The sequence below is a fragment of the Chelonia mydas genome, chromosome 2 (assembly GCF_015237465.2).
Source record: "Chelonia mydas isolate rCheMyd1 chromosome 2, rCheMyd1.pri.v2, whole genome shotgun sequence".
Classification (NCBI taxonomy): domain Eukaryota; kingdom Metazoa; phylum Chordata; order Testudines; family Cheloniidae; genus Chelonia; species Chelonia mydas.
In genome coordinates, this window is record NC_057850.1 from 194,033,168 (window position 1) to 195,186,600 (window position 1,153,433).

General features: G+C 41.1%; 1 protein-coding gene and 4 long non-coding RNA genes across 11 annotated transcripts; 2 read left to right on the forward strand and 3 right to left on the reverse strand.

The window, feature by feature from the left end:
* Positions 1-31,585: 31,585 nt before the first annotated feature.
* On the reverse strand, positions 31,586-42,743 carry LOC122464333. The gene is made up of 3 exons (XR_006288275.1): positions 42,536-42,743; positions 37,405-37,408; positions 31,586-31,596 (listed from the first exon to the last, which is right to left on the reverse strand). It is a non-coding gene; the product is annotated as an uncharacterized LOC122464333 (long non-coding RNA).
* A 4,230-nt stretch (positions 42,744-46,973) lies between these two features.
* On the forward strand, positions 46,974-649,733 carry ZNF385D (zinc finger protein 385D). 5 transcript variants are annotated; one of them, XM_043540932.1, is made up of 10 exons: positions 46,974-47,134; positions 181,504-181,782; positions 200,585-200,587; positions 439,864-440,006; positions 513,333-513,443; positions 559,569-559,731; positions 638,226-638,456; positions 640,771-640,949; positions 642,278-642,379; positions 646,476-649,733. In XM_043540932.1, the coding sequence occupies exons 1-10, from the start codon at positions 47,071-47,073 to the stop codon at positions 646,707-646,709; spliced, it is 1,509 nt and encodes a 502-aa protein (XP_043396867.1). In that variant the 5' UTR covers positions 46,974-47,070; the 3' UTR covers positions 646,710-649,733. The 5 variants fall into 5 exon arrangements, with proteins under 5 accessions (XP_043396867.1, XP_043396868.1, XP_043396869.1 ...); XM_043540934.1 differs by lacking the exon at positions 46,974-47,134 and adding an exon at positions 180,665-180,797; XM_043540933.1 differs by lacking the exon at positions 200,585-200,587.
* Positions 649,734-1,042,330: 392,597 nt separating this feature from the next.
* On the reverse strand, positions 1,042,331-1,053,721 carry LOC122464334. The gene is made up of 3 exons (XR_006288276.1): positions 1,053,536-1,053,721; positions 1,050,175-1,050,184; positions 1,042,331-1,042,341 (listed from the first exon to the last, which is right to left on the reverse strand). It is a non-coding gene; the product is annotated as an uncharacterized LOC122464334 (long non-coding RNA).
* Positions 1,053,722-1,117,982: 64,261 nt separating this feature from the next.
* LOC122464688 lies at positions 1,117,983-1,132,568 on the reverse strand. Of its 3 annotated transcripts, XR_006288962.1 has the most exons (5): positions 1,132,316-1,132,568; positions 1,132,112-1,132,237; positions 1,130,091-1,130,139; positions 1,124,270-1,124,792; positions 1,118,226-1,119,756 (listed from the first exon to the last, which is right to left on the reverse strand). It is a non-coding gene; the product is annotated as an uncharacterized LOC122464688 (long non-coding RNA). The 3 variants fall into 3 exon arrangements; XR_006288960.1 differs by lacking the exon at positions 1,130,091-1,130,139 and having other exon boundaries at positions 1,117,983-1,119,756; positions 1,124,270-1,124,672; XR_006288961.1 differs by lacking the exon at positions 1,130,091-1,130,139.
* Positions 1,132,569-1,135,932: 3,364 nt separating this feature from the next.
* On the forward strand, positions 1,135,933-1,138,568 carry LOC122464335. Its single transcript, XR_006288277.1, has 3 exons — positions 1,135,933-1,136,281; positions 1,137,090-1,137,162; positions 1,138,440-1,138,568. It is a non-coding gene; the product is annotated as an uncharacterized LOC122464335 (long non-coding RNA).
* The last annotated feature ends 14,865 nt before the right edge of the window (positions 1,138,569-1,153,433 follow it).

A 1,153,433-nucleotide genomic window follows, 5' to 3' on the forward strand; every position in this document is an offset into this window, starting at 1 on the left:
AGGAGTGGTAGATACGCTGGAGGGCAGGGATAGGATACAGAGGGACCTAGACAAATTGGAGGATTGGGCCAAAAGAAACCTGATGCGGTTCAATAAGGATAAGTGCAGGGTCCTGCACTTAGGACGGAAGAACCCAATGCACAGCTACAGACTAGGGACCGAATGGCTAGGCAGCAGTTCTGTGGAAAAGGACCTAGGGGTGACAGTGGACGAGAAGCTGGATATGAGTCAGCAGTGTGCCCTTGTTGCCAAGAAGGCCAATGGCATTTTGGGATGTATAAGTAGGGGCATAGCGAGCAGATCGAGGGACGTGATCGTTCCCCTCTATTCGACATTGGTGAGGCCTCATCTGGAGTACTGTGTCCAGTTTTGGGCCCCATACTACAAGAAGGATGTGGATAAATTGGAGAGAGTCCAGCGAAGGGCAACAAAAATGATTAGGGGTCTGGAACACATGACTTATGAGGAGAGGCTGAGGGAACTGGGATTGTTTAGTCTGCAGAAGAGAAGAATGAGGGGGGATTTGATAGCTGCTTTCAACTACCTGAAAGGTGGTTCCAGAGAGGATGGTTCTAGACTATTCTCAGTGGTAGAAGAGGACAGGACAAGGAGTAATGGTCTCAAGTTGCAGTGGGGGAGGTTTAGGTTGGATATTAGGAAAAACTTTTTCACTAGGAGGGTGGTGAAACACTGGAATGCGTTACCTAGGGAGGTGGTAGAATCTCCTTCCTTGGAAGTTTTTAAGGTCAGGCTTGACAAAGCCTTGGCTGGGATGATTTGATTGGGGATTGGTCCTGCTTTGAGCAGGGGGTTGGACTAGATGACCTCGGGAGGTCCCTTCCAACCCTGATATTCTATGATTCTATGATTCTTAAGACCACTTTTTCAAATGTGATCATCTTTCTTGTGCTTGCACTCACAAAAGGGTAGCTATGCTTTATGTTGGGTGGTTTTATGTAGGAATATACCTGAGTTGGGTATTCAGTTGCAAGCATAGGTGCTGACTCTGTGGGTGCTCAGCAGCCTCACTGATCAGCTCTTCTCCCTTCCTCCAGCACTTCCCACCCACCGACAGGCCTGCCAATCATCTCCTCTGCTGCCCGCCTGCCAAGGATCAGCTGTTCAGCAGTGTGCAGGAGTTGGTGTGGGGGAGAGGGGCATGAGGGCGGGGCATGCTTTGGGGATGGGGGGGAAAGGGGTGGGAAGAGGTGGAGCATGGGTGGAAAGAGGCAGGGTGTGGGTGGGGCTTTGAAGGAAGTGATGGAGTGGGAATAGGACTGGGGCATCCCCTGGCAAATCAGAAAGTCTGCAACTCTGGTTGCAAGCATTTTTCAGCCACAGCGTATGAGCCCTTAAAGATTCAAAACCTGAAAAATGGCCTTTAGTGAGATTTGTGTGCTCACCACCTTAGGTTTTTTTTTTACCACAGAGAGTATAAATACTTACTGAAGGCAGTGGCATTATGGCAAACTAAAGAACTCTGTTTAATCCAAGCAATACTGTGAGTGCTTTACTTTCTTAAAGCCAACTTGGGAAACTTCCCAGGTTACAGTTCATTTCTCTCTATGACACCAAACAGAGAGGCAGTGAGGGGGACTTGGTTACTGGGCTGTCATCTTTGTAATAACAATCACAGAATTTTCATCCTCTCTAGCTGCCACAGTTTGCAAGCAAGCTTTCAAATGCAAAATTAAACACTTGTCTGTTAGATCTAGTGTGTGTCTCCTTGCTGATCCACAACTAGTACATAGGGAAGCTGTTGGGTAAGTTGGGAGGGCAAATTCTTATCAACAAAAAATAAAATACCTATTTTCTCTCCCACTGCTCTCCCTTAATCATCCCTCTTGATTTTTAGTCCTCCCCTTCCTACGCCCAACTGGTCCTAAATACTAGTGTCCCAAGACTTGGCTCATCCTGAGCTAACTAGTTTGGATTCCAAACCACCCTGCTTCCTTATGGGTGAACTGTAGGCTAGGTAACTCTCCAACAGTGGGCTTTGCCATTACCTGTGGATGCAATTGAATAGTAGGATTTTGATTCTTATATCCTTCCTTATGATAGGAGCTCACAGTAAAGAGATCCAAATTGTTCATACAACCGAGACTTGTTTTGTGAGCTGAAACACTGTTTTATCAACAACATCTTAAAAAAAAAAGACAATTGAGAAAAGTAATTAATAGATAAGTGTGATAAGTTTGGGTCATTTTTGTCCAACATATAAGTTCCAATTGCAGAAAGCAGCTGCCAAGTGTAGTTAAAAAACAATTTCATTGACTGCAAGTCACACTTGGTCTTCTAGCAATGACAAGAATAAATATTAAGTAAACCCATATTTGAAATAGTAGCTTTGGGCTTGATTTTCATTTACACTAAGATCCCTTTCAAAGGTTAATTGTACAAATAAATATAAAGGGAAGGGTACTGTCAGGTACTATTGTACTGTCATAAATATAAAGGGAAGGGTAAACACCTTTAAATCCCTCCTGGCCAGAGGAAAAACCCTTTCACCTGTAAAGGGTTAAGAAGCTAGGATAACCTCGCTGGCAGCTGACCAAAATGACCAATGAGGAGACAAGATACTTTCAAAGTTGGAGGAGGGGGAGAAACAAAGGTTCTCTCTGTCTGTGTGATGCTTTTGCCGGAAACAGAAAAGGAATGGAGTCTTAGAATTTAGTAAGTAATCTAGCTAGATATGCATTAGATTCTGTTTTGTTTAAATGGCTGATAAAATAAGCTGTGCTGAATGGAATGTATATTCCTGTTTTTGTGTCTTTTTGTAACTTAAGGTTTTGCCTAGAGGGATTCTCTATGTTTTGAATCTGATTACCCTGTAAGGTATTTACCATCCTGATTTTACAGAGGTGATTTTTTTACTTTTTTTCTTCAATTAAAATTCTTCTTTTAAGAACCTGATTGTTTTTTCATTGTTCTTAAGATCCAAGGGTTTGGGTCTGTGTTCACCTATGCAAATTGGTGAGGATTTTTATCAAGCCTTCCCCAGGAAAGGGGGTATAGGGTTGGGGAGGATTTTGGGGGGAAAGATGTTTCCAAGCAGGCTCTTTCCCGGTTATATATTTGTTAGACGCTTGGTGGTGGAAGCAATAAAGTCCAAGGGCAAAAGGTAAAATAGTTTGTACCTTGGGGACGTTTTAACCTATGCTGGTAAAAATAAGCTTAGGGGGTTTTCATGGAGGTCCCCACTTCTGTACCCTTGAGTTCAGAGTGGGGAAGGAACCTTGACAGGGGCCTTTATATATGTGCTTTCCCTTATGTTGAAATTTATTTTTTTTTGGTCAGTCAATATACCCTTTCCCCCTTCTTTCAAATAATAAAGCCCTGAAAATAGGGCAGTTTGATGTAAGCCTTAGTTCTATTGTTTTTTACTCATATGTAGATTTTTCCTGTATGTAACTCATTGTAATGCACAAACCACTTATCACAGAACAAAGAAAATTCTTGGTATGAGTTTTACCAGATAGAAAAAGAAAGCAGAGATGAAAAATGTCTAATGTTTTTGTGTAAAAAGATTAAAAATGGAATGCCTGTTTCAGACTCATTAAAATTATATGAACAAGAAATTTTAAGCACTTTAATGAGGCAAAAGAGTGAAGAACTATATAATACGTTTCTGTATCTAGTATGTAAATTGTAACAGTTCCCTTGACCTGTACATATTTCCATAAAAGGAGGGATAAATTTGATGAAACAAGGTGTAAGAGCGAACATATATATAAAATCAGAGTTAGCATATATTCTATGAAACAATGCTCTCTGGAATAACCCTTCTTTGCCCAAGGCACAATACAGTTCAGTAGAATTTGATCTAAAAATTACCATGAACATTTTAACAACTTGTGTAGATTTGGTATGTAAATGAATGAAACAATATGTAAAGTGAGCCTTTTAAGTGCTAATGATTTAATCAATAAATCAATCTGTTCTATCCTTTATTATCTGAATTAATTGCACCAGAGGCCCGATTTTAAGTACTGTAAAGATGTATGATGACAGTACCTGCTGACTTTAGGTGCTGGCTATCTAAGTCTCTGATCCTGCAAAGACTTACACACATGCTTAACATTAGCACTCCTTGTTGTCCCATTGAAATCAATAGGACTACTCACAATACCTAAAGTCAAATACATGTGTAAAACTTTGCAAAATACATGATATGATGAAGCAAGTGGATGAAACAAACAAAGATGGAGGAGGCATGGAGCACAAAGTACAAATATGTTTTTCATAGACTAGTTCTATGCACAGTTTGTAGTTAGAGTAATATATTTGTGTGTGTATATGTATTTTGTTCTTAGTAAATGAAAACAAATAAGTTGATCAGTAGCATCAGCTTGCCACCTGCCTGACCATTATGATCTGGCAGTGTTTTGGAGGGCATACAAATCATTAATAATCATGGTAGAAGTAAATCTTAAGGGAGAGGTGAAAGAGGCTTTGTAGATTTATTTATTGTCAGGGGAGGGAATTCCACTGCAAGGAAGAAAGCGTCAAGATTCTTGTTGAAGTGGACAAATAGGCTAATGGGGCATTTATCAGAAGAGCAATAGGGCATTGATGACCTAAGATGATAGGGTGAAGTGGTAGGGCAGGGATACATTGTAGAAAGTAAGGACAAGAAGTTTGTAGTTGTTTTTTGTTTTATATTCTCTTCTGCTCTCATCAAGTGCTACTTCCCCTCTTGTGTGTCCCACTGAGGTGGGAATGGTGGGTTGGTCAGGAAGATGATGATCTGAGCAGGATTCTGAATGGCCAATTGCAGCAGTCTAGACTAGAGAAGACAGAGTTGAAATAGTATGAAATAAAGACATGATAAAGAGTTTTGGAGGTGTGGACTAACAGGAAGGGAAACATCTTTGGAATGTTACGTGGGAAGTAATGGCAAGATTTAGGTATGGGTCTGGACATGAGAGTCCACAGAAGGGGCTGAGTCAAAAACATTTGGAATTTTCACTGTTTTTAATAAAGATAAAAATTTATAGTTATCCCATTACACAGCATGAGCCCAACCTGTGTTCTCTGAGCACAGAAAACTCAGACTGAACTCAACTAGAGTTTTGGGTGTGCAAGGGGAGTGCTTAATATGCCATTAGAAATACCCTTTCTTTTGATTTTTATTCTCCTTTAATCTCAAAGATAGACATTGATGTTTTGTTTAATAAAAATCTTTATAAATTATACATGTGAAAATGTAATTATAGTATCTCTCTTTAGTCTTGAGTCTTCGGTGTTCTTGTCTGATTTCTATGTATAGAACTGTACAACTGACTGCTTCCTGAAAACCTGAGCAAAGAATCCTTTTCAGATGAATTCATTTTTTTTTAATTTTGGAAAGGGGTAATTCTACAAATTGTGACATATACATAAATGATCCATTGTAGTACCTTGTAAGAAATGTATATTTGTCTGCCAGTATGTCTGTACATAAATTATAGCATTGCCCCTTTTGACCTGAAAGGCTAGTCAGTTTGGTGCCCTAGGGATGTTCCATTTGGAAGTAGAAATTGGTGATAGGTATTTCTTTCATGCAGTTTTGTTTGTTTACAAGGAATCTACAAAGTCCTCTGAATGTGGAAGAAACCAAGAACAAAAAGATCTGTTTCTTAGCTTACAGCCCCCAAGCCTATTTAGCCAAAAGCTCTCTCTCTTTCCTGGGTCACACTGTGCGTACAGGCTCTTCCTGCTTGGCTTCTCTTGCTTCTTTTCCTATGCCTCTCTTCTTGTTTGTCACCTGAGACTTGGTCTACACTACATGCAAAAATCCACACCCCCTGAGCGACATAGTTATACAGACCCTAATCCTCCATGTAGACAATGCTATATCAGCCAGAGAGCTTCTCCCACCAGCATAGCTACCATTTCTCACAGGAGTTATTAAGCTGATGGAAGAGTTTTCTCCCATTGTCTTGTGTCTTCACCAGACGTGCTGCAGCTGTGCCAATGTAAATTTGTAGTGTAGACCTGCTCTCAGTATCTGTGTGTTCTCTCACATTCTCCCACATACCTACCCAAAACAATACTCAGGGCAAAAGTTCCTGGGAGGGTTTGTACACACCTTTTTGTCTTAGATGGGGCTTATGTTTACACTTACGTTAATTGCAGACTGAGTTCACACCTATCAACCTCAATGGGGTTTTAACCCAACCCAGAATAAGGTTTCACCCAGGTAATAACAAGTTACCTAAAACTCTCTCACCTTACATATCTATAATACAAGAATTATTGAAGTCAAATGGATAATTTGCAGGAGTTTGGATAAAATAAGAAAATTGCCAAACCTTCACCCAAAACTCAAACTATAGCTTAAATAGAATTTTTTAAACTTAACAATGTTTAGATAATTTTTGTCCATTATTTTTCATGATGAATATATAATATAAAACACATGCATGTCTTTGTTTTTCCCCTGATTTTTTTTTTAACCTAATGGAAGAGTCTGTCGAGAATGCGGCGAACAGCGGAGACACTAACAGAGGGAGTTTGCCTGGGGAGAGCCCACGGAGGCTTTCATCTTGCAGGCTTCTCTGAGTAGTTACTACAACACCTGAGGAAGCTCATAGAAGGAAGGTAATATGGATGGTGAGCCTTCAGCTCTTGTTACCTGCATAGGATGTGCCATGTTTGTCATTCTTCCACAGGACAGAAGCGACTTTGTCTGTACAAAGTGCAAGCTGGTCTCCATATTGAAAGAGAGGGTTCAAGGTCTGGAGAAACAAGTATCAACCCTGTGTTGCATAAGAGAAACTGAAGATTTCCTGGACAGATGTCACGATATGCTTCTATGGGCACAACATTCTGAAGATTCAGAGAAGGCTGCGCTGTGGGAACAGAAGGACAGTGAAGAAATTTGGCAGCATGTGACCTCCAGAAGAAGAAAGGAGAGCATCCATGTACCAGCAATGCAGATACAGGTAAGCAACCATTTTCAGGTTCTCTCCACAGGTATTAATGTGGAGAGTGAACTAGATGATACATCTGAGGGAAAGGAGCACAAGGAGACTCCGTCAATTGCAAGGCATGAGATGCACTGTCTTAGGGAAGGGAGTTCCACGACCACCGCTCCCAAGAGAAGGAGGCGGGTGGTGGTGGTCGGGGACTCCCTCCTCAGGGGGACTGAGTCATCTATCTGCCGCCCCAACCAGGAAAACTGAGAAGTCTGCTGCTTGCCAGGAGCTAGGATTCACGATGTGACAGAGACTGCCGAGACTCATCAAGCCCTCAGATCACTACCCCTTCCTGCTTCTCCACGTGGGCACCAATGATACTGCCAAGAATGACCTTGAGCAGATCACTGCAGACTACGTGGCTCTGGGAAGAAGGGTAAAGGAGTTTGAGGCACAGGTGGTGTTCTCATCATCCTCCCTGTGGAAGGAAAAGGCCCGGGTAGAGACTGTCAAATCATGGAAGTCAACGAATGGCTACGCAGGTGGTGTCAGAGAGAAGGCTTCGGATTCTTTGGCCATGGGATGGTGTTCCAAGAAGGAGGAGTGCTAGGCAGAGACGGGTTCCACCAAACGAAGAGAGGGAAGAGCATCTTCGCAAGTAGGCTGGCTAACCTAGTGAGGAGGACTTTAAACTAGGTTCACCTGGGGAAGGAGACCAAAGCCCTGAGGTAAGTGGGGAAGTGGGATACCAGGAGGAAGCACGAGCAGGAGAGTGCAAGAGGGGAGGGCTCCTACCTCATACTGAGAAAGCGGGACAATCAGCGAGTTATCTTAAGTCCCTATACACAAATGCAAGAAGCCTGGGAAACAAGCAGGGAGAACTGGAAGTCTTGGTACAATCAAGGAATTATGATGTGATTGGAATAAAAGAGACTTGGTGGGATAACTCACATGACTGGAGTACCGTCATGGTTGGATATAAACTGTTCAGGAAGGACAGGCAGGGCAGAAAAGGTGGTGGAGTTGCATTGTATGTAAGAGCAGTATGACTGCTCAGATAGCCAGTATGAAACTGCAGAAAAACCAGAGAGTCTCTGGATTAAGTTTAGAAGCATGAGCAACAAGGGTGATGTCATGGTGGGAGGCTGCTATAGACCACCAGACCAGAGGCATGAGGTAGATGAGGCTTTCTTCCGGCAACTAATGGAAGTTACTAGATCACATGCCCTGGTTCTCATGGGAGACTTCAATCACCCTGATATCTGCTGGGAGAGCAATACAGCGGTGCACAGACAATCCAAGAAGTTTTTGGAAAGTGCAAGGGACAATTTCCTGGTGCAAGTGCTGGTCACAACTGGGAAGAATTAGTAGGGGAAGCAAAAGTGGATGGGAACCTGGGAGGCAGTGACCATGAGATGGTCGAGTTCAGGATCCTGACACAAGAAAGAAAGGAGAGCAGCAGAATACGGACCCTGGACTTCAGAAAAGCAGACTTTGACTTCCTCAGGGAACTGATGGGCAGGATCCCCTGGGAGAATAACATGAAGGGGAAAGGAGTCTAGTGGGCTGTATTTTAAAGAATCCTTATTGAGATTACAGGGACAAACCATCCTGCTGTGTAGAAAGAATAGTAAATATGGCAGGCGACCAGCTTGGCTTAATAGTGAAATCCTTGCTGATCTTAAACACAAAAAAGAAGCTTATAAGTGGAAGATTGGACAAATGACCAGGGAGGAGTGTAAAAACATTGCTCAGGCATAAAGGAGTGAAATCGGGAAGGCCAAATCACAACTGGAGTTAGCAAGAGATGTTAAGAGTAACCAGAAGGGTTTCTTCAGATATGTTAGCAACAAGAAGAAAGTCAAGGAAAGTGTGGGCCCCTTACTGAATTAGGGAGGCAACCTAGTGACAGAGGATGTGGAAAAAGCTAATGTATTCAATGTTTTTTTTGCCTCTTCACTTTGTTACTTCACGAACAAGGTCAGCTCCCAGACTACTGCACTGGGCAGCACAGCATGGGGAGGAGGTGCCCAGCCCCCTATGAAGTAATTAGTGGTTTGGGACTATTTAGAAAAGCTGGACAAGCACAAGTCCATGGGTCCGGATGTGCTGCATCCAAGGGTGCTAAAGTAGTTGGCGGATGTGATTGCAGAACCATTGGCCATTGTCTTTGAAAACTCATGGCGATCAGGCGTGGTCCCGGATGACTGGAAAAAGGCTAATATAGTGCCCATCTTTAAAAAAGGGAAGAAGGAGGATCCGGGAAACTACAGGCCAGTCAGCCTCACCTCAGTCCCTGGAAAAATCATGGAGCAGGTCCTCAAGGAATCAATTCTGAAGCACTTAGAGGAGAGGAAAGTGATCAGGAATAGTCAGCATGGATTCACCAAGGGCAAGTCATGCCTGACTAATCTAATTGCCTTCTATGATGAGATAACTGACTCTGGATGAGGGCAAAGCAGTCGACGTGTTATTCCTTGACTTTAGCAAAGTTTTTGACAAGGTGTCCCACAGTATTCTTGCCAGCAAGTTAAAGAAGTATGGGCTGGATGAATGGACGATAAGGTGGATAGAAAGCTGGCTAGATCGTCAGGCTCAACGGGTAGTGATCAATGGCTCCATGTCTAGTTGGCAGCCAGTATCAAGTGGAGTGCCCCAAGGGTCGGACCTGGGGCCAGTTTTGTTCAATATCTTCATTAATGATCTGGAGGATGGAGTGGATTGCACCTGCAGCAAGTTTGCAGATAACACTAAATTGGGAGGAGTGGTAGATATACTGGAGGGTAGGGATAGGATACAGAGGGCCCTGGACAAATTAGAGGATTGGGCCAAAAGAAATCTGATGAGGTTCAACAAGGACAAGTGCAAAGTCCTGCACTTAGGATGGAAGAATGTCATGCACTGCTGCAGACTAGGGACTGAGCTGCTAGGCAACAGTTCTGCAGAAAAGGACGTAGGGGTTACAGTGGACGAGAATACAGTGGATATGAGTCAACAGTGTGCCCTTTTTGCCAAGAAGGCTAATGGCACTTTGGGCTTTATAAGTAGGGGCATTGCCAGCAGATCAAGGGACGTGATCATTCCCCTCTATTCGACATTGGTGAGGCCTCATATGGAATAATGTGTCCAGTTTTGGGCCCCACACGACAAGAAGGATGTGGAAAAATTGGGAAGAGTCCAGTGGAGGGCAACAAAAATGATTAGGGGGATGGAGCATGTGATTTATGAGGAGAGGCTGAGGGAACCTGGATTGTTTAATCTGCAGAAGAGAAGAATGAGGGGGGATTTGATAGCTGCTTTCAACTACCTGAAAGGGGGTTCCAAAGAGGATGGATCTAGACTGTTCTCAGTGGTAGCAGATGACCAAATAAGGTGTAATGGTCTCAAGTTGCAATGGGAGAGGCTTAGGTTGGATATTAGGAAAAAATTTCACTAGGAGGATGGTGTAAAGCACTGGAATGCATTACGTAGGGAGGTGGTGGAATCTCCTTCCTTTGAGGTTTTTAAGGTCAGGCTTGACAAAGCCCTGGCTGGGATGATTTAGTTTGATGATTGGTCCTGCTTTGAGCAGGGGGTTGGACTAGATGACCTCCTGAGGTGCCTTCCAATCCTGATATTCTATGATTCTATGAATGTGTAAAATGGGATAGTAATGTTTTTGTTAAGCCGTCTCCCCTCCACTCCAGGACAACTATTTAAGTCTTAGTGTAAAAATAGCAACCTAGGAGCAGAGAGAAGGTAAAGTCATGCTTTGTTTTGGCACTGGGTAGGTCTTGCTGAATCTTCTTAAAGGGTGATACACTGAGCACACTTATTTTGCATGCCAGAGAACTGTACCTTGATGAACAATCTTTGTTGGTGCTCCAACGCCGATATTGCAATTCTACCCCACCCTGAAGTAGGCCAGTACCTTAATAACAAAATGTGGCCCTTACTTTTTGTCTTGGATATGTGGGAAGAAAGACAAGATACAAGGGATGTAGTTTAATTAGGCTACAACTATATTAATTTAGCTAGTTTTGAAGTTACTTGACAATAACTTGTATGGTGCAGGTCATGATTCCTTAATTCTTTCCAGCTTGTGGAAAACTGTCATTAGCCCCAGTCTCCTTCATACCTGTCCCCAGGCCATTGACCTCCCCTTGTATGAGTGTTAAGGGGCTAGGGAAAAGGGGTTGTCCCCTCACTTACTAGACATTGAGAGCCCCAACCCCATTCCCCAGCTTCTTTAAGTCCATTTCCTGTTTATCAGGGATCTGGACCCATTATTGAACAAGTATCTGCACTGGGCACCTTCCACCTGGTAAACAGCAAAAACTTGAACTTTACCTCCTGACTTACACCCTGGGTCCTTGAGCTGCTGTGGAGAAGATGGAAAAAATCAACCCACGTTGGCCAATCTGGGACGAAGGGAAAAATTCCTTCCCAGTCCCCCAAAGGACACCTAGTGCAATGCCCACAGCAAACAAAAAAAATCCTGCCCTACTCTGATCCCAGAGGTGGGAGCTGCTAATTAGATCGGGGTGAGGGGCGGGGCCTCAGGCTAGAGAAACAGGGTTTATATAAACCTCCCCAGGGGCAAATGACTTACTTAATACTCACTGGCCCATCCATCAGCTCAGATACCACCTCCCCACTCCACACCATCACTCAGCCAACTGCTGGGGGCGGGGAGGGGGAAGGGGGAAGCTTAAAGGAGTCACTACCCCTTTTTTGCCACCTAACCAGACAAAGTCCCCCTGCATACCCTATCTTTGAGGTTTCAGGGCTTACATTTTTGTTAGCTATGGAAGTTTCCCTCCAAGTTCAGTGTGAGTTTGATTATTTCTCAAACTATTTATTAATTATTATACAGAGGTAAAATTCATGTATCAATGTTAGTGATAGTTGCCACTGGAAAAATGTCAAAAACAGCAACTGCCAAATAGAGGACCTGTGTTCAGTACAGATATCTCTCTCAGGGTTTCTTTTGTCAAGATTTTTAATAGATCATGTTAGTTTGGGCAGTTGGGGAAGAGGGGATGGAGACAAAAAACAATGCCCCCAAAACCCCCAGATATTTCCTTCCATCTGGTTTGCCAAAATATAATCCGTTACCCATGGTCCTTAATAAATTCAGATTCTTAGATTTTTACATTTAGTTGACTCAAAAGGTAGGAAATGCAATCTTGTAATTGTTAAATTAAATTATTTCAAAAACCTGCATGTCTGCAGATCCTCACTGAGTGTCTCATAGATGGGTGTACATTATCTTTTATGTACAGATACACATACATAAACTGTTTTTGAAACACAAATTGTTATATTACTCTACAGTGAATCATGATGAGCAAGGTCCTCAGCTGGTGTAAATTGATGTAGTTGCACTGACTTCATTAAAGCTAATATACACTAGGTTAGGATCTGGCCCATTATGCAGATCACAGTCATCTTGTACTCTTCTCTCTTATACATTGGTGGTCTGTACTGCTGGGGAATTCTTCATAAAGTCAGCATCAGAAAGGGCATGGTATCTAGTGCAGTGGTTCTCAACCTTTCCAGACTCCTGTACCCCCTTCAGGAGTCGGATTTGCATACCCCCAAGTTTTACCTCACTTAAAAACTACTTGCTTACAAAATCAGACATAAAAATACAGAAGTGTCACAGCAGACTATTACTGAAAAATTGCTTACTTTCTCATTTTGTCTGTATGAAATTTTTAGTTTGTACTGACTTCGCTGGTGCTTTTAATGTAGCTTATTGTAAAACTAGGAAAATATCTAGAGGAGTTGATGTACCCCCTGGAAGACCTCTGTGTACCCCCAGGGGTACACATGCCCCTGGTTGAGAACCACTCATCCTGTGGGTCTTTTGTGCAGCTGATGCAATATGCGTAGCCCATAACCTGCATTATTAGTTGGAGTATGTGTGTTTCAGTGGAAGAATAGACTTTCCTGACATTGATTTGAAAGTTTATGATGGGGCAGGTGAAAGCAATAACATGCTGGAAACCAGACAGGAGAAAGCATTCAAGATGTATCTATAAATAAGAGAAACTCTATTATCCCAGAGGAAATGTACAAATATCTGAATGATTTGCATGGAGGAAAGGAATGCTGTAGGAAATCACACTTCAGATACACTAATTTTCATCTGACAAAAATGAGTCCCTATCTGTCTACTATGATATATCTTTTTTTTTACTTTATGTGAGTGTGTCTGTTGTTTAAAGAATATACAATTTCTTTGTTATTTCAAGGCTAGATTATTGTAGTTCTCAATTTGTAGATCTCCTTGAACATGTTTCTCATAGGATGAAACTTACACAAAATAACACAGCTTGAATTCTCACTTGTATAAAGCTCAGCACATCACTCCTGTATTATCATTGTTACATTGGCTTCTTGTGAAATGTGGTGATTTTTTAAAACTTCCTTTATTCCCATATAAAGGCCTTTAATTGTAGACCACCTATCTAATCAATCTGTGATCTCAATTAGCTTCCCAGTTACTCTGAATTAAGAGTATCCAATGTATAACTTTTTAAAATAATTGAGACAATAAAATAATGAGAGCTAGAGATTTGGTTGTCCTTTCTATCAGTATTTGATATCAGGAATAGCATGGATATGATCAAAATGGAGACTATATCTCTGCCACTCCCAGCATCATAAGTAACAATTTTAGAGGCACCAAGAGTAATCTTTTTTATGTGGCTCCCTGACTTGCATCTTCTTAAAATGATTGTCTACATTGTCTCAAGTTTGTTGGAGGAACCAGCTGTTATAATTGATGTACAATTATAATTTGTTTTATTATAGGTTGACAGCCACCCACCATTTCAATAAGTAGAACTAAGTTTATTCAAGTAGTAAAATACAGGAAGAAATTGTTTATGGATCTTTGAATGTAGAATGCAGAAAGAAGTCTGTCCTGGAGGTAAAGAATTAATTCAAATAGCTCAAGCTGGAAAAGATTGTCCCAATCTTTTTTAATGCTACCATTACTGCAAGGTCTCTTTGAAATTCTCCTAGCTTTAATTCACTTCCATTCATTTTATGTTTACTGTGTATACAAGGATGTTGCATATTAGCTTAGTTGCAGAGTAGATCCAAATCTTCGATAACTGCATTTGCTGTTTCCTCTGTGTTCATTGCCCTGTGTTCTCTGTGCCATCAGCAGTTTTGATTAGTTGATTGCTAGTGGTTCTTTTCTCTTGCTCTTCCCTAGGGATCTGAAATAGCAGAACTCTAAAACTTACTCCTGTTGAGAATGAAATAATATATTTTTGCTGTATTTTATTAACACACCATTGGCTATGTCTACATTATGAGCTGGGTGTGTGATTCCCAGCTCACAAAGACGTACCCATGCTGGTTTTCATCTGGGCTAGCATGCTAAAAACAATGTAGCTGTGCTACCATGGACAGCGACAGCAGCAACGCTATGCTAGCCACCCCAAGTACAAACTTTGCCTGAACCTCATGGGTATGGATGGGGGGGGGGGGGTCGCTAGCACATGCCACTAGTGCCACTCCTGTGCTATTGCAGTAACAATACTACTTTTCGTGTGCTAACTCAAATGAGAGCTAGAATGGGTATATCACTGGGAATCACACCCCAAACTCCTAATGTAGGCTTAGCCTTATTTGGATTGTGGTAGCACTCACAATGTGATAAATGTTCTCCACACACTTAATTAGAGGAAGACCCCAAAAGCTAACAGTCCAGGAAGACAAACATACACAAAGGGCTAGGGATAAAACATAAAACCAATTTTAAAAATTGAAGTCATCTGTTCCACTGGTCTTCTATCTACACACGATTAGCTGGCCCTTTTTTGAATGTAGCTTTATTTATTAATAGTTTTCTGCTTTCCAACATTTTGACTGGTCCTGTAGACAATGTCCTATCCTAAGACCAAGTGCAGTACATTACCTTTTAGATGAAAGGGTTTTGTCGTATCCTAGTTTTATCAAAGGCTTTCTGAGAGCCAAATACATGGTATCATTTGCTATCACCAGTCTTACCTATGACTTCAGACTGGTCAAGGGTCAGATTTTTCTCATGAGAGATATTAAAGAAAGATAAGTAAGAAAGAGCTCTATTGAATGTGTCATTAGTTAGTTAAAATGTTGTACGCATGCATAGTGAGGGTGCTTGATTTGAGAATGATGCATCAAATCTGAAAATAAAATTACATTCTTGCTTCATGTAAATGCAATTTTAAACACTTTATTTCATATTTTTTCTTGTTATATTCTCTGCCTATCCAAGATATTTTCTTTCTCAGTCCATGTTGGTTCTCCAATTACATGATGATGAATAGACTTGTCTTCTAACTTTGTTCATTATATTATGTGGTACATAGCTGTGTCTCAACTGTGAGTGTCAGGATATTAACTCTCTAAAATATCTGGGGGTTTTTATACAGTCTTACAAGCTACTGTGAACCAGTACTAAACAGCAATAATAATACAATTGGCCTTTGCAGTCCTGGTAAGAGGATTTTCATCCTGTGAGTATGAAGGGAACAGCAGGACTGAAGTGGAAAATAAGTTCTCCTACTAGAAATGTCCTCTGTCACCAAAACCCAGGAGAAGTTTTAGGGGAAAATATGTTTATGAAGAACATTAATATTGCCTTAGGGGAAACTAAAGGGGAAATATAGACTAACAAGCAAAGTTGGTATTAGGATCTTTTACAGCTATAGGTAAAATTCTGAGTAAGAGGTACAAGCCAACAAATGGAGAGAGTTCTGGGTCTCACATTTACTGTATGTGAGAAGACCCAGGAATAAATTACATGGTGGAAAATAGGAATATGTATTCTGCTTGTGACATTTTTCTTCCTCTGTGGTCATCTCTTGTTTCCTGGTGAGTATCATCAATGTATTATATATAAGTACTATTAGTAGAATGATAAGTTATGGAAGAGTTGTCAGGTTCAAACAGTCTTTTACACCAAGGGTAACAGGAGATTTTAAAGACACTCAAACACATTTTTGGAGAGGCTGGATGGTTCATGGGAATGGTAAGGGGCTTTAAACCCTTTCACCTCTGTCATATCTTTAAATTCATTCCACGACAGTAACTAAAAGTTGCGTGGCTGTACAAGGTTCTGTGGTATCAGTCTAGAGCTGTGAGAAGAAAGGTTTCCATTTCAGAGGATTTCAAACTTTGGTTTTGTTCTGATTCAGAACAAACTCCCCAAATTCTCTATGAAGGGAATGGAGCCATGGACCCTGGAAGCTTTGAAGTCCTTGGCTCCAGAGCAGTCTGCCTGGTGGGCTGTCATGGAGTCTGGAAGCCCTTGGAAGTCTGCGAGGCAGTCTGGCAGGTGGGATGCCAAGGACCTGGGCAGAAGAGCTGGCAGGAAACCAGGTTTCTATTGGAATCCTGCCTGAGTTCTGGAGGACCTTTGTCAAAAACAAAGTCTCCAGAATATTCTTATTTTGACAAATCAGCAAATTCTGATTGGAAAAATTCTGGCAACACATCTCTTTTAATCAGCTCTATATCAGTCCAATTTCTAATGGACTGGCATTGACATCAGAAAAATACTGCAATGCTTGTATTAACTGGTACCTTTGCTGGCAGCCTTAGGATATGCCTACGCAGCAAAAAAGGCCAACAGTAGCAAATCTCAGAGCCAGGTCAACTGACTTAGGCTTGCAGGGCTCATGCCGCGGGGCTAAAAGTAGTAGTGTAGATGTTTTGGGCTTGGGCTGGAGCCTGGATTCTGAAACCATGGTGAGGAGGGAGAGTCTCAGAGCCCAGGTTTCAGCCTGAGCCTCAGTGTTGACACTACCATTTTTAGTCCTGCAGCGTGAGACCAAGTCACTTAACCTGGGCTCTGAGACTCGTTGCTCTGGCTTTTTTTATTTTTATTTTTTTGCTGTGTAGATGTACCCTCTGCTAACACTAAATGGATGGAAAAACTAAACTACTATATTGCCTGAGGGGGATGTATTACAAATGTGATTTGTCTTTTGCTAAGCAGTGACTATGTGCTAGGTACAAGCACAAAAAGGAAAGTACCTGTCACACAGCGATCCCATGCTGAAGGGCAGACACAGGTAAGTCAAGACACAGGAGGTCCAGAGGACCTTTACAAAGAGGATGGCATTACAATGTTTGTTATTGCTTGGAATAAATCTCTTCCATTTCAGCAAGGCACATTCATGGGCCAGCACGGGGAAGCTTGCACTGCCTCTGCAATTAGTGTGCCTCTTCTGTGGATAAAGAATACTTTCCTCTCCATTGCTGTCAATAGGATTTTCTCTTGAGCATTCTTTCAATTCACTGATAAAGGTTTTACATTCACAGCATCAGTCTTTTTGTTTTTCTTGTTGGAGAGAATGGTTGAACTATGACAAGGAAATGCTTTATAAGGTGTTCTGTCAGCATGATTTAGATCTTGAAAAGGGAGAAAAGATGAAGAAAATCAGACCTAGTGTTACACTGTGCAAATCCATTATCCCTCTAGCCAGGCAGCAGCCCTAGAAATAATCATATTTTTAGGAGTTACTACATTTTAAATAATAGAACAAAAGCTTTATTAACTTCAGGAGCAGACAAGAACTGCTTACATCTCCAGTTGAAAGAGGCCCAGGAGGAGCATGGTCTCCTAAACAAGTTCTCACATGACTAGCTGTTCCGTCACATGAGAATGTCCTGTTTAAATTTAACTGGCATATCTGATGGGTCATCAGAGCCTTTGCTGAAGTGCTAGGCTCTCTGATGCGGTGTAAAACCTGAAAAGTCTTGAATAAATCCATTCACTAAATATCTCAGAACTTTTTGCATGAATAGGTCTGTTTAACTCTGGTTTTCTGGCCTAATTCTGGCTTGAGTTCAGCCTAACTAAATTTTGCCTTTGAATTTCCATACTACTGGTAGTGGGTGCAGTATTCTTTTTTCACTGCCTGTCTGAAATTATTCAATGTTCCTATATGGCGTTAAACAGCTTGCATGATCTGACCTACACATGTCTGCATTTCAGTGGCAGATAGTGTTTTCTATACAAATCCTGATCTTAATAATGTTGTGGGATCTCGGCACTTCTCAAGATTAGGATAGTAATTTGCAAAGTGCTTTGGGACGAAAAGTACACTATGCTGTACATATACTGAAAACCTGGTGTGATTGACTGAGTCCTGTCATTTCTCCTAGTCTCTAGTGAGCTGTAGTAGTTGGATCCCATTGGTTATCAGTAAGGCTGCAAGTCTGTCATGGAAGTCACGGATTCCATGATTTTCTGGGACCTCCATGACTTCTGCAACCTGCTGATGTGCCTGACCCCATGCCAGCTGCACACCCGCCCCGCCCGAGCACCAGCAGGTGCCGCAGAGCTGTCCCCCCTCCCCGAGCACCCAAGATTTAGTCAGGGGTATGTTGTACAAGTCTTGGACAGTTCATCGGGCTGTGACTTTTTATTGTCCATTACCTGTGCATGACTTTTACTAAAAATACCCTTGACTAAATCTTAGCCTTAGTTATCAGTTATGCCATGTTGTAAAACAGTGACTTTTTAGCTCATAGTATGCCACTTCCCTCTACAATGGATTGTGCACTTTTTGTGTTTAAAATGGTCTGTAAATAGGTTAATGTACCTGTCTTCTTTGCCCCTGGGAGATGTCTTGTCTTTAGGCATTTCTACCACTAATGCCGCTTACATTTCATGGTTGTGATTTCCTCATATGGTAGGGATAACTTTATTTTCCTGTAGATGTTCCCTGGAGCCAAAGGAGAACTAAGGGAAAATCTTTGCTGTAAAAGTCTTATTTATGAGGCTCATAGTGACAGGGAGGGGAAAAAATCCTAAGACAAATAACACAGGTTTAAAAACAAGCAATATTCACATTTTAAAATGATTTGTGGAACACAGTATTTTAGGTCTATAAAATAAAAATATCTTTGGATGTTGTTAATAAAGCAGGTGGCACATCTTTCAAAATCCCATTGTAGCCCGCCAGTGATTTTCAATGAAACCTGACATGTTCATTTTTGCCAGACGTAACAGCCCCCAAGGCCTGTTGAAAGTCATCTGAAAAAAGGCCTTTTTAATGGATCGGAGTTGTTGTTGCTGAAGCCCTAGAAGCTCCCTATATTTATAGAGATTTGGTTTCCTTATGTCTGTATCAGTTGAGCAGCAGGCTAACTGCAGCGATGTAGCCTAACAAAGTAGGCTGGTTATATAACCATAAGAAATACCAGTTTAAAAAAGAGCAATCCTGGAAAACATTACAATTGTACCTTTAAATATTTGCTACTTTATTTTTCTTTTTACCTAAACAATAAGGAATTAGTCCCTGGGAATTTATAACTATATCTGTTGTCATCTGAAAAATTTGGATTAGATGGCAAATCTCCAAGAAGACACAATGTGTAAAACTGGTTGGGAATTTTTTGGTGGACTGTTCTCCTGTCAAAAATGTTGATTTGTTGAAAACCAAAACTGTTCACAGGAAAGGGTCCATTTTGATTAATTGTGGGTCTCTCTTTTTTGAAAATTGAAATGTCCTGTTTTAGACTTAACTAAAACTAAAATTTTTGGTTTCCTAGTTCAAATGACTGTTTCAAAAATTGAGCTAATCATGGTATTTTTTTAAAATAAAAAATGGTCAACATCTAAACAGAACATTTCAAAATTATTGAAATGAAGTATTTTGATTGACCTAAAATGACACTTTCATATGGTGGTTCATGAAAAATTTTGCTTTTTTCCTCTTCCCCTCCTCCCCATCCCTCAATTGGACAGTAAATCTTTCAAAATCTTGAATATTTTCTTAGGATGGGAAAACCATTTCCTGAACAGCCTTAATCTCAATCTTCCTGAGATTTACAAAGCAAACAAAGATTGATTACGTACAAGGGTAGGGGTGGTGGTCAAATTTTGTCTGTTTGTGATCAAAGTATATAGAAACTGCCCCTTAGATGATTCACATTTCTCTATTGCAACCGCTGAAATTGTAAATACAAAAGCATGCATAATATAAATTACACAGGCCTGGGGACTCCAGGTCCCATTACTCCTCACTTTTCCTAGCTGAGGGACTTTTCTCTCCAACCTGGAATGATCTGAGAATGGATCAAATGCCACAGGAGTGGTTTGGTGCAGCATCTTGGCTGTCTTAGGTGAGGTGTGGATGGGACATCTTGAAATTGGAAGTAGGAAAAAGGCCTGAAAACAATACCATTCAGCAGTGGGGGCAACCTGCAGGCCACATGCAGCCCATCAAGGTAATCTGATTGCAGCCAACGAGACATTTTGCTGATGTTGACCGTCGCAGCTTCCAGTGGCCATGGTTCACCGTTCCTGGCCAACGGAAGCTATGGGACGCAGTGACAGCACGCCCCTGTGGCTTCCTGCAGCTCCCATTGGCCAGGAACAGCAAACTGCGGTCACTGGGAGCTGCGGAGGGCCGTGCCTGTGGACAGTCAACATCAGCAAAATGTCTCGTGGCCCGCAATCAGATTACCCTGATGGGCCGCATGCAGGCTGCCCATTACTGCCATACAGGAATAGTGAGGCTTTGAAGATGTCATTGTCTGGGTGCTTGTTATCTGCCTGCATTCATAAACTCACCCACATTGTTACCACAAGATAGTGCCTGATCCTCTTTTCAGTCAGGATCTCTTCAGAGGCCCAAAGGTGCTGGTGTCTTGGTCTTCATAGATGATAGAGAGAAGTTGTGGTTTTCTGCCCCTTTCTTTCATAATCCAGTGACTTGGATTCTTTAAGGTCACTCTTCAAAGTAAAGTTTATCCAAGAAGTGAGGAAGTCAACATAGAGTCCGGTGGTGAAGGCGGATCCATGCACTTTCTTCCCCAATTAGCGTTAGCTAAAATGCAAATTGTTCTGTTGCCTGCTGTCTCCTCCCCCTACAGTCTTGAGGACCCTGTTTACTACTTATTAATAAATTGAGGTAAACACATATTCCTTTGTTTGGTATAGATCTATTTAACAACTTTTGCCCAGTCAGGACTGTGTGCTTTTGAATACAGGCTAATATCATATGGGGGGATTCCTAACTTTTTATATAATGTTGATACTGGTCAATATTATCATGGTGAAATGTGAGTTATTAGTTTTCAACTGATACCACACAAGGCATATTCTGTACAAAGATTACTACAGTATCATGTAGGGTATTGTGATAGACCCAGGCCAGTTGGGTACAGCAGAGTAGCGTTATTGGGATCCAGGAAGTGGGCGGGCCTACTGCCACGGACCTGGTCGCTGTGAACAGTTTCCAGGTCCGGAGGAGGTCCTGGTAGAAGACCGGCAGCCCAAAGAGGTCTTGCGGAAGACCCCTCGGATGGAGATAAAGGAACTGCTGGTCATATCGGAGCCCTCGGAAGTGGCGCAGGAAGGTGTGCGCCAGTATGCTCCACGCCGGACTACCTGCACCATAAAGGAGCCTCTGCAGGGCCTGGAGGCGGAAGACATGGACCTGAGTGCGGAGACACTTCAGGCCCTACCCTCCCTCCTCCAGGGGTAGATGGAGAACCCCTGCAGAGACCCAGTGCAGTCCTGACCAGAAGAACTCCAGAATCAACGTCCGGAGGTTGGCCAGGAAATCCGGGTCCAGGACCAGGGTGTTGAGCCGGTACCAGAGCATGGACAGGACTAGCTGATTGAGCACCAGTGCTCGCCCTTGAAGGGACAGACACCGGAGCAGTCCTGTCCACCTCTGGAGCCGCTCTACCACCCTGCCCTCTAAACCGTGCCAGTTTTCCGGCGGAGACGGATGCGTGGCGGAAAGGTAAACGCCGAGATAGAGCAGTGGACTCGCGCTCCACCGGATGGCCTGAAGCGCGGGTGGGAGGGAGCTCGCTTGCTGCCAGTCCCCTACCACCAAGCCAGAGCTCTTGACCCAGTTGACCCGGGCGGAGGAGGCTGCCGAATAGATGGCCTGGCAAGTCTCCACCCGCGCCAAGTCGCCCCGGTCCTGGACCACGAGGAGCACATCGTCAGCGTATGCCGACAGGACCAGCCGCAGCTCCGGCTCCCGTAGCGCCAACCCCGTCAACCTCCTGCGGAGGAGACAGAGGAAGGGCTCGATCGCCAGAGCATACAGCTGGCCCGAGAGGGGGCACCCCTGCTGTACTCCTCGCCCGAAGCTGACTGGTTCAGTCAAGGTCCAGTTGATCCTGACCAGACACTCTGCGGAGGCGTACAGCACCTGGAGAAAACCCACAAACTGGGGTCCGAAGCCAAACGAGTGCAGAGTGCTCAGGAGATACCTGTGATCTACCCTGTCGAACGCCTTCTCCTGATCCAGGGACAGGAGGGCGAACGACAGACCATCCCTACACCCGAGTTCCAAGAGGTCCCGGACCAGATACAGGTTGTCGAATATCATGCTGCCCGGGACGGTGTAGGTCTGGTCTGGGTGGATCATGTCCGCCAGCACAGACCCTAGTCACAGCGAGATGGCTTTCGCTACGACCTTGTAGTCCGTGCTGAGGAGCGAGACGGGACGCCAATTTCGTAAATCGCGGAGGTCCCTCTTCTTTGGCAATTTGGCGAGCACGGCTCGCCTGCACGAAAGAGGGAGGACCCTGCTCTGCAAAGACTCGGCCCAGACGGTGACTAGGTCTGGGCCGAGGACGTCCCAGAACACGAGGTAGAACTCCAGGGTCAGCCCGTCCATGCCCGGAGATTTATTGGTGGGCATGCGGCAGAGGGCTTCCGAGAACTCGGCCAGAGTGAGAAGCAGCTCTAGCTGGTCTCGGTCGCCCGCGCTGACCGTCGGGGGTTCATCCCAGAGCACGCTGCAAGCGGTAGGATCGGTCGGATCCGGGGAGAAAAGGCCTGTGTAGAAGGCCCTGGCCCTCCCGCACATCTCCACCGGATCCGTGAGGGGGGTGCCATCCTCTGCGAGGAGGCAGGTGACGTGCTTCTTGGCCCCCCTCTTTTTCTCCAGGGCATAGAAGAAGCGGGAGCCGCGATCCATCTCTTGAAGGAGGCAGATACAGGATCGAACAAAGGCACCCCGGGCCCGATGGTCCTCCAGGGCCTGGAGCTCCTCCCGCTTCTCCCGGCATGCCCCTGTCCTATCGCCGCATCCTTCCGTCGACTGGCGCCCCGGGTGTAGTCACAGCAGAAGAGCTGGGCGCACACCTTCCCCTTCCCCTGGGCGCACACCTTCCACCGCCGCGCCAAGGGAAAGGCACACTGCTCTCGCCAGGCCAGCCAGAACTCCCGGAAGGACGCCACGAAGCCCACATCCTCCAACAAGCTGTTGTTAAAATGCCAATAGGCCGGCACTGGCCTCTCTACACAGAGAGAGACCGTCATGGTGGCTAAGTGATGATCGGAGAATGGGGCTGACCGGATGCTGGAGGAGTGGGCCTGTGAAAGATGGAAACGTGATAAACAGATGCAGTCCAACCAGGAGTGGCGCGACCGATGGGCCTCCACCTGGACAAAAGTGAACGTCAAGACGTCGTCTGGGTGGTGGTTGCGCCAGATATCCACCAGGGAGTGATGGTCGACTATCTCCCGGAGGACATCCGCGGCGGCCGGGTACTGCTCGGTCCCCGAGCGGTCCCGCTTCTCGAGGGTAGTATTAAAGTCCCCACCCAGGACCAGGCACTCGCGAGGATCCAAGGTGCCGAGGAAGGCAGACGCCTGCTGAAAGAAACGCAGCTGCTCTGGGCCCGATGTCAGGGCATAGACATTGACAAGATTGACCACAAGCCCCTCCATATGGACCCGGAGGTGCAGCAGGCGGCCTGACACAGCCTCGGCGACCCCCAGCACCTCGGGCCATAAGTCGGGGGAGAACAGGGTCGCCACTCCAGCCGTATGAACTGTGAGATGGCTAAAGTAGACCCTGTCCCCCCATTCCAGCCGCCAGCTATCTTTGGCAGCCAGACCCATATGGGTCTCCTGCAGGAAAACCACAGAGTACCCCCCTCCCGAAGAAAGGAGAGCACCTGGAACCTGCGGAGTCCCATCCTACAGCCCCGGGTGTTTAATGTTGTGATGGTGAGAGGTGCCATGAGGAGGGCTGGGGGGGATCCTAGCCGGCATGGATGCTCGCGGTTCCCAACGGGTCGCGCAACAATCCGTGACCTACTCCATAGGTAATTAGGGAGTCATGGAAGAGGCAGACCAACTGGTAGGCCGCGGCGGCTTGCTTCCCGGTCCTTTTACCCTCCCCCATGAGGGCCATCAAATCCTCCGGGCCGTGAGGGAAGTCCCCCACATCGCTGGAGGGCGAGCTGCACCTTGTTATGGGAGCCCCAGACGTCCTCAAGGAAATCCCGCAGCTCCTCTCGCAGCATATGGGGGGCCGGGGTCACTAGCCCCCGGCTTTCCACTGGAGGGACCACTGACACAGCCCCGTGGCCCACCGAAATGGGCAGGCAAGGGGCAGACCCCCTCAAACCCTTGCTCGATTGGGGGCGGCGGAGGGAAGATACGACTCGGGACTGGGAAATACAGAAGCCACTCCCTGGGGGCTATCCTCTAGGAACGAGGAGATGACGGCCCCAGGGGCAGCAATGATAGCACGGGAGGTGGAGGGGGCAGGGGCAGGGTTGACATCAGGGGCAGGGCAGGGGTCCAGAGTAGGGGCAAGGCAGGGGCTGGGTGCAGAGTCAGGGAGAGGGGCAAAGGCAGGATCCTGGGCCCCAGGAGCCAGGCCGTTGGGAAATGGCCCCTCTCGCTTGGGCGCAGGGAGCTGGTGGCGGGGCGGGGCAGGGGGCCCTCCGTGATGCTGGGCTCCGGCACCACGGCCAGCGTAGTAGCCACAGCATCTTCAGTGGGGTCCCTGCCCAGGAAAGAGGTCAATCGCCCCACGCCCACGAGGGACAGCCCATGGGGCTCGGGTCCCAGCCGTATCGCACCAGCGGTCGCCTCGGTGGGCTCGGCGGCCAACAGCAGGGTGCCACTTGTGGCCGGGCAGATGGAGGAGCCTGGGGAACCCTTGGAGGCGGGAGCAGAAGCAGCAGTTAGGGGAAGGAGCATGGGGAAGACAGAGCCGGGGTGAGGTCGCCCAGATCGAGGCCTGCTAGCAGAGGGTCGTCCTCCCCCGGATGACTGGGGTCAGACCCAGGGCCTCGATCTCCTCATAAATGGAGGGGAGCTCTCCTTCCACCACCCTGGAGGTCTCCCTGCTAGCGCCCGAAGCGACGCTCGCTCCGGGGCTCACGGGGGTTCCGGATGGTAACGGGGCAGGTGGGGCTCCATCGGGGGCCTTTGAGGGAAGGGACTCCAATGGAGGGACAGTACTGCCCTCCTGTGCTGCCACGTTTTCCCCAGCCAGCACCAGGGGGTGGCACACGCACGCGGGCAAGGCAGAGGGCTCGGCATCGGTGCCCCTCTTTCTGGTCTTCTGGGGGGCTTCCGCATCAGTGGAAAGGAGTGGAGCTTGAGCCCTCCGCTTGCCCCGCTTCCCCAGGACTAGGGCCCAGCCCTCCATGGCATCATCGGGGGGCCGGCTAACAGGGGTTGGGTTGGGGGGCAGAGGCGATGGCTCAGGGACCATGGGAGGCAGCGGTGGGGCGGAATGAGAGAGGGAAAATTCCCCCTGGGGCAGGCCCTCTCCCATGCTCGGCGGTATCCCTGCCGCACCCTCCTCTAGGGGCCCCGCCGGATTGTAGGCAGCAAAGGCGGGGCTCTCCCGCTCGTCTGGGCGTGCTGGGGGGAGCGCCCCTTGGGCCTGAATGGGAGCAGTGATGGACTGAGTAGGAGGAGGGGCAGCTTCGGGGGCCGGGCAGCCAGGGGCGCCGGCGATGATGGGGCCGGCGCCCCGCTGGGGCTCAGGAGTCCCAGATGCCTCTCCGTGCTGGGCCAAGGGGCAGTCCCTTCGGACATGCCCCATCACCCGGCAGAGGTAGCACTGGGCCTCCCCCGTGGAATAATGCACCCGGTAATGGGCCCCCAGGGATCAAAAAGGACCCCTCAAGTGCCTCTCCGTCCCGCGCTGCTGGCGGCAGTTGCAGCTGCACTTGCCGGCGGAATGAGAGGACGTGACGGAGGGCAGGGTCCTTGCAGCCCAGTGAGAGAGGGCTCAAAACAGAGATGGGCTTCCCCAGGGTATAGAGGGCAGGTAACAGGGCGGCATTGGGAAGGAAGGGAGGGACGGAAGTCAGGACCAGGCGGACGCCCAGGTCATCCAGCAGCTCCAGGGGGACGAACACGCCCCCCACTGCCAGGTCCTTCTCCACCGCCTCTTGGGCAGTGGCCTCCGATGCCAGGAAGAAGACCACCTTTCCGTACATTTTGGAGGCTGCCACAATGGCCGTGGGCCCCACCGCCTTCGCCAATGCCCGCACGTAGGTCTCCACGTGGGGCAAGGCGGGCACCAGGAGGCAACGGACGCTGTGCTTCCTGGTCATGGTGGGAAAGGGGCCCCGGCCGCTATAGCTGGTAGCGGAGGCGGTGGGCGGGAGAGATGACGGAGCAGCAGGTGGGGGGGCTGCCGCCACCTGGGCCTACGCCCTGGGGGCCGGGGAGGGACACCCGCAGAGCTGGCGGGGGGAGCAGCAAGGCGGGACGCTGTGGCCGGTGGCGGGGCCGTGGCAGTGAGGGCAGTCCCTGCCATGGAGGGCCTGGTCTTTTTGGCAGGGCCCTTCCCCTTCTTCTTACCCTGGCCCTTCCCGCCGGCTGCAGGGGCTCCCCCAGAATCTGAGGGGGGGAGGGACGTGGCAGCAGTGGAGGTCACCCCGCTGCCTGCCGCTGCCGGTGCCCCGGAGGGGGCGGTGACAGGTGGTTTGGCAGCGGTGGTTGAGGTAGAGGCATGGGGGGGTGACGGAGGGGCAGGCAGGGGAGGGGTATCTAGGGCTGCTGGAGGAGGGCGCCAAAAGGGATGGGCTGGACAGGGGGGCTATCAAGGGCTTGTGGGGGACAGTCACCGACTCAGGGTAGGAATCCGGCTCCTCTAGCTGCACTAGGGGAGGAGCGTCATAACATTTGGGGAGTGCAGTGAGATCGGGGCAAACTCAAACAGGGAAAGGGCACAAGCACATGGGAGGGGGCATGGGCGCACTGAGTAAGGGGCCAATCAGGGCAGGGGTATCACGTGGGGAGGGGGGAGAACCAGGCTGAAGGCAAGACAGGGAACCAAGGGGCTAACTTCAGAGGCAGGGGCAGGGCAAACAAACAAAGGCTGCAGAGGGAAAAGGGTGAGGCAGGCAAACAAACTGAAGCCAGTGAGGTGCTGGGGTAAAGGGGAAGGCAAAAAGGCTGCAAGGGGCAAAATGGGGCAGGGAGCCAGGGACAAAGCTGGGGGCTTGCTGAAGAGGATCAGTTCAGGATGGGGCGGGGGGGGGCACATGTGCCCACATGCGCTTGCAAAAGAGTCAGTGCAGGCTGGCTGCTGCTTCAGGCCCAAAAGGTGGTAAAAGGGGGCGGCAGGCCAAGCAAGCAGCAGAGTCCCAGAGGCAGGAGCTTGAGGCAGATGGTAAGTGTCTACTGGGAGTGGTGGAAGGGGCAGCGCTGACGGTGGTGGTTGGGGGGACGACGACACAGATGGACTGGGGGGTAGGCTCCACACCACACCCCGTGTCCCCACAAACACAGTCAAAACCCCCACCACAAGAGCGCAGTTCAAAAGTCACTCAGCCTTCAAGCCCCTTCCACAGTGGCCTGCAGAGTCCCTGTGCGCTCCCCAGCACCAGATGGCCTCGTCCCCTCCTCCTTCAGGGTCCAGCAGCTCCCAGGCAGCAAAGGCAGCAGCAGCCCCAGGCAACAGCCCGGTGGCCAGGTAGGCACAGACCCAGGCCCTCCCACTACTCTGGGTCCCAGCTAAGGAACCCTCTGACTGCAGCCTCCCTGCCCCCCTTCTCTTCTCCTGCTCATCTGTCCTCCCTAAGCCAATTCCCCTCTGGCCCCTCACACCCTCTAGGGCCTTAGGGCATCAGGGTTTCATGAGACAGACCTTCTCCCTTGGAGGTCTGAGAGGGACTGCCTGCTCCTTTCCTGGGCAGCATTTATATAGGGCTGAGCCTGGCCCTGATTGGCCGCCTCCTGCTCAGCCCTGATTGGATCATCCACAGGCCCTCTCTGGCTGCCGGTCCACGCAGCTGCTCTGGCCAGCCCTAGCCCAATCTCTCATGGGGTGGGGCTGCTGCCCCACCACACTGACACATCGGTAGGAGGAAAGGATAATTCCACTTTCCTGCTCATTAGCTTCTCTGAGACTGCTAACAAGGGACCTTATCCTGCAAACACCTGTTCATGTGAGTAGTCCTTACCTATGTGTATAGTCTAATTAAATGGGATTAGTAGTAATTAGGACCACTCGTGAGTAAGAATTTGCAAAGATGGAGCCCAATAGTACCAGGAGTCATGACACTTCTCTGTGTAGTGTGTGGGCTATTTGTATCTTTGTCTAGATCTTCACTTTACTTTCTGTTTCAGATTCTCTTTCCAAACCAGTTGGGTGGTCCAATAGGCATATATTTTTATGCTTCTAAGTATTTTCTAATGACTTACCTTTGAAATGAAATGAAACCTTATCCTGAATTGTAGCTGTGATTGGTTTGTTTCTTTTTAAGCACAAAATTATATTCTTCCAGTGACTGTGTCCTTTCTTCCATCCCTCTGGATCTTATTTCAAGCTTATCAAACAGATGATTTGAGTCAATTTTAAGTCCATTACCTATCTTTTTAAAGTTATAGTCTTATGAGCTATATCTCCACCATCCAGCCACACTTTTGTCTGAGTTGCTATTCTGCAAAGCATGAACCCAGAAGAAAGGCATGAACAAATGCTCAGCCAAGACTAGCTCTGCCATGAGGACAGGAAAAAGGAGATGCGTAGGCTAGCAAAAAGTTCAGTAACTGTTTATGTGGGACACAGCTACCAGGGTAGACATTTGCTTGTATGCCTATGGGGGTAGAACCACTGGAAGTCATCAAGTACCTAATGTTGTTTCTGTTACCAAATTTTTTCCACAGTTAATCAGTTGCTCTGACAAATAATTTCTTTGTAGGAATATTTCCAGAGGTAATTGCTTTTGCCTTTTTTCAACAACTGAGAAGCAGTGTTTATTCCCCAAATCCAAAAACAAAGTGACATTTCTTTTTGTTGGACTGTTTCTCAAATGCAATATATTTTCAGAGTAGCAGCCATGTTAGTCTGTATTCGCAAAAAGAAAAGGAGTACTAGTGGCACCTTAGAGACTAACCAATGAAGTGAGCTGTAGCTCACGAAAGCTTATGCTCAAATAAATTGGTTAGTCTCTAAGGTGCCACTAGTACTCCTTTTCTTTTTGCAATATATTTTTTTACTTAATAATAAATATATTAAAGCACAGTATGGAACAACCTTGGTTTAAGCAGGCACAGCTCCATTGATTTCAATGGTTATTTCAGGACTGAATTTGGCTATGTATGTCTTTTTTTCTATGAATTGTGCACAAAGGTAAGTATTTTAGCTTTTTACAATAAAAAATGAACAGAAGTGAGTAATGTGTAATCAATAGAAGAGACTCCATTGACTTTAGCAGGAGTTGGATAGGACTCTGAGAAAACTGCTTTGTTCTATTCTACTTATGTTCAGAATTCCTCCAGCTTTGTACAGGTTTTGAAACATTCATATGAAGTTAAATATAAAGTGTTTCAAAAAGTACAAATCACCATGCTTGGTATGTGATTTTAATATACTAGAATCCTCTTATTGCAGCTAACAATCTCATAAGTCCTATTCCTTACATCCCCACAAGTCCTACTGAATTAATGTAAACATTAAATACCCAAAATATATACATAAACTAAACAATCCCACCCCAAAATTAGATGTCTGTCCAAGAGTACCTCAAGCTAATTTAAGAGTTAGTACATTGTAAGTGAGGTTTAGTCATGCCTAATTAGCAGGACAGCAATAAGAAGGAAAAACACAGTAGATTTTCTCAAATAGTTGAGGCAATGATGTGAGGTTTCTATTAAGTCTGAAGAAATGTGCTAGATCAGTGGTTCCCAAACTTGTTCCGCCGCTTGTGTGGGGAAAGCTCCTGGTAGGCTGGGGCAGTTTGTTTACCTGCTGCGTCCGCTGCTCCAGGCCAATGAGAGCTGCTGGAAGCGGCACGGGCTGAGGGATGTACCGGCCGCCGCTTCCAGTAGCTCCCATTGGCCTGGAGCAGTGAACTGCAGCCACTGGGAGCCGCGATCGGCCAAACCTGCGGACGCGGCAGGTAAACAAACCAGGCCCGGCCCACCAGGGGCTTTCCCCGCACAAGCAACGGTGGAACAAGTTTGGGAACCACTGCGCTAGATAATGGCAGAACCAAGGATTGGTGAGAAGGGAGCAGAAAGTTTGGCATATCATACTGACTGTCAGACACATGCAATTGATTTTAACTTTTACATTATCTAGGAGGGATCATTAGCAGCCTTGCTTTCTGCTTTCTTAGCAGTGAAACAAGTATGACTTTATTACTGGCAGCAGCACAACTACCTTTCAACAGGTGCTTTGTTCAGACTCCTTAGTCTTGGGTCCATATTTCATTCTGTCTCACACAGATTGTGCCTTGTCCCGCAATCTGTTGCATTCAGTTAATATCAGAGGTACAAAACTATCAGAGATAGTTGTGGAACGGCTTACTGTTGAGATACTATTTTCACATCCGTTGAAGACTGCTGCCAGTTTCTTTTCTGCTGCACTAATGTAAACCTGGAGGGAGTCAAAATTGGACTTGCAAGCAGTTCTCCTTTATAACCTTACATAGAGAGAAACTGCAGCTTCTCCATAATATCCAAGACTGTTAAATCTGATAGTGTTATAGAGTCTGTATGATTTGCCTTTTTTATATAATTATAGATAGAAATTATATTAAAATTTGACATTTGTTTTTGAAAATTCTTAAAATGCTTATAGGACCACCAGAACCATTATTTCTTTTCCTTCTAAGCAAGTATTTCTATCTGAAATCATGGAAAATAGAAGAAAAACTGTGCCCCTTTTCCTTAGTAGAGAAACCGTTTAATGGGAAACTGCCAATATTTTGTTATGACATTCTAATAGTTTGCCATAGCAAACAAATTCAACCATTTGATTAAAAAAGCCATATTACATGACCACAAGGATTTACAAAGTACAACTCCTATTAATTACATAAACTAAGAAGTTGTAAACATGTAAAATGCAAGACCTATGACCACAAAGAAGGAATCAATAAATTTTAGTCTAAAGGCCAAAATTCTGTTCTCCTATATACTGATGTAAAACCAGCATGGAAATGTTTGAAGCCAATGCAGTCAATCTTCATTAGAATTTCATAACAAAACCTATAACTCATTGATCAAAGCCACCTGTTCTTCAACATACATGTCCTTTGCAGGTACCAAAAATCTGGGTGCTAGCATTGACTGTCTGTTCAAAAAGATGTAAGGTGGGTGTTATTGGCATATTGGTGCATGGCATCTCATAACTTTGGGGCCAGTCAGGCTCATTCTCTCCCATAGCTGCCTTCCCTAGTTACCTTCTTGCCTACTATCTCCCCACCTACTGGCGCCAGAGCTATTAAGCCAATTTCTTACTCATGGCTGGATCTTCTTCCATCAAGTAGTAATAGGTAAGAATAGTATTTTAAGCTTCTGCATGCTGCTTGTGGAGACTTTCAGCATCTTTTGACCCACTAGAAGAAATACTTAACCTAGGAGAGAGACAAATAAAAGAAGCTTACAATTTAAGGGGAGTGAGGGGAGGAGAGAGAGAACAGAGGAACAAATTAGCCTAAACAAACTGTAGTGACACTGGAGAAAATCACCACTCTTACAGATAAGAAATTTGTTGGAGATAATAGTAGTTACTACCACAGTAATAATAAACCTGTTTGGTCCATGTGTAAAAGGTAGGAAAAAAAAGAAACAAAGCAATTCAATTTGGCTTTATCTTTGCAAACTTAAAATTGTGAAATCCTGGTTCTATTAAAATCAAAGGAAAAACTTCCATTTAGCTCATTAGGGCCAGGATTCCAATCAAGGTTTTTCTGATGTAAGTCCAATGTAAATTGGACCAATCTTGTTTTGTAGCAAGTGGTAGTTTTACCACCAACTTCAATGGCAACAGTATGGGGCCCATTGATTTGGCCTTATCCTGAAGTTAATGAGAATATTGTCTTAAATTAGGTCATAGTCCATCCTCACTGAGATATAGTTCACTTTCTATTTAATAACTTTCTTTTTTTATGATAACAGGATCAGATCCATTATCTGTTTAGAAGTGAAATAATTGTCTTTCAATTCGCAAATTAAGGAATGCATAAAGTGATGCACTATACAGTGTGCTCAACCATACTGGGCTAAACCTATTCCTGGTGTGGTTCTCACTGACTTCTGAGGAGTTTCAGTAGAATTGAATTTTTCCCATTGTTTCTAAACCAGAACAGAAACAGGGTTTTGTAAATCAGGCTTTTGTATGATAACATTTACCAAGTTTATCTTAAAAGGATTTTAACTAAAGTCAATTAGCAATCTGTAGCCAAAATGTGTCTTAAGAGGGATGAAAATTTTGTCTAAGATGCTGAAACAAAAATGCTAGAAGGTTGTGACTGTCTTTTAATATTTATGTAATCCCTCTGACAATATCAATCTTATTTTGTGAAAACTTCCTTGTAACAGAACCTCTTCTTCAAAGGAAAATACAGCCTAAAGGGCATACATGAACTTCATTTCAAAAGCCTAGAGAGAACTTCTCATTGAGATTCTTCGAAATAACTGGGTCTCCTTTCTTGAAGGCCAATTAGCAAAAGAGTACTATAAGATTGGAATGTAAGAGTTGCCAGGATCTTAAATTATTACTGTAGTTTTGAAAGAAGAAATAGTTCATACAGAGATGTTTCCATATACTGTGTATGCTATCCAAGAATATGCATTCCATTTACTGTACAGATATGCATCCATTTGTGGAGTTTGGCAGGCTGAGAATTCTGTACATACAGATCTGGCTTTTTTGTTTTTCTACTTGTGTTTTGGCATACAATAATATACTGTATGTTACTGGTATATATTGAAATATGTTATCAAATATGTATTTTATTGTATTATTGTGATTTTAAAAAGAACAACATTGTAGTCAAAGATGCACATTAAATTCCCTGACAAATCTTTATGAAGTGTTAAGGTTGACATTGGATCTCAGTGGAGTACAGTAAATATCTAAAGTATTTATACACAAATAAATTAAATAGACTGAAGTAACAGCGAACAGATCTACCCAGTTTCCCACTAGCACTAGTAATCTCCCACTATCTTCCCACTCAACCTTCACTTTGCCCCCATGTTTTGTTTTATATTCAGAATGTTAATTTTGTATATTGTTTTGAAAGCAGTAAATCCGGGGTAAATTATTTCAGAATTTTATAGATTATAATAATTTGTCTAATTATTTATTATAAATAGTTGTCTAATTGGAAAACAACAAACTTCCAGGAAAGTATAAAATCTCATTTCCTGTTCAAAGGCTCTATGTCCAATATACAATAGTAATAACATTTACTGTAGAAAAATGACTCATTAGTTGCTGCACAGTACAGCTAATATATTTGAAAATACAAACTTGTAACTGGATGTTGACTTTGCATAAACCTAACTGCATTGGTCTGTTTGGTAAAATCATTCTAATTATATTCATAAACATTCCCCTCCACCTATATCTAACACTATGGGCTTGTCTTCAGTTTTTTGCTGCTGTAATGAAATTGTCAGAACATTGTTACTTTGGACAAACATTAAGTGATGCCCTGCGTAACCAGTTAATCTCTAGATTTTGCAATGACCAGGTCCAGAAGAAGTTACTGACTGTATCCATGCTTACATTCAAAAAGGCTATTGAAGTATCAGTTGCAATAGAAACCTCAGAAAAGGATTTTTTGGAATTTAGTGTGAACCGAGAGGCTAATCTCCTTAATTGGCAAGACAGGGGTTCACGGGGATGTAAAGAATTTGTGTGTGGCCATTGTGTGGAAACTACACATCAGGTTATTTGCAGAAAGTGTCAGAAGAAAGGACACATTACCTGACCTGTTGTACAAGTCAATGACCAGCAACACAAAGTAATCATACATCCAAAAAAAAACACATATGAAGACTGAACTTAAAAAAAGGACAGGAGTTGGGAATTTATAATGTGGAAAAAGACAAGAGCTCTAAAGACACTGACCAAGGCCTAGCCCTGTACATTTAATCAGAAGCTTGAGTCCGAGATGGCATCAGGGTCACACCCTGGATCGAAGGAGTTTCTATGAGAATAGAGCATACCATCTCACTGACTGCTGCACTTTGTCACAACTTCTTCCGGAAGAAACCTTCACAGTTTTTTTTAAAGATTTGTACTGGGAGAAAAAAAAAGTTAGTTCCAAAAGGAATATGCCAGTGAAAGTTCAAGTAGATGGACAATCAGTTTTATCCTTGTATGTGATTGAAGAGATGTATTCTCCATTATTTGGCAGATCTTGGCTTGAGAAGCTCAAGGTGAATTGGACTGAGATCAAAGTGATCGTAAAAGCACCTTAAAATCTTCAAGAAATACTGGACAGGCATTCCAAATATTTTGAAAGAGAACTTGGACAGATGAGAAAAGTATTGGTGAAGCTCACTGTTAAGTCTGACAGCTAGCCAAAATATTGCAAGCCCAGAGTTGTGCCTTATACTCTGAAGCCTCTGATGGAAGCTGATTCAGACCATTTAGAGAACACTGGAGTCCTGTCATTGGTTTTACACAGTGAGTGGGCTACATTCATCATACCAGTAATCCAGCAGGATGGCTCCATCAAAATTTGTGGAAATTTCAAAGTGACACTGAATCCAGTTTTATGTGCAGACCAGTGTGCATTACCTCCTATTGGAGTTTTGTTTGGGAGGACAGTGTTTCAGTAAACTGGATTTGCTCATTCATACCTACTAATGGAGATTGATCTGACATCTCTCAAAAATCTGTCAACTCTCAAGAAGGCTTATTGTGTTACAACAGTTTGCCTTTCAGTATCACATTGGCCTCCCCTGTTCCAGAAAGAAATGGATGAGATTCAGATGGAAGTGAATGGAGTTAAATGTTTGGATGACAGCCTCTTTTTATTTTGTGAATCGTTCAGAGACCAGTCCCATCATCTGTTACAAATTTATCTGGTACTCCTAAATATTCACCAAGTACTTAGAATGAAGCACTGTCAGACTGAGTTTTTCATCTTTACTGTTTGCTATTTATGGTGTGTTTGGTCACATGATACTCTTTCTGCTCTGACTGGATGACTGAATTTCTTTCTAAGGAGAATAAAACAAGCCACATGTTGGATAATGTGCTTCCAGTAACAGTATTTAAAACTCTAAGGATTCACAAACATTTTCAGGCTTACACACTTATTAGTGAATCTACACATTTCAACCAGCTCTACTGAAGACTTTATTTTCCAAACTTACAATAGCTTTCTATAAAGTTAATACATATTTTAAGATTAAATCTGCATTCTTTGAGTATCCCAAATTTCCATTGAAGTTAATAGGAGTCTTGTATGCTAAAGGAGTGCATAATGAGGCCCAACATGTTGTATTCATTTCTCCAAATATATATTTAATTTTTCTAAAAAGTTTACTCCATGTGGATAATGCTAGAATAATAGCCAATACAGTATAGAATCCCATTCATCAAAGCACTCAAGCATGTGCTTAACTTTCAACACATATGAAGTCTCAGGGAAATTAATGGGACTATACACATGCTTAAGCATGTGTAAAGAGCTTTCTTCTGGGTTGGGGTCATAATAAGAGGGGGAAATAACTCATAAGTAGTCTTGGACAAAATTAGATTTTTTTTTAAAAAATGACAAATTATATTAATATTTTAAAGCTTTTTTAAAAAAAATTTCAGTTGTGGGAAGTTATGGGGGGTAGGTAATAGAGTTGGTCAGGCAATTGCTTAATGACCATAAACAATGAGATTCAAAAAGTTAAAGCTTTATAACCAGATAAGATGCAAATTAACATTGGATGTCAAAATATACTGTATAAAGATCTTTAAATCAAACTAATTACACAAAATAAGAAAATGCTACTTGAGAATCTCTGTAAATTTTGATTATCAATGTTTTTTCTTCAGTTTGTGTGTGTACTGTGAATGCAACATTTACCACCCTTTACTGATCAAAATCTAATCCTTCTTAGCCTACATTTAAATAAGGATGCAAGTTTCAGTTCAAACTTCCAATAGGCTGCAATAGTGAGGAAAATTATTTAAAAATGACATTGGCACTGTGTCTATATTCAACATAATATCAAAACCACAGAAAGGTCTATTAAAATCTTTTTCTCATGTTAAACTTGGAACATAAAAAGCCAAGGGCCTGTTCTGCAAACCTTTGGTTGCATTAATAAATACTTACTCAGCCCCAAATCCTGAAGTCCTTACTAGGTTCTCACTAAGTCTTTACTCACGCAAAATTCCCATTTGACTTCAGTAGGACTTAGAACTAAGTAGGGTCTTCAGGATTTGGCCCAAACTGAATTTTGCTGTGCTTTTTTCATATTTAGACTTCAGAAATATGTATCTAACAGGAAGCATGGGAATACTACCCCATGTTTAATGTGCCATATGTTTGTCATATTCTTGAAATATATTTTTGTTATGGTGCCTAAAAGTTCAACAAACTGTGGTTTAGCAAATCTAATAACTGTATCTATGGCAGGACACTTTTACATTGTCAAATATTGTTGATCATCATTCACTCCATTAAATTTCATTTCAAGTTATGTAGATAAGAAAAAATTATTGAACCTATCAGGATATATAACACTTTTGAAGTGTACTGTGTTTAACACATAGCAAGTACTCAGTCCTGTAACTTTCCAACTGACAGGTAGTTTCACTCACATGAGCAGCCTCTGAAATGAATAGAACTATTTGTATGAATAAAAGTTTGCAGGCTTGGAATCATACTTTGTCAGCCAAATTTTCAGCCAACTTTGACCTGGCCTTAAAGTTTACATGCACAAAATTGCTCCTGCAGCTGTTTCTGCATATATTGGGCAAAATCCTGGCTCCACTGAAGTCCCTGGCAAAATTTTCGACTTCAGTAGGGGAAGGATTTCACTCAGTCTGCTTGTCTATACAAATAAAGTAATTGCAGGTGCAAAAATGAAATCACTTATTGACAATGTCTCCTTTTTGAGTAAACAATTTCACCAGCATAATAGAGCAATCATGGTAGAAGGATTTTCTGTACTTGTACCAGCACCTTAGAAGATGAATATTTTATATTTTAACATTGTAGGCCTTTTGTTTCTGATCTTGTATAGTAGTGCTATATGAGACACTTTTGGAAGTGAAGAGGGACAATGGGTATGTAGGATTGCATACCACTATTTATGTTCTTATTTTGCTTGCACTGCTGCATTAGGATTTGTATTGAATTTGAGTTCTAGGAACATATTTAGACTTGTATTCAGAGGTAAAGTTTCTGTGTGTGTTAAAGCTTTGGTTTGATAATTTTGTAGCAAAATCGTTGTCTCCACTTTATTTCTGTGGAGGAATGGGCGGGGGGGGCGGAGTTCTGTCATTAAATTTAACACATCACTGGAAACCTGACATTTTTTGTCCACCAGGATAAGAGTGATTGCCTCATTACAAGAAGTTGTGACTCCTGGATCATAGAGCAGGAGCCGTTACAATTATAATTGTTTTTGTATTAGCATGGACCTATGAGTTCCAGAAATGAAGTTGAAATACCAAAGCCATTTCAGAAGCAAAAACTAAAAATCCCCACAGTGTGTATCTGTGTACATAGGACCTCTGAAATGTTTCAGACTATCAAATATGAACAGTTGTTTATCTTACACCCCTAATCTTCAGAAACGTCATATGCAAATAGAAAATGATTTAGTGGGAGCTACATGTTATGTGTATGGCACTTCTGAGTTTTATTTATTAAAAAAAATCAGTTAAGTGATTACTCACTGTGCACATCTCTATTTGAGTTGTCTGTCTTAGAGAATCATATGGTTCTTAGGTAGGTATGGTCATTTTCATGTACTTCTAGAGTCTTCAGACCATAAAATCTTAGTTTAAAATATGTGTTTGGAACCCACAAAGCATTAAGGACTAGTGTCCTTCTATCTCTAGCCCATAGAAAGGGGCCAGTTCAATTGTGCTACTGCAGGAACAGCAGTGGGAACTCTGCCTGGCCTTCTGAGAACAGTGATCTGCAACTGCCCCTTACCAATAGCATGTTGTTGTTCTCTATGCCAGCTCAGACGCTCCGAAGGCAAAAGCATCACCCGTTTCTATTCACTTCCTTTCCACATATCTGATGAAGTACTAGGCATGCAGCCCCTGTTTTCCCTTCCCCCATAATGCTTGCAGAGAAATGCAGGAAAACCATTCAGGGTGTGGAAGGTATTACTTTGATGAAGGCTATGTGATCATATAGGTCAAGCCACAATATGGCCCTAAGAGTTTTGACTGGGGATGCGGCCACCTGTCAGAAAAGGCTGACATAAACTCCATTCTAATATTCCAGTCACTAACGTGCAAACAATTTTGGACTCTGCCAGCTGTGAGATGTGCCAATCAATTAGAACATGACCTGACATGCATCATAATTCTGAACATTGCCAGCATCTGTCTTTTACTCCACGCCTAGATAATCTGCGTGTGTGTTTGTATGTGTGTGCGTAACAAAAGAGTTTGCACGGCAATAAAGTACATTGCCTAGTGTACTGCTTAAGGCTCAGATTTCATCCTCGCTTTTTTGCCCCCCACTCACCCTCCATAGACATGAAAGACCATAAAAAGCAGCAGAACTGCCACATTTTTTTGTATGCAGTGTTGTAGCTGTGTTGGTCCAAGGATGTTAGAGAAGCAAGTGGTGAAGTAATATATATTTTTTTTATTAAATCAATTTCTGTTGGTGAGAGAGACAAGCTGCTGACCTTCCACAGAGCTCTTCTTCAGGCCTAGGTGTGTTCTTGAGGTGGCTATCCCATTCCACCACTCATGCTGCTGTGACTACACTTTTATTTTTAGTGCACTAGCTCAGTCAGCACTAGTGCGGACATTCAAGCTGGAAATTACACCTCCAGCTCCAATGTATACATACTTGGAAGCAGGACTGCAGCTAGTGGCTTAACAAGTATGCAGAGCCATTAGCCAAAACTCCTGTGTGTTTGGTGGTTAGGGGGAGGTGAGTTAGAAGTTGGGGGGGGGGCAGATGATGGGTATTATTTATACAGCCAAAATTGTTGCTATGTACTCATCATGGATGATTCTATTCCCCTATTCTCTGTAGAGATCTATTATACGTTTACTTGAGTTTTGCTCAGTCCTTCAGGAATATGCCATACTTGTGATGAGTGGGCTACTAAATGGATGTTTCTTTTTAAAGTCAGCTGTTTTAGCTAACATACCCAGGACAATGTTTCTGTGCTAGCAGTCTCCATTGTAAGATCAGGGCCTAGTCCCTTGCTTGAGTGTCTCCTTCAGGGAGCTGACTCCCACTGGAGTCTTTAAAATGGCTAATCACAGTATGAAGACTAACGGTATATGTTCAAATAATTGTGGGAATTCATTTTCGTGTTTACATGTGTGCAGCTGAAATAGTGATGCTTTTTCAAAGGATTCAATAGTTATGAAATGAGTTGGGGCTACCAGTCTTTCTGGGCAGGAAATATTTTGTGTATATATAGAAGCTGTTAGGGATTTTTGTACACAGTTAATTTTAGTGAGAATTTTCAAAGTGTTGTAGCTGGCACTTCTGGTTCCATATTCTTCAGCATTTCTGAACAGAAGCAACTAGAGATCATTTTTTAACCAATGTAGTCCAAATTGTTTTAACACTTACGTAATGTACTTAAAACCAATATAAATAACATTTTGGTAAACTCATTGATTAAACAGTAAGGTGAATTATCAGAAGGAGAGAGATTCAAACAGACTAAACTAGACAATTCATGTCCATATGCTTATTTGTAAACAGTGAAGAAGTCTTCAAGGGAAAAATCATAAATCCATCTATCAGAGTCACACATGATGAATTCGTATTACAATATCTTATCACCCCTGGGTTGATAGTGAAGTGCTCTCTTAAAACATGACGACTCTTCCTTAAGGGCCAGAAATATACTGAGCAATGTGGTTCTACTGGGAGTTGTGAAGGATGCTCAAACCTGAGTATCTTTATTACATTTTTGTGCTAATGTACAGTTCAGTAAGCCTGTTGCTTAAAGTCACATTCAATGAGCATTTTAGCCAGGACAAACAAGGCCCAATCCTGGAGTCCTTACTCAAGCAAAACTCCAATGGTAGGCAGGACTGGATGCTTGATTAACCCTTGGCATAAATCACAGTTCAGATCCCCTTGTAGCATAAAGTCGTCTGGATTTACAAACAATCTGCTGCCACCTGCCTTATGTGAGAGGTGCAAGACAGACTAAAGTTGGAGGATGCGTGGCCAAGAGATTCAGTGTTTCAGTGCACACCCTTTGTAGCATCGGGCAGTAGGGTTCTTATGGAGATATGAATGGAAACTAAAGTTGCCCCTGACTCACAGAACCTCCAAGAAGGTGGCAGGTATAAAACAATCAAAACTTCTCGGGAATATGACTCCTCCCTGGAGTCAATGGACCTGTTTTAGTAATGTGCAATTTATACATTCATTCTCCTCCTGCAATGAATAACTCACTGGATCAAACTCAGTCTTTAATTCAACCACTGTAACCCCATTGATTTCAATTTCAAATAATTTTGAGAACTAAAATTATCACCAACAACAATCGTTCCATAAAACATGAGAAATACATTCCTAAACAGTGACAAGGAAACATCTTCATTATAGAGATCAAGCCAACTGCTATGGCAAACTGACAAGCAACATAACAACTTAGTCTGTTAGAATTACAGATGACACCAAAATATGCGTGAGAAGGAATAAAGAAGGAGGGGGAATAAACAGTTAGATATGTCTGCTTGCTTGGGAATTAAGAGTTTCAGGGAAAAAATATATTTAATCAGGAGAAGGAAAATAGGAAGGAATGCCCTCCCTTACTTTTTTCCCTCTGCATGTTTTTCTTTAAACTCCTTGACAGGAGTATCTATAGGTTGAATTTAGCCCTTGATGCTTTACCTTTCAATTCTTCATACAGAGATCTACACTGATTGATTTTTTTTTCTATATCTTAAAAACCTGTTCCTCAAGGTCATCAAAAGTGACCAATAGGTATTTAGTAGCTGCTCCAATTTGCCTCCATGGGATCTTGTTCCCCAAACATTCTGAAGATCATCCTTTTTCTGATACAAGAGGTATTTTATCAGCTAATATGAGTGCTTAAGAAGCACTTCAGGAATAACCCATACGTCTTGGGAACTTATCTATTTTGTACAGTAATTGTGGGTTTCAGGCATCTAAAGTTGCCTGACCTGAATGGAAGCTACTCACACAATTTTTGTTTACTTAATGTGCACCCTTTGTTCTTGTCACTCTCCACCTCTTGTTTGAGAAATGCTGAATAGTTGTGCACATATATAAATATATGCACCCTTTCTGTAAATATTTTATGAAGCAGTTTAGAAATGTACTTGCATGAAATGTTTCAAATATCTAGCCATAAGAGTTACATTGCCATGTGCTAAAATATCTTGAATCAAGCAGAAATGCTAGGAAAAATGAACCTTGGATTAGAAATGTCCTAGGTATTCATTGTATTGGAAGGAAAGATGAAAATGTGCTGATACCTTTGTTCCATGGTAATATCATCAGATAATGGATTGAGGGGATTGTGATTTAGGTTGTGTGTATGTGCAAACAGCAATGAATCCTATCAGTGCATTAGGATTTGCCAATATAGTGTTCTGAGCATTATCTTCCTAAGGCTGAGATCCTCTCCTCTGCACAAAGCCTGAGTAAATGGGCTTTCTGCAAGCAAGTTCTATAGGAGAAAAAACTGCTCCAGCTCTGGCCTGCAGAGGGGCAATTAAGATGCTCTGTGGTCAGTACTGCAGCATACGGGCTTTCTGAGCCTCTATATCAACTTTACTTTTTAACATAATGTAGGAATTTGGCTTGTGGGACTCTGAGGGTGGGATTCACTTGTCACCCTGCATGTCATTTTGTCCACCCCCTACTTCCCAAGTCCCCTCTATGGTATAGTAGATTCCAATGGGACTCAGCTGGGGAGTGCAGATACCATACATGGATCTTCTGCATTCTGTCCTGCATGGTGGCAGTGTACCTCTTCATGAGCTTTTGGGCTATGCATCTTGCACAACAACAAAGTAAGCAGATTTGGGCTGAACGAAGCACACAGATTGGTGGGGGTATGGAGAGCAAGGTTATAGTTTGTACACAAGATGCTGCTACTGCAGTTTGCAACCTATTTTTGAGCTGGTCTCATTCCTCCCTAGTTTCTGGTGGTAGAAGTGACATGCTGAAAGTTGAAGACTTCTGGAAAGTCCATGAAATATAGGAGTAGGTGATCTGGGAATGAAACTTCGTGGCTATCCAGCTATGACACCATTTCTTCTAATTTATTCAGCTCATTACTAAATTACAGTGATTGTTTGTTTCTTTATTTATTTGCTCCAACCCCTCAGACAGAGACAAACACCTACAAGATCTCTATCAAGCGTTCTTACAACTACAATACCCATCTGCTGAAGTGAAGAAACAGATTGACAGAGCCAGAAGAGTACCCAGAAGTTACCTACTACAGGACAGGCCCATCAAAGAAAATAACAGAATGCCACTAGCCATCATCTTCAGCCCCCATCTAAAATCTCTCCAATGCATCGTCCAGGATCTACAACCTATCCTGAAGGACGACCCATCACTCTCACAGATCTTGGGAGACAGGCCAGTCCTTGCTTACAGACAGCCCCCCAGCCTGAAGCAAAGACTCACCAGCAACCACACACCACACAACAGAACCACTAACGTAGGAACCTAAGTGGCAATTCTTCAAGAAAAAAAATTCAAAAACAGACTCCAAGGAGAGATTGCTGAATTGGAATTAATTTGAAAACTGGATACAATTAACTTAGGCTTGAATAGAGACTGGGAGTGGATGGGTCATTACATAAAGTAAAACTATTTCCCCATGTTTATTCCCCCAACACACACTGTTCCTCAGACGTTCTTGTCAACTGCTGGAAATGGCTCACCTTGATTATCACTACAAAAGGTTTCCCCCACCCCCACCCCGCTCTCCTGGTGGTAATAGCTCACCTTACCTGATCGCTCCCATTACAGTGTGTATGGTAACACCCATTGTTTCATGTTCTCTGTGTATATAAATCTCCCCACTGTATTTTCCACTGAATGCATCCGATGAAGTGAGCTGTAGCTCACGAAAGCTTATGCTCAAATACATTTGTTAGTCTCTAAGGTGCCACAAGTCCTCCTTTTCTTTCTTTATTCAAGCTCCTAGATGCAATGTTCTGACTCCACCATGCACATTCTTTTTAGCAGAGCATCTTTCTAATCTTTCAAGAATGTCCCCAACTATCAGTAGCAGAAGAGGCACGTTTTCAGAATTCTGACTCCTTGGCAGTACGTATCCCCCCTGCCAAAGGAAAAGAAACTCCATCCCAAGCACAGAGAGATGGTATCCCAAATTCATATACAGTCATACATGCCTAACCTTCTCCCGCTTAAAAAAAAAAAAAAAAGCAAATGTGGTTAACATTCTGCATAGATTGGTGTCCTCCTAATAATCAAATTCACTTTAAGCAATGTGAAAACATACTTTTTAAAATTGTCTTTAATCACCAGTGTGTGCAGGGATACATTTTTTTTCTACTGGTTTAATATGACTTATACCACTTTGCCAGGGAAAATAAATCAAGTGAACGCATGAAAATGTTATGTACATTTTGAATTAAAAACTAATGAACAGAAAACACACAAAAGCAAATGAAAACACACTTCTAGTTCTACATCAAAAAAGTGAAAGTATGACCGATCAAATACTCATTTGTACTCTTCTCTCCTGTCACAGAGGCGCTCTTCTTCTCCATCACACCTTCTGTTAAGCTATATTTTGATTAAATATGGATAATCATATGGCCCTCTACCTCATATATACCACACTGTACAAAAATATTCTAGAGTGTAGGAGGGCTCCTGCCCTTTTCATTCCCTCAAAAGCAAAATATAATCTTTTTAAAGGGGGTAATAAACTCCCCCCCCCAGCCATGGAAATTTCCACAATATCTTATCTCATTATACAAGACAAATGTAAGTATATGCGGTCTCAGTTGGCATCATGCTCTGTTTGGTTTTTGATTTTGGTTTGTTTTGGTCCTGTTTTTCCTTTATCCTTTCCAAGCATTTCAGGATATTAATTCTATCTAACCTGCTACAGTATTTTTCCTTTCCACTCCCTTTCTAAGCTATCTACAACATCCCTTTACGATGACTCAGCAGCACTTCTCCAGTCTCCTTTTTAAAGTTATTCTTAGGGCTTGTCTTCACTTAGGCCTTGTCTACACTACAGGGGAAATTTGATCTTAGCTACGCAATTTGAGTTACACAAATAGTGTAACTCCAATATAGCTAAGATCTACTTACTGTGGGGTCCACACTACACGATGTCGACGGGAGACGCTCTCCCGTTAACTCCTTCTACTCTTCTCAATCCGGTGCAATACAGGAGTCAATGGGAGAGCGATCTGTGGTTGATTGATTTATTGGGTCTTCACTCGACCCGCTAAATTGACTGCCGATGCATTGATCACCACTCATCGATCCTGCGGTAAGGGCTTGTCTACACTTACCAGCGGATCGATGAGTGGTGATTGATGCATTGGCAGTCAATTTAGCGGGGTCTAGTGAGGACCCTCTATATCAACCACAGATCACTCTCCCATCAACTCCTGTTCTCCACCGGATGGAGAAGAGTCAGGGGAGTCGCCATTGTGTAGTGTGGACCCCGCGGTAAGTAGATCTAAGCTACGTTGATTTGAGTTACGCCATTCACGTAACTCAAATTGCGTAGCTTAAATCGAATTTCTCCTGTAGTGCAGACAAGCCTTAAGTGAAGACAAGCCCTCAAAATAATTTTAAAAAGGAGATTGGAGAAGTGCTGTTGAATCATAGTAAAGGGATGCCCTCCTTTCTAGTTAGGTTATTGAGTTTGTGCTTTTTTTAAAAAAATTCCTTTTTGATATTCAATCTTATAAGAATGAGGGCATTAAAGATAGGGCGACAAAGTTATGATAATGATGATCCCTTAATATCTTTCTGCATGAAGTCAGTGCAGTAATGGAGAAACAGACTGAATACAGTGTCACAAAAAAACTGTGGTGGATCCTTAAAGCAGAGTTAATTTTCTTTAAATATAAAAGTCACTGGGACTTCTACGTGCCCTGTGCCTGCAACCCACCATGACTAGTAAGAAAGTTTTCTCAAATGCTTGCTGAGAGGAATATCTGCTGGTTGCTCGAAGTAGAGCAATTTTTAACACCAGCTGCGGACCATCTTTTTGGTGCTGCTACAGTAACTATTATAATTTGGCCACAGGTATAAACACGCAAGAAGGAATATAAACAAAAAGTTATACACCATACAGTTACATTACCACTCAGGTTACTAGTAAAAGGCACAAATAGCTCTGAAATTTGCTCAGGACTAGGCTATCACATTTTTAAATGTATTTTTTCTTGCATGCAAAATTTGTTTACTTTTTTTGTGTCTGTAATTTACTAAACAGCACATGTTGACTTTAAACAGACAAACACAATTTCCAGAAAACTTTACACTTCCAGAAATCAAAGCAGGAATGAAGAATATTGACCAGCTCTGGGATCAAATGATTGTTTTGTTAAAAATATTTAAGGCCACAGCCAAAGTAAACGGAGGCTCATATGGGGACATTCCAAAATTCCACTAAAGCAGTGAGTGATCTAATCGGGATGATTGTCACGCCGTGTGTATGAGAGAATTTTTTAACTAAGAGGCAGTCATGTTCGGTTGCTTGCCACTGGGGCTGGGGGGAATTATGTAGAACAAATATTGTCGATGGGAAGGGATAGGTAACAGGTGTTTTTCTTTAAAGGGAGTGTAGGAGCATTTGGTAGCTGAGGGAGAAGGGTTATGTTGAGTTATCTGTGGGTGTGGAAGGGTCCTAGCCCTGGAAACCTACTCCAGTTGATTGTGTCCCTCTCTTCCACTCATACATCTCTTCCTCTAGTTAAAGCTGAACTTAAGCCTTAGCTGCCTCTCTGCTAGGAAACATTGTGGAACATGCCAATGAAGCTGTAGTGTGCCATGAAGGCAGTAAAGCAGGGGCCCCTTAAAACTCTGCTTTTGGGCTCTCTAGGCTGCACTTGGGGCAGCCAAGGCCTAAATTAAGCTTTCAAGGTAGAGCATCCCTTTACAACCACGGGCTTCCAAAATTTCCCTCCGGGTAACATGTGCCTCCTTCAGGGTGAGGGTAAGCTCCAGTTTTGCTCTGATTATGCTGGCATACAACACAGGGGGTGTTTGTGGGAGCATGCCCTTAAATGAGGATAGGCACTATCTGGTGATCATAGGAGTTGGGGGTCTCCGTGCTGCATGGCTGGCTTTTGACAGTGGGGAACCCAGCGAGCTGTGGCTGGGGGCACAGAGGGGGATGCCACCAGGCACTGCCCCGTGAGTTACTCGTTCCTGGAGGAGCTCAGAGGCCAGGGCTGGGGATGGCATGCGACCCGGCTTGCGGCCGGGGCCTTGCGTGTGGCAGGGGAGTCTGAGAAAAGAGGATGGCCGCGGTTATCACCCCAGAGGGGGAAGGCAACACAGAGGAGGAATGTAGCCGCTGAGCCTTGGCACTGCCTGTCAAGGCTCCCGCCTCCCTCCCCATCTCCCGCGCTAGTGCTAGCGCCTTCCCGGACCCCAGCGAGCCCCTGTCATGTCGGTTGTTTTGTTTAGCCCGGTCTCCGCGGCTCGCTGCGCTCGGGGGAGGCGGGGAGCAAGTTGCAAGGCGCTGAGCCCGGGCCCCGCGCCCTGCCGCCCCTGAGGTGGCCCCGCGCCGAGTGCCCGGGAGCCGGGCAGCGGCCAGCCCGCCCGCTGCTGATTGACATCCCGGCCGGAGAGGAGGCGGGACCGCCGGGACCACTCTGCACGAGCGGCTGTGAAGCTCCCTCCCCTCTGGCATCTCTCCTCCCGAGGCTGGTTCCTCGCTCCCCCGTGCGCATCAGTCCCAGGCTGCTCGCCCTCCTCCCTGCGTGGCTGGCTCGGTGGGCAGGAGGGGGCAGCCTCCTGGAGGATGAAGCGCTCAGCTGGGGGCAGAAGGGCAAAGCTGCCAGGAGCTAAATGCCAGCCCAGGAACGGTAAGTGTGGGGGACCCCGGCTCCGCCTTTCCTAATGTGGGCTGCCCTCGTCTCTGTGTCTGACGGGGGGAACGACCCTCCCCATCCTCTCCATTTCCTGGGGGCAGCGAGCCGAGGCGGGTAGAGATTCCAGGTCTCTCCTTAGCGAAGCAGCAGCAGCGGGTGCTGTTTATTTTTTCCTCTGTGGAAGGGTGCAAAGACATTTGCAACCCCTCTTCTTTTAGGTGAGTAATAATAAAGTGCTGGTATGTCGCGGGGAGGGGAAGCGTTAAAGTGTTGAGGTCTGTGCAGAACGTTATTACTTATTTTGTCGCTCAGAGAATCGGGGGTAATTTCTGTATAAGCATCTTTGCCTTGTCGGACAAGACAAGCTGTCCTGGGACAGGTCTGTGATGAAACTCCTTTAGCTGTTCCTCCTGCATGTCATTTACTCCATCCTAAGGCTGGATGGGAAAAACAGTGTTCCCATGTCTTTTGACATCTTGTTTTGATAGTGGGTTTTTTACTTGATTCAGAAGGATTTTTAAAGGTATTTATGAACAGGCAAACTTCAATAAATCTGGAAGGAGCCCTTCAAACTCTTATTGGCTCACATATTAATGATCTTAATGTCTGGAAAGCATTTTTTTAAAACACTCATCTTGTGTTGTTACTTGAAAGCAGATGCATATTTCAAGGGCTAACAGTTCTTCAGAAAGCAGTTCCACACTTTGGAAATATAGGCAGTGAGCAGTTTTATATGAGCTATCGCAAATAAGAGTTCAGGTTTATAACCGCCATTTACTGAATGGTGAATTCCTTTACCCAAAGACAAATCTGTTAAGTACCATTTCCTTACTGTAACACTTGGCTGTCATTGATGTCTGCTTTGATGAACAAAGCCAACGGTTTATTGATACAGGTCAGATTGTTTTGAATTCTGTCTAGAATTCCTTGTAGTGTTTCATTGTCAGTGGGGTTTTAAAACCACTATTTGGCCTAAATTAGATAAGTGTGTTTGTATAAATCCAGGGTATCTAACCACAAAAGCCAAAAATGGACCACTTAAATTATGCAGATGCAGCTTAACATGTCACATTTTACAATAATTTATGCTGTTTGTTGCCAGATGTCTTTGCCAGAAAGTAACTTTGGTGCTATTCCAATGGAGATCACTAGGCAGCCTTAAATATTCTGTCACAGATGTATAGTACAGTGCAAGAATAGCTACACTGGTAATGACAGTGTCCTAATGAGTGAGAACTTAGTGGTATTAAGTGTGTTTTGTTGAAGACGGTGCTTGCTATGAAACTTAAATGCATGCTGTCAACCTGAGACCTAGTAGTCATTTAAAAATGAAAATTAAAAGTTGTTTCTGGTATTATATCTGAACCAGAATCCTTCTGCCAATAATCGTGGTTTTACAATCACATATATTTTCTCTCTGCCCTGTTTTTCACAAACTGAAAATGGAGCCAGAGTACTACATTTGAGAAACTCTGGAAAATGTGCATGAAGTGCTATCAAGTTTACAAAGTAACCATATAAATACATCAAACATTCTTAATCTCTTTCAATTACAATAACTTAAAATGTTACTTGTCACAGCAGTAGTGGAAAATTCAGACAAAGCAGTGATGTTTTTTAAGTTGGCAGTGTCCCTTTAAGTTGTGAGACCCCAGTATGCACAGATATTATGTAATAACCAACCACACAGGGTGAAATCCTGGCCTTATTGAAATCAAGCGGAGTTTTGCTAGAACCTGAATGGCTCAAAATGGAATGTACTAGCTATGGAATCTGAGCCACACCCAAGCACTGGGAGTTCAAATCTAGTCATAGATAGAACTCTGAAATAAATAATGGGAGTTTTGCCATTGACTTCAGTAGAGCCAGGATTTCACCCACAGATTTTATTATGAGCATCATGAGGCCAAGCTGAGAGCCTTTGGCTGATGTTGTTGTGCCATTATGACAAAGTGTATATTTACTAGACTATGTTAGTGTGATTTAAAACAGTTTTTAAATTACTTTACAATAAACTAGATATTTTAAATAAGCATTTTATAACTTCTGATCTGTTTTGGTTCTAATCTAAAACACAAAATAGTGTAATGTCTATCAGTCAGTCTGAGAGAACACTTTCTTAATACATGCGTTATGTAAAATCCATGCACCCCTAAGGTATTGTATAAATAGTAATAGCAATAAATAATGTTTAATATTAAACTACAAAGTAGTGGAGCACATCTGTTTTGTATCTTATTTCATTTTCAATGGTATTTTAAAAAGACAATAATTCTTTCTGCTGCCTTCAGTTGGAAAGGTACATCAGTTTTATTTATGTAGAGCATTTGTTGTACACTAACAGCCCCAAATGATGGCAAAGACAAATGTTAGGATAATTTGTATGATCTAATGCTAATTATGTGGTGCACTGAGTACTAGAAAATGTGTGTACAAAAATCTTAGAATGTTGTTCTAGGACACTTTTTTTAAATTTTAAATCTTCAACTTCAAAGAAACACTTTATTTTCTAAGTGAGACATTCTCAGATAAATGTTAGCATCTCTTAAGAATACTGATTATTTCTCTGTCAGTATAATGAAACTACTTAAAATGCTTAGGTTACAAAGAATACAGGGATTACAAAGAGGCAAGCAGGATGTGTATGCACACACACACATATATAAAAAATGCAATCTTGTAAATTGTTATAAATATATAGATTGTAACATTTAGTTTAAACATATAATGTATGTTTGTTTGTGTGTTCACGTGTATTCAAATAACATTGCAATTTGTACTTGTTCCAACAATTTTATGTATTTATTTACTTTTTTTAGCAGCAAACAGACTTGGACAGTTGGCTCATTGGTGCATGCATAGAATTATCATAATGGTATTTGTAGCGGTCCTGTGGGAAACAAGTACCAGTCACATCTCAGAGTAGGAAAGGGAGCTATTAGGAAGTTGGAAAATCATGCTGTTTCTTCCTGTTCTGTTCTCTTGTTTTGCTGTGAAGCAAAAACCATTGGCCACAAACTCAGTTGGTGTAAATTGTCTTGGCTGTCTTGACCTCACTGGATCTATTCCACTTTATACCACCCGAGGATCTGGCCCAATATGCCTATGTACCTTTGGATTCAGAGAAATTTGTCTGATTTTTCTTCTGCTAGTAAGAATCTCTTTGCCAAATTTTCATTTGAAGGCTCCAATTTTCCTGTGAGATGCTGAGCACCTTCAATTGTCAATGAACCTACTAGGAACTGAGAAAACTCAGCACCTCATAGAATCAAGCCATAAACACTCAATATCCTTCAAAATTCCCCTTCTCTCTATAAGCAAGCACATGCTGTTTTATTAGGGAGCAACTCATTACCAAATGTGCATGGGTAAAGCACAGAAATAATAGAAATGTAGGACTGGGAGGGATCTTGATAGATCTAGTCCAGTCCCCTGCACTAAGGCAGGACTAAATATTATCTAGACCATCCCTGACAGGTATTTGTCTAATTTGTTCTTAAAAATCTCCAATGACATAGATCCCACAACCTCCGTAGGTTCCAGTTGTTCCAGTGCTTAACTACCCATATAGTTAAGAATTTTTTCCTTATGTCTAAGTTAAATCTCCCTTCCTGCAAATTAAGCCCATTACTTCTTGTCTTGTCCTCAGTGGTTAAGGAGAACAATTTTACTCCTGGAGGAATTCTTTGCCACTGTGCGCATGCAGAATTCATGTCAACTGCGGATTTCTTTGCCTGCCCGCAGAAAAATGACTTCTGACGGGGAAGCAAAGGGAAGCCGCAAGAGTCACCATGCACCCGTCCCCAGAAGTTCAGGCATATCATTTCAGGTTTACAGAGAAGCTGGCAGAGAGGTAAATCACCGTGTGTGTCTGTGGAGCTGGTGCTGGGGACACCCTGGCCTGTGGCTTCTACTCTGCATTGGGTTCAACTGCTAGTCCTAGCTGAGTTGGGGTGAGTGAAGATGGGACTTCCTCTTTCCCTGCAAGGAGTGGCTGGGCCTGGGACCAGGTTAGACCCTTCCTTAGAAACCTCCCCTGGCTGCAGAAAGCTCCAACCCTACCTCATTTGCTTCCTGCCCCCTTCACTCCTCAGCCACAGGGGAGGGGTCACTGTATGGGGAACTGCTCTCCTGTCCACCCAACCCCCTATGTACCCCCCATACCCAAGCCCTCCCACCAAGCCTCACCCTGCACCCAGAACCCCACCACTGAGCCTTAGTCCCTGCATTTGTAGCCCCCCCAGTAACCACCCCCCGTCAAGCTCCACCCCCTGCATCTGGACCCCCATTCCTGCACCCAGACCACTCCCCGGTGAGGGCCCCACATTTGAACCCCCACTCAGATGAGCCCCACTCCCTGCACCTGGACTGCCCCAATGAGCCACACAGACCCCTATTCTACTGAGCCCCAAACAGCTGCACTTGGACCACAACCCCACCAAGCTCCCCTCCCCCAGCACAAACCCTCTGCTGAGCCCTCCACACTCAGGCCCCCCTACCGAGCTCCATCCCACCACAACCAGATCTCTCCTGATGAGCCCCAACAACCTTCACTTGGACCCCCTTGCAGAGTCCCATTGCCCCTTCACCCAGAATGCTCCAATGAGCACCGGTGTATCAGGAGGCTTCCTGCACCTGGACTCCCACTAAGATGCCTGCACACAAAATCTTCTCACCCCACATCCCACACCAAGCCCCTCCACACTTGGATCCTGCCAGACAGCGCCTGCCTGCCCTCACCTGGCATGGAAAGACAGGGGCCTGGAGTGTTTCTGGAGTAGGCCTGGCCCTTGCGCAGTGTCAGGGTTGGGTGCAGCCTCACTGTCGAGTCTGTGTCCTGGGGGTGAGGTGCTGCAGGGTGATCTCCACCTCTATGCATCCAGTGGCCTGTGTTCCCCATTGCCATGGAAGAGCCTTCACATTTATTTATTGACAAAATTTGCAGACTTTTAAAATATTATCTGCAGAATTCCCTCAGGAGTAAACAATTTATCACCCACCTCTTTATAACAATCTTTTACGTACTGAAAGACTGTTATGTCCCCCTTCAGTCTTCTCTTCTACAGCCTAACCAAACCCAGTTTTTTCAATCTTTCCTGGTAGGTCATGTTTTCTAGACCTTTAATAATTTTTTTTGCTCTCCTCTGGACTCTCCAATTTGTCCACCTCTTTCCTGAAGTGTGGTGCCCAGAACTGGACATGATACTCCAGTTGAGGCCTAATCAGTGTTGAGTAGAGTGGAAGAATTACTTATTTTGTCTAGCTTACAATGCTCCTGCTAATACATTCTAGAATGATGTTCACTTTTTTCGCAACAGTATTACGTTGTTGACTCATATATAGTTTGTGATCCACTATAACCCCCAGATCCTTTTCTGCAGTACTCCTTCCTTAATTAGGAAGTTGGGAAATCATGCTGTTTCTTCCTGTTCTTTCACTTTGCTGTAAAGCAAAAAGAGTTGACCACAAACTTAGTTGGTGTAAATTGTCTTGGCTGCCTTGACCTCAGTGGAGCTATAGTGGACCTCAGAGGGCAATCATTTTCCATTTTGTATTTGTGGAATTAATTATTCCTTCCTAAATGTACTACTTTGCGTTTGTCCTTATTTAATTTCATCCTATTTATTTCAGACCATTTCTTCAGTTTGTCAAGGTCATTTTGAAATCTAATCCTGTCCTCCAAAGTGCTTGCAACCCCTCCCAGCTTGGTGTCATCTGCAAACTTTATAAGTGCAATCTCTATGCCATTATTCAAATAATTTATTAAGATATTGTATTGAACTGGACCCAGGACAGGTCCACTCAGTATACTATTTCACCTTGATTGTGAACCACTGATGATTACTCTCTCAGGGAAAGTCTACACTACAGCACTACATTGGTGCGGCTGCACCGATGCAGCTGTGCCACTGTAGCGTGTCTGGTGAAGACATGCTATGGTGATGGGAGAGCTCTTTCCCATCAGCATAATTACTTCACCTCGGCGAGAAGCATAAGCTATGTTGGTGGGAGAATGTCTCCCGCCGACATAGCTCCAGTGTGGACAGTGCAAAACTTGCATCACTCAGGGTTGGGAGGGGGGAGCTTTTTCACAATCCTGATGACATAAATTAGATTGACTTAACCAATAGTGTAGACCTGCCCTCAGTACGTTTTTTTAACCAGTTGAACACCCATCTTATAGTAGGTTTATCTGGGCTATATTTCCCCAGATCGTATCAAAAGCCTTACTAAAATCAAGATATATCCCAACTATTGCTTCTCTCCTATTACCCTGTCAAAGAAGGATATTAAATTGGTTTGACATTTGTTTTTGACCAATCCACGTTGACTGTTACTCATCACCTTATTAACTTCTAGGGGCTTACAAATTGATTGATTATTTGCTCCATTATCTCTTTGGGTACTGAAGTTAAAATTTCCTGGATTGCCCTTATTCCACTTTTATAGATAGATACTGTATTTGTCTTGTTCTGATCCTCTAGGATCTCTCCTGTCCTCCATGAGTTGTCAAAGATAATCAGTAAGGGTTCAGAGATCTCTTCAGCCAGTTCCATAAGTAGTCTAGGATGTATTTTGTCAGGCCCTGCTGAATTGAAGACATCTAACTTGTCTAAGGCCATGTATACATTATAAAGTTTTGCCAACACAAGTTATGTCATCATTATAGCCACTGCAGTTAGTATATCTTTTGTGCATGTACATACTTGGCTTCTTGCATTGGCACTGTGTATACATACCAGGAGTGCTTGTGTTAATGCAAAGTGAGGTGCATCCTGGGTAGGAATTCCAGTGTGCAACCTCCACCATTCAGTGCACTGTATTTTTGGATATTTTGGGTAATGCAAGGTGGGGCAGAAATGACATGTGCAGGGGTGATTGGGAACATGGATTCAACTTCCCATAATACAGTGTTCTCCACCCCATAATATCTCTGTAACATGATTTTTGTGCCTATTTTGAATTTCCCATGAACCCACATGGGACTTGTTGCTGTTTGCCATCTCTGACAGAAGTATGGAGCCTGCACAGCTCTGCACTATTTTCATGAGCGTTGTAAGCACAGGACACACAATCCTCCAGTATTTGCAGAACTGCAAGAAGAACTGCAAGGAGCAGGACAATTTCCTGGTGGCCATATTGCTATGGAACACAGCAAGAACCAATTCAAGGTTGTTGTCGATGTTCACGGAACAGCTGCAATTGATAGAGCACCACTTCTAGGCCCAAGAAATAAGCACTGATTGGTGGGATTACATCATAATTCAGGTTTGGAATGATGAGCTGTGGCTGTAGAACTTTTGGATGCGCAAGGCCACATTACTGGATCTGTGTGCTGAGCTCACCCCACCCATCCAACTCCAGGAAACCCAAATGGGAGCTGCACTGACAGCGGAGAACAAGGGGCAAGCACAATGTGGACATGTGCAATGCTGGATTGCTACTGGTCAGTGGGAAGTCATCCCAAAGTGGAAAAATCCACTGTGGGGGCTGTTGTCATGCAAGTGTGCAGGGCCATTAATTATCTATGCAAGACAGTGACTCTCGGCAATGTGTAGGACATGGCTTTGCAGCTTTGGGGTTTCCAAGCTGCAGTGGAGCAACAGATGGAATGTACATCCCTACATGGGCTCCAGAGCACCTTTGGAAGAGTACTTCAACAGAAAGGGTTGGCTGATTAGGGAAGGTGCATGATCTCACATCTTTAAGAATACAGGGCTGTTCAGAAAGCTACAAACAGGGAACTTCTTTCCCAACTGGCAGATTACCATTGGCAATGCTGAAATGCCAGTAGTGATCCTGGCAGATCCTGCTTACCCTTTGCTCCCCGGCTCATGAAACATTACATTGGCCGCCTTGACAGCACTAAGGAATGATTCCACTATGGGCTCAGGAGTTGCAGAATGATAGTTGAATGTGCTTTTGCTAGTTTGAAAGGCCACAATATTCGCCCTCCAGGCCTTCTGTTGAAGGTCTGATGCTGCACTGGCTTGCAGATCCTCCCATGTCCTTTCCCCCTCCTCCCTATCTGGCTCAGGCAGTCCACTAGTGTGGAGGAGGAACCCCTCAAGGCTACACAGCTGCAGCTTCAGATAAAACACAGAGGTAATGTTGTCACTGTAATAGGAATGGGAAGAGAAACTTAAGATTCAGAACTCCATCCTTCTCTTGCTCCCCTAAAGTGTTAAGCAAGAGATGCTCATTTACACTTCCGCTAGAGTGCTTGTACCCAGTGCCACACAGCTCAAGCTGTGGTGTGTATGACACACCAGGGGTGAGGGAAATGAGGAGGGAATTGCTTGGTTCCATGAAAGTATGTGTCTAGGGCCCTGGCACTGAATTTTCCACAGGTGGTGATGGTTTTAACTGATATTTCACTCCTGAGGCAACAAAGGCAGAGAAAGCACAGCTGCTGCTGGTGTCCTGAACTTGCCTGGGCCTGTATGCTGCTAGCCTGTTTACTACACTGGTGCCTGCTGAAGTCATTGCAGACTGGCGTGGGAAAGTGTCCCTATCATGGAGGAATAATTAAGGCTGCTATCCCTAGAAAACTTTGGGAGAGGATTGGAGTGTACCTCCATGGAAGTTTCATCAAGATCTCTCTGGAGGATTCAAGGAACATCTGTGCATACATAAACAAATTGCTATGCATGTCCGTCCACCACCCATCCCTGCCTAACTCAAGAGGATGAAAAGTAGATAGCAGCTCTACCTTTCTTTGTTCTACCACTACCTCTTGTAGTATAACTAAATTAATGAAAAGTCAATAGCTGTCTCCTGCTAAGCTGGGGGCTCCATCATTGTACTGGGAAATTTATTTACGTACTTACCTGAGGTTCTGTCCCCTGCATCAGTCTCCTGCACGCTCAACTGCAAGGACTGGCTGTATTGCGGTGGAATCAAAAACAGATCCTGGGTCATGGCACAGCTGAACCTATGGTCACCAGTTCCCCATCCTCCTCCTCCTCACTGTTCATGGCAAAGGTCTCTGACTCAGGCCATGTCTACACCAGCATTTATGTCAGCAAAACTTTTATTGCTCAGGGATGTGAAAAAAATAACACCCCAAGCAATATAAATTTCGCCAGCATAAGTGGTAGTGTGCACAGAACTATGATGACAGGAGAGCGTCTCCTGCCAATATAGCTACTGCCACTCATTGCGGGTGGTTTAATTATGTTATATTAATTAAGCGCTCTCCTGTTGACATAGAGCGGCTACACGAGAGATCTTACACCGGCACAGCTGCATTGGTATCGCTGTGCTGCTGCAACCTCTCTAGTGTAGACATAGCCTTAGGCTCCTCGGAGACATTTATGGTGGTGGGGTTTCTGCCAGCATGGCAGTTAGTGTGTCTGCAGGTCAGCACCAGATTGATTGTTGGCCTCCTGGTGTGCCTGTCATAGTTCCTTGGCTTTCGAGCAGCGCTGCTGTTGGTCCCTGTCTGACCCCTTCTCCTGCCTCCCCAAAGCAATCTGCTCATAGTTGTTCACATTTCTACAGCTGGTTTGGAACCATGCCTGCACAACGTCTCATGGGCCAAGGAGATCCGATACCTCCTGTCTTCTACAGACAAGAGTGCATCTGAAGTGTGTAGTCAGCTGGGCAGTTGTGCACAACAGAGAGCAGACAGAGGTGTGCTCACCAAGCTGGACAACCAGGAAAGGGAATTTCAAAAATTCAAAAGCATTAGTTTTAATTTTAAGCCTGCCTTAATTGATTCTAGCAGCTTCTTGATTGGCTGCAGATGTTCTAATCAGCCTGTCTTAGTGGTCTCCAGAAGGTTCCTGATTGTTCTGGAACTTTCCCTGTTACCTTACCCAGGGAAAGGGGACCTGGTTAATCAGGGACCAATAGCTCTCCCTTTGATTACTCTCCTGTAGCCCTCTGGCCTGGAGCGAGAAGGAGGGAGAGGGCTGTTGCTGATATTGCTGCTGTTAGGCCCTGGGCTCTCCCTGCTGCTGTTGCTGCTCCAGCTGCTCCCCTGGCTAGGCCAGACACCCCCCCCCCCCCGCCCCAGTTCTCTGCTACCTGGTTGCTGGCCAGCTGCTGGACCCCCCCACCCTTGGGTGCTGCTACTGCTCCAACTGCAGCCCTTTGGGGGGGGGCTACTGGCCCACTCCCCAGAGGGGGGAGTGAGGGACTCCAGTCATTGCTGCTGTGGACACCACCACCACCTGAGAGGGGTCCTTTCTGCCTACCTGGCCCACCACCTGGAGTTCCTGGAGCTGCTGCTGCAGAGTCTGCTGCCTGGAGTTGCTGATGCCCCGAGGAGGAGGAGAAGAGGACCATCTACCAGTGGGGGAGCACCTAGAGACTGCAGACCACCGTGGAGGGGGCCTTTTGAACTGAGTAACTTCAAACTGTGCTCTTATGGTAAGGGTTTTGACTGTGTTTGTAGGGACACAGGGGGTGTGGCGTGGAGCTGCCCCCCAATCCATCTGTGTCCCCCTCAACCCCCACCACTACCACCACCGTTGCCCCCTCCACCACCCCCACTGGCTGTTTACCATCTGCCTCAGCTCTTGCCTCTGGACTCAGCTGCTTGCTTGGTTTGCTACGCCCTATTTCCACCCTTTGGGCCAGAAGCAGCAGCCAGCCTAAACAGACTTTGTGCAAGCGCACGTCCCCCGTCCCCACCCCCGGACTGCCCACCCCACAGCTTTTCCCCTTGCTACCTGCCCCATTTGCCCTTTGCAGCCTTTCCTTCCCCTTTTGCCCCAGCCCCCCTTATTAGCTTCAGTTTGTTTGCCTGCCCTGCCCATTTCCCTCTGCAGCCTTTATTTTGTTTGCCCCACCCCCGCCTCTGAAGCTAGCCCCTTGGTTTCCCTGACGTAACTCCAGCCCACTTAGCCCCTTGCTCCGTGCGCCCTCCCATGCGCTTGTGCCACTCCCCTTTTTTAGTTTAAATCCTCTTCACTGCACCCCCCAATGCTGTTGTATTCCCCCCTGTCCTAGTGCAGCTAGAGGAGCTGGAATCCCACCCAGTGTTGGTTATTTCCCCTAACACCTGATTGCGCCCCCGTCCAGCCCTCCCCCTTTGGCGCCCTCCTCCCCTGCCTGCAGCCTAGAGGGGAGGAGTGGACGACCTGCTTCCCCTTTCCCGTCCTACTTCTGGTGTCTCCCCTCCCTCCCTGCTCACAGTGGCAGAGGATGAGACGGGTGGGGCCCCTCCAGAAAACCCCACCGTCCCTCCCCCACCTGCCACCCCGTTGCCCCCCCCCCCCGAGCCTCTACCTTCGCTGCCGCAGCCGAACCACCTGCTACTGCCCCCGCTGGGGCACCGGCCGCGGTGGACACCTGAACGACCTCCATTGCTGCCACGTCCCTCGCCCCCTCCGACTCTGGGGAAGCCCCCCCAGCCAGCGGGAAGGGCCAAGGAAAAAAGAAGGGTAAGGGCCCCGCAAAAAAGACCAAGCTCTCCATTGCAGCGACTGCCCCTACTGCTGTGGCCCCACCGCCGCAGTCCCACCACTGGCCGCGGCGTCCCTCCCCGCTGTTCCCTCCACCAGCTCTGCGGGTGTCCCTCCCCTGGCCCCCAGGGCGTACGCCCAGGTGGCAGCAGCCCCCACGCCTATCACTAAGTCATCTTTCCCACCCACTGCCTCCGCGACCACCTATAGCGGCCGGGGCCCCTTCCTGACCTTGACCAGGAAGCACGGCATCCGTTGCCTCCTGGTGCCTGGCTCGCCCCACATGCGGGCGTTAGCAAGGGTGGGGGGGCCCACGGCCATTGTGGTGGCCTCCAAAATGTACGGAAAGGTTGTCTTCTTTTTAGCATTGGAGGCCACCACCCAGGAGGTGGTGGAGAAGGGCCTGGCGGTGCGGCACGTGTTCGTCCCCCTAGAGCCACTAGGGAACCTGGGCGTCCATCTGGTCCTGACCTCTGTCCCTCCCTTTCTTCCCAATGCTGCCCTGTTACCCGCCCTCTCTACCCTGGGGAAACCCATCTCCGTTGTCAGTCCTCTCCCACTGGGCTGCAAAGACCCCGCCCTCCGTCACATCCTCTCGTTCCGCCGGCAGGTGCAGCTTCAACTGTCACCGGTGGCACATGACGGAGAGGCGCTTGAGGGGTCATACTTGGTCCCCTACCAAGGGGCCCATTACCGGGTGCACTACTCCACGGGGGAGGCCCGGTACTACCTCTGCCGGGCGATGGGGCACGTCCGGAGGGACTGCCCCTTGGCCCGGCAAGGAGGGGCATCCGGGACCCCTGAGCCCCGGTAGGGCACCGGCCCTGTCATCGCCAGCGCCCCTGGCTACCCGGCGCCCAAAGCCACCCCTCCTCCTTCCCAGTCCACTATTGGTCCCACTTGGGCCCAAGGGGCACCTCTCCCACTGTGCCCAGATGAGCGGGAGAGCCCCGCCTCCACTGCATACAATCTGGCGGGGCCTGTGGAGGAGGGTGCGGCAGGGACACCGCTGGCCATGGGAGAGGGCCCACCCCAGGGGGAATCTTCCCTTCCTCGTGCTGCCCCACTGTTTCCCCCCCCCCCATCCCTGAGCCATCGCCTCTACCCCCTGACACGACCGCTGCTAGCCAGCCCCTCCACTCCTTCCATCTGATGCGGAGGCCCCCCGGAAAACCAGGAAGGGAGCACTGATGCCGAGCCTTTCACTTTGCCCACGGGTTGTTCCATCCACCGGTACCAGATGGGGAAGACGTGGCAGCACCGGAAGGTAGTATCTCCCCTCCACAGGAGTCCCTCCTCTCCGAGGCCCCCGAAGGAGCCCCTCCTGCCCTGGTACCATCTGAAGCCCCTGTGAGCCCCGAGGCGATGGTTGCTTCGAGTGCCAGTGGGGAGAACCCGGGGGTGGTGGAAAGCGATCTCCCATCCATATATGAGGAGATGGAGGCCCTGGGTCTGACCCCGGTCACCCAGGGGAGGACGACTCTTTGCCAGTGGGCCTCGATCTGGGCGACCTCACTCCAGCCCCCCTTTTCCCATGCTCCCTCCCCCTGACCGTTGCTTCTGCTCCCACCTCCGAGGAGCCCCTGGAGTCCTCCATCAACCCGGCCGCAAAAGGCACCCTGCTGACGGCTGCTGAGCCTGTTCAGGCAACATCCAGTGCCATGCAACCAGGACCTGAGCCACCAGGGGCACCCCTCGTTGGTGTGGAGCAATCAACCTCCTTCCCAGGCGGGGGCTCTACAGAAGACAGTCCACTTCCTGATGCCATGGCTGCCAAACCCCCTGTAGAGCCTGCGCCCGGCATCGCTGAGAGCCCCATCCCCATCCCCCCCTCAACCCTTGAGCCTGACCGGGAGGTGCTACCACCCAGCTGCTTGGCTTCTGAAGCCCAGACTTTCACCTCTGCCCCTGCCCTTGTCCCTGATCCCAGCCCTGCCCTTGATGCTGACCCTGTCCCTATCCCTTCCACCTCCCGTGATGTTATTGCCAGCCTTGGGACTCTCTCCTTCCCTTTTCCAGCAAATGACCCCCAGGGAGCAGCCTTTGTGTTTCCCTGTCCCAACCCACTAGGGGCTGCTATCTTCCCTCCGCCGCCCCCTATTGCCCCAGGGTTTGAGGCGGGCCGCGTGGCACCAGCCCATCGGGCGCCCCGTCGGGGGTCAGCAGCTTGCCTGCCCGTCTCGGTGGGCCATGGGGCTGTGCCAGAGGATGACCAAGAGACAGTAATACCACCCCCCCATGTGCTGCGAGAGGAGCTGCGGGAGTTTTTAGAAGATGTCTGTGGCTCCCGCAACAAGGTACAGCTTGCTCTCCAGCGATGGGGGGGACTTTCATCAGATCCTCCGGGCCGAAAGGGCCCTTATGGGGGGCGGGTAAAAGGACTGGGAAGCAGTGGGACTACCAGTGGGTCCGTGGCTTCTGTGACTCATTGCTCACCTACGGGGTAGGTCACGGTTTGCTGCGTGGCCCAATGGGGGCCGCAAGCATCCCTGCTGGCGAGGATCCCCCCCAGCCCTCCTCATGGCACTGCTAATCTTCGCAACATTGAACACCAGGGGCTGTAGGATAGGTCTCCTCAGGTCCCAGGTGCTCTCTTTCCTTCGGGAGAACGGGTACTCTGTGGTCTTCCTGCAGGAGACCCATACGGATCCAGCCGCCGAAGACAGCTGGTGGCTGGACTGGGAGGACAGGGTCTACTTTAGCCATCTCACAGTTCGTACGGCTGGAGTGGCGACCCTGTTCTCCCCCAACCTATGGCCCAAGGTGCTGGGGGTCGCCGAGGCTGTGCTGGGCCTCCTGCTGCACCTCTGGGTCCATATGGAGGGGCTCGTGGTCAACCTCGTTAACATCTATGCCCCGACATCGGGCCCGGAGAGGCTGCAATTCTATCAGCAAGCGTCCGCCTTCGTCGGCACCTTGGATCCACATGAGTGCCTGGTCCTGGGTGGGGACTTTAACACCACCCTCGAGGAGTGGGACCGCTCGGGGACCGAGCAGTGCCCGGCTGCTGCGGACATCCTCCAGAAGATAGTCGAACACCACTCCCTGGTGGACGTCTAGCGCGACCACCACCCGGATGACATTTGCACGTTCACCTTTGTCCAGGTGGAGGCCCATCGGTCGCGCCACTCCCGGTTGGCATTTATTTATCACGCTTCCACATTTCTCCCGCATTTATTTATCACGCTTCCACCTTTCACGAGCCCACTCCTCCTGCATCCGGCCGGCCCCATTTTCTGACCATCATTTAGCCACCGTGATGGCCTCTCTCTGCGCGGAGAGGCCAGGGCCGGCCTATTGGCATTTCAACAACAGCTTGTTGGAGGATGTGGGCTTCGTGACGTCCTTCCGGGAGTTCTGGCTGGCCTGGCGAAGGCAGCGGTGCCTTTCCCTTGGCGCGGCGGTGGTGGGACCTGGGGAAGGTGCGCGCCCGGCTCTTCTGCCGTGACTACACCCGGGACGCCAGCCAACGGAGGGATGAGACTATAGAGCAATTGGAACGGGAGGTCTTAGAGTTGGAGAGGCACCTGGCTGCCAGCCCCGAGGATCTGCCCCTCTGCGGAGCGTGCCGGGAGAAGCAGGAGGAGCTCCGGTCCCTCGAGGACCATTGGGCCTGGGGTGCCTTTGTTCGATCCCGCATCTGCCTCCTTCGGGAGATGGATCGCGGCTCCCGCTTCTTCTATGCCCTGGAGAAAAAGAGGGGGCCAAGAAACACGTCACCTGCCTTTTGGCAGAAGTCGGCACCCCCCTCACGGATCCGGTGGAGATGTGCAGGATGGCGACAGTCTTCTACGCAAGCCTTTTCTCCCTGGATCTGACCGATCCTAATGGTTGCAGAGTGCTCTGGGAGGAACTCCCTACGGTCAGCGCGGGCGACCGAGACCGGCTAGAGCTGCCTCTCACTCTGGCCGAGTTCTCGGAAGCCCTCCGTCGCATGCTCACCAATAAATCTCCGGGCATGGACAGGCTGACCGTGAAGTTCTACCGCGTGTTCTGGGATGTCCTCGGCCCAGACCTAGTCACCGTCTGGGCCGAGTCTTTGCAGAGCAGGGTCCTCCCTCTTTTGTGCAGGCGAGCTGTACTCGCCTTATTGCTGAAGAAGGGGGACCTCCGATTTATGAAATCGGCATTCCGTCTCGCTCCTCAGCACGGACTACAAAGTCATAGCAAAAGCCATCTCGCTGCGGCTAGGGTCCGTGCTGGCAGACGTGGTCCACCCAGACCAGACCTACACCGTCCCGAGCTGCAGCATCCTTGACAACCTGTATCTGGTCTAGGACCTCTTGGAACTTGGGTGTAGGGATGGTCTGTCATTCTCCCTCCTGTCCTTGGATCAGGAGAATGCGTTCGACAGGGTGGATCACGGGTATCTCCTGAGGACTCTGCGAGCATTTGCCTTCGGTCCCCAGTTTGTGGGTTTTCTCCGGGTGCTGTACGCCTCCGCAGAGTGTCTGGTCAGGCTCAACTGGACCCTGACCGAATCGGTCAGCTTCGGGTGAGGAGTATGGCAGGGGTGCCCCTTCTCGGGCCAGCTGTATGCTCTGGCAATTGAGCCCTTCCTCTGTCTCCTCTGCAGGAGGTTGACAGGGTTGGTGCTGCGGGAGCCAGAGCTGTGGCTGGTCCTGTCAGCGTATGCTGATGATGTGCTCCTTGTGGTCCAGGACCCGGGTGACTTGGCGTGGGTGGAGGCTTGCCAGGCCATCTATTCAGCAGCCTCCTCTGCCTGGGTCAGCTGGGTCAAGAGCTCTGGCCTGGTGGTCGGGGACCACCTCCCACCCTCCCACCTGCGCTTCAGGCCATCTGGTGGAGCGCGGGTCCGCTGCTCTATCTCAGCGTTTACCTTTCTGCCACACATCCCTCTCCGCCGGAGAACTGGCAAATTTAGAGGGCAGGGTGATAGAGCGGCTCCGGAAATGGACAGGACTACTCTGGTGCCTCTCCCTTTGAGAGAGGACACTGGTGCTCAATCAACTCGTCCTGTCCATGCTCTGGTACCGGCTGAACACCTTGGTCCTGGCCCTAGGTTTCCTGGCCAACCTCCGGACATTGATTCTGGAGTTCTTTTGGTCAGGACTGCACTGGGTCCCTGCAGGGGTTCTCCATCTACCCCTGGAGGAGGGAGGGCAGGGCCTGAAGTGTCTGCACACTCAGGTCCATGTTTTCCGTCTCCAGGCCCTGCAGAGGCTCGTTTATGATGCAGGTAGTCCGGTGTGGAGCTTACTGGCGCACACCTTCCTGCGCCGCTTCTGAGGGCTCCGATACGACTGGCAGCTCCTTTATCTCCATCCGAGAGGTCTTCCGCGAGACCTCTCCAGGCTGCCGGTCTTCTACCAGGACCTCCTCCGGACCTGGAAACTGCTTTCAATGACCAGGTTGGTGGTGGCCACCGAGTGGGCAGATCTCCTCGTGGAGCCCCTGCTACACAACCCCCAGCTTCGCGTGCAGGTGGCGGAGTCCCCCTCAGTGCACCAGAGGTTGGTCCTGGCAGAAGTCACAAGAGTCGGAGACCTCCTGGACTATGACCGGGGAGACTGGTTGGATCCCCTGATGCTCGCTCAGCGCATGGGGCTCTCCAGACCTCGTACTCCCCAACGCATACTTCAGGAGGTGAGAGCTGCTTTGCCGCCCACTGCTCAGGTTTACCTCAACCGGGTCCTGCACAAGGGCACGCCGCGCCCTGCTCACCCTCCACCCCAGGCCTGCTGGACCTTTTCATCGGGCCCCTGCCCCGTGGGCCCAACCGACGCCCCCACCCCTTTGCCGTGAGCCGGCTGCATGAGCTGCAGCCGGTCTGCTTCCAGACCGCGCCAAGGAAACATCTATACACGCTCGTGCTCCATACCCTTCACTCCCTTACCCTCGCCCCGATACAAAATGGTGGGACCTCCTGCTACCTTTGGAGGGTGAGGAGCCCCGGTGGGCCAGCCTATATTCCACCTTGGTCCCGAGGCCCGCCGGGGATATCAGTTGGCAGCTCCTTCACGGAGCCATGAGCACAGGCGTGTACTTGGCGCGGTTCACCCCTATCCCAGACACCTGCCCCTTTTGCGGCATGAGGGAAACCCTGGCACACATATATTTGGAGTGTGCCAGGCTGCAGCCCCTATTCTGGCTTCTCACCAATACTTTATTACGCTTTTCGTTGCACTTTTCCCCTCATCTTCTTATTTATACACTCCCTATTCGCGGCCCCACAAAGTCACGGGATCTCCTGGTCAGCCTCCTCCTGGCCCTGGCTAAAATGGCCATCTATAAAACCAAAGTGAGGAGGTTGGCTGATGGAGTCTCCTGTGACTGTGGGGCCTATTTCCGATCCGGGCAGAGTTCCTCTGGGCGGCGTCCACTGATTCCCTTGATGCCTTTGAGGAGCAGTGGGTGCTGTCCGGGGTTCTCTGCCTGGTGTCTTTGTCCGGTTCCCTTCATTTGACCCTTTGACCACACTCCTGTTTGTTATTTCATTAGTTGTCCCCCATATTTATTTGGTGTCCAGGTCCTGTGGATACCCCTCTTAGGCTGGGGGGGGATCCTTTAGCAGTGATTGGAGTGTGTGTGTGTATATATATATATATATATATAGTGTGTGTGTGTATACATATTTTCATCCTTTGTCATTTCACCTAGTTTCAGCTTTTTGTATGACTTTTTTTTTTTTTTGAGGTTCAGGTCACTGAAGAGATGGATAAGCTAGGGTGGTCTCTTAATATATTTCCTATCTTTCCTATGCATTGGGATAGTTTGCTTTTGTGCTCATAGTAATGTGTCTTCCAAAAACTGTCAGCTGTTGTGAACTCTTTTTCTCTTTGCTTGCCACAGGATCTTACCTTCCCATTCTCTGAGTTTGCTAAAGTTTGCCTTCTTGAAATCCATTGTCTTAATTCTGCTGTTTCCCCCCCTGCCATTCCTTAGAATCATGATCTTTATAATTTTGTCTCTCACCCAAGCTGCCTTCTACTTCAAAATTCTCAACCAATTCCTTCCTATTTGTCAGAATCAAATCTAGAACAGACTTTCCCCTTGGCGCTTTCTCCACCTTTTTCAATAAAAAGTTATCTCCAGTGCATTCCATGAAGTTGTTGGATAATCTATGCCCTGTTGTATTATTTTCCCAACAGCTGTCTAGGTAGTTGAAGTCCCCCATCACCACCAAGTCCTGTGCTTTGCATGATTTTGTTAGTTGTTTAAATAAACCTCATCTACCTTGTCTTCCTGGTTAGGTGGTCTATAGTAACCCCATACTATTATATCACCCATGGTTTTTTTACCCCTTTTATCCTTACCCACAACCTTTCAACAGGCTGCTTCCAACTTCTATCTCAGCCTCAGTGCAAATGTATAGATCTTTGATCTACAGGGAAACACCTCCTCTCTTTTCCCTGCCTGTCCTTCCTGTACAAGTAGTACCATTCTGTACTAATATCCCAGTCATGTGAATTATTCCACCAAGTCTCTGTGATGCCAGTTTTCTCATAATTGTGATTATTCCCTAGTATTTCTAATTCTTCCTGTTTTATTCCTCATACTTCTTTCATTAGCATACAGACATCTAAGATGTTCATTAAATTCCCCCCCTCTATATTCCTCCTGTTTCTCCTTTGTCCCTGCTATAATTGCCATGTTCCCCCACATTCTGACCCTTCATCCAGGTCTCCATGTTCTGGACTTACAGTGGGCTTTTGTCTCCTGCCCCCGCACTAGATTAGCCAGTCTGCAGCCAAAAAAGAATATGTATCTTCAATCTATATCCAAAATATCCTAAGACACTGTAATACTGACATGAGCTAATGTAGCAAGTCAAGAACTCACCGGCGCGGTGCCTCCTGCTGGTCATCTGGGAATTAACTCAATTCCATCCTCAGAGTGCCTCCTGCTGGCCGGTGTCTCTCCTGCCTCAGGTCCAATGTCCCTCCCAGACCCCAGTGCCCCTTTCCTTTGAAGTTCTGCCCACCACAGTACCCCCACACTCTGGGTCTCGCCTCCCAGGGGAACCCCCGTCCCTCTAAGTCCACCTTGCCTCAGTGGCTACTGCCAGTCATCATCTAGCCTCCTTTATCTGGGGCAAACTGCAGTCTGTAATGGCCACTCATCATTGGCAAGGAGGTTGGACCAGCTACCTCTGCCAATCCCCAGGCTGCACCTCTGCAGCCCCAGTACCTCCTTGGGCCTTTACCAAAGCCATAGCCTGGGGAGTTTCCAGGCTGGAGCTCCCCAGCTCGGGGTTTTAACAAGGCCTCAGCCTGGGGAGTTGCCAGGCTGGAGCTCCTCTTGCCTTTCCCCAGCACTGCTCTGTTCCAGGTACCCTGCGCTCCCAGGCAGCTAGGCCCCTCTCACTGCAAGGCTGGAGTGAGTCTGTGTCTACCTTCTGGCCAGTGCAGCTCTTTTATAGGGCCTAGCCTGGCCCTGATTGGCTGCCTCCAAGCCTTTCCTATTGGCTCTCAGCCCCAGCCCTCTCCCTGGGGCTGGCCTTTAACCTTTTCTGGGCCGGAACGGGGTGACCGTCCCACTACAGTTAATCTTTACCATTTTAATGACAAAATGGCTTTCTTAAGTAAACATAACTAATAATAAAAGAAGCACTTTACCAACATCAAACTTACATAATACTAACGGGTTTGTGAGGACAATGTTTTCTACACTAGTCAAAGTATTTAAAAAGATAAGTACAAACATTTGAAATCTGTCCTCTAATGCCACACACAGAAAGTCTTGTCTTGCATATTTAAAAAAAATCACCTTGGAAACTCAGATTTGGAGCAATATAAAATAGGATTAACATTTCCACTAGATGTGGTCTAGACAGCAAGTTAGGACAGAGAGTTCCTTAAAAAGTGTCAGATCTTGCTAAGATTATAAGTATCAAAGAACTCGTAAAAAGCCTGGTTTTAAGGGATTTAGGATTAGATGAGCATTGGCAATTTAAATTTAAAATCACTCAAGAATTGGAAAATTTAGATGAATGGTTACAGGCAGAGAGTTCTATTACAAGTACTCTCAAAGTAGGTGTTAAGAAGTACTCTAATGAAAACCCTGGTGTAAATCAAGCAAATAGTTTTAGATTGCTACTTAAGAAAATTTGAATTATCTGTATACATTGGCAAAAAAAAATTATTGTAGCTTACCTTTTCTGAGGAACAGGTGTGGAAGGTTTATGACTAGAAGTAGTAAAAAGGAATAGTACTTAAACTATTTGTCAACACCAAAAATAACTTTAAAATGAGCACATTTTGCTTTCATTCAAAAATATTGTGTTACAGTCAAGTTATACTCTTATAAGGCAAATATTTCTACCTTTCTCCTATAAAATTTTCTGGATTTTTGAATATTTAGGATACAGAACTGAACAGTGTGGGATATCCTACATGCATATATGTTGATGTTTTAACATATGGAAATATATATATTAATTGACTGAATTTATTGTTCATGAAAGATGTCATTTCCTTGCCTAATCATATGTACACAAACTACTCTCAGCATCATGTGATCATTCAGCTCACCAACAAATGCTTCACGGACAATTAACCGTGCATGGAGCAGTTTGTGAAACTTTGAATTAAAGCATGATAGTTAATTTTTTAAAACTAACAAACAACCTAACTTCTTTCTATTTCTGTACTTTATGTTCTTTGTTGATGCAGAGCAATACATCTTCATAAAATGTATAGGCTTGTTTTCTATATTTCTGAAGGTAGTTTTACACTCTTTTGTATTGCCAACAGGCCCCAACAGAGATAAGGGTCCAATTGTGCTAGGAATGGTGAAAATATATAATAAGAAACATGAAGACTTTACATTCTAAACAAACAAGGTAGACAAAGGTTTTGACAAGACTAGGAAAAATTGCTGGGTTTGTTAACATGTTTTATCTAACCTTGACCTTTTCCTTAGTGTAGACTCAGGTTGACACTTTTTACCTGGATTTAGCTGGTCAAGGCACTGATAAAACACTAGGGTAACAATTTCCATAATTGGAAATAGGTATTTAATAAGAGGTGCACTGTGGATTGTACTAAGTCTGAATTTGCAATAAAGGGACAAACCAATTTTCTAGAACTTAGGTGCTCAATGTTTGTGAATGAAACAAATGGTATTCTTTTGAAGCTTATATGCAAAAAGATTCCCCTCTAATTCTTATTCAGTTTCACTTTTACCCTGATGAGTTGTCTGGGCTATACAGAATTCTTTATAAGATGATGTGGAGATTTTTAATCACGCAGTAACCACAAATGGCTCTACTGGGACATGAAAGGTGCTTTTAAAAGGTAGGGATAATTCTCTTCATTGATCATGTGGCTGTTTAAGTTTTGTATATTTGTGAAATGATTACTCTGACAGAGCTATAGAAACTAACATATTTTACTACAGTTTGAGGCAGTATTTTATGTTTTGAGTAACACTGACTCATGCATCCGATGAAGTGAGCTGTAGCTCACGAAAGCTCATGCTCAAATAAATTGGTTAGTCTCTAAAGTGCCACAAGTCCTCCTTTTCTTTTTACTGACTCAGTGGCATTTTATGCTCATCTGGAAGTTTCCAGTCTTAGTATTCAGTTTGCTTTCTCTCTTCCTCTTTCCATTTAGCCTTGCCATGTTATAACAATGAATCATCTTGTCCATTAAATAAACTTGGAATGTCTGCTCATACACTGAATTTGTTTCATCATGTTGCCATAATAATTTATTGGAACGCCGGCAACTCCAACTGCTTTCCCATATGTATTTGGGCTGGACTTTACTCAGTGTTGTTTAATCCTTCCGTTGCTCAGAACATCACAAAAACTGGAATTTGTCTTTTCTCTCATGCAGGTATAAATTAGCATTTTTGCTTTTTGTCTTTGTGCATAATTGATCTGAAAATTATTAGACTATGTAATATTTGGTAATTAAATAAAATGACAGCAGAATTCTCTTAATTGATACATAACAATGTAAACTGAACAAGTAATTAATCATTGTGATTACCACAGGCTCATATGAATATATTGTGATATTTATTTCTATTTCATTAACAGATGTAAAATAAGCAGTGTTCAAACTATTAACACATTTAAAAAACAAAAACACAAAACTATAGTCAAATAAGTTAAAGGATAACAACTAGCATGAACTGAACATACTACAGGAAAGTATGTGCTAGCAAACATCAGTTCACACCTGTCAACCCGTGAACAAGAGTGCTGGAAAAAATTGTATAGTGGGGGTGCTGAGAGCCACTGAACCAAACTGTAAACCCTGCATATTATGGAAATCACTTATAGCCGAGGGTGCGGCAGCACCCCTAGTTCCAGCACCTATGCCTGTGAATAGCTTTACAGACAGCAATAGAGCTGCCATTTAAATAGACATTTTGTAATGAGGGGTCCTATTGTTAAGTCATGGAAAGGCACTACACTAGCTGTTCCTTGGCAGTTTACAATATTGCTAACCCCAAATGTTAAAAAATCAGAAGTCAGGCTCACCAAGAACATGAGATTGGCTTTAAAATAATGAGATTATGTAAAAATAATAGATTTGGTGTTCTTTTTATTTGCCTTCTGCTTTTTGAGCCTTTATGGTGCAGTGGGGTCACATTTTGAAGCTTTATTCACAGCCACAAGGGCTAGAAATTTACTTTTTATTTAAGAATGAAAGCTGATATCATCACATATCCACTTGACTCCAGGATTTGGGGCTTTAAGGAAAACAATAATTATCATGAGACTCATGACAAAATCATGAGAGTTGATTATCAAGATGTTGATTAAGTGGATTCTACTCCAATTACAAGTACTGTCCATTGTGTGATATAAATTATTTCCATTATTTCTTTAGTGGTTTTTGTTTGTTTTTAAGAAGTATATGGTTCCTCATAGCATCAAAACACTGGAGAAGCTTCTCTCAATAAGTGGAACTAAAACAGTTGTATGAAATATATACAGTGTCTCAGTGAATATCAAAGTGTTCTTCTGCATAAATGCTATCAAGAGTAGCAATAACATGAGGGGGAAAGGAGTCCAGGAGAACTGGCTGTATTTTAAAGAATCCTTATTGAGGTTGCAGGAACAAACCATCCTGATGTGTAGAAAGAATAGCAAATATGGCAGGTGCCCTGCTTGGCTTAACAGTGAAATCCTTGCTGATCTTAAACACAAAAAAGCAGCTTACAAGAAGTGGAAGATTGGACAAATGACCAGGGAGGAGTATAAAGATATTGCTCAGGCATGCATGAGTGAAATCGGGAAGGCCAAATCAAACTTGGAGTTGCAGCTAGCAAGGGATGTTAAGAGTAACAAGAAGGGTTTCTACTGGTATATTAGCAACAAGAAGAAAGTCAGGAAAAGTGTGGGCCCCTTACTGAATGGGGGAGGTATTCTAGTGACAGCGGATGAGGAAAAAGCTAATGTACTCAATGCTTTTTTTGCATCTGTCTTCACAAACAAGGTCAGCTCCTAGACTACTGCACTGGGCAGCACAGTATGGGGAGGAGGTGACCAGCCCTCTGTGGAGAAATAAGTGGTTCAGGACTATTTAGAAAATCTGGATGAGCATAAGTGCCTGGGGCCGGATGCGCTGCATCCAAGGGTGCTAAAGGAGTTGGCGGATGTGATTGCAGAGCCATTGGCCATTATCTTTGAAAACTCATGGTGATCAGGGGTGGTCCCAGATGACTGGAAAAAGGCTAATGTAGTGCCCCTCTTTAAAAAAGGGAAGGAGGAGGATCCGGGGAACTACAGGCCAGTCAGCCTCACCTCAGTCCCTGGAAAAATCATGGAGCTCCTCAAGGAATCAATTCTGAAGCACTTAGAGGAGAGAAAAGTGATCAGGAACAGTCAGCATGGATTCACCAAGGACAAGTCATGCCTGACTAATCTAATTGCCTTCTATGATGAGATAACTGGATCTGTGGATGAGGGGAAAGCAGTGGACGTGTTACTCCTTGGCTTTAGCAAAGCTTTTAATATGGTTTTCCACAGTATTCTTGCCAGCAAGTTAAAGAAGTATGGGCTGGATGAATGCATGATAAGGTGGATAGAAAGCTGGCTAGATCATCAGGCTCAATGGGTAGTGATCAATGACTTTGTGTCTAGTTGGCAGCTGGTATCAAGCGGAGTGCCCCAGGGGTCGGACCTGGGGCCAGTTTTGTTCAATATCTTCATTAATGATCTGGAGGGTGGTGTGAACTGCACCCTCAGCAAGTTTGTAGATGACACTAAATTGGGAGGAGTGGTAGATATGCTGGAGGGTATGGATAGGATACAGAGGGACCTAGACAAATTGGAGGATTGGGCCAAAAGAAATCTGATGAGGTTCAACAAGGACAAGTGCGAAGTCCTGCACTTAGGATGGAAGAATCCCATGCACTGCAACAGACTAGGGACCGAGAGGCTAGGCAGCAGTTCTGCAGAAAAGGACGTAGGGGTTACAGTGGATGAGAATCTGGATATGAGTCAACAGTGTGCCCTTGTTGCCAAGAAGGCTAATGGCATTTTGGGCTATATAAGTAGGGGCATTACCAGCAGATCGAGCGACGTGATCGTTCCCCTCTATTCGACATTGGTGAGGCCTCATATGGAGTAATGTGTCCAGTTTTGGGCCCCACACTACAAGAAGGATGTGGAAAAATTGGAAAGAGTCCAGTGGAGGGCAACAAAAATGATTAGGGGGATGGAGCACATAATTTATGAGGAGAGGCTGAGGGAACCGGGATTGTTTAGTCTGCAGAAGAGAAGAATGAGGGGGGATTTGATAGCTGCTTTCAACTACCTGAAAGGGGGTTCTAAAGAGGATGGCTCTAGACTGTTCTCAGTGATAGCAGATGACAGAACAAGGAGTAATGGTCTCAAGTTGCAGTGGGGGAGGTTTAGGTTGGATATTAGGAAAAACTATTTCACTAGGAGGGAGGTAAAGCATTGGAGTGGGTTAGCTAGGTAGGTGGTGGAATCTCCTTTCTTAGAGGTTTTTAAGGTCAGGCTTGACAAAGCCCTGGCTGGGATGATTTAGTTGGGGATTTGTTCTGCTTTGAGCAGGGGGTTGGACTAGATGACCTCCTGAGGTCCCTTCCAATCCTGATATTCTATGATTCTATGATTTGATTGGTTAAGAAGATTGTGAGATTTTGATTTATTTTTTCTGGAAAGTGTTGAAAAACTGAAAGGTGGAGTAGGGACTAGAATCGTGGTGGGCAACCTGTGGCCCATGGGCCACATTCGGCCCATCAGGGTAATCTGATTACGGGCCATGAGACATTTTGCTGATGTTGACCATCTGCAGGCACTGGCCCCCACAGCTCCCAATGGCCGTGGTTCACCATTCCCAGCCAATGGGAGCTGCGGGAAGCAGTGGGCCAACATGCTGGGAGTCAGCACCTATGGCTAAACATGTTAATGAAAGTCTCATTGAATTGAGGTGAGTTCCAGTCTGAGCTGGTGCTTTGTGCTGTGTCATCTCAGGCGTTATCTCTTCCTCGGCGTCTTTGGGACAAGGAACACCAGTCATCCATAAAGAAGCAGGAATGTGTTCCTGATGCCCCCCCATGGTGACATGTCTCTTGACGTGGTTAGTCAAGAGGCCAGTCAAGAGACTGATGATTTACAAAGCCATCAGTGGAAATCATCTGACTTCCCACCTGTGTCCTTGATTTTGCCATGAAGGGCCACATATTAGTCCTAATCTTAGTGATAAGACTGTCATAAAAGGAGCATGTGTTATCTGATCTTGGTGATTATTTGGTAACAGTGTAAATAGTAATTTATTTTCCTTCCATGTAAAAGCTTTATTACGTCAATTCCCAAGAAGACCCTGTATAATTTTTAGTATGAACACCCATTCTTTTCCATTCCTTGATTTTTTTTCTATTAATGAATATCATTAATATGTTAAAAGTAATTATATAGAGTCATATACAGAATAATTGTGCAGAATGTACCCATCAACTTATATTTTGTTTTCTCAAGCCATTCAGATGAAATGATGTCTGGAGGAAAATTCACTTCTTTGGGGACGCTGTAAATGTATTCTCCTTCATCTCCAATCTAACAGTAATTTATCTTGTCTTGTATTCCACCTATATTTGGTGTTCTCTAAAGTCTGTTTTTATTCTTTGAAATCGCTGACTTGCAAATGTTTCTGTAGTTTTGTGTCTAAAATTAATATAATCCTCTATTTCTAAAATTTCTCCTCTCTATTTGTACTGTCCCTCATCTCCCCACATCTGTTTGAGTCTTTATTCCTTTTGTTTTGTTCTAATTTTCAAATCCCATTTTCCCCCCAATGTTTTTACAGATTTTTGACTACAAATAGATTAATACATTTTTAAGGCTACGTGAGACCATTATGATTGTGACGGTATGGCAATTTCCTGCAATATCCTAGTTAAACCTTATTGAATTAAGTTCAAGTATTTTAGGTGAGCTAAGGTAAATGCTGGGACCTGTTATAAGCTTCAACAGACTCTTTGAAACACTGTTTCAAATAGACAAATAGAGTAGAGGTATCAGGGCTGTCCCTAGCTATTCTGGGGCCCTACACAGCCCCCCTCTGGGGGGGGCAGGCCTCTGCAGGGGGTGGCAGGGCTGGCTTGGGGGGCAGGGGAGAACCGCCCCCCCCCAGCACTCACTGGCAGCATGGCTGAGGCTGAGTTGCTACACTTCCCACTGCCAATGAGTGCTGGCCCGGCCCTGCTGCAGTCCTCAGGGGAGAAGAGGCAGGGCTGGGGTGGAGCAGGGGCAGGGACTTTGGGGGAGGGGTGGAGTGGGGGTGAGGCTAAGGCGGAGCAGGGGCGGGAAGGGGTGGGGCAGGGGCGAAGCAGGGGCAGGGGCTTTGGGGAAGGGGTGGAGTGGGGACGGATCAGGGGTGGGAAGAGGCAGGGCTGGAACTGGAGCAGCATGCAACTGCTCAGGGCACCAGGAAATTTGGGGCACCAAATTTCCTGGTGCCCTACGCAGCTGCATACTTTGCGTATGGGTAGGGATGACCAGCAATGATTGATGACTTTATCAGCAATGATTTTCATTTTTTTCCAGAAAATTTGTAAAGATACTGAATAGCATTTTTTCATGAAAAGATCCCTGCATATGTGCACTAGATATGCCCCCACAGTATGATGATTCCAAATTTACAAATACTTTTTTGAGATCTATCAGTTAACCATTATAAATTCATTTAATATTTGTAAGTGGGGGAATAGTCCCGCTATTGTGGGGAACTTTCCTGGCTTCTGCACTACCCCGGTGAAGTGGGCTAGCGAAAGGATCTGAGTCCTCGCTCCCACTTCCTTTACCCAGTGGCCTCCCTGCCCTTGAGGACTCCCCTTCCACTCTCCTGTCTGGCAGAGTCCTTGTAACCCCAACAAGGCTGGGCCCAGGATTCCTGGGGGGCTCGACCCCCAATCCTGCTGTGGTCACCTAGGACAGGGGCTAGGGTGTCCCCACTCCGGGGTACTCTCTCTGCACTGGGCACTTCTCTGACCCACTGAGCATTACATACAAGTTAAAGCAAATGCAAGTTATTTAATCAACAATTAATTTTAAAAAGAATAAGGAAAAATGGGAAGGTTAAAGGAAACCCATTACCCCGCTCTGTGGCAGGGAACATCACAAACAGTGTCTCTGGAACGTCAGGGCAGTTCACAGTCTGTTCCTTGTAAGTCCCAGGCCTTCTTCTCAGGCCCTGGCTGTGCTGTAGGGATGCTGTGGGTTGGACACTTGCTCTGGTGGTGGCCTCATGCTCTCAGGCTCTAAGTGGTAGGACCCTTCTTCCCAGTGTTGCCCCCGCCCTGTTGGAGTTACAATCCAAGCCTGGCCTGCAAAGCCTCTTGGCTGAGGCGTCTCCCTGTGCTGGGCCCACTGCCCAGGGTCCCCTTCGCTCTCCCCAGCTGCTCACAGCACCCAGCTCCGGACTGCTCCAGCCCCAGCTCTACCACTCTGTCTCTGCACTGCTGCTGCTCTGCCTCCAGCTCCCTGGGCTGCTTCTTTGGCCCCTGTCATAAATATAAAGGGAAGGGTAAACCCCTTTAAAATCCCTCTTGGCCAGAGGAAAAATCCTCTCACCTGTAAAGGGTTAAGAAGCTAAAGGTAACCTCGCTGGCACCTGACCAAAATGACCAATGAGGAGACAAGATACTTTTAAAAGCTGGGAGGAGGGAGAGAAACAAAGGGTCTATGTCTGTCTCTATGCTGCTTTTTCTGGGGATAGAACAGGAATGGAGTCTTAGAACTTTTAGTAAGTAATCTAGCTAGGTATGTGTTAGATTATGATTTCTTTAAATGGCTGAGAAAAGAGCTGTGCTGAATAGAATGACTATTCCTGTCTGTGTGTCTTTTTTGTAACTTAAGGTTTTGCCTAGAGGGATTCTCTATGTTTTGAATCTAATTACCCTGTAAGGTATCTACCATCCTGATTTTACAGAGGTGATTCCTTTACTTCTATTTACTTCTATTTCTATTAAAAGTCTTCTTGTAAGAAAACTGTAAGAAAACTTGTAAGAAAACTGAATGCTGAATAGCTTATCTAAAGTGATCACTCTCCTTACAATGTGTATGATAATCAAGGTGGGCCATTTCCAGCACAAATCCAGGGGGGAGGGAGGGATATAGGAAAAAACAAGGGGAAATAGGTTACCTTGCATAATGACTTAGCCACTCCCAGTCTCTATTCAAGCCTAAGTTAATTGTATCCAATTTGCAAATGAATTCCAATTCAACAGTCTCTCGCTGGAGTCTGGTTTTGAAGTTTTTCTGTTGTAATATCACAACTTTCATGTCTGTAATCGCGTGACCAGAGAGATTGAAGTGTTCTCCGACTGGTTTATGAATGTTATAATTCTTGACATCTGATTTGTGTCCATTTATTCTTGTACGTAGAGACTGTCCAGTTTGACCAATGTACATGGCAGAGGGGCATTGCTGGCACATGATGGCATATATCACATTGGTGGATGTGCAGTGAACGAGCCTCTGATAGTGTGGCTGATGTTATTAGGCCCTGTGATGGTGTCCCCTGAATAGATATGTGGGTACAGTTGGCAACGGGCTTTGTTGCAAGGATAGGTTCCTGGATTAGTGGTTCTGTTGTGTGGTATGTGGTTGCTGGTGAGTATTTGCTTCAGGTTGGGGGGCTGTCTGTAGGCAAGGACTGGCCTGTCTCCCAAGATTTGTGAGTGTGTTGGGTCATCCTTCAGGATAAGTTGTAGATCCTTGATAATGCGTTGGAGGGGTTTTAGTTGGGGTGACGGCTAGTGGCGTTCTGTTATTTTCTTTGTTAGGCCTGTCCTGTAGTAGGTGACTTCTGGGAACTCTTCTGGCTCTATCAATCTGTTTCTTCACTTCTGCAGGTGGGTATTTTAGTTGTAAGAATGCTTGATAGAGATCTTGTAGGTGTTTGTCTCTGTCTGAGGGGTTGGAGCAAATGCGGTTGTATCGCAGAGCTTGGCTGTAGACAATGGATCGTGTGGTGTGGTCAGGGTGAAAGCTGGAGGCATGTAGGTAGGATTAGCGGTCAGTAGGTTTCCGGTATAGGGTGGTGTTTATGTGACCATCGTTTATTAGCACTGTAGTGTCCAGGAAGTGGATCTCTTGTGTGGACTGGACCAGGCTGAGGTTGATGGTGGGATGGAAATTGTTGAAATCATGGTGGAATTCCTCAAGGGCTTCTTTTCCATGGGTCCAGATGATGAAGATGTCATCAATATAGCGCAAGTAAAGTAGGGGCGTTAGGGGACGAGAGCTGAGGAAGCGTTGTTCTAAATCAGCCATAAAAATGTTGGCATACTGTGAGGCCATGCGGGTACCCATAGCAGTGCCGCTGATTTGAAGGTATACATTGTCCCCAAATGTAAAATAGTTATGGGTAAGGACAAAGTCACAAAATTCAGCCACCAGGTTAGCCGTGACATTATCGGGGATAGTGTTCTTGACGGCTTGTAGTCCATCTTTGTGTGGAATGTTGGTGTAGAGGGCTTCTACATCCATAGTGGCCAGGATGGTGTTATCAGGAAGATCACCGATGGATTGTAGTTTCCTCAGGAAGTCAGTGGTGTCTCGAAGGTAGCTGGGAGTGCTGGTAGTGTAGGGCCTGAGGAGGGAGTCTACATAGCCAGACAATCCTGCTGTCAGGGTGCCAATGCCTGAGATGATGGGGCATCCAGGATTTCCAGATTTATGGATCTTGGGTAGTAGATAGAATATCCCAGGTCGGGGTTCCAGGGGTGTGTCTGTGCGGATTTGATCTTGTGCTTTTTCAGGGAGTTTCTTAAGCAAATGCTGTAGTTTCTTTTGGTAACTCTCAGTGGGATCAGAGGGTAATGGCTTGTAGAAAGTGGTGTTGGAGAGCTGCCGAGAGCGGGTTTGTGGGGGGGTGGGTGTGGAGAAAACCTGGATTTGTGCTGGAAATGGCCCACCTTGATTATCATACACATTGTAAGGAGAGTGATCACTTTAGATAAGCTATTACCAGCAGGAGAGTGGGGTGGGGGGAGAGAAAACCTTCTGTAGTGATAAACACCCATTTTTTCATGGTTTGTGTGTATAAAAACATCTTCTGTATTTTCCACAGTATGCATCCGATGAAGTGAGCTGTAGCTCACGAAAGCTTATGCTCAAATAAATTGGTTAGTCTCTAAGGTGCCACAAATACTCCTTTTCTTTTTGCGAATACAGACTAACACGGCTGTTACTCTGAAACCTGTCATGTTGAAATTGATTATGCCCTCATGTCCTAAACCCTTGTTAGGGGCTAGAAGGGATGGAAGCCTGTCCCAGCTGGTTCAAGCAGCAGTAATTCCCATGCACAATTCCATTCTGATATGTCCATATATTATTGCCCAGACAATGAGGCTAGGATGCCAAATATAGCAGCTGCTCTCTTCCCAGTACCTGGAAAGCCTTTCTCCTTTCTAAACGGCAGAAATCGAGAGGAGCTTCTGCAGTGTCTAGTGGCAGGCAGAAGCGCATACCAGAGTGGAGCTCCTTCCTGTCTGCGAATTTTAGAGCTTTTTTGCCCCATTCTGCTCCATATTGCATCAAAGAGGGGAACATATAACAAAACATTAGAAACCTCAGTATTTCAGTGATTAAAATGCCCCTCTTATCATGTCTGTTAATTCCTAAATTATTGTCCAAGTCACTCTTTACTTCCCCATTCTTTTCATACCTTCTCTTAAACCTTGAAGACTTTGGGACAAAAATATTGTGTTTGGCCAACCTGTGCTTAGCAAAAAAAACCTAATAATAATTAAGGAGTAACTGGCAATGTGGCTTCAATCTTTAGGACTGATCTAACTTTTGCTGGGCTACCAACAGCCCCACAGAACTTTTCTGCTGTCAGTGGTGATTGGGGTTTAGCGATGCCCAGGCCAAGTACCTTCCCCCAGTAATGCTTCATGTGCCACGGGTTAGAAAGGGGAGTGGTGTAGAAGCCAGATGTTTCCCAATGCAGGGGAAATCCTCAGAGGACTGGATCTCTGCTGGTTTTGTGGTTGCCTTGCACTAAAGAGTGGCTGGCACAAAGTAGCCGGAGTGGAGTCCAGAGTCTGATCCTTGTAATTCAGTAGTGAGACAAAATTCCTTTATTACCACAGATTTAAAACTTCAGTGGAAATTTAACTGCTGCACTTGTTAATTTATAGAAGGAAGGAAAGATTGAGGTGGGTGTTCAGTAATCACTCAGAGCCGAGGAGCCTGGCAGAGGTCAGTCTTTGAGTTCTAACTGATTAGCAAGCATTATGTAACAGGAGCCTGCATAACATAACCAGTTCCAACTAGCTTTTGCCGGAGCCTCTTAATGACACAGTTTCCTACATAAGGATGCATGAGTAAACCAATTCTGGTATCTGAAGGCCTTAAAATGAACTAATACATCCCTTCACATGTACTATGTTAGCTGGTCATAACTTATAAGTCTTCAAGTCTGGTGTGGAAAAATGTGTCCCATACAGGATGACGAACCATACTTTCAAACTCAAACAGCACTACATACCACATATCTGTGTTACCCTATTAAGTAACTTGTGTGCTTTTTGCTACAGATGTATGCTATTGGTGTAGATAACAGTCTCAGCAAGCATTACGAGTATGACTTAGGACTCTACTGCCATCTATGCTAGCATTGTCTGCTGATGTTGTATGTCAGTTTTCATATGTATATGCATAGTTTAGCATTTAGTCACTACTATCATTATACTAATATATCTGAAAACAGTTATGTGGTGTAGAAAACATTAATTTTAAAAATAGCTTTGCTTGCCTCCAGTATATAGCCTGTATTTTTTGTTCTTTTACAATAATAGAGGTTTTGTATGAAAACAGGAACTCTTTTTCTTACAAAAGAAATGGGAACTATTTTATATAAAGATATTTTTTCAAAGTTTTTCATGAGCAGTGGGGTTTTTAATTCTTCATGGGATTTCTTCCTCCCCTCCTCTCCACACATCTAAAAAAATTCCCTATATTCTGTGTCGTTGGCCAGTAGAAAATTCTCCTTAACCTCTCATAGGTTCTGTGTGCCCTCAAGTGACCAACAAAAGGGCAATCTTGTCCTAGTAACATTAATTCCTCATGGAGCTGAGCAGACACAACCAGCTGCTTGTTGGGTTTTCCAGGGCTCTCTTTTTTTCCCATGAGAGCTTCCCTGTATAATCACCCGTCCTCTTCAAAAAAAAAAAAAAAAAAAAACCAAACCAAAACAAAAAAAAAACCACAGCCTTTCCCCTTGCAGGGATTTCCTTCTCTAGGACATATCCTTCTAGGACATATCTCCATATGCGCTTTAGAGTGTGGTCTGCCCTTAGCTGTCTGCAAAATATTGGTAGCCGACAACTGGGACAGCTTCTCCAGTAATAGGGGATAATTCCTCCCACCCCCTACAACCCTCAGGGCATGCTGCTTTCCTCTGCCACACATGACCTGGCCTCGGCCCCTCCCACACCTGGAAACACTGTTTTCTTCCTCTCCCCCCCTTAGTAGTTTCTGGGTCTTTACCATTTCTCTCTGGGACCCCTGTACAATATTTCTTTTTATCACAAGTTACAACATTAACAGCCGTAGTCATATGCAAAATATCATTCCCCACCAGCATTTCCATGAGGCTACTATTTGGCATCCCCACTGCCAAGTCACCCTCTAATCCTTCCCATTCCAAAATGAACCTTAGCCAAAGGCACAAGATTTTTATGTTTCCCCAGTGCCAGAAACTCTACCTCCCGGTCAGACAGCATGTCAGTCTTTTGAACCACGCTTCCACTGACCAGAGACATCTGGGCACCAGTGACTCTCCACGCAGTGCATTATTTGCCATTCACCTTGGCAACTTTAATACAGGTTCAGGTCTACCCACACAGAATCAGACCTTATAAAATTCATCAGAGGACCTGCAGGTTCCTCTTGGGATCTCATGTTAAGTACAACTGCATTAACCTGGGCTGGATGGGGTGTGGATTTATTTTCTCTTAGCTTAGGGCAATGATTTCTCACGTGCTCGGTGAAGTTATACTGGACGCACCTTTTTGGATCATTTTCCTACACAGGGAGTCTGTGATGTGGATTTCTATGAGAGGACTGATTCTGAGGAGGTGAGTGCCTCAGCTCCCAGCCACCCTCCTTCCTAGGGGTAAAACTGAGTCCCCCCTTTACACCAGGCTTCTGCCCCTGCCTCTGTGGCTTGTGCTTATTAGACATTTGGGCTTGCACAAAGGAATCAGTGTGGATGGCAACTTCCCGAGCAGAATTTAAAGATTTGTCCTATATTGTGTCTCTGACTGCCTCAGAACATATGCTTAGGAAATGTTCTTGAGCAAAAAGATCAGACAATTGGTTATAGTTCTCAACCCCCTTTCCCTTTGCCCATTTTCTCAATAGGTCAAATACCTTATAGGCATATTTACTATGACTCATGATAGCACTTTTCCTGAGATTTCTCAATGTCAATCTATACATCTCAGGGATAATTTGAAACATTTGCAAGACAGTTTTTTTGAAAAAAATCAGGATATTTCAAAGCCTCACCAGTTGGCATTTCATTCCATACATTTAAATCTTTACCAGAGAGTTGTGCAATCAGTGTGGGGATTTTCTTGTCCTCTGGAACTTTTTGAACTTCACACCGGTTTTCAAAAGTGCTAAGGTATTCTCCAATATAGTCTGCTTCTTTATATGCAGGGCACAACGTGTCCCAGCTGAGTGCTCCTTGGATGGAGGGAGTGACTGGGGACTGTGGGTTCTGTCAATGACTTGCCATCATGTCCAGATTATACTGTGTCTCCTTATAATTTTCTAGGGCTTCTTTGTCTTTCAGCTCCATGGCTCATTAGCGTAATTCTTACTGCTGCTGTCTTTCTGCCTTCCTTTCTTTGGCTCTATCTCTGCTGGCCACTTTTGGTATTTACACTATTTGTCTTTCTGTTGTTTCTCCAACCTGGCCAGCTCTGGCTTTTTAGTTGCTTCACTGGCACTCATAGTTATGATTTACTCTTGTTTTATTTCCCTTACCCGAAATAAACAAACAGAAAATAATAAAGCTATAACCTTTCTTGTGACTGTTCCCAGCCACCACACTTGAGACTCACTTAAAATTGTTACACCAGTGTTTAAAGTGTAAATCTCAGTTAAAATAACAAGCTGTGTATAAATCCTGTTTCAGCTACACCGCTGTGACATTCTGGGATACAATCCAGACCAATGAGGGCCTGTGTAGCCACCTGCCCCGCAACACAATGCTTTGCCGTTGTAGTTCCCAACCTGGGCTGTTCACAAATAGCCTAACAGCATGCAGTTCACACTCTGAGTGGTCTATGGATAGCTGTAGCCCTGGTTCAGCAGGTCTGACCCCAGAAAGCTGTCAGCAACATACCAGTCACACTTTGGCTTCAGCCAGGATGGGTTACCATTTGCAGGGTGACCCCACCACACTTCTGGTCCCGAATTTTCCTAAAAATGAGTTCTGCACTGTCCAGCCCTCTCCTGGCCAGTTCAGATATTAAAGGTCCATTGCCCCTGTAAGGAGTCAATATTCAACAGTTTGCTACTTTAGCTGGAGTTACCAAACAATTCAGTTTAAACACAACACTGGATTAGTTTAGATTAAAAATAACATAAGTTTACTTAACTACAAAGAAAGAGGTTTTAAGTGAGTACAAGTATAAGGTATTAAAGTCAGAAATGGTTACAAGAAAAATAAAGATAAGTTTTAGCTATTAGAAAGTGTTTTAACAAGTTAGATTTGGTTCAAGGTAAAATCCTTACCACGTGTTCCCAGCAACAGGGCTGGCCAAATGCTCAGGTCAGGATCTCCATCTAAAGTCAAAGTGCTGGTTCTTTTGTCTTCTGAGGTGAGAGAGAGAGAGAGAAAGCTTGGGGTTTTGTGCACCTTTCCTTTATAATCAAGTTAACCTTTGAAGTGGATTCTTCTGACCCCCAAAGCAAAGTTTATTAAAACAGTAAAGAAGGTTGTGGAGTCTGGTGGTGAAGGAGGCTCCATATTCTTTCTTCTCACTAGTGTTTGCTGAAATGCAAATTCATGTTCTCTCCTGCCATTTCTTCTCCCTGCTGTCTTGAGGACCCTCTTTACTACTTATATGTATATTGAGGTAACCACATTTAGGATGGACCTGTTTAACTTTTGTCTAGGCTTGACTGTCTGGTTTTGAACATGGGCTAAGAACACCACACAGGGGGAATTCATAACTTTCCATATATTGTTTCTAAATACATTTCACCATGATATTACTGACCAGTGAGTTATTAGGCTTCAGAAAATTCTGCTATAATGTCACCAGTATTTAGTCATGAATAAATAAACTTTCCTTATTTACTTTTTCCACCCTGGAACACTGAAGAACAGGACAATATAAACCTACAAGACTTTAACACTCTTATAAGCTGCAGTTATTTTGTGTAGTTAGGATCTAGCTTTGCAACCCTGATAGGTCACACATCTGATGGAGACTATGTCTGTGCACTAGTCCTTGTGCAGCAAATTCTTTCCCCTAAGGGTTTCTCAAACCATTTCAATGTGTGGGCACCTCTCCTCCTATTGACAAAGGCTTACCTTCCCTGTGGCAAAGATAAATATTCACATGCCCTCGCTATTCATACATTGTCTTAAATAAATACACATGTGTAATATATTATATAGCATATTTCAAACATAATGTTAACTCTTCTGTCCTCTCCTATAGAGTAGAAATGTAATATATTATGAGCCAAATCCCCTAATAAGAAAAACAGAGGATCAACAGGGATCTCTGTTTAATATAATGCTGACCCTAGACCTGACCCTATAATGCTCCACAGAACTTGTTAACATGAGGATACCCCCACAACATATAAAAAAGGTAGCATTTGCTGTTCCTCAAAACCAACAATTTTCATTTACATTTCAAAGAGAGTGAACAAGCTCATATCTCTGATTCCAATATGCAGTAAAGCTAGATGATCATTTCTACATCCATTCTGTATGACCAGTTTTCATCAGTTTCATTTGTTCGGTCTTTTCAGTTGCCTCTTTAATTGTCTGTTTTCTGTTTCATTGGCTTATGATCAGATTTGACAGTGACAGGATGACCATAAATATATTGATGATAGTGGCTGCAACCAGATAGAATTGCAATTTCTTTTTTCCTTTGATATAATTCTATTTAGTCAGCATGAGTGACTTTGAAGCTTACATATGTATGTCCAATATCAGTAATTCACCAGGCCATTCTAAAGTACATCAGTTTACAAGGTTAGCTGTTTACTTTGATCAAAGAAGGCAAGCCCAGTATCTGTTTTCTGTGTAACAAGGTGCTCTACATGTTCTGGAAAGTTATGTTGCTTATTCCAAATGGATTAATTGTTCTGCTTTTGCAGCTCTTGATGGTATGTTGATTTCAGTTAAGAAATAGACACTTTGCATAATCATTCTTATTCTTGAACACTGACATTAACAATCTCATTGTTTGCCATTTGTTGATTATCATCAATATATATAACTTTGGGCCAGATCTAAGTACATTTGCAAGTGTTTCCTTCATTTTTATATGGCATGCAACAGCCTTTTCATGGTTTGTGTCTCTGGATGTTTCACACACAGTTTCAACATTCTTAGGGCTTTGCATCTTCATACAGCCCAACTGAAGTCAAGGACTCTCCAAGCTATGCCCCCTGAAATTTAAGGCCCATATTTTTCCAAAACTTAAGCACAGGCTTAACTTTATGAACTGAGAATAGTCCTATAAAATTAAACATGTTTAAGTCATTGAAGATTCTAGGAAAAAATTTAGGACTCCAACAGTTGTGTACTGTATTTAATTGTAAGGTGTTATCAATCCACTTCCTATGTAATATTTATTTATTTATTATTTACTGTGTCTGTCTTGCTTTAGCCTAAACATTTTTCTCTTCCTAGATTTGTCCCACTATTTCTTTCCATAAAATCTGTGGCTTTCTTTTTTTTCTAACTTATCTTTTTCGACCACTCCCACACCCAGGCTTCTCACCCACGTCCCCACTTTTGCAAAAAGAGAAGAACTTCTCTGGCTCCACTTTGTGGAAGAGGAGAGACATCGTGGCCACTCAGCTCCTGACCTCTCTAACCACTTCCCTCAAGGACTGGGAACTCATCTTTCTTTCCCATCTAAATTCCCCTTCAGCATGGGGTCAAGAAATACTAGAAACTAGTGCCTCTTCCATTGGGGTGAAGAAAAATTAAGTACTATTAAAATACAGTCAGTCACTTTAAAAAAATCTTAGAGAAATTTCTGTTGTTTTTCTGAAGTTTTTTTTTTTTTAGTTTGTTTGGAAGCTTAAGCCTTATAAAACCAAAATTGTGAGTCTGAAAGAGCTCTACTCTGACTCTCTTTAAATACTTGAGTTTGGTTAGCTTTTGAAGCTGGTGGCATTATCCAATATCATAGCTCTTGTTATGTAATTTTATCCAAGAGCACTCTTATTTTTGTTGGCTTGTGGTTATGACTCAAGAAAGACCAACTTTTCACACCTTGAAGTTACAGTGTTACATAGGGCAAATGCTTCTTGGTTGAAAACCTGACCTGTATGATCTGGAGGCCAATACTGCTAATGAATATTCTCTTTTGAGGATGCTGTTGTCACTAACAATTCTGAAGATAAGACCTATTGTATTAGCAATATTTTGTAAATAAATCTAACCATCAATAACATATGAAAATTATAGCAGGCAAGAGTCTTATCTGCATGTTGAAAACATGCTGGAGGATGGTGCCAAGGGGTGCTTTGCAGCAGGAGACTCTATGAATTCTAGCTACAACATCTGGAACTCTTCTTGGGAGCTACCAGAGTAGCATCTCTGATATCCTTGGAATGTTCAAATCACTCTCTGGTCAGGGCCTGGCTAGTTTTGCTGACCACAATGGAGGTGGTATGGCCACGGTCCAGCATTCACCCTACCCTTTGTTGGGTTTGTTGCACCTATGGAGACTCTAACTGGGATCAGGGACCATGATTCCCAAGGTGATTTTTGGCCAGAACCTTCAGACACCCCTGCAACAACTGATCAGAATCTAGCACGTAGAATACGCTATGCAAATCTTTAAATTAAGCAAGAGTTGTCCCATTGACTTCAGTGGGACAACTCATGCTTAAATTTATGTGCTAGAAAGCTTTACTGGATCAGGTCCTATGAGTGTTTTCTGGTATAAATTGGGATGGTGCCTCTTTTCTGGCCTGATTCAAATCTCAGTGAAGTCATGTGAATGCTTTCATTGACTTGGATGAGAGCTGCGTGGGTCCCTTTGTGAGGTGGTTATTTTACAGCAGAACTTTGAAAAGAGTAATAAAAAGTTCCATGCAGTAAATCAGCATTTACATTTTCTTATTAATGTTACTTTTCCCTTCGGCAAACTTTTTAACTGTAACCAGTGTATTTCTTTCTTTGCTGTTTTTGTTTTTTTAAAATTAATTTTAAATATGTTGGCGGCTATGTTATGTGAGGCAGCATTAAAAGAGTACAGATGGTACTCACCATAGGTGATCATTTGGATTGTGAAGAATCCTGCTAGCATATTACAGTGTTTGACTGACCATGAACCAGAACAGAACATTATGGTAGACGAAAATTGCACTCTAACTGAGAAACACAAGTTAAATGGATTTTAAAAGAGGAAACAGATTGCAGGTCTAGTAGTTTGAAATTAAAGCAAAAGTGCAAACCACCACTGTTTGTGCTTGTGTGTGGTTTGGCCCTGTAAATAGACCTGTGACTGTAGAAAGTATAATTTGAGGTGAAAGACTGGGAAGATTAATTAACTAAAACTGCACTACATGTGCTCTTTGAGAGTCATTATTAAAACAGTAAAATTTCCTACTCTTAAATATTAAAATAAAAATATAAAGTGCCAATGTCTGTCACATTTGATGGGTTTTCAGCCAACTGTGCAAAGAAATATCCAAACTTCTTACAAAAGGGCAAAACTGGCCATGAATCTGGGACAGGATTTGGTGGTGGGGACATTTAAGGGAGTGTGCATCCTCTCTGCAGCACAGAGCTATGTGTATATGGAAAGTTAGACAAGTGGCCAGAGAACATACTATGGCCTGAATTCTCCAGTCCTCTACTCTTTGACAGGAGTGCATGGAGAGCGGCTTCAGCCACTGAGCTAAAGCAACCTCCACAAAACATCTTGGCAGCTGCCTTGTAGCTCATGGGATAAAGATTCTTCCCCTTCTATTTCCCTACACATTTATCCAAAAGCTATCTTATCTGGCTGTTCACTGCAAAGAGGATTTGGCCCAAAATTTCTACATGCTCTGTGCAAAACTCTCTCTCTCTCTCTCAAACACACAAACGATGACATTAAAAGAACTTTATTAGGGATGCAAAGTCAAGCACTCAAATCTGGCATTTCCTGACTTTTAAGGCTGCCTGTGCAACCTTAATTTGACTTCCTTGTCCATAGGCATTATGATACAGTCTTTAATTACATGGTCACATACTATTTTTTTCCACCCGACCTCTGCTTCTTTCAGTGCACAGGATGGATGGTACTCAGTTAACAAGCAGCTATTCATTATTTTGTTTGATCCCCATTCAATATGTGGCCCTACCCCTTCTTTACTGTACACTATTCAAACCCTACTCTGAAGACAGAATTTCCTCATAGACTTTTCCTCATAGAATTTCCTCATAGACTGACACTAATCACCATAGCATCTGAATGCGTCACAAAAAATGAATTTATTGTCACATTGCCCCTGTGAGGTGAAGGGGGTTATTATCCCCAATTTAGAGATGGAGAGATTTGGTACTGACAGACCAAGGTAAAAGTGTCCACTAATTTTGGGTGCTCAGTTTGAGATGCCTAGGACCTGATTTTTTTCAGAGTACTTATCATTATATAGCATTTTATATGTTCAAAGCAGAACTCCCATTGATTTCAGCTGTAGCTGTGAGTGCTCAACACTACTCCAAATCAGACACCAGGACCTCAGATTGGGCACAGAAAAATGAGGAACACACAATTGTTGACCACCTGTGAAAAGTTTGCTTTAAGTAACTTGCCCAGCATCATATAGGAACTCTATGGTGGAGGTAGGGATAGAATCTAATTATTCAGGGCATCGTTTAGCCTGTAAATTACATGGGCTTAGTCTTATTAAGGCATTGGCTACAAAGAAGAGATTTCTCTGAATAACTAGATATTTTGGGATAAACTTCCTCAAGTCCACATATACAAGGTTTTTTCCCCAAATTATCTGGCATCTTATCCATAATAATTGATCCAGTTTGGAACCGAAATAACTCTATTCTGGAAAGAGTTGTTTTGGAATAAGTTTCATGTGTACATATCCATATTTTAAATTAACTATTCCTTCTCTGGCAGTCCATTCTCTGCTATCCTACATTGCTTAGCTTTACACGTGGATTGGCCTTTCTGTTTAGCTGTAAGAAAAGGAGTACTTGTGGCACCTTAGAGACTAACCAATTTATTTGAGCATGAGCTTTCGTGAGCTACAGCTCACTTCATCGGATGCATACTGTGGAAACTGCAGAAGACATTACATGCACAGAGACCATGAAACAATACCTCCTCCCACCCCACTCTCCTGCTGGTAATAGCTTATCTAAAGTGATCATCAAGTTGGGCCATTTCCAGCACAAATCCAGGTTTTCTCACCCTCCGCCCCCCCCCCCCCCACACAAACTCACTCTCCTGCTGGTAATAGCCCATCCAAAGTGACCACTCTCTTCACAATGTGTATGATAATCAAGGTGGGCCATTTCCTGCACAAATTCAGGTTCTCTCACCCCCCTCCAAAAACCATACACACAAACTCACTCTCCTGCTGGTAATAGCCTATCCAAAGTGACCACTCTCCCTACAATGTGCATGTTAATCAAGGTGGGCCATTTCCAGCACAAATCCAGGTTTTCTCACCTCCCCACCCCCATACACACACAAACTCTCTCTCCTGCTGGTAATTGCCTATCTAAAGTGACCACTCTCCTTACAACGTACATGAAAATGGCCCACCTTGATTGTCATGCACATTGTGGGGAGAGTGGTCAGTTTGGATGAGCTATTGCCAGTAGGAGAGTGAGTTTGTGTGTGTGGTGGGGGGGGGGGGGGGGGGCTGAGAAAACCTGGATTTGTGCTGGAAATGGCCCACCTTGATTATCATGCACATTGTAGGGAGAGTGGTCACTTTGGATGAGCTATTACCAGCAGGAGAGTGAGTTTGTGTGTGTGTGTTTTTTGAGAAAAAAGGTGGGGGGGGGGGGTGAGAAAACCTGGATTTGTGCTGGAAATGGCCCACCTTGATTACCATGCACATTGTAGGGAGAGTGGTCACTTTGGATAGGCTATTACCAGCAGGAGAGTGAGTTTGTGTGTATGGTTTTTGGAGGGGGGTGAGGGGGTGAGAGAACCTGAATTTGTGCAGGAAATAGCCCACCTTGATTATCATACACATTGTGAAGAGAGTGGTCACTTTGGATGGGCTATTACCAGCAGGAGAGTGAGTTTGTGTGTGTGTGGGGGGGGCGGAGAGTGAGAAAACCTGGATTTGTGCTGGAAATGGCCCAACTTGATGATCACTTTAGATAAGCTATTACCAGCAGGAGAGTGGGGTGGGAGGAGGTATTGTTTCATGGTCTCTGTGCATGTAATGTCTTCTGCAGTTTCCACAGTATGCATCCGATGAAGTGAGCTGTAGCTCACGAAAGCTCATGCTCAAATAAATTGGTTAGTCTCTAAGGTGCCGCAAGTACTCCTTTTCTTTTTGCGAATACAGACTAACACGGCTGTTACTCTGAAACCTGTTTAGCTGTGTGCGTTCTATTGCTTTGGGGTCATCTTGATTAGATGTCTTCTCCCCATATGATTGCTGTTGTGCAGCCAGCTAGTGGTGGGTTCACACACCTGGAGGCATGTACTCATTATAGCAGCCATGCCCTATGTTTCCATATGGACCTCTCTGGAGGTCCTCGACTTCCTTTTCCTATTTCTATTCCTTGTCTGGGCCCATCTGAACAGCAGTCACTAGACTATCTGCTTGGATAGTTAAACACTAAAGGGTTTATTTCCCTGAAGTATCAAATTCTGCAACCATAAGCTAAACAGGTTGCCCTTCTCTACCCACTTCCTGTGCCACTGGATTCTTGCAGTCAACTGCTGCTCCACTTCTCCTTCCTCCTACTCAAAAAGGCCACAGTTAAAAACTAAACACAGTGCAATGCAGACATGTTTACTGTAGAGACAGATACAGAACGAGGAAAAAGTTCATGGTTTGATCAGCATCCTTAACTTTTAGCTATATTTACATTTTATGAGGTAAATTGTCAAAATTAGGCTACAGAGATATTTGAAAATGCATTGAGATTATAAGACACTCATGGCTATTTTAAATCATACCCTCTGCTGGATATGATTCAGAAGCAAACAGTTCTACAGGAGAACATTGTGGCACTATGTTCCCAACCAGCAATCCAACCTAGCCATGTCCTGAACTCTGTGGAGGACACAGGACACGGCATCTCCCTTACAGTTCCCCGGATGTCAGGCCCTTCCCATGCCAGTCTACTCATCCCCTTGGACAAAGAAAACAGTTTCAATCCACTTTCATGAGCCCATCATTAAAATGTGTGAGCACTCAGCACATTAGACATGTTCTGAACCAGTTCCATTGGTTTTAAGTTTCTACTGTTGTGCTGAATCAATTAGTATGAAAATTAATGCTGAAACATTTCATTGAGGGTAGAGTTCCTCCTAATACCATCGGTTTCTAATAAAATGTTTACTAAAACACATTTCATTCATTCATTCACTTTGATCACTGCCGCATTCCTTTTTCCATCACTTCACTCTGGTTTCAAAGTAGAAGCACAACATATCCCTGAGCCCCTTTCACAGACCATTTGGGGCACCATATAGAGGCACCCTCTCTGGCTACTACTAACATCCAGAAAGTCTCTCCACCACTGCCTATCAGCCATCGGAGAGGATCTCCCCCTTGCTCCCACAGATGTGCAAAATATGGCAAGCATCCAGCCTTGTTGTGAGGCACTTCCACCTTCCCTTCCGTCTTCCAAATGCACACTCCACAGTCATTCTGCAGCTACTTGGGTTATAGTTAAACAGCTCCTTTCTCCTGTCCAAGTGTGCAATAAAAGTCTTCATAAGCCTGGGAAAACAGAAGGTAAGATGTGTCTCTCAGAACAACAGAAGGAATCACAACACCATTCATTTCCATAGAGGTTTCCTAACTCACTGGAGTATAAAAACCTTAGCATCATGGACTTTTCAGCCCAGCCTATGTTAATATTGGTGAACCTGCCACAGTGATCAACAAGGTCTTGCAGCAGCATGCAGAAATACCCCTTTCTGTTGATGAATTCTGAGGCCTGGTGTAGAGGACAAAGAATAGGCCTGTGGGTCCCATCAGTAGTCCCTATAAAGTTTGAGAACCTCATCCATGCAAAACTATCAATAATCACATGTGCATTGACAAACTTTATGACTTGGTACAGAAGCTCCTTCTCCATAGCAGCCGACACCTTCATAAGAACAGTTGCTTTATGAATAACAAACTGCTTAGCTTGTTGGTAGCCAGTAGCAATCAGGAGTGGCTGGCGTACGGATGATGACATCCACATGCTTCTCCATGCTGAGGAGAAATTTCATGTTGGTATTCTGCTGTTGCAGCTCTGCAGTGAGCTTTGGACAGATTTCTAGGAAAGTAGCCTCACTCACTCTAAAATTCTGCTGCCCCTACTGGTCATCTCAGGTCTACATTGCTATCCTGTCCCACTAGTCAGTCCTACTTGGCCGAGCACAGAAGTGGCGCGCCATTGCGGGAAGCTGCTCCAGGAAAATTTCCTGCAGAAGCAACTACTTGATTTAATCTTCATCCTCCTTCCTTCACCCACAGTGCTGCAACATCACTGTCTTGGTCTTCTAACCCGTCCAAAGCCATTTAGCTGCATGACTGCCAATACATGTGGCGCATCCTAGTGTATTAATGACAGTCAGAATAGCAGAGGAGAACAGTTTTCTCTATGTGCCCAACAGCAGATTGAAAATGGTGCTGGCTTGCAAAAAAACCCAGATGAATTATGGGATGCTAGGAGACAATTCATGGGAATTATTTGGTTTGCCCCAAGTCCCAGAATTCCAATAGGGTTTGTTAGGCATCCTCAAATGCACCATGAGAAAAATCCTAGAATGCATAGAGCCTAGCGGTAGAACATTATACTTCAGAATATCTGCCTAGAATGCTGTGTGTTTATTTCAAAAAAGCACAGAGCCATGTGGACACATGATTCACAAAGGAAGTAGCTTAAACCAGTGCAAACAAGGCTGTGTGGGCACATGCCTTTTCTATAGTAATTCCACATTAGTTAAAGTGTAAAAACATATTCTGAAAAAACTTTCCTGTGTAGACAATGCCTTAGACTTCCTTAGGTTCATACCCCACGCATGTCACCTTGGATTTAATCCACTGCATCTCCCTGAACCTGTCGGAGTCTACTGTGATACAGCTGATGTGCTGACTGACTGGAAGAGAGGGTATGGTAGGAAAAGCAAAAAAGGGAAGATGTAAGTAGTTGTAACTTGCTAGGCACAATGTATACTCTGAATCAGATTTTACTTCTTTAGCAAAGTATAACATACACCCGTTGTTTAATTACTTGCATTTTGCTGTGTCATTGTTTTTGCGATATCTCTGGGAATATATAGCCCAAAAAATCACACAAATGTACTTTTGAATTTTTAAATGATTGCATGTGGAGTGTGTCCCACTTGAATTTTGCAAATAGCAAATCTGAAGCAAATACTGGACAATTTTAACAGAAAATTAATTTTGAATATGTAAACTTAAGTATTGCTAAGGTCTTGCCAACACTTAAAATGCTGCAGCAGCACAGTCATAGCGTTGCAGCTACACTGCTGTAGTGCTTCAGTGACAACACTACCTATGCCAACAGGCCAGGTTCTCCCACTGGTGTAGGTAATCCATCTCCCTGAGAGTCAGTAGTTAGGTTGACGGGAGAATTCTCCCATTGACTTAGCACTGTCTGCACTGGGGGTTAAAATGGGTCACTCAGGTGTGGCTTTTTCAGACCCCTTTGTGACGTATTTATACCAACCTAATTTCCTAGTGTACACCAGGCTACAGTCATCCAGTCAGGGAACTTCTTTGAACGTATCCAGTTAAGACTGATTAAAGCAGTTGAATTTTTAATGTAAAAAAAAAAAAATCAATGATTTGCCCGCAAAAGTTTGTAGAGCAAGAATTATTTGTAGAAAGTATTTGGAAAATAACTTAAAATAACAAACAATTGAAGAAAAGAGTGATCTGATTGTGGACAATTTGAAAACAGAGAAAAGCAATATTCATTCAATACATTGTTACAGGTTTTTTTACCCTGTTTTGGGAATGGGAAAATGAATGACCTTTTGGGTAATTTCTTCAATAGTAGGCCTCTAACAAGGGTGCCAGTTACTACCAGTTGGTATGGACCCCTATCTGCTATGAACTAGACTTTGCCACTCTTTAGGCAAAAAAAAAAAAAAACAACAGATTCAGTTCATTACCAATCCAGGCCTGATTTGAACTTAGCAGTGAAAGTTTCCATTACCAATCACATTAACCAACCAGTTTCATGAGGATTTTTAAAAAACTTTTATCTTGTGTAAGATGCATGTCTTCAATCCTGCACAGAGAAGAAGCATAGTTAAATATCTGAGACCATCTGATATGAAATCCATGACTGATATGAATGGTGCCAGATGGGTACCAGAAATAATTAGAACGTTTGTGCTTTCTATTTAGGGTACTACTAAGGACCAGATTCTGATCAGTCTGTAGAAATGTACTTTCGACCGCACCTAACTCAAACATATTAAAGGATTAACCTATGTGTATATTATTGCAATCTGTTTATATTTCTTGGAGCAATCAAATACCCTACTAGCATAATTATGCCAGTGATGTTCTTTATAAGTACAGAGGCAAAAGCAATAGTTAAAACATTTTTGCCTCTTAGTGAAAATAACTGCTTATATCTGGAAAAGAAATATCGGTCACGTTGGTATTGTTTTTATAATTCAGAACTGCATTCTTATTATAGGTTTCAGAGTAGCAGCCGTGTTAGTTTGTATTCGCAAAAAGAAAAGGAGTATTTGTGGCTCACGAAAGCTTATGCTCAAATAAATTTGTTAGTCTCTAAGGTGCCACAAGTACTCTTTTTCTGTATTCTTATTATAAAATTTGACTCTGTCAAGTCAGTGCACAGAGGCAGGCTTGAAATTGAAACTACAGTGTTTAGTTTTTCAAGTAGTGATTTTTGGAGGGAACAATTTCAAAAAAGTGTTGCTTGATGTATAGTATATAGAGACACATGACTCCATTTAGATTGAATACAATGAAAATTGTGACTGAGGTAATAAGGAATCAGGTTTAACATCTTTTAATCATACATTTTAGTAATCTCAAAAGAATTCCCACCCTGTGGTAGCATTCACTGTTCCTGTCACTATGCTTGGTTGGGGGCAGAATGCTCTCTCTGTCTTAATGCAAAGAAGTGTATTTCCAGGTGGACTGCTTCAAGGCTCCATTTCTTAGGTAAGCAGCATACTAATTTGACTTAAACTAGAGCACACTTATTGTGTTTATTCTTCATTTGGTAGTCTTTAAGATGATATTTGCTGTAGTGATGAAATAATCATTTAGAAAAAATACTCATTCTGGAACTAGATGCAATGTAAAATCAGTTTTCAAGGAACAAAGGCAATGTAAAGCCTAAGCGACTGGAACATATGTGTTACACTTCTGCTTAAATTTCTGTTAGTTGACATTAATCCTGCAGCCTCTTTAATCTGGAGTTTTAGCATTGATATGTACCAAAAACAACCAGACACATCTCACATTTATTCTTTATGTGAATATTTATAATCATTGTATCCCAGGGGCATCATCTGCTAAAAAGTTCAGCAATTACATAGTTGATGCTGATATTTAAAGTATTATCATTAGGCTGTTAACCCTGAGATGAGGTTTCAATGACTCTCTGCAGATTCAAGAACAGAACACTGTATTGGCTTATACTTGGTTCACCCTTTAAAAGGTCAGTTTTTTTGCATTCGGATGCACTAGAAAATTATTTTAATTAAAAAGATGAAGGCTCAGATTCTGACGAATTTAAATGTGCCACATGAGCCCAATATGTCAAATGGGCTGGATCCAACCTGCAAGCCTGGAGTTGACACCTCTGTCTTCTTAATATGAACAAAGAATTCTGTTATATAAGAGTACCCTGACCAAGGTATATTTTCTAAGCATATGTGAGAGTACCAGGCTGTCTTTCTATCTTTACATATACTGGAGAAAATGTCTTATTGGTTATTAAAGATCAGCTGTCCAACTAGTGTAAAGGGTATGTGCTATTTATTTGAAAAAATTGTTTTAAAAACAACAATTTGGTCTCAGAAATGCTAATGAAACATTTCCACTTGGAAAATGGAATTTCATCAAAGTCTGAGACCTCCTGGGAATCCCTGCAGTGGTTCAATCACAGGGACAGACCACCATGCATTATGGCCCATAGGGGAGAATGTGGGAAATGCAGCATTCAGAACTAAGACTCCCATGAGGCACTGTGGTAGCTCAGGCAGGTACAGAGATTAACGTTGAATGTCAGAATGTTTCATTTGGATTGAAAATACTGCAATTAAATGTTATATTTCTGAATTGAAATTTTTCTGAACTTTTCGTTCTGTGGAAAGTTTTAATATTTTGATTTTTCTGTTCTGGGGCCTACCTCTGAATGTGGTTGTTTGGCGAATTCCTTTCACTACTTTACTCAAAAATCCTGGATGCTCAAAAAAATCTAAAAATCAACTAAAATTCATAGTGTCATGAAGGCAGTGTCTGAGAGTGTGAACAGTTTAATTTTAATTTCAACCTCATAAGTTTCTCAACAGTGCAATGGTCCTCACCAAAATAACCAACAATGAGTTTTAAAACTCCTACTATGCTTTTATAAATATAATTGCTTATACACCAACGTGATAGAGATTTGTAAGGAACCTAAGGTAGATTTAAAGACCACCAACCCTTAAATCTGTCCCAACAATTTCTACTTCCAAATGCATACAGAGAACTTTTATCATTCATTAATGATGAAAAAAGCTATCTGGTATGCATATAATGCTTTTTTAAAAGATAATTTTTGTAGATACTTTTCTACTTTTTTTAAATCTCTAGATGTTGAATGCTTACTGGTATTATTAACACAAGCTTGAGTCCACGGTGGGGTTTCTGTTAATATTTCCCCTTCTCAGTCGCCGAGCTCCAGAGTTCGTTCAATCACATTGCTCTGCAACCTGGTGTGGAACTTGGTATCCCTATATTATAAGAGTAAAAAATGCAGTCTAAATATGTTTGTTTTCCTGCTATTAGTGTCTTATATTTGTCATCCATCTTTTTTGATGTGCATATTAGATGGCGGTTGTCACTGTAACATGTCATTTTACACATGTATAACCTCCACACAGTTCAGTGAATTGTTTTCGGGGTTTGGAGTACTAACCATGTTTAATGACTTACTTAATGACATGTCAAATAATCTTATAAGACTAAACCTGTGACTACTGGCAAGGAGTATAGCTAATCTCACTATACAGCTAGAAAAGTTTTCCGGTTTCCTCCTCCTCTTTTTTTTTTTTTTTTTTTGGCTAGGTATAAAGGGGTCTTGTTTTCCTTCAACTAGAAACCTTTGGCTGGGACATCTTAGTATGTGTCTTCCAGGGGTTCATTTGATGTCCATCCTCCCTTCCTAATTAGTTTGGAACTGATTATTGGAGTAAATATTCATTTCATCCTTTATGTAAGAGAGGTAGAGGATTGCAAGGTTCATTTAGAGAAGTAGCTAAGAGTTCAAAGCTATCCCATGGCATGATTTCTGCTTGTCAGTGGAGAATGTTATTTTTTTGCATAGAAAGGTACATGGAGTATAAACTTGCTGCTGCTATCTGACTCCTGCAGCCCGATCAATATTTTTTTAACAAAAATTAGTTGTCTACAAGAGGCTTTAAAGTGAGGTATTTACTTTAAAAATTGTGTAAAAATAATACCTTCCAAATCAATAGATCTCTTCCCTTTGTGTGTACTCAGAGCCCTCAGAGACTAGGTCCAGTTTGCAGGGCTAGCTGGTGTTAGTAAAATATCATTTTACTTGTAAACTGAACACATCATCAGAGACGGAAATCACTGAGAGACAATATCATGAGGATGCATGTTTGGCATTTTTCCAAAGTTACTTGGCAGGGTAGAACAACTCTTTAACTCCTTCAACAGACAACATTAAAGATAGGGAGGCGGGAAAGAAAGACATAACTTTAAATATGTCCATCATCCACCTGATTCCCCATTAATAACTGACTGTCTGTAGACCCTGTGTTCTTGCAGAGTCCATATGTTGTCAGTTTAGGATTGGGGCCTAATTGCTTAACTTTAAGCATGTAAGTAACCCATTCACTTCAATGGCACTATTCATGTGATTAATTTAAGAATATGAAGAAGCAATCGAGCACTAATAGCATTTTGAGACCTATTCATAGAGGACCCCATGTACTACAATATTTGTGCACAACAAATCTCAGTTAAAGATGGCAATTTCAATGTCTAAATTAATTGTGTTTTTAACCTGGCATTTTAAGTTTAATTTTCTATGAAAATCAATTTTACATACCAGTATCATTTGCATTATGCAACTGAAACTAACTTTTTTGGGGGAAAGTTGATGTTTATTTCATATTAGTAATCTTTTTTGGAGACTCTCATATGCCTTCCAAAATTAAGCTGTTGAAATCCATGTAATGCAGCATTTTAACCCTCCTTGGTTTGACATTTAAACATGACAATTATTTCTCTTTTTCTCTCTCTCTCTCTCTTTAAAAAAAACTTGTTATATTACTATAAAAAGGGAAGTTGAAGGAATTTGCATGTCATGTGGCTCATATTTCATAATTATTGTGATAGATAACTTTTTCAAATGTAATGTGATCCACTGAGAATGGCATAGAAGCAGCCAGCTTAGCCCTTGTGGGAAAGTGAGTGTCTCACATTACTCAACTCTGGTTTCTGTATCACATTAAAGATTGGTTTTGATGGGCTCCAAAGGGATCCCCATTCAGTCTCCTTTACTAGAGGATGCTATTTAAAATGTGAGTCTTTAGAGGGTATGTGGAGGGATTAAGTGGTTGGGAAATGGATTTTCTATTGGGGGAAATAAACCACTAAAATATGTAGTGCCCCAACATGAGTTTCAGTGGGAAAGTTATTTAAAGAAAAACTGTCAACCTTCATTTACATCTGTAAAATGTGCATACCTATGATTATTACAATGAACACCCAGGCTCAGGCTTGTAAAGGTATTTAGGTGTTGATGCATTCAGCATTGCGATGCCTAATTGATTTAAGGGCCTAAATCTCATTTCCAAAAGGAAATCCAAAATCCTATTGACAGCTGATAGTATTTAGGCTCCTAAGTGCCTAAATCACATTTAAAATGAGACATAGCTTCCTACATCAGTTAGGCATTACAATGCTGACTACAGCAATCTCTATATATCTTCAAAAATCTGGGCCCTAGCCTTACCATACAAAGACTTAAGAGAGTGCTTACCTTCACTACCGTGACTAGTCCCATTGCAATCAAAGCTAAGCATGAGTGTATAGGACTGGGTCCTAAAATAGTGATGTAACACCATGTTCTGGGTATCCCTAGCCTCTGACTGCTAGAAGCTGGGAATGGACAACAGGTGATGGATCACTTGATTGCCTGTTCTGTTAATTCCCTCTGAAGGACCCAGCATTGGCCATTGTTGGAAGACAGGATACTGAGCTAGATGGACCATTGGTCTGACCCAGTATGATTGTTCTTAGTGACTGAAAGAGATCTGAGGAAAAATACTTTTTCTGTGTGCTTTCATTTGACTTACCTTGTACATTTAATAGCATTTTGTGTATAGTCATATGTTAGCTGATGACCTGTTGTACTTTCTGTGCCATTCACTAGCACGATAACGTCACTTTTGGGTTCTATTCAGGAAAAGTTCACATGTAAAATTTTTCCCAGGCTTTGTATGAAGTATGTTGTTAAAACAACTGTATTAAAGCTGAAAGTGAAGAGGCAGTAGTCAAGTATCTTCACATAAAGCGGACAGGAGTATGATGGAACCAAGAGTATTTGGTATTGTTGGTTCAGGGTCCACCCGAAGACCTTCTTAAACACCTGCAAGGGAGCAGGAAAAAAAAGCTTAACAAAAGTTTTTTAAAAATTAAGGACTTAACAGTACAAAGGGTCTTGTATCAGAAAACTGATTATTTTCAATTAAAAGACATAATTAAAATTTAAAATCTACTGTCTCTTTAAAGATATTTGCTGTGAGCCTTGGTTTAACTTCCTGTTTCTAAGAAAACCCTGTAGAACCCATATCTTTATGAAATTATGTAACTACAATTTACATATCTTTTATGATTCATCTGCATGTGCGTGATTGAGAGTACATAATGGAATGGTGTGGAATAAAAGTTTTATCAGTCTGAATTTGGGATATCTGTATTACTCTCAAGTAGTGATGCTACATTACACTAGTATCCCAAATTAGTGCCATAAAAACCTTTTATGTCACAAGATCATGTATTCAGTATACGCCTTGGGAGCTGCAGAAAAACTCCTTTTTGAAATGCTCCTTTTAGGGGGTTCAAAACATTTTATTGGTTTTATTCTCTGTCCCTGTGCCTATAAAAGCCAGGCGTCCTTCCTACAAACCATGAGTCCAATCCCATATCAGTTAGAGGAGAGGGAAATTACAGCTAATATTTATTAGAAACTTCTAAAAATGAACTAAAATTATTATAGTTTTTCCTAGTTTTTTATACCTAGAATATAGTTATGTATTAATTTTAAGAACTGTATCTCAGGACCTACAGAAGCTAGACACAAATTTTGTGCATCTTATTGGAAAGATATGAATGTCCACTTTCAATGGTATAGATCTGATGCACTGAGAGAGATTAGTCATTAAATTTTGTCTTGCATCTGAGACCTGTGTAATTTGGAGGGAAACTTCACATTTTGAGTGTGGTGAGGAAAAAGAAACATTTCTCTGGTAGGTGGAGTCAGCATTGTCTGGTGCAGCTCATAAGTGGGAGTGCCAGCTTCAGTGCAGATTGCCAAAAGGCAGGGCAGAAACTCCAAACTGGTTGTATGTTCTATAATTTAATTAGATTTTACCATCCCAGTAACAAGTGTGAACTTCTAAAGCACTACAACAGTCTTACCATGGAGTCACAGACAGTCCTGTTGGGTATTCCAGTCATTCTTGCTACTCAGGCAAGTGGAATATGTGATAGATGGTCACTTTTAACCAAAAATCACAACAATATTCAGGTTACTTCCAGTCCCAAAGGGCCAATCAATTACCCCAGTGTAGCGGGGTGGTTACCCGCTCCTGCCCTGTGGGGCTTAAAAGCCAGCTCTGGGAGAGAGCCAGGGCTGAGGGCAAGAAAAGTCAGGTGGATTGGGGAAATGGCTGCAGCTGGGCCATGCCCCAATCAGGCCGCAGCTAGGCCTATAAAGGGGCTGCTAGGCTGAAGCTTAGCCAGTCTCTCTCTGTGTTCAGAGAGGGAAGGGCCTGGCTGCAGGGACCTGAGGAAATACCTAGATTGGAGCAGGGCTGAGGGGGAAAGGCTAGGGGAGCTCCAGCCTGGAAACCCCCAGGCTGCGAGGCATAGATTAGGGCCTATTATGTATTGGGGTTGCAAGGGGGCAGCCCATGGGTAGACAGAGGCAGCAGGTCCAAACCCCTTTGCCTGTGATGAGTGGCTGATACACTCCAGTCTGCCCAGGGAGAGGGGCTAAGCGATGACTGGCAGTAGCAAAGACTGAGGCAAGGTGGAGGTAGTGGGTGGGGGTTCCCTGGGGAGGGGAGACCCTCAGGGATTGTTGGGGGTTTACTGCCAGGGGGCAGCACCTCAGTGGGAGGAGGCAGCGGGTTCTGGGAGGGACTGGGGCCGGCAGTAGGGTGGATCACCAGATGGCAGAGGGAGCTCCAGAGGCTGACGAGCTAATTCCCAAGGACAACCAGCAGGAGGCGCCGCCGGCTGAGTCCAGCTCTATTACACCCAGGTCAACTGTACTCAGAGCTCAAGCTAAAGACAAGGCCTGTAGCCAATCATGTAATTAACTAAAGATTTATTAATTAAGAAAAGAAATAAGTTACTTATAAGATTAAAGCAGGTAAGCGTGCGCACACACACACACAAATGAGATACAATCTTAAATTCAAAAGGTAATAGAAACTTTTATAACAAGCAAGCTTTTATGTCCTTTATGGCTAACCCAAGCCAAGCAACTTGGGGATTTCTTGCTTATTTCTAGGAATCTTTGCCCCTCAGAGTTCAGCCAGCATAAACAGAGCCCAATTCCTTCTGGCTAGGGATATTTATACCCCATCCCCCTTTCTAGAGTCCAAGCTGATGAAACAAGTGTGCCTGCATGTAGCTTGTGAGTGGGGAAAACAATTGACAAAGTCTTTATTCAAAAATGGTTCATTTGGATTCAGTAGTCCTTCCTGATGGACAGGATATAACAGCTCTTGGGGTGAAGCAATATTTCACATTTGGTAATACTTTTCCCTGGACTGTGGGGTATTTACAGTCTTAACAAGCATTTTTATAGTTACAGAGAAAACATTTAAACATTACTTTACAATATGGGATACAGACATTATAAGTAGTATTAATACATGCAGCATCATACAAGTATTCCATAAAGTCTAAACACTAAATACATCATTATAAAGCTAATATTTATTCTGATCATGCTAACACAGATGTAGGCCAGACTGGTTTCCAGTTATGCATTTGTAAGTATTCAGTGAGACCTAGGGACCTTTGCAGGAGCTGGCACCTGGTCTGCCAGTTTCACAGGTAGCTATGCATATTTTTAGATTATAGCTGCGTAGAAGCTACTAAAAGGTTTGGAACAGTGATACCAAGTCAGGTATTTCTGGGGTGGGAGAAAATGCCTCATATTTAAACTCTGAGTTTAATATGCAATTAAGAACAACTAGTTAAGCCAGACACCCCTGCCATGAGTATCTGGGTGTGTGTGCAGGAGTAAACCCAGGGAAGGGGGATGATTTATGCACCTGCCAAGTCCAGGTGAGATCCAGGACGTTTTGAGATCCCTCCCCCATGTCACTGTGTAGGCCTGTTGGCTTTAATTCCCCAGCTTGGGGAAAGAGCTCACTGCCTGGGAGAGAGGCACTGCTGGTATTGGAGGCTGGCCCATGCAGCTTCCTCTGTCACTGCTGCTATCTGGGTGGGAATGAGGAGGGGGAAGAAACAACATGGCGGAAGAATCACTGGCTCATGTGACCTGGGCCAGCTTCCGAACCACTGCCATTCAAGAGCATTCACACAGGCTCAGTTTTGGATGGGCCTGGATGCTAATTGGCTGGCCTGTGTCCCATCAAGGCCCACTTGTTGCTATGCCCCTGCTTTGAGCAAGTGCATAAACCTTAAGGGGAGCATTTGTCCTCCCCTGCATTCCTCCCTAATTAGCACCCTTTTTCTGGACTGCTTGAAATATTGTAAGTGAAAATGGATTAGTGGGCAGAGTGTGGATGAGGTCAAAGTTCAATTCCTTATGGCTCTGCAATTTCTCATATGGATATCTTTATCACCTACTCTCTGTTTTTATCAATCTGTATCTCAGAGACAAGACCTTCTTCAGGTCTGTGCAATTTGAAAGATTCTCTTTCACCAATGGAAGTTGGTCCAATAAAAGGTATTACCTCTCCTACCTTGTTTCTATCATTTCCTTGGACCAATACAGCTACAACAATACTGCAAATCGATATCTCACTATTTATAGTGTTTTATAACTTTGTATACAAGCACACTTTGCTTAATATATGAATATTTTCTGTTCATATCTGGCTGGGGAGAAATTAAAAGCTTGTGAGCATAAAATTTCCTTGTTTGCCTCTACTTTTTTTTTTTTTTTGCCAGAATAGTATGTGCAGAAGTTTGAGCTATGGCTATTGTACACAGACTCCTCCTTGTGGTGATAGTGATTTTAAGTCTTATTCTCCAAAATTCACTATTCCCTTCAACAGAAAGTGTTCTGCTGGTAGTGTAGTACCAATCAGAATTAACTGTAAACTTGAATATTAGTATTAACATTAGAAAATAATAATGTTGAAGTACAGTATGTCTGAAAATAAGCTATAACAAAGGCATAGTTCTCTTTTACTGTTCCATTTCTGTTTTGTGTGATTTTCATTCAGGTTTCCATATGGGGGGTGGGGTCATGAGAGACAAACTAGCCTTATGGGCTCACTAAATAGTATGGGAAATTTCTAGTTCAGTGTCAGCTTCCTTCTGTGAAACATAATTTGGTTTAAATATCTTAAAATCCAACTCTAGGCATAAAAAGCTGTGATGGTGAATAGATATTCTCTTTATCGCTGGATAGATGAACCCCCAATTCATCTGATTTCACTTTGGCCATCAATACTAGGGAAATGTACACATAGATTTTGTGTGTGTGTGAAATATTAAACATTCCACATCTGTAATCTTTCATATGTATCTTGAGAACATAGGGTGAAATTTACCCAATTGAGTGGGCCAGTACCAGGCCTATGTAGATACTTGCTTTCTCTGGTTATACGGTATGGATATTACATGACTTTCTGTGGCAATGCTTTATAGATTGCTGTTCAGGAGCAAGGAGCCAGTTCAAAGGAACTAGGGCCAGATTTATAAAAGGATTTAGGCACCTAACTTCCATTTTAGGTGCCTTAGTCCAAAATTTAGGCACCACTGAGATTCTCAAAACGCCTTCTAAACTGCAGACTTATCACAGAAGTGCATAAATTCCCTCAGCACTTACATTTCTACCTAAATCCCTTTTGGATTTGTACCCACATGTCTCATTCAGCAAGTGTCCTCCTAAGAGGTTTCTTTCTTTCTTTCTTTCTTTCTTTGCTAGAACGGTGTACCATAGTGAGTCTTGGTATATGAATAACTGAACGGTTGAAAATTATAGGTTATTAACAAATAATTAGACTAACTGTTCTTTTTTCTAAAAGACAAACTGCAAAAAATTAATCAAGAATAATTATTGCTGGCTCTTATAAAAAAGTTAGTTGATCTTTGTAGTCTTTTCATATATTTGTGAATAAGCAGTGAAAAAAGGGACCTGTCTGAAAAAAATTGAAGTTAATGGAAAGACTCAAGTTGGCTTTAATGAGCTTTGGATCAGGCTTACAGGGAGCAGACTGGAGGTTAATCAAAGTCCACTTTTGTTGTTGTTTCAAGCCAATTAGCTGAGCATCTTGGCACCCCGGGGAACACTATAGTTTTCTACTTTATTACTATTTTTGTATTTGTTTTAATAGGAATACAAAAATAGAAACACGGCTTGGATAGAGTCTCAAATCTACTGTAGTAATGTAGATTAATGACAGTTAGTTATAGAAGTGCAAGTTTGAATTAATATGCAGATTTTTTGTTTCATTTCTAAATCATAGATATTCTTATAAAACACCTGCAAGCTTTTAAAATTGTTTTTAAATGATAAGTAAGCAGAACAACAAGTTAAGGTTACAAGATTTCCTATAGCAATTATATGGACTACAAAGGAAATGGGGGCAATTATCCTTCAGGTTCCATGCACAGAAGGGATCATCTGTTTACAGATCTCCTGCTCCATGCAGTTGTGGACCTACTGGTCTTGCCTTGGTCCCAACTCCAGACTGATACTGAAGTCACTGTATGGAGCACCACTCCATGGCACGCATTGGGTGTATGTAGATCCCCTGCACTGGCTCTTCATATACTACTTCCTTTCCCATGCATTAGCACATTGCATAACCATGAGGTAGAGTGAACAGGATCGATCTGATGCTTTTAAAGAGAGAGTCCAGAACAGCATCTTCTCTGTCTTGTTTCCCTCATCCTTTTCTTTTCATACCTGCTGTATTGTCTGTTCAGGGCACTGTGTCCCATTGTGGTCTATCTGTATGGTGGGCTTCTAGCTGATAAAATATAATTTTAAAAAATTGGGAAAGATCAGGGAAAAAAGAAAAATATACAAAAATACCCTTTCATAATATACACATTTTACTACAGTATAATTGAAATTGGTTGTTTTTTTATATACAGAGATATTTTTTGTATATCTCAGAGCTAGTAGTTTTTTCAGAAATACTGGTTTGTGTACACTTGCATAATTTTCTTCAAAGTATCCTCACACATGTTCAGCCTCTTGCTGTCTTGGAGGTAGTCCAACTTTGAAAATAAGCGCTCTGCATCAATAGATTCAAGGGGTACACTCAAAACTCACTGTGCCGCTTTGCTGAAATTGGGAATTGTGTCTTGATGACTGTTCCAAAAAGCCAGCACATCCAGTTTCATGTTGTCAGGGTTAGGGATGTTCATGTAAGTAATAAATTTCCCTTTCAGATTTGAAATTTCATCTTTAGTGGCAAACGGTAGAAACGTTCTGGCATAACAGTCATAGTCTGTTGTGAAATTCACTTTGAGGAAGGGTGAAACAGCTGGATGACATTCCAAAAAGAATCTTTGTCACCAAACACTTCAGGGTTCAGATTACAGGCCACAGTTGTCTCCCATTTCTTGCTGAGCATTGTGTTGAAGGTTTTGAATGCTATTTTGATTTTCTAGTTTTCCGGGGTTGGAAGGATTTACAGACATCCAGATTTCCTGCTGTATGTTTTTCCTGCAGCTTTTGTGCTCATTTCAGCTGAGATTTTGCTTGTCAGGATCTGGTAAAAGTCTGTATTGGCAAACGTCTTGGCAGTACACAGAGAAAACTCCAATGTTTTCTGTGTGTCACACAGTGATTCCGAGTTTTCAACAATGAACGTTACCTTGGTGTGCAGAATCTGGCGATCATTTTGGTTATAGTCTCTTCAGAGTTTTTGCTCTAGAACCAACAAATTCAGGATGATCTAGGAGACACGTTAGCACAGTCCATGCGTTATTTACATGACAGCCAGTGAAGTACAAGCTCATCCACCGATGTGTCACAACAGGGGTAGGTAAACGGCAGTTGGTTATGCACTTGTCTCGCACTGTGTAAAACAAAGCCTTCAACTTGTTTGCATGGTCCAGAATCCAATGATGAAAGATATAATGTCTTTTATTTCTTCTGTAGCAGTAGCTGCTGATAGCACAACGTTAATCAGATGAACAGGACAGGTAATATATGACAGCTCTGGTTTCTGATTGTGTGTAATCTCCCATGTAGGAAGCAGAATCTGTGTTAGTTGTGGCCACATTTTCCCAAGTTAGTTAGTACATCTCAAACATGTTAGTTATCGCTGTGTCCACAGAACAGGTGTCAGCAGAAGGGATAAATGTCACATCAGCACAAAACAGTGTGGGTTTATGTGCTTTGAAATCAAGAAATGAAAACAAAAGGCCAAGAATCAGATGTCCCAAAGCATCAGGAGACTTGTCAAAAATCAGACTAAACATCACATTTCCACCAATTTGTTCCATTAGTTTAGATACTAAAGCATCATCATTCTCTTTCAGATAGAGGTTGCCTGCATTAGGAAAGGTTTTTGCTCCTGGACAGTATTGTTTCACAAAGTCACCAATAGGCCCCTCTGCAGTTAACAGTGGTTGTCCAGCGAAACAAAGAGCATGCAGAAATTCATTGACACAATCGTGTTGTGTCTTCTCTTTCATTAAAGCCCTGGTTAAAGCTCCTGATATTGACTGTTTATCCTGAAGCTCGCCTTCTTCTTTAAGCTTCTTGTGTTGCTTGCTTTTGACATGCCCCCTTATTTTGTCAGCATGAGCACTGACCTCACCGCTGCAGTACTTGCAGCACAATGCGTCCTCTTCACTCCCATCTTTACTTTTCTTGAAATTTTCTAAGCACTGATTTTCTTGTTGCTGTTCAGGCATAGATTTGCACTTTTGCCCCATGTTTACTGTTTACCTTATCTTCATTTGTGGAGGATTGATTGCTTTAAAAAACCCTGGTAATTTATCAGTGAAAATCATTAAAAAGTGAAAATGCAAACACTACATATAAACTAATAAAAATTATTAACACATGCCCTTGTATAAGATAGGATAAGCTCTGTCCTGTTAACATCTCTCACCATCTCTTACTGGAAGCTTTGTAAAAATGGAATGCCATCCCTAGGATCATGTCCAGATAATATGGAAAGTTATAAATTTAAGATTATATTCAGCAGTTGCAAATCCTGAAGCTGGGTGAAAGTATGTCTGTGTCCTACATAGTACTACAAAGGAACTGTGTCCTGTAGCATGTTTTCAAACTGCCAGCCTTTGATTGTTACAGATTGGCCAGCTGCTACTACTACCCAATTCACAAGGGAGAGAGAAGGGGAAATCGTCACCAAGATAAAAGTGTTATCATAGAATCATAGGACTGGAAGGGACCTCAAGAGGTCATTGAGTCCAGTCCCCTGCACTCATGGCACGACTAAGTACTATCTAGACCATCTCTGACAGGTGTTTGTCTAACCTGCCCTTAAAAATCTTCAGTGATGGAGATTCCTCAACCTTCCTAGGCAATTTATTCCAGTGCTTATGGACCCTGACAGTTAGGAACTTTTTCCTAATATCCAACCTAAACAGCCCTTGCTGCAATTTAAGCCTGTTGCTCCTTGAACTATCCTCAGAGGTTAAGAAGAACAGTTTTTCTCCCTCCTTGTAACAACCATTTACGTCCTTGAAAACTGTTATCATGTCCCCTCTGTCTTCTGTTCTCCAGACTAAACAAACCCATTTTTTTCAATCTTCCCTCATAGGTCATGTTTTCTAGACCATTAATCATTTCTGTTGCTCTTCTCTGGACTTTCTCCAATTTGTCCACATCTTTCCTGAAATTTGGCACCCAGAACTGGACACAATACTCCAGCTGAAGCCTAATCAGCATGGAGTAGTGAGGAAGAATTACTTCTCGTGTCTGTCTTACTACACTCCTGCTAATACATCCCAGAAGGATGTTTGCATTTTTTACAAGAGTGTTACACTGTTGACTCATATTTAGCTTATGGTCCACTATGACCCCTAGATCCCTTTCCGCAGTACTCCTTCCTTGGTAACCATTTCCCATTTTGTATGTGTGCAACTGATTGTTCCTCCCTAAGTGGAGTACTTTGCATTTTTTCTTATTGAATTTCATCCTATTTACTTCAGGCCATTTCTCCAGTTTGTCCAGATCATTTTGAATTTTAATCCTATCCTCCAAAGCACTTGCAACCCCTCCCAGCTTGGTATTGTCTGCAAACTTTATAAGTGTATTCTCTATGCTATGATCTAAATCATTGAACAGAACCAGACCCAGAACTGATCCCTGTGGGACTCCACTCGTTATGTCCTTCCAGCATGACTGTGAACCACTGATAACTACTCTCTGGAAATGGTTTTCCAACCAATTTTTCACCCACCTTATCGTAGCGCCATCTAGGTTGCATTTCCCTAGTTTGTTTATGAGGCGATCATGTAAAACCGTATCAAAAGCTTTACTAAAGTCAAGATACACCACATCTACCGCTTATGGGTGATTCTCTCACAGATAAACTCTCCTCCTGCATCATCCTTTGTTGCCTGTCATCCGGGTGACAGCAGTGGACTTTGCTACTGTTAGTTCATCTGCCACCTCCGTCCTTGTCTCTGCCTATTTAACTTGCCTTAAGACTCTTTTAAAAACCATGGAACTTAGATAAAGAGAGATGAGATTCCACTAATCTGTCTTAGGGACATCTCTGGCCCCCATTACCATCGTATCAGAGCATCTCATAATGTCCTTCTTTAATGTATTTATCCTGACAACACTCCTGTGAGGTAAAGAAGTACTATCCTCCTTATTTTACAGAGTGGGAATTGAGGCACAGAGAGACCAAATGGCTTGTCCAAGGCTGGACAGGAAATCGGTGGCAGAGCAGGGAATTTAATACAGGTCTGCCAAGTTCCAGGCCAGCACCCCAGCCTCTGGACATTGCTAATTCTGATTTCCCAAATAGCAGTAAAAGATTTCTGTGAGACTAGTTCAAATTTTTCTTATGCTTGTTTATATCAAAAATCAATGCCACAGAATATGTGCATTTATCAACAAAAGCAATACAAAACAAACCCCACAAGGATACATATAAAAAGCCTGGTATTGTAAACAATGCAATGGTTAAGAGTAGCAATTTTATTATTTAATATATGTAAGTGTGATTACAATTATCATGATGTAAAACTAACCACTCTCATTGTGCTACAGCTATTTTGATTAGTACATACTAGAAAGATTTGGGTGAATTCTGGAAAAAAATTCTGTGCATATTTGATTGTACTTTTTTGAATTGGTTAGCTCCTGTTATGTGCATAAATGGATTTACTGGCAGGAATGTTTGCTGAAATTGTGTAAATACATTGGAGAATATTCACAGAAAGTAAATTTCTAATTATGTTTGTATTTGCACCAAACAATGTTGTTTTTTGAAAAAAATAAATAAAAATGAATGAAGAGAAAATTCTGTGTGCCCCCCCCCCCATCATTTCAAATGGTCACACACAGTTTTTAGTTTCTTCTTGTTTAGAAGTACTTCTTTAGAAATTTTGGACCAACTGAGGATAATGAATTCACATGTGGAGTACACATAGTATTACCAACCCTCAACATTGAAAAATCATGAGTCAGGGTCCCCCCCATCCCAAAAATCATGATTGGCTTAAACATAATGGGTGAAATCATGGCTGAGTTGAACTCAATGACAAAAGTACCACTGACTTCAGCAAGGTCAGGCTTTCATCCCATGAGATTTTAAAACCTAATACATTTTGAGATCTTTTCATTTGCCCTCTGGTGTTTGAGCTTTTAGGATTCAGGTTTTCAGGCTTGAAACTTACTTTTTTTGACGAATTAAAAGTTGAGATTCCATGCAAACACATGAATCCAGAGGCTGAGACTTTTTTCTAAAAGATATGGTGTTCAAACAGGAATTAATTTAGGGATGTCCTATGGCCTTTGTTATACTGGAGGTCAGACTAGACAATTACAGTGGTCCCTTCTAGCATTATAATCTATGAATCATTGATCTTAAAACCTCATATGTTTCAAACTGAAGATCTTTGGTGTAGACACCAGGAAGTGGTAGGGACAGCTGGTAGGTCTGCTATGCAGGAATAAGAGAATGATACAGTATGCTGTGGGGATGGGAGAAAGGTCACCACTTCATGACATTACCACTTCAGCTAGGCCTGACAGGTATGCATGTGTACTTGAGATCCAGATATTTTAGAGAATGAAAGCACGCTAGTAAATTATGTGTGGAGGCAGCTGTCAGCCCCATAAACCGCATTTCTGTATTTCGTAGTTCAGGTCTGATGATAACATATGGCCCACAAGCTTTTAGAATTCTTTTCTGAAAAACATTTATGCATCATTAATACTCAGTCCTTCTGGTAGTGACTAAAACAGTGTTTTGGAGCATTCCCTGAACCATTGCCTTTGCTCTCTGTTTCTGCATGTAGACTTTATCATCAATGAAAGTGGCATGAAAAGCAATCCAAGACTATTTAAAAGACTCATTTTAAATACTGTGCTTCCAACCTAGTATGCATTTTTCCTGTTACAAAATGTCATTTGCAATCAAAGGATTTTATTTCAGTGATGTGCGGAAAGTGTATGTGGATCACTACCCTTCATGCTAGCAACTACCTCAGTAAATCATCTGTACATCTACCAACACGTATATATTGATGTAGCAGTGTGATTTATTGACACCAAATAGGCATTAGAGTCCACATTTTCAAAACTCAGACAGCTAAATTGCCTTGCACATAAACTCCAGCATCAGTTCACAGAGAGCAGGTAATTGTGTATTGTAGGTCAAGTAGGCAAAATGTAAATATATGCCTGATGAAATTACATATTTTGTATGTACATATACATAAGTGTTTTAACAGAAATCTTGTCCTTCAGAAGCCCTTTACTTGCAAAGACCGTTATCAATGCCTATATTTTATTTTGTTTAAATCAATACAAATTATTCTCTTTGGCCATAGAAATGGCTGAAGAATTTATATTTGTTCCTGGAAATTGTCTTTTATATAATTAATTGCCTTTTAACTTTCTTCCTAATATTGCTGGTTGCATTTCTACTAGGGTCATCTTCATCCTGCAACTGTGACTGAATGTCCATTCTGTACCTGTGAGATTTGCAGCTCACTTGGATTGATGCTCCCAGGTTTCTTCAGGTGGCAACAACAAACCTTTCCTTTTCCAACTTCTCTGTGCAATTCTGCCAGTTTGCCAACTTTTCGTAAAGGGCACAGCTGGGCTACAGTTCACACAGCTGGTGGAAGAAGGGAAACTCTGCATCACTGTGTGCTGTCTGGAGGACAAGTTAAAAATGTCATCAAACAAATGTATTCCTTTTGGTCAAATATTTGGTGGCTCAGTTCTCTTGTTGCAGCCACTAGTTCATGTATCTTAGCCAAGACCCCTTATACTCTGTAGCAAACTTCTGTGGCAAGATTCCTGGATACCACAACACTTTGTTGCAACACACTGGAAATTCATCTGCAGCTTCATTTAAAATTTAAAAATGAAGATCTGAAATTAAACATGTGGATGAAGAATATAATCAGTAGACTAGCCTTTGTGATTTATGCTGATATTGAACTCTATTTATTTTATGTTGTCCCTTCATTTTCAGTTTTTGATTTTTGTATGGACAATATCTCACTGCATTATAGAAGCTGTCAGGAGTGAAGCTGGAGGTTTTGGCTACTGGGAAGGAAACAGCTGGGGCTTTTGGCACTGGGGGAGGCATTGGAGGCAGGTTAGGATTGTGGAATAAACCCATTAGCAGGATGTTTCTACAGGAAATGATCAGCAGTGAAAGTTAACAATGTTGACATTTAAATTGTCATCTATAGGTTTTGGCTTTCATAAGACACTGAGATGATTGGGACAATCTATACCTTGTTTCTGACTGTCTGAACTCTCAAGAAGATGGCAAATTGTACTGGTTTACACTCGCATTTTGTTTCATGGTTTTGTTTGCAATTGTGAGAGCTAGATTTAATTTCTTTCTTTTTAAAAAAGGACAGTTTTGGATTGTAGCAGAATTCTATAGAATCTGGTCAGCAGGGTGCATTCTGCAGCAAATTCCATGTGCACGGAAACGCTGCATACACTTAGCCCAGCAACAACTCCCATAGTACATATATGTGACTTCTGCCTTGTAAACTTTGCCAGTGATTTTAAATGGTGCCTGCACATCTTGTTTTAAGGTGCACAACTTTGGCTCAGTTAGTCCAAGATGCACACAAACTATACAGTTTTACTGGGAGATGCTGCAGCCTAGCACAGACTCAGTTTAACCCGACAGCTACAGTGTGTATATATAGGCATATAAAATATTTGAAGGCAGGTCCAATGGTTTGGTGAAAAATGTGTCGAGTTGTGTGAGATCAGCATTTAAGGATAACCTCACATCATATCAATGCTGGACATGATGTACAGAATTATGCTATTTCATCTGTCAGTCTCTGGGAAGAAAGGGAGAGAGAGAGAATTCATCATGTGCCCATGGGTGGCTGAATACAAAATAGTATTGCAGCGTCAAAGGAAATAATTGGCCTCCTTATCTGGAGAGTTAGATGCCATGCTCCCCTTGCACTGGTAGAGAAGAACAGAGGTCAGAGGTATCGAGAAGGGGGTCACTAAGGCAGATAACACTGTCCCCCTTCCTCAGACATGGAAAAGCCTTTAAAAAGGGATGTATCAGGGAAGACAGATATCGGGGGTACACACAACTGTTTCTCTCTGAACCAGTGGATTTACAAATGGAGAACACACAAGGAGTTAATGATGCTCTAAGCCACTTTTAACTTTACATCCACACCACCTCCCCCACTTGGAATAATTATGCTTCCTGAGGTATGTGAGATACGATGGAGGGTTTGGCTCCCCATGACTCAATCCTGGAGTCTCTGAGTAGGCAGCTCATGTCTCCATGAAGTCTCAAGTTAGACCCTTCCAATCATTGGAAGTTTAGCAACTCTCCCCTGTTGAGGAATTTCCATGAGGTGGGCTTTTTCTCCTCTTAGAGGTTTTTCACCAGGGGGAACATTTGGGCCCATAATGTGAAAAATAAGGCATCCAGTAATAATAAATAAGTGGCGATCCTACAACTGCTGTCATTCAGAGTCCTATCTGGAGGTGTGAGCATCCATTTGCTATTTCTCATTTTTTAATTCCTGCTCATGGTGCATCTTAAAATTAGAGACCTAGATCTAGGGAAAGATTATTAAAATAAGTAATAATAATTGGCTCTAACTTAACTGGAGACTTAATGAGTGTAAAACCTTCAACTCTGGTTTGCAAAGCATTCATAGTAGCACTGTGCACCACAAATATATCCAGACCTTTCAGTTTATTCCTAGAGTTCAGACACCAGAATTGGCTTGTAAAATAGCTTTGAGGTTTGTTTATTTAAGCTTTTCTCACTGGGATAGCCTCCAGAGATGGAAAATTCATTTTTGTGTCCTAGGGGGACAGCCGTCATGCGGTGTTATTTGAGCATACTTCAGCCGAGTATAATGCAAACACTGTAATGCAGTATAGTGCAAACAATGTAATGCAGAGCACTCAGTTTAAAATAGCACAGAACCACAATTGAGCTGGGAGTACATTTTGACTATTTGGCATGGTAATGCTAGATTGGGCTTTAAAGCTTTCTCAGTGTTGGAGGTGAGGAGGTTTACTGACCCAGTAGGACCTCTTGCAGACACAATTCCTGAGGGGCTATGGGGGAACCTAAGCCAGAGTGGACCCTGGTGTACACCCTTTTACTGGGTATCTCATGTACTCTGTCTTGTACAGGGCTACATCTACTGGCTCATATGGAGGGCAGTGCCATGGCTGCATCCTAACCCTGTTGTCTTTGGGTATGCTGCTGTCAGCACTACATGGTTTCAGAGTAACAGCCGTGTTAGTCTGTATTCGCAAAAAGAAAAGGAGTACTTGTGGCACCTTAGAGACTAACCAATTTATTTGAGCATAAGCTTTCGTGAGCTACAGCTCACTTCATCGGATGCATACCGTGGAAAATACAGATGTTTTTCTATACACAAACCATGAAAAAATGGGTGTTTATCACTACAAAAGGTTTTCTCTCCCCCCACCCCACTCTCCCGCTGGTAATAGTTTATCTAAAGTGATCAATCTCCTTACAATGTGTATGATAATCAAGGTGGGCCATTTCCAGCACAAATCCAGGGTTTAACAAGAACGTCTGGGGGGATGGGGGTTGTAGGAAAAAACAAGGGGAAATAGGTTACCTATCATAATGACTTAGCCACTCCCAGTCTCTATTCAAGCCTAAGTTAATTGTATCCAATTTGCAAATGAATTCCAATTCAGCAGTCTCTCGCTGGAGTCTGGTTTTGAAGTTTTTCTGTTGTAATATTGCAACTTTCATGTCTGTAATCGCGTGACCAGAGAGATTGAAGTGTTCTCCGACTGGTTTATGAATGTTATAATTCTTGACATCTGATTTGTGTCCATTTATTCTTTTATGTAGAAACTGTCCAGTTTGACCAATGTACATGGCAGAGGGGCATTGCTGGCACATGATGGCATATATCACATTGGTAGATGTGCAGGTGAACGAGCCTCTGATAGTGTGGCTGATGTGATTAGGCCCTATGATGGTGTCCCCTGAATAGATATGTGGGCACAGTTGGCAACGGGCTTTGTTGCAAGGATAGGTTCCTGGGTTAGTGGTTCTGTTGTGTGGTATGTGGTTGCTGGTGAGTATTTGCTTCAGGTTTGGGGGCTGTCTGTAGGCAAGGACTGGCCTGTCTCCCAAGATTTGTGAGTGTGTTGGGTCATCCTTCAGGATAAGTTGTAGATCCTTGATAATGCGTTGGAGAGGTTTTAGTTGGGGTGACGGCTAGTGGCGTTCTGTTATTTTCTTTGTTAGGCCTGTCCTGTAGTAGGTGACTTCTGGGAACTCTTCTGGCTCTATCAATCTGTTTCTTCACTTCTGCAGGTGGGTATTTTAGTTGTAAGAATGCTTGATAGAGATCTTGTAGGTGTTTGTCTCTGTCTGAGGGGTTGGAGCAAATGCGGTTGTATCGCAGAGCTTGGCTGTAGACAATGGATCGTGTGGTGTGGTCAGGGTGAAAGCTGGAGGCATGTAGGTAGGATTAGCGGTCAGTAGGTTTCCGGTATAGGGTGGTGTTATGTGACCATCGTTTATTAGCACTGTAGTGTCCAGGAAGTGGATCTCTTGTGTGGACTGGACCAGGCTGAGGTTGATGGTGGGATGGAAATTGTTGAAATCATGGTGGAATTCCTCAAGAGCTTCTTTTCCATGCATCCAGATGATGAAGATGTCATCAATATAGCGCAAGTAGAGTAGGGGCGTTAGGGGACGAGAGCTGAGGAAGCATTGTTCTAAGTCAGCCATAAAAATGTTGGCATACTGTGGGGCCATGCGGGTACCCCATAGCAGTGCCGCTGATTTGAAGGTATACATTGTCCCCAAATGTAAAATAGTTATGGGTAAGGACAAAGTCACAAAATTCAGCCACCAGGTTAGCCGTGACATTATTGGGGATAGTGTTCTTGACGGCTTGTAGTCCATCTTTGTGTGGAATGTTGGTGTAGAGGGCTTATACATCCATAGTGGCCAGGATGGTGTTATCAGGAAGATCACCGATGGATTGTAGTTTCCTCAGGAAGTCAGTAGATGGAGCGCTCTTTGCAAGCATTATAACTCTGTCTGGCTGTTGTGCAGTAACACAAGGTGGGAGAGCCCTTGTACTCTCTGCTTCCCCACATACTTCTGTACAAGACCAGTCAAAATTTGAGCTTAATGAGCACAGCAAGCTTTCCAGTTTACTTCAGAATTTCATGTCCTGTGCTTCCACCGCACTTTGCTTTAGGAGTATGTCTAAGCTAGACAAACTTCAGAATGCAGGTGTGAACCATTAGGGCTTACCAGCACAGTATAACAACAAGGTAATATAGATATAATTTATATACATATTCATCACTTCATATAGAGATAGATATAATTTTAAACATATTAATTTCTTTGTCACTAGATGTGCTGACTTCCATAAATATGTACATATGTACGTGTCATCCTCGTTCTATGTGTAATAAACTGGCTGTGCTCATGGGATCCTGTCTTTCCATCAATGTGTTGACCCTGGTGATGATAAGTTACTTATTCTGTTAATGTGGTTGCGGCTTGTGCTTATGATACTCAAGGGCTTGGCTTCTACTCCTTTGGTAACTGTGAAGGTTGTACGTAGATAACTAAAGATTTGTGATATCTATATGTCCTATATTACATATTTTTTTAAAAAATAAAAGACTCGATGATGACTTAATACCACATCCTTCTGTTGCTAAGCATTTCAAGTTTCCTCCTTTTATTTCTCCTTCAGAATCAAAATGTAATGACTAGCAATAGATCTGGGATATCTGGAGAAGCATTCAAATACTGTATTGAGGTTTACTTAATGAAAATTTAACAATGATTTTCTTGACTGAAGAATATTAATTTTGTTTATATTTTAATGCATAAAATTATGCTTATTATGCATTCTTGGGGATTATGTTTATATTCCTCATAAGACAAAAGGTCTATTAGAATTTAATTATGGAAATGGAAATGTTACAAATGAATGCATGTACAGTAACCTTATAGTGTTTGGTTCATCACACTTAAGAAAAAGTTGAGCCATTCCTGGTGAATCCTCTTTTTCTGTAATATCAAATGGAAAAGGGTCTGTTATCCATTTTAAAGTCTCTAGTCCTCGTGTTTTACAAATAGTCTCATAAAATCTCTCTGAGATTTTTACAAATAAATCCCCCATACAAAGGTGGGAGAATGGACCATTAATAACCCCTCCACAGTGGGTTTGGAAGCTACAGCCAACATACCAATGTTTTCTGGGAGGATGATTTTCCCTGAGCTGTTGGGAAGTGGGGGAGAACCTGGGACATTTCCTAGTATTGGGGATGACTGACGGAGCAGAGGAATCTACCTCAGGGCAGTCAGGTGTTCTTGCCAGGCAGATTCACTCCTTTGAGGAGGGAGCTGAACAGAACAATTTGGTTCCTATCTGTAGGATAGATGAATAGGCAGGTAGTAGAACAGTGGGTTGATGTAGGTTTGCTCATGACCAGCTGTATCCAACACAATAGCCAATGCACATGGTGATGTAATTGGCTGAAGCATACTTGACAACCATAGATATAGAAGGGTGAGAATTAATATCTCAGAAATGATAATGCAGTTAAACGAAGATAATTTTCTTCGGAAACTAATATGACAAACAGGGAGCCATTAGAGCATGTTTCCTTGGAAGCATTAAAAAGTGAAAGTGGAAACTACTAAATTATAGTTTTCAGAATGGTAATAGAATAAATGAGTTGCAGAAAGATAAAGATTTAAAGGCTCATCAACTTTCAATTCAAAGAAATTAGAGGTGTACAATATAGAACTGTACTGGGACTATTCTGACTGAAATATATTTTAAATTTTTTATGGATGACTCTAACTCCTGAAGCAGTTTAAAGTAATTCCCATTGACTGTGATGATTCTTTAATTATGAGGGCAGAGCTAATCAGCTGAAAGCTGCCCTCTTGCTGAGTTCCGCCAAGAAACTGTCTTGACACCAGGAGATTTTTTTTGTCTTTTTTTCTTTCCTATATTTTTTCAAGTCAATGAGAACCTTATGGCCCATTTTCTTCCTCGTCTCAAGAGCAAACTCAAACATTGCTAAGAAAGGGCAAGTGACTTGTTTGATGCCAAGATCATTAACCAGCTGATAGTTGTTGGAATGGAATCAAATTCTATAGCAGTGCATCTTACAGAGTTAGATATTAGTCAGGTACAGAACTAGTTAGGATGCAGTCTTTATTTAGTACAAATGTATCAGACTTGCTCTGTTAAATGCATTATAAGCCTTATAAGAGTTATTGTATGTAATGTTTCAGAGTAACAGCCGTGTTAGTCTGTATTCGTAAAAAGAAAAGGAGTACTTGTGGCACCTTAGAGACTAACCAGTTTATTTGAGCATGAGCTTTCGTGAGCTACAGCTCACTTCATCGGATGCAAGGTCTTCTGCAGTTTCCACGATATGCTATGCATCCGATGAAGTGAGCTGTAGCTCACGAAAGCTCATGCTCAAATAAACTGGTTAGTCTCTAAGGTGCCACAAGTACTCCTTTTCATTGTATGTAATAATTACCTTGATTAGAAAAACAGTGCCTGGAACTAATCAAAGCACTCTAATTCATTGGTTTTAATCATTATTATTTTTTCCCCTTACAAAATGCAGGTGCTTGGTTTGAGTGTGAGAATAGCTATGTTTATCTTCAAGTTTTGATTAATAACTAATTCTTTTGCATCACGGAAAAGAGCTAATCAGATATTAAATTTGCTAATCAGTTTCTCATTTTGATTAGTGACATACTAATCACTTAAGAAAATCAAACATTACATATATTTAAGATTGTGACTTTAAGCCACAGCCTACTTTGGGGGTGGAGGATGCGTATGTGGAGGGTCTGCTGCCTGATAACAGGTCACGGAGGCCTTGTGCCTGAGGCAGGTGAAATGCCTCCAAGAGTACCTGGGAAAATACATACTGCAGAAGTGGCTGCCTCATATTCTTTTACAAGGTGAAGCTGAGCATGTGTTTCCATGCCTGCTTAACTCCACTGGCTGGTACAGAGTGAGGTGGTGAGACTATGTTCCTATCCCTCACTTTCCTCCCCTGCCTGCTTCCTTCTTGGGAAACTTAGTGGGACTCCCCTCCAATAGGTGTTTTGCCTACATGGACTATCTAGAGACTTATTTTCAGAAGTATGGGATACCTACAAACACCCCTTGAAAACAATGGGAGTTATGGCTGATTGGAAGCTCTAAAAATGAGGCCCATAGTAATAAATTTTCTTCAGTCTTTCATGAATATCGTGATGTAAGATTGATGTATGTAATTTTTAAGTGTATGTTTGATTGTGACCATGTGTGAACCATCAAAGTTCATGGCAAAATTCCTACTGATGTCAATAGGGCCAGGATTTTGCCCAATGTACATGGCAGCCAATGCTACAGTGAGCAGTAGAACTTTATCTCATGCTGTCCTAGGCAAGAGCCTTTGTTGGCTCTTTCTCTGTCTGACTCTCTTTGCCATAGCATCTCTGTGGTCTATTATAGAATCATAGAACTGGAAGGGACCTCAAGAGGTCATCTAGTCCAGTCCCATGCACTCAAGGCAGGCCTAAGTATTATCTAGAACATCCCTGACAGATGTTTCTCCATCCTGCTCTTATAAATCCCCAGTGATGGAGATTCCACAACCTCCCTAGGCAATTTATTCCAGTGCTAACCACTCTGACAGTTGGACATTAGGAAAAACTTCCTACTGTCCAACCTAAACCACCCTTGTTGCAATTTAAACTCATTGCTTCTTGAACTATCCTCAGAGGTTAAGAAGAACAATTTTTCTTCCTCCTCCTTGTAACAACCTATTATGTACTTGAAAACTGTTGTCATGTCCCCCTCTGTCTTCTCTTCTTCAGACTAAACAAACCCAATTTTTTCAGTCTTCCCTCGTAGGTCATGTTTTCTAGACCTTTAATCATTTTTGTTGCTCTTCTCTGGACTTTCTCCAATTTGTCCACATCTTTCCTGAAATGTGGTGATCAGAACTGGACACAATACTCCAGCTGAGGCCTAATCAGTGTGGAGTGGAATGGAAGAATTACTTCTCATGTCTTGCTTACAATACTCCTGCTAATACATCCCAGAATGATGTGTGCTTTTTTTGCAACAGTGTTACATTGTTGACTCATTTAGTTTGTGATCCACTATGACCCCCAGATCCCTTTCCACATTACTCCTTCCTAGGCAGTCATTTCCCATTTTGTATGAGTGCAACTAATTGTTCCTTCCTAAAGGGAGCACTTTGCATTTGTCCTTATTGAATTTCATCCTGTTTACTTCAGACCATTTCTCCAGTTTGTCCAGATCATTTTGAATTTTAATCCTATCCTCCAAACCACTTGCAACCCCTCCCAGCTTGGTATCATCCACAAACTTTATAAGTGTATTCTCTATGCCATTATCTAAATCACTGATGAAGATATTGAACAGAACCAGACCCAGAACTGATCCCTGTGGGACCCCACTCATTATGTCCTTCCATCATGACTGTGAACCACTGATAACTCTCTGGGAATGATTTTCCAACCAGTTTTGCACCCATCTTATAGGAGCTCCATCTAGGTTGTATTTCCTTAGTTTATGAGAAGGTCACGTGAGACAGTATCAAAAGCCTTACTAAAGTCAAGATATACCACATCTACCGCTTCCCCCCATCCACAAGGCTTGTTATCCTGTCAAAGAAAGATATCCGTTTGGTTTGACACAATTTGTTCCTGACAAATCCATGCTGATTGTTGTTTATCACCTTATTATCTTCTAGGTGTTTGCAGATTGATTGCTTAATTATTTGCTCCATTATCTTTTTGGGTACAGAAGTTAAACTGACTGGTCTATAATTGCCCGGGTTGTCCTTATTTCCCTTTTTACAGATGGGCACTATATTTGCCCTTTTCCAGTCTTCTGGAATGTCTCCTGTCTTCCATGACTTTTCAAAGATAATTGCTAATGGCTCAGATATCTCCTTAGTCAGTCCCTTGAGTATTCTAGGATGCATTTCATCAGGCCCTGGTGATGTGAAGACATCTAACTTGTCTAAATAATTTTTGATTTGGTGTTTTCCTATTTTAGACTGATCCTACCTCATTTTCACTGGCATTCACTATGTTGGACGTCTAATCGCCACCAACCTTCTTGGTGAAAACCAAAACAAAGAAGTCATTAAGCACCTCTGCCATTTCCACATTTTCTGTTATTGTCTTTTCCCCCTCATTTAGTAATGGGCTTACTCTGTCCTTGGTCTTCCTCTTGCTTCTAATGTATTTGTAGAATGTTTTCTTGTTTCCTGTTATGTCCCTAGCTAGTTTGATCTCATTTTGTGCCTTGGCTTTTCTAATTTTGCATTTGTTTATATTCATCCTTTGTAATTTGACAGTTTTTCCACTTTTTGTAGAACTCTTTTTTGAGTTTTAGATCATTGAAGATCTCCTGGGTAAGCCATACTTCCTATCTTTCCTATGCAGTGGGATAGTAGGATATTATTTCTACTGTTCTTCTTAAAGAAACAATGAAACCTTATTTCCTGAGCCTCCCAGTCTCCTCATGGTCAATCATTTCCCCTGAAATTTAATTTCTGAATACCACATCACCCAAGGACTTTTACTATGCCATGTCCTTATGAAGAATCACAAGGAGAAGAGAGGCTTCCCACCTCTTGTGCACCCAGGGCTAGGGACAGTCTGGTCATTAATTGAAAGGATGTCTTACCTACAATGCAGCTTTGTTCATTGTAAGGGGACTCTTGCCCCCTTACTAACATTCAGTGGGGGTGTTTTGGTTGGCTAGCTCCCAGTACTAAAAGGGGAAGGGTCTATGGGAAACCAGGACCCTGAGACTGATAGTCCCCAGGAACAATGGGGAGAGGCCAATGCTCCAGGTCAGCCTGAATGACAGGGCGGGCAGGCTAATCAGGGAGTCAGGAGGCCAGGGAAGTCCCGTCTTCCGTATGAGCTGGATTTGCCTGGGTCAGACAGAGTGGGGCCAAGCTAAGGAGAAAGCAGGGGCCCAAGCTAAGCTGGGGAGCAGAGCTGTGCCAAATCCAGAGGGAACAGAAAAGCAGCCCAGAGAGAGCAGACCCTGTCCTGGGAGCAGAGCTGCAGCAACCAGAGCCCGAGGGGCTAGAAAAGCAGCCCACGAAGCAGGTTAGTGCTGGGAGCAGAGTCACAGAAGCAGCCTGCAGAGCAGACCTGTCCTGGGAGCAGAGCTGTAGCAATCAGAGGCAGAGGGGCCAAAGAAGCAGCCCAGGGAGCTGGAGGCAGAGCAGCAGCAGCGCTGAGACAGAGTGGAAGAGCTGGGGCTGGAGCAGTCCGGAGCTGGGTGCGGTGAGCAGCTGGGGAGAGCGAGGGGGACCCTGGGCAGCGGGCCCAGCACAGGGAGATGCCTCAGTCAAAAGGCTCTGCAGGCCAGGCTTGGATCGTAACCCCGACAGGGCGGGGGCAACACTGGGAAGAAGGGTCCTACCACTTAGAGCCTGAGAGCGTGTGGCCACCACCAGAGCAAGAGTCCAACCCACAGCATCCCTGCAGCACAGCCAGGGCCTGAGAAGAAGGCCTGGGACTTACAAGGAATAGACTGTGAACTGCCCTGACATTCCAGAGGCACTGTTTGTGATGTTCCCTGCCACAGAGTGGGGTGATGTGTTTCCTTTAACCTTCCCATTTTTCCTTATTCTTTTTAAAATTAATTGTTGATTAAATAACTTGCATTTGCTTTAACTTGTATGTAATGGTCAGTAGGTCAGAGAAGTGCCCAGTGTAGAGAGAGTACCCCGGAGTGGGGACCCCCTAGCCCCTGTCCTAGGTGACAACAGCAGGGTTGGGGGTCGAGCCCCCCAGGAATCCTGGGCCCAGCCTTGTTGGGGTTAGGAGGACTCTGCCATACAGGAGAGTGGAAAGGGAGTCGTCAAGGGCAGGGAGACCACTGGGTAAAGGAGGTGGAAGCGAGGACTCAGATCCTTTCACTAGCCCACTTCACCGGGGTAGTACAGAAGCCAGGAAAGTTCCCCACAATAACGGGACTATTCCCCCGCTTACATCATCATCACTGCTAGCCATGTATTATGGATCTGTAAGTAGTGAGAGTGTAGGTATCTCCAGTTTGTATCCTTGTAAGTGGATACTGCCATATCCCTAACTGCCATAGTACCCCTGCCATCAGAGCCTGGCATTGCTGGGGTCTTCATCTCTAGCATCCCATGTTGACAATTTCCCTGTTGACCATTTATTTGGCCCTATGATGGCCTGTTTTTCCTTCTTCTGTGGCCCAGCCCTCCAGCCAGGACACCTTTAAGTTCTTTTCCTTTCCAGGATAACACAGTCAAACTAAAGAATTCACACAACAAGCTCCTCTTAGGCTGCATTGCATTTTCCTGTTTTTCATCCCTACTCCAGGGGACTGCAGAGTTCCTACCTTGCTCCTTTGGCTGAGCACTGCCTCTTAGGGCTTTTTCCCAGGAGGCCCTTCTTCCTATCAGGTTTCCTACTGCCTCCCCTCCCTCGGGACTCTGGCAGCTTCTCTGAGGGTCCTTCTTGTTTCTTAGGGTATGTCTACATGGCAAAAAAAAAAAGAAAGAAAAAAAGAAAAAAGACCCCAATAACTCTGCAACAGCGAGTCTCAGAGCATGGATATACAGATTCAGGCTCACACTGCAGTGCTAAAAATAGCTGTGTAGACATCTGGGCTCAGGCTGGAGCTTGGATCCTGACATTCACCCCCCTCCTCAGGCTTAAGAGCGCGAACTCCGGCCTGAGCCCAAAGATCTATGGTGCTGTTTTTAACACCATATCATGAGCCCGAGTATATGGACTCAGGCTCTAAGCCTCACTGTCGCAGGCCCTTTTTTCTTTTTTGCCATGTGGACATACCCTTATAGGCTCTGTCTCCAGACCTCTCACAGGAGCATAACCTGGTCCCAGTGGTTCTCTCTAGCCTGTCTTCACCAAGCCCTTCCCAGAGAGAGGGAACTCCCCTGGCTCCTGTGTCCTGGGTCTTCTCCTCTTATTGAGTTCTCTTCTCTCTTTTACTCCTTTCTGATCCTTTTGTACTTGGGATCACTAGCTGTAATTAAGTCATCAGATCAGCTAGGGGTTAATTGCTATTTCACAAGTGAGGCTGAGCCTGGATTCCCTTAAAGGACCAGCCAGCCTCTGACAGTCCTCAAATGAGAGTGTAGTTGGCTTGGTATGTAATACATTCATAGATTCCAAGGCCAAGATTCCATTGTGATCATCTAGTCTGACCTCCTGTATAGCACAGGCCATAGAAATCCCCCCAAATAATTTTTAGAGCAGATCTTTTAGAAAAACCTTGATTTAAAAATGGACAGTGATGGAAAATCCACCAAAACTTTGGTCAATTGTTCTAATGGTTAATTACTTTCACTGTTAAAAATTTGCACCTAATTTCCAGTCTGAATTTTTCTAGCTTCAACTTCCAGCCATTGAATTATATCATATCTTGTTCTGCTAGACTGAATAGCCTATTATCAAAAATTGTTCCCCAGGTAGGTATTTATAGACTACAGTCAAGTCACCCCTCAACTTTCTCTTTCTTGAGCTAAATAGATTGAGCTCCTGGAATCGATTACGCTTAGGGCATGTTTTCTAATCCTTTAATCATTCTTGTGGCTCTTCCCTGAGCCCTCTCCAATTTATCAACATCCTTCTTAAATTGTAGATGTCAGAACTGGACACAGTGTTCTAGCAGCTGTCACACCCATGCCAAATACAGAGGTAAAATATCCTCTGTATTCCTACTTGAGATTCCCCTGTTTAGACATCCAAGGATCACATTAGTCTTTTTGACCACAGTATTGCACTGTGAACTCTTGTTCAGCTGATTATCCATCATGAGCCCCAAATCTTTTTCAAAATCACTGTTTCTCAGCAAAGTCCCCCATCATGTAATTACATTTTTTGTTCCTAGATGTATACATTTATAATTAGCCATATTAAAACACACATTGTTTGATTGTATATAGCTTACTAAACTATGTAGATTATTCTGTATCAGGGACCTGTCCTCTTCATTATCTACCAGTCCCCCAATTTTTATTTCATCTACAAACTTTATCATTGGTGATTTTATGTTTTCTTCCTGGACACTGATTAAATGTTAAATAGTATAGGGCCAAGAATTGATCCCTCTGGGACCCCACTAGAAACATATCTGTTTGATGATCATTCCCCCTTTACAATTACATTAGAGACCTATTACTTAGCCAGCTTTTAATCCGTTTAATGTGTTCCATGTTGTTGTTATATTATTTTAGTTTTTTTAATGAAAATGTCATGCGGTACCAAGTCAAATGCCTTACAGAAGTCTAAGTATATTACATCAACACCATTACCTTTGTCAACAAACTTTATAATTTCAGCAAAAAAAAAAAGATATCAAGTTAGTTTGACAGAATTTATTTTCCATAAACCCATGTTGATTTGCATTAATTATATTACCTCCTTTAATTCGTTATTAATTGAGGCCTGTGGCATCTGCTCCATTATCTTGCCTGGGATTGATGTCAAATTGACAGGCTTATAATTAATCAGGTCATTTCTAAAAATATTGGCATGCCATTAGTTTTCTTCCAGTCTTTTGGAACTTTCCCAGTGTTCCAAGATTTACTGAAAATCAACATTAATAGCCCATCCAGTTATTTTAAAACTCTTGGATGCAAAGTATCTGGATCTGCTGATTTAAAAATATATAACTTTAGTAGCTGCTGTTTAACATCCTCCTGAGATACTAGTGGAACGGAAAGAGTATTGTTGTAGGATTTGCCTATATCATCTGTCTGTTCCCCAAATACAGAACAGAAATATTTATTGAACACTTCTGCATTATTATTGATGATTCTACCATTTCCATCTAAAGGACCAATATAATTGTTAGGATTATTTTAGTTCCTAACATACTTTAAAAAAACCTCCTTCTTACTGTCCTTAACTCTGCTGGCCATGGGTTTCTCCCTGTTGTGTCCCTTTGCTTCTCTTTTCAATTCTCCACAATTCCTAACTTCTGATTTATATTCTTTACTATCAACTTCCCCTTTCTCCCATAAATATTTAGCTACCTTCAATTGCCTCTAAAGCAGGTCATTTTAAAAAAACAATATATCCTTCTTCCTTGATTGTGGGATTGCGGCTTTTGGGGGCTTCTAGTAAAGTGTTCCTAAACAATTCCAATAATCATTCACATTTTTCTGATTAAATTCTTCCTCCCAGATGATTTGTCTCATAATGGAGGGGAAGGCAGTATCTCTGAGATAGTTGTATCTAAATCGTGGAGGGTCTTGAAGATTAGTGGTAAAACCCTGGTATGGATCTCTAAGTGAGTTGAGATTGAGGCACATTGCTGTATCTTTTTACTGAAATTAAAGTTACATGGAACATCCACTGTAGACATAAGCATCCAAATTCTGATCAGAGGTTTATTAAAATTAGACCATGAATTAGTGTTAATTAAGTTAAGTGTTCTCTTCAGTTTGATAATGGAAAGAATGTTTCTAGGATTTTTTATTTTAAATCAACTTTGTTTCTTTAACCCCTAGATTGTATGGTCTTTTGCTTGCCCACTGGCTGGTCAAGGCTGGGTCATGGATGAATCCTATTTGGGTGAAGTTCAGTCCAAATAAGACAGAAATATTTTAAGTTGTGAGCTAGGGTAAGCAACCAGAAGGAATGTTAATGATAATAACTGACACTGTTTAGGAGACACTATATGTGTCTGCCTTTATTTACTACTTTTAATAATTCGGAGGTCCCACTGATTCCTGAGCTACTTCTACTAGACACGATATCAGAAGTAGTCAAAGAATTTTTTCCAACTGCACTGGGCTAGAAGCTGACAGATGTGGACCTTGCCACAATTATCCAATTAATTGTAACCTCCAAATAGGATGATTTAAAATGTGCTGCATGTGGGGCTACTCCTAAAGTGCATTTGGAAATTTAAACTAAAGATGTAGAACAGAGATTTGTCTCTGTTTAGCAATGCAGGAACTTTCCCTCTAAACCAGGTTGTTTTTTAAAACAACTATGGCTTTCTTCCTTGATTGTGGGATTGTGGCTTTTGGGGGCATCTAGTAAAGTGTACGTAAACAATTCCCAATTATCATTCACATTTTTCTGATTAAATTCTTCCTCCCAGCTGATTTGGCTCATAATAAAGGGAAAAGTAGTATCTGGAATCTGGTGGCTTAGGTGCCTAAGTTGTGTTTGGAGGAGCTAGATGCCTGCCTTGCTTCACACAAAATGGTTGGAGGAAGAGGAGGTGATACCCATCTTATCACTTTTAGCCCAGGGATTACAGCACTTGCCTGGGATGTGGTTCTGTCTTCATGCCACTCCATCCTGTTTGTAATGCTAACAAGGTTTATGGTACTACAACTCCTCTAATACCTGTGTTCAAGGAGCACAAACACTACGATTCTGACTGCCTCCTGCTCATGTGAGCGGAAGACAGGAAAAGCTCCCCACCTGCCCATCTTTGAGCACCCACACAAGAACCATCAGAATCAGATCTTTAATGTGATGAAATTCTGTCATGTAGATTTATTGTTGTTATATTTTCCATTGAATGCAACAGGCACTTTTCTCACAGGAAACAAATATATTTGCTAAATGCAGTTAAAATGATGCATAACCCAAGTAAACTTCAGTAATGAGTATTCATGCACATAAGGGAGTTTCTTATCAACCTTCTTAATAAGCAGATATTTTCTAATAAACCTAACATACTCTGGGTAATTAATAATGTGGTAAAAAGACATAGAAAAGGTAATTTTTTTGCAATGGTGTCATGCTCAAAATAGCCTGAAATTTCATCACATTATAAATAATTCTGCATCTTTCTTCTAAAGAACAAGGGAGAGTTATAAAATTACTGCAGAGACCATGATAACGGTATTCAGAGTGATGTTGACATCAGCCTGGTGGTTCTTGCCATCACTGAAATAGCAACAGTTACCATTTAATTCTAATGCAGTAAGATAGCCTGGGGCTAAATAATACATTTTTGTTAGCAATTATTTAGCACAATCCCAAACTGCAAAATACATTTACATAATAATTTGTCTCGTCTAGAGCATACTTACAGCGAGTGCAACTGGAAATAGAGGAAAGAAAATGGTTCCAAAAGGATGGAATGTTTGCATTACTTCAACTATTTAATATACCAAAAGCCTTTAAATAAAAATAAAATATAAACAAGTTGCTGATTTTAAACATTAAGTAGGCATGCATACAATATTTAACAATATTTCATCAGAGCTATGACCTTTTTATGTAATAGGAAATGTATGAATAGGAACACATTTTCCTTAATCCTTCAGTATGCAAGGTTTGATTTATTTTAAATAACTGAAGTCTATGTGGAAGAATTTGACCGTGTACACTTTGGGCCAAGCCATCCCTGGTGAAACCCCATTGACGTCAATTTGAACAGAGTCTATGATTCAACAGAGGATACATCTATACTGCACACTTCTTTTGGAAGTTTCTAGAGTATGTACTGAGGTAACTCCCAGCACAAGTTTAATTTTGCAGTGTAGATGGTGAGGTACGGCATAAGTGAGTGGAATATGGACATACCTGAAGGGGATATACCTGAGTACCTACTATAATGGTTCTCTACTCAACTTTCCATGCTGCAAGAAAGACTGTGGCAAGAGGGAACGGCTCTGACAGCTCCTCACTACTAGAGCCTTTCCTCACCAGAGGGAAAGAGTCTGGTATCTCTCTGCTGCAGGTAAGGACTCTGGCAGTGGGAAAGGCTCCAGCAGCTCCCTGCTACTGGAGCCTTACCCTGCCACGGGGAAAGGCTCCGGCAGTAGGGAAAGGCTCTAGCCGGGGGGGGGAGAGGTACAACCTTTCACTGCTGCCTCCCCTGGCCAGAGCCTTTCACTGATATATATAGCTACACCCTGCAGTGTGGATGCAGCTTGTTTTTCACTGTGCATGAAGCTACACATACCTACATGCTGGAGACACACCAGGGAGGAATATAGATTTTTCTCTGTCAGGAAGAACATGCAGCAAATCAATTAATTACTTAAAAAATTATAAATAAATGTTACATAACTTAAAAACATACCATTAGAAATCAAACTGGAAGTAAAACATACAGCATAGTCATACTGAGCTAAGCTCTTTAAACTGTGGGTTTTTGAATGAGATGAAGAGGACCAATTAGTGTTCCCTAGGAGTAGAAATTGGGTTTCATTAGGTCACCTGTGCCTCATCCTTCACTCATTTGCTTGTCCAGTGATAGTGATACTCTAGCCACTTTACCAAATAATGGGAAAAGCTGAGTGCAGCACAGGCTGCAACAAATCGAGAAAATGAGTATATGGTGACAAGCCACGAATAGCATTTGTACAAACTGTTGAAGCTCTCTACCTTCAATCTAAAATAGGATTTATTACATGTCATGTGTATACAGGGCACCACACAGGGCAAACAATATTGTACTTCACCAGTATAACTATCTTTAGCTGAATCTTTAAATAGAAATGTTGTTCCTGCTTTATAGTCATTTCTTGTTCATATTTCGTTTTCAGGCCAAAAAAACCCCACCTTTAAACAGAGTAAGTTTCAGACACACACAAGAATAGATGCTGTTAAAAAAAATGCTAAATATTTGAAAATACTGGAATTTGAAATTAAATCTTCATTGCCAGCCTTACCTCTGCCCAAAATATCCTTTCCCACCCTCTTCATCTACACTAGGGATTTTCCTTACTTGTTATTTGAAATGCAGTTCTGCTCTGGTAAAGTACATGAACTACAGCACTGTGGTGGGTCATGAGTGCCATACTGAGAAAACCTGTCTCTTTTTCAATGTTTTCCCAATCTTTCTAATGTCCATCTGCTTAGGTTCAAACTAGCACTGGGCTTCTATTTGTTCTATGTATAAGGTAGACAGGGCACAGAGAGATGGGTAGCCTGTGTGGGGGGGGTATGTATTTTTCAATTTGTATTGCGACATAAAAAGAACATAGTATAGCATCCTCCCTATTTCAGGAGGGTGCAGAGGGTTTAGTGGTTGTTTTGGTTTGTAATTGGATGGTGAATGAGGCAGAGGTATAATCTCTGGTTTGTTTGAAAGTAAGATGCCTTGGGACTATAATGGAGGGATAATCTGGTGAGTGTAGAGTTCCAGTCCTATATAGACATGTTCTTTAGTACTTTGTAAGGTAGCATAAAGTATTTTGTTGGAGAGGGTGATTATCTGTGATCTGTGATACATTTTGAGGGAGGGCTACTGGAAATCTTTATATATAGAGAGGGTTAGTTAGGATAGAGCTTTAATAAGGTTTATTTTTTAAAAAATTACAAAAGTCCATTAATGTTAATATTATCAAACTTACTCTTATCTTAATGACATATTTTACCTGCCCATCACCTGGAACAACAGTTGCAGGAAGTGGGGTGCATGGGTGTGTATGTGAAGAACTGGTTGGGGTGCATGGATTTCACTTGGTCAGTTGCGTGCAAGCAAACAATATGTGTTTTAATATGACTAAATTGTAGATGTATGCATCTAGGAACAAAGAATCTAGACCATACTTACATGATGGGAGACGCTTTCCTGGGAAGCAGTGACTCTGAAAAAGAACAGCAGAACATGAGCTCCCAGTGTGATGGTGTGGCCAAAAGGTCTATTGAAATCCTTGGATGCGTAAAGAGGGGAATCTCGAATAGGAGTAGGAAGGATATTTTACTGCTGCATTTGGCACTGCTGCTGGAATACTGTATGCATTTCTGGTGTCCGCAATTCAAGAAGGATATTGATAAATGAGAGAAGGTCAGAGATTAGCCACTAGAATGGTTAAAGAATTAGAAAACATGCCTTATAATGACAGAATCAAGGAGATTGATATATTTAGCTCAACAAAGAGAAAATTAAGGGTTGACTTGATCAGTCTATAAGTCTATTTGTTCCCACATGGGAGCAAATATTTGACAATGCGCACTTCAGTCTAGCAGAGAAAGGTATAACATGATCCAGTGGCTGGAAGTTGAAGCTGGACACATTCAGATTGGAAATAAAGCATACATTTTTAACTGTGAGAATAATTAACCATTGGAACAATTTACCAAAAATTGTGGTGTATTCTCCATTGCTGTCAATTTTTAAATCAAGATTTGTTTTTCTAAAAGGTCTGTTCTGGGAATTTTGGGGGGAAGTTCTATGGCCTGTGTTACACTGGAGGTCAGACTAGATGATCCCTTCTGGCCTTGGAATCTATGGACCACTTCAACTTCTCTGCACTCCACCTTCTCTACCTGCACAGAGCCCAAGAGACTTTCACTCTGATTGAATTTTACAAAAGCATCAGCAAACTGGAGTAAAGATGAATTAGAAAAAGGGAGAAGTGTTGCTCCACATACTTTTGTCTGGTTTCTAATATTTCCTTTCTGTTCTGTCATTTCCTTACACCACATTACCATCTTAGGGCAAATGGTGGAAACTGGGAGAAACAAACTTTCATGCATTTCAGTTGGAAAATATCCCTTAGTGGGTAAAACAGTGATTTCATTATATAGCATTTACTAAGAAATATTGTATGCCAGATGTAGCTTCCCGGTTTGTATCTTTAACAAGGAGTGCTGATTTACTATTAAATCTTCCTATCGAAATTTCCTTCAAAAGCTCATTAAAAGCATGGGATTTTGTATAAGGTTTTGTAGGAATTCTTTATACACTATCTATTATCCTTAGACTGTCAAATAAAAAACACTCACTTCAATCATTGTGTCCTGACAGTGCTTGTTATTTTATTTGAGAACTTATGTTTTCACATGTCACATCCAGATTTAGTGTTCTAAGCTGAAAGATGAATTGTCAGCATCTCCTGCTATTCAGTATCTTTGTGCTGTCAGTTTGTGAGGGCCAGTGCTAAGAAGATGAGGAGAAAAAGGTTGTTTCTTCATTTAATTTCTGGAACTGGTGCTTTGTCCAAATGTTCACAAAGTTTTTGCTGTTGCTGATATTCTAGCTGCACTGTCTCACAAGGGCAAGGCTGTATTTTAAGAACTATGTCAAATCATTCAGCCCAGTACTAATGAAGGTTGAATGAAAAAAGAACATTTAAAAAGCTAAGAAAATTGCAAACTTTTGGCCAGATTTTGATCTAATTATGCTAGCGTTGATTCAGAGTAGCTTCTGTGAAATCAGTGGATTTACTTTGGCTTTACATTAGTGTAACTTACCTCAGAATTTGGTTCTCTGTGCTGAATTTCCATTTGCTCACACAGGGAACCATAGACACTATCAGTGTCTTAACCATTCTCTTGCTTATAACAATATCAAAATGTGGTCAAGTTTAGATTGTCAATCCATATCTGTTTATTTCACTGTGCATTAAAAATATAAAAGACTTGTTGTCCTATCCCACAAAGATTTTCCACCTGGAACCAGGCTGTGGATGCCATTTGTAAAGCCAGTCCATCTCCACGAATACACAGAAAATCAGAACCGTCCCCAAGAAAGTCCTTCTCTTTTGAAGGAGTACTTGTGGCACCTTAGAGACTAACCAATTTATTTGAGCATAAGCTTTCGTGAACAAACAGAACCACTAACCCAGGAACCTATCCTTGCAACAAAGCCCGTTGCCAACTGTGCCCACATATCTATTCAGGGGACACCATCACAGGGCCTAATAACATCAGCCACACTATCAGAGGCTCGTTCACCTGCACATCGACCGATGTGATATATGCCATCATGTGCCAGCGATGCCCCTCTGCCATGTACATTGGTCAAACTGGACAGTCTCTACGTAAAAGAATAAATGGACGCAAATCAGATGTCAAGAATTATAACATTCATAAACCAGTCGGAGAACACTTCAATCTCTCTGGTCACGCGATTACAGACATGAAAGTTGCAATATTACAAAAAAAAAACAACTTCAAAACCAGACTCCAACGAGAGACTGTTGAATTGGAATTCATTTGCAAATTGGATACAATTAACTTAGGCTTGAATAGAGACTCGGAGTGGCTAAGTCATTATGCAAGGTAACCTATTTCCCCTTGTTTTTTCCTACAACCCCCCTCCTCCCAGACGTTCTTGTTAAACCCTAGATTTGTGCTGGAAATGGCCCACCTTGATTATCATACACATTGTAAGGAGAGTGATCACTTTAGATAAGCTATTACCAACAGGAGAGTGGGTTTGTGTGTGTGTGAGGGGGAGAGAAAACCTGGATTTGTGCTGGAAATGGCCCAACTTGATTATCATACACACTATAAGGAGAGTGATCACTTTAGATAAGCTATCACCAGCAGGAGAGTGGGGTGGGGGGAGAGAAAACCTTTTGTAGTGGTAAACACCCATTTTTTCATGCTTTGTGTGTATAAAAAGATCTTCTATACTTTCCACAGTATGCATCTGATGAAGTGAGCTGTAGCTCACGAAAGCTTATGCTCAAATAAATTGGTTAGTCTCTAAGGTGCCACAAGTACTCCTTTTCTTTTTGCGAATACAGACTAACACAGCTGTTACTCTGAAACTTCTCTTTTGAGTTGACTCTGGGTCTCCAAGCAGCGTAACTCATATTGAGTAGAGCTGGCAAGATTCCCATAGCATGTGGCTTCACTCAAGGGTCCTCTGAGTGGGACCTCCACCGAGTGGGAGGTGGAGTATGGAAACATAATATAACTAGAGGCTGAGAATATGGGGAGATGATGCACAATTCCACCCTCCAGTTATTCCCAGATTGCCCGCTATGTGCTTTCTCCTTCTATCTGTGTCTGGGGCCAGAGGGAATGCTACTGCTGTGTAATGAAAGATACCTCTCTTCTGAAGTGAGATACAGAAATCCATTTGTGGAGAGGATCCTTCCAATGGGAATCTTGTATGTATGATTTGCCCTATGACATGAACTGGTAGTGTCCTAATGGAACAGTTTCCTGTGACAACATCCAGCTCTGGGCTCTTGAGAGTTCAGTCATTTTTAAACAAATTTTGTCACAATGCCTTCAACTCTATTGGGCTTCTTGCTGAGACTTGGTGGTAATTTCATTAAATTGATCCTCTTAGTAATCTCCAAATTTCATTTTTATTGACTTTATTAAATGGGTTGACTTTTCTTAGTATTTGAAAAATAAGAAAGCCACTTTGGCCTTTCATAAATGTTATGGTTTTCTAAAATTGTAATTGAGTTTTATGGAAGGACTTCTGCAGTTATTTTTCAGCTAGTTGACTGCATGTGTGTCTATAACTACCACTGAGACTTCCCCCCCAGTTTTATGTTTTTCATTTTCATGGCAATCATTTAAGTGGTTTGTATTTTTTATGTGATTCAAATGGAATGATTTTAAAAGATGTTTTAGTTCACTTGATACTTCAGATATGTATTGATTTTAAAGAATATGTGTAATAAATGAAGGGGGGTGTAGTCCCCGTTTATGAACACCCAGCCAGCCAGTGAGCTGTATAATCCCTCTTGGTAGCTGTTCTTTACTTGCTTTACCTGTAAAGGGTTAAGAAGTCCCCCAGGTAAAGGGGAAAAAAAAAGTAGGCCCCTGACCAAAAGAGCCAATGGGAAGACTACAACTTTTTAAAATGGGGAAAGAAACTTTTCCTTTGTCTGTTGTTCTCTGGGCTGGACAGACAGAGCAGCCATGCTATAAGCAGCTTTAAGCCAGGTATGATCATAAATCATCAGATCATACCTAGAACTACTTATCTGAACTCCAAATGTGTAAGTAGATCAGCATGTTTAACTAGATGTGATCAGGTTTATTCTGTTTATTTTTTAAAGGCTTGTGGGTCTCCTCTGTGCTAACCCTGGATGCTTTTGTTTGTTTGTAACCTTTAAGCTGAACCCCCAAGAAACCTGTTTTGGGGTGCTTAATTTTTGTAATTGTTTCTTTTAAGATCTAGCAAAAAGACTGAGTTCCAAATGTATTTTTTCCCTTTTTGTTTGTAATAAAATTTACCTTTTTCAAGAACAGGATTGGATTTTTGGTGTCCTAAAAGGTTTGTGCCTGTTGTTTGATTAGCTGATAGCCACAGCTAATTTCCTTTGTTTTCTTTCTCAGCTCTTCCCTGGGGGGAGGGGAAAAGGGCTTGAGGGTACTCCAAGAGGAAGAAATCCCCAAGTGCTCCTTCCTGGGTTCTAAAGGGTTTTTTTGCATTTTGATGGTCGCAGCATTTACCAAGCCAAGGTCAGAGAAAAGCTGTAACCTTGGGAGTTCAATACAAGCCTGGAGTGGCCAGTATTAATTTTTAGAATCCGTGCAGGTCGCTACCTTCTGCACTCGAGGTGACAGAGTGGGGATTCAGCCTTGACAATATGTATAGCTGAAAGGAAAGAAATTAATAGCTATACTGTCTGAGAGTCAGCATGACAGTCATAGAAATATTTTGTTTTCTGTCACTCACTGAAGATAAATGTGATCTTTTGTTCTGTTTCTGTGCTGAACAAACAGTTGTAAAACATAAGCATCAACAAAATGAAAGAAAGGGAAAATTAGTTTGAGTAAGACACCCCAGTGCTTCAAAACAGTCCTGTCATACTGAATTAGTTTAAAGAACAGTTCATTTCAAACTGGAAGTTTCTAATCAATTAATTCTTTGGGGCAGAGACTGTCTTTTGGTTATGTACAGTGCTTAACCCAGTGGGACCTGGATTCCTTATCAGGGTTCCTAGGCAGTATGGTCACAAAAATAAAGATTTATAATAGCTTAATATCTTAATTGACAGTTTTAACAAAGTGCAAGAATTATATAATTGCCTGGCAATCTTAAACATTATTTGAGTCATTGAACATTTTATTTCATGAGTTGTAGTGGTGGACTGGAGAAGCCCTTATTAATTAGCAATCTGTAATAGTTAATAGGACTCCAGGTAAGCTGATGATTTAACTTTTCAGGGGCTATCTTCTGAGTGGAACTTTTTAAATTTCTCTACAAAATACTGATTTTGTTGGAAACTTGGGTCAAAGTTTGGAGTTATTTTGAAACCCCAAATCAGGCAGAAATAAACTGCTTTTGAATTTAATTACAATAGTTTCACATCAACTCTCCGAAAAAAAGAAAATAATAAAGAATTAAGGCAAAGTGATCTTTAAAATGAAAAGGAGCTACAAAAGATAAAGAGAGTAAAGAAAGCAGACCTTGGTGGTAAAGTGATACAGGTGGTGGAAGAGTGTGTATGTGAGGAAATTGAAGGATATGAGAAGGAAGAGGTGATGTATTGTTCCACTGCTTGATGGACTATACAGTAGATGCAGAAATGTATTGCTGAATCGGGGGTGGGTGGGAAGGAGTGCATTATGCTTATGTTTAGTCAAGGTTTCAGGATAGTGCTAAGAGCTGGTTCTTGATGACTTCAGAGAAGCTAAGACCTATCTGGTAGGGTAGAGTGGTAAAGTCTGAAATGGTCAGTTGTGTAGAAGATCACATCTAATTTAATAAATCATGAGAGAATGAGAAGAGATTCTTTTGCGTTTTGTTTTTGCTTTTTGTGAACTAATTTTGGAGCAATTCTAGCAGTATGATATATAAAGAAATGCTGGCAAAAATGTAAGTGCTTAATTTTTTTTAACTTGCTGAAACTTCATCTCGGACTTTGCAATGAGAGACAGAAATATAACAAATAAGCTCCTTTGTGATAGAATGTTTATTTTGTACACATGTACATCAGGTGTCAAAGGCTCATTAAGTGAAAAATACTGTCCCCAGTGCATAGTCAGAATAAAAGGGCTGTATGCTGAGAGGTCTTGGGGGGGGAGGAGAAGGGGAGGGGCTTAAATGTGAAAAAATATCTTCTATCAGCCAATGGAATTGCAGCTTTATGGCCTTTACTACAATCCAGAGGCAGTGGTAGCTTCTATGAGTACCATGCCCTACTCCATAGCTGAAATGTCTGTGTGAATCGATCTATGTAGTTATGGTTTCACAATCACTGCATCTCTCCCACCCTGGGGGAGAGAGGTTTTTTTTATATATATAAACCCCAAGCAGATGTAATTGGATTGGATGGTTTACAGGGTTATTGTGCTAGCATTTTCCTCTCATAAGAACGGCCATATTGGGTCAGACCAAAGGCCCATCTTGCCCAGAATCCTGTCTTCCGACAGTGGCCAATGCCAGGTGCTTCAGAGGGAATGAACAGAACAGTAATCATCAAGTGATCCATCCCCTATCACTCATTCCCAGCTTTTTGCAAACAGAGGCTAGGGACATCAACCCTGCCCATCCTGGCTAATAGCCATTGATGGACCTATCCTCCATGAACTTATCTAGTTCTTTTTTGAACCCTATTATAGTCTTGGCCTTCACAACATCCTCTGGCAAAGAGTTCCACAGACTGACTGCATTGTGTGAAGAATATTTCCTTTTGTTTGTTTTAAATCTGTTGCCCATTAATTTCTTTTAGTCACCCCTAGTTCTTGTATTTATGAGAAGGAAAAAATAACAGTTCCTTATTTACTTCCTCCATACCAGTCATGATTTTATCGACCTCTATCATATTCCCCCTACCCCTTAGTCATCTCTTTTCCAAGCTGAAAAGTCTCAGTTTTATTAATCCCTCCTCATACAGAAGCCGTTCCATACCCCTAATAATTTTTGTTGCCCTTTTCGGTACCTTTTCCAATTCCAACATATCTTTTGGGAGATTGGCGACCACATCTGCGTGCAATATTCAAGATGTGGACAGATCATGGAGTTATATAGAGGCATTATGATATTTGCTGTCTTATTATCTATCTGTTTCTTAATGATGCCCAACATTCTGTTTGCTTTTTTGACTGCTGCTGCACATTGAGTGGATGATTTCAGAGAACTATCCACAATGACTCCAAGATCCCTTTCTTGAATGGTAACAGCTAATTTAGACCCTATCTTTTTATATTTATAGTTGGGATTATGTTTTCCAATGTGCATTACTTTGCATTTATCAACATTGAATTTCAGCTGCCATTTTGTTGCCCAGTCACCCAGTTTTGAGAGATCCTTTTGTAGCTCTTCGCAGTCTGCCTGGGGCTTAACTATCTTGAGTAGTTTTGTATCATCTGCAAATTTTACCACATCTCTGTTTACCCCTTTTTCCAGATCATTTATGAATATGTTGAATAGGACTGATCCCAGTACAGACTCCTGGGGGACACCACTATTTACCTCTCTCCATTCTGAAAACTGACCATTTATTCCTACCCTTTGTTTCCTATCTTTTAACCAGATACCAGTCCATGAGAGGACCTTCCCTCTTACCCCATGACAGCTTACTTTGCTTAAGGGAGAGACCTTGTCAAAGGCTTTCTGAAAATCTAAGTACACTATATCCACTGGATCCCCCTTGTCCACATGCTTGTTCACCCCCTTAAAGAATTCTAGTAGATTGATGAGCATGATTTCCCTTCACAAAAACCATGTTGACTCTTCCCCCAACAAATTATGTTCATCTATGTGTCTGACAATTTTGTTCTTTACTATAGTTTCAACCAGTTTGCCTGGTACTGAAGTCAGGCTTGCCGGCCTGTAATTGCCGGGATCACCTCTGTGAGCCCTTTTTAAAACTTGGTGTCACATTAGCTATCCTCCAGTCATTTGGTACAGAAACTGATTTAAATGATAGGTTACCGACTACAGTTCGTAGTTCTGCAATTTCACATTTGAGTTCCTTCAGAACTCTTGGGTGAATACCATCTGGTCCCGGTGACTTATTACCAAGACTACTCACATAAGGCAGGGAAGGAGGGATTTAGCTTTTCACTTGATGCTACACAATCAGATGGCATGCAGTGGTAAATTACTAAATTCTAGTAAATTTACCAGTTCAGAGAATGCTGCCTAAAGTGACTATGATGTGACTTCTGGCTCCGCGGTTTAGGAAAAACTGATTTTTCAGGTATTTTATTCTAACTCTATGGTTGTGATTTTTAAGTCTATCTTATCTAATTATTTGGAATCTTAAACAGTGTTTTTAATTTTTTCCTTGCAATTTACCTTTAAGGTATTAAATTAGGATAGAAAAGTTATGGGCCAAATTCAGTCCTTGTAGGAGTGCTTAAATTAGGGCTGATTTTTTTTGGTCAAAGTTATAAATCTGAGAATACATAAGATGTATATTTTTAAGCATATAAGTTCCTTAGAGAAGGAACTGTGCCTTATGTACTTGTATAGCACCCAGCATATTGTGGGAAATACACAATAGTGATAATTGACTTTCAGTATTATAACGTGTTTCTCACTGAGAGGCTTTGCTCTCTCCATGAGCATTTAGTGCTATATTATTTCTGGGCAAAATAACAACATCATTGCTTTTGATTATTTCTCACCATACTCTTAAAATAAAAGAGAGAGTTCAAGTAAATGGAAAGGCAGCCCTAAAGATCCTTATCGGTGTTTTCCTAAGATGAACAGTTTATATGCTTCTTTGTATTTTATGGTTACTAGGACATCATTCTGGTTCTGATGCAAAGGTGGGGTACTGAAAATATACAGCCGCAATACTGTAAACACCCTGGTTGAATTTCAGTTCTGTGCAGAGTGTCAGTGCAAGGCCCATGCTCAGTTTAAATGGCATTTGCCAAATCTTCCAAGAAACTAAACACCCTCAACTTACAGTGACAACTAAGCGAGATGAACGTACTCAGTACTTTGCATGACGAGCTCAGGATCCTGCAGGATCTGGGCCAGAGAGTTCAACTGGATGGCTTAAAATCAGCACCTGAAATTTAATGAAAACAATATTTCCACACGCATATTTTAAAAAAGAAACAATAAATAGTTGCTGTTCTTATCTTTCAGTTATTGATAGATTTAACTGCAGTGTCTCAGTCTATTTGCATAAAAATGGCCATTGCTATAAATCAGGTCAGCTGAAAGAGAAGTACACTAGAAAGAGTGGTGCACAATACAAAGCAAAAAGTGTTTTACTCAAGTTGCACATCTGTGATACTGTATTACTCAAATCTCTCCTGCTACTTGACATTTACTTCTCCAGAGTGCACCTTGGAGAATGGTTTGTCATTGTGGCGACTTTTGTTTATAAACATGAGTATATTAAATTCAAAGAACGACATCAGTAGGTTGTTATGGCTGAGATTTACACACACAAAAGTCAGGAAACTTCAGAAGAATGGTTTCCACAATAACCATAACTTGTCCTGTTGCTCATACTTAGTATAGTATTATACCCTGCGTAGCGATTTGTGGGTTAAGCACTCTTATATTCTCTGGTAGGATAATCTTTTTGCTATTTCACATGCAGCATCAAATTTTGCTGAAATTTTAATGGAATTTTAATTTTCCTGGCCGTATAAGATTGCAAAATCAGTTGATAACATCAGTGAAATAAATATGATAAGAAACTGAGGGATAGGCGTTTTTTCCCTCTCTCCCTCTCTTTGCTAATACACACTGATCATCTCTGCCTGATTGGGGAATGCTGCTGTTTATGACACTGTGCAGGACCCCAGGCAGAGCTAGTGGACCACGGATCACCATACTTCTTCCTATGAAGGTCCAGCAGCATGAGACAGGCAATTGTGTCTTTTCCCATACCACTTTAAAGTATTGGCAGAGGCACAGATTATTTCACAGAACTGTATAGATTCTGTGGAAAATACAATGTAATCAATGCAATGTGGATGAGTTACTCTGGCTGTGGGAATGATAACTTGCAATTTCTTGACTATTTTATATGTAATGTTGCACTTTTTTTTTTTGGATTTGATATACTTGGTTTTTATTTTAAAAGAGAATAAGAAAGTTGTGGGTGCATCAGATGTTTTGTTATATTAATAAATTTAGATTTATTAAATGCATGTGCTTTACCTGACAAAGGCAACATGCACATAATATAACCAAAACACACTAACATCTGTCTTTTAAAAGCAGAGAAGGCAAAAAAGAAAAACCTCATAAAAAAACAAAACAAAAACAAAAAATCTTCACAGGACTCATATCCCCAAGTCCTCTAGCAAATACCTGAGAAAAACATGCACACATTCAATAGAGATACACACAGATATACACATATTCAATCGCTCTCTCTCTCTCTCATATATATTTTTCTGGTGTTTTGCATCCTAGGGTTCATTGTATCTTACTTATACTTCTCCCTTAAGATGATCCAGGTATCTGGCAAAGAGTGATTTTTTTTCTTTCTTATTTTTAAACTAGAAATTCTTATTTTTTTCTATTTTTTACAGTATGGATATTTGTCTGCATGGATTCTGCACAAATATTCTTTTGTACCACTGAAGGTTGAGCTTCGCTGCAACAAATGTTATTTAGAAAAACTTCTGTGACATTTTGTCTCATTGGCGGCTAGACTACACCCATGCCAAGTTTAAAGTTTTATAAAATATATTTTGAGTTATCAGCATGCAAAAGGGTCTGAAAAAATATGAAGTGATGAAAAATATCCTTTCATCGAGGCTCAGGTAACTGAAAAATCAAGAAATGTAATGTTAACAAGCCTCCTCCATGAAAATCACCTTGAGGCTGAACACATGCAGGAGAGATTTCAGCCCTAAGGGAAATATCTTTCAGTGAATCACTTTTGTAACTTTCTAAAAGTTCCTTCTCATCAGCCATAACTAGTTTTGCGAGCACAATGCTATAATGTAGTCTGCATTCTGTGTCTAAAAACTATTATGTGTTGAATAGCTGCCAGGTGCATTAGCTTTGTCAATTTAACAGGGATTTGTTGTAAGTGAAGCTGCCTGCTACATAAGAAGTTCAGATCGAGCCTTGACACTTAATCTAAGTACTGTAGCTACAGGGATTTTCCTGGAGGTAATTTAGAGTGATGATTAGTTGATTAAAGTGGTTCTTTGTGTCAGATTCAATCATGAATTGGCCTTATATGATATTGGTGTTCAACTGAATATTTTCCACATAAATTGGAAAGAGTAGCTTGGTAACCTTCCGCCACAATTTTTAACAAAATCCTTCACAGTAGCTGTGTATTCATCTCCTACACAGAGCAGCTAAATATTAAATTTAAAATAGTATCCCCTCATCTTTAAAAAAAAAAAAAAAAAAAAAAAAAGGAATTCCGTGTGCAGAAAATTGGCAGTATGCTGAGTAATCTCATGAAATATAAATAGGTATTCTCCAATATGATTTTGACACATCTAAATTTCCAGTAATACAACTGAGTTAGATAACATCATATTAACTATAAAAAGTAGAGTTGATTGTAGAGCTCACTGGGTTGTTTTGAATTTGCTGTACTGAAACCAGCAATGTGTTTTACTTTTAAAGACTATAATCACAGCAGTAATGAACAGGACGGAGACTTCTGGGCCATGCAGTAAATAAATAAATAAATTGTGCTTGGATTTGTAGCAAAAGACAGGCCTGAGTATAGCATTTCACCAGTGTCTTGTTTTTTTTCTGTTATCACTGAGAACTTCTCTATATGCTTTGTCCTGAATATTAAAGATGATTTGCAAATTAGGAACATGATTCAGGCCTTTTATATTTAGTATATGTTTAAATTTAAGCATATCTTAAGTGCTTTCCTGAATAGGGACATTTTCCTGATTTGGGGCTAAAATGGGTACATTTAATATACACTGAGAAATATGTAACAGCAGGGTTAACAAGGCTAATAGAAACATTCATACACAACTAAAAACTGACTTTTCATCCTCATTGTATTCCTCTAAAATTAGCTTTTCTCTGATGTTAACAATACAAAACAACGCTAGCTGAACAGTGAAAAAATCTGATTTTGTTAATTTGTTCATGAGCCCCAAGATCAATTCTTTACTGTTTGCGGGATGTAATTAGTTATTTATGAGTATTCGGGCATCACCGGGCATTCATGAAAATGTTTGCAGATTCCAGAAGTGTCATGAATTTTTACACAAATCATTATTTGTATGAAAATGTATATCAAAAATGTAGTGTTCATTATTTAGTATGCTCATATTAAAATGCTTTTTAGCAGGAACAATACTAATATGATTTAGATGACCAACTACACAACATATAAATAATAATGAATAGTGAAAAGTCAAAGGAAAAAAATTGAAAATAGTTCATGTGCTCATAGTCTGAAATTTTATACATCTAAACTATTTGAATACCTAGGAATATATAAAAATATAACCCAGGCTACAGGCCCCCCCCAATGTTGGAAAGTCTGATGGGCAGGTGGAAAGGGAAAGAGTGCAATGGTTCAAGCTACCAATTACATATGATGTGTGATCTGGAGCAGGCTGACACTTCCCAGAAAGTATGCAAGGCTGGGCACAGAGGCGGCATGGCTAAGGAAGTGTGCTGATTTAGTGTTGGGGAATCTGTGGAACCCTAGACTCTCACTGAAGAGCCCCTTGGGAAGTACAGTGGTAGTATTGCTTTCCGTGTGTGTGATTGTCTCCACTTTTGCAGCTCTCAAGCTGTAGCACTTTATTGTGCCTGAATGGTATAGCAAGACCATATATACAAAACAAAACTACAGCAGTTGTAAACTGCACAGGTTTAATATTATTTATAAAGTACTTAACAGACATAATGTCTACAGATGACCAAAACATTTATAATGGGCATGGGTGTCTTGGGGGTGTAAATTTTGTGTGATAGGTCAAAAATTGTTTGTTTGGGTTTTAGATTGATGTGTGAATGAAAATCCATGGGCTTATATAAGTGGAGCTTGTGTGGCGGTGATGTATGACTGTGAGTAATAACATACGTGAGTGTATATATGTGTAGTTTAGAGTTAGGGTTGCCAGTTTGGTTGGACATATTCCTCTATTAAGACATAATCTTAATTAAAGATTAATCTTTAATTCCGGGAGACTCCAGGACAATCCTGGAGGTTTGACAACCCTATTTGGAGTGGTAAGTGGAAGTACTATGTTTACTTGTACAGTTTGTGTTTCCATTGATTTCAATGGGCACTAGATAAGGCTCATAATGTAAAGACTCCCATTGACTTCAGTGGGCTTTAATGATCAGGGCAGTATAAGCTCCCGGCTCTAGGGCATCCTGCCAGCTTCCTGGCTTCCCTCCTGCTGGGACTCTGGGCAACTGGGGGAGCCTCAGAAACATTTAGAAAAGGTGTAAAGGAAATATAGCTTTTACTTTTTCTAAACAACATTTTGGAATTCTCATTCCATGGGAAATTTCATTTTTCATTCCATTTCAAATTGGAATGTTTCTTTCTTTCTGGAATTCCAGTTTCTGGTCAACTCTACCAATGTCTCTTTCCTGGGCAGTTTCAATTAATTTAGAATCCAGAAAGGTGTCCAAATCAAGTTATTCCTATGTGCATTAACTTTCTTTATCAACTTGGAATTTCATCTGCCAGTATGTTGCCCATTTACATAGCTTGGTGAGATTCTTCTGAAGTTCCTCACAGTCAAATCTGGTCTTGGCTAACCTGCAAATGTCACCTCACTACTTGCCAACTTGTCAAGCTAACAACAGTGTATTAAACAACACTGGCTCTAGAACATAATCTTTTGCTGTGACAAAAAATTATAATGTGTTTGTCTCATCAGTTTCTGACCATGACAAAAATTTAATTCTTATCCCCTGAATGAACTCTCAGTGTTGATCCCTATAGTCCTCTATCAGTAGGGGATGTAGCCTTTCTATATCCAATGCTTTGTTTGTTTTTATTTTCTCCAAATACTTGTTTGTCATTGTTCCTGTTTCTTTCATGTAACTGCTTCCAGACCATAGAGTAATATTGTTAGTACACTGGTTCAATACATTTTTACTTTGGTACCTAACATCATAATTTTTGTCAGTAATTTTGTCAATTTCTGTGGAACACTTATTGCTGAGGTACGTCTCTTTTTACCTCATCCTTGATGGAATTGTTGGCACTGATCGAACTTCCTAGGTACACATAAGATTTTGCTTGTCCTATGACTTCACAGCTGCATTTCAACACTTTATGAATTGTCCCTTTTCTAACATGTAACCACTTAATCTTTTTGGCATTTATTGTCAGTCCAAGTATACTACACCAATTTAAAAGGTAGTGAAGAGAATCATCATTAATTCAGATGACATCAGAAGGCTGGAGGCAGTAGAGATGAAAGTTATTTGAAAGATGACAGGTGTAAAGTGGAATGATTTTAAGACAAATGAAGACGTTAGAAGGAGAGTAGAATCAAAAACATGACTATGTTGGGGACACTGTAGAAGACAAACAGATGAGAGGGTGCCAAAGAAAATAATGCAAACACAATCAAGGTCAGTCTGTCCTAAAGGTTGACTACTGACTAGATGGCGGGACATTGTACACTGAGACACGACCAGGCTGGGCTCAGTGGAAGAACAAATCATGGAAAGAAATGAATGGCAATGATGTATTGCTGCCCAAGTCTGCAAAGATGCTCTGGTATGAAAGAAGATTATTATTTATGTAAGCTCAGTCTTTTTCAATTTGTCCTCATTGATACTCACAGACACGTCCTGTACAGATGCATTATTAATGTTCTCCTTATCAAATACAGATGCAAATAAAACATTTAGTTCTTCAACCATTTCTTATTTATGTTAGAATCATAGAATATCAGGGTTGGAAGGGACCTCAAGAGGTCATCTAGTCCAACCCCCTGCTCAAAGGGTTATGTGAAGTTCTTTACTTTTATGCCCTATTAACAGCCTCACTGGTTCTCTAACTTATTTTTAATTTTATTGCATCACTTTTCAATGTACATTTTTGTTTTTTGTGTGTAGTTTTCTAGGTTTGTAATTCATGGATTATTTATCTTGAAGTTTCTTTGAAAAATGAGTGGCAGGTAGATGATCTGGGTTTTTGCACCAGTGTCGGGTGAATATTGGATATTCAATAATTCCCCCCCCCCATTTCCATATTTTCTATTTTTTATATTCACACGTGAGTAATCATTGCCAATTTTGATGAAGGGAGAGGAAGGAAATCTCTTCTGCTAAAAGATTCTCTAAAGCACATAACTGTTTATAGGTTCTGATCTCTTCACAAGTTTATGAGCTATCAAGGAAAAATAGATTGGGACTGGGTCCTGTGCAGTTGAAGAAAAAGAAAACAGTTTATTAATAATGGAAGCATACAACGACTTATCAGACATTTTCTGATAAGTTTTACACATTTTTGATGTAGAGAGAGAGGCATGATAATTTTAGCTATGTCTTGATAAACCTGAATATATAATATTGTGGGATACATATAAGGTGTGTTTTGTGGAACAATGATATCCTGAATCAGGAAAAATCTGTCAACTGAAATTTCTCTCCCTTTCATATATTAGATTTGGAACTCTGCACTGATAAAAGATTGATTATACTGTATTTGTTGCCATGCTACCCAGAATGACCGTATATCACAATTCAGCCAAGATTTTTTGAAAAATGACTAGTGATTTTGGGTGCATCAAGTTTTGGTGCCCAGCCTGAGGCGCTTTTAAAGGAGTTGATTTTCAGAGTGAGTGTTCTCAGTATTTTCTGAAAATAAGGTGTCTCAAACAGGACACTCAAAAGTTTCTTTAAAAAAAATCTTGTCCTTTGTATATAATTGGTACCATATGATTTAGACAAGCAAAGGAAATGTGGACATAGCTTATTTTGCTGTGGAGACGTTTTATGGCTAATTCCCTTCTCAGTCCCATTCCACTCACAGAATTCCAGGTTTTCACAGGAGGCTGCTTCACTCTACCCATCCCCCCCCCCCCACCCCACTTTTCCCTGCCCTTTCCTCTAAAAGAAGAAATAGGAATCCTTAGGAGGGGCTGCTGAAAAGACATCACTCTGCAGTAATGCTGGCTCTGAATTTTTCAATTCAATGTTGTTGTTTTTTTCCCTGTTGGAAAATACCAATTAATCAAAACTGAAAGTTTAATGAGAAAGGGTTGGTTTTGACAAAGCTCTTTTTGGGAGGCTTCTCGGGTCCAGTGTGGAATATCTGGTGTGAGAGAGCCACAAATAGCCTAGTGGTTAGGGCTAGGTTGACCAGAGAGCAAGGGTGAAAAATCGAGATAGGGGGTGGGTGGTAATAGGTGCCTATATAAGAAAAAGCCCCCAAAATCAGGACTCTCCCTATAAAATCGGGACATCTGGTCACCCTAGTTAGGGCAGACCAGGACTCGCACCTGGGTCTCTCACATTGCAGTTGAGTGCCCTGGATGTTCTGAGGAAAGGGCTTGCTCTTTTTTGTGAAGGGTCCCAGTTTTGTCCTTATGGGGAACTGGAAAGTTCTTGAAATCTTGAAAACTTTTGCAGGATGGGAAACTTTTCCCACCCAGCTCTATTCTGGAGCAGCATTATCTTTTCATGAATCTTATTGATATATAACGTAGACTTTCAAATATTGGACCATAATATTGGCACAAGGAGGTAGAAATTACATAAATGCATCCCAGGAGAGATTCACTTAATGAAAGAGCTTTGAATTTCTCTTGGGAGGAGGAGGTTTTACTTTACAGTCAGAGCTATAGTGAAATAGCTGATCCCCTTTGTTTTGGCCACTTTTTTGGTCAGTGACCAAAAAGAAAAACAAAACAAAAAATGGAAGTAATTCTGCTGACCTGAAAGCAGGATGACACCTGAGATATTGGGATACGGCCAGCCAGATTGAAAAGAGTTGGGAGTCATATAGAAAAATGGCTGAATTCCTGTAATTCAGGTTCAGTCTAAGGCAAAGGTGGCAAAAATAGTATCAATGGGCTGTCTAAGCATTGGAGTATGTCCATTTTGTATATTTAGTTTTTCCTTTTTTCTCCCTTACTTTTTCTATTATTCTGACTTGTCATCAGAACCATAATTTAGTTGACGTTGAGTGACCAGACTTGTAAGTTACATTCTAAAGACAAGAAAATGGATGATATTTTTTTCTGCTCTAGATGTAAAGATTATTTTTAAAATGCATCGAAAAGTCTATCAGCTGAATAAGTGATTTTCTTCTTCAGAGAGATATAAGCAAACCCTCCCAACAAGTGAATTGGCTGCTTTTTGTTTTTAATTCCTTTTTCTTTGGTTTTGTTAGAACAGTTTTTTTATTTTTAACTGATTTTTTCCCATTACTTGTACATAAGCTAATTATTCATGGAGTGAGATGACTCAAAAATTGAGTCCATCTCTGGTTAAAAAGAATTAGCTCCAAGTCAGACTGAAGCAGTTATAATTGTGAGATAATTCAGTTATTGTCTTCTGTGATATTCAACTCTGAGCCAGCACAAAACCTACACCTCAGTTCAGTCCCACTCAAGAACCACTTAAGCCCTACTTTAAGTGGTGTATAGTTCAGACCCTGTCTCTTTTCACTGGAATTAATTTCATGTGAATGCAATTAGAATTTTGTTACAAGAAAATAAAAAAGCTGCTGCGAAAGGGAATTAATTTTTCCTCCTTTGGTGTAATTCTCTTTAGCATTGTTAGCTCAGTTGCCAGTATTTTCTAATTCTGGAGTTACAGATTTTTGCCATAGAATGTATCTGCCATAGAGATACTCAGCTCTATGGTTCCTCTTTAGGAAGCACCAGTGAAGTGCTTTCAATATTTTTTAACCTTTTTATTTTATGGAGAAGTCCTGGATGTCATGCTTTTTTCCCAGTATTCCCTAACATGCAAAGGGGTGTTGATTTGCTTTACAACAGTAATATTTATGTGTTCTCATGGATTGCATACCAAAATTGTAGCAATTTATTACAAAATCTGCCTCTAAATTCCACACACATCTAAACCTCCTACTTATTATTCTGCCATAACAAGTCTCACAAATGTTCCTACACAGAAGATCAGCAAAATATCAGCACATTCAATAATAAAAGGTGGTAGGGGATGTGGTCTGATGGAAAAATTAAGACTCAGGGTAAGGACAAATTACTATGCTACCCTGACAACTCAAAGTTTTACAGAGAAAAATAATAGCAAAGGATCCTCTTTTCTTCCTTATGTAGCAATAGTTCCTGTAGATAGAAGGTCCCTAAAATTGTGGATCTTGTGCATCATGGAAATCTGGGCATAAGTGGATCCCCTATCTGTAAATGAAGATACATAGTGTGGGATTGTACCATGGAGAACAGATGTCTTTCCCCAAAATCTGTGAAGTCAGTTAATTAATTATTTATTATTCTATTCAGGCTTTTATACTACATTGTAATATCTGAACACCTTCTCGTAGTGCATTAAGCAATGCAACTTTTGTCTGTCACATGTGGTTTGTTCTATTTCTTTTTTCTCCTCTCCCTAGATGGAAAGTTGTGAGCAATGAGGGTTCTTTTAATAAATTATATGTGCACTGTGCTATGTGTTTATAGTAGCGAAAGCACTTGGAATCAAAAGTTGTTAGGGTTTTGATGCTTAGTTCCTGTGGAGGTTGATTCTACATGCCCAGTTTAGCCTCTGAGAAATCTGTTTCCTGCACAAAAGAGCTTTATTCTAGTAGCAGACAGCTCCATTGCACCTGAGGAGTGGTATTGTCAACCATGTTAATCATCCCAGGGCTTTAGGCCATCTTTTAGGCATCAGAAGCCCAGGCCATAGAGTGCAATAGCCTGTATGCCCTGGGGAGGTGTGTTACTGCATTCTCTACTAGCTGCAGTTCTCAGAGGCCTGATGGCTTTGTGTCAAGGTAGACTGCATTCCTGTAGTTCAGCCCACAGTGAAGAAGGCTTGAATTACTGAGGTCATGTCATTGTCCACCAGGATAGCATGGCATCCCCTTGCTAACTGCAAATGGTAGAATGAGTTATTTGTGGACTCTGTTGTATGAGAGCCAGGAATTGGCAATGGGTCCAGGAGCAATACTAAACTCCAGACTGACTTGGCCAATTGTGGATGTGCCTCTGCTGAAGTTACTACTTTAGCTCAAGTGGTAGAGGCATGTGCTATTAAGGCTGAAGGTCCCAGGTTCAATTCACATTAACCAATGGCATGGGGTATTCATTCTTTTTAGTTATAGTATGCCTACTATGTGCTGGGGTTCCAATACTCAAAGGTATTTAGTCTAGGGCTGTCGATTATGTGCAGTTAACTCACGCAATTAACTCAAAAAAAATTAATTGTGATTAGTTGCAGTTTTAATCGCACCATTAAACAATAGAATACTAATAGAAATTTATTAAATATTTTTGGATGGCTTTCTACATTTTCAAATATATTGATTTCAATTACAACATAAATATAAAGTGTACAGTGCTCACTTTATATTACTTTTGATTGTAAATATTTGCATTGTAAAAATGACAAACAGAAATAGTATTTTTCAATTCACCTCACACAAGTGTACTACAATCTCTTTATTGTGAAAATGCAACTTTTGTTACATAACTGTATTCAATAGCAAAACAATGTAAAACTTTAGAGCCTACATGTCCACTAAGTCCCACTACTTGTTCAGCCAATCTCTAAGAGAAACAAGTTTTTTTACATTTACTGGAGATAATGATGCCCACTTCTTATTTACAATGTCACCTGAAAGTGATAAAAGGCATTTGCATGGCACTTTTGTAGCCAGCATTGCAAGATATTTACATGCCAGATATACGAAACATTCATATGCCTCTTCATGCTTCGACCACCAATCCAGAGGACATGCTTCCATGCTGATGATGCTTGTTTAAAAAATGTGTTAAATAAATTTGTGACTGAACTCCTTGGAGGAGAATTGTATGTCTCCTGCTCCATGGTTTTACCCACATTCTGCCATATATTTTGTGTTATGGCAGTCTAGGATGACAACCCACCGTATGTTGTTTAATTTAAGAACACTTTCACTGCAGATTTGACAAAACACAAAGAAGGTTCCAATATCTGATTTCTAAAGATAGCTACAGCACTCAACTCAAGCTTTAAGTATCCGAAGTGCCTTCCAAAATCTGAGAGGGATGAGCTGTGGAGCATACTTTTAGAAATGGTCTGAAGTAAGGATGAAATTCAATAAGGACAAATGCAAAGTACTCCCTTTAGGAAGGAACAATCAGTTGCACATCTACAAAATGGGAAATGACTGCCTAGGAAGGAGTAATGTGGAAAGGGATCTGGGGGTCATAGTGGATCACAAACTAAATGAGTCAACAATGTAACGCTGTTGTAAAAAAAGCACACATCATTCTGGGATGTATTAGCAGGAGTATTGTAAGCAAGACATGAGAAGTAATTCTTCCGTTCTACTCCACACTGATTAGGCCTCAACTGGAGTATTGTGTCCAGTTCTCGGTGCCACATTTCAGGAAAGATGTGGACAAACTGGAGAAAGTCCAGAGAAAAGCAACAAAAATGATTAAAGGTCTACAAAACATGACCTACGAGGGAAGACTGAAAAAACTGGGTTTGTTTAATCTGAAGAAGAGAAGACAGAGGGGGACATGACAACAGTTTTCTAGTACATAAAAGGTTGTTACAAGGAGGAGGGAGAAAAATTGCTCTTCTTAACCTCTGAGGATAGTTCAAGAAGCAATGGGTTTAAATTGCAGCAAGGGTGGTTTAGATTGAACAGTAGGAAGTTTTTCCTACTGTCCAACTGTCAGAGTGGTTAGCGCTGGAATAAATTGCCTAGGGAGGTTGTGGAATCTCCATCACTGGGGATTTATAAGAGCAGGTTGGACAAACATCTGTCAGGGATGGTCTAGATAATACTTAGGCCTGCCTTGAGTGCAGGAGACTGGACTAGATGACCTCTTGAGGTCCCTTCCAGTTCTATGATTCTATGAAGTCTTAAAAGAGCAACACTCTGCAGAAACTACAGAACCCGAACCACCAAAAAAGAAAATCAACCTTCTGCTGGTGGCATCTGACTCAGATGATGAAAATGAACATGCATTGCTCCGCACTGCTTTGAATCATTATCAAGCAGAACTTGTCATCAGCATGGACGCATGTCCTCTGGAATGGTGGTTGAAGCATGAAGGGGCCATAAGAATCTTTAGCATATCTGGCACGTAAATATCTTGCGATGCCGGCTACAACAATGCCATGTGAATGCCTGTTCTCCCTTTCAGGTGACATTGTAAACAAGAAGCGGGCAGCATTATCTCCTGGACATGTAAAAAAACGTGTTTGTCTGAGCGATTGGCTGAACAAGAAGTAGGACTGAGAGGAATTGTAGGCGCTAAAGTTTTACATTGTTTTATTTTTGAATGCAGTTATTTTGGGTACATAATTCTACATTTGTAAGTTCAACTTTTGTGATAAAGAGATTGCACTAGAGTACTTGTAATAGGTGAATTGAAAAATACTGTTGTTTTTTACTGTGCAAATATTTGTAATAAAAATAAAGTGAACACTTTACACTTTGAATTCTGTGTTGTAATTGAAATCAATATATTTGAAAATGTAGAAAACATCCAAATATGTTTAAATAAATGGTATTCTATTGTTTAACAGTGCGATTAATCGCGGTTAATTTTTTTCATTGCACAATTTTTAATCGCTAAATAGCCCTAGTTTTTATGAATAACCACTCCTTGCAACATTAAAGAGGTTATACTAAGAGTTTAAAGATCCATTCTGCTGATAAACATAATACTGAAACAAAGGACTATGAAAGAAAACCTGACAGAAAATACAAACAAGAATTGTAAACTTTAAAACCTAATAAATCAGTGCTATTTAAATTGTTATAGTGTATACTGATATTCATATATTCGCATCCTTTCCCAAAAGAGAGAGTTCAAAAGAGCTACCTCTCACACATATAAAATGGTAGAACCTTTGAGGTCTATAGTGATCACTCCTTAGGAACATGCAGAGCAACACACTTCAATAGCAAAAAAATAAAAGGGGATTCTCTGATATTGATATGTATGTATCTGACATGGTTCAAGGACCTCTCTCCCATTCAGTGCTGATTTTTTTTTTAATCTTTCTTTTCCCTATTCTGATTTTCATCCCAACCTCTTGTTGGACTTGTGTCATGCTGAGTCCTCATGCTTTTCAATGCCTTTATCACTGCTAAATGCCTGTTTATAATTTATGTACCCAGCTGCGGTGAAAGCATATGCTAGTAAGAGGCTGGGGAAGGTGAGGCTTCCTTGCTGGGGCAAACTACTTGAAAAAAAAACCAGAGCATTATACAAAAATAAATGTACTTGGCCTGTATTTTCCTGCAATTATAAATAATGTGCTTAATAGGTGCTTTCTCTTTCACAGTCTAGCATTTTTTCCTGCTTGATCCTGCAGTAAAGTCACAGTTAGAACTGGGTGAAATTTTTCTGCCAAAACTTTTTTTCTATGAAGAATGCAGATTAGATGACACTATACAAGGTTTTGCAAATTAATGTCTGTTTCATCAATGTTTAGTGTGGGGGGAAAAATATGAAAAGTTGAAACATTTCATTTTGACATTTTTGAAACAAAAATGATTGATTTGTTTTTTTGGTTTGAAATGATCTTTTGTTTAGAAATTTCCTTCAAATTTATTATTTTTTTGTAAACTATAAACATTGCTTTTGGTCAACTTGAAACACTTCCCCTCCCCCAGTTTTTCAGAATTGTCAGGAAACTGAACAATCCATTATTCACAGAGCACTAGCCATAGTCTTATGCTTACTGCATAAATCCCTGCAGCATTTTAACTTCAGCACTCTCGTTTATTATCCTTTCTTTTTTCCCTCTGCCTTGTGTTCTAGAGTTTTGCCTTTTGCTACAAGCCTTCCCAAATGCGTGTTTGCGCGTACACACACACTCACCAGATTTCTAGGCATAATGGCTGAACCTAGTGATGGCAAACACTAGTCTATTGTGTGATTCTGATGAATTCAGTACTTAAATACTACTAGGGGCACATAATAGATATCAAAACATATATATTTTTTTCAACACCATTTACTAAAGAGATTTGTGTGCCAACTACTTGCGTAAATTCTTCCAAATTAGGGACATCCCAAGAATGGGAGTTGGCACGTAGAGCCACCAATTCAACAATCTTGCATTTGTACCTGCCAGGCATGTGAGTGCAGGAGATTTGCTTGTTACCAAGGAATTGCACCTGTATTTATATTTCCATATAACTATCACAAAATGAAGTTCTAAGGCCAAAAATTGAGCAGAAAATACAGTGCTCTCTGAACCTTCACAAATGAAAGCTTTGGGTATAGTTTTGCCCTCTTTCCATTTTTGGGTGGGGGTGGCAGCGATGGGGGGAAGCTAGATTCAAAAGGGAACTTAAGTGCCATTCACAAAACCTGAGGAGGAGGGGAGAGCACTGGTGCACCCCTTATATTCCATAGTCCTGTGGCTATATCAGTCACCTGGGATGTTTGAGCCACTCTGCCTGATTCAGAGCAAGGATTTGAATGAGAGTCTCCTACATTGCAGGTCAGTGCTCTAACTACTGGTATTCTGAGGTTGGTCTCTTTCAGTCTTTCTTGTTGAAGATGTTCCACTTTGTATAAAATACTTAAATAGTCACTGGAGCAGGGACTGGTCATTCATATTCTCTCTCTCTGGCCCAATGAAATGGCCCATGGCCCAAGTCCCAGGTGAGTGCCTTCTAGCCTCAGGGCTAGCTAACCAAAATATTGATTATTCACATGTCTGTGTTCAGAACGCCACTATTCTGGCAAGATGCAGACAGAATGAGGAGTGGGATTCCTGTGATCCTGTTCTGGATTTACTCTCAGTTGAAGCTGGTAGAGTTACACTTCTGTAACAGCAGTGTAAGTGAGAAAAGAATCAGTCCATCTAAATTCACTCTAGGATCAAACAGGAGGCGAAACTGGGCTTAGAGCCCTTAAACACAAAGGGTGAAATCCTGGTCCTAGTGAAGTCCAATGATAGTTTTGACACTGACTTTTGTGGAACCAGGATTTCACCCAAAATAATTAGGTAACTTGAAAACCTTTTGAAAATGATATAGGGGATTTTGGAAAGTTGGCTCCAGTGCTGCCCGATATTACCTCTGTTACCTCCATAGTAATCACAGCAGCCAACCAAGTAAACAAACCCAGCAAGAGGAATTGAATTTTGAACACCATATTCTCAGCAGGAAGAATCTCTGCAAAGACACCAATGATAAACTGAGATAAAAAGCTTATCTACACCATTCCAAAGCTTCACTACCCTCTCACTCACAAGTAGACAGTACTCTGCTGATATTGCTCCTTGGTGGCAGAAGACATTAATTGTATCTAGAGTGAGTTAGGCTTTTACATCCACCATGAATAGGGAACAATACCACAGCATTTAAAAGCATTTATTTTCTCTTGCACAGTGAAGAACAGTTATTTGCAAGGGCATGGATGGTGTTAAATATATTTGTATAAGTTTGTCCTATCTGAAAGTTCTTCTCTAATCATTTGGCATTGCTTTTGGCAAGATGAACGCTTTTTGTTGTATTCCTAGTTACTGGGGATTTTAAAATCAAAATACAGATATTGGTGCACTGGTTCCCCAACTTTTTACCAAGGAGACCCACCAACTGCATTGTCTTTTTTTTGTGTGTGTGTGTGACCCATCCACGTCCAGATTTGTCCAAGGATCGGGGGAGGTCAAAATCATACACCATCATCCTTCTCCTCCTCTGATATCTCCTACTCTTCACTCCACCAACCACCCACAGCAGTACCCTCCACCCCAGTAGCACAACCCTAGTCCTGGCCCAATGCAGAGGGGAGGCCCTAGGGATGGGGACTGGAGAGCAAAGCCCACCCCACACTTGCTCCACAATGATGGCTGCTGCTCCGTGGGGCTGGGCCTGGCTCCCCACTCCGGGCATTGTGATCAGGCACACAGGGTTGCAATGCCTCTCATGTCTGGCCTCGCTGCCCCTCTGTCATGATGGAGGGGTGGCTGAGCCAAACCTGGGTGGCACTGCAACCTTGGGCAACGGGTCTCAACATCACTCACTCAAACTTGGCCCAGCTGCCCCTTTATCATGATGGAGGGGTGGTCAGGCCAAACTTGATTTATCTGTGTGCCAAGGCACAACGCCTGGAGTGGGGAGCCAGGCCCAGCCCCACAAGACAGGAGCTGCCTCTGTTGGATGAGTTAAAGGTAGTTTCATTCTCTAACCCCCTCCCCTCCAGGTCTCCCTGCAGCACTGGGCCTGCTACCCATTTGGAAACTTCCTGCAACCTGACTCACTGTTTGGGAAACGCTGAGATAGTGAGTTATATAATTGAGTGCAACTGATCATAGTCTTACTGTCTGGGTATGCCTATTCTTCAGACAGCAGCATGCTTCCCAGCTCAAGTAAAGAGACATGTATGAGCTGTGCTCAAGCTAGCACACTAAGTATAGCAGTGTAGGTGGGGGTAGCATGGGCGGTGACTTGGGGTAGCCACCTGAGACTGTACTCAGGGGGTCTGGGTGAGTGTGTAGTGGACTCAGGCAGCTAGCCCAAGCTGCCACCTGTGCTACCTCTGGTTACACTGCTGTTTTTAGCACAGGAGCTCAAGCAGCTAGCATGTGTCTGTGTACCTGAGCTGGGAAGCAAGCTCTCAGCTGCAGTAGTGTTGTACCCTAAGAGTATTCCTGCTGTTCAGACTATGGGCCAAATCCTCAGGGGTGGTTGCAGCCCCTTTGTGACTCTCAAGTGACAGAAAGGGTCTGTAATACGGATGCATGTCATCTGAGAAATCTCCTCGTTAGAGGCACTTCCTGCTGATGCATCTGTTCCACTGCCATGCATTGCACCTCTATGCCCCCATCTCCTAGTGCAGTGGTTGTGTTGCAGATATATCATTGCAGGGGAAAGGCATTAGATCCATTAATACTCTAAGCCAGTGGTGGAAGTTAGAGCTGCTGAGGATCAGTTTTAAGTGTCACTGGGGCCAGGGCTAGGCCCCGGCCCTCAGAATTGGGGAACTGGAACTGGTTTTCTGACATATCACAGTTCCCTCAGAGCAGAGTTTGGCACAGAAAACAATCTGCACCTATACTCCCAAACATAGGCACTGACTTTTATTTTTCCCTGGGGGTGCTGCACCCCTTCTCCATTCCAAGGCCTCGGCCCCACTCCAACCCTTCCCCAGAGTCCCCACCCTCGGTCCACCTCTCCCCCCTGCCCCCTATGCCAGGCCCCCTTCCCACCTGCCACTCGCAGCTCTCTGCCCTCCCCCCAAGCACCTCCCCTAGCCACCAAAGAGCTGATCGATGCCACCACTGAACAGCTGTGGCTGGTGTGTGCTGAGTACCCACTATTTGTTTTCTGTGCATGTTTCAGCCCTGGAGCACCCACGGAGTTGGTGCCTATGATCCCAAAGTCCTGTCACAGAATGCACTCTAAAATCTGGAAAGGGTTATTTTAGGTCACACTGTCTGGTTGTTCCAAAGTCCTGGTAAGAATATGGAAGTCCCGTTCCAAGACATCACTTTCTGAATGAGAAACAGGATTGGTACGGACTTTCTGCTGCCTGCCTGGGTACCAGATTGTTTTCCTCAGTCACTCAAAGCAATCTCAGTTGCTAATCTTTGCATGTGGATAAGATTCATAATTAAAACAAATGAACTGATTGACTGTTTAACTATGTTGGTGTACTTACAAGTCTGATACTGAAAGTCTCAGTGTCTGTCTCCTCCCCTCCCCGCTTTCTGGTTCTGTATTGTTTTCTTCATATTTTTTCCATTACTTGCCATTAAAGCGTAGGTGTATGTGTGCCAATTAATTGTTTCTTGTATACATCCATGGCAAGCAGAAAAGTAGGAGACTGAGGTAAATCAAAAAATCTGGGGATAGGCACAAATTTATTTAATAATCTAAACAAACCAATTACAATGAATATAGGATAATGCAGCTGTAAAGAGTGGTGTAAAATAATGGCCCAAACCTGCAATGTTCTGAGTGTTCTTTAGTCCAAAGACTATTGGTTGAAACTGAGGGTGTTCATTACTTTGGTGAAACAGGCCAAACAAACATATTGTGCTCCCAAAAACTAGATTAACATTTTCAAGGTTGCACACTGTCTTTGCTATTAAAATATTCTCTTGTAAATCTCACTACTGTAACAACGAAATGAAATTACAGCATTATTTTTATTGGTGTATATGCAATAGACTTTAAAGAGTCACTCCCGGAAAGGGAAATAAAGAAACACAGAATGCATTCAAATCTAGTTTATTACAAAAGTATTATCTTCTTCCATTAAAATTGGCTTAAATATATCTTTTTTTCCTAACAAATTATCAGGGTGGCAAGAGCCACGTCTATTCTATTTGCCTTACTTATTGTAGTGTCTGAGCAACTTCCAAGAGTAAAAAATAACATACCAACAAACTCAATTATAATTACATTTCTCGGTTCCCTGCTGGTAAGAGGCATGTTCAGGGTTTTGAGTGTGTAAAAAAAACAAAGAAAAGGGGGATATTAATTTGATCAAGTTTGAGAGAAAAGATGGGTTTTGCAGTTACTTCCCCCCTGGGGCTTCATTCCCCCCCCCCCCCATTTAGGTTTCAAACCATTTACCTTCAGATGATTTTAAGGACATTGGGGGTACTGCATTGTTGGAGGAGTTAGTTACTTTTTGAGTAAGATGCAACTATTGATCACATGTGTTCTTGAAAGATAATTGTGGGACCGGGGGGTAAAAAAAACGGGGGGGGGGGGGGAGAGAAGAGATTAGAGATTTTTTTGTAATTTTTCCCTTTTTACAAATTTAAAAATTAAAGTAAACCAGCTCTAAAATGGGTCAGAAAATGGGGGAAGGGGAAGGAATTCACAAAAATGCAACACTTCTTCACCTTTTATTTTCAAACTTCAAAATTTCAAATTTTTGAAATTTGAAGTGTCAACTAGCTTGTACAAATAGTAGGGGTGTGTGTGTGCGGGCGTGCATTCAGACTCTTGGCCTTCCTCTCACTATTTGAATGGAAGTGCAACATCTCAGTAAGCTTCTGTCCTTGAACAGAGACAGAACTTCAAACTGTGCATTGAAAAATAATTTCTATACAAATTGGAATAATGAAAAACAGGGAAAATTATGGAAAATTATAACCCTTTCACAATAAATAATGATGCAGAAAATAGTACCTTTTAAGGGGATGAACTGCCCCTTAGAGAGATGGGGCTGCTATTATACCCCCCTTTTTTTTTCCTGACAAAGTTATAGCCAGAAAAAGGTTGACAGCCATAGAGGCTCAAAAGAGCTTTTGAATTACTGACAGGAAAAATGAAGAGAAATTACTGCTCTGCAGTGGAGTGGGCCATTAATTAAATGTGATATACAATGTGGTTATTCCCAGAAAGGGACAGAAGTTAACACACTTCAAAAGATATTGCACTATGTGCATTATGCTCTCTTTGTGGATCTGACCCATGACAGCATGGCTAATATGGTACTGTGCGATCACTACTCACACTTCAGAATGAGTGCAGGAGCTCTCAGAAGAAGGAAGAGAAAGAAATGGTTTTCAGAGGCCTCTTAGGTATTGCAGTGTTCTCAGCTGGAGAGCAAGAAAGAACCTGATAGAATGAAACAAACAACTCTAGGATACAAGTGAATTCTAGTTTAAATCTATAACTGTAAATTTGTATCATATCTGGCTAACTTGGCCACTTGTTTTATGATTTTATAGTTTCCTTTTGATTTAATATTACTTTCTCTGGATCTACAAATCAATGTTTCTTCTGAGACCCTGTTGGTTTGGGACTGTTTGGGAGATAATTCACTGTTATGCATTCTCAAGAACAAGGAAAAGGAACTTTTGTTCCTTGTTAACAGATGCTTAACTTGCATTACTAGCTCTAAGACATAAGGGAAAACACTACGTGTCCCCCAAGAGTTGCTGCCAGGATGCTCCTGTGGTCAGCAAGATGTACAGAGAAAGCCATGTGATCACTATGAGTGACAGGAATAAAGAAATGAAAATTATGGAGATATTTTGGACTCCTCTAAAATTCAGATTAAATGTTGATTCTGTTTGTTTATACTTCCCCCTTCTTTGTGGGCCTCTTAAGTGGATTTAATTTATTTTTTTTTTAAAAAATCATACTCTTGGCTTTAGAACTAGATGAGTGAAAGCTTTTTATAATTTCACCTGAAACCAAGTGAGGTGAGTTTCTTTATCAAACAGAAACTTAGCCCAGGTTCACCAGGATTTTTTAATCTGAACTGATTTTCATACATGCCCCCTATAATTCCCATTTGTGCTGGGCAGGTTTTTATCATTTTAACTATAAATGAGTCAAAACTTTTCACTTTTGTCAAAGTTTTGCCTCCCCCCCCACTTCTCTTCTGGTTTGTTCACATGTGAGCCTTAAAGCAAAGCTCAGGAGGGGTGAACCCACATAAATTAAAACCAAAGGTTTGCTGGAGCCCTGTGAACCAAAACTGCTGAGTTTCACATGGCTTCATTCAGTTCTTCAATAGATTGTTATAGTCAATTTATTTTTGTATTTTCAATTGACTTGGAGACTTTTTCACATCCACAGAATTTGAATGTTAAATTTAAGATGAAGAACGAAGGAGAATTGTTAAAGTCATCAGAAAAGTACTTCAACCATAAGTTCCATGGTGGAAACATAGAGAAGAGTATGAGGCCAGGGGTAAATCTGTCAGACTTCATAGTAGTCTTCCTTCCTCCTGCATGGATGTACAAAAATGTGTTTATCAGCAGTGATGAAACCACCCACAAAAGAGTTGGGTTGGAAGGTGGTGCTGGGAAATCAGCCTGTTTTATTTTCTCTCAAACAAACATTGAGACATTTGGAGCGACCCCTCTAGAAGCAAACAGTGCTGTTTTTTCCTGCAGACAGTCGTGGTTATGACACTGGTGGTATTGATTATGCAGAATTCATACAATGTGTACTGGAAATACTGCACACTAGTACAATTAAGATAAGCCTGATTCATATTCTGTGGTACAGTAGAAACAATAAACAAACACAGATGACTAGTTTGAAACACTAATCTCCTTCCCTTTGGGTACTTAAAACCAGCTCCAGAGCATCAGTGCAAAAATATGGACAGTTATTTTGGGAATCCTCCTGCTCCCATTTTGTTCTTTTGACAGATGATATTGATGACATTGTAAACAGAGTTTAGTTTACAATGGAAATGACTGAGACTAGGTCAGAGAATGATTCATCTGTCACATACCCATCAGCTCTCAGTTGCCTGCCCTTAAGCAATTGTGGTGTATGGTGGGGAAAGGAAAGGATTGTGCACAGAGGATTGCTGATGTTTTTTGTTGAGCTGGTCGCCTACTTTGATTCAATGGCCATTTCACTTCCAGTTACTGGCAGGTGCCTGTTTGTTTTTCAATGTGATAGTTGTTGGGTTTTTTCCACCTCTTACTGGGGTTTACCCAGGAACTCCTAAGTTCTAATCTTGTCTTTGGCACTGACTTACTCTGTGACCTTGCAAAAGCCACTTAGCAGTTCTGCCTCAATATCTATACCTGTAGGAGAGGGACATTAATGTTTTCTCAGCTTCCTAACAGGGAAGTTGGAAGGATTCACATACTATCCTACAATGGAGTTGATTTGGAACTGCCCTTAAGGGAAGCTCTAAGAGGGAATTTACAATGTGTATGTAGGAATGGGAAAACTTCCTTCACTTACTGTTAATGTGGTATATCATTCTAATATCCATAACAGGAGGCTGAGGAGAATCATTCATAACAGAAGCTACAACATTCTAATACAGTGATATTCAGACAGACTCCGGAACTGAAAGTGGCTCTTTAATGTGTCTCCTGCAACACTTTGTAGCACATGATATTAAAACACTGTGATTTAATTATTAACCAATCTAAGTTATTAACCAGTAAGGATGCTTTTACTATGTTATTAACCAATTGTAGAATACTTGGTCAGTCATTTTGTTGTGAGAATATTATATATAAAATGAAACAATGAATTCACATTACTGTGGCTCTTTCGAGTAAAGCTGGTGACTATTTTGGCTCCTGAACCACTGAGGTCTGAGTAACACTGTTCTAATAAATTAACCTCTTTAATCAGAAAAAAACAGAGATGAAAATGGTATTGAAGAGAAAACATGAGACATATGAATAAATGAAGGAAAAATAATGTAAACATATAATTCTGCGCCCGAAAACAACTGGAAAAATATTGTCTGTTAAATATGTATACACTCTCTGTGTCATCCAGCCATCACCATTGTCTCAATTGCTTGAGCTCATTCAATATATTTTCTTATAATTTCCTCAAAAGCAGCATAACTAAAAATCTGTCCTGAAATTGATTATAATAACGATAGTTAGCACTGGTAAAAACTTCACATTTTCAAGGCACTGCACAAACATTAATTAATCAATTAACTTGAAGTAAATAAAGTATCTTTCCACTTTTGAAGCATAATGTGCTTAGCACACATTATGACAACAATAAATGGATTCTAAATCTGTTTCAGCAGATTCAGAAGATGCACTGTACTGTCGTGTCTGGTGAATACATTTGGAAGAGCATCTTAATCCAATATAATCAGACAATGGCGAAATGTAACTAACTAAGTAACAAACTGTTCATGTAAATAATTTGATGCATTTGCATGCCTCTCTTCTAACTGGCCTAGCAAAGTTTTATTTAAAAAATTATTTATTATCTGTAAACATATTTCTGTATTCTCAGGTAGAAAACAAGGGGAAACTCTGAAGCGAATCATAGAACTCAGACTCAACTTATTTTTACCTTCTAGACACCTTGACCTATGTTTTCAAAAGTGCAGGTGCTTAGACTTCAAAGTGTCTGCAGTTAGGCACACAAAATCACTAGTTACTTTTCGAAAATCTTGTCCCTTAAATGAAGACATTGCAGAGGTTGCACAAGGTCACCACTTGCCAGGCTCAGAGTATTATTGTATTTTCCAGAAGTAGCACTACTAATAAAAAAAATTCAGTACTGTTTGGATCCATCTCCCCTAGACCTTCTGACAATCCTAATACTTCACAATATTACAATACTTGATATTATTTTCCAGCATCTCAGGCTTATGGTTTAATAATGCATTTAAAGAGTTTCCTTCAACTCTATTTCTGAGTTCAGATTTTTTTCCCTCCCAGATTTCTTCAGAGAATCTCTCCATCAAGACTGTTTTCTTTCTAACCAAATGTATGTATGTCGCAATATTCTGTGAGTAAACCATACAATTTAAAACAACTGCAGGAAAAGGTCTCCAGTCTTCATGTCAAAGTAATTTTAGATTGAAAGGTCTTCCTATGTGTCTAGACAGAACCAAGAACGCTGTGAGCTGCTGCAAGATAAAGAAATAATGAAAGTAATAACATAATAGGTGTAGGTGTAAGCAAAGCAAATGCTTTCTTTTTCTGTTAAGACAGAAGCTTGATTGTTTCCTCTCCTCCCCATGTACTCCACATAATGTTCACATGTAGGAACGGTCTTTGCTGCAGGGGTACGTTTATGTACATTTGTGTGGGTGCTAGATGGCTCTGGAGCTACTGTGTAAAAAAGGGTAGCAGTCAGAGGCAGTCTTTCACTAAAAGGATGGAAGAGTGAGGATGGAAGAATTTCTTATGACTATGTTTTCTGATATTTCCTTGATCATCAAGAATGAAGATATTGCTACTGAAGCATTATATGAGTGACTGACTAGCCTGGTGCTTTGGAAGAACTTTTGAGTCAGGGCAAAGAAACAAAGTAGTTTAGCCAAAGTTAGTACACAAGTAGAGTTGTTAAAGCTGTCAAAGTGAATCTGAAAACAGACAGGAGGAAAACACCCATGAGCTTTGCTGTATTTCTCAGACAAACAAGCTGTATTGCTTAACCAAACAATCTATATTCGTTAAACATTAGGAATGAACGTTTTGGGCAAGTATAATGTGAAAATCACTCATAAGAATGCAATCATGGAGCCAACACATGCCTCCTTGGGAGTGTGAAAATATTTGGGTTTCATCTTGAGGAGTTTCCTAAAAATTATCCACTCTGGAGCTGGGTTTTCCCTTAGTCACCTGCATAGTGAATAGCTTGCTTAACCCAGGGATGTCCTCAAATCCACAGAGATCACATAGAGGCTGTGATACTAGGGCAGAAGTCCAGTGCCTCCACACTTCCTTGGGTACTGTCGCCCAGAGCGATATGGATCACTTGAATGGAGCTGTGCTGAGATTGGTTCCTTGCCTTTATCTGTGCAATTACCTTTGCCAGGTTTGATAGCAGAGAGTTGGAATCCATATAATAGAAGAATAAAGTCATCATTCTTATGCAGGGAAAGACCAGTGTGTTTGGAAATCATTACCGCTGCAGGGTGGCTCTCTCCAGGATCCTCCACCTCTTACCATGCTCCCACAAAATGGTGGAGCCCCAAACAGAAGATGATCAGGCAGTGACTTCTGCAAAGCTGGGGTGGGTGGGAGGATAAGACGATGATGTTTTGGCACAACCTCCTTCCCATGGCCAAATACACAATATTTAATAATAATGTATTTAATCAGGGTCTCTGCTGTTTTCACCCCCTTTGGGGGTGAGGTTTGTGGGAAGAGAGAAGAGGATCTGAGTCGTAATTTAACATTGTTAATCCCCTTTTCTTTCTTGACCAAATGCTCTGATGTGTGAGACAGCATTCTATAATATAACAGATATGGCGTGATAAGTTATTGCTCCAGTACTCCAGCACACGCTTTTCCTCACAGGAGGGTGACTTCTGCCACTAAAACTGTGTGGTTTGTTTGCTTTTGACTCAGTTCGCATTCTGTTAAGGTCATGCTGTTGATGAGGGCTGTGTTCACAGTGGGGCAAATCCTTAAAATATCCTTTATAAAGATTATAAATGAGTGGAACAAGTCATTGTGTGAAAGACTGAAATTTAGAGTGGAAGCTGCTGGTTTTCTCCAAACTTTGTAACTAAAACAAATAGCAATAGCACAACTGATTTACTGACTGTTCTTACATGTGTAACTTAAACAGCTAGAAAGCTCTCGTGCCTTTGCTAATTATGTGCTCACTATCCTAACAAAACCAATGAGCTGTAATACAAATCAACTGTTCAATGTACAGCGAATGGTAATGGGACATGAAAATGTTCACTTCTCCTTGGCCAATGCAAACTCAGCTCAGGTTGAGCTATGTGAAAAAAGTTGATCCTTTCTATCTAGTTTTTAGTGGGCAACTACTCCGTGTCTTCAGACCAAACTATCACTACTTTTGTCACGAATTGACACCATTACTCGCAGTCACAGCAGAAAGGCCAAGGACTGAATGGTGTAGAAAATGGAGCTACTCCTATCATCTCTAAAGGTATTTCCTCCAGGTCAGGGTACTACAAGCATACTGATGGGACAAAGTGGAGGGGTTTTCACTGCAGCCCCTGTTCCTGATAGAGGCCTACCTGGAGGATGATTTGGGTTTTAAAAAGTTATCTAGATATGCATTTATAAATGTTAGACTTTTTGATTCTTTTGCATCTAGGAATAAATTTAAATTTCATTTATTTAAATATTTTTTGTATATTTAAAAATGTGTGTAATATAAATCAATCTACACTGTTGGGGTGGATGAGGTAAGATATTTTGGGTCCGTTTTCTTCCACGGTTTACTTTATAGGTAGAAATGTTTGAAAGTGTAATTTTTTTTCCCCTTTTTCCCCTTCTTGGAAGAAAATTGCAGATCAGTGTAAAAAATCTTGAAATGGTAAAAGGGATCACTGCCCTAGCCTGTTTGTGAAATCTTACTGCAGGAGAAATACCAGAAACTTGCTGAAGCAGCAGGAGAGCAGTAATGTGAAATGAGGTTCGGTCAATGAAGACCGATAAGTGTAATGATCAATAATCAAGTGATTTGTGAAAAGCGGTTGATGACAGTGAGTCTATGTTGGTTCCAGATATGTACTGTAGGGGCAGGACTTGTAGTTGATAGCATTGCTATGTTGCAAGGCAAGTCATTCAAGTTGCCTTCCTGAGTGAGTGTCAATTGCAAATTCCATTATTAGGACTGTTTTCAGTCATTTTAAGTATCTAAATCAGGAAGTGGCAGCTAGTGATGGAACAATCTCGCATCTGTAAAGGCTTGGGGGAAGGTCAGTTGTTCAATTGTTTACTTTTAGGCTGAATGTGTTTTTGATGGCTTTGCCTGCCTGCAGTGTTTATTCTTTGTATGCCTCTGTAATAAACACACAGGGAAAGCGTGACAGAGATATAAAAAATCCCTGCCATTAAAATAAGACAAACATGTATGTAGTTGTCTGGAATTTAATATGGGGTTTTGGGGGGGTTTTTTGGTTGGTTTTTTTTTTTGGTGCCTGCACTTTATTCTAACAAATTTCTTACATTAGAACATAGTGTTTCTTTAAAAAGAAACAAACCCACTGACAATGTAAATGTTGAGCATGAAAACATTAAATTCAACATCATTTATAAATCTTCCCAGAGAACTAAAAATAGCTAATTTGCTCAGGATTGATTAAGTTAATGGCAAACTGTTACTGGCTTGTACTGCAGATAATTAGCTCTTATTACTCAGCTATTGGAACATTTGTAGAGTTTTATCATTTACTGTTTTATCAATTCTATTTAAAATGCAATCCTGCAAACCTTTTCACTTGAGAAGTCCTTACTATGAAAGCAATCCCACTAAGTCAATGGAATTCTAAAGTAGAGGTATTTCAAACATGGTAAGTGAAATAAGTTCTCTTTAAGCCAAGCAATAGGAGACAAAATAGATTTAAAAAGTGACAGTTTTCATAAGCCACAGCAAAGAACTAAAGAAAGTCTGGTGACTATTTAGGTGTAGAACTACTGTAGAGATTTTTAGATTTAACTTGAAAATGCAAGGCCTGATTTTGCTCTCATTTATATCATTTTTATGCCAGTGAAACTCTATTGACTTCAGCAGACATACTGCTGTTTCCTCATTTGAGTAAATGACAATAGAAACTGGTTTGCAATCTTAAGGGATAAGGTGTGTTTAGACATCTATTATGTAGTGTGATATTTTCCCCATTGTGGAGTTACAACAGTAAGTTAGTATTTAAGGTTGTAAACCTTTTTTTGTTATAAATCCAATTTTTATACCTAACTTCTTCCAAAAAAACTTCTTTCAGATTGAAGTTTTGTACTGTCGTACTTTCTAGCTAAAGCCCTTTTTTTATGATTAGTTTAATCAGACAAGGTATTTCTGAGGTATGGGGCTTTAAACAGATGAGATGGATTACATTTTCTGAAAAGTCTTCTAACCTTTATTTATATAACCATGTCTCAAAACCTGCTTGTTCTAGAAATTTCAGTTTCATTTTATTCAATAGTCTTAAATACCCTTCACTGCAGAGGAATATTTTTAATGCTAATTTTAGGGGGTAATTTGCTATGGATTTGGAACAATCAAATCCTCTGACAAGTCTCAGGGGATCTTATAAACTTCTTCTAATGTCTAACAGAGTTTATAAGCTTGTCCATTTGAATCAGCTTTGATGAAGGAATTTAGAAACTTCTCCATAGGTCTCTGCCATGCGTCAGTTCTTCTCAGTGGTTTTCAACAGAGTGCCAGCCTAGCTAGGGGTTGGAGTTTGCAGTCTGCCAGCTGAGCCAAAGGAACTAGAAGTAGTTTGCAGATTCAGCAGCTGTAGCAGAGCTGCTCCAGAGGACGAGCATAATGCACATACTCCATTATAGCAGTAGCTTCATGGATCTAGTCTGAACAACCACAACAAACAGCAAGTGGGTGTGAAACCATAAGTCTGCTGCTGCTGGGGTCTCCCAGGGAGTGGAGGAAAACATAACGTCTGCTTCAATGTGTACAGAAAAGTAATATTCTTTTCTGTGATTTGTATAAAATTCCTTTCAGAATAAAAAATATTTTAAAACTAGTGTTAGGATAAATTAGAAATAATACTTTTAATTTTCTTTGTAAAAGACAGTGGGGTTTGTGGACTGGAAAGACAGATGGGAAGGAAGATGGGTAATGTGTTCCATATGGCTTTATCATATAAATAAATGGAGAATTTATCAATTTGAAGATGGCAACCATGACAGAGAAGGAATTTTAAGGAGAAAAAGGGAGTAACAACAGGTAGGAATCATGAGGACAATATATGGGCCGTGATAGCTCCACATGGATAGAAAATGGAACAAAGGTTTTTTTTTAAATCTTGAATAAAACCCAAAATATTCCCCCCTCCCCTATTTCTAAAACTTATTTTCTCTTTTCTAGCAACAGTATCGCAGTATTTTTGAACATGAAGTTTAGCAGACTCTCAGCAAGCTCCATTAGCTTCCCAGATGTGGGCAGACATTGCTGAATAGCTTGTAAAATCATTTACTGTACTTGGAGTTTTATACAGTGACTGATTTTTACAAAGTAAACAGAAATGCAAACCCATGTATTAGAGAGCAGTATTGGCTCGAGGTCTGTAATGTGTACCAATGCATTTTCCTTTTTTTTTTTTTTTTGTTATTGATTTTTATACATTCAAACCAACATGTGTTCAGTTTCTGAGTGAACACAAAGGCCCAATCCTGTTGCCTCTAAGAGGGCAAAGACTGTAGATTGATAAAGTATTGTTTCCTAAGGTCAGCCAGATTTGACCTGATAATTTTTCCATAAAGTTTTGGTGGACCTAGAGCTCAGCTACACTGGAGTTAGTGAGAGAAATTTAACCAAACTAGGCTTCCTATCATGTTATGTTAGACAACACTAGTAGGGACTGTAAAAGCGGCAGAGTGTCCTGTGGCACCTTATAGACTAACAGACGTATTGGAGCATAAGCTTTCATGGGGGACATATGCATCTGAAGAAGTGGGTGCCAGTAGGGACTGGATCTTATTGCAATAGAACTCAGCAAATATTAATGTAATCAATTTAAACTTCCTCTTGTGGAAACACTGATATGGCCTGGTCTCTGCAAACTTATTCTGATGCATTACTAGTGTTTAGCTGTGATCAAAACCTATAGTTTTACATAAGAAAATTAATGCATTAGGCTCTTCAGAGAGCTATATTAGAATATGACATGCTAGCACACAAATTCAAAAGTGCTCTGTCAAATCAAAGTATAAATCTTTGGGGAAATGCATTGGAACTAATAGAGAAATATTAAGGACTCCAGGTTTCATACACAGTGTTGTCAGATGTTTGGCTGTGTGTGTTCCTTCTTTATGCCATTCCAGCTCTGCACAAGTAACTGGCACAGCAGACCTCAAGCGAATCGCCCAATGACCACAAGATCCAATGAGGTCTGAAGGCACCCAGCCAGGTTTATTGTCGATGAAGCACAGTCCTAGTTCCCTGGATCAATGTCTACAGTTACACTAGCACATGTATGTCCGTGACAATAGATGCAGCTCATTGAAGGGTGGGACTTTCCATTCCCCCCTCGGCTGGCCAAAGACACTTCCTCTGAGACTCCATTTTATACACCAGTACAAACAAGTTACATATGCCCCTCAGACATAGTTAGTTACTGCCCACTGTTGTGGGTTGTTACCACCCTTTACCTTGTACATGTTGGTTCAATCAAAACATCTCTATCCATTATACTTTCATCCTGACTTTATTTTTAAGAGAAGTCAGCGTATTCCTGTTATATTGGTGTCGGGGGAGGGGTGTGTTTGAACCATGCTTGGTATCGGGGTGTTCTGGTACCATCCTTCTGGAATGTGTTTGCGTGAGCGTCCTGTGCCTAGCCTTTCTTAGGAATGTGTATGCTTTTGCAATACCAGCCCTGTTCTTGCCAGGCTTTGAGAGTGTGTGCACAGGCAGAGCCTGACTCCGGCTTACACCTGTCTCTTGCTGACTTTGCTTTATATTAGCAAAGATTTGACCACTACTTTAGCCCAGGCCTCTGATACAAGGGCTTATGTCTCAGGCGGTCTTGCTACTACACACAGTTTTATTGGATTCACTTCTTATTATAGGTATATAAAGGTGAGTTTTCAGGGTCTGATTCAAATGTATGTAACTGTGGAATCTGTTCTGCAACTGTATTGGTAAACTCAGGTTTGCCTATAGAATTACATTAAACTATGCCTATTAATCTATGTTCCATAGGATGCAATATAGTTTCTCAGTAGTTAGATTTCTGTCTGATGTATATTTCTGTTGGATATGATTTCTAGAAACACATGACATCTAACTGTGGTGATATGCATATTAGAAATGTCATACTAACAGAAAAGTATTTTGTCAAATTCCTCCCTCTGTTATACATGTGTAACTCTATTGATTTCATGGTCCACTGTGATTGCAGTAAAATACATGAGGCTGCCTCTGTGGTGAACTCTGCCTAGGTCAGCATGGATTAAGGATTAAAACTAGGAGTACCATGAAGAGGACTATGGCCCAAAATTTGTTGTTGGGCTCTTTCCTGACTGTTGTCAAGAATTGACCTGTTTATGCCATACATCCCTAATATTGCTGGAAAGATAGGGGCAAATGATTAATATAAATACAGTAGCTAACATCAAGAATAAATCTATTGTATCAGCCAGGAAACTTGTGAAAAGGAGACATGAATTTTTAAGATGCATAAGGAAGAATATATAACTTTTAAAAATATGCATTGTGTAATAGATTCCAAATAACTCCTAGTGTGTTACCTAACAGGAGTTATGTACCAATTTCCACTGGCACTGTGGTAAAAATGTACCCTATGCTGAATTTCTCCAAAGTCACTGTAGTAACTTTGGAGCCCCAGGTTTTATTTTCTGCAGTATGAAAATGTACCAGCCTACAGTGAACCTATCCCAGCTTTTGGGATTTAGTAGAAATCTATTTTTCTAGGAATTAGTTTATAGAGAGGCCACTCTGGGGTGAATTCTCAAGATGTGGACTTTAAAATGAAGGAAAAAAATAAAATAAACTTTAAGGAAACCTGCACCTTTGCTACTAGTAATTGATAAAGTTTTTGCCCAAGAGATTCTTCTTCTCTTAAAAATAGCAAACACATCTGAATTCCTTACTATATTTTGATTATTCACATGGATGGTTTCAGCATTGACTAATAACTACCAGGCCAACTTTTGGGAATATGACCTGAAGAGCCTGCTAACATTGTCCAGTTATGTAAGTGTTTGTTTATTTCAGTTTCTCACATTGCATACCATATACTAGTTGTACTGACATAAATTTAAAAGACAGCCGTTAACCAACACAACAAAACAGATCTTAAAAAAAAAAAAAGAGGAGACAACCTTAAAACAAAAACAAATCTTTCTGAGCTCATAAAGAGTCCTACGACCTACCACTCCCTCCAAAAAATCCACACTCATCCACTTGAGGAAAATAAGTGAGTCTTGCAGCATTTCCTAAAGCTTCCTCAGATCATCTGGGAGGGAAGTTTGTTCCAGACCCAAGGGCCTCTCAATCAGAAGGTCCTACCACTAACTCTCAATTGTTTAGTCCGCACAGTAGATGTGTGACACTGCCACAGTATTGCATAGGATAGAGTAGCCAGGGCACAAATCACCCAGGGCTTAAAGCGGTTGTCTCAATATTTCACTTTCAATCATCAAGAGCTGGTTGGGAATTTTCTGCCAGAATGACTTTTCAGTTGGAATATTTCATTTTGTGTTGAATCAAGCTAAATCAAAACATTTGAGTTTCTTGAACTTCCATAAAACATTTTATTCTGCATTTCCCCAACGTGCCTCAATGCCTCATTGAGCTGTAGTTCAGGCATCTCATGCTCCCATTCTCTCTTATGGGCTCAACTCCCTGATTGGACTGTGTCTCTCACGACGCAACATGGTGTCACCTCTGACTGAACAACGTGGTGCATCATGGGAGTCATATCACCACAGGAGATATAATCAGGTCAGGGTGGCCTGAGTTGCCTGAACTGCAACTCATACGAGGCAATGCAGCACTGTAGAGAAATGCAGTTTAATGTTGAATTGACTCATACTCAAAATGAAACATTTTGCCATTTCTGAATCACAAGTTTTCAGAACTTCTCATCATGTGGAAAACTTTGGTATTTCAACTTTTTGTCCTGAATCTGCACAAAACCAAGCTGGAATATTAGAATTTCCAGTGGGACAGAAATTTAAGTTTTCACTCCGCTGTAACCTGGAGCCAGTGCATATTGGAAAGCACAGGTGTAATGTCCTCTCTGCCTGGAACACTGCCTTGCAAATGGGCACCTCTTCTTTGTGCTCACTGCAATAGCTGCATAGTTTGAATGTATAGCCCTATGACAATGCCATAATCCCTGCCTAGAGGTGATCAAGGCATGGATAACTGTTGTACCTTGTTATCCAGACATATCTGGGGATCCAACAAGATACCCAAGTTGCGAACTTTAGAAACAAACAGGGGGCAAACCATATTAGTCAGGTTTGCCAATATAATTGCTATTGCTGCCTAGAACATGAGCATCATCTCAGTCTTGTCTGCATTGAGTCTCTTCTATGCTCAGTCCCTGTAGACACTAGACAAATTTTCACTATATTAACAGAGTCTGAAGATATGGAAATATAGAGATGGGTGACATAAGCATAATAAATACCCATAACTCATACACTATCATGAACCCATCCAAATATACTCACTATGTGATGAATGAGTGTGACAGAACAAACTCTGTAATAGCCTCCATGTCTGTAGGATAGATGAAAAATTGACCAACACTAACCTCTGTGACCTCTCAGAAAGAACAAAACAGAACCGCTCATGCTACTCCAGCTACCCTGTAGGGTCAATAACTGGGTCAGCCACAATCTGAAAAAATCAATACAGGCACGTGGAGAATGAAGCAGCTATGTGTATTATTTTTTTATAAATATCATATGAACTTCAGTGTACTTGTTTGATATTATCCTACCCAATTGTGTAGAATTAAATCAAAGGAGACTGGTAGGGGGAAGCAAACAGCAAATGAAACAATATCAGAGATAAGGCCCTTTAAGGGAACAATATGGGGAGCTGTTCAACTGGGAATGCCCCTGCCTGGCTCCATCCAGTCTAGCATGGTTTACCCATCACAGGCCTGAGCCTAGGATCAAAGAGGATAATAAAATCTTAAAAGTCTTGCCCTAAGGTCCTAGGGCACAAGGGGGATTGAGAGAGCTATCAGCAGTTGCCTGTGGGGAGATGCTGATGCTAACGCTAACAGAGACACACACAGAAAGAGGGGTATCTGTTTCTCCCAGCCCAGAGATAGAAGTAATTGGGTTGAATAGAATTTACCAAAGTTTACAAGTTTAAAGATTGAAGATAAGATAAGGAGAAATATGCAGATAGGTCTTTATTGTTATAACGTATCATTGATTGCTATGTACCTTTGGGTGAACAAATAAATAATGTTTTATATTGAATCTGTTTTTGTGTCACTTTAATCAACCACTGTCAAAGGTCCCCAGAATAAAAGGGTTTACAGTTAAGAACATAAGAATGGCCATACTGGGTCAGACCAAAGGTCCATCCAGCCCAGTATCCTGTCTACTGACAGTGGCCAATGCCAGGTGCCCCAGAGGGAGTGAACCTAACAGGTAATGATTTAGTGATCTCTCTCCTGCCATCCATCTCCACCCTCTGACAAACAGAGGCTAGGAACACCATTCCTTACCCATCCTGGCTAATAGTCCTTAATGGACTTAACCTCCATGAATTTATCCAGTTCTCTTTTAAACCCTGTTAGAGTCCTAGCCTTCACAACCTCCTCAGGCAAGGAGTACTACCGGTTGACTATGTGCTGAGTGAAGAAAAACTTCCTTTTAGTCTCCTCTTTTCCAAGATGAAAAGTCCTAGCCTCTTTAATCTCTCCTCCTATGGGACCCGTTCCAAACCCCTAATCATTTTAGTTGCCCTTTTCTGAACCTTTTCTAATGCCAGTATACCTTTTTTGAGATGACGGGACCACATCTGTATGCAGTATTCAAGACGTGGGCGTACCATGGATTTATATAAGGGCAATAAGATATTCTCCGTCTTATTCTCTATCCCCTTTTTTAAATGATTCCTAACATCCCCTTTGCTTTTTTGACTGCCACTGCACACTGCATGGACATCTTCAGAGAACTATCCATGATGACCCCAAGATCTTTCTCCTGATTAGTTGTGGCTAAATTAGCCCCCATCATATTGTATGTATAGTTGGGGTTATTTTTTCCAATGTGCATTACTTTACATTTATCCACATTAAATTTCATTTGCCATTTTGTTGCCCAATCACTTAATTTTGTGAGATCTTTTTGAAGTTCTTCACAGTCTGCTTTGGTCTTAACTATCTTGAGCAGTTTAGTATCATCTGCAAACTTTGCCACCTCGCTGTTTACCCCTTTCTCCAGATCGTTTATGAATGGGTTGAATAGGATTGGTCCTAGGATTGACTCTTGGGGAACACCACTAGTTACTCCTCTCCATTCTGAAAATTTACCATTTATTCCTATCCTTTGTTCCCTGTCTTTTAACCAGTTCTCAGTCCATGAAAGGATCTTCCCTCTTATCCATTGCCAGCACGGTTGTGTTTGTCAGGTTAACACAGTTGGTAAATGGGGCTGCAGGAGAGATCGAGTCTGGGAATAGTAGGTGGTTTCAGCTATGGTAGGTGGTAATTGTAGAGACTGAAGGGGTGGACTCAAGAGGGACTAAAGGGGTATAAAGCACAGGTTTCCCTGTAACCATGACAACATATTCATTAGTTGTAAAAGGGAGATAATCAATCAATGCCACCAATGCAACTGCCAAGCCTAAAATCATATTGACTGAGTTTGAAGAGACTTGAAGAGTCCAGCTATTACTGGGGGAGTTTTGCTACAAATTTCTTGATAACCTTCCCCCAACATAGGAAACTAGAGACAGGGTGATAATTGGATAGATAGTCTATGTCAAGAGATGGGTTTTGAAGTAAGGTTCTAACAACTGCTTATTTGAAAGAAGCTGACTCCTTTTGCTCCCTTTTGACGTTCCTCGCCAACAAAGATTCCAATATCTCTCAAAAGGCTCTCACCAGCCAGGAGGACACAGGATTAATTCACAGGTCATGACTTAGGCAAACTCCAGTGCCTACAGAATTTCAACAAGTGTCACTAACTGAAACTCAAGCAGAGGCAGTTTGGTGGGCTAGGCTATGCTACTAAGAACTCATGCTGTAACTGCAGAGGCAGACAGCTTACTTCCGATCCAAGCAATCTTATCTGCATGCTAGTTTGAAAACTGTTTCGCAATGAGAAACACTGGACTCTGTCACCAGATGTAAACTAGCTGGATTAAAAAGAGTATTCATTGCCCAGAGCCGTTCTGCCACTCTGAGTTTCAAGGATGCTATGGTGGAAGTGAATAATTTTTTCTTTGCCTCCTCTACATAGGGTTACCAGATAGCAATTGTGAAAAAACAGGACCAGGGGAACAGGGGAGTGGTAATAGGTGCCTATATGAGGAAAAAGTCCCCCAAAATGGGACTGTCCCTTTAAAAACGGGACAGCTGGTCATCCTACCTCTACAGCCATTGCTAAGGCCCTCAAATCTCTTTATGCTGAAATTAGTGGACTTTGCCACTGATTATCTAGCTTTATTCTCTGTTTCATCTACTGCAGGATATTTGTTTGTCATGGTAACTGGAGAGGACAAAGCCAAGGAAAAGAGGCTTTAAGAGACACTGGTATTTGATTGTCTGGTTGTCGAGTATCACCAACCCAGCAGTACAGTGGTGGATTGGCAACGCTTTATTCTTCCTGTGAAGCCTGTTGCGTTCCAGTAGCCTCTTTAATGGACTTAATGCGCGTGGCTATGCAAAATAGAATAATACAGAGTAGTACTGACTTTGATAATTTTATACTCAGAAGACACGCAGCTAACAACATAATTAGCTGCACTTTAAGAGAAAAAAGTTGTCTGTCCTTTTCCCTGTATGGAAAGTGCACTTTTGTCTCAAATCAGGGGAGGTAATTGTTGGTTCATGACAGATATAATTTCTACCCCCTCACTTCCAATCCCATCTCAAAATCCCCAGAGTGTAGTTGAGCCAGCAAACACCACAAACTGTAGCTCTGTTGGTTTTCCATGTGGGACAGTTTTCTACTTTGCTCAAAGCTATCCCTTCATGCAAAGTTCATTTTACTAGTAAGCATCATTGAACCAGAACTGAGTTCAGAGCTCCAGGGAAAATAGGCCTGAGCATTTATCCACAATGCCATTTAAGATGGCTGAAATTTTTTAATTCTAAGTTTGCTAATTCAATTGTAGTGCACTACTGCTCTTCTGAACATCTGAGAACTTAGCTTGTGCCTCATAGTCACTGATCCAAAACAAACCTGTTCACACAGGTAATAACGATCCACATATGTCAATTAATCTAATACAGTGAAGATAGTTCTATGCTACAATGGAAAGGAAACAACTTTCATTTAATAATACTTTGTAGGATAGATAACATAAGTTAGTTAAGTAATTCATATCAATTGAAAGTGTAACTTTTAAAAATGGGATTGTGTGTTGCTTTTAAACGTTTTGAACAGGATTATCAACTAGTATTAATGAGACATGTTTCCTGCAGCCACAAGCTGAACTTGCTTGTGCAAACAATCAGAATTGCACTTGAATATCAATTTGTGTGTCACTCAAAAATAGAAGTGTGTAACTGTGGGTATACACTTTTAGAGGCCAATTTTGAAGTGTGGCCTTCTGAGACTTCCTGGCTCGTTATTCCCCCCCCCCCATACTATATAGTGTGTATTAGAATGCTAGCCCACCTGCAGTCCTCATGAGTCAACCTACTACAGTTGTACTGCTGGAGGCTTGACTTAATGGGTTTTTGTTTACATTCCTCTAAAATATTGGATTGACTAGTAAACCTAATTTTTTTAAATATCAACAAATAATGTACAAGAAGTTATCTCCTTCATCCCGTAGCCTGTTCCCCCCCCCCCCACACACATCCCAACTTCAAATATAATAGAGAATGGTCTGGAACCATAAAGTTTGGATCCAGAACAGTATCTGAACTTCTCAAAAAAATTGTCAGTTTTCACATTTGGGTTTTTGTTCAGACCATTTCTGTCCATAACTACATACAAAATAAAATCCCCAAACACTCCCATGGAGGTGCATGGGAGTGTTCCTAGTGCAAGAAGAGAAGTGGCTTGTACAGCCTGAGGCTTATAGTATGTTAGCCAATACCCCCGGTAGTGCTGTTCATACTCTGAATTCATGGTCCATGTGTGAAGACTGTGTCAGTATGGCATGACATGTTTCCTATGCCTAACTCTGTCATCCTGCTCTGCTGCTGCAAATGCTACCCTTGTTGTGCCAGATTTCAGAAAGAGATGGCAATAGTCAGTGTTTTATGACTGTAATGCCATCACAGGTGTCTAATGCAAGCACTAATCAAATGACTGGAGCTTGAGTTATTTATTTTCAACATGGCATTTTGTTGCATTACATTCGTGTGCATTTTATCTTTTTCTAGACTATTTCAATTGTTGTCTTACTCTCCATACTCCAGAATAAATCATATAAAGTTGTCATATTTATCCTAATATTAGTGATGTCCTATTACACTGTTATGACTTATGTTGTCTGCTTATTTCTGTGAAAGTTAAGAAAAAGTATTATGCATGTATGAGTACACACACTGAAGTAGGTATGTGTAATGGACTATATAATATTTACTTATAAAGCTGAATGTATTGGCCAGAAGACATACACATTACAGTAACTCCATGCCCATAACATTATAAGCTTAGAGAGATACAGTACTGTGTTTGTAATCTTAAAATCATACTGCACTCTAGTGGGGAATGCTTTCAATGCAAAAGATGTTAGGTATTGCACAACATATACAAACTGGAGTTTCTGACTAGTTATCTAATTAACTTCTAATAATAGTAGGAAATTAATAGTATGTTAATATTTAGTTCTTCTGTTTGACATTTGGTTAAATGCTGGATTTCTTCATTTAAAATTGTGTTAGATACATAAAATATAACTCTCTGATGATGGATTGGTACCTCCAGCAGATTCCAGAGGAGTTAGACTTCGGGGGATCCCTTTTTCTTCCCTAGGAGAAATTCTTACTTCCACAAAGAAGTATTTGGAGGAAACTCCACAAGAAGAATCTGAGTTTTCTCATTACCTCTCATAGGTTTTCCTATAAGGGAATGTAATCTGGCCCATAAAAGACACCCCATTATCACTTTTGGTATAATACATTTATTTAATGATAATTATTCACTTCAATGTTGCGGGTTTTTTTTCATTTGGTGTTTGTCCTGGATCCAATGGTTTAATCTTCTTTTAGATTTCTGAAATACTATACCATATAGAGAGTTAACTGTATTTGTAAGCAGAAAATAAGCCAATAAAACTGACTCAGCTGATCCTGAGAGATGCTGACTTTACTGAAAGTCGTAAATGCTGAGCCGCCTCAGGTTTGGGTGCTTGTTCTTTGCATAAATTGTAGCAAACTGTTTTGAGTAAATATTCTTCAATTTACATAAATGAACCCGATATTAATTGGAGATGAAGCAAATCTGGAAACTCAGATTGAAACTCTCAAATTTCAGGACTGGAATGTTCATCTCTCAATTTGCCCCTTACGCTTGTTTACAATTCAGTGAATACTTTCTGGTTCTGATATAGCCAAAGCCTTGAGATCAGTGGTGGGCAAACTGTGCCCCGCAGGCCACACGTGGCCCATAAGGGTAATCCACTGGCGGACCACCAGACCGTTTGTTTACATTTGCACAGCTGCCCGCAGCTCCAAGTGGATTACCCTGATGGGCCGTGCGGCCCTCTGGCCGCAGGTTGCCCACCACTGCTTGAGATGGTAGTTGAGCACGTGAAAGGTCTCCCATTTGGGTAGAACAGCTTTCAGTATTTTGGTGTAGTCTGGTGTTTCTCAAATGTATTTGATCGTGCTCCCACTTCTTTGTGTCTGTACTACTTTACGGCTGTCTCCCCCTCCCATTACACAAGTATATATACCAATAAAAAATATGCAACTCTCACTAAATATTAAAAACAGTCAGGTATTGATTCAAACACAGTCTGCAATCCATTGTAATAAGAGCAAAAGCAAAACTGAGATTGTGGTCGATGCTCACAATTAAATGTGCACACCGGGTTAATGTACAGATGGCAATGACTTCGTATACTGCTATGCAAGCTTAAAAGAAATCTGTCAAAATGCACAGCGCCATCTGAGGATCTGATATGTCTGGAGGAATCAGCTTTGCTAGTTATTCATTGCTGTGGGTAAAATGTGAGCAGTAATTCTGCCCCCCCCCCAATTTGATTGTAGTCAAATTAAAATCTGAAGCCTAGTCTTGATTTACTTTTGGACTCAGACTGTGGCATAAACCTAGTCTGGATCTGAAAAGAAAGATGGCCTTTGCTAACCCTCATGTACAGAAGCAGCGGTCTTTCACTTTCCTCAGTATGACTGACTTGAGTGTATTATGGAGGCATCAAAAGGGGCACCATATTTGGAAAAACTGAATGCAACTTCACTTAAAGTATGAAGTGCCTTGATTAAGTCTACAAGTATCCACTAAGTTTGCAGAACTGGTATTTTTCCTAATAAACTCTCACTGGGTACTGCATTCATATACCATATTCCTTCAATAATGAATTAATCTTGTTGTGTGTGCATGGAGCATTTGTTTGTTTGATTTGATTTATTTGTTTGATTTATCTGACTCCTGCCCACCCAATTTTAGCTGCTTTAATTTTAAAGGTTCATATTTGCATTTATTTCACTTTAGCTTCCAGGAGGCAAATTTTCCTTTCCCTTCTTCTCCGCCGAGTTCACAGGAATTACTTTTGGTTCACCCTGATGTGAGAGGAGAATCGGGATTTATAGATAAACCTTACCTTAAATTATGGTTGACTAAATAAGAGACTAAAATAAGAGACCGGTAATGCTTGTTTGTTGTTTCTCTTTAGAGTATTTTGGAGCAGAACAGGAGAAAATGGGCAGAATCTAAACAAAAACAGAATCATCTTTGATATTTTACTCTTGGTTTTCTGATTAATTTAGATTTTGACTTGAAAGCAGTCCAGACAAGTGCAGAGAGAGTGTGTAGGAGTTGTACGATAATTAAAGTGATCAATACAAGAGTGATCTGTCTGCAACTTGCACGGTCAGGATTTTTTATGCTTCTGGTATCTTCAGCATACTGAATCACAAAGATTGGAAATAAGCTTCAGCTTTCCCATGGGTTTTGATGGAAATCTTTCAACAGGGCCTCCAGGGTGTGCCTTATAATAATAAAGCAACTTATTGCCTGTCCCCTGTAGCCAGACACAAAATTTGTATAAATACTGGAATATAGCTATATGTTGTCCTCCACACAGAGCTTAACACTGGCCTATTTATAGTACTAGGTGATATGTAAAACTGATAACATGTTACTTACTTACAGTTTTCTTTATGATTATGTTTCAAGAGGGTTCAGCCATCTGATTTGCTCTTGGGGCCCTTAGAAGGACACTTACCCTTTAAGAACTTTCTTCCTTAGCTTTTCCATTAGCTCCCATTATTCTCAAATGTGGTATTCTACCCAGGAATGTGGTATTCCACCCAGGTCCTTTGTAGCAGGACCCTGGGGATCTCTAGCTTGTGGAGACTAGGAAACTGGAATCCTGCTTAGACTGGCAAGGTTCCCCCAATCCTCACGGAATTTCAAGTCCTGCTTTTTGGGCAGCTTTCTGCCAGTTTGCTGCTCATACAGGATTGTCCTCATCCTCTCTGACAACCACCCTGATCTGCCTGGGTTGAAGTTTGTTATCCCAACTATTACTGGTCAACCAATTAGCCACATCTAAGGAGGTAGCATCTCTGTCCCTTAACTCCTTCATGGCTGGGGCAAAGTGGGGTTATACATTCCATCTCATATGTAAATGTATTTCTGTTATAGTAAATAATTGTGCTTTCTCAGGGAAGGTTACTGTTTGGCTGCTGTAGATCCCATCCAGCGCTTGCTAAGGAAAAGGTTAACTTCCCTTCTGGCAAGAAGAAGGAATATAATCGCCTGTCCTTAATATGGAATCCTAGGGCTGGACCAGCTGTGCAGAATTGAGTCCTCATAGCACACTAAGAGGGAAGTGAGTTGGTGGGCGGGGATCTAATCTAGTAGTTAGGAAGAAGAATCTCTAAGAACTGGGGTGGGGCTGAGTAGTAACCCAAGAGGGTTCCTCTCCCCCAATCCCCTTCTTCCTTGTTGAAGGAGCATGGTGAAATGAGCCATGTTTCAAAATTTTGGTTTGGGCTTGGCTGAGGTAAGCAATGCCTTGTACCTTCGCTTTGTCTGAGAGAAGCACTATTGTATCGGTGTGTGGAGCTCACAAATAAACATACCTCTAGTGTGTGAAACTCCATTTGTTATAATTGTATTTGGCATTATCTAATCCTCATCTATGGAACTTTCAAAGTGCTTTATTAAGTCAGGTAGGCATCATTCTCTCTCTCTCCTCTTCCTGCCGCCCCCCCCCCCACCCCATTTTGCACTGGAGGAAACTGAGGTATAAAAAGAGGAAGTACTGTTACTTGCCGAAAACACAGTGAGTTAATAACAGAGCTGGGAACAGAACAAAGGTTTCCTGATTTCTAGTTCTGTGACCCTAACCATTAGAGTAATGTTTCTTTCACATAATGGTTCATTCTGCCCTTTTTGTGCAGCTAATGAACAAATACAGCAAAATAATAGGAAAGTCAGAATAGAATTTAATTAGAGAAGGATTTTGCAGGGACAGTTTACTCCAGGGACAGACTTGCAGGTCCTGTTAAAATGTGTAAATACTTGCATTCGCTTAACTTTGGGGTTTAACAAAGACTCACTAAGAGAAAGCAAAATGTGTGAAATGAAACTGTATACTTTAAGAACTAAAATAAAAAATGAAGACTAACCATTAGTGCTTCTCTCTACTTTCCAGGTGTTGAGATACTGTACATCATTCATGATCTTTATTTATTTTTTTTATTTAGAAAATATGAAGAAGCCCTGGAGCCCTGATGTACCGCATGGTAATCATTCTTACCCCCCAGGTTTCCCAAGTGTACCAGACAGGGAAAGTGAGACAGAATTAGCACCTGACGACAGTGAGGAAAAGGAAGAGAAGGAGAAAAAACACACCAATTTCACTTTGTGCAATGTTTGTAACATTCAGTTGAACTCTGCTGCTCAAGCACAAATCCACTATAATGGCAAATCACATCAGAAGAGATTAAAACAGCTCAGCAATGGAAATCTTAAAAATGATAATGGTAAGCTTTAAACCTATATATTTTCCTCTTGTGTGAGGTGTATGTGCTTGTCTGCTTAGTTCATGCAGGCCTATTTAAACTGTTGGTTCTTTGCAATATTGACATAATTGACTTCGGCAAATATGTCATGTGAAAAATGTTCATTATATCGGTATTTTTTGGCATTTTTTTTGTAGTACTTTTGGTTTATACACACACCTACTTCAGTTTCTGTGCCAATAAGAAATAGAAGCAGCAAAGTTGATATCCTATGCCTATAACACTGAGGAGTAGCATTAGATTTAAGGTTTTTAAATGACTTAAATATGCCTCCTAGTAAATCTTCATGTTAGAACTCTTTTTGGTAAATATCGGATTAAAACAAATGGAACTAAACTTATGTCAAAATGTTCTCTGTGCAAGCCAAGTCAACTTATACCACAGTTTAGCCCACTATGTACTGTATGGTAGATAAAGAGTATTATTGATATGGATCTGAGAAAAGTAACATTAAATATGATTTAAAGATGATCTAGGCCTGAGCCAAAGCACATTGCAGTTAATGGAAAGAATCCCACTGGCTTCAGTGGATTTTGAATGAGACCCAACCTGAGTGTTTGTCTGTTGCTAATGGTTTTTTGTCTGTATTGTTTCAAAGGTACTGGTTTAAACTTTGGTGCACACAGTGTTGTTGGTCCAGGTTCTTCCTATACTCCACTTGCATTTTACAGAGTTTAAACCTATTCAGTGGCTTTTTTTGTCTTCAGACTTTTATTGAGCTGTAAAGCCTGTTAATAGAGTGTTTTACTTTTCATATTTTTAAGGCAGTAGCAACACTTGTTGAAATTAATTATTTGCATAACTGATTCTAATGTTGTTTTGCATATAGGGATAATACACCGATACTGTGTATAAAGATATTTTTGTTGCTGGTGTATTTTACAGTATATGGTAAGAAAATCATTCCAAGCCTGATCCTGTTTGATTTGCTCATTCAAGTCTTAATCCATGTCCCACTGAAGTTTATCAAAAGACTCTAATTGACTTCAGTGGGAGATGGATCAAAGATTCTATTATGTTAACAAGACCAACTGACATCTGTGAGTTTTGCAGAGTAGTTTTGGTCACTTGATGCAGTGTTTTTCCTATAAGTAATCAAGGTGAATGAAATGCTTGTAATATAAACATGGTTAGAATTTTATGTACAGAAGCAGGAAGAACCTATTCGAGATAATATCTTTCAACATCATTTTGGTTTATTTCATATAAAAGGGAGGAAAAATATAGGTTTCATCTAGGATCAGTGTAATTATTTATTATTTGTATTAAAATAACACATGGATGCGCCAGTCATAGTTAAGGGCTCCATTGTTCTAGACACTGTAGAAACACTGAGCAAAAAATGTGGTATCTGCCCCCAAAAATGTAGTTTAATTTATGTAATACCTTAAATTCTTAGGTCCTGATCCTGCAACGTGTAGTGCTCAGCTAGGCTGCTATGTCCATGCAGCGCTACACTGAAGTCAGTGGAGCTCTCTGTGGTTGTAGCCAGTCTGTTTGCATGAAACAGGTTACAGGACTGAGGCCTTATATGATGTATATATGATTGTGTTGTGTTTTTTTTCTTCAAACTAAATGCATACCTTTAAAATGTTCTGTACTAAAATCCATTTCTGGGATGAAATTCAACCTGTGCATAGGGTTGCCAAATGTCTAATCACAGAAACCCTTGCCCCGCCCCTTCTCCAAGGCCCAGCCCCTGTTCACTCCATCCCCCCTCCCTCTGTCACTCACTCTCCCCAACCCTCCCTCATTCATTTTCACTGGGGGCGGGGGGCGGGCTCTGGCTAGGGGTGGGGGATGAGGGGTTTGAGGTGCTGGAGGGGGTTCCTGGCTGGGGCAGGGGGTTGGGTTCAGGGGGGTGCAGGTTCTGGGGTGGGGCCAGGGATGAGGGGTTTGGAGTGCAGAAGGGGGCTCTGGGCTAGGGCAGGGGATTGGGGTATGTGGGAGGGGGTGAGGGCTCTGGTTGGGGGTGTGGGATCTGGGTTGGGACTGGGGATGAGGGGTTTGGGGTGCAGAAAGGGGCTCTGGGCTGGGGCTGTGGGGTTCAGAGTGTGGGAGGGGACTCAGGACTGGGGCAGGGGGTTGGAGTGTGGGAGAGGGTGTGGGGTGCGGGCTCCAGGAGGGAGTTTGGGTGCAGGAGAGGGCTCAGGGCTGGGACAGGGGGTTGGGATGGGGAAGCCAGTGTGGGGTGTGGGTTCCAGGCAGCACTTAACTCAGGCAGCTCCCGGAAGTGGCCAGCATATCCCTCTAGCTCTGTAGCCAGGGGGCTCTGCGCGCTGCAGTTCCTGGCCAATGGGAGCTGGGAAGACAGCGCTTGGGGTAGGGACAGCGCGTGGAGCCGCAGTGGCTGCCCCTATGCATAGGAGGTGGACATGCCAGCCGCTTCCCGGGAGCAATGCGGAGCCGGTTACGGAGCCTGTCAGACCCATTGCACCGGCAACTGGACTTTTAACGACCCGATCAGAGGTGATGACCGGAGCCACCAGGGTCCCTTTTCGACTGGGTGTTCCGGTCAAAAACCAGACACCTAGTAACCCTACCTGTGCAAAGTACTAATACGTGGCCTATGCACAATACACATCCTGAAAACAGGATTTAAGTGGTGTGTAGTCTTTATGCTGCCTCTGTGTACATGGCAGTAGTTCATCATTTGAGAATCTATTGCAAAAAATGTGATGATGTTGCGGAGATGTAATGGGAATGACTATTTCACCATGTGTAGGTGAATGTGTGTCTTTTTTTCCTTTAAAACAACCCAAATGCTCTGTTAGAATTGTAGGACTGCTAAAGAGTAGTTTTATGGAACTGTTCATAGTTCAGGTGTAGGCATAAGCCCTATTAAATCATGTGCACAACTCCTATTGAAATTAAACGCCAACAATGCAGATCATCAAAAGCACTGAGGTTATAAAAAAAAATCATTGTTTATTAAATGTCTTCAATGGAAGTTTCGATTGGATTATTGTAGTGAAATATGCACTAATTTATGTGATTTATAGAAAGTGCTCCTTGTAAGAAAAACAAGTTTATTTTTGTACTTTATGCCACGGCAGCAACAGAACTTGTTATGAAGCATCACTGAAATGAGTAATGTGTAAGATACACAGGCCTTGAATAATACTGAAGTATTTATATTTCAGAGTTATCTGAAGTAGAGTATTTAGTCTTGTCTCCTCTAAAATGTCCCCACATTATTTATGGCTGCATACATCAGAGAGGAGGTAATTGCACATCTAGCTCCTTGTTTGTGAGTGCAGTTTTTCAGTTTGCTTGAACACATGCAAAGTTTTTCACCCGTACCAGTCTGTTTAGAAAACCGCTGAAAATGTGGGCCTGGTTAACTTCATATCATGTCTAGAGAGCATAGGAAATCCTGAAAAATCAGGAAGTCTTCACAGAATGTATCGTGAGTGAAACTTTTTTGTGTATTGTCCTCTTTGCCTACCTATTTCTATATCTCTGTTTCTGTACCTTTGAATTAGGAATTTGCATGGCAAAATCTCAGCACTGCTGCAGGTTTTATTTGTGTTTCATTGTTTTCATTCCATAATGTTCTGCCATTGAAAGTGGGTTAGACATTAAGCTTTATTAATACTCATTTTCCCAGCAGACATAGATGCCGGAACTAGGAGTTCCCTGGCTTGAAATGGTTTCCATCATATTCAGGGTTTACAGTTTGGTTCAATGGCTTTCAGGACCTGCCTTATAAAAATTGTTTCAGCACCCTGGCAGAATCTCAAAGCCAATGCAATAGTACATTTTAATTAATCCCTGAGAGCAGACAGTATGTAGTCTAGTGGTAGGTGCTCTCATCTTCATACACAGGGATTTACAAACACCATTTCCATTAGCAGGAGTTACACATGTAAATCCCTGGATATTGAGATGAGAATGAGACTCCACCTTGAAACAGCTAATTTGATAAAGATAATAGTTATAATTTGTTCCCTTTCATTTGGGATACATATTAAAATATTAGGTGCTGTTTATATATCAAATTCTGTACAAACCAAATATGTTTGAGTATTAAAAAATCTTCAAAAATAGATATTGTTTAAACAAACAGGGTCAAAGCATACAACCATGTAGCCTGGGAGTTAACATGCTGCTTATATGCAGTGTCAGTGTGGAAACACAGGGACGGCTCTGACCTCATGTGGATCCCCGTGGAATCTGCTAGGTTTTGGGGTAGGTCACACATGCTTTTCCACCCACTGATGGGATAGTGTGGGGAGGGGCAGGTTCTGTGGGAGGAGGTAACCTAAACCCATTGAATTTTAGGCAGGATTTCACTGTGGACTTGTTTGCTTAAAAATTGAGAGTATAATATGGCCCTGAGTGAGATCTGGCCCGTTTGTTTTATCACATGCACATGTATCTATACTTTCAGCACTCTTTCTGCAATAACTGTTGCTTAAATAATACCATGAACTTTTAAAATAGGCTATTGAGCTGCTTTCTTTATAAAATGCCATTATATATATACATATGTATATAAAATCTGATTGTAAAAGCAGCCACTTGTTAAGCCCGATGTACAGGTCCAGTCATTCTTAATAGATTAAATTCTGCGGTAAATTAAATGATGAAAACAAACAGAAGCCTTTGTTTCATGAAAAAGTTTTCTAAAGCCTACACATGAGCAGTTACGGGGCTATCTCCTGTGTTGTCTGGCACAGTGAAGTGCTTGCCATCTGCAGTAGAAAATCCAGTTTCCAAGCGCAGTGATTCATGGATTGCAAAAACATCCAAGATCAGTGCAAGGCAGAGAAATATGCTTTTTTGAAGCTAATACACAATTGCAAGGTTGGTGAAAATATTGGAGTGCAACTGCTCCTTGTTTTGTGTCATCTGTGAGTTATTCCCACAAAGCAAGATGTGTTAGTGTTTTATATTGCGAGGGGAGTAATTCAAATTGAGAACAGATTTATGTGAAGTAACAGCCCCTCTCTTGCTTCCAAACAAATTTGCAATGGACTGCTGAAGAGAAGTAGGATTCAGCTGTATTATGTTTGACTGTGTAATTAAAACTTCTCACTACAGTCTTTATCTTCAAAATATAAACGAGATAGACTAGATATCTGGCTAGATATAAACCAAATAGAGCCCAAAAAAAAAGTTATTGTACTTTAGTATCCCTACATTATTTAATTATAAATTACATTGTTTTAAATATAAAGCCTGTTTATCAGAAAAAATACAGTATATAAACAGCAGCATCACCATGGTAAAAACTGCATCTCCTTGCAGGTATATCCATGTCTGTATTGAATTTTTGAAACTGAGAAGGAAAAACACTTTAGTGCTTTCTTTAAAGTAATTGCTGAATGCAGTGTGAACGAATGAAGTGCTGCTGCAACTAAAACGGCTTCCCTGTGCAATATTTTTTGTCAATATTTTAAATAAGGTAGAAAATACTGGCATATAGAGGATGAGTGTACAAAATGCATATGACGCCACTTCCCATGACTCAAAAAAATTGCAATCTAGGGCATTATTTGTTGTTTTGAACATAGGAGCCATTTACTTTAGTGAGGCAGTTGACAGTAGATCTTTTACCAAGCTCTGTGATTATTCAGTTCCTGAATTCACAACCCAGACCAAGAATTATTCAGTATAGTGAGTCCTATTTACGGTTTTATATACTGAAATCTAAGTCTTTTCAGGAACATAAAAAATCCATTCTGATAAACTGGAACTTAAATTTATTTGTAATGTAAGCCAGTCCTGTTTGTGTGTGTGTGTGTGTGTGTGTTCTTAGAAACTTATATTTTAAAAAGGTAACACATTACTATTAAATGTTCAGTTTGTACATGCTGCTAATTGTAGAGACTTGTTCCTCTCATAATTCAGCACTAAATATTGAGCATCAGTAGTCAATCCATAGTTATGTTTACATTGAGATTTGTGTTTAAAGTAGAATTAAAATCCATCTGTTTTACACTTTAATGATTGAATTTAGTTTCCAAATACAGTAACTCCTCACTTAACGTTGTAGTTATGTTCCTGAAAAATGTGACTTTAAGCGAAACGATGTTAAGTGAATCCAATTTCCCCATAAGAATTAATGTAAATGGGGGGGTTAGGTTCCAGGGAATTTTTTTTTTTGCCAGACACAGTGTGTGTGTGTGTGTGTGTGTGTGTGTGTGTGTGTGTGAGAGAGAGAGAGAGAGAGAGATGTGCATTTCCCCTTTAAGTACACTGCCTTGTTAAGTTAATCAGCAAGCAGAGACCAGAAAGATAGATTTTTCAGTGATGACCAGTAATGAGGCAGAATTTGTTACAAGAGAAGAAAAGTAAAACGCAACTCATGCCTAATTTAACAAGCTAAAATAAATTCAAAGCAAAGGTCTCTCTCCCCATGTATTTCAGAAGTCTCATTGGCTGAATTTCTTTCCGTCAGGATCCCTTCCCCAGTCCAATGCTGCTTCCTCAAGAAAGAACCTCAAGAAGTCGTCAAGTCCAGCCCCCTGCACTGAGACAAGTCCTAGTAAACCTAGGCCATCCCTGACAAGTGTTTGTCCAACCTGTTCTTAAAAAACACCAGTTATGGGGATTTCACAGCCTCCTGTGGAAGCCTATGCCAGAGCTTAACTACCCTTATAGTTGGAAAGACTTTCCTACTGTGTAACATAAATCTCCCTTGCTACAGATAAACCCAATAACTTGTTTTCCTACCTTCACTCAACATGGAGAGCCAATTCATCACCATCCTCTTTATAACAGCTCTTAACATATTTGAAGATTATCAGATCCTCCCTCAGCTGTCTTTTCTCAAGAGTAAACATGGTTAACATGGGAGTTCTCTAGCAAACTCATGATAGCTGCTTGGGAACTCAAGTGAGCACTCAGCTACTCTGTTAAGCCTGAGATAAATTGGATTGCTAATCCATGCCTTCAGCTGAGCATAAAGATTGCCATTATACCTAAGATAAGAAGTGCCAGACCTGAAGTTTTTCCTCCCTTCCTTGTGCACCCTCATCCTACATTGAACCCTGTCTCTCTGCTTTCATCTTTTCAACTCCTCTTTCTCATTCTGTTGCTCCTCCCAAACTTCCTTCTCCCACTATTCCCTTCATTGCTTTCTGACCCTTGTGTTGTCGTCCTCTTTTCTGACAAACGACTACACTCTCTACACCTGAATCTGTGTTTCAAACATGCTTCTTCCATAAAGGTGTCAACAACAGCGTCCCCCGCAAAATCTATTTTAAATAATATAGATTCCTGCATCACTTTGGGACAGATACTGCCATCTGAAGCATTATTTAGCTGAACTGAATTGTCCGTCCAATTTTAAATGAATGCTCACTGAGGTAGGGATTATTTTAATCTGTTTTGGATGCATTAAGCACACTTGAAACCCAAACACTAATATAGTTGTTATTCGTTTCAGCTACCCTAAGAATAGTCCCATTTGTATAATTTTAAAGATGTATGGAAATTCTTAATCTGCCATTCTTCACTTCTTCCTGAGTGTGGCATCAGTATCATTTCTGAGAGAACTAGCATTTGAGCTGTACTTGTTTAAATTCCCTGACTGTTGAAGCCTGGTTTGTATGGCCTCCCCTCTCATTCTGTTTATATCATTGGTTTCAATATAGACTATGATGATTGTGAATTCTTTCCAAACCCTGTCAGTCACTTGTCTTCCTTTTTAATGTGATGTCTTTTTCTGCTTTGGCATTTGGCAGGCAACAAATCATATGAGTCATGACCACACACTATACTTATTAACAACATTTCAAGGTATTAATTTCTCCCCAACTGTCCAGTTTTTCTCCCACTCTGTGTAGAGGCATATGTACAATACTTATGTCTTAAACCTACATTTCCTTGTCCCACCATCTGTGCATGCATTGTAATTCTTAGGATCTCACAGAATTTAAAATTCTGTTTGGTAATATATCTTGTGAGATTTACATGGGACATTACAATTTCCTTTTTCTTCTGTCCACAGTAATCCAGGTAGCACTTTCTTCTGTTCTTGGTCTTCTATTCTTTTCACTCAAAATCTGCCTTGTTCTTGGTAGTTGCCTTTCTGAATTTTTCATCAGGTAAAGTTTCATTCTGTGATGGGGCAAGGCCAGATGGCAATAGAAAAGTAGTGGGAGATAGATATATTAGCTCCAGGCTAAACAAATCCCTGGTACCAGGATAAGTGAAATGGCAGCTGCTCCAGGTCAATTAAGACACCTGGGGCCAATTAAGAATTCTCCAGAAGGCAGGGAGAAATGTCCCACCAGCTAAGCAGAGCCACCGGACCCTGTGATGTATCTTTGTTGTGCAATATTTCCAAAAGATGTTAGAACTCTTTAGAAATGGGAGCAAATTCCAGCAATGGCCACAGTCAGAGAGAGGTTCTGACTTTACACTGTCAGGTCATCCTTTTCAAGTGTGTAAGAGCTGTGTGATCTTGTGTCCTGAAGGAAGTGTCTTGCAGCAGCTAACAGAGTGGTATCTGTGACGGGGGATCTAAAAGAGAGGCAATATAAAGTGAACAATAAAAATGTGGGGAGAATCCTCAGGGATTAAAGAAAATTTGAGCGGGCACTCTAACTTAGCTAATATCAGGGACTGGGTGCATGGTCAAGGGATACTGTGGGGTGTTTTTTCTTCACATAATTCAACATAAGTTTGACAATTTACCCAAATAAATCTATGTTCTCAAAAAGCCTTTGAAATGTAAGACTAAAACAAACTTTACTTTAAAGCCTCTTTAAATATTTTTACAGCTCGTTAAATTGCCTACATTGTGTTCTTGTGTATGCCAGTTACATACACCAGCTCTCTTACTCCAAGGCAAACTACCTAGTTTAAATTAAATAGATACGATCCTTGCCTCAAAAAGATTAAATTAAGGAACAAAATTACTATAGTTTAGAACTCAGTCGTCTCCAAATTTCCGCTAGTAGCAGTGACAGAGGGAAAAGCAGATAATGCAGGGGTTTCATCATGTTCTCCATTAATCAAAGATACATGAAAACAAATATGTCTGTTCCTGATGATGTACAAGAGTACAAATATTAATTGCATTTCAATATAATTCCAATAAAATAATTAACTTTTAAAGCAAATTATTGAAGCTATTAAGAGCAGAACCATTGACATATTTATAATATAGACCAAATGGCTCAGTTTAACCATGGGCACATTAATTAAAAATAAGTTTGAAAGTTTGGCATGAAAATATATGGTGGTTGGTTAATATCTAATGTTTTGTGTTGAACAAAAATGTGGTATTTGAAACCCAGTATCAAAAGTACTGTATATCAGCACCAGTGTGCTCTTAGTTTGAACTTAAAATCTCTCACTTCTAGAGAATAAAAAATGGTCATAATAATTCATTATATTCTCTTTGACTTTTATCTGCAACTCTTTTGACGTCAACGGCTCTTGTTACATACAGACATGAGGAAGCCGAAGAAAAAATCATGGAAGTACCAGGCTTGGACAATAATGTATTATCCTGACTTGCAAAGCTGGCATTTAAAGACTTATTACTCAGAAATGAAGTTTCTGGAGAACAGTTGTAAACTTCTAAAGTTTTATGAACATCACAATTTAAAATTGTGTAACTTCAAAAGAAAACAAGCAGTATTTCTGTCGCTAAGTAAGAACACTTAAATAAGAGAGGCTGACTGAATGCATCCGATGAAGTGAGCTGTAGGTCACGAGAGCTTATGCTCAAATAAATTTGTTAGTCTCTAAGGTGCCACAAGTACTCCTTTTCTTTTTGACTCAACATAGAGGCCCTGAATACTAGTCAGAAATGAAGTATTTCAACTTTACCGTCACATCTGGGATATTAAAGCAGGGAATGCTTTTGCCCCTGTCATCTATCTGTCTGTCTCTCCTTTGGTTCTATTAAAAAGACTTGTTTGTAAGTACTGGGGTAGTTATAAATTAGCCATAACATTTTGCTGTGCAGGCTGAAAATACATCTAGGCTGCAAAGATTCAGTCCAGTAACTTACATCTCTCTGGTCTTCCATCAAGACCCGCATCAGGAAATCTGCAGTGGGGCCTGGGCAGAAATTGTTTGCCCCCTGTTTTAACTTCTCTGAACTGAGACATACTGACTGTTGGATGGCCCTCCGTGAAAGATTTTACAAAAAGGGCATTATGGAGCATGGACTAGGTCTAGGTTTATGCACATACACTTCTTGACATGACAGTGGTTTCTAGCCACAGTCCCCATCAGCTTATTCTTATTTCAAGTAAAAATACCTAGATCTTGGGGCTAGCTTGAGTCAAAATGGTAGTGCAGTTCTTTTTGCAGGGTTACCTGTTCAGATATTCACCATGCCTGTTTACAGGTGCTATCAGAATTTTGTTGAATTGATTTTTGTCAAAGATCTAGAACAAACTAATTATTTTTTGGCTCATCCATTAACCTTCCAAACAGCATCTAATTGTGGCTTTAATTTGCTAGGCAAACAATATGGATAAGATGTTCAAATTCACATCAATAGGAATTGGGCATATGGATCCCTGAATTGGCTTTGAAAATCTTAGCCTACATATTTTACTAATTGACTCTACTTGTTGATAGTGTAGATGGACAAGTCCAATGAGTCAAATCACATAAAAATTATTCTGATGTATTATTGTCTTTAGTTTTTAAAATTTTTCTCCAATATGTTTCCAAAAAGTTAATCACCAAAAAAAAAAATCTACTGTGTATTCCAGTAATAACTGGTAAATACTGATTTATGCCCATGCAAGGCAAAATAATTGAGACTAAAGAGTATAACTGTATCAGGGTCTTAACATTTCTAGAATGTTGTTGTTTTTATTAATGTGTTTTGTGTTGTCTTACACAAAACACATTAATTGTGTTATCTTTAGACAGATCTGTGTGACATCCTGAGTAATTGAGTTGTTGATAGTATTACTAGTGCTAGTCGTACCTTTATGTAACAATGATTTTTGTCAATAGTAATATCACGTGGTGTAATTGCAATTCAGTGCAGTTAACATATCTCTTGGATTTTAGTGAGAACAAATGTGCAGCTTCTTATCACTAAATTTTAGAGTAACTTCCGTGCAATTGTTCTTTTCTTGTTTTAGGCCTTATCAATAATAAACTATGCTTACTGTACTACATATAATCATAGAAAAAGCTCAAGAAATTTGACTAAACTGATCTCCAGTTACTCATGTGTAAATCTGTCACCATACTTTGTTTCTGGATACAGTATGCATTTCCATTTAATCTGTCTGACAGGACTATTCCCGCTCTACAGTCACTCTGCTATAGATAAGATGCCATTAAATTTCGGTGGTTGAGGCAGTGCGTGAAAAGGCAAAATGGCAGAAGCGATGAGCTTATAATGCATTTTCTGAAGAACAAAAACATCCAATCAAATAACATGTCTGCTTTACCTTTGACAACCCTTCCATACACTGGTAACTTTTGAAAGATTGCATTCATAATGAAGTATTTCATGATGTTTTTGAGCATTCGCTAAAGTAGACAAGCAAAATTAGACATGCTAGTAAGAAATATGGAAGGCACAATGTGGATTCTGAAATAGGCTCGTTTCAGTTGCTTCATGCACAAATCAGTTGCCTAAAGTTTCCACTTGCCTTCCAGACTGTCCCTATGTAGGGCTGGAGATCACCCACTGCATCCCAAAGATGCCTATAAAAGGCCCTGGGGAAGAGACTCTGATGCCAAGAGTTAGGGACAGCAATGGAATAGTAACAACTTTCCTACCCCATCCACTTTTGGGAATATGTAGTGCTAGAATCCCATTGGCCATTTCCTGAGGAAGCTCTAGGCCCCCCAGGAGGAAAAAGAGCTGTCAGTACATCAGTAACATGCCTTCACAGCCCTCTGAGAATAGTAGAACCAAACCTCTGAGAACAGGGTTATTTTCTACGTATTTATTTTTTCAGGAGGAAAGGGAAACCATATTGAGAGAAAAGACGGTGTTCACTATGATGAGGGAGTTGGAGGGGAGAAAGCATAGACAAATTCAAAGCCACTGTGGGAAAGGGCAGGGAGGGAAAACTTGGTGTGACAGAGATAATTTTATAGGAAAGTGAAACAATAAGGTTAAACTGAAAAGATAAACTTTAATGTAGAAAAGGATCGATAATGAGTAAGTAAGGGTGATATGAGACTTTTTTAAAAAAAAGATGCAAAAAGAACTGAAAACTTGAGAGAATATCAAATAGTGAGTGAAGTGCTGACCCCTTTTAAGTCAATGGGAGAACTCCCATTGACTTCAGTACGCTCCAGATTTTACCCTTTACGTTCACTTCTTTTCCCAGGCTTTGTCACATGAATTACCTACTTAGATTGTAGGATCTTTCAGGCAGGCACCTGTATATTGTATGAGAGGTTCCAAAGTGTAGTGCATTAATATAGGGTTGCCAACTTTCTACTTGTACAAAACCAAATACCCTTGCCCTGCCCTTCCTCCGAGGGCTCACCCATGTGCTGCCCCTTCTCTGAGACCCTGCTCATGCTCACTCCATCCCCCCTCCCTTTGTCACTCGCTCTCCCCACCCTCACTCGCTCATTTTCACCGGGCTGGCTGAGGGCTGGGGTGTGGGAGGGAATGAGGGCTCCAGCTGGGAGTGCAGGCTCTGGGGTGGGGCCAGAAATGAGGAGTTCAGAGTGTGGGAGGGCGAATCCAGGCTGGGGCAGTGGGTTGGGATGCGAGAGGGGGTGATGGCTCTGACTCAGGGCTCGGGGTGGGGGGAGAAGGATGAGGGGTTCAGAGTATGGGAGGGGGCTCTGGCAGGGGGTTGGGGCGTATGTGTGGGGGGTGAGGGCTCTGGCTAGGAGTGCAGGCTCAGGGGTGAGGATGAGGATTTTGGGATGCAGGAGGGTGCTTCAGGCTGGGGATGAGGGGTTTGGAGGGTGGCAGGAGGGATCAGGTTTGGGGCAGGGGGTTGGCGCCACAGGAGGGGGTGAAGGTGCAGGCTTCAGGAGGCGCTTACTTCAAGCAGCTCCCGGAAGCAGTGGCATGTGCCTCCCCCCCTGCTTCTCCGCAAAGGTGCAGCCAGGCAAGTCTTTGCGCTGCCCTGTCTGCAGGCGCTGCCCCTGTAGCTCCCATTGGCCCATAGTTCTGGGCCAATGGGAGCTGTGGGGGTGGCGCTTGGGGCAGGGTCAGTGTGCAGAGCCCCCTGGCTGCCACTATGCATATGAGCCAGTACAGGGACATGCCAGCTGCTTCCTGCGAGCTGTGCGACGTGGAGGCTAGCAGGGAGCCTGCCAGCCCCACTATGCAGCACAAACTGGACAGTCAACGGCCCAGTCAGCGGTGCTGATCAGAGCTGCCAGGATCCCTTTTCAACTGGGTGTTCCAGTTGAAAACTGGACACCGGTTCACGCTACATTAATACTGTATCTGACAACGGTCTGTGTGCAGTAACAAATAGTGGTACCCCCCCATGAGGTTGGGGTATTGCAATCAGGCAGAGAAAAGCTAGCTTCCCACTCTAGCTCCTGCTGCATATCTTCAGCCTCATTAGAGGGGCTTTAATAGGATCAGGGACAGGAAGGAAATACAGGTAGCAGTTCTTTCCCATTTAATGTCAATGCAGATCTCCAGAGTAGGATTTGGGTCTCATTGTCTTCAATGAGAGTTGTACCTGAGTAAACACTTGAGAGGAAAAAACTGATGACGTTCCATGCACACCTTTCCTGGGCAAAACTTCTATTGACTTCAATGAGAATCTTGTCTGACAAGAGGGATTGCTTGATTCAGATTTGAATAAGGACTTCAGGATTTCCTGTCTCTTGCCCCTCTCCCCCCACCAGTGTGCATGTACAGATGCCCCAGCCTTTATATGTTTTTTTTAATTCAGAGCCCATAATCAGAGGCTTCACATTGCACTAAAGCTAGAAAAACAAAACCACTCTGATCCAAGCCCCAAGATAATCAAAACTGAAAAAAAAAATCCACTTTACTTGTATATGTTGTTCTTTGTTTCCCCACACAGCTAAACAAATGTAAAGATAAACAAAGCAATCTTCAAACAAGCTGTAACTTGTCTTGGTAGAAGAGGAATCGGTCTCATTTTGGAGGTTAGGTGATTTGACCATTAAATTACTGAGCAGCGCAACATATAATTCCTCATGTTAAAAGTTTGGTGATATTCGAAAGAAGTTTCGCATGGAAATATGACATCAGATGTTACCCCCGCTCTGCTGGGGGGAAAAAACAACAACATTGAAATATGAAGCAGTCTCATAGTATCTACAGCAAATTGCTAGCATCAATTTTACTTCAATCAGTTTTTTAATTGTATAATCCCACAGATACAATGATCTAAAGGCAATGTTAGCTCTAATATGTTGACAATGTGTGTGTGAGGTGGGAGTCTTGTTATCTTGATCTCCATTTAGGATTGAAAGTCTGACAACTTCTGAGTAATGCTATACATAGCATGAAATTTTGGCAGTAACAACTGGGAATTTTAAAAATGAAGCTGAGAAGGGGCTTCTGAGGAGTTGGAAACATGAGAGGAAAAGACCTGAGAAAAGTTCTTTCTCCGATTCATTTCAGAACAATTGATTTAATGGTTGTTTAAAATGACATTTCCCCAGCCTGCCCTTCTCTTGCCATTTTTATATATCATTCCATGTGCAGTTTGGTGCCTGTCTATTGCCCCAGAGGTATCTATATTTTAGTGATTATCTTAATATGCAACTCCAGTTATGCAGTTCCCTAATAATTCCTTATTTAGGCAAAACTCATGGATTTTAATATCAATAAAGATTTGATAGGCCCTTTGTTTATACGGGTCTCTTGAAAAACCACCAAGCTAATGGAGTAAGTTGACATTTGTGTCATTTGAACTCAGGGTTCCAAGAAGTCTAGCAATTTCAACCCAAGCATTAAGCAAATGCTCTGGAATGAACCTAAGAGAGAACTTGTCTCCTGCTCTTTCCTTTTTCGCTTGCACTCAACACACACCACAAGCAAAAGTAGATAAGTTCTTTAAATTCCAACCATGTCCTTCCATAAACAAATAGTACTTCTGGTAACTTCAGTATGGACCATTACAGTATCAAGGGATATGAAATGCTCACTGTGTGCAATGGGTGGAAACTTTTTCTCCTCCCCTTTCCACTGAATAAAGTCAATTATTCGTGATATCTTTTCTGGAGACCTTATTTCTAACAAACCCCTCAGAAGCCCTCTCAGCTTCATTTTGGAATTTCCCACTTAATACTGAATGGCCTAGCAGCCAAACTTTCATGATATTTGTAGAATTACTCAGAAGTTGTTAGTCTTTCTACCCTATGTGGAGATCAAGATAAGTTTTTTTCTTTCTCACAGATTGTCAGCGTATCAGGCCTAATATTATCATATGCTCATTAGATCATTGTGTCTATGGGATTATTCAGTTAGAAAAATGGATGGAAGTATAGTATAACTGATGCATTGCCTCCTTGACTTATGGGGCTGCTATTCACTTTAATGGCAGTTTGTTCTGAGTAAAGATTTCAGACCTGGTCCTTATTTTTCAAGGTGCTTTTGGAAAGGGGAAAGGAGCTATATAAAAAAATCTTATTTATTTTTACGATTCCAAATAATAGCCTTTCGGGGAGTTTTCTGAAGACTCACATGGCCATGTTACCCTTCACTGCACAGTATGAAAAGGGGCACAGTATAGTAGGAAAAACCCTCAAACTTGGGGAGAAGAGGAAGAAATGACTCTCCAGAAGAAGGAAAAGATGGGAAATTCCAGAAATCATTGGGGGCTTCTTCCTTCCAAATGCATGCAGTATAGGTGCCTCAGCAACTTTGGGAGGAAAGTGCATGGGGGGGTGTTGGGGGGGAATTGTTTTGTGCAAATTCAGTTCTCTGTGGACCTGGACAGATTTCCATTTGAAAATTTGCTTGTAAATTACTGTTCTTGGACCATCCGTAATTAGCCCTGCACATATGTTAGCTGTCTTGGAGAGGGTAAAATGAAGGCAGGGGAATTAATCAGTGCTGCCATGGCTCTGAGTAGTGATGCTATTGTTTTGTGTGTGGTGAGGGTAGCGTGGCGAGGATGGCTTTTTTTAGATCTGTGGGTCTGACTTGTTTTCTCATGGATCTTTGGTATAAGAGAGAAATTTGCAGTTTTCCCTCCTCCACTCTTATTCCGCTCCCCTTGCCCCATCTTCTGTGTGCTTCCAAGCCTCTCACCCTTGAGAGGAGAATCAGACAGGAACTCACAAGTATAAATTAGCAGGTTTCTTCCCTCCCCCTCCCCCCCTCCGGGTTTTCTTGTTTGGGCCATAAATTGATGAGAAAATAGTATGCGGAGAAGGCAGGAGAATTTCAACACAATTCCACTTGCAGTCTTCCTTCTACTGAAGATATACTGTGTAGATAGAAAATAATTGTTTTTTACCTGTGTTTTCAGTGAACAGTCTTGAGCAATAAATTCAGGTAACTAACCAGTTCTGAACTATTTTGACTTGTTATGGAAGTACTGCATGTGGATATACGAGAAGAGGATCAGATATTCATGGTTATATTCATTTTGCTGAATGGCAAGAATGGCTACATAAATTATTAAATAAATGTACATATGCTGCTTAGCATTGAGGGGGTTTTGGTTAGTTATTAGAATAACATATAAATCTCTGCTCCTTTAAATGCAGTGATTTGAAAAATGAGGAATCCTGCCATATAAAGGTACAGCTTTCAGAATGGTTATAATAAATCTCTTAATCTCCCTGAGCACTTATTGTCCTCTAGATTGTTCACAGGCATTTATCCACATGGCATTCATGTCCAATCTGTATTTAAATCCAGGCATGAATGTCTGAGAGTTGAGCTATCCATTTTCATGCACTCCTAGTGGGGGCTCCACCATAACAACTCTGGATGAAAAGAAAAAAACCCTAAACTCTGCCACATTTGGCTTCCATTTCAGCTTTAGCAGAGTACAGTTCAACCTCTGCTTGTCCTTGGTGATTACAGCATTAAAGAAAGCAATTATGTGGAAGAAAAACAGGCACTGTCCACAAAAAGTTTACATAGAGCAGATGGACAGACATTAGGCTACAGAACTTTGAATTTAATGTGTTGCACAGTATGATGGGTCTGATTTGGGCCTGATAGCCATTTGAAACTGCTGTATAAGACTTCAGCACTTCTTTATATTCTGTACCAAAACTGTGGTACTTATCCTCAGTTGCTAAAAATGGGCATAACTCAGTCTGTTCCTTTATGGAAGCAGTAACTCACTGAAGGGTGTATGCTCACCAGACAGTTAGTGCACATTAGGATGACGTGTTTAACTTGTGCCACCTATTTTTGTAATACAATTTTTAAGTCTGTACCCTTTGATTATATTGTAATTAGAAAGAGAAACATAAAGCCTGGGAGTCCAACTGCACACTTTAGAGGCAACTATCTCTTGAACATCCAATATTTCCTATTCTGTTGATATAAGAAAGTATCTAAATTTTGGCAACACCATTGCCATAAAAATAAATTAAGGAACATGTATGTAACAGCTGTAAGGAGAGTTCTCAGTTGTTTACCATACATATATAATGTTCTTTGACTGTAAACTGGCCCTCTCTATATATAATTTGTATATAATGGACACTATTAATGAACTGATTTGCTTCTGAATAATTGATTAGTTGTGTTGATATTCAGTCAAATCCTCTTTGCTAAACTCTGGACCTCAGTTTCTAACCAAATATTCTCTTCATTCTCCTCCGCCCCCCACCACCTAGTCCCAAACTCCAAATTCCCCTCACCTTCACTGCAGCTGCAGGAAGTTCTCTGTTAATTCAGCCATACCTATATTAATTCAATCTACTTTCCCTAGATAACTTCAAATACAATGGTGACCCTCAAAAGTTTATTGCCAGTATACTTAAGATAAACAAACAGCCCTCAGTACCTGTGGTATTCTTTCCTCTTTCCCTACTCTTAGGCCTTGTCTACACTACACAGTTTTGTCAACAAAATTCAGCTTTTGGCAGAAGAGTGGTGCACACACTGAAATGCTCCTCCCACCAATGTAACTCTCCTGTTATGCCAACAAATTCAAACACGGGCTATAGGCAGGAACATTTTCTCACTACAATTAAAGCATAAGTAGTAAGCATTACAGGAGTCATTCAAGGTGGCAAGTAAACATTGCCTGGTTGAATGCATCACATAAAGACACATTACTGAGACTCATTGTCAAAATGCTCCTTCAAAGCCTCTCTGATTCAAATAGACTCTGAGCCCCCCTAATTGCCCTGGTATCTGGCTGCTCAAAATCAGCAGCCAGTTGGTCCACCTCAGTGCTCCACCCTTGGGGAAAATTTTCCCTCTTTGTTTTGCAAATATTATGCAGAGCACAGCAGGCTGCTATGACCATTGGAATATTTTCCTCATTGAGGTCTAATCTGACAAATAGACAGTGTCAGCAACCTTTTAATCTGCCAAAGGTACATTCAACGGTCATTCAGCACTTGCTGAGCCTGTTGTTGAAGCGCTCCTTGCTGCTGTTTAGGTTCCTGATGCAAGGCTTCATGAGCCCCCAAAGAAAGGGGTAGGCAGGGTCTCCCAGGATCACTATGACATTTGCACATCCCCCTTTGGAATCTTCTAGTCTGGAAAGAAATTCCCAGCATGCAGCTTTCTATACAATTCAATGTTCCTAAATATCTGTGCATCGTGAACTTTCCCTGACCAGCCTGCATTGATGTCAGTGAAATGGTCCCAATGATCCACCAGCGCCTACAAGACCATGGAGAAGTAGACCTTTTAGTTGATGTATTCGGTCACAAGATGGTCTTGGGGCAAAATTCGGATATGCGTTCCATCTATCGCCCCACCGAAGTTAGGGAATCCCATTGCCCCAAAGCCATCAAGTATTTCCTGCACATTACCCAGAGCCACAGTCCTTCATAGCAGGAGGTGATTAATGGCCCTGCACACTTGCATCATCGCAACCCCATGGTGGACTTTCCAACTCCAAACTGATTCATGACTGACCAGTAGCAGTCTGGATGTGCCAGCATCCACACAGCAATCACCACTTACTTTTCCACTGTGAAGGCAGCTCTCATACTGATGTCTTTGCACTCCAAGGCAGGGGCAAGCTCTTCACACTATTCCAGGAACGTAGCTTTGTACATTTGAAAGTTCTGCAGCCAATGCTCATCATCCTCTACGTTCAATACAATGCGATCCCTTCACTAAGTGCTTATTTCCCGAGCTCGGTACTGATAGTCCACCACGTGCAGCTGTTCCATGAATGCCAGCAGCAATCTTGAATTGTTTCTTTTGATTGCACACAACAAGGCAAATACCACAGATTCATTTTCTGTTTTGCAGCTCATGAAATATTGCAGGACTAGTTGTGTTGTGTTCATAATACTTCTCACCAGACTGGTCAGTAGTGCAGGATCTATGCTTTCAGACAGAGATGGTGGGCACACAGTTTACAGGGGATGTGCAAAAACAGTGCAAAAGGGAAGTCAGAAGCCCATGAATGATGGGATGGAAAGAACTGCATCATGGGTTGTTGAGCATGCCCCCATGATGCACTGCGATCCATTCCCAGATCTCCCAGTGGCAGAGTGTGGCAAGTTGCACAGCGGAATAGCGCGCTCCCACTCTCTCTGTCAATGTAAGAGCACCAACTACGGATGCACTACAGCGACACAAGGAGCATTGTTTGGATGTGCACAACCGTTATAATTAAAGCAGCTTATGACCATTGACGTAACTTAAATTGACTTAACTCCGTAGTGTAGACATGGCCTTAGGATATGTTTACACTACAGCTTAGGTCAGCATAACTTATGTCGCTGGGGGGGTGTGTGAATAAATTACCCCCTTGCGCAATGTAAGTTACAATGATCTAAGTGCCAGTATGAAGCTTCTCCTGCTGACTTAGCTACTGCTGCTTACAGGGGCTGGAGTAGTTAAGCTGATGGGAGAGCTCTCTCCTGTCAGCTTAGAGTGGGTACGTTAGCAAGCTTACAGCATATTCATGTTATCTAACTTCAAATACTTATTTCACTACCTCAGGTAACTGGTAAGATTTTTAAGGGTTTCTTTTGTAAATGTATTTAATCTGAAATATTACATTTGAAAATATTCCTACTCGTGTGTAAAGGATATTGGTGAGCTGTACAACAAAGACCTTGTTACCAATGGGTACTTTTAAAAAAAAAATTACAGGGCTTTGTCTCATGCATAACTCTTAGTAGAAATCAAATTGTTAATAAAAATGTGATGCTTTTGTAAATATTGACATGTCCTGCCAGGATCCTTTTTAATGTTGAAAAAGTCTGGCTCAGATCATGATAGTATGATCAATCTTTCAGAGAGTTTATATACTGATGGACATTAGGAAGAAAATTGAATAAAGCCCAAGTTCTGCAACGTGCTGCTCAGCTTTCATTAGCATTAGTGGGGGCAGGCCAGATGATGGAGGGGAGGGAAGAGGCCTGGCAAGAGGCAGCCCCATACCGTAACATTCCCTACCGCCATAAACCCTCCAGGGGCTAAGATTACGAAACTTGCTTAAAGCCTTCTTCTAGTCTTTGTCAGAATCAACACTAACTGGTGAATAGGAATAAGCTTGCAAACTTGTTCTCACTAGGGTGCAAAGCTCTGGCCAACAGCTAATTGTGGTTCTGAATCATAAATGTGAAAGAACATGGCTTAGCTTGTCTCCAGTTTGAGCAAATATTTATATAGGAGTGGACTGCATTTATATAGCTAGGAAAGTATTACTTAAGATCACAATTTTTATGAGATATTTGTATATTGCCTTTGTGCAACATCATATATCTGTACAACAGCTTTTAAGTGAATTTCATCATGTTCAAAGGTAAAATGAAGATATAGTTCTGGAAAACTATTCATACATTAAATTTAATCTGAATTAGGACTCTTCCAAACCTCACCATCTAAATATTTTCTTTAATAAATTAACATTCTATGTTTCTTTTATCCAAAAGCAATGAGATTGGGTTTTTTTGGTCTCACACAGTTATGTTTACTGCAAATTGCCCCGCAGAGTGAAAATATTTCTTAGCAGTTATATTCCATTAGCCATAAAAATACCAAAATAAGTCTTGGACGTACATCTGTTTGAAAATGCATTTAATTGGTAATTCAGAATAGTTTATCTGAGGGAAGAGTGTTAACATTCCTTGGGATGGCATTTATTTTACGTTCATGACTGATGACTATGGGCAGTTGTTATCCTCATGATGTCTGAGGGAGCTGCAATCCAGATCTTCCCTCATCCTGTGTGTACTGTTGCCACCATAATCTCTCTTTTTGCAAGCTGCAGAGTAATGGGAACCAAAAATGTTATATAGACTCTGACGTTCCCGTGGTGTTACCTGGAACAGTGATCTGCTAGGTCACCCTAATCCTTGACTCTGGGAGCCAGCCTTACCCTGCTCTACTGTGAGAACCCCCACTCCTGGACTGTTCGCGCTCAACCTCTGGCACGTAAGCTGGTCCTTAGATTGTGCAACCCAATGACACTAGTCAATATCTCCAGTCCCAGACACAACCCCAGGAACCTTCTTCTTGCAGTGTCCAGTTATGCGTGCTGGACGCTGCAAGTTTATGAGTTCATCAATGTAACAAAGAAATTAATATGCACCAGGCTTGTTATTCCAAGGGGAGTCTCTGACATGCTTCAAACCAAACACACTGCTTCAGGTAGAATAAACAAACAAATTTATTAACTACAAAGATAGATTTTAAGTGATATCAAGTGATAGGCATTAATGATACACATATATGGATAGAAAAATGACTTTCAGCAGATTATAAACCTTCCCCGATACCTTACAAGGCATGCTTTATATGTAAGATCATGATTATATGAAAATGAGGAATATGGGGGTTACAGTACGTTCCCCCAAGGTATAGAATGTTACATAGACCCATCTACTTAAGGAGTGAAAACAGTTTGAGAAGCTCACTTCTGACTCTTAAGGAAAGTTATGGGCAGAAAGAACTCAAGTTTCTGTTTGTCATTTACGGCTTCAAATTGTCATTATTTGGTGTACTAGCTTCCTTTGTTATTCCAGCATCTAATACCTATACCTAAGTGAGGAATCTGTCCTGCTTATAACTATTGGCCCCTCACATTTCAGTAGTCCACCTGTGTGAAATCTGTCATATGAGTAGTTTTTATATGTTTCAACTGACCTCAAACTATTTGTGAATTTGCTATGAATTCACTGAATACTTTCAGTGATTTTTTTTGGGGGGGGGGGGGGGGATTCACAAGGGGACTTTGGAACATTCACAAAATGGCTGGTGGTGATGGCTGTGCCAGTGCCCGCTTTAAAACTTTTAGCCCTCTGGTTAGAGCACTCTCCTAGGATGTGGGAGACCTGGATTAAATTCTCCCCCTCCAGCTGATATGGAACAGAGATTTGAACTTTGGTCCATACTCCCTTCCTAACCACTGGGCTATGGGGTATTCTTGGGCAGGTCTTTCTCAATCTTTCCTGTTGAAGCTATTCTGCTTTGTATAAATAATGTAACACAGGGCCGGTAAGAAGTACTCCAGTTCCTGCTTCACTAATATAATAATTTATACAAAATGGAACAGCTTCAGCAAGAGAGATTGAGACCTGTCCCAGCATATTCTGTAGCCCATTGATTAGGGCATTCTCTTGGGAGGTGGGAGAACCAAGTTACAAATCCCTATGTCCTATCAGGCAGCAGAGAGAACTGAACCCAGGTCACCCCCATTCTGGGTGACTGCCCTGACCATTGGGCTAAAATTTGTAAAGGCGGCACCACCTTCCTCTGTTTTGTTGTGTGTAACTAGCTCTTCAAAAGTGCCTGGTGGTGGGGGTGGGGAAATGTTTCAGGTTGAATGAAATGTTTTGTTCAACCTGAAATGGATTTTTTTTTTATTTGCCAAAAACTCTGGAAAAAAATTAGATTTGGTTCAACAACCCAAACTGAATCTTTCCCCCCTATTTTTTGGAACTGCCCATGAACTGAAATATCGGTTATTCACCCAGCTCTGTACAATAGCGCCTGTCTGGCTTTCTTGGTATTTCTACTGTAGTCATCACTAGAATTGCTGCACCTATTAACTTGATATATCATCAAGGCATTTGATTATGAATGTTGGAAACAATGTGGCTTATTGATGGGAAAGCGCCATACTAGTTGGTACACTGTCACATCCGGTTTCTAAGCTGGACAATTCTCTGATAGGCTTGCATGACTTTTAGTGGTGATAATTATAGTGCTTACATGATTTTTCATCCATAAGTGGGCAAGTATTAATATACTTGTTTGACAGATAGGGGCATAGAAAATGAAGCATAAAGAAATTAAATGACTTGCCCAAGGTCTCACAATGAGTCAATGGCAGCCAGGAATAGATTGCCAATCTCCTGATCGCCATTGCAATGCCCGATCACTGCTTGCCTCCCTTTTTGACAGATGTAGTCTAGATCCAACAGGTTTCCCCTGTATCCATCTCTTTAGCTCCCTCTTCACAGCTTACTTTCTTAACCACTGCCAGAATAGCAGTAGAAAGATAATAACTATTACTAGTTATTGTTTGTTTTTTATTTGTACACCAATACAGGGAGCATGATTTGGATGTATTTTCATTTAATCATTAATATTACCAAGATTAATCTAACACATGCTATTTGTACTCTGCTCACTGTTTTAACTAACGTGGTGAGTATCCAAAGACGTACCTTCCTTGTTTCAGTTCTATGTATGTATATCTGTATCTATATCCAGAAGCTGTATTTATATATCTGAATACTTGGAAAGCTTGATGCAAAAAATTACATATAGTGACCGTCAGTTTGAAGGACTATTTTTCTCCATCTCTTAAAGTATCTGAGTATGTCTGATTGCCTATCAAGGAGTAACTGGTAGGGCTGGGTATTGCACACTGGTGCAGTGACAGTTTTAGGGACAGGTTTTTGAGCGAAAGGATGCTGAATACTTTGCAGAGTCAGGCCCATAGGTATACTTTGGAGCTTTATTCAACCCCACCACAGTCAACAATTGCAATCCTGTTGAACGGCCATGCTGTATCTTTCATTCTATCTACAGATTCTTGATTAGGGGTCAAACAAATGTGAGATATTAATCTTATTAAAAAATCAGACCTCAACCATTTAGGCTGTAGGTTTTTCACGTATCATTAAAATTTCCTCCATCAAGAGCAGGGAGTGTTGGTTCGTTGTATATTGCTTTAAACCTTGTGAACTCTTAGTATAGCTACTATCAGCCAACTGGGCTTACTGTCCTGTCCCAAAGAGAGCTATATTTATAGTGGCGTATTAATAACATACTAAATACAGTTATTACTTCTAGTGTGATAGGAACAAACAAGTTCTCTGCACTGTCTAATCAGAGTAAGATATAGTCCCTGCTCTGAAGAATTTACAGTCCCTGCAAACAATTATGCACATGCTTAACTTTAAGCTTGTGAATAGTCCTTTTAAAGTAACTGAAGATAATGGGATTGCTCACACGTTTAAAGTCAAGCTTGTGAGTGTTAACAGGTCTGGAACCTAAAAAGTCAAGAGGAGTGTGAAAAAAGTATATTCATACTGGTGATAGTTGTGAAGGTATATTTATGCAGAAGATGACAGAAGTACACTTTCTATATACACATTGCCACGACAGGCCCAGATTTTTCATATATATATTTTTTTACTTTTTAAAGTTATTTCTTAGAGTTGAGTAAGATTTGATGTAAAAATATATTTGCTCTATCAAGAATCTGGTTGTGGGGTTAATTAAAATTACAACTTTAAAGTCAGTTCTGGTGAACTGGAGGACTTGAATCTTACATGCCTGCACAAGCATCTCTAAGATGTGTTATCTGTTTTTCCACTTCCTGCACCAAAACATTAGGTTTTTTATAACTTTATTTTTCAAACAATTTTATCCCCAAACTTTGCCATTGCCATAATTTCTGTGAGACTTATTCAAAGTTAGAGGTTTTTGTTTTGTTATATGTGTGCAGAAAATATGGTGGGTTTTTAATCTGAAAAATACATCATTTTCATCCTCGGAGAACACCAACCCCCACTTTTCTCCCCCTCCACGCCCCAAAAAAACCAAAAAACTTCTGGGCTGCCTCTCTAACTTTTTTTATATAATTTCATAGAACTGGAATGGAAACTTCAGCTAAAACAGTAATTTTTAAATTACTAGCAGGTGAAAGTGGAGGCTGTTAGTTGAAACTGTTGCTCAGCTTTTACCAGGCAAATGCTATAATTATTTGAAGTGTATTCACACTTTTTTAAAAAAATATGTATGTTTGTATAAATATTTGTCAACTATTCAGCTGTTGTAAATTGCTGAAGCTCCACTGACTTTTTGTAATGGAGCTACACTGACCTATATACTAGCCAAGAATCTGTCCCTGTAAATATAATGTGTGAAATGTGACTAGTATGGTGTTTTTGTACTTGTTTACATCTTTGTGCCTCTCCTGCCTAATCATGATGGATTTACTAAAACATCTGTAGTTACTATTAATATCAATACTTCAGTGTACTTATTTCTATTTTTGAAAACTGTTTGGAACAAAGCTCATTCTTGTATGCTTCCTTTTGTGTTTAATTTCACAGCACCATTTTGTTAGTTATTGTATATAATAAATCTTTCCAAAAATATTTGTATTTTCTTCATGGTCGCCCTGAATTTTATAATGAATTACTAACACCTACAAAGAAACCTAATACTAAATCTTTACTCTCCTAAATGTGTTTCTTCTATATATGTGTCCATAAAACCTATGAAGGTGTGCCTGAAAATATTTTTGGCAACAGCTTTTCAAACTTTTTTTTTAAAGTTCGTTTATGTATTCTTAAAACCTTTCAAATCTCTTCCTCTTCCATTTAAGTTATATTTAACCTGGATGTTAGCTTTTCAAAAGCAAGAAACATTTACGTACCCTGAAAATTCAACTCTGTGTATATTTATACATAGGTTAGAAATATGAATGTATTTTATTTGCTCTTGCCCTGAAAAATCATGCAACATGCCCAGTCCTAGAGCAGAGGCTTCTTTCTGGTAGGAATTTTTGTTAGCTGATTAGGAATAGTATTTCAGATATTTTGCGACCTGTGTGTGTGTGTGTGTTGTCAGGGATTACTGCTGTTGGGCAAGTTCTATCTGTGCAGATGGAAAAGGGGAATTTCTGGTTGACTTCAGGTTCGTGTCCTATCAGGCAGGAACGGTCCTCAATTGATAGTTGGAAAAATGACAGAAAAAGCAGCCTCTGTAGTTCACTGAAAATTTGTGATGTTGCTGTTTCTGAATTATTGTGTTTGGAACAACAGTGGTAGGAGTCAGAACACCTGACCTTTTTAAAAAGCAGACTAAGACCTACATTTCTTTTTCTTTTATCTGATGGGATGGCCAGGCATTTAGCATATAGTGGTGCCAGTGAGTCTTTTTTCTGAAGGGGGTATCCACACAAAAAAAAATGTTGTAAATAGTTTCACAGCATCAATGAAAACTCAAAGGGACAAAAGGAGCAAAGGAAAGAGATACTGTAGGAGCTGGCTGATCATTTCAAAATGCAAATGCTCCTTTTGTGTGTCTGTTTCCTTCTCTAAGGAGAACCCTCTTTCAACAGCCTCTCTGAATCCATAACCACAGAAATAGACTTTCATTGTTTGTTTTATTTAGCCAAAATTCACATAATGCTTTTCTAGAAAAGCTGAAAGGCTGTCTGTTGCCATTGCAAGATGTTACCTGATGTTTTCCATTCTCATTTACTAGGTTACTTTAATCAATACCTTTTCCATTTAAATTATATTAAGAGGCAATTTAAAAGTTTAATCAAAGTCTGCAGCAATTGTTAATGATTATATATGCTGAATTAGATCTTGGTGCATCAAAGTGTGAATTGATTCATGAGTGAGGCACAAAGCGATAGGAAATGAAGTGAATCAAGTCTTTTCTCAGCTCTGTAAGGAGGTTTGCAAGTGAGGTATTGATCTATTTGCCTTTGTGCTTCACTGCTTGGCCAGTCAATTATTTACAGATCACTGAGACAGTGAACTTCCTTGATCAGTTGAATGGGGAAAGTTGAATCTGATGTACTTGGTATTTTGCTTTGGGCAACTTAAGGAACTAATAGTAGTTCACTGCTTTGAAAAATCATGCTATGAAAATGTAAAAGGATGTAACAAGTCCATTTTCTAAATAAGAGCTTTGAAAGGTTGTCTTGAGCACACACATGCATGTAGACTTTTTGCATGTTGATCTACAGCAAGCAACATACACGCTTAGAGGTATAATGTAACGCTTAAAGCGTGTTTATACTCTGAAAAGTGTATGTATAATGGCATCACAGGTTTCTGTTTTCCATTATGGGGTTCTATATTACACAAACAGCTGGATTTTCACTCAATCATTTTCAACTGCCTTTACCATTCTCATTGGATAGGACCAACCATGGAACAGCCAATGTAACTGTGGATGTAAAAACCCACATTTGAGAAAGCAAACATATAGGCAGGAAATTCTGTTCTCATTCAGTGACTTACAAATTAAAATCACCATTTTAGAAGATGAAAGGTTATTTGTTTAAATGTCAGCACTGCAGAATGAATTGGGGACCTGAAAATGAAACTGTTAAATTATTATCATGAATAATTTACATCATGATGGTCCAAAGGTCTAAGTCAGGATTGGGGTCCTATTGTACCCCATGCTGAACAAGCACAGATGAAGAGACTACCTCTCCACCAGTAATAAAAGTTCTACACTTAGAACTTATTAACTATTTTGTTGATTAACAATAAAAGGCAGAATAGAATGCAGCTCGCTCTTCTATCGCTATATTAGCTATGTCAACAGCAGGAAAGTTTGTTTTCTCAGTAAACTAAGCTGATATTACACCAAGACAAATGGGGAACAGATATGTTGAGCAAGAAAGAACTAACAGATGTAATCACTTTTCTAGCCATAGCCACCACTTTAAAGTTAGCAAACAGCAACCTGAAGACACATTTTTAAAAGATGACTATGTAGAGTTTTGTATTAAACGTAAACTTGCTGTCATGCATTCCTAGCCTGAGCTGAATTTCTGGGGGATTCACAGATGCATTGTATTAAGTTACCAGCCATGCTAGATTGAAATGAGAGTCAAGTCTAGCTGCTAGTTGACAGGTGGAGTGCTTAGCATTTCTGTTTTATAGTCCTATCATTTAGTAGGATCAAAACAAGTTTGACAGTCTGAAACTTAGTACTTTGTCTTGAGGATAAAACAATCTATTTTCAGTTCTCATAAAACCATCTAATCCATGACTAAAAGAAAAGATGTCAGGAATTTGTGCAGAGTATAGAGGGCAGAAGTGAATAAAAACATAGAAACTATATCATTGAACTTAAATGTGCTTAAGTATTTGACTAATACTTAACAATTTAAATCAAAATCAGAATAAGACTAACTGAATTTGCTCTGATGCTTATAGCAATCTTATAGAGAAGGGTAGATACATTTCTATAGTAAAGGGGAACTATGTAACAGGGCTCTCTGGGCTCCATTTTAGCTTTACAGAGCTGAAATTATAAGCCTCCCAGGGAGGGAGTCTTGGATGCCCAATGTATTAATGCTTTCTGGATAGCGTTGCTGTCAACTACAAAGGGATCTGATGACTGCAGTCTTTGCCAGAGGAGATTTTCTTATTTCACCAAAGATCTCTCATCAGCCATGCTCTATCTTGGCTGGGCCAAGTAAATCCACATACCCTGCACCCTTCCATAAAGGTCTGCTTTGGGTTATCTTATTAAGAGGTGGGGAACACTTTTGAGAGTCTGATGATGATGCCTGTCTACCAAAAACTGAAAAGGAGGGTGACATAGGAATGAATATTTGGATTACAATAATATACAGTAAAGTACCATATCTCATGTTAACCATGGCAATGATTTATCTTAGAACAGCTGCTGCAAGGTTTGTGGGGCTTGAGGCATGATCCAATAGGATAACCTCTTTTTCTATAGTCCTATTTTAAGTAGGAATGAGACCTGTAAGGAGATTAGTTTGTGTCTCACACACCCATGCCCCCTTTAGGACAGTTCTGTACACTCATACTGTACTTTCAAGATGGCTGCTTTTTTCTAAACTATCTCCCTCTCATTTGTAATACTACCAGATATTCATTCCTAGATGCCTTTTTAATTCAGGATGCATAAAAACCCCCAAAACAAGAACACCCTGCTTAAAAAGTAGAGTGTATGATTGTACTAAACCACAATGATGTCTTTGTTATGCTGCCATATGCATATTAATACATTTGGGTTCTATGTTCTCAAAACATATGTATTGGAGAGCTTTATTTTTGTGTATTTAACAGAATTGTAAATATCAACATTCCCAGAGCAACACTTGCTTAAAAGAAAAACACACAGAAATTCCTTTTTTGAGTTAACGCTTTTTCTTAATATTAAAACAGTTATCTTCATACATTTCCAGATTATTTCTTAACCTGTTAGAGCAACAGCTCATAATGATCTATGTATGCTATATTGCAGAGCAAGAAGTAGATTGAATAATTGAGCTTCAGCATCTGATTTTTGGTAGGTAAGAGGATGTTTCCTGATGAACTGGCTTGCCTGGTTTGTTTTTTATAATAAGATTTCAATGATGAACTCCACATGAGGTCAAGTCTTGATGATACAGCGGCATATAGTGGGGGCAAAAGATCTATCTTGCTTTAAGATTAAACTCGATAAGTTTATGGAGGAGATGGTATGATGGGATAACATGGCTTTGGTAATTAAATATTCATGGTAAATAGGCCCAATGGCCTGTGATGGGTTTTAGATGGGGTAAGATCCAAGTTACCTGGGAAAGAATTTTCTGTAGTATCTGGCTGATGAATCTTGCCCATATGCTCAGGGTTTAGCTGATCGCCATATTTGGGGTCGGGAAGGAATTTTCCTCCAGGGCAGATTGGAAGGCCCTGGAGGTTTTTCGCCTTCCTCTGTAGCATGGGGCACGGGTCACTTGCTGGAGGATTCTCTGCTCCTTGAGGTCTTTAAACTACAATTTGAGGACTTCAACAGCACAGATATAGGTGTGAGGTTTTTTTGTAGGAGTGGTGGGTGAAATTCTGTGGCCTGCGTTGTGCAGGAGGTCAGACTAGATGATCATAATGGTCCCTTCTGACCTAAATATCTATGAATCTATGAATCTATATAAGAAATCATCCAATATTTTTTCGACATGGAATGTTGCACAAGTTTGCTAGGATATCACTGCTCCATGTGTTTGAAGTTTTCTATATTGTTCTTTTCATTGCTGAACCATATAGAATAAGACATAGATATATGTCTTGAAAGCTGCCAAATAGATGATAAATTCTTATGTTGCGTGAAAACACATACTAATTTTTGTATGAAATTCATTGTTGGGGTGAAGAGCACCAAGAAGTTGTTAAAGAAATCAATATGAAATCTTAAGAGTTGTACAGGGTGTTTGCAGTTTCCTGTTAGCTTTACTATAGATATATAATGCTGTTTGCATACTGGAAAGTCACAAACATCCACTTGGATTTTCTTAACTAAAGTTCTTTCTTACTAAACATAGATTTACACAGGCTTGAAATCTATATTACCAATCTCTATTTTTAGCTTCATCTCCAGCTTTAATGAAATATAAGTGCAAGACTAAGCAATTGATACCATACTGTAACATATTTTTGTTTACAACACACATTAAACCTCTTACATGGTTTCCTATCTTTTTGTGGGGGAAACTTTTTGTTGGAAAGTAATGTCCATTACAGCATTGAAGTGTATGAGGTCCAACACCTGCAGTAGGTCATGGAGTATTGCCCAGCACTGAAAAACTATCCTCAAATCTCGGAAGGGCAATGATTGCAAGATTTTTTAGGGCAAGAGCATGTAGAATACATGGTCTCTTTATAAGTTTCACGCACAGATGGTGCTTGCAAAGTTTTTAAGGGAAGATTTTTTTTGTGAAAGGAAAGGGTGCTGATCTCACGCCTCCATTTCCCAAGGAAATACTTTTTCTGGACCTTATGGCCATTAAGACACACAAGCCCAATCATTCAAACCTGGGAACAGCCATCCCTGGGATCATTCATTGTTGATTGACCAGCCTGGAGTTTCCTCAGACCTGGCCAACCAAATTTGAGATGGAAGGGAAAAGGGCTATCAGGACATCTCCTAAGACAAAGAAGGTGTTAGAATATACCATTAAGAGACTCTCTGGGGAGCAAGCAGTTTGTTTTCCCAGGAAACATCTCTGTAGTCCACAAAGTCTATTGTGAATATGATAATTAGGAGAAGCATTTGCTATGGGTCAAAAGGGGCAGTTGCTTCCCAACCTTGATTTTGCTTTTCCCCACCTCCAACTCTTCAGAGTTTGATCCATTTAAGTCTTCCACTTCTTGCACCCGTCATGCTGAATTTGGAGGTGGTCATTAGGAAAGCAAACGTTCCCTCCCCACCTTCAAATGTTTCTCAAATAATGTCCCTGATGGGACAAAATGAAATACTCTTTAGCATATATCTGGGGGGCTGGAATACCCTCACAAACTAAACTGGGTGCTGACAGTTGGCTGACCAAGGAGGTCATACTAGAATTTACCTTACGTGCCATCTTTTTTGTAACTTCAGGTGAAATAGTCTGTCTGAATTTAACTTTCAGCAAAGTGTAAAAATTACACATAAGGGAATACTTTTTATGTTTTTAAAACCTTTTCTCTCCAATGTTATATATAACTGCTGTGTGTTTGGAAAGACTCGCCCAGTTTTTTGATCTCTGACAAGAAAACATGTTAGTAACTTCAGAGGAGAGAGAGAGAGAAAGTGTGTGTGTGTGTGTGTGGCCGGGGGGGGGGAGGGTTTCTAGGAGTCCTGGTCAAAAGGGATGTGATTCAAGGGATCTTCTCCCAGCGACATATATTGTAGATGGCTATGGTGGGTAATATTGAGAAACCAAGCTGGAGCAACAGGTACAGGTGTCCCAAAAGTTAACACTGCCCTTTTGTGTGCAGAGCTGTCATGATTGTGCAGTCTGGGTGTTTGCATGTGCAGACTGCTAGGTAGGATCTACACAACTGTTGCCTAGCCTACAAGTCTTTTGTTTTAATAATTGGTCTGCAGGATCTGATAATACTTTAGTTTTACGTATAAAACTGCTTTACATCACTGTCATTTGGGCCAGATTGCATATGGTCCTTGAGTGGGCATGTAAGTAAAATTAAGAAGGTATAAGAAACCTTTCTCCTCACCCTCACCACCACCACCACCACCCCTTCTGCCCTGCATAGGGGCCATGATGAGCAGAATAAGCAGTTCGCTAGTCTGGGACTACTGAAGTGGAATGTATCTATAATGACAGGATATGTCACTGGATGAAAAGACTTTTTTGTTATCTTTTTCTCTCTCACATGTAGTCTCAACAGCTGTCATTCAGATGAGAATACAAGATTGTTATTTACTCTTTTCCTTTTTGTCTATTTCTCTCTCGTTTCTTTCCCCCCGCAATTGCTTTGTCGTTTGTATTCTTTGTAAAAGGAGATTCTGGTTCTCTAGATATAATTTCCAAGACAACTCAGTGGGACTTCCTTGCGTTGTTTGAGAAGTGGCATGTTGTTTAAAGCAGGTGAGATTAGAAAAAACCTCAAAGAAATGATAAAATTTAGCCAGCCACAGACTGACTCACTAACACAGATTAGTGGTTACCTTTCTCTATCACTCTAATGTTTTTTAATACTGCTAAAAATTTGAAGCTGGGTAGGTTAAATAGCTTACCCTACTATGTTTTACACCATTACCCTTTAACTACATGTAAAATTCCTGACACACACATTTTATTTATCATTATCTAATGTGATTTCTTTTGGAAGTCTGTGTACAGCATATAAATGTTCCTAAATTACTACTATTTTTGGAGACCATAGTATTTTATTTTATTAATTCTGGCCACCTTGAATGTGCATTGACTATTGTAAAGAATGTTCATTTGTCCTATGCAAATTTCTGCTGTGGCTTCTGAACCCATTTTGAAGGATGTCATGTCAAAGCAACAAGTGAGACGCATGAGATTGTGTATTTACCAACTCTTTTTCCTAATCCAAGATATATTTGGCTAAAAAACACTGCTTTATCTGAAAGTCTTCATTTTAACTATTTCTTAATAGTGAACTGTTTTAAATAATTCAAGTGTGGCTTTCTCACAATTCAACTAATAATGTGGCTTGGAAAAATTTGATACCAGTACATGGAAGCACCAAAATATATAGTTGGTCTGGGCTATTAGTTCATCTTTTTGCATTGTGTATGTCTTAAATAGAATCGTAGGACTTGCACAAACTCCTAATATAGACAATTGAGTCTTTTGTAAGACAGTCATTTTCACACTCTCTCTGCTTCAATTTATTCTAGCAAATGCTTCCAAAAAGAAGCCTTTGAAAATGGGATTCAGTTGTTGTGGATATTTTGTCTCCAGTGATATTATCCAAGAAAATGCATAAAATTTTCCTTATTTTTAGATTGCTTTTACTTAATGTCATGGTAGTAAGACCCAGCTCTGTAATTTAGCAACAGCTAAACTCAGTATACTGTACCTTTTTTGCTCCTCTTTTAACAAGATGCTTGTCCTGTAATAATCAATGCAATCTTTCTCCCCGACAGAAATTCATGGAATTTCTTGAATGCAAATATAATATCCAGAGCCTCTCTTTCTGTTCGAGCATAGGCTTCTATTTTTTTTCTGCTTTTAGCTCATTCTGGAAGTGGAGACAATTGACCTTTCAATTCCACCTGTCATTTTAAGTGGTACAGTAGGCTAACTTAAACTGTTTTTATCCTCCATTGTGACCATTCTTACTAGTTCCACAAGCATCCCTCATTATATGTACTACTTCAACTGCAGAATCTGTCAAAATGGAAAATTAAGTTTTCTGACTGAATTACAGCACCTATAGCTACAGATGTTACATGCTCACATTAGTTCCAAACTGGGATCAAAATGTACTTTGCAGATGTCAGTCATTTCTTTAGTCCACTCAAATGCCATAAAAATCGTCAGTCCAAGTCCAAATTGTGTCTTTTTTTAAAAGTAATTGGGTCTATCTCTGTACTCAAGTTCAGTTTGAAACTTTCCATAATAATTAAACAGGGCTTTTAAAGATTCTCAGTTCTGCCACTTTAGTTGGGTGAGGCTTTTAGTCTTCTGCACTGACCATGTGAGACAAATAAATCACTTGAGCCTGTAAAGAAAAGAGCTCCTCTTTTTTTCACCTGCAGTCCCAACCTTTTATTCAACCATTTCAGCATGTAATGTGCATTTCTGAAAAATGCTGCATCATTTGCACCTGTAACGAGCATCTCGCCCAGATGACACAGAATGCTGATCAAAATCTGTAACAGTTGATCCATTTTTCCAGAGCTTCCCTTGGCAGAGGTTTTGAGAGCACTGTGTTGGTTATAAGGTCACATTCTGAACAATAGCTCCCTTGTTTCTTAAACTTATTTTTTTAACTGAATATAGTTTTAAAATCACCTACTTCTAAAGTGTTGTGCACTCTGTTTTGTCTCTTTAAAAAGTCATCCGAAGCTATTGTCATCTGTTTGTGGTAGTCGCAGTAGTGCAGTGTTTTGCACACCATATACCTGTCATAAACTGCTTCATCTAAAAATGGCGCAGACGGACATTTTTCTGCTACTTCCTTTAAGTTTCCCAGGTAGTTGGGAAAATGTATCCCCTTCTAGCTGCTTACACAAGTGTAGCTTGTCTGTCAGTCTGTAATACAGCTTTTGTTTTGTAAGTGTCCTGATTTCCCGCTTATGGGTTGTATCCACTATGATACTTTAAGAAGCCAGTTGCAATTTTTTTATACTTTCCCAAATGGATTCCAGCCAGATCCTAGATTTGCTTCTGGACAAGACACTTGAGCAGCTACCATCTGGAAGCGTACCTGGGAGTGCTATGCTGCCATTGGATAAGAAATGCAGGAAAGAGTAAAGCATGGAGTAGGCATTGATTGATTTTTTAGGGTATGCATGGCCGAGGATGGATTGATTTGAGACGTTCGTGGTGATGAAAAGTTTATTGAAAGACTTTGTGGTGATCTGGAGATCTCCCAATGCAGAGAAGCAACTGACACCCTTCAGTAGGGTAGTTATCAAACACTGTCTGAAAATCTGTAGGATCAGTAGTAATATAGACACAATCTTGAACATTTGTTGCAACAATACTTGTAGTTAGTAGTCACTTGTTAGAATTAATCTAGGTGCAGTAGATTCCTAGTTAATCCATTAGATGCTGGATTACAATATTGTGAGTGGACGAGCTCTGACAGTGTGTTCCTCTTCATCAAGTTGTCAGGTGTATTTATTTCTCCTTTTAATTGTATTGTATCCATGAGAGGGCACTGCAGCACATGATTCAGATGTTGAGCAACTGTACATGAGAATCTACAGTAAAAAATTCAGCCAGATGGAGAGACAACTTTTGTTTTGTTGTTTATATTATTATTTTTAAAGCACTTACCATTGTGATATTACACTGTATTATTTCATTCAAAACCCAAAGCTACTTGCTGTGTCTTAGCAAAGGTGAACAACTCTAAATAGGGAAAGACTTCACAGGCATTTAATTCTAATATAAAAAAAAATGAAAAATGTGGTGGTTTATGTTGGGTACTGAACTCACTTTTTAAATAAAAGTGGCCCGACTTTTCAGAAGTGCTGAGCACATCCACACTCCCCACTGAAGGCACCTAAATTGGAAAACGGGCCGTTTTTATTAAAACACTTCACAGATTTAATAAAATGGTATAAAAACACAAGAATCACTTCACCCATTATATAACATGCTCACCTTAGAGATGAAACAGAGTAGCTGTGTTAACAGTGTACAGCAATGTTACATACAGTCCAGAGAGTCAGTATGAGTCAACAGGTAGGCATTGACCTGGTCTGGCTCCTCTTCTCATGTTTGCCACTGACCTGTCGTGGGATCTTGGGCAAGACACCTTACCTCTCTGAGTCTCTGTTTCTTTTCCCACCCCTTGTCTCTCTTGTCTGTTTATCTTATAAACTCTTCAGAGCCTGTGCTGTCTCTTTATGTATGTACAGTGATCAGCACGATAAGGCCTTGTGACTAACTCCTCTTTAGGTTTTTTAGGAGCTAAATTTCTAAATGTATCTGTGCTCAAGCTACCTAACATCAATAAATGAGAGGAGGGTTGAGTGTTTCTGTGGTGTTAATTACTTTTTCACCATGCTTAATTAACTTATAATCAGGGCACCATCTTGCTCTAAATTCTTAATTCTGATCTTTGCTTCACCTCACTTAGTATTTGGTATCAGTTAGTGAGAGTATTTGAAATAGTCTTCCAGTTGGTTTTCCCTTTTCCTAATCTTAATTGTTACTTAGGGAATATAGAGTAACAGTGAGCATGAGTATCTGTAAGGATCATATTTTTATGTGGCCCGCCATATATCTTTATTGAAGGAGTGCCCAAAACACATTTCATTAGTGGAACTGCAAGATTTTTAAATTATAGCTGACTGTACTCTGGATTGCTGATGAATTTCACTGAAAGCTTCTGCAAATCAGACTGATGGGACATTTAAACTGCGGTTTTTAAGTTGATATCTTATTCTAATTGAGTTTTGGGTGCATAAAGGAAATCTTTGAAAGAAAAGTTAGTATGACTGCAGTCCCACAATTTGCAGCTTCTAGATTTGTGCCCCTTATAGTGTGTATGTAAGATAACAGATTTTTTGGCTTAAAAGGATATGGATCTCAAGATGCCAGCAATTAGAAGAATTTGATGGAGGGAAATATGGATGAATTGCTTAATATGTTTGTAATGCTCTTGGTGGATCATTTTTGCCTGGTTGTCATCCAGAAGAAAAAAATACAGCCTGCTTATAATAGCTAATGTGAGGAGCCAGATGGCTTTGTCATATTTGCCAGACAGAAATGAAAGATGAAAGGTGTCTTTATTATTATTTTTAAACATCAAGGAATCAATGTTCTAACCACCTTGTTCTAGCTAAAAGCAATTGGAGTGAATATCCTTAATAGGAATCTATGGCATGGTGTTGAAACCAAGAGCTTGTCTAGTAGCACTTTACACCATTCTGGAGAAGCAGTTAGGTTTTCATCAAGGTCATTGTGCAGCAGGTCATGTCTTTGCCTTCCATCAAGATTCTTGCACAGCAGATCAGTTGCTTCAGTCCTTATATTTGGTACAGCTAACTATTGACTGTGCCAAGTAAGGTACTGTGATGGCTGTTTTGGAAACCTATTATTATTAGGGTGTCTGTTTCAAAATGCTCATTCTGTAATGATGGAATGCAACCATTCAGATACTAGGTACCTTAAAGTAACAATTCCAGTCCAATTGACAGCCAATACAAATATTTCATTATTTTATTTAATGTTTCATTTTATTCTCACCTGACCAAGTTTACTGTAAATTGCACCATTTCAACTGATCTTCAGGTTGATAGGTACAAATTAGTAATCAAATTATTTTTCTCGATTCAGTATAACACTCCACTCAGTTCAGTTATGTGAAAATAATGTAACATCACCATTCACCCCCAATCAAATAACTTAGCCTTGGGCCAAAGCGTAGGGAAGTTGAGCTGAAATCTTGTCTCCATTGAGTAGGATTTCACCTTAGTTGTACAAATTTAGGCACTTAAACCCATATTTAGGAAAAATAAACATTATTTTTAAAGATGCCAAGCTCCTTCAGTTCCCTTGACGTTTCAAGGGATTTATGGATGCTTTATGCATCTAGAAATTAGGCTATTTTTATTTAAGATTCTAAACTTATGCACTGAAGTTTGACAATTTTGGAACCTATTTTTTAATAATAATTAAACCCTTCATTCTTTACCACACCCAAATTCACCCATATTCTTTAGGATGAAATGATCATGGAATGACAGATTTCATGGTTCTAAGGAAAGGAAGGAGTGAGAGCAGAAGAGTAAGGACAATGGAGTTCCAAAAAGCAGCTTAAAGAATATTAGATAAGTTAGATGTAATCAAGTCAGCAGGGCCTGACAAAATTAATCCTGGGGTTATTAAGAAACTGGCTGAAGTGAGCTTAGAATACCTACCAAATATCTATGAGAACTTATGGAGGATTGGTGAGGTCCCATAGGACTGGGGAAAGGCAAACATAGTACCTTTAAAAAGGGGAACAAATAGGACCTAGGGAATTAGAAACCAGTCAGCCTAACTTTGATATCTGGAAAGATAATGAAATCATCAAATAGTCAGTCTCTAAGCAACTAGAGGATAATATGGTTTTAAGTAATAGCCAGCATGGATTTGTCAAGAAGAAATCATACCAGAACAATGTAATGTCCTTCTTTGACAAGGCCTAATGGATGGGGGCAGGGGTGGAGGGGAAGCAGTGGACATGCTATATTGTGATTTTTAGTAAGGCTTTTGACATGGTCACACATGACGTTCTCATAAATAAACTAAGGAAATGTGGTATTGATGAAATTACTATAAAGATGAGTACACAACTGGTTGAAGAACTGTACTCAGAGCAGTTATCAACATTTCATTGTCAAACTGGGATTATGTATCTAGTGGGATTCTACCAGTGTCTGTCTTGGGTCCAGTACAAATCAACATTTTCATAAATGAAGTGGATAATAATCTTATAAAATTTGCAGACCACACCAAGGTGGGAAGGGTTGTAAGCACTTTGGAAGACAGGATTAAAATTCAAAATGACGTTGATAAATTGGAGAATTGTCTGAAATCAACAAGATAAAATTCGATAAAGACAACTGCGAAATTCTGCACTTAGAAAGGAAAAATCAAATGTATTACTACAAAATGGGGAATAAGTGGCTGGGCAGTAGTACTACACAAAAGGATCTGGGGGTTATAGTAGGTCAGAAATTGAACATGAGCCAACAATGATAGTACCCTTTTTTTGCAATTGCAATCTGTGGTGTATTAAAGGAGTGCTGTATGTAAGACATGTGTGGTAATTGTTACACTCAAGTCAGCACTGGTGAGATCTCAGCTGGAGTATTGTGTCCAGTTTTGGACACCACACTTTAAGACAGATATGGCTAATTGACAGAGCTGCAAAGGAGAGCAACAAAAACGATAAAAGGTTTAGAAAACCTGACCTATAAGGTAAGGGTAAAAAATCCAGGGCTTGAGAAAAGAAGACTGAGGGAGGAACCTGATAAGTCTTCAGATATGATAAGGACTGTTATAAAGAGGATGGTGATCAATTGTTTTCCATTTTGGCTGAAGGTAAGTCAAGATGTAATGGGCTTAGTCTGCAGCAAGGGAGATATTGGGTAGATATTCGGAAAACATTTCTAACTATAAGTATGGTTGAGTACTGGAAAACGTTACCAAGGGATGTTGTGGAATCCCAATCACTGGAGGTTAAGAACAAGCTAAAGAAACACCTGTCAGGATGGACTACATAACCTCCTGAGTTCCCATCCAGCACTACATGTGTTTGATTTATTTTTAGAAGCTTTTATTTTTATATGTTGACACCTGAACAAAAAAGCTCTGCACAATGGAAAAGCTCAGACTTCCTACCATTTTTTTACCAGAAACAATGAAGAGACAGCTGTCACCATTTTTAAAAGTAGAGTATTACTTGTGGCTACCACACAGTAATAACTCAGATACCTCTCTTATAGCTTACATTTTATCTTGTGTATAGGGAAATATTGGGGAATCGTGTAATGTGGGGAAATGATTCACTTTGTTTGTTTATGGTGGCTACTGCAGACAGCCAAGCTTTGAGCCAATGATAAGATTTCTTCCCCTTCTACCACAGTGCAGCTCTTGTCTTGAGAGTTGGAGTGGGGTGGGGACAGCAATTAAAGTTCCAGTTCCCTGTTACTCAGAGTTAGTTCCAAACATGACACAAGTTAGAACTGCTGCCAGCTCAAAATTACACCAATGATCTATGGTCTTCAATGGGCCCTGTACCACTGACCGATAAGTGTAACATAGTAGAGTTCTGTCGCGCACATTCCTCATGCTCTTCTGCCTTGACATGCTCCCTACAATAGACAAGGGAAGGGGAATATGCTGAGACACAGTCTAAGACCAATCCAGTACACCAATGCCCAGCCAAGTTCCAATGTGGTAGGGATGTTCTCTGTCACGTACCTGCAGCCAGTGGCATAAAGAGGCCATAAACTCACTAGGGATTCTGACCCAATCTCTCATGATTTAGGCTACCCCCCCACCCATGCTAATTACGTAATGGTTAGACTTTTTGATTCAAAATGACTTTTTATTTCAGGTTTCACTTTAATTTTTTTTTTTTTTTAAGAAAAGAAAAAAACGCTCAGAAATTTGGTCAAACAACTTGGTTTGTTTGACTGGAAACAATTTTTTTGACTTTCAGTTGGGCCACTGAACCAAAACATTGTTTATTCACGCAACTGTAGTGCCAGCTTATCTGCCACCTCCTGTTTGATCTATTCATCATTTGTCTGATACCATCAAAACCTTTTGCTCCAATATCCTGTTACTCAAGCTTCAGCTCTATTTCTTTCTTATGCAACCTTGTTTCATTCCAGTCTTTTCATAGAATCATAGAAGAGTAGGGGTTGGAAGAGACCACAGGAGGTCATCTAGTCCAACCCCCTGCTCAAAGCAGGACAATCCCCCCAACTAAATCATCCCTGCCAGGGCTTTGTCAAGCGGGGCCTTAAAAACCTCTAAGGAAGGAGATTCCACCACCTCCCTAGGTAACCCATTCTAGTGCTTCACCACCCTTCTAGTGAAATGAAAGAAAGAAAGGAAAAAAAAATGGCCAATCACCTCACTGCTAGGGGACAACAGGCCCAGCCAGAAACTGCTGCTCAGGACCAGCAAGGTTTTTTGAACTGATAACCCCTGGTTTATAAGGCCAATGCTCTAACCCCTGAGCTACAGAGCCAGGCCACACACACGTGCTGCAACGCTTTTCCTCCAGTGCTACACATATGCTGCAATACTTGCTTCTGTAGCATGCATCTGTAATGGATAAAGTGTTGGGCTTGGGGTATATATTTAGCACTGAAGTACCTAACAACTCTTGCAACCTCTAATTTTTTTTAAAACTCCAGAACCAAGGAAACTGCTTTGTTAGTTTTATTGAAAACTCATATAGCTGTCAACAATCTTTGAGGGGCACCTTTTTTAGAAAAGTCGTCATAAGCTCTGCATATGTGCAGCCAACAGACACACCGTATCCTGGGAGTTAGTAATAACTGGTTGGCAATTCTGGCAAAGGTTAAACAATAACAATGACATCATCTAATGATGATTCCAACTGCCAAAATAATATAGAGTTAGAGTTCTCTTCTTGTTAAGAGGGGCCAGTTAAGTTGGCTTAGACACATTCACATCCAGTGAATTGTTAAGAAAGGGTGTAGAGACCAAAAGTCCATGGTGAAAACAGTCTTGGAAGAGGGAAAAACCTTGTTTCAATTAACTAGCATTTTAAGGGAGAATCATAGCAAAATGTCCTGTGATAAAGGTTCAAAGCTATAACCACTGATATATCTATTTCTTTTATTCTTGGCTCATCTGATTTGTTTGATTGTGTTGCATGGTCATTCCATTCCATTCCTCATGAAATAGCCAAACACCTCACTGCCAGTATAAATAAGCACCTGGAGATAGACAACACCTTTATTATTGTGATAATAGAATGAAGTCTTGGATGGGAAGGCTTTTCTAGTCAACAAAGAGAAAATTCCTTGTTTGCTGCTCTTATTGCTTTATGAAAAGCCACCGAATTTGAAAGCTGTAATATGAAATTGAAATAAAATATTGATGGTCATCTACTCCAGGGTTATCATTTACAAAATAAAAATGGAGACATGCATCTGTGTCCCGGATTATCTTATTTTAGAAAAGGTATAGTTCCATCTGTTTTTAAATTGCTCTGTGATTTTTACATGTTTATCCTAGGCATTGTGGTTTTGCCACCTGATTATTTATTATTTCCATCTGTAGAGAACTAAAACAGTTTATGGTAGGTGACATAAATTGCATTCTTCATGAATATTTTGTCTGCTTTCAGAACAGTATGTTCAGTGTACCAATCTAGTATTTTAAACTTTTATGACTTTTATATAATCTAAAAACAAAACCCTATATCTCGGAAGAAAGAGATTTGTATGTTTTTTTTTCCTTTTTGTTTAATAGCCATACGTAAGATAGTTAGCTTAGAGTCTTTATTATTCCTGGTTTTATTGCTTTTATAAAATATACCAGGCCATAACAAGCTTTGCACTTAACCTGATTGTTATTTCTGGTATTATAGTTAAGTCTGACCTCAGACATTCTTTAAAAACTTATTTTGCATCTAATTGTAGAACTGCATTAATAGCTGATGGTATGCCTGTCAATGAACACTAAGCCAAGATTATGGATGATGTAAAAATACAGGGAACCAGAGTCTAAAATTATTTTTGATTTTATTCAAGTTTGTATAACTGCTCAGGAGTAGCAATAGAGCAATGAAACAGGGTTGAAAGCCAAGTGACTTAACAATCGTTGCTTACTTTTATGAGTAATTGAGAGCATTAGTGTTAAAAAGCTACATAAAACCAGGAAAAAGGCAGAAAGAGATTAACTGTTCTTCTACTTTGACATATAGATATCTGATTACATAATAAATCAGCAAGAGGATGCATTTCGATAAATTCACTGTTGATTCATGGTGATTTAGAGAAGCGTAAATGGGGGCAGAAACTTGGGCTATGCAGCAGTTGCAGTGGCTTTGTGCCGTCACATCTCAAGGGTTGGTGTCCAAAAATAGGCAGCTGGACCAAAAGGTAGGGCATGGTGACCTCACTGTAGCAGCTCTCTTTATTGGCCCACATATCAGCACCACAATGGAAAACATGGCAAGATTTAAAACTGGGTCGTTTTTTTTTTTAATTTGGCTTATTTTAAATGTTAATAATACATGCCTACAAAATTCATTAAACACACAGGTTGCAAGGTCATGCAGTGAAAAGTTTGGAAATGGCTGGCAACCTTCAGTCTTGGTTGTGTGCCTCCCACCACCACCCGTACATTTGCATTATGATACAATCTCTAACTACATGATCACGGTGCTATTTTTTCCACAGGACCCCTGCCTCATTCAATGCACAGAATGGACTGTGCTCTGATTAAAATTAAGTTATGATTAAGGCCTACTTTGAATTACAGGTGATTGTCCAAAAATTGCAGCTGAGTCACAGACAAACCACAGAAAATCACGGAGAAGTAATAATAGACCTTATTATTTGTGGTAATAAGGTCCATTATTTATTTTTTTTGTATTTTTTTTTTTTGGTGATTTTCCGCAGTTGGCCGCCCAGAGCTGAGAGTGAAGGTCCCTGCTGTCAAAATTGTGATGGAAGGCTAATGTTGTGGGATCCGCAATTGCCACAATATCTCAAATTAAGTAGGGCCTTAGTTATGATCGGTTTGCCTTTTTATCTTACAGGACTTCCAAAGAAACACAAATATTAAATTTAAAGAATAAAATGAGATTTAAAGTTCCAGATATAATCATAATATCAAGAGAATGAGGTACAGTTCCTACTCTTACCTTTAACTCCCAGCATACATCTTAAGATGTTTTGTTGCATGGGGAGGAATCAAAAGACACTTGAGTATGAATCATTGATACAGTTCATTTGATTAGCTTCTGAAGAGCTATTATATTTCACTGTATCAATTTGCAGCACAGAAATATTAAGTGGATCTTTGATGCAGTGACTTTGCAGCGATTATGATGTATTATGTCACCAGAGCTATTTCGCTGTTAATATGGATATGATCCATACTTTATATTTTTAAGAATGAGACAGACAAGGTGAGTGAGGTAAAATCTTTTATTGGACCAACTTCTGATGGTGAGAGAGATCAGCTTTTGAACTTGCACAGGTTTGGAAAACATACTCAGTGTGTCACAGCTGACTATAAGATGGAGCGGATTGTTTAGCAGAAGTAGTTAACACATATTTTAAGGGACCATTCAAGGTGAAGGGAGGAATTGGCAGCTGGGCGGGCTGTTAGTGAGTTATAGATTGTTGTAATAAACAATAAATCCAGTGTGTAGATTCAGTCCATAATTCTGAGCGCCTAGCAGAGTTATGAATTTAAGCTCCCAGGCTCATCTTTTGAAAGTGTTGTGCAAGTTCCCGTTGAGAATGAGGACTGATAGGTCAGAGATAGAGTGATGGCTTTGTGAAAAGAGTTCAGCCAGTGGTATTTCTGTCTCATGATTTTTCTGAGTGAGTTCACTCAAGAGCATAGTGATTGTCTGGTTTCACCCACATAGTTGTTGTTAAGGCATTTAGTGCACTGGATGAGAGACACCACATGTTGTGATAGGCATTTGTAGGACCCAACAGAAGTTGGCCCAGAAAAAGATATTACCTCACCCACTTTGTTTCTCTAATATCTTGGCACTGACATGGTTACAACTACAGTGCATATTTTAAAGAATTTCCTATAGAAAGCAAAATGGGCTTAATTCAACTCCCACTGAAGCCAACAGGAATGTTTCGATTGACTACAGTGGGGATTGAATCAAGTCCATTATGTGCTTGCAATACCTAGTTTTCAGCATTTGAAGAAGAAGGGTGTGTTGGGAAGCAGATGGAAGGGAAGGGAACTATTGCTGGCACACCGGGTCTCCAGAGAGCTGCCCCAGAATCCAAAGTGGGCTGAACAGACAGTACTTCCCCTAGCTGCTGTGTTGGGTGTGACGAAATAGGGGATGCTGGTATTCTAGGAAAACTGGGGTCTTTGATTTCTACTGAGAAGGGCCTGTGGAGGAAGCAACCATAGTGGATTGCTCCTTGGGACACAGTCTCCTTGGACAGGAGGGGAGGGTTGAGCATACAGTATTTACGTTCCTTGTTGCCTTACTGCTGCTGTTTGTTCAGTTGGCTTTGAGCACTGGCCTTTACGTTGTCACTCCTGTCCTACTGATGAACTTGGACCCACAAGCCATAAATAGGTGTTAAGATATTAAAGAGCAGCAACATTAAAAAAGAACTCCATCTTGTAATTCTTTTTGCAGCTGCAAACCTCATCCTCTAACCTCCCCACCATCTCTCTCTGTCTTATGTCTGGGCAGACACTATTCTTTTGAATTTTTTCTTAAACACCAACCATGCTTATGGTGCTTCAGAAATAACAGACAGACCATGTCAAATATATATATATTGTGTGTGTGTGTATATATATACATGTGTGTGTATATATATGTGTGTGTGTGTACACATATGTGTGTGTGTATATATATAAAACAATAAATTGTGTTACTTTTTTGAAATTGCAGGATTTTGTGGAGACTAATATTATTGCTAATGTCCTATGTTATATTTTTTTCTTGGTACTAAACATTTTAAAAATTAAGTTCATTCATTTGAACTGGTTTAGGCAAATCAAATGCAGTTATCAGAACTTTTGCCAGACTTATGTGATCAGTTCTTTGACAATAGAAAAGATACTGTGCTTCAGACGACATTATGCACATGTCCATATGGTCACTCTGATCTGGAGGGTGTTAAGGGTTGAAATGGTTGGATATTTGATAACTACTTAATGTGTGAGAGAAAAGGGAGACAGAAATCATATTACATTCACTACCACCATTTAAAAAAGTGAATTTAATGCTGGTGAAAGATACCAGACGGACAGCTCTGAACACCAAAGTTTTATTTATTTAATGAACATGTACAACTCTGACAGCAGTATTTCAATCTTTCTTTCACTTCCTAACTCTGTGCCTCAACCATTTTCTAGAAGGATAACTTCTCCAGTATGTTAGAAGGCAATATTGTCTTCAAGTCGTTAAATCCTTGTTTTCTGTGCAGAGGCTGGCAAACAGGTTGCAGAATGGGTCAGTGTAAATGCAGCCACATAACTTGAATTGGAGTTAACTGAGGAAAGAGCCGCTAGATGCATGCTTATGTAAGATCTGTAGCTACTGTACTATTGAGCAGGACTAGTGGCCATGGATGGATTACGCTGTAAATCTGCAGCATTCCTCCTGCTCCTTGATTGTGAGGATGGATCATTTATATCTCTTCCCTGCCCCAGCACAATTCCCTATACAAAAAGTCTGATTCCTTGGGGTTATTGTGGGGGAAGAAGTGTGACATTTTGTCTTACGATTTTCTACAGCGCTTGTCACCGTTGTACATAAGTGTGGAATATATAATCAGAGAGCAGTACAAAACCCTAACGTAGATGGTCCATGATGGATTTTGCTCTTCATCTGTCCCAGATTTTCAGAAGAGTGTGTGTGTGTATCCTCTTTCTCTGATGTTATTGTATCTTCTGTAATATCAGTGTTACTTCCTTTTATGATAGAAAATGTTGGCTGTTTGAGTCTTCTGGCATATTTAAAAGCCAGAAGGTTTTGGCTAAGTCTTATATTTCCTTGTTTCAAAGTCAAATATTTTATCTCAGACTGTTAAAAACTTTGTCCTAGGCCTGGTTAGCTGCATTGTCCCAGAAAAGCACAGCTGTCTTTGGGTGTCATGGATGTCTTTGACAACTGGTTCCTGGTCCACTGATGGCTTTGTAGATTAAGAACAATGTGTTGAATTGGCACTGGAAGTAAACTTGAGATTAATGAGGTGTGTAGAGAATCAGTGTGCTGTACTCTCAGTGGCTTGCCTTCATGAAGAGGAATGCTGCTCATTTTGCACAAACAGGTGGTGACAAATGTTTGGATAACTCTGAGTAGATCCTTAATCAATAGGAAATCAGACAATCTTGTAGAAAGTTAAAGGAGGAAGACGGCATTTCTGCCACTGTTGCTATTTGGGCATCCAGGGTTAGTGAGGAGTTCACCAGAACCCCCAAAGGTTTATACTTTTTACTGGTAATGAGTGAAGTGTGCAGATAATATGGATTTGCTTAGAGTGACACCAGAAGATAATCTAAGAATAATGGAGCCAAATGAAGTAAAGGGTAATATAGGGTAAATATGTGGAAAACCTTCTTATTAATACTCAAAATCTCCCCTCAATACAAGTGCATTTAAATCTGTTAGACTGTGTAATAATCCCGAAGGAAAGTGATGGAAGCAATGTTACCTGAAACAAGATTGGACAAAACTCAAGAAAATATATTGTGACATCAGTCCTGAAACAGCAAGAAGCAGGACTAGATGGCTAACAAGTCTTTTTCCATTTCTAACTGGTTATTATAAATATTAGGTGAAAACACAATATGCAAGGAAAGGTTTTAATTAAATCTTCAAAATGCTGTTAAGTTTCAAAAAATGTTAGTCACCATTAACTTTAGAGACTTGTGATCCTAAGGCACTTCTCAACATACTTATAATTTCAGCTTTATCTATATTGAATGAGTTGTGGCTTCAATGGTGGAAGAGCACAAGCGTTGTCTTTAGTAAAAACTTGATATTTAGGGGGATAGAGAAGAACATATGCTTTAAAATCAGAAATTAGTTTTATAACTTGGCTCCAACCAAGGGTGGCGGGTGGGGGACCTCTACCCTGAATTGAAATACCGGCTTTTCTGTAAAGATTTGCTGCTTTTCCCTGAGCTGCAGCGACTTCAAAGGGTCTGTTGGCATTAGCACAGCTTGGGTGGAAGCAGCCAACAGTTTGTTGAATATTTGTACAGGCTTTCTAATCCCACAAGGGCCCTTTGCTGTTTTATATGCAAATATAATGAATGATTAAATGAACAGAAAAAACATGAAACATATTCTAAATATATTGTTCCCCAAATAGATTATTTCAGATCGCTGTCAGTCCCAATTGAATACCAGTGTAGTGATTATTAGTTAATTTCCGGTTTGAGAGATTATAATCACATAGCTGGAATCCAATCAGGTTGCATGGTACATCTTGTTTTGTTTTGTTTTTTTTACAATGGAATCTATTTAAATGCATCTGCCTGGTGTAATATATATATATATATTATAGTGGGGGACTGATTACAAACACATTGTTATGTATGAAATAAGTTTTCTTTCTAATACCCTGTTTTCGTAACTTCAGATTTGGTATTTCTCTTGCTTGGTTTCTGCTTAAAGAAGAATTTTGGGAAAAAGTTTGAGGAAAAAAATTAATCTGTTCGGGAGTACAAAGAGTGAGGATAAAATACTTACTGAGACTTTAATGTCTCCATTGTGGAAGCAGCTGGGGGTAAAGTTGGAATTTGGCAGAGAAAGATCCCCATTGAAGATAAGTGATTTGGAGTGTTCCAATGAAAATTCTTTTTTCCACATCCCAGAGTTAAAGTGGTACACCTCCTTCCAGCACAGCTCTGCCTCAGATAGGCAAATATTTTATTAACTTTTGGGGCAATTTTTATTTTGCACATACTTACAGGAAAGATCACCCTAAACATCAAACATAAGCTTTGGAAAACAAAGAAATGCCAATATGTGGAGCCATAGCTTTTATGCTATTGCAGCAGGTGTTTACTTGCAGTTCTGATAAATGAACATTAAACATCTCTAGGTATCAGACATGTTAAATATGTGTTAGAGTAGGCCAAACATTATAATTTTATATAATTCTTTCTGCAAAGAAAGCAATAACAAGAACAGATAACCTGGATTCCAGAAATCTAGCAACAGTCCTCCATATTTCTCCTCACCCTTTAGAAATAGGGGAAGATACTTTAGTGCACATCAAATAAGAGACAGATAAAGTCTGATCCAAAGCCCATTTTAGTCAATGGAAGTCTCCCCAATTACTTAGTGGGCTTTGGTTCAGTCCCTTGAGAGAGGGAGTAGTATAGGCAAGTGACCATATATTATCCTACTGAGCTCTGCTAATGCTCATTAATGAATATCATCTCTATATTGAATTGTGCATGCGTGTGGACGCATTGGTTGAGATTTTCAAAGTAGTGCAGGGGATATAGTTACATTACATTCATTAATGGAAGATGTCTAACTACATCCTTGCACTGCTTTGAAAATCTCAGTCATTTTCATTCAGGATTAAATTGAGGCTAAAACTCATTTCATTTATGGCTAGTGCTGTGAACCTTTTCCCGGTGCCATTTAATAGTGGGATGTTTCTACAGGAAATAATTTCTGTATTTTTGGGCCCTGTGAGTGCTGAGTAAATTTAGCCCCTTGGCTTGAATGGCAGAGGACTGAAGGGAATATACTACCTATGTCCCCCATTACTGTAATAACTGAGTTATCATGATTTTTAATGTTTGTCCTCACAACAACCCTTCGATGTTGGAAAGTGCTATTATCCCCATTTTACAGATGGGGAACTGAGGCACAAAGACATTAATGACTTGCTTGCAGTCACACAAGAAGTCTGTGGCAGGACAGATAGAACCTGACTCTTCCAACTGCTTGGCTAGCACCCAAATCACAGAACCATTCTTCCTTTCTAAGGATCATCTTTTTCATGTCTCATCCTGATGTGAAGGAGATTGGTCTAGGAGTGGCTCTAGCAGAATGATTTCTTGTGAGGGGAAAAAAGAGGATTTTTCATTTTCTTTTTATGCCTTTTGAGTTGCATTTTTTTTAATGTTGTTGCAGCTCATCAGAGCAGTGGATGAGCATCCTGTAAGTGTGAATGCATTGCTGAGAATTCATTTGACTTTCATATCACTTCAATGTAATTCACAATGATTAATACATTTAGCATTTGTGTGACTATGAGATAACCCTCTATAGATGTGCTCCTGCAGCTGTACATAAGTATCTGCAGGAGAAGAGGGTCGATAAAGATTTATTTGCAAGGGTCCTTTTACTACTTTTTTAACAAGCAGCTTTTAGTGGCTGTTTATGACTTTGGCAGAGCTGTGAGCTCTCTCCTAGGACTACTCACATTTTAGCGAACAGGTGTCTTGCACATTGCTTTATTTGTAAATTAAGAGTAAACTTCACAGTCTGTCCACTGTGTATTTTGAATCACTCCAGCTGAGTGTTGCTAGCAATAGCCAGTTGCTTTGAGAAAAGAGGACACTTTTAATATTTTCTTACCTGAAAGTCCTTGGGAGTAGTAATCTTGGTATGTTTAGTACTTAGTTTTTACAAACACGTCTCCTTTCCTGCTGCTTCTCTTATTTATTTCATGTAGTGCTCTATGGAAAACTGACTTTCCTGTATTCAGTTGAAATAATTATCCTTCTAATTATTGCCCATTTGTAAAGCAGAATGTCCAAAGGTTGCTAAAGCAGCTAGATGTACAGGAACAAGGGAAAGCAGAAAGCAATAATAACCCTCAAACTAATCTTAAATACCATTCTCTTAGTTGATTGAAAAGGAGAATCAGTTATGAGCTGATTAAAACAAAAAATATAAAAATGTAAAAAACATAAGTTGAAAACTCTGAATTAAACCTACTTGAGTAGAGTGCATTTGGAGAACAAGACATCCCAGTAAAGAGAGAATTGGAAACTCTGAGCTTTTGAGCCACAAAATTATGACTAAAAAATTGTTAGAACACTATATTTTATAAGTGATTTTTTTTTTAAATATTTTAATTTTTTTTTAATATTTATTAAATATTGTAAGTTTGAGGCACCTTTTTATTTCTATAATTGGATAAATCAAACAGATTTTATTAAATAATAAAGGGTTCTGTATCATCTGAACAGTGCTAGGAACTGGAAACAAATCAGAAAACCAAAACAAATCCCTCAATGCTAGCGTGAAACAGTAAAATGCAATTTGTATAATCATCTGGGAGTTCAGGTGCTCATTGAAAGCTTTTCTGAGCTGTTAAAGGCTCCTCTGAGACCCCCTTTCCCTCTGCCTCTCCCTCTCTGATTTTAGAATAGTACCCTGGGTTTTTTCCTTCACAACAGGTCTTGGCTCCCTTCCATCCTGCACGCTCATGGCACAATATATTTGGTCTTATTATGGTTCACACACTCACTGTGTAAGTGGCAGGAGCTTGAGGCAAAAGGCCTCTAATGTGAATGGAAGGCCAGGTTCAGGTGGAACTTCTAGTGTCTTCTCCCTCTTTCCATGCATCAGGAATCTCTAAGGGGTAGGCCATAGTGGAGGCATGCTTTCTCACTTTTCTTTACCCTTTTTTGTAGGCAGTAGCAGCAAAAGCCAGAGTGGTCTGGTGGGGTCCAGCAGGTCTGGCAAAATCTCTGCTGGATCATATGTTGAGTCATTGCTTCCCTACAAGTGCCTGTGTCAGTGAGTTTTCAGTCAAGCATGAAGCTTGTTCTCTCCTGATGAAAATCTGGTGGAAGGCAGACAGTAGCAAGGGTGTCCCTCTGTGATATAGGTTGTTAGTGTCATGTACCTACAGGCACGAATCCATCCCTAAAACAGAAACACACACTGCACATTGTCTCTCACCTCTGTGTATACTGGTACCAGATGAGCTATGTCCTTGGGATGCGTTTTGTGGTGACTTCCCAAGTTCGTGTTGCATTTAGAGTGTTTTTTTCCTTTGCTGTTTCAGTAACGTAGAATACCTCATCTTGTGAACATAAATAACTGTTGCATATTGGTTAATACTGTACCTGTGGTACCAAAATGCCTATTGGGGAAAAGCTAGTGCCATTATAGTTATGGATGGTCATAAGAGGTAATGCTAATGCCTTTGGGTATTTGGGGAGGAGGGGAAAACAAAATAGAGTTCCTTTGTCAAGCAAGTTGCCCTCAGTGCACTAAAAATGGCATCAGTATTTCTGACATGCATTCTCAGAGCATGTGCAGTGGCCACATTTGATGAGTCTGTGAATAATATATGGAGTAAAGAGTCCTGCAGTAGTTGTTGACATTGTACATCATAATGGCTTCAGAGACTTTATAGTCTGTTGTGTCAATAATGCACAAATTTATGTGATAAAGTAGAATGGCTCACAGCAGTAATTAGAAATAGACATGTGAATAATCCAAGTTTAAAAAAGTGTCCAAATGGTGCTTACAAGGTAAACAGCTATGGCAAAAAATAAAATATAAAACAAAGAAATAAAACTACGTCTGGGGATATGTTAATATCAATCCATGCAATAGATAAGCCATTACAGTCAAATCAGCCAGTAATATACACTGACTCCTCTCTCCAAATCAGCCAGTAATATACACTGATTCCTCTCTCCACCTCCAGTGCTAGTGGCCAAATCCAAGTGTCACTGAAGTCAGTGAGAATTTGCTCATGACATCGGGGGACCACGATTTGCCTCCCAGATAACCACATGTGCCTATTAGATTTTCCATGGAGCTCAACAAAAAAGTTCATTACACATGTTATACATGCTGCTGATGCTGCCAGCCTTGATACTCCTTTTGTCTCCTCCTTTCACAAACACATACCTGCCTCCTTTCCATGCCATGCTTTAAGCTTGGAATGTGCTTCCAAAGTCAGGACTCCCCCGTTGACTCATTCAAATCACTCTTAATGCTTCCTTGGCCACCGTGACCACACAGAATGACGTGGTACGCTTTATCATTTAATTAAAAACAAAAGTTTGACCCATTTAGATGCATGTCTCCCTAAACTAAGGGTCCCCATAATCCCATATCTTTAACCTGCAACTTACTTCTTCCATTCTTCCTGCTGTATGTTATATCCTCACCTATCTGTCAGGTCCATCATGTAAACTGTAAGGGCTAGATGTACATAGGTGCCTAAGTCCAATACATAACACTCAGCTGCCACATAACCCTGAAGGCTCCCAAACACTTACAGGTATCGTTGTTTCCACCAGTATGAATGCAACAAGTTGCCTGAGTTCTGATGCTGACAAGCTGCTTAGAGTTTAGGCATGCTCCGAGCATGCCTACAGATTGGGCCTTTTAGAAAAGACAGCTGGGGCAAGCAGGCTGGGTCTAGATTGGGGAAAGATGACAATCTGACTCTCCCAAGGTCCAGGTGAGTGCCCTCATCACTGGGCTGCAAAGTCTCTTTTTCCCTCTGGCCCAGTGAATATTTAATTCTTCATACAACGTGGAACATCTCCAGCTGGAGAGATTGAGAGAGTCCTGCCCCAGAATAACCAATAGTCTGGTGTTTAGGGCACTCTCCTGGCATGTGGGAGACCTGGGTTCAAGGTCCCTGAATCAGGCAGAACAGGAATTTGCATCTGGATGTTTCACATCCTGGTGGTTAACTACAATGGGGTGGGTGTGTCTCTAGTTTTTCATCGTTCCTAAACACACCATACCTTCCCTCTGCATTTCACTCCTGCTTAGCTTAGGTGGCTTTTGCTTAGCTTGCTGGCTTCTGAAGATCCCTGTCTTAGGCTCCTAACTGTCCCCTGCATTGTATGAGGAACCTGGTTGTCTAACTCAGGGCTGAGGATATGCCTAGCACAATTGCTCTTCATTAGTGTTTTCACCTAGGGACAATTGTCACCTGTGACACATTGTGCGGATAAATCCTCCAAATCCTCCCTTTGATTTGGTGGTAGAATTTTAACAAGATGGCATGCAAACCTCCCTTCCAGCTTATCACGGAGTAACTTTGTTTTTAACATAGCTATAAATAGACACCAATCATTATGATTTTAATCTTCAGTCCTAGCCGCAGATAGAACATGTTTATTGGACCAAAGCCAGACTTCAATCAGGTTTTCTAAATGTTCTGAAATTTTAGTAGCTTGCAGCTCATATAGGCCTTTTTTAGCCTGAACTGAAATATGAACATTTATTTTTAATTTTTTTATGGAGATCTTAATGCAGCCAACAACTGAGAGAAAGATTTAAATTTAACAGGAGTATAAATGTTTCTTGATTTACTCAGTAGACTTCAAATCCTATAAAAGTACATTGTCCCACTGTACCTACCAGGGTCAGCCTGCCCTGGACTGAAATGAACACGATTCTACCAGTGAGCAGCTTTCAAGTTCAATGCATTTCCAAGGCTTAAGTGTTGCAAGGCTGAATTGTTGAAAAGAACAAAAACATTCTGAAACTGTTCAGGAGGTAAATCCTGACTGTGCCACTTTTCTGTTACTGCTTAGTTCAACACACTGTTTAACTCTTCCTCCAAATGTTCTCTGGATCCTGAAATCAGCATCAAAAGGAAAAGCAGCATGGTGAGGACAGCATTCTATATCTCTCACAGCTTCAGAACACTTTTTTTTTTTCCAACTTACCCTCCAAACAGTTGAGTCTCTAAATTGGTATCACAGTAGGTGACATGGCTTAGGAGAGTACATCTCTCATAGTATTAAATTGCCTATTTCCCTAAACACACAAATGTTTTCTGGCATTTAATGGAGCCTATGGAGTAGAGGTGTGAAAATAAGTCCTTGTACAATCATTATCAGCCTGGGCTCTTACTTTACTTACCACTGACACCTCTAGAAGTGGTAGTTTTCCTTAGGGGCCTGCTGTTTCTTGAGGTGCTGTGTGTACTTTATGGAAACAAAAGGATAGAATCAGTCTTTCTGATAATGGTTTGATTCAAGACTGATGAACAATGCCCTAGGATACAGGCTCAGAAAAGGTGAGGATAATTTCTGGGACTCTGCTCATTACTGTAATTAGTCATGCTGGACTTGGATGATCTTGATCTTCCTTCAGACTAATAAAAAGCTAAAGATGGTTTCTTGGCCTGTATTACTGGGAGCCTACATCACTAGCTATTATGACGATCTCTGATATCATAGTGAGGACCTGGGTGCCACTTCAGTTTAATCTCAAATCCATTTGTTACTTCCATTTCACTAGCTTATATCAGGAGAAAAAATAAATGGGCCCAACACTCTAAAGCTCTCCAACACTGTTAGCGTCTTGTAGGAGAAATACATTTGTAATTGGTCCCTCATGTGCTACAGGTATGGCAGGAATCATCTGGTACTTAAGGATGGGATTCAAAAGGTGACCCTCTTTGTTTAAAGGGCTTTGCAAACACAATAGTATTAGAAGCAGAATAGGCCCACTAAGTAGAAGGATGAAAGTGAGACTCAAATCGCTTGAAATACCGAACTCTCTTTAAAGTCTGTTCTTTAAGAAGAAAAATAAATTTGGACAATTTGGAAATAATGATTTTGTGTTGCTAAAAAGTAGGTAAGGGCATACTTGAAGGGACTTGAGCATGTACAGGGCTAATTGGTGTGTTTGAATGATATGCATTCTACAGTGTTAAGGGAATTAGCTATGCTCTGACCATTATTTCTGAAATCACATTAAATTAGGCAGGAATTGGGGGGAAACACTTATAGCCTCAAATAGAAAAAGTGTTGTGATGCTGTGTATAAGAAAAATGACCATTTATATCATTGTTGCCACCACTGTTATACAATTGCAACACAGCTTGCATTGCACAAAGTATCTTGCATATACGGTATCAATGGAAAAGTTACGATTATCCTGTGTATATGCATGTATCATCCTTGTATCTGAAATTATGAATATTGGCTATGTTCTTGTATCTTAAACATGTGTTGTGTTTTCCTGGGTGACATTATCCAGATAGTTATTTAGCCCTGATGTAAATCTAGGTGTTGATGTTCCATTAAGGACACTCAGCTCACAATGGGCCATTGAAGAAATTCATCCTGCCCAGTAAACCTTTCCTGTGGATGCCTCAGAAAGAGTATGTGCAATGGCTGCCCTGTGAGTCAGCAAAGCATGTAAGGACATGCGAGAAGGACATGTGATCCTGGACACCATCTTGAGCCAGTAACTTTCCATGTACCTGGGCTGTGGGCTTTGTTTGGGACAGTAAATTTCCATGCACAGAGCAGAGAATATAAAAGACACCTGACACACCTCCATTTTGCCTCTTCCCTGCTCTGATTCTCTGGACTGTGGATTTACAACTAAAAGGAGTATTTTGAACTATGGAATGAGGACCTTCCAGTCTTTCAGAAGTTACCAGAGAGACTTTTGTAGGCAGCAGCCTATTCCATCACTGCTACAAGCCTGATATAAGGACTTTCCCATTATTTGTATGTATATGATCTATTAACCATTCGTAGCTCTCTTATTTTCTTTTATTAATATATCTTTAATTAGTTTACTAAGGATTGGCTGACAGTGTGGTGTTTGGGTAAGATCTGAGATACATATTGACCTGGGGGTAAGGGTTTGATCCTTTGGGATTAATAAGAACCTTACATATGGCGAAATGGGTTTTCAGTAACCCCTCACTATATTAGACCAGTTTGTCTGGATGGGAGCCAAGGACTGGAATGCCTAAAGGGGACTGTGTTTGGCTTCTGGTTAACCAGTGTGGTACTGCAGAAGTTCTTTTGTTACTGGCTTGGTGAATCATATTATTGAATAAACCACCAGTTTGGAGGATTGTCTGCCTTGGCCCTTGCAGTCTGCCCTGAGTATGGCATTCTCAGTGTGGTCCATCTAAGGCAAAGTGTGAGTTAGGCAGCTGGCATCCTATAAAATGACTTTCCTTGTAAAATAATGGAACAAATATTATTTTAAAAATGTTTTTGAGCATCTAGAGAAGAAAAGAACCCTGTGCAGTAAGAATCATGGATTTCTAAAGAACAAGCAATGCCAGACAAACTTGATTATTTTTTTAAAGTTTTTTTTCACAATCACAAAGCACCAGATTGTGCTACCCTTACTCATTTGGAGTAGCACACTACCACGTAAATAGTCCCATTGATTCCAGTGGGACTATTTGAAAATTAAGGTACTACTATGCATGATATTACAATCTGTCAGAGTGCAGAATATTCTCCTAAGGGAAGGGGCAAAGGCCCATTACTTGAGACTTTGTAAAGTAAACTGAGCAAAGTACTAGGGAATGTACTATACCGAAAAAACTCTGCACTTTCTTCCGTCTCTAGTTTCAGTTATTTCCATAAAAAGAAAAGGAGTACTTGTGGCACCTTAGAGACTAACCAATTTATTTGAGCATGAGCTTTCGTGAGCTACAGCTCACTTCATGCTGTAGCTCACGAAAGCTCATGCTCAAATAAATTGGTTAGTCTCTAAGGTGCCACAAGTACTCCTTTTCTTTTTACGAATACAGACTAACACGGCTGTTACTCTGAAACCAGTTATTTCCATGGCTCTCTGGTGAGTTCAGGGGAGGAGCATGGAAAAGGAGTGCCATATCTCAGTAATTAGGAATATTAAAATTGAAGTACTGAAGTAGACCAATTGCATTCTAATATGCTGACACTCGTAGTGGTGTCTGTTGGATACTTCAAAGACCACGTCTGTAATACATCTGTCCATTTCTTCAGTATGGTATCCCATGCTTGACCAGAGGGTAAGCTTCTGTAACTATTCTCATTTGTTTAACTGCAGATTCTGTTCTTGGGGCAAATACTGAAATCACTATTTAGTTTTTACTCTGACAGAGCTCTCATTGACTTCAAATGATGATGATTTACTTGACTATGGACTGAATAAGGACCTGGGGACTATGTTCACAAAGATTATTTAGATACAGCTAGAGGTGCCTGGTGGGATTTTCAAAAGCGCCTAAGCAGTAGAGCTGAGCAAAGAACTGATTCCTCCATTAAGTAGCTGAACCAAAACATAAAAAATATTAAATGGTTTGATTCAAATTGAAAACTTTTTTCCCTGGCTTTCTTGCCAAAAAGAAGAAAACAGAAAAAAAATTGTGCAGGTTGATTTGACTCAACATTGCTGAAACAAAATGTCAATTCGAAATGACATTTTGAAACATCTCTTTTTGAAAATGTTGAAAGGAAAATAAATGGAAACTGCCAAAAAAAAATATTCATCATATTTTATTCGGCCAAAACTATTTGCCAAATTTGACATGACTTTGCAAATAGTTTTGATTGCCACGAAACTGCACTTTTTTGTGAATTTAATATTTGCCAACAGATTGTTTGTTTGTTTTTCCAGCTCTACGAAGCAGGTTAGGCACTTAGCTGTCTAATGGGATTTCAAAAAAACAACAAAAGTTGTTTTTGGTTTTTTTTGGTTTTTTTTTATCTGCCTCTTCAGGTGCCCAAATATATTTTAAAATCTGGCCCTTTAGGATTTGGTCCACTTACTGTTCATCTAATCTTTTTTTACTATAAAGAATATCAAAATGATGTATATGTTGTCATCTTAGTATTTTCTGTATTTTATGTCACCTTCCAAATATAACTTTATACCTTACTCAGCACTGTAGAGAATATACTACAAGCCCATCTGTTGCGCTAGCCCCTCTTTGCCTCATTCAGTTACATACACATATATTTTTTTACTACAGTAAAACCTCATTAATTCTCACTTTGCTATTTTACAAACATGATAATTTTCACAAAACTCAGCAGTCTTGCCACATTTCTCTGGAAAATAAAATGATATAATAAGAGAGTGCTGCAGTGAGGTCTCATAATTGCTAAGACATCAGAGAAATTCTGTGGTCTGTTATGCAAGAGGTCACACTAAATGGCCACATTCTAGCCTTAAAAGCTTAGAATCTACAGCTTTTACAAAATTTACTGTTTGCTTGCACATTAGTGTTTGAAATATAATTAAACCAAACTACAGTTGTTAAAAATGATCAAAATACACTTTCAATCCAATATCCTTGATTTGGTTTTCTACCAGGTTAGCTTGCTTATTTGCGAAATTCTGCAATTTGCAATGGGTATTTTAGTCACTAGTTTTAGTTAGGAAGATTCCACAGTATCTTCCTCACACCCCCTGCTACTTTCAGATAGTTTGCTTATTTTTATTTATTCACGATGCTTTTATTTTTATTTTGTAAGACACAAGAGAGGTGCCCCTGTGTGAGAACAGCTGTTTGTATTTTTGCTAATACAATTGTAATGTTTTCACACTGGCATTTCCTGCTGTGTCCATTGCTGTCAATGATTTTCATAGTGAGATAAGTCAGCTGCCATTGCAAAGTGGTTTTTTATAAATTAGGATAAAATTAGTGTGTGGGTTGACCACAAGACATGTATGGAAGCTGCTATGACAGTGGTTTAATCAAAATGAAGTCTTGACACATTTATAAACTAGCATTATAGAAATAGGAAATTTAAATTTTAGAATGCTAGTTCCACTGAGAGAAGATTGTTCCCAACACATGTTGTGTAGCTAACACAACTTGTTAGGCACTCCTAACATGTTTTCATCCTCGATGAAACTTTGTCTGATTCTCCTGTGATGCTTTCTGGGGGATTTCTGGGGCCTTGAGGCACATCTATCCTCAAATCTATCTTCAAATCAATGGGCGTTAGACAGGTAGATGCCTTTGAAAATCCCATCTGGTGCCTATTTATGTCTTTTGGTGCCTAAATAACTTTAAAAATCTGACTCTAAATGACTTCCCCAAAGTTACTCCAAGTAGAACTGGTCCCCTGAATTGATGGCTCCTGTGAGGTCTTGAGAGACAAAGAACTGTTTTGTTTTTTGTTTTTTTTTCAAGGTGTAACTCCACTGAAATCAGTGGAGTTACACCAGGAATTAATAGGGTCCAAAATATTTAAACCAAAAAACTGTCACACTTCAGCTACCAATATGAGATTGTCACAGGGTCGCTGATCCCTGTGTCTAGACTAGGTCCAGTGCCCCCGTGTGGGCCCAATTGATCCAATTAGGGGGCAGGGCTACAGCTGCAGCTATAGAGGCCTTTCAGAGGGAAGGAAGGGGAGGAGTTACTAGGACAGGCAGTGCCTGAGGAGAGGAACCACAGAGGAATGGAGCTAATTCTCATTGTGAATCCCTGGAACAAGGGTCCAGGTGCTCAGGGTGGTAGCCCTTGAGGCCAGTGTTCCTTGAGGCCAGTGACAGGGATCAACTCACTGTATATTTTGGGTGTTAATCTTAAGAAAGTTGTGACTTTTTTTTAGAGATAAAAGTTGTAACCATTGGTTCTTTTCCGTATCTATTTTGAATATCTGTCCAGTTCTGAAATAGTGATTTGTCGCATTTTATGGTTTAAATGAAAAACAGAAAACCTAATTTTCTGTATTAAAGTGAGGCTAAAGATACCCGTTTCCTGAAGAAATGAATGCTAATTTATGATCTATATTCTTTTAAATTGAATCATATTCTTATCTATAGATTAGTATCTTCCACTAACTCTAAAGGGCCTTCTCATTTTTCAAAACTCTTTTAGGGTATATAGATGGCTGTCACATTTCTCAGATAACTTAACTGTTGTTCACTATTAGATTATTATGGCACTAATTTAATTTCCTATTGGGATTTTGGCTCCTAGGTCCCTTAGGCGCTTTTGAAAATGTTACCTGATATAAATAACTAGATAGTCAGACCATTTATCTTCTCTCGTAAGCAGACACCAGAGCTCAATATCCAGGTTCCATTAAGGATATCCACTGTATCTAGGAAGGCTAGGTGTTGTAAACTGCCCTCTAGATGACTAATTGAGGCCCTTTTCCACCATGAGCTGATAGTGTCAGTAATACGTGTTTCCTGAAGCAAGATGATGTGTGTTTCATGTTCTGCGACCAATTGGAGGAGGAGATACTTTTTGGCTGCTGAGATTGCCTTGATATTGAGGTGCAGCACCATGAGTGCTGACCCCAGCTCTGGGGTTTGTGATGTTGACCCTGAAAGGGACCCCATTGTTGGACTCCTTCGGGCAACACTTATCTTTTGCTTTTTATGATGAGAACTTGAACTTGTGCTCCAATTTTGCATTTTTTCTAATTTTGCTCCTCTTTTTGCTACGAATGGGGTGGGTTGGGAGAGTGACACATGAAGGCAGTAGACTTTCTCCCCTTACTGACTGGGGAAGAGAGACTTAATGGGTACTGGCTGAGAGCCATTCATTTTTGGGCTTTGTCTTTAATTTTCAACAAGTTTCAACATCTCTTGTTTTCAGGCAAGACCCAGGGACTTAAAGCTGAGTTAGCCATTCCTAGGGCAAACTTTTAAAATGGCCCTTATCACACACAGTTTCAAAGTCCCCCTCTTTCCCCATCTTCTCCAAAAGTCCATTGTGAGCCTACCCACCTTCACCCCTTTATTCCTTAATAGCTCCTCACGACCTCTCTCTAAGATTGTCTGGTAGGCTCAGGCAGTCTGTGTAATATCTTTTGGGAAGCCCTTTATACTCTCCTAAACTGTTTTGCAAAATACTTTATGTACCCTTGATACCACGGCCCATCATGTGGACATCTACTTTCAGGTGGGTGCATACCAGCACTGTTCTTAGTTATGCAGAGATACCTCTTCTGGCATAGATACTAATTTTATTATTTCACCCTTTTGTTATAACACCCTCCAGTTATGGATAATACACAATTCAGAGAGGTTAATTGGATAGTTTTAAGCCCCTGCTTTGTTCACTTCCTTCTATGTAACACGGACATGCAGTGCTTTGCTGGCAGCATGCTAAATATTATTCCACATATGTATTGTGACACACATTTTTTAATTGAAAACCAGTGTGCACCTCTAAGGCCTGTTTAAGCATGCTGATCTATTAGCATGGGAAAAATGAAAAGACAATTATGTACTGTGAGGTCTCTAAGGAAGATATGAAAAGGAGGAGCTTTGAAGCGGTTACCAGTTCTGAAGCCATGAACGGAAAGTAGTGAACAGCATTAACTGTCCCATGCTATTGCTCAGCTGAGCTAAAATAAACTGTCATATTATGTGACCTATAAAATGGCATTAGGCATTTTATTACTAGCTTACTGTCAACTTGAGTTCTAAACAGTTATTAAAGATTATTTAGAGAAGTTATAGAATGCTGCTCGTTTTATTTTACAGCACAGATAGGATGGCCTTAATGTCTACAGACATAAAAGAAAGAAATAATTTTTAAAATGATGATCTAAGTGCAACAGAAAGTATAATAAATATAAAACAAACTTGTGCACTCTTCCTTGCCAACAGCCTTTTTATATTCTAACACCTCTGCCATTATTTTTACAGCTCCTTACCAGAATAAATTAGAAAGCAGAAACATTAAAAGAGTAATTTCACTATGCAAAAATGTGTCTTTAGAGTCACATTAGGTGCAGTATCTGAGTATGATCTTTGCTTTCATAATCCATTTAGTAGTTTGATGAATGTTTAGGTTGTAAGGATGCTAAACAGGGATGAAACACTTTTGATTATGGGCATCATTGATCTTGATGAAACGCTGGAGGTGCAACTTGTTTTTAGCAATGCAGCTCATGTTTTCTGTAGAACTTGCTTTAGATTTCCTTGTATTGATGACTACTTTGTTTTCTGTGTGCTTGGTTTGATCTACACTCTGCAGTTAATATCTCTGTGGTATCTGGGTTTTTTGTTTTTTTCCCTCCAAACCATTTTATTTATAAATTTGAAAAAATATATATAAGAGAAACCGCTTTAGTGCCTATCAGAGGTCAGTAGCACTTGATGTCTGTTTAATCTTCACTCTCACTGACTAATGCAGCCTGAAAGGAATACATGAGTATGTGGGATGCATAATATTTGGAACAAGCAGTCTTTATTTTAATCGTCAATTCATTTAAAATTTCTCAGTAATAACCACACCTCAGGACCAAGGAAAGCAAATATCTCACTGGCTGTTCATTTATGGTCTGCATGAATTTGAGATCACCAGTTTAACAATGTTTAGCTTCAGGTTATGCCAACGATTATTAACTTATAAACCTGTGTTCACTGTAGTGTAATAATAAATATTAATTTTAAGAGGCTACTTTGGACTAACAGAGCAGTGAGGACATGCAAAGAATTTGGTCCAAGGTTTCTTTGGCCCTCTCTTCTCTTAAAATGACCCATCTATAAATTAGCTGGAATTAATAGAGCAGTTGATTCCATAATATATGTCCCATCCAATAGACTATAATTTTTATTAGGTTTCACTAGGGTACTTTTTTGACCAATCAAATTTGGTATTCTAAGATTGGTTTTAGCAACTTGTGTGTTTTTTGTTTTTGTTTTTGCTTTGTTTTCAGTGGCTTATAATACATATATTCCTTTGTAATTTAATTTACAACTATGTTAATATTTCCCCTCAAACAATGGTGAATTAGAACCCTTTTATGTAACTCAGCATAGACTCTTCTAGTCAGCCTGTTGTACAGCTGCTCTGAAAACAGTTGCTTAACCAAACGACTTTATGCCCTGGGGTACAATGTGTCATGAATTGTGTTTCATTACCAGTATAAACAATTTCTGCTGCTGGAACATCTGCTTCTTACTTTGAAAGGTGTAGAAAACCTCACTATATAATAATTGGATAATAAAGCTATTGAACTTGAGATAACTGTTTGTGGTAAAAGCTAGGATTTTTTATTTATTTATTTATTTAGCTAAAGGTCAAATCCTTGTCTCAGATCCCTGACCGAGGTTACAGTTAAATTAAATCAATTAGTTGTTTACCAACTGTATTCAGACTTTCATTAATTGTTGCTGATTTGATAGCTGTCAGTTTCTGTAGGTGACAAAATTATTATTGTTTGCTACTGAAGAGAAAAGCTATTCAAAATACTATTCGTTATACATAATGGCCCAACCCTGCAGACTTCTACATTTACACAGAGAGCAGTTCCATTTAAGTCCATATTTATAATGCCTTTGGCTGTGGTGAATCTTGCACAAACTGTTCGTGATTTTTTTTTAAATTGTATTTATTATTCACAGGAATTCACAAAATACCCTCAGTGAATGTCGTCAGAACAAGGATGTGTCTGAGAACTGTTTGCTTTCATGGTGTCCTGCTAGCCATCTAGGCCAGAAGATATTGGTTAATCTCCTTCTTTGGTTGACTGACACATTTTGAACAGGAGAGTAATAAATAAACAATGTCTGGTATCAAGTATTTGTGCTTAAAATTATTTAACTCTTGGGATTCATCAATGCTTTCACTCAGTAATACTGCTTGATTTTCCAAATATTTATGACTAAAGAGTTACATGACTCCTATAACCATAATAATCCAAACTCAACACCTTGATTTAACTATTTGACCAGCTCTCCCCAAAAGTACTGTTTTTTTAATGGAGTGTATTAAACAAATTTAAGCCCTGCTCCAGCAAACAGACTTTTGTGGATGCCTTTGGGTTGGTGCTTGAAGGGCTCCCAGGAAGAGAACATATAACAGACAGGAGACTGAGGTTGTGGAGGGCGAAGAATTCTTTTGTAAAAAGAAGTGAGCTCTGCTAGAAAAGGACTTTTCTTTTTAACCTACAGTAAAAATTTCTCTTGCCTTATTTAACTGGAACACTGAATAGTTGTTAATATTTTCTTCTCAATATTCTCCGATTGGTATCTAATTGGCTCTTCTGCTTTGGTCAGCTTCTCCCTCCCTGCCCTCTGTAACACCTTCTCTTCGTGATGGTGATTCATTGACACAGCCACAGATTATTCTCCATTGTATCTACCAAGGTTGACAATTATATGAGTAATAAGTGCTAGTTCAGTAATGTTTAGTCACTCACCCCCTCCCTCACTATTTTTCTTCATGGGGACAACAGTTTTGGAAAGCGCCTCTGTCCTCACCTGGGGTTTTGAGATATGAAAATTCATTTAGATCACAGTTACTGTTCCTCACCCAGATTAATATGGTGAACTGAACCGAAGTTCTCAGCAGCAGCTGGCATAAATTGCTTGCCCACTCAGTCTGCTCTGCTCGACTGACTGTTCTTGAATCCAGTTTATCTTGGTTCCATGAGAACAAGCAGACTAATATAACAGGGTTACAATTACACTTAAATTTCAATGTCAGCGTTCAAATAGTGTTTGTAAATTCATCATTTACTGCAATTTTAAATAACTTGCGATTGGAATTGTTTATTTTTTATATTACTTCTCAACTCCCAGGAATCAGAGGGTTCCAAGGATCTTCCCAATTCTTTGTTTTATACTTTAACTCTCTCTGCTCTCAAAAATTTCATATCTTGGTGACCTGGCTTGTTGTTGAGGAATCCTGAACATAGCTTCCCAGAAACTATGGAAGGTAATCCTTATGTTAGCCAGAGGGTCAGTAGGGAACAATGTGACACATTCCTTCCTCTCAAGAACTAGGTATACCCCTGACCAGGAGCTCAAGACCTAACCAGGAGTCTGAGCTCTGTTTTCCATGAGGCAGTGTTGTAGTGCATTTTGTCTTACACATACTGAAAGTGAAATAACCCATATGCCCCAGCCAGCCTAGCTGTACTGCATCACTTTGTCTTAAACATTATCTACATTTGTTTTCCACATACACATACATTATCCACTCATACTACTTTGTCTCTGTCTCTCTCTTGTGTACAGGCACGTTGATAAACACTTATTACTCCATAAAACTGATCCTCTTAATAAAGGCTATTTTGTTGCCAATTGATAGAAGAAAATACATTCTTGCTAAGCAGAAATGGATCAGAAGTAAATTTAAGTGATAATTCTTACTTTGTTGAAGTCCCAGGTATAAATTCAATAGATATTTAGGCCTATGAAAAATGAAGATCCAACAGTGGAAAATGAGCTATTATCAGTTGGGTGGGTAAAGGGAATGAACTCCCAAATCAAACTTGTTCACTTGGCTCTAATAGTAGCCACAATCCTGTCCTGAACAGGTTAGTGTCTTTTTAAGGGGTAAGAAGAAATTTTGTCATGCTAAGTGCTGACCTCGTATGCATTAGAAATGTGCAGGTTACCCAAATTCTCTGTGACATGAGCCAGTGCTTGTTGAGCTCTAACTTAGAGACAAACTCATTTAATGTAGACCTACGTTTGAGCTTGACATGAGATTCCAGAAAGAAAAGTGCTTCAGCCACCAACTTACAGTAGCCAAATGCTAAGGCAGAGAGAGAATTAAAAATGAAAAAAAGCCTTGTTTCCCTCTGGCTCAGGATCTGAGCAAGAGCGTATAAACATTGCTCAGAAAACGGAATTATTTATTTTATATTTTGTTGCTGGTCTTTTTCTTAAGTGCAATAATAAACCCATAGGCAGCAATGTCTTATAGCAGGTATCTGTAGCAGTAGACATTCAGTATTGAACTGAATAGTTGTCAGGATTTTGATTTGTTGGCTGAATGATGTGCTAGATGTCAAGTCATAGGTTGTTTTATTGACTTTCCCAGCTGGGGAATAAATCAGCTGGGTTTTTATAGCATTGTCAATTATTGGACTTGAGTGGCTTTCAGCTGTAGAAAATAGTGAGCAGATTGTAGAAGGTTTAAATGGACCTAAAACACTTTGATTTGACTGTTTGTAATACAGTACCCTGGGGTTCACACCAGTCCGTTTTACAATACACATAATACTTTTATTTTACATTGGAAACGGTTGTGTTGGAGTGGGGTAATTAGACCACACATATATTATTCAGCTAAAAAGGTCTATCAATATATCTGCAACTTCTATACATAGACATTTGTATGTGTGTATCTAAAATACTGTTCCATTGTAAATTTTGTGTAAGATTAAGTAACCACCTTACTTTAAATGCAGATATTGAAAACACATTGATAGAATTTTAGATCTGTCAGGAAATGAACTATTCCAAAATACTTGTCTCTTATGACATGTTCAGAGCTTTTAGCATTGTGATAGCAGTTGGTTGGTTTTAGCGAGTGCCTGAAATGTTTGTATATTTGAAAAGATGAATCAAGCCAGCAATATGAATATATATATTTTCATTTTGTCAGCTCTGTGGAAATATGGCTGCTATACCACATTGATTTTATTTCAGTGCTTCTCAATTTTTGAGTATTGAATGCAGTCCCCTGGAAGTGTGCTCTATGGTCTGCTTTTGTTAGCAAGAGCTTGTCATCTTTGGCATGTAATTTATCAGTGGCTTTATAGAAAATTGAGTAAAAATTGAAGTCACACACATTTCAATTGCCAATATTCATTATCTCTTAAACAGAACTTTATTTTTTGTAAAATTATAAACAAAGTGCAGAAAAACTAATTACTAAGGTAATTTTCACTCCTTTCCAAGCCAGTAGCCAATGCAGCTATTGTGGAAGGGTATGTGTTCTGCATTCTTCAAAGAATCTGAAAGAGACAAGTTTGCTTGGATTTGTTGCCTTTTAAGAAGATAAAATCTGTGTTTCCAGAAAACTAAGTAATTGTTCAGGAAATACTTGTGACCATTTTAAAGTTCATGGCCTATGCTGAAGTGCAGTAATGATTTATTTCAGTAGAGGCATCACACAAGGTGGTCAATATTATATAATTAACATGTACAAATAGATATTACAGTTTGCCCCGTATATTTAGAATAAGAAATATTTGACCTGTGCCACTTACCAGATGATGACAGTTCAATGACAGCTATAGTATTTACAACTTTGGCCTTCTCTTACTCTGCTAGATGCTTGAGGAAGTAGTCTCTCTCTGCACTGGTCACAAAAAGATATCCATCTCTCACTTCCACCCGAGCTTTCCTTTTGGCCCACTAATCCCCCTTCGTGTAGTTAAGTACCTCCTCCCTCTTGGTCTATTTCCTTTTCCTGCCTCCCTTTTCAGCTTGCTGAACCACTCCGTCCATCTGAACCTATGCCTCTTAATTTTTCTCTCCTGTTTTTTTGTCTTGTGATTGATTTAAGCCTTTTGGACACCACAGTTTTCTGTAGTCAGACTAAGAGAGAGAACCAAAGAAGCGGAGAGAGATCCATCCCAACCTGTCCAGCTACGGGGACTCAAAATCTGAGATTTAGGTGTAATGTCATAAGAGATGAAATAACTTTAATAAAAATGTTTAATTACATTTCAATTCATTTCTTCTAAACCAAACAGCTAAAAAAAATCCCCCAAACAAGTCAAATTGGTTGTAAAATTGTACCTTCCTTGTTTCTGAAACACAGTTACTAATGTGTTCTAAAGCATTTTTGAACTTAAGATCTTTCAAGGTCCTCCCTGCAAAAATCCTACTAATAGGATCTTTGGGTCTAGCAAAGTTGACCTCTTCTGAAGAACTGAGGTGGGGGAACAGCAGTGCTTGAGAGCCACACCGGCCCCCCACCCTCAATACACACACATTTTAGAACATGTCTCTGGGTTGCCCTAGCCTGTTCTGGCAGGTAATGGCTCCCAAAGGATTATAACAGCCAAACACTCCACAGTTACTGGCAAGCACTCTATTCTGGGTGGTTTGGAAGAGATGGAAGAGCTGACATAGCTGCGAATCTCTGTTGGCACAATTAAAGGAGCTCTTTTGAACTTCTCCATAGTGCAAAGGGGCTGAATAGTGGGGGCAAAGATCAGACCCACTGTGTGTGTGTGTGTTTCGTTATCATAAAGTTCTCCTATGTAGTGATTTGAAAAAGGCAATGTGTGATCAGACTCAAAATAAAAATTTAGAGTAGAATATATAATATCTGGGGGGGAAGATATTTGTAGTGTCTGAATATATGTCTTTCCTCTTCATCATTGTGATGGATCTGATGGTATAATACTGGATGAAAATAAAGAATTCATACAAATATGATAAAACTGAAAATATTAATTGCAGCTAATCATATAGTTCACTTTTGAGGATACTTCTTTAGGTGTCAATGTTTTATTTATTCTTAATAATGTCAAAAATATTCTTGACAGTGTACTTTGTAATACAAGAACAAATGTCAGGAAGAAACTATATGTTTCAGTCGCCATTTAACTGTTTGCTTGGGGTGGGTTCTGTAGCATGACCAATCACACGTTTTTTGTCCATCAGTCACACCTGGCAATTTATGTCAAGCTGATCTGTTAAATATTTAACAAGCTATTCCTATCTTTTTTATTTTTTGTCCTTTATGACTGAAATCATGTAAATGATTTTTCACTGTAGAGCATGTATGTGTGTGTATCTATCTATAGATATAGATATAATTTTGCTGCAGTGTAGAAATGTTTTAATGGAGGGGGTCTGGGGGAAGTAATATTAAATTGAAGCTTTGTCTTACTCATGTTATTGCCAACACAAAGATAATGTAATGATTTGGTCCTCAGTACTGAACTCTGTACTCTTTTTTGTAAGGGTTATGACAGTATTTTTATGGTTGTGCACGGCATGGTCTCATCAAGGCTGTTGTTAAAGTTAATTCCTCTTTAACAAATGCTTGTTTTCCACACTGAATAGCCAGGTGAATGTTAACCTCAAGAATCTTTTTGAGATTTTTGTGTAGTAAAGATTAGGAAAGAGGCAAGAACTTGGCTTTGGTCTCAGGTGCATTGCTGATGCCATTACTGTGTATTATGTTTGAAATTCCCCCCTGCCCTGCATCTTCGTTGATGGGGAGGATTTGTTTGGGTCAGCAGGGGAAAGAAAATTTAAGGATTGCAACCCATCTCCCCTCCTCATGGGCTTGAGGAGGGGGGTTCTGTGGCTGATTGGTTGGACAGAAGGGTGCAGCATAAGTCTATTGGTTTTTGTGCACTCAAAGGGTGGGCTTATAAGGTCCTTTCTCTGCCATTGGGGACATTCTGGGTCAGGAAGAAAAGCCCCTTCCTTCCAGGAATAGATTAGGGCCAGGTCTTTGCTGTGGACTTCATGCTACATGACTCTGGGGGCTGGGAAGGAATTTCCCCTCATTTCAGGGTTGGCCTGGGAAAATTGGGTTTTTTAACCTTCCTCCCAGCAGTCCAGGGACTTGGCAGGTAGATTAAGTTTAAAGTTAGTTTGATCATAGCTGGCAGGTGCCCAGAGTAGGAAATTGATCAGTAGGTAGTCCAGTTCTCTAGCAAATTAGGACTTGAAATCAGGATTAGGAGAAGGAATCTCCTAAAGAAGGTGGCAAATGGTAATTGGGGCTCCTAATGGCAGGTATAGCGAGAACACAACCCTCTTTTCTCCACTCCCTTAACCCTAAGCCCTGGTCTACACTAGGACTTTAGGTTGAATTTAGCAGCGTTAAATCGATGTAAACCTGCACCCGTCCACAGGATGAAGCCCTTTATTTCGACTTAAAGGGCTCTTAAAATCGATTTCCTTACTCCACCCCTGACAAGTGGATTAGCGCTTAAATCAGCCTTGCCGGGTTGAATTTGGGGTACTGTGGACACAATTCGACGGTATTGGCCTCCGGGAGCTATCCCAGAGTGCTCCATTGTGACTGCTCTGGACAGCACTCTCAACTCAGATGCACGATTGTTTGCCGTTGCTCTGACACAGGGAGGGGCGACTGACGACACGGCTTACAGGGTTGGCTTACAGGGAATTAAAATCAACAAGGGGGGTGGCTTTACATCAAGTAGTATTTCAGGCAGGACTTCACGGAGGGTTCCAATAAGAAACGGTGCACCTAAGTTATTGTTCTTATTGGAACAAGGAGGTTAGTCTGGCCTCTGATTGATACATGGCTAGATTTACCTCGCTGCACCTTCTCTGTGAATGACTGCAGTGTGACCTAGAGGAATGAGTCCCCTAGATGGGGGGCTGGGGGGGGGTTGCAAATGAGTACAAAACAAATCTGGTCTATTTCTGGTTTTGATACACTCCATCTATCTTTTACATCTTTGGCTGGCAGCAGACGGTGCAGAAGGACTGCATGCCATCCACATCTCATGGCTGCTCGGCAGAAGGTGGTACAATAGGACTGCTAGCCATCCTCATCTCTTGCCTGCCCGGCAGAAGATGATGCAATAGGACTGCTAGCCATCCGTATCACCTGCCTGCTCACCATAAGACGGTTCAATAGGACTGACTGCAGGATGAAAGAGAATGACCTGATCAAGTCACTCCAAATTTAGTCCCTGCGCCCATGTCTGCCCAGGTGCTCCTGATCGACCTCACAGAGGCGACCAGGAGCACCTCGGACATGACGATGACGGCTACCAGTCCTATTGCACCGTCTACTGCCACAAGGCAATGGGTTGCTGCTGCTGTGTAGCAATGCAGTACCACGTTTGCCAGCACCCAGGAGACATACGGTGACAGTGAGCTAAGCGGGCTCCATGCTTGCCGTGGTATGGCGTCTGCACAGGTAACTCAGGAAAAAAGGCGCAAAACGATTGTCTGCCCTTGCTTTCACGGAGGGAGGGAGGGAGGGAGGGAACGGGGGTCTGACGATATGTACCCAGAACCACCCGCGACAATGTTTTAGCCCCATCAGGCATTGGGATCTCAACCCAGAATTCCAATGGGCAGCAGAGACTGCGGGAACTGTGGGATAGCTACCCACAGTGCAACACTCCTGAAGTCGACTCTAGCCTTGGTACTGTGGAAGCACTCCGCCGAGTTAATGCACTTAATGCACTTAGAGCATTTTCTGTGGGGACACACACACTAGAATATATAAAACAGATTTCTAAAAAACCGACTTCTATAAATTCGACCTAATTTCGTAGTGTAGACATACCCATAGAAGAGGGAGAGCAATGGGGTCTCAGGAGTGGTGTTGGGACCAGGCTAATGGGATAGTGGGCTAATGATAGCCCTCCTGCAGATGAGTTATTGTTGGATAGTTTCCAGATGTGTTACTTGAAAATTTTTTGGCAAGCTCTAGCTTTATCATCTGAATGATTTGCTGATTAAAATTACCTTTTTCACAAATCCAGTTTTGGCAAAAAAAAATTCTGTGTGGCTCTTGACAAGGAAGGTGAGGTAATATCTTTTATTGGGTCAACTTCTGTTGGTGAAAGGTGCAAGCTTTCGAGCTTACATAGGGCTTTTCTACAGATCTAGGGAAGGAAGCAGGACATCTGAGCTAAATACAAATTGGGACAGGTTGTTAAGCAGAAGGGATAGTGCGTGTTGGAAGTGATCACATGAAACGAAGTGGGCAATTGGGGGTTAGATTATTATGCATACAGTGTTTGAACTGGATGGCTCTTGTCAATTTCATTTTCCGCCAGTGAAATTGACAAGCTTTCAGGGAAGGTTGCAGAGCTGAGTGCTGGCCCTTTCTGCCTCCCAACCTCCTCCTCCACCTCTGAGCACTGGAGAGGCACAGAGTCAGGGTGCTCAGCCTCTCCAGCCTCAGGACTGGAGTGAAGCAGGGAAGCTGAGTGTCCTGGCTATTTGCCTCTCCAGCAGCTGAGCTGAAGGACTCTTGTCAATTTCACTTTCTGCCTGCAGGTAGAAAGGGAAATTGACAAAAGCTTTCCACCAGGGTTGCTGAAGCTGAGCTGGTGTGGGGGAATGTGAGTAGGCTGAGTACATTGGCTCTCTGCCTCTCTGGGAGCTAGAAGGCATGCTGGATGTCCCAGGTCTCCTCCTCTTCAGAAGCTGGACTGGAAGGCCCTTGTCAAATTTACAAAGCCAATCACTGATTTTTTTCAAGACATATGAAAGCTTGCATAGGAAACCAGATTGAGGCCTACTCTGTAAATAAGGTAGTAGAATGCAAATAATTTATCCATATAGTAGCTGTATAGATATGTTTTTTCTCAGTTGAAGTTTTGATTGTTTTCTGCCTAACTTATCTATCTTAACTCTTTTTCTTTCTTCTCTCCCCGTCCCTTTATTTTCCTTTTAAAAAGCCTTTTAGGAGGTGGACCTTTGGGATCACTTTAGTTTTCTCCATTTAATTGCTCCATCAAAGGCCAAGATGGTCAAACTAGATTTTAGCGGAGGAGCTCAAGGTATGTACCTTTTGACCTTGAGTATGTACCACCTCCACCAGCCTGAGCACTGAGCAGCTGAGCTCAACTCTTGTGTGTGCCCCCTAAGAATCAATGTTTTCCACTGCCATTGGATTTCCAAGCCAGCCCACAAAATGCCTTTTCTGAGGTTTTCCTCAGCAAGTGCTTTTACGTATGTACATATTATGATTATGTGCATATTTTTAATTAGGGATATCACCCCAAGTGAGAATGCAATTATGTAGGGGTGCACTAGGTTTCATATAGAAGACCAGGCCAATTCAGTTGAAAATGGGCGAGAGTGTATTAGGGGAAATTCTTCATGGAAAGTGGATGGATAATGTAATATGTGAATTTGCCATCTGTTTAGATGCTTGCAATATTTTTGTAGTAATTCAGTTGGTAAACTGATAAAATGCAGGTATAAGAAGAACCAGATTTCCTCCTCTTTAAAGCTTGAAACTAATGTCTGTGTTTTACCTTAATATTCTTGCTTTTGGTGGGAAAGTGACTCAACATTAGCATCTCATGTAGACCACTTTTTAGGCAGAAGCAGAGAAACGCTACTGTTTGTTTTCTTAAATATTACAAACAGGCAGCCAGACAAATGAAGGACAAATTAAATCTACACTAAAAAAATTTTAATTAGGCAAATGGAAATGACAGAACTACTGGAAGCCTGGACAAAAACAAACAACAAATGTCTGTTGAGAAATCTCAGCTGTATAAAACCAGGTTTTTCTCTTCTGAATGGTTTTGTGAATGAAAAATTTAAATTACCTGGGAAGTACAGAGCTGAGAGAGCTTGACAAGCAGTCTCTTCTTTTAAATCTAGGGAGAGCTTCAATACAGTAACTTGCTCTTCCTTTAAAATATGATGTTCTGACATTAATGCTTTTTCAAAAGATTCAGTACCCTGTCAACATGAAAGTAGGCAGATTTTGAAGCAACAGGTCATAAAAGTACTGTAATCCTGCTGTTGTGTCCTTCCCCCGTGCCATTGCAAGTTCCCACCCTTTATCTTTCCTTTGAAATCTAATAAGCACATGTACAGTGTTTAAAATAAAACCTAATGTATCTCCCTTTCATATTTTAGTTCTGTTAATTGTAGATTTCCACTACCAGTAACACTGTTCACCATCTTCACCTATGATTTAATGATAATAAATATCTACATCTTATATAGTACATTGCATCCATGAATCTCAAGATTTATTAAGGTGAAAATCATTTGCTCTTAAGCATTTCCTATCTGAAGATTTCCACCCATTGTAAGACCCCTACTTTAAACTAGAATATTCTGTGGGTAAAGTTAATCCCTGGTATAACTCCAGTTAATTGACTGAAATTATACCAGGGATTCATTTGGCCCAGTATAATATATATGAACCATCATTCTGTTTTTAGCAGCTCATTTCTCCTACTATCCCTATATAAATCTATGCATTATCACTTCCCTTTATGCCACATTATCAACTGCAGCAAAATGGGACTCATGCAGAGCACCTCATAACATCACTAATGCCTCTGCCTACCTCAGGATAAATCAGTTGGATATGACCACAGGGCCACAGAAGCAAGGTGAGGTGGATATGATCCTGCTGTGAAAATGGCAGAAGTGAGCCAGACCTTTTTCATACAAATTTTGAGGTGCTTGTTTGCCAGAGTTTGAGAGCCAGATTGTTATCTGGTACCACGGGTGTAGCTGATGTTAGAAAAAAAGATAAAAAGTTGGATGGCACATGAAATACATTAGCCATCCCTGTTTTGTGCCCAAGGATTCGTTTCAGAAGCATCTCATGCTTCAAATTTTTAGCCATCTATAAAATAACTGTCTTTTCCAAATTGTTTTTACATTGAAAATCTCCATCTTGTGGGATATTTTCTGCTTACGTGTGCTTGTTTTATAAGCATAGAAAGACAAAATGGAATCCCTCATAAATTATTGCAGTTATATTTGAAAGTAAATCAAGTCTTGAAAAATAATTCATTATGCTTCTGGGAACAATTTAGATATGATTCATTTCTAAAACTTGTGGAAAGCAGTGTATCATGTCTGAGGCAGTTGCAGGAGTGAAGTCTTTTGATTATAAATTGAGAACAGAAAATTCCACATCTTGTTTCCATGATTTTTTTACCTTCTACAGAGCTGTTTCATTGATTTTAAAAAAAGTCTGATTAACTAGAAATAGCTGTTGTATGGGCAGAGACAAGTTACTCATTTATTCTTTTCCAGAAGTCAGTCTCTCTAGGTTGTATTCTAGCCAAGTAAAACATTATTGTCCCAATTTTGTATTCCTATGTGTGGGTGTGACTCCCATTGAGATGAGAAAATGCAGTGGCTTAATGTAGTCTTTCACCTCTGGAGAAAAAAGACCAGCTCCTCCGCTGGTGGAAATCTGCCTACTTCAGTTGACGTCGATGGAACTATGTCATCTTGCATCTACTGAGAATCTGACATATAGGTTCTTGTTGTTTGTGTGTGTGTGTATGTGTACATTATGATATGGTTTTTAATTACGTGATCACATACAATTTTGTCCACAGGACCCCACCTCTTAAGGTAAGAGAGAAACTGACAATCGTTGGTTGCCATCCTCTGTGTGGACCAGTACAGGAGGGGGATGAGAAACATTTGGCCCAAGGGTTTCACAGATATTTGCTGACAGCAGAGGCGTGATGAGTCTCAGGAATCATGGCTTCCATTCCAGGCTCTGGAGGGCAGCGTATTCCTGTGGTACAGGCTCTTCTGCCTGTTCACTCCAGGCTCGACCCCTTCTGCCCCATCCCCTCCAACTTGTCCCTGTTTTACAGTCCTGTCTGCTCCTTCCCTCTGGCTCCTTGTCCCAGTACCAGTCTCCAGCGTTCAGGCTTCTCATTCCAGTCCCCAGTCTCCTTGCCCAACCAGTGTTAGATGCCCCCTCTGGGCTCACTCTCCAAGCTGCAAGCTGCTACTAAAATTAAAGTCTCTATTGAGCATGTGCAAAATGCAAATTTTTCAAAGGCTTCTAACTTGGTCAAATATGGGTGGATTTTCATGGGGGCATTAAAAGGCACATCAAGGCCTAGCCAAATTTCAAGTCCCTGAAACAAAGCATAGAAATTTCCAAGGAAGTGATCACCAGAATTCAGTGTGGCGAAAACAATGTATTTTTCCCTAGCCTTGTTCTCAGAAATGGCTAAACCATTTCAGCTATAATCTTCCAATACGTTTCAGCCTACGGCAGTCATCCAACATGGAGAATTTCAGCCCAAAAGGTTGAAGTTTCACAAAATTATAAGCCACTGAAGACAGGGTTTTATAGTTGGAAGTGTTGAGCAAACAATGATAGGAAGCACTACTGGCCCCATCTATAATAAGCACAAATGTGGGAATGTCTGTAGCTATGACAGCAGGAGGGTCTAGCTGTCTCGAGTGCGTAATCATCTGAAACATTAGGCATGTACTCAGGACCGCTAGCTCCTCCTTTCACTCATGCGGCCATGGATACACTCTATTTTTAGCACTCTGGCTCAACCAGAATGAGCCTGAGTATGTCTCCTTGAGCTGGAATTTACCCCTCGAGCTCAAAGTGTAGCCATACCCTTAGTTTGGTCAGTCTCAACTGGAACAGATCTTCAGGGTTTCTGACAGTATCTAACATACACAACTCCAGATCTCTCTAATAAGCAAGCAAGTCTGCAAATGGCAAATTTTTGGATCTGGGACATACAGGCTTGCATCAAGTGTTATGTCTATCTCAAAGCCAGTGGGATATACCATCTTTGCATTCTAAAGGTGGGAAGTCCAGAGCTGCTAAGTCACTTAAGGATCATGCGGGGGCTAAATTCCAGCTCAAGGAGACATACTCAGGCTCATTCTGGTTGAGCTAGATGCTAAAAATAGAGTGTATCCATGGCCGCATGAGGGAAAGGAGGAGGTAGCGGTCCTGAGTACATGCCTCGTGCAGTACTGGCACAGTGTAGACTCTCTGCCACTCAGCTAAGCTCTGGAGTGGGGGTAGGGAGGGGAGTGATTTCCAGCCTGTTCACGCCCTGACCCTGCAGGCTCCACAGCAGACCCCTGGGCAGGGGTTTAGCACCCTTTTCACTTGCCCCCTCCCACCCTGGGCCCTGTGTCCAGGGAGTGCAGGGCTGCTTTGTCCCCTAGGCACCCTCTGCTGCTGAGCCACTTCTCTGGCTGGGTTCGCTGAAGCCCCTGCAGTCAGGTTCCCTGGACCCTGGTGCGCAGTGCATCCTTAGGGCTTAACGCCTTCCTGCCCGTGCTGTAGCAGGGTGCAGGGGGAGACAGGAGGTGGCCGGATTATGTCAGTGGCCAGTGGCAGCTAGGAGGAGGTGTTAGCTGCCTCTCGACACTCTGCGAGCAGGAAGGGACAAGCTGCTTCCAGCCAAAAGGTGGGGATGAGATGAGCTCTGCAAAGACACTGGGCAGATCATCCCTTCCCCTCCCCCTCCTCTCCTGTGGCAGAAGCAGCTCCCATCCTTTCCCTCCCGAAAGATTGCTGCTGGTCACGTTCTGGTGTGAACCCTGGCAGAAATTGTGGGGGTTGGGGGATGTGACCCTGCCTGTTCCCCCACGTGTTGCCTCGGGAAGATGCGGAGCCAAGTACCAGGAGAATTGTGTCCGTACCAGGAGAATTGGGTCCATCCCAGGGGTTCAGCCAGGCATGGAGTGCAGAGTGCGCTGGGCAGGGAGGGGAGGGTCGGTCAGACAAACCCACCCACCCATGTGAGAGAGGTGCACAGGAGTGTGTGTGTGTGTGTGTGAGAGAGAGAGAGACCTCTCCCCCGTGAAACCTAAAACCTTAAAGATAAGGTAAGTAACAGATTTTTTAGACAAAGGAAACGCAGTGGATCTAATTTACCTAGATTTCAGTAAGGCATTTGATACCGTGCCACATGGGGAATTATTAGTTAAATTGGATAAGATGGGGTTTAATAGGAAAATTGAAAGGTGGATAAGGAATTGGTTAAAGGGGAGAGTACAACGGGTCCTACTGAAAGGTGAACTGTCAGGCTGGAGGGAGGTTACCAGTGGAGTTCCTCAAGGATCGGTTTTGGGACCAATCTTATTTAATCTTTTTATTACTGACCTCGGCACAAAAAGTGGGAATGTGCTAATAAAGTTTGCAGATGATACAAAGCTGGGAGGTATTGCCAACTTAGAGAAGGACAGGGATATCCTACAGGAGGATTTGGATGATCTTGTAAACTGGAGTAATAGTAATAGGATGAAATTTAATAGTGAGAAGTGTAAGGTCATGCATTTAGGGATTGATAACAAGAATTTTAGTTATAAGCTAGGGATGCATCAATTAGAAGTAATGGAGGAGGAGAAGGACCTTGGAGTATTGGTTGATCATCGGATGACTATGAGCCACCAATGTGATATGGCCGTGAAAAAAGCTAATGCGGTCTTGGGATGCATCAGGAGAGGTATTTCCAGTAGAGATAAGGAGGTTTTAGTACTGTTATACAAGGCACTGGTGAGACCTCACCTGGAATACTGTGTGCAGTTCTGGTCTTCCATGTTTAAGAAGGATGAATTCAAACTAGGACAGGTACAGAGAAGGGCTACTAGGATGATCCGAGGAATGGAAAACTTGTCTTATGAAAGGAGACTCAAGGAGCTTGGCTTGTTTAGCCTAACTAAAAGAAGGTTGAGGGGAGATATGATTGCTCTCTATAAATATATCAGAGGGATAAATACCGGAGAGGGAGAGGAATTATTTAAGCTCAGTACCAATGTGGACACAAGAACAAATGGATATAAACTGGCCACCAGGAAATTTAGACTAGAAATTAGACGAAGGTTTCTAACCGTCAGAGGAGTGAAGTTTTGGAATAGCCTTCCAAGGGAAGCAGTGGGGGCAAAAGATCTATCTGGCTTTAAGATTAAACTCGATAAGTTTATGGAGGAGATGGTATGATGGGATAACATGGTTTTGGTAATTAAATATTCATGGTAAATAGGCCCAATGGCCTGTGATGGGATATTAGATGGGGTGGGATCCCAGGAAAGAATTTTCTGTAGTATCTGGCTGATGAATCTTGCCCATATGCTCAGGGTTTAGCTGATCGCCATATTTGGGGTCGGGAAGGAATTTTCCTCCAGGGCAGATTGGAAGAGGCCCTGGAGGTTTTTCGCCTTCCTCTGTAGCATGGGGCACGGGTCACTTGCTAGAGGATTCTCTGCTCCTTGAAGTCTTTTTAAACTACGATTTGAGGACTTCAATAGCACAGATATAGGTGTGAGGTTTTTTGCAGGAGTAGTGGGTGAAATTCTGTGGCCTGCATTGTGTGGGAGGTCGGACTAGATGATCATAATGGTCCCTTCTGACCTAAATATCTATGAATCTACACAGTGTTTCTTTTTACCAGGAGCTCAGTCAACTTGATGTTAGTTTGAACATTTGTACTGCATCATTCTGATTGATTGCAGTTGAATTTCTTGAATACGAGTAATTTTACTAAGTGTCCCATATTCAACATAGGGAAATATGGTCACCCTATGCAAAATACAATCTGTATAGGATTTTGTTGTTTTTGTTGTGTTTTGGGGTTGTTTTTGGACTTCTTCTGCTATGTATGCTTTTAAGTATAGTCATTCTAGTCAATGTATGTAGATTTCTTAAGATGTAAATATCAGGTATAATGGTCCACAATATATGCTGTATAAATGTCTGTAAATCATTCACTTTTAAATGCATACAATGTGACAATATTTCTACATCCACATGTTCTGTCAGTTACAAAAACTATTACAAAAGGGCAGAACATTGTACAAACGAAATGAAATTATGGTATATATCACATATATTTTAGTGAAAATGTATTAAATTAAACATGCTTATTTTAATTAAAAATGCATTTCAAAATTATCTGTATTTAATATGACAAGGAGGAAGGGAATATGTAATGGTGTGGTATGAAGGCTTTCTGGCAAGATGTTGGGAACACTGCATTAGTCATGAAAAGTAAAGCCATGAGTAAGCTACATGATCACCCCCAAATGAATGCTTATGAAAATCTTTATACCACGTATCATCATACTCTGCATATTCTACTCATTCTGTATGAAAATGAAAAACTATTTTAGATCATCTAAAAAATTGCATTGCATTGATACTATGTCATATCCTTCCATCTGTGTTTGTTATTCTTCTAACGCAGGGATCCTCAAACTTCACTGCACTGCGACCCCCTTCTGATAACAAAAATTATTACATGACCCCAGGAGGGGAGACTGAAGCCTGAGTCCAGCTGCCCCAGGTGGCAGGGCAAAAAGCCTAAACCCCACCATCCTGGGTGGGGGGCCTGTATCCTGAGCCCTGTGACCCAGGGCTGAAGCCCTTGGGCTTTGGCTTAGGTCCCGGACAGTGGGACTCAGGCTTTGGCTTTGGCCCCAGCCTTGGGCCTCAACAAGTCTGAGCCAGCCCTGGTGACCCCAATAAAATGGGATCGTGACCCACTTTGGAGTCCCGACTCACCGTTTGAGAACAGCTGTAACCCCTACTTCCCTTGAGCCCAACTGTATAGAGCTTGGAGGGAGCACAAAATTATAATAAAGTTTAGAAACTACCAGCTAGCCCTGAACTGTTGCAAAATATTGGATCTGAAAGCCAGTACTGGGCCAGATCTAAATAATACCCCGAGTCCTGCACCTCAGACAAATGCAATTTTGGGGTCAGCTGACACATTTGGAGGCTGCTTTAAGCTGTTCAGAAGTTTGAAATGTTAGAAGTACTTCTGGTGAGAGAGCAGAGAAGGGCAGTGAAGCAGTCAAAGATTCAGGATCACTTACATTATTCAGAATCACTTGGCTCTCGTATATCACCACAACATTTGTGGGGTCTAGGCATTTACACGGCAGCTGTCATCTTGAGACATGTATATGAAATGCTGTAATATATACCATATGTGTGTATCTACTGCATTGCAGTTATATAAACTCTTGTATACGTAACATTTATTTTTCAAACAATAACTAGTGACCAGATAATGAACTATAACATGCAATATTTCATCTTCTGCTACATTTATATAGTAAACACAATTTGTTTCTAACTGGCTGTGAATGTTATGGCCATCTTTTTCAGTTTATATCACACCACATTTTAATAGCTTCTGTACTTGTTGATTGACACATCCAACAATGGGTAGTTTTAAGGTTCTTTCTAGATGTTTTTCCTCCCATCAAGTTTTTCAGATTTCTCGACCCATTTCTTGTCTGGTAGGGTGCAGTGAAAGCTGCTATTATTATTTAATTAGCAAACAAAAAGTATATTTAGTGGCAGTTATGGGTGATTCAGGGCACACCCAATTCACCCCAAACCTTAACAATATGGAGATAAAAAGCTTTGGGGAAAGACTTATCCATCTTCATATTGCCTACAACATTGCTGATAGCATAATTAAAGCTAAGATTTAGTCACAGGTATTTTTGGTAAGTCATGGACCGGTCATGGGCAATAAATAAAAATTCACGGCCCGTGACCTGTCCATGACTTTTACCAAAATACCCGTGACTAAATCTCTACTCTGGGGAGCCCCTGCTGGAGGTTGACTTCTCCCCAGCTGCTGCTCACAGGGACCACTTTCCAGCAGCTCTCCAGCTGCCATGGGACCGCTGCTGCTTGGCTGGTCCCCTGGGCACCTCCAGGACTGCTGCTTGGGCACTCTCCAGAGCCAGCCACAGCGGCCATTGCTTGGGCAGTCCCCATTCCAGGTCCCCAGAGCCTCCCGAGCAGCGGCTGGTGCGGCTGGCACCGGGGAGCACAGAAGCAGTTGGCCCCGGGTCGCTGTGGCAGATGCAGCTGGCCCCAGCCAACTGCTCCAGCATCCCTGAAGCCAGCTGCTGTGGAAGTCACGGAGTTCGTGGAAAGTCATGGAATCCATGACTTCTGCGACCTCCATGAAAGAATCGCAGCCTTAAGCATAATCCAGTACTCCAGAATGCTTTTACTTCCATCTACAACAGATATCCAAAGAAATCGCAACTTAATCTGACTTGCACTTTAATGCAAAACCTTAACAGGTTTTATATTAATGCAAAACCTTAACAGGTTTTATATTAATATTAACAGAGCAACACATCTGTCATACAGTCATTGTATTTGGGAAGTTATTTTGCTGTAACACTGCTGAGGTCACTGTTAAGTTTTTGTTTTAATGTGTATTCCATGCATAAAAGTAGTACGGAGGAAGATCTGAAGACATTTGTGAAAGGACACAATGAGCTGGCTTTTGAGGCTGCCACCAGTGGATGTGTGGAGAGAAGTGGGACAGTGGTCTGATAGGAGGATGAGTGGATAAGTAGGGAGAGGCAGTGTTCTGATAAGATTTAAAGATGGAATTTGATATGGTAGAAGATGGGGAGCTAGTGGAGGACTCAAAGGGTGGGTGTGGGAGTGTTATGGTGAGAGTGACAGGCAAGGAAGATAATCTCAGCAGTTGTTTGCCTGGATCAGAATGGGGCTCCCTTGTTTACATATTTAGTAGTCTCATAGTAGCACACTTGTGATTAGTAAGCTGTCTGAACCGCCAAAGCTGCATCCAGGTGCCACACCAGAGCAAAATTGTAGCTCAGTGTTTGTGAAGGATTATTAATATTTTCTCTGAACATCTCAGGAATTTTGTTTACTGAAGAAGTTCTAATTGACATTCCTGAGTAATATTTTTTCACTGTAATCTAGAGACTTTTTGTCTTCTTCCATTTACATTTCTATACAGTATTGTAATAAGATTACTGTTGTAAATCACATAAACTGAGGGACATTTTCTTATTCAATCATCACACAATTAGCATCATTCGGTTCTGAGTAAAAAGTTTAATATATCCCGGACACCACAAAAGAGACGAGAAGGGGAGAAATCCAGTAGGGAATTGTGATGTGAATACATTATTTGTTTTTTTTTTAAACACTGTGTAAAAGAAGAGTTCCTAATTTGTCATTTCAGTGGTATCAAAACTATACCTTGAAAAGACTTCAGATGCCTTTAAACTAGCTTGCCTTTTTGTGGAAGTAGGAAGAAGGTTCCACACTGTTCTTCTGAATCTGTTCATTCAAGAGGTTGTGGTCTAATTAGATTATAATTTGTCCATGCCTTGATTAAGAAATGGAAAAATTATATACACTAGGAAAATAGGGCAATAAGAAAAAAAATGGAGCTGAAATGATCTATAAAAACATGACAGGTTTTTAATTGTGGAAGGGGGTTACAGATCATAGAAAGATCTGGCTGTAATCAATTTTGTTTAGCTTTTAAAAGATGTTAACCTATTAATGTCAAAGAAGTAAATAAAAAAGCCTTGTTGATAGTGATCTCAACTTTAATATCACAGTAACATATTGTCCATGTTTTTTTTAAAAAAAATATTAAAGGTGGAAAAAAAAACCAAATACAAATATTAGGTAGGTCGGGGTCAAGGAGGTCTTCAACCAGAACAGCAAGAAGTTAGTGTCAGAAATGAAATAATGTACCAAAGATTCAAGAATTTGAGAGGTTCCATTTTGGGTCAACTCTGGTTTGCTTCTGAGATTGGACAAGACACCAGCTATGGCAATACAATATAATGGAGACTGTATTGTCAACATCACAGTTAAGGCAGCATTGAGCTTTTCATTTCATTAGGGATGAAAACAAATACTTTTCATAACCAGGATGACACCACTTCCTCTTAGGGGACAGATTTAATTATCTAGAAAGTCAGAAGTAAATGTATTCAGTAGCGTAGGCATTCAAAAGTTAAAATGATTCCTTTCTAATGCTTTTGAATGCCTGCGCTACTGAATACATTTACTTCTGACTTTCTAGATAATTAAATCTGTCCTCTAAGAAGAAGTAGTATCATTCTTGTTATTATGTTATCCATTTAAAAATTTAGGACTGATAACTATTGTTTCTTTGAAACTTTCTAATTTACAAACAGCTGTGTTCTAACACAGAAATTTCATGAAATTTCAAGTACAAAATCTAGTGCAAAGAGTAGTTGAAGGCAAAGAGAGTTCCTTTCTATTATGATAAAAATAAACATGCACAGTACTCTTCATCCCAAAGAAAAAAATCAAATACAGAACACCTGATCTGAACATCTAAGAACCCTTTACTCAGACAGGCAGTATAGTATCTATCGCTAGAAAGGAAAGAGGGGCAATTTTTGCCAAATAAACTGCAGGCTTTGATGTGGACAATGAAATGTAATGTTATAATACCAAAGCTAAACTTCTCTATCTGCCATCTTTGACTCCATTGATATTTCCTTCCTGGATTTGAGACTTTTTTGTCTCCTGCCTCTTGTGCTACCCCACTGAAGGCAACTCCTGCATCTCCTTTGTTATCAGAGCATCCTTCCTTGTTTGAAAGTAATGAAAACAAACTGAAAAGACAAGTAAACAATATGATTCCCATAGTCAAGCCCTTAGCTAGCTTCCAGCCTTCTGCTGGAGGAAGGATTTTTTATTTTCAGTGTGGACTTTATCATAAAAAGAGCTGGTTGAATAATTTTCAATAGAGCAGTTTTCTGTTGGAAAATAGTTTTGTTGAAATCAAAATGTTTCATGGGAATGTGTTGATTTTTGACAGTTTTCCTCAGGAAAAAGTTGAAATGAATTTTTAACTCTTGTTTTGATAATGTTGAATTTTAATGTATGTCTAGATTGTATTTCAATATTGTATTTGATATTTTATATTGGAAGGTTTTGAGAATGAAATAATTTGATATTATCTAAATGAAACATTGCAGTAGATTAAAATCAACTTCTTTTTCAGAGTTTTCATTTCAAAATTTCAACTTTTCATTCCAGCTGAAAACAAAAACAAATTAGAATGATCTGTGGAACAGAAATTCCATTTTCCAGTCAGTTCTAATCATGAACTAGTCTAATCTAATCTAATCATGAATCAGAATCATTATTCTGAGAGCTGAAAAAAACTCTTCCCCTTGACTAATCTTGTACATCACCCCTGACCAGTATGTGCAGGAAAGGAGGAACCATGACAAAATCCCATTCTGATGGGGAAAGGGTGTATGATATGTCCCAATGACCTGTCTAAAGGACAGTTACTACCAGTTAAGAATCCATTTTAACCCCTCCCCCCAAAACTGCTCCAACCCATTTAAAAATAATAGGGTAACATTTATAGTCGCAGGTGCAAGTGAGGGCAGCTTTGTGAAAAACACTCTCAACACTACTGACTTTTTAAAAAATGGTGTTCTGAAAGTCTCAAGAGGGAAGAAAGAGACCGGCAGAAATCCTTTTAAATTCTTTGCAGAAAGGCTGGCTGTTCAGGCTTTGTGTAGGAGGCAACAGCACTGAACCCTTTGCACTGTATCATCATCTATTTTCTTAAATAACTGTAAATTAGAGAAGCTTCAAGCTTCCCATCTGATAGAGTACATTGCTACCAGGGTGTACATGACTGGCTTGTGTGTTTGGTAAAGTTGGTAGTGCAGTTTGTAATAGCCATGGCTTTCAATGTACTTTGAATTTTTTTTTGCAACAGTGTTACTTACAGGTTGTGCCAGTACATACTGCAATATTTTATTTTGTTTACTTACAGAGGACCATCTCTATGACAGACACAAACATGGGCCTAAAGCACTGAAGAAGAAAGTATCTTTCCATATTTAGCACAGGATTCACTTAAATTTTCATAATTAAGTTTGTTTTATATGGAATTTTACAGTTTAAATGAAAAATGATAGTCAGAGGCTATGGTAAATTAGTTATTTTGCCATAACATTGCAGTACTTGGGTACTGTGGGATGCAGACACATTCATCTGAGCTCACATCACCCTGAATTGGGTATTTAGTACGGCAGATTCACAGCATCAGTCTGCTAAACTGGAACAATTTGCCAGCTGATTTGCTGTTCTTACATATAACGTGCTACGTACGGAGTGAAATTGAGACAGCATATCTCTCATTTCTTTAGAATTCCCTGATGAGGGTCACTAATCTGCAACCTGGTTCCTTATCTTTTGGGGACAAATAGTTGTAAGGATGAAAAGAGAATGCAATGAAAGTAAATTTAAAAGAAGGGTGAATTTTGTAAGAGATAGCAACCTAATACAGTAGAGCGGATAAAGCACTGGAAAGTATTAATAAGGAAAAATCCTACAGTGACATATAAAAACCTGTGGAAAGGGAAAAGTTGCAAAAATCAGTTGAAATTCATCTGCAGACCCTCACCATCTTATGACTTAGTTATTGCAACCTCTCTGATCTTGCTGAATTCCCCTCCCCACCCCACCCCTAATCCACACAAATCACAGTTACTAACCATTTCCCCCATATTGGAATCCTTTAATTGGCTCCCTGGTTTCCTTCATATCAAATTCAAGATTATTTTCTTCAGTCTGAAGGCCCTTCAAAACTCTGAGTTCCCTGCTTCTCTGGTCTTGATTTTTACTGCATCGCTTCCCTCCCATTCCACTTTTCAATGACACCAGCCTTGAATAGTCATTTGTCTGCTTCTCCCACAGATGTCTGTGCATGTTCTTGTACATTGCTTCTTCAGCATGAACACCACCAAGGAAGTACTCCATAAGAGTACCCTACACTATCATCCTTCATATCTTTCCTCAAGACCTCTTCTGTTTTAGAACCTACAAGAAATCAGCCACGTAAAGATGGTTAGGCTGAGCAGCTGTCAGGGATAGGATGCATAGTTTAGTAAAGAAACAAAAAAAACCCCAAACCCCAAAACAAACAAACAAACAAAAGCTTTCAAAGATTCAGAGTCATCAGTTCACATAGGTATATGCTATGTGAATATATTTTATTATTGTTACCCTCGTCCTCCCCTACCCCTACTCTCACTGGTTTGTTTTTCCTCACTTGTTGCGGTCTTATTTCAAATTAAACTGTAAGCTCTTTAGGGTAGAGATGATGGATTCCTATGTACAACAGAGCTGCAGTTCTGATTGGGCAGCACAGCAATAATGTCATTGGCAGAGAGGGCAGCAGTCAGCTACATGGAGAAAGAGTTACTGCACAGACATCTCTTTTGTGACCTTTCCCCGTACCACATTATGGGCTCTTCTGGCAAGGGGATGAGTTTTCTGAAGTCAATGGGACCGCTCACATGCTTAAAGCTAAGCACATGCTCAAGTATTTTGCTGTATTGGGCCAAGAGCATTCAACACTGTGCCAGCCTGAGCCCTATGGCCCTTCTGCTGCTATCCAACAACAGAAGGGCACAGAAGAGTCTGTTGTTCTTCTCTCTCATCTAATAAACTTGCAAGTGCTGCAGATCATCTCAGTAATGGAATAACAGCTTGTGAATTGAGTGATTTTTACATAAGAGAGCCAATATGAATCCTGGTGGTGGTGGGGAATAATGACTGTTTCAAATGAAAAATATCCTCCGGAATGTTCCAGGAGGGTAATTTTTACATGGTGCATGCACACACAAAAATTACAGCACATAGTGGAGAAGTGGATTATAGTGCACTGCATTGATTCTCCAATACTCACCCTCTGGGATTCATTTTGAATTAAAACTGAAAATGAAAAGATGAAAAAAACTGGAAAAAATTTTACTGAGCTACCGTAAAGGTCATATATAATGTGTTGCATTAAATCACCAGAACACACATATAGCAATCAGTGGCAGCAAAAGTAAAAATATAGTCTTGCTTAATAGTTTGACAGATTTCATCACAAGAAATGGCATGAGCTAAGCCAGAAAAGGGGGAAGCACTAATTTTATTGTACAGGGAGTAGCCGAGGCAATCTGACATGGATGAAAGAAGAAAAGCATTTTATTGTAAGTTAGACATTGACCTTGCATTATGTTTTTTCTACCTCAGTGGCAAACAAGCTGTTTTTCGGGGGCAATCCCCAATACTGTTTTATGTTGTTATTGCCTCTCAAATTTCCTTGTTGGTGAAATAGCTTTATATATATATTACTTAAGTAATTTAAAGTGTGTGTGTGTGTGTGTGTGTATGTATGTGTATATATATATTTCTGCCCTATAAATATACACTTTAAATTACTGAAGTTCAATTGAAGGATGAAAGACAAAATTACAAGCATTATAAATATATCTAAAGAAGAAGTATGAAAACACAAGATGGTTTAATTTTTCCATTTGTTGTGTACGTGTTGGAGTGTTGACAGTACTATTGACAGAATTCCCAGTTTCTTGTATGTGCAGTGGCCAAAGTTTGCTGCGGAATAGCTTTACTTCACTTCACTGATGTTACAAACCCAAGTATAGCCATTCAAGATTTGTTAAACATGGCTAAAGGCAGAAATTAAAGGAGGTAGATAGTCTCACTTTAACTTCAATAAGTTCTGTGGGGTTTCTTATAGGACTCTTAGGATCAGTCATAGAAATTAGAGATGTTAATAGCCTACTTTATAATCCAATCAATTCCCAGTGCCAGGATTGGATAGTTTCTTATGATATATCTTGCATTTTTCCCCCAGTCTATTTTAAAAGGCACAAAGAGATTAGGGCTTCAACCATTATTCCACAGCCATCAGGAACTGTTTTCCATTTGGCCTAATTTTTCCTTTACTTTCATTCCATTAACTTCTGTTTATTCTCCCGTGTACTGGAGCCTCTCCCCTCACGTGACTGAGCAGCAACGTTGCCCTTACTAATGCTTGGAAGCAGAGGTATGGATACCACCTACCATGCTGGTTGACGTTTCAAATCCCAGAGGAGATATGGTCTCTACCAACCCAGTCAGATGACACTTGAGGCCCCTTCTAACCCTGTGGTTCTATAATTCAGCTTGCACATATGTTGTATCATCAGCAGCATATTCAAGCCAGGGTCTCAAAATGCTTTTGAGAAGTAGAAAATGCACCTAGTAGTTAATAGCCAAATTATCTAGCCTTCTCTGCTCATGTAGTATGATTCATATGCTGGCCTCATAGCTGGCACTGCTTTATGTGGCTACCTCACATAGTAGCAAGATACTGCCCCAAAAGGGTTTAAAGCTATTTTTGGTTGGATGTATTTCCCATAACAACCAAGAGACAAATACGCATTTTCTTCCCAAACAGAGTTCACATCTTGTCTGATGTGAGGATTAACTGCTCACACCTGGGTCTCTGCAGCACTCACATAGATATCATTTTTTCTGGGAATTTTATAAGGATATTTAATAGGAAGACCAAATGTTCTAACTCAGGTCTTACTCAGCCTCTGACCACACATACCATATGCCTTCTGCTTTACTCTAAACAACCATATAAATCTTTGTCCTTCATAAGCAGTAAAATTCACTAACTTTTACAGTCAAAATTGTTGTTGAAAAATTAGTTTGTATAGCATGGTATTTGCAACAAATACAGTGACATCTGGCTTGAGTGACCACACAAAAAGATCATCCAAGTTCTATTGACTTTTTTGATTTTACCTTAAAGTCTCAAAAACGAAAAGACAAAGGACCCCAAAATCTTTTTTTTAATCTCATGATTTTGAAGTCTAGTGCATGATTTTTTGAGGCCTGACTCATAATTCTGAACACTGAAATGATAGTAACACCTGCAATATCATTTGACCAAGCCAAAAAGAAATAAAAACTAGGCAAAAGTACCAAAGGAAATAACAGCTCATCTTCAAAAGCCTAATTCATAAATGTGGAAGGAAAAGGAAAATTCCAACTTGAACCAATGGACATAATCTCTCTGTTTTGCTTCGTTTAGTGGTGGTTGAATTTACAGTTGAGGACTTTTACCTTTGGCTAATTGTTATAGTAATAAAACAGTAATACATGTATTTAATTCAATTAAAAAAAGACCCTGGAATTTAACAACAGCTATCAAACTTGCAGAATTGCACATGTCTTTTCTGCCAGTCACTACAATTACGTATGGCACAATACACAGAATGTGGAATTCTACTAAGTTATCACCTTCTGCTTCATCTGTTTGCAGAGAAGATTATGCTTTGACTGCAGCTCTCAGATAACACAATGCAAGACTGCTGAAGTTGGCATAGATCTTTTAGGCTTTGGAGAGGATACCACTCACTTTTACTGTTAAAGAATATCGTCACACGCAGATTCAGGAACTAGCATGACTATCGCATGCAGTCTGCTTCCTACTTTGCCCCTTCTGTGAGGCCCTGAACCTGAGTGAGAGCATTGGTATGCCTTTCTTCCATGACCGCATGCAACTTTTCCATTATGTTGTGTTTCTTCTCATCCACATATGCAGCGTTATCTGCCAAATGATGATGTTGCTGCTGCTACAGAAATTGGCCCAGTGTGCACTAGCAGACACTTAATCAGTGGCCTTGGAACTCTCTGAAGGTTTTTCAGCTTGGCAAGGTTATGGTACAGGCTTTTTGAGGGAGGAAGGGGGGTCAGGAAATTGGTGACATCTGCCTTTAGGGAACAGCAAGAGCCATTATTTTCCAGAAGCCCTCACCTTACGCTTGTGAGAAAGGGAAAAGGTCAAGCCCCAGCTTCTTGGCGCGCACACAGAATTCAGTAATAGGGTATTGGGTTTGTGTTTGGTGGTACTTTTGGGCCTTCAAAATACATTCTGAATGGGCTTCCTGAGTTGTAATGACACTGTATCTCCTGTAGGCTGTGCTCTACCTGAGTTATACTCTTGAGTTCCCACCTGACCACCACGTATACTTATGACTATATTTATTCTGTGCATATTCAATACCCATTTGTAAGGGTTCTGCTCCATGGCTAATCACCATCTGATATATTTCACATGTTGCCCAACAAATATTCCCCCCCAAAAGAATATATTTAGTACTATTTCTCCATTATTTCATGTCCTTCTCAATGATGGACCTCTCCCCTTCCAACCCATTCTGTTGTTTCTTGTGCAAAGTGATTTTATTTATTTATTTAAAAATAGCAATACAATTCTATAAAATTCTATGACAAGAAAATGACTAAATTCCTGGAAAGTATTAGAGGAACTGGAATTTGGGTTTCCAGGAAATTCTGAAATTTAAAAAAAAATCAGAGCAAAAAGATAAAATTTTGAAATCTCCCCTGAAATTATTTTTTTTAAAGTTCCTTTCTAATCAATCAAAACACTTCCTTTGATTTTAATGGGTTTTTTTAAAAAAATTACTTTTTTGTAATTTATAATATAAAATAAGATTTTGAAACAGTTGTTTTGAAACAAAAAGCATTTCATTCCAAAAGGCTGAAACAGCATGTTTTGACCTTATCACAATGCTTACTTTTAATTTTTTTTCCTAAATGAAATTTTGTCTGACTCTCACATTTGGATACTATGGTATGTATCAATTTTGATGAAAAAAATTGTCATAATTTTTTGGACCAACTCTACTAATTATAACAAAGCGATTATTGAAGCTTAGATGTTTTAGTCACAGTAAGACTAGAACTACTATTTTCATCTTGTATCTCTTGTAGATTTTCTGATCTAAACAACTGCAGACAAGATTTCCTGTTGTGAATATTTTTTGACCATTGTGTTTCTGGTATCTTCATAAACAGAAAAAAGCAAGTTCTTTTATCTTCTCCCAAATTATTTTAATTTGAGGCAGAAGGTATTTTTACACATTACATTGACTGTGCAAACAAATATTGAATGTCTGGCTGTGCAGAAGTGTACAATGCTGTGTCCCGGGAACTCTGTAAAAGAGACATTTTCAGTATAAATAGGGAACATGGTACTTTTTTGGCAACCAATATATACAGAGAAGATTTAGACTTGAAAAATAACTACAGCTGGAGTAACAGAGATGCTGCTAAATGGATTTCCTGGAGACAGAACAAGTGAGTCATTGTAGATGTAACTTTTTTGCATTTTGACTCTTAATTTGGTATACTTATGAGCATCTAATGAGTTACAACTTAAAGCTGGCCGGGAAATAGAATTTCTATCCCATTAAAAATGAGTTTGCAAGATGAGTTTTTGGTGGGGCAGTGGAGGGGGGAGAGAATTACAAAATATTTTGTTTGGGCAGCAGGAACATTTTGATGTTTCCAAAATGAAATATGCTCCAGAGACTGCCAGGGAACAGGGCATCCCCTCTGCTGGATTACCTGGCTCTGAGGCTGCCTGGAGTGTTTGCCTCCCCCTCTGCCCACCGGGCAGGCTGCCTGACACCTAACTTTTCCTTGGAAACCTGTCTGGTTTCCTGCCAGTTTGCCCATTTGGCTCTTGGGCAGCCCGCCTGGCTTGCAGCTCTCAGGCTTACAGCTCCTTCCTAGCTCAGGTCCCAGGGTTCCAGGTTCCTCTGCTCCAGGCAGCCCACCAGGTAGACTATCCTGGAGCTGGCGCTCCCAGTAGAGCTGGGTGGAGAACAAGAAGTCTGTTTTGCAGAGAATTTCAAAAATTTGGGTTGTGTTCTAATCTGAGCAAAACAAAAATTGAAATACCTGAATCCTCCATGAAATGTAATTACTGTTTTCTAGTCATGACTAGAGCTGGGTGAGGTAACTGATTTTTTTTTGGTTTGCTGGAAATTCCTGTATATATATTTTTTTTTTCTATCAAAATTATGAAAAAAAATTGGCAAATTGAATTTAAATGGAATTTTTCAAAGAAATCAATCTGAAGTAGATTTTTCCTAGCAGAGACAGTGGCCTCCTTTTATAGCCTATAGCCCAGTGCTTAGAGCACTTACCTGGGATGTGGGAGACCCAGGTTGAATTCCCTGCTGCTGATCTCTCTGTCTCTCTTGTTCAAGCTGTTCCACTTTGTTTAAATAATTAGTCATTGGAGCAGGGATTGGAACTTGTGGCTTTCCCATCCTACATCAGTAGCGTAACCACCAAGCTCTTACTCTTTTCTAGGTCCAATGACTATTCTTTGCTATTATGCATGAATATGACTTGCTATCCTGAATGACAATGAATAGTAATTGGACCAGTGAGCACTCTAACCACTGGCATAAAGGTTATAAATATATCCCTATCCTTCACCACTAGCATCACAGCCCTCTTCCCCCTACCCGCCCCATAATTTTTTTTTAGCTGAAACTATTAAGTGAATTCATGTGGTATTCATAAATATTTTCAGGTCCACTGAAACAGCACTTTTGTCTGAAGTATTTTGTCCAGCTTTAGTCATGGAAACTCTAGAAATAGAGATAGGCTTTGAAGATAAGAGTACTACCAGTCTCTCCTGACTTGTATCACCACGACTACATCTTGACACACTCTTCAGTTTTCTTCGGAGGTTTGCAGTCCACGCATTTTCCAGGACCATCTCTCTTTAGCTTGCAAAATTTGAGAGGATCACAGTGTAATGTTGGAATAACTGAAAATTCCATTAGTAATTTCTCAGTCTTGATGATGCTTTATAATGTAGAGGAGAAAGCACTTACAAAGGGTTGTTTTGGAGTTAAATGCATACTATCCCTTGATCTCATACGTGCACTGCTATGATCATCTCAAATTTTCCACCCCCTGACAACAATACACATTTAGAATAAGAGCCTATACAGTGGCCTGGTTCTGAATATTACTTCCAATTCCAACACCTTGTTTGGTTCCTAACCTTGGAGAAGTTTGGTTTCCTATTAAAATTGTGGTTTAGGCTTGCCCTTCAGTATGCGCCTAAGTGGGCATATTTTTCATCTTTCAGGATGAGGAGTGTCCATGCCTCCTGACAATAAGCTAACAAGTCTTGGCACGTTCTGTCTGTCAGACTTCACAACTCCAGAGAATAATTGATTGCAGTTGTTCATGGTATTTCTAAAGCAAAATATTTCATGTGACTGGAAAGTCAGTCAGTGGTATATATTCATTGTTCCTGTTTTTAAAATACCACCCCACATACAACACTTATATTTGCAAAGCTCCATAAATAATTCATAGAATATCAGGGTTGGAAGAGACCTCAGGAGGTCATCTAGTCCAACCCCCTGCTCAAATCAGGACCAATCCCCAATTTTTGCCCCAGATTCCAATATGGCCCCCTCAAGGATTGAACTCACAACCCTGGATTTAGCAGGCCAATGCTCAAACCACTGAGCTATCCCTCCCCTCGAATGCCTCACCCAATCCCAGTGGTGTCAGTACAATGCTTCTCATACTTTTCCCAGTAGTTACCAAGTGGTATGTGAGATTACCACAATTTTTTCCATGTACAGTTCTTAGGATAGGATATAGGACCTGTAGAAGTTGTGTGACAGTGCTTGGAAAATGCTGACTTTCCAAAATTTTCTACTGTAAATATTAATTTTCCCATTTGATATTTGGGCTTAATCCTGTACTCCTTACACAGGCCAAAATCCCAATGATCCAGAGACGACATTTTAGCTGCCTGAAGTACTTGCTCTCTGGCTCTGGGGATCAGAGCTACAATTCATATTCATGAGTTCCCAACCAATTCTCCCATCATGAGCTCAAATCATATATCTAGTTTTTTTTTAACATGTTTTAGGTAATACGAAAAGAAACCACTACATACATATTTGATGAAGTTTATATCTTGGCAAATTATTTTAGACTTGGAATAGTACTGTAAGTTGCTATTTTGTAAAATTCTTCCAATATGACTATTGTTACTTCCAATTTATAACTTTATGTTTCATTATTTATTTGCACACATGGAATGTAATTGTCTGGGAAGCATTTTGTGGTACAATTTATTTTGTGTATCTGTCTAAGAAAAAGTATTGTGCATAGTATAAATTCTCCCAAAATAAACATAGTAAATCAAAACAACATGACAATTAGACTATGAACAAGTTTAGAGTTGATTTCATAGAATCCTAGAATATCAGGGTTGGAAAGGACCTCAAGAGGTCATCTAGTCCAACCCCCTGCTCAAAGCAGGACCAATCCCCAACTAAATCATCCCAGCCAGGGCTTTGTCAAGCCTGACCTTAAAAACTTCGAAGGAAGGAGATTCCACCACCTCCCTAGGTAACCCATTCCAGTGTTTCACCACCCTCATAGTGAAAAAGTTTTTCCTAATATCCAACCTAGACCTCCCCCACTGCAACTTGAGACTATTATTCCTCATTCTGTCATCAGCTACCACTGAGAACAGTCTAGATCCATCCTCTTTGGAACCCCCTTTCAGGTAGTTGAAAGCAGCTATCAAATCCCCCCTCATTCTTCTCTTCTGCAGACTAAACAATCCCAGTTCCCTCAGCCTCTCCTCATAAGTCATGTGTTTGTAGGGAGTGCTAGGAATCCAAGAAAGACACAATCCTGTTCCCATTAAGATCACTTGGGAAAATTTCCATTAATTGTAGAGGATGCAGGACTACGACTAAAGGCTGAGTGAAATGGTTCTTAAAGTGTGTATCTATTCTGCAGAGTGACTTTAAAATGACAACTTCTTATTCAACAGCTCTGCCCCCTGTGAATATTTGGGGTTGTATCTACTGATGTTAGTGACAAAATAAGATTTTACTACTCTACTCCTGTTAGGCTTGTGTAGCCAGCGTAGTTCAGATGGAATGACCTGGCTTCTATCTCTTCTTGTACATCAGGAACAGAATTGTTTAGTAAACTCCATTCAGTTCACATGCTTTAGAACTTTTGCTCTGTCATGTATGTTTTGGATTTTTTAACATATATATTACGTCTGCTAGAGGAATGAGAACATCAGTTGGCAGCTTTCTTGCTAGAACACAACTTGAAAATTCTGAATAAAGGATGAAATCAGAGCAGTGGGACTATATTAGTGAAATTTGCATAGTAAAGAAAATTGCATATTCACAAAGCAGTTGTTGAAAAATAACTTCAGAATGGTTATGCAAATTCCTGCACTTTGATTGGTTAATAATGACTTTCAGGCAATCAGAGTACAGGGACTGGTATACTATGTGGTTATTTTAAAAATAACTTGATGGTGAAAATCAGACACCTTCAATCAATCAGATTGCAGGGAACTGGATAACTTAAAAAAAAATCTTATGGTAATGCTTTAATAATTTAAAAATCCCTGTGCTCAGAAATGCCTGGAGCGTGGTTGCTGATACTTAAGCCATCCTGAGGCAGAGAGCAAGCATGGAGAATTTCAGTCTAAATCTTTTGCAAAATGATCAGAAAGAGAAAGCATGGGCTTATAATGGAAAGTGACAAGTAACCTCAACTATAGACATCGCTACCTGGTTCACCTCTATTACTATTCAAACTGTGGTATAGTTTTTGGCTTTGCCATTAATTAAATTCACAAAATACTCATCTACAGGTTTGGAAATAATTTCTGTGTAGGATGGATTCTTGCTTAGAATAAACCGTTTCCTATTGGTTCCCCATTTCCTTACTTAGACTAATCCTGCAACAATTTGCCCTGGCATTAGGGCTCGGGCAGCTTTTCCAGTTGACATCCAAGGAGGGATGTAAAAGTGGTTTAAGGACACATTTGGTACAGATGTTTTCATTCACTGGTGTTGTATTGATAGAACCCAGGAAACTGTGCCCTTTTGTGCCTATACAGCTGCTCAAGCTCAGGATAATTTTAGGTTGCCATAGAACAGAAGGACCTAGTTATCTAGACTGATTGGAAGGCAAGCCATGATTATTAGGAATCTCTTGAAAAAGAGAGTTTGTGGGGCATGTGGATTCCAGGGTTCATGGGGAAAACTCATGTAGCTTGACAGGTTAATGCTGATATATAGAGACCTAGTAGAAAGATGCAGCCACCAAACTTTCACTTGTTGCTCATGCAACCATGCAAGAGTGTATAGATGTAGGGGATTTAGAATTGCAGATGCCATTGTCAGTTATTTACTTGTATAAAATATCCTAGGAATGTTTATTTTTCATTTTGAAAATTGCTGTCCTCTATGTTTAGAACTGATCGGAAAATGGTAGCTACATTTTTTTTCATCAGTTTTGAAAAAAAAAATGGAAAAAAAAGAAAAAAACTTGGACTATAAATGGAAAAACAGTTTGGGTTTTGATATATAGTGAAATTTTAGATTTTCAAAACCTACAATTTGGGCGGAGGGTTGATTTTTCATTAAAAATGGAACATTTAGGAGGAAAATGTTTGTTTTTGAGGGGGAGGGGAGGACACCATTTTAAACTGGAAACAAGTTTAGATGGAAAATTTTGTCAAACTCTATTTATATCATGGTATTGTCCCACCGTAATTTTGTTGTATTAAATCTAAATCCATAACTCCCTAGTATTCAAATTCTTCACCTGCATATTTATAGAAACCTAGAGTTGAAACAGCTTTGATCTTTTTTTCATATTTTCCTTTATTTCTGTACTATGAATATTAAAAACTAAAATTCTGATTATTCTATGTACACACAAGGGTCTTTTGTACAACTGTACTAATGGCTCCATAGCACATTGTATTCCAAAGCTGTTCTTCCACAATGACATGCTGAGAATTTTTGTTCGTTTTTTAAAACGCAGAAGGCTTGTAAAGTTAACTTACTTTTAAAGAGAACTGCTTGGTGTAGAGGGCTCTGTTTTAGGATAAATGACTCAAGGAACAGAAGCCTCACAGATTCAATGGCGCAATACCCATTTACACCAGATAAGTATCTGGCCCACCTTGACTAACAATTTGGTGACTCTTGGCTGTTTAACTCTACATGTGTCTGAGTAAATTGATCTAATGGGAAATTCAGTTAAAAATGAATAAATGTGTCATAATAAATGTGTGTGTGATGGTGGCCTAATACTATGTAGAAAAAAGCCAATGTAACTCAGAGTGCTAATCAACTGCATTATCCCAGATGTTTCAAGTACTGTGGCATATGTTGCTACTGGAATAAAACCTTCATGACAACCTGCATCTCAAAAGTATTTTGCGTTGATCATAGCAATTATATCCATGGCCAGAAAAGACAGAAACAAACAAGTGAAAAGAGACTCTTCAGCAAAGCTAGTAACCCAAAAACTAGTATGGGAATTTTATGTTTAGCAGTAGGTTCAGTTCTGTCACCTGATGGGGTTTAATTTCATTTCTGTCTATTTAACTTTTGTCTGTGGTGCTTAAAACCCCCTTTTGTTGTGGTAGAAACCCAAAGAAAATTAAACTAAATATTTGGATGCAGCCAGTGAGGGCCCGTCTGGCAAGGATAATTTACTTGATATTTTTCACTGTGCAGTACACTGCCAGTTAACCAGGCATCAACAGTCAGTTTTAGCTCCTAACCCCAAATCCACTGAAATCAATGGAAAGATTCCCATTAACTTCACTATTTTTTGGATCAGGCCTTTCATCTGTAAATGTGCACTCAATATAATACAAAGACAATTGAGGCGGAAGATGTATGTTTATCTTTCTATGACCTGGTATCCTGCACATGCTACTTTTGTAAAAGTGCATAACACCTTTCTAAACCACAAGTTAAGATAACGTCCAGGGAAGAATTACAAAAGAAGTAGAGAAATGGAAATTGTGAGTGCAAAACCCTACAGACAATTGCATTCAAACTGACACAAAGGGGTGCCAGTGTTACAGGAATTGCTTAGAGCCCTGCTCAGCAGGGCAAGGGAGCATTAGTACTGAGCCATGAAGGAGCCCATGCTATCTTAACACACTAGCCCATAGCCCAGTCGGTCTCTAGGGTCACAGTGGGTAATCTTTCAATATATTCCATGGTAAAATGAAAAAAATGACTTGGACCATCATTGTTCCCATCCTGTTTGGCTCAGACCCAACTCATATTAACCAACATGCTAAATCTATGCATGCTGCCTCTATATTCTGCAGCCTCAGAACAATTTGAAACTTGAAAGCTGGAAATTTATCATCTCTAATGGATGCTCTCAGAAGCTGGAGAATGGCCAAAAGGAAAGACTGGGGGATGGGGAGCTCATTACCATCAAGTGGAATTTTCTTTCATTTTCATAGATGTTAGTACTTACCATATTTATCATTACTCAAAGCCCAGATTTCCATGTGTTGTACAGGGATTCCTGTTTTTATTAAAGGAAACATAGCCAATATTTCAAATAAATCTGTTTTAAAGTTTGTGTTGGGTTAAACTTCAAATCACGTAAGAATATAAAAGCTCAGGGTGTATGTAGAGTAAAATGGTAAAGAAAACTATTCATTCCAAATTTTGGTTTTCCAGTCAGGTAATATAATTTAAAGAGACTCAAATTTATATAAGAAAAGTTTAAATGAAAATTCAAGTTTAAGATCATTCTATTTGATTTCCTAACAATACCCATTACAATAAATGTTCTTCTTTAGCTATTTCATTGGCAGGCTCCAACATACTGTATATGGTATCTTTAAAAGAGAATTGTCCACATTTTAGCATTTTAAAAATCATTTCCTTTAGATAAAAGTACATGTACAGTATATAGAGAGTAATTTTAAATCATACTATTTAAAGTCCAATGTTAGATGCTTAGCTGCAGTACCTAACATAGCATGAGAAAAATATATTTTGCAACATGCTTTTCTAAGAGCTAAGCATGCATTTTAATGTGAAATGGGAGAGCAGAGAGCTCCCATGTTCTTAAGCTACACTATAAACCCAGAGGCTCCATCACACTGCAGCTGAACTGCTCTTAAAATGCATTGAGAGAAGCTGCAGATTAACAGTATTTAGATGCATTGGTTTGATGTAATTTCAGGCTGCCTGAATTAATGTTCTGTGACAAGCCCTCCCTTGCAAACCTTTAGAAGCAAACTGTTTCTTTGTCTACAGTTTTAAGCGTGGCTACAGTCTCTCGTAGATTCTGCACTGTTTCTCACATATTGGTTTTTGGACAAAGTCGAATCATCATCTATGAAGGACTAACTGCCCAAAGGGTATACACCCAATTGCTAGTGGTTTATTCAGCTTTGACACTTCTCAGTGTGATCCTAACTGCCTTTTGTAAAACAAGCAGGCAAGGGAAAGGCTCAAGAGACTTTCTTCTATTCATTTCTGTAATAGTTTTCTTGCCACGGGAGACTTAAGAAGATTTGTACTGCCTGCTTTCTTTTCATTAGCAGTGAGTGCAATGCTGTTGGGTAAGTTAATGTGCTAGACTATAAAAAGAAAAGCACAGGAATTTGAAAAATATATAGTTTCTCATTAATCCATTTTAATGTTATTTTTCTTAACTTATTCAGTATAGGATGCAGACAAAAATAAAGCAAAGTGTAACAGTTAAGATATTTTCTGTTGTTCTGAGCCAGAGAATTAGAATTAGCTTTAGTCTGTTTGTTGAATGCAATACTATGCTTCACTGATTTTTGGCAGGAGCATGTTAAAATTCTCATTATTAGACTGACAAGGAAACCTGATTGAATTTTCAACACAATCATAGTCTCTGTCAGGGAATGTAACACTATTTAATAATTTCTTTTGTCTTTCTATATGCAACAAAATACACCAGTCTTCCAGGGGCTTACTATGACCACCACGTTGCATTAACCTGCCATGCTTAAATTACTATTAGATGTGTTTACTTTTTCTTTTCCTGACTGTCTTCTTGAATCTGGGAAGGAAGATTGGGCAGATTTGTTAGTAAAAAATACAACTGTAGTATACAAATTCTTATTGTGTACAGTAGAATAGCTATTTGGATCCTAATTACTTCAAAGGTTAAATTTGGCTGAGAAATAGAGGTACTTCAGCACTGAGTTTTATACGTTAGTATAGTTAATACATAACATTTATATTGTGTATACATACGATGGCATTCTCTTTGTATTTGTACTGTATTATCACCAATATCATCACTTTCCCAAAATTTCAGGACACACAAAATTTCCCAGGGAACGTTATTGATAACCCATGAACATAAATTAGTTTTATGGAATAATGCTTTCAGAAGGTGAATGATACATGTTAAAATCTACATTTGATAAATTAATACAGGGCACTCATCCAGTACATATATACATTCAGAAGAATGAATCTAATGATAAATGGTAATAGTCACTAAAAGAAGATTGCATGCTACATCACTGAATTTATTAATCATACTGCTCAGCAGCAGCAAATTGAATCTTTTCTTTGATATTTTTTTCTCTTGGTGTGCTATGCATGTTTGTTGTGTTTTGCATTCCACAGATATGCCCAGAACATAAGTTAACCACTCTACCAGGAAATAGAGACAAAAATAATTACCTAGAAAAATACTGAGAACTCCAAGGAAACATTTTTGCGGGAATGATGCTTTTAAGAGAGTGAGCAAAACAAGTGTGACCTGAATTGTAGACCAGAAGTTCAAGATTTATAAAGCAATTTCTTAGTAAAATATATACCAATAAACAGAAATTTTTAGAGCAAAGTTTTATTATTTTTCCCAGTGTGTTTTTGGTTGTGTCTTTGACATCTTGAAATATTGAAGTAGAGATAACCTTTGATAGATTTGACTTACCACTATCCTTTATTAAAGAAATCATGTTACCACAGACCATACTGCTGTCAGCAACTCTGCATACCTGATGTCCCAGTTGCCCATATATGCATTGTATGTTGAAGAACTGCCAGCAAATGGTATAAATCAAGAAACAAATTATATTCTTTCTTACGGTGTCTTTGAATTTGCATGCATCCACATGGTTACAAATAATCACTCTGTAATTAAGTTCTTAAACAACTAGAGTGGCTTGTAGATGATTTCCCTGAATTCTATTTGTATCATTTTATAGGACACAAGGTTGACTCACTGGAAACTGTAATGTAGATCAGAGACTAAAAGAGACTGTTACTCATGCATAGTTATATAGAAAAGGAAACAAATGGAAGAGTCATGCTCACCTCAGATTTCCCCCTCCAGTAAAATAGAAATAATATCATTCATTTCTTAGAAAAGCGGTTTAAGTCTCAAGTGGATAGAATTACTTCTTTTTAAAGATATGACACTTTATTGGCTTTCTAGACAACATGCCACTTTCCAAAGTTGTTCTATTAATGTGGTCTATTTCTGCCAGCTACAGTAACTCAGCAAGAATTTGAAAAACCAGGCTACTCACCTGGAAAAACCTGGAGTGAAATCCTGGCCCCATTTCAGTCAGTGGTAAGCTCCTCCCACTTCAGTGGAACCAGGATTATTATTTACTCTCTAAACTAAAATGTGGAAGGGGAAAATAAGCAAGATTTACTAAAATGAGATAAGATTATAGTTTTTAAAGCCATGCAAGGCTATGTGTACGTTTATGTTTAAAAGGAATTCAGCAAGCAGTTGATTTCCCTATTCCTTTCAAATGTTTTTGGCATGCTTTGCATTTTAAAAGTCCATATACAAAACAGTGCATCAAGAATACTATTGGTAAACCAATAATCATGATGTACCTCTATCACTACATGCATTTGCTGAAGGCTTCTTTCCTTTGAAAGGTTTGCTTTGTTTGTTGATTTCTCCTCATAATAATAGAAAAACAAACACAGTGCCTTGCAGAAAACATAACCTGCAATAATTTCTTGTACACAGTATTTTTAACAGTCTCGAAGGGCGCTGTTCAGCATTCTTCAGTCACTCAAACTCCCATTGAGTTCAGTGGGCATTTTCAGGATTAACAAGTGAGTAAGGAATACTAAATAGTGCTCTACAATAAGAATTTATTCAAATATGAACAAGCCTTTAGGGCTACATTTTCAAACTAAATTATCTGATTCTTATGTACAAAGGAAGTTTGTGTTTATATTAGAGTGTTTGTTTGTGGGCCAAAAAATTGGCAGTAGAAGCTCCTACCATCTCAGAAACTAGTCATTATTTTGACAATGTGGGCATAGATTGTTTGTTTGTTTTTCTTCAGATAAACACCTTCTCATTTTACATAGCAGTCCATAAAATATTGCCACTTCATTTTATCCCTTTAAATGACTATGTTCCAGAGGGACACATTTGAACTATACTTAATTTGAAAAACTAAGTTTAAAGTAGTTTCTGATAACATACCTGCCAGTGGATCCCACTGTCTGACATTGTTCACGTTTTTCTTTTTCTTTTCTTTTTTTTTTAAGTTTTTTCTTCTTCTACCAGGATGATTTTTTTCCCATTAAAGGCCAGTGGGGCTTGGCCAACCCCTGTTCCATGGCATGGTCACTTTAAGAAAACAGATGTTCAAGGGATCAGCAGATAAATTGGGAATGGGGGCCAGGTGTTAATCAAGTGGCTACTTCCTGAATGACAGGCTAAAACCAAGCTGTGAGGTGACTGGAGAGGAGGGTGTGTGTGACAGTCAGAGTGTGCATTGGAGCGTAGAATCAGGAAAGCAGGTCCCTGGAATGGGGACCTGAACTGCTGGCTGGGGAAGTCTGCTTGAATCACAGTACAGCCCCAGGAAGGAGGGTAGTGAGTTTCCTGAACCCAAAAGGGGGAAAAGTGTGAGAGTCCAGGGACCAGAGCAGAAGGACACCTATGTGAAAGACTCTCCAGGGAGGCCAGGAGCTTCAGTGGGACTGGCAGAACTCCACAGCTCAGAAGGAACTGGTGGTAGTGAGGGGACTGGGGACCTGAAGTCCTGGAGCAAAGTGAATTGGAGACCCTCAAAAGGAAGGTTTGGGCCTGAAGGCTCAAAAGATACCATATTAAAAAAAAAAAAACACCTTGATAAATTAGTCCCTAAGGAAAGGAGGATGTTATTTGCCCTATTCTGGGCTGTGGAAAAAGTTACTGGGAGAGCCAGAAGGGAACTAAAATGTCTGTAGTGCCATGCCATGCCACAAGGTGCTCTGGGACTGCAGTCCGCAACTCTCCCCTAAGGCACACAGATATAACAGAGACAACCGACCGACTGTGCAGGGGGGAAAGTGAAACACACTATATTCAAAGTCCTGTCAAATTAGCAAAGAAAGCAACCTGAAAAAATAGAGAAGCTCTTTTTCTCTCTAACCTCTTTCTGTTCGTGATCTCTGGTGTTACTTGTAATTATAGTAGGTAAGACACTTTCAGACCAAGTGTGATTCCTAAGATGATGGTATCTTTAATGCTGCCTACTATAGGCCAAATCCTAAAATCATCATCAACATATCATTGATGTCAATGTAAGGATAGGTTTCAGAGTAGCAGCTGTGTTAGTCTGTATTCGCAAAAAGAACAAGAGTACTTGTGGCACCTTAGAGACTAACACATTTATTAGAGCATAAGCTTTCATGAGCTACAGCCCACTTCATCGGATGCACAGGATGTAAGGATAGGGTCAACATTGAATAAGGATTTAAGGATTTGGTCATAACCTACTGAGCAGGGTTTCAGTCCCATCTACAACAAGACCACTAGAATGGGGGTAACCTTTAAAAAGAACCCATTATCTAGCTCATTAAACACTCCTGGGCCACAGAACATTCTGTTCTTTTTAAGCATGTAAAGTTGGGGAATCTCTTTGACATAAATATTTCATTTTATTCGTCTGCAGGCAAAAGCAGCCATTCTTGACATTCTTAACTCCATTAGGAAAACAAAAAGGATAAAAGGAGACAAAAGGATAGTGAAGATCTGAGTGGTGCTTAAAATATTAATCTATTGATTATGGATTATGATGTGGATTACTACAAGGTGGATGGGATAGTGAGTGGGGATATTGATTAAGGGTAAAATTTGCTTGATTGGTTCAGAGGATTAAGACTGCTGAAATAAGAAAGCTTGAAAAGAAGAGTTTAATGGTGATGAGATGATGAAAGGGATGGTTCTCTTTCTTTTCTTTTTTCTTTGAAGATGTGAGATCTATGGAGGAGATGTGACGTTTGCATTTTGTGGAGCAATGTTTTGCAAGCAAGGAGATTAGTTCTCTCTATGCCAGAGAGGTCAGAGATCCATGTTTGGGGATATTCTTCTGTGGTGGTGGAGGAGTTGTACAGTACTACTCTGAGGAGGTGGGAGTTGCACAGGGAGTAGAGATTCATTTATTTCTGGGAATAACTCTGCAGGGGACATTCTGAGTCCCTCTAAATTAGTAATTTGGGGATGTACCTCTGTTTTAGGCAGTAAGGAAGTCATCGTGCAGCCCCTCCTTGATAAACCCAATACAGCACACTATTGATATGGCCAACTCCTGGCCTGCATTGAATCTCCTGTTTTGGGGAAAGCTTTTTGAGAAAGCTGTCGCAGATCAACTCTGCCGATTTCTAGAATCTTCAGACTTCCTGTATCCCGGTCATCCAGGTTTTAGGTCTGTGTTAGGGGATAGAAAGAGCACTGAGTGATTTTTCTCCTGGTAATAGACAAGGACAAGGTTTCCATGAAGAAGTTGCTGGAATTGCTGAAGTGTTCCAGACCTTTATTCTTTAAAACCCAGCTAGGGAACAGCTGTTCCCAGGCAGGTTCTGCTGTTCTTCTCCCTCTCTTGAACCCTTTCATTTCTCTACTCCTTAGTCTCCAACTCCCCTTTCATGGGAGCTTTCTCCCTGCACCTCTGGAGCTATTACAGACTGCAGGAAACATAAAAGTGCTGTTGCTGCCCTTTATCCTCCCACACTGTTGGGGTGCTGTGGACAGGACAGTTTATAGATGTCTGCTGTGTCAGGTTTCTGACTCTCTTCCTTCCTTTCTCCACCAGAGTAGGAGAAATAGAGTATTCGGGCTGTGTGCTAGGAAGTAGGGTGGTGCAAAGGGATCTGTGAGGCATCCAGAAGGAGGAATGGCAGAGACATAGCTGAAGTGAAACTTGCAAAACATGCATTATATACTTTAGTTATTTACATGTTTTTTTCATAACTTGGGTACCTACTTCACAAGAAGCAGTTTAACCTAGAATAACTCATTCATCACAAGGGTAAAAGAAAGTATGTATACAAAAGTCTTTGCCAAGTCAAACTAGTTTGTGAATAAACACTACAGCCAGATTTCATGGTTCTGAATGGCTGGTTGCTCAAGAAAGATAGGAACTTGAGTTCAAATTGATATCACCGCAAGGTGGTATTACATGTTCCAATCATGTTCCAATATCAGCACAGACTTCTCACAGGGGCTTAATAGAAAGGGTTAGCTAGATGTTTTGTCCATAATATGTCTCTATTGCTACAGAATGAGGGGTTGTTGGTGAACACCAAAGAGGTCCAGGCTGGTGACAAGTTATTTGTTGAAGGTGGTAGCTTTATTTTGTTCAGTTTTGATGGTGATTCATTGACCAATTTCCTTTTCATAAGGCTCATGTAGACCAGTAAGAATACAATGGAACAGAAGAATTTTCAGTGTTTGTGATTCGCTCTAAGATATATGGCCTTTGCAAAGCTTCCTGGGGGCTACCCTGCCTGGTCGTGTAGGCTCATTGGCTAGCTTAGCATGCTGCATATTCCTTTAACATAATGTTATGTCCCCACTTTGCTAAGTCCATTTTTGAAGTTTTCTGGTTTGTAAATAGAGTACCACTCCACTTTTTGGTTTTTATAAATGTTTTTAATCAGTTCTTTATATGAAAACTTGAAGTCACTTAAGTAGAACCGGCTGTGAATTTTACATTGGAAATGAATTGGAAAATGCTAATTTTTCAAAACCAAAATGTTGAGGAAATTTTTGATGAAACATAAACACGACAAAACATGGACCTCTCTGGAGTCAAACAATGCACACAAAAACATTCATGCTGATAGCTCTGAGAAGAATTCTCCATTGGAGATCACCCATCCTCTTCGTAATTGGAGGCTTGCATGCAGTTTGACAGGCTGGTTGGCTGGAGTCCGTGCCCAGAAGCTGTCTTCTCCTTATCATATTGGGATAATCAACAAGTGTTCAAAAAGATGAATCCTTTCCACAAGCATATACAATGACTTATGGCCTTAGCTATTAAAAGTTAATTTAGAAGACCCATTGAAGGCATGTAAGCTGCCTGGCTTGTCAACATCCCAATCCACAGGAGCAGCCAACAGATTCCCCTACAGACTGGAAAGGGGGACCTCAAAATACCATTCACCTTAAGTAGTGTGTGTGTGTGTGTGTGTGTGTGTGTGTGTGTATATACATATATAATATATATATATAAAATTATACAGTAACTGCAGGAGACAAACCTGGACCCAAAATCGAAAGCACAAAGGGTAAGAAACAAATATACAATATATACACAATCAAAAACCTTCTCTTGATTAAGGGAAATCAACCCAACATGCAAATCAAGCATTCTTTTTAAACAGAAAATTAAGTTGTTGACAATTAATTATGACAAGTTTGGTTTGGGGCAGGGAGTGGGCTAGTTTTCACCATAGAAACAAAAAATGTTGACTGGCTTTCCTAAAGCCCTATTACTGCTAAATAGAGCCCTCCAACAACTGTAATATGCTCATTTCCATACTAGTGTATAGAGTGACCATATGTTGTACTAAGATTCTCTTGCTTTTTTTCCCAGTGAGTCTGTATAGCTTTTGCTAGCCCAGAGGTTGGGCAGCCAATGTTTTGAGAATACTTGGTGAAGATCTTGTAGGTGTTGGTCTCTTGTAGGTGTTGGTCTACAACCGCATTTGCTCCAACCCCTCAGACAGAGACCAACACCTACAAGATCTTCACCGAACATTCTCAAAACTACGATACCCGCATGAGGAAATAAGGAAACAGATCAACAGAGTCAGACGTGTACCCAGAAGCCTCCTGCTGCAAGACAAGCCCAAGAAAGAAACCAACAGAACTCCACTGGCTATCACATACAGTCCTCAGCTAAAACCTCTCCAATGCATCATCAGTGATCTACAACCCATCCTGGACAAGGATCTCTCACTTTCACAGGCCTTGGGAGGCAGCCCAGTCCTCGCCCACAGACAATCCACCAACCTGAAGCATATTCTCACCAGCAACTACGCACAGCACAATAGTAACTCTAACTCAGGAACCAATCCATGCAACAAACCTCGATGCCAATTCTGCCCATATACCTACACCAGTGACACCATCACAGGACCTAACCAGATCAGCCGCACCATCACTGGTTCATTCACCTGCATGTCCACCAACGTAATATACTCCATCATGTGCCAGCAATGCCCCTCTGCTTTGTACATCAGCCAAACTGGACGTCCCTAAGTAAAAGGATAAATGGACACAAATCTGATATTAGGAATGGCAATATACAAAAACCTGTAGGAGAACACTTCAACCTCCCTGGACACGCAACAGCAGATTTAAAGGTAGCCATCCTGCAGCAAAAAAACTTCAGGACCAGACTTCAAAGAGAAACTGCTGAGCTTCAGTTCATTTGCAAATTTGACACCATCAGCTCAGGATTAAACAACGACTGTGAATGGCTAGCCAACTACAAAAGCAGTTTCTCCTCCCTTGGTGTTCACACCTCAACTGCTAGAAGAGGGCCTCATCCTCCCTGATTGAACTAACCTCATTATCCCTAGCCTGATTCTTGCTTGCACATTTATACTTTCCTCTGGAAATTTCCACCACATGCATCCGACGAAGTGGGTATTCACCCATGAAAGCTTATGCTCCAATCCGTCTGTTAGTCTATAAGGTGCCACAGGACTCTTTAAAAAAAGAAAAGGAGTACTTGTGGCACCTTAGAGACTAACCAATTTACTTGAGCATAAGCTTTCGTGAGCTACAGCTCACTTCATCGGATGCATACTGTGGAAAATACAGAAGATGTTTGTTTTTATACACACAAATCATGAAAAAATGGGTGTTTATCACTACAAAAGGTTTTCTCTCCCCCCACCCCACTCTCCTGCTGGTAATAGCTTATGTAAAGTGATCACTCTCCTTACAATGTGTATGATAATCAAGGTGGGCCATTTCCAGCACAAATCCAGGGTTTAACAAGAACGTCTGAGGGGGAGAGGGGGTTAGGAAAACAAGGGGAAGTAAGTTACCTTGCATAATGACTTAGCCACTTCCAGTCTCTATTCAAGCCTAAGTTAATTGTATCCAATTTGCAAATGAATTCCAATTCAGCAGTCTCTCGCTGGAGTCTGGATTTGAAGTTTTTCTGTTGTAATATCGCAACTTTCATGTCTGTATTCGCATGACCAGAGAGATTGAAGTGTTCTCCGACTGGTTTATGAATGTTATAATTCTTGACATCTGATTTGTGTCCATTTATTCTTTTACGTAGAGACTGTCCAGTTTGACCAATGTACATGGCAGAGAGGCATTGCTGGCACATGATGGCATATATCACATTGGTGGATGTGCAGGTGAACGAGCCTCTGATAGTGTGGCTGATGTTATTAGGTCCTGTGATGGTGTTCCCTGAATAGATATGTGGGCACAGTTGGTAACGGGCTTTGTTGCAAGGATAGGTTCCTGGGTTAGTGGTTCTGTTGTGTGGTATGTGGTTGCTGGTGAGTATTCGCTTCAGGTTGGGGGGCTGTCTGTAGGCAAGGACTGGCCTGTCTCCCAAGATTTGTGAGAGTGTTGGGTCATCCTTCAGGATAGGTTGTAGATCCTTGATAATGCATTGGAGGGCTTTTAGTTGGGGGCTGAAGGTGACGGCTAGTGGCGTTCTGTTATTTTCTTTGTTAGGCCTGTCCTGTAGTAGGTGAATTCTGGGAACTCTTCTGCCTCTATCAATCTGTTTCTTCACTTTCACAGGTGGGTATTGTAGTTGTAAGAATGCTTGATAGAGATCTTGTAGGTGTTTGTCTCTGTCTGAGGGGTTGGAGCAAATGCAGTTGTATCGCAGAGCTTGGCTGTAGACAATGGATCGTGTGGTGTGGTCAGGTTGAAAGCTGGAGGCATGTAGGTAGGAATAGCGGTCAGTGGGTTTCCGGTATAGGGTGGTGTTTATGTGACCATCGTTCATTAGCACTGTAGTGTCCAGGAAGTAGATCTCTTGTGTGGACTGGACCAGGCTGAGGTTGATGGTGGGATGGAAATTGTTGAAATCATGGTGGAATTCCTCAAGAGCTTCTTTTCAATGGGTCCAGATGATGAAGATGTCATCAATATAGCGCAAGTAGAGTAGGGGCGTTAGGGGACGAGAGCTGAGGAAGCGTTGTTCTAAGTCAGCCATAAAAATGTTGACATACTGTGGGGCCATGCGGGTACCCATAGCAGTGCCACTGATTTGAAGGTATACATTGTCCCCAAATGTAAAATAGTTATGGTCAAGGACAAAGTCACAAAGTTCAGCCACCAGGTTAGCCGTGACATTATCGGGGATAGTGTTCTTGATGGCTTGTAGTCCATCTTTGTGTGGAATGTTGGTGTAGAGGGTTTCTACATCCATAGTGGCCAGGATGGTGTTATCAGGAAGATCACCAATGGATTGTAGTTTCCTCAGGAAGTCAGTGGTGTCTCGAAGGTAGCTGGGAGTGTTGGTAGCGTAAGGCCTGAGGAGAGAGTCTACATGGCCGGACAATCCTGCTGTCAGGGTGCCAATGCCTGAGATGATGGGATACCCAGGATTTCCAGGTTTATGGATCTTGGGTAGTAGATAGAATATCCCAGGTTGAGGTTCCAGGGGTGTGTCTGTGCGGATTTGATCTTGTGCTTTTTCAGAGAGTTTCTTGAGCAAATGCTGTAGTTTCTTTTGGTAACTCTCAGTGGGATCAGAGGGTAATGGTTTGTAGAAAGTGGTGTTGGAGAGCTGCTGAGCAGCCTCTTGTTCATATTCTGACCTATTCATGATGACAACAGCACCTCCTTTGTCAGCCTTTTTGATTATGATGTCAGAGTTGTTTCTGAGGCTGTGGATGGCATTGTGTTCTGCACGGCTGAGGTTGTGGGGCAAGTGATGCTGCTTTTCCACAATTTCAGCTTGTGCTCGTCGGCGGAAGCACTCTACGTAGAAGTCCAGTCTGCTGTCTCGACCTTCAGGAGGAGTCCACCTAGAATCCTTCTTTTTGTAGTGTTGGTAGGGAGGTCTCTGTGGATTAGTATGTTGTTCAGAGGTGTGTTGGAAATATTCCTTGAGTTGGAGACGTCGAAAATAGGATTCTAGGTCACCACAGAACTGTATCATGTTCGTGGGGGTGGAGGGTCAGAAGGAGAGGCCCTGAGATAGGACAGCTGCTTCTGCTGGGCTAAGAGTATAGTTGGATAGGTTAACAATATTGCTGGGTGGGTTGAGGGAACCATTGCTGTGGCCCCTCGTGGCATGTAGTAGTTTAGAAAGTTTATTGTCCTTTTTCTTTTGTAGAGAAGCAAAGTTGTGTTGTAAATGGCTTGTCTAGTTTTAGTAAAGTCCAGCCAGGAGGAAGTTTGTGTGGAAGGTTGGTTTTTTATGAGAGTATCCATTTTTGAGAGCTCATTCTTTATCTTTCCCTGTTTGCTGTAGAGTATGTTGATCAGGTGGTTCCGCAGTTTCTTTGAGAGCGTGTGGCACAAGCTGTCAGCATAGTCTGTGTGGTATGTAGATTGTAATGGATTTTTTACCTTCAGTCCTTTTGGTATGATGTCCATCTGTTTGCATTTGGAAAGGAAGATGATGTCTGTATCTGTACAAGTTTTTTCATGCAGTTGATAGATTTCCACTCCATACGGCTAAATGCAGTCAGTGCCTTGAATAATGACAGGTTTCAGAGTAACAGCCGTGTTAGTCTGTATTCGCAAAAAGAAAAGGAGTACTTGTGGCACCTTAGAGACTAACCAATTTATTTGAGCATAAGCTTTCGTGAGCTACAGCTCACTTCATCGGATGCATACTGTGGAAAATACAGAAGATGTTTGTTTTTATACACACAAATCATGAAAAAATGGGGACTCTTTGCCACTTTTACAGATCCAGACTAACATGGCTACCCCTCTGAATTTTAAGATAGCAAGCATGGGTATTAATGATTGGAAAAATCTTAGTCACACATTACCGCAACATGAAAAGGCACAAGACCACACTGAAAGTATGCACAAATGGTGTGAGCTGAGTGTAAGGTTAAAAAATCAGACCACTCTTGATGCCCAAAATCAAAGATGGCTGGAGTCAGAGAAGCAGCATTGGCGTTGTGTTCTTGAACGTCTTATCTGTGGTTGAATATCCATCAACAAACAATCTTGCTTTTAGAGGAAGCATTGAGAAATTATTCCAGCCCCAAAATGGCAATTTTTTGGGCCTTGTACAACTGCTGGGAAAATTTAACACAGTGATGAGTGAACATCTCTGAAGAGTAACTGAAAATGAAATACATGACCACTATTTGGGACCAAGAATTCAAAATGAACTGATTGTGCTAATGAGTGATAAAGTGAGAGACAAAATTGTTTCATTTGTTACTTTGGCAAAATATTTTGCTGTAATTCTAGATTGCACTCTGGACATAAGTCAAGAACAGGAAAAGTATAAAGAAATGCAGCTGTTGGGGATGCAATAGGTCTAACCAGCGTGCATGACCAAATCCATCTCCATTTTCAGTCTGTTTCCCAAGGTCTTTGGAAAAAGTTTATAGTTGGAGCAAAGGAGGGACTCTTCACCTCCTCAAGGTCCACCTTGGGGAACAGGGTAGGAACCACTTTGAAAATAACTGAGTGGCAATACCTTCTCTCTGATTGTCTCCTAAAAAACTTGGAGCAAGTCAGGCTTAAGAAGGATACAAAGGGCCTCACAAAACTCAGTAAGCAAACCATTAATGCCTTTCTTGGAGCAAAGTCATTTAGAGCAGAAGTGTATTCTGAGAATTTCAGGTCCTGTTCAATTCTGTCAGTATTCAAAGTTGAGTTCCTGGGAAGATCCAAAAAGTAGCCATCAAGTCTCAGATGGATATACAGGAATGATGGATGCATAGGGAGCCTGTTGCTGGGGAAAAAAGAAAAACAAAAAAATCCACAACAAAGTTGCTAATCCACACAGGATCTGAAAGCACTCAGTCTGACAACATCTTGAAATGGACACACCTCTTCCGCTCTTCATTTTTCTTTTCCAGGCCTAAGAAAAACTGAGTAGTTGCATCCATTTAAGAAAGTCTCTGAAATTGGGCCCTAACCAGTGCACCTGAACTTTGCTATCCAACAGGTCCTGCAAGAGCTGGGTTTTTTAAATATTTCAAGCTCTTATGCAACACAACTTCATTACACCATGGACGCCTTTTTCAAGTTCCACAGTTGTCAACTCTAACTCCTCCATACTCCAGCAAAGGCTACTGGATTGTCTGCTGTGTGTATTGCTGCCAAAAACATTTCATATTAACTTTACACACCACTCACCATTGCCTCAAGGAGGTAAAAAAGTCCTTTGAGGCTACTCAGGCGCCCCCAAAATAGAGAGTCTGGAAAAGGGCGACTATTAAAATGCCAATATGGATTATGGGCTTGAATAGAAGGAAGAGACAACACAAGTAAGACCTGATCTGAAATCCCAGTAGGGACAGTACTACTAGAAAGTAAACAGAAATGGTGCCTGAAAACAACAAAAACTGTCCAAATGGTCCACCGAGAAAGAGCTGGCACTAGCACTCAACCAGATGTACTGCTGCCCATCAGTTAGGTTAGAAGCCTTTAAAAAAGCTGCAAGTTGCTGAGCAGACAGTGGATGCAGTTCCAATTATTCCTATCCAATCTCATATTAAAAGTACAAGTAAAATCAACCCCCTCCCCTCAATTAAAATATTACTTGTCAAACAATTTGTCAAAAGAGCCCCCCAGGTCAGAAAAAACTCAGCCTGACTTTCCCTGCAGTAGGAACATAGACATTAATTAAAAATAAATTATATATTTTGATCAAAAAGTAGCTTGAACTACCAGTAAACGTCCTGGAACAACTTCTTGTACAACCACCGAATCAGACTTCACCCTCTAGGCAAAGAGAGTGGCAACTCTGTGTAGCCATGACTCAGAAGAACCTCCCTTTCCCAATCAGCAGCCAATCAGTTTGGTTGCCTGCATCTGTGTGCATCCCTTGCAAAAATGAAATGTGCACCTTTTTCTGGGACAGATACTCAAAAAGAGCCATAAGTTTTTGTTTGTTTTTTTAATGTCCTTGCACCCATTCACATTCAGAGAGCCACATACAAAATTTTCCACTGGACTAATATCAGAAAAAATAAGAAAAAGACAGACATAGAACTCTTCTCCCTCCCAAGAACATAAGAATGGCCACACAGGGTCCGAACAAAGGTCCATCTAGCCCAGTATCCTGTCTTCCAACAGTGGCCAATGCCAGGTGCCCCAGAGGGAATATACAGAACAGGTAATCATCAAATGATCCATCCCCTGTCACACATTCCCAAGTTCTGAGCAACCCCTCAAATAAAACCACCAAATTCTCCTAGATCCATGAATCCCCAATATTTCCATTGGTCAAAGAGACACACACTTTAGTCATCAGAGTATTTTTTTTCAATCTGTAATGCTTCTGTTTGTCAACCACAAACAAAGACATATGTCTCATAGTATACTGAGCAGACAACAAAAACAAATTTAAAGTTAGGAAACCAATCTGCCAGTTCTGCTCCACTTTCCCTTTTGTCTTATCCAGAAGCCGACCAAATAGCGTCCGGAATATATCGTCTTGTGCGAGTTCAGGACCCAAAGAATCAGTGAGTTTGTCATCCCTTACACCCTCAGACTCAGAGTGGCTACCGACCTCAAAGGGGGCAAACCTCAGAGAGACTGGAGAAAGTGTTCTTCCCAACTGCACTGACCAAACTAGCTCACTTCACAGCCCCCTCAGAAACTGTAGTTTGGTTGCCTGCATCTGTGTGCATCCCTTATATGCCATTTTTTGCTTTGCAGCTTTGCCCGCAAACTAGAATCCTCAGCCACAGCTACAAGTTCCATAGCAACTGGTTCAGCTTCCATTTTGCAGTCAGGCTCAGGCTGAGAGGCCACTGAGTCAGGAGCCACAGAACCAGTAATGCCATCTCCCCCACAAACCTATCAGATATATCTCCATAGACATCTGGAGACTCTTAGGACCCAGTCTCTGCCACAGCCCACCTTGTGCTTTACTCTCAGAAACCCCCACATTCCCAGGCACAGGGTCACGCTTATCAGGGGCAGTTTGCCTCCTCTTAGGGCACTAATTAACTAAATGTGTCAGAATCTCACAATGAACACAGACCGTGTCCTCAGTCGCAAGAAATACAATGTTGTCACAGTCCCCAATCCTATACCTCAGTATTTAAAACTTTGGAAGCATTTTTTAATATCTTACAAACTTGCCTATGAAAGGACAAGACATGCCAAATCTCTGGGGCTTTACAGCCCAAAGGAATCCTCCTAATAGGGCTAGTCATCTTACCATAACTTGCCAGGGCGCTAGCCAGCTGTTCATTTCCTAAAAAGGGAGGAACATTAGTACTAGTGACTTGAACAGCCGGTGTTGAGAAGAGCACTACAGGGACAAAAACATACCCCACAATAATCCCCTCCACAACCACCTGCTCAACAAGGCTAAGCATGGCAACAAACACAACAGTCTTGCTCATGTGGGAGGCATACCTCACATTTTTAAACCCAGTTGCCTTCCGCACAGCTAGAACACACTCCTCTGCAGACGCAGAGTCTGGAGACAAAATCCACAACCCATGGCCATGGGTTAAACCTTCAGAATCCACAACAAACTGACGTCTCTGACCCTTGGACTGCCTATGCAGACAAAAAGCCTGCTAAAATGAAAGAAATCCTGAAGGTAAACCCACAACAACCACAAAACTTAAAAACACACACACACACACACACACACACACACACACACACACACACACACACAACAAAACCCCATTACCCCAACAGAAACAGAGAGATCAGCAAAGCACATCCACTCCCAACCTAACTCTCACAATCCTTAGAGAGAGAGACTAACTCTATAGAATGGGTGTTAGTAGAATTGTGAGGGGAAATATCTGAGACACCAAAATTTTCCCCATTTTGAATCAGAATGAAAAGTCATAATCTCAAAAATCACAAACCGAAAACTCTTCTCCCACCCCATGTTAGGGTCAATTTAGATTTTTTTTCATTCTAAGTAGCTTAAATTTTAAAAAAAGTTGTTTTGAACCAAAAACCCGGATTTTTGTTTAGAGAATGTCAAAATGAAATGTTTTGACAATTACATTTTTTTTTCCTTAACTTTTTTTTTTTTTTGAGAGTCAGGAAATGTCTGTTTCATGATCTGTTTTAGTTTCAATGAAATGTCATTTTTGATTAAAAACTATTGAAAAAGTCCTAACTAGCTCTAGTGATAAGCTCGCTCTTTTACAATGTGGTAGATTCAGGTTTGAGACCCTTCTCTGATTGAACCTGTCTCTCCCATACCCCAGCTGAGTGCCCTAACCACTAGGCGATTGGATATTCTGGGGGTTGTCTTCTCTCATGTTTTTTTCTTTCACACAGAAAAAATTGAGGAATCTCATTTGTGTTCCAATGTAGAATGGAAACAAATGTCAAAACATTTCATAAAACAGAAATATTGTTTTCTGACCAGCCCTACACTTAGATCATCTGCCCTTGAGAAGACTAAACTTGGTTGAGCACCACAGGATGAAACAGCTGTATAAATCTCTAACCTCTATAACAATACCAATTTAATCTATCATTTATTTGTATTAACTTGTGTGCACTTCTAATCAAGAACTTAACAAGTGTCTGTGCCCATTCAGATTCTTAGAACACATTTTGGTTAGATTTACCTTAAAGACTTTCACTTTGCATTGGCTTTTTCTAACATATAAAATACATGTTTCATCTAGTCTTTGATGAAGCATGCATTACTTGAATATATTTATTATCTGTTGGGTGTATTAACATTCAATCATTTACTATTTCTTAAACAACCCATATACGTTTACCTTTATTACGTAGGCTATCTTGTGATTATAGTCTCCTAGCAACAAAAATGTCTCTTAAACTGACAATTGTAATTTCAAGGGATCTGTGTCCAAATTACTTTGAATAGTCTTAATTCTCCATACAGCTTCTGTAATTTAATCCCCTTTTTTGTCAATTTGATTTAATAACAAAAGCGTTTATTTCCTGAATCATCCAAAACGTGAACATTTTAGATCTCTATGGAATGAATACTTTGGCTTATTTAAACCTTATCACGAATGCACAGGCATTTGTTGTTGTTGAACAGGATTCTTGAGTTAAAATTTGTGGAAATGTTTTTCAGTACTCTTCTACTGAGGCAGGGCCTCAATAACTCACCAATATTCTGTATTTTATGAGTATCATCTCATAGCCCTGCCTGAGGGAATGGGGTGAAAAACAAGGTTGAAATGGCTATATAGAACTGCTTCCTGTCTTCTGTTTCCTGGTAAGGAGAACTCTGTTTGCTCCAGATATGCTGATGTGGAGAGCAGCCACTGAGTCCATATCTGTGAGCAACATGGAGTAGCAACTGTTACTATTCCAACTCCTAAACTAGAAAAGCAAATGTGGAGGGGTAGTCTCAAGACTTGTCCCTGGATAGAGTGGATTTTGTCCCACCACCTTTCACAAGGCACTCTCATGAAGCATTTTTACTTGTGAACATGATCAACAAAACAATTAAATAGCTAAGCTGATACTGTAGGAAGAGTTTGTTTCTGTCTAACAATTAATGGTCCTTAGGTAGTTCTATATGATCTGTGCTGTGTTTATTGTTTTTAATGGTTTATTTGTGCATTCCAGGGGGAACATGCACTTGTAAATATACATCTAAATTGCAATCAGAGAAATAAACATATTAGGTAAGAAAATGAGTACCTGGTTCAGCATTTTATATGCGCACATATAAATATTTGCTGCAATATTATTTAATACTTAGAGGCTCACAGATCCACAAATTAGGCTCTGGGTTTTTTATACAGGTTGGTTATCTGAGTGTTTGGTACAGAATAGATATATTCAGCGAAGTATGCAGTATGTATTAAAGTGATATTGACATTGTGACATGTATGGCACTATCCTATTGACAAACCTATTGAATTAAGTTAAACCTTACTGAATTCAGTTTAAGTATTTTAGGAATTCATTTAATTTTAAATACAAATATTTATGTACTATTGAGGTATTGTATGTATTTCCCTGGGGAAAACTGACCACAGCCTTCCAGGAACTAAGAATGGTGGGCGGTTGTTAGGCAAATTTACTTGGGTTGTAATGCCTCCAGAGAGCTACAACCACCTGGAGAGAGGTTCACATATACTGGTTGAAACTGGGTTCTTCAGGGACCAACAGACAAAGGATTTTTTATTAAATAGCCAAAGTTAAAATTGTCTCAGGGTCTTCTGTCTAATCCAGCAAATGGTCAATACCATCTGTCCAAGTGGCAGGGGGAGGGGTGGCATTGACTTGGTCTAGTCTGTGTGGTAAGTTTTGAGTAAAAACTATTATGAACTTGTGACCACAGGCAAAACCCGTGTGTGGGATTTGAAGCACTAATCACCAGCCAGAGTCCTTGTTGGAGTTAGAGGTTGATCTCTCTCTGATAAGCTTATTAGCATGTTTGTAGGTTCCTTTCTTGTTTTTGTAATATTTTCTCTATAATGCTTTTACCTTAAGAATCAATATGCTTGCTTAGAAAGTACTGTGCAGTAATTTATAACTGTTGGCAATTATACTGTTAGTCAGAAGAGAAAGCAAAATGCAGATGCTGGCCATTTAGGCAGTCTCTCTCGCTGAGGGATATCACAGTGTAAGCCAGGGGCTATGCAGTCTGTAAATGCTCTGGTGAGGAAGGAGAGAGATACAGGTCTCTACCCAAGTGTAACAGGGTCTCCTTGGTCCTGCTTCTGTCTCAGTCAACAAACCACACAGAGACCCTTGTGTTGGTTCAACACCCTCTGCAGTTTATTTATAATTGAGTCCCACCACCTTCACTGCATACCTAGCACCTTTACAAGCTGGGGGAGAGCAATCTCTTTCTCCCTCTCACTGTCTTCTTTTCCCCCTTTTCACTTTCTGTGCCTATTTGTGGGCTCTGGCTAATGGCTTCATTAGCTTTTGTGGGTGGGACAGAGCAGAAATTAGGCACAGGTCTGCCTTGTCCGCTCCAATCTGCTATGAACAGAGTGCTGACTCACAGTTTCCTACCTAGCAGTCTGTCACACCAAATGATGTGACAGCTGAAGATTTGGGAGCCTACAGTGGGTCCACTGCTGGATCACAGAGGAGGAATTCAGGTGCAGCTGTCGTTAACTGTGACTGATATCGTTCTAGACATAATATAGGGTGGTTTTAGGTTCAGCTGGTTTTTGTCCTTGTTTCTTGCACATAGCATATCGCTCATTGACTAAAGCCCTGGGCATCAGTCAACCAGCTTGGAACTGCCTAATGCAAGCTGTGATCTGTCCTTATCAGTTTACCCTATTTTAAGATGTATTTTAACTATTGGGTCAATCAGCTGTGAATCATAGTTTGGGACTACATTTCTTAGCTGCTATTATGATTTTGAATAAACACATTTTGGTTTTTTGTAGGTTTTGGATGATTTTTTTAATCCAAAAATCTCATTTTTATTAGCTTGTATATATGTGGGAGTAGAGTATGTATGGTGCTCTGCTTGATAGATCTAGCAGATGTTGGAACTGATTGAGTTCATTTTGTTTGTAATAATAAAAGTGTAATTACTTAGCACTGGAATTTTCTCCATGAAAGCAAGAAAATGGTAGTCTGTGCGTTTTGGCAAATATCCACCTCAACATGAAATTTTATAATAGTCTGAAATTCTTCTTTCCATTTTCCTTGTATGTGCTGTGACTTCTCTATTCCAGTCCTATTCAGAGCTGCACAGAGAATGGCAATCCATCATTTTAAATCTGTCTGCTTTTCTGATTCTTTGTAAATCATGATTAGACTTTGGCAAGGGTTGCTATATGTTGCCCTTTCCATTTCTGTGTTGCAGCTGAAAATATTTCTAAAAAGATTGCTCTTCTAGGTTTGCATTATTGGGAACAATGTTCAGAAGATTTCAAACCTGAAATGTGGAAAGACTGATTTAGCTTGGTCAGTTTTACAATAGCTGTAATCTTAGACTGCAAGCTTTTTCTTCTGTTTGTACAGCACCTAACACAATGGGGTTTTGGTCTATGGCTGCAGCTCCTAGGCTTTATACCACAATGCTGAGACTACGTATCTTTCTAAAAGGTTTGCTTTAATCCAACTTCTGGGAGAAATTCTAGTCAGAGGTTCTCAAACTTTTGTACTGGTGACCCCTTTCACACAGTAAGCCTTGTGTGACTGAAAACTTTGAAGGAACTGTCCCATAGTATCATCTCCTCAAACAGCAATAATAAATGTGTCTCAAGAGATAACTCTCACACTTCACATCATGGAGATGTATTAATGATGACATTAATGATAACAGTAGGACTGAATGTTACAACATTCTTGGAAACAATGAAATAAAGCAGCCCACCACACAAACTCATGAGATTACGTAGTGCATGTGTAACACTGACAGACCCCGGTCGGTGGTGGGCAGGATAGAATCAGGGACCTTGAGAGCTTAGGGTATGAGCCTCTACCGCGTGAGCTAAAAGCCAACTGGCCGTTAGCTAAGGCTGTAGAGCAGACTCAATCTCTCTCTTTTAAGTGGTCTTGGTGCCACTAGATGGGACAGAACACCACACCCAGAACGTGTGTGGGTTACACATGCATGTCATCATTGTATTACTGAATCCTCTTCATCACACAATCCTCCTCCTCCTCCCTTCCTTTTTTCGTACAAGCAAAGAATCATCTGAAAATGAAGTACACAGCTTCAGTTCAACTTCGTTGCAAGAGGCCAATATTGCATTTTGCATTGCATGCTCTTTTCCCCTATTTATCCTGTAAAACAATTTTCAGTTCATAGCTGAATTTAGTGAAAAACTATCTGTCAAAATAAAAATGCTTTCAATTTTTTCCAAAACACTTAGAATCATAGAATATCAGGGTTGGGAGGGACCTCAGGAGGTCATCTAGTCCAACCCCCTGCTCAAAGCAGGACCGATCCCCGACTAAATCATCCCAGCCAGGGCGTTGTCAACCCTGACCTTAAAAATATCTAAGGAAGGAGATTCCACCACCTCCCTAGGTAACGCATTCCAGTGTTTCACCACCCTCATAGTGAAAAAGTTTTTCCTAATATCCAACCTAAATCTCCCCCACTGCAACTTGAGACCATTACTCCTTGTTCTGTCATCTGCTACCACTGAGAACAGTCTAGAGCCATCCTCTTTGGAACCCCTTTTCCGGTAGTTGAAAGCAGCTATCAAATCCCCCCTCATTCTTCTCTTCCGCAGACTAAACATCCCCAGTTCCCTCAGCCTCTCCTCATAAGTCATGTGTTCCAGTCCCCTAATCATTTTTGTTGCCCTCCGCTGGACTCTTTCCAATTTTTCCACATCCTTCTTGTAGCGTGGGGCCCAAAACTGGACACGGTACTCCAGATGAGGCCTCACCAATGTCGAATAGAGGGGAACAATCACGTCCCTCGATCTGCTGGCAATGCCCCTACTTATGCATCTCAAAATGCCATTGGCCTTCTTGGCAACAAGGGCACACTATTGACTCATATCCAACTTCTCGTCCACTGTAACCCCTAGGTCCTTTTCTGCAGAACTGCTCCCGAGCCATTCGGTCCCTAGTCTGTAGTGGTGCATTGGATTCTTCCGTCCTAAGTGCAGGACTCTGCACTTGTCCTTGTTGAACCTCATCAGATTTCTTTTGGCCCAATCCTCCAATTAGGTCCCTCTGTATCCTATCCCTACCCTCCAGCGTATCTACCACTCCTCCTAGTTTAGTGTCATCTGCAAACTTGCTGAGGGCAAGTTACTATTCATGTAATAGTTTTGTTGATGTTTTGGACAAATTGACCTTCGGTGGAGCTCAGCAGTGTCAATATAGTTTAATTACAGTTTAAATAGAGCAATCTAGCTACTACACCTGATTCACATTTACATAATTAGGAAGCCTTTGTGACATTATCAATCTGAGGCTGATTTTTTAAATCATCAATGTTTCAATGAGTCCCATGATTTTAACAACTGAATATTTGTAGATAACGCTGGTATAAAGTGTATAATTTATACACAATTTATATATATTACAGATACCAATTAACTCTCTAAATTCTAGAACATAGTTTAAATTATCACTGATCTTCATGATCATAATGGGCCAAATCCTAACATAGAATGGAGTGATTTACATTAAGGCAATTTCAGTGACTGAAATCATTATCTAAATCACATTTTAAAAAAATCATTAATTTTATATTAAGGTGAGACTTTGTAAGACTTATTTGTGCTATTGCAACTTTATAACAAATTAATTTGTAAATGTCACTACTTGACTTTTAGAAAGCTGCAAAACCCCAAACTATTAAAATTAAGATCCTGATCCTGCAAACACTTAAGCAGGTACCTCACTTTTTGCACATGAATAGTTCCATTGACTTTGAGAGGGCTACCCATGTGCTTAAAGTTAAGCATGTACATAGGTGTTTGCTATGTTGCAGATTAAAATTGTTTTTTAAATTAAAACATCTTTGTACCGAGGTTTACTATTACCAAAAAATGATAATTTACTACTAAAATGGGAACAAAGAACTAGCAACATGTAAATAAAAATGTGACAAATTAAAATGTAATGAATGCTAGAGCATGTGGCGTGCAATTGTTTAAATAACTGGCTATAGACAATAATCCACATAATAAGTCTGTGGACGACATTCTGTGCAGATACAGTATTAAATTGTGGAACCCAGGTATATGGTTCAGTCATTCAGGATATGGCTTCATCATATGCTATTAAGAAGCAGGAATAGCCTGGGTATTCTCTCTTTCATAGTACTTTAACTGATTATCAACCTGTCATAACACTGAGGCTGATCTGAAAAATGAAACTCCCACTGCATTGTAGATAAGGCATATAAAATATTTTAAAATTGAAAAACCCTATGTTAAAAATGCTGTAAGAAAACCACGGTTTGAAACCAGAGTAATTTTCTCATTCTGGAACTGAATCACTGAGTCTTGTATCACTGTTTCAGTTGCTCTGCTTATATTGGCCTTTTTGTTAAGATCATGCCTTTCAGCTTGTAGAGATTATCCTATTATTCCATTCAAGAAAAAAGGGTAATACGCTGTAAAGCTTAAAAGTAGCAAGTTACAATTAGAACTGGGGAAGCTTAGGAAAATCCTCCTAGGAAACGTAGTTTTTTCTTCCATCAAAAGCTCTTTAAATTCCATAGTTTCTTAGCTTCGTTAAGAGAAGAGCTCCAATCCTATGGTAACGGAGTATGGAGAATGTCAAGCACAGAAATACTTTTAATTTTTTGCTGTGCACTTCTGCACTTAGGTAAGCCTTAGGCTCCAAACTGTATGTAAGGGGCTATTTGTATGACATTGCCTAGACAATTTTTTTTAGCCCCAAGAGGTTTGTGTATTTTGGGAAAGCTTTAAATAATCATTGAACTTGCGTACTTCACTGAATCACAGCTCAAAACCATTTTTTTTTGAGATTCACCTTATTTATGCTTTGAATAGTCTTCCAAAATCTATGTATCCAATGACATTCCTAAATCTCATTTCTGCAGCCCATCCTTCCAAAAATGGGTGTTGAAATTAAAAGCACAGGTATCTGAGCCACATAGCATGCCCGTGTCTAAACCTGTCCTTTAATTTATGTCTGATGTATTACATCCTCACTTCCCTCTCCCATTTTCGTCATTTAGGCCCATCCTACAAACACGTCTCTGCATGTATTACAATGGGGTTATTCATGTGTGCAAAGTTATTCACATGCCTAAGCATTGGTGGAATTGGGGCCTTTGATAGTAAACGCTTTGCACAGGTACTTGTTTCCTGTGGAGTCCCTTGCACATTTGTAGGCACAATAAGATGACTTCTATTGACAACTGACTGTTAATATTAACAACTGTGAATGTAAGCCTTTATTAGATCTTGCTGCATAACAAATTTTCTGTTGACTGACAGAGACAAGTAGGCAAGGTATTTCTTTTTTTAATTGGACCAAATTCTGCTGGTGGGAGGTATGAGCTTTCAAACTTTGGGTAGCTCAAAAGCTCATACGATCCACCCACAGAAGTTGGTCCACTAAAATATATTACCTCACCTACTTGTCTCTCTCATATCCTGGGACCAACACAGCTACCACAACACTGCAAATGAATTTCTATTGGTTATCAACACTTGCTTGACAAAAATATGGTTTTACTAAGGTATCATATATTGTATGTTAACAACAGATTCAGTGAAGGCCAAAGTATTTGAGTCATAATATAGCGTCAAAGGTGTTGCATATGGAGATTTTTTTCCCCAGCAAGGTTTCTCTCTCTCCTTCAACTATGAGGACAGATGTGTCATCATATATCATTATTTCTAATAAAAGTGACACTAAAAAATCTTCAGCGGTATACTTACTGTGCATGTATAACTAAGATGACCATGGTTCTCTACAAAAATGCTGTCTTCAAAGCTTAGAAATATTTCTTTCCCCTTTTCAAATTCTTTAAGCCTAATTAGTATTGGGCCTTTTTAAAAAATTCTTGTCCTCTCCTTGATATGAGTGGAATGTGTAGCTGTAGCCTACCAACAAGATGACAAAAAATGAAAATATCCTTTTTCATGAATGGTTTATCTGTAAGCAAATGGTGCATTAAACTAGTGTGACAAAGTTCCTGCTCTACCTTGGTGGGTCTTGCGCTTATTGGTGGATTTGCTCGCCTTGGAGCTTCACGGCAGCCCTCAGCTTGGCCGTTTTTCTGAACCAACAGTCTAGGTCGACTCCTCCTGTGTCTAACCGGGAGTTGGGAGGATTTGGGGGGAACCCGGGCCCGCCCTCTACTCCGGGTTCCAGGCCAGGGCCCTGTGGAATGTAGCTGTCTAGAGTGCCTCCTGGAACAGCTGTGCGACAGCTACAACTCCCTGGGCTACTTCCCCATGGCCTCCTCCCAACACCTTCTTTATCCTCACCACAGGACCTTCCTCCTGGTGTCTGATAATGCTTGTACACCTCAGTCCTCCAACAGTCCGCGTTCTCACTCTCAGCTCCTAGTGCCTCTTGCTCCCAGCTCCTCACACGCACCACAAACTGAAGTGAGCTCCTTTTTAAACCCAGGTGCCCTGATTAGCCTGCCTTAATTGATTCTAGCAGCTTCTTGATTAGAACACCTGCAGCCAATCAGCCTGTCTTAATTGTCTCCAGAAGGTTCCTGATTGTTCTTGGGACCCAGGGAAAAGGGACCTGCTTAGCCTGGGGCTAATATATCTGCCTTCTATTACTCTCCTATAGCCATCTGGCCTGACCCTGTCACACTAGCAATGAATTCAAAATACATTCAGAGAATTGAACAGTCTCAAATTAGGGCAATTTCACAGCTGTGAAGCAGGAATTACATGTAGTAGTTAAAAGATAAGGGGTAAAGTTTTCAAGAGATTTAGACCTGGTTTACACTGGGGCGGGGGGAATCGATCTGAGTTACGCAACTTCAGCTATGTGAATAACGTAGCTGAAGTCGACATACTTAGATCGACTTACCGTGGTGTCTCCACCGTGGTGAGTCAACTGCTGCTGCTCCATCAACTCTGCCTGCACCTCTAGTGGCACTGGAGTACAGGAGAGCACTCTTGGGTCGATTTATCGCGTCTAGACTAGACGCTGCCTGCTGATCTGGTGGGTAGTGAAGACATATCCTCGGTCTCTTTTGAAAATGGGTCTTAGACACTTTGGGCCAGATTTTCACACATATTTACGCACCCTAAGATGTGAATAGATGCTTCTGAAAATCCCAGTAGATACATATGAAAGTGACACATATAACTTTTTAGGTGCTTTTGAAAAAATCTTACTAGGCACCTATCTGCAGGTGCCTAAATACCTTTGAAAATCTGCTTCTTAGTTTCCTAAATCATATAGGTACTTTTGAGAATTTTACTCTAACTCTTCTATGTTTTATCATGGACTTCAGTGAGGCCAGTCTTTCACCCCTGACGTGGATAAGTAGATTGTGTGAAGCAATCACTTGAATTCACAAGGAAATATTGGGAAGAACTGCCCAAACAATCAGTCCAGACTTATTCTTCTGATGCTGCAAGTACTCAAGCTCAGAAAGAGCTGACTCCCCATCCTCTGTTTCATATGTCCATGAATGCTCTTAGAAGAGAGCACATAGTACATGCAAGAACTTCACGTATCAAAAGGAAAACAAACTCCAACTCCTTTTACCCAAAATGCTATGCTGTTTGGGAAAAAAGCAATGGAAATCATTTCAAATGGTGCATAGGATTTTAGCTATATAACTCCTATTGACTTTCATAATTACTGTCTGGCTAAAAGTCCATGTAATATTTGAAAATTAAGGGTTAATAGTTTGTGGTGCTGCTGTCGTGAAGCAGTGCTTCAAAATAAGGACCCAACTTCAGAAGAAAGTCCTCTTTCCCCAAAATTAGCCTGAGACACTGAAGGAGGATTTTAATTTATTTTATTTTTTGACAATGAGATTTTCTGGTTAATTTGTCCCTATTGGGCATACACCAGTTGCACAAATGGCAAGTTTCCACAGATTTGTACTAAAGTGCATGTGCAAATAACGTTGAAGGAGAACGGTGAACAAGACCTTTTCAGTCAAATTATCTGACAACCCAAGATATGCAAAGACAAAATACAAAATAGGACTTTAAATCAAACAAACAAATAGGCATTGGAGCATCTATCTGGAAAGTGGAAGCAGTTAATAAGATGTTCAATAGAGATCTGCAACCTTATTTTGTTATCTACCTGCAGTTTATCATGCACACAAAATATATGTCATAGGGATATTCGTAAATTGCCATTATCAATAGGAATTACTCCAAATGTTCTGTTTTTAATTCGGCTCTAAGGAAAGAAGTGTAAAATTTCAGTTACAATCTGAGGGATAAAGAAAAGGAGTACTTGTGGCACCTTAAAGACTAACATTTATTTGAGCATAAGCTTTCGTGAGCTACAGCTCACTTCATTCGATGCTCAAATAAATTTGTTATTCTCTAAGGTGCTATTAGTCCTCCTTTTCTTTTTGCGAATACAGACTAACACAGCTGCTACTCTGAAATCTGAGGGATATATGTTGAACTTGGAGTACAGTAACTTTTCTATTAAGGAATGTATTATAAGTGCCACATAAAACTCTGAACATGCATAACTAACTTATTACAACATTAAACCAGTACCACTACAGTTAAATGTCAGCTTCTAGTATAAGTTCCAAATATGGGGAACTCAATATCTCAGCTACTCAGATTCCATCTCACATGAAAGTTGGTCTTCTATACGCTTTTCTGATATAAATGAAAAGAGGGTTTTTTTATCCTTGCATAAATCTATTTATTCTACAAAGTAGTTTGAGCAATGAAGCTGTTTATATTAAATTCTTTTAATGAAACCCCAAACAAAAAACGGCTAACTTCACTGATGATGGTAGTGATCGTAAGGGTGAACTTTCTATGTAATTATTTTGAAGGATATAGTATTAAAAGTTAGAGATATTAAAACTTGCAGCTGAACTTCTGTCCAGTGTGTTTATTAAGAACTTTCAAGATGTTGCATTGTTGATGACATTCACCTTGTTACAACTTACTGAAAATTTAATCAAAAGAATAAGAAATTGGAACATAAAACCAAGAATCTAGCAGTCAGACACAAGCTGATCACTTTAAGGTTGTTATGATGTCCTTATGCCCATTTTTGTGCGTGGCTAAACACAGCGTAGTTACGCTATTGCAACCTTATTCAGCTTATCTCAGAACAGCGAGTGAAGTTACATACCAGCTGTGTACTGCAAATACCTATTCACAATGGAATGAATTAAGGATGTCATGGTAACCCTAATTTGCTTTTTCTTCTGTTTTCTTGCTTTTGTGAGTTCATCCCTAACCCTCAATGTTACTTTAACAGAATTACTTTGTATTTAATTGAATTATAGTGTTTAGAGATGAAAGTGTAGAGTATACAAACCATAAAAGGATTTCTGGACAGATGGATGAACAGAGAACTCCACTAAGTTGCATTCTTTGAATACCATCTGGTTTAACAAATACTAGAAGAATAGAGTGAATATATGTTGCTTCGATGGCCCTACGTCTTGCCAGGAAACACATTACAGACATGCACGGGACAATGGTCTGGGAAGATATGATTCCAGCTTCCCTGTGAAGGCTTTAGATGCATGGATAGCTGCCATTATTAGAAATAAGTAGGGGGAATGGGGACGAATAGTTACCTCTGATTTTAGGTGAGTATGCTATAGGTCAAACTGAGTGCCTCTTCATGGTAAGAGGAGGAGGAGACGGGAAAAAAACACCTGTGGTGGCAGTGAATCGCCGAGCCCGGGTCTACAGACTTGGTCTTGCACTATGGTGCTAAAAATATCTGTGTAGATGTTCAGGCCAGGTTCTGAAGCCTGAGAGGGGGAGGAGTTTCAGAGCCTGAGGTCAAACTTCTACATGGCTATTTTTAGCACCGTAGCCCAAGCCCCACGAGCCAGAGTCTGTTGACCTAGCCTATGAGACTCACTGCTGCAGGTCTGTGGTGTTTTTGTGTTTTGGCTGTGTAGACAGAACCCTCTGAGGCTGATGCATAAGGAATACATTTTAATCTGTATTCTTTACTCATTTTCTTCTGGCTATATTGAGTCCAGTTCTGCTCTTCCTGAACTCAGTGCCTTTCCCCCTCTCATATGTGTGGAGCCTTGGAGATGGGGAGACTTTGTCAAGGACAGCAGGGAAAAGAAAACCCTGGACCCCTTAAAGAATTGCACATACAGCCTTCCTCTCCCCCGGGGCATGAGGAGGGGGGTTTGTGGCTGATTGGTTGGATAGAAGAGATGCAGCATAAACTCATTGGCTCCTGCACACTAAAGGGGAGGTGCTTATAAGCCCTTCCCCCTGGCTAGCGACATCATCTACCCTGGGAAGAAACACTCCCTCCTTCTCTACCCTTGGCATTAAAGTAGGACTGATTTTTTGGTCTTGCTGTGGGCATTATGACAGTTGCCTTTTTGATTCTGGGAAAGGATTTTTCCCTCACTGCCAGTTTGCCCTGATCAATGTGGGGGTTTTAACCTTTCCTTCAGAAGCCCAGGGACCTGGCAGATAGGTTAGGTTGTAAAATTCATTTTGCCACAACTTGGCAGGTGCCCAATGCAGGCAATTGATCAATAGAAGGCCAGGTAAACTGGAATTGGAAGCAGATTAAGAAAAGGCATCTCCTAAAAAGCTGAGAAATAGGGTCTGTTCTCCTAATGTGTGGTACAGCAAGGAGACAAACATCTCTTCCCCAGCTATTTAATCCTCAAAGAAGGGATGGGGTCTGTAAACAAGTTCCCTCACCACTATGTACCTCCTCGAAGTTAGGTGTGATATAGGAACTCTCTTGTTGGGCTACCACCTGCCAACAGTCGTTCTAGCACTCCCTTTTCCAGTAATTCAGCCCTCTGGTATGGTCATCCTCTTAAATCCACCCCTTCTGGGGTTAAAGTTGTCTAAACTGAAAGTCCCCAAAATATTTTCAATATAGAGAAAAATCCTTTCCCCTCTCTGGGGATCTTCCTCAGCCTGTCTGTCTCAGCCTCTAGACCCCTTCCTGGGCTCAATAACTCTTGTGATGGGCTTGCACACCCCTTGCCTTGGGGTCATAAGGGAAACCCAGTCCCACCTTGTGTTCCAGCCCCGGGCCCTGTACTGAACAGCTAGGTCTGCTCTTTTCCTTGTGTTGCAGTTTTCTGGCCAGCCTCTTAAGTTCTCCTTTGGGTGTCTGTCTCTTCCCTGGCCTCCCTGCCTGGAGAGTTTTTCCTATTCTCCTCCCTGTTTTTGTGAGGGTTTCTCTCAGGCATCCAGGCCTGGAGAGCTTTTTCCAGACTCTGGGAGCTTTCTGCCTGTCTTGCTACTCAGCTAGGGTTGCCAGCCCTCCCAGTTTTGCTGGGAGTTTCCTGGAATCAGGATCTATCTCCTGGATGCTACTGAAGCCAAACTTGAAGTCAGGTGGCGCAGTGGCGCTAAGGCAGGCTCCCTGCCTGCCCTGATCCCGTGCGCTCCCAGAAGTGGCCAGCATGTCCCTGTGGCACTAGCCGTGCCCCGAGTGCCGACTCCGCAGCTACCATTGGCTGGGAGCTGATGGGGTGGTGCCTGCAGGCTGGGGCATTGCACGGAGCTCCATGTGCCCCCCCCCCCCCCCAGGGGCCATAGGGCATACTGGCTGCTTCCAGGAGTGGCGCACAGAGGGGGCTGCATGTGGAGCCCCGCAGCCCCACTTACCTTGGGCAGCGGCATAGCAGGGCTAAGGCAGGCTCCGCCCCCTCACACCCCACCACCCCTGCCCCAACCCTGAATCCCCTCCCAGAGCTTATACCCAGCATCCCCTCCTGCACACCAACCCTCTGCTCCAGGCTCAGCCCAGAGCCCCCTCCCACACTCCGAACCCCTCGGCCCCAACCCCCTGCACTATCCTGGTGAAAGTTAGTGAGTGGGGGGGAGAGGGAGTGACGGAGGCAAGGTGGATGGAGTGAGTGGGGCAGGGCCTCAGGGCAGGGGCGGGGCAAGGGTGTTTGGGTTTGTGTGATTAGACATTTGGCAACCCTATACCCAGCCAGACTTTATCACTCCTTAAACCAGGTTTTCATTCCAATTAAAGAGCAGAAGGTGGCTGCAGTATGGAGAATTTCCCTGATTCCCCTCAGTTCAGGCTCATTCTCTAATCAGCTTGACTTAGTCCCAGGATTTCCAGCCCAGAGGGAAAGCCAACCTGCTACACTATTATTGGGACCAGGTTAATGGGGATGGGGACTGGTCTCAGTCCTCTACCAGGTGGTAAGGATTACAAAGGAATGTTGACCTGCACTGGACGAGTTATTATCAGATAGTTCCCAAATGAATTACTTAGTAGTGTTGAGGCCTTGTTAAACCACATTCCTGGTGTCTTGTCTGTCTTCCTGCAGTCCAGGACAATGGGAGTTTTCCCATTAATTTCAATGGATGCAAAATCTGCTCTGTAATCGTCGTCTTTCGCCACTTATGTCTCAGTTATCATTCTCACTTTTTGTTGAGGACCAGAGATGCAAAATTCCTCTTGATTATAATATTTCTCAAACTTTATCTAGGTCTCTTGGCAAGAGGAGAGACTAATGGAAGCTTGCGTATTAGTTTTTCAAGCTGTCATGCCACTTATAAATATAAATTTCATTGTGAAAAAAGTGTATTAAAATGTTAAATCCAAATGTAACACTTTCTGTATGGAAAAAATTTGCTTTCAGGAGAGTTTGTATTCAGCAGATTAAACGGTTTCATTTTTGTCAAGCTTTCTCTTTACTACCTCTTTAACAGCAAGATAAAATATCTATTTCTGTTGAAAGTACTAATGGTAATGAAATGGCACAATATAAATAGATTACTTTCATCATAATGCACTGTTTTTAGAAATGTTCATAATTTAAACAGTTATGTTCCTTGACTTCTTGCCAATTAAGTTTAGTCATCTAGGGACTGTGAATTTTAATGAGGAAGCTGAATGGCCTTTTGCAGATATGATCTGTTGGCGGGGACACAATCAAACGAGAGAAGGTTTAATCTCATTTTTTTTCTATTTCTTTAAAGGATTGTGAAAGAGATAAGAGTAAACATTTAAGTGACTGAAGAGACAAGTGCTGCACAGAAAATGTACCGAAGGTTTATGTAGACTGAATAAATTTTAAAAAACCCTTTGCTTACTAACCCTTCAAGTCACCATGACCTTTCAACAGAAGTAGATATTTTATCTTGCTGTTTCAAAGATATAAGATATGTTAAACACACTCGAGAGAAAATTAAAATTAGAACAAAACTGTAGCCAATAGCTATCACATGCTAATTAGTCAGACAGTTCTAATGAAACTCTGCAAGGAAATTCTGGAACCCAAATCATTAAAAAATGTATCTTAAGTTATTTCTTATGGTAAGCTGTGGTGTATGCATCTAACTTTGAATGGACAAACCAGAAACCTCTTGTGGATTAGAATTATATTAGCTAAATGCCTAACAGCTGTCTCACAAGCATGAGACTAGATAAAGCAACCAAGCTGTAAATCTGTGCAAACTGCATGAAAGGCTACATAATGCAAACTGATTACTTTAGGACTTGCATTAATGTGTCTGTGAATAAAAATAACCCACCAACAAATCCTCTCCTAATTTTAACTGCTGAAGAGAAAATCTTAACAGATGGATCATTATGAGGTATAAATCTACAGTGAATTAATATTGTGATCAAAGAAAAAACTCAGAATTACTAATCCCCATGAAGTAAGAGTTCTAATCTCTGTGCAGAAAGCCAAACAGTTGAGGCTTTATCATGACTTGATAGGAGCACTATGTGGAATACAAATGTCCTTTGTGGCAAGTTTATGGCTTTTTTTGTTTGGTTGGTTTGTTTTTTAATGAAGAAATATAAACACTTTAGGATTTATATTTAAATAAGAGGGAAGGTTCATGGTGTAGTTACTACAACACTGGGTACAATGTAGGCTATCAAAATGTGCTTCTTTAACCTCCGACATCTATTAGGAAGGATTAGTTCTCTGCAATTTTGACGTTAAATGACTTCAAATTAAGGATGATAAGAGCAGTGATTTAATTCATGGAATCACTTAGGCCCTCACAGCCTAATTTCAATTCAGTTCCATAAATATTTCTAATGATACTTCTCTATAAAATCATGCCATCTAGTCAGCAGAACCGCACCATAGAGATATGTTTCATTTAGTGAGTACTTTGTTTACAGTAAATTTGTAGACTGTGAGACTTTGTGCTAAATAGCAATGAAATGATAAAAACACAATAAGACCACCTAGGTATATTCCCTCCTGTCATCCCAATTTTATTTACCATTTTGGGTGTTGAACTGCCTAATGCTGATTACTCTCCTGTTACTCTGTACTCCAAGCTACTACCAGAGGGCTTTATTTCTCCTTTGGGTTATCGTGCTCCTGTGTGTAATCAGAATGGCCTGATGCTGTGAAGTGCTGAATGCCCTTGACACTATTGACTTCCGTGGGAATTAAGGGTGCTCAACAACTCAGAATTTTGCTTGCTCCAAGAAAGCAGACACTTAGCACCTACCGAACATCTTCTAAGCAGTGTCAGCCATATTCATACCTGGAGTAAGTCCACTAACTTCAGTAGATTTACACCAGGAATGAATTTAACCCTGTCTGTGTTAGCTTTGGGGGACACAACAGTTTACCGTACCTTTGCTGCTGAACTGCTAATGAAATTTCATGATGATAATGATAAATTCAAGAAATGACAGCAAAATTTGCCAAATCTAACCCCCAAATTTGTGCAGTTTGGATAGTTTCACAAAAATAGTTGTCCTGTGATAGTTTTGCAGAGCTTTACCATAAACATTGTTTACTGATTATAAACCACTAAAATTATAGTACTCAAAGTACTATTGAATCTCTTGGACTTCACATATTATCATCATAATGGACTGTTCATGTATATTACATAATAAAGAAAAGATAGGAAATGTGATTATTGTTCCTGTATAATCACCCCATCTGTAACATTAATATCTCAACTTTCTCTATTATGGTTTATGGAAAAGACAAAACTAACTTTAAAATTCCCTGTTTTTAATATAAAGTACCAAACACAGCATTTAAAACTGAACAAAATACTAAACTTTTAATAAAAAACCCACAACCTCCGATTAAAGGAAAAACATTGCTACTGGTCCATTAATGAATATTGTGAGTTTTAGCCCCAGGTATGTTTTGTGACACAGCTTTCCATTCCTGGTTAAAATAAAGAGATTCATCATGGAAATGCTAACAGTCTTAATAATCATATCATTATAATGTTTCCTGCCTTGTAGCAAAATAGTGACTCCTATTTATGAATCACCAGCCATAATTCCTCAAGTACTATGACTTTTTTAAAGGAAACAAGAATATCATGAGCAAAGTCACAATATAAGCAAATCATGGATGATGATCAATCTCAGTTCAATGACAAGAAGATGTCCACACAGTTGATTTTCTTTCCACATTGAGCACAGAAGCATAGTTCATGCAATCAAAACAGACTACATAATGCTGATAAACAGAAGCCTGACATGTATCACTAGCTTTGGTGACATGTAGTTAAGGTCAATCTAAGCCATTTGTGTTAAAACTACTCCATGTTAAGTTTTGGGACACAGTATATTTGCACTAAAGCTGTAGTTCATTAGTTGTTCACCCTGGGTGAACAACTCCTATTTGATTTCTGTTAAGCTTGTGCATTTGTATTTATCTCATTTGTCAGCGATTTCCCCCCAGGGTTTGTTGTCCTAAAGCTGTACTTCAGGTTGTTTTATGGTGACTGTGTTCCATTAACATGGGTCACCACTGCCACTGTCTATGGAGAACTAAGATACAGCGCAGCCACCTGCTGAGCACAGAACAGAGTCTGCTGTAATGTTGTTAGGATTAGAGTTTGATCATTTTGTTTTTTAAAAGTCAGTCCGACACAACACAGCTGCAAACGTAATGTCTCTGCCAAATTCTCATCTATCAGAGTAATGCTATCTTAACAGGGTGAACTCCTGCTGCATGACACAGAGAATGGCAATTTACACCATAAATGAACTTCCTCAGGTGTTTCCAAAAAGGGAAGGTGCTTGTTACCCTGTGTGGTCCATGTTGCAGGTAGATGATGTGCCTCCCTATAACATGACATGGCTATTTTGTATTTCGTAAGAGCATAAGTTGTTAATCAATTTAACATGTTTTTTTCAGTGTTGTGACATTGATTAGACATGAAGCTTGCTTTTATTGACAGTGAAGGCTTCTAGAATTCCAAACTTTAGTCCTGATACTTAAATATGCCACGAGTAGCTTTGATTGTGAGTAGTCTCCCTGAATTCAGTTGAATAGTATGTGCTGCTTTCCAAGACTGGCCTTATCATTCAATGGGACTGTGCATATGAATAGCTGTGAATGTACCTAAGTGTCTGTGTGGTTGGGCCCTATTTCAATATTTTTCTTGAGGCTGGAAATTTAGAATTTAAGGATTCAGAAGTTAGGACTTTATTAATTTTTATAAATCCAGAAAAGCAGAGCCCTACTGACCAATACCTGATGCTTCAGAGGAAGGTGAAATGCCTGTATAATGCAATAAACTAGCTATACAGGATTTTGTATGAAGGGGAAGGTGGGAAGAAAAGTAATTAGTTTTGAGTTAGGTTAACTTTTTGAAAAGCTTTCATCATCATGCACTTCTTCACTTCCACCTGGAAATGGAAGTAGAAGACCCGAAACAGCTCGAGTGTGTTTTCTTTGTTTTAGTAGTTCCTGACATAAGAAGTAACAGTGGGCCTGTCCTCATAAGATTTCCAGCCTTGATACGCATATCTGAGAAGATTGGATAAGCATCTAAAATTCTGATTGCTTATCTGAATTGAACTTTAGTGTAGACACTACACCATCGACAACACAGTCTGCATGCAGTTTGGAATTCCACATAAAGACCACTTAGAGATTCTGAAATGTAGGGTCATACTGCACTGTGGCTGAGATTCTTGGCTCTGCTACAGAATCATGGGAGGCAAAGATGGCTTCACATCATCTTTATGCCTCCCACTGTGGTTGCTGGAGGCAAGTTTAGTCCCCACCACAAGTCTGAACATTTTCTAGGCTGCTCTAACGTACACCTATAATGCCTTGCTCCTTTCTTTGGGCCCAATCCTATTCCCATTTAAAGTCTTGGAGAGTTTTAGTGCCACTGACTTTAATGGGAGCTGGGTTGAGTCGTTGGAGAGGCATGACTACCTCTATTGAGGGTAATCTAGTGAAAGGCTGGAGGACAGAAGGGATTTCTGCAGAGTACTCAGTACACTCATACAGTATACACGAGTAGATTAACACAGCTGCTTATGTGCCTCAAAATCAAACTCCTTTAAATGGTTGTTAGCAGACTGATGACACTCCAAAGCCATACACATCACTTTAGGGGAGCTGGAATGTTGGTCAGGCTGCCTCTGAGAGTCCTTCCATCTGTGCATGTTTTATTTTTTTCTGTCAGCATGAAGATTTGAAAGAGCATGAGGTCATTATCCCTGCGAGTCACCTTCCATATCTGAGTGTTAAGGAAGAATAACTTCTTGTTCGATAGTTATGGGGAAATGTTTCCGAGCTCAGAGAAGTAGTTAAGTGGCAATGGGCAGTCTGATATATGAATGAACTGGAGGTACTCTTATGTGATCAAAAACATTTGACATGTATTGAAACAGCGAAGTACCCAAACCCATCAGGGAATCTGACATACAAACATAATTGATATATGATAAGTCACATTTTCTGAAGTTCCCTGTATAACACAGATGCATATGATGACCATAAGTGTTTGTGCTTTGAGGCTTACAAATGTCTGCTTATCTGTCTAATCTACCTGTTCACTGCCTTGTTAGAAAAGTGTTTAACCATTTTAAATAGCCTAATAAAGCAAGACACCATGAGAGCTGTGTTATTGCCTACACGAACTCCTGTGCATACTTTTGAATCCTGGGACCATGGCTCGATGAGCCCTAATTGTGTCTTGCTTAACTTGCCTATTTAAATGACTTATTCTTTTCTCACTGTCTTCTTGCTATAAATATACCAGCTGACCCTTTTCATTTTAAAACAAGGTGTGTTTTTGGAAATGCCATATGTTTTGGGTGGGATAATACTTTGCTTTGTTTAGAAAACTATACAATGAGACTTTAGTATTTCCTTCTGCAGAACAATTTTTAATGTTTTTATCTATAATTTTAAGTCTAAAATCAACAACATAAATGTCAGTTTAAATAGTAGACATGATATATGGTGTCAGATAAAATAATCTGTTGCGTTTTAGTGTGATGGGGTATACCGACCCCCCACTAGGCCTGTGGGGGTTGAGGACAGCCTGTGGGTGCAACCAGCACACCAGCAGCAGTTGTCAGGCCTGGATGGAAGAGTAAAAAGGACTATAACTGGTTCAGTTGAGGCCTGACCAGGAAAGAGAGCAGATCTCACTCAGGGAGAGAAGCCTGGCTGAAGTAAGGCAGATAAAGCCTCCCTGAAGGAAGGCAGGCCTGCAACAGAGGGCCCAAGGCAGCTGGGAAGAAGGGTCAGAAAGTCAGTCTGTCCAGGACTCTGTGTTGGTAGAAGGCCTGCGGGAAAACTCCATTTGAGTCAGGGACTGCTCTGCCAGGGGAGTTGAGAAAACTCTCCCATGACAGAACCATCTGGCTAGCAGAAAGGGCTAAATAGCTCTGCAGTGAGGTAGTGGAAGAGGCTTAGTGGAGTTCATACAATGGGAGCCGAGGGAAGAGGCTGAGGCAAAGGCCCAAGACTGGGCAAGGTTGGATGTAGTCCAGGGGTCTGTGGAGTCACACCGTGACTGCCTGGTCAAGGTCCCTGGAATGAAACCCTGTGAAGAAGGATGGCATTGGTTCCCCTACCCAGCCCATTGAGGAAGGTAGAGTGGAAGCCACTGACAAGCTGTGAGGGCTACCAAAACTGCCTGTCCTGGGTAGGGACTTGTAAGGACTCAGACTGAAGGGCCAATGTGAAATTGAAAGAGTATTAGTTATTGAACTGTTGGTTTCCATGGGAAGGGATGGAATGCTGTGTGACCCGATCAGAGGGTTGACTAGTCACAAGAAGAAGCAGGCCACTGCAGGGCTGGAACATCGGTCAGCAGATGTCCTAAAGGAGGACAGCCTTGCCCTGCTACCAACCAACGTGCCAGACCCAGTGAGTCTCACGTTATAATCCAAGACTCCTGTTTCCTTGTGGCAGTACGCAGTAAATGAGGATCTCTGTGGCGTTTGCGGAGAACTAAATCTTCTTCGTCAGAATACCAGTATAACCACCACTCCACAGTCACTGCTACAGCACATGACTGACAGTAATGTCTGCTCCTCTTGTGTCGGGTTTGCAAATGAATCCCCATAATCATGGACCCCACTGGCCATGCACCCCAATCTCAGTTTCTGCTTTCCTCATATTGCTGCAGATGTGCCACAGCAGAGCGCTAAGGCTCAGCAAAACACTTAGTAAAAGCTTAACTTTAAGCTATAAGTAGCTCCACTGAATTCATTGGGACTGTGTGCTTGCAGTGTAACAGAGAAGTACTTCTCTGGACTGGAACACAACTACTTTGCGGTACCTGGGGCAAAGTCCCCCATGGTGCCTTCTCTCATTCTGCTTCTCTTATCAGATCTGCTTAGTTGAAAGTGGGGATGGGAAGTAGACAAAAAAAGGAAAAATCAACATGAACACATTTTTTAAAAAAATCGACCATAGACACGCTGCTGCGAACGTACTAAATAAGCTTCCTTCACAGTGAGCAAATCGGGAGGATTGAGAGGAAGGCAAATAGATTTTTTTTTCACAATGCAAACAGAATCCTAACAGCATTTGAAGCTATTCATAACAAAGTTAGCAGTCTTCCACTAAGCTATAGCATGTCTGTAGTTAGACAAAGTCAGGAATGTTCATATAAATTAGTCACCATGGTGACTCCTCAAAGCCCTGTAAGTGTAACAGAAACAGTCACACTGGCCAAAACAAACAAACAGGAAAAATCCTGCCTTCCTTCTGCCAGATAAAACAAGTACATCTGTCAATGGCACACCTGCCTATGCTGCCAAACATATTTGGTGTGTCCTGACATTCCACTGCTTGGAGTGTGAGGGGTTGTTTGTTTTTTGTTGTTGTTGTTGTTCGTTTTGGGGGGTATTTTTTTAAGGCAGCCAAAGAAGCACAAGGTGGGGTGGGAATAAGGGGAATATTTTTGATATAGATTTAAAGAAAAGTACATTCCTTGCTTCTTTCTTGTTCTAGCTGTGAGTCAAACATAATTAGCTGTTTTGTTTTGCAACTTAAAGTAAGTGGTTGAAATTTTTCATTCAGACACGAAGTTTTTTTATGATAAATATGCTTAAGAGGTTAAAGACATTAGCTATGCAGGTCACACTAAGAAAAACAGCTGTGTAGAATTTTAAATAAAAATTGCACCCTTAAGGGGTTTTGAACTTGCAACCTTCTAGGTATATGACTAACACTCTATTGATTAGGCTACACAGTTTTAAATTAACAGCTGTTCAAATTTGTGGATGTTTATTTAACCACTGGGGGGAGCCCAGATTCCATGAATGTTTTAGAGACTTACTGATAATTACAAAGAAAAAATGAATGTGAAATATTGTGCAGCTTTAGATGACAATGTCTGTTTCTAACAGAATCTACATCTACATTTCTGAAAGTCAGATTGTTTTTGCTTCTTAATGTATGAAAACAGAAAGAGAGACAATGAGGAGGCTAGAAAAGCAAGGAGTTGCCTGCTTTTGGGATACAACTTTGTCTCTTTTAACATGACTTTTAGTATGTAATACTTGAGTAAATCAATACAACCAAAATAAATATAGTTCCCATGCTTTGTATAGTCATGGTAATATCCTGTACTTGTATTTTTTAATATCCTAGATTCCCCATCAAGTTTGGTCCTTCATAGATAATAATGATAGTGCTCTTTTTCTAATTTGGCTGTAGTTGCTACCGTGACTCTTTGTTATAGCTGTGCTCTGACTTTTTTGATATGATCCAAGTTAAAGAGCTACAAAACAAGGCTCAGATACCTAGAAAAGTTACTGGTGAAATGCAGTTTGTCATCATCTTATAATAACCAGTTGATAGGCAAGAAGGTATTAAACCTTTTTTCTCCCTTGTGGATTATTTGATTTGTCATTCACTATTTCTGCAGCCTGTGTACTCAAACCAATTTGTGATAACATGACCAGAAAGCTAAATTCAGTACAGAGTTCATGCTGACATTGTTATTCCACACGAGAGGCCCCAGTGGGGACAGATAATACTATAATTCAGATAACATGATGAAATGAGATCTTGTATCACAAAGACTGTGGTGGATGAAGAATTGTAAACATCTTCTCCTTTAATATAAATTAGAAGGAGATATGCAGTCATATTGAAGCAGCATCTGTGCTTTTCAGACCATTCTTGAGACTCAGTAAGCTAGTTTGAATTGGGAAATGGTGTTCATTTTGTGGAGTTATATGCACACTTTTAAAGATACTGATTGACTTTGGCAGGTATCTTTGATTTCAGATGTTTGAATTAGGTCAGAAGAAAAACGTGCTATATTTATCGTTGTGTATATTTTAAAACAAAATTTCATAAGCCTGAAAGAGTTTTCAGTTTGCATAATTAAGCTATAATTATTTATCATATAACCCTTAAGGATTATTTTTGGAGGTTTGGGAACATCTTAGACTATCCCCTGTTGTTCTCAGCAAGGATTCCACAGAGAGAGTAAAATATTTTCTACTTGAACTGTGTGATTTGGAGGTTCATTGTGTACTGAAGGTTTCAGCCAGCTAGTCTTAGCTCACACATTTTTACTCCCCTCATTAATCACTTTCTAGCAGTTCCTCACATTAATAATTGAAATGTAATGTTCCATATCAGTTTAGACTACAGGGTTTATTCTCACCTCTGTGCATAACCACCCCCTTAATAGTAGGGGATTTGTTTATTTGTATAAGTGCCCTTCACATTGAGAGTGGAATTTAAACCTTTTCTTTAGATTTCACATAAAGGCATTGCAAGACAATCTATGTTTATAATAACTATAGTTTTGTATATTAAAATAAAAATGAGGATAGTATTTGAGGACAGTATTTAATGAGGAGAGTAAATAGGGATGTCTGTCTTGTGAAGTAATATTGAATTAAGGGCAGAAAAGTACATTTCAGAAATGATCATTCCAGACTTTAAAATCCCTGGAGATTTTAATCTTAGAGAATTTATTCTGACAAGCCTGAGGCAAATCTTTGACTCCAGTCTTTTTAGGATTCTCCAGTAATATACTGGAGTGATCTATAGAGAATTTTACACTAAGGATTTCAGGAGAGGAGGGTGGCAAAAATAGAGATGTGATAAGTGCATGTAAACAGCTCTGTAAACATCTGTCTTTTAAAAAGGCAAATTAGCAGAAATATTCATACCGAAAGGTTTCTGAAAGGTATGTTGCTTTCCAGGTAAACAAATGTGATGTTTTAGGTGTGCAAATTATAAACTCTACTACATAGAGCATGATATTTCAACATAAAGTGTCACACTTTCAAAGGTGGACTTTCATCTGCTCTCATATTAAGGTTCATTGATCCTCACAAAGGCTTTTCAGTCTCTGTAGAGCTTTGGGATGAGATAATAATACTTAGATAGTCTATCATTCTTTTCATCCGTGGATCTCAAAGTGTTTTACAAAGGAAGTCATAATAATGATCTCCATTTTACTAATATGGAAACTGAGTCACAGAGTGGGGACAGTTACTTGCTGAAGGTCATCCAGCAGACCGGTGCCAATGCCAAGTCTCAGATTTCCAGAGTCCAAGTCCAGTGTTCTGTCCACTAGACCACATATGCAGATCACTGGATATAGATAATCTCCACCTGTTGGAAAAAATCCCAAGTAAAAGGTGCAGGTCCTTAGCACCTCTAAAAATCAAAGCAGCAACTGGGTTGCCTAGACCTTCATCTGCCGGTTGTTTATCCAACTACTTCTTAGACATAGTCAATACTGCTAAAGTCTACAATACTCATAATTTGGCTTCAGAATTGGTTGTCATAAATTCAGTAAACCGAGTTGATGGGCAAGATCTGAAAGACCAAATAGTGGGCCCAGGAAATGCCCATCATGTAGTTATAGGCACCCTCATGAAGAAGGCACCTCTGTTTTATCTGTAGCTAAGTGTGAGGGAGCTCCAGCGAACACAAAGTTATAATTAATACAATAATTGTGTAGCACTCTTCAGCAGCAGCTCTCAAACATTTTGCAAAGGAGATCAGTATCATTGTCCCCATTTTACAGATGTGGAAACTGATGCACAGTGAGGTGTTGTGACTTGCCCCTGCTAGGGAATAGAAACCAGCTTTTTTTGAGTCCCAATCCAGTGCTCTATCCACTAGGCCACACAAGTTCTGGCCTGTCACTTAGAGAAAGGCAAAGTCTCCATGTTGGATCTGCTTATAAATAGGCTGAACAGATAGCAAGTGTGAAAAATCGGAATGGGGGTGGTGGATAATAGGAGCCCCAAATATCAGGACTGTCCCTATAAAATCGGGACATCTGGTCACCCTACTTATAAAACTCCCACCTTTGGCAAGTGCACAGGAAAGACGCTCATTGATCAAAGAATGTAGATTACAAACAAGCTGTTCTCTCCTTTGTTCCACCACAGAAAAAGAGGTAAGTCAGCCTCCTGTTTCTACAGTCTTTTCTTCCTCTTCAAGCTCCCTTCTCCAGCCAGTAGTAATGGTAGTTTCAAGTAAAATGTAGCTTCCTAGAATGCTTCTGCCTAATAGCACTACCTCCAGACTCACCCCGGCTCTGTTTCCTACTGTTCCCTGGGCTCAGTTCCTTCATTCTGAATATAGGTAGGAAAATCATCCAATTTCTGAAATTCTACCGAGCCTACATCTAAGATTCCTGCTGCTTTATTAGCTCTCAGAGAATAGTGTTCTTGACTCATGAAAGGATGTGTAAAACCAATGACAGATCTAAACTCTCCTAAACCAGAGGACAAATTTCATTCTTGATGCAACAAAGATAGAAAGAGAGAGCTTATCTCCAGTCTGGAGTTTCAACACACTTTTCTTACCTGAGTTAGGTTAATACCTCTGTAAAAGTTTGCAAACTCTAAAGCTCTTATATTCATAAATTTAAAATAAAAGTTACAAAGTGTACCCAAATGTCCTCAATTTCCTAGGACAAACCAGCAGATAGACAAGTGGAGGAAAAACTCTCATTAAAAGAATGTGAAGAAAATCACAACTCACCAAGAATCTGTCTATTTCAAAGGAACCTCCTGCCTTGGTATCCAAGAAGCGAAAACACACCTTTTTGATTAACTCCTCATCCACCACAAAAACAACTATCATTGCAGATTCGGCAACAGCAAAACATTTCACAAATACATGTAGATTTTGTTTTCAATTGCTTGTGTGTTTAAAAAAAATCCAAACGTTTCATTTTGACATTGTTGAAATTAAACTTTTTGAATTTCTAATTCAAAATGGCTGTTTTAAAAATTCCGTAACTTTTATTTTAAAAAGTTAAAGCTTGGAATGAAAACAAAACATTTAATTTCAAATGATAAATACCAGGGAGGGAGAAGAGTTATTTAAGTGCCAGTGTGGACATAAACTGGCATCAACAAGTTTAGGCTTAAAATTATGCAAAGGTTTCTAACTATCACAGGAATGAAGTTTTGGAACAGCCTTCCAAAGGGAGCAGTGGGGGCAAAAAACCTAACTGGCTTGATAACTGAGTTACAGACTAACACGGCTGCTACTCTGAAACCTGAGTTTAAGTTTATGGAGGGCATGGTATGATGAGACTACCTACAGTGGCATGTGGCACATCTGCAACAGCTAGCAGCAAATATCTCCAGTGGCCAGTGATGGACATTAGATGGGGAGGGCTCTGAATTACTACAGAGAATTCTTTCCCAGATGTCTGGCCTGTGTGTTTTGGGGTGCAGGCTGCCCCGGAGCTACGGTGGGGACAGACGAATTCCTCAAGCCCTTTCTCGCCGCAGCAGCCTGGGGCCGGGAGAGAGGCGCAGCTTAGACGGAATGTAGCTTCCAGCCAACGACTTGTGTTGACATCAAAATACTCCAGAGGCAAATTGGTTAGAGACTCAGTTGACAAAGGTGTGGCCAAAATTTATGTCCAAGCAAACAGACAGACACACATGGCCAGATTTTCAATGTGCATTACTAAAAAAACCTGGGAGCTGTTGGGTGTTTTTGAAAGTCTGGTCAATAGTGGGTATTTGTGTACCGAGATGTATGCATGCCCTAAAGAGACCTAATTGCAATTGAGGAAGACAACTGATGGGACAATTAAGCACAGAAATAACCTATTTGATGTTAACAGATGCTGCCAAACAGAGAGTGCATGATTCACTGTTTCTCCCAGTCTGGGAACTTAGGTTAGTGAGGATGAAGGCTTTTCTGCTTTGTGGCCAGTGGTCACAAACAAACTCAGGCAATGGAGGTAAAAACTTTGAATATTTACTGATTTACCAAAAGATGATCAAGTCCCTCTTGAAAGTCCAAAACTACCAAGGGGAAAAAAATGAGATGACAGACATAATATATCATTTTATACACATAGCTACTTTGCATTGAGAAGATGTTTGCATTGAGCTGTCCTAGATATGTAGGTCTTTTCAGTGAGTGATCACAGGCTGAGAGCATTTGTCAGAAGTGTACAAAATCAAAAGCATGTTCCCTCCTTCATTTCTTATGGCACGCATGCTCAAGTAATAACAAAATGTGTGTCAAGAGTGTGTGTCAGGAGAAACATAATATCTAAAGTTTTTAGTATTGTATGTACTAATGTATGTATTACAATTGGGTAAATTATCTCTGGTAGTTAGGGAAAACTTAGTCTGTGACTCTCAGATCTGGTTCTGCCATCTCAAGCTCCCATTAGGATTGGTTTCTCTTAAAAAATTAGAATCTTTTTCAGGTAAGAATATATAGTATACCCAAAGGGCCGAAAATTATTTACTGTGTTAATCATTTGCAGTTGAGAGGAAGTTTGTCTAGTAGTTAAATACCCATTAAAGCACCAGAGGATTCTTGGGTTTTATTCCTGGTGTAGCGGGGTGGTTACCTGCTCCTGCCCTGTGGGGCTTAAAAAACAGCCCTCGGAGAGAGCCAGCGCTGAGGGCAGGAAAAGCTAGGCTGATTGGGGAAATGGCTGCAGCTGGGCCACGCCCCAATCAGGCCGCAGCGGGGCCTATAAACGGGCTGCTAGGCTGAAGCTTAGCCAGTCTCTCTCTGCATTCAGAGAGGGAAGGGCCTGGCTGCAGGGACCCGAGGGAATACCTAGATTGGAGCAGGGTGGAGGGGGAAAGGCCTTGGGAGCAGGGGAGCTCTGGCCTGGAAACCCCCAGGCTGTGAGGCCAAGATTAGGGCCTACTGGGGTTGCGAGGGGGCAGTCCATGGGTAGACAGCGGCAGCAGGTCCAAACTCCTTCACCTGTGACGAGTGGCTGATACACTGCAGTCTGCCCAGGGACCGGGGCTAAGTGAGGACTGGCAGTAGCCAAGACTGAGGTGAAGTGGGGATAGTGGGTGGGGGAGTCTCCCCTGAGTTGGGAGACCCTGAGACTGAGGGGTTGCTGCCAGAGGGACAGCACCCCAGACAAAAGGGCACCAGGTCTGGGCGATACACGGGGGCCAGTGACAGGCAGATCACTAGATGGCAGAGGGCGCTCCAGAGGCTGATGAGCTAATTCCCAAGGACGACCAGCAGGAGGAGCCGCCGGGTGAGTCCGGCTCTATTACACCTGGCTATACCACTGACTCATCTTTGGCTATGGGCAAATATTTCACAGCTTCAGTGTAGCTCAATTTTCCCATCTGTAAAATGGGCATTGTATTACTTATCTACCTCACTAGATTGGACTAAACTAGTGTTTGTAAAGCACATTGAAACCCTTTGATTAAAGACATGAAAAATATAAAGTAATATTGACATGTGGATGTAGTCATTCAAAGGAATATGGGGAGAGAGCTGATTTGTTATGAATTGCAATAGGATTAGGCAAGAAAAAGAAAATAAATGAAGATTATGCAACGGGAAAGGAAATGGAAACCCGGATTATGCAGTCATCTGCAGAGTATATTTTAATGACTAATACCGAATCATTTTTAAAGATTTCAAATTCTCTGCAATGCCAACCTCTTATTTACAAGTTGACTTGTTAAATGGCAAGGAACTACTATGGTTTTGGTTTGCAGATGATTACACTAAACAAAACAAACAAAAAAAAAGGTTGATTAGTGATTTAGGAAGGAATTTTAATTGCTCTGTGTGACACTGAAGTAAAGCATTTATATAAAAGAAATAAATACTGTCTTTGATCTTAAGTAAAGGAAGGAAGCAAATAGGGAAAGAGAAAATTAAGGCAATTTGTACTTTAAATTAACAGAAATAAACCTGTTTCAAAATAGTGCCAAAATACAAACCAACAAAAGCAAAAAGAACTGAAACTGTTGTTAATTCTTTGTTGCTCAGTTTTTAATGCTTGTTATCATCAGGAGTTGGGTGACTTTAAGATTGGCCAATTGGATTCCAAGAAGAGAGTTCTTTCCTATGCCGGTGCTAGGGTTGGCACAGGGACAAAAGAAGAGGTGGATTGCACCTCTCTTATTCAGTGATGATTGGGAGCCATTTCATGCCTCAGTCAGGTGAGTGGAAGCCTAAGGACTTCCCTGACTTGGGTCCCTATGGGCTGCTGCCACAGCGGAAGAATTGCCAAGAATAACCCATCGACTCTCCCTCCTGCCCACAGCTTGCCTCAGAATGCACCCTGATAGGTTTGCAGATTCCAGGGGTATTTTCCGGGGAGCAAGTCTGCCTATCTTGTGGCCCATCGGGCAACCATGAATCAGGTCCCATACCTGGGGCTGGGGTTTTGTTGCTGAGCTATAACTCCCTAACAGCAGTTTGGAAATACTGATTCAGTTTTAAAGGGAGTGACTTAAATTAAATATGTGGCTACTGATGTGTGTGTGTGTGTGTGTGTGTGTGTGTGTGATTCTCAAATGGTATTTCTCTGAATTCAGTGCGTTTTTTTTAAATGCATAAAAATAAAAGGGAAATGGGTTTTAGACATTAGAAACGGCTATTCAAAAATAATGATTTTTTTAAAAAAATATTGGGAAAATTCACATTTCCCACTACGCCAATTTTTGACTCAAAAATTTTGCTTTTGTGAAATTTTTGGGAAGTGGTAGAATGGTTTTGAAACATTATTTATATTAGGGGCAACTGCTGCGGACTCCCCCAAAAGATCAGGGGCCTTGTGCTAGGTACTATATAACCACATAGTAAGAGACAGTTCCAGGCCAAAGGAACTTGGAATCTAACCAGAGAAGACAAAGTAAGAATGGGAGCGGAAGCAGAGGCATATGAAATTATGTGAAAATGAAAATTTTCAGCATTTATTCAAGAATAGAGTAATTTAAGTGAAAACTGGGAGATTTTTCTTGAAATAATGGGCCCATTCTCAAGTAGAAAACCCCCACAAAAATGAACAGATTTTCACAAAAGTGAAAATTTCACTAAAATCAAAACATGAAACCCTAGCATTTTGAGCATTTCCACTGTGAATATTTCAAACAGCGCTGCTTTTAAGGATCACATGGATTTGTTCATCTCTATGGACAAATTGACATTCAATAGTTTCTTTACATTTTCAAAGAGCACCAACCATTCAAACTTGCATGGCCTTATTGATGCTAGTTCTTTCCTGAAACTTCCCACCATGGCTACCATAAATTCATCTCCATTGGTGGGAGAAACAATGGAGGCATAAGTGTAGACAAAAAGTGTCAACAGCTGCCAGTATTTTTAATCACCATGTTAGTCAGACCTGCTCTGAGCTAGATTAGAGGACATCATTTTTAAAATCCTCTGGCAATGGGAGCCCTGGTTTTCTTACCACTAGGGCAAGTTAACTGGCTGTAGTAACTGCAGGAAACCGTGGAAGAAAATTCTGACTGGAGAGGCAGCCAGTAAATCTTGTAAAATGCCATCAGATTACAGAGATAGTGAACTTCAATAGCAGTAAACAGAAGAAACACGGCAAATGAAATTTGTGGGGAGGAAGAAAAAGATCGCAAGGCATCTAATTTTTAAAAATGCAAAACTAAATGCACATTAAGAAGCATAAAGGGCTTTAAAAGCAATTTAACATTTCTTCCATGGACTAATCTTTGTAGCGTCAAATCATTAAACAATAAATAATGGAGTTTTTGCAAGGATGACATCTCATGCTATCAAATCAGTGACATAAATCTGCCCATATGGATTAGAAAGTCATCCTTATCTACTTACAGTCTAATCTACTGATGATACATAGTGTGTTCTGTTGTCATTTCTTTAATATGGTTGGAGCTGAAGAACCCATCAATCATTTCTAGATAGCCATCAATAAGGATTTTAGAATGATCTTTTAATGAGGATAATTTTTAATAGTGAATTGTGTGTAACTGCCTGACATGACTGATTAAGATTCAACAAAGAAAAAAGTAAATGAACTATTGTAATAAGATCCTACTTGTTGTCTATTATCCTAATCGTATTCCCCCCCCATCAGAAAAAATGCATGCTCAGAATGCCTGGGGATAGTGTGAGTGACAGAAGTGGTGTTCTCCTGTATACATTAAGATATCATAATAATTGGCTAAAAGTTTAAAAACATCCAAAGTGTCATATAAAAATGCTTTATGAATAGAAGAGCACTTAAATGGCTTGCATATCAGCCATGTTGGAAATATAAAGATTACGATTCTTGCTGTACAGATAATTCTTTACTTTGTAACATTTCCCCCTCTTCATAGGCTTTAAAGCAGCACCAACTGGTGTGGGAGGTTTTAATGCCACTGGATGTGCTTTCTGCAACCTGTTTTGCATGATGGTTTGCATATGTATGGGCTCTGACTTTGTCATTTTTCCTGTTAGCTGTATGGTTTCCACACAGCAGAACCCAAGCACTGCCAACTTCTTATTCAGATATAGGGATACCTGGAACAATTTCCTTCATAACTCTTCCTTTTTTAGAGAGGCAAACATCTAAGTGGTCAGAAGAGAAGGTGATGGTTGGATTGTTATTCTTCCCTTAATCCTCATTCTTCGTCACCTGAGGCAGGGAGTGCAGAGGTAATAAAACAAATCAGAAATATCCTAGCTGCATCCCGCAGTGGTGTTTGTAATTCTGTTGCTGAAGTTAAAAGGTGATAATTTTGAAGAATGGAATATGTTCCTGGGTAACCTACAGTGTCTGGCATGTTGTGCCACAAAACGAGGTATTGTTTATTAGTTGTTAGGCTTTTTTATTCCCTAGGTGGCACTGTTTTCTTTAATTGAAGTAGTGTTTCATGACAGGAACAGCTGTTGAAGAACTCTTCTACTTATAAAATAAATCTGGAAGTTATTTTAGAACAGATAACTGACTTTATAATATTATACTGACTTTATAATATTAGCTCATTTATTATGGTAGCATCAGTGACTTGACAATATATTTTAGTATTAAATAGGATGAAAATTTGTTTGTCTTTTCCTCTTTGGTATGCTGCGTTAATACACTGTTTTCAGAACAAAACAGCTATATTAAAACAAAGACAGCAGCAGCTGCAAAGGTAGCAGAGAGCCAACAACATGATCACAAGGACAGCCTTAAATTGATCCCTTGCGTCTTCTCTGTCACTTAGATGACTCTACAGTTGGGCAGAAATAATTTAGGAAAATATATTATTTTATATTAAGAGGACTCCATTCTTTGAAGTGATAGGGCATGGCAGGCAGCAAAATGTGATTTTTTTTTTTCTAGCCATGATTTTTTTAATCCAATGAGAGGCAATTTATCTCATCAGCTGACTGTCTTGTTAGTGTTACTTTCTGATGAGCAAAACATGAAGGTTTTGACACGTTTTACAACTTGGAGATATTTGTATGTTAAACCCCTCCACAAAGGTGTATATTTCAGTTGGAATAAAAAATAGGCACCCCAGTTTTCAGTGTTACCGTAGCAGAATATCTGGGTGGCATATGTAAATACAATTGGGAATGATGATGATATAAATAATTACACAGATGAAGAAGGGAAAGCATTTATGTTAATTACAATCCCAAGAACAGCAGACATGTTGACAAGTGAGGCATCATTTTATGTTTTCATTTGAAGGAAAACCTGCATAACCATTGCCAAATTTGTAAAACTGCTCCTTAATTCTAGAAGAGCATGAAAAAGAGTGTGGGTCATTTTATGACACAAAATTTCAAGAAAATGTGGAAATAGGGGTGAACAAGAGGGGGGGACTCCGCAATTACACATGAAGAGCTTGTCTAGCCTGATTTAATGATATATCATAGTACCTTCTAAAAAGTGACAACATGTTTGGAGCTAATTCTCCAAACAGCAGATGTTCATGTGTGTTTTTATTCCATTTTAATTTATCATATTTGTCTTTTATTTTAAAATATGGGATGCAAGCTCAATAGCTAATGCCTCTAATAAAATCTTTTACAGGTGAATTAAAAACACTCCTTAATCTGTTGTGCATCACGTTATTTAATTTTTCTTTCCTTTAAACCAACTTCAAGGAGTTACTAGGTTCTCTTGTATGATATTTATATCACATCATCAGGTAAATGAACTGCATAAGCCTATAAGCCTCTTTGCTCTCAAGTTTCTTACAAATATTTTCTCAAATATATTTCATATTCCAGAAAATATGAGAATGGAGACTCTGACTCCATATCTGTCCTCTGATCACCTAATTCTGCTCCCAACTGCTGCTATTATATTTTTGGAGGTCAAATTCAGCCCTAGCGTAAAGGGAAAAATTCTGTTTGAGCCAACAGCCAAATTGTAACTGTTAATACCAGGGCTGTGTTTAGAACTCCACGTGTAAGATCCACATGCAAGATTCTATTTATTTATTTATTATTTATTTTATTTATTTATTTTATCCCAGAAACACATAACTACATTTATCCTTGTAATGATTTTGCTGTCCAGTAGATTTAAAGTATCTGTTAAAAATGTGTGTGCTTTGATGACATGTTTGCTCTAGCATGGTATATGCCAAACACACACTCAGTCCCTCTGGCTGAAAGCATTCAAACCCACACACTATTGAAGAGTTCCTTCTACTTTTCTGGACTAGATAAAAAGAGGTAGCAATTAACAATGTATACTAACAAAATAATGTAAGGACTAAATACTAGGTTAGGATGGGAATGATTTTCTGTTGGAAAATCCAGTTTCTATAAAATTGAATTTTTTTTCTGGGAAAATTTTCATTTTGCTGAATACTCCTGATTTTTTCATCACGAAAATGAGAATAAAATATTTCATTTCATATCCATTTGACCCAAAGGTGGAATATTTTCTTTTTTGAACTGAACCCAAATATTTTGTATTGAGTCAGCACAACAAAACATTAAGTGCATTTCTCTGTGATGCCTTATAGTAATTGTAGTTCCAGCCCCCATTCTCTCCTATGGGCTGGGTTCCTTGGGGGTCTACTTATGCAAGGCAGTACACTTATTTCCCTCTGACCGAGCGCTATGATGCATCACGGGAATCACATGACTAGGTACGTTATGTGGTATGGAGTCTGGCCAGGGAACCTCGCCCATAGGGAAGAGTGGGGGCATCAGGATTCCAAATTAGAACTCCCAAAAGGCAATGGGAAAATTCACTTTAATGTTGAAAGTTCTCAAAACAAAGCATTTTATGTCATTTCAACAGAAACAATGAAACGTTTACCTTTTTGGGGATGTCCAAAACTTTTGTTTCAATTAAAAATGCCTAACCACGAAGCTATTGGCCACTTTAGAATGTGTCTCATACCCCAGAATACTTTATAATCTGCTCATTAGGCCACTAACCTGGGATGGGGAAGACCTGGATACAAGTCCATGTTCTAGAGTGGAGATTCAAACTTAGGTCTCTTACATTCCAGGTGAGTGCCCTAATCACTGGATTGTTGGGCATTGTCACTACCACCTCCCTCTGTCACCCTTTGTTTCCTAAATTCCTTTGCTTTTATTTGAAGAAAATTAAAAAAATTAAGAATGGCCGGAAATGAAATGAAACATTTTATGGTTGGGTTGAACTAAATTTTTCGTTCAACAGTTTTCCCCCCAACTTTTCAATTTACTGAAAATTCCACACACAAAAATCAATTTTATATTGACCCCAAACAATTTTTTTTTTCAGAACAGGTAAATTAAAAAGTATTTGCCCAGCTCTAGAGTGCAGTCAGTTTGGACCATTAGCAGAGTGTCTTGCACTGTCTCAGGAGTTGCTTTGCAGTCCTTGCTTCTGGACAGCATCTCCGTCTCAGATGAATGTTTCACTCCAGCAGTCTCAATGCTCCTGGCATACTAATGTCCTGAAACTTGCTTTTCTCATTATCTTTATAGTATATTTTATATCAACTCTATTAATTATCAATTATACACTCAGAACAACCAGCTAGAATACAGATTCACATATATTCCCTTAGATATATAGCTGATACGTGAAGGAGCATGAAACTTATCTTCTGAAAAGCTCAGGTAGACAATAACCACAATGACGATCTCATTTCTTCAGCCAGAGGAAACACATGGCTAAGATGCCAAAGGCCGTTAGGATGAGATGCAAGAAAGTGGTTGATATTCATAAACTAATGTGGGTGAAATTCCTAAGTAGTGTTCTCTTGTCAAATACTGGTCCCATTGAGGTCAAAGGCATTTTCCATTGACTTTGGTGGAGTGAAATTTCATAATACATTTTGTTGCTCATGCCACTGTTAGACAGTGCTTGAAGGGAACAGCAGACTCAACGTTACTTTATAGTCCCGGGACAGTGTCCAGAAGGGCACAAAGAACTAACACAAATAGGAGTGGAATTTTTCTTGCGTTGTTCATCAGGAATATCTTTGCTTAAGAAAAGGAAGTTCAGTAAAAATCTATATTGAAATAAGTAGGTTTTTTATTTTTGGCTGAGAAATTGTACACTTTCTGTAAATAGTGCTGACTAATTCTGAGAGGGTCAATGAGATCTGGCATATCTGCAACACATTGCATGCAAATAGTGGATCTGGCCTCTTTGCTTTATTTTGGTCTTTAATATTCCCTCCCAACACATACTGATTTTGTAAATGTGGGCAAAAACCACATTCCAGCTCTTTCCCTTTAAATTACAGGAAGATCATATCAGCTGTTCCTTCCCTGACCTTGTGCCAGGTTCTTCTCTCAATTGCAGGCCGCCAGCTGCCAGCTCCCCACCCCACCAGCTGCTTCTAGAGCTGTGTTGAACTCAGCAAAGGTGTGAAGCTGTGAACTTGCATCTGAGAGAGGCAGCCAGCAGGGTCCAGGGAGGGGTGGTTTTGTAGATGCCTTGCACATAGTTCTGGGACACTGGGCAAGAGTACACTTTTCCAGTAATGGCTTTTAAACGTGGGACTACCCTGGCCAAACCAGGACCTTTGGCAGTTACAGATTTGGGTTTGGTCTCCTTATATCGTTACAAAGCCAGAAGCAAGATTAGGGATTGGGAAAGTGGGACTATTATCAATAATGGAAAACACTGTGTGACCCTTCACAGCGAACACAGTTTGAACATGAAAAAACTTCCATCGTCCTAACTAAAAAGGAATATTAGCAACAGGCTGTAATTGGCCAGATTGTCAGTGTCGAGTGATGACTTCTTTAACAAAGGCCAGACACACGATTCCTTGACTGCTTGGCCCTCTGCCCTCCTCAAAGGAGGTGATGACAAATTCCACTGACACAGGATCTAATATGTCTAGCAAGGAGCGTAGCGATCCAAAGCAAAGGCAGTGGTGTGAAGTTCTGTCAGCAAATCCAAACACAAGATGGTAGGGGAGGCTATTGTTCAGGTTACTCAATGGGTGCGATTGTGAAGAAATGGATGTGGATGGTTACATTCTGGAACTCTACAGGTGTTTTGCTGGGGAGCAGCGTACTCTGCTAATATATGTGAGTGCTATGATGCCTGGGTAGTAAGATGAGAGTTAGGGTGGGTGAAGATCGTGCTACCTGAACTAGTATCGTCCTTCATTGCATTGTTAAGAAGTGAACTCGACCAATCTTAACTCTAAGTAAATTAATTTTTGGGTGGGGAATTTCATGGTTTTTGTACGATAAATATTATAGTGTCCCCCGCTCTCCTAATTTCTATGAACCTCTTCATCAGCTGCATTCTACCTGTATACTTCCTAGATTCCTGCATCACTCCTGAATGCCTCCCTCCTGTGATATCTCCAAACTTCCCTTTCAGGCCCCCAATCCCTTGAAATCTCGTTGCCTCAGTGATCCATTGTATTCTTGTTACTTGCATGGCCCCTCCCTTAACCCCCTTACTGCCTCCCTTTTATGGTCCCTTATTCCTCATTTTTAATGTTAAGAGATGTTAATATTTAATAATGGAACAGTGTCGGGGGCTGGGGAGAAGCACATGTCGGGGGAACTGACTTGGTGGGAGCCATTGTGCCCTATACAGGTGATGAAGCAGGTTGGTGAATATGCCTGGGCAGTGGGCCTGTCTGCTGACTCCTGGGATGTGCTGCTTGCCTCGTCCAATTCCCTGGCCCCCCTGCCAGTCCAGCTCCCTGGTTTCATGACCCTTTTCCTCCATTTGCTATTTCAAGATGACAGATTGTTCATGTTTGGGAGGTTGAAGAGGGGTGAATAGCAGGGTGAGGGAATCCGTGAGGAGCTTTATATCCAGTTCTGCTCCTTCACACTCTCCAAATAAACATTTGCATGCTCCTTGGCTTGTCTGTTCAGGGGACTTCTGTAGTGATTTAAGACCTTTGGGGAGGTGTGGACAAGCAGAGGGGCAGTGAAGCATCTAGTGTCCAAAACTGCTAGGGAAAGAAATGGGATAGGAGCATTCAGGAGGCAGCATCAGAGGATGGAGGCAGTTGGAGAATCTGGGTCATTCCTTCAGTCACTGTTTGCACACCTAAATTAAGCTACACAAGTGCAATGAACATTTGAAAGAGCCCCATGCCTGAGAATATTTGTCTGGCAATGAGGAATTTGTAATGTGCTTTAATAGTAACTGGGACCTGAAAGAACATTAAAGTGACAACAGGAAAAATCTTAAAAAGGGATAATTGTTTTAAAGTTTCTCTGCTACTGTTAGTAAATATTTTATTAAACAAATATTATGGAAAATTTAGCTGTGCTCTGAAGTGGCTGTGTTAAAAGTAAAGACAAAATTCAATCATCAAAGTGTGAAAAAGGGATTTTAAGCCTCATCATAATCTTAACTATGGAGTTGCTACCTACAACTTCATACTATACTGCCCAAAGCCTTGAACCTGCAATGAGATGTACATAGGGGGATCCCTGCATCCACAGACAGTCCTGGTGACTTCAATAAATAGGTACACTTCAAAATTGAAAGATACTTGTTAAGATGGAAGATCTGAGTCCAGGGTTTTGTGTTTCTCTAGTAAGCTAAAGCCTGAACTGCTTTAGATGACGATGTACTGCATTCTTGTCCCTACTTTAAATGCTTGTGATAGCATCAGCTCCTTGTAAGTACTTCATAGTTTTAAGCATTCAAGTGTTTTGTTAGGACTAGCTTCCAGAATGACAAACATTTACACACATGACTGACTTATTTATTTCAACTGGACATTGCCATGTGGTGAGCTGTGTCTTTAAGGGGTGCTGACCTGTGCCTGGTTCCCCTTCACATCAGCTGTGTGACGGAGAGGGGAGGGGCCTGAGAGGCTGTATTATCAGGAGACGCTTCAGATACCTGTGTGGCTCAGTCTAGAGAGAAACCAGAGAGAACAGATTGTACCTGAGTGTGCTGGAAAGAGGCCTAGAGAGAAAGCCTGTTAGAAAGGGTATAGGGTAGGGTGGATTTTTGTGGCTGGAGCTAAAGACTGTTCCTCCGTATAGAGTCTGGGGCAGGCAAACTGAGACACAGCAGCTCAGGATATCCGAGAGGTAAGACACCCTCACAGATCAGTTGTATAAGTAACTGCTCACCAGTGAGTAAGGATGACAATCTGCTGTTTAATATTGGAGCAGCTAAAACAGTATTTCGCATCTTCCATTCAGTGCCTGATCTGACTCCTACTGTAGTTAATAGAGAGACTCTCACAGAGGTTGCTGTGATTGGATCATACCTGTAAAAAGCATTTCACTTCCGCTGTTACACCGGGTTGTAAAAGAGGTGAGAGGGAACCTGAGGCAGTGACATGCTGAAGGTAGCAGTAGGGTGACCATCCATCCAGAATGGGGCAGGACAGTCCCCAAATGCCGAGTTCAAGTCTTAGTCCTGGGCTGAATGACTGCGGGACAGCATTTGTCCTGGATTCACTGCAGCAGTGCTCCCTGCCTGCTGCAAGCTCAGAGGGGGGAGGGCTGAGGTGGGCCTTAGCCCCCCACAAGGCTCTGCCTCCTGCTCCTCCTGTCCCCCGAGGTCCCACTCCCTGGCCGGGTCAGAAGCCAGAGCCGGGCAGTGGAAAGAGCTACTCGGGGAGCCCGGGACTCTCCACCTTCTCTCGGGGGCAGGGACATGGGACGGGGGCTGCTCTTAGGCATCCCGGCACCCTGCCTAGAGCAAATGGAGGGCCTGGGACTCCCCTCAGCAGCCTGGGCTCCCTGGGTGTCTCTTACCACAGTTCAGCTCTGGCTTCCGGCCTGGCCAGGGGGTGGAGTCTCAGGGGGGAGACGAGGGGCAGGGGGCAGGGCCACATAGTGGGCAGGGCTCCTGCATGTGTCCTGCTTTTGCCTTTTAAAAAAATAGTCACCCTAGGTAGCAGTGCTTTACCTATCACACATGGGGGCGGGTCCTGGTATGCATAATGACCCCTCCTGTGCTTAAACTGTTGTTACGTTTAGTTGAATTCAAGCTCTCACATTTTCTGTAGCACTAGTTTGTGTAAGGAACGTAATATTAGTCTGATTCTTAAAGGTATTGAGCACCTGTAGCTCCTGTTACTTTCAGTGGCAGCTGGGGTTAATCAGCACTTTCGAAAATCAGACTAGTATTCAAAAAACCACACCACCATATGTTGTGAAAAATTTACATTTACTTAACATTCCAGGTAGGGGAGGAGGTCCATCTCTATATTCAACTTAAACCTTACTGTCACTAATAGATTTGTTATGCACATTAAAATTTTTCCCTTTGTTTTGACACTGCCGTATATAATAACCTGCATGGCTGTTACAGCACATGTAAAATGCATAAATCTTCTTGTTTTCAAATAACACCACATTTGCCTTAACAACAATTTACTATTGATTAGGTAGGGCATTGTTTAGTGATCTTTATTCAAGACAAAGAATGTCTTCTATCAATGTGCTATGCAAAACAAGTAATGGAAATGATCTGAGTTCAGTTGAACTCTCAGTGCATAAAGTTAAGCACCTGCTTAAATCTTTGCAGGATCTGAGCCTAACCAGACTAGAGAAAGAGGGTGGCAGAAAGGAAATATTTGTATTTTGCAGATGGGGAGCAGAGAGAGATGGTGCAAGAAAGCTGACATATACCAAAAACATATGCACAGAAGGCAATGATTGCAAATGAGGTAGGGCTGGTAACAAAGGTTGCTTTGGGTTTGTTATAAACACACCCTGATTGCTAACTATGGCTAATTATAAAATAGAAATTAAATTGCATTTTTTAAAGAAAAGTTGGTAAGGTGTCTCCACTGGATGCTCTATACTGTAGGTGACCTATTACTTATTTTCCTATTGAATGCATATTAAAATGATCAGGATTTTGATGCACGATAGTATTTGTAGGACACTGCCACTAATAAGTCATCCATGAAATCTAACAACCTATTTTGCTGATATGTTTGGAAATACTGGTACTTACTATAGTTACAGAACATGACTGGTGAAGAATCGTTGACATTCTTTGCCAATGTTGTGCTCTCTGACACTGTACCTCATCCCTGTAGAAATATACTAACCCTTTAGCACTGGTAAGGTAGTCTTTAAATTAAATGATGGGATAATCTTTCTGTTGCCTTAATCTTTGTGCTAATGAGTTTGTACAATGCTGCTTACTGCATAGTTATGCAGCACGCAAGTGTACTAAAAATAACTGGTTAATTTTTTTTTCAGTGCATACTGAAACAAAAGATAAAATATATCTTTCCCTTGATGTAACTCCTTCTGACTGATATTCCTGTTTTTAAATGTTCTATTTTTCAAGATTCCCAGAGAATGTGATGGGGCCCCAAATCCCATCACCACAAACAGGTTTTATTCCTGCAAGATATCATTTGCCTTCAGTGCCTATCTAACAGATGGATCCACATTTTCCTGCTACAGTAAAAAGCTGTTAAACTAGGAAGGAGAGCCACAGCAACAGCATTTTCATTTCACTGTATTTTCAATTAATTTTACTTACCATTTTCCTGGAACTTGTATCGAGTCTTGAGAAACGGATGATTTGCTTTCTGTGTGATATCCATAAAAATGTTCACAGCAACATTAACTCCCAGCCATGCCTGGAAATAACAACTTGAGTGAGGTTACCTACCTCTTAGGTGATAGGGTGAGGCAAAATTCAGGTTCTGCTGTTAACCAAAATGTTATCCGACAAAATCAGGAGATTTTGAATAAATATAAGGGTGATACTGTGGTTGCACATGGTGGGGGGAGCTCTTCTCTCTTTCCCCACAACTTCCCCATACACCTCTTGTGGACAGGTTCTCCACAATTACAGTTGCTGCACTTTGATGATCACAGGGACTCTTTTTTTTTTATCCAAATACTCATCTGGATGCCAGGCATCTGAAATGGTCATGTCCTCTCCTCCGCACCATCCAGCAGAGCTGTAAAGACACACAGGTGGAGATATCCTGCACAATCTTAAGGTATGGTGCAGGGAGTACATTCAGAGGGATTGGGGGTGGAGGGGAGAGGGGAGATTGACTTGTGTCCCGATATGTGGAAGTGGAGAAAAAACTAATTGACCTCACATGAACAGTACTATAAATTAAGAGAGAGAGAGAGAGAGTTTTTTCCTTATCACTTCTCTCATGGCTTTATTTTCTTGCTGCATTTTTTTTTTTTTTTTTTTTTTTAGTATTAGCACCAAAAATCAGGATAGGCTTAGTGTTTGATAAACAAATGCCTCTAAGGTTTTGTTCATGATTACTGCCTTTGATTGATGGTGAATTTATAACATAGATTCCCTTTAGCTGCTCGGGTTATTTTGTAGAGATGTTAACTGTTAGAATTGGCAGCATGGGGCCTCTACATACCAATTACTATTACTACAACTATAACCATTGTACTATTGAAATTCTTATTAATTAAAAAAAGAAAATATATCATAGTCAACAATTTAGCTTATCTGGATATTGCAAGCAAACATTTAATGCATGCAGTAGTTGTACCAGGATAGAGAAATTGACTTCTAAACAGGTAATTGTGGGTGTCTGGTTTATCTTCTCTCTCCTTAAGAAACAGGGCCTGATTCTGGTCTCATTTACACCAGTTTTACACTGGTGTAACTCCATTGACTTCAGTGAGATTAATTCAAGTCTCTAATTCATTTTTCACACAAACACACACAAACACACACACACACATTTTATATATAGTTTTGCAATATACTCACTGGGGATGAGAAGAAACTAATGGTTTGGAATCAAGTGATTAATGCTGAACTACTATAGATCAAATACTGGAACACAATGAGAGGAGAGAGAAAGAGATGAGATAAGTACTGGAACTCCGCTGTTCAACAAAAGGAGTGTGTGGAAGGACACCAACAGAGAGATCACATAGTGGATTATGTCTTTCCTGGGTAGGTGTTACACTAATGGAGAAAGATGCACAACTGGAGCATAGCCATTCTGGAGGGAGACACTAATGAAAAGAGATGAAGTACTGGAGTACAGCCCGCCAAGAGAGAGACCCCACTGAGTGTGGTGGATCAAGGCCTGAACACCTGATTTTTCCAACTAAAATAAAAGAGCCTGATTCTCTTTTCATCTTCATTGGTTTTATATTGGTGTAACTCAATTGGCTTCAGAGGAGTTACTCCTTATTTATGACAGGGTGGATAGGAAAAGAGTCAGGCATGCTGTCTTCTGCTTCCTATGAAAAAAGAGCAGTGACCAAACTGTATTGCACTGTCCGCCATTAAACATTATTTAATGCCTACAAAAATGTTTACACTTCCCTTTAGTTTTAGGTATGGCATTTTAAGTTTTACATGGCTGCAGGCTTAGCATGTGGTTAGATTTATTACCATAGTATCTTAAGCTTATACAAAGAATAAATGAAGAGCTAAAATACTCAGGTACCAGCTAACTCAGGGGTGGGCAAACTTTTTGGCCTGAGGGCTACATCTGGGTATGGAAATTGTATGGTGGGCCACGAATGCTCACAGAATTGGGGGTTGGGGTGCAGGAGGGGGTAAGGGCTCTGGCTGTGGGTGCAGGGTCTGGGGTGGGGCCAGAAATGAGGAGTTCAGGGTGTGGGAGGGGGCTCTGGGCTGGGGCAGGGTGTGCGGGGGGAGGAGGAGAAAGAGGTGAGGGCTCCGGCTGGGGGTGCAGGATCTGGGGTGGGGCTGAGGAAGAGGCGTTGGGGGTGCAGGAGGTTGCTCCGGGCTGGCATGGAGGGGTTTGGAGGGGGATCAGGGATAGGGCAGGGGGTTGGGGCTCGGGAGGGGTCCAGGCTCTGGATGGTGCTTACCTCAAGCAGCTCCCAGAAGCAGTGGCATGTTCCCCCTCCAGCTCCTACGTGGAGGCACATCCAGGCGGCTTTGCCCATTGCCCTGTCCACAGACGCTACCCCTGCAGCTCCCATTGGCCGTGATTCCTGGCCAATGGGAGCAGTGGGGGCAGCATGTGGAGCCATGTAGGAGCCATGGGGACATGCTGCTGCTTCTGGGAGCCATGTGGAGTGGGGCAAATCCCCGATCCTGCTCCCCGGCTGGAGCAGAGCAAGCCCTGGACCCTGCTGCCCGGCGGGAGCTCACAGGCTGGGTTAAAACGTCTGGAGGGCCGGATGCGGCCCCCGGGCTATAGTTTGCCCACCCCTGAGCTAACTCAACTTCAGGATCAATATGGCCCAGTTGGGTCCTACCTGCCATTCCTTTCAGCTGAATACCTAAAATCCCTTTTTGTTACTGAGCGTCCTTCCAACTTTGATACTGAGACAAATTAGAAACAACACTTGTAATTTAAAAGACAGAAATAAATAAAAGATAAATCATAACCTTCATGTCCTGGTGGCCCTAGCTGTTTCATCCAGTGCTCCCTTACTTCCGTGAAAACCTGTAGCCTGTGTTACTCTTTGTTTATAGTACTATAGTTATACCTGAAGATATCTTATGTATGTACAAAACAAATACATCTGGGGAAAAATCCCATTACCCTCCACTTCCACTGCGTAGTCCCACTGAAGTGTATGTTCTATCAGCAAAAGCAAAGATGAAAGCAGCACTACTGAACTTTTTCCACTTGCAAAATCATAGTTTCAGAACAACTTTGTTTTATGGCAATGCACTCTAATGTGCATCTGCAACAGAGCTATTGTGGAATTTGCTACTGATTCACAAAGAAATCTCAGGGCTTGGCTACACTTGCGAGTTACCGCGCATTAAAGGAGCCCCGGGCGCAGTAGCTCACTACCTGTCCACACTGGCAAGGCACATAGAGAGCTCTGACTCCACGGCTAGAGCACTCCTGGTACTCCACCTCGGCGAGTGGAATAACATTTTGTGCACCCCCGCTGGAGCGCCGCAGTGCCAGTATGGACGCCCTGGTCTGTTAGTGCACTCTGATCGGCGTCCAGAAGTGTCCCACAATGCCTGTTCTAGCCACTCTGGTCATCACTTTGAACTCTACTGCCTTTGGGTGACCAACTGTCAGACCCCCATTTTAAATTCTTTGGGAATTTTGAAAATCCCCTTCCTGTTTGCTCAGCTGAGCGTGGAGTGCTCTCAGTGAATCTTTCCAGGTGACCATGCCTCCACGTGCCAGGCGATCCCCCGTATGGAGCAATGGCAAGGTGCTGGACCTCATCAGTGTTTGAGGGGGAGGAAGCTGTCCAGTCCCAGCTGCGCTCCAGCCATAGGAATTACGATACCTTCGGGCAGATATCAAGGGACATGATGGAAAGGGGCCCTAACCGGGATGCACTGTAGTGCAGGATTAAAGTGAAGGAGCTCTGGAATGCCTACCGCAAAGCCCGCAAGGCAAACAGCCACTCTGGTACTGCCCTTGTGACCTGCCATTTCTACAAAGAGCTGGACACGATACTTGGGGGGACCCCACCTCCACTCTGAGTACCACCATGGACACTTCAGAGCCCAGTTCAACAAGGCAGGAGGAGGAGCAGCAAAGTGGGAACGAGGGTGTTGAGGCAGAGGAAGACACCCCGGAGTCCCTAGATGCATGCAGCCAGGAGCTATTCTCAAGCCAGGAGGAAGGTAGCCAGTTACGGCGGCCGGTGCATGGGGAAAGACAAACACCAGAGGAGGTTCTGGGTAAGCGGCTTTTATTTTGGGAAGGAAGTTATTCGGTACAGGCTCTTGGGGTGAGGGGGGTTAGGGTTGCATGCATGCCTAGATGTGGAATAGGGCTTTGATGTGCTCTCTCACATTGCAGTAATCAGCCTCATCCAGAACTTGGGCAATGCTCTTGTGCAGGTTTCTCAGGAGAGCTACTGTGTTCCTTGTCCATGCCACTGTGCGGTGAGGGGCGGGGGGGACCATTGCTGCACACAGGCAAGCTGCATATGGGCCAGGGTGGAATCCACATTGCAGTAGAAGACCCTCCCTTGCTTCCCAGGTCACCCTCAGCAGTGAGAGATCTTCCAGGATGAACTCCTGTGGAAAATGTGGGGACAGTGTTCAGTATAGGGGCCCCCTGCCTCTGTTGGCTCTCCCCAAGGCATAGAAACCCAGAGGACAGTACAGCCATGAAACAGTCACGCTTGAACCTGTGCTTACTCACCATTTTGTGGCCCCCGTGGGTTATGTGCGCTCACTTTGGGATGGGCAAATTATGCTATTGTGTTGACTGTGCTTGCCCTTAAGTACGGGGCACTCATTGCTCTGTCTGGTGTGAGCAATGCTGCCTCCTCTAAGTGTTGCATTTTGCCTTGAGATCTCAGCTGTCTGTGTTATCACCGGCCGAAAGACTCCAAAGAATCAGAAAGAGGCCACGCAGAAGCGAGGAAGACATGTTGCATGAAGTCATGCAGCATTCAAGTAATGAAAATCAAAAAGTGCAGGAGTGGCAGGACCGCGAAAGAAGGATCCACCAGCAGAATGAGGAGCGCCGGCACAAAAGCGTGGTGCTCCGGCAGCAAAGCACGGATCAGCTGATAAGCATAATGGAGCGTCAAGCAGATTCTATCCAGGCGCTCGTAACCATGCAGGCAGAGCACTACCGAGTCTGCCCCGCCCTGCAGCCCTTGTCCCAAAACTCTTTCCCTTGTGTCCCCATGTCACCTCCAAACCACTTTCCCCAACATCCGGGTTCTTACCGCCACCAGCTGCCTCCAATTCCTGTAGCTTCACCACCCAGCCCTGAAAACTATGACCCTTACCCACTGCACTCCACCCCCAACACCATGCGGTATAGCCATCCTGAAGTGCAGCACTCATTGCACAGCACTCCAGACAGGAAGGCTGAGTATGGTAACAGGACATACACAAATCTGTGATTGTACCGTTCCCCACCCCACCCCCTGGCCCTTTCTGTTTCCCAAGCAGTTGTGTTTCTTTTCAATAAATGGATTTTTTGGCTTTGAAAACATTCTTTATTATTGCATAAAGTAAAAGATACCTTAGCCCAGGAAAGAAACAGACACTGCAAGTCAGCGTAGTAAACACAGATTCCTACTAACATTGGAACCACTGCACTTCACTCCCGTGCAGGGCACCAGACATTACTGGTGGCTTTCAGCCTCAGATTGCTCCCTCAAGGCATCCCTAATCCTGGCAGCCCTGCGCTGGGCCCCTCTAATAGCCCTGCTCTCTGGCTGTTCAAATTCAGCCTCCAGGTGTTGAACCTCCGAGTTCCATGCCTGAGTGAATCGTTCACCCTTCCCTTCACAAATGTTATGGAGGGTACAGCATGCGGATATAACCATGGGGATGCTGTCATCGGCCAGGTCCAGCTTCCTGTACAGAGAGTGCTAGCGGCCCTTTAAACAGCCAAAAGCACACTCCACAGTCATTCTGCACCGGCTCAGCCTGTTGTTGAACCACTCCAAGGCTCCCTGTGTAGGGTTTCATGAGCCACGGCATTAAAGGGTAAGCGGGGTCTCCAAGGATCACAGTGGGCATTTCAACTTCCCCTACAGTGATCTTCTGGTCTGGGAAAAAAGTCCCAGCTTGCAGCTTCCTGAACAGTTCAATGTTCTGAAAGATGCGTGCGTCATGCACCTTTCCGGGCCAGCCTGCGTTAATGTCAATGAAACGCCCACGGTGATCCACAAGCACCTGGAGAACGATAGAGAAATACCCCTTCTGATTAACGTACTCGGAGGCTAGGTGGGGTGGTGCCAGAATTGGAATATACGTGTCATCTCTCACCCCTCCGCAGTTAGGGAAACCCATTTGTGCAAAGCCATGCGCAATGTCATGCACGTTACGTGGAGTCACGGTTCTTCTGAGCAGGATGCGATTAATGGCCCTGCAAACTTGCATCAACATATTCCAACGGTCGACTTTCCCACTCCAAACTGGTGAGCAGCCAATAGGTAGCTGTCTGGAGTTGCCAGCTTCCAGATTGCAATAGCCACCCACTTCTCCAGTGCCAAGGCAGCTCTCAATCTCGTGTCCTTGCGCCGCGGGGTGGGGGCAAGCTCCTCACGCAGTCCCATGAAAGTGGCTTTTCTCATCCGAAAGTTCTTCAGCCACTGCTCGTCATCCCAGACTTGCATGACGATGTGATCCCACCACTCAGTGCTTGTTTCCCGAGCCCAAAAGTGCCGTTCCACGGTGGTGAGCATGTCTGTGAACTCGTGTCGTATACGTTACTTGAGTTGATATCGTCAGAGCCCTGTCACTTTGGATCATAAGGAATAACTCGACTGCCAAACGTGATGTGCTGGCAAGACTCCTCAGCATACTCTTCAGCCGCTCGGGCTCCATTCCAGCAGAGCGAAAGGGAAGACAGCGCGCACAGTACAAAAAATGTTGAAAGATGGCACCAAATGTGCCACAGGAATTGCTGGGATGCGAACCAATGCATCACGGAGCGCTGGGACAGGACTCAGAATGCCGCCACAAGCCACAGCGCCAGAATAGGAAGAGGTGCTCTGTGGGATAGCTGCCCATAATGCACAGCTCCCAATGCTGCTGCAATTGCTGCAAATGTGGCCATGCCAGTGCGCTTGTTCCTGTCAGTGTGGACAGACTGCAGCTCTTTCACTACTGCGCCCTCTGAAGGAGGGTTTAACTCAAAGCGCTCTACATCTGCAAGTGTAGCCATGCCCTTAGGTTACGAATGGCACAGCTGATTCTTGAAGGTATGTATGCTTTGATAGTGGGCACATTTCCTTCCCTTTCTGCCATATCAATCACATATATGTACAGTTGGTTTGACACACACATAGTGTAGATAAAAGTACAGTCTACATATTCCTTAGTATCAAAAGTAAGAAGGAATTCAGGGGAACAAGGCAGTGCAAATAGCATATCAGTGATCTAGCTAGATGGCAAGATGCAAACCCATCAGTGCAACAACATATGGAGTTTTGCACCATATGCTGAGATTGCAGCTGGAACAACATACTCCTCAGCTTTGAATCAGGAAGCTTTGTCTTCTCTCTGTGTAGCTGTAGGTGCTGACCCCACTGCTGGAAGGAGTAGATAAGGAAAATGTTTTAATCTGTATGTTAATTATTTAAATTATTACTGTAAACAGATATTTTCAGAAACATTAAGTTCTAAATAGATTCCTTCTCCCCATCCCCCATTGAAGTGCACTGTGTAATTGTGTATTAGTTCTAAGGCAAGGGATCTTTCAAAAGATTCATATATTATGTATGCCTTACTACACTGGGACACAGAACATGTCATGCTCCATGTACTAGTGAAATGAGGGAATTATTCCATACACAGTTGGAGAACAGGAAAGAGAACTTTTTTTTTCTGGAACGAGACGTTTGTAGATGTTAGTTAATACATGTCTTTGAGGTTTCTTTGCTCTTTTTGTTTGCACCCTGCCCCCACTGAAGTTTTTAACAGTAAAAATGTGAAACACTGATATAGTGGACAGGAGAAATAATGGCTAAATGCACAACACAGGCACCAGTTCTGTCCAGCATAGTTCAAGCACTCTACAAAGAGACATTTTCACGTTTCTTCAAATGTATAGTGCTTACTTAGAACTCCTACAACAATATTCATTTGGGGGATATACAGTATAGCAGAGTATGCTATCTTAGAGCCAGGAGAATGCACATAAAGAAAAGTGGAACTTACTCAAACATGGTGGGTCCCAGTAGTCTCCTAGTTTAACTTCATTGTCTTCATTGGAGTTATGGCAGGGATGAACTTGACCCAGTAAGTTAGAGACTGTCTTGTGAAGCTATGAAGTTATCAGAAGCAGGACCTATATACTCTGGCTACGTGCTAGCAAAATGTGCAAATGTAAGACAGCACTGAAGTGCACTCTCCTCATATCAGTTGGGACATATTCTGTCACCATTACACCCATTTTCTTGATTTTTATTTTTTTTAACCCTGGATTTTGAAAGTTTAGCAATATACCCCAGCTTTCCTTTTTCCTAGTGGAATAATAGAGGAGAGAATTGTCAGTCCACCCAATTACACTTTGTTGTCATGAAGGGCTAAATCCCGGCCCCACCAAAGTCAGTGGTAAAATTCTTCTAACAGACATCTACTAAAGCTTTGGATAAATTTGAATGGATAAGTAAATACCTGTAAATTTGCATAACTTTTAGGGATCCATCTTTTGGTCATAGAGATTTCAACTACAGACACTGGCAAAAGAGAGAGACATGCCTAATGTCTTGGATTAGCTATTAGTAGACTCGCCGCTGAAATTTGCTTCTATAACTGATGACTTAAATGGCAAAAATTTGTAAAGTCATTGATATGCAGAGTGATATTTTAGTGGCAGATAGGAAAATGAAATGATGTTAGAAAAATGCAAGAGGAAAATTATCCGAAAGACCTACTCACTGAGAGTGGAAACCTGGAAAGCAATCATATTGAAAGAGATCTAGAGATGATAGTAGAGAATACACTAGACTTCATCTTGCAATGCAATATGGCAGTAAAAAAGCCACAGGTTACCTATCCCAGACGTTTCACGTACTAGAGCATGGAAGCAATACCTTCTCTGTAGCCCTACTGTGACTGTATCTCCAGTATTGAGTTCTCCTAACTCTTAGCCCCCTTTGAAAACCCCAGATTGTGTTAATCAAATAAATTAATTAAAATAATAATTAGAAGAAAGCGACATATATGTTACGGAGCTGAAGGGGTGCTTATTTATTATAAGGACAGTTTAAAAGAGCTAAATTTATATAGTTTGGCCAAGCAGAACTAGGCAAAAATATGATAAAACCACAAGTATTTGAATAAATTAACATGTACTTGTCCTCTTTCAAGAGGGATAGGAATTATTAGGATCTGGTCCCACATGTGAGTGAATATATTTATCTGAATTCATGGAGACTACTTAATTGTGTAAGGGATTGCAGGATCAAGCTTTAGGAATAATGTTCTAAGGGAAGTAGAAGGAACAACCAGTGGATACAGTTAAAAAATAGACTAGACAAGACACTAAAATGCTGGGGAGTTAAGCCAATGGAGCTATAGTGATTTACATCAGCTGAGGCTTTGGCCTGTAATGTTCTTCACTGGCAAAGATATGGTTATATTCTATATGACTAGATCTTTTTCATCTCTGATATCTTAAAAAGCTATGAGTAGACATGGTTGGACATTTTTCAACAAAACAAAACAAGTTTGTCAAAACCAAAGCTCTTTTGCAGAAATGCATCAATTTCAATGGGAAAGGATTCTCAGGTCCAGGATAAAATTTCTGGTCAAAACTAGAGAGAAACCCTAGTGAAAAGCCCAGATTTAGAGCAAGGATTTGAATCTGTATTTTCTACCTCCCGCATGAGTGCCTTAACCCTCAGGCTATTGGCTATTCTGAGTTGGGTGTCTTTCTGTTTTTTTTGTTTGTTTTTTTTCATGAAAAAATTCAAAAGGTCTCAGTTTCATCATGATACAGAACAAAGCCAACTGCTTGAAACTTCTAAATTTTTTGCAAAATGTAATTCTTGTTTTCTGGTCAACCTTAGTTTATGAACAAATATTCTTTTCTTGACATTGCTTTCTCCTCCTGACTCATACCTTTGCATGTATTAGAAGACCATATGGTGATAGTCCATAAACAAGCACTACACAGTTAGTCAAGGAAGACACTCGCCATATTAAAAACCATGACCATAACCATTTCCTAATTAGATTTTAATTATTTCATTCCATAGCTTCTTGTGATGAATTTTGTATTATACAGCATTTATTTTCTTACTCTGCAACAGAAGCTTCAGATGTCAAATGTCTTATCTTCATGTTTGATCTTTTGAACAGTGATATATATATATATATATATATTGATATAGAAAAGGAAATGTGAAGATAGAAAAGTTGAAGACTTTGGGATGCATCAGGAGAGGTATTTCCAGTAGGGATAAGGAGGTTTTAGTACCGTTATACAAGGCACTGGTGAGACCTCACCTGGAATACTGTGTGCAGTTCTGGTCTCCCATGTTTAAGAAGGATGAGTTCAAACTGGAACAGATACAGAGAAGGGCTACTAGGATGATCCGAGGAATGGAAAACTTGTCTTATGAAAGGAGACTCAAGGAGCTTGGCTTGTTTAGCCTAACTAAAAGAAGGTTGAGGGGAGATATGATTGCTCTCTATAAATATATCAGAGGAATAAATACCGGAAAGGGAGAGGAATTATTTAAGCTCAGTACCAATGTGGACACAAGAACAAATGGATATAAACTGGCCACCAGGAAATTTAGACTAGAAATTAGACGAAGGTTTCTAACCGTCAGAGGAGTGAAGTTTTGGAATAGCCTTCCAAGGGAAGCAGTGGGGGCAAAAGATCTATCTGGCTTTAAGATTAAACTCGATAAGTTTATGGAGGAGATGGTATGATGGGATAACATGGTTTTGGTAATTAAATATTCATGGTATATAGGCCCAATGGCCTGTGATGGGATATTAGATGGGGTGGGATCTGAGTTACCCAGGAAAGAATTTTCTGTAGTATCTGGCTGATGAATCTTGCCCATATGCTCAGGGTTTCGCTGATCGCCATATTTGGGGTCGGGAAGGAATTTTCCTCCAGGGCAGATTGGAAGAGGCCCTGGAGGTTTTTCGCCTTCCTCTGTAGCATGGGGCACGGGTCACTTGCTGGAGGATTCTCTGCTCCTTGAAGTCTTTTTAAACTACGATTTGAGGACTTCAATAGCACAGATATAGGTGTGAGGTTTTTTGCAGGAGTGGTGGGTGAAATTCTGTGGCCTGCGTTGTGCAGGAGGTCAGACTAGATGATCATAATGGTCCCTTCTGACCTAAATATCTATGAATCTATGACTTATTTGGAGTAGTTTTTTTTTAAAAATGTTTTGTGTTTTTATCTGTGGATGTTAATTTCTCCACAAAATTTTAATTTTATATTTTTGAGTAGTACACAAACAGTTCTCTCACTGAAAAAAATGCAGTTTATCATATTTATGATAGTGCTATTTTTCGAAAAGCAGGACATTCGGGCAATATATATGGAAAAATTTAATCTGAAGCATATGTATCCATTGGTTGGAGGATGCTTGGAAATATAGTAATGAAGAAAGACATCTAGATATTATGATAGACACAAATTAGATATGAGCTTTTAATGAAATATGTTTGTCTTAAAAAAGAGTGATTTAATTTTGGTTATTTTTACAGAGACATCTTTTCATGGCCTCGGGGCTGCAGTCAGGTCTTAGGCCAATATATAAAATTATTCTGGTTTCTCAACAACTATCTAAACCCCCTTGTAGACCAGGTTGAGGAAGAGGAGGATGAGTGCATATCAGAAATACCTTTATTGGTGACTGATCCTTCAGCCTCTCTCCTTTCATCCTAACTTGGTATAATGACTGTCTTCTTGGTCAGTACTAGGAACTAAACAGAGAACGTCAGAGTTAAAAGCACTGCACTAAACTCTCAAGTTGAGAACTATAACAGAACTGTATTCTCTGTAGATCAGGCATACAGAAGGATGCATAACCAGTGCTTTACACTAGCAGCTGTTCCCCACCCTTTGCTCTGGTCCACGGTAGTGGAAACAGGAACATTTTACTAATTATTTTTACCTCATAAAATATCTATCTTGGATTATATATATATACATATAAATTATGTTAAGTGTTTCCACAGTACCATGTTTTGATAGTGGAGATTCCGACCTGTATAAAAACTATTTTATTAAAAAAGTTAATTCTAAGCAGCTGTGAACTATGTTACTGGTAGTTCTGGCTCACTTCAGAAAGCAGTACAGTCCCTGATATATCTAAGCGATAGATTTCTCAGAAACATCTAACAAAACTACTTCTAATTTAGTAATAGTAATTAGGGGATTGTTTTGATCTTTTACTTTGGTGATGTCTTTTTTTTTTTCCATGAGGAAAGCTATTTTGTATTTCAAGCAGGTACAGAATGAGGTGATAGTGTATGGGAGAGTGTATGGATCCAGATCTCATTTAGGCCAAGGTTGGGTAACGTTGGTGCCAAAATCTCATAAGCCATTTTCATGACACTTCAGTCAAAAATGGTGGCAAACTTGTGCAGTCAGCAGAGCTGTTGAGATTTTCAACACCTTGAGACAGAAATATTTTGGTTATGTCCAGAATGAGAAAATTGAACTCCTTTTAGTTTTGGATCTGACACTGTGGATGTAGGGTTGGGTTTCAAATGCAAATTACCCCTCCCAGAATTCAAGTGTTAATATTCCAGGTTTCATTTTTGAATCATCTCTAATTTCAAGGGGTTTTTTGTTCTATTTTTGCTTTTGGGAGAGGGTGGGATTTTAATGATTATCTTCTTCAGAGTCAAGTATTCTATTTTGTACTTACGATGGTGAAGAATGTGAAGTCACACTGGCCATGATACATGGAAATGTTAAATTACTCACATTGTTTCCTTTTTTCTAAATATAAATAGAGTGGAGGTGTGCTCACATTATTCCTCTGAATAAAGTAGATTGATTTGTGTTCTAATTTTATATTGTTGCACCAGTAGTATATGCAACATATTGTTTTATTTAAAAAATAAATGTTGCTGTCATTCATTTTTTTTGGAAAAAGGAAACCTGCCAACCCACAAAAGATTAATGTGATGAGGTAAACAGTTAAATCAATGTACTGTATGTTTGTAATAATAATAATAAATAGCAATATATGCCACTACTCTTTTTACAGCTTTTCATCATCAGAGTATTAAACATGACTTGTTTAGCCCCACAATACTGCTGTGAGGCAGATAAGTAAATTTTATATATCAGTATATATATCAATATATCAATATTTATATATTGTATAAATGATAAACTGAGGCACAAATATGCTAAATCTGTGCTTGAGCCAGAAATAGAGCCCAAGAGGCCTGACTCCCAGTCCTCTGTCTTAACTACTAGACACACTTCCAGGGCTGGAGTGTAGAGATTAAGAAAAGGGTTAACGTCTCAGAGAAGAAAATCCTTGCTAACTGTTGCATTATAATATCTTTTCCTAATTCTTTCTCCTGGGCACTAGAGTGATGGGAGGCATAAAAGGACTTAACTAGATCTATACATTTGAAATCTTCTTACTCATTTCCATTCAGCACCTTGATATGCGGCATAGCGTATTCTGTGGCTTTGGTCATTCAACTAGCTTTTCATTCGGTGTATGTATATCCACTCTCAAGCATTCAAAAACAGAAGAAAAATCTCGTATGGATTGAAAGTGATGGTTGCTTTCTTTGCTGAATGTCAGTACACATAGCTTTTGTTCATTTCATTTTATTAAAAATTAATGCAATGTACACTTACATTTGCTTAGTAAGGCCTCTATCCATCTAGTTTAGTGGCTTTCATAGTTGAAAAGACATTTTTTTTTAAAAAAAAAAAGAGAATATAATAGCACTAGTATTAGATACCTCATATTTGGGGATTTTATGAGTTCATGGCATATCAAAACAATTATGCTTATTATATTCCATTAGGCAAGAAGTCAGATCTTTGTGCTGAGAATACTTCTGTCAGGCACAATTTAAATCTCTGCACATTACTTCTCACCACAGACAGCTAATTCCTATTTTAAATAGCAACTTTGCTAGCCACAGAAGCAATACACAGAATTTAGCATTCCTAAAAGTTGACCGATTTAGTTAAGTAATAATATACCTCTACTTTATTGTTAAGATCAGCATGCAGCTCAGACATGATATAATCTTATATAGTTTGGAGGTTAATAAAGTCTACCTATTTAACCCTCTTGTCTTGCTTTATGCTTCTCAGTGATGGAGTAGTGTGTAGTTAAGGAGCACAATGTTTATTTCATAATTAGTGTCTTTATGAAGTAGTCATTAGAAGCTTTAACTTGGAATAATCAACTCTACAATTGTCAGTTGTTTCAGGATGAATAAGTAATCTGGTTTTTTTTTTTTAATGTGAGGTTCTGCTGCAAAAAATGAATGTATAAATGGAATATTTGGGGCTATATCTCCCAATGTATGTCTGTCTCCATATAAAATTCGCTCAGCGTACAGCAATCCAAACTCAGCCGAAGATCTGAAAGTTAAACTGTATTTTTTCTGGTTCACACATAATCAAGAGGAATGAAAATTCCCCAGATGAAACTGAACAGACAATTCTCTTAAGATTGTTAAGTTCTTTGGGTTGGGAGAGGGGCCATCTTTTTGTTCTGTGTTTCTACAGGGCTTAGGATAATGAGGTCCTGGTCCATGATTAGGGCTCCTAAGTGTTATGGTAATACAAATTGATATGAAAGAAAATATACCTCTTAGTTGTTTTGACTCTTTAGCACTATAAGGCATAAACAGCAGGGGGCAGTGTTATTAAAGTAAGGAGTTATGACTTGAAATACACAAGGAGCAGACTTTTTGAATAAGAAGATAGCTTTTTATGTAGCCAATTTTCTGTCCAGGACCACACTTTAATTTAGCGAAAGCTTTTGCAGATTGACAGACTGGATATTGAAGTCCACTATCTCTGCACACAACAGGTACGATAAAGGTTTGGACATCAGCATATTTACATGGCAATGTGATTTAGCCCTGACTAGATAGAGCATCTCCAGAGGGTAGGAAGGTAATTCGACTTTCATGGCATACACACTCGTTGCCCTCTCTCCTGAAACTATCAACAATGATGACAATTTTGGTGGTAATTTTTGTGAAGTACACATGCGCCCACTACTACAATAACTATCTCTGGATAACTGGACTAGGACAATACCATCTAACAGATATCACTTAATCCCTCCCTATACCGTAATGTTGTTCTGCATTTAAAATGTATGCTGTTTTTATAAATTGTGGGAATCTACAGCTTGACAAAAACAAAATATAGCTAATTGCACATCTAATAAATTTGAAATCATTATTAAAACATTCTTATTTATTTATTGAGTTTGTAGGGAATCTCGTCTTACTGCTGTCACTAGCTTGTTTGTCTTTCGGGGGAGTATGCCCACTGCCTTTTGTATGCAGCTTGGAATTTATATCTTCAATAATCTGTAATGTCCCTTCCTACAACATCTGCAACATAATAATAATGGTAGTAACATCAGAACTCCTTTATTTGTTGTGGTGGTGGTGGTTCTTTCATCATGTTAAGTTCCACACTTGCTGACAACTCAAAGACCTGCTGACACCTCATGGAAACAATTTGAAGCCATGCTATTGAGAACGAGGCAGCCCACAGCATATATACATTTAATGCTTTCATTACTGGGGATTCTTGCATGAAAACAGCATTATTTTTGGAAATCCCAGCCCCACTGATGTCAATAATGAAACTGCCATTGACTTCACTAGAGCCAAGATTTCACCCTTGTAGCTTGGTAATTCATGTATGTCTCTTCTATTTTCTTACTCTTCTCCTATAAACAAAATTTTGAAAATCCGGACTAGAACTGAAAGTCAAACCACAGTTTAAAATAGGTGTCCTGGCTCCTGTAAACTGAAAACTACATCTTATGGTGGTTGTCAGTGTAATTTGTCCTGGTAGCCCGGATCAGTAGCAAGGTTCTGACAAGGAAAGAAAGACATTTTACTCATAGTACGCTAACAAAAGCTACAGGAATTTTGGTATTACAGCATCAAAACACTTAAACATTGAACCAGATCTTCAGCTGGTGTAAACTGGCATATCTCCACCAGGTGAATACGTGGCCTGATGCCTATAAGTGGCACTTCATTTTGGTTAGGAATGAGAGGAATGCTTGAAAAAAAATGGTCAGTAGAAGTCCATGTTACATTTTGACCTGAAAAGTAATCAGATTATTTCTTGCAATTACATTTTAGGGCCATATTCTACCCTCAGACATCATGTAGAATTGATGCTCCTTGCATGGAATGAGGATAGAAAAATGTAATCTATTATTGTAATCCAGTTACTTAAAACAGTATTTACATGAAAATCAGTAGAAAATGTAACCTTCTGTCATAAAACAATGTCTAATAAGGAAAATCAGAAAGAGTACAAACTCTGGTGGGTTAAGTGTAAAAGTATAATAAGGCAGGCCAAGAAAAAAATTGACAAGTAATATTCTAAAGATGCAAAAACTAACAGTATTTTTTAAAAAAAATACATCAGAAATACGAAGTCTGACAAACAGGTGGTGGGGTCATTAGATGACAAAGGTCTTAAAGGAGCACTCAACAAAGACCCGGTCATTGCAGAGAAGCTACATGAATTCTTTGCATTGGTCTTCACTGCAGAGGATGTTGGGGGAGATCCCCACATCAGAACTGTTCTTGTTGGGCGATCTGAAATATTGTCCCAAACTGAGGTGTCATTAGAAGAGATTTTGGAACAATTTGCTAAATTAAACAGTAATAAGTCACCGGGACCAGGTGGTATTCACCCAAGAGTTCTGAAGGAACTCAAATATGAAATTGCAGAACTATTAACTGTGCTATATAACAGTGACTGAAAGATAGCTAACGTTATGCCAATTTTTAAAAAGGGCTCCAGAGGTGATCCTAGCAATTACAGGCCAGTGAGCCTATTTCAGTGCCAGTCAAATTGGTGGAAACTATAGTAAAAAAACAGAAATATCAGACACGAAGATAAACAAGATTTGTTGGGGGAAGAGTCAGCACTGCTTTTGAAATGAGAAGTCATGCCTCCCCAGTCTCTTAGCAACAAGCATGTGGTTAAAGGTGATCCAGTCGATATAGTGTACTTGGATTTGTAGAAAGCCGATGATAAGGTCCCTCACCAAAGGTTCTTGAGGAAACTAAGTAGCATGATGGGCTAAGAGGGAAGGCCCTCTAATGGATCAGTAACTGGCTGAAAGATAGGAAATAAAGGGTAGCAATAAATGGTCAGTTTTCACAATGGAGAGAGGTGAATAGCGGTGTTCCCCAAGGATCTGTATTTGGACCTGTGCTGTTCATTGTTCACCGCCTTTTCCAGATCATTAATGAATATACTGAAGTGACAAAGTTTGCCGACAATACAAAATTACTAAAGCTAGTTAAGTCCAAAGCAGATTGTGAGGAGTTACAAAGAGATCTCTCAAAACTGGGTGACTGGGCAACAAAATGGCACATGAAATTAAAAGTTGATAAGTGCAAAGTAAAGTAATGTCCCTGAGCATCACTTATCCATCTCTAAAATAGGAATAATAGTTCTTTCTTTCTTCCACCCACCCTCCATTTTGTCTGTATAGCGTATTTAGGTGGTGTTCCTGCAAACACTAGCCCTAGTTGCTTAACTTTAAGCACGTGTTGTCCTATTGACTTCAGTTGGACTACTTACATGCTTAGTGTTACGCATCTGGGTAATATCTGCAGAATCAAGGTCTTAGTCTCTGTCCCACATAGCTTACAGTTTATCTCTGTATTTGTACAGTGCTGGGCACAATGGGCCCCTGACCTTGCTTGAAGACTCCAGGTGCTACTGAAATACAAACAATGAGTAATACAGATAACAGAAGCTTTTTATTATTTATAACCTGGCAATGTCAGGTTAAATCAACTTTGTGTTAACTGCTGTTTAAGTATCTTTTGCTCAGAGATTGTGCAGTATTTAAAACTGCTCCTGCTCCTGGAGATCTTGAATGATCATTATTGGTGCTGAGCGTTGGTATCTACTAGGAGACTCAGGCTCTATAAAATCATGGATTTGACTGAAATAATACACTTTATAAGTAGCCGTGATTCAATTAGTTACCTTTTTATTATTGCCTTTCATTTTATGGTTTGCACAGATGGCCATCCTGCACTAGCATGAGACGACAGAAACCCATCCATTTTAAGATAATGGGATGCAGTACCTACAGTAAAAGCTTGGTTAGAATTGCATTTTTTCCTCCATGCGTCATAAAGTAGTTTAACAATCTAATGATTTCTCAATAAAATGACAAGTTCCCCCCAAGTCTGATATCCAGTTCTGTGCAATCCATTAACATAAATTGACTTTCAATAAACCTAAGCAGTTGAGTCCCCGTGGGGACTAGAGAAGCAGAATGTTTTCTGTTGCAACTTTGTGCCATGCAGTCAGGTAATCTGCTTTGATGGTATGTAAGTATTACTTGTTCCATTTGCATCTAGTGGTGTGGTGTGTTTGGAAAGAAAGCCTTCTGTGGTTATGGAGTTTTCTGTTCTGATATCATTATTGATTTTTGTTGCACTCGTTGAGTTTTCTGGTTACGTTCTGGCATATTTCTGTTAACTGTGCAAAACTAGTTGCCTGGGCCAGAAAATTCATCGGTTTACATCAATACACGACAGGATCCCCAGAGAGAGCCTGTACTACCTGATGAGAAAGGAAGTGAAGTGAAGCAAACTGCTTATATGTATTCTATATATACTATAATAGGATTTATAACAGTGTGTCTATTTATTTCTCTTGCTGGTACTTCTTAATAAAGGCTAACATTAATTCAGAATTCAATCTCCATGGATTCTATTAGGATAATTTTTGTATTTATCCTTAAGGGAAAGAACTTATGGCAGGGGTGATGCTGTAATTGGTGCTCAGATACCAGGGTGATGAGCACAGTGTAAAACCCTAGACAGACTGTGAGACCGAAATAATTCTTTTATGTGAAGTACAAAATATGTTCTGATATACTCATGTGACATGGAAACATGTTCCCAGGGAGTGGTGTTTACCTGAATGAAATGCAAATTAAAAGGACTTTTTTTAAAAAAAAAAGTTTATTAAAGTGGGCTAAGGAAAGGCTCAATTCCATCAAAAGTAATGAATTGAAATGGAGCACAAATCACTTCAAGGTGATATGACTTCATCTGATCCACTCCTTCTCTCTGATAACTCTGAGTGTATTTATTTACTGGTTCAAAGAATATGTTCACACATATGTTCTGAAGATCTGCATAAATTAGCAAAATCATTGCCATTCTGTTCTTGCAAAAATCATATTTGGAAACAATAAGTTGCAATAATAATAATTGTTAATATGTATAATAATTCCAACTTTGATGTAATCTTTGAGTACTTGGCTGTGGCAGAATTTGCTAAATAGTGACCCAAGTGGGTGCATAAAAAGAAAGATGCTTTATAATTTTGCAGCATGAAATAACCTTTGCTGACTTTTTACATCTAGAGAAAACAATGCTGAAATGAAGCCACTTGGAGAAGTAAGTGTCCTCGAGACCAGCATTTAATTTTTCCATAGCATAAGGCTCATAAACAAACACCCACATATTTGATTAAAACACTTAAGTGATGGATATCACATAATTTACATCTGCTGTTAGTCTCAGGGAGAAATTCTTTCCTAGAGTTGGTTAAACAATGGAAAAATTATTTGTGATTACTTTGAAAAACACCCCAAATCAAAAAGAATAGTGACCCAGATTCTCAGCCATGCCAAATATTTGTTGTGTACAGCTGGTGGGGAACTGGTTTCTGCTACCTTGGTGGCATAGAGTACTTTTGATCACACTTAGTGTTTCTCTAAAATATGATGTCTGGCTACGGACCTTAAAACCTGGATGTAACCCAGGGATCAGTGAGCTGCAGCAGCATTTCAACTAGATCTCCTATGCCGGTGGCTACGAGTAGCAGGGTGGTAGAGGAAGCAGCAATGCCAGATCTATGCCAGCTAGGGAAGGGAATTCTGACCTGCGCAGAGCTGCTGGCCACAGTCTATTGCAAAGTAGCCAATGAGGATAGGGGAAAATCTGGTCTCATATTCACAACAAACTATTCCACCAATTATATTCTTCACAACTTTGTGCAAACCAGGCAAAGATGGCAAAGGGATGTAAGAAAATGGTTTATCATCTCAATCACAGGAATTAGCAGCTGAGCCATAGAAATTACTTTCTGTTCAAATCCAGGCTTCTTTATTGATTTTAGTGAGACTTTTTTTATACAAATGTCCTGTATATCTCTTATCAGCTTGATGCAGCTTCAGTGGGTTTGGCACATTATGATGTTCTTGACATCATTCTTAGTAGTGTTAAGTTAAAGCTGAACAGTTTCCTTGACCTAAACAAAAATGTGACCGTCCTGGAGCTGAATTTAAGACCTAGTCGCACATCTTCAAAAGTATTTTGGAACTTTTCTTTTAACAAGTGACTAAGCTGAGCGCATCTCCAATGGTTACAATTGATAATATGGAAGTAAATATCCACCAGATAGATTGGTACTTTCTAACAGAAATGAAAATCATTTAGAAGCTGATTGAACATGTCAAAAGAACAGATGCATTGATTTTGGTCAGGGGAATGTAAAGTACCTCTCCTTGTGGCCATTAAGCTCACTGAACCATTCAAAGCCAGCAGGTGGTAGTGTCCATGTGGGAGGCTTTTCATCTTCCCCTAATGCATCCTGTATGAGTTGTTATTGGAGAGAGTGTACTGGACTTGATGGACCACGGGTAATATGGTATTGCCACTACTTTCCCTTGACAATTCTGCTGAGGAAAGGGGTTGGTTGAGTATATGACTGGGGGTTCATCGGTGCTTTCCGCAGAGGTTGCTGAAGGTATGTGCTGAATTAGCACATCTCCTGGTTGCCCTGGTCATGCCCACCTTTTCGTTGGGTTGGCCTCCGACTGTTCTTCTGGTGGAGGGTACGGTCTGAACACTTTCCACCACTGCAATGTGCTCCCGTCTAAGATGTTCCACCTTTGGGGCCCTCCTCCAGAGTATGCACAATTTCCTTCCTCCTGGCTACTTTGCCCCTCTTTAGGGACAGTCCGCAGCCTGCTAGCATCTCCCACTGGCAGCAACTCTTTGGATGGGCACAGTGTCTCACAGCCATTACTGATAGCAGCTGGGAAGGAGGTTGGTCAAGGTGCCCTGTTTCTTTATCCCTCATGAACTCTTACATTCCACAAAAATGCATCAGCTACCATATGTGCATCTTAAAGTGATGGGGCTGAGTGCACAGCAAAGAGACAGGAGCTGGACTCCACAACAGACCTGACCTGGTAAAAGCCAGTGGCATGTTTTGGGTGGTAATTCAAAGGAGGCAGGGTGGGTAGGTGGGGTGTGTTTGGGGGAAAGGTGGGGCACATGGGAGCCAACCACATGTTGGATTCTTGGTGGGGAAAAGAGCAAAGTGCCAGAGAAAGACCAGTCAGAAATGTCTCCAAGGAATTGTTTCTAGAGGGAGATGGCAATGCCTTTTAGGCTTGTGATTGGGGGAGGGAAGGAACAGAAAATCATCTTGCTGTGTCCTCTTTTAATAGAACTTTTCCACCTTAACTGATCGGCCTCAGCTGCAGAGTAACTAGGTAGCCGCTACTGCAATCCTCAGGCTGTAGTAGTCCTTTCCGCTTCTTCCCCTTGCTTTGTGAGGGTTGATGGATGCTTGTCCACATGACAGCAGAGATCTGCCAAAGCTCTGTTTTACAGTCAAAAAGCCACATCCATGCCCCAAAGAGCTTGATGAACACTGTTCATTGAATAATTTCATTTTGACATTAGGTTACTGGCAAGCACAAAGAGGCAACAGGAATTAAATACCTGAAGAATTAGAAAGTACTATAGTTCACTTGTAATGATCTGATGAATCTTGGTTGTGCCTTGAATAAGTATTCTTTTTCTGAAAAAAAAAATGCAGTAATGATAATTTCAGTATTTGCTCTGTAATTTTCACAATATGATCACATCTTACTGTAAAATATAATGAGTAATACAAAGAAATCCCATCTACCCTATTACAAAACCATAATTTCTATGAAAGTGCATGGGACATCATGTGCAAACTAAACAAATTGGTCACGTGTTAAAAAAAATCAATAAACATGGGACGTAACATACCCGTATAAACTGTGGCACATGAAATAAACAGTTTCTATTGTACATGTGATAATGTGTCTCTAAATGGTATTATGTGTTACAATTTATAGAGCTGTAGGTGTCCTTTTATTTAAATTCGGGGTCACTTCTGTTTGTCTGTGTAGGTGTTCAGATGACCTGAATTGGTTGCCTATTTTTTAGAAACTGAAATAATAACAAAAATTCCTTCCTTCCCAGTCTGAAGGAGAAATAGCTTAGTGGTTTACAGGTTTTTGCTTGTTTCATTGTATCAGTTTGTTCTTTTGTTTATGTTTGTGTGTGGATATCTTGGGTGTGTCAAAGTGTAGAGTGACTGTTGTGTCAAATAAATTAATACTGCATTTAGTTCTGGTGAATTCTGTGGTCATTATTTTGTCTTGCAGGAATGAATTTCATAGTCTAGGTCCAACTCTTGACTTTACTGCTAAGAAAGGTATACTTTTTTACCTCATTTACTAATGTGTGAGAGCTATCCTGAGGTAAAAAACCCAGTGAAGCAAGGCAGTTTAGTTTTACCTGGAGGTAAACGTAGGTCAACCCAAGGGAGGTATACAGTGCTGACCTCACCTAGGTTTACCTCCAGGTAAAACTTAAGTGCCTTGTCTTCACTGGGTTTTTTCCCCCCAGGTTAGCTCATGCCCCAAGGAAAAAAGACACCTTTTTTTAGCAATGAAGAAAATGCCGTAGGAAAAGGAAGTTAGATAGTGGGTGGCAGTTCATGAGGTCTCTAAAGTCAAGTGGTGATAATTTATTTAGTATCAATCAGATACCTGCATGTTCTAAGGGGAGTGGTAGTTACCCTCTTCTGAGAAGGTGTTGGCAATCTCTGTCCAGCGTCTCAAGATGTCTGCAATCTTTTTTAACATCCCTATAAACAAAGTGATAATGGGCCTTCTAATTTAAGTTTAGCCACTTAGAGACTGCAGAAGGACTGTACATGACGGCCAGAGGGCACACTGCAAACAAGCAAGAATCAGCTTTGATGATTTGTATAAGAAAAAATAATCCCATTCACTCTACTTTTGATATACTTCAGCTTGTTATGGAAACTTCATCTGTACTTTGAGTTTACCAATGATGCTAAGTCATTTTTTCTTAGAGTTAATTTTGTACTTGATTGATTTCTCTGAATCATTACCCTTCGCTGATAGCTACCATTGCCACATTTCTGTTCATTTTAATTATAACTTACATCAAGAGATTTAATTCTGTCTCAATTCCTGCTGACTGTCACATTTCACCATGTAAATAAAACAATTAAAAATTCACAGAGAGGCATAGCTGTGAATAATGTACATGTAGGAATGGCTTACATAAGTAAGAATGCTCTGCTGCTTCGGACATAAATGTCTTCCATCTTGCTTCTAAAATAGTCTTGTAGGTTAAGTATATAATGTAGCATTATTTATCTATTTTTGCTACGTGACTCTGCTAATCTCTCACTGTATCATAGCTACGATGCTTTCATAAAAGTCTTAATTTTGCTCTTGGGTGAGTTGATGTGAAATCCCCTTCACATTTCAGCTGCCATATAATTACCTGACTATTAAACTAAGCTCCATCAAGGACCAGAACTGATTTCAATTGGAGATGAGGAATACAAAATGACTATGATAAGCGCAGTTTAGGTGGCATTGCTCTCATTGGATCCACACTTTCCTACAGTTAAATGATCTCCACAGGATAATTAGAGATTGTTCAAAATCAAAATGTTGTACCTCTTAGATTGTCTTTGTAACCAGCAAATGTTATCCTGGGTCTGTAAGGAGTTGGTTTGTAATTAGAACTGGTTGGAAAATTCTGAAAATTTCAAAATTTATATGAAAACTGGAAAGAAACACTCAAATGGTTTCAGTTTTTTTGAACCAAGCATTTTCATAACTGTTGACCTGATCAAAATACACATACATAGTTTACATATATTTTTCAGTACAGTCAGGTTTCTGATTTTTTTTAAAGAACGTGAATAACTTTGCTTTATTTTTATTTATTGTTTGTTTGTTTGTTTTGTGATAGTGCCATGGCCGCCTTATGCTGGGTGCCACATACAGAAAGAGACATAGTAAAATAGGTTTTCTGTCACAGAATACTTACAATTCAATGATGAGACATGACTGAGGCTCAGATTTTGTCATGGTTATTTTTAGTAAAAGTTATGGGCAATAAACGAAAATTCACAGAGCCTGTGAGCTGTACCTGACTTTTTTACTAAAAATAACCATACAAGCTGCGGGACAGGGGCACGCGGTCCCGGCTGCAGGGGCATGCAGCCCCAGCATTAGTCCCTGGGGGAAACCGTGGGGCAGAGGTGTGCGGCCCCAGCTGCAGCCCCCACCACGGGGCAGCGGAGCATAGCCATGGCTCCAGGCCTGGCTTCAGCTGCTGACAGCTGAAGTTGAAGAAGTCACGGAGGTCCAGTAAAGTCATGGAATCCATGACTGCCATGACCTCCGTGACTAAATCATAGCCTTAGACATGACGATATAACGTAACAAACAATATACACACATGAGACAGAAGTAGGGTAATAACAATCAGTTGTGGTTACAGAGGCTAGTTCCGCATACAACTTAATGCTTCTGATTAATATAAGATGAAATAAGGAAATGGATGATTATTTAACTTCCAAAAGGAGGTGACTTTAGTCATCTTCAGTTTTTGTGTTTTTAATATAAATAAAATGAAAAGGGATGATTTTCATATCAAGTCTGATTCAGAAAAAGAAATCCATTTTAAAAGGAACATGGCTTTATTGAGCCCATGTCAGCAAACCATGTAAGCAGAGATTTAAAGTTAAGCATGTGATCAAGTGCTTTGCTGAATAAGGATGGGATATTGAAATCTATGTTCTATTTCAGTGTATAGGACTTAAGTACATTAAGCACATGCTTGAACGTTTTGCTGAATTCAAACCTAATATGAGTGAATATAATATATTTTAGTGCTTATGAATTCTAAGGTAAGGACAGCATGGGCTAGCGTCAGGTACAGTAATAGCAAGTTCTGTTCATTCTCCCTTACATGCCAATGCACCTTGCTCCTGACCAACTTAAACATCTCTACTTTGACAATGACAGAGAGAGACTATTCTGAGGTCAAATTAACGGTTGTGCCAAAATTATGCCTAACTTTGACCGTAAGTAGAAACTAGTTTCTGTCTAGGGCCACGTTTCTTCATATACCTCTAGTCCTGGACTCCCTTCCCTCCACTTTTCTAGGGAAGTAATTACTCATGCCAAATATTAGATCAATATATGGATGTACATGAGCAGGGTAGGAAGGCTACATGTGGGCACAGACCTATGGGCCTTTTGGTTTTGTAAGTCTCTCCCCCCACCTAAATATACACATACATACAACCCCAATCATTCTTTGGTGGGAGTCCCACTCCTGTACTTGCAGTCTCCCTGAATGAAGTTCCAAACATATGGCCCTACTTGAATAGGATAATCCCAATAGGATGTTGAATATTTTTCTCAGGCAGGCACTGGGGCAAGCTGCAACTTCAGAGACATATACTTAGGTTTAGAAGAGAATCTCCCCTTAATGCTATTTTATTTAAGAGGAAGAACCCTGGTCTGTGAAACCTGCAGGGACAGTTTTGGGCTGCACATGGTTGGAAAGGTAGAGACAAAAACTTGCCCTTAAGAAAATGGGTTATTATTAATATTCATGTCTGAATTATGGAGCAAGAAATCCAAATCTGTTTTCCTCCATGTACAACTTTTGTTGATTCAACCAAATTTATGTACTATTTAGGGAAAATTGGAACTTATGCCTCCAAGGCAATTAGCATAGTGTTAGGTCAACTTTTTCTGCAAATACATTTTTGATATTGAGTAATTTGCATGCTACTTTCAGTTCCACTCTGTGACACACTATTGTTGCTCTACTAGATAATGGTTACTTTTCATTTAATTTTTCCTTCCTCATTTCAGGTATGTATGTTAAAGAAGGCCAAACCACATTGGATGGAATACAATACTAGTTAAGCTGATAAGTCAAAACTTTGTGGTTCAGATAATATTTTTTCCATCACTTTTAAATGATAGTTTGGATAATTGTCCATTTTTTAGATGATTATCTACACTGAAACAACCGACAATCCTTCTGCAGTTGCACATCTGTGCATGTACAGTATTTGTTGTGTTGGGAACAATAGTTCTTAAGCTTGGAGGCAATTTAGAAAATCAACACCTGAGTTTAATAAGATTGCATGAGCAGGAAGAAAAAGTTCTGAGCTTCCACATAACCTGACTGTCTAGTAGGATATCAAGTGACAAATTCAGCATGTGAAACACTAAGCAAGCCACATTATGTGTTTCCTCTGAACAAGCTCCCAGTGGCTGTTCATATCCTGGTGGCAAGAATCTGTTTCTAGGACCTTATGAAACCTACCTTTTAAAAATAATTCTTTTCTACTCCTCCTTTATTTAGTTTTTCAAATCTCTTTGGGAATTCCAGCTACAGTGCCGCCTCTTAATTTACTCAAAATTTTGTTCTCTACACTAAACTGGGAGAAGAGGTAGATACGCTGGAGGGTAGGGATAGGATACAGAGGGACCTAGACAAATTAGAGGATTGGGCCAAAAGAAATCTGATGAGGTTCAACAAGGACAAGTGCAGAGTCCTGCACTTAGGACGGAAGAATCCCATGCACCGCTACAGACTAGGGACCGAAATGGCTAGGCAGCAGTTCTGCAGAAAAGGATCTAGGGGTTACAGTGGACGAGAAGCTGGATATGAGTCAACAGTGTGCCCTTGTTGCCAAGAAGGCCAATGGCATTTTGGGATGTATAAGTAGGGGCATTGCCAGCAGATCGAAGGACGTGATCGTTCCCCTCTATTCGACACTGGTGAGGCCTCATCTGGAGTACTGTGTCCAGTTTTGGGCCCCACACTACAAGAAGGATGTGGAAAAATTGGAAAGAGTCCAGCAGAGGGCAACAAAAATGATTAGGGGACTGGAACACATGACTTATGAGGAGAGGCTGAGGGAACTGGGGATGTTTAGTCTGCGGAAGAGAAGAATGAGGGGAGATTTGATAGCTGCTTTCAACTACCTGAAAGAGGGTTCCAAAGAGGATGGCTCTAGACTGTTCTCAGTGGTAGCAGATGACAGAATAAGGAGTAATGATCTCAAGTTGCAGTGGGGGAGATTTAGGTTGGATATTAGGAAAAACTTTCAGTAGGAGGGTTGTGAAACACTGGAATGCGTTACCTAGGGAGGTGGTGGAATCTCCTTCCTTAGATATTTTTAAGGTCAGGCTTGACAAAGCCCTGGCTGGGATGATTTAATTGGGGATCAGTCCTGCTTTGAGCAGGGGGTTGGACTAGATGACCTCCTGAGGTCCCTTCCAACCCTCATATTCTATGATTCTCAAATTTTCATTTATCTCTTAAGCTGATGCAATACTTGTAAACTACAACAAGAATGATATTTTAAAGGGAATGTTTGCAATGTGTTTTGATACAATTCAGAGACATGTTGTGATTGCCTTAGAGAGGTAGAAAATCTGAGGAGGAGGCAGTTTAATGCTTCATTGGTATATTTTTAACTAGTTCGATGTTAACTTGATTTCCACCCACCCACCTCCATACACAAAGGGTATGTATTATAGTAGGAGGTGACTACTAAAGGGATAAATACATCTATGTGTATTTCTTTCACAGTGTTTCCATAGCAGGTATTTTCATGAGGGTATGACTGTAATTTCTTATATGCTTTACATATCTGTATGGTATAGTAAACCTCATATGCTCTCTGAATCAAACCAGACATGCAATGTAAACAGTACATCTTCTCTGCAAGCCATGCTGATAGCTTCAAGTGCTTTGCATTATTTATTTGAAAATGTCTGTTGCTTAAACACTGATTTTGACTCTGTGTTTTTGAAGTGGCAGAAAGTCTTTCAGTTCAGATCCATTTAGAGAAAAGGGAAAACTACTTACTATAAATTTAAAGCACTACAGTAGGAAATGGTGTCAGCAGGGATGAGAGTGAATCAAGTTCTTTATAGAAAAGGTAATTGAATCTTCCAAACAAATGGTCGTATTGCTATCTGAGCTTCAAGTTTCCTCTCTCTCCCCTCTGTCAATCATATACTGAACATGTAATTTGATTATGCCATCCCGAGTAGAGTTGGCTACCCAAAAGTGAATATTATTTCAAGTGCCTGGTTCTCTACTCCCAGCAAAAAGATTTTGAACTTTACCTTTAACTTGAATATATTTGTAGAATAATCGTTTATTTCTTGTGTGTAACCCTTGGTGAGCTCTGTGAGTGCATGCATGATGTGGGAAAAATTCTTTATGAACCTGCGGTAATAGCCGTAGAATCCCAGAAATGACACTAACTCCTTGAGAGTTGTGGGCCTCGGCCAGGTGGTTAACACTTTCACCTTCTCTGGGTTCACAGCTATACCATCTGCAGACACTATGTGTCCCACATACATCATGGACATCAGGCAGGAGATGTACTTGTCTAAGGATAATTTGAGGCCAGCCTCTGCCAAATGATCCAGGACTTTGCACAGCTGACTCCCATGTTTTTCTAAAGTGAGCCCGAACACTACGATGTCATCCAGAAACTCCTAACAGGCGCATGTCCCCTACCACTTGCTCCATGAGTTGCTGAAACGTGGCTGGAGCCCCAGACACTCCCTGAGGCATGCAATTAAATTGGTAAAACCCCAAGGGGCAGATAGCATTTATCTTCTCACGGTCCGCTGGTGCTATGGGTACTTGACAGTATCCACTGCAGAGATTGAGGACAGAGAGTTAGCAACTGCCGTTCAGGCTATCCAAGGCATCATCCACCTGGGGCATTGTGTATTAGTCGGGGATTGTCTGCCGGTTGAGGGTGCGATAGTTGACACATATCTGCACCTTGCCACTTCTCTTTCGTACTACTATGATTGAAGACACATAGGGGCTCCTGAACTACTCAGTGATACCTGCTTGAGCGATGCCTCACATCTTTGATGTCAGCGTGGGCTAATTGTCTTGCCCTTACTCAAAAAGGCCAATCATGCTGCATTCAGATATAGCGCTCCACATCATGAGCACACTCAACATCCTACTCTTGTTGACCTTCTTCAGCTGCATTACTGCATCCACCTGCAACAATTGCTCCTCCTCTTCATGTATCTCTCGAATGAGATTGTGGAAAGGGAGTGGGTTTTGGGCTCACTCCCTCAGCTGCAGTTGCCACAAGATCAATCCATCTTCTCCGGTGCTCTGAAGGATCTGGTCCAACCTAGCAGAATCAGTGCTCTTCGTGGGGGTTCCTTCCTTCCCCACTACCTGCTGTAGCAAATCCTCTAGTCTCCTGATGAAATCTGACAACCGTATTTGGGGCTCCTGATAGGTGTGGCAGAAACAATAGTACAGGTTTTCACTGCTATCAGTGGTGCCGTAAACACACTCAAGAGCAGATAAATAGTCTTGCACCATTGCAACTGGTTGGGAGTCTTTCAGAACTTGGATAATTTGCATGGCAGGTCCCCTCAGACTCTCAAGCACCTGTTTACACTTCTCAGCATCAAAGCATTCCCACTCTTGAACAATGGGCACCACAAAATTCCTCCAGCTCTCATAATTATCCTCCCGTGGGGGTACGGGTGACACTGCTGAGAGAGAACGTAACCACTTGCATGGTGCACTTTCATATGCCAGCTTCAATGCATTTATGAAGGCGTTCTTCAGCCAGCCCTTTGGCCCACTCCACCAGGCTGGGTGCTGCAGGTGTTGGAGCCTCTCCTCATGCCAAAATTAATAACTCTCGCGCCCACTTCTCATCCACTATGAGAGCTCGCAGTTTCTATGCTAATGAATCCCCCTCAAGTGACATGGGCACACTAGTAGGGGACTGCTCTGGCCCAGGAATTTTCCAGGGGGTACCTCTCACTTGCACCTCTTTGAGCACCTTATCAAAATCTGCTTCCTTGGACTGAGTACATAGTGCTACCGTGCCCTTCACTTCGCAGCTGTAAATACGGATGTGGACCTTCATTCTCCCCAGTATTCCCGTTGCCTCTAGGTTCTCTTCAATTTCATTTGATTCCATTTCTTCCGGGAACCCCACTACCAGCACAGCCTTGGTTACACCTTATAAATCATCTTGCAATGAGTCTCCTCCACTAAACAGGAATTGCAATGTGATGTCATTGGCTGATAAGATTACCATCCTCTATGATGTGATTACTAAATGAGGTTCCTAATTTTTGCATGTGCAACCCAGACCAGACCAAATTATATCATAGGATCAGGTAGTAACTCAGTGAAACTTGGGGAGATTAGCTATGTCCATGCTAAATGCATTTTACATTTCACATAGGAGATGACTGAGTACAAAAGAGCGTTATTGAATATCAACTTTATGTAGGACAAGAGATAAAATGGGCAGAGTGTTGTTATACAGACTACTCTGTCACAATTCGATATTCATGGGGTGAGATAATGAAATACTTATTAAACCCAGTATTGGGGTTCCTGAGGTTATTGTTCTGGGTGACTTCAAAATCCATGTGGTGATTCCTCTTATGATTTTCATGAGTGTCCAAAACACATTTTGACTTAACACATCGAGCTAGCTACACTTCAAAACTGTCTCATTTTGGATTGAAGGTTGGGGTGGTGATGATACTTTTGTCATAGTTCATGGGCTCATGATTCTGAGAAGTGGTACTCCATGAAACTAGAGCTGAGTGAATTTTTTTGATGAAAACATGATTGTCATAAAAATAAAGAGAAGGGTAACCACCTTTCTGTATACAGTGCTATAAAATCCCTTCTGGCCAGAGGCAAAATCCTTTTACCTGTAAAGGGTTAAGAAGCTTAAGTAACCTGGCTGGCACCTGACCAAAATGACCAATAAGGGGACAAGATGCTTTCAAATCTGTTGGGGGCGGGGCGAGGCTTTATTTGTCTGTCTGTGTGATACCTCTGCCTGGGGACAGATCAAGAAAGCAAGCAATTCAACTCCTATAGAGTTAGTAAGTAATCTAGCTAGAAAATGTGTTAGATTTTCTTTTGTTTTTGGCTTGTGAAATCACTGTGCTGGAGGGAATGTGTATTTCTGTTTTTGTGTCATTTTGTAAGTTAAGGTTTTGCCTAGAGGGATTCTCTATGTTTTAAATCTGACTGCCTGTGAGCTTATCTTCCATTCTAATTTCACAGAGGTGCTTTTTACCTTTTTTTTTCTAATAAAATTCTGTTTCTTTCAAGAGCCTGACTGATTTCTCTATGATCCTAAGACCCAGGGGTTTGGGTCTGTGGTCACTTTGTAACCAATTGGTAAGGATATTATTCTCAAGCCTCCCCAGGAAAGGGGGTGTAAGGCTTGGGGGAATATTTTGGGGGAATAGGAACTCCAAGTGGTCCTTTCCCTGATTCTTTGTTAAATCAGTTGGTGGTAGCAGTGTACCCTCCAAGGGCCAAAAGTTTGTGCCTTGTGGAAGTTTTACCCTAAGCTGGTAAAAATAAGCTTAGGGGGTCTTTCATGCGGGTCCCCTCATCTGTACCCTAGGGTTCGGAGTGGAAAAGGAACCCCTGACAGTGGTATTTGGCCAAAATAAAATAAAATAATAATGCAGATCTGGTGACGTATAAACACTTTGCGACGTCAATATGGCCGAATTCTGTTGGTCGATGCCCCTCCACTCCCCACTCCCAAAAAATCTGAAAAAAATCAAAATATTTCTTTTTCAAAATATTGAAATTAAACATTTTGATTTTTCAATTTGAAATGACTTTTTGCTTTGAAAATTTCCTTTAATTTAACTAAAGTTTATGTAAAATGTTAAAACTACTCACATAATTTTTTTTAATTCATTTTTTCGCTTTTCATAATGGCCATCAAACCAAACAATCCATTATTCACATAGGTCTACAAGAAACAGTCTGTTCAGCTGTGGAAAAAACTGAGAATCCCTGTTTTTACTGGACTCAAGTCTGTTCAACCTCTCAAGCCTGCTGTGCTGCAAATTTAGTTTGATTATAAAATAATGAGAGGTGTGAGGTATTGCAGAAGGTGGAGTTCACTTTGGGGGTAGCAATTTTATTGAATTATTTAATTAGATTTATGGTTGCAAATCCCTTTGGATTAATTTGTGAATTATAGTTTTGTTTTTTAATTAGTTTTATGCACATGTACTTAGAGATGGTCAGTGGGATCATTTTATAAACTTGAAAAAATACAACACACTCTCTCTTTCTACACACACACACCTACTTCATCACAGAAATGCTGATCTATGAATTGCTTATGTTTTTAAGCAGTTTGAGAACTTTATAATTAAATATAATTCAGTAATATAAATTTATAAACTTAATATCTGCACACATGGCCCTATCCTGTTCCCAGTGAGATGAGTGGGAGTTTTCCCACTGCTTCCCTGTAAAAGCAAGCTCAGGGGACATATTATGGATTTGTGTATCTTTAAGTATTTATTTTATTTTAAAACTTGTGTTCAGTGTTCCTTAGAAATAAAAGTTCTCTTTGAAGGTGCATTGCTACAAGATAACTGTTACTCTTAATAGTTGATCGATTAATTTACAAAAGTAAGAATACCATGTTTTTTTTATGCTTTGAATTTGACATGCCCAACATACTCAGACTTTGGTTCTATTCTTAACATGCTGGTGGTAGGTCAAGAGGAGAAAAGGGATGAAGTGGAGTAGAAATTCTAAACAAGGTCATCGTGTTCTCTTCACAAGTCATACAAATTATCCTTCAAAATGCAATTAAGTATCACAGTCATGGACCACACTGTAAGTCACTAAATGATCTAGGTAAACACATTAGCTTCCATCCAAATGGTTGATATAAGAAATTGTTTACTGGAGTGTTATGCAAAGTTCTGGAGTCCCCCCCCTTAAAAATCATCTGAACTCCATACATTATTTTATCTATCTGCTGGAGAAATATCATTTAAAATGGCATAATAGCATGTTTAATCCAGCCTTTATGACAATGGGCTTAATGTGTAAAACACACAAGACTCTAAACCCTGGAAACCTTTTACATGTGTTGGATCCAAAAATAATGTGTAGTGACATTTTTAAATGTGCACTGAACTTTGAGCATGATCACAATGGTGGAAAAAAAATCTAACCCATTGACTATTAAACCAGCATCTGTAATTCCCAGTGCCTATGCCTGGAAACCAGCATATTCTTCTCTATAAAGAACAGCAGCATGCCTGGCCCTAACAGAATCTCAGAGGAGAATAAGAGGGTGGAGAAAAGTCCCCTTAACCATTTCCTACACCACTATAGATTGCCCCAAGGAGCACAAAGGGTTGTGGATTGGGTCCAGTCTCCTCCAATGTGCCAGTGAGCAGAGCTGAGATGGCACATGAGGGGGACAGTATGTCACACTTGGGAAAGGTCTGTAGCACATTACTCACCCCCTCTCTCCACGACTTAGTAAAGTGTTACTCAGTGTGAGTAAAATGAAAAATCTAATCCAAAATGGCTTAATATTTTTTTCAATGACAATTTTCAGATTTTCAATGCACATGAAAGTCTGTACCTGGAGATAATATATCCTGAATGGCTGAGATGTAGTGGTTTGAACCACAATTCCCACATATTCACAATAACTACTATCGTATGCACATTTAGTCTGGGAGTTCAGAATACCCAAATGTACACCGTATATACTCGTTCATTAGCCTGTTCGTTTATGAGATGACTCCCCAAGATGGATGGACAAAAATGGCAAAAACCGTAGGACCCTTTAATTAGCCGACCCTATATTTCAGGGGTTGGCAAACTTTGGCTTCTGGCCTATCAGGGTAAGCCGCTACTGGGCTGGCATGTTTTGTTTACCTGGAGTGTCTGCAGGCACAGAGTCCCTCCACTCCCAGTGGCCTCGGTTTGCCATTCCCAGCCAATGGGAGCTGTGGGAAGCGGCATGGGCCAAGGACGTGCTGGCTGCCACTTTCTGCAGCTCCCATTGGCTGGGAACGGTGAACTGTGGCCTGTGGGAGCTGCGGGGCTCCATGCCTGTGAACAGTCCAGGTAAACAAAACGTCCTGGCCCACGAGCATCTGACCCTGACAGGCCAGGAGCCAAAGTTTGCCGACCCCGATCTACAATGACAATGTATTAGATAGTCAATTCAATAATTCAATAGAGCTTAAAATCGTCAACTTTTGGTGTAGAGCCGTTGATAAGCTGACCCCCCGCTTTTTGATGCTTCACTTTTTTACCAAAAAAATTCGGCTTTTGAATGAGTATATACGGTACTCTCTTTCTTACGTGTCTAAGACTTCAAGTGGTTAAAATGGGATTCAGCACCACTGGGTTTGGCCTCTGCACCCCTCCATAGATTGAGACAGAGGGGTGGATGGGCCAAGTTTGATTGGTGCTACAATCCTGTGGGCTAGGTTGCAGTGCCACTGAAATTTGGCCCATCCACCTCTCCATAGAGTGGTGGCCGGGTCAAACTTAAGTGGCGCTGTAGTGCTGTGTGCCAAGTTGCAATGCCACTCAGTTTGAGGGCCCTGTTAAACAGGGGGCCCAGGTCAAACTGCTCTTCAATCAGGACGGCGGATGTTGGGCATAAAAAGTAGGACAGCCCCGCAAAACCTGAGGCTGTTGGATGGTATGCTCTTTGATTCTGATTTCATACATTCTTGTTTCCTTTTGCATTCACCACATATGTTTCAAAGTTGGCGAGTGACATGTGCTCCTAAGTAGAATATCTGCTTTTAAAGATGACTCAGCAAGGTACTTGAGCAGCAGCTTCAATAAAATTACTGCTCTCAGACTTAAAGTTACACTGCAGGATCTTAATCTCTCAGTACTTCAATTCTTTCTTTGTAAAATAAAGTTAACAATTTTTTTCTACCTCACAAAGTTGCTGTGCAGATAAATTCCTTAAGGTTTTTAAGGCACTCAGATACTATGTTGGTGGGCCCATATCAGTTCATATAAGCTAGCTCTAGATGGTAGCAGGTATTCTGGAGATCAGAATAGAGACGTGAGTATTGTTATTAATTAAATGCTCTAAATGCTCAGTTAGGACCTGTGCTGTGAATGTGTGTTAAGAACAACCACAAAACTTTTTTTTAAATAAAAAAATAAACTTAAAACCAAGCTAACAGCTTTGCGTATTGTAGATCCATGTCCGATGGTACATTGAGTTTAATTTACATTTGACTGTTGTTCTTAGCACTTGTTTTTAAAATATAACCAAGTAAACAAACCTCACTAAAGAAAGAAAAATAAGACTATTTTCTGAAAATCAGCAACAGCCTGATTCCTTGCGATAGAGATAAATATATTTTCAGTAATGTGCTTAAAAGGCAAATATTAGTTTTTAATGAATGTAAGAGATTTATTTTTTTAGCAGAGCTACTAAAATAATAATCATACATGAAGGAGTACTTCATACAAGCTCAGGAAATTATATTCAGAGATTTAGCTGGGGAATTTGGTTCTGGTTTGAAAGATAACGTTCATTTATACTTACAAACAATGTTTAGTTCATTAGCATACTTCTATTCTGTAGACACTGAAAAGCTTTAATGCCCGAAAAATTACTTAGATGTAATTTGGTTTTATGAATTACCAAGCACTAACGATATAAATGGTCTTATTATTCTGTCACATCTAGTGCTGTACTGTTCCAGAATGTAGCTATTGCACAATAGGAGACATTCTAAAGTTGTTTTTTATCACAAAAGTACCAGCGTAGCTTGATTTTGAGATAATATGCTGACTACAAGTGGGTATATGATTTTAAGATGTTTGGCAAAAGTGCAAACCTTCAGAGGAAAGCCTTTTGAATGTTTCAAACTTGTAGATATTATATTTCATGAACTGAGGCTTTTATGTGTTTCATAATAAAAATAACTGCTAACAAAATAAGAATAATCCAGTCATTTTGAGTGATTGAGGAAAAACTGGACAGACCAAAAAGAGCTAACTTGCTGCTAAAATCACTCTGGGTCTGATTCTTCAATCACTTATATCATTGTAAATAAGGAGAAATTCCACTGAAACCAGTGGAGTTAAAGTGGTATAGAATTGGCATAAATAAGAGGAGAATTTGGTCCATTATCATTTACCTTTTCAAAGCAGTGGGTAAGGACCTAGCTGGGTAACTCCAACAGATATCAATTGGAGTCATGTGGCTAAAAGATGTGTAGCACTTTGATACTTTCCCCTAAGAGTTGATATTTTTCTCTGCTCTCTGAAACACCTCATGATATACTGGTTAGAAATTGGTATTCTCTTTTGTGTCTGTAATTAATATCATAATCAGCATTGATTATTTCTGAGTCTTTAATTCAGTTCAGATTATGCACCAACAAATCTGCTATCAACTTGTGTTTTGGCTTTGGGTTTTCTTGCTGCTCAAAGCTTTCTCTTAATCATTTTGGGTACATCAGACCTAACACATTTGGGATACAGTTTTGAAAGCAATTTCCATTGTCTGGAAAATAGGCCTGAGAGTTGTTGATGGCCTCTTTGTAATGGTGAAGTTTGCCCCTCTTTATTCACTGATTTTTGTAAGCATTTATTTTTAACTTTTAATACTGGCAAAAATTACTCTGAAGAAAGGTTCACTGTTAATACGCATACTGCGCTAAATGATAAAGCTCTTATACCAGCGTGATAAGCACCTGTGTGAAAGAAACTGATTGCCAACTGAATTAGTCTGGTAATGCTGATAACTCCATAGCAAGGTCTATAATGTCTGCAATAAAAAAAAGAAGTTATGCCATGAGATTTGCCTACAACCGATATATTTAGTCTTTCCATACCATGTCCATGTCAATCAAGTTATTGTGGAAATGGGTTAGCTTCCCAAAGATAGAGCATATGGCCTTGAATGTTTTCTTCAAATAAATGTCCCCCAAATCTTTCATTCAGCGAGGGGCGGGGAAATAATGCTTCTTGCACTAAGTCTTTAAAGATGGGATTTTCAAACTGGCCTGAGTTAGGAGCCCAAATCCCAGTTGTCACCAAACTCTCTCAAGCCTGTTTTGAAAATCTCAGCCTAAAGAAATAAAGCAGATTTGTAACCAATGGCTGTGTATATGAGTGGTGATATTAGGAAAGAGTCTGTGGATCAGAATCTCTGCAACCATTTTGTCCTATTGTAAGCTTGGAAATAGTCCCGCTACTGAGCAGAACTTTCCTGGCTTCTGCACTACCCCGGTGAAGTGGGCTAGCGAAAGGATCCGAGTCCTCGCTCCCACTTCCTTTACCCAGTGGCCTCCCTGCCCTTGAAGACTCCCCTTCCCCTTCCACTCTCCTGTCTGGCAGAGTCCTTGTAACCCCAACAAGGCTGGGCCCAGGATTCCTGGGGGGCTCGACCCCCAACCCTGCCGTGGTCACCTAGGACAGGGGCTAGGGTGTCCGCACTCCGGGGTACTCTCTCTGCACTGAGCACTTCTCTGACCACTGACCATTACATACAAGTTAAAGCAAACACAAGTTATTTAATCAACAATTAATTTTACAAAGAATAAGGAAAAATGGGAAAGGTTAAAGGAAACACACCACCCCGCTCTGTGGCAGGGAACATCACAAACAGTGTCTCTGGAATGTCAGGGCAGTTCACAGTCTGTTCCTTGTAAGTCCCAGGCTCTGGCTGTGCTGCAGGGATCCTGTGGGTTGGACACTTGCTCTGGTGGTGGCCACACGCTCTCAGGCTCTAAGTGGTAGGACCCTTCTTCCCAGTGTCGCCCCTGCCCTGTCGGGGTTACGATCCAAGCCTGGCCTGCAGAGCCTCTTGGCTGAGGCGTCTCCCTGTGCTGGGCCCGCTGCCCAGGGTCCCCCTCTCACGCCTCAGCTGCTCACCGCACCCAGCTCCGGACTGATCCAGCCCCAGCTGCACCACTGTATCTCAGCGCTGCTGCTGCCCTGCCTCCAGCTCCCTGGGCTGCTTCTTTGGCCCCTCTGCCTCTGGTTGCTATAGCTCTGCTCCTACGACAGGGTCTGCTCTCTCTGGGCTGCTTTTCTGGTCCCTCTGGATCTGGCACAGGTCTGCTCCCCAGCTTAGCTTGGGCCCCTGCTTTCTCCTTAGCTCAGCCCCACTCTGTCTGACCCAGGCAAATCCAGCTCACACGGAGAACGGGACCTCCCTGGCCTCCTGACTCCCTGATTGGCCTGCTTGCCCTGTCATTCAGGCTGACCTGGAGCATTGGCCTTTCCCCATTGTTCCTGGGGTCTATCAGTCTCAGGGTCCTGGTTTCCCATAGACCCTTCCCCTTTTAGTACTGGGAGCTTGCCAACCAAAACACCCCCACTGAATGTTAGTAAGGGGGCAACAGTCCCCTTACACTATTCCACTGCATGATCTGGTCCTAAAGTCAGTTTAACCAGTGTTGCATGCATCACCCCAATATGTGTGATCCTCGATGGCATATAGCTGCTCTAATATGGCAAGAGGGACCAGCCCACAGAGCCAGCAGCAGCATTAGGGGAGTTCAAAGATAAATTTTAAATCCTAACTTGTGCTCTGTGCAGATCACTCCAGGGTCTGGCGCTGTACACTTTGAAAGTAAGAGAGCTCAACTAATTGGATTAGAATTAGATGGGTTAAAAATGGTTTAGAAGAGGGCATTTAATAAATTGTACTTGTATGGATTTGATATATGGCTTTGTAGATGTGAGTCAGCATGTATATTCTACATAAGAGTCATAAACCAACAATGTACAGGGGCATAAAAGCATGTGGGTAAAATATAAGTGATTACACAGCTATATGAAAAATTCAGACTTGGGGGAAATGTATTCCTTTTTATGGCCACATCTGTTATTTTCACTAGCCTATTTTGTCTGCAGAATTTACATTGAATCTTGTTTAAGAATGTATGAGGTAGCTGATGGGCATCAAATGAGTCTGTCAAAGAGCTGACTGTTGATAAGGTATTGCAACCAGTGGCATGGCAAATCTCTGTACACAAATTCCTCGCAATCAATATTATATTAATCGTTTAGTCTCTGCTAGTTTAAAATGAACATCCTTCCAGGGACAGCATTCAGCCCAGTGGCATCCAGCGAAGTAGCAAACACTGCTGTATATTTGGAGAAGGAAGTTAAATTAAATGTGTGAAGCTCTAAATTGAATTAGTAGATTGAACGCAGCATTAGGTACTGGAGTGTCAGTAATGCATGGTGTTATAAGATGGGAATGTGTATGTGATCCCATCTTTCTGATGGGCCTCTCACCAGAGGCAGAGGGACAGGCCAGCGAAGATAAGCACCAACAACAGTAAAGTCCTAGTCCTAGCTTCTGGATCCTACACAACAACCTCTAAGGTGGAGGGAAATAAAGCAAAAAGAATGAATGGAGACCGCTTCTCTGTTGGATATAATCGTTGTTCCAGAGGGCAAGGTCACGCAGTTGGCCCCAGGCATTCAGGCTTTGCATTTGTTTTTTAGATTGACATATAACAAAAATGCATCCAAATGCAGCACTTGTAGAAAGAAATGGTTATTGACCTTATATGAAAAGAAGGAATCCACCTTTCCAGAGTAACTCACGTTATTAGAGCAGAGTTTGAGGACAGAAGTCTATTGCTTTGCAATGTATCATTTTATTATCAAAGGAATAGAGCAGAAATTTTATGATTTTTTTTAATTCATCATCTTGTTACCCCTTCATCACAAATGGATCTGTGGATTGATCGCTCCACTGTCTGTGTAGAGTTCTGTATAAGAGTAGGACAGAGAGATAGCAATCCAAATCTTTCTCATCCTGACACACACGGGGTGTTCAATAAGCAAATAAAATTACTACTCTGCTTTGAAAAGAAGCAACACACACCATATAGAACCCAAACATATCCTTTTCCTGGAGTTTGGTCCTGTTGATAACTCAGATACCAAAAAATAGACTTCAGCCTGAGCTTTCTCTCCAAGTTCAGTCTTTCCTAGTGTAGCCCCTCCCCTAAGCTGTGGCTTAAGCCTCTTTCCTAGTGCTTGCTAATCAGAGTGTCTTCTCCCCCATCCTTGCATGGTTTGGGTTCTAGGTTCTTTGTTGAGGGGTGCTGTCCCTTGGGAAAATAACTAAAACTACTACTTTTAACAAGGAGTATGACCCACCACATAAGAAGCAAAATACAGTCCTACAAATCCCAATAAATGAAATACTACATGTGGCAGGGAAAGGCTCCTGCAGTGGAGAAAGGCTCCAGCAGTGCCACGCTGCCAGAGACTTTCACTGTGATGAGGAAAGGCTCTGGTAGACTGGAGGCAGCTGGACACTACACGCCTAAAAATAGAAATTTAGATGTGGGTGGCGTAGCTTGGGTGTATAGAGAGCCTTGTAGAGTATACATCCTGGAGGATTCAAGCATGTAGGCACTGTACTCACCTAAGCTGTGTCTCATCATCTGTGCTGGTATTTATACTGTGCTATATGGGCATGCAGTGTCTATACACACTGCCATAAGTGGCTTGAGGGACTGAGCAGTCCTGGCTCCTTGCTGGTCCTGCAAACTGTCTTGTATTAAACCCCCCCTTCAGAAGCCTCTCTGTTGACTTGTGCAGGAGTTTCCAGTCTATTCTGTCCGCACCCCAGACTCTAAACATCCTGGGAATTGGTGTTTGGAGTCTCTGGAGCCAATGTTGTAGCTGATAGGGTAGGTGCCATACAGGCTCAGTCCTGCATCCCAGGAGCTCTCAAAACTCCAAAAGAGATTACAGTTGTGTTTTCCTGAAGGACTGCCTCTTGCCCCAGAGAAACGCTCCAAAGTTAACCACAGTTTTTATAGTGCGGGTGCTGAGAGCCATTGAACCAAACTGTAAATCCTGTATATGATAGAAACCACTTCAAGCCAGGAGGTGCAGCACGCCTCAGATCCTTAGTTCCAGCACTTATGCCTTATATCCTTGCTATAGCGAACACGATCCACCTGTCAGCAGCAGTGACCCTGCAGGAGTGTAGCACTTTAGTTTAGGGTGACCCACTAGAGGAGGCTTATATTCTATTGAGGTCCCCAGAACCAGCCACCTTGTTGCAGAGATATTCACAGATTTGCCCTGTTCAACTACCTGGCTAGCAGCAAAAATGAGTTATGTATTGTCTGTTCAAGGTTTCTTGACTGTAATTATTCTCCAACCCAAATGTACATAGACTATTACGTTAACATTATCTGAAACACATTTACAGAATGATTTTGTACTGGTAAACCAGGGACACATCAGATAATCTATATGAATATTCCATGATAGATTACCATATACATTATTTTTAAAATTTCTAATCTATTCCACAATATTCAAAGATTATGTCAATTATTTACTGGCTGCTGTGTCACGATATGCCATGTTCACTGTCCCGAAGGCTCTCTTTATACAACCAAATGTAGGAGCCCAGGTTGCAACACAACCAGCTCAAGCAATCTGAAAAATGTTAGCACAGTTTAAGATGGGTGTAGGAGGGCATCAGTTGAGTTAAGCTAACACAAATGAAAAGGTACCTTGTTTTCTCATGTAAACAGGGACCAAAAGTCTAGATTCTTGAAGCAAATAATAGGAACTGCAATATTTTATTCCCTTTATATGCATTTACATTATATGGTCATTTAGTCATCAGTGTATAAGCTTCTTATTCCTGTTATATGCCTGCACACCTTTTTTTCGGTATTACCAAGTCTCGCAGGCAAAACCAAAAAAGCAGGGAGATGACATATTTCTCTTTTCTATGCATGCACACAAGCCACAGAATTCTACCATCTTTTTCACATATTGGTTGAACACTTTCCTATTCTGTTGTGTGTCTCCTGCTACAGAAACAAACACATACCGCACACAGAGGAGCAGAGATACTTCTTACCTTTTTAACTTTAAGGGAACTTGTCTGAGCTACCATTTTGCTTTAAATTGGTTGAAAGTTTTGAGGGTAGGATTATACCTCTCCTAAATTACCAAATGCTTTGTGAAGGAATTAAAATCCCAAATCAACACAAAGTTCTTAAGTGTCAATATTTGCAATGGGATCTGTACACAATCATAACGTATGTGTTCATTCATCTGTGTAATAGCTTCACATCTGACGACATGGCTGCGTACCACCTAAGAGCTGGAATAATTTTTGTTTCTACCCTGTATTCCAACCACTGGAAATATAGTAGAATCTAAAATTGTGCTAAAAAATTATCTTTCTGCCAAGCCAATATCTCCTTTTGGAGATCTGTTTGTGCCAGAGCAGATGCAGTGTGCAACTAAACACTATTTCCAGCCTGGGAGCATCCAGCTGGATAAAAAAATTCCGTGTTGTAAAGCTCAAATAACCCTTCATTTCTTCCATTTATTTGAGATTCACCCTGCTCGAAGATCTGATTGGGAGAATTATTGTCTTGGGTATTGAGGTAAAATAGGTTTATTATCTTAAGCAAACAAAAGCAAAAAAAAAAAAGTAGCTAAGATATTAGTAGGAAACTGTTACATAAAGATTATTAATGCATTTTTATGACAGTATATATATATATATAGAGAGAGAGAGAGAGAATACTCTTTTCATGGCAATATTTTTATTAGATTCACTGTATGTTTATGAAACAGTTGGCTACTACATGCCAGAGCAGCAGACTTATTCATTTTGCTAATATCAAGCTGTGATATGAGACTTTTCACATACTGTCCCGGCTTCCTAGAGCTTAGGAGTTAGAAAGGATGTGAAAATCTCCATGCCTCTTTGAAATGTATGTATATTTTCACATATAATATTTCCTCCCAGGTTCCCTAATCAGAATTGTTCTCCAGTGCATTTCAAGAGCTACACTCAACTGCAGGTGGAGGCAAGCCTTGCTTGATTGACTGTAAAATGCCTCCACGTTTCCATAAATGAGAGAGAAATATGAAGATAAATATGTGAGTTAAATATGAAATAAGTCCTTTGCTTGTTTCTGAACCTGAATGCAGCTACCTCCATTATGAGACTGTATGAGTTGAGGGGGAGGGAAGGAGGAATGGAGAGATGGGAAAGGAAGGAAGGGGGAAAGGAATGTTCCATAAACGTGCTACCTTAATAACAAATATTGAATGAATAACAAAAAGAAAAAAAAACTTTCTGTAAGATTGAGTAATGTGCATTTGACATAGATGCAGAAGGCAAAAAATAAATTCTAAATGGAGCTGAGATGCTACTTAATTTTATTTTTGTCATGAGATCTTTCAATGGAAATGTGGTTGCATTATTGCAAGGGATCTACTAAACCTCTAAGCCAGAGCAAACATAGATTCTTGCCATTGACCCATCACACTGTCTACCAAATTGGCATGAAACAAAGTAGTGATGCCACTGTAAATCTTTTATTCTCTGACATATTATCCTGCTTCCTTTGAAAAGCACTTTTTCATTATTTTTTTTTACCTTAAACACTGTGTAAGAATGTGCTGCAATTTGGTGTTTATGGAAAATAAATGCACTTCAGTAAATGGAAAATGGGTTCCCTGACAAAGATCAATAAATGCTGCATACAGCAGAGTGAAGTTATCAAAATGCAAATATTTTAAACAAAATAAAATTTAAAATTGCCAAGATAAACTATTCCCTTAAAGCATACTGGTGGAGACGTTTTCTAGTTTACATAATGTAATTAAATTCAAGCTTGAAAAATTCAAATTCGTCCCAAAGACGTTACAACACGATTTAATGTGGTGATAAGGATGAAAATGTAGCATGTTTGAAGGCCACAAGAGTATTATAAAATTGTGTTTGAAAGCTGACAACAATTGTTTGCAAGCATTCTTAAGAAAGGCTGCTCACTCGTGGCATTATGAAAATAAAACCTATTTTGTTATTAGTCACCTCATGGAGACAATTTGGGTCAAATTCATCCCTGATATGACTTCATTGGCCTCACTGGATTACACTAGGGATAAATCTGGCCTGTTTTGTCATGCAGGAAACAAACAAATGCAAATGTAGTGGATAGAAAAGAAATATGAATCAAAGTCTTCTTAAAACATTGTAAGGCATGTTGCTTATTGTCTTGCTGTAATGTATAAGAGTGGTACAGGTGTTACACAATCTGCTTTGTTACACTGTTCGTTCTCATTCTTTATTTAATAGGAGTCAGAATGAATGCAGGGCTCGTAGTCCGGGCTCGGAAGTTCTAATCCTGGCTCTTCCACTGATCTGATGTAACCTTGTTCAAACTATTTTACAGATGAGAATGCAGGGGGTTCAATGAAGATAATACTGCCCAACAGCCAGGGCCAGGGAAATAGGATTAATTAGTTTACATGCTTACAACACCCTTTAGAAAAGGTAAAGCACCAGTTCTGCTATGATTAAGGTTTAGATTAGTTTCTGTTTAAAGCTTGAATTTTCTAAATGCTCTAGAATCCTCACAGTTACTCAAATTCAGAGATGACCCATAACCCTTGATCGTGAGGAGAGGGCACAATTTAAAGGGTTAAACTGTGACTACAGGCAAGGAAGTGGCGGGACTCAGAGGGCTTCCCCACGCCCCCGCTGGTGGAGTTGTGTTGCCATCCTGGTCTTGCTTCGCTGTTCTGGGCACCACCTAGTGGGGCTCACTGCGAGCACTAGGTACCGTTGCCTGTCCCAGGCACATCCCCCTCAGCCTGACTCCCGCCCTGGCAGAAATCGGGGGGAGGGAAAGCATGTGATCCACTACTGGCAGAAGCTAGACAAAACAGCATAGAAATGAGGCATTCTGGTCTCTCAGGGTACATATATCACTTCTTTTCTTTGATCACACAGACCTGGATCAGAGAGAGGGTCTCGCATACACAACCAGAGGGGCATGGTCCACCTAGATCACTTCATATCACAATCACAGTTCTTCCAAGCTGCTCCAACTAATTCCTCCACCACTCAGTACAAGTACATCTACCAAAATGAATGCAACGGGAATACAGTCAGATAATTTCCAGTAGCTATTCCCTGCTCCAGCCGTACTGAGTTAGAGATGCATGGGTGTTTAACCTTAATTCTGTATTTCTTGGTTTTCACAAGTTTATTTTGCTGAACCTGACATTCTGGAAGGCACAAGATACCACTCGGCTACCTTAACTATGCATCAGTGCAGGGTGGTGGTTGTTTTTTGCCATTTAATACCATAAGTATTAAATATTCTCTAGGCTTCTGATTGTCCTTTGATCATGTAGGATTATGGGAGTCCCCAACTCTCAAGTCATTTGGGAGTTGAATCAGTGGGACTAGAGTCCTCAGCAACTTGCAGGAGGTTCTTTGCGCCTTCTGGCATCTCATTATAGACACTTTCAATATTTTTGTTAAAAAAAGAAAAGGAGTACTTGTGGCACCTTAGAGACTAACCAATTTATTTGAGCATAAGCTTTCATGAGCATCCGATGAAGTGAGCTGTAGCTCACGAAAGCTTATGCTCAAATAAATTGGTTAGTCTCTAATGTGCCACAAGTACTCCTTTTCTTTTTGCGAATACAGACTAACACTGCTGCTACTCTGAAACCTATCAATATTTTTGTTGTTTATGAACCTTTTTCTTGCTTGTTGGCAAACGTTTATAATCATAACTAGAATCAATCAAAGGGAGGAACAATTTGGATCTCCTTGTAGTGTTTCCTATTGGAGCTGCTTTAAAACATAACATTTGTCCCTTTTGAATTAATTCACCCATTTCATAAAATCTTGATGGCATAATCGTCTGGTGACAGCCATACTGTATTTCTATTTGATATTATTTGGCCAGTCTTTGCTTGTTTGTCTTTCGGCAAGATTTCTTTTTGAACTGGTTATACCTTCTCAGAATTGTTGTCTTCATGATTCAGGCAGGGTGTGCCCATTAACTCTCAATTAAATGTCCAAGATGGGTGATATATTTAATATTTGTACATTTCCTTTTCTTCCAACACACATTATTTCTTGTTGCACATTTGCCTTTCTTAAAATTCCATAAATACATATTTTATAAATTGTCCCTTCAATCATTTTTGAGGGAATGATTGTTCTGTGTCTTGCCCTCCAACCCTTTTCCCCTCAAAGTAATAGGCCAATTTGGCACATTAGTCTTTACCTTTTGTATATATTTCTATTTCTGCCATTTAAAAAAAATCTCTTTAGCAGGTTTGAATGCCTTTGAGTCACGGAACTGAGATCAAAGACTAATCCATTAGTTGCCTCTCAGAATTGCCCTTGCCTGAGAGACACTCACAGAAAGTTGAAAACTAACCTTGGTAAAATGTGTTTACTTCAGCGAGACTAATTCGGAAAGTATGTAATATGTCCAGAAGTTCTTCATTTGTTATTTACTTAGCCAATCTTGCTAAAGAATCACATAAATTATATAAACAATTGTGTATCTTTAATCTTGTTTGTTTTGTGTATTGCCTTATAGTTCTTGGAGTAATTTTTCCCTTGAAAAACTGAAAGTCACTTCTATTGATGATCTGAGATCATTAGTGGACTTGTAGCTTAGCTGCTGGTTTTAAAAATGCTTGAAACCCATTGATTTTCTGTTTTAAAATTTAAAATACTTAACCAATTCCTCACCTTGCAGTGCATGCTTGGGGCCAATTCCCAAGCAGCCCACTAGGTCACAAGTATCTCAGACAGGACCTTTCTAACTGACAAATCTCACTGGGACCCATCTCATGATTTGTTCCAATGCAGATCTCAGCTAGCTCCAGTGGCCTGGGTAGGTATGAAGACCGTGCCCCCTCTCTATTCTCAGGCCTGCGCAGGAACCCTGACAGAAGCCAAAGCCTGAAAGTGCTCCCTTTCTCCATTCTGGAAGTAGCAGAGATGAGATCAGTGAAGCCACAAGCTGCATGAGACATAGAGGTGCACCCCCTCAGTATGGATTGCTGTGCCTAGGACCATTGCCCAAGCAGCGCACTAGATTACAGGGGCCTCATCTGCGTACACTTGCTAACCCACCAATTGCACTACAACTTGCTAGTGTTGCAACCGTTGTAATTTAAACCCGCAAGACCAGACCCGTAGGATGCAAAATGGAAGGTGAAAACCTGTATGAGAGTTTGCCAGTTTTGCCATATTGCAAACATCCCTTCCAAACTCCAGGACTGTAATTCAGCCTAGGCACTCGCACTGAAGGAAATCCAGACTACTAGTTTAAGAGGGGGAGGAGTGGGACCCTCAAAGGGTTACTTACCTTACAGCAAACTGTAGCAACCTCCAGCTCCTCCAGGGAAGAGCCTATCACCTGACCCCATTACCACCCCTACCATCCAGTGGCTGTAGAGGTGGGCAGGAAAGGGATTGGAAGGGAAAAAACAAAGCAGCAGCTCTCTCCTCAACACATGCTGAAACAAATGAGAGGGGGAAGGGGAAGCAGAGGAACACATGAAGCATTGCCCTAGCTGATCCTAGTTGTGATCTTTTCCACTCTACCCATCTGAGGGTGAGTCCACTACTCCTGGCCTCATCAAAGCTGCAGTCTAGCTAGTAAGCTGAGTAGTTGATCAAATTTGCTCATATGTACCAAATATAATATTTACCAATATGGGAGTCAATCCAAACAAGATTTTCTCTCTCATGTGTGCGCACACATACACAAAACAAAATTTATTTGGATTGACTCCCATGGAATATTTCATCACAAAAGACAGGGAGTTGGCTGAAAAAAATTATGGACCATGGGAGAGTTACAACGGAAACTACATCTCAGTCTTAGCTACAGAATTTGCTATTGGCAAACATAATAGGTAAGGTTCATTTGAGGCATTACAGTTTATCCAATGCTCTTCTTGTGAAATGGTTATAATGAGACTGTTAATGCAGATTTATAGTATGGCATGGGTACTTAACCAAAGAAAATAAGTAATGATCATATATCCATTTTGACTCTTATTTTTCAGTGAGCATTTCTTGATAGGACCAAAAGTTGTTGTGGCTCAATATTCCTTAAATTTGATATATTGTCCTTGGATTTATGGATTTATGGAAAGTTTTTATAGCTCTATTTATACTTCAGATTTATTCACATCTTCACGAATATCATTACTACGCAGCTATGGTGAAACTAGCCTCATTGTTGAGAAGAATAACCTATTTGGTTTCTTCATGGTGCATTTTAATAAATGGAGAACATTTTATATTTCATCGTAGCTGGACCTAATTCTGATCTCTGTTGACACGTAAATCCAAAGTAACTCGATTGAGTTTGATAACTGACATCAGAGTTTCATGCGGTATTGTATGATATGCATTTCTTGAGCAGACTGATTACTAATCATGTATTTAAACTAATTTGTTCAGAAATTGGTGGATTTTTGGTATACTTTTCTATCAGCTATTTTTTTTCTGCAAAAGACCTTTTAGACATAATTAAAATTTAACTTCTTGTATTGTGTTGTAACCAACATCTCATTATTTTCACATATTATACGACCTATTGTTGATGTCTGAAGAGTGGGCCAAACTTGTCCTTGAAGTCAATGGCATTGTAGGAAAATGAACATAAAACATGGCTCAGTTAATTTTAATGTGTAGGCAACTAGTTTTAGTAAAAATAATTACTGGATGAAATGCTCTGGGGGTCAGTGTTCAAGGAAGGATGTGACAGATACGTAACTTAAGAGAGTTCTAATACAAAAAGGAGCAATAATTTAAAAACAAGATTATCTTTTGTGGCATGCTATTATCATTTGGATAAAATGGTTACACTGGGTTTTTCTGTCTCCTATACCATTTTCTCTGTGTGAGCTTTCCATTTAGTGATTCCATTTTCTATTATTCATAGCTAAATTGCCGCAACACAAGTATGAGCTAGAAGTCACTTTTATACTGCAGCCAACTCTCCAGGAGGAGTTGGAAAAGAAATCCACCTAAACAAAACTCACTTCCCTCACAAAAAATGAGAAATCAGGCTTTATGCATATGAAGTTGACAAGGCAGAGGGTTGCAGTATACTGCCACTCACTCCCCAACACAAGTTTGCTATTCCATGTCATGGGTTAGAATGGTGGCTGCATTCAACCGTTCCCCACAACTTTAGTAGGTGTTAAGGTCACAACATCCATGTAATCGAAGACCCTGTTTCCTTGCTGGACTGCCACCTTCAACATCGCTTTTGATTCTGGTTTGTGCAGAACACACAGAAGCAGAGAGACACATCCCCCCTCTATCCCCCTCTCATGCTGATACACCAGCAGGCCCTTCCTCACTTTAGCTCCACTACAGAGCTAAAGTGATACACAGAGCTTAGTACAGATCCTCTTCACTGAGGTGAACGTCCCTCCGACAGCTGGGCAAATTTTTTCAGACAAATAGTTTTTTCGCCCCAAAATTCAGACTCTGGTCAACCAAACTATTTGCAAATTTGAGACAAATGTGGTGGTGAACAGTTTTGGACAAAACAAACACCTGCCCCTCAAAAAACAGGGGGGGATAGATTCACAAGGAGCTTAGCTGCCATTCACAAAACAGTCCCCTTCTTTCACCCAATAGCACAGTGGTTAGGGCATTTGTCAGGGAGAAAGAAGACCCAGGTTCAATTCCCTGCTTTAATTATTATGTATTTATACAAAGTGCAACAGCTTCAACAGGAGAGATTGAGAGTTTCCCTCTGCAAATAGCCAACATGCTGGTAGCTAGGGCACTCATTTGGGAGAAGGGAGACCTGGATTCAAGTTCCTGTTCCAGGGTGGGGATTTGAACCTTGGGCTCCCACATCATAGCTGAGTTCCCTAATCACTGTCCTATCAGGTATAAGGGTGGTGTGGGTGTGGGTGAATGCACAATTGTCACTGGTGGTTGTTTTTTGGAGGGGTAAATCCAGCCCTTTATTTCCTTTGCTTTTATTTAAAAAAAAATGTTTTAAATGCCTGAAAATGAAACAAAAGTTTTGTTCACTTTTTCGAGTGGCCAAAAATTCAGAATATTTTGGTTTGATTCAAACTGATTTTTCCCCCGTTTTTCAGAACTGCCAGTGAAGTGAAAAAATCAGTTATTTTCAGAGTTATACTTTGCCTCATAGATAGTCCATAGGCGAGTAATAATCACTTTGAATGCAGTTTTCTTGGAGGTAATTCACTTACTAGATGAGTAGAAGAGGATAGGCAAGCAACTGCAAAGTCTGTGAATGGCGAAACCTCTATGAAATTCTTTCAGGTATCTAATTATACTTTAAGGGGTAGAGTAAACTGTAATTAAGCCCTTTTAAAATTCTGATTTATCACAGAGTTCAGAGGTGGGTGCACATAGGAAGAATCTGTGTGTGCTAAGAACCTAGACCAGTATTTTCAAATGTGTGTACCTGAACTTTGACACCATCCCCTCTAAATCCATATTTAGGCACCTAAAAGTGGTCTGATGTTTAGAGGTACTGAGTTTGCAAACCATCGAAAAAAGCAAGCCACTTAAGCATCTAATGGCCTAAATTTAAATGCCTGTGTTTTAAAATTATGTATGTTGTCCCTAATATATTTGAGAAGAGTTGTATTTAAGCTTTATTTGTAGTATGTGAGAGAGAGCTTGACTCTGAGGTACAGCCCTGGTCTACGCTACAAACTTATGTTGTTATAACTACGTCACTCAGGGGTTTGGAAAATCCACACCCCTGAGCGACACACTGACACAGTGTAGATGATGGGGGGACTTATACTGTTGACATAGCTACCACCTTTCAGGGAGGTGGACTACCTACGAGAAGCTCTTTTGTTGGCGTTGATAATGTCTTCACTAAGCACTACAGCAGTGCGACTGCACCGCAGCACCTCTGTAAGTGTAGACAAGTCCACAGTCTTTTCATTGGGACATGGGAAACAGATAGAATTACTTTACGGGCAGATATAGTGGCAGGGTGTTTTCAGACTTCATAATTAAATTCAGAGATACAGCAGATCAAAAGGGAGCGGTACAAAAAGATGTAACAAGAAAATCTGGTGCTGATACAAACTAGAGTTTCTCTGTGTAAATGTCTTTCTGAATTAGAATGAGAAGAGGCTCTGAACAGAGATGAAACCCTCCTTTTAAAGCTAACTATTATAAACCAGATACGAAAGTATTTGAATGTTATTGGCAGTGTGTTAGAAAAGCAGTGTCTTTGTTCTTCTTCTGTAAGAAAAGTACTGGAGCATTCAGAGTTTAAAATAAATCATTTGTCCCTGGGTGATTTTACAATATTTTTTTCTATTAAACAGTAAATGGCAGCAAGCATTTTGTGTTTTGATCCCATTTCGTCTTTAAAGATAAACATGGCTGGCCTATGTCAGTCCTTGGAGAACTCAGTGGAACACATAGTTACTGTAGGCTGCTATATTGGCTGTTGTTTGGTTGCAGTGTTTGCTCTATAGATTAAGGAACAAGTGCCTCAGCACTGTCTTAGAAAGATTGGAGATGCCATTCTTTAGTATGGGATGAAAAATTAAGGTAATTAAAGATCCAATGGAAATCTTGCAAATGTATGGATGTTATTAACAGCAGTGTTCTCATCAAATTGTCAGTGGGTAGTTTACATTTTCCACACACAAATTCCAGCTTTGGTTCCAGTTGAAGATATTCCTCACTTTCTGCTCTAAATTGCTGTGTAGCGATGCTGTGCACTACCAACAGTTGCCATGTTCATCCCAGAGGTGGCTGGATTTCAGTAGGTGTGAATGATCCAATAGAGATCCCAAGTTCTGAAACCTCCTGACGTGCAGTGTATAAATGTAAGTCACTGGCATTTTCACGATATGCTAACACATTTTTTTTTCCACAACGTGTAGCACATGGGTATAGAATTGCAAGGTGTAAATTTAAGGGTCAAATTCAGAGCTGATGAGAAAGTCCAGTGTAAGTTGGTTTAAAATATCTGTTGAAAGAGCAGAGCCTGTACTTTATTTTACCCCATCCTTCCACCCACTCTGTACGTAAGTTACTGGTGTGTTACAGCTTACTGCTGTGTAACTTGCCCCATCTTTTATGTCACCAGAATGCCCAGAATGATTGTTTTTGCTTTGAGGACTATACTTGACTTGTTGAATTTGTACATGTTTTCCATGGAATTAATTAACATGGTTTGTAGCCTTCTCTTCTTCACTGATATTTTATCGTATATTTAGGGTCCAATCCAATTCCCATGATAATCAACAAAAACCTTCTATTGATTTCAGTGGGCATTGGTTCAGACTCCTTCTTTGCAACAATTTCCAATTTGGAATTACAGTGTAGAAGTTATCATAGATTGTATGTTGAGAAACAGAGATCTTAGTTCATTATCAGCCTTCAATTTTGGACCTTGCTGTGATGAATGAATATGAATTAATCACTAGCCTGGTTACCAAGGGACCAGTGATCATGATCTAATTACATTCAATATGGTGAAACAGAGGACAGTTCTAGCAATATATACTTGTGTTTCAAAGGGCCTAACTTCTCAAACTGAGGAGAATTATTAATGAAGTTATTAGGGAGAAAATTCAGACAGAAAAATAAGAATGACCTCTATCAGGAGTTATTTAACAAAGTGTTTACTAGATAGCCAAAAAGGCATGATTCAACAATCAACAAAGAGAGAGTAACTTTACTCTAAAGTCCTTCTTGGTTCAGTGGCAAAGTGAAGGCTGCAATTAAAAATAAGGAGGCAACATATAACAAATGCAAAAAAGGGGAAACAGATAGCAATCAATATAAATTAGCAATCAATATAAATGAAAAGTTATAAAGTGTAGAAAAGGGAAGCCAAAGACATTGGGGGAGACTCCATGGATGACTATATTATGGACAATAAATAGTTTTTAAAGTATATTAAGAATAAAAGAAATCCTGGCAATGTTATAAGCCCATTACTAGATGGAGATGGTAAAACTGTCAATAGTGATGCTGAAAAGGCAAAAGTGTTCAATAAATATTACTGTTGTATACTTGAAAAGAAGCAGGATGATGTACTATGCCTATCACATGAAGTATTTCCCAGTCCATTAGTAATCAAGGAGAATATTAAGAGCTACTCTGGAAACCCATTTTTACATCAGAAGGCCCAGATAACTTGCCCCCAAGAATCCTAAAAGAGTTGACTGAGGGGTTCTCTGGCCCCCTGATGTCCATTTTTAATACATTTTGGAATAACAGGGACATTTCAGAAGCCTGGAAGAATGCTAATGTACCAATAAACAAAAGGGCATGCTGAATGACATGCCTAACTATAGGCCAGTTAGCCTGACATCAATCCTGGGAAAAATAATAGGAAAGCTGATATGGGATTCCATTGATAAAGAATTAAAGCATAAAATGAATAGATTTCAAAGCCATAAGGGACCTTTGTGATCATCTAGGCTGACTTCCTGTATAACACAGGAGGTCAGACTAGAACACAATTAATGCAATCATCATTATTTTATGGTAAATATGTCTTGACAAACCTGATTTCATTTTTTATGAGATTGCAAGTTTGGTTGATAAACTTAATAGTGTTAATGTAATGTAATTGAACTTCTGTAAGGCATTTTGATTAAGAAACTAGAAAGATACAAAATCAACATGTTGCATATTAAATGGATTATAAATGGGATAACTGGTAGATCTCAAAATGTTGTTAAACATTATGAATCATAATAGAGAGAGGGTACGTTTCTAGTGGGGTGCCATAAGGATAACTTTTTTGGCCCAGTACCATTTCATATATCTATCAAGGACCTGAAAGAAAACATAAAATCATTACAGATAGTTTGAAGATGACACAGACAATGGAGGAGGAGTAAATAATGACGAAGACGGGTCACTGATATGGAGCGATTTGGATCATTTGGTAAGCTGGGTGCAAGTAAACAATATATGTTTCATTATGGCCAAATGTAAATTTATACATCTAGGAACAAAGAATGTAGGCAATACTTCTAGGATGGGGGGACGGGATTCTAGCTTGGGAAGTAATGACGCTAAAAATGATATAGGGGTCATAGTGGATGAGTAACTCAACAATGTTGTGGCAAAAAGGTTTAATATGATTCTTGGGTGTATAAACAGAAGAGTAGTGAGTAGGAGTAGGGAGGTGATTTGACCTCTGGGTACAGCATTGGTGAGGCCACTAGTGGAATATTACTTGCAGTTCTGGTGTCCACATTATAAAAAGGATGTTGAACTGGAGATAGTGCAGAAAAGAGATTAAAAAAATGATTCAAGGGATGAAGAAAATGCCTTATGGTCAGAGACATAGAGTTCAATCTGTTTAGTTTATCCAAAAGGAGATTGAGAGATGACTTAATGACAGTGTATAAGAATCTTCCACAGGGAGAAAATACTGGGTAGAAAAGGCTTTTTAATCCAGTGGAGTAAAGCATAATAAGAACCAATGATTGAAAGCTGAAGCCAGAGAGATTTAAATTGGAAATCAGTGAAGGTGATTAGCCATTGGAAGTGGTGGATTCTCCATCTCTTGCTGTCTCCAAATCAAGACTAGATGCCATTCTGGAAGATACGCTTTAGCCAACACAAATTATTGGGCTCAATACAGGGGTAACTGGTGAAATATAATGGCCTCTGATATATAGGAGGTCAGACTAGATGATCTAATAGTCCCTTCTGGCCTTAAACCTTATGAATCTATGCATAAGGGGGCCCCTACATATCCGAATCCTTTGTCCTCCAGGATGGACCACAACCTGCCTGAACAGGGAACAGTGGTCTGAGAAGCAAGTAAAGGCCCAGTCTGCTGAAACAGAAGTGGTGGTGAATTTCTCATTAGTCCAACTAATATTCTTATGTGGATGGCCCCTGTCACTGCCACCTGGAGGAATGGACAAGGTTACAGTCTAGGAGCAATGGCACTTGGATAGGGCCAGAGAGTTTGTGTAGGGCCATAAATTGCCTTAACCCAGCTCTTGACTGAAATAGTTATGGATCTTTTTAAAAACATTTGATCTATAACATGAACCCTGAATAAGACTTATCACTTCCTGCCATGACTTATTGCTTATATGATTATAATATCTCTAACAAATTGTGATCAATAGACATGATCAAAGAAGCTTCTGCATTAGGCATATTATTCATTCTGATTTATCATCTTAACCCCAATCAAATACCTGAATGGGTCCCTTAGTGGAATAACAAGCAGAGCCAGTGCCTGAATTGTTGAATTGAGTTTTTTTTAAAGGCACTGTAATAAACATCACTATTCATGAAGAAAAATGTGACCTTTCATTTGATATCTATCTATGTCCAGACTTTTCATTTGAAATATATCTATGTCCAGACTGTAAACTAGTATCAGTATAAAATGTAAGCCACTTGGTTTCTACACATAAATGCATATTGGTGCTATTCATAGTTCTTAAACCTCATATTTGGAAAATCCTAGCCACTTACACATAAGGTTTGCTGCAAGTACTGTTATTGAACAGATAAAGTCTGCATGGCTAAGATTTGTAAAGGCTCTCCACATCAAAAGGAGAGTCTTTGTTTATCTCTAGAAAATGCTTTTATAAGAGGTTCTGGATAGCCATTTCCAATAGAGAATGGACCAGTTGATCAGATAGCAGCTAAACTAATGAAAAGCATCATGGAAGTGACAGGAAGATTAATTAAGTTCCTCCAGTTGTATTCATGTGTGGCAGTACAGAGTTCCTTTGGGTACTGTGCAGTTAAATGGTATTCATGGTGACAAATACTGCAGATTTCTAGAAGTGACACTTCTGAGTCAAGGGTAAAAGCACATTTGGTAGTTGTATCCAGTGGAAAAAGATCAGAACAGAGATGAGCTACTATGATAGTTAAACACACACACACACACACACACACACACACCCCTCCCCTTTAATTTAACCTCAGGGGATTAGTTAGGAATTACAAAATCTATGTTATTTTGTAGTAAAAATGCCATATGTCTTAAACTATTCCAGATGGCTTCAGAGTAAAAACAAACCAAACTTCTAGCCAATGTATTAAGTGTATTTGACTTCAGGCACACATTTATGCACACTTGGAAACACTTCCAATTACTTTTGGATTCTTGCAAAATTGTGGCTTAATTACTCTTCTTTCTGCACTGTTGTTGTTATGGCATAAATAATAATAAAGTGTCCATTATCCATAATGTTCCCCCATCCCCAATTTGCTTAAATTCTGCTCAGTTTACCTTGAAGAGGTTTTTTTTTTTTTCATTTTTCAAAGGGAAACAAAGAGATTCCGTGTGATTTGGGCTGCTGCTTCCATTTTGTTTTCAGATTCAACACAGTACATTTCTGTTGCTCATGGTTGTCTGTGCACAATAGATGAAATTTATTTTGAGAAAAATTGGAACCCTCTCAGGTGTATGAGATCTTTTAACCTTCTATACGAGACACACAAACTGATAATGTTGTGTCACTGGTGTCTTTTGTTGCACGTTATTACATTTCTGCCAACAAAGAGTCCCTGGATGTGCTTCTGCACTCACCTTAAAAAAAAAAAAAGTGCGGTAAGTCTATCAGATTGAAATTCCTCAAAGCCAACCAGTAAGAATCTTGATATGCATCTATTATTGGTTGGTTCCTGGGATAATTCGAAACCAGAAGTGAGGTTTCCAGGAATCAGCAGGCACATTAATTTTATTAAATATTAATCAATGTTTGCAGTAGACATGTCTGCAAGTAGTTTTAGTTTCCAACATGGGGGCAGAGTATAAACTAGTACTAAAATGTGTGTGAAAAGAGTGGGCTCAAAGTTAAAAAACAGGATGGTAGAGCATATACCTTACCAAGGGCTGCATTGTGGCTTTGGTCCTGAGCATAGGGGTGGGCCACCCCAGGAGAAACACAGGGCACAAATTATGTCTTTGGGAAGTACAATTCCCACCCTACTTCTCCCTTAATCTAGGCAGGTTGTAATATGCTGCTGACTCATACCTGCAGGAAATTTTAACACCTCTGTGCCAGCTCAGCTCTGCTGGTCTGTGTATCAGAAGGGAAGAACCCAGGGTTTTCTCTATCTGCCCACTAGCTTATTCCTGCATGCCCAGACAGCTGGTCCAAGTAGTGCACTCACAGGCATAAGGAAGGTTCTTACTTTATGACCCTGTAAAGCTCTGTGCAGTAGAGTCCTAAATGCTTGTCTTAAAACACCAATCACTGAATGTGAAAATTACCACACCAAATCCTGTTTTCCTTTGCAGCCATGCAATTCCATTTTGGGATCAGAATTTGGCCTGTGTTTATTGGAGCTCTGATGCTTTCTGCGATTTTTTGGGAATTACACATGTGGTAAAAGCATGATTAGGCCCGAAGTATGTGAATTTGGGCTATGGAAGCTTGCCAGAAAGAAAGACCAGCCTCTTCCCTTGCATCTGCTCCATAAGGGAAATTCAAAGTTACTTAAATAAAATATCCAGTTCTCTTATGGCTCTTTTTGATTATAGATTTTCTTTGTTTATACAACATATAATAACTGGAGTGACAGTTTTAACACATTAGAATATAAAAGTGAAAATAATCATCCAAACTGTGTCTGTACTGAAGATGAGTTTTAAAAGGGACAAGATCCTGTGGTGGTGTAAATCAGCTAGGCTTCATTCACTTAAACAGAGCTACAGTGCTTTATACCAGCTGAGGATCTGGCCCAAGATACATGACAATTTAAGATGACACAGGTAGCATTGCACATTAAGCAGCTGTTTAGAATGAGGAGGAGATGGCTTCTGTGCCAGCAGCTAAGCTCCAAATGCTACTGCGTTGATCTGCCCCTTTAACTATTTGGGCACTCTGTACTCACCAGGTGCAGAGCTTCACTTTCGTTTGTCCCTGTTCGTTGCCAGAAAAATAAAGCTACCACAGCAAATAGCTGTGTTACTATCAGCTTCCCCTACATCTATAACCTTTGCTGTTCGGTCGAAATGTAACAGCTACCTCTACCTTCCTTGGTGTAGAGGGTCCTCCTTCAGCATGCTCAGTGTAGTTTTGCTGTGCAAGATGGAGGCTGGATTTGAGACTTCCTGTAACCTAGAGCTCTGCAGAGATGTTTGGGGAGAGGCAAGGCTAGGTCAAGAGTAGAGTTGAAGGATTTGCCATTGGATAGGTCCTCTGGTCTTTTTTATCCCCACTAAGGAGAGGTATGTGAGGGCTGCAGAGATTGCCCTTGAGTAAGTCTGCTGATGATCTGTGAGGATTACTTGCCCCTCCTCGAAAAATGTCACCACTTCTTATCTGAAATACTTGGACTGGACATCAGGAACCACATTTTCTGCTAGAGGTAAAATATATTCCCTTGTACAAAGAGGCAGCAAATGAGTGAGTGAGAATGACTGTATAGCCTGGTGATTAGGGCACTCCCTGTAGGAGGTGGGAGACTGAAGATCAAGTCCCCGGTCTGGTGAATACTTAATTATTTATACATAGTGGAAAAGCTTCAACAGAAGAGGCTGAAAGAAGCCTATGCCAGAATATCCCATACCTCACTGATCAGGGCCCTTGCTTACAAAATAGTAGACTCAAGTTCAAATCCCCGTTCCACAGAGGAGGGGAAATTGAATGTTGGTTGCCCACATCCCAGGTGGGTGTTTTATCCACTGGGTAAAGGTTATAAAGGAGGCTTCCATTACCTCCTTCTCACCTTTTGTGAACCTAGCCCTTTGTTTCTTTTGCTTTTGTATAAAAAAGTGCCTGGAAACACAATGAAATGGTTCATTTTGAATCAACTAAAACATTTTGTTTGACCCAAAATAGTTTTTTGTTGACTTTTCAATTTGCCCAATTTTTCTGAAACACTTGGGTTTTGCTTAGGTCAAGCTGAATTTTTTTTTGATGTTTTTTTTTTCCAGCTCTGACAGAGGAAAAAATAGTTATTCACCCAAGTTTAGCCATGATCCCTATACACCTCTTTTGCAGGACCTTCTTGTCATGAAATTCATATCATGGCCTTTCCCCTCCTTCAGGCTGCACTCAACTCTTTTGACCTTTGTGACGGTAGCATGAAACCCAGTCAAGTCTTGTACGGGGTGTAGAGTTCCCTTGCATGTCTAGTATATAGCCACCATCTACAACAGAACTTTGTTTGGCTCCTTTGATACTAGAATAATTTCACCTTAAGTGATGGGACCTCATAAAAGCTGAACTTAGTGTGGAGGTTTTAAGGATAAGAAGTGGATATTTAAGTGAATTATACCATTAATGATCTGGATGATGGGATTACTTGCACTCTCAGCAAGTTCGTGGATGACACTACGCTGGAGGAAGAGGTAGATACACTGAAGGGTAGGGATAGCGTCCCGTGATATAGACAAATTGGAGGACTGGGCCAAAAGAAATCTGATGTGGTTCAACAAGGACAAGTGCAGAATCCTGCACTTAGGACAGAAGAATCCCATGCATTGCTACAGGCTGGGGACCAACCGGTTAAGCAGCAGTTCTGCAGAAAAGGACCTGGGGTTTACAGTGGACAAGAAGCTAGATGAGAGTCAACAGTGTGTCCTTGTTGCCAAGAACACTAACAGCATCTTGGGCTGCATTAGTAGGAGCATTGCCAGCAGATCGAGAGAAGTGATTATTTCCCTCTATTTGGTACTGGTGAGGCCACATCTAGAGTATTTTGTCCAGTTTTGGTCCCCGCACTACAGAAAAGATGTGGGCAAATTGGAAAGAGTCCAGCAGACGGCAGCAGAAATGATTAGGGGGCTGGGCACATGACTTATGAGGAGAGGCTGAGGGAACTGGGCTTATGTAGTCTGCAGAAGAGAAGAGTGAGGGGGCATTTGATAGCAGCCTTCAACTATCTCAAGGGGAGTTCCAAAGAGGATGGAACTAGGCTGTTCTCAGTGGTGGTAGATGACAGAAGAAGGAGCAATGGTCTCAGGTTGCAGTGGAGGAGGTCTAGGTTGGATATTAGTAAACACTATTTCATTAGGAGGGTGTTGAAGCTCTGGGATGGGTTACCTAGGGAAGTAGTGGAATCTCCATCCTTAAAGCTTTTTAAGGCCTGATTGACAAAGCCCTGGCTGGGATGATTTAGTTGGGGTTGGTCCTGGTTTGAGCAGGGGATTGACCTCCTGAGGTCTCTTCCAACCCTAATCATCTATGATTCTATGATATCTGTCATCCTCTTTCCTGTGGAATGAAAGAATTTATCCCATTTGATCCCACTATAATGAGATAAACACGTCACTGTACTTTCCTTTGTTATTTTTAGTTTATTTTTATTTATTTATCTTAAGTGTATTACTAGTGAAAGATGCCATACTGGCAATACACAAAACTAATATCCTTTACTGATCCACAGAACAGCCTCGGTACATACAGAGGTACGGACAGTGCAGCCTCCCCAGTGCTGCTAATATGCATCAAATCTAATCTGAGGCATGACCTCTAGGGCAACGGGGTATTTCATTATCTATGTCTTCTGTCTTTCTTCTGGAGACTGCCAACAAAGATGCCAGTTGTCCTAGCAGCTATGATCATGTGGGGGGGATCTGTCTATTAGGACCTGGCTTGGGATCACCACATTTGTCACAGAGACAACAAACTAGCCATCAGCTGCTAATGACTTACCAACCTGGACTGTATCTTGAGAGCTAGAGGTGAAAGGTTCTTAACCTCATTATAAATCTTTTCTGCCATCAAGTTTGTCTTTCACATTGTTATTTATGGGCAGAAATCATAGTTTTAACTCATTTGAGCACAACTGTGTTTCTATTTACGATTTCTGGGTTTTTAAAAATGCATTTAGAGGGAAACTAAGCTTCATACAAGACTTGGATGGAAACATCTATTTAACCTCATCCTGCAAAGTGCCAGCCACCTTCATATCCCATTGAGGTCCATGGAAATTGAGGGCATTCAGCACCCTTCTGGATTGTGCTCTCAGTGAGGAAAATATGTTAACGATATATGTGCTGTCTTTCCCGGCCTATTATATAATAGACCATATTATGTCACTGAGTGCATTTATTACACACACACACACACACACACACGCACACACACACACACACACACCCGCCAAAAAGTATAAGATTTTAAGACTTTTTTTTTTGCAAGCTCAGATTAGTTGAACCAAGATATTAGAACATCCCAATGGGAGCTAGTTCAAAAAAAAAAATCTGTTTGTAGTACTCTTAGTACTGATGTCACAGGCACAGCAAGGACATGACAAGGAGGAGTCAGATTACAGTAAGAATGGGCAGTGCAGCATGCAGCCAGAGTAAACGCTAAATCAGACCGGGATTGTATCAGGGATAAGACTGCCTGCAAAGCACTCCTCCTGAGGAGGCACACTACTCACTCACTGTTCCTATGCTGGGAAATTTCCACGCAATGTAGAATGAAAGGAGCTCTGTTTTACATGTCAGCCCTGTGCAGGAGCTAATGCTGAATACACAGTGGTGGGATTCTGACTGCATGATTAATGAGAAACATCATGTATTTTGGTAAGTGTTAACTATGATGATGTAATTCTGCTTCTGCTCACATCTTATCAATAGGAGTAATTATTTAAAATTTTAGATGCAAGAACATTTCATGCTGGCACGCACCTAAAACTGACAACTAGAAAACCACATTGGTTGTGCAGTTTAAAAAGGAACCTATTGTCTTAGAAAGGATTCTGTTTGAATGGGTTATGGCTTAGTGTTAGCTGCTGAAAAAAATGAACTCACCCTACAGTTTGTCTTAAATGAACTTGTGTTTCGTCTGCTCAGGGGGGATGAAGAATTGTTGTGAAGCATGGGAAGTTACAGACAAACTTAATGAAATATATAAGCTATTATTGCATGGTTTATGATTTGAAATCTCAGTAAGTATTAGGTTTTCATTCAGCATTTAGGTCTAAGAATTCTAAGACTGAAAGGAGAAACAATGCTTTATTTGCAATGGTATGTTTACCGAGTACTCTGCACTTTGCAGATCACAGCCATGGGGCTGGCTGCTCGCATACCATGAAATACATGTTATTTTAAGCCTTTAGAGGTCTCAGAGCTGTTAAATATTTGTGCAGAGTTTAGTTTCGTGGCTTGATGGAAATCTTCCTTAGGTTTGCAACTGAACTGGCTGCATACCCTAAAAACATGCTGGATCTTGGATATGTGTTACTAATGTAGTGCTGCAATACAGTGCAGGGATGTACAATCACACTGTAATACTGCAACTTACTGATGGAAAAATATTTTTTTTAATGTGATGAAAGGGAGGAAAATCCTATTCTTTTATATTTGAAATCTTATGCAACATTGGTATTAATGTATTGCTGCACAATATCTATTAATGAACAGAACTGGAGGATTTCTGGGACATTCAGCAGCTTTCTCTGTTTCCTTAAATATTAAATCAACAGTTCACGTTAAGCTTAAAGAAGTGTTTCTTTGATATTATGATTGACTGTGAGTGCTCTACTGTACACAGTAGGGTGTTTTTAGTGTAGCCATTATTTCCTAATTTTCTTTACCCTCCTTAAAAATATACGGGGAAGGGCCCCCAACTTATTTACTAAAGCTGAAATCCATCAGTTGCCTTGAAGGCAACTGTGATTTTGCTGTAAATTGTCATATTAGAAAAGATATTTAAAATTACTGGCAGAAATAGCCACCTTCAAAGATTAATTTTCTCTAATATGTCCTCAGAAGAGTGAGAAGAGATCACTCCTGTACATTGGCTGAACTATTGTTTATGTCATAAACATTTTAGGTTTGAGTGAATTGGATAATTTTGGTTGTCTCTTTATGATTAAAAACAACTTGGCATTAGGATTTGCCTTATTTTTTTTTTTGGCTTGTTTTTATATCACTGCAAGTGTTCGATGTTTTCTTTGCAGTAAGCTTTGCAACGATTGCCTGCTTAGTTGTGGTAAGACTTTCTGGTTGACTATAGTTGTAAGGGTTAGAAGTATTGGGTAGAGGTCCGCTGTACTATCTTAAACTGTATCTGCTGTTTTAATGACATTTTCATATCTGTGTAACATGGGTCAGTCATTGTTTACTAATGTTTTGCCATTCCAAACTGGGTGTACTGCTCAGTGATTCACATGGTAATTTGTTTAATTGTGTAATTCAAATTTTTAATGGGGAAAACTGAAATGTGACCTGCTTCATTCTGAGGGTTCAACTAAAGTTTCTATTATGCAAGTTTTCAGTATGCTTTGTTTGGCCTGAAACTTCAAGTAGCATTAGTATAAAATTGGCTTCCTATTTTCCTTCTTTTGGGTAACAACCCATGCTCTAGGCGGGAATGACACATTCATCTGCAGCTATGCTAGGCAGTCTCTTACTCCAGCTGTCAGAAACCTAAAAGTTCATAATCTCACCTGCCCTAGTAGAATATTGTACTGGTACTAAGCAGTACTGCACAAACCCAAGTGAAGGCAGAGCAGTGTGCATCACACATGCACTCTGACCTAAAATTGAACCTTGTGCTCTATCCACCATTTATACAAAATATACATTTTAAAATTTATGCATAATTTACTGTAGTATTTCTTAAATTTTGCTTCCAACTTTTTTTTTTAATCTTTCTTGCTGCTGTTTCTTTTTGAATGTCTATTAGTGTGATGTTAATCTACTTTCAGACTAAAATAGGGGGAAAAACCCTCCCCGGATTGCAGATGTGTATGTACATGTTTTACTTGCTTCATTAGGCCTAACTGGTGCTGAAGTAAGGTAGCATGCTGGGTGCCAAATAAATATTAAAATAATTACCATGAAAAAAAATGTAAATCCTTTTCCTCTGGAAATACGATTTTTACATAGTGAATATCCAATGGTTGAAATAAGCCTATATGAAGCACTCTCTCTAAAGTTCTCTTCAGTCAAAGCCAGGTTACTGAATGCAGAAGAAGTCAATAACTGTGCACTTTGCTATATTTAAACCTGCAACACCCAAGAAAATTTTGTGTAGATATTGTGTATATAGAACCACTATATAGTGTAAAACTTAGCTTTCAAATGATCGAACTAATGGACACTCTTAATGACATAAGCTTCACTCTTTCCTTCTATTGCAATTTAAATACAGTGATTTCAGGAACTGTTAATTTTCACTCACTGTGCTGTGATGTAGAGTTTGCTGTTCAGTCCCTGTGGATACTTTGGTTACCTATTCTACTGACTGTGCATTCAATATTTTGAGTTGAATATGAGTTGTGGAATTAAAATAAAAAAAAACCTGGCAGTGTATTTGGAGTTTGTGGAAACCAAATGAAAAGAGTAAATACTCGTGAAGTATTTTGTAACTAAATATTTTACACTGGTTAAAAAAAAAAACAAAACTTTTGCCAAAGATGATTATCCTACTAATAATTTAGCAACCGATAAGTCTCTGCTGTGAACCTTCTCCACAGATTAGAGAAGAGAGACTGTGGGTGGTTGTCAGTGTCACAGAGCTGATGTTGCAAAGTGGTAACAGGGGATCTGCTCCAGTTCTGTGCCGTAATTTCTGGTTAAGGCAGAAGCATTGTTATGACTGGCAGATTATTTGCTCCTGTATGCCAGGTCTGTTTTAAGAAAAGGTCCAGTTTGGGATTGCTACCACAGTTCAGCTCCCTCTCTTAGCACCATGCATTTATATCACCCCAGCATGATGATATGGGCCAGTGAGTAGAGCCTGCTTATTTTTCAGCACCATTGTAACGGTCATTGTTGCTGCTGCTTGGGTCAAAATATATATCTGGGGCAAGGCTGTTGGGTCTAGATGTGATGTGATGTGAAGTTCATTCTTTGGAGGCAGGAGATGAAGCCGGCAGGAGGGCATTTTAAGAGGGTTCTACGTGGTTGTGAGCTAGCAGCACATTACATGATTGTCAACCAGGGGATACGCTGCAGTGGTATTGCAGTTCAGGGACCGTGAACACTGTTTCTGAGAATCCAGTAAACCTGCAAAGGAATGGAGGGAAAGATTTTTTTTGAAATGGATTAGCACAAACTTTAATTAAAAATGAAAAAAGTGGAACATTTTGCAGTGATGTGTGCCTGATTGAGGGTGGAGGTAATATTCTGTAAGGGTAAAATTAATAAATAAAAAGCACAAATAGAAAAAATCCCTAATTCTAGGCAACCTGAAATTCAATCACATATCTGTTTGCACATTGGCTGTTTCCAGGTCCAGTTTTATTTTCCAGCGAACATAGTAGTATTTTGTCTGTATTGACGGTACAACTCTGAGTATCACTTTTTACTCCTGGAACAATTTCTTGAAAGAGAAATTCATATTGGATGAGTCATGAAGGAAAAAATGCTCCCTAAATCTCTCAGGCTCTTTAAAGAAAATACATATTGTAAAAAATGAAATAAATCTTTCACAGCAGTTTTAGTGAAAACATTTTAACAGTTGCCAATTTGTTTTTAGAAGGTTGTGATGTATATGCTAGATTACATATAGCAGAGTCCTCCCTCACTAGTTCTGTTTATCTTTATGTAAGGAAGGATGAATCAGTGAGCATCTTTAAGATCACACTTCTAAAAAATGTTGTGAAAAACCATTGATACTGGGTTATGCACTGCACTGTAGTTTATTACCAGCCATATCCAATAAAAAGTGTAGTTAATATATAAAGAATGGTGAACATGACAGAAGAATGTAGTTAAGAGCAGAAGTATTGTCTCCTGAAATCTAAAGAAGCCTTATATTTATACTGAGAACTTTACAGTGTATATGTCTTTACAGTGTACTTGTTTTCTGGAAAGTGAAGTTAATATCTTGAAACTTGAAGAATGAATTAACACACAAATACATAAAATAATAATAATTATAAATCCTGCTAGATACTTCCTAGTGCTGTGGTGTGTTGTATGCCTCCATTCAGATACCATGAAAGCTGGTTGTTAAAAGTTTCTTTAACTGGCGGCAGTATACTTATGGAAATGTGATGTGTGTGCTATTTGAGAGATAAGTTCCAAATTCATGAGAAATTGTGGCTCCCAAGGTTATCCCTTTGTGGGTGGCATAATTGTTCCAAGAATAAATGCAAAATTTAAATGAGTGCTTTCTTGCTTCATAAGAGAACATTTGGTCACGGCTGCTTTTGACTGCGCCTCCCTTAACAGCAAATGTGTTTGTGTATATTTGCTTTAACTGTGATGAATGTAGTTTTCCTTGTTTTGGGCCCAATCGTATCCTGCTCAGGAGAATCTTTCACCGCTGTTACACAATGCAGGGTCAGACCCATAGCACCCAGCTACCATCGCTCACTTTTCTTAGTCCTAGCTCTATGTAGGATTCCTAATTTTTTTTCTTCCAAATGATATTTAATACAAATTCTTTATCATATAATACTTTAAAATAGGAATGTAGCATTTGGCTCCAGAATTCTGTTGGAGTCATATGGTTTCTACTTCTATGTATCTGTGTTCAAATAAAAAAATATATGAAATTTTTATTATATGTCGTAGCCTGTTCGCAATTATAGAAATTCTTGCAGTTGCAAAAATGTTATCAGGTTACAAGAATCCTTTCAAAGCCTCTGGCTCTCATTATGGCAGAGAGAACAGTGATAAAAAGGCAGAAATGTATTTGGACTTTGATCTTGAGAAAGGGAATGTTTCAGTTTGGTATTAGACCATGAAAAGTTCTTAAAATACAGCAAAGGTCATACAGTCTTTATTTTTAAAAAGGGGTTATTACATATCATTTACTGCAAAGATTAGTTTTGCAACTGAATTTCACAGTTGGTTGGTAGCATTAAGAGAAAATGCAGCATAAGAGATTGGCTAAAAATATCAAAACCTAAAGTGCTTGAGATCCTAGTTGAGTCAAATTGCTAGGGTTGAAAATGGGAAGAAGCTTTGCTCTCTTGCAGCATTAAGTCATTATATAGCAGAGCCACAAACCGTAAGTCAGCCAGTAGTGAACTTAAACACTGGGTTTGCTGAGATTTGATCGGATATTTGTACAAAATCTATACGGAGCTGAAAAATCATATATATATATATATATATATATATAAAATATTCTAGCTCCATTTAGCACCCACGTTTCTTCATCCCTTTATTGTTCTCTTTCTTATCTCTCATTTTGCTTTATCTAAGGCTACCACGATCATAAACGTGACAGGGCAAGGCACTAATCAAGAGAGTTTAGACTCAAGTTCTTGTCAGTGTCAAAGGAAAAACAAACAGAATTGCAGTTTGAAATTTGGATTATTAGGGATATTACTGTGTCCTGATAGCATCATGAATACATCTGCCCTGTGTCTGCTTTCTTGCTTAGAAGCTATGATGATTAGTAGCTTCTTTCAAAATTATAGAAATTAAGAGTTCTGTCGTAGATGTTTATGGCTTTTAAATAGAGGTGTTTGTTAATTTTTCACTTTCCAGTTTAGTAAGGTCAACAACTGTTTAAAAATGTAAGCATTATTGTTATAACATTCTATTCAATCTATTTATTTTTAAACAACTGGACTGAATGGTCAAATCAGTGGTTTGGAAATTAAGGGAAAACAATAGTCATTGTGGGGTCAGATTCGGATAGTCTTCCTCAAGTTGAGTAACACCACACTCCATGTCTAGGCATATTGATTTCAAAGTCTAGAATCAGAATCTAGGGGTCTTCAAATACAGCTGGAAAAGCTCCTTGGTATTTTATATCTTATGGTACCTTGATCTTGGAGGCAGAGTTATAAGAGACACAATAATGAGATCACCTTGCAGTGTCTCCTTACTCTGTGTATGACCAGTTGATATTTTAGTGGGATGCATCAGAATCCAGAGGCTTTGGCTTATATTGAGAATTTGTATTTCATATAGTGAATGTATTCTACTTATAATAAAAGGAAATTGGAAAACATATCATTCTTGTTTTCCTTCATAACACAATGTAGATCACAAAGGGCTAGTTTGGGAGGAGAAGTCTATCCCAGTATTATAAAAACGTGCTTTACCAAGATTTGAACAAACAAAGCAATGGTTTGCAAAAAGAAAAGGAGTACTTGTGGCACCTTAGAGACTAACCAATTTATTTGAGCATAAGCTTTCGTGAGCTACAGCTCACTTCATCGGATGCTTATGCTCAAATAAATTGGTTAGTCTCTAAGGTGCCACAAGTACTCCTTTTCTTTTTGCAAATATAGACTAACACGGCTGTTACTCTGAAAAAAGCAATGGTTGAGTTTAATTTAATGTTTGATTTCTACTCCATCAGTGTTTGCATTTTTTTCCTCCTGTCCTCAAAACTACAGAAGCAGATTCCAGATTGTTCAAATGTTACAAGCCATGGAATTATTGTTCAGTTTCTTTTGTTCTTGTTGACCTTGTTTACTCACAGTTTGTTTACTGTGGAGTGCAGTAACTTATGAGGATAGAAGGAAATAATGGCTGTTTTTTCCAATACTGTTACCCATCATTGTGTTAGGGATCAATATTTAAAAAAGCAGAACCTTGACAAGATCTGCAGTTGTAAATGCACAAGGCAGAAGAAAAATAAAAGACTAGCCTTGGCACCACAGTTGAGATCAGTGCTCTTCTTTCTAACCCAAGATATTTTTCACTAAAGACTGTATTGTCTGTATAGTCCAATGTTTAGCAAATGAGTTTTTGTTTGCCAGTATTTACCTGTGAAAGTCAATCCACTCACCTTCTCTCAGGACCAGCCACTTATCAGAAGCATTTAGTCTGTCCGGTATGTGACTATCATATAGCAAGCACAGTGCACCTTTGTTTTTGTATTATTAGTGATAAGTGGTGCTGCTAGAAGCAGCCAGTTCTTCAACAGTATGGTTTCAGAGTAACAGCCATGTTAGTCTGTATTCGCAAAAAGAAAAGGAGTACTTGTGGCACCTTAGAGACTAACCAATTTATTTGAGCATAAGCTTTCGTGAGCTACAGCTCGCTTCATCGGATGCATACTGTGGAAAGTACAGAGGATCTTTTTATACACACAAAGTATGAAAAAATGGGTGTTTACCACTACAAAAGGTTTTCTCTCCCCCCACCCCACTCTCCTGCTGGTAATAGCTTATCTAAAGTGATCACTCTCCTTACAATGTGTATGATAATCAAGGTGGGCCATTTCCAGCACAAATCCAGGGTTTAACAAGAACGTCTGGGGGGGGTGGGGAGGGTAGGAAAAAACGAGGGGAAATAGGTTACCTTGCATAATGACTTAGCTACTCCCAGTCTCTATTCAAGCCTAAGTTAATTGTATCCAATTTGCAAATGAATTCCAATTCAACAGTCTCTCGCTGGAGTCTGGATTTGAAGTTTTTCTGTTGTAATATCGCAACTTTCATGTCTGTAATCGCATGACCAGACAGATTGAAGTGTTCTCCGACTGGTTTATGAATGTTATAATTCTTGACATCTGATTTGTGTCCATTTATTCTTTTACGTAGAGACTGTCCAGTTTGACCAATGTACATGGCAGAGGGGCATTGCTGGCACATGATGGCATATATCACATTGGTAGATGTGCAGGTGAACGAGCCTCTGAAGGCTGTAGAATGGGGAGTGTGTTTGTGTATGTGTGTGCCACAAAGTATTTTCATACTGTTTTCTCTGTCCGTCTGTCTGTCTGAAGGAATGCCAGGCAGGCAAGTATCGGTGCCCTAGGGATATTTTTATGGAATATTTTCAATACCCTGTTACGCATTTAGCACCAAGACATGAAGTAATAATTTGACAAACATTGTTCTACTAATCCTGACCACAAATTCTATAGCCTGCAATACTGAGTATTTAATCTACCATGCCACATGTCGTAGTGTGTCATTTACACTAACCACATAATAATATTTCATTTCTATTGGACCAAATCCTGACAGGCGCTGAGTACCTGCAATTCCTGTTGGCCATTACAATATGGTATATATATTCTCCCTTTCTTTTTCTGAGAGACCGTGAGCTAACTCCTTTTTTTAAATGAGATTTTTAAACCTCTTTTTTATTTCAGATGGACTATTGATTTTAATTTATAGTTTTTATAGTGATTTTAACTGTTGCTTTGATCTTGTATGTTTTTAGTCTTGGACTGAATAGTTGTTTTATTCTCGACCACCAACGATATTTTTGTACATTGATGCAACTAGACAGACACCGAGGGGTGACCAGCAGCTACCCAGCACTTGGGATTCCCACTGAATGGGCGCTTTTAGAATCAGCAAGATGCTCAACATCCCTCAGGATTTCTCTCTCAGTGCAGCATGTTGTGGAAGTAAGTCTAGTCAGACCTATAGGAGTGGGATTAGTGTTCTAGTGCTGACTGGTGGAGCTCTGCTAATAACTCTCTCCAGGCACATCACTAGTTTCCAGTAGTGCTGGGGTTCACAATTTATAATTCAGTGGCTGTACAGGGAAACATTGTGGTACTTACGTAGCAGATATAAAAAGTACTTTACAATAAAACAAACATAAATTAAAAAGCTGAGAATGCATACAGCAATTAAAGTCACTGTAAAACCCATGAATGCAATCAAAATGCAGTTCCACGTGAAATAAGAGAAAAAAAATCTGCCTTAAAGGGGGTTAGAAGCGTCCTGTCCTTCATAGAGCAAAGCAGAAGGTAAACCCTACTACAGCTCCGGGTCTACAGAGGCAAAAGGATAAACTGATAACCCACCTGCCCCTGTAAGACTCAGGTCACCACAAAAAAACTGATTCATTTTTCCATTAATGACTAATTGGGCACATCACTATCGTCAGATGCAACAATCAGCATTTAGAGAAGAAAATTAATTTAAATGGTCTAGCATTACCCTCATGAAGGCAATGTACAGTGACATTGTACATCACTGTTGACACCTAGACAACATAATAGTATTAAAGAGGATAATAGATAAGTCATTAATGTCTTTACATTGTTTATGCTTTCACCACCTACATTTTATTCTAAAATAGAAATTTGAACAAACTGAAGTGAATCGAGTTGGTGAGAGGAAATTATCTTTAACATAGAGCTATCACCGTTAACAGTACATGCCAATGGGTACCACTAGAACTGGGTGGACTTTTTCCATTAATATTCCAGAAAATATTTAACTGAGTTTGCTATGACTGTGTTCTTGCGACTTTTGTGATTGCTTTCTGTGAATTTCTAGCCAGATAAGTTTACTAACAGGAACATTTCACAAAACCAGCAAATTGTAATGAAATATTGTGTAACATTTGCAGAAAGCTAATTTTATAATAAAATCAACAAAAATGATTTTTAGATTCGTACAGGCATGAAACAGAAATTATGCCATATGACCTTGGTGTCCTATCAACAAAGCTTGAATGCTGAGTATCAGATACATTGCAACAAATGGGATTTCAAAAACAAACGGCAAGTTAAGACTTATTTCGTGTATATTCTGGCATTTCAAATAACTTGAAGAAAAATAACAAAAATAAATCATGTACATCAGATGTTATTAGCCCAGCTCTAGCAAATTAAAAGTGAGATTAGTATCCCAGTATTCCACAGTATGTAAAATAGTAGATACAGTGATCACTGTTAAAACTTTCCAGGTTGCCTTAAGTAAATACGGTTGCTTCAATGTGTACAGTAATCTTCAATTAGACCACAATAAGTACCATATTTGGAACTTTAGATAATACTGTAAATACTTACATAGCCTCATCAGTTCATCTCAAACAAAACTGGTTTTTAAGGTTCACCACGGGGTATGTGGTAACAGTTGGCAGATACCTTTCTGTTACAAAAGAAGCTATTAATTCTTGGAGTCCTTTGGTACAAGGGCAGCTTTCTATGTTGGATTTGATTTCTAATGAAAGAGTCCTTCTCTTCAGCAAAAGGGGAAGTATTGGGAGGAGGAAATAATCATTATTTGTAATGAACTGTAGACTGTGTTGGAAAGAGATGGCCTCAAATCAATTCTGCACACTGTACCTAATCCTGCAGTCCCTGAGCAGGCAAAACTCCCATTGGCTCTAGTTGAATGGGAAATTTGCTTTTGTTGGGAACGATGGATCAGGGCTACTCTAATTAAAGTGATTGTAAAATAATTGGTAACAATTGTTAAGCATTGTAGCTTCAGTACAAATGTTTAAAATGTTAATTGAACGCTCTCTAAAGATCCTGAATCGATGACCTAGAGACTGAAGCCACTCATTTCTATAAAGATAAAGTTGGCTGTAATAAAAGCTTTTCTCCCTATAGCCTCCTGCCTGAATACCTTAAGATTTTATTGGGCGGGGGAGGGGTCCATATTTAACTGGAAGACGGTAGTTCAGTTTCCATGCCTGTTAAAGCTTTCGGCCCCTGTGCTGAGATTGCCAATGCATTACAAATAGTGCCAGTGGGGCTGGTTTTTGTCTTTGAGGAAGTGACTTCAGACAACAAATCATTTTCTCAAAGTCCACAAGCAGCTTTGAAATGACAATGTTTCAATGATTATTACTATTCATGATTTTATCTGTTCCAAGCAACCCAAGTCACATTTGACCTAGTGGCAACAATCTGAAAGGCTCCATGTAACTTTTTAAGAATCATTCACTTCCCCACATAAATATATATTTCTGTATCATTGCTTTCCAGTCTCTTAAAATCTGAAAACTAACATTATTGCCCTTTTAAAAATGTTATGCTTATTAAAGAGTGATCTTTTTTCCTTTTGCTGCTTATGAGCAGGGTCCAGTTCAGCTGCCCTTACTCACAAGAGTAGTCCTGATTGAAATCAGTTAATTTCAATGGGAAAACTTACCAGGTTATGACTTCACATGTGTAAGGGGTTGCCAGATTGGGTCACGCTGGCTTTTTCTTACTTGTTTATCAACATTATTGGTGGTATCATTAAATATATCAGTTCATGTCAGAGAACAGACCTTGTTGGTTATCTGGTGCTTCTTCGCTAGCTCACAGACAATAGGTGTAAAGAAAAGCTATTGGTTTATATTTGTAATTTTTTCTTGTAAGCAGAATGGTCTTAACATTTCTGTAATAATGTCACCTGTTTAAGATTACACTTGCAAATCATATAAACACTCATTTTCAGGGGTTTGTAATTCAGCCAGAAAACGTTGCACTTGGATGAAACTTGATTTTAGTCTCCAAACCAAAATTTTAACATTTCCAGTTGAGTGTTTGAAGTGTATTAAAAACATCAACAAAAAAGGGCTTTTTAGTGAGAAAATTGTTTTTACTCATAACCAGAAAGTGGCTTTGACTTTTAAAGGAGTCATATTTGAGAGGATAAGCCAGGTTACAGTGCTTTAAAATTTTGTGGGGAGGAAAAAAACATCTTAGTGGAAAGAGTGTATAACAAGAGGTCTAGGCATGTGCAAAATGAATAAAAGGTGAAAAATAAACTAAAAACAAAAAATTCCAGTATGATACATACACACACACACACACAATGTGTGCACAGGTGTGTATATTACCTTATATTACATGTCGTCACAGGGATAGTTGTCCCTTTAAGGGGGTGGGGCTCAGCTGTATCTTATGCCAGGCTCAGCCTGCCTCCCCATGGGAAGAGAACGAATCCCGGGGTCATGGATTAGAAGCTTGTGACTGGGAACCGAGGCAGCTTGAATTAAGGGAGGGATAGGAAGGAGCAGAGAGAGAGATTATCCTTAGCTTCCCAGTAGAGGCCCTGGGCTAGGTGAAAGGATTTGATTTATATGTTGAGTTTAGGGCTGGATTTAGGGGCAGGTGCTGCCAGGCTTGGGGGGTACTGGGCTCGGGGTGCTGTTTTTGTTGTTGGTAACAAAAGGGAAAATAGAATGTGTGAAGTAAAATGTTTCAGGTCTTCCGTATGTGGATTCATTTTTCACTAACCTCCTAGAATGTTCTGGACCTTTGTAGAATCTCATGGAACCTTCCAGACTTTCTGAGAACGACATTTTCCTTGAACTTCCTAGAATATTGTCAGCCATGCCCGTGTGGATATATAAGGGACAGGACAAACTTATATGACAGAGATAAATCATGCATGTATGCATGCAAATTGTGCATGGAAGTTGTGAAATGGGCTACAAATGCAATACAAAATAAGTTATTCAAAAGTTTAACAAATGGGCAGTTGGTCTAGGGCTGGTCCTGGTTGAATTTATGTTAAACTATTTTAATTTGGAGAAATAAAATTCAACTCTGGAGAGAATGGACTGAAATGCTACTGATACTGGTGGGAGTGATTTTTGATGCACTTGCTGGTGAGTTGGCCCACCATCTTACATATGTTTTCAATACTAGTACCAGAAAATGTGTTCTAATTGACTAGTATGTGTACTCACGATGAACAATTATATCTTCTGATAACCTGAGTAAAAAAAAAAAACATTTACTGTTTATGCCAACTGTTAATGTGTGTCTTTCCAATAATGCAGGTGGATTCTTGCATCGCTGCAGAGCAAGGTTCTTCCAGCATAGATTCAGTCAAAGTTTGGGGCCTATGTCACGTCTGTCTTGGAAATAGAGTTGTTTTTTCCCTCTTTTTCTTTTTATTAACTCTGGTCTTGATCCTGAGTCTCAGTTTATTAGGGGTAATCAGTTATGTATTTGTTCTCCCTTCTGTTCCGATTCCTGTCTGTGTTTTTGGAGACAACCTAATCAAAAATGTTGAATAATTTGCTCCTTTTTTTAAATGTTCTTTTTAGGTTGCTGCTATTAGTGTATTTTAATTACATTGATACTATCACACAAAATATTATACGAAGATTTTCTGCCATGATCAAATATAGAGTCTGATCCTGCTCCCATTGAGGCCAATGGAAAATTAGCCACTGACTTCAGTCAGAGCAGAACTGAGCCTATTATGTTGCTGTGCCACACGCAGCATCATACATAATGGCATGGCATGTCAGAAACATAAGGAATTCTCCAATATCAAGATTTTGAGTGTGAAATAGTAGTGCAAATGTCACGTGAATCAAGAAAATCTGGAGCCCTCTGCATGTCATTAATCAGGTCTCTCCCACGTACAATAACTAAGCATCAGGATGGGGTTGAAAGCCTTGACCCTAATGCTGGATTTTCAAAAGTAACTAACTGAACAAACTCTCTCTCTCTCTCTCTCTCTCTCTCTGTATCTGTGTGTGTGTGTCTGTACACACAGACACAGATACACAGAGGCCTTAATATAAAGGCCTTAATATTAAAGATATATGGCTTTTAAGGAGGGGAATGTTGCCCTGGATTTGAGGGGTGTATATACCCCATCATCCCATCCTACTCCTTATCAGCTGGAATGGCAAGGAGTTTGGAGTGAGAGGAGCCAGTCCTGTAGTATGAGGATGGAAAAAAGAGAATGTGTCCAGAATTAATGTACGTTTGTGGAGGAAGTTGTAGAAATAGTTGATGGATGGCTCTCATTAAACAAGGAAAGGGGGAGACATTCCCAGGGCATCAAGTTATCATCACATAGCAGTAAGTCGTACTTCTCAGCAGTAAGCAACTTGTGTACTTCAGTTCAGACCATGTGATACTGGAGCATGACTGCTGATGACTGTCATTTCAATCTCTTGCCTGTGAGCTGCAGTCTCCAGCATATAGGGATACCCTGAGGCTGAAGATTTGGCAGTATTGTCTGGACTGGCCTTGGCAACCGCTGTGTCAAACTCCCATGCATAACGGGGTAGTTTACTGATGGAATTTGAGCCTGAACTCTGCTATGCCTTGCTTTTGTTGAATTTTCACCACCGCAGTGTTATTTTGCATGTAGCTTTCAGCTTGTGAATACTTCACAGCTCTGTTAGCACAGCTGATGCTTGGCCTAGGACATGGAGATTTGCTTTGCTTCTGCCATTTTTGGAAATGCATATGCTAATATAGTTAAACACCACAGCCATTTGAATGCTTTCTGTGAACTTAAATAGCAAGCTAAGTAAGAATTCTCCTGGAAACAAAATGCTGATTTTTTTTTCTACATGCGGTAGCAACAGAATCTGCATAGCAACACTCAACAGCTGTGTGTGCTGTAGGTCTTCTTAAAATGGGTTAAGTATAATTTAGCTGACTGAAGAGTATAATAAATCGTGACACTCCCCATTTATATTCTATCTTTATCTGGGCACGAGTTCTAACAGATTTTGTCCAAGTACACAACGAAATGGAATAGCCGGCAACACACACACACACACACTCAGTCCCCCTTAAATATTGAATCAAATTCAGCCCTGGTGTAAAATAGCAGCAACTCCATTAAAGGCAGTGTAGTTGCACTGACTTATACCAGGTCTAAATTAAGTCCCGGGAATGTGGAACACCAGTCTTTGATTCAGACACAGTTTTGACACTAGAGCTATGCAAACTTTGGTTGTTTCAATTTGAAGAGGTTTGGGCAAACCTTGTTTTAAGATTTGGCTTGGGTTGGCCCACACCAGATGAGTTTTTATTATAGTTTCATGTTAAAACAGACCAAAGCATTCACTCAACTATGTTATTCCCTCAAACCATAAATCAGACCATGTTTGCTTGCAGCTCCAGATTTGTAAACCTGATTTGAGTTTAGGATTTGGAATGAAACCTTGAAACAGACAAATTATGCTTAGTTTCTGGTGTCTTAAAGGTTTCAGTATGAAATTTCCACATTGTTCAAATTGACACCTCTAGTAAACAGATTCAGTGAATCACAGTAATTGACCTTTAATTTTATGGGTCAAACTAATCAATTTCATTCATAACATCCGTCTACTAGGAATGCAGTTGGCCTCATGTCCCCAAGACCTTCTCTTTGCTGTGAGTGTGCTGTTTTTATACCTTTCCTAGATCCAAGAAACATGTTTTCATCTCTGGAATATTCCCTGTTTCTTTTTAAGGATGTCATGTTGGAAATAAAAGATGGAAATCTTAATGTGACTTTAAAAGGACACCAGTGTGTTGAGATTAAGGATTGACCTAATCTCACATTTCAGGTTTCAGCATATGGATTTCCCCAATACATTTTAATCCATTTTTAATACTGTGCAACTTGTTAAAGAAGCCAAAATGTCTGATACAGTTTTCTTCCTGTATACTACAATGTAGGTCAATTATTTGGGTTTTTGGTTCACACTTTACATTCACTATCTCTTATAAGGATTTAATTTATAGTTAATAGGGCAGTAATTTATGCTATTTAAGAACTGATTGTTATGAAACTTTTTGAAGTGCAATACTCTGAAAACAAAATTGGAGCCACTAACGTCATGCAAAGTTTAGACCCTGGTTCTGCAAACACTTACTTACGGGCTTAATTTTGTTACTGTGAGTAGTCACTAGAGCTGGACAAATAACTGATTTTTTGGCTTGCTAGAGAGACAAGGTGGGTAAGGTAATACCTTTTATTGGACCAACTTCTGTTGGTGAGAGACAAGCTTTCAAACCACACTAAACTCTTATTCAGGTCTGGGAAAGGAGTTGGTCCAATAAAAGATATTACCTCACCCACCTTATCTCACTAATATCCTGGGAGTGACATAGGTACAAGAATACTGCATATTTGGCTTGCTGGCAATTCTAGGGGAAAATATTGGTTCGATTCAAAGTGAAGTATTTTTTAATTTTTTGGTGAATCAAATAAGTTGACAAAACTTCATTTTGTTTCTGGTTATTTTAAAGCTGCTTTAAAAAAAAGGCAAAGGAAATGAAGGGCTAGAGTCACAAAACCAGCAGGAGGAGGCGCCCACCCCCATTCTGTTATACTCAACAGCCCAGTGGGTAGTGCACTTACCCGGGCTGTAGGAAACCCAGGTTTGAATCCTCACTGTAGAGGAGGTACTTGTACCCAGATCATTGCCTCTCCAGGTGAGTGCTCTAACCACCAGGCTACTGGCTAGTCATGGACAGGTTTCTCTCAATCTCTTCTGTTAAAGTTGTTCCACTTTGTGTAAATAAGTACTCATTAGGTGTGAAAGAGAGAGAATGAGTTTATAGCCTGGTGGTTAAGGCACCAACCTGGGTTCAAGTCTCTGCTCCAGAGTGGAAGTTCCAGCCTGGGTCTCCCACATCTCAGGTGAGTGCCCCGACTACGGAGTGTAAGGAGAGTGGTGGTAGCACCTCCTCCTTCTGTTGTTTTGTGAGTGGGGAGGCCTGAGCTCCAACATTCAGATCAGGATTCTCATCTGACCTTCTTCAAAGTTCAGGGGTGTTAAGATTGGGGGAGGGGGAGGATTCTATAGGTTCATCACTAATGAAAACACAAATTGATTATTTAATGTACAAAATGCACATGTGTCTATTGCTTAGTTTAAGTGATACTTTTAGTTTGAAGAAGAGTAAGAGGAGATATGATAGCAGTATGTAAAATAAAGGATGACATTAAAGGCCAAGTGGTGGCTCCTATTTATTCATTCCTACTACACAAGAAAAAATAACATAATAACAGAAATTAAAAGGTAACCTGTTTTAAACGGATAATAGGAAATACTTGTTTATGCAACATTTAACAACATCTGCAGTTAGACTAGCTAGTATATAAACATTATAAAGATTAACAATTCTCATGTTTCAGGGCATAAACTGGTATCAGTAAGGGTCAGGTACAAATTCTCCTTTCTCCTCCGTCATGGTACTCCACAGTATTGCACTATAAGGAGAATTAGGAGGCTTTTCCCCTTCTAATAAGCATCTGGCATTGGCCTATGTCAGATAACAATGCTAGCCAAGATGGACCTGTGTTGGCAGTTCTGATCTAATAACTATTTAGGTCCTGAAGCAGAGAGTGGTTTAATAATATACATGGTTGAAATATTTTCAGCCAAAACTCTTGCTTTGAGCTGTGGGACAATTGTCAAGGACCAGTAAGTGAGTTTTTGATGGTTTTACTGTGTTACACCCCAGGGTCTATATTTCCAGCACTTTGGCAGGGATACCCACAAGGTTATTTAATATTCACTTTTGGAAATGTTCGTGTCTCTGGATTGGTTCAGACCTATTTCTAGATATGTTGTTTTTAGTCAATTTAGAAGTTCTGTATTTTAGTCCGTGCATAACAGTTGAAAGAAAAGAGTGTTATGATACTTGCTGTATTTCTTGTAACACTCACAATTTAGACTTTTTAAAATTATTTTAGAGAATCAATAAATGCTCTTAATTTTGCATATAATACCACTAGAATTGTTTGATTATGGAGCAAGATTCTTAGAAATCTTCCATCTCATGCCCACAATCAGCTCTTGAATTAGAGCTAGACTGTAACATTATAATGTGCTCTGAGTAAGGGGGAGTGCATAACTCTGCTGGCTCAGGAGCAGCTCAACAAGGGAATTGTAACACTCAATCACAATTCCCTCCATGGTAACCGTCTTGCTCCAGGAGGGGAAGAAAGCATCTGCTGGCCTGCATATTGATTATGCCCTCCCTCCCCCCCGTGCCAGATCAGCTCCATGGGTTGGTATTTGGGGTGATGGTGGGAGGGCAAGGTTCAATCTATTCCTTCTTCCTTTCCCTAAGCAAGTGGGCATTCAGGTTGCTATCCCTTCCATCCACATGCTGTGACCTGAAATGTGGGTAACCCAAGCAAGTTAGTAAGATGTGCCTTGCATGAGCTACATTACTCCCCTGAATGATAACATATGGGCAGGTCACAATTTTGCCATAAATAAGAATGCCTGATATCTCCTTAGGGGATCTATTGGTGCCCTGTTCATACCGGTTATATTTCAGTATACCCTCTATAAATGTCCTGTATTTGGTCAGTTAAGAAAACATGACAAAACCTTTTCAGAATATACAGCTAGAAAGCTAAAAATGTTCATTAGTAAATGTTCTCTTGGATGAAAAAATGTTTTGAATGAGTTCAACAGTAGCATGGCAAAAGACAACAGTGTGTGTAGTTATGCTGTAATAATATCACACTGTCAGAAGAATATCCTGAGATTTCCATTTCATGTTAGCAATGAAATAGCCAGCACATCACAGGTAGCTCATGCAGGTTACAAAAATACGATCCAGCTGATCTTGCTGGTAGTGGCTGTAGGCTTTGAAAAGTTTCAATAGTTCAAGCTGCTTTACTAAAAGTTGTTACTTGTATGTATCTTTTAACACAGTTTGTATTGGTCAAGGACAGGTAGTCCTTGTAAGCTAATTGTGTGGAGGATGTGTCTTTATCCACTTCCCTGTACTATTCATCAGGGGCCTCAAGGTCCCAACCCTGGGCATCAGTCTGGAGCAGCCAAGAGGCCACCAAGCTGATCACTTGGGCATGCTGCTGCTGAAATGCTAGGAATCAGGGTCTTAGCACATACAGATTTTCATCAGGCCCTACTCTCCTGTCTGCAGAAGGAATGAATCACCTGCCTCTTTGTTATACCAGAACTATGAGGCCAATTTATTTCACCCTCCTGTGAGGACTTACCACTGGAGCAAGTAGGCATAAAGAGGCCATATATACATACTGTAACATGCTGTTGGGGATACCCAGACCTATGAGTCACTGTGTTATCTCTCTGCTTCAGCAAGAGTCAATTTAGCTGGCAATTAGACTGTGTGTCTGCTCCTTGCCACACCTGTCTGTTTTCCACACCAGCAAACTCCTCAAGGCTCTCCTGTCCCAAAACTTGCTAAGCAGATAACAATCAGTGAACTCCAACCCCTGAATTCTGCATAGTCCCTACCACTGAACTTTCACAAAAGATATTAAGCTTTGTCAAAGAATCAGTACATCACAGCTTATTAATTTAACTGGTGGTAAATATACCCTTTCCTTCACACTCAGTACTTAAATAGTTTATAGTGAAAATAAAACAAGTTTATTAACCAAAGAGCATGGATTAAATGATACCAAGTAAAAGAGATAAAGGTAGAAATGGTTACAAGAAATAAAAGTGAAAACAAGCATCTAAAAGTGTAAAACTTAATCTTTTACCCTCCAAGTCTATTTTTCTAGCGTTTTACTGGCCAACATGGCCAGGACCCATCCCAGAGATCAAATCATTTGGTTTCTTTGTCTCCTGGAGTGAAGGATAAAGATGGAGGCGCTCTCTCTCTCTCTCTCTCTCTTTTCCTTATAGCAGCAAAGAGATTTTTTTGACTTACAAGTCAGGAACGCCTCTGGGGATTCAGTCTGCTGTATCTCTCTGGGGTGCAGGAGCCATGTTAATTCTCTGTCTCTAGAGTTCAGGAACAGGATAACCCCTGCAGGTTTAGCTTGATGGCTTTGTTTACAGCTTAATATGTAAACCGAGGTAAATTCACATTCCTTTGTAGGAGAGACCTGTTTATTACCTAGGCTAGGTTGTCTGATCTTAAACATGTAACTAGATGTTACTAGAACAAGGGAATTCATTGCTTCACATATAATGTTGACACATGCATTTTACAATGATGGTGATAACCAGTGTGGTGTTAGTTTTCATATGATACCACACAAGGCATATTTTGTACAAATATTATTGCAGTAATGTGTAGGTTATGAATACAGGGGTGCCTAGAGTCACATGGAAATTATGAACAAAACTGAAATATGGTACACTTTTGCAACACAGAAGCAAATTAAATAACACAAGGTCCTGCCTCCCTCTCACAGACAATGACACATAAATACCTTATAGCAAAACATCATCCATACTGATGGGGACAGAAAATGGCTGTGAATCTGAATGCAGGACTCCGTCACTATGGGCTAGATGGTAGGAGAAGTAAAGTCCAGCTCAAGATAGGAACAGGAGGGTGGATCCCCACCCCTCTAGTGCATATCCCTACTAAGGATGTGTGCTGAAAATGGACAGGCTGGTTGAGGGCCACATCCCTGGCAACCCCACCAATCAGCAGCAAGCAAGTCTAGAGTTCAGTCCTGAAATGTGGTAATTAATCCCCCATGTCCTTTATTAAATGAATCTTTCCCAGCATCCTTTTCTGGTAGCTGGCATTTTAAATTTGGCAGAGACAGCAGCTGCAAATCATAAATTTGTTGTTTGGCTGTTGGATGATAGATCTCCCTTCTTTCCAGCTGGTAAGGAGTCCTCTGTTTCCCCTCTTATCAGTAAAGAGGTAACAGATCCTGACAGGCAGTTTTTAGCTGTATAGTGAAGGAGAGCTTTTAGCTGAATTCGACTTCAATATGACCACTTGAGCTATCTGGTAAATGGAAATCTCTTTCCATGAAAAATTTCACATTTTTTGGGGGGGTGGGAGGGAATTCATCCCTAATCTGGATGAAAAGTGAAAAATGGTTTGGTTTTGTTTTTTTTATAGGAAGGGATTTCCAGAAAACTCCTATTTTGGGAAAACCACAATGGAATTTGGGGGCTTGCTGGCTGCCCACCTGGAAGGCTCTTGTCAATTTCACTTGTTGCCTGCAGGTAGATACTGAAACTGACAAGAGTCTTCCAGGTGGGCTGCTGGAGGCTGAGTACTCAGCTCTCTGCCTCCCTGGCATCCCCTCGGTCCGGCTGTTGGGAAGGCAGAGAGCCAGGACACGCAGACTCTGTCAGCCCTCCTGAAAAGGCTCTTGTTTGTATCAGTACTAATGAATACTGACAGACAAAGTGGGTTGAAAAAACCTATACAACCTCCACAAAACAAAATATTTTTATTTTGTGAAGAATTTTCTAGTTTTTCTGTTAAAAAACAAAAGAAACAAAATGTGTTTTAATCCTCCCTCTTCCCCCCCCCCCCCCCCCCCGCTTTCCTTACTTTCCTCCCCCTCAATTTTTTTCCCCCATGGAGGAAAAAATAGAAAAAGGGGAGAGAAGAGGAGCTGGGGAAAACAATGACTTTTTTTGGTTCTTTATTAAGAAACTGGAAAACTTAAACCAAAATTAAAACTTTTATTTTGGTTGAAAAGCCATGTGTCATTTAAAATAAAAAAGGAAAGAAAATTTTTGATGGAAAAAATATGGAGCAGTTCTGCTGGAGAGGTGAGAACATAGGGAGCAGCGCAGCGTAGTCAGCATGCTAGGGTTCCAGTGAAGCACCCATGAGCCTGGGAATAACAACATCCCATGCTGATTGTCAGGGCTCTGAAGGGTTTGTCTTCTGTCCCCGCTGTATGGTTGCAGACCCCTCCTCCTGAGGAGAGAATGAGGTGACAACTGGGCGAGCCTGACCTTGCGATGGTTAGAAGTGTGTTTTCCCACAGGAGGCAATGGATTGACCCAGATTAATGTTCTTTTAACTGGAATGAAGATGTCTTATCTGTGCAACGGTTATCTATTGTGTGCATAGGTATTAGGTTGAGTGGGTCAAAAATCACTATTTCCATCCCATGAGAAATTCTGGCATTTCATCATCTGTTTTCATCCCAAATTGGGATGAAAAGTTAAAATAATGATTTTTTTTTCCCAAAAAACTTTCAATTTGGAAATGTTGATGCATTTTACTTTGGGCTGATTTGATATTGAACTGCATCTGTTTGATATACTTTGGTCCCTGTGGGAGTCTAGTTCTGGTACCTCATGTCTCCATTTTCTTATAAGGGTTTGGCTATCATCCCCAAGTTGGATTTCATTTTCCATGATGCTTCACAGTCATGGGACATCCATGATGCACTCCAGTACTTCAACCAAAAAGGAGATCATTGTGCATGCATCATGGGAGATGTAGTTCAGCCAGGGTGGCCTGCCCAAAATGAAGAGAGGGGGCATGTATGAGACACTGCAGCAGCTCAGGTTTCTCAACGGAAAACCAAAAATTGGGGGGTAGAATTGAATTTTTCCCAGGGAAAATTTCAGATTTGCACAAATCACTTTTTTCATTTAAATAAAAAAAGTTGTTGGAAAATTCCAAATTAACTCTAATGTTAGGCTGACAGTCATTAGGTACTTCTAGTCCTCAGACCTGAGCTGTTTGGACATCCTTACGCTATGTGAGGATGGTTGATAAAATATTTTTAAAAACCCAGCAAATTCAATGCTGAATCATTTGAATGAAAGGTAACTTGTTTTTCATTTCAGTGGCGTAACAGAAGTTATGAAAAATATCAGTGTATCTGACTAACTTTTTTTTTTTTTGATTGGGAATAGGAGATAGGTTTTGGCATTGGTTGGTTTTAGTAAACAGGGTTATGGAGATGGACATTTTCTGTATAGTCATCTCAGTTAAACAGTGCCCTATAGTTATGAACTTGCTGAATGAACTTTTAATGAACTTGCTGGCTAATTACTAGATACCTTCTCCATTCAACAGAATGAACTGCAGAGGAAGTGTCTAGACTGCACTGTTACACAGCTCAACATCTAGTTAGTAGAGGGCTACATAATTCCTAGAGCACAGTAAAGAAAAATAATATCCTGAAGTGAGAGGGAACCAGGCCCGGGACACAGGAGAGAGAGAGAGAAGCTTTGTGAGAGCAGAAGGCTGGAGGCAGCAGCCAAGGAGTTGGCTGTGAAGGGAAGGCCAGGAAGCAGGCAGTCTGACAGCTGGGACTGGAAGGCTCTCTATAAATACATTGGGGGGGTAAATACGAAGGAGGGAGAAGAACTGTTTACGCTAAAGGAAAATGCTGGCACAAGAACAAATGGGTATCAACTGGCTATGGACAAATTCAGGCTGGAAGTTAGAATAAGGTTTCTAATCATCAAAGGAGTGGGTTTCTGGAACAGCATCTCAGTAGGAGTCATGGGAGCTGGAAAAATGTATGTATGCCGGGGTTGCTTGTGATGGTGCAGAGCCAGGCTCAGCAGCCCTGGGTGGTTTCTTCCGGTTTATGTTTTACGTTCCTAAAATCTCATGCATCAGGGCTTTAGTTGGTCATCTGCAGCAGTAAGGAAGGGTTTATCCTTAAATGCATGCTATTTTTTGGTCTCCTTTCTCTGAAGCATAAGAGATGGCCATGGCTGGAGATGGGACACTGAACAGGGTGGGCCAGTGCCGAGGGTGGCCCAAAGTATTCGCTCTCTCAGGTGCTTGACTGGATGGTTCTTCCTCACATGCTCAGGGTCTAACTAATTGTCATATGTGGGGCCGGGAAGGAATTTTCCTCCAGGTGAGATTGGCAGTGACCTTGGGGTTTTTTCACCTTCCTCTGAAGCATTGGATGTGGGTCACTTCCTCGAATCATCTTGGTATTCTCACTTAATCAATTCCCTGCCATGGCATCTTTGCTTTACATCTGAAAGACCAGTGCATTGCCCACTTAGCCACCCAACCTCTCATATAACAGAAAACTTTCTTGCATATTAATATCTGCTCAAAGGTATCCCAATGTTTCCTTTTTCTGTTTACTCCCACTGAAAGTGTAAGTACTTACTGCTTTATAGGGTGGGAGTTTCCTGGTAATAACCCAGTCTTTGGTGGTAGAAACCCACACAGTTTTTGCAAGGAGATGTAAACATTTATTCATCCAGAGGCTTTAATAGATGGATTCCACAGTACTGTATGTCACATTTATGTTTGTATTAAAAAAAATACCTGCAGCCTTATAAAAATTCAAAATACACAGAGCACCTTGTGTTATTTCAGTGAAGTATTTTAGCAATTGACTTAGTATTTTAAAATACATTAGTTATTACTATCTTAAAATGCGACCAGGCAGAAAAAATTAGTAGAATAGGGTTTGAGGGGTTATGATGAACAATATTTTAAGTATGTTTTATGTGCCCTAATTAAACTTTATTAAAAGTGACTGGATATAAAATTTCCATAAACCATCCTTGTAATTTATTCCAGCCAAGGTTAAAATCTGTTCAGTCATTCCCTGCTTTATTTCATTCTCTTTTTTCTTCTTTCCTTCCTGCCTCCCAAATTTGATGTGACCCATCAGTTCTAAACTTGGGACATTTATGCCTGAGTGTGCACTTGTCCTTCTTTCATGCTTGACCCCCTTTCTGAACCCAAACAGTGTGTGCTGCAGTCCAGGAGTAGCTAATCATTTGCATCCCTGTCCCTTGTCAGCCAAATTCAGAAGGGCAGATGTGTTGATCAGTACAGCAAAGCAAAGGTTTTATGATATTCAGTGACAATTGGCAATTTGTGGTGTTTAAATTACTGATTTCTTAATCCTAAAAGGCTGGTGTCTTATCATTTTGCATGCGTTTACTTTGAGTCATCTTTGATTTGTTACACAGCAATGGTTGTGGTTAACCTGTGGTTAACCTGCATGTGGTATAGGACTGTCATAGATGTCTGATTTCATGTTTTCCAACCAAGTTTGTATGATTCAGGCTGGCCTGGATGAATTTCATAACAGTGAAGTATGATGTAAAAGATGTTAACAGTCCCTGGTCTTGTAAAGTTTATTGTTGAAGCTTTGCATATCTGAGTTTTAAATGCCTGTAGATGGAGCAAGCTGTGGTTCTTCAATGGAAACAGCTTATATTTAGTGTTTTAACACAGGAACATACCAGTTCAGAGTAGTGGCCCATCTAGTTCTATATCATGTTCTCTGAAAGTGACCAGTACTTCATTGTGGAAAATTATAAAATAACCTGCCCATTGGAGCAAGTTTCTTCCAAACTACTATCTGTTTTAGTGGTTGCTTTATGCCCAGAAGTATGAGGCTTTATATCCCTTATAAATCTTATTCCTATCTAATGTGACTGTGGATGTTCTCATCCATATAAATATCCTTTTGTGAATTCTGTGCTTTTGGCTCCACTTTATTTTCTCGCCCACTAATATTTAGCTAGAAACAATTTATCTTACCCCCTGTCTACTTCTTAAGGGACATAAACCTACCAGAAATCAGATTTAAACATTTATTCATCCAATATTTACTGTGAATCAAAACCCAGAGTCTGTAATAGAGGAATTCTATAGTACAGTATATCACATTTGTCTTTTATGCACAAAAAATAATCAGACTTCTTAAAAGCTGAATTTTGCAGAGCACCATGCTTGATTTCAGTGAATTGTTTGGGGTATCTTCTAAAATACAGTAGAATTACTACCAATGCAGTGTTTTAAAGCAAGAAAACTATATTGGGGTTGAGGCAGGGAAGAATTATACCCCACAGCTGCATATGACTAGTATAAAGCCACAGTGCTGCAGTACATCTTCCTTGTTTTGAATTTTAATGCCCCAATAAAAGTGGTGGATCCATTTAGCCATGTACCAATTGGCCTTGTCCTGATTCCCTTCTGCATCAGGGTAGAAGTTGTTCTCTGGAGCTGTCCTTGACATGGTTAGAGTTTGCTCTTCCTTTATAGACTTCTATCATCCTTCCCTCAACTAATCCTTAACTCCCTGTATACTCCACCTTTCCATCCATACGCTGGTTTTGCTGCTGGCATGACCCTCCATGGATGGAGGCAGGCAGGATTTGCTCCTAAAAATATACATAGCAGAATAGCTGTTAAGATCAGGTCCCCTCTGCTCCTCAGTGCCTATGGCTAAAAAAGCGTGTAATGCCAATATCCATTGGATTAATAATAAAGTTCTTCGTTCTCAAACTTCCCCTTGCTGATTGAAAATGGCATTGCTGTACACTACTAGCTTCATTGCCAAAGTTTTACTAAATGTCAGTGGAGTCTTTTGAAATAACAGAATCTCTCATGATATTTGTCATATTTTTTCTGAGTTGTGTGTCTATTTTGTTTAAAATAAAGATATCATAACAGCAGAAGTTAATTAATTTTATTTTTTCCCAAGCATGCTCTTGAAAAATGGGGCTTTTTAAATAGCTAAGATATTCAGCATAAAAATGAAAAATTCTTTGAAAATCTATTTGCGATATAATGTTTCTCTGATTAATAACCCTTGCAAATGTGTGTTCATTATACCATAAACATGACCTTTATAAGGACATTAGAAAAATCCAACTGCTGAATATGCCAGGTCAAAGATTTTTAAATGTCAGCAAGTATAATGCTTTTAAATTAATGTGGGTTTACAGTACTGAACTGTTAGTACTATTTTTGAATTTTTTAAGGCTTCATGGTTAAGCTATATTAATGGAACCTGACACTAGAAAAGGGTACATTGGATTGACTCTAGTGTTGTTTAACAGGCTCCCACATGCAGTTCCATTGTGAGGTCCATGAGGTTTATAACAACCTTTTTGTTGAGCCCTGCATCAGTTACTCCATGGCACACTCTAGGAGGTCTTTGATCACAATATAGTATAAGCTTCTTGGAGGGTGAGGGAATCCAGAATGCTCCAGCTAATAATGGAGCAGTCAATCTGATTCCCAGGAAAGATATTGCCACAACTGCTGAACCCCACAAAAGAAAGGGGTTGTGCTGGGTGAATGTTTGGCCAAAAATCCAAGCTGCCTGAAGAGATCCTGAACACTGCAGGTTTTCCTTGTCTGATGAATGCATTTATACAATTGTTTATGCTGTGAGTTCATCACATTGCAATGCCAGCCAAAAAGTGCCCATGCTCCTCACGAGAACTGGATCTAGCTGCCATTGTATTTAATTTGTTAAATACAGCTTTCACCCAGTGTCTATGCTCAGACCCGTTTCATTGACTTCAAATGAAACAGGTCTGAGCATAGACACTGGGTGAAAGCTGCACATGGAAGTGCTGGCCAAGATGAGTCCTTTGGTTCTTTATGTGAGTCTACATGGTCAAAAGAAAAGGGACAACTGCTTTCCTCTGTAGCTAGCCCTCTTCTGCCACCTGTATTCTGGACAAGATCCTCTAGGCTGGCATTCTGATGTCATGATAAAAATGTTAGCATAATGTTATGCATTATGGGCTTGGTTTCAGCAAGCTAGTCTTTGCAGCTATAACCCAGGCTTCCCCATGGTCATCCTACTCTAGTAAAGAAGTTTGTAGTGCGGGGGTGGAGTGGCTGACAAAAAATGAGAATCATTTTAATTTGCCAAGAGGAAGGGGAGCTTGTGGAGCAGACACAGACAGACCTTTCAGTTGTTCTCCAGAGTCTGTTTTCACTTTTTTTTAAAGTAAGGTCTGATCTACACTAGGAAATGAGGTTGGTATAACTACGTCACTCAGGGATATGAAAAATCTGCACCCCTGAAAAACGCAGCTAAACCAGCCTAACTCCTGGTGTAGACAGAGCTAGATGGATGGGAGAGTTCTTCTGTTGATCTAGCTACCACCTCTCAGGGAGGTGGATAATCTACACTGATAGGAGGACCCCTCCTGTTGGTCTTCACTGAAGTGCTACAGGGTGTAGGATGGGGCATAAAGCCAGGATCTGACCTAGTGAGGAGGGCTTTAAATTAGGTTCACCGGGGGAACCAAAGCGAGACCAAAGCCCTGAGGTAAGTGGGGAAGTGGGATACCAGGAGGAAGCACAAGCAGGAGCGCGCGAGAGGGCAGGGGTCCTGCGTCATACTGAGAAAGAGGGACGATCAGCGAGTTATCTCAAGTGCCTATACACAAATGCAAGAAGCCTGGGAAACAAGCAGGGAGAACTGGAAGTCCTGGCACAGTCAAGGAATTATGATGTGATTGGAATAACAGAGACTTGGTGGGATAATTCACATGACTGGAGTACTGTCATGGATGGATATAAACTGTTCAGGAAGGACAGGCAGGACAGAAAAGGTGGGGGAGTTGCACTGTATGTAAGGGAGCAGTATGACTGCTCAGAGCTCAAGTGTGAAACTGCAGAAAAACCTGAGTCTCTGGATTAAGTTTAGAACTGTGAGCAACAAGGGTGATGTCGTTGTGGGAGTCTGCTATAGACCACCGGACCAGGGGGATGAGGTGGACGAGGCTTTCTTCCAGCAACTCACGGAAGTTACTAGATCGCAGGCCCTGGTTCTCATGGGAGACTTCAATCACCCTGATATCTGCTGGGAGACCAATACAGCAGTGCACAGACAATCCAGGAAGTTTTTGGAAAGTGTAGGGGACAATTTCCTGGTGCAAGTGCTGGAGGAACCAACTAGGGGCAGAGCCCTTCTTGACCTGCTGCTCACAAACAGGGAAGAATTAGTGGGGGAAGCAAAAGTGGATGGGAACCTGGGAGGCAGTGACCATGAGATGGTCGAGTTCAGGATCCTGACACAGGGAAGAAAGGAGAGCAGCAGAATACGGACCCTGGACTTCAGAAAAGCAGACTTTGATTCCCTCAGGGAACTGATGGGCAGGATCCCCTTGGAGAATAACATGAGGGGGAAAGGAGTCCAGGAGAGCTGGCTGTATTTTAAAGAATCCTTATTGAGGTTACAGGGACAAACCATCCCGATGTGTAGAAAGAATAGTAAATATGGCAGGCGACCAGCTTAGCTTAACAGTGAAATCCTTGCTGATCTTGAACACAAAAAAGAAGCTTACAAGAACTGGAAGATTGGACAAATGACCAGGGAAGAGTATAAAAATATTGCTCGGGGATGCAGGAGTGAAATCAGGAAGGCCAAATCACACCTGGAGTTGCAGCTAGCAAGAGATGTTAAGAGTAACAAGAAGGGTTTCTTCAGGTATGTTGGCAACAAGAAGAAAGTCAAGGAAAGTGTGGGCCCCTTACTGAATGAGGGAGGCAACCTAATGACAGAGGATGTGGAAAAAGCTAATGTACTCAATGCTTTTTTTTCCTCTGTCTTCATGAACAAGGTCAGCTCCTAGACTGCTGCACTGGGCAGCACAGCATGGGGAGGAGGTGACCAGCCCTCTGTGGAGAAAGAAGTGGTTCGGGACTATTTAGAAAAGCTGGACGAGCACAAGTCCATGGGGCCGGATGCGCTGCATCCGAGAGTGCTAGAGGAGCTGGCGGATGTGATTGCAGAGCCATTGGCCATTATCTTTGAAAACTCATGGTGATCAGGGGAAGTCCCAGATAACTGGAAAAAGGCTAATGTAGTGCCCATCTTTAAAAAAGGGAAGAAGGAGGATTCGGGGAACTCCAGGCCAGTCAGCCTCACCTCAGTCCCTGGAAAAATCATGGAGCAGGTCCTCAAGGAATCAATTCTGAAGCACTTAGAGGAGAGCAAAGTGATCAGGAACAGTCAGCATGGATTCACCAAGGGCAAGTCATGCCTGACTAATCTAATTGCCTTCTATGATGAGATAACTGGCTCTGTGGATGAGGTGAAAGCGGTGGACGTGTGTTGTTCCTTGACTTTAGCAAAGCTTTTGACACGGTCTCCCACAGTATTCTTGCCAGTAAGTTAAAGAAGTATGGGCTGGATGAATGGACTATAAGGTGGATAGAAAGTTGGCTAGATTGTCGGGCTCAACGGGTAGTGATCAATGGTTCCATGTCTAGTTGGCAGCTGGTATCAAGTGGAGTGCCCCAAGGGTTGGTGCTGGGGCCAGTTTTGTTCAATATCTTCATAAATGATCTGGAGGATGGTGTGGATTGCACCCTCAGCAAGTTTGCAGATGACACTAAACTGGGAGGAGAGGTAGATACGCTGGAGGGTAGGGATAGGATACCTATCATCTATTCGACATTGGTGAGGCCTCATCTGGAGTACTGTGTCCAGTTTTGGGCCCCACACCACAAGAAGGATGTGGAAAAATTGGAAAGAGTCGAGCGGAAGGCAACAAAAATGATTAGGGGACTGGAACACATGACTTATGAGGAGAGGCGGAGGGAACTGGGGATGTTTAGTCTGCGGAAGAGAAGAATGAGGGGGGATTTGATAGCAGCTTTCAACTACCTAAAAGGGGGTTCCAAAGAGGATGGCTCTAGACTGTTCTCAGTAGTAGCAGATGACAGAACAAGGAATAATGGTCTCAAGTTGCAGAGGGGGGGAGATTTAAGTTGGATATTAGGAAAAACTTTTTCACTAGGAGGGTGGTGAAACACTGGAATGCGTTACCTAGGGAGGTGGTGGAATCTCCTTCCTTAGATATTTTTAAGGTCAGGCTTGACAAAGCCCTGGCTGGGATGATTTAGTTGGGGATTGGTCCTGCTTTGAGCAGGGGGTTGGACTAGATGACCTCCTGAGGTCCCTTCCATCCCTGATATTCTATGATTCTATGATTATGTGTAAATTGCATAAATTAAGATGTGTAGGTCGTTAACACCACACTAGAGGTGCAAATGTTTTCATTTTCCTGAAGGTGAGACTTTGCTTTGAAAAGCTTGAGAAACACTGACTTAATGGCACTTTTTCTTCTTCTTGTTCAACATACTAAGTCTGCTTGGCATTTAAAATCAAAGAAATATGTTTAGCACTACTTTTCATGTATCTTAACAGTGGATAATTGTAAGGCTCCATGCTTCTCTGGAAGGTTGCAATAGGTGTGAGACCAAGGGATGATGGTTCCATGGTTAGGAGGCTGGTATGGACTTGGAGAACCTGGGTTCAGTTTCCTACTCTGCCTCCAATTATTTGTGTGGCCTTGGAAAAATCCCTTAGCCTCTCTGTGTCTCAGTTCCTCATCTGTAAAATGGGGATAATAGGGTTTCCCCATCCCAAATAGGTGTTGTAAGGATAAATAGTAGACCTGTGCATAGGGTGACCCGCTGTCCCAATTTTTATAGGGACAGTCCCAATTTTTGGGTCTTTTTTTTATATAGGCTCCTATTACCCCCGACCCCCTGTCCCGATTTTTCACGTTTGCTGTCTGGTCACTCTATCTGTGCAGATAATATTAATTTTGTTTTGTGGGGGATCTGATCATTCAAAACCTCATTTCATTCCAGTTTGGAATGGAAACCAAACACTTCTAAATTCTCTGTGAAAGAAATTGGAGCCCAGGCTCCAGCGAGAGCTGCACTGGAGCTGCTGGCCCTAGAAGCCTTGAGGTCCCTGACTCTGGAGCCGTGTACCCGGTAGATTGCGGAGGAGCCAGACTGGTCGGTTGGCAGGAAACCTGTCTGTGTTCCTTTGGAAATTTGGTTGAAATTAAACTGTCTTCACAGCACATTTCAATTTTGATGAATGGGCAAGCTCCAATGGAAAATTTTGTAGGAATTTTTTCTGACCAGCTCTAATAAATACATTAAATATTGTGACACGCTCGGGTACCATTTATTCCTTGGAAAGCTATGATTATAAGTGAGATCTGGGGTACAATGGGTTAATATGCTTCATGGCTAGAATGTGTGAAGTACTGGGTTGTGGGTTCAGATCCCGTTTTTAGTAGATTTTAGATTAATTTGATTTTTTTTTTAATTCTTGTTTATGGGGGCAAGAATGTCCCCCATATGCACTGTGAATCAGCAGTACAGGGGATTTGAATGGTTTCTCTTGTACTAAAAACAGGAGGAGGTGGAAGGTCATGTCATCAGTTTCATGTGACTACCATTGGAGTTACATACAAGCAGCAGAGAAATGTGCTCCCATATATGCATGACTATAGAGACAGATTCATTATGCTATTTAAATATATCTGTCTTAAAATACATTTTTATATCTCCCAACATGCTGCACCCATACTGTAAATCAAAGAAATAATGCAAAACTGAGGGTGCATTACTTTGCATCGGAATACATAGTCCCAGGTTGCTATAAATAAATTAGAGTTTATTTTCCCAAAACAAGTTACGAACTTTGCAGGAATCACAATTACATCTAGACAAAAACAATTCTCTAGATATCAACAGCTGAGTCACTGTCAAATTCATCCTCTGCAAAGTTATCAACTGTTAATGTGACTGCTGCAAAGCCTATGAAAGAAAAGCATGGATCGCCGTATGTTGTACAGGTTTCTAGGCTTCCAACTTCCCTACTCATGGAAGTCAGAGGGAGTTTTGCACAATAAAGGACTACAGACTGGACCCTCATTTCTAAGGTTTATTTTCTGTTGTTAGGTTTCATGTCATCTTTTCTGAAATTAAAAATGATTATATCACACATTTGTATTTGAATCTGAATATTTTCATTTTCAAAAGCATCTTGAAGATTTTTGCAATATGAAAGAACAGCACTAAAACTTGTAATACCAAATGAGAAATCAAGTGCATATGCTTCTTTAAAAAACGTCAAAGAATTGAGACCTAACGTTATAAATGTTAGGCATCATCATCAGACTTCCAAACAATATGTTGCTATTGCAGCATTGGACAAAGTAACTCAACTCTAATGTAGATTCATTAAGATCAACAGGGATGAGTACCAGAGATGAATTTAGTCTGCCAAATTTTAATATTTTAAATAGATCTATTTACATATAAATAATATATAGCATGAAAAATCAAATTAATATTCTGTATGCTGAGTGTGCATGCTCTAAATACTAAAATAGTATAGTATAAAGGCCATTTGGCCTTTAAATGAAGAATATTTTACCAGTGGAGGTTAAAATAATTCATCAGTGGATACTGTTTATTCTGGAACAGAAGTAACCTTGAAAGTGCCAGTATAGCACTTTCTAAGAAAAGCATCTGTTGCAAAAATTAAGACTATTGATCCAAAGATGGGGAGCTTGTTCAGAGCCAAATGAACAATTTAGCAGTAAGAACATTAGTAAGGGAATGTGACCTAGTGGTTGTAAGATCACATTAGCCTGAAATATTCCTGAAAGGCAGATCTACATTTCATATCCCATGGACAAACCAATTATTTTCAAGCTTCCTGTAGTTCTCCCCTGATCTAAGAGCCTTTTTCGTCTGTCTTGTTACAATTCTTTAAAAATCTCTTTCCAAGTTCTCTGCAGATCTGAGTGTAGTCAGTGTTTGTTCAAAAATTATGAAAATTTAGTATCCATCATAGCCAGCCCATCATTCTTAATGCTTATATCTTTTCTTAATTTGTGAACAAGATCTGTTCAGACATGTCAAGAACACTTACTTGTCCTCACTGGTGACTAAGGGCTGGGTCCACAAAAGGACTTAGGTGTATAACTGCTCCTTTAGGCATCTCAAAACCACTGCTCAGCCACTATCTCACTCTTTAGGCACCCAGGGGACTTTAACAATCGAAATTTAGGTGCCTAAGTTTCTGCCAGTGAGCATGAGTACAGCTACCTCAACCTAGGTGCCTATGCCATGCCTAAGCCACAGCAGGAACCTCAAACTAGATGTTCCCCAGTGGGTCCAAATTTGGTAAACAGGCTCTGAGCATGCCTAAACATACTAACAACTGGTGGAGGAGGAGATGGCCTCCGTATCCACTTTTAGCTCAGTGATGAGAGCAGTCACCCAGCCTGAGGGAAACCCAGCTTCAACTCCCTTCTCTGCCTGCTTTGGAGAAGAGATTTGAAGTTGTGTGCCGTAACCACTGGGCTGTGAGGTATTCTGGGGTGAATTTTTCTCTGTCTCTCCTGTTGAAGCCATTCCACTGTATATAAATAATTAGTCATTGGAGCAGGTGGACTGGAACCTGGGTCTTACTCTAACTGGGCTATAGTCATTCTCATTTTCTTTGGCTTGATTAATATTTAATTATCCCACTGGGTGGCAAGGCACCTAGAAGTTAGGGCATTGCAATGCCTAAATTGCTTTGGATCTAGCCCTAAATCCATGGCAAGTTTAAAATTTAAGCTGTTTTGAGATTCAAAGCACAAAAAATCTTAATTAAAATAAAACAAAACAATATATGCATCCCCTTACCCCAAACACACTTGTATACTGTAAAAAATGTCTCAGCTAATGTTGAACATTTTCTGGGGAAAAAAATAACCTTTGGGCTCAGACTCTGCATAGTACATTTTAGCCTTTAACGGTGATTGGCTGGCTGACTTTAAGGTCCTGTAGAATGATGGTTCTCAACCTGGGGGGCCGCCAGCAGGTTTCAGGGGAGGCTGCCAAGCATGCCCAGAATTAGACTCTCTAGGGCTCAAGGCAGAAAGCCAAAGCCCTGCTTCAAAGGACTGAAGCCCAGGTCTCTGAGCCCCACCACCCAGGCTGAAGCCGTAGCCTGAGCAACTTATCTTCGCAGTGCCCTCTGTGGTATGGGGCCCCAGCAATTGCCCTGCTCACTACCCCTTAACGCCGGCCCTGGCTTTTATATGCAGAAAAACAGTTGTTGTGGCACAGCTGGGCCAATAAATTTTTATTGCGAGGCTGGGGGGGGGGGTCAGAAGAAAAAGGGTTGAGAACCCCTGCTGTAGAAGAATGGGGGGCTTTTCTCTTGTCACCTTTGGCTCAGGTATTAAAAACCCTCCATTAAGATGCAGGATTGTTATTTCCGAGTCCCATTAGCTCCAACCAGGCTATAAAGGGAATATGAGTGTTACTGTGAGCCAGAATGAACTAGGGTAAGAATGACGGTTCTGGAGAGGATTCCAAGGAATAGCCATTTGGGGAGAAAGCAAATGCTAAGACTTACATTTTGCTATTGGTTTTGGTTTACTGAAAAGCAGACTCCAGGATGGGAGTGAATTTAGACACTAGTTTAGGGTCTCGGGTGATCTGCTGAGAATGGAATTAGGGAATCAGCCTATTCAGACAGCCTAAAAGGAAAAGTGTTTGCCAAGTAGAATGAAAATAGAATTCAGAATTGAATTGTTCTTTCATGTTATCTTTGTTGTGGTGGCAGTGAGTGATGGAATAATTTTGAGAGGATTAGATTAATAGATTACATGGGTTTTAGAGTTTGTGCTCAGTTGCATAGCACCTAAAGGTTCCAAATACTTTTTAAAATTATCTAAACTGTTTGAGTCTGCAAAATTGAAATCTCATTTCTGAGATATCTGGCTCTTCTTCTTCTGGAATTTAAACATGAAGTTGAGGGAAAGGATGAGGAATGCGCATGTGCACGTGCAGAAGGAGAGGACAGGTAGGCTGACGAGTAGAAAATCTTTCTCCAGGTCCAGGTCACAAGAGTTGTGGTTGCCCAAGCTGTTTGGAGCAGAATGTCAGTGGGATTGAGGGATAAAGGCGTTGCCCAATCACTCCGGCAAACCAACAAAAATCGTATTTGTGTACTCTCAGTAGCAAACAATCATTGTTAGGCCCTTCAGTACTCCCAGGCTATTTTCTGCTGTGTCATCATTGTTGCATAGTTGATAAAGGGTAGCCGTATTGCAACATATATATACACTCTGTGTGTGTGTATGTGTGTGTGTGTGTACACATACACACTCCTCCTCCTCACCTAACAGTGACCTACAGAGTATATCAAATTTTCATTTTGAAACAACTTTCTGTTAAGAAATTTATTTTAAATTATTATATCATACAATATAATAGAATCAAAAACAAAAAGCAGAATGTTTTTATTTGACCTGAAATGATTTATTTTTAATTTTATTTCATGGACATTTTCAAAATTCTTTAGTAAACCACACTCCCTTTCCTCACATTATGCATTACAAAGTATCAAATTGCATGCTAAAGGGAATGAGTAGGAAAGGTGTTTCATGCACAAATCACTGCTGGCTTTGGAGTAACATCTGCTCATGTGAAATATCCCATCTAGAATGTGAATCTTACATGGCAGGAAAGTGCTGCGCCAAGTATAGTGTATGCTCACAGACACAAATGCAGTATTGACTGCTGTACTTGACTTAAAATACTGCAAAAATAGCCTTTTTAGTGGCAACATAGTCAAATGTCGAGTTGGGAGTGAGTGGAATTAGTTGAACTTTTCAGTATTTCAACCAAAAAAAATGTTTCTTTTGGTTATAGAAAAGGGCAAAGGTTCAAGTGGGCGAGTTTTTATTTATTTTTTTTCAAAACCAGTTCACTCATATTTACCCAGTGTTTAATTTGTAACAAAGAGGTGCTGGGGCTCAAGCAGTTTTTTTACATTCATAACCGATGCAGCAAGCCAGAGGTACAAGGGCTATGAACTGCCAAGCCTAGAGGTGCCGGGGCTCAGCCCTGGCACAAATTAAGCAGTGTATTTACCATGGATGTGTTGTCAGTGACTCTGGCAGAGGAACTATGGTGCCTGTATTTTAGATTCTTTGGAATCTCGGCCAACAAATGATTGCCTCAAACTTAGTTAAAATACTAAGGTTACCGTGTTTCTAAACAGCAATATATTTTTCTCCCTTGTGAAGAAAAAGCTGGGCTCACACCCCAGACATGAACACTCCTGAATTTTGGGGATGTTTAAATCCAGATTAGGATCTGAACTTTTTGTTGGGATTCTGGCTGAACCACAATATCAAAAGTCTGCAAATACTAAAGTATTAATAGATGTCTTGCCACTTTAAAAAGCAGTAGTGTAGTGAAGGTCAAGAATCACTTTATCTCAGGATAATTTTTGAGGGAATGTTCAGGGCCTCAAGCGGTGCCCAGTTCATAGCAAGACTCTGTTCTATCCCTGCTGATGACCTCTGAGAGGGGAGCCTATGTCTTCCTCAGGCACTAAGCACAGGGTGTCAAAGGCATGTGGTGAGGAGGACAATATTCCATTTTTAGTTGTGGTCTATAGGATGGGGTGTGAATATACAGTTGCATATCTCCCTCCATCCACAGTGAAACTCTTACTACCGTCAACGAGAGGTTTGCAAAAAGAGCCAGAGTAAGTATGTCCTTCAGGTAATAACTAAAACCGTGTAGGTATTGTTGTTACTTGCTAAATGCATTGTTGTCACATTCAGCATTGCTCAGTGGGAAAACGTACTCACCTCTATGACCACCATATTTTATTTCTTTTCCTTCCCTGTTCTCCTTCCTCTTTTTGTCTCTCTCTTCCCTGTCTATCCTCATTTTCCTTCCCTCTGCTAGTAATGAAATTAGATTCAATGAAATTAGACCTGCTTAAATAGCCACTAGTCCTGGTATACAACTGCAAAGTGTATCCAAATGTACTGAACAGGGTTGGCTCTTAGCAGGGAACGCACATCCAGAGTGATGTCAATGCTATGACAGCAGAACTCTCCAAAGCTCCAGGTTCTGATTACCTACAGCAATGGCATTGTAGTCCCCAGCTTCTTACAGGATGACATACCATAAAGGATAAAGTGACTCCTTCTATGATCCTTTATCACTGTCACATGACAAAGGCCTCAGCTACCTACTCTTGCCACCCATCTCTGCACAGTGCCATCTAGTGAGAGGAACACAGTTAAAAACATAAACTTCAGCCAGCTCTACAGGCCATTGGTTGGGACTAGGAGCCTCTGGAACTGAGTTTAAAAACCCAGGACAATCTGGGCTAAACAGAGGACAAGTATACTAAGCAGCCCAGTTGCTCCATGCTATTGCAGTAGTGTCAAACACTCACCCCACTTGATGTAGTTATGTATGCTGTAAGACTGTCAGGTTCTCCAAAATTTGATCTTTCATTTTTTTTAAAATTAAGTTTCTCATTTTATGGGTGCAAACATTGCATTTGGTTTACACTTGGAAGGTAAACAAGGGCAGCTCTGTACTCCTGTGTCTACAACCATACAGCTTAGAGCAATGGCCGTGCTCTCACATGCACCCTTCATCTCACTGGGGTGTTAACTCAAAAGCCTTATGATGATATTTCAGAATGTCAGCATTGAAATAGTTAATGCTGATCTTTTAGCAGATGGGATGCAGAATGGGTGGGAGTGAAGTCCATGAGGGGGAGTCCTCAATAAGGTGGTAGTCGCTAGTAGGAGGTTCCCAATTCCTGATCTACTATAAATTGAAATCCCAACAAACAGATGAGGAATATCTGGCATCTAATAGGCACCTTGGCTGGGACTTTACTTTTTTGCAATAGTATGGGTGATTTGTGGTTGGACTTTGAAATAATTCTTTGCAAACATCCTGGGGCCCTCTTGCCTACCCATATACTTACCAAGTTTTCTTTCTCTGTTTGGCTGGATTTATGTTGTGTAGCACTACAGTGAGGCCTGTTAGTTATTTTTTACATAGTCCACATAATAATTCCATAGGTTCATCTAGTCCGGTATCCTGTCTCCAGCAGTAGCCACTTCACTAATTTCTGCTATCAAGCAGATGATAAATAACTTTCCAATGGACTGTGGTGAATGCAGACTTCTTGTCATATATTGATGTTGTCTCTGTGTGCTCGACTGCCTTACTTGTACAGTCCTGATTCTGTGCACTCTTACACAAACGTAAATCAGCAGTAACTCTAACAGAGTCAGTGCAGTTACCCTAGTGTGAAACCAGTGTGAGAGTATGATGAACTTTAAGTTAATTCCTTTGGTGTACTAGTGATTAATGCGTCCTTTTCAATAATACTGTGTCAAGTGTTTCATAGAGGAACTGAAAAGATGTTAAAAAATATTGCCTTTGATCATTTGCCTCCAGCTGAATTTATACTCAAAGCCGAAATGCTGATGTCCCTGCTACAACTAGTTAATTAAATCTTATGCTGTTAGCCCTCAATTAGAAGCATTGAGTCGCAACTCTGATTAGCAGATTTGCTGGCCAAATGTGGACAGATTTAGTGGGTTATTCTGACTGCTGTATATATGAACTCTAATGAGAAAAATATACTACTCGTTTATGAAGCAAGTGTGTGTGTGTATGTGTGTGTGAGAGAGAGAGAGAGAGAGAGAGATTTTTGATCTGTCTGTCTCTGTGTTCAGTGATGTGGTAAAACTCCCTTTCCATTTTGGCCTCCTACCAGCCTCTCAGATTAGAAGAATACTGGCAGATTTCAACAGTTTCCTAGGATTCAAACAGTCTTTAATTAACAGTGAATTGATGTTTTGGAATGTAACCAAAATATGGGAGACGCTGGAAGACGAGATTGGGCTTGAATATTTCCAGCTCTCAATTATCTGGACTATGTTGGGATCTGTGGCAAGGGGCAAACAAATCTGTAAAATCGTGGTTCATTACAGACAGGTGGCTGCTTATTGGTATGCAAGGGGATTTATTCATTTACATAATGTTCCCACAGAACTGTTCATTGGTAGCTTTAGCAAGGAGGAGCTTTTCTGCCTTACAGAGTTCTGAACCAAGCCCATCTACCGCAAGAGCAAGAAGTGTCTGTCAGCAGCTTTAGACCTGCAGTCGCATTCAGAACTTTGACAAACGCCCGTAATGTGGTATTTGGTTTATAAGTGTGCATTCAGAATAGACTTTTACTGGTCAACGCTTGAGGCAGGAAAGTATGATTTGCTACTTAGGTTTAAGTTTGTGCTGAAGTTGTTGGGCTAGAGAAATAAATGAGCTTTAAGAAAATAAAATTTAAAACAAACAAGTGAATGGAAGAGTTTTGCACAGTCACCAGCTGAAATCATTTTTACTTCATGGAAGAGTAAAAAAAAAAAAAACTTTTGGAGCTAAATTGATATGGAGTGTTTGAGTAAAGGACTGTGGTTTCAGCTTTGATTTTATAATAGAATCAGGTTAGCTGAACATCTAAAGGAAAGTTTGACTTGAACTATACTAACATTTCAAGATAATCCAGGGGAGGGAAATGGAGGTTTGCTAGCTAATTTTAGAGAACCGAAAGACTGATATCTTAGTCAATTATCAGCAAAGAATCATAAACATTAGTTAAGCCTGTTGCACACTTAACAAGATAGTAATTTTATGGTAAATACAAATGTGTGTGTTTAACCTGACACTGGCATAAAACTCTTTCTATGTTTTTTTTTATACCAAGAATCACTTGCTTACTATCTTCTTTCATATTCTTCCTTGAAGGTGGTACATGCCAGAGCCCTGCTCTTCCAGCCCTGGTGCGTACTCCAGCCCCACCATTACAGCCATCGCTGGATATTAAACCATTTCTTCCATTTCCCCTGGATACAGCAGCAGCAGTCAATCTCTTCCCCAACTTCAATGCAGTAAGTACCGCACTGGTGGATTAATGTCTATTCCGCTGATTTACAATTCTCTGGAGATACAAGTAGGCTCCAAATGGAACTTTGTCTTCACTTAGGATATGAGGACATTTTACCAGACTAGGTTTTGGTACATGTGTTACAGGGTGGATCCAAGATGAATAGCTCTCATGATGATGGAATTCAATTGTCAGTCACCAACACGCTTCACTAAAAATCCTAAATAGCAACATATGTGGGTGAATATCGACAGCAAAACTTCAGGGACAAACTGAAGCAACAATGAAAATATAACTAATACACGGTATACTTGCAGATTTGAATATCAGAAAACGAAACAATGTATTTTTTCTCTTTCATCAGAGGATTTTTTTTCTTTGCCCTTACAACTACCATAGATTTTAGTTTCATCTTTAATAATTACTAATTATAAATGATCCATCACACTTTGAGAAAAATGTTACCATTTAAATGTTTCCGTCCATTTTTTCTAACAAAAGTCTATTTCATAATCCTTCAATTTTTCCTATATCTGCTGACATAATTAATTCTGTAAACGAAATTGTAACTTGGTTTTAAGTTGATATCACATTTGCTGCATTTTACTATTTTTTGCCTGACTAAAAGCAAGCAAGCACCAATTGCAGAACTAAAAGCAAGCACCGATCATAGCCCCTTTTGCAAGATGCACAAAGCCCCTTGCCTTACGTACAAATACTAGATGTTGAAAAAATACTAGATTAAGAAAAGATAGAAGAAGCTGAAACTTCCAAATCAAAAGAAAATAATTCTAATTCATATATATATATATATATATTGAAATAATTGAAATAATTAGGAGTAGTAAAAGAACATGTCAATTCTCTAAGTAATTAGTAATTTATAACAAATATCAGTAATTAAATATTAATCTACTTGTTTATTATGTTTATGGGTATTCTATTTACTATAAAGTTATTAAAATGTACTAATTGCTAATAATATTTGCTAGTCTTAAATACAAGTAATTAACAAGAACACATATTAATGAAGACCCCAGAAGCAGTAAGTTGCAAGCTGATTACTTTGAAATCCTCAGAAGCATAGCACCAATTCTAACTATTCCCTAAAAAAAGTATTCCTCTTTGAAAGATACCCTGTTGAGATAAAAATCATATCCAGAAATGTCATAAGATTAAACCCCACAGGTTTTTCTTACCTGTGTTACTGATAATATGTTTTGAAACTCAGGGGCTGCCAAGTGCCATTTCAAGTTGGGGAAGGGGTGGAGGGGAGGGACATAGATTTGCCCCCCTTCTGACAATCCTCTTCCATACCAGCAGCCTGACCCCTCTGGCCCATGAGCCCCGGTGCCCACCCCCTCCAAATCTGAGTGAATGGCGTTGTGACCTAGCACAAACCTGAGTGGCATTGTGACCCATGCACCAGGCTGCAATGCCACCTACTCAAATTAGGACGGAGGGATAGCTGAGCCATATCTGAGTGAGTGGCATTTTGACTTGGGGTCATGGGGTTACAGTACCACTCGCATTTGGCTTCACCAAAAAGTGGTCAGGCCATAGCCTGGGTTTTTTCTCCCTAGCTCCGTGGCCTATTATAAAATTAAAAAAGAAATTAAAAATCTTATTTACTTTTTATGATTTTTGCTGCTTGTTTACTTTTTGCATCTAATCCAGTGTATAAAACTGGCCAATTACACTATTATTGTCTGTTATTGTCAGTTTCACTTGCCAGTTTTCATTCACTAGCAGAATTGCAGTGTTGACTGAATCCTAAAACTTGAAGTATAACTTAAATTATGAAGCCACATACACATCTTTTCTGTTTGTTTCTTTTTAAACAAAATCCCCATTTAGGGCTGTTAGGTCATGTACCATTAAGTGGCACTTGCAAAAGCATACCAGTGCTGCAGGTGGCTGATAAGCAGGCACTATAAGGCCATTCCAGAAAGTGCCCTTTCTCAGAATCGATACTTTGGGAAATGGCCTCAAAGGGGTATATATATATATGTGTGTGTGTGTGTGTGTGTGTGTGTGTTTTGCTGTGTGCTGGGAGCTGCCTTCCTCCCAACATTTGCAAAAGTGGCCGGTATTTCTTGGATGTCCCAACTCAAATTAAGTATTTATGAATTAAACGTATACATTCCTACTACAGTACATTTTGAAAGAAAAAGGATGCAATACAATTATTCAGGAAATTAGAAAGTAAAAATGGTCTCCTACAAGTGCCCCTTTTGTTGCTCATCACCAAACATTTTTCTACTAGCAATCCTTTCTTTGCTTACCCCACCACCAAGTATACTTTAGACTCTCTCTGCCTCTCTCCCCATCTTTCTGGCAAGCTGGGACTAATGTATCAAGACCCCTAGTCCCTTGCCTGAAGTTCAGTCTCATGCAGTGTTATTGTTGCTGTCTCTAAAGTCTGGTCTACAGAAGAAGATTATGTTGGCATAACTATGTTGCTCAGGGGTGTGAAAAATCCGCACCGCTGAGCAGCACAGTTAAGTTGACCTAGTCCCCCATGTAAACAGTGCTAGGTCAATGGAAGAATTCTTCTGTCGACTTACCTGCTGCCTCTCAGGGAGGTGGATTACCTATGCTGATGGGAGAACCCCTCCCGTTGGCAGAGGTAGCATCTACACTGAAGCCCTACAGCGGCACACCTGCAGCAGTGCAGTTGCACTGCATTTTAAGTATAGACAAGTCCTGGTATTTTGCCATCTGCTGAATTCACCTTTACTGAATGTGACATTCCTGAGCAGGAGGATCCAGTCACCTCAGGTGTTGCCATCAGCACCCTCTCGTACTTCATAGCTGCAGTATGACCCCTGCATTCTGATTTGTGGCATCACACTTTGAGTTCCGCTTTTCCATCTGAACAATACAATATTGAGCATTGCTACCTTCAGTTTGTAAGCCTGAATTGGGTAAAGACATTCTGTAAACATGTCGGTTGGCTGAGAAATCCTGCATCTTTCTAGAAATTCTTTCCAGTCTGAAAAAAAATCTGTGAGGACGTGTGAGCTGCAGTGGCACATAATCAGCCTAAGGAGAAGGTAGCATCCAAGCCGGTTTTGCCTTTCAACAGGACATTCTGACAAGGACGTACATTTAGCATGAGGGAAAGAGAACAAATATAAGATTTGACCAAGATGTCTTTCCTAAATAGATTTGTTCATGTATGATGATTTTGTAAATGTGCTTTATACCCAGTGATCTCAAATTCCTTTACAAACCTGCATTAACTGAGTTTCACAATACCCTGTGAAATAAATAAGATGTGTTACGAGACTAAAGTAAAGTCAAGCAGCAAGTCAATAGTAGAATTGGGACTAATAATCAGGACTCTGGCTTTCTAACCCTGTGCTTTAAATGCTATATTATACTCCATCTCACTACTGGTGGAGGTACTCATTCCAATAGCAGATATATTAGCATTGGCCAAATCACTGAGACCTAGAAGTCACAAATCATATTTGAGGCAACAGACCCTCAAAAGACCCCTCTGTCTCTCCCAAAGTCCTAGCAAACAGATGGGTTTTGCAGTATATTCATAAGGTCAGCTCATTTGGGCTATTTCAGAGCAAATTGGAGGTAAGTTCCAGAGCCCTGGGCCCTGTACTGCCAACTTTCCAGAAGCTCTCTTTCTTTTAAACCGAGGGGTGGGAGTAGGAAGAGTCTAGCTTAAATGCTTCTGCTTGACTGCAGCTGCAGCAGTGTCACAGGGGAGAGAAGACATCTCTCAGGTTGGCAGGTCCCAAGCCATTTAGGGCTTTATCAGCTCTCCCTAGAAACATGCAGCCAGTGCAAAATCATAGTGCAATTAAGTAATGGGTGTGCTTCTAGAGAAACACTCTGCTTAAAAGGAAGCTACATTAGTTTTTTAAATAGATAGATCTAAGGGGTGAAGCTAGATAACTTTCTGGATCTAGTTGAGCTAGATATAAAAGCGATGTAGAGTTATGTGTACACAAGCAATCCAATTTACTTAGATTGTAAATCTCTGGGGTGGGGTGGGGGGGGGGGGGAGAGAGAGAGTGAGAGTGTGAGTGTGTGTGTGTGTACATACACACTGCATAGCACAATGATGTCCTGATACTGATTGGGGCTCTAGGAGCTACTGCAATAGAACTAAATAATGATACTAACAATTATATTTTATGTTATGATTTTATCCACATTTCAGTAAAAGTCCCAATACAATATTATTTTGTTTAAAATCTCTCAATTTGGGTCTCAGAAGGGTTAGCTGAAGCAATTACTAATGGATGCCACCGAGAAAGAAACTGACCTCTGGCCTGTGTGAAGAAGCAGGCAGTATCGAGCATCTGGGGTAGAAGATGTTGGGGATGGAGAACACTATAATTTTCCTTTCCGAACACTTCATGGGGAGACTGGTGAAAGGGGACAGAGAAAGCCAAATAGCTTCACTGTGTTTTTCAGAAAAAAACCAAGGAGTCCCGTGGTACCTTAAAGACTAACAGATTTATTTGGACATAAGCTTTCGTGGGTAAAAAACCCACTTCTTCAGATGCATGGAGTGAAAATTACAGATTTAGGCATAAATATACTGACACATGAAGAGAAGGGAGTTACCATAGAAGTGGAGAACCACTGTTTACAAGGCCAATTCAGTCAGAGTTGATGTGGTCCACTCCCAATAATTGATGAGGACGTGTTAATACCAAGAGAGGAAAAAATGCTTTTGTAGTGAGCCAGCCACTCCCAGTTCCTATTCAAGCCCAAATTAATGGTGTTAAGTTTGCAAATGAATTGTAGCTCTGCAGTTTCTCTTTGAAGTCTGCTTTTGAAGTTTTTTTGTTGAAGGATGGCTACTTTTAAATCTGTTGTAGAATGTCCAGGAAGATTGAAGTGTTCCCCTACTGGCTTTTGTATGTTACCATTCCTGATGTCTGATCTGTGTCCATTTATTCTTTTACGTAGAGACTGTCTGGTTTGGCCAAAGTACATGGCAGAGTGGCATTGCTGGCACATGATGGCATATATCACATTAGTACATGTGCAGGTGAATGAGCCCCTCATGGTGTGACTCATGTGGTTGGGTCCTCTGATGGTGTCGCTAGAGTAGATACGGGGACAGAGTAGGCAACGGGATTTGTTACAGGGATTGGTTCCTGGGTTAGTGTTTCTGTGGTGTGGTGTGTAGTTGCTGGTGAGTATTTGCTTCAGGTTGGGGGGCTGTCTGTAAGTGAGGACTGGCCTGTCTCCCAAGGTATGTGAGAGTGAGGGATTGTTTTCCAGGATAGATTGTAGATCATTGATGATGTGCTGGAGAGGTTTTAGCTGGGGGCTGTACAAGATGGCCAGTGGTGTTCTGCTATTTTCCTTGTTGGGCCTGTCCTGTAGTAGGTGACTTCTGGATACCTGTCTTGCTCTGTCAATCTGTTTCCTCACTTCCCCAGTTAGGTATTGTAGTTTTAAGAATGTTTGATAAAGATCTTGTAGGTGTTTGTCTCTGTCTGAGGGATTGGAGCAAATGCGGTTGTATCTTAGGGCTTGGCTGTAGACAATGGATCGTGTGATGTATCCTGGATGGAAGTTGGAGGCATGTAGGTAATTATAGCAGTCAGTAGGTTTCCGGGTGGTGTTTATGTGACCATCGCTTATTTGCACTGTAGTGTCCAAGAAGTGGATCTCTTGTGTGGACTGGTTCAGGCTGAGGTTGATGGTGGGATTGAAATTGTTTAAATCCAGGTGGAATTCTTTAAGGGCCTCTTTCCCATGGGTCCATGTGATGAAGATGTCCTCAATGTAGCTCAAGTAGAGGAGGGGCGCTAGGAGATGAGAGCTGAGGAAGCGTTGTTCTAAGTCAGCCATAAAAATGTTGACATACTGTGGGGCCATGCGGGTACCCATAGCAGTGCCACTGACTTGAATGTATAAGTTGTCCCCAAATCTGAAATGGTTGTGGGTGAGAACAAAGTCACAAAGCTCAGCCACCAGCCGTGCCGTGGCCTCATCAGGGGTGCTGTTTCTGATAGCTTGTAATCCATCCTCGTGGAATATTGGTGTAAAGAGCGTCTACATCCATGGTGGCCAGGAGATCACTGATGTTTTCAGGCCAGGTGTTTTCAGGGAGATCACTGATGCATTGTAGTTTCCTCAGGAAGTCGGTGGTGTCTTGAAGATATCTAGGAGTGCTGGTAGCGTAGGGTCTGAGGAGAGAGTCTATATAGCCAGATAACCCAGCTGTAAGAGTGCCACTGCCTGAGATGATGGGGCGTACAGGATTTCCAGGCTTATGGGTCTTGGATAGGAGATAGAATACCCCTGGTCGGGGCTCTAAAGGTGTGTCTGTGTAAATTTGTTCTTGTGCTATAGCAGGGAGTTTCTTGAGTAGATGATGTAGTTTCTTTTGGTAACCCTCAGTGGGATCGGAGGATAGTGGCCAGTATAATGTGGTGTTGGAGAGTTGCCTGGCAGCCTCCTGTTCATGTGTTTTTCAGGTTATCTTTGAATGTTCATTCTATGTCATGAATCTGACATTTTCTATTTTAAAACAAAGCATAAAAGCAGCATGCTAATTAGTCTGGTAAGCTGAACGTTTGTAGGTCCTAATACTTAACTGTACAGCAAATGCGTACCGCGGAGTCATACGTAAAAAGGAATTTTATCAACTTGGCCATTTAAATTGAAGACAGCATACTGCTGTGCAAGCCCTGAAGAATCTCTTTCTCTCTCTTAAACTCATCAGTTCAATGTGAGTTTGTTTGGTAAAGAAACTGAACAGAGTTTTTACTGCGTCTGGACATATGAGATTCTGGATAGAAACAGTATGGAATACTTTGCTAATTTTTTTTAAAAAAGTATCATAACTTTGGTTACAGTGAAGAAGAATATCTGTGCAGTAGGAAAATAATTATGAGGAATATAAATATAAATAAACATCTCAAATGTGTTGATCACACATTTGGTATTCTCAGGACGCCACACCTTTTCTGCTACAAAATAAGATACTTTTTAAAAATATCTGAGCACTGGAGTCTTAGAAATATGAACTTAAGGCACTTTTAATTACTGCATTGAAAACTAAACAATGGATTTCTCCAAGCTATGTTTTTTCCTGATCACTCGCTACTCTGCAAAAGATTCTATAAATATTACCTCACATTTTGTGGACTTAGTCTGCTAAAGGATATGCCTAGCTTATGTAATGTGAAAGCTAGAAAAAGCAGATTTTCATAACTTCCCTGACCCCAAACAACTATTCGTAGGCCAGAAGCTTGACATGTTGGTTGTGAAATTGTACATTCTAGCCTTATTCTACATGCTGAACTCCCAGTGCGGTCAATAGAAAGTCTGCACCAAGATTGTGGGTAAGACATGTCCAGGGGTGTGCTCAAGGGGAGGCAAGCAGAGGCATGCCAGGCTCCCCACCACTTAGTGCAGGCTCAGAACTGCTCCGAGGCTGGGGCGGGGAGAGCAAGCTCCTCCGGCCCTGGGCCAGAGTGGGAGATGACAGCTCCTCCAGCCTTGGGCCTGTGGCCTTGGGCCAGCTCCACTGGCTCTGGGGCCAGAGGGGGAAGGGCAGAGAGCCAGCTCCACCGGCCCCAGGGCTGCAACAGGGAGAACCAGGTCCTCTGGCTGCGCAGCGGAGAGGGAGAGCCAGCTTCTCCGGCTGTGGAGGAGGGAGAGCCAGCTCTTCTGGCTGCAAGGGGGGTGGAGGGAGAGCCAGTTCCTTCAGCCACGCGGGCAGGGGGGAGAGAGAGACCAAGAGCCAGCTCCTCTGGCTGTGGGAGGCACAGAAAGTGCCCCTCCAAAAGCAGCCAAATTTTTATTCCTGTGTACACCCCTGGACATGTCCTTTGCCAAGCAATAAACCCATGGTTACTCTTTCGAGTCCCAGGTTGGTTTTAAAGAAGTGCAGCTATGTGCCAGAAATACAGCACACATGGATTTTTAAATGATTAAATGTTGTATAGAGGGCTCTTGTTCAATGTATAGTTCGCCTTCAGTGCCTTGACTTTTCTTCCAGCCATTTACACAATGCGGCAGTATTTAAGGGCCCCACATCTCCCTTCTGACTGTGGAGCACTGAGCCATATGGAAGAGGGTTAGGCATTAAGCGAATGGAGTTGGGAGACAAGAACTTCAGTGTCTCCTGGAAAATGGATGAACATGCTTGCCAGGGCTATTAGTTTCCATCTGTAGGTCAGATTTTGCAGCACACCCTCCCTGACTAGCTGGTGCACAGGTAACTGAGGCCTCCCCACCCCATTTCTACAGGTGTTAGCAGGGAGCAATTGAGACTGGCCCTTTTGCTGGCAATTGCCTTTCTCCTCGTGCAGCCTTATACACCTGCATGGGGCAAGCCACTGTTTATTAACAATTCAACTACTTAACACAGAAGGTAGCCCTATGGTTGCTTGGGAGATGTAAACGACCTGAGCAAGCAACTGGTAGGAATAGACAGTACACAAAGATTTGTTGCTGACCCAGGAATTTCCTGGGGTTTAGGGCCAGGACATATGGAGAATAGAAGCTCACAAAGGGCCCTCCAGAAGATATTTTGAAAATTTTCTCTTTAGGCTCAGGGTCTCAGGTAGTTTGTTGTTTATCATGGATGAAATGTAGCTTTTGGGGCCAAAGCAATCAGAAATACTTGTGAGTTTTACAAATCGTCACTGCTGGCAGTAGGAAATTTATAAAATGAAAACTGGTTATTTTGCATTGCTGTGCGAAATGGCCACACTGTCTGGGTTAACTGAATATGACTATTTTTTCTGAAGGATAGAGTGTCCTTTAAAGTGCAGCAGTCACAATGCTCTGGTTCAATAAAGGTTCAATAAAGGGATAGTCATGGCAAAACATGGCTTCAATTTAGTATGAATCTAAACAGCATTTTTATACAAGGACTTGGTAATAAGAACGAACTGTTATCTTGTCACTGATTTTTAACTTGGCTTAAAAGTGAAGGCACTCTATCAGGTGAGGAACCATAATGCACCAAACCCTTTTAAATGTAGTGGTGAAACAGAGCAGGAGGGATGTTATTGCTTCTGGTAAAGAAAAGAGAGAGAGCCTCAAGATTCCACTGCTTGTCCGGTCATTTACAGGTGTCTGTGAGCAGAATTTTCGTCTCTGGCTAATAGGAAAAGTCATTTGGGAGCTATCTTCACTCTGGTGTCTGATTCCTTAGAGCCCACATCTCTAGCACTGTTCAACTGACATATTTGCCAAAATGTTAGAAAAAGCTGTAATTGGACTTTAATAGAGCTGGGTAAATTTAGGAGTAATGGCCTGGTTCACAAACAGGAGAAAAAGGGGGTAGGGTGTAGCCAAACAAACAAAGAAAACAAAATCCAGGCAATTCAGACATTTTGTTTTGGTACTCACAAAACATGAATGAATCAACACTAGTATGAAACATTCAATTATTTGCAGGGTCCAGGTTTGTTTGCTGAATCCTTTAACTGTTAATCTGTGCTCTACGCCCTTCCTGAAATATGCCCTGACTCAGATCCTCTTCTATCGCTGAAGGGCACACAGCTCAAGAAGCACAGGGCAAAGGTGGTCTTTGTGCTTACCCATTCATGGGTTGGTTGTGTGCCAGCTCAGTCCACTGGAGCAATTTAGACCAGTTACTGCCAACTCCTAAGAAGCTCCAACCATACTCCTGTCTTTCATCTATGGCTTATATCAACAATCAGACATGGCAGGAATGCTAGGAGTTGCTATTCTGGCTCTGTACTACTGGTTGATTCTCCTGTATTGGGGTGAACATGATTGACTGTGGTTGCTTTAGGCCTGCTTTCCACTGCTGTCTGTCTTGTATAGCTTTCAGCCTCTTTTAGCAACCAACCAGTTAGGTCTCCAGCATGTTTAAGTCCAGACCCCAACAATGGTGTCCTTGTAATCACATTCTAAATGTTACCTTCTGTTTCAACAGCTCTATTGGCTCTGCTCTTGGAGCTGTTTGAATTTCCTGCCAGTTGGTTGGAGCAATGTTCTGCAATTTTCTTTTCAGATTATGCTCCAGTAAGAGAAGTTAAAGCTGTTCTGTGCTCATGATGAGCAGCAGACACATGTTGTCAGATGGATGGCAGTAGTCTTGCAAGGTTAGCAGGGCTTATTCCTGGGTAGAACTGGATGAATGTTGCCAAAAACAAATCCATGAAAAGTTTTCATTTGAATTTAAATTATAGTTGCAACAGCTGTGTTCACACTCATTCTGTTTGCTTTCTACAGACATTCAAATGATCACATTTCTTCCAACAATGGGAAGCAAACTTTAAGATCACATTAAAATACCCTAGGTTGTTCTCTACTTTGAACAACATAGTGTCCATGGTATTTTTGAGTCTAGGGTCTCCATAAATAGCAGGATATAATTCCCTTGTTCACCTCCTCTATTTCTTGTTGTCTACCAATTGTTTGGAGTGTGCTATGTGTCAGTTGTAGATCTGTCTTTTCGGCTTTTGATGGACCATAAGTATGATATTTTTCCCCAGTAGGTAGAATAGTGGTGTTGGCCAAAAAACAGCACCTTCTTCAATGGCCAGGTTCATGGCTTCGTTGAGTGTCCCCACTGATGTCTCCTTATGGGTGGTCTTTGTGGGCAGGCACTTCAGCCTATATTCCTTCTGGATCTGAGTATACCAATGCAGAGAGAAATGTTGTTCATGGAATCAGTTGAGCCTGTGGTGTGTGGAATTCCAACTCTTGTATGATAGCACACAGCCTCTTCAATATATTCCTGGCAGTGTATTATTTCTTCAGTCACTCATCGTGGCTTACTGGTGCTTGTTCTTGGTTCTGCTACTCCTAAGGCTGCCCCACTGATAGTCAGATTTATAACCTGCACCCACTGGTTCATGTGCGTGTAAATAGCCAAAAGTGTCCCTTGCCACTAAGTCTTAGTAGTTGTCAACCAGATGACTGGATTTGATCTGTGACCTGGAGGTGAAAACCTGTGTGTGTCATTATCAGATCCTGAGCTGAAGCTGAGTCAGGGTAAATTTTCCTTTAAAAATCCCAAATATGTCTTCCAATTTTCTGCTGTAATTTATTTATTTTAAAAAAATGAATAGCATCGAAAGATCTTATATATCTTTGCTTTTAAATTGATGCTTAGTAATACAGAAGGAATAAAGCTTTCCTACTTCACTATTTCTGCATTGCATATGTGCTAGCGGGCACTGCAAAGTGGGCTGACAGGTAAGAAGCTATCTGAAAGTCATAGCATACCACTCTGCTACAGAGCAGACTTTTTTGGAGACCGAGGATTCTTCAGACTCTCTGTTTTGCATGCAAAACATCATCATAAAAGAAATTAAATGAAGTGCTCTTCAGATTTGTCAAGTCTTAATGAGTAGAACTGCTTAAAAATAAATTTTAATAAAGCATTAAAAGCAATGTTTTAATCAGTTGATGTTTACACCCTTTGTCTTAATAGCACTCAGATGAAAAAGATCAATGATTATTTTATTCTGCAAAGATAATAAAACCTTTAATGGGTGGCATAATCATAAAATCTACAGTTTAAATATGGATGGCTGGTATTAACTTGTTTTTAAAAGCTGCAATTAAAGTGAAATGGAATCACTTAAAGAAATTATTTGATTACTGTGGTCTGAGGAGGAAAAGAGTGAAAAACATTCTAAATTCATTAATATTTCTGTTGATGAGACAAACATATTCACAGGGACTTGCTTGCATTGCTAATCTAGATGAATAACTAGTTTACTTAATTTATCCACAATCTATGCTTTGTTCTTTTATGGACAAATTTCCAAGAACAGGCATGGAAATAAGCATGCACGTTCACCACAGGAAATTTTACACTCTGACCAAAAGCACCCCTTTGGCACCCTACACACTATTGTGATAATCTTTGTACAAAATATGCCTTGAGAGTTATCATCTGAAAACTAATAACTCACTGGTCAATAATATCATGGTAAAATATTTGTAGCAACATTATAACTTATAAAATCCCACTCTATGGTGTTATTAGCACTTGTTGGAAACCACACAGCCTGGACCAGGCAAAAGTTGTTCAACAGGTCGGTTCTAAACAGAGGAATGAGTTTTTACATCAATTTACATAGAAGTAGTAAACAGGATTCTCGAGACAGCAGGGAGAGGAAATGGCAGGAGACACAGCAAACTTGTAATTCAGCAAACAAATGAGAGGAAAGAGCATGGAGCCCCTACACCACCAGTCGTAAACTTCACTGTTTGAATCAACTTTGCTTTGAGGGGTAATCCTCAGAAGAATCCATGTCAGAGTTTCACTGGACTATGAGAGAGGAGCAGAGAACCCCAAGTTCTCTCTTTCACCTAAGAAGACAAAGGCACCAGCACTTTTGGGCCACTGGGAGAGATGCTGACCAAGGAAAGGGTCAGTCATCATCTTGCTGGAAGACTGTAGGTGAGACAGGACATCTTAAACACAGTCTGGAACCAACACTTGCTAGATGCATGTTTTCATTTTTATTTTCTTGTAACCATTTCCAACTTTATCTCCTGTATTTGAATTCATTTAAAATCCTATATTCTTTTGTTAATGAACTTGTTTTATTTTTTTTCAGCTTGGAAAAGAGGAGACTAAGGGGGGATATGATAGAGGTATATAAAGTCATGAATGGTGTGGAGAAAGTGAATAAGGAAAACTTATTTACTTGTTCCTATAATATAAGAATTCGGGGCCACCAAATGAAATTAATCAGCAGCAGGTTTAAAACAAAAGGAAGTTCTTCACACAGCGCACAGTCAACCTGTGGAACTCCTTGCCTGAGGAGGTTGAGAAGGCTAGGACTACAACAGGGTTTAAAAGAGAACTGGATAAATTCATGGAGGTTAAGTCCATTAATGGCTATTAGCCAGGATGGGTAAGGAATGGTGACCCTAGCCTCTGTTTGTCAGAGGATGGAGATGGATGGCAGGAGAGAGATCACTAAATCATTACCTATTAGGTTCACTCCCTCTGGGGCACCTGGCAATGGCCACTGTCAGTAGACAGGATACTGGGCTGGATGGACCTTTGGTCTGACCCACTATGGCCGTTCTTATGTTCTTAAACCAATCCAGTGCTGTGTTTAAACTGAACTGTTTTGTAACTCCAGTTAAAGTTGCAAACTGTTGAATGTTGACTCCTTTCAGGAATCATAAACTGTCCAGGAGAGGGCTGGACAGTGCAGAACACACAATCTGGGGAAAATCTGGAACTTGGAGGGTGCTGGGGCAGCCTGCAAATGGTAACCAAGGCTGGTGGAAGCCAGAATATGAGTGGTATGTTACTAACAGGCTGCTGGGGTCAGAGATGCTATACCAGGGCTGAAGCTATATAGAAACACTCAAATCTACACTACATGCTGGTAGGCTGTTTGTGAGGGCCCCAGGTTGGGATCTACAACAGCAAAACATTGTGAGGCACCCAAGGTTATGGGTCAGGTGGTGAGACAACTCCTCAGTGGTTTGGATTGCACCCCAGAATGTGATATGCACATAAAAATCATTTTTGAGCACGATTACCTCTTTGAGTGTGTGTATATATTTAGCAATAGTGTTGGTGCCTTTGTTTAAGAATTTGGCCTAAACTACACACATTTTAATCCATGATGATAAATAAATACAAGATTTGAGATTCTATCTTCCCTTCCCACAATTTTAAACCACAGTGATTTTGGCTGGTAAATGACACATGGTTAGGAACACATTCATCTCATGTGTCATGGAATGACTCATAAAATGGAATATTTTTACAGTGTCCATATTCTGTCTGATTTACTTTATCATCCCATCATTTTTTTAACAAGGAAAGACAGTCCCTGAAGGTTATATATTGGACGTGTACAGTCATATTGAGATTTTAAATTCAAGATTCTCATGCAACTGCTGTTTTTCTTGGCATCTTTCCTTTGGCTCTACTGAATGTTTGAAGTAATACTGCATAAAAAGAGCTAGACAAATGAAACTAACAAAATAATTCATAATTAATTGTGCAAAAGATTACGGTATATTTTATAATAAAAATATATTTTAAAAACAACAGAAGTGTTAATCACATTTTTACTACATATCAAAAAGCAACATATTAATGGAGTGTCATCTCATAATTCAGGGAATCACAAAGGCGGCTTAAAGCTGCCTTTGCCTCACTTGCAGAAATGTCAAAGATGCTTTAATGGCCACAACTGGTGAGGAGCTCAGTTTTTGTCTCATCCAAAAGATGGAGCCCCCACAGCAGAGTGTCCCTAAGCAAGTGCTGGGGCGTGTCATTGCTTACTTAGAGAAAACAGTGGTACCTACCAAATCACCCAAACAACTTCCTCCAGAACCCTATATTTTCCTTTGGTGCTTTCCCTCCAAGTACTGATCCGACCTGATCTTATCTACCTAGTGAGATGTGATTAGGCCACAGACTGAGCTAGTATGATCATGGAAGCTGTAAGTTTGCTTATGGCAAGTAGAGCTTGATTTTCCTGACTGTTACCCCATCCCAGTCTCTAGATGGTGTCTGAGTGTATCAGGGCAGGGAGACTTCTAGAAAGATTTCCCTTGGGTGACCTGCCTCTACTTAGAGGGGCTCTGGCAAGGAGGGATGGGACCAAGGATGGGGAGGAACTCACTCTCTGGCATCCATTTTAAGAGAAGCTTGTGGAATAGAGGACACTAAGATGCTACTGAGCGGAGCTGGATAGATGAACTGCGCTGTGCCTGCATAAGCCCCACTTAACCCGTCTTACTGACTCTGCCACCACGCTGCAGCATTAAGGGGGAGTCATGCACGAGGATCCTGCTGGTTCCTTTATAGTTTGTTGTTTTGAGACATTAGCTATATAATATTTGTTGTACGTATGGTTTAATGTTGTGATCCTAACTGCAAGCTCTTTTTTTGTCCTGCAGTGCCCACCCTTTGCTGCTAAATGTGCCACCTCATTTCAGAAACTTTCTACCTACTGAGCTTTACTGGTTCTGTACCTCCCTTTAGAAAGTGTATATTCTCCCAGAGATTTCCAGGTGGAGGCACCAGACACTAGCCTGTCACCAAAGCTGCAGTTTTAGCCGTTGTCACGTCCTGCCAACGCATTTGAAAAATAACCATTGGGGTAACATTTAGAGCAAAGCCAGCTGAGTACATCTTCCAAAGAAACTGCTCAGGTGCCATTTTATGAGAAGTTGTTCCTTGTCACAACCATGGAGTAATAAATAAATAAATTCAGGTATAAACAAGTTTGGAGTTATGAGTTGCAATTCAATTGTGGGGTTGTGGTGACTGTGCAGAGGGCTAAGCCTTTATGCCAGTGCTATATTACAACAGCTGATCACTTCACATCAGTGGAACGATAGCCCTGTAATTCACTTACCTATAGAAATTGGTACACTCTGCAGCTTCTAAGGAAAGACAGTTGCAAGCAACTTTGAAAAAAGTCTGCTTGAGGAGAGACTAGAGGCAGAGAGCAGGGGTAGGCTTGTGATGCCCTAGGCAAATAGAGGGAGATCATCACTCATAACACACAGGCTTTGAACTGTGACTTGCTATAGCAAATAAGTCTAAGCATTCTTCTTAATAATGGGCATGTGCAGGGTGCCGTGACAGTAGTGAATAGGTAAAGGAATTTCCTATATTCACTTTCTGGCTTGCATTTTGTTTTTGAAATTTACTGATTTGCTAATGGAACAAAACTATTACATTATTGGTGTTGCTAGGACACTGGGATGACAAGGAAAAAACCCCCAAAGGAGTACTGTCAAATCTAATCATAGCAGTGTCCTCCAGGACTGCAGCATCAGCACCAGGAAATAGCATTAGCTATTGTTGGTGTTCAGAAGTAACACGAGAGGTATCTGGGAGAAGAGTGGTGATACTGAGAATGGCAGTGAAGAACTTGGAAAAGGCTATGGGATAGAGGGCATAGAGAGAAAAGAAGATAAGGCCTTTGATTTGGAATATTTCTAGGTCTTAGTACTCAGAGGTTGCTCTCATGGACGTTTTTAAATTGCTGTCTTTATTGGAGGCACTTAGTAAAACAGTGGGGGGGGATGTGGAAAGACATACATAGGATGTTTTAAACTTGCTTCACTATTATAAAGCTCTTACATTTTCAGAAAATTGTTTAAAATAAAAAAATTAAATATTATGCTTTTAATTTAACTATAAAATATGTAATCTGACTTATTTGGAAGCTACTTTGTTCTCTCACTAACTACCCACTGCCTTCCACCCACCTTATTCTCTCTATGTTGACATATTCTCTCTTTACTGCAGTTGTGACTGCTTGAAATCCAAATCTGTTTTTCAGCTTAATTTGCAAAAAAGAAAAAATAGGGAATTATCCCACATCGTGTTGAAAACATGTCTCAAACTGCGCTAAAATGAGTACCGAAGTAAAAATAGCTCATGCCTTTGAAGGGGAGTCGCAGTTGTGAAAAGAATGGAAAACTCCGCTCAAGGGTGGCAATTCTCACCTGGTGTAAATTATCAACTCAAGATATGCCCCTAGAAAAGTCTACCAGATGAAAAAGTTGCCCTTAAGTTTCCATCCACAAAGAGAAAAGCATGTATCCTCAATTTTAAATGTATCTAGACAACACACCGTGTGCATGTCCCTCCGAGGCAGCAGCAAAAAATGCTTAGTGTCTTTTCAGACAGGCAGAGTTCTTAGGAATGTAAAGGTGATAGTGTTAAAAAAGTGGCCATTTCAAAATACACATGGTCACACCAAAGCTGTGAATCTGAGGTGTTATTTTATTGTTTCTACCCTAAAGTGCAGTTTAGTTAGAAAATGTTGGTATTGCTTTCAGAAATACTCCCCATAGCTGATACTTTGCAAAACACTGGAACTTTTTGAAAAGCCTTAATTCACTCAATTTCCTTTTAAGGGGCTGCTCTGATAGGGAAGAGGTTTGCCACATAAATTGATGGTGACCCTGAGGGTGGAGAGTTCTGTATGTGTAATGCTAAATTTAGTGTCCTTTGAGCAGTTCAGGTGAGAGAATTAAAAAGCAAAGCTGTGTGGTTAATACATATCCTTAGTTACACATTATAAATTTATTAGCATTGCACTTAAAATATAATGAAAGAAGATCAAATTAATTTTGATCAAATACATGTTTTCTCCTTTCTCAGTTAAACATGAAAATGATATAGGCTCACCAATTGGAAGCTCAAAAGCACATACAAAGTTTAAGGGTTCTGAATGTTTAGTCAATTAAATGATCTGATTATCTTAGATTAAAAATCACACTGTGTATTATATACTTGACTTCATATTTCTTGTCTTGCCCCACAAAAGATGCTATACTGTGGTTTTGCCTGTTACTTAAACCTACCTATATGTGAAGCAGGATACACCAGAAAACAGGGGTTGTAGAGAAGAACCTCAAGGTTAGTAATTAATGGTGTACTTAAAATATATTTAAGCTTTCTATAAATTACAGTGATTAATTAGTAATGCAAAACACTCCTTGATGTTAGTTACAAGTATTAGTTGGTGTAAAGCTTCTTTTAATATTCGTTTTTATTTTTTTAAAAAGAGTAGTAATCATCATCTATTTTAGACTTTGTCTATCATTTAATAGTATTTGAGTCTTGAACCAAATCAGGGGTTTAACATTAGATTTTTTTCAAGCAGATTGACCATCTGTAAAATAGTTTTTAGATGACTGCTACTAGTGATAAACATGCCTTTTTCAGGATTTGTGTGATTTTAAAGAATGTACTTTATACTATAAAGTAAAAGGGAAAGGGAGCTTTCAGTATACTTAAATACATCAGATGCTAGTCACTATTAAAGAAGGAGGTTTAATATAAATCAGTTTGCTTCGAAGTGGTCAGTGTTTTAGGAATTATTCCAAGTGATTTTTTTCTCCCTTGCCTGACAGGATTTCAAAGCTATTTCATGCAACCTTCCCAGCCATAATTCTGTATTTCAAATGTCCACAGAAAAAATAGTCAGGATCAGCCTAAATATGCATTTCTGAGTTCAGGGACCTGTTTCTCCTCTTCCTTACCCATTTTATTACAGTGTTATAACATCATTTACTTCAGTTTAAATACTCTGGACTCTTACTGGTGTGGGATGAGACTCAGACCCTGTATATTTAACAAAATAAAAAATTATGTAAGCAAGGAAGGATACTCTTATTCGTGACTGATCCTCAAAGGACTTGGTGCTTCCATTTGGACAAACAGTTTCCAATCCTGCAATAAGCTCCATACAGGCAGACTCTGAAGTCAATGGTGCTCCATCCAGGTACAGGAGGTCTATCTTTACAGAGCTCATTGCAGGACTGGGGACATAGTTTGGATGCTGTCTAAAGCTGACCCAGATCTTTAGGTAATAAATTGAGCTGTGAATTTAGTATGCATGTGGTTTCTTATGAGATTTCCAGTAGGTCTTTTCTGGCTTTGTCTGGATCAGGTATACTACAAGAATAGCCTTTTGAACATTATTTTTCCTCTGGGCCAGGAAGTGCTGAGGTATGTAGAACCAAAGAAAATCTTTGTAGTTACCTCACAGGTTCAGTAAATTTGAAGTTTTAGGCTAAAATTCATGTTGCACCTTATTTTATCTGAACTAGTTCACCCATCGCTAATTGTTTATGAGACACAGAATAACTTTTAAAATGTACTGCTGATCTACTTTGCTTATGTCCTCATAGTCTTTCCATTTTGGCACAGCATAATCAGCATAAAACAAGCCCTTGTTATATTTTTCTGTCCTCAAGTGATTGTTACACGAATATCCTTTTTTTAATAAATTATAAAGAATGCTAAATACTTTTAGTAGAAAATTCTTAAGAGACCATTTTCTGATAGGCAGCACCATGACCTATTGTGTTGATCTCAAGCCTGGGATCCAGGAACTCAGGAGAGCTGGATGACATTTTTTGGAGTAATAGTTTATTCACTGAAAAACGTAGTTTTGTGTTGACCAAAACTATTCCCAGATTTGACACAAATTTGTGTAATAGTTTCAGACCAAAAAAAGTGTCTGGGTCTAGATCCACCAGAGGACTTAGGTACCATTCACAAAACTGGAGGAGGATGCAGTGCTGCCATCACCCTTAAGCCCAGGGCACTCACCTGGGATGTGGGAGACCTGGGTTCAAATTCTCCTCCAGATGAGTGGCCTAACCACCAGCATGTTGGCTATTTGGGGAGAGGGGATCTCTCTAACTCTCATATTGGCGCTGTTCCATTTTGTATAAATATTTATGGAGCAGGGACTCAGACTTGGAATTCCCACATACCAGGTGAGTGCCCTAGCCACCAAGGTAGACTCTCTCTCTATGTGGTCCAATGATTATTCAAGTATGTTATACAAAGTGGAGCAGCTCCAACAGGAGAGAGAGAGAGAGGCCCATTCCAGAATAGCCAATATGTTGGTGATTAGGGTACTCTAACCTGGGAGTGGGGCCCTGCTCAAGAGGAGGGATTTGAACATGAGTTCCCACATCCTAATAAGTGTCCTAGCCACCATGCTGTTGAGTGTCGGGGATCGGGGGGGATACTACCTACCCACAAGCTCTTCTGGTTTTGTGAATCTAATCCTTCATTTCCTTTGTGGATTGGTTAGTTTGTTTGCTTTTAGTTAAAAATGCCCTAAAATTGAACAAAACATTTTATTTTGGGTCAAACTAAATTTCTTAACTTTTTCATATGCCAGAAATTCTGAATAATTTCATGTTTGCTTTGAACCATTTGTTTTTGAACTGCCAGTAAACCGAAAAATTAGTTTTCCGCCCAGCTCTTTTCCTGACTATGTAGCCTTTAGCAATTCACTAAGACATAAATCCTGCCCCCTTCTCTGCGGGGCCCTACATTGAGAGGTGCCTGTAAAATAGGCAGCCAGAGGGTGGAGCTAGCAAATCTTTTTCTATACAGCAGCCGTAAACCCCTGCATAATGGGGCACGAGATGAGAGCTGCAGAAGATATCCCAGCTCCGCAGATTCCTGCGGATAATGCTTCCCCCTTAATCTTTGGAGGTCTTTAGGGCTCAGCCCATCTACTTAGTCTGACTTTTGAAACAGGATTTTTTCCCTTTAAGCTCTCTCCTTCAGTTTCCTCATTTATAAAGGAGGATGTGAATCATTATGTTCCCTGACGGATATTCTAAAAAGTTTTGAAAATGTAAAGTGTTATGAGAGTCACGAGGATTACAAAGAATTACAAATGTGCATTGTGAAACTATCATACTCCTCTCTAATATAGGGCTTTAAGTTAGAAAAAACAGTCCATAAAACTTAAATAATTGATAAATGATGCCTAAGTTATACCATCACTTGACTTCTACAGTTTGGCATGAAGATCTATCACAATTAAAATATGCAAAGAAGGGTTTCCAAGCTGCTACCCATATAATACTTATTTTTAAAATTGATATACCCAGTTAAAAATTTGGGACAAGATATGATCCAGAACCCTACATTCTTGCTTAAATTGAATCCAAAGCAGAACGTCACCTCATTGGTCCATCTCTAGTTCAGTCCTTAAGAAATATTTGGATAAATGTCAAAAGTTTTGTCGTTAGCTGAACTTTATCTAGGCTGATTCAGTCAAACTGTTTACAGTATCTGCCCTTCCCAGCAAGTTTAAAACAGTTCTACCCGTAAACCTATCCTTATCTCTTGTGCTGAGATACTTCCCCAGAAGGATGTCTCTCTGATAACTGAGGTTTTCCTAAGCCTGGTCCCTGCTCCTGTCTGGCTTTGTCACCATCACCTGTAGCCAAGCTCCTGGCTCCCTCTGATGCAGGTGAGAAGCTTTAATAGCCAGTTTGGATATCTTCTGAATGGGATCTGCAATCCCTTATTAGAAAATAATTCAGTGTGTCTTAGTGATAAGTCAAAGCATGAAAACAAACAGTAAACGAAATCCGTAAACACAAAGGGCCTGATCCAAAGCCCAGTGAGGTCAAGTTGACTCCAGTACCCTTTGGATTAGGCCCCATATTCATATCTATGCAATACTAATAAAAAATTTAACATGATGGCTTAAAGTTTGTAATAAATATACATTGTGCCAAACCAGTTCTTAATTGTAGGGAAGAATACGTGGTTATGATGCAGTAGCCCCATTTTCCCCCCTGCTGCTGGTTGAAAAATATAGCAATTTTAAAATCTTGAGAAAAGTTACTAAGATTTCAAATGTCTCTGTCTAAATTTAGGTATCTGTAGTAACTAAGTGACCTCCTTCTCTTTAGGGGGACCTGTTAGTGAAAATCAGTGTTCGAAATCAGGACAGTTATTTAGGTATCTAAATATGGACCTAGTTGCCTAATTTAAGGCCATCTAAGTTTGAAAAAACCCCAGGACTTTGTGCTTTTTTTCTCCCCAAATCAACCATGGACCAAATTAAAGTCGTGTCAGAGTAGAATATGCCTGAGTCAAACTATCAGCTCTATCTTGGTGCGTGTGGGGGGGCAAAGGTAGGATACTGTGACTGCCTTCAGAAAAGTGCAGCCTACTGTGTTGGTTTCCAGACAGCTGCCTTACTCGAGAAAGGTGTTTGACGCCTTGGTGAAGGCATATTTCGGAGAAGCAATCAAGACATCAGTCTAAGGCCACTGACTTTGATTCTGCCTCAACTACTGGCTAACCCCAGTGGAACATTTCTGTTTAGACTGGTGCCCACAGGTGAGGCAAAAAAACAAAAGGGAGAGGCTGGAGCGTCTCAGCTGAGCACATAGCACAATTCATACTGTACCTAATCTCAGGGTTCTGCTCTGCTCAGGGGGCTGACCATCACCACATGTAAGAAGGACTTACAGGAGGGACTGTGCCCAGCTGAAACACTCATGAATTTCACACTCACAGGAAGGGCAAGATCTGACTAAGGAGGATCTATCTGAGGACTCTTGTTGTTTTTAAAGGTCTGTGGTTAAGAAATTCCTTTGCTCAGCCTATGCTCCTTGTTTTCCTGCCACATTTTTCCTAAAAGAGTTCAACTAGAAGTCCAGCGTGTCCACAGTCTCAGTACAGCTCTGGGACAGTATGTGTACATGACTGGGGGGGAGAGGAGGGGAGGGTCAGGCTTGGGAGGTTTCAGACATTGATTTAAGGGTCCAGAACAGCTAGCTGGTGGCACACAAGGATGGGTGTCAGCCAAGAGGGTTGAGACAGGGTGTCCTATGTCACAGGGATAGAAACAATGAGTAGACTCCACCAGATTCAGTTGGCATAGAAGCACCTGGGTCCACTAGTAATAGACTGATATCTTGACATGGTGCTGGGCCAAGTTGTAAAAATAACAATGTAAGTAGGATTGAAGCTTTTGTGGGAATTGCTGATTTTAATTAAACCTTGACATCATTCTCTGTTGGGTATTTGCAAATTGTCTTCCCATCCAAAAGCAGCAGCACTTTTCAATAAATTGAAGTTTTATGTCAGCTTCAAATTAAGGAGTAATCACTTCCAGGAGCGTGGTGCCTTGAAGGCAAACAACACTGAATACTGTTTATACACAGTACTTCAAACTTCACAGTTACTTGAGTAGAACATATGCTTGTTGCGTGATTCAATTAGAGAGCGGGAAATTCAGTATTGGAAAGTTCACACTGATGAAGGAGAAGGTCACAGTTAGAGCTCAGAGACAGCTTCAAGTTCTACTTACTGAAGCTGCTGCTGCAAAATGGGGCTTCTTGGAAAGGTTCAGCCCCCTTGAGCTATTTCCTCTATAATTTGATGTAATTTGTATTTAAATTGAGCAAATCTGGCTTTTTTTTCAGTAGAAAAATACAACAAACCAGAAGAAAAAAGAAAATGTCACCCAGCAAAACAAAAGCTACCACCTGTATGTATGTGTATTTGGTAGGGCCTAATATGATTTTATCATAGGCAGTCCAGGACAGTGTTCTTCTTTTACAAAGTCAGTATTTTCCAAAAGTCAGCGCACAGTGGTATGTGGGATAGCATGATTTTCCTGTGTACATAACTCTGGTCTTTCAGCCATCACTCTGTAGCAACTGTTTATAAACGTTGAATTTGTTATGGTGACCACTTGTATCTATGTTATGTACTTCATCGGAGGAGCTTATAATGCAAAAATTAGACGAAAATTAATGGAGAGAGAACCTCACCGATTACATTATTTTTTACTATTGTATTTCAATTTATTTGAGCATGAGCTTTCATGAGCTACAGCTCACTTCATCGGGTGCATCCGATGAAGTGAGCTGTAGCTCATGAAAGCTCATGCTCAAATAAATTGGTTAGTCTCTAAGGTGCCACAAGTCCTCCTTTTCTTTTTGTGAATACAGACTAACACGGCTGTTACTCTGAAACCTATTGTATTTCACAATTCAGGACTACCTGCATTCAAATACACTGTCAGTTGTAGTATTTTCCAAAAATTTGATATAGCAATGGCAGGAAGCTAGTAAACTGTACTTTAGTTACGTGAGTTAAAGGTACACTAACAGTATGTATACTCAGAGAGACAAGGTGGGTGAGATAATATCTTTTATTCGCCCAACTTCTGTTGGTGAGAGAGACAAGCTTTTGAGCTTTGACCAATGGCCTGTGATGGGATGTTAGATGGGGTGGGATCTGAGTTACTACAGAAAATTCTTTCGTGGGTATCTGGCTGGTGAATCTTGCTCATATGCTTAGGGTTTAGCTGATCACCATATTTGGGGTCGGGAAGGAATTTTCCTCCAGGGCAGATTGGAAGAGGCCCTGGAGGTTTTTCGCCTTCCTCTGTAGCATGGGGCACGGGTCACTTACTGGAGGATTCTCTGCTCCTTGAAGTCTTTAAACCACAATTTGAGGACTTCAATAGCTCAGACATAGGTGAGAGGTTTATCGCAGGAGTGGGTGGGTGAGATTCTGTGGCCTGTGTTGTGCAGGTCGGACTAGATGATCATAATGGTCCCTTCTGACCTTAGTATCTATGAATCTAAGGGCTCTGTGTAAGCTCAAAAGCTTGTCTCTCTCACCTACAGAAGTTGAGCCAATGAAAGAGATTACCTCACCCACCTTGTCTCTCTAATGTCCTGGGACCAATACTGCATATAATATGTATATGTATATATATATATATATATGTAACACTTCACAAATATTAACATCAGCACTTATCCTAAAAGGGCAAAGGATGTGACTTTGACCTCACAGAAACTGAGGATTCACAGAGAATTCCAGCCCAGCGCCATTAAATACTCACTATGGAAGAGCTGCCCATTCACATGCTGTGCTGCCCTGCCCTACCCTGCCATTCCCCAAAATTGGCTGGCTGGCTCCTCCACTGTAGCTATACACTAATATCCCCTTTAAGGGGGTAGGATCTAGAAGACATTGAGGTAGAGATAATGCTACAGCTACTTGAATAAATTAAAGGCAGCTGTTCTGGGGATTTACGACTCCCTTTCTGCCATCCACTCACATTAAAAGTTCATAACGTTTAAGCTACTGACTCAGTTCTCTGAATCTTCAGAGTCACTCATCCTGCAAGTTAGAATTGCTCTATTTCTATTTTCAGGAAATGTTTTTAAGGACACCTATGATAAGAATATGTTTGAGTGGGGTTTTTTTTAAGGACATATTTTAACATGGCAGCTCTTTGAAGCTGCTCAGGTGTTTGAAATGTCAGAATGAGTCCTAGGGAGATGGATGTGTGTGCAGAGTCCAAGTGGTCAAGGATCCACAATAAACACAGTTGATCCCATGGGTCTGAAGTTTATCACATAGTTACACAAATGGGTAGATGATATCTTTCTGTCTAACTTGAGGTAAACCAAAGACCTAAATATGAAGAAACCATAGGCACTGACTCCATGGATGCTCCAAAAAAAATAGTGGGTGCTCAGCGGATCCCCCTGGCTGCCCCTATGCATAGGAGCCAGAGCGGGGACGTGCCGCTGCTTCCGGGAGCCACACGGAGCAAGCCCCTGACCCCGCTCCCCAGCAGGAGCTCGAGGGCTGGATTAAAACATCTGAAGGGCCAGATGCGGCCCCCGGGCCATAGTTTGCCCACCCCTGTACTAGAAGGTCCCATTCATTCAGCATAGGGGGAGTATTTTGTAGGCATGCAGATTCAGAGGTCATGTTGTGTCCTGCCCCTTGGCTCTGTGGTTTGCAAAGGAGAGAGTGAAGCAAGGAGCTTCCCTCACCTGCTTCTTTTCCTACCTGCCACACAAGTGCCATCAAATGGAAGCAAGCAGGGACTCCAGAAGACTAGTGCTGCTGCCATAGTCAGATTCTCCAGAGGGTTGGGGATCCATTCACTATCATGGTCTGACTCTCCATACTGGCCTACAGAATTGGCTGCACCCTCTCTATCTAAGGCACCCATTACCATAGTATCTGAGTGCCTTACATTTTGTAGCAGATTTAGCTTCCCAACTCCCTTGTGAGGAAGGGAAGCATTATTGTCCACATTTTCTTTACAGATGTGAACTAAGGCACAAAGGACTTTCCCAAGGTCACACAGGAAGGGGGAAAATAGGGAATTGAACCAGAACCAGGATCTCCTGTTTCCCAGACTAACACTAACTAACAACCAGATCAGGAAGTTGCAGCTGCAGTCCCTGGTGAGCCCTATGTCTCTGAGATTAAGTGGAGCTGTTACTACAAGCCATAATCCTTTCCACAGATTTGTTAGCCTCCACTCCCTGTGCCAATTTTGTCAGGGTACCTCCAGCATTCAGAGTTGGCAAACTTTTCTTATTCAGTTCAGACAAGGATTACTTAATGACTTAGATAGTTGAGCTATGTCTTTCTGACTCACTTCCAACCATCAATGTTGGATATGTCTGTTTAATTGGATTTCTGTGGGATATATTTTTAGTTGAAAATGATTAGTGGAATCCCTCCACAAACAGTATGCTTGCAAGTGTAAAGTATATTTACATTTATGGCAGGATATATCCTATTTCACACCAGTCATTTGCACGAAGTCAGAATTGTTGTATTTTGGAAATGGCTATCGCATTACTCCCCAAATGTCCCTATGTTAGTATTTTTATTGCTGTGAGACACCCCCAACTAGCAAAGACTTATGACCGCTCATAAAACAATGCTTTGCTAATATCATTAATGGTTACATAGAGAGAGGACTGATTTAATGGAAATAATAAAGTCCTTATCAAACATTTTTCTCCTACAGACAGGCAGTAAATTCTCTAAAAAGTAATGCATCTTCCCCACTTCAATATATATTTAGAGATATGCTGTCTAGGTTTATTGTGTTGTCAGCATGGCCAGCTGTGCTCACTGGATCTTGGAATAAGCTATATTTAGATAAAACACATTTATTCCAGGAAACCTTTCAGTATTAATCCAGCAAAGCAATTATATATAAAAATCTGCACTTTCCTGAAATTGGACCTTCCTTTGCCAACTGATATATTAATGTCTGAAATGTTTCATGTATCTGGTTTAGAATGTGAGGCAAGGACCAAGTCTTTCTATATGTATTATGCAAGACTGAGCACACCTACTGTGCTCAGAGAGCACAGGTTGCGATGTAAACTTACCAGAGCTGAAATATTTGATAATGTTGTCCTTAACTCAGGGGTATCCCTCCAGGTCCAGCAGCTCATGTGGAATTAACTCTCATCTGAGATACATGCAAAAGAAGTATTAGGAATAAGGTTGATGTAATCTTAATCTCATTTTCCTCTTCTTCTAAACGTACTCTCAATTCCCTACTTCTTCAGAAACAAATATAGGCATCTGGGTGACCACAAGTGACAATATGGCTGTCGATTAATTGCAGTTTTAATTGCATTGTTAAACAATAGAATACTCATTGAAATGTATTAAATATTTTGGATGTTTTTCTACATTATCAAATATATTGATTTCAGTTACAACACAGAATATGACGTGTACACTGCTCATTTTATATTATTTTTCTTACAAATATTTGCACTGTAAAAATGATAAACAAAAGAAATAGTATTTTTCAGTTCACCTCATACAATACCGTACTGCAATCTCTTGATCGTGAAAGTACAACTTACAAATGTAGATTATTTTTTTTGTTACGTAACTGCACTCAAAAACAAAACAATGTAAAACTTTAGAGCCTACAAGTCCACTTAGTCCTACTTCTTGTTCACCCAATCACAGACAAATAAGTTTGTTTACATTTACAGGAGATACTGCTGCCAGCTTCTTATTTACAATGTCACCTAAAAGTGAGAACAGGCGTTCGCATGGCACTTTTATAGCTGGCATTGCAAGGTATTTACATGCCAGATATGCTAAACATTCGTATGGCCCTTCATGCTTTGGCCATCGTTCCAGAGGACATGTTTCTGTGCTGATGATGCTCATTAATAAAATAATGCATTAATTAAATTTGTGACTGAACTCCTTGGAGGAGAATTGTATGTCCCCTGCTCCTTGGTTTTACCTGCATTCTGCCATGTATTTCATGTTATAGCAGTCTCAGATGATGACCCAGCACATGTTCATTTTAAGAGTACTTTCACAGCAGATTTGACAAAACACAAAGAAGGTACCAATATGAGATTTCTAAAAAATAGCTAGAGCACTCGACCGAAGGTTTAAGAATGTGAAGTGCCTTCCAAAATCTGAGAGGGATGAGGTGTGGAGCATGCTTCCAGAAGTCTGAAAAGAGCAACACTCCGATGTGGAAACTACAGAACCCGAATCACCAAAAAAGAAAATCAACCTTCTGCTGGTGGCATCTGACTCAGATGATAAAAATGAACATGCATTGGTCCACACTGCTTTGGATCGTTATCGAGCAGAACCTGTTATCAGCATGGACACGTCCTCTGGAATGGTGGTTGAAGGCATGAAGGGAAATATGAATCTGTAACACATCTGGCCCATAAATATCTTGTGACGCCGACTACAACAGTGCCATGTGAACACCTGTTCTCACTTTCAGGTGACATTGTAAACAAGAAGCAGGCAGTGTTATCTTGTGTAAATGTAAACAAATTTGTTTACCTGAGTGACTGACTGAACAAGAAGTAGGACTGAGTGGACTTGTAAGCTCTAAAGTTTTATATTGTTTTATTTTTGAGTGCAGTTATTTTTTGTACATAATCCTACATTTGTAAATTCAACTTTCATGATAAAGAGATTGTATTACAGTACTTGTATGAGGTGAATTGAAAAATACTATTTCTTTTGGTTTTTTACAGTGCAAATATTTGTAATGAAAAATAAATATAAAGTGAGCACGTACACTTTGTTCTGTGTTGTAATTGAAATCAATATATTTGAAAATGTAGAAAACATCTAAAATATTTACATAAATGGTATTCTATTATTCTTTAACAGTACGATTAATCACTTTAATAGCTTGACAGCCCTAGTGACAAGCAAACATTGTCTATAGAGAGGCATCTCCTTTCTAACTGGGGCTCCTCAGTTGTGGGGCCGAGAGAGGGAGCAGTAATAATTTTTTTCATTAGGAAGAAAATGGAAAATGTGAGATTGGTGGTGGCTTAATGAGGAGGGGGATGAACCACAGGGGCATCCTGGTGTTGGGTGGGAGAATGAAGAAACTGGAAATCTCATGCTCAGGTGATTATCCCACTTTCTCTAAAACTATGTAAAACCAAGAGTATTGTGAGTGTTTTCTTTTTGCATGAGGTGCTGTAGCTGTGCCAGTTGTTCCTTATTTATTCCAATAGCAGTTTCATGTCTAGATTATGTCTAGGATTGGCAGAATTTGATTTTGATTTTTTATGTAATTTTGAGTCATAATACTGGTTATTTTAAGCATTTCTTAATTTTTAATATATTTAACTTTTCACAGTTGTACAAAATTATGGGTGGCTGTGTCAACATCACTTGTCAAAATATCAGGGTCTTTGACACAAAGTGAGGTCCCCTGCTGTCTTCTGCTCTGTCTACACTGATGGTTCAAGCTTGGGCTGGAGCCTGGGCTCTCAGACTCTGTGAATGGGGAGGGTCCCAGAGCCTTGGCTTCAGCCTGAGTCCAAACATCTACTTCACAATTAAACAGCTCCATAGCCCCAGCCCACGAGCCCAAGTCAGCTGACATGGGCCAGACCCAGGTGTTCAACTGCAGTGTAGACATACCCTGAGGAGAAAGTTACCCTGTTACAGTTCCTTAATTTTTGATTCTCATACCAGAATATATAATTATCTCTAGCAACTTTACCAATGTGTTTAATATTTTCAAAAATTCCTCTGTGGAGTCTCCTTATTACCACTGAGAAGAATATTGGAATATTAACTTTCTCCAACTTAATTTATAATTTAAGTCCTTCAATCTTGGGGCCCAATTTTGCAAGGTCCTGAGCACTCTCACCACAAGATACCATTGATTGGTACCTTGTAGTGGATGATCAGTATAAACAAAGAAGAAACTCAGGACCAAGTCTGACAAGGTAGTGAGAGGTACTCACCATCTCTCAGGACTGAGTCTTAGATGGCATCTTTGTTACCTTAGCTTTCCAGTTGTGCTACTTGTTTCAGGATACCAGTAACTCACACTTATTTTAATGGGAGTTACTTGGCATCCTGTGGTGAGAGAATTGGGCCACAGTGCTGCAGACAGTTGTCAGGATGGGTTTTAACTAGAGCCACATAGTGTAAATGTAAAACACACCCAAATTAGGGCAAGTGGCATTTACCTGACTTAATCTTTTTTTAATAAAGCTCTTAAACACGGTAGGTTATATTCTGCTGCCATTTCTTCCAGTGCAACTCCCACTGATGATGTGTAACTGTGAGCAGAATTTGGCGTATTGTCACTTAAAATAGACAGTTTGAGTGCTTTTCCCTGGTTATTTAATTGGCAATGTTGCACAAGAGAAAAACCTACATAAAAATGAACAGTAGACACTATCAGAGACCAATAATGAATTCTTTGGTACAGTTATATGTATTTATGACCATGGAGAAGGAAGGAGATATCTGTATTATTTTGTATTAATACTACACCTCAGTTTACCTGCTTGATATTATTCTGGCTGACTGCACAAAGTTAAATCAGAGACGGCTGTAAGGGGGGAACAAGAAAGAAACAACAAGGAGACTATCAAGTGTCCTTAGGATAGCAAGGGGTGAGCTGGTCATTGGGAAATACCACCCTGGCTGCTGACAGGCAGGCAGTTAGGTAATAGGCTTTTTTCCCCCCAAGGCCAGAGCCTAAGATCAAATGAACACTAAGCTGTTAGAAATCCCTGCTTGGAGGGAAAAAGGGGGATGAGCTGGCAGCCGTTGTTCAGAGACCGTGCAGGAAAGACACAGAGAGAGAGGAAAACTGCAAGAGGAGAGTCTGTCTCTCCCTGACCAGAGATAGGCATAGCCTGCCATAGGGCTGTGGAATTCAGGCAGGGACTCTGTGGGATGTGTCTGAAGCAGCTGGGCAGAGGTGGTGAACTGTAAGCAAGACTCAGGTTTATGGACCTTGAGTAAATTTAACCCTTCACTTTGTTTACTGTGTACCTTCAAGTGAATGGATAATATGGGATAAGGAAGTGTTATTTACTGCTTCACATAACACAAGAACCAGGGGTCACCCAATGAAATAATAGGTAACAGGTTTAAAACAAACAAAAAGAAGTACTTCTCATAACACACAGTTAACCTGTGGAACTCATTGCCAGAGGATGTTGTGAAGTCCAAAACTGTAACAGGGTTCAAAAAAGAACTAGCTAAGTTCATGGAGGATAGGCCACCAATGGCGATTAGCCAAGATGGGCAGGGATGCAACACCATGCTTGGTGTCCCTAGCCTCTGATACCCAGAAGTTGGGACTGGATGACAGGGGATGGATCACTCAATGACTGTCTGTTCTGTTCATTCCCTCTGAAGCATCTGGCAGTGGCCACTGTCAGAAGACAGGATACTGGGCTAGATGGACCATTGGTCTGACCCAGTATGGCCATTCTTATGTAATACATCTGTTTGGAAGGAGCTGTTCTGAGTCATTTTAATCAGCCACCGATCACAGGCACCTGTAGAGCAGTGTCTCAAAGGTCCCAACTGTACTGCCTATCACATCAACATAGTTTGTGAACAGGGGCTGCCACCTCTGGATCCAATCTGGGTGGTAAAGCCATGGGATTCCACCCGGAAAGAGGTGAAGGTGGCAAAACCTGTCACCTGAAGTGTGTACTCCTGAGGGACCCCAAGGGGACATAAGACACTGCTTACCCTGTAACCATGGCAGCTTGCTGGGAGTAGGGGGGCGTCGTAGCCTGCTGAGCCAATCAAAAGTGGGGTGAACCGAGGAGTTCCATTCTGGGAAGTGTGCAGATAGTGGCCTGTCACTTGGAAGGAGGTCCCACAGTGAGACTTGGGGCAGAGATCACAGGTGCCGCTTGCCCTTGAGCCGGCACAGTGCCCATTAAAATGTACATTATGTGAATATTTTCTCTTTATGGGAATTTAAAAATAAATAGTAATGATTACAGCTACTAGCACTTTAGCACTTTATATAGATTAAATTCTCACAGTGCTCCTGTGACACAGCTATTATCTCCATTTTACAGGTGAGGCAACGGAGACAAAGGGAGGCTAAGTGTCATAACAAGAATGTGCAGTAAATCAGTGGTAGACTCAGGGGTTAGACCTCTTGTGTCCCTTCGGAGACCCTTGTTTCCTTTCTCTGTATGGTGCTGGTGATCATTGGGAGAAGATAAGTAAATGGCAAAGGGTCTCCGTTCTTGCCCACATCCCTGCTACTCCCTGCAGCCATGGCAGGGGTGATTTGGTGTGAAACACACGATCAGTGCATGAGGAGAGTGAGAGATAGACAAAATATTGTAATGTACATAAGTACAGCAATGTGTCTTGAAACGAACATTTTGTAGTTAGGAAAACCTTGATGTTTTCTTTCACTGAAAAGGCAAAGTGGAACATTTCAAGTGTCCTCACAGAAGTTTTCAGTACATAGGATACCATACCAAATAGTCAGTTTAATTTTTAGGAATATGAAGTCTCTAGGCTCTTAAATGTTTGTTGAGAAGTTAGATGAGACCAGAGGTGTTTTTTAGAATTAACAGGCAGGCAGATTACTAACAAGAGAATGAGCAAGCTTTTATTGTGAGTGTATCCCTCGTAGGCATCTGGGCCCTTTTGTTGTCCACAGGGACCTGTTAAAGTCCATAAGTAGCAGCTGTAACTGTGAGCCAATTGGCCAAATCCATAGGTGTTGGGCTAAATATGTAGGATCAAATTCTGACACAACCCCCTTTGAATTCAGTAGGATTCCCAGGGTCATAATGCAGTGCAGGCTCTGGACCATATTCATCTGGAACTCCTTCTTTGCATCTTGTACATATGAGTTTACTTTTTGGCCCCATCACCTAAATAATTTTAAAAAAAACCCATCATACATTACCCTCAGTAATGTGTATTTTAATTGTGTATGTGACCCTGTAGAGGGGGTGCTCCTGAAATACCACACTGATACTCTAAATCAGGAGACTTGCCCCTGGATTACAGAAGAGATGGCTACAGAGGTTCAGGACTCGGTTTCCCAGATTGCCTAGGTTCCAGGGCAGAGAGAGAACTGCCTAGCAACATTACCAGAACTAGTCAGAAGCCAGAACTCAGAGACAAAGGGCTTGGTTTTACTTTGGATTGTGTTTGGAGTGTAGCAGGCAGAGAAGCATCTCAGCCAGGGAGAATTTTTCTTCCCTGCACATTGCTATCAAGGGAAGACTTTGAGCCCTTTTGGGATTTCTTGGACACTGGTCAGCGCTATCTCAGCAGAGACCAGAAACCTTGGAGGCTGAGGTGAGAGTCATGGTCAGGCTACCAAGAGGCAGCCTAATTGCACATTGGAATCTAGGCCAGAGAGTCACAAGGATTATTTGACCACCCTTGGTAGGAAATCTTTGTAAGAGCACCCCTGTTTATTTTTGTTGATATTGTGTTTTAAGCCAATTACCAATTTCAGCGCTGCACCACTCATCAAAGACTGAGCCCAAACTCACTATCTGCCTTCTCAGGTGCTGGGAGGGAGCACAGGGTGGTTTGTACTGGCTGTAAATGTTGGGAGGGGTGGAGATGATGTACTGATTTTTATTATCCTGGTCCCATTTTCTCCATTGTCCCTTATCCTGAGTTCCCCATACCTAATAAGCCGCAATCACTGTTTTATTATTCTTTGAATTGTGATAGCTATTTTATTTTTGTGTGTCCTAACTGACACCACTCTGTTTTAAACTGGGTATTGAATTTTTTCCCATTGGAAGACACTCTGTTTTCTTGGCATTAAGAAGGGATTTGTTAGGTGGAGGCACCAGGCACCCTTACAGGCAAACCCAGGATCCATACTCCTGAGGAGAAAAGCTGCCTGACCATTGTGGTTTCAGTTTATTCCTGGTGAATAGTTGTCCGTATCACAAAATCACTACAACAGTAACAGCATCCATTTGTGTTGGAAGTCTTAGCAGAGGCCAAGCATCAAAGGGACATAAAGACTCACCTACAGAGCAGAACTTGATTGGCACATTGGGTGAAGCTTGGCCACTGATTGTATTTACACCTTGTTTGGCTAAATATAGAACTTCACTTTGCAGGGCTGTAAATCCAACACCTATCACCAGGACAACATTCACTAATTAAAAACAAATAACTAACAGTGATTAGACCGCACTTTGAACTAATTACCATACTTGCTTTTTTTTCTCCCTTTGCATTACAGAAGCATTAAGATGTTTTTAAACTGATGAATATCTATCTTTTTAATGATGCTTCTATTTGATGTTTTTAACAAATAAATTTCCTTCCTGATGAAGACCTTACTTTCCTTTTTGCCAAAGTTCAGAGCAAATTCCTGAACAGAGGGTTAGCAAGGAGAGAACCTTCAATATAGCAGCACTACTAGGCCCTGAAATAATATATCTTGTAAACCAGAAGGGGAAGCTTCAGTGAAAGACTGAATAATCATTTTAAAAACAATATTTTGTTTGCAGCAGTACATTTTATAAACAGAAGAATTTTTTTAAAAAATAGCATTGATTTGAATACAAATCATACATTACAGTGTAAATGTACCATACAGTACAATGAAGAAATTGGATACCCATTTTAGCATTTACTGCGTTGCAGTCAGATCCATCCTGACAGGGTTTATCTGTTATCTCATTCAGTTGCCTCAGAAAAATGAAATTATGAATTTCCCTATATGCTCTCAAAGCAGCTGAATACACTGGGTCTGGTCTGTATGCTTAGTATAAGGCTTACAGTCATTTGCCTTCTTTTTAATGAAAGTTTATTGGCATTTGTAATTCTGTATGTATTTACATCAAACTTCTTCTGCCATACTGCTAAAGACCGAATTCTACAGTCCATAAGGTAATGCTGACTGAGTTTGCGGGGGGGATGAGATTTACAGTACAGCAATATTAGTGTGTTTGCTTGTATCTTAAGCACCAGAATTGAACTCTTAATGATAGACAATATATTTTTGTGGTAGTGTAATTAATTTTTTCACAGGGTCGTGGATTCTTTTTTTCCTAAGTGGAAAATTATGCTAAGTCTTTGTGAGTTAATTAAAAACCTTATCTGTTAATTATCTACAGTGTATATACAAAATAGCTATTCACATAAGTTCTGAAGTTAGGAGGTTTTATCACTGGCATCTTACACACTAAGTTAGAAAAAATATTAATATACTAAACTTTTGCTTTTATCATTTTAATTAGAAGGTATTTGAAATTGTGGTTACAGTCAATCACCACATCTAAGTTGTAAAACTAATTGCAATAAAATGACACAGGGAGTAAGTTTGAAAATAAATGTCATTCCTTTTGTGTCTAATGAATCTAGGTTATATAAATATCCTATCTGCCACCAGTTTGGGCTGGGAGAGAGAGGATTAAAAACGTCCCAACTTTGTGGTGATTTGCTGTCATTAATGATCTGGAATATTCTCCTGTAAGAGGACTTAGTTTATTGTAAATTCAGGACAGTTACGATTTTCCTCACAATACGTTCAGTAAACTTGGACTTGTAAGTGCTGATTTAAAACTGCTAAGTAATTTTAACTGGGACCAAAAAAACCCGCTGTCATTCAGATGCAATAGGTACAGAGTTTGATTTCACTTAATGGAGGTATTAAATTGAGTGAGATTTTTCTTTAAATGAGTCAAGACATACAATATCTACAGTAAAGGAATTTCTGGTACTTATTATTAGATTTTGTCTCTGTTTTAAATTCCTGGCATGTGAAGTGACAGAGCATATATTTACAGGTAATAAAGACAAAACCAAAAGAGAGTCAAATGAGCATAGTGGTAAGGATTTGGCAGGAACACTTAAAATTAATACAAGTACTGAAAGAATAAAATTAGTAATCAAGTTGGGAGTCGTATGTTGGAAGTAACAAATGTGCTATATTATCTACAAAGATAACACACTGCATTCATTTTTCTTTGGTAGCTAATTTAACTACCAGGTTTTTATTGCTTCTCTTGCTCAGTCCCTCCATTATTAGCTGAAGTTGACATTTCCCACAAAAGTTCATCTTTGGTAGTGATAATTTGCTGCCATATAAAATAAATGACTTTACATAAAATATATTACTGATTGCAGTGCCACTTGGCAGTATCTTGTTCACTGGTGAAATGAACACAGTGTGTTTCTATTATGACCTGTATGACTGTCCTTTAACAGCAATGTATATTGCAAGTGGTAGCATTGTTCCTTCTGTATATTTTTTTTCACAAATTGTTCTTTATAGAAGAATGTTAATTAGTAACTGATAGATATGAAGATTGGCAGGGACAGCCCATTAATTCCATTTAACTTAATAGCACTTAGATCTTAGCTTGCAGTACAGCTGTATTCAGACTGGATTATAAATGTAATTTTTTGGATCATTAACTTGCTTGATTAATCTTAGACAGCATAAGCATAATTATAGAAACACAGGACTTGTAGTGTGCTAGTTTAAGGTTGTACCTTTGCTTCTTTATATTTGTATCATTGTAAGTAGCATAAGTTTTGAGAGGGGAAGCTAAGAAATTAGTCCTTTTCTTTTCTCAACAATTAACCCATCCTAGGTAGTAATCACTTCTGTTTTTTTTAAATGCCCCGCATACCGTGCTTTGCTTTTGAGGAGTACAGTTATGGGGCATTTGCATAGTAACTGACCATCATTAGCAGTGTGTTCATGCTGTTCAAGAAGTATTAATGCACGTGTAGTGTATCTTTGGTGACCTTCATAGAATATCATGATTTCTGTGCAGGTTCCACACAGGGGACACTTACTGCCAGAAGATGTCATTGTGATTTTCATGTCACGGTCATTGTGGGTGCCCCAGTTGGAGAGCTGATAAGCAGTTCCCCATATTGGACAAAACAAGAGCCCAAATTCAAATATCAACTTCAGATTTAGAATGGATTTGATGAAGTACTGGACTTTATTAGTAAGAGGCCTGGGAAGGAAATGCTGTACATGACCTCACGTTATCTGTTAATAAAAATCAGGAAACCCGACCTGTCTGGTATCTAAAAAGCGTTTTTCAAGTTTTTTGTCAGTAGAATAGATTATACCCCCAAAATGAGTATTTGGCTTTGGTCCAAGTATTGTATCACCAGTATTAAATAGCACTGAATAAACACACACACTAAATATCCCCTACTGCATGCAAATGCACACTTTCATAAAAGTACTAACCACGGGCTTAACTATCAAAGTTCAGACCCAGAGTCAGATCTAGTTCTGAACCTCCCAAAGCTCCAGAGGGGATGGATTCAGTTCTTTGAATATGGTCACTCTTTTCTACAATGTCTATACTCAAATAAAAAGAGACGGAGGAGTTAAAAAGGACATAAATGTGTGGTGTTATTTTTACAATCTCACACAAACTTAAGTGGTGGCTGGGGTCACAGAGAGGTCATCGGAGAAAGGGTGTGACTGGAATGCTCTGTGTCTGTAGATATGTAGGGGGTTAATAGATAAGGTGCTGGTTGGTGGCTCTCAAGAATATGTAGCATAGTTCCTGGGTTTGGTAGGAACAATCACTTTTGTTTGCACTGTAAATGGCTTTCTCTCTGCAGCTCTTTTCTAGAGTTTGAACAGAGGAAGCATTTTCTGAGAGAAAGAGGAAGCATTTAGCTAATTTTGGTTTTCCCAAGGGCAATTCAGATTAATAGCCTTAAAGGGTAGCTGCATGCTTACTTTTTTTTACTAATGCTAATTTTTAATGAAAGTAAGGCTCAGAGAGAGTGCACAGCCATCCTTAGAATTAAGAAAATAAGTATTTTACTATTTATTTCTGTTTCTGTAGTTGAGGCTCCTAACCCTCTTTTTTCCTTCCTGTTTGCAGGCAGGAGCCCTGTTCACGTGGACTCCTGCACCATTGCAGGGGGTAGAAAAGATAGGGCAGCAGCAGCTGCTGAAAGAGCTTGCAGCACTCCTAAGAAGACCAGGGAGGGGAGCAGGGAAGAGGTTTGGAGCACTGCAGGGGGCTGGATAGTAACTCTGACTCTGAGTGTTGAAATGCTTGTATCTCCTACTGTTGCTACAGAACAGCCAGTGGCTCCAGTGCATTCTCCCCCCAGTAGTTCTTTGATCTGCTGCTGAGAGAGGGAAAGGGGAGTTGCTCACATTGGAGCCCCGCCTTGGGGAGTGGGCTATGCACATATACCATCCTGGAGTGAAGAGGGACCTGGGTTATCAGGGTGCTGGCAGCTCTGCAGGGAGCTTCGGTTCGGTGGGGTTTGTAACCCCCTGGGCTCTCCTGCAGAATTCCAAACACACATATCTCTCTCTCTATCTCTGCCCCCCATCCATTTTTAAAAGGGGGATTGTTTTTCCCTGCTCCCAGGAGTGCCCCGGCCTCTTGGGGCTCTTGGGAGATGTTACAAGTGCTCCTTTCCAGTCATTCTCCATCACCACCTTTACCGCCCCCAAAATGGTGGTGTAGGTTAATGTGACAAGCAGGGGTGCTGGAACTAGGGGTGGTGGGGGTGTGGCAGCACCCCATGGCTTGAAGTGGTTTCTCTCTTATACAGGGTTTACAGTTTTGTTCCATGACTTTCAGCACCCCCGCTATAAACATTGTTCCAACGCCTCTGGTGGCAAGGTAGTGTTGCCTGAACCTCTTGCTGACTCTCTTCGGTGGCGGGTGGAAATATTTCTCCCCTTACCTGTTAGGAAGCACTGGATAGAGCACTGGAGTGGGACTCAATTCCGCTTTAAGACGAAGTCTTTCTACGTGAACTCAAGCCAATCACTTTAAGTTACCATGGGCCTCAGTTCCCATATGTAAAATGATGATAGTATTTCTCTTCCTCACAAGGCTGTCGGGAGGATCAAATCCATGAATGATTTTGAGGTGCCCAGATGCTACGGTGATGAGAGCCATAGAAGCACCTTGACAAATACATAGTATAAGTTCATTTTGGTGGGTATCGGTGCACCTGTCTCCTGGTCATCTTCAGGTACTTCAAGCAGCTGCTGCTTTACCTGGTGCCTCCCACCCTTTCTAAGATGTCGGAGTCTATCTGGGCAGAGCTTCTACCTGCAAACATGAGGAAAAGGCAGAGGGTCAGTCAGAGACACCTATATGTCAAAAATTAATATTAAAAAGGTAGGACACAACTAATCTGATGATAAATTGTGTAGTCAATTCCTTGATCGTACTTCGATTCATTATTAATATTCAAGAGACCAAATGACCAATATCAGTCTCATTTAAGGCCAGAAAAGACCATTTTGATCATCTAGTCTGACCTTCTGCACATTACAGGCCACAGAACCTCACGCACCCACTCCTGTTGCAGGCCTGTTACTTCTGGCTGAGTTACTGAAGTTCTCCAATCTTGATTTAAAGACTTCAAGTTACCCTACCATTCTCTACCACTCTACTCTACCACTCTCAAGTACATCCACCATTTACTCTTACTCAAACCAGCAAGTTTCCTGTATCCCACACTAGAGAGGAAGGTGAAAAAAACCCAGGGTCTCTGTCAATTTAGCCTGGGGGGAAATTGCTTCCTGATCCCAAATATAGCAGTCAGTTAAATCCTTTGTATGTGGGCAAGACCCATCAACCAGACACCAGGGAAAGAATTCACTGTAGTAACTCAGAGCGCTTCCCATCTCATCTCCAGCCATTGGAGATATTTGCAAATATCACTTGCAGATGAGCCATATGCCACTGTAGACAATCTTGTCAAGCTCTATCTCAAAGCAAGTTAGGTTTTTTGCCCCCATTGCTCCCTTTGAAAGGCTATTTCAGAACTTCATTCCTCTGATAGTTAGAAACCTTCATCTAATTTCAAGCCTAAACATATTGGTGGCCAGTTTATATCCATTTGTTCTTATGCCAACATTGGGCCTTAACTTAAATAATTCCTCTCCCTCTGTGGTATTTATCCCTCTGATGTATTTACAGAGGCCAATCAGATCTCCCATCATCCTTCATTTTGTTAGGCTAGACAAGCCAAGTTTTATGGCTAAAGCCAATAATGATATAGTATAGGAAAAAGGTCTGATACAATACCAGTCTCTGGAAAGTCGTCTCATGCAGCATTGTTACTTTCACCTTGCACAGAAGATGTGCTCCTAAAGTTACGTCCTAAAAGCCATCTTTTTATACCCTACCTGTTAACAAGTAAAGGATATAGTTTACATCATTTGAAACTAGATTTAACTGATTGGATTTCTGTCTTATTTTTCCAGTACCATTGTGTACTCCTTATCTCTATGTTCTGAACATATGCATTCCAAGTACCAAGCAGGGTGAAGACACTTCCTGTGTTTGTACTATGGTAGAATGTTCGTATATCTTGTCCTCTTCCTTTGGGACACTACAGTATTAACCTGCAAGAGTAACTCCTTACCTGTTGCTATGTTAAAACATTCATATGTCCTGATCCTGACAGGTTTCATATCTACTTAAGTGAAAGTTTACTTCAGTTAATGCAAGGTTTTATGGGGTGCTAGACATTGGTGGGGAAAGTATAATGCATTCAGTTAACATAACTTCTGAACGCTTACATTAATATGATGCCTAGCATATATGTATTGGCTAACATGTCATTCACTCATCTTGACACTCCCTTTTCTGAATAGTGATGCCAATGATGCATCTTAACAGAATTTTAAATATGTCATCAGCAGGCAACAAATGGGTAGTTCAAAGATGGTAAAATTATTTCCCTTCTCACAGATAGATACCTGCAATTCAGATGATCCTGAATCAGTTCAGACAACATTGTCTAGTGCTGAGAGCAGGAGATTAGAAATCAGTTGAAGTGACTTGCCCAATGTCCTATCTCAGTTTAGCCATGATATTCATCTGCTTGACAGATTTCTTAAAGCACTTTGAGATCTTCAGATGAAGACACTAATGTGTATAATTTCATAGTCTGTTACTTGTAATTCTTTTCATTCAGTTCTTTTTGTAATAGTTAAGGCTCAGCTCCAGACCCCAATGCCTGGCTCAAGTGGCCTGGCTGGGCGCTAGGGAAAAACAACAGAGTAAGAGGAAAGAGTCCTCTCCTTCAGGCCTTGGACTGGCAGTGAAATTAGCCTGCAGAGGCTACTTGCACCCATTGACTAGAGTACCCCTAAGGGTTTCATAGAGTTGCAGGGAGTTTAGGGCCAGAGAGGATCATTAGATCATCTAGTTAGACCTCTTGTATATTACAGGCCATTAAATTTCATACAGATCCCCATTTATTGAACTCAAAGGCTTTAGTGAGACTAAAGCATTTCAGTCCTGAGGAGACTAGACTGTTGTATGGCACAGGGAAAGAACAGGAGAGTCCAAGGTGCCACCAATACTCAATGCCCCTGCAATGACAGGGAACTGATTAGCTGAGATATGTCCAGAGATCCATACTCTAGGATGCAGAGGAAGATGAAAAACCCTCAGTGTCCCAGACAATCTTACATGGGGGTAGAGTCTTCCTGACATCAATTAGGGCAATCAGTATGACTCTGAGCATGTGAGGAAGACACACCAGCCACATACCTAAAAAGGCTTCTCTGTACCACTGGTCCATCACATCAGGTGTCGCATCTCCAGCTGTAGCCAATCTCAAGATGCTTCAGAGGGAAGTGAAATAAATCACCATAATACATCTAAACTATTGTACATGGGGAAAAAAATGCTTCCTGACTTCTCCCATCAACATAGAGCGGCTACACGAGAGATCTTACAGTGACGCAGCTTCATCAGTAAAGCTGTGCCACTGTAAGCTCTCTAATGTAGAAAAGTATTTTATTCCCTAGTGAAGAAAAGTATTTTATTGTCTTTACCAGTAACCTAAATAGTTCTAGAAGCCAAAGGTTTCTGTTGATGCCACATGTATAGTAGTAATGATAATTATTGATGAAGAGGCCATCAGAACAAAGTGGAGGATGCCACTCTAAGTCTGTCTAAAATGTGCTGAATCTTCAGTCTAGTACTTTAGATTGCACTGCAGAAGAAAAATCAATATTCTTTCCATGAAACTCAATATTGTGCCCCTTTTAGTAGTTGTGATCTAGTTTAATAAAGGTCAGGGACTGAAGTGGGGGTGGAATGGAATTGTCTTGAAAATAGAAAGTTGTATTTTGATTAAAGCTTTGATTTTAGAGTCAAACAAGCCTAGTTTGTTCTTAGAAAAAAAAATTGCCTCATTCTACACTACAGTGCACACTGTTAATTTCCGTATCTTTTTCCAAATGATGTAAAACATGATGAGAATTATTTAATACATCACATTTTGAAGCTGGGTAGGAGAGGATAGAAAGTACTCTTGGAAATGAATAAGCTGTAAATATATTTGCCACAGCTGTTCACTGTGCTCAGGATCACTCTAATGGATCTGCTCACTAAGTCTGACAGGAGATATGGAATGAACCTCAATACAATCAATAGAAAATTAGACTTTTTAAGTGGAGTCACAGTTGTGGGGACACACTGCAGGTGTGAGTCTGCTCTGTTCACCAGAAGTCATAGCGTGAATAAAATTTGTGTTTCTGTATTAGTATGTATTTAACATAGTAATAGAAGCCCCCGAATCAACCTTCTTTTAAAACTTGTTTGCAAGAAAACTGAGTTTCTGAAGAAAGGGGAATCTTTGACCAATTTAGGATCATCAGTGAGTAACAAGCTTTACATCTAATTCTATAGTCAAGAGACGAATTAAATAGGTCTGTGCCATGCTCTTGATTTCCTGTGTTTGGAGGACAATACAATTCATCTCAGAAAATCTGGGACAACATTTTTATAATAATATCAATGTGTGGTAAATCTATTTTCCTTCCGCTTTTCCCCTGCTTTTTTTAATCCTAAAAGAACTGAACCAGAAATCAGAGTGATAATGTTTTTATTCCTACTTTGCACTGGTGTAAATGACTACAGAAAGTGCAGGCCAACGAAGAATCAGACCCTCGGTTGTCTCTATCTCTCTCTTATATCTTCATAGTGGTGGGGTACTCACCTAATTTAGCACCAAGGAAATCCTGATATTGTTCAGGCATACCTGAGCAAAGGTCTATTTTCATTTCTCTGCTTCAGAAGCTACCATAGTGTACCTATGAGGGCCTTATTATGATTTTCACACATCTTCCTCTTCTCTTGTGTCTATCTTAGGGTATTTGAGAGACAAGATGGGGAAGGTAATATCTTGTATTGGACCAACTTCTGTTGGTGAAAGAGACAAGCTTTCAAGCTTAGGCTATGTCTACACTACAGAATTAAGTCGACACAAGTTACATTGATGATCATAAACTGCTATAATTACATTGCTTATGAAAATGTAAGGGCCCCTCCTCTGCTGTTCCCCCTCCCCCTCAGCCTCAGCTCACTGTGCCGCCGGCGTAGTGCTCTGGGCGACAGGGCTGCAAGCTCCTGGAGCAGTGCAGCTGCAGAGCCATGGCCTGACCCGGTGCTCTGTGCTGCGCCGCCAGCCACCGGTGCTCCAGGCAGCGCGGTAAGGGGGCAGGGAGCAGAGCGGGGGGTTGGACAGAGGGCAGGGACGTTCGGGGGGGTGGTCAGGGGCTGGGGGTGTGGATAGGGGTTTGGGTGGTCAGAGGGCAGGGAACAGGGGGGTTGAATGGAAGCAGGGGGGCAGTCAGGAATGGGCGGGGCGTTGGATGGGGCGGTGGGGGGGCAGTCAGTGGAGGGGATTCTGGGGGTGGTCAGGGAACAGGGAGTGGGGGGGGGTGGATGGGGCAGGGGTTGCCGGGGGGGGCTGTCAGGGGGCGAGAAGCAGGGGGGTTGGATAGGGGACGGGGGATGGGCCATGTCTGGCTGTTTGGGGAGTCACAGCCTCCCCTAACTGGCCGTTCATACAATTTCAGAAACCCAGTGCAGCCCTCAGGCCAAAAAGTTTGCCCACTCCTGCTTTACAGCCTACAAGTCCACTCAGTCCTACTTCTTATTCGGCCAGTCGCTAAGACAAACAAGTTTGTTTACATTTACAGGAGGTAATGCTGCCCACTTCTTATTTACAATGTCACCAGAAAGTGAGAAAAAGGCTTTCGCATGGCATTTTTGTAGCCAGCATTGCAAGGTATTTACGTGCCCGATATGCTAAACATTCGTGTGCCGCTTCAGGCTTTGGCCACCATTCCAGAGGACGTGCTTCCAGGCTGATGACACTTGTTAAAAAAAAAATGCCATAATTAAATTGTGACTGAACTCCTTGGAGGAGAATTGTATGTCTCCTGCTCCATGGTTTTACCCACATTCTGCCAAATATTTCATGTTATAGCAGTCTCGGATGATGACCCAGCACATGTTGTTCATTTTAAGAACACTTTCACTGCAGATTTGACAAAATACAAAGAAGGTACCAGTGTGAGATTTCTAAAAGATAGCTACAGCACTCGACCCAAGGTTCAAGAATCTGAAGTGCCTTCCAAAATCTGAGAGGGATGAGATGCGGAGCATGCTTTCAGAAGTCTTAAAAGAGCAACACTCCAATGCGGAAACTACAGAACCCAAACCACCAAAAAAGAAAATCAACCTTCTGCTGGTGGCATCTGACTCAGATAATGAAAATGAACGTGTGAAGTTCTGCACTGCTTTGGATTGTTATCAAGCAGAACCCATCATCAACATGGACACTTCCTCTGGAATGGTGGTTGAAGCACAAAGGGACATAAGAATCTTTCATGCACCTGGCATGTAAATATCTTGCGACGCTGGGTACAACAGTGCCATGAGAATTCATGTTCTCACTTTCTGGTGACATTATAAATAAGACGTGGGCAGCATTATCTCCTGCAAATGTAAACAAACTTGTTTGTCTGAGCAATTGGCTGAACAAGAAGTAGGACTGAGTGGACTTGCAGGATGTAAAATTGTACTTTATTTTATTTTTGAATGCAGGGTTTTTTTATGTAATTCTACATTTGTAAGTTCAACTTTCATGATAAAAAGATTGCACTATAGTACTTCTATTAGGTGAATTGAAAAATAATATCTCTTTTGTTTTTTTACAGAGCAAATAATTGTAATAAAAATAAAGTGAACACTGTACACTTTGTATTCTGTGTTATTGAAATCAATATATTTGAAAATGTAGAAAACATCCAATTATATTTAAATAAATGGCATTCTGTTATTGTTTAACAGTGCAATTAATCACAATTAATTTTTTTAATCATGTGATTAATTGCAATTGATTTTTTTAATATCTTGATAGCCCTAAAGAAACCAATTCCAGATTACGTTTGGCATTCATGAAGCTGCCGTACACGGTGAACCACTGCTAGTGGGCTCAGGAAACAAGCACTGAATCCTGGGGTCACATCATTATGCAGGTATGGGATGATGAGCAGTGGTTGCAGAACTGTTGGATGCACAAAGCCACCTTCCTGGAACTATGTGCAAGGACACCAAAATGAAGAGAAGCATGTAGTGGTTGCTGTGTGAAAACTGTCAATTCCAGACTGCTACTGGTTGGTCTTGAATCAGTTTGCAGTTGGAAAGTCCACCGTATGAGTTGTGTTCACGCAAGTTGGCAGAGCCATTAATCTCATCCTGCTATGAAGGACTGTTACTCTGGGAAATGTGTGTGAAATAGTGGATGGCTTTGCGGCAATGGTATTCCCTAACTGCACATATCCCAATTTTGGCCTTGTACCATCATGCGACAGAGTACATCAATGGAAAGGGCTACTTCTCTGTGGTATTGCAGGTGCTTGTGGATCACTGGGGTCATTTCATTGATATCAAGGCAGGGTGGTCAAGAAGGTGCAAGTAGGGACTTTCTTTCCAGACCAGAAGATTCCAGTGGGGAATGTTGAAATACCCATAGTGATCCTGGGAGACCCAGCCTACTCCTTATTGCCATGGCTCATGAAGCCTTATTCCGGAAACCTTGATAGCAGCAAGGCATGCTTCAGCAACAGGCTGAGCAGTTGCAGAATGACTGTTGAATGTGCATTTGGCAGATTAAAGGCTCGCTGGCACTGGCTATATGGCAGGTTAGACCTCAATGTGGAAAATAGTCCCATGGTCATAGCAGCCTGCTGTACTTTGCACAATATTTGTGAAGTTGAGGCAGATCATCTGGCAGCTGATTTTGAGCAGCCACATATCAGAGCTATTAAAGGAGCACAACAGGAGGATATATGAATCAGAGCGGCTTTGAAGCAGCATTTTGACAATGAGCCCCAGTAATGTGTCTTTCTGTAATGCCTTCAGCCAGGCTTTGTTTACTTGCCGCTTGGAATGCCCCTTGTGATAATTGCTTCCAGAGCGTGATTTGTAGTCTGCAAATGTGCCAATTGCTGCAGTGTATGAATTCCAGCACCAACCACTGTGTGTAGGAGAAAAATAAAGATTCCTTTTCTTTCTATGAGAACATTTTTCTTAAACAGCAATAACTAAAACACAGAATTTGATGTCTTGCAAGGGACAAAACACTGAGGAGCACTCTCTTAATGGGGGCTCTCATAGCTGTGTGTAAGTCCAGCTGTCATTAGGGAACCTGTCCAAAGGCATAGAGTGAAGGGGTACTGCAACAGGCTGGGGACATGCAAGGAATGTGTGCGTGGAGAGTATAGGGAGGGCATGGCAAGCAGTTCTGTATGGGCTGCAGGGGGAGGCGAGCACGCATGTGTTCTGCGTGCAGCGCAATCAGGCACTTCAGCATCTCTGTTTGGTCCTTCATCACTTTTATCATCCTCTCCTGGCCTTCTAAAATATGCTCCTGGCCCTGCTTCCTCTCCTGGCTATCTATTGTTAATTATTCATTAATTGTCTCTTGCCATGCCCTGTGATCATGGTCTGTGGTGTCAGATTATTGGAGCACCTCCCTAAAAATGTCCTCCTTACTTGTCCTTGGTCACCTCCTTATCTGACGGAAGCACTTTGCCAGTGTGTGGGGGATTCCCTTCAAAGCCACAACTGCAGAAACACAAGAAACCATATAAAGAGGAAGTATTGTGAGTGCACTCACATCATTGAATCATAACAGTTAAATATAGTTCTTTCTCACTCTCCCTTGGCAAGCACACAACTCCCTGAGTGCCCTAAACATGGTGAGTTTGGCCTGGGTGGGGAGAGGTGGCGAAAGGTCCAAGATGAGGCAAAGTATCTTGGTGTTTTTTTAAGGGAATTACTGCAAGAGAGTAGGGCAGGGGTGGGTAAACTACAGCCCAGTGGCTGCAGCCGGCCCACCAGATGTTTTAACCTGGCCCTCGAGCTCCCATTGGGAAGCGGGGTCCGTGGCTTGCCATGCTCCATCTGGGGAGCAGGATGCGGGCTTGCACCGCTCAGCTCCTGGAAGCTGCAGCATATCCCTCCTCCGGCTCTATAAGTAGGGGCAGCCAGGGGGCTCTGCATGCAGCCCCCGCAGCTCCCATTGGCCAGGAACCGCGGCCAATGGGAACTGCAGGGGAGGCACCTGCGGACAGGGCAGCGTGCAGAGCCGCCTGACCGTGCCTCCAGAAAGGAGCCAGAGAGGGGGACATGCCGCTGCTTCTGGGAGCTGCTTCTGGTAAGCGCCTCTGCCCCAGCCCTGACCCCCCTCCGAACCCTTCCGTCCCAGCCTGGAGCAACCTCCTGCACCCCCAACCGTTCATCCCCAGACCCACCCCAGTGCCCGCACCCCCAGCTGGAGCCCTCCCCTCCCCTCGATCCCCAACCCCTTACCCCAGCCTGTAGCCCCCTTCCACACTTTGAACTCCTCACTTCTGGCCCCACCCCAGAGCCCATACCCCCAGCCAGAGCCCTCACCCCCTCCCATACTCCAACCCCCATTTTCATGAGCATTCATGGCCCACCATACAATTTCCATACCCAGATGTGGCTCTTGGGCCAAAAAGTCTTCCTACCCCTGGACTGGGGACGCTGTTGTAAATTCTGACACCATTTTCCACAGACAGGGGTCATTTAAGCCGATATCTCCTACATGCATGAGGCTTCAGACCAGGTCCCTATGCTGCTTGCCTGCTGTGTGGAGTTTTGGTCCCTGCACAAGTGATTGCCAGTTGGCATAGGAAAGTGTCCTACAGTGGAGGAAGAAACAAAGCAGCTCAACCAAGGAACCTTTGTAGAGGATTGGCGAGTACCTCCAGGAAAGTTTCCTAGAGATCTCTCTGGAGGATTTCCGAGAAATCTCTGTGCATTAACACACTTTTCCTCGGGGTCTCCACTGTGAAGCTGCATAGGGGAACTGGAAGCAGATGCAAACATTGCTAGTCTTGTTCATTTCTATCCCTTAATCAGCTTCTACATAAAACAAAACAAAGAACAGCTCTAGCTCATATACCTGAACAGTATCAAATCAAAATGAACACTTACCAGAACGCCTGTCTCCTGCATCATGTGCACCAGAAATGGAGTGCTGGGACTGGCTTGAACCCTCTGGGGTCAAGAAGCGATCCTTGCTAGCTACAGTACCGGATGACCCTGTTGCCTGTCACACCTTACCTTCCAATTCCACTTTCTTGTCATCACTTTGTCCTTGGGGTTGAGTCTGCTGTCTCCAGACCCTACAAAATATCCATGGGGCTCTTGGCAGTGGAGATGGGGTTGCGGCCGAGGATGGTGTCTCCTTGTAGAAGTGGCAGAGATCATTTACTGCACGGAGCTGCCATGGTCACCTGGGATGTGAGTTCTCCATGCTGAGCAATCAGGAAGTAGAATTTCAAAAATTCCTGGTCCTTTAAAGGGAGAGGGGCGGATGCCTGTGTACCTGGGTACAGGGCAGTGGAGTTTGAACTGCTGACCAGAGCAGTCAGATTGGACATTGTGGGACACCTCCTGGAGACCATTTATGGCAACATAAGCAAGTGCAGTGTCTACACTGACACTGCATTGATCTAACTTTGCCGCAAAAAGCTCTGTGCCTCATCGAGGTGGTTTTATTTTGTTGGCATAACAGGCAGGAGGAGCATTTCAGTGTATACACCTCCAGTGTTTTGTCGACAAAACTGTGAAGTGTAGACAAGGCCTTACACAGAGCTCTTCTTCAGGTCTGGGAAACTTGATTGTTTAGCAGAAGTAGTTAACATATATTTCAAGGTGAAGTGGCCTGTTAATACCGTTGGAGTCATAGAGAAGATAGGAAGGGGGCGGGGAGTACTGGGGGTGGCTGTTAGTGAATTACAGATTGTTGTACTAGGCCATAAATCCAGTGTCCCTGTTCAGTCCATGATTTTTAGTGTCTTCCAGAGTTATGAATTTACGCTCCCAGGCTCATCTTTTGAAAGTGTTGTGCAGGTTTCCTTTGAGGATGAGGCCTGATAGGTTGGATATAGAATGATCACTTTGTGAAAAGTGTTCACCCACAGGTGATGTGGTGTTTTTGTCTTTTTATCATTTTCCTGGGTTAGTTCATTGTGAGTGAAGTTGGTCCTATAGAACATATTACCTCACCCATCTTGTCTCTCAAATATCCTGGGACCAACACGGCTACAATTTATTGTATGTCTACCCTGCAGCTGGGAATGTGCTTTCCAGTGTGGGTAGACAGACCCACACTAGCTGTCTTCAAGCTAACGTGCTAAAAATAGCCGTGTAGCTAGTGGAGCATGGGAGCTGCTTGGGCTAGCCACCTCAGTACAAACCCACACGAACCCCCTGGCGGATACTCAGGCAGATAGCTTGAGCTGCTGTCCATGTTACTCTGGCTACACTGGTTTTTTTTTAGCCTTCTAGCTGAAGTGGAGCTAGTGCATGTCTGTCTACCCCCGCTGGGAAGTGTGCTCCAGGCTGCAATATAGACATTACCCTAAGTGAAAGCTCATCTCCCAAGCTATTTCCCATGGCTTACTCGTCTCGATCAGCAATTCAGGAAGGACTCTCCTCTGATGCACCACTGAGAAAGCAAGAAAGTTAATGGCTTCTACTCTCGGACAGACTGTTACCAGTCCTGCAGAACTAAACCTTCTCCTTAAAGCTCAGTGATGGAGGAATGATTTTGTTACAGAGATGTGGTAGCAATTCTGTCATTCATAGTTAAAGCTATGACATCAGCCACATAAAATGTTCAACCTGAAACTCAAAAATACTCAGAGTCAAGCTTTTATTTGAATTTTCTCAGCTGCATCTTCAAACATACATTATTTAGACTTTTTTGCCCCAGTGAAAAACATTGAAGTTAGACACACACTTTTGTTAATGTTGTTGTTGTCCTCAGTGAATGATAGTGAAACATTTCTGGAGACATTTATTTTTAATTTCAAGTTTTGAGATAGGTTTGTTGGGAATGGTCACGTGGTTCTGTTTCCAATTTGGCCATGCCTAACCCATGTGGTTAGGTCAGCAGTTAGGTTAGCAGAAGCTATTTTAGCTCATTTTTGAGAAGAGAGGGGGCTGAAATTTTATATGGCTTCTCTGAGCCCATCAGAGAAAATCTGCATGTAAATATTCTCATTTCTACCTGCAGTTAATTGCTTCCCCCAAACTTTGAGGCTAGATTAATATGTATTCAAAAATCCAAGGCAGAATTACACCACTTTTCTGACTATGCTGATCCTAGGGATGGGTGTTGTTTAACCAGTCGCCAGCGCAACTTACTTACCCCAGCAGGAATAGTTTTCTGGGGAACATTCTGCCAGAGTGCATTGCAGTCCAGCTCTGCGCTCATCACTCTGGGGACCAGAAGTGGGTGAGTGGTGGAGGGCATGAAGTCGGCTGCACCAGCTTTATGCCATTTGGTGTGCCCACATTCCAAGTATGCAGTGTAGGTGTAGCCATGTTGGTCCCAGGACATTAGAGAGACAAGGTGTGTGAGGTAATATCTTTTATTGGACCAACTTCTGTTTGTGAGAGAGACAAACTTTCAAGCCAGACAGAGAGGAAATTCTCAGGTGCTCATCAGGAATGTTTTATGTTCCCTTTATGTCACTGTGGTGAAACAAAGGGATGTTTAATACCTGCCAAGGATGTGGCCCCAGACTCTTCATTTTAATTATTGGATACTCAATCAGCTAACATGTTAAAATACAGCTTGCCCTGTCTATGCTGAGGTTTTACAATTTGTGAGATGGACAATGTTAGCTAACACATTTGAAAAGAGTCCCTTTTATCCTGGACTAGACAATGGCTGGGATGAATGGGTCAGTGCCATCTTTCAGAACTATTGTTTCAAACTGTCTGCAGAATCAGGCAAACACCACTGCATTGTTACGCTAAGATCATGTGTTCAATGTGTTCTTCACAACCATAAGCACTAGAAACATAAATTAAAGCTGAGATTCTGACAATTTAGTGACTCCAGGAGTCAGGGCTTATTGTATCTATGGCTATGTCTACATGTGTGAGTGTAAACAGTTACATGTGCGTGTGCTTCTAGAGTGTATACCACGTTGAGTGTCCACCTATGCTGTGTTGGGCATGCGTACACACTGTACACAGGCACATACCTGTGTCCACACTGCCCCTTTTCGGTATGTGACGTTAACACTAAAATTACAGGGGCAGCATTCCAAAGCCCTGTGTGCTACAGCAGATGCTGTAGGAAATGCTTTGCTTCATGTTGCTGCGTTCAGGCATTTGGTGATAGCTGCTCCTGCTCATCTCTCCCTTCTGCCAAACAGTGTTGGGGAAATGGAGCAAGTCCAGGACGATGCATTCCTGCTGCTTCTCCTGCTCTTGGGACAAATGTTCATGCACTGCAGTATCACATACTGGACAGAATTGGTTCGGAAAGCTATCAGAGGGTGAAGACTGCTGACCCAAAGGAGGAATGACCATCTAATCAGGTCCCGTGCAACAGATGTTTTGAATGCCAGAATTGCCATGGTACACACATGGATGGACCACTAATTCTGGTCACAGAGAACCAGCATGGTATGGTGGGACCACATCATATTGGACACCTGGAATGATGATGAGGTCTGCAGAACCTCAGAATGAGGAAGCAGACCTTCACTGATTTGTGCAAGGAGCTTGCACTAACCCTCCAGCACCAGATCACTTGCTTTTGGAAACCTATATCAGTGCAGAAGCAGATGCCTTTTGCCCTTTGGAATCTAGCAACACCTGACAGCTAGTGGTCTGTTGCCAACCAGTCTGAAGTTGGGAAGTGAGCTGTTAGGGTGGTGGTTGTACAGGTTTGCCAAGTTCTCGATACTGTGATCTGCCCGCTGGTGGTTGCCATAAACCAAGGCCCTGAAATTATAGCGGGATTTCAGAGAATAGGTTTTTCTGAACAGTGTAGGGGCCATTGACGGAATACACATTCCTGTATTTTGCCCACTAAAAGGGGCCAATGACTACGTGAACCACAAAGGTTACTATTCCCTGGTTCCACAAGGCTTAGTGAACCGCAGGGGTTGGATCATGAACACGAACAATGGACAGCATGAAAAGTCCATGACGCCAGAGTGCTCAGGAGATCAGGGTTGTACCATAGGGGGAAAGAAGGGACTTTCCACGTATATGTGTAAATAAAAGTTACGGTTCACTTCACTTGTGTGTGCACCTTGGTTTTCCAAGTGTGATCAATGCATTAATCCGCAAAGGTTTGGGATGAGGTAGCAATATTCACAGCACAAGACTGTGATTTCTGTGAAAATCTGGTTCCATGGACGTGCTAACAATTCCATTCCTTCCACAACCCCTTCCCCTCACCCCCCAGCCGTGAATTGGCTAATGTTTAAAAGAAAAGGGAGGTTGGTGGGGGCTCGTAACAATGATGTATGCTGTGAAATAACTGTTGCTTGTCCAAAGCACCGCAATGAAAACCAGAAGACAAGTTCACTGAAACATCTTTAGGTCTCTGTTGATAACCAAGTGAGAATACAGACAAAGGGGAAAAAAGTAACAGTGAAGGTACCTGACAGCCAAGTGCTTTAATGGCTCCCTACCCCACCAAACAGTTCCCACTTGCAATCATGTGAGTTGTCATGCCCTAGGAGCAATCCAACATAACACCTAATAAGAGCTCTGAGCTACAGAGGCAGACGGAAGAAGTATAAGGAAGAAATGTGATAATTCCCTACCAAAATCTTTCAGAACTTTTTTTAAAGTACTGTAACAATGCTTAAGGGCTCCCCATAAAGCAACCTGAAACACAGCAGTTAACATGAAACAAAACTATTGCTGAAGGATGACATTAAAGCATGTTAAAAGTCCCCATAGCACAAAACCACAGCCAAAGCTGTTAAGCTTCAGGGTCCTCCCCAATTGTCTGATTTCAGTTAGTACATCAGCTGCAGGGGATCAAAACCCACCAAGGTATCTCACAACAGAAGGCAATGCTCTACTGAGATTGTCAAGCAGCACCACGGTGTCATAATAACGTACCTTGGCACAGTCTCAGGTAAGCTTCTGGCTCCCAACTGATCCATTATGTGCGAGCTCACGACATCACAAATTTCTCTGGTTTCCTGGGAACCAGAAGCAGTGTGCATACAGGTGAGATCAGGTTGTCTGTACTGATTTTGGAAAGCAATTGTGTCCTGTGCCCAGTCCTTGTGGAAGTATTCCCCTTTAGCCTTACATATGTTCCACAAAGCAGGCCACAATAATCCAAACAGTACTGGACACATTCGCATCCCAGTGGGTCCAGAGGCATCACCAATGGTCGTTTGCTCTGCAGCAACTCGGTCTGTAGTACAAATCCCTTGTTCCTGGGTCGGCAATGTCGGGGTGTGGCTTCATGAGCCATGGTAGGACCAGGTCCCCCAAAACAAATGTCAGCACAGAAACACCATACACAGTCACACCTTTTCAAGGGAATAACATAGAGCTAAAATGGTTTGTAACAGGAACAAATGAACCCCCCCAAAAAAAGCTGTATTCTCACAGAAGTGGGCAGTGAATTCTGTCGAGGTGTCTCCACGCCCTTCCCCTCACCCTGAGAAGGGAGGAACATCCGCAGAATATCATCGGTAGTGACAAATGTGGGACATCTCCTGTGTGGGGTTTGGGGACTAAGCTACAGTGACAGAATGGGGCTTGTCATTCCCCTCCTCCATGCTCTAGTGGTTCCCATGTGAGGGATTTTGAGTGCTGGTAGAGTATGTTGTGCTGGGCATCCAGCATTTTGTTCCCTGATGAAGGGTTGCAGCGGGAGATGCTGCCTAAGCAGCAGCCTGGGTACCAGCTGGAGGATGAGAAGAAGGGGGAGCAGGAGCCTAGTCTGGGAAAGGAGTAGTGGCAAGGGTGGTGGGTGGGCCCTGAAAACATTCTGCCACCAATTGGATTAGGGACTACATAAGTGCATAGTCACGTTCCCTCTGTGCACACTCCCATTTCCTGTGCTGTTTCGTCATTCGTCAAATGCCTCATCTTGCCTAGGAGCCCCATCTTCCCTTGCCCTAAAAGTCCAACTGCTACTGACTTCTCCTGTCTCTGCCAACAAGTAGATCCTCAAGAGTTCTTCAACAGCTTCCTCTCCTCTCCCTGCAGTGCTGTTCCTGCCCTCCTGGCAGAATAGGTTCCCTCTTGGCATTTGAATGTCCTGCCAAGTCAAACAAAATATCCTTAATTCCCACGGGTAACACAACTCTGTTGCCAAAAGCCACAATAGTGATGCTTTTGAGAATCCCATGAATGCAGCTGCTACAGCCTCCATCCTTCAGACTACTTTTGCAGCACATGAGGAAGGAGCTGAGGTTAAAAATGGTAAGATATCTGCAGGACTTTTATTAATATGTTGTAATGTTTACAGTGCGTGGATGGACTGCTTGGGCTGGGGTTTGGGGCAATGTTAATAAATCACCTTTGTGTTCTTTAAAGGCTGACTGTCACTTGGAGAACATAGTTATTTGAAGGTACTGGAATGAAAAAGGGAGGTGGCTTTCCAGTACTGTGGAGAACACTCAGCCACCTATGCTAGAGAGACATTTCTGATAATGGTGACCCCTCTATATATTGCTGAGTGGAGGGGTTTGGTGAGCTACGAAGTTGAGCCCAGCACATTTGCCCTGCTTTTAAACCTCAGGAAACCAGCTTAAATTTCTGCTATGCCAAAAGTTTGCAGAATTATGCTTACAGGACTGGATGCCAATTTAAGAGGATATTGATTGTATTCTATGCTAGCAGGCACAATTACCATGGAAGAGGAACAGATAACCACAGAAAACATCCACCTACCTCCTAATCCCCGTGCATTGGCAGAAGGTTCAGCCCATGTCCCGTGACTAGTATTGAAAGGGACATGGAAACAGATGTACTTTCTTCACTGAAGTTTTGGTTAACACTGCAAGCCAATCACCTCTCCACTGATGAAGGACATGGAGTTGTGTTTGTGCAATCCCTGAAGTGGATGCTTCACCCACACCTACTTCTCCTGGCTTCTGCAGAGCAGCTCAGGGAGAGGACAGACACCAGGGCCTGGGAATGGTACAAAACATCTGAAATGGTCACAGGGTTAACAGACTGCTCTGACTTTCCTTGGATAAATAAATTGTTTCTTTTCCCTTTCCAGACAGACACCTGAGCCACCAGCCTCTCCCTCCCACTCCCCCAGCTCCCGTTCACAAGGGGGAGGAAATAAGAGGGGAGGAGACGAGTGGTTGTGGGTCTTTGAGCAACCATAAGTATCATAAAACTGTTCTTTCCCCACCTGGACCCTTTCAGAACCCACGTTCTCCCTCATCACTTCCGCCCCAGTAGGCTCTGCATAGGGACTATCACTGTTCAGAGTGCTGGCTGACAAATTCACAGACAACCTCCCGGAGCACAGGGACTGCTTGTTAATACTTTGCTACAGTTGATGATAAATGTTTTACAGTGGTTCTTGAGATTTCAATTAAACCTTTTATTTGCAGCTGTGTCTTGCTCAGGGACCATGTCAGGATGGACTAAGGTAGGGGGTGGTGCGGTAGGGTGGCCAGCTTCAGGCATGTATTACTAGAGCAAGAGGGAATATTTCCAAGTTGTGTGGGGTGTATTGTGATTTTCCAGCCTCAGATTCCAGTTCCTGTCACAGTTCAGGGTCCTCCTCATGATCCTCAAGGGGGTCTTCTGGGCTATAGGTGCAGAATCACATTCTCCTTGCAGGGCTTCCTCAGAGGTCCCCATTGCCTCCTCGCCTTGCCCCTCATTGCCGTCCCATTGTATGATGAGAGAGGTGTGGGGTTGAGGAGGGGGTTGTGAGTGACCTCAGGCTCTGTATCCAGAGCCCTGGAAAGCACCCAGTCCAACTCATCGTAGCTGGGACATGAGCTAGGTCCCCCCTCCACACCCACCCCTCTCAGAGCAACTGTTTGAGTCCTTCAGGAGCCCCAGGTGTTTCATGTGCTCCCAGGGCTGGGACAGAGTCTGGTGAATGGCAGCCTCCTCCAGCTGCCATGAAATCTCCTGGTACAGGTGAATGTTCCAGCCAACTTGGGCGAAGTTGCGGAAGAAAGTGTACTCTGAACAAACACTGATCAGTACCCAGGTGTGCTCCAGAGACCAGGCGTCTGCGCTTGGTACATGATCCATGATCACCTGTACCAATCAACAGATTTCAGCAGGTCATTAGTACTGCTGGCTAAAGGGACTTCAATACATTTGGGTAAGGGTCAGGCAGCAAAAGGATCGATGCATTGTGGGAATGGCCCTGGAGGACTATCAATACTGGTGTCCTGGTATGCCCCCTTTGCCCTCCTCCATACTGCACTGTAGAATGGGTATGGGGCCATGCCACAGCAAAGACATGTACATACCCACACTGTCCTTCAGGAATGTGCTTCAGGGCTTCAGATGTGGACAGTAAGGGGGGTTATGGCACGGCACAAAACCACACTTGTAGCTGTGTACGTTTGCAAGTGTAGATGTTCTCTATGTCCCTGTCTGGGCCTCCTTGAAATTACTTTTTAAAATTAACTGGATAACTCCAGTTAACACTGTCCCTTTAAGATATTAAGCTTTGCAAGATGCTTAGTACTTACATACAGTAACTTCTCAATGGTTTACATTTACCTTACTTATAAAGACACTTTCTATGAAGTGTTTAAATACTGAATAGGCTTAGCCACTATAGACTATATTATAATGTTGTTTGAAAGGCCTATAGAGCTCTCTCGGGTAAGTATTCTACATTTTAAAAATATTCTAATCACATATAGCATGTTGGATTATAATGGCTTTTTTGGAATCATTACACTCTATTGCATAAATAAGAGGTGTTTTTAAAAATTGCCTAACTGGGCATAGCAGTACTGGCATAATGCAATGCCGCTCTCATGATTAACAATGAGAATTATTCTTCAGTCCCTAAACATGCCTTTCCATTAACAATTTTTTTAAATATGTGTGTATGTAATAGACTGTAATGGCCTTTTTGGACTCATGCACGCTGAGGAAATGTTCCCTTCAGGGCCCAGTTCTGTAGAAATTAATAAAATTTGTCTGGCAGACATCCTGCTTTTGTTTACTAGGAGTTATTAAAAGGATCCACTGTCACTAAAAACAATTATAACATTTGGTCCAGTTTTTCAAAGTTCATTCGCATATGAACAAGCCTATTGGGAATGCATTATGTAATCTTCATTCCGCTTGCTAACCTTTTGTTCTGGACTCTATCTTAAAGAGTAAGCTTGAAAATGCTCTTAGCTTTTTATTATTATGTTGTTTTCTAGAGTTTATATGTGCTCCATTCTTGGTTGATCTTGTGAAACAATGAGACTTTGAAAAAGTTAGGATTTTAACTTTATTGGTATCTTTACAGAAAGCTTAACATTTCTCCCTTTCTTTGTTTTAGGAAGTTGTTATATGTTTAATAATATTATTACCTCTGCCTCTCCTCATTTAAGTCTCCTGAAATACCACTTTTTCCACAGTGCCTACAAAAAAAAAAAACCTCAATTATTTTCAGTACTTGAAGCTTGAGCTCTTTTATTCTTATATAGTTAGAAAACCACCATGATGTTTGTGTGTGAACCTTAAATTAAGCTACCACATTCTATTCGAATCTCTGTATGTATGTATACTGCCTTCACCTCTGTAGCATCTGAGCACCTTTCAGTCGTGCATTCAATGACCTGACAAACATCTATCATGGGTGCTTCATTCTCTCTCGCATCTGCTCCCCAGAGGGACAGTTGTGTGTGAGGTTTGTTTTGATAATGTTTGAGAGGTTTTTTGGATCTGCTCTGGGGATGAATCAGGATTGACTAGTGAAGGAGGCTGTTGTCTGTAGGTCCTCTGCATCATTACTTGCAGAAATTGAAAGATGTGTATGAGGCAGGGAGTTGCAGGAAGAGACAGGAGGATCCCACAGTTCAGGCAGTTGAATATTGCCCTTGAGAACTGGACTCTATCCCTGCCTGTGCCACAGAGTTCCTGTGTGATGTTAATCGAGTCACTTAAACCAATTTTGTCACAGGTGGTCACAAATTGTGTGTTCCTCGCTTTCAGGATGCCCAATCTGATGCCCTGCTGTCTGATTTGCAGAAGTGCTAAGTACTCTCAGCTGCAACTGAAGTCAATGGGAGCTGTGCTTTAAACATATTAATTGCTACATAACACTGAATACTCTGAAAAATCAGGTCCTTGACATCTCAAATTGGGCATCCAAAATGAATGGATACTTTTGACCTTAATCTCCCTGTTCTTCAGCGCCCTATCTGTAAATTAGGGATAATATTCTCTCATCTCAGAGGGGTGTTGTGCATTAATTTAATATTTGTAAAACACTCCCTTACTATAGTGATTAGTGCCATAGAAAAGCCCAGGAGCAAATTAATAATTCTGTTTTCAGAGCAGGGTTTGGATAGTGTGCAGTAAATAAGGCCCAGGGCCACACTTTGAGTAACGAGGGAAAAACATAATATTGAAGAGCTGTTCCTTAAGTGAGCACTGTCCATTCTGAATAAGGCAGGGGTCCTGAGGAAAAAGCATCTGATGTAATTAAAGACCGTATCATAATACAAACACATAAGTTGGGCAAATTAGGGTTGCACAGGCAACCTTAATTCTAGCATTTCCTAACTTTTAAATGCTTGATTTTGTAACCATAATAATGTTCTTTTAATGTAGTTTTTGTGTATGTAAAATATATATACACAAACACGTGTGCACAGGTTTATTCTAGTTTTACAATTCATAGAATCATAGAAGATTAGGGTTGGAAGAGATCTCAAGAGGTCATCTAGTCCAACCCCCTGCTCAAAGCAGGACCAACCCCAGCTAAATCATCCCAGCCAGGGCTTTGTCAAGCCAGGCCTTAAAAAGCTCTCAGGATGGAGATTCAACCACCTCCCTAGGTAACCCGTTCCAGTGCTTCACCACCCTCCTAGTGAAATAGTGGTTCCTAATATCCAACCTAGACTTTCCCCACTGCAACTTGAGATCATTGTTCCTTGTTCTGTCATCTGCTACCACTGAGAACAGTCTAGATCCATCCTCTTTGGAACCCCCCTTCAGGTAGTTGAAGGCTGCTATCAAATCCCCCCTCATTCTTCTCTTCTGCAGAGTAAATAACCCCAGTTCCCTCAGCCTCTCCTCCTAAGTCATGTGCCACAGCCCCCTAATCATTTTTGTTGCCTTCCGCTGGACTCTCTGTTCACATCCCTTCTGTAGTGGGGGGACCAAAACTGGATGCAATACTCCAAGTGTGGCCTCTCAGTGCCGAATAGAGGGGAATAATCACTTCCCTTGATCTGCTGGCAATGCTCCTACTAATACAGCTCAATATGCCATTGGCCTTCTTGGCCACAAGGACACACTGCTGACTTATATCCAGCTTCTTGTCCACTGTAATCCCCAGGTCCTTTTCTGCAGAACTGCTGCTTAGCCAGTCGGTTCCCAGCCTGTAGCAGTACATGGGATTCTTCCTTCCTGCACTTGTTCTTGTTGAACATCATCAGATTTCTTGCATTTTGTTCTAATGTGCCTAATTAGCACAATGATTGTGTCTTCAGACATTCATTTTTAGAGTTCTGCCCAGTTTTAAATAATTACTTCCTAAAAAATAGTCCATAGGCAAATACTGCAGATGGTGGTTATAATTACTAGAGATATTTTTCTCCTAAATCATTTTGTTTAAGTGAGGTAAATAGTGTTTCTATATGAGATGTATGAAAAGCAGCACATTACAATATTACACTGTTTCATTGATAAGATCAGAAGTGGTATATCACTAAGAAAGGTTGCACTTTTAATGTTGAATTTCAATTCACTAGTAATTATTCAGCATAATGACTGAGGCAACACTGAATAAATTAGCAATAAGAGGATAAGCCATGCATGACAGCACATCTAGAACATACATTTTATACATCTGATATCAGAGTTTTCCAGTTGCACATAAAAGCAAATTATTTGAGCATCTTTCTTTTTTATTTATTTGTTTTGCTAAGTTCTCTAAGAGGGCACAATAATTTATTTTGAATTTTATACATATTTTATACATGTATTTATGTCCTTCGCCCCACCCCCAGGCGAAGGTAACACTCAGGAAATTAACCAGATTGATAGTGTACATCCACAGATAAGTAATGAATGTCAAATGCATTCAGGGCCAGATCCCTGAGCTATGCTGATTTATACCAATTGAGGTTCTAGCTCAGTTGCAGTAACTGCATCCCCACCCTTTCCATGTGTCTCAGAAACAACATGGAGAGTTGTCCCATGTTCTGAACTGTGCAGTGTATATCAGCCATGCAGTTTTCAAAGTACATGAAGTCCACCAAGTTATTGGTTTTGAGGGTGTCAAGGTTCCTCCCCCACTCTGAACTCTAGGGTACAGATGTGGGGACCTGCAAGAAAACCTCCTAAGCTTACTTTCACCAGCTTAGGTTAAAACTTCTCCAAGGTACAAATTAATTTTATCTTTTGTCCCTGGATCTCCACTGCCACCACCAAACTCTAACTGGGTTTACTGGGAAACGTAGTTTGGACACGTCTTTCCCCCCAAAATCCTCCCAACCCTTGCACCCCACTTCCTGGGGAAGGTTTGGTAAAAATCCTCACCAATTTGCATAGGTGACCACAGACCCAAACCCTTGGATCTGAGAACAATGAAAAAGCATTCAGACTTCTTACAAGAAGACTTCTAATAGAAGTAAAGAAATCACCTCTGTAAAATCAGGATGGTAGATACCTTACAGGGTAATTAGATTCAAAACATAGAGAATCCCTCTAGGCAAAACCTTAAGTTACAAAAAAGACACACAGACAGGAATAGTCATTCTATTCAGCACAGTTCTTTTCTCAGCCATTTAAAGAAATCATAATCTAACACATACCTAGCTAGATTACTTACTAAAGTTCTAAGACTCCATTCCTGGTCTATCTCCGGCAAAAGCAGCATACAGAAAGACACAGACCCTTTGTTTCTCTCCCTCCTCCCGCCTCCCAGCTTTTGAAAGTATCTTGTCTCCTCATTGGTCATTTTGGTCAGGTGCCAGCGAGGTTACCTTTAGCTTCTTAACCCTTTACAGGTGAGAGGATTTTTCCTCTGGCCAGGAGGGATTTTAAAGGGGTTTACCCTTCCCTTTATATTTACGACAGAGGGAAAATAGCTTCGTGTAGCAATATTATGTTCTCTGTTATATAGTATAATGCTTGGGTGTGGAATCTGTGTCCAGATTTGCAACATTCTTATAGTGTCACGGTTTGGATGTAGGGAATTAGGGCTGTAAAGCGATTAAAAAAAACTAAGCGTGATTAATCGCGTGGTTAAAAAAATTAATCGTGATTAATCGCGCGATTAATTGCACTGTTAAAGAATAATAGAATACCATTTATTTAAATATTTGTGGATGTTTTCTACATTTTCAAATGTATTGATTTCAATTACCACACACAATACAAAGTGTGCAGTGCTCATTTTATATTATTTTGGATTACAAATATTTGCACAGTAAAAAACAAAAGAAATAGTATTTTTCAATTCACCTCATACAAGTACTGTAATACAATCTCTTTATCATGAAAGTTGAACTTACAAATGTAGAATTATTTACAAAAAGTAACTACACTCAAAAATAAAACAGTGTAAAACTTTAGCGCCTACAAGTCCACTCAGTCCTACTTGTTCAGGCAATCGCTCAGACAAACAAGTTTATTTACTTTTTCAGGAGATAATGCTGCCTGCTTCTTGTTACAATAACACCTGAAAGTGACAACAGTTGTTTGCATGGCATTGTTGTAGCCAGCGTTGCAAGATATTTACATGCCAGGTGTGCTAAAGATTCTTATGTCCCTTCATGCTTCAGCCACCCTTCCAGTGGACATGTGTCCATGCTGACAATAGGTTCTGCTCCATAATGATCCAAAGCAGTGTGGACCAATGCATGTTCATTTTTATCATCTGAGTCAGATGCCACCAGCAGAAGGTTGATTTTCTTTTTTGGTGGTTCAGCTCTGCAGTTTCCACATTGAACTTTTGCTCTTTTAAGACTTCTTAAAGCATGCTCCACACCTCATTCCTCTCAGATATTGAAAGAAACTTCAGATTCTTAAACCTTAGATCAAGTGCTATAGCTATCTTTAGAAATCTCACATTGGTACCTTTGTGTTTTGTTAAATTTGAATGAAAGTGTTCTTAAAATGAACAACATGTGCTGGGTCATTGCTATAACATGAGATTGCTATAACATGAAATATATGGCAGAATGTGGGTAAAACAGAGCAGGAGACATACATTCTCCCCCAAGGAGTTCAGTCATAAATTTAATTACTGCATTATTTTTTTAATGAGTGTCATCACCACGAAAACATGTCCTCTGGAATGGTGGCTGAAGCATGAAGGGGCATACGAATGTTTATCATGTCTGGCATGTAAATATCTTGCAATGCTGGCTACAAAAGTGCCATGCAAATGCCTGTTCTCGCTTTCAGGTGACATTGTAAATAAGCGGGCAGCATTATGCCCCATAAATGTAAACAAACTTGTTTGTCTGAGCGATTTGCTGAACATGAAGTAGGACTGAGTGGACTTGTAGTTTCTAAAGTTTTACATTGCTTTGTTTTTTGAGTGCATTATGTAACCAAAAAAATCTACATTTGTAAGTTGCACTTTCACAATAAAGAAATTGTCCTTCAATACTTGTATGAGATGAACTGAAAAATATTATTTATCATTTTTACAGTGCAGATATTTATAATAAAAATAATATAAATTGAGCACTATACACTTTGTATTGTGTAAAAAAAACCCCAAACAAATGGGGAGTACTTGTGGCACCTTAGAGACTAACAAATTTATTTGGACATAAGCTTTTGTGGGCTAAAACCCACTTTAGTGGCACCACTAAGGTGCCACAAGTTCTCCTCGGTTTTTTTTGCTGATACAGACTAACACGGCTACCACTCTGTAATTTGTATTTTGTGTTGTAATTGAAATCAATGTATTTGAAAATATAGAAAAGCATCAAAATATTACATTTCAATTGGCATTCTATAGTTTAACCATGCGATTCAAAGTGCGATTAATCACGATTAATTTTTTTAGTCATGATTAATTTTTTGAGTTAATCTCATGAGTTAACTGTGATTAATCGGCAGCCCTAATAGAAATGAATTCTTAAGGGGGCCCCCTAAACTGAGTTTTCAATTTTTGCTATGCAGTTTTGTACCTGGAATTAAACTTTGGCCATAATTCATTTGTGGGCATAAATTTTTCATTTAGAGGTATAAAAAAGTGATTTACAATCACAATAATGTATTAATGACAGGTTTGAGAGTAGCAGCCGTGTTAGTCTGTATCTGCAAAAAGAAAAGGAGGACTTGTGGCACCTTAGAGACTAACAAATTTATTTGAGCATAAACTTTCATGATTAAGAGATTACAATGGGGCAAGGTGGCATTTGTCCCTGCATTTTTGCACTTGCCATTAATTGATGGTGCAAAATTGCACACAAAATTGGAGGCCTTTAAAAAAAAATCAATCCCTTAAGGTTATTTACACTGTAATTATCATGCATTCTAACAGCAACTTGGTTGTGAGAAGTCACAGGAGATTATATGAAGCCATGGCATTGACTTCACTTTCAGATTCCAGTAATTCTAGCTCTAGTAAAAAGAAAAGGAATACTTGTGGCACCTTAGTGACTAACAAATTTATTTGAGCATAAGCTTTCGTGAGCTACAGCTCACTTCATCGGATGCATTCAGTGGCAAATACAGTGGGGAGTATTATGGATGGTGATTTGTTTTACTGTGGCATTGTGTTTACCACTAAAGGAACCTAATCTATAGCGAGTTTTTCTTGAGATCTTGTTTCTCCAGGTATTTAGTGTTAGACTGTAGTTACTGGACACAACTACTACTTTTCTGGTTTGCCAGTTTTCTCTTCTACCAACTCTTCTCAGAAATTGAGCATTTCTGGAGTATTAAAATTTCTGAACAATTCAAGCTTCATGTGAAATCACGATTAATGGGAAGGAATTATATGAAACATAACATATGTAAACTCAAGTGAGAAATAGAGAGTAGTCATTCTGTTGCAGAAAGGGAAAAAATTACAGCAGTTGGAGAAGGGGGTAGCAATTATTTTTAGGTGTGCTTCTAAAACTGGCACTGAAAGAGCAGTAATGGGGGACAATGGACTGGTTCTGTCTTGCAGTAGCCAGTTTTAGAACACAATTAGCTCTGCAGCTAATTTGTTTGGCTTTGAGGTAAAATATGCTTTTACTTAACTTTTATCTGGTGGTTTGGGGCCTTATTTTAAGTAAACATTATTTTTAACAATCTTTGAACATGTGCATTATCTTCATCTTCTGAGCTAGATCTGTTTATTCTTATTTTAGAGTGCAATGCAGACAATATTGCCAAATTCAAGCATTCAGAACTTGGGTGTCAGGCCCACTGACTTAAGAATCACAATAATTAAGAAATAACGGTTGGTTCTTTTTATTGCTCTTTATTGCCCAGCCTTTACAAATAACTTTTTCAAACCTTTCTCTGCCACTGTGAGATCTAGAATCCTGTTTTAAATGAAAGCTGAGCTTTGCACATACCGGCATGGCTCCAGGAAATGAAGCTATAAGAAGGTCACCAACTATCGTGACACTAGTGATAAAATCATGAGAGTTGGCAGTACTGTAAGGCAGGCAGAAGTGAGTCACACTATAACATACTGTTACACGGAGAGGCACTGGTGACAGCATCGATCATAAGCCCTTTTTACATTGGGTGTGAACACACTCGTCCATTAACACAACTGGCAGGATATGTTAATCACAAGCCCCCCAGCTAAGACAAAAGAGGTTGTGAACCCACACAGGAGTTTCAGATTGAGTGGGCAGAGGGTTTTTTCTGAGTACCATTTGGGTAAGGATGGAGGTGGGTGTAGGAAGGCAGAACACACAGAATGAGAGAAACTTAGGGCCAGAGCATGAAAGCCAAACAGAAGTCTGTAAGCATGGTGAGACCCTAGAGAGATGTCTTGGTCAAGGGTGATGGCTGAACCAAGCATGGACCTGTAAGCTAAGAAACTGCTGTTTTGATTTTGGTCCCTCCTGCTTTTGGAGAAGCAGGACTTTGTAACTGCCTTGTAATAAACAAGATTCCATCAAAGGAAACACCAGACTCCATGGTTAATTTCTGCTCCCACTGACAATACCATGAACTTTGACTAGCTGCTTGGGTCAAAAATGGATACCAATACAATAGGCATGGGTGAATAGGTTGATATTTAGATTTGTTTGATATTAATATTCATGAGCCTTAGCATTTGGGAAATCCCAGAATATGAATATTCACCTACTTATCCCCTTTCTGTGCCTTTCTTTTACTCTGGGATGCTGCTGATGGGATCTTCTTTCATCTGGATTTCTGGGACAGGGTGTTGAGCCCCTCCTCTGGAGGCTATTGAGAAGGAATCATGTGGTGGGGTTGGGGAAGATTTTTATTTCTTTCACTTTTCTATAGGAAGGGGAGGTATAGATGTCAGACCTTTAATGTTGGCAGCAGTAAGAGAGCCAAACAAATGACTATCCAGAAACCAATATAAACCTGTTGAAATTTAGTAGCATTTTGCTGGCTGAATTTGGCAAATATTCTTGCAATTCAACAAATTGCTTTTCACCCAGTCCTATCGTACAGAGCCACCGATGCCTGGAAAATTGCACATACATTATTGTAAATGGCACTGGGGACAGTGATGGAAATGGCAGTGGGAATGGTGATGGACATCTTCAATTTTGGGCCAACTGGCTGCAACTTTATTATCCCATAAACAAGATGGGTTTTTTTGAGACAACCTGCACTCCTCTGGCAACAGCTGATCAGTCTGTCACAAGCCTTACCTCTCTTCTGTCCATGTGTCTCATGGTATGGATGTTGGAGAAAGTTGTTTTCTGTTTATGGCTAAACTCTTGAAACTGAGGGGGAAAACAAAACACAATTTTTAAAAAAACCCTACTTTTTTCTGCCTCCCATTTGAAACAGGGAAAATTGAAAAAGAACAAAATTCTTTGTAGGTGTAAACTTTTTTCCCCACACAGCTCTCACGAGTCGCCAGATAATTAGGACATTATTTCTGTGTTTGTGATTAAATAGATATGTCTGGCAGATTTGTTAGTTAATGGCTTCAGTAAAAAGGAAGAGCAATTAATAACTATTTTACAGAAATTATCCTTATGGCTATTACATTTTGTATCAACAGTTGCTATGTAGAAACTCCCCACCCCAGATTTCATCCTTGTCATTAACAAGACCCCACACAGAGAGTTGGCTAGAGAGGCCCAATAGGGACAACAGCTATGGTAGCTCTAGAATAGTTGCTTAAAATCATTGAGAGGGACATTGTCAAGTGGTTAGATTCAAAATGTGGACTTTGCTTAACAATAAATTAATGGAAAAGGGAGAGTTTGGGTTAACAAAACTAAATAAGGGGCCAACGTCTGCCATCTATACTGAACATTAACTCAGGCAGTTACCAAAGCTACCAATGTAAGTTTAACATGACTGAGTCTTGAAGAAGGAATACAGTATTTGACCAAAGAATAGAAATATATTGTAATTTAAAAACAATGAAAAAACCCCACAAGCTTGTATCTAACTAATTAAAAACACAAACAAAAAAACATTGTACTAGTACTTGGGTATCAAAAAGGAAAAGTAACTAGGATTGGAACGTGAAATTTTCCCGCCTCGTAGCCAGAGCTAAGAGTTCCATCATGGCTTTGCCACCAGCCCTGAGCAGTACACTGTCCCAGGAGCAGACCAGATGTCACATTGTGACTCTGAAAGTCACGGTCAGCCTTCCAGGTTCCTCCATGCTTCTAGGGGGAAATAACTGGTACCGGATCTAGATCTAGTGCAGAGTACTTCCCCGACCCCAGCATGCCCCTGATAGCATGTTTGTATGTGTGAAGGAGGAGAGAAAAAGCTCCACCCCTTCTCCATCCCAGCCAGCAATGTGGGGGTTGGGACATACTCTACATATCGAGGCTGCTTTCCTCCCCATGCTGCAACCCGCAATCCAGGAAGCCAGCGCAAGGGAGAGTAAGGGGGCATCTTAAAATATCGTACCCTCCAACATAGCCTCAAAAGCAGAATCATAATCTATTCCTATGTGAATTGCAGTATCTCCCTACCTCACACCTCCAACCCCGCATCCTAAATAGAAAAAATAAAGCAAACTATAATAACATAGCATTAGTAGAACAGTAAACCAGATTTTATCAAATAATTATCTTGTCAAAAAGAAAAGGAGTACTAGTGGCACCTTAGAGACTAACCAATTTATTTGAGCATAAGCTTTCGTGAGCTACAGCTCACTTCATCGGATGCATTCCTTTCTGTATGAGGTTTTTCATGAAGTTGATAGATAGTGGAAATCTATCAACTTCATGAAAAAACTCATACAGAGAGGAATGCATCCGATGAAGTGAGCTGTAGCTCACGAAAGCTTATGCTCAAATAAATTGGTTAGTCTCTAAGGTGCCACTAGTACTCCTTTTCTTTTTGCGAATACAGACTAACATGGCTGCTACTCTGAAACCTGTTATCTTGACAGTGCCTCTTTCAAATAAAAGCATATATTACACATAAATGAATTTAAAACATGTAAAATACAATTTGCATGTATAAATAGTAGCAATCAGTGAACCTGAATAGAGTTCCATTAAGCATCTAAATTCTCATCTGCTTCTCTAAACATTGTGAGGCTATTGCTCCCCTCAAACTTGCCTACAACCCTCCTCCCTAGATCCCTCTGAGAGTTGACTATCTCCATCCATCTGTGTGATCCCTACAGGCCCCACAAGCTTCTGCCTTCCAGTGTCAGTCAGTCCCCAGTTCCCATCAAGCAGCACTCAAAAATGTATATGATTCTCTCTGCCTTCCTACAATAAACTTTTGGGTGCTTCTCTGATGCTTTTGAATTTTTTTTTTTTAAATTTGTGCATTGGCAGCAATTCCCAAATGAGATCTCTAGGAAAAAATAATAACGCCAAATATCACTCCGTCATTCTCACTCTCGCTTATGGTTGTCTGCTCTGACTTTATCAGGAGCCGGGTTTATGGAGTCATATTGCGAAAAGTAATTCTGACTTGCTGTGTCAAAGAGCAATTGGCAGAGAAAGGATTCCTGCATTTGAACCAGCTTTCCTTAATCACCTTGAAGGTTATCCAGAGAGCTTTGCTTATAGCACTACAAGCACAAATCATAAGGCCATGTTCTGTAGTGAGTAGGAGAAGTACAAATCTATACAAAAAAGTAGGGAAATATGCAGGCATATATTTCTTTATCAGCAGGAAAAGAAGAGTAAATCTGCAGAGAACATTTGATCCTCTATCCACACCCTTTCCCCCAAAAAAATAAACAGCCACCCAACCAAAAACCTACTGCTTGCAAAAGTTATGTGCTGAAAACTTGTTAAACCTAATGGGCAGACATTAGTTCCACCAGAAATCCAAGCCCCTTTCGAGTAAGCATCCTTACCACAGAGGTGGATAAACCCAAATCCTTGAGAAATTAGTTGTTCTAGTCTAGTGGCCATTGAAGCAGCTTTTGTACTGAACTTTAAGTGCTTATTTCCTGGATGGTTGGCTCCCTGATATCATATGAAAACTGTAGTGCTTCTGTGGCTAGTTTACAGCCTGGGTGTGTTAATGCTGAGAGTCTAGGCCATCATCTGTGAAACGAGCATAAGTACTATAGCAGCTGAACCAAGTTCTGGTGTCATCACCCAGCTATGTAGAGAGTCAGAGGGCCAGTTCATAGTGTGGGAGAAGGAGGGGGTGAGGGGGAGGGAATGGTTGGGGAGAGAGGGACAAAGGAGGAAGAAGAAGAGAGAGAGAAGAAACTGAGGCAAAGGACAGGTAGAGAGAACAGATCAAGGTCCATCATTACAAAACATTTCATATTGGAGAAACTAACTGGATGATCAGTAATTCCCAGCTGATGTCACAGAACTTGTGGCCATATATGAGGCATCTAAAGTTGCAGACAAACCATCTAATCCACTTGAGAATCTGAGAGTCTCAATGCAGTTTGCTTGTTAAACCACTGATTGTGATCTGTTCCTGTTGGCAGATGAAATTAATTTCTTTAATGCGCCTGTGGATTATGTGTTTCAAAAATTGATACTAATGTTTATTTTGGTATTCCAGGTCCAACTTTATTTAAAATGTTATTGATTAAAGGATAGAAGTTATGGAACTCAAAAAGACAAGAGATTTCAGGGAATAGTTATTTTTATTGCGGTAAGACCCAGAGCCACCAATGATGGTCAGACTGTATTACGCTAGGAACAGAATAAACAAATAGATAGAAACAATCATTACTGAGAAGAGATCACAATTTAATTTTAATCAGAATAGTACAAAAAATAGGATAGACATGGAATGGAGTGATCACATAAATCATCAGTCTTTTTGTTTTTTAATAGATAAGTTATCCCCCAAATGCTGTTTAGCCTAGTCATTGTTAGGTTGATTTCCTGAAGGTGTCTCAACAAAAGTGAGTCTTGCGGAGGGATCTGAATTAAAGATTAGGTCAGGAAGAGCAATCCAGACATAAGAGGCAGCGTGGAAGAAAGCATGGAGATATTTGTGGGAGAACAAGTACTCAAGGCTGATTTCATTGGCAGAGTCAAGGATGTGATTGCATAAGAGACATAAAGAACTATCTTTTAGAGGTTAGGAAATATGTTTCTAATTCTCAGGAAATATTCAGGCAGTGCAAATTTTTCTTGTTTGCATACTTTGAGTACTAAGGTGCTGGGTTAAAAATCTCAGCCTTTCGGGGAAAAGGTATATTGGAAGAGAGAAAAGAGTGTATCTGTTCAGTTCTTGTAATCGGACCTGAGGTGATAGGGTGAGTGTGAAGAGGTTCCCATGTCTAGCTTGGGGCTAAGGTTATGTCTCCATTTGAGCTGGGAGGGGTGATTCCCAGCTTGCATAGACATATCTACGCCACAGTTCCCAAAGCCTCAACACCAATGAAATGTTGTAAAATCAGCCAGAGCAGACCATGGGCTCCAGTGATGGCAGTCAGGTGGCACAAGCAGATCACTCTTCTTTTTCCCTCTCTGTACCACCCAGGAATGGACTCCTAAATTGCCAGGCTATTTGCTTTCCCTACATAGCTGCCCCTCTTCTGCTCTGTGTTCTGTACTACATTCTGGAGCATGGACTTTTAAAACACGATGTTACAGCGTGAAAAGATTGCAGCGCACACATTAGATCAAAGTGTGAGATCATCACATTGTGCTACAGCATGTTGTCATTACAGTCCTTGACATAATCAAACTAATCCTTGTTGTTGTACATTATTTGTTACAGTGGAAAACAGATCAGAGCTCCGTTGTGCTGGGCATGGTACAATTACATGTGATGTTTGGGTTTTGTTCAGCAAAATCTAACAGGGCTAGCACAAGCTGATAGTTTCCACACAAGCTGTTTGCAGAACAGGGTTGGTCCCCCAGGGCACATGATGGGTTTCTGAACTCACCCAGCCTTTGATCTCCAATCTCCAGGCTGCCAGCAGCATGGGTATGGTTGTGGGATACTCAGCCCTCCAACTGAGTTCATGGGAGTCCACCTTTCCATGGAAGGATTCTCTTCTTTCAGAGACCTCCAGTAGGCCATGGCTCAGTTAAGTGCCCAAAGGCGAGTGTCTCTAGTAATATTTTTAAGTAATAGTTTGTTGCTGGGGGGGCCTGTGTTTTCTCAACATCGGCCTCAACAGGCAGTGATCTCCTGAACAGCTCTTGCCTTCAGCCAGGCCCTCTGTAGGAGCCGAGGGCTGCAGATCTGTTCTCCACTCCTCAAAGTCTGCTGCCAGCTGAGCTGAGCTTCTCCCTTTACATCTCCCACTCTCCACCCCTGCAATGCCTGGCAGGTGTGGAAAGGTAGGGTTGCTTGAGTCCAGAGCAGTTCATTAACTCTCTCTTGGCCAGTGTGGGGTTTATACACCCTGTCATGGAGCTTTACCACCTTGTGGTGTTGTTTTTATGATCTGAACACTTTTCCGCCAGGGGCTGGCCTAAGATCACAAGCCATTTAACATCAACAATTGAATAGCCATCACGTGATACAATGTTTCAGTGCTGAGCTGCTCCAGATTCATATTAGAAGAGATGAAAAGCTCCATCTCCCTACTATTACAATTCCCCTGAAACATTAATTACCCACAGACAAAGCACCAATCCTGCATTTATCAAATACCTCATATGTTACCTTATGAGAAGTGAACCATAGGGGCATTAGTTCAGAACAAATTTAATTTCTTTAAGATAAATATAAAAATTACACAATCTGAGTGTTGGATGCATCATGGTTAGGGCTTGGATAACTCAGATGATGACTTTGTACAGCCCTGTGACAGCGTGCCTAAAAATAAAGATTACCTGTTGCTTAAATGAGTGGCTCATGAATTATTATAAAGCTATTTTAAAATTTTAAAACATATAATTATCAAATGGTTATTGTCAAAAGAGGAAGAGTCATGACAACTTTAACCTGGAGGTTTGTGAAAGTTTATTTTAGCATTGGTGCTGAAATTTCACGAACAGTTTTTGTGAGATTTTGGCCCTAAATCATGGAATCAGAGAAATGTATGACTGGAAGGAAGTTCAATAGGTCATCTAGTTCTGTCCCATGCACTGAGGCAGGATTAAATATTCTTTAGACCATCCCTGATAGGTGTTTATCTAACCTGTTCTTAAAAACCTCCAACGACAGAGATTCCACAACCTCCCTAGGTAATCTGTTGCAGTGCTTTCTGCTACCCTTACAACTAGGTAGATTTTCCTAATGTCTAACCTAAATCTCTGTTGGTGCAATTTAAATGATAGATTTCTTACAGGACCAGCCATCTTGCCATGTTTTCTGCAACCTTTCCCCCGGAATGATGATTTTCATGAAAGTTTGGCCATTGCTGAAATAGAACCATAAAATAGGCTACTTATTGGATCTAACCATGGCACCAAAACCATGATCCAACTAGTTCCCCTGATCAACATGCATAGAGATTACTTTGCTCAAAGTTCTCACCACTTATATGGGAAAGAGGCATTCACCTGCCTTTACATTAGCAGCCTCTGCGCTTTTCCTGGATTATGGAGAGGGTTTGGTTTACGCATTGAGGAAGAAGATGGACTGCAGGCAGCAGAACCGGATTTACACCTTATGTGCCCCTAGGCACAGCATCTTCAGTCCCCCATGCCGCCTACAGCTGACCTTCATGTTTTCCATAAAAAAATGAAACTTTTAACCCACTTTTAACTGTTAAGTGCCCCTAGAATGCCAACGCCCCTAGGCATGCACCTACCGTACCTAATTAGAAATCCAGCCCTGGTAGGCAGCCCACAATGGGTGAGTATGAACCTGAGGGAGTGTGTAACACCAACAGACCCTGGTCGTCAGTGGGCGGGATCAAACCTGGGACCTCTGGAGCTAAAAGTATGAGTCGCTACTGCATGAGCTAAAAGCCATATGATCTTTAGCTAAGGCTGTAGATCAGACTCATTAATCTTTCAGTGGTCTTGGTGCCACTAGATGGGACAGAGCACCACACCCAGGAGGTGTGTGGGTTACAGGTACACATTATCCCATTCTGGCCTCATGAAGATTGTCCAAGAAAGATAATAAGGCCTATTTTGCCTTTCTGGCAAAGCACCCTCCACAATGGTGATTCCTCCTTTGGGAGGGCTCAAAGAGCAGCAGTGACCAGAGAGGTTCCCTGATAGTATGACTGCATTAGACCCATGCTTCCATGGTGAGTGTGTAAGGAGGATTGTGAGGGGTTTTGGAGAGACAGTTGGTGGAAGGGGAAAAGCTAGAGTACAGCTAGTGAGGATAAGAATCGACTGGCACGGGAGGAGTGTAAGTACGGTAGCTGCTCATACAGCCATGAATTTAATGCTACACTGCACTCCACAGCCTGGAGGGGGCAGGGAGGATATCATTCCCCTCTAACCCCTGTTGAAATTCTTTGTGTAAAGCCCATTTACTCAGACTTTGTGCTGGGGAGCAGGATTTGACCTAGAGAAGTGTTCTCTAAAGGAGGGATAAAATGGTTGAAAATAGGTTTATTTAATTGGCTGAGAAATAATCTTCAGATACTTGAAGGATGATTTGGAATTTACCCTGACTCTGACAGAAATTGCCTCATCTAAAAGACTAATTTCTGGAACCTAGGACAAGGTTGAAGATTTTCATAATACTTGGGAATCCTGCCATGATGCAAAGCCAGCTAAGCGCCATACTGTATGGAGTTGTTTATACATCCTCATTCACATTTCACTTCATACTCCCTTTCTTTTTTTCTTTTCCCCAGGTTCGTATTTTATTTTTTTACAATCGTATTATTTTTATGCTGCTGTTTTCTTAAAGTAAAAACAGAAATTAGCATGTTGCTAGGTAAACATGTTCAATGTTAACTGACTCAGCTTTCTTCACTGCAGTGTGATAGAAATGAATAGTAGCCAAAAAATGCTTTTCAAGGTTACGAATTACATGGTCAGTAAAAAGCAGAAATAATAATAATAATAGAAAAAGAAAGGGAGAAATGTACTGTCACCAAATGAATAATATTTGCCGTGGATTGGCACTGGACAGATTCTGTTTAATACCATAAGTGGCATAGGCAACCTTCCAATGGAACAGAAAAGCTTTTATTTTTCTCTTTCTCTCTTTACAGATGGACCCAATTCAGAAAGCTGTTATAAATCATACATTTGGGGTTCCTCTTCCTCATCGAAGAAAGCAAATCATATCATGCAACATTTGCCAGCTGAGATTTAATTCTGATGTAAGTTGACTATTTTGTATTAGTCTAAAAAGTATGTATTAGTCTATGCTGGATGTGCAATGAGAGAGTCTTTTCTGTGTGTATTAATTTACGCATAAATGAAACATAATGATTTTAGACTGTGGATCCATAGTAGATGAGGATGTAGGGTACTGTACACAGATGCAATTACTTGGTACTTTATACATGGTGGGTCAGATTCTCCCCTCAGTTCCGTTCCTGCAGTTTACTAATTTCAGTGGTGCTGCACAGGGTATAAGTGAGGGTAGGACTGATCCACCATCTTTAATGGGCGCAATATAGTTTCTAGATCCTATTGCCTCTACCAGTACTAGATAATTTGGCTGCACTATTTTTCCTTTAAATACCAGAGGCACGTCTGCATTGTCCATATGGCTTGGCTGTACCTCTTCTGCTCTTGCTCCAAAATCTGTTACCTCCAGTAGCATAAACAATTGTGGCAGTTCAGTGTTGCTGTCTTATCCCTTGCAATCCTAGCTTTTAAAAACAAAGGTTATTTTCACTATTTATCCCCCACCTCATCCCCAACTAAATGATCCAAGGTGAAGGGGACTGCCCCCAGCCTGAAAACTCTCACTCTGTAAGGGGAAGAGGCTCAGAGTCTGGATGGTTTGTTGGACCTTCCACACCCTCACATTCCATCCAAGACTTCTCCCCATGCACCTCCACAAGTTCAGATCAGTCATCTTCAGAACTTGGGACATGACCGTTTGGACCCATCCTTACCTATTTTTCAGGGATAAATCAAAATATTCCTCAACCCTTTCCCCTGGTTCAGTCCACCTTCAAAAGAAAAAAAAAGTTCTAGGTTCCCATTCCACATTCATAAGTGAGTAATAATTGGGCAAGGAATCTGCCATTCTTTCAGACTCTTCTTCTTCCCAAGAGGAAGATCTGGGCTCTTTCTGTAGGAGTGTCCCTGTGCTTCCTCTCCATTTATGTGTTAGCCAATTAATAGCACAGAGGCTCAAGACCCTCACACACAGGCTAAGACCCAAAAGATCCCCCAATAAGAAAAGAAAGGTGGCCCGATAGGGAATAAACCACCCAATGCCACCAAAAAGTTCCAAATGTTTCCAGATCCCCAGTACCTACCATAAGATCCAGTTCCCCTCCCAAAGAAGCAGAACTCTTATCTCCAGATCATAACCCTGAGCCAGAGAGAACAGACAAGGTTCTGTACACAGACATATTTAAAAGTAAGGAGGTGGTAGACTCTATTGAGTAAAGCAGAGGGAACAGGATGAGCAGATTCAAGTCAAGTGCAAATATCTCCAATCCAAACCCCTTCTTTTCTCCTTTGAAGATGCAAGTAGAAAGAATTGGGAAGTGCCTGACAAAGGATAGGGGCTTAGCTGCCAAGCCCTGGAATTCTACAGGGTCATGGAAACAAAATATTCTCTTCCACAGGCATTGCATCTCTCTTGGAGGCTTTCTCACATGACTGGATTTGGGAGAAACTTATCTGCCTGTTCCAAACAGGCCTTGTCATTGACAGTTTCACTTGTTTGCCTACTAAAATAACCACTACCAATACAATAGGTTAACTTTTGATCTGCTGTTCAATCCCAAGGGGATCACAACAGTATTGGTAGAGATAATAGGTTGAAAAATATAGGCGCTCATCCAGGCCTATTCTTAGACAGCATACTTATCAACGCATTATTCTCAAGGACCTCCTCATGAGAAGTAATTCAGAGGACCACTCGTTGCTTCAGCAATGCAGGTTTCTCATAAACTTTAAGGGGGGATCAGGAATCTCTTCTGTAAGTGCTGCCTGCCTCGGGAGTAGGATACATTAAATAAGTCTAGTGTCTTCCTGATGACAAGATCCAGACACTGATCTCCACAGTCAACCAAGTGTCATGCATTCATCTTTACTTGCAGTCCTGGATCTTCTGGTTTCATGTATAGAAATTATTCCCTGCACACAAGAAGAGCTTCTTCTCACAGCCCTGGAACTATTCCCAACAAAGGATACAAAGATGGGTAAAGATACCATTCAGAGTTATCTGACCTCTCTGTGAGTGAAAGTAGGATACCCAGATGAAGGCAGGATCCTATCTTTGTAATCCAAACTCCAGAATCCTACTATGGACACCAAGACTTTCAGGATTGGGAGCTCACCTGGAGCATAGCCACACAAGAGAACATTGGCAAAGTCAGTGAGGCTTCAGAGAATTGTTAACTCTAATGATCACAGCAGCCACTCTGGCCCTTCAGGATCTGAGGGGGGAGCATGTCCTGGTTCAATCAGTCAGCATGATGTGGCATATGTAAATCTGCAAGCAGGAACAAAAACCTCAAGTCTCAACACTGTAGTGATGATACACATCCTTTCCTGGGAGGAGTGCCACCTACCCTGCATCCAGATGGCCCACATAAAAGGGACACAGAACACACAATTGAACTGGTAAAGTCATTGGCAGACACTCAACTCAGAGTGGTCCCTGAACCGAGAAATATTCCAGCTGATTGGAGGTAGGCTTTCCTCAGATGAAACTATTCACAACCATTTGAAATCTGAAATAAAAAAATCTTCTTCATCAGGGAAGCAAACAATATGTCACTGGGTGCCGACACTGGCTCACAGATGTCTGAATCTGCTTTTATAGTCTTCCTCCTCTTCTGTTGCTAGGAAGAATAATTCAAAAGATAAAGATAAAAATGGATGACACAATGGTCATTCTCAGAGACATGTGCAGCTGCAAATAAACCAGTCCCAGAAGAAATCAGTTCATTCAGTACATTTGACAGCAGCTTTTTGGAAAGAAATCTTTAAAGCAGATGCCTGGTCACGTCATAACACCTTAAAATGCTAAAAGGCTTGGATTCCAGTTCTCTGGAGCAGCATCCTTCCACAGGATGAAACTTTGTGTGATCCCAAACTAGTTAATGCCACTAATTTTAGGGAAGGGAGGGTCTGTCTACTTCTATCCCTTCTCCTTAATATTTCCCTATTTTTCATTGCATCTCAAGTGTCTCTGACTGGGGTAGAGGTCAGAGTCCTTAATGGAAAATTTGTTATCTAATGATTTCCTCTCTGGGATCATATCTCTTCCTTCTGCTCCACCCAAAGTCAGGTCTCTGGGTATCTCTGTGATGCTCTTTTTTTCGGATCCCAGAAGCTGGGACTGGATGACAGGGGATGGCTCAGTCAATGATTGTCCTGTCCTGTACATTCCTTCTGAAGCATCTGGCACCGAGCACTCTGGGAAGACAGGATACTGGACTAGATGGACCATTGGTCTGACACAATAAGACCATTCTTATAGTCTTATCAGTTACAGAAATTACTATACAGAGGCTTTAAAAACACTAACAAGTATTCAGTATTTCAATATGGTATTGCAAATACTTATCTGGCTTATGGTTGGAATGAGCACAGACAAGCTCCATAGCCTCATGGGTAAGTTTGAACTCCTTTCAATATTTGGAGTAAGAGAGGTGCAGCAGACTAAAGTTATTTTTAAATTGCATCTGGAGTGAGATTCCCAGCCTAAATTCACAGCCTCGTGCAAGTGGGCTAAAAACAGCTGTGTTAACATTGCTTTGATGTTGTGGCTTGGGCTGAAACTCAGGCTCTCAAGCACCTGCTGCCACTCCACAGTCCCCTGCACTACTCTCAGGGTTGAGAACCTGAGCTCCAGCCCGAGCCACAAACATCAAAGCATCATCAACACAGCTGTTTTTAGCCCTCTAGGTTGAACCCCATTGGTACAAGTCTGCAGACCCAAGCTGGGAGGCTTGCTTCCAGATGCAGTGTAGACATAAATGTCACAGGTTAGGGGAAAGGTCACTTTCAGAAAGGAAGCCATCAGGTAATAAGTTGTGATTAGTGGTACTGTAATATGGCAGATCTACATGTATTGCAAGTTTTTCTTCTTTTGAAAATGTCTTACTGAACATTCCTACCCTTAATTTCTACCGTGTTTTGTTGAATGTAATTTAAAGCCATAAGAACCAGACCTTACTGGAAGTTCTACTGATGAAACTTTATTTTTAGATCCCAGAGATAGGATTTATCAGCCGGTAATGAATAGAAACTCCATTTACTTACTGTATGAGAGTATTATGAAAATGTTAATAGTAAAACTGCTCTTTTGGATTTTTTCATTTTTGTTCAAGATACAGAATTGTCTCCCTTTTTCTACAGATTTCTTTCAGCACAGAAGAGCTTTTTTCTGGTTGCATGGTCACAAAATAAGTTTAAAGGAAAAATAAAAAAGCAGTACAATAGTCTAAAACTGTCTATATTCTTTCTCAAAAAGAAAAGGAGTACTAGTGGCACCTTAGAGACTAATCAATTTATTTGAGCATAAGCTTTCGTGAGCTACAATGGACGATGAAGTGAGCTGTAGCTCACGAAAGCTTATGCTCAAATAAATTGGTTAGTCTCTAAGGTGCCACTAGTACTCCTTTTCTTTTTGTGAATACAGACTAACACGGCTGCTACTCTGAAACCTATATTCTTTCTCAAGAAGTTAGCTATAAATCTTCATGTCAGTGGTATGTAAGTGGTATTTCTTTTTAAAATAAATCTCTTCATACAACAGAAGGGAGGAATGAGCAAATAACTTGTGAGATGAGAAAGAACATTGAAACAGCAAAGGTGGGCTCTGCTCTATCTGTTTCTAGCAGTGAGCCTCAAAGATCTCCATTCAATATCTTATTCTCAACATGGTACCATTCCAGTGAAGCATTTAAGCACATGCTGAGCTGTAAGCACTTGAGTGGTCCAAGAGCTCAGTTGTGCCAGCTGCCAGAGTAGTCTGGTGCCAATCCAAGAAAACTGTAGAATAAATGCTTAACTTTAAGCATGGGATTACTCCCATTAAGTCTGTGACACTAAGAATATGCTTAAACATCTTGCTGGATTGTGATCATAGTGCTAAGCACCATCCAGGATCAAGCCCCAATTGACTTTAGTGAGACTACTTATGTGCTTACTGACATACATGCTTAAGTGCTTGCTGATTTGGGAACTAACTGCAAAAAAACCCAGCAAGGAATGATTACTTTAAAATATTACTTATGCCAAGTTTTTCTACTTTTTTCCACCATTTTGGTTTCTGCCTTGAGTAGGACCAGTCTTATTTTGCCAAGGTCACCAAGTCAGCAGTGATGGCCTGTTAACTAGGTCAACTGTTACATCACAAACTCCTCTCCTTTCACTCTTGGGTAATGGAGATCTCTGAGTGATCATCCAGTTGGCCTTGTGTTGGAAAGTTGGACAGAAAATTTGGTGTGTGCATAGCACTAGATTGCCATTATGATCAAATATAAAAGTATTTCCTAATGTGCTTGCCAGAAATAATTGTTTAACATAAATAGCAACAGTAGCAAAGCTCTCTTGAGCTGAGCATTTGTCAGAGAGACCTTATCAATCATTCTTTTGCCTTGTTTCCCCCCCTCACTTTAATATCGCCCCAATCCTGCAAACACAGACCCCGGAGCCCATATGGAGGCCAGTTGATGTCAACGGAATTCTAAACTGACACAGAAGTCTGTGCTAGCAAATACCACTGCAGGATTCATGCAGAATAAGGATGAATCATATTTTATCTGTTATTCCTTCCTTGTTTATAGCCTTTGCAATAATACTGATTAGTAAGAGTAAATTAGAGAAAATGGAAGATACATACTAAATAAAATTTTATTCTGGGGATGTTTTATTAGAAAACGTTGAAACGTAAAACTACTGAAATATTAGAGAGACAAGGTGGGTGAGGTAATATCTTTTATTGGTCCAACTTCTCACCAACAGGAGTTGGTCCAATAAAAAATATTAAGCTTGTCTCTCTCACTAACAGAACTGGTCCAATTAAAGATATTACCTCATCCACCTCGTCTCTCTAATATCCTGGGACCAACATGGCTACAACTACACTGCATGCTGAAATATTAGACATTTGGGCAGAGATTTCCAAAGCCCCAGTCAATGGGCAGGATCTGTGCATATCCACTGTTTACATATACAGCTATATTTGCATGGATAAATAGGTAGTTGAGAATTTACTTACATGATGGGTCACATGGCACGGATCACATTTTGTGCAGGCCTTTCAAAAATCATCCCATTAGGAACAGAAAAAGGTCAATCAGGGTAATACCCCATTCTCTCCTGGTTATTGAGAATTCCACCTTCCTGCTTTCACACCTGTTATCCCTCAATACACTTTCTCTTCAGCTATAAATTTAGGTAGTGTTTGAATTCGTTTACGCTATTTGCTTCAGTCATCTTCTGAGGTATCTACTTCCATGTTTCTCACCCTTTCCGTGAATTAGTTGTATCCTACTTGCTCCTATTATCCTGATATTTTTTTAGATTTTATCCTTTACATTTAGAATCCATTCTCAGTACAAAAACATCAGCCTCTATTGCCATTCTAATAAAACTAAAAAAATTGCCATTCTAATAAAAACTCAGTCATGATTATACACAGGCATGTACCATGTACTGCAAGCCATAGAGCACAATTTTAAATGTTTTTAGGACAACATTTCTTTGCTGACTGGCATATTTTTCTTCTTCTTTTGTCCTTTATTAGCATATCAGCAAAGTGAATTCACTGTTAGACCCTGATCCTTGTGGGGGGGAAGTAGGGAATTCAGATCCTTATGCCTGCCCACCATCACAGTGAGGTCAGTGGACCCCAGTGATTGCAAGAATTTGTAAAAGTTGCTCTCTAATTAGGATCATGGCCAATTGTGATCAGACTCTACCATGGAAGAGTATAGACGCTCTGCAGGTGGTGGACAATGGATAGCCCCTGTGTAAACACATGTAACATTGAATGAAACATCTGTGTGTACCTCAGAGTGTATTTTCCAATGAGAAATAAGCCCAGTGTCTCCTAACTTAATTTCTTCATACATTATTTTAGTCCTATGCTACATCTGTTCAGTGAAGCACCATCTTTCATTTAGTATGGAGATCAACATTCAGGAGCAATTTCAGATTTCAAATATGGAATTGCACATGCTATTCATTGGGGATCAGAGTGTGACTCAAAAATGGAAATATGCTTTTATGTCTACCCTTTCCAGAGATGATGGTTTAAAGCATTGACTGGAAAAAAGTAATAAACAGTAACAGAAAGTGACTAGATGTCCAGGGAATCTCTAGCATCTATGTCAGTGTATTGTAGAAACCCTGAAGAATTACTTGAGATATAAGATTTCTGGCATTATTAAAGTCCAGTAAAATTATCTCTGCCTCCCGAAACGTCACTCTCCAGTGAACTGTGGCCACATATGGAGTCAGACTCTACCTGTAGGTAGGAAATGGATTTGAATGCCCACACTACCATGGCTGGTGCAGAGGTGAGCCTGCCTGATCAGAGAGCTGTATGAGCACAGAGCCTGGTCAGGCTGGAGCTGCGGTCAAATTTGGCCACATGTGAATCGTAGAGAGACTCTCTCTAACAATTGCTGGGGAGCAAAGAAGGTAAAGGGCAACTGCCCTTATATTGATTTTTCAGGCAACATTGAGCTTTGGGCCAACCTTTGTGGATGATTTCTCCTGCTCCACATTCTGCCTGTCCTCCTGGTGCCTTTCAAAGAGCTGTTCCTTTGATGTAGCAACTGTGCTCTGCAAAAGGTGTGAGAGCTTTCAAAATGGCACCGTTTTGCTGCACAAGATCTCTGAGTGTGCAGAGCCCTCCTCTTTTTAATAGTCTAGTTATGCAGAATTGGCAAAGCTTTAAACACACGTGAGCTGTCTTTTCTAATGAGCATTCTTCTAACTGTGGAGTATGGAGATGAACTGTTTTCAAAGGTTTCTGCTTCTAGCACAGAACTCAGGGGCTGCAGCATTTGCCCTTTGAAGAAGAAACTGTTGATAGGCCAGACTCTCAGCTCATGCCTGGGCTCAAACTGTCTTAAAATTGCTAGGAGCAACAGAGGAAAGAGGGAAAGGCCAAGGTGAGAGCAGTTGGAGGAGTTAATTTAAAAGGGACAAGGTCTGAGATGAGAGCAGGCTCTCCTCCCACTATTTAAACACGTCCAGACAATTAATATTAAAGCCTTCTCTTCTCCCCCCAAAGTGATGAAATTAAGGTACCACTTAAGATACTAGCTGCTGCCTCAAAAGGGGGTTGAATTCCATAATGTTTGGATTTAGCTGTTATTTAGTGTGCCATGTTTACTTTGCATTATTTAATTATTTGTTGTAGCTTTTTCTCAATATATCTATGTAAAAAAGACAGAAAATCAAATAGGAGGGAAATTGAAGCACTGGGCTAGTAATCATGGGTACAGTCCACACAGTTCACATCTTGACAACAAAATGGATCTGCTTGAGTCCCCGTTAATCAATGCTCCTGCTTTTTGCCTTGTAATGTATTTCTGTACTTAGGTCACCACCCTTCACCTTTTAAGGGGGCTCACGGAGGACAGAAAGATGTGAGAGAGGAGAATTATATATTGTATTGTGGCCCAGAGGATGAGCACAGATCTTAAGAGAAAATGTTTAGGTGTCTCATGTGGTGTAGAAGTGTTTCCTTCAAAATCAGTTCGCAACTGTAACCCACAATGATGGTTTTTTCCCAAATAGTGTCCTAATTCTTTTTTGAACATGCTCTATACTAGTTGGTCCTATGGTTGACATTATTTGATTATACCCCTATTAAACACAGTGACACCTGTTCTAATGGTTTTCTGCTAACTCTGGACACTTCTTTTGATGACCAGTAAAATCTCATTCCCATAAGAGTTCTGGAAATATTAATCACAGTGCACTGTGCAGCCTCCTAATGTAACTAACAGAAGAATAGTCCCTTTGTGACAATTACTAACAGGCTCTACTGTACTCAGTAAACTAAATTCTACCTAAGAACCTATAGGACTGACCCTTCGTTATCTCCTGCATTCTTAACACTTGAAAAGTTTGTTACATTCTTAGGACAAATTGTGAGATATTGCAGTCACGTGTGCCTGTCTGCATTCCTGTCACAACAGGAATTTGATTCTCTGTAGGAATGGGACACAGTACCGAGGTTTTAAAAGCTTTCTATTCAAATAAAAAATGCATGTTTGAACCATGCTTGTGAGGGTGAGTTGCCTCTGATCATGTGTAAGTTTTGATCTGAATTGAAAATGAAGTCTCCAAAGGTTTTACATGGTCACAGGGGACTCGCTCCTTACCAGGACTGAATCCAATATGGCAGTCTCAAGTGAGCCTCCCACAGCCTTTGAAAGCTTGGTCTTCAGAACATATATTGAAAACCTAGGCCAAACTGAGATACAAATATACTGGAGCATTCATATATAATTGACCTACACTGATGAAGAGCCGATTGATCTTCATATTATGATTTAGAAATGTAAAGATTTATTCTCTGTTGGGTTCATATATGTTTCAGTGTACAGTGGTGGAACAACTGCAGGTACAGATGCATAGTAAATTTACTCTTGGTTCATTTGTATTAGATCTATCTGAATGAGCATAAATGTTTCCTCATATTCTTTATAAAGGAGGTTTCAGAAGGTAGACTCTGAACAGGTTTTATCCTATCCTTTATTTTCTCTACATCAGTGGACTTGTCATGATAATCAACTTTTTTGTCCCAACCATCAATCACTGTTGATTACAGCTGGGTAGAAGTTCTGTTCCGTTGATCAGCTCATCAGTGCACATAATATTACACCTGGAGACTCGTGAAAATTATCCCGTGATGGGAGAATCACTCGCCTTCAAGGCTTTTGTCAAAAGTCCTTTAATTTACATTTGGGTCTCCTTGCAGTTGTCAATTCAAGCTTTGATTGTACTATTTCTTTAATGAAGATGATCCTTGTAAATTCAGTTGATCCTTGCCTAGATAATTAAAAAAACATCATAGTTTTGAAATAACATCTTATGTTGTACCTTTTTTTCACTTGACTGTACAAATATTGCAACTTTGTAATTGTAAAATTACATGAATTACAAATTAAATAGCTACATGGTACGTTGCATGGTACGTAATTTAGCATAACTTTGCCCAGAATTTTTGCAAGAGCCATTCTGTCAATTTTTCATAGGTTCCCTAGGAATTTTCTTTGGTTTGTCTGGGATAATATTTATCTTTAATGTTTAGTTTATTTTAAGTGGTTGGGTAGCAAACTTCATAGTAATGAGAGCTTTAAAAATTAAACATACCTTTCATTTCTTGAAAGGAAATATGATTTATATTGCTGTGATCTTTGTTGCATGCCACATTTAGGTAAATAAATTAATTTCTTTTGTGTTTCTAAAGCCAAATATTTTCTTGCTTGTAATAGGAGTATTAAGCAGTTGTTATCAATATGATGTAACTTGGCCTGATTAAGTACTTTATACTTCACTAATAACTTAAAGATTACTTTTAATTAGCTATCTGGCTAACCAGATGTAAATGAACGTTGCCACACTATTTCCACTCACAGTCATTCTTCTTATTGTAGAGATACTTTTTGTTCATTATTACCATAAGTTTAATCTTCTACAGTATCAAAAAGAACAATTTAAAGGAAGCCTATAAACGTGACACTAAAAGGTTCAGGACCAAGTGTAAATGAAAAACAAAGTATAGAATATGAGAGTATGGAATAATGAAGATTTGATTAGCAGCCATGTTTTTATATAAAAGGTTTAATTAGCAGAAGCTCATTTTCTTATTCCTGCTAGCATTTCAGGACAGTGATATATTGCTTTATTGCACGGACTCATGCCAACAAATAGAAAGTGTTATGTTTTCATTAGATGCAGACACTTCAACATTATTATCTCTAACCTTAATCTACACAATGGTACAAAACATAGTCAAATGTCATCGTTTAATAGGCCAGTGATATATACAGTAATTTTAAAACTGTGAAGTGTTCACTCAGAGGCTTTATTTTGTTTCTTTTAAAATTGATGATAAAAGCACTAAATTACAAATCGAATAATCACTCAAACAGGCTCATTTCTTATGATCTGTCTTCTTGAACACCTCTTCTGCCTAGTACAGGATTTGATCATTTCTTCAGAAATGTTTCATCCAGAGTGACACAACTGTTTATTTTTATGGTTTAATAATTAATATTAGTGCACTGCAGCATTATTATTTTACAGGATCCATCAATCTGTATTACCCTTCCATAGACCCATCACTCTTTATTAGAATTTAAATAACAGAAAATTTTCTGTTGCTGCTGAATAGAAGTATTTGATGTCTACTGATTAAAATAATTCTAGGCAAACAGTCTACCACAAGATACCTTTCATTGCTTGTCAATGTATCCTGTAATGTGATTTTTACATCAGAGTTGTATGTGGTGATAAACAGTTACAATAAAGTCAATTCTAATGGTAAATAGCTGTGGAGAAGCAGCAATAAGTGAGTAGTCGTGTTTGGAGATACAGGAAAACATGGAATATATTGAAATTTTTATCTCCATCACCTATTAAAGGAATATTGAATGTTACTCAAATTGACAGGATTTTGCTGTATATTATCTAAGCCCCTGGGAAATCTTTTCCAAATACAGATGCACATGACAAACTGTCTCTTTAGTTCCTGCAAATTCTGAAAGGGTAAAATTCAGCCTTTCCCTTAGAAAAGCTGAGTAACTGTTCCAGGGGTGTGGAGCTACATGTGGGGTGAAATTCGAACACACTACAATGTAGGAAGATGCTCTAGGCGGCAGCACAATGCCTCTGTGGCTGTTGTTTTACCCTTTAGACTATCATAGTGGTTAGTGTCCCTCCATAACCATTTGGGAACGCCTTGTCACTATTTTGGGCCACAGATCCAGTAGCCCTGCAATGACAAACCATAGCCAGTGTCCCCGTACATCTGAGCCTATTTAGGGGGCTAGTGCAGAGACCATCTCCCTCATGCATAAAGGATGAGGATGCCTTCCTTGAATATTCTCTCCACTGACAGAAGGTTAAAGGAGGGCTAATGTGGTGAGTAGGGTGCAGATGTCACACTTAACAGGAGTGTTACGGGTTTTGTCAAAGCTAAGATGGTAAGAAGAAGGAGTTCTTAGATGATCATGATGTAAGTTTAGGCAATGCTTTTTGCAGTTTGTGTTGTACTGTTTTTTAGACTGAAGGAAGGGCATGTTTTTTGCACTATCGGTAGCTGTACTTTGTGTAGATTTTACCGCTCCTGTACCACTACGGAGTTGCCAGTAGCAGCAACCCAATTCTCAAAATTAGCTGATGTTGGGAATGATCCTGGGCCATGGTGGTAGGCAAAAGAATCGGGGTCTTAACTCTTACAGTCCAATAGCAGAGAGAATAGAATTATCAAGGGTGGGTGGACCACATTAGCACCAAAAGGGAATACTTGTTTGCTCCCAGGACTCTTAAAGCCTGAGTTTCTAATGAGAATTAATCAGTTTGAAACTGGTTTTCCAGCTGTGGCTGCATTGGTTATTATTTTCTTTATTTTCAGACATCAGCCAGTATGCTTTAGGTCCCAAGTGAAAATGAGGTCAGTGTTCACATTTTATTTCTTGCTGAAGTTTATCTACATCAGCAAACAATAATCACACAACACTAGACATAGTTGGCAATCATTTCTCAAGGAAACCTGTATTAATAAGATCTACATCATTGTCCTAAACATTGGGTTAGTGCTATTGTAAATGGCAATACTTGGGACCATTACTGGAGAATACTATAGTCCTTTTATACAAGGAGAGTTCAAGAACTAAAATAATTATAAAAATCATTTATAAAACACTGTAAATATACACAGTGCTTGCTTTGCAGACCGGGAGGGCATGATCTTTGCCCTAAAGCATTTACATTCTAAGATACAAGACAAGAAACAACAATTTAGGCATGGGAGCACAGGGGGAGATTATTAATAAAGTGATGGAGGAAGGAAAGCTTCCTGAAAGCAGTAGGTTTTAAACAGCCCTTTGAAGGACAGGAGATTTGACAGGCAGAAAGTGGGAGAATAATTTAAGTTTAGGGGGCAGCACGATAAAATATTCTAAGTCAAGTTTGTAGAAGAGTCTATGGGCACATAAAAGCAAAATGACTGGATGATGGCACTTAGAGGGTTGAGGCAATTAGGGGGGGAAATGAGATGTAGTTTTTTTTTTATAGGGCACTTCTGAAGGTGAGAACAAGGAGCTTAAATGTCATATGGTAAGAGAGAGGAAACCAGTAGTGAATTCCATGTATGATTGTGCAGGTGGGGTCATATGGAGAGCATGACAGGAGAGGGAAATGACTGTAGGCTGGATAAACTGGACTGGGGAAAGGCAAGAAAAAAAAGTTCAGAAAGTACAAAATTATGGTGGTCAATGAGAGAGATAAGCCAGACTTGGACAGGTGTTTTAGCAGAGGCTGTACATAAGAAATGATAGGATTTAATAATACTCAAAGAGCTAAAAGGGATAGGAGGGGAAATGGAGAAAGATAAGACTCATAGATGACACCAAAGTTACAAGCCAGGGAGAATGGAAGGATAGCAGAATTATCAAAGCAGGTGGAGAAGAAAGGCAGAGGAGAAGAATCAGGAGGAAAGAGAAGTACATTTTTAAAAACAGTGAGTTTCTGATGGCAGTGGGACATCCAAGAGATGTTTCAGAGTGGACAGAGGGAGCAAAGTCAGGCATAGACAGCAAGATCTGGGGTTCAATCATGATGAAGTGCGTGGTGAAACAATGGGAGTAGCTGACATTGCAGAGGGACTGTGTGCATGTATATACAGAAGAGAGGAGAGGCTCAAGGACAGAACACTAGTGTAGCCAGCCCCGAGCCACTTTAGCCACTGATGAAAGGCTGCCAGTTATGATCTGTTCTGCCATCTACTGCTCTGTCTCTAGCTAGTACACCTGGACCTCCTGCAACACAAGGTTCTGAACTCCAAGGATTTAAAGATCTTCCTTTGATGGGACATTTTCTGGGGAGTGTGAATCACTGTTTTTCCCCGCTGATATTAAAGACTTTTATAAAGGTGAATGTTGATGCAGATACAGCCTCTCAATTCACTATTTTCCAATGTTGCTAGAGGGGACAGCACACGAAGGCACATCCAGCATGATTAAATCATTCACTATATTAAAACAGGGGTTTTAAATGAAAGTCGCACGTATGTCTATCCTTCTTTATGTGCTCCCTAGCCTCAGGTTTGTTGTTCAGAGAGAGACACATATTGCAATATCCCCTAGAACAGAATGTGAAATAGGTTTGTGGTGATTTTAATGTTACAGAAAATGAAGCCATGAAATCGATTTGAAAGTCAGTGTCTGCAAAGGTTATTAAGAAACATGTAGGTGTGCCGGACTTGGAGCAAGGTAACAGAGTCACAGAAGATCTAACAAACGTATTTGAGCATAAGCTTTCGTGAGCTACAGCTCACCTCATCGGATGCATTCAGTGATCACGAGAGTGATCAAAAACCAGTCGGAGAACACTTCAATCTCTTTGGTCACTCGATTACAGACCTAAAAGTGGCAATTCTTCAACAAAAAAACTTCAAAAACAGACTCCAAGGAGAGACTGCTGAATTGGAATTAATTTGCAAACTGGATATAATTAACTTAGGCTTGAATAAAGACTGGGAGTGGATGGGTCGTTACACTTCCCCATGTTTATTCCCCACCCCGCCCCCCCGCTGTTCCTCAGACGTTCTTGTCAACTGCTGGAAATGGCTCACCTTGATTATCACTACAAAAGGTTTCCCCCACCCCCACCCCGCTCTCCTGGTAATAGCTCACCTTACCTGATCACTCTTGTTACAGTGTGTACGGTAACACCCATTGTTTCATGTTCTCTGTGTATATAAATCTCCCCACTGTATTTTCCACTGCATGCATCCGATGAAGTGAGCTGTAACACACGAAAACTTATGCTCAAATAAATTGGTTAGTCTCTAAGGTGCCGCAAGTCCTCCTTTTCTTTGCGGATACAGACTAACACGGCTGCTACTCTGAAAGAAGATCTAAGTGAACCACACCAGGGAGTTACAGCCATGTGCCATTATTGGCTATGAGCTTTGATTTCAAGCTGTATATTCTTAATGTCCTGAGAGAGTGTTCTGCAGGCATGCCCTCTCTTTCTCAGAAAATGAGGTCCCACCAAGTACTGTATATGAATTATGAAATGAGCACCTTTACTTTAAACAAGAAAGACTGATTATAACTGTAGCTAACATGCCAGAATTTTGTTGAACTACTGGGCTAACAGAGAGTGACTACCTTTCAATGTACTGTGCATTGAAACATGAATTGCCTGCAGGAGATGGGTGTCCTTTAGTTTCACCACAGCGTGTTCAGCATGCACAAAAGATGCATTTTCCACTGATGAGTGATGCGTTGGCACTTGAGGCCCTTTGGCTGGGGACAGAGGCAGAATACTTGCTTATAATTCTTTTGAATCAGCACCACACAAGACAGAGGAACAGTCTGGTGATCCTTTTATTCATGTCAGATCTTGATCCAGTTTATCTTGATCCCGGCATTGCATATATAAATATTTCAGGTAGACCTATTCTGTAAAGGTTCAGGTAATTCGGATGAGGGAACCAGCCCTTCGGCCAATTTGGAGTCAGTTAAGTTGTTACACAACAAGGCTGCCTTCCCACCTGTGTGTTTAATGTTTACTCTAGGGTCATCCCTTTTATGAATGTTTTAAGAGGTAGGGGATGCACCTTTGTAATTACTTCAGAGTCCAGATTCCCAGCTAATTCAGCCTGTAGTCCGTAGCTCTAACATTTTTTTATTAAGGGTGTGCAACCAGTTGGAACAGAGATTCCTATAGATAAATTCTGCTGCAGGCTTTTGCAGTAATAAACAATGAACTCAAAAGACTTCTGGGACCAGTGCTGTGGTCTGCTTAGTGAGGGTGGTTTTAAGGCCCTGGCTCCTGAAGCCTGCATAAGTCATAAACCTACATGAGGGTGCCTGAAAGGAATGTTCCATTCAATTGAATAAACTGTTCAGCTATAGATTAAATTCATCCCCAGTCGAGAGCTGCTTGCCCTACTAGCAAATTCAGACCAACAGGCTCCTTGGCTTAGCGTGCAAGCTTTAAGCCATTCCCCTGTCTGGTTGTCTGCCTGAAGGAACCCATTAGATTTTCCATGTATAAGAACCCCGAAGGTGCTACTACATCTTAAACCTCTGAGCTGGAAGGCAATATCTGGTTTATATTTGGAGTGGATACAGTTTTATTTTGGGGGGAAAGGCTAGGGAAGTAACACTGAAGCTAAAATTGTCACTGTGAGAAGAAATTGAAGAAAGATTGAGTTAAAGACCAAAAGCTCAACCCTCCATTTAGGAGTGGGGAAAAAAACAAAACAAAACATAACATTGTAGCAATAAGTGCTGTGCTGGAAAGACACAGGAGTAGTTAAGCCACATCTGGCGTTCTAATGTATATTTGTGAGGCTTGGCAGAACCAGTGCATAAAAGCAAGTGGAGCTGAGACCTGCCCAGTGGCCTTCCCCTATGCAAATGGTTTTGCAACACACCTGCAGGCCTGCCAAATGTCACACATCTCACATGACACTGATGCATTAGGCAATCTTGTCATGGCTGCCTGCAGCTCAGGTAAAATCTCAGGGAGAGAGATCCCACAGAATACCCTGTAGTGTAAAGGGAGATGTAAAGGGAGCAAGGAGAATATCATTTCTGGTCTCATCTCTTCTAGTGAACACTCTTCATATTGTTATGCAGTTGACAGTTTTCATTCCTTGCCAAGGCCTCCTATCACTAGGTAACTGTCATAGTAGAAACCAGGGTTCTATTCCCAGTTCTGCCTGAAGTGTCCTTGTGCATCCCTCTCCATTGTCTTATTTGTAAAATAGAGAAAAAAACAAAGTCAAATCCACTCAGTCACGCTGCCTTTCAAAACGAATGTGTTAAATCTGTATATGTGGCTATACTGTCTGTTACCATTACTGCTAGACAATACTGTATGTTCAGAGCCAGGAGGAGAACCAGAAATCTGGATACCCAGATGTTCCACTGTTGTCCCACAAATAGTTGTGTAATGTACTGACAGAGTTTGTCACGTCCCCATCTAGGGGTTGGTCCACATAGAATATAACAACCTACTGTTGAACCCAGTTTCTTTTTTAGCTCAAATGCAAGTGTCTTGTGCTGTTGATCAAAAAATCCTGGACTGAATACCGATTTCCAAACTTTGAGTGCTTGAATTTGTAGTCAAAAGACCTTTTAATCTAGGTTATTTCCCTTTGTTCTATCTAATTTCTGACCCACCCTTAAGTTAATGTGAGAACCCTGAAATAATTGTAATTCTTGAAATAATCTTATGTTGCAACACACTCTATTTGGAAGAAAATTTGTGTGTTATATTAGTATTTGTTGTACTGTTAGTTCCAATTAACCAGAATACAAATAATAAAAATATGTCTCTCTAAAATGGTGTAGCTCTTGGACTACATAGCGTGATAGGTGACTGAAAACAACATGTGAGATTTTACATGTCTGTCTACAGAGTGGAAGACTGGCTGTACAATCTCCATGTAGGTCAGAACTTCATTTAATAAACTTATCTTTTGAGAATAATGAAAAGGAGTACTTGAGGCACCTTAGAAACTAACAAATTTATTTGAGCATAAGCTTTCGTGAGCTACAGCTCACTGCATTGGATGCATACAGTGGAAAATACAGTGGGGAGATTTATATACACAGAGAACATGAAACAATGGGAGTGATCAGGAAAGGTGAGCTACTACCAGCAGGAGGGGGCGGTGGGAACCTTTTGTAGTGATAATCAGGGTGCGCCATTTCCAGCAGTTGACAAGAATGTCTGAGGAACAGTGGTGGCGGGGCGGGGGGCGGGGGTGGGAAATAAACATGGGGAAATAGTTTTACTTTGTATAATGACACATCCACCCCCAGTCTTTATTCAAGTCTAAGTTAATGGTGTCCAGTTTGCAAATTAATTCCAATTCAGCAGTCTCTCATTGGAGTCTATTTCTGAAGATTTTTTATTGAAGAATTGCCACTTTTAGGTCTGTAATCGAGTGACCAAAGAGATTGAAGTGTTCTTCGACTGGTTTTTGAATGTTACAATTCTTGACATCTGATTTGTGTCCATTTATTCTTTTACACAGAGACTGTCCGGTTTGGCCAATGTACATGGCAAAGGGGCATTGATGGCACATGATGGCATATATCACATTGGCAGATGTGCAGGTGAATAAGCCTCTGATTGTGTGGCTGATGTGATTAGGCCCTATGATGGTGTCCCCTGAAAAGATATTTAGACACAGTTGGCAACGGACTTTGTTGCAAAGATAGGTTCCTGGGTTAATGTTTTTGTTGTGTGGTGTGTGGTTGCTGGTGAGTATTTGCTTCAGGTTGGGGGGCTGTCTGTAAGCAAGGACTGGCCTGTCTCCCAAGATCTGTGAGAGTGATGGGTCGTCCTTCAGGATAGGTTGTAGATCCTTGATGATTCACTGGGGAGGTTTTAGTTGGGGGCTTAAAGTGATGGCTAGTGGCGTTCTGTTATTTTCTTTGTTGGGCCTGTCCTGTAGTAGGTGACTTCTGGGTACTCTTCTGGCTCTGTCAATCTGTTTCTTACTTCAGCAGGTGGGTATTGTAGTTGTAAGAACACTTGATAGAGATCTTGTAGGTTTTGTCTCTGTCTGAGGGGTTGGAGCAAATGTGGTTGTATCGTAGAGCTTGGCTGTAGACAATGGATCGTGTGGTGTGGTCTGGATGAAAGCTGGAAGCATGTAGATAGGCATAGCGGTCAGTAGGTTTCCAGTATAGGGTGGTGTTTATGTGACCATTGCTTATTAGTACTGTAGTGTGCAGGAAATGGATCTCTTGTGTGGACTGGTCCAGGCTGAGGTTGATGGTGGGATGGAAATTGTTGAAATCATGGTGGAATTCCTCAAGGGCTTCTTTTCCATGGGTCCAGATGATGAAGATGTCATCAGTGTAGTGCAAGTAGAATAGGGGCATTAGGGGACGAGAGCTGAGGAAGCGTTGTTCTAAGTCAGCCATAAAAATGTTGGCATACTGTGGGGCCATGCGGGAACCCATGGCAGTGCCGCTGATTTGAAGGTATACATTGTCCCCAAATGTGAAATAGTTGTGGGTGAGTACAAAGTCACAAAGTTCAGCCACCAGGTTTGCCGTGACATTATTGGGGATACTGTTCCTGATGGCTTGTAGTCCATCTTTGTGTGGAATGTTGGTGTAGAGGGCTTCTACATCCATAGTGGCTAGGATGGTGTTTTCAGGAAGATGACCGATGGATTGTAGTTTCCTCAGGAAGTCAGTGGTGTCTCGAAGATAGCTAGGAGTGCTGGTAGCGTAGGGCCTGAGGAGGGAGTCTACATAGCCAGACAATCCTGCTGTCAGGGTGTCAATGCCTGAGATGGTGGGGCGTCCAGGATTTCCAGGTTTATGGACTTGGGTAGCAGATAGAATACCCCTGCTTGGGGTTCTAGGGGTGTGTCTGTGCGGATTTGTTCTTGTGCTTTTTCAGGGAGTTTCTTGAGCAGATGGTGTATGACAGTCTCATTCTTGATGGTATAATATTAGCACTTATTGGGGTTTTGGTTGTGTCGGGGCATTGCTAATGAACTACAGAGCCTTGCATCTGTAGGTCTCTTGTTTGAATCCAGCTGGGTTCAGTAGGGGATAAAAGTTGTTCCCATTTTATGGATGTTTGGTGGCTCAATTCCCATTTCTACATCAAAAACTCACCACTGCCTTTGCACTAATTGGCAGATTCAGCAGAAGGCCAAGAACTGCATGGGCTGTGGTTCCTGAACTACCTTTACTCTCCTTTTTGAGGAAATTTCCCAAATTTTTAAGCATGCTGGCAGGGAAGTGTTGTTGATAGCTTGCCCTGCTGCTGCCCTGTGAATAAACTGAAGGCTTTATTCACCAGTGCTGCCAAGCCAATGTCTTTCATGAGCAATAAATCTGCACATTTTAAAAAAATCCTGAAGTTTATACTTGTGTATAAATTTGGAAATATGCAAATTGCTCATTACGTAATTTGCAGACATAGGATTTAAATGATCTCTGGGGGTTCTGTCTGTACTACTTCTGAATTGTGAATTAATGTATTGAATTGTATCATGAAATTACTGTCATGAAAAGCTTATATATATGTGGATCCAAGGTGAGTTAGCAGGGTTGCGTCCAGTCTCTGCCAGGCCAGAAACAAAACAGTGATCAGCATTCAATGAACATCTATTCAAAGTAAAGCATCTTCAGACAATGGATTCACTCTCCCTGTGAGAAGGCACTTCCTCTTGCCTGAAGGGGTGGGGGATTGGGGGGGGGGGAGCTGTGGAAAGTTTCCAAAAAGCAGAAGAAAGGAAGAAGGTGATGCCAGCAAGAATCTATGAATGCGCTCATAAGGGGGAACTGGAGGAGAGAGCCATTTTACACCATATGGCTGCTACAAGGCAAGTGTGTGGAGGATCCTGCCTGCTTGCCTGACAGCACACAGATGATCCCCCAAGGAAAATGTGAGCTTATGAAGGACATTGCATTTTGGATGATTTCTTGTTTTCTTTGTGATCTGTACTCTGTATGTTTAAGTACCAGGGAATCAGAGGGGCTAGGTGACTGGACAGTGGGTTCCAACACTCAAAGGAGGCCTGAAGACAGAAGGTCTGTGCTCTGATAGTGTGCCTAGGGACACAAGATTAGGGAAGTGGCTGGACTCTGTTCAAGATCCAGGAGCATGAAACATCGCAGGGATCCAGAGCCGTCCCAGTGGGTGTGCAAAGAGTGCTCACTAAGATCTGTGAGAGAGCTATCCAAACTCTGGCAGTTATGGTCCTGCTATAGCAGCACAGAAGTAGATTAGAAGTAGATTACTGCATGGGAAACGTACAATAGCAAAAATTAACTACCCTGAACAAACAAGTTGACTGTGTACTGGGGGCATTAGCTAAAAGGTAGTCCACTTTTCCTCAGGCAGGACAAAACCATTAGCTAAAGTGTTACATGCACTCAAATGGGGTAGCTAGGTAGAACAACAGGTTCCAAAGAGCAGCAACAGGCGTCAGGTATACAGAAAAACTCCAGTCTGCACAGAAGTTCAGAAAGGTAATATCTTCAGGACAAAGATGGCTCCTGAGTGAGAGTAGAAAATACAGGACTAAGGTACCAGGATAATAGTAAAGGACCAACACAGACTGCAGAGGGCCAGGTGTGTGCCCCTTCTGATCCATTTTTGTTCCCTATGTGGTGCTTCCAGTGAGCATTGTGGCTTTGCAGCTGGCCAAAAATTGCTGTACAGATAATTTGCAGCCCAATAAAGAAGGACAGAGGATTATCTGTGTGAAAGGCAGGTGGAGTTCTTGCTCAGCTTTATGGATGGATGCCTATCTTCTATGACATCTGTTCTGATGAAGCTGCTGTGGTAGACACCAAGTTGCAGCAGCTCATGTGCCTGTGTTTCTGCGTGTATATTAAAATGTTAGACATTTGTCTACCACTGACAGGCCACAGTTTGGCTTCCAGGATACACTGGACCATGGAAATATTCTGGCACGAAACACTTCTAATGGCTTGGAGTGTCAATGGCCCTAAACAGTGAACATAAGAACGGTCATATGGGTTCAGACCAATGGTCCATCTAGCCCAGTATCCTGTCTTCTGACAGTGGCCAATGCCAGGTGCCCCACAGGGAATGAACAAAACAGGCTGTCATCAAGTGAGTTATCCATCCCCTGTCGTCCTCTCCCAGTTTCTGGCAAACAGAGGCTAGGGACACTCAAAGCATGTGGTTGCATCCCTGTCCAAGAGTGCCTACTCTTTAAAATATTCCAAACATTTTTTTTGATATGTTTATGGAATAGAAATGGGGAAGAAGAGAATGGAATCAAAGCAATTAGAAAACACGAAGAGAAGTCAGTCTGCTTTCAGTCGAAAACTGGTTCACAGACATTTGCCTATACCACGGTGGATTTTGTGATGGTTTTATTAATTGCAGAGCAATGTTATCAAATAAAAGTTCTAAGTGGGGGCAAAGGGCATGCCAAATATGTACTGACCTTGGAATCTATGGATCTGTGTGCCACAACCAAACAATTAGCAAAGCCCATCTCAGGCCATGTGCTTTCTGTAGGGTGAGGAGAGAGGAATTGTAGATACAGTAAAAGATTGGATTTTTTTTTGAAAAGGTGTACTCTAGGAATTGTTTTGGGGAAGTTCTATGACCTGTTTTATACAGGAGTGGATTAGATGATCGCAGTGGACCCTTCTGGGCTTGGAATCTATGAATCTATAAAAGGGAGCTCTGCACCACAATTAAACAATTACATCTCTTTTTTTCTTCTTACTGCTTTCTGTTCATTTCCTCTCCTTTTCCACCCAGAAGAAGCCATTACATATACTGATACAGGCTTTAATGCTATTAATTTATTGTCATACTAGTTAGAAAAGACCTAAGTAGCCACTAATTTAGTCCACTCCCTCTCCCTTTAAATTCGGATTATTTTGGCATTCCTGTCAGTAGTGGTAAGCATTTTAGGGTAAAATCCTGGCTCAGCTGAAGTTATGGCAAAACTTTTACTGATTTCAATGGAGCCAGGATTTCACCCCAAGCAATCAAGAACTGATATACTCAGTATCTATATTTTGCTCCCATGAGGCAGGACTGCTATCTTTATTACAACCTTAAAGTATCCACATGTTAATGGAAACAAGATGGTTGAGTGTTTGTAGATTTTGGTTGATTGTGTAATGGCTTTGTAGGGAGGGATTTATAAGTGATTTAAGGACTCATGTCAAGATTTGCCAAAATTTCTTTTCTTTGTGGAAAAAGATAATAAGGTTTTAGATAAACTCAGAAAATATGTTTATGAGAAGTTGGTCAAATAGTATGCAGAGGAAGGAACTAATAGAATATACGGTAGTATTTGAATAAGCAAGCTAAAGAAAGCAATGGGGCTTCTAGAGAAATTTACTAACTTTATCGTTGGTTGATTTCACTATAGATTTCAATGGAGCTTGAACTATTCAAGCAAATAGCTTATTCTTGAAGTTCTTTTGCTGTTTTTTAACGCATTAAATTAGCTCATTACTGCTGAATATGTAGTGGAAAATAGCATCTGTTTACATTATAATAATATAAAAATTACTTACCAGTAACAGAATAAGGAGCAATTTGCAAAAACTAATCATATTTGTGCACTTGTCTGCAAAAAGTAAATTGTTAATATGTACCCAAGGGGAACACCACTTGCTGATTTAAGCTATTTAGTGGTAGAATTAAGTATAATATATTAGAAACAAAACTACTTAGGAATGAGCTGAAGTCCCAGGTATACAAAAATACAAAATGTAACTGTCCCATTCACTACGTCACCTTTAGTTAGCAATGGATGACCTCCAGAAAGTATCAGAAAGCTCAGTTGCTTATCCAAATGCTGTGGAAACTATCAAAACATCTTGAATGTGCAAAAATTGGTTTGAAATCTAATAACTACACTCTTCAGGGAGAATTCTGGTGATTTCTGCTTCCATTCAAACTAGAAGTTACCATAAGAACAACCTTTCCCATCGCCATTTCTGGACAGAGTCACCAGTTGTTTTGAAATGAGGTGGCAGGTAGAGAGAATTAAAAACCCAACCAAACTTTTGCCAAACCCAAAAGTTCAGTTCAGGTTTTGAATAAAGGTTGACGACAGTTATTATTGTATCCAAACTGGTTTCTGCATGTCAGGAAAAGGAATCCCTGACTCCTGATCTTGCTGCAACTATTTCCAGATATGAATTTCCACAGTACTAACTTGGGGTGAGGGCTGTGAATGGAGGTTCTGTGTCAGCCTCTTTGCAGTCTTGTCCAGTCTAGCCTAGCCAAAATGCCAAGTTTTGTATGCATTGTTATACAGAGATCCCCACTGAGGCTGGGTTTCACACCACACAGGCTGTGTGAAAAGATGTGTGTCCCCCAAGTCTGACAACTTCACACCACAGAGGAAATCTCCAGAAGTTGCGCTTAAGTGGTGCTTTGCTTTAGGGCCTTGTGCATTAGTGTGATATTCACCCTTTGAGAGGCTTTAACTGAGTTCTTGAAGTACCAAACTTGTATATGCCTATCCGTGGATGCCACATCTGTTAAATGGTAAAATGCATACTGGAATTTTAAAAATCCCCACTTATTCATTAAAGTGTTGTAGTGCCTCATTAATTCTGATGGTATAATCTAGTCTTTGATTAGTCAGGTTGTCAAGTGTCCATGACTAAACTCTGATAAAACTGGAGAAAAATGCCACTCAGACCACAGTGGTGCCACATGAAAAAGTCAGCATTTCTTCAGGTTGGAAGGCCATATCTGCAAGGTTAAATTAACCTTGTCTTGGCAACTTGCAGTGCTTTGTTAGCACTTCCCGAGCATTCTACTCCTATATCTTAGTGCAAATTGCCAAAAGACAGTTACATGAATAAAATACAGTGTCACCAACATTTGTCTAAACTTTTTCGCTTTGGGGTGTGGGAAATTTGTATTTTCGTCTCTTTTACATTGAGAATGGTTGATGGAAATCAACATTGAGAATTTATAAAGGGAAGAACAGCCTGAGGATAACACTACGCAATAAATGAATGCATATTCATGAATAAATAAGAGACTGGGCTTTTTTACAGACTTCTATGAAGACAAGCTCCTTGGCCCCAAAGAGTTTGCAAGCTTGTACTTGAATGTCAATGGATGTGGGTGCCTAACTCCCCTAAGCTACTTTAAAAACCCAGACTAAGTAAAAATAAACATAAAAACACCAGGGGGAAGGGGGAATTCATAGAGTAAGGCCAAAAGTGACCATTTAGTCTGGTAATTCCGTGGAGAAGTTATTGATAGAAAGGTAAGGGAGGTGTCATTTGATTAGTAACAATCTACCGAATTATCATTTCAAAGGTGTCACCCTATGCGGTGTGGCAGAGGGGACTCAATGCCCTCTGGTTCCCAGCTCCGGGTCCTCCAGTTGGTGAAAATTGTGATAATACAGTGTTGTCCGACATGGGTCGAGTTGGTTATCATTCGAAATTCCTTTCTCCCATGAACACAGTGATACCAAACATGACAAACCTAGAACAATGAAGTAAGTATATATTCAAGAAAATATTTAAAAATCAACTTTTTAAAATTATATTTTAGCACAGGGGTGTCAAACCTGCAGCCCTCCCAAACTAAATTGTGGCCCTTGACTGATAACATTATTATAAGTTAATGCTCAGAACATGATACCTGATTATTTTTTGTAATGTTACAGATTACCAAACATGGAAGGAGTGCTTCAAGTTGATTTGCTATCATTGGCAAAAAAAAAAAAAAAAAGAAAGAAAGAAAAAAGTGGTTCAATGGTATTGTTTATCAGCTTTATTTATTATGCCAACAGAGTTGTAATGAGGCACTGGTCAAGATGTGAGCGTTCAGCCAGAAATTACTGCTATCCATCCATGAATAGTATGAACATAGTTACCTAACATGCATTATGTATCATAATTAATTACAATCACAAAGTAATTTATTACAAAATCTTTGGTTTTACTTTGTCTGTACTCTTTGTCGGCCCATTGATGCCTAAAAATGATCAAGACCAATCTTTAGAGAATACCAATGCTGAGGACCTGGCTAAACACAACACTCAGTGGCATCTTACATGCTATAAGAAGTGCACCCGTAAACTGAATTCAACAAGGTTGGAGAGGAAGTATATTGAGCATCAGGAAAAAGTTGAAAATGCTGGGACAAGTGCCAGCTGTGGGCAAGACTTGCCTTATACTAGGTCCCATAGCATGTATTCTGAGAAAAACATCTGCCGTTTTTGTGGTAAGACGAAAAGCCAAAGGCATCCATTAAGCGCAGTTCCAACATGTGAGACGGGTGAGAAACTGTATGAAGTAGTGAGAACGTTGCATGGAAAGTAAAGTGGGTGCATTGACCCAAAAGATGCCCGCACATATGGCAGTGAGTGTCACACTGAGTGCTACACAAGGAATGTACATAATGTGGTGTATCAAAAAGTGAAAGCAACAGAAACAAATACTGATCTTACTACTGCAAACTGTGTGACTCAGCTGGAATTCATAAATTGCCTCGCAGAGCCTCTAACAGATGGGAAGATGGTGGTGATGGCTGATGCAGGGGCTAAATACGGAGAAATATGTGCTTTGAACATGATCGAAGAGGAACAAAGGCTTAGCAGAAAGGCTCTTAAAGCACTTATTGAAGATGAACTAGTGTAGGATATAGACATAGATTTTAGCAAACCTGTCCACAGAAATGAATCACAGCACATATCCTTAAAAGCTGCAAAAGACCTGGTGCTTTCAAAAGTAGAAGAAAGTGCTGATATCAACAGTAATATGAAGACTCTGTTTGCAGCTGCTACATTTTTACAGAAGAGAATTTTGTCCTGCAGTACATGGGCATTTCAGACATCCATATGTAACCCCCTCTTTCCTCCCTGGGTTACGTGGGAGCAGGGCAACACTCACCTGTGTGCTTGGGCGCCTAATGTTGTTGACATTAAAGGAGATCCTGAGTATCCCAGTAGTGATATTGGATAGCTAGGTATCCTCTATCCATCCCTGTGCTGCAGTCCCTTTACTCCTAAAGGAATTTAAAATTGGCCGTGCCTCCACTTGGCTGGCCCCCATACAAACTCAATGGCGTGCCTTGGGAACCTTCAGGAATAAACCCACTCTAATAATAAAAATCTGTGGCATGAGTCTAACTCAAAAATACCAGTTATAAATCATATACATCCAATATATTTAAATTAGAGTTAAACACACCTTTACTTAACAATTTAAAGAAACAGGGTATAACAGACTAAAGATTAAATGTCACTAGTAATTTAAATCCACAGGGAGAGTTGAATAAAATCAATTGACAAATATAGGATACAGTGATAAATAAAATGTATCTAACTGGCATTTACACTGCCACCACTTACCCCACCCCGCAGTGAACATGCCTCAGGATTTCAGAGTCCTAGACACTTGCGTGGGCACGCTTGAAGATCTGCAGCTGGAGACAGGACTCTGTTGGTTCTGTGTATCAGTCCTGCCAAGGCAACAAGCTGCACACCCTCTCTGACAACTGGAGCTGGCCCCACCAAATGTAAGAAGCTGTGGGTCCTGGTTCGATGGGAAGATTGCTCTACCTTTCCACAGACTCAGTCTCTCTGCTGTGCTCCTTTCCTTGCAAGTACTTTCCCAAACAAGAGTGGGTGTTACTCACAGTCCTTCACTGCAGGCCCACCTCAGTCAGCTCTAGGCACAGCAACAGTCCCTACTCTGACTGCAGTGAAGCCACCAACAGCCTCTGAGGCTCCCTGCCCCATCAAAACCCCTACAGGCTCCCAGCAGCAGCTTTTGGCTTCCTAGCAGAACCTCCTGGTATGGACAGAGCTCCACAGCAGCCATCTCACTCCTCTCGCAAAATGGAGCCCACTGCCTCTCTCCATGCACTGCCTGGAAGAGGAAGTCTCTCACTCTTTCCTCAAGGCATCATGGGAGTTGTAATCTCTAAGGCTAGATTTCAGCGCACAGGATCTTTCCAACTGGAACACTCCCAGTAAAGTTCAGAGGCCCCTCTTGTAAAGGGGGCCTATGCAGAGCTGACGTGAAACCTGAAAAAATAATACTGAGTGACCTCTGCTACTACTTCAAGCGGTGCATCGGTGGGTTGCAGTAGCTTCAGCAGCAGCAAGTATGCCATTAAGCAAATGGAGCGCAAGGCTGCCATTTTGTTACAAAGCCTCATGTATGAGTACTTGAGCGAAAGGCAGGTTTCCCATGCAGACACAATAACTATGTAATCTATTACCACAAGTGGCTGTTGGTTTAACAATGCATTCCAAGACCCATAGCAAACTCCTTGTGTAGCTTTTTTGCTTGTTGCTGCACATTGAGCACATGTTTTCAGAGAACTATCCATAATGACTCCAAGATCTCTTTCCTGAGTGGTAACAGCTGATTTAGACCCCAACATTTTGTGTGTATCATTGGAATTATGTTTTCCAATGTGCATTACTTTTGCACTATCGATATTGAATTTCATCTGCCATTTTGTTGCTCAGTCACCCGTTTTTTGTGGGATTCGTTTTGTGACTCTTCACAGTCAGCTTTGGACACAACTATCGTGAGTAATTCTGTATCATACACAAATTTTGCCATTGCACTGTTCACCCTTCTTTTCCAGATCATTTATGAATATGCTGAACAGCTCTGGTCCCAGCATAGGTCCTTGGGGGACCCTGCTCTTTACCTCTCTCCATTGTGTTAAAAGGTTACCAGTTCACTTGGTTCAGATGAAGACCTAGAACATGAAAACAGAGCAATGGAAACTGTCGGAGGGCGGAGGGGTTGGTGGACATAATAGAGTATCCAAATATTCTTTCCTGGTTTTTCCTGACAAACCCAGAACTCCATCAAATTACAAATGAAACATCCCAGTATGGGTGGGATGACTTCTCCAGAAGTAAAGCACCAGCTTGACTCATTAAGTGCTGTTAAATACCAAGAAGGCATAGGTGCCAACTCCGTGGGTGCTTCGGGGCTAGAGGACCCACAGGAAAAAAATCGTGGGTGTTCAGCACCCCCCAGCAGCCCCACTGATCAGCTCCTCCCCCTCTTCCCCAGCGTCTCCTGCACACCAGCAGACCCAGTTGATCAGCACCTCGCCCTCCCTCCCAGCACCTCCTGCCTGCTGCGATCAGCTGTTTAGCAGTGTGCAGGAGGCACTGGGAGGGAGGGGGCAAAATGGGGGCCAGAAGAGGTGGTGTGGGGCTTTGGGGGAAGGGATGGAGTGGGGGCGGACCCTGGGGCAGAGTGTGGGTTGAGCACCCCCGGGGAAAGTGGAAAGTTGGCACCTCTGCAAGAAGGGGAAATTTTAAAGCTGCAGGATGGATCTTGCAGGATGGACTGAGCGGTGGTTTGAGCATTGGCCTGCTAAACCCAGGGTTGTGAGTTCAATCCCTGAGGGGGCCATTTGGGATCTGGGGCAAAAATTGGGGATTGGTCCTGCTTTGAGCAGGGTGTTGGACTAGATGACCTCCTGAGGTCCCTTCCAACCCTGGTATTCTATGATTCTATGACTGATCTCACCAGTTATGTGTGAAATATCATGTACCCCCAAATCAATTCTTCAGCTAATCGAATGCTCATATGCAAAGATCAAAAGCTCATCACCCTGCAAATGTTTAGCCAACAGTCTGCCCTGTATGGAGATTCCAAAAGCAGTATGGATGAGGATCAGTGTGATGTGTTTAGGAGTGATGCTCTAGACAGAGACAACACTGATAATGACTTTGATGAATAAATGTTTTCAGCCCTGCATGTCAAGGCTAACTTCCCTAGGACTAGCAAAGATCAACATCTCTTTTGACACATAAGCAATGCATCCCTGTGTTAAAAGTATAATTTTAAAAAGTTGATTTATAAATATTTTTCTCAAATACATATGTACATAACTGTTCTAGGTTTGTCATGTTTGGTACCATTGTGTTTGTGGGAGAAAGGGCTTTTGAATGATACCAAATTCAACCCATTTTCAATGAAATTGTGTTATCAACATTTTCACCAACCGGACGAACTGGAGCTTGGATGCAAGGGCAGCCATCCCCCCGCCATGCCACAGAGGGTGACACCATTGAAATTATGATTCTGTAGAGTTTTACAAATCCGTGACCTTGCTATCACTAACTCACCCATAGAATAAGATTTTATTACATTATGCTTCCAGACTAGTTAGCTCATTTAGTCTGATCTCTGTGTCAGACAGGCCATAGACTTGCATGCACTTAATCCTGTATAGATAATAAAATTGAATTTGACAAAAGGAGATAAGAAACAGCAAAAACAATGTGACTGAGTTCAGCAAATTTAGTACATCTCTTACGTCCTGATCCTTCCAACATGTAATCTCATGAGCAGGCCCATTGATTTCAGCGGGACTATGCTTTTGTTTAAAGATAAGCCTATGCCCTGTAGTTTCATGATGCTTGTTTGGATTTATGTATTTAACATTTTTGAACAAATTAAGATTTTGAGATTCTAGTGTAATACCACTAGGCAGAGGGGAAAAAGTTAATGTAGTGTAGGAAACGTAATGTAACTGTATTGTTAAGAGTAATGCCATAGAATATTATTAAAGTCTGCATTCTGCATTAGGAACTGCAAGCATGGTCTCCCTATGCAGAGTCCAACTGATAGCCAAGAGAACAAGGTGTGCTGTATTGATGAATATTTTTGTCTCCTCTGTACTGATAATAGTATACAAGTTTGTATTTGATTGCAAATACATTTTTCTCTGGCTGCACAGATTTCAGACCTTCTAAAAGGTAGGACTTTAAATAAGAGCTTTATCTGGCTACACCTATGTATTACTGTAAAATGAAAATAAATTGTGTAGATAATTTTGTGTTCTATGTGATGGACACCTGTGTGTGATATTTGTATAAATGGTGGTTACTCTCAAAGGCCCTGATCTTGCAATGTATTAAATACTTACAGCTCCTTGGGTTGATAAGTGGCACCCCATTGACTTCAGTGGGGGGTCTGCATAGGTGCAGGGGTCTACCCATGTGCAGTTTATTTCAAGACTGGGACATAAGCAATTTCCATGTTGTTGAGGACTCTTCTTGTGCCCGCACTGCTTATTTCTTCTCTGTATTTTGACTGCTTTCCTCAAGATGTCTGTATCTTTTTTGACAACATTTAGATAGGCATTAAGGAAAAAATAGTTACAGAAAACCATTTCCTTATTGCAATAATAATAGTGCATATCATTTAGGTATTTATTTTCATAAATATATACAATTAAAATTATTACTAGAATTAATTATTACTAGAAAATTATTTATTTTCACATAACATGTTTTCACAATTAGAAATGACATTTATTCATTGATCAAAAAAAAATCTCCTAATTATACCTCTGAATCTGTCCCATGGAGAAATGCTGTAGACAACACAGTTTGCTACCAGTAGGTGTTGTCACAGCAAAAAAAACAAAAAATGAAAACCAAAAACAATAGCATGTGTATCTTCCAAATGTAATGCTGGCTGTGATTTACATCAAAATTCTTTGAAGTACAAAGCAAAGAGGAGCACATCTGGAGCCCAGTGACTCTTGGGAGGCATTATGGGATATAAGACTTCATGCTTTAGGGCATAGGCCATTCTGAACAACTGGGGGCTAGGAGGAAACTTTTTCTATGGGCAGGTTATTCCATACCCTACTTCAGGGTATCTGGAAGCTTCCTGTGAAGCAACTGGTAGTGGCCACTTTTGAAGACAGGCTATTGGACCAGAAGGTTTGACCTGGTATGGCAATTCTTTTGTTCCTAGAAACTGTGCAGCCATTGTGTGGAGGCTGCTGCAGCCCCAAAGACTTGGTTTCCCTTTGGCCTCTGGGAAGGATGGAAAGATACATACAGAATCAGACTCTTCAGGCCTGTGCCTAGCCTTCTCATGTCTTGCTCTCTCCCTCTTTGTGTGCTCCTGGGGAGAAAGTTCACATGGAACAGATCTCTGAAACACCTCGTGTCCTTCAGGTCAACGAGGAAGGAGGCTGGATTTAACCCAGTGGAACGTTTGATCCTACAGATGGACTAGACACAGAGATCACTATTCAATGAGATAGCATTCACAAATCTTGTCGGTGGCATTTAGAGTCATAGAGTCATAGAATATCAGGGTTGGAAGGGACCTCAGGAGGTCATCTAGTCCAACCCCCTACTCAAAGCAGGACCAATCCCCAACTAAATCATACCAGCCAGGGCTTTGTCAAGCCTGACCTTAAAAACTTCTAAGGAAGGAGATTCCACCACCTCCCTAGGTAACGCATTCCAGTGTTTCACCACCCTCCTAGTGAAAACGTTTTTCTTAATATCCAACCTAAACCTCCCCCACTGCAACTTGAGACCATTACTCCTTGTTCTGTCATCAGTTACCACTGAAAACAGTCTAGATCCATCCTCTTTGGAACCCCCTTTCAGGTAGTTGAAAGCAGCTATCAAATCCCCCCTCATTCTTCTCTTCTGCAGACTAAACATCCCCAGTTCCCTCAGCCACTCCTCATAACTCATGTGTTCCAGACCCCTAATCATTTTTGTTGCCCTCCGCTGGACTCTTTCCAATTTTTCCACATCCTTCTTGTAGTGTGGGGCCCAAAACTGGACACAGTACTCCAGATGAGGCCTCACCAATGTCAAATAGAGGGGAACGATCACGTCACTCAATCTGCTGGCAGTGCCCCTACTTATACATCCCAAAATGCAATTGGCCTTCTTGGCAACAAGGGCACACTGTTGACTCATATCCAGCTTCTCGTCCACTGTAACCCCTAGGTCCTTTTCTGCAGAACTGCTGCCGAGCCATTTGGTCCCTAGTCTGTAGCGGTGCATGGGATTCTTCCGTCCTAAGTGCAGGACTCTGCACTTGTCCTTGTTGAACCTCATCAGATTTCTTTTGGCCCAGTCCTCTAATTTGTCTAGGGCCCTCTGTATCCTATCCCTACCCTCCAATGTATCTACCTCTCCTCCCAGTTTAGTGTCATTTGCAAACTTGCTGAGGGTGCAAGCCACACCATCCTCCAGATCATTTATGAAGATATTGAACAAAACCGGCTCCAGGACCAACCCTTGGGGCACTCCACTTGATACCGGCTGCCAACTAGACACGGAGCCATTGATCACTACCCGTTGAGCCCGACAATCTAGCCAACTTTCTATCCACCTTATAGTCCATTCATCCAGCCCATACTTCTTTAACTTGGTGGCAAGAATACTGTGGGAGACTGTGTCAAAAGCTTTGCTAAAGTCAAGGAACAACGCGTCCACCGCTTTCCCCTCATCCACAGAGCCAGTTATCTCATCGTAGAAGGCAATTAGATTAGTCAGGCATGACTTGCCCTTGGTGAATCCATGCTGACTGTTCCTGATCACTTTGCTCTCCTCTAAGTGCTTCAGAATTGATTCCTTGAGGACCTGCTCCATGATTTTTTCAGGGACTGAGTTGAGGCTGACTGGCCTGTAGTTCCCCGGATCCTCCTTCTTCCCTTTTTTAAAGATGGGCACTACATTAGCCTTTTTCCAGTCATCCGGGACCTCCCCCGATCGCCATGAGTTTTCAAAGATAATGGCCAATGGCTCTGCAATCACATACACCAAGTCCTTTAGCATTCTCTGATGCAGCACATCCGGCCCCATGGACTTGTGCTCGTCCAGCTTTTCTAAATAGTCCCGAACCACTTCTTTTTTCACAGAGGGCTGGTCACCTCCTCCCCATGCTGTGCTGCCCAGTGCAACAGTCTGGGAGCTGACCTTGTTTGTGAGGACAGAGGCAAAAAAAGCATTCAGTACATTAGTTTTTTCCACATCCTCTGTCACTAGGTTGCCTCCCTCATCAGTAAGGGGCCCACACATTCCTTGACTTTCTTCTTGTTGATAACATACCTGAAGAAACCCTTCTTGTTACTCTTAACATCTCTTGCTAGCTGCAACTCCAGGTGTGATTTGGCCTTCCTGATTTCACTCCTGCATCCCCGAGCATATTTTTATACTCTTCCCTGGTCATTTGTCCAATCATCCACTTCTTGTAAGCTTCTTTTTTATGTTTAAGATCAGCAGGGATTTCACTGTCAAGCCAAGCTGGTCGCCTGCCATATTTACTATTCTTTCTACACATCGGGATGGTTTGTCTCTGTAACTTCAATAAGGATTCTTTAAAATACAGCGATCTCTCCTGGACTCCTTTCCCCCTCATGTTGTTCTTCCAGGGGATCCTGACCATCAGTTCCCTGAGGTTGTCAAAGTCTGCTTTTCTGAAGTCCAGGGTCCATATTCTCCTGCTCTCCTTTCTTCCCTGTGTCAGGATCCTGAACTTGACCATCTCATGGTTGACCATCCACTTTTGCTTCCGCTACTAATTCTTCCCTGTTTATGAGCAGCAGGTCAAGAAGAGCTCTGCCCCTAGTTGGTTCCTCCAGCACTTGCACCAGGAAATTGTCCCCTACACTTTCCAAAAACTTCCTGGATTGTCTGTGCACCTCTGTATTGCTCTCCCAGCGGATATCCGGGTGATTGAAGTCTTCCATAAGAACCAGGGCCTGCGATCTAGTAACTTCCGGAAGAAAGCCTTGTCCACCTCATCCCCCTGGTCCGGTGGTCTATAGCAGACTCCCACCATGACATCACCCTTGTTGCTCACGCTTCTAAACTTAATCCAGAGACACTCAGGTTTTTCTGCAGTTTCATACCGGAGCTCTGAGCAGTCATACTGCTCCCTTACATACAATGAAACTCCCACACCTTTTCTGCCCTTTTGAATTTCTACACACTAAGGGTATGTCTGTAGTGCAATATAAGCCCCATGACTCGCAAGTCTCAGAGCCCTGGTCATCTACAGCTTGGGCTGTAGGGCTAAAAATAGCACTGTAAATGTTCGGACTCAGATGGAGACTGGGGTGTGAGATTTGCCTCATAGGTCTTTTATTATGGTGTAGACACAATCTAAGGGTATGTCTACACTACGAAATTAGGTCGAATTTATAGAAGTCGTTTTTTTTAGAAATCGTTTTTATATATTCGAGTGTGTGTGTCCCCAAAGAAAATGCTCTAAATGTATTAAGTGCATTAACTCGGCGGAGTGCTTTCACAATACTGAGGCAAGTGTCGACTTCCGGAGTGTTGCACTGTGGGTAGCTACCCCACAGTTCCCGCAGTCTCCGGAAATGATATTCAAAAGTTTACGGTTCTTTTCCTGTCTACCTGGCCAGTGCATCTGAGTTGAGAGTGCTGTCCAGAGTGGTCACAATGGAGCACTCTGGGATAGCTCCCGGAGGCCAATACCATCGAATTGTGTCCACAGTACCCCAAATTCGACCCAGCAAGGCCGATTTAAGCGCTAATCCACTTGTCAGGGGTGGTGTAAGGAAATCGATTTTAAGAGCCCTTTAAGTCGAAAAAAAGGGCTTCATCGTGTGGACGGGTGCAGGTTTTCATCGATTTAACGCTGCTAAATTTGACCTAAAGTCCTAGTGTAGACCAGGGCTAAGTAGAACTGAACAACCCCCCACCCCCACAGTTTGAATATACATTTTCCAGGGGATCCCCACCCCCCCATCAAGTTAGTGAAGATTTCATTATAAACTCAATCAGAATTCTTCAATCAGCTCTCCAACAGGCAGAAAAAAAACAGAAAACTTTAATAGAAAATTTTTAGGATTTCCCCCCCAATCAAATTAAAATTTAGGGGAAGAAAAATAGTTGAAATGTTTAAACTTGGAAAATGTCTTCAACTCTAATACTCCATAATATAAAAATAAAATATCTGTGTCTTTCCTGTTCATGTGTGCATATCCCTAAAGCGCAGTGGAGGAAATATCTTCAGTTATTATACTCTACCTCTGGAGAGGAACTAACTTGCCCTTAATTCCAAATGACTTCAAATGCAAAATAAAGCACAATTTAAAATATACACTTTTTGGCCTTTCCTGTCTTTTGTGTTAAGTTTCTCATGCTATTTTTAGATCCCACTCACCACTTTTTCATCTGATGCCCTAACTGAATCAGGAATCTAAGATCCGGAGTTCAGCGAGACCATTGTTTTAAATTAAACAGACAAAAAAAGTGGTTTCCCTAACAACAGAAACCAGGTGAAAACACTCAAATTAGCTACACTCAACTCACCCACTCAAGTTTCCTTTAGTTTCAGTTCACAAGAGGAATCCAGGGAAAATCAAATGTCTAGTACACACTTAATGTGAAGTTTTCAAGTGATCTGAGGGGCTAAGGAGAGGTAAGTCCTTTACATTGTTTGCTGCAACTGCAATTGTGAACTGCTGAGGCAAAGATCTCCACTGACACTCAAAAAGGCACAAGCTTTATTTCAGTGACTGTGATTCTCTTTGCGTCTGAGATCAGGAATTATACTCTGATCTTTTCAGTACTATCTAGAAAATTGCTCTTTATCCTAGAGCAATTGTTATTGTGGATATAATCTTAAGATCAGCAACACTTATCATATGTTTAAATAAACATGATATGGAAACAAACAATCTAAAAGCTGAATTACTTTGAGGTTATTAAGCAAACCACCAACTTGTTTTATGTCACAACAATGTAAAAGTTTCTGGTTTTCTTCTGTTTTGTAATTTAATTGTATGTCAGCTGCCCCAACTGAAATCTACCATGGCTGTCATTAGTAGTACATCATTCAACTGATATTTATTAACATAATGAACAAAACATGTGTGGGTGTCTTTACAATTACAGAAGAGAACGTTGTTATATATATTCTCTTCTGTGTACATATATACAGAACAGCGTTCTCTTCTGTGTGTGTATGTGTGTGTGTGTGTAGATATATATATATATATATAAAATGGCATATATCCTGTTGCTCAGGTTCTCAGTTCCGAATATGCCTATTATTTCAAAGCAATATACATATTTTACCTAACTGTAGGAATTAAATGTGGCTAGCCATTCACAGTCTTTGTTTAATCCTGAGCTGATGGTGTCAAATTGCAAATGAACTGAAGCTCAGCAGTTTCTCTTTGAAGTCTGGTCCTGAAGTTTTTTTTGCTGCAGGATGGCTACCTTTAAATCTGCTACTGTGTGTCCAAGGAGGTTGAAGTGTTCTCCTACAGGTTTTTGCATATTGCCATTTCTAATATCAGATTTATGTCCATTTATCCTTTTACTTAGGGACTGTCCAGTTTGGCCAAAGTACATAGCAGAGGGGCATTGCTGGCACATGATGGCATATATTACATTGGTGGACATGCAGGTGAATGAACCAGTGATGGTGTGGCCGATCTGGTTAGGTCCTGTGATGGTGTGTCTGGTGTAGATATGTGGGCAGAGTTCGCATTGAGGTTTGTTGCATGAATTGGTTCCTGAGTTAGAGTTACTATTGTGCGGTGTGTAGTTGCTGGTGAGAAGATGTTTCAGGTTGGTGAGTTGTCTGTGGGCGAGGACTGACCTGCCTCCCAAGGTCTGTGAAAGTGAGGGATCGTTGTCCAGGATGGGTTATAGATCACTGATGATGCGTTGGAGAGGTTTTAGCTGAGGGCTGTATGTGATGGCCAGTAGAGTTCTGTTGGTTTCTTTCTTGGGCTTGTCTTGCAGCAGGAGGCTTCTGGGTACACATCTGGCTCTGTTGATCTGTTTCCTTATTTCCTCATGTGGGTATCGTAGTTTTGAGAATGCTTGGTGAAGATCTTGTAGGTGTTGGTCTCTGTCTGAGGGGTTGGAGCAAATGTACCTCAGCACTTGGCTGTAGACAATGGATCATGTGGTGTGTCCGGGATGGAAGCTGGAGGCATGAAGGTAGGCACAGCAGTCAATGGGTTTTTGGTATAGGGTGATGTTAACATGACCATCACTTATTTGCACCGTGGTGTCTAGGAAGTGGACCTCCCGTGTAGATTGGTCCAGGCTGAAGTTGATGGTGGGTGGAAGCTATTGAAATCGTGCTGAAATTCTTCCAGGGTTTCCTTCCCATGGGTCCAGATGATGAAGACGTCATCAATGTAGAGTAGGTAGAGAAGGGGCGTGAGTGGATGAGAGCTGAGGAAATGTTGTTCCAGGTCAGCCATAAAAATGTTGGCATATTGTGGGGCCATGCGGGTGCCCATAGCGGTGCCACTGGTTTGGAGGTACAGATTGTCACCAAATTTGAAATAATTTTGCATGAGGATAAAGTCACAGAGCTCAGCAACCAGTTGTGCTGTGGCATCATCAGGGCTACTGTTCTTGACAGCTTGTATTCCATCTGTGTGTGGGATGTTTGTGTAGAGAGCCTCTACATCCATGGTGGCTAGGATGGTGTTTTCTGGAAGATCACCAATGCACTATAGTTTTCTCAGGAAATCAGTGGTTTCACGGAGATAGCTGGGAGTGCTGTTGGCATAAGGTCTGAGTAGAGAGTCCACATATCCAGACAGTCTTTCAGTGAGATGGGGCGTCCAGGATTTCCGGGTTTGTGGATCTTGGGTAGAAGATAGAATAACCCCGGTTGGGGTTCTAAGGGTATGTTGATTTGTTCCTGTGTTATTGTAGGGAGTGTCCTGAGTAGATGGTGCAGTTTCTTAGTGTATTCCTCAGTGGGATCTGAGGAAAGTGGCCTGTAGAATTTGGTATTGGAGAGTTGTCTGGCAGCCTCCTTTTGGTAGTCAGACCTGTTCATGAAGACAACAGCACCTCCTTTATCAGCCTCTTTGATTATAATGTCAGGGTTGTTTCTGAGGCTGTGGATGGCATTGCATCCTGCACGACTTAGGTTATGAGGCAATCAATATGGTTTTTCCACATGTTGTTTTTCCAAATGTGGCTTAATTCATCATGCGAGTTGCACAAATGAAATACTCTCCTTGAGAAGCCATCTACCCTACTCAGAGACTACTGGCTTGGTTCATTTGAGTGGAAACGTCAGGTGAATTTCATTTGCTCTTAAAATTTTGACTCTAACAAAGATTTAATGTGGACAGTAAAATAGACAATGCTTGTCTGTCTGCCAATTAGTCAATGTATTACTGGTTAAATTATATACTTTTATGTGCTAATGTTAATCTCCATCTAATATGCTGGTTGGGGGAGAGTAATACCCTTCCCCACCCAAACAGAAAAAAACACATTTTGCTAATACCCTAAGTGTTATGATTAATGATATCATGTTACAGGTTTACACAAATGTAGTTTTTGCTATCTTGAATATCAGTACATGAAGTCCTCCCTGGGACTTGGGATGCTTACAAACATGCTTAAACTTGACCTATCTTTACACATCAATAAGGAGAATAATAGATGGTGAACTGTGACATACCAAGGTCCTATACATATAATTACAGGGGAAAAAAATAGAACTGGGTTAAAAGGAAGTTATGTAGGAGGCAAAACCAAGCATTAAAAAGTTAGAAACTGCCAAGTAAGGTTGCCAGTGCAACTGGAACTATAGTCCCTTGTGCACATGCATTCTGAGATAATCGAAAGCAAACTGCTATGTGAAAAACAGATGGGCAATGGTGATATTTGACCTTTTGCAATTTGGCCAAATCAGATGTATTTTCAAGGAGACAGCAAAAAGCAATCTTCTCATCTTCGTTGCCAAATGTCAAGGTTCGGCAGCAAACCACTGAGGCAGTAGCGTTGTTTAAAAAAGGTTGCACCATGGTGACCAGTCTGATCTAGTGCTCAAAGGGGCAGAGTTCCATAGTTGGGACCAATGGAGCTGCATAGTGAGCGGAGGAGCTCATACAAATGACTTCTCTGGCCTTGGAACTGTCTTTTCTCCCAAGTGCTTGAGTCAGAGTTCCTTCAGGAAGAATGGGAGGGGAGGAAGAGGGAGATTTGTTACTCCAAAGAAAGAGACACAAATTTACCTTGGAATGACTTGCTGTGGGCATTTCTTCTCTTCTCCCACCATTTGCCAGGGCAATGGGGAAGATTTATTCTCTCCGGCTGAAAGTTCAGTTTTGGTGCTTGGTCTGCTGTCACAGTCTGCCTCTCTTCTGACTCAGCCCTCCAACCAGGCCACATGTATAAGTCCACCTCTTTAGAGGTATATAAGGAGTCCAGCAACTGGGTTTCCCTATGGGTTGGGTGAGGGGCTCCAGGCCTTCCCTAGGTTGAGGTCTTGCAATCTTGACCCTTCTGTCCTTAGGGCCTTCTCTCATCTAGATTCCCAATATCAGGGAAAGATATGTGTGTGGGTAGGGGAGCCCAGCCCCCGCCCCAGCCACCAAGTTTCAATCCAGGGCCGGGTGGTAAGGCGTGCAACCATAAGTGCTATACTGCTGCCTCCCTGGATCACTTTCTATCTGTCCCTTTCCCAGCAAATAAAATAAAGACATTAAATAACTGAATTCAGAGGTAAAGTCTCTGACCTTCTGAGTGCCATGAATCTCTTCTCCATTGGTTTGATAAAGTTGCTACAGCAAGGCCCCAGGAGCACAGACAGTAAGTAGGTCAGTTCACCTCCACCATTTGTTCTCTTATTGAGCTGGTCTTCCCCTCTTTTAAGCTCCTCCAGCCCATGAATGCTTTACAGTTATGGTGGTGTTGCCTAGACCCAAAGTAACTCTTTAACCCCTTCCTTTCTGGTGCAGGGTTTTTATATCCCATGAAAGCCCCACATACTGTTCATTAGGGAACATACACTCCAATGCAAGAAGGTCCATGCAAGAGATTATTTATCCATCATCTTTTTCTCTTAGCTATGGTTGCATTAGGAGCCCTATCTGACCTTTATTAAGTCAATGGCTAAGCTAGTTTGGATTTTGATGGGAGCTGGATCCCGCAGTAGTAAGGTGTTTGGTTCTGCAGTCACATGCTTGGTTGGGCATGTGCAAAGCCCTCCTTGACTTCAATGTCTATTGCCTATCTGCATATCAGATCCCATTGCATGATGGGGGGCCTGTAGGAGGCTTAGGGCCTTGTGTGGCTTTTCTGCTCTGGGGCTGATTTCAGCCATTCCCCAGTTATCAATGGAGGTATGCAACGTTTAAAGAATTTTTTCATATCTGTTTTTTCCCCTTCACCTTGACTTCACTGAGCACTAAGGTCCCTGCACCTGCACAGAGCTTTTGGCAGTAATGAGGCCTAAAGAGCCAAATTATCTGTTGTTATAAACCATTTAAAAAAAAAACTCTCATCTAAATATAGGTTTCAGAGTAGCAGCCGTGTTAGTCTGTATCTGCAAACAGAAAAAGTGGACTTGTGGCATCTTAGTCTCTAAGGTGCCACAAGTCCTCCTTTTCTTTCATCTAAATATGATTCAACATTTTCCACAGGGGGTGTCTGATTTTGATCAGAGTTCCTTGTGCATGTTCAGAAATACGGCTTTCCTACATTTAGAGTGCAGTTGACTCCAATGGGGCAGATTAAGGCAATCTGCAGCCCTCAGCACACCACAACACAAGTCCCCTACCACCCCACCTTGCAAGCCCCCCTCTTTGTGTCACAGACTGGTGAGTGTGTTGCTGGTTCCCCTCTGTCCAATATGTGGATATTAGTTTGTTACGGCCCCAGCTAGAGAGCTTTACCTCAAGCTCCAACAACTTGTGCATTTTAGCTTTGAAGGGTCCCAGTTCAAGTCCGGGTGTGTTTGCTAAGATGTCTGCCATCACACTTGTAACCTGAGAGTAACTGGGGCCGCTGGCCCTCTTCCTTTCTAAAAAGGCAGGGAAAGGGGTCTGTTCTCCCCGCCAGGAAGGACAGAAGCAACCTTTTTTTCTTTCTCCAAAACCTAGAAATACAGGGGTGGCAGCAAAGTGAGGACCCAGTATCTACCCCAGCAACTGGTGTGTAACTGCTTGGTTGATAGGCCAGGACTTCTGCACTCTTCTCCTGGCACAGAGAGAGCCCTCTGTTAGGATGCTATCCCTGAAGTCCCCTAAAGCAGTGCATCATGGAGTCATCACCTCAGAGGGACGAACAGGGCGTCAGTTTTCACCTCTCACAGAGGTATTGTTTTAGGCTTTCTGCAGACTCAGGCAGACAGCTCTTCTTATTGTTTATTGTATGTATTATCAGAGCACCCAAGGGCTCACTACGAATGGGCCCCATTGTGCTAGGCACTATACAAACAGAGTCCTTGCCCCCTAAAGACCTTTCATTCTCAATAGAGAAGACCGACACAGGGTAGGGGAAAAGGCTAGAATTTACAAACAGAGCAATCAGTGTGATGGTAGCAAATGGCATGTTAGTTCCATGATTTTTTTAAAAATCTTTCTGCTTTGGGTTGGGTTTTGTTAAAAGGGGTTTAGCTAGAAGGAAAAACAAAGGAAGGTGTAGCTGGGAAGGGGGATAAGGCAGAGAACAAGAGGGAGGAGAGCATCAAAGGGAAGTGTGGTGATGCTGAGTGAAAAGACAGTGAGAACAGCAAGGGAGTTCTTTTATTTCCTTATTTTTAATTAAAGCTAAGATTTTGATATAATCATGACCCCAGGAGTAGAGCCATAGGCCTGGGTGCTATAGTGCCTATGTATAACTTAATCTGGCGCTGCTCACAGGGCATAAAGTTAACCACACTCCAAGGTCTTTGTTGGATCAAAGCCTAAAGAACTTAACTGAGATGATATATGATTTACTCACGTACACAGCTTCTCAGATTCACAGGGTTCTCTTGAAGACTGCAATGTAGACATGAGGAATGTTATTCTAGGAAAATACTGATGTCTGGATTGTTTAAAATATTTCATCTGTTTCCTATTGCTCACTCAGTGCCATTTGCTTGGTAATGTGATGCTCTTATGGTAATTGTAATGCAATGCAATAACGATATAACCAAATATTTAATTGTTCATATAGAAATGTGAAAAGTCATTTTATATGAGTTAGTGCTGAATTTTTATTAATTCATGTTTAAATTCTACAAATTCGACGTAAGCAGGTCTGGCACTGTACTATTAATGATTAGAATAAAAATACATAAATAAAATGAGGGCAACTTATCTGTTTTGCAAAGGAGGGTTTTTAAATTGATCTACACTACTGAGATTACTAGGAGCTCTTTATAAATAACTAGTGAAAAATTAGTTGGCATTTTATGGCTTTTCTGGCCTTGAAGTGGAGACAAATTCTCCTAGACTTGATCCTGCCCACACTTAGGTATGCACAGGATCAGAGCCTTCAAAGTTTAGTTTAAGGATCCATAGATATCTAGCTTTGGGTATAACCTAAAAATCTCCCATTTGTAGCGTTTCAGCTTGCTGCTGTACAATACATACTCTCTTACAGCGAAGTTTAAGTTTGCATTAGTACTAATTGATATCCATCACTGGTTTGGTTTCACATCATGTGACAGTGGCGCAGCTTTACAATGCCAAGAGTGATGGTATTTATCAAATTATGAAGTCATGAGAAAAGAAGGAAATATTAAACTATATTTACATAGTTTATAGAGGCTGTACTGATGGTGAGAAACAGGCTTTAATTTTAAGCAAAAGGTCGTTGTTTTTTGGCAGGGAAAGCGGGGGAAGAAATCACAAAATATACTGTAGTAAAGGAGGAGCTTCTTCCCACACTATTACCCTGAATCAATTTAATCTGATAGAACTACTGGTTTAGGTACAATTAGAACAATATAATTTCCCAAGGACAATGGGCCTCCCCAGTAACTGGCAATTAAAACAGGCAATAGTCCTTTTAAAATACACTGTTGGAGCAAGCCTACTTCCACTGAAGTCAATGGCAGAATTTCCACTGAGTTCAATATGTCCAGGATTTCACCTAGTATATCTCGTAACAACTTGTACTTCTCTAGCCAGGTTACAAAGAGAGATTTTTAAAAAAAATCTCTTTTCCAGTTCACTTTTGTTTTCTGCCACTGTTATCTTAGAGTGTCAGAGCAGGATTCACCTACCCCACAGAATGGTGTAGTCGGTTATTCATTCTTCTCTCATAGTTCTGCATCATGGTTTCCACAAAAAATCTGATTTATGCCTTCCCCTCCTCCCCTCTTTTTTTTTTTTTTAACAATTCTTCTTGACATTCTGGAATAATTATATCTTACAATCTGTCTGATTTTTTGACTTAAGCTTTAAGTAGTAATGGCATTCTAGTAATGACACTTATTTAGTTCTCTTTAGTTCTCTAAGAAATAATTCAGTCAGATGCTTCTATCACATTTTCTATTCTCACACTGGATAGAATATTTATTAATCATTTTCCATTTTTTCCCCTGCTGGCTTCCTCCTGCTGGGGAAGACAATAACAGATTTTTGTAGGGTTCCAGTTCAGAGTTTAAGCTCATTTGGGGCTGGTTAAATGCTTATGGAGCAAATTATCCCATCCCACATAGAACTACCATTAACCTGCCAGCTATGATTATCTTGAAAGAACCTGAGATGCCTTTGTATCCCCACAAAGAATGGAAATTTACATTCTGAAATAAAAAAAGGCATAAAAATCTTCTGTAAGTAGAGTATGGTAAACTGGCAGCCCTCTCTGGGAAGTGAGTAATGGACAGTACTCAAGAGCAGCCATTTTTTACTTGTAAATTGAAACAATGTGTTTCTACTTGGAGCAATTCTGTTTCTATATTTCAGAACTCTGTAAAGGTCACAGATTCCCATGAAGGGCCTCATTGTGCATCACTTGTACACTCAAAACTCTCCTTGAAGGCAAGTTTGTGGAGCTGTACCAAGGAATGTAGAAGTCAAGGGGAAGATGGGTGCACAAGAAATACAAATTTGGTTCTCTGAAGAAGCTTAGGAGAGTGTATCAAATTAATACCATATTAATAATCAAATGTGTATGGCCAAATTCTGATAAATTTACTCACATTTAAGAAGTAAGGTACTAGTCAAAGTAAATAAGTATATCAGTGTCAGGGCCTGATTGATCAAAATAAAATACAATTCATTTAAAAAAAAATTTTTGGACTAGATAATCATATTTAGCTATAAACCATAGACATAGATGTGATGCAGTAGTGGTGATTAGGATGTACAAACAGTATTGTGCCATTTTAATGCAGTCATCCTAACCTGACATTGGTTCTTCAGATTAACAGTAATTAACATCACTTAACTGTTCATATTTGGCTTACAGTATGTCTCAATGTTATGTGTTGGGAACTGTAAAAGATGCATGATTGTGCTATTTCTGTTCAAGTTGTTTCTAATTAATAACTTCACTGTCCAGTGTTCTTTCAATAAGGGTACCTACTATAGCACTTTAATAATTTAAGGGATAGAGAAATCAATGTTTCAACCAAACCGAATGATGCATGTAAAAATAGAGCTAACAGTTTTTTGCTGGAGTAGATGAAATCTCTCTCTCTCCTACACTTCCTCCACACCCCAGATCTCAGGCATCCAGGTAGGAATCACGAGCTTTCATCAGGGCTGAGAACTATAAATAAACCTCAGTATAATATAAATATTAGCTTAGCATTTCCTGGCATCACCCCAGAAAATTTGCCATAAGATAATGTTCAAATAAAACTCTAAGAGATCCTAGATAACGCAGCAACCTCCCACCTCTACAGTATTGGTTTACATTGAATGACTAAGTCCTGGTATGGCTTTGATCCTTTCAGTTCCATATGTAATGAATTCCCGCTGTTTTCACTACAAGTTGCAATTCTACAATAGAACATACTTCGCTCTTGACTCGAAAATAACTAAAGTTTGAGGTCTTTCCTGAAGAATTAGTGGTTTTGTTCATTAGCAAAAAGTGAGTTGCTACCAATTAGAGTTGAAATTCAGTAGCAGAAAGCTTGAGGCATGTAACATCCCATTCATTTATGAACTGCAGGGTTGGTTCCTGTTTTGCAGGAGAGCTGCAAATAACCAGAGAAACTATTCAGGGAGAATATCCACACAGCTCCACCATGTTTTTAATAAGATACATTTTATACTTAAATACCCCCCAAAATCTGTAGCATAAATGAAGAGAAGAGTTATCACAATGAACCCTTAAAATAATAGGGAGTCAAAGTTCTTTAGAGTAGTGTGAAAATCTCTGTAGTACACATACAAATTTGGCTGTGATCTACTACATCAAGTAGCCAAAACACACCTGGCAACACGCTAGGCTTGGTCGGAGGGTCATACACTGAAAAGTTCCTCTCACCTTGAATTTCACAGGCTACCTTTGTAGCAGGTAGACTGAAATGACCTATTTTTTTAAAAATACAGACATTTGCATGTCTGAGTTGTATTCAGTTAGTTCTTAGGTGATGGGGTGCTCTGGACAGTGAGTCCTTGCTTTCCATTTGAAAAGTTCCTGCTTCCAAAGTTAGATGTAAACCATCTCCTATAGAAACCTGTGGCAAAGTTTGTAATAGAAAGTGTATAAACCTAGACCTATCAAAAGAAAAACATGTCTTCCTCCCTGCTCCCTGAGACTTGAAATCTTTATGTGATAGAGAAAAGCTCTTGATAGCAAAACTGATAAAGAGGAAACATTTTACGTGTGGTAGAGTAAAGCTCTATTATACTGATCTGAAAGTAATATAGTATTACATAATATTTATCATACTGGGGTTGTTTGAATATGATTTTCATTGTTTCCTAAGCATCATTCTACACAGAATTTGGTCACTGCTTACGTATTGTGAATGGTACCCATTATTGAAAGGTAGTCTGTATTTGTACTAATACAGAGAATGCCAGTTTAGAAATGAGCCTGATTGCATGGTTCATTTTGTTCTCCTTTGTAGAGCCAGGCTGCGGCCCACTACAAAGGCACTAAACATGCCAAGAAGCTCAAAGCACTGGAAGCCATGAAAAATAAGCAGAAATCTGTTACTACCAAGGACAGCGCAAAGACTACCTTCACTTCCATCACTACCAATACCATCAATGCCAGCTCTGACAAAACAGGTTAAGCGATAATCTTTGTTGTTTTTTTTTATTTTTCTTGTTTAACTCCATGTCTGTTTGGTTATGTGCTTGCCACATTGATTCATGCTTGATCCATCTTTCTGTGCAATATTGATTTTGTTCTTCTTTTCAACACACTTGTGAGAGTAAAATAGTCATGTAACTGACTTCTCTTTTGTGAAAAGAGGCTTGGCATTCTTTTAGGTTAGAATGCATTCATATGACTCAAGTAATATTTATGGCAAATGAACTATTAAATACGAACTGCTCTAAATCTTGTAGTTTGTATGCAGTGTCTCTCTACACAATTACCTATGGCACATTTGTTTTAACTACAAACAATGCAGCAAATTACACTAATTGTGTCTAGGAGCCTCTGATAAAAGCATTGTTGGTAAAAGACACACTGTCATAAATTTCAAGCATTGCATTATTATTTAAAGTGCATGATTTTGAGCTGGGTAATAGCTGTATAACCTCCACTCCACATAAACAGGTAAGTGTTATTGATGCCCATTATTATGCTAAACTGAGTCTTCATACTGAAATAATAATCTTTAAATTATTGCTTGGGGGCTAGGTTTTTTCCTTGCAATGAAAACCCATGCAAGTATCAGGTGAAGTCAATGGGATTCAATTAACCTGGCATTTTAAATATAGGCTACTGTATTGGACATTTCAAAGGAAGGATGTAAGTTTATAGAAGATAGTTTTAGTTGTTCACAAGAAATAATTGCTCTTACATTTCTCTGCAATGTACGTACTGTGTGCAACTCATGAGATGCATACACAAAGTCTTACAGAAAAAAAATGCACGATGAGCAAATAATGTATAATATTCTGGTGTTGCTGCTGAGAGCTGCTCATCTGGAACAAATTCTCCTGTGTCAGTGGCTTTGGGGCTGTAAATAGAAATGTACAAACAATTGAAAGAGTTACAACAAAAATATAAGTATCATATAAATATGCATTTAATTCTTTTTGTAAGGTCTTTGTTAGAAGACATATGGTAAAGGCACTATGTGTGTTATGTGGAAATTCATGTTATAATTGTGGTTCAAAAATCAAGGTGGGTTTTTTCATACTTGTCATATGCCTGAACTTGGCACAAGGGGCGCCTATAAAGGGCTTCCTGTTGCATCATGAGATTTCTCTAGTACTGAATGTAGCCAATTTTTCAGTGACATTAAAAGCATTAATAATTGTGGAACAGTGGGGGGAAGGAAGGGGAGTACTGAAACAGTTACAAAAAATACAAAGCTAAACTAAAACTTAAACATAGTTTTAAATGTTGGGCTTTTCTTACTTGTTAGTGAACTGAATATTCTGTTGGTATGTCGAGAGTGCGTTTTGTGCAAAGGACTGACTTATTGCTTTATAAATGATCATGGCAGATTTCTTATAGACAAGGGAGGAAGACAAAAGTGAAATATTTACTTTTAATTGTTAAAAAGTTTTGCCTGCATTGTTTTGTTTTGTTTTATTTGTCTGAGACAGACATTTGTTTGGAGGATGATCCAAAGCACATCAAAATCAGTGTGAGTCTTACCACTGACTTTATGGGGCTTTCAGTCAGGCCCCTGAAGGGTTTTATGATCTGCTGTATATCTGAACTCAGTATTTTGAGTCTGTGATTATATCAGCATACAAGAAAGAAAACTGCACAGTAATGGTTGCAAAGGGAAGCACTGGCCTGGGGAGAAGTTCCTTTCACTTTCAGATCTCATTTATAACTTGCTGGAGACAGTCCATAAATTAGGTATATATCTATGTGAACAATCTGCCTTTGGTGATTGATTGAGCATTCTGTACTATCTTTGCCACTGGGGCCATTCCGGTGATTTAATTTTAATTACGTTACATTGATATGCCAGAGTCCCATCCATGACCCCAAACTCACAAACCCCTCAGTATTTGTGTAAGTTTACTCATGTGAGAAGTACCATTGAGTTCATCCATGCTACTCACAGAGCTGAAGTTATGTGTGTATAACTGTTTGCAATAATGAGGACCATGTTGCTATGATAGTATCATATTAGTGTGAAAAAACGGGATTGGTCATGGAGTCTTGGAAAGGAGAAGGAAGAAGAAGAGAAAATGCTGATTGAAAGATCTGATTGTAAAAGTACCTCTGCCGAGGAAGAATCTGTTTCGAGGGATGCTGGCATGATGCCAACAAACCAAAAGCCAAGGCAGCAGGAAATACGTTAAGATCAACTGGAAAAAAAACAAATATAATGATAGAATTATTTTCATGAAATATTACAAACCCTAGCCAACTGTTGACATTTAAAGATATGATGCAAACAAAAACTCACCAAGCTTGCTCTTCTGTCACCCCTAAAATGTATCAGCCAAAAGAAGGATCACCTGTGGACATTTGGAGCCCAATTCTGCACTCTGGATTTCTACTGGTGTAACTGAGAGCAGAACTGAACCTTCTTATTTAAACACAATTTATATACATCATTAAAACATCATCTGCATTAGCAAAAGAAAAACAGTACAAAGATTTTGGGTAGCCAAGTGGCTGACATTTCCCGGCAAAAGCAGGACTATTTGGACTCATTATCTGCAGGATTATTTGAATTTTCTTTTGAGTTGCCCTCCATTCTATGCGGGTTTCATAGAACTCTTCCGAATACAAATATTTTAGGAAAGGCAAAGAGAGACTTGTGGACCACATATATGTATTCTGAGAATGTTGGCCATAAAAAGCATGTACACTGAGATTCACATCACTGACCTGAGAGAATGTGTTGCTATTCCATATGGTTTCATTAATTATGATACAGTCCATGATTTTGAGTAACCTCTGTTACTAGTCCCTCCTCACATGGTCATTTGGAAATAGTTTTTTTCTACAACTTTATGAAGCAGTACACAGAAGATTAACGCATGATCTCAAGTAAGCCTAGAAGGGGTCATGTTCACAACACCACTAATACATCATGTACAACAGTGGCTAAATGGTGGATTACATGTCAGTCATAGCACATTGCTCAAGATTTCAGTTCACTGGTTCTACTTACCCTGTGCAACACCTACATCAGGAAACCTGCAGTGCCATGCAATAAAGATTATGAAAAAGACCACATAATATATAACCTGATGCAGGAGCTGAAGCAGCAATTTGTTACGTTGCTTCTCCCTAAAGTAATTTGTAAGGCAGTGGTATCAACATGTCTTAGTGCAATAAATAATGAAGACTATGCATCTTACCATACAAAGCACACAGCTTAAAAACTTGGACAAATGATGGCACTGCATAATAAGGGTGGAAAGCAAGATCTGGGGACATTTTGCTCATTCTGTGAAGGTCAGTAATATCTTAACCTATCTGAATAACTTTTAAAATCAATGGGAGGCTTCAACTAGTTGGTCTAAATGAGTGAGATTCTTTTGAGCAGCAAAGTGCTATGCATGGATGTACTGGCAATCACAACAATTTGAAAGGAAGATGCCCTGATCTCAACATATTGGAACTTTGTTGGCAGTTTACTTAACATCCATAGAGCAGTTTTACTGTAAAAATAAGAAGTGAATTTGAATCTCAAGGTGATGCTAAATTCACACTGATACGGAAACCAGCAATTAAGATTCCTTCCCTCTGATGAATCTGTGGAATGTTTGAGAGGTGACAAAAATGCATATTTTCCACACATATAGACATAGATCAGCATAACTATGTTCTTATAAATCAAGTCCTGAAGGCATAGGGTCAGATTCTTTGTTTTACCCATCAGAGAATTTGAGTGTTGCTTCGTCTTCCTCTGTCTCCATACGTTGCAGGCCACACATAACTCGTGGTTTTGTCCAGCATCTGATATCAATACAGCGAAATAGGCCATTGAAAAAGTGACAGTCATTAACAAAGCTTCCACCCACAGAGATCGACAGTTTCTGTGTTGTTTTTGGATGTTATACAGTTAAGCCCAGATCCTCAGGGGTATTTAAGCACCCATCTCCCATTGATTTCAATTGAATCTCAATGCCTAAATACCTTGGGGACTTAGGCCCAGATCCTTAAAATTCCTATTAAAGTACAATATTCAGAACACTTCTCTAAAAGCAGAACAAAAGTCTATTTAGGAGAGCAGAAAAAGTATTCTATAAACCATGGCATATATGTACGTGTGTGTGTGTGTATATATATATATATAACTTTTTTTTCTAGCACAATAGGTATGATCTGAAGATGCTTTGCTGCTCACAGAGCTGTGGCATAATACATTATCTTCACACGTAAATAGGGCAACAAGTTGATACACATTCTTTTAAGCTTTAAGGTATTGATGGGAACATATTAGAAAAAATAATATGTGAGAATCTGAAGCAAAAAGCTGACGCTATGGGTGAGAAAGTTTAGGGAAATTGGGATTATACATCATGTGAAGGGTTAAAGGAAGTTACAATTTTTTTCTGAACGAATCTGTCAATTATTAGCAGACTTGTATAAACCTTTTAAAAACGGATTTATTGGAAAACTGAGAAAATCCTCGTATAACAGGACACGGATGATGAACAGATGGCAGTTGGGCATGAAATGGCATCCAATTCCAATCCAGCTTGCAGAGTTCTTAAATGGAATCCAGGTGAGGTAGGTGAGTCAGTTCAGCATCTGGTGCGACAAAGTGCTCAAGTATTGGATGGGAGACAAGGAGGTAAACTGAAAGAGTAAGGGGAATCTGAGGAACTTGGAAAGAGGAGGTGATTGGGGGAAAACTTAGAGGAAGAGAGAGTGATAACAGGAAGAGGGGATGTCAGAAAGTAGAGATAAGATGACAGAAATGCCACAACAGTTGTATTCCAGCAACTGTCTGTTTCATTTTTGTATATCGTGCCTAAAATATTTACTCAGCACTCTCCTAGCATATTCCTTTGTGTAAATTCATAGATTCCTAGATACTAAGGTCAGAAGGGACCATTATATCATCTAGTCCGACCTCCTGCACAACGCAAGCCACAGAATCTCACCCACCCACTCCTGCGAAAAACCTCTCACCTATGTCTGAGCTATTGAAGTCCTCAAATCGTAGTTTAAAGACTTCAAGGAGCAGAGAATCCTCCAGCAAGTGACCAGTGCCCCATGCTACAGAGGAAGGTGAAAAACCTCCAGGGCCTCTTCCAATCTGCCCTGGAGGAAAATTCCTTCCCGACCCCAAATATGGCGATCAGCTAAACCCTGAGCATATGGGCAAGATTCATCAGCCAGACACTACAGAAAATTCTGTCCTGGGTAACTCAGATCCCACCCCATCTAATATCCCATCACAGGCCATTGGGCCTATTTACCATGAATATTTAATTACCAAAACCATGTTATCCCATCATACCATCTCCTTCATAAACTTATCGAGTTTAATCTTAAAGCCAGATAGGTCTTTTGCCCCCACTGCTTCCCTTGGAAGGCTATTCCAAAAGTTCACTCCTCTAATGGTTAGAAACCTTCGTCTAATTTCAAGTCTAAACTTCCCAATGACCAGTTTATATCCATTTGTTCTTGTGTCCACATTGGTACTGAGCTTAAATAGTTCCTCTCCCTCTCCGGTATTTATCCCTCTGATATATTTATAGAGAGCAATCATATCTCCCCTCAACCTTCTTTTAGTTAGGCTAAACAAGCCAAGCTCCTTGAGTCTCCTTTCATAAGACAGGTTTTCCATTCCTCAGATCATCCTAGTAGCCCTTCTCTGTTCCAGTTTGAATTCATCCTTCTTAAACATGGGAGACCAGAACTGCACACAGTATTCCAGGTGAGGTCTCACCAGTGCCTTGTATAACGGTACTAAAACCTCCTTATCTCTACTGGAAATACCTCTCCTGATGCATCCCAAGACCGCATTAGCTTTTTTCATGGCCACATCACATTGGTGGCTCATAGTCATCCTATGATCAACTAATACTCCAAGGTCCTTCTCCTCCTCTGTTACTTCTAATTGATGCGTCCCCAGCTTATAACTAAAATTCTTGTTATTAATCCCTAAATGCATAACCTTATACTTCTCACTATTAAATTTCATCCTATTACTATTACTCCAGTTTACAAGGTCATCCAAATCTTCCTCTATGATATCCCAGTCTCTCTCTAAATTGGCAGTACCTCCCAGCTTTGTATCATCCGCAGACTTTATTTACACACTCCCCCTTTTTGTGCCGAGGTCAGTAATAAAAAGATTAAATAAGATTGGTCCCAAAAGCGATCCCTGAGGAACTCCACTGGTAACCTCCCTCCAGCCTGACAGTTCACCTTTCCTTAGGACCCGCTGTAGTCTCCCTGTTAACCAATACCTTATCCACCTTTCAATTTTCATATTGATCCCCATCTTTTCCAATTTAACTAATAATTCCCCATGTGGCATGGTATCAAACGCCTTACTGAAATCTAGGTAAATTAGATCCACTGTGTTTCCTTTGTTTAAAAAATCTGTTGCTTTCTTAAAGAAGGAGATCAGGTTGGTTTGGCACGATCTACCGTTTGTAAAACCATGTTGTATTTTGTCCCATTTACCATTAACCTCAATGTCCTTAACTACTTTCTCCTTCAAAATTTTTTTCCAAGACCTTGCATACTATAGATGTCAAACTAACAGGCCTGTAGTTACCCGGATCTCTTTTTTTTTCCTTTCTTAAAAATAGGAACTATGTTAGCAATTCTCCAATCATATGGTACAACCCCTGAGTTTACAGGTTCATTAAAAATTCTTGCTAATGGGCTTGCAGTTTCATGGGTTTACTGAGAATCGTGTCTGCACTGGTTTTCAATTATGAAAAGAAGCCTTGGAACATACACTATTGCCATCACCCAGACATGTGATTCATATTGCATTACAGTAAGAAACATTATTGATGAGACTCTGATTGATCAAACTGCTAAGTGTCTTTTGCCTGCACTTTCAAATTGCTTCTTTGCATCTTTTTTGCTGAAATACAAGGAAAACGTGAAACTATAGATTCTGGCCTTACCTGGTTTTCTCTTTGTGCCATATTTAGGCTCCATTGTCTTTGAATAGCTTGATGTTTTTAATAATTTCACTGTGGGTCAGACCTATCCAGGCAATCTGCACACCTAGCTTGGAAGATATTTTCGATGCTGAAAGGTCTTAGAAATTAGAATTCAGATCTGATGTAAGCAGGTGCAGCTCCACTGGCTTCATTGTAATTTCATCCACTTACACTAGGACTGAATTTGGTGTAGGGGGTTGAGAAACTGAGTTCTCAACATCCAGTATGTCCAGTGGCGCTGTTGCAATGGGTAACCTTGCATCCAGTGCAATAAATCATTTTTCTAGAATTGAAACTAGTTAACTTCTCAAATTCCCCAGTTGTCCCTCTCATTTATATAATATGTGAAGGAGAGAGTGACAATGATTAAGTAACAATTCAAGCTGAACAAACCATTCTTAATTTATTTGCTGAGTTTAGCTATTTTTTCTGCTCACAAAATGTCTGTGACCAAACTGCAGTTTCCTCAGATTTGTTGTTCAAATTTCTTTGACAAATTTGAAGTATTTTACTCAACCATGGACTGTCTTTCAGTATTTGATGCTGGAATATGAAAATTTGAGCTACGTTGGTTAGCTATGATTGGTCATAAATCTGCTGGTACTATTTCTTATTGGATAAATATAACTCTTTTAATAAGAATGGATGGCCTACGAATTTCTCAGGGAGAGGAAACAGTTTAGGAGAAGTTGGCAAGAGATGCACAGGATTAAGGAATTGCTGAAAAATTTTAAATCCTTTTCATTTTAAGACACATACACATTGGCCAAAACATCATTCCTAGTAAAATTAGGCTATTAAAGAATGTATTGATTAGTTGCTGACTATAAATTTCAACTGTTTCTCATCACATTCACACAAAGTAATTAGCAGTGTAGAGTTCTACCTGTAAAGTCTACAGCCAAGTCTCGTCTGTGTGAATTGCAGAATCCTCTTTCTAGTTTGAATTGCAAGCTTGCAAAGTACGCAAGCTTAAAACTCACCATCCACAACTGTTTGTGTGAGAGAAACTTAATCAGACGAATGTTCATGGACAGCAAATATAATAGGTGTATAACCCTAAGGGCTCCTCAATACCTGCTGGCAAAAGGGTTTATTGACGTGAAAACAACAACTCTGATCAGGCCTGATGTACTTACTACACTTAACACATTTTGTCATAGTATTCACTGGTGAAGAATGTTGTATAAAGTATCAAATGAGAGCTTGTAGTATACTGGTCACCGTAAACATTGGGAGATGTATGTACAGGTGTTCTTTTCCTAAGGCAGAGGGGTAATCACGTCACCCATAGTTTTGGGAGCCCCGAGAACGCGTCACAAGGTGTGCAACCACTATCACAGTGAGTTCATTTGAAAATTTGAGAAAATGAAAATGTACATTGTGTTATTTGCCCTTGTATGTTTATAATGCTGATTGACTACTCCTTTCTCCAATTCCCTGAGTGAGCTCTCCTAGCCTAATACATTTCTACTATGGCTGAAAATAGTCAAATCCATGTGTATTCCAGATATATTCAGAGCTGCATTTGTGATTCATCTCCAGGAACAGGCCTGGAAAAGGGCTCCCATTAGGAAAGGAAAGCCAGTTTCTCTTGCTGCTGCTCTCATTTTATCTCCCTCTCATTTTTCTGTGACTTCATTTTTACTACAAGCATCTGTTTCCCACTTGTATCAATAGCAGATAGGGTTGATAGTTTATGAAAGAGTCCTCAAATTTGGAATCATTGGATTATTTCTGTTCTCAGTGACAGTTGATGTAATTAACATTGGACTCTTCAGTAATCATTCATTTGTTTACATTAGAGTATATAATCTATTGTTCAAAGATCAACCATACTAAATTTTCCTCTCATAAGAAACACTGAAGAAAGCATGTTAGTTTTTTCATGATGTCTTACAAGTAGTTATAGACAACTCCTCTATTTTTTAGCATTTTTGCAGCATAGTAGCTTTTTAGGTAATCTTTCTTTTAACTAAAGAACATACATTGAATTTATAGCAGTGCTAATACTTGTAATAATGATACCAATGTTTAATATATCTCAAATTCATAATAATATTTTACACTATCTGAAATCTACTGTTGGATTCAGAGCAGTTTCTTGTACAATTCAAATATAAAATTTGCCAAAATATGTGAATACACCTACAAATAGATAAAACTCTCTTTAATATTCTAATTCCCAAAAGACAGTACAGTGCAGTACATGTTTATATAAATTAGCAATACTTTGTTTCATCATACTTTGTTGTATCATGAGGCATGCTGTGATTTTAACATACGTCTAAGTACTATTTCAGTCATTTAAGGCAGATCAGCATTAATGGGCTGCATGCTGTGTCCAGGCTTGCAGAGATCACTGCTACATATTTCTCTTCCTTCACAAGTCCATATGTTGATACAGATCATTATACAACTGATGATTTTGAAGTCTGAATCTTTTAGGCATTTCTGGTTCATACGACCTCATTGGTTCACATATTCTGGAAAGGGGAAACCAGAGGTGTATGCTTGGAATAAGATGTGAGTCTTTCTGTATAATTGCTTGGTAATTTATACATTAAGGGTGAGAGATTTAGATCAAGCTAGGGGACCTGGATGTCCAATTCCCATTAATTTTAATGGGACTGGGCATCTCAATCCCCTAGCCAGTTTTGAAAATCCCACATTAGGTGTCTGCCTTTTTAAATGTTATTTTCAAAGTAAAAGCTTTGGCTATAGCCTTGTAACGACAGAGCAAATGGCACATTGTTTCATAGATGCTATCATTACTTGCCTGAGAATTACGGATTATGGATGAACAATTATCTAGCTTCTTGATTACATTCTTGGAAAATTCAGTATAATGACCCAAACTAGCCACATTTGATCAAACCCTAACATCCTTGACTTTAAATCACCTATGCTTTGACTTTTCTGTACTTTAGACCATCCATAATTAATTGCAGCACAAAATGTTATCAGCATTCTGCAGACGGTAGTACCATTTTTGCATATGAGCTTAATGGTAATTTGAGAAACAATAGATTCTCTTTTGATTTGTGTGTAGAAGTACTTTTCTCTCTTTTTCAGTGTAGTCAAATGGTAACATAAAATTACAATAATTTATATGCACATCAATTGATCATTAATGTGCAATAAAATCCTTTTTTTCTTAATTGCATCTATATATGTTGCAACTAAGAGCTTCATCATATGAACACCAGGTGCTTTCTGGGGACCCAGCTGTTTATGATTGGGATTGCGTGGACAACAATTTTATGCTTGAATAGTCCTGCAGATACAAACTTCTGTCAGTCACAAAGTCTGGATCATCCTACCCAGATAGAAAGAAAGAAAAATGCTTTTGTTAGTATTGGACATATGAATGGAAAACCATTTTATTCTAAAACATTTAATAGAGTCTTTCATAGCATTTCAATTGTCAGCTTGTTTGTTGCTAGAACTCTTGGAATAATTTCTAGTTTGTCAGGCAATATCTTTACACTCATCAGCTTTGCTGTATAAACTGAATATTGGAGACATGACACAATACACTGTGTCTGCCAGCGGCTCCTTCCAGATTGTGTATTGCTTTGTTGTTGTTTGAGCAGTCCTGTAGCTAGTTACGGAGGCAGGGGTCAAAGGTGCTGTAGCCATTGGGCTCTTACAAAAGATTGTAGCATTGCAATACTTCCCCCATACTCTGACACCTTTTTATTATAAACTCTTAGGATTAAAGATTTATTATATTAATCTGCTTGTCTATTTTCTCAGTTCATGGACAAATTTGCTATGAATTTGGAACCAATCCCATCACCCTATACTTGTAAATAGTTAATTTTTTGAGTGTCTGGAAAACTATATCTGTGCTCTCCATACACGTACAACTGAGGAAACAGATCTTCCTTGAAGCACTCCAGTATCTTCAAGCTTACAAGTGAGACAGTTGGTAATGCAGGAAAATAACAGTGATTATTTGTTTGTGCTTCTTGGGAGTGTTTTATGTTTTTTACTTTGTATCACATGTGGTGGGGGGGAGGGTACCCCTAGTAATGCAAAGAGTCCATATCTCCACAGCAGGTTTAGAACTGGTATAGACGACAACTATGCCACACTCCTGTAGCCCCTAGTTTAGAGAGTGAAGAGGCGTGTGTTGGGAGGCATGCTATCCTCAACTGGCAAACAAACCAGTGGAAGTCAATAGTAAGTGATGGACTCTATAGCAACCTCCAAACAAACAGGCTCCTCCTTCCCCACATCCCTCCAGCCATTGTCGGTGTATACCATAAGAAGGACAGGAGATTTTAATGATTTTAAGCAGGCCACAACTTTATTGTATAGATGTCTGGGGCTACCCAACTGATAAAGTGTACAGTGCAGGCAAATCCATGTTTATTCAAATCAATTCTCCAGGGCTTCCACCAGCCCCCCTTTGTTTCCATCCTGGTCCCCCATCCAACCCATGGCTTGGACCTTAACTCTCTTACGAGAGTGGTGGATACTAAGGTGGGTTACGAGAACGGGGTGAGCAGGGGGTTGGCTCCCTGCCGTACCAATCAGAGGAGTCCCCAACCCCCTTCCCCTTTCTGTTCCTTTATCCAGTACCTCCTTTTAAGTCCTTTACCAGGCCATTTATCTGGTCAGTGGCTGCCTTCCCTATGGAGTACCTGCTCTGGACATCTGCCATAAGGAGGCGCCAGCAATTTGCTTGGCTGCCTCCCCCACAACCCAGCTGGGTTCCCAGATATCTCCAAATGGCCTCTTGCCTAGCAGCCCTACGGGGGAGAAAGAACCCATTGTCCCATGTGTGGTCGTCAAGGGGCACCAGCATCTGCATTGTCCTTGACCCAGTACTGCAACAGCCGCCCTCCACGGAGGGGGTATAGGCCACCCATTCTCTGGATCCTTGAATTGACAAGACTCCTTAAGAGAAAACAAAATAAGCAACTTGTAAGTCTGGAGCCAAAAATCTCAATTCCGCCGACCACATCATATTCTGAGGTTCCAGAGAGGCAGCGGCATCTACTCGGGTTCACTGCTAGCCCCTGGTGCAAGCTCACAAAATCTATCAAACTGGAAACGAGACAAGGTTTCTGCTATGCCATTATCCATGCGCGTCACATGCTTGGAAGAAAAACAGATGTTGAAGGTTAAACGTTGTAGAACAAACGCCATTACCAATTTCATAACCCTGTGCGATCTGGAAGTTTGGCGATTGATAACCTGTACCACTGCCATGTTGTCGTACCGGAATCACACCCTTTTATTAGCCAGCTCTGATCCCCAAATCACCACCACAACTAAAACAGGGAAACATTCCAAGAAGGTCATGTCACACACAACCCTGTGTCCAGGTGGTGGGCCAAAACTGGCAAAAAAAACCCAATGGAAGTCAATAGTAGGTGATGAACTCTATAGCAGCCTCCAAACAAACAGCCTCCTTCACCCCCCACATCTCTCCAGCCATTCTGCTGCACCCAATAGAAACTGGAACAGCAGAAGCTCTAGTCCTACATGTGTCCAGTATCCTACGGGTGACATTTTCAAAAGAACTTAGCATTAGCCTAACTCTGCTCCCATTGAAGTCAATCGGAACAGAGTTAGGCCAATGCTGAGTGCTTTTCAAAATCACACCACCCTCAAAGCAGATTATTTCCATGATATAATATCTACAATAGCATTATTTCACTGAATACCTTACTAAATATTAGCAGATCATTTCTCTATCTGATGTACTACCAGATGTAACTCTGGTGTCTGTCATCACCAAAAAAATGAAAAAGCTCTTAGTTATGTTCTAAATATTTGATACATAGTCCACTGGAAAATAAATCTTCAGCTAAATGTTTTAGTTTCCTCTCCCTCTGAAATCAAATTATACTCAAGCATTGCATGAGACTTTAACTTTGTATCTCTCATTGTCATGTCTCCTTCCATGCTTCCCCTGTCTAACCGCTTGCTATCCTGGTGCATCAAATGACCACTCTCTCATAATTAAAAACCCTCTTCTAAAAACACTTATTAGGTAAAACATATTAGTACTACAGGAAGTTGATAGCAATTAAAGTGAACTAATGGCTAGAAACTGTAGAAAATTGATAAAGGAAGCAAGAGTTCAGAAGAAGAAATGTGTGGGTGGCAGAGTTAAGGATCATAAGAAGGAGTTTTTAAGACTTATAATGGTGTTCCACTACTATCTGGAAAAGGCAGAATTGTCAATAATAATTCAGAAAAGACACGTGTTCAATAAAGGAGGATGTATTCATATCATATGATGATGATGAAATATTTCCAGTCCAGCAGTAACTAAGGAGGATGCTAACCAGCAGCTATAGTGGCTACAAAAGTTAGATATTTTTCAATCAGCGGGTCTGGATAAGTAGAATCCAAGAGTTTTAAAAGAGCTGTACAAGGAGCTCTCTTAGCTGTTAATGTTGCTTTTTAATAAATGTTGGGACACTGGAGAAGTTCCAGAGGACTGGAAGAAAGTTAATGTAGTTTCAGTATTTAAAAAGATAAACAAAAGTAATTACAGGACTGTCAGCGTGACAATTGATCCCAAGCAAAATTGTGGAATAGCTGATAAGAGGTTTGATTAGTAAAGAATAAAAGGAGGGTAGTATAATTAATGCCAATCAACATGTGTTTCCAGGAAATAGATCTTGTCAAACTAATTTTATATTTTCTGAGATTGGTTTATAAAGGTAACAGTGTTGATATATTATACTTAGACTTCTGTAAGACATTTGAGTTGGTACTACATGGCATTTTGATTAAAAAACTAGAATGATCTAAATCATCATAGGGTGCATTTCTAGCAGGAACTGGTTCTTGGTCCTATGCTATTTAACATTTTATTCAATATGACATGGAGGAAAACAAAAAATCATTACTGCAATATTTGCCGCTGATACAAGAATTGGGGCAGTGGTAAACAATGAAAATGACAGGTCACTGATATACAGTAACATGGGTCACTTCGTAAGCTGGGCACAAGCAAACAATACATATATCAGCATGGCCAAAAGTAAAGTCACATTTAGGAACAAAGAATACAGGATGTCAGGAATCTGTCCTGGGAAGTGCTGACTCTGACTTGGGCATTGTGGTGAATAATCAGCTGAATGTGAGTTCCCAGTGCGGCACTGCAGCCAAAAGGGCTAAGTGATCCTTGGATATAAAAACGGGAATATTGAGTAGGAGTAGAGAACTTATATTACCTCTAGAGGATGTTGATCAGGTGGTTCCGCGGTTTCTTTGAGAGTGTGTGGCACAAGCTGTCAGCATAGTCTGTGTGGTATGTAGATTGTAATGGATTTTTTACCTTCAGTCCTTTTGGTATGATGTCCATCTGTTTGCATTTGGAAAGGAAGATGATGTCTGTCTGTATCTGTACTAGTTTTTTCATGAAGTTGATAGATTTCCACTCCATACGGCTAAATTCAGTGCCTTGCATAATGACAGGTTTCAGAGTAGCAGCCATGTTAGTCTGTATCCGCAAAAAGAAAAGGAGTACTTGTGGCATCTTAGAGACTAACAGATTTATTAGAGCATAAGCTTTCGTGAGCTACAGCTGTATTTGACACTGTCCAGTTCTGGTTCCCACATTTCAAGGAGAATGTTGATAAATTGGAGAGGGTTCAGAGAAGAGCCAGAGGAATGATTAAAGAATTGGAAAACCTGCTTTATAGTGAATAGACTTAAGAGCTCAATCTATTTAGTTTATTAAAGAGAAGGTTAAGGGGTGACTTGATGACAGACTATAAGAACCTACCTGAGAAACTGAAATTGATAATAGAGGTCCCTTCAATCTAGCAGACAAAGGTATAACAAGATCCAGTGGCTGGAAGATGGCGATAGACAAATTCAGATTGAAAATGAGGTGCAAATGTTTAAGTGAGGGTAATTAACCATTAGAACAATTTACCAGGCAAGAACTAATTCAAGGTAGTCCTATGGACTATGTTATACAGGTGGTCAGACTAGATAATCAGAATGATGCCTTTTGGCTTCAAAAATCTATGAATCCATGAATCTATAATCCACTGAATAAATATATGCTCATGGCTCCCCTCTTACCCTTCATTCCCTGCCTGCCAAAAAAAAAGCAAACAAAAAAAACCCCCAAAACATAAAAGGCATCTACCATGCTTGAAGACTTCACCTTTTCATCTGCTGTATTGTGCATTTGAACTGTGCTGTAATTTAGGTCCCATTGTGGTAAAAACTTATGCTTATGCTTAACTTTAAGCAAATAACTAGTTCCATTGACTTCTGTGAAACTACTCACATGCTCAAAGCTAAAGATCGGGCCCTTGGATTGTATCCTGCTTGGTCAATAACTATTTATCCCTCTGTGTTTTATACGGCACTGGACATGTGATGAATGTTCAATAAATAACAAACAAATCAAACACCAACAAGTTTAATTGCTGGTATAGATTTTTTTCTTGGTAATGTAAGGACTTCAAGCCACAGAGCTGTCTGCATCTTGTATTGTACAGATATATAATCTCTGTATTCTTAACTGTGTCATAAAATCGAGATTGGAGAATTAAAAAAAATGACTGGAAGATTAATTTCTTTCTATTCTTATACCAATTTTAATATTTTCTTTCTGTCTTGGGCAGACTTAGACATAATAAGAGAATTAAAATGTATGTTCTTATTCCCCAAGGTCTACATTTACAAGCATTCTTATCCACTCACATCTTTCTATCAGAATTTAGTTTATTTTGTTTCTTCCCTATCCCTTACTTGAACAACTGGAAAATAAGTATTTGAAGGGATTCAGAAATATCTCCTAATCTGATCCACTGGATCTATGTTAATGGAAGTTTGGATAATAACATCATTTTTAGCTCCCCTCTGCTTGCTTCCTCTCAATACCAAAGGGAGAGCAACATTCCTATCAGTTGTACTTTTTGACCACATTTTCCAAGTTTCTATTTCTGCATGCAAAAAGATTTCCTCGTACATGAGAGCCCCTGAAAGAGCTGTTTTAGTTCATCTGCCTTATCATGGGAGTCCCGAGACATCTGCTATGCAGTTTTAATCCATTTCTTTGCTACATCCAGCTTTTTACTATTTCTGGTCCAAATGTGTCTATTTTCTGCTCCACTGGTTTAATGGCTGGAAGTGAAGTTTCTAGCATAGCCTAAGCAGATCCATTTGAAAGGTCCATAAATAGATTACTCACTTCATCCACCATATCCAGTTCACTAGCAGTGGTTGCCATTAATAAATCAACATTCACCAGCGGTTATTTCCTGATTTTAAATACAGGGAAATAACAAATATCTCAGACAGTCACTGAATGCTAATCAGAGCAGCCCTCAACAATTTTATGGCTGATCTTGCAAATTAATTTTTTGTCACACATTTCACTCCATCCCACTCATTATAACCCATTACTTATCATACCAACATACACGAGACTGACCTAAGGATTTGGAAGAAATTTGGCAAGATGATCCTTTGGGAATCGACCAAAACTTACTTAACTGTCTTATTTTACTTAAATAGAGTGTATAGAGAAATGTTAAAATAACAGCACTCCAGCTTCTTCCTGCAGAAGTCGTGTCAAGTTCAACTCTAGCCATTGGTTTACAAAGGAAAAGGTTCTAAACCAACTTTATTCTTAAAATTAAAACTGAGATTCTCCATTATGTTCCTGGTTTCCCCAGTTTAAAGGAGGCCAAAATTGCAGGCTGTATGGCTCCTAAAGGCCGATTGTGGTGGCAACTGTTAGCAAATATTAAATTTTTAATGGCAAGCACTTTAGGTTACCAAAGGGTCTGCCTAATTCCAAACCAGGGAGAGTTAAAGGTTTCCATCTGCTCCTTCCTCATCTCTCCTAGTTGTGAAACCTATCCGTCCTAATACCCCATGGCTTTATCCCTGTGTCCTTGTCTTTTCCCCAGTTTTCCCACATCTTATTTTGTGACATTTTATCATATCTTAGTTAATTTTAAATGATGGAAGGAAATTGGTGGAGTTTCTCAGCTTTTAACTGATCTTCTCCCACCATCTTATTAAATGTAAATACTCATGTTTTACACCAGTATCTTAGTCTGGCACTAACAACAATAGTGTCCTCTGGGGCTGGAAATCCAATTTTATGTCTGTCCTTCAAGTAATAGTTGTTCTAGTTCTTTAAAGAGACTTAAAATTTAAAAAAAAGTCCAAACTTCACTTCCCTGAGAGCTTGCAGAGGCTTACGCCAAACTGAGATATGCATGCTCTGAAAATCCCACAAACAGTACCAAAAAAACCCAGGAGTTGTAGGTACTAATTTAATCCATCCTGCACAAGTCACAACATTTGCTGTCATCTGGCATGGATCTGTGCTCGTCTAAAATTAGTCTTTTTCACTTCCTCATACACCCAGAATGTGTATCTATTCAAGATGTCTGTCATTATAGAACCAGGGATATATATTGCTGACATTTCCAGCCCTACATATTTGGGAGTGTATTTTTCTTCTTTTGGCAGAATGTCATGATCTGAGCAATGGACACTATGTACCTGCATACTTTGGAATTGACAGAGAATGCTTCCCAATGGCTGAGCTAGCCCTTTTTGGTGTTTCCTTTTAATACAAGTCTCAAGAACATGTATTTATCTTTGAAGTCATTATCTATACTTTTGGCGAGTCACTCAGGGCAGATATAAAAGTGGATATTTTATCAAAGTAAAGAGGCTATATGATACAAATAGAGTACTTTTGGAATTAGTTTCTGTTTCCCTTAATATCAGCTGCACAAAGAAAAGGATATAGACTTATTGTCTATTGTCCTCATCTGTGGTTAACTTAGTATACTGCTATTAGTTCAAGCTCTGCTTTATTTCTATTTTATAACACTAAACATGTGTCTTATCATCTCACTTCTACATATGTAGTGCTATGGTAGGATTCTGGCCAGACAGGTGGACTTGTAAACTTTTATTTAAATGAGAAAAACCCGAGGGTGACTAAAATGTATACTTTTTGCCTGAAAAAAGAGGTGGCACAAGTTAATTTAATTTCACTATACGTTTGATGTTTACCTCTGAGGGCCGTGATTTAGAACGTCATAATAAGTTGAAAGATTTCAGTGAGGGGGAGGGGGTAACACAGTAAGCTATGTCACCAGTGTACTACAAGAAAAAAATGGAGGATGAGAGGTATTGGAAGAGGTAAATTGATTGCCCATAATACACTTTGACATACATAGATACACGTACAGGTTCTGTATTTTTGCAGTGTACACTCTTCCTTGATGTTTGGTCCCGTTTGGAATGTGTTTTACTCTCTTATTAAATGTAACTGCTACTACTGGGTTATGGACCATGGCAAGAGAGCTACAGTGCAATGTGTAGATTCCTCAAATGGGACACCATGAAAATGGTTCTGATAGAGATACCCAGCATTGTATCATCTCTGCAGTTGTGATTTCTTTTATTGTTTTTTTCATTCTCATGTCTTCAAGTAATTTGTTTATTTGTCCCATCAACCATGCTGACTGATGCCAGATGCACTTTTCAGCTTCAAAAGAAATGCCAACGCTCTTCACTTCATAATGACTTTAAATATAGACAGTTTTTCAGTTTTATAAATATAGACTGTATGTAGGGAGTTCTTTAAAGACTTATTGGTGTGGGCCACAGTAATGTACCTCATTCACATTTAGAGCCATTGAATGGTTAGTACATATTTAAGTACTTCTAACGATTTGGATTATTATTAACATGATTATGTAAATGAGTGTTTGGGGAGAACTTTAAGAAGGGGATTTTTGCCCAGAACTGTTAGCCCATTGTACAAATCCTTATTTAAGTGTCCCTATGCCGTGGTTTCCCATGGTATCATGAGTTGGATACATATATAGCCTGGTGAGCATTTGCACTAATCATTTGTTTAAAGCATATTGCAAAACATTAATTTACTTCATGTAAGAGCATTGGCCTTGTATGAACTGGAATTTAAATGCCCGTTTTCCCAGACACATCAAGCTACCATTTAATAAGATAGAGTTAGGTGCAGATTGTCAAACACTTACTAAAACACTATGATCCTAGATTATTTATCAATAAGGAACAATTCCAAATAGTTGTCTTCTCAAGGACAAAAATCTGCTTGTTAGTAACATAAAATATGGTTTAAGAAATCCAAATTAAAGAAAATGTTAGAAATGTTTTAATTCCAGTTATGATCTCTATACTAGAATTGAACTGAATATGTTAACAAGAATCAACAACAGTTATATTTTTAGAATAACCAGAAAAGGTTCATGTCTCTCTCTCTTATTCTTTAATAACATTTTTTATTTTTAATGAGGTTTGTACAAACTGATTTTAGAGATGCTTTTGAGCAGTGTCCACTTTTTCAAAAGTTTATATTTTTGGAGGTGAAATCAAGTAAAAAAAAAAAAAAAGTAGGGCTGTCAAGCAATTAAAAATTAATTGTGATTAATCGTGTGATTAAAAAATTAATCGTGTTTAATTGCATGATTAAACAAAATAGAATACCATTTATTAAAACATTTTTGGATGTTTTGTACATTTTCAAATATATTGATTTCAATTACAACACAGAATACAAAGTGCACGGTGCTCACTTTATATTTATTTTTGATTACAAATATTTTCATAGTAAAAAACAAAAGAAATAGGATTTTTCAATTCATCTAATACAAGTACTCTAGTGCAATCTCTTTATCTTGAAAGTTGAACTTACAAATGTAGAATTATGTACAAAAAAAACTGCATTCAAAAATAAAACCATGTAAAAATTTAGAGCCTATAAGTCCACTCAGTCCTACTGCAGGCAATTGCTCAGACAAACAAGTTTGGTTACAATTTGCAGGAGATAACGCTGCCCACTTCTTGTTTACAATGTCACCTGAAAGTGAGAACAGGTATTTGCAAGGCACTGTTGTAGCTGGCGTCACAATATATTTACATGCCAGATGCGCTAAAGATTCATATGTCCTTTCATGCTTCAACCACCATTCCAGAGGACATGTATCCATGCTGATGACATGTTTTGCTCGATGATGATCCAAAGCAGAGTGGACCAATATATGTTCATTTTCATCATCTGAGTCAGATGTCACCGGCAGAAGGGTGATTTTCTTTTTCTTTTTTTTGGTGGTTCAGGTTCTGTAGTTTCCGCATCGGAGCATTGCTCTTTTAAGACTTCTGAGCGCATGCTCCTCACCCCGTCCTGATCAGATTTTGAAAGGCACTTCAGATTCTTAAACCTTGGGTCGTATGCTGTAGCTATTTCCAGAAATCTCACATTGGTACCTTCTTTGCGTTTTGTCAAATTTGCTGTGAAAGTGTCCTTAAAATGAACATATGCTGGGTCATCATCTGAGACTGCAATAACATGGAATAAATGGCAGAATGCGGGTAAAACAGAACTGGAGACATAGAATTCTGCCCCAAGGAGTTTAGTCACAAATTTAATTAACACACTATATTTTTAATAAGCATTATCAGCATGGAAGCATGTTCTCTGGAATGGTGGCCGAACCATGAAGGGGCATACAAATGTTTAGTATATCTGGCACGTAAATACTTTGCAATGCCGGCTACAAAATGTGAATGCATACAAAATGCCATGTGAATGCCTGTTCTCACTTTCAGGTGACATTGTAAATAAGAAGCGGGCAACAGTATCTCCCGTCACTGTAAACAAACTTGTTTGTTTTAGCGATTGACAGAATAAGAAGTAGGACTGTGTGGACATGTAGGCTCTAAAGTTTTATATTGTTTTGCTTTTGAGTGCAGTTATGTAACACAAAAAAACCTACATTTGTAAGTTATACTTTCACAATAAAGAGATTGCACTACAGTACTTGTATGAGGTGAATTGAAAAATACTATTTCTTTTATCATTTTTACAGTGCAAATATTTGTAATAATAATAATAATATAAAGTGAGCACTGTGCACTTTTTATTCTGTGTTGTAATAAAAATCAATATATTTGAAAATGTAGACAAACATCCAAAATATTTAATAAATTTCCATTGGTATTCTATTGTTTAACAGTGCGATTGTGATTAATGAGTAATTGTGATTAATTTTTTTGAGTTAATCTCATAGTTAACTGCGACTAATTGATAGCCCTAAAAAAAGAGAATCTTGGTGTTTAATTAATAGCAGTTACCATAGGTTCTGCTTATATTAATATTGTCTGAGTACATTATAAAGCATTTGTCATAGCTAATGCATTCCTGTAAAATCAAGCAATATTAGAAGAGGACTTTTATAATGAATATTATTATGAGACAGCAGTAAGTGAAGTAAATTATAGAGGCATGTAAATGTAGTATTAGCTGCTACAGCAATGTAGTCTTTCACTGTAAATTAATTTCTTACTAGGATAGTAAAAAAATTAGGCCACTTGGAAGTCATCTGGGCGCTGCTAAACACTGATATGAGTTTTAAAGTACTTTGCTCATATATCTGGCTCTAAATTAAAAGCCTTATTCACAAAAAATAGTTTACAGTAGGTGCACTCAGATCATCAACCCTGCAGTTTTTTCTGCATAGATCTTAAATTCTTGTTCACACATCAAAACACTTATCTGCTATTCAGCTATGCACAGGGATATAGACAAGTTAAGGAATACATACAATAATTATCCAATGTATTAAAAATAAATGGTGTGAGTTTTAAATGCATAATCTGTTTATTTGATCCAGATTTCAAAAATCCTAAAATTTGGGTGGGGAGCTCAATCCCATGTTTTTTTAATTGGCCTGTTAAGAGGGTAGGAACTATCTGGAAATATGGATCTGGATATGTGTTCAGAATTTTAATGTGCCCCCAAACTTGGCTCTCTGGTTTTGGGTTGGGCCAATCTCTGATTTAGTCTATAAAATAAATTATGAGAAAATCAAGGCAGGACTACAATATGCATGGAATTTTACTCATAAAATTAGGCCATGTAGCCTTGTCAATATTTGTAATGGTCTGCATGAGACTTTACAGATATCAATATAAATACGAATGAATAAGCATTTAAATGAATGCAGTACTATACTAAGATAATTCTGCTGCAATAAGGTTGTGATTATTGAATATGACTTGAATATGTGATTTGAATATGATTTGAACCCTCTTTGTTCGCCTATGCCATATGCTTCAGTTTAAGATATTAAACAAAGTATGAGTTGATTCAGTATAAAGATGGTTTCAAAACAGAGAGGAAGGATGGTCCAGGGGATAGTGCCCTAACTTAGGCCTGGGATTCAATTACCTGCTCCTCCACAAGCTTTGTCTCTCACTTTGGGCAAGTCACTTAGTTTCTCTGTTCTCCAATTCTCCATCTGTACAAAGCAGTTTCCTATTTCTGAGGATAAATACAATAAATATAAACAGGGACTCCAAAATTGTGATGATGGGGGCCATATAAGTACATTAGATAGAATACTAACTAACTAGGCTGAAGTGTTATTGCTTACCTGCTGTGATTTGTATTGAAAAATTAAGGTATCTCTTTTCTCATTGTATGTGGCGCAGATTATTGACAGATCAATTTCATTTTGTTGTATTTTATGAAAGAGCATTGCATGATACAGTTTTGACCAATGTCCAGTTTGTATTTAGGCCTGAGAACTCCTGATGCATCTACCTTAGTAAATACAGTAGAAAAGGGGGAGAAGGGAAGTAGGTCAAATATTCATTTAAAGTATATTTTATTATTTGGATTTTGATAGTTCCTAGGGCCCCGAACCAGAGATCAGGACCCCAGTGTGCTAGGCACTATACAAACACATTCATATACTGTTTTCCAAATAAACAAAGATGATTTGACATTGTTATACTCTATGGTGGTGCAAAGGGGTCAGTGATCTAGACTTTAATCTAAAAAATCTGAGTTCAGAAATGTGTAGATCACCATTGAAATGAATTTGGTAGTTTCAGTTTAGCTCCCAGTGGATATTTATTCATATAATAAAGCCACCACTCAATGTGACACAGTTGGCAAGAGATGCCCAGTACTGTAATATCAAGAATCAGATGAGGATTTAAGTGCATTTTTAACTATGATGCACATCCGATGCAGTGGCATTGATAGAAGGCATTGTGATATATCCTGTTGGGTTACAAGCTACCAGCTACTATAATTACTGTTTCAGTTTATCTCTGTTTAATTCCTACAAAATCTTCTGTGTTTGTCGCCTTTCAGGATTAAACTTTTCCATGCTTTATCCCTGAATGTTTTTAGGTGAATATTTGTAGATAGTTGAGCAAAATTTGTTGAGCCATTTGTATATGTAAAATAGAAAAAAAAATCCTATTGGGTGGCTGAATCTTGTAATACTTTTATTAACAGCTTTACAGCAGGAATAGCTAGGGATATAAAGATGAGAAAATATGGAGGAGAAATAGTTTTTCAATGAAGAAAAGTGGCTTTGAAAATCATACATTGGGCGCGCTGTAAATTTTACACAATATCTATCTAAAGAAGACTTTGATGCACATGTAAACAACTACAAATCATGAGGGTTATTTCCAGGAAGAATATATTTCATTTTCTCTGTATTATCTCTGCGGTGAAATCTGGGCCCCATTGAAGTCAATGGCAAAACTCCCACTGACTTAAATTGAGCCAGGATTTTACCCTTGAACTTCAATTCCCAAACAAATTAAGATTTAAGAAATGTGAAGCACACTTGATGGTAAGGTGAAGCTTTGACTTTTCAGGTGCATGGTTCTGAAGCACATTACTTTATTAGCAGTGGTTTTTTAAAGTGTTTTCCTGATCTTTGGAAGAGTCACAGGCAAAAAGGGCTAGGGCTATGGAGAGGTTTTAAGATTCAGATATGTGTGTATTGTCTTTCTACTCTGTAAACATCAGATAAACCTTTTAAATCAAAAAAGTAATTCCAAGCTCCTTGCATTTTGATCTCTCACCAATTTTACCTCTGGGTAATTCCACTGATGTCAGTGGAGTTGCTCTTGATTTACACTTGTAGAGGGGGAATAGTCTTTTTTTGGAATATGAAGTGCTGCCCATGGGTCATGTTTCTTCTTTCCATCAAGTCATTCCAATTAAATTGTTCTCCCCGGACATGTCAACAAATACCAAGTTAATCCTCAGTCAAAGCAAATGACACTGGTAGGCCTGGAAATAAATAAATATATAACAAGATAGCAATGTTGTTAATGTGTGATCATCATTTAGAAGCTGAGAAAAATGATTCACTTGATGTACTTAGTAGTTATTGAGAAGCCTCAAGATGATGTCTCTGAAAATTGTGTGCAATGGACAGTGTTCAAAAAGACAAAGAATTTTGAATAACAAAAGTAAGAGACAAATGAAGGAAAAGCTAATAACAGATAGGCAAACAAAACAAGGTGACGTACATAAAACTACATTCTTGTAGTTCTGAAATATGTATCATCCTCAGCCCTTTTATTTAAAAAAATCATTAACATGACTAGAAAGCCCTTTGTTAAACCGGTGTAAATCAAGTGTAGCAGCATCATTGTGCCTTCAGTGGTGTGACTCTAGATTTAGAAGACTGAGGAGTGAATCTGGCCCCATGTCTTTGTGATCCTTTCTATCCTATTATTTTTGAGGCATATAATGAATTGCTTTCTGATATTGAGTTTCTTTCAGTTATCTACACACACTACCTGTCATTAGTAATAAGACTGAGTGCTCAAAATAGAAATGCCACTCAAGACATCAGGGGCTGGTCTTCATCTGCATTTCAAGCTGCATAGTTGTAACTGGCTGTTTCCAGCTTGTTACAAAATATATTGCATGGAACACTATCTAAACATGTTTCATTTATTTTTTCAAGTGTGGGTTAATATTTGTATTGAATGGATCTAAAAACAAGACAATCTTTAAATGGTCTGGTTTTTTGCTAGTGAATAACAAAACAAGTATTTTTGCCCATATTTTAATAGCATATTTCATGTCAGCATTCTCAGTGGTTTGCAAAGGCCAATTTAAAATCTCTCTTTCCCTCCCAAACTCCAAATACACAAGTGCAACATTTTCATCTATTTCATCAGCTTGGCATAAAAACATAGGGACTTCCCAGCCAAGCCACGTTCAATGGTTTATCTTGCAGATGCTGTAAAACAATAACCAATCAAGAAGTGCAGGAACTTTTTCATTCTTAATCAGTCCTGCGGTCTCGCTTTACTATTTGGTTGCTAAGAAGTTAAAGTAAAAAATCATTAGTTGTTTGTGTCCTTGCTAAAAACTCTAAGGAAGTTTGCTCAGGGCCAAAAAGTTGCTGGTTCTGACTTTATATATTTGTAAGTAAAATAAAGATCCCAACAAGGAACTGGACAAAATGTGTAGGTAGAGTTCTGTTTTCTCTCTAGTTTGTTTGCGTGTGTGTGTGAGAGAGAGAGACAGAGAGAGAGAGAGAGCGAGAGCACAAGGCACTGCTAGTTGCCCTATAACATGCTTAAATTAAAAAATCTAAGTGAGAAGTTGTGTACTAGCCTATTAGTATAGCATTTATAACAGACACTTTAGAACAGGGGTGGGCAAACTTTTTGGCCTGAGGGCCATATCGGAGTTCTGAAACTGTATGTGCCTCCTCAAACAGCCTGGTCTCCACCCCCTCCCACTTCCCGCCCCCTGACTGCCCCCCTCAAAACCCCCAACCCATCCACCCCCCCGACTCCTTGTTCCCTGACTGCCCGCTCCCGGGACCCCCCGCCCCTAACCTCCCCCCCAGACCCCACCCCATCCAACCCCTTTTGCTGCCTGTCCCCTGACTGACCCCCAGGACCCCCTGCCCCTATCTACACCCCCGGCCCCTGACAGCCCCCACCCCCCCAGGACTCCCACACCTATCCAACCGCCCCCTGCTCCCTGTCCCCTGACTGCCCCCCGGGACTCCCTGCCCCTTATCCAACCCCCCAGCTCCCTGCCCCCTTACCATGCCACTCAGAGCACCAGGACTGGCAGCCGCGCCGCCTGGCCGGAGCCAGCCATGCAGCTGCGCAGCCTAGAGCACCAGGGCAGGCCGGCAGCTCCCACAGCCGCGCCGCCCGGCCTGAGCTCCCAGCCCCACTGCCCAGAGCGCTGGCAGCACAGGGAGGGGGCTAGCCTCCCCGGCCGGGAGCTCAAGGACCAGGCAGGACAGTCCCGTGGGTTGGATGTGGCCCGTGGGCCATAGTTTGCCCACCTCTGCTTTAAAATATGTACTATACTATATACTATATATATATACACATGTAGAGAAAATGATTGTTGAGAGCTGCTCTTAGCCTATGCTGTTTACATTTGTTGACCAATTAAAGGGAAAAAAAGGAAGTTGTAATAGTACAATGGTCAACATTAGAAAGTCAGTATAGACTATTAGATATGTAAATAGTGACCACCTCACTCCTGCAACTTCTTTTTTCCGGGAATTGATCTATTAACAAGTCAACATTCCATCCATACATATCAGAGGTACGCCTGTCAAAGAGGTACGTCACTTAAAAGTATTTGTTTCCCGCTTTTTGTGATTTTGACTTTAGATTTGTGTGCGCGCGTGCCTTGGCAGCCATAGCTAGTTTTATGTAAGTAATTTTGTATTTGAATTTTCTGAGTTTTTAAAAATATTTCAGATAAAGAGATTGAAATGAAAAGACAAGCAATCATCTTAGTTTGAAAATAAATTTGCTTTACCACCATTTAGCTCAGCAAGAAATTATCCAGTTTTCCCAGTGAAGCTAAATCATCAACATGGATGTTAGACTACCCCTACTAAAGATGTCCACTGCTTCCCGTTATTCTCAGCGCAAAGGAAGCTACAAAGTGTCTTTGGTTAAAGTGACTACCATTTCCCTACAACCTTGCAAGAGGAAACTAGAGTGCATCTAGAAAAGTTGTCTGTTTCCCTTTGTTTTCAATGGAACTGAAGCCAGGCTGTCCTCTGTCTGCTCCAGGTTCCATGATTAGGAAACTGGTCAAGAAAATGTGAGGAGCCAGGGGCCTGTGACTATTACAGACATGCTCAGCAACATTATCATTTTGGCTGTATTGCTGCAAACTGGTTTGAAACCACTCAGTTAAGTAATTTTGTTAATTGTTGTTCATTTTGTTTTTGTGTATTTTCAGTGTCTTATTAATCAGAGAATAAAAAGTTCTTTATCTGTGTAAATTTTCACTGCTGCGAAATTATTTTGCCAATTTCCACCACAAGAATTCCAAGAAAAGATACCACCTATCTAGAAATTTGAACCCTTTAAAGAAACTTTTAGAGCACAGGAACCCAAAGTGCTTTAGAAAATAGTCTTCACATTTATTATTTCCATTACTTTTGCCTAAAAATATGGAGGTCAGAGCAAGTAGGTTACAAAAGTCTCGTTGAAAGGAAAACTCAGGCACAATCTTACTACTTGTATATATTAACATACACAAGTAGTTTTCAGATGGTCATCTCTGAGATTTCATTTTTTTTTTATTTTAAGATTAGGATAATACTGCAATGTCTTGGATAAGAATGTGTGCCAACTCTTGTCAAATGTAGACTTTTTAATGGCCACCACTGTACTTGCTCAAGGATTTATTCCTCCTTAAACTGTTCGGCAAGCTCAAGGTGTGCAGGCTAAAAGCAGCTGTAAAACATACATTGTTACAATGCAAGTGACACTGGCTCTTCTTTCTTCCTTTTGTTATTTCTGCCACATTTCTGTGTCCTCTTTGCCTCTTAATAGAGGGGATGATTTACTTCAGATTTCTTCAGCTGGAAAAAGCTAACCCTGAATGTTTTTTGTGTGATTTTATGTAAAATCAGAAACCAACTTGTATTTTCTTCCTAGAATCTACAGAGGTTCCCATAGATATTTATATAGTTTAATATCAGGGATTCTCAAACTTCATTGCACCACAACTCCCTTCTGACAACAAACATTACTACACAACCCCAGGAAGGGGGTGAAGCCTGAGCCTGCCATCCGTGGTAGAGGGACCAAAGCCCAAGGGCCTCAGCCCCAGGCAGGGGGCCTGTAACCTGGGTCCTGCCACCCAGGGCTGAAGCCAAAGTCTGAGCCCCACCTCCTGGGGCCTGAGCCCCAGGCAGGGGGCCTGTAACCTGAGTCCTGCCACCCAGGGCTCAGCAAGTCTAAGCCAGCCCTGGCAACCCCATTAAAACTGAGTTGCGACCTACTTTGGGGTTCGAACCCACAGTTTGAGAACCACTGGTTTATATGTAGCTGATGTAAAGGACTACAGGAAATCTAAATACAGAATATGTAAAAGAGCAGAATAAGAATACTCAACTTCAAGTATCACCTGCCTATTTTATTTTGGATGATGTAGGCCGGTGAAGGATGTTGGTTCCTTAATGGGACACTCGTTATGCCTATAGTGCCTTCCCACAAAGGGGATAATATTGCAGACCTGGAGCTTGTTTACCGTTTTGTTTTTATTTTTTCCCCTTTCCTGCTGAAGTTTCCATGTGTAGGGATAACAGGAACATTACTGTAAAATTGGAACTCCAAGAAGTATTACTGGATGTCATTCTCATCCCTCTTAAATTTTATTCCATATAGTCTCAAACTGGGTATATTTTGTATGTCTGTCATATTTTAATCTCTTAGCTCTTGTTTAAAGAACAAAACAACTCCAAATGACATTGGTAATAGGTAGTTTTGACATTCACTGCAAATTTCCTGGTAGAATGAACCAAAATTACTTAAAGAATTAAATATTGTCTGCCTAAACTTGTGTATTTTAAATATAGCATTTAGTATATGGTAGAATAAGTATTCTGCTTTGAGCTTATAGCCAAAGGAAAGGAACATTCCCAGCAAATATTAATTGATTATTCTTCTGTCTCTGATTTTCATGCTAAAAGTTTCTCTGACAGGCCTTGTAAATATTGCTAGAAATAAGTCATTTCACTATAATTGCATGAGGTCTGAGGAGTCCAAAGGGAAAAATTAGCATGTAGACTTTAGGTCATATCAAGAAAGACCCTATTAATTTTAATTAAAGTAGTTGATGTTTTAACTTGGAGAAAAAACAGCCTTGTAACTAGTTCTCTGGAGGTCTCAGATCACTAAAAAGATTATGGATTGCAGATTAATTTAATACATGAAAATATATTTGTTTATATAAAGGTAATTAAATAAAAGTTATATTGACCCATTTATTGCGGGGGGGGGGACCCACAACCTAATACATCAGCATAATAGGATGCTCAGAAGACTGGGTGGCCTAGTGTCTGGCACATCTGACCCCTTGCTTCCCTGGCAGAGGTACGTCAGTCCTTTCGGAGGTGTGATGGGGGACCCAAGCTCTCCCTCTCCACTGGGTGCCATTCCAGGGCCCTGTGCGAAACACAGAGACTCTCCTGGCAGAGAGTCACTGCCCTGGGCTAGTTCCTGCTTCTGTCTTTTCAGTTTTTACAACCAGAAATAAGCCACACATATTATCCTTAGGCTTTTCAAATATCAGAGCTCTGTGTGTGTTACACATCAACAGGAGCACTCTGGTTCATATCAAAGCACTGCTTGGAATGTATCTATTTACATTTATCTATTTCTAATGTCTAATTTAAGAGAACAATATTTCTCTCCAAAAGTGTCATAGTCTTCCCCCACTCCATTGTTTGTTCCTAAATGGGAATTGTTCATACTGGTGTTCTCCCAAGGAAAGTTTGCCTATTCTGGAATCACCTTGAATTAAAGGGAAACCCATCATGATACTCTATTATGTATGTGAGTGGAATTAGATAAGTCATCTTAATGTGAATGGTCATTACATGTGACTGCAAGGTTCAAAAGGCAAGCCAACAGCTTGCCTTTTGATTAGTGTTGAAAGCTACCAAAAGATTAATAGTGCTGTCATAGACACTTGCTACCTGCCTGTGGCTAGGAGAGAGTAAACCTGCGGCTTAACCAGTGTTGTTTCAGTACCATATCTTAGTCTGAAGTCTGACTGAGGAGGGTCTAGGGTACGAATAGAGATCAGGTACCGCTGTTGCCGTCTTGCCCTACCACCCTACTCTGTGTACACAATTGGTTCAAGACAGTGTGGTTGTTGATTAGGTCATTTGAACCATGTGATAGTTTTCTGAGCCCTGGCAGGACAATTGCATATTTCAAAATTGGCATTAAACTGTTTTTTTAGAAGACAGCATTGATGATCTTAGCTGACCTCACATGATTGTCTCATAAACAAACTAGAGAAATATAGCCTAGATGGAGCTACTCTAAGGTGGGTGCATAACTGGTTGGAAAACCATTCGCAGAGAGTGGTTATCAGTGGTTCACAGTCCAGCTGGAAGAGCACATCCAGTGGGGTCCCACAGGGATCAGTCATGTGTCTGGTTCTGGTCAATATCTTCATCAATTATTTAGATAATGGCATAGAGAGTACATATATAATGTTTTCAGATGATACCAAGCTGGGAGAGTTGGATTAAAATTCAAAGTGATCTAGATAAACTGGAAAAATGGTCTGAAGTAAATAGGATGAAATTCAATAAGGACAAATGCATAGTATTCCACTTAGGAAGGAACAATCAATTGCACACATACAAAATGGGAAACTACTGCCTAGGTCGGAGTGCTGCAGAAAGTGATCTGGGGGTTATTGTGGATCACAAGCTAAATATGAGTCAACTGTGTAACACTGTTGCAAAAATAGCAAACATCATTCTGGGATGTATTAACAGGAGTGTTGCAAGCAAGACACAAGAAATAATTCTTCCAATCTACTCAGTGCTGATAAGACTTCAACTGGAGTATTGTGTCCAGTTCTGGGTGCCACATTCCAGAAAAGATGTGGACCAACTGGAGAAATTCCAGAGAAAAGCAACAAAAATGTTAAAGATCTAGAAAACATGATCTATGAGGAAAGATTGAAAAAATTGGGTTTGTTTATTCTGGAGAATCGAAAAGTGAGGAGGGACACAATAATGGTTCTCAAGTACATAAAAGGTTGTTAGAAGGAGGAGGGTGAAAAGTTGTTCTCCTTAACTTCTGAGACTAGGAGACTAAGCAATGGGCATAAAATTGCAGTAAAGGAGGTTTAGGTTGGACGTTAGGAAAAAATTCCTAAGTTCAGGGTAGTTAAGCACTGGAACAAATTGCCCAGAGTGGTTGTGGAACCTCCATCACTTGAGGATTTTAAGAACAAGTTAGACAAACACCTATCAAGAATGGTCTAGTGATTACTTAGTCCTGCCTTGAGTACAAGGGACTGGACTAGATGACCTGTTGAGGTCCCTTCCAGTCCTACACTTCGATGATTCTATGAAAATGGATCCATTAGCTACCTCCAATCAAGAGTGGGATTTACAGGTTGATGTGCCCTTAATGGGGAGGGCAGAGCTTTCCACTTCAACAAAGAGGAAAGGTTGCCAGAGGAGAGGTGGTGATGGGTGGAGCTAGACTGACCATTTCCAAACCAACTTCTCTCTCCTGCCACCTCAGCTCTCCTCCTTCTACTATCCCACATTAACCCATGTTGCAACTTCTCTAAAGAGGAAAGGTTGCCAGAGGAGAGGTGGTGATGGGTGGAGCTAGACTGAACATTTCCAAACCAACTTCTCTCTCCTGCCACCTCAGCTCTCCTCCTTCTACTATCCCACATTAACCCATGTTGCAACTTCTTCACCTCTTTGTCCTCACTGCTTCTGCAACCCTTACTTTCCATCCCTCTTTCTCCACAGCTGCTTTTCTCTCCAGCTCTTGCTGCATGAATCTGCCAACCGGAGGCAGAGTTCTGCCTTGCTCATTGTTGGCAGCAGCACTATGTTTTAATTTGAATATTAATCAAAAAAAGGCTAAATAGGGAGGTTTTAAATTTCTGGATGAGGTTTATTAAAAATACAAATTACAATATTCAGCAATCACCCATAAATGCACTAGAACTCTGCGTCCAGCTGGCAAATTAAAATTAAGTATTTTCATAAATGGTCTGTTATTTTATTTATATTACATATGTTACTGATTTTAGCTGCTTATTGCTTCAGATTTATCTTCAGAGCAGATGACAGAAAGTGAACTTCTCTGTATTTATGCTTATGCTGTAGGAACCAGTTGTGCACTGGCAAGAGGAATGGACTAGATGATGTAATAGATCTTTTCCATAACTAATTTCTGTGGTCGGTTGATCGGATAGGTGTTTTTCTATCATATATTTCTCAATCTGATGGCAGGCATTATTTGGCATTCATCATGCTTTCTTCTTTTTCTTCTTTTTAACTACTATCTAATCGAAATAGATCATTAAAATGAAGCTTTGTTTACTGGAATGAAGTTACTCAAATGAATATTGCTAATACTTTTCACAATAGCTGTTTAAGTACCAGAATTTTCATTCTTCAGATGAAGTAATTAGGCCCATTTACTTTGCTGAAGTCATTGTCATCAAAGTTAAACCCAGCAGTAGTTTGCACATCCAGGGCAACTCTGCATGCTACGTTCTCCATCAGTCCTTGCCTCCCCTTTAAACTGAAATTAAATAATTTGTTAAGTCTTGGGGAAAATATTGTCTTTCTTTGAGTTTACATTGTATTGAGTGGTTTAGACCATTGTGGTTGTATGTATGCAACAAAAATGATTTGGGGACTGGAACACATGACTTACGAGGAGAAGCTGAGGGAACTGGGATTGTTTAGTCTACAGAAGAGAAGAATGAGGGGAGATTTGATAGCTGCTTTCAACTACCTGAAAGGTGGTTCCAAAGAGGATGGATCTAGACTATTCTCAGTGGTAGCGGATGACAGGACAAGGAGTAATGGTCTCAAGTTGCAGTGGGAGAGATCTAGGTTGGGTATTAGGAAAAACTTTTTCACTAGGAGGGTGGTGAAACACTGGAATGCGTTACCTAGGGAGGTGGTAGAATCTCCTTCCTTAGAAGTTTTTAAGGTCAGGCTTGACAAAGCCCTGGCTGGGATGATTTAATTGGGGATTGGTCCTGCTTTGAGCAGGGGGTTGGACTAGATAACCTCCTGAGGTCCCTTCCAACCCTGATATTCTATGATTCTGTGTTTCTATACCAAGAGCCCAGTTCATAATAAAAAAAGAAAACATATTAGAGAAGTTCACTTGATTAGTTCCATTCTTCTCCCAAGAAATGACTCACAAGAAGATAACACTATATGATCACCATATATGCAGATAATACAAACTAAATAGTTTTGGACTAGCATATAGGGCCTGATACAAAATCCATTGATGTCAATGGGAAGACTTCCACTGATTTAAATGTGCTTTGCATCACATCCTTAATGCTGACAACAGAAATTTAATTCGAAAGTGGCATTTGATTACAAAACACCAGTGGACAAATGTTATCAATATCTGAGCTAAACAAGTGTAAGACAGTGAATCGAGAAGTTTAAAATAGCCAGAGTGTATATTAAATAGGCACACTCTGCAAAACACAGTACAGAACAAGTATGTGTGTATGACAGTGGACAGAACCAGGAAATACACTCAGACTATGCATAAATGAAGCTAAAAAAGGCAAAAGGAACAGAGCTGTATGAAAAGGTGAATAGAACACAAGTTAGAGGAAATTATTTTAGAGCTCCATGAGGGGCTTATTAGACTATGTTTGGACAGCTGTCTCTGATTTTGAGCATATGTATAATTTTAGGCTGTATGAAGAACACAGAGGAGACTGAAAAGGTTCAAAGGAAGGCAACAAGAATGATTAAAGGGTTCAGAGGGTCAACATATGCAGAAAGCCTGGAAAAACTAAGAATGCACTCAGGGAGAAGATGTGTAAGCAGAGTTATATTTCAGGTTTTTGAGATGCTAAAGATAGAGAGAGTTGATAAACATTATCTCTTTAAGGTACAGTGATGTTAAATCCTGGGACTAGGAAAAGTGGACTAAACAGGAGAAAAGGCAGTTAATGATATTATTCAGGCTAAGCTTGTTCATTCAGAAGATGGTAAATAAATTGCTTGAGATGGGGGTGTTTTTTCCATGAAAATTCATGCATTCCACCAATTAACATTGTGTGATTTATTTTCCTGAATATTTTTATTTTCTGAGAGAAATATCGGGTGATTGAAAATGATTTGAAGCATGGGAAAATTCAGAAGTAATCAGAAACATTTACATGCACCAAAATACATATTTATGAATTTCTCACAGAGCTGGAGAAGGTAGTAGTGATTACATTGACAAAAGCCACCTCATTATTTATTATTACAATTGATCCTAGTGGCCCCAACCCAAATTAGGGCCCCATAGTATTACATGCTGTATATTTCCATAGTAAGAGACTTACCTTATACCAAAGAATTTACAATGTAAATCCAAATTCTGCATTATAATCCATGCAAGCACAGCCATGCATTGTACAGATGGGAAACTGAGTCACAGAACAATTAAGTGACGCACTCAAGGTCATACAGCAAATCTGTTATGGGGCTGGGAAATAATCTCTTGTATCATGAGTCCCAATTCAGACATTCACCAGAATACCATCCCTTTTGTCAGGCCTAGGAGCCTGGAGCTCATCAGCTCGAGAGGAAGAGGAGCTGCATATTCAGTGTAGTGCAGTCACCAACAGTTACTGGTTCTGGAAAATATCTGTAAATTGGGATCTGTTGGGATGCACCAGTGAAGGGTAAAGAAAGATGTAAGAGAGAGACATTGTAGATCATTGTAGAGAATTAATAGTCAGGAGGAACTATGAGATCACTGAGGCAGTCTCTTGACAAACAAGGGGAATTTCCTGTTCCAGACATAGAACATGGCTTCCATTCATTCACAGTGCTCTTTCCTGTGTTGTCTGTATTCTTCCCAATTCCCTGTCCCTCTCCAGACATGCCCAAATGATAAGATACTGCCCATTCCTTATTTTTCAGTAGAATGAAATCTTCAAATGTGTAGTAATATTTAAAATCCACATTTTCTGGAGCCTGACCTACTGAATATCCTGTTATTGTCTTGCTACTGCTGTCAAATGAGATTACTTGATATATTTTCTGGCTGCATCCCTGGTGGAAATCCAGTGTAAGATATTGTAGAGCAGTTTCTGTTCTGCTTATGACTGTATTTTTTTCTGTTTGAAAAGTATGCGTAATATTTCACCTGGATCAATCAGTGTTCAGCTGTCGTTAAGACTGAGCCAATCACAATACGTCCGCCATTCTTCTCTCACTCTTGCCTTTCTTCTCCATGTTCGTCCGAAATGTTTAACAATGTCATCTTCCCATCTTCTTGGAGGCTGACTGGGTGGTCTTTTCTGTTCTCGTGGGTACCGCTCAGCAATGATTGCGGTCCACCTATTGTCCATGAGCCATGCTGTGTGGCCCGCCCATCGCATCTTGTTACGTCTGCTTTCCACGACAATATTTTTCACACCGCTGCGTTCTCTGATCATTTCATTTGGGATGCGATCCAGAAGGGAAATTCCCTACATAGCTCATTCCATTGCCCTTTCAGCTACCGACAGCCGCTGTTCTTCTCTCTTCATCAGTGCCCACGTTTCACTACCATACAGCATGGCTGGCAGCACTGTTGAATTGAAGATATTTGTACATGTGGTAGTGTTGATTTTTCCTTTGAGGACATCGTCGATGGAATTAAATGCACACCATCCTGCCCAAATCCTTCGTGAGAGTTCTCCGTTCAGGTCTTGGCACATATTAACTTCTTGGCTCAAATATATACATATTGTTCCACTTCTTCGATTTCTTCTCCTGTTACCATTATTTGGGCTTTTCGTAAGACGTCTGATTGCATGTATTTCCTTTTGCAGCTGTTCATTTTCAGGCCGCCCTGACTGCTTTTCTTGTCGAGTCTTCATAGCATGCTCTGCAGTTGGTTGGTGCTTTCAGCAATTAGTACGATGTCGTCCATGAATCTGAGATGGGATAATCATTCTCAGTTTATGTTGACACCACTCCCCCAATTGATCTTGTTCATAACCATTTCAAGGCAGGCAGTGAATAATTTCAGTGAAATCATATCTCCTTGCTTTACACCTTTCTCGATTGGGATGAGGAGGAGAGTTTCGAGGAGAGTAATGTCTGTTGTACATCCAGTATTCGCTTCTTTCAACAAACTGATATACTGCGTGTTAATGCCCTGCTCTGTGAGTGCCTTTAATATTGCGTTAAACTCGACATTATCAAAGGCCTTTTCATAGTCGACGAAAGCAATGCACAGCGGGAGTTTGTATTCCCTCACTCTTTCTAGGAGCTGGCTAAGAGTAAATATATGGTCGATCATGCTGAAATTTCTTCGAAACCCTGCCTGCTCTCTCGGCTGTTGTTCTTCCAGACTCTGCAAGAGTAGGTTCATTATCACCTTTGTAAAGAGCTTGTAGATGTGAGAGAGCAGGCATATAGGGCGGTAGTTCTTAAGATTTTCTCGATCACCCTTCTTGTGCAGCAAGATATTCACTTGATGGTATTTTTCCTTCTTCAAGATCAACTAAATCTTAAAGCGAGGGCCTTCCAAAGTTTTTCACCTCCTGCAGAAATAATTTCTGATGTTATTCCATCTTTGCCTGGAGCTTTTCCTTTCTTCATCTGGTGTAGTGCACTTCGGACTTCGCTGACAATTATTGGGGGACGCGTTCTTCTGACTCTTGGAGCGTTGGGAGAGGGACGTTGATTCTTGATTTGAACAGTTCTGTATAGAAGTCCTTGCAGACCTCCTCCATCCCTGCTCTGTCAATTACTGTATCTCCATCCTTGTTCTTCAGTGCTGTTACGCTCAATCTATACTGTGTCAATTCCCGCTTGCATGTCCTGAGACTCTTGCGTGATTCAGCTCTTTTGAGGAGTTTTTCTTTCTGGGAGTTCTCAAAGTCGTCCTTCAGTTTTTGACGTATAAGCTTGCACAGAATGGATGGAGTATTCGAGGTTGTTATCCAAGCTCCTTTTCATGTTTCTCCACTTCTCCAACAAGCTTTTCGTTTCATTCAAGATTCTTCCCTTTGCCTTCTTCAGCTTTTCAATTTCAGCTGCTTTTATGCAATGTCTCAGCTTGTCAGCAAAGATACTATAGTCCTCATCACACTTTTCCATCAGGCTCCAGTCAAACCCAGAAATTGCTTTCTTCAGCTTTGCTTCATCAAATGTCTTTGGCCGCTGTTTCCTGTTTGCCATCTGTAATGCCTTCTTTTCCACCGCTTTGTCGAAAATCAACTTCACTTTAAGCAGGCGATGGTCACTGCTGGTGTTGAAAGGCTGCACCACAGAGACATATTCCACGATGAGCCTTTTATTGACTAAAATATAGTTGATTTCATTCTTGCTCTTCGCGTTTGGCGCAATCCAAGTCCACCTTCTTGCAGTCTTCTTTTTGTACCAGGTGTTTGCCACTTACAGTTCTTTCGTTTGTGCCATCGCTACCAGCCTTTCTCCTCTTTCATTCCTTTTGCCGCTGCCATATCTCCCTATGAACTTTTCGCCAGCTTTCCTTCGCCCAACCTTGGCGTTGAAATCTCCCATCGTGACAGTGTAAGTGGACTTTTGCGCGAGGGCTGTTTCAAGTTCTCGGTAAAATTCTTCCACTTCTTCATCCGCACTTGCACTTGTGGGAGCGTAGGTCTGGATGACCTTGAGGGTAGCTTTTGACTCCATCTGAAGATGCAGCACACCAATACGTGATGATATTAGCTGGTATGATATGACTTTCGAAGACTAATCCTTACTGACGATAAATCCGACTCCTCCAACATTTCTAGCACCATCTCCCTTTCCGAGCATCTCAGCATTTCTGTCCTTCCAGTTGACTTCCAACTCCTTCTTTCATCAGGTTTTGCAGACACCGAGGATATTTCATTTTATCCTTTTCTTCTCCTCCATCAGATGGTTTAACGTTTCCTCCGTCGCCAGCGACCTACAATTGTAAGTACACACAGCGAGCGTTGTCCTTTTCCATGTTGGCCTAGCACCTGACATTTTTAGCAACCTCTCGTAGCTCAATTTCAGCTCTGGCACAGTAGAATGGTTCGATGATGCGCAGGGAACTAAGGCCCATTTACCCGCGTTGTTTTAGCTGTTAACTTCAAGCCATCCCACTAGGAAGGCGGGCAGGCATGCGTACCTCCTCAGGCTTAGCTAGCCTTCAACCTCTAAGGAGAAGGAAAAGCGCTCTTTCCTCTGAGAGAGCAATCCCCCTCCCTGGATTGGATAGTCCGACACCTTTTGTAGCATTGTTAGACCTACCAGGGCATACACCCCACTACCACAGCTGTCAGATGGCCAGGGTACCACTGCACCATTATGAGGCCCTGAGGTAGGATTTTGCAGCGGTGTGTAATATTTGTGCAGACAAATTCTTCCATTTTATAGTTGTTCAGAACTCTGAGGAATAGGGAAAAAATGTAATGGTATGAAACTTCTAAAAGTGCTTGAATAATAGTTTGTGTACATGTCTAAAATGTGACACTTTAAATTCTGGTATTAGAGGACTTTCCAGAGCTGAAAGCAAGAGCTGAGTTCCATACTGGAAAATTTAGAAAACGCCTTTGGGTATAAGCCAGCTTCCAAGAATTGAGGTATAGGAGGAAACTTTCCTTGGGAGCAGGTTATTCCATAATTGCTCACTGCAAGGTTTCTTCCTTAGAAGCATATAGTACTGGCAACTGGTGGAGAGAGGATACTGGACTAAATGGACCACTGGTTCTTTTCTGGTGATATACAGTTCCTGGTTTATCCTCAGTGGATCACAAGACATGGATCTTATGCTTGTTACTGGTTATCTATCTGGTATGTAACACAGGGTAATTGTGTGGCAGTATTCTACAATCTACGTGTGGGAGAAAGAAAGAAAAACATTCCTTTTGGCTGGTTAATGTTTTTATTGTCTTTATGATTTTGGCAAATGGCAGCTGTTTGAAGATGCTTAGAGATTTGGAATCTTAGACACAGACCTGGGAGAGAGAGATAAGTAAGCAAAGGATCAGATGAAGTGCTCAAGGATACATGATAAATGCAATATAGTGCATGGCTCTGAAATTTATCACATGGGTCCCAATCCTGCAATGAGCTCTGCACTGGCAAGGAACAAACCCAGGACTGTGGCATCCCAGTCTAGTGCTTTAACCACAAAAGTATCCTTCTTCTCTAAACTAAATTGCAGTTCACATATTCATTTTTTTTCAGAGTGCATTTCCTGTTCTTCCCCCCTTCTCCCCCCCCCCGAATGTTTAATTTTGGGGGTGGGGAGGAAGTCAGGATGTAAGCGATCCTTTTTACTGAAGATGACTGACTGGTTCAATTGAGGTAGCAGAGAGGACGAGGCCATTTTGAATTCTAGGAAAGGCATTTGGAAGCTCAATTTTGCACTTCAAATGTATTTTAATGACTCTCATGTTTCTTTGTTTCTGATTAAGAGATGAATGAGTTTCTGACAAACCACATGCTTCTGAATATCTCTTTTTGGCCCACCTGTGTGCTTAAATTTACATTCTGTACTAATCTGAGTAGATTAAATAAGAAATGGAAGTGTCCAGTCAGTATGGGCCATAACATTTACCACAGCGTGTATTCTGTAAGCATTTTCAATGGATGCCTGCTTTGTTCATTTGTGAGACTTGTTTGCTATCCTTTTCAGTGCCTCACACAGTGTTTCTGATATGCCCAGAAAATGCACTAACATTTTAATTGTTTTTAGTCTGAAAGTACAAATCTGTGATGGAACTAGATGCAAGGAAAGACACAATTATCCAGTAAAAAGTGATCTGAATATAATTTCTCAAGTTCTTCAAAGTGACTTGCAGGAATTAAATCACACATTGTGGTTCAGAAGAACACCTGGACAATAAGGTCTAAGGGCTTAGTATTACACAGTTAATGAACCAATAACAAAGTAATCATTAACTTGAATCGGTATTACACTAGTGGTACCAATATTATACCAATTCTGTGGGTACAGTGCTCTAACACAATGCCTCTGCTAACTGTGAAATGCTAATGCTTGGAAAATAGCAAGTGCCCTTCTTAAAATTTCTGAGTATTCCAAAAGGCAAGCCAAGGGGCATTAAACAAATCAGTTTTAGCTTAATATTTGAGAGTTGAGTGACCTTGGGGAAAAAAAATTCTCTAGGGAAAAATGAATGAGTGTATGAGCATGCGGTTCTCCTCAACAGTGGAGAAACATTTAAAGCCAGAAAATACATAGGGCCTGACCCTTGATTGGTGTAATTAAATGAAATAATGGAGAATGTTGCTATACTAACTGAAGAATTGGGACCAGATTCTCAAATATATTTAGGTACCTAACTCCCATTGTAATCGGGATATGGCCTTGGCTCTTAAAGTGTAGAGGAACTAACATTCAATCTAATCCCACCGTCCTCAGATCTACTTTACTGGAAATATCAGCTAACAGAGTTTCAAATCAGTGTAACTTCCTTCAGATAATGTATCTTTGCCACACACATTCAAAGCCACTAATTCTCAGGGGTGGTTGATAACCAAAAATTATTAGAATTAAACCTCGGATATGAAGGGGGTTAGTTTTGTGAATTGTAAGGAATAGTGTATATTTTGACGTAGACACATTTTAATTTAATCCTAGAGCAGGCGTTACAGATATTGTGCAATTAAAAGGGTTTTTTTCCCTTAAATTATAAAATAGTTATACAAAACTATACACAATAATAACCAAAAATATGGCCAAAACCAAAAACAAGCCAACACTTCGCAGAAACAAAGCCATAGATTGCTATACCACTACACCCCTTCACACTTTTTAAATAGTCTCAGGTATTTCTCACTGACGTGTATTCTCATTGAGATAGAGAGAAATTCTTCTCTTACCATATGAGGAATCTATGGTTTTTGTAGCAATGTTTGCCATTATCAGTAGGACACAACAACTCTTCTAGCTTCTCAGGCTTTACCTCTTGGCCCTTGATAGCACAACTGCAATCCATTTAAAAAATAAATTGTAGGCCCAGGGAGTGAAGAAAATTCATGTACCATATATAGTTCTGTCTCAGCTGGTAATTTATGATCTCACATTATTTTTGTAACAGAACATTTAAGCTAACATTTCCAATGTTAGAACATTGCCACATAACGTGTCAAATTAGCACCTTGATTCCCACACTACTTGCAGATATCTCTGTCCACTAGGCCACATTTAAGCAGCTGTGCAGCAGTCCTATATATTTATGATTTTAAAGTGATCTAACTTCATTTTAGATGCACTAGCAGTTGTTGTTGTTTAGTCTAATATATCTAGCCACTCTTTGTGTCATAAAGCCTTATAGTTAACTTACATCCCCATCTGTCTCTGAGAGACTGAAATACACGTTAGGGAAATATAACATCACATACATTTTTGAGATTAGATGAGAGGAGGTTGCACGTTTTAATATTAAAATTACTATTGGAGATGGCTTAGTTACTCCAGGCACGCAGGAATACTAATAACTTGAAATTATATGAAATCTTGGTGGTTGATTTGCTTCTCAAGTTAAAGCCGTTTTGCTAGGAGGTAAAGTAGCTGGTAAACCCTCCTAATATAAATCTCCAAGAGAAACTATCCCTTCCAATTGCCATTGCGCTTAGTAAAACAACCTGCCCTCAATTTTTATGTTAGCTCTGTTCCTGATTTAAAAACAATGGGTTAATTCTGGTAAAAGATTGATCCGTTTATGTGCTCTTACCCAAACATTCTCAATACTTAAGGCTGGCACTTTTTTTCATTTGGTGTAACTAAGCAGTGTTGGGTTGGGAAAGATGCAATTTCTAGGACTTCTGAATGTATTCAAGAATGAAGTGAGGCAGTATGTGAGTGTATGTGTTTTGGTTCTCAGCTGAACCATGAAACCCACACCTTAGGCACAGAAGAGGCAACGGGGACTATTTTAAGAGTCATGCTTGCAGAGAAAGCTGACAACTGTTCCCCATTTGGAAGCTGAAAGGTGGAGTTGACAGCTAGGGTTTATTAAGAGGAAGCTGTAAGAGGCTAAAGGTTTCAGTAGGATGAGGGGTGACTCCTAGAAAAAAGGACTGGAATGATTGTCCCAAAATGAGAAAAGGCGGCATCATTTATCCAGATTTGATGCAAAGCAACACATGGACTATTTAAGCCATCCTGCTGAAAAAGGAATCGAGTGATTAATTGTCCTGCCACAAGAGACAGACTACTCTTCTTTCCTTCCTAGGGAGGGAAAACTGAAGACATGCCCTGGGCTAGAAAAGAGCCCTGTTATATATAAGTTTTAACATGTTTTGAGTTTGGTTTTCCACTCTCTTTTAAAAGAACTTACCCCAGGAGCAAGGCAGAGACACTTTTATTTAGTCACACTGATTGTGAAAGATCATTTGCAATATAGTCTAGTTCTATATTTGGAAGCCCTAAACTACCTTTTGCTTTTTGGGTTTCAAAATCTCTCCAGAATAACTCTTGGTCTTTTCCCTTCCCATAGGAAGGTCTGAATCATTTGCTAAATTACTGTAATTGGATGGGATTTAAGTGGCACCATACTAAAAAGTAATTTAGTTTCCGATACTCTCTTCTCAGTGTGATGGTTTGATATTGACCCAATAATTTGCTCTAGTTTGTAAAGTGTTTTTGCAGTGACTGCATTACTGCAGTGATATTATCTCTTACTGTAGGTGATAGTTCTTTGTTTAGCAAAATGCCCAACTGCTCCACATACTTTGTTAGCTATTGGAAGTTCCGGTTACATAGTAGGGTATTGGGCAGAATTCAGAACAGGAGAGAATTCACTTTGTTTGCCCATTTATTTTATACCCAGAACATTTTGCTTGATCAAATGACGTGTGGATTTCTCTTAGTCAGCTAGCAGGAAAGATACCATGCACATAACAAAGTGTCTAATATTCCACTTATATAACCTTTATGCATCTGGTTTTGCAAAATTAGGCTACTATTTTGTTTGTTAAAACCACCCAGGACTTCCATTTGCTTTTGCAGGTGTGGTGGAGAGGAATGTGAAACTTCTTGATGAGAAAGCCCCACACCCCAGAATAGACAATAGCCTGCTGGTTAAGGTACTCAGAGAGGATCTGTGATAGCTGGGTTCAAGGCCCTGCTCTGCCAGATCAGATTCAAAGCAAGAACTGAACCCAGGTCTTTCACATACCTGATGAATGCCCTAACCCTCAGGTTGTTGGCTTTTCTGGGACGTGGGTCTCTCTCATGTGTGTGGACAGAAATTCCATCCTGGACTTAAGAAACCTGCCCCAGCAAAAGTTTTCTCAAACCTGTCTTTTCCTGCAGAAAGTATCGGTTTTGATGAATCAGCATTTTCTAAAAAATTCATCACCAGCTCTGGTTAGTAATCTCATTGGGCTAGACTGTAGCTATGCAATCTTCTCAGATAAGGGCTAGTGCATAGCAGAGTCATACCAGAAGCAAACCAGACAATGAAATGAGTCTCTGAGTCACATTTGTCCTCTTGGATTGCTCCTTGGGCAGCACAGTGATGTGTTGCCCCTTAATCTGGGTTTGTGGGATAGCCACTTACGTGGATAGACTGCTTACTGGATTCAGTATAGGAACACGTTTCAGGTGTTGCTACCATCAGACAACTTCAGTTTTGAATAATCCATTAATCCATCCATTGACTATGATGCCTACTTTGAACCACCTGAGAAGTATATTCATAGACTATTAACCTACACCCTGAAGATTTTTAATACTGTAGTAAGAGAGAAATTAACTGTTTGTGATATACTGTAAACATATTATTTCAAAATTAATATGTTTCCTGTCCTGAGGGAAATATTTGGGGCAATTATTGCTTCAAACATCTGCTACTTTAACATCTAAATTTTGCTTAATAAAAGTCATGCAAATCATCAGCTGAGAGTTGACTAAAGAATGCGTGCTCTCTAAAGGATATATGTGATTCAGTGCTAAGTTCTACGAATAACATGTCTGTGGTCTCTGTGATCTTTGCATTTGGAAAGCAAGGTACAATACATGAATGTGTTGTACACGCTTACCTTATATTTAGCTAAGGGATCAGTAGACTAGGTTCTAAGTAGTTATTTGACTATGTTTCCACTAATAATCTTTCATGGTGGTATAATATATATAAACCCTACATGGGGTTATTGTTCAAATAAGTATTGGAATTTTTCTCTTCAAAAGATATGCTTCTGCTGCTGAAATAAATAATTTTTAGACCCAGAATCATGACATCATGTATTCAATATTGAGAGGCAGACTATATGATTGGTCAGAAAGATATCGAGTACATAATTTTCAATGTTCTCCTTATTTGAAACTCATGAGCATAGTAAAAGTTTTGTTTTGTTTTAAATTAAGGCAATATAAATATTTTTCAAATAGAATTCTGTTAGATTATACCCCTGTTCATGTGTGGAATTGTCTAGGTCATTCATGTCTTTGCCCCTCATGAATATCCCTGTCCTTAATACACTTGTGAACAATTTGGTTAAACGTATTATTCAGAAGCCATCTATTGTATAAATAATATACGTTTATGGATGTGACGAAAAGCTGGCCATCAGAAACAAGCAAACCCTTCCTCAGAAAGTCCTCTTATGTGGCCGTTAAATCTCTGCACACTTCTAAGTGATTGCTTTGTCTCATTCTGTGCTGATTTGACTACTTTTTCACATAATCTCTGTTCTTGGATCTTATCATCTCTGTGCTTCACATGTACCAGGTGACTCCCCCCCTTTTCTTCTTAAAACCCCTCTGTCTCTTAGCCTTCCACCATTTCCCTCTCTGCCACTCCATTTTACCTGCCCTCACTTCTGTGACTAATATTCTGAAGGCCAGATCCTGCAAAGACTTGTTTACAGGCTTAACTTTACACACACTCTGTAGTTTTATTGACTTCAGTGGGGTTGCTTCAAGCTAAGCAGATGAATAAGTCTTGGCAGGCTCAGGGCCTTAATTTTTTTTTAATTAGACTGCAAACTCCTTAGGACATGGCCTTCATCTTTTGCAGACTATAAAGAACCATGTACAATTATGGTGCAATTTCCCATAAAATACACTTTTTAACCAATATGATTATAGTACGTAAATGAACAAATCAATCTATCAGTTCAAAAGCCTGATTTTTCAGGAAATGGTTATATAACCAGTGTGCATGGGCCTGCAGAGTTATACAAAAAAGACAAAGGTCCTGCCCTAACTTTCCTAAATTTTACAGCGAAGTCACACCATGTTTTGCAGTATTGTATTCAGATTTCAGAGTAGCAGCCGTGTTAGTCTGTATTCGCAAAAAGAAAAGGAGTACTTTTGGCACCTTAGAGACTAACAAATTTATTTGAGCATCAGATTTTGTGAGCTACAGCTCACTTCATCTGATGCATTCAGTGGAAAATACGATGGGGAGATTTATATACATAGAGAACATGAAACAATGGGTGTTACCTTACACACTGTAACGAGAGTGATCACTTAAGGTGAGCTATTACCAGCAGGAGAGCGGCCGGGGGGGGAGGGAAACCTTTTGTAGTGATAATCAAGGTGGGCCATTTCCAGCAGTTGACAAGAATGTCTGAGGAACAGTGGGGAGTGGGGGGGGGAAATAAACATGGGGAAATAGTTTTACGTTGTGTAATGACCCATCCACTCCCAGTCTTTATTCGAGCCTAAGTTAATTGTATCCAGTTTGCAAATTAATTCCAATTCAGCAGTCTCTCGTTGGAGTCTGTTTTTGATTAAACTGTGATAATAACCTCAGCAATAACTCAACAATCATATTGGTACCTTGAATTCAAACTATTTACAAAAATTAAAAGCCAGCATTTTGCTATTTATTAGTAATGTCCTAAAAAGGTGTCGTCATAAATTTATTTGTATAGATTTGTAAAATATTCCTTTGAACACTTTTGTTCCGATGATAGATTCCCACACAGCCAACATCTGACCGTGCCAAGATTCGGAAACTTTGTTTGCTGCAGGACCAACACAATCTCATGTTGATGGCAAAACCTAGGGCCCAGATACACCAATGGAACCCAGGCTCTGGGCCTCCCAATGTGGTATTAATGTGGCCCTCTGAAGAAACTCAGAGCTTGGAAAAATTGCCCTAGACATAAGCAGAAGACCCAGAGATATCCACTGCTGGTTGATCTCAGCGAGTAGACCTTCTGTGGAGTGTCGGACAGAATTTAAGGCGGCCATTGCTTGGTAGAACTATTGAGAGGAGGTGATGGCAAATAGTACTGGTGGCATCCTTCCCCTGGCATGCATCCCCATCACTAGCTTGAGGTGCTCCTCTGGATATAGGGAAAAGGGGTCATGTTGCAAAGTGCACAAAACTCCAGCACCACCTTTTATTTAATACTTCGGTTTACAATATCATGGTCTATTTATTAAAGTACAAAATCACGGCATAAAGCATCACTACTAATATTGGGGTAGTTTGACACCATGCCCTAAAAACTTATTATCAAAGTTCAATTATATTTATGTATAGAAGGGTTTAGAAACCATTTTTATCAAACAAATGGACAACATTGCTCAAAGCAGCAAAGTGATTTTATTTTAAAGAGAAAAATAAATGCTGATGAGCCATTAGAATAAGAAAAGAAAAAAATCAATAATAAAAACAACAACAAATGGTATCTTCTTCATGCAGATAGAGGGAAACAATTTAATATGTCATAGGGTAAGCAGTGAGGTGTGTCTGTGACAGACTGAATCACAAATGTAGCAGCTGTATGCTACTTAGCATCACATTTTATTACAGAGGTTTCTGCCTCAACACTTGTACATGATCAAAATACTAAAAATAAAGCTTAGCTATAGCTCAAATTAACCCTCAAAGGTATTTGAAAACAACCACCACCCTCTCTCCCAAACAAACTGTATAAGACAGTAAAGCTAGTAAATTGTCCATTTTTTTGTTTAATTTTGTATTTAAAAAGGCACCATAAGTGACAATGCATCTGGAGGGAAATGTTTAAAACGAATAATTACGTGATGCTAAACACCTATAAAGCTTTTATTGTAGAGAGGGCATTACTAAAATGAAATTGTGGTAGATGATTTTTTTGTAATATTTTAAAAGTATTTCACAAGATTTATTTCATGCGTCCTTACTCGTGCTAATAGAACATGTGAACCACATCCAAGATGTTTAATCTTGAACTGCTGAATTTCATAGGATTGGAAGGGTTTGGATTTCAATCCAAAGAAGCTCAAACATTTTTACTCTATGAATCTGATCCAAAATTGGAAGAGCCTGGTATAGATGTGGCAGAAAACTTGCAAGTGTGGTTCTTATGAGATTTCATTGATTTCCCTCAAGATTTTGTCCTAAAATCGTAGATTCAGAGACTCACAGACATGTAGGATTGGAAGGGACCTCAATAGGTCATGTAGTCCAGTCCCCTGCACTGAGGAAGGATTAAGTATTCTCTAGACCAGCCCTGACAGGTGTTTGTCTAACTTGTTCTTAAAAACCTCCAAATGATGGATATTCCACAGCCTCCCTGAGTAATTTGTTCTCGGGCTTAACCACCCTGACAGGTAGGAAGTTTTTCCTAATGTCTAACCTAAATCTCTCTTGCTGCAGTTTTAGCCCTTTATTTCTTGTCCCCTCCTCAGTGGATAAGGAGAACAATTTATCAACCTCCTCTTTATAACAACCTTTTACGTACTAGAAGACTATCATATTACCCCTCAGTCTTTTCTTCTCTAGACTAAACCTGTTTCTTTTTCAATCTTTCCTCATAGGTAATTTTCACTAAATGGCAAAGATTGTGTGAAATTTGCGTCATTTTTGGCTGAAATCTTACAGTCACAGATCACAAGATTTTGATATCATCTGCTCTGAACCTGTTAACAATATTTCAGAGACATTGACAACTACACATGCAAGCCACTTTATGCTCCCTACATGCAAAGCAGTAAAATTGTTTTTTTAAATTGATGAGTATATCAAACACTGACTACATGTTTATCTATTTGTAATAAATTTGCATAATAAATTGGTGCGCTGGCTTTTCAATCAGATATTAACGATGTAAAGTGGTTGGATTTGTGTATGGATCAATGGATCATGCAAACTAGTACATAAAAATTCAACATGCATTTGAATTTTGCTCTGCTCTGCACTTATAGTGGAGAGACAGTTGGTACTAAAGGATCATCTGTGCATGAAGCTCAAGCTAGTCCATTGGTCCCAGCAGAATCCTTGCGTAAACAACATCAACAGAAACGTGGGCAAAAAAAGTGCAAGCCTGACATTCAGGGTAAATTGAGTGAGAACTTTGCAAATTTGACAGGTGATTTAACAGCAGCTGCTGATACTAGTGATACAAGCCAGTGCAGATCAAGACTTTGGTTATAAAGCGACAGCCTGAGAGTTACTGAGCTGTTGGAAAGAGGAGCAGGAGCAAAATTTCAAAGAACAAAGTGTTGCCTAAAAGTTCAGAAGGGAAAGGAGGGATGCCACGTATGCAAGACTAGTGGAAGTTTTAGTAGTTTATCCACAGATAAAGTGTGTCTGGGAAATGAATGCTTTAAAATAAGCAGCTGAAATTTATTAAAGGTAGAGTATATAAGCCTCACAGCTAAATATACATTTTTGTTTACAAGAACATTACTGAAGTATTTTTCATATTTTTTTAAATTATTTGATTTATTGTTGCTGATAACAACATAACCTCTTAGAAGCTTGAAACTGAAATCAAGTTTCCTTACCATGTGTTCCCCCCCATCATGCATGCAGATTGGTTTGTTATTGTATGGATGCTGGCATTATTTATTTTCTTTTTTTAGAAAAACATCATTGAAGCATTTGTTTTGGAAAAAAAACACATATAAAGAACTACATGGACTTTGCAAACAGGTATGAGAAATTATTTTTAAAAAAAAGGTGGGTCACAAGTTAGGCCTAGAATTGTTGCCATCCTCCCTTCAGATTAAAATATTAGTTCAAACAGTCATAAATTGACAAATAGGAAACAGCAGAAAGCATACAAGTGCAGAGCCTTCTTGGAAGGTGTCCCCTGTAGATTAAATTTTCTAAGGGGCCTCCTCAGCATGGCCTCTGAAATTGCACAAGCAGTTTTCCATGCCCCATTTTTCAGAGGCTTGAGTTTTAGATGCAGAAAAACTCTGATTCGTTAACTTAAACCTGCATTTGGAAATGCCAGCTGAGTAGCTAGGAATCTAGACATGCTGAAAGCGTGTCCTATGGTCAATAATGTAAGCAGTTTTACTTGATTAATTATATTGGTAGGTTATCTCAATCCATAGAATCTTAGAACAGTCACACATATTTTCATTCTATGTTTATAAATAATTAAGGCCTTAATTTTGATCTCCGTTACCCCGGTGATAATCAGGAGTGACTCCAATGGAGTCAGGTTTCAGAGGGGTAGCCATGTTAGTCTGTATCAGTAAAAACAACAAGGAGTCCTTGTGGCACCTTGGAGACTAACACGTTTATTTGAGCATAAGCTTTCGTGGGCTATAACCCACTTCATCAGATGCATGAAGTGAAAAATACAGTAAGCAGTATTAATGCACAGCACATGAAAAAATGGGAGTTGCCTTACCAAGTGGGGGGGTCCGTGCTAACAAGGTCAATTCAATCAGGGTGATTGTGGCCCATTACCAACAGTTGACAAGAAGGTGTGAGTGTCACAGAGGGAAAATTATTTTTTGTAGTGACCCAGCCACTCCCAGTCTTTATTCAGGCCTAATTTAATGGAGTCAAGTTTGCAAATTAATTCCAGTTCTGCAGTTTCTTGTTGAAGTCTATTTTTAAAGTTTTTTTGTTAAAGAATGGCCACTTTTAAGTTTGTTATTGAGTGTCGAGGAAGACTGAAGTGCTCTCCTACTGGTTTTTTGAATTTTACAATTCTTGATGTCTGCTTTGTGTCCATTTATTATTTTGCATAGAGACTGTCCGGTTTGGCCAATGTACATGCCAGAGGGGCATTGCTGGCACATATCACATTGGTAGATGTGCAGGTGAACGAGCCCTTGATGATGTGGCTAGGTCCTATGATGGTGTCCCTTGAATAGATATGCGGACAGACTTGGCAACGGAGTTTGTTGCAGGGATTGGTTCCTGGGTTAGTGTTTCTGTTGTGTGGTGTGTAGTTGCGGGTGAGTATTTGCTTCAGGTTTGGGGGCTGTCTGTTAGCGAGAACTGGCCTGTCTCCCAAGGTCTGTGAGAGTGAGGGATCGTCCTTCAGAATAGGTTGTAGATCCTTGATGATGCGTTGGAGAGGTTTTAGTTGGGGGCTTCAAAAACAGACTTCAACGAGAAACTGCATAACTGGAATTAATTTGCAAACGTGAAACCATAAAATTAGGCCTGAATAAAGACTGGGAATGGCTGGGTCACTACAAAAAGTAATTTTTCCTCTGTTGATACTCACACTTTCTTGTCAACTGTTGGGAATGGGCCACATCCACCCTGATTGAACTGACCTCGTTAGCACTACAAAAAGTAATTTTCTCTCTGTTCATATTCGTCCCTGCTTGTCAACTGTTGGGAATGGGGCACATCCACCCTAATAGAATTGGCTTTGTTAGCACTGACCCCCGACTTGGTAAGGCAACTCCCATCATTTCATGTGCTGTGTATTTGTACCTGCTTACTGTATTTTTCACTCCATGCATCTGATGAAGTGGGTTATAGTCCACGAAAGCTTATGCCCAAATAAATTTGTTAGTCTTTAAGGTGCCACAAGGACTCCTGATTGTTTTTCCAATGGAGTCAGTGAAGTTAAACCAGTCTGAGTGTGATCTGTCAGGCTCTTTGTTATTTTAATGATTACTATTGATATGAGTCGGTGAGTGTTTTAAGGTAAGAAATGAATATAATCTTCAGTAGCTGAGCAGAGAAATTCTCAAAACCAACTAACACTTGATTATCACCTAAACTGATGCAATTTTACTAGTACTAAAAGTAAGAGTAAGGAACCTTCAATCTGGTTTGCTGATTTATTAGCTATAATTTTAAGTGGTGTGTGATTGATCGGTCTGTTCTGAAAAATCTAACAGCCGTGTTTTCATAGTTATTCTTCACAAACGCTGGTGCCAAAGTGATCACTCCCAGACTAATGAATAAAACGTAATGCACTATATTCCAATTACTTCCAACAAAGAAACTGGAACTGTAGATTTTACTGTGTAGATGGAATGTCTGTCATTAAGAACCATGTGTTTAGAGTAGAGCAAAAGGAAGAACTTTAGCCAAATCATCTCATTTGGCACTGCTGCAGTTTCACAGTTGGACTGATTTAAAAGTAATTTCTAGATAAAAGAATTGATGATAATTCTATCCATCTGCAGAGTTCTTGACATTTGTTGTGTCTAAGTTATATCTGCAATCCCTGATCTTGTTACCTTTCCTTTTTAATTCTGCTCTATCAGCTCACATTTGAAACCACTGCCACAGCCTCAGGTGAAAATAGGAAAGACACCAGTCCAGTCCATTCTTTTTTTTTTTTTTTTAGCAGAATTAGCTAAAAAGTTAATTCCATGGAGAGATGCATTAATCTGTTGACTAAACTGAGATTAGAACATTAGAATGACTCGGTTAGCTTGGAAGTTCACGCACTGCATGATTTAGAGCTATTTCAATGTTTCCATAGCTGTGGCTAAAGGAAAAGCTAAGCTCACAAGCCTTATCGTAATGATTACTAGGAAGCTGGAAATGCAAAGTGTGTTGCAGGATGTGTGGTAAGAGACAGCTGAATGTTGAAATCAACATACATGATTTTTCCCCAGCAAGGCAAGTTGTCTAAGATTCTGCTGAAGACAACTTATTAAACAATCCTTCCAGCAGTCATAAGCCTTCCTAATATGGGGCTGGAACATTAGTGATTATGCACTATGTCTCTAGAGTCCCAAAAGAACAAAGAGGAGAGTGGTTTTTTTTTTTCTTTTTAATCCACACCATCTATCTTGTTTGGCACAGCTAAACCAACTGTCAACAACAGAGTCTGAGAGAAAGAGACAGAGGTTACAGTTTGATGAAGACAATGGTGATTTTTATATATGGAAGCTTATAATAAGCTGATTGCAAGAGCCTGAGTGAAGGCTTATTATGTCAGGCTTATTATGTACTTTTCTAATAAGCACAATGTCTCCAAAATACCTTGATGGCTATACAGCCCTATTATGTACAATTGGGAAATACATTATCTTTACACTGTGTTTAGAAATTCTTCCAGTATCGCAAGACATACTATTCTACTGTCTTTGAACGGTGACACTACAACATAAATGCAATGTTGTTTGGAGAATTGTCAGATCATGCCTACTGTAAGCTGAGGACTGATGAATATAAACAGGAAACGAAAGCGAGGAAAGAAAGTTAAAAAAAATCCAAGAAGTTCTGGGCTCACTTTAATTTTATTTCTTGCAGCGTTTACTTGGGATTTGTAGCTTGGTGCATTAAAATTATGTTGGAAAGATTGCAGAAAAGAGTTTATAAATAACACAAAATACTGGGGCACAACCTGTAGTCTCCAAGCTGCCTTTTAGTTCCCTGAGATGATGGTAGTCCACTGATGGTCACTCCACTTCTGCAGAATTTTAGTTTTCATGTTTAAAAATCACATTGTTAACACATATGGCTACAACACAAACCTTCCAAATGGATCTGGTGCAATGTTGTCTCACTGTGTCTTCATATATATTAGCCAATTGATGGTCATTTGTCACTGCTCCTCATTTTTGCAGAAGAGCTAGTTAAAAGGTAGTTAATGTACTTATCCATTGTGGTTGAATATCATAGAAACTAAATATGGAAAAGCCTTGCTGTACTAGGTTTGTGTTGAATAACGTATAGCCCTTGGCTGACTCTGCCCTTATACAGTATATGTCTCCAAAGAAGAAATATCAGTGGCAGTAGACACAGGGAAGTGGTCAGATTTCTGTGTTGTAGACACTGGTTCTCAACCAGGGAAGTCGGTGTACTCCTGTGGGAACACAGCGGTCTTCCAGAGAGTACGTCAATTCATCTAGATATTTGCCTAATTTTACAACAGCATACGTAAAAAGCAGTAGTAAAGTCAGTACTAACTAAAATTTCATATAGACAATGGCTTGTTTACACTGCTCTATGTACCATATCAGTGTTTTTCAATCTGGGGGTGGCGACCCCCAAGGGGGTAACAGGATGGGTTTAAGGGGGTTGCAAATGCAGGGCTGGCATCGGAGTAGCAAGCACGGGCTCCACAAAGTTGAAATACATGCTGAAGCCAAAGGCCAAGCCCCGCCACGCGGTGCTCAAGCCAAAGCCCGAGCCCCACCACCCAGGGCTGAAATCAGACTCCTGAAAGGGGTACAAAGTCTGGAAAGGTTGAGAACCATTGTTGTAGACAGTGAGTAGATCTGAGAGTTTCAACAGAAGCTGGCTGGGGAAAGTGGTAAAAGGTACATTCTGCAGCTATCACTCACTAAGTCTGAAGCTGCTTCTTGACTCTCGGCAGCTGGTGAAACATTTATTTTCAGATATTTGAACTTATTAAACTGTAGAGGGGAGATGAGGATCTTTGTATGTGTCTTTCAGGGAGGAGAAGGGAGCGTGGGGGCCTTTGTTGGAAGGGGCAAGAGAATTGAAGCCTTTGCTGATGCAGGCCTTCTTTTTTTTCATTTCCGTTTCCTCTTCTGTGTGACCAATCAATTCTCAAGCAATATAAGTGTGCTCTGTGCTAAACAGATCAAGAGCGTTCCTGATTGATTTGATCGATGGCTCAGAAATTTTAGAGGGACAAAATGACATTCAGTTTTGGTAGCTGGTTAATTTTCAGTCCCTGCTCCTCTCCAAATAAATAAAGCTGAAGCCAAAGTACACTGAATTTTTCCAGGCAGATTTTATGAAGGAAACTTAAGCAATGTCAGTAGCCACCTGCCAAATGACTGATACCCAGAGTTATGTCATAGGACTGCTGTTTGTGTGAGTCTCTTCCAAAGTCCTTATATTTGTGAACAGAGCTTTTTTTAAATCTAAATCTGAACAAATGAAAACACCACAATTGCCCAAGAGTTTCAAACCTGCATTTCATAATGTGTACAGCCACCTCAGACAGTCATACATAAAAACATTTGTTTCAGAGAAGTAGTGTCATCTTCCCATTTTTCTCTAAAGTCCTGAAAGCATATTCTGAATTTCATAAAGTATCGTGTACACTTCAAATGTTCCAAATAAATACATAGAACTAAAAAAAGAACAGGAGGACTTGTGGCACCTTAGAGACTAACAAATTTATTTGAGCATAAGCTTTCGTGGGCTACAGCCCATTTGTCGGATGCATAGAATGAAACATATAGTAAGAAGATATGTATACACATACATACAGAGAACATGAAAAGGTGGAGTAAGAGGCTAATTAATTAAGATGAGCTATTATCAGCAGGAGAAAAAAACTTTCCTAGTTATAATCAAGATGGCCATTTAGACAGTTGACAAGAAGGTGTGAGGATACTTAACATGGGGAAATAGATTCAATTTGTGTAATGACCCAGCCACTCCCAGTCTCTATTCAAACCCAAGTTAATGGTATCTAGTTTGCATATTAATTCAAGCTCAGTCTGTTTTTGAAGCTTTTCTGTTGCAAAATTGCCACCTTTAAATCTGTTACTGAGCAGCCAGAGAGGTTGAAGTGTTCTCCTACCGGTTTTTGAATGTTATGATTCCTGATGTCAGATTTGTGTCCATTTATTCTTTTGTGTAGAGACTGTCCGGTTTGGCCAGTGTACCTGGCAGAGGGGCATCGCTGGCGCATGATGGCGTATATCACATCAGTAGACGTGCAAGTGAACAAGCCCCTGATGGCATGGCTAATGTGATTAGGTCCTATGGTGGTGTCACTTGAATAAATATGTGGACAGAGTTGGCATTGGGCTTTGTTGCAAGGATAGGTTCCTGGGTTAGTGTTTTTCTTGTGTGGTGTGTGGTTGCTGAAGAGTATTTGCTTCAGGTTGGGGGGCTGTCTGTAAGCGAGGACTGCTCTGTCTCCCAAGATCTGTGAGAGTGAGGGATCATAGAACTGTGTGCATTTATCGCTGATTCAACTCCTTTGCAAATTTATGTGCAAATGAGATGCTATCCTTGAGCTCCGGGCAAGTTTCTAATGTGGCATTTAGTGCTACAGAAATTTTTCAAGGTTATGTAGGTGCCCAGATATCTCTGGGGATGTTGCTGTAGAAGAACCTGAACAGAATATAGAAGTATGTTGTAGCTGCTGCTGTTCCCCCAATGTCTTGTAATACTGTACCTATAGTCTCAGATATTCAAAATTGGGTACCTAGAGTTAGGCTCCTAATTCCATATTTAGACACCTAAATTAGTGGTCTGGTTTTCAAAAGTGTCTGAGGATAATATTAAAATGTAATTGAATCATCGTTGAAAATCTTGGCCATTACTTGTGCTAAGGAGGGGTAAACTAAATCAGATCAAACAAAAAACAACCCTGATGCCAGCTAAACTTGTTCAAGGTCAAAAAAGTTTGATTCAGTTGTTTCTGCTTTGGCCCTCTTTATGGTCTGCTACCAGAACTGGAATTGTCAAAATAACAAGAGAACCTGTTCCTGAGGGATTTCCAGCTTACTTTTGTTTAGCTTTTCATTTTCAGACATGAAATAATATTTCATGTTTGTTGTTTATTTGTTTATGATAGCTGACTTTTGGTGCTGGGAAAAACAAGAAGTAGATTTAATCATTTGCGTTTTCCATTTGTATTACAATTCTTCATAATAATATTAATATTCCAAAAAATAATGCTTTAGCATATTATGGAAAGAAGTAATTTCTAAGTTTGGACATAGATATTGTTCAGAGCCGTTTTAGATCACCTTAGCTTCCTATGAGGGGCTCCACTTCAGTGGGTTATTTAAGAACATATGTAACTTTGAGCACATGAATAGCTTAGTAAAAGTAAATGGGTCTAGTCACGTGCTGAAAGTTTCATGCAGATGCATAAGTGGGTTGGGGCCAGATGCAGCAGTATAAGCCCAAAGTACCATCTAAAAAAAATCTAGAACGAAATATATAATATTTTGGGTTTCTCAACCCAGTAAAAGTGTTGAGAAAACTATTTTGGGGCTTTTGCTGATTAAAATATTCTTCAGAAAAACAATCCTCCAAGTCAGTGAGAATCTTTACATTAATTTCAGTGGGCCCTAAAACAGGAGATTGAGAAGGAAAAAGCTGATTGCTATTAATGACTGCAATTATGTACATTGCGGTAGTGCCTAGAAACCGCAATTAAGGACTGGGAAATTGTGTTAGGTACCACACACACACACACACACAGTGAATGTGGTCTCTGAAGCAAAGAGCTAACACACACACACACACATAGTGAATGTGGTCTCTGAAACAAAGAGCTAATAACCTAAGTATATAATGAGAGGCAATGGGATGATACAACAAACAGGGAGAACATAAAATAATATCCAAAATGTGCTTTATGACATTAGCCTGTCCTCTGGCAATCCTGTGCATGTAGTAATACTGTCCTCTAGTGAGAGGAATGTCAAACCTTTTCACGTGATTATGGCTTACTACATAATGGCTGCAGCCTGCAGAAGGCATAAGACATGCCTTAACACTGCCACATCAGAATGGCAAACAGAATGTGTGTTCACCATCCTGTATAAGCACACTTTGGCTGTCCTGTGGCATGAGGCACATCTAAGTGCCCAGTTACATATGCATATGTGCGCATGTTGGCTGTGAACACCCATCACAGAGTATGTGATTGCACCTAAAAATGACCTAGTGCTAAAAAGACTTCCCCTTTGTTTTATCCCCTATCCAGGGCATTGGGAATAAACAGGTAGAATTGGAAATATTAGTACCTACGCTAAATTGTGACTTATTTGGCATCACAGAGACTTGATGGGAGTCCTTCTTTCGACTTTATTGGGGAGTGATCCAGACCCTGTATATTTACTTCTCCTTTAAAGTGCCCCTCCTCTAAAATAAAGTATATGGGGAAGAGGAAGTAGAAAGTTTGTGAGGGGGAAGGAGAAATTTCAAAGCAGAGTGAGAGAAAATGGGTTTGTGGTTGAGACAGAGGACGGGGAGACAGAAGATATAGGTACTTGTTCCATATATAGTGTGGCCTTGGTTAAGACATTTCAACTCTGGCCTAATTTATCAAAAATGACTATTGGTGTTGGGTACCTTAGAATTGAGTGTCCAACTTGAAACACATTGGAGAAGCCTGATTTTCAGTGGATGCTGAGCACTCACCCTGTGAAAACCATTTAAGCACTCAAAACCATTAGATACTCATTAGAGCCCATCCATGCCTAAGTTTCCTCATCTTTAAAGTATGAGGATAATCTATAACTATCTATATCTCACAGGTTGCTCTGAAACTTAACTCATTGATATTTGTATGGCATTTTGAACTCTCTGATGGCAAGCATGGTAGAAATGCAAAATATTACTATTTATTATGAAGAGGAAGAGGGTATTTTAAAAAAATCACAGGTACTCAGCTGAGTGAAAGGCATGGCTATGGAATGGTGATCTGATTGTTGCAGCCACTTGATATTTTGAACTTGTGTATTCATTAGGAGATGATTACATGGCTGAAAGCCTCTTCAGGAAAGCAGGTTGTCACTATCTTCCAGGACACTGTGTAAACGTGAATGTTTGAAGAGGTACGTTTAGTTATTTATAACAATGCTGCATTTTCAGAAGCTGAAAATGAGGACAACTTTTAAATGGCTGGACTTCTATCTCTACTTTTTTATTCTAATTCACATACCTTTATTGGTTATGATGTATGAAAGTGAGAACAGAGTGAAAGTGAAGAAACCAACTGCATAGTATGTTAGACTCCCAAAATGCACTTTTAATTCCTCTATTTTTTAAGACCAGAAGCTGAATTATGTCTGAATACCTGTCACTATTCAAAGAGGGGGGGAAATCCTAACATAGGAAGTTAGTTGTAAACTTTATTGGATGCAATCTGATCGGCTGAGTAATTTCTCTAACATTGGATGAGGCCAAATTTAGAGCGGCAAGGGATAAAAACCATTTGTATTGCTACTATATTATGTCCATTGGGGAAAGCGTGCAGCAAAAGAACCACTTATAAAGGACAATGTGGTGTAAGTAGAGAATGCCAATTTGAGTCTACCACTGACATTAATACAAAGCAGTAATTACACTCACTAATATCCTCTTCTAGTGAACAAATTGTAAAAAGACCAAAAGCTATTATAGAACCAACATGAAGAATTTGCAGTTAGTGGCTATACTGTTCCTGTTACCTTACGGTTGTTTTCCTCAAATGTCCATCTGTGCTGTCTCTTATGAGCAAAGACTGCAGCCTTCATTTAGCCCATGCCTAACAGCTAGGCAGCTACACCACTTGCAACAGTTCTACCTGCCTTCAGCAAGAGGACAGAACCTTTCTCACGGACATTAATAATCAGTACCGTTCCCCAAAATTAACCATGTCAGTCACCTTGATTTTCCAAATCAAATAGGTGTTTAATGTCAACCGGCTTACAAGGGAAAGCATGCAAGAAAACCAAAGCAAGCCAAACATTAAATGCTTCATTCAAGATCCTCAGAAGCACTGCTAAAGCGATTCTGTAAACTTAGCTACATAGGAAAAAGAGAGAAAGCATAAACTGCTGCTATGAAGATGATTTTCCTTTAGACTCAGCTGCTCTCTTGCTCTGTCAAAGCCATCTGTGAGCTGTCATTTCTTTCTCAAGGTCCAGTCCCCATCTGATCTTTGAATTGATTGAATGAAATAATATAATTTTGCTTTTTCTTAATTATAAGGGGAGTTGGCAGCATCCCCTATATTTAGGTTCCCTAACATTTACCTGAATAGAAAATTGTTGTGACCTTTTTTTGAGATGGTCTAATACTTTCATTGTTTGCAGCAGGCCTTTGTTATAATTGGCACAGAGCTAAGTGCCGTATAAAATATACGTACACACACCATTCTGCTTTTGCTGAGATAGAAACTGTTAAAAATCACCATTTCCCTTTTCTTATGTTAATGCCACAAGAAAATGTTGGCAGCTGCCAATATAATAATTGACCACATGAACATTCTAAGGGAAGGCTCAAACTACCACCACACCAGTAGCAGCCTCTCTGCTGGGAACAGGTGGGAGCTGCCAGATCAGTTCTGGTCAGGAGTGGGAGACAAGAGCCAGCATGTGGCCCACATCCCCACCTGGGGGCATCACAGGGTCAGGAATTTCTCCAGTTCCCAGGGTCTGGAAAGAAGGAGACAGGTTATGTTGCAGCCAGCCAGCCGTACCACACCTGGACCTAGTAGTCCATTCTTGTAGTTAACCTGGTAACTGGATTGCTAGCAGGGTGTGCAGCAATGGTAAAGGTTCTGAGTTCAAAGCCTGATGATGGTGTACAGTAAAGGGGATTGTTACAGTTGTGTATAATAAAATTTGTTCTGACATTTTGGTTTTTTTAAAAAATGCGTAGAAATTGCTTTAAAAAATGGTGAAAGAAATGTATTTAGGTTTTAAGATCAAACACTTGAAAGTTAGGAAATGCCAGGTTTTGGTTGCCTGCACAACTTTAATTCTCCCACCCACACCCCATGCATATGCATTATGATACAATCATTAATTACATGACCCCATAGTATTTTTCTGTAGGATACCTGCCTCATTCAGTGCACAGGATAGATGCACTGTGCTGGATGGGAGAGTAGGAGAAAGAAGTGGGGGATTAAGGTTACATGAGAAACTGTAAAACTTTTATTTCCTAGCTTTTAGATGCTTGACTTTGCGCCCTACATTTTTTTCTTTTGACATTGTTTTTGTTTATATTTATAAATATTGATTGATCATTCTATCAGTAACATAGTAAATTGTTTTAATATGCATACTCTTGTTTAATAATTGTGTCCATATGAATCATGGGTTTTGAAACCAGGATTGTAGTAACTGAGGTTAATATTTGCAGAAGTCATTAGAGATTTTGGGTATCTCAGCTCCAACTAAAGCACCTGAAAGGGGTCTAGATTTTCAGTTCCTTAACATTAGCTGAGAACCAGGCCCATTTAAGGCATCTTAAGTTGGGCATCTTAAAATATGACATACCTAAAAGCACGTCACTTTTGAAAATCTTGGGCAGGAGTCTGTTTGAGATGTAAGAGCACACAGCAGAGATTTTCATATTAACTGCACAGATATTAATAGCAGAAGCTTTCCTCACAAGCTTTCTGCAAAGTCTCTTTCTTCATCAATCCCACAAGTGAGATGAAAGTCAATTTTCAGAACTTTCTAAATGGACCACCAAAAATATGTACAACTATTAGGTGGAGACAAGTGGAAAGTGGATGGAAAGACTCCTTATCAAAGCGTCAAACTGTGGAGATAGGTTGACAATCCAACAGAGACTCAGAGTTGTTGGGACGTGAAAGTAGTGACTCATTAAGTATTTATTGTAAAAGATAGGATATTACCTCTTCCCCTCCTGCCCCAACTATTCTCTGCGTAATTTACCTACCAAATATCTGGGAGTCTTCCATGTATAATTTCCAATGCCTATGTGCCAGTGGACAACTGTAAGTAGGTCACAAGCACCAATCTGCTATATGTTTTACTTAGAGTGCTCCCCAAGACAGATGTATGAAAGAATGTGCATATTTCTTCTCAATCACTCTGTCTTTCTGTAAAGAAAATGATACTGTTACAACAGATGCTTATGTAGCTTCTGACAGTTCTCATGATAGAAACATTAGTTTGTTGCCAAAACCAGATTTACTAGCCTAATGCTCTCCTGTATAGGAAATCAGTTTTTGTAGAGGGAGTAACTTTAATTATTCCTGGACCAAGTACAGGGGGAATACCATGTGGTATTACACTTAAGAGGGTTGTCAGAAGTTATTTCTCTGAGATTCTGGGTTCTGCTTGTAGTTAGTTTAATCTATTTTTAAATTCTAGGATTATAAATCTGTTGTAGAACTCAGTGTTCATACACTGGGTGTAGAGGAGGACACTGTGAAACTCTAGACTTGGTTAAAAATGGAAAAAGGCATAAACTCTCTTCTTAAAATATAGAGAGAGTTTTTGCAAATTGAAATTCAGTTCACTCATTCTTTCCTCTCTTATTTCACTCTTGATTAATGAAAACAATTTCTTTTCTCTTTTCTGCCACTGATGAATACTTCTCCGGACTTTTGGAGTATTATGGGTTTTTTTTTCTTTCTTTCTCTTGTCCTTGCAAGATTGAAATAGACAATATAGAGGATTCCTCCTCTGGTGCCTTCCCATCACATCCAGATGTTTTTTTTTTCTTTCTAAATGGATCTACCTCATTGTAGTGCTATCCAATCCCTGCTACCGAGGTCTGAGATTCCCACATTTAAAAATGTCTCTAATGTGGGTTGTGTTTGTTTATTTTATTGAGAATGAATTTTGAAATCACTAATACCTTATGGCCCAGTTTGGGGCCAATTTTTTGTTCCTACACAAGGAGTATAAGGTGTCCCTTTTATATCCCTTTGCCATCTTCCTGCTTTGCAGATGTCGGTATACGGTGGGGGAAAGTAGCTTCTGCTTGCTTGCCCATGGATGGGCAGAGTGTGGGCAGATCCCTAGCTGTGCCATCATCCCCAGTGAACCAGCCAGTTCAGCTGTGCCAGTGTGTGCTGAGGGACAGACAATATGCCAGGTATAGGGCTGGTACAGGTACTTAACCCCACAGCTGGAGAACGCTGGGAGGCACATTTTGACTGAGTCAGATTCTTCTTCCTGACCTGCTCCTGGGGCACAGAACGGTGAACTGTCCCGTTCAAGAGGCTTGTGGCAAAGCCATAGTTTAGCACTGTGGGAGAAAGTAGTCTTTTTAAGCCAGTCCTGTCAGCAATATATCGACACCAGTGATCAAGTATATCCACCTACATCTATTTGTTTTGCTGTTAGTTGAGATTTAACTTCCTACTTTCTCCTTATTATTTCATTGGACTTCCCATATGGACTCCCTATTCTTTGCCCTTGAGAAATTGCTCTGCTAAATTCAGCAATGACAGGCATCAGACTATTCTAAATGTACTTGGGGGGGGGGATTTCCCTACTTACCACTGCTCCAATTGTTTCCTCACATTAAAATCCCACCCTCTGTAGTGCAGCACTGAAAACTGCTGCTAGTGTACCCCATACTTCCTCCCATTGTCCCACCTACCCACCACCTGCTGCTGGCTCAGCTTCCCTCTGCACTGGACAGCACGCTGCCTAAGGGACAGTGCAGGATGTGCCCTCACTTCATACCAGGAAACTCCTGTGTAACCCTTCTGCCCGTCAGAGTTGGCAACAACGAGGGCCGGGTTCAGTATCTAGGGGTTCCATTCCAATAACACAATGCAAAACCGGCTCGAGCCCCCACCCAGTGACCTGGGACAAATATATACCAATCCCCTGGGTGCCTCTAAGAGGCAATACTTCCCCTCTCGCAAGCACAGAGTCTGAGTGTACCAAAAGCCTTTTAATAACAGAGAGAAACAATGTGGCATTATGTTGGGGAAATACCACCAACAGGATTCATAACACAAACCATGAGCAAAAACACACCCCAAGCAAATTGGGCTCTGTCCTTTCCCTTTGGTTCTTGAGGCCAGCAACCCAAAAGTCACCCAAAGTCCCAAAAGTCCAACAACCCCAAAGTCCAGCAATCCAAAAGTCTCTGTCTCTGTCCTTGATGAGTCCAGAGTTCAAAAGTTCATCTGCAGAGTTTTAACCCCCCCAGCCTATGTGGAAATGGCGGGGGGGAGAGTAAAGGGGCACCTTACATGCTCCGACGGCTGACTGCCCCACCTCTCCGTGGGTTTCTACTGTAGCCTTCACCACTGGCTGCTCCTCTCCAGTAGTCGTCCAGTGAGCCACTCCGCCCCAGTAGCTGTCCTGTGAGCCACTCACCAATATATCTTCAGACCCCCCCTACTACTTAACACAGTACTCAGTGATTTCAGCTCATAGTAGGGGAGCCCCAGTGCTGGTGCACTATTGGCCCAAAGTGAATTCAGCTCTGCAATCTGTAACGAGACTCCTAGTGGAATTAAATTAGCTCTGCTATTACACAGTGGAGAGAGGAGGCAGTGCAGTTGGCATTTAGGGCCCTCAGAAGGGAGCCCACACCACAAGGTACAAGTACCTGTCCCCAACCTCCCTCCATTCACTGAGTTTTGGAACCCATGTCCCTTGCCTAGCGAGTGCTACTTAGTTGATGGTGAGTCCCTCCATCATAACAAAAAGCCAAATACAGTTCCACTGTCCTTGATTCACATAATCAGGATAAAGAAAAGGAGTACTTGTGGCACCTTAGAGACTAACAAATTTATTTGAGCATAAGCTTTCGTGAGCTACAGCTCACTTCATCGGATGCATTCAGTGGAAAATACTGTGGGGAGATTTATATACACAGAGAACATGAAACAATGAGTGTTACCATAAACACTGTAAGGAGAATGATCAGGTAAGGTGAGCTATTACCAGCAGGAGAGCATGGGAGGGAAAAACCTTTTGTAGTGATAATCAAGGTGGGCCATTTCCAGCAGTTGACAAGAACATCTGAGGAACAGTGGGGGGGGGGGGGGGAGGATAAACATGGGGAAATAGTTTTACGTTGTGTAATGACCCATCCACTCCGAGTCTTTATTCAAGCCTAAGTTAATTGTATCCAGTTGGCAAATTAATTCCAATTCGTTGGAGTCTGTTTTTGAAGTTTTTTGGTTGAAGAATTGCCACTTTTGGGTCTGTAACCGAGTGACCAAAGAGATTGAAGTGTTCTCTGACTCGTTTTTGAATGTTATAATTCTTGACCTCTGGTTTGTGTCCATTTATTCTTTTTGTAGAGACTGTCTGGTTCGGCCAATGTACATGGCAGAGGGGCATTGCTGGCACATGATGGCATATATCACATCGGTAGATGTGCAGGTGAACGAGCCTCTGATAGTGTGGCTGATGTGATTAGGCCCTATGATGGTGTCTCCTGAGTAGATATGTGGACACAGTTGGCAACGGGCTTTGTTGCAAGGATAGGTTCCTGGATTAGTGGTTCTGTTGTGTGGTGTGTTGTTGCTGGTGAGTATTTGCTTCAGGTTGGGGGCTGTCTGTAAGCAAGGACTGGCCTGTCTCCCAAGATCTGTGAGAGTGATGGGTTGTCCTTCAGGATAGGTTGTAGATCCTTGATCATGCGTTGGAGAGGTTTTAGTTGGGGGCTGAAGGTAATGGCTAGTGATATTCTGTTATTTTCTTTGTTGGGCCTGTCCTGTAGTAGGTAACTTCTAGGTACTCTTCTGGCTCTGTCAATCAGGGTAATAACACTTTATTCTTCCTGTCCCAATAACAGAGAAACTGGGGATCCCACAGCAGCCAAAGTGACCATCTAGGCGGAGTGGGTGTGCCTATGCAAATGAGATCAGCCCCTGAAGTTCTTTTCCACAACCCGCCACAACTCAGGGCAGATGTCAGGGTAGAGCTCATCCTGATTCTGCTTACACTTGGAAGGAGTGGAACTCTGGGTAGGATTTTGCCTCTTGAGTTACAATCCTTCCTTGAGTCCTCCCTGGGATAGTGTGACTCTGCACTGCCCTCAGTATGGGCCTGTATGTAATTCATACAATCTGGCCTCTGTGTGGAGGTATGAATCTATGGAAACAAATGGCTCTAACAGTCCAGACCCCCTTAATGTGCTGTTCCCTCTGTCAGTCAATCATTGTGCAATTTCAATTCATTTATCATGGAAGATAAAAGTACAATGATGATTGTATTTCTTTTGATTTAAAAGTATGGAAATGTATCTAGAAAATACATGCAGCTATTAGGCTCATGGCAGTTTGCTGATGTGACTCTTGGTGTTGTGAAGTTTGAGCATCCTAGATATGTAACATTCACATATGTTTGATGGTTTTGTGCCTTCTCTTCAAAGCTATGTTTTACATGATTAATCTTACTCTGCAGTCTCCAAAATAACAATGTAGCTACAGAAATTAAACCTTATACTTAACCTTATGCTTAACCTTCAAGCCAGAGTCAGAGTCCAAATGTTATTTTAGCAGGTCAGCTGAAACTCAATCAGCAAAATCCTCTCTACACTTGACTGTAAACACTTTAAGCTAACTCTTTGTCCTTTGTCCTGGTTTTAAATTGAATTTTTCACTACACAAGTCTTATTAATTAAATGGCAACAGTAGCTTCAGCTGGCAACACTTTTTTTCCCTAAAGCTCCTTTAGCAGAGAACCTTTCATTCATAGTTTCTGAAAGCAGATTTTCTTCTGCCTCGCAGATGAGAAATATGTGTGATAGGCCTGAAAGGACAGCTCCCAAGTCTACTGACAACCAGGAATTACTTAAAATATCTTGAGAATAAATTGATTCTCCTCCCGCATCTCTCTCCTTCTTCCTCTCCTTTTCCTTTTGTCTGTTTTGTAAGCAACATTTATCAGAAAGTTCCAAAATTCAGATACTGCCTCACGCTTTCCTCTCTTGCTCCTTGCCCTATGCCTTTTTACCCCCAGCTGTTGTGGTTACTGCCAGCTCCAGTCAATAAACCTCAATAGGAATGTAGTCCTTCCTTTTTTTTGGTTAATCCTTTTCAAGAGTGGTGACCTATGCATTCAACTGAAGGGACTGATGGTAAAATGTAATATAGATTTTATTCAAACTTATGCCCTGCTAATTGAAGAAACAGAATTATTATTAGCCATATTAGCACATAACAGAATCCAGCTGAACTACAGAAGTCCAAAAGGCTCTTGCATGCAGTTTTCTGTTTTCCTTTTCCTTAATCTCTTTCAAAACACTTTTAGTCATTGAACATTCAGTCATCTTTTTCTGCTTGCTTCTCATTGACTCACCAGCAAGACATGTCAACAGAGAACTTGGAGCCAAGGCATCAGTGAGAAGAGGGTTAAATGGAATTATTGGTTTCTTCATCCTTTGCTTCTGAGTCACAAACACTTGAGTACATCAAATTGATGTGGCTGGTCAGAGAACTGAATAGCAGGAGCTGGTCAAAATAGTGTAGTCAACACTCTTCCAATTAAACACCAAGGATGTCTCTGGTATATAGGTGCTGTGGTGCTGCCACACCCCCTGGCTTGAGGCGGTTTCCATCAAATACAGGGTTTACAGTTTTGTTCAATGGCTCTCAGCACCCGCTCTATTCCAGCACCCCTGCTTTGGTATCTGGTTTCCATGGCCAGAAGTTGAGAGCAGTGGAAAGGCAACCTGCTGGTCCTGGAGAAGTCTCTCAACAGTGTTCCTTCCATCTGTCTAAGGAGTAGTATTCAGGAGTTTCAAGGAAAACCCCACCTTATCCACCTCAGGCTGAATGATGGTAGCCACGATGCAGGCCTCAACAAAGGGAAGAAAAAAGTATAGGCATAACAGAGTTTTATTAGGGCTTCAGTGAAGTGGGGAGAATGCCCAGTGATTAAAAGTGAAGCCAGAAGAGTCACCTCAGCAGTGATCTTCAAATACTGTGCTGGTTTAAATAGAAATAATTCTGTTTTTTGTCCAGAGCACTGACCTCCTCCATTATGGCACGTTCAATAGCCTCCATCATGTACAATATCACATTAATGTTTTTAAATATCATATAAGTCAATAGTTAGTCAAAAGTGATACTTAACTGAAAGAAGTACATGTCTAATTCTGTTACTGTACACTGAGGAACACACACAAAAAATCCTTCATTTGATTATTAAGATCTTTTGGGACAAAAATAAGGTCTGACACAGGCAGCTGAATTTCTTAAATTATCCATTTTTAAATTAATTTTGACTCATACACTGACCAGCTACTTATAACTTCTCAGAAAAATTATTCTTTACTTGAAGAGTGAGTGCATTTGTCAAGGGGCAGTTAGACTGCATTCTTCATACATAGGAAAGTGAGTGAATCCCTGCTTTAAGTGCAAAACACATTTCAGCCTTAACTGCGAAACAGAAACTAGAGATTCTATAACATTTGTGACATACCAGGGTACAGATCAGACTAATGAGGAGCTGTGTCACACCTACCCTGTAACCTGGGTGCCTTTACAATGCCTTGCTGCTCACAAACAGCCTTCAGCACATAAGTCATTCCCAGCTATGTTTGTGTGTGTGCTGCAGCTCGCCAGCCACACCTTGGCTCTTATCAGCTATAAAAATTACCACAGGGTGACCCCCAATACACTACCAGTCCAAATCCCTCAGAAATGTATGTCCTGGATAGTACGACTATATTAAGTCCATTATTCCTTTAAGGGAATAATATGCACACAACTTGTTACCCCAAATGGAGTTACCCAGGCACTTCAACTTAAACATACTGGATTAGGTAAAACAAAAAATACATTTATTAACTACAAAGAGAAAGATTTCAAGTGAGTGCAATTAATGAGGCATACAAGTCAGAAAGGGTTACAAGAAAAATAAAGATAAAATGCTTACCGATGCCTAACTTAACAAACTCTATTAGATTCAAAGCAAAGTTTTCTCACCATATTCTGTCAGCAGTCTTACTGACCAAACTCTCCAAACTGACCAAACTCTTCCTCCAGAGTCTGACGACTGCTTCCTTTGTCTCTTCCGGTGCACTAAAAGCAATAGGGAGGGAGAGAGGTGGGGGGGGTCCTTTGGGGTGTTTGTCCCTCCATTTTATAGTTTCAGTCCCCGAATTGAAAAACATTTTCAGCCAAAGAGTCTATGTGGAAGGATAATCGCTGCTAGGTTTTTTCACCTCTTTGAACTTCCTTTGTTTCCCTTTCTGATTGATGACTCTCTTTACTGACTAAATGCAAATTATGCAGAGCACACATTCCTTTGTTTAGGACAGTCCTGATATCTGTCTGGACAGGGCTGTGGGGTTGAAACATGTTAATAATATCATATAGGGGAATCTTATAACTTTACATACAATGTTACCAGTCATGTTTTACCAGGACAATATTGACTGGCAAACTGTGAGTTTTCAAATGATGCCTTACAAGGCATACTTTGTAGAAGGATTATTACAATAGTGTGTAGGGTGTGAACACAGGGGTATATTCTGTCACAACACTAGACTACAAGACTGTGTGTATGTGAGAGAGAGAGAGAGAGAGAGCATTTGGAGCCAAAATGTTCAAACTTGGGTGCAAAAATTAGGCCTCTAAATCCATTTTTAGTCATATGGACAATTGTCCTGATTTTCAGAGATGGTGATGATCACTCACAGTCCCAACAAGTTCGAACTGAAAGCAATGAGAGCTGCAGGGGTCAGCACCTTTGAACACCAGGCTACTTATTGAAGGCCCTGACCCAGTGAAGCACATACTTAACTTTAATCATGTGAGTAGTTTCAGTGAAGTCACTCAAGTTTGAAAATATTAGCCTACATATATTTGTGAGAAGGCAGTTTTGTTTTTATATACTTTTCTGTTGTGTTAATAGATGCAAATAGTATCTCATAAATGAATATTACTACTAGAGAGAACACTAAGAGTGGGATTTTCAAAGCAACCAAGTTAGGTCCCATTGAATTTCACTGGGGTCTGGACAACGAACTCCCTTCGTCTCCTCTTGAAACCCTGGTCTCAAGCACCATAAGCAGTCTGCTACAAGATGAGTTTCAGATAAAATGAAACCAACAATGGAATCAATAACTTCTGAAGTAGCGGAATGTGAGCACTGTAATACTTCTAGTTATTATGATGCACTAAATTAACTAATATAGAATTACTTTTAGCTTAAAAATATTTGTACATACAGTATATTTGGCCAAATCCTCAATCCATTGAAATCAATGGCAAAATTTCCACTGACTTAAATGGGAGCTTGTTTTGGTTGTTTATGCACACGTTAAATTGGATATTTAACATCCAAGCCATCTGAGATGGTGGGAGAAAAAATAAGCCCATTAACAGTTATGATTTGTTTTAAACAAAAAGAACATCTTCCTCGGGGAGGGAGGGGAGAGGGGAGTGAATGTACAGTTTAAGAATGAAGAACTCTTAGGTTTAGTAGTAAGAATTGATGGGTGAGACTCACATTCTCAGAGAGCAGGAGGGAAAATGAACTAACTATAATTTCTGTGTCCTTAATCTAAAGAAAATTCATGAGGTGCTTATTTGGGATATAAAATTAATCCTGCTTACTTAAAAGGATCTTGATAACTCACTTGTGGTTTCTTACTTGAATTATGAGGTCTGTGCCTTATGGAATAAATTCATACTCACAGATGCTTTTTATGTATTATCTGGTTTTGTTTTTATTATGAAAATAAATCTGTGATTTTTCGAGTGCTCAGGTCTTGTCTTTTATAGATTTTTCTCTAAGTACTTACACTATTAGTATATTAAGATGAGACCATCAGTCCATTGTGAAACCTGACGTGTTTCCTTTTATTTGCTGCTGACGTCCCATTCCGCACAATATTAGTAATCTCTTTCTATGCCAAAGCCAAACAGTGACAGTTGCAATAATGAATATTTGCTACAGGCATTGGTATGAAAATAACACAGCGCTGCAAGCCAGTGTCACCAGAATCAATTCTTTCACGTTTGCACTTTGAATGAATTTCAGGCTTGATTTTAGGTTATATATTATTGAAATAGCTCTTAAAGGGTTGTAATAATACATTGTTAATAGATGCTAATTCGGTCTTCAAGCAATTGTCAATTAAAATGACTGATTGCTGGCATTTAAAATCCTTTATATGTTTAATGCAGCTCCCTGTATTGAGGGCACCAATTTGCGTGGAGAGAGCAGAAACTTAGTATATTCAAAGATCTGAATATTGGTTAACTTGGAAGAATGGTGGGAAGGGGATTTTAGTTTCCTCTTTCTAAACTGACTTGACAGATTTTAGTACGTTTCTACCTTAATCCTTTACAGATCATTCTAAAGTCTACATGAATATAGTTGTCTTTTCGCTTTAGACTTTGCATGACTTTTGACTGTAAACTAAAGTGTACTTTGAATAGTTTTCCCTTTTATTGGCTTTCACATTATTAATAAAATTGTATAAATGGAATGTATGTTTTATAAGAGGGCAACTTATTAACAGGTGTATGAGTAAGACATATGGAGTGCGCATTGGTGTTTGCTATGTCACACAGCATGCTGGTGGCATTTGGCTTGTTTAGTTAAATGTGTGTATAGGTTCTTGCTTTGAAGCATATATATTAAAATGAACTCAAATAGAGTAAGAGTTGACAGTATTTCCTTTTTCATTTCAAGCTAATTACATGGTGAAATGCAAATCAACAAACATATAGGAGGTCAGATATTCAGGCAGAGTTAAAACTGTAGATATTTCACTAGGAGGGAGGTGAAGCACTGGAATGGGTTACCCAGGAGGTGGTGGAATCTTCATCCTTAGAGGTTTTTAAGGCCCGGCTTGAGAAAGCCCTGGCAGGGATGATTTATTTGTGGTTGGTCCTGCTTTGAGCAGGGGGTTGGACTAGATGACCTCCTGACGTCTCTTCCAACCCTAATCTTCCATGATTCTATGATTTAAGCATTTCCATGCAGAGAATATGCCTTAAGAAATGTTGTTCTATGTAAGTTTTGTTTTTTCTGCTACTGTATGATGTATCTGACTTTCTTTAAACCAATAAAAAGCATTGCCTAGTACCACTGTCTCACAGTTTTGGGATGACAACACTGAAGTTTTAAAGTAGTGGGAAGCATTGATGAGAATAGTTTTTAATTAGAATAATTTTGCTGCAGTAGTATTCAATAGAAGGAAAGCCAACATCAACACTTGAAGGATGAACAGGCTGGTAAATATTCATCACCTACATCGCCCACAAATACCACCAAAATACAGCACATATTTATAAGTTCTAAGCACTCCTAAGAGTCAGGATGTAATATCATTCTCAAAAGAACTGCATCCTGGAACATGTCTTACCCAGGAGGTCACCCACATGAGTATCATTATTCAGTGGTGAAATTGAAAGAAAAATATGGCAGCTCTCAGATCAACCAAGTGTTACGGTTTGTAGCATAATACATTGTCCTGGTCATGGTCTAAGCAGAACATTTTTACCCTCGAAGATATTGGATGTGGGCATCAACTTAATGTGCTTAAGGAGAAGTAGAATCCTGTGTTGTAGGATATGACACCAGCTACCTTGCTTAGCGCTCATTTTTTTAAGCAAGTTACTAAGGCTATTTCAAAAGAAAACTATGTATTTTAGACACCCATGAATTTCCCAAGAAAAATTTGAACAAGGTCTTTTTTTGGGTCTGTCCATAAAATTGTCCTTTACTAGGTGCTCTTTTCCCATCCCAGAAAAGCAGTAAACCAAAGTATGTCACAGGTGTGTAAACCCAAGAAGTTTTGATACTGATTTTCTGGAAATAATAAAGACAGAGCATGTATAGAGGAAATATATCTGTCTATCTATTATGTCCCCATACATTGAGATCTATGAGGCCAGTAGCACCTGTTTTACCTATGCAATAAGTGGCACCATAAAAAGGTTACGAGTGGGGAGAATTGTGACATGAGAAGTTGCATGCTTCATTTTCTCCTTCCCTTCTTCACTCTCATCCTTTTTCTTTTGAACAGCTCATTTCTGAGTTTTCCCATTGTAATATAAGAGGGAAGCCACTCCTCCATTTCTCTCCCTGCTTGTTATCCTTTGGAATTGATGTGCACACTGCAGTGTCCTTGGTTAAAATATGAGTCCGCAGGATGGGGGAATGAGCAGACACACACACATTTTTCCAAACAATATGATAGTTACATTCATAGCTATAATATTAAGGTTAATATTTTAAATACTTTAGAGTCAGAAAATGCAAAATGTAGGGCCTAATCCTTACAACTGTGAAAACTGGGAGTATTGCTTACTGCTGGCCATAGTCAGACTGATGTCAATGTAACTATGCTCACTTAAAACAGAAAACAAAAAGCCTTCACTGGATAGTAAGTCTTTGCAGGATCTGTCTAAAGTTATATTAACCTTCACATGTTACAATGCACACATAGCAGTTTTGCTTCCTGATATATTTGCTCAGCTCTCATTTAAGTTATTTAGAGCTGTGATTGCATCACTGAGCCCAAAATTACACCCATTGTATATTAAAGTTCACAATTAACAGGATAATTAGTCCAACAAAATGTGCCATATAAGCAATGTAAATGAAATAAGGTGGCAACTAGAACCTTAACATTTGCATTTCTTGATATTTCAGCTTTTAAAAATGTAACTTTACTGTTACATGAATTGAGTATTGTTTAGTTAATTTATCTTATGTAAGAAGGAAAGGAATGGGATTGAGAGCCTGATCTCAAGCCTTTTGAAGTGAATTGGAGTCTTTCTGTTGACTTCATTGACATTCATGTATATGTGTACTTTAATCAGCATTAAAATAGCAACTACTTCTACAGTATGTAGGTAATGTGACAGGGTCGGGCCAGATGGCTACAGGAGAGTGATAGAAGGCAGATATATTAGCCCCAGGTTAAGTAGGTCCCTTTTCCCTGGGTAAGGTAACCAGGGAAGGTTCCAGAACAATCAGGAACTTTCTGGAAATAATTAAGGCAGACAGGCTGATTAGAACACCTGCAGCCAATCAAGAAGCTGCTAGAATCAATTAAGGCAGGCTAATCAGGGCACCTGGGTTTAAAAAGGAGCTCACTTCAGTTTATAGTGCGTGCGAGGAGCTGGGAGCAAGAGGCACAAGAAGCTGAGAGTGAGAAGGGTGCTGCTGGAGGACTGAGAAGCACAAGCATTATCAGACATCAGGAGGAAGGTGAGAATAAAGAAAGTGTTGGGAGGACACCATGGGGAAGTAGCCCAGGGTGTTGTAGCTGTCACGCAGCTGTTACAGGAGCCACTGTAGACAGCTGCAATCGACAAGGCCCTGGGCTGGAACCTGGAGTAGAGGGCGGGCCCGGGTTCCCCCCATCCCTCCATCCCCCCAACTCCCTACTTGATACCGGAGGAGTTGAACTGGACTGTGGGTTCCACCAGAGAGGAAGGTCTCTGGCCTGTTCCCCAATCCACTAGGTGGATCAGCAGAAACTGTGGGGATTGTTCTTCTTTCTTTCCCCATGCTGGCTAGTGATGAGGCTAACTGAGAGAACGGCAGATTTGAGTCATGAAAGTGGCCAAACTGAGGGCTGCCGTGAACCTCTGAGGCGAGAAAATCCGCCAATAAGTGCAGGACCCACCAAGGCAGAGGAGGAACTTTGTCACAGTAAATATGTATTGATAAACATAGTGAAATATGTATTTACCCTGTTCCATAATTCCATAAATAGAGTAACACTAAAACTATTGCAAAACCCTTTTCTTTAAAAAAAAAAAAAAAAGTACAATCCCTTTTGATTTTTTTAACTTGATCTGAAGACTAGAACTCAGTGAAGACTAACTAGCTGAAAAGCTTAAACTTTTATAGTTGAGCCATTTTTTTCAGTTAACTTGAATGTGTATAAAAACCTCCAAAACCAAACAAAACTAGCACACACCACCACCACCACCACCACAAACATTTACAGCAGGAAAAGGTAACTTTCATCACCCTTTAATAGCACAAAAATGGACAAATAGATTTTATTCAAACATTCCAAAAATATTCATCTTTACATTTGAAAACAGACACTATAATTGAGATCTCAATGTAACCCTATAAAAGCATCCTGTAGCCATGTAAAAGCAGAGATACTATGCTGTGAGTAAGACTATTTTAGATTTATTTCTGGCCTGACTGAAACCAGAGCCTGCTTCTGAAGTTTTTACAGTCTACTGATTAGACCTAAGACATTCAAATAACCTTTGAATACCCAGTTGCAATTTTGTATATGTAACCAAATCTTTCCACCTTTTGGAGCTTACCCATAATTAGACTGAAGGTACACAAAAGAGCCAAACTGCTTGTGTCATTGTTCACAAATTTGGGAACGGCTCCTGAAATGGAACTACATGTAATATGCACTATGGTATAATATACATATGTTGTAGGGGTGTTCCTTCTATACCCTGTGTAGGAGGGTATATGTATATATGAAACTACTTTCCAGCTTTTGGAATGGCTCATTCCTTGTACACAAATAAGGTGTCACCCAAGTTACATTTTTCTCTATGCACATGCATTCAAAACACTGGTGCTAAATATATCATACTATCCATATATATATATAATACTTCTTAATTTACTTAGTAGGGCTGTCAATCGCAGTTAACTCACGTGATTAACTAAAAACATTAATTGTGATTTTAAAAAAAATCACGATTAATCACCCTTATAACAATAGAATACCAATAGACATTTATTAAATATTTTTGGATGTTTTTCTGTATTTTAATATTGATTTCAATTACAACACAGAATACAAAGTGCAGAGTGCTCACTTTATATTATTATTTTTGATTTCAAATATTTGCACTGTAAACATGATAAACAAAAGAAATGGTATTTTTCAATTCACCTCATATAAGTACTGAATTACAATCTCTTTACCGTGAAAGTGTAACTTACAAATGCAGAATTTTGTTTGGTTCCATAACTGCACTCAAAAACAAAACAATGTAAAACTTTAGAGCCTACAAGTCCACACCGTCCTACTTCTTATTCTGCCAATCACTAAGACAAACAAGTTTGTTTACATTGACGGGGGATACTGCTGCCTGCTTCTTATTTACAATATCACCTGAAAGTGAGAAGAAGCACTTTTTTAGCCAGCATCAAACGGTATTTACATGCAAGATATGCTAAACAGTAAACAGGATATGCCCCTTCCATGTTTCAGCCATCATTCCAGAGGACATGCTTCCATGCTGATGATGCTCATTAAAAAAATAAACTGTACTCCTTGCGGGGAAAATTGTATGTCTCCTGCTCTGGTTTACTTGCATTCTGCATATATTTCATGTTATAGCAGTCTCGGATGATGACCCAGGACATGTTCATTTTAAGAACACTTTCACAGCAGATTTGACAAAACGCAAAGTAGATACCGATGTGGATTTCTAAAAATAGCTACAGCACTTGACCCAAGGTTTAAGAATCTGAAGTGCCGTCCAAAATCTGAGAGGGACGAGGTGTGGAGCATGCTTTTAGGAGTCTTAAAAGAGCAACACTCTGATGCGGAAACTACAGAATCCAAACCACCAAAAAAGAAAATCAACCTTCTGATGGTGGTATCTGACTCAGATGATGAAAATCAACATGCGTCAGTCTACACTTTTGCTTTGCATTGTTATCAAGCAGATTCCAGCAGCAGCATGGATGCATGTCCTCTGGGATGGTGGTTGAAGCATGAAGGGACATATGACTCTTCAGCACATGTGGCACGTAAATATCTTTCAGTGCCAGCTACAACAATGCCATGTGAATGCCTGTTCTCACTTTCAGGTGACATTGTAAACAAGAAGCAGGCAGCATTATCTCCTGCAAATTGTAACCAACCTTGTTTGTCTGAATGATGGGCTGACCAAGAAGTAGGACTGACTGGACTTGTAGGCTCTAAAGTTTTACACTGTTTTATTTTTAATGCAGTTTTTTTGTACATAATTCTACATTTGTAAGATCAACTTTCATGATAAAGAGATTGCACTACAGTACTTGTATTAGGTGAATTGAAAAATACATGTTTTTGGTTTTTACAGTGCAAATATTTGTAATAAAAAATAAAGTGAGCATTATGTACTTTGTATTCTGGGTTGTAATTGAAATTAATATATCTGAAAATGAAGTAAACATCCAAAAGTATGTAAAATAAATGGTATTCTATTGTTGTTTAATAGCACGATTAATTTTGGTACTTAGCATTTTAAAATCTTATTTCTAATATAAACTAAAATTTGAAAACATTAAGCCATGTTAACACAATGAATTAAAGAACTGGAAGAAGGTAAGAAGAAAGGAGAAAGCTTTAAGACAAGAGGAGGCTATTTACTCTCTCCTTACTTACCACTCCCTGTGCCTTCTCTGGGACTACAAGAGTGACTGCTTTCAATATACTGTATGATTATATCTCCTGCCTCTAAAGGCAAATTTTTGTTTCAACTCTAGTGTTGTTAAATTTGATTGTCTCCCTGCATGGACAGGTGACTTACACTTTAAGCATGCTGAAACTATTAGAATAAAAATCCAAAAAGGAGAGAGAAAGGAGAGAAGATTAATACATTCATAGAGATTACAGATGAATAGGACCATCTAGTCCACTAGATTGCTAATGCAGGAGTGTCCCCTACAATACATCTTTATTCCATCTAGTTTTAAAAATTCCAAGAAATAATGCCTGTACTCCGTCCCTTGCAAAACTAACCCCCTGGCTCAATGTCCTTATTAAGGACGTTTTCTTGATGTGTAGTCTGTTTCATTCCATGACACATGTTAATACATCCTCCAGGAGTGAAAGTAACATAAAAGTCTTACCAGTACAGGGGCCCGCTCCGGGTCCCCAGATGGGGTGGGGCCTCGGGCGGAAGGGGTGGGTCTGGTGGTCAGCCTCCCCCAGCCAGCCCTTCCACACCACCCGGGGCTCCGGTGGTGATTTAAAGGGCCAGCTGTGGTAGTTGTGGGGCCCTTTTAAATCACTGGGCCCTTTTAAATCACTGGGCCCCGAGGCAGCTGCCTCTTTTGCTCCCCTCTCTCGGTGACTCTCAGTGGGGCAAAAGGGGCAGCGACATTAGCGCTTTAATGTCAGATGGGTATGGGCCATACCGGCAGACACTTCTTACCGGTATGCCATGCTGGCCCACTTTCATCTCTGACATCCTCACACCATCCTTAACCATTCCTCCCCTGTGTTTGTGTTTCTGTTGTTAAAATACTCATTGACAGTTATTGTTCAATTAGTTTGTGTGTTGCCAAGGTTTTTTTTTACATGTTTTCTCATAAATCAGCCTCTTTGCCCCCTTAATCATATATATATTTTTTGCTCTTCTTTAAATTCACTATAATTTGTTCATGCATTTCAGATGTGTGAAGGACCATAAACTAAAGTATTTTAAGCACTGTTGCACCATGGATATATCGGGCCAGATTCTGCCGTCCTTACTCATGCTAGGTACTCATTCCAGGAGCTGTCTCAGTGAAGTCAAAAGGGCTTCTAATGGAGGAAGGTGCTACCCAACATAAGTAAATATAGCTAAGTCTGACTATTGGGCACCAATTCAGCAACCATGCCTGGAAAAGCACTTTCAGGAAAGCACTTAGGCACAAACTTAATTTTAAGCACATATCTGAGTTCTGCTGAAGTTAAGCACATGCTGATGTGTTTTTCTGATTCAAGGCCATGGAGAGGAACTAGCCCCGCCCTGTTCCATGATCTGTTATGCAATCTACAAATGGCATTGCCTTGTTTTGCCGCCATATTTTACTTCAATGTCATTTCTTATTTGTGGTCCAGCTTGATCCTTATATATTATAATAACAAGCTTGTTACCAAAGTCATACAGTATTTCATGGCTAGGATGTAATTGGAGGGCTTTTTTCATTGCGACAGTAGGATGTAATCGGGTTATATTTTAAAACTGTAAAATCACAGTCACAAAATAACTATTTCAGAATGTAAATAACAAATCCCACCTTTTACATTATTTTAACCCTTAGGACTGCAAATGGACTAAAGTCAACTGTGTTCTGATTGCCTGGGCTATCTCTAATGTCTCAATTCTACCATCTCACTGGCTATAATCATTTGTAAATCAAAGTCTAGGTTTTTTAAACATTATCTGCCACCTTTTACTCCAGTGGTAAATTGTTTCAATAATACTCAAAATCTCATTGTAAAAAATAAATATACAGGAGGTTATATGGACACTTTGTATATGATTTTAATAAATACATTTTTTCTTGTGGTATTCTTCAAAAATATATCAGTAAAGGAAAAATATAAAACAACACATCTCTGCGTTCTGATGCCATCACAAAATACTATAATTGAGTTTTATTTCATTATCATAATGATGTCTACAGAATATATGTTGATTGTATCTTTAATTTTAGTTTATTGTATTTGTAATTGAGGGAAAGGAGTCTCTAGATGAGGATAGGTGTTTCTTTATGTGGGAAATTTCTAAATAATTAAAAATATATGTGTCGCGTTGTGTACGATAGTTATACACACATTTTTTCTAAACAAATTGAGTGTGTTTCTACAGCTCTATGAAAAATATAAAACCCTGTAAGTAATTACTGTTATTAATCTATTATCTTTGGCTAAGATCAAGAGTAATATCAGTGTAATATTTTGTCTTTATCTGACTCATTTCAGAACCACACATTTTTTTAAAAATAGTAGAGAACATTAAAAGATGATAATAACACATAGAAGTTATGGAACTTTATCACTCTCAAAGGACTGTGTACAAATATTAACTGTCTAATTTACTAATAAATGATCTGACCTCTTTTAAGGGATTAGCCTTCATGTGTTGGGGAATGGTGTCAATGGTCTAATATGCCTTTTCAGTTTAAGAAATTTGTACCCAGTAAGTGTTTGTATTATACAGGGGGACAGTATGTGTGATGTTTCAATATAGCACTGTATTTTGCAAATGTACTCTAGTAATAAGAAAAAGGTCACATTCAGTTGATTATCATTAGTCAAAGTTTTGCCGAAATATTACGCATCTCTTTGTAGGTGCAACATTAACATTCCCAGTGAAAAAGGTCAGTACGTTTATTATGTTTCCATCTCCTTCTTATTTTGACTGCAGATCTTACCACTGGGACACCAGCAATATCAACAACAACAGTGGAAATTCGGAAAAGCAGTGTTATGACAACAGAGATCACCTCTAAAGTAGAAAAAATCCCCACAACAGCCACTAGCAGCAACACATGCCCTTCCGTGGAGACCGAGGAAGAAAAGGCAAAAAGGCTGCTTTACTGTTCACTATGCAAGGTTGCTGTCAACTCCACCTCGCAGCTGGAGGCGCACAACAGTGGTGAGATGTAGCAGTTTCTTTTCTGTCTCAAGAGCTCTGCAATTATCTTCCTCTGAATAGATTAGATCTCTTGCAGCAGGGGACAAAGGGGTGGCAGAAAACTGGCAATTACATGGAATTCATTAACTATTAAAGCATAAAGATGACAAGCAAAGAATCTTTCATAAGGGGAAAAAAGGAAGTCTAGTGCCTGCAAGTTACCAGTTTTCTTAAATTTCACTTTTCATTGATTCCAAACATTATGGTGCTAAGTAACAGCTTATACTCTGTTACTCTGACTGCCAGAAGCTAGAACTAGACGACAGGACATGGATCACGGGATAATTGCCCTGTTCTGTTCATTCCCTCTGAAGCAGTTAGCACTTGCCGGTGTCAGAAGACAGGATACTGGGCTAGCTGGACCATTGGTCTGATCCAGTATGGCCGTTCTTACCTTTGGTGGTCAGAATTTGCATACTTTCATTTATGTCAAATAGCAAAGAGATTAGTTTGGTATAAAATATAACAAATTATACTGAAATAGAGGGCATCAGCCAATCAAAATGCAAAGATCGGAGATCAAATTTCTTGCTGAGCAATAATTTTTGGTAACCATACAAAATAAAAAAAAAATTCCTGCACTAATTGGCTGATGATGGCTACTGCTTGGCAACTAGTGACCATCTTTCCCATAGATTTAACACTTTCTTGCCACTGGTGTTAGTAGTGTTGGAGAGCCTTGATGTAGACAGGCCATCATCTATTGCTACCATGTTAAACACCATTTCGATTCGACTTGTTGTGAGCAGGTTTAAGGATTCTGGTGTCAGCAGCCAGAATCTTGTCTGTAATAGAGCTCCCAACATTGCTAGCATCAGTGGGACATTTTGAAAGCATTCCCTAATGTAGACAAGGCTGGAAAATCAAGACCTTAGAAGATAGCCAAGAATAGACTTGAAGAAGAGAGAGAAAGCTAAACTTAAAGCCTGAAACATAACATAGCAATCGAGATTACTCAGTGTTGACCTATGAGCTTGTCTAATGTCTCATGAGTGATCTTAAGCTTGCTATAAGTAGAATGACACTATAGGGGTATAGTATTGACAGGTGTGTATTTCGTACTAATTTGGAAGACACAGGTGGGCAAGTAGGTAAACATAAGTAATGGGGTTATTAGGCTAAAGGCCTTATTGTATTAGCATGAGACTCTGTGGGATTAGTTAGGGTAAAGACTGGGTTTTAGCTGAAATATTATAGGCCTAAGATGATGAAAGGTCTTAAATTGAAATCCAAAAAAGATAACCTTGGCATGGTGCAATGTTCATTTAAACTGAAAAGAATGTGCTGATTTATTGTTTCTGATGGCGAAAAGAAGTTTGAGTAGTTTTAAATATTATGGGTCAGATCTTCAACTAGTTTAGATTGGTATGGCTCCATTGAAGTCAATGTAATTATATCAATTCAACATCAGATCAAGATCCAACCTTGTGTGTTTATCGCAATAGAAAGTCAAAAAATCTTCAAAATTTAGGTTACTAGGCTGCTAAAGTATATCTGTGTGTGTATATTAATTTTAAATAAAGATTGTCACATTATTATTCACACTGAATAGTGGCTTAAACCATGAGTGGGCGGATTAAAATCAATTAGGTAAGGTGTTATTTAACATGAGTAAAGATATAACAATCAGACCCTTTATTATTGATTTTTGTCTATATTTTTTGTTAGTAACAAATGTGAGCAATGTCCATATTTCTCTTATGTTTTGGTTTCTGTCGCAGACCCTTAAGATCCTTAGATTGCTGCCTGGAACTTGTGCTCTGTCTGAGTTATTTATTTTTTTGGAACCTCCAGGATTTGGGAACTGATTGTTTAATTGCAGATTCAAGTTTCTGCTTATTAAAATGTACTGTTTATCATCCTCATCACAGAAGCCTACAAATCACTTGCAACAACATCTTTAATAGCTAAATCACAGTTCATATCTTATTAGCAGCGGGCGTTAGTGAAAGAAGTCATACCTATTTAACTTCACCTCAGGACATCCTGAGCATGCCACTACTTATTGGTGGTAGCTGCTTGTTCCTGTTTTGTTGCCTAGATAGGTGCATTTAATAATTAAATTGCAGGTAATGATATATGAAATGTGAAATATCGTTACTCTATTATCCTACTGATATAGGCAATATGAACATGTTCCAAAGAAAACACGGTGGCCAAAACTGAGATTTTATAGATAGATAGATATAGATATATAATATGTATTTAAAAGTTGAAATAATAAAATGCAATCAACTTACCCAAAATATCTGTTTCCTATTTGGAATCTCTCCAGGGACTAAGCACAAAACTATGTTGGAAGCTCGGAATGGAAGTGGAACTATTAAAGCCTTTCCCCGGGCAGGTGTCAAAGGCAAGGGACCTGTTAATAAAGGAAACACAGGCCTACAAAACAAAACATTTCACTGTGAAATTTGTGATGTGCACGTAAACTCTGAGACACAACTTAAACAGGTACTTAAACAGCTTGGACAACACTGAATCCTTGACTCTGCCTTGTTTTCATAATGGTGAAGTACCTGCGCATTTAGCATGTGTCAATGTGATGAGAATTCACATCTAAATGGAGCTTGCTGCTTTTGCCCTTTGTACTTGGGCTTGTGTTCTGTGTGTTTGTTTTCGGTATGATTTTCCATCGGATAAAGTACAATTCATCAAAAACTGCTGATTATATATATATATATATATATATTTTAAAACTGTTATAGAATCTGTCTCTAAACTACAGTGTTACAAGTGTCTTTAGACTACCATTATTGTCATGGCTTAATAAACCATGTCATTTTGTGTGCTGTGTGATATTTGTATTCACGAGAATGTAGGTGTGTGTGGAGAGAGTCTTTTTATAGAACGTTGAAAAACCTTCTGAGCAGTGTGGGCTGTTTTTATCAGTGTTCCTCTGCAGCCAATAAGCCTCACCTCTAAATTGCAACTACTCTTAAGTTAGAGTCAATCATTCTCTCTCAGATGAACAAAGCCATTGTTCTGGAAAACACTTAGTTACTTTATGTGCCTCTTGGAATTGAAAACTTGTTAAGAAAAGTATGGAGATAAATACTCTGATGGACTACATTTGTATCTGTCTTACACTTTCAGGAAAAAAAGTTCCTTTCCTTGTTTATCTTTCCTGCATTAACTCTTTTCAGAAAAAAAAAAGTTCTAGAAAAAAACAATTCTTAGCATCTAATGCTCCATAAAATCTGTACAGAAAATTACTGTACATTCTAATAGATTTTATGTATAGGCTCTGCATTAATATGGTTTTATTTTTAATTGACGACCACTCAGCGTTCTGTGTGGCAGTCTTTCAGGTGAAATCTTGAAAGCTCCTGTCTGTCCTACGTGGACGTTAAAAGTCTCATGGCACTTTGTTTCTTGGTAGGGGATGCCCCTGGGTTCTCCCATCTCTGCTGTGCAGCAGTTGGCTGCATTTCACAGATGCTTTAAAGTGGTATTTTTCAAAAATCCTAAACTTTGCTCCCATGAAGTCAGCAGTGCTAAAACTCCCACTTGACTTCAATAGGAGTAGACTAAGACCATGGCTGGGTACTTTTGAAAATGTCGCCCAAATACATGAAGCAGTAAAAGCTCCTTCAAGTTGAAATACATCTAAATGGTTATTAATTATTGCTTTGTTTTATTTTAATCAAATTAATACTATTGTGGACAGCAATAGTCTTCAGGACTGGAGTATGCCTGTTGAAAGGCAGGAGTTGAAGTGAACTATTAATAATGTGATATTGATTGAAAGAAGGTAATTTGTAATATCCCTTTTTTAACAGCACATAAGTAGTAGAAGGCACAAAGATCGAGCTGCTGGGAAACCTCCTAAACCTAAATATAGTCCTTACAACAAACTCCAAAAGGGAGCACATCCGCTTGGGGTAAGCAAATAATTTTCTCTTCCATGATGTCCTACTGAGAAGGATTTTCAGAAAACATCACGGGGAAAAATGTGCAAAAGTTGAATGATGGAGCGGATTCCAGGGTGTGCGCATGCTGCGGGATGTAACACAGAATCTAGGTTTGAGCATATTCCTAAATCTGTTGCTTACATCTCTTGGGGCAGCTCAGATGCATCCTAGAGGTGAGAAATGTCAGTTCTCAGTAGTAGATGGAGGTGGAAAGTAGGAAGTGATAGTTCACTGTACAACTGAAGACAATTGGAGTCTTTCTATTAACTTCAGTGGGCATTGGACTAAGCCCCATAAGCACCCTTCTTGGAGAGCTATAGATGATCTCAGAACATGGCTCCATTGTAAAGGTCATTAGAAAGAAAGAAAGAAAGAAAGAAAGAAAGAAAGATCCTATCTGCACCTTCCACAGTGAATGCCCAAGAGGTCAATGCTCAGATTGCTGGACAGGATCCACCATAAAACACACAACATTTTTATTTTAATTTATTCTAATTTTGTATTTATTAAAATTACCTAGATAAAATTAAACATAGTCAACAAACTATTGTTTTATCTTGTGAAATTTCAAACCTGGGCTGGTCACATTCCTCTCCCATGGGAGAAACTATTTGAGGCCCAGATCTTGTTAACTTCAAAGACTTTGGCCAAAGGAAAAGTAATACATATTTGCATTTAATAAAATCCTCCCACTGTCTCGCATTAGTAATAAAATACTCTAGCTCCCTGGTGGGATAGTTGTGTGTAATATAACATCCATCTATCAGAATATCTGCCTGGGAATTCTTCATAGAGCATTGCGCTGTGTAATGCAATACAATTTTTCACTGAGATTCATTATTCTAGTATTTGATGCGGGCTCTTAACAAATCCCTGGTGCTGTACGTACCAGCCACTTGTTCATGAACTGCAGTGTACACTTGCTGCAGTGAGGCAGAACTTGGGGCCTTTGTCTCCAAAACCGCCGTTCACTACCAGTTGAGCCAAAGAGGAGGCTCCTTCAGTGGCCTCTATCGATGAGCCTTTCATCCTCAGTAGGCCAGCCATTAACCCACCAGAAAATTTCAGGACCCCAATATGTACAAACCTATAGAAAATAGAATGTATAACAAGAAAAGTAAGATCTGGACTAGCAAATGATGGAAAGAATTATTGCATTATTATTATTTATTACATTTATTTACTGATGTATATTATGGAAGCACCTAGGAATAATCCCAGACAAGGATCAGGGCTCCGTTGTGCTTGGTGCTGTACAGATGAGTAACAAAGACAATCTCACCCCAGTAGCTCACAGTCTACATGCCAGACAGGACCCAACAGCTGGATGTAAGAGGCAAAGGAAGTTGGTGGAGGGGGTGGATGAGGTAGTAGTAAACAAGCACAAGTTACCAGAGATGCAGAAGTCCTAGCTTGCTACTATGACTTACTTACTAGGTTAAAAGCGGGTTTTTTGAGGGGTGGTGGGTTGTTTTTGTTTTGTTTTCGTTCTGTAAAATAACATGGACAATGCTGTTATTTGGAATTCAAATGCAATAAACAAAAAGCCAAAAATTCACTGATCTTCCTTTGATTATAAACGTTTTTGATGAGCTCTAAAGCTGATTAACTTTCTTTTCTCAACATTTTAGTTTTTTGGGTCACTTAGTTGCTCTGCCTCAGTTTACGCACACTAATAATACTTAGCTATTTCACAGGGATACCCTGCATGTTAATTAGTATTTGTAGAGCACTTTGAAAATGTATAGTGCTATATACTGTATGAACTAAGCATTACTGCTATTTCATCTCTTTTGGAAATAGAGCCATAAAACCATGAACACTTCAACAAATGAATTGAAAGCCTATATAGTTTCAATAGAATTTTATCTCTTCAACTTTTCAAACAATCAGAGCACCATGCTGCACCTTCTACATCAACAGTATCCTAAGGGGTTTTTTTTCCTCTTTTCCCAGTGGCAGAAATACACCTGAGTCACCAACAGCTTTGCTTCATTCATGGGATCATAGAAGTTAGAGATGGGAAAAGACTTATTATAGTTCTGTAACTCATCTTTTTCAATGTAATACTTGTTCCCTAATATATATTTTTCTAATGCTTGCCCCGTGTAGTTTTAAATGTCTCATATAAAGGGGCTTCACCACTTCCCTTGAGATACTATTACACAGTTTAATAGGTCTCACTGTTAGGAAGTTCCAGACTACATTGGGACTCACTCTGTCCCTCTCCAAACTGATCGGTTCAGCACATAAAAAGCTAACCTGACCAAAACCCCAAGTTGTTGTGATTCATTTTCTCGCTTTTCAAATCCATTTTATTATATAATAAAAGAGCTCCCATGTCAATGTGATTTTTCTGATGAATTTATTCTAAATAAAGATTTTTTTAAAAAACCTATTTAAATAGAAAATAAGGAGAAAAAATAAAATCATAGGAAGGGAAGTAAGGAGCTTGCATCATGACCTGCTAAAGGGTGTGACAGTGGGTGTTTCATTGACCAAGAAGACGACCATAGGGTAGATTTTCATAGACACAAGGAGGGAGTTAAGTGCCCAACACCCAAAACAAATCAATGGGATTAGGTGCTTAACTTCCTTTTGTGCCTTTGAAAATTTCCCCTAAAATTCTTCAGCAAACTTGAAGCAGGTAGGGCACCAGATCTAAGACCTGTGAGGTCAAAAAACTGAACTTTTGGATGGTGGTTAACACTGATGGACTGCACAGGTGAAATTCACTGTTGATTTATGGGACAATCCTCCTGAGTCCAAGGGGCCAAGCTGGGGCAGTGTGGTGTTATTTGAATGAACACGCACACACAGACAGTCTGTTGGCTGGGGTGAAATTGGCCCTACCGTAAGTGAGAAATGTCCATATTTATACCGAGATGTATACCACCTATGTACCACTTACTGAGAGAGAGAGTTGCAGCCCAGGGACACAAGGCCTGATCCAAAGTCCACTGAAGTCAACAGGAGTCTTCCACTGGTTTTGGAGGTGGCCCATATTCTCATCTCAGATTGTAGTCTCTCATAGTGGGATAGTTTATGCACATATCAAACATCAGTGCTAATACACTAAAATGAGATCTACCCCGAAGGGTATTTTTAATTATACTCAGATGTAGTTAAGCATTTTGTACACATTGTGTGTGTTTGAAAGATGTAAATGGAAACTTTTCAAAATTATATTTGCCGTTGCCCAGTGCTGATGCTTTAAAAACTTGTTAAAGAAAAAGCTGCAGTGTTTAGCTACAATACTACATCACAGCTCACTAAACAGTGATCACATAAAGATGTTCATCAAAAATGAATTTTCAGAACCAAGTTTTTAAGAGCTCTGCCACTTTTCATTGTCTCCATAACTGTGAACAGCATCTCACTGAGAAATGCTATTTTACCGATTCCTCTCAGCAGGAGAGCCAGTCAGATGATGTAGAATAGGGAACAGGGAATGCATCTCTCATTTGTATGCAAGACAAACCAGGAGACATTCATAGCTGTTAGGTAAAATTTGTTTATTTTTTGCAGGTGCTAATAAACAGTGGTTTACTGATTATCTTTTTTTAAAAAATAGAACTGACCTAGCAACAATAAAGTCCCTGCTTTGTAATGCATTCAAATGGGAGGTGTTTTCACTGAGTTCTAGTCTGCAACATCAGACTGTCTAGATGGCTGCTTCCTCACTGACTGTCAGTTCTTTCTTATTCAATTTTTCCCTTAAATTTTGTGCAAGTTGAGGTTGCTTAGTCCCTCTCAGGACTCACTAAAATGTTGATTTGAAATTATGTATCAAATTATAGGTTTCCACGTTACGATGTGAAACCAAAATAATATTGGGTTTCAGTAGCCTCTACCAAAACAACATGGACGTACTCCTTCCTAATTGGAGTGTGTGATATAGCAGCTCTTTTGTTGCACAGATGCAGCTCACTTTTAGTGCCAGAAACTAATACCACTTCTCTCTATATATATTTTTCATATATAATCTAAGAAGAGTAACCTGTCACGTGGCTAATTTGAACAAATTCTGCTTTCTCTGTTTGTTTGTTTTTTCTTTTCCTCACAGGTAAAATTAGTATTTTCAAAGGAACCTTCAAAGCCAATGGCTCCACGAATCTTACCAAACCCACTAGCAGCTGCAGCAGCAGCTGCTGCTGTGGCTGTGAATTCCCCTTTCAGTCTTCGAACAGCCCCAGCAGCTACCCTATTCCAGACTACAGCACTTCCTCCAGCACTCCTCCGACCAGCTCCTGGGCCTATACGGACCACCCATACTCCTGTGCTGTTTGCTCCTTACTGAACTCCAAACAGGAATCAATTGTACTGCAATAATTTTTCAAAACAAAAAGAAGCAAATCAAGAACATGGAACTATGCAGTGTTTATTTATAGTTTAAAGTATATATGAAGAGCCAGGACTTTTGATAGAGAATTGATAAAATTCTAAAAGAGGGAAGGGGCAGTATTTTCTCCAAATGAGAGCATTCCTCTTGAATATTGACCGTTTTAGAAGTGATCTCCAGCATTGACTCACAGTGATATACAGAACTTGTGAAGCCTTTTTGACTGTGCTTTTTGGCACATATTTCCCCTGAAATGTCTTTCCTGCTTTATGAAACAACTTACAAATTTGTCTAAAGGGCATTAACTGGTTCCAATGTACATAAAATACTTTATTCTGTAGATTAAAAGAAGAAGAAGAAAAAAGATACACTGTGAATAGTAGTACCCTTACTGATCCTCCTGCCAAATCAGCAGTTACTGGGTATTTTTCTGAACAAAAGTAGCTACAATAGATGTCTTGTACAACAATAGTATTGTGTCTCTATCTATGCCACTAGGTTTATAACTGAGTTGCAAAAGGTAAAATGAACAAATTATCTCACTTTGTTAAATAGGCAAAATGACAATGATAATGTGGTGTTCCTAGTTAGAAAACTTTCTTTTCCTCATCTAATAGAAAACGTTAAAGTACAGAGACATACAGTAGATCTACGGTTAAGACAAAATAAGAGATAAAGAACATTTAGTGCAAAAATTCCATGTGCTGTACACTAAATAGGCAAACTTCTATCTAATTGAAAAATATGTGCACAGTGTATGTATCCAAAAGAGCTAATACTTACAGGATGGAACTAACATTAAAGGCATAAAGGTGGACAGCAAAAATATTATGTTTTCATGAATCACAGACCATTAATGGTAGAACAAAGTGATGTCAAGAGTGGGTTATGCATGGTCATACCTAGCAAATGAAAACCAACTGTGAAAAACTGGCCCCGTTGATGACAACACGAGATTTGCCATTGACTTGAGAGGAGCCAGGATTTCACCCCAAGACTAGGACATATTCTTTTTATATCATACCAGTGGGACTGTCTGTATTAAGTAGAGATCAAAACTTGTTTGTTATGGGTATGGTAATAGAAATGAATATGTTCTATGATTTTATTTCCTACTGATGTGATATAAAATATATATATAATCTAAGCAGCAACACACCGTATACGTATTATGAGATAATTGCACATCATGGGTTTGGAGCAAATACCACCTTTAGGATCCTAATGGACCCTACATTCTGTAGCTGATCTTTGCTTCTTTGCAAGGTTTTAAAGCCTTATATATTCACTGTGAGGCTTGAAGGGGTTGATAGTGTCCCTATAAAATAGGATTCATCAGGGGTATATATAGATATATTGTATATATGTTAGAGTAAGAAAAATAACTTATAAACAGAAAATCTACTATATAAAGTAATTATATAACCATTCCGTTTCATATGTGGGTCAGTAAATAGTAACAAACAGCGGAGAAAAAAAAATTGGCGTGTCTTGAATCTCTGATACTTGCTGCCTGCTTTTCCCTATAGGGATCTGAAAAATAGCTATTGAGATTATGGAGTGGGCTGCTAAGTCTGATGCAGCCACTCTGATGTGTAGCTCAGTGAAAAGCTTACCATACTTTTAAGACAAAGAAAAAAATTGAAACCATAATTTAAGTTCAGGTGGGGGGGCGGGATGGTTTAAAAGATTTTATAACAATGCTGTTAATATAAAATAATGGCCATGTGGGCGCTACCTAAAAGTACTTGGGGTCAACATTAGCGGTTTGGGAGATGTCTAAAGTGGGAATATGCAGCACCCTCAACTTTCAGGTTATTAGTGGGCCTTCCATATACATTTTTTTAAAACTTATCTGCATATCGTTTTGTTTTTTTACAAAAATAAATAAAAGAGAGAAAGAAAAGGGGCTCCATGGATAGCTGTGTCCAAAGAATTCCAAAGACGTGTGTTTGTTTCTCTGTAAGGATTAATTAAAATAAGCACTTTATTAATCAGGTCTATGATTTGGTATCTGCAAAAGTTTTTGCCTTGAAATCAAGTTGGTTGATAGTAATCACCTTAATCAGATATAGGACACAAACTAGATACTGTGGTGATTTCAGGACTACTTAATTACCTGAATTGCTTTGGCCCAAGATATTCATAAATAGAAGAGAAGAGTTGCGCTCCTAATATCATATTTAGGTACCTCAATAGGTGGGATGATTTTAAAAAGTGCTCAGCATCCAGCAGCACCCAACAAGGTTACAAATGGGCCCATCTCTAAAGCGTTGGGCCTGCCACTCCGTCTATTTGCAAATCAGACATCTTGTTTAAGTGTATAAATGTAGTTTTAGGAGCCTAACTTTGATCTCTTCTTTTTGAAATCTTGGCTTGGGTCTTTAGAATATTCAGCCTATGTTCTGTATACAGTAGCTGTGATGTCCTTGACATGTGTGCATATCCCTTACTGAAGAGGGCAGTGGTTTTCAATCTATGCTCAATGACACCATTTGTCAGCAGAGTCTTTTCTACTGGTCCACAGATTGAAACATTTGAGAATCAAGGAAAGGACTGGAGTGTTGGGAAGGAAGATGAAATAATATGTAGAATGGAAAAGTAGGAGAACCACTAACCTATTGTATAGTCTTGTGCACGGCCTATTGGTAAGGGGGCACATACTGTACATCCTGCCACACTATCACAACACCATTAAAATCAACAGACCCATCTTTGTGAACATGTTGTGGCCTGTGGCATGTATGGAGGCACAGTACTAAAGGGAGAATTAATAAAAGATTTGCTAGAAATAAACAGTGTCATTCCAACTATTTCCACCTGCAACTTCACTTTCTGTTTCTTGGACCTTTTTTGTCACAGTGCTCTATGGAACGCTTTTTGGTCACACAAATCTCTCTTAAATTTCAGCTGTACACCACAATCTCAAACCTTTTCATGTCTCTTACTCACTACCTAATAAAGGATAAAGCCTAAATGTTAGAATGTATAGTGGATTTTCTGTGCCTTGCTGTCCCACCACCTGTTGAGCAGCACCTGTTTGTCAGGAATAGATCAGCATCCATTGGGATCCAGTCTCCTCTGCTAAATGGCTGTTTGCTTACTATTTTAATAAATAAATGTGAAAACTACTGGCAGAGCAATCTGCTTGGTGAATGGTGAGTCCAATCCATGTGCATGACCGCAGCATTTGGAATTGGAACTGTCATACTTAAGCCACATTACACACACTTGTGCCAATATGCCCATGGCAGCAAGCATAGTAAAGGGAGAAATGTCTTTTCTTATTTCATTTTAACTAAATATAAATAACACAACAGGACTGGACAGAAGCCTAAAGCCCATGGAAATGTGTCGCTTCGCCCAAGATATGAATAAGTCATTGGACTGACAGTATGAAATCATGGTTGCTGGGGAAAGGGCTGTGTTTGTATTCAGACAAGCGGATTTGTTCTATGATGTTTTCTCAGATTTCATACAAAGTTTTAAAAAACTATTGTTCTGTTCTGACCAGAAGTCATGGTGTTATATTTATGGGAAGGGTTTGTTTTTGTTTTTGTTTTAGTTTTTTTTTTTACAAACTATCTTTTCTGATAAAAACCTATAATTTTCCAGGCATTTGTGCCTTCAGACATTTGGTCTGAAGATTCGTCATTGTTCTGAACAGAGAGGTTAGTTACTTTCTTGAGAGCTAGTATAGACTTTAGGCTCTGCAAGGCCAGTAATCAAATGGTGTATCTACAGCGACTTTACATGAACAATGGCATGGATGTGGCAAGGAGTATTTATTTTTAAAGTATACATCTTAATTATTTCAAAACAGTTGATCTACATTCTATACCTAGAATAATTAAATCTGTCATTTTAGAAGGGGAAAACCACAAAACAGGTTGCACACTTGTAAAGACATACAGTCTTTTCAGATGCTGAAGGAAGAGAGCCAATGCACAGAAGCCACGTGTGTAATTTTTATTGTCTCTCACTCATTCTTATATTGACCTCCAGTGTAAAAAGTCATTCTCTACCTTGATGGTTTTGCCTGTCTGTTGCACTTAAGTGACCAGTGGGATTGCAGAACCTTGGCATGCCATTCCATAAGAGATGAAGCCACCTGTTAATATCTCATTCTTACTCTGCCTTTTGTTCCCCAAACAGTACACCTCTTCTTGAGGTTCCTTGGGAAATTTCTACCTCGAAAGAATTGGGGTAAAATTTTCAAAAGCACTTAAGTGACTTCAGAGCCTGTGTCATTTTCAAAAGTGACTTAGACACGTAGGACCAGATTTTTAAAGGTATTGCCTTTCAATGAGACTTAAGCTCTTACGTGTCTACGTCACTTTTCAAACTGTGACTAAGTCACTTAAGTGCTTTTGAAAATTTTACCCCATGGTACCTAAGTATTTGCACCTTGTGTCCCAGGCCGTATTTGCTCATCAGCAAGTCCCATCACTTTGTTGACAGTGAATCATGGAAATCTCTGATTTAAGTTTTGGCCCACAGTTGAGGGGAAGAGTCCACCAATGATAAATGAATAGGTCTCCATTAAACTGGTTGCTATCTCAACCAGCTCTTTAAGAATCTAACTGAGAAGAACAACTCTGCAAAGGAAGCACCAAACCTCCACTCTAAGAGGTTATTCCTGTACCGGACCTTGCTGTATTTAACCTTCTTCATTCTGTAAACCAAGGAGAAAGATGGTTATCATGCATACAGAGCCAGAGGGTCAGCTGCCAGGGAAATGAAACAAGGCCTAGTAGGCTTTACAGTTCCAGACCCAAAACAAGACTGTTATAGAATGCCTAAACGCACCCTCCCAAGTGTCATTCAACCCTGGGCTCTGAGTCGAGTTCAGATGAGAAAACTGGAAAAATAAACTTGGTTGAGTTTCAAGCCTGCATTAATGTCAGTCTAGCATTTTCAACGAACTTTGCGTTGGACTGCTACTCAGTGGCCAGGAAATGTAGGGAAAACAGGAAAAGAATCTGAACCCCCGTGGGCCTTTTTCTTTGTTATGTTTCAGTGGAGACAGTGAGACATTAACAGCAAGGAAAATTCTGCAGCTGCTGGATGACATATAGGGCCAGTGAAGTTACATGAGCTTAGCTTTTTAAAAATAATGAATGTGATGGTGAAGGGAACCTAAGGGAGAGTGGCTGGCTCACATTTGTCAGTGACCTTGTGTGAGTCTGACTGGAATCTAATATTTGAACTATGCATAACTGGGACTGAACATTTGCCTGTATAATTAGGAACACATCTGGATATTAGTGTCTAGTACAATAGCATAACATATAGGGTGCATGAGACAGATCCACACTTGATGTAAACCAGTATAGCTCCATTTAAATCAATGGAGGCACGCCAGCTTACATCAGATGAGGAACTGGCCATATGGCTTGTATTTCATACATAGTTTTGTCCCTGTAAAGCAAGGGTTCTCAAACTGGAGGTCGGGACACCTCAGGGGGTCATGGGGTTATTACATGGGGGGGTCGCGAGCTGTGCACCTCCACTCCAAACCCTGCTTTGCCTCCAGCATTTATAATGATGTTAAATATATAAAAAGGTGTTTTTAATTTATACGGGAGGGAGGGGGGTCGCACTCAGAGGCTTGCTGTGTGAAAGGGGACACCAGTACAAAAGTTTGAGAACCACTGCTGTAAAGGATCTCCATCATTATAGTTTATATTTTGCTCTAATAGTATTTGAAATTTCCACTATATTTTAACTGTCCCTTTCAAGCTTTCATGAGCAGTGCTTCGGTATTCATACATTCTTTTCACATAAGACTCTGAGTGCAATGTGGAGTTGTAAATGTAGATTGAAGAAGCTGGCATTCAAAAACCTAGCTGATGAGCCATTGGATCAGAGTCAATAAATCACAAGATGAAGTTCAGGCAGCATTGAAATAATAATAATAATATATTTTCTATAGAGGGTGTATGTATATTACAGTAGAGGAACTGCCATAGCTAAGGTTTCACAGGGCTTTCCATTCTAACCCCCATTTCAACTGCTCACAACTTTCTGAAACTTTCCTCTTTTGGGCTTTAATATCTTCCAGGCTTCATCTCTGATTAAACGTGAGTTTTATTTTGTATGTGTCCTAAATATGGGTCTACATTTTGAGACCAAGGAAAATGGAAAAGGAATAAAAACCATTAACTTTACATTAATTCTCATAACATTTTTTTAACAGTTCTAGCACTGTGTCTGCTGGGGACAGAGAGTTGACAGTGGCCATGGAGAAGTGCCTTTGGATTAAAATTGGTTTTGACTTGGTTTGCCAGGGGCTACACTGCAGATGCTTCCTCTGGGAGCAACCAATTGAGAAGGGGAAGGGAGCAGGCAGGGCCGTGGTTCTGATCCTCCGTTGTGCTGTCCAGTGGAGCTGGCTAGCCACATAAGAGGAGTATGCAGAATCCCATAAAAGGGTGTAACAAATTACTGTTCCATCTTTTCCCTAGACAACAGGGGATCCCAAGAAGGATCTGGAGATAATGCTAGTGCTCCCTCAGGGGGGATGTTGGTAGGCACGCTTAGGAAGTTTATAGGAGAGCAACTTGGAGTGTCTGAGGTCCAGAGAGACAATCACTCGGAGTGGTTGCTTTCTTGCTTCACTGGTTGAGCAATAAGGCAGATATTTTGAGAGAATGTTTTCACTGTCAGTTTTCCATAGAATGTTTCTGCTAAACTGATCAGAAGTGAAACAGTTAACAATGTTACCAGTATAGCTGTCATCCTTAGGTTTCAGAGTTAATGACCTCAATGAGATAAATGTGATAATTGACACCTCTTAGGGCTATTATTTTCTAGCTGGCTGCACACTCCAAAAGACAATACTTAATTGGTTTAAAGTCAATATACCGTTTCAAAAAATTGATATATCTTTTCACAACCAGTAAGGCTACCCAAGAAGTTGGGGGAGGAAATTTTATGGGAAAATAAAATTCCGAGAAGAGTCATTTTTAAACACTTATAACTTCCACAGTTATAAGTTATAATCAGTACGTTCATTTGAAAAGTCTCAGACCATGAATTGTGTATGCAAAGAGCAAGTGCCAGAAGTTTGGTGAGAATGCACTATATTACTGAAGCATAAGAAAGGTGTAATCCGTGCTTGAAGTGCTGATCTCAGTTTAACACTATGGAGCCAGTATGGCTGCTACACCTCAAAAGTATCGAGATTTCATTTACTCTGCTTCTAAAATTCAATTAACTATAAAATCCTCACAAACTCTATAGTTAGTTACCTGAAAAGATCAATCTTCCCTGAAACCTCTGCTGGGGAAAACCCTCTTGGATGAACTAATGTCTGCACATGCTTCTCCCTTGCATATTTGTCTTGATGATCTGTTCTAACCAAGTTTATGGCTCAGCTTCCATGGTGAGTGGTGGCGGGCACCCAGGAACCAGTTATAGCTCCCTGATTTTCTAGCCGGTTCTGCACCAGCTCCTGCCTCCTCATTGTTTAGAGCAGACTGAGGCTCCCCGAGCAACTGTATTCCTACTCGTGATTGAACTACAACTAAGACTCTCCCCCTTCTCCTTCCATCCTCAATACAGCTCTTATGCAAGGGCTGGAATGCCAAAAGCTGTGTGAGGAGGCTCTGCACTACCCAAGCACTCCTCCGTGCTAGGTGAATCATTAGCAGAGGAGTTACTGCTATTCTCATCCCCTTTGCAAAGCAGAGCAAATGGGTGGAGAAAAGAACGTGGCTTCCATGTTTTACTGACATCTACAGAGTTTATCTGAACATCAACATTCCAGCAAACTAGCGGGATGTTGTTGATGGAAACAACTACCATAGAAACACTTTATCTGTGTTTTTGTAAGATTTCACAGCACCCTCTAGTCTGCTGTATCTCTCAGACATGCATGATTCAGGGCCCATTCTGGAGATCGTGAACACTCTCAATTCCGATTGATTTCAGTGGGAGATGAGTGTGCTCAGGGCCTTGCAGGACTAGGCCCTTCAAGCAACAGATCTCTGTTTTCAATGAGCTTCAAAGCTTTCCTAATCATGAAAGCCCTCCAATCCTGTTCCATTTAAAGTCAATGGGAATTTTGCTATTGACCTCAGTAAATGTAGGATCAAGCCCTTTTTTTCCAACTGCATTGCTAATAAACTTTCAAAACACACTTAACACTTTCCTCACTGCAATGTTTTTGCAAGCTAATATTTCCACAGTGCCTTCCACAAGATATCATAGAGCTGTCTCTCATGAGTATACTCTGCACCTAATGTGTATGTGAGGAAACAACCTGGTGAGCCCGTTCAATATATATAACCAGTAATTAACATCTGCAGAAGTCTCTGTTATGTGTCCACGTATATGTTCATGCCCTCACATACTGAACACAGTTGAAGTGTTTCCACAGTAGATATTTCCACCACTAGACTGATATTTCACCAGCCCTAGTCTAAACTGCAAGCCAAGTATAAACCAGAGATGGGCCTGAACCAAAATCTAAGCTTTTAACATCATTAAAAAAACTTTGGGGACAGTTAAGGTTCAGATGCAAATTTCACAATTTGCACTATTAAATAAACTTTTTTGTTACTTGAATGTGCCCTAGCCAATTATTCCATGGACTTTCCCACCCCAAAATTCATAGTGATCTATCAAATAATCCTTTAATTTTAAGTAATGTGACAGTTTATTATAAATATTTTCCATACTTCTATATGTATTCTTCTCTCTCCACATCTTTCACTTGATACAGAGCAAAGATTTGTTGAAGAATTTCAGAGCTGTCATGGGGCAATGTATCAGGTTCGGTCACTCCTTGTATCATAATGCAATTTAAAATGATTCACCGAGTGCTAACCGCATGCCTCTCCAAAAGATTATTCAATTACTTTTTGTCATGAGCTGAAAGCTTGGGGAGGAGTGTGAGAAATGTGGGTATGTATATTTTGCATGTCACAGGAGTGGGTCTTTTGAATACCAACCGGTATCTATTTTGGTTAACACATTAATTCTATTGACTATCATTGTAAAAGCAAGAAACAGAACCATCACACAAGAAATATAGCAATGCTGATTGAACCATGTGAGTGTCCTAAACCTGGGGGAAGGTTGAGACAGATGGTGTTGGTTTTTGGATATTAGATGTCAACATGAGTAGTTTCTTCCATTCCAGTTGAAATAGAATTCAGTAGTATTTGGCTGGACAATCTACTGTCAAAATACATCGATCATGCTCAATTGCTAAGCACTAGTTTATGTTTAAAAACAAAACAAAAAAACTCTTCTCTCTCCCTGCTAGTATAAGTTAGGCAGCTAAATCATAGCACAGTATATTGACAATGCCATTATTCCTTCCAAATATTGAAGTGGATTCCAGTGAAAGCAAAAGAAGAGTTTGGCTATTGATTTAGATTCACCAGATTGATTGTATCCCGATTGTAAATGAAATATTTGAAGGCTATCAGAGTAGCGTACATAAATGATTATTTTCATTGTTTGTTCAGAAAGTAAAGAAGGCCAAATGTTGGTGTGCTTGAAATCAGTGGGAGTTTGGTCTAAGAGCCTGATCCTGCAAGATGCTGCATATGGAGGGGAGATGCTGAGTACTTTGCAGAAGGCTCTCATGCAAGCCAGATTTTCAACACCTAGGTGCCTAACTCTCATTGCTTTCAATACTGGGCACTTTTGAAAATCCCACTAGGTGCCTGTCTGCATCTTTAGGTGCCTAAATACCTTTGAAAATCTGTCCCTCAATGAGTCACACCTTTTAGGAAGGACTGGGTAAATGCTTTGGCCCCCTAGTACTGGTTTTCCGCTTCCCATGTCATTCCACAAATCTTTTACTGTTGATAGGAAAAGTTTTGGGACAAAGCTCAACAGGATTTTTTCCTACTTTACTGCTTGATTTGGAATAGCAGTTTTCATACAACCAGACTTCCAAACCACTTTGCAGAATTAAAAGCTTTGTGTGACTGCAACATAAAAACATGATTCAAAATGTTTTGGCTAAAACAGGAAGCCTTCTGCTTTCTGTACAGCTGAGGCCAAACAATTTCAGCTCTTGGCTTTTTAATTACGGTCAAAACCAGAGTATACTGCATTTTTCAGCACAGAAAAATTGCCACATTAGTATGTGCACAGTTGTTCTGTTTGTCATATCCGTAATTTGGGCACTCTGAATGTCTGAGCAATTAGATCTGAGAATGTCATACTGAGGCTCATGCCATAGTATGGGAAGCTAAATGTCCTAGATTTGCAGAAAGATTTTTTGTGACTTGGTTTCATGAGCCATTAAACATGCATGCTAATAAATATCCACTATTTTGTGTGTGTACTGTGGATGGGATTTTATTAATTTGTTTGATTATATATTGATTTGTATTACAATGGTGCCAAGACCCCAATTGGGCTCAAAGTCCCACTGTGCTAGGTGCTGTGCAAACATAATAAGAGCCAGTCCCTGCCACAGAGATTACAATATAAATAGACAAGACAAAGGATGGGAGGGGAAACCAGAAGCGCCAAGAGGTAAAGTGACATGTCCAAGGTCACATAGCAGGTCAATGGCAGAGGCTGGAATAAAACTTGGCTGCTGATCCGCAGTCCAATGACCTATCCATTGGACCACATTGCCTCTCCAGTTAACCAGGATACATTCTGAATGTGGAATCTTAGTGCTTTGACAGGCCAGTGTAAATGAATTTTACACATGGGATGAACACAGAAGCTTAGTGGGAGGTGAGGTAAAGTAGTGACTCCACACACATGCATACTATATCTGCAGAGTTTGCTGAACCCAGACTATGTCCTGCCCTCTTCCCATAACCCTAGGGAGCATGCCTCACTGCATTCATTGGCCTTTAAAGTTCCTCCTATGCAGTAAAAGCATAGTGCTTTATCAGCCTTCTTCAGCCCCGAGGATTCCTCACTCAATTAGGAGAAGTCCGGTATTACCTTGTGCTGTACATAGCTATTCCCTGCATGTGCAGAGAGATTACCTTACACAGCATCTTTCTTTTATAAAAGCCAAGGAAGGAGACTATAATGACTATGTTTTATTTAAAAGTTCAGGTTCAGGTCTCAGCTTGTGCAAACCAGTGTAGCTGCATTTTTAGCAAATCTATGTCAATTGGCAGCACTGGAGCATTTGGCCCATAGGTCAGTTTGGTTCTCGCTGCCTCATAATTTTTATTCTCAAACTGTATCCAGAGAAATGATCCCGACTACAAACCTGGGCATTCCACAGTAAATATCTGTTGGCTTCCAGGTGACCTTGGTGATGTGAAAAACGTTCCGGCTAGATTGCTGTTTGAATTCTTTATTATTTTTTAAGTGAAGGTAGTAAGCAAATGCAGCTGCACCAAGACATCGCAGCATTTTAGGGTCTTGCAAGAAGACTCCTGGGTGTGTGTGTGTGTTTGTGTGTGTGTGTGTGTGTGAGAGAGAGAGAGAGAGAGAGAGGGGACATGCCCTCCCACTGGTCTGGAAGAGGCTAACAAGCTCTTCTGGGCCTGTGCTGTGCTAAGGAGACCCACCTGTTAAGCCAGAAAGAGGAGGGTCTTAAAAGGGGGCAGTTTACCATAGGAAGGGAGTGGTGACCAGGAAGAAGGCTACTCTGTGCAAAGGTTGCTAGTAATAGAGGCAGATAAGTTGAGGAGGAGACAACTAAGTTCAATTGCTTCTGGAGCTGTCCTGGCTGATAGCCAGGCAACATGCCCCAGGAAGAGGGGTAGGAGGTACACCCTGTGAAGGGGCAACAAACTTTGACTGAGCCTGCACAGCTCTACCCAGGAGCTGACTGAGAGGCTGACCCCTGTTCCAGTCACATGCTTCTCTTCTGGAAGCATAAGAGAGGAAGAGGAACCATTTCCCTTCCAGGGTGTGATTTTTTTCCTCCCTGAGAACGCTCCCAAGTGTAGCCTCTGAGGAAGTACAGAGAGAGGGTAAATGGTGGACAGTAGGACCTGGGGAGGGGAAGTGTGTAGTATGGTGGTGGGTGGGGGAGGTGTTTGTGTGTGAGTTTTTACAGCTACTTTGAGATCCTGAATTACCAAACCTATACATGGTCATTTTTTTTAATATGGTCCATTTTTGATGTGTTTCAGTCTCAACTTCCTACTCCTAATGCTTTATATTAGTGAATTTATCACATGGCAAATGACTAATTGCAAATATATATATATATATATTCACTAAATAGTCTGGTATAGCCATAGGCCAAGCTTTCTTTGGCTCCTGTAGGGGTGTGTTGCTGTTCCTGGGGCATTAGCCCTGTCCCAAAAGAGCAGGGGTGAGTAGGTGGTGTAACCATGCAGTCTACCCTCTCTGCCCCAACAAACTACAGCCAAAAAAATCTGACTAATGTAAGTAGGGCCATCTAGCATGCTCCTTTTGAGGGCTCCAGAGCATTTGATGATCTGGCTCTAAAGCCAAAGTGGTGGATGAAGAGGTGCAGCTCCTGAAGGGTGCTTCTTTGCTGACTGCAGTCAATAAGGCAATGACCAGATGGCTCTAAGGTTTCTAGTTAGAGTAATGGGTGCTGTGCAGTCACTGGGGGTGGAGGATGGTGGCTCATGCCCAACTAAACTATGGAGCTTGGGGAACTCCAAATGTATCATACTAGGAAACCAAGATGCAGGGTCAGAATCGTGTCCAATTTAGTGAAATAAATTGTCATGAATCTGCTGAGCAGTCATGGGTGAGCAGAGGAGGAAGCATGATGAATCTGCTAAGGGTGAATTCACTGGTGCTCTTCTCCCAGTAATGAAGAGGGGTGTGGGTCACCAGGAGGTAAAGGTTCTGGTGGTAGGTGGTATTTGGAGAGGAGTGGGTCAAGAGAGTATTCAGGGCCCCAGAAGGAGTGTGGCAGTTAACAGTGCTTCTTGGGACTCTCCAAACGCTAGAGCATAGGGCCTAGCAGATGAAGTATCTAGAGGTGCTCCTGAGTAGTGGTACACAGCACATACTCCCAAGGGCTACTTGAGGACAAGGGCTGGTGACCACAACATGCAAGTTGCAGAACTGGCTCCCTAAGTTGTTTAGCCCAATCTGTTTGAAGTATGGGCATATACAATTAATCTGGAAGTCAGGTGGGTTTGTAACCATTTCAGCGTTTATCCAATTTGGCTCACAAATCACTGCAGTTCTGCAAAACCATCTAGCAATGTACAGATTAAAAACATAGATAAGCAGAGCAGCAAATGACTTACTGCACACCAGTCATACTCAAGCTAGAGGAGGCATGTCTGCACAGTTTGGTACGCATTAACTGTTAGAGGGCTTTCCCTTCACCCTCTCCCCGGTTCGTTTCATGCAGACAGAAAGCAGAAGACTAGAAGTCCAAAGTGCAGACAATGCAATGTTTGTTGGGGTTAATTTCAAGCAAGCATATCCATAGCTCTATATGCCATCAGAGTCTATTTTCCAGCGTTTCTGTTCTCTGACACCGCAGAGCCTTTACCTGTGTTCCCCATTTCAAACTCCTCCTCTTTAGCAGGCCCAGATATACCTGCAATGCATGCCCCGTCCCTACCCTTACAGCTTATGGTCATGCTCTGTTTTGGAGGGTTGTGAGTCTGGGGTCTTTGTCCCACCTCTTTTGTAGCCCAATATGAGGGGTAAGGAGTAAGGTTGTGTTCTGGCCAAGGCCAGGCTTATCTTTGGCTTTTATTGTTTCCTAGGTTTGCCCCCAATCCTCGCTGGCTGCTTGACCTTTGCTTGAGAGAAGAGCTAGGAAGCCTTCCAGTGTATGCTCATATATTATGCTCTCACCATATGCTGTAACTCTTTTACCCATCTCTTCTCTCTTTTCACCCCAAATGCTTGTGGCCAGATGTAACACACAATCTCTTTGGTCTTTGTTTACACATATTAGTAAGGATATAAGAGCATAAAAAAGTCAAACCAAAAGCTCTCTTCAGGGTTAACAAACAGGCCCATATACTAACATTAACCCTACTGTGTCTCGAGTTATTTAAATTAGTGCACTAAAACTCAGCATCTAGGCAAAGAGCTACTGACTTTATTGACCACATCAGACATACCTGGTGGTATACCTGGACTAATAAACTCAAAAATTGTCTTTCCATTAGTTCTCATGCAACAGTTTAAATGGCTTTTATGGAAGCCTCCTCCTCTTCACTTGTTCCAAAGTCATGGAGTCAAGCTGTCCCTGCTGCATCTTCCACCCTCCAGTCACAATTCCATCACCATTACCATATTCAGGGAAACCCTATGGCAGGGGGAAGGTACTATGGGCAATTGCTAGCCTACTACTTCCAAGAGGTAGTGTCTGATTGCCACGCCAAAGACCACTGATCTTAAAGGGGCTTCCACTGAGAAGGACAGGACAATCCCTAGATATTTATTGTAGGTACTTATATGGCCCCCATCCAGATAGTATCTGAATGCCATACAACCTTTGCTGTATATATCCTCACAACACCTCTGTGAGGTAGGGAAGCACTATTATTTAACAGATGGGGAATTGAGGTACAGATAAACCAAGACCCAGATCCTCTGAGGTATTTAAGCACATAACTCCCATTGATTTCAAACTTTTGAGGATCTGGGCCTAAGTCCATAGTAGAGAAAGACCTGAACCCAGATCTCCTAAATCCTAGGCTAGTGTCCTAGTCATTGAACCATGCCATCCTTCTTTTCATACTGAGGAGGTGACACATTGTTTACTCCCTTGGACCTGGCTTAGACATGCTAGCACTTCATGTTCTTTGCTCTGAAACAAAGCTGATGTCAAGCTTGAGGCTAAGCCTCCTTCCAGATGATGTCATAGTATCTTCTCACATTGAGGACATTAGTAATGGGCAATTCAATTATTAGAAAGATAGTTGTGATGACCAGAAGAACCACATGATAAATTGCTTGCTGGGTGCAAAGTTTCTAGATCTCAGACATCTAGACAGGCTTATGTGCAGTGCTGGGGAGGAGCTAGTGGTCATGGTACATGTAAACAACAGTGACAAAGGGAAAGATAGGAGAGATGTCCGGAGGCCAAATTTAGGCTAGTAGATTAAAGTCTAGGACCTCAACAGTAGAATTATCTGAAACATATCCAGTTCCACACACAACACCAGAAAGACAGGCACAAGAGCAGGGTATCAATACAGTATGTGGATAAGACTATGGTGTAGGAAGGAGCGGGTTTTTAGGAACTGGAGAACGTTTTGAGAAAGGAAGATCCTCTACAAGAAGGATGGGCTCCACCTAAACCAAAATGGAACCAGACTGCTGGCATGTAAAACTTTTTAAAAAATCCTCTAACCTTTTAAAACTAAGACCTGGGGAAAAAGTCAACAGGTGTTGAGGAGCATGTGCTTTGGGTGGAAACAACCCATATGGATTAATTTATTAAAGAGGGAGTTCTATATCATGGTGAAAAGGATAGGGAAGTTACAGGTAGGAGGTAGTGAGGAACAGTCAAATATAAGAGTCCCATTGAAATATAGCTCATGAAGGCAAGCAACTGAATATTAACAAAATGTACAAGTGCTTATATACAAATGCCAGAATTCTAAATACTAAGATGTGTGAACTAGAGTGGTTGTTAAATGAGGATATTGCTATAACAGGCATCACAGAAACTTGGTGGAATGAAAGTAACCAGTGGGATATGCAAAAAGAAAAGGAGGACTTGTGGCACCTTAGAGACTAACCAATTTATTTGAGCACAAGCTTTTGTGAGCTACAGCTCACTTCATCAGATGCATTCAGTGGAAAATACAGTGGGGAGATTTATATACACAGAGAACATGAAACAATGGGTGTTACCACACACACTGTAAGGAGAGTGATCACTTAAGATGAGCTAATACCAGCAGGAGAGTGGGCGTGGGGGGGAAGAAAATATTTTGTAGTGATAATCAAGGTGGGCCATTTCTAGCAGTTAACAAGAACGTCTGAGGAACAGTCGGGGGGGGGGGGGGGGAAGGGGGAATAAACATGGGAAAATAGTTTTACTTTGTGTAATGACCCATCCACTCCCAGTCTCTATTCAAGCCTAAGTTAATTGTATCCAGTTTGCAAATTAATTCCAATTCAGCAGTCTCTCACTGGAGTCTGATTTGAAGTCTTTTTGTTGTAATATTGCGACTTTTAGGTCTGTAATCGAGTGACCAGAGAGATTGAAGTGTTCTCCGACTGGTTTATGAATGTTATAATTCTTAATTATTTAATTATTTTCCCATGTTTACCACTCCCTCCCCATTCCTCAGACGTTCTTGTTAACTGCTGGAAATGGCCCACCTTGATTATCACTACAAAAGGTTTTCTTCCCCTCTCCCAGCCCCCCCCCCCCCCCCGCTCTCCTGCTGGTATTAGCTCATCTTAAGTGATAACCCTCCTTACAGTGTGTATGATAACACCCATTGTTTCATGTTCTCTGTGTATATAAATCTCCCCACTGTATTTTCCACTGAATGCATCCGATGAATTGAGCTGTAGCTCATGAAAGCTTATGCTCAAATAAATTTGTTAGTCTCTAAGGTGCCACTAGTACTCCTTTTCTTTTTGCAGATACAGACTAACACGGCTGCTACTCTGAAACCAGTGGGATATGGTAACACCAGGGTACAAAATATACAGGAATGACAGAAGGTTGAACTGATGGCGGAATGGTATTATATGTGAAAGAAAGCATAGAGTCAAATAAAGTAAAAATCCTAAATGAATCAAACTCTACCACAGAAAAGGTAGAGCCCTAGCCTGCTAATGCACTGTTTTCTGTGTGACATAGTGAGGCAGAGTGGCCTCCCTCTGAGCCTGACTGGGAGAGATGACTACAGGATTCAAAAAAGACTTAGATGAGTTCATGGAGAATACTTCCACCAATGGCTGTTGGCCCATGCTCTGGTTGACCCTCAACCTCCAAATGCCAGAAGCTGGGTCTGGATGACCGGGGATGAGTCACTTGCTATTGCCCTGGTTTTGTTCATTCCTTCTGAAGCACGTGGCACTGGCCACTGTTAGGATATTGTGTTAGATGGACCATTGCTCTGTCCCAGTGTGGCTGTTCTTAAGTTGGAAACAGAACTTTTCATCATAATTTCTCTTCCAGTCTAGCACTGGGAACTAGCTATGTATATACAAATATAGTCCGCTCCCTTGTTTAATGTTGTACACATTACATAAGCAAGAAGGGACCAGTTGAATCAGAATGATTCATCTAGCTGGGGATGCTTGTGGTGGTATTACTTGGAGGGAGAGCAGTTGTTAATAAATAGCTATATATAATATCTGATAAATATATATATTTATTATATAAAATGACTGTGATTCTTGTTCTAGAGTTTATTTTACTTTGTGGGTGGGACTGGAAAGACCTCCAAGTCCATACAGCACTCTGTACCACAAACATGCTACAAAAGAAAAGTATGTAATGTAGGGCAGTGTGTATCTGAGACTATAGTCAGTCTGCCACTAATGTAGCCATTAAGTTTTCATGTTAGATTTATTGTGCTGTCATGACAGCACTTTTCTTTTCTGATGTATCAAGCCACTACTCCAATACATATCTGTTGACATCTCATTTGTTTAGGAAGGCAAGTGATTACAAGTTACCAAGGAAACTAATAAGCAGTATGCAGGAAGTGGGCTCCAAAATTCTGCTTGGTAGATAACCACAATGACTTGCTTTAATTTCAATTAAATTACATCTACTTCTCATGTTGATAACAAACAAACCTTGTGCCATTATAGAAGGAATTCACATAACGATATTCATTTAGCAAATGGAAATGAACATTGTTTTGTGCATTATACAGCTGGAAAATGTATACAGACGCTTTGTTGAAAGACTTGTGTATTATAATTTTACGTGAAGAGGGCTATATATTATGTGAATTTGTGGGAAGCCTTCTGTTCCATATTGTAAGTCTCTAGGACTGTGTACCAAAGCATCTGCAGAAGTTTTAAAACTGAGACACAATTGGTTTACTGACCCTGAATGGTGTACACCAGCATTATACAATAATTACATGGCTTTCCAGTCTACTTGAGCCCCATATTTTGACATTTGCTTTCGTTCTAATTTAGAATAAAAATAAAAATTTGAAATTTCCCCTGGAACAATTTTTGAAAGGGAGGGGGGGAGTATTGGGTCAACTGAAACATTTTGTTCCAATAAAATCAAAATACTTTGTTACAAAATAAAGTCAAAATTGGATTATAAATTATATAATACATTTTGAAATGAAAAATCAAAATATTCTGCTCCAATCAGATCAAAATAGAATGTTTCAACTTGATCAGATGCTTTGTTTCCACTTTTTTCCAAATGAATTTATCAGAATCAACGCTTTCAGAAAGTTTCAATTTTGACAAAATGGCATTTTCTGATGGGAAAATATTCAGTCAGAAAATTTTTCTACTACAATACGTTTCATCAAATTTTTAGTTTGGGGTTTTTTTTGTCATTTTTATATTCTTACCCTAAGCTATATTCCTCAAGTGCATGGAGGCACACCAACAGCAGGCAAATCTTTAAGAGAATAATTTGTGTGTGTGTGTGCGCAGATTGAGATGTTGTAGTGCTTGGTGTGAATGTGTGTGCAATGGACGCAAACAGCATAGAAGCCTCTTAAGAGGATGCAGGAGAATGAGCCCTGTACCGCCATGCTCCTCCTTAATGGCATGGAGGAGGAAGTTGAGGGTAGAGCAGGCCAGTGCGATGACAGACTAGAAGATCCTGACTAAAAGAATCCATTGGCCAACTGCCCCTTAACTCCTGCACAGAGAGCACAGGGCAGTAGTTGTAACTATAGCCTATGGGCTGTGGAGGAACTGCACAAGTACTCCATGACCTTATAATCAAGTTGATTGTGGGTTTTTTTTGTTGTGTGGTGGGTTTTTCTTTTAGTTTGTTTTTTTTGTTAAGGGAGGAGAACCTCAGTGGGTTATACCCACTGTTCTTCCCCAATCTGCTTGCTCTCCCAAGCCTTCACAATACCTTTCAGACCTGGAATGTGGTATTTTGCTAATTAGTGTCACACCTTCTATCCCGTCCTCTGTTTCTAAGTTCCCACTCTCAGTAAAATCACCAGGGTATCAAAAAACCAGCTGGAGAACAGAACAAATGCTGCAGACGCCTACACAGCTGCTTAAAACTAAACAGCAGTAGGTATAATGTACTTTGAGATGATGCTCATCTCTGTCCCTGTGGAGACAGATGTGAATAAGCACACGCCCACAGTGCACTAATGGGGGCGGAGGGGAGGGGGAAGGCCAGGAATACTAAGTACAATAATGTTGGCATTGCTTAACATTGTTTGTTGGCTTGGGATTTCATTTCTTCTTTCTGGTGTTTACAGTGTTTCCATGATACTCATTGCTGTAAGAATCAGTCCAGTTTGGTACAAAACATGCAAGTGTGTGGTACAGCTTGAACCAAAACATCTCACATTGTTTCCACACACACACCCCATCATGCACCCAACTAAGGAGCATAATATTGCAGCCCTTATCTCATAATTCATCAGTGGGTCAAAAAGTGTTAGTAAAGCATGAAGAAAGGTTGCCAGATACTGACAACTCTCAACATCCGATGAAGTGAGCTGTAGCTCACGAAAGCTTATGCTCAAATAAATTTGTTAGTCTCTAAGGTGCCACAAGTCCTCCTTTTCTTTTTTCTCAAGAGAGAAGTAATTGCATCAAATATTATGGCTCCTGTAATACAGGAGGTCAGAGGAGCTGTTCTAATTGTCACTCTACCCTTAAGATCTATGCAACCATGAAATAGTTTGGGTCAATTTTTTTTAACTTTTGAAAAAGTTTGTCTCAATTAAAAAAAAATCCTTAAATTGCATTTTTTCTGGGGTTTTTTTCAACCAGCTCTAGAATCAAGTCTAAACAAATGGCTACAGCAAAATCAGAGCTATGACCTATGTCACAATAACAATCAAAGAGATGGAATGTGTAATCATAAAATAGTACAGCTCTGACATCCCTCATAATAACACTATTATTATTTGTCAGGAAAAAATAAACACAGTATTTTGTTTTGGGTGAGTTTCCCCACAAATCAGGATATTCTCATTTGTTGAACCAAAATGTTTCATTTTGAGTCAGTTCACCATTAAACTCCATCTGTAATTTTTGCTGTGTTGCCTCATGGGAGTTGTAGTTTGGTTGCCTCATGACCCTATTCTCTCCTATGGGCTAGGATCTCAGGCCAAACTACTTTTTCACATGATTACAAGGGCAACATGGGAGATGCAATCCAGCTGGGTCCAAGACCATTGGGGAGACTAAGGTCCCTGAGGTCCCTTCCAACCCTGATATTCTATGATCTTATCAATTCCTTGGTGCAATAAAAATGTGAATAAGGGTGTAAAACTAAAAATGCATAGTCACTGTAAAACGATGAGAGAAGTGTCTGAATAGGGGAAGTGTTTCATGGATGGAAAAACACTTTGTAATATAGGAGGAATTGTTGGTGTTTGAAATATCTGCGGCTCCAGTAGATGTGCCTGAGGCAGAGCTTTCTAACAGAAGTTTATGATGAGTATCTTTGAAAACTCATGGCGATCGGGGGAAGTCCCGGACGACTGGAAAAAGGCTAATGTAGTGCCAATCTTTAAAAAAGTGGAGAAGGAGGATCCTGGGAACTACAGGCCGGTCAGCCTCACCTCAGTCCCTGGAAAAATCATGGAGCAGGTCCTCAAGGAATCAATTCTGAAGCACTTAGAGGAGAGGAAAGTGATCAGATACAGTCAGCATGGATTCACCAAGGGCAAGTCATGCCTGACTAATCTAATTGCCTTCTATGACGAGATAACTGGCTCTGTGGATGAGGGGAAAGCAGTGGACATGTTGTTCCTTGACACAGTATTCTTGCCAGCAAGTTAAAGAAGTATGGGCTGGATGAATGGACTATAAGGTGGATAGAAAGTTGGCTAGATTGTCAGTCTCAATGGGTAGTGATCGATGGCTCCATGTCTAACTGGCAGCCGGTATCAAGTGGAGTGCCCCAAGGCTCGGTCCTTGGGCCGGTTTTGTTGAATATCTTCATAAATGATCTGGAGGATGGTGTGGATTGCACCCTCAGCAAGTTTGCAGATGACACTAAACTGGGAGGAGAGGTAGATACACTGGAGGGTAGGGATAGGATACAGAGGGACCTAGACAAATTGGAGGATAGGGCCAAAAGAAATCTGATGAGGTTCAACAAGGACAAGTGCAGAGTCCTGCACTTAGGACGGAAGAATCCCATGTACCGCTACAGACTAGGGACCGAATGGCTAGGCAGCAGTTCTGCAGAAAAGGACCTAGGGGTGACAGTGGACGAGAAGCTGGATATGAGTCAACAGTGTGCCCTTGTTGCCAAGAAGGCCAATGGCATTTTGGGGTGTATAAGTAGGGGCATTGCCAGCAGATCGAGGGACGTGATCGTTCCCCTCTATTCGACATTGGTGAGGCCTCATCTGGAGTACTGTGTCCAGTTTTGGGCCCCACACTACAAGAAGGATGTGGAGAAATTGGAGAGAGTCCAGCGAAGGGCAACAAAAATGGTTAGGGGTCTGGAACACATGAGTTATGAGGAGAGGCTGAGGGAACTGGGGATGTTTAGTCTTCAGAAGAGAAGAATGAGGGGGGATTTGATAGCTGCTTTTAACTACCTGAAAGGTGGATCCAAAGAGGATGGATCTAGACTATTCTCAGTGGTAACAGATGACAGAACAAGGACTAATGGTCTCAAGTTGCAGTGGGGGAGATTTAGGTTGGATATTAGGAAAAACTTTTTCACTAGGAGGGTGGTGAAACACTGGAATGCGTTACCTAGGGAGGTGGTAGAATCCCCTTCCTTAGAAGTTTTTAAGGTCAGGCTTGACAAAGCCCTGGCTGGGATGATTTAGTTGGGATTGGTCCTGCTCTGGGCAGAGGGTTGGACTAGGTGGCCTCCAGAGGTCCCTTCCAACTCTGTTATTCTATGATTCTATGATTCTATAAGTTACAGTGGCTGAGGCTGTGAAGGAAAGGGCACTCTGCAGCATCTTGTAAAAAGTAAGCAGGATTAAAATCATCATAGATATTGTATTCAGAAAACAATTATGCAAAGACAAAATGGAAATACATGCTCTTAAAGCATTAATCAAAGACAATAGTTAACAGGAGGATTTTATGCCAGTCAATCAAATTTCAGGCAAAGGGGGAGCGTGGTGTTAAGTTTAGATTCCAATTAAAGAATTAAATTATATAGTAACTCAGATAACTCCTTTTTGGATTTGTATAAGTAGAAGTCAGTCCATAATTTTCCCCTGTGGAATAAAGATGAGAATTTCAAAGGCTCCCTCCTGGCTAAATGCATTTTACATAAATGCATAATGCAAAAGTATAAGCTGCAGGGAGAACCATTCTGGCTATATACAAAGTCAAAATTATGTGACATTTAAAGTACAACTCAGAATGTGTGTATAAGGAACATAGTTTATTTCTTGGACACAAATCAACAACAAAATGCTTTCATGGCTATCACTCCGTAGAAAGGCCTTGAGGCTCCTGGGATCCATAAAACCAATTGCAACAGAGGGCCACAACTGAGTATGTTCTAGGACTCCCCCTGCTATGGGAGATGAATAGCTCTGAAGCTGTCAGAAACTCTTAAGGCAGTCTATTAAACGAGGACAATGTAGTGAAAGGGGAAATTGTGGTGGAAGGAACCCTTCAATATATAAGGGAAAAGGAGCGATCATGATCATCAATTACATCTAGCCTGACAATCCTTGGAATTGGAGTGGCATCAGCTTTAGAGTGAGTATCAACACAATAAAGATAGTTACAGGGCAAGCTGTGCAGAATGAGGAACCTAGCTGTGTGTGTGGCATTTTTTGTTTTTATTTTTTAATAAATGTGCACCTCCCTCTTCTTCTGTGATATTATCCTTCCTGTCTGCATAGTTAAACCAAAGGCAGGAAAAACCTTTTTTTAGGAAGAAAACCATCACGAAACAAAGCAATGGCAAAGATAAGGTACCGTCGTAAAAAATGCCAATGGTCCTTGGTGAAACAATGGGGAAACTATTAATGGGGGGGAGAATGTTCCCAACTTCCTGTCTGCAATTAGGCTAGCAAGCTTTATTCTTCACAGACCCAAACCTAGGATCAAAAGAAACAGTAAAATCTTATTAATGCTAGTCTAAAGTGGAAGGGGTCTTGAATGGGCTGTCAGCAGCTGCCCAAAGAGAGAGGCTGATAGAGACACACAGAAGAAGGAGAGAATGCAGCAAGGTCCTCTGCTTCTCGCAGCTAGAGTTGGAGGTAACTGGGCTGAATGGAACTTACCAAAGCTTAAAGAAAATATTAAGGTTTAGGTAAGGGGACAAACATGTAGGCCTTTAATGTTTTAACTCTTGTTTCTGATTGCCATGTACCTTTGCATGAATAAATAATGCATTCTTTTGAAGAAGCTACTTCTGAAATACTTTACTTGGCTGCTGCTCATAGGGGCCCAGAAGCTGGACCTCGTGGGTTAACACAGTTGGCAAATAGGGGGTTGCAGCCCAAAGACCCAGTCTAGAAATGCTAGGACCATGTGGTTCCACCCAAGTAGGGACGAAGGTAGTGAAACATGATCCTAAAGGCGGTGCATTAAAAGGGGTCTAAGCACAGCTTGCCTTGTAACCATGACAGAAGCGTACAGTGTAACTACAAGTGAATGACATAAGGAGTGGGGAAATAACTGGACTATTTCATAAAACATGAAGATAGGATCAAAACCAAAATCACAATTATTACAATGAGAACTGTTCTAATAATCTCTTTTGTTGGTTGTCCTTTCTGAGAAATTGAAGAAAAATAATCAGTTTAGATTAAAGCTAAGGTTTTTGTTTTGTTTTTGTTCTTGTTTTTTAAGTTTTGGTGAATCCGAAAATTTCATTTTTGGTCAAATGAAACTAAATACAAACAAATGAAGTATTACAAGTGGCATCTCTAAGAAAGCTTTACCCTGTATCTTTCATAAAGTTGTCTTTTATCTCCCTGAAACATAGGTAGGTAGTGTCTCTGAAACAGAGTCAAATCATGCAACCAAATTCAACTTGTGTGCAGATGACAAACTATTTTAAAGCAAAGGCCTAGCGATGAATTAACACCTTCATTCCAGTGTTGATTTAGTACACAGAGAGAGAGAGTCTGATCTGGGGCTTGTGTGATATTCGGCACAGTCCCAAGTTAAGTCTGCTTTTAAACCCTCTATAGACAAGTTACTTGGTCTGACTAAGCTCCACTGAGAAGTAGGGCAGCAGACTGAGTAATCTGGAATCTGATAGCTGTTCTATCTTTCAGATTCTGTTTAAGGAACAGCAAAGTAGAGGGCTACCGTTCATCCCTGACAAAATATTCATTTTAAAAAAACGTGTGTGAAGTTTAGTGCTTGTGAATCCACAGACCAGGGTTTAGAAACTTCCTTTATATCCATACACAAAGTGCAGTATGAGCACTGCCAGGGCACACACTCTTGCTAATGGTCTCTGACGTGGAGAGCCCACCTTGGTCCAAGGCTGCATGCTCACACTGGAGGTTCATGGCAGCCATTTCTGAAATGGCCTTATTCTATGCTCCTTTGTTCCTCCTGTACAAGTTTGGCATCAAGGTGCGTGGACTCAGAGCCATTAGATGCTTGAACCAAGTAAAAACATTACACACATCCACAATTTGGTCACAAGGCAAGAAGCCCTATGTTCTGGGACATCAACTTGGGCAGCAACCCCCACCCCCTTCCCAGTTAATCTGCTGGTGGTCTATCTCTAGTTAAACTGGAGTTTTTATCCTGTGACTAGGAGCTAGGCTTTAGCATGGTCTTTAAATAAGAAGCTATGGGTTGGTAGTTCTGATCATTTTAACAGATTGTCCTTACTAAAAAGCAGTTTAGCTGCCTGCTCCCGCTCAGCGCTGAACTACACTGGGTTCTCTAAGTGAAATTCATCCTTTGTGCAGGGGAGCAACATGAGGCCTGAGCACCTCTGGGGGGCGGGGGGAGAGAGCGCGAGCTCTCTCGCTCTAAGGTTTGATGCCTGCCTGCCGACGAGTGGGATCTGTTGGCGTTATACTAGCACCTGCCTCTCTCGGGTCAAGAAGGAATTCTAGCTAAGTAGCTCTGTATTTGCATCTCAACAGTATAAATGGACCCTGACCCTCCCACCTGCTCAGTTATAATCAATCATCTGCTCTCACCTATCACTCACTCACTTCAAACACAAGTATTTTAAGACTTGGCAGTATGTGGAGTTGCATTACTGTTAATGTTGTAAGAGCATGTTAATGGAAGATTACTACCAGAAATAACAACATCACTCAACACTGTCCAAGAAACAGATAAACAAAGTGGTGTGGAAACCTGACAATCAGCAACAAAGCATGCAACAAAACAAATCTTTTTTTTTTTTTAAACTGGCAGTCCTCTTAATGTGTGTACCCTTTAAACATCTGGTCCAGCCGCAGACAACTATCTTCTCATATGAGAATCATGACAGGAAGAGATTGGAGATTATACCCCAATCCAAAATGTTAGTCTGATCCTTAGTTTTATGTAATAAAGGAATTCTGCCTCACAATGGCTGACTTCTTCTACTAAAATGGCGGTACTCGGCAAATGTAACTTCTTTCTTGAAAGACAATCACAAACTTGTCTCCTCTGCAGCTGTGAAACACAAGCAATGCTTCAAAAGCTGAGTCAGAGTTAAAAACAGCAAGTCACTGGTATGACTGCAAATCCAGAGCAGATTATTGTGGTTGAGCATGGCATGACAAAGAGCAGTGCCTTAATACTCTAGGTGTAAAAGCAACTAAGTAATGGAACGACCGGCTGAGGGAGGAAGCTGTTATATGGCCCTGAGTGGTGGTCAAGAATAGGCTAGATAAATGTGAAGGGGGCAAAAGTAGAGTATTACTGGTTCTTGCGAGTGGGTGAACTGGGTGATTTACTTAAGGTGACCGTATGTCCCACTTTGAAAGGGACAGTCCTGTATTTAAGCTCTTCTGCAGGTGTCCTGACTTCTTCTTAAAAATGGGAAAATTGTCCCATATTTTCTGTCTCTCCCCCTCCCACCGCATCAGTAATGGCGGGTCCTGCTGCTGGCCAGATCCCTTCTTGCCAGCTGCCCACCCACCAACCAGCGGGTGTGTGTGTGTGTGTGTGTGTGTGTGCAAGGATGGGGGTAGGGGAAAGCTGCTGTGTGCATGGCCGGCTGCTCCCCTTGCTGGTCCATCAGTGCAGCCCCCCGCTGCATGTCGGTTCTTGGCCAGCAGGGCCCTATCCCTCATCCCATTTCTGGCTGGCACTGGTTGCATGCTGTGAGCCGCAGTGGCTGGTGAGTGCGGGCAGGTGATGGCCAGCTACATGTCGCCTCTGCTGCCCACCCAGTGGCCCTTTACATCCTCCCCCTCTCGCTGTCCTCTCCCTGCTTTTCCCTTTGCTCCTCCATATCTCCCCAGGCAGGGCATGTCCTGCTCCCAGGACGGTGCAGAGAACCAGCCCCTGGTCAGAGTGCTCGGCTCACCAGCAGCCTGGCCAGCAGGCTCCTTCCTTCCCCCACTGCCCCTGGCTGGGCTGGTGCCCTGGGAAAGCCCAAGATCCTCTGGCCCAGGGTGCTGGCCAGGAGGTGCTGAGAACTGCATGTGCCAAAGCCCCATACAACAGTGGCATGGGGAAGCCTCTCTGCCCCTCAGCTGAGCTCTGGAGGGAGGAGGAAAGCGATTTCCAGCCTGTTCATACCCTTACCCTGCAGGCTCCACAGCAGCTCCCAGGCAGAGGCTTAGCACCCTCTTCACTCGCCCCATCCACCCTGGGTCCTGCGCCCAGGGAGCACGGGGCTTCTCTGTCCCCTAGGCACCCTCTCCTGCTGAGCCACCTCTGGCTGGGTTCGCTGAAGCCTCTGCAGTCAGGTTCCCTGGGCCCTGGTGCACAATGCATCTTTACAGCTTAACCCCTTCCTACCCTGCTGTAGCAGGGGGACAGGAGGCGGCTGGGTTATGTCAGTGGCCAGCAGCAGCCTGGAGGCATTAGCTGCCTTTTGACACTGTGTGGGCAGGAAGGGACAAGCTGCTTCTAGCCACCGGGGGCGGGGGGGGAGGGTGAAGGGAAGAGATGAGATGAGTTCTGCAAAGACATGGGCCTAGTCATCCCTTCCCCCCGCCAGCCCTCCTTCCCTGCGGCTGGAAGCAGCTCTTGTGCCTTCCCTCCCACACAGTGCTAAAAGGCTGCTGCTGGCCACGTTCTGCTGTGAAATCTCGGGAGGGGGAGCATGTGTCTCTGTGTTTCTCTCTTCTCGCCCCCCACGTTGCCTCGGGAAGACGTGGCACCAGGAGCAGAGGGTCTGTCCCAGGGGCCGAGCCAGACATGAGGGGTGGAGAGCACTAGGCAGGGAGGTTCGGTTCAGTTGGTCACCCCCTCCCCCATGTGAGAGAGGTGTACAGGAGTGCGTGTCACTTCTCCCCATGTGTCTGTGGGGTATGGGTGTTTGTGTCACCCCTTCCCCATGTGGACCCTAAAGCCTTAAAAATAAGAGGGTAAATAAAAAGAATCCAACTACGCAGTATTTCTTTTTAACAAGGACTCAGTCAACGTGATGATCTGAACGTTTGTACTGCACAGTTCTGACTGATTGCCTTTGAACTCGCATGAATACGAGTAATTTTACCAGGTATCCCATAGTCAGCATAGGGAAATATGGTCACCCTCGATTCACTTGACCAGTTAAATCATCTATGATACAAAAAGGAAACTTTTTTTTTTTTTGGTAATCTGTAGGGGCAATATTCCAGATTAATTTGGGCCCGGTCCTGTGGGGTGCTGAGGCCCCCCAATTTACACTGAACCAAGGCACCATATTACATTATTATTCAATCCTCCGGAATTTGCCCAAGAAAGGATGGTGTAAAACTAAATAAGGACCTCAGGATTTGCCTCAATGAAATTCATAGATCTGAAACTATCTGAAACAGTCCTTTTTTTTCTTAGGGATTTAGCTGTCTTAAATTGCCACTCCGTTTGGGTAAACTTGTTCAGGGATTCTACGTTATAAAGAGAAGGCTTTTTTGCATAAGATTTTGTGTAAATAATGTAACTATAGAGATAATCTGAGCACCCCTAGAACTGCCAGCATTTTAGAGTTTGGTAGATTTGCAGACATCGTGGCAATTAAGAGAGTTTGGAGGCTTAGGAAGGCACTCCTGACGAAGGATTTCTAAAATGAGATTGAGATGTAAATCAACCTATGTGCTCTGTACGCTGGTGTAGTGCATACTGTACTTACCACTGGAGAAAGAGGCAGTTTTTTACTTATTCTTATCCCTATTGTGGGAGTACATCTGTTCTTTCTCAAGCAGCTAGGACATCTCTATATGACTGGTGAAATCTAAGAGCTAAGGTACTCCTCCCCATAGTGGCTGAAAAGAAGAGATCTATTTCAACCGGTCATATGGAAATACTTGGGCTTGAGAAGAAAAGGGCTCTTTGAACTACAGCTTAGTTTATGAGCCTGCCATAAGTGGGCAAGGATAGATGGTTGTTATGGTGTTTGAAACAAATGAGTTCTTACACTGCTTTACTAAAAGCAGAATCTTGATTGCTAAATAGGGACATCTCAAATCCCTGCTAGCTGGGAAAGGCATGGTATGAGTGCATGGGAGTGAGGTGCTCCTGAATTCTAATTAATGCTGTGCTGTTATCTTGGTGAATGGCCATAAACAGGTCCTTTAGTCTCCCTGCTTCATTTTCCGTCTGTAAAATTAGGATAATACCACTTTAGGAGTATTGTAAGGGTTAATTAGTTAATGAAACTGACTGAAGGTGGTCCAGGAAGGTATAAACGGCACCTCCCTTTCAGGTAATTCTCCCATGCCCTAGGAGGTCCACCACAAGGAAGGGGAAGGTTTAGTTGCCACTGTTACCTGCCCTCAGGTTTTCCTCCAATGGGGGAAGTTTTAGGGCTAGTCTACACCAGAAAGCTATACTGATATAACTATGTGGATAAGGGGTGTGACTTCTTTTTAATTGGTACAGTTATACCAGTATAAATCCTAGTGTGAACATAGTTATAAAGATTCCGCTAACCATGAACACCTGATTTCATGGAGGATCCTTAGGTTTAGATAAAATATAATTTAGCTGCTTAGCATTTTTACAATAATGGAAGTTACTGAAGCTGTAATAGGAAGAACACAAACAATTGGGTTAGTAGGCTTTGTTAGAGACCTGTTTCATTAGTGCAAGTCCTTGTGGAAGAAGTTATGCCAAAGGCTGTGCGGTGTGGTTTTTTTTGTTTTTTTTTTTCCCTGGGAGAAGCGCAGGCCTACAACACTAACTCAAGTCATCAATTTTGCACACTCATTCTCACACAAACAAATAAACACAAAGGGCATGGTACGCTGTAGAATTCTGAAAGAAGAGCAACCTGGTTACTAAGAAATAACTAGGCAGTTAGACTGCAATGATTATAGGTATTAATAACTTATTAATGCAATTTATTAATACTAATGATTAGAGATATAATTATAAACACCCAGAATGTCTCAGGTGGATAATGGGCAGGTATTAATCTGCTGTGGTCATGGAAATTGATCAGATGTAGTTCTGTATCTTATGAGTTATATAAAAAGGGGGATAAAAGATTCAGTCTAGTTCTCTATTTTCAATGTCATCCGGTCCCCAGGACAGTGTAAACTGAATCAGGACCTCTGTTTTCATTTAATCTTTGTTTCCAGTGGTCTCCATAAAGTTGTAAGTATGAACAATGCAGGAAACCACTTCATTGTACTGACTGATTCTTGTACTTACGAAGATTTTTCTATTTCAATTATATTTGCCTGTATTAACTAAACCTCAAAGTTTCTGTGCTTCACCATATTTCGTCTTCTCAGTTAACTTTAAGTGGCCAACTGAAAAAGAACCTGTCATTTGTGACAAGTGCATATTACACCCCAATATGCCTTAGAATTGTAATTCATCAGCCTATAGTTCCTTATACTGGTATAGCTTATTCCATTTCCCGGACTTGTAAGTGCTATAAACATCAATATAACTGCATTCACACTAGGGGAGTTTCCCACTTTAACTATGCGAGTATACTTAAAGTAGCAAAGCCCTCTAGTGCAGACAAGGCCTTAGTTTAAAGGTGAAGCTGTGTAGGAATTGCTCTGACAGAGACATTACTAAAGCACCCCCTGGCTTTATGCCATCCAAATGACTTCAGTGTGAACTGCTGGGTGTGCTACACTTATGAAAATCAGGTCACTCACTTAGGTGCCTATTGACTTAATGAGCCTAAACTTAGGCGTACTTTAAAAAAGTTGGCCAATTATAAGAGCTGGGCTTGTACCTTTTCACTTCACATCTTGTTCCTTTTTTCAATTTCCAGGTGTTCTAAAAGGAGCAATAAAATACTGACATTTAATCCCCATGGTGATTTTTAAAAGATATAATGCCAGAAGTTGAAAAGTTACCCCTTTACTTGGGAAAATACTGTTTGTACGTTCCGAGTAGTTTCCTATTCTGTTGCATAGAAAACAGTTGGCCAAAATGCAAGGGCGGGGGGGGGAGGGGGGCAGTTGTAAAAGAGTGTGGAACATTGAGTACACTGGGTCAGAATCCTGAGACTGAACATAATTCAGAGCAGTGCCCAGTTTCCTCTATCCCTACTGGGAAGAACAGCGCTCTTCAAGACTGAGGCATCCAGAGGGGAATTTTCTGGCTCTTAAAAGCAAACATAATGTCAAATGATAGGAAACCTTTTTCCCTTTCTTTCCACCTAGACTGCAAATTAAACCAGAATCTGTGTGCATCTGTGGAAGGCCTTAAAAGGCGATGGGTGGCTTAGAAAATCTAAAGGAAAACAAGGCTGAAGGGAACACATTAAAACTGGGAACATGATGTAAGGATGTGAATATTCAAAGCTTTCTCCACTGGTCTCCTGTGACTGAGAAATTCTTGAGGGGAAATTTTTAAAACCAAATCCCAGTACAGTCAAAGTTCTCTCAACTGTACACCAGCTAATGGGGATTTTTATCTCTAGATATGCATCCATTTCATGGACAAATCCTTTCCTTTCCATTTGTCTGCATATGTGTTCTGTTCAGATAAATATATTTCTAATACGTGGAACATGCGAGATGCTGCTATCCTGCTTAGATTCCTTTTCTTTTTCAACAGAAAACAGTAAGCACTATTCATATGGGGGTCATTCAAAAGCAAAATAAGGAATGTCATAATGAACTTTTAAAATCCTTTGAATCTGAACTATGAAGTCTCATAATGAAACTAGAACCAGCGTGGTTAATGAAGGGAGGGCATCCCATCCATAGATATGGAACACAGACAGTTTTAGAAGCAAAATATAGAATTCTGACTGTCGGACATTTCCATGCACTAGAACTTGGTATGGAATGAAGGAACATATTTATTTCAAGGGTTATAGCCGTTAAACACAATTTTTCTCTGACGGACAAATCCTGCCTCATCCTTCATTGATCTTGAGGGGACACTTAGAGCAGAACTAGTGTGGTTCTACGGCACAAGGTGGAGAGGTCTACAGAGATCACCAGCCTGTTACATGACCAAAACATATACCTCACAATGACAGTAACTTGGTATCTTTGGGGAGACTTGTCCAATTTTGATATACAATATTTTTGTGTATTTTAACCTGTTTAGAATAAATTACCATGGAATGATGTTTGAGATTATGTGCAGGGATCTCTGGTATTTTTGTGGAGATATAACTATATAATGGTATAGGGGAAGTCCATTAAAAGATCAACATTTACTAAAAGCTAATACATGGTTTCTACAGATACCTTTGTCTGACGCTACAGAATATCTCATTGTGTGGTAAATATTGCGGGAGGGAGGGGGAGTGACTGTTCCTTTCCAGTTGGGAAGCTGGCTAAGATAACATCCAGGGAAAAAAACTCTACAGCCCCACTCTTCAGAACTTCTCGTGAGTACCTGTAGAAAGGAACATAGGATTGAACCCAAAATGATCCTCATTTATTCATTCCCTCTTTTCAGTTATGAAGAGAGCTGATTATGCATTCTGAAGCCAGAATAAGATACACTGGAAGGAAAAAACAAAAATAAAACAAACCCCACTACTTATGTCTGAGTTACATACAGAGCTAGCATTTGTTTGAATACTGACCATATATTTTAGGCATGTGACTCTAAACCTCTCACAGATCAAGATGTGTAAAGAAGGATTCACACTGCTTAAAAGGCAGAACTTACTTTAGTTCCTTTGTACAGGACCAGAACAATCAAATCTTTCTCACTGGCACTATTTTAAAAGTTGGTCTTTAACCGTGATTGCAGAACTATGTTTTATTTATTGTTTATATTACCACAGTACTTAACCCTGGTTATGGACCAGGACCTCATTGTGCTAGGCACCATACAATCACAGAACAAACAAGATGGTCCCTGCTCCACAGCACTTACAATCTAAGTATTAGAAAAGAGACAACAAATGGATATGGACAAGCAGGGTGTGCAGGGAACCAATGAGGAAAACCTTTGCCAATCGTCGATATATCAGTACACTACTAGTTTAACCAAGTTTTGTTTTTTGTGGGCTTCATGACAAAGGAGAATTTTAAGGAGGATAATGAGGTAGCTTTGTGGGTTTTACAGGGATCTCCTCCAGGTGTAAGGGGCAGAATGGGAGAAAGCACAAATATGTTTATTTGAAACTTTTTAACAAGTGAGCAATGGAGGCTGGAATCATGGGCTGGTTGGTGGCGTGAGTCAACATTTTGATGCTGAACAAGAGATGACTAGTGGGGATAGACCATAAAGGGCTATGAAAATAAATACGAGCAGTTTATGTTTGAGGTGACAGAAGGGGGAGCCAGTGGAGGGATGCAAGGAGAGGGGTGATTTTTAGAAAGATTTTGACAGTCCCATATGACATTTTCATAAGCAAACTAGGAAAATATGGGCTAAAGGTGAGTGCACAACTAGTTGGAAGACCGTACTCAAAGACTCTTTGTGAACTGCTCCTGCAAGGAATAGTGTCCTTCCATGCATGTAGTGAAATTTGATATGAAGGAACTGGTTTGGGGGGCTGTGTCACGAAGAGTTCTGTAGATTCATATATCTGACACAGAGTGTAGAGGCTCATGACTCACGACTGCAGAGAGCAATGTAGGCTGGCAGCTGAGGGGACTGAAATCTCCTTTCCACAGAGAGCTAGTGAATTTTGTCCATTATAGTGGGAAACAATTCTGTGTTACGCTGAAATATAAATGTATCTGTGATCACAAAACCATATAAGTTCTGATTCTTCAATGTACTTAAGCACAGAACTACGATTCAGGAGAGCTGGGGGTCTATTCCTATCTCTCTCATTGACCTGTTGTGAAGTGACTTGCCCAAAATAACACCTCTGTGCCTCTTTCCCTTCCCATTTAAAGAAATTATCACTGATAACTATATACCAGAGGGAGAAGTGGGGGAGAGGGGGAAGGATAAAGTAGAACCAGGGAGATGGATTGGAGAAGAATGGGAGGAAGTGAGAAAGAGGATCTCAGTTAGAAAGAAGGAGAGACCAAGGCCTGGATTCACAAAGGGACCTAAGTGCCTAGAAAATCCCAGGAACAACAATGGGTCCACAAACCCTGAGTTAGGCTCCTAGGCTCACTATACATAAATGGGGAAGATAGGCACCAGAGAATGGGATCCACAAAAGCCAGCATGCTAGGTTGGGAGCTGCCTAAACTAGCCAGTGGGAGTTGTGATTAGAGGAATGTATTCTAAGCCCCACCTCTAAATCCAGGCAGTAAGGCTGCACTTATCTCTGCTTGTGATCCATAGTGAGGCACCCCTTTCCTGGAGTCAGGGGGCTTAGATGCCTAAGTTGGGGTTTTTACTAGAATGATTTAGACATTTGCCTACAAAGAGATGGAGATGTTGGTTGTGCCCACTTTTATAAATTTTTAGCCCAGTGCTTAGTGCACTCACCAGGATGTGGATGACCAGTGTTCAGTTCACTGCCTGAGGGGTGGAGGAGAAACTATTTAAACAGGGGTCAGTTCTTAGCATTATTGTGAGACTGCCTTTCTAGCCTATTGGTTACAGTGTTCACCTAGGTGCTGGGAGACTCAGGGTCCAGTCCTCCTTTTCCAATTACTTTAAGTATTTATCCAAAGTGGAACAGCTTCCACAGGAGAGAATATCCCTTAACAGCTCAGCAGTTAAGTTGCTCTTCTGAGCAGGGCTTAAGTTCTGCTGGAACACCATCTGGGGAGCTGGAAGGGTGTCCTAGTACTTCCTGTACTTCTGGAACTATTACTCATAAGTGACTGTGCTGGGTGTACATTCCACCCTCTCCTGTTTTTAGGACTTATACCCTGTTTTTGAGAGGTGGCATACCACTGTTCAAATCCTTTCTCTCCTTCTGCCTGAGGTAGGGTTGCCAACCCTCCAGGATTGTCCTGGAATCTCCAGGAATTAAAGATCACTCTTTAATTATAGTTTGTCATGTGATGAAACTTCCAAGAATACGTCCAACCACAATTGACAACCCTAGCCTGAGGGGGGGAGTTTCACCTGGGATGTGAGAGATGCAGGTTTGTGCTCTAATCACTGGACTAAAAGTTGTAAGGTGGGGACCACCATCACCTCCAACCAGATGGGACCTAATCTGGTAGGATTAGGGACCTAATCTGTTGAATGGGACCTAATCTGGTAGGCATGCTCTGAGGCTACCTTCTGGATCAGGTCCTGCAGGCAACATTAGGCATTTGCCCATCTATCTTCCCCTTGTTTGTGACTCAGGTGAGAGAGAGGCATCCAGACACCTACAGTGAAGCAGCAGTGCAGATGCTCAAATGCATCAATGTAGGCATCTAGGGAACTATGGACTAAGTGCCTAAATTTCTGCTCCAGAGTTTAGGTGCCTACAGGGTCAGGTGGCAGCTGAAAAGGGGTTTTGGGGATCACAGTGGTGCTTAAATCTGGTGTTTAAGTGCCTAAATACCTTTACAGATGAGGGCCAACATGGGGAAACTGACAGAGGGGAAACTGAAGATGGAGAGAGTACTTTGAGAGAGACTGAGAAATGAAGGCATCAGAGAGAGAGTGGGAAATGATTTTGTTTTCCATGAATATATAATTCATGATTTTGTTTCCTATTTACATATGTATTAGAAGAATGAAGAGGAAAATTTACAAGTGAACTGCAGACACAGGGCTATGAGGGGCCCCATTGTTCATCACAGATGAAGTAACAACTCCAACCACATAAGGTTGGAAACTCCAATCATAAAATTGGGGTACATTTTTTTTTCAATAGGACTTAAGTGATTTAGGATTGGAGCTGGGAGAATTTTTTCCTCTGAAATTTTTGTTTTATTGAAAAATGGAGATTTGGGGTGACCTGAAACATTTCATGATATCATTTGAATTTTTGGTGAGTTGTTTGACCAAGCAAACCCCTTAAAATGTTTAGTTTTGTTTTTTTTTTCTTTTTTTCATTTTTTAAATGAAACTTTCACTTGAAATGAAGTAAATTTCAAAACAAACTCAATTTTATTAGTTTGAAAATTATCAACATTTTATGAAGCTCAGACAAAACGAAATGCTTCATTTCAAGTCTTTTGAGTTTGTTTTTGGTTTTAGTGTTTGGTTTGCCCCCCCCACCCCAAAAAAAGCACCTGATTTTTTTCAATAAGAATTACACTCCTACCTCAATTTTAAATGGTACTTAAGCTCCTAACTCACTCTGAAAATATTATCCTTAAGCATCATGAGTAGGAAGATTATCATGATGCTGGGTAAAGCCTCCCTTACAGCAGTAACATTTAATAAAGAGGTGTGGAAAACATAAGAGGGAATTATTCTTGCCAGGAACTTGACATAGCAAAAAAAAAAAAAAAAAAAAAATCTTGCTTCCTAACATTTTAATAGACAATATGAAGAAAAAAACCAAATCCCTGAATTTTGCGACCTTGATGTAAAATAAATAACTTACAAAATGCCTCAAACTTTTTGACTTTGATGGAGAGAGACAAAAGAATGTTGGCTCACAGGGTGAAATTCATCCTTGAGCTGAGTTCTGGCCTATGACCCTTTCAATCTCACGTAAGCCCCCAAAAGCCTGGGGATGGCCATATGCACAGGGATGAATTTCAGTCTGAACCTTTTGGTTTTAGAATGACTAGATATTAAAATACGAATGGAAAGCCATCCTAGCACACAAGCCACTGCTCTTTAAGTGGGAAGGAGTGATAAAGGAGAAAACAATGGAATGTAACTTAACTCAATCTTATCTTGCAAAATGATCAAAATATGACTCAGATACACCTTTTTAAAAGAGAGAGAGAGAGAAAAAAAGCTACTCTAAGCAGCACTTTCTATAACCTATATAGAGAAGGGCCACAGACTCCAAGACGTCTACTTAGGTCTTCACTATTGCCAGTCTAATGTGCACATTTCTCAGATACTTCAGTGTCTGTTGGGTGCACAAATACAAGAATAGATACAATGATCTCTAGGGCCACACTGCATTGTTGTTTTTACTATTTTAAGTGTAGTAAAACAATCTCTGATACCATACTCTGTGGTAACTGTGAGAATACTTTAATGGCAATCATTGTACTTCTATAGTTTCATCCAGGCTAGAGCTACTTTGAGATGCGCCTTTCTCATTGTCACTTGGGGCTTCTCAGACAAGGCTGGAAGTTCACCAGACTTTCTTTTAAACTTGCCCAAAATTTTCCAAGCCTCTCAAAGTGCGCTGATTTTTATTTGATTTGATCAGAAATGTATTGTACATCAACATAATCAACGGTCACAGCAGCTCTTCAGGCCACTGTGCTGAAAAAAAGATATGGATTTTTCCAGGAGGGCTTAGGCTGAGTTTAGGCACCTGGCCACCTGGCCACAAAGTCTGGTGTTGAGGAATGCACCCCAAAACTCTCAGTTCACTGTCATGAATCCTTTACTAGAGCTAGGCATCTAAGCCAGGTCAGCCCTTCTTGAAGAAGAGGAGGTGACTTCCCTCCCCATATTTTACTCAATATTCCAGTGGTTAGGGCACTCGGCTGGGATGGGGGAGACTCAAGTTCCTAGTTTACATCAGGCAGAGTGAGGATTTGAACCTGGGTTTCCTGCATCCTGTGTGAGTGCCCTAAACACTGGACTATTTGTTAAAAGGAGGCCACTACCACCTCTTCCTCCATCTGTGTTTTGTGTGGGACCCAATCCAGTAGAAACAACCTCAGGTGGCCTCTGGCAGGCCTACTGAATTGGGCCCCCATGGATGAGGTAGATGGGAGAATGCATAGTCTGTGAATCCTCCTGAGGTTAGGCAGGAATTAGATACCAAGCTGCTTGGTGGTGTCAGGTCTGAGGCTGCTGTGCACATGCTCACTAGCAGAATTTTGGATGCCTATGGGATTTTATCAGTGGAATTTTCAGTATCTAGAGAGGATTGACTCTAAAAGTTCCTGGTCCTCCACAGCTACCAGAGAGGACCATGATGCATTGCAGCAGGGAGTTTAATAAATGTATAGCCTTCCTGGTTAGGGAGTTCTCTCACTGCTGCTTCAGGCATGTCTTTGTGTTCATGTTGTCATGCTACATGGTGTTGGCAAGAAGAGACTCCCAAACTGCTAAAGTGGTGATTGAGTGGGGAAAGTGGAAAATCAGGGAGGTGTCCTGTGAAAGCAGCCCGAGGAAGAGGGCAGAGCCCTGTCTCAATGCAGCAAGGGAACTCATAGCACAAATGGCTGTTAGAAGTTTAATTTTGGCAGCTCAGGCAGCTGGCCTTTCTGGATCTACAGATTTGAGCAATTGCAGATGACTTCTGGCTTACCAGAAAACGCACAATACCTGGCAAATGCCCTGAAACTTGCATGGGGGATGCTGCTGATGACTTCCTGTGTGCCCTAACCCTCACTGATGAGGAAAAGAGAGAATATTCCAAAGGGAAAGAAGCTTTTAGAAACTCATTTAATAGGCAGACAGAATATTAGATGTGAAATGGCCAAATGTAATAGGAAGTGCCAGGCACAAAGGGAAACAGCTAAGACTATCAATTGCAGTAATAAAAGTCTTGCTGTACATTGCAAATATGGAATTTATGAACAAATAAGGGACGGGATAGTTGAGAAAACATTTTATCAGCACAGCTTCAGTTAGACCCAGATCTCTCACTAGCAAAAACTATAGTAAGAGTGAGAATGCAAAAAAAAAAAGAAAGAAACCGCAAAGTGACTTACAAGCTAGCAACACAGAGACTGCATTGGACAATATTGAGATAGTAAAAAGAAAAGAGACAAATGTCAAAGAAGTCAGACTAATGTACAATATAAGCACAGTGCACCACTACAATTGGAGACCAAAGAAACTTAATAGCAGGAAAGCTTGGAAAAGCTATGGAAAATGTGGAAAGACACCATGTCACAGCTGGCAGTGGTGTGGGAATAAAGACAACATTTTGAATCTTAGCGTGGGCAATACAAAGGGTTAATCCAGAATTGCTGGATATTGCCTGCTGCTTCCCCCTAACAGGACTGGGTGCAGAGACACTGTGACAGCTATTGTTTTTATCATGTCCCAGATAATACTGAACCTCACTCTGGGCCAGTCCCACATTCAATGGAGTTTAAAAGTTTTGTCAGTGACTTTAGTGGGAGCAAATGCAGACTCCTTAAAATTCTAGAAGAGTACCAAAAAAGGGCCTAGTAGTGGGAATCACTTCCTTTTCTGTCTGTCTCCTACTTAATTTAATAGTACATAGAATAAGGTATTGTTTTCTGTTTTGATGTCAATTCCCAGTAATTTACAAGGCTGAAATCACATGAGGCATGAAGTCACAAAATGACTGCTCCTCAGTGAATGTCATAGGAAACACGAGTGAACTGACTATTTCATCTTAAATCAGGAGGGGAAGAGCTCAACGTTTTCACAGTTCAATGCTTCAAAGCCAATGATGCTCGATAGTGAAATTTAAAGTAGATACTTCAAGGAGTATACAGAAGACCCATTCAGGTTCTGACGCTTTTTAAGCATTTCACTAGTTACCAGGCATCGTAGTTTGATGCTTGTTTGAGTATTTTAAAGCCCATTGAATGTTGCATTAAACTAAATGGCACATAACTCCAGTTCATAATGGGTTTGATTCTTTAACCTAATCTGGGCATAGAAGAAACAGGATTGTTAACTTTTCCACATAATGGGTCAATGAAGGTATGTAAAGAGGGATTATGATTAGATTGTAAATTCTTTTGAGGCAAGGCCTCCCTGAATGTGTGCAGAGGATTTAGCACAACTGGACTTTGATTCTGGTCACCACTTTTGTTTTACATTTTTTTCATCCGTGGCACCTTTGAATCAAATTGTAAAATTGGTTGTTTAAGCATCATCTTTGCTCTACCGCCACCCACCTATTTGCTCAATAGAAAATTATTTGACTTGAAATTTCTATTTTGGATTTGACAGAATTGGGTATGATAAAATCAAGGCCACAATTGAGGTATGAACTACTAAGCAATTGTTTAACTTAGATTCATAGATATTAAGGTCAGAAGGGACTGTTATGATAATCTAGTCCGACATGCACAATGCAGGCCACCGAATCTCACCCACCCACTCTTGCAATAAACCTCTCACCTATGTCTGAGCTATTGAAGTCCTCAAATCATGGTTTAAAGACTTCAAGGTGCAGAGAATCCTCCAGCAAGTGACCCATGCCCCAGGCTGCAGAGGAAGGCGAAAAACCCCCAGGGCCTCTTCCAATCTGCCCTGGAGGAAAATTCCTTCCTGACCCCAAATATGGCAATCAGCTGAACCCTGAGCATGTGGGCAAGATTCACCAGCCAGATACCCAGGAAAGAATTCCCTGTAGTAACTCAGATCCCACCCCATCTAACATCCCATCACAGGCCATTGGGCCTATTTACCATGAATAGTTAAAGATAAATTAATCGCCAAAAGCATGTTATCCCATCATACCTTCTCCTCCATAAACGTATCGAGTTTAATCCTGAAGCCAGACAGGTCTTTTGCCCCTACAGCTTCCCTTGGAAGGCTGTTCCAGAGCTTCACTCCTCTGATGGTTAGAAACCTTCGTCTAATTTCAAGTCTCATTGACTTCAAGGTTTGATATGGAGACACACAGTGCACAGGAAACAAGTCAACACAGACACAAGGAAGATTCAAAACCAAAATTAAAAGTGAAATGCAACAAGGCCAGTAAATCCACAAAATGCTAAGCAAAATAAAATATTTATGAAATTGAACTGCCAAGCTTATCTCACATCTCCAGTTGTGCGCATGTTTGTGGGTATGTATTAGAAGCAGTGCTGCTTAAGGAGCCTGATTTTAGTTTTAGAACTGGAAGAAGTTGACACTGACTCTTCTGAATTTGAGGGTTCAGACTTAGAATCACTGTCCATATCTCATCTTAATACAGATTTAAATATATCCAGTAAAACATACTTATGAAAATTGCCTTCACCTGCATATGGTTCCTGGATTCGGTCAGGTGTAAGAGGCACAGAGAAGCTGAAGATTAGTATCAAAACCATTCCTAAAAGTATCTTTACAAACCAACCTCTTGTTATGTAATGAACTGAGTGCAGAGGTGGAGACTATTGAAGACCAAGATCCTTTGGGACTGGGCATAGCACCCTAGCTGCATATGGCAGGAGGAAGAATGTTCGGATGGAATAATCAAGTGGAGCAGGGAAGTACCAAAACAAAATCAAACCTTTAGGACTAAAATGTGTGAGATATTCATTAACCTTGAAGCCTCTCCTCTGGCCTGACTAAAGACTACAAGACCTGGGGTCCATAAAACAGAGACCACTGTCAAACTGAACTATAGAACAAACACAGTCCTAATACTTACTTTCTTGCAGGCATACACAGAGGGCAACTGCACATGAAACCCCCCTCCTAGCTTGTCTTCTATAGACTCTTTTTGCTTTTATGAGAGTGAGTGGCATCTCTTTATCCTGGAAGACTTACACTAAAGGACAATTGCTGGGGGGCGGGAAGGGACCTATAATACTGACTTGCTTGTAGACATGAATGGGATTGGTAGCACAAATATGTCTCTAACATAGAGTTTCAGTAAATGATCACAATATACACTCCTGAAAAGTTAAAATAAAAAGTCCTTGCCAAAATACAAATTATCCATACCAGCTGAGCAAAGAGGCAGTGAAGGCGTTGCTGGTGTTATGCTTTCTGTGATGGTCAAATTTTCTGTAGCAGTTATTGCTACTATGCTGCACTGCGAATGAGCATCTCTCTTTTTTTCCCTGTTTTTTCCCCTCTTTTTCTAACCTTGAATATGCCTGACTCTATTTTCAGACTACTTCAGCAGCACTGTTTCTAATTAACACCCCACAAACACACCCACAACAGGAGAGGTATGTGTGAAATTTAGCAGTTCAATTCCACAGGAACTCTCATAAATATTTTCTTTTGTTTTGTGTTTTATGAAATCACATGCCTCCATGCCTTTCACTTTTAATTTTGGATATCATTTATATAGTGTGTTACTGATGGTTCAGAAGTAGAATTTTTATGAGCCACATGGGAAAACTGGGTTCAAATCCCATCCAATGCTCAGCTGAGTTTTCATTTACCAATTTAAATTCTATTTACGAATGAACCTTCCCTTTTGGTGTGGGTCTTCCCCACAGAAGACACCAGGGGAATTCCAATTAATCTATCATTTGGGAGCCCATGAAAGACGCTATTGATCCTGGTCTCTTTTCAGTACGCTAATCCCTCTTTGATTCTACAGTCAACAGGACAAGACCATGTGGAGAAAAAAAGCACTGATGGCCAAAGTCATATTAAGTCATGCTTCAGATTGTTTCCTGTGTATCCTTCCAGCTTCAACCTACTGGGTTTCAATTTGATGCACAATTTTATTTTGACAAAACTATGCCATAGGATGCTTCTGTGTGGCAGTCATAAAATTCACTGTTAAAATGGGCAGTGATCAGGAAATCTAGATTTTGTCAGGTATCTTGCTATCTTAATTACTTTCCTTTTATAGGGAGACTGGGGTTAGATCTGTTGAGAACATTTCAGTCTTTGTCCAGGAGGCTAGGAATTGCATAAGAGAGGAGAAAACTTGAAGGCTTAATACCTTGTTAGTACATTGAGTATTGAATTGGATACTGTGGCAGATGTCTCATCTTCCTTATGAAAAATTTGAAAAACTGCAAAAATTGTTGTCCACCATAATGCTGGCCAAGAAAATGTTTCCTGGTTGCACCTTTAATGCATGGCTGGAAACATCCAAAATGGGTGCCTCTAGGCCTCACCATTATATTATCACCATGACCATGACCATGGAGATAAGCGAGGACCTAAAGGGTTGGGACTTGTTCTTAGCAGAATATAATGGATATGTTTTTGTCGTGAAGAGTGTTTTCTATATGCCAACTTGCAGATCCCCTCTGAAAGTCATATGGCCTATATTTGGGTTGGCCTGGATAATTTTAATTGTTCAATGCCAGATTAAGTTAGTGTGATAGAAATGTTAAAGCAGCTTTATGCCTTTAGGCAAAGGTTAGTGGGTAAGTTTATAAATTTGTACCAGTCTGGGCACAAAAATCACTTCCCTAATTCTTTGCCTAGAAACAGTCATGAGTGCCGAATGTATGTAGGAGTTTGCAAGTTACCTGATGGCTATTAATTATCAAGGACCAATCGTGGGTCTTATGATGTTGGGCTAGGCAGAAATCTGGGATCAAAAGTGAGCAGTCCATGCTAGAGCATGTCCTGCTTGGAATAGGACATATGTGCATGGTCATCTTCAGCAAATGTTGCAAGATATCTTCTATCACTAACTGGAATCTTGTAGTAACCTAAGACAAAGACACCGCCCAAAGGATTGGGCCAAGTTGAATTACAGGCAATATGCTGGAATCCTTTAATTGGCCTGGTGTAAAGCTGGCCCCTTAGGTTGAGTGAGGGAGGGCACAGACTCCCCCACACTTCTCTTCCACATGGTCTTTGATTTTTTTAAAGGAAGTTTTCTCCATCATAACATTGACATCACCTATGCCCCTCTATTTCGGGACTAGCTATGCAGTTGAAGAGGTGAAGGATTCTGACAACTGGCTGCACCAAGCCTCAAGTCTACAGCTAAGAGAAGAGATCAGCACCCCCTGCCCTGGTCCCTGCTGGATGCCTGAATCTACTAGCTCAAGTCACCCGTTCCAGCTGAATAACAATCACGAGTCCAAGATCCCAAGAAACAAGAAGTAAGAACTCTAACTACTTGTTCTTATGTGGCATAAGGAGTCATCCTAAATGCCCAATTTTCCGTGTGTGTGTCAGGGTGAGAGAGAGAGATGTCGTTACATGGTTGAGAGCTTAAAGTGAAGGAAACTTACTCCCCTTAACTCTCCTGTGAAGGGTCAAAGTAATTCTTTTTGTAACCCTATAATTTGTTTCAATTGGCTGTGGAGTTAATTGAACATACTGATAGACTGAACCACTGATTTACTGATTACATTTCAGTTGCATTGATTTAACTTTACTTTTGATTGAGACTTCAAACTGATTATTTTTATGCCATCTTTAATTATAGTAAGTTTTAGTTAGTAATATGTTTATTTAGTTGTACATTTGCTCACTTATGCTTTTTAAATCCATAAAAGTACCCTGGACTTGTTTATCCCTCAGAACTACACCACGGCTAAGCAACCTAAATGTGTACAGGGGCAAATGGCCCGCTCCTGCCTTAAACCCTTATGGCTTCAACTCAGACACAGCAGGTGGCTTGGGCTTTAGAGTGTAGTTTGAAGAAGAGTGGTGTTCTCAAAGGTGTCTGGAGAATGAGCACATTCACCAATGAGCACATCACATTTCTGGTTCCAATGCTAGTGCTGATCACTATGTGAGGGAACAGGTTCCAGAATAAGTGGGTCAGCTTCTGGAGTGACAACATGGTATGGATATTTAACTCAGCTTGCAAAGTCCTGGAGCATGAGGTGGTGGTTGCAAGTGTTTGTACTGTAGTGCCCTGCATATGAATATACCTGGCCATGAAGTGTATATTTCTGGGATTTAAAATGGTACTGCCGCTATTCGGAGTGACGGAAAACTATTTTTGTCCCTCGATGTTTCGAACTTACCCAGCATGTTTTCCAGACACCACAGATTTCAGGGTGTGCCAAGGCTCCCCCTATATATGGCCTATCCCAGAATCTCAGCTAGCTCTTCTTTTTTGGGAGTCAGTGCACAAAGGCCTGGCACCCTCTACAATTTCAGGTCAATTTGCCAGCATTTCCACCGCACAAAGGTGGTGGGATTCCCCAATCCTTGCATGGGATTTATCGTTCATAAGTTGCTTAAAAAGGTTAGTCATATTCAAAGGGTCCCTTCTAGATTTGAGAAAATTGGTCACTATTCAGAATTTAAGACATTTAGGGCTAGATCCATAAAGGGATTTAGGTTTCTAAATTCAACATTTAGGCAGCAATGAGCTGCTAAAACCTTTGCACATCAGCCCCCTAATCCTGTAGGTGCTTAAGTTTTGTGCATGCCTACCGGCAGAAACTGCATAATTCCTGATGTCACCAAGAAGCTTGGCACACTAGCTCATGCCTAAGCCCTAGAAGGATTTTCAAATTTGGCATTCTCTTGCCTATCTAACCTGCAGGGCCCAATCTGGTAGGCATTCTCATAGCATGCCTAACCTGAAGAAAAGAGAGCTGGGGACAAACAGATCAGAAATTTTTGGAGAGACAGGCACATGTCTGGGTCCCAGAATACCCTATAGCCCAGTGATGCTCATCTGGAATGTTGGAGATCCAAGGTCAAGTCTTGTTTACAAATTGGACAGAAGAACGATTTCAAAACAGGTCTCCCAGGTCCCTAACCACCTGACTACCGGCTATAATGCGTTGGGGATCTCCCTTTCTCTCACTTGTTTTTCATGAGAAAGGACTGAACAGGTGCCTAACTCCAGGAAAGAGTTCATGACTGTGAATCCCAAATGGAGATAAGGGGCTTTCTCCAGCCCAGAGTTAGGTGCTAATTACCTTCTCAGCATTTCCTGTGAGGTAGCTTAGGCAGTTCCCCACTGAGGTGGTTGGTTTCTTAGGTACCTAACTCTCCCCATACATTGTACAGAGATCCGGGACACTTAATTCACAGCTGAAGATTCCACTGGGTGGCAGGGCAGGGCAACCTAAAAAGGTTGAGAGTTGCCACTCCTACAAGACTGAGCACTTGGGATCCTAAGTCCCTTTTGGGAGCTACCCCCAAGTGCCCATACTCTTCTCCAAGGTTTGTGGTAGCAGAGCAAGGCAATGCTGTTCAAGACAAGCTTCCTGGGTGGCCTTTTTAAGATGGGGAGCGAGTTTCTGGACAAAGGAACTGAGTTAGGCAGGGCATTAGCCACTGGAGACTTGCAATGGGTTCAAGGAAAGATCATCTTGCTTTTTACATGAATCAAAACCAGATTGATTTGGTCATGGTATAGACATTCTCATGAATGAGAGTAGGGAAGCAGACCTTTGCCCAGTGCAGGCTTTGAAAGCATTCATTGCAATTGGGCCTGTTGGTCCAGGTCCACTCTTTATCCCTTTTTTATAAGCATGGTGTTGAAGGGAGTCAAGTTTCTGTGTTTGAAATCCTCAGAATTCCACTTTCATTCATTTAGAAGAAGGGTGGATACATCTGCTGCAATATTAGGAATGGGAACAGAAGAGAGAGAATCTATTAGCATTGGCAGTCAAGGTGTTTTTAGGTCCTACATTCAGCCACCCCATGGGATAATAGGTCAATTTATTACCCATTCTGTTTAAGAATCGGGTGGAAAGGCCCCATCTATTGAAATGTGTCCATAGCATTGTTCATTGGGTCAGAAAAAAGTGTGTGGCAAACATGGGGACTCCAGCTGTAAGCAACCCCAATTCAGCCACCTGTGTGAGATGGCAGAGGAAAAGAATCATGCTTCAGGACTAGATGGCCCCTTTCGTCCATTGTACAGAAGGCATTTCTCATGCTCTTCAGGTGATCATTATTCACCTGGGAGAGATTGATTTAGGCATAGCAAAAGGGGTTTAACTGATCATGAGGATAATGAGGGATCAGCCCGACTTCAGCCCTTTTCTCCAGTGTTATCTTGGTCTGGTTGGAGATGCTCCCAAGACAGATTTGGTGAGGAATTGACAGATCTGTAAAGATCAACGAGGTGTGAAAGGAATAACCAGGACTGTGTGTGTGTGTGTGTGTACAGTGATTTCCCATTCAAAAATTAAGTACATCGGGGTCTCAAACTCAATTTACCTTATGGCCAGTGCCAGTCCTCAAATCCTCCCAGCAGGCCAATAATGTCACTGAAGATGGTGTTCAGAAAAGAAAAGGTTTATATTGTGTATTTTATTTCGAATTTCTTAGAAATAATAGAACTGTCATACAACTTTACACAATTCTTTACCTGCCAGAGAGTTTTTAGTGTTTGCCTTGCAATGCTTCAGTTCTGTCGTTTGTTGATATTTGGCCTCAGTGACTGAGCAGTTGAAACCTTCAGGATTGCAGCAAGGTGTGCATCAGATAGTTGTGTTCAGTATCTTGACTTGTTTATATTCATTGTGGGGAAAAAAGTGAAGCTGCCTCCATGGCTGACTCTGCCTGGCGACGAGTGATGGTATTTCTGTCCCTGTCCCCCAGCCAATGGGAGCTGTGGGGGCGGCGCCTGCACCAGACATTGCTGGCAGCATGTCTGTCTGCGTCTCTTCTCTGTGGGCCATGGTGGGGAGGTTCTCGGGCCTTGTAGATTAAAGCACTGGAATGGCCCTGCCAGGTAGTTCAGGGAGTGGTTCCTCATTGGTTTTTAGTTTAATAAAGTTGCAGCCTTCACCGTTAGCCAGATTCATGTCATTTCTATGTTCACATACACATTCTCATCATTTTTTTATTAGCAATCTTCTAGATCAAAACTCTGATACAGACACACTTCTCGACTTTGAGGATTCAAACTCCAGATCTGAATTTGAGAGGTATCGATAAATGGTATTCCCTGCCTCAGTCAATTTGGTGGGAAAGCTGTTTGCTCAAAACTTAGACCAGGTTCAGCAACCTTTTGTCAAACCTGAATCTGCGTATCAGGTTTGTAAGAAAACCTGAAACCAGGTGAGTCTTCCATGGTTTCTGGTTTTATTGTGAACAATTCCCACAGCTCTGCCTATAACACCCAAACAGCACCATTCCTCACTGCCTCCTGTGAAATACTTAATACGGTACAGAATTAGCCTAGTATCAAGAGACTTCAGGTTTACCTCATAAGATTTCTGTGACAGTCTAGTTTTGACTGGGTAGGTGATATGTAGGATTACTATTTTTCATGGAATTTAGGTTATGTCTACACTGCAATTAGACACCTGGTCCATGCTCGCTGACTCAGACTCATGGGGCTCTGGCTATGTGGCTGTTTTCTTGCAGTGCAGACAGGGCCGGCTCCAGCTTTTTTGCCACCCCAAGTGGTGCAAAAAACACCCTTGCCACCGAACATGGAGGCGGAGTGATGGTGCGGCCGCCGAAGAAGAGTTACGTCCCCGCCACTGAATTGCCGCCAAGCGCAAAACGCGCTGTGATGGAGCAGCCGCCGAATTCCCGCCGCCGCTGAGGGTGGATTGCCACCCCAGAGCCCAACGTCCTGCCGCCCCTTTACATTTGCCGCCCCAGGCACCTGCTTGGTTCGCTGGTACCTGGAGCCGGCCCTGAGTGTTGAGGTTTGGTCTTGGGCTGGAGCCTAAGCTCTAGGACCCTGCAGGATGGGAGGGTCCCAGAGCTCAGGCTGGACTTAAGTCACCTCATGCCCAAATGTCTACACTGCAATTAAGCCCTATGAGCTTGAGTCAGCTGGCACAGGCCAGCCATGGGTGTCTAATTGCAGTGTAGACATACCTTTGATGGTTTTTGTTCCAAGCCTGTGCAAAACCACAACCACAATTTTAAATATCCTTTTTGTGAAAGGATGGCTTAATTTTGAGGGCTGAAAGAATGCTGGCAGCCACTTTTGCATTTCAGGTAATTCCCCTCAGGGCTGCTGAAGGCCAGTTTTTTAAACATTGCCTGTTTTAAAATGGCAGGATATTCTTTTTCAAGAGGAGTAGGACTAGGGAGGTGATTTAAGTCCTGTATATAGCATTTCTGAGACACTGGAATACTGCCTACAGTTCTGGGATTAACATTTTTAAAAAGATATTTGAAAAAACGGAGAGTGCAGAAAAGAGCCACAAAATTATTTGAGGGCTGAAGAAAATGCCTTATGGTGAGAGATTTAGAGCTCAGACCATTTATCTTTTCACAAAGAAGACTGAGAGAAGACTTGATTACAGTGTGTAAGTACCTTAATGGGGAGAAAATAGTAGGTACTAAAAGGCACTCTATTTTAGTGGGAAAAGACATAACCAGAACCAATGGCTGGAAGCTGAAGGAAGACAAATTCCAATTGAAAATAAAGTAGAATTTTTTTAACAAGGGGGGTAACAAACTACTAAGGGAAATGGTGAATTCTCCATTTCTGGATGTCTTCAAATTGATGGAATGCCATTCTGGAAAATATGCTTTACCCCAACACACATTACTGGGCTCATTACAGGGGCAATTTAATGGCCTGTGGTTATTCAGGAGGTCAGACTAGATGATCTACTGGTCCCTTCTGGCATTAAAGGCTATGAAAGTCTATCTGTCTTGCTATTTTAAAATAGGACATATATACTTGAACTATGCCTATATTGGCTCTTATATGTAGTACAACATACTCCTTAAGGAATACAGTCTATAGTTATTAAAAAAAAATAGCAAGGTCAGAGTACTTTGTGGTGTGATAATTAGCAGCAGCCGTCCTTGTCATGTCTTTCAGTTCTTAACTCGCTGTTCCACAAATGCGCATGGACTGTTCTGAACATTTTTGTTCACCCTGCAACAATTTGTATGAGGCAACTTGAGTCTGAATTCAGATGGTATTAGTCCAAGGAGCCCCAGCAGATGACATTGCCAATGTTCTCTTGCTAACATTGTTTTTGAAGTCATCTGTCTTTTAATACTGACAGTTAATTATTTGTTGTGCTTATGCCTTTCTTCCTTTCTTACATTATGTAATGAGGCCTTGCTGCAGCCCAAGAAAATCTTTTTTGACTGGAAACAGAGCACATGAAACAGAGAGAAAGGACAGCCATTTTTCACTTTCTTCTGAGCCCTAATTAGAATTAATCTCTGTACCAGGTCAACTTTCTGGTTTAAGGTTTCTTCTTTGATGAAGAAAAATCTGTGTTTGTGTTCTTCCTAATATAACATTTAGCTCATTCTAACTTATTTTTGTTATTTATAGAAAAAAAACAATGCTTGACACCAGACCAATTGCCTTGTACACTAAAGTCTTTGTAAAAATAGGTCCCCATCAAAACAAAACAAAAATAGCATAGCCACTGGACTATGACAAAGTTGGAGAGAACATGGACAAGGAAAAAGATTTGTGGGGAGTAAATTCAACCACCACTCACCATGGTGGAATAAGAGAACCATGATTTGATTAGGTGCCACACTGTAAACAGTTTGTTCAAAATCTGACTCCTTAGCAAGTCTATAAAGTTTTTCCTTAAAAGTCAGACCAATAATCCAGCTAGTTGGGTATTATACACTGCCTCCAGCAATGACCTACATCTGATGCTCAAGAGAAATGTTAAAATGCATGTGATCCAGGTCAATTCTGCAATGTCCTACACAGGAGTCAGAAGGATTTTTTTCTCTGCAACAATCAGCTGATGTGTTGTTGAAGATGGCTGTTATTACTCCAGGACTGCCTGGAGCTTCCAGCAAAAATCAGGGCTGCACTGTGCCAGTCAGTCTCTGAAAATATTTATGAAAATAGAAGTAAACTAGTTTCAGTGGGTCATTTTTTATATGCTAATTTATTACCTTTTTTTCAAAAACAGAAAACTTTAATGAGCTAACAAGGCATGATTTTTTTTATTTTTTACCAAAGCTATGCATATCTAGCTATACTTCACTACATTTTGAACTGTAGAATCTTTATTTAAATATTGAGAAGAAAGTAAAATTTCTAGTGTAGTTTTGGCAGTATAATTAGTTATTTAATTATGTTGTCTTTTTATGTTTGTGGTGCTGTTACTTAAGAGGAATGAGGGGAGCAGGCTGGAAGGAGGAAGTTTGTGTAGTAGAACACTAGGAATTAGGGGCCTGATTCAAATGCCATTGAAGTCAATAAAGACTCATTGACTTTAGTGGGTTTTGGATCTGGGTCTAGGACAGCTGCTCTTTTTGCGGACATGCTGAAGTGCTCTGTTTTGTCAGGGCATGTCTGTTATAGATTAACTGTGTTAAGGCTTTGAAGTGTGCCTGATGAGAAGAGCACTATAACAACCATAATGTCAGTACACTTGTCAGAATGCTCCTTCTTTTACAGTATCTATTTACCACAGACTGTGAGTGGAAGATTCCAAAAGGGTCACTGGAGTGGAATTTACATTCTGACTGCCTGGGCAAACAAGTGTCATGTTTGTGTACTGAAACCTGCCATGAGCAAAAAATGAACCTTGCAACAGCAAAGAGGGATTTTTGTGTTTGTTTTTTTTCCCCTCCATCCACAAAGGTGGTGAAAAGCCTAAACCTCGCTGGCTTTATTACACATTCACGTACAGAGCTTTTTATACAGCTCAGCATCACAATTGCCAACTTTCATGTGGTAAATAAACATGCTGACTTTCACAATAAACCAAAAATCAAGCTAATCCCATTTCAAAACAAGGCCAAAACAAGCCAATCCCTAAGAACCCCAACAGTCTGTGACTAGTTTTCCCCCCAGTGTGCAGTCTGGGACTGTGGTGGGTTCACTGTGCACCCCAGACTCTCTCCTGCTCTTGCCCCTGCTTTATGGGAGCAGATTAAAAAAAAAAAAAAGCAACAAGCTGCAAGCCCAACAAGCTACAAGCCAAAAACTAGCCAACAAGCAACTCGCAAGCCAGTTAAGCCAAAAACAAGCCCAATTTCTATGGGTTTTTTTTCGTGGGTTTGGCATGTCTGCTCTGCATCTAACATTAAAACACTACTAACATCCAGCAGCCTACAAAACTTCAAACATGGCCTTCACATTTTTCCATTTGGGTCTTTATCCAAAACCACATTATGCCTTAAATTTTTTTTCAGTGAAATCCCATTTCTCTGAAGCAAGAGCCTCTTTTTATAACAGCATTAATCCACTTTTCAGTGTTGGTACAGCTACGGTAAATGTAAAATTTACAAATGCGAATCAAAAAGCAAGTAGAATGAAGGTAATTCATTTTTCTTATCTATATTTACTTTGAGATCTCAGTGCACGTTGCTTGATAACGTTATGTGGGGATTTGATTAAAATATAAAATGTTAATGTCATGAGTAACAGTTTTACAGACTAATCCTTTTGTACCACTGTTTTGTTTCATAGAAAAGAAGAGGATTTCTGCCAGTGTAATTGTGCATATTAGGACTAAGGGTTTTTTCCCCCCCCTGGGCCTGGCCCTATAAATTCTGGTCTTTAGTGGCTGTAAAGAACAAGTACAAGGCCAAGAAAAACAAATGGTCATCTTACAAACATAATCCTTCAATGATTTATGGGTCTTGGACCTGACTTAGAGCTGTCATCACTGAAAGTATTTGCATTACAATGATTAGGTATAAACCTTAGGGTCTGATCTAAGACTTCAGAGCTAACACAGTTTTCTGGCTGGATTGACAAAGCTCTGAAGATGAACTTTCATTAGATCTTTCAAGGGGAAAAAGGCAAAGAGACAGGAAAATGATATTGAGTGATGTGTACTGAGTGAACATGGTAATGGTGAACAACAAAGAGAAGAGGGTTTGCTGGGTTTTTTTTTCTTGTTTTGCATTTAAATCTCTTACCACAAGTAGATGAACAGATGAATGCTTCAGTTTTGACTTTGTCCAGATACGGTGTTCATCTGACTTTGAGTTATGTGTTATACGGGCATATCATTAGTTGTAAAACCATCTCTAAGAACAGGGGAAAATAGAACCTGGAATCATTACCTGAGAAGGCTAGACCTGCTCCTAAGGGGAATGTTGACATTAAATATTAATGTTAATGCAGTTTCTTAAGGTTCCTTCAATACTTGTCTTGGCAAAAAAGATTCCCATTTGAGGCCAGATCCCCACGAGTTGCAAGCCCACGAAGCTTCATTAAAGTAAATACAGCAACATTGATTTACACCAGCTGAGGAATCTGGCCCATGAATTTATGGAAATATTTAAGATCCAAATTCATGAAATAAACATTACTGGAAAATTCCCATTGACGTAAATAGAGGCGTAGGTCCAATAAGAGTACAATCCGAGAAGGGAATAGGAATAATGGAAGCATAAAGCAACCAGGGCTGCACAGAGGTTTGGGGTACCTGGGGCAAAATCTGCAACTGAGGCCCTGGTGCCTGATCTATTGATTGTATATCGATTATATTACTGATTTTAGTTTCCCTAATTAGCACTCTGAAATTTGATAGGTTATTGTCCCAGGATCAGTCCCAGTATTATTAGAATTATTGTTCAGTTGGGAGCCCCAGTGGTGCATGGTTGCAACGTTCTCACTTAAGGAATCACACTATATTTATAATGGTTTTATTAACACAAATAGCAAATTCACACACACTCCAACCCAGCAAGGCAGGCAGAGATAATACTGAATGAGCTAAGCATCAATATACTTACATTACCCCTTGTCAAATGCCCTAAAGTGTTAGTTTTCATCTTCCTCCCTCACCATCATCATCATCATCCCTAGTGGCTGTCATCATGGCATCTAAGGGCTACATCTTGCCCACGCAAAAACTCACAGGCTGGGATACAGCTTTTATAATGTGTTACGCGAAGCCACTATGCCTAATGTGCATTCAGTAGGAGTTTCAGCCCCTTTTCCTTATTTATAGTTCGTGACCCCACTAATGTTGGGGAGCCCTTCTCCTGTAGGTTATTAATCCATTTATCTCAACCTTAACAGCATATATGTCAATTAGTTACCAAGGCATTTCTGTGGTCAGACATCAGCTGATGTCCCTAACTAAAAATATCCCAAGCTTGTATAAACTAGCATCTTGAGATTACCTATGAGTAGTTTAGTCATCACAAGACAGAATGCTGTAATATCTTATGATCTCAGGTTACTCTTGATTACTACTTATGCTAAGGGTTTTGGAGCCTTATGCATTAATTAGTTTGACTAAAATATTGTCTTACAGGCTTTGAGGCTTTCCAAGCTCATTGCATGACTGCCTTAACTTATACCTTTGCCTCATCTATAGGAATAGATATTTGCTAGGTTACAGCCCCAACCCAACCTACCAAAAAATTACCATTGAGGGAAGTGCGGGTGTGTGTGTGTGTAAATCACGCCCCCACCTGTCTCACCCTATAGCAGTGGCCCAGCTCCCTGTTGAAATGTGCCTGGCTCCCCAGTCTGGGTGTTGTGACTCAGTGCAAGATGTCTCAGTAGCACTCAAGTTTGGCCACTGGGCCGAATTTTAGTGACTAGCTTTGTGATCCGGTGCATGGGGTCACAGTGCCAGATCACAATGGCACTCAGTTTTGGGGCCCTCTCTAATGCGGGGTGTGATGTGGTATGGAATATGGGTGACCATTTATAATACTATTGATACCAATATGGCAAAATTGCAATGAATCTTACAAGATATGCCATGTAAGGTATGGGTGGAAAAGTTACAACTTGCTAACTATGATAGTCTTGTTTATATGTATTATCTTTGTATCATGAGTTATAGATGTGTGATATATCTGCATCTCCAACCTGTGCTTTTGTTTCCAGATAGTGCTGATGCCAGTCTAGCCTGTTTACTCTTGATAGGCCATCTATCAGCTGAACAATGAACACACTGAGAGAAGCCTGGGGCTACCCCTATAAGTCAGCAGGGCATGTAGGGATATGCTTGTGGACAGGGGCTCCAAGAGCATTTCCAGGCCCATGTGCTGTGAGCTTGTGTTTGGGACAAAAGATGTACAAGTCTCATGGGAAAGGATATAAAAGGCAGCTGCATCTCCTTTGGAGTAACTTCTCTACAATCTGAAGTTTTGAACAAAGGACTGATAGACCCATCCCAGCTTTGGATGTGTTCCAAAGGGACTTTACAAGCCAGCAAACTCACTGATGCTGCTAAGAACCTGATATATGGACTCAGAAGTCATATGTATGTATCTGATTGCTTTTACAACTCTCTTCTCATTCTTTTATTTTATAATAAACCCTTTAGTTTTAGATACTAAAGGGTTGACTGGAAACATGATATTTTGGGTAAGATCCAAACTAGTATTGATCTGGTAATGTGGCTGGCCCTTTGGGAATCAGAAGAACACTTTGTATAGTGAATAGAGTTTTTTACATAACTTCTCACTTTACTGGATCTATTTGCTGTTTGGGAGCCACAGACTGGAATGCAACAAAGGGGTCTGTGTTACTTTTTATTTCAGCTTCTTGATAACTGGGAGGGGGTAAGGAGGTTGGAATCAGGAGCACAGTTTGTGACCGGTTGGTGAGTCTTCCTACAGTATTAACTGCCCCTTTGGTGTCCCTCCCTGCCTCAGGGTGGCCCTGGAAGCAACCTTTTTACTGGTCAGGCCTATAAAAAAGCCAGAATAACTTCCTGCAGTTCCAGAATACTGGGATGGTGAATGCCATAAGAAGTCAACATTCACCCACCGTTACCACCCAGTAGTATCTGAAATGCTGCAGTTGTTTCCCCCTCTAAGTAAAGAGAGATTCTATGTTGGGTAAATGTTAACTTTATTAATAAAAAATGCTTCTATGTGTACCTACATGCACACACAGATTTTAAGTATAAGCTTCCAGAAATATCATCCAATAGTTAACCTTTTTCAGGAATTGAACGGGGTGAATTTGTTTTGGTGAACAGTAAATTTGCCCAAAAAATGTATTTTGGGGAGACACCAAAAGTGATTCATGAATTCCAGTCAAACTGGGCAAATTAATTTTTCCCCCTGAAAAAATTGTTTTGGCATTTTCAAAATTAAATGCTCCAAATCTATCTTTTGGAAACAAAATGCGGACAGTTTCTAAATGAAATTTTATTTTGAAATGTTGGTTTTCATTGACTTTTGAAATGTTTTTTGTTTGACCCAAATGAAATTTTCAGTGTTTGTTTGTTTGGTTTCTTTTTCACCAAGAAAAAGACAAATGTCAGTTTTGATTGGAAATGAACTGATTTTTTATTTTTATTTTTTTTTTTGGTTCAGCCACAAAGCATTATTCACTCAGGTCTAATTAGGAACCATAAATTGATATGTGTGTTTGAAAAGGTAAGTATGCACATATTTTCTTATGCTACCAAGGTGTGAAATGACAAACAAACATACAACAAAAAACAAACCCTTCATAATCACAATTCCAAGAAAACAATTATACATGCATTGATTAAATTCATATAAGAGAAAAGACAAATAGGAAATAACAAAGAGAAATGGAGGACCAGGATATTGTGCTGAGCTCTAACACAATTGTACTTTAATTGTATTAAATATTTTCTCTTTATATGATCTGCTATCATAATCTATATCATAGACCATCTAGAAAATATTGTATATAATCCCAAATTATAAAAGTAATTAAAATCTAATAAAATATATCATATTATATATAATGTGAATGTTCATTAACTGATCATTTAAATGTTTGTTTCTTTCCCTTTATTAACATTTAATCAATGTGTTATTGCTTTCTTTAATTGTGATTTTGAAGTGTTTGTTTTTATTGTATGTTTGTCCTCAAGGAAGGATGGTCTAGGACTTGGGAGAACGGGGTTAAATTCCCGGCTCTGCTGTAGCCTTTCTGTGTGACCGTGGCTAAGTCACTTAGCTTTTCTATGCTTCAGGTTCACTTTTGTAGAGTGGAGATGATAGGAAAGTATTACCTCACAGGGGTGTTGTGCGGATCAATATGTTAAAAGGCCATAAAGCGCTTTGAGATCTACTGATGAAAATTGCTATATCAGAGGTATTTTATTATTTCAAATCTGGGTAGTGTAATATGAAAATATGCATACTTAAAATTTATTTGAAAATATATCAGAAAAATGTCCATGTATTATTCATTATTCATACTCAATCTGAATTTATTTTGCGCATGAGAGCTTTCTGGATTTTTACCACTTAGGAGGAAGGAACTTGACAAACAAAGGAAGCAAAGGAAATGCATTTGGGATGGTACTTAGGAATATCTTTTTCCCATTATGCTGTCAATTTAATTTAAAATGTGTCTAACAAGGTTTTCCTTGGAAAACAACCCATTCTGCATTTACTAATTGGTTAAATGTGAGTTATGGCTAAGCAGGTTTACACAGTAGACTCATCATTATGTAGAACAGCTTTATAATGAAGCTTGTGGACCAGTTTTATACATCTAGGCTGGAAGGAACTGTATATGTACTGACCCCAGAGAAAACTCTATATTAAATTGAGAGACAAATGAGTGCTACAGCTAGTCCTCAGTGGCCTCATCTTCACTAGGAAATGTAATAATGTTGAACTCTATTTTTAATAATAGAGTTAATTGCCATGATTCTGACTGGTCAGTGCAGACAAAGACAAATTGTTTTCAGTATCACGTGAGCTAGTCATGAATAAATCTAATTAGGATCACTACTTACTGACAACTGGCTTAAACAAAGCTGAATAAGTTTACACAAAGCTTGTCCTTTTCTACACTACACAAGTCAGCTATGGTCACCATCATGTCACCCACCTCAAATGTTAAAAATTGTGTTTTAACACTATTACATTCCCTGTTAAGAACACATTCATTAAGAGGCAGCTCTTTACATAAATACGTGGGCTGGATACATGCAAAGGTTGATCCAGAAAGACCTCTCAATTATTCTCCAGAGTCTTGGTTTTTATTTTTGTTTAAACAGCCACCCTCCGCCAAAGTCTCTGGCAGTTATAATAGTGTGTGTGGGCGGGGGACTTTCAAAACCTGGAATATAACTGATGAAGAGAAGTCTGCCAGCCTTTGCAGAGAGCTTGAAAAGTAGCTCTGAGCCATGAACTGCCCCATTGATTGTAAAGGGGTTATCTATTATCGGTGATAATTATTGTTGTGATGGATTTTGGAGCTGCCTGTAATAATCTATGAATACTGTATCTTGACCAGTGGTGTTTCCCGTATGCATACATTGAGTAAGTTCACTAGCATGTTTGTAAGAAAATATACCCAGGAAGGTGGGGATGGATCCTGATATTCACTTTGGAACAAACACTTCAAGGACAATGCAGAGGGATCTGCTTTGAAGTGCAGCTCCAACACCCTATTGAGCCACTTGATCTGGTGTAACCAGGCTCAGGAAACACAGGAGAGAATGAATGTCTTGGAATGGAATAAAAAGACACGGTCCTCAAGTACCAGCAGAGAGAGACTGTTGGAGTAAAACCTGACATCCAGATCCCAAGAGTCTTGAGTAAGATTGGCCTGCCTACGCCTTTATGTATGAGAGACTTACATATAGACTATTGTTGTTTTAAAACCCTCTTACCTTATGGTTTGCCTTGTTCCTATTGCTAAGATTAAACAATATTTTCTTTTATGAATGCTGTTTTGTATCACTGAATTCACCACTGGTCATAGCTCCCAAAGGAAAGAACCACAGCTACCCAGTCCCCTTGAACCTACTGGGTAAGTCTGGTGGGTACACAGAGTACTGCAGCACTGCACTTGGTCTGAGAGTGGGAGATTCACAGTGCTGTGCCCCAGCAAAGTGATAACGCAAGCCCTCAGACCTGTGGGGGTGTCCTCAGGGAGCCCAGAGAAGGGGTCAGAGGTGCAGTTAGCCCTTTAACCATGACAGTTGTTGACTATCACGGTTCATCACTGCATGTTAGAAAGGACAAGTAATATCTTATGAAAATCTGCATTAGCATTTTGAAAAGTGAGGGGTAAAGGATCGCAAGTCCAATGGGAAGGATCAGCCATGGGAGCGCAGAAAATGCACACGTGAAGATGTGTGGGCCTTTAACAATACATAGCGGAGTTCTATTTTCCTGAAGTGCAGGCTCAGCATTCAAACGGTTGGGAAATACTGACTTAAGGTAAGATCAGTTAGTACAAGAAACAACTGCTTGTCAAAGCTCTTAAAGACTTGAGCTTCATAATGTCTTCCATCTTTTGTTTTCAGGTTCCATGTCCTCGCCTCTTCCTCCTGTGGCTGAAAATAGACAAAAGTATATGTATTATTTTTACACCTACAGATACCTGCAAACTGTGTAGTATACTTATAGTTCTGGATTGAGGGAGCCATAAGAACCTGAAATGTTTCATTTCAGTGTGGTCTGGTTACATATAGCAAGAAGTTGCTATACCCATTTTCTCATTGCCTTATTATCAATTGCCTCAACCATCAGTTTGATTTCAGTTCTACCAAAAGCTTCTCGTGTGCTGAAACGGCCACTCAATGCCTCTTAGACAGGAACTAAACTTTCAAGAGACTCACATTATTTGCCACTGTTGTCTTGGGGTTAAGTTTCCAAAGGATGATGCTTAGTATACTAGAAAAATGATCATACCATGTTCTAGAAATCTGACATAGATGCAATATTACTTAGATTCGCTGTATACATCATCAATCTCCTTTGGGCTGCTAGGGGTTGGTAAAAGTGTACCTCTCAAGAGATAATTGCTTTCCTATATTGTCTTGTCCTCCTCCTAGAAACAGAAGGATAACAGCAGCAGACTAAAATTAAAAGACTGAAGTATGAGAAAGTAGGCCAGTGCCACTCTACCTTGTTTAACTGTCTTTGTTGGAGGAGCAGTGAGCAGCTTCCAGATAATTCTAGCTGTGAACACATAGTAGAGGAAATTAGCGGAAATTGAGATGAAGAAGTAGTTAATGTTTGTGACCTGCTCTGCCAAATTTCCATGTCCTGGAAAATCTATGAAAACCCAAGCAACGGGTAGAACAGACCAAGGCTGCCTTGGCTCATGCAATGTACTGCCAACACACCAGGTGTTTTTTTGTTTGTTTGTTTTTTGGTTTTTTTTCTTGAAATACATTAATCCATAATACTGAGTGGCTCATACTGAAAGTACGAAAGCAGTATGGCTCTTAGAGTTGTGAAAGTATAGCCTTATGCTTTCCAAATATGCACAAGCTACAGTTTTTTACTAAAATCCCAACCAAAAATAGATTTGGAGGGCAAAGATTTAGTAGGATAATCCTGCATTGTGTGTAACAAGAAAAGACTGTTCCTGCCTGCTTGAATCCCTCACAAGAAACTGGATAGGAAAGGCAAAGTTTATACACTGGATGTGCAGTTATTCTCCCACACAGAAAAAATCTCATATTGGCACAACCGGATAGCTTCTGAAAGAAGCATCCTAACTTAGCTGAACAGAACCAATCTCTAAAGCTTTTGAGGCTTGCCCACCTCTACCAATAACTTATTTTTCCCTTGGAAAAATGTTCATGTTCATTCTGTTTTATTTTGCCCAGTAAGGATCCAGCCCTGTGAAGTGTCAAGAGCCAGTGGAAATCACTGGAAGATGGAGCGTACTTAGCTCTCAGCAGGATGGTGCCCTCAATGAGTGTAGTATGAGACCAATCCCAGAAGAGCTTTTTCAGGGAGCTAATGTGTCTTGCTGTGTTATCTTACTTTCATTAACCTTGACCCTCTCATTGTCTGACACTCATTTGTTGTGTCCTGTTTCAAATCAGAATGCAAGATCTTCAAGACAGGAATGATTGTCTACCAGAGCGTACAGCAAAAGGGGCCATTATCCTGGTTGGGGCCTTTGGATGCTACTGCAGGGAAAATAACGCATGTTGAAATAAGTAGTCTTCTTGACTATGGTTAAGATTTACTTAAAAAGACAGGAAACCAGTGACACTAATGGAACTAGAAAGACCCTCTCATTGTTTTCCCCCAGGAAAGCGTAATATGTCACAAACAACTTCAGACACTTTCCATGTAGTCTTTTTTTCTGATATGACCCATTTCTAGGAATTATATTTTTTAAATTGAGGATGTTACGGAGAGAAGAGTGCATTATTTTCACTACTTTTTTTCCTGCTGCTTTTCAAATGTCTCCCTAATTGAGCACAGCTGTGCAGTGGCACAAAACTTACCAGGAAATGAACATTGTGATAATTTCACATTTCTAAAGCACCTCTTAAATGTCTCGTGTGAAAATACCAGCCTCAATACCTTTAGAGATTAACAGCATAGGACAAGATTCATCATATTGAGCTGTCTCCTGCGGGCATTTAGAAAAATCCACTTTCAAGAAGAGTCGGAAAAGGTTCCTTTTGCTGCAACGGCCCTGAAAGATAAACAAATGTGCTCCGAATAGAGACAAACCTTTTCAGACTGCTCCAAGAAAGGTTTGGTTTGGTTTGGTTTTTTCACTAGACAATGAAGATTTCATATATTTTATTTAAAATCAGTCATCTCTGTATCAGTTTTCCATTGGGACTGTGGCCAATGGAAACATATATAGACTCTTACGTAGTATTCTTAAGTGTATCATACTTCATTGTGTTTGAACATCTGTATGTGATTTCATCTTTGCACTTTAAGAGCTGATGCTTCTTCTACACATTTGGGCCTAATGTTCAGCTGCTGTAAATGGACCTGTGTAAATACACTGATTAACACCAGTTAAGGATATGGTCCCTTACCTTTTTTCCTCACGCTTTTGAAGAAACATTACTGTAGATTTCAAAATACTTTTTGCTTTGAGTAAGATTCAAAATAAGTATGAGCATATTCATTTCTCATTCATGAGATGTTTGGCCCTCAATGGTAAAAGCTCATGAAGTTGGCTGATTTTATGAGATTTCTATTGTTAGGGTACAAAATATTCTGAGAACAATTTGTGTGATTTGGGTACTGAGTCCCAAGCCTGAACTCTAATGCAGACTTGTCCTGGAGCCCAAACCTTGAATGGTAGCCTTATCCAGATGTGAACAGTCTTCTCCCACCGTTTGTATTCTCCCTGTCTTAACTTTGCAGTTCAGTGCTGTTTTTCACAGAAGTTCTAATCTTCTCCTGGAGCAATAATTCAGTGGACCCTGGATGGAAGAAAGGGTGTTTTCCTCACTTAGTCTCTCACCATGTGTCAAACATTTTCTTCTTCAATTCCGCAGCTGCCCCCTCCACTAGTATCCTCAATTACGTTCTCATATCACTTTCAAGAAACTTTAGATGCAGTCAGTTTTCTGTAACTAGACACTTCAGTCCAGATATTTATGCAGATTTACATTGTTGTGTCTTTCATTAATCTAACTAAAGGTTTGGCACTGGTATTGGTATGTACTTTAATCCATTTGGATTTCAGCTGTTTTAATAAAACCTGGCCATTCGGGAATTCTAGACTGGTTTTGAGTGAAATATAGGTATGTCACTCCAAGTTTTTCCTTCTAAAATCCAGCAGCACAAACTCTATTCTGGATGTGATGATAAGAGTAATCTTTTTACAGAGCTTGTGTCCCTTCCACCCTGTGTGCTGGAAGATCACCCCACTCCTTTCTATATGTTTAAATTAACTGCTATGTGTATTATTCCTAAGAAAGGAGACGAGTGTGATCATTTACAGCTAACTTGACTTAGATTAAAGGAAATAATACAGCATTTTTGACACTTACTTCATCTTAGGTCTATACTTGTACAATTGTCATTGTTTATGTTGTCTTGTGCTGAATGGCCCAAGTGAGGTGTTTTTTGTTGTTGTTTGACTGATGGAACTGTGGAACCGTTATAAATAGTCTTGTTACTTGAAAACTAACATTTAGTCAAACTCAGTTGAATCGGTTAATGCCGTCAACATGGCTTTTAGTTTCTTAAAAAAAAAAAAAAAAGTCTGGCTCCACAAGTGATTTTCAAATTTTGATTGTGCCTGCAGAATACTCAGTCCATACTTTGAGACACACATGCAAAGGCATGGGGTTAAAAGCTCAAAAGGAATGCTTGCAATCATTTTTTCCAGGTAGCATGCACTTTCATCTCACACCTCATAACACAACCAACTCTAATATACCTAGTCTGTCTGTGATAGTTCATTATAAATATAACTTTCTTTTAACCTTTCCTTTCCCCTTAGGCTGGATGTACTTTTTTTTTCTGAAATCTGAACAGAATTGACATTTTAAGTCAAAAGAAAATCAAAAATTTTGGTTTAGAATTTTTCCCACTCAAAAAATTGCCCAGGTTGACACTTTCTGGAGGAAAATGTTGATTTTTTGATGAAGCCACACTTTCTTATGGGAGAACTTCAATGCACTCTAATGGCAAGTAAGAAATCAAAGAAGTTACCATAACTTTCCTTTTGTTAATTGTATGATTCCGCAATATACCCTTTAAGAATTTTATAGTTTATTATAGTAATCACGTCAGTATTTTATCCTCTGTCCCACCAAAGTAACTGAAATCATGTAGGTTTTCGTTACTACCATCCTGAGGTTCAATATAGATTGGGTTGGGACAGAGCCTTCCTAGCGTTGGGCCTTGTCAGTAGCATTTACTACCTGAGCACTGTCTTTCAGTCTCCCTGCGAATGTTCCAAGGATTCGAGACTTTCCTCTCTTAATTAACAAATTGAATTAATTTGTCAGTTTTAATTTCTTCTATTTACCTCTAATTTTGTGCACAAATAAGATATCTTGAGACTGTGTTGATTGGAGCTGAGAGAGGATTGCTGGTGAGTTATGGACCCAGTTTAAGAGCATGGGAATGGTAGGTGTTCAGTACTTCCCAAGTCCAAGTCCAAATCCAAATGAATTATTTTTATGGACATTGCACTTTTCTGCAGTGGGCACTTTGTAATTCAGCCAATCAATAATCTCCCTACCTATGCATGCATGCATGCATAGTGCCTCCTATTAGAGGCACTTGAATAGAGACTGGGAGTGGCTAAGTCATTATGCAACGTAGCCTATCTCCCCTTGTTTTTTTCCTACAACCCCCCCCCCCAAGACGTTCTGGTTAAACTTGGATTATTGCTGTGCACATTGTAAGATGAGCTATTGCCAGCAGGAGAGTGAGTTTGTGTGTGTGGTTTTTGGAGGGGTGTGTGTGTGTGGGGGGGGGGGGGTGAGAAAACCTGGATTAGTGCTGGAAATGACCCACCTTGATTATCATGTGCATTATAAAGAGAAAAGGAGTACTTGTGGCACCTTAGAGACTAACCAGTTTATTTGAGCATGAGCTTTAGTCTCTAAGGTGCCACAAGTACTCCTTTTCTTTTTACGAATACAGACTAACACGGCTGTTACTCTGAAACCTGTCATTACCAGCAGGAGAGTGAGTTTGTATGTGTGTGTGTGGGGGGGGGAAGGGTGAGAAAACCTGGATTTGTGCTGGAAATGGCTCTACTTGATGATCACTTTAGATAAGCTGTTACCAGCAGGAGAGTGGGGTGGGAGGAAGTTTTGTTTCATGGTCTCTGTGTGTATATAATGTCTTCTGCAGTTTCCACGATATGCTATGCATCCGATGAAGTGAGCTGTAGCTCACGAAAGCTCATGCTCAAATAAACTGGTTAGTCTCTAAGGTGCCACAAGTACTCCTTTTCTATTAGAAACTGTTACCGGGAGAGCTGGGCAGAAAACTCTTTTCCTATTCCAATAATTTTTTTTGAGATATCGAAGAATTTCTCTGTCCCCAAAAAGGACAGAGTCAATAGCTCAAATTTTCGCTGACCAAAAAAACTGGGGAGGAAAAAAAAATAATGGTATGGGAAAGTCAAACATTGCATTTTGATTTTTAACCTTCTTTCTTTAACCTTTTCTTAGTCTAAATTTACTAAAAATTAAAAACTAGAAGACATTTGTTGGACTCACTAAACCACTTCTTTTCATTTAGAAAATGCCAAGAGGGGATATTTTGACAATTTCAGAATATTTTTTCCAGTAAATTTGAGTCAGGATTTTTTTGTTTGCTTGCTTGTTTGTTTTGGGCCCATCCCTATTTCATGAACAGTTTCAATGAATTGGCATTTTTCAGCAAAATGGAAAAAAGGCTAATCAAAAATTCCCAACCAGTTCTAGACCCTACTCTGATTTTGTTGTTGTAGCTATGTGCATGTCTGACTTGATACACCATATTTAATGTGCCTGTCTCCCAGTTCTTAGATTGTAATATGTGGTATGATACTTGTTGTTAAACTGAAAAAAAGAATTAGGATAATAAATGAATTTTTGAAAAAAAATAATTTTGAAGCCTGGATTAAGGAGTTAATGGATTGCAAACTATTTCTAAGATCAGGAAAAAGGGAGGTTATGGGGTGATTTTTAAGTTTTAAAGAGTTCATGGTTATAAGACTAGGTAATGGAGTGATTAAGGAAGCCAGAGGAGGAGTAAAAGATGTATTAATACAGCTTGGCATTAATATAGTGATTCAAAGCTCTTAATACACACAAATTAACTGAGTTGAGTATGTGACAAACACAAAATAATTTATTCAACATATGTAGTATTTTCTTTATGCTCTCAGACTATCCATCACCCAATTTGTATTTCTTGTTCACTTTTAAAAAGCTATTAAATACTCAACAGCCAAAATTCCAGTGGTATTGGCTAGTTGTGGTTGGTCACAAGGAGCATAATTTATAGTCAGAGACATGGTTTGAAGAAGCCACAGGGGTTTTGTGTCTCTCAAGGAGAAGTAGCAGAGAAGCAGGATTAGAAATTATCTTGTGGGTTTCTTTTCTGTGCCCTGCAGGCTCTGACTGGGCTATTGTCCCTAGACTGAAAGATTTATTGGGTGGGTGCATTGTTTAACTTTCTCTCATTGCAGCCCTCTAATTCACATTAGTTTTACATTGTCTTCAATGTCCTTACTCCTGATTTATACCAGTGTAACGAATAAGAGAATCATGTCAAAATAGCTTCATGCAATACGGCATAGGATGACCCTTTGTGGAAGAACATCATGGTAGCAGCTCCTCAGCCACCTTTCTTCCGGCCACCAATTTAGAAGCTGAGGCCAGGGAAAAGGGATGTTGCCAAAGTATTCTATGCCAGAGGCTGGACACAAGAAATTACATTCTGCTGAATCGCATAAGGGTTGCTCTGTGTTATGAAGGGAATTGGGATGACACCTGCCAACACTTGGATCAGAGGAACAAAAGGTCTCTTAAAGTCACCTTTGCCACTCCTCCTCGAGGCATTAGTCAAGCACAGCTCAGCCACTCCAGGGAACCTGGCTACAGAATGGTTAAGTGATTAGCCCAAGGTCATACAAGGAGTTAGTATCAAAGCCAAGATTGGAACCCAAGAGTTCTTGGCGTTGAGTTCTATGTTCAAAACTCTAAACCATCGAGCTTAGGGTTCAACCTACTACACCATTTGTTAATGTATTTATTGGCATGTACAATGAATATTTATGGCAGTTAGTGTAATTTTTATGGCCTATGAGAGCATAAACAAAATGGTGTGCACACCTAAGCATTAGTTCATTAAACAGCCTCAGGCTGAGTTCTGGCTGAAACTGGGGAATGTGCAGTAATGGAGGAAGTGGCAGTGCAATGATGTTGGTCCATAAGAATGGATGAACTAATTTGGATAACGTAAAAATGGCTCCAAGCCTTTGCCATAAAATCAAATGGGGACCTCATGCTTTGAGATTAAAAACAAACAAAAATTTAAAAAGCCCCTTCGAATAACTTAAAACATGTTCATGTGTCTGTGGAAATGAAAATTTGGAAAACCAATGAGAAAAGATGTTCTTGTTGAATTTGCAGCCAAACCCACAAAACATGGGAAATGCTTATGAAAGTTTCTCTCATCACCGGGAAAACCGAGAAGTCTGCTGCTTGCCAGGAGTTAGGATTCATGATGTGACGGAGAGACTGCCGAGACTCATCAAGCCCTCGGATCGCTACCCCTTCCTGCTTCTCCACATGGGCACCAATGGTACTGCCAAGAATGACCTTGAGCAGATCACTGCAGACTATGTGGCTCTAGGAAGAAGGATAAAGGAGTTTGAGGTGCAAGTGGTCTTCTCGTCCATCCTCCCCGTGGAAGGAAAAGGCCTGGGTAGAGACCGTCGAATCGTGGAAGTCAACGAATGGCTACGCAGGGGGTGTCGGAGAGAAGGCTTTGGATTCTTTGACCATGGGATGGTGTTCCAAGAAGGAGGAGTGCTAGGCAGAGACAGGCTCCACCTAGCGAAGAGAGGGAAGAGCATCTTCGCAAGCAGGCTGGCTAACCTAGTGAGGAGAGTTTTAACTAGGTTCACCGGGGGAAGGAGACCAAAGCCCTGAGGTAAGTGGGGAAGTGGAAGGGGAGGAAGCACGAGCAGGAGCAGGCAAGAGGGCGGGGCTCCTGCCTCATACTGAGAAAGAGGGATGATCAGCGAGTTATCTCAAGTGCCTATACACAAATGCAAGAAGCCTGGGAAACAAGCAGGGAGAACTGGAAGTCCTGGCACAGTCAAGGAATTATGATGTGATTGGAATAACAGAGACTTGGTGGGATAACTCACATGACTGGAGTACCATCATGGATGGATATAAACTGTTCAGGAAGGACAGGCAGGGCAGAAAAGGTGAGGGAATTGCACTGTATGTAAGGGAGCAGTATGACTACTCCGAGCTCAAGTATGAAACTGCAGAAAAACCTGAGAGTCTCTGGATTAAGTTTAGAAGTGTGAGCAACAAGGGTGATGACATGGTGGGAGTCTGCTATAGACCACCGGACCATGGGGATGAGGTGGACGAGGCTTTCTTCTGGCAACTCATGGAAGTTACTAGATTGCAGGCCCTGGTTCCCATGGGAGACTTCAATCACCCTGATATCTGCTGGAAGAGCAATACAGCGGTGCACAGACAATCCAGGAAGTTTTTGGAAAGTGTAGGGGACAATTTCCTGGTGCAAGTGCTGGAGGAACCAACTAGGGGCAGAGCTCTTCTTGACCTGCTGCTCACAAACAGGGAAGAATTAATAGGGGAAGCAAAAGTGGATGGGAACCTGGGAGGCAGTGACCATGAGGTGGTCGAGTTCAGGATCCCGACACAGGGAAGAAAGGAGAGCAGCAGAATACGGACCCTGGACTTCAGAAAAGCAGACTTGGACTCCCTCAGGGAACTGATGGGCAGGATCCCCTGGGAGAATAACATGAGGGGGAAAGGAGTCCAGGAGAGCTGGCTATATTTTAAAGAATCCTTATTGAGGTTACAGGGACAAACCATCCCAATGTGTAGAAAGAATAGTAAATACGGCAGGTGACCAGCTTGCTTAACAGTGAAATCCTTGCTGATCTTAAACACAAAAAAGAAGCTTACAAGAAGTGGAAGATTGGACAAATGACCAGGGAAGAGTATAAAAATATTCCTCCGGCATGCAGGAGTGAAATCAGGAAGGCCAAATCAAACCTGGTGTTGCAGCTAGCAAGAGATGTTAAGAGTAACAAGAAGGGTTTCTTCAGGTATGTTGGCAACAAGAAGAAAGTCAAGGAAGGTGTGGGCCCCTTACTGAATGAGGGAGGCAACCTAGTGACAGAGGATGTGGAAAAAGCTAATGTACTCAATGCTTTTTTTGCCTCTGTCTTCACGAACAAGGTCAGCTCCCAGACTACTGCACTGGGCAGCACAGCATGGGGAGGAGGTGACCAGCCCTGTGTGGAGAAAGAAGTGGTTCGGGACTATTTAGAAAAGCTGGATGAGCACAAGTCCATGGGGCCGGATGTGCTGCATCTGAGAGTGCTAAAGGAGTTGGCGGATGTGATTGCAGAGCCATTAGCCATTATCTTTGAAAACTCATGGCGATCAGGGGAAGTCCCGGACGACTGGAAAAAGGCTAATGTAGTGCCCATCTTTAAAAAAGGGAAGAAGGAGGATCCTGGGAACTACAGGCCAGTCAGCCTCACCTCAGTCCCTGGAAAAATCATGGAGCAGAATCAATTCTGAAGCACTTAGAGGAGAGGAAAGTGATCAGGAACAGTCAGCATGGATTCACCAAGGGCAAGTCATGCCTGACTAATCTAATTGCCTTCTATGTCAAGATAACTGGCTCTGTGGATGAGGGGAAAGCAGTGTATGTGTTGTTCCTTGACTATAGCAAAGCTTTTGACCCGGTCTCCCACAGTATTCTTGCCAGCAAGTTAAAGAAGTATGGGCTGGATGAATGGACTATAAGGTGGACAGAAAGCTGGCTAGATTGTCGGGCTCAATGGGTAGTGATCAATGGCTCCATGTCTAGCTGGCAACTGGTATCAACTGGAGTGCCCCAAGGATCAGTCCTCGGGCCGGTTTTGTTCAATATCTTCATAAATGATCTGGAGGATGGTGTGGATTGCACCCTCAGCAAGTTTGCAGATGACACTAAACTGGGAGGAGAGGTAGATACGCTGGAGGGTAGGGATATGATACAGAGGGACCTAGACAAATTAGAGGATTGGGCCAAAAGAAATCTGATGAGGTTCAACAAGGACGAGTGCAGAGTCCTGCACTTAGGATGGAAGAATCCCATGCACCGCTACAGACTAGCGACCGAATGGCTCGGCAGCAGTTCTGCAGAAAAGGACCTAGGGGTTACAGTGGACGAGAAGCTAGATATGAGTCAACAGTGTGCCCTTGTTGCCAAGAAGGCCAATTGCATTTTGGGATGTATATGTAGGGGCATTGCCAGCAGATCGAGGGACGTGATCGTTCCCCTCTATTCGACACTGGTGAGGCCTCATCTGGAGTACTGTGTCCAGTTTTGGGCCCCACACTACAAGAAGGATGTGGAAAAATTGGAAAGAGTCCAGCAGAGGGCAGCAAAAATGATTAGGGGACTGGAACACATGATTTATGAGGAGAGGCTGAGGGAACTGGGATTGTTTAGTCTGCGGAAGAGAAGAATGAGGGGGAATTTGATAGCTGCTTTCAACTACCTGAAAGGGGGTTCCAAAGAGGATGGATCTAGACTGTTCTCAGTGGCAGCTGATGACAGAACAAGGAGCAATGGTCTCAAGTTGCAGTGGTGGAGGTTTAGGTTGGATATTAGGAAAAAACTTTTTCACTAGGAGAGTAGTGAAGCACTGGAATGCGTTACCTAGGGAGGTGGTGGAATCTCCTTCCTTCGAAGTTTTTAAGGTCAGGCTTGACAAAGCCCTGGCTGGGATGATTTAGTTGGGGATAGGTCCTGCTTTGAGCAGGGGGTTGTACTAGATGACCTCCTGAGGTCCCTGCCAACCCTGATATTCTATGATTCTATGATTCTATCCTGCTGACTCTGGACCAAACATGTTCAGGTCAGCTTTGAATTAGCAGTCAGACTTTATGATGTTTAACCAACTCAAAAAAACTTTGAACTTTCTGAAGTCTGTCCGTCTATGCTGGTTCCTCTGCAGTCCATTCTAAGAACCAGTATGAAAAGATTCTTGTCAAAATGTGTATTATAAAGATGGGTGATGGGCAGGTTCTCATTTATATTTCTCTGGCTATGTAAAACAGCCGTAGTTTAAATGAGAATGCGCTGTGGGAAGAGGAGGAAGTGTTCAGATGCAGGTCACAGGACTGCTTTTGGCACTGAATGATGAATTAGGGTTAGAATTTTCATTCCAGTTCACTGGTGTTCTTGCAAGGTCTTGGCCATGCCAGTAATGGTATCAGAACATGGCCCAAGCCTAGTGCTGGGTTCATCCTGGAATCAAAACCACAGGATCAGGTTCAGATATGGGGATTCTATTATGAACCCCAAGAATTTCAAAAGATTTCAGAAGTGGGATTCTGGGTATGGCCTATCCCTAGATTGTAAAAGTATGACCTTAATTAGCTGGACATTTATTGTTAACACTTTCCAAAGGTTTCTGGTTGCTCAAACAACAAATACACTGGAAGTCTTTTAATGCAGCCTAACTTTTCATTTAAAATCCCTAGGAAAAATTACTAGTTATCCCCGTAGTGATGTTTCTTGTTTCTTCCTCTGTGGGAGGAAGGAAGGGAAGAGAAGAAAGGAATTGTGGACTGGAGCACAGAACTAAAACCTTTGCTCCAGAACTTACTCATCTGCCGACTATTGTATTATTATCAATGCAAGTATGGAGGTGTAAATGTAAGCTCTGAGATTCTTTTTTTTTTTTTAAGTCCCTAAATAGGCTCACAGTTGCACGAGTACAAAAAAGTGTCGAATCAATATTTTATTTAGTTGCTGCTCACAAGGGCAGGACTACAGACAGTATGTAAAAATCAAGGATTTTCTTTTAACCAGAATTTTCAGCAGGAACGTTCACACAGTTTCAAGCTGTAATGCACAGTCAGGTCCAAATAAAATAATGCCTCTCTTGGATTTGTTGGGAGGGAGAACCCTTCATCATGTGCTCCCCTATCTGGCAGCTATTGGCCTCAGCAGAAGCACAATTTAAAACAAATGTGACATACCAGGCTTCCAAAAAGAGCCATAAAATGCCCTTGTAACCATGCCTGTGATCATTTCTCCCCCACATGATTTAAGCTAGTTATGTTTTTAGTATACCTAAAACCAAATTATAAGTCTGAGAGTAATGAGGATGAATAGCTATCTAATTACCCTTTTTAGAGGCAGGTGTGAAGCTCAGTTTAAAATTTAGTGTCTAGGTTTTTTTCTGTATACTGCCACAAATGGCCGTGAATGGATTTAAGATCAAGAAAGTTTTACTGTATGTGCACTGGGACATTTCCTTCCAGACAGAGAGCTATATCAAGGGTGCTACACCAGCGATCATTGTGACCTGCTGTATTTAAGAAGATGGAGAACTTTTTTAGTATAAAATGCAGCTTTCAACTAATGAGGGGGCAGGACAGGACCTGGAAAGGCTTTTTTTAAATTGAGCTTGGGCCCTTTTTGGCTGCTTTTTAAAAATGCTTAGATATGGCCTGAAAAGGTGCAAACTGGGGGGGTGTTCCGCTTTGATTTTTACCTTTAGAAATGTCAAGAATGTAAAAATCTGGCTTTCAATGGTTTTGTCAGCAGAGTTCAGGGTATGCTTACTATGAGCTCATGCCACCTCAATTGAGATTCGAAGTTTGGTTAATAAAGGTAATAGTGTTGCTGTAATATATTTACTCTTCTATAAGACATTTGTCTTGGTACCAAATGATATTTTGCTGAAGTAAATAGAATGATACAAAATCAACATGTATGCAGTGTTGTAGTCGTGTTGGTCCAGGATATTAGCAAGACAAGGTGGGTGAGGTAACAGCTTTTATGGGACCAACTTCTGTTGGTGAGAGAGAGAAAAGCTTTTCAAACTTACACAGAAAAATCAACATGACACGCATCAAATGGATTAAAAACTGGCTAAATGATAACCCTCATAACTGTAGACAGGGAGTCGACACTGATCAGGGATTCTACTGTATCCTGCAGTGATTGATTCTTTCCCCTCTGCTATTGGAAGAAAACAAAATTATTACTGCTAATTTCACACAGATTGGGGAGTGGTAATTAATGAAGAGGAAAGGTAATTGACAATGATCTGGGTCACTTGGTAAGCTGGCCGCAAGCCAGCAATATAGCCAAATGTAAAGCCATATATCCAGGAACTAAGAATGCAGGCCATATTTACAGGTGAGGGCCTCATGGGGGAGGGGTGGAAGAGAGGAGGGACGCAGGGAGCGGCAAGGGCTTCATGGAGGAGAGGGGTGGAGGACAGGAGGAATGCTGTGGCCGGTGGGGGGGGGCCTCATGGAGGAGGGGAGGAGAGGAGGAACATGGCAAGCAGCTGCAATGGGGGACGGTGCTTGGGCAGAGCAGGGGAGCTGAGCAGGGACGGGGCTTGGGGTGGAGTCGGGGTGGAGTGTGGGCAGGGCTGTGTGCAAAAGAGATAGGACAGGGAGCTAGCTTCCTCCAGGGGAAAATTTCACGCACCTCCCATGGTCAAATCTGTATATTTTGCAACACTACTGTAAGCTTCTGACTAGAAAGTGGCAGCTAAATGTACTGCCCCAAACAGCCCACTGCCAGTGCAAGTTTGCCAGATCTTGGAGATCCTGCTAAGATTGTGTGCTGTGTTTCTCCAGCAAGTGAGAGTCAATGTCAGAGACAGAAGCTGCAGTTTCTCTCTCTGCTGTTCTTTTCTCTCCCCCTTTTCTGTGTGTTTTTGGTTTGCCTTCTAGGAAATGGGATTGGACTTTAGCAAAAACTACAGCTCCAGCCCATCTTAACTAACTTTCCTTTTTCCCCTAAAACAAGTTATTACCATTGAAGAGACTATCAGACATGAGGTTTTTTCTTTAAACATTCACTCTAGCTAAAGAGAAAGGGAAGAAGGGATGTTGTTAAAATCAAAGCCTTACTTAATACTTTACATTTCAAATACATTTCCTTTCCTCCCCCCGCCCCTCCCCCGTACCTTTAAACATTAAAAATGTTGTTGATGTGTTTGCCATGATAGTAAGCAGGCTGAGATCTCTATAAACCAAACTCTGAACCTTGTTTAACGCTGCTTAATGTTGGATAGTGACTGAGTTATGTTATCACCTTTGACTCTTTGCTCCCCATATTCCACCTAAAGTGAAACAAAATTTCATAGGGATATTCATCTGAGCATGAACTCCCAGTTTGATGCTGTGGCCAAAAGGGCTAATATGAACCTTGGATGTACAAACGGGAATGCCAAGTAGAAGTAGAGGGTTATTTTACCTCTATATTTGGCACGAGTGTGACCATTACTGGAATACTGTATACAGTTCTGCTGTCCACAATTTAAGAAGGAGGTTGAAAAATTAGAGGGTTTATAGAGGAGCCACAAGAATTATTAAAGCTTTGTAAAACATGCCTTATAGTGATAGACTCAAAGAGCTCAATCTATTTAGCTTAACAAAGAGAAGTTAAGGGGTGATTTGATCATCGTCTAGAAATACCTATACGGGCAACAAAAATTTGATAATAGAGGGCTCTTCAGTCTAGCTGACAAAGGTATAACGAGATACAGTGGCTGGAAGTTGAAGCTGGTTTAGACTAGAAATAAGGTGCACATTTTTAACAGTGGCGGTAATTAACAATTGGATCAACACACCAGGGGCTGTGGTGGATTCTCCATTACTGGAAATTTTAAAATCAAGATTGGATGTTTTTATAACAGATGTGCCGTGGTTCAAACAGGAATTAACTCAGGGGAGTCCTAAAACCAGTGTCATACAGGAGGTCAGACTAGATTACCACAGTGGTCCTTTCTGGTCTTAAAAATCTAAAAAGTGGACAGCGGGGTGAATCCTCTTAGCGAGCTTCTTTTATCTAAGATGTTAATAAGTCACTGAAATCAAATAGTTAATAAACTAATATTTCCTGTTAATAACTCTGTTTACACTCCCTTGTGGTATTTCCCTTTCACTAGTTTTCCTGTCATCACAGTGTATGTCTACACAGCCCCAGCCAGGAGCCTCCCAGCCTGGGTCAACAGACTTGAGCCAGTGGGGCTTGTGCTAGCCCTCTAAAAACAGCTGCGTAGACGGCACTTTGAAGTTGCAGCTCAGGCTGAAGCTCAGGCTCTGAAGCCCACCCGCCTCCATAGGCTTCAGAGCCCAAGCTGCAACTTCAAAGGGCTGTCTACAACTATTTTTAGAGCTCTGGCATGCGCTCTGCGACCCCAAGTCTGTCAGCTCGGAGTGGGAGGCTCGCTGCCGTGGGATCTGTAGACATACCCAAAGCACCTTCCAATTTAGAGAGCATCTGCCTGTGTAGTGTGGAAAAACAAGTAGAAAGGGAAAAATAAACAATGAAAAAGATCAACCTTTAAGGCTGCCTTTATCAATCACAGCAAACTAAAAGATGGCACAATCCCAATTTTCTTTCCTTTTTTCTTTTGCAAGTCACTTTTAAAATAAGCATTTTTTAGATAAGACATGGTCTTGATAGCATTTCAGTGGGTTTGTTTTTGGGATACGACTGGGACCCTGGACATAATGGTTCAAATGAAGTAACCCTGTTTTAAGAAACACAGTTACACTAAGGCTGAATTTGTCTCAGTACCTTGAAAAAGAGCTGATCGCCCCTCCCGTCCCCATCGAAGAGCACATGTTCAAGTCCATGAAACAGAGGAACCCCCTGTAGTTCCTCCATATGCCTAACTACAGTTAAATGGATTCAGTGGGAGTTTTTGTTCCATAAGTCAGTGAGAAGGGGTCCTCGTATATTGGAGAATGAGTTGCAAACACAGGGCTTTGGAACTATGAGCTGAATTTTAGAAGGTGGAGACGCATCTGACCGTTGCTGAAGAACAGGATATACAGTTTGTCTAAGGAGCACATGTGCAAGAAACCTTCTGCTAAGCATGCAAGCTTGAATTGTGTTACTTTCATCATTAATCCCAATCTTTTCAAATCCTATGTGCAGGACTTGAACAGTTTTAAATAAACATTGATTAGAATAATTTTTAATCCAATTTTCTCTCCTAAAGGAAGTAACCTACTTTTCAGGTCTGAAGTCTGATCACCGCTCTGAACTGTGACACTATTCTATTCAATAAATGGCAAATCTCATTTCATTTTACTTCAGTGCATTCATTTTTATCAGATGCCATTTACCTTCCGGCTGACAATATTCTCACACGAAGTTTTCTGCCTGACCTCCAATGGACTGGCTGTGTGAATGGGATAATAGGGAGATAATTTCTGTTTTTATAATAAATTACATTTCTATTCCTTAGCTACTTCTGAATGTTAGTGACAGACAAATTTCAAACAGTTCAGAGGTTTGGGATAGATAAGCACCCAAAAGAACTTTTTCAGAACCTCCAGTCCCAAGGAGGTCCCCTCTTTGCCACCGAGCCTTCTGCCTGCACCCTACCCATTATCCCTTTTTAAATAGCCTAGGAGCTTCTGCTTTGGGCCTTTGTGCATTATTCAATGTCACCTTGATGGACTATGGGTCTTCCTTGTGTGTTGTTCCAGAATGCAGAGTGGTCTCATGACTGGAAGCCCTACAGTATGTGAAATGTCCTGCTCTGTGGATTCCTGTCACACGTGTATGTTGTAGTTTGTGTGTGTTTGGTTGTTTTTGTTTTTTTTAGGGACTAAGACTATGATCTAAATTCTGTTGTTTGATACCTGCATACTATACCTGTCTAAGCAGAGGAAGTCACTGGATCTATGACAATTTACACCAGCTGAGGAACTGCTCCAGTAGAAGCAGGGAGATGATATTACCATGGCAGAGGGCATTGGTAAGATCATTTCTGAAATACTCATGTCAACATTTTAAAAAGACTATTGACAAGTTAGAGACTGTTCAAAAAAGTGCTACAAGAATTATTAGAGGATTAAGAAAGCCATCAAATACAGAAAAAGCAGTAGGAAAATTCAGCCAGTCCAGTTGAAAAATCAGTTTATATATGGTTCTTATTCATAGCCAGTACACTGAAGTTGACAAGAGTCTGCCCTGAATAAAAACTAAACAAAAATGAGAGGGTCTCAGGATTTAGTCCATAAACAGCTGTAACAATTTCTAGTCTCAGGCTTCTTTCTCTTCTTACATCTGCCACCTCAGCACCCATATCTCTTTACAAAAAATACTAGATGTTGAGTTCCTCTGCCAAGTTGAACCTCATGGCCACAGCACCTCCTGACCCAGTGACTTATCCTTACCACCTCATAATTTCAATGACACTTCCTCTTCCCACTGTGCTACCCACCCAAACTCTACATTGCCTGACTAAATGGGGGAAGCTGGTTCAACTTCTTTACTTAAAACTTCTTGTGGATTTTTGTATGATTCTTAATATATTGTCTTGACATGTTCTGCATTAGACCAGCTGAAGATAACAATATTCCTGATAAACCAGCTGATAGCTCATAATTATCAACTTTGTAAAAGTGACCCTTTTAAAACATCAAATATATATATATATTTAGTGGTTGGTACTTTATCTTGTTTGTACATGACAAATGCAATTATGCCATGATCCCTTTCACCTAAGCAACCTCTAACTTTTTGTTCTGTGATCAGTTCCTTTCAAAAACTTGTAGTAGAGGGATTTTTTTTGTTTGTTTTTTGAGTTCTAGTTGCACTGAAGTTAATTACTTCAATGTGTAGAACTTTAATTCCATTCCAGGCTAAATTTTTGGGAAGTTTTCAATAGGCATATGCTGATCACCACACACTGGGGCAATGATGCTCACTGAGTGTATAGCTTTCTCAGTAATTTTATGCAAAAAAAAGAGCTAATGTCTGGACCAAGGTCAAAAAAATCTAAATCTCCACAGGAATAGCTGTGTGAAGACAGCTGAGGAAATAACTATATCTGAATTAAAAAAAAAAAAAAGACTGAGGACAATACCTATTTCAGTTCTTTAACCCTGAAGAATTATAGCAGTCCCAGATAATTCTGAAAACTCATTAAAAGCCTCGAAGATTTCACTCCCGTATGAATTTCTGTTTGAAAATAACAGCAGTGATGTTATAGCAAATATACTTTCGAGGTTACTACTCTGTGGGCTCTAGATCTGTGTATGGTAGCGGTGTGGGAGCAGTGAGACCAAGTTCCTAAGATATAGGCCGAAGTTTGCAAGTGAACTGAGAGGGCCTAATTGGCCAGGGAAAAAAAGAAGGTTCCAGGATATTGCATAGTTAAAACGAATGGGCTCCAGGGATACGAAATTATAATGAATCAATTCCATTACTTGTACATGTAGAGCACCTTTTGCCTGAGGATTTTAGAATGATTTACAGCTAGTTTTTTTTAACCCCCGTCCCGCCCCCAAAAAGCCTCAGTTCTGCAAGGAGCGCTGCATGGTTGTGGGAGTCAGCCTGTGTAGCGCTTATTGCCGGTTCAGGGCCCAGGTTTAACACCACCTCTATGTGGTAATAATGATTTAAAAAGGGTTCTCCGGGCTTCCTTGAAAATGCTGTGGGCCCTCAGCTCCCATTTGGAGAGGAAACTCGTGGTGAGTTTTGTTTTGTTTTTTGTTTTTAACCTGAAAACGGGAAGAAGGTTCAAGTAGGAAAGGTGTGGCATATCTGAGCTCTGCTGTAAGGGTGCACAGCTCCTAGAAGAATTAAGCCCTAGATTAATAGGTATTAGCTGCCGACCTCACATCTCAGCACCACTCTGTCCTTTCCATCCAGATACATGATCCTATTCACCTTATTGGCATTAGTACTTGTAATGGGTGGAACCTCAAAAGGGGTGTTTCTGTTCACATAAGCTCTCCCTCCTGTTAAGTTTTGCTTCTACACCACTTTAGTCTGGAAAAGTGGCTGAAAATCTAATGGAGATTTCCAGTAACTTCATGTTTTCTGGTAAAAATGTCACACAGCTTTTTCAAGCAGCACACTTGGTGCCCATTCTGCTCTCTGGGTTGGATGGAACCAGGCAGTGCAGAGGTAGGCAAGATGGAATGAGACCTAGTGTGGGGGAAATGAAATATCCCAACTTTTTCAAACCTAATAAAGGCTCATCTCAAGCTCTTTGGGTGAGAGTTTGTGTCCAGTCTAGTACTACCTGAGCCCTGGATAACACTGGCTTTGAATGAATTGCTGTCCTCCACTCTTAGAAGTAATAATAGCTCACAATGGCAGCCAGCAAATTTAGTTGATACATTCTTGGACCTGCTATGCCAAGACATCTCACGGTGCTCTCAAAAGTTGGCTTCTCTGGGTAGGGTTTTCCTGAGAGAGTGCTAACTTCCTAAAGCATCAGCCTACCAGCATGGCAGATACAAGCCCCAGTCCTGCAAACTGTTCCACGTGGGTGAACCTCTCTGCCTGCAAGCACTTTACTGAAGTCAGCGGGGTCCCATATGAACACCTGGATCAACCTGTGTGGAAATGGAGGCCTTGGCTTATGTTTTCATCATAAACTAGCACTGAAGGACCTCACAGGTACTTAGGTGAAGGGGAGTGAATGGGAAGGGAGGGTCCCAGAGTTAGTCAGATGTCAGAAATAGATAAATGGCTCTGTAAGTCAGGAGGAACACCTTGAACCTAATATGGACTCAGACTAACTACCAGCAGTGTAACTGAGCCAGATCTGGAGTTAAGAGCTTTCTCCATCTTGTGCCAATACCAATCAAGCAGCAGCATTTTGTGTCAGCTGTTATTTGTGCGCACACAGCAGCTAGCAAGACAAGGACATTACAGTAGTCTACCCAGAACAAAAGGAAAGCAGAAAGCAAGAACCTTTGCATCAGCAAGGTGAGGATGTATTCTGGCAATGTTCTTAAAACCAGGGCACACAAAGGGGGGGGGACGTTAGCTATGATGATAAAAACCTACCCTTTCCCACTCTTTTGTATTCAGTACTTAAAGATTCCTTAGCTGTGTTATGTTTTAATTTGATTTAATTTAATTGACAATTTCTGTTACTATTAATGTCAATAGAGGCAACGGTATTGTTTTGTTTTGTTTTTTACAGCAAAAATTACAGTAATACCATGTAAATTTAATTGTCATAGAGCTGCTTGCTCTCTGAGCATGTGTCAGTGGTGGGAAAGGTTTCAAGAAATGTTCTCCCTGTGCTGGGTCTGGGCATAATCTGGTTCTTGTACTCATTGAGTTCAGGAACTACATGCTAGCCCAGCATTGGAGTTTGTTTGCAAAGTGGCCAGGAGGGGTTAGGGTTGGAATCATGGCTCTGCCCCATCCCACAGTCCTGCCCAGCAAGCTGGCCCTCATCCAACGATAGGGTCGGTCTGTTGTAATGGGTGGTACAGTGGCTGTGTTTCCCCTGCAGATCTCAGGGATCCAGGAGGCATTGTGCTTGAGTGAGTCACAATGCCTCCAGGATGAACTGCTGGGTCTGTGTGCCTCCATATTGTCCCCAACACAGGGGTGTGTTATAAAAGGCAAATTGTAGTTTAGAATGATTAACCAATTACTAATATCCTAAATTCAGAATTAGACAATTACACTATAGCCTTAGAAGGTGCCCAATTCAACCATAGGTGAGCAGATGTATTGCTGAAACGTAGAATAATCTGTGTAGATGCAGCTCTGAAGGATCGTGGAGTCCTCCAAAATAAGTATTAGCACAGCTGTATGTGTTTAATGCACTTGTGCTCCAAGCATTCTACAAAGGTATGGTTTGAACAAAGGTGGGAAGCCTTAGGCCTATCTTCTATTTATTCATAGTAGGTGTTGCAGGAACAATTTTTGTTCTTTTTAAGATACTTATTCAACTCCCCTTGAACTCACTGACATCCTAAGGGAGAATTTGTCTCCTCCACATGTAACTGCTTCTATATGTATGGCAGGATAAATAATGTTCAAAGGCCTCTTAAAACACATAGTACAGTAGGGAAATGTCTACCTACAGTATGTGTGGTTTTACATTTCCTTCAGCTGTCTGAGTCCTCCATTACCTGAGGATGTCCCCAAATATAGAGGCATCCTCAGGTGATGAAGGAGTGGCATAGTACCCTTTATGCAACCTCTTCCTTAGTCCTCAGCATTGGGGCTTTTTCCTTCTGGGAATGTCATTGGGACTAAGTCCTGTCGCCTGCTTTTCCTCTCAGGGGAACTCTCCTGTGCTCTCCCCAGAGCAAGTGTCATCTTTGTACGTCAAGTCAATTTGGATAAAGCTTTATTGGCGAGACAGTTTATACCTCACAGTGTAAGGAAGAGAGAGAATCATCAAGTATCTGTTAACAGATGGGGGAAATCTAACCAGAATAAGGATTCACATTCAGTTAATCCCCTGTGTCCTAGTGTCATTCTTCCTTCTACGGCTGGTGTCCATCCATCTCCTTTCTCCCAGGGTCATGCCCCGGTTTTTCTCAATACTTCTGGATGATATCTGCTTTCACTTCTGATAATTTGAGGAAACATCTTTCACATACACAGGCCTGTCTACACTTGAAATGCTACAGTGGCACAGCTGCATTTCTGTAGCACTTCAGTACAAACACTACTTATGCTGACGGGAGGGGTTATCTGGTCCACCTAGGTAATCCACCTCCCCAAGAGGTGGTAGCTATGTCAATGGAAGAATTTTTCCATTGATCTAGTGCTGGCTACACTGAGGGTTAGGCTGGATTGATTATGCTGCTCAGGGGTGTGGATTTTTCACACCTCTGAGCAATGTAGTTGTCAACTTAATTTTCTAGTGTAGATCAGGTGTCCCTTACTGACAGGGATATTGAAGTTGCAAATATCTCTCCACTTCAGTCTCTCTCTTTGTCATCATTAACAAGGATAGAAGAATTGCTACTAAGCAAGTCCATGAAGGAGGATATATTTTAAGACAACTCTCTTTTTCCTTACTTGTATGCATAGTACATTTTTCAAAAAGCTATGAGCCCTTTGCTTTGTATCTGTTATGTTTGGGACCTTAACCTCTAGGTTACTATAATTAGATCTTGTTGGAGGGTCTAGCACAGGACTTACATTATATTTGACTTTATTATGATAGCTGACATTTTTATATCTGTTGTCCATGGTGATCCATTATGAACTATTTCAGATTAAGTATCAGAGGGGTAGCCATGTTAATCTGGATCTGTAAAAGCGGCAAAGAGTCCTATGGCACCTTTATAGACTACCAGACTGATAGGAGCATAAGCTTTCGTGGGTGAAATACCCACTTCGTCAGATGCATGTAGTGGAAATTTCCCGAGGCAGGTATAAATATGCAAGCAAGAATCAGGCTAGGGATAACGAGGTTCGTTCAATCAGGGAAGATGAGACCCTCTTCTAGCAGTTGAGGTGTGAACACCAAGGGAGGAGAAACTGCTTTTGTAGTTGGCTAGCCATTCACAGTCTTTGTTTAATCCTGAGCTGATGGTGTCAAATTTGCAAATGAACTGAAGCTCAGCAGTTTCTCTTTGAAGTCTGGTCCTGAAGTTTTTTGCTGCAGGATGGCTACCTTTAAATCTGCTATTGTGTGTCCAGGGAGATTGAATTATTCTCCTACTGGTTTTTGTATATTGCTATTCCTAATATCAGATTTGTGTCCATTTATCCTTTTATGTAGGGACTGTCCAGTTTGGCCGATGTACATAGCAGAAGGGCATTGTTGGCACATGATGGCATATATTACATTGGTGGACGTGCAGGTGAATGAACCGGTGATGGTGTGGCTGATCTGGTTAGGTCCTGTGATGCTCTCGCTGGTATAGATATGTGGGCAGAGCTGGCATCGAGGTTTGTTGCATGGATTGGTTCCTGAGTTAGAGTTACTATGGTGCGGTGTGTATTTGCTGGTGAGAAGATGCTTCAGGTTGGTGGGTTGTCTGTGGGCAAGGACTGACCTGCCTCCCAAGGCCTGTGAAAGTGAGGGATCGTTGTCCAGGATGGGTTGTAGGTCACTGATGGTGCGTTGGAGAGGTTTTAGTTGAGGACTGTATGTGATGGCCAGTGGAGTTCTGTTGGTTTCTTCCCTGGGCTTGTCTTGCAGCAGGAGGCTTCTGGGTACACGTCTGGCTCTGTTGATCTGTTTCCTTATTTCCTCATGTGGGTATCATAGTTTTGAGAATGCTTGGTGAAGATCTTGTAGATGTTGGTCTCTGTCTGAGGGGTTGAAGTAAATGCGGTTGTACTTCAGCACTTGGCTGTAGACAATGGATCGTGTGGTGTGTCCGGGATGGAAGCTGGAGGCATGAAGGTAGGCACAGCAGTCAATGGGTTTTTGGTATAGGGTGATGTTAACGTGACCATCACTTATTTGCACTGTAGTGTCTAGGAAGTGGACCTCCCGTCCATGCTGCGGTTGATGGTGGGGTGGAAGCTATTGAAATCGTGGTGGAATTCTTCCAGGGTTTCCTTCCCATGGGTCCAGATGATGAAGATGTCATCAATGTAGCGTAGGTAGAGAAGGGGCTTGAGTGGACGAGAGCTGAGGAAGCGTTGTTCCAGGTCAGCCATAAAAATGTTGGCATATTGTGGGGCCACACGGGTGCCTATAGCGGTGCCATTGTTCTGGAGGTATATATTGTCACCAAATTTGAAATAATTGTGAGTGAGGATAAAGTCACAGAGCTCAGCAACCAGTTGTGCTGTGGTATCATCAGGGATACTGTTCCTGACAGCTTGTATTCCATCTGTGTGTGGGATGTTTGTGTAGAGAGCCTCTACATCCATGGTGGCTAGGATGGTGTTTTCTGGAAGATCACCAATGCATTGTAGTTTTCTCAGGAAATCAGTGGTGTCACTGCCTACCCCCAGAGAAATGTAATTGTGTTTCAGATAATGCTATTTCCAGATGTTGAGATGAACAACCATAAAAAGGCTGATGGAGGGTGGCTGCTGAGACAGCAATTCCATATATTTATGGAAGAAGGAATATTGTAGAGAGAAAATACACATTTTAACTTAATATCATATAGTCAATCAAATAAGCCTGGGCTACAGAATCAGTCCTGCTGTCCTAATAACATACAGAGATAATAAAATACTTTTTAACTTGTGCAGTAATTTCTTCAGAAAGGATGGGGTTAGAGTTGGGTCTAAGACTTTCCTTCCTTTAAGTGTCTATAATTTGTTTAAAATACTATTAGTATTCGTTATTATTATTTCCTTATTACCACCTCTAAAATTGCCAACTATATTTTTTAAATCTGCCACTGCATTTAGAAGCAGTTCTGACTTTAGCAATGGACAAGACTGTGCCATTATAATAAATTTAAGGGATATTGCCTGTGGTTTTAACTTAGCAGTAATCACTTTCTTATGCTATTACCTTCTATAAAAACTTGAAAGAAAAATATCTCTAGTAAATCACAAATCACAAAGTTACCCTGAAAAATTACTACGTCTACTCAGGCTTAGCAGAATTCAATTTTTTTATTATTAGGTGTCTAATATCAATATTTTAGCTTTTTTTCTATTTTAATCTATTTCAGTTTTCACACTTGTGGGAAATTATGGAGGGGGTCAGAAAACAGGGTGTCAAACAATAATTTGAATGGCAATAGACAATTGAGATTCAAAAAATTTAAGCTTTACAACAATTTAAATGCATATTGTGAGTATCCATGTCAAAATATACAAGGTAAATATCCTTAAATCAAACTCTAATAAGTTTTTAAGTAGCATTTTTCTCACTTTGCCTATCAGTAAATTTTGATTATTATTGATGGACTTATTTTTTATTGGTTTGTGCGTGTGACAGTGTTACCTAGCAACTCTGTGTTCTTGGGGAACCAGGGCATGGTACCCAATCTGTCTGACTCACAAAAGACTTTCCCCACCACACCTCTGCTTGAACCAAAACTGATCAGAAGAAAGACTTACAAAAAGCAATGAAAAGGCAGTGGGAGACGCACCTAAACCCCTGTGATAAGGATGACCGGATTAAGGAAACTCCCCTAGCCTCACTTGCATCAAAGATGGGACAGGGAGGCATCTCTATTAGCATACAAAATGGAGAACAGAGATTCCAAGGCAAGAACCGCACAGAACTCTGGGACCAGAAAAGCAGGGAAGCACTGCACCCTGGGGGATCTCTGCTCCAGATGTTTTCCTGATATCCAACCTAAACCTCCCCCACTGCAACTTGAGACCATTACTCCTTGTTCTATCAGCTACCACTGAGAACAATCTAGATCCATCCTCTTTGGAATCCCCTTTCAGGTAGTTGAAAGCAGCTATCAAATCCCCCCTCATTCTTCTCTTCCGCAGACTAAACAATCCCAGTTCCCTCAGCCTCTCCTCATAAGTCATGTGTTCCAGTCCCCTAACCTAGTTTTCTTGGGTCCTGGTCCAATGCCTCAAATACAAGTGACAATCCTTTTCTCTTTGGGCAACCCTCCGTTTCTTTCAGGAAGTAGGGCCTGTAGCAGAGCCAGTTTGGGCAACCTCAGTAATAGCTGCCTGGCTGGCTACGCCACCTGATTGGTGGGAAGCCTCAGCAGACCCCTTGTTAAGCCCAGCAGCGGCAGTAGTTTGGTGGCTGCACCAAGCAGTTTTCCATGATTGTGATAGCTCCTATGCTTGTTCCCAGTCTCAGCTTACGCCAGGTAACCTGGCTCTGATCCTGGGTTCCGATTTCTGACTCCAGTTCTGACCTGGGTTCCTGTGCCTGGCTACTGACTCTTGTTCTAACCACTATGACCTGACTCCTATTCCCACCTCTATGTATGACTGCCCACGCCCTGGTCTCTGACAACTTCATTTACGTCCATCTTGTGAACTTTACAGGAGCATGTAATTAAAGACTATATGACAATGCATATTATACGGTTCTAATTTAGGTCAGATGGGAAAAATCTTAATTCTTTTCCTATTGCTTGAGTGCTTGACTTTGCAACCTGAAATTTTTAAAATATATTTTTCTATATAGTTTCCTAGGCTTTTTAAAGAAAGCAGACAGAAATCATGGCATCCCATATTGGACCCATACTCCAATGCTCATCAGCTGTCCCTAGATCAGTGCTACTTGGACCTCAGTGCTTCAGAAGCTAAATTAGCAATTAATATTACCCAAAAGAGCTACAGTAGTGTGAATTCAGTTTCATTTATTATATATTCACATTTAAACAATATGATGGGAAATAGGTTTATATTTAATTTATTAATCAGTCAGGATGCTTTTCCTATGTTATCAACCAATTGTAGTTGATAAAATAATACTTGGTCACTCGTTTTGCTGTGAGAATAATTGTATATATTTTAACCTGATTGGTTAATAATTAAATCACACAGTGTTTTAATATTGTGCGCTGCAAAGAGCCACAGGGGACACTTGCAGCTTGCAAGCCTCAGTCTGAGTATCACTGCCCTAGATCCACAGCACAGACCATGACCATTTGAGCTACAGGAGTAACTGGTAATGTATGGGGAGATGCCAGCAAACCAATAAAGTGCCTGAAACCACTCTGGCTTGTTGCTAAAAGCAGCCAAGTCAGCAGGAGGTAAATTGGCCATTCAGCAGTCTCAGCTTGCCCAAGGCAGGAGGGGACAGAGTTTTGGGTGCCACAGAAAGGGCAGCTTGACCCCGCGTCCTTCCTGATAATAATTGTGTTGAAGTTGCTGGGTCAGGGGGGCGGGGCAAGGGTGTTTGGTTTTGTGCAAGTAGAAAGTGGGCAACCCTAATTGCACAATGCTATTAATCACCGGTGGGGCACAAGCTTTCATAAAATACCTTACTCGATACACTTTTATAGTACAATAATCTTGAATACAATCAGTTGATTCGATTGCTTATTTTCTGGGTTCAGGCCCCCTGTTCTTCCCCTGGGGAATCTGTGCCCTGATTGTCATACAGGAGTGATTCACTACAGAAAGAAAGCATGGTAATATAATTAATGCCAGTCAACATGGCTTTATGGAAAATAGGTCTTGTCAGACAACCTGATTTCATTTTTTGATAAGGTTACAAGTTTGTCTGAAAAAGGGAACTGCATAAATGTGATATATTTTGATATATGTAAGGCATGTGCCTTAGTACCATAGACCAGCGTGATTTAAAAAAAATAAACATTATACAATAGCAATAAAGCCCACATTAGCAACATATAGTCTTCTCTTCCGGACTTAAATTATATCTTCTTTTGATGGCCTCAGTGTAGCTTTGTGCTGGAAATGGTGCATTTTGACAATTTAACCCTAATCTGTGGCCTGTTCCCACCAACTTCGTACGCTTCTACTAGTTCTTCTTGGGATACTACCAAGAATTTTCGTTCTCAGCGCCTCACAAACTCATAGCTCTTGCTATGAAAGGTAAAATATTTTATCTCTTTTGCCAATCAATCATAATTACAGCATGTGAAGAAAACAGAGCCACTATGAGCGGAATCTGATCTCAGTATGACTCCAAACTGGGAGAAAGCCCCCTGCAGCTGTTCCACCGCATTAGATCCATCAGCTGCACCTCATTAGGAGACACATTCACCTTCTTCAGAGATCCATGCTGCATAACCTTCTGTTCTATCATTGAAAAAGACAAGTGATGCATATTGTCACTTAACCCCTTACCTTCCGACCCTCCTCTGCAAATGAATAGAGTAGACAGACAGTCATATAAAGAGCGACAGAAAGATCACCCTCTTTGGCTTCCTGACTTTCCTGGGGCATACAGGTTACTGGAGTTTTATTTTTGAATTCTGAAGTAACTAAACCAAAACAGACAGACACAGGAAAAAAACAAACCACAATTTGTGGATCTCCTGTGTGTGTGTGTGTGTGTGTGTATTTTGGGTGCAGAGAATATATGGCTGTAATAGATATATTCATGACGTCATTGCAACTCTGCCTGTCTGACAGTTCAGCATCTGGTAAAGCACCATGTGGTATCTTAGCAGATACTGAGCAATCACTCAAGCAGAGAGAATATATAGGAAAAGAAAGAACAAATGTAACCATTTAGTCACCAGATTGGAGAAAATTTTACCATGTTCTGTTTTGCAATAGACTCTGAATTTATTCAGGGGTACACATAACTGTTTATGCTGATTTTTAATCTCTTTTTAAAAAAAAAATCAAATTTGTTTTTCCTTATTTTGTAGGGTTGTTTCCTCATTTTTCTTTTTCTTTTAACCAAAATGTTGACGGTTGAGTGTGCTGGGCCAGATGACTTTTCTTTTCCTGTTTGTAAGTTTCATACATTGTGAACAGAAAAAGTGACGAAACAGATGGTCTGGATTACTCCCACATTCACTATACATAGTGGACCTGATTTTTAAAAGTTGGCTTACTTTTGGCACCCAGAGCCTCAAATAATTGCAGGGGGGAAATTGCACCTACAATTATTTGCAGGTGGAATTAATGTAACTGGATTCTGATTTATATAAAGGACATGAACTGTGCTTGTGAGTACCTGGGGATTACAAAATCCTGAGGTTCATTTAAAACCAAGATGAAATCATATTGAAAGAGACCTAGTAGGGATTAGAAATTTCCTAAGAATAAGGGCCTGGTCATATAACCCTGACATGCTAGAGTTGTCCTTATGAGAGCAGTGGCACTGACTCCACCAGCATTTTGTAAGGATTATTTGTGAGCAAGACTTGGTCCTAAAGATATAGACTCTGGTTCTCCTTTCACTTTGCACCAACTTTGCAATAGTATAACTCCACTGACTTCAGGGTTGTGTTATTACTAGACTGTGACTCATCAAAAAACTGTTTCCTTTCTTGGTATTCATCAACATGCTTTAAACATAAAGGTGGCTCCTTCCAGAAAAGATTAAGGACCAGTCTGGGGCTGACCCCTGCAGAGATGAGTGTGGGGGTGGGAGGGACGATGGTTGGGAGGAGGGAAACAAACTTCTCCCTGCTCTTGTATCTCTGCACACAGATCAGCTACCATTTGTCAGAGGATCACAAGTGTGCAGCCCCCCAGCAGCAGTGTTGTATGCAATTTCCCTCTCCCTGGAGCCCTGATTGTCTGCCTGTTTCCAGGCAGGTGGAACTGGCATCTTCACCCCTGGCTCACTAGAGAGCTGGTAGGAAATCCCCCGACCGCTTCCTCTGTCCAGCTCTCCTCCAGCTGGAGGATGAAGATTTGAGGTCGCTAGGGAAGGGGTTGCCCCAGGCTGCAGGAGCGGGCATGTTGTGCTGCTGCTGGGACACGGCAAACCCACGCGGAGCCTGAGCTGAGGGCGGGGACGTGGGCTCTATGAGCTTGTAGGGCATGGAAGAGTTGGCCACTGCCCAAAGGGAAGGTGATACTTTAATCTACCACTAAGGTGGTGAGGCTGGAGGGAGAGTTGAGGCTCTTTGTGACTGATGGAGGTAGAGTTCATCCTGGATTTTTCTCCCACCACCCGGTCTTTGCAATGACACTGGGATTCTATCTGTGCTAATAAAGGAGTTGGGATGGGATCTGTTCAGGGTCTTATACTTCACCCATAAACTTGGCATATGCGCTCCGGCCTGGAGCAACTCAAAGGGAACTAACTTCGTGAAAGCAGGATGAAGTGAGGCCATAAACCTGCACACCCTTCTGCAATAGTCAGCAGAGCTGGCTGAGCTGTGACGGGAGTATTCCACTCCCGCAACGCAGATGGTGTAGCTGTTGCACGGGTGCTCGCTGTACATGATCTCTCCCTATCCCCTCCACCCTAGCAGGAATTCTGGCTGCCTAGGTCGGATTTCATCTTTGGTAACCTGGCTGCACTGTGTCCCTGTGCAGCTCCTTTAATGCAGCTAAGGATCTCAGGGGCATAGCACAGCCCCAAAGTAGGATTGCTGTTTAGGAGTACTCGACCTCTCAAGGCTGAACGGTAAAACAAAATAAAAACGGTTGTATTCTTTGCATTATACACAGCTTGTAAGAGCATATGGTGCTCATATCCAGTTGAATCGGCAGCCCCAGTGAGAAGCAGAGACTGATATGAAGAGCAAGAAAGTGAGCATTCAGGAAGGTTAATCAAATTGATCATGTGATATCTTTGGTGACTGAGTGGGCCACCAGCAACCGTTTCTTCGGCAGAATCTGGTGGCACACATCCCCACATATATACCTTTTCCCCATATTTTCCCATAGTGATGTCTAATGAAGTCCACATGAGTGTGAGAGCACATATATGCACGTTGGAAACCGTACGCACTTTATGCTACATGGGAGGATTCAGAACAAGGTGACATTTTTGGAAACTGACTTTCAAAGCATGTGGGTGTAACACAGACCATCTGTGTAGTTATTTTTCTGTTCAAAAACATACGAAATTTACAAACAAGAAAAACAGTCATCTGGCCCAGCATGCCCTTTTTGGATTTAACTTAATCTCACTTTCCTACTTTTTTCATTATAGTGCTCAACCTCCTCTTGTTCCAGATATAAATCTGAATCTCTCCTGAACTCCTGTACACTCTTGTGCGTCAGTCACTTTCCCTGGGTATTTATTCCATATATTTAGAACCCTTTACCTGAAACAGTTCTGAGTTTCCCCGTCTACTACTAGTTTGCTCATTTTAGATTGTTACCCCTAGTTTTGAATCTCTCACCAGTGAGAACAATTTTACAGTTTCAAAAAGGACTTCCTCTTTGCACACATCAAGCAATTCATAGCTACCAAAAGAAAGGACTCTTGTGTTCTTAAAATGGAGGCAATAATACTTAGCTCTTAAAAACACTCTTTTACTCCATAGATCTCAAAGGAGGTGAGGTCTCGCTGTCTGACTTTGGGGAACCTAGGACACAGAGAAATGGAGAGATTTGCCCAAAGTTACACCACTGGTCAGTGGCAGAAAGGAGAATAGAACTCCATTCTCTTGATTCGCTATCTAGTAACTCATCCATTGGATTATGCACCAAGAAAAACTGGTTGATACTAAAAAAACCCAAACCCAGGAGATAAGTGACAACTGAAATTCAAGTAACTGTTGCTGAAGAAGTAATGAGTGGCTGGGTGTAGTGGTGTGTGCTGATCTGAAGAAAAGCAGCCTCTGACCCAAGGAAGACATGTGAGAGGAAGAGTGGCAAAACATTGAGATGATGAGCTGCTGGAGGCTACCAAAGAATGTGAGAAGGATCCATCTCAGTAAATTTTGGTGCTGGCAGACACATCAAAGGCCGGAGGGTGATATACCGGTTGAAGAGTAGTGCCAGGGCACATTGTTTCTGGGTGGATTCCAATGGCTGTCAGAGAGGATAGCAAAGGCAAGGGAGGAAGCCGATATGCCCTTCCCTTTCTTGCTGCTGCTGGGCTTCCAGGGGAATTGGAGGTTCAAGCTGCACCCTAGAAAGTCCCAGTGCTGTCAGGAATAGTCAAAAGGGTGGCATAAAGAGTAGTATCACTACCTGCTGTCCCAGGATGGGTTTCCCTGGCTGCAGTGGTTGGGAGGTGGGAGTAGAGGGCGAGGAAGAGTGCAGGTGCACAGTACCCTCAGGTCTATAGCCTGTTTTGTTCCCACAGGCTTCCTATTGTTATCCTGTATAATTGTTCTGTTGTTTACATTAATATCAACACTCATTTGTTGCTCTATATTAAAAGATCAAAAATTAAAAGACCCAAGCCATACTTGCATGAGTAGTCACATAGAATTCAATGGGGCTGCCCACATGAGTAGTTCCTTTGGAGTACGTTGGACCTGTACACCCACACCTGAGCATGGGGCACCAGGCAACTGCATCATCCTTGAACTGGGGATGAGGGAGGAATTTATTACATTCTTTATTGGGGGTACAGCATACTCTAACCCATGCACCTAGCTGGGTCTGCTGCCCCTACACTGGGGCAAAACAGAGCTGTGGCTTCACTTAAACCCATCCATCCCTTTCCCCACCACTTGCTCATGGGAGGCGTGTTGAGTGCCCATTCCTGGTTCTCCCCCTGTGCTGAGAACCATGGTCCAAGTAGGTCCCAGGCAGCCATTTGGGTTTGGTGAGTGGGACACAGCTCCCCCTTCCTCCCTGCATAGCCATTTTGGACCAGGGTACAAAGTAGCCCAGTACAAGTAAGTAGTTTGCAGGAATGTCCCCAAGTTTGTACGTCATGAATTACTGAATATATATGTTTACAGTTTAGTATATTTACCACTCAAAGAAAAAAAAGTATAAAAGCCTTGGCTTAATTAATCACTGTATATTTGCCAAAATACACAATTTTCTCATGTCTGGAAGTATGGCGACCTCTGGGTAAGGGGGAGCTTGTAACTCACAGGGGGATGCCATTCAGGCAGAGAAAGCAGAGACAGGGAAGACTGTGTACATCTGGGGAGACCTTCTGTCAGTATTATATTTAATAGTGACAAATTCTGTTTTAGGTTATTGGCCCCCACAGAGCGCATCTAACATAGGTGACCTATTATCAACCTGAGTTTCTCTTTTAAAGTTTATTTAGAAAATAGTTGAAACCGAGCGTGCTTTCCTTCCTTACCCGTTACTTGTTGCATGTTCTACTGCCAAGGCAGTCCTGGAGAGGAGGCCAACATTTAATGGATGTTGTCACTGTTTTTTGGTAGAGAAAGAAAACTATTTGTAATTGATGTGAGTCTCTATTGCAGGCTGGGTAAGTAGGGATTATAATCATGTCTTATTTTTTTATATATGCTTTGGCAGATTGTCGCAAGGCATGTGTGCTATAGCTAGAAAAGATTCACAGCTTGACAAAAAAAATGCACTTGCGTGTTTTTCAAAAGCAAACAGTTTTCGCAATTAACCCCAATGCTCTGTTTATACATCAAATAAAAATGTGGAGAGAACACACAGTTGTTCTCATTAATTGTTGATAAGCAATAAGTATTACAAAAAAAAATTACTTCAGCGTCTGTGCACTTCCAGGTCTTGGATGCAAAGTGAGACATATGCTGAGACATATTTGCAGCCTTGTGCTATCGAATGAAGAGGTGCTGTGATGGAATTTATTTATTTGGATTTTCCCATTTAAATAGGCGTGCCGGTCCCTTAGTCTCAGTGGTCATTGACAGTTCTCCAATACACAACCATAAAACAGCCCTCTTATAACCTGCACCCTACAACTATTAATCAGCATATACACTACAAGCTACAATAACCCAACAGCAAAAACCATACATAAGCTCTTCCACCATTGCCTCATAGCTAAGGAAAAGAAATAGCCCTTGCAAAATGCCTTAAATGTCAACATGGTGTTGTAGGCCATGGGAGCAGTGAGTAGCAAACTTTAGGGACTTTCATGTTGAATGCAGTACCTGCTGTCCCTTCTCTCTTACAAACGTGAGGCTGCAACTCAGGCATCCCCGCTGCCTAACGAGTAACATTGTGGCCTGGCTGGGTCAAGAACACACTGGACTTGGACTCAGGAGATCGGGGCTCTGTTCCCAGCTCAGACACTGGCTTGTTGGGTGACACTGGGCAAGTCACTTTGCCTCTCTGTGCCTCAGTTTCCCATCTGTAAAAGTGGAATAATGACAATGACCTCCTTTGTAAAGTGCTTTGAGATCTACTGATGAAAAAGACTATATAAAACCCATGTATTATTATGACTGACCAAGCTAAACATAGGCATTTCCTGATTCTTTACTTGATTTGTTTGGCATGTTTTAGGTTCCAGGAGGAGAAGAAACAAACAACTTGGGCATTCAGAATATTTGAATGGTCAGACTTTGATTATTAGACATTGAAGATTCCCAGAATTGCACTGAGATCTTGTCAAGCAGCATCTCCAGCCTCCGTTGGGATTTAATCAGCGTGGAGGGGTTAGCACCAAGCTGAATTTCTCTCTTTTAATTCGCATTCTAATTTGTCAGCTCAGCTGCGGCCATCTTGTTTGTAGAAAGATCTTACTTGTTTTTTATGTAGCAGAGTTCCAGCTGCTAAATGTAGATTATATACAAAGGGAAGATCTCCTTCAACCACAGCAATGTAATTTATTCTATACTACAGTAATTCAATCTGATCTCACTTCAGTTACAGTATCATTGACTACATTTCCCTATTTGTCAGAATTCCTGCTAATCTCATCAGCTGATACCTTCCAGACTTACTGAAGCTGTTTTTTAAATATGTTTTGAATGACTATACAACAGATTGCAAAGTGCTGGACAAAATTCTGTAACTCTGAACAGTTTATTTTTAATTTACATTGAATTATTGATGGTTTTGTTTTATTTTCTGCTCATTCCTAAAATAGCTGGAGAGCAAAGAAAAGTGTGGAAGTGATAGAAGAAGTAGGGTTACTTTAGGGGAACTATAAATATCTATTCAGATATGCACTGATCCTGTTTGAGTTTTATTGATCTATAGGTAAATAGTGTGTTTTTACTTTATGCACATAAATCATGATCTGTGGAATTCACTTCTGGTTCAAGTCAGTATTCCTGTAGAAAGGGGCTCAGTGGAACCATTAATCCAATCCATTGGCTTGGTTTTCATATATCGCATGTGACTCAGCAGGCCGCTAAAACAACATCCATGAGAGCTGTAACATGATGATCGATGCGCTTCACCTGCCATGGAATGAAAGGCTCATAACAAAGTTTACAGATTATAAAATAGTGTCTTAAAACATTTATATGGCTCCGTAGATGTGCTGAATTTATTTTTCAACTCCACGTGTAATTATCTAGTACAAAGAGTACTCTCTCTCTTGCACACGCGCGCACACACACACAAATCTGCTTTGTCTCAATTGTAAACCTCCAAAATAACACAACGTAATCCAGTGAAATGCAAAGGAAATATTTATGTAATTGAGACATCTTATTCTCATAAACTACCAAAATAGAAAGAGCTGCCAACCTGTTGAATTTTCTTAGGGCTGTGCTCTTTTCCTTTATCAACTCTGTATATGATTTATGAAAGCTAAAGTGTCAGAGTAAAAAAATAAGAGAACGTGTCATGCATACTAAAAAGGAAACCTTGGCAAAGCCAATGCTTCAAACATTTTAAATCAGGTCACAGTATTCTGCGTTGTGTGTTTTTGGGGTTTTTTTTCCCCTTTTTTCACTTCTAAGATATATACATGATTTTTTTCCACTCATTGTAAATAAGATTTTTATTTCAAGCGTTCCAACTCTCCAATGAAAGGTTAACAAACTATTCAAAACAGGCCATTTTTAGAGTTGGTAGCTCTAGATGCCAAAGGACTAATAGGCCTAATACGCCCCTTGATTCTGATTGTTCCCAAATTTCTTGGCCAGAAGTTCTGGCTGTAAGGTTTTAGTGTAGCCTATAGACTTTTTTCTTCAAGCCCAGAGCCATGGCTTGTCTTCATCTTCAATTTAAGCAAAACAAATATAAAATGAAGACAGTTAGCATTTGGAACTCATTAAATACAAATTACACTCATACAATATCATGAGAGTGGCAAAGTCCTTTAAATCATGTAATATTTAATATTTTAAGAACTCCCTTGCCACACTTCAGCACTTCTGTTTTCAGTATACTATATTATATCCCATGTGGCAATAACACAACAGTATCTTTTTTTCCAATGCTTGTTTGTCAGGCATATGATAATTGCTGATAAACAACACTTCATGCATGCAGAAGCAGATTACTGTTTTGTGGGGCCCAGTGTCAGAGCAAGTGCTCTCCTGCACCCATGCTCCCAAATGGGTTTGGAGCACAGGGGCTTCCCCCGCTCCCCAGCAGGAGCTCTGGGTGGGCGAGCAGAGTGGCCCACACCCTGGCCCTGCTCTTAGGCAGGAGCGCCGGGCGGGGTGGAGTGGGGAAGCCCTTGCACCCTGGCCCTGCTCCTCAGCAGGAGCGCTGGGCAGGCGGAGCGGGTCGGGGCACGGAGATGGCCATTTTTCCATGGGCCTCTGTTGGCCCAGTGGCTAATCTGCCACTGCATGTATGTCATTTACATACACACCCAGAACCAATTTTGACTATTTAAAAATACAGTCTAACTCAAAAGTTTAAGGTCTTTAGTTTCAGAAGTAACCTCTAACTTTATGGGTGCAAATTTGAACCAGCAAAAAAAAAAAAAATGCAAATGGAATTGACTGGTCATCTAAATCCTTATTTGCCCCTGGAGGTGGGTAGTTAGAAGTTCAACTGTCATCCTGTGCATCTTCTTCTTGCTATGGGAGTAATTATACCCCCGTCACAGGGTGGTCCCCCTGAGAGTCCTTTCAGGTCTTCCTCACAGATCACAACCACTCCATCTCTCCTGCACAATCACCATGCTTTATTATATTCTTCTTGCATCATGATTCTTTGGCTGATTTAAGAAGGTGCAGGTGACTGTGCAGGAAGGCAGGAGAATGCCGGGGGATGGAGGCAGATCAGGGAGGAAGGTTGATGAGGCAAATATGGGCAGGGGAAGGTGGGAAAGTAGGAGGGGAGAGAGTCAAGCGAGTAACAGGAAATGGATAGCAGTTCCATTATCTGAGATATGAGAAGAAGGTACAGTAGAAGCTCAGAGTTGCAAACACCTTGGGAATGGAGGTTGTTTGTAACTCTGAACAAAACATTATGCGTGTTCTTTAAAAAGTTTATAACTGAACATTGATGGAATACAGCTTTGAAACTTTCCTATGAAGAAGAAAAATGCTGCTTTCCCTTTATTTTTTTAGTAGTTTACGTTTTGACACAGTACTGTACTGTGTTTGCTGTGTTTGCTTTTTTTCTTCTTTTTTTTCTGCTGCCTGACTGTGTACTTCCGGTTCCAAATGAGGTGTGTGGCTGACTGATCAGTTCATAACACTCGTGTTTGTAAGTCAGAGGTTCTACTGTAAGTAGAATCTCCATCTGAGCAGCCAGGGGGAGGTGTATTATTTACAATCTACAGCCAGCTTCTCTACTTGCTTCTAGGGACCAAGACCAGCCATCCTAACTCTGCCTTCCTTCAGGATCTGTCTAGATCCAGAGTTTCTTTCCTGTCAATATATATAATCCCAGCTGCTAGGGTTGCTTCCCCTACAATCACCATTCCAGGTGTAGCTCTGCTCAGTTAATTGACACCCACTGTCAACCACCCATCTTCCAATTAGGCCCTAATTTATATATGCTGATAGGTATTAGAGTGACAGGGCACTGAGTTAGCTCCTGACTCAGCACACCCTGTTACAGCACCCAACAGAAAGGGCCAGTTGAAAGCCAATTGAAAACTGGACACTGTTTTTAAAACTTCACCCCAGATATAGCGGAGGCTGGGGCATGGATGAGAATGTGCTGGTTGAAACGCAGTCCAGACAAGACCAACATGGTGATGGAGAGCTGGGGGAAGCTAATGGAGGAGGTAATAACTGCTCTTGAAGTACTGTCTGTTATTGGTCACAAGAGTTCACAACGTGGGAGGTCATGTTAAACAATCAGTTGCTGTTGGATGATGATATTACAGCAGTCATCAGGTTGCCTATTTACCATGCTAGTCAGGACCTAGTCGGGAGACTGTATCTGTTTCTTTTGGATGTGGACTTTGTTACTCTAATCCGTGGCTTTGTTACTTCACAGTTAGACTATTGCTATGCACACCACATGGGGCTAGACCTTAAAATCATTCAGGGTCTGAAGTTGATGAAGCATGTGGCAGTTTGTTTATTAAGCAGGGCATCTTATTGGAAGCACAAGTGCTCCGGGATCTACACTGGCTGTCTATAGGTCACTCACTAGGGACTCAATCCAGCAGAAAGGGAAAATTGTAGAGTACTGCCAACCTCAAGAGACCCAAAATCATGAGTTAAACTCCACAAAACCATGAGATTGGCTGCCAAAATCATATATATATATATATATATATATATCCCCTCTACTCCTCTGCCAATGGATGTATGATAATTTCAGGTTGAAAAGTCAGCCTTTAATGCATATAAAGATGCACAGCTCTCCCTGGTTGCTCAGATGGAGATTCCATGTACCTTCTTCTCTTGCCTAAGATAAGGGAACTGCCATCCATTTCCTGTTACTGGTTGACTCTCTCCCTTTCTAGTTTCCCACTTCCCCTGCCCATATTCATCTCCTCAACCTTCCTCCCTGACCTGCCCCCATCCCCCTGCAGTCTCCGGCCTTCCTGCACAGTCACCTGCACCTTTCTAAATTGGACAAAGAATCATGATGTTATTTTAAAATATACTATACCAGGGCTATAAAATTGAGCTGGAAAATGAACAATTAACATCCAAGAATCACAAAACACTCTCCGTGTGGATCAAGTTTTCCAATTATTTTGCAATAACAATTTATGTGAGAATGTCTTTACCAGGCCAACTAGCTTACTAACAGCTGAAACCCCTAACCCCAGGGCGCTTTCTGTATTTCAGTGCAATCATTTTTATAATCCTTAAATAATATATTTTAAAGAGAATCAATTCAGTCACATTCAAAGTATTTCAAAAATAAATTAAAATCATTCTGCTTTCTTCCAATAACTTTCATAACTACATAAATATATGAATCATCCAGTAATTACAATACTTTTTTTTAATCTCACACTTGTCCAAGTTGAATAGTTAAAATAATTATTTAATTTTGCTTTTTCCCCTCCTCCCACTGGGTTGGCGCTTCTCCTCTGCCTGGGTCTGGCAGCACTTCCCCTCCCCCTCGCCCCACCCCCTCCGCCTCCCACTACCCTGAGAGTTTTCTGCCTGGGACCAGGAGGAGTCAGGTAAATGGTGCTGCCAGATCCAAGCAGAAGGGAAGCCCTGAGGGCAGCAGGAGGCGGGCGGGGGGGAGATTGGGGTGTGAGTTGGAAGTGGTGCTGCTGGTCCTGGCCAGGGGAGAAGACCCTGGGCAGCAGCCAGGAGGACACAACTGAGTCTGGGCCCAGGAACACCTTTTCCCCAATGATCCCTTCCTCTGCCTCCCGCTGCCCCGACCCTTTCCATGCTAAGACTGATGCACATATGAAGGTAGGGCTCAATGGCAGAGCAGGTCACTGCCCACAGCCCTTAGGCTCTCACAGGGAGCTGTGCCCCCACCCCCCATATCCAGCCCTGAAAATCAGGGGAACGGAGCAGCTTCTCACGTCATCATGAAACTCCTCTTGCTGGTTCCCAAGTCCCATGACTCACAATCAGTTTGTGAGAGCTGATGATACCAATTGTCCATCTCCCAGGAAGGGATACCAGCCCTTCACATTGAGTGACAATCCTACCACCCACGTCAGGCCTGTGCAGATACTGGAGGTACTGGGGAGAGGGGCAGTTTCTAATTATATTGACTTAATTTGTGGGCTTTTAGTTGGGCGTGGGGCTCACTTACTTAACAGCTTGGATTCCTTTTTTTGTTCCTCTCCTTTTAATGTACTCCCAGGATTTCGGGGAACAAAGTGTTCCTTATTTTTTTGTTGGTCCTTCATTTGCTGGACCTGTGAGATCTGTGAGGGTTGGTTGTGGATGTATGCATCTGGCACTAGGTGAAGGCACTGAGCACCGATGACCCAGGACCCATTGGTCCTAAGGGAGGCCACTGAGTCCCTGCAGAGAGAGGAATTAGGGGCTACCCTGTGGGGGGAGGGGGGGGAGAAGAGGAGCCATGGAAGGGAGGCGACCTATTGTCATCTTCCTATTACAGAAGCTGGCTTGTACTTTGTAAAATATACACAGTATATATAGTGCCTCTGCAATACCTTTAACAAAACATGTAAAGTAAAATAGCCATGGAAAGTGATGTATATTACTCAAATATGGTAAAGGGATGATAATACTAGCTGTACGGAAGACTGCCCCTCAGGTGGTCTTAACTACTGTTTTGGATCCCTGCTCTTCCCCCATCCTTGATGGTCCCACACTGGAGAGCAGAGAGAAAGGAGTCTCCGCTGCCCAGAAGTTCTTCATGAGAAGTGAGTCTCCCAGCCTCAGTGAAGACCTCCTCCATTTCCTTATAACCCTCCCCTCTGCAAATAATGTCATGGATCAACTTCCTCATCCCCTCCTCACCTGTTAGGGCTTGCCCTCTTTCCCTGGGAGCCTCTCTGCTAGGAGGGGAGGAGCAAAGAGGGAACCATAGTCCAGGAGCTGCTGGGGGAGAGTCATCTTCTCTCATCCCCAAGCCCATCAGCCAGGCTGCTTCAGGCTCCTTGGCCCTGTGGGGTACTGCCTGACGATGTAGTGCACTGGGACAGGGAGCCTGAAGCAATGTAGAATATATAGCACAATATGGAGGATCTAGGTGGGAAGAAACAAAGGTGACTTTCTACTGCCTTTCTTCCCCTGATCCTGAAGGTGGCAGGGGTCTAGTTTGAGCTCTCTCTAATTTAGAGTAGCCACAAGGCTGGTCTACCATACGCTGGCTTGTAAATAGCCCTTTAGTGGACATGGCTGGAGCACCCACTTATGCCCCAAGGACATCCCTTATGCTGAGGGTGATGTAGAACCACCTATGGTGGCTCTATAATATGAGACTTTACCACCTGCCAGGGGAATTCTCTGATTCCTGTTTAGGGCAACTTTAAGTCCTAACTGAATCACCGGGGTGGTACAAAGGGGAGTTAGCATGGGGCAGAATAGCCTGCAGCACTAACTGGGAATTATCCATAATGAACTCATTAACAGAAATATTCCAGAATGGTTACTGCTGTTGGGTTTCAGCAAGAAATCTTGAAAGGGCACAATCCATTGACCCAATGTGGATTCAGTGGAGCTGAAGAAAGCATTTCTGTGAAGATGTGCACCACATGTACAATGGGCTAATACCTCTATTGTAATGCTGTACTTCTTAGCACATGGCATTCAATACCAAGTGACCTTGGTGTCACTGTAATTTAATGTTCTCATACAGATGAAATGAGGCTGTAGAACCTGTGCTTAAAATAAATATTTATTTTGTCTACCCTATATCGAAATTTGCATATAAAAATAATTTACTGCACCAAGTGATTGCTAAACGAGCCCATGATGAGCTGTAATAAATATATAAGAGATAAAACATTTGCAGTATAATTTTTACTACATTAGCAATAAATGGCTAGTTGTCCTTTTATTAATCCATTATATTTGCATTGTTTAATTTACTTGTAAGGCAGAGTTGGTATAAAATATAATAAGATACTGTACTGCAGCGATACCATGTTGGTTTTTAATTACTATTCTTATAAAATATAAATTAGCATGGTTAGCAATTCACTCAAAATCTAATTAGCTTGCCTTGGCTATCTTGTCAGATGCCTGCAATACCAAACTATTCTTTACAAGGTTAACATATTAATGAGAATGTGATTATGCATTTTGCTCATTTAATTATGACAAAACTTCATTTGTCTCTTAGATGTGTCTCAAACATAATCAGTAAGTGCCCCTTTAACAAATAATTTGATCATTGACATACAGAATCTGATGTATTAATTCTGTGTTCATTATTAAGTGCTTTTAGACTCAGTGTTCAATTTGAATGTTATTGTCACTTTGTGTGAAGACTCTTCAAGATCTTCTACATGTTTTGTATGTATGAGGCCGGGCTTTGGCTCAAGAAGGGAGGACACTTCATTATCCTTCTTTTCTTGGAGTGACAGTTAAGCTAGAAACTTGCTGCCCCATCTCCTGGGCCTGTGACAACTAATTCTCAAGATACAAGTGAAGTGAGGCAGGCTGTCAGTATAAAGGAAAACCTAGAAGTACCAATCTCCTTTTATCCAAGGAAACCATAAGCAATCACAGTCTGCGTAGTTCCTGGGAAATTTGTTCCTGTAGACTATATGAGAACTGCTTAGCCTAATTGGGGTTTACTTACATGGCAGTTGAGATGTTCTGTAGGAATAATATAGACTTAGGGGCCCTGGCATAAAATACAATGGCAATTAAATGATGAAGGTACATATTTGAAATCTCAGTAGTTTAATCATCTTAAATCACCTATTTAACCAAACCACCAAAGTAGATCCCCTTGTTGGTAGACAGTTTACCAACTGCACTATGTTATAACAGAGCCACCATAGTTTTCAGGTGACTCTTAAGCAGACAGACTGTAAATGAAAGAGGAAAGTGTGATTTGTGGTTGTCACCAACTGGTGGTCAAACATTAGTGATCTCCTGACATCTAGCCAGTTGTTTTGTAAGTACCATGCATATTGTGCATGTACAACAGCTGAAAATCTAGCCAGGAACCTTGTGGTCCATAGTAAGTGTAAGTATAGGTGAGCAAAAAGTGAGCATCATCTCCCTGGCCAAGTTAATGGGTGTGCTAAGCTTTACTAAGCTCACACAACTCTTTGTGCATCTTAAAACAATAGAATATTTGTACTTTACACTACAACCATCTATTATATTTTAATACATGAGACAAATTCTCTGATTGGCATAGCTCTCCCTGACATCAAAGCAGCTGTGATAAAGTGCAACTGCAGATAATTTGGTTCTATAGCTTTTAGCGCTCCATCATTTGCTCTGTATTTGCTCCCTAAGTCACACCTACAAAATGTACATGTGCATCCACTGCACACACAAGAACAGGTGCTGGCACATACAACATGGATTAATGTGCAGCTATACCTGTTGTACATGTAATGTATTTTTAGCATGCCTAGATACTATGTTTGTACTCAGAAAGAATCTGTGTGATAATTTTGCAGGTTCAGTTAAGGTGGCCATTTCTGAAAATCTGGCCCATGATGACTATACTTAAAATATTTTTCTAAAATTAAATGTGTTTTCCACTGGAGGGGGCATGTTTTCCACCCAATGATGATTTTGGATGTTCAGAGTCAAACCCAAGCAATTGTATATGCTCTCAGAAAAGATTGCAGACATATTGCAAGACAAATTTATTTGCTATACCCATATTTAATGTTTAATATCAAAGTGCAAGAGTGACTATATTGCACAGTATTTTATGTAGGTAAAATGGTGTGAGTTGAAGAGAACTGGCAAAATTAAACTCAAACTGCAAAACTTCAAAACAACTGGTGGCCAAACTTGCTGCACGTATTCTAGTTGTGATTATCTTGTCAACCTGATTAGAAAATACTACTTAAACCAATAAGGGACACATTTTAAAATAGCCATGCGCAAAGAACTCAGGTAGGTGCAATTGCCACAGTTTTGTGTGTGCAAATCATCTGATCTTAGGCACTCTGACATTTGTGTATGTAGTCTCCCAATTTACCTAGGAATTGCGGTAATTACATGCACAAGTATAGGTGCACTATTGCACCAGGATCTGGGAGAACATTTTTTTTACCCATCTCCTTGCAGTAACCTTTTATGTACTTGAAAACTGTTATCATGTCCTCCCCCCAGTCTTCTCTTTTCCAGACTAAACAAACCCAGTTTTTTCAACCTTCCCTCATAGGTAATGTTTTCTAGACCTTTAATCATTTTTGTTGCTCTTCTCTGGACTCTCTCCAATTTGTCCACATCCTTCCTGAAATGTGGTGCCCAGAACTGGACACAATACTCCAGTTGAGGTCCAATCAGTGCAGACTAGAGCAGAAGAATTACTTCTCATGTCTTGCTTACAACACTTCTGCTGATACATCACAGAATGGTGTTCACATTTTTTGCAACCGCGTTGCACTGCTGACTTGTATTTAGCTTGTGGTCCACTATGACCCCCAGATCCCTTTCTGCAGTTCTCCTTCCTAGGCAGTCATTTCCCATTTTGTATGGGGCATTGGGGCTGTCTGTTTGTTTGTTTCAGGGAAGCCTGACTGTTTAAAAATAGCCAGAGCGGCGGCGAACCAGCTGAGCGGCGGCGAACCAGCTGAGCGGCGGCGAACCAGCTGAGCGGCGGCGAACCAGCTGAGCAGCGGGGAACAGCAGAGCAGCATACAGCAGGAGTTTGCCTGGGAGTTCGCCTGGAGTGAGCCCAGTGAGGCTTACATCTTGCCAACTTCTCTGAGGAAGCTCATAGTAGGAAGGTGATATGGAAGGGGGGGGTTCAGCTGTTGTGACCTGCATTGGATGTGCAATGTTTGTCTTTCTTCCACAGGACAGAAGCGACTTTGTCTGTACAAAGTGCAAGCTGGTCTCCATATTGGAAGAGAAGATTGAAGGTCTGGAGCAACAGATAACGACCCTGTGTTGCATATGAGAATCTGAGGATTTTCTGGACAAAAGTCAGGATATGCTTCTACGGGCACAAAGCTCTAAAGATTTAGAGCAGGTTGCACAGCGGAGCCAAGAGGCCAGTGAAGAAGCTTGGCAACATGTGACCTCCAGAAGAAGAAGGGGGAATGTCCGGGTTCCAGCAACGCAGACACAGGTAACTAACCGCTTTCATGTTCTCTCCACAGGTACCATTGCGGAGAGTGGACCAGATGATACGTCTGGGGGGAGAAAGCAGAAGAAGACTCCGCTGGTTGGAAGGCATGAGATGCGATGTCCTGAGGTTGGGGGTTCCACGACCACCACTCCCAAGAGAAGGAGGCGGGTGGTGGTGGTCGGGGATTCTCTCCTCCGGGGGACTGAGTCATCTATCTGCCGCCCTGACCAGGAAAACTGAGAAGTCTGCTGCTTGCCAGGGGCTAAGATTCGCGATGTGACGGAGAGAGTGCCGAGACTCATCAAGCCCTCGGATTGCTACCCCTTCCTGCTTCTCCACGTGGGCACCAATGATACTGCCAAGAATGACCTTGAGCGGATCACTGCGGACTACGTGGCTCTGGGAAGAAGGATAAAGGAGTTTGAGGCGCAAGTGGTGTTCTCGTCCATCCTCCCCGTGGAAGGAAAAGGCCTGGGTAGGGACCGTCGAATCGTGGAAGTCAGTGAATGGCTACGCAGGTGGTGTCGGAGAGAAGGCTTTGGATTATTTGACCATGGGATGGTGTTCCATGAAGGAGGAGTGCTGGGCAGAGACGGGCTCCACCTTACGAAGAGACGGAAGACCATCTTTGCAAGCAGGCTGGCTAACCTAGTGAGGAGGGCTTTAAACTAGGTTCACCGGGGGAAGGAGACCAAAGCCCTAAGGTAAGTGGGAAAGCGGGATACCGGGAGGAAACACAGGCAGGAACGTCTGTGAGGGGAGGGCTCCTGCCTCATACTGAGAATGAGGGGGCAGCAGCAGGTTATCTCAAGCGCTTATATACGAATGCACAAAGCCTTGGAAACAAGCAGGGAGAACTGGAGGTCCTGGTGATGTCAAGGAATTATGACGTGATTGGAATAACAGAGACTTGGTGGGATAACTCACATGACTGGAGTACTGTCATGGATGGATATAAACTGTTCAGGAAGGACAGGCAGGGCAGAAAACGTGGGGGAATTGCACTGTATGTAAGGGAGCAGTATGAATGCTCAGAGCTCCGGTACGAAACTGCAGAAAAACCTGAGTGTCTATGGATTAAATTTAAAAGTGTGAGCAACAAGAGTGATGTAGTGGTGGGAGTCTGCTACAGACCACCGGACCAGGGGGATGAGGTGGATGAGGCTTTCTTCCAGCAACTCGCAGAAGCTACTAGATCGCACGCCCTGGTTCTCATGGGTGACTTTAATTTTCCTGATATCTGCTGGGAGAGCAATACAGCGGTGCATAGACAATCCAGGAAGTTTTTGGAAAGTGTAGGGGACAATTTCCTGGTGCAAGTGCTAGAGGAGCCAACTAGGGGGGAGCTTTTCTTGACCTGCTGCTCACAAACCGGGAAGAATTAGTGGGGGAAGCAAAAGTGGATGGGAATCTGGGGGGCAGTGACCATGAGTTGGTTGAGTTCAGGATCCTGACGCAGGGAAGAAAGGTAAGCAGCAGGATACGGACCCTGGACTTCAGGAAAGCAGACTTCGACTCCCTCAGGGAACGGATGGGTAGGATCCCCGGGGGACTAACATGAAGGGGAAAGGAGTCCAGGAGAGCTGGCTGTATTTCAAGGAATCCCTGTTGAGGTTACAGGGACAAACCATCCCGATGAGTCGAAAGAATAGTAAATATGGCAGGCGACCAGCTTGGCTTAACGGTGAAATCCTAGCAGATCTTAAACATAAAAAAGAAGCTTACAAAAAGTGGAAGGTTGGACATATGACCAGGGATGAGTATAAAAATATTGCTTGGGCATGTAGGAATGAAATCAGGAGGGCCAAATCGCACCTGGAGCTGCAGCTAGCAAGAGATGTCAAGAGTAACAAGAAGGGTTTCTTCAGGTATGTTGGCAACAAGAAGAAAGCCAAGGAAAGTGTGGGCCCCTTACTGAATGAGGGAGGCAACCTAGTGACAGAGGATGTGGAAAAAGCTAATGTACTCAATGCTTTTTTTGCCTCTGACTTCACGAACAAGGTCAGCTCCCAGACTGCTGCGCTGGGCATCACAGCATGGGGAGTAGATGGCCAGCCCTCAGTGGAGAAAGAGGTGGTTAGGGACTATTTAGAAAAGCTGGACGTGCACAAGTCCATGGGGCCGGACGAGTTGCATCTGAGAGTGCTAAAGGAATTGGCGGCTGTGATTGCAGAGCCATTGGCCATTATCTTTGAAAACTCGTGGCGAACTGGGGAAGTCCCGGATGACTGGAAAAAGGCTGCCCATCTTTAAAAAAGGGAAGAAGGAGGATCCTGGGAACTACAAGCCAGTCAGCCTCACCTCAGTCCCCGTAAAAATCATGGAGCAGGTCCTCAAAGAATCAATCCTGAAGCACTTACATGAGAGGAAAGTGATCAGGAACAGTCAGCATGGATTCACCAAGGGAAGGTCATGCCTGACTAATCTAACCGCCTTCTATGATGAGATTACTGGTTCTGTGGATGAAGGGAAAGCAGTGGATGTATTGTTTCTTGACTTTAGCAAAGCTTTTGACACGGTCTCCCACAGTATTCTTGTCAGCAAGTTAAAGAAGTATGGGCTGGATGAATGGACTATAAGGTGGGTAGAAAGTTGGCTAGATTGTTGGGCTCAATGGGTAGTGATCAATGGCTCCATGTCTAGTTGGCAGCCGGTGTCAAGCGGAGTGCCCCAGGGGTCGGTCCTGGGGCTGGTTTTGTTCAATATCTTCATAAATGATCTGGAGGATGGTGTGGATTGCACCCTCAGCAAATTTGCGGATGATACTAAACTAGGAGGAGTGGTAGATATTCTGGAGGGCAGGGCTAGGATACAGAGGGACATAGACAAATTGGAGGATTGGGCCAAAAGAAATCTGATGAGGTTCAATAAGAATAAGTGCAGGGTCCTGCACTTAGGACGGAAGAACCCAATGCACCGCTACAGACTAGGGACCGAATGGCTAGGCAGCAGTTCTGTGGAAAAGGACCTAGGGGTGACAGTGGACGAGAAGCTGGATATGAGTCAACAGTGTGCCCTTGTTGCCAAGAAGGCCAATGGCATTTTGGGATGTATAAGTAGGGGCATAGCGAGCAGATCGAGGGACGTGATCGTTCCCCTCTATTCGACATTGGTGAGGCCTCATCTGGAGTACTGTGTCCAGTTTTGGGCCCCACACTACAAGAAGGATGTGGATAAATTGGAGAGAGTCCAGCGAAGGGCAACAAAAATGATTAGGGTCTGGAACACATGACTTATGAGGAGAGGCTGAGGGAACTGGGATTGTTTAGTCTGTAGAAGAGAAGAATGAGGGGGGATTTGATAGCTACTTTCAACTACCTGAGAGGTGGTTCCAGAGAGGATGGTTCTAGACTATTCTCAGTGGTAGAAGAGGACAGGACAAGGAGTAATGGGCTCAAGTTGCAGTGGGGGAGGTTTAGGTTGGATATTAGGAAAAACTTTTTCACCAAGAGGGTGGTGAAACACTGGAATGTGTTACCTAGGGAGGTGGTAGAATCTCCCTCCTTAGAAGTTTTTAAGGTCAGGCTTGACAAAGCCCTGGCTGGGATGATTTAACTGGGGATTGGTCCTGCTTTGAGCAGGGGGTTGGACTAGATGACCTCCTGAGGTCCCTTCCAACCCTGATATTCTATGATTCTATGTGTGCAACTGATTGTTCCTTCCTAAATAGAGTACTTTGCATTTGCCCATATTGAATTTCATCCTATTTACTTCAGACCATTTCTCCAGTTTGTCCAGATCATTTCGAATTTTAATCCTATCCTCCAAAGCAGTTGAAATCCCTCCCATCTTGTTATCGTCCACAAACTTTATAAGTGTACTCTCTCTGCCATTATCTAAATCATTGATGAAGATATTGAACAGAACCAGATCCAGAACTGACCCCTGCGGGACTCCATTCGTTATGTCCTTCCAGCATGACTGTGAACCATGGATAACTATTCTCTAGGAATGGTTTTCTAATCAGTTTTGCACTCACCTTATAGTAGCTCCATCTAGGTTGCATTTCCCTAGTTTGTTTATGATAGGTGATGAGCGACAGTATCAAAAGCATTACTAATGTTGAAATATACCACGTCTACCGCTTCCCCCCTATCCACAAGGATTGTTACCCTGTCAAAGAAAGCTATCAGGTTGGTTTGACATGATTTGTTCTTGACAAATCCATGCTGACTGTTACTTATCACCTTATTATCTTCTGCGTGTTTGCAAATTGATTGCTTAATTATTTGCTCCATTATCTTTGCAGGTACAGAAGTTAAGCTGACTGGTTTGTAATTCCCTGAGTTGTCCTTATTTCCCTTTTAATAGATTGGCACTATATTTGCCCTTGTCCAGTCTTCTGGAATCTCTCCCGTCATGAGGTATGCATTTATACTCACTGAAACCTGGATTTATTTATGCCATACAAGTAATTTCCAATAGAAATCTAGTTTTTTCTTGCTTAAGCCATTTGAAAACGTGGCCCTTACCATGTACAAAAAAAAGGGTGTGCACATCTTATGGAATAAATAATAACTATTTGGACCTTGTATATGAATTTTCTTAGTAAAGAGAGAGTATCATTATTTTAATAGCTATCTAAAAGTTATATATGTATTTTATATGGGCTAACATCAATAAATGAGATAAGATTTAATTTTTTCATCTGTCTTTACTTTTCATATTTGCCTCAAAAGATATCAGTCATATATTTCATACAAAATACATCCCAGCTCTCTGCTTTTTTTTAAATCAGATTATCTTATCTGCTTTATTTTTTACTTGCAGTGGTGTTGTAGCTTTGTTGGTCCCAGCATATTAGAGAGACAAGGTAGGTGAAGTAACATCTTTTATTGGACCAAGTTCTCTTGGTGGAAGGGACAAGCTTTCAGGCTTCTCAGAGCTCTTCTTCAGGTCTGGGGAAGGTAAGCAGAGTGTCTGAGCTAAATACAAGTAGGGCCAGATCGTTAAGCACAAGGGGTTCACGAAGGCTGTAGGACACTCCTCAAAATGAAGTGGGAAGTTAAGGATTAGCAGGCAACGAGGACCCCGTTATGGGGTGTGCTACAAATTGTCATGAGCCATAAAACTATTGTCTCTGTTAAGTCCATGGTTTTTAGTTCTAACAGAGTTATGAATTTACCTTCCCGGGCTCATCTTTTGAAGGTGTTGTGTAGGTTTCCTTTGAGGACAAGGACTGAGAAGAAGGATATGGAGTGATCACTTTATGAAAAGTGTTTGTCTATGGGTAATGTGGTGTTTTTGTCTTTTATCATTTTTCATTCAAGAGCATAGTGATTGTCTGGTTTCAGTAACATAGTTGTTGTTTGGGCATTTAATGCACTGGATAACGTACACCACATTATCTCACCTACCTTATCTTTTACTGTAGGTTTTCATTTAATTAGAGTACAACCAAATTTTGGACAAGTATTTAAAATTGTTGATAAACAGTTGTGGGAGTTTGTTGCAGGGAGGGAGAATTAAGGGGTAAAAGGAGGAAATAATGAGAAAAAATATGTGGACTTTCTGCCATCTGATTAAAGAAGAGAAACAACTGTCCCTCTTTGAATGTGTAAAGGCTGTGGTATGTGCTGTAGCTCTGCCAAAAAACAAAAAACCCCACATCATCCCAGCACTCACGCAAACAGAGTAGTGCTTTACTTCACAAGTAGCACTACTGAATTCAGTTGGAGTATTCATCAAGTAACTTTCCACTCAACACATGTCAGGATGAGGGCAGTATGTGGCTCTAGGAGCACTTTATTCTAGAATATATTCTCACCAGGAACTAGATTAAGCAACTACCTAATATTTGGTCAGATTGTGAACCCCTTACTTCCACTGAAGAGCAGCTCTCATACAAGTAGTCCAGTTAACCTCACTGCTGCTGGTGTAACTGCTCACCAATGGGAATAAAGGGCTCACAATATGGCCCACGATGATTGATGAAACTTGTCATCAAAATTTGAATTTCAACCAAAAAAGCAGAAAATGTATGCATACATTTTCACCCTTTTTTGGTCATCTCAAAATTCACTGAATTGATTCTGCACAGAATTCTTAGTCATTAGCTTTTGTCACGAGTAATTGATTGTGAATATTTGATAATTGATAATTATAGGCCAGTCAGTCTGACATCAATCCCAGGCAAGATAAAGGAGTGCCTGTTACAAGGGTTGATTCATAAAGAATTAAAGGAGGCTAATATAACTAATGGATTGATAGAAAATAGATCCTGTCAAGCTAACTTGATCTCTTTTTTTGATTAGATTACAAGTTTGGTTGGTAAAAATAATAAGGTTGATGTAATATACTTAGATTTCTGTCAGGCATGTGACTTGGTACCATATGGGATTTTGATTAAAATTACTAGAAATTTCTAAAATTAACATGGCACACATTAAATGGATTAAACACTGGCTATTTGATAGGTCTCAAAATGTAATTGTAAATGGGGAAGCATCATTGAACGGGAATGTTTCTAGTGGGTCCTGCAGGGATCAATTCTTGGCTTTGTGCTATTTAACATTTTTATTAATGACCTGGAAGAGAACATAAAATTATCACTTGCAATCCTTGGATACATAAACAAGGGAATCTCAGGTAGAAGTAGAGAAGTTATTTTACCTCTATATTTGGTACTGGTGTGACCACTGCTGGAATATTTGTCTAGTTCTGTTGTCCACAATTCAAGAAGGATGTTGATAAATTGGAGTGGGTTCAGAGAAGAGCCAGGAGAATGATTAAAGTATTAGAACAGATGATAGACTCACAGAGCTGAATCTATTTAGTTTAACAAAGAGAAGGTTAAGGGCTGACTTGATCATAGCCTATAATTACATACGAGGGAGAACAAATATTTAATAATGGGTGTTCAACCTAGCAGAGCAAGGTATAACATGGTTTAATGGCTGGAAATTGAAGCTAGAAAAATTCAGACTGGAAATAAGGCAAAAACTTTAACAGTGAGAATAATTCACTATTGGATCAATTTACCAAGGATTATGGTGGATTCTCCATCACAGAAAATTTTTAAATGAAGGTTGGATGTTTTTCTAAAAGATCTGCTCTAGGAATTATTTGGGGGAAGTTCTATGGCCTGTTTTATACAGGAGGTTAGACTAGATGATCACAATTGTCCCCTTCTCTGGCCTTGGAATCTATGATATCTGAAATTTGAAGTGTGTTGGTTTTGCTTGGCCACATAGATCCACCAGTTACTGGTCTCTGGTGGATCAGGGACATGGGAGCAGTGGGAGTTTCTCCAGCCTCAGGCCTAGAGTAATGACTGACTGTTCAACCCATCTACATCCTCTAAGAAGAACATCTTCCTACCTATGAAAGACTTATGTATTAAGATCAGCTACTCTGATTTGGCAAGGAAAAAGATTGAATGATGTCTGTTGAACGTTACATATGTATTTCTTCCACAGAAAAAAATATCCAAGAGCTAGGAACAGTAAGTATGTATGTTCCATTTCTTGACAAATATTGTTAAAATGTCTGTGTATAACAGAACTTTAAAATGTTTTGTTAGTAAATGTGATTTAATGTTAGCATTCTCAAAACTGTCATCTGTCTATCATATTCTAATGCATGTGTCTCCCTGGTATCCTGGCATTATGTGTCCACTTTGAAAAGTGGTAGTCATTGGCAAGGAATTTGCTCTCAAACTCTTCATTGATTTCACTTCTTTCTAAACAAAGTTGGTCTCATTTTCTTTCCTGGGGATCTCTTGACTGGACCTTCTGCATGGGAATGTTTGTGAGAAAAAAGCAAATATGAAAATGCAACCTAAAGTCCAGGCAATGGTGTAGTTTTCTTAAGCCAGTTAGTGTTCTTCAACAACCAAAGATAACTTAACCTTTTTGCTAACTGACATGAAACTAGGTTGGCCACTTTCTTCAGAAAGGGATCAAATAAAAATGAGAAGGAGACGTGGATTCAGGGTTTGAGGACTTTAGGTGATACCTAACCATACAAATGGAATGAAATTGATGTGCACAGACTGAGTTTAAGCAGATCACATTCCATTAAGCACCAGTTCTGAGCAGAGCTTCTTGGGAAAGAAATCTACAAAAAACATTTTAATCGGTTTCCTGCTAAAAGTAAGGTCTTGACTGACATTTCACAAGCTAGCTATTGGAGGCAGAAGTCCCCATCTTATCAAGACCATAGCGTTTTAGTGAAACTTTAATAAAGTAAAATATTTAAACAATTTAAAATAGTACAGAAACCATTTTCTTTAAAGGAAATTGGTTTGGAGTGAAGGAAAATGCAGTAAAACTGAATGAATGAAAACCTTATTATAATAAACAAAATGGAAGGTTGTTTCCTTAATCTGTTATGCATTTTCATGTCTTATAAAAGCTCCCTCTATGAGCAAGAAAGGGATTTCTGCAGGAAACATCTTGACTATTCCTGAAAAATCAAATTTTTATTCCTCTTCCTACGTTATAGGGGGACAAAAATGCATGTTTCATGCATTTGTTGCATAGTAAAAAATCAAATGTGTTCAACATACATGTAAAATATATGTGACAAAGTGATTTTTTTTTTAATTTGGCCAGTCTTCATTGTATTTGTTATATCTTGTATCATACAAAGTATTTTCATATACAGTAAACACGAGAGTATAGCATTGACACTACATATTATATCACATAAGAGATTTCCATACACAACCACACTGCTTACGAGCACATCCTCTGAGACTGTGCAAGCTGTTCTAATAATAATAATCTTACATTTGTATAGTGCTTATCCCAAAGCGCTTTACAAACTGATATGTTTACTATACACAGTGATCCCTCACATCCAGCTCTGAAAGGCAACCACCTCTGATGGAACAGTGCAGCTGTGATAACAGCACAGAATGATGCTAGTACACTACTATTTAGGACAGGAAGTGCAGAAAAGCTTTCCCCATTCCAATTAGTGGTTAAGGTAGACAGAGAGTAATCCTCTGGGTTGGAATTCGCCCAGGACATCAGGATTAATGCAACTTTTACAATGCTGTAAAATCTTTAATGACAACAAGCACTGAAGATTTATCTCTCATGCAAAACCGAACACCTCCAGAAGCACTGTGGCCCTAAGAGCATGATAGAGCATTCATTTGTTAGGCACACAAATAGGTAAGTGTCACATACTGCATCACCATCAGTAATTCATACAGCAGCTAGGTGTTTCTTAGGAGTCTCTCATCAAGTATTGACTAGATTCAAACCCGCCTAGTTTTTGAAATTTGATGGAATAGGCTGTTATGACTCTCAGTGCTCTTATAAAAGATTATGGTGTATGATACTGTAAGACACACAGGCCTGATTTTAAACCCAGCTTCCTGTTTTGAGGTCCGCCACAATTTTGTGGATGCAAGTGATGTAATTAAGAGATCTAAATATCTTAATTGCTTGCTTCATTCATAAGTACAAACTGGAAACCTGCTTCCAAAAATTAGGATTATAATGCCTAAGTAAAATGACTGCAATCCTTTGAAAATTGTATCCCTTTTAATCTTTTAAATATGTCAGTAGAGTGTGTATATAGACTGCAAATAGACAGAGAATGTACAATGGCTCATCTCTGCTAGAACATTCATCTTTATGAAATAATTATGTTGTTTTTTCTTATGAGTTATAAGAGTTATAAAAGAACAGTCATTATGAATTATCATTAAATCATTTGGGCAGGAAGGGACCACCAGTAGGTTATCTAATTAGATTCTTCCTAAATCAAGTTAGGATTCACCACCTTATGTGTAAAACCTTTCAGAATCATGTAATGCCAATATCTTAACTCCCTTGTGGTTATTAACCATTGCATAGCACTCTTCAAAAGAGCAGTGGCAAAATATTAAACTAGAGCGGAGTGAAACTTGTTGGTATCACTTAATAGGATTTCCTGTGAATATTTTTTGTTCAGTTGAAGTGATTATACCATATCCTAAATAACACAGTATGCTGGCCCTTTAGAGCAAGCAACGGGCCCACCATTGCCTTATTCTAGTTCATCCTAGAACAGAGGAACTCTGGGAGTTGTAGTTCCCAGGGCTGATAGGAGTTAAAAGCAAAACAAGGAATGATGGAAAAGTGCGCCAAGGAATATAAATTCCCTCCCCCCAAAGAACTGGGAAGGAGTAAGTTTTGTTGCGAGTCTTTCTACTGATGAAAGAGAAGCGAGAAAGAGGGTAAGAGCTTTCTCTCATTTACCCAAAAACCTAGAAAAGCTTTGAGGGGGCTTTTCAAGAAGGGTCCAGAAGTGGCCTAAAAAGATAACTAAAAGTCTGGGTAGCAAGGAAGAGGTAATGCAGTGCTGCCAATCCCAAGTGTTCAAAAATCATGAGATCAACTTAATCACACGATTTTTAAAAAACAATAACAATGGGGTTTTATTTGCTTTCTGGTTTCTGAGCTTTTAGGGTGCACTTAATTTATTTCTAAGTTTTTCACAACCATGAGGACAATAAACTTACTCTCCTTTAAAAAAGAAAGCTGAGATTCTCCTGCAGTCTCTTGATTCAAAGAGGTGGGGCCTTGAGAAGGGAAACCAATCACAGGGTTTGTGATAAAATCATGAGGGTGGGCAACAGTCCATGGTTTTTGTGGCAGAATAAAGATAGCATAAGGAACCAGTAAAAGAGTTGGTGGCCACACCTGAAACCTGCTTCACTGTTGCTGAGGAGTTAAAGGCTAGGACTTCTGGAAGAGGGAAGGCATGAGATCTCCTCTGCTACTCAGGAGTCAGCTGGGTGTGTTCCTGTTGTATCCTGAGAGAGGAGAAGTCTGACACACCCTCAGTGGAGGGCTGTGATCCAGGGGAAAAGACTGGGTGAAGACATGGATTGTTTTTGTTACCTTGGAAGAGATGAGTCTTTCAGTCTAGCGGGAAAGCTAAACTGCCATATCAAGAAAGGGAAACCGAAGCATGGTTGCTGTTGTACAGTGGAAACAAACTGCACACCCTTTCCTGCATAGGAAACCACATGAAAAAATACACTTAGTGATGTTCTTACCCACATCTTGGAACTATTAGGCAGTACAATTTCTTATATAACATGGGAAAGCAGCTGATGTAGGTTTTGGGGTATTTTTAGCCTTGGTGTTCCACACTGAAAACTAATGCCAAAAATAAGTTGTTTTTCATTTATCTACTACACTTAAAATGCATGGTTAAGAAAAAAAAAACAGCCACATATCCAAAGAGCTAACCTAATTTCTGGTGTTACTTCTGGCAATGGGCTTTCTTGCAAGGATAGGTTCATCTCAGGGATTGGCACCCTGACAGCAGGATTGTCTGGCTATGTAGACTCTCTCCTCAGGCCCTACACTACCAGCACTCCTAGTTGTCTTCGAGACACCACTGACTTCCTGAGGATAAGCTATTACCAGCAGGAGAGTGGGGTGGGAGGAGGTATTTTTTCATGCTTTGTGTGTATATAAAAAGATCTTCTACACTTTCCACAGTATGCATCCGATGAAGTGAGCTGTAGCTCACAAAAGCTTATGCTCAAATAAATTGGTTAGTCTCTAAGGTACCACAAGTACTCCTTTTCTTTTTACAATCCATTGGTGATCTTCCTGAAAACACCATCCTAGCCACTATGGATGTAGAAGCCCTCTACACCAACATTCCACACAAAGATGGACTACAAGCCATCAGGAACAGTATCCCCGATAATGTCACGGCAAACCTGGTGGCTGAACTTTGTGACTTTGTCCTCAACCACAACTATTTCACATTTGGGGACAATGTATGCCTTCAAATCAGCAGCACTGCCATGGGTATCTGCATGGCCCCACAGTATGCCAACATTTTTATGGCTGACTTAGAACAACGCTTCCTCAGATCTTGTCTCCTAATGCCGCTACTCTACTTGCACTACAGTGATGACATCTTCATCATCTGGACCCATGGAAAAGAAGCCCTTGAGGAATTCCACCATGATTTCAACAATTTCCATCCCACCATCAACCTTAGCCTGGACCAGTCCACACAAGAGATCCACTTCCTGGACACTACAGTACTAATAAGCAATGGTCACATAAACACCAACCTACACCGGAAACCTACTGACCGCTATACTTACCTACATGCCTCCAGCTTTCATCCAGACCACACCACATGATCCATTGTCTACAGCTAAGCTCTATGATACAACGGCATTTGCTCCAACCCCTCAGACAGAGACAAACACCTACAAGATCTCTATCAAGCGTTCTTACAACTACAATACCCACCTGCTGAAATGAAGAAACAGATTGACAGAGCCCGAAGAGTACCCAAAAGTCACCTACTACAGGACAGGCCCAACAAAGAAAATAACAGAACGCCACTAGCCATCACCTTCAGCCCCCAACTAAAACCTCTCCAGCGAATCATCAAGGGTCTACAACCTATCCTGAAGGACGACCCATCACTCTCACAGATCTTGGGAGACAAGCCAGTCCTTGCTTACAGACAGCCCCCAACCTGAAGCAAATACTCACAAGCAACCACACACCACACAACAACACTAACCCAGGAACCTATCCTTGCCACAAAGCCCGTTGCCAACTGTGTCCACATCTATTCAGGGGACACCATCATAGGGCCTAATCACATCAGCCACACTATCAGAGGCTCATTCACCTGCACATCTACCAATGTGATATATGCCATCATGTGCCAGCAATGCCCCTCTGCCATGTACATTGGCCAAAACGGACAGTCTCTATGTAAAAGAATAAATGGACACAAATCAGATGTCAGGAATTATAACATTCAAAAACCAGTTGGCGAACACTTCAGTCTCTCTGGTCACTCTATTACAGACCTAAAAGTTACACTATTACAACAAAAAAAACTTCAAAAACAGACTCCAGCGAGAGACTGCTGAATTTGGAATTAATTTGCAAACTGGACACCATTACATTAGTCTTGAATAATGACTGGGAGTGGATGTGTCATTACACAAAGTAAAACTATTTCCCCATGTTTATTCCCACCCCCCACTGTTCCTCAGACATTCTTGTCAACTGCTGGAAATGGCCCACCTTGATTATCACTTGATTTTTCCTCTCCTGCTGGTAATAGCTCACCTTACCTGATCACTCTCGTTACAGTGTGTATGGTAACACCCATTGTTTCATATTCTCTGTGTATATAAAATCTCCCCACTGTATTTTCCACTGAATGCATCCGATGAAGTGAGCTGTAGCTCACGAAAGCTTGTGCTCAAATAAATTGGTTAGTCTCTAAGGTGCCACAAGTACTCCTTTTCTTTTTGCGAATACAGACTAACATGGCTGCTACTCTGAAACCTGTCATTTTTAGCCTAGACATACCAATATACTTAAAACCAGAGTAAAGGTCCAGCTCAAAGGCAATCTCAGAATAAAAGAAGTGAATAATTATGCTAATAAATACAGTATGAAGCAGGTGAGTCTTTGAAAAGGCAGCAAGCTAAAATGTTAATGGGTGCCTTGCTCTCCTGTCTATCAATGATCACACTGCAATTTCAATGTGATTTTTAAACATACCAAAGTGTGAACGTCTGGCTTTTCTTTTGGAGTAATGTTGCTTGCTACAGAAACGTCAGTATTCTCTTAGAGATCTTTTTACTCTGGAGAGGTGTCCTCACTCACCAGTTGGGAAATTAAACTGTAGAATCCACAAATGAACAGAGCTGATAGTATAAACCTGATCTTCACAGACTGGGGCCTTGGGACTAATCCCCAGCTGGTGTGGATTGAGGTAGTAACAATGGAACTACCCTGCCTTACACCAGCTGAGGAGCTCAATTTTGATGTGACAGCCGAGAAATGTTTTGTTGTAATATTTGATGGCTGATTTTAGTGGAACGCCAGTCTACAACTAACTTTTCTCGATAAACATTTTTGAACACTTTTGAGATTGTGTTGCCCAGGTGTAGTCAGGCAATAGACTGATGCGACTAATTGTTTCATTTTAGAGGTTATTCTGTGGTAAGGGGCCTTCCCGCAATGCACTTTTAGCTCCTTGTACACATTTTAGTCATTACACTGTAACCTCTCCTTTGATTCCTCTGCAATGGGGCTGCTGCAGCATCATACCTCAAGGCTCTTCTCAAGAGAAGCAATTGTCAGTAGGATGATCAGTTTTCATGCAGAAAGGCTGGAGTGTTTTTTCATTTCCCCAGCTGATATGCCCAACCAAGGGACTAATTCTGGCATGTGAGTGGAAAATCTAGAAATTTCCTTCAGTAAGGATTTTATATTGAATACAGCACATGCGTGCACACGCGCGCACACACACACACACACACACACACACACACACACAGGATGTGTGAGAGATGCTTTACTGAGAGTACAGAAGAGGTTCTGAAGATAATCGTTTAATTTGCTTTTGCTATTCATCACCCAGTGTTTGTGTATTCTGGCAGAAAGCCCTAAGTGAAAAGGGATTAGGCTGTTAACCTGCTATGATCTGTGATCAGTGAGGAATTGTCCGTAATGGACAGCCATTCATGCTTAATGTCATATGTGCAAAGATTTGAAGTTGTAACTGTCTGTGTTAGAGCAGTAGGCTTTCAAAGCACTCCACTATTGTACATTTTATACTGTGAGATGGTGAGAGAGCTAGTTTTAGACACCCTTGAAGTCAATGGATGCTTCAGGGATCCTCCAATGAAAAAGGCCTAATCAATTACACTGAAGGCCAAATTCATTGCTACCATAAGTAGATCCAGCTCCATTGGATTCAGTAATGTTCCTGTCTACCTATGTCACTGGTGAGTTTGACTCTGGCTTTATCTGAGTAATAAAATCTAGATGCTAAGATGGCATGCCATTGCAGAACTTGGTAGGGTGCCTTTTCTGGTATATTACCGGGGGTCCTGATGTCCTGAGAAAATACTTCATTGCTGGGCATTGTGGGTGTTAGGAGCGAATCGGGTTTGGGTAGCCCTGAAGGCTAACCTTAGTAGTGATCCCTACAATCTTAAAGCCAGTTCTGGTGATTGCTACTAGTTAAAGACAAGTGTATGTTCTTATAGACTGATAGTCAGAGATCACATGGGGGTCCCAATTTAGATCAGTGCAATTACCTTAAACTATACAATCCTAAGTACAAGTAAGTGTTCTGTCAGCTCTGTTGAATGCTAGGGGCCAGATTTTCCAGCCTACGTGTGTGTATAATTTTGATTCTTTGATTATTCATTTTTGCATATACAGGTGGTTCAAGCACAAATGTTAGGCCCAGGCATGTGTTTGAATCTGTCATGTGCACATACAGGGATTAGTGCATGAAAAATGCAGGTGCAGATGTCCACATGGACAAAGTGTTCTGTATGGGTTGGGTGCCTTTCAAAATGTGGCTCTAGCAGCTTTAGCAACAAAACTGTTGAAGGGGAAAAGTACCAAAAATCCCTGTGGGACTTTGAGAACGCAAATATGTTAAACACTGGATAAAGCACATGACTAATGTAGGAAAGAGAATGGGGATACAAGCTTGTGTCCCTGCAGCAGGTGTAGATTCTAGAAAACAAAAGGTAGATGCTGATCCATGATCAAACGGGGTGGTAGCTCTGATAGATCCTTAAATTATAAACACAGGGCTTCATTGTGGCGATATTAATAATAGGCATTGGATTCATTTTATTGGTCTGTTGTTCCAAGGAGCCTTGCAGGATTGCAACTGATCCTCCTCTTTCTGTTCTCATGTGGTTAGAAAGAGAAAATGAAGGTAAGTATTTGAACCTGCACACTGTATCTATGAGTTATAGTCTGGATTTCCCTTAGCCCTCCTTCAGATATACCACTGGGAGAATCACTAGCTGAGCACAATGCAACATGAAACAAACAAACAAAAACATCTGGAGGTCAGAAAAGGGAAGGCTGAGAGATCTGGACAGGTTCTTACATACAATATGTATAGTCTAAAGAGACATACTTATTGGAAGAGTATGTACTCCATGGTCACACTACTTTTAAATATTATCCCATCCCTCTTAGCCCACAATCCTACCAAGCACTGTGTACAGCAAGTAATCCACCATGACAAAAATCCCAAGCTGAGATGCCTGGATCAGTGCATTGATTATGCTGCCCTTAACACTCACAGACAGCCACTAAGGTGAGCAACAAAGAGAGAAACACATTATGCACCAGAGTGGTGGGGCACAACTACTGAACTGGGCAGAGGGTACTAGTTTCTGATGGTATCTGATGTGAGAAAATCCTACAGGTAAATAAATTACCCAGCAGATCTAATCTATTGTGCTTCTAATGTACCAATATCTCTGTCCTGATATAAAATCAGGACATATTGGTAGGTCAGCTTTTAATAATTCATCAACCGGCAAAGTTTACATTAAAGTCTCTGATAACTATGACTAAATCATGCCTAGTTGTTTGTCAGTCACTCACTGAATTGGTCATAAAATGCTTCTTGCCCTCCTCTGCAGCTGCAGTAATTGAGGCATAAATCTGGAGTGTGGTCAGATTAGAGTAAAATGTAACAAAATGATGTGTTCCTTACTGGATTGTATCTCATCACTGTATTTTCCTCTGTTCTCCTGTGATGGATGCTCTGTGTTCTCAGGCAAGATAAAAAATTGCTAGTAAAATAAAGCCTGGTTTCTAAAAGCTTTTGGTTGTTGCAGTTTTACTAGATTAGCGAGGTTCAAGTAATCTTTTTTTCAAAGATGTGGTTTTAAAAGAGTGGGTACAGTAGGATTCCTGTTGAGAGAAAGTGTCTAGAAACTTGCAATGCTAATTCAGACAGGGTTTGAGAAGCTTGCTAGCTCATCTAAGAACACTAGCATACTGAAGACTGTGTGAAATAATCCAGATATTAAACACTAAGTCCCTTGGCAACAGCAAAGATAATTCATATTATCTCTCCTACTGCCTTTATTTTTGTTATAAATGTAGTTTAAATGTAAATAGTCTCTTAGTCTGTAATTAGCATTTACAAGAAACATTGTTAATGTTACAAAAAATTAAGCCTAAAGAGAAACAGTTCAGTAAATGGAGCGTGAGACAGGGAGTCAGGAGACCCGAGTTATATTCCAGGCTGTGCCATTGACTCAGCGTGTGATATTGAACAATGCGTTTAACCTCTCTGCCTGAGTTTCCCCATGTGTAAAATGGGATTAATGATATTTACTCTGCTTTGCAAACTGCTTTGAGATCCAGGGTTGAAAAGTGATTTGTGAGTGTAAAGGAGGGTGATATTATTTAAAAAGCGTAGCTAGTAGGAGTGGGTACAACTCAAACTGGGGGCAATAACTTAAGGGTCTGTCTCCTTCCCTCCCCAAAATCATTGATATGTCCTTTCCCCCAAATGCTAGCAAGTTCCAGCTCTTTCTTAAACTAGCCTGAGCTTCGGTCCTGTCTTCTATTCCAAGCAAGCCTGAACCTTTTCAAAGGTTCAGATAAAAACTATTTTTTCCTTTCCCCTGCCACCAAATATTCTTTTTATTCCTGCCTACTGCACTACTAGTAATTCTGAGAAGACAAATCAGCTTTTGAGCAACTATCTTTTTCACCACCCCTGGTGAAAAATAACAACAACTAAGGAAATACAACCTAGACGAAACTACTATAAGGTGGGTGCAGAACTGGTTGGAAAACCGTTCCCAGAGAGTAGTTATCAGTGGTTCACAGTCAGTCTGGAAGGGCATATTGAATGGGGTCCTGCAGGGATCAATTCTGGTTCCAGTTCTATTCAATATCTTCATAAATGATTTAGATGATAGCACAGAGAGTACACTTATAAAGTTCGCAGACAATGCCAAGCTGGGAGGGGTTGCAAGTGCTTTGGAGGACAGGATTAAAATTAAAATTAAAATTGATCTGGACAAACTGGAGAAATTATCTGAAATAAATAGGATGAAATTCAATAAGGACAAATGCAAAGTACTCCATTTAGGAAGGAACAGTCAGTTGCACACATTCAAAATGGGAAAATGAATGCCTAGGAAGGAGTACTGCAGAAAGGGATCTGGGAGTAATAGTAGGTCACAAGTTAAATATGAGTCAAAAGTATAAAACTGTTGTAAAAAAAAAAACATACTGGGATGTATTAGCAGGAGTGTTATAAGCAAGACACAAAACATAATTCTTCCACTCTACTCCATTAGGCCTCAACTGGAGAATTGTGTCCAGTTCTGGGCACCACATTTCAGGAAAGATGTGGACAAATTGGGGAAAGTCAAGAGAAGAGCATCGGAGGGAGAAAAATTGATCTCTTCAACCTTTGAGGATAGGACAAGAAGTAAGGGAAGTTTAGATTGGATATTAGGAAAAACTTCCCAACTGTCATGGTGGTTAAGCCCTGGAATAAATTGCCTAGGGAGGTTGTGGAATCTCCATCATTGTAGATTTTTAAGAGCAGGTTACAAGTATTAGGGGGCAAGATTTTTAAGAGCAGGTTAGACAATCACTTGTCAGGGATGGTTTAGATAATACTTAGTCCTGCCATGAGTGCAGGGGACAGGACTAAGTGACTTCTCAAGATCCCTTCCTGTCCTATGCTTCTATGATTCTATTCTCTGGCTTCCCTACCCTAGATCTGAAGAACCCACTTAGTCTGTGCCCATATGTTGCTGCTGCCTGAGACCTTTATGCTGGGACCTCACTCTGTTTTGATGTACCACTGAGGGGTGGTAGGGTGTTTGAGGGCCACAAGTTTGTACTCTTGTCAAATCTCTTAGCTATCACACACAAGAAGAACTCTGTTTCAAGCCAATTCTTCATCCAGTTCTTGAAAACAGTTCGTATGTTAATGCCTAACTGGCCACGGGAGATTGCAGGGAGTTCTGTAGGCTGAGGGTTCTGGATCAGGGTAGAACATGCACATAACTCCCATGGAGACATAAGTTTTTATTTCACCAGTATATGATTGGTTTGCTGTGCTGCAAGTACTGTGCAAGTGAACTGCTCCTTGGAACATGCAAGAACTATGTTTAACTATCTCTGTGTAGGATCATAGCAGATGGACTCTGAGGAGAAATATCTCTAAATAACCGGGGTCTTGGGAGGGCTGTGGCATTGGTTCTGAGGGCTAGGTGGCCTGACAGTGGGCCTCACTGCCCACTAAGAGTGTCAGACATGGGGTGTGCACCTGTGCATTCACCCAAGAGACCTAGTGCTAGGACCAGTGATCAGTCACTACCCATGCTCAGGGGGCTAAGCAACATATGGGATTCAGTGGTTGGGTCTCATCATAATAGACTGGTGTCAGTCCAGAGAACAGGACTGGCCCAGGTTGTGATACAAAACATCACAGAATATTATTGGATCACAATTCATGGAAAGTTGTGACAGTGTGCTAATTTGCTAGACTCAAGGCCAGAGGATTTTTCTCAAAGGTATGGGGCAAAGAAGGGAAGGGTAAGAGAACTGGGGAGGGAGAAACTAAATGAAAGGAGAAATAGCAACTCCTCAGTGTAAATGTCTCATGAAGTAGTGCCAAGAGTCAGAACAGGGGTGAAGGAGGACTGTTGGGAGCAGTGAGTTGCGGTTATTGGGAAAAGAATTGTGGATATAGTTATAACAGCTAGGAGAAACTTTGGGGATTGGGTCTACAACATTGTTGAGGATGGAATAGTAAAGGCATCCAAAGGTTCAAATGATGGTACACACATATTGGGCTCTACAAAATCTTTCAGTACCTCTTGAGTTCCATCCATCTAAAATTATCTGATCAAAATAAAACCAACTCACTTACCCCCAGCTCCCAATAATTCCAAGGAATGCAGTTTTTTCTAACTGAGTCTGCTAGGACAATGCAACAAAGCTACAACTGTCCATGTTCCTGTTAGCACTAAAGTTTTTATGACTCAGGAGCTAGGGGCAATGAAGTATCTTACTGCCAACTTACTCAATTCTACATAATTACAACTATTACCTATTTCAGAGGAAGTATAACTGGTGAGATGTGCTTAGAATTAGTCACACGTAGTGCTGTAGAACTATCTAAGCCCAAAACAGCATAGGAAAAATAATTGATTATTTGTAGCTCCAAACAATGAAGTGGATTAAAGGCACCCATATACATTGCTTGTGGACACACGCTGCTGTAAATTCAAGTCATCAGCAAAGCCACATAATTTCTTCTCTTTTGCAAATAGCCTGTGCCCTAAGCTACCAGCTACTGTAACAGTATGCGTCTTAAACTCCCTTGACAAAAGGCTTCTCTGGAAGTTGAGGGTATTGATCTTAATAAGTAGCATGTGTTTGTATGGAAGCAGGAGTGGGTTGGGGAAGAGGACAAAAGGTACACGTTGATAAACCAACCAGATACAATTGATACAAACCAGAACCCATTCTTGAAGACAGGGTGTAGATAGTCAATATTTTGTGGGGGGGGGGGTTCATAGTTTCATTGATTCTAAGGCCAGAATCATAGAATATCAGGGTTGGAAGGGACCTCAGGAGGTCGTCTAGTCCAACCCCCTGCTCAAAGCAGGACCTATCCCCAACTAAATCATCCCAGCCAGGGCTTTGTCAAGCCTGACCTTAAAAATATCTAAGGAAGGAGATTCCACCACCTCCCCAGGTAACGCATTCCAGTGTTTCACCACCCTCCTACTGAAAAAGTTTTTCCTAATATCCAACCTAAACCTTCCCCACTGCAACTTGAGACCATTACTCCTTGTTCTGTCATCTGCTACCACTGAGAACAGTCTAGAGCCATCCTCTTTGGAACCCCCTTTCAGGTAGTTGAAAGCAGCTATCAAATCCCCTCTCATTCTTCTCTTCCACAGACTAAACAATCCCAGTTCCCTCAGCCTCTCCTCATAAGTCATGTGTTCCAGTCCCCTAATCATTTTTGTTGCCCTCTGCTGGACTCTTTCCAATTTTTCCACATCCTTCTTGTAGTGTGGGGCCCAAAACTGGATACAGTACTCCAGATGAGACCTCACCAATGTCGAATAGAGGGGAACGATCCCGTCCCTCGATCTGCTGGCAATGCCCCTACTTATACATCCCAAAATGCCATTGGCCTTCTTGGCAACAAGGGCACACTGTTCACTCATATCCAGCTTCTCATCCACTGTAACCCCTAGGTCCTTTTCTGCAGAACTGCTGCCGAGCCATTCAGTCCCTAATCTGTAGCGGTGCATGGGATTCTTCCATCCTAAGTGCAGGACTCTGCACTTGTCCTTGTTGAACCTCATCAGATTTCTTTTGGCCCAATCCTCTACTTTGTCTAGGGCCCTCTGTATCCTATCCCTACCCTCCAGCGTATCTACCTCTCCTCCCAGTTTGTCATCTGCAAACTTGCTGAGGGTGCAATCCACACCATCCTCCAGATCATTTATGAAGATATTCAACAAAACGGGCCCCACGACCGACCTTTGGGGCACTCCACTTGATACCGGCTGCCAACTGGACATGGAGCCATTGATCACTACCCGTTGAGTCCGACAATCTAGCCAACTTTGTATCCACCTTGTAGTCCATTCATCCAGCCCATACTTCTTTAACTTGCTGGCAAGAATACTGTGGGAGACCGTGTCAAAAGCTTTGCTAAAGTCAAGGAACAACACATCCACTGCTTTCCCCTCATCCACAGAGGCAGTTATCTCATCATAGAAGGCAATTAGATTAGTCAGGCATGACTTGCCCTTGGTGAATCCATGCTGACTGTTCCGGATCATTTTCCTCTCCTCTAAGTGCTTCAGAATTGATTCCTTGAGGACCTGCTTCGTGATTTTTCCAGGGACTGAGGTGAGGCTGACTGGCCTGGAGTTCCCAGGATCCTCCTTCTTCCCTTTTTTAAAGATGGGCACTACATTAGCCTTTTTCCAGTCATCCGGGACCTCCCCGATCGCCATGAGTTTTCAAAGATAATGGCCAAAGGCTCTGCAATCACATCCGCCAAATCCTTTAGCACTCTCGGATGCAGCGCATCTGGCCCCACGGACTTGTGCTCATCCAGCTTTTCTAAATAGTCCTGAACCACTTCTTTCTCCACAGAGGGCTGGTCACCTCCTCTCCATGCTGTGCTGCCCAGTGCAGTAGTCTGGGAGCTGACCTTGTTCGTGAAGACAGAGACAAAAAAAGCATTGAGTACATTAGCTTTTTCCACATCCTCTGTCACTAGGTTGCCTCCCTCATTCAGTAAGGGGCCCACACTTTCCTTGACTTTCTTCTTGTTGCTAACCTACGTGAAGAAACCCTTCTTGTTACTCTTAATATCTCTTGCCAGTTGCAACTCCAGGTGTGATTTGGCCTTCCTGATTTCACTCCTGCATGCCCGAGCAATATTTTTATACTCTTCCCTGGTCATTTGTCCAATCTTCCGCTTCTTGCAAGCTTCCTTTTTGTGTTTAAGATCAGCAAGGATTTCACTGTTAAGCCAAGCTGGTCGCCTGCCGTATTTACTATTCTTTCTACACATCTGGATGGTTTGTCTCTTTAACCTCAATAAGGATTCTTTAAAATACAGCCAGCTCTCCTGGACTCCTTTCCCCCTCATGTTATTCTCCCAGGGGATCCTGCCCATCAGTTCCCTGAGGGAGTCCAAGTCTGCTTTTCTGAAGTCCAGGGTCCGTATTCTGCTGCTCTCCTTTCTTCCCTGTGTCGGGATCCTGAACTCGACCATCTCATGGTCACTGCCTCCCAGGTTCCCATCCACTTTAGCTTCCCCTTCTAATTCTTCCCTGTTTGTGAGCAGCAGGTCAAGAAGGGCTCTGCCCCTAGTTGGTTCCTCCAGCACTTGCACCAGGAAATTGTCCCCTACACTTTCCAAAAACTTCCTGGATTGTCTGTGCACCGCTGTATTGCTCTTCCAGCAGATATCAGGGTGATTGAAGTCTCCCGTGGGAATCAGGGCCTGCAATCTAGTAACTTCCATGAGTTGCCAGAAGAAAGCCTCGTCCACCTCATCCCCGTGGTCCGGTGTTCTATAGCAGACTCCCATCACAACATCACCCTTGTTGCTCACACTTCTAAACTTAATCCAGAGACTCTCAGGTTTTTCTGCAGTTTCACACTTGAGCTCTGAGCAGTCATACTGCTCCCTTACATACAGTGCAACTCCCCCACCTTTTCTGCCCTGCCTGTCCTTCCTGAACAGTTTATATCCATCCATGACAGTACTCCAGTCATGTGAATTATCCCACCAACTCTCTGTTATTCCAATCACATCATAATTCCTTGACTGTGCCAGGACTTCCAGTTCTCCCTGCTTGTTTCCCAGGCTTCTTGCATTTGTGTATAGGCACTTGAGATAACTCGCTGATCGTCCCTCTTTCTCAGTATGAGGCAGGACCCCTGCCATCTCGCGTGCTCCTGCTTGTGCTTCCTCCCGATGTCCCACTTCCCCACCTACCTCAGGGCTTTGGTCTCCTTCCCCCGGTGAACCTAGTTTAAAGCCCTCCTCACTAGGTTAGCCAGCCTGCTTGCGAAGATGCTCTTCCCTCTCTTTGTTAGGTGGAGTCTGTCTCTGCCTAGCACTCCTCCTTCTTGGAACACCATCCCATGGTCAAAGAATCCAAAGCCTTCTCTCCGACACCACCTGCGTAGCCATTCGTTGACTTCCATGATTCGACGGTCTCTACCCACGCCCTTTCCTTCCATGGGGAGCATGGATGAGAACACCAGTTGCACCTCAAACTCCTTTACCCTTCTTCCCAGAGCCACGTAGTTTGCAGTGATCCGCTCAAGGTCATTCTTGGCAGTATCATTGGTGCCCATGTGGAGAAGCAGGATGGGGTAGCGATCCGAGGGCTTGATGAGTCTCGGCAGTCTCTCCGTCACATCGTGAATCCTAACTCCTGGCAAGCAGCAGACTTCTCGGTTTTCCCAGGTGGCAGATAGATGACTCAGTCCCCCTGAGGAGAGAGTACCCGACCACCACCACCTGCCTCCTTCTCTTGGGAGTGGTGGTCATGGAACCCCCAACTCTAGGACAGTGCATCTCATGCCTTCCAATCGGCGGAGTCTCCTTCTGTTCCCTTCCCTGTATCATCTAGTCCACTCTCCGCATTAGTACCTGTGGAGAGAACATGAAAATGGTTACTTACCTGTATCTGCGTTGCTGGTACATGGACGCTCCCCTTTCTTCTCCCGGAGGTCACATACTGCCAAATTTCTTCACCGTCCTCCTTTCCCCACAGTGCAGCCTGCTCTGAATCTTCAGAACGTTGTGTCCGTAGAAGCATATCCTGATGTCTGTCCAGGAAATCTTCAGTTTCTTTTATGCAACGCAGGGTCGATATCTGTTGCTCCAGACCTTGAACCTTCTCTTCCAATATGGAGACCAGCTTGCACTTTGTACAGACAAAGTCGCTTCTGTCCTGTGGAAGAAAGACAAACATGGCACATCCAGAAGGAACCATTGTGATCATCTAGTTCAGGGGTTCTCAACCTTTTTCTTTCTGAGTCCCCCAGGAACCCCACATCACAGGGGGCCCCACAAAGCTAAGTTGCTCAGGCTTTGACTTCAGCCCCAAGTGGCAGGGTTCAGGGCCCCAGGCTCCAGCCCTGTATGGCGGGGCTTTGGCTTTCTGCCCTGGGCCCCAGCAAGTGTAACAATAGCTCCGCTCGATGGACCCCCTGAAACCTGTTCACAGCCCCCCCATGGGGCCCCAGACCCCTGGTTGAGAACCACTGATCTATTCTGACCTCCTGCATGAAACAGGCCATATATCTTCCCCAAAATAATTCCTAGACGAGATCTTGTAGAAAAACATCCAAACTTGAATTTAAAATTGTCAGTAATGGAAAATCCACCACGAACCTTGGTAACTCGTTTCAATGGCTTTCTGCTCATTCCTCAATGTGTGATCCCTCACCTTATTTACCGGACACTATTCTGTAGTTAGAACTATTACCCTCCTCCCAGTGCTCACCACTATAGTATCTGAGTGTTTCACAAATATTAATTAATTTATCTTTGCATTACTCCTGTGAGAGGAGTGGGTATTATTCCTGTTTTACTGTTGGCAAACTGAGGCACACAGCTTAAGGTTAAATGTATCTACTAAATTTGGGTGCCCAGCTTGAGACAGCAAGGGTCTGACTTTTCAGAGTACTTAGCATAATATAGCACTTACTGTGGTCAAAGCCCAGCTCCTGTTGACTTCAGTTGCAGCTCTGAATACTCAACACTTCTGCAAATCAGACTTCATGGGCATTAACCTGGACACCCAGAAAATGAGGAATACACAGTTACTGACCACCTGTGAAAAGTTTGATTTAAGTGACTTGCCTAGCACTGCACAGAAACTGTGTGACAGAGACAGAAATAGAATCCGGTTCTCCATGGTAGCATTCAACTTTCTTAACCATGAAACCACTCTTTCTCTTCCTGCAATCTCCTGCTTCATACACTGTCCACTTTCCAACTTCTGCAATCAATGATGCAAGGTTCCTACAGGAAAAAAAAAACAGCTTCCTCCACTACACAGCCGTGATTCAGTGCATACGATGGATCTGCTCTGGGGATGAATGATGCTGGGGTCCTGTGGGAAAATGTGATCATGTAATTTAAAAACAGTATTGTAATGCATATGCACAAACAGGCCAAATTAAATTTGCACAGGAAACCTTAATGCTGACATTTCCAAACTTTTGAGTGTGTGACTTCACAACCTTAATATTCTGTTAACATAGAATTTTGTGTGCAATTTCCTTTTTAAAATTTTTTTTTTTAAAAATAAGCAAACTGGGAAAAAGACAAATTCCATTATATTGACACCCACTTGGGTCATCAGCAGGGCTGCAACCTTTTGATCCATTGCACAGATATCTGCCACTTGAGCCAATGGAGTAATTTATAGTAATAGTTGATTGTCCTCTTCTATGTGGACCAAGTCTAGAGGGGGATGGGATCTTTGCCAATGTATTTCCCAGCTGTCTGCGGACAGCAGAGGAATGGTGAAATTCGCAGATCATGGTTTCCATTCCAGGGTCTGGATGGGAATGTTTCCTAGTGAGCACAGGCACTTCTGCCAATTCGCCACAAGCTTGACCCCTTCTTCCCTTGTCCCTGCTAATCTATCCTAATCTTGTCTCATGAGGTAGTGCCAAGAGTCAGAACAGGGGTGAAGGAGGACTGTTGGGAGCAGTGAATTGGGGTTATTGGGGAAAGAATTGTGGAGATAGTTATAACAGCTAAGAGAAACTTTGGGGATTGGGTCTATAACAATGTTGAGGATGGAATAGTAAAGGCATCCAAAGGTTCAAGAGATGGTACACACATATTGGGCTCTACAAAATCTTTCAGTACCTCTTGAGTTCCATCCATCTAAAATTATCTGGAAAATCAAAATAAAACCAACTCACTTACCCCCAGCTCCCAATAATTCTAAGAAAAGCAGTTTTTTCTAATTGAGTCTGCTAGGACAATGCAACAAATCATCAACAGTCCATGTTCCTGTTAGCACTAAAGTTTTTATGACTCAGGAGCTAGGGGCAATGAAGTATCTTACTGCCAACTTACTCAATTCTACATAATTACAGCTGGGGTCCTGTGGGAAAATGTGATCATGTAATTTAAAAATAGTATTGTAATGCATATGCACAAACAGGCCAAATTAAATTTGCACAGGAAACCTTAATGCTGGCATTTCCAAACTTTTGAGCGTGTGACTTCACAACCTTAATATTCTGTTAACATAGAATTTTGGCTTCTTGTCCCAATCCCATTCTCCTTGATTACCCAGTCCTCATGTTCCGATGCCAGTCTCTTTGCCCAGCCAGTCCAGTTTCCTCCTCTACTCCCTAATCTGTTATTTTCTTCCCCCACCCATGGTCTCCAGTTGCTCCTCTCCCCAGAACATATTCCTTTTCCCCATTGGTTCCCAGTCCCAGTGTCTTCCTCCCCTGGCTCCTTATTCAATCTCAGTCCCCCCTCCCCACACACACTTCCTTTCCTAACAGCCCCCAGGCCCGGTCTTCACCCCCTGGCTCCTTGTTCCTAGCTGATCCTCTGGCCCTCCCTGCAATACCCTAGGTCTAGCTTTTGTCCCTTCGGCATTTGAATCAGATGGCTTCTTCCTTCCAGCTGCCTGGGGGCCACTAGTGGGGACACTGAGAGCACAGGGAAGGCAATCTCCTTGCTAACAGCCAGGAGCAGCCATTACAGGGAAAATACAACGTTGTCCCTGTAGCCCTGAGCTGAAGCATGCTCAGTCACTATGTGGGGGCGGTGAATGTGCATTCTGGTCAACACTAAGATTGGTGACAGGATGGAGCATGCTCAATGAAGATGGAATCTTCAGAGATTCAGCCATTAAACTCTAGAAAGTCTTTATTGAGCATGTGCAAACTGCAATTTTTTTCCAAATGCTTGGCTAAATTTGGGCTGATTTTCAGGGGAATGCACATCCCTGACACACAGCCACACCACTGCCAGATGTCAGGTCCCTACTCCAAACCATAAGAGTGCTAGAGCTCTCCACAGAAAAGGTCACCAGGAATTTTTTTAACATTAAGAAACCTATTTTTCCCTAGCCTTGTTTTTGGAAAAGGATGAAGTGATTTGGCTGAAAGTAAATAACAGCAACAACTAGCTTGAGGCAGACACCCAGGATGGATACTTGCAGTCTGAATGGTAAAATTTGGCAAAGTTATATTCAACTGAAAATAGGGTCTTGTAATAGGAAATGTTGGGCAACCCTAAGCATAGACAGTGCGAGCATCCCCACCTATTAGTGCTAAAGCAAGCATATAAATATATTTGTATATTCAATAGACCCTCTGCCCCTGGGTAACTGAATTTCTGTTTTGTTCCCAAAACCTTAATAAATGACAGCAGGAGAGAGAACATATTCTTGTTCAGAAACTCTTCATTTATTGAGACCTTTCTCCACCTTTCTTTTTGGGCTCCTCCCAACTGATCTTTTCCTGCACCCAGGATGCACTGCTCTTTTTCATAATATCGAAAAGGCCAGCATCCTCCAGAAGAATAGGCCAGCATCCTCAGGAAGAATTGGTGTGAAGTTACACGCACCACCTTGACTGAGCAATAGCCTTTAAGAAAATCATGGCTTACAATGTGTTATTTACTCCTATTTACTGTTAGTGAACTTAGTGCTCATGAAAACTGCTGGACTGACAATCCTGGAGCCCAAAATTTCCTCCTTAACCCAAGAACAGTAATAGGATGGTGTGACGTTATTGACTTAAACTGGGACTGTATAGAACATTGTTGCAACCAAGGTCTTGTAGTGGCACCAAATCTTGTATAAAGGGGGCCAAATAAGGTGTCTCAGACAAGGTTATGGTTTTCTGGTTATGATTATGCTGTCTATCTGTGTGTATCATTTTTGTACTTAAAGTTATGAATATTGGCTCTATACTGTCTGTAGTTCAAACTTGTGCTATGCTTCTGGGTGACACCCCAGACAAGTTGGTTTCAGCACTGACTAACCTGCTTGATGGCCCATTAAGGACCATCAGCTATACAACTGACCCATTGAGAGAAGGCAGACACGCCTTGCAACTCAGCAAGGTATGCAGGGACATGCCTATGGACAGAACTCTGAGGTTTTTCCATGCTGTGTGATGGAATGCTTGTCTTTGGAACAAAGAAAGAAAGACCACATGGCAAAAGAATCTAAAAAGCTGCTGCAGCTCCTCCATCTTGTCTTCAATCCTGCTTCTTACCTCTGGAGGAACTTTGCTATACTGAAGCATTGAACAAAGGACTGATGACCCATCCCAGCTGTGGATGTGCTCCAGAGACTTAATTTGAACCTGCAGTTTATTCCATCACTGCTACAAGCCTGAACCAAGAACTTTGCCATTACTGTATGTAATTGATTCCTTTTAACCAATTCTAGCTCTCATCTATGTCTTTTTCCTTTTATGAATAAACCTTTAGATTTTATATTCTAAAGGACTGGCAACAGCATGATTTGTGGGTAAGATCTGATTTGTATATTGACCTGGGTCTGGGGCTTGGTCCTTTGGGATCGAGAGAACCTTTTTTCTTTTACTGGGGTATTGGTTTTCATAACCATTTGTCCCCATAATGAGTGGCACTGGTGGTGATACTGGGGAAACTGGAGTGTCTAAGGGAATTGCTCGTGTGACTTGTGGTTAGCCAGTGGGGTAAAACCAAAGTCTTCTCTGTCTGGCTGGTTTGGTTTGCATTGGTGTGCATAGAAACCCCAGCATTGGGCTGTAACTGCCCTGCTTGAAGCAATTTGTCCTGATTTGGCACTCTCAATTGGGTCCCACCAGAACCAGCATCGTTACAGATGGTCAGTAACAAGAGTACTCCATCTATATGACTAGTGAGCAGGTTACAAATTGGGGGGGAATCTGGAACACTGGTGCAGGAAGTCAAACTAGATATTCTAGGGATTACAGAAACATGGAATAGCTCTCATGACTAGAAAACAGGTATTGAAGAGTATGTTCTGTTTAGGAGAGATGGGAATAAAGGTGAAGGTGTCGTGTCAGGGTAGCATTGTACATCTCTGAAGCAGTAAACTGTAAAGAAATACAAAGAAATAGCATAGACAAAACAATCTCTGTTTGGATCAAAATAACTTTGGGGAAAGAGTGTAAAAGAGGTTCTGTTAGGATAGTGTTAGAGGTCTCCAATAGAAACTCAGACTTTTATAGAGATTGCTTCAATATTATTAGAGAGAGAAATACTTTTGGTAATTGTGTTATAATGTGAGAATTAAACTTTCCAGATGTAGATTGAAGAATAATTGCAACTAATACTGATAGGGCCCAGTTATTCCTGGATGTGATAGATGATAGTTTTATTCATCAAATTGTCACGGAAACAACAAGAGGTGTTGCAATTTTAGACTTGGCTTTGGTAAGTAGTGAGGACATAATAGAAGAGCTGATGCTGGGAAGTAACCTTGAAACAAGTGATCACAAGTTTATTCAATTTTAATTAAATGGAAGGATAATCAAAATCAGGACATCAACTATGATTTTTCATTTCAAAAGGGCAGAATTTGGGAAATTAAGAGAATTAGTTAAAGAAGTCAACTGGACTGAAGCGCTCAAGGACTTAAACATAGAGGAGGCTTGGAATTTGTTCAAATCAGCTATGCAAAAACTATCTGAAATTTTCATCCCAAGCAAGGGAATCTTATAGGGCAGTGGTTCCCAAACTTGTTCTGCCGCTGGTGCAGGGAAAGCTCCTGGCGGGCCGGGCCCGGTTTGTTTATCTGCCGCATCCGCAGGTTCGGCCGATCGTGGCTCTCAGTGGCCACAGTTCGCTGCTCCAGGCCAATGGGAGCTGCGGGAAGCGGCGCGGGCTGCTTGCAGCTCCCATTGGCCTGGAGCAGCGAACCGCGGCCACTGGGAGCCGTGATCGGCCAAACCTGCGGACGTGGCAGGTAAACAAACCGGGCCCGGCCCGCCAGGGGCTTTCCCTGCACCAGCGGCAGAACAAGTTTGGGAACCACTGTTGTAGGGAAAGGTGCCAATCCAGCTGGATGAATAACTGTCCCAAAAAGGTTATTAGGAGTGAGCAGAGAGCCTATGGGGAGTGGAAAAAGGGGTTGATGAGCAAAGATAGCTACATTGTGTAGGTGAGAAAATGTAGAAATAAAGTTAGAATTGCTAAAGGTCAATCTGAATTTGCTCTTGCCTAGGAAATTAAAACAAATAATAAGAGGTTTTTAGTTATGTAAAGAAAAAGAGAATAAGGATGATGGCTGCTATGCAGTGTAGATGAGAAGAAGACTAAAACTAATCTATGGCCCCTGATTTTCTTCTTTGAGACAATAACTGGGGTTTTTTTTAGATAGGAAAGTGAAGTAGATTTCATATAGTTGGACTTCAGTAAAGCATTTGACATCATACCACATGGGAAATTATTAATTAAATTAGGGAACGTGAGGATCAGTACAAGAATTGTAGGTAGCTAAGGAACTGACGAAAAGGAAAAAGGCAATGTAGTGTGCTGAAAGGTGAATTATTGCACTGGAGAGAGGTTACTAATGGAGTTCCTCAAGGATCAGTCTACAGAACAATCTTGTTCCATATTTTTAGTAATGACCTTGGCACTAAAAGTAGGAGTGTGCTAGTAAAATGTGATGATAATACAACATTGGGAGGCATTGTCAATACAGAAAAGGATCAGAATACTATACAGGAAGATCTGAATGATCTTGAAGACAGGAGTCACAGAAATGAGATGAAATTCAATAGTACAAAGTGCAAGGTCATGTAGTTTGGAGCTAATAATAAGAACATATGCTACAAACTGGGGGATCATCAGCTGGAAGTGACAGAGGAGAAGAGAGAGAGCTGAATTGTGGGTGAATCATAGGATGATTATGGCACACCACTGTGATGCAGCTGATGCAGTAGGATGCATAGGCAAGGCATTTCCAGTAGAGACAGAGAAGTATTAATGCCATTTTACAAGGCACCGGTGAAATCTCATTTGGAATACTGTGTACAAATCTGGTCACCTATGATCAAGAATGATTAATTTAAACTGGAACAGGTGCAAAGAAGAGCTACACAGATGATCAGGAGAATGGAGAGCCTATCTTACAAGAGCAGACTGGAAGAGCTTGGATTTTTTAGTTTAGAAAAATAAAGGCTGAGAGATGATAGGATTGCTCTCTATAAATACATTGGGGTAAATACCAGGGAGCTATTACGGTAAAGGACAATGCTGGCACAAGAACAAATGGATATAAACAGGCCATAAACAAATTCGGGCTGGAAATTAAAAGAGGGTTTCTAACCATTAGAGGGATGATGTTCTGAAACAGCCTCCCAATAGCAGTTGTGGGGGAAAGCAACTTAATTAGTTTTAAGAGAGAAATGGGCAAGTTTATGAGTGCAACTATATGACAGGGTTGCTTGTGATGACAGGAGGCAGGGCTCAACAGCCCTGGGGCTCAATTCCAGTTTGTCTTATGTTCCTGAAGTTCATGCTTCTGCGTTTTAGCCAGCCACCTGCAAGCGCCAGGAAGAGAATTTTTTCCCCCTGTGTGGGTGTACCTCTGTCCTTCCTCTTCTATGCCAGTGACACACAATAATTTAGTCTCCCATGGGTTGTAAACCTTTGGTCTCATTTTGGTTGTTGGGTTTAGTGTATGGGTATGGTGGTGGTGGGATATACAAGAGGTCAGACTAGAAGGCTCTCTTCTGGGATGGTTGCAGCTGGAGCATGGGAGGGCCAGGTCTCTAAGGTGGCACAGAACATTCTCTTTCCCAGGCAGCCAAGAACCTGATTCTTGTTCACGTGCTCAGTGTCTAACTGACAGCCATAAATGGCATCAGGAAGGAATTTTCCCCCAGATCAGACTAGTGGTAAGCTTGCGGGGATTTTCACCTTCCTCTGCAGTGTGTGGATGCAGGTCACTTGACAGGATTATCTGAGTATATCTCATGTAATCATTTCCGTGCCATTGTGGGATCCATAGGGCACTGGTGCTCCTCCTACCCTCCTATTCTTTGCCTGTGGTACATGAAAGTCTGGCCTCCTGTGAGCTGTAATACTTAGGTCTAATTTCAGGTGTTGGGTTTTGTGTGTGGGGGTGCTGGGTGGTGTTGGTGGTCTGTGATGTACGGGGGTCAGAGTAGATGATCTGGTGGTCCCTTCTGGCCTTAAACTCTATGACTCTATGACTGAACAAATTTTGTGCCTGACTGAAAGCAATCGTCTATAGAGATGAAAATGCAATTCAGTGCATGGCCTCTTCCATCTTTGGTCTGCCTACTTAGATAACCAATTTAGCAGCCTTCTCTTGTGTCCAATGAAGTCAACGGGCAAAGCTCCATTTATTAAAGTTAATATGCTTTTTCATAAAAGCGTGGCTGGGGTGGGGAGGAGGGCGAGTTGTTTGCACTGGTAATTAACTCTACTTTGTTGTTTCAAGAACAGGAATCTGAGCTGAATGATTCCCTGCAGCCACCTATCAAATCATAAGTCACATTGATTATTCTTTACCGTGACTTGGATTTGATTTGATCCGTAGGTTTTCAAACCCAATTCTACACACTGCAGAAAAAAATCCATTTTCTTCTGAAAGCAATTTCTCTTAAACTGCTTTTTTCCTCACAGAAGTCCTCCTGCTGAAGGATTGGATTGTTTCTCTGCCACCCCCACCCCCCAGCCTCTCCACATCTCTCAGGAGGCTGCCTTTTAATTATGTTGTTACTTGTTTTCAGTTCCCTTTTATTATTTCTTTAAATGTTATTGTTTACGCTTTGAATTGATCACCCCTGTACAGGCTGAAGCTGAGCATTTGTGTGGCACTGAGTGAATTTCTCCTGCTGTTGCCCTCAGGATATGCACTGGGAACATGGTGTTTCAACTGATAGAGATTCTCATGATAAAAAGAATTTACAACAAAGAGCAAATTAATATTTTTGCACAGATCAATGGCATTGACAGCTGCACTTTCCCTTTTTTCTCACTTCAAGCTCCCATTCACTTAGCAAGTAGATTTTAATGTATTTGAACAGACTAATATAGAAAGCTCATTGTCATACAGAGTAGCAAAACTCACCAGAACAAATGTGGCTTCATTGCTATTGTTCCTTTGTACATATCTCAGAGCCATAATGGCGTGCTTAAGCCTAATGGTACTATTTTAGTCCCAGTACAATATTTTTTTCCTCCTGCAAAGAAACATCTTTTACTGTTCAGTTAAAAGAAAATTGATACTCTCAGCCCCACTGTATTGTATGTTTATTCCTCTCAACATTTTTTACCACTTTGTGCTCACAGAATTCTCAAAGCAAGACATTTCCTTGCACCCTTTGTCTTTTGTTTGATACTAATTTTAGTTGCTGTTCTTGTTTTTAATCCTGTAGAATTTTAAAGGATATGTAAACATTCTATCCTGAACAGAAGAGAAGACTGGGAGGAATATACATGCACAGAAATTCCTAAGAAGGAATACAGAACTTTACTGCATTAAGACTGAAACGGTCACTGAAGGTAATGTCTCCTGCTGCCTCCTTCACTTCTGGGCATGCCTCTCCTTTCTATACAGAGATCTTCTATAGCTTGATGTGCATGGGACCCCCTTTTCTCCTCAGCATAAGCTTTTAGCAGCTGGTGATCTGCTACAGCTTATTCATTACTTCTTTAGCTCTGAAAATGACTTTGCGTGAAATCCTGACCCCGCTGAAGTCAATGGCAAAACTCTCATGGACTTCAACAGCACCAGGATTTCACCCTTCATTAGTGTTAAGGTACCCTTCAGTGTTAAGGTATCTTCTCATGAAACCAGTGATAACTCCGGTTATGCAAAATCATGGTATAGCATACATAGCCATTGGTTTTATGCCACATAGTATATATCAGCAGCATAGTTGTAACTACTACAGGATTTGCTGAATTAGAGATGTGTGTGTGAGAGAGAGAAAAAAATAGGTCATTTAGTTCATCCCTCTACTAATGCAGTGTTGTGCACTACACTACAGTATATTTCCTTTGTCTAGTCTTGTTTTAAATGTTAAGCATCACTACTTCCCTTGGGAGACTATTCCACAGTCTATTAGATCCCCATTGTTAGGAAGGTTTCCCTGATGTTCAGTCCAAATGCTCATTTTGAGTCTCTGCTGATCCCCGTACTCAACTAGTTCTGCATCTTTTCCTGTTATTTGCTGCACTAAAATACCTTTCAAAGTCAATAAAATACAGGTCCCCCAGTCAGCTTTTTAATGGTGTGAGGTTTGATTTTTTTTAAGTAAATGAGAAAATATTAAGTTGAAGAGAAAAACTGCCATTCATTCTTAAACTCAGAAGTGGGAAATTATTTTGGAAAAGTCATTTGAGTGATAGAAAAGAAGGCCAGCTAAGGAAGAATGTACATTACAGGTTTAAGGTAAGGTTCTGCTCCTTCTTTAGTCATTACTAAATCTTTCCTTTTTTCTGCAGTGGAAAGCCTAAACTTTGAATAAAATAATCTTCGTCTCCAGAAATGAGAATATATATCTATATATATAGAACAAGTGGCCCCAGTTTTGCAGTCCTTACTCAGTTGGAGCACATACTCCTGTGAGTATGCCCACTCGACCTGATTCTCCACTCTGGGTTACACCTTTTTTATGCCAGTGCTACTCCATTGGTGCTGAGTAGAGCATCAATCCCATCAACTTGAATGGGACTGTTTGTGTGAGCACGTGTTCATACACACAAAAACAGAATACACAACTGGACCCAGTGTAAACAGTTGAGAAACTGATTGTATCGTTAACAAGAAAGTAACGAATCCATATTATAATCCCAGTCTGACCTAGAAGCACACTGTGTGTGAGAGCTATGAGGACGTACAATGAAGACAGATAATGACCTTGTAGTATATGGAGACCCAAAACATAGAACTTAGCTTTTATTCTGTTACAGGTTCACATACACGACAAACCAGCTCCATATTGGAAAAACTTCCTCACATAGCCCTCTGCCCACCACTCAGCTGGAGCACGTTCAGTACATCCTTAAGGCTTCTAACAGTAAATAGCTATTCTCACATTAGCCACCAGGTAGCAATAAGGATAACAAATTCCTACAGCATTACAGACCTGCTTCCTCCTCTAACCCCATCCTGCCACCTACACCCGCACACAGGGCTACAAACAACTGTAGTCCTTATTCCCAGGGAAGCACAAAGATTATGGGGCTGGCTATCACCACTGGTAGCATTAGCTATTCTTAAGCAAGCTGGGAGGCGGCAACTCAACAATGGCTAGTCATGCTCAGAGAGATCACAGCCTGCACCTATGAATGCATGGTACAGCAAGTGTGGTCTTTGGGAGCTCCAAAAGGTTCAATACTCCTGGTGCTGCTCTTTGGGCAGCGCGACACCATGCAACTTCCAATGAAGGGTCGCGCCTTCAAACCACACTTTATCCCTAGAACATTAGCTGTTAACTCTGCAGGGGCTGAATTCAAACTTTTATCTGGCAGCAGCAGCCTCTATTTAAAATGGACTTGTTATTTTCAAACTGCTCTTTCATGTGCAGGGTAAGGGATGTGTAGTCTCATGGACTTGCTCACCTCTGTCTGTCACATTGCTTTGTCATGGTACATGCTATAATCACTGCTGCACTTCTGCTAACACTGAGAAAAGTGAGCAAGACAGCCTCCCTTTCAAATGCCTGAGGTTATAATAAAAATTCCAATAAAAGGTTTTGATGCAATGTTATAATAATTACATTGTAATTAGTTACAATCACTCATTGGTCCAAATTCTGTTCTCTGATAAACTGATGTGCCTTATTTCAGCTCCCCAATGAGATGTGTGTGTTTTCATGTACTGCGGTATATTTCCTATTGCTTTATCTAGTTTAGTTTTAAATGTGTCAAGTGCCATCACTTCACCCAGGAGAACTTTCCTCAGTCTATTACATATCATTGTTGGGAAGATGCATTGGTGTACCCGAGAGCACCACTAGATCTTTGAGAAGCTGTTAGAATAATCTTTAGTAGCTCTTTTAAAAAATTAATAATAGATGATTATAAGAATAATACCATTATTATAGAACTAAATAATATTCAAGTTTAATCACTGATTCTGACTATAAAGTTTTTTCTCGAGTAAATTACCTTTCAACTCCTTTTTAAACTTTCCAACATCTCTGTCCAACGAATATGATTAGTTAAGTGAGTAGACAGTCATCTGATAAAGTCTGACTGACTTTATCCATGTTTGTGATAAACTCACATTATACTTCACTTCGAGTCCCCTGTCTTTGCATTTGGCTGGCACTATATTTTTGGATTTATAATAAAAACATAGAAGAAAGATTGACATTCTCCAACAATGAAATCACTCCCTCCCCATCTTGGTTCATGAAGGCAAATGGAAAGGAGTCCAAAGTGGAGCTGAGTGAATTATTATTATTATTATTATTTATTACAACTGTGAATACTAAATTTGCCAAAACATGCATTGTGGGAGGCACCCAAACTATTTGCGAATTCGGGTCAAATTCACTATTAGTTTCAGCTGGAAAAAAAATGGATTTTTTAAAATACAAATGGTTCATTTTGACATTTCATTTCAAAATTATGTTTTGACTTGGTTTTGAAACAGAGTTTAGTTCTGTAATTTAGCTACATTTTTTTATAAATAGGGTAACAAACAAAAAAAATTCACCTTGAGTCGAACAAAAAATTTTGTTCGACCCAAAGTGAAACTTTTTCAGTTTGTTTTTGTTTGTTTGTTTTTGACAAAGGCGGGGGGGGGGGAGAGGGAACCTTCAATTTCAGTTTGAATCAAACCAAATTTTTGTTAGTTTGATTCCTGACTCCAAAAATCAATTATTTGCTCTGCTCTAGTCCAAATAACAAATTTTGACACAAAGTTCCCCCTACACCTCTAGTACCTCAGAGTGTGAAACCAACCAAAACTCAAGCAGAACAGACATGGCATTAGTCCCCATGAGCTACTGACTTGCCCCCCACAGATGCAGGCAGTTTGGCCTAACCCTACGATCATGAGCACCAGTTTTCAGAATGCACGCCAAACATGGCTGTGGTGCTCCAATCGTTTCTGGCTATAATTAGAAGGGAGGCCTTGCTAATGGAGCTAATATGTTGCTTCACGGGTAAGATCTAGTCATGTTTCCAAGGAAGTGTCTACCAATGGCAGGAGAGGGACAGGTGTAATTTTCATATGAATGTCTCTTTGCCCGAGCCTTACAAATACTCTACGTTATTGCAGGAACTGGTGACAGAGTATAGCAGTTGGTTTCATCCTCTGGGTTCCAACCTATCTTAGGGTCCAGAGTGGCCCCACCTCATTATAACAAAACCTGTAACAACACAAACCATGTGGTAATGAATGTTTGTGTAATAAATAGCCAGAGCTGGAAGTCTGATCTCTCGGAATGAGGAATAAAACCAGTACTAAGGAGATTCCATGTTGCCTCCAGCTGGGCAATTAGGTTTCCTAAAGTAAAATATGTGACCTTTTTGATTGCCTCAGTGCCACATCTGTAAAATGGGGCTAAATAGTACTTCCCTACCTTGCACGGGTGTTGTGAAGATAAATACATTCAAGATCGTGAGGCACCCAGAAAATACAATGACTGGGGAGCCAGCCATATGAGTACCTAAAATAGATATATCCAAAAACCTTTGAAATATCCGTTTGCACTTAATTCCTTATTTAATTGCATATTGCAAATGTGATGTTTATTGCAATTTATTGAAAAACAATAAGGTTATAAATGTAATTGGTAATTGCTGTATGACTTATAGAATATCTTATTTACATAACTAATTTACTTGCATCTTGCATTTTAATTAACCCGCAATCAGTGTTTCAATGAAATTTTAACTTAGTGTACACAATTGAAAAAGTTGTCAAATGTTGCACTTAGTCATGCAACTAGGAGTTTCATTGTCTATTCAGTAAGATTAAGGACTATACAATTAAGATGAATTTAATCCATGAATTCACCAAGCAGTGTATAAACCCTAGTCTTTGCCTGCTAAATTGCATTTAAAACAGAAACATAACACCAAAATAAAGGCTAGATTAATATGTTGTGCTAACACAAAATAATATTTTTCTCTCACAGTATTTTTTTTTCTAATAGATACAGTTGCAGAGCAAAAAATTAGGGGGCAAAAGTTGAAGGAAAATCTGTTGGTTTTTTCCCCTCTTTTTTTAAAAAAAACCTCTTCATTCGAACACTGAAAATGTGGATAGCGGTGGCAAAAATCTAATTCTTGGAATGTTTATTGTGTGAACCTCAACCATTTAAATCTTTTGAAATATTGAGATTAATTCCAGCCTAAAAAGTTATTATTTCAGTCTCAAATACTCTGTTAATTTAAGGCATGGGAATAGGCAAGGGTAGGTTATTGGATTTTGTTTGTTTGTTTTGTTTTCTGTTCAGATAGGAGTAAATCTGATTTAGCTTTTCTAAACCTGTAAGAACCACATTACTCTGCAGATAAATCACACATTCCCTTTTCCAGCTCTCTCTGACAATGCAGTGTGTATACAATGGAGCCCATGCATAGTGTCTAACATTAATCACCATAATTTGGGAAGGAAACTATTTAGCTGCTTTGTCCTATGTTTAAATTAGAATATTGTTCAGATGTAAACTCCATTATTCAACTGAACATACCAGAAAGAATATGCCAATGTTTCCAGTTTTCTATGCATTGACATACTCATGCAGTCACCTCAGAATGCTCATAAAAATGCAATGGCATTTTGAAAGGTAATCGCATTGGCAGTCCTATCAGCCTATTTATAACCTTTCTGTGCTTGGGAATATGTTAGTGTAAACATTAATGTGAAATTAATTAATAGAAAGTGCATGTTTTACTACTACATAAGGCAGCTTTTATTCATTACTTTTGAGCAGAATAAAACAGAATAATACACTCTCTTTTACCTGACTTGAAATGCAATGGCTGAGATTTGGACAAAAGATGTAATTTAGTTATTTCAAGGTACTGGTGTGTCAGTGTGTACACCACAAGAGGTAATGTAATTTGTCTGCTACACTATTTATGCAGCATTCTGTCTGGCACAACATTCCCCCTAGACAGAAGGTGCTGACATATTTAAGATGCAGGCAACAAGCGTTTGATCTTCTGTTTATATTGCCTTTCTTTCAAAAACAGAAGAACAAATTCAGCAGCACTTTGGGTGCCTCTGCGTGAACATAACTCCTGAACTGAGGGAGCAAGCTGGAATTTCTCATCTACACTTTATGAATAAATTCAAATTGAGTGCAATCGCTAAAAAATATTATCTAAAAATGTTTTTCGCATTTTCAGTTGATGTTCACATCAGTGATGTTGCTTTATATAACCAAGCATGATGTCTTATAACAAGGCATGTTAGCCTAACACATTTAGCACAGGATTTTTTGTTTAAAGGAATGTAAACAGTTCGTTAAAGGTCTCCCCTTCTTAGTCTCAAATAACTGGAGTGTTGGGGGATAGTTAGTGGCATACTACTCCACTGGGGGAGTGTATATTAGAATAGTATGGATTAAATGGTAAGCGCAGAGAAGTATAATGTGCAAATGTAGCAAGCATCATGCAGTCTTACTTCCATTTGCTCAGGTATGCTTTTTACAACATGCTGGAAAATGCCACTAAACTACTGGGAATTTTTTTTAAAATCCTGTATGTTTGGGGAAAGCTGAACTGAAATCTGAATTTATTTTCACAACTGTATCATTTCATCATTATGATCTTGATCTTTTTAAAGGGGTGGGGACCTCAAGAATGGAACAGCAACCGTGAAAGATGAAGAAACAGGAGGGAAAGGGTGAATAATTTTTTTGAAGTACTATTTTGTGCTTTAAACAGCCAAGAGAAGGTTAGAACATGTTTGACACATCTACAGGAATGCGGGTGCTGCCCAAAAGCAGTACTGAGTGATACACTACATACGGTCATATTGTGCTGACAAGAGCTGAAACACTTTTGTAGTCTGCTTATCCCACAAACAGCTACAACACAGGAAGTAGCAACACAAACTTCCCCATGCTGCTCTTCCAGTGTGCTGCCACACTGCCCTGGAGGCATCACCAGTAATGGAGAGCAGGTAGTAAATTCTATGTGCCCATTCAACCCTGGCCTCTCTGAGACTCCCAGAAGTTGGATCAAGACCACCACCCATTTCACACAGTCCCCTTCCAGCCTTCAGATGGTAATGCCTTTGGTCGCTAGTGATCTGGGTTGGATATCAATGAGTGAACTAGTTTAGGGAAGCCTCTAATGATCAATCCCCTAACAATGCAGTCCCCCTTAATATAGATATTAAAATTTGGTCTTAGAGACCAAAACACCTGAATTGTTTTCAATATTTTTTACTATAGTGGGCATCATTTTGACTCTATAATCTACAAAACCTTTATTCCTCATGCTATTTCATAGAATCATAGAATCATTTAGTTGGGGTTGGTCCTGCTTTGAGCAGGAGGTTGGACTAGATGACCTCCTGAGGGCTCTTCCAACCCTAATCTTCTATGATTCTATGATCATGCTTCCCATTTTAATGCAACTGCTGTTGTGTTTTTTCTCTTACATATACCTCATCTCTTACTGGGCTAGATCCTCTAATGGAAGCCTGCACATTTCAGTTGTCTGTTGTGGAACTATGCCAATTTATACCACCTGAGCATTTCACCCTGAATGTCTTTTGCATACTGTCATAAATGAAACTTAAAGACAGCAATATAAAATAATTTACAACTGTATCATGTCTGTGTTCACTTACCTAGAAAACTTGAAAGGGCCAAAATTTGTTAATAGCCAAAATAAGGGGAGTGTGTCTGATGTGCATATCAATGAAAGAGAAATGAGAGTTTGCAAATGCTTGTTCTATCCGAAAAAAAGCCCTAATGGGGGATGGTTCACAGAAGATAAGTTATGTCTCTCAGACATGTAATCTCCATATGGCCTCTGCCTCTACCAGGCATGAGCAACATGGGCACATAGTGTGGATAGCTCAGTGATCAGAGTATGTTTTCTATTAAGGTTGATATGCTGAGCTGGTGGTGTCAGTAGGGTTGGCTGATCCAGTTCAGATAAATACAGAGCAACCTGAATTTGTGCCCCAAATTGATGGGCAAATATGAAGATTTTTTGTTCTTTTCAACATAGGAAGCATGTATATTATAAAATGGAGCAAGAAAGAGGAGCTGAATCTCTTAAACAGTCATTTTGAGTTTTAGGGAAAGTATTTATCCCTGCTGTCAGTAGGAATAAAATTTACTACCCAAGGAAAGAGTCAAATGTATTTTTGCAAAATCCAGCAGAAGCTGCATATAAATGAAAGCACCCCTTCTGAGTGTCTCCTCCTATTTGGTAAACCAGGTGCTTAGGCCAAGATCACAGTATTCTGAAAAAGTTGCAAAATACTGTAAGAATGGAAATTGAGAGAAGCCTAATAATCAAATCATCCACAGCCTTTACTGGGGGAAATAACTCCTTCTCTTCTTGGTACAGAAGGCCTTCTGATAATGCACACCTGATAACAATAGTATGTGGGGATTCCTTAACTATCTGAAACAAACAAAAGTGTCTTTATTGATGAGAGCAATTAAAACTGATAATGTGCTGTATTATCAATTATAAAAATCTTCCATAAAATCTTCCAGTATTCCTGAACTCTTCTGTAAAATAGAAGCCAGGACATCACTCAGATCCAAGCCCTGTCCACTTGTTGAAGAAGAAAACAATTTGGAATAGCAATATTGGAAATTAAGTCTGGTGTATAATTTGCTGATTGATTATCTACGAGAGTCAGTTAATTTTTATAAGAAATATTTAACTTGCTTCAGTAGATTTTTTTTTCATTGTTTCCTAATATCCGCAGATGAACATGCTGTGGGATGTTCAGTATATAAAACACAATGCTGATGATTGACTATTGAATGTAATTTAGCTTTACAAATCTAAGTGACTCAAGTTCTTTTGGCTAGAGACGGTCTTTTGCTATATGTTGGCTATTTTGCCATTGCCATTTACTTATGTGCACCTAACTCAATGGGGTCCCACGCTGGTTGATCGCGACAATTTCAGTGCTTAATACTATGGCCTGCTGCCTGCAGTTTCCGCCTGCTACAGCAGATGTGGGTGCTTTGCTGGGCAGGCGCCAGTTTTTCTGAACTACTCCCCCAGTGCAAGGGGCTGTCCACCAACCTGGAATTTACAGAACACAGCATGCTACTGTGGCTTACCCTGATGTGTCCCTTATGCTGGGGGAAGAGAAAGGGTGGCATAGGTTGGCTATACCAGCTTTAAACCACTTGGGGATTCCAACTGCACTTGATGAATCCCTATTTGGCTGTTTTAAGAGCATCATAAAGAGGCCAAGATGGGGTTCAGGATTGATCCCAGGGTCAGAGCCTATGTTTTTTCCACACAAAACACCAGTGGATTTCAATGAGCATTCTGAATGCCAGAGGAATACAGAATTGGGCCATTAATTTATATACGTGCAGTACTTGATCTTTTGTTTTTAATTACAACCATTTGGGGAAGGTTTAACTTAAATGGTAAGCTAATAAATACAAGGAATATCTAAAAATGGGTCAATCAACTTCTCCAATACAAATACATTTTCGTCTTAAATTTCCTAAGTAAGCCTTGTAGGCAATGCCTTCTGACTTCTGTGGCCTGAATAGCCAGAAAAAATGAACTAAAAATGAGATGTTGTATATTTTACAGTTGTAATCCTGTTTGATGCACATTTAATTCATTGCATTTCATTAATCTATCATTTACTATTTTAGGCTTTTTTTCCTATTAGTGAAAGTTCAGGGGATGTTTGGAGCCATGGTTTTGGTAAGAGCCAATTCTACTAGATATATCTTCATAGTGCAAAGCAGGCAACATTGGGGACACCTATTACCAATGTGCCCAGCGCTAACTTACAAATACTTTTGTCTGAAATGAGCTACTACTGGGCTTCTTATTAACAATTGAATGGTTCTAGACAGTACGTGAGAGTTGGTTAAACTGCCTCTTTATAAAAAGTTGTAAGATGGGCTAAATAAAGAGAAATTAGGGAGCAATTCAGACTTCGTATCATTTTTGCTCATTTCTTAAGCAAAAATGCTCGCTTTGACTATAAAATTTTGATGATCGGATGATCAGTTGGCATTTCCTGTGATTGTGTCCACTCATCCTCAAGGTTTGAATTGAAGGGGCATCTCATTAGTAATTTAGTCTTCATTTACAAAGTACATTTACATCATGAAAATCCAATTCATAAGTTTTTAAGGACTTTAAAAACACATTCCTGAACTTGTACAAATTTCTCTCGACAGAAAACAGCTGCTGTGTAGTTCAGCAATTTAACACTGCACCAAGTCGAGGAGCAGCTCTTTGCAAATCAGGACAAAGGCCTTTCATTTCCACTGCTTTTTAACAGCTCATAAAAAATGAGATGGTGCTTGGGCTTCATGCATGCAACATGTACCGTAGCCATCTGAAAGCATGCATGCGCCCTGATTGCCATGAGAGGCTTCCACACCTGCTCTGAAAGAGCACGTATGTGACATTTCTGCATGTAGTGAAGCGCATGCTGCATGCATTCCTTTCCACTTTTCAGTTTCATGAATAATTTAGTCACCTGGTTGCATGTAGTGAAGCTGCATGCACGGTGAGGTGACAAAATGCATTCATTCATGGCTTTTGCCACACACCCGGAGTAAGGAGTGCTCATTGTTTAACTGCCCCAGGAGCAGCTCATGACTCTCTGCTCCCCGGAAGGAACTGAAATAGGTCTCTGTCTGGCACAGTGTCTATTCCTCTGCATACTGGCACAGCTACACCAACTGGCATGTTGGGGGCTACACCCAGTCTCCACACTGTCCTGCCCAGCTGTTACATCTGTGAAAGAGATGTCTATAACTATGCAATTATTTAATAAGGTGCCACATTGTTCCTCAGTTTTATAGGTCCAATACAATTTATTTTATTTACAGAAAATTACTTCCCCTCAGCAACTTGTTACGCCAGCTCTTAACATGGTGCCAGGGTACAATAGTTCTTGTTGCTTTAATTCTTTGTTGCAGCTAGCCAGAAGCAATGGCTCATTTCAGCAATGGCAGTGAATAATAGTCTGCTCCCTACTGCAATGCAAACGCAAAGGATAGCTGTGAAAAATGGCATTTCTTCATGGCCAGGTGGCCAAACTGTGAAGTAGTTGCAAGACTGCCACACTTTCTTCATGCAATCAGAGTGGCAATGAGGGGACTCAGCCTGCATCACCTCCTCAGCTAAGTCCAGGTTGGCAACTAGCACGAGGGTTTAAAAAAGGTGAAAGGTGTCTTCTTACACCCGTATACCATTGTATTAGCCAAGCCACAATTTGGCCCTTAATTAGCTGAAGTGACTTCAGTGGTCAAGCCATTACCACCCACGCACCTCAATGGGTGGAAAACTTGATAGGCCCAGTGATTGAACAGCCCCACTAGAAAAAGAGAGAAGAACATATGCCGGAGGACTCAGGTACCTCCTCCCCTTCCAGAGTCTCTAGCCACTCACTTGCCAGTCCTTCAGTCCCCGCTTTCATGAATTAAAACCCTAGTTTGGGCCATGTGGTGCCTCTTTTTTCTTTGTTTCAGTAGTGTATCTCCCTCCCTCCCCCCCGCACTACTGGTAGTTTTGGTGTTTTGCAGATTCTGCAGGTCTAACCGATCATCTGTGTTGGAGTCAGGAAGGAATTGTTTCATCCTGTAGGGGCTAAACTGGCAAAGCCCTGGTAGATTTTTTTGCCTTCCTGGCAGTTCAATAGGAATTGGATCTAGTAACTGGTGGTAGTAATTGGTAGGGATGTTATTTTATTGTAACTTGCACCCGGGGTTTCCAGTGCAATTAAAAGGATAAAAAGAATGGTTTCCAGAATTAAAAGACCTGGGATTTTGCTGGTGGGCCTTGGGCTTATAGGATAAGGGAGACCTTGTTGGCTGAGGGGCCTTCACTTTAGTACCCTCTGTCCTCCTCAGGGAGCAGGAGGGGCAGTGAAAGGATTCAAAACAGTGAGGTGAGTCTTAGAGGTAGGCTGAGGAGTGTCTAGCGTGAGTTATGGGTTATAGGGTGGGAGCTCTTTAACTCCTGCCCTGGAACTACTTAAAATGCCTGAAACATAAGAGTATGGGTGCCAAGGTGGTAGCACCCCCTCCCTGTGTCAGGTTTTATAAAGTTGCATTCTGCTGCTATTCCTGTGTTTGTCCTCCCTGGCCATCCTGTCCTGATCAGCTGCAGACATGTTGAGATGTATACAACCTGCTGAGTCCCCAGACTGTGATCTGTTACATGCACAGTGCTATTTAGTCATTCGCCTTATAAAAGAAAAAAAACCCCACAATGACTCTATTGTGAAGTGGACCTGATGTGTCATTCATATACAATCACAAACTGCTTTGAAAGCACTGCTTTGAAAGCTATGTATTTTTAATGTGAGTGATGCTTGTATAGTTGGGCATGTAGTTATTTCAACAAATAAGTAGGAAACAGCAATCAAGCAAAAGCTGTCGATTAGCAAAGCAAACTGGAAACATTTTTTCTTATACCATCAAGATTTATTCCAAGTGCCTCCTGTTAAAATGGTACTGCTTACAGCATGCTCGCTGCAGTGATTCACTGATATATTAATATGCATTGCTGAGTACCAATGAAATCTATATTCTATTATATAAGCTTCTAATGATTTATTGTCATTTGTCCTCACTTTGAGCATTAGCTTTTCATTTTCTTTCCACTGCAACAGAAGCGCATTTCTTCCCCTCTTCACTCACCCACCAACTCCCCACCCCCGCATGTAACACGAAACTGAGTCACGGCTGACATACAAATAACATAGAATTAGAGATGGGGGTGTAACAAAAACCCCCAATCCTAAATCCAAATTTCACAGCTGACCATGCTCTTTATAATGGCCAAACCAATAGCCAGGATCCAACATCTTGCGGCAGGTGGGAGTGGGGGGGGGGGTTGAAATCCAGGGGTGAATATTGTATCTTTGCCCATCTGTATGTGGAACTTCTGGAACCAGGGCCTGATTGTCCTCTCCCATTGGTGTAAATCTAGACACATGCTGTTGAAGTCAGTGGAGTTACACCAGTATGAAACAAGTGACACAAGTGTAGAATGAGGCACACAGACCTAGAGCCACAGAGATTTAGACACCTACATTCAAAATGGAGATCCTCAATATCCCCCTTAATCCTGTAGTCTCTTAGATGTCTGCGCATACACACTGACTCAAGACTAAGCCCTGGCAGGATTCCCAAACTAGGCTTTGCCCCATCAATCTCACCTGTGGAGCCTGACTCAGTAGGCCTTTCCAGAGGCTGCCTGCCAGACTGGGCCTTCCACAAAAGCTGGGTAGCAATGCACTTGTAATTTTAGCCCAGGGGTTAGAACATATACCCAGGATGTGGGGGGGTCCTGTGTTCAAATTCTCCTTCTGCCTTATGTGAAGAAAGGACTGAGTCTATGACTGGAACTTGGCAACTCACCTCGGATGAAGGAGACCCTAAACATAGAGTCATTTTCACTGTTTCTCTGGTCCTCTGACTATGTAATTATTCATACAAAGTAAAACAGCTTCAACAGCAGAGCTTGAATATCCCATAGTCCAGTAGTTAGGGCACTTTTCTAGAAGATGGAAGAATCAAGTTCAAATCCTTGGTCACATCAGGTAGAGGGGGAATTTGAGCTTAGGTCTCCCACTCATTGGGGTGAGTGCAGTAATCATTGGGCTAAGGGTATAAGTGTGGGGGGGGGAATCCTCCTCTGTTTTTTGCAGGAAAGGGCTTAGGCACCTAACTCCAGGAGAGGGTTCACAGCTGTGAATCCCAAGTGGAGACAGGTGTCTCCTTCTGACACAGGTTGAGGTACCTAAGTCCCTTGAGGAGTGGGACTCAGTACCCACCCCTCTACTCAGAATTTCCTAGTGTCTAGTTTAGGCAGCTCCCTGCTCAGCTTGCTGGCTTCTGTGAACCCCATTCTTAGGTGCCTAACTGTCCCCAGGCATTGTATAGTGGAGTTTATGTGCCTAACGTGGGGCTGTAGATTCCATTAGGGAAAGGGGGACTAAATATTAGGCTTTGCAATGCTGCATTGAAGTCCACAGTGTGGGACCCTGCCTGTGACTATAAATTCCAGTTTATTGCTAATAATTTGTGTGAAGGAATCATTTTAAAAAACTCTTACGCATGGTATTACGCATATGTTGAGAGCTATGTACACTAAACAAGAAGGTGGTCTGAGGTAATGGCATGATCAGATCACCACAGGAATGCTTCTCTGCTGCTCTTCAGGAAACTGAATGGTGGCCTCTGCTCAAGGGAAACATGTAGAAATGGAATTGCCCTCCACAGTTACGTCATGGGGAACCTCCTGTCCACTGCTGCAGAACTTGCCCTGTTGTTACTGACTTCATGGGAACTTAGTATTTTGAAAAGGTGAGATTTTTCTACCTCGTGATTCTGAGAGAGGCTGCACTGACAGCCTATACCTGAGGTGAGCAAACTACAGCCCGAGAGCCACATCTGGCCCATGGGACTGTCCTGCCCGGCCCCTGAGCTCCTGGCCGGAGAGGTTAGCCCTTGGCCCCTCCCCCGATGTTCCCCCTGCCCCACAGCCATGCTGCCACATGGGCAGTGCTCTGGGTGGCAGGGCTGCGTGCCCCTGCAGGGCAGAGGAGCAGCGTGTCTGGCTCTGGCTGGGCAGCGTGGTTGCCAGACATGCTGCTCTGAGCGGCATGGTAAGGGGGCCAGGGCCGGGGGATTGGATAAGGGGCAGGGGGTCCCTGGGGGCAGTCAGGGGACAGGGAGCAGGGGGTGGTTGGATGGGGAAGAGGTTCTGGGGGGCATGGGGGGTTGGGGAATGGGGGGGTTAGATGGGGGTGGGGTCCCAGGGGGCGGTTAGGGGCTAGGGTCCTGGGAGGGAGCAGTCAGGGGACAAGGAGCGGGGGGTGGGGGTTGGATGGGTGGGGAGTTCTGAGGGGGGCAGTCAGGGGGCAGGAAGTGGGAGGGGTCGGATGGGGGCAGGGGCCAGGCTGTTTGGAGACATGTGCACAGCCTTCCCTACCCAGCCCTCCATACAGTTTTGCACCCCGATGTGGCCCTCGGGCCAAAAAGTTTGCCCATCCCTGACCTATACCAAGGCCTGTGTGTTCACTTCACCTGCACTGGTTCTTTACTCGGGATCTAACTCACTCAGACACTTCTAAAGATAATTGTTTCATTAGACACTATTGGTGTTTTCTTAAAAGACATGGATTACTTTTCAGCTGTGTCCTCCAGCCATGTCACCTGGAGCTCTGAGTCCATCAGCTCTTACGTGTTAACAAAATTGGGCTGGAGTTGTATTTGGGTGGCACACTTCTAAAGTCTACTTCGGCAATGCAGGAAGTGGTCCAGTAATTCAGTATATGTCACTCTGGGGACATTGTGCAGCTGGAGCTGCAAGGAGCTGATGGGTTGTGGTCCATAGAAGTTTCCGGGAAGTTTGTCTGAATAGAGATGGTGGTGTTTGACCTAACTAGATTTCATCATAGGTACCAAGAGTTGTACTTGGCCTCTATAAATTCCTTCTGAATATTTCTTGATAAGCGGGTTTTTTTTTTTCCATTTCTATCCTAATCTCTTAAACTGGTGCTGACTGCTGTTCAAGAAAGGCATGTTTCACATTGGAGACAGCAACATTTTGGTTGTTAAGAACTCCTCCGTGTATAGTTTGCCTAGCAGCTTAAATCCAGATCCTTCAAAAGACTTATACGCACGCTTAACTTTAAGCACATAATTAGTCCCACTGAACTCACATGCATAACGTTAGGCACAAGCTTAAGTTTTTGCAGACTGCAGACCGAAGTAGGAACCCAAAGGGCTTTATAAATTGAAGTCATTATATATGAATTGAAGGCATTGGTGGCATAGCAACATTTGGGGGAGATCAAGGCAGAAGATATGGAAGACTGGTATGGGTTTTTGATGTGCTGTATGACATTTTCTGGTTCTGCCACCATCCACACTGACTATCATAGTTTGCTTACTTTAAAGAAAAAGCAAATAGCCTCTTTTTTGGCAATCCCTTTAAGAAAGAAATAAAAGTATAAATATTTGGTGTACATATCTGTGTTTTTAGAATTGGGAATAGAATTGTGTAATTCATGTGTAGCGGTCAGCATATTAGTGAAATAGATTGCATCATTTGGTCTCAAATATGGTTACCAGCACTCACATTCACCATCATTCTGAAAGCACCAACCTATCAATAATTTCTCCCATTCTTTGCCCAGTGCAGCATTAGGCAGTTTGTTACTCGACATGGCATCTGAGTGGGTCTAAGAAAATCAAGGCTCTGTTTGTAGCCTTACCATGACTAGCCATGCAAACTTAAGCAAATCTTTTACCTCTGCCTCTGTCTGTTCACCTGTAAACAAGGAGATAAAAATGCTTCCCCACCTTTAAATGCCTTGTGATCTGTTCAGGGAAAAACACTACATAAATCCTAAGTAGTAGTAATAAAAATAGTAAAAATTCCAGTTGTTAGATGTCTAACTACTGGATTTATGCCAACAGGTTTTCATTAGATGTTTGGATTTGTGAGGGAGCAGGGGATTTCACTCCTACAAACAGCCAGTTACTTTTTTGACTTCCAATATTTTTGCCCACAAGTCATTACAAAGTGCAAATATTTAAATGCATAAATTGGCCCATTTTCTTTAAAATAATGTCTTTCTTTTGCTGTGGACTGATAGTTACAGTTGGAATACCATAGGAGGAGAAGGAAAAATTACTAACACCCCCAGAGATTTTGCTCTTATCAAAAGAGCAAGAAGCAAAAGCCAAGCTATAAACAGCAGTATCTACTCTTTCCATGCTGTACCCATTCATCTCAAGCTCTGACTGGGAAGGATGGATTAATCTTTCCTCTCTTGAATCAGTGACAGCAATGCAGACTTACTTATATGTAGGACCTACATTAAGTGCCACTGTCTCCTGCCCATCCCCTAAATTATTCCTTGCTACAGCCATCAGTTTGAAGGGAAACATGAATAGAATCCGGATGACATGTGCTACTATTATAATGTACAACTTTTAAGGTATGTGAAATTTTGTGCCTAAACAACTTGACACTGTCCTTATTTTCCACCTCACCGATCTCCTTTTATACCCTCTGCTCTTTGTGTTTCTGCTCCCCCGCCCCCTTCAACTTGTGGCAGTGGTAGAGAATGCTGATCAGCAAGCCTCATCTCCAGCCAGTCATTTACAGGTAGTCGTTTCGGTCACCAAACTCTGACTGCATTTTTTAAGGAAATTTGGAAGCTGAGAAAACCTTAACATTCAGTAGGTTATTCAGTGTGCATGGGTAGCAGGTATATCCACTCTTCAGCCTCTCTTTGTATGTGATGCTGTAGAGGCAAAAGATTTTACAAACAAGGATTTGCTATAGAATTGGCAGTGCAGGTAATAACTATAATTTTTCTTCATCTAGTGCTCCAACTGTAGCAACGGCAGATTGAAGCGGAGCAGTGCAGTAGCAATAAAAAAAAAAGGGCTTAAAGGTACATATGGCACCTGGATGGATATACATTAATAAGAGCAGGTTATCTTATGACCATTTAAAGCTTTTAAATGTGAGTCTTGGGATTACAAGTCTCTGGAACAGATTCTCAGCAAGTGTAAATCAGCATAACTCCACTCAAGTCAATGGAGGGGTGATGCCACTTATGTCAGCTGAAGATATAGCCTACAACCGTCTATGAAAAACAATGACTGTTAGGCCAGGTCTACATTACCACTTTCTTCAGTATAACTTACGTGGCTCAGGGGTGTGAATAAGACACCCGCCGCGTGGCGTAAGTTACACTAACCTAAGCACCGGTGTGGACAGGGCTATGCCAGCAGGAGAGCCTTTCCCACTGACATGGCTACCTCTTGTCACAGAGACGGATTTACTATGCTGACAGGAGAGCTCGCTCCCATTGGCATAGAGCGTCTTCACCAGACGCGCTACAGCAGCACAGCTCCATCGGTGCAGCTGCCCCAATGTAGCGCTTCACGTGTAGACTAGCCCTCAGTTCATCGGAGAGCGCACATGTGGTTACATTTTCTAAAGAGCTGGGATTTGGCACCATTTTTGTAACTGAAAAATGACTTAAACGAAGATCAGTGCACTTACACCTCTAACTCCCTGCTTTGTATTGGCAGATGAGTATTTCAAGTTGTTAGCATGTAGATTTATACTTGTAAATCAACTGCAGGTGTAAATTGTGTCAACAAAGGAAAAGCTTCCCTCATGAAAACTTAATCCTGACTGTGAATGTGAATTTTATTGCTTGAGGTGTGGGGGTCTCATTTTACTCTGGTTCATACATAAATAAGAATTTAAGCATCACACTGGTTGCGATTTGGGTATTTTTCTGAGTTAGCCTATTGTGGCAATGAGAGAAGCTTTTAACAATGTTTGTGGGGGAAAGTAAAGACGTAAGGGAATTGTACCTATGCCTTTGCAGTAACAGACATGGTCTCCCACTGCTGGTAATTTCCCACTCTCTAATAGCATATTATTTTTTCTTCACTACCACAACATGGAAGTTGCTTCATATCAATCACTTCACTTTTTCTTTCACAACTCAGAATATCAATACCTTTTACTAATGTGTTAAAATGGAAAGTTGATAGTCAGGAAGAAGGTTGCCAATATGACAAAATGGGCTCTGAGACAAATTTGACAGAGGTGATCTGTATTTTGCTTTCAGCCTCTTCACTGAACCCACAGTGCACACAATGGGATTGGAATCTCCACAGCTCATGCAGGCTTTCCAGCCCTGGGCTCTTGCTGGGCTGGATGGTTAAGCTATTGTTTCACTAGAGTCAGGGAATTAACATAATTTATTCTTTTACCCATAACTGTGCTTTATTTGCTCTCCCATTTCTCTATATTGTACAGGATAATTAGTACAAATTGCATGATCAGTGGTACTTCTCTGAACCTGAACTTTCTACTAAGGGTTATAGCTAAGTGAAAACATCCATAGTAAAGAAAGGATCACTGATAACAAGTATGTTTATGTTAATGGCCACATACTCAGATATATATGTGCAACTTACATTGAAGTCACTGAGAGCTGTGCATGTGTATTAGTGAACAGAATGTGGACCCAAGGATGGTCCAATATCAGAACATTGGTTAATATGCAAGGCACCAGGTTACAGATGTAATACCCTAACCTAAGTTCTTTCAGCTTCATTAGTGTTAGTATTTTTTCCTAAGGAGGTTAGGGAAAGGGAAGTAAGGGTGAATGCTGTGGCAGTGAATACTATTTCTGGTTCTCCCAGGTTGACAGCTAGAACTAACACCGTACTCGACAAGGTGTCTTGATGAATGGTGTTGGTGACAGAAGCAAAACCCCAGATCCAAACAACCCTAAAACTCTGGGGAACTTGGGTGCCACATCTGAACTCAGCAGCTCAGGCCCTCCTGTAAACAGTATCTCAATGGTAATGGGCAAGCAGCAGTCTGTGGTGGAGGTTGGAGGACTGTGGCATATCCTCTGAATTAGGCTGGGGTAAGGATCCAGCAGAACTTACAGGATCCGAGTGGGAACCTTTCAGGGACTGCAAGCAGTTCTCTCTCTATGTTGATATGCCTTGTTCATTACATTTGTCATTTTGAAGCCAACTTTGTTACAGACTAAGACCTAATTTGGCAGTGAGCTGAGGAACTGAGATTTCACTGAGAAAGAGAAAAGACACACACAAAAGAAAAATGTGTCAAGGATGTGAAATGGCAAGTTTGTGGTGGTGGCCTGTGTGCTGAAGTAATTGAAGTAGCTTGTCGTGTTTTGATGCAGCCAAATGAAATATGTGCAAAATGAGCTGAGACCAAACTTACAAAAAACAAGCCAGCATATATCTTCTTCACTTTCTTATGTATTTTGTAATAAAATATTCAATGCAAATACAACAGCAGCAGCATGGGATGAGGGCACCAAAAGAGAACATTCCATTAGTGAATATTTAGTTTTAGCAAATTCCTCTATGTAATGTTTCCTTCCATCTCCCTCAAGCTTCCCCTACCACTCCAATCCCTGACCACTTTTTACCTGGAGAATTTGACCTAGTGTCCCCCAACTCAAAATCCTCCTTAACAGCACAAGTTTACATCACATTTTTGAAGCTTTTTATTTCAAAAATTTAAACAAGCTTGTAAAGACATTCAGGAAATGGCGGGGGGGGGGAAGAGTCCTCTTGAGAGAACAGTTGTGTGATGTTGCCCATTTCAAATGGAAATGAAATATCTGATTGCAAATGTAGAAAATTCGAGAGTCATATTGTAATAAAAAAATCTAGCTGCTGCCCTCGAGGGGCAGTGTTACCGAGTAAGGCTATGTCTACAGTACCGCAGTAAGTCGACCTATGCTACGCAACTCCAGCTACATGAATAACGTAGCTGGAGTTGACCTACTTTAGGTTGAGTTACCGCGGAGTCTACACCGTGGGGGGTCAACGGGAGAAACTTTCCCGTCAACTTACCTTACTCTTCTTGTTGTGGGTAGAGTACAGGGGTCGATTGGAGAGTGATCTTCTGTCGATTTGGCAGGTCTTCACTAGACCCACTAAATCGACGGCTGGTGGATCAATCTCAGAGCGTCGATCCCAGCTGTAGTGTAGACCTGCCCTTAGTCATATAGAGCTAGGACTAAAATCCTGGTCCTTTAGCCTCTAAAACCACAGACTTCCATTTGTGCTAAGAGACATTTCCTTTACTGTTAGGAGGAGCAGATCCCTCATTCTGCCTTGGACCAGTCTTTTCAGAGCAACATCACTCACACACACAAATCCAGTACTTTGCCATATGATATTGACACATGCCAAATGACTCTAGGGTACTGAAGACATGGAGAAACAAGTCATAACTGCATGAATAAGTATTTGCCTATACAAATATGATTTTTCTGTGCGTTAAATGGAGGTACTCGAATTTTGCCGGAGGAAATAAGGAGACCCTTTATCTCCATAATAGACAGCTGTAATCCCTTTGGATTACTGGTTAAGTGATATTATTTTGTTATGGTGAGTTTTCTTGAGTAACAACATTTCTAAAGTGACAACTTTAGAAGTCCTGGGTGAATATGAACCTTATATTCTGGGCATTTCTGATTTCTCATTCTTTGTAGTGTTTTGGCTACAAATCATTTGTTAGAGAAGAATAAAAGTCCATTAAGGACCTTAATATAAACTGTCATGCTAAAACTTTACATCTCTGCAATTTCCTGTTCATTTTATAGTACAGCAGTTTTCTTTAGTCTCCCTCATTATTACAGTTGGGTGTATGCCTAACCTCAGTGTGCAATGCTCTTTTTATTTTCTCTTCAGTGTTGTCATTCACAGTGAATAGCCTTCCAGGGAAAAGAGCACCTGATCTGAATATTCAGCTGATCAGGTTCAGACTCAACCTGATTCTTCCATGCAGTTTTAAAATTATGAAGAATCTTGAATTATTGTCATTTATAGGGTAGTAACTTTCCTGGTCTATTAGAAACAGTTGGCAGATACATCAGAGGCTTCAAGAGGATTATTGCTTTGAAGCAGATGTTAGACAGAATGGGCAATAAACAGCTGTTGCCATGAGAGGTTATGTGGGCATAGTTAAATATCTGCATGGCTCTGGCTCAATATGACAATGATCTAGCCAAAGACTTGTTAGTAACAGATTACTATTTCAAATATTCAGGAAAAACTAGCTTCCCACAATAGGTTTACAAAATAAACATCTGCTTTTCTCACACAAATTACTTCCTGTTTCATAATTGTTTAAGCAATAGGGATTCTTGGAAGAAATATTAATAGGGAAGTAAGATTTTTGCACCAGACTGAATAAAGGTTCATATGAGAAACATCCCTTAAAAATGGAAGTTCAGAAAAAATCTTCAGATTGCCCTCTGCAAAGCTTGCTTGGGTGGGGCCAGAGGCCACTTGATGACCTATGACAATGAGGCCATCCAGCTCTAAGGAAAGTGGGTAAGTCACTGAACCCCCTTTCCCCCAAAGCCATGTCAGATAGGTAGGACATTCCTGAAAATAATATGGGGAGAGGACTCCCTTTTGAGGTCAGGGCTTCACAGCAGACCTGCCTATAAGGGCTCAGCAAATATCCTGAGGAAAAAAATTGTATTATTTTCACCAAAATCCAAAGTGGACCCCCAAATATACAGCTCCCTTCAAATCCATCAGTCCTCCCTGCAATATCCCAACGATTCAGCCATAAATCATCAATACTTCTGTTCCTAGTATGTCGGTGTTCCATAGCTGGAAGAAGAAAGCAGAAGGCAATAACAGTTTGTGGTCTCTCCATCTCCTCAGCTTCTGCACAACTCCCTCTGTTTCACTTACTGAGAAGGAGCTGAGAGCACAGTATGTTCTGATTTTCCCTTGCTAGAGTGGAAGGAATCTTTGCCACTAGCTTTGCCCACTCTAGCAGCCACCTAACCTGGTGAGAGACCAGCAAACAGACATAAAAGTAGCTGCCTCTGGCCAGAAGATGGAGGTTAGACAGGTCTGGTTCAGTTTTGCAGCTCTGTGCCCCCTCCTCCATGTGCTCAGAAACACTTCACTAATATTGGTGGAGATTTGAGTGCATGATCTGATATGAATGCAAAGTTCTACTCAGTTGGGCTTGAGGTCTAATCAGGGGTCAGCACCGTGTTCGTTGTAAAAGTTTTGAGGTCCGTGGTAATTTTTCAAAAGATTGAATGACATAACCGACCCCCAATGTCCATCACTAAGTACGGTCATTTTGTCAAGTGTCCATCACGCAACATGGTGGTGCCGACCCCTGGGTCTAATGAGTATTTCACAGCTGTAGTTGGGAGACACGGTTAACCACATAAATGGCTGTATTAGTCTAGCCAATGCCCTAGAAGGGGTGGGTGGGGAGGGAAGGATTAGCACAACTTGAACATACCATGCATACAGAATGTGTCTTTGGGCTGCAGGGGGGGAAAAAACACAGTCAAACAAATCCACACTGACTGTCAAGGTAAACTGCACATATATTCATCACTGGGGATAAAGCCAGGACTTTGGGTACTAAGCACAGAGTCTTCTCAACTATTTGCTCTCCGTTAGCTGGTGTTAGTATAACTGTATCTTATCCTCTCTGTAGATGAGCCACTAAAGTGCCACATCACACACAATGCCCTAGGAGACCCAGCTAGTTCACCCTTAATGCATGCTTCCTTAGTGTTGGAATTGGCAACCCCCCTGTTGCTTGCATTCTGGGAGCGCAAGTGCCAAGATTCTGGATTTCCCTGGAGTCAGTATACAGAGGTGTTCCTCCTGACCCCCTCCCACCCTTTGCAAATTCACACAAAAGCCTCCTATTTCTCTTATGCTGAATCTAACTGAACCATGATGTTCCAGTTACATTGTCAAGTCAGAACCTTGTCAGGCAGTGATGAAATCCATGCAGGATTTTAACAGGGATCAAACAGTTTAAAAAAAACAGTTAAGTTCAATGTAAGTTTAAACCTTGATATATGCTGTGATGGGTTCACTCTTTTCCCTCCAAGCCTGTTGTATAGTGGTCAACCTCCAGTGCTGTGCAGATGGTTTTGGGAGCTAAAACAAATGGAGATGAAGCAAATGAATGCTTTGGACTGGAGCGCCGTCATTTTTTAAAAAATGTTTTCTCTGCAGTGAAGTGAACTTGCTGAAAGCATGAATACTATGTGTTTCTAATCTATTGAGCAGGAATGGCTGGCATTTTATATTTATTTATGGTTGCTCTGGAAGCAGTAGATAGATAATGGGATGGAGAAGATAATGAGCGAGAGAGATAATGAGCCAAATATTTCAACTTTAGTTTTCCTCTTGCCCAGGCTCCCTTGCCTTGGCACACTAGTACTTGTGGTGCTCTAGAACTACAATATCGAAGGAGCTTTTTCACTATCTGACCATGACAGCGAAATAAAAAAGGCCTCTTAAATGTATAACTTATATTTTGGGTTGCCCAAAAGCCCCAATGAGGATTGCAGGTCTTATTATGTTTGTACAGCACCTAACACATATTAAGACAGCCCCCGGCTTGGATTTTAGGGCCAGATTTGACCTTAGTTTCAGCTATGCAAATTTCCTTGATGTCAATGGCTGATTAAAAACTTTTATAGAATCTGTCAGGGACATTTTCTTTGCTAAATTTTTATTTAGTTGTCATTTCCAAAAGTGACTGTATATTAACTGGTTTAGGTCAAGGGAGGCTTATTTTTAAATTATCCATTTTAAAAATAGGCAGCTTTCTTGGTTGAGGCTACCAGCATGCCAGCACCACTGTTCTCTTGTTACAGTTTTATAATGCTCTCACTGAAGTCAATGAATAGACTCAATGGGAGCTGGATTGGGTACATCATGCCCTATTTATTATTGATCAGTCAGGGCAGACACGGGCTATTATCAGTGTCTAGCCCCTCAATGGCATCATTCAGATATTTCTTGGGGAAAGGGGGAGATTGTGGTTCCCCTGCCCAGCAGGGACCCTGTTCTGGTCACTGCTTATGCCCTGCCTCTCCCCAGGGATCTCAAGTCTCCTTCAGCCCCTCTCTCTTGCCCACAGAACACAAGTAGTTGCCGATTGGAGTCAGGTTCTTAGAGGATTCCCGTGTGCCATTGCACAGAAACAGATTCCACATACACCAAGTCACAACCAATTTGGCCCAGCTGCCCCTCCATCAGTACAGAGGGACAGCAGGTCAAATTTCAGCAACCATACTGATTTAGTATAGGAACACTGCTTAAGGGTGGTTGGGCCATGGAACTTTGAGCAAGTGCAAAAATTTGTTTGGTGGGAGGTGGCAGGAGCACCCACTAATCTGTGCTATTGTGGCCTCTGAATTTAGACCACCAAACACTGACACACCAGTCACATGGGATCATCATTTTTGTTATTGTGAGACTATTGTTTAGTAATAGGCCTATCCACTACAATTCCACAACTGGCAGACCACATAAACCAAAGCAGAACGTGTTCCAACAACCAAAAATTTAGATCTGGGAGAATGACTGCCACAGTCCTCTCACCTTCTCCATCTTTGCCACAATAGTGGCAGCAGATTCAAGGAAGGAGCAGATGTTACACTTCCATGTAGCCCATCAAAAACCAGCTACAGTGGTTACCATTAAAAAGGTTCATATTTGTCAGGAGCTTCCACAGAGTGATGATAAAGAGGACACACTTTGTAGTCACTCCTGGTAAATGGTGACCTCTGAACTATTAGCAGCAGCAGCCTTGTGTCATGAATGCAATATATACTAATCTACCGTATTCTAATCACTGGATGAAAGTGTGTTTCAACGGATGGGTATTTGACAGTGCTGGACTGTCCTACACAGGGAATGTGTTCTCTGTTGAGCACTGGCTTTGCAAGCAAACATCAGTGGTTCACCTTAGAATGTTGTATATCTTGACTTTAGTAAGGCTTTGACACCGTCTCACATGACCTTCGCATAAACAAACTAGGGAAATATAGCCTAGATGGAGCTACTATAAGGTGGGCACATAACTAGTTGGAAAACTATTCCCAGAGAGCAGTTATCAGTGCTTCACTGTCAAGCTGGAAAGGCATATTGAGTGGGGTCCCACAGGGATCAGTCCTGGCTCCAGTTCTGTTCAATATCTTCATAAATTAGATAATGGCATACTCATGTACTTGTAAAGTTTCCGGACGATACCAAGCTGGGAGAGGTTTCAAGTGCTTTGGAGGATAGGATTAGAATTCAAAATGATCTGGACAATCTGAAGAAATGGGCTGAAGGAAATAGGATGAAATTCAGTAAGTACAGATGCAAAGTATTCCACTTAGGAAAAAACAATCAGTTGCCCCCCGGCTGGGACCGAGGGGTTCAGAGGGCAGGAGGGGGGCTATAGTGGATCATAAGCTAAATATGAGTCAACGGTGTAATACGGTTGCAAAAAAAGTGAACCTCATTCTGGGATGTATTAGCAGGAGTGTTGTGAGCAAGACACGAGAAGTAATTCTTCCGCTCTACTCTGCACTGATAAGACTTCAGCTGGAGTATTGTGTCCAGTTCTCAGTGCCATATTTCAGGAAGGACATGGACAAATTGGGGAAAGTCCAGAGGAGAGCAACAAAAATTATTAAACGTCTAGAAAACATGATCTAGGAGGAAAGATTGAAAAAATTGGGAATGTTTAGTCTGAAGAAGAGAAAACTGAGGGGGGGGGGAATATGATGACAGTTTTCAAGTACATAAAAGGTTATTACAAGGAGATGGGTAAAAAAAATGTTCTCCTTAACTTCTGAGGATAGGACAAGAACAATGGGCTTAAATTGCAGCAAGGGAGGTTTATGTTGGACATTGGGAAAAACCTCCTGTCAGGGTAGCTAAGCACTGGAACAAATTGCCTAAGGAGGTTGTGGAATCTGCATCACTGGAGGCTTTTTAAGAACAGGTTAGGCAAACACCTGTCAGACATGACCTAGTTATTATTTAATCCTGCCTTGAGGGCAAAGGACTGGACTAGGTGACTTATTTAAGTTCCTTCCTGTCCTACACTTCTATTATTCTGTGTTACCTTACTGTGTTAAATGTATATAACTTGCTACTATTCTACAAACTGGTGCCACTGCCTACACCAAACTGCCTATTATAGTTCACATATAGCACAAGGAATGGACCACACCAACAAAAATAGGCCATTCCCTTACGAACAGAAAGTTACGTCAGGACTATGCCTGCCAAAGGCCAGTACAGAATAAAAACACGTCTAAATAGGAGGCCCAGATTCAAATGCCTTCCAATTCTGAATCTCAACCTGGTCATTTGCCATTAGTATCAGGACACTCGGACTCACTCTTGAAATAGTTCTCTGTGGGCAATGAACTACGCAGCAGGATGGCTATCACCTAAAGGAAAGCGACAACAGGTCCTCACTCTTATACACATAGCCACAACATGGCTAGGAAACTGTATCGCCAAAAGCCTCCTTGCTTTTCTTTATGAACCTGCAAAGAAACAGATTTTTTCCCCCCAACCTTCATTGACGTGAATTAGGTGCTCAGGTGCCACTTACATCCTTGGAGACTGAAGGCCTCTCTTTATCCCCAGAACAGTTAGAGATCATACAAATTTTACACAGTCCTGTCAACATCCCTGAATTCCTGGAGGGGAGAGACCCTTTTTATATGTGACAGGGCAGTTCCGTTTATATAATCTTTTCAACCGTTGCTGAGACTGCACACAAGAATGCCAGTTACTGACACTTGTGATATTAGCACCTATTTCTAGTTGTAAATGTGTCCTGAGAATGGATAAATTTTGTTCCTGTATCTATTGTTCTAATTACAAGTCTCCTCTAAGGATACTTTATTTTGCAGATTTCTTTGCTTTCTTTGCAACCTTTGTCATTAGAATCTGGACCGAGGACAAGGTCACCCCTACATTGCTGCTTCAGCACATTGCCATGTAGTTTCAAATTTATCTGCTGTACAGCAGAAAGTTTGGCAATTCCATTAGTACATTCTCAGAATAAGGAATGTAAATAAATTAGAAAATGACAAAGTATATCCCTTCTCAAGATAAGAGTAATAACATGAATGGGAAATAAGATGCAACTAGCTTTCTTGATGTCACGACACCATCTACTTCTTGTTAGAGTCAACTGATGCAATGTTTATAAAAGTATTATCATCATCTGAGGTAAAGTTAAATCAGAAATACCCTGCTCTTCTTAGTCAGTTGCTCCCAAGAAAGCGGTTAAATACTGAAGTTTATTCAGACATTAACAGTTTTTCTACAGTTACTAGCCTTTTTTTTAAGTTCCATTCTCCATTCTTATCTTAAAGAACATTGCAAAGTAGACGTTTGCAAAGCCTTTTTGTTATTAAATTTTTGGTGTATTTAATTCCTGATCCTATTTTCAAAAAAAAAAAAAAACATTGAGGGGCCCATTCTGGCCTCCACTCGAGCCCCTATTCATCACTGCAGCAGCTATAGGCGCAGGCAAAAATTCTCTGCAGTGTAGGAGCCAGCTAGGATCAAGGTAATCAAACCTATGTTGCACATTCCTTGTAAACCCCTGTAATGACATCATAAGGAAGAACTATAAACTGATTTTAAAGATTTATTAATCTAATCTGGGACCACAAACACTGAAATGATTTAGCCTAGATCCTGCCAAGAATTTTGCATATGCTTAATCTTTATGCTCTGTGAGTAGTCCCATTGAAGGCAACAGGGCTACTCACAATGTGTAAAGTGAAAGCAGGGCCAAAGTTTTCAGTCAGAACTTTTTGGTGAAAAATACAGATCTGAGACACCAAAAACATTTCAGAAATTCATGTCAGTTTTATCAAATTACATCAGTCCAAACAATTTTTTTAAACGGAAAAACCAACATATTTCATGGTGACTTTTTTTTAAACAAAATGTTTTGATTTTTTTTCTTTAAATGGCATTTCATTTTAAAACATGTGCATAATTCTCTTTTGCACTGGGGCCTTTATCGTAATAAAATGGTTACTGCCTGTTGTAACTATACTGGAAAATTACAGTTGTTTGGGTTCCCCTACTGGTATATCTTTAGACTTTAGCATGTTAAGATTTCCTTAGAGTTTCATCTTAACTGTGAAGGTCCTAGGTTGATTTGAAGAATAATCTTTATAATTTATAAACGTCTCCAAAAAGGATTCATAACAAGAATGGCAACTGACTTGTCTCTGCTCTATAGGGTTGATGCTATGATATAATGATATCCAGCTGTCAGACCCCAGGGACTACCTGCAGGACATAATCCCATAATGGATGCTGAACATCTACAACTCTGAATCCACTGCCAGGGACAGGTCAGTCAATGGGATTCGATCTAAGAGGGGCTGGTGGTAGAAGGTCTATACATGTTGCACGCTTTGCCTTGGCAAAAACAAAACAAAACAAAAAACCCAAAAACAAACAAGAGAAGGAAAAGGCTAATCTCTAAAAGGCTACATTCTGCAACTAGCAGTACCTCTGTAAGAGAAGGAACCTCAATGAGACAAGTAGCTATTTTTAACACCTGACAGCGTTTAACATTTCCTTTTTTCCTGAACTAGCACTGAAAAACATTTCTAAATACACTCTACAGAATCCACCTTCTCCAATCAATAACCTCTCCCCAGATGCCCTTCTCTGTAGCTTGTACCATGTGTTTCTATTTGGAATGACTGGCTACAGGATGATTTTAAAACCATCATCTTACTATATGAATTATATTTGGAGCATGTCTGTGTCTTTTGGGAGGCTGGACAAATATGGAACAAGTAGGTGTTATGTGCTGGTTTATATGAGTTTCATGAAGCATTTTTCTCCTTTATAGGACTAGAGGAATTATGGGACTTTAGCAATTTTTCAGGCTTCAAAATTAGCTTAATCTCTGCAGTGGCATTGCCCATTGTTCCTTCTGTAAATTAGGATTCTGCCTGAGTTTACAAAAGAATGGATTTACTTGGTGAGGAGCCAACATCCAGTTTTATGGATTTTATGTACACAACAATTAACAAACAATTTCTGAGCAAATAATGCTGCACATTTCAGTTCTCTGTAACTTTTGCCTTGTTATTCAGAAATTAAAGTTTCATTTTTATGTATAATGGGCTTTTCCCCTAGCTTTTTATTCGTTCCAAAATAGCCTTCACTATGTGAATCAGAGCACTACAGCTTGTCAGAGAGTCTACGGCTTGTCAGATAAAGGATAGACATATGAACTTCCACCATTCATTCTCATGGGGGAGGAGGGAGCAGGGTGTTAGCAAGGGGTTTGTGTCCATTTAAATGTTATTTCTAGACATGTAGCCAAAATATAATGAGAGTTTATACCCTTAAACCGCAATCTTAGAGGGTCTAGTTTGAGGTTTAGAATTTAAGAACTTATAACAAACAGTGAACAGACAACCCCTTCACTTGAGATGAGATGACTACACCAGCTGAGGACTTGGGTCAAAAGTGAAAACAAGGACATGCACTTTTTTGAAAAGGGTTGCTAATCTTTCAACAGTCATCATCCTCACAAACCAGGGCAGTGGGGTTTAGCAGTTAAGGAACTAGACAGTGTCTGGAGACCTGGGTTCTGTTCCTGGCTCTGTCAGGTAACCTGTGGTGTAATTCAGAGCCAGGCATTTCATTTCTCTGTTCCTTTTGTAATTTTTGTCTTCTATACTTATTTGATTATAAGCTTGTCAGGGAAGGGACTCTGTACAGTGATGCTCTGATATTTGTTGTGGCCTCTAGGCACTACTGTAATACCAATATCTAATCCTATAGATTATATTTGAGATAGTGCAAGTTACTTCCAAAACAGTGCATGAATAGAAGAGCAGCAAATACCATTATGCATTAACAAGCTGTCCAGTCTCCATGGGAATTGTAATGTGAAAACAAGTTGTAAAATTGGAGGTGCCAAATCCAATTTGAAAACAAACTTTTTTTTAGGTTTCTAATGTGTTACCAATGAGAACTGTTTTAAGTTGACAGTAATTAAGTAACTATCTTAATGGTATACCACAAGACACCATCTTGGACAACAAAGAAAATGAAGTACTCAGTAGATGTTAAAATGTATACTCAAATTTCTGCAGGTATCTGATAGGTTACTTTGGTCACCACTAAAATATCCATAGTTACTGACCATTACCACACAGAGATAATAGATTGGAAAATGTTGACTTTTAAATGGTGACCATTCTATCACACAAAAGGATAATGTCTAAGGAGTAAAGAGGGTGAAATCCTGGCCCCAGTGACATCAATGACAAAACTCCTGTTGACTTCAGTGGGGCCACGAGGGGTATGGGGTGAAATGCTTGTTAGATAGAAAACTAGCTCAAAAGCAGGAAAAAGAACTTAGCTGTAGATCAGAATTTCTTCCCACCAAAACACAGTGAAGGAATGGTCTGGGTGAAAGGAGGAGAACTGGGAGAGGATGTTGTCATGGAAGCACAGGCTCAATACAATGTTGATGAGGGGGATGAACAACAATGTCAAAAGCAGTAGAGACATCCAGTTGGATATGGATTGAGTAGAAACACTTGATGATTAATAGGCTTTTAATTTAGAAGAGCATAACAACATTTGGTTGCCTCCATTTCTGAAAGTGAAGAGGACCAAAAATTACATATAAAAGAGTAGCAGGTTGTGAGTCAAGTTTCTCAAATTTGTAACCCCGTCAGGCTCATTATTCCAATTTCAGAATAGCCACTCTGATTGCACAGGAGTGGTAGAGCTGATTCTCAGCTGAATAAAGATATTGTGTGGATAGAATGATACATTTCTAAGCAACAGCGATCACAGAGATGAATCCTGAGACATAAATAGCTGCTGGTTTGACTCTCTTCACCTCCAAGTGAAGAAAGCTTTTGCACATATGTCTGACAAAATGCATGATCTCAGTTTTATTAAACGCTAGAAGACTAAATTCAAACAAAACCAACAATCTTATTATTCTGAGCTCCACATAGTCTCAAACATGAAAAAAAATTAACAAATCCATTTTTAAGCATTTACTTTTGATGACACTTTTTCTTGCCTGAAAAGAAACTAGAAATAAAGAAATATGTAATATATATGTAATCTTACTCACTTCCATTTGTGTTTAAATAGTACAATTTAGAATAACTTCAAACACAAGCAGAAACTGGAACTGTGCTGGGAATTTGCCAAGATTACTATTTTTACATGGGAAGTTGCTAATTGTAAGTCTTGCTGATGTTTCTGGATCAATGTTTACAGCACGGCATTATATCTTCGCTGTTTCTAACCTGTGTCACATGGGTCCTTACTTTGGATCCACCTCCTTGTGTGCACTCAACCTGAGTTTTGGTTCCTAATATAAGCTAATGCTGTATTTAAAAGTGTGACCTACAGGCACCATTGAGATAAAGAGCCCAATGTATGGTCTAACATAAGGCATGAGCCAAAGCTCAATGGTGTAAATGGAAAGACTCTCATTGACTTCAGAAACCTCATTGATACATAAGGAATACAATCACCAGTGTATAAATAGTGTGAACTAGAACATTATTGGCAGCTTTCCTGTCCAAGTCTCAGTACACTTCCAGTTTTCCTGGCTGATTGAAGCTATTTTTAATTACACCTTTTAAATGGGTACTTGTGACACCTTAGAGACTAACAAATTTATTTGAACATAAGCTTTCATGAGCTACAGCTGACTTCATCGGATGCATTCAGTGGACACTGTAGCTCACAAAAGCTTTTGCTCAAATAAATTTGTTAGTCTCTAAGGTGCCACTAGTACTCCTTTTCTTTTTGTGAATACAGACTAACATGGCTGCTACTCTGAAACCTTTTAAATGGTGTCACTAAGACAAAAAATACATTTTATTTCTTCAGTGTTTCTGGTTTACACTGAAGAAAGAAAAACACATCGGATAAACTTTTCAAAAGCAAAAGTCAAAATGCTTGTTTGCCATCGGGTACTTTTCACACTGAGCTGGTACACAGCAGCACTAGCCCCTTTCAGGTGGTCCCATTTGTCTCTGCAAAATCACAGCTTTCTTAAAAAAATAAATAAAAATAAAGTTTTGAATACTTGTGACTGTAAACATAAGCTTCTACATGTGAGCCAATGCAGTATTTCTACAAAAAAGCCAATAGAAACAGTAACTCTAAAAAAGGTGTGAAATGCACCCAGTCAACTACTGTGCTACTCGGAAGCCTAACTGTGAAAATACTAACCATTAGTATTGTTAATATCAGTTTAGGAGAAACACCCATCTATTCAGGGATTGTGGGTGGAGTTTAAATGGAGTACCACCATTCCTACCCCACCTTACCTGACTATTGGGGAAAACACATTTGAATATAGTAAAATTCCAGTTCTCCCAATGCCCTCTGTGCAAAAACCCTAGTTTTCTGAATCCAACCCCCGCCGTCCCCCCCTCACACACACATAGCCCTATGTTAGTTCAGCAGTCACTAATAACTTCTCAGTTTGCCTCTTAGCACTAATCAATAGTTCTGTATTTGTACAGCAGGGATGAGAGATTATCCACAGATCATTTTGGTAGCAACCGCCGCTTGGCAGGACAATGTCTAAAAGAAAGAGCTGTCCTGGATCTAAAGCAGACACTACAGATTATAGGGGACCGAGAAAAAGTTATGAATGTTGCACAGGGATCCAATATCGGTCACACCACCATCTGCGATATCTGGGAGATGAGACAAGTTGCAGAGCCTTGCTGCATCCACGGACACCAATACTGGGGGGGGGGGGGGAGAAAGGAAACCCAAGCATATGTGCCAGGGTGAGGCCCCACCTAAAGTGGTGTACATGAAGTCTTTAGAAGAGTCACATGAAAGGTGCACCAACAACCAGGCTCATGCTTAAAGAGGAGGCAAAACACTGCCACAAAGACCGGAATGGCAAAGAGGCTTTTTTTACTGCCAGAGACGGCTGGTCCAAATTAGCACGTCTGTTTATCTGAACACCTGGTTCTCCAAAAGTTTCAGATGTCCCCTAGAGCATTTGGATAAATGGGAGGATACTGCAGTTACTTTACCTGGAACATAAATTCTTGTCTTGGGGATGAGGGGTTTCCCAAAATTGGCTAGATGAGAGGGGGATCCTAAAATTTTCTTTCATGTTAATGTGGAGTCCTGGCATGGAAAAGGCTGAGCTCAGCATTTAACCTCAGGTTACAAGCATATACAGTCAAAAGGCAAGTGCTTAAAAGTTGTTTTCATGGAACTGGAATGTAATGGCATTCCATTAAGTCAAATGGAATTGTGGACACCCAATAACCGTATGACGAGAGCCCAACTAATAGCACACTTGAGAGTTCCTCTTGGTCAAAGACAGATTAAGACAGTCTGATGCCTAAGGCCCATCAAGAGACAAGGTGCCCTGTGTCTGTCCCCCCTGCAGCCCAGTCCCTCACATGCAATTGGAATGGTGGTAGTAGGGAAGCCCAGAGATATTGGGGCAATACCATGGAGCCCTGGATTAGCAAAAGTGGTCATGGGGTGGGGGGGTCCACAATTTTCAGAGGATTAAAAACTACTCAAGATAGTTAAGTCCAAAGCAAACTGTGAAGAGCTACAAAGGGATCTCACAAAACTGGGTGACTGGAAAACAAAATGGCAGCTGAAATTCAATGTTGATAAATGCAAAGTAATGCACATTGGAAAACATAATCCCAACTATACATATAAAATAATGGGGTCTACATTAGCTGTTACCATTCTAGGAAGAGATCTTGGAGTCATTGTGGATAGTTCTCAGAAAACATCCGCTCAATGTGCAGTGGCAGTCAAAAAAGCTAACAGAATATTGGGAATCATTAGGAAAGTGATAGATAATAAGACAGAAAATATCATATTGCCTCTATATGAATCCATGGTTCGCCCACATCTTGAATACTGCATGCAGATGTGGTCACCCCATCTCAAAAAAGATATGACTGGGGGTATGGAACAGCTTCCATTTGAGGAGCAATTAATAAGACTGGGAAAAGAGACAACGAAGGGAGGATATGATAGAGGTCTATAAAATCATGACTAGTGTGGAGAAGGTAAATAAGTGTTACTTAACTACTTCTGATAACACAAGAACTGGGGTCACCAAATGAAATCAATAGGCAGCAGGTTTAAAACAAACAAAAGAAAAAGAAAAGGAGTACTTGTGGCACCTTAGAGACTAACCAATTTATTTGAGCATAAGCTTTCGTGAGCTACAGCTCACTTCATCACTTTGAGCTTATGCTCAAATAAATTGGTTAGTCTCCAAGGTGCCACAAGTACTCCTTTTCTTTTTGCAAATACAGACTAACACGGCTGTTACTCTGAAACAAAAGAAAGTATTTCTTCATACAATGCACAGTCAACCTGTGGAACTCTTTGCCAGAGGATGTTGTAAAGGCCAAGATTATAAAAAGGTTCAAAAAAGAACTAGATGAGGTCCTGGAGGATAGGTCCATCAATGGCCATTAGCCAGGATGGGCAGAGATGATGTTCCTAGCGTTTGTTTGCCAGAAGCTGGGAATGGGCGAAAGGGGATGGATCACTCTATTACTTGCTCTGTTCATTCCCTGTGAAGCACCTGGCATTGGCTACAATTGGATGACAGGACACTGGGCTAGATGGACCTTTGGTCTGACCCAGTATGGCCGTTCTTATGCACAATACTTAATGCAGCAGTTGGGATGTGTCTGCTTGACTACACGGGACAGGCCCAGTGCACTCTTGTACCAAGAACAGTGAGGGGATTTTGCAGCTGACACAGTGAGATGCATGGGCGGTTCCCCCTCTCAGAGGGAGACTTTTGAGCTAACAGCAGACTCAGGGAACCATGACTGTACTTTTTCATCTTTTCAAGCTTTTCTTCACAACCAACCAAGAGGCCTAAACTCTTATTTTCTACAAAAGAAAGCTGGGAGTCTGATGTAATCACATTGCTCCTGGAGTTAGGGCCTCAGTGCTCTGATGCGGTTGTCAAGTTGTTGAAGTCCTGCTTCAGAGCACCTTGCTGGTGCAAACTGTCCAGAACGATAGTCTGGGGCACTGAGCAAGTGTCCTCGCAAAGACTATGTATCTGGAATAGTTCTCATCTTAAATGACAGTTGTGAATAGCACACAGAACCGGTACATTTTATTCTGGTGGGATAGTGCCTAAGATGCCCCAAAGGCAGAGCCACCATGTGCTATTTATGGCCATGCACCCAGCACTACAATAGCAATGTAGGACTTGTATTCATTATCCAGAGGCATCAGGGGACCATAATGGCAACTGGCCAAGAATCACACCAAATTTGTATTAAAATAACAACCACCCTTGTCTTCAAAAATCACAGAATATACCATGAAAACCACATGTGCCAGCATACAGTAGCCTATCTTGATTCAAATGGATATCTCATCCTGGTGCTTTGTATGCTGGGACACAATATCGGTCACAAATCATTTATTAAAGGTGAGAGTGGCTGCTAGCTGCATTGCAATATAATGATTCTCATACTTTAAACTGATATAGCCCATCATATAAGATGATATCAAAGTGCTTTATGGACATTAGTTATTCATACCCCTCAACATGCAAAATGAAGTAGCTGAATTATTATTACATTCCTTATGTAGGACTCTGTGTGCCCGATTTGGCCCCAGGAGTCCACATGGACCAACTTAGGCATTAATTTGACAGAGATTTTGCCCCAGGAAGGACACTGTTTCTCTATATTTGCTTTCAGAGAAAAGCAAACTATATTTATTTTTTATTCTGAAGCTCTCCTAAAGGGGGATGAAACATCAAAAAGACAAATGGCATGGGAGCTGGAAACAGCACATATTTTTATGTTTAAAATGTAGTTCTCTGTGTGTCTCTTTAGTTCTAAAACGTGAGGTCTGAGGAACATAGAACATCAGTGTTTATCTTGAATCTCTGCCTTTGTTCTGGATTTAAAAAAAAAAAACACCACAAGACCCAGGCCAAAGACAAAACTAAACATCTACCTATGAGGTCACGGGTCTGCAATCTGTTGCGGTGACAGATCCAATATTGTGCTAGGGGAACAATCAGGATGGCTGTTAATGCACTATTACAGGCACGGTGGGGAAATTGGCTGAGCACCATGTCACTGCAAGAAGTGGAGCTTATTACATGGGTCCAGGAGAGACATAACTTGTGGGTTGGATGGCTATATGGGGAGAACATTTGAACTGATTTTTATAATAATGTAAGCCAGCTGTAGCATTAAACTTAAAAATGTTATTACACAATAGTAACAGTTTAACTGGCAAGGTCACAATATAATACTAGAATAACTATCTGTGATGCACCAATCTTTCTATACCCATATTTGTTTAACTTGGTGTATCATTTAAAACAAAGACCACAATGACAAGGTGTCAGTCTACAGCAGACACATCTCAGGAAGTGTTCTGGAGAGACATATCATTAGGAATTGTATACACTTTGGGCTTGTTCCTGTTCAGAAAACATTGTGGCAGGGGTGATGGAGCAATTTATATAGTGGGGATGCTGAGAGCCATTGAACCAAACTGTAAACTCTGTATATAATGGAAAACCACTTCAAGCCAGGGGGTGCTGCAGCACCCCTTCACCGCTAGTTCCAGCACCTATGCATAGTGGTGGATATTTTAAATATACACAGGTGGAGGGAAGTTCTCCACGTGCAGTACTCCTATTTAGTGGGTAGACTTGGAGACCCACACATGGAAGCCTTGCAGGAGCAGTCCATTATCTCAAGTGAAAGAAAACCATTTCCTGAAAACAAACATGGTGTCCATCACTGAAAATACAGTTTTCTCAAAGGCCACATGGGAGATCTCATCTAGCACCTTATGTTGCACCCATAATGATTCTGAAGCCTCATTCATCATTACGTTTCTTTTTGGATCATCTACAGTTTTTAAAAAGCAAGGTTTTAAAATCATGTTTCTGTTGAGAAAATATTCCTCCAGTATAATTTGCAAAGCCACAAGCTATATCACAGGGACCAGATTCTGAGATTTGTTCTTGTCCAATAGTTGGTAATCATGCAAAGAATTGCCAAAAATTATTTTGGGAAAATACAAAGTGCTAAACAAAACAAAAACAAAACACCTTGAGAAGGTGAGGAGTCATTTAGATTTAAGGACAGGGACAGAAATGGAACAGTTGGGGAAGGAGGGAGTGGGAGGAATGTCATGGGGGAGGAGATGAAAAATGGGTTATGAACTAGACTATTAATGGCATCATTATATTAATGTGTCAGGGCCATAAATATTTTCAGAGGTAATGGTCACTGAGTAAAAAGCAGACTATTTGGGATACTTGTTATTGGATCAACAAATAAACTGGTTTGAACAGGAACACACTAACCAGTAGGCAGTTACAGGGCTGGCCTTTTAAAATTACTCCTACTTTGAAGCGTGAATTCTTCAGCATATACTGGATTGGAGAAAGAGAGTACGATTAACTCTATAACCCAGTGCTTAGTACTCCGTCTTGGGAGACCCAGACTCCTGCCCTGCTCCAATGATTATTGAATTAGTTTATACAAAGTGGAATAGCTGTAACAAGAAAGAGAACCTGTCTTATAGTTTGGCTTCCCTGCTCTTCTGTTGTAGTCATCAGAACCCTGCCAGAGCAGCTGTGGACAGTAGCTAGGCCTTATCTATTTGTACTTAGTTAATAAACATAGTTATATGGAATCCAGCTGTGCCTGTGTGGGCTTTCCCATATTCTTAATGTAGAGCAGAGAATAAGGCCACAACAATCTGAAAGAATATCACCTGGCTGATAGTTTGGCACTTTCCCAGAGAGAAACAAAATGGCACACACTGCTGATGAGCTATGTCACAACCGAGAGTAAAGGGCTGCCTGGGGGATCAGAGCAACAAGAGCTACAGGATTTGGCAGCAGTATAGGGTCAAGGAGATCTAGTAAATCAAATGGTTTAAGACCCTGATATGTTTAGTAGGTTTTAACCACTGTATCAGTAAAACTGGTGTACCACACTGAGTGACCATTGTTTTCCACCATTACTGTCAATTAATCCTGCTCTATGCTGGCAATAAAGTGGTTACAATTCTAGAAGCTGCCTAAACATTGTCTGCAGGATGGCTTCTAGTACTTTCTCCATTGCAACTGAACTGATGGTAGCACTGGTGAAGATTTTTTTTTTTTTAATTTCCACAAGGTCATGTTTGTGTCCACACCTAAACAAAAGCTGCCAGAGGGCAGCCCCTCCTCAAGCACCCTCCAGAAGCAGGCTACAACATGGCATATGGATCTGCCTCAGTTTCCTTTTTATATAGCCCATCCAAAGGAACACTGTCTCTCACATCAGCAATTTAAACTCTAAAGTGCCAGAGCCCACAGATCCCTCGCAGTAAAGATAGCTCCTCTCAAACCCCCACAGAAAAACAAGGTTGCAATGCAGGAGCGTTTCAGCCCTATTCAGAGGTCACCATTCCCAGGCTGCCCATAGGAGCGTTAACCATTCAATTCCAGTTCCTTTAGCCCCGTTCCAGGGTCTCACTCTCCAGGCCATCTACCTGAGGGTTCCAAGACTTGCTTCTCTCCCACAAGTCATTTTCTGTAGCCTCATGTCAGTTGTCCCATGAGGGGCTCCCCTAAGCCGCCTCACCTGTAAGTCCTACCCCTGCTCAGGACAACCCCTTCTTCCCGGACTCCTCCCACAGCCCTCCACTTGGATCTTCTGATAGAGGTCCCTTACAGTGTCACATTTCCCAGGCCTCTTTGCCTGCAAGTCCAACCGCTGCTTCACAGATCTTCGCTCCAGCGTCAACCCCTTGCTTCTGGCCCCAGCTTATACTGACCATGCTGGTTCATCACCCCTTCTTAAGGGCCACTGCACAAGCCTTCCTGCAATTTGGCAGCATTCCTCAGCTCAAGCCAGTCCTTTAACCATTTTCCTTAGAACTGGTCACTCTATTCCAACTGGTTTCCTGCTCCTCCCTTGAACAATTCTCAGCTGCTCCTTCTGTCTCACCTCTGTTCTCAGATAGCTCTCAGCTGCCCTTCCTGACTTCTTGACTCTCCGCTCAAGCAGCTCTCCTTGTCACGTGGCCCTTTCCTGTCTTCCTTTTGATATGGCCCAGGTGCCTTCACTTCAACCCAACTGGGAGGCAGCTGAGGAGTCACAGGTGCACTGGCATCCACTCCTTCTTAAAGGGGCCAGTCACAAATAGATGATGTGTGGGTTTTACATCAATTGATTTCACACTGCTCTGTGTGTGTGTGCGCGCGCGCGCCATGATCTGAAGTGAGGGCTAAATGAGAGTATGAGGCTTTTGAAATCATTGAGCCATTTAAAAACCAGACATCCATCATTGACAGACAAACCCGAGGATTTTTTTTTTCATCCAGAGGCAACTTGAAGCCTTTCGGAAGAAAAAAACCAACCAAAAAAACCAACAAGCCCTGATTACTGAAACTGGCAATGTCAAACACATACGCCCTTCAGGCAGCTAACTTGACATCTCTGCAAATCACACGCCAGTGTAAGGCACATGCCGCTGCAGAAAGGCTTATCCCTGCTTGTGGAATAGAGGTGGCTTCAAAAGCAAGGCGGCCTGAAGCAGCTACCAAACGGAGGCAGGGCCTTTGTCAGCTAACACTGTTTCACACAGCATGAGCGACGTGACTGAAAGCAACTGTTTTCAAAACTCAGGCAAAGCCGCTATTTAGCCATTCAACTTGATGAGTCAAATGGTGCCTGTGGGGTTGCACAGCAGCAAATCTTTGTGAGGTACGTTTATTGAAGAAACTGCGCCAGGCTGCACAACAGGAAGATAAGTATTCATGCCATTTCAGGAGGCAGGGAAAGGTTTCCATATTCTGTGGGAGTAGCATATTGCAATCTGCAGAGATGGTGCCCAGACTGTGACAGGTAAGCCCAGTGACAATTGTGCTTCATGCTTCAGAGTTTGCTGGGTTTTTTCACTACCAAGCTTTTGTGATTATGAGTAACTTGACATATGCAAGTGAGCCCATTACTGACATAAATGAGTGTTTGCAGGATTGGTGCCTAAGACAGTGTGATTGATGGACCCAAGGCCCCATTGCACTCTGGAGAGATGGGCATAAGCGAATCTAATTTGCTAGTGGCATGACTCCCCGCTGACCTGCTGCTACTGAAATCATTGCGCCTTAAGTAATGCCTCTTTAAATCAATACACCTATCTCTGATGTAGCACTTTTCATCAGTAGATCTCAGAACACTTTATAATCTTTATCCTCATAGGCGTGTGAGGCATGGACCTATTATCCCCATTTTACAGACAGGGAACTGAGGTACAGCAAATCTAAGTAGCTTACCCAAGGTCACACAAGAAGTATGTGGCAGAGCAGGGAAGCAAATGTGGGTCTCCCAGTCCTAGACTAGTGCTGTAACCCCTGGAAAATAATCCTTCCTCTGGGAAAACCTACTGTTACACACACATGCTGAGAGCGGCACATACTTTCCATCATTGCATCTTTAAAAACACCAGTGGTCATCGGTTAATTATCTTTTTAATAATTGTTCATATTATTTTTGTTAATGTTTGAAGAGGAGATTCCCCAGCTCTCCCCCGCCCCCAGGCCATCTTCATCTCCAGGCTCCTGAAGTGAACATTGCATTTGTGTCATCAAAATCATTTCTGTGGCAAGAGGCTGCTGTGTCAAGCAGAGAATTATGAGTTCTCTGCCACAGGAGAAGGTATGAAGCGGAAAGGTCTTTGAGCACAAATTGTGGAAACAGTGAGGGGAAATAGGTGATGTGATACAGTAACTTTCTATGTGGCAATTCAAAGTCAGGGTTTGTGTCCGATGACTGGTAAGCACTAGTTGCAGATAGTGGTGTTGTGCTTCCCAATTTTGTATTTTTTTTATTTTGTCTCTTTTTACATTATTTTTGGTGAGTGTTTTTTGCCAGTTTTGATTTGCTTCACATGTAATGTCAATTTACTGAGCTGCAAGAAAAAAATACTAAGTTCTACTCTGATATATTAAAGGTACTTACGCTGTGCCCTGATTTGGGTCCAAGTCTGTGATCACCTACCTCTGTTATGCTCACAGACCTTGCTGTCAAGCCTGCACCACTGATGTATTCTGCTCTGATGCTTTCACTACGAGGCGCACATGTTCTGCATCGTCTCACATATATTAGTGCATCCATAATGAAGCCAAAAGGAGGGAGAAGAACAAAGAAAATCAGCAAATTTTGCTCTTTATTCTCCTTTCCTGAGTTTGGCCCTGTGTAAAACCCCCTTTTGACTATTATTTAGTTTTCCATGAGTGGTCCCAGGAGCCCAAAGGGGTTTTACCTTGTCTTGGTAAGAAGCTGGGACTAGAGCTGTGAGAAAATGTTCAGATACAGAGCAAAGTGGAGAATGTTGGCCTTTTTCCAGGTCCATGTTGAACATAATGGTTCCAAGGCACTTTGCTACACATTTCTAAATGTCTTTGCAGTAGCAAAAATAGCTTTTGCAGTAAAAAAATCTGACAAGTAGCTCTTTCCAAGCTAGGGGAAAACTAAATAAGGGCAAGCTCATAGAAATGGAATCCTTCTCTTGCAGAGTGGGAGGCCTTACATCACTACTTTAGTTGGCTCTGTCTTCTTACATCTTGTCTTCACTGCAGACTCAGCTTGGGTTAAACTGTGGGTTTTTTCCCTTAACATGCTCTACATCCACACATCGCCCTCTGTGCTACCCAGTGAATAAGTCACCGTGCCCAAGGTATAGAACACATCTTAACATAGCTTATCCCACATATTGCTAACCCGAGATCACTGGAGTGAAAATGTGCACCCCCAGCCAATCCCCAGAATCTTTGCATATGTCTTCCAGTCTGGATCTTCACATGAGCCATGGTTTCACCTTGACATTCCTATGTCCTACAACCTGTCCCTAACAATGTCTGGGGTGTCAATGTTTGAGCTTTGGAACCTCACTCCATCAGCAGTATCAACTGCACTGTACACCTGCTCCAATACAGGAAAAAGAGAACAAATGAACCAATGATTTGGAGTTTCCTATTTATTGCCATGGTTTTATGTTTTTAGTTATCTTACATTTGCACACCTTTGAACTCTGTTTAGTCAAGTGACATGCCCACATTTTTAACATAAATTAATTTCAGTGATGGAGAAGAAGAAGGAATCTTTATTTCTTTAATGCATGGATAAGCACTACATTTGTTTTCCAGGCAACGGCCCAATGTGCTATACAACCCCATAAATCAGTCCCAGTGTATTCCCCATGCAGCTCAAGAAGGTGAGCACCAAGGCATCTATTATGGGCTTCACTATCATAGATCCAGGGTCACTAATAGGTGCATTTGGTGGTTGTATGTTAGCATACCCCACTCCTGCACCCCAACCCCCAATTTTGTGAGCACTCATGGTCCGCCATACAATGTCCATACCCAGACGTGGCCCTCAGGCCAAAAAGTTTGCCCACCCCTGCTCTAAACCCCTTGGCATAGATAATCTACTTCCCCGAGAGGCAGTAGATATGTAGATCGGATAAGCTCTCCCGCCAACCTAGCGCTGTCTAAATGGGAGGTTAGCTTGGTATAACTATGTTACTCAGCGGTGTGGTAACTATGTTACTCAGAGGTGTGGCAGCTATGTTACTCAGAGGTTTTCACACCCCTGAACCACATAGTTATACCGACATAGGTCTGTAGTGTAGACCAGACCATAGTCTGTCAGCCAGTTGTGCAGCCACCATATAGTAATTTAATGTAGACCACGTTTCCCTATGACTTATGAAAACATCATGTGCAACTGTGTCAAAAGCCTTACTAAACTCAAGCTATATCATACCTACTGCTTTGCCCCATTCAGTAGGCCAGTAACCCTGCTAGAGAAGGACAATAGGGTGATTTGGCATGATTTGTTCTTGACAACTCCATGCTGGGTATTTCTTACATGCCTATTATCTTCTATGTGTTTAAAAATTGATTATTTATTAATTTGTTCCAGTATCTTCCCAGGTATTGAAGTTAGGCTGATTGCTCTATAATTTCCTGAGTTCTCTTTGTTCCCCTTTGTAGAGATAAATGCTACGTTTATTCTTCTCCAGCCCTTTGGGACCTCACCCATCCTCCATGGGTTCTCAAAGATAATTACTAATGGTTCAGAGATTGCTTCAGCTAGTTCCTTAAGTACCGTAGGACGAATTTCATCAGGCCCTGCCAACTCGAATACATCTAATTTATCTAAATGTTTCTTAACCTATTCTTTCCATATTTTGGCTTGTATTTCCCCTGTGTTGTTAATATTAATTATCATAAGTATCCAGTCACCATTAACCTTTCTAGCGAAGACTGAAGCACAATAGGCATTAAACACCTCCACTTCCCTGATGTCGTGAGTTATTAGTTCTCCTTCCCTGCTATGCAGAGGACCTACCCTGTCCTTTGTCTTTCTCTTACTCCTAATGTATTTAAAGAACCTCTTCTTATTGCCTTTACCTCCCTTGTCAGGAGTTACTTATATTGTGCCTTAGCTTTTCTGATTTTGTCCCTGTATTCTTGTGCTATTTTTTCTACTCCTTCTTAGCAATTTGTCCATGTTTCCATTTTTTGTGGGATTCCTTTTTTTATTTTTATGTCACTAAAGAGCTCCTGATGGAACCATATTGGCCTTGTACTATTCTGCCTATCTTTCCTTTGCATCAGGATAATATGAAGTTGTGCCTTTAATATTATCTTCTTGAGAAACTACCAGTTTTCCCGAACTCCTTTAACCCTTACATTTTCTTTCCATAGGACCTTACCAACTAGTTCTCTGAGTTTGCTAAAGTCTGCTTTTTTTTGAAGGAGACTGTACTTATTCTGCTGCTCTCACTCCTTCATTTTTTTAGAATCATAAAATCTATCGTTTCATGATCACTTTCACCCAAATTGCCTTCCAAATTTGGATTTGCAATCAACTCCTCCCTGTTGGTCAGAATCAAGTCTAAAATGGTTGTCCCCGCTTCTTGGATGGTTACTTGGATGGTTAAAATGATTACTTCCTCCTCCTTCTGATACAAAAAGTTGTCACCAGTACCTCCCAAGAACTTAATGGAAATTTTATGTCTTCCATATTACCTTTTCAACAGATGTCTGGGCAGTTAAAGTCCCCCATTACTAGCAGGTCTTGTGTTTTCAATATTTACATTATTTGTTCTAGAAATGCCTCATCCACCTCCTCTTCCCGATTTGGTGGTCTATTGTAGACCCCCTACCATGATGCCACCTCTATTATTTCCCTTTTCATCTTTATGCAGAGACTTTCACCTGGTCTGCCTCTCTCCTTCTTCTGGACCTCCTCCCTTTTAATGGGAGATGGAGTAGTATCCTCTCCTGTTTATATACTTGCTTGAAATAGCAGGCATAGAGCAAATATATACATCCTTCAATTGCATCTGCACAGCTCAGGAACCCTGCCCTTTTAAATTTTGCAATTACTTCAGAAACATTTTCAATTTTTACAGTTCTTGCAGCAACTGCCTTGCAAACCCCCATGTCAACTGTGCCAACCATGGATTTCCCTACCCTTAACTTATTGCCAACAGATCCGTAGTAGTCTGGGGTTTCCACCTTCCCCAGGGTGATAGCTACATAGTTCTTGAGTTCTCTTATATGAGGTGTTTTACTGCTCAAAGGCCGGGGCAAGGTCCTCACACAGCTCCAGGAAAGTGGCTTTCCTCATGCAAAAGTCCACATTTCCATCACAATGTGGTCCACAACTGCATATTTGTGGTCCTGGACCAGAAGAAATGGTCTGCATAGGAGGGATCTGCCATTAAAAGCATCTGCTTGGACCATGCCTCCATGTCCACACGGTTCCCTTTTATAGGTCCACATGATTCCCTTTCACTTGTAAGCCTCTGCCTCCATCTTCTCGGGGCCAAAACAGCCTCTTAACGTCCTGCCACCATCTCTTAGCAGCAGCTTCTGAAGAGTCGTCAGAAAGAAACACTGCTTCCATAAGAAGCAGCAGATTCTTATTAAGATGAGAAGGAGCCATACCTTCAGCATTTAACAGCACCCAACTCCACCAGCTTGAGTCCTTCCAGGAAATGAATTTCCCAGGCCTACACCATTCCATCCCACAGCCCCAGAGTGGGCAGACAAGTTGCCCCACAATACCCTGCAAATGCAAGCACAGAGTGACTCAGTGGGTTGTGGAGCTATGACGCTCAGGATTTGTACCCAGATACCGGTATTGCTTATCATAGCCAAATACAGTGGCAGTGCAGGTGTGGGGCATGACAGCACTATGCTTATTTAGGCAGTGTTCACACAGTAGATGGTTAGGCTTCCACCCATGACTGCTTAACCAGTGGTTAGCATGTTATTGGTTGCTTCTTGTACTCATCTTGCATGTCCACACTCCACACCTGCTTCTCCCCTCTCTTACCTCAGCGTCAAGCAAGAGTCACCTCTTGCTGGGAACAGAGCTACACTGGAATACAAATAAGTGTGAGAGGAGACTCAGGCCCTGTATGGGCATGTAGATACCTCGGACTAAAGTCCTGTATCGACATCTGCTGTGTCCGATGTAAAATGTGAGATGGGATAGTTGGGATAGTCTCATCTTGGGTTGTTCTAAATTCCTGCTCAGCAATATGAAGGGACTCTATCAAAGATTGGTGCCATTTTTCCTCTCACTGATCCTGGTTTTATACCAATGTCCCTCTGTTTAAAAGGAGTGCGCAAGGGGAGAATCAGGCCCATTAGAGCCAGTTTTTATTTCCAGAAGTGGGTGTGAGCAGGAACACATTTCACTGTAATTCAAGTCAACCACCACTGGGGACCCTGCAACTAACTGAACTTTTAATTATTCTACCATTTTGCGTGCTCAGACAAGAAGCCTATTCTGTTAAATTTGTCCTTGGGTGTTGTGCTTATTTCAGTATGTGCCTAATATATCAAGAGTGAAGACAAAAGTGAAAAAGAAAAAAAAAAATCTCCAACAACAATGGTGGTTTCTTGGCTCCTCTACTGTAAGATGCATGGGGTTTTGCTATCAAGTGCAGCCTGTGAGGTTCTAGTGCATTGAAAACAAAATCTTGATCTCAATGTACTTACCTTTCAAAACATCAACAGCAGAAATCACAATACGCTGCTGCTTTGGAGTCCATGTCTTCCACCTCGTTCATGTATGTATTTTTTAGGGGAATGGTATGTTCTGACTTGGAGGGATCACTGCTCCAGTTTTAATAAGGTGTGGGCAATAAAACATCCCTGCTTGTTACACAAGGAGAGTACAGACAGTGCAGCACAGTCACGTTTCGGGATCCAATCACCTGTGCCCACCAGAAAACCGGTGGCGAAAGAGGAGAAAATGTCTGCAAGGGTCACCTTGTGGCTATTTCTCCCCATAGAACAGGCCACAAGGTCAGCCCACAAATCCTACAAGCAGCCTGGGATTCATGGGGGAGAAAGAGAGAGTGAGAATGACTCTATAGCCTGATGGGTAGGAGTCCAAATTTCCACTCCCCCTGCTTTCATGGCTCAGTGGTTAGCACCCCTTTCTGAGAAGTCAAATCCTTTCTCCCCATCTTGGGGGGGGGGGTGGGGGCGATTGAACTTGTGTCTCCCATATCCCGGATGACCGCTCTGCCCATGGAGCTAAAAGTTTCAAGGTGGGCAGCAGCTGCACCTCCTCGAGCAACCATATTTGAATGAAACCCAATCTGTTTGGCGTGCTCAGATACTGCCTACCAGATTGGGCCCCACAGGTAAGATAGGCAGAGAAGTGCTTATCTTCCCGCAGTTCTGGATCGCTCTGGGATCTGGGCAGGAGATAGGTAACATTACACCTGGAGTGAGGCAGCCGTGTGCATGCCCAGAGGCAGGAATTTAGGTGCCCTGGGAATGTTTGGCCTGAAAATTTAGGCACTGAGTGAGTTTTGGTGCCTACAGGGGTCGGCGGCAGCCAAAGTTTTGTGGCTATCAGTGGAGCCTAAAACTGGTACTTAGGCACCTAAATCCCAGACTTAAGTGCCTAAGTCCCCATGTGGATTTAGGCCTAAGTCTAAGATTATCAAAAATAAAAGCCTAAAATTAGATGCCTGCATACATATTTAGGTTCCTAAATAAATGGCCTGATTTTCCAAAGTGCTGTTGTAGTCCACACTATGCTACACTGCAATTAAAAACCCGTTGCTGGCCCGTGCCAGCTGACTCGAGTTCATGGGGCTCAGCTTAAGGGGCTGTTTAATTGTGGTGCAGATGTTCCCTGCAAGGAGGGAGAATCCAAGAGCTCAGGCTGCAGCCCGAGCCCAAATATCTGCACTGCAATTAAACAGCCCCATAGCCCAAGCCCACATCAGCTGGCCTAATGGCAGGATAGACATACTCTAATAACGTGGCTTTTTCAATACATACAGTAGTTACGTTGACTTCAGTGGGAACTGCTGAGTGTGCAATCCTTTGGAAAATCAGGCCACTTGAGTAGGTGATTAAATACGGATTTAGGAACCTGGCAGAAGACTCCTAGTTTTGAAGATCTTGGCTTAAAACTGTTCCTTAGTTATGAATAGTGTGTTCGGAAATGGACATGTCAAAATTCATCCAGCCTCAGATTGTTTAGACACATTCAAGATTAAATACCACTGCACACCCATGCCTGTTTGCCATTACGTTTCCTGTCCACTCAGCCCCCACTTTCCCAGGCTCTTGTCTTTGGAATGAAATCTACTTCATGCACAGAGTCATCGTAGGGGATAATTACCTTTACAAATTAAAGAGCTGCAGGCGAGAGGAAAAAGAGGGAGGAGGGAGAAGACAGTGTGTGTTCTCTCTCTACTAAGAAGGTGAGGAAAGAAAACGTGTTGAAGCATCACATACTACATATCCAGCTGCACTGAATAGCTTTCCATGACACATTTTTATATTTAACAAAAAAAGTGTTTATTGCAGGTTGGTACGGCCTCAGCCAAGTGATAGAAACCGGAGCAAGTAAAGGGTAACGGTGGCAACAGCTAAAATAAACAGATTTCCCCGAAAACCCCCTCCTAGCCTTTCTCTTTGACTTGGTGCTGGTACTGCATTTTACTCATTTTTCCTGCAGATACATTTTAGCTGTCTAGGGCAAAAGAGCTGAATCTGGGGATCTGTTATCTTTCTTCTTTTCGATGGAAAATGCATGCTCTCTTGCTCAGAGAGGAAGTGCATAAAAACAGTGTTGCCCTAGTCCCTCTGCAGACGCTTGTCTGGGCTGATGTGAGACTCGGTAATGGCAATTTAATAGCTGATGATTACGCTGCTTACTACTAAATCTATACTGTATAATGTTTTTGCTCTAGGAAAACCTCTAAAACATTCCAGATGCCCTTTCATAGAACAAAGCATGTTTACAGTCACATATGAAATTGTGGTGTCGGACAGAAACAAAATTTTGCCGTCCTTTCCAAAGGCTTGAGGCACAATCCTCAACTCATCACTCAGGCAACACTCCCGTAAAACTTCCCATGCCTAAGTGAGGGGTTGGACGATTTGGATCCCTACGTAGGACTTCATTGTCCCCCTCCCTAGCCCATATGTGCATATGGAGGGGCAGTTCCCTCAGTGGCACCATTTCCTCTGCAGAGGATGCTCTGTAGGTCAAGGCTCCATACAAGGGAAGTAAGCAGCAATAAGGAGTCACTGGAGGAAGAGTGGGCAAGCTCAGGGGACACACATGGTCCTCCCTTCAGCCCCACAGAGCTCAGGCAGAAAAGATAACACAACTTCAGGCTGTATTATCTGTTCTGCTGAGCTCCTCCCCACATGAATGAGCAGCCATGGCAACCAGAGACTGGGAGCTACCAGCATCCATGCAGAAGGCCCTGGCTTCTCATGGATGCGCTGGGATTTGTGCAGGAGTAACCTGATTGAAGTCAGTAGTTACACTGGTCAAACACAGTCAGAATCAGAGAGAATCACGCTCACTATAGTAATTATTTCTCTTTAAATTACTGGGTTGGTAACATTCGGCCACCTATCATGGTGACCAATATTGTATTGCCCTGCATGCCACTGTCTTTACAGGATCACAGATTCCAAGGCCAGAAGGGACCATTGTGATCATCTAGTCTGACTTCCTGCATAACACAGGCCACGTATAAATTCCCCAAAATAATTCCCAGAGGAGATCAATTAGGAAAACATCCAGTATTGATTTAAATATTGTCAGCGATAGAGAATCCACAATGATTCTTGGTAAATTGTTCCCATGGTCAATTACTCTCACTGTTAAACATTTACACCTTATTTCTAGTCTGAATTTGTCTTGCTTCAACATCCACCCACTAGATCATGTTATACCTTTCTCTGCAGGACTGAAGAGCCCTTATCAAATATTTGTTTGCCATGTAGGTACTTACAGACCGTAATTAAGGTCACCCCTTAATGTTCTCTTTGTTAAGCTCTGTAGAAAGGAAGTAAGCAGTGGCTAGGAGGGACTGACGGAAGAGTGGGCACTGGAGGAAGGTTGAGCTCCTTGAGTATCACTATAATGCATGTTTTCAATCCTTTAATCACTGTCAGAGCTCTTCTCTGAATCTTCCAATTTATCAATAATTGTATCCTTGTACTCTGTCACTCTGTGTCAGAGTGTTTTTTCTTGTCTTATACTTAGATTGAAGATCTTCAGGGCTGGGATTGTCTTTTCATTCTGTATTTGTGCAGCACCTAGCACAATGTGGTCCTGGTCCATAACTGGATCTCCTAGGCACGATGATAAGACCACAATCATAATTAATGGAAGATAAAGAATTAATAGCCACGAAGATTAAAGTCCTCCATTTATACATACAACAAATACAGGCAACGTCCGTAGAAGCTTCTCTTCTCTGCCATGCCAGCAACCTTACCCCTATCTTGGGGAAACTACATCTAGGGGGCAGAAGGATAATTCTGGATAACCCGTAGGTCCACTGACTCTTTAACACTAAGACAACCAAAAAGGAGGTCAGCTAGTACTATGTGGACCTGGACAACACTCTGCTGAGAGGTAAACCAACACCGCCAACCTCATTTCACATAAACTGCCAACTAGCCACTGAGCAACCACTGTTGCTCTCTCATGATGTGGGTTGAATACAAACCAGCAAGCTAGAGGTGAAAAAGCCAGTGATCAGTCCCATGAGCCATGTGTCCAGTTCTTCTCCTTCCAGATTCTAAAATCCCTCTAACTTGTTTATTGCAAGCATTCTCTCAGCAAGAGAAAAGTTTTGTGGGTTTTTTTTTTCTTATTACAGTGTGTTTTTTCTGGTTCTTTTTACTGGTTTCTTATTACAGTATGTTTTTTCTGGTTCTTTATTATGTGTATGGAGGCATTTTCCATGTCATTATGCAGTGTAGTTCCTAAATCTCAAATACTATGAAAAACCCCGTTGTGTGTTTGTTTGTAGGGAATGTAGAGTAGTTCACTGAATTAATTCATCCATAAAACAAAGCTGCTGGGGCGGGGAAAACCCATGATTGCACCTTTAGAAAATCAAGTCCCAATTCTATCTGTTCAGTGATCTCTTATACAGGAGATTAGCCACAGGAACTTCAACTACTTACATAGATAAGCTCCTATATAACACAAGCAAAAGTATCAGAGTCAGACTGTAGTCTTTCAAACCACTCTGATCTCAATAAAGCACTCCAGGGTGCATTTCACAAGTTCTCTCTTTCTTGGCTAGTTTAAGCAACCAGCCCTGACCTTCTGACTTAACACCTGAAATATGGCATCATTTCAACACAATGTCTATGCCAGAGTCCCAGAACACCTAATCTAATGAATACTAGCTATACTGCAACTGTTGCTGATGGTCTCCTTCCTGTTTCTCCAGCAGGAAAGATCAACACACGCAGATGCTAGACTCATATTGAGGTACTCAAGTGTGTGTTTGTTTGTTTTTATTTGTAACCATAACATAAAATTAACACTGGGAAATACACCACTGCCTTGAGGTATTCACTCAATCCAGGTGCATGGCCTGGCCAGAAAACATCTATTCATCACCCCAAAACATCTCACAGTTTGACGAATTTTCCCCAGATCACAGGCAAGGTCTGACAGGCCTGGTCTACCCTACAAACTTAGGTGTATGGAAGCTGCCTGACATCAACCTAATAATGGGTGTCTACACTACCAGGTCCCTTCTGCCAACCTAACTCTCCTCTTACGTCAATTTAATTACTCCACCGCCATGAGAGGCGTACCACTTAATTCGATGTTGATGGGTCGACAGAGAGGCAGTGTAGACACAGCATTGTTTAGGTCAACTGGATTGGCCTCTAGGAGGTGTCCCACATGCTCTGCTATGACCGCATTGGTGATTATTTTTAACTCTGCTGCACAGCAGCCAGATACACAGGAAACAGCCCCTCCCCTGTTAAAGCCCTGAGAACTTTTCAATTCCCATTTCCTGTTTGATCACCATGGAGAGCTCGGCAACCCAGCTGATCATAGTGACTCAATGTCCCAAATGTGCTCTAGCCTGGAGTACACAGGAGGTGATGGTTCTTATTAGTCTGCAGGGAAAAGAGTCTGTGCAGGCACAGCTCTGATCCAGCTGAAGAAACACAGACATCTACGAAAAGATCGTGCAGGGCATGTGGGAGAAGAGCTACACCAGGGACACACAGCAGGCGTACCAGAAGACCAGAAGGGAGGCGAACAATCGTTCTGGTTCTGCACCACAGACATGCCGCTTCTACAATGAGCTGCATGCGATTCTTGGCTGAATCTCCACCACTACCCCCAAATGCAGCATGGATACCGCACAGGAGTCCCGGGCCAACTGAAGTAACAACCAGGAGGAGGAGGACAGCAAGGGATCCATTCTCCCCGAGACTCAGGAGGTATTTTTAACCCTGGAACAGTCCAGCCAGTCGCAGGACAGCATGGTGCCCAAGTGTGACGCTGGGGAAGGCACCCTGGGTGAGTGTGAAATTCCAAGCAACCTATAGGGGTTACATGCTCTTCTGTTTTATGTTTAATATGAAGAAAAAGTGAGGTGCAGTGGGATCTGCTTCGCAGTGTGCACTCCAGCTCTGCAGAGGTTGCCCCCCTGGAAAAGACTGTATGTGCATAGGGATGGCCCAGGAATCCTCCCTGGAGATCTTCAGGAAACTTTCATGTAACCCTTGCAGAAGGTTTCAGGGGAGGGCTGCCTTATTTCTTCCACCATGGTAGGACAATTTCCCATGTCACTCCAGTATTAATTCTGCTGCCATCATTGCAGTACACAGCATAGCAGCACAAGGACCAGGTCTGTACCCAGAGGCTTGCAGTCTGGCATTGGAAGTTTCCACAGAGTGATCGCCACTCGCTTCCCCACTGGCAAAGCAGGTCTCATTTTAGTGTTGCTGTGCTTCAGGGCTGGGGAAAGCTCTGCACAAAGTTCCTGGAAAGTGGCCATTCCTGGAAAGTGGCCACTGCTCGTCATCCCATAACTGCATCACAATGCAATTCCGCCAGTCACTGCTTGTTTCCAGGGGCCAGAAACAGCGCTCCATTGTGTTCAGGTGCTGCACGACTGCCAGCAGCAACCGGGAATTGTTTTGTTCTCTGGCTTGCAGCAGAGCTGCTTGAAGGACATGGCAATGTTCCGCACAGCTGCTCCTGTCTCAGCTCTGGAAATACTGCAGGATAAGGTGTGAGGTGTTTGTAATGCTCACAACAGTGCACAGCCGCGTGGCCATGCTCCTTGAGCTATGGTGTATGCACGGTTAGCCAGGCTTTTGAAAACAGGTGTGAAAAAGTATGGGTTGTTTGCCATTGATATCAAAGTAGGTTGGGAGGGAGGGAGGAAACTGCATTGTGGGAGGTCAAAGCCATGTTCCCATTCTACCTGCGACAATGTTTTGGTTCCATGAAGCATTGCAAGCCCTTCTCAATACCCTCTGCAGCTAGTTGCACGGTGGGTTAGCTACCCAAGGTGCACTGCTTTCTGCATCGATGCAAGCGCTGCCAGTGAAGATGCACTCCACCAAGACAATGAGTGCGGTGTGAACATGCCTGACCAACTTAATTACTGTGGTGGTTATATGTCAACTTAAACTAAGTTGACTTATCTTTGTAGTATAGACATGCCCTCAGAAACCTGCCTGGTTCCCTGCCAGCACTCCCGGGGAGCTACTGAGAATCCGTAGAGCTACAGAGTCAGGGGCCTGGAAGTCCAGGGATAGGCTTGCAGGGTCCATGGCACCTGAGCAACCCTACCATGCAGGCTGTCCCAGGCTGTGAAACCAGGGCTTCCAGACTCCCTGGGACAGCTTGGGAGTTGGTCAGCCCGCTATCCTGGGAGTCAGGAAGCATTGGGATGCCCAGCCCTAAGATAGGCCGCATGTCAGGGTTGCTCCAGAGTGGACCCGGGGAGCCCCAGCAGCTGCTCACTAATCAACATTCTTGTCAGTTTCCTCACTGCTAATCACAGCAATTTCAGTCAGCTGCAGCCAGTCCAGGGGGGAGCATATTTTGTTTTGGAAAAAAAGAGGTGTCATTATTTCCAAACCAAACTATTTTCAGGATTTCTTGTTTGCAAGAAATTTAAAAACTGGGTTTCAGTCCAATTCAGAACAAACCCAAATTCCAAATTCTCAAAATGTCTCATGAACCAGAATTCCCAAGTGTTGGCCAGCTCTAAACCTATAGTAGTAATCTACATGGCTAAGCAGTACTTCAGAAGTGAAATTAGCTCAGAATGATGGTTTCCCAACTCTCCTCCTTGTACTGCCATGTATAAACAAAAGGTGGGGTAATTGTTGGTCAAGGCCTATAGGCTTGGAGAGCTTTTATATCTGACGTCTCTGTTTCTGTTGCCAGCTGTAGCTAACCTTATGACTCATAGGTTGAAGAGTTTCTTTTAAGTCCCTTGAAAAAGGAGCTGCTTGTTGTCCTCCGTTCCTTACGGCAATCCGGTCAAGGTCATTTACACAGCAAACTATTCTTCCTGACAAAAGGTACAAAGGCTACTAACTGTAGCAAAATGAGTTCTTTCATCATTATTGTAGAAGCAATTACTTCCTTTTACAGTAGAAGTCCAAAGTATTTTTGCAGATGGTTTTGTCACTAGAGTCAAGTTGATCCCTTATTGCCAAATGGTTAAAGCCCACTTGTGAGTTAATGATGCATTTTGGTTTTTAATACTCTGGTGACTGAGGGAACTGTAATGAATCTCACTGAGCTTTAATTCAGGGCATGAACCTGCTAATCAATGGTTTGGAGAAGTCACCTTCAAGGCTGTCAAAGTGCTACAGTATGTTTTATTTCTTTTGGTGAAGTACACCATCTTTTTTACTTTAGCTTGTCAAGATGTAGTTTCATTTCAGGCTACATCACCAAACAGTACAGTAAGCTACCAAGAGCTAAATAACAGCATGTAATTGTTTTCATGGGAATTATTAGTTTATTCCACAAGATTCCAATTCAGAATATTAATCTAGAAATAACCGTGTAGACGAGAGGACTAAGATATTAAACAATACAGTGCCTGCAATGGATTAGGCATTTTCAGTTATTATAGGTGTCACATTTTCTTTAGCTATATTTCAACAGTGGTAAGACTTAGTATGAGCCAAGAAATATACCCCAGTTCTCAGTTTCAGCCTAGCCACTCTCATTTCTGCTTCCAGGGGTTTACACTCATGCTACAAGTTCAGAAGCAATGTTCCAGTGACACTGCTGTTTTTTTTTCTCCTCCTTTAAACCGCATAATACAATTTCAGGATGTATTGGCCTAAATGTGTTGTTATTGGTTCCTGCAAGCGATAATGTATCCAAGATGTGACTGCAGCAACCTGGAAAGCAATTAGCATCTGTAAGGCAGGCTGTGATGATGAGATCATTGCAGAGAATGAAGATTTAACATGTACCTTTTACAGAAAGTTGCCATGTTTGGATCAGGCTTTTATTTTATTTATTTTTATCCCAGAATGCAGGAGGGGATGGTGAGATATCCGGTTAACATTTGTGCAATTTTGTAATGAAATCCTATAAACATCTTAATGTCACCTGATTTAACGGTAGAAGCAGATTCAGCTTGTGTTTTTCACAGCTTCTGTCTGATTTGTATAGCTGGTTAAATATTTTTAGAGCCTCTTAAGGTCTGAGTTAACCCCAAAGCAGTAACAGGCTGCTATACATTTGTAGATCCAATTTTTTTAAACAGATGGCAAAGTTTAGATGATAAAACAGTAAATATTTGTCTGGTTTGTAGAAGCTGTATCATAGCACACATACCGCAGGGAATATGGATTTATTCCAAAGGCAGTTATTTGAGAAAAACTCACCAAGGTTTAATGGATTCTCAGTGAAATTCTTTATGACCAACAAGTCACCACAAAGTGATGTGTTTTCTAAGGTTCTGGAAGGGCAGTTTATGCTGTGGGACATCAACCACCCCAGGAATCTGAACATGAAGTCTAGCCAATTTTTCTTAGGATATCAGTAGCTGTAGGAAACGATACAATTTCAATTTGTATGTGGGGGTTGGGTGAGCCTGTTTACATACATATTGTTCAAATCAAGTGGCTTGCACTCCCTGAATTTTATTATTTTGAGTTTGGTGTTCAAACAAAATTCTCAAAGAGAAGTATCACTGAAACCACTGGTATTTCTTGGTTTGACAGATTCTCTACTTTCACATCTCTACGCATATCCATAAATTGTCCCAGAGTTCACTGAAAACTCAGCAGTTCCTGCAAACTTGACCTCACCTCAGGTTTGTAATGAAACCGGAATTTGTAGTAATGTGGGTACAACATATTGTCCATGTACCTTGGTCCAGCTGAAGTCAATGGAAGCTTTGCCCAATTCATCCTTGCTGTCAGTGGAGTTACTCTAAGGATTAATTTTGCCCTGTAATGGTAGTTTTAATTTTAGTACTAAGAAATTACCTATTGGGAAGTTGGCTGTTTCTTTATTGTGGACAGCAAAAGAGAAAAACCTTTTTTAGAATGAAAAATTAAGGATGCTGTGTTGTTAATAGCAAACCTCTCCAGAAGCAGAAAAGACAGGCAAGCTGGTTTTTGCAAATTGCAGATTTGACTAAAATTTTTGAAACTAATGAATGATTGGTAGATAAAAGTCTGTTGAAGAAATTCATGGATTATTTTGAACCAATAAATTCAAGAATTTCTTAATCTGTGAACAATTCACACACAGGGAAAAAAGGGAGAAGTTAATTGAATACATTATTGGTCGTCAATTAAAACTTGGTTTTACTGGCGAGCATTACAAAAGTAAAAGAGAACACATCACGTTTTAACTGTGAATTTCAGCATTCATAAAAGGAATTATGATGACTACAGTTTGCATATAATACAGCTACACAATTATTAGAAATTCTGTTTTAAGCACAAGAATGCAAGAAGTGAATATTATTACTGAAAATTCTTATTTCAGGTATATGTCAGCTTAGTGGTTAATGGATACATTTTCCATCAGAGTTTGGGATTATATCACAGTGGTTTCCTGGTAGAACATAAAGGACAACCACAAAGATAAGAAATAGCAACCGTATATGGTAATATTTTGCTATGGTGAGTCTCCAGCGTTACAAGTTCCCTCTCAACTTCTATCATTCATCAATTATAGGTTGTGCAAACCTGAATCTACTGCTGAAAAATGTTTTATGACTTCTAGACCATGCCCAGCTTGCTATTGTACTGACTTTCTATTTAAGAAGGCTGCCTTTTTTATAAGCTTAAAAATCGATGTGAAAGAAATTTTTAAAATAAAATAGCATTGCTATAACATTGCTTTAAAATGATGAAAGTGCTGGGGAGACATGCAAAGTTGCTATCACTGCTTTTCAGAAAGGCTCTTGCACATTCAGATTGGGTTTCTATTTTATTTTTTCTTTACTATGTGGAGTAAAAATTTATATTCTGTTATAAAGCTTATCTTTTCCATGTCATTTTATACTGTCTGTTACATTACAATATGCAGTCTGGTTTCAGATTGAAATGGAAGTGGTTTTCAGAAAAACACAGCCAATTTACCTGCCTTTTCAGGTTCTCAATAATGTTAGAAATATACATGCATCAGGGCAAGGTCTTGGAAGAATGATTTTGTCAAAAGACAATTAAGAAATATAGCATGGAAATTCAACAAAGGCCAGAATGCACTTCGCCTTTGTGGCAGGGGTTGCATTTAATTACAAATTTCATAGCAAAGGGCTTGATTTGGTTGCCATTAAAGTCAAGGGCAAAGCTTCCACTTACTTCAGTGAGCATAGGATCAGGGCAGAAAAAAGTGGTATGATGATTTATGGAAAAGATATTGTATTCTGAACCCCAGGGACAGATTCAGATCTTAGGACAGTATAAGGAGTTAATTTCTGGGTGGCCTTATGAGATCTTGTAGTTAGACATGGGCTTGAACTGCAAAGTTGAGTTTAGAATCAATAGTTTGTGAATGTTCAAATCCAAGCTGTTCCTTCAAATCCATCATAATTTATAATACACCATGGAGTAATTCTTCTTACGTCTGCCTTTGATGGGGTCCCTACCCCACGCAAGGCCTGAGTAGAGAGAAAGGGTCAGTTAACCCTGTGACAGGCTACCTCTGGGGGATAGTCAGGGCTGATAAGCTTGTAACTGCTGATGAAGCCCAACTGCTATAAAACCTGGAACCAGCCTGTGAGAAGATCTACAGTACAGAAGATCTGCAATCGCTCTCTGGGTTTAGAGAGGGAAAGGAGGAAACCAGTGGCGAGATGAGCAACCTTGGGATCCTGGCCCTGAGGGAAGGGCATATGTAGAGGAGGTGGAGGAGGAGCCTCATACAGGTGAAGTAGAAAGCAGCCAGGGAAACAGCGGCAAGGTTTGGGACAGTGCAGACCTTGACTATTGGCTGTAGGGTCCCTGGGCTGAAACCCAGAGTAGTGGGTGGCCCTGGGTTCCCCTAGCAGCCACTGGGAAAATGGCACAGGCTAGGCAGTGGAGCAGAAGAATGACTGGGACAGTCATTCAATTGGACTTTGATACCCTTAGAAGGAGTAACCTGGCCAGAGGGAGTAACCTGACTCAACAGCGAGTGAGACCATGGGGTGAGTGGCCAAAGGTTGGAGGGGGTTTCAGACTGGTTGTGAGCTAGTCCCCAGATGGGCCACAAGGAGATGCCACAGCCATGAATAGCAAACCCTGTGACATTGCCTATGAATACAATGCTGATCCCTATGCTATCTAGGTATAATTATGATATGCTGACATTTTGAAAACAAGTGATAACAGGAGCCAGTGGAGTAAGTGGATATTGACTGCTGTCAGGTGGCAGGGGTGTTAATGTTTTATAACCTTCACCCAGGCCAAGTGCTCAGCCAGGAAATAAAGAGCAAGTCTCTTACCAGCACTCCTGTATGTTGCATCTTTTCACGTGGGGATGGCAGGGTTGTAAGAGGGCAGCCTGACCCTTTAAGGGCCAGGGGGCCAGGAAGCAGCCATCCCTGTTCCAGGGAGGAGGTTGATAGGCAGGTGTTGGGAACTGTCAGACCCAGGTAAGCAGTGTCAGGTGAGAGGGTCTGATGTTTGCCAGATAGAGGATATAGAGGAGGGCCCAGTCCTATTAGGGGATGCCTAGGACCAGGAGAAAACGAAAGGTACATCCTCTTGTAACTAAATGCCAAGCTACGGACAGTGTGATGGACAGAATGGGGTGAGAGGCCCTGCAGAGGTGCTGAGTTGAGGAAAGATCCTGGCTAATTAGCTGCCAGAGGCCATAGAGCCTGCAACCTCCCTTTGATAGCAGGGCATTTGCTTTATGTTATCATTTTTGTTTTGCATTTCGAAGAATAGACAAAACCCTAAGGCAATGGAAAGGACTCATGTGGGTATGGCTGAGCAGGGTCACAAGCCTACAAGGGTGAATAAACCCTTCACAGGACAGTGTCAGGAACTAGATGGAGAGAATTACACTTTAGCCCAGGTGGAACTACCAGTTTGGCAGAGGCAAGGTCACTGGCTACCCTGATGAGCCAAAACTGACGAGTGAGAAGTAAAATCAGAGTCCATATTAGGCAAGCTCCTACTTGCTGAGTGGACTACAGGAAAGGTGGGAAGAGCCAGACAGAGCTGGAGTTTGGAGGAGAGAACATGGTTGTTACTTATTGCTCACCCTTGCTAAGAGAAGCCTTCTGTTTCCTCACCTGGGACTCGGGTTGAGAAAAGCCTTCTTGTGTTCACTGCATAATATAGCATATGTAGCACTTTATCAAAGCACTGTGAAAATATTAACAAAACCCCCACAACACTCTGTGAGGTAGGCAAGTACATATTATTCACATTTTACAGTTGGAGAAACTGAGACACACAGATCTTGACTTGTAGGCAATTTTCAACCTGGCTTTTTTTGAACCTGGATGCCATTAATATCACTGAGATAAATAAGTATGTGATTGGGCCTGCAAATGAATACTGAGGCAGTCAAGTTATACTAAGTGTACCAATAAATAAATAAACGCAAAGCTGTACCCACAATATTTGTGCCATTTCTTAGATAGTGAAAAAATGAGGCCAGATTTTAAAAAAATCTGGCCGAGATTGGTTACTAACCACAAAACACGTCAGTGCTAGAAATAGCTCATTAATTAAACCCGCCAGCTTCTCTGAAGCCTTATCTGCCTGAATTGCATTGTTCTGCTTTCAAATTAGTTCCATAGCTACCCAGAAACAATACATAAGTATGCAAAACATTTTAAAGACCTAAAGTAGCTGTTCTAAAACCTTCCAGGTGGCCATCCACCTCTTACAGAAAGTGAAAATTTGTTTTTGTGTCATAGACAAAAGGGCTCGAGGTGTTTAAGAGACTGTCAGGCAATGCAGAAAGATTTTTTTTTCCCAGTTTCACCAAAAATGTGATCTTCCCCCACATACCTAGTTCTAATCATGATAGTTCAAATAAATTCAGAACTGCTGGATAGGTTATTGTCATTTTTTTTGGTAGCTTGAGTTTGTGCCATCATTCTGTGTCCTGGTCAGTGAGTTTTATATGCGAGGCAAAAAATGGATGATGTACAGAATTAATTCTGTCTGGCTCTGAAAGAGATCGTTAATGTTTCATTTGCTCTTATGATTACTAGCGAGGAGAAAGCCATTATTGATTTAATACTCAAACTCTGTTTCCTAGCTGCATTCCAAAGAAGCTAAACCAGACTTGCCATGCTGAGTTTATTTACTGGGGTCTGGAGAAGAGCAGTTTTGTCTTTGCAGCACCTCATAGTTGAGTGAAACTAAAACCAGTTATGGTTTGGATCCAGATCCCATTTTTTTCTGAGCGCCCTCCTCCCACAAAGGCTGAGGAGGCAATGGCTTTGATAAACCGTTCAGGTTTTAGACTAACTTTACTGAGTCACAAATAACACTGAATCTCTAGAATTTCAAACAGCTGGTGCCATGCTGAGAAGAGCTGAAGAAATAAAGCATTGAACCAATCCAAGACAGACTGACACAAAATTCCAAGTCAAGTATCACATACAGTCAATGAAAATGTGATTTATTTTTTCCTCCATGGCAATGGGAATTTGTTCCAAAGGCTCTAAGAACACTTAGTGTACATGTATCACACATCTTCAAATGGCTGTATAGGCATCAGTGGTCAGATTGTGACTGTCCCTAAGGTGACTGCTCAGATATATGATAGGGAGTTAGGGTTTGCCACATCATGACTCAGGAGAGCATTAGAGACTGCATGCCTGATATTCTCCCCCAAGCGGGTGGGAGGGGATGCACTGACCAGCAGTACAGAGCAGGTGCAAACAGAAGTAAGCTGCACCCTTTTCAGGGCTGAAGTAAATTTCTTTCCTCCAGGAGCAAGGAGAAAGCAGGGAAGGAATTAGTACTCTGAGCCATGATTCCTTCCTCAGAGCCTTTCTGGGGTGAATTAACTACGTGCCATCCCATACACAGGACTTACAGCTTGATCTAAAGTCCATTGGAGTAAATGGCAGAGTGTCCATTTACTTCAGTGGACTTTCTATCCAGCCCTTACCGCTCAGTCTATATCTAGTGCTAACTATTCAATGCCTACCTCTCTGGGGCCTAGTGAGACAGTAATATTTGTCTGAATCTCAGGACTGTGAGGAGACTGGGAAGACAAACTGAAATTAATGAAGGCAGTCATGTATCCAAAGTTTGAACATGTGCCAGAAGCTGTGCATTCGGTCACCTTTTCAACCATCTGAAAAATAAGGGGGAAGTTAGGAGCAGGACTGAAGGCAGCTGAACCATTATTGGAAGACCAAGGCTTTTTTAAAGAATGTGAGTTATGCCTCCCAACTCTTTGTCACTGAGAGATGGAGGTCCCACAAGTAAGTCCCACATAGAAGATATTATACTACAGCGATGTAGTGCTGTTAATAATTTCTCACACTATTACTCTTTCAGATCTCCCCTCATTTTGAGCCTTTAGCCCAAGTTGTGTCCTCTATATGGTCCTTGGCTTGTTAAAAGATATCACTTAAAACCATTTTTTAAAAAGATTGAAATTGACATAAAGTGAGTGAAAAAAGGCAACATTAGAAAAATTGTATCACCCTTTTCGCTACTTTTGTATCCAAAATTTGTTTGTAATGTTAACTTTAGCAGAGAATCAAACAGGTAATTATATTTGAATGAAGCTCATAGTATTTTAGCCATGAGCTAGTTATTTGTATGCAATCAATCGCACAAAACACTGTAGATAATGTACTAGATGTAATGTGTCAATCAATGTCTTCCAATATCCTATTTCATTATGGACTTTTTCATGAAGACTAATGTTCAAATGCATAGTATGTGTCCTAATCAGGCTATAGGCCATGCAACCTAGTGATCAGTAGAGGAGTCTGGTCTATAGTTGGAGCACAATCAGAGGACAGAACTAGAGGCATAGACAGGGGAAAAACTAATGGTCAGCCAGAACTCAGTAACCAGAATGGAACCAAAGGGCAGAGCTGGAATTGCAGTCAGGAGATAAGCCAATGGTGGGAGGAAGATAGGGACTAGGGCTGGAACAGGAGCAGGCATGGAATGGGTTGGAGCAAGGGGTGGTACAGGAACTGGTACAGGGGAAGCTGTGATTGTGGAATGCATTGAACAGCCACTGTGCTGCTGTTGCCACAAGGCTTAGGGTATGTCTATGCTAGAAACTTAAGTTTACCTATATTAAGTCGACTTACAGTCACTGCAGTAATTACTGTGATGGTTGATGTCCACGCTACCCAATTTGGGTCAGTGGTGTGCGACCTCACCAGGAGCGCTTCCACTGACATAACAGGGGCAGTGTGGGGAGCCTCAGCTCTGCTAACAGCTTCTTTCTGGGAGCCCGGCTGCCCCACAGACACCCAGGCTCCCAGCAGACTTTCCCCCACCCAGCTCCTCGTTCCCCGCTGGGAGTGGGGGAAGTCACTCAGGGCTCTCTCCACTGGGACTGTGGGGAAAACCACCCAGGGCTTCTTGCCTCCCCGTTCCCCACCGGGACTGGGGTCCAGCTGCCCTGGCTTCTGTCCCCCCCGCCCTCTGCCCCGCCAGAAGCCGCGCAGCCTTGTCAATTTCACAGCTGAGCCATGAAATTGACAAGACAGCCAACAGCCCATGTAAGTAAGGCTGTATCTATATAGACACTGCTTTGCCGTAAGTACACCAATATAAGCCCTACACCTCTCATGGAGGTGGAGTTATGATGTCGGTGTAGTACGGCACTTGCATCAGTGGGAGCAAGGCTGCTGTGTAGATTCTGACATAATAAGGTAACAAACTGCCTTATGTTGACTTGTGTGGTGTAGACCAGGCCTCAGATGGTGATCCGTTGGCCCTTCTGTACAATCAGGGAGCACAGATACTTAGTGAGAGGTTATTGGGCCAACCTTAGCTCATTGGGTTGCGAGGTGAGTTCTTGAGAGTATGCACTCTGCTCCCAGTCACCAGCTCAGCACTGTGGCAAGGCTATTACTTCAGATACTGATACCCAAAGCACTGACAATACAGTAGCTTTAGAAGAGGATGCTGGAATATTGAAAACTGAAAAACCCAGGATTGAAAGTTTTATAGAATTCACAACTTGCAGAAAACCCTATTTGTCTAAAAAGAGATTTCTCAAAAGTACTATTTTTCCTCCAGGTGATGGGCATCCTCATATTACATGAAATAATTAGGAGCAGAAGGTACTTGATACCTCTCAGGAACAGGACCTAGTGATGGGTTAACTCGAATGGTTCAGATACTCAGTTCAGACGTCAATAATCCAAAGTTCTGGTAGCTATCCAAAGCTTGTCTAGACCAAAAAACAAACAATCCGAAAGCAAGATTTTTATTACTTCGGGTCATACAGCTGGGTCATACTCACAAATATTGTGATACAGGTTTTGGGTTGTTTTTTTGCAGTACTTCCACTGCTGTCCCCACATTAAACTCTGAAAAGATATAGGGAGATTTGTTTCCAAGTTAAACAAACATTTCAAATCTTGAATAGTGTTTGGTTCCATGCAAGGTTTGAGAGGTGATGGTCTGAGATGGCTCTTATTTGAGTCAAACCAATTCACCCATCTCACTGAGTTATTAACTCTTCATGCAGCAGATTGATTTGTAATAAAAAAAAAAAAGTGAGACAGTATTCAGCAAATTGCTAGCCCCCCAAAATGGCACCTTTTTCTAGCAGGAGACAAAATGAAGGTCTTCAGAGGAGAACTTTGTATAAGTTCTAAAAATGGAATCTCAGTCTCTGACAGCAATTTGACAGAATATCCCTGAACTATGGACATGGAGCTTGCCTACAGAACAAAGACTTAAGCAATAACACACATTTCCTAAGTCCAGTGGATTTCCAAAAAGCCCTACCACATGTTTCCTGCTTGAAACAGTGTTAAAGTATGAAGCATATGCCAACAAATCATCCAAGCCTGCCCAGCAATGACTTTTATTCTGAATTCTGACATGAACCTTTCATCTGCCTTGGCTAATTTATTGGACTGGTTACAAGGAATTTTCTTTCCATCGTCCTTATGTCTGCTGGCAGATAAACTTCAATAAGAGCTTTGTGATTCATCCAGATCAGCTCATGATGGTATTTGCCTGATTTCACTTCTCATGCATGAGCCCTTTAGTCTACAACCCTTCTCTCCCTGCCCTCTGGAGCCTGGAGTGTGTTTCATGATTGGTTTAGGGAGCGGCCCAAGACAGTGCGGTTCAGACCACACTAAAATAAAGAACAAATGAAGCAATTCAATATTTTTTTAAAGAACACTGTCTTGTGATGTAGACCTTACCTTTGGCCTGTCTAAAAATGCTATACTATGATATCTTCCAGAATCCAAACAGGTATTTGTTTTTAATATGTCACTTCATTGTGAAAAGCTGAACACAGTTCCCATTATCTTTACAGGGCCAATAAGACACTCAAAGTCTGACTCACATTCTCTGCAATCTCTTGGAGGGCTACAGGAAGGATTACTCAGGGGATGATTTGGGCCAAGATTTTATAATCCCTCTGCTGTCTTTGCAGCTGCAATTAATATAGCAAATGTATTCCAACTGTGTGAAGACCATTGATGAAGATATCAATGTTGATGCACAAGCAAGTAGTTTTATTTTTAAACCGATTTTGAACGAATTTAGGCACAAAGTTCAGAGAACTACAAAATGAAATCTCCTCTTCTCCATGTGTACTAAGCACCGTAGGCAAGACTAACATTTTTCATGGTTATTTGGACAGGTCATGGGCAATAAACAAAAATTCACAGAAGCAGTGACCTGTCTGTGACTTTTGCTGCTACAGCTCCATGGTTTCCCCCACCACCATGCTGGCTGGGAGCTGTGGGGTTCCCTCTCTGCTCACAGCGGCTGGGAGCTGCAGAGCGACTATATTTCCCAAAGAGAAAACGAGACACCCCAGCCGCTTGCCCCAGGCGTCCCCCTCCCCCTCGTACGAGGCTGTCGCCTGTCGCTGGAACCCTGAGGAGGCCCCCTCAGGAATCTGTCACCTGTCCCTGGAACTTTGCAGGGGGCCTCCTGTCACTTGTCGCTGCTGTTGTCTGTCGCTGGAACCCTGCCAGGGCCCCACTGTCTGTCAGCTCCGGAGTCCTGCAGCCCCTGGGGCTGAAGTGGAGGATGTCATGGAGATCTCTGGAAATCACAGATTCCAAGACCTCCCTGAGATAAATGTAGCCTTAGCTATAGGCAATGGGGGTAGTCTTCCCCCTGCTGGCCAGTGCTTGAAAGGGAGACCTCCAAGGAAAATCAGCTGCTTCAGGAATTGTTAATGCTTTATGCAAAAAGAAAAGGAGGACTTGTGGCACCTTAGAGACTAACCAATTTATTTGAGCATAAGCTTTCGTGAGCTACAGCTCACTTCATCGGATGCATACTGTGGAAAATACAGAAGATGTTTGTTTTTTATACACACAAATCATGAAAAAATGGGTGTTTTATCACTACAAAAGGTTTTCTCTCCCCCACCCCACTCTCCTGCTGGTAATAGCTTATGTAAAGTGATCACTCTCCTTACAATGTGTATGATAATCAAGGTGGTCCACTTTAGATAAGCTATTACCAACAGGAGAGTGGGTTTGTTTGGATGGGCGTGTGGGGGGGGAGAAAACCTGGATTTGTGCTGGAAATGGCCCACCTTGATCATCATACACATTGTAAGGAGAGTGATCACTTTACATAAGCTATTACCAGCAGGAGCGTGGGGTGGGGGAAGAGAAAACCTTTTGTAGTGATAAAACACCCATTTTTTCATGATTTGTGTGTATAAAAAACAAACATCTTCTGTATTTTCCACAGCATGCATCCGATGAAGTGAGCTGTAGCTCACGAAAGCTTATGCTCAAATAAACTGGTTAGTCTCTAAGGTGCCACAAGTACTCCTTTTCTTTTTGTGAATACAGACTAACACGGCTGTTACTCTGAAACCTAGTGCTTTATGGTGCTCTTCCTTCTGAATCCCTCTGTACTAAGGCATCAACACTTGAAAGACTCCCCTGGGGCTGCTGCCTCAGATCCCTAGTTCACCGGGGGCAGAAGACCCCTGGGGAGCCCTTGGTTTACCACTGCCTCTGACAGATCCATGTAACAACTTTGCAAGTTCAAAACGCTGCCACCACACAGGAGAGCCAATGCAGCAGTTGCAGAGGAGCCCCTGGTCTCTACACTAAGGCATAGGATTTGGAAGTGGGGCTTGTCATTGTGCTGCTGCTTCATTGACCAGGGAGCCAAGGCAGTAACATGAGGGGAACGCTTTAAGTGCCAAAACCTCAGTACAAGAGGAAATGGCTCCTTCTCGCATCAGGCCTCCCTCTACTCCAGACAGTCTTAGTCAAGCCTGTTCCCCCTCAAGTATTCTTCACATACATTCTAACACTCCTCCCCAAAGACCCACATGCCTTGTCATGGCCACCTGAGACCCATCTTTTCCCCAGAGACTTTCCCTCATACCCCTTGCTGCCCATTCTTCCTCCTGCTGTGAAACCTGCACCTACAAATTTACCTTACTTGTGAGCTCAGTTGTGAAAAATGAGTGGAAGTTCATAAAAACATCACAATAACCTACCACACCATGTGCTGAAGGGAAAAGTTGCAAAAGGGAGACAGACTGTCAGGAAACAAAGAGGCCTATGGCTATAACCCAAGGACTGTACTAAGGTCATGCCTGGTAAACAAGAGACATGTGGGACTGGAAATCAATGGACAAAAACCTGTGTGTTGAAAAGTAGACCTAATTGGCAGACAAACTGCAGGGGGTGGACTATTCTGCCCATCACTTCCCTTTTGAGGTCAGTAACAGGGCTCTACTGACCAGAAGTGCACCTCGTTGTGGCTAGGTCTCAGAACTGGCTCTTGCCCTGTCTGGAGTCCCCATCTGTTGGTTGCTTGCACTCTGGCCTCTCTCTCTAGGACTCAGGGTCCTCCCTCTTTGTGACTCAGCCCTCCAACCAGTTCACTATATAGTCCCCCCACACACACACCTTCCAGAGTTACAAAGACCTGCACAAGCTGTCCATATGCTGTCTCAGACGGTCTTCTATGCCAAATCTAGATCTAGTGTCACTTTCCCAATGGCTGGAAAGGGAACCCAGGCCTGCCTGGTAGTCTGGGTTCCAGCCCAGAGCCCTTGGAGTGCAACCTAGATCAGCTCAGTGTCAGAGCCTGTAGCTGTTTCCCTGGGCTCCTTCCTACCCAGTTTTTCTATCTCCTTGCCTATTTCTGGATTTACCACCAGAGATTCCTTTGCTTCCCGTGGCTACTTCACCCTTCTTGGCCTCTTGCTGGACTGCCCAGGGCTTAATTTGCTCCTGGTAAACTCTCTTTCCCTTTAGGGAGTGATGTAGAACTCCTCCCTCTCAGCCCTTTCCTGCTCTCACTTCTGGGCTTTGTAATGCTAGCCCAGCTCCACCCCCAGCTGGGCTTCATCTGCTACTAGGCCCTTTCAATCCCTGGCTCCCAGCTGCAGTATCTAAGGTTAATTGACCAATCTGTCCCACATTAACCTGCTCAGGGCTTGTGTGGGGTGGATACCCCATCACAGGGTCCTTAAAATAAAAGACTTAAGGGGGGGGATCAAGAACTTGGCTGTCAATAATCACTGACTGAGCAACAGAACAGGAAAGGAGTGAGCTTTACCATTGTGACTGCCAGCCCCACCATCTCCTGGGACTCCGGGATCGACTGTCACACTTTCTTTGACCTGATCCTGAGATGTCCTGAGCTGACTGGGCTACAGAGAGGGACTCAGCTAATTCTACTGGCTTTGACTAAATCCCAAGCACCACCTGAGATGTGAGACTTCCCCGCCTCCTAGGTCCTCTTCCTTCTACGTCTTATTTCTTCTTTCCTGTCCCTCTCCCCTTTTTCTTCTAGCTAATAAGACTATATATTTTTCAACATTTCCATAAGCCTGTGACCAGAAAGAGGTATATGAAAGCAATGCCCTAATAGCCTTATGTTGGTATAAGTTTCCCAGGTCTCAGAATGGATGATATGACAATGTGCCATGCCTGTTTTTCTCCAGCAAGGAGACTGCAAGTGAGAATCAGTGACTTTGCTGTTCTTTTCTCTCTCTCTCTGTCTTGTTTTGCCTTCTAGGGAACAGACTTTAACAACAGCAACAATAACTCCAGCCCACCTTGACAAACCTTCATGCTTTTGCCCCAAAACACCAGTTATTACCATATTTAATACTACCTGAAAGAGAGAGGATGATAAAATAAGCCTTACTAAATACTTTACATTTCAAATGCTTTAACTGTTTTTTCTCCCCCACCCCACTCTCGTATCTTTATTAAAGCGTTAAACATTTGTAATTGTGTGTTTGCCATGATACTAAGCAGGCTGAGGTCTCTTGTGTACTAATTCCCCCGAATCTTGTTTAACACTGTTTAATGTTGGACAGTGACAAAGTCATGTGAACACCTTTGATGCTTTTGGCCCATATATTTGTTGTATCAACCAGGCAAGGTACTAACAAGCTTCAACAGGACTTTATTTTCAAAGTGGAAACCTCTTTACCAAGCTGCTGCTGCACCCTCTGTAGCTTTCTCCCAGCCTCTCAACTCCTCCCCCCTCCTTCCTGTTTCCTGTCCTTTCCGACTCCCAACGGCCAGTGCTCCCAACTCTAATAATTACAAGCAACATCTACACACCACAATATTCCATCAAAATTAATACAACACTCCCCAAGAAGATGGATATTGCGCAGCTAACAAGGCAGGGATAGGGTACCAGAAAACAGAAGTAGCTGTTAGTCTGAGCAGGTCCAGTGGCAAATTCATTGAGATGACCTTGTAAAAGGGAATAACTTTGTGGCTAAGATTTTTTTAAATGGTGTGCTACAAGACTTAGGCTCTGAATATATAGTGTTTAGAATTGTAATGATGTTTTCTCTACAGTGAACTCACATCGTGGAGAAGACAGATATAAAATAGCTCCCAGCATTCAGAAGCTGGGACTCAATTTGTTTTTTTTTAAGTAGGAATCAGCTCACATCCAACACAGATGGAAAAAATCCTGAGCCCTGTTCATTTTCTACTTCATAATCTTTATTGAATAGCAGTATTGTTCTACATGAACACGTTTTTTATTTTCAGGACTACAATACTTCTGCCTAAATTCAGTGTGTACCCGGCCTTGTGTACACTTCTGCTACAGCTGTTTATATGAACTACAAGGCTCAAGGGATTATGAACTGCAAAGGAACACTGAGCATAATGCTAATATTTGGGGTTCTTCTGTGATGCATAAGAAATACTCCTGGGTCTATTTCCTAAATGTCTGCAACTGATCATTTTCTTTAACTGAGAGATACAATGTTATGCAAAACGATTAGCTCTTATATGGAACACAGTACAGCACTGAATAGCCAAATCAAGGTAATTTCCACTCATATTTACTATGAAAATTCCCCAAGAATCCCACAAAACCTGGATTATCTAAACTGACCGTCCTCAGAACACTCAGACAAGTGGGTCTGAACTTCACTACCGTATCGCTCAGAGATACTGAGAACGTCTTAGGAACTTTTGAGTACAGCACCTACAGGAGAAGAGATGGCTGCTTTGCAGCAAAGAAAGCTGCAAATTTAGGTGCAAGTTACTGTGACAGAGGCTCTCTATTAATTTCCAAAAAGTGTTCATTTAAGACAGATATGAGTTAACAGTAGCATCAAGTGGCTAAACCCTCAAATAAAAGAAACAGTTTTGTCACAGACTACTAGATTATTTTAGTCCCTGTCTCTTCTTATTCAGGCACTCCCCTTTTGTAATGAAGGAAGCAGAGGCAGAGCTGCAAGAATGAAAAAATATTCAATTATATGTAGTACCTTTACTATGCCATGTTAGGTCAGCTGAAAAGCCTTGAAAAGCAGGACATTTGTAACCTAAAGATGAAAATCTGAATGCAAACTTGGCCAGCTTAACTGTGAAGCTCTTTTTGCAAACCATTGAAAAGCATAATTGAACCCAGCCCTCCTGGGAAGGAACCCTAATAAACTGGAGGACAACCTGTCTGTTAGCACTTTAATTCTGCCTTCATAGTTCTCAAGCCTTTATGAGATTACAGTAGAAAGTTTCACTTACATGAATGATTACTCTTCCCGGTTATAGGTAAGGATCTGTTTTCTACATCTAGCAACCTCCAAAGAAATTGGTGGGGGGGGGAGGGTTATACACAGCTAGCCCTGCATTAAATTTTCAGAAAGGTGGCCGTCTCTGTGGGCATATGGAAAATTTTATTTTGCATTTTTGTGCCCGCAGTCCAGTTGAGAATGCAAATCTGAGTAGTTGCACCTCCAGCTATATGGCTGCAGTTCAGGCACAAACCAGATAAACTGGAGTTGCTGCACTTCTAGTTAACTGTAGGCACCTGTGAAAAGGGAGGTATTATGGACACTGTTATGGGATGTCTCTAAACGAACATATGGGCCTGATTCATTTCTCACATCAGTATATGTTTGGAATAACTCCACTGAAGTCACTAGAGCACTAGTTTTCAATCACTATAACAAGTGGAACTTTGTGTACACTGGAGATTTCAGCCACTGGTTGACAGTAGGGTTGCCAACCCTCCAGAATTGTCCTGGAGTCTCCAGGAATTAAAGATTAATATTTAATTAAAGATAATGTCATGTGATGAACCCTCCAGGAATTTGTCCAACCAAAATTGGTAACCCTAATTGACAACCACCAGTATAGCCACACCACTGTGATGCCAGGTAAAATACTATCAACCATGATTTGAACCAGTGCAGTTTAGCCCTGATTGGAAGCTTTACCAGCACAAATCCCAGGTTAGAGTAGCTTTGCTGGTCTATATTAGGGGTTTATACCAGTGCAGTTGCTCTTGTGTCTAGCCACCAGTGGCTGTAACAAAGGCAAATCCCTAGTGCAGGCAAGACCTGAGAGGAGAATCAGACCTTTTATTTCCAAAACTGTTTACAACTATTTAAGCACCAGCAATTTACATTGCAAGCCAGCCAGCCCCTGAGAACTTGAACAACAAAAAATAGTTTCTAGACCACCTGCAAGGCAGGTGATATCACTGATGATGAAGATGATCATGCTGTAAAGAGTCCCACCTCTTACTGATGGAGCTAGCTTGTACTTCCCTAGACACGTAGAGTAGTCCTGATCAAGGATCCCAATTGTCCCTAGCACAAGACTGTTAAAAAGGTATTATTTTACTCAGGTGAAAAGGTCTCAGAATTCTTTGATAAAGACAATGACGAGGCTGATGAACTGACTAATATAGTGTCACGATGACAAAAGTTAACTTCTGTTTAACCTCATGACATAGTATCAGAATGTCATGAGTACTGACCATGTTTGTGAAGTGAAGCTAACTCATTTCATTCACCATTTGAAATAACTAAGGACTAGATGCTCAGGTCAGGCAAAGATGGTCTTGGCACAAGACCCGTGGGCAGGGGAGATAGTTTAAAGCCATCTTTGAGGTCCTCCAGGCAGCTGCAGGCCAAATGTGCCCAGAATAAGTGATTGAGTCTGATTTCTCTTACCTGTAAGTCCAGAGTAACTCCATTAAATTAATGGAGTTTTACCCGGGTAAAAAAAAAAAAAATCAGTGAGATTAGAATAAGGCCCTCTCACGCTCTTCCATTTTCACTCGCTTTTTGTCTTTCCCAACCTATATTAAAATCATTAATCTTCTCTTAAATAAAGTAACCTTCCTTTTTCTTTGTTGGTATGCGAGTGCCTTCCACATGCTTAGTTTTGTTTCAGATAGACTCCTACAAATCTATTCAAAAGTTCGTCATCTTCTTTTAAGTCTTTTTCAAGTCATTTTTTGTCTTTCATTTGTCCCAGTTATGATAATGGCATACAAACCTCTATCACTAAAAAAGGATATTTCTGAAAAATTACAGACAGTCTGAGACATGTGTCCCTGGAGGTAGTTTTAGATGCCACAAAATCGGAGTTCACATTTTTCTGCTGTTGTGCAGTGATATGTAAAAATAAAACCTCAGTTCAGACACCATTCTTGCTGAAGTGAAATGCACTCTGTGCTTGTCTAGCTAATGTCATAGCTAGATCAGAGAAGGATTACTTTAGGAAACTTCAAAATGACCTTACATGCATTTACTTCACAAAAGAGAAAATTGGGTTTGTATTTCTATGCTGCTTACAAACCAGATGAGGTCACAACCCTTTGCATGCCACTGATTAGATTCTTACCCAATTCATTCTCACGCACATCATCACTTTCATCTGGATAGTTATGGCTACACTATGGTACCAGCCTCTGTGTACGGATCATATTTATGTTGGGAAATCGTGCTTTACAGAGCCAAGAATCAGTAACAACAATGCAAAAGGCTGAACTCTTCATATTAGCACATTTTTTCAAATCAGAACGTTAAAAGGAGAGATGTTAACTTACGTTGGAGGGGTTCAGATATTAGCTAGCGCTGCTATGAATCAGACCTTCGGAAACATCCAGTCATTGTTTTATGTGTTTGTTTTTGATATCACAAAACTCTGTGAACATTGTTCCAATTGATAATGCTATAACCATCATCTGGAAGACATGACACACTGGTTGGGACATTTAAACAACAGCCAATAAACTGCCAAGCACCATCATGGAGAGAATGACAAGACGACAGGAAAATGGGGCTAGCAACAGAAATGCTAGATAAATAATGTCAGGGAATAGAATAAGCTGAATAGGAAGGAGCTGGGAACGAACAAGTGAAACGACAAAGTACAAATCTAAATTGAAGATTTTTTTCAGCCGTTATACTCCCATTAGATAAACAAAGTTGCCCTCTCAAAATAAAACAAAACATGAGACATTTTGGGAGCACTTAAGAGAGTTTAATAGTGTACTTTGTGCTCCAGACACTAATAAATATATTCAAGCACCCATTAATTATGATCTCAAAACAACTGGAGTGAGAGAGCCCAGTCTGCAGTTGGCATAACCCAGAATAGCTGTAAGCCAGTTGAGCTATGGTGAGGTCAATGAAGCTATGCCAGATAACAGCAGCTGAAGATCTGGTTCCTCAACCAACCTGAAACTTCAAAACAACTACAGTTCAGCAAATACCAGAACAAATTCTTTGTTGAATAATGTATTCAGTGAACACTGCTGGTATTTATCAAATACTCAAACCAGTGATTAGTATTCAGTCTTCGGTGCAACCAGCTAAATACCAAAAAGTTAGTTGCTGAACATGTCAGTCAATAAAAATTGGCAATTCGCCAAATGTATTTGCTGCATACAGCTCTACAAACAGCATTTATTTTGTATTATGTAGTCAGGGGCATTAAGAAACTGAACTGAATGAATGAGGGGGGAGTTTAGTCAGTTGATGATATCACTAGTAAGATTCAGAGTTTGCTATTTGTGACTGGCTCAGATAAGCATCTCCAAATTCAGATGCTTATATAAAGCCTATCCGAATTACCCAAACTTCTTCAGTCTGCAAAACTGGGCTGGAAATTGGTGAGATTTCTAGTACTTCCTCCTTGCATTAGTCAGCTTTTCATGCAGTATTTTTGTACCACTTTGGTGTAATGAAATCGGAAATCCACCTATTTTGAGGTTTCATCACAAAACTGAAAGTTGGGTCAGATTCAACATGATTTACTGAGGTAAGTGAACTTTTTAGTGAAGCTAGGCAGACTTATGGTATTGGGTGGAATTCTTTAAAATTCCATTCTCTTGTATGCTTTACATCTGAAATAAGGCAAGACATGGAAGATTTGTTTAGAGTTTGCTTTGGGTGACAGATTGCTCCAATCCAAAACCCACAAAGTTCTATTTCCTAGTATTTATTTGTTTTTATTTTGAAGTTTGTAATGGATCAAATCTAATGCACTGGGCATGTTACAAAAAGTTAGAAAGCACAACCAATAATCACCTATGAAAACATTATAAAAACAGACATTATTAACACAACCCCACCTTCAATTCAATTTCCTCTTCCCCCCCGCGAACCACACATACAAACAAACAACAACAGCAGCAGCAGCCAGGAAAACAGGTGCCTCACATTAATATCACCAAGTCAGGGCTGCATGGAATCAACTGGAGGGCTGGGGGGGGCGGGACGGAGGGGGAGAAACAGAGAACTCCAAAGCCAAATATCCCACGAAGGACACGTTAGGTGAAATCCAAATATGAATGGGCTGGCTGCATATTTAGACTGCCATTGTTTAGAAAGGATAATTTAATACCACACAACGTCTGTCAAAAGCAGCCTATTACTGATTCAGTAACACACAGCTTTTCTAAAAATGACTCAAGATCAATGGCCAATACAGATAATCAAAAGGAAGTAAATCTTTCTTTAATGATTTCTATGTAGTTAAACAGTCATGACATATTGTCATTTTTTTTTGAGTGTATACTTAATGTAGAACTCTTTACAGTGAAAGATTTGCCAATGGCAATCTCTTTCATACAATATTAGCATAGCCAATTCTTCCCTTGTGACGTTTCAGCATATAATATTAATTGACCAGTAGGTAATGTACTAGCTTTAGTCATCTCCTGTGATCTCATTAGTTAACATCCAGGAACAATCACTGTAATCTTTACTACTTTGTAGAGTTATGTTTGTAGAAGATTATAATTTAGAGATGCTCCCTCATAAGGGACAGTATTATGAACACAGGAATCTGGATATGTGCCCTGGAGGCGGGGGGTTGGGAACATCACATGGCTGTGTGCAACCAAGAAGCTCTCCAGTTTCTTTTATTAAAGTTTTATTCCTTTCTTGTTCACTGTCTTGTTATTTAATGAACCTTAAGATGGTTATATAGTGTCAGAAGTGCTGAATGAGAAGTAAATTGCAATCATTTTGAAGTTAACTTCTGTGTTTGCAACTGAAAGCAGAGACAAAGGGAGTCACAAGAACCTATGGAGAATCAGTCAGAGGCTTTTGAATGCATTTGGTGAGCCTGACTAGCCTAAGAAGGGAGAAATACCAGAAATGGATGTGTTGCGACCTCCATCCAATCTGCAATTGTCAGACAATGTGACAGAACTGGAAAAAACTCAGAGATTTGAATTGTATTTAGCAGCCATAGGGGAAGAGGAGAAATGATAAAGTGAAATCATCAATCTTTTTGTTGTTGGGGAGCATTGGATATTTAAAACAACTAAGTTTGATGAAGGTGAAAGCATGAAGTAAAGTAAAATATTGACTAAATTTGAGGAACATTGCATGCCAAAAAGGAATGAAACCTCTGAGAACCCCAAAATTTTTACATGCATGCAAAAAACTGATGACATTGTGGAGCAATGTCACAGAATTAAGGAAACTTAGTAAAATCTGTGACTTTCGTGAGCTGACAGAGTCTCTTATCAGTGATAGAATCATTTGTGGCATTAAAGATGAGGTGTTAAGAGAGAGACTGCTCCATGAAGGAGATTTAACTTTAGAAATAGCTCTCCATATATGCAGGGGAGCAGAAAATGTGAAAGCACAAGCCAAAGAGCTGAATTCACCAGAATGGGTTATCCATGTACTAAGAACAAAAGAATATAGACAGATGAGATCAAACCAAAGAGTGGAACCACTTGCTATGAAAACCACAGCTTGAGGGAATCATAGACTGGGTACATAGGGAAGACTGGATACAGACGGTCATGCAGAAGGTGTGTATCACAGCATGGTCCCAAACAGTGTGTTGCCTTTGGGAAACCCTGTCACAAATATGGGAAAAATAATCATTTTGAAAAATGCTGCAGATCCCAAACACAGAAAAAAGTCAAGCGTATTCAGCTCAAGATAATATGGCTGAGGAGTTTTTCATAGATGTACTGGGATCTAGCAAGTCTGATGAGAGGGACTGGATACTGCCTATGAGAGTGAATGGAAAAACTATTCCACTGAAACTGGACACTCAGGTTAATATTCTGTCTGAACAAGATTATGAGAGACTAAATATAAGACCAAAACTGGGACCAAAAAAATAAAAGTAACTGGTTATTCTGGAGCAAATACACCAGTGAAGGGGAGGTGCATTGCTAGCATCAACCACAAAAACGCCATGTACAAGCTCCCGTTCATTGTAGTGCCAAAAGAGGGGACACCAATTTTAGGCCTGGCTGCATGTGAGAAACTCAGACTGGTAAAATGGGTGTTCTTACTACAAGACCATACTGACCCTGGCTATGAAGTGCTCTTTTGGGAATATCATGACCAGTTTCAAGGATTGGGTTGCTTGCAGGGTGAACATACAATCCGGATAAACAAGCAGGTCCCTCCAGTTATCCATCCATATAGAGAGATGCCATTTGCACTCTGTGATAAACTCAAGGTTCAGCTTGCAAGGATGGAAGCAATGCAAGTAATACAAAAATTGAAGAGCCAGCAGAATGGGTGAGCTCCCTAGTGATTGTGGAGAAAAGTAATGGCCAACTAATGCATATGCTTAGATTCCAAAGACCTCAAAGAGACTATACAAAGAGAACATTTCAAACCAACCAGAGAAGGGATTATGACTCAATTTGCAAATGCTCAATATTTCACTAAATTGGATGCATCCTTGGGTTTTTGGCAGCTAAAATTAACTGAAGAATGCTCAAAACTATGCACATTTAAAATACCATATGGAAAATACAGATTCTTTCACTTACCCTTTGGCATAGCTTCAGCACCAGAAGTGTACCACAAAACCATACAGATGATCTATGAACATATTAATGGTGTTGACACCTCAGTGGACACCATCACCACCTTGGGCTCAACAGAAGAGGAGCATGATCATAGATTTCAGGAAGTTCTAGATGCAACTAGAGCTGCAAACCTCAAACTAAATAGGGAGAAATGTGTTTTAGAGGTTGCAGAACTGACATTTGTTTTGAACATTATTTCCAACAAAGGTGTAAAATCTGATAAGAGGAAAATTTCAGCCATTGAAATGATGCTACGTCCCCAATCAAAGAAAGAAGTCTAATGGTTCCTGGGAATGGTTGGTTATCTTGGAAAATTCATACCTATTCTATCTTCCAAAGCAGCAGTTTTGAGAAAACTCCTGTAGAATAAAAATGAATGGTAAAGGGTGCAGAACATGAGCTTCCTGGGAAGGTTTAAAAAAAACAACTCATACAAGAACCAGTGATGAAGTTGTATACATAGGAAGGCCTATTAAAAACTCAGCAGATGCTTCACTGCCTGGGTTAGGTGCAGTGATTTTACAGAAACATGAGGTTTCTGGCAACCAGTGGCAGACGCATCCAAATCACTGACTGAGGCAGAAACTAGATATGCACAGATCGAAAAGGAGCTTTTAGGAATATTGTTTGCCTGTGAGAGATTCAATCAGTACATTTATGGACAGACAGTGGAAGTTGAAATGGACCACAAGCCCCTGATGGCATTACAGTAGAACCTCAGAGTTATGAATACCATAGTTATGAACTGACCAGTCAACCCCACACCTCATTTGGAACTGGAAGTACGCAATCAGGAAGCAGAGACCAAAAAAAAGCAAATACTATACAGTACAGTACTGTGTTAAACGTAAACTACTAAAACAATAAAGGGAAGGTTTAAAAAAAAAGATTTGACAAGGTAAGAAAACCTTTTCTATGCTTGTTTCATTTAAATTAAGATGGTTAAAAGCAGCATTTTTCTTCTGCATAGTAAAGTTTTGGAGCTGTATTAAGTGTAACCCTTCTGCCAGGTGGAGCCAGCAACAACAAGGGCTGGGTTCAGTATCTAGGGGTTCCTTTTCAACAATACAACACAAAATCGGCTAGAGCCCCCACCCAGTGATCTGGGATAATTACACACCACCCTCTGAGTGCCTCTAAGAGGCAATACTTCCCCTCTTGCAAGCACAGAGTCTGAGTGTAGCAAAAAACTTTTAATAAAATTAACTCAGTATTAATTTGGGAAAACACCGCAACTAGGGCTCATAAACACAAACCATGAGCAAAAGACCTATCCCCAAGTAAATTGGGCAGTGTTCTTTTCCCCTCAGGGTCTTAAGTCCAGCAACCCAAAAGTCCCTTTAATGTGCCCGTCCCTTCTCTGTACCCCACTCACAGTCGCTGTCCTTCGCCAGTGAAGCCCCAGAGTTCAGAGGTTCATCTGCAGAGTTCACCTCCCATCCTACATGGAAGGCGGGGGGGGGGGGGAGAAGGAGGCACCTTACACACTGCACTGCTCGGGCACTTGCTCGTCGCCCCAATGGCCAATTGCCACGCCTCTGCAGGGCTCTGCTCTGGCCCTCTCCACCAGCTTCTCTGCTGGTCACTTGCCATGCTTCTCCACCAGTTGCCCTACTAGCTGCTTACCACACCTCACCGCCAGCCACCTTGCTAGCCACATTTCTCCACCAGCTGCCCGCTCACCAAAATGTCTTCAGCCCCCGCCCCTTAACACAGCTCTTAGTGATTTCAGCTGTTCGTAGGAGAGCCTGACTGCTAAGTACACAGTGGGTATTCTCTCACAATAGAGACACTGTCTCAAAGTAGGTCTAATACTTAGACCTAGGTATCAGTGATTTCAGCTCTACAGCGTGTAACAAGACTCTCAATTGAGTCTAAATTAGCTCTTATTATACCATGCAGAGAGGAAGGGTCAAATAGTGTCTAGGACCCTTAAACAGGGCCAACACCACCAAGTACAAATACCTATCCCCATCCTCTCTCTCAACTCATTGGGCTTTGGAACCCTTGCCTAGTGAGTGCTCTTCAGTTGAGGGTGAGTCTCTCCATTGGGGTATTCCCAGTACAGTTCTGGTGCCCTCGGTTCACACAACAAGGATAGCAACGCTTTATTACTTCTGCCCCCATAGCAAGGAGACTGGGGATCCAACACCAACCACAAGTGATCATTTGGGCAAGCAGTCCCATCATGCTGAGCACCTGGGCAGGGTGGGTGTGTCCATGCAAATGAGATCAGTTTCTGAAGTCTTTTTCCAGAGCTCACCACTAGATGTAAGGGGAGAGCTCATCCAGACTCTGCTTACATAAGTCAACGTTCAGCTGTAAACTTTTGAAAGAACAACCATAATGTGTTGTTCGGAGTTACAAAACGTTTCTGATTTACGAACAACCTCCATTCCTGAGGTGTTCGTAACTCTGAGCATCTACTTTATTTAGCAAACTGCTAAATGACTGTACCTTAAGGATTCAAAAAATGATGATAAAGCTGCAAAAGTATTATTTGGTTGTGACCTGCACACCCAGAAATTCATGTTTCCTGCAGATGCACTTTCCAGAGCAATGGTTCCCACGAAACCAGAGAAGACTTTAGAGACAGAGATTCAAGCCTATGTAGATCTGATTGTAAAGTCAATTCCCAAAGCTAAACTGCAACAAATAACAGAAGAACAGAGAAAGATGAATAATTGGGAATCCTTAAAGAAGTCATTAAAGGGTGGCCCGAAGAAATAAGCAGTTACTGTCCAAATATAGGAGTCTATTGGAACTGCAGACATGAATTTACTGTGATAGATGTGGTGATTTTCAAGGGCAGTAAGGTTGTAATTCCAATGAGCCTCTAAAAAGAAATGCTACAGAAGATCCACTAGGGTTATTTAGCAAAAAGAAAAGGAGTACTTGTGGCACCTTAGAGACTAACCAATTTATTTGAGCATAAGCTTTCATGAGCTACAGCTCACTTCATCGTGTAGCTCATGAAAGCTTATGCTCAAATAAATTGGTTAGTCTCTAAGGTGCCACAAGTACTCCCTTTCTTTTTGCGAATGCAGACTAACACGGCTGTTACTCTGAAACCTAGGGTTATTTAGGAATTGAGAAGTGCAAACAATGAGTACAAGAGATGCTGTATTGGCCGTGGATCAATCACATCATCACTAATGTGGTAAGAAACTGCTTTTCATGCTTGAAATACAAGCCATGCCAACAGGCAGAGCCACTGAGACCTCATCCAGCTTCACAAAGGCTTAATGAGAAGGTCAGCACTGACTTATTCACCTGGCAATCAAAGGATTATTTAATAGTCACAGATTATTCTTCTCTGTATCCAGAAATTTGCACACTGCACAGTACTAATAGTAAGTCAGTGATAGCCAGCATGAAGGGAATCTTCTCCAGACATGGAATTCCAGACCAAGTCTTTAGCGATAATGGGCTGCAATTTTCCAGAGCAGATTTTAGGCAATTTGCCATAGATTGGGATTTTCATCACAAAACATCAAATCCAAATTCTCCCCAATCAAACAGATTTTTGTAAAGGTCAATATGGACAGTAAAGAACCTTATGAAAAAGACTTTTGACAGTGGGTATGATTTGTATAAAGCTTTATTGGTTTACCAAAGGCTTCAGAGTAGCAGCCGTGCTAGTCTGTATCCACAAAAAGAAAAGGAGTACTTGTGGCACCTTAGAGACTAACAAATTTATTTGAGCATAAGCTTTCGTGAGCTACAGCTTATGCTCAAATAAATTTGTTAGTCTCTAAGGTGCCACAAGTACTGGTTTACCAAAGTACACCTCTGGAGAATGGCTTTTCTCCAGCTCAGCTGTTAATGGGAAAAAGATCTAATTTACCAATTACTGATAACTTGCTGAAACCTCATAACAATGAAGCCACACAAAAGATCAAAGAAAATCAGAAATGGAAGCAGAAATAATATTTTGACCAAAGGGCCAGTGATCTCCCATCTCTTAATCCAGGTGATAAAGTGTCCCTGAGGAATTACACCCATACTTGGGGCAAAAAGCGAATAAAGAATATCTGCATCCAAGGTTTTATGTAATTCAGATGACCAGGGGGACACATTTTGATGTAATCTAAGGGATTTATGAGTAATCCCAGCAAATTCTAACACACTGACAGCTGAGGTGGTCTCTGGCATTTCCCGTCTGACTGATCCTTTATCATCAACGCACAAAGGAGAAACTGTCAAGGAACAAAAGAACAACTCAGATGCTAATTAAAGGCTGATTCTGAGAAGATCAGAGAGGGAGATTAAACATCCTGAAAGACTCAGAGACTTGCTAACCTGCCTGGAGAGAGGGGGTATTTGAGGAAAGTGATTGATAAAGATTCACTCCAGAGTTATTTTCTGGTAACCTCTCCTCTCTAGTTAGTTGACACATTGGGTTTATGGAAATGTACTAGATATATTGAGAATGGAATGCATGTGTTATTAGATAGTTGTTATCTATATCTATATATGTAGGGAGACTTAATTTGTTTTTCTTTAAGAGGGAAGATTTAGCGATATGTTTGAAGAAGAAGATTATAATTTAGAGATGCTCCCTCATAAGGGACAATATTATGAACTATTGAATTATGCATCAGTTCACTACAGAAGCTCTCCAGTTTATTTTATTTCAGTGTTATTCTCTTCTCATTCACTGGTTTGTTCTAATGAACCCCAAGATTATTACATACTTTACTCTGCTTTCTTAGTTTTAGTAGCATTTTTGACCTTACCTCCAGAATAGCTTCAGTTATTAAAATAAAACAGTCTACTACTACTTTCCCCAGGTCCAATATGCAATAAAGAAATGTACCAAGGTGCAAACAGAATATTCCATTTTGCTTTTCTCACCAAAGGCTGAAACTCTTTTTCCCTCCCAAAACTATTCACAAGGTTTCTTCAAAATTACCTTCCCCCTGAAATCCTCAAATGCCATGTGCAAATTAAGGCATAGCTATCAAGGTAATTGTGGACATCAGATGTCCTGTGTTACATAAAAAACCGTCCAAAGAAGAACTTGGGTTGGTGAATTAAGTAACAATTTGTATGGCAGGAATTACTGGAGGATCCTCCCTCAGAAAGTCAGCGGGCACTATGGAGGCTAATGGAAGTAACCAGACTTTGGGAGACAGGCCCGTCCTTGCTTACAGACAGCCCCCCAACCTGAAGCAAATACTCACCCGCAACTACAAACACCAAACAAACAACTAACAGCAACTACAAACACACAACAAAAACACCAACCCAGGATCCAAACCCTGCAACAAACCCCGGTGACAACTCTGTTCACATAACTATTCAAGGGACTCCATCATAGGACCTAACCACATCAGCCACACTATCAGGGGCTCGTTCACCTGAACATCCAGCAATGTGATATATGCCATCATGTGCCAGCAATGCCCCTCTGCCATGTACATTGGCCAAACTGGACAGTCTCTTCACAAAAGAATAAATGGACACAAATCTGACATCAGGAATTATAACATTCAAAAACCAGTAGGAGAATACTTCAGTCTCCCTGGTCACTCAATAACAGACCTAAAAGTGGCAATTATTCAACAAAAAAACTTCAAAAAAGACTCCAATGTGAAACTGCAGAACTGGAATTAATTTGCTAACTGGACACCATCACATTAGGGCTGAATAAAGACTGGGAGTGGTTGGGTCATTACAAAACCTAAACCTAATTTCCCCTTACTGTTACTCACACCTTCTTGTCAACTGTTTGAAATGGGCCACTCATTACCACTGCAAAAGTTATTTTTCCTCTTGGTATCCTGCTGTTAAATGAATTTGTCTCATTAAACTGACCTCACACTTGGTAAGGCAACTCCCATCTTTTCATGTATTTATACCTTCTCCTGTATTTTCCACTCCATGCAGCTGATGAAGTGGGTTCTAACCCACGAAAGCTTATGCCCAAATAAATGTGTTAGTCTCTAAGGTGCCACAAGGACTCCTCATTGTTTTTGCTGATAGACTAAAATGGCTACCACTCTGAAACCTGTCAGCAGAAAATAGTAAATGAACAAAGATCTCAATACTGTATCCATTTCCCAGGATCAAGGACCACTGTGCGTCACTTCCTGCAAGATAGAAGAGAGCTGGTGGCAATAAAGCTCTAAGCACTAGCTGCTTTTGGCTGAAAGCATTCAAGATGATAGGGAGCATTTTACTAAATGTCTTTCGCATTATTGTACTATAAGTTAATGTTAAATAATGCTCTTTTCCATGTAAAAATCAGAGACTGTGCCTTGTGTACTGGATATTTGGCTACAAGTTGGGTTTTTTTATTATTATTATTATTTAATTAATTAATTAAAAAATGAGTCTGTGTGCAAGGAGAGATGGATACGTCATAAGAAGTTGAATAGAATGGAATAAGCCTTTTTTTTTTAAACAAGAAAACGGTTAGCAAACAAAATAACCTGACATCCACTATGCCAAACAAGAATACTAATTCTGTCAGATGGCTGGGTGGTTTTTTTAAGTGTAGTTCCTTATTTAAGTGTAGATTATTATTGTTTTGATTTTGTGCTGGCATATTTAGACACATATTTTAATGTTCCTCAGTAAAAAAAGGCAGCTCTTTGATCCAGGTTCAGGGCAATCCAAGGTGCATAGAGTATTCCTGATCTTGAATAAAGGGTTTACTGATATATGAAGTGTCAGATTGCTTTGTGTTCTGAAGGAAAAGCTGCAGGGGCTGGATGGTAGCTGAAATCATCAAGAGTGATGAAGTGAACTAAAATGGGTAGTCTGATATATTTGATGAAAGATAGTAAGGTGAGAAACAGTTAGAAAATGAAGGAAGTATACTAAGGACATGGACCCATGTAACCATAATACCCACAATCAACATTCATCTGGTAAATCAGAGGAGGATCTCAGAGAGTAAATACAAAGGGATTGAAGATAGGTAAGAAATGTGGGAGGGAACCCCACAAAAAAAAAAATCAACTTGGCAAAATGCAAGTTCATACATTTTGGGGGAAATAATCCACAGATATTCAGTGGTAGGTTATAACCTGGAAAGTCAAAATACCAAAAGAGACTTGGAAGAAATTGTGGCCAGCATATTAGACAGGATTTTGAAATATGATATCGCGGGGGTGCGGTGGAGGGGATAAAATCCAAGTAACAGACAGAGGTACCTAGTCATGGAGTAGAAAATAGTCCCTCTTTGTATGACTTTGTTGCAACTGTATCTGGAATACTCTATTAAATAGTTTCTGGGCAACTTATGGCCAAAAAGATATATGCACAAACTGAAGGGGAAATTAGGGATTTGCAACAGAAACGATTACAGCAATGACTGATGGATTTATTGAACTGGGACAGACAGACTCATGGGGAGAGATTAAATGGAGCCTGGCTCAGAGATGGCTAAGGGAAGACAAGATAATAAGGTGTAACAATGTAAAGGATGTAAACACTAGGAGCAAGAAAGAACACATGATACAACTACCTACTGCCAGATGTTGACAGCAGCAACAAGGGCTGGATTCAAAATAGCTATTCCCTTAGAAAATAACAGCCTTTTGACTAGTGCACCTTGACATCTTCAAAGCATGGGCCATGATTTAGCCATGCAACTCGCATTGTCTTGAAGTGCATAACTAAAATTTCGTTCAACATCCAAGGGTAAGATGCATGAATTCCCTTAGCAAATCTACTTTTCAGGGTTGAAAAGAGCACACTCCATACAAATGTGCAGGATGATTGCAATATATCAGAAGTTACATAACTTCAATATCATATCCCTGAGTAGTCGAGAGTGACTGACATTTAGTAATTATAATAAAATTCTGAAGGGAATATATTATAGTTGAGATGTCTGGGAATCAAAAAATCTAAATAGTTACGCAATACTGGAGCGAAGCCCTGCTTCAATTCACATTTTTGTCATAACTTCCTTATGTATTTTAAGCCAATTTCTACATTTAAAGTTAGCTCTGCCAAGCCTGCTGTCACTGCAGTTGGTTATTACCCATTCCTGGCTAGTTCTATCAGACTAACCCGTGGCAAAGCAGAGCTGTCAGTATAAGCCGATTGAATGTATAGGAGTGGAAATAATAAATGACAGGGGCTGTGCACTGGAGAAAACTAGGATTATATCATCACTCCAGTACCCATTAAACTCAGCAATTTCAGCCATTTGAAAAACAGAGATGTCATTTCTGCAACATGTGCTTTATTGAATGTAATAAAATCCACCATTTTAAGGGTGATCACTGTTCAGGCCCAGCTGACAAGACACTTGTCTAAATAAACATTTCAGGGAGTCACTAACCTGAATCCAGCTTTTAATTCATAAATGTAAGACAGCATGGTTTATAATTCCTCATGTGTGAAAATGACAGGAGGTCAGCTCATTGTCTTTCCAGGTCCACCAATGAACTATGACCTCAGGAGTCATATTAGGAGAAAGTCAGAAGTTCCAGGCATAAGAACAGGCTTTCTGAGAAATTTCCATTTCCTAATTCCACTTAGGCTGGAAATACAGCAAGACAGCTTCTCACTCGGCATGTCTACCTCCACTCCTGGATAGAACCAACAAATAGTACGCACGCAATGTGCAAAGGAAAAATCATTAATCAGAATAATTCCTGTAAAGAATTCAGATCAGTTGTGGAGTTGTATGTTTGTCTTATCAAGAGAGCACATTTTATTTGATAGGAGTTCCTTCCCTTTGTGACATGTGCTGTGTCTCATTTCTAACTCTCACATTTATGTCACAGATTTGGTCTGCTTCCAGTCTCATAGCTTTTCATTTAGGCCTCACTCTCAGAAAGCACTCCTGACGGCGTGAATGTGACAGTCTCCATCTATTCTGCATTAGTAATGGCAGTTTCTTCATATTTGATGTTGGTGAAGGAATTTTAGGAATTAATGAACCGGGTCTCCAGAACTATATACTGGGCCAAATCCTGGTCCCACTGAAGTCAGTGGCAAAATTTCCATTGACTTTCACAGGACCAAAGCGAGAGAGTGGCAGCCTCCTGCTTGAGCTTGTATCTGTACAATGACAGGTTTCAGAGTAACAGCCGTGTTAGTCTGTATCCGCAAAAAGAAAAGGAGTACTTGTGGCACCTTAGAGACTAACCAATTTATTTGAGCATAAGCTTTCGTGAGCTACAGCTCACTTCATCGATGAAGTGAGCTGTAGCTCACGAAAGCTTATGCTCAAATAAATTGGTTAGTCTCTAAGGTGCCACAAGTACTCCTTTTCTTTTTGCTATCTGTACAATGTTGAACTGGTAGTAGCTCTTTTTTCCTCACTCAGATCTAGACCTTTCCCCAGATATTAAAGCACTGCGCTGTTAAGTAATAATCTAACAAAGAAATTGTTTAATACTGTTATGAAAAAGGCTAAGAGCTAGATAGGCTGGTCTTTTCATAAGTGTATAGGGGAGAGGGAACATTTCTTTCCCCTGGCTTATTTACCCCTGAGAAGCAGCAGAGACAAAGATTTGCAATGAGTGGAAGGGCTTATCCTCCAGTGCATCCTCCTAGGTGTAAGTCATCCCAAGGGGTAAGAAGCCATGGCATCACCAGAAGGATCTTGCATAATACCTTTTCCCCAGGCACACCAGACTTGGTTGGGAAAATTTTCAATAATTTTTTTTCCCCACCAAAAAAATGCCAATTGGTGAAAAAAGAAATTTTTTGAAGAAAAGGTTCAGTTGCAAAAGTTGATTTATTTTTTTTTTTTTTTTGAAATTGTAAAAATATTTTGTTTTGACATTTTCCTTAACAAAAAAACCCTGGTTTTCCAGTTCAAAATAACTCCCCGCCCCCTTCCCCCGCAAAAAAAAATCCCCTCCTTAAGCTAATTATAGTAACAAGAAATTAATAAAACGTGCTCAACATCAAAATGTTTTGTTTTCAGTTTACAAAAATTTGAGATTTCAACATTTTGTCCCAATTCAGGATGGAAAAATATTTCAATATCTCAAAAATTTTCACAGAATGGGAAAACTGTTTCCCACCCAGTTCTCACCAGGGAGTTTGTGCCTCCCCATGGCATAATTCCTTCTCTGGGCTGGTGCAGCTCCCACCAGTCCCAGTGCAGGGCTGGGCCTAGATAATACCATTTAGGCCTAAAAAGCTGACCAGGGGATTTAGCCACACATTTCTCGTTGGAATTCATGGTCAAGGCATTCAAATTAATTTTGGGGAGCTATGTGGCTAATCCCCTAGTAGCCTTAGACAATCTCAGCTTTGATCTAGTTTTATTACATTCGAGGGCCTTTCTTGTTAGCAAGATGAATACCTAGTTTCCTGCACCATTTGATTTTATAATTTTACTGCATTCAGTGGGCTCCATTCAGAAAGAACATAAAATGGAACACTGATGGCACTTGAATGATGTTAACATACAAGAAAGCTGAAGTCAGATACAGGATATATATGTTCCCACATTTTCATTAAGTATATGTTTGCAAATATATAATACATATGTACAAATGCATTACAGATGTTATATAAAATCTTGCTAGAAATATAATATTACTGATAAAATATTGATAGTAATAAGGGCTGTAAGTAAACAACATTAGCTCTTCAGATATTGGAATAGATATTCCATACAGTTATTTGAGGATCAATACACAGTAACTGAAAAGTAAGAGAAGATGTGTATTTCACAGGCTGTTTTAAAAAATGTGGATTATTTTTGGATACTGATATTCTCTTAAATGCAACTTCCTTGCAAACGTACTTATCAAAAGGCATATATGAAAACATCTGGTAGCTGTGTATAACAGTTAAAGAAAACTCATAAGCATGAGTTATATTTTCATAAAAACAAGCCCAAATTCATCCTTCCTCCTCTCCCCCCCACCTCACCAGAATAAGGGGAAAGTAATGATAGAAAAACTTAAATTACCAAAAAAAGATCTTCCATCTGTAACATAGATCTAACTCAAAGGTTAGTAAAAATACCCAGGACCGGCTCCAGGCACCAGCTTTCCAAGCAGGTGCTTGGGGCGGCATTCAGAATGGGGCGGCAGTCTGTGTCCTGCAGCGGCAATTCGGCGGCGACTGCTTGGGGTGGCAAAATTGGTAGAGCCGCCCCTGAAAATACCATATTAGGTGCTCCTCAGTCTTACTGTTAATCTTCTATGTCTTTATCTCCTACGTCTGTGCTGTCAACCTTTAATCTCTCTTATTTGAAAGGGAGCATAGTAACTGTCACTTAATAATTAAGGGAGATCAACAGTGAAAGAAGTACAATTCTTTAAAAATACCACAATGATGTAATTTAGTAGTGATAATGATGTTGCTGCTGTCTGACCTTCAGTTTTGCTACTTTTCATGTTGCATACAATAATATTTCATTTAACAATTCCAAAGTAGATATGAATGGTAAGAACAAACAGGCTTTGTATTTGGACCACTGGAAAAAAATATTATGTATTGAGAGGTTATGTGCCTGTCCCAAATGACTGACACAGGGCAACTGCTAGATTTAGTATATCTTTGTCTGAACAACTGCTGTAGCATAATACCACCTCAGTGGGCTGCCAGGTTTTTTTAATATCTCCAATATCTTGATTACAGCTTCACATCCAATTTAGCAACCTAAGCCCCTGGCCTTATGACTACAACCACACAACATAGAGAGTCAGCTAATAACAACAAACAGGTGTTTATATTGTATTAGGCAGCAAAGTTCTGAAACGTTGGCCTCTTATGGCAGTTTAGCAGTATAACAAGAGAAAGATCAACCTCCCCATGTTAATTTTACAGCATCTCAAACCAATCTACGAACATGTAATGATTTTAGACACACGAATACCTGTGAAATATTTGTAGGAAAGTAGGATTCAAATTTTACAGATGCAGAAACTGAGGTGAATGGAGTTGCCCAATATCATATAGGAATTGTGTGGCGGAGCCAGATTTAAAATCCAGTTCTCCAGGCTCCTAGTTCTCTGCCATAACCCATAGCTTCCTACTGTAGGTTTCAGAGTAGGCCGTGTTAGTCTGTATTCGCAAAAAGAAAAGGAGTACTTGTGGCATCTTAGAGACTAACCAATTTATTTGAGCATAAGCTTTCGTGAGCTACAGCTCACTTCATCGGATGCAACCTACTGTAGTTACCCCAACAGACCAGAGAGCAAAAACCAATAGTTCTCATGGGGTATGAAAGGATGCAGCCACCAGCCTGTTCACTCATTTCACTGATCTGAGCAAATACCAACTTTGTGCCAATTTCTGTCTGATGTCCGATTATCATGTACATAAATAAATAGAGTAGAACAGACAGGGAATAAGAAGTGTGCCATAACTACCTAAAAATAATAATTTAGACTCTTAACATTGATTTCTTTTGGGACAGGCCCATACCATGAATTCTGTCAGTGATGTGGGAATAGCCTTCTCTGTTCTTCACTGTCACTTGCCTTTTTAAAGAGCTGATGAAGGACATGCTAAACTCAGCAAATTCTTTTCAGAGATTATGCTGCATGGTTTCATTATTCAAGAGAACATTGTGTCACCTTACCCTGGGTCATCCATGAGTCACAGTTCTGCCTGTGTAAGGACTTCAGGACGTGGTCCCAAAGCTTCTAATTAAGACACAGAGGCAACAATGAAGGAGTTTGACAGGGTTTGGAAGTCCAGTTTGGACAAGCATCTTCAGATGCTCCAAAACTGAGGTCATTTCTACACTGCAATCAGAGATGTGACTGCAGCACATGTAGACATAGCTTGACTAACATGAACAGTGAAGCCTCGGCAGCATGGGTGGCAGCACAGGGTCCTAGGTGGGCTTGTACAGCCTGTGCAGCCATCCGTGGTGCCATGGCTTCTCTGCTATTGTTACTCGAGCTAGCTAGATCGAAGCTAGCTTGGATACATATGCTGCAGTCATACCTCTGATTGCATTGTAGACATACTCAAAGATTTAAGCACTGGTCCATGCTGGGAAGAATATGGAGATGCACCTCCCCAGAAAGAACTCAGAGTATACAAGGGGAGCATGCACATTGCCCCATCCCAGCCTTCTCCCTCCAGTGCACTAGACAAGCTCTGAGGGCTAACGCATGTGGTAGCCATGACCACACATACTTCCTGTTCTTCCCCATATCCTTTAGGGACTCTTACTCCCTCATTTCCTCCCCCCCCCCCCGCCCCCCCGGACACACAACGGGACAGTTTCTACACTCCTCCCAACCTCTGGTACCCAGAACCAGTTTGGCCACCTAAATGAGAAATGGTCTGCCAACCTCATGCCTGGTATCAAAAAGATAAATTAAAAGGTTACTACTCCCAGGAGATATGCTCATGGCCACTTGGAATGTTACTGAAGGTAGAACTTCCAGTTCCAATTAACATTTGAACACATGCTGCTGAGCTGGAGGTTGGGTGAAACCTTGCTGAAACTGGCGGATATACCTGCCACCCTTCATTGATATAGATGTAAGAATCAAGTAAGCTCCTTTAAGAGTAAAATAGCTGAAAAAAATGAGATCCACCACCCAAAAAACAGGCCACATACAATACAGGTCAGGAGATGAGTTATGTGAGCAGAGGGGTTTTGCTGAGGGCTGAATGCAAATGCAAAGGGCTCAGTATGGATTTGTTGGAGCTGCTCATGTGAGTGTGCACAGCCAGAAGGACCACAGACAAGGCAACCAAAATCCAAGGACAGCCAGCAAAGCTTGACCCTGAGAGAAAAGCTAAGAAAGAGAGATTTTGGGTTAGAGTGCTGGCTAGGAAAAGAGGCTTGCACTATTGAGCAAGGAAACTGTCTCCTGTTTGATTCCGATTCTATTCAGGGAAACAAAAAGAATTTGTACATTATTTTTAATAAACGGGACTGCATCAAAGAAATATCCAACGATTATCAATTTTTCCCCTTAATGGAAACAACCCCAAAACCCCACAAATTTGCTAGCTGCTAAGGCCAAAAAGGAGTAACATCTGAAAGAGTTGAGGGGGAGCAGATCCATAACCCAACCCCAATGCCAGAGGGCTGCAGCATCTCTTATCCAACAATGGAATGCTGCTCTGTGAATTCTTTATTGTTATGACTGTCTTTTAACACTGTGAATTGTGCCCTAAGCATTATGGTAGGGGACGGCAGATATTTAAAAAAGAAAAGTACTGGACCTAATTCATCCCAAGTGTAAGTATGTTGAATTCAATGGAGTAACACTAGGGATAAATTTGACCTAATAATACAATTCAAGGAATTTTATGACTAGAAGTAGAAAGGGGAGAAATTCATTTGCTTTTTTAAAGGTATGTCTTATTATTATTTATTTTTCCAGAGTCATTCATTATTATTGTTGTTGTTTTTACCCAGGAGATTTGCTCTCCTCTAAATGCTGTCTCATAAGTTTTTGAAACATAAAGGTCACCGTCTTCTCCTTAAGTGTATGAAAATGTTTCCTTCTAATCAGATTTTAAAAGATCACTCGTCAGCAATTTTTGAATAAGAAACAGGAGCCAGCTAATCCATATCCTGTAATACCTTCACCTTCTCATGTATCTGTTCAGTGCTGTTGTTCACATGGTTATTTAGCAGATCAAATTCTGAAATGTTTGCCTGGAATTTATTCAAGCTGCATAAGCAGTTTTGTGCAGACCAAGGGAAAAACACCTACATGACACCATGGTGAAGAGCAGACATCTGCAGTTTATTTTCCATGATTGGATTTTAATAGAATTTACATGAGGTCTTACTTATGTTCATGTTACAACATTAGGGAGTTTGGGCTGATTGTGCAAACTGAAAGGCAGAGCTGTCTGTTTTGATAGATGTGTGAGAAAGCCAGTCCTGTGTCTGCAGAGGAGAAATTTGTGGCTCTGAGCAGGGAAGCTAGTACAATCACTTCATGAGTGAAGAGGCAACAGCGAATCACTCCCCCAGCCAACGTACAGCCTCTGGTTTGTCAGTTCTTCTTGAACAACCCCTTTGAATCAGGTATGGTACAGCACATTCATGGTCTGTACGTAGCCATTTTTAAATAAATTGCCAATAAAAAGGATTGTTTGTAGTGGTGGTGTAGCTGAGCTGGTCCCAGGATATTACAGAGACAAGGTGGGTGAAGTAATATCATTTACTGGACCAATGTCTCTTCGTAAGAGAGAGACAAGCTTCCAAGCTACACAGAGCTCTTCTTCAGGTCTGGGAAAGGAACTCCAGGGTGACAGTTAAATACAAGGTGGAACAGATTGATTACCAAAAGTAGTTAGCACATATTCTAAGGGCCCACCCAAGATGAATTGGCCTGTAAACACCTTTGCAGTCCTGTTTCAAAAACGTACGAGATAGTTCCTCTGCTACGATGCTCAACACCCCCCACAATGCACCTTTCAAAATCCATTTGTCCTACGCATGCCTATCACAACATGCGATGTTCCAGATAATCACTATGCTCTCAAATGAACTCACACAGAAAAAGGCCCTATCACCCATTGGCAAACACTTCACAAAACGATCACTCCATATCTGACACGTCAATTCTCATCCTCAAAGGAAAGCCACACAACACCTTCAAAAGACGAGCCTGGGAGCTTAAATTCGTAACTCTGCTAGATACTAAAAATCATGGACTGAATAGAGACACTGGATTTATGGTTAATTACCATACTAACTGCCACTTTTTTGTCCTGTGACTGCATCTGTGAATCAGGCAGTGAGGGGTACACAAAAAACACATACACCCTTATCCAAACTGGCAATCTAATTAAAGAACTAGTTATTATGGTGAGTATCCCTTGTTTTGTCAAATGGGAAATTTCAGAAGGTGAACTAATAATACTTGCAGTGCATGAAGTGTTTCCACAGACCATTAAGTACATAGACATTATTTCCCTGTCAACTATATGCTGCCTTCTGCTTGAAGTGCTACCTTCATGATATGCTAAAGTAGCTGGCCGGAAAGAGTCAGTGCCTTTTGTATTACTGCGCATGTGGATTGGGAAGGAAGACACAGAAGGCAGTTGCTTCCACTCCCTGAAAATACATCAAGCAATACACGACAATGGATTACAAAAGACACATTAAGTTAATTCAGACATCTACTATCAATAATAGATTTTCTGGGTTGCATGAACTGGACCTTACAGAGTCCGTTCAGACGGGTCAGCAACACATTACCCCTGCTCCTTTACCCTGAAACTTGAAGGAAACTATCACGCCCAGTTTCTGCTCTACTCTTATCTTACCACACTTGCTGAGATTCCCTGCATCCCCATCCAAAAAAGAAACCCCAACCCACTGGTAACTTGTTGGGTCTGGTGGCCTGTTCCCCTCCCCACTGTGTTCCTTCATCAATTCTGGAATTTTCAGAGGGTTCTGCATGGGTATTGAACAGCTCTTGGAGCCTTCCAGACAGACTATTTATTTCCTCAAATCCAGAGTCCTCTGGGGTAGAACATGTCTTCCCCACACTCACTGAAGACATACAGATGGGGAAACACGCCTGCTCCTGTTGCAAAGGCTGCCTCAGCAAATGACAGTCACAGACATCTCATAATTTTAGAGGGGTGGTTAAAGAGTCCCAGCAGATCTCCTTGAAGCTGCACATTTCTTAGGGTAGAGGGGGTGAACAGTGGAAAAATCTATTCTAAAGCCTATTTGATAAATCCAACTCACCACTTAATACAGCCACATTTGCATCCTTTTTTGTCAGCTATTCTGTGAAACTGTAGGCAACCAGTTTTTGTTCACTCAGATGTTAGGTAAGAGCTTTATTCATATGAATACAGGTATTCAAATGCATATAAGCATATTCTTGGTGGAAGTAGTGTCCCTATCATATCACTTGCTCTGCACGTAAATGATGGAATCTCTTGCTTTAGGTCATTCCAAAAATTTCTAACCACACCTCAACCATTCTAAAGCATTTACAATGTACTAATACATTCATATCCTGGTAAAATAGCAATTAGGAAATTCATCATTGCGATTTAAAGTATCAGGCCCCACTGTGCTAGCCACTGTACAAATACATAGTAAGAAACAGTCCACGTCCCAAAGAGCTTACTCTCTAAACAGACAAAATGGACAATTGGTGGGAGAAAGAAAGTATTATTATCTATATTTTACAGATGGGGACCAGAGGTATGAAGAGATTGACTTGCCCAAGATCCCACAGGAAGTCAGTGGAGAAGCTGGGAATGGAAACCAAATAGTCTGAATCCTAGCCAGTGCCTTACTCACAAAACCATCTTGACATTGCATGCTAGCTGTTCGTGTTGTACAGCACTTAGATATTGATACGGATAGGCGCCTTACCAAAAACCAAAGATGGATGGAAAGAAGATGTAAAGAATTTCTTCGATGCCAGATTCAACAAAACTGAAGAGACATCCACTTTCTCTTGGGTATTCTTTGATAACATTTTTGCTAACTTCATCGTAAGAATATCACTGACCTGCTCCAACTTCCTGTCTCTGTTTTATAAGGATTATTATTTCAGTTGTTAGTACTATCACAAAAAAGCAGTCTGCTCCTGAATTTGAGATTAAACCAAGGCTAAGCTTTCAGTCAGTGTGGATGTGTGTATTATTAAAGGATCAAGTTTATCATAAAGATAATTCTGCTTTTTAATGCCACTGACGATCAGAAACAAACAAACAAGTCAAAGCAAAGAATTTATTGTAAATTACATCCCCACTAGGGAAAGGCCTGAATGTCTTTACTGGAATAGCACGTCTTATTATCATTTTTTTACCAAATCATATTTTAATACTGCTAAAATGTCATCTACATTTTATATAACTCAATTTCACGTGATATTTGCTTTTACAAATTCAAGATCTGGCAGAGTGTATATGCCCCCACATTTCTCCAATACCATTAGAGATTTTTCTTAACAGCAAGTTCAACAAGAGCCATGTACTGAACTGGGATGGGGGAAGGAAGAAGAAATTAACAAATTAGATCCAGGGCAGCGGAGGCGGGGAGGTGGAGGGTTGACACCTGCTAGGTGTGGAGTGATGACTATGGGGGCAGCTTGAGAAAGCCACATATGGTTGATGGGGAAAGTCAGGTATCGGCTCAGGTCTACTAAGCTTTCTTGAAGAGGTAGCAGGGACCAGCAGATGGGGCACTAGCTTAGAACTGAGGAGACTTGGATTCTATTCCACTGACTTTCTGTGTGACCTTAGACAAGTCACTGTCCTACCCTTTGTCTGCCTTGTCGCTCTAGACTGCTAGAGTGTTCCACTTTATGTTTGTACAATGCCTAGCACCATAGAGCCCTGATCTTAGCTGGGGTCTCCAGTCTCCACCATAATATAAACAAATACATGGCCTATATATAAGAATAAAAGGACAGACTCTTGCATGTTATGCATGAATTATAAAATGGCTTATGAAGACTTGCAAGACTGTTAGACTACAATCTTAATACCAGTCAGAAATGAAGTTAGCCTAAAAGAAGGCTAGCAGATTGGAAGGAGTGTGTTTATTGGTTCACAGAGTGTATTAGTAGTTGGTATAGCAGCTATGGTTTTAGGTTTGTAACAAATGCTACACTATCATTATGGTAAATTAGTCTGCCTTGGAACATTGATATGTAACACTCTAGTATTCTACAGCAATGATGTGGAAGGAGGTGCTGGGTAGTCTGTGAATCGCTGTGTGGAAGACAACAAATTTACTCAGCTCTCTGGGGTCCTTCAAAATGAATTGGCTACTGTGCAAATACTGTCTATAACGGTTTAAGTGTGAACAGACTCGTAAAGATAACACAACCCTGAGGTAGAAAAAAAAGTATAATTACAAATCCCATTAAACTAGTAACTAAATGAAATAATCAGAACAGACATGAAAAACCTACTATTATTAAACCAGACTAATTCTCTGAAATAACATGAGTTCAGTCAAAAGTCAGAGTCAAGATAACAACCGCTGTGGGCCTAAGTCTGTGATCTTTCTTCCCAGGATGCCTGACCTCTAAACTCTTTTCTTTGCTGTGTAAATATGTAACATCACAACAGTAAATGAGGGCTCCCAAAGGCAGCTGTTCACAATCTGGCTTATTTGCACTATTTGGACTGCCAATGTCACATCCCATTGGCATGCAGTAGTATTTTTGTTCACATTTATCTGTTACTGTATATGTACTTGCGGTGCTATGTCAGCATAAAACCATTTAAAGCCTCTGCATCCAATCAATTTCTTGTGGATGGGCGATGCGAGAATTGTGCCTCCTAGATTCGGGGCACTAGAAATGTAAAAGAGAATCTCCTATTTCTTTCAAAATAAAGACTCTCCCTCCCCCTACTCCAGAGGTTTAGATTTACTTGTGAGACCTGACCATCTTTCCCTGTAGAGACAGAGGGGCCTCTGTAAACACAGTCCCCTCTTGCAACTGTGGTAACTCCAGGGAAAACTTCCCCAAAGGCTTCTGATTGGAGCTCAGGGTCTGACTCCAATTCCCATTGTAACAGGAGCCCACCATTTCAAGAAGTAGCCTGGTCAAAAGCCAAAGACTTTTCCTAGAATAGGAAGGGAAGTAGAATGCTTAGGGGAAGCAACTCTGAATTTTGAGTGAGTCACACAAGTCAGAAATGAAGTTAGCCTAAAAGAAGGCTCGCAGATTGGAAGGAGTGTGTTTATTGGTTCAGGGAATGTTTTAGTAGTTGGTATAGCAGCTATGGTTTTAGGTTTGTAACAAATGCTACACTATCATTATGGTAAATTGGTCTGCCTTGGAACATTGATGTGTGACACTCTAGTATTCTACAGCAGAGATGTGGAAGGAGGCGCTGGGTAGTCTGAATTGCTGTGTGGAAGACAACCGATTTACTCAGCTTTCTCGGGGAGGTGAATACCTATGCCAACAGCAGAAGCTCTCCCGTGGGCATAGGTCGCGTCTTCACAAAGCGGTACAGCAGCGCAGCTGTGCCGCTGCAGCACTGCAAGTGTTCAAAAGCTGACAGAAGGGATCCGAGTCCTGTGTACAGCCCATTAGCATTTCTCAGAAAATTTGATTCATGAAACCAGAGGCCAAGAGAGGAGAGACTTAACAGTATGGAAGAACTGCCTGATCCTGGTCTCATATTTTTCAGTCTGGTTCCAGACTTATCCTGCTGGAGAGCTCACATAGACTCATGTTTCTTGCTTAAATTTTGCAAGGGTTTAAAAAAAAAATTGCAAGCCGCTGAATTCCACCTTTGCAGCAGGAAGCTGAGAGGGACCTGAACACATAGACATGTGTAAAAAGAATCAGTTACAGAAGAAGAATGTTTGAGAATTATCTTACTAATCTTCCCCCAATTCCCCAATAGACTGGGTGGGTGGGAAAGGGCAGCAAAATTTGTTTCACAGACTAATCAAGAAATGCAAAGGCCAGCTCACTCACATACCCCTGTTCTTAGTTCTGTAAGTATCAGAGAAATGCAAATCATTTTTCATTTGAGGAAGTTCATCTCCATTCTCTGCTTACTCTAAAATTAATATTTTATTCTCTAAACACTACATTTTTATTCATAGTTAAATAGTTCAGACTTCAATTTTTTTTCCTTTTCAAATCATTTACTGTAACTGAACTGGGAAGCATTTAGAGAACCCAGTGCATTGCCATGAGCCATGCAATGACTGATTGCTCACATCTCTAAAGGCTGCTGCTTTATTAAATTGCCGATTTTGCCAGTAATAATCAAAATCAAATCTAATCCATTATCAGTGAAAATTAACTAAAATACCAGTTCAAATAACAATCATATGAATTACCTAGATTTGCATTTTCCCCACACTGTAACACAAACAAAATTAGTAATACTCCCCACAGGCTAGAACAAATCTCTCATGTGATGTGATGGGGCTCTCTCATTTCTCTGGGGCCTATTCTGCACCCTAACAGACTTCATTTAAAGGAAACTCTCTGATATTCAAGACAAGTTTCCCATTGCTTAATTTCATTTCATTACAAGTACTTCTAGTTATAACCCTTTTATCACCCTAAATAATCTCTTTCTCTCAAAGCCTAAAGTGAATTACATTGGACTGGATCAAAGACCAGTCAAAAATAAATACATAACAGGGATGTAGTTCTTTGGCACTGGGACATAAGTGTACAGTATTTAAACAAGCTGTCTGAGCCCTAAAAATCTATTGCAAACTCATGCAATCCCATCATCAGGCAATGACAGACCCAACACCTCCTTGAAACCATTTTAAGCCCTGCTTTCCCACCTTCTTCACATATCGGGGGCTGGGGCACATGACTTACGAGGAGAGACTGAGGGAACTGGGCGTGTTTAATCTGCAGAAGAGAAGAGTGAGGGGGGATTTGATAGCAGCCTTCAACTACCTGAAGGGTGATTCCAAAGAGGATAGAGCTAGACTGTTCTCAGTGGTAGCAGATGACAGAACAAGGAGCAATGGTCTTAAGTTGCAGTGCGGGAGGTCTAGGTTGGACATTAGGAAACACTATTTCACTGGGAGGGTGGTGAAGCACTGGAATGGGTTACCTAGGGAGGTGGTGGAATCTCCATCCTTAGAGGTTTTTAAGGCCTGGCTTGACAAAGCCCTGGCTGGGATGATTTAGTTGGTGTTGGTTCTGCTTTGAGCAGGTGTTTGGACTAGTTGTCCTCCTGAGATCTCTTCCAACCCTAATCTTCTATGATTTCAAATATATCTGTGGCATGTTATCATGCACCTCTTTATTACTTATTCAAGTTAGACATGAATATGAAATCGCAGAACTACTTACTGTGGCAGGTAACCTATCACTTAAATCAGCATCTGTACCTGATGACTGGTGGACACCTAATGTGATATTGATTTTCAAAAAAAAGCTCCAGAGGCTATCCTGGCAATTACAGGCCTAACTTCAGTACCTGGCAAACTGGTTGACACTATAGGAAAGAACAGAATTATCATACACATAGATGAACACAATACACTGGGGAAGCATCAACATGGCTTTTGTAAAGGGAAATCATGCCTTGCCAATCTATGAAAATTCTCTGAGGGTATCAACAAACATGTGGACAAGGGTGATCCAGTGGATATAATATACCTGGACTTTCAGAAAGCCTTTCACAAGATCCCTCCCCAAAGGCTCTTAAGCAAAGTAAGGAGTCATGGGATAAGAGGGAAGGTCCTCCCATGGATCAGTAACTGATTAAAAGATAGGAAAAAAGTAGAAATAAATGGTCAGTTTTCACAGTGGAGAAAAGTAAATCGTAGAATCATAGAACTGGAAGGGACCTTGAGAGGTCATCTAGTCAAGTCCCCTGCACTTAAGGCAGGACTAAGTATTATCTAGACCATCCCTGACAAGTGTTTGTCCAACCTGCTCTTAAAAATCCCCAATGATGGAGATTCCACAACCTCCCTAGGCAATTTAAATAGCAGGGTCCCTCAAGGATCTCTACTGGGACCAGTGCTGTTCAACATATTCATAAATGATCTGGGGAAAGAGGGGTAAACAGTGAAGAGGCAAAGTCTGCAGACAATACAAAATTACTTAAGATATTTAAATCCACAGTAGACTGCACAGAGTTACATAATATCTCACTAAACCTCATGACTGGGCAACAAAATGATAGATGAAATTCAATGTTGATAAATGCAAAGTAATACACACTGGCAAACATAATCCCAACCAAATATACAAAATAATTGGGTCTAAATTAGCTGTCACCACTCAAGAGAGAGATCTTGGAGTCATTGAGGATAGTTCTCTGAAAACATCTACTCACAATGCAGCATCAATTAAAAAAAAAACAAAAAGAAAGAAAAAAAAATAACAGAATGTTAGGAACCCTTATAATGAGACAGTAAATATCACAATGCCACTATATAAGCCCATGACACACTCATACCTTGAATGCTGCATGCAGTTCTGGTCACCCCATTCAAAAAAATATACATCTCTACCCCGATATAACGTGGTCCTCAGGAGCCAAAAAAATCTTACCGCGTTGTAGGTGAAACTGTGTTATATCCAACTTGCTTTGGCCTCGAGCATTTCCATTATTAATAGTCACTTCCCATCCCCTGACTGATCCCTCAGAATCCCCAACCCATCCAACCCCCTGCCGCTCCCTGTCCCCTGACTGCCCCAACCCCTATCCACACCCCCACCCCCTGACAGGCCCCCCAGGACTCCCACACCCTATCCAACACCCCCGTTCCCCATCCCCTGACCACCCCACCCCCAGAACCTCTGAACCATCCAACCCACCCTGCTCTCTGTCCCCTGACCGCCTCCTGAGACCCTCTGCCCCTTATCTAACCCCTTGGCCCCAGCCTGGCCCCCTTAACACGCTGCTCAGAGCAGAGTGTTGGAGCCAGACACGCTGACCCGCAGGAGCGCACAGCCCTGCCCTCCAGAGCGCTGCTTTACCGTGTTATATCGGGTTGCGTTATATCGGGGTAGAGGTGTATTAAAAGTGGAAAAGGTACAGAGAAGGGCAACAAATATGATTGCAGATATGGAACAGCTTCCATATGAGGAGAGATTAAAAAGACTGGGACTGTTCATCTTGGAAAACAGATGACTGAGGAACGGTATGATAGAGGTCTATACAATCATGACTGGTGTGGTGAAAATGAATAGGGAAGTATCATTTAAAACTTCATGTAACACATAAGGCAGGGGTCATCCAACGAAAATAATAGGCAGCAGGTATAAAACAAACATAAGGAATACTTCTTCAAACAATGCAGAATCAACCTGTGGAACTCATTGCCAGGGGATGTTGTGAAGGCAACATCCTGGGTTCAAAACAAAGTTATATATTTTCATGGAGGATAGGTCCATCAATGGCTATGAGCCAAGAGGATCAGGGATGCAACACCATGCTCTGACTGCCATGAGCTAGGACTGGATGACAGGGAATGGATCACTTGATAAATTGACCTGTTCTGTTCACTTCCTCTGAAGCTAGATGAACGATTAGTCTGACCTAGTATGGCAATTCTTATGTTCTTAGCTTATTTATGCCAAAATGGTCATATTTTAGTGCCTAAAGAGAAAGCGTATAAACTCACATATAGGCTCCTTTTTTAATATGAATAGGGTTATGGCATACCTTTTAATCCTTCCATACTGATAATTTGTAGTTTGCGTTATTTAGTACAAATACTAGTTTAGGATTTTCAATGTAAAATCTCATTGTGTTATTTTCTGTGAAGATCTGAAACATACACATTCTGGGTTTCTCCATTTCTAATATTTCTAAATTCTTAACTGTTTTAAGCTTCCCTCTTGAATACTCAGGCTATTTTGTTTCTCTTATAAGGATTCTCTTTGGGTATGTCTCCACTGCAACTGGGAGCATGGCACCCAGTCTACGTAGAGATAGACATGTGCTAGCTCTGCTCAAACTAGTGCACTAAAAATAGCATTAGAGATGTGGCAGCATGGGCAGTGGCACGAGCTAGCTGCCCAAGTAAAAGCCTTCCTGCTCCCTGGGGTCTTAACTTGGGTGGCTAGCCCAAGCTACCACCTGTGTCACAATGCCTACACTGCTATTTTTAGTATGCTAGCACATGTCTGCCTACCTGGGCATGCTCCCAGCTGCAGTGGAGACATACTCTTTCAGGCCCCAATTACGCAAAAGCATGTAAGCACAGTTTAACTCCATCCCTATTCAGCAAAGCATTTGAACACTTACGTTGCATCCAAGTCCATGGGAATTGTGGCTCAATGTTTACAACAGAACATATAATTATTTCATCTCTTCTGCCCCCATTGACCTCAAAAAGCCAGTAACCTAGGTATGATGGGAAGGTAGGAATATTTTATGTAAAGGGTGGGGGGGAAAGATGCACATGTTTCAAGAATGAAGCTTCTGACAAATCTGTCTGTAAGCCTTTATTTCCATCTAAATATCTCAGCAAAGATCAGACTAAATTATCCATTCTATGACTTTGACAAAGCTAAATCCTTTCTTTCTATACAGCAGAAGTTATCTTAATATTGAAAATGAGTTGTCAGGCTCCTTGGTACCACACTTTCATTCATTTTTAATTCATTATCTGTAGTAATCAGAACTGGTTGAAAAATTCTCTGGTGGAACATTTTTCCATCAGAAAATGCCATTTCATCTAAACTGAAACTTCCTGCAGGAAATTTCAGTTAAATTTCATTTTGGAAGTAAAGTATTTAGATAGTGTCAAAACCTCCTATTATGACAATTTTACAATAGAACATTTCAATTTTTCATATCAAAATGTCTTGTTTTGAATTTATTTTAGATTGTAAAAAAAAGTCAAAATCAAAACAAAATATTGCAATTTATATGATTTTTTCCCCAAAAATTATGCTTCATGGAAAATTTTGAAATTTGGAATGAAACTAAATTTCAAAATTGCAGAATTTCCAATGACTTTTCAAATGAAACCAAAATTCCAGTTCCTGCCCAGCTCTACTAATGACACCATCAGAACGGTTAAAAGCAAGCAGTGTGTGATAATTTAAGATCTCTTTTATAAAAAGAGAGATGAGTAATTCATCTCTAGTACCAATCTGACACTATACTTTGATTTGTTTACAATTTAAAGTCACAGTGCCTGAATTATGTATGCTGAAATAATAAACCAAATTAAAAAAAGGCACCGTGACAGAAGGAAAACTAGGAGTCATAATACTGACACACAGACTGAACGTATCTTGGAAAAGTATATTTGTCAGGATCCCAAGAAGGGCAGCCATGGCCCAGGGTTAGAGCACGAGCAAATCTGAGGCCAAGAGTAGCTGCAGATTTTGTAGTCAGGTCTAGGCCAGAGTTGATACTAAGGGTCAGAGTCCGAATCAGGTTCATGGTCCGAGTCAGGTGGCAAAGGCCAAATCAAGCAGAAATCAAGGCAAAAATTCAAGAAGAAGGAGCAGATTTAAGAAGATCTGTGCTATTGCCTGGACATTTCCTGGAACGTCCCTTGGGTTTATATAGGGCAAGGAGCCAATCAGTAGCCTTGGGACTGCTGTCTGTCAAACCCTTGAATCAGAACTTCCCATGGTCTGTGTCCCTTGTATGAACTGTGACCAATGATTGGGACTGCCCTTTGACCTGCCTAATTCCGGGGCCTTACAGGATGCTTAGACCATCCTTTGATGTCCTCCTAGTGTTGCCCCTGCTCCAAGGAAAGGGGCATGGAACATCAAGTCCCCAGGAGCAGGTTACACTCCTCCAAGTGGAAAACCAAGCTGTATGGGTCATAGTGGACCGGCTTCAGGTGAAAACTCACTTCCTTCAGGAACAGATTACAGAGATCCAAATGCAGATACAGTATCCAAGTCCTTGATACCTTCATTAGAGCATTATGATTGTGCCCGCAGCAAGTTTCATGGTTTCATAAATCAGTGAGGGCTCCTATTTAAGTTGTGGCCACATATCTACACAACTAACCAGGCTAAGATCATTAGGCCTGGTCATTAGTCTCCTGACTGGTGAAGCCCTAGATTGGGTATCTCCTCCGTTAGAACAGGATCTTCCTGTATTGGCTAGCTGGGACTCCTTCCTGGGAGCTTTTGAAATGATTTTTGATTATCCATATAGGGCTGCACTGCAGAGATGGCCTTACATCAGGCCATGGTATCAGTAGCATCATATGCAGGCCGCTTTTGGTGCCTGGAAGAACATATGGCTTGGAATGAGCTGGCCCAGCTGCATCAATTTCGGCTAGGCTTGAACAATGATATAAAAGACAAATTGGCCCACATGGAGCTTCCCACAAGATTTGACACCTTTATTGATCTTTGTATTCAGACTGGCCTTCAACTTAGCGAGAGGAGAGAGGACCCATTTTGTGCTCCACCTACAACCCCCCCCAGACTGAGCTCATGAAGATGCATTCAGTATGAGTCCAGTTGAAGCCTTCTGAATGGTAACACTGGTAGTAAGAGAATTTGTGGTTTTACTGTGGCAGCATGTGCCTGGACAACCACCCATACCATGCAGCTTCAGGAAACTCCTTCAGCCAGTCTCAATGAGGGGATTGAGTCTGGGTAACATAGAAAACCGCACTGGGCAGGCACTTCCAGATATCTGTCCCACCTCCTCAAGATCAACCCCTCACGTATAGCTCCAGCTACAACTCTGACTTCAGAACACTGAACAAGTTGTTCCCCTCCAGTGAGCTTTGATTGACTCTAGTGCTGGGGATAATTTCATGGATGCCACCGTAGCCCAAGTATTCAATCTCCCCATATAGCCCAAGGCGATCCCTGAACTGGTTGAGACAGTCATCCACCTCTGGTCCTGTCAGCCAGGAAACCAAAGTTCGAGAAGCAGTAATTGGGGACCACCAAGGATTCCTTCATCTCAGCCTAATTTGGTCCCCACACTTTCTGGTGATACTTGGAATCCCCTAGATGGCCAAGTATGAGTAGCTTCTGGAAAAGTTGTGAATTTCAGCTCAGAGTACTGATGAATTAGCTGCCTTTTAGCTCCCATGCCTAAGTTCCCAGAATCCCCATCCAGACAGGCCATCCAGGCTTCGGTATAATGGTGGGGGTGCCTGGGGTCAAGCAGCAGGATGAACTTCCTTACTTATAGGATCAACTATTTCTCTGCCCATAAGATACCAAGAGTTCATGGAGATGTATGAAAAACAGAACAAAGACACTCTGCCCCCCATAGTCAATACAACTTCCCAATCGACTTTAAGCCCCGCTCCAAGAAATCATTAGGATTAATATACCATGTCTCAGCCTGAACTGGCAGCTCTTAAGAATTAGATTCATGAGAATCTAAAAAAGGGATTCAGATGACAGTCCATCTCCCCAGCCAGAGGACTGTCCTGATTGTAAAAAAGAAGGATGGATCTTTAAGGCTGTATGTGGACTAAACAAAAGCACCATGCAAAATAAATATACCCACTACCCCTGATCCCAGAGCTCGTAGGCCAAGTAAGAACAGCCCAGATATTCATCAAACTGGATCTCAGGGAGGCCTACAATTAGAGGTGAAAATAAAAATGTAGCTCTTATCAGTACAGGGCCAGTTCTGCACCCCCCTCCACTCCCCAGGAAGGGGCGGGGCCTTGGGCGGAAGGGGTGGGGCTGAGCTCAGCGTCCCCCAGCCAGCCCATCAGCGCTGTCTGGCCCGCATCACCTGGGGCTCCAGCGGCAATTTAAAGGGCATGGGGCTCTGGCCACTGCTGCCAGAGCCCCGGGCCCTTTTAAATCATGACCCCAGGGTAGCTACTTCTTTTGCCCCCCCCGGCAAAAGAGGCAACGACACTAAAGCGCTGCCATGGCAGCGCTTTAAAGTCAGCGGTACGGGCTGGTACTGGTGGCTACTTTTTACCGGTACACAGAACCGGCCTGTACCGCCTTACTTTCACCCCTGCCTACCATCTAGTCAGGATCTGGCCAGGGAATGGGTGAAAGACTGCCTTTCAAACACAATATGGCCATTTCCAATACCAGGTGATACCTTTTGGCCTTATCAACACACCTGCCACCTTTCAACACCTGGTAAATAATGTTTTGTGGAATATGTTGGAACACTATGTGATCACCTACCTAGATGACATTTGAATCTAATCCAGGAATTAACACAGGCACAAGCAGCATGTGCACAACGTATCAGGAACATGGGCTATATGTAAACGGGAGAAAATGTATCTTCAAGCATCCCACCATAGAATTCCTCATGTATATACTGTCCCCCAAAGGGGTCCACGTGGATCCCTGCAAGGTAGAAGCAACTCGTGACTAGTCAATGCCCTGAAGCATTCATGAAATCCAACGCTTCATCAGATTTGCAAGCTTATATAGGCACTTTATGTAGTGTTACTCTCAAATTCTGCCTCCAATCACCTCCTTGCTTCAGAAATTCATCTGGAAATTGGAAGACGAGTGTGCTTTCAAATGCCTGAAAGAGATGTTCATCACTGTGCCCATCCTCATGCACTCCAACCCAAGTCTACCATTTATCATGGAAACTGATGCCTCCAATATTACAGTCAGGGTGGTGTTGTCCCAATGACAGAATCTCAGTCAAGAGCTCCATCCCAGCACATATTTATCTAAAACTCTCCCCTACAGAATATAATTATGAGACTTTGGATAAGGAGCTGCTTGCCATCAAGTCAGCTTTTGAAATCTGGAGGCACTATCTGGAAGGGGCAAAATGCCAAATGCAGGTATATACCAATCAAAAATTTGGAGTCTCTGCAATCTGCTAAAGCCTTGAATCAACGGCAATTATGCTGGGCTCTCTTCTCAAGGTTTGTTTTTACCATTGCAGACCGCACTGGCTCTAACAATGGAAAGGTAGATGCCCTCTACAGAAAAAGAATATGCCAACAACCCTAGGGACTCCAGCATAGAGCTGTCCTGCATCCTGAAACTGCATCACTTCCTTGGAGGATCATTACCATCATATTTAATGGCAACCATACATTCTGCTCTTCTAAACAATCCTTTTGCCCAGAAGCTCCTAATCTCTGTTATCAAACCCCCAGCTGAAATCACACGGAGGGATGATTTCCTTAATGTTCATGGGTATATTTAGGTCCCTGAGGCAATTCCTCATCTAGAAGCTTTACATCTATAGCACGACGTCCCTTTGGCAGGCCACTCTGGTGAGGCAAAAACCTCACACTTGGCACGCTGATCCTTCTGATGGCCAAAACTGTGGTCTGACATTCAAGATGTTAGATTGTGCGATACCTGCATCTATAGAAAGGTACCTTAAACTAAACCACCCAGAATGCAAGGTCCTGGGTCCAGATCACCATGGACTTCATTGTCTAATTCCCCAAATCTGAAGGTTGACATACCATCCTAACAGAAGTGGACCAGCTTACACAGATGGTGCACATAACTTCCTTTGCACAACTACCTACCTCCGAGGATACTGCCCCCTCCTCACCACTCATGTTTTCTGATCCATGATCTCACAGACCACATTACTTCTGACCTTGGACCTCAATTTGCATCACATATTTGGATGGCAGTATTCCATTTCTTAGAGGTGCATCTCCATAACTCAACTGCCTATCATCCAGAAACAGATGGCCAATCAGAAAGAGTATACAAGATACTGGAACAGTACCTATAATACTTCACAAATTTCAACCAAGATGACTGGGTCTCATTGATTCCATGTGCTGAATTTGCATATAATAATGCGAATCATGCCTTGACCCAGAAGAGACTGGTTTTTGCTCACTACAGTCTTCACCCCAGTTTTCATCCAGCATTTCTCATGGTGCCCACTGTGCCTGCAGCCTTGGATTGATACACCACATCCAACAAACCCAAGAGGAGCTAAAGTGACATTTTGATGTGGCCAAGGCAGCATACTCTGACTGCCAAGGATAAGAAAGTCCCGTTATTGCAGTGGGACAGAAAATGTGGCTATTAGCCAAACACCTCAAGGCAGACTGACCAGTCCACAAACTAGACCGTCAATATGTAGGTCCTTACCAGATTTGCAGACCTACCCATTGACAGTCTAGTTTGCGGACTGGTCCCTCGAGATGCATTCTGTATTTCATGCTTCCCTCCTTAAACTCTTCTCCGACAATCTCGTCTATAATGAAAAACAGCCTTCCCCCCAACCAGTTCAAATTCAGGGACAAGAAAAGTATCTCATTCATGACATCCTAGACTCCCAGATACATAGAAGAAAGTTGTGGTACCTTATCGATTAGGAAGGATACAGGCCCAAGGAGTGGACCTAGGAAACATCTCACCATACACATGCCCCTGGAAAAGTCAACACCTTCCACAGAGCACACTCAGATAAGCCCAGACCTCCAGAATCACCCCTGAGATAAGCTGTTGTGATGTCAGGATGCTGGTCTCAAACCCAGGCCCACTGGGGTTTCATGAAACAGTCTTGGTTGTCATGCCACACCTATGCATTTGGTTACCAGGGAATCCACAGACTTGGGTAAGCCAGCTTCCAGGGTTCCATGACCCAGTTCCTGATTGGCCACATGGTCTTGACCCTGAATGGCTGGTGACAATAAAATTGCCTGCTTCCCTTCTGGTGTAGTCTGAATATCAAGTCATTGCCTGCTAGCTGCTACTTGGACCAATCTGACCCTGCCAGTCACCCTTCTTTGCCTTTCCCTAGGATTGGATCTCCTGGCGACTGGACCACTAGCATGAACTCTGACCACTGATCAGGACTGCCCTTTGACCACCTGACTCCCAGGCATTACAATTGGCTTGAATTCAGTGAGCCTACTCACTCACTTAAAGCTGGCACATGCTTAAGTGATCTTCTGAGTAGTGGGCACTATTCCATATAGAGTTAAAGATAAGCTTTCACTTGGGAGGACTGCAGAGTCAGAATAGGTAATGCTATAATAAAAATGGAGATCCTCCTATGCTGCACTGAACATTTATTGTACATAGTGACACTTTGGGATGCTCATGTAACAAAAACGTCAGGGGCAATAATCATTCATTGCTATTTTCAGTTGCTTTGATTCAATGATTAAATTAACCATTTTAACCTCAAGGAAGCAAAATATCTTTGTAATGCTGAAGGCCTCAGTAAATCTTAAATGAAGTAATCTGTTTGTGAAACTGTCCGCAGGTGCCTGACATGCTCCCGGATAATAGTTTGTGAAAAGTAACTAGAAGTTCAAAAAGTCAGCCGTCACAGTTTATCAGCCCTGTTATTTGTATTAAAGATCATCACTAAAGGCATTCCTGGAAATATATACCTTGTCCTATAAACATCAACACTAATTTACCTCCACAATGAAAGGTTTCCTCACCAATGACCTAATCTTGCTCCCATTGATTTAAGTCAATGGCAAAACTCCCATTCAGTATGCAGGATTGGGCCTTAATTGCCCCATGAAAATACTGTTCCTAGATCACCTATCTATAAAACAGAGGATAGGTCTACATAGCAAAACACACCCTATGTCAGCGAGTCTCAGCACCAGGGTCAACTGACTTGGGCTTAAGCCGTGGTGCTAAAAATAGCTGTGTAGACATGTGGGATTGGGCGGAGCCTGGGCTCTGAAACTCAGTGAAGGTGGAGGGTTTTGGATCCCAGGCTCCAGCTTGAGCCTGAATGTCTACACTGCAACTTTTAGCCCCGCAACACAAACCCTGGAAGTTGAGTTAGTTGACCCGGGCTCTGAGACTCACTGCAATTGGGGTTGGTTGTGGTTTTTTTGGTTTTTGTTCTTTTGCTGTGTAGATATACCCTTGAGAGGTTTATTTTAAGAGTGTTATTAGCTCCCACTAGAACTCCCAGCTTGCCTTGCTCTTCATGAGCATGGATTGAACTTGCCAGGCTGCCTGGAGTGTTTTTGCTCAAATGCCACACATATATTGCTCACTCTGCTGCTCAGTGCTCTTGTGTACTAATACAAAAGAGAAAGTTGAGATAAAAATCAATTTTCTTCTGAGAATAAAAATGACCCAGTGTTTGTTGCCGTCAAATACCTGATACAAAAAACTTGCAACAACCATTGTGTAGTAGAGCTGTTCACAGCTCACACTACATATTACAGTCAGTATTTTTTTTTATTTTACAAAAAAAAAATCTAATTTTTCCCCCAACATTTTTCAGCTTTTCATTGAAAAAAAATGTTTCCAATTTTAAAATTATGTTCGAATTTTTTCAGTGAAAATTTGAAAGTTATGTTTTGAAAAAGTTTCATGAAAAAAAGTTTAGACAAAAAGTTTGAGCAGCTCTTCACCATATAAAGCTATTTGGATTTATACTTTTAAGTTCATAGGGGAGTACTCACAGGCTTAAAATTAAGCACAGGTTTACATGCTTACCTGCTAGATTGAGGTTTTAGTGTATATAATTAACTGTAAGCATCAAGCTTTCAAAAGAACCTCTGAGACGACATTAAAAACCTGGCACGTTAAATTGTACAAGCAAACCAACTCTTCCACTCGGCATGTCATTATGTGGGAACAAGCACATGTGCAGTTTCTGATGTGCAGTTTTAGAGACGTATCAGAATAGCTGGGTGTAAATGTCCTTGGATTTTCCATTGATAGCATAATCTTATAGTTAACTAGTGCAACTATTTTAAAAATCTCAACAAAATTTACAGAAAACTGATTACATATATTAATTAGTAACATGAATGATGAAAATTGAGATAAAATTCTAATGTATTGACTAATTATATTTGGGAGGATTCTGAAGGAATAGGTAACTGACTTTGGAAAGGTTTTTTCTAAATATGTTCAGAATCATAGCTGGCTCTCATAATTGTTTACCCAACGTTCATTGCAGCTATTAATTTTGCATGGGTAAATACATATTTTGTATGTTTTTTCATTCTGAACCCAATTCTGCCTCCCTTCCGTCCCCTGCCCTTACATAGAGTACCAAGCAGTACCTTACTCTCTAAACAGTCCCATTGATTTCTACAGGACTATTAATGGAAAAAAGGAATTACCGGTAGTCAATATGAATAAGACAGTCAGAACTAGGTTCATAGTACATACCCAGTGGATTGACCTGACTTGGAGGAGCTATTGCAGTCTCACTTTTACACTCGTAGGTCACCACGTTTTAATACACAAATTTGTTGACAGAATAGACCCTGTAGATATTACAGTCTAATAGGCTGCCACAGATACATACCAGGTTTTGGGTGATAAAAATACATATGTTGTTCTTATTTAAAAATGCTAAGCACAGTAGCTAGTATTTAAACTTCCATGTCTCCGAAAATTTGACAAAATACTCATCTTCAAAAATGATGTCAAAGTACATCACATAATTACTGGTAATTCCTATTTTAGCTTTTTCCAAATTCCAATTCCAGATGCAAAAGTCATAGGGTGACCAGATGTTCCATTTTTATAGGGACAGTCCCATTTTTGGGGACTTTTTCTTATATAGGTGCCTATTACCCCCCACCCCTGTCCCGTTTTTTCACAGATGCTATCTGGTCAGCATCTTGTATGTGCACACTTATTAAAACTTACAGAATGGTAAAGTGAACCACTCTAGTAGCTCCACTATGTGGGATACTAGAGCCCTGATCCTGAAAATGTACCTACTTTAGTGGATCCCTGGGTCTATGAGGAGCGCCACTGACTCCAGTGGTGCTCCATGTAGGCACAGAAATCTGACTATCCAGCGTGACTTATAGGATCAGGACCTAGGCTCTGATTCTGCAAATGCTTAGCTTTACTCACATTTGTACTTCCAATACAATCAATTTATATAAGCTAAGGTTTACAATAGAATTTCTGATATGAACAACCATGGTAAGTCCTATGGGACATTAATAAATTTTATACATCTGATTGGAAGCCTTTGGAGTTAATAACAAACCAAGGCTCCCTATGTCAGCTTTACATCTGTCAGTCACTTTTCCCTGCCCTACCTCTGCTGAGATTTGCAACTGACTGCTATCACTTTTTATGAACATCAAAATTGCTTTATTGCTGCAAGGCTCGGAGAAGACATCTCTTTTAAAAGTAATCTAGATCAGTCAACCCATCCACACCTACTACATCATTCAGTAGTCAGTACTTTATTTTGTGACAGTAACAGGCAATAAAATAATGCAGTGAAATATTCTCGTGTGAGAAGGTTAATTCAGTGTAGGTTAATAAAATCTTGGTGATTCATCATGGCATGTTATTATGCACAGCAGCTTATTAGCTAGATGTGTGAAATCCCATTGTTGTCAGCTGGAATTTATGTCCTGAGCACTGTTTTGCTTTTCTTATCCATTTTTCAACTACAAAAGACATTCACTTTCCCCATGGAAACAGAAGAATATCCAAAGGTCTTAAGAACTGCATGATCTCTGGTAAAAGAAAAGCAAGACAAAAATTATAGCCATTTCCCTTCTTCGCAATGCCAGTCTGAGTGGATGACACCGGTGCACTGTTCTACGTGCATGCAGGATTGAGGAGAGGGGTTTCTAAGTCTTTAAGAGGTCAGCTAGTGATGAGTTAGTGACCTCAGTTCAAGCCATGAGCAATAAACGACTCAGAAATTGGTTGTTGTTTTTTCTTTTCCCTTTTTTCTTTTATTCACCTTTATGTGTGCTATGGTTGACAAGCACAAAGAGAGTATGGCCAGAGCTGTTAGATAACTGCTTATTCAAGAACACGTTATCGAGCCTAGGCATTTGGAATGTATCACAGTATCTGGGTCCCAGTGGCTGGAAGTGGTTACTCTACCGGTGAATTTAATAATTAGTAAGTAGTATTAGTATTACAATAGCAGCTAAGGGCTCTATCTCAGATCCAGGCTTCAATGCACGACAGTCCGACAGCCCCTACTTCGAAGAGTTTACAATCTAACTTGACAAGACAAAAGAAAGGTGGAAGGGGAAAACAGGCACAGAGAGGTGAAGTGACTTGGCATGTGATGTCCCAGCAGGTCAGTACCAGAGCTATAAAAATAGAAATCAGGCCTCTTGATTCCCAATCCAGTGACCTGTGCACTGAATCTTGCTGCTTCAGTGGCACTAGCCAATGCTGATGCCTTGAACCCTGAGGTTGCTCAACTTGTATATGCTCACAGTGGTACCCACATCCTACTATGCCTTTATCTAAGCACAAAGCTGCACTGGTTTAACTCGAGGTGGGAGACTATATAGGACAGAGGTGGGCAAACTTTTTGGCCCGAGGGTCACATCAGGGTGCTAAACTGTATGGAGGGCCGGGTAGGGAAGGCTGTGCCCCCCAAACAGCCCGGCCCCCGCCCCCTATTTGCCCCCTCCCACTTCCCGCCCCTGACTGTCCCCCTCAGAACTCCCAACCCATCCAAACCCACTGCTCCTTGTCCCCTGACTGCCCCCTTCTGGGACCCCACCCCCTATCCAACCCTCCCCCAGCTCCCTGTCCCCTGACTGCCCTGACCTCTCCACACCCCCACCCCCTAACTCCACACCCCCGACCGCCCCAGAACCTCCGCCCCATCCAACCTCCCCTGCTCCCTGTCCCCGACTGCCCCCGGGACCTCTGCCCCGACTGCCCCCCCCCCCCGAGACCTCCTACCGAACTCCCCACCGCCGTGAGCGTGCGCTACCGCCGCCCCCTTACCATGCCGCTCAGAGCAGCGGGAGCTCGCAGCCACTGCCCATGGGGCAGCATGGTTGCGGGAAAGGGGAACAGCAGGGGAGGGGCCAGGGATTAGCTTCGCAGGCCAGGAGCTCAGGGGCCAAGCAGGACGGTCCCGTGGGCCGGATGTGGCCTGTGGGCCATAGTTTGCCCACCTGTGATGTAGGACCATAAGTATCTGTGTTAGCTGCATATTTTAATCTGTATCCAAAATGTGATTTATGTGTTTGATTTTGAAGATTGTATATTAGACTGACAACCGGAGCTGAGGGGCACTCACCTCCTCCGAGAGTTTCAACACCGTCACCCACAGGAGAGACAGGGCCATTGGAGGCCAGGGATTACAGTCTATTAAAAACCAAATGACACAAAGCCCCCTGCAATGATGAAGTGGTGAGCATGGATTATGGAGGCATTCCCTGCTGGTTGCGCCAGCTGACCAGGAATAAACAAGCTGAGGCACCAGGAGTAGAGTTGGTTGGGAATCTTTTCTCAAAAAAAAAAAAAAAAAAGTTTTGTTGGAAAATGCTGATTCATCAAAATCAAAACTTTGAAGGAAAGGCTGCGTTTTTGAATAATTTCTCAGTTTCAAAAGTTTTTGGAATAAAGGTAGTTTCAAAACTATTTAAATGTCCCTTTTTGACATTTAAAAAAAAACAGGAGGGAGGGGTCAGTTCAAAATGACTTTTTGATTTAAAATATATGCAAATTATAGTAAAAAATTAAAAAGGGTCAAAATCTAGAGGAAACATTTTGATTGATCCAAACTGAAGGACTGTCAGTTCAAGACATTTGTTGAGAGTGACTTTTCATTCTGATTTGGGACAGGAACATTTTTTTAAATCTTGAAAATTTTCTCAACCTGGACAAACCATTTCCCATCTAGCTGTAACCAGGAGTCTTCACCCCCGGGGCACTGAAATAAATAAAAAATTGAGCAATATAGTCATAGATTTCTTCTGGACAGGGCTGGTTTTATGTGTGGGTGAGCAGGGTGGTTGTCCTAGAGCCACCATACTGCTGCACTACTCTTTCTTTTCCTTCTGCTCTGATTGGCCGATTGGGGGGGGGGGTGATTGTTTGGTTTTTAACTCCACTGATTGGCTGGCTGTTTTGTTTGTTTTTTTGTTTGACTGCTGCAGGACAGGCAACAAAAATATTTCCCGCCCTGGCTGGCAAAAGGGTGAGGACTGCTCTCACTTCAGGAATAAGAAGGCCTCTCTTCTACTTAAGACAGATTCTCACAGAAAAGGGAGGTGGGGCTAGAAGATCAACAAGGCATATTGTTAGGTGTGACAAGAGTGGGTCACAGGAGGATCTTCCTTTCTCAAGGAATGTAAATTGGTTCTGTTCACTTCTTGCAGCTTAAGAGAAAAACCTCTCTTATAATGAAGGGTAAGATTAGACGAAACCAAACATTCATGCAGGATGTTTGTTGATTTAAAATCCTTGAAGGCTTTGTTCCAAGTGCTGAATAAAACTATTTTAAGAAAGGTGTTGCTCTGTATATCACCAGTCACAAGTTTCCAAATGGAGGAAATGCAGGCACCCAAAATCCAAATTAGGCATGCAGGGTGATAAGCAGCTGGTATACATGGGGCAGCATGCCTGGCTCCTGGGCTAAGAATCATGAGAATTCATCCCAAGACAGGTAAGGGCAAGAGACCTAACACCTAAGGCGAAGAGTGCATTCAGGGTACATCTACACAGCATATAGACATCCACAGCTGGCCTGTACCAGCTGATTCAGTCTTGTGGGGGGCCCGGGCTGTGGGGCTGTTTTATTGCAGTGTAGATGTTCACAGGGTCCTAGAGTCCAAGCCTAGAAGTCTACACTACAGTTAAAACAGCCCAGAGCCTGAGCTCCATGAGCCCAAGTCAGCTGGCATGGGCCAGCTGCCGGTTTTTAATTGCAGTGTAGACATACCCTCAGAGACCAGAATGGGGACAGATGTGCAGCTAGCTTCTTTGCCATGACAGTGTGTTTTTAAACTGATTTAGTGTAGGGCTGTCGATCAATCACAGTTAACTCACGCGATTAACCAAAAAATTAACTGTGATTAAAAAATTAATGGTGATTAATAACATTGTTAAACAATAGATTACCATTTGAAATTCATTAAATATATTTGGATGTTTTTCTACATTTTCAAATAATTTTAATTTCTATTACAATACAGAATACAAAGTGTACAGTGCTCACTTTATATTATTTTTTATTACAAATATTTGCACAGTAAAAATGATAAACAAAAGAAATAGTATTTCAATTCACCTCATACAAGTACTGAGTGCAATCTCTTTACCATGAAAGTGTAACTTACAAATATAGATTTTTGTTGTTACATAACTGCACTTTAAAAAAAAATTTAAACCTTTAGAGGCTACAAGTGCACTCAGTCCTACTTCTTGTTCAGCCAATTGCTAAGACAAACAAGTTTGTTTACATTCATGGGAGATACCGCTGACTACTTCTTATTTACAATGTCACCTGAAAGTGAGAACAGGCTTTCGCATGGCACTTTTGTAGCCGGCGTTGCAGGGTATTTATGTGCCAGATACACTAAACATTCATATGCCCCTTTATGCTTTGCCCACCATTCCAGAGGACATGTTTCCATGCTGATGTTCATTAAAAAAATAATACGTTAATTAAATTTGTGACTGAACTCCTTGGGGGAGAATTGCATGTCTCCTGCTGTGTTTTACCCACATTCTGCCATATATTTCATGTTATAGCATGATGACCCAGCACATGTTCATTTTAAGAACACTTTCACAGCAGATTTGACAAAACGCAAAGAAGGTACCAATGTGAGATTTCTAACAATAGATATAGCACTAGATCCAGGGTTTAAGAATCTGAAGTGCCTTCCAAAATCTGAGAGGGACAAGGTGTGGAGAATGCTTTCAGATGTCTTAAAAGAGCAACACTCCAATGCAGAAACTACAGAACCCAAACCACCAAATAAGAAAATCAACCTTCTGCTGGTGGCATCTGACTCAGATGATGAAAATGAACATGTGTCCACCTGCTCTGCTTTGGATCGTTATTGAGCAGAACCCGTCATCAGCATGGATGTATATATTCTGGAATGGTGGTTGAAGCATGAAGGGACATATAAATCTTTAGCGCATCTGGCATGTAAATATCTTGCGATGCCGGCTCCAACAGTGCCATGTGAATGCCTGTTCTCACTTTCAGGTGATATTGTAAATAAGACGTGGGCAGCATTATCTCCTGCAAATTGTAACCAAACTTGTTTGTCTGAGCAATTGGTTGAAGTAGGAGTGAGTGGACTTGCAGGTTCTAAAGTTTTACATTGTTTTATTGTTGAATATTGTTGTACATAATTCTACATTTGTAGGTTCAACTTTCATTATAAAAATATTGCACTACAGTACTTTAGTAGGTGAATTGAAATATACTATTTATTTTGTTTTTTACCTTGCAAATATTTGTAATCAAAAATATAGTGAGCACTGTACACGTTGTATTCTGTGTTGTAATTGAAATCAATATATTTGAAAATGTAGAAAACATCCAAAAATATTTAAATAAATGGTATTCTATTATTATTTAACAGTGCGATTAATCGCAATTCATTTTTTTTAATCACTTGACAGCCCTAATTTAGTTAAATTGGTGCAAACTTCTGCATAGATACTTATCGACGTAAGCCTGTCTTCTACTGATTTAGCTTAATCTGGTAAGGATTTAATTCAAACAAAACCAATATAAACTTGGTTTAAGAATCAATGAAAGAATATCTGTCCAGAGGTTTTGGTCCTGTGCAACTACAATGATTTCTAAATCCTGTTAAGTTAAACTGGTGCAACTTTTGTGTTTATACAAGTCTGAACAGTCTATGTCAGTTCTTCACAGTTTAAAAAATAATTAGCACTTAGCGGAAATTTATTTTGAAAAAAGGGAGGCAGGTAAAAAAATAGTAAGTGAAGATTTTATCAATTAACTGCAAGAAATTAGCTTAAAAAAAGAAGCTCAATGTGGTACTTTCAGAAATCTTAGTTATTGATAATAAAGATCAAATTAAAGGGAGAGCACGGGAATTACCTCCTCTCACATGATAGAAACATCCCTAGCACCAGCAATAGCATGTGACAGTCAGCAGACAGTAATACACTGTCTCCGTGGAAACCAGCAGAATGTACTGTCTTTTGATCCCAAAAGTGAGCTAAAACACAAGAGGTATGAAATCTTTTGATACAGAGGTTAGTTTTTGATTCACAAACACCTGCAGTTTGAAGCTTTAGGAGTACCTAAAATTTATAATTTCTTAATTGTTTCAGAATGTGCAGCTTTAGATGAAAACAAATATTTTTAGTGATATAGTTTCCTTCTGTTCATTCCTGTTTTCTGCTTTTGTAAACAGAACTCTAGGCAACTTACAGCCTTGAAATAAAATTATAAATACCTCCCTTGCATAATTTCCTAATTAACCCTCTGTTTGTACATTTAACACCTTCCTTGAAACTGACTTCATTAACATGTCTATTAAAAGACCATGCTGGGAGTTCATTACCATAGTTCCCATGTGTAATGAAGGGACAGATCCGGGACTGAATAAGACAGAACCACACTTCTAATTTAAGAAAATAGCCATAATTCTGCATCCTGAGCCAAAAGCACAGAAAGGGATGTAATGATTCTATAGAGAAACAGTTAGCATGCCTCAATATCAGGCCCCTGTACTTCACTTCCTTAGACGAATTATTCTGAGGCAAGAACCATGCTTACCACTGTATCTATACATCACCCACCTTGGACAGGGCTTTGGGAACGAATCAGGACTGTGCAGTTAATGAGGCATTTGTCTGTAGGACCTCTGCCTCATTTATTGCAGGAGTTGAAAGGTGTGTAGTGAATGATAGGAAGGGAATTGCAGGGAGAGAAAAGATAACCTCATATGTAAGGCATTTGAATGCTGTCCTGGAGAATTGGATTCTCTCTCTGCCTCTACCACAGAGTTCCTATGTGATGCTGGACAAATCACTTAAACCAAGCTTTTTACAGGTGGTCACTAACTGCGTGTTTCTCACTTTCTGGGGGCTTGACTTGACACTGTGGGGTCTGATTTGCATAAGAGCATCTGAAATCAATGGGAGCTGTGCTTTGAACATATGAAGTATTATGTAATGCTAAATACACTCAGGAAAAAAATCAGGTCCTAGGTGTCTCAAACTGCGAACCCAAAATTAGTGGATATTTTTTACCTTAATCTCTGTGCCACAGTTCACCATCTGTGAAATGGGGATTATATCCACTCATTTCATAGGATTGTTGTGAAGATTAATTAATGTGTGTGAAGCACTCAAATACTATAGTGATAAGAATCATAGACATTAATAGTTCTGTCAGAGCAGTATTGAATAGTTTGCACCACACGGTGTCTAAGAGCACACATTAAACAACAAGGAGAAAACAAAATACTGAACAGCTGTTCATTCAGTATGCACCATCCAGCCTATGCACTGAATGAAGCAGTGAGTAAGGGTCCTGCGGAAAAAAAAACACTATGTAATCATGTAACTAAGGACTGTGCAATAAGGCACAAGAGAGCTAAATTAAGGTTGCAGGGTCTACTCCTGGGGGAATTCTGCCCCCCAAAATTAAAAATTCTGCTTACAATATTTTAAAATTCTACAAAAATCTGCATATTTTATTTGTCAGAATAACACTATATAATCAAGCCAGTTTCAATTATTTTGGTAATGTATTTCAAAATACCTGTCAGCAACTATATCTGTAATAATACAGACAAAAAAAATCCCCCAGGAGTAGAGAGTTAAAGAAACCATTGCAACAATCCATTTCCTGTTTCTCTGTCCCTTTCCCCGCCAGCCCAGCCATGGGGCACCCCCTAGCCCAGATACACACCCTCCATACCCTCCCAGAGCCCAGGATTTAGAGCCTGATGCCGGGTCCCAGGCTTGTCTGGAGTTTCCTCCACAATGCCTCCTTTCTTCAGGACATGCTGGGAACTGCAGCTGCGTGGAACCCTCGAGTTCCCTCCCCACAGCAGTGTATTCTATTTGTGAGCTCGGCTCTGCTGAGTCCAGCGGCCCCTAATGGCAGCCAGCAGCCCATTTCTATGGGAGAAAAAAGAAATTCTGCACAGAACATTAATTCTGCGCAAATTCTGCATTGCGCAGTGGTGCAGAATTTCTCCCAGAAGTAACAGTCACACACTGTAGTGAGTAACGTAGTTTTGTATGTGAAGTTATATATATAATTTGAGACAGTACCAACTCTTCAATCTTGATAGGAAGTCTGTATTCTAAGGGTATATCTGCACAGCAATGTAAGCCCAGGCTTGAGTCTGGGCTCAAGCCTAACCCCCCTTGCCTCCACACACCAATTTTGTTAACCTGGGACTCGAACCTAGGGTCCCAGGACCCTAAAGGTCTGCAGGATCTGAGCCCGTGTTAAGCTGGGACTAGGATCCAAGCCCTATTGCCTTCCTGTGTGCACATGACTCCAGCTTGACTTGGGTCCTGGAAGTCCTCTGCATGTATCCCAGAGTTCCTTGAGGCAACTGCCTTAGTCCTCTCTATGCTTATAATCTGTGGTGCACTTTATTGCAAGCTGAAGCAGCTCAGGTCAGCATTAACCCACTGTCTGCTGAACACCAGTCTGCAAGCACACTATCAGAGAGCTTGCAGGGTTTTCAGTGGAGACTGGTCAGAAGAAGCATTCTGCAAAGAGAGTTGCTTCCTGGTCACAAGAGAACATCCAGATTTGGTGCATGCTGCCTGGGTGCCCCTGCAGACACAGCCCCCAGGAAGGGCCGGGGACGGGGGAAGGAGCAAGGGCCAGGGGGCAGAGTAGGGACTAAGCAGGTGCCCTGCCTGGAGAGGCAGCAGCACAGCTCCTGTGTGTCCAGGGTGACGCCCAACACCCCAGCTTCTCCCGCTCCCTGCAAGGCAACCTCTTGGTTCCTACTCTGCTGTCTGGTTCACTCTGCCCTCCCTGGGGCTGCATATGCAGGAGCACCCAGGCGGCATGCACTGTCAGGGCGACAAATGGGAGCCAGATCCAAAACCTCTCCTCAGCCTCCTGCGGCAGCTCCTCTGGCTCCTTGCTGCTGCGCAGAACTCGCCCAGAGCAGGGAGAAAAGCTGAAAGGTGGGAGGCAGATCCTAGCTATCAGGATATTGGGGATCATCCCTCCCCTGGCAGTGCTGAGCCAGGAGCTCAGCTGCTTCCTCTCACTGCAGGACAGCCGCTTGGTCCCACTCCACTCTATGTCCCTTGCTCCTGGGTCCCATGGCCCTCCCCGGGGCTGCATGTGCAGAGGTGTCTCGGCAGCAGTGCACTGTCAGGATAGTGAGTAGGAGCCAGCCCCAAACCTTCCCCATCAGCCTCCCAGGGATTCCTTATCCCTGCCTCCCAGGGTGCGGCAAGGGCAGAAATTAGGGATCCTAGGGGATGCTGGAACACACTGCACCCCAAGTGCTGGGGATGCACTTCACCATCTGCAGTTGGCAGCAGCCATGCTGGGGCATGTGTGTTCTTCCTCTGAACCCTACATTTTATGTCAAACTTAAAACAAAGAGACAAAAATAAATAAAAATCCACCCAAACAAAAACACCTTCATTGAACATCCCATGTTAAAAGTTAACAATTGCAAAGTTTCATTTTAATAGTCTGACAGCCCTGGACACTGACCTGCTAATTATCCTCAGAACAGGTGCACATGGGCATTTTCCTGCCAATATGACTCAACTTAGCAGTGGAGAGCCCTGTTCTCACATTAGATGGTAGTTCAGTATAAAGTCTTCTCAAACTGCAGTCATTCTACGGACACAGTTACCAAAGGAGCAAATTATGCAGTTTATGTAGTCATGTGCTCCTTATGGGCACCTGAGTCCCGTTAACAGCACTGCCTCAATTAGGAAATAGGGTAGGCAGTAGAGTTTTCCCACTGTGGAACACATCTGTCGACACTGTGGGGGGGAGAGGGTGCTAGGCACTCGGCACTCTGGGATAGGGTTACATTGACTCAGTTCTCTGCATTGTGGTGTGGATTCCAGAGCCCTAGGTTTGAGCACAAGTCAGAAAATCCTTAATTTAGGGTTAAATTGCAGTGTAGCCCAAGGTTCCCTGACACGGGTCAGCTGACTCAAATCTCACTAATCCAAGGCTAACACTGGTATTATAGACATACCCTTAGGCTCTTCAGCTGGGGAGGGTGGACAAAAGAGAGAGTAGGAGAAAAGTGTGGTAGAGATTGTTGAAAAAAATAAGATTCATATGTCTGAAAACTGAAAGAAAGCAAAAAACAGTCTTTGAAAGATTAATATCTTTTGTAACATTTTGTTTCCCAAATCCATTAGAAAAAGCTTTTACAGATACTCTAGCTGGCTGCAGAGACAGACAGAGAGACATTACAAAAATGAGAGGCAGTCACCTACAAAGAAAAAACAAAACAATTATTTGAAGATCAGTTTCTCATTTTGAAGCAGCCAGCATTATCTTAAATTCTTCCCTTAAACGATAAAGCCTCTCTTTGTCAAGCTAAAAACTGATAGCTTTTTAAAACTGTTCACCACCACCACCTTTCAATTTTTAAAAAAATGAGTAATCTTTTGACCTAGTTTGACCTTTCCATTACTCTGTAATATGGATTACTTGGCGATTCTATTTCTCCCCATTTAATAGTATCACTAGGCTACAAGGAGGAAATTGGAATGACTAGCCAGTCAAAATATAGACTACTGATACCTTGAAACTACTACAGAGTTCTGCTGTCATTCATGGAATACATTAGCTATTAAAATTCTGACACCTGGTTGCTAAGATCAAGATTATACCAGGACTGGAAAAATGGAAGAAAAATAACCTATTCCTATTACACTCTGGAGGTAGAAGACAGCTCAAGGCACCATATCGCGGTGATGATTTTGGAATTAATAACACCATTCAAAGTTATTCAAGCTGCTATGGGTAGGCAAAGGAAAGCATGATCAGATATAAAAGTGAAGATATAAAATGCATTCAAGAAGGAAGAAATCAAGCATATTTTAGGCCCTGTTCCTCTTGAGTCAGTGGAAGTTAGCCATTACTCTAATGGGGACAGGACCAGTCGCAGTGGTTTACCTCATCTGTTGTCGGTGCATCTGCTGCTTCAGTTTGTCTCCAAATGATTAGCCAGTTTACTCTTTGCTGTGGGCTGATAAGCCTTCTGGACAGATCTTCAGGAGTAACCAAAGATTGTTATTATTTGGCATATGCAATCCAGTCAAGCCAAGCCACAGCGTTCTTATCAAGGATGTTGAAGGCACGAAGACCACCAGGAAGTTCAGTCGTTTTACAGTCCATAACAATATGTGTCATGGTTTGTGGCTGCCCACACTGACATAATGGACTGCTTCTAAAATGCCACGGAAATTCCAGTGCAGCACAAATTCCATGTCCGATAGCAAACCGGTTCAGAAGATCAAACAAACAAACAAAATCCTTTGCCCCCTTGTGCTGAGCCACAAACACAGGGTCTATGTGAGTTTTTCCTCTAGGACCCTTTATTGTTATTATTACTACTACCACTACTACAATAGTGTCTACAGGCCCCAACTGACATCATGACCCCATTGTGCTAGGTGCTGTATAAACACATAGTAAGAACAGTCCCTGCCCTGAAGAGCTTACAATCTAAATAGACAAGACAGGTGGGGAAACAGAAGCACAGAAAAAGAAAGTGATTTGCTTACAGTCATCCAGCAGGTCAGAGCTGGGATTAGCTTGCAGGTCCCTTGAGTCTTGGTCCAGTTTCCTAGCCATAATGCTGCTTCAGCTATCTTACTTATATTTCTCTCTTTCTTATCATATAGTAATAGGAGGAAATTTTGAGCATCCACACTCAAGAATTTGGCCATACATATTTCTACTTGGAATCCTGCAAGTGCTTATATTCAGAACTCCAAATTATCTGGGTTCATCTACCCTTTTAAGATAAGAAGCAAATGTTGCGAACAGGGACCCAAAGTCTGTTCTTGCTTACAACAGTATAAAGGTTAAGTAATACCAAGTGTAACAGCATTACTTTAGATTTACACCAGAGTTACAGAGCATTATAACTTTCTCACAGCATATATTCTCTGGCCAACCAGCACAGTTTACTTTCAAAGGTATCTGTTAGAGATTAGTCCTAACCAAAATCCCGAATCTGAACACCCTCCACCTTTTTTCTGGTGAGGGGTTGCCTGGGAGTGAGGGAGTACTTGAGAAGAGGAATAGTCAGGTTTAGGATCTAGATCTAAATATCACTGCTGACCCTACCTTTCTAGTGGACCAAACTGAACACTAATACAAATTTGGGGGAGTTCAAAAACTGGATTCAGATGTGAATTTTGCAGCTGAGGCTCATCTGCAATAGAATTATTATTTTTCATGTGTGTTGTAAATGTGTTTGTACAACACCTTGCACAATGGGCCCTAGTCATATCAAGGCCTCTGGACATTACTGGAAATGGAAATAATAACATACTTATAGTACAGGTTTCACTAAATATACTCTGAGATAGAGTATACTAGAGAGACAATATAAGTATTATATATAGAATAGGGCATCTACACTTTATCCAGTTTAAGATGCTACATTGGCAGCTTGCCAGGAGCCTGAAAGATGCACCTAATTTGCACTATACAGAAGAAATTGAAAGGCATCTTTTCCTTCAGTGGGATGGCCTGTGGAGATTACAGGTCTTAGCATGCCAGGCTCCAGATTTACCAAGGACTGAACACAGCATGCTGAGATCACTAGATTTCTCAAGTTGCAGTGTCATATTAAAAATTAAAGATTTCGTGTTCCAAGTAAATAAATTACAGAGAAGATTTAGGAGCAGCCAATAATCTTAGCTCATAAACAATGACAGAGAAGGATGATAGATATCAAATCAGATGAATTAGGATGTAAGATTTAAAACAAAGATTTAAAATAAATCCTTGACTACAGCAGTGCAGATCACTGATTTTTTGGGTTGTTGGCTGATCTGAAAAAAATAAAGACTGGTTTCAGGTTTGAACAAAACATTTTATTTTGTTTAACTTTTGCTTATTTGGTTAACTTTTTTTTAGTTAAATTGACAAATTTCTAAACAAAAATAATTTCAAATTGAAAAAAATCAGAACATCTCATTTCAAAAATGTCAACACAAAATGCATTGATTGTTCTAATAAAAAACAACTGAAACAACTGGGTGAATTTGACACGATGCCACAAAATGTTTTGGTCAACCCAAATCTGCATTTTTTGTGAAAAGTGTTTCAGACAAAAAATATCACCCAGCTCTACAAGACTAGTAGGCTCAGAAATAGTAGCACCATATATGTGGGCATATTATGAATCTGAAGGCACACCTGAAAACTGATCCTGAGTGGAGGTATTTAGTTTTATAGTTCTCCATTACAATGCACTGTTTTTGTCTAGAGCCAGCTAGTACAGTAAAACCCTGCAAGACCTTCAGGAGCTGATAGCAAGTTTTTAGCTGACCCCATTGCACAAGGTTTTATCCAGTTACAATGGCACAGCTGAACAGAAAGGCAAAGGATGTATATTCTGGCAGCATAGACGACTGTGTACAAAAAACTATTACATGAATTACCTCAGAAAATCAACAACAGCATACACCAGAAAGTGTACATGTGGACCCTAGGAAGTGTCATTCCCTCCAGTGGAGAGTTGCTACCCAAAGCAAAAAGGCCAAGATGGTAAGAACAGGAAAAAGAAGTAAGTTCTGTGCTTCAGAAAGCTCCTGCCTTTTTCTAAAGGAACACAATTGGTTGATTATTATATTGATTATGATAGGATCTCTTTACTATCTTTAATCACCCCAGAAAGATGCCCTTACCCATTCCACATGTGTGTACTCACAATTGCCTTAAAAACTGGTTGCCAACAGTTCCCATCTCCAGGCACCCTGCATGGTGTCTGCTGTAGGAAAACAGCACAAACACATGCAGAAGTCAAACAGCCCTACCGGTGGTGTTACAATTAAGTGCTAGTGAGGAGCTACTGCAAAGAGCTGTAATTTATCCCATCAACCAATTCCTTCTCCACCTGGAATTAAAATATATATCCCTGTACCAGAGATAATAGCAACAGCAGAAAAAAAGACGATGGGATTTTTTTTACAGATGTAGGAATTTTTACAGATGTAGAAATGAGAGTTACTGTAATATGGAAAGAGCCAGACGTATAGTGGGCCCCAAATACATTTACCATTTATGAGGGCTTACCCTAGGAGGTAAAAAAGCCTTGTTTGCTGAAAAAAAGAAAGAAGCCTAAATAGCTCTAGTTCCTTGTAGATAGGTTGCTAATAAATTTGTACTGAGAACTGCTCTATAAAGCTTGGAGCTGATGAATTTGTATGCTGTTATTGTGCAGTGCTATTTTCTAGAGAACGTTAATCAAAACAACCATAATGTACTACACTCTTCATTTGTATAACTTCTCTTTCATACAAACTAAATCCCAAAACACTTTTGAGAGTTAAAATACAGAATTATAGTGCTAAATAATAAATAGCAGCAGAGATAGAAATAGAGATGAATTACGTGGTATAACCAATGAAGAAAAAGATGTGTTTTCAGCTGACATTTTTAAACAACTTTGAGAATCAGTGAGGTGGAAAAGTAAAGGAATAAAAATACTACTAGATGTTAGCAGCTGTGGAGGAGAAGGCTCTCTAACCAACAGTATCAAAACTGTGGAGGGCCAATACTAGAAGCCAGTATGGTCCAGGTCTTTGAGAAGAAATGTAAAACATCTATCAGCATTTAAGTCACATTACACTCCTTGATGGCTCTACCTACCTTTTGTTATCTCTGATGTAATTTAAGGTTTGGGGATTTTTGTTTAAGCAGCTTCATTTTTTTTTCTTTCTTCCTTCTTTTTTCTATTCTCCTTGAGTAGTCCCCATTAGAAACCTTGGCTTTTTCTCATTGGATACTGAATGAGTGAGATTTTTCTTGTTTGTTTTCTTCAAGGGAAGATCAAAAAGAACAGTATTTCGGCAGCCTCTCTCACTCATAGGAACTGGAGGACAGAGGGATGGAGGAAGGATATTCTCTCTCTTTCCTGTTGGCATTGTTTATTGTTTGTTAGCTGGCATTCTTCCTCTCTCCCAACCCCCACGATTAAAAATGCCTCACAATAGCTAGAGGAAGAATGACTCAAGTTGGTCAAGTACTCCTAGCCCTAGGCAGGCCATATTAGATTATTTTTAACATAGCATCCTCCTTCATAGAAATATGTAACCTCCTGGGATTTTATATCTGACGTCCAGGACTAAGGAGGAGCTTCAAATATAACAACTTCGTAATTATCCAAGATAAATCCACATCATTCTCACATGCAACCTACCCTCTCTGATGTTTTGATTCCATTGACCTAGTTCTGACATTTACTGGAACTCTGAAAACTACTGCTTTGCAACATCTGGAACTAAAGCTAGATTCGACTGGCCAGAAATTTTCAAAAGTGCTCAGCTCCCGTTAAAGCAGCTATGTATGTGGCCGGATTTTCAGAAGTGACCAGTGCCCAGCAGAACAAGGGGAACTCTTGGTGCTGGACACTTTTGAAAATTAGGTCACATGTCTAATTTAGTAAATGGGCTTGTGGATAAAACTCAGGATCTGGAGCACATTACTACCTTCCTAAATGTAGGGGAAATTGATGAGAGACATAAATCCTAACCCTTCAAATTCAATCTCAGTTGTTAATTAAGGATAAAATACTGTTATGAAGGAAAGTGGAAAATTTGAAAATCAAATTCAATATAAATAATTCACGATTTATGAACCTTCCTTAAATAGATCCTAGTACTGTGCCTACTGAAATATTGGATATCCAAAAATGAAAACTTTTCTTCCTCACCAGCCTGGACTCGTCCACCAACCTGGAAGGTAGAAGCTGGCAGAACATAGGGCCTGAGACATTCCCTAGGTTTTAACTACATTTTTAGCACTGGTTTTCAATGGGCCTACACTGCTGCCCTGACTCCCACACTCCACACCTCCTGTAGTAATTTAGGGCCCGCTCCTCAAACAGATCCATTTTTGTGGATCCTTACTTCTGCATGGAGTCCTATTGCAGGTGGATCTGTTTACAAATCCGGCCCGTAGACTAGAAGAATCTTTGAACTGTATTATCTTCTCCCTTTTTGCAGTCCTCAGAGGTAGACTCACTGCACACATGTGATTCTAAATCATGGTCCATGGACCCTTCTTGACAGTCTGCAGAATGAAATATTTTGAGAATCAAGCAATAGGGAATTGGGGTAGTTGGGAGGAGAGCTTCTCTTCTCTCTCCCCCTTTCTCTCTCATAAAGTAGTCTGCAGAATGAAAAGCTTGAAGAACCCCTGCGGTACAACATAACCTGTCTGGTCAGTTGTAGCACCTTGTCTCTTTAATTTGCAATTTCTTTCAATTTCACACTGTGATATCTGTCTCCATATCATCCAAGATAGCACATAAACGTTCAAACCCTGGGTCAAGGTTTGATCTGGGCTCAAACTCTGCAGGATACTGGGACCCTGGGTCAGCATGATTTGTGTGTGGACTGAAGGGGGGTTAGGTTTGAGCCTGATCCCAGGCTTACATTGGGTGTAGACATACTCTGAGGCTTGCTCAGTCCCACCATAAGAAAAGCTCTAAAGTCCTAGGACTGACCTCATTTTAGCATTCTACACAATACATGTGGAGCAGTCTTAGGATAAACCTTTTGCCTTAGTGTTGTTGACACAGGGGGAAAGTTTTCCTGTGTTCTCGCTGAGATGGTTAGGAACCTTATCAAAAATTTTATGGCTCCAACAGTATATTGAGCCAAAGTAGCCAATAGCCACTTGCTCTGATAAAACCAATCTGTTTAGACTTAAGCAGAAGCAAATAGTTTTACTTGAATAACATGGCTGAAACCTTTTACAAAAGCATCACTTGCTGTGACATACAAAGAAATGGTCATCCTTCCTGCCAGCAAAAATATAACTATGTCACTGCCACTGGCATTCTAACTGACTGAGCTGCCTTAAAATACAACAAGAATTGTATCAGTCCACTGTGCATCTTTTAACTTATATTGACTATTCTCCCGTTCATATCCAGCAGTTTAGTACACTCTGAAACTAGAACACACAGCACATGCTCAGCACAAAGAAACTGCCATGGCATTGGACTTGACATACCATGATTTTGACATGGGGAATTGTAGCATTTACCCCTGGATAGCTGAATGTTGCAGGAGATCTGAATGTTAACAGGCTAACTTCTCACTTTATCCCTTCCTCTGTAGTAATGGGGGGAAAACTAAGGGCTACATTTGCAAATGGGCCTCAGCCAGGAATCTAATACTGCAGGTGCAGTTTTTGCAGACACAAATAACAGGGTTTAGCCTCCCAGCTAACTGTCAATCAGGTAGGCAAATAGCTAAATCCTATCATTTATGCCCGCAGCCAATTGCAGGTGCAATGAATTGCAAGTGCGAAATCGCACCCTCCAAATTAGCATCTGATTTTCAGGCAGGCCTGTAAGAGTACACCCAGATTTTCTGACCTGCAAAATTATATCAAGGGCAAAATTAAGGTCCTGGCATAGCTGAAGCTGAGACGGGGCTGGAGAAGGAGTTGAATTACACAAACTCTAGGGGCTGTGAAGGGTAGGAGCAGGCATACTGCCTCAAGCAATGCAAAGGAAACATGGTCACTGGCAGGCCCTGCTGCAGCGTTGGAAATAGTGTAGCATCTGTTTCCTCACCTCCCTGGGTAGCAATCCAAGCACTGTTCAGTGCTCAGGAGAGCAAGGTTTTTGCCCAAACATACACCCTCTGGACCATTCACATCTTCCACCACACAGACATACGAGCACCCTTTGCAGAGAGCCAGATTCGAGCTATCTCCTGTATGAGATCACGGAGGAGGAAAGAAAAGGAATCTCTCCACCTTCTGCACCCCAATGCACCACCACCATGGAAGACATAATTTGGTCCTAATAGTATTTATTTTTGATTTTTCATCTTAGAAGATGCCCCTACGACACTCTAGGTACTATGGGTACATTTTTCAAAAGCACCTAAGTAACTTAGGAGGCTAAGCTCTGTTAACTTTCAATAGGATTTGCCAAAATTTCTTTTAAAAATAGGCACCTATTAAAAATAAAGATCGGGCTTTTCAAAGGATCACAAGGGAGGGAGGTTGCCTAAATGCCACTGAAGTTCAGTGTGATTTGGGCATCTAATTCCCTTAGGCTGCTTTCAAAATTCCAGCCACCATCCACACCTATAACTACAAAACAGGAGCAGGGCCCACCCAACAGGAAAGAGCCAGTCAGCAAGAAAAACTAACCTCAACTTCTTCCCATCCCTGTGATTCCCCAAAGAAACCCAAAGCCCTAACCAACTCAGCCCTTTCCTGATCCGTGTATAAAGAAAAAAAGGTCTACAATCTCATACATAAAGAAGCTCTTCAGGTAAGTGACACCGAGAAGGAGAAGAGTCAATGCTAGTGGAATCAAATTACATTAATTACAGCCTCGGAGTGAAAATCATGGTTGCTGAGGTGACTGACATAACTTGGGTGCCCAGACTGGGAATACAGGATTGGGCCATTAGAGGAAAAGCCCTACTATAGTTATTATTTATACAAGACTAAGCACTCCTCTGCCTCTTCCTATTGTCCTCTAAGCTCATTTTCTTTGGCTAGCTTTCCACTCCAATCTCCTTTCAGGCATCCACTCCTAGTAGTAGCATGGCCAAAAAAAAAGAAGAAGAAGAAGAAGAAGAGGGGGAAGGGCCAGCAGGAGAGGGAAGAAATGCTGAGAAAGACAAAATAACCCTCAGGATTGTTCTGCTCTCCCATTAAATTCCACATCCAAGCTATTGTTTTTCACTGATAAACCAACGAATGGTTACCTGGAACCTGGCTAACTCAGATACTGACTTCTAAGCCCACACTAAGTTATAGATCAGCTTCACTCAATAGGGAAACGACTTCTGATGAAGCCCAGGACTATCTAAATGTACAAGTGTTGGGGGCCAGAGACTAGGTATTGTAAGCACAGAGTCCTTGGTGGTGGATCTCATTGCCCCCAAAAAATCAGACAGTATCCAAGTCCTATGACCTTCTAGGTGTTTCACATAGCTCACCACTTTGGGCAATTCTCCTATCACACAAATGAGGTGTGGCATGGCCCTGGCTTTGTGGCTCCTGCAAGTAGACCTGGTAACTTGTCAGAAGTAAACCGTAATAATCTGGTGGGGAGGAAAGGAGAAAAGAATCTGATTCCTTTAAATTCTTAAAATGATGCCAAAATAGTACAGTGACTGCCACCCTAGAAATGTCACAGTAATGAGAATAATTTTAAAACTAAGAATTCATTTGTAAATGGAGTAAAACCAGATTTCAGAAAATAAATCCCTCTCCAGGGGACCATGGTCAGCATAGGTCAATTGTTTGATTTACAAACCTGGATTATATCCTGTGGTAATTAGGTGTTCTGTGATCTCCAAACCAGTCATCCAAACATCCAAAGCTGGAAAATGTAAGCAGCCAAAAGTACCGCAGTTTGAAAACTAGGCATCTCTCTTTTTCAATTTTCATTTTGGACAGGACACTAAAAAGACAACACTGAGATAGACAGACAGGAGCTTTAATAGTGCTTATTTCATTGGATTTACACAATGAGGAATTCAAACCTAGTGACTTAATGCTGATAGCATCATCAATCTTGTCACCAGAAAACGGCTAATCTACTTTAGCAGCAAGTTCATTAAAGGCTTATTCTTTTTTTCCCTGGAAGAGGAAAGGGCCAAGATAAGTCACCTTCCACTGAATATTTGCAAACTATTCCTATAAGCAGGCTAATGTGACAATTCACATCTAAGAAGGGAGAGGAAGAGGAATGGAGAAACCATAAATTCTTAAGAAAATATTATAGCATGCAGATTAAAAGGTTATTGCTTAGAAGATTGAAGAGTTTTAAATGGAAGTAGTTGAGGCAGAATAAAATGGATACCCACAAAAAAAATGAGATTCTAGTAGAGGAGCTAACGATGAAGTACAGAGTTGGCAGGAGGCCAGCGTTGTCCAGATTAGTTCAGTTGAGTAGGAGGGCTAATGTCAAGTGACATGCTGGAAGCTAGAAAGGACTAGGAGATGGATGGCAGCTTAAACTCAGACTGGTCCAGCAGTCAATAGAAAGCTTGTTGCAATGATCAGCCCTGTTATTCTGTCCACTGGGACTTGGGGTACTTGAAAGTAACTACAGTATCTACCTGTCAGCGAGACAGTAGAGAAAAGGGCAAACACATCGACTAAAAATGCATTTGTCTAGTAAGAAAGTGAACTGTTGACAGTAAAGATAGTGGGCCATATTTTGAGCTCAGGTTTCAGAGTAGCAGCCGTGTTAGTCTGTATCTGCAAAAAGAAAAGGAGGACTTGTGGCACCTTAGAGACTAACCAATGTAGCTCACGAAAGCTTATGCTCAAATAAATGTGTTAGTCTCTAAGGTGCCATAAGTACTCCTTTTCATTTTGAGCTCAGTTACACTAGTGAGAATCCAAAGTATCTCCACCAACATCAATGGAGTTATACTGGATTTTCATTGGTGTTAATGAATTCAGAATATGGCCCTATTATAATAGGATTTTACTGCATAGGGCCACAGAAAACACATTCCTCTGCTGATGTAATTCTTAGGCAAAATTTGTAAAGATTTAAGACTCTTATGAAGTTAATCTCTGGGACAGATCTTCAGCTGGTATAAAGCAGCATAACTCTGTTAGCACCCCTTGAGCTTCTGGACCACTAGAATCTTCTTTTCTTAGGCAAGGGAAGATGGAAGCATTAGCTGAATTGCAGCTTCTCCAAAATTGATGATTAAACAGCATGCACATATACTGGGGGGAGTGTAATATAAGTACTACCAGCTAATCTTCTAGACTAAAACTTTACAGAGGACTGAAAAAAAATTCTTGAGTTGGAATGAGATGCTACAGTACATCATTACTCTGACATGTTTTAAAAGGTACCAACACTTATATTACCGTAGCATCTAGGGGATGCAATCGTGCTGAGCCCTATTGTGCTGGGCACCTTGCAAACACCCAGACAATAACAGAGCCTGCCCCCAAAGAGTTTAAAGGAAAACAAGGAGGTACCTGGAAAGTGAAAGACATAAATGCCTAATATATTTAAGAAATTATTCATGAACAGTTCATTGATGAGAAATTATCCTTGGAACATCACTGATGTTAGTCAGATCTAGGGTAATTTGCAGTGTAGTTCCATATGTCCCTCATATTAAAGAGATGTGACAGAAAATCATTGTACATTTAAAATGATTATAAGTAGCAATTATAACTGACATTTATCTTAGTGTCTTTCATCCAGAGATTGCCCTAAAAACTTTCAAGCAGATTTTAAAAACTGCATGGACCCAGCACTGAATGCAACCACTTCTGAGAAGCAGCAGGAATTGGTCCAGTAGAAACTGACCAAACCATGTGCCTTAGGATTAACATGGCTCTATCCGACACCCCTGAACTTTTGTGTGCATAAACATGGCTCCATTCAGACCTAAGTGTCAAATATGACAATACAACTGTGCTAAGCCCGTTTATCCTGTCCATTTGTTATGGGCTTCACCATGAACAATTATTATTATTTATTATTTGTTTATGATGTGCTAAGCACTCTCCAAATTTTTGAGAAGGGCAGTCCCTGCCCTAAGGAGCTCACAGTCTAAGGACAGAAAGACAAGTTGACAGAAGGAGAAGGAGACCAACAAAAATGTTTATACAAATCAACAATGTTCACTATAGGCAGTATGGTAGAAATGGGTAGAGTGAGTTGTATGTTTAAGCTCCCTACTTAAAAATCAAACAAATTAAAATATATTTCAGATTTGGATGATCCTCACTTGCTAGGATGCCACAGGACATAAAAATGTTTACAAGTTACATTGCAATGATTTTTGTAGTTACTGTCTTGTGTAAGGTCAATAAAGACTCCCTTCCTAACATACACACACTGAGCTACATTCACCCCTGATGTAACTCCATTGATTTCACTATTGACTTAATAGAGTGTTCTACCAAAAATAAATTTCTGAAGACTCCAGGCCAAATTTACCACAAACTTAGATCAGGGTATAGGTCAGCAGTAAATCTGGCTTTTCATCTTTAACCTCGTAGGCCTGGAAACACATTCTAAAAATAAAAGATAAGTGGAAAATTAGACTGATCCCAGATGCCTTCTTCCTCCCATGTGGAATACAAGGGAGTCCATTTGTAAACCATGGGACTTGCTCATATCTTTCAATGGTAAAATTAAGATGTGGAATTAAATTATATTCATTATCTCTCTCTCTCTCTGTCTCCTCTCCCTCACCCCAAGCCATTCCCTAGAACTATATCATACTGACTGGGTGACAAGTTTTCAGAAAATGTTCAAAACTGAATAGCTCCAAACATGTCTAATGGGGTAATATTTAGTTAGAAGGCAATTATTATTAAAAAGATGAATTTTATTTAACATACCTCAAGCAATAATGGCTGCAATTAAATAAAAAGTTTGAAATCTTTGGTTCAAGGCAAGAAAAAAAATGGAAGGTACTGTAGTACTCAGTGGACACAAAGCTGTTGTATTCTGTGGATGGTAGAGGTTATAGGGCATGCAGAAATCAACTTAATGGGTGAGAAAACAAATTCAGCAAAGATTGTGAAGGACACTTAAAGGCAATGAAATGGGGGACAGTAAAAACATTTTTGATAATGCTATGATGGTGCTGGGGATAAATGGACTTTTGAAACTCCCTACACAATCTCCCATGGCATGCCATATTACATCGGAAGGATAGTCAGATAAGAACTCCTACAGCAATTAGAGAATCCACAGTTCCACACAACGTAAATTTCCTATTTAAACTGGCTTGTCAATCAGTATGCAGCAGAAGGATATATTTAAGGAGTAGGTAATGCACTCTTGTTGCTCATCGTTTTACCATTTCTACACTTACACCAGTTTGCGGGTGTATATAAATAATTGTCACCTGAATTTTCCCTGTAATTCTCCTTCAAAGCTGCATGGCATGACTTCTAACTCTTAGACAAGGCTGACAGTAAGTACAGGCCTGTATCATGTATTGCTTTCCTTTGTCAGACTGAGAGTTTACTGTGGAAGCCTCACAAATCTGTATTTCTCCTACAGATGCTCTGAAGGAAAAGAAAGAGGAGGACCAGGCAAATTGTGTTGTACGTAAACGACAGAAGGAAAAAGCTTTGGTGAATTCTCACCCAAAGAAGACCTCTATTTTTTCTGAGTTGTTCTTTTGTTTTTTTCCATCTAAGCATTTTATCACTGAGTTTATTAGAGGAGTTTGTTTGATTATCTAAGTACTATCGTGGGACATTCAAATTAAAATCTGTGATTAATTCTTCTCATTATGGAAAACAGTATGAGATTTATTTTTGTTCTCGGTGCTTTTAACTACGTTTGTCCCTATTCATTAATAAAATGAGCTAATACACAGTTGAAAGAAATTAGAGCTAATTCTGGATTTAATATTATTTTTAATGGCAGGTGAGCATTGCATCATTTTTTAAATTCAATACTTGTGAAATTCAAAGGCTTGAGAGCCCTGAAAAGTGAAGTCCCCTTTGCATCAACACACCAGCTGTTACATAGGCAATTGCTTTGTAAAGCAACCTGAAGGGACCACCTCTAGGGGAGGAACAAGGTATTTTACTCTCCAAAGCCACTCATACCATGGGATCTCTTCTGAAACTGCCGGCAAAGCAGTCAGTGCTAAGTATAGTGAAGGGTTTTAGAGATACAGCTGATTGTCCACTAGGAGCTGACCAGAGATACCAGTATATTTCATACAGTCATTAGATGTTACAAACCCTTGATCACCTGGGCCAGATTTAAATTGATAACCTAGTAGTGAAAGGCTGCCTGTCTTGGTTTCCTAAAAAATCCAGTCCCCCTGAAAGAGAAAACATAAGAACTTCATGGCCTAGACAGTGGAATTACCATGAACCCTAAAGAAGAGGCAGCTTGTAGCTGCCCTGCTCCAAACCAGGGACTCAGACAGACACAATTTAGTTTTTGCTTCCACCTGACTCTGGGTGGGACAAATAAGCTGTACCAGCCCAGTACCTGGCACAGCTTACTTCCTCCTCCTTACTGGTTCGGCTGTGCTGGCTAGTGCGTGGGGCAGGGGAGCTGAGCCACAGTTCCACCCACTCCTCAGCTCTATTCAGTTGGTCCTACAGTGGCATGCTAGACCAGGAACAGCAGTAGCCCAGACAAGTGAGTAAGATTTACATCAGCTGAGGATCTGGCCCATTATTAAGATGAGTAAACTGGAGCAAAGAATTTAAATGACTTGCATGAAGTTAAACAGTAAGTGAAGGCACTTCTGGAAAGAAAACAAGAATCCCACTGCCCAGCTCTATCTATCTCCAGGAGCACATTCCTTTCAGGTGCCAATGTTATGAAGTTAGTGAGAGACAGGAGTCACATGTACAGTGGCAGGCTATGGTGCAGCAATATGAGAGTAAGCTAAATTCCAGCTTTAAGTTTCTTTCAGCTTCTGAAAAGTAATGTCCCACTTCAAGAACAAAGAAAGAGAATCATTTATCATCATCATCATCATCCCTGAGATGTGGCTTTATGCACAGGGATGCCTCACTGCCACAGAGACTGGAGATCCTGACAAGAAATAGATAATTGCTTCTGACAAGATCCTGAACAACTGAAGAGGCAGGACTTGAAGATGACTCTTTTAAAATGTAACACAGACACTGTATGATGTATTCCAATGACTAATATAATGAGGTCCAAAAAAAGAGCTCTCTTTTATTGCAGTTTACATGTGGGTTAGAGAAACAGCTTCCAGGAATTCAGGCTTCTTCACTAAACACATTGTTCAGTTGATGCTACCACCCATCTTTACAAATACATTCAATACACAGGCCATACAAAAAACTTCAACTTGACCTCATTCCCAATTCAACTCTCTTTTTAAATTAACTACATAAGCACAGAGTATTGGATTGTTCAGGGAATGACTATGCAACCTTGCAATTATACGTCATTTGTTTGACAGTGAGATAGTTAGTAGTGAGACAAGTTGGATAAAATAATACCTTTTATTGGACCAACTTCTTCTGGTGAGAGAGACAAGCTTTCAAGCCACACAGAGCTCTTCTTCAAGTCTGGGAAAAGTACTCTCAGCACCACAGCTAAATGCAAGGTGGAACAGATTGTTCAGCATAAGTAGTTAGCACATATTGTAAGGGACCATTCAAGGTAGAGTGGTCCGAGAGCACCTCTGCAGTCATAGGAAGAAAGAGGGGGTTGGTGTCTTACAGATTGTTGTAATAGGCCATAAATCCAGTGTCTCTGTTCAGTCCATGATTTTTAGTGTCTAGCAGAGTAATGAATTTAAGCTCCAGCCTCATCTTTTGAAAGTGTTGTGCAGGTTTCCTTTGAGTATTAGGACTGATAGGTCAGATATTGAGTGATTTGCTTTGTGAAAAGTGTTCATCCAGAGGTAATAGAATGTTTTTGTCTTTTATCGTTTTCCGGTAGGAATTCATTCAAGAGCGTCATGACTATCTGGTATTAGGGGGTAGCCGTGTTAGTCTGTATCCACAAAATCAACAAGGAGTCCGGTGGTAGATGATTATCTGGGTTCATCCACATAGTTGTTACTGGGGCATTTAGTGCCCCGGATGAGATACACCACATGTTGTGATAGGTATGTGTAGGATCCATAGATGCTGAAAGGGTGTGTTGTGGGGGATGTTAATCATTGTAGCAGTGGAGAGATGTCTGCAGGTTTTGCATCTGTTATCTACAACCAGGCAGATCTCGTGCCATTTTGAGTTGGTGTGTCCTGGTCTGTGCGAACCTTGCTTCTGATGATGGGAGGTTGCTTGAAGTGGAGGGTTCAAGAAAAATTTCTTTCAGGATGGGGTCTTCGCTGAGTATGGGTTGTAGTTGTTTGATGATATCCCATATGGGTTCCAGTGTGGGGGGTAGATGACCCCATTAGAGGGGGGTTTATTTCTGTATTGAACCAGGTTATCTTGGGGTATTTGGGTGGCCCATTACATGATGCAATCTACTTCCTTGGTAGAGTATCCTTGTTTGGTGAACATGGTGTTAAGTGTGTTCAGATGCATATCGTAGACTTTCTCTTTGGAGCACATTCTTGGGTATCTGAGTGCCTGGTTGTAGATAACAGATTTCTTGGTGTGTTTGGGGTGGTGACTGGATCTATGAAGTTAAGTGTGGTGATCTGTGGGTTTCTTGTATATGGTTATCTGTAGGGTTCCATTGTTGAAGCTGATTGTGGTATCCAGGAAGTTAATGCTTGTGTGGGAGTGTTCCAGAGATAGTTTAATGGATGGGTGGTGGTTGTTGAAGTTGTGATGTTAATCTATCAGGGACTTTAAGCCATCTGTCCAGATGATGAAAATATTGTTGATGTATCTCAGGTATGTCATTGGTTTTATGGTGCATTTGTCCAGAAATTCTTCTTTAAAGTGGCTCATGAAGAGGTTGGCATATATGGAAACCATTCCAGTACCCATGGCTGTTCTCATAGTTTTGACAAAGTGTTTGTTGTTGAATGTAAGATTGTTATGGGTGATAATGAAATGGATGAGTCTGACAATGTGTCTGATCCACCTTGTATTTTGCCGTGATGCTGGGAGTATCTTTCCCAGACCCAAAAAAGAGCACGGAGATGAAAGCCAAGCAGAACATGCATGACTCCCAGACCTGAGTACTCCAATCACCTTCCAGGGGACGTAGCCATGACCTAGTAGGAGCACCTTATTGAGGAAAGCCCCTAAGTGGAAAGTCAAAAGTCCTACCACCACCTCCTCATAGTGAGAGCTGGACACTGGCATGAGCTGTGATGCTAAAAACATACAAGGAGGTGAGGAGGAGGATAACCCCAATTTTCTGTCCCAGAAGAGGGACTTACACCTCCCCCAGGGTTCACACTCCTGCAGGCATGTGTCAGGATCCCCACAGTAAGGTTTAGCCTCCCCTGAGATGAGTAAATGTATTCATTCTTTGGTGTTTCTTTTCTCATAATTCTTCATAACTGAGTTTCTTCTTCAGCAGAAGCTAATGCAAAATGTTTTGCTACAGAGCACAGCATGTAGAACTGCCCTTTTAAAAAATGGCTGCCATTTTCAATTGTTCTCAATGGAACCATTACATCACCATTTTGAGAACATCATCTATCTCCAATTGTTCTCAGTGGGACTGAGGCCACTGGATGCTCTTAACACAGATGACTGTTAACAAAGATGGCTATTGGAAACAATGGGAGATGGTGGCAATTTTGAAAGATGGCACTTTAACTGAGAACCTTGGGGTCTCAGTACCATTGGGAATTATAGATAATGGCAGCCATTTTAAATGAAGGCAATTCTGCTCTGTACTGATTCAGTGGAAGCAGGTAAAAAAAAATCCTTAATCAGTTTAATCTAAACTATGACCACAAACATGAAAACATCTAATCATATGGTTATCTCAGGGTGTCACTACAGGAATGAGTTAAAGTAGTTATGGGCACCTAACTGTACATTACCATACCTTGTCATGTTTGCATTTCTTTTACATTTAACCTTAACTATGACTTTGCTGGGTTTATAATGCTTGGTTCTGGGATAAGAGCAACATCCTTGTAATTAATTCACCCCAAATTACTGACACGTGCACTCAGCCTTAACTGCATCTTAGCATAGTTTCTGTCTGGGAATACACATACTGAGGGAGAGAGAATGAGCAGCTATCTTAAACACTAAATGCCATAATTTATTCAAATTTAGACTGTCCTGTTAGAGAGATAAAGTGAGTGAGGTAAGGTTTTTAACTGGATCAACTTCTGTTGGTGAAAGAGACAAGCTTTCAAGCTACACAGAGCTCTTCTTGAGACCTGAAGAAGAGCTCTGTGTAGCATCAAGCTTGTCTCTTTCACCACCAGAATTTGGTCCATTAAAAAATATTACGTCACCCACCTATAATATCCTGGGGCCAACACAGCTACAACACTGCAAACAACCTTTTCTGTTTTTCTCACTACTGCTCTTCCCCAGGCACCCTGTCAGCATGTAAATTACACCCATTGCTCACAATCACAGAATCAAATTGGTGCAAGTTTTGCATGTACAGCTTTACCACATTCACCCACAGACATGCATTTTCTGAATAATTCAGATGAACAAAATGAACATGAGTTTTATGTTCTCTCCCACAGGTTTCTCCATGGGTGGGGATGATCTTGCCCTAAGTGAAAACAAATACATCACTGAAGTCACCACATGGATTATAAACTTGTCAGTACACCCAGTACTTCTGTGCTTCACGTTTACTGTTTTGTAATAATGTTAATAAAATATTCAGGCAAAGGCTACGGAAAATAGTACACAAGAATAAGTAGGTCAAGGTTTGTAATGCATTCCAACTGAGGTTCAGGGATTCATGTACATTTAAGGCTAGATCCTCCAGTCATGTAAATCAGCATAGTTCTATTGGTATTATGACCTAAATTTTTAGAAGTGACTAGTGATTTTGGGTGTCTCAGTTTAGGGGGGGTCAGAATGAGTTCCGTTACAAAAGCTTGATTTTCAGAAAATGCTGACCTTGGAAAATAAGGTCTCTTTAATGTGTCCCAAATTGAGAACCCAAAGATTGAGGAACCCAAAATCACTAGTCTCTTTTGGAAAGTTAGACCAAAATTTAGGTAGGGAGAAGGGTTGTCTGTTTGTTTTTAATAAACAATGCACTGTTTCACTTAATTTTTTGATATTTCATGATAAAATCTATAACATCTTTACTGCTTGAAAGTCAACATTCGCTTGTTTCTCGGATCTGAACCATATGATTACATATGTTCCTACGACAAACTGTTTGTTCTCCTTTCCTTTATATTTATCAAGGGGAATATTAAAAATGCTTTTATAGTAAAAATCCTCAAAAGTCTCAGCAACCCCAGCTCACTAAAAATAAATATATTCTGAGATGCTATTATACACACGAAGAACGACAATATATCTTAGTTTTCAATTTTGAAATTATAGTAAGAACATATAGTGTAAAGCAAAATAAATCTTGCCGTGTAAATTATCTCTTAGCAAATGTTATCCTTCAATTTTGCTTTTAAATTATCCAAAACAAATTAGGTCTTCATATTAAATTGTCAAAGTGATATTCCTCTTCCTGAAATATAGATTGGATTGTAGATATAAAGAAAACACAAAGAACTGGGCACATAGATATTTTTACCACCTCCAGTAGAATACGTCTTCTGCACTTTCACCAATATTTATCCAAGTTGAAGGATCAGTGTATAATCACCAAGGACTCTGTTGCTGGATGATTATTTTTCTATGATATTTTAGAGAAGAAAGAAAGAACTGTTCTGAAAAGAGTATAGCACACAGATCCAAAATTTGATTCACTTGCTACAACTATACAAGGTCATAATGTCTTTGAAAAACAAGTACATTTATAATTCAATGTTTTCAACAATGTGCAACTGATTAAAATGAAATTACTGGATTCTACGCGGGTTATGTATCATAATGGCATCTTCCATAAACTTTGTTATTTAACTTTAAGATTAAACTAGGGAGGTGTCTTCTGATCTCGGATAACTGGGTTGACACCCCAATTAACATGAAGACAAATATACTACTCTTCTCTGAGTAACATAGTTACTAATGCCAATCATAGAGGAACTCCTTTTTACGCAACCAATAAACAAATTCATGATAACAGGGCTTAAAAGGGCACATATTGATTTGGAGGCTGGATCCATCTATAGTAATCTGTACAATATGAATAAAAAACTAGGTAAAATACCTAATTCTGTTTTAAATAGTGTGACAGGGTCGGGCCAGATGGCTACAGGAGAGTAACAGAAGGCAGATATATTAGCCCCAGGTTAAGTAGGTCCCTTTTCCCTGGGTAAGGTAAGAGGGAAGGTTCCAGAACAATCAGGAACCTTCTGAAGACAATTAAGACAGACAGGCTGATTGGAACATGTGCAGCCAATCAAGAAACTGCTAGAATCAATTAAGGCAGGCTAATCAGAGCACCTGGGTTTAAAAAGGAGCTCACTTTAGTTTGTGGTGCATGTGTGAGGAGCTGGGAGCAAGAGGTACTAGGAGCTGAGAGTAAGAATGCGGACTGTTGGAGGACTGAGGAGTACAAGCATTATCAGACGCCAGGAGGAAGGGCCTATGGTGTGAATAAAGAAGGTGTTGGGAGGAGGCCATGGGGAAGTAGCCCAGGGAGTTGTAGCTGTCACACAGCTGTTCCAGGAGGCACTCTAGACAGCTGCATTCCACAGGGCCCTGGGCTGGAACCTGGAGTAGAGGGTGGGCCCAGGTTCCCCCCAAATCCTCCCAACTCCTGGTCAGACACAGGAGGAGTCGACCTGGACTGTGGGTTCAGAAAAAACGGCCAAGCTGAGGGCTGCCGCGAAGCTCCAAGGTGAGCAAATCCGCCAATAAGCACAAGACCCACCAAGGTAGAGGAGGAACTTTTTCACAACTGTAAAAGGATCAGATTGTATAAATTGGCATTTCAAGTCCTCACAGTTGAAGCTGGATTTGTGAGACAGAGAGTTAAATATAATTTCCATTAACCTCCTTACAATGTTCTGATCACCTGCCAAGCTATGGTAGGAGAACATAGAGTTTCAAGTAACTGTTAAGATTGAGAAATGAAGTGCTCACACAAGTCAGAAAATGCAGTTACAGTTGAAAGCTCAACCTTAACTCTGCCCTCTTGTGCTTAGGCCTTAAAACATAGTCCTTCTAATAGATAATTATGATAATAGTAATATAATTCTGTATAATGTAATACAAACTGGCATCTCTTCCACATCTTTACATATACTAAATTACATCAAAGTGCATGCAGTCTTGAGACTCAGTTGGATTTTAAACTCCAGTGAGATATAAGAAATCAAGTGTGAAGAAAATCAGTTCAGTAGCTCACAGTAAGACAAAGTATAATTATCTCTCTTTTATGGTTGGGGAAAAGGCAACACTGTCCTGTTAAGAAGAGCCATCTAGAAATTTCTATTGAAATTTTATTTCTATGAAAAAATGGCAAAAATACTTTGTTAAAATTTTCATTGCCATTTCTTCCTGTTTCTCACCCAGCTGTACTGATGTGTGTTTTCCAACACCATACAAGTTAGCATCAGAGTCAGGATTAAAAAAGTAATGTCTTCTGATGCCTAGTCATATCACTAATTCACTTCACCACAGTGCCCCTGCAGCATATAATTAATACCCTTTTTATCTCAATTTCCCAATGGAAATCCTATACTCCATAGAACCATAGGACTGGAGGGGACTTTGAGAGGATTTCTAGTCCAGACCCCTGCACGCATGGCAGGCCTAAGTATTATCTAGACCAGTGTATGTCCCTCAGCCCGCGCCGCTTCCCACAGCCTTCATTGGCCTGCAGCAGCGAACCGCCGCCAGTGGGAGCCGCGATCGGCTGAAACTGCAGACGCGGCAGGTAAACAACCCGGCCCAGCCGGCTTTCCCTGAACAAGTGGCATCCCAAGTTTGGGAAACACTGATCTAGACCATCCTTGACAAGTGTTTGTCTAACCTGCTTTAAAAATCTCCAGTGATGGAGATTCCCCAACTTTCCTAAACAATTTATTCCAGTGCTTAACCATCCTGACAGGAAGTTTTTCCTAATGTCCAACCTAAATCGCCCTTGCTGAAATTTTGGCCCACTGCTTCTTGTCCTATCCTCAGAAGTTAAGGAGAACAATTTTTCTCCGTCCTCCTTGTAACTACCTTGTATGTACTGGAAAACTGTTATGTCCCCTCTTAGCCTTCTCTTCTCCAGACTAAACAAACCCAATTTTTTTCAGTCTTCCCTCATAAGTCATGTTTTCTAAACCTTTCAGCATTTTTGTTGCTCTTCTCTGGACTTTCTCCAATTTGTCCACATCTTTACTGAAATATGGTGCCCAGAACTGGACACGATACTCCAGTTGAGGTCTTATCAGTGCAGACTAGAGTGGAAGAATTACTTCTTGTGTCTTGCTTACAATACTCCTGCTAATACATCCCAGAATGATGTTCGCTTTTTTTTACAAGAGTGTTACATTATTGACTCATATTTAGCTTGCAATCCACTATGACCCCTGATCCCTTTTCGCAGTACTTCTTCCTAGGCAGTCATTTCCCATTTTGTATGTGTGCAACTGATTGTGCCTTCCTAAATGGAGTACTTTGCATTTGTCAATATTGAATTTCATCGTATTTACTTCAGACCATTTCTCCAGTTTGTCCAGATCAATTTGAATTTTAATCCTATCTGCCAAAGCACTTGCAACCCCTCCCAGCTTGGTATCATCCACAAACTTTATAAGTGTACTCTCTATGCCTTTATCTAAATCACTGATGAAGGTATTGAACAGAACTGGATCCAGAACTGATCCCTGTGGGTCTCTACTCAGTATGACTGTGAACCACTGATAACTAGTCTCTGAGAATGGTTTTCCAACCAGTTATTCACTCACCTTACAGTAGCTCCACCAAGGTTGTATTTCCATGTGCCATATTGTTCTCATCGTTTGAGGTCAAACCTTGGGGGAGCGAGAATATCTGGTCAGTGATTCACCTACCATCTTCTTCATCTAGTGCAACAGATTACACACATGGTATGTGGTATGGCAGTCTTCATGATACTACTGCATTACTAACATACACATGCCATTTCTCCCCGTTGGTGTTTCTTTCCCTTCTCCAGAACTGACCCAACGGATGTATTCACACACAAAGGCCCACATTTTCAAAAGTGTTCTCTAATTCTGTACGTCTGAAATTTTGTATGCCTAACATGAGAAACTGAGGGTGTGAGAGTCCATTGCCTTGCACTTTGTGTAGTCACACTCACCTATGCAATATGGATGTTAAATGCTACCAAATCAGAATAGTAATTTGTATCGTGTCCAATTCTTTCCACTGCAATGAACTCAAGGGGCTTCCTAATCCTGTACTCTGAATTGCTTTCATAGTTTCCTCTGTGTCTTTCATTAAATGAGTCGTTATCGATGCAGCAGAGCATACTTCCCAGTTTTTCTATCAATTTTAGCAAAACCAGTTTTTAAAGGGGGTTGCTTTTAACCAGCAACTGGCTGTTTAATAAATGTCTAAATTGCAGATAGTAGCAAAATCAGCAGCACAGGGCAGGTCCTGGGTCTTCCCAAATGTTTTATTTTCAACACTTAGCATCTTTTTTGAGCACTATTGCAGTATTAATAGTAATTATTATGAACATATTGTGAGATTTAAACTGTTTGTGTTGAATGTTGTCTTCTTATTGTATGTGAAGTTCTTAAGGTATGAGATGGGTGCACTTGAGGCGAAAGGAGTGCATCCCTAGTGGGAGGGCTCTGCTGAAGGGACCTGCATGTCACTGATTTCCCTCCACTGTTTTTCTAAAGAAGGATGGTCCAGTTGTTAGGGAACTAGTTGGGGACTGGGGAAACCTGGGTTCAAGTTCCTGCTCTGCCACAGATTTCTTGTGTGATCCTGGATAAGGCAACTATTCTCCTTGGCCTTAGTTTCCTATCTGTAAAATGGGAGCAATAGTCTTTTCTACTCACAAGGGTGTTGGGTGAGTAAATATATAAAAGTTGTGAGGTGCTCAGCTACTATGATGATGGAAGGGGGCATATAAGTACCAAAGAAAGAAATTTTATTCCTTCCTTAAACTACACTACTTGGCAGAGAACAATAATTTTCCATAATGAGACTCCCTTTTCCATACTACCCTCTCCCCACACTCAGCACCTGGCTTCCCTCTAGTCTGGATCTAGCTGGGACCCCTCTCCCATTTAGCATTATGGGAAGGATATGGTCGTAGTGACCTTTGACACTGTCTATGAGCCGCAGGTTGAGAATCCCAATATAAAAAAATTTGCTGGAATAATACTAGAATGGTATGATTGTTCTCTTCTCATAATTAATACTTAACCAGTGAATCACCATGTGCCAAGCAACCTTTTCATTACACATTTTCCATCATGTAATCAAATGATGCTGTGAGGCACTGAGGTATACTACGACCCCTCCTACACTATGAATACAACTGTAAACCAACCGGAAAAATACAACTGGAAAAAGGGGTAAACAGTGAGGTGTCAAAATTTGCAGACAATACAAAATTACTCAAAATAGTTAAGTCCAAAGCAGACTGCAAAGAGTTACAAAGGGATCTCACAAAACTGGGTGACTGGGCAACAAAATGGCAAAGAAATCCAATGTTGATAAATGCAAAGCAATGCACATTGAAAAACATAACCCCAACCATACATACAGAATGACAGGATCTAAATTAGCTGTTACCACTCAAGAAGAGATCTTGAAGTCATTGTGGATAGTTCTCTGAAAACATCCACTCACTGTGCAGCAGCAGTCAAAAAAGCAAACAGAATGTTGGGAATCATTAGGAAAGGGATAGCTAATAAGGCAGAAAATATCATAATGCCAATATAAATCCATGGTACACCCACACCTTCAATAGTGCATGCACTTCTGGGGGCCCCATCTCAAAAAAGATATATTAGAATTGGAAAAGGTACAGAGAATGATGAAGGGTATGGAACAGCTTCCACATGAGGAGATATTAAAAGAGACTGGGACCTTTAAGCTTGGAAAAGAGATAACTAAAAGGTGAGATGACAGAGGTCTATAAAATCATGAATGGTGTGGAAAAAATAAGTGTTATTTACTCCTTCACATAACACAAGAAACAGGGATCACCCAATGAAATTAATAGGCAGTGGGTTTAAAACAAACAAAAGAAAGTACTTCTTCATACAACACACAATTAACCTGTGGAACTCATTGCCAGTGTATGTTGTTAAAGCCGAAACTACAATGGTGTTCAAAAAAGAATTAGATAAGTTCCTAAAGGATAGGTCCATCAATGGAATTGGTCAACATGATCAGGGATGCAAGCCATGAAGCTGGGAATGGACAAAAGAGGATGGATCACTCAATGATTGCTTATTCTGTTCATTCCCTCTGAAACACCTGGCACTGGTCACTGTCAAAAGACAGGATACTGGGCTTGACAGGATACTGGGCTAGATTAAATTGGTCTGACCCACTATGGACATTCTTATGACCAGATCATGACACCGTTTTCTGATCTGGATACAACAAACTCAGTTGTGTTTTATCCACAAAGCAGCTGCTTTCGCAACAGAACTATTTGTCAGCTGTGTTTCTGCATCCACGCTTACCATTCTGCTTAGCTGTGTCTGTATCAGTGCATTTTGGGCAGCTGGTCAGACTGACTCAGCCGGGGGACAATGCCTAGAGAACATTCACACTGAGCAGTATCAGCAGCTAGTTAGGCAATGCTGAGATGTCCTAGTAACTCAGGGAGGAAGGACAACCAACCATCACAGTGACTTAGGTGCACTTTTGGTAAGACGTGTCTTTGAAGCAACCTCGTTACAGAAAGATCACCATACAGTAGGCATGAGAGTGACATGTCATTACCTACCACGATTACTAATTATGTGTTAACCATATTGTGCATGGACAAAAAACATTTAAGTAACTGGTTACAAACTAGTAGAGACTGTGTGTGTATGTTTGTGTGTGTGTGTGTGTGTGTGTATGTTTCTGTCTGTGCGGGTGCATGCATGTGTGTTCTTTCTACTAGCTGTGCTACATTTTTGTTGCTGTTGTTTGTGTTTAACTGAAAGGCTTAAACCTTAAATTCTGATCGTGACATTTTCCACTGTTATATGTATGTGTACTCATGGCACAAATGCTTAACAAATGATTGCTACATTTTTTTTTAAACCAACCCTTCCCATATGTGTTAAGAATGGGCTCCAGCTTGTATTTACAGTGAAAGAGCTAGGATCTAGAGATTTTAATTTATTGGAAGTACACATTGCTATCAGCAATATTTCCATGACCATTGCCATGGTCCCCAATAGTCTCTTTGTCAACTGTTCACAAAACAAAAGGAAAATGCTGGCATGACAGTCTTTATAATTAAAACAATACAAGCATTTGCTTCACAGAATTTTTCACAGAATTATTCTTATTGATACTCGATCACATTTGCTTGCAAAACACTACCACTTCAAATGGCATATTGGACAGTAACAACACTGCTTCAAATGGAAACATTTAGCAACTGGCTGTGCTTTGTTCCATGACTGTTTTAGTTTTGTTTACTTAAAATTGCAACTATCAAACAGAATATGCCAATTTAAAATGATATAGGCTATTAAGAATCAGAACAAAAAGACCTGCTCATAAAAGGTTATTTGTCTCATGCTTCTGAGCTCTTACATACATTATTCTGGAAAACACAAAATGCATTCTTTACCTCAAGGAAACATTTGCTTTTATGTAATTCAATAAAGCTTTTTATCACTGTCCATGAGCGACTGCCTCTAAGTTACAGTACAGTGAGGGAGACTAATCTAGTAGTTAGATCATATGATGATGTGTCAGGTTCTACGTTCCATTCCTGGTTCTGCCACTGACTTACTGCCTGACCTTGGAAAAATCATAGTCCTTCTGTACCTTAGTTTCCCCATCTGTAAAATGAGAATAATAATGCTTACCTACTTCACAAGAGTATTAATACATTAATTCATGTTTTCATTGCTTGAGAAGCTCAAGATGAAAACTGCTATATTAATGCAAACTATTACCATTGTTATGTGGTTGAATGAAACACTTCTAAAGGAGTCTAGCTAGCAAAACAAGTACATCTGTATCTACCAGTTGCACATTTAGACCCAGATCATTCCTCCACTGAAGCCAATATCCAAACTCCCATTGACCTCAACAGAACAGGAGAGAGCCCCAAGTTCCAAAACTTGGACCATGCTTACACTGGAATAAGGAGCATATTAATTTCTTTCTCCAACATAATGGAGCTCTGCTCAAGTTTGACCAAACTTAATCACATTTGGGTCAGGCATGGAACCATTTAGACAGCTGGAGAGGCCATAAGAACTAGCGTCTTCCTTTCCAAACTCTTTGGTTGCCTCACAGCTGACTGATAATTACATGTAAAGCCCCAATGGCAATCAGGGAGGAACTATGCATGTGTAATACTGCCTCCTTGACAACATCTCCAAGGTCTGAAGGAGAGTGGAGTCATGACCCACTGGACACAGTTCAGGGTGCTGTGACAACAAGGGAGTTATTTGATCACTCCCAAGAGGAGAGATGTGTATTGTCAAAATACCAGAAACATTCCAGAGTCTGCAAACCACCAGCTAAGCTTCATGCCACTGAAGGATCAACCTTTTGGATTTCAAAAAAATCATGTTACTAAATTCATGCCATTAGTTGTGCACGCATGTCTGAATTGCAGGTGCAAATTGGAGTGCTGCTCCTCTTACTACTGTCTTTGAACCTGCAATCAGGCCAATAGATGGGCAAGAACTCTCTCTTGGGTTTGCAATTCATTTTGCAAAGTTAAATGTAGTGGTTGAAAACACATACCTATGGGTCAGCCCAGTTGCATCACCTTAGGTTACTGACAGACTAGGTTTTACTGCCGTCAGCACTGCAGAGACAGAGACACTGCCGTCTGTCTGACATTATCAGAGACATCCTCCAGTAGAGCAGGCAGGATTTCACACGAAGAGGAACTGCTATGACCAGGGAGCTTTACTCACCGGCCACACTGAGGCAGGATTCCAATATAAGTTGAAGACAAGGATCGCCCTTTTTGATTTGTCCTCGGCATATGGCACCATCTGGAAACAGGTCCTCCTCGAGATTGACCACATCATTCACTGCAGGTGAACAATCAGCCTCTTGGTGGCAATGACCACAGACCACCGTTTTAAGGTGCACCTTAATGGCCAGATCAGTAGACCAAGAACTCTTAACTCTGGCATCCCACAGGACTCCATCCTGGCCCTAATACTTATTAATATATATACTGTGGATATACTAGCGATGGATTTGAGGAAATTCATGTATGCAGATGACATTGCCCTAGCTGTTCAGCATACAGGTCTCCACCATCAGCTGCATGCTAACCCGAGATCTTAGCACAATGGCTGATTATTTCCGACACTGGAAACTTAGGTCTAACCCAAAAAAACCCACGGTGACCACTTTCCATCTGAACAATAAAATGGCTAATACCAAACTTGATGTGCAGTTCTGCGGTGAGAGCGTCAGCCTTAAGGCTAACCCAAAGTATCTTCAAAAAGAAAAGGAGGACTTGTGGCACCTTAAAGACTAACAAATTTATTTGAGCATAAGCTTTCGTGAGCTACAGCTCACTTCATCAGATGCATTCAGTGGAAAACACAGTCTTGGCATTACACTGGACTGGAGCTTGACTTTTCAACAACACCTCAAGAACACCCATGATAAGGTTAGGACTCGTGTCGCGCTTATCAGAAAACTGACTGGAACATCATGGGGCTCCAGTCCACGTGTGTGATCTCACAGCAGTCACACTAAACTCCTTGACACTCAACTCAATAACGCTATGTGCATAGTGTCAGGGACATTCAAATCGACTCAGGTCAACTGGCTCCCGGTCCTATCGCACATCCAGCCTTCACAGATTAGAAGAGCTGCTCAGACATCTCGCTTTTTCAACCACGTCAATCCAAATGCGAGGATCCCGCTGCATGATGACCTGCAGAACCCTCTGTGATAAATGAAGGGGGGGTAGCTCCCTTTTATGGACATCCAGCCAGCAACTAGCTATAAAATCCCTCTTAGAAGCTGTTCTCTAATTGCTTTACCTGTAAAGGGTTAAAAAGTCTCACTGTTATGCATAAGTAAAAGGAAGTGAGTGGGCACCTGGTCAAAAGAGCCAATGGGAAGGCTAGAACTTTTTAAAACTGAAGAAAGACTTCCCTTCTGTCTGTCTGTTGTTGTTCTCCCGGGGAGAGGCAGACAGGGCAACAGCTATGCTATAGGAAGCTTTGGGCCAGGTATGAAAAATCCTCAGTATCATACCTAGAAACTACTCATTTGAACCCCCAGGCATGTAAGTAGATCAGGAAATGTCTAGAAAGACGTGATTAGGTTTATCTCTTTTTATTTATTTATGGCTTGTGGACTCCTCTGTGCTAACCCCAGGTGCTTTTGTTTTGCTTGTAACCTTTAAGCTGGACCTCAAGAAAGCTATTCTTGGTGCTTAATCCTTGTGTAGCAGGGCGGTCACCCAGCTCCATCCCTGAAAGGGTTAAAAGCCAGCCCTGGATGAGGGCTGGGGCTGAGAGCCAATCGGAAAAGGCTGGACCCTATAAAAGAGCTGCAGGGCCAGAAGGCAAAGAGTCTCACTCCAGCCCTGGAGTGAGAAGGGCCTAGCTGTCTGGGAGCACAGGGTACCCAGAGCAGAGCAGAGCAGAGCAGAGCAGAGCAGTGCTGGGGAAGGGCAAAAGGAGCTAGGGAGCTCCAGCCTGGCAACTCCCCAGGCTGAGGCCTTGGTAAAGGCTGCAGAGGTGCAGCCCAGGATGGGGATAGGCAGAGGCAGCTCGTCCAACCCCCTTGCCAATGATGAGTGGCCATTACAGACTGCAGTTTTCCCCAGAGAAAGGGGGCTAGATGATGACTGGCAGTAGCCACTGAGGCAAGGTGGGCTTAGAGGGTTGGGGGTTCTCCTGAGAGGGGAGACCCAGAGTGTGGGGGTACTGCAGTCGGCAGAACCCCAAGGAAATGGGGCACCGGGGTCCAGGAGGGACACAGGGCCCGAGGCAGGAGAGACATCGGCCAGCAGGAGGCACTCCAAGGGCTGGAATTGAGCTAATTCCTGGACAACCAGCAGGAGGCGTTGCGGCGGTGAGTGCTCGATCTGCTACATCTTGTAGTTGCTCTTTTAAAATCTAGCAATAGCCTGAGTTCCCAGGTGTATTTTCTTTCTTTTTTTTTTAATTAATAAAATGTACCGTTTTTAAGAACAGAATTGGATTTGTGTCTTAAGGTGTTTGTGCACATGTTTTTAATTAGTTGGTGGCAACAGCTGATTTCCTTTTGTTTTCTTTCTCAGCTCTTCCCCGGAGGGGGGTGAAAGGGCTGGAGGGTACCCCACAGGAAGGAATTCCCAAGTGCGCCTTCCTGGGCTCTCAAAGGGGTTCTGCACTTGGGTGGTGGCAACACCTACCAATCCAAGCTCAGAGAAAAACTGTAATCTTGGAAGTTTAATACAAGCCTGGAGTGGCCAGTATTAACTTTTAGAATCCTTGCGGACCCCCACCTTCTGCACTTGAAGTGCCAGAGTGGGGAATTAGCCTTGACATCCGCCAAAGACGAGATTAAAATCCTGCAATCCTTTATGTAACCACATCAAGACCCTTACTCCAATGCTGAGGCTCAGTGGAGAGCCACATGGAGCATTTCAACTGCTCAAAACAAACAGCTTATTGTTGGCCCTGCCGAGGAACCACCTGGTTTTGATGTATGTCAGAAAGATTGGTGCCGATTGAATCGCATCTGGACATTTCCTGAGAGATGTGGACAAACCCCCTTTAAATGGAAAATGAAGCGAACACCTGTATGCGACTGTGGTCACCAGGCACAAACGACAGAGCACATCATATCTGAGTGTCCCCTTCATTATTTCTCCGGGGGCCTGAAGGACTAGATATAAATTTTTAATTGTTGCCACATATCCAAGCTATACGTAAGAATTAGTAGTACTGGAAAAGGGTACCAATTATTTTCTGCCTCATGGATCACCAGCAAAATTGCCAGTCAAATTCTCCTTTTGGAATCTTTATTGATGATAGTGGCTAGTAAAAATGCATGAAGAGTTTGATCTGATTCAGATACCAAGATGAGACATTTCTGGCAATTGGAACACTAATGTCTAGACTGACACTAGGAGAGAGAGTAGAGCCCCAAGAGATGCTGGACAGACTCTCAGCACGAACTATCACTACTGCAGTAATATGGATGACAAAAGGAGACAATTTAGAAGAAGCAGCTAAACTACCCCTTATGGAAAAAGCCCTATGGAATGTAAAAGAAATTAATCATCTTTCTATAGATTTGTTGAACCATCCTACAGAATTCTATGACTAGAAAATGCATTCTTTATTATATTCAACGTATCTTAGAGTCATTTCCATGGAGCCCTATTGGTTTCATACCTATTAAGTTCTATAGGACTTTTCTATTAAAGCAGTCTCCAGAAAGATACGCTAACAAAGCTCAGTTCAAAGACCCAAGATGTTTACAAGATCTGCAAATACAATAATGTAAATGCCATCAGATCTCAATATGACAACACCAGCAATTCCAGACTGTATTCTTGTATACTCTCACCACTTAAGCTATGTCCACACTGTGAGCTAGAGGTGTGATTCTCCTCTCATGCACACATACTTGTACTAGCTCTCAAAGCAGTGTGAGTATAAATAGCAGTGTAGCTGTGTTGGCATGGACAGTGGCAGTGGAGGCATGGCTTAGTCATGCTTAATACAAATCTGCCTGAATCCGGTGGGTAGATACTTGGCCTGGCTACGCCATGCGTCCACCACTGCTACCTCTGCTACCATGGCTACACTGCTATGGATACTCTTGCTAGCTCAGTGAGTGAGAGTATGTGTACACAAGCAGGGGAATCACACAGCTAGCTCATAGTGTAGATGTATCATTAATGGACAAGTGAGTCTGGATTTGGATTCTTATTTTCTCCAGAACTTACCTCGGAAATAATGGGCCCAATACTGACTGTTGCACTGAGCTGGAATTTTTGTTATTGACTCCAGTGAGAGCAGGGCTGGTTCCAGTGATCTAATATTGGCCAATAACTTATCAGACTTTTTAACGGGAGTCATGCTTTCTTTGGGCTACATTCTGATATCTTTCAGAAAGACATGCAGCTTTGATTAAAGGTTGAGGAGAAAAGGTAAGATCTAGCTCAGAAATGCTTGGTGAAATTCTGGGCCTGTGTTCTGCAGATCAGACTATGTGATCGTAATGGTCTCTCCTGGCCTTAAAATCTATGAATCTGCAGTAAGTAGTAGATTTCAAGGCTACTACTTGAGCAGTAAGGCCCAACTCAGCACAAGTTCCTTCTGGAGTCAGAATCTTCATAAAGGAGGGAATGGAGATCCCGACTTTTGCATTAAATATTTTTAACTGAGGCATTCCTGAGACAAGAATGGAAAGATACACATATGGAAAAGCCAAAATGTCCAGAAAGTTGGTAAGTCAGAATATACACGCACCCAATTCTGCAGCAGTATTTAATTAGGAAGTTAACATAGTCCAATAGTAGCAACAAAAACTCAGCACAGTTCAGCAATATCCAGAGGTGTGATGGAAACGATAGGCAAGCTCAAGCTTCAGCTCAGTCCTGTGGTAACCACTAGCAAACCAGGCCTGGCTCCAAACAAATAGAGAAGAAGAAATTACAACAACACTTTGAAAGAGGTAAAAGCAATTTGGAATTTCAGAAAGTAACAAAATCAGTGTAAAAATGAGTGAGCAAGCAAAAATAATCAAATACGGGTGAGAAACTACTAAAATCAGAGCTGAAAACAGTTTAGAGGATAAGTTGCCAAATCGAGTTTGCACATTCATTCCCCTTCAACTGCTTGTTGTCTAACAACTTTATTTTAGAAGGCTTAGGCGGTATATCGTTAGAACATCTGTACATGTTTTATTGGCTTAAAAATTGGAAAGGAAGCCTTGTATTTCAGCAAGTAACAATACATCCAGTTCTTGCATAGTATGGGGGCTTTTGGTGAGAGAGAGGGGAATTTTCCATTGCATAACATTCTCTCTTTCTTTGTTGGTCTTTAAAAGAAATTACGAACACAGAAGGAAAAAAAAAAGAGAATGAATTATTATACCTGACAGTTCTCTGTTCAGTAGCATTCCATTGGAAGGCAGCTGCTGCCATTCTATTTGTGAGATGCTAGGTAAGCTCCCATAGCTGGCCACTGGATCAGTTCACCTATTGGCAAATCTGAATGCTTCCACAAAGCAATGTTTGATTTCTGCACACAAATGTGAACTGACATAAACAACATGTTGACATTGGTCCACATCCACTTAAGACATTTTCTTTTCAGGCAAGCATGCAGCTCACGTGGCAGCTTGGGAATAAAAAAAAAAAAATCTGCAAAAAAGTTTGAGGGAACTCCCCACCCCAACACACACTATCTTGGTGCTTTTATTTCTTAATGAATAAAAACAAAGTACATTAACAGTAAAGCTGTATGAATCTTCTCAGACGAAACCCCAAATCAGATATGTCTATTGCAATTTATTGTAACAGAACCACCCTCCTTGCCTTAGGTAGGCATGAGTTTGATCCCATCAGAACAGTGGTGCGCAGAGACCCTGGTTGGTAGCTGTAATGACCACAACGCAAACCCTGACTGCAAGTGCTGTAAACTCTCCAGCTATTACAACCATGTGGGCATCTGATAATTGGTGGGTTGACCTAAGAATGAAACATACACCTGGCTGGGGCACAAAATAAATGACTCTGAGTTTGGCAGGGATAAGGTAAAAGACATTGTTTAGTGGGAAGGCAGAATGGCTTAATTAAAGGAATTTCACTAAACAAAAGTAAACAGTAACTAACAACACACAGCACAACCTGGGATGTCCAAGTGCAAAAAACCTTTTGACTGTTCACTTTTATAGGCAAAATTCTAAAAATGTCACTATTTGTACTCTGTTTTGACCTTTTAGGTGACAGGTGGGTACATTGGCTTAATAATTTTACCCACAAACATAAAAAATTATTAGCCATCCTCTGGCTGGGGTTTAGCCAAATACAAATGTCCAGTGGGGGCGTACAGATTCTCTTTAAACACAAGGACCTGAAAAATTGCCGAGGTATCCCTGCCTTTAGTAGAGAATGCCATGCTAATTCTACAATGCAAACCACAAATGCCAGGTGTCTGTTTTGAAGTGTTCTGCGGATTTTCAAAAGTGGCAGTGTACTTTTTTAAAAAATCAACTTCATGTTCTTGCTTCACTACAATGACTGTATGGATAGCAGGAGAAGAAAGTGAATTTGGTTATTTTTTTTCTAAAATGAAAGAGGATTTTGTGAAGATTAAAGCAACCTGGCTTGGATTTTCAAAAGGCTTAAATCTGAGGTTAATTCATGATTGTTTTAATTCCATTTTAAGCAGCTGCAGAAATCCATAAACCCAAAGCACTCATTACACCTTTACAGCACCAAACCAGGACTGACTGCTAAGCAGAGATATGAGCATAACAGATAAGAATGCTGACAGGGAGTGGAGTTACTGCTATGAAGTGGAAATGGCTTGGAAAGGAAATACAGTTTCTTGCTTGTTGTCTTGTCCATGAAGAACTCAGTAACAAACATAATGAATCAACTCACTCCACCATAACTCAGTCTAAAATATGGCTTCTTTTTTACTGAGACAGCATATGTTTGTGCTACAGAAATATTACTTGGGACAGAGCAGAAAGGATTAAACTAAAGCTTCTTAGAATTATTCAAAATAATTGACGTTTGCTGCCGTATTTATGTCTGGAAGCCTATCACTCCCATACGAGTGATGAAGTCAGCCATGAGGGAAGGCTGTACAGAGGAAAGGCTGTTCATCTTCTCTGTAGAAAGACCTTGTAAAAGGTCTTCACTGCTAGTAAGAATGAGCATATCACCCAGTCTCCTCTAGCACCTCTCCCAGTGGCCCAGAGTGGCAAGGTTGAATTACCCTGCCAAAGCCTTTTACTTTGCTTTTCCTATCAAAAGAATAAGGGGAGATTTGACAGGAGATGCCGAGAAAACAAAATCTATAGCTCAGCATAAATACACTGCGACTATAAAGGTTAATGGCTGTAAAAAACCCAATGCTGAGGTTTCCACTTGAAAGTAAAATAAAACTAATTTCAGTTCTATTAGGAATCACATCAAAGAATTTACATTAATTGTTTGCACACTGAAAAATAATGTCAGTAAGTGATCTGAAAGCAAACTGATAGGTAGAAATTGTAATAGCAGGGCATTTTTTAAAAACTTTGCCATTTTTGATTAGATTGATTTTTCTCCTAACAAGAAAATCTGCAAAATGAAAGTGGGTTTAATATTTTTCTACCTGCAAAATATTGATTCCAGGAGACCCACACTGAAAACATACTTCTGACAGGAAAAGAAAAATAATATTAAAATAAAAGATCTGTTGGGTTGCATGGGAGCCAATCCAGGATAACAGCTCTCACGTAAACATCTGAAATGTCCAGCAAAGTTGGTGGGTTTATTTAAAGAAAACAATGTTCTTTATAAAACCAGCAGAAGTCACACAAATAGGAAAATAATTACTGGCTCTATCTCTAAATGAGTAGTTATGTAGACTGTCTCCGTTCTTCTTATACTCCCCCAATTCTGCATTGAGATGTTATACTAAAGTTCTCACTCATTCCTCATACAGACAAAGCTCACATTAACTTTGGAGGGATTTCATTTGAAAACAGATCAGATTCTGCTCTCCATAATATCATTAAAATACCTGAATTCACTGGTGCTCTATGAGCACACTACAGAATAGAATTTAGTCCAATATCAGGTCTGAATAAGGACTGAATAACAATTTTATAATTGTGCCCAGGGACTATAGGCTTGTAATAAATGGGAAAGAATCGACTGGTTTAGGGGAAAGAAATAGAAATTCCAGAAATCTTATAAGAAAGCCTGTTCTTACAAAATATCTAGGTCTATTTTGCAGACAGGAGGGTTTTGAATAAGTTCCAGATATACATCCAAAGTTTGGGGTGCTTATCCAAACCTGAACTCCAAACTTCTTAAGATTCAACCATCCCTAGTACTGAATGGCACAAAAATTGATACTTACAGGGTGCTGTTTACTGTATGTCATCCATTGGTTCTAAAACTTCCCTTTGCCGCAAAAACGGTGGTGGTGGTGGTGGTGGTGAGGGGTGAGTTCCTATTTTTTATCTCCCCTAGCAATCAGAAGTTCAAAGGCAATTTAAATGTAGGTTTTCAACTAGACTCCCAGCTGCAATCTGAACCTTACTTAATCCAAAATGAGGTCATGTTCAGTGTTATAAAAGCTATAATCTGACATAATTAGCAGTTCTTTGCCGCAGTTTGTGTCACCTTAACTGTGATCTTTTAAAACTGGTAAAATTAAGTTTATGAGGGTCCTTCTATATTTCAAACTATTTTCTCCTAATCAAGTAAACCAAGAGGAAATTAAGATAAGGGAAGAATATTAAAGTTGGCTTTGTCATCTTCCATTTGAAAATTGATTCCTCCCTCTGTTCACTCCTTCCCCACACACACACACCGTTTAATGAAGGCAACCCTTGAATGTATTCTGCTTACATTCTAGAGAATGAAATTTGGAACACTAAACAATCTAGAACTGAGTGTCAATTCCTGATCCAGTTCCCACTGAAGTTAGGCATATAAAAAAGAAAGAGAGATAGAGAAGAAAAACAATATTAATTTAGTGCCAAGCTCTGCCACTCCTACAGTGAGTGATATTCTACTCTATGTGTAGTCCTATTGACAATAACGGGGCTTCTCATGGAGCAAGGTACGATTCAACATGAACAAGGAGAGAAAGAATCTGGCCATTAGTGAACAACAAAAGAGACAGACAATATTAAGGAGAATCAGAGATAACATTTGCACTGTTAATTCAACACCATAAAAATGAGATGTATTTTCACATGCATAAATAACCAAAGACCAGCGAAAAAGAAAAGAGAGCCTGTTAGAGAAGGCTGGGATAATGAGGAGGGTATTTCTAAAAAAAAACAATACATGTTATTTGCTCTGGAATTTACAAAGAAGTAACAGGAAAAGATTCCACAAGCAGACAGACATTAGCTAGGGAATCCGAAAGGAATATTGAGGGGAAATTAAGATTGTGCCAGAACAGAAGTGTCTGAAGTCAGATATGAAGTGGTGAACCCAACAAGAACAACCTGTTTTAAAAGACAGACTCAAAACAACTTTAACAATTAGGGAGATGGCAAGTAACATTGGAAAAGCTGATTGAAAACACAGCAAATGTTAAGGATTAAAGAGGACTGCATAGCAGATCAAGACAATCATTTCATGTTTAGTTAGCATTACTATTCCCAATTTCCCCACCCCATGTACTATTTTTATTATTTATATTGTGGAAGTACCTAGCAGTCTCAGCCACAGACCAGAACCATGTTGTGATAGCCACTGTATAAACACAGAACAGAAAGATGGTCTCTGGCCCAAAGAGTTTACGCTCCAATTATAAGATAAAAGAGATCACAGGTGTATGTCCTGTGTATCTAACATGGTGTATGCCATATCGTGTATAGAGAAAAAAAATGTACCTTTGGTATTGCCCAATGTACCTATTACATTACATCCTCTGAGAAGTACCTATATTCCCGGTGGATTAATGCTTACTGCTGCTACCACACACAAACTGTGACAGTATTCCAAAGCACAGGGCTTGAACACTGTATACCAGTTGTTCCTGTTGCTGCCATCTGGGTTTTCTCTGTGTGAAATAGAGAGTACAGAGGATCAGTGTAAGGCTGTGAACATTTTCTGAACTGATATTTATTTGTGGAGAGTATAATGATAATCAGACCACTATTAAAATAGGAGATATATTTCCAACCTGGACCACTGGGGGGAGCTGTTCATTGTAACTCCCATCCGGCAAATAAGAAGTTACCTCTGGCAAATAAGCAGAGTAGGTGGGGACAGGAGAGCCAAATCTAGAAGGTTAAAAAATAAATGGGGTTAGATGGAGGAGCTTTTGTTGTAGTGGGGAGATGACTGAGCTTTTCAGCATGAGGGGGTGACCATTGGACACTCAGAGATGCCCAGTCCAAACCATGTTCAGGACGAATCAAGGGCGGGATATCCGGAGAAGTTACTGTAAATTATGGTTTCAGTGTGATTGCAATACATTTCTGTTCAGCTTCCCAAGCATGAGTTTCTGTGCCTGTACACTCCTCCTAATCCACACAACCATTCAGACTGCAACATCAGCCCAAGAGGTCTCTGCACCAGCTGTGCATAGGCTGGCATGGTACTGGGGGCTGATTGACATGTAAATCCAACATTCTGTGCAAGTAGCATGGAGAGTCTATCTATGGCCATTGGTAGTGGGCAGTGCTAGGACTGTGCTGAATACCGGAGCCCATGCCAGGGAGCAAGGAAGGTGGATTTTGCTTGCATTTCACCGTCATAAACCAGATTATTTGAGCATTATGCAGGTGAAGGGAATTTCACCCTCTGTGAACAAATCCCACATTCCTTTAATACCAGATTCATATGTGAAGCTAGTGTTTGTTACAAGTTCACATTTACCTTCCAATAGCTATGTATGCCTAAGAATATTGTACCCAGCTCTGCTCCCTTTGAAATGAATGGATGGTTTGTTGTTGATTTGAATAAGAATATGATTGGGCCCTTAGATTCTTTTTTTCTAAACACTGCTCTGTCCAATACAATTCAAGGTCACCTTCTTTGACTTTTCATTTTCTGACAAGCAATTCCTAGGAGACAGACATGAAGCAACTATATCTATATAAGCCACTTCTCTGTAGATATGTGAGTCAGGTGTAGCCATTTTTAAGCCGGCTGTCTTTCCTGTACACTGTCCCCTGATTTATATCTCTTGAAAATTAATATGAACCTCACTGAAAATTCTGAAGGCAATGCAGAGGTTTGAACATTAACTTAAGCTAATGGCCAGACTTTGGAATTTTAAATGAATATATCCACCTCCAGAGAACAATATCGCTACGGAGAAAAAAAAAGCCAGAAGAAACAAGGGTGAAAACTACTGAAAACAATGGAGCGGGAGGTTAGTCCTTCTGCTTGTTCACAGAGGGTTAAGGAGTGGGACTTTCTGGCCTTACGTTTTTCAGTGTTTTAGGAACTAAACTAACATGAAGATTTAAATTCATCACCAAAGAGGTTATTTTCTGTGTGTTTTAGACAACATTATACATTTAAGTCGCTAGAAGGGAGGTAAAGGGAAAACTGACAAATGGTTCTTCATGCCATTTGGAATGAATATAAAGTTGTCTTCTGGCATCAATACAGAGGAGATTTCCAGGTCCTCATATGGCTATTCTCCTGGCTGGAGCCTGCACAGCAGATGTGCAACACATGGAAAGGAAAGAAAATGATACACAGAACAAAAAATAAAACTGGAAAATAAAGAAGGGAACTTCAGGAATCACTGAAGTCTGTGCCTCAAAATATGCCATTTTCACTAACCATACCACCCCTAAACTCCTGTATTTTATAACTGTGGTTGTTTTCTAAAGCCAGATATGCTGCCAAAATCCTGCTGCTCTTCACAAAATTATCCGTGGAGAGAGGGCTCAGTGCTGCTTATGCTTTTGTTTTCCTGTGACTCAAAATGGATGGAATACAGATTCTGTTTTCCACACAAAACACATTAAATCTTCATTTATGGATACTATTGAACGGTCATAAGAAGGACAGCTTCTCAGGGAATATCACTTCTTCAGTGCCCCTTGACAATGAGCCTGCATTTGACAAGCACACTCGATAGCAAAAATAGAGTTTCCTGCTAATAATAAGCTCCAGCAAATACAGCCACTGTGACCTTCCAAAGTTACATCAGCCACATATCTCTTCAACTATGTTCAGCCCAGACAACATTACTACTGGCTGTGCAGTGAACCAAAGCTCTTTCAAGAAGCATCTGTGGATTTTGAGCAATCCCTAAGCATTTAGCCTTTAATGGTATATGTTTAACTACTTTTGTTAACTGATGAATTCCATCTAAGCATAAAGGGATTAGTGGGAAATCTGCAGTGCAATGCAAATCAGTACCCAAAATGGTTAACCAAACAATGTTTTTTTTGGTAACCAGGCTATAAGAGCACCTGATGGGACACATGGAGGGCAATTTTCTGATAGCAGTTCCTTGTGCTGGAAGGAATTAAATTAGGGATAGACTATGGACAGCTACAGGATACAAAAATATCCAAATTGTGATGGCTTTTAGGAAAGAGCTTGCAGTGATTCATTTTCTTTAGGATTTGCTAGGATGCAAAAGTCCCATTTCCTCTTACAAAAAAGTCTCTAGAGGTGGATGGAAATTTTCAAAAATAGTCCTAATTTGAAAGGCAAATGATCAAGGGCTTAGAAAAACATGGGTTAATGCAATTGCCTGCCTTTCACTTCTAGAGACCTAGATTCAAAGTAGGTTGCAAGTAAAATAACTCTGGTAATTTCAGTCTAGTCCCTAGTGGACATTTGTCTACTACCATCACCTAATTAAGCAGTGACTTGCTGGGGAGAGGCCCAGTTCTGGACTAGATATGATGAACTTGGAGATCATGATGGAGGTGCATTTTGAGGCAATTTGCAGAGCAGAATTGGCTGCTTTTTACAACTTTATCCTCCAGGTCAAAGTCATCTTGTCACTAAGTTGAATCATTTGTGCTGTGATTTCTTGGTATTTGCTGCAGCACAGAGTGGTGATGCATCACAATTTCACAATGGAAACATCACTATGTTGTAACCCAACATCGCTGTTTGGTAACACAGTGTTATGACGATGATGATATTTCATAGAACTGACCAAATGATTGACGAGGAGTAATTTATTCAGCGAATTTAGCCCCTTTTTCTGCTTGCAGAACATCCATGGAACTGCCGATGGCAGTTTCCTAGAATTTATTCACTCTGATATTATACACCAAATATTTTATTTTATGCATTGATCATGAATATTCAAAAAGTAAAGATGGGTGTTCATGAATGGTCAGATCAGTCCTTTTCTGATCCCTGAATGGACAATCACTTCTGGCCTGAATACTGGCATGTGCAAATTCAGGTTGAGAGTACATATATCCATATAAGAATTAGTTGGCTCCATCTCCACACTCTCTGAGCTCCTCCCTGACATTAAAAAATGTATCCTTACAGTACCCCAGGAGAGGTAGGCAATTATTATTATCCTTATTTTACAGAGGAGAGACAGAGAGATTATATCATTTGCCCAAGGACAAACAGGAAGCCTCAGGCAGAGCTGAGAACTGAACCCATATCTCTTGTATCCCAACCCAGTGCTTTAACCAGAAGACCTTCCCTTGCAGGCAACTCTAACATTTGCTTTCTGCAAATACGCGTGCCAGTAAAACTTACTGCTCAACTTTACAGAATGCAACAGAAACTGGGCTCAAGCATGGCCGACTTAGTATCTTCTTTAGAAGAGCACCACTGCAAAAACAAAACAAAACATCAAAGTTTAGCTTTCATGCCCTTTATACAATGATATTATACAGTGAAGGTGAAAGTATCAGGGTGACAAACACTGAAATACCAACATTTGAATGTCTGATGCTACTGTATTTTAAACCTTTACTATTTTGAGCTGGGTGTTATTTACAGTGATAATATTATTTAAGAGTGGCAATGAACCCAAGTGGCAACGCCCAGATCCACAATCACATCTAAATCCAAACTTCCCCAAAGCATGAGTTGCTCAGATTCTGTATAGCAATTCAGCCCATTATTGAGAGAGGCCCAAGTCCTGAAGTTCTAATCAGATGAATCAAGACTTCCCCAAAGTTTGGGCAGGTTTTGGGACAAGTTCAGACGCAATGCCTGCTGCAGACCTCAGATGAATCCTGTAGAGTGGGACCAAAATCTTGAAGACATCATTGTGTGGGGAGTCCAATTTAACAAAAAACATATTATATTTTCAGTTTATTGGGCTAGGAAGGAGAACAAATATATCTCAGGGTAAAAATCTGTTCTCTCATGATTTATGATTCAGTTCTTTTTTCCATCTTTAACCAATCGTTTCCCTAAAGTCTCCACTACCATATGCCAAGCCTTAATATGTATCCTATATTTTCAGTCATGACTCTCGTTCTTCATACCAATATCCATGCCCCTACTGCAAGTGACCTACCCTTTCTACTGGGAACAATACAGCAAAGAGGAATCGATGTCAGCAAAATTTGGAAGACAAAGATATGTTAAGAAGTGCAAAATAACTCCTTCTGTCAAGCTGCTTTAACTAAATAAAGATATTGCACATATCATTGACTAGCTTTGCTAACACAACAATGATATTCCTTCCCCCATGTTCTCCCTGCTCTCTTGGGGTATGTCTACACAGCAATGTAAGCCTAAGGTTAGTAGGACTCGAGTCAGCTGACCTACGTAAGGGAACCCTGGGTTCAAGTGTCTATGTTGCATTTTAACCCTAATTTAAGTATTTTATGACCCATGCTTGAACCTAGGGTTCTGGCATCCACACTGCAGTGCAGACCCAAGTCTGCTACATGAGCGTGTAGAGACAAAAATCAGGAAAGCCAAGGTAAAGAATGAGCTAAGCTGGCAAGAAATGTTAGAGACAACAGAAAGGGGTTCTACAAATATGTCAGACAAAAAAGAAAGACCAGGCATGGTGTGGGCCCTCTGCTCAATGGAGAAGGTGAGCTGGTAATGGAAAATGATAGGAAGGAAGAGCTGTTCAATGCCTACTTTGCTTGTCTTCTCACAAAAAATAACAGGTGACTGGGTGACTGGCAAAGTTACCATAGACAATAAAGGGGAAGGGATGCAGATCAGGATAAGTAAAGAACACATCACAGATCTTCTAACTAATTTGAATGAATTCAAGTCAGCAGGCCCTGATGCTATTCACCTCAGGGTGTTGAAGAAATTAGCTGAAGAAATCTCGGAGCCACTAGCAATAATATTCATAAACTCATGGATGACAGGAGAGGTCCCAGAAGATTGGAGAAGGACTAAAGCAGTGCCCATCTTTAAAAAGGAGTAAAAGGTGGAGCCAGTGAACTATAGACCAGTTCGCCTGACTTCAATATGTGGGAAACGACAAGAGCAATGTATACATCATTCTATTTCTGAATACCTGGAAGACAAAGGGGTAATCACTAGCAGCCAGCATGGATTTACTAAGAACAATCATGCCAAACTAGTTTGATATCCTTCTTTGACAGGGTAAACGGTTTGGTGGATAGAGGGAATGCAGTGGACGTAATATACCTGGACTTGAGCAAGGCATTTGACACAGTCCCACATGACATTCTGATAAGTAAGCTGGAGAAATGTGGGCTCAGCAGAACTACCATTAACTGGATATATAATTGGTTAAACAACAGCAAACAGCAACTATTAATGGAATGATGTCAAATTGGAAGGCAGTCTCAAGTGAGGTTCCACAGGATTTGTTCTGGATCCGGTGTTATTTAACATCTTTATTAATGTCCTGGATGTAGGTATAGAGAGCATACTGATCATATCTTCAGATGACGTAAAGCTGAGGGGGTTGCAAACACTTTGGAGGATAGAGCTAAAATTCAAAGGAATCTTGATAAATTGGAGAACTGAGCTATAAACAACAGAATGAAATTCAGCAAAGACAAATGTAAGGTGCTACACTTGGGGAAGAAAAACCAAATGCACAAATACAGAATGGGGGGAAGTTGACATGACAACAACACTGCTGAGAAGGATCTGGGAGCTGTGGTGGATCACAACCTCAACATGAGTCACCAGTGCGATGCTGTTACAAAAAAAGCAAGTCCAATTTCAGGTTGTATTAATAGAGACATAGCATGCATATCACAGGAGGTGAGAGTACCGCTCAATTCGGCACTGGTTAGGCCTCAGCGGGAGTACTGTGTCCAGTTTTGGTCACCAATGTATAGAAAGGATATAGAGAAACTGGAAAGGATTGAGAAGCGAGTGGCAAAGATGATTAAAGGGATGGAACTCAAGCCATTTGAGCAAAGGCTGAAGAAACTGGGTATATTTAGTTTGGAAAAGAGGAGACTGGGGCGGGGTATGATAATGGTCTTCAAATACTTGAAAAGCTGCCATAAAAAAGATGGAGAAAAGTTGTTCTCTCTTGCCACAGTGAGCAGGACAAGAGGCAATGGTTATAACTACAGCATAGCAGACTTAAATTAAACCTCAGGAAAAACTTCCCAACTGTAAGAATAGTAGGACAATGGAACAGGCTGCCTAGGGCAGCTGTAGAAGCTCCTTCCCTGGAGGATTTCAAAAGGAGGCTGGATAGTCATTTGTCTTAAATGGTTTAGACTCAACAAATCCTGCATTTTGTCAGGTGATTAGACTAGATGACCCTTGCGGTCCCTTCTAACCCTATGATTCTATGATTCTAAGTCAAAGGAACCCTTTCCCAGAGTGCCTAGGGCCCCCTCCTCCCAGGTGTTGACACTCTAGCCCTACGAATGTGTTGCACTGTGGGGGAAACTCTACTGCCCCCTACCCCCCATTTCCTAATTGAGGCAGTGCTATTGATGGGACTCAGGTGCCCATAAGGAGCACATGAGTGCATAAACTGCATAATTAGCTCCTTTAGTGGCTGTCTCAGTAGAATGACTGCAGTTTGAGAATGCTTTATACTGGACTACCATCTAATCTGAGAATAGGGCTCTCCAGCGCAAGGCTGAGTCATGTTGGCAGGAAAACGCCCATGTGTACCTTTTCTGAGGATAATTGGCACATTAGTCTCCAGGCCTGTCAGACTATTAAAATGAAACTTTGCAATTGTTAACTTTTAACATGGGATGTTCAATGAAGATGTTTTTGTTTGGTTGTTTTTTTATTTATTTTTGTCTGTTTGTTATGAAGTTTAACATAAAATGTAGGGTTCAGAGGAAGAACACACACACCCCAGCCTGGCTGTTGCCGGCTGTGGAGCGGTGAAGTGCATTCCTAGGACTTGGGGTGCAGTGTGCTCCAGCACCCCGCAGGATCCCTTACTCCTGCCCCTGCTGCACCCTGGGAGGCAGGTATAAGGGATCCCTAGGAGACTGTGGGGAGGTTTTGGGGCTGACTCCCACTCACTTCCCTGACAGTGCATGCTGCCAAGGCACCTCTGCATACACAGCCCCAGGGAGGGCAGCAGGGACAAGACAGCAGAGCAGGGACCAGGTAGCTGCCCCTCAAGGAGGGGGAGTAGCCAGGGTATTGGGTGGTCATCCCTTTCCTGGCCATGCTGAGCTGGGAGCTCTGTTGTTTCCCCTCCCTGCAGGGCAGCCCCTTAGTCCCTGCTCTGCTCTCTGGCTCTTGCTCCCAGGCCCCCACTGCCCTCGCTGGTGCTGCATGTACTGTGAGGGCGGTGAGTGGGAGCCTGCCCCAAAACCTCCCTGCAGCCTCCCACAGCAGGGGCTCTGGCGCCTCCTCGCTGTAAGGAAGTTTTGGGGCCGGCTGCAGGAGGGGAAGCAGCTCAGCACAGCCAGGGAAGGGATAACCCCCAACATACCAGTGGCCAGGACCTGCCTTCCGCCTGTCAGCTTGGCTCCCTGCTCCAGGCAAGCTCCATGCAGCGGCAAGGAGGAGCCAGAGTCAGAAGGAGCGTGCTTGATCAGGCAGTAGTAGCACTTCTAGCCACTGCGCTGGTTGCCTGCAGCACTTCTCCTCTGCCGCCGGGAACAATACATCCCGAGGCTTCTGGGACCCAAATCAAGCTGGGGCTGCGTGCACACAGGAAAGCAATAGGGCTTGGACCCGGGGTCCCAACTTAACATGGGCTTGCCCTCCAGCCATGCAGGGTCCTGGGTCCTAGGTCTGAGCCCTAGGTTAGCATAATTGGCGTTAGGGGTTAGGTTTGAACCCAAGCTCAATCCCAGGTTTACATTGCCGTGTAGACACACCTTTGCTTTGTATGTGCAAATTGCACATTTGTTTCCTTTAAAACTCATTCTGAACGATTCAAGGCCAAATCCTGAAGTCTTTACTAAGGCCAGACTCCCAGTGAAGTCACTGAGTGGGGAATGTGAAAAGGCTGCCTAAGCATTCAGACTTCTAGAACATATATTTTAATTGTAGTGTGGAAATGCTGGCAGTCTAATACAGTAATATTTGCAGGATTTTTTTTTCTATGCAGCTAATAGCATGGCTTGTGTATTTGTACATTATGTAGGTCAATATTAGATTACAGACTGTTCTACAAATAAAAAATCTACTCTATTAACTTTTTATAAAGTTATTGTTAATTACTGTAATGTTCATATAGCAAACTATCATTGAGCAGTCAGAAATTATGGATATTTAATAACAACTTGAGTCCTCGCTGTCTTGGAAATGATGGCCTGGAACTGTGGGTCTGTTAGAGGAAAGCTTGATGCAACTCTGGAGGAAGGGGTGCAAAGGTGGCTGCAAATGATCAGAAGGGGACTATTACATGCACCTAGGACATCCTGATCTAGGGCTCAGATACATCCTTGCACTGCCCCTTGTTAAGCAGACTTTTAAGGCAGCTTTGCACTGGTGGAATAGCACAAAGCAGGGGAAATTTTGGCCCTGTCTCTATCCCTGTGTGATACTGTGGCTATTGTGGGGCTTCCCTGGTTTAAAGGGGATGGATACAGTAGCAGGGTGTTTTTGGTGAGTATGCCTTTATGGCTCTTTTATGCAGAGAAACTGACCAGCATTGTTACAGTGGAATAATTTTACCTCCATAGTCATGCTGGTATAACTCCCCCTGTGACATTCAATTCCAGAACAAAAATTACTTTATTCTAATACGATTTCTCCACTATAGCTGTGCTAATCAATTTCCCCATTTAGAAAAGTCCTGATTCTACAATGCTCTTTCACCCTGGGTCCAACCAAAGCTAGGTAGGATTGCGGGACCTTCAGGACATGTTGTAAGTTTATCTATTTTCTCCAACCACACTCTTTATGTGAGAGTGTCAAGGTAGGGAAAATGAAGGAGGTTAATAAGGGATATAAGTTGATAGCTGCTTTCAACTACCTGAAAGGGGGTTCCAAAGAGGATGGCTCTAGACTGTTCTCAATGGTAGCAGATGACAGAACGAGGAGTAATGGTCTCAAGTTGCAATGGGGGAGGTTTAGATTGGATATTAGGAAAAACTTTTTCACTAAGAGGGTGGTGAAACACTGGAATGCGTTACCTAGGGAGGTGGTAGAATCTCCTTCCTTAGAGGTTTTTAAGGTCAGGCTTGACAAAGCCCTGGCTGGGATGATTTAACTGGGAATTGGTCCTGCTTCGAGCAGGGGGTTGGACTAGATGACCTTCTGGGGTCCCTTCCAACCCTGATATTCTATGATTCTATGATTCTAATGATATGCAGTGGGTGGATATGGAGCAGTTTGTTTTGGTGGATGAAAAGGCTTTTTTAAATGATGTTTGGGATCTATTAATACTTATTTTATAATGTTTATAAAATGCCCCAGAACATTATATGGCACTTTTACACATTTAAACAAGCAAGACAAGTTCTGTTAGGACTGGACTATACTACGGGAGTAAGTTGACCTAAGTTATTCAACTCCAGCTACGTGAATGATGTAACTGGAGTCAATGTACCTTAGGTCAACTTACTGCGGTGTCCACACCACCCTGGGTCAATGGGAGAAACTCTCCCGTCAACTTACCTTACGCTTCTAGTAACAGTGGAGTACCAGAGTCGACAGGAGAGCAATCCATGGTCGATTTAGTGGGTCTTCACTAGACCCGCGAAATTGACCCTCGGTGCATCAATCTCCACAGCGTCGATCCCCCGTAAGTGTAGACATAGTTACTTTAATTCTTCAAATAGCTACTAAAATAACTATACAAGGCACTTCAACAGGATGCTGGTAGGTGACCCTCTTGAGGTCAATAGTCTTCATGTATCCAATGGCATCTCCCAGCATTAATCCTATGGCAGGACCTCAAACTCACTGAAGTAGCAACATAAGATTTTCACCAGGTGTCTGTTTGAGCAAGCAATGCACAATTTAAAACTATTTTCTTAAAGAAATAAAATAGCCCAATGAAGATACAAATCTATCTCCGCTCACATTATTATTAAGTTGTGCATACAGTGGCATTTGGTTTCGAGTACTTGTGTATTACTCCATCCTTTCCATTGTCCCAGCCTGGCCTTGTGTTTGCTCATCTGATCAAAAAAAAATTCTTGAATATGAGCACTGTTTAAAAACAAAACAAAACCAGGGCTAGTATGGCAGCCTCTCATCTGATGCTTCACTTCCAGCACACCGTGCTGGGAACCCTTGTGGATGAACTGCCCCTGAGAGGATGAAGAGCCTTTTGTCTGTCTCAAGAAGCCCCTCTGGGAGAGTCAGAGCAACACTGACAGGCCTCAAATTTCTTCCTCGGGCAAGCTGGGAGCTATTGAAAGGCGTGAATAAAGCAGAAAAAAACAAGACACTCATGAAAGACCGCCTTCTCAGAAAATCTACAAGCCACAAGCCAGTGTAATTTTCTTCCTTCCGTCTCCAGGCTACATCTCCAGGGGAACAGGGATTCTATTTAACAGATCGGCTAAAAACACACATACAAAACTAAAGCTGCCACCAAAAAAAATTAAAAAGAAGCAAGATTAGGATTTCTTTTCCCAGACAACCATAGTGCTGACTTCTCCTCCAGGAAACCCAGCCTGGCACTCAATCTGTTTAGTAATATAACAGGCTCTTTCCGATTGCTTTCTCACTCCGAGCCACCCTAAATAGTTAGGTAGTTCATGGTCCCTCCTGGATACTCTACTGAAACTGGGTCCAGATGAAAGCAGTAACACAGTAAACAAAGTAAGAGATGCCTTTTATGCACCTTTGTTCGTGTTTTCACTGTGACGTTTGTCTTCTCATTAATGACATGATATCAACAAGATCAAACAGAAAGATTCCAGAAATGTGGAAACCCTCTAAATCACAAGTGTAAACGCTTTGGGGTTTAGACAGCATGACTCCTTTAAAACCTTGTCCTGAGGGCAAGGAAGTGCTGATGGTTGGAGGAAGAGGAAGTGCTGGTTATTGCAGGAGTGTGAGAAAAAGGAGAGTGAATGGATGTATGTCTGTACCTCCAGACAGAAGGGGTACAGCAAGCAGGCCCTCACAGAGTGAAGGAGTCAAGAACCTGCCCAAAGCCTGGGAGGGACAGAGAGGCCAAAAAGGATGCCCAAGGACAGGAGCCAGGAGGAGCACTGTGCCAGGAAGGAATTGTACGAGAAGGACAAACCAGAACTGGACCCAGTATCACTGCTGCCCAGAGCTGTATGGGGCCATGAGTACTGGGGCTTGTGACTTTGAACTGGGATAAGGAGGGAAACTGTTGCTAGCTAAGTGTGGAGGTTGTCACACTGTGTGGCTTTGCAGAGCACGGCAGAAGACGGCACCAGAGGGGTTTGCTGGGGAAAGTTTATTGGTGTTGAAAACAACCAGGATCATCCAAGACTCACTGCCGGACTGGAACTTTGCCCAAAACTCCTAAACTCTGAGCGTAGCCACATAGCTCGGTGTCTGCCCTTTCTATTGTGGTACCACTGGGCCTGTGGGGCCTCGTGGTGGATGTAACCCTGCTGTATTGCTCCCCTTCACTTCCCCCTGCCGTTTTTTTCTCCACCCAGCCCTCTGTAAATAAATATTTCCCTTTCCTATATTCACTGTACTACTCTGGTGTGTGTGTGTTTCCTCCAGGGGGTGTGGAACAGCTGCCTCTTGGGTGGAAGGGACTTTCCCTGCTGCACTCCTGCGCGAGCCTTTTCTTGGCCGGAGCTGCCCGCAGAGCAGATTCCATCTCAGCCATGAAGACACTAGAGTTACACAAGTAAGGAAGGGGACGGGAGAAAGGGATTGTTCTATGACCAAAGAATCTGACTGAACTAAAACCAGGCCACCTCACTAACAAGCAGTTCGGAGGAACTCTAGAGAAGGCTCCCATTTACTTTTACAGATTTCCCAGTTATTAGTTTGCCTATATGCAGAAGAGCTGGTCGAAAAATGCCCAATTTTTTAGTTTTTACAATGAAGGACAATCCTGAAAGACCTCCAATGAAAAACCAAAACTAGCAAAAACGTTTTGGAAACCGAAAGGTTTTCCATGTCAATATACATTTTTGGATTTTGGTAAAAGTTCTCGGTTTGAAAACATTTTTGTTGTTTCTTCAAATCAAAAACTGAAACTTTTCCAGTAAACATCAATTTTCAAAAAGTAAACCACTTTTCAGGTCGCAATTTTTCATTAAAAAATCACTTGGAAATCCAGTCTGCTTCATAAATTTTCTATTAAAATTTTCCAACCACATCGAATATGGAGCTATGTCTGGGACAGTGCACAGTAATTGCCAAAGAGTTTGAAACACAAATATAGGCTTACAATCATAAATCAGTCTCCACATTTCTTCTCTAATGCATCTTTATTTTGGAGTACAAAATACAAACCCAGTCCAGACACTGCCCATGTGAAAGTCCCACTGGCATGAGTAGAAATTCTGCATGCAATGGTCTTGCAGGATTGGACCCTAACTAAATCAAAGACTGATGCTATAATGATGATAAAATGTCTCTGATCCTAGAGGAGTTCCTGATTTGACCCAAAGTCTGTGGAGTGGGAACAGCTTTAAATATGTAAGTATTAATTTGCATCCAGACATGAAGATTTTGCATGAGAATAATTATAATAAGCAACTTGAGAAAATGAAAATGGATTTAAATAGATGGCTTGTCCACTTCCTCTTTCTGGAAGGAAGAAGTGGATGATTAAAACGAATGTTTTACCCAGTCTCCTTTCCTTGTTTCAGGATTTACCTCTATCTGCTCTGAAGGATTTTGTTTTAAACTATTGTTTGAATATTTTTATTTAAAGCTTTATGTCTGGAGGTAATTTATTATCCTGTCAATATGTCTGAAGGCCCCATGCCAAAGCCTATAAAAACTATTCTTGATAACATCCACAATGTATATTAGTTAGAAGTAATATTAATTGATGTAAAAATGAAATGAGAATGTACCCTAGAGCAGTGGTTCTCAACCGGGGGTCCTGTGCCCTTTGGGGGGCCGTAAGCAGGTTTCAGGGGCCCTCCAAGTATTTGCTGGGGCCCAAGGCAGAAAGCCAAAGCCCCACTGCATGGGTCTGAAGCCTGGGATTCTGAGCCCTGCCACCTGAGGCTGAAGCCAAAGCCTGAGCAACTTAGCTTCGCGGGGGGCCCTGTGCCATGGGGCCTCAGGCAATTGCCCTGCTTGCTACCCCCTAACACCGGTCCTGGCTTTTATATGGAGAAAACCAGCTGTTGTGGCACAGGCAGGCCATGGAGTTTTTATAGCATGTTGCGGGGGGCCCTCAGGAAGAAAAAGGTCGTGAACCTCTGCTATCCAGAATAAGTTCCACAAAAAAGCCCTGGGCAGAATAAGCCTTATCCACTCCAAAGCCTACACCTGCAGCGCTCACCATTGTCCGCAATTCAGTTCCCTGAAGCTAAACAGATGAAAAGGATAGTTATTGTTTTTAGAAAGTATAATGACTTGTTACCCGAGGATGGGCCAACAAGTTATTTGAATAATTTAAATTTAACTCTTCATGCCACTCGCACCAAATCCTGCAGCCACTAAAATGAGTTGAAATTCTGTCAATTTCAAGAAAGAGGAGTTATTGAATTCTGCCTGAATCCTCTGTGATTTTATCAGGTTTGTTCATTGTTCAATCAATAGTTTATGGGGACAAATTTCAGTGCATGAGTTCTTCATGAACTGTTTGCTGTGACTCCTGCTTTTGATAGTCATTATTCACTATTTACACTGAGGGGGGTTGATCGAAGGCCATTAAAGTGAACAAGAAGACTCCCACTGACTCCAGTAGGCTCTGGAATAGGCCCTGCTTGACTAGTCACATGATATTTCAGCTTCTTAACAGGATCACTCACAAACCCACACAGAGATTTCCAGAAGGTGGCAAATACTGATAGAAATATTACTGTGAATACATGGTTGCACAACTATTCAGAAACACTTCCACTTTCCATCAAAATTCTTCTTCTTATATTTATGTTATGAGAGCACCTTGGAAGCCCAGTCAGGGCCCCATTATGCTAGGCACTGTGCAGACAAGCATTAAAAAAAGAGGTTTCAGAGTAGCAGCCGTGTTAGTCTGTATCCGCAAAAAGAAAAGGAGTACTTGTGGCACCTTAGAGACTAACAATGCTCAAATAAATTTGTTAGTCTCTAAGGTGCCACAAGTCCTCCTTTTCTTATTAAAAAAAGACAGTCCCTTCCCCAGAAAGCTTGCAGTCCAGACAAGCTCAGACAGGTGGACAAGACAGAGAAATGGGGATGAAGATACAGGGGGAGGACAAGATAATGATAATACTGAGTTTAGCAGAAAAATAGTCTCAGAACAAGCAGAATTCTTGTGACCAAAAATTTGGTTGTACATGCAGCAGGTCAAATGCTCTCCCTGCCCTGCAAAAAACCCTGATTTTGTTAAGTGGTTTTTTTTATGACAAATGGCAAAATTCATCAAATAATTAAGTCAACAAATAGTATTTGATAGGTTATATTTTATCAATATTTTCTTAAGGCAATAAAGGGGATTCTGGATACCATCTATGCAAATTTGTGGATTTTATTCATATAACTATTCACCAACATTTTTTTTTTTGGTACTTGCCCAGGTATACTAATTACTCTTACTCGTATGCAAATCTTTAACATTTACAAGCTCTCAGGAGCCATTACTATGAGAATGAGATCTTAGATTAAACATCACTTATATGGTATTGGGATAACACTACTAAGATTCAAAAATCATTCATGTACCCACATATGAATATAAGAATTATCCAATGTATATATGTACAGGTTCATTTGTTGAGTCTTTCTTAAATTGGGGCTAGACTGTGACTAAACTTCTGCAAGGGGTGATGCGTAAACTGCACTAATCCAGGAGCAGCACTAAAAGGCATTAAGATCCAGAGACACACTTACGAATCACAGTTCCTCCTCTGCTTTCTCCTTGCTCCCAGAAGGTAGTACATCTGCTCCTAGTCTATATCAGTAGTAAATCATTAACCATCTCCCGGCTCTGGTTCAGCTACTCAAGCCAATAAGAAAGGAGGAGGTATAGGGTGGTGTCAATGCTTTATTTATTCCCTGACCATTTCATGCTCACCTACTCTGGGGTGGGAAGTAAGCAGACACCCGGACTCAAAGTCCATTTTTCACACATAAGAATGCAAAATGGCCTCGTACTCCCTTTTGTGGGCACATAATACAAGTCAGAATCTAGCCCTTAGATTGTAACCTCTTCAGGTCAGGGACCATGTCTCCCATTGTACAACGCCCAGCACAATGGGGCCTCTGGGTGTTATAACAATAAATAAAATAATACTACTAATAATTAAATCCTTAGATACAGAAACAGGGGAACCTCAAGTAGGAGTAGAAAGGTTCTGGTGCCCACAATTCCAAAAGGATGTTGATAAATTGGAGAGGGTTCAGAGATGAGCCTCAACAATGACTAAAGGATTAGAAAACATGCCTTACAGTGACAGACTCAAGGCACTGAATCTATTTAATTTAACAAAAAGAACATTAAGAGGTGACTTGTGTACAGTCTATAACTACCTGTGTAGACAACAAATATTTAATAATGGGCTCTTCAATCTAGCAGAGAAAGGTATAACATAATCCAACAGCTGGAAATTGAAGTTAGCCAAATTCAAACTGGAAATAAGGTGTCAATACTTAACAGTGAGTAATTAACTATTGGAACCAAGTTACCAAGCGTGGTCTGGATTCTCCATCACTGACAGTTTTTAAATCAAGACTGGGTGTTTTTCTAAAATATCTGCTCTAGGAATTATTTTTGGGGAAGTTTTATGGCTTGTATCAGACACGAGGTCAAACTAGATAATCACAGTTGTCCCTTCTGGCCTTGGAATCTATGAATGCACACACAAGGGGACCAAATTAAGGTTGCAAAGGCAACCTTAATTCTGACATTTCCTAACTTTAGACTGCTTGACTTTGCAGCCTTAATAATATTTTAATGTAATTTATTCTGTGTGATACAGTACATATGCCACTCAGTGATTTGTCAGTATGCTTAATTGACTATTCAATGGATAGTTTTTAGTATGTTTGTTGTGTTGCTTTTAGTGTAACAAATTGTGCTGAAAATACGATCAAATAGAAAATCTCATTCACTCATAATATAAACATAAACCTAAGAAATAAAGGAATTAAAATATTTCTCCCTTACTATAGTTGAAGATATAATTTCAAATAAACATTCTTTAAACATATTGAGCAACAATTAAATCTCTTTTCACTTCCTCGAGTCAGCTTTGAAGTAGGAGACATTACAGTTTTGGACCTGGGCCCAATGTGCCACGAAGAAGAGGGGAGAGGAGAGAATAGGAGGCCTAGTCTCAGGAGAGATCAACAAAGTGTAACACTTAGAGCAGAGATTTAGATAAGAATTTGGACAGAAAGAGGCAGGATTAATCTTCAGCTTTTTTACAACACACAGTTTGCGATGGTGTTTGCCAAGGCTGTAGAGCGAAACTCAGACATCTTCTACATTGCTGCCACAAGCTCTTCAGTACATTACACAATGTCGTCATGTTACTAAAACAACTTCCAAGCTGGCACTAATATTTTTACTAATCTTACTGGCACAAGCAAGATTGAATCCATACTTTTTTTTTTATACACAAAAAAGGGAAACTGTTTTTCCACTGGCATTTGAAAAATGGCCGTGTCTGAGACACCCATTAATGCCTGAATCTGAAAGATAATGTGAGTTTCATATTCTTTGCTACATGTGTTATGGGTGAGCTGTACATTCGTAGAGTTGGAGGAAATGGGTTTTTGAACACAAACACTGAAGGACCACCTAATGATGTGTTTCCCCTGAAGATACAGATTGTCAGCTGTTATCTGAGTGTTTTGGTTGAATCTCCTCCAACCTGAAACATTCCCATTTTAATTAAGTATTTAATATCCATTATTTGTAGTTTTAGTAGAAATGGCTTCCAGACAAACTTGCTCTAAAACACTTAACTGCTGTCTCAGTGACAAGATGACACATGCTGATGAAGGTCTAACACAGTTTAGGTAAGGGCATCTGGTAAGATGGTCTAATGGCTTAGACTTAGGCCTGGTCTACGCTACAGAATTAGGTTGACATGAGGCAGCGTATGTCGACCTACTCTGTAAGCATCTACATTACAGTGTAGTTCCCACCAATTCCTGTGTTGCCCAGTTCCCTCAGCCTCTCCTTGTAAGTCATGTGCCCCAGCCCCCTGATCATTTTCATTGGCCTCACTGGACTCTCTCCAATTTGTCCACATCCTTTCTGTAGCGGGGGACCCAAAACTGGATGCAGTACTCCAGATGTGGCCTCACCAGTGCTGAATAGAGGGGAATAATCACTTCCCTTGATCTGCTGGCAATGCTCCTACTAATGCAGCCCAATATGCTGTTAGCCTTCTTGGCAACAAGGGCATGCTGCTAACTCATATCCACTGTAATCCTCTACCTCCATTTATTTCCTCTCTGATAAAAGCCCAACTTAACTAGACTCAGATGCATCTGATTCACTCAGCTCAGGGAGTCACTCCTAGATGGAAAAACCGTTTTGGAATTTAAACCCAAAAGCCATGCCACTCTTTGGCTCATCAGGGCTTCTCTGTGTTGCCACCACTATAAGGCATCCTGGCTGTGAAACCCATCCAGAGAATACCAAAAATATATGTAAGACATTTCTATTGACCATGTCATAAATATAAAGGGAAGGGTAAACCCCTTTAAAATCCCTCCTGGCCAGAGGAAAAATCCCCTCACCTGTAAAGGGTTAAGAAGCTAAAGGTAACCTCACTGACACCTGACCAAAATGACCAATGAGGAGGCAAGATCCTTTCAAAAGCTGGGAGGAGGGAAAAAAAACAAAGGGTCTGTGTCTGTCTGTGTGATGCTTTTGCTGGAGACAGAACAGGAATGGAGTCTTAGAACTTAGTAACAGGTTTCAGAGTAACAGCCGTGTTAGTCTGTATTAGCAAAAAGAAAAGCAGTACTTGTGGCACCTTAGAGACTAAGGAAAGCTTATGCTCAAATAAATTGGTTAGTCTCTAAGGTGCCACAAGTACTCCTTTTCTTTTTGAGAACTTAGTAAGTAATCTAGCTAGGTATGTGTTAGATTATGATTTCTTTAAATGGCTGATAAAATAGCTGTGCTGAATAGAATGAATATTCCTGTCTGTGTGTCTTTTTCGTAACTTAAGTTTACCTAGAGGGATTCTCTATGTTTTGAATCTAATTACCCTGTAAGGTATTCACCATCCTGATTTTACAGAGGTAATTCTTTTCTTTTTACTTCTATTAAAAGTCTTCTTGTAAGGAAACTGAATGTTTTTTCATTGCCCTAAGATCCAAGGGTTTGGGTCTATGGTCACCTATGCAAATTGGTGAGGATTTTTACCAAACCTTCCCCAGGAAGTGGGATGCAAGGGTTGGGAGGATTTTGGGGGGAATGACGTGTCCAAACTCCTTTTTTTCAGGAACCCAGATAAAGTTTGGTGGTGGCAGTGGAAATCCAAGGGCAAAGGGTAAAATTAATTTGTACCTTGGGGAAGTTTTAACCTAAGCTGGTAAAAGTAAGCTTAGGAGGTTTTCATGCAGGTCCCCACATCTGTACCCTAGAGTTCAGAGTGGGGAAGGAACCTTGACAGACTACATTACTGCAATATCAGAACAGCTCACTATTTCCAACACATTTATCTTCACAACACCCCAGTGAGGTAGAGAAGCACTATTATCCCTATTTTACATAGGGAGAGAGAAACTGTGGACTTGCCTACACAAACAGTTTGCAGCAAGCTGGGGTGTAAATCTACCCACACTTGCCTGCCTCACACTAGATGTCATTGTGGACCCTGCTACTGCTTCACACTAACAATTCCTTAATGCACTTTAATCTACTCCCATTTCAAAGCAGTGTAGATCTTCTATAGAACTTCTAGCATGCAGCAGCAGGGTCCACACGGATACTTGGTGTGTGGCAAACTAGTGTGGGATAGATTTACCCCCTGAGCTCACCATGAACTAAGGGTTCATGAAGTCAAGCCCTAATTGACCTACGCAAGGTCACACAAGACATTTGTGGAAGAGCAAGGAATTGAATTCAGGTGTCCCAAGTCCCAGGCTACTGCCCTAACCACTGCACCATCCTTTCTCTCTAAGGAAGACTTATAAACTCTGTCACAGCTACCAAAAATATCTGAGGGAAACGTGGAAAGTTCTGTTAGGAGTTACCACAGATAAGGAAGATTGGGTCCATTGTCACTGACTGTCTTTTGAAAATATATTCCTATTTTCCTACTATTGAAATGAGTGTGTATGTGCTAGACAGTGTTATACTGCCTGCCAGCCAGTAGCCAGGGAAACTCTCAGGATATACATTCTAGAAATTTTCATGAAGAGGTGAAAAAAACAGGCCATCCACTGTACATTACTGAGTATAGTATCATGAGTGAGAGAGGCTAACCATTGAATCTTGTTACTCAATATTATGAAGAGACCTAAAGAGGACACCTTAACCTGGAAAATGTAAACACCATGGCCTACATTTTCAAAAGGGGCAGTGATGTGGGGAGCCCAGTTTGAGACACCCATCACCCCCCAAAAAACAGGCCCCTTTTAGGTGTCTCAAGTTGGCCACCCACAAAGTGAGGTGCCCAAACTCACAAGTCACTGCTGAACATTTGTATGCCTTCAAAGTAAGGGACAGTTGGATTACAGCAGAAGCCTCATTTATTTTAGCCTCCACTGAAAAGGTTCAACATGTTTCATTATGTAGCTGGCTGATCAGGTGACCCTTGTCTCCACTAGGGAATCGTTTGAATAATTACTCACAGTCACTAACACTGGTTCAGCTGAACCTGTGTTATCACCATTGGGAGCTCTGGTGTAGACAGCCCACTGACTGTCAGCACATTTTTCAGCATCACATAGATTAGACATTTTCCCAGAAGGGATACATAACTGTGTATTGAAAACTGTGTTGGCAGCCAAAGGCCTGTCTAAACTAGGTCTCCTAAAGTTGCCAAAACTAGTTCAGCTAAAATGATGTTAACAGCAGTGGCCTACCATAGACAAGGCCCGAGGGATCAAGAGTAAAAATAAATGCACTGTGTGGAAAATAAGATACTGTTGGGTTACTAATTCTACTGACATGAGGAAGTTTATGCAATGAGTATGCACAGATAAATCCCACAGTAAAAACTGCTATATACATAACCTTTCAACAGAGGATAGAGAAAATAACACATTTTCCTCCAAATAATTCCCACTGACCCTGTATGTCCAAATACCCTGTGCATTACTGCAACACAGGCTTGGTGTAGCAAGTCATCCTTCAAAGCTGAGCTGCTGGATACTCAAATGTTTCATTTCTACTGCAGCCTGTTTCTCCATTGTTAATGCAAGGATCCTAAACTGCAAGCACTGAAGAGAACAAGCACCTTCTGGTATATTTTTATACTCTAGACTGCTCATAAGAATGGAATCAACAGACAGCAGAAGTACAATGTCATGGGTGCAGAAACAATGAGAGGGCTAGGCCACGGGTAGCCTGCATCCACTTGGTCAGCTGCTAAATTGCAGTCAGGTGATGATTAGTGAGGTCAGGTTTGAGCCAGGTCAAAACACCAGGACGTCAGGGTCAGGCACCAACGTGCAGGCGACAGGCAGATAGCAGGGTCAAGGTCAAGGTCAGGTACCAGGTTATGGACAGCAATCAAATAGCAAAGTTGAGGACAAACCAGGCTCAGAAGCCAGCATCTAGAGTCTACAGCAAGCAGAGGCAGGCAGGCAATCTGCATTGTTGCTGAGACAATGCCCCATCATGGCTTCTCTTGGTTTAATTACTAGCTTCAGCCAATCAGTGGGCTGTGGGGGACCACCACTCAGGTTCTGATGGGCGGTACTTCCTGCCCAGCCTAGGTTCACAGGATCCTCTAGCAAAAAGCCAGCCTAAGCTTCCAGTGGCGATGTGGAACTGTCAGCGGCCCAGCCCCAGCCCCCGCCCCCATGATCCCAGGTTCTTACACATAACCACAAAGAACTTAAGCTCCTCTAGGTTTGCAACTATAGAGTCAACCTGGCAAAGCAAATTCAGTTTTACACAGACTGTGGCTTTCATTTGGTTGAATGGATTTATTCAAGCAATCAAGGAAGTGAGAATATAATTATGGTATTTTAAAAACTTGACATACCAGTTTTGCCAGTGTGCCTTTAAACACATAGCAAGCTATAGAGCTAAGAAGAGCAACACCTACTGGAGAAAACCTCCCATATTTACTAAGTCAAGCCATCAGCTAGAAACAACTAAACAAGTAGTAGAAATAACTGCAATCTTGTCTTCCCTTGGCTTCCATGACTCTGATCTCTCCTGCCTCTCCTCTTACCACTGTAGTGGCTCCTTCAGCATGTCCTTCAGAGGATCCTCCTCCAACTTTCTCTGGGGGTTCCATAGGGCTCTGTCCTTGGTCCCTTTCTCTTTTCCTGACATATTTATCTCTGGGTAGTCTCACCCACAAACACAAATTCAGATTCACAAATGCTGACAACTCACAGATCTACTTCTCTGCTCGAGACCTGTCTCCTTCTGTCCAAACTTAATCTTGGCCTATCTCTCTGACTTCTCCTCATAGATGAGCCTTCAGCTCAAACTCAATATGGCTAAAACAGAGCGTTTAATGTTTCCCCTGAGGCCCTTCCTGCTACCTCCTTGCTTGATCACTGTGGACAGCATCACCATCCTGCCTGTCACTCAGGCCAGTAATCTGGACATCATCTTCAACTCAAACTTCTTTCTAGGTCCTCACATCTAGGCTATGTCTCAATATTGCAGATTACTTCTGTATATCATCTCTGAGATGCACTCTTTCATATCCATCTACATGGCTAAAACTCTCTGCCAGGCTCTGATCAGCTCACATCTCAATTACTGCAATATCCTTCTCTCTGACCTTGACAAATGCAATCTTGCCTCACACATATCCCTACAAAATGCAGCAAAGTTTATTCTTCTAGACCATCACTTTGTTCATACCATCCCTATCTTTGCATCCCTCCACTGGCTTCCCCTTCTGTATTGCATCAAACATAAGATGTTTGCCTTACAAAGCCCTTCACAGACTATCCCCATCCTACTTGTTATCTCTCATTCACTATCAAAATGTTGACACCCATCTTCAGTCAGTCAATGATGGCAACCTCCACCACCCACTTTTTAAATTTCCAAACAAGCAGTTTTGTGCTTCCTCCCAAACTGCCCCTTGTGGTTGGGAGGTGCTCCCATAAACATCCACAAAGCTATCTCATTATCCACTTCCCATTCCCTCCTCAAAACTCCTTTGCCGTGATGTCTACAAAAAGTCTGGATGGTTAGGTGAATGGTGTACTGATGCCACTGCCTATCATGCTGACCAATATTGTCTCACTGTTTCCTTGTACTCCCCCATCTGTCTATTTGTATCCATTTGTTGTCTCTTGTCTAATACTTAAATTGTAAGATTGCTAAGGCAAGGACTGTCTTTTTTGTTCAGTATTTGTACAGCGCTTAGCACAATGAGGTTGGGGTCCATGACTGGGATTCGTAGGTGCTATAGTAATACAAATAATAAAAAATAAGTATAAAAATGATAATATTTATATAGAATATATTAAGGGAGATATCCCAATTGACAAAACACCGAATAACAAATACTTCTAATTTAGACAAAATACTGCACAACTCTTTCCTGAGCACATCCTCACAAGAAGGATCTGAACCACTCCCAAATCCACATGATGGACTTGAGTGCTACATTTGGATTTCTGATTTGTCTGACAGATGTGAAACAAAAACCCATCACGAAACTACTAAGTCCCTAGTGATGGCACATGTGAAGATGCTGAAACGCACAAGTTTCAGAGTGGTAGCCATGTTAGTCTGTATCAGCAATAACAACAAGAAGTCCTTGTGGCACCTTAGAAACTAACAAATTTATTTGGACATAAGCTTTCATGGGCTATAACCCACTTCATCAGATGCATGGACTGGAAAATACTGTAGGGAGGTATAAATACACAGCATATGAAAAGATGGAAGTTGCCTTACCAAGAGGGGGTCAATGCTAATGAGCCAATCTTTTCGTATGCTGTGTATTTATACCTCCCTACTGTATGTTCCACTCCATGCATCTGATGAAGTGGGTTTTAGCCAATGAAAACTTACGCCCAAATAAATTTGTTAGTCTCTAAGGTGCCACAAGGACGCCTCGTTTTTTTTTAAAAGCACAAGTTATTCCAGCTAGGGTGGCATTAAATTTACTCAGCCTTTTTCCGCCTATCTCATCTTTTGCCAATGGGGTAATGTAACTGAGAATAGTATACAACTAATAATTCCACCAACATTTTGTGAAACCTCATTCCAGTTTCGAGGCTCTCCCAAACCCAACAATAATTAATAAACAATGATAACTGTCACAGGGTAGTCGATAGTATGTAACCTGTCACTTAAATCAGCCTCTGTACCAGATGACTGCAGGTAGCTAATGTAATGCCAATTTTTCAAAAAGACTCCAGAGGCAATCCTGGCAATTACAGGCCAGTGAGCCTAACTTCAGTACCAGGAAAATTGATTGAAACTATAGCAAAGAACAGAATCATCAGACACATAAATGAATACAAAGTGTTGGGGAAGAGTCAACATTGAGCTTGGAAAAGAGACGACTAAGTGGAGATATGATAGAGTTCTACAAAATCATGACTAGTGCGGAGATAGTGAATAAGGAAGTATTATTTACCCCTTCACATAAAACACAAACCAGGGTCATCCAATGAAATTAATAGGAAGCAGATTTAAAACAAAAACAAGGGAGTACTTCTTCACGCATCACACAGTCAACCTGTGGAACTCATTGCCAGGGGTGCTTTCAAAGCCAAAAGTATTACTGGGTTTAAAAAAGAATTAGATAAGTTCATGGAGGATAGGTTTATCAATGGCTATTAGCCAACATGGTCAGGAATGCTCCAGGTGACCCTAAGCCTCTGACTGCCAGATGCTGGGATTGGACAACAAGGGATGGATCACTCCATAATTGCCCTCTTCCTTTCATTCCCTCTGAAGCACCTGGCATTGGCCACTGTCAGAAGACAGGATACTGGGCTAGATGGATCATTGATCTGACCCATTATGGCCATTCTTATGTCCCTGTGAGTCGAACTGGGCTCAGTTCCCCTTTGCCAGAGCAAGTGAGCCCAATCCAGCCAGTTAAAGGGGGCTGGGCCACATCTGGGCATATAAAGGGCTGTCAGAGGGCAGGAAATAAGGAGGTGGAAAGGACTAATTGGGACAGGCTGTACCTGGGAAAGGAGCTAACTCCTGTGGTGGGTCCCTAGAGCAAGGGATCTGGTGCTCGAGGACCCAGCTCTGGGGCTACTGTTCCAGGAAGGGAGCAGAGCTGATCAGAACTGGGAAGCAGCAAGGAGAAGGGCACCAGAGACTCATGGGAGGTGACTCTGGTGCCTGAGAGCAAGGAGTGAGTTAAAAGCCCATTTCTGTTTGTTTACATGCCTGTGTTAAAGAATAAACCTGCTTAACGGAGACTGGGTGTGGCAGCCCTGTGACAACAATCATAATAATTTGCACTGACATCAAATATTTAATTGAAACCCTTCTATTTCAAAGCCCTTTACAAATATGAATTAAACCTCACAGGAGGCAGGTGAGATAATGAGGCTGACATAAGGACATGGAGATCCAACCGTCTTGAAAGACAACACCAAAAGAGCAGATCTGAAAGGCCACAGTAAGTCCTGTGTGAGAAAAAGAGAGAGAGAGATTGCCACACTTTGGAATTCCTCGGCACAGCTCTGAAGATAGGTGATAGAGCACCAGATTCACCTCTCTCTTACATTAGTTTTACCAGAGGGCAACTTGACCGACTTCAGAGAATGAAAAAGGAGTACTCTCTGCCAGTACTCTTAGAGATTAACAAATGTATTTGAGCATAAGCTTTCGTGAGCTACAGCTCACTTCATCGGATGCATGCAGAGGAATGAGCTACTCCTGATTTACACTTGCATCACGGCTTTCTCCAAAGCTCACTGACGTCAATGGGAGACTTCAGTGGGCTTCAGACCATATTGACTCCAGGCTAACAGAGTTGGCTTTACAGAACAGGCTCTGTATTCACTGATGTCATTGTAAGCCTACAGAGGCAGCATGCTGTCATTCCTCTGTCTCAAAGTCATTTAGTAATTTCTCTGCATATTTCACAAACGTGCACACATGCTGCGAAAACAAACACAATCTGCTTTCAATTAATGCTCCTCAACATAAAACGTATAATGAGACCTGGGTTCATTTCACATTGGATTTCTTTCCTCCTCGCCTCATCCTCCCTCCTACTGTTTATTACATCCAATGGTGGTCTCTGGTCTTTAGATTAAATGCTCTTTGGCCCAGGGACAAAATCTAACTATGTGTTTGTACAGCACAATGGGGTCTTGATCCTGAGTGAGAACTTTGGACATTACTGCAATCATAATAGTTTGGAATTAAACTACTAAATAACAACCACACGATTTACAAAATGTCCCTGATGTTATGTCTAATAGCCCTACTTGCACTACGCACAGCCAAAAAAAAAAATACATGCCTTATCTTCTAAAGTCCTCTTTGGTATCAAAGCCGAGTTCCTTCTTTAACTTGAAACGTTGACAATTAACAGTATATCTGCAAGGTAAGGAGGAAGACTCAGCATAAGTAAGAGATAATATTGTGCTCACTGAAGTCAGTCAATACCAAATTCTTTTTCAAATATTTTACAGGAAAATGTGGTTCATTTTCAGAAGGGCGTATGGTTTTGTGGTTAAAATACGGGAGTCACAAGAGCTGTCTCTGTATTTCTGGCTCAGCCATTTACTTGCTGTGCAACTGTGGAGAAGTCACTTAACCGGCTCTATGACTCAGTTTCCCCCATCTGGAAAACGAGGATACTACAGGTTGAACCTCTCTAGTCCAGCACTCTCTGGTGCGGCAACAGGCACTGGTCAGGTCCCAAGGGTACCGGACTAGAGAGGTTCAACCAGTACTACTTCACAAGAGTGCACTGTTTTTTAATTCATTACTGAGACGGTAAGCTCTTTGGGGAAGAGACCTAGAACAACGGGGTCATGATCTATCACTGCAGCTCCTGGGTGCTACAGCAATACAAATAATACTACTCCTGTTTGCAGAGTCCTTTCAGATCCTGGAAGGCTCTATGTAAAGTACAATATTACAATAGCTAATATAAATATATGAAAGCATAGTATAATATTCTTTTATGATATTTGGGGATAATAGACAGGCAATACAAAGCAAGGGAGGGGTCAATTCCTTTTAAACATTCAACATTTAAGCAGGTAGCAGCAGCTTGTCACTTAATAAAAAGCAACTGCAGGGAAAATGTCACTTACTGGAGGTCACAATGCTCTTTGAAAGCTGTGGTGGTCGATTCACTATGATGTACATCAATCCAGTAACCAGATAGCATATCACCTTATTTTAAGGGATATGATTAGACTTTCTGAGATGGCTGGATTTGCTGGTTCAGCAGTCTTATGACTAAAAATAGGGATGAAATACTTTTAGTGCCCGCTTTTAAATTACGGAGCCACAAGGAGGCTGAATCTTGATTAAGTGACAGGCAGGCAGTTGTACCTGAATGACTACTCTGATGTGTGATTTCCTATCATCCTGCTCAGTGAACCAGTAAGGTGAATGTAATCAAGAATGGTGTCTTGCATGGTGAGTTTACAGCAGAATAATTGTATGAAATAAATACAAATTAAAGTCTCTAAAAGATAGATCCACTGCAGGTCACTGTATCCAACGTATTGCCTGCATATTTTTAAGAACAGGAACATCAAACACTACATGAAAAAGCAGAGTCTGCTTCTTTCAGATAAAATAATCATAATGCATGCATCATAATCCTCACACTGCTGTTAACAAAAGCAGAATCAGGCCCTTTAAATCTGCTAGTATAAACTGGAATGGCTCTATTGACTTTGATGGAGCTGTGCCAATTTATAGCAGTAGAGAATTTAGCTCTACATTTCTAAAAGTCCTGGATTTTCCTATATAAGGTGATCTAATTCAGGGCTTTTTCCCCCCGCCCCCAAGATATTTTAGGAAAACAGCACTGCATTGCATTTCTGTCAGCTCTCCCTAATTACCACTGTAGTACTATAATTATAATCAAAAATAGGAATTTTTTTTAGAGTGAAAGATGTAAAAAGTTCCCTTCCCTTCCTGCAGCTTCTGAGGTGAGCATTTTTTAAAATCAAAACGCTAAATTTAGAAAGCCACATTCTCCATTTTAGAGTAATTTTCTTATAGAATAAAGATTATCTAGACTATTTTCCAGCAAGACATAAACATGCTTTGTAAAAGACTGAACGTGGACTGAGCAACAACATCTACTGTATTTACATTACAGACTGAGAGTCTAAAATAGATCTTCAGTGATGCTCTATTTTAAGAACCCCGGCAAAAGGAAATTAGGCCTTAGCAAAACAAAGTGTGCAATCAAGGAAGGAATAAATAAGCACTTTGAAAAGATATGATCAGGTGAGAACCAGTGTGAGTGATTAGTATGATGAAGAGATAAGGCAGTGAGAATATTTTAACCAATTTGCGACCAGGCAATCAACGTAGTGTTTCTGGTGAGAAAAGTGCATGTAATAATACATTACTGACCCTTGGGTGAATTTGTTCAATTGGAAAAATAACCATTTGTTCAGCCAGCTTAGTCTTGTTTGCAAATAATTTTCTTTCAAGTCACTGCATGGATCATACAATGCACTATTCATTATTCTCTAATCTGGCTTCTTGAAGGATATTATGGACAAAACTTTCAGTTGATGGACTCTAAAGCCTATCTACATTATGGACCCAACTTTGCAGTCTTTACTCACATTGGTTAGCACATATACATGTGCATAGCCTCATTGATATAAGCATATGTCTATTGGCTCCAGTGGGACTATTCACACATTGCATGCTCATCCCCCGTCCTAGGCAGATACACCCCAGCTGCTGAATGAGTACTGTGCCTCTCTCCACCACACACACTGACAAGAGGGAGGGCTAATGCTAGCCTTACTTCTCACACTGGAAGGTGGGCCCTGCTGCTGCTGCTACTGGAAGGGAGAAGGAAAGCCCATGCTGCTAATCACACCTCTCTGGGAAAGGAGCTGGACCACTGCCACCATCACTCTAAGTGGTAGGTAGGGCCAGAGGGCAAGGGCAGACCCACTGGGGCAGAACTGTTCCATGGTGTACCTAGTCCCCAGGCTGCCTTAATCCAGCACTGAATACAAAGATGGCCATTGCCTATGACCTCTGCTCAGTAGCTATGTGACTGAGTGAACACCAAGTACGCTGGTAACTTACTTATAAAACAAGGGTATTGCACAAGTGTTGCCTATTTTTCAGATCTTTCCCTAAGAGACAACAATTAACCAATCTGCGAGGGAGATCTCATGTGCATCCATTTAGCTACAGTGCCAGCTCAAGTTCATGCAGTTACTGTACACTATGTCCCAGTCTGTTGAATCATATAATACAGTGACACAATCCCTAACCCTGGAAGACTTTTCCTAATTAGTGTTCCATGACTAATGCAAAAATTAAGAGAGATAATTGTGTTAGTTATACTTCTGGGGCAAAGATTTCACGAACAAAGCCTGATGAACAGCGTGTGATTCCCAAATGCATGCCTGCATAAAAGGCTTCCACAAAATGGAATCACATAGAACTTTGAGGGAACTTTTATTTTAATCTTTTGTCCCCATTAGTCTCTCATTTTCAGATGTCACCTTCCCAAATCCTTAAGAGCCCCCTTAACATCTAAACAGATAGAGAAAACTTATAACAATTGTACAGTTTTATTCCTGGTTTGGGTTTTTTTGTGATTTTGTCCCAGGCCCAGCATTTACTTTAATCCCTAGAGCAGTGTTTCCAAAACCTGGGACACCACTTGTTCAGGGACAGCCCCTGGCGGGCCGGGCCAGTCTGTTTACCTTCCACGTCTGCAGGTTTGGCCAATTGCAGCTCCCACTGGCCACGGTTCGCCACTGCAGGCCAATGGGGGCTGCAGGAAGCGGCGCGAGCTGAAGGATGTACCGGCCACCGCTTCCCGCAGCCCGCGTTAGCCTGGAGCAGCGAACTGCAGCCAGTGGGAGCCACGATCGGCCGAACCTGCCGAAATGGCAGGTAAACAAACCGGCCCGGCCCACCAGGGACTTTCCCTGAACAAGCGGCTTCCCAAGTTTGGGAAACACTGCCCTAGAGGCTCGGTTCACAAGAAGTTAAAAATCCCAACCCATTAACAGTAAGTGTCTTTTTACGTATTCGTGAAGAGGGGGCTCCCATTAAGTTTGGTAGTTAAATAGATATTCAGATAAATAGAACATACAAGCCGCAGGTCGGCAATAAACTCTTTACTGTAAAGTAAAAGACAGACTTAATGTGGTCATTGCCTTTCCATAGTTTTTAAAGCAGACAATTGAGGTGAACTACTCATTCATGGGGCATTTGTCCAGAAATTCTTCTTCAAGGTGGCCCATGTAGAGGTTGCCGTATTGGGGAGCTATCCTAGTACCCATGGCTGTACCCATGATTTGGACATGAGAACAGTCAGAGAGGTGACTGATAGCTAAGTCAATTTGCTCTATGGTATCTCAGGAGGGTGGCTTTCCCCTTGGAACACCAAACAACTTCCTCATCTAGGAATCCGACGTAAAACCGAGGTGGCTGGGTTTATAAGGAGTATAATTAATGCTTAATGGGTTTCAGTTTCAGGTAATCTTACAATAGCACCAATTGATAATTAATTGACTTTAATTTAATGTTCCATCATTTACAGCAATGGCAGGTTCCATTACAGTTGCTTGGCACAAGTGTGCTTGAGAAGGGAGGGGTGAGGCTGCAGGGCGCCTCATCTCTCAGTCCAGCGTATCCACCCAGGTCCTACAGGAGACTATGCAACAACCTGCTCCTGTGTTGGCTATGACAATTCATTCTATGCTGTCAGTTTTTCAGAGAATGAAGGAAGTGAAAGCCCTACTGCTGAGCCACTACTTGAGAGTCACAATCATAAGCAAACGGAATTCAGAGAAGAGTTGTTTAATTCACCAAATGAAAGCAGATTTAGTGAAGCTCATCCTCAGCTCTGTAGTAAAACTGTTCAGAAAGCAAGCTGCCTTGCCGGAGGGAGCCCAACAGTGAGATTAGAAGTGTTTTGAACATCCAAAAGTGGCACTTGGAAGCACAGTAGGATAAACCATAGGATTCCAGACTTGATGGACCAATCTCCAGCAAAGGGCAATAAAGGAAGGTGTAAACCCTCCATAATTCACCTAACTCTGCAATATTGTAAAATGGGGGTAAATTTCTTCCTGTCCCCAATTCCAGACCAGGTTCTTCAATAAAGCATGCTGATGTCTCTTAGCAGGTAGAAGTGAAGATGCTGGTGATTTACTTATAAAACATGTTCATACTAATAATCCCATTTTTGAATGTTACTGTGCTATTTGGCTCAATATCATATCTGAATTTGAATCTTACAATAATAGCATTGATTCCATAGTCTTAATTTAGACAAGCACTTAATCTTTTTGTTTCAGTCCACCCTTATTCAGAACAGCACCTACTTAATCTTAATCCTGAATAGGGGTGCATTCCTGAATCAAGACTATATTAATAGAGTAATACACAACAATTCATCATATTCTGCCTGTATTTCACCTTGAAGGGAGAGCCATTATTGATAAATTTAAGATAACCTAGGCTGGCAGAACAATTCTATAGAATAGCATCAAGTTTACGCTAAATGCTGTGTCCCAGTGAGCGTTCAGCTTGTGTTCCACAGCACCAATGTGAGACAGTGTGACAAAGACTCAATGTAGAGGACAGATGACTCGCTCATGAAGGAAACTTAAAATGCTTGGGACCCATTCCTTTAATGGAAATAACTTTAACCTCAATTCTGTGATGTTTTATTTCTGCTGTAAACAACAAGGAGTAACAAAATTGTGGGCAACATAGGTAATTGGGGGACTAAACCAAGGAAAATGCTAAACTATCTGCATGCATCTACCCCAAGACCCAGATTCTCAAAGGAGTCTCCAACCTAACTTCTAGCTCCATATCTGAAATTTTGTGCATGAAAACTTTATTTATATGTACAAAACTTGATGTAGACAGAGATAGACAGATATGTAGGGTGAGATTTTCAAAAGCACTCAGTAACAGCCTAAAGCTGCTCCCCTTGAAGTAAGTGGCAGGGGTGAGTACCATGGACTTCAGTAGAAGAGGAATTAGGCCAAAGGTGAGTGTTTTTGAAATTCTAACTACTAAAGACCCATTTAGTACATGAAACTATTGTTTGCACTGTCACCATTGTGGAAGCCAATTTTGAGGCTGAGCTGATAAAGCTTGAAAATGTGACTCTTTAGCCCAGATTTTTGTGAACCACAATTGGGCAAAAATATGTCTACACACTTTTCACCAGAAAATGCCACAATTTTGCGCATAAATCACAGTGGTGGCATGCATAAATTAAGCATACATTTTTGCTAGCACAGGTTCATGGAGACTTCTGCAAGTCAGACATGAGAGTGCAAGGTCTGAATTCTGCCATCAGATACATGCATGCAGCTTCCAATGAAGACTTTGATAGGAGTTTGGGTGCACGTATCAGATTTAGCCTGAAACTTTTGTCTACCAGATAAAAGTCCTGTTGGCTGGGCTTTCGTGATGAAATAACCAGTTGGAAGCATTCCACTTTTCTATTCCCTATGGAGAGCAATGAGACAGATTTATCAAAGAGCTACAGAGCTAAATTATTTTGTTTTTCAAATTTTACCTGGAGAAGGGCAAAATTTTTATCCACAATTCTACTTAAAATATATTCAGGGATTTTCAGACCCAGATCATGGATTTAACCTATTAGAGAGGCAAAATTCAGAATTAGATTTTGAACCACCACCACCCTGATGGGAAAAAAAAGGCTGTTTGGATCCAGGATTTAGATTCAGGACCATCTCTAATTTTAACGTACAAATAGCATTTATTAGTTAAAATAAAAGGCAGCCAAACACTTCTAATTATAAGTGCCAAATGTCTGCATTTAAACAAAATTAGTGCTATGTTAATAGAATCCCAGCACATATGTGGATAATAGCACAATTCAGTATTTATTAAGTGCTGTCTTTCTGCTACACAAGTTCCTCTCTCCCTCCTTCCTGCTGAACTCCAGCAGACTGTCTGTTTTGGCTGACATCCATCTCCGGTACTTCAGCAGGTCTGGCAATCAACATTGGGCCAGTTACTGATATCAGGAAAGGCCTGGCTTCCCCTGTGACACAGAGGGTGAGTAAGTGAGTTAAATCCTATTTTCCTCTCTCGGGATTTATTTTTTTATTCCCTTAAGGCTCTTTTATGCTTTTAAGGTGCAACAATCCTTCACTGGGGGCACAATGCCTCCCAGTGCTCAATGCCACAATTTTAGAGGAGACAGCATATGTTCTCCTCTGAACTTGGTCACTGACCAACGTGGAGAAGGGTTGGAAGCACAAACTTGCCTCCTCCTGCTGTCTCTAGTGACACTGGCCAGGAACCGTCAACATGCTCAGGAGAATGGGAGGACTGTAATTAGTCCTGACTGCTTCAGTTCTGCACAGGGATGCAGGAGGTTAGAGAAGAGGATCCTTGCATCCTTCTCCCAATATATGTGCAGGGACTCTACATTTTTACCTGGTTAACATTCTTTGTTAAAGCTGTTAATAATGAAGACCATATGCAGTTACATTATTTATGGTTTGCAGAAAATATCAAAAGTGACCAACTTCAGACAAGAACTTCAGCTGATTTAAATCAGCATAGCTCCACTGAGTTCCACAGAGCTACACTGATTTACACCAGCCGAGGATCTCACCCTTTGAGGCCAAGCACAATATATATACACACACCAGAAAAGAAAGGCAGACCAAGCAGGGATCTGTGAAGGCAACGAGCATACTGTCTTGTGGGAAGTAAATCCAGACGCACAAACAGGAACAAGTCCAACACTGTTATGCTGGCAAAGGTCCAGCAGTCTGATTTACACTGACAGATTGTGCTCTAAAGACTGATTCTCCCAGCAGTTCTGGGGTTCTTAGGTTACAGCCATATGGTGGCCTTAAAGGGACTCACCATTAAAACAAGCAGCATAATTCCAGGATGCTGAGTTATTAGTTTGCCTATTAAAAAAAGTTAGGGAACCTAATGAGTAATGTCTTTGTCTTTGACATCTGTATTTTGGGCCAGAGCCTCACCTGGCACAAATCAGCATAGCTCCATTGACTTGCAATTGAGCTACCCTGACTTACACCGGCTACGAAATGGCCCTTTGTGTTCAGTATAAAGCATATTCAACATCTGAAATCAAAGGCTAGATCCGCAGTTCTGTTGCACTTGGCTTTGAAGCCAAAAGGAGCCACACAGAATTCCAATACTGGAGATGCAACCCTGATTTTATAAAACGTGAACAGTCCCTGTAGCAGGGTGGTCACCCGCTCCGGCCCTGACTGGGTTAAAACAGCCCGGGCAGCCAAAGGCTAGGCTGATGGGGAAGGCAGCCACATCTGAGCCACGCCCCAGTCAGGCCACAGCTGGCCTTATAAAAGGCTGTGAGTCAGGCAATCAGGTAGCTTCTCTCTAGCTGTGGAGAGAGATGGGCCTGGCTGCTTGGGAGCTCAGCAGGGTACCTAGAGTGGAGCAGGGCTGGAGAAAGGCCAGAGGAGGTGGGGAGCTCCAGGCTGAAAAAACCCCAGCCTGCAGGCCTTGCTGAAGGCCTAAAGCAGAATTGGGGTTGCAGAGGGGCAGCCCAAGGGTAGGCAAAGGCAGCAGGTCCAAACCCCTCCTTGCCGATGATGAGTGGTACAGTCTGCCCCAGTGCGTGGGGGCTAGATGAGGACTGGCAATAGCTGCTGAGGCAATGTGGAGATAGAGGGTGGGGATTCCCTGGGGCAGAGAGACCCAGAGACTGCGGGGGGAACTGCAGAGGGCAGAACCCTGAGGGAAGGGGCACCAGGGTCTGGGAGGGACATGGGGGCCCTGAGACAAATGGGACATCAGCCTGCAGAGGGTGCTCTGGAGGCTGGAAAGCTAATTCCCAGGACAACCAGCGGGAGGTGCCGCACTGGTGAGTCTCGGCCTTGCTACAGTCCTGCAGGAGGAGCAGAGCATGGTGCTGTTGGTCAGAAAGTTGTTGAGAAGGCTACAGATATGCCTGCTTTAGTAACAAAGCTATCTGAAAGGAGGACTGTCTGATCTTCATTTTAATAAGAATGGGGTTCAGTGCTAGTTTGTCAAAACATTTACCTTGTATGACAGCCACCACAGTAAAAGAAAATACAAGAGATTAGTTTACAACAATTTAGGGCTTGTCTGTGGGGGGGAAAGCCCACAGTAGCTGGTGTGCACTAGTTACTCTGCTCTAACTCCCCATGTGGACACAGTTACTGTGCAGAGTGCCATCCAGTGGTTTAGCTTAATACACTTCCAAAGGGCATTAAGCTAATGCACATAAAGGCACTCTCTAAGCTATGTCTACACTTATGATGCAGGTAGAGTGTACACACACACACCCCCACCCATCCACCCACCCCCCAGCATGGGTATAAAGAGCAGAGTAGAGAATGAGGCATTGCTTAGGCAAGTAGTATATAGATAGACATGCCCAGAACCTTAGGGTATATACTCTACATGGCTCTCCGCACACCCAAGCAGTGCCTCCCACATCTACACTGTAATATTTAGCAGTGTAGTGTCCTGCTCTCTATCTCTTCTCTCTCTCCTGCCCCCCCCCTCCCCCCGGAGCCCTTCACTGCCAAGTGTAGCTATACACTGCAGTGTAGATGCAGGCTGCTTTTCACTGCTGAATGGGCTACACGTATCTAACACACTTCCCCCGGTGTAGACAAAGCCTGAGTGTGCAGGAAGAGTGTTAACCTGGGGAGTTAGCATGGAGTAGTTAGTGTCCTTTAAATTCACACCCTAGCTTACTGCATACTAACATCCCCATGTAGACAAGCCCTTAACTTCAGGATTTACATTCCTGTTTCTTTGGGGATTTTTGCAAGGCATGTCTCAAGAGTTTGTGGAATGAGCCCAAAGGACACACCCGCTGATATAGTTTCAGCTAAGAAGGGTTGTTTTATTTATTAAAGTCAAAATTATCTAACTTGGCAGCCTGACGTTATGCCCTCAAAATCCATATTTAGGTATTTACATAAGTGGCCTGATTTTCAGAGGCCCTGAGGACCGCCAAGCTCCTTGTGAACTCAATGCTCAGCACCTCTTAAAAGTAGGTCACTTATTTAAGTGCAAAAATCCATGTTTGAAAAAAGTTAGCCTTAATTTTTGTGTTAGAAATGTAAACCTTGATATAATGTGTTGGGGAAGTAGAGCTAGGGCAGACTCTGAACACACCTTTTGGGGATCTTTCTGCAAATGTCTCTCAAAAGTAATAAACTCCTAATTAAATGTATCATTGATCCCTTTCATCTAAATTGAATACAATATGACTAGAGGACTGATAGATAATGCATTGAAAAGACCCTAGTGTTTTGACTCACTTTCTTCTCATTGCAACATTGTGTAAATCTCACCCATTGTCTCTGAGTTGATTGTCTAGAGCTAGTGAGCAGCTGAACAATTTGCCTTCAGTTAATTTGTACAATAGCATGTTAATTGCAGTACTGAGATTTGCTTGTGGCGTATTGATTTCTCAATGACCTTCTGTAGTTCCTGTCTCCCATACTATCAAAACATCCAAGTAAAATCTTTAAAAGTGAACTGAAATGCCTGTTAATTTAAAAAAAAGCTTAATTTTCTATCAACATAGAAATGTGATCCTACCGGTTATTGATAGGATCATAGTTTTATGATACCTGCTGCTTCACCTGCCAGTGGCTCCCACTCCTCTGAAATCCTGCACATTGGGTAGACACCTCAGCACCCCTAAACTGACTCCCACGCTCTCCTTGATTCCAAACACAATTTTAATCAATGGAAGTTAGATGCCTAACTACCTTTGGGAATCTGAACCACATAATTTCTTTATGGGGGCTTGACTTCTGGCCAGCTCTCAGTGAGCTACCAGGACATGAGCAAGAAGATTTGCAGCCATTGTAATATAATTGTACTTAAGATATATAGCACTTTTCATCCTTAGATCTCAAAGCCCTTTGGGTAAACAGTATTATCCCCATTTTGCAGATGAGGAAACTGAGGCAAAGAGTGGTTAGGTGACAGCCAAGCTGTGGCCTACCACATGTTTCTTGATGCATACTCCAGTACTATATCTAATACACTGGGATATACTTTCTCCATTCTACTGATCTTCCATGGTGTTGTATACCAATGAAAAGAGCAGCACAGAAGAAGCCAGTTACAGTGCATAAGAAGGTGGTTTTCCAGCATATTCCAAGAGAGGGAATTTAATCAGGTACTACGCTACATATTCTGGAGTGCCATCAACAGGCACTTTAGTTATTAACTAGTTCCATATCTATTATCATTTATTTATTATTGGTATTACCGTAGATTCTAGGAGATGCAGTCAAGACTCAGGACTCCCACTATGTTAGGCAGCATACAAAAACACAGAAGAAAGAGAAGTCCCCTGCCCCAAAGTGATTGCAGATATAGTGCTCCCATAACATAAAGGTTACATCACACCCCTTAAAACCAGATGAAGTTCCAAATCATTTCCAGAATGCAGATGTATTTTTTTTTAAAATAACAAATAAAATAGTTGAAAATCTGTTCTTCCTATAACATGTACCTGCCAAGACCTAGGTTCAGACTTCCATTTTCCCTTTGTAACATTACTTGACTATATTATTAGTGAAGAAGGGAAGGCATGCAGCACTGCATTGTTTAGGTGTTAATGAGATTACAAGCTACTGAAAGGGAAGCATAGAACCTTGAATTCAGGTCTTGCAAATAAAATCTCACCTGGTTCCTCTTAAGGAAAGTTAATCCATGCTGCACTTGTTTTTATTAACATCATATGTATGGTGTTATAATCCAAGTTCAAAATCTTTGTTAAGTGTTATTCACTACACAGTCCATTTAGAGAATTGGAAATACTACACTGAAGAAATAGCCATATAATTTAAATTGAGCAATGCTCCTAGGCAGCTACCAGTTCAAACAGAGTTTCACCACAGTGGAGTATAAATATGAGCAGACAAATGCATGGCTGCCTTGGGACTGCACAAGATGTAGATCAGTGATAAATTTGCTCCAGGACAGAATTCTGAATTCACATAGCCCCATTGAGCTCCACAGGGTCACATTGAGCTCAGAGACTTTGCATGGGTGTAACTGAGGGAAGAATTTGGCCTATGATATCATTTCTTCATTGACAGTTACCAAATCTTTCAACTTTTATTGTAAGATTGTTTCAAATTATGATACTTTTATTAAGTTGTAACTTAACTGGCAATCTCAGCTCATGAGAAGCTCAAGACTGGAAAAAGTAGATGTTAGAAGTCAGGACGGAAAGGCATTGGCAGAGCAGTGCAGAAGAAGCTTGAGTAAAGACCTGCTAAAACCAAACTTGGTTCATATAATTCAGGTTTGTTCGGGAGGGAAGGAGTAACAGCTCTTAAATGTTTGAGGTACACGTCTAAAAAGCTGGGTTGAGCTATAGCTATAGAAGAAGAATAGAAAGTGGGGGAAAGAAAAGATCTATTTATTTCATCTGTTGCAGTAGCTTTCAATTACTCTTTGGTTTTCTGACCGTTCTGCTACTGCCTGTTCTCTTCTCCTTTGAGAGAGTTTCCTCCACTAGGAGCCTTGAGACAGTATTGGCTGCCTGTGGTCATGGTGGTGTGTTTCCCGGATAATTGACCTGGATATCCAATTATCTTGTCTGACAGGTCCAGATCCCTTCCAATCACAGCAGGCAGTATCATTTTGGTATGTGTTGGTGTTATTGCCGGGATGTCCCCACTTTAATGTATAGGTGTTTTTACTGGTAACTGCTGCACTCCATGTGGAGGTAGCTCATCTAAGATGTTTCTCACTGGCATCGATAAAGAGATGTTTACATTTCCTTCTCAACAGAAATCCTTGTTTTCTTTTCATCTCATATGTAGGGCCCTACCAAATTTATGGTCCATTTTGGTCAATTTCATGGTCATAGGGTTTTAAAAATTGTAAATGTTATTATTTCACTATTTAAATGTGAAATTTCACAGTGTTGAAATTTTAGGGTCTTGATCCATAAAGGAGTTGTGGGGGTCACACGGTTATTGTCTTGGGCATTGCGGTACTGCTTTACTTTACTTCTGTGCTGCTGCTGGCAGTGGCGCTGCCTTCAGAGCTGGGCAGCTGGAGAGTGGCAGCTGCTGGCCAGGAGCCCAGCTCTGAAGGCAGAGCCAGCCAGCAGCAGTGGAGAAGTAAGGATGGCATGGTATGGTATTGCCATCCTTACTACTTGTGATATTGACATGAACTGTGACCATATAGATCATTGTTGCAACCAAGGTCCTGTAGTGGCACCAAATCTTGTGCAAAGAGGTCAAAAAAGTGTCTATGACGAGGTTATGATTTGCTGGTTATGATTATGCTATCTGTATGCATGTATCATTTTTGTATTTAAAGTTATAAGTATTGGCTCTATGCTGTCTGTATTTCAAACTTGTGCTATGCTTCTGGGTGACACCCCAGACAATTTGGCATCAGCACTACCTAGCCTGCTTGAGGGTCCATTAAGGACCATCAGCTATACAACTGACCCATTGAGAGAAGGCAAATACACCTTGTGACTCAGCAAGGCATGCAGGGACATGCCTATGGAGAGAACGCTAAGGTTTTTTCAAGCCATGTGATGGGTAGCTTTTGTTTGGAACAAAGGAAGCACAAGCCATTTGGCAAAAGGACTATAAAAGGCAGCTGCATCATCTCCATTCTGTCTTCAGTCCTGCTTCTTACCTCTGGAGGAACTTTGTTCAGAGCTTCAGTTTGTAGCAAATGACTGAATGACCCATCCAAGCTGTGGATGTGCTCCAGAGACTTGATTTGAACCTGCAGTTTATTCCATCACTGCTACAAGCCTGAACCAAGAACTTTGCCATTACTGTATGTAATTCATTCCATTTAACCAATTTTAGCTCTCATCTGTATTTCTTTTTATGAATAAACCTTTAGATTTTAGATTCTAAAGGACTGGCAACAGCGTGATTTGTGGGTAAGATCTGACTTGTATATTGACCTGGGTCTTGGGCTTGGTCCTTTGGGATCGAGAGAACCGTTTTTCTTTTACTGGGGTATTGGTTTTCATAACCATTCATCCCCATAAGGAGCAGTTCTGGTCGTGATACTGGGAAACTGGAGTGTCTGCGGGAATTGCTTGTGTGACTTCTGGTTAGCCAATAGGGTAAAACCGAAGTCCTCTCTGTTTGGCTGGCTTGGTATGCAAAAGATCCCCAGCCTTGGGCTGCTCTAAGCAATTTGTCCTAAATTGATACTCTCAGTAGTGTCCCACCAGAGGCAGCTTCATTACACTTCTACATGTAGAGCTTCACTTCATGGTAGTCAGCAGCTGCCACTTTCCAGTTGCCCAGTTCTGAAGACAGCAGCGCAGAACTAATGGTGGCATGGTATGGTGTTGCCACTCTTGCTGCTGGCGGGGCACTGCCATCAGAGCTGGGTGCCTGGCTAGCAGCCGCTGCTCTCTAGCTGCCCAGATCTAAAGGCAGCACAGAAGTAAGGGTGACAATACTGCAATGACCCTAAAATAACCTTGTGATCCTCCTGCAACTTCCTTTTGGGTCAGGACCCCCAGTTTGAGAAATGCTGGTCTCCCCCATGAAATCTGTATAGTATAGTGTAAAAGCACACACAAGACCAGATTTCACAGTCCGTGACACATTGTTCATGGCCGTGAATTTGGTAGGGCCCTATATGATCTTGGAGCAACCAGATGAAGCACCTCATCTTTATTGCCCCAACAAATTTTAACAGATTCTCGAGGGTGTAGTTCCCTCAGGTGCACCATGGTTTTCTCATAATGGGACTTTATGCCTTACTTCTGCACCCGTTTGTGCATTTGTTCATGAGCTGCACCCTATATCCTCGTCAGCTGAGGATGTTTAGTTCATGTCTGACCTTGTAGCAGAAGCTCCTCAGGTGACTTGTCATATTCTAAAGGTGTTTGTCTGTAATTCAGCAATGCAACAAGAGAAGGTCTTCCACAATATGTATTTACAGTCTCTTAACAATGTTTACCATGTTCAGCAAGATCATTACTTTGCAGATATCTAGGACTGAAAATATGATGATCAAATCCATATTCATCTGCAAAAGTATTGAAATCTCTATTAGCAATCTGAGGTCCATTGTCTGTCCTCATTACTTGTGGAATCCCAAATCTGGGAGCGGGGCGGGTAGCTTTGAATTTCAAGATGACCTGGTTTTATGCAGCATCTGTCAATATTTCTACCTCTGGGTAGTTCGAGGATGCATCAAATATAGTCAAATAATCCTCTAAGGTAAAAGGATTTACTCTCAGCATCCCAAAACACCAGCTGACAGATCCGTATTTAATAATGATTTTTTGGGTATGGCTGGCCTATAGATCTGGCATGTGGCAAAGGTATTTATCATGTCAGTGGTGTCATCATTCATGCATGACCAATAGAGTGCTTGCTGTGCTCTTCTTTTGCACTTCTCTATACCCAAGTGTTCTTCGTGAATGGCCCTTAGCATGTTTTTTCTGAGGTCAAATGGAATCACAATGCACTTTTTTTTTGAGAAATACACCACAACCCATAGACTTCTCATGCCTGAAGGGAACATACTGTTTAGGCATTCATTGTTTTTTCTATCCAGAACAGAGCATGAATCACTGACTGCAGCATCTCATCCTTTACTGTAGCACTTTTTAAACTGTGCCCACATGTGAGATAAAACAGCTCCTGAATATTTTGCATCTTCATGTGAATATCTATATCTAGATATCCATATTTAGACCCTCAGCTCTGAGATTCATCCCAGATACTGTATAGGGTAACTGCTATGGATTAAAAGATTTCCTGAAGCAAATTTGATGCTATAGACATATTTTAGAAGCTTCATTAGTAGTCTTTGAATTCTAGGTGATGTTTTCCTCAGGTCCCTTTTTGAAATGGTTATTAACAGTTTATGATCAGTGTTGATTACAAAAGAGATTCCATGAACCCAGTTGTGAAAAGCATCAAAGCCACCTGCAGTTCCTAGAGTTTCCTTTTCAATCTGTGAATATTTGTATTCTGTATTTGTGAAATCTCTCAGTACATATGCTACTGGTCTCCAGGCACAGCCTCTCTTTTGAAGTTGCACTGCATCTAATCCTTCCTTTGAAACATCTGTGAATATCTTTGTATTGTAGCATGGGAGCATTCATGTTCATGCTCTCTAATCCAGTTCTATTCCACACCATTAAATAATAGCTTTGTCATATTTCTAATCACCCATGTTATCTATGAATTTGCTCAGTCAAGTCACCAGGCCAATAAACCATTTGTCTTTTTTCTGTTTTGGGTTTGCCATCCTAAGGATGGTTTGCACTTTTGCTGGATCTGGCTTCACACCACTTTCTGACAGGATTTACCCAAATAGAGAAATTCTTTTGTTAAGAACTGGCACTTTTCTTTGTTCAACTTTATCCTTTGTCCCCGGAAATCTGCAGAACTGTGGCCAGTCCCACATTGTGTTCCTGTTCTGTAATGCCCCAGATGAGAATATCATCCATTTACACCTTGACACGTTCAATAAGTGTTGCATAGTTCTGTGGAATACTTCAGGTGCAGAGCAAATTCTAAAAAGTAAACGTTTGAAGCTATATCTGTTAAGAGTACAGAGCTATAAGTTCTCTGAAGTCAAACGGAATTGACAATTCAAATCAGATGAATCTAGAACCATGAAAAATTTGGCACCCACTGTCTTTCGCAAGATTTCTTGTCTCGTCAGTACATGATAACACTCATTTCTTATGTTAGCATTTAATTCCTTGGGATCAAGACAAAAGCACAAAAGAAATCTGGATTTTTGCACTATCACCAATCAGTGAACCCAATCTGCATGTTCCTCAACACTTTCTATTACTTCCATGGCTAGTAGACCTTGTAGTTCTTGCCAAAGTCCACTTCTCATGGCCTCAGGTACCTTCCTCTCTGCATGTATGTCAGGGTGTGCATACTCTGAAGTTATTTTATGCATGACTGGCAGTTTTCCAAAGCCTTTGAACACATTCATATATTCCTCTACTAAATTTTGAGGCCTTGTGACAAGTTGTGTTCTACATCAAATTGCTTGTATATCAGTCCCAATTGTTGATTGGATTCTAGGCCCAAAATAGGGGTTCTATCTCGTGTAACAACAACAAAGGTGTTCTTTAGTCTTTTCTTTCTTATGTGTGAGACTGAGTGGACATCTGCTCACCACAGATCTGTAAACTGTCAGGACATTCACCTGTTTCTCCAGTATGGGCTGGTATTTTAAAGTTCACCACAGTTCTAGAATTACAGTGGTGTCAGCATCCATATCTACTTTACATGTGATTTGTGAGCCATCAGTATTAAAAGTAACAAACTAGTTCTTGTCTATGGGTAGACGTTGCTGTATGGCATTAACATACACTGCCTCCTCACTAGAGCAATCGCCATATTCCGATGTTGCATTCATGGCATTCTGTTGTCTGCATTGGTTAGCAAAATAGTTGTATTTGTGACACACACTGTACTTTTGTCCAAATGCTGGGCACTGTTTGCAAGCATGTTTGGTTCAACACTCCCACACATTTGTTTGGGCTGGCCCTTCCATAGAGTGATTTTTTTTTGCCTTTCCTTTGTCCTTTATCATAGAATATCAGGATTGGAAGGGACCTCAGGAGGTCATCTAGTCCAACCCCCTGCTCAGAGCAGGACCAATCCGCAAATAAATCATCCCAGCCACGACTTTGTCAAGCCTGACCTTAAAAACCTCTAAGAAAGGAGATTCCACCACCTCCCTAGGTAACCCATTCCACCCTCCTAGTGAAAAAGTTTTTCCTAATATCCAACCTAAACCACCCCCACTGCAGCTTGAGACCATTCCTCCTTGTTCTGTCATCTGCTACCACTTAGAACAGTCTAGATCCATCACTTTCGGAACCACCTTTCTGATAGTTGAAAGCAGCTATCAAATCCCCCCTCATTCTTCTCGTCTGCAGATTAAATAATCCGAGTTCCCTCAGCCTCTCCTCACAGTCATGTGCTCCAGCCCCCTAATCATTTTTTTTGCCCTCCACTGGATTCTTTCCAATTTTTCCACATCCTTCTTGTAGTGTGGGGCCCAAAACTGGACACATTACTCCACATGAGGCCTCATCAATGCCGAATAGAGGGGAATGATCAAGTCCCTCGATCTGCTGGCAGTGCTCCTACTTATACAGCCCAAAATGCCATTAGCCACCTTGGCAACAAGGGCACACTGACTCATATCCAGCTTCTCGTCCACTGTAACCCCCAGGTCCTTTTCTGCAGAACTGCTGCCTAGCCGCTCGGTCCCTAGTCTATAGCAGTTCATGGGATTCTTCCGTCCTAAGGGCAGGACTCCTCCCACTTGTCCTTGTTGAACCTCATCAGATTTCTTTTGGCCCAGTCCTCTAATTTGTCTAGTTCCCTCTGTATCCTATCCCTACCCTCCAGTGTAACTATCACTCCTCCAAGTTTAGTGTAATCTGCAAACATGCTGAGGGTACAATCCACGCCATCCTCCAGATCATGAATGATGATACTGAACAAAACCAGCCCCAGGACCGACCCTTGGGGTACTCCGCTTGATACTAGCTGCCACCTAGACATGAAGCCATTGATCACTACCCATTGAGCCCAATAATCTAGCCAGCTTTCTATCCACATTTATAGTCCATCCAGCCCATACTTCTTTAACTTGCTGGCAAGAATACTGTGGGAAGCTATATCAAAAGCTTTGCTAAAGTCAAGGAATAACACATTCACTGCTTTCCCCTCATCCACAGAGCCAGTTATCTCATCATAGAAGGCAATCAGGTTAATTAGGCATGACTTGCCCGTGGTGAATCCATGCTGACTGTTCCTGATCACTTTCCTCTCCTCTAAGTGCTTCAGAATTGATTCCTTAAGGACCTGCTCCATGATTTTTCCACAGACTGAGGTGAGGCTGACTGGCCTGTAGTTCTCCGGATCCTCCTCCTCCCCTTTTTTAAAGATGGGCACTATATTAGCCTTTTTCCAGTCATCCGGGACCACCCCTATTTGCCATGAGTTTTCAAAGATAATGGCTAATGGCTCTGCAATTACATCCGCCAACTCCTTTAGCACCCTCGGATGCAGCGCATCCAGCCCTATTGACTTGTGCTTGTCCAGCTTTTCTAAATTTGTCAGTTTATTGCTTTTTTTGTGTGCATTTCCTCCTTGTCCTACTGTGAAGTGACCACCTGAACAGTGTCCCTAATACGCTCTTTGCTTAAAACCTTGCATTTCTCCTGCTTTGCAGATGTTTATGGATTTTTCCAAAGTCAAGTCGCAATCTCTCAGTAGATGCTCCTGTACCTTTGCATCATTACAGCCTACCTGTAATCAAGGAATCTCTTAGGGGCCCAAAGTTGCAAGACTGGCTCTTACACTGAAAGTCTGATGTAATCCCTAATGCCTTCATATTCCTTTTGCACTCTTGTGTGGGAAAGGAATCTTTCATAAGTTTCAATCTTTCTAGGAATGCAATGAGTCTCAGATTGTGCTAAAACCTTATCAAAATCTTCACTGCCCTCAGGAGAGAGCAGGAAGCTCTTGAAAAGATCTAGAGCTTCCCCCCCAGCTATAGTTAGCAATAAAGTTGCTTTCTGGACTCCACTCAAGGAACCTGCATCTATTGCCATCACATACAGCAAAAAAAAACCCACTGTTTAAAGTTCTTCCAGGGGGAACTCCCTTGCTCTCTGTGTCTACAAGATGTCTGACCACTACATCCTGGATCCATGACTCTTCCAATGCATACGCATTAGTTCATTAGCATAATCAGGACAATGATGACAAACATGGGAAACAATGGAACCACCCCACTCCACTGTCTCCATTTTTTAAAACTTTCATTTCTATTCCAGAAAAATTGCAACATGGAAAACCACATTAATAGGGGAGAATAAAAATCCCACTTTAATGTTCAAAGTAAAATGTTCTTGGTCTGGAAAATGTAGGTACTTTTTTAAAATACTGTCACTGTAACTATTAGACATGTCACTTCTCCTGGTGTAATTGTTAATGAGGCAGAACTGCACCCACTGTTGAGATGCATTCTGTCTGTCTGGTATTGTTAGTATTCAATTGGTTCTGATGACTAGATGTTTAGCATTGGGAAAGTTTCTGGCTAGGAAAGTTTTCAAGCTGATTGCACAGATAATTTAACTGAAAAATAACTTTTTTTCCGCTGGTGTGGTTCTTGCTACTTGTAGAGCTCCTAGCATTTCTGCAGAACATTAGAGATTTTTCCAAAAACTGCACCATGGGGAATGTTAATAGGTACTCATTTAATAATTCAAATTCTTCCTCAAAGGAGAGGTCACCATGCATACAGAATGAGCTGGGAAACAGATGTGTATATTCCACTCATGCACATAGTTACTCAAAGTTCAGTCACACTGAGTGCAAGTTCAGCCATTCACCGCCCTTCCTGCTACTACTTGCCTGACCATCCCCATACTGGTGTAAGAATAGCTTCTACTGAGAGGGAATGTGAAATCTCATTCCCCTTGTTCCCAGCTTCCCCATTATATAAGGGAAACCCACCCACCAGCCCCCATCTTAAATCAGAGGAGAGCTGCTCCCACCTCCAGATCTTTACACCAACTAGGAGAGACCAACAGCTGTGAAACTCCTGTCATTCCTCAGCTGATTTCCCCCCACCCCAGCCCACGACCAAAGGGCACCAGCATTCCACAGCTGGAGACTGCAGGGCCACCTTCCCCACCAATTCTGCAGCCAACTGGAGCACCCAGGCATACACCTTCTTGTAATGCTGCTGTTGTGGTGAGGAATAGGTGCCAGACAGAGGTCCCTACCTTAGAAGAATCTTCATGAAGTTCTGGGGAAGGGGAATCATGGTGGACATGATCATGGCATTTGAGGCAGAGGGAAAAAAAGTAAGGAATCAAAATGGATTTGGGGGAGAAAGTGTTAAGATTTTACTCAACCATAGCTACATGAATTGGTAATTAAAGCAGAAAATTGAGGAAGGCCCTTATTAATATTTTTGGAGCACATCACTATTTCCCTCTGCTCCTGAAAGTCCTCCTTAAATATACATTTTCCCCATGGAGTTTTTCCTCAATAATCTGAAGTTGATCATACAGAGTTGTCTTCCTCCATGTACAGTGCTGAGCACACTATTGGTACTCACTAAACAAGTGATTACAATTAGCAGTTAAGTACCAGAAAGGCTTAAATAAGACTACTCACAGTGTGCAAAGTTAAGCATATACCTAGCTCATTCCATGACTAGAGCCTTATTGGTGTGACATGGTTTTCATTATCAGCAGGTAAAATGCAAATGATCTTTCTCTCTCACACACACATCCCTACCTATTGCCCTTGGAAGGCTCTGGCTTGGAGATCCTTGTAATATGCCTGAAGTACTGAAAGCACCAAACAACATTTTTTTGTTGTGGCTTTTAAAATCAGTTTGTTCTCTCGAGACCAGTGCTGCAGCATATAAGTCTTTTCATAACACAGTATGAAAATACATGCAACAGTCTTTTCATCCACAGTATGCATCTGATGAAGTGAGCTCTAGCTCACGAAAGCTTATGCTCAAATAAATTGGTTAGTCTCTAAGGTGCCACAAGTACTCTTTTTCTTTCTGCGAATACAGACTAACACGGCTGTTACTCTGAAACCAGTGGTTAGCTGAGAACTTTCTTTGGTATTAAAAGATATGATAGTCATGTTTAAAGAGAAATGTGTTACACTTATGACATCCATGACAGGTCATGTTTTTATCTACATTAGTGGGGAAAAAAAAGTAGACAAAGGAGATATTGCAATGTCTTTTCTTGCACCATCAGCTGTCAAGGTCAAACAAGTCCCTTCATGTCTTGTCAGTGAATGCAAAAGCCATACAACCTGCTTTTAAAAAAAACAAAACAAAAAAACACAGGAGCAGCAAATTCCTATGGAGGCACAAACAATGGACTGATTTAATAGGAGCTGATGGGTGCTCGGCCCTTATGAAAGTCAGGCTACTTTAGGTACCTAAATGTTGGTTTCCAGCCTAATTTTAGGCTACCATTCATCAAAATCTCAGCCATAGCTTGGTTTTTAGAATAGCACACTTTTGTAATTGGTCATTATGGAACCAATTTCTAGAAATATATACATGCAACTGTATATGTAATTGTGTGTCTTATTTGTGCATGAAATTCCTTTACTTGCACCCAGAAACCAAGTAACCAGTAGAGTCATGACTGATGGAGAGTTAAGCACAGTAATTACTCACACAAAGTAGCCAGGTAATTGTGTGTCACACACAGACCAAGAAGGGGATCTAGTTATCCTGTATGGAAATATAAAATACACAATGAAACCTAATTTATGTAATCGCTCAGTTAGACAATAATTGGTTGCTTATCTCCTCAGAGTCTAACAAAAAGTAGAACAAAATTGCATGCATTTAGTACATTTAGGAATTAAGCTCAGTACCAATGTGGACACAAGAACAAATGGATATAAACTGGTCATTGGGAAGTTTAGACTTGAAATTAGACGAAGGTTTCTAACCATCAGAGGAGTGAAATTTTGGAATAGCCTTCCAAGGGGAGCAGTCGGGGCAAAAGACCTATCTGGCTTTAAGATTAGACTCTAAGTTTATGGAGGAGATGGTATGATGGGATAACATGATTTTGGTAATGAATTGATCTTTAAATATTCATGATAAATAGACCCAATGGCCTGTGATGGGATGTTAGATGGGGTGGGATCTGAGTTACTACAGAAAATTTTTTCCTGGGTATCTGGCTGGTGAATCTTGCCCATATTCTCAGGGTTTAGCTGATCGCCATGTTTGGGGTCGGGAAGGAATTTTCCTGCAGGGCAGATTGGAAGAGGCCCTGGGGTTTTTTCGCCTTCCTCTGTAGCATGGGGTACAGGTCACTTGCTGGAGGATTCTCTGCTCCTTGAAGTCTTTAAACCACGATTAGAGGACGTCAATAGCTCAGACATAGGTGAGAGGTTTTTCGCAGGAGTGGGTGGGTGAGATTCTGTGGCCTGCGTCGTGCAGGAGGTCAGACTAGACTAACATAATGGTCCCTTCTGACCTTAGTCTCTATGAATAACTTGTCTCAGACTCTTAAACAGAAGGTTGACATCCTGAGCTGTACAGAATATGAATAGGAATACATTTAAAACACAAAGGGTTGAAAAATAGTCATTGAGATTCAATACCCTCCATCTATTGTCGACAAGAGATCACTTTTTCAAATAATGGGATACGTTTACCAATGAGTTAAATAGGGCTGTCAATCACAGTTAACTCTCACAAGTAAATCAAATATTGTGATTTTTAAAAATTGTGATTACACTTTTAATCACTTAAAAATATTTAATACATTTCAATTGGTATTCTATTTTTCTACATTTTCAAATATTGATTTCAATTAACACAAGACAGTGTACAGTGCTCAATTTTAAAAATATTTTCACTGTAAGAATAACCAAATAGTATTTTCATGTCACCTTACACAAGAATTGTAGCACAATCTGTTAAAGTGCAACTTGCAATTGTAGAGTGTTACATAACTGCACACAAACAAAAAACGGTAAAACTTTAGCACCTACAAGTCCACTCAGTCCTACTTCTTGTTCAACCAATTGCTAAGAGAAACAAGTTTGTTTACATTTGAGAGATAATGTTGCCCGCTTATTATTTGTCACCTGAAAGTGAGAACAGGTGCATTCACATAACACTTTTGTAGGTCGCATTGCAAGATATTTATGTGCCAGATAGGCTAAACATTTGTATGCCCCCTTTATGCTTTGGCCACCATTCCAGAGGACATGCTTCCATGCTGATGAAACTCGTTTAAAAAAAAAAAGTGTTAATTAAATTTCTGACTGAACTCCTTGGGGGGAGAATTGCATGTCTCCTGCTCTGTTTTACCCACATTCTGCCATATAATTCATGTTATAGCAGTCTCAGATGATGACCCAGCACATGTTCATTTTAAGAACACTTTCACTGAAGATTTGACAAAAACACAAAAGGTACTAATGTAAGATTTCTAAAGATAGCTACAGCACTCGACCCAAGGTTTAAGAATCTGAAGTGCCATCCAAAATCTGAGAGGGAGGAGGTGTGGAGCATGCTTTCAGAAGAGTTAAAAGAACAACACTCCGCTGTGGAAACTACAGAACCTGAACCACCAAAGAAAATCAACCTGCTGCTGGTGGCATCTGACTCGGTAATGAAAATGAACGTACATTGGTCTGCACCGCTTTGGATCATTATCGAGCGGAACCTGTTATCAGCATGGACACATATCCTCTGGAATGGTGGTTGAAGCATGAAGGGACATGTGAATCTTTAGTGCATCTGGCACATAAATATCTTGCGACGCTGGCTACAACAGTGCCATGCAAACATCCGTTGTCACTTTCAGGTGACATTGTAAACAAGAAGCTGGAAGCATTATCGCCTGCAAATGTAAACAAACTTGTTCGAGCAATTGGCTGAACAAGAAGTAGGACTTGTAGGCTCTAAAGTTTTACATTGTTTGAGTGCAGTTATTTTGTACATAATTCTACATTTTTAAGTTCAACTTTCATTATAAAGAGATTGCACTACAGGACTTGTATTAGGTGAACTGAAAAATGTTTACAATGCAAATATTTGTAATAAAATGAGTACTGTACACTTTGTATTCTGTGTTGTAACTGAAATCAATATATTTGAAAGTGTAGAATATCCAAAAATATTTAAATAAATGGTATTCTATTTAACAGCACGATTAGTTGCGTGATTAATCACAATTTTTTAATTGCTTGATAGTCCTCGTTAAAAATACTACTATATTTTATTTGCTGATGTATTTAATTAAATACATTCACATGTTACTCCTGGGGGAATTCTGTGCTACTGCACATGCATAATTAATGAGCTGTGCATATTTTTAATTTTTTGTGCAGAAAAAAGCTTCTGCTGAAATGTTGCTGCAATTCCACCTTTTGCTCAGCAGCTCCCAGCCAGCAAGGGAAGAGAAAGAGCCTGCCTTCATAGCACCTGTCAGGTCAGGAGACAAGACTAAGGGGAGACAGACAGCATGGAGTGCTATGGGGATCAGACGGGGGCTCATAAGGGCTAGTGAGGGAGGACAGACTGGGGCAGGGGCTGAATGGGAGTGGAAGCATAGGGCCACAGGAGGGAGGGAGGTGCAGGACCACATGGTGATGGGGGAGTGCGTATCTGAGTGGGGGTGTAGGGACATGTGGACAGGGGGGTGCAAGGACACATGGGGACAGGGACAGATGTGCCTGACTCAACAGGAGAAGCTAGGGGTCAGGCAGGTTCTGTATGGGGGGAAGCTCCCTAACAATCGCTCCCTGCACTCCTGCCCCCCCCCCAAAACACCTGTTCCATACTCTCCCTCAGCTCCTCTGTTACCCCTGACTCTCAAGCCTTTGCACTGCTTCTGTGGGGTGCAGGAAATATGGTTCTGTATTGTAGTTTAAATGAATTATTACTCCGATCTGTATTAATATGCCTAGTAAGGAATCTATTTGTCAAAAAACATTTCCTGAATCTTTTTTGTTGTCTGTATTATTACAGACATACTTGCTGACAGGTATTTTGAAATAAATGACCAAAAATAATTGAAACTGATGTGATTGTGTTATTTTGAGAAAATAAAATTTTAGTGTGCAGAATTTTTTGCAGTAGAATATTTAATTTTTTGGTGCAGAATTCCCCCATGAGTAATATGTATATATATTGACCAATTTGTGACATGAACTTTTCCAAGGCAGAGTGAATTAAGTACTTTTCTAACATCAACCTCCTTAGGGAAAATCCTGAACAAAAAGATGACATTATACTGTACCCAGAAGGTCAAACTCAGGCTTTGGCAGGCAAACAAGGAAAGTACATTTCAGAGTCAAAGGCCCCTCATCAAAAATGCCCTGCACCCAGACCCCAGAATTAAGATATGGAAACGGTGAGCAAAGCGCCTCTTACTGATCTCAACTGTTGTGACAGAACAGAGTTTGCTTCTAAGGTTACTTGGGGACAAACCATTAGGGCCAGACTTTCAAATCAGATCAGCACCCCACATCACACTGAGTTCTTTTGAGCATCTGGCAACGTGGCCCTTGTGCCTAAATGGGATCTGCGCTCTTCTGGTCCCAAGTGTGAGTGTGTATTTTTCAACTCTAATAAAGCTCTAAGGGCCAATTAAAATCAATACTTGGAACTGCACCCAGAAATAAACTACAGCCCCCTTAGATACTTCTGCCAATGTGCTCCCCACAACTAACCATTCAGGGTGAACCGTTATGTTCTGCATTTTCTGAAACTTACGAAGGATCTTAAGAAGTTGCTTGCTCTAGAACACATAGTAATGTAATCTACAGATTACAAATGCAAGGACGACTGTGTAGAGGTCTGAATCAAAAGTTCTCAATATTCCAGCCAAACACAGATGGAAGAAAAAAGCAAGTCTAACCTCTACTGTTATCTGAAAATCCAGAAACAAGTGTGGTCTCAAAATCATCCCCGGTTTGTGAACATCAGTGACACAAGCCCTCAGTAACAGGAGCTCACTCTGTCTACCAGCATCTTGCTTGACCTTCAGCCAAAATACTATCTAGGTCAAGCAGTGGAAAATGACAGATAAATACCACCATCCTGGTCTGCTGAAAATGAAACTTACAGATGAATGGCATCAATACGATATCTTAACAAAATGGCAGCCCAAATTCTCACTAGCACTCCTAGTGGCATTCCATGCACATTTTGACAAAATGACAAATGTAGCCCTGGGTTCTTCCAGCCACAGCAGAGGCACATAATGGATTACTTCAACTGTGCTTTGAAGATGCTTCACCTCCTGGATTGAGAATTCTAGCACTAGTCATGCATTTGCCAAGCAATAAGTCCAATTACTTGTGCTACCACAAGAGTTTAAGCCCTAAACAGGGTCAAAATATAAATGTTACTGATTCAAGGCCTTTTAACCTTACATGTGCTGAAACACAGCTGATGGGATACTTTTCTGAATTAAGGTGTGTGATTGTAAAATATTGTCAAGCCCAAAAGGCAACAGTTCAAAAAGTTTCAGCAAACTGCAAATCTAATTGCACTCGTCTCAGATAATTGGCAGTCCAAAAAAGAAACTCAAACATTGCATTCCTGCATTTATACATATGCACTTATACAGATAGCTGAACACCACAGGTATAGCTTCACACCTATCTATACTATACACACACAGGCAGTTAATGCATATGGTATTCATCCATATACTGTACTAAGGAATATATAGAGCTACAACAGGCATCTTTCAAATTTGACACTTCTCTATACAACCATTTAAAAGGTATTTGCTGTAATTCCCCATCCTGGGCGGATTTAGTTGGGGTTGGTCCTGCTTTGAGCAGGGGGTTGGACTAGACCTCCTGAGATCTCTTCCAACACTAATCTTCTACGATTCTATGAAAAGCAGTACACGGCAAGTTTAGGGATGACTCACTGTAAATGCATAACACTCGTATTACAGTACATATGCATTAGTCAAGACAGGCCCAGGTTATTCTAAAAGCTCCCAACAAGTGAGTGAAAAAAGCAGTGAAAAGTAGTTATAGAAAAGACTGGGCAATGTGCACGCAGTATTTTAACTGAGAATTTTTATACACAGGCACTGAAAATTATCCCTAGCCACAAGTGATCTTAAATATATAGATTTTTTTAAACCATGTAGTTAAACTGCTAAGATGGAAAGTTGAGATACAGGCCTCCTCCACTCTTGTGAGACCCAGCTAGAGTCATAGGAAAAATTATTGCTTCCTCTGTTTAGTTCTATTGATTCATTAATTTCTTTTTACAATTTAGCAAAATGAAGCAGACCGAAATGGTCCCTGGCATAATTCCACTAAAGACAATAGAGTTACGATAGGGCTAGACTTGGGCCCAGGCCCTGAAATCCATAGCTACCTGAAGTTCTGTAACTACCTACTACGAATGTTGTAATTAGATCCTCCTCCTGCAGAACATTTTACATTATTGGCTTAATACGCTGGGGGTGGGGTGGGGGGGGGGCTTGCAGTTAACCCAGTGCAAACCTGTCCTCAAGTACTCATGTGCCAAAATAAAAGTGAGGCTGCCAAACCTGTCTCACCTTTACTAGGACACAAAACTGCAAGTTAAAAATGGCCCCCAAAACTCCTCATTTTGTGAGTCCCTTTGGAAATTATCAGTGTTTTTAAGCTGTTTATTAGTGTCAGTGTCAGGTTGCAAATCTGTGAAGGCAGACATATCAATCACATATAGCAATGATGACAGTAGCTGCAAATCAGGGGAAGGTGCATTCACTGCCAAGGCCTCCCACACATGGAAAAACATTTAACAAAGACAGCTGATTAACTCATTCTCACATAGTCATTTATACTGTGCTGTGGAGTGCATTTCAAGAATAATTTCCATTACTACAATAAGTGAGCTATACGACTTGCTAATAGAACAGTTCAAAGTCTCTTTCCAGCATTCCAACATTATCATATTAAGCGCCATAGGTGAGGAAGAAGATATGGCTCTGCAAAATGTTCCAGGTTCCATTTCAAAAATTTATGCCAAAATCATTTTTAAAAAAAACCCCCACAAACAAACCTTTTGGAGGTAAGTGGAAATGCTATAAATACTCTACTTTCCTACTGCAGAGAAATGCTCAAAACAGCCAAGCAAAGATGATATCTGAGTCCATGTTACAGTCTCCAGCTCCTTTTCTCTTCTGCATTAAATCTCAGTGATTCACCTGACCAATTTACAGTGTGTAAGGTCTCCCATCTGGTGCTGCTTCAGCTTGTTTTCTTATTATTCTATCCTTCGGGGGCGGGGGGGGGGGGGGAGAAAAAACACCCCATTTGCTAGGTAGTTATAACTCTGTGCCCATTACTCTCCCTCAGTCTCAGCTCCCTTTGCTATATGAATCTGAAGAATGGGTTTGGTTTCTAAGGGGAAAGTTTACATTTTTTCCACTGGAGTTTCATATTCAGTAGTAGTGTTCATCATATATGTATTTTGTGCTAGCATCCAAAATGTGCTCGGAGCTAGGAGCACATATAGGAAGCACTAATTCCTGCTCTGAGCATTTTACAACCTAGAATACAAACTAACCAGGGCTGTCAATTAATTGCAGTTAACTCAAGCAATTAACTCAAAACAAAACAGGATTGCAAAAATTAATGGCGATTAATCGCAGTTTTCATCCCACTGTTATTAATAGAATACCAACTGAAATATTTGTGGAGGTTTTTCTACATTTTCAAATATATTGATTTAAATTACAACACAGAATACAAAGTGTACAGGGCTCACTTTATTATTTTTGATTACAAATATCTGTACTATAAAAAAATGAAAAAAAATTTGAATTCACCTCATACAAGTCCTGAAGTGCAATCTATTGTGAAAGTGCAACTTACAAATGTAGAATTATTTTTGACATAACTGCACTCAAAAACAAAACAATGCAAAACTTTAGAGCCTACAAGTCCGTGCAGTCCCACCTCTTGTTCATCCAATTGCTCAGACAAACAATTTTGCTTACATTTACGAGAGATAATGCTGCCCACTTCTTATTTACAATGTCCCCTGAAAGTGAGAACAGGTATTCACATGGCACTTTTGCAGCCGGCATTGCACGGTATTTACGTGCCAGATATGCTAAACATTCATATGCCCCTTCATGCTTCACCTTGTAGATTGCACTTTATGGTGCAAATATTTGTAATAAAATATAGATGGAGCTTTCTATATTTTGTATTCTGCATTGTAATTGAAATCAATGCAGAATTCAATATATTTGAATATATTGACTTCTGAATGCAGAAATCAATATATTTGAAAATGTAGAAAAAATGTAACAGTGCGATTAAACAGAGATTAATCACAGTTAATTTTTTAAGTGTTTGACAGCCCTAAAAAATAACCCATGAAGGATGCAGTATGCAAGCAGGGTGCAATATGTAAGCAGGATTTTCTTTATGTATCTTCACCTGGCTTTCTACTTGGAAATTATTAGCTGGTTAATTTCTTGACGTAGGTTTTTGAGAAAGATCCCTCTATTATGCATAGCTGATTGCATTAGGGATTGCTATCTGAAAATACTGGTTGTGACTGACTTGAGTTTTCCTGTTTATGTTCTCATAGTTGTGGTGCTGTAGAAATGCAAAATGCAGCAATATAAGCTTTGGCAGGCACATCAGACACGTCCTTCACTTGCTACATTGACTTTCCACAGAATATCATGTCCAGTTCAAGATCTTAATCCTTACCGCCAAAGGATTTAAGAATATAGGGATGGGGTTCCTAAAAGGTTGCCCAGGGCTCTTGGTCTGCTATCACCATCAAGAAATCTATTCCTCCTGTATGATAGAACAACCAGTGCCTATTACAAAAGTAGAGCTTTTCTGTGCAGGCCCAGCATTCTTGGGGGCCAGTCAAAGACTGTGGAATGAACTCCCTTGAGACATGAGAAGCATCACAAACCTCACTACCTTCTGTTTCAAGTGTACAGTGTACTTCTTTAACCTTGCTTTTGCTAATATAAACATACATCACACCCTACATTAATTATTACTATATTTAATACACATCCAATTTTTCCCCCTGGGGAGTGGACAAGAGAGAAAGGAGGGAAGAACCCGACACCACAGCAATGGGTAAAGTATAAGAACCCAAATAGCACAGAACCTGAGATCAGCTTTGCTGTTATTAAGCCTTGGGGCCTTGTAAAAGTTGTTCTTCCCAACTTACAAAAAAAGTAAAGTCTTTTATCAAATATTCCAAGAGATTTCCTGCTTAAACAAGGTTAGCACAGCTCTGAGCTTAAGTGGTGTTGAGGGGTATCAAAGGAGGCTCCTTTTAAGCTCACCAGTTAGAACAAATGCCCTTAGATTAGGAGGGTCCTGACTTGAATTTTGAGGTCAGCAGTGTGCTAAGACAACAAGCAACATAGGAGGGCTGGTGAGAAGGGTACAAAAATATATGTAATTTGTATGAGTAAACCCTTCCTAAATCTACATACTAAGTGGTGGAAACTGGAGCCTTAAATAACCATTAAAAGAAATAGGAAAAATATGGCATTTGTTCAAATTTGACATTGATAAGTTTGATACAAAGCCAAAAGGGGGAAATAATCTTTTTGTGGCTGAGATCAAAAAATTAACAGAAGCTGGTCCCAACTTCAACACAAGTCATCAACATACAGGTCTTAAGCTAAATTTTGGAAGGGATTTGAAACCAGCGTCCCCTACGCAGGCTCAACTGTATATGCATTCATTCAGCATGAAGTTCTGTTTACAGGTTATCATTTGTTTGTGCAAATAATACATATGTAAACCCTATTTGTACTTGACTTGTGCTAAATATGTGAGTATAAGGGGATGTACTGATGCACACCATTAAGATCATACACAAAATAGACATGTGAGTGCAGAATTTTGGAGCAGCACACAAACAAATGAAGGACATTATTTCAAAATTTGACCCTCTATTGTATGTCCAATTCTCCAACCATAAATTCTCTGAAGTCTCTCAGATATTCTAAGGACATTTGTCATGAGCTCTGTGGAGAACGGGAATAAGAACAACATTATAGCAGACAGTATTACTATGTTCTACTTTCAAGAACAAAGAAGGAAATATTTAGTTACTAAGTAACCTAACATTTAGTTATTAAAGACGACATATAATATCTATGTCCATCTCACAACATGTTCCTTGGAAGCATACTTCAGCAATGTTGATTATACAGTTAGTATTTTGGGTGATAAAATAATGTAGCTATGTGAAATGCACAAAATATGCATGGAAACTATTTTAAAACACCATAACAGAGGCTCAAACTAAATATATACCACAAATTAAATAAATAAATAAATAAATAAAAATAACCCACAGTAAGTCGACCAAAAAAAAAAATGCCACCATGGTTTACCAGCAGAATAAAAGAGGAGGTTAGAAGCACAAAGGCATTGTAGGGGTGTAGGCTTATGTGGCCGCCTCTCACTGCCAATCTCTGAAGATGGCCACACCTCTTCGCTGTCACGCACCTGGAACAACAGTCTGTACAGGGGGAAATTAGCTGTCTCTAGGGCTCAAACCTTCAGGCAGTGACCAGTTCGCAGGCCCGTGCCCTTAGGCAGGGTGTGGCACCAAGCAGTCTAGAACTCCAATCCTCAAGCAGGGTAGAGCAGATAAGGGTCTAGGATCCTGGCCTTCAGGCAGGGGTGAGCACCCCAACACAGTCTAGGGACTCCAGCAAGAGGTAAGTGCCCCAACACAGTCTAGGGGGCTCCGGCAAGAGGTAAGTGCCCCAGCAAGCACAGGTCTCCTGACCTAAGGGGGGGAGGAAGGAGTACTGCCACCCCAGGGGAAGGGTGGCAGGGTGGACATGGGCCTGCCCAACTCCACCATGTCCCAGCCCAGGGCCCGAACAGCAGCAGAGTGGTCTGCCACTGGGTCAGCGGAGAATCCACTCGCAACACACTGACCAAGTCTCTGGTGGTGACACAGCCAGACGGTAGTCTGGTTCTCCTAGCCTGCTTCCTATACTCCCCCTCGGGTGCACCTTCCAAGGATCATCTTCTGTCTCCCCAGGGTACGCTGCAAGAGGCAGTCCCAACAACTCTTCAGCATCCAGCGTGTCTGGTTGTATGGGTACCTCGGGACCCTCTTTGGGACAACAAAAGTCTTCTGCAGGCTCTGCATCCCCAGTGGGAAGAACACATCTGTCTCCCTTGGCAGCTGCTTCCCAACTCAGTTACAGGGCCCACCTTTTATACTTCCTTTTCCTGTCCCGCCCCTCTGCTTCTGGCATGGAAAGCGTGGCCTTCCAGGTTCTTCCCACCAGGGGGCATCTGGCTGCCTCTCACTGCCAGTCGCCAAGGGTGGCCACGCCTCTTCGCTACAGGCATCCTTTAAAAATTGGAAGTCAGACCTAACTGAGGAAAAATAAAGGAGCATAAACTCAAGTAAGTCAAGTGTAAAAGTATATTTAGGCAGGCCTAAATTTGAAGAGCAACTAGCAAAAGGCACAAAAACTACCAATTTTTTTGAAGTACATCAGAAGCAGGAAGCCTCCAAACAATCAGTGGGGTCACTGGGCAATCAAGGTTCTAATGGAATACTAAAGGAAGAAAAGGCCATTGCAGAGAAGCTACATGAATTCTTTGCATTGGTCTTCATTGCAGAGGATATGAGGGAGATTCCCACATCTGAGCCATTTTTATGTGAAAAATCTGAGGAACTGTCTCAAATTGTGGTGTCAATAGAGGAGGTTTTGGAACAAATTGATAAACAGTAATAAGTCAACAGGACCAGACAGTATTGACCCAAGAGTTCTGCAATTTCATATTTGAATTCCTTCAGAACTACTCATTACGGTATGTAAGATATCACTTAAATCAGCCCCTGTACCAGATGACTGGAGGGTAGCTAATGCAACACCAATTTTTTAAAAAGGCTCCAGGGGAGATCTTGGCAATTATAGGCTGATAAGCTTAATGTTAGTACCAGACAGAAAAATTGGTTGAAACTATAGTAAATAACAGAATTATCAGACACATAGATGAACACAATTTGTTGAAGAAGTTCAATACAGCTTTTATAAAGGGAAATCATGCCTCACCAATCCATTAGAGTTCTGTGAGGGTGTCAACAAGCATGTTGATATAGTGTACTTGGACTTTCAGAAAGACTGTCACAAGGTCCTACACAAAAGGCTCGTAAGCAAAATAGGTATTCATAGGATAAGAGGGAAGGTCCTCTCGTGGATCAGAAACTGGTTAAAAGATAGAAAACAAAGGGTAGGAATAAATGGTCAGTTTTCACAATGGAAAGTGGTAAATAGCAGAGTCCCCCAAGAATCTGTACTGGGACCAGTGCTCTTCAACATATTCATAAATATCTGGAAAAGGGGTAAGCAGTGAGGTGACAGTTTGCAGATGATACAAAATTACTCAAAACAGTTAAGGCCAAAGCACACTGTGAAGTGTTATAAAGGGATCTCACTAAACTGGGTGACAGAGCAACAAAATGGAAGAAGAAATGCAAAGTTAATAAGTACAAAGTAATGCACATTGGAAAAAAATTAACCCCAACTGTATTGGGGTCTAAATTAGCTGTTAGCACTCAAGAAACAAATCTTTGTGACATCATGGATAGTTCTCTGAAAAAAATCTGCTCAGCATGCAGCAGCGTTCAAAAAAGCTAACAATGTTAGGAACCATTAGGAAAGAGATAGATAATCAGAAAGAAAATATCATAGGGTCACTATGGTAAGTACATGGCATGCCCACACCTTGAATACTGCATGCAGTTCTGGTCATGCCATCCAAATAAAGATGTATTAGAATTGGAAAAGGTGCAGAGGAGGGCAACAAAAATTATTAAGGATATGGAACAGCTTCCATGTGAGGAGAAATTTAAAAGACTGGGACTGTCCAACTTAAGAGAGACAACTAAGGGGGATATCATAAAATCATGAATGGTGCAGAGAAAGTGAATAAGGAAGCATTATTTACTGTTTCACATATCACAATAACCAGAGGTCACCTGATGAAATTAATAGGTAACAGGATTAAAACAAACGTAAGAAGGTAGTTCTTCACACAGTGCACAGTTAACCTGTGGGATACGTTGCCTTGGGAGGTTGTGCAGGCCAAATATATAACTGGGGTCAAAAAACAAATTAGATAAGTTCCTGGAGGATAGGTCCATCAACGGCTATTAGCCAAGATGGTTAGCCATGCAGCCCCATGTTCTGGGTGTCCCTAGGTCTGACTGCCATAAATTGATACTGGACAACAGGGGATGGATCACTTGGTACTTGCCCTGTTCTGTTCATTCCCTCTTTTAAGCATCTGGTACTGGCCACTGTTAGAAGATAGGATGCTGGGATAGTCAGACCATTGGTCTGTCCCAGTGGCCATTCTTATATACTGGTGACACTACTAGACTAGCCCTTCTCCCAGCTATTCTGCTTATAAAAAGCGATTCTAAAAATGCACATATAGTGGGATTACAGCTGTAAGAAAATTCAGTAAAATAAATTGTGGAGCTGAGGTCAAATCAATAGTATTTTATGTACTTTGTGGGAGACAACTCTCAGAACTAGCTCAGTTATGGAATTTGAAAGGTTATTTTTAGTGTTTAGATTTAGAGTCTTCCTGTATAAAGGAGACTCACTCCAACTCTCTAAGACAATTAAGGGTTATTGGTGGAGATGGATCCAAAGTGAAAAATTCAGATTGAAATTTCAACTCCACCCAAAATTCAAGGTGGTTCAGACATAGGGATTTGGCTGAGGCCTATCTCTATTCATTGATAACAACAAATGCGAGAACCATAGTATACCACACTCAGCATGAGTCAGAAATGTAATTCAATTAAAGACAAAAACAAAAGGAAAAGTTAAAAACAGGGGAGGGAAGTTGGCATTGCTAGGTGAAAGAACAGAGTTATTTCTCGAGCTGATAAGCATTTCTAAAAGATAAAAGTTCCTGAAGTACAAAAGATACATAAGGACTCCACAGGACATCAGAAATTCAGCCAAATACATGCAGCAATACTGAATTTACACCAAACATTTATAACCTGATCAAAGGTTGGGTTTTTGTTAGCACTTAGGCAGGACATTTTGGGCATTTTTTTCTTTAAAAGAGATAATGGGGTCTACTCACAAAAAGCCATATATACCTGTCATGTCTGTGTAAACTTGCATTTCTGCAGGCAAAATGTGTAACTTCACAAGCAAAAGGGCATTTCTGCTCACAAAAGACAGAGTATATATCAAACCTTTGAATTTGTCGTCCCTTATGCCTTTAGGCTGGGTGCCCAAATCTCATTGAATGGGATTTGGATGCTTAACTCCCTCGGGCTCCTTTGAAAACCCCAGCCACAAATCTTGTCATAGCAGAATGCATCATCCTCAAATGACAGCTGTAGTAGCCTCTTCTAGGTCACTACAGATTCTATTCATTCTGACCTTGAGAATGGCATCGAGGACAAAAGCTTATTTGGCAGATGTGTTCACATGTAACAAATGCAGCTACTTTTCGGTATTCTGCTCCTTATAATTCTTGAATGAAAAATATGTAATTACAAATTTGTGAAGCCCAGACTACGATAGCAGTATTTTAGACTGTGGACAAATCCTGCACATGATAACACCAATCCAACAGTGACTTTTATTGTGTTACATGGGTTTTACTGAGGGAAGAATCTGACCCTTTGTTCTTTAATTCAGTTTTGTGAGGCACTGAGGTTGTCTTATAGCACTCCATTAAAATGAATCTCAGAGACTTTAAGGCCAGAAGGGACCATTGTGATAGTCTAGTCTGACTTCCTGCACATGGCAAGTCAAAGAACCTCACCCACGCTCTCCTATAATAGACCCATAACTTCTGGCTGAGTTTCTGAAGTCCTCAAATCATGTCTTAAAGACTGCAAGGTACAGAGAATACACCATTTATACTAGTTTAAATGTGCAAGTGATCCATGCCCCAGGCTGCAGAAGAAAGAGATACTGCCCCTCCCTCTCCTCCCCGGGTCTCTGCCAATCTGACCTGGGGGAAAATTCCTTCCTGACCCCATATATGGTGATCAGGTGGACCCTGAGCATGTTAGCAAGACTCACCAGCCAGACACCTGGGAAAGAATTCTCTGTAGTAACTCAGAGCTTCCTCATCTACTGCCCCATCTCTGGCCATTGAGGGTATTTGCTACAAGCAGTTGTAGATGGGACACATGCTAATGTAGGCAATCTCCTCATACAATCTCTTCCATAAACTTATCATGCCCTTACTGCTCCCCTTGGAAGGCTGTTCCAAAACTTCACTCCTATGATGGTTAGAAACCTTCATCTAATTTCAAGCCTAAACTTGTTGATGGACAGTTGATATCCATTTGTTCTTGTGTCAGCATTGGTGCTTAACTTAAATAATTCCTCTACCTTCCTAGTATTTATCCCTCTGATGTATTTATAGAGAACAATCATATCTCCCCTCAGACTTCATTTGGTTAGGCTAACCAAGCCAAGTTCCTTGAGTTTCCTCTTGTATGGTAGGTTTTCCATTACTCTGATCATCCTCACAGCCCTTCTCTGCACCTGTTCCATTTTGAATTCATCTTTCTTAAACATGGGACACCAGAATTGCACACAGCATTCCAGAGAAGGTCTCATCAGTGCCTTGTACAACTTCCCTGTCTCCCCTGGAAATACCTCTCCTAACGCATCCTAGGATTGCATTAGCCTTTTTCATGGCTACATCACATTGGCAGCTCATAGTCATTCTGTCATCAACCTATACACCCAGGTCTTTCTCCTCCTCTGTCACATCCAACTGATAAGTCCCCATCTTATAGCAAAAATTCATGTTGTTGGTCCCTAAGTGCATGACCTTCTACTCTGCATTATTAAATTTCATCCCATTTCTATTACTCCAGTTTTCAAGGCCCTTCAGATTTTCTTGCATTTCAGTCCTCCTCTGTATTGGCAATACCTCCCATTTTGTTTCATTCACAAATTTTATTAGCACACACCCACTTTTTATGCCAAGGCCTTAAATGAAAATGTTAAATAAGATTAGTCCCAAGACCAATCCCCGAGGAACTCCATTAATAACCTCCCTCCTGCCTGACAGTTCACTGTTCAGTATTACCCTTTGTAGTGTCCCCTTTAACCAGTTCCTTATTCACCTTTCAGTTCTCATATTAATCCCCATCTTCTCCAATTTAATTAATAATTTCCCATGTGGAACTATATTTACTTACTTTTCATGAATTACCTTACTGAAATCCAGCTAGATTAGATCTACTGCATTTCTTTTGTCTAAAAAATCAGTTATCTTCTCAAAGAAAGAGATCAGGTTTGTCTGGCACAATCTACCTTTTGTAAAACCATGTTCCATTTTATGCCAATTACCTTTTACCTCTATGTCCTTAACTACTTCCTCTTTCAAAATTTATTCAATGACCTTGCATACAACTGAAGTAAAACTAACAGGCCTGTAGTTTCCTGCATCACTTTTTCCCCTTTCTTAAAAATTGGGACTGTATTAGCAGTTCTCCAGTCATAGGGTATGACCCCCAAGTTTATGAATTCATCTCATATTTTGGCCACTGCTATTCATTTACCTCATGGAGGGAGATGAGTTGTACTAAATACCCTGCTGAGTTTTGCTACATCTTCTCACTAATATTGACTTAATTTATTGTATCCCTGTGACGCACTGTACCTCAAAGTTGCACCCTGTAGCCCCTATATTCATCATTGGTATATAGTTGTGATATTTCATACAAAACATGCCTTGTAAGGTATCGTATGAAAGGTCATGATCTGCTGAAACTCATTGTTGTCAAAATATATATATTAGTCTGTATGAAGTTATGAGATTTTGTTATATGGTTGTTATTGAAATATGTTGCAAGTCTGGGAGTCTGCTAGTTCTCCAGTGGCAACAAAGTGACCCACACCGAGACAGGCATTAAACAATCATTGACCTGCAGGAGATTTACAATTCAATAAGAGACAGTTGTGCAAGCCCCACACCCTGGGGACTGTTCAACTCTGTGACTCAGCAAGGCCCACCAAGACATGTCTGCGCCAGTATTTTTCCAGGAACGTGAACTGAGAGTATAACATAAGGGTCAGTGGCATTATGAGAGAACCTCTTTCTCCTCCCCAACGTACTCTGAAGGCAACAAGAACACTGGGAAGACAAAGACTTTGAACTGGGGAGATTGGTCCCAGGCTGAGAAGGAAATTCAACCTGTGTATTAAGAACTGCAACTGCCTGCAACATCCAGTGCGGTGAGAAAAGCTGTTTGATTCAAATCTTGCTTAGTCTGAAAGTTGTGGATTTAGACTGTATATTTATTTTGTTAGGTAATGACCACTTATAAATCACTTAAAATCTATTTTTCTGTAGTTAAACTTATTTTAATGTTTTATCTTTACCAGTGAGTTTCTCTAAAGAGCTTGGGTAATCTTCTCAGATTACAAAGGCAGGTGGGTGTCCACTTTGACATCGTGGCAAACTAATTAATGAGCTTGCATTGTTCAAGAAAAGGTCTTGAGCAGAGTAAGAGGGTACATTTCTGGGGTGCCAGACTGGGGGTTGGAGGGAATTTGCTGGTGTCTCCCTCTGTATAATTCATTAATGGCTTAGACAGCATTCATGCACTTTACCTGGGTACGTTTCTGCATGTTGTTGGCTAACTGATGACAGCATCTGGAACAGTTTCCTGCTTGTCACTGGCATAGCATTGTAAGACACAGTCCAGGCTTGAGAGTTAAGGGGGCACAGTGGTCCCATAGTTCCAGGCTATATCCCAGGTATCCATCACTATCCCTTATATTTTTTTTCTTAACACCACATTGTAATTCCCTTTCCCCATGTCTCAGCACCATTTTGATGCATAGTTTGGAGCCATCCATCATGGCTAAAAAGTAATTGGAAGGCTCGCTGTTTCCAGCTCAATGCATTCATCATGTCATTCGTTTTTTTGACTATGTTGCAGCCCAGCCTACTTCTACTCTTGGCTTTCTCCTTGTGCTAGCTGACTGGAGCAGCTGTCCAAGGTAGCTGTGCTACTTATTTTAGGATATGGCTCCACCTGCTCTAGGGTTGCTTCTCTGTTTATCTAGTGCACACAAACTGTATTTGTGCTCAAATCCATTTTTAAGTATCCTGTATTCATGATTCGTCTTTTGGGTCAGTTTGGTGAGGTCATACCTTCTTCAGTGACACACTTCACTATCTGCCTTGTTAACTATGTGAAACACCAAACACTATGGAAGTCTTTTTTTTTTTTTGGATGGCAGGAAACACACATCTCTCCCCACCCCCAACACCTGAAAATCATATGTATTTTCCTAGTGTTTATTTTTCCCCTGCTAGTCTCTCAGGGTCTGATTTTGAAAACTAGCTTCCCATTAATTGCAGACTCAATTAACTGCAGGTGCAACTGATAGAAGATAGGCATCTATCTAGCTGACTGCACTCATAGGAGTCATTTAGACTGAATGTGGCCTGTAATCACAAAATCAATAACCACCTCCTTCTAACAAGTTCCCCTGTGTGTAGAAGCCCTTCACTAATTTCCTCAATTTCTTGTATTATTTTTATCTGACTATTCAGAGTTTTTCAAAGGGGGATCTGATTTGAGTATTATAACATTTTGCGTGAGCTACACTAACAGACGCTTTATATTACTCTGATTAACAAACATTTTTTATTCCAAAAGGCCCATGAGCTATTTTTAATATGCTGCAGATGAACAATCCATAAAATGGCTGCTGCCATTTCTAATAAAGAAATTGTGGCTCAATGGAAACCATCCCCAAAACGTTCTATTTCTTGACAACAAGCAATTTGGTTCAACTCCTTTAACAACTCTGTCCCCACCCTCCTCCAATTTTTATTGTGTTTCTTAAATAAAATGGTAATCCAATAATAGTAAAATAGGAGTCAACCTTTTGAATTAACAATGTTTATGTGAATCCAAAGTTAGACAGGGTGCATAGCAGCAGAAGCAATACTGATCTGAGTTGACAAAGAACATGAAAATTCTAAATTAGATTGGCCTTGAAAACATCTTTCCTCCTCTTGACACAACTTTTAAGTGCCTTCTTCTCATTGTGAGACTACCTAGATGCTTTTGTGTGTGTCTTACCTTCATTGTTATTCTTATACATGTTTGTTTTTATAGTCATTGTTCAGTTACTATAATCTTTCAAACAAACTAAAACTCTGCAATATTTCCGTATTAAGGAAAATTATAATCACCTATCAGCTGCAGTTTAGTCAATGATCCATTCATTATTATTTTGTCTTGGAGCTTTTGGCCATCTTGGGGATTAGCTCTCTCAGGTGGCATGCCCTCTCCTGATGATGCCTCTCCCATCATTGTCTCCACCTGCAGACCCAAATTCCACAGCGTCCTCCTCATGACTTAGCCCTCCAGCCATGCCAACATCCATGTTTTCCCCCTTCCAGGGAGGTGGGGAGGAGTTTATCCCAGTTCTACAGTCCAGCCACTTCCCCAGTGGCAAGTTAGAAAGATCCAGGCCTGCCATCTACTCTGGGTCCCAGCTGAGGAACCCTGTGAATTGCAGCCTCCTGCTGCACCTCAAATTCCTCTCACTGCTGCTATATCTCCCTGACCCACTTCCCCATGGCTCCAGCACCTTCTTCACCTTTCCTTGGGACCTGCAACTACGCAGCCTCGGCCACCAGCCAGGAGCGCCTCTTTCTCCCCCAGTGTCTGCCAGCAATTACTCTGTCCAAGGTGCTGCAGGTCTCTCAGCCTGTTAAAAACAGTCTTCATTCCTTGAGCTCCCAGTAGCAACTGACCGTGCTCTGTCCTGTGGCTCTTTTTATCTAGGCCTGCTAGGCCCTGACTGGCTGCTCCTTACAGCACCTCTCCTATTGGCTGCTTCTTGTAGAGCCTCCCTAGGGCTCTAACAGCCACTTCTTTGCCAGTGTGGGGCAAATGCCCCATCACAATTATCTCAAAAGTCAATATAAGCATATTTGTGAGAGTGTGATTCAACCAACCAGTTAAGATAATGTTTGTGGCTGTGAACATGAAGAGAACAATCTACATATCCTCACCCATCATGTCTAAGCTTCTTAGCGATGATGATTAGTTTGGATTACTTTCCAAATCTAATGCCCACAAAATATCAGCTTGAGTAATAAAAAGATATGTGCGCCTCAATGGGTGAGGGTGCTGAAAGTATTTTTTTCAAAGGTTTGTCACTCCTATATATACACACACCTATACAGCACGTGGTGTAAATGCCCAGTTTTGGTGTCACTGTGGAACATGGCAATGTCCTTTTGAAATGCCAATTTTAACATGCTTCTACTACTCCCCACTGAACCCTATCTCAGGCCTCAATCATTGGTATAATACTCTGGAGAAAACTAGAGATTAAGGGCAAAGAACATGAATTCAGTGCAGTTTAAAAAAAAACAAAAAACAATGTGACACAGTAAAGAAGCAGACTCCAAATCTTCATTTTCTCCTTAAAGCCACATTTGACAACCTCTCCAGAATCAATACACCATATAAATGACTGAGAAGTCAGTTTAGACGAAATCAAATGTTCTGGTAGATTCACATGACAGGCTTGTGCCATTTTCATTTAAATGGTCTCAGATGTGTGAGGATGAGCAGAATAAAAGCCAACTACAAACAACTTTTTACCCTAACTCAAGAAGAGCCTCACTCCCAAGTCAAAGAATTTCTGTACCTCCTGCCGCCATGTCACTTCAACTGCACCATCTAGTAAACACTGGGTTTTCATTACAAACAATGGGGAAGGTGAAGAAAAAAAACTCTCTCCTATTGAGGTATGTAGCAAAGCTCTCATACAACAGGATCAGCTCTAGAGCTTTTCAAAAGCAAACTGCAGCCCTGTCTTCTCATTTTAAGAAGTCGGAATCCCTTCAGGATAGTATTAGTTCTTGCCAAAATAACTCTGAAGTTATTTTATTCATATAATTTTAATACTATTTTCTTTGCACTTGAAAATGTTTCTTCTAACCGGTGCACCATTTTAAGAACTACTCACCTAAATCCAGGTCCTCTCTTTTCATCTAGAACCATATGGAGTTTTTTGGTTTTTGTTTTGTTTTTCTTGGCAGCCATATAATTCAGTAATCTTTAATAACATGCATTTTCCCTCTATAAAGACTGTTCCAGCAACATTTCAAAATATTCATCTCCAGATGACCTCAGTTCCATAATAACTTGATCTGGGTTTCCAAACTGCATTTTCCCCCAAGGGAAAAAATGGATTGTGTCTTCAATTATTTATATGAAGTTATATAAAAACTGTTTTAAACATACTCCATTTCAGTTTGAAGTATTTTTAAAGCTAAACCGATATAGTGGAAAGTGTCAAATTCAGGTATACACCCTTATAACAGCACCATCTACATACTGAACAATATCTATCTATCTATCTATCAGAGCTGGGTAAATACAGAAAAACAGTGTATGCCAACACTCATTCAAATTCTGAACAGCTGTTTATTTGAACCATGTTTGTGCTCTTTTTTGCTACTCACAAATGCTTGTGCAAATTATTTGTTGTTCATATGAATGTTTGGAAAAAACAGCCATTCCTCACGCACACACAGGTTTTTGTGCATGCAACAAAATTACAACTGCTTATTCTTATATTGCAGGCACACTTTATGTCCCCATTTCTTTAAAATTTGGCCATGGGGAATTGAACTGCTTTTATTTCACATCCCTTCGTGCTACCTTTTGTTTTCATGCTTCTGCATTTTTGGTGGCAAATTAATCCCTTCCGAGTGCATTACCATGATTTCTCTAAAGACATTCCTGGGTATATTTAGTATTCTTCTGCAGCCAACAAACCAACTCTGATATTTTGGGCCAAGTGTGTCACCTTCACTTATCCTGTTAATATGTCCACGCTGCCCACAAGACCTTTTTTATTTTTATTATTTCTGAACATATCAAATTGAAGCACAGTTAAACTGTGGCTGAGCTGGATTAAGCAGAGGGTCTAATGGGTTTAGCCATTATGACTAGTCGCACTACATTTTCCACTTGATTTTTAATCCTATTTTTCCTCCCTCTTTGGATGTAGTTTAAGTGAATTGAGCATTAGGATTTTAGTCAGAACGAAAGCTCTGGAAACTAAATTCCTGCCAGTGGACTTCAATCCAATTGTGCAAAGACCACCACTAGTTACAAAAGGTTAGTACATTATCCCATTCAGTGTTCAGGCTTCCTGCAGACTGCTAACAGATGTGCTAATTCTGGTGCAGCTACCTGTCTACTAAGAAGTGGCCTGAAAACACTAGCTCATTTTACACACAATACTGACTAATAGTAGCGATCAGATAATGATTTCCAGACACCATTTGCTTAGGCCAGTTTCAAAGCTGTAACCTAGAGATGAAAGGCTCTAAATTGCACAGGAATTGCTATACTAGATCAGACCAGTTGTCTTTCTCATCCAGTATCCTGCCTCTGAGGGTGAGCAGTAGCAGCTTCTTCAGAAAAAGGTACGAGAAATCATGCAATCAACAATTACCAAATAACTCTGTTGATAGGGGAAGTTTCTACCCAACCCCATCAAGTAATATTTGGATTATGCCCTGAAGCATGAAGGACTATATCCTTATTCTTTTAAAAGTCCCATTCAGCGTAACTGTCCATGAGCATAGTAGGATTCACAAAGAATTGGTCTCACTGATACCTTGTGGCAATTAACACCATTGGTTAGTTATGCAATGTGGAAAAATCCTTGTATTAGATTTAAATGTGTTGTGTTTCAATTTAGTTGAATCTCTCCCTATCATACAAGAATAAGGCAAGTAGGGGCACTCCCTTTACTTTCTGCATACTAGTCACTATTCTGTAATCTCTATCATGTCCCCTCTTGTTGGTCTCATCCCTAATTAAATAGTCCCAGTCTTTTCTGTCTCTTTTTATAGAGAAATCTTTCCACACCGCTAATCATTTTCATCCCCTATCTCTAGACTACTGCTGTTTCCATATCTTTCCTGAGATGAGGTTAACCAGACTTGAACATAGTATTCATGGCATGATAATATTTTCAGTATTATTTTCTGTCCCATTACTTACATATCCTGTTTGGCTGGTTGGTTTTTGTTTTTTTCACTGGTGCCGCACACTAAGTAGAGGCTTTCATTGAGCTGTCAGTAGTAGGTTCTTCGTCCAACCTGAGCATTTCTCGGCACCTGTCAGTTTTCCCTTACCTCCCAGTTTAAATAATTCCCAACCCCTGTCAGTTCTCCATGCCAGTAGTCTTGTCCCACATTATTTAAAATGGAACCCACCCTTTGCTGTATAGGCAACCCCTTTCCAAAACGTCCCAGTACCTAATCCGTTGGAACCCCTCTGCTCTATACCATCCATGATTGAGACCCTGGTGTTCCCCCTATCTAGTTTCTTCTAGATGTTGAACCCCAGATGGTCCCTTCTGAACTTAGTATCTATGAATCTATTTCAGATTAAGATATACTAAAGAGCTTGATTTAAATTTTCTTCTTTGTAGTCTAAATTTAGCATCCATGCACCCTGTCTTACACCTCCCAGTTGGTACTAGTATGTACCACAACCATAGGCTCCTTTTGAATACTCAGCAGAAGTTTGCCTAAAGGTCTCATGAGAGATTGTAATTTTGTATCCAATCACATGTTACTGAATGGTTCTCATTATCACCACATACCCAGCTATTGATATTTTTAATGATCACCAGAGCCAAATCAGCATCCCACAGTTGTCACTTCATCTCCTGCATTAAGCTCCCTAGCACTTGAGAAGAACTCAGTCTCCTTTACCTCTAGCGGAAGTTCGGTCCTATGTAACTGGGTTTCTCTCTCCATTTCAGCTTGATTCCTTTCCTCAGTGGGAGGATAGAGGAAGTCAGTTCTGAGGTAGTTCCTTAGACACCACAGAGATGGGTGCTACTGAACTTAAGACAGGCAGAACGACCTACTCTATAACATACCCATAGGCAGTCTCTCCTTCACTTAATCAATTCTGGCCTCATGAGGCTTTTCTTGGGGTCTCAGGACTCACTCTAGGCCTTATCCTATTCTTGCTGAATTCAATGAGAATCTTTTCACTAACTTCACTAGAAGCTAAATTGGGCCCTTTGTCAGAGCCTCTCTCTGTGAGGGGCAGAGAGCCTCTCATTTTGAAAAAAGAACAGGAGTATGTGTGGCACCTTAGAGACTAACAAATGTATTTGAGCATCAGCTTTCGTGGGCTACAGCCCACTTCATCAGATGCATAGAATGTTCTCTGTGTGTGTATATATATATATATATATATACACACACACACACACACACACACACACACACAGAGAACATGAAAAGGTGAAAGTTGCCACACCAACTCTAAGAGGCTAATTAATTAAGATGAGCTGTTATCAGCAGGAGAAAAAAAAACTTTTGTAGTGAGAATCAAGATGGCCCATTTCAGACAGTTGACAAGAAGGTGTAAGGAAACTTAACATGGGGAAACAGATTCAATTTGTGTAATGACCCAGCCACTCCCAGTCTCTATTCAAGCCCAAAGTAATGGTATCTAGTTTGCAAATTAAATTCCAGTTCAGCAGTTTCTCACTGGAGTCTGTTTTTGAAGCTTTTCTGTTGCAAAATTGCCACCCTTTAAGTCTGTTACTGAGTGACCAGAGAGGTTGAAGTGTTATCCTACTGGTTTTTGAATGTTATGATTCCTGATGTCAGATGTGTGTCCATTTATTCTTTTGTGTAGAGACTGTCCGGTTTGGCCAATGTACATGGCAGAGGGGCATTGCTGGCACATGATGGCACATATCGCATTGGTAGATGTGAAGGTGAATGAGCCCCTGATGGCGTGGTTGATGTGATTAGTTCCTATGATGGTGTCACTTGAATAGATATGTGGACAGAGTTGGCATCGGGCTTTGTTGCAAGGATAGGTTCCTGGGTTAGTGTTTTTGTTGTGTGGTGTGTGGTTGCTGGTGAGTATTTGCTTCAGGTTGGGGGGCTGACTGTAAGCGAGGACTGGTCTGTCAACTATGTGAAATAGTTGGGGGAGTTAGAAAGCTGCCTAGCAATCCCTTGTTCATATTCCAATTAGGCAGCTCTCTAACTCCACATTCTACAGGCCATTATCCTCTGAGCCCATTGCGGATTACCAAAAGAAACTACACCATCTGCTCAAGAAATTCCCTGAAAAAGCACAGGAACAGATCTGTACAGACACATGCCTAGAACCCCGACCAGGGGTATTCTATTTGCTACCCAAGATCCATAAACCTGGAAATCCTGGACACCCCATCGTCTCAGGCATTAGCACCCTAACAGCAGGATTGTCTGTCTATGTGGACTCTCTCCTCAGGCCCTACGCTACCAGCACTCCCAGCTATCTTCGAGACACCACTGACTTCCTGAGGAAACTACAATCCATCGGTCATCTTCCAGAAAACACCATCCTGGCCACTATGGATGTAGAAGCCCTTTACACCAACATTCCACACAAAGATGGACTACAAGCTATCAGGAACAGTATCCCTCATAATGTCACAGCAAACCTGGTGGCTGAACTTTGTGACTTTGTCCTCAACCACAACTATTTCACATTTGGGGACAATATATACTTTCATATCAGCGGCACTGCTATGGGTACCCGCATGGCCCCACAGTATGCCAACACAAAAGAATAAATGGACACACATCTGACATCAGGAATCATAACATTCAAAAACCAGTAGGATAACACTTCAACCTCTCTGGTCATTCAGTAACAGACTTAAAGGGTGGCAATTTTGCAACAGAAAAGCTTCAAAAACAGACACCAATGAGAAACTGCTGAACTGGAATTAATTTGCAAACTAGATACCATTACCTTGGGCTTGAATAGAGACTGGGAGTGGCTGGGTCATTACACAAATTGAATCTATTTCCCCATGTTAAGTATCTTCACACCTTGTCAACTGTCTGAAATGGGCCATCTTGATTATCACTACAAAAGTTTTTTTTCCTCCTGCTGATAGTAGCTCATCTTAATTAATTAGCCTCTTACAGTTGGTGTGGCAACTTCCACCTTTTCATGTTCTCTGTGTGTGTATATATATATATATATATATATATATATATATCTTCTTACTGTATGTTCCATTCTATGCATCTGATGAAGTGGGCTGTAGCCCACGAAAGCTGATGCTCAAATAAATTTGTTAGTCTCTAAGGTGCCACAAGTACTTCTGTTCTTTTTGTGGATACAGACTAACACGGCTGCTACTTTGAAACCTCTCATTTTAAAATGATACAGATGCTTTTTATTTTTATTTAGCCTTTTCCCTCTCACAGAATCTGTATACGCTACCTGAATTCCTTTTCCTATCCACCAACCAATCTCTTACACTTCCCCTCTAGTTCACCATGGGAAATGGTGCCTGCAATTTTGTCCCACCTGAGATGCTATGTCAGCAAACACTTGCTGCCATTTTCTGTCACACAAATGGCACATGCTACTTATGCCAGGCTCATCTCGATGACCCTCTCACACTTTTGATTGTAGCAAATCTATTAATTAGGAATGCTGTGTGCCAAAAAAAATTTCTAAGAAGGAAAAAACCCTCACTAGGTTATTTCTTTGATGAATATTATTCTGAAAATAGCTAATGCAGAATATGAAAATTCAATAATTTGATTTGCAGTGGAAATGTTCTTTCTTCTAAGATCTGAAATAAATCACCAAAGGCTTTCAAAGCTGACGTTTAATCCATGAATTCAAATCATTTCTAAGATTTATGATCCATTAGAAAGACAGTTTCAATTTCCCTTGCCCTTGCGAGATTTTAATGTATTGCTAACAGAAAATGCATTTACTCTACATGCTTTTCATAGCAACAATATCATTTATTGATAAAGCTTTTTCAAGTTTAAAAAAAAGAGATAACTGGTTATGTTCTTTTTGATTTGTTTATCTACAAATAAATGCAAAACAGAGGCTGCACCAACACACAGTTATCATGCAAAAACCGGTTGGATATTATTTCTGCTGAAAAAGGAAATAGCCACAAACAATAAGGATATATCCAATGGAAAATTGGATTTGTACAAGATAGAAGATTATACTGACTGATGTATGTACAAGCAAGTTCACATTGACAAAAAGATTAGCCCAGCTTGCACTGACTCAGCCAGAAAAAAAAAGCTTCTTGTTTGCTCACCTGTTTGGAGACAATACCTGGTCTTTTAAGTCTCTACTAGGACAACATGCATGTCAATACACAGGGAAGCTGGACAAGGAATGAAGTGACTCCACTGAGGCTGGAAAATGTTTCTAATGGCCACTAACAGCGCAACAAGCTGGCCTGGCCTGTAAGAACTGGAGCCTGCCACATTCATTTAGCCCTGCCCACCACACCAGGAATAAGGTGTAGGGTTTAATTAGCAGAACCAGCTGAGTAGGCAGCAGCTGATTACCCTGTAAAGAGCGGCAGGAAGGGGGATGTTCAGGGAAAGAGACAACCCAAATGAAGGGGAGTGAGAGATTATAGAGACTGCTGGGAAGGAGTGTCCTCCTGCAGAGAACCTTGAGGCTTCAGGGGAAAGGCATCAGGCAAGGAAGGCCTGGGAGACCCACCCACTGGGAAAGACTGGGCATAAGGATTTGATGGGGATCTTGAAAATTTTGTTTGGGAATCATTTTGTTATTTTAATAAATCCAGCCCCAAGGCAGGGTGCGGTGGAACCATGCAAAAATGTGCTTTGGTAGTTTGACTTCAGTGGCCTTTTGCTGCCGCAGAGGGAAACCGAGGCGAGGCTGCTGCATAGTGACCTCAGGCCACAAGAAGTGCTTGGGAGAGAACTGGTCCATTCACAAGTATTTATAACTATTGCGCATCTGAACCTCAATTTATTTTAAGTTCTCTTACATTCCCCCTCACTCCAATGTCTTGATATACATAGAATCAGTGAAATTAGAGATGGGGAATACTAATTATGCCATCTCAGTCATTTTTGATTGCTCCCTAGAGTATACTGTCTAATGGCCATTGGCCATTATCTTTGAAAACTCATGGCGATCCGGGGAAGTCCCGGACGACTGGAAAAAAGCTAATGTAGTGCCCATCTTTAAGAAAGGGAAGAAGGAGGATCCTGGGAACTACAGGCCAGTCAGCCTCACCTCAGTCCCTGGAAAAATCATGGAGCAGGTCCTCAAGGAATCAATTCTGAAGCACTTACAGGAGAGGAAAGTGATCAGGAACAGTCAGCATGGATTCACCAAGGGCAAGTCATGCCTGACTAATCTAATTGCCTACTATGACGAGATAACTGGCTCTGTGGATGAGGGGAAAGCGGTGGACATGTTGTTCCTTGACACAGTATTCTTGCCAGCAAGTTAAAGAAGTATGGACTGGATGAATGGACTATAAGGTGGATAGAAAGTTGGCTAGATTGTGGGGCTCAATGGGTAGTGATCAATGGCTCCATGTCTAGTTGGCAGCCGGTATCAAGTGGCGTGCCCCAAGGGTCGGTCCTCGGGCCGGTTTTGTTCAAAATCTTGATAAATGATCTGGAGGATGGTGTGGATTGCACCCTCAGCAAGTTTGCAGATGACACTAAACTGGGAGGAGAGGTAGATACACTGGAGGGTAGGAATAGGATACAGAGGGACCTAGACAAATTAGAGGATTGGGCCAAAAGAAATCTGATGAGGTTCAACAAGGACAAGTGCAGAATCCTGCACTTAGGATGGAAGAATCCAATGCACCGCTACAGACTAAGGACCGAATGGCTTGGCAGCAGTTCTGCAGAAAAGGACCTAGGGGTTACAGTGGACGAGAAGTTGGATATGAGTCAACAGTGTGCCCTTGTTGCCAAGAAGGCCAATGGCATTTTGGGATGTATAAGAAGGGGCATTGCAAGCAGATCGAGAGACGTGATCGTTCCCCTCTATTCGACATTGGTGAGGCCTCATCTGGAGTACTGTGTCCAATTTTGGGCCCCACACTACAAGAAGGATGTGGAAAAATTGGAAAATGTCCAGCGGAGGGCAACAAAAATGATTAGGGGACTGGAACACATGACTTATGAGGAGAGGCTGAGGAAACTGGGATTGTTTAGTCTGCGGAAGAGAAGAATAAGGGGGGATTTGATAGCTGCTTTCAACTACCTGAAAGGGGGTTCCAAAGAGGATGGATCTAGACTTTTCTCAGTGGTAGCTGATGACAGAACAAGGAGTAATCGTCTCAAGTTGCAGTGGGGGAGGTTTAGGTTGGATATTTGGAAAAACTTTTTCACTAGGAGGGTGGTGAAACACTGGAATGCGTTACCTAGGGAGGTGTGGAATCTCCTTCCTTAGATATTTTTAAGGTCAGGCTTGCAAAGCCCTGGCTGGGATGTTTTAGTTGGGGATTGGTCCTGCTTTGAGCAGGCGGTTGGACTAGATGACCTCCTGAGGTCCCTGCCAACCCTGATACTCTATGATTCTATGATTAAGTATTTTGTCCTTTCTAGGGTTTAAAAAACTCCTGCAAAGGGGCTCCTAACACTTCCTTTAAAAGATTCTTCCATACTCTCTTGGATCTCAGCATAAACAGAACTTTCTGATAGGCAGCCTGCTACTCTTTCTTGTGCTTAATGTGGAATGTTTATATACAAAGGACTGGGAGTTGGTCTAAAGAAATGGGTGTCAGCTATGCGGAGATATGGTGGCTGTGAGCAAGGTGTGATACAGCATGGCCAGAAGGCAGCAGGAGAGTGATCCTATTGGGATCCAGGAAGTGGGTGGGTGAAGCCTTATTCCCTGTAGAGGGAAGAAAGGTTTCTATAGATTAATTAAAAGCACCTGAAGCCAATTAGAGCACCTGAAGCCAGTCACCTGGTAAAAACCCCCTGCTTCAATCAGCCAGGGGAAGGAGTTGGTGCAGAATGGTTTGGAATTAGAGCAGAGAGCAGTTTGAAGGAGTTGGAGCAGAGTGGTTTGGAGTTGGATCAGAGTGCAGTTTGGAGGAGTTGAAGTAGAGGAGAGTTGGGAGAAGTGCCATGGCTGGCTAGAAGACCAAGACCCTAGGTAAAGAGACACCTGGCTTGTGCAGAGAGAGAGAGAGAGAGAGAGAGAGAGAGAGGGAGGGGTCAGGAAGCCCCACAAGCTGAAGAGCAGGAGAGGGAAGTAGCCCAGGGGAAGGAAGCACTAGTTCAAGTGGTTTGCCACTATCCCTAGGGCCCCTGGGCTGGGACCCAGAGTAGAGGGCAGGCCTGGGTCCCTCCCTCTCCATTACCCTTCTCTGGGTTACTAGTAGGACAGTAGATACCCTAGTTCAGGGGCAGTAAACTGTACCCTGAACTCCACCCCCTCCACCCCCACCACCATAAGAAGAGGAAGCACAGGACCTATCATAATCATGCCAGCAATTTGCCACAAAGGCAAATAAGAGAACAGGAACCTTACTAGGTCAGAATCTCCTCAAGTCATACCAGTGCAAACACACAGCCCGCCAGATCCTGTTTTTCCTAGTTAGTCAACTGCACCTCTAGACCTGTAACCCTTGAGAAACACTTGACTAGTGAACAGAGCTCAGTTTCCTAGGGAGACATCATACTGAGGTTATACTTACAGCAAGTCTCTCTGAAGAATGGCACTTTGTCTCCAGGTAGTCTACTTTGATATATTTATCCAGGAGCACACATATAGATCTAAAGTCCTCTTGCCCTTCGTCCTTTCAACAGTTACAGAGATCACTGTAGAATGAAGGTACAGTACATAAAAAGAATCAGATTTTCTCTGAGGATCTAACATAAGGAGTCAGGTCTTTCAACCACCAGTGTGAGTGATATAGCCAAAGTTTACAGACTTCCAGCATGCCTTCACTAATTGGGACAATTATTTTCATCACTTGCCTCCATTCTAAAATAACAAAAAGCTTATGCAGTTTTTCCTAAAATCAAAGGAAAGGAGTTATCCAGATATGTTACTATATCCTTTGGGATCATCTGGGTAAGAGGCAGAACTGGTGAGAACAAAATCATCTAGCAGAATAAAGGACAGGGATAATGTTTCAGTCATCTGTCCCTCCTGTTCTTTCTTTGCCTCCAACTTGGCAACCTTATCCCCTCATGCCACAGACATAAGAAATCACCCATGAGGATATGAGAGAGCCTGAGAAGCTCTCAGATACTCAAGAGAAGGGAACAGTGACATATAGTCATCTGCTTGTGATGTCCTTGAAGGCTGTTCCCCTGATTCGGTAAAATGAGATAGGATTTGGAGCCAGTAACACACCTGGCCTCAAAAGCTATAAGGAGGAAGCATTCTGACCTGGCATTTCAGAACACAAGCAGCAATAGAAGGCCAAGGCTACAAAGGCAGCCTTGAACCAGGAGACCAAGTATGAGATGGAGCAAAGCTATAGAGAGAAAAGGAGGACTTGTGGCACCTTAGAGACTAACAAATTTATTTGAGCATAAGCTACAGCTTACTTCATTGGATGCATGCAGTGGAAAATACAGTGGGGAGATTTTATATACATAGAGAACATGAAACAATGGGTGTTACCATACACACTGTAACGAGAGTGATCAGGTAAGGTGAGCTATTACCAGCAGGAGAGAGAAAAAAAACACCTTTTGTAGTAAGAAAAGGAGTACTTGTGGCACATTAGAGACTAACCAATTTATTTGAGCATGAGCTTTCGTGAGCTACAGCTCACTTCATTGGATGCATGTAGCTCACGAAAGCTCATGCTCAAATAAACCGGTTAGTCTCTAAGGTGCCACAAGTACTCCTTTTCTTTTTGCGAATACAGACTAACACGGCTGTTACTCTGAAACCTTTTGTAGTGATAATCAAGGTGGCCCATTTCCAGCAGTTGACAAGAACATGTGAGGAACAGTGGGGGAGGGGGTAATAAACATGGGGAAATAGTTTCACTTTGTGTAATGACACGTCCACTCCCAGTCTTTATTCAAGCCTAATGTAATGGTGTCCAGTTTGCAAATTAATTCCAATTCAGCAGTCTCTCGTTGGAGTCTGTTTTTGAAGTCTTTTTGTTGAAGAAGTGCCACTTTTAGGTCTGTAATCAAGTGACCAGAGAGATAGAAGTGTTCTCCGACTGGTTTTTGAATGTTATAATTCCTGACATCTGATTTGTGTCCATTTATTCTTTTACATAGAGACTGCGGTCACTCGATTACACCCATTCTTTCATGTTCTCTGTGTATATAAAATCTCCCCACTGTATTTTCCACTGCATGCATCCGATGAAGTGAGCTGTAGCTCACGAAACCTTATGCTCAAATAAATTTGTTAGTCTCTAAGGTGCCACAAGTACTCCTTTTCTTTTTGCGGATACAGACTAACACGCCTGCTACTCTGAAACCTGTCTATAGAGAGAGAAATCTAGGAGAACTGACAAGAGGCTTCTCTTAGTTGAACAACCTATTGGAAAGAGACCTTCAGTTATGTCTTTATTAGTTCATGATGTCGTTGGATCTGAGGACTTCATTCTGGAATGGAAAAGGAAGATGGTTAAATTTCATCCAGGAATAACACCTAGTTGGCTAACTGGAACTATTTGAATCCAAAGATGCTCACAAGCCCCAGCATCCAGAATCCCCACTGGTCTGAATAAATGCCTCTTATGTCCTCAAATCACAGTCTATTTACTAGATCCAAGAAAACTGAATGGCAGTGGCATATGCCTGTATTTGGACCTCCCCTTATTCAGAAATGGGACTGCTTCTGTCTTACCTGACTGAGTGCTTCTTCACCTCATTCCCACTAAAACATTTGCTGTGCTGCTTCCTTTGATCACAGAAGATTAAGGAACCAGCTGCTACTGGCATTAAGATCCACACCTGGGCTACATTCATTCTCCCTTAACTTGAGTTATAAAAGCCACATGGACTGAGCAACCAGTAAGAGAGTGCTGCTCATCAGGAATATCAGGCAGGAAATATATTGGTAAAGTATTGATATCTAATACTTCTTGAACCTCAATCCACCGCTCTGAGGAACTAGAAGGCATTCTGATGTCCAGAGTCAATACACAGTTGACTTTAAACTATTCTATGACCACAACAGCTACTGAAAATAGAGGAACTCAATCAAATCGGCTTAGGAGACAGGGTCATTTATAATTGCATTCTGGAACATTCAGATTCAAGGGTGATGAATGTGTGCCTTCTAACACTGGCATTGCTTTCAGTTGTTCCAAATTTTCTGAAGCACAACATGCAATCTCCTACAATGGTGATATGCTAAGGGGATATATAGAAACGGCAATAAAAATAACATATCTAATTGATCATTTCTTATTTATTAAAATCTTTATTGAGTAATATCCATTTCCAGTGAAACCATTTTAGGGTAGCATGTCCATCTTAGTTTAGCCTTTTTGCCATTCCTAGGCAGAACTGTATTGATATCAGAGAACAATTGCTCTTTCTGAAATAACGGGAATTCTAGAGATTTTACTCAGGCCTTGGACACTGCAATTTCATTTCACCATCAAAAAGTGGTAAGTGTTATGTCTCCAGGGGAGACTAATTTGGGATGCTGGATGCGGTACTCTTATTAATGATATAATGGCCTTGGTGATATGCCCTCTGTGTGAAGTTTTCTATTAAGGCATAATGAGATCATTGATCAATCAAAAAGGTTCCAAACAACATATAAGATGGTTTTTAAAAAAAATTATCTGTGTTTGAGGCATCTGCAGAAATTTCACATTTCTTCTGGAAAAAAACAGCCTTTTCTCTAGACCTGCAGTTAAATTAAAAAGCTTTCCCTCACTGCCTCAGAACAGGTTTCCCACCTTTTATGTGATACCAAAGGGTTTTTAAAACAATTTATTCTCAAACAGTCCCAGATGTTGCCCCTCTGAGGTGCCAAATTGGATGCATCTCCCTTTTGTTTCAGTTCTTCTTGCTAGTTTAATTCCACTTACATTTTTTTCCTAGAATATCTAGTGACTCCTTCAGGGCTAAGGGCTACATGGTGTAGTTGATTAGTGTAGGCATAATTCAAAGAGTATATGTTAGCAGGTCCTCAATTAAATAAACATCTAAGACCTTCCTTCCAACATAACATATATATAATGATTTAGATTAACTTTGATACGTACATTACTATGGATGAGTACAAAGAATTTCCCCATTGCTGAACTAAACCTTTTCATAGTTCAGGTCAGTGGGCCAATTCCTGAGGGTCTTAATCGGGTCTTACATATCTTTACTCCGCAAAACTAGCAGTGAAGTCAGTGGTAGTTTTCTTGTGTAAGGAATGAATAAAAACTGAGTACTCAATCTGGAACACTACATATTACAGTATTTCTCCCAATGTCATTAAAAAGCCAACATATCCATAGGTTTCTTTACAGGACAGCCATCCAGCCTTCCCTATTGCGTGGTTCAGGAAATGGAAGGACTGTGCAGGAAATCTGTCCAGGGGGTAGTCAGGAATGGAAAGACAAGAGGGGAAAGTCTGCACAGACCCCGATGAGCAGGAGAGTATTTTTTGAACTAGGCTGGTTGGAAGGGGCCACCGTAGGTTTGCAGGTTCAAATAAACATCCAGATTTCAGAATAATTTCTAATAAGTATCATATCCCCTCTACATTTTCCCTAGCATAAATAGACCCTCTGCCTTGCCCCCTACTTCTAATAGAGCTTGATGATCCCCATAGCAAAGTCCATCAGTGATTGGTTTTGCATGCTGCTGTTGGCGATTCTCATATGGTCTGGTTCTTTCTGGACTCAAAGGCATTATTCTGAGGTGAGCACAAAACAGAAAACTTCATGCAAGATTTCATGCAAGATTTCAGCACTGGCCTAACAGAGAATGTACTAGGCCTGAGAATGAACTCCACAGTACTACAGGGCAGTGAAATGGAGAGTAAGGGGAGTCTACGTAACCTGCTATGGCTTGTGGGTAAGGAGAGGGCCTGTCGATATCCACTGAGGTAGGGTGGTTACAGTTCTTGTTGGAAGACTGGGAAACAGAAGGACGGGGAACATGAAAAATTAGGGACAAAGCCAGAACTTACTGGTGAAGACAAAAGTCCAAGAGCATCTCTGAAAGGGAGGTCACAAGATAATGCTGTCTGCAGAAACAGAGGAAGGATTGAGGACTGTACAGTAGGAGAACTTACGGACATCATCCCCTACATTTTCAAAGTGATTCGTGGGGGATATAAGACAGGTGAATCCCGATGATTCCAATGGGAATTGTCTAGGTAAAACCATAAGCAGCACTGAAAATGTGGACATACAAGACCCACACAGTGCCATTAAGAGTCTGGCATCTTTACTGCTTGGCTGAGAGCTGATACCACAGTATAACTGTTACAAAGTTGTTAAGAGGAAAATCCGAAAAAGGACTTTGAACATAATTCAGGAGTCAGGTGAAATAAGGTAGGGAGGAAATTCCTTTGAGATTATATAGTGGAATAGCTGTCTGCAGGCCCATAAGAGTCGCATCTTGAATCTGAGTTCATAGGCAAGAACATGTGTTAGACAGACACAGTAAACCTCCCCACAGCACATGGTATTCCTTGCTTTCTCTGATGCTTGAGAAGTGTAATTCTGTCCAGGGGATTTGTGATTTGCCATAATGGGATTGGGCCAACATTTTTAAAAAATGGATGCCTTGAGGTTAGACTCCTAAATCCATATTTAGCACCCATATAAGGAGCCTCACTTTCAAAATTGACAAGTACCCAGCAACTGCTATCTAAAAAACAAACAAAAAAAAACTCTTGGAAAATGTTAACCACTATTCAGGGTTCTTTCCTAGGATCCTGATCTCACTTGCTCTGCTGTAAATCTGGAATAACTCTTATGATTTGAATAGAGTTACTCCAGTTTTACACCAGTCTCAATGATCAGAATCTGGCCTTTCAATATTATAGATGAAAGAGCTGAAGTTTTGGGGAAAAAATCAAAAAATACCAAGTACACTGGTTGGTACTGGTTGGAGTGGGGAAGATCCATGTAGCCTTTGACTACTGCAGATGCACAAACAATGAAAAACAAACAGAGGTTAAATAGGGGACTCATTTAAATTCTCTTTTTCTCTATTTCATCTCTTTTGCTGTTTTGCATGTAAATATTTGAACTGCAGTATTACAGCATCAATACAAATAATAAAAAAAAAAACCCAAACCAGTGTGCTGGAAAGCATTCCCTGTAATGTATTCATTAGATCAGAATATCCACACTGTCAATGTGTCTTTAATTTGTGCATGATTATGGAAGCAGGCTTCTATTTGTGAGCAGAATCCAAGCTTGTTGTCTATGTGTCCTTTGAAAGGGGAGAGTGAATGTCAGTGTGCACAAACTGTTTTTTCCTCTGAAACTGTGCAGTGTCTAAGAATCAGTTACTAAAATATGCACACCCTGTTCTGTTTTTGTGTTGAATGGATCTGAAGGAAAGTGGTCGGATTAAAAGAGTGCAAAAAAAAAAAGAAAAGAAAAAGAAAAGAAACAACAAAAGATGAGTCACAGAAAGCCTGGGGTTGTTTTCTTTTCCGTGTAACTCAGGAAGAGAGAGAGACATTTAACATGGAATACACTGGAGAAGAAGGGTCAGCTTGAGAGTTGGGGTTACTAGACAATCATTCGCTTCTTGAAATGCACAGCCTGTTCCCTTGTTGTACTGCTACCCAATGCCGGTGAAGGGAATTGCAAAGCTTTATATGAGAGATACCTACCAAAGTAACACATGTCCTGGGTTTCTTCCTAACAAGGCTTTCCAGCTTGGAGGTATTAGTCTAGATTTGTCTTGCATTGGTGATTGATTTATTGTTTGTGGAAGCAAGTCAATACATCTTTCTGTATGATCATTACTGACCCAACCATATTGCTCAGATTTTTTTTTAATGCATTCAATTAGAGCAATGCTGTTGAAAAACCTTTTTCTTTGATTAACTAATTATTGGTTAGCTTTAAAATGTAGTGCAATAAAAAATCCTTTATCTTCCACACCAAGGCAGTCTGAGGCCCTGGTGAGGAAGAATGTTTCCCATAAGTAGGTCTAAAATAACAGTAAATGATAGAAAAGGAAAGAACTTGATAGCATTTTTTTAAACAGCTATATCACTTTCAAGTCAGACTAACTATGTCTGTCCTTTTCCTCTGGCCACAGCAAAAGAGAATTCCACAGACTCTCATGGGACGTGATGGCAGGAAGCACAGACAGAAAAAATCCTGAAAGTGAGAGGTGCGTTAGAGCTGAAATAGCTGCCACCTTCTGGCCAAAATGCTCAATACAGAAATAAACCATGCTGCTCTTATATATATTTATATATACTTTCAGGTGGAGACAAGCCAGTTTACATACAATATTAACCAGCACCGAATCAAACTTTTTTTGAAGCTCAGATAAAGTACAATTAATATTTCCCTTTATTTTTCAGGACTTCAGCCAGCCAAGATTAAAAGCAGCAGTACTAAAATACTGCAAAAAAGGCTGCTTTTACTATATTTACACCCTGATAGAAGCCAAGAAATACCCCATCAATCTATGAGAGGACCTATTCTTGGAAGATTTCCAACTGGACTTTGCAAATATGTGAAAATACCTGAAGAGGAATCCAAAGATTTCAGTGCTTATCTGTGTAAGTCCCAGAGCTAGAGGGCTTATAGGGATGGAACTCTCTGCTCCCTCTATAGGGAAAAAGGGGGCTCTAGCCAATCTCATTTAAATTTTCAGTGTTGCTTACCCATAGTTCCCTCTACTGTGTTTTGTTGTTTGTTGGTATTTGCCTATGTTCTGCTTGTACACATGATAAGCGATTGTTACTGTGATTGTACTCATGGAAGGGCATGATATACCATGGAGTGAGTGGGAGACTCTGAGGTGAGAGATAATGGACACTGATTTCCAAAGAGGATTCAAGCTCAACTGGAGAGTAGAAGAATCTAACCAGAAGCTCATTCCCAGTGAGCAGCGACTCTATCCTATTTTGCTCTGGAAATTCTGACATGTATGGTGTGATTCAGTAAGGCCTGACTGGACCAGCAGCAGCAGCACAGAGCTGACTTCACAGTGCCCTAATAGATGGTGGCACTGCACGAGGACTGACCAGACCAGTGGTGGAGGGCTGATGTCACAGAACTGGACTAGATAGTTGCACCTCGGAGTGGAACCTAGTGGTGTGGATTTCTCTGCACTGGAGCAGACAGGCCGAGGAGAGCCACTTCCTGACATCCCCTGAATCTAAATGGACCTGTCTGGGGTGGGGGGGTTAGGAGGGTAGCAATGACTTGTTACTAGGACACCTGGACCTCAATAAATGGAACAATTAATACTTAAACTGCAGGGCTGGCCATAGTCCTGACATGGATTAGGATTTGCTCATTTTATTGTATGTAAATAAATGTTTATCATGTTTCTTTTGTTTGCTTTTTCCCCTTTCCCCAAATAAAAGGTACTTGTGATTTCATACTCCAAAGGACTCCTAAATGCTTGTGAGTGGTGAAGTACCTCCTGCAAAGGTGACAGGGAAATTATATATTAACTTTCCAGAGCCACAAATGGGAGCACAGCTCTGGGTGGGGTCTTCAAATCATTGTTTTATTGACTTTTTTGGGGAAGGAAAGAACCTCTAGACAGACTGAACCTGGCTTTCATTGCCGCCATTGGCACCTAATAGAAGCAAGCAAGTGAACCTTTAGATGTTTGGTGGTGTTGCCTTCATTCTTTAATGCCTGGAAATGGGTTCTGTGTCATGCAATATCAGCCCACTATCAGGTCTGATACTGCAGTGTCATACCCACCATGCCACCTCAGTGAAGGTGATGAGGAGAATGTATATCTAAAACCTACAGTTCCACAAAAAGAAGAAACTTCTATTTAGTGAACCTGGACATTCTACAGTGCCTCAGGGGATCTACAGATCATTGCACATGTCTGCTTCACAGAAAGTTCAACAAGTGAAAGCAAACTCTATTGAATATGGGGATTTTTCAAGGCATGAGAGCTCTATGACTAGGAAAGACAAACACAACCGCACCTGCCCACAGATCACAGTGGCCCAGTGACAGAAACACCAAAACTAGATTAGTGAAACAGATTCAACTGGGTAAGGAAGAAGAATTCCAAGTAGAAAGGATGTAGGGTCTAATTTTCAGACACCCTTAAAACCTGCCTCCAAGTTATAAATGCAAAATTGTGCATGTAAATTGATGACTGCACACGCACAAAAAAGGGGAAGCATCAATTGTATATGCAACACTGGCACCAAGATGAAAAATGTAGCCCTTAGGTGTGTGAAAAGAGACATTCTGATTTGTGTATTGAATACTTAAGGTTATGGAAAGCATATTTTATTTATTTTGATTTACACACATAAATAGATAAGTGCCCACCCATGGCATTTGAGCTCTTTTCAAGGTTTAGAAATACAGAGGAATAATGATACAGCACTCACAACCTAGAAAATTATGGAAGAATCATATAGTCTTCTGCCAAGAATACAAAAAGTTAGGTCTCACTCCTGATGCGATAAGAGAATTCTGAACTGAGAAGGAAATTTACCTCCTAAAACTGCAATACAATTATAGGAGCAAGAAATACTTAAATAAGAATGAAATACAATTCTCATGTGTAGAGATAAATGCATTTTGATTACTTTAACCATTAAACTGTGTGCAGTCACCCCACAATCTTCCCATGAGCACCATAAAAGTTCACTGCTGCTAAGAGTTAAGTGTACATTTAGAGCACAGATAATTTCTATAGACATTTCTGCCTTTTTTTTAATCTTGCCCCTTAATTTCCATAAGAATCAACAGCTCTCTGCAAAGTTAATAAGCACTAAAAACATTAATGAGCCATGTTAACAGGCAATATTGACACTATCAGTGCTTGACACCCCTATATCTATGAGTAATCTGGTAACCAGACAACTGAAAAAGGAATGTGGCATTGATGCGTAAATTAGAGGTGCAGAGGCATTATCTGGGATGAGTTCCCAAAGTATCTACTTTTAAATCCTCTTTCCTGATTACATATAAACAAAATAGCAATGTATCATGCAAACAGTACCCAGAAATCACCTACTACAGGACAGGCCCAACAAAGAAAATAACAGAACGCCACTAGCTGTCACCTTCAGCCCCCAACTAAAAGCTCTCCAGTGCATCATCAAAGATCTACAACCTATCCTGAAAGATGATCCCTCACAGATCTTGGGAGACAGATCAGTCCTCGCTTACAGACAGCCCCCCAGTCTAAAGCAAATACTCACCACACAACAAAAACACCAACCCAGGAACCAAACCCTGCAACAAACCCTGGTGCCAACTCTGTCCACATATCTATTCAAGGGACATCATCATAGGACCTAACCACATCAGCCACACCATCAGGGGCTCATTCACCTGCACATCTACCAATGTGATATATTTCATCATGTGCCAGCAATGCCCCTCTGCCGTGTATATTGGCCAAACCAGACAGTTTCTACGCAAAAGAATAAATGGACACAAATCCGACATCAGGAATTATAACATTCAAAAATCAGGAGAATACTTCAGTCTTCCTGGTCACTCAGTAACAGACCTAAAAGTGGCAATTCTTCAACAAAAAAACTTCAAAAACAGACTCCAACATGAAACTGCAGAACTGGAATTAATTTGCAAACTGGACACCATCACATTTGGCCTGAATAAAGACTGGGAGTGGTTGGGTCATTACAAAACCTAAACCTAATTTCCCCCATACTAATTTCCCCCTACTGTTACTCACACCTTCTTGTCAACTGTTTGAAATGGGCCACTCTCATTATCACTACAAAAGTTATTTTTCCTCCCTTGGTATCCTACTGTTCATTGAATTGTCTCATTAGACTGACCTCACACTTGGTAAGGCAGCTGCCATCTTTTCAGGTATTTATACCTGCTCCTGTATTTTCCACTCCGTGCATCTGATGAAGAGGGTTCTAACCCATGAAAGCTTATGCCCAAATCAATTTGTTAGTCTCTAAGATGCCACAAGGACTCCTCATTGTTTTTGCTGATACAGACTAACACGGCTACCACTCTGAAACCTGTCAGCATAGCTCTTGTAACTATGGAATATCTATTACATGTTCACAGAATTTTGAAAGTCCGTCTGCCCTACCTTTTTTTTTTAAAGCATTCACAATGATGTAGACCATCTTGCCATAAGACAGACTGCAGCTAACTTTCCATTGTAAGCCTGATTTTAATTCTCATACTGTCTTCACCAAAACAAAAAAAAAGTTTCTGAAATTTCCAAGGTTTGATCTTCTGCCAAGGCAGAATTTCCTGGTAAGTTTAGGGTTAATAATAATAATTAATAATGAGGTAGTTTCAGTTTCTTATTTTTCCGTAACCTTTGTATGTCTCATCATAACTCCCAAACAGCATGGTCTAGATTTCATATTTATTTTAATCTGTTGGTTTTGGTGAGAACTGACATCTTTGACTAGTCTGAGGGACTGAGGGTTAGTTATCAAGTTATTAAAAGCAGTTTATTCATACATGAGGAAATCTGTGGGGATTTTCAGTCTCAATATTGCCTCTCACAGAGCCTAGGGCCTCCTCACCAACCTGATACAACTGTAACTCTTCTGTCAGGTGATGTTGGCAGTGGCAAGGACCAGGTTCAATATATCTCTCATCCCTCTTGAGAAATAAATAAACCGGAAAAACTAAATGCACCTTCCCTAAATTACCTTAACAGACAATGCTTCCCTACTCCCAAGCAGTGAGACTCTATATGAAGTAATGAAACTTTATTAGGGAAAAGGGAACACAGCAACAATATATCAATCTGAATAACAAATAAAACATTTCCCCATACTAACTCTGGAAGTAGTCTATTAACTCAGTTCCCCACCCGCTTGTGTGAATGTCCAATAAGTGAATGTTCTTTTATCACATCCCTTCCCCATCCCTATTGACAGAATTACTGGCCTAGTGAATAGAGGGAAGCTGTAGATGTGATATATCTTCATTTTAGTAAAGCTTTTGACACAGTCCCACATGACATTCTCTAAATCAAACTAGGGGAAAATGGTTTAGATGAAATTACTATAAAGTGGTACGCAACTGGTTGAAAGAATGTACTCAAAGACTAATCATTAATGGTTCACTGTCAAACCTGGGGGACATATCTAGTGGGATCCCACAGGAATCTGTCCTGGGGGGTCCAATACTATTCAGTATTTTCATTAATAACTTGGATAATGGAGTAAAGAGTATACTTACAAAATCTGTGGATGACACCAAGATGGGAAGAGTTGCAGGTACTTTGGAGGGCAGGATTAGAATTCAAAACGGTCTAAAATTAATCAGATGAAATTCAGTATAGATAAATTCAAAGTACTGCATTTAGAAAGAAAAAATCAAATGCACAGCTACAAAATGGGAAAAACTGGGTAGGCAGTAGTACTGCTGAAAAAGATCTGGAGATTATAGGGATCACAAATTGAATGAGAGTTAACAATGTGATGCAATTTTGAAAAAAGTTAAATCATTCTGGGGTGTATTAACAGGAGTGTCATATCTAAAACATGGGGAGTAACTGTCCCACTCTGCTCAGCACTGGTGAGGCTTCAGCTGAAGTACTGTGTCCAGTTCTGAGTTCCACACTTTAGGAAAGATGTGGCTAAATTGTAGAGAGTCCCAAGTAGAGCAACAAAAATGATGAAAGTTTTTGAAAACCTGACCTATGAGGAAAAGTTAAAAAGATTGGGCATGTTTAATCTTAAGAAAAGATGACTGAGGGGGGAACCTGATAATAGTCTTTAAATATGTGAAGGGCTTTTATAAAGATGGTAGTGATCAATTGCTCTCCATGTCCACTAAAGGTAGGACAAGAAGTAATCAGCTTAATCTGCAGCAAGGAAGATTTAGGTTAGATATTAGGAAAAATGTTCCAACTATAAGGATAGTTAAGGACTAGAATAGACTTCCAAAGGTGCTTGTGGAATACCCCTTATTGAAGGTTGTTAAGAACAGGTTAGACAAACACCTACAGAAATAGTCTTGATATTCTTGGTTCTGCCTCAGCTCAGGGGATATGGTTGATGACCTTTCAAGATCCCTTCCAGACCACATTTCTATGATTCTATGCACTGTGAGTAGCCTCACCTACTTCAGTGGGACCATTCACAAAGTGCCTAAAGTTAAGCAAGTGTATAAACCTTTTCAGGATGTAGGCCTGAAATAAACTTTAACTTATTTATATTACTGCTATGCAGTTAGGTCCCAGTCCTGCAATACACTCTGTCCCCTGAACCCATGCTTTCTATTTATAATTCCAAATATTATTTATGTATATAGCACCAGAACTGTGCTAGGGAGATTAGAGGGGATTAATATGAGGACAAATCCTCAAAAAGACCCAAACACCTTAAAATTAGGGTTTAGTGAATAATCCAAAGAAAATATTTTACATTCAACAAACTTCAGCCTCTTTTCCTTCTTTGTCCACTAGCAGTTTACAATTTTTTAATATTATTTGTTATTCGGAGTTTGACAAATAATTTTTGAACCCTAGATTGTTAATATGAAGCTTGTTGCATATGTTTGAAATTCAAACTCTGAGGATTAGCTTTCATTGAATGCACAGGTCACAGGGCATTGATTCTAATTAACTATTAGATGAGCAAAATTCTTAGAATCAGGTTTCTGGTGAGTACACTCAGGTGCAGACATTAACAAATTAATAGTCACTTAAAGTGTATTGTTTCTGAACCTCCCAAAATACTCTCATGCGAGAATATTGATGGACAGCATACAAAAGGGACCAGAACACAGCCAACATAAATTTTAATTCTGATTGGCGTGAATAGCCACAGAAAATGGAGATATTTATCTAGCACTGCTTACAATACAAGGCCCAATCCTTCATCAGGATCAAGTAGTATCTATGGCTGGGCAACAGGACTCCACACGGATGGTAGCATATCCTGATGCAGACAGTCTATACATGAAGGATGAAGATGGGACTGAGGCGTGATGCTAAGCACATCTTGTTAGTTTAAGTTTCCTTTTGGCATGTTTGGAGATTTTAGTCATCTATCTTTAGTCCTAGTCCTCTCCTCACAGAAACATTAGCACTTCTTTGAAGGGAAGACTAGCTCGGCTCCTACCTGTCTACTCACCTCACCATATTATGATTGTCTACATTCTAACTCACCTTTTGTATCTTATTCCCAAATGTTATGAAAAGCAAAGAGGAGGGAAATGACCATATTCTTTGTGAGACGAAGCCCTTTTTTCTGACTTAAAGGGCTCTTAAAATTGATTTCCTTACTCCACCCCCGACAAGGGGATTAGCACTGAAATCGGCCTTGCTAGGTCGAATTTGGAGTACTGTGGACACAATTAGATGGTATTGGCCTCCGGGAGCTATCCTAGAGTGCTCCATTGTGACCGCTCTGGACAGCACTCTCAACTCAGATGCACTGGCCAGGTAGACAGGAAAAGGCCCACAAACTTTTCAATTTCAATTTCCTGTTTGGCCAGTGTGGCAAGCTGCAGGTGACCATGCAGAGCTCATCAGCAGAGGTGACCAGAATCGCAAAAGAGCTCCAGCATGGACCGAACGGGAGGTACAGGATCTGGTAGCTGTATGGGGAGAGGAATCCGTGCTATCAGAACGACGTTCCAGTTTTCGAAATGCCAAAACATTTGTCAAAATCTCCCAGGGCATGAAGGACAGAGGCCATAACAGGAACCCGAAGCAGTGCCGCGTGAAACTTAAGGAGCTGAGGCAAGCCTATCAGAAAACCAGAGAGGCAAACAGCCGCTCCGGATCAGAGCCCAAAACATGCCGCTTCTATGATGAGCTGCATGCCATTTTAGGGGGTTCAGCCACCATTACCCCAGCCGTGTTATTTGACTCCTTCAATGGAGATGGAGGCAACACGGAAGCAGGTTTTGGGGACGAGGAAGATGATGATGATGAGGTTGTAGATAGCTCACAGCAAGCAAGAGGAGAAACCGGTTTTCCCGACAGCCAGGAACTGTTTCTCTCCCTGGACCTGTAGCCAGTACCCCCCGAACGTACCCAAGGCTGCCTCCCAGACCCGCCAGGTGGAGAAGGGACCTCTGGTGAGTGTACCTTTTAAAATAGTATACATGGTTTAAGAGCAAGCATGTATAATGATTCATTTGCCCTGGCATTTGTGGCTCTCCTGGATGTACTCCCAAAGCCTTTGCAAAAGGTTTCTGGGGAGGGCAGCCTTATTCCATCCACCATGGTAGGACACTTTACCACTCCAAGCCAGTGGCACGTACTCGGGAATCATTGTAGAACAAAGCATTGCAGTGTATGTTTGCTGGCGTTCAAACAACATCCGTTCTTTATCTCTCTGTGTTATCCTCAGGAGAGTGATATCATTCATGGTCTCCTGGTTGAAATAGGGTGCTTTCCTTAAGGGGACATTCAGAGGTGCCCGTTCCTGCTGGGCTGTTTGCCTGTGGCTGAACAGAAATGTTCCCCGCTGTTACCCACAGAGGCGGGGGAGGGGGCTAGCCACGTGCTGGGGGGAGGCAAAATGCGACCTTGGAAAGAAAGCACATGTGATATGTATGTAATGTTAACAGCAAGGTTCACCGTGAAAGAGTGTACCCATTGTTCTATAAAATGTGTCTTTTTAATACCACTGTCCCTTTTTTTTCTCCACAAGGATCACAGGATCTTCTCCTTCCCAGAGGCTAGCGAAGATTAGAAGGCGAAAAAACGCACTCGCAATGAAATGTTCTCTGAGCTCATGCTGTCCTCCCACACTGACAGAGCACAGACAAATGCGTGGAGGCAGACAATGTCAGGAAAGCACAAATGACCGGGAAGAGAGGTAGCGGGCTGAAGAGACTAAGTGGCGGGCTGAAGAGAGGGCTCAAGCTGAAAGGTGGCTGCAGTGTGATGAAAGAAGGCAGGATTCAATGCTGAGGCTGCTGGAGGATCAAACTAATATGCTCCACCGTATGGTTGAGCTGCAGGAAAGGCAGCAGGAGCACAGACCGCCGCTACAGCCCCTGTGTAACCAACCACCCTCCTCCCCAAGTTCCATAGCCTCATCACCCAGACGCCCAAGAACATGGTGGGGCGGGCCTCCAGCCACACCACCCCAGAGGATTGCCCAAGCAACAGAAGGCTGGCATTCAATAAGTTTTAAAGTTTTAAACTTTTAAAGTGCTATGTGGCCTTGTCCTTCCCTCCTCCACCACCCCTCCTGGTGCTTCTCTCCTCCACCACCCCTCCTGGGCTACCTTGGTAGTTATCCCCCTATTTGTGTGATGAATGAATAAAGAATGTATGAATGTGAAGCAACAATGACTTTATTGCCTCTGCAAGTGGTGATCGAAGGGAGGAGGGGAGGGTGGTTAGCTTACAGGGAAGTAGAGTGAACCAAGGGGTCGGGGGTTTCATCAAGGAGAAACAAACAACCTTCACACCGTAGCCTGTCCAGTCATGAAACTGGTTTTCAAAGCTTCTCTGATGCACACCGTGCCCTCCTGTGCTCTTCTAACCGCCCTGGTGTCTGGCTGTGCGTAACCAGCAGCCATGCGATTTGCCTCAACCTCCCACCCCGCCATAAACGTCTCCCCCTTACTCTCACAGATATTGTGGAGCGCACAGCAAGCAGTAATAACAGTGGGAATATTGGTTTCGCTGAGGTCTAACCAAGTCAGTAAACTGTGCCAGCGCGCTTTTAAACATCCAAATGCACATTCTACCACCATACTGCACTTGCTCAGCCTGTAGTTGAACTGCTCCTGACTACTGTCCAGGCTGCTGTACGGCTTCATGAGCCATGGCATTAAGGGGTATGCTGGGTCCCCAAGGATAACTATAGGCATTTCAAGATCCCCAACCGTTATTTTCTGGTCTCGGAATAAAGTGCCTTCCTCAGCTTTTGAAACAGACCAGAGTTCCTGAAGATGCGAGTGCCATGTACCTTTCCCACCCATCCCACGTTGATGTTGGTGAAAGGTCCCTTGTGATCCACCAGTGCTTGCAGCACTATTGAAAAGTACCCCTTGCACTTTATGTAGTCGCCGGCTTGGTGCTCCGGTGCCAAGATAGGGATATGGGTTCCGTCTATGGCCCCACCACAGTTAGGGAATCCCATTGCAGCAAAGCCATCCACTATGAGCTGCACATTTCAAAGGGTCACTACCCTTGATATCAGCAGATCTTTGATTGCGTTGGCTACTTGGATCACAGCAGCCCCCACAGTAGATTTGCCCACTCCAAATTGATTCCCGACTGACCCATAGCTGTCTGGCGTTGCAAGCTTCCACAGGGCTATTGCCACTCGCTTCTCAACTGTGAGGGCTGCTCTCATGTTGGTATTCTTGCACCTCAGGGCGGGGGAAATCAAGTCACAAAGTTCCATGAAAGTGCCCTTATGCATGCGAAAGTTTTGCAGCCACTGGGAATCATCTCAGACCTGCAACACTATGCGGTCCCACCAGTCTGTGCTTGTTTCCCAAGCCCAGAATTGGCGTTCCACCTCATGAACCTGCCCATTAGCACCATGATGCCCACATTGCCAGGGCCCGTGCTTTGAGAGAAGTCTATGTCATAGAATCATAGGATCACAGAATATCAGCATTGGAAGGGACCTCAGGAGGTCATCTAGTCCAACCCCCTGCTCAAAGCAGGACCTATCCCCAATTAAATCATCCCAGCCAGGGCTTTGTCAAGCCTGACCTTAAAAATATCTAAGGAAGGAGATTCCACCACCTCCCTAGGTAACGCATTCCAGTGTTTCACCACACTCCTACTGAAAAAGTTTTTCCTACTATCCAACCTAAATCTCCCCCACTGCAACTTGAGACCATTACTCCTTGTTCTGTCATCTGCTACCACTGAGAACAGTCTAGAGCCATCCTCTTTGGAACCCCCTTTCAGGTAGTTGAAAGCAGCTATCAAATCCCCCCTCATTCTTCTCATCCATAGACTAAACATCCCCAGTTCCCTCAGCCTCTCCTCATAACTCATGTGTTCCAGTCCCCTAATCATTTTTGTTGCCCTCCGCTGGACTCTTTCCAATTTTTCCACATCCTTCTTGTAGTGTGGGGCCCAAAACTGGACACAGTACTCCAGATGAGGCCTCACCAGTGTCCAATAGAGGGGAACGATCACGTCCCTTGATCTGCTGGCAATGCTCCTACTTATACATCCCAAAATGCCACTGGCCTTCTTGGCAACAAGGGCACACTGTTGACTCATATCCAGCTTCTCATCCACTGTAACCCCTAGGTCCTTTTTTGCAGAACTGCTGCCGAGCCATTCGGTCCCTAGTCTGTAGCGGTGCATTGGATTCTTCCGTCCTAAGTGCAGGACTCTGCACTTGTCCTTGTTGAATTTCATCAGATTTCTTTTGGCCCAATCCTCCAATTTGTCTAGGTCCCTCCGTATCCTATCCCTACCCTCCAGCGTATTTACCTCTCCTCGCAGTTTAGTGTCATCTGCAAACTTGCTGAGGGTGCAATCCACACCATCCTCCAGATGGTTTATGAAGATATTGAACAAAACTGGCCCCAGGACCGACCCTTGGGGCACTCCACTTCATACCAGCTGCCAACTAGACATGGAGCCTTTGATCACTACCCGTTGAGCCCGACAATCTAGCCAGCTTTCTATCCGCCTTATAGTCCATTCATCCAGCCCATACTTCTTTAACTTGGTGGCAAGAATACTGTGGGAGACCGTTTCAAAAGCTTTGCTAAAGTCAAGGAACAACATGTCCACTGCTTTCCCTTCATCCACAGAACCAGTTATCTCATCATAGAAGGCAATTAGATTAGTCAGGCATGACTTGCCCTTGGTGAATCCATGCTGACTGTTCTTGATCACTTTCCTCTCGTCTAGGTGCTTCAGAATTGATTCCTTGAGGACCTGCTCCATGATTTTTCCAGGGACTGAGGTGAGGCTGATTGGCCTGTAGTTCCCAGGATCCTCCTTCTTCCCTTTTTTAAGATGGGCACTACATTAGCCTTTTTCCAGTCGTCTGGGACCTCCCCCGATCGTCATAAGTTTTCAAAGATAATGGCCAATGGCTCTGCAATCACATCCGTCAACTCCTTTAGCACTCTCGGATGCAACACATCCGGCCCCATGGACTTGTGCATGTCCAGCTTTTCTAAATAGTCCCGAACCATTTCTTTCTCCACAGAGGGCTGGTCACCTCCTCCCGATGCTGTGCTGCCCAGTGCAGTAGTCTGGGAGCTGACCTTGTTCATGAAAACAGAGGCAAAAAAAGCATGGAGTCCATTAGCTTTTTCCACATCCTCTGTCACTAGGTTGCCATGTCCTCATCACTCTCGTCACCGTGCTGACGTCGCCTACTCGCCCAGTTTCACTTTGCCAGTTTCTGGTGCTGCATATACTGCTGGATAATGCGTGTGGTGTTTAATGTGCTCCTAATTGCCAAAGTAATCTGAGCGGGCTCCATGCTTGCCGTGGTATGGCACAGAAAAAAGGCGCGGAACGATTGTCTGCCGTTGCCCTGACAGAGGGAGGGGTGACTGACGACATGGCTTACAGGGTTGGCTTATAGGGAATAAAAATCAACAAAGGGGGTGGCTTTGCGAGAAACAGAATGGCCCCCTCAAGGATAGAACTCAAAACCTCAAGGATAGAATTCAAAACTGGGTTTAGCAGGCCGTTGATTTCAGGGAGGGAGGGAGGAGAAAATGAATACAAAACAAATTTAGTCTATTTCTTGTTTTGAGCCACTTTATCTATCTTTATACATCTTGCTGGCAGCAGACTGTGCAGTACGACCGCTAGCCATCGTCATCTCCTGGGTGCTCGGCAGAAGACAATGCAGTATGACTGCTGGCCATCATCTTCTGCTGGCTGCTGATTAAAAGTCTACTGCGGGTAGGACTCAATCACCATGAGACAAAACTTAAAAGGGAAATGACCTGGCTGAGTCACTCCCATGTTTGCCCAGGCACCCCGACCTCATCGAGGTCAGTTAAAAGAGCACCCAGGACTATGTCGACGACGGCTACCAGTCATACTGCACTGTCTTCTGCCAAAAGGCAATAAACTGCTGCTGTGTAGCAATGCAGTACCGCGTCTGCCAGCACCCAGGAGACATACGGTGACGGTTAGCTGAGTGGGCTCCATGCTTGCTGTGGTATGGCTACTGCACAGGTAACTCAGGAAAAAAGGCGCAAAACGATTGTCTGCCCTTGCTTTCACGGAAGGAGGGAGGGAAGGGGGGCCTGACAATATGTACCCAGAACCACCCGCAACAATGTTTTAGCCCCATCAGGCACTGGGATTTCTACCCAGAATTCAAATGGGCAGCGGAGACTGCGGGAACTGTGGGATAGCTACCCACAGTGCAATGCTCCAGAAGTCGATGATTGCCTCAGTACTGTGGACACACTCCACAGACTACATGCACTTAGAGCATTTGTGTGGGGACACACACAATTGACTGTATAAAAACGCTTTCTACAAAACTGACTTCTATAAATTCAACCTAATTTGATCGTGTAGACATACCCTTAGTGATTTCTGTAGACTGGGAAATGACTGTGGAGTACAGAACTGAGTGCAAAGACTCTGAAACTATGAAGCTACTGTAACTCCAACCTTTCTGTAGGGACATGCAAGCATCTCAAGGAATATGGAGATATGGGTACGGGTAGAAATGTTTCTCAGTTTTGCTTGGAACCTGGCAAAATCTGAAAACAATGTTTAGTTATACTAAGCACGTGTGAGCTCTGATACTCTTCTTCCCCATTAGGTACAATATAGTAGCAAAAATGCCATATCACTTTCTATTTCAATGGTTATATTTAAAGACAGAAGACTCATTTTCAGATAAAATACAGATTATGAAAACTTACAATAAGTACTTTAACATATGTATAGAACAAATTAGTGAAACCATACTCCATCTAGTTTTTTAAACTAGCCAGTCTGAGCAGAAATTCATATACAGCATCAACAAAGGACAGCTGTTTAGAATATTAAAATGTAATAAAAATGCAAACACAAATGAGCCAGTCAGGATTACACTGTGCTGAAGTTCACCAGTATTAATTATTTAGAGCTCTCCAAATGTGTGTACAATTAAGCCAAGAAATTTTTTGAGGCCACCAAAAAATCAGCTTTTTATGAAATTTCCTCAAAATGGCCATTTTCATAATGAAAAGAGGCAAAATTTGAAATGTCAGAATTTCAGTATAAACTGATTTTTGTCTGAATTTGTATATTTATTTATTGCTAGCCCATAGGAACATTTATGAGTGGAAATAAGTCAATTTTATTTTTAAAAATATAGTGGTATTTTTAGTGAAAAGCACAAGAGTATCCACATTTTTTGGTAAAGTAAGACTATTTTTTCAAAACAATCAAACTGATTTCTGGGATGTTCTAATTTCATTTTGAATTTATTTGCATGTCTCTACATAATAGATAAATACATAGATAATATGTAGATAAATATGAACCCTCCTTGTTTGTTGATCCAAAACTGATAATATGCCTTCATGATATTACACAACCTCCCTAATTCACCCAGACTGGATCATTCTGCATTATTGAATTTTGCAAACTATCTAATAAGTGAACAAATAGTATAAAAGTACAGCTATTTCCTCATTTCTTCATTTGGTTTTACAAATATGACGTAATTCACATTATATAAGGTACTAGTAAAATGTACTAGAGCAGATCTTGTAGACATAATCTGATTTCAGTAAAGTAAGTTATCAACCCCAATTAAATCTTTCCTGAGAAGTGAAAGAGGCTGCCATTTTGGGGCATTTGTATTAAAAAGCATGCAGATTAACAAACTTCTACCATATGAAAAAAAAACACAAATTAAAATGGTTTCACACACTGAAGAGAGAAAAATGGAAATACAGATGAACAGGAAATTAAAGCATATAGAATCATAGCATTGTAGGACTGGAAGGGATCTTGAGAGAGCTTCTAGCCCAGTACCCTTCACTCAAGGCAGGAGTAAGTATTATCTAGAACATCCTGACAGGTGTTTCTCTAACCTGCACTTAAAAATCTCCAATGAGGAGAGTCCACAACCTCCCTGGGCAATTTATCCCAGTGCTTAACCACCCTGACACTTAGAAAGTTTTTCCTAACATCCAATCTAAACTGCCCTTGCTGCAATTTAAGCCTATTGCTTCTTGTCCTATCCTCAAAGGTTAAGGAGAACAATTCTTCTCCTTCCTCCTTGTAACAACTTTTTATGTACTTGAAAACTGCTATCATATCCCCTCTCGATCTTCTCTTCTCCAGACTAAACAAACCCATTTTTTTCCAATCTTCCCTCATAGATCATGTTTTTTAGACCTTTAATCATTTTTGTTGCTCTTCTCTGGACTTTCTCCAATTTGTACACATCTTTCCTGAAACGTGGTACCCAGAATTGGACACAATATTCCAGCTGAGGCCTAATCAGCGTGGAGTAGAGTGGAAGAATTATTCTTGTGTCTTTCTTACAACACTCTTGTTAATGCAGCCCAGAACGATGTTTGCTTTTTTTGCAACAGTGTTACACTGTTGACTCATATTTAGCTTGCAATACACTATGACACCCAGATCCCTTTCTGTAGTGCTCCTTCCTAGACAGTCATTTCCCATTTTGTAAGTGTGCAACTGATTGTTCCTTCCTAAGTGGAGTACTTTGCATTTGTCCTTATTGAATGTCATCCTATTTACTTCAGAGCCATTTCTCCAGTTTGTCCAGATCATTTTGAATTTTATCCTGCTATCCTCCAAAGCATTTGCAACCCCTCCCAGCTTTGTATCATCCACAAACTTTATAAGTGTACTTTCTGTGCCATTATCTATATCATTCATGAAGATATTGAACAGAACCAGACCCAGAACCAATCCCTGCAGGACCCCACTCGTTATGCCCTTCCAGCTTGACTGTGAACAACTGATAACTACTCTCTGAGAATGGTTTTCCAACCAGTTTTGCACCCACCTTATAGTAGCTCCATCTAGGTTGTATTTCCCTAGTTTGTTTATGAGAAGGTCATGCTAGACAGTATCAAAAGCCTTTCTAAAGTCAAGATATACCACATCTATTGCTTACCCCCATCCACAAGGCTTGTTACCCTGTCAAAGTAAGCTACTAGGTTGGTCTGACACAATTTGTTCTTGACAAATCTATCATGACTATTACTTATCACCTTACTATCTTCTACATGAAGGTAAGATATATACCAGAATGAACTCTCAGCAGCATTCCTCTCCTTGTGGGTTTCCAAAGGAACCCCATCTACTTTGCAACCTATTTCTCTCTAGCTGGAGGGCAGAGCCAGCTCATCTAGCCCCTTAGATGCTGCCCCATTTGAACTCAATATAGAGAAATGTTGGCATCACAGATTAAACGTGGCACTGGGAGCCCACTCTATTTCCTGCTTTGCCAGGGAACTGATGTGTGGCCTTAGGCAAGTCAGAGATGCCATCGTTTCAGTAGTGGCATTTGGAAAAAAGGGAGACCTGGATCCAAACCAACCCTCGTTATGGTTTCATACTTCCAAACAAAAACTGACTAACCAGGCATTGCCACTTAAAAGCAGGCCTGGGTTGACCCTGTCACATTTCAAAGAAAATCTATTCCATGATGGTCAGGAAATACTTAAAACAAGCAAAAAACTGATTAAGGGTCTGATCCTGCATAATGGAAATAAATAGCAGAATTCCCCTGGTGCAGGACTAAGGGAAAAGATTTTAAAAACACCTAAATGTAGACAGCTTCTAGCCTGGTAGGATCCCAGATGTAGGTTCTGGTACCTCTCTTGGTACAAGTAGGATTCTATATCATATCCTCCTATATACAGAGGACTTTAAAGAGCACAATGGACTGTGTCATAATAAAGACTGATAATATTACAGTTTAAAATTGAATATTCTAATTGGTTGTGATATTGCTATTTGGGTAATTATGCTGATCACTCTCCATTACTTGATTAGGAGTGTGATATTGATGAGTGCAACATCCCTGCAGTTAATATTGTACTAAAATACTTAAGATATTGGCAAAGAATCCCCATTCACTAACATTATGTGGATAAAAGTCTGCCACATTAATGTTAAAAGACATTCACTAAAAGCTTTATTATTAGAATCATTTGTTGCATATTTTATCACTTGATAGAAAGTAAGAAACTCTAAGGCTCTAGTCCTGCAAGATTTCTTCATAGACAGACCTCTGAACCCAAGAGTAGAACCCAGGCATATGAGCCCTCAGGCCACTGCTCTATCCAGTAACACACATTAGACTATGTGTTATACAATCATACTCATATGACAGCCTGGGAGACATTACACACAAATATTCAAGTTCACTTTTTTTTAAACCAGTTACATTACACAAGAAGTTGGCAACTGAATGCACCATTATAAAAATGCTTTTTTAACGTTATTTCAGGTTTATCAGGAAGGAATATTTAGTTAAAGATGGATAATTTTAAGTAGCTAGTGGTTATGTAAAGTGAGCAGAGGGGCTTGATAAACCATTACAACAAGCTGAAGAAAGTCTTAAAGAGCCCAATCTTGCAGTTGTCACTCAGGCAAAGCTCCAATTGACTTTTTTATGAACACTGATGTATCAGTGAAATATAATCATTAAGATCAAGGATCATAAGGGGAATACAGATTATAGCACAACCCATCAGGGAAGATTCGATGCACAAGATGTTACGTGTTTGAAGTGAAATACATGATGTTTCACAGTGGGAGTTGTAATAAACTCTCTTCCTCCTGCTTTTTCTTCTTTTTCTCTACTCTATTCTATGGCATTTCTTTCTCTGCCTGTTATATTAGCCAGCAATATAACACATCTTTTCCCTAGACTCCCTTTCTCTTTATAAATCCTGTTATGCTGCTTAATATAAAGGATGATAAACAAGGGTAAAATTCACCTTATGCATAGAGCCATTAAAAGGTCTTTGTACCACTGAAGCCCCACTTACTGTCTCAAAAAAGAGCTAAGAAGGACATAGACCTTTTGATGCATGAGGGTTAATTCCATCCTAAAAGCATTATTTGTCCTTTGAAATATCATTTATTGTCATCCTTACTGTTACCCACTCAGTTAAATGGGACACCACTATTCTGAGATGCATGACCTCAGTCTGACTGTGAAGTGGTTAGATGGAAAAAGTCATCCTTTCAAAACCAAGTTCACAAGGTTAATATCTGCCCCTCAGCTCCAGTTCCTGATGACCCTGCCCAGAAATAACTAGTAGCTGATTTTGCTGTTAGCACACAAAGTGTTTGCCATCAAAGTAATAAAGGTGACATAAAGGATACTCCACTCTCCTACCAACACAAAACACAAGCTACCTTGACCATTCTACAGCCCTCAGGCTGCTGCTGCCGCCATTTATCTCTTTTTATAGTGGGTACTGCAAATGGCCTTGCTGTGGAGGGTGCCAGGTATCAACTGGCTACGTTGGAAAATGAAAAACTGCATGTTTGCCTCATCTCTGGAAGACTTGCTGTCTGAATGATATGGAAACAAATAGGCAGCTGCACCAGTTCATAGGCTGCAAAATTAGACAAAGGGTCGATAAAAAGGAAAATAGAATAGTAAAATAAGATGAAAGTGATATTTTAAGACAACAGGCTTCCACTAAGCTGGGAGCAAAAGCAGAGCAGCCAGCAATGCTAGGGGCCAACCCTGCAAGGTATTAAGCTTCCTCAATTCCCATCGACTTCAGTGGGCACTCAGCACCTTGCAGAACTGGGTTCCTAGATTGTTTTCACCATGATCTGGCAAATGGCTCTAAATCAAATTAACACCTCTAATTTTATATCCTACTGCTGGCTATTGGGACACCCATCACAGACCTGTTTATGCAGTGCTTTGCTAGTCAGCACAGTAAAACACATTCTATTTAGCAGCAGACACCAATAAATTGAAAGCATATATTGAAAACATTTTCAGCTCTGAAGTTTCAATGTTATTTTCAGGTAGTAGCTAATGAAGAAAGTCTTTTCTGTTTCAAAATGGCAAGTTCAGCCCAATTTTTTCCAGGGCTGTGAGTATCTGAAGATTAGGAGATATGTTTAATTAACACAGGTTCAGTGTTACTTTGGAATAGATTAATTTGCCCGGGTAAAATGTTAAAAATCAACTTTGGTCCCAGAAGAGAAAACGTGCCTGTCCAAACACTTCAGAAGGTCCAGCATGGGTCAGTGACACATCCACCCACCCACACTCAGATATATATAGACACACACACACGTACACCCCAAAGGAAACAATAAATCATAGCTTACTCCCAGTGTTTTTAGTGCAGCTTCCCCCATCTACATGTACACAAAGCTGTAAATCTCTTCACTAATTATGCAGTGTGCTGGAATGGGAACACAAGCACCCCTCAACGAAATTCTGCCACCAAATTAAAGATTTAAATTAGGTAGATCTCCCTGTTTCTAGTGGAATCACCCACTGCTAGTGAGTGATTATCCATGGGACTTAGACAAGTATTGCTGAAGAGCAATTTTTCCCTTTAGAATGGGACAGATTTCCCCAAACGGCTGATATTATGATAGGTATGAGAAAGGAGTTTTGTTCCCACGGGAAAGCAAATGTGTACATTCCGCAGCCCCTCAGCCCTCCCCTCTCTGAGCTCTGACCCACCTGGTACATGAGGGTTTATCAGAGTGGATTCAACACCATTTAGAAAAAGGGTAGGGAAGGTAAATGGTTGAAGAGTATTTTACACCTGAGAGAGAAACACACAGCAGCTCTGTGCAGACAATCCCAAGGAGACTGAGCTTCCAAAACCAAACCAACTAACCATAAAAGGAATCCTCAATGAAAAGGTTAGAATCCACCAGCTGATTTAATGCTTGTTCAGGTGCTAGTAATACACACTGGATTAAACCAAAATCCCAGCAGGACAAGAGAGAGTGAAACCATCAAGGATCTGGTCAGTGGCTGGGGGGCTCTCTCTCTCTCTCTCTCTTTGAACTTGTTGAATGATTTTCTTTTCATACCACAATGGCCATTCCATCTAACCATGAATGTGCTTCCCTGGGCTCTGAAGCAACAAATATAATTACACTGTTTATTTTTAACACAGAACTCTGCTGAGCTCATGTAAAGGAAGACAGATGAGGCCTGAACCTGGGAGATATTTCAGTGCCTGTGTGACATCAGCACAGGATTTGTTAATAACCCTGAAGGAAGGATTTAGTCTTCTGAGACATGACTCAATGTATTGCCTTTGAAACTCACTAGTTATAGTGCCAGCAATGCCTCTCTGCCATGTACATTGGCCAAACCAGACAATCTCTACACAAAAGAATAAATGGACACAAATCAGACATCAATAATTGTAACTTTCAAAAACCAGTCGGAGAGCACTTCAATCTCCCTGGACACTCAATAACAGACTTAAAAGTGGCAATTCTTCAACAACAAAACTTCAAAAACAGACTTCAAAGAGAAACTGCAGAACTGAAATTAATTTTGCAAACTGGACACCATCAAATTAGGCCTGAATAAAGACTGGGAGTGGATGGGTCTCTACAAAAAATAATTTCCCCTCTGCTGTTACTCACACCTTCTTATCAACTGTTGGAATTGGCCGACGTCCACCTTGATTGCATTGGCCTTGTTAGCATTACAAAAGTAATTTTCCCTCTCTTGATATTCACCCCTTCTTGTCAACTGTTGAGAAGAGGCCACTTCCACTTTAATTGAATTAGCCTCGTTAGCACTGACCCCCCCTCCCCCCACTTGGTAAGGCAACTGCCATCTTTTCATGTGCTGTATATATATATATACTGCTTACTGTATTTTTCACTCCATGCATCTGATGAAGTGAAAAATACAGTAAGCAGTATATATATATACAGCCCATGAAAAGATGGCAGTTGCCTTACTAAGTGGAGAGTCAGTGCTATGAAAGTTTATGCCCAAATAAATTTTGCCCATGAAAGTTTATGCCCAAATAAATTTGTTAGTCTCTAAGGTGCCACAAGGACTCCTCGTTGTTTTCACTAGTTATAGATACAAATGATAGTGAATTATAAAGTATTCAACGAGACAAAAACTATACTGTAGTGTTGAGTATTCTGAAACTGCAATGTATTAATATACACAAACTGACAACAATAGCTCAATGAAAGCTTCAGTGTGTCCAGCCTGTGATAGTAAAGAAACAAATTACAGAAGCTCTGTTTAATAACCAGAATGGGTGGCAGCCAGCCAGTTATTGTCCTTATGGAGTCTTCAGAATCACTTTTGTTAGTCTTGAGTTAGTATTTGCTCAATACCACATACAGATTATCCTAAATAAATTTACTATCATGTATTGAGCTATTGTGCCATGTGCCACAGCAGTTTCACTCAAACATTTCTTTTTAAGGGTATCAATTCTTTGAGCAGGTCACTGGAGTTAACCTTTCATGCTGAGGCTGACCCAGAAAGCTTTGGGGGCGGGGAGGGTTATTGGGATCAAGGGTCTTGGTCCAGATTCATTACTGGGTCAGGACGAAACCATTGCCCCAGCATGCTGTTTGGGGACAGAGTGATGCTGGAGGTGCACTCTGCACAAGATGTAAAGTTGAGATCCTGATAGTGAACACTTGCATCCATTCAGATTCCCATGAGTCTCTTGGACAAGCAATATTTTCTTCCTCACTTCCTTCCAAAATGGATCTATATGACATTACTGTCTGCTGCATAGCTCTCAAATTACATCCCAAAGGTGGCTGCACTTCAGCCATTAATGATACGGTAGTAATCTCTGGATATATATGTATTAGTCTGTAAACTGCTCTGGGAGACTTCTGGATGAGAAGTTCTAAAGAAATATAAAATATCACTATTGTCTACAAAATCTGGTTCTGGACATTAACTCCATGTCCTTATTAAAAGCAAAATGGTTTGTAGTTTTAAAATACTAATTAAAATATTTTAAAATCCAATGGGCATACAGATAAGTCACCCCACTGGTTTGAAATCTAGCAAAATGGCCATAAAATAAGATGCAATAACAATTTCAGGGTGGTCCAGAGCACTCTAGGTTTAACAATTAATGAGACCTGTCATTCACAACTTATTTTATGACATGGAAAAGACAACGGAGCTTTTCTTTTTTTTCCATGACAAGTAGAAGGTCTTAGACTCTATATTAAAAAATTAAAACAAGCTTGCAACCACAAAGGGAATTTCCAGTGGCTCATTATTTTTGAGATTGTGGCAGGACTTCAAATGGTCATTTAATATTCTTGTTATAAAAGTTGTAATTGAAGTTCGGTTACCTCTAGAGTTTGATGAGCCCATTTGGGTAGAATAAGAATCAGCGTTAACTCAGACATCCCAAGAACTGAACCTTTGTTAGGAAATGGAAAACCTTTGTTTGAAATAAAGTTTTTAACTGGTTGAAAGGCTGTTGAAATTATTTAGGTCTAATAGTGTGAGTGAAAAGGCATAAGTCTGAATTGAATGTAGATAATTCCATCATAAGCTACAGACAGTTAAAATGGTATCTGAAAAGAACGAGCTGGGTTTCCTGACCCGCCACTATCCATGAGCCTTCTCCTTTTAATGCTATGATGTTCAAAGGGTGAGAAAAATATTTCTTTAAAAATAAAAACAACTTGAGCCAATTAGAATCTGAAAGGTTCAAGTTTAGTAGCTTTGTTCAGACAGACTCCAAATATAAGGTTTTAGGATGATCTGGATTTCTCACAATTATTCAATGTCTGTACTCCCCAATGGCTGTAGGAGAGTGTTGCATCTTTCAAGAGAAACACTGAGACAACTTTAATCTGCCACAACTTATGCATTTGTCTTTGCTTTAGTTGTGAATCACACACAGGCCTAAAATTAGATACAAATATCTATTCCAAAGCATGCATCCAAGCACCCTCAGCTGCTAGGATCACCAATCGAAAATTTAAATTATCCTGATAGCAGCATTTGCGTATCACTATATGCATTTGTGAAGAAGAGCCCAACACTTCTATGGACACTTGCTGATTTATGTGCAGGTTTATGCCATGTGAGGCAGGCTGTTGATTTCCCAAAGAAATCACAGTGAGTAAAATGAATGAATGCCTAGTACAATGTAAAAAGAATGAGCTTATGCCCAAATAAATTTGTTAGTCTCTAAGGTGCCACAAGTACTCCTCGTTCTTTTTGCTGATACAGACTAACACGGCTGCTACTCTGAAACCTAGTACAATGTAGGCAGTCTGAAGGTTAGCATGGAGGTTTATTAGTAATGCTATGTAGTCAAGGAATGCCTAGCTTAAATCGTATGTGGAGAAGGGTAGTACCTTCAAACAGGGCCCGAAAAAGAAAAATCTATAGTTATTGAAAATACAGTGAAATCATAACACTGGACAATCTAATCATACAAACGTCTTAAGAAATGCAGTTCCAAATATGAGAAGGGTCCAACAGAGAAAATATATTAATTTGTTCCTTTTACCAAATGAGTGAGTTTTAGGAAGTGGGGGAATACAGGAAGATGCTAGAGTGGGAAGAGCTTCTAGCCAGGATTCTAACCATATTACAACTCATTCTGCTGCAGTGTGTCACCACCATACAGAACTTAGAATCATAGAATCATAGATTAACAGAGTTGGAAGGGACCTCTGGAGGCCATCTAGTCCAACCCCCTGCCCAGAGCAGGACCAATCCCAACTAAATCATCCCAGCCAGGGCTTTGTCAAGCCTGACCTTAAAAACTTCTAAGGAAGGGGATTCCACCACCTCCCTAGGTAACGCATTCCAGTGTTTCACCACCCTCCTACGGAAAAAGTTTTTCCTAATATCCAATCTAAACCTCCCCCACTGCAACTTGAGACCATTACTCCTTGTCCTGTCATCTGCTATCACTGAGAATAGTCTAGATCCATCCTCTTTGGATCCACCTTTCAGGTAGTTAAAAGCAGCTACCAAATCCCCCCTCATTCTTCTCTTCCGTAGACTAAACAATCCCAGTTCCCTCAGCCTCTTCTCATAACTCATGTGTTCCAGTCCCCTAATCATTTTTGTTGCCCTCCGCTGGACTCTTTCCAATTTTTCCACATCCTTCTTGTAGTGTGGGGCCCAAAACTGGACACAGTACTCCAGATGAGGCCTCACCAATGTCAAATAGAGGGGAATGATCACATCCCTCGATCTGCTGGCAATGCTCCTACTTATACATCCCAAAATGCCATTGGCCTTCTTGGCAACAAGGGCACACTGTTGACTCATATCCAGCTTCTCGTCCACTGTCACCCCTGCAGAACTGCTGCCGAGCCATTCGGTCCCTAGTCTGTAGCGGTGCATTGGATTCTTCCGTCCTAAGTGCAGGACTCTGCACTTGTCCTTGTTGAACCTCATCAGATTTCTTTTGGCCCAATCCTCCAATTTGTCTAGGTCCCTCTGTATCCTATCCCTACCCTCCAGCGTATCTACCCCTCCTCCCAGTTTAGTGTCATCCGCAAACTTGCTGAGGGTGCAATCCACACCATCCTCCAGATCATTAATGAAGATATTGAACAAACCGGCCCCAGGACCGACCCTTGGGGCACTCCGCTTGATACCGGCTGCCAACTAGACATGGAGCCATTGATCACTACCCGTTGAGCCCGACAATCTAGCCAACTTTCTACCCACCTTGTAGTGCATCCATCCAGCCCATACTTCTTTAACTTGCTGGCAAGAATACTGTGGGAGACTGTGTCAAAAGCTTTACTAAAGTTGAGGAATAACACATCCACTGCTTTCCCTTCATCCACAGAACCAGTTATCTCATCATAGAAGGCAATTAGATTAGTCAGGCATGACTTGCCCTTGGTGAATCCATGCTGACTGTTCCTGATCACTTTCCTCTCATCTAAGTGCTTCAGAATTGATTCCTTGAGGACATGCTCCATGACTTTTCCGGGGACTGAGTTGAGGCTGACCGGCCTGTAGTTCCCAGGATCATCCTTCTTCCCTTTTTTAAAGATGGGCACTACATTAGCCTTTTTCCAGTCATCTGGGACTTCCCCCGATCGCCATGAGTTTTCAAAGATAATGGCCAATGGCTCTGCAATCACATCCGCCAATTCCTTTAGCGCTCTCAGATGCAACTCGTCCGGCCCCATGGACTTGTGCACGTCCAGTTTTTCTAAATAGTCCTGAACCACTTCTTCCTTCACAGAGGGCTGGCCACCTCCTCCCCAAGCTGTGCTGCCCAGTGCAGTAGTCTGGGAGCTGACCCTGTTCGTGAAGACAGAGGCAAAAAAAGCATTGAGTACATTAGCTTTTTCCACATCCTCTGTCACTAGGTTGCCTCCCTCATTTAGTAAGGGGCCCACACTTTCCTTGGCTTTCTTCTTATTGCCAACATACCTGAAGAAACCCTTCTTGTTACTCTTAACATCCCTCGCTAGCTGCAACTTCAGGTGTGATTTAGCCTTCCTGATTCCATTTCTACATGCCCGAGCAATATTTATATACTCATCCCTGGTCATTTGTCCAATCTTCCACTTCTTGTAAGCCTCTTTTTTGTGTTTAAGATCAGCAAGGATTTCACTGTTAAGCCAAGCTGGTCGCCTGCCATATTTACTATTCTTTCTACACATCGGGATGGTTTGTCCCTGTAACCTCAATAAGGATTCTTTAAAATACAGCCAGCTCTCCTGGACTCCTTTCCCCCTCATGTTATTCTCCCAGGGGATCTTGCCCATCAGTTCCCTGAGGGAATCAAAGTCTGCTTTTCTGAAGTCCAGGGTCCGTATTCTGCTGCTTTCCTTTCTTCCTTGTGTCAGGATCCTGAACTCGACCATCTCATGGTCACTGCCTCCCAGGTTCCCATCCACTTTTGCTTCCCCTACTAATTCTTCCCGGTTTGTGAGCAGCAGGTCAAGAAGAGCTCCGCCCCTAGTTGGTTCCTCCAGCACTTGCACCAGGAAATTGTCCCCTACAGTTTCCAAAAACTTCCTGGATTGTCTGTGCACCGCTGTATTGCTCTCCCAGCAGATTCAGGATGATTGAAGTCGCCCATGAGAACCAGGGCGTGCGATCTAGTAGCTTCTGGATAAGTAGACTTATCCAACCAGAATGCATAGTGCTATTTTAATGGAGGCACGTATTAACCTTTATCTTACCTTTATGTTCACCATGTCAAGGATGTACATTAATTAACAAAGTGCAGTTGAAGACACCTACCTATTAGTGAAGACAGTTAAAATATATGCCTGGAACAAAACCTGAAGTCTGAACACTCCTGAGCTTTGAAATTTGAGTCTGAATTGTAAACCAAATTTTGCAGCTTGGACCACACTGGTTAAAACCTATGCCTTCAAGCCAATATAGCAAAGATTCTTGGACCTTTGGTGAAAGGATGGATAAAAAAAGAGAAGGATGGACCTGGACTCCAACAGCCCCCGCATTCATTTAGTTACAGCTTGCATAAAGGACCTGCTCCTACACCACTGAAGTAAATGGGAGCTTTGTTATTGACTTGAAAGGATGCAGGTTCAGGTCCTTCAGGCGCAAATTAATACTGTTGCTGTCCTGAGACAGTGTGTTTTATTTGAGTGTATTTAAGTTCCAGACTTTGAAATCTACAACACCCTGCAGAACAAATGAGTCACTGGAGTGAATTTAAAACAAAAAGTTGTAGGGGATAAACAAAATATTTTGAAAAACAGAATTTATGCCTGTTTACTGACTTACAAATATGTCATTAATTTCCAGAAAGTAAATAAGTCACTACAGAGTCCTTTTAACTTGATTTAACATTGGGAGAGACAAAAGCAATGAAAAAATATTTCTGCATTGACTCGCTATTGCATTAGAGAAGAGTGCTAGCACAGAAAAATTATGAATACAAAGTAGAACTGTGATGAGCTAGTGGAAAAGTGTCATTTAAGGCTGCCTTTTGTAATTCCAGTGCATCACTGAGAGTGAACAGGAATAGAACACACACATTACTTGGCTGGTACCGTATATATTTATATCTCATTGTATGGTCCGTACATAGGAAAAGGATCTCCAGAATCAAGGTACCATATTCAAAAGCAGCAGGGCTTGAAGATAAACAAGATGACTCAAGAGGTTCCTTCCAACCTTAATATCTATGTGAAACCAGGATTTTAAAAATGCCTCCCTCCCTGAATTAGATAATACTTAACTTCTTTCATCCAGAAATCTCCAAGCAAGTACCTCCAAAGAAGCTGAGCAGGACTGAAATTGGGGGTGGAGGGATGGTGAACCCCCACCCACCCCCAGCTGCTTCCAGAATCTAAGGCCTTGCCTACACCAATTTAAGTAAATCCATTTAAGAAAATATTTAGTTAAATCAGTAAAATGTTTTCATGTAGACAAGGCCTAAAATTTCGTTTCAAAAAGTAAACCTCTATCTCTTATTGTTGCCAACAAAGGCTCAAAATATGAACAAAGTGTGACTGACGCAATGATGTCCACAGAGAGTCTGAAACAATAACTCTGATTAGAGCTCTACACGGATACAAAATTTAAATCCACATCCAATCTGCGATTTGCAAACATGGTCCGCAGATGCAGATAGCCGAAGATTTGCAGGGCTCTAATTCTGAGGTGTGACCGCCCCAGCCATCTCTATATCATGTCAACTCAAGTGCCCAATGATGATGATTTAAATGTCAATATTGTTAACTATTTCTCTGCCATCAAAGTACATAACAAAGGAAAGAAAGAATCACCAAACCAAAACAAAATGTCTGGTTTCAATTTTCCCAAAGGAAAATTCCAACGGAATCAATCTTTATTTGCAGAAAATTTAGGTTTAGGTAAAACTCCATCTTCTGATGGGAAAATGCTTAGTTCTAAATTTTTCAACCAGTCCTACTAAGTACACAGGGCAACTAAGGATGGAAGGGGAAACTGAGGCACACAGAGGGAAGTGACTTGCTCAACATCACCCAGCAGGTCAGTGCCACAGCTGACCACAGAATTCAGGTCTTCTTAGGCCCCTTCTGAGGCTCTCTACTGCTCACAGGCCTACATAAAATGAGCTGGTATCTGAATAGTTCCTTGTGGACAGGTGACCATATCATAATAAACACCATTACAGTTAGCACTAACTGTCCCCAAGCAAGGAGAAAAATTTCTTAGGGAAGAGCTGCAGACCCAACTTGATGAACAAGCATCTCAAACAGGTTATTAAGAGAAAACAGAAAGTTAACAAGGAATGGAAGAAGGGATGGATCAGCAAGGAAAGTTACCTTTTGCAGGCCAGAAAGTGTAGCGGAAAAGTGAGAACGGTCAAAATCCAAGCACAACTGGACCTCCCAAAGGAAATTAAAACCAATAGTAAAAGGTTCCTTAGCCATATACATAAAAAGACAACTAGGAAAGAAGAAGTGGGACCACTAACAACTGAGCATGGAGTGGAGGTTAAAGATAATCTGGGTACGGCTCAACACCTCAGTGAATACTTTGCCTCAGTTTTTAATAAGAGTAAAGAGGAGCTTGAAGACAGTGGCAGGGTGGCTAACAGGAATAAGGATATGGAAATAAAAATGAACACATCTGAGGTGGAAACCAAACACAAACACTCTAATAGGAGCAAATCAGGGGGCCCAGATAATCTTTATCCAAGAATATTATTAAAGGAACTGGCACATGAAATTGCAAGCCAAATAACATGGATTTTTTAATGAATCTATAAATGTGGGGATCATGCCCTATGATTGGAGAATTGCAAATAGAGCATCTATATTTAAGAAAGAAAAAAAAGCAATCCAGGAAACTACAGGCCCATTAATTTGACCTCAGTTGTATGCAAGGTCTTAAAACAAATTTTGAAAGAGACAGTAATTAAAGACATGGAGGTAAACGGTAATTGGGATAAAATACAACATGGTTTTACAAAAGGTAGATTGTACCAGATCAACCTGATCTCTTTCTTCAATAAGCTATTTTCTAGACAAAGGAAATGCAGTAGATCTACTCTGCCTGCATTTCAGTAAAACATTTGACACAGTTCCACATGGGAAATTATTAGATAAATTAGAGAACATGGGGATTAATGTGAGAATTGAAAGATGGGTAAAGAACTGGTTAAAGGGGAGACTACAAAGGGTCATGCTGAAAAGTCTTGGGACCAATTTCATGTAACATTTTCATTAATGACCTTGGTACAAAAAATGGGAGTGTGCTAATAAAATTTGTGGATGACGCAAAGTTGGGAGGTATTGCCATCACAGAGGAGGACTGGAATACCATACAATAAGATATGGACGACCTTGAAAACTGGAGTAACGGCAATAGGATGAAATTCAATAGTACAAAGTGCGAGGTCATGCACTTAGGGACTGACAAGAATTTTTGCTATAAGCTGGGGACACATCAGTTGGAAACAAAAGGGAAGGAGAAAGATCTGGATGTATTTGTTGATCACATGATGACTATGAATCGCCAATGTGATACGATCGTGAAAAAGGCTAATGCAATCCTAGGATGCATCAGGTGAGGTATTGCCAGTAGAGATAGGGATGTGTTAGTACCATTATACAAGGCAGTGGTGAGATCTCATCTGGAATACTGTGTGCAATTCTGGCTCCCATATTTAAGAAAGGTGAATTAAAACTGGAACAGGTGCAGAAAAGGGGTACTATGATCATCAGAGGAATGGAGAACCTACCTTATGAGAGGAGATTTAAGGAGCTTGGCTTGTTTAGCCTAACCAAATGAAGGCTGAGGAGAGATATGACTGCCCTCTATGAATACATCAGAGGGATAACACCAGGGGAGGAGAGGAATTACTTAAGGGCCCATGTTGGCACAAGAACAAATGGATATAAACTGGTCACCAAGTTTAGTCTTGAAATGAAGGCTTCTAACCATCAGAGGAGTGACATTTTGGAACAGCCTTCAAAGGGGAGCAGTGGGGACAAAAAACCGAACTTGCTTCAAGATTAAATGTCATGAAGCAGAGAAACTGCCAGCCAACACAGCAGGGGTTAAAGAGCGCCTATGCTCCATCTAGCCCCACCCTGTTATATCTGCAGCCAATGCCAGGTCTGGAGCAGGGAGAAAAGAAGAGAGCCTGGCTTAGCTTGGTCCTGACTGGGAAAGAGGTAGGAGCCAGCTGTCCCCCTACCTAAAGTACTATCTTGCCAGCTAAGGCAGCCGACAGGGAGTAAACACTGTCTCCCCAGCCAAGGGAGACTGTGAAGGGAACCGAGGTGCTTCCAGCATCTGAGACAACTGAAGGAGTGAATCCCAGAGACATTGTGGGGAGCCTGGGACCATGGCAAGGTGCCACCCAAGAGGGGACAAAAAGCAAGACATACAGCAAACTTGACTATAGGGGCTATGTCCCAAACTGAACAGACTGGTAGGAAATAGTCCAAGGTAGTGGATTTCGACTCCATGCTGGGAGGACCCTTCCCCACTTTCAGGGCTCTGGGCTGGGATCTGGTGGAGAGGGTGGGCCCAGGTCCCCCTAACCTTCCCTGGCCTTAAAGATTGAGGCTCCTCAACTAAGCAGGGGGCTGAGAGCCATGCACCCTAACCACTAGGCTGCCCGTCCCTCCAAGCCGTCTGTTACACTGCGCTTGGTAATTTTATGAAGGGGATGGTGTGATGAGGTTTCCTGCAGTGGCATTTATCCATGACTGCTATTAGCAAATATCTCCAATGGCCAGAGATGGGACAGGAGATGGGGAGGGCACTTGAGTTACTACAGAAACTTCTTTCCCAGGTGTCTGGTGGGTTTCACCCACACGCTCAGGGTCTAACTGATTGCCATATTTGGGGTCAGGAAGGGATTTTCTCCAGGTCTGATTAGCAGAGACCCTGAGGTGGTTTCTGCCTTCCTCTGCAGCATGGGGCCCAGGTCACTTACTAGCTTGAACTAGACTAAATGGTAGATTCCCCATAACTTAAAGTCTTTAAATCAAGATTTGAGGATTTCAATAACTCAGCCAGAGGTTATGGGCCTACTACAAGAATGGGTGGGTGATGGTGTATGGCCTGCATTGTGCAGGAGGTCAGACTAAATGATGATGGTGGTCTCTTCTGTCCTTAAGGTCTATGAGCGAAGCCAAGGACTGGATAAGTCTGGGGGACTAAACAACCCTCTCACCCTCAGAAGTGGTCCCTCCTGTTCAGGGTTACAGCACATTTTTTAGGCCAGAGTAGGGAACCCTACATGCTACACTCATCCTCTCGTAGCACTACATTTAAGAACCAAACCACTTGTCTGCCAAGTTTCAGCCAAAAGTGAATGTTTACACCCAAGTTTAAAACCTTGAAAACAAAGGTAAATAATTACAACACTGACAGGCCCATAACTACAGTGGTGCTAGTGGGCACAGTAGAATAACTGTAGATTATTCCAAAAATACTCCAGATAAATCATGTTTTATGTTCTACAAATATAGCCTGAGCTGAAAAGTACGATATACAAGAGAACCTTCTGGATTTCAGTTCTTTCCTCTGCCTCATCAATCTCACATATGTGCAGGGCTAGCCTGGGCAATTTGGGGCAAACAATTTTTTGCTGGCTCTGCCAAAACATAACAGATTTCTGACTTGCATTATAAACCACTATGCATGGGGCCAGCTTAACAGTTTGTGGAGTGTTAGAAGAAGAATTCTTTGGAATACAATCTATGCTCACCTGAGTCATTTTATACTAAAAGAATATGTATGGGGTGGGGGAAGAGACTGGAAAGAGACATCAGAATAGCCGTATGGTTTAGGCATTCACCTGGGATGTGGGAGCCTCAGGCAGAGGAATTTGCACCTGGACCTCCCACATACCAGGTGAGTCTCCTAACCAAAAGGCTATTCACTACTCTGGGCTAGCCTGCTATCTCTGGTGATTTTTCAAGAAATTTTTTGAAAGGTCTTGCTTTCATTCCAGTGTGGCACAAAAACAAATTTCAAAATCTCAACACTTCTTGTGAAACACAATTCTTGTTTTCCAGCCAGCCCTAGTATGAAGGTAACTGTTTTATTTATCTGCACTGCCAGCCAGGGGTGGCACCAGCTTTGTGCCAGGGTGGGGGCCTGAGGTGGGATAGACAGAAAATCGGGGGGCTGTGCCCCCACTTGCCATGAGGCCCTGCCCCTCTCCATGGCCCCACCGCTTCTCCTCCTCACATAAGTGCCAGCCCCACCTCCTCCTCTGCTCCCAGCCCCGACATCCCACCCCCAGGCCAGGTCAAAGACTGGAAGCCAAAGATGGGCAATACAGGAGAGCTGCTATGCTGGCTGGTGCCATGGTGCAGGCAACCACGGTACTCCCCCATCTCCTCCTGCTGCTGATGCCTGGGGCTCCCCAGGTGCTCCGCCCAGCCAGCAGTCACTGCTCTCTCTGCTCTGCCTTCAGAGCTGGGTGGCTGGAGAGCGGCCCCCGCTCCAGGGTGGCTACAGGGGAACTAAAGCAAATTTGAGGTTGGGTATAGCCCCTGTAATCCCGCCCTCCCCCAGTGCCACACCTGCTGCCAGCACATGTACAGTTTCCCCCATCCCTACTGTTTGCAGGTGACTTCCTATTATCTCCCTGTGTGGCTTCCACTGCCCCTCTGCCAGCAACTGGTTGCTTCCCTACCCAGCTTTCCATCCCGCCCCTGCACAGGCAGCTCCCAGGCTGCTGCCTCCAGCCTCTTGCTCTCAAAAAACCTGAGCCTCAGCTCTCCTGAACCTGGCCATCTCTGATCTCTAGCTGTTCCCTCCCTTCCCCATGTCCTGTACTGACTGGATGTTGAATTGGATAATTGTGCTCTCCACTGGCTAGTCCTCATTCCTCAGCTACACCACAGTGGGAGAGTGATACCAGTCAGCTCTGTGTTCTTGGGAAACCAGGGCGCAGTATCCAGCCTGTCTGACTCTTGAAAGACACCCCCCCACACACCAGTCTCTGCTTGAACCAAAACCGATCAGAGAAAAGACTTGAAGAGAGCAGTGAAGGGCGTTTGGAGACACACCTAGACCCGTCCTGACACGGGTGACAAGATTAAGGCATCTCCATTAGCATACAGAATGGAGAACGGAGAACAGAGAACCGCACTGAACTCTGGGACCAGAAAAGCAGGGGAGCACTGCATCCTGGGGGAGCTCTGCTCCAGATGTTAATGAACCTACGCCTGCACACACCCAGCTCAGCAGTTATCACATCAATTCTAGTAATGAATCCTTGACTGATATCCAAAATACTGAAGCAGCCTAGTTGCACTGTGAGCTCCCTGGAAGAAACCACCACCCATAGCCAAGAGTGATCAGCTCCTACTGTCTAGCCTAAAGAAAACCCTTGAGTCATCAGTTTACCCTTAAACAAATCTAGTGTTCTCCCTTGAACCATTGTTGTTTCTCTAGAAAAACCCCTACCTATGCCCAAGTAAGTTTTCTGATGCATGGACCCAAACTCGGAATCAGTTCCACTGGGACTCCATTTCCTGACTGATCATGCTGGGGGTCTGCCTGTCTCCAGCACTCAGGACCCTGAGCTACCAACATCACCGGGGAACCCCAACCAGTTCAAGCCTCGTGGAGTGGGTGAGATCTCCCTCTCTCTCTCTTTGTTTTCTTTTCTACCTCAGGTATTAACCTTTAATAATGGCACTGTTATGTTTGTTTTGCCCTCCTTGTGTAGTTATCAATATTCTTCAATAAATAACTCTTATGGTTAAGCTGGTTGCTTCTCTCTCTGAACTTTACTCTTTTGTGGTTTTAGCTTCCCCATTTACTCTGCAGCAACACTTCTTTTACCTAAGCTAACGATCCCTGTAGCGCCCAAAAATACGGTGGGGTTTGCTCATCAAGTGGGTTACTACCAGTATAACTGTAACATGAAAGTGGGGATAGGGACGTGCTGAACCTGTGGCGTATAAAGGTGGCAGCTGAAAGTGCTGCTTGGCCCAGCCTATTGAGACCAGGGGCATATGCGGGGGTCAGCTTGAGAGTGCTGATTGACCCGGTCCACTCAGACTTGGTCTGTTAGTGTGTGTGTGTGTGTGTGTGTGTGTTCATTCGTCTGATTCTGGGGCTGGAGGAACCAAGCCCTGGAGAACCTAGGTCCTGCAGGATAGCTTCATTGGGAGGGGACTTGCAGAAGGGAGAAGTAGAGCTCCATATGAACACACAAGAGACACAAGCAGTACATTAATAGAATTACAGAACCTACCCTCCCTCCCCACCCCAGAAGAGTAATCCTAATAAATGAGCATACCCCAAAGTAACGGGCACATCTGGTAACAAGGGAGGTACTCACTTGAGCCAGGAGATTCCTTACAATAAATTTCTTCACTGCTTTCGGACTATGTCTTCCAGTCCCTAGTTATCAAATGTACATAATTACAGGTACTGGATATTCCTCTATCTATTGTACAGGTCAAGCCCACTAACACTCACTCTGTCATCCATACTCACACGTTTTATATTTACATACGTGTGTGTTAGTTTTTATAGCTGGAGCCAACACTTTATTTTGCAAACTTGAGATTTGACAACAACATCACAAAAACTGAGGAGTGTCTCATGGACTGAGAAGTAGGTGGATGCTTTCCCAGAGGATGCTGCCATACCATTGTTCTAATGAAAGAAAGTGTTTGACTATTTACACTGTGCACTTGTCCTAATGTTTTTAACAATCTGTTGCCCCCACTGCTTGAATAAAATATGACCTGTCACATGCCTGGGGTATGCTCTATCAATCTGTGCTTACAATAAAAGAAAGCACAGTTCTCCTTGCAGAAGTACCTACCTGCCCTGTATATCCAGTGACAGTGTAGGGAGACAGCTGGTCCAAAGTTCACAGCAGAGGGCTAGGAGGGGAATTTCGAGGGCACGGAGGGGACAGAAATGTTTAACCTCTCTTTGGAAATTGCACCACCAGAGATCTTAATGTATCCCATAAATCATAACTGCAGCATAAATAAAAATGGGGTGGTGGGCAGAATAAGCCTTTCTGTACTCCACCGTGAAATTGTCCCATCAGAGGTAGAGGAAAGCTCCTTTCCAAGAAGGGACACCTGAGTCCTGTCATCAACCATTTGTAACAAAACAGCCAGAGCTTCATCTGTTGTTGCTTCAGGGGCCAGTTATCTCACCTTTTCACAGACGCAAATGCTTCAGGAACCCCAGCTGCAAAACTGAAGCAGGTTATTTTATTATGTTTCCCCCTAGGAAAGATCATTCCACACCACATAGCACTTGCTATGCCCATGTTTCACTTTTTCCATTTACAATCTCTGTGGCAGGCTAGGCTTTATTACCTCCTGAATCAGGGCTCCTTCCAGTGGGGGAATTGAGCCTAACTGGGGCCCAGATTCACTACAACCCTCCCACCACTCCCAATGAAACAAAAGCCTCCTCTTTCAAAAGTGTTCATGGAGCTCTGGGTCCTCGACACTGCTAATGCAACCTTCTTTTCTCAGTCCCCACAGTCGACCCTAGCACTCCGGCAGTGAACACTCCACGGCTTATCCTTAGATCTAAACTCTGGGTGTCCATAGGCACCCTCCCAGCCCTAAGCCAGAATCCATAGATCCTGCCTTGATCCTCCACAGTTTCTTCTCAGTGGGGCTAACTTCCATGGTTTAATCATGAGACTCCCAGTATCTGGTGGTTTTCTTAAAGGCCCAGCTCCAGGATTCATGTGAGAATCTCAGCTTTCATTTTTTAGAAAAGGTTTCTAACCCTCATGGTTGCAGAGAAAAGCTTGAAAAGATGCCCCAAGTGTGCCCTAAGGACTCCAATGCCATCAGGCATAGGACCCAAAATTATTTACAAAATCTCATGACTTTTTAAGCCAATCTCATGATTTTGGGAGCCTGACTCATGGTTTTTGAATGCTTGGGGAACTCTAGAGAGTTTATTTCACAGACTTCCTGTCTTCTACAGCTGCCATAGCATCACTGAGCCAAGGACCTTGACTTGTAGCAGACTTTTCTTAACTTGTCTCTGATTGCAAGGAGAAGTCTTCAGAAGACTTCACACCCAACTTTATTCTGCATTTTAAATGGGGCCATTTGCAAAAGGAGCTGGCCTGACCTGTAGGAAAAGGAATGCCTCTCTGAACACACCCTCATGGTGAAAAGGTCATGAGTCTTCCAGAACTATTGCTTTGCATTTCTTGGATATGGAGGACAGGGAATAAAACATCCCTCTGGCTGAAATGTCTGTTAACATCATGTTGCTCATGGGCACTTAAAGAAAAATACTTCTTGTTTGATCTGCAGGCAATATGATTTTCTTCATGTACAATTACCATCTTCCAGTTAAAGAAATGGATGATTCAGATCATAAGGGGGAAGGGAAAAGAGTGTATAGTGGATAACACAACTTAACCAGTACTCAGAGGAGACTGATCAGTCTAGGGAAATGTATTTTAAGAGAAATTTTATAGAGAGAGTAGTAATTTCACAGAATAAATTCCTATTTCATGTACTGTATACACTGCCTCTGTTACTTCCCATCTTATACTCACCACCTTTGTTACATCAGCCAGTTTTTAAACTTTTCCATTTTTGTTTTCTTCGTGGTCAGGGAAAGATCAATTCTCAGCAGTTAATTATCTTTAACGTTCAGTTCCATGTGCTCTCAAAGCCAGCAGCTTTAACTGACACTGAAAACGTTTAAGAAAAAAACTGTCTAACTATCCTAAAAACAATTAGCCAGCCTATACCAGATGCACAAATGCATCTTGAAATGAATGTTTATGGGTATAGTGCTATCACTACATACACTCCAAACCCTCTGTATGTGCATTTGTAAGTGTTCATGTGGTGTACAAATGTATCCTGTTGGCAATGCACTTGGTAGAAGTGTGGAATAGTACCACATTTAAAGCCTTTGTTCTCCCACATGAGTCCTTCTGAGTTTCCCTCTCCATTTTGGCAGGCTGTCTATGTTCTTTCATTACAATTATGTCAACAGAATCTTTAAATCCTGTTTTGCCTTTGTTAAATGTGTTAATCAGAAACAGAAGAATCTATGTAATAATATTTACACTGCTGTACCATCCTTTCATCCAAGGACCACAATTCATTTTATAAACATTAAGTAAAAAAACCAACGTACAAAGTGTTTAAGAGTCCTGTTGAGAGATTCTGAATCAGTGTCTTTCTCTGCCTAGCTTAATTTCTCCAGTGAACAAAGTCAGGGCGACCCCAGCACAAAGGAGAAACATGACATTTTAAGGGGTACCACACACTACACTTTCAAGGAGATCACCACAAAACGGTTTATAACTGAGATACATTAAACACAGCGAAAGACAATTGCTCTCAAACTCACATTTCCGCTTGTGTTGTGGTGTTCTCATATTAGCATACTGGGCTTTTATAAAAAGCATATTTGTTTGTATTTTTCTTATCTAGGAAAATTCAGTTCAGATGCAGCATCTGGTATTTAGTGATGTCTTGCTTTTCATCCAATTTTCCAGATGAACTGAGAGAACAAGGAGCTTTAACCAGCCGCCTAAGGTTACGTGGTGAGCCAGTGGCTTAGCCCAAGTCAGAATCCTTGTTCACCTCCAGCTCCCAGGGGAGTTTCTTTTTGCTAACCTATAGACACCAGAGCCTGCTTACAAAACATCTACAGTGCAGCCCATGGCTTGGGCACAGCTTTCTCTTTACTCTTTGTGCTTTTTTTAATCTACAGCAGCATCATTTCTTTGTTTCATCTCTCATATGAAGCAACATATTTTGACAAAGAGAACAGTAGTATTTTTAAGGCCATACAATAAAAATCTTGCAACCACCGACACTGCAGATACATAGGGGCCAGATTATGCAAGTTCCTGATTGCCAATTAAATCAGCGGAAGCAGCAGATGCTCAGCATTTCATAGGTTCATCAGACCCTAGTATGTCAAATCCATAGCAATGGGCATCCACGTGAACTGGGAGAAAAGACAGCATGAGGATCAGTTCTGCAGTATTGATAACATATTCACTCTACGGTGTACCCAACGTTTGTGCAATATTTATATCCATATACAGACATGTCCAGAGTCTATAATAAATACATCTATAGTATATTCCAAAACCCAAGCATGTAAGTAATGCAACATGGAGTTTGCAAAACCAAAGCGCACAAACCAAGAAATGCACTGATTATACCTTAAAACATGGTCTGTCTTTATCAAAATCATTTGGAAAGGAAGATAATATAAAATGGAATATATTATAAAAACGTATATTCAGTCTTCAGACTTGGCCTGATATTTACCTTTCAGTGAGAGCTGTAGACATTATATTAATTGTGCACCTCTTTAAGTAGTAGTAAGGCTCTCTATCGTCCCATGTCATCCAGGTTTCATCTATTTTCAGTTACCTCCTGTTTTACAGTATGTTGGTGGCAGCTGTACATGACTGGATATTGGTAGAGAAGTATCTATCCAGTTCTACAATGTACAGTAGACCTTCAGTAAACTTTCAAATCCCATATGCAATTATAATGCTGCAAGTTCAAAAACAAACAATGCCAAACAGAATGGACAGACATTTTATATAGCACGACAGACATTTTATATAGCACCTTTCATCCTCCAAGTATCCTTCCATCTCTATGTTTAAAATATTATACCACTCTTTGCAGTGTTGTTGTAGCTGTGTTGGTCCCAGGATACGAGCAAGACAAGGTGAGTGAGATCTCAAAAGCTCGTCTCTTCCACCAAAAGAAGTTGGTCCAATAAGAGATATTACGTCGCCCACCTTGTCTCACATTATTATTTTGCAGGTCAGAGTTCTTTATCTATGCAAATATCTACTCAAAACAACTCCCAGAAAAACAAAACAAACAACCAAAAACAGAGTCAGAAGAAGCAGCAGCAGACACTAAATCCAGAATGTATTTTGGAGAAAGTGGTAACTTTTACAAAGGGTAATCACCAGATTCAGTGGGGTTAGACAAGGGCAGTATAGCTTCTACATCACTGTCCACATCCCAGACAGGCAATTCTACCTACAAATGATAGCACTTCTGCATTAAAAATTCAAATGAATTTTCGATAATACAGTTCAAGGCACCAGGGAAGGGGTCAGACATTGACACACTGTTCAACATAGATGCTGATTATTCTGCTGATGGTACTGGATCATGATCACAAGCAGACACAGATAATACTGAGGACCAGGTGTTACAGACTGAAGCAAAAGGGGCTATACATTGGTACTATTGAGGGGTAACAGGCTGAACGCTTGGAATCAGATTCTTCTCTCCCCTTTACCCCAGTATAACACTCACAACTTCAGTGGAGATACTCCCGAATTACATCATTGGAAGTGCAAGGGGAATCAGCCCCAGGCATCTGATCCTCCATTTCTTGCCTCCTCTCTAGTCCTTTACACCTCTGCAAAGTATGTATAAAGTGCTACCATTGGTGAAAGTGAGTGGAGAGTCCTGCTTTGGTACCATTTTATACCCTCTTTGCATAAAGCATAAACAGTTGAACAAGGTGCAAGACAGGAGAGACCCAGGCTGTTGACTTGGTGGGTCTGTTGACCTTCTTTATTTAGAGTCCATTAATTCAGTTGCCACATGGAAATGCATGGGAGCTGTCAAGGTTCCTCCCCCACTCTGAACTCTAGGGTACAGATGTGGGGACCTGCATGAAAACCTCCTAAGCTTACTTTTACCAGCTTAGGTTAAAACTTCCCCAAGGTACAAATTAATTTTATCCTTTGCCCTTGGAATATCCACTGCCACCACCAAACTCTAACTGGGTTTACTGGGAAACGTAGTTTGGACACGTCTTTCCCCCAAAAATCCTCCCAACCCTTGCACCCCACTTCCTGGGAAAGGTTTGGTAAAAATCCTCACCAATTTGCATAGGTGACCACAGACCCAAACCCTTGGATCTGAGAACAATGAAAAAGCATTCAGTTTTCTTACAAGAAGACTTTTAATAGAAATAGAAGTAATTAGAAGTAAAGGAATCACCTCTGTAAAATCAGGATGGTAGACACCTTACAGGGTAATTAGATTCAAAACATAGAGAATCCCTCTAGGCAAAACCTTAAGTTACAAAAAAGACACACAGACAGGAATAGTCATTCTATTCAGCACAGTTCTTTTCTCAGCCATTTAAAGAAATCATAATCTAACACATACCTAGCTAGATTACTTACTAAAAGTTCTAAGATTCCATTCCTGTTCTATCCCCGGCAAAAGCAGCATACCGACAGACACAGACCCTTTGTTTCTCTCCCTCCTCCCAGCTTTTGAAAGTATCTTGTCTCCTCATTGGTCATTTTGGTCAGGTGCCAGCGAGGTTACCTTTAGCTTCTTAACCCTTTACAGGTGAGGGGATTTTTCCTCTGGCCAGGAGGGATTTTCAAGGGGTTTACCCTTCCCTTTATATTTATGACATGAAATGCATGGGAGCCTACTCCCATGGGGAATATCTGAATGGAGGAATAGGTTGAGCTTGCCACTCCTCCCTCCTCTCATCCTGCTCTCCTCCAAAGATTGCAAAAGGGTGGAGTGCCCCAGGAAACCATCAGGAGGGGGAGAAGACTGTTGCAAGCTACCAGGCCCTACCAGAAGACAGAAAAAAGTTGTTCAGGTGTTTACAATCATTTTATACCTACTAGCAGTGAAGAAACATGAACAATCAGATAAGCAATTATACAAGGGCCATTAGTATGCAGGCAGAAGAATTAAGCACTAAAGGCCTGGCAAAGACTCTGATGTTATTACCTTTTCTACACCCATCCACCTCACTTTTCCTTCTGTGTGGGGTTTTTGCCAGGTCTTTATCAGACTCCTGTGTAAATTCTAGTTAGAGGGGGTTGTTTTAGGAACTCAAGCTGAACAAAAATGTCTCTCTCTCTCTCCTCCAATCCTTATTTTCAGTCATACTTATGCCCTTCACCTAAACACTAGTTAGAACAGCAGAAAAAAAGTCACCCTAAATGTTAAGCTGCTATCTACCTGAAGTGCCATCGACTTGTCCTTGACCTTCACCTTGCCAAAGAAAAGTCTATGAATTCATAGAAGGGTCTGACCAACTCGGTGTTCCCTGTTCTTTCTCTCTCTCTCGTTCACTCTCTGTCTGGGGAGTGGGGACAGAATCCTCTCTAAGATTTCCTCTCACATCGTGTCACTAGCAAGCCTTTCCTGCATTCTGAATTGACTTAACTGTAGTAATATTGTACTGCTGAGGCAAGAACTATGATCAGCACAACAGCACTGTTAAAAATGTTATAGGCTTCATAAAAACAATCACATCAGCTATAAAACGGTAGGTGATCATGACTGCTGCACCACTCTCATCATAACTTAGCTTGACTTGTCTGGATGGAGAAACAAATGATAGATAATTCTCTTTTCTTTCCTCCATAACTGTGCAAAGTGATACAATGTACCTATTCTCTGCAAGACCTCTGCAGTTGTAAAGAGAGAACAATGGTTTTTTTTAAATGATAGGAGATGAGATCTGGGTTTGGAAACTGTCTAGATAGTGTTGCTAGGTCTGTTAAAAGCAGAACTAAATAAGGCCCAGCATGTTTTCTTAGGTTTGTGTGTGCCAGGAATGGTACTCTGGCCCTGGGTAGCCTAGCTGCAGTGCACCAAGCAACTCCATTTGACACCCAAAATCTGCACTTCTTGCACACCCAGAGTTCCCATTAAAGGCAGCAGAAGTTTCAAGTGCACAGGGATGCAGGTAGAACATAATATATGTTGTTTAAAAAACTTGCATTGGTGTAGCCAGCTCCTTAGTCCTCATATCTACTGTTCAGCCTTTCACACTGCATAAGACCACATGAGGTCTTAGATCTTGGTTTCAAGACCATCTGCCCATTCCCGCAAAGCTTTGGTTGGTCCAGTTTAGACTGTGAGCCTTTCTTTTTAGACTATTATTGGCTGGCATGGAGCATCTCAACAAGGTGAGCAGCTCAAGAGAATACTGTCGGGGTCAAAAATGATGTTGTCTAGCAATATAGATGTAATACTATCCAGAGTACAAAAATGATTAAAGATCTAGAAAACATGACCTATGAGGAAAGATTGAAAAAACTGGGTTTGTTTAGTCTGGAAAAGAGAAGACTGAGAGGGGACATGATAACAGTTTTCAAGTATGTAAAGGGTTGTTACACGTAGCAGGAAGAAAAGTTGTTTTTCTTAACGTCTGAGGATAGGACAAGAAGCAATGGGCTTAAATTGCAGCAAGGGAGGTTTAGGTTGGACATTCGGAAATACTTCCTGTCAGGAGGGTTAAGCACTGAAATAAATTGCCTAGGGAGGTTGTGGAATATCCATCATTGGAGACTTTTAAGAGCAAGTTAGACAAACACCTGTCAGAAATGGTCTAGATTATTAGTCCTGCCACGAGTGCAGGGGACTGGACTAGATGACCTCTTGAGGTCCCGTCCAGTTCTATGAAGTTTGTAAATCTTATTGAACACACTTTGTAAATTCTAAATATTTATCAGCCTCAGAGACTTTACCCAATGATTATTGGGACTCTCTCTAATTAAACACAAAACAACCTCCATTGCTAGGATTTCCCCTGGAAGGCACCGGCATTCAGATACTATAGTGATGGGGCAATATGAGCTCTTAGACAAATAGATATGTAGGAAATAAGGCTGTCAAGCGATTAAACAAGTTAACTGAAATTGATCGCACTGTTAAACAATAATACAATACCATTTATTTAAATATTTTTGGATGTTTTCTACATTTTCAAATATATTAATTCCAATTACAACACAGAATACAAAGTGTACAGTGCTCACTTTATATTTATTTTTATGTCAAATATTTGCACTGTAAAAAAACAAAAGAAATAGTATATTTCAATTCACCTAATATAAGTACTGTAGCGCAATCTCTTTATCATGAAAGTTGAACTTATAAATGTCGAATTATGTACAAAAAAACCCTGCATTCAAAAATAAAACAATGTAAAACTTTAGAACCTACATGTCCACTCAGTCCTACTTCAGCCAATAGCTCAGACAAACAAGTTTGGTTACAATTTGCAGGAGATAATGCTGCCCACGTCTTGTTTACAATGTCACCTGAAAGTGAGAACAGGTGTTCGCATGGCACTCTTGTAGCCGGCATTGCAAGATATTTACATGCCAGATGCGCTAAAGATTCATATGTCCCTTCATGCTTCAACCACCATTCCAGAAGACATGCGTCCATGCTGAAAACAGGCTCTGCTCAATAACGATCCAAAGCCGAGCAGACCGATGAATGTTCATTTTCATCATCTGAGTCAGATGCCACCAGCAGAAGGTTGATTTTCTTTTTTGGTGGTTCGGTTTCTGTAGTTTCCACATTGGAGTGTTGCTCTTTTAAGATATCTGAAAGCATTCTCTACAGCTCATCCCTCTCAGATTTTGGAAGGCACTTCAGATTCTTAAACCTTGGGTTGAGTGCTGTATCTATCCTTAGAAATCTCACATTAGTACCTTCTTTGCATTTTGTCAAATCTGCAGTGAAAGTATTGTTAAAATGAACATGTGCTGGGTCATCTTCCGAGACTGCTATAACATGAAATATATGGCAGAATGTGGATAAAACAGAACAGGCGACATACAATTCTCCCCCAAGGAGTTCAGTCACAAATTTAATTAACATATTTTTTTAATGAGAATCATCAGCATGGAAGCATGATCTCTGGAATGGTGGCTGAAGCGTGAAGGGCCATATGAATGTTTATCATATCTGGCACATAAATACCTTACTTACAACACCAGCTACAAAAGTGCTATGCGACTGCCTGTTCTCACTTTCAGGTGACATAGTAAATAAGAAGCAGTCAGCAGTATCTCCCGTAAATGTAAACAAACTTGTTTGTCTTAGCAATTGGCTGAACAAGAAGTTGGATTGAGTGGATTTGTAGCCTCTGAAATTTTACATTATTTTGGTTTTGAGAGCAGTTATGTAACAAAGAAAATCTACATTTGTAAGTTACACTCTCACAATAAAGAGATTGCACTACAGTACTTGTATGAGGTGAATGGAAAAATATTATTTATTTTGTTTATCATTTTTTCAGTGCAAATATTTGTAATAAAAATAATATAAAGTAAGCACTGTACACTTTGTATTCTGTATTGTAATAGAAATCAATATATTTGAAAATGTAGAAAAACATTCAAAAATACTTAATAAATTTCAATTGGTATTCTACTGTTTAACAGTGTGATTAATTTAATTTTTTTTTTAGTTAATCGCATGAATTAACTGTGATTAATCAACAGCCCTAGTAGAAAGCTTGTATTCTTTGTGTGGACAAATGGCTGAAAGGTACAGATGCTTGTCTTTTTTGGAGAACACTGCAAGAGAAGAAGATCTTCTCAGCTCTTCAACAAAATATAGGACTTGTGGTCTGTTCTATTCAGGTTATTATATTGTGCCTGTTACTGTGGTATCTGAACACCTGAATTTGTATGTAGGACTCCAAAAAAGACTACACATCTTACTTTAGTCACTATTGAACATTTCCCCCACTTCCCTTTTTTCGTATGTGAATGTTTGGGTTTTCTCTTTCCTTTTGAAGATTATCTGTAACACAGAAGTTCAAAGCTGTTCTCCCACTTCAGAATCTCCATTAATGGCCAAATATTAACTGAAGGCCCGACTGTGGACTGGCCCTTGTTCACCAATATAATAAGCTCTCTTTATTTTGTACTTCCTGTAGAAACTAGCTGGTAATGTATTTGGTCTGGCGTCCCAACAGGTAGCATACAGTAACTTTCTGGGGTACTTATTGTTTAGAAATACATTGGACACGCACACTGGTCTAGTAAAAAGAAAAGGAGTACTTGTGGCACCTTAGAGACTAACAAATTTATTTGAGCATAAGCTTTCATGATGATCCAATGAAATGAGTTGTAGCTCACGAAAGCTTATGCTCAAATAAATTTGTTAGTCTCTAAGGTGCCACAAGTCCTCCTTTTCTTTTTGCAGATACAGACTAACACGGCTGCTACTCTGAAACACTGCTCTAGTATAATTCATCCCAGTTAGTGAACAGCTAGTGAACAAAATACCCTTGTAGTTCCTCCATTTCCTTTTGAATAGAGAGGTAAACATATATACCAGCCACTCACCTGGCTTCTGCACACAGAACTCAAGAAGAGAAGTATTGACTCTACCATGTTTCCTTTGGGTACTATATAAACAAAAAGTAGAGAGGGAAAAGCAAATATTCACTTAAGCCAGCCTGGTAACTGCCCAGCCCAGAGATTCAAATATGTCACTTATAGCTCCATGATATTAATAAATAAAATAGTTTTCTGAAGGAGAAAACACTAATATGTCCATTGTATAAGCAATACACATTTGCTTTGCTATAATAGAGAAGCTGCAAAGCAAAGCCAGCCAGTGTTCTATATCTCCTTGGACTGTTTGTAACACTGGCAAACCAAGTGCCAGCTCTATCCAATCCATAGGTGTTAGCTAAGAACTGACAAACTCATAGCTGGAAACCAAACCAGCTCACCTGTTTGTTCATTGGGTTCAAAATAGGTATTAGTCTTATAAAAATGTATTTAGTGTTTAGACTCTGAAATGCTTACTTCATGCATTAATCTCACTTGTAATATCTGTATTCCATACTATAAGAAAATATGTACGTTTTGCTTTATAACTTTGAAAATGCTTGCTTTGCACTTGTGAACCCAGCATGGGAATCATCCCTCCTGCCCATTCAGGAGGCCTGTCAAGATGGGCCATAAAAAATAAATGGGCCATTAAGGAACATCGCGACACAGAGGATTGGTGAATGGCCCTATCACACCTTGGAAATGCTACTTGCAAGGGAGCTCATTTCATGTACTGGAAGACTAAATGTAAAAGATAAAACAAGGTCACAAGAGAATTTTTTCATCTCTTTGCTGTTTGAACTCTCACAGGGCCAGAGACTCTACACTGAAGTGTGAGATCCCCCAGGTTTATCCCTGGTTTGCCCTGAAAGATATTTTAAATTGACAGATCACTACAACTCTATCACTCTTAGGATTTAGATTGCAACTCATTTGTCTGTATATGTTGCTTGCTTTCACCTGTAAATAACTCTAATTTCTTTTTCCTAGTTAATAAACATTTAGATGATTTATACATGATTGGCTATAGGCGGTGTCTTTGGTGTAAGATCTAGGGTACCAAATGATCTGGGGTAAGTGACCAGTCTCTTGAGACTGGAAGAAACTTGTATATTTTGTGATTTTTGGTGTAAGTAACCATTTATCATCACTAAGTCCAGCTTGACTGGGTGGCAAGATAGACTGGAGAGCCTAAAGGAACTGTCTGAGACTCTAGACTGATAGTGATCCAGGAGTTCACATTTGTTACTGGGTTGGTGAAATCTAATTATAGAACATACAACTAATTTTTGGTGTCTGCCCTGTTTTTGACAGTCTGCCCTGAGGTAGGCACTCACAGATGTGAGCTGCTCCAAACAACATTACTGTGGCATGCAGAAACATTGCTCTCCCCCTACTCCACACCCTCAAAAAGACTTTTTTAAGAGACTAAATTTAATTATTCACCATGATCTTTACTATTATGAAAACAGATAGTCACCCAAACCAAATAATTCCCTCTTCTGGCTTGTTACAAAAGGATTTCCACTAAAACTAGAGCTGGGTCCAAGCTTAAAAGTTTGGATCTGAATCCAAAGTTAGTGAGTGAGTGTGTGAGAGAGACAGAGTTTAGAGCAGAAGTTCCGGCTTATCTCTAATTAAAACTCTGTTTACACATACTCATACTTTTCTGAAACATTCTCCATACTGAACTCAAATTTTCCATTTTCCATGCTTAGTATGTGAGTAATGCAGCGAACCCAAACCCTGCCAAAAAAAGCTTTATACCTCCAAACACCATCATGTGATGGTATAAAGATTTCACAGTCATGTGACAGATGGTGACCTTATCCAGGAATGGAAAACCTACAAGTGAATTATGTAGGAGGGTGAATATAGATACCATTCTGCATAAGAAGCATCACTTACAAAGAGTCTATGAACTATTGTTTAAGTGCTCTGTTGGTGAACCTGGGCACTATTTTTGCAGTGAGTTCCAACCATACAGATTTCTGAGGGGGAGAAAATGTAACTAATACCTTTAGAAAATTCTAAAAGTCACCTAAAATAGATTTTCAATACACAAAAATACAGCAATGTTAAGATTCAATATTTCCTGGCCTACAAGGGGTTGAAACCAAAGCCTTATACTGTTGGGAAGTAGTGAGTCATGGCTTTCTAATGGTATAAATGTCCAATTTCTAGCCCTGATAGTTTACAAAATGGTAAATCTTAAACCTGTCACTGGTCCAGGAGTGAATATTTCTAATCCTGGGCCTTGGGGGAGAAATTAAACATTCTGCTATCATGGTGAAGGGTGCTGCAGAAAAATCTGAATTAAATAGAAATTCTACTTTTGGGAGAAAGAAGAAAACATTTATGTGGTCAGATGTTTTAACAGTGATTTATTATGATGGTGACTATTTCAAAGTTGTGCAGAGATTTGGAATGTTAGCATTTCTGGCAGAGATGGATTAGTAGGCAGAATGCAAATGAGGCAGTTAAAGAAGCAAGATAAAATGGCATATATAATATGAATATTACCACTCCAGCCGTGATTACCTATATTATACCATATATTGAAGACATATTATGTCATGCTGATAACTTTTAAAACATCAGGACAACTGGCTAATTTTAGCATGCCATTATACTAAAATGAACAAAATTAAAGTTATACTAAAATGAACAAAAACCAAGAAAGTGGTCCAAGGACACTTTGAAATACTTTGAAAAATAAGCTAAAGGAATGTCTGTTTGAAATTCTGTTGACAGACATTTCAGCATCCTATTCAATATTCCAGACAACCTTTCAATTCAAAAGTAACTGAGCTTGATGTAAAATGTTGCAGAGTGAATTTGAAACATTATCACACTTCCAGGACAAGGGAATGAGATCCTTCTCCACAGAAGACACAGTTTAAAAGGCACTAGCAACATTTCTTTTACAGAAATAGAGATCTGTAATAAATAGTTTAACCGTTTGTTGCCATGGCATTGTTCTCCTAAACTCACCCTAACTTTTAAGTCTGCTAAACCAGTGGTTCTCAACCAGGGGTACATTACCCCTGGGGGTATGCAGTGGTCTTCCAAGGGGTACATCAACTCGTCTAGATATTTACCTAGTTTTACAACAGGCTACATAAAAAGCACGTGCAAAGTCAATACAAACTAAAATTTCATACAATGACTTGTTTATACTGCTTCTATATACTATAGACTGAAATGTAGGTACACGATTTATATTCCAATTGATTTGTTTTATAATTATATGGTGAAAGTGATCCATTTTTCAGTAATACTGTGGCTGAGACACTTTTGTCTTTTTATGTCTGATTTTGTAAGCAAGTTGTTTTTAAGTGAGGTGAAACTTGGGGGTACACAAGACAAATCAGACTCCTGAAAGGGGTACAGTAGTCTGGAAAGGTCGGGCACCACTGTGCTAAACAAACCACAGCTGTTGTGTCAGATACACATCAGATGAAGGATTTTCAGTTGATACAATGGGGTAGGGAAAATAAGATTAAGCAAGACTGAAGCAGTTAAAACCATTTAAAGCTGCTAGTCTTCTCTCTCAGCTAGCAAATCACAACCTTGACCTGTGAAATGCGGGCCAGTGTCGGGTGACCATGGGACATGTGTTAGCTCTGGATATAAGCCCAAAGCATCTGCTAGGGGACCTGAGCCCAGAACTGTCTAATCCAGGAGTATCATGTTGCCTTACCAGATACAATTCTAAAATAGCCATAAACCATACAGATGTTTCAAACTATTCAGGGATAAAAATAAAATTTAACTCCAGTTTCTTTTGAACTCTAAAGCTTCCTGTGTAGCTCAGTGGAAATACTTGGTGTTTAGAAAGTCATGCTGCTGCACACCTCCAATCCAGCAGAAGTTTTACTTTAACAGAGAACCTCTTTAAAAAAAAACTTAAAAAGCCGAACAAAAGTATTAAAAACAATAAAAATGATAGTATCCAGGACAGGAGGCCAGATCCCAGTAGGTTAAAATGGCATAGCTCCCATGAAATCATTAAAGTCATTGAAGCTACACCAATTCATACCAGCTGAGGAGCTGGCCCAAAGATTTTACACATTTTTTACACATTTTAACTCCTGTTTTTCCATTTCCAGTGTAATTCAGAAGAAATTCCATTAAAGCCAATGGAATTACATGGGAGGGAGGGAGATGTCAAATGAGATGAGAATCAGGCCCTTAACTTTAATGACTTATCTAGAGGTCAACTGCCATAAAATGAGTCCTTTGAAGCATTTGGATATTTCGAAATGAAAAGTTTTTGGTTAGGGATGGTGCAGAAGATTCATATTGGGTTGCTGGGCCTTTTATTTCTAAGTCTCTGGTTCAAATCCAGCCCAGATTAGTAGTAAGGACAATACTGAAATCAGTGAGATGGTTTCAGTCAGTATCCAGTAGGTAAGTGTCCATATGAAACGGAATCCTACCACAAATAAAACTAAATTTATACCCTGGTGTGATTTGGTTTGGTCTGTTGTTACTGAACTATTCCCTCAGTGCAGAAGCCACAGACTGGGAAACTAAATTATCCTCTCACAAAAACAACAAGGAGTACTTGTGGCACCTTAGAGACTAACAATCTGATGAAGTGGGTTTTAGCCCACAAAAGCTTATGCCCAAATAAATTTGTTAGTCTCAAAGGTGCCACAAGTACTCCTCGTTGTTTTTGCTGATACTGACTAACGTGGCTACCACTCTGAAACCTATCCTCTCACAACGATTCATTGCCCTTCTAAGTCAGGGTTAAAGTGCATTGAGAGAGCAGCATGAAAGATCTCATCATCCTGCTGCTGCCTATGTACCTACCATTCTGGGAGAACAAAGAGGAGACTGTCTTGGCAAGCTGCCCCTTTTCACCAACATTAAATTCACACAACTCTCATTAATGACAGGTTTCAGAGTAACAGCCGTGTTAGTCTGTATTCGCAAAAAGAAAAGGAGTACTTGTGGCACCTTAGAGACTAACCAATTTATTTGAGCATGAGCTTTCATGAGCTACAGCTCACTTCATCCGATGAAGTGAGCTGTAGCTCATGAAAGCTCATGCTCAAATAAGTTGGTTAGTCTTTAAGGTGCCACAAGAACTCTCATTAAGTTAAGAATGTTTTTGTTTTCCTTTTGTGGTTTATTGCTAACTCCCCCTTCCAACTGAGAGTCACAGATAACACGTCACCGCCTCTTAAGGCTCTACATCTATCCATGGGCAAGTTTCTCACACTGCACCATAGTTGAATCCCAGTCACTGAGAGTCCAGTCGGTCTGTAACTTATTGAGTCTCCATAGGGGCCAGGGTCTCAGTTCTCAGTTCTGTATGGGCATCCAGCCGTCTTATTTGGCAAAGGTGTTATTTTCATTCCTTCACTCCTTCAAGATGGTTCTGTAATCTAAGGTTTCAGAATGGCCCTCCCCAGATGAGGAGTCAAACTGCCCTTCTGTGACATTTAACACCTAGAATCTAAAGATTCTGCAAATAAACAATTTTTGCCACCACTTGTGGTTTCTCCCGGCCTTAATGGGGTGTGCTCTGCACAGGAGAGCTCTCAGGAGAGACTGTGGAGAGATTAGTTATCAGTGCAGCAAGGCAGCTTGGATAGCTGCACCTTTGTTATTTTTCATATTAATTTAAGGTCCATTTACTGCTAGGGAAAAATCCTTATCCCACTGCAGAAACTCACACACAGAGATCCTGTTCAGGTCTGCTCTGCCTATGTTTCCATTTTCTGAAATGTTATTTTATTACCATCTACAGCAAGGCTGTGTAGTGAATCAGCAACTCAAACAGAAACAATTCAGTAGAGGGGCTATTTTCCCTTTTTCTCAAACATCAGATTAATATCACTATCACCAAGCTGTGTTGAATGAGGAGAGCACTGTACACGGACACAAACAGGTCTTGCACTTCAAATGTCCCAATGTGGCTGAGCACCCTTCACTCCCCTTGACTTCATCAGGAATTGAGGGTGCTCAATGCTCTTCTAGATGAGACCCTAAAAGTGTTGACGCAACGAATACAGAAAACAGACTGCAATCATTTGCAAGGAAATCACTCCTTAGACGTCTTCTTGTGGCATCATAAACTACAAGAGGTTTATGACGTCTACATGACAATAAAGCAAAATTAATTCCACATAACTCACTGCAGCTCCACTTTTTTGCTTTTGCTTTTAATAGAGTTGAGTCATTTATAGCAAGGTTTTGGTTTTAAAATGGAGAATAGAATGAAGGTCCGAATTCTTCCAGTCTGTTGCAGTTCTAGTTACCTCCACTTACAAAGAAGTTATCTCATGGGTGAAAAATGAATTCTTTATATGATGGATCCAATGTGGTTTTAGAGACTTCCAAATGTTCAGAAATAACTAGTCATGCCATTTACTTTTAAAACATCATGTAGACTAGCTGAAAACTAGGGCCAAAAATGTTAAAATATTAAAAGCTGGATTAAAACAAACCTTGGACTAGCTTTACCCCTTTGTTGGAAAGAGGACAAAACTTACATATGTGAGGCAATAGCATAGTCTTCTGCAATAATAGCATCTGCATTTGATTTCAATGGATTTGTAGACTACAATTCATGAACTGGAGGCTCAACTTTGAAAAAAATCCTTCTCTGAGGATTGTTTTCGTATCTGAAATGAAATAACTAATTGAGCTGCCAATAATGAAGTGAAAAAGAGCTAATATGACTGCCTGCTGTGCAAGAAGCATGAAAAAAATAAATGCCATTTTGAATCTTCTTTATAATTCACCCATTGAGACTCTTTTCAGAGTAACAGCCGTGTTAGTCTGTATTCGCAAAAAGAAAAGGAGTACTTGTGGCACCTTAGAGACTAACCAATTTATTTGAGCATAAGCTTTCGTGAGCTACAGCTCACCTCATCCGACGAGGGGATTAGCGCTGAAATCGGCCTTGCCGGGTCGAATTTGGGGTACTGTGGATGCAATTAGACAGTATTGGCCTCTGGGAGCTATCCCAGAGTGCTCAGTTGTGACTGCTCTGGACAGCATTCTCAACTCAGATGCACTGGCCAGGTATACAGGAAAAGGCCCGTGAACTTTTGAATCTCATTTCCTGTTCAGCCAGCGTGGCAAGCTCACCTGCACAGGTCACCATGCAGAGCTCATCATCACAGGAGACCATGCAGTCCCAGAATTGCCAAAGAGCTCCAGCATGGACCGAACGGGAGGTACGGTATCTGATCGCTGTATGGGGAGACGAATCCATGCTGGCAGAATTCCGTTCGAAAACACGAAATGCCAAAATATTTGAAAAAATCTCCAATGGCATGAAGGACAGACGCTATAACAGGGACCCGCAGCAGTGCTGCATGAAAATTAAGGAGCTCAGGCAAGCGTACCAAAAAACCAGAGAGGCAAATGGCCGCTCCGGTTCAGAGCCCCAGACATGCCGCTTCTATGATAAGCTGCATGCCATTCTAAGGGGTGCAGCCACCACTACCCCAACCCTGCGCTTTGACTCTATCCAAGGAGTGGGAGGCAACTTGGAAGCGGGTTTGGGGGGCGAGGAAGATGAGGAGGAGGAGGTTGTAGATAGCTCACAGCAAGGAAGCGGAGAAACCGGTTTCCCCAACAGCCAGGATCAGTTTATCACCCGAGACCTGGAACCAGTACTCCCCGAACCCAAGGCGGGCTCCCAGACCCTGAAGGCACAGAAGGGACCTCTGGTGAGTGTACCTTTGTAAATATTATACATGGTTTAAAAGCAAGCATGTTTAATAATTTGCCCTGGCATTCGCGGCCAGTACAGCTACTGGAAAAGTCTGTTAACATGTCTGGGGATGAAGCAGAAATCCTTGAGGATTTCTAAATAAAGCTCTCCTGGATGCATTCCCAAAGGCTTTGCAAAAGGTTTCTGGGGAGGGCAGCCTTATTCCGTCCTCCATGGTAGGACACTTTACCACACCAGGCCAGTAGCACGTAGTTGGGAATCATTGCAGAACAAAGCATTGCAGCATATGGTCCGGTGTTTGCTGGCATTCAAACAACATCCGTTCTTTATCTCTCTGAGTTATCCTCAGGAGAATGATATCATTCATGGTCACCTGATTGAAATAGGATGGTTTCAGTAAGCGGACATTCAGAGGTGCCCGTTCCTGCTGCGCTGTTTGCCTTGGCTGAACAGAAATCTTCCCCGCTGTTAGCCACGTGGTGGGGGGAGGGGTGAAGCCATCATCCAAGAGAATTGGGTGGATGGGGGGGTTAGTTGGGTTTCTGCTGCACATGAACCCGGAAACCGCAGTCCCGCCTTTTAAATTGCCAACCCATTTTTAATGGCCAACCCAACAGCTACTTCGTATGGGAAATGAGGGCACTGCTGTTTGAAACCATTCCCACATGTTATGAAGGTTAAAGAAGCCAAAAGACTGTGGCTTACCATGGCTGCCTGGAAGCCGAATTCTGCTGCCCAGCCCTGCATAAGTGATCTCTCACACCAAACTGGCATACCCTCAATAAGAGGCAAAATGTGACCTTGTAATGAAAGCACATGTGCTATGTAATGTTAACAGCAAGGTTTACTGTGAAAGAGTGTACCCATTGTCAGGGCCGCCTAGAGGATTCAGGGTGCCTGGGATCTTTGGGGGCGGGGGTCCTTCCGATCCAGATCTACGGGGCACTTCGCCGAAGACATGGAGTAGAAGGACCCCCGCCGCCGAATTGCCGCCGAAGACCCAGAGCGGAAGAAGCGTCAGCGGGTCCTTCACTCTGGGTGTGTTCAGCAGCACTGAAGGACCACCCCCCACCGAAGTGCTGCCGAAAACTCTCATGGGGGCCCCTGAAAACTCTCATGGGGGCCCCTGTGGGACCCAGGGCAAATTGCCCCACTTGCCCCCCCTTTGGGCGGCCCTGCCCATTGTTCTATAAAATGTGTCTTTTTAACTACCACTCTCCCTTTTTTTTCCCTCCACCAGCTGCATATGTTTCTCCTTCCCAGAGGCTAGCAAAGACTAGAAGGCAAAAAAAAACACACTCGTGATGAAATGTTCTCTGACCTCATGCTGTCCTCCCATACTGACAGAGCACAGCAAAATACATAGAGGCAGACAATCTCAGAGTGCTGGAAAACACAATATGACTGCGAGGAGAGGTGGCGGGCTGAAGATGGTTGGTGGCGTCAGCTTGCTGAAAGAAGGCAGGAGTCTCTGCTCAGGCTGCTGGAGGATCAAACTCAGATGCTCCAGCGTATGGTTGAGCTGCAGGAAAGGCAGCAGGAGCATAGACCACCGCTTCAGCCCCTGTGTAACCAACCGCCCTCCTCCCCAAGTTCCATAGCCTCCTCACCCAGACGCCCGAGAATGCAGGGGGGGGCCTCCGGCCACCCAGCCACTCCTCCCCTGAGGATTGCCCAAGCAACAGAAGACTGGCATTCAATAAGTTTTAAAGTTTTAAAGCTTTAAAGTGCTGTGTGGCCTTGTCCTTCCCTCCTCCACCACCCCTCCCGGGCTACCTTGGCAGTTATCCCCCTATTTGTGTGATGAATAAATAAAGAATGCATGAATGTGAAGCAACAATGACTTTATTGCCTCTTCAAGTGGTGATCGAAGGGGGGAGAGGAGGGTGCTTAGCTTACAGGAAAGTAGAGTGAAAGCGGGGAGCGGGGGTGGCGGCTTCCATCAAGGAGAAACAAACAGAACTTTCACACCGTAGCCTGGCCATTCCTGAAACTGGTTTTCAAAGCTTCTCTCATGCACACGGTGCCCTCCTGTACTCTTCTAACCGCCCTGGTGTCTGGCTGCGCGTAACCAGCAGCCAGGCGATTTGCCTCAACCTCCCACCCCGCCATAAACGTCTCCCCCTTACTCTCACAGATATTGTGGAGCGTACAGCAAGCAGGAATAATAATGGGAATATTGGTTTCACTGAGGTCTAACCGAGTCAGTAAACTGCCACAGCGCACTTTTAAACACCCATATGCACATTCTACCATCATTCTGCACTTGCTCAGCCTATAGTTGAACTGCTCCTGACTAGTGTCAAGGCTGCCTGTGTATGGCTTCATGAGCCATGGCATTAAGGGGTAGGCTGGGTCCCCAAGGATAACTATAGGCATTTCAACATCCCTAATGGTTATTTTCTGGTCTGGAAAATAAGTCCCTTGCTGCAGCTGTTCAAACAGACCAGAGCTCCCGAAGATGTGAGCGTCATGTACCTTTCCCGGCCATCCCACGTTGATGTTGGTGAAACGTCCCTTGTGATCCACCAGTGCTTGCAGCACCATTGAAAAGTACCCTTTTTGGTTTATGTACTCGCTGCCTTGGTGCTCCGGTGCCAAGATAGGGATATGGGTTCTGTCTATCGCCCCACCACAGTTAAGGAATCCCATTGTAGCAAAGCCATCCACTATGACCTGCACATTTCCCAGAGTCAATACCCTTGATAGCAGCAGCTCAGTGATTGCGTTGGCTACTTGGATCACAGCAGCCCCCACAGTAGATTTGCCCACTCCAAATTGTTTCCCGACTGACCGGTAGCTGTCTGGCGTTGCAAGCTTCCACAGGGCTATCGCCACTCACTTCTCAACTGTGAGGGCTGCTCTCATTTTGGTATTCTTGCGCTTCAGGGCAGAGGAAAGCAAGTCACAAAGTTCCATGAAAGTGCCCTTATGCATGCGAAAGTTTCACAGCCACTGGGAATCGTCCCAGACTTGCAACACTATGCGGTTCCACCCATCTGTGCTTGTTTCCCGGGCCCAGAATTGGCGTTCCAAGCCATGAACCTGCCCAACGGACACCATGACGTGCACATTGCAGGGGCTGTACTTTGTGAGAAGTCTATGTCCATGTCCTCATCACTCTCATCACCACACTGCAATCACCTCCTCCTTGTCTGGTTTCACTTTTCTTGCAGGTTATGGTTCTGCATATCCTGCTGGATAACACACGCAGTGTTTATAGTGCTCATAACTGCCACAGTGATCTGAGCGGGTTCCATGTTCCCAGTGCTATGGCATCTGCAGTGAAAAAAGGTGTGAAACGATTGTCTGCCGTTGCTCTGATGGAGGGAGGGACGACTGACAACATGGCTTACAGGGTTGGCTTACAGGGAATTAAAATGAACAAAGTGGGTAGCTTTGCATCAAGGAGAAACAGAACGGCCCCCTCAAGGATAGAACTCAAAACCCTGGGTTTCACAGGCCATTGATTTTACGGAGGGAGGGAGCAAGGAATGCTGGCCATCATCATCTCCTGGGTGTTCACAGAAGACGGTGCAGGATGACTGCTGGCCATCGTCGTCTCCTGGCTTATCATTAGAAGATGGTGCAGTAGGACTGCCAGCAGGACTGAATCGCCATGAGACGAAACTTAAAAGGGAAATGACCTGGCTGAGTCACTCCCACGTTGGCCCAGGCGCCCCGACCAACCTCACCGAGGTCGGCTAAAAGAGCACCCTGGAGTACAGCAATGATGGCTACCAGTCATACTGCACTGTCTGCTGCCAAAAGGCAATGAGCTGCTGCTGTGTAGCAATGCAGTACCGCGTCTGCCAGCACCCAGGAGACATACGGTGACAGTGAGCTGAGCAGGCTCCATGCTTGCCATGGTATGGCATCTGCACGGGTAACCCAGGAAAAAAGGCACGAAACAATTGTCTGCCGTTGCTTTCATGGAGGGAGGGATGAAGGGAGGGAAGGGGTGCCTGACGATATGTACCCAGAACCACCCGCGACAATGTTTTTGCCCCATCAGGCATGGGGATTTCTACCCAGAATTCGAATGGGCAGCAGAGACTGCAGGAACTGTGGGATAGCTACCCACAGTGCAACGCTCCAGAAGTCAACGGTTGCCTCGGTACTGTGGACGCACTCCGCCGACTAAATGCCAACTAAATGCACTTAGAGCATTTGTGTGGGGACGCACACAATCGACTGTATAAAAACGCTTTCTACAAAACCGACTTCTATAAATTCGACCTAATTTCGTAGTGTAGACATAGTTTTTGGGTGGGTTAACTGAGGCACAATACTGTCCGATTGCAAGAAAGTATCTCAAATTAGAAACCAGTATCTCTGTCCTTTATTTGCTCCCAGATGACAGCTTCCATTAATTATCTGACTTGCAATTACAAGACTTCTCAAGGAATCCTGATTCTAACATTAGAGAATGAACATTGATTCCAAGGCCAAAGTTTGCAACCTTAACATACTAATAATTAACACTACTTCCTACCAATGCATTAGTGCAGTACGAATGTCCTCTGAATCTGAGATGTAGACGCACACATACAAAATACCTTTGCCAATTACCTATTAAACTGCATGGAATCTAATTACTCTCTTTCTCTTTAAAAAGCCAGGGAAACTCTCTAATTAATGCCCAGCACTGAATCTCAACAATGTATTTGATTTTGATTTAGAACTGCTAAGGGACATGATGTATTGTGGCTGGACTTTTCAGTGTTGCTTTAATGAGAACTAAAGAAGCGAGTGTAAGTGAAGTATGTGAGGCTGGCAGAAAAATTATTCCTTTGAGCATGAGCAAGATCACTCCTCCCCAAGAGACGGTATATGTTAGTACAATGCAACACCTTCAGAATCACCGGTGACCCCATTCCAGTAACTACAGCCTTTTAAAATATTCTAATTGGTGATCAGTATTTATGCATGGTTTATACTGAGGTTGGTATACACGATCAAATCTTATTCTCCCATAGGTTTTTTAAGGGATGAGCATGTCCTATTTTGCATTGCTGTGATGTCAGCTGGGCTGTAGTAGCATTACCCTTTTTGTTTAATAGTTCAGCCAATAAAATAATTGTGAAAGTTTAATCTACAACCAGGAGGAAATTAGCTAATAGTCTATGGTTAAATAAATAACAACCAAGGTCACCACTTAACTAAATATTCAGTAATCGGTGATTAGATATTGTTGGTCGGTCTTTTTAAAGTCCCTTATTGGAGATGACCTTCTTCTTTTTGATTAGATATCTGTTCAGGCTGAGTTGTTATTGATCAAGATGCTGACCTTACTGCCATCACAGGCGTTCCTACAATGCTAATCTTTTCACGTACTGTGTGCATGTAGCTGTTGAAAAACGTCAGAAAGATTAGATCAAACTGATGATTGCTTAGTTAATCAGCAAGGTCCCATTTTTGGTATTCTGGATTGTGATTCTTTCCCCATTCTTATAAAATGCATTCCTAGCATACAACTAGAGAGAAAAAGATTCCCTGGGGTTTTCATTCTTTGGAGCAAATCCTATCTTGCATCCTCCAGCCAAGAACAGCCCTGAATACAGAAGGGTGAGGAAGGCAAGAGTTGGGGAGTCTATGCACGAGTCTCTCTCCACCTCCCTGCGAAGTGGAGTTTCGAAGAAGAACGGAGAAGAGATGAAAGGAGGTATTGTATCAGCTATCACCCTCCACAAAGCACAGGCACAGCAGCACCATGGTTTATTGAAGCCTAGGGGCTTAAGCAGCAGCTGTGGAGTCACTCTGTGGACCATAGGAAAACAATACATCTTAACCAAGGATGGTATGGTGGGGAAATGTGACAGAGAAGAAATCTTGAACCCCTATTCCACTTATACTATTTGCAAACCCTTAAAATTCTATATTCTGAGATTACATCTGCTCCTAAAAATAATAATCCTCAAAGCCATCCCTCACCATACCTGTAACTCTAGCTGTTAAAAGGAAATTCTAATTCCTCACTCATGGGTCCACATTTCCTGGGTGTGGCTTGTTCTTTTCCCCGAAGATTTTATTCTCTTCATGAGGACTTATCTTCACTCATTCACTGCAGCCTCTAGACTGGGGACTTTCCCTTGTTTAAGAAAAGGACCTTTGTTCTCTCAGTGTGAGGTGGGAACTTAAACATTCCTTTATAGGAACCAGTATGATGAGGTGAGTTACATACATTTTTAAAAATACGCATGGGCATGTAGTTTTGCCCAACTCCATGAGAGCAACTGCCATGAGAATGTTGAGTTTAAGTCACAAGAGACAATTTAAACCACCTTAGAAGTCTGTTGAATCTAAGAAAATCCAGAGTTCATGATGAAACTCTGGAATTGATTCTCCTCTCATCTGCACTGATGTAAATCAGGAATAACTTGATTGGTACCAGTGGAGTGGGAATGGTGTAAAACCAGTATAAGTAAGCCTTTCTGTCCTCTGCGTATCTAGGTTTTCATACTGTACCATGATATCTGAGCATCTCTAGTAAAATCTATGCTCTGGTCTATGCTAAAAATATTAAATGATTTAAAGCACCTAGAATTAAAGCTGTGTGAATAACCGATTTTGCTGTTCATTGGCAGTTCCAAAAAAACCAGTTGGGATCAACTTGAAACTGATTAATATTTGTGTGGGTTTGGTTTTGGGGTTTGGTTTTGAATTTTCAGCAAATCAAATGGCCAGGAAATAAAGTGTTTCAGGAAAGGCAGTGACCCCCTTAAATCCAATAGCTCAGTTGTTAGAGCACTCACCTAGGCTTTGGGAAATCCAGGTTCAAACTCCCTACTCTAGCACACAGACTTGAATCTAAGTCTCCCCCATTCAAAGTGAGTGCCCTTACCCATCAGGCTATGAGATATTTTGGAACAGAGTTCTCTTAGTTTTTCCTGTTGAAGTCTTTCTACTGTGTATGAAATAATTAAATATGTATTGGGCCAGAGAGAGAGCATGAGATTGACTCTGTAAATTGGGGGTTAGGGCACTCAGCTGTTCTGTGTGTGCACATAGAGAACCAAGGCAGTGCAACACTGAGGCTTCATTCCTTTCTCTTCTAGAACTTACTTGAAAATAAAGTTCTCTAAGTTCCTAGACACAACCCTATTGTAACACCGCTACTGTTCTACAGTGCACCAGTGGGTTTGTGAAATCTATCAGAAATCACATTGCTTCTGTGAGCTAAGCTGAGAATTTGTGGGACTGATACCAAGTGGCCATTTCAAGTGAACTGGTTTAAGACAGCACTGGTGTGGACATGAGACAAATCTTAAACTGATCCAGCCTGGTTAGTGTGGACACACTGAACTATTTGTGAAAATTTTCAAGATTTTGACTTTTCATTCCAATTGCAGATAGGAAAAAAATTGAAATTTCAAAACATTTGGCAGGATGGGAAAGCCCTCTCCTGCCCAGTTCTAGTTACTATCTTGAACCATAAATTAATGAAAGTTTGTGAAACTGATAGGAAAGTTTCAACAAATCCAGCCTGAATTTCTGGGTTTGTAGTAAAATCCAAAACCAAGCAAATATAATCTGATTTTTGTGTATCATTATGAAAATTTTGCACAGCTCTGCAAATAACAAACAAGTGCTACAAATAACTCCAGTACAGTGAGTTAAGGATGGAGCTGATTTCAGACTTAACTGTGAATGTCATTCCCAGCTTTGGAGGTCTTAAATCACACCCTGAATTCTACCTGCACACCTTTCACATTTCATCAGAAGATCTCAAACCATTTCAAATACAAATCAAATATTAGGAATGGCAATGTACAAAAACCTTTAGGAGAACACTTCAACCTCCCTAGACACACAATAGCAGATTTAAAGGTAGACATCCTGCAGCAAAAAAACTTCAGGACCAGACTCCAAAGAGAAACTGCTGAGTTTCAGTTCATTTGCAAATTTGACACCATCAGCTCAGGATTAAACAAAGACTGTGAATGGCTAGCCAACCACAAAAGCAGTTTCTCCTCCCTTGGTGTTCACACCTCAACTGCTAGAAGAGGGCCTCATCCTCCCTGATTGAACTAACCTCATTATCCCTAGCCTGACTCTTGCTTGCATATTTATACCTTCCTCTGGAAATTTCCACTACATGCATCCGACGAAGTGGGTATTCACCCACAAAAGCTTATGCTCCAATCCGTCTGTTAGTCTATAAGGTGCCACAGGACTCTTTGCTGCTTTACAGATCCAGACTAACAAGGCTACCCCTCTGATACTTGAAACCGTTTTATAGAAGGTAAGTCTGGTCCCCATTTTACAGTTGGGGAAGCTAACAGCTAAGTGACTTGACTTAGCCAATGACAAACTCCTTTTGACTTCAATGAGGCCAGTATTTCACCCCAGAGCTAGTGACTCCCCAGACCTCTGCTAAGCCACTGAACAGCTCTGTGTCCCCCTGTTTCAGTCATATATAATGATAATACACTTTATACTGCTTTACATCAATAGGCAATGCCATGCACAATGGCAATGCTATAAATACTACTTGCTTTCATGTTTCTTTACCCTTTGATTCAAACAATATCTAAATAACAAGATGTGCCGAATTAAAAGGGAGATGGGATCTCTGAAAGGAAACCAAGACTCTCCTGTCCAAATCAGCAGGGTTTGCAAGAGTATACATTCTGTGCAGAGTGCTACATGGAAGTAAATACAGAAGATAAATGATATGGCTATTTTAGCAGTCTGTGGAAGGTATGTGCCTGAATTCCATTAGCAGACAACGAGCTGTGTGTGTACACCTCCTGGAATATTTACTCTCGCTAAACTAAGAGAAACAGAACTTGTGTGCACAAAAAACAAAGTCTTTTAGTCAACAGACTGCTCTAAAAATCAACCCCTAACTCTGAAGAACCATTTATTGGCAGCTGAGAAAGAAAACAACAGCATGGGAGCACTAAATTCATGTGATCATAACAACTAGTGGTGGGTGAAATACTGTGGGGAAAATAAGTACTAGCCTGTACTTTTATCCATCCATTAAAGCAAACCCAAACTTTCTTTAAGGTTTAAAGAAATTTCAGGAACCCACTTTTGCCTACCATTGCATTTGCCCCAAATGCCACGTCCTTTTGGATGTTTGTAAGGAGCAAAGGCCTGCAAATTTCCCCCAGGAGCCTCATGGCAAGGGGAGAGAGGAAGGATCCCTTGTTCTTCTGAATTTACAAACATTGTGCAATGTGGGGCACAATTGCAGGAAAGTCACAGAATGCAGCTGAATTTTAAAGGGTCAGTGTCTGCAAGGTCCAGTCAAGGAGTTACTACTATAGCAAAGAGACAGAAGAAAGCAAGCCAACATCTCCTCAAAGAAGAAACCCACCACTGGAGGGAAAGGAGGCAAGTCACTCCAGCTGCTTCAAAAGAGATTCAGTAATTGGAAGGCATGACTGTGCCATCCGTACAGCATTACCTCCAGGGCTGAATCTCTCTAAACCTTCATTGAAGAGGTTGCCACCTCAATAGCACCATCCAGACCCCCACCCTACTCCTTAAAAGTTTTTACAGGGTTTGGATTAAAAGTATAACAGGATTTGAGTGAGGAGGTGGGATGAGTTGGACAAAGATGCTATTCACTATCTTAACATAAAAAGTAATTTTTCCACGTTGTTGTGCACCAGTAAGGCCTCAGCTGGAGTACTGTGTTCTGTTCTAGACAGCACACTTTAAGGAAGATGTGGACAAATTGGAGAGAATCCAGTGGAGAGGAACAAAAATGGTAAAAGGTTTAGAAAACTTGAACTATGAGGAAAGGTTAAAATAACTGGGCATGTTTAGTCTTCAGAAAAGAAGATTGAAGGGTCCCTGAGAACAGTCTTCAAAAATATTACGTGCTGTTACAAAGAGGATGGTGATCAATTGTTCTCCAAGTCCACTTAAGATAGGACAAGAAGTAATGGGCTTAATCTGCAGCAAGGGAGATTTAGGTGAGTTATTAGGAAACGATAAGGGTAGTGAAGCTCTGAAATGGACTTCCAAGGGAGGCTGTGGAATACCCATCATTGGAGGTTGTTAAGAACAGGTCAAACAAACACCTGTCAGCAACGCTCTAGGTTTACTTAGTCCTGACTCAGTGCCAAGGCAGGACTAGATGTCCTCTCGGGGTCCCTTCCCGCCCAACATCTCTGTGATTGTTCTGCCATTGTTGTATTGATTGTTATGGATAGCCAATTGGTTGGCTATATTTGCGTTTCAATATTAACAACGTTCAAAGGACCAAATAACCAAGCTCAGCCAAAGTTATTGTCTAAATGGAAAACAGTAGGGTACAGGAAATAAATATTTAATACATCACCAATCCTTCCCAGGAACTGAACTCTTGCAGTGTGTTCAATTCACCTTACACAGAAGATGTGATCCCCAGAATACGCCCCTAAAACCACTTTATATATATATACACACACACACAAATGGTGCTTGTTTACAAGTTAGTTAGTGCTTTATATTGTACCCAAGACTGAATTTCCCAATTACTTTATTTTTCTGATACCAAGGTGCACCCATCTTATCTCTGCTTTTCAGACACAGCATTACAGACTAGTTGGGCCAAGAATGCATGACTTACCTGTACCAGGATAGAACATTAACGTTTCTTGTCTCTGACAGGTTTCCTATCCGCCTATGCCAAATGCTGAGATTACTCCTGAGGGCATTCTGCGCCAAAAAAAAATTAAAAATTCTGCACACCGTATTTTAAAATTCTGCAAATTTTATTTGTCAAATAAATGTGGAGGCTCCAGTATGGCATTGGGGAGCACAGGCCACTGGCTGCAGAGAGGTGGGAGATCACTGTGCAGCTCCCTCTGCCCCCTCCCCTCACAGGACACAGACTCAGAGGTGAGGCTTCACCAAACCATGACACAGCAAAAGGACCAGGCCTGCCTCAGGAACACCCCAGGGCCCTGCCCCTCCATGCCAGGTACACCAGGTGTGGGCAGGCAGGCTTGTCAAGGCAGGATCCAACTATGAAGGGGCTTAGTGTGGGGGGATCCAGGTGTGGTTGAGAGGTTTCTGTGTGTGGGGGATCTGGATGCACAAGGACATGTAGGGGGATTCTGGGTGCAATGGTAATGGGACTCTGCAGGAGGGTCCAGGTGAAGGTGGTTGGGGCTTAGCGGGGGGGGTCTCAGTGTCGGGGGGACAGAGCTCAGCCTTGGGGTCTGGGTGTGGGGAGCTCAGTGGTGGGTCCAGATGCTGGGGGAGTGGGACTTGTCGGGGGGGTGAGGCTTGATGGGAGGGTCTGGGTATGAGGGGGTCTGGATGTATGAGGGTTGGGCAGATGGGGGAGCATCTCCCCATACAGTGATCCCTCCCCCTGCAGCTGAGGCGTGATGGGTACAGGAAGCATGGGAGGGCAGTTTGCAGAGCTTCCTACAGCTGGGGGAGAAATCTGGGGGTGGGTCTGACACAGTCCAGGATGCTGTACAGGGGAAGAGGGAAGTCCCATCCTCTCCAGCCCAGCTACAAATAGCAGCTGAGCCCAGTGCAGGGTAGGAGGCACCACTGGGGTCTTTCCGAGCCCTGCCCTCTACCCCACAGTGATTTACCTCTCTGCTGGCTGCCCTGGGCACCCAAAACATACTGCTGGGGAGGGTCATATGACTGCTCTTGTGGCTTCCCTTTGTTTCCCCATCAGAAAGTCATTTTTCTGCAAGGAAGCAAAGAAATCTGTGCGGGACATAAATTCTGTGCATTTGCAGTGGCACAGAATTCCCCCAGGAGTATGAGATGTACTGCCACCAGATATTGTGGGATACTTAGCATAAATGAGCAAGAGTAAGCCTAATACACTTTACCATGATTATCCATCACAAACACACCCACACAATATTAATAGCATCCGCACAATACATATTAATGTGGGGGCATGTATATGTGTGTGGGTGTATGTAACCTATGTGCACTGGCTAACAATGGATCACCAGGGCTAACAGTGAGTAGCCAAAGGGCAAAGAGAGAGCCATTGTGTCTGCCGCTAGTGCAATGGTAGTAAAACTAAAGTGAATGTTCAGCATAAAAAGAGACAGCCAAGACAGTGCAACATTCAGGCTTTATTCCTTCCTCCACAAATACTCTCCTCTCTCATGAAGCACTTCCTAAAAGGAGAGTTCTCTAAGTTCCTAGACATTACTGTCTACATAGGTTTAACATCATGCCTAATATTCACTAATGGGAAGCTACTGGAACAGTGAGCATTTCAAAAAGTATCTGATCCTAATTGTTGTCTCAATCCTTTTTCACCTCACTGAACACATCATAGCAAAATGGCTACCTATTTACAGAGAATTGTTGGATTTAACCTAGGACTTGCTCATGTCTCCCTAGGGAAATCCTGCAGGAGGATCTAAGGGGGAGCAAATTCCTCCTGCATTGTTCCATTGTATGGAGAATTGGGCTGCTCCTACCTTCTGTGGAACAGGACATGAGGAACTGGCCCATGAACTCTGTGGATCTCAGGGAACCTGCAGAAAGAAAGAATCATCCATTCCACTTCCACTCTGGGTCTTGACATGCCCCTTTCACCCACCATTCCATCTCCACTCTCTCCACACCAAAAGGTGTGGCACAGACTGCTTTTACTCTACCAGAAGGACAGTTTCCAACTGGTTACAACTTATTTACCTTTTGGAATATGACTATATGAAAACTTTCCCATGGAAAAATATACACCTGTGTACATGATTAAGCATTATCATGTTACTGTTTCTGAGACTGAAGTGTATGCAAAATAACAGGAGAGTCTTTTAAAAAATCTGTTCTCAGCCATGAGGCCAATTAAAAGCTTTTCATTAAAAATGACAAGAAAAATTGTTAAGCAAATGTGTCTCATTTCCTTTTTCTCCTTATTGTTGTAAACATGCACAAAACTTAAGATACATTTCACACTGGTAAATGAGGCTAGATATATATATTTTTAAATAACAATAAAGAAGGAAGTTTTTAAAAAAATAAAAATGGTTTGGAAGTGAAGTATTGATTTAATTATTTCATTCCTTTAGGAATATCCCAGGTTTATTCTTCAGATTCTACAATGTAGATCCTCTTAAATGCATTTATTTTTATACATGCTAACTTTGAACAAAATGTATTTAAAATGGTACCTTTGTGAGAACTACAAAATTTCCAATAAAAAACCCAACACTCTATTTTCACCTTCATTCAGAGAAAAGAAGCAATCTTCCTCTTAGCTCAGTATAATAAGCAAAAGGCATTCAATGGTGAATTCTCTCTAAACCCAAAAGCAAAGGTCTACACAAAAAGAGGAGATAAATCAGAGTAGTCTGAAAGGACAGATGCTCATCTGAAAAACTAGCTGTGTGCCATTATTCAAACTATAACCTTCTGAAGCTAACCTCCTAACTGGTAGTAGGAACAGAAAAGGAAAGAAATTGAAACAAAACTAAAATGGCTCACAGAATGTTAAGTAAAGCTAATAAACTCAGCTTTATCAACCTTACATGTCCTTGAACAATTAAAAAAGCATATTCTACACATGAAAGCTTTTTCATCTGGTCTACCCGAGAAAATTAGATGAGTTTAACTACGTTGGTCAGTAGTTAAGCGGCACAGTTAAGTCAACCTAACTCCCCATGTAGCCCTGCTAGGTTGACAGAAGAATTTTTCCATCAAGCTAGCTACTGCCTCTCAGGGAGGTGGATTACTTACACTGACGGGAGAACCCCTCACTTTAGCGTAGGTGCAGTCTACCCAGAAGTGCTACCGTGGCAAAGCTGTGCAGCTATAGCATTCTCAGCATAGACAAGCCTTAAGAATTCTATCCATTATATTTTTACTTACAGTCTGTACTATCTGGGCCCAATTCTCTGCTGCTTATAAGCCGCTTTAAACCATTCCAGCAGTGTGAAGTGGCCTTGGCAATGGCTTTTTCCCTCACTACCCTAGCCCACCTCTAGGCATCTAACCTTCCTAGATGGTGCAGAATTGATGCAATGGTGCTACTCTGATTCCCTACACCACCCCTAAAATATGAGGGGTACTTGGCTGAGGATAGCGAAGTGACTAGAGTTAATTGCACTCTTCTTAGCTGCCAATGGGCTGCAAGCAGCCCAAGCAATAAGTTAGAGCAGTTCTGTGGACCAGAATACTGGGAAGCTCAAAGTTGGCTTAAGTCTACCTTCCTGTACTGAACACAGGAATGAAGCCTCAGAGAATCAGGCCTCCTAAATCCTGGGAAATTTACACAATTTGCATACATTGTTCTAATGCAGCAAGCTGTTTTCAATGTATCTCTTTACAGTTACCCTCCTTCAAATCTCTTACAAGGAGTGATCACTCCACACCCACACCCACACAGAATCAACTTGAGATATTTACTGTTGACAGCCAGTAAAGGAATTTCACAAGGGTTATTATAAACACCTACTGATAACTCACAACCATCAGAATTCCTATATCAATGAGGTATTGGGCATCAACAAGACTAGCCCTCCCCTCCCCCCGCCCCCGGTTAATTTTTCATGAGCCCTTGTAAAACAGGTTCTTGCAAAAAATGTGTGCTAAAAATAGGAAGGGAGGCAGGAAAACTATGTTTGGGTGACTAATAGATTGATTTTCTGTTTAGATTGAAAATTCATCATGACTTATTGTGAAAGGCGTTCTTTCAATCACATTATCTGGCATCATCCCAGAGAGTGACAGTACATTAAAGGCTGTTCTCAGTTCAGTTTCCATCAGAAGGAGGCTGCTGATTGGGGTTCTGATAGTTTTATTGGCTTACATTTTATCTGGGCTTCTCTTTTAACTCTGGAGGAAATAATGCCTTTATTTGCTTATGACTGAAAGACAATTTTTAGGTCTCTTTTCTTTATAAATTCTGTTCAAAATATGAAATTAAAGCAAATTAAACAAAGAAGGACATGCAGGGCCAAATGTCATTTCCTGAACTGAACAGTACATGTTTACTGACAATGAATATTGCTGAAAGACAGATGTGAGAGAACAAAATGGGGATCTAGTTTAACTAGGTTGAAAAATAAGAGGAGAATGAATTGCTGAAGGGGAGGAGTGTTAGTAAGGAAAGCAAAAACTAAAACAAAAGGTAACAGGGGTAGAAAAGATTGGCGTAGTATCAAGAATCTGGAGAGCTGTTAGAGAGATGATGCAGATACATTCTAAGAAAAGAGACTAAAAATAACTAGTACCCTTCTGTGTTAATGAACAGAATGCAAGAGGCCAAATGAGTAGGAACAAGAGACTGCAAGCAGAAGGCTTAGAACAGCATTACAGCTGAACAAGCACAAGGTTCATGACCCAGTAGCTCAGCTGCTGCAGCCTGATAGTTTTCTTGGTTCTGGTAGCTCTTTCATTCGTTATTGTTCTGTTTTTGTGAAGTTACAGCCACCTGCTGGCAATATTCTCTAATTGCTACCCTGACAGCTTGGTAAACCTCTTCATACGAAGAAACGGCATCACCAAAAACTCCCTGACCCTGAATATTTTCAGACTACGTACCGATCTATAGATTTGGTTAGTTTACTTGTCTTTTGCTGATTTCCAATGTGACTAGCCAGACAGCAGCAGCAGCCCTAACTTAAGGCTGATCCACTACTAAAATTAGAGCCTCCCTGTACCACTGCTTTTGTGAAACTTCTCTGCTGGGGATGGGGGGTGGGGGCTGGTGTGTGTATATACAGTCCTTGACAAATTTGGAATCCACTGGAGCAATAAGAAAGCTAAAGTCAAATTAATCAGAATAGATTCCCTACATGAGAGACAGTCATTGCAGCTGAACAAACCTTTAGGGAGTAAGGTTGCCCTTGAAAAATATTTGATGAAGCTGCTGTGCTAAAATAGGAAAAAAGCAATGAATAAAATAGCTGAATCTAGAGTGCCCCACTGGCTCAGTTTTTTAAGCAGGCTTGGGAGACCTTGATTGGGAGACTTTTTTTTTTAAATAGATTATAAACAACTAAAACAAAATAAAAAGACAGCTCCAGAGGCCCGTCCTACTGAGCAGCAATAATAATGGAAAAGCTGTGTCCAGTAATAGCCTTTATAGTTATGGATGGTAACTTAGGTGTAGTCAAATCACATACTTCAGGATATACGCTGATCACTGCAAGGGCAGGAAGGATTTCTTCCCCAGACTTCCACCCAAAATATGTATGTTGTAGGGCTTTTGCAGTTACAAGGTGAGGGTAGCGATGGCCTGAATTTTAGGAATCATCTCAAGCTGTAAATGACCCTTATACTTTGGGAATTCCTCTTGCTCCCAGACAGTGAAGGACTAAACAGTGCTATTGTACATCCACTCTTGAAGTTCACATTCAATTCTCCTGAAGGCAGCATCATTCTGATGTGACTAGCCCTGGGCAATAAAAACCTATGAATTCACTTCCATAGTGTGCCTGACCCTTTTCATTCATTCTCTATGAAGCATACAAGTAAGGGATTTTAAAAAAAAAAATCAGTAATTTGCATAAAGCTACAACCTTGTGATGTCATGCAAATGTGCTCCTGCAAAGGATTACACTGGTCCCACCCACTTGAAATCTGATCTGCCTCCTCCCATTCCTACATTTCAGTCATCCAATCAGGCAGCAGAAATATTGCCATGTAACTTAGCAGACCAATCACGCACCTCAAATAGCAAATAGTTGAAGATGGGATGGCAGCCAATAGCTTTCCAGTGATGAATTATGTTTCCATAAAATGTTTGTTCAATAACTTCAGATTATGAATAAAAGAATTAAATATGTAATCTACTTCAAATAGTTTGACCAGCTGTAGAAGAGACACACAAAATGATACAGAAAACAACCCTAGCTGATGTTGGGGGGGGAGGGGGGAAGGTTGGAAGAACCTGTCATTTAAACAGTCAGTGTGTTCTCAGACTGTCATTACAACATTTCTCGCATAAAGAGTAAAAATAATGGGCTAATCGGGGCATTTATCAGCCCTCCTGTCATGTAAAACAAATTTATGACCTCAGAGAAATATTATTTTATATCATTAAGAGTATTAATTCCATTTTCTGCAAGATCAGTCTTTAAAATTGGATCCCACTTCTCTACATTACTTAGTACACTGTTCTTCACAAAGGTGTTGGGTGCCTCTTTTATCAGTGTGATGGGAAAGAATGGCAAAGCTATCACGGATGATTCTCTACAGTTCTGCTCTTGTGTGGTTCTAAGCACCAGTAACTGCCACTGGAGTCTGTTACACACTAATACACACAATGAGGGATGCAGTAGTCAGGACTTCTCAGAATCAAATTAGGATTTTCACAGAGGTGCTGAGCACCAGTCACTCCCAATCTGGAGCTGCGTATAGCTGGCATCACTGGGAAGTGCTGGGGCTTGGCCCTTGTCTGGATCAAGCCCTTTATCAACATATTGTCTTTGCCGTAATAAAAGTTAGGAGCACACTATCTATAAAGAACAAATTTAAAGAAATATCTGGCAGCCTTTGCACATCTTCTAACTCAATGGAAAATTAGAGCAAGACACCCTAACTTCATGCCCACCCCAAGAAACAGTGATTTGAACGAAAAAAATCACAAGTGTTCGCAAGGACTGTTAATTTTGTTGAGAAATTTTTAAATACTCTTCTGTGCAGCATTAGTATGAAAAATGGCTAACACAAAATGGATGCTATTGACCTAAAGATTTCTAGGACGAGAATTCGGAGTTGCATGGAACTTTTTTAAGGTAGCTGAACATTATGAATTTAGTTATGATGCTGATGTGTGGATTTGTATCTGATTGCATGGAGTCTATGTTATCCAAAATTTCTGCTCAGTTTCAAATCTTCTGGCAAAGAGGTGGGACATTGTGCTGTGTGTGTTATTTTAATAACTGTAGCAATCGGTTTCTCAAACAGCCAAAATGTTATAAATAATACATCCTTTTTTTGTCATGGCCGTACTCCTCACAATGCAATTATACTACCTCACGCTGCAATACTGTCAGAACTCCCAACGAGCAGAGCCAGGTCAATAGGATGCTTGGATAGGAATCCTCCAACAAAAACATACAAGGCTGCAGGATGGGTTGCTAGCAATCCAGTAAGTGACACTCTTCTCTCTGAGCCAGTACAACTAATACCCCAGACAAATGTTAGGATATATTGTTCTGTTGGACGTGTCATCCTGGAGAAAAGACATAAAACTGAAGTCCAGACTACTAGTAGTCATGAAAATTCCCATTCCCATGTGTCAGATCAAATTACAATCTGAATAATTACATTCTGCTTGCCTTGCCTTCTTTGCTTCCTGCCCTATATGCTGTGCAGAAGTCCTGCACATTGTTAAATAATGGCCGCACTCTTCCCCACAGACTGAGACCTTTCGGTGGGGATTTTAGCTGCATTTCACTGGCAAAGTTATTCCCACACATATCTTATAGAGCACTCTGAGATCCTAAGGGATGAAAGGTGCTATATAAATGTAAATTGTTGCTGTTGTTATTCATGAACTATAGCCAGGTTTTAAACTAGACTGACTATGAAAGATAGCATCCCTTCTGACCTTTACTGATGAGAACCACTAAGATTAGAAAATCTCTAAACTGTTTGGACATGAAGACAAACTCCAGCTCTCAGCCTCTGGTGGGTAACAGCTTTACTCAAGGTGAGAGGGTTTCCTAAGACAAGGAACATAACTTGAGGCAGCATGGTCAAGAAGTTGGGATTGTGGCCCCCCAAATCCAGAGACCTGCGTTCTGATCCTAGGTCCGCCACTAGCCTCCGCTGTGACCTTGGCCAAGTCACTTTACCACCTTTTTCCTTCCCACCCATTTTTGGGCTTGTCTATCTATATTTTAAACTCTCTCACACTGTGTACAGTGCATGTACAGTGCTTGCCATAATGGCACATTTATCTCAGGTGGGGGCACTAGACTCTACCACAATAAAAACAACAAACAAGAATAATTACTGAGCAAGAATCAAATGTGCCATAACATCTGCTTTCATCTATAGCCTGGGAAGATTCTTCTCTTCATTCCGCCAGCCTCAAAAATTCTGTACCTTTGGCAAGTGTTAGCAAGAATTACAACTAGATCTGACTACTATCAGCTGAAAGAGGAATATGGCTATCAAGAGACACCCAATCAAGTGCATCAGACTAATTTGCTAACTATTTCTTATCTCTCATTTTAATAAATCCTGACATTCTTACAGAAATCATTGCTTAGTGAATGTGTGATTAGTGATGATGAAAATATACACGTCTGTAATTATATTAGTTAGTAAGCACTGAATCTTAGTGAATAGTCAAATTATCCAACTGGTAACAATCCCAAGAGTTCTGACTCAAAGCTTCTGAATTATTTTATATGAAATTTTACTACCAAAAGATGTATTACTCTTTTTTCAGCAGACAAGAGCCTAAAGAAAATGCTTTTTCATTACTGTTTTTATTTGAAAGGTAAAATAAAACAATGACTAATTAATCAGTTCACAGGTGGCATCCTGGCTGTTTGCCAGAATACATAGGGGTGTTATACAAGCTACAGTACTTCAGCACACCTATTGGACTAAATTCACTCTTGGGGTAATTCCATAGAAATGTAATATGATGGCACTATGCATCACGCTGGTAGTCAATGGGATTATATTATGGATGGGATTGACCCATTTTGCTATTAGCCAAGATGGTCAGAGACGCAACCCCATGCTCTGGGTGTCTCTACACCTCTAACTGCCAGAAGCTGGGAGTGGACAACAGGGGATGGATCACTCAAATTTTCCCTGTTCTGTTCATTCCTTCTGAAGCATCTGGCACTGGCCACTGCCAGAGACAGGATACTGGGTTAGACAGACCTTTAGTCTGACCCAGTATGGCTGTTCTTATAGTTGCCAGTAAGTTACCTGTTCCTGCTGTGCTGAGTCAATCTTTTCTGAAGCACTCTTCCTCTCATGTGGTTTTTCTAAAATATTATGAGGTATGAATTTAGTGCTCACAAAGATGCAGAAACTAGCACCTCTGAACTGAACTGCATATGGCTTCCCCATCCATACAGCTCTGCTAATACTCCTCACTTTTGACACAAAATACCTCTACTGTTCTAGTCTTGCACAGAGATTACCAGTCAAGCACTGGATTTTTTGGTACATGTAGATGTCCCTTAGGAAGAGACCAAATATATCATGACCTCATGACTCATGACCTAGGACAGGATTTCAGTCTATTCTAGAGATGGGAAAGGCCAATGCATTGATACTTAGCTCTCTCAATGTGATTCTGAACAGGAGATGCAGCTTACTCAAGATGGACTCATAGTTACAGAAATCTCCCTCTGTCATTTACTATATACAGCCACAATGGCAGCTTCAGGCATAAGCTGAGTACACAGTTACCTGAGAGGTCATGTTCCAACTGACGTCAAAATGTCTCTGAAGTTGAACACAACCTGTCCAATTCTGCAGTGCTATGCCAGTTGTCAGCCAGTATTTTGAGCTTTATCCTCCTACACTCCTCACAAGTGTTGTACAAATATAGTCCAGGAGAGTAGGCTCAATCTTTCCACCCTCCACTCTGTGCACATGCCCCATTTTTGTATAATCTAGCAGGTCTGGACGATCCCCATATTTACCAGGCACACAACCTCAGAAGTGCAAGACTACTGTAGGCCCAGGGTGACAAGGGCAAGGGAGAGAAACAAGAGAGAAGGAGCAAGTGTGTGAGAGAAGACCTACTGATGCATGAAAGAAAGGAATGGGCCCTGTGTGGGTGAAAAAAAAGATAAAATAATGGAAAGATACAGAGAGGAAGGGTGAAAGAAAACTGGGGGGAAAACAACTGAATGGAGAAAAGGAATGAAAGTAGGACACAGCAGAAGAAAAGTCAAAATAAAATCATTAGTATTTTAACACATATTTTATTACAATCAATTAAAAGTGTCCAATTTTTCTAAGGATAAATATAGTTGACTTTTTTATATTTTACTTGGGTGGAGGTAGGGAATGAAGCACAAATTCTATGTGGGGCATTAATATGTCTAAGGCTGGCAGTGCATAATTCTATGCAAAGGTCAGGTGTCTAGTCTGATTCTTTATATCTGCCAGCAGTCTTTGATATTGCAGATAAACTATTACTCATCACTCCCTATCAGGGTAGATAGAGTCACATTTTCTGTTGTTTCCTCTCAAACAGATCCCAGAAGGTGATATTTAGTTATTGCTAATCTGCCCCAAAGACTCTTATGTGCCATAGGGTTTTTTCTTGTCATTCTTCCCTTTTAACATGTATGAGACGCCAAAGGTGAAGCTAGTGAGACAACTTGGGCTACTATGCCATCAATGTGCAAATGACATTCCACTCTGCCTTTCTTTTGCATTGGACTGTAATGGTGCAGTAATTTTCCCTTCTCAGTTCTTACCTAAATTGGGCCTTAAGATACAAGTGAATTGTCTGAAGCTCAAGGCAAGTAACATGGAAGTGATGCTGGTAGGTTGGGGAAAACATCCATAAGCTTTGTCAGAGACACTTACCTTCTCTATTGAGGGGCTAAGCTCATCTTTTGCTAATGATGTTTGCAGTCTGGAGGTCTTTCCAGATTCTCATACAGCAGCCAAGAGAACCTATTTTTCTATTTGCTGTTTGCTAAAAGGTCATATCCTTTTCCTCTTGGGAGAAAATATCACTAGTTACCCGCGCTGGAACAGATTAGCGCAATGGCTCTATATGTTACTATCCTTAAAAGCTGTTCAGAAATTTCAACTAGCACAGAATTGAGTTGCCTGCTTACCTAGTGGGGCTTCTCATGTGAAATATATTACACCCAGGTAGACCACACTCACTGCCAGTTTGTTTCTGTATCCAACAATATATTGTGCCCTATAAATCCATGTATATGTAGGGCCTTGGCTTTTCTTAGAGTCCACCTTTCTCCTGGTGCACTGTGCTAACAATTGAGATAATCTGAAATACTCTAATAGTCCCCACATTTGAACACAGGAAGGCTGAAGACACTGGGTTCTCAATGGAGAGCCTTTGGCTTGGGCATTCATTTCTGTCATGGTCCAACAAAGTGTAGGCTTTCTGGGTTTCAGAATATATTTCAAGTCTCATCTTTTTAATGAGGCCCTTGTTTGAGGATGGTGGTTTTGGGGGGCTTAGTCTTATTTGTGAAAGGAGATAGCAGGAGTGGGGTTAGTTGAACTTTGGACAATATTGGTATTTATTGAATATGCCTCAGTCAATAAATACTTAATTCATATTTAATTTTCTCCTCCCCATCAAACATACTCATTCAAGATTAAATACAATTTATCTCCTCTTAATCTGCCCTGACAGGTTGAGATTTTCAAAGCAGTGTAAGGGGTTTAGACACATCTTCCATTCATTTTAACTGATACTGTGTGTCTAACTTCTTGACACTGCCTTGAATAATCCAAACCAGAGCTGTTATTTGATCTTGGAATCAAAATCATTGGCCTTTATTGTCTAACTTTATAATTGTTTGAATATGGTAATTCAGAATGGTGGCTAGTACCATCACATAACAGTATTATGCTGTATTACCCTTTAAATGGTTTCAAAGCAGACCTGATGCAATCTGATACTGATTCCACTCAAAAAATTAACATGACTAGGTAAGAAATCAACTCCACTCCTGGGTAAAACACTGAGAAGTGCTGCAAGTGAATTAACTGCCTATTTGACATCCAAAAATTTATCGAGAAAGTTTCCCCTGGATTAAATATCCCATATTTTCTGAATGGAAATGAGCAATATCAAGAGGAAGTTGAGGAAATGCAGTTGTTGTACCAAATCAATTTGCTGCCTGAATCAGCTGTACAGGAACTCCCTTAAGAATCTCCCTTAAGAGATTTCATAATCCCACAGTTAAGGGACCTGGATACATCCCAGCTAACCTGTTAACAGTTTGGGAAAGTGCTGAAGTTACTCTCTCAATTGTCTTGTCAAATATTGTCTGTTGGATTGTGTGCACTTCATCAGCCGTATACACCACTGTGATCAGGGGATTACACTCAAGCAGAGTGAACTCTGCAAATATCTTGCCAGAAGCTTATTTCTGTTCACCTGCTGAGGAATTTTAAGAGTATCTTAAAACAGGGTGGGCCATCGCATTTAGATGTGCATACAACACTGGTGAGTTTAAGGTCACTACCTCCAGAACCTAAGAACTGGTACATAGGGTATATCTCACTAGACCACACATCCCACACTACGTTAAGTTCACTCTCTTTTAAAAGGTTTTTGTGTACATGGAACTGTATGAATAAGTAAAACAGAACATTAATCCCAAGAACAGCACTGATATGGGCCAGAAAAAAATGTTCTGTGGAATGTTTGAAAATTAGAAAAGTAACATTTTTCTACAGTTTCTCTTTCCTTTTCTCTCTGTCTTCTTTCCCCTTCACCCTCCCCCTCCCCCCCAATAAGAACACAACAACTGCTATTCTGGACCAGACCAATGGTCCATCTAGCCCACTATCCTGTCTTTTGACAATGGTCAATGCCAGGTGCTTCAGAGGGAATGAACAGAACAGGCAATCACTGAGTTATCCATCCCCTGTCATCCACTCCCAGCTTCTGGCAGTCAAGGGCTAGGGACACCTAGAGCATGGGGTTGGCTAATATCCTATCCTCTATGAACTTATCTAATTCTTTTTTTACCCCAGCTATAGTTTTGGTTTTAACAGCATCCCCTGGCAACCAGTTCCACAGGTTGACTGTACGTTGTATGAAGAAATACTTCCTTTTGTTTGTTTTAAACCTGCTGGCTATTAATTTCACTCCTTTCGAGACATCTGGACATGGATCATGCCTTATCTCACCGGACCATCATGCATTCATTATGGGGAAATACTGTTTGTCCTATCCCTAATCCTGTACCCTTTTTCCTTTAGTACATGATTAGCACCCCCAGGCATCTTTCATTTATTTATACCCCCAACGTGTCTAATGTTGTATCCCTATCAACAACAGTGCCTTCTGGGTTTCCTGGAAGCCTTTCTTCAAATTTTTAATCTTTTTGACTAGGAAAGAATTAAAAATTTAGAGCTAACATGAAGTATTCTGCATCCCTCTTCCTTTGCCTATGATGACGATGCCTGTATTGTTTGCTTTCATTACATCCAAATTTCATATCATTAAATCAACTGCCCTGAGCAATTAAGATATTTGTTTTCAAGTGTGGTAGCATAAAGGATCAGTTAGTGGCTAGGATTTTTGCTTGAGTGGTCTGGTCTCCCTTAAAAATATTGCCTAAGATATCACACATTTCACCCTGGGACAAGACAGAACAACACAGAACAGAAGAGTAATCGTTAATAGAAAGTGGAGGGGGAAGACATGGGCCCCTTGCAAGGATAAGCAAAGGGTGAATAAATGCTCTTGATTCACTTTGGGATTCTCTCCTTCTTGTTTTACTTTTCTTTCTTTACTTACCCTTTACACATGCACCTTCACCAACCTTTGCAGAAACCTGTAACCAGGAGATCTGGTCTCTCAGCACCACAAAGTCCTGATTATTCCAAAGTAGATAGGAACTGATGTTCTCTACTTCAGATGTGGTAAAGAACCATTCTACATTTTTGAGTCCCCATGTACAATATGAAGGCACATTAACATTTAACATCTTCCTATGAAGGTTTTATGTAGTCATTTGAATGGGTGGATCTGAGGATATATGGAGATATACAGTAGACAAAGCAACAAGTTTCTCCCTTTTCAGATTTCAGCGCTGTAAACCATCACCTAGGTACTGGCTCAGTGAATAATGCAGTATTCTTTCCAGCTACAAGTGTTGAAGTCACAGACTAGTGCAAGTCATTCCCTATGTTTATTCCATTTTGCTTTTCACCTCAAGGACTGACAGGAATTGTTTTTGCTCCAAGTGATGTGAGGGACGGGACAAGAATGGACATGAAGTCTTATTCATTCACCACACTAAGTAGTGTTAGGTATCTATTCATAAGGAAACACTTAGCCCTGTGGAAATTTTTGGAGCTGAAAACATTGTTTTCTGCAAAACACAAGGTTTTCTCTTCAGCCCCCTCCTCTTTCATGTCACTTCCCTTCTGGGTTGTCTTTATTTGCACTCAGCTTTTACTACAACTTTATCCTTCCTCACATGTTACATACAACCCTAATAAAATATGTAAGGCGAGTGCTTAGGTCAAGCAATTGAATAGCTGCAATCACTCTTTACTGTGTTGGGATGTATCAGCCAATCATAGCTTTATATTCCATGGTAACAGGCAGCATATTACAGCTAAGATTACATTTAGAAAATAATAAAAAACTAGAAATACTTAAATTATTTTCACACTACTTGCTACAAATGCATAAATCTTAGAAACCGCAGCATAGCATTTACACAACCTGATCTGTGGAGTGGTTCATAAAGTGTCATATTTTAGGAGGAAGAAAGCGTGTTTTCATCTTTACCATCAGTGCCCATTAACAGATAAAGTTGCTATCAGGGAGAATTATCAAACGATGAGTAAACTTCCCATGGAACAACAACAAACAACAACAAAAACCAGTGTCCTGTATTGTTTTGAGCACTCTCAGTGCCCATTGATGATACTTCTTCAGTAAGAGTGGAGGTGCAAGAATTTAATGGGAGGAGGGAGTAAACATGAGGGATTGGGCCCAAAATCTTGAATTCCTTTGACTCTATGAGGAACCCTCCTAGTCTTTTTTTTACAGCATCTTCTCTTGGACAAAACCATTCTGAACACTTTAAAAAAGTGCACTGAGGATTTTACCACTTCATAGTACTATCTTATCAGAGATTTCTGTTCTATTTAGGTCCTTTATTCTATGCCCATTACCATTATGTCTGATCACTGTGTAATACTAGTATCTAGTACTGTGTAAAAATCAGAATGATATTCTTTCATGAATGGTTATTCAATAAGCCAACTGGGGGTGGGGGGGAATCAAGTAATTCAAATTCCAGTGAAAATAAATCCCCCTTTAAACCTTACATGCAACAAGTACCTATCTGTCAAGTATTACATAATCTCAGACCCTAAATAGCATGTATACAATCAGACTCATGGATGATGCTCACAGTGACCTAGAAACACAAAATAAAGGGAAAAGAAGGAAAGCTGAAAAAAATAATCCATTCCCAAACCCTGTGTCCACCTCGGAGGCCCTAGAGCAATACACCTGATTAATTTACTGTGTCACACTGTTCTGAGGCATTAACTCAGGGCCCATATGCTCCTATGTTCATTATGGCATCGAGGAAAGATCATCACTGGCAAGCTGGCAGAAAGTTCCACGCAGGCTCCTCAAACAGTGACATCACAACAGTTTGAAATGCAGGTAGTTCTCTAAACAGTGACTGCGAAAATGGCCCTGTCTCACTAAATGAAACGGCTCCTGTGTTGGTTCAGTCTGATCTGCTTACTTTAGTGACAACCATTAGTTTCTGCAGAGCCAGTAGTCTTTCTCGCACATCAACAGAATTGTTAACTAAGTTCTGCTCTACACTGGAAAGTTGTACTGGTATAACTATTTCAGTTAGGGGGGTGATTTTTTACAAAAATTGTTATGCCAATAAAAGCCCTGATGTGGACACAAGACCATACATAAGAACAGCCAACTTGGGTCAGACCAAGGTCCATCTAGCCCAGTATCCTGACTTCCAGCACTAGCCAGTGCCAGGTGCCCCAGAGGGAATGAATAGAACGGGTAATCATCAAGTGATCTATCCTCTGTCACCCATTCTTAGCTTCTGGCAAACAGAGGCTAGGGACACTATTGCTACCCATCCTGGCTAATAGCCATTGATGGACCTATCCTCCTTGAATTTATCTAGTTCTTTTTTGAACCCTGCCATTTTGTTGCCCAGTCACCCCGTTTTGTGAGATCCCTTGTAACTCTTCACAGTCTGCTTTGGACTTAACTATCTTGAGTAATTTTATATCATCAGCAAATTTTGCCATCTCACTGTTTACCCCTTTTTCCAGATCATTTATGAATATGTTGAACAGCACTGGTGCCAGTACAGACCCCAGACTCTTCCCCATATTAGAATAGCTATACCAGTATACAACACCTTTATATCAATATAACTGTATCCACACTGCAGGGAGGGTTGTATCCATTTAATTCTACCAATATCATTAAAGTGGTTCAACTTTCTAGTGCAGACAAGGTCTAAGGTCCAAGTACTACATTTTGCCTTCAGTTCTATCTTCCAGCTTATTTGAGCTCCGTGATATTTCCCCTTTGTCATGGTGAGACATCCTGTATTATGCCAGTAGTACATTTCTAGGAAGGCAGCATCTCTGTTTTCACCCCAGTCCTATGCAGCCACATCACTTAAGGCCAAGATTTTGCCTAGATACTAAAAAAGGTTTTCCTTTCTAAACTATAATTTCATTCCCTCAGAATTGTCAGTATTTTCTCCTTGGTTTAAATTTCTCACTGCTAGTCTCCAGCCAGAGGGGGATTTTGTTGTTGCTGTGAGTTCCAACTAAATTAGTCAAGCTGAGTTTGAGTCAAAAGCACTGGAAAAGATGGTTTATTTTTTAAAAAAATAATCAAATGAAAAAAAGTTGGCACATTTTGCACTCAGCTAGGAAATGTTTTTCAAACATTCAGGGACTAGTCACCATTAAGGACAAGTGCCTCCCATGTTTGAAGAAATGACTTTGCAAATTAAAGTTATAAACCAAGTGAAAAAAATATTTACCAGCCAAACACAGTACTCCATTTCTATTACTGTTCTGGGAACTTAATGAGAGCTGCTCTCCAGGGAGGCCTGCAGAAGAATACAAAAGTCTCTAGAGACATGCATTTGGGGTAAAATCCTGGCTCCACTTAAGTTAACGGCAAAATTCTGACAGAGTTCAATGGAGCCAGGATTTCAACCTGGTGCATGGCCAGTACATCATTTCCAGCTGTTAATTACTTACCTGTGAATCAGTTCCCCACTCCTAATCCCCCTCCCTTTCAGGATATAATCAAGCATTTAATTTTTTGAATAAAATTTTTTGCACACGGAACTAATTCTACACACAGTTTTGCTGCCACTGGGATCCTTTGAAGGATAGGGCTCTACATTTTGAAACAATGTCTACAATACTTTTTAGGGCCCAGTCCTACAAGGTGCTGAGTGCCCTTAACTCCCTGCAAAGCTCCCATTGATTGCAACAGAGTCACAACTCTCTTGAAGGATCAAGTCCTTGAATCTTACAGGATTTTTTTTAACAGGAAGGTTTCCAAGGTCACCTTTGGAAAAACCCACTTACACAGTTCTCAAACCTCAGCTTCTTTGGCTACATTTAAAGAGAAAATGTTGCGATTTTTGTCAAGTGTTTCATTTGACATTTTATATCATTCATGTCAGTCACATCGTATTGCCTAATGTGAAGTGACATAACCGGCACAGTCACTTGTCAGACTGCAATGCGTCCGCAGAAAGATTTTCTAAGGACTGGAATTTTCTTAAATGCAGACGTTAAAAGCAACGGTGGCTTTATAAGAAGCCTATGGTGGACTTTTCTTACCTCCCTGGGAAGCAGATGCTTCATCTGAGCTGAACTTTTCCTGGGTAAATAAATTATTCTCATGAGTAGTTACTGCCAGTGTGTCACTGAAACACTGCCTCCCCCTGATTTTATATACCAGCTTTTTATGGGCATTGTGCTGTTTTTATTGACCCACTATTTATTGATTTAGATTTATAAAAATGCTTTTAAAAAGCACCTGCTGATATGCTCTAGGCACCCTTAAAAATACATCCTAAGTGTGGTCATTTAAGATAACTCTTAACTTAAGGCTGTAAGTTCTGTGAGGCAGGGTCTGTCATTCACTTTAGGTTTGTGCAATGCCTAGTACACTGGAGCCCTGCTCTGATGGCTACAGGCCACTTTTCACAAGATAAATATTAAAAGGTAACAACCACCCACCACACACAACTACTGCTTGTGTCAAATTAACATCCTGAACATCAACACTGCAACTTCAAAACAACATAATTAATGAATTTATTTTTAGAAGTGTATCAAAAAAATCTATTTAAAAATATAGCAAGCAAAACAGTAAGAGATATCATCTGATTAATTAATTTGACCTCATTTGATTCCTTATGATCTCCTCAATGACAGCTGACCAACTGCCCTAATGTTCTGTATTTACTTGTAGAGTCTTAGCTGACAAGGCAATAAATACCATTCTAATAACAAAGAGCCCTGAGAAAAACACTGACATCATTTTAGATTGTGGATTTAGAATTATTTAGGATTTTCTAGGAAGACACCCTTATAATAAGCAAGAATATTCTACTGACAGTGCCGCCAGCAACACAAAATTCTATAAAGTTCTTTGACAGTTCAGTAACACATCTTTAGAATATAAAAAATACACAGGGGGGACTGGATGACTCAGGAGGCTGGATATAAGAAGACTTTTACCTCTGGTAAACAGTTCAAATCCTGCACATTTTAGTATTGATGGGACTGATGTGAAATGCATTGATTGTGGTTTCAGTCCTGTTCCTAATAGGCAGATTTCCAAAATTACCACCACGACTGGCATTAACAAGCCCCCTGATTTGCATGAGGGGCTAAAGAGGCATGGAAAATTAATTATACTTTCTCCCCTGCAGGTGCAAGTCCCACCTGGCTGCATTGAAATCAGAGGTTTGGGAACCTTTTTTAATAAAACCCCAGATCAGACAAAAATGTTTACCTGGTTTCAGGTTTCATTATGAAAGTGAAACTCTAAGGTTTGCTAAAAGGTTAGGCAAAGTTTAGAAAAACCTAGGGGAATCCTTGCTTGCCCACGTGTCCCTGTGCCCCAGACTAAAGTAAAGACAGGTGCAATCCAGGGTAGGAGGGAAGAGGAGACTTTCTGGAAGGGCGGAGGAGATTCAATAAGGAAGGATCCAGGCAAGTTCTCTGTTTCAACAAAACTCAGTGTGGGTTTACAAAAGGTTGTGAGGTATTTTAGATTTGCTTCCCCCCCTCCCCTTTCCTAATAAAAAAAAGCAGAGAAGGGAGAAAAGTGGGGGAGGGGGTCAAAAAGGTGTTTTATCTCCTATTTACCCCCCACACCTCTTTCCCCTCTTTTTGCCAAATGAAAAGAAAAAAGTAAAGAAGGGAGAAAAACTGGGCAGGGACAAAATCTCCAAACTAGGAAAATTTTCTATTTCATAAAAAACCTGAACAATTCTGCAAAAATCTTCAAATGAGACAAAAGTTATAAATTTTATCTGATTTTTTTTCAAGCTCTGCTGACACAATCCCTCAAGTATTAGGCAAAACATAGCAGTGCAGCTCTAAAACAGTTAACATGAGTTTTGCTACTCATTCACATTCTAGGTACATCAGGAAGTATATACCTCTAAGGCTGTCCCAGGCACCCGGTACCTCACTAAGGCCCCAATCCTGCAAACACTTCAACATGTGAGTAAATTTATACACAGCAGTCCCATGCTGAAGTGTTTGCAGGATCAGGGCCTAAGTTCCATTATGATTTCAATGAATTGTCAGGACATCAAAGATCCTCTGTCATATACCACTAGAGTGCAGCAGCTGGATGGAGGATCAGCAATGGAGCTGTGGTGTATATAGCAATGTAAATGGAAAGAGATGTTCTGTGCACTGCATCTGCAGATGTTTGAAGTACTCCTGCCTGTCTGGTGTAGAATTTGGGGGAATGCTTTGAGTCCACTGTAAATGGCTGTAACCCAAGTAGTAACAGACTCTGGGCCTGATTCTCCACTGTCCCTTGAAGTTGTAAAGCCATTTATTAAATATGTGAGGTAGATATAAAATGCTACCAGTCTGACTTAGTAGCATTTTGCACTCACTTTATCCTACTGTAGATGACGATGCAAGGTGTAAGACACTGGAGGCTCAGTACTCCCTCTGTCTTTGTCTCCCTTGTCCACATGAAGAGTATGTCTACACTGGAGTTTTTAACTCGAGTTAATTGATTGCCACTTAACTAAGCTAACACATTTATATATAGTTGTCTGGATAATCCAAGTATGTTTCTTGCAGAACACAAATATCTGAGATCTACCTTAGAGCCCAGGTTGTTTGTGGAGTTCTTGGACTAGCATGTATAAATGTGTTAGCTACTTCAAGTTAGATGGCAATCAATTAATTTGAGTGAAAGCTCCAGTGAAGACATACCTAAAGGGTTCACCTCTACCAGCTGAATGTTAAAATACACATCTATGCTAAGGTATGTCTAAACTTACGGCAGCGTATAGAGTATAGAAACTACACACGCAGCTAGCAAAGGTATAAACAGCAGTGTTGACAGTGAGGCACAGTTTAGGCAGCTAGAGAAGAGTGCCCTACATGCCTGAATCCAAGGGTATATACCCTGTATGGCTCTCTACATGCAAGCTGTACCTCCCTCATCTACACTCCTATTTTTAGCAGTGTACTGTCCCGCTTCCTCCCCACTCCAGGAGCCTCTCCCAGATACTTTAAAAGGCTCCAGCAGTGGGAAACCTTTCCCCACTGCCTCAGCCTTTTACTGCCGTATGTAGCTACACATCATAGCGAGTGTAAACGTAGCCTGCCTTTCACAGCAGCGTGTAGCTACATGTATCCTACATGCCACCACAAGTGAGGGCAAGCGCAGACAAGGTCTAAGGTTTTAAAACATGTTTGTTAAAACATTAGCAAGACTAGGTGGGTGAGGTAATATCTTGTATTGGACCAACTTCTGTTGGTGAGACAAGCTTTTGAGCTTACCCAGAGCTCTTCTTAACCTGAAGTGATCTAAAGAGCTACCTCGCTTACCTTGTCTCTCTGATATCCTGGGACCAACATGACTACAACAACACTGCATACAGCAATTAGTTAAAATATATTAGCCTGGGGTGAACAAGCCTTTACATTTACATATGTCCTCTCTTTTTTCCCCCCTACATTTGAAATAAAAGATATTTTGCTTCCAGTATAGGAAACAATACAAGCAGTTAAGAGCATGATGCTAAGCTTCATTTGTGAACAGTTTGAGAAATCCAGAATCTGTACATCCTATTACTGTAATGAAAATTATACAGGCAAAATTCAAGCACCATTCAATAACTGAATCCAGACTTGTTCATAATAGTAACCTTCAGGGAACCATAATGCAGATCCATGACACCAACAGCTTTAATAGTGAGAAAAATGTGAATTTGACAAATATTATGAGAATTTTTTAACCCATAACTACAATTTGCTTATGTACAGTACGTAAAAGGCTATACTTTATATATTCTTATAAAGGAGAGATAATGGTTTTAGTTTATGCTACATATCAATTGGAGAAAATATGATGTGTATATTGACAGTGTATGTGTACTTATGTGCACCAGGGGTTGAAAAATTAGGGTTGAAAAATTCTCGGTGAATATCTCCTAGTTCAGGTTTTGAAATTACAATTACTGTCTATGAATGCTTGAAAGTGCATCCTTTGGTTTTCGGCCCATGCCTCTATTTCTGCCCAAACCTTCCTTTGATTTTTGCCGAACCCACCCCTTAAACTCTCTGCTCTACCAGTTATACTAGCTTGATGTCCCTTTTGTCTCCTTGCTGTCTTCTATGCTTTTATGCTTGGAACATCCTTCCAAAATCTATACCAGACCTCAATTCTCATTTCATTCAAATTACTTCTAAAAATTCATTTTTTGCAGCACCATCTACCAAAAGTGAACATTAAAAATACTCAGAACTAACTAGACTTAAGTATGCCTAAGCTCAGCAACTGCACAACTTACATCCTCTGAAACTTATCTCCTCCCTTACCCGGGATGAAATCCTGACCCCTTTGAAGTCAACAGTCAAAGTTCCATAGACTTCCATGGGATCAGGATTTCACCCCTCCTGCCTTTTCCCCTCACTTGTCTGTCTAGTCCACCACCATTAAGACTGAAAGCTCTTCGAGGTGGAGACCACTCTCAATTTTTTTGTTTAACACTAAGCATGCTTGTGAACATGAAAAAATAATGCTCCTGCATTTGAAAATATAATCTCAGAGTCGTACATTAGCTTGCCAATATTGATAGAGGTATGACATCCCAAAATGAGAAACCTTCCTTTCTTTTCAATGGTTTTAAACCATTACATAATTCAATTTAATGGTATAGCAGTCAAAAGGCAAACAGTTCCCATCCATTAGAGTTTTATCCTATTTATACACTCATCTCCCCTGTGGGAAATGCCATCTCAAAATTAAAATTAAATTTCATCTCCAAAATTAGGTAAATCCTGTGACTCAGCTGAAGAGAGAATGTTAAGCATGCATAATTCTAAAGGCAGTAGGGGTAGTTTGCTTTATTAGAATCTATCAGAGACTGAGTCACAGCCATGACTCTGAATTCACTTATGATAATAACCTTCAGTTGAAGACAAGTAAAACAGCAAACCCATGCCCTATGCAATAACAAATCAGGCAGCCTCCAAGCTTTAGTAACTGTGATCATTCTTTGAAGTTCCTGCCTGTTACAATTTAGGCTGTCTCCTCTCATTTCACATAGGAGAACTTTACCACTTACGATACCTCCAGAAAATGTCACATGAAATTGGTATTTGGATGCCCTGGAGCGTTTAGTCTGTATAACGTCGTTATGAAGGCACTCAGAATTAATTCCCAAGCTAGATAAGGAGTAAAATTAGAACAGTAATAAGTAAAAAAGTAACATGATAAATGGAAACCGGAGCAATTTGCACTGAACATAGAAAGTAAAGACTAATAATAATTTAGTCAAATTAAAGGTTAAATGCCAGTAAAAGATCCAAGACTAAAGTTTAATGTTGGTGCTATGTTAAGAAAGAGTTTATTTAATGAATGGGGGCATTGTTTTACCACTTACTCCCTCAAATAAGGTTACATGGATTGAAATCGAGGCTATATATATATATATATACACACACACACACACTTTGAGCTGGGGCTGTGATTCCTAGCTGGCATAAGCATACTCATGTTAGCTCAGTAGTAATGTAGCTTTGGTAGCATGGGCAGCAGCAAGCAGAAGCATGGGCTAGCCATTCCGAGTACATTCCCACAGGGTTCAGGCAGGTTTGTACTCAGGTCAGCCAGCCTCTGCCACCACTCACCACTCCCTGTGTTGCCATTGCTACCCTACTAGGTGAATGAAAGCTAGTGTTAGTATGTCGACACACTAGCTGGGAAACCCACCCCAGCTCACAGAGTAGAAACAGCCACAGAGGGAAGCCTCTTAAGGCTTTCCACTGGTTAAAGAACCACTTCCTGCCACACTGTTGTCTGTACAGAGCCCAGATGAAGCCTATGGTGATCCATGCAGAAGCAGGGCTATTCGTGCACAGTTCTCAGTGTAGGATCAGGCCTAAATGTGTAGTTCTGATGTCAGATATTTCAGTTTGTTCTGATGGTAAAACATAGGCTTACTCTATACTATCAAGTATAGTTTCACCAGTATAGCTATACCAGCTGTGACTGTGGTGCCTGAAGGAGCCACACTGAGAATGTTTACTCAGGGCAAACTGCAAGGAATAGGGCAAAGAATCCCAAAACTGTTTTTTTTCTTCTATAATCAGATTCACCAAGCCAGTAACCAAACAGCTTCTGTAATACTCACTGGTTACCAAGAAGCCAAGATACAGTCCTCCTTCAAGCAATCCAGCCTTTGGCTCCCAGCCAGACAGCCACGTCTAATACAGTGAGAGGCTACTAAAAACTTTATTCACCATATATAAAGTTCTACTAACCCAAGAGATCAGACACATTACCCACCAGATCAATGGATATTTCAGATCTCACACAAATACATGCTTTCAGCCAATCCTTATTAACTAAATCTAAGATTTATTAATAAAAAGAAAAAAGAAAGAGTTGCTATGGTCAAGAGATCAATATACATACAGATATGAGTAAAGTTTAGAAGTCAGTTTCATAGCAGAGATGATGAGGCTGCTGATTTGTAAAAGTCATTTTGGAAGCAATTTAAAAGGTTATAGTCCAACAGGCAGTCCATGTGCAGAGTTTATTCAAATTCTTCCATGTGAATTTCAGGGTGAACCTAGAGTAAGCTGGAGACCTGTCTTATGGGCTTAGATTTCCCTGTCAACGTTTAAGCAGATCTGAGATTAAAAAAAGGACAAGGCCCGGGGCTTCCTTTATAGTTGAAGTCAGCCATCGTCTCAGAAGGCTTTTCACTGGTTAAAGAACCTTGGCTGAAGCATAGGTTATTGTATATTGTTGCTTTGAAGCTAATCTCTGTTTCCTAGGCATACACTAGTAACTATTTGTATTCATTTGGATAAGATAATTAACCATTCAAACAGTTCATACGTAGTTTACTATGTGGAATTTACACGTGTCAAAGAGAAAGGAGGACAATAATATTATTATACCATAAGTCCCATCTAAATGATAATATTCATTTTTGATCTCTGAATCAATAGAATATAATAATGAATCACTATAGACAGGAACAGAAGCTTAGCATCTACAAGCTAATTAGATCATATTGTTAAACTTTTAACCAGATATACTTAAACACAGGCAAATACAATTAGTATCTACTCTTGATTCTCTAACAATACAGGCCAACATAACAAGGATTCTAGTCTACTTAACATGGCTTTGATAACTATCTATAAGGAATGGCCCTGTTTACCATTTCAGTGCTTCCTGTTATGTTGTTATGGGTCACACACAAGTTGACTGCTCCGTCAGTGTCACACCAGCAGAGTCCTGTAGCGTAGATGCAGTGTATGCTGACAGAAGGAGGAGTTCTGCTGGCATAGCTACACCACCTCCTAGACGACATTAGCTAAGATAACAAGAGCATTCTTCTGTCGGCATAATTGTGTCTACACTGTGGGGTTTGCTGGCATAGCTATGTAACTAGGCAGCGTGTTTTTTCCACACACTAACTGACAAAGTTATGCTGACAAATCTTTGTAGCACGTTACCCAGGGGTTTTCAGAACCCTCAGAAGGGGCAACTTAACTGTTTCACTCCAGGTGGTGTCAGGAATAAATCAATGGGAACACAGCAATTCCATCTGATAAAAGATTAATGCAAGTAAGCGTGCTCTATCTAAAACTGCAGTTTATTAGATTTAAGCACAAGCAGACATAATCAATAGGTTTAGAACATCCCAGATATTTACCTAAAATCTGGAACTATATTGAATAATTAACAGCAGTTACACACTGGCCAGCTGCTCACCCGCTGGGAAAACAAGGTGTCAGGAAAAACGTCTCTCAAGATGGCTTCAGAGGACTGCTCCAAAGTACACTATATTAGCTAGACTTTTATAACTAACTTCTACAAAATACATAGGTCATAATGATCCCTACTAAATCATCACTTTTCCTAACTTTCAATAAATTTCTAATATCAGAAGTGTCTAGGTTCAAGGTTTCCATCTTCTTATCTTCTCCCAGTCTATTTACTTTTCTCTCCCCTCCTCCCATTCTGATTAGCAGAAATTGCCAGCTAGTTTTGATCTTGCCTCTAAAAGCCTGTTTTCTAATTAATCCTTAACTATTTGGTGTTCTATTTTATTAATTCATGGTGGCTGAATGCACATCATATGGTTGCAATTAGCTTGATCACATTCAGGAGTATACACAGCCCTCAAATCCAGGGTAACACATAGACCTTCCCATAGTGTACGTGACACCCACCAAAAATGTTAATCAGCTCTCAGTAGTTAATCTAGGTAATCTGCCCAGAGGATAGATGTGGTCAATGGGAATGTTTTGATGACACAATGCTTCTATCTTATGTTTCAGTGGTTACCCATGCGGTTGCTCAATACATTGTAAGAGTGGAGTTCTTAGATTAACAAGAGGATTTTAGCTTCTAGGCTCATGTAGTTGAATTTAATCCTTAATGAAAGTTAGTGACTTTTCTAATTCAGCTTCAAGCTCACATAAACAATATTGCCTCTGTAATTTTGGGCAAAACAAACAAAAATCCTTAAAGAACTTTGAAAGCTTGCTAAACACCTGAGACTAACTAAAAGAGAACAGTTTTAAAATTTTAATTTTTGTTTTTCTAAAGCAAGCTTTGGGCTTGGGAAGGTAAGAATTATGTGAGAAAGGGTGTTTCTTCCTACTGTTTCATCTGTTGCAGGTAGCAGAGGGAGGAGAGAGACTTTTTAATGGAGAATAAAAGGAACAAAATAAATTTTATTTTTAAAAGAACAGCTCTATGCCCAGACTTTGTTTTGGTCTAAGAATTCTGGGTTTGGTGCACCTTTCTGGGTCTCAGCTGAGTGTTGTAACAATAATATTGCTTTTATAATAGCAATGAATTAATTGCACTGGCTATATCCTCTCTGCCCAATCCTACAGTTGACATTTTGCCTGAGTATGGATGGCAAAATTGGACCCTCTTTGTGTGCAAGCAGAGATATGTTCATTTAAAACATTATTTACAAACTGCAGTGCTGCAGAAATGGCATGTCGTCTTCCTATAGAGCAACAGATCTAACCAGGCTAAATCCTGAGAAAGCCTTTGTTACTAACTTCTAATACTCACAACAGGGAAAGGAGGAAATCCCTAGGTCATGAAGCACAGGTAGTGCTGGTGCTGTTTGGAAGCAGTCCTACAAGTAGTTTTGTCATATGACAACTGGTAGCACTGATTTAGTTAAATCAGAGCAAAAGCTGTGTGGTGATACCATACAGGCTAGGTTAGTTGGAGGATCAAACAATAAAAGAGAGTCCACAGGACAAGTATCCCTTATACACAAGTCTTCTCGTCTCTCTTCTTCTTCTTGACTTTCTGTGGAGGGCTTTCCCTCCTCCACGCTATCATAAGGTCTGATTCTGCTGTTCTGACTCTGACAACCTTGTCAGTAAAGGGCATGACTTCAGTGGGGGATTTGCCTCTGGACTCCTGGACTAAGTCCATAGCAGGGCAGTTACTGAAGACTAATGAAATTATTTCTGTTTCAAACTCTGGTAATCATTAAGGAGTAGCAAACATTTGCCCCCATACTTTCCTTGTACTGGCATTGAGTTGCAGGTGGTATTTACATACACCAAGGGAGCATAGGCATCTGAAGTAAATTTCATCTCTAATATACACAATGAACAACAAATATTGAGGCGTCTCAGTTAATTTTGACATACAGTAGCCTTCTGTTTTTCACAGTGGCTATTGTGTTCCAACTCAGTTGGGACACTCCCTAAATTTATCATCTAATAGCTTGCTTAATTTTATTTTTGGTTTCCACAGTCCTTGATAACAGCAAGCTAATTTCCATAACCCTGCTTGATGAAAATGTGCTGATGGTGCTCATATTTCACTTCATTGACTATAATGAGCTATTTCATCAAACTGTCCATATGACACTATTATAGAGAAAATGATAAATTCACTAATTTATTCACTTGAAATTCCATTTCAAATTAAAAAAGGAAAAGAAAGGAGCTATGAAGTGAGGTACATTAGACTTCTACCAAATGATATGTCCAAGTCTACATGAAACAACAGCACTGACTCCTGCTACGCTTAATGGCGTGTAAACATTAAGTATGTGTTGATTCATTATTAGCTTTGCTGAAACTCAGCAGAACAAATGCATGCTCTGTAATGCAGTTTCCTCTTCTAAATATTTTTAAGCTTTGCTTATTCATAGCATGTGGCAACACTACCATTCGTAATTATTTTTCAATTTGTTCACTTATTTTCCTCTACCAGGCTTCTTCTTCATAGACTCATTGATTTGGACAAGGCTAGTGGATGGCAACTAAGTTTTTCATTTTGCCCAGCCTTCCTAATCAGGTTTTATGATGTGGCCATGTACCCTCCCTATTAGTGGTTAAGAAAACCTAACCAATCTTTAAATGGCTGATCTAAAGGACTTTTTCCACATATTTCTGTATCCACCCCCTTTTTAAGGAGGTATCTGCTAATATATTGCAATAATATGTGTTTAGGGATCAATAAGGATCAAGTAATTTGACCATGTGTCTAGTGTAAGTATCAGTCCTGAAAATACAGTCATTGTCTCATATTATCCACATGACTGATTTCATCTAGCTATCCTCCACTTTACTTTGAGTTATGATTCCATGTCTTTGAGAGATCAGAAACTGACCATTTTGAAACCCAGAGATTCACTTTTTGAGAAAATTCCAATTAAACTTGCTTTCTTCTTCTTCACTTTTTTTTTAAACTATTCAGGTGTTTTCCTCACCTATGCTTATTAAGCCTTCCTCCTTTCATTCATTTCCCAAAACTGACTTTGTGGGGGGAAGATTTTGGGAGGTGTTGGGAAGGAGGAGTCAAATGAATTGTCAGTGATGTCCAAAGAAATCAATATTCTAAAAGTAGCATCAATAAGCCTGAAAAAACAAGAAATTAGTATAGGTCCATATAAAGAAAGGTAAAATGCTTTTCACAAAGAAGAAAAGAGGCAACTCTAATTTATTTGGGGTGGAGTTTTGAAAAACACCTAAGTGAGTTAGATGCCTAGCTCGCATTGGTGCTTTGGAAAATTTCCATGCATTGTCCACTGGGCTAGTCTCCATGGAAGAGACACCATAGTTTTTGTTCTTTGGGCAACTGTAGAACTTAGAAGTCTCTCAAGTAACCTTTTTCAGGGTATAACTTGTATACAGTCAATGATGTTCAGTTCAAGTGCAACTGGAAAACTGCCAGTAATGGCATGAGAGAGGGGTTTTTTTTCATATTAAGATTAGGGATGGATGAACCTCAAAAGTTTGGTAACTGAACTTAGTTTGTACCAGTTCAAATGTTTGTTCAAAGATTCTCTGAACCTTAAAGTGTCCAAAATCAGGTTGAAATCTTCTAGTAATAGACTTTCTCATGAAATTTCTGGCACTTTGACTTCCTTGTGGAAAGTGTTATGAGAACAGCCTAATATGATATTTTGGCACTTATCCCATCTAGAATCTGAACACCAACATCTCACTTTGTAATTATAATTACTACTATTTATTATATGGCAACAGTACCTAGGGGCCTCAATCAGGGCCCCATTATGCAAGGCACACATAAGAAGATAGTCCCTGTCCTAAGGGCTCACAATCTATTCTATGGGCTCATCTGCACAGGCTGAGGGAGTTAATCTACAGCTTTTTGCTGAGCATCAGGTAACGTACAGTACACAAGCTGCAGTAATAGCACGTACAGGAAAGTGTGCCCTCTGTCAGTGCACACCACTGTGTACACACGACAGCAGTTTGCTGAAAACTGAAGGCATGGTATTGTCAGAAGGCATCCCACATGCCTTTACTTTACTGATGAGCAGTGTGCACTCTGGGATTTTTTTTTTCTTTTTGGCACTGGGCACAGTGGGTTGTATAGCAGAAATCAGCCTAGTTCACATTTTTTTAAAAAAATCCCATGATCCATCTGTGTCCGCCTCATACTTCCTTTACAGGTGGGCTACCACCATTGTTGAATTGTTGTCAGTTGCAAGGCTCTATGCCACTATAGTGGTAACCTCTAATACAGCCCAACCAGCCTCTATCACTCAACATGGGATGAATCTGACTTGGGGCTTTGCTTGCTGCATCAAGATGTGACAGCAGCAGCTCTTCCAGCTGCTATACAATGGGACACCGATGAGGAAGACACCAAACAATTGATGATAGAGAACTGGTTCCTAGTGCAGCTTCACAGAGTGCAGAGCTGTTTCAGGGCTCCAGAAACCAGCACAGATTGGTAGGAAAGAATTGGTCTGCAGAGTAAGGATGACCAGCAATGGCAAGAGAATTTCAGGATAGGGAAGGCAAACTTTTTGGAAATGTGGGCTGAACTAATCCCAAAACTACAGTGGCAGCATACCAACATGTGGTGCCCTATACATGGGCAAGCAGGTCACAATTGCCATTTGGAAGATGGCCGCCCCATAATGTTTCCAGTCTATATCCCCATGCCAAATTGGCTTGCTGTCAACCACTGTCATGGAGATGTGATGACAGGGAAAAAGATATGGTTGTACTGGGTTATAAAGCTTGGCGATGCTCCAGTGGTTGATGGCTTTGCACACATGGGGTTCCTAAACTGTACTGGACAACTGATGGGACCCCTGTGCCTATACTTTGTCCCTCCACCATCAAGGCTCAGTTCATAAATGGAAAAGTCACCACTCCAGTGCTCCGAGGGCTTGCAGACCACCATGGCAGATTTCTGGGTAGAGGACGTGCAGTGTTTGCCTACGTGTGTTTGTAAAGCCTTATGAATTAGTGCAAGCAATTATTTTCTGTGTAAAATAAACTGTCAACTCCTAACGAATTAAATTTTAAAGTTTAGTAAAAATTATGTAACAAACAAATGAACCTTCAACAGAAAAAATGAAACAATGGCTTTTAATGTATTGTTTCATACGTCAACTACAAAGAGACCTTTCATTAAAGCAGCAGTGAAACAAAACAGCAATGTGAAACAGGGAGCACGATGCCAAAGGCTTAAAGTCACAGATGACTAAACAACTTGGCCTTGGGAACAGTACTGCAGGGGATACAGCAAGGAGGAGTTGTTCTCAGTAGCCCATATTGTCCAGGGCTGCATAACATGGCTGGGTGTTGGTTTGTTGTACTGCATTGCCTGTCATTTGTCACTGCAACTGTCTCCCTGGAATGCTTTTAAGACATTGGCTTAAGCAGGTTAGCGTAAGTAAAACATAGGTTCTCTGGGCCACAGGGTCCTTGCTGGATTTCCTCTCAGCCTTCAAATACAGGTTCCACCTCTCTGCATTTTGTGGGTAGTCTCTAATGACATCCGCAAGACATTCCATCCTGGAGTTTTCCCATTTTCTCCCCATCAGGTTTTTCAGCCACTCAACTACTGATAAGGTCCTGTCTTTGGGGCTCTGGTTGGTGCAGGTGCTGTAGGGGTATTAAAAAAGTGACAAGCAGTTACTGTTTATAGTCTAGGGAGGCTGAGATAGTATTTTTACATGCATTTGACTTTACCTTCCTGAGATTATTCTCAGTCTGGGTGGAAAATTGGAAATGGTAAGTGATGAGGGCAACGGGATTTTTGTCCATGCATACGTGCTGTTTGGCTTTGCAGTTGTGCGTTGGCGACTCAGGGAGGGGGCCAAGGGGTTTGGAAATATGTTCCGGTCTGGGGATGGGAATTATGTTCCTGGTCTGGCTTTGCAGTTTTGCTCTGCTTCTATGATGTCAGAGGGGTTAGCAGGATGAAAATTGGGGAAAGATGTATTGTAATCCCCTGTAAGCTGCCCTGACTCTGGGTGACTATCCTGGGGTGAGCCTCTCCACCATGCCCCTTTTGGCCCTTCATAAGCATTGTCTGAAAGGACCGAAGGGACACTGAATACAGTTGCCCAGATCAGGCCAGTTCAAATCCCCTCCATTGCCCCCCCGCTTTATGGGATCTGCTTATTCATCTTATTTAGCTACTTGAGTTCATGTCCACTCTGGGTCCAGAGAGGTGATTAAGAAAAATCAGAAAGCCTACAAGGAGTGGAAGATGGGAGGGATGAGCAAGGAAAGCTACCTTATTGAGGTCAGAACATGTAGGGATAAAGTGAGAAAGGCCAAAAGCCATGTACAGTTGGATCTTGCAAAGGGAATTAAAACCAATAGTAAAAGGTTCTATAGCCATATAAATAAGAAGAAAAAAAAAGAAAGAAGAAGAAGAAGTGGGACAGCTAAACACTGAGGATGGAGTGGAGGTTAAGGATAATCTAGGCATGGGCCAATATCTAAACAAATACTTTACCTCAGTCTTTAATGAGGAGCTTAGGGATAATGGTAGGATGACAAATGAGAATGAGGATATGGAGGTAGATATTACGACATCCAAGGTAGAAGCCAAACTCAAACAGCTTAATGGGACTAAATCAGGGGGCCCAGATAATCTTCATCCAAGAATATTAAAGGAACTGGCACATGAAATTGCAAGCCCATTAGCAAGAATTTTTAATGAATCTGTAAACTCAGGGGTTGTACCGTATGACTGGAGAATTGCTAACATAGTTCCTATTTTTAAGAAAGGAAAAAAAAGAGTGATCCGGGTAACTACAGGCCTGTTAGTTTGACATCTATAGTATGCAAAGTCTTGGAAAAAATTTTGAAGGAGAAAGTAGTTAAAGACATTGAGGTCAATGGTAATTGGGATGAAATACAACATGGTTTTACAAAAGGTAGATGGTGCCAAACCAACCTGATCTCCTTCTTTGAGAAGGTAACAGATTTTTTAGACAAAGGAAATGCAGTGGATCTAATTTACCTCGATTTCAGTAAGGCATTTGATATGGTTTCACATGGGGAATTATTAGCTAAATTGGAAAAGATGGGGATCAATATGAAAATTGAAAGGTGGATAAGGAACTGGTTAAAGGGGAGACTACAGCGGGTCATACTGAAAGATGACCTGTCAGGCTGGAGGGAGGTTACTAGTGGAGTTCCTCAGGGATCGGTTTTGGGACCAATCTTTTTATTACTGACCTCGGCACAAAAAGTGGGAATGTGCTAATGAAGTTAGCGGATGACACAAAGCTGGGAGGTATTGCCAATACAGAGAAGGACCGGGATATCATTCAGGAAGATCTGAATGACCTTGTAAACTGGAGTAATAGTAATAGGATGAAATTTAATAGTGAAAAGTGCAAGGTCATGCATTTAGGGATTAATCACAAGAATTTTTGTTTTAAACTGGCGACGCATTAGTTGGAAGTAACAGAGGAGGAGAAGGACCTCGGAGTATTGGTTGATCACAGTATGACTATGACCCACCAATGTGATATGGCCGTGAAAAAAGCTCATGCGGTCTTGGGATGCATCAAGCGAGGTATTTCCAGTAGAGATAAGGAGGTGTTAGTACCATTATACAAGGAACTGGTGAGACCTCATCTGGAATACTGTGTGCAGTTCTGGTCTCCCATGTTTGAGAAGGATGAATTCAAACTGGAATAGGTACAGAGAAGGGCTACTAGGATGATCCGAGGAATGGAAAACCTGTCTTATGAAAGGAGACTCAAAGAGCTGGGCTTGTTTAGCCTAAGCAAAAGAAGGCTGAGGGGAGATAAGATTGCTTTCTATAAATATATCACAAGGATAAATACCAGGGAGGGAGAGGAATTATTTAAGCTCAGTACCAATGTGGACACAAGAACAAATGGATATGAACTGGCCATCAGGAAGTTTAGACTTGAAATTAGAGGCAGGTTTCTAACCATCAGAGGAGTGAAGTTCTGGAACAGCCTTCCAAGGAGAGCAGTGGGGGCAAAAGACAGATCTGGCTTCAAGACTAAGCTTGATAAGTTTATGGAGGGGATGGTATGATGGGATAGCCTAATTTTGGCAACTAATTGATCTTTGACTATTAGCGGTAAATATGCCCAAAGGCCTGTGATGGGATGTTACATGGCATGGGATCTGAGTTACTACAGAGAATTCTTTCCCGGGTGTCTGGCTGGTGAGTCTTGCCCACATGCTCAGGGTTTAGCTGATCGCCATATTTGGGGTCGGGAAGGAATTTTCCTCCAGGGCAGATTGGCAGAGGCCCTGGGGGTTTTTCACCTTCCTCTGCAGCGTGGGGCACGGCTCACTTGCTGGAGGATTCTCTGCATCTTGAAGTCTTTAAACCACGATTTGAGGACTTCAATAGCTCAGAAATAGGTTTGGGGTTTGTTACAGGACTAGGTGGGTGCGATTCTGTGGCCTGCGTTGTGCAGGAGGTCGGACTAGACAATCATAATGGTCCCTTCTGACCTTAAAGTCTATGATTCATGTAAAAGTCCTGATCAGTTCCCTTCCCCGTTCAGGAGACCCCCAGCCCTTCTCCCGGAGCTGGTTTGTACTTTGGGTAGTCCTCCGACCCCTCTCCCCTAGTGCTCCTTGCTGGAGCTGGAGTTGTACCTTAGGCCAGCTGTAGAGCCTCCAGCAGCTTCCTTCCAGCCTGCCCTTCCCCCTCTCCCGCATCAGTCCTTTCACCCTCAGGCTGTGAGACTCAGCAGGTAGACCCTCCCCTGCTGTCACCTTCTCCCTGCTAAATCAGGGCTCTGAAGGAATATTTTTACTCTCGCCAGTGTCTGCAAGCCTCTGGCCTGCTATGAGGGAGCAGACCACATTTATGCTGGTCTGCTTCTCATGGTTCATTGCCAGTTGGCTGGTGGGAGAGGTGAGCCTTGCCCCACCTTCTCTACATGGCTCAGGGCTCCAGACCCTTAGAGATCCAGTGACAGGATTTCTCCCATTCTTCATTCATTTCCAGGACCTTTCTCTCTCTCTCTCTCTCTCTCCCCACATTGCCCTTCAGTCCACTTCTAACACCTTTCACATGCTTAATGGGCCATTCCACATAGGAAAATGGGCTGACCAGTAGGCTCTACTGCCTTTAGGGGCCAACTACCCCATCAGAACAACATTACATTGAGGCAAGTGACTAGGAGGCAGAGAAGTCACCTAAAGGACAAGCTGCCAGCATGCTTATCTTACAAAAAGAAGATCACAGTGAGGGTGGCTGTTATATGCTGGGAGAAAGACTTTGGGTGAGCTAACCTTTATGAGGCAGGACAGTGTCCCGTTAGGGGCCCCAAGCTCTAAAAAGGCATATTATGTGTGTATTGTGTTACCAATACTTCTACCTACATGCTATCATTTAAATCTATTCTTTGTTCAATAAACGTACACTTCTTTTCACAAATATAAAGAAATTCAAACGCTGTGGGAGGAGCACAGTGGTGATGCAGAGGTAAAACCAGTAAGCTGGGGTGACATGTTCCTTTGGGAATAGTGGACATGTGAGCGACCTGTGGAACAGTGGCTGGACACTCCAGGAGAATGCTTGGAGGACTCAGGAGATGGAGCATGCCTAGTGCTAACTTCAAGGACAGCAGAGCGTGTGTAGGCAGAGAGGTCTGTGCCTGCACAAGTCTTCCCAAGATGTCCTCATGCTAAATACAGATGATAGCAAGGTGCCTCACAGCCCTGGGTACCCTGGAAGTGTCACAGGGTGTGGAGGTAGAGGCTGAGTCTGCACCATGCTATTAATGATGAATTAGTGCATGGGGTTTCGGGGGAAGTTTGCCAGGCAGGACAGCTGAGGGAAGGGAAAGGAAAATATGGGCTGGGGCCTTCCACAGGATGGGCCTGAAAACAGTCAGTAGTCAAGGCTTTGGCCTCTGTCTCATGCTCATTGGCCAACTGGAGAAGCTGCCATTTTGGAAAAGTGTATGGGGGAGGGCAGCAGGGGGTGAACAGAGAGCATGTGATGATGCAGGGAGGGAGTTGGGGACCTGGAAAAGCTTCTACCTCACATCCACCAACAATAGCTGTAGGGCACTCACAACAGAAGCTAGCACAGCAGGATAGCACAATAATAAAATTAAAACTTAAAATTTATTAAACAAATTCTAAGATGACTTACCTTCTGAGGTTCCTTCTAGAGGAGCCACCTTCTCAGTCCTTGTCTGGGTTGCTGCTCAGGAATTGGATTGGTTGCTGCAGGGCAGCTCTCCTTCTACCTAGCGAGCATCAGGGTCCTGAGTCCTGAAGAGATATTGGCTTTTTGGGGTCATGACTCCACTTGACTCCTCAGGTTTGTCCCCCTAGGAGTCTTGCTGGACAGCCTTGAACAGTCACTTGGGAGCTGTGCTGAGACCCTGGATCTCATCGCCATTCAGGGAGAGGTGATGAGATTCAGACACTTATGGCTGGGGGCAAGGGAGGAGAGACAGCAGGCCCCACAAGTTTCTTCGGATGGATAGTCACATTGTGACTTTGGCAGACCAAGTGGCAGCTCTGGCCAATGTCAAGGTGTCAGTTGAGAACTGAAACTCAGAAGTGGAAGCCAGGTGAATTCACTTGTGAATTGTATAGATCAAAGTGAGTGTTTAAACATCATGAAAACCAGTGTAATGGTGCATGCCTTGTTTTCACTTATCTGTATCCTGTTGGAAATGTAAATCCTGTTAAAATGTAATAGCAAACACTTACATCATATATATACCCCTGCAACTAAATAACTCCTCAAACAAGAAAAGACTTGTATCATGCAAATGAAAGATTTCCTTGTTAAAGTGCTAATTCTTGTGCATTTGAAGGCAAGTGGTCATTGTGTGATGAGAACTCAAATGCTCTATATACATTCCTCTCTCTCTGCCCTCAAGGAAAGAGCCCACGTGGGAAGCGAACCTATCAGCTTGATTTCTGTGAGAAGCAGCTAAAACAATGGACAAGGAAGAATTCTTCATCTTTAGACTGCCTTGATTCTAATAGGGCAGAATAACTGAACAAGAGAGAGATCTCCAGAGCTACTCAGGGTAGCCCTGAAAGATTTTTGGGATACTGGCAGATTACTACATCTCTGCTACCACTTGGAAATTAGAGACTGACTCACATGTATATAAATTAGTTATTGAGAGATAAAAGCAGGTAAAATGTATTTTCCTAGCTAATAAACCTTTAGTTAGTTCAGTTTGAAAGAGGGCTCCAGAGTTTAAAATAAATGGGGAGTGAGTGAGCTACAATGAATTACATCATGGGTTACACAGGAGTTTTCAGTTTAGATTTATTTGACTTAGTCCAGTTTAAACTCCCTGGCTAGACGAGCCCTAAGTAACTTTTGTTTGAGTTTGGTTCTAAAAAATAGGTAAAGGTTCAAGAAGGGAGTGGGTTCTTATTTTATCAAGGTAAGTCTGTCACTCCCGAATTAAGATAATACCAAGCCTAAATACATCAAATTCCAACACAATCTCCATAGGGTTGCCAACCCTCCTGGATTGGCCAGGAGTCTACCAAAATTAGCATAGATCTCCTGGTAGCTATTGAAAGCAATCTGGGATATTTCAATAGGCCACTAAAAGTCTGGTCAGCAGCACAGTGGAACTAAGGCAGGCTCCCTATCTGCCCTAGCTGCGCTTGGCTCCTGTAAGCAACCAGCACCTCCCTCTGGCTCCTTGGTGCAGGGGCGGCCAGTGGGTTTCTGTGTGCTGCTCCCACCTCAAGCCTCGACTCCACAGCTCTCATTGGTTGGGAACTGCGGCCAATGGGAGCTGCAAGGTTGGTGCCTACAGGCAGGGGCAGCGTGCAGAGCCACCTGGCCACCTCTGAGCCTAGGAGCCAGAGGGACATGCCTTTCACTTCCAGGAGCTGCCTGAGATAATCACTGCCCGGCCAGAGCCCACACCCCTTACCCCAAACCTCTACCTCAGCCCTGAGCCCCCTCCCAGAGCCTGCACCCCAAACCCCCACCTGCACCCCAACTCCCTGCCACAGCCCTCACCCCCTCCCACACTCCAAACCCCTCAGAGCCCACACCCCCTCCACACTCCAACCCCTGCCCCAGCCCAGTGAAAGTGAGTCAGGGTGGGGGAGAGCAAGCGACAGAGAGAGAGGGGATGGAGTGAACGGGGGCAGGGCCTCGGAGAAGGGGTGGGGCAAGACTGTTTGGGTTTGTGCGATTAGAAAGTTAGCAACCCTATGCACACATATTAGACTAATTAGTACCCATATTACATCAGCTGCCACTACAACAGCACAGTTGCACCAGGGGTGGCAATGGAGTAAGTGATACTGCAGACAGGGCACAGACAATGGCTATATAAACCTCTTGGCTATGTAAACCTGCAGACAATTGCTATAACACAGATATTAGTTCTTCTAGTTGGGCCTAATGAAGAGTAAGTACAGTGGATAAACAGCAGAAAGCTTGTAAGCAGCACAGTTCAATACAATATTGTTATTTGGTCAAATCTGTAAAGATTTATTTTAGTGCAAGTCTTCAGGAAGCAACAAGTACAAGAATGATTTGACAGAGGCCTCCACTAAAACACTTTAGTCTCTGGTTAATTAGATTAGTTAGGTGCACAGTTACCAGGCTAACTAGCTCGGATTTCTCCTGGTGTGAGTCCAGCCACTGTCAGCTCTCAGGCCTCAGACCATTACTTGGCTCAAGGTGGAATCACAGTTCTCGCACTCTCAGACTGGGCCCAGGCTGAAGTCCCCTGTGATCAACCATGATTTACCTCAACAGGTCTTACTGGTGTCCCAGCCCTGACTTATTGTCACTACTCCTGGGTTGTGATATATCATCAGTGGCCAGACAGCCTTTAGAAAGCAAAGTATTTATTAGAACAAAAGCATTTAAAAGAAAATCAGATATTAAAACAAAAAAGAGATAGATGCAAGTCTAGTTTACCAGGTATCTAATCTTCTGCCACATATAGGAGTCCTGATACGTCTAAGTGTCTTAAGCAGGGCTTCTCAAGCTGGGGGTTGTGACCCCACAGGGAGTCAAGGTTACTACACAGAAGGTTGTGAGCTGTCAGCCTCCACCCCGGCTTTGCCTCCAGCATTTATAATAGTGTTAAATAAAAAAGTGTTTTTAATTTAGGGAGTCCACACTCAGAGGCTTGCTGTGTGAAAGGGGTCACCAATGCAAAAATTTGAGAACCACTGTTATAGACCTCTTGAGACCACTAGGGTCTGGCTGACAGTCTGTTCCTTTAACTCACAAACTATTTCTCTTTCCTTGCATCTGGGAGTTCCCTTGCATCCAAGTTCCCAGCCTGACAAAGCAAGCTTGCCTCTTCCTTGGAGACAGGAGAAAGGATCCTAGAAGCTAATAGAACCATATTGGCCTCTTGCTATTCTTCCTATCAAAAGGATTTTAGTGACCTGAAAAATCAGAAAGGAAGCCTACAAAGAGTAGAAAGATGGACAAATTGATAAGGAGAAACACAAAATAGTGCAAACATATGGCCGGGACGGGGCAGGGGGGGAGAATCAGAAAGGCTAAGACATGAGTTAGAGACATAAGAGGCAAGAGACATAAAAGGCAACAAGAGGAGATTCTTTAAGTACATTAGAAGCAAAAGATAGAAGAAAATTGTAGGTCCTCTACTTAGCAGGGAAGGGGCGCTAATAACTGATGACCACCAAGAAGGCTGAGGCGTTTAATGCCTATTTTGCTTCAGTTTCCACTAAAAATTTAAATGTGGCCAGATACCCAACACAATTAATATTAACAAGGGGGAAGAAATACAAACCAACATAGGGAAAGAACAGATTAAAGAACATTTAGATAAGTTAGATGTATTCAAGTCAGCAAGGCCTGATTAAATTCACTGTAGGGTACTTAAGGAACTAGATGAAGCAAGCTCTGAACCATTAGCAATTACCTTAGAGAATTTACAGAGGACAGATTAAGTCCCAAAGAGCTGCAGAAGGGCAAATATAGTACCTATCTATTTTTTTTTATTTATTTTTTTTAAGGGGGCAGGGGAAGAGAGGACCTGGGGGAATTCTAGAGCCATTAGCCTAACTTTGGTACTGGAAAAGATACTGGAACAAATTGTTAAACAATTTGTAAGCACCTAGAGGATAACAGGGTTATGAGGAATAGCCAGCATGGATTTATCAAGAACAAGTAATGCCAAACTAACTTAATATACTTCTTTGACAGGGTTACTGTCCTAGTGGATTGCGGGGGGGGGGGGGGGGGGGAAGATGGCGACGGGGATGGGACAGTAGTTGTGATAAAAGCCTTACTAAAAATCTAGAGATGGCAGTCCCATAAGCAAACTAGAGAAATATGGGCTAAGTAAAATTACTATAAGGAGGGTGCACAAATGGTTGCGAGACCATAGTCAAAGAGTACTTATGGTTTGCTGTCAAACTGGGAGACCATATCTAGTGGGGTCTCACAGGAGTCTGTCCTGGGTTCCATGCCAGTCAATGGTTTCATTAGTGACTTGGATAATGAAATTGAAAGTATGCTTATAAAATGTGTGGATGACACCAAGCTGGGAGAGGGTGCAAGTAATTTGGAGGACAGGATTAGAATTCAAAATGACCTTGACGAAATAGGAGAATTGGTGGGGGGGGAAGGAAATCAATAGACAAGGGCAAAGGACTTCACTTAGGAGGGAGGAAAACAAAAAATGCCAGCTGCAAGATGGGAGGAGGGGGTTGTCACTGGCTATGTGGTAATACTGCTGAGAAAGATCTGGGTGAATACAGTGAATATCTGGGTGAATATCAGTGAAAAATTGAATATGAGGCACTGTGCTGCAGTTGCAAAAAACAAACACTCTGGAGTTTATTTACAGGAGTGTTGAGGTAAGACACGGAAAGTAATTGTCCTGCTCTACTCAGCACTGATGAGGTCTCAGCTGGAGAATTGTGTCCAATTCTGGGCTCCACACTTCAGGAAAGATGTAATAAACTGGAAAGAGCCCAGGGGAGAGCAACAAAAAAGCGATAAGAAGTTTAGAAGACTTCACCATGAGGAAAGGTGAAAAAAACTGGACATCTTTAGTTTTGAGAAAAAGATGACTGTGGGGAGATCTGAGAGTCTTCAAATCTGTTCAGGGCTGTTATAAAGAGAAACATGAACAATTGTTTTCTATGTGTCTGCCGAAGGTAGGACAAGTAGTAATGGGCTTCATCTGCATCCTTCATATTCTTTACTAGGTATTATATCTAAAATGGAAATACACAGATATGTGAATGGTAAATAACTTAAAATAATAGCTCTTTCAATGGTGTAATATTGGTCTAGTTTGTGAAAATTTTCAAAGCTACAGTGCTTTGCTATTAGCCACGTGGGTATTTGTTGGTGTGTAGAAAAGAATGACTCTTTTTATGGCACTGGTGATTTTACAAAGTTTCAGAAAGGGGTTATTTGTGATTCCACTGTTTTTCCCAACTTAGAGAAATCTGAAACGCTTATCAAGTTGTTCCAATAGGAGTCTGATAAGATTCTGAATGTGCGGATGGCTTATACATGGACACCTGCACTCATGAGAATGTTGCATCTGTATCAAGGGAGATTTAGGTTACATATTAGGGAAGTCTTTAAGTACAAGGATAGTTAAGTTCTGGAATAGCCTTCCATCAGAGATTTTTAAGAACAGGTTGGACAAATACCTGTCAGGGAGATCCCTTCCAGCTCTACATTTCTATAGATGGGAGGCAATTGCCTCCCAAGTGTTTGTTGAGGGATTGCTTGTCTGGATCCACTTGTGCTGCTTTCCCATTTGTTTTTCCCTCATAGTCCACCATTTCCTGCATGAACGTATTCTGGCAGAAATCTTTTAACCCAATACACAGTACTTCACCTCATTGACCAAGTCACAAACAATGGTCATTTAATCTAGCTTGAGATATATTTGCAACTTTCAATGTTTCTTTAAACAACCTCTATATTAGTAGATTTTAAATGTACAGTATAGTAGTTCACAAACCTTTTATGTAGTATGTTCAATAGTATCAGCTGGTATTTATAGTGTATTTCTCCCATAATTAGAAGAGAAAAGAAATTTGAATTAGACAGGATTATTTATATAATTTGGACACATATTGAAATACAGCATTACTGATCAATAAAGGGCCACAAGTCATTCACAGCATGCACATTTTGAATTACAGGGTTCTCCTAACATAGTTGCAATAGCCTAATACAGTTGCAATATATTGCAAAATGCAATAGCCATAGGGCATAGCTTAAGGGTCCGAATACGGAAATAACGAACAGTGAATTTAGAAAAAGAGGAAAGCAGACAGCCAGTAAGGGATTACTCGTAAGAAAGTCTAGAATACTGCCCCCCAAAAAACAATTACATTATTGTACTTCAGAATCTCTTGTTTCATACCAATTACAATGTAATTTACACCCCACAGCCATTTATTTTTAGATTGAGAAATTATAAGATGTTGTTTTGATACCATTTCTGAGACAGTTAACTATGAGGGCCAGCATTTGTCCATTTCTTGAAACCTATGACTACTCTTGAGCCTCAGGTTTTAAGTCCAGTTTCCAAAATGGTGCCAAGCACTGTTTGTCTCAACCTACACAGAGAAACCATGCTCAGCATTGCTTCAGTTGCAGCCTCTCTGTGGCTTGTTCATTTTGGCAACAGTTCATTTTGGCAAGGTATTTTAGACAAAACTTCAAAACCCAACTGCACAAGGTATTTCACTGAGACGGGGGAGCTTACTGTAACACAACAATCCCCAGACCATTATAACAGTTTGGTCTTGTTTGCATGGATGAGTTCAAAACACAAGTGTTATGGTTTCCAAACACATGGTTCCATCTTATCTGTACAGGGAAGGCCAAACATTCCAGTTTTAGAGTACTTGGGAAAGTTACATTATGTTCTCATTGAGAATACAGTGGGAAATCCTTAAGTAATATTTTTGTCATCTAGTTTGAGTCATTGAACCTTTTTTCATCAATTTCCATGGCTCACAAAGAACCAGGATTGACAGTGTTAAAGCAGCTCAGCTTCTTCAGAGACATTGTTAATTTATACCTTCTCATGATGACCCTTAACAGCAGATGAGTTTTTAACTGCAGTCAGGTGACACTTCAGTGGTACAGAAGGCAATTTCTTGCACTGTCAGTACTTGACAATAGACACTTTACAGCCTGACTAATCTAAAGTCTATTAATGAGGCACTAAAATGCTAATGAATAAAAGGGATGTTAAAGTTTCTTTGATGCATTTTATTCATTTAAAAGTTGCAGCTCTCATAGGTAGGCATATAAAATGGTTTATTACACACATTTTATGCATTATTCATTTTTAAAATGCATTTGCTATTTATTCATTTGTTAATTTAAGTAGGCTTCATTGTACTCAAAGTGAAAATTAGTAGTTTCACATAGCTCTGCATTCCACAGATTTTACTTATTGTGGTAGAGAAAGGAAAGCAGGAATAGAGAAGGAAAATCCACAGCATCATCCACAAACATGCCTCCTTTCCCATGTCTATTATTCTTCATTCCAAAACATGATGTGCTCCTGAAGGCCCATTCCTGCAAGCCCCGTGGGGAGGGATAGCTCAGTGGTTTGAGCATTGGCCTGCTAAACCCAGGGTTATGAGTTCAATCCTTGAGGGGGCCATTTAGGAATCCGGGGCAAAAATAAGGGATTGGTCCTGCTTTGAGCAGGGGGTTGACTAGACGATCTCCTGAAGTCCCTTCCAACCCTGATATTCTATGAAACGAGAGTTCTGCTCAGAGACATATTTCAGAACTGGGCTGTAACTGTTGTACTGAGGAGATATATTTGGCTTATGCCTTAATGGACAGTTTTGGAGTCATTAATTCATAAATGAAAACTCCAATAGCTTTTTGTAGGCCGAGCCAACAAGAAACAGCACACTCCGGTCCTCATGAACATGCAAGTACATAGTGTGAGAATGTGGTATCTCCTCCAGAATAAGAAAGAGAAACATAACCAGGAGTAAGACTACTTACCAAGTGGAAGAGAGAGAGAGATGCTGGAAAGAACAGCTAGCGACAAAGTTGCTACTTAGGGCTGCAGCTGTTTGCCTCTGTCACATTAAAGGAACATTCCCAGAAAGGCATTCCGGAAGGAAGTTCCTGTAAGAGAGTAAACAGATTATTACTCTGAATTTTCAAATTCTTATAATTATAAGGAATTATAAACATCATATTTACAGTGAAAAACCTCTGTCAAGGTGTAGCTAAATGTCTTTCCCTCACATATTCTTCTGCTTCTGAAGATCTTTAATAAACTTATTTCTGATGCAATTGCTTTCCTCCATTTTAAGCCTTCCTTTGATTTTCAGTGACTGTACCATAGAGAGATAAAGCTAAGGATACCCCCCTCTTTTTCTGGTATTATACTCATTCACACAGAAATGGCTTGTGACATCTCAGAGCATTGGAGCTATTGCTTTGGGTTTACTGACCAGTCAAAACCAAAACAAGCCTTCAGAACTTAGTTCATTCTATTGTACATGCCATAGTAATCTTGGAAGAGCTCATGTGAGCAACATTAAAAAAAAGCCTGCCATTGGTTCATTGTACTACAGCAAATAAATAATCACTTTGGGGGCAAACATTTCGACATCACAGAGACTCAGGAAGGGGTAAAAGGGCCCAGATAACAGTGTAGCAGAACTCAGAGAGCTTCAAAGAAATAGTCACTTTACTGGGTAAGATTTTGGAACCTTACAGAGATAGCTGGGAACGAGACATTGAAACCCTGGAGAGCCAATGGGTCAATTCAGGAACAGACCATATGTAAACATATGCATCCATAAGGAGATAAGTAACAGGTACACACACCACTGGGGCACATCCTTGTGCCTGTGGACTAGCTCTCACCCAGTCTGGCACCCCTTTCCATCAGTTGCTCACACCACAATGCTCCTCTCTCTCTTTCTAGGGCTCATGGTGCTCCTTCCTTGTGACTTGGTGCTCTAGATAGGTCACTGTTTAGTCCTCCCCTTTAGGGCTGTCAAAGCCCCTCTGGACAAGCAGTCCATACACCACGTCAGGCAGTCTGCCAGTTCAAATCCAGGCACTGTGCTACCCAGTGGCTGATGGACTAGTACGCAAGTCCAGGTTCCCCTAAATTCCAACTCAGGGACTCTATGCCAAGCAACCATAATCTACTCAATCTCAGTCCCTACCACTGTTTCCTTGGGCTTTTTTTAAAAACTTCATTTCTGTAACTCCTAGCCAACCTCTAAGTTTATAAGCCCAAGCTTCCACTGCTCCCAATGTCTACTCCCCCCAGCTTCTTGCCAGACTCTGTAGTCTCCCCCTTCAACACCACCTTGCCCACAGCCAACATAATTTTTCTTTAGGAGGTGATTAGAAAGCACCTCCTTACAGCCCCCTCTTGTACTCAACTTCTGGGTTTATACAAGCCCCAGCTGCTCTAGCCCAGCTAGGCTTCATCTCCAGTTAGGCTTTATCCAGCCCTGCCCTCCTCCAGGTCCAGGCTATAAGGTTAATTGGTCCTTTTTAACTTGCTCAGACCTTGTGTGAAGTGAACACTCTCTCACAAGACCTCCCCCCCCATGGGGTTCTTTGCATCTACCTTCTCTGGCAGCACAACTCCTTCAGGAGAGGTGTCAGGATTGGCTTTTCCTGCCAATCATACACCTTCTGTGTAGGCTAAAGCAGATGCTGCATTCTGTAAAGCATGCATAACATGAAATTGAACCTTCATAAGTCGAGCAGAAAGGCCACTAAACCAGTGCTTAATCCCATCTGATGCCATATTAAGGATAGAAAGTAAGAGATTTAGAACTCTTATATGCCTCTCACTTTATGGCAAGAAAGAAAGAAACTGGAGCATGTTTTTTTTTATTGTGCTATTTCAGGGTGCAATTGCATGACTGAATTCTGTCCAGAAACCAGTCTCATAGGATTACATCACTTGACTGTAATTTGTCTGTCATTTGCAGTTTGCTAGAATGGTGTTGAGTTTAGCTGCTTTGTTATACCCAATGTTTTCAGATGAGTGTGTGTGTGTAGGGAGTCTTTTGTTTGTTTGTTTTTCAGTTTTGAGAAGATAGCTGAATAACCATCCAAATAACCATGGTATAAATCTTTGTTAGGCTACATTTTACTGTTAGCATTTGGCCTTCCTCTGCAATTACAGTTCATCATCCATAAATAGTATTTGACAGTCTATTAATTTTCTACTAGAATCTTCCATTATTGTTCACTTGAGCATGTAGTTCAAACTACTTTGGGATCCAGCCGGTAGTGACCACTATCGTTAAAGAGGAATTCCAACTTCCATACAACCCTCTCCTTTTTCAGTTGCTCATAACTTTCTCAGACAAATTCCATCAGGCTGAAAATTTCCATTATTGTTCTAAGCCCAAGGTTGAATTATTTTGGAAAGCATGAATAAACTTACTTCAACCATTTGAGTTAAGCTAGCATGAAAAATACAGCACACTTTCCCCATATGTCCTAATTGAAATTTTGAAGCATGCAAATCACACAAAAAGGCTAATACTACACCCACCAAACCAGGTTGTTTCATAGATCATCAATGAGGAAGGAAAAATTATTCATGTCTAATGAAAACTGGTTCAGTAATTGTAAACCTATGAACATTTAGAGTCACATATTTGTTTAAAGATTCCCTAAGATAAATAGAGCCATGTTAATGCGTCCTGAGTTTAGGACTAATCAATTAATAGCTCCTCAGTGAAATCCACTTCAATTTAGGATTATTTAGGTAAGGTTGCACTACAATTTAGCAGTGTCTTTTCCTAAGAAAACCTGGAAAATTAAACACAATAGCTAACATTAATGCAACATTCAAGGTAAGAAAGCAAGCGCTCAGAAATCAGGATATTCCAAAAGTTATGATTTTTCCTCCAGTTTCAACTCTGCTACTTTCAACACAGTCATTTTTACTCCTGTTTTCTTCATTAAGTGTAAATATTAATGTATTAGAGTTTGTGTTGTTTAGTCTATTCTGTTGCATAAGATGTACAGGGTGTGCCATGTGGCCAGACTAATATTATGATTATTATTTATTGATAATTTATCCTGTCCTAGTGCCAAAGGCCCCAGTCAGGACTGGAGGTCCCATTTGTGCTGAGCCCTGTGCAAACACATGACATGACGAGACAAACCCTGCCTCAAAGATCTTACAATCTAAAAGACACAAAAACAAACAAGGGGAAGGGGAAACAGCTATCTCAGGGGTTGGCGACCTGCAGCACGCATGCCAAAGGCAGCGCACAAGCTGATTTTTAGTGGCACTTTGTTGCCAGGGAAGGTCCCGGCCGCTGGCCCCGCTCAGCCCACTGCCGGCCTGGATGGACGGAACCCCGGGCCGGCAGCAGGCTAAGCAGGACCGGCGGATGGAACCCCAGACTGGCAGCAGGCTGAGTGGCTCAGTGTGCCGCCGGTCTGGGGTTCCATCTGCCGCCTGCGCTGCCGGTCTAGAGTTCTGTCCGCTGGCCCCTGCCAGCCAGGGTCCCAGCCGCTGGCCCCGCTCAGCCCACTGCCGGCCCAGGGTTCCGTCCATCCAGGCCGGCAGCAGGATGAGCGGGGCCAGCGGCCTGGAGCCCACCAGCAGCGCGGGCGGCAGACAGAACCCCAGACCAGCAGCACGCTGAGCCGCTAAGCCTGCTCCCGGTGTGGGGTTCCATCTGCCGCCCGCACTGCCGGTCTGGGGTTCTATCCGTCAGCCCCTGCCAGCTGGGGTCCCGGCCGCCAGCACCGCTCAGCCCGCTGCTGGCCCTGAGTTCCATGGGTGGGGCCCTGTAAATGTAAAATTTATTACTGGCATGCAAAACCTTAAATTAATGAAGACTTGGCATGCCACTTTTCAAAGGTTGCCAACCCCTGAGCTATATCATACACATGAATCAAACTATCTTGTTAGTTACATTGTATTTAAAGAGAACAAACGAGGTCATGTGGAAATGGCAGGCAAGGAAGAGGTAACATGATCAAGGGAGTAGAAAAAAGGAAGGAAGGTGAAGAGGAACACTTAGAGGAAGGGTGTGAAAGCAGGTAGGGAGAGGAAGGAGTAGATAGGGTAAGAAGGATGAAGAGAAGCATGGAGGGCAGCGTGAATGAGGGAGGCAGATGAAAGACTATAAGGGGAGGAGAGGTAAATGACTACATAAGGTGCAGGTCAGTGGAGAATCTTATCATTTCTCTTTGTGTTCACAGAGATTATTAATCTAAGGCCAGATCCTGATTTCTAGGGCCAAAATAGGTTATTTAATCTAGGTCCAAAATGAGTAAAGACTGCATAAAAATGAAGTAAGGACCTCAGGCTTTGCCCTCTCCATTGATATTATCTAGCTTACTTTCAACATTCTCCTTAGCAAACTACTGCTTCCTATTACAAAAGTAAAGTATTACACATTCCGCTGTGTGTTATTAGTCAATAATGTTCTCATTAAAACTAAGGTTCTTACAAAAAAAAAAAAAGGAGTACTTGTGGCACTTTAGAGACTAACAAATTTATTTGAGCATAAGCTTTCGTGAGCTACAGCTCACTTCATCAGAGTGACTTGCAACACTTGATTTGTCTTAAGAGCTGGGGTAAAGATTTGTACAAATAAATTAATTGTAGCAGTGTTTGTCTGAATTGAAAATATTCACATCTACCAGTGAGAGCTGATGGTCAATGCCTCTAAATCTAATCTGGGAAGCAATGATATGAAAGCTAATGATCTCACCAAGTCTTCGTCACAATGCTTTTAAAGATAACAAGCTGTTGTATGACTGGTAAAATCTTAGTAGTTATTAACTGGATGGTAATTGGTGAATAAGTGTTGTAGGATCAGTGTCACCAATTGTGAACCTGCTAGTCTCCTTTGTTTGCTAGAGTTTTATATTTTCAGCCCCAGTAAACATGTGGCTTTGAATCTCCATACTTACAATGCAATCATTACCTAATAACCTTTCCACACATCTGTTTTCATCTTATCAGCTTCAACCAGAACATACCCAAGACTTTGTCTCTCTAACAACTTCCAGAAGAGTTTGTAACCAGTCATGGCAAGGTTGGTCCTCTTATGAACTGTGTCCGTATACAATATAGTAAATACCAAAATTTATGATCACTCTTGAAATATTTTTTCCCCAGAAAATTGCTGCTGATTGAGGCTGAACTCATAAATATTTACTCCCTCCAGTCAAGTTATTTTGAATTTGAGCTGTATTGTCAAAAGAAGCTTGTGCGCTTTCTGTCTTAACAGAGCTTTGAGCACAAAGAAGCTTGTTCCTGAATTTAAAAAGACCCATTCTCAGTGCTTCTACAACTACAAATTGACACTACTGATTTTAGGTTAGTAAATTAAGGAATCCTTGTTTTTAAAGGATCTCTTCACTACTTCAACTGACACCAGAAAAATTATCTTTACAAAAAACAAAAAATTTAACCCACTTTTTTTTATTTGGTGTACTATTGTTCCCAGATTCCCCTTAACATCAGATTCTTCAAGCCAAATATAACAAAAAATAAAGGAGATAGTTCATGGTTTGATATTTCTTGTGTCGTTTAAAAAAAAAAATCAGATGTGGGAAAACAAATAGTATTTCCTTTCAAACATCAGCAAATAGAAATACCAAATTTTAATTAAGTGGAAAATTCTCTCTCCTCCCCCCCCCCCCCCCCACAGGTGCAGAAGTCCACAGACATAACAAAATTGGTGTGATCCTGTTGCATGGGGAAACAAAGGGAAAGACAGGTTTTACGGAACTGTGGCAGAGTTTCGCACTCTCTGTGCACCATGGAGCTGTGGAAGCTCTCTGAATGCTATGGGAATAGAATATGGACCAGGCGTGGGTCTGGTCACTTCAGTACTACATGGATCCACCAACCATTGCTGTTTGTGGCGGGGGAATGGCAAGGCATACGTGGTACAGCCCTGGAGCTGGAGTAGCAGTGATGAGATGGTTTTATTAATGCTCTGCGGCCTAATATGGGGTCGGGACTCTTTTCTCCCAGTACCTAATAAACTACCCAGCTGCTCAGGTTGTGTGCTCAAGGATAGAATTTGGGACTAGTTTGCTCAGTGTGTTTTTAGCTGAAATGCAATGAGTGGATCTGCATTTAGATTTTAAAGTCCCGGACTAGTAAGGAAAGAGCACCTCATGCTACATTCTAACAATCCCCTGTGGTGGATGCATGGAGGGGATGCTTTTGGGATGCCGCCTCATAGTTTCATCAAGTTTACGGGCAGAATTGATCATTAGAGCACCTAGTCTGACTCCTTGTATATCATAGGCCATACCAAAGCATTTCAGTCCTCAGGAGACTAAACTTTTGTGTGCACAGGTAGAGAACAGGAGAGACTGAAGTGCCATCAATGCCTGAGGCCCCTACCACGGCAAGTATACCAGTTATCCTTCTGATGAATCTAGCCATGCAGTGCCATGACTGCACATTGCCCCACAATCTCTAAATACTAAAGTATTGCTACAATCACACTAATATATGTGTATAAGCCTGAGAATACATTATATACTATGGGCTTAGGTAGTTTACATTTAGTGAGGAACTTGTATTTAAGTGCAGTTTACATTAAGCCTCCTTGTGCTGCTGATACAGTAGCTTAGCCTTGAATGCAGTGTCAGGTATTTTTATCTTGTGCAAGAATATGCTTCCATGAGCAATTATAATCTAATTAAAGTCATTAATGTTTATACCCTGGGGAAATATTCAGTTATTCATAGGCATCTGAGCTTTTCCTGTCTCCCCATCCTCACTATAATTTATGCTTTGTTGAACACTTCTGAGAATATTCAGAAGTTATTTCCCTGACACCCTGAAGCAGGGAAGTAGCCTATGGCAATGTTTTCAATGCTTCTGTTTAGAGTTACACTGAATAAAAATGACTAATATATCTCTTAAAAGTATCAGAGCTGGAGTCAACTTTTGTGGCCAGTTCTTATTTTGTATTCCTCTTACACTGTAGGATGGTAAAGCTTTTCATAGCATAAATCATAGATTAATCAGCCTGTAGCTTTTTATTACTCTAAAATTCAGGTGTATAAACAGGAGTGTCTGAGAATACTAATGTACTGGTGACTTCACAACCTTAGTACCAGCATCTGTGATGTTGTAATGCTTCTATGAACAAGTTCTCCTTTGTAGTTAAGAAGAAATATATAGAGCAAGTGAAATAGTGAGTTTTAAAATAGAAGAGAACTGAACGGCTGAAAATATTATTATATAGCAAACTTTTTTATCTACTGAATGGCAAAGGATTGAGTGTCAAAACACTAAGGCACGGCCTTCAAATCTTTCCCTACTAGGGCCTGATTCAAAGCCCATTGAAGTAAATACAAAGTTTCCCACTAGACTTTGCATCAAGCATCTCTATTTCTCACAGTGCCTATTTATTATACTCATAGAATCTGTTTAAGCTAGGAAAATGATCCATCACTGACAACAAGCATCAGCAATGGCTTCTCACTCCTGGCCTCCCTCAAACAGGGCAAGCCATTACCAGCATCCTAGACAGACAACATGATTTCATTTCAGCAATGGCCTAACACAGTGGGTCTCAATCTTATTTGATCATGCCCCCCCTTTCTTTGTGTCTGTTCTAGTTTATGGCCTCCCCCCCTCCCACCCCACAAATACATGTATACCAATATCTGTGGTGGTGATGCTTCACTTGTATCAGTTTCGGCTTCTATGCTTTTCACTTTTTCTGTCGCACAAACAAGCCAACGATGCATTGTAATAAGAGCAAAAGCAAAACTGTGAATGTGGTCCAGGCTTACAATTAAATGTGCACACCAGATCACAGCAAACGTATTAACGTACAGCTAGCAATGACTTTGTATAATGCTATGCAGGCTTAACAGAAATTTATTAAAATGCACAGCACCCTCTACAGTCAAATGCAGAGCGCCATCTGGGGACCTGATACGTCTGGAGGAATCCGATTTGCTAGTTATTCATTACTGTGGGTAAAATGTGCTTAGTATGTTATTTTTTCCCACTGAAGCCCCTCATGCCCCCCCCCCCAAAATACATTTCGCATCCCCTCCAGGGGGGCCTGCCCCCCCCAGTTTGAGAGTCTCTGGCCTCATGTGATTTGTGCAAAGGGTGTTGTGAATGGCCTGGTGATATCTACATTAGCAGCCTGACTATACTCAAGTGCAGAGAGAACGCATCACTGACACGATCACACACAGGCATTTTCCATATGTAGGCTGTGCTAGTCTTTTTTCTAAGATATTCCCAAGCACTGCTAAGAACAGCATCTCAGCCAGTGGTAGCAATGCTTTGAGCACACATGAAGTATGTCCACACTGTGTTTTAAAACCCACAGAAATGAGTCTCAGAACCCAGGTCTACAGACTCAGGCTAGAGCCACAGAGGAGCTGTGTAGACATTTGGGCTTGGGCTGAAGCACAGGCTCTGAAGCCCACGGAGGGGGTTGGGCAGTGCTTAATTTGTGTCAGGGCTTGCTAGGGCTCAGCCCCGGCACCTCTACGCTTGGCAGTTCATAGCTCCGGCACCTCTGGCTTGCTCCATCAGTTATGAATGTAAAAAATTGCTTGAGCCCAGGCTCCTCTTTCACTACAAAGTAAGCACTGGGGTTGGGTTTCAGAGCCCAAGTTCCAGCCCAAGCCACATGTCTACACTGCTGTTTTTAGTACCCTAATATGAACCCAAGTCTGCAGACCCAGGCATAGGCACCGACACCATGGGTGCTCCGGGGCTGGAGCACCCATGGGGAAAAATTAGTGGGTGCTCTGCACCCACTGACAGCCAAGCACCCATGGGTTAGAGGGGAAGTTGGCGCCTATGGACCCAGGCTCCGGGACTCACTGCCATGGCTTTTAAAATGCAGCTTAGATGTACCACTGGAGACAGGGCTCCAACTAGATGCCAGCATTTAAAGCAGAGTCTTGTCTAAAACCTGCTCTGAGCAGGTTTTACAACATGGTAGTAAAAATGACAGCAGTCGCTGGCATGCTACCTATACTAGCACTATTACTTTTACTGTTGTTATCATTTAGAGCTGCTCAAAGTCTTTTGAATTTCATAATGTCTAAATTAAAGATTAGGAAAAAACTGATGAAAGTCTCCCCCACTTTTTGAAAGCCGACTTTGGAGCTGGTTGAAGATCTTCAAAATTTCAAGTTTGGGGTAAAATTTTTGAAAAAAGTTGTGATTTCTTCCCCCCACTAACTAGCATTATAAGGCTAGTGTGGAATCATTCAGGGGGTGGGAGGGAAACTAGTGTAGACAAGACTGTAGAGGTGGCAAGAGTGGAATTATTCAGAGATGGAAGCAGAGGACAACACACCTGTTCACTCAACCTCTTTATCAGTAACTCCCATTGAAACTGCTTGAATGTACTCCTACAGTAACACAGTCTGATCCCACAATACTATGCTCTCCACCATTTCTTCCACTGTGAGAGTCCTGTAGGATTTAGAAGGAACTGAGGCCCTGAGGACACCACTTACACTGCTTAACTTAAAGTATGTGCTTAACTGCTTTCCCAAAGTGAGACCTAAACCAATACGGTTCTGAAAAACCTATATATTTGAACAGAAGATAAACACCGTAGGCTTTTTAAACCATTCAAGAGCACGGATATAATTTTCTTAAGTGGTTTTAAAGCTGATTTTTAAAAACCTATCAAACAGGCAAACACTCTAGGGTTTTCCACAAGGGCCTCCCTCCCTGGCTTCTGCTTCCACTTCCATTTCTGAAGGATGGGAGAAGCTAAATTATGAAACTTTAAAAACGTGCATTGACTTTTTCAAAATATGTACACATGGCACCCAGTTATGTATGCCTACTTTGGGGCTTTGCTCAGCTTAGGCTGCCCAAATCAGTATTCAGCCCCCAAAACACCCGTATTAGATTCCTAATGTAGATGCTAATTAGAGATGCATCTAGTTTTAAGATAGGCACTCTAATTTAGGCATCTAAAGCCTGGTCTACACTAGAAAATTAGGTCTGTTTAATTACAGCGGTAAGAGGTATGACAAATCCATACCCCAAAACAGCGCTGTTAAGCAAACCCAAGTCCCTGAATAGAGCACTAGGTGGATGGAAGGATTTCTTCCATCAACGTACCTACTGCCTCCTGGGCAGGTGGATTACCTATGCCAGCAGGAGAATCCCTCCCATCGGCATAGGTAGCATCTAGATCCTACACTGAAATGCTACACTGGCACAGCTGTGCTGGTGTAGCATTTTAAGTATAGACAAACCCTTAGTTTCAAAATTATGTTCTGACTATTAAGTTATCACTTCAACCTCCCAGTGCCACTGCAGAGAACCACCATTCTCTTCACGTGCTCTACTGTTTTAAATTCTGGGAATACTTTTAGTCACTGGAAAATGGATTTGTTTGATTAATTTGTGCATATGTGTGTGTGTTCTCCTGTGAACTATTCAAGTGTTGAGTTTAATTGAGCTACAGCTGGTCCTAACTGCATATGCAGAGAGTAGGGATTTACTGACTGATTGACTGTCTCTACCTTTTAACCTGGATGAAGACGTGTGAAGTAAGAGGTGACATTTGCTGAGGATACAAAACGATGGGGAGGGCAGTATGAAGGAGGAGGGTAATAAATTGAATAGATTTAAAAGCATGAGAAATCAGGTGGCTGACGTAGAATGAAGAAAGCTAGGCACACTAGTTAGATTATATTAAATCAAAAGATTTTATCCATAAATCTTCAATTCAAGTTGAACAGAGTGAAAGAGACAGAACAAACATTAATATTCCAATGACAATGCAAGCCTTCTTTGGAGAGCAGAATAAATTAAAGCCTCTCACTTTTAAAGCCCTCCAGCTGACAAGAACTTAGTTCCATTGGCACCATACCCAGTCACAGCTGTTCAAGTGACAGCAGATAGGGAGGGGTAGGAGCGAATGGGAATGGGAAATGTTTATAAAAAGAAAGGGGAAATGTTTATAAAAAGAAAAGGGTTAAAAATCAGAGTACAGAAGGAACCAGGAAAATGGTTTTGATCTTTAAAAAAAACTGGAAAGGATTAAAAAGTGTTCTGTTGGATCCCTTTCCTCCAGCTTACCCTCATGCCCCCGCCGCATCTGAAGAGGTTGTCAACACTGGCATGGAGCAGTGGTCTGCTGCCCAGACACAGCATCAAATTCTTCTCCCCTTACTCATGCTGAGCAGTTATTGCCCAAGCATCCATTCAGGAAATAAAACATTGCTTAACACGAGCAAGGAGGACAGGATCAAGCCCACAATGTGGCTGGCCCTATGTAGGGGAGAAAGAGCAAAAGGAAGTAGAAGGCTCTTCAACTTAGCAGACAAAGGAATAACAAAGTCCAATGGCTGGAAGCTGAAGCGAGAGAAATCCACACTAGAAATAAGGTCTCCATTTTTAACAGTGAGAATAGTTAACCATTGGAACAATTACCTATAAATATGGTAGATTCTCCATCAATGGTTGTCTTTAAATGAAGATTGGATACCTTTTTAGGAGAGATGCTCAAACAGAAGTTACATTGCATCAAGCTTAGTTACTTGGTGAAAACTCATAGGCCTTTGTTATGCAAGAGGTCAGATTAGATGATATAATGGTTCCTTCTGGCCTTAAAATACATGAATCTATAAACCAGGGAGGCTCCGTGGTCCTTCTTGCTTCCTTATGGGATGCATAGGACCAGTGGCAGTCAGGCCCTAAATTAGGAGTGCTCAAAGTCTACTAAAAACCATGCACATGCGCATACACACAAAATAAAGTGGAAGGCATCTACGCATACCCCACTCACTTCTGCTCATGGGCTTCCACTTCTGGCCTTTCCCCCCTGGCTTGGAGTTGATTCATTGCAAAGAAAGGCAAGATAAGAGACCAGAGATTAAAAGTTACCAGGGAATATACATACTCAATAGGCATATCCTACCATACACCAAGAATGGAGGATCAAGGTGGTAGTGGGAGATAAAATTTCTCTCACCCTTCATCACAGTGAATACAGTATGTAAGATAAACAACCAAAGGCAGCAGCAATAAAACAACCAAAGGCAGCAGCAATAGGACTGTGGATGCTCTGCCTCTAGCTGCTTGACCCCTAGCATTCAAGAGAGGTGCCATGAACAAGCCCTGCCTTAATTTCCCCTCAGCCAGGTATAGACCAATCCAAACAGACCTTCTGTGCATCCAAGAATGCCCCCCTTCAGGGCCTCATTTATTAACAGAAATTAGCGCAAACATAAGCAAGACCTTACTCAGGTAACTTCCAGGGCATCTGCAGTCCCGGATCAGTCAAACTAGCATTATAGAATTACCTCTGGCTTCTTCCTTCAGGGCTCTAGTTCCCTTCTCCCCGAATAGTTTTCTTCTCCCAAAAACAGTCACAGAACCCTTCCCTTGAGAGTACTCCTGCTCCTTCCACTTGAGGAACAGTGTCTGTGTCTCTCCCTGAATTCCTTCCCTCGGTCTACTCCTGTTTGCTCTCAGGGTACTCTCTCCCTCTCAAGTTGCCTTCTTCTCACAAGCCTCTTCGTCTCAAAGCCACCTTCCTTCTGACAGCACTCTCTGTGATTGAGCCTATCAAGGTTCCTCCCCGACTCTGAACGCTAGGGTACAGATGTGGGGACCTGCATGAAAAACCTCCTAAGCTTATCTTTATCAGCTTAGGTCAAAACTTCCCCAAGGTACAAAATATTCCACCCTTTGTCCTTGGATTGGCCGCTACCACCACCAAACAAATACTGGTTACTGGGGAAGAGCTGTTTGGGAAACGTCTTTCCCCCAAAATACTTCCCAACACTTGCACCCCCCCTTTCCTGGGAAATGTTGGATAAAAAGCCTCACCAATTTGCCTAGGTGACTACAGACCCAGACCCTTGGATCTTAAGAACAATGAACAATCCTCCCAACACCTGCACCCTCCCTTTCCTGGGAAATGTTGGATAAAAAGCCTCACCAATTTGCCTAGGTGACTACAGACCCAGACCCTTGGATCTGAGAACAACGAAAAAGCATTCAGTTTTCTTACAAGACGACTTTTAATAGAAATAGAAGTAAATAGAAGTAAAGAAATCACCTCTGTAAAATCAGGATGGTAGATACCTTACAGGGTAATTAGATTCAAAACATAGAGAACCCCTCTAGGCAAAACCTTAGGTTACAAAAAAGATACACAGACTGAAATAGTTATTCTATTCAGCACAATTCTTTTCTCAGCCATTGAAAGAAATCATAATCTAACACATACCTAGCTAGATTACTTACTAAAAGTTCTAAGACTCCATTCCTGGTCTATCCCCGGCAGAAAACAGCATATAGACAGACAGAGACCCTTTGTTTCTCTCCCTCCTCCCAGCTTTTGAAAGTATCTTGTCTCCTCATTGGTCATTTTGGTCAGGTGCCAGCGAGGTTACCTTTAGCTTCTTAACCCTTTACAGGTGAGAGGAGTTTTCCCCTGGCCAGGAGGGATTTCAAAGGGGTTTACCCTTCCCTTTATATTTATGACACGGCCCCCCAAATCTCAGCTAGGGTGAAACACTGGCTGGGATTTCTTCCTGGAGCTCTAGGAAAAACAGAGTTAATAAGACACATGCATCTCTAAATATACTACCAAGTACATAAAGACTAACAATATTTTCCACATCTCAAGGACGATTTTAACCAGCTGATTCTAGGAAACTTTCGCGGGAGAGTGCATCAGCCACTTTATTAGAAGCTCCTGAGATGTGTTGGATGTCGAAATCAAAATCTTGGAGAGCTAAACTCCACCGAAGAAGTTTTTTGCTATTTTCTTTGATGGTGTGAAGCCACTTCAGTGCAGCATGGTCGGTTTGCAGGTGGAAACGCCGTCCCCAAACATATGGGCATAGCTTTTCCAGAGCGTAGACAATGGCGTAACATTCTTTTTCAGTGACTGACTAGTTGCTTTCCCTCTCAGACAGTTTTTTGCTGAGAAACACTACAGGGTGGAATTCTTGATCAGGTCCTTTCTGCATTAAAACTGCTCCCACGCCATGCTCGGACGCATCTGTGGTTACTAGGAACGGTTTGTCAAAGTCTGGGGCCCTTAGTACAGGGTCAGACATGAGTGTCGCTTTAAGCTTGTTAAAGGCCTTCTGACACTTTTCGGTCCACTGAACAGCATTTGGCTGTTTCTTTTTGGTTAGGTCTGTCAGTGGGGCGGCGATTTGGCTGTATTGCGGTACAAATCATCTGTAATAACCGGCCAAGCCTAAGAAGGATTGAACCTGTCTCTCTGACTTTGGGACAGGCCACTTTAGGATAGCATCCACTTTGGCCTGTAGGGGGCTGATAGTTCCTTGACCCACCTGGTGTCCAAGGTAAGTCACTCTGTTTAGGCCTATTTGACACTTCTTAGCCTTAACAGTCAGTCCTGCCTCCCTTATGCGCTCAAGGACTTTTTGTAGATGTTCCAGGTGGTCTGCCCAGGAATCCGAAAATATGGCCACCTCGTCAAGGTAAGCGACTGCATATTCTCCTAATCCCGCTAGGAGACCATCTACAAGTCTTTGGAAGGTGGCGGGTGCATTTCGCAGCCCGAAAGGAAGGTGGCGGGTGCATTTCACAGCCCGAAAGGAAGTACATTAAATTCATACAGCCCGAGATGTGTGGTGAAGGCTGACCTTTCCTTGGCAGATTCATCTAGCGGTACCTGCCAGTACCCCTTGGTTAAGTCCAAGGTAGAGATGAACTGGGCCCGTCCCAGTTTCTCTAATAGTTCATCTGTGCGTGGCATTGGATAGTTGTCTGGGCGAGTTACAGCATTTAGCTTACGGTAGTCCACGCAAAAACGTATTTCCCCATCTGGTTTGGGAACTAGAACCACTGGAGATGCCCATGCACTTCCAGAGGGGCGGATTACACCCATCTGTAACATATCCTGGATCTCCTGTTCTATAGCAGTTTTAGCTTGAGGAGACACCCGGTAAGGTTGGACCCTAATTGGGTGAGCATTACCTGTGTCAATGGAGTGGTATGCCCGTTCAGTCAGTCCTGGGGTGGCTGAGAACGTTGGCGCGTAGCTAGTGCACAGCTCCTTGATCTGCTGTCGCTGCATACGCCCAAGGGTCATGGAGAGGTTCACCTCTTCCACACCACCAGCACTTTTCCCTTCGTAGTAGACACCTTCAGGCCACTCAGCGTCGTTTCCTCCCTGGGCTGTAAACTGACAAACCTTTAATTCTCTGGAATAAAAGGGCTTTAGAGAATTAATATGGTACACCTTACGCTTTCAGTTGGAGGTGGGGAAAGCTATGAGATAATTAACAGCTCCCAGGTGCTCCTGGACCGTGAATGGCCCTTCCCACGATGCTTCCATTTTATGGGCCTGGAGCGCCTTTAAGACCATGACCTGGTCTCCTACTTTGAAGGAACGCTCTCTGGCATGTTTATCATACCAAGCTTTTTGCTCTTTTTGAGCATCCTGTAAGTTTTCTTTAGCAAGGGCTAAAGAGGTTCGGAGGGTGTTTTGTAGGTTGGTTACAAAGTCCAGAATGTTAGTTCCTGGAGAAGGTGTAAATCCCTCCCATTGCTGCTTCACCAACTGCAATGGCCCCTTAACCTCACGGCCATATACAAGTTCAAATGGGGAAAACCCTAAACTGGGGTGTGGTACAGCTCTGTAGGCAAAGAGCAACTGCTGCAACACTAGGTCCCAATCACTGGAGTGCTCATTTATGAATTTACGTATCATGGCCCCCAAAGTTCCATTAAACTTCTCCACCATGCCATTTGTTTGATGGTGGTAAGGAGTGGCAACCAAGTGATTTACCCCATGAGCTTCCCAAAGGTTTTCCATAGTTCCTGCCAGGAAATTAGTCCCTGCATCTGTGAGGATGTCGGAGGGCCAACCGACCCTGGCAAAAATGTCTGCTAGTGCCTGGCACACACTTTTAGCCCTGGTGTTGCTTAGAGCTACTGCTTCCAGCCATCGGGTGGCAAAATCCATGAAAGTCAGTATGTACTGCTTTCCTCTGGGTGTCTTTTTCGGAAAAGGACCCAGAATATCCACAGCTACTCGCTGAAATGGAACTTCAATGATGGGGAGTGGCTGGAGAGGGGCTTTGACCTGGTCTTGGGGTTTTCCCACTCTTTGGCACACCTCACAAGACCGGACATAGGTAGAAACATCCTTGCCCATTCCCTCCCAGTGGAATGACCCCCCCCAAACGGTCTTTGGTCCTGTTCACCCCAGCATGGCCACTAGGGTGATCATGGGCTAAGCTCAAGAGCTTGGCCCGGTATTTAGTTGGAACTACCAACTGTCTCTGAGAATGCCAGTCTTCCTGGTGTCCACCAGAAAGAGTTTCCTTGTATAAAAGTCCTCTTTCTACAATAAACCTAGATCGATTAGAAGAGCTGAGAGGCGGTGGATTGCTCCGTGCCGCCGTCCAAGCTCTCTGGAGGCTTTCATCTGCTTCTTGTTTGGTCTGGAACTGTTCTCTTGATGTTGGAGACATCAGTTCCTCATGGGATTGTGGACCTATGCTTGGTCCCTCTGGAAGCGATGTAGGGGATGGAGCTGTTTCTGTTGACTGTGAACCGCTCTCCGCAGGTGCACTATGTTGGGATTCAGGCTCCGGCTAAGCCTCTTGTGTAGGGTTATCGGCTGCTGTCAGTTCAGGTTCGGTGGGGCCCTCTGGTGTTGAGGTTGCAAGTATTGGATTCAGTGCTGGCAGTGGGTCTGGTGTTGGTTGTTTGGCTGGTTCCGGTTCTGGGACTGGTTCCGTCTGGGTCTTTGGGACTGGATCCACTACTGCTGTTGCAGACATTGGCCTGGGGTCCGGGTCCATCACCTCTGACCGGGTCCTGATAGAAGTTTCCGGAACAGAGCTAGGCCTCACGGCTTCTTTAGCCTGGCTGTGGGTGACCGTTCCCACCCTCTTGGCCTGCTTCACATGATTGGCCAAGTCTTCCCCCAACAGCATGGGGATGGGATAATCATCATAGACTTCAAAAGTCCACGTTCCTGACCAGCCCTTGTACTGGACAGGCAACTTGGCTGCAGGCAAATTGAAAGAGTTGGACTTGAAGGGTTGAATCGTCACTTGGATCTCTGGGTTGATTAAATTGGGGTCCACTAAGGAAGCATGGATAGCTGACACTTGTGCTCCGGTGTCCCTCCACGCGGTGACCTTCTTCCCGCCCACACTCACAGTTTCCTTCCGCTCTAAGGGTATCTGGGAGGTATCTGGGCCTGCGGACCTCTGGTGTGATTCCGGTGCAATGCATTGTAATCTGTTGGGGTTCTTGGGGCAGTTGGCCTTTACATGCCCCAGCTCGTTACATTTAAAACATCGTCCAGCTGACGGGTCACTGGGGCGAGGTGGGTTGCTGGAGAATGGGGTGGTGGGACGATAAGGTGTCCGGAGGGTTCTTTGGGAGGTAGGTGGGGCCTTGGGCGGCCCCCGGTAATAGGGTGTGGTCTGGGGTTGTCCCTTCTGGTCTCCGCTCCAACTGCGACCAGTTTTCTTCTTCTCTGACACCTCCACCCATCTGGCTCCAATCTCTCCTGCCTCGATTACAGGCTTCCCCTCTAGGATGTATCTTTCTATTTCCTCAGGAACACCCTCTAAGAATTGTTCCATTTGCATTAGGAAGGGCAAATTTACTGGAGATTCAACACTTGCTCCTGATATCCAGGCATCCCAATGTTTCACAATGTGCTAGGCATGTCGGGTAAATGACACGTCTGGTTTCCACCTTAGGGCTCTGAACCTCCGACGAGAATGCTCAGGTGTTATCCCCATTCTGACTCTCGCCTTGGATTTAAACAGTTCATACTTGTTCATGTGTTCTTTAGGCATTTCAGCTGCCACCTCAGCTAAGGGTCCACTGAGCTGAGGCCTCAGCTCTACCATGTATTGGTCAGTAGAGATGTTGTACCCAAGGCAGGCCCTTTCGAAGTTTTCCAAGAAGGCCTCAGTATCATCACCTGCCTTGTAGGTGGGGAACTTTCTGGGATGGGAAGTGGTACCTGGAGAAGGATTGCTAGGGTTTGTTGGGATATTCTGCTGAGCCTTTATCTTCTCCATCTCCTCCACATGTTTCCTCTCTTTTTCCTTCTCTTCCAGTTCTTTGTCCCTTGCTTCCATAGCTCTCCTGTGAGCAGCCGCTTGGTGTTGTTCTGCCTCTCTCACTGCTTCTCTTTCTTTCTCCTTTGCCTCCATTGCTCTCCTGTGAGCAGCTTCTAGAGCTTTTTTGGTTTCTTTCAATGTCTCCGGTTTGGCTAACTCCAATTTGTGTAGTGCCTTGGTGCCTGACATCTTTACCTCTCTGTTTTTAACTAACTTTACACCTGAGGTTTAGAAATAAACAAACAAAACTTGGCTGTAAAATTTTGCTGTGCTGGAACAGAATACCTATTCTCTGATAGTGATTGTCAGCCTTCAGAAAAAGACAATTCCCTTGTCTCTGCTCTGGGCCCAAATCAAAGCAAAAAACCTCCAACTACTTGGAAACCTGCTTACCAGCAGCCCAAAGGAAAAAAAAATTCCTTTTCAAACTTGTGTTCCTTGTAAAAAATCAAAATCCTAAAAAAAAAAACCCTGCCACTTTTGTCTCCAGGCAAATGGGTAGAACACCCCCCCCCCCCCCGCCCATTTTAGGGAAAAAAAATCTCTGGGTTGGAAGACTGTGAATTTCCCTGCAGGAGTTAAGTACCCTGCCTCCAGGCAAAGAAAACCTGCAATTCACAAAGATAATCCCCTTTTGTCTCTGCTTGGCCACAAAGCAGAGAAAAAACAAGCTGCTTTCAGTTTCAGCTGCTTTCTGGACTTCCTTTCCAAAGGAAAAAAAAATTCCTTTTTTTAAAATCTGTATTTCTAGTTCAAAAAATCTCAACTGGATCTCAAAATGATTTCAGGTTAATTCCACCGCTCTGCCACCATGTCAAGGTTCCTTCCCCACTCTGAACGCTAGGGTACAGATGTGGGGACCTGCATGAAAAACCTCCTAAGCTTATCTTTATCAGCTTAGGTCAAAACTTCCCCAAGGTACAAAATATTCCACCCTTTGTCCTTGGATTGGCCGCTACCACCACCAAACAAATACTGGTTACTGGGGAAGAGCTGTTTGGGAAACGTCTTTCCCCCAAAATACTTCCCAACACTTGCACCCCCCCTTTCCTGGGAAATGTTGGATAAAAAGCCTCACCAATTTGCCTAGGTGACTACAGACCCAGACCCTTGGATCTTAAGAACAATGAAAAAGCATTCAGTTTTCTTACAAGACGACTTTTAATAGAAATAGAAGTAAATAGAAGTAAAGAAATCACCTCTGTAAAATCAGGATGGTAGATACCTTACAGGGTAATTAGATTCAAAACATAGAGAACCCCTCTAGGCAAAACCTTAAGTTACAAAAAAGATACACAGACCGAAATAGTTATTCTATTCAGCACAATTCTTTTCTCAGCCATTGAAAGAAATCATAATCTAACACATACCTAGCTAGATTACTTACTAAAAGTTCTAAGACTCCATTCCTGGTCTATCCCCGGCAGAAAACAGCATATAGACAGACAGAGACCCTTTGTTTCTCTCCCTCCTCCCAGCTTTTGAAAGTATCTTGTCTCCTCATTGGTCATTTTGGTCAGGTGCCAGCGAGGTTACCTTTAGCTTCTTAACCCTTTACAGGTGAAAGGAGTTTTCCCCTGGCCAGGAGGGATTTCAAAGGGGTTTACCCTTCCCTTTATATTTATGACAGAGCCTCAGCAGCCTTTGAATAGGGTGCTGGCGCTCCTCTACTAATTGACCATAACCAAGCACTTGGCACAACCAGTTGCTCCTTCAGAAAGCCACCATAAGTTTGGCTCTCCTTAAAGGGCCAACTGACCTATGACAAAGCCCTTGCAGTGGTATTAATTTTTTAAAGGAAATGAACAAGTATTTAGAGAGCTAAACATATTTGTCAGGGCACAATTGCTAACTACAGAAGGGTACAGAGGAGTTGTCGGTTGGATGCTCTGTGTTCCTTAACTGGAAGTAAACAGGGGGACTTTCTTGATTTTGTGCAGAATATTTAGAGAAGTGAGTGCAGAAGGATGGTAAAAAAAACTCTAAAAACAAAGCATTTCAGCAATAGATTTCCACATGCAAAACAAATGTGTTTTTTTTAAATCTCATACAATATGTTTTAGTAACAACTGAATTTTAAAAATCAGGACTTAATTCAATTTTACTGCTGGAAAAAATGTGACGTAAAATTTGCTCTGTACGATTTTGCACCCAAGTTGTTGAAATCACATTTCAGCTCTCTCAGCTAGCAGACGATAACCTTTGCCCTCAATAGACAAGACTTTTACTTCTATTGTGGTAGAGTAATTAAAACCAGGGCTATAAAAACTCTGATTCCCCCAAAGGATTTACTAAAATCTCCCAATTCCTTGTATTATTTTCCCCTATGTACTCTTTATAAACTCTCCTTTGAGGCCTCTTAAGCAAGCGTCTTTTAAAGTGCATTCGATTTGTAGAGTAATCTAGCTCCACCAAGTGACAATTTCTTGCGGTTGCCATTCTGTCAGTGAATTTGAAATAACATGAACGTGTACGGCACACTAAACCAGTCCAATAAAATTATTTTCTTTGTTGTGCAGGCTCTGAGTCAAACAGTTCATGACTGTAAAATAGCTTCTTTTCACTCTGATTATGTCACCTTGAAATACTAAACAGTTGGAATGAAATTCTTATTTGCCCAACCATTACTGGTTAATGCTAAACAGTTGTTTCACAAACGTGTTCAAATAATTAGTAGCAATTACAGTAATATCTTTTGAACTAATATGCAGGGAAGATAGATTAATTGACTGAGTTCTGCTGGCTTCCAGAAGCAGAAGCTAGATTGTAGGCCCACAGCTATGGAAGGGCTGACTGTGGGCATAGATACACAAACCACCCACAGTCTCTACCTCAAGGGGCACGAAAGACCGTGCATTGGGAAAGTTCAAAGCGAAGTGGAGGTGCTTGCTGACAGACAGTCCCCAGCATGGGTAACATAACATCTACCTGTTGTATTCTGCATAACATTTGTGAAAGCAAAGGTAAGAAGTTTAAAATGCCAAGTAGCGAGGAGGCTTCGGGCCTTGCAGCAAGCTATGCACAACCAAACAGGAAAGCTGTACCACTAGAATCTGTGACTGTTGTGAACGTTTATTGGGCCAAGCCTGTGAACCAATTCAGAGACTCTTTAACCCAGATCCAAAAAGGTATTTAGGATTTCAATTGGAGTTAGGCACCTAAATACCTTTGAGAATCTGGACCTTTATGCTCATCCTTTACAGATACAAAGGGGCATGAGGGGATGGATCTTGCTGAAGCCTAAAAC

What these genes read in the sequence shown, in the direction of transcription:
- ZNF385D (XM_043540932.1), top strand. Translation starts at nt 47,071, where the DNA reads ATGAAGCGCTCAGCTGGGGGCAGAAGGGCAAAGCTGCCAGGAGCTAAA. An exon ending in TAAATGCCAGCCCAGGAACG is followed by an intron (nt 47,135 to 181,503) that starts GTAAGTGTGGGG and finishes TTTTTTATTTAG; the next exon opens with AAAATATGAAGAAGCCCTGG. An exon ending in AGGGAGCACATCCGCTTGGG is followed by an intron (nt 642,380 to 646,475) that starts GTAAGCAAATAA and finishes TTTTCCTCACAG; the next exon opens with GTAAAATTAGTATTTTCAAA.